The sequence below is a fragment of the Mobula birostris genome, chromosome 18, assembly GCF_030028105.1.
Source record: "Mobula birostris isolate sMobBir1 chromosome 18, sMobBir1.hap1, whole genome shotgun sequence".
NCBI classification, from domain to species: domain Eukaryota; kingdom Metazoa; phylum Chordata; class Chondrichthyes; order Myliobatiformes; family Myliobatidae; genus Mobula; species Mobula birostris.
The window spans coordinates 27,700,908-28,854,340 of NC_092387.1; the positions used below are offsets into that span (position 1 = coordinate 27,700,908).

The following is a 1,153,433-nucleotide window of genomic DNA, read 5'->3' on the forward strand; positions in this document are numbered from 1 at the left end:
TCTGGAATTAAAAGAGAAATTGTTAATCTAGTAACCGTAACCATCATAGAAACCCATTTATGATATCTCTGAGAGAAGGAAGAATCTCAGAAAGACTATATAAATGGCAAGCAAATGAGTCCCAGGATAATATTTAGGGACATATACACACTTCGTTAATCAATATATTTTGAACTTTGGAAGATTGCCCTATATCCACTGACCTACATGTGAGTCCAGAGCTCATTCATGTGGTTTACTCTCAAGTGCCATTTGAGTTTAGGGGTACTTATGGATGGAGAATAAATGCTGGTATTTCCAGTGGGATCAATATCCCTTAAGTGATAACAATGACTAAAAATAATGTTCTGTTTATCAATACTTACCTTCAAAAAGCTAAAACAAATAAAACAGATTATTTTGTTTGGCCACATAAATCTTAGCTGTGTTTACTTTTCTGTAACTCAGTAATACAACTCCTTTCGATATAGTATTACATACAGGATGTAGGTCCACACGCACAAATATGAACCAACAGTATCTCCTGTGCTTTGTCCAGGAGTGCAAAAAAACTTCACATGACACAGCACTCCTGAGAAAGGGAACCATTACACTGCCTGAGAAACAATGTCAACCAACAGAGGGCAAATCTGATATGAACAGATTTTTATATTTATAGTACTAAATAAGTGCTTAGGAACAGCGAGAACAGCATTTCTAAATTTTTACAAGTAACCTCTAGTGCTTTGATGATGAAAGTCCCAGTATTTCATCAGCTACTGTACATCGGGACATAGCTCATGAGCCAGCTCTTCAGGAATATAAAATGAATTTTCCACTTCCATATAATTGCAGAATCGATTGTCTTTCCATTGTCTGAGCTCTTCCCTAAATACTTAAGTGTTCCTAAAATGACTCTTAAATCCTCTGAAGCCTTTTCTTGTACACACATGTTTTGCCCTAAATCACCATGAAATGTTATGATCTATTTTTTTTTACTTACAACTATAAGATTTAAAAAAGTTTGGTCCTTTGGTCCCTAATCATCTAAGGAATGATGTATTTTTACAGTAGTACAACTTTTTAGTCCCTGTGCCAGCTTTATAAATGTCCCTTTAATCTGTAATGTCCTCCCAGTTTCAGAGGCAAGGATGTGTCACGTTGGTTGTAGGCACACAATCTTATCCAGCTGGCTTTGGTAAATTTGAAAAGTCTGTAATTATCGTTTAATCCTCTGAACAATTATTCAGTGCTTTCGGATAAAACCAGTCATGGTTTGTCTCAATGCCCCTATCACAGTTCCAGTGCGAATATGAATTAATTTTCTTGTCATTTTTTTTGATTTTTATGGGTTTTTTTGTTTCCATCCAACATCCTTTTAAATTCCCCCAAAATCGCTCCTGAAGTGTTTTCCCCCTTTGAAATCTAATCTGTTTTCTTCCACAGTGATTCGCAGCAAAAAAAAGTCATTTAATTTTCAGACTGCACTTGTGACAAAGGATCACTGAATGTGACGATGCTTCCAACCTGGGAGGGAGAGAGAGAAAGAGAGAGAAAGAGAACGACATAAAGAAGACAAAAAATGCATTAATACAGCAGGAAGACAATTACTTGTGCATCTAGAAAACATTCAGTGGCAGAGCTAGGCATATATTTAAATCAGATAAATGTGAGCTGTTACATTTTGGGAAGACAAATTGGGGTAGGACTTCCATAGAGAATTGTGTAGAACAGTGGGACTTAGGAGTACAAGGACATGACTCTCTGAAAATTGTACTGTATTACGGGTAGATAGAACAGTGATGAAGACTTTTAGCATGCGGGCCTTTCTCAGTCAGGGCATTGAGAATAGACTAGGGACGTTATGTTGAATTTGTACAAGACATAAGTGAAGTTACATTCAGAATATTATGTTCAATTTTCATTTCCCTGCTATAAATAAAATTGCATTAAGTTGGAAAACGTGCAGAAAAGCTTTACAGTTATATTGTAAGAAACTGAGGGACTGATTATAGAGAGAAAATGGAAGAATTTAGACCAAACATGGGCAAATGAGACTCATTTTGATGGGCATCTTGGTCAGTATGGGTGAGTTGGGCCAAAAGGCAGGTCTCTATGCCGTATTACTCCATGAAGCTTTATCAACTGCACTATATTTTTACTAATATCACTCTCTTTCCTGTATTAGCTGCTTTTTGCGATAAAGTTTTGGTGAACCTTTGACAAAAAAGAAAATTGATTTTTCCTCTGCGAGTCCTGCCAATTCAAACATTGTGAGAGAGGTCCAGCTTGCACAGGTCTAACCTATAAACCCGAGAAGAACTTGCTGGACAGCAGCAAGTTAATTCTACCTTGCATTGATTTTTGTTCTTTATCGAAATAGAGTTTGACCATCTGATTAAATGTTCTGTTAGGTGATAGTAAATTAATTTTGATAATGGAATGATTGTAAAGGCCAAGCGTTTGTGATTATTTGACAGGAATTTGGGAAGAAAAGACTGATTTTAGCATCATCATAAAAAGATGATATCAGCATATGGGAGAGAGATTGAAAATCTGGCTGAGTGGTGCCACAACAACAACCTCTCACCCAACGTCAGCAAGACCACGGAGCTGATTATTGACTTTAGGAGGAGGAAACTGGAGGTCCATAAGCCAGTCCTCATTCAGGGATCAGCTTTAAGTTCCTAGTGTTATCACTTCAGAGGCCCTGTCTTGGGCCCAGCACTTAAGTGCAATTATGAAGAAAGCATAGCAGTACCTCTACTTCTGTAGAAGTGTGCGAAGCTTCAGCACAACATCTAAAACTTCCACAAACTTCAATAGGTGTGTGGTAGAGAGAATATTGACTGGCTGCGTCACAGCCTGGTATGGAAACACCAATGACTTGATTGGAAAATCCTGCAAAAGGTAGTGGATACGGCCTAATCCATAACACGTAAAGCCCTCCCCACTATAGAGCACAACTACATGGAGCAATGTTGCAAGAAAGCAGCATCCATCATCAGGCACCTCCACCTCCTCGGTCATGCTTTCTTCTCACTGTTGCCGTCAGGAAGAAGGTACGAGATCCTCAGCTCTCATGCCACCAGATTCAGGATCAGTCATTACCCACCCACTATCAGGGTCTTGAACCAAAGGGGGTAACTTCACTCAACTTCACTTAGCTCATCACTGAATTGTTCCCACAACCTATAGACTCACTTTCAAGGACATTTCATCACATGTTCTCGATATTTATTGCTTATTGTTTTTTTATATTTGCACAATGTTTGTCGCCCTATTGGTGCGCTCTTTCATCAATTCTATTATGGTTATTGTATTTATTGAGTATGCCATTCAAGAAAATGAATCTCAGGGTTGTATATGGTGACATATACGTACTTTGATAATAAATGTACTTTGAACTTCTAACTTTGATTTCAACCTAAAATCCAGGATGTATATTGTATACATTTCTCTGACATTAAATGTATTACTGAACCTATTAAGATCCTAAAGTCTGCTATAGGAAATCGTTCATCATAGATTCGAGGATAGGCAAAAGTGTCTGTTAGAAATGCAACTAATTTGAATGAACAGAACCATGGAGTGAGTTAACATGGGCTTGTAAAGGTGTTCAGAATGATCTAAAAAGTTCCATTTTAATTTAAGGACATTCAAGAGTGTTCTGCAGTCTTTGAAGTACATTTGCAGGAGAAATCAGGCCGGCATCTTGTACAGAAAGTTCCCAAAACTGCAATGTAAAAATGACCAAGTGATTATTGTTGAAGACATTGTTCATGGATTTTTTGGCATCCAAGTCCATACCTCCTTGAAAGTGGCTGCACAAGTTGCTAGGGTAGTAAAGAATGCATATGAAGTTCTTACTTAGACTAATTAGGATTTGTCGAGGCACTGAGTTCAAGAATTGGGAAGTTATATTGCATCTTTATAAAACTGTGGTTAGTTTGCATCTTAGAATATTGCATTCAGTTTTGGTTTCCCCATTACAGGTTTTGGAGCGAGTGCAGAGGAGGTTTACCAAGGTGAGGGTTAGAGGGCGTGCATTATAAGGAGAGGCTGAACAAACTTGGTCTGTTTTCCCTGGAGCGGCAGAGGAAGAGGCAGAGGGAAGACCTGATAGAAGTTTATAAGATTATGAGGGATATAGATCAAGTAGGCAGCTGGTGCCTTTTATCCATGTCTAATACTGAAGGGCATGAATTTAAGGTGTGAGGGTGTAAGTTCAATGGAGATGCGAGGGGCAAGACTTAAACACAGAGAGTGGTGGGTATTGGAATGGATGCCGGGGTAGAAGTTGAAGCAAATATGATGAAGGTATCTAAGAGATTCTTAGGCACATAAATGGAGGGATATAGATGTGTTGGTGGGTGGCCAAGTGGTTAAGGCGTTCATCTAGTGATCTGAAGGTCACTAGTTTGAGCCTTGGCTGAGGCAGCATGTGTGTCCTTGAGCAAGGCACTTAACCACACAATGCTCTGCGATAACACTGGTGCCAAGCTGTATGGGTCCTAATGCCCTTCCCTTGGACAACACTGGTGTCGTGGAGAGGGGAGACCTGCAGCATGGGCAACTGCTGGTCTTCCATACAACCTTGCCCAGGCTTGCGCCCTAGAAACCATCCAAGGTGCAAATCCATTTTCTCATGAGACTAACAGATGCCTACATATAGATGTGTAGGCAGAAGGGACAAGTTTAAGAGGCATTTAATTACTAGTGTCATTAATTTGAGACAACAGGGAGGACTGAAGGGCTTGTTACTGTACTGTTCTATGTTCTCACTGTGTCCACACAGTAACCTATGCTAGCTGTGCCACTGAATGACGTAGAGTTGAACAACCCATTAACTCACCACGGCTGAAAGATTCACTGGATCTGAGGTTACAGGTACAACTAGGAGTTTTCACCAGAAAGATTTTCAAAAGAAAAGAAAAAATTAAGTAGTTGAAATGCTGGCACTGGTGCATGCTGGGATAGAAGGAACAATCATGCTCATTTTAGTTTCCATAGAATGCAAACACAGCAGCTTTGGCTGATACCAGAAATGGAACACAATCACAACTGACAACCTCAGAGCATCAGCAATATCCATTGCAGGACCCTTTTCATTTCCATGGAGTTTTTCACATGTGGTTAATCAATTAGGTTGTACAAAATTGCCTTGTCATTTGCGGTACTGAGTCTGTTAAATCACTAGTGTTGTGTTGGCAAACTAGACTGTACTGCTGCTGCAAAACAACAGGTTTTAATAAACACATCAATGTTAATAAATATGAACCCGATTCTGACCTTTCATTGGGAAAACTTAGTGCAAGTTTCTAGACCCACAAATTCATGGGAACAGACTACAAATCAAACCTTTTCATATCATACATAGGTAGAGGGTAATAGTTTGTTTATAAAAAATCTGTTGGATTTGTTGCCATGGCAACTGAATTTCCTGTCCTAACCGTTGGGTTGTTCATTATGCCATTTCCATTGTGAGTCGAACACCTTTCCATGTGCTTGGAGTGACTGACTTGTAGGCCAGACTGAGGAAGGATTGCAGGATTCTTTCCCAATGGAATATTAGTGAACTAGGCAGGGTTTTAGCAGCAATTTGACAACTTCATGCTAAGTTTTTTCAGTTCAATGAACTATCAATTAACTAAATTTAAACTCCCCAGTTCCCATTGTGGGGTTCAAACTTCCATGTGTGGATCACTAACTTTCTTGCTTTCTACCAATGCGTAGCCATCAATGGACCCATTGTTGTCTCTCTCTGAAGAGTGGGACGGGGTGATGATTGCAGAGGGTGGTTATATTTTTGTACAATCAAATGGCAATAGACTTGAACTTGAAGTTGAACTTGAACAGGGTCATAGACCGAGGATAAAGAAGCAGTCTTGTGAAGTAGAGATGAGCAGAGGACTACCTCATCTTTGGAATTCTCCACTTCAGAGAGTTGTAGGTACAGAGTCACATAGAGGTGGTAGGATCGTGGGGACAGGAGAGAAAAATTCAACTGACATCAGAACAACTATGATACTTAAGCACTTTGAAGGGGCCAAGTGACTTCCTCAATTCCTATTCTATAATAGGTATGGCCCTTTTGGCTAAGGGGGTCAGGGGGTATGGAGGGAAGGCTGGTACAGGGTTCTGAGTTGGATGATCAGACATGATCATACTGAATGGCGGTGCAGGCTCGAAGGGCCGAATGGCCTACTCCTGCACCTATTTTCTATGTTTCTATGTTTCTATAAGATCTTGTGATCTAGTTACATTCAGGCAACTACCACGCCCCCACTCCTTATGATCCCTGTTGCCTGAACCTTCCTCTCCCACTGCAACCCCCTCTTGAATTTCACCCACTTAACTGAGAAACTCTGAAACTAATAAGGCTGTGTCATGACTTTGAAAAAGATTAAGGCAATTTTGTATCACCTTTCCTTCCAAAATAATTTTGCATTAATGCACAATAACTGTGGAACAACAGGCGCAAATGAAAAAGGTCCCTGAATTTCTTCATTATAGTGATAGATAATCATTAAAGTACAGATATTGAAAAAGGCATTGATCGCTGACATAGATATAAATGACCAGTGGTAAAATAGCAAGGAAATTGCAGGAATAAAGCCATCTCTATATCTGTTTTTCTCAGTAAGATTTTTACACATTTAATAACGCATCACAACACATAACTCACACTACAACAGCAAAGGTCAAAGGTCACAATCTGGTCAAGGTTGACCAACTAGCACTCCAAGTTTACTTACAACAACCACTAACGGTTACCATGGGCAATACTAATAACGCACTTCACAACCGCAAAAAAATACGTGACCTCACGTCATGCAACGCAGCGACAGTTCGTCACATGACCTCATCAAATGACACCTTCACTGCAAAACGGTCAACTTACTGGTTGGGAAATGTCTCCCCCATGACGCTAGAGTCGCTAGGTAACGTCACAGAGTTTGAGATTGACTTGTGGTCATCTGGAGTTATGATTGGGCCCTGCCTGGCTTGACTGGGGTTAGTTGTAAGAGAAAAAAAAATGTTTGGAGATGTAGAACAATCCTGTAATTTTTCTTTTCTTCACTCTCTCCTGTCTGACTATTTGTTGTACAAAGTATTTTACCTCTTTTGCACACAATTGTTTTGACAAACAAAAAGAAAAAAGACATTTAACAGGGTATAACAACATAACTTACACAACAGAACAAAATACCCTATTTAGAGAGCATTATTATACCCTGGGGTTTGAACTCTTGGCTAGAAGGACTGTATCACAGCTTCACCTCGATGCTGGGCTGCCATGGCAATTCTCCCTCCACCCGTCACTGTTTCTCCATTTTCAAGGCCTTTTTAGCAAGGCCTCTCTTGGAGAATTGTGAAGAGATTTGAGCCCCACACTTCAGGGTGAATGTCACTACATTAGTGAGAGTGAGGAAGAGGTTTACTGGAACCTTGCCAGCAATGCAACAGTGGGGTTACACACAGAGATCACTTGGCCGACTTAGATCAAAGTCAAAGTCCAAATAACAAGCATTTCGGACAGACTATGTTTGAATGAACGGAAAAGTTGGGAGTGGCAGCAGAACAGAGCGTCCAAGAGACTAGTAACTGGAAGACACAATTAATGATAATCGTGAGTCAAAACATTGTGGAGGTAAGTAGAATTTGTTGTTTCAAAGGGCAGCAGAAGCTGATTATGTTCAATGTTTCACATTCCTCAGTGGATAGGAGTTTACAATGATCTGGGTATAAATATATCTCCTCATTGCATTCCTCATATCCTGAGGCTATGAAGCCAAAACCCTGTCCCAATAATATAATGAAAATCTCTCATGTCTTTCATTGAATGGACAGGATACACATTTCAAAGGGAATGTATTTACAAGGCAGATGCGAAAGAGCTAGCTGTAGGGTTGGAGGGGGAGGAATAAATTGTGAAGATTCTTTCAAAGAGCAGGCACTGTGGGCTGAATGGACCCTTTCTGAGTGGTTTGATTCGAGAATAAAAAGGTTGACCTTTGAGGAAAGCCAAAACATGCACCCTATAATATTCAGAGATTAGAAAATGAGAAGCATTCTCATTGAAGCATATAAAATTCGGAGAGAACTGAGAGGTAGTTTCCCGTAAATGGTCCAGAGATTGTGGGGAACAATTTCAGGATACTGGGTAGTTATCTTGGACTGAGAAGGGGAAAATAATGTTTTATTACAACATTTTGGATACACTTATAGAGAGATACAGCACAAAAAAACATGTCATTAGGCCAACTGAATCTGCAACAACCATTAAACACCCATCAATGCTACATTAGTCTTATTTATTTCAACAGACCCAGATTTTACCACTCGCATATACTAGGAACAATTTACAGTGGCCATTTAGCCTACAAACTCACAGATTTTTGCATTGAGGGAGGAGACTACAGGACATGGAAAAAACTAGGGAACTCGTGGGGAACCCATGCAGACTCTGCATGGAAAGACCCAAGCTCAGGATTGAACCTGAGTCTCTGTTGCTGGGCAACCACAGGTGTGTGTGTCGATGGAAGTTCCCACCACTGGGAGTTGTGGTTCGTCCTACATAGCAAAGAGTAAGAAAGATCATTTTAGACACCTGGAGAATCTTTGGGCTGTGGAGTTCAGGCAGAAGAGTGGACGAAGTAGATCATTTCTGATTGTTGGATATCAGAGTGTCCCTAGCAGTCATGAGGCCAACTCCAATCTTACTTCTGATAATGGGTCCTTTTTCCAGCACTTGATTTGCCACCCTCACTTTTAATGACTCCAATAGTACACAATTTACAAATAATAAATGACTAGCAGTTTCCACATTGCAGGGCTGGCTTGGAATAACTTAACTTTCTTGAAAGTCACTTCTAATTCTGTTCCTTGCAATGGATAGATGAATTAATTCTAGTCTCTTTCAAAGCATGTGAAAATTTGTATCTGATTTCCCAGGTGACTATGTTGGTGTGTGTGTCTATGTGTGCATAAGTGCATTCTAGTGTATTTCTGTGTGTACTTGAGTGCGTTTGAGCAAAAGTAAGATTGAACTGTGTGTGTGTGTAAAATAAAATATATGTGTACACATGTATGAAGTGAGTTAGTGTGCGCACATATGTGTGAAACGTGTCTGAACATCTGTGTCGAATATGTATGTGGCAATATTTGTACTTCACTGTATGAAATGTTTGTGTGTGTTTTCTGTGTGTTGAATATCAGAACTGAGAGCTGGTTGGGTAAATGTCATAAGATAAATATATTTTCAATTTATTCACTTGATCTTTAAACTTCTGTATACAAAAAACTTGATATATAACTCTCTTTAATAAATTGCTCCATGCATCTGGGAATAACATTTGGAAGTGCAGCCTGCTACTCTACTGCCTTATCTTAAATTGGTTGCATTGTCTCAAAATCTTCAATGCAAACTAACATGAGTGAATGGGAGAGAAATACAGACATGGGTTAAAGATTCTTTTCAGAACAATTGATTGTTAACACGAGGTTTTAACTTTTTTTAATGCAAATCCCCAGTAATGGATCATCACAAGAGAGGGAAAGTGTAGAGGGCCTCAAAACAGGGACAGCTAAAACAGGGAAATATAATCTTCAATAAATTATCTGGATAAATGAAGACATTTGCTTATACTGATTGGTAAAGAAATGAAAAGAGGGTTTCAATTTAGAAAGTGAAGAGGGAAAAAAAAGTTGTAAAATATACTAAGTGTCCTCTGAAACAAAGTCTATAACAGTTAGGAAGGAATGAGATCCAAACACTAAGAAGGCAAAAATTCATGTAGAATGGAACTGTTTTGACGTGGATTTGAACTGATACAAGGGTTTGATGGGTCAATAGGCTACTGAAGTGCTGAAATTTATCCTAAAAAGCAAAAGTAATGTTAGTGTGCACTTCTGGGTAAAGCACTGTAGAGATTAAAATGATGGGTTTCCAGACCTGGGTCTGGACCTCAATTTTAGACCAGGGTCATATCTTAGTTCACAAGCCATGGTCTGCTTGTAGAGTTTAAACAGGGCTGGATTCTACCCTTATCTTTCAACCTTAGACCAGCACTGAATCCTAGGCTTTATGGTGGGATCTGATCATATCTTAAGTTCCTGGTTATACAATTATATGCAGCCCACATCATTTAGAATGGAAGAATCTGAGGCTCAAGTATGAACAGCATGTACGAACATACATGCAAAAAGTATGACAAATTTCAGATTCTATAGGGATACATGCTTTGATAATAAATTAACCTTTGAACTGTTCTGCTGTACAGAGTTAGCGCATTACATGCCAGGGACCAGCAATAGTTGTGCAATTTTTACAATGCATTCTCTCTCAGGGCATGTCTAAGAACTAGCAGTATCTAGCCTAAAGAGCAGCAGAAACCCACGGGGGCTGGAGGGAGTCAAGCAGCAGAAGTCTTGGCCTATGATGAACGGCTGGCATTAGCGTGCTTCAATGTTTCATCCTTGGAGATCCCCACACACCCCATTTTTCTACAATGAGACATTAAGAACCAGCTCCAAAATATAAAGAAATTTTGTTCACTGTTTCTCAACAATGATGTATGTGCCAGTTTAAAGCTGGTTCACGAAGCTTCATTTTAGTTCCATCACTATGAGAACTCATTATAAATGGTGTGGCCATCGAACTCTGGATCTCCTAATCTACCTTGTTTTGCCCCTTGCACTGCATATGCACTGCAGTCTCTCTGTAACTGCAACACCATATTCTGCATTCTGTTTGCCTTTACAGTAATTATGAGCTGGCTGGATGGCACACAAAGCAAAAGCATCTCATGGTATCTCGATACATGTGAGAATAATAAACCACTACCAATAACATCCTTTGTGAATGTCAGAACTTCGGCTGCATAATTTTGTTTGTTGTTAACCAATTAACTAAACCAAATCCACCAATTTCCCCTCTGCTGTAAGTATGTCAGGCAGATGTTGGTCTTCATGGAATGATACAGATAGGGCAGTAAAATGTCAAACCAGTTACAGATATGAAAGGAGTAAGGACACAGTGAATGAAATGAACAAATGCAAAATTTGGATCAGAATGGATTAGACTCCACTTGAATGAAACCTTTAGGTAGTCCATGCATTCCCTCTGATGAAATAACCATTTACAAGTTTGTGGTTCTAGACTGGTGACTCTACAGCACCTGGAACAAGGTCATAACCTTCCTCCGGTTGACATATAACTGGTGCATTTGAAGTGCAGCAGGTTGCACTGTTGTCTCTGAGTTACATGGTCACAAGCTCAAGGCTCCTTTTCCAAATCCTGAATGTACCAAATCCAGAGCATAAAATGTTGGCCTGGTAGTTGGGGCTGGTTGTTGTTAAGAATTCTGTCTTTAATGGATGTGTCTGATCCTGTGGGTGGAACTAATGATTTCTCCAGGCAATGGATTAAAGGAAATTACGCCTGTAATTTTTTTTTCCCCCTCAGCTAACCAACAAATGTCAAAACATTGCTGTTTGTGGGAACTTTGTACATCTACAGAGGTACTGTTGACTGTATCCTGACTGGTGGCATCAAGTTCAGATAGGGCAGTTTGAATGTACAGGAATGTAAGAAGCTGCAGAGAGTAGTGATCTCAGCCCAATAGATCACAAGCGCATCCCTCACCACCATCAGAAGTACCTACAGGAGGTGCTGACTCTACAAGGTAACATTTATCATCAGAAATCCTCACTAGTTGGACGTACTATCTTCCCACAGCCATCATCCTGCAGGAGATACTGAAGCCTAAAGTTCCAATCAACAGCTACACCCCTTCAAACCTTTGGTTGTTGAACCAACATGCATAATCTCTCCCTCAGTCTAGAGGCACCGTGACTATTTTGTCCACTTTGTACTACAATGGAGTTCATTTCTTTTGTTCTAATTGCATCCTTTCTTGTAACATTATGTATATTTTTAAATTTACGTTTTACTTGTGAATGTTGTGTCTCCAATGTGATGTTCCTGTGATGCTAAAGCTTTTCATTGTTCCTATGCATACATGTACTTGATAATAAACTAGACTCTGACTTTGATTACCTGCAAAAATTTCCTACCTTGGTTTTGTTGGCAGCTCAGTTGAAGGGGAAGCTAAAAGCTTTTGCTTCAAGGCCTGGTTGTCTACATAGCTCAATACATCTCACACTGGGAGAGGGTGAAGTGTAAACAAATCCCTGTTGGTCTACTCCGGTTGATCCCAGTTTCCCCTGACTGGTCTGAGAAGCGGCGATGAACCACCTTCTAGAACTATTGTACCCTTCATGTTGAAGGGATCCTAGAGAGAGAATTCTGAGGTTTGGAACGAATTCTAGAACATCTAAGCCTCGAGAAAGAAGTAACGGCAGTTGCTCCTGATTCCCTGCCCAATTTCACCCCTTCCCACCTCTTCTTCCTCATACCAAAAGGAGAAACAAGTCAATCCTCTTGTCTTCATTTTGGATCACAATGTGCAAAATGGCTGCTTCATTCATTTTCATGCAGATGTTAAATGTAAGTCGCTTCAGAGATTTGTCTTCACTTTGTTCCAGTACACTCATGGACCTCCCCTCCCCAGAATGTAGAGCAATGCAGCGTAGGAACTGCCTTTTAGCTGATGGTGTTGTGACGACTTAACTAAACTAGTGTCCTTGCATGCTATCCGTATCCTTTCATTCTCAGGATATTCCTGTGCCTATCTAAAAGTCTCCATTATATCCCCACCATCTGGGCTGTGCCAACTTTTCACAGCTACCAGCGGGCAAGAGGTACAAAAGCCTTCAGTCCCACACCACCCAGGCTCAAGAACAGCTACTTCCCTTCATCTGTTTGATTCCTGAACCATCCTGCACAACCCTAATCACTGCATCAATATAGCAAAGCATACACACAAAATGCTGGAGGAACTCAGCTGGCCAGGCAGCATCTATGGAAAAGAGTAAACAGTCAATATTTCAGGGTGAGACCCTTCTTCAGGACCTGAAGAGGGGTCTTGGCCCAAAACTGTAATCTATGTATCTATTTCTTTTAGAGCAATGACTCCAGACCCCCACTTAGCACTACGTATTAATCTGTTGTCTGCACATATGCTATTGCCAATGCATGCACATTGTTTTCTCTCTCTCTCTCTCTCTCTGTCACTGTAATGTGAATACACCAGTTAAAGACAACTCCCGAGTGCATGCTTTTATTTAATCGATTTGCAGTTGTGCACAGACACAACAAATTGGTGACAAGGATGAACCTGAAAGTAAAAAAAATCACGAACTGCACTGACAGTTACGGGACAAAACAGCGCAAGCCAAACAGCATGACAAAGCCTCCATGGACACTAACAAAGGAATGGATGAGGAATAGTGAAAGGTACACTGAATTTAAAGTGAAAATAACGTGGCAATGTCTTCATTCGGTAAAGTTGATGAATTTGATAAAAGGCTGGGAGTTGTATATTGAGAGGGTAGAACTCTATTGTAACGTGAACAAAGTGGAGAAGCAAAAGAAAGACCCTACACTTCTTAGCTTAATGTGCCGAAGAACACACAGTCTCTTAAGCAACTTTGTAACCCCTGCAAAGCTAGCAAGCAAGATGTTCAATGAAATTGTTACAATTTTACAAAATCATTTGAGCCCTAAACTGCTGGTAATAGCTGAAAGATTCAGATTTAACAAAAGGAAGCAGTCAAAGGATGAAAGCTTTTCTGAATACACTGCAGAACTGCGCAAACTTTCCCAGTACTGTGATGTTACAGATGGACTTTCTGATGCATCAAGGGACAGGTATGCAAGTGGCATGCAGAGCAAAAGCACTTAAACGAGGCTTCTGGCAGAAAAAGACCTATCCTTAGAACAGGCATTGACCATTGCAATATCATTACAGACTGCAGCAAAGGATGCAGCAGTACTACAGAAAAGAAGGTTAGAATGTGAAATGCACAAAATTTCCCTGAATGGCATAAAATGCTATTCATGTGGCAAATCCTCCCATGATACAACTAACTGTTGATTCAAAGAAAAAGTCTGCAGAAAGTGTCACAGACAAGGTCACAGAGAGAGAATGTGCAAGGCAGACAAAAAGCACAACTGAGTGCAAAAGTCTCAAACACAAAACTAAGCAAATACATAAAATTACCAACTGTAAAACAGAATCAGACAACATAGAGTCTGACAAAGGTGAACTGTCATACCTAGAACTGCATAGTATAACTGAAGCAGATCACAAAATCATTTGGATCACAATAGGTGTGTCCGGTGTAAAACTGAAAATGGAATTGGATATAGGGTCAGCTTTGTCCATAAATCCGGAGACTGACAACAAGAGTCTGTTTCCTAAGATACCATTAGAGAAGAACTCGGTGATGTTAAAGTCTTGCACAGGTGAAAAAATGTCTCCCATAGGCAACTGAAAGTAAGTGTGACATATTGAGGCTAAAACACAACAGAGCTTTATGTATTGAAAAGTGGAGGGTCAGAATTTTTTTTGGACATGAATAATTGAGAAAAATTCAACTAGACTGGCACTCAGTCAAAACTCTCAGTGTGACATCAACAGGCAACAGCAGCCCAATTGGTAGCATTAGCCAGAGCTGCTTAATGCTAATGAGAAGGTGCTTGAGAAGGGAATAGATAAACAAGACTTGGCCAAAAGCAGTTTGGGATGCCAAAATGCTCAAAACCTACTCCCACAGGCACCATTACACCCATGGGAGTGGTCATCCTCACCGTGGCAAAGAGTACATATTGACTTTGCTGGGCCATTCATGGTTTCTGATTGATGTGGTTGCTCATTCAAAGTGGCTGGAGGTTATACCAATGAAGTCAACCACCTCAGCAAAGGCTGTCTCTGCTCTGAGGACTATCTTCATCAGAAACAGCCTACCAGAACAAATTGTGAGTGACAACGGACCACAACACATGTCAGAAGAATTCTGACTGCTTATGAAGAAAAATGGCTTCAGGCATTTCAGATCATCTCCTCACCACCCAGCAACAAATGGGTTAGCTGAAAGGTTTATGCAAGTCCGCTGAAGTGATGGACAAGGAGGATATTTCTCGACAGCTCAAGGTGGACAACTTCCTTTTTGTGAATTGGATCTCTGTTTTTGTGATGACAAATCAAACGCCTGAAATGTTTTTCATGGACAGGAATCTGACGGAGGGAAGTGCAGAATAAACTGTTCAGCCAGTTGTCAAGTGAAGCAGCAAGGAGGTTCGAGGTTGGACAGAAAGTCCTAGTGCGTGGTTTGTGATTACCAAGAAGACAAGTGGACACCCGGTAGGACAGCTACAAAAACTGGACCACTGATGTACACAGTGGGTGTTGGAGATCAAACATGGAAAGGTCATGTGGAAAAGATACTGGACGCTCAACCGAAGAACACACCTGAGTCAGTTGCATCCAACAAGATGAACACATTACAGTCACTGGACTTAACTCCCAGTGATGATGTCACTGACAGTAACATGACACCGGAAACTGAGAACATTGTCTTAAACTAGACACCTACCAAACCTGATGCTACTCCACAGGTCCAGAGGCACTATCCTGAAAGAAGCAGATCACCACCTAAAAGACTGGACCTTTAGATCTGCGAGGTGAGTTATGGACTGTTGCGTTTATTTGGAATATGGGATTGTGAAAACAAAATTGAATGTTGTACAGATACAGTTTCATGTTGTATTAATCTGAAAGGGGAGACAATGTAAAATATGGATTGATTTCTTTTAGAACAATGACTCCCCTCCTCCTTAGCACTACGTGCTGATCTGTTGTCTGTGCATGCACATTGTTCACTCTCTCTCTCTCTCTCTGCAGTGTGATTTCTCCAGTTGAAGCCATCTCCCACGTGTGTGCTTTTATTTAATCGATATGTAATTGTGCACAGACACAACGGAAATGTTGACTCTTTTCTCTTTTCCACGGATGCTGCCTGGCCTGATGAGCTCCTCCAGCATTTTGTGTGTGTTGCTTTGGATTTCCAGCATCTTCAAAATCTCAGGTTTGTGATCAGTATAGCAATGCAATGACCACTTTGCCCTGCAATGGACTTTTTGTTTGTTTCTTTTGTTCTATTTGTGTTCTACCTTGTAAAAATTTTTGTATTTTTATGTTTAATTTATATATTTTTTGCGAATGTTGTGTATCTAATGTAATGTGCCTGTGATGCTGTTGCAGGTAAGTTTTTCAATGCAAATGTGCATAACTTACTTATGCGTATGATAATAAATTGTCTCAGATTTTACTTTTGACATGCTTTTTAAGCTGATGGGCTTGTATGAGATCAAAATACATCTTAAGGATAAAAGGGTCTAGTGGATATTCTCCCTGAGGGCTGATATGGACACAGTGGGCTGAATAGCCTTATTCTATGTCACTCAATTGCGCAGGTTCAAAGTAAATTTATTATCAAAGTACATATATATCACCATATACTACCCTGAGATTCATTTTCTTGCAGGCATTTAGAGCCAAACAAAGAATGCATGAAAAACCACACAAAAATGGACAAACAACCCATGTGCAAAAGTCAACAAATCGTGGAAATACAAATAGAAAAACGAAATAATAATAATAACAGGTTAAAACATTAAGTAATAAATAATATTGAGAAGAAATAATGTTGTAGAAAGTGAGTCCATAGGCTGTGGAATCAGTTTAGTATTGGGGTAAGTGAAGTTATCTACACTGGTTCAAGAGCCTGATGGTTGAAGGGCAATAACTGTTCCTGAGCCTGGTGGTGTGGGTTCTGATGCTCCTGAGCCTCCTGGCTGATGCAGCGAGAAGGGAACATGACCTGGATGGTGGATTTCTTGATGATAGATGCTGCTTTCCTGTGAAAGTGCTCCTTGTGCTCACTGCTGGGGAGGGCTTTATCTGTGATGGTACTGTTGTAGCTTGGGCAAGTTAGAGCAGTGCATAGCCCACATTGTGCCTCCTGCATGCCACAGAGTGAATGTAACATTCAGTGTAGTTTCTTGTGGGAAAAGTACCAAGTAAGGTCTAATTCCAGGAGCAAGTTCTACAGAGATTTTCACATTCCACTCCCCTTCTGTTTCTCTGAGAGAAATGTGACCACTTTAACTGTGACCAAGTTTTGGGGTACACAGCAATCACCTCCCTTTGAAAGACTTGACCCTGAGTGGTGGGTTACTAGGGCACAGTAACATCCCACAGAGAACGAATCAGATCAGAATAAAAATCACAATCAAAAATTGTGAAATTTGCAATTTTGTGCAGCAGTACAGCGCAAAACATAATAAAAACTATCAATTATAAGAAAAAATATGTATGTATAAAATTTAAATAAATAGTGCAAAAAGGGATCAAAATAGTAAATAATAGTAAAAATAGTAAAAAAAAATACATGGATTTATTGCCCTTTCTGAAGTCTGATGGCAGAAGAGAGAAGCTGTTTGTAAAATAATGAGTGTGTGTCTTCAGACTCCTATACCATCTCCTTGACAGTAGCAAAGAGAAGAGGACATGTCCTGGGTTATGGGGTCCTTAATAATGGATGCAGCCTTTCTGAAGCATCTGCTATGGCCAAGTCCAGAGCAAACCTGACACCAGTATGCTCACTGAGTTTTTCTTAAGAAAAAACAATTGTGCATTCCCCCTGCCCAGCCATTCCTGTAAAGATATTTATACAGATTAAAAAGGTTTTTAATAAATTAGCACTGTGATATCTGATTTCACATTTCACAAATGCACTAATGAGAATATTAATTATGGAAGGCCAGAAGAAATATGAATTATTTTATCAGTCAAAGAAAATCAACTTTCTGTCTCAACCAAGTCTAAGGATTTATTTCAGAAAATTTCATTTTATTATGGATGAAATGGTCCCTTTTAAAACAAATTAATCTCTCAACATGCCAATTTCTGCATTGTTAAATGCCACTTCATTGGAACAATTGCTCCCTCCTGTGGAATTGAATAGTATCACCTCTGTTGAGGCTCCAGGACATTTTTCTCCTCTTAAAACCCCAATGTCACCCAGTAATACTTATGCTTAATGCCAGATCTCACTCTTGTATCAACAATCTATCTGACACACAGAAAAAAGAAGTCTGACTGGTAAAACAGACGTGTTTACAATAATAATAGTATATGAACAGTTAAATTCATCATTAACTTTAATTATTAATTTTAACATTTCTAGCAATATTAAATTATTATTACTATGATATAACCTGCAGTTATAAAGCACTCTTAAAGTGTTAAACAAGAATCTTATGATATTAAAATTAAAGAAATGCAGGTGTTGAAGCTCTGAAATAAAAACCAGGAAATGCTTGAAATACCTAGACAGTATCTAATGAAAGATTGCCTATCTGCAATGTTAACTCTGTAGCACTGATACTACCTGACTTGCTAAGTGTTTTTAGCATTTGTTCTTTATTTTATGATACAGAGTCACAGTAGATAACCAGGTATGTCTAATGTTTAAAAAGTGACTGAAAGAGGTGGAGAACTCTAGAGGAGAAACTCCAGAGCCATGGTAGTGAAGGTATAGTGAGGAATGATTAAGAGGCCAGAATTCATAATCCCAGAGAGTTGTAGAGAATCCCAGAAGACAGGAGAAGACAACAGAGAAAGTGAGAGAGAGAGAGAATGTGAGACAACAAGAGAGAGAGAAAGACAGTGAGAGACAGCGAGAGAGAGAGAGAGAGAGAGAGAGAGAAGCATGTATAGAAACACTGAGTAAAGTGAAGGCAAGAGAGAAGGAAAAGCGGTAGACAATTGTGGAGAGACTGAGTATCGATAGACAGACAGAAAAACAGAGGAAAAAAGAAGAGAGAGAGGGAAAGAGGTTTTTCAAAGGAGAAAGTGATAGAAGAAAAGAAAAAAATGAGCTGGCCTGAATCCTAGAGAGACAGACAAACATACAGGGATAAGGAGATAGAGAGAGAGACAGTGACAGAAAGACAGACAGAGAGAGAGAGAGACAGAGAGACAGAGAACAAGGGACAGGGAGAGAAAGAAAACTGGAGAGTGATATAAAGAGTGGGAGAGAGAGAGGGAGAAGGGAGGGGGGGAGAGAGAGAGAGAGAGAGAGATAGAGATTTGAAAATAAAAATGAAAGCCATAAAATTGTGTTGTTGCCAATATAGGAAATCAGGTGATGAGGTGAAAGTTGAACAATATATGATATGACAAAGAATATGAACAGTATTTAATGTAGTAGCTGACTTTAATAGAGCTTTTATGAAGTAGTCCTGAGCATCAGTAGTGACAACATCCCAGGATTTCCGGTACAGATCTACAGCCTACTGCCTGAAACTGTCAGTGAAGGGGCACCTAAAAGCACATAAAACACTCAGAGGGGTAGAGTGATTATTCAGTAATGCTCAAAGATAATCAAAAAAAGAGCACAAGGTTATACAAAAATCAGAAATCAAGTGTACCTTTGAAATGGTTTTAAATGAGCAAACATATTAAATATTACACAAAAAAACTTGTTGCTGAAGACAGACATTGTTCCCTGTGTCAAATGTATTGTCATATCCTGCTTAGTATTGGTTGCCACAAACTCAAAGAAATCTGTCAGGTTGTCACATGCTTACAGTTGTGGCAAGAAATGCTGGTGTTGGCACCACCTTGTGGGAAAACCTGTACACTACGTGGAGAGTACCCACAAGATGCTGTGAGTTAAAAAGTGCAGTTACCTCAGGAAGGGAGAAAGCTGGGCAGTGTCAGTTCCACTTAATTCTCCCCTTGCCTTGCGATGTGAGCTTAGAGCACACAGGGAAAGGCACCAGAGGATCATCAGGAATAGAGCTAATTTCCTGAAGGTACGGGTGTTTCTCAGTGGTAGATCATGCTCCAAAATTGAATAAGGTCAAGGATACTTATCTATCTCAATACTATTTTTACACTTTCTTCCCACGCCTTAATGCCTTTTGAGTCCAGGATTTTGTCCACCATAAAATCCCATAGGACTTTGATTGTGCCAGACTATTAGATTTTCAGGAATATTGGATGTTTTTCCAATGCTCTTAATTCAATTTTAAAAATATTTTATACAGCAGTATAATAAATTTTCCAATGAACCTTGTGAGTTTAAAAGGCGCCCGGGAAACAGGGTCATAGAGAATGCCATCACAAAGAAGACACATCAGCACCTCTCCTTTCTTAGAAGTGTGGATAGGTTCAGCATGTCACCTAAAACTTTGACAGAGTTCTATGGATGCACAGTGGAAGGTATCCTGACTGGTCGCACCACAGCCTGATATGGAAACACCAATATCCAGGAGCGGAAATGTCTTCAGGGAGTGGTGGATACAGCCCAGACAATCATAGGTAAAACTCTCCCCACTGTTGAGCCGATCTACAAGGAGCACTGTCACAAGAAAGCAGCTTTCATCATCAAGGATCCCCACCACCCAGGCCATGCTGTCTTCTCACTACCACCATCAGGTAGGAGGTACAGGGATCTTTGATCCCACAGCACCAGGTTCAGGAACAGTTATTACCCTACAACTATCAGGCTCATGAACCAGCATGGATAACTGCACTAACTAGAATTCCAAACTGATTCCACAACCAAAAGGCTCACTTTCAAGGACTCAACAACTCATGTTCTCAGTAAAATATATAATTTTGTCTTCTTTTGCACACTGGGTATTTGTCAGTCTTTATTCATGTATAGTTTTTTTCACAAATTCTATTGTATCTCTTCATTTTCCCATAAACAATTGCAAGACAATGAATCTCAGGGTTGTATATGGTGACATATATGTACTGTGATCATAAATTTACTTTGACCTTAAAGAGAGAGCAGTAAGCAAGGGGTCACAGTGAGTTCACTGCGAGCACGTGAAATGAGATTGTGATATACCAGGGAACACAGGGAACAGAGTTGTGTTGTGTGGCTGTGGTGAGTTTACTGGGAATATGAGAAATTGGGCTGCAGTGAGGTTCCTGAGGCATGAGAAATGGGACTACGGTAGTTTGATTGGGGGCATGAGAAATGGCGCCTCTGTGTGTTGACAGGAAGCCAGGGAAATATTAGCAGCAAACATTCTGCTGCTGGATCTCAGTGGGTCAACCAGCATCTGTGGCAGGAAAGTAATTATTGTTATTTTGCGTAAACACCCTGCATCAGTACTAGAAATGAAGGGGAGGATAACTAGTTGTTTCAATACTGTCCCTCTCCACTCATTCTGAAATAGGGTTACGATCTGAAGTATTGACAAGTCCTTTCTTTCCACACATCCTGCTTGGCCTGCTGAGTTATTCCAGATGATTGTTTGCTCCAGATTCCAGACTCTGCAGTCACTTGTGTTCCTAAGGGAAACAATGCCCTCAGGATTTCTAAACATCTGGATAGTGAATTATCAGTGTCTCCAGTAATAACTGTATCTTCTTCTTAAGCATATTCAGGAACCTGGCCTTCGCGTCCTTTTGTGGTAGCAAGATCCACAGGTTTAGCACCTACTGAATCAAGAACTTCCTCCTGATCTAAATCCTAAAGCATTTGCACTGTTATCTGATCCTGTGACCCTGGTTCTATCTAGACACCCCAGCTGGGGAAAACATCCTCTCCACCTACAATCTGTCTAGATCAGCCAGAATTCTGTAATTTCAATGAAATTTACTCCCATTCTTTCATGAATATACAGGCCAAGTCAACCTAATCTCTATTCGTACTGCAGAAAATACAGGCCAAGTCAACCCAATCTCTGTTTATACTACAAAATATACAGGCCAAGTCAACCCAATCTCTATTCGTACTGCAGAAAATACAGGCCAAGTCAACCCAATCTCTGTTTATACTACAAAATATACAGGCCAAGCAACCCAATCTCTATTTATACTATAAAATATACAGGCCAAGTCAACCCAATCTCACTTCATACTACAGAATATACAGGCCATGTCAACCTGATCTCTTTTCATACTGCAGTTCCACCTTCCCAATCATCAGCCTGGTGAACCTTTGTTGTATCAGAAGCAGGTAAACCTTTCTTAGGTAAGGAGACCATAAACACGCACAGTACACCATCACTAGGCTCACCTTGTATAACTGCAGCAGAACACCTTTGACACTCTCCTCAACTACTTGTCTTTACCTCTAGCTGTAAATGTATGCTCGTTTTCTGTACCTGATGCACGAGAAACCCTGGTCAATGTCCACATTAACCCATCCCAAACTCACACCATTTCAGTAATATGCTGTCATTACACTTAAACTGCTGAAAAGTGTGACTTCACACTACCCAACACTGAGCAGTCTACATGGGGCGCTGTCACAGGAAGGCAACACCTATCATCAAGGAACCCCCCGCATCCAGGCCTGCTCTCTTTATGCTGCTGCCATCAGAGAGGAGGTACAGGAGCCTCGGACCCCACACCACCAGGTTCAGGAACAGTTATTTCCCCTCAACCATCAGGATCTTGAAGCAGAGGGGATAACTTCACTCTGTTTCACTCACTTCAACACTGAAATGTTCCCACAATCTGTGGACTCACTTTCAAGGAGTCTACAACTCATGTTCTCAATATTTATTGCTTAGTTTTTATTATTATTATTATTTTGTTTTTTTCTCTTTTTTTGTATTTGCACAGTTTGTCTTTTGCATATTGGTTGTTTGTCAGTCTTTGTTGTCTACAGTTTTTCATTGATTCTTTTGGTTTCTTTTTATTTACTATGAATGCCCACAAGAAAATGAATCACAAGGTAGTAAATGTTGCCATACAATATATGTACATAGATAATAAATTTACTTTGAACTTTGAACTTAGAGCCATGTTTTACTGCATCTGTCACATTTTGGCTATCTTGCTCAGTCTGTCGAAATCACCTTCAAGATTCTCTGTATTTCTGTCACAGTTAATAATCCCAACCAGTTTAGTGTGGTCACCAGACTTGAAAAGACACTTGTAGACAAGTGTGTCCTCACAAAATTATTCAGAATCATCCCCAGACAGAAGCTCTGCATGAACCAAGAGGTCCACAATCAAATGATGGCCCGGTCAGTGGTGTTCAGGACTGGCAAACCAAGAAAGTACAAGAGGAAACAACAGGAATTCTGCAGATGCTGGAAATTCAAGCAACACACATAAAAGTTGCTGGTGAACGCAGCAGGCCAGGCAGCATCTCTAGGAAGAGGTGCAGTCCTTCCTTCCTCTTCCTAGAGATGCTGCCTGGCCTGCTGCGTTCACCAGCAACTTTTATGTGTGTTGCAAAGTACAAGGGTCCAGGTATGACCTCTGGAAAGGTATCTCATGTGCAAAGTGGCCATTCTGGACCGATGGTGAATCACAGAAGGATTGTTGGCAGCTGCATCAGGGCCTGAATGATATCAACCACTACAAAGTAAAGCCAAGCAACATATGTGACCACAAGATTTTGCTCGCAGATGAGCTCAATGCCTTTTTATGCTCGCTTTGACCAAAATAACATGGAGTCACCTTCAAGAACTCCCACTGCCCCCAATAACCCTGCAGTATCCGTCTCTGAGGCCAAAATGAGAGCATCCTTCAGGAGGGTGAATCCACAGACAGCATCTAGCCCATACCTGGTTGAGTATTGAAGACCTGTGCTAATCAACTGGCTGGAGTGTTTGTGAGGATCTTCAACCTCTTGCTTCGGCAATCTGAGCTATGCACCTGTTTCAAGGGCAGGCACTGGAAATCTTGAACAGCACTCAGAATGCTGGGGGAACTCAGCAGCTCTGGTAGCATTTATAGAGTGACGTGAACAGTAGTCATTTTGGGCTGAGACCCTTCATCAGGACTGTTTGTAAGTCCTGTTCATTATACTGCACACTCTACAAGTTGTTTTTCTTTGACTAGGAACACTGAGAGACTTGTACTGTCAGCTATTAACTCCATTGAGAGAAGGGCTTCCCAATAAAGGAGTAGTGTGTAAAATGTAAACATTTGGCATTGAGGCTGATGTATATGTGTGGACTGAATATTGATTAACCAGTAGAAAACACACTGAATTAATAGGTAGTATGTGATAACTAGTGGGTATCAGCCTTTCATCATCTATATCTGTCCTCCTCAGCTTACAAACACCCAAATGGCACATACGTATGAGTGAGTGTTTGGGAAAGTAGTCTGGGATTTGCTACCTGCTATGAGGCTGCATGCCTCTTCAAAGTTCAAAGTAAATTTACTATCAAAGTACATATATGTCACCATATACAACCCTGAGATTCATTTTCTTGAGGGCCTACACAGTGAATCCAAGAAACACAATAGAATTAATGAAAGACTGCACCCCACAATATGGACAACCGAGGAAGAGGAAGAGGAGGAGGAGGGGAGGATGAGGACAGGAGGACAGGAGGAGAGGAGAAACAGGAGGAGGAGGAGGAGGAGAAGTAGTAGAAGAAGAAGAAGAAGAAAAAATATTGAGAACATGAGATGAAGAGTCCTTGAAAGTGAGTCTATAGGTTGTGGGAACAGTTCAGTGATGGAACAAGTGAAGTTATCCCTTCAGGTTCATGAATCTGATGATTGAGGGGTAATAACTGCTCCTGAAAGTGGTGGTGTGGGTCCTGAGGCTCCTTTACCTTCCTTCTGCTGGCAGCAATGAGACAAGAGCATGGCCTGGATGGTGGAGTTCCTTGATGATGGATGCTGCTTTCCTGCAACAGTGCTATGTGCAAGTGGTCTCTCCAATATTTTATAACTGCATTGAAGCTGGGCTTTGATATTTCTAATGTTATTAATCTTCAGTCTTGAAGAATCCTTTTGTAAGAACTGTCTTGTTGTAGTGTGTCAGTTCTCCTGAGTACATGTAGAGGGTATTTGGAGTGACGCATCTTCTTGTAAACCTTCAGCATTCTTTGTCTCGGAGATAAAGTTGCCAGTGAATCAATAAGGGACCAGATCAGGCTTGACCTGACCCATCAAGATTTTAGATTGACAACTACATGACCTACAGTAACTCTGAGTCTCTGTTGCAGGTCTGCTCCATGATTAGAGTCTGCCATGCCTGGTGACGAGGCAACCAGGATGCATCCTGAAGAACTGCCTCCAGCAGTGTTCTGATGGTTATTGGCAGCTGATGCCACCAAAGTCCTTTTACTATGATGGAAATTCACTGTTCACCCAGAGGAGGAGGGCACCTTTGCCAAGGTCATCTTTCTAACACAAAAGCTGTGAGCTTCTAAAGATAAAAGAGTTGCTTTTGAGTAAGTTAAACTTCTGATCAATATTCTTTGTTCAGCTTCTTATCATAAATGAGAGCCAGTCTTCAGTTCCTAATGTAAACGGCAAACAATGATCAGTCTGAAGTAAAAAGGACAGCTTTGCAGACAAACAGCACTGCCCATAGAACATAGACTGCTGGCCCAGAGCATGGGTCGTGTTGCAGTTTAAGACAATGGTGTAATATTAATTGAGCTTGTATCAAACTAAACAATACTGGCTAAATTATTTACTTCAAGGAAGTCTGCAGACTAGATTGATACTATTGCTTAACACATCAAATAGTTGATCTATAAATAGTTGGAAAATTTGTATGACTTATCACAGCATTAATTGTGGAAGTTAGGGATATTTGTCCATGTGAAAAGGTATCTGGAAAAAATATTACATAGTGTGTGAAATTACCCAAGTAGGAAAAAAAGACAATATAAATATAAGAAAGTATTCAGTCTTGTTAGGAATGATTAAAGAGATCAAGAAGAATTACAGAAAGATGGAGTGACTAGAACTCATTCATCTGTCTTCAGTTTCTGCAATCAACAAGTTGTTCATTTGCAATTCATTGGTATGTCTTTTTAGCTTATAGAAATTGTACATGTGTTTCGTAAATCCTTTGCATTTTAGAAATTATTTGTAATTTGGAAACCTTTTATAAAATTGAAAGCCTCTGTAAGTTTTAAATGTGTTTTAAGAATTGTATCTAAATTTAAATGTGTACCATTAAAAAAAATCTGTGTTCAAACTACATTGTTCCTCCTCCTTGGTAGGCACTGAGGGACCACCACTCAGATATTAGCAGCAAAACTCGCCATGGAGAATAAACAGGGAAGTGCATGTTGCTACAGTAACCCCCCTCTAGTGAGGGTACCAATATCGACATCAACAGGGTTAAGATCTTCATTTGAGTTTAGAACTTCACAGTCAGCAAACCCAATACATCACATTGCCCTTCTAAATGTTTGATAATTAAAAGGCAGTTAAACTTGATTTAAAGACTTACAAAACATAATACGTGTATTGGAAGTGCATTAATCTACAAATAACTGATTAAAACACAAACATGAATAGAAATATAAACAAAGAAACATGGCCAATTCTACCTCTCTAATGGAAGTTCATGACCCCATTCAAACACTGTGGCATTTGGGGTCTAATGTGAAGTGCATCCTGCCCCTTAGCTCTGGAGGTTACAGAATGCCCTTGAAATCGATGGTAAGTCTAAGAGTAAAAGGGGGCGGTGCTGGTAGTTGGACCTTATTGTTCTCTGTACTTCTACACCACTGGTACAGACATGAACTTCAGAATGTAATAATGCACAGTCTTCCACCAGCAGGTAGTTGAGAATTATAAATCTTTCCAATAAAGCTGTTCTGTGTCATTTCCAATAATCATTATTCAGAGTTGTAACAGTTATTATAATTCATATCCAGTTATGACAAGGACAGAAAGTCCATATGTCCAAGAAAGTAAGTAGGGAAAGATTTAAAGTGAACTGAGCAGCAATTCTTCACACAGAGCATAGTGTATATATGAAACGAGTTGCTAGAGAAAGTAACTGAAGCAGGTACATAATAACAACATTTAAAATACACTTGGACATATATATGGATAAGAAAGGTTTACGGTGATGTGGGCCAAATACAGGCATATGGAACTATCTTACATGGGCACCTTGGTCAGCATGGATGAGTTGGGCCGAAGGGCTTGTTTCCGTGCTGTATGACTTCCCACGTGTTCTGTGATCATAGTACCATTAAAAAGCAGACATAGTAACCTCCAGAACATGATGTCTATATTAACAGCTGCAGAAATAGCCTTTGTAGTAATTATCAGCGCCTATGTTTATAATAGAATTCTCTACATAAACCTATTGAAATGTACTTCACACCTCTTCTTAGCAAGTGCTGTAGTTCCTCAGAGGTAACTCATCCATCTTCCACGAGGCCACATTTACAAAGTTTGGTATTGAAGCTTAAACGATATCAAAGCATTGTTGTATATAATGATTAGAAAAGAGAACATCATTTTAAAATTCCACCTGGGCTCCCTCAGTCTTCCTATAGCCTCATTTCTAATTCTCACTGACACAAATTCAATACCCCAGACACACCCCAGAGGCAGCGGAAAGCCACAGTAGGGTTTAAGTAACCTACATATAGACTTTAGTATACTTAATGCCACACAGTATAATTTTATTCCAGTTGGGGGCCTTTGAATGATCACTACTAGGATGGAAGCTCTGTACCTTCTGATCATTTCTACTGAATAACCACCAGTAATTCTCCCCGCCTGCTCTTCCTCCCACACACTCAGACGTGTACACAAGTACTCAGATGCTGGCACACATAGACGCAGGTGTGTGCACACAGATATCCAGGCATACAGACATTATAAATCTTTGCAAATCAGCTGCTCTATCTTGTGCACAGTGCACCAGTTATATCTCAAAACATTTCTAAGATAATGCACGCAGAAATAATATTTAAATGTTATGCATCGTGAAGAGAGAATGTTTTTAAGTGCTGTGGAAGGAGATTGCTCTGTGAAAATTTGGAAAACTGTGGACATAATTTGACACAGTTTCCTACATTATTGTGGAGTGAAGAATGGGTGTGGACTGTCTAAAGTCTTTGACTGGGGCTACAAGTAACCAGGGGGCACATAAATTACTACTTAGTTATTACTGGGACAAGGGAAGCACAGGAGCTATGACGCATTAACCACCCTCCAGCCAGCAAAACCCTTTTTAACTGCTTAGAGAGGGAAACACCGTAAGTCAGAGAGAAATGCTGGAGGGACCATATCAAAGAAACCACAAGTGATCTTCTAAAGAGAACATCATCAGCCATTAAGCTCCCTCAAACAGCATCGTCCCCATTCTCTGCACCTGATTAATTAAAATGTAATGAAATATTGATAAGAATTCACTGTGCCCTTCACATAGAAAAGAGTACAGTTTGGTTCTTTTTGGCTTAATCCCAAACTACTGTTGTAAAAATGAGGCAATTTTAATTATCTCTCTTATTTTCTTTTAAGTGCTTAGTCTGACATTCACATTACTGGAAGGCTGGAGTGAGTAATTCTTTTTTGCCTGCAGCCCTGCATTACTACATGTTAACAGCAACCTGTTCCATGCTCTCTCAATGGTGGGATGTCTACCTGGTTAGGAGCGTGTGAAGGTCAATATGGTCGGTTAGCGTCTTTTGGTCGTTTCAGTTGTACTTTTAGCCTCTTCATTCCAATCTGAAAGCCGTTCATAGCCTGAATAGCAGCCTGAGCACTGGTAGGATTGTCAAAACTCACAAAGCCTGGAAACAGCAAAAGATAAATTTCAGAATGATGAAAGCTACTGGCTGCCCCTGAAGCATGGTCACAGGCTTGGGCACAAATGTCAATCACATCCTCACTTCCATCATCCACCATTAAGGATCCTCACCACCTGGGACATATCCTCTTCTCATTACTATCATTGGGAAGGAGGTACAGGAGCTGGGAGGTCCATACTCAACATTTCAGGAACTTAACACTACCTCATTTTAGCAACTTATGTACACATCAGAGGGATCGTGGAGTCTACATCCATAGATCCCTCAAAGTTGCTGTGCAAGTTGATAGGGTGGTTAGGAAGGTACATAGTCTGTTGGCCTTCTTTATTCAGAGTATAGAGTTCAAGAGCCACGAGGTAATGCAGTAGCTCTATAAAATCCCGGTTAGACCACATTTGGTTTATCACACTATCAGTTCTGGTCACCTCATTATAGCAGGAACGTGGAAGCTTTACAGTAGGTGCAGAAGAGATTTACTAGGATGCTGCCTGGATTAGAGAGCATGACTTATGAGGATAGGTTGAGCATTTCTCTTTGAAGTGAAGAGGCTGAGAGGTGACTTGATAAAGTCAAGATAATAAGAGGCATAGATCAAGTGGACGGCCAGAGACTATTTTCCCAGGTCGGAAATGGCTTATATGAGGGGACATAATTTTAAGGTAATTATAGGGAAATATGGGGTGGGAGGTATAAGAGGTAAGTTAATTACGCCGAGAGTTCAGGGTGTGTGGGAGGCCCTGCCAGGGGTGGTGGTAGAGACAGCTACATTAGGGACATTTATGAAATTATTAGATGGGCACATTGATGATAGAAAACTGGAGAGAAGGAGTTAGATCAATCAAAGAATTGGTTAATGGGGATATTGCCAGGACTATGAATAAAGGTTGAATTGGCTGGGGTACTTTACTTTGAAACAGAGGAAGATGAGGAGAGATTTCACTATAAAATCATGAAAGCCCTTCAGAGAGTAAATAGGAAAACTTTTCGTCATTGGCAGAATGGTCATAAACCAGAGCTAATGTTAATTGATGAATGAGTTAGTGTGGTTAACCTAATGCAATTGTAGTGTCAGTGACCTGGGTTCAGTTCTGCTGCTTTCTGTAAGGAGTTTATACATTCTCTCCACAACTGCATGGGTTTCCTACCACATTCTTGTAAGGAGTTTGCACATTCTCCCAATGACCACATGGATTTCCTCCCACTTTCCAAAGATGTACAGTTCAGAAGGTTAATTGGTCACATGGGTTTAATTGGGAGGCGTGGGTTTGTTGGACTGGAAGGGCCTGATACCCTGTTATATCTCTAAATAAATCACTTGAACAGCAGGGTTATGGACCTGGGCACTGGAGTGATGGATTAGGCAGGGCAGCTCTTTATGGGCTGAATGGTCTCTTTTGGAGCTGTTTGTCTTTGTTGTTTGTATGTCTACCAGGCTGTAGTCACAAAATATTGGTAATGTTCACTGAGGGATAGATGTTGGATACAACACTAGGATCAAACCCCACGTTTTTGATCACATATTGTATATCTATTTCAAATCTTTTATGAGAGAGCAGATAGGTTCATTTGAACGGCAGACCTATAACAGTAGAGCATTCCTGCAGTAGTCCATTTGAACAATAGCTTAGGTTTTATACTTAACTCTTCAGAGCACCTTCCGCAACCCAACACAAGACTACTTGTCACTGAAACACAGCGATCCACTGTTTTACACTTGCCATACAGATCAAGCGTCATCTCCACCAGGCATGCTATTGGCACCACAAACTACAGGCAAGGTATCATCTGAGGGTATAATGAAAGGCAAAAGGGGATATTCTAAACTAATACCGTGAGTTACAATTCAACATGTAACTGTCAAATCCATGTTCAGGCTGATGTCATAGTCAAGAAAGTGCGATTTCTAGACCTTTTCAAATCAACTATTGCAGAATTGCTAAGAGTGAGGACTTGGAGATGAGGTAATCCAGGTGAAAATTTTTAATAGGATGCATGGTGCTTGTAGTACGGAGGCGATGCGTAGGAGTATGCAGCACGGAAAAGTGCTGAATAACATGAGGCACCATTCTGAGGTGCGTGCAGGGGACAAGTCCATAGAAATGTTAATGATGATGCAGCATTCTTCTGTGTTGCTGAGTCCGATAGTGTTGGTGCTAGAAGTGGATCTTGTTGAAATATGGCAGGTGACATCAGTGGTAAAGGTACAGAGAGTTACATGGGGATATTGCCTTCAATAATGGGGATTCTTTTTTTAACTCTATCCATTTATTTACACGGGCAATCAGCAATGCAAGGATCTTGCATGGGCATTGAGCTTGGGAATTACATGGGGACGTTTTGTTAGCCAACCAGCATCAAAATACCCATTGAAAATAGTGTGGTACACTTGTTGCATTGGAGCAAGCCACTGAGAAAAGTAATTGGCAGTAGGGATGGCCATCCCTGCATGGTTTACATGCAAGGGGCAAGGGGCGTAAGATCATCAAACAATACTGCGCTCCAGTCACCTCACTGCAGGAAGGATGTGGAAACTATAGAAAGGGTGCAGAGAGGACTTAAAGGATGTTGCCTGGATTGGGCAGCATACCTTATAAGAATAGGATGAGTGAACTCGGCCTTTTCTCCTTGGAGAGACAGAGGATGAGAGGTGACCTGATAGAGGTGTATAAGATGATGTGAGGTATTGATCGTGTGGATAGTCAGAGGCTTTTTCCCAGGGCTGAAATGGCTAACACGAGAGGGCACAGTTTTAAGGTGCTTGCAAGTAGGTACAGAGGAATTGTCAGGGGTAAGTTTTTTTACGCAGAGAGCAGTGAGTGCTGCCGGCAATGGTGATGGAGGTAGAAATGACAGGGTACAGTTTGAATGAGAAAGAAAATGGTGCTTCAAAGGCTTAAATGCTACCCCTAGGATCAATAAGAGAAAGAATAATCCAAGATAAGAGAGCAGTGAAAGCAAATAACATTTCTCAGGGCAAGTATAGTGGATACAGTGCAGGTAACAATAGAGACTGATTTGAATCTGGGATGGGAGAGGGGAGTGAGAGAGAGAGAGAGAGAGTGAGAGAGAAAGAGAGAGAGGGAGAGAGAAAGAGAGAATGAGAGAGAAACTGAGAGATAGAGTAAAAAAGAGAGAGAGAGAGAGACAGAGAGAGAAAGAGAGAGAGATTTCAATCTGAAAACAGTTCCTAAACTCTGAAGATCTTATGGAGGATTATATGCAAGGATTAGACTTATTAATGCCAACCAAGTACAACAGATACAGTCACATCACAATTGAAAGGCTTGGCAACAATCCACAATAGAAATGTCAAGCAGTTATTGAGATCCTTGGGGACAGAAGAGAGCAAGGTCATCAAAGGAGGAGTCAAACCAATGATTTGTCAGATATGTGCCTGCTTTGTACACTGGAAGAACTACAGAAAGTTCTCATGGGACCTGCCTGAGTTTATTTCAGCACTTTTGACATCTGCAATATAATCTTTTTGCCCATTGCACAAAATTATACTTAGATTCTGAGTCCATTGTGAGAGTGGGAGACAGTAGCAAAGAGCAAGAGGCATTCTTGGAAGTCATGGATTAACAGTGATGACTACAAGTAAGGCTGGAGGAAGTATGCCTCACCATTGCTCATGAATAAAGCAGCTAGTCTGATGCAATGGCAGTGTAATAGGAAGACGGAGGGTAATGATAACCAGCCTGTGTTGAGAAACTGGTTGCCCCGTTCAGGGTGAGGCTTTGCTACAGGGAAAGATATTCTGACTTCAGGTATGTGAAAGACAGTCCAATAAAAGTGTCAATTTAAGGTGACACTTCGACAGTGAGCTAGTATTTTCGGAATGGCAGAACCTTGAAGGTAAGCTGCTCAGAGGTAGAGACTGTAATCTGAACAGCTGGATAGAGCCAAGTCACAGAAGTTTTAGGGCAACTGTTTTGTCACTACAAGAGTTCACAAACAAGGTGGGAAGGCAATAAACACAATGTGGGGATTGCAACAAGGGGACGTTGATAAGGATGGACCAATTCAAAACAGGCAGAGAAGCTGAGACTGGGATTGATTTCAGTAAATATATGACTTGTTGCTTATGGAATCGCTGAATCAAACACAAATTGAGTTGGAAGCAATGAGGGAGAGTGGCTTTCACAGTTCCAAAGCTTTGAAGATCCCATTAAACATGGATAGACTTAATAATGCCAGACCAACATAGTGGAGACTGGGTGCCACAAGACAGTCAGGTCAGAATTGAAAGCCTTGACCACAATCCAGAAAGGCAAGGTTAGGGAAAATGACTTTGTGAATTCAAGTGTAAGAATAGGAAACAGGATAAGTCCAGAGCTTACAGTGAGTCATAGTGTGAGACAAGATGGTACAAGCACTAGTACACAAAAACAGGGAGCTTTAAGAAGCAACCAGTGCTGAGATTATTCATAGAATGAGGTAAGTTCCAAATGCATTGTATGTTTTAACTATTGTCATAATGATGATTGTTGGACTTGGTATTGTTTTATGTAGAACATGATGTGTGCACAGGAGTAAGCAAGAGGTGGCAATCCAAAATATCCATTCCCAATGTATTCCAAGTCATGAAGAAATTATGTTGAGATAACAACCATAGGGCAAGACGTGAAACCAGATGTGCATGAGGTTTACTTGGAGAGTGATCTACTTCAGAAATTTCATTTACAATTTGGAGTGGGGCTCAGTGAATGAAAATATGAATTTACAATTTATTGATTTCTTAACAATATAAAAAAGTTAATTGCTAAGTAACTGCAAATAATTTAATTAGTTGAATGGATGTGTTTCCTTTTTAAAGGGGTAGAAATGTAGTGTATCAATGTGCAATGGATGTCTTTCGTAATGACTGTGAGTCTGTACTATACCTCTTAATATTTCAGACAAGATATCGCAAATGCTGGGATCTGTAGCAAGAAGAAAATGATCTGCTAGTGGTGAGGAAGAGAGGTGGGGAAAGAGCTGACACCAATTGGTGGGTCCACTTGAGAAGAAGTTGATTGGCAGAGGAAGTCAGGTTGAAGAGTATAGCGTGAAGATAGTGATAGAACCTGAGAAGAGATAAGTGGAGACAGCATAGGGCTGTAAATTTGGAATCTGATAAAAAATGAAGGTGAAGAGCCTGTTGACTGTCCATTTCCCTCCACAGATGCTGTTGGCTTACTGAATTTTTCCAGCTGCTTGTGCTTTGCTCTTAATACATTGCTGTACACTACAAGTTCACTGCCATCTATAAAGAATGCTTTGTTCATGGCTTTTTCTCTTATTTATTTATGCAAGTAGCAATAGAAAGGAAACTGAAATAACTATGTATTGTGTTCCAAACATATGCAATTGAATTTAAATTAGGAGGCTGCCACTGTGAGATTTAAACTCCTATCTTCGGGTTTAATAGTCTAGATCATGAGATACTGATCCAGTAAACTATCCAAATTAACTGCTCAACAAAAAGTGCAATAGATACCTTTCCAACGATGTCACGAGCTAAACCTGTCCTTGCTCTCATTTGTCAGCCTTTGCTTCTGAAATTTAATTTTATTTATCAAAGGCATTGCGGAACATAGAAGAGTACTGCACAGCAACAGGACCTTCGGCCCACAATGTCGAAACAAACCAATTAAAGTAGTAATCAAATAGCGAACTAAACTAATCCTCTCTGCCTACACAATGTCATATCAGATTTCACTAGCTGAGCAAAATGGGAATATATTAAAATGTCATGAGTTTAGTGCATGCAATGGAGCTGGATTTTTCTTTACCCCACAATCTCAACTTACATGACTTATTGAATGATTTCTTATTTCCACGTTACTGATTTCCTACCTTTCTTCCATTGAAAATTAGATAATAAGAACTTAATCACAAGCAGCCAACAGAACCTTGATCTTTCAATCTACTTTGCCTTGGCCTTTACACCTTATTTGTCTACCTGCACTACACTTTCCCTGCAACTATTACACGATCTGCTGCATTAAATTATTGTTTTCCTTTTGTACTACCTCAATGCACTTATATATAGCATGATCTGTCTGGATGGCAGGCAAGCCAAAGCTTTTCACTATATCTCAGTACATGTGACAACAATCAATCAATTACCAATTACCTAGAAAGGTAGGTGTAAGACAATAATCAAAGGCTCAAGATTAGAATGATGTTGGGTTTGTGGGCAACCTGGACCTTCAATTCAACAAAGACTTAATGATATAGAAAAGTTATCAGGGGTGGTGTACCTACTGTAAGTAGATCCAGAACAACTGAGTACACCTTTGTTAAGAATTTGATGCATTGTTCGACCAGATTCTGTTACTTGTCTTCAATAAGCAATGTTCTAATGGTAGCACTGCCTCTTCTTTATTCTACGCAAGGAGCCACACAAAGAGCTTAGATGCACTACCAACATGCCAAGCTACAAGACACACAAATGGGAGCATGGCTATTTTTGTATTGTTCATGGGCAATCTCCTGTGATTCTTTTACAAAAATACTGTTGAAACAACATTACAACAGAGGCCCAAGAAGATGTCCATTAATGCCTAGAGAAGGAAGCGCAGCATACATTTTTCTTGAGGATATTAAAGAAAAATAAGGAGATAAAATGATCAGATACAAAATGCTGGAAGAACTTAGCAAGTCAGGTAGTACCTATGTGAAGGAATAAGCAATCAACATTTCGGGCCTGCTTCAGAAAAATGTCGACTTTTTATTCCTTTTCATAGATGCTGCCTGACTTGCTGAGTTCCTGTAATACTTTGTATGTGTTACTCTGAATTTCCAGCATCTGCAGAATCTCCTATGTTTATGAGCCAATGGACATTGGATCATCACTCTGTTATTCATTGTTTGAAATATTGACAGTAAAATACATTTCTTTGCTATTAGCTAGTCCTTCCATAGATTGCGGGAGATTCCTTCTTAAGCCAAGCATTCAAAAAGATATTGGGCAGGCTCTCCATGGAGAATGACCCATTGCTAAATTGGGTTTCATATACATGTGTTTTATTCTCAAACCTGCACAAATCCTTCAATGAAATGAGCAAGGGCAGGTTTTCAGTACCAGCGCAGGATTGGTGGATCTAATCATGTGCACTACTGCGGAGTGCTTATGAACCTACCAGGGGAAGCTTCAAAGGCCAAGGCCATATATCCAACAGTTCAGAACATTAGCCATAACCCTACATTTCTTATGGTGAATAACAGCTTTGTTAATAATAAAATTTACATTCATATGAAGTGTCTGAAATTGATCTAGAGCCAGCTAAATGCCCAAGTGCAATCATTGGAGATGGAGTCATAGAGTTATGAAGCACAGGAACAGGCTCTTTGGCCCATCTGGTGCCTGCAGACCAAGAAGCCCATCCAAGCTAGTCCCACTTGCCTGTGTCTGGCTCATATCCTTGCATTCCTATCCATGCATCTATCCAACTGTTTATTTAAAAATTATTACTGCCTCTATCTTGACATTTTCTCTGGAAGCTCATTCAATTGCTGTAGCACCCTCAGTGTACAAAAAACTTGCAATTCAAGTCCCTATTAAATCTCTCTGCTCTCAGCTTAGAACCATGCCCTCTAGTTTTTGATTCCCTGAAAGACTGAGAGCATTCACGCCATCTATGCCCCTTTAGATTATATATACTTCTAAAAGATACCCCTCAGCCTCAGGGGTTACAACAGGATTCCACAAAGAACAATGTGAAAATCATCCATTGGTAATTGCATGTTACAAGATGGTCAGAATGGGAAAGAGTTATTTAGAGAGATACGTGTTGATGCATATTATAGAGATAAAGGGAGAAAAAGAACCATGTGGTTAAAATTTGGAGATGAGAAAGAGAGAAGGATAAAGTAGTGAGGGAGTTTCAGCTAGTGGAAAGGTTATCAAGACAGAGAGAGAAAAAGAATAAGTTGAGATGAGTGGTAGCAACTGGGAAGAGTTGATGAAGGTGTGGGGAAAATAAAATGGTCTCTTCGGTTGTCCATCAAAATCCAATGACAATGTCCACTCCTTTAACAGTGATATCTTTGATGACTATACAGTCCTATCCTGGACCCACAAGCTCTATTGCAGGTGGGACATGTATATGTGGTAGTGGTGGCAACCATGGCTGCATTTCTCCTGGCTCTCTTCTGTTGTCTTCTGGTTGTTCTTTCCATCTCCAGAATATGAATCCCGTCCCTACACAGCTGTCGCCAAGTGGTACGGTCAGCAGCAACCTCCTCCAGGTCCTCAGGTCTGATCTTGTACTTCCTTAAAGCATTCTTCATCTGATCCTTATAGCGCTTCTTCGGCCTTCCAGCTGAGTGCCAACCATGATGTAGCTGGCCATACAACACTCTGCGGGGTAGCCGACATGGGGGCATCCATATCACATGCCCCAGCCACTGCAGCTGACGCTGGGTGATCATGGCCTCAATACTTCTGCAATTGGTCTTTACAAGTATTTCAGTGTGAGGCACAATTAGTGTAAATAGATGCATGATGGTCAGCACTGACTCAATGGGCCAAATGGCCTATTCCCCTGCTATATGGCTGTATGATTCTAAAATGCAGTATGAGCTCAAACAGAAGTAATGGCAGGAGACTCCATTAATAGGTTATCCCCATGATTTCACAGGTCTTACCCTATGAAAAATATTCACTTTGCCTGATCCATATCCACCCCACCCCATCTGCAGATTAATACTTGTTTTCTTTTTGCTTCCTATTTCTGATGAAGCAATTTTGATCGGAAACATGATCTCTGAGTTTGTGGAGATTTAGTGTGTCACCGAAGACTCTAGCAAATTTCTACAGTATCATGGACAGCATTCTGCCTGGTTACTGCATGGAAACTCCAATGCATAGGATAGAAAGAGGGTGCATTACTGACGACATTTTCAAGAGGTGGTATCTCAAGAAGGAAGCATCCAACATTAAGGATCCTCATCCCCTGAGACATACCCTCTTCTCATTACTGTCAACATTTCAGGAATAGCTTCTTCCCCTCCGCCATCAGATTTCTGAATGGTCCATCAACATATGAACACAATCTTACTCTTCCTCTTCTGGACTAATTATTTTATTTCCAGTTGCAAATCATAGTAATTTTTATGTCTTGCACTGTACTGTTACCACAAAGCAAACAATTTCAGGACAGACATCAGTGGTAATAATTTGGATTTGGATTCTCTGCTTCTCTTTCCACAGATTCTGACTGACCTGATGGGGGTGCTGCTAAAGTAGTTGCAAATAACATTGCAAGGACAAAATACCATTGCAGGGTATTCAAGGACAAAATAGAATGCACTGCTGTTCTCCGACAACTGACAGACAAACTAAGTTTATGCAGCCAGGGAATTAATTCAGGACAGTATGCATATTTCAGTCATGAAATGGCAAGTGACATTTTCCATGACCTGACCCCGTAAATAAAGTATTGCCATCATTTTGTGGTCAAATCTACTGAAAATTCAGAGCTGAATGAGACAGGGAGATCTCACAGGGTGACTGACAGCTCATTTTAACTAGTCGGCGCCTCTCCATACTTAGCTGCATGAATTATCAGTCCCCTTGGCTGGCATTTATAGATTAAATCACACAGGACCAGCTTTGGGCAGGCAGACATGGTAATGTTACCCTTTGAGCTGCATCTCAATATCAGCTCTCAAAGTACAAATTGTTTTTTTTTTTCTCTTTCCAGACTATTCAACAAAATTGTTTGGGGTAAACTTAAAGGCATATCTGCACTTTTGCTTCCAGATGGCCGCAACTGATGGTTCTGAGTTCTAATTCTGCTGCTAGAATGCTTTGTTAGATGCCCATCAAGGTCATTTTGAAGTCAATTTCAAAAGGCATTGACCTCCAAGCTGATTTTCATAAAGTGGTCCTATTCAGATAGGCAAACATTACTATTTTACTTTCAATGGTTACTTCATCATTTTGTGCACTTCCATAATATTCTGGGTTTTACATGGTTGGTCAGAAAAGTATGCACTGTTCTTGAAATGAGTGTAGGATGGGTTTATTGGAATGGTTACATTATGAGGAGTGACTGAGGAAACTACTAATGTTTTTTTCTGAAATTTAAAAGAAATGGGATAGACTTTGTAATGGTTTTAAAGAGATCATATCTTGTTGCTGCTTTAGGACCAGGGAGACTAATGCACAACAAAATGTGGCCAGGAATTTAAGCAGTGAAATCAGAAAACACTTACACTAAAAATAAGCTGGTGGAAATTTGGAAATATGCACCAGTTCAAATGGTGCTTAGATGCAACATCATCAATCTGAAACTTGTTTCTCTCCCCACAGATGCTGTCTGATCTGCTGAGTGTTTCCTGTGTTAACGTAGAACATTACCACACAGTAGCGGCCCTTTGGTCCACAATGATGTGTTGTCTTCTTTCAAGTTCAAAGTAAATTTATTATTAAAGTACATATTGTATATGATTCATTTTCTTTCAGGAATTTACAGTAAAGAAATACAATAGAAATTATGAAGAACTATACATTAACAAAGAAGATAAACTGTGCAAATACTAAGTAAATAAATAATGCTGAGAACGTGAGTTGTAGAGTCCTTGAAAATGAATCCATAGGTTGTGTTCAGTGAACAGTTCAGTGTTGTGGAAAGTGAAGTTGGGAGCGTGATTGTTTAAGGGTAATAATTGTTCCTGATCTTAATAGTATAGGACCTAAGGTTCCTGTACGTCCTTCTCAATGGAAAACAGTGAGAAGAGAGTATAGCCTGGATGCTGGAGGTTCTTGATGATGAATACTGCTTTCTTGTGGCAGTGCTCCTTATAAATGTGCTCAGTTCTGGGGAGGGCTTTTCCTGTGATTGACCAGTAGTACCTACCACCTTTTGTAGCCTTTTCCATTCTTGAGCACTGGTGTTTCCATACCATGCTATGACGCAACCAGTCAGGATACTTTCCACTGTGCATCTACAGATGCTTTTCAAAGTTTCAGATGACATGTTGAATCTGCTCAAGGTTCTAAGAAAGTAGACACAGCCATGCTTTCTTTTTACTGGCACTATTAACCTACTCTAAGATCAATCTAACCTTTCCCACCCACATAGCCCTCTATATTTTTCTCTGTTTTAATTTCAGACTTTCGGTGTCACTGCCTTGGTAAAGCACTTGGAATGCTGTTCCACAAATATGATTTGATGCTTGGTGAATAGAGTTTTAAATCTGAGATTGATAGGCAGGCATTAATCAAAGTTAACACGCAATATGGGCCAAAGGCGGATTTCAAAAGTCAAATAACAGATCAGTTGTTGAATGGCATTACAGTGCCAGTAAGTGGGTGTGGTGGTTACTAAGCAACAAGGACCTATTCCTGTATTCTGATGATTCATATCTTTATCAAAGCTGCCTTCATCATAAAAGTTATATTCTGATGTACTTCCTGGCCTAACCCAGGTTAATAATCTGAAGGAATAAGATCATTACCTAAAATTAATCTTAAGTAAGCTGCTTGCAAAATGCCACTATTGCCCTAATCCTGCTGTACAGGAATGCCGGACTGAAGCTTCTGACATTCATTTGATCTCAGTCAAAGTAAGATGTCCAGGTGTGGCTGCATTACAGAACTAAAGCAAAATGCTCCCCTGCTGACACACAGTAAAACTATTGAACATCTTCCAAATGCTGAAATTCTAGAAGTATCATTCGGAAGGCTCTGCCTTGAGATGATGCTTCCTCAGAGTAACTTTGGCTGAATTGGAGTTTGGATGCTCCCCATGAGATTCCCCTTGATCATTAGAATCAGGTCAGGGTGGGAGAAGCCTCAAAGCATACATCAATGATTCTGGTAAAGATACTGGAGTTGTAGGTGCATTGACCTTCTCCACCATATTTTGCATATGTACTCCTCAAATGCCAACAAATTCACTTAAAAAATCTTTGAACTGCACAGTCAATCATTCGGGTTCACTGTACGTTCAGTGTAAAACAATAGCTTTTTTAAAAATTGCCACACCAGATATTGAGCATGCTCATCACCATACACAGTCTTAAGGAGAGAATGCACCCATTGAGAAAGCACACATAAGTGCCCTTTAAAAGGAAATGTACCAATACAACAACTCTGAAAAAATCTGTCCTAATATTCATTATTCTTTAATGAAACCTAGTTTCAAAGCATCTCACAATTGAGCCACACACTGTTATTTCCATACTGAGGTTGTTATTTTCCAACACCTTCTTTGCAAAAGATATAACTCTGCTCAGACCAAACACACCCTCATGTTACTCAACTTGTCCTGCTGTCAATTGCTAAATGCAAGTCCTCAAGCTACACAATTGGGGCCAACGCTGAAATTCTGTACAAGCATCAAACACTTTAATAATAACTTGCCCCAAGGTTATCATTCACCAAAAACACCATTGTCATCAGTTCAAAGTTAATGTTCAATAGCTTCAACCTTATTACATGCTGGAAGTATTTATTTCTGACCGGTCAGATTACTAGTCGTTAATATTTCTTTCAAGTGTACAGACTCCTGTGCCAAGTGTCATTTTATGTACATATAATCACCTATGTATATCACTTATCATATGCATTTATATCTTTGTGTTTTTCATTAATGTGTTATTTTTCTTGTTATGATTTTTTCTGTTACATTGCATCCAGAGTAACAATTATTTCATTCTCCTTTACACTTGTGTACTGGAAATGACATAAAACAATCTTGAATCTCAAAGTTATTTTACCCAGTTAGGACTTGGATTAATAACCAATGAGTCGGTATGGTCGTAGAGAATATTGAACAATACAACCCCGAAGCTCATAAAACCACAATGTCTGCGCCAATCACAACGACAAATGAAACTAAATCCCTCTGCCTACATGTACTAAATATCCCTCTATTCCTTGCGTATTCATGTGCCTATTAAAAAGCATCTTAAATGCCACTGTCATATTTGTTTCCAATACCACCCATGATATCTCATTCCAAGCATCTACCCATCCTTGTGAAAAACAACAATCACAAGAGATTCTGCAGAATTCTGGAAATCTTGAGCAATACACAACAAAATGCTGGAGGAACTGAGTATTTGATTGTCAGGAATAAACATTCAACATTTTAGGAAACTGATAAAGGGTCTCGGCGCAAAATGTCAACTGTTTATTCCCCTTCATAGTTATTGCCTGAAATGCTGAGTTCCTCCAGATTTTGTGTTGATTGCCTTGTGTAAAAAATCCTGGCCCACATATCTACTTTAAACTTTCCCTCTTACACCTTAAATACAAGTCCTCTGATATTTGACCTTTCTAGTTGGATGCTGGTGGACAGACCCTAACACACACTCCAGTCACTGACGATACCAAGCAACTCCCACACCATCAGCCTTGAATTAACTCTCTTGCTTCTAGCATTCACTAAGGGGAAGACAGAACAATCTGCTTTTATAATGTCTCTTGAGAATATATCAAAGTGCTTTCCATAGAATGAAGTGACCTGTGTGCACACAGTAGGATTCCACAAAAAAAGCACTCAAACACACAGACAAGCACATCTGGTTTTGGCAGTGTTGTTTTCATGATGGCACCTCCCAGCAAAACCAGGGTGCAGAAAGTACTCCACAACTATTCAATTAAACATTTTCCCTCAGACAACACAATGTACCCTGCTGAACCACATTGGACTAACAAGTACAGCCCTCAAGCTCAAGATTCTAGAGTGGGAAATTTAACTAGAGGGTGGTATAAAAAGATAGCATTCAAGCTGATGATTTTTGCTTTGAGTTAAAGACAATGAAAAATAACCTGAGATAGCTTATAAAGAGCAACTAGTTCAATATCATTTCTAGGATAGGTTTGAATTCGACCAGTTTGAGTCCAAAGATATTCAACCAAGTCATCTCTACTTATTTTGCTCTGGAGACATCCAGTAAACTCAAGCCAAGTCTATTCATTGTGAACCCAAGACACAAGGTCAATCCAAGCAAGCAGAAGACTGTTATCATTGTGGGACTGATGGTCCCTTAATTTCTGACAGCCCATTTCTATGTTTTACTGTGTTCTGCAAATGTTTCTCAACATCAGACAGGTAATGTCAACTGCATCAGATATTTCACTATTGCTGGTCTTTAATATCATTGCACAAGAAAAATTCTATTTAGAAAGTATCAAGCAGAAAATAATTCAAACTGCTTCACAAAGAATGACTGACAAGCACAGCATAGTCACAGAAAAAGTAGCAGACACTTTTGATGGGATTATTGTCACAGGAAGAGTGCTTCTCAGGATGAACTCTCTGCACATGTTGTCTTAGTATCTTTAAAACTCAAAATGTCAGATGCCTTATTAATGGCAAGCTCTCTGAATCTTTACTTATTGAAGTTTGAGGTGAATTTCCAAGTTAAGTTCAAGTGAAACTTGCCAAGATGATAGATAAAGAAATGGTACTAATCTCATCCATTGATGCTGATTTCAAATCAAAGGTATCTGAGGTAAAAAGAAAATATGCTGCTTTATCTAAAACATAAAATTATCACGGAGGATTTTCGTATTTTTGAAAAATTGTATAATACAAATATTTAAGAATTTGCCAATTGGGATTTCTTTTTACAGATTGTGGTGTGTGCCTGTGCCTGTAACGTGTATCGAATTATCCCAAATCTGCTATTCTGTTGTCAGCACCCAGTGCACTTACTCTGAGTAACCAGATACTGTATCTGTTCTTCCCCTTCTCCAAATGCTTAATGCTGATTGGTGAGAAGGCATAATTGACATATCATTTCATTAGGTAATGGTTCCCAGGGTCTACTGTATCTGTTGAGGCATCTACCGATTTCATCAAGAGATTGGATTGCTAAACTGCAATATACAATGAACATTTGTTGCATCACTGATCGTACACTCAGTGACCACTTTATTAGATAAACCTGATATCTAATCAGCCAATCATGTGGCAGCAACTTAATGCATAAAAGCATGCAGACATGGTCAAGAGGTTCAGTTGTTCAGGCCAAACGTCAGAATGGGGAAGAAATGTGATCTAAATGACTTTGACTGTGGAACGATTGTTGGTGCTAGACGGGGTGGTTTGAGTATCTCAGAAATTGCTGATCATCCTGGATTTTCACGCACAACAATCTCTAGAGTTTATAGAGAATGGTGTAAAGTGAATGGGAGAGGTCAGAGGAGAATAGCCAGGCTGGTTCAAGCTGAAAGGAAGGCGATAGTAACTCAAGTAATCATGCATTACAACAGCAGTGTGCAGAAGGGCATCTCTGAAAACACAACACATTAGACCCTGAAGTGAATGGGCACAAGAAGACCACATTGGGTTCCACCCTGTATCTAAGAAGTGGCGACCAAGTGTATATTGTAAAGAGGTTTAAATTATAGTGCAGATAAGGTTAATCATATATGCTCTAACACTGTGCCTCATTGCAATATCTACAGCAAGGTTATAAAACTCAAAGTGCAGGGGCCAAAGCCTCCCAGAAATTTCACCCCGTTGTAATGAAGTGCAATTGCCTCTTCTCTGGTGATTAATTACTACCACTTAATACTGAGAAGCCCTGTGTATGCATTTATTAATAAACTAACAATTATTAGGAATAAACTCTTCTCCACTTTCCAGCTGGGTACAGGTATCAATCTTAACCAACGTTTCGATGACAAACTCATTGAAATGTCAGTTAAAATCAATACCTATACCCGGCTGGAAGCCTGAGAAGAGTTTATTCATCACATACACCAGGAAAACATGAGATCCTTTTTCTAACACATATTGTTGCTGTTAGGCTTCAAGAGGACTGAGTTCAGAATCCTAATAACATTGTAAACAAAATGAGCTTAGAAACACACAATCAGTGAAGATGGGGTCTGTTTTCTTTTTCACATTTTCAATACTCTTTTCATGTTAGAGCGCACTTTTTTTGTTACTCTTTGGTGACATTATGTAGATAACAGGAGGGCTGTTATCCTGACCAGTTGCATTATGTTCAGGCATGGCAATTGGAATACACTTGAGGAGTTACAGAGAGTAGTGGTCTCAGCCCAATGCATCACTTGCAAAGCCCTCCCCACCATCAGTTGCATTAACATAAGTCCAGAGGGCAACATCTATTATTAAAGATCCCCACCATCCAGGGCATGCCATCTTTTTATAGTTACCATGGGGCAAGTGGTACAGAAGACCGAAGTTTCATACCACCAGGTTCGAGAGCAGCTACTTCTCCTGAACCATTCGGTTCTTGAACCAACCTGCACAAAACTAATCAGTAACTTAGTACTGCAACACTATGACTTACTTTGACCCTGACCACTTTGCACTACAGTGGACCTTTTTTGTTCTAAATGTGTTCTTTCTTGTGTCAATTTTTATAATTTATGTTTTTCTTATGAATGTTGCCTCTTGGACTACAGTATGTAAGCTTTTCATTGCAGCCGCATACATGTACTTGAGCACATGACAATAAATTCAACTTGACTAAAGCTGTTACAGGTGTTAATGGTGCTGGCTGAGGGAGGGTGGGGTTGGCTCATTAACCACAGTTTTAAAATTTATTTTACTCATTCCTCTCTTCTCATTCATCTCCTTCGATCTGCATTCCCTTTATGAAATACAGTGCTGTTACAAACGTGAATATTTGAGTGACTATACTTCATTTATTCTCCCTTCAGCTGCAGCCTCAGTTTCAGAAAGTGTCCTTAATTTACTGCAGTGGTCATGATGGTAAAAACCACTGGATCGTCACAGAACAGGTAGCTATTTGGCCCATCAAGTCTGTGCTTGCTTTTTGCTGAGAAATCCCCTCAGTTCCATTTCCCCATTCCGTTATTTAGACCTGCAGTTAGATTTATCCTTTCAAATATTTATCCAATTCACTTTTGAAAATCACAGTTAAATGTTCATCCATTACATTTTAGACAGTGTACCTAAATCACAATTATTCACTACGTAATAATTCTTCATACCACCCCCGAAACTTATAGCAATTAATTTTATAATCATATTGAACTGACCAAAGTGACGCCCCTAGTTGGGAAGAGCACCAGTTTGGTCAAAACTATGCTAGACTTTGATGCCCATCCCTGGTGTACAGTCCCTCATTCACCTCAGAACCCACAAAAGCAGAGCGGAAGCAAGGAGAAGCAAGTACTGCCTTGAAAAAAACGTCATTGTCTAGGTTCCAATACAATACAGAGTAGTGGGAAGACAGATGGAAAATGAGCTTCACCCCCACATGAAAGAAAATTGGACAACCTCATGAAGGCACCTTGCCTGGCATGTACGAGTTGAGCTGAAGGGCCTCTCTCTGTACTGTGTAACCCGATGGCTCTATTACCAAATATGGCACTCACAAACTTGGGTGCACCATCCATAATTTGACATTGTTGCATTTCTGACAACTAAACTGACAAATTCAGTTCTGTACCTGTTCTCAACCATCCAAATGGTGAATAGCTTGCAGCATTACAGTTTATCATTTGTGAAATTAGCCGTACATAACTAATGCAGGTGACAGACAAGTCCCACTAGTATGCCTTGCTGCACTTAATTGCCTGCTTCATTTTAAAGGTAAAAAAAAGTAAGTGGCAATTATAAAATAATGAAATTGACTCATTTAAAATGTATTAATTTTTCTTTTATTAAGGTTCATTTGACAATGAAGAGGGGTTAAATATGTTGATGTATTCACCTTGCCATTTATCATTCAGACTCCATCCAGTAACAGCTATGCTATCAATGTGGTGAATGGTGAATCCTTTTCCTTCAGGGATCTGCATTGTTCTGAGGCAACTGCCAGGACAAGTGTCGAATCAGCAGATTCTCACGAAGGTCAAAAAGAAGGTGCTTGGCTTGGCAATTGGATGGTTTGGGATTGTCTCTGTAGCACATCTTCCATATACTGACCAGTTTCTGGGTGAAAAAGTTTCCCTCAGGTTCAGTTAAATCTCTCCCCTCTCACCTTAAACATATGCCTTCTAATTCCTGATTTCCCAGCCTTGGGAAAAAGACTGCATCCGTTCACTCTCCTTAAGCACCTCAGAATGTTTCATGTTCTCCAGTGTTCATATGGATTTTTATTACCAGACTAGCATGGCCAGATTTCAGAGGTTGATTATTTTTCAGGTCACCCTACCTGTCAGCTTCACAATGCTTCATGAGCTTTACAGTGGATTTTTATTACCAGACTAGCAAAGCCAAGGATTAGAAGTCTACAAGTCTTAGCCTGATGGCTGAAGGCCTGTCCTGAAAATGGAGGACTGTTTGTGTGCATAATGGGTGGTGGACAGGAAAGAAGATTTCTTTTTTGCTGTTTAATTGCTTGTCATGCTCCATTTTGTTGTGCACTGTGTTGTTCTGCCGAGTATTGTGGGCATGATATGTTGGCACCAGAATGCACAGCGATGCTTGCGGGCTGCCCCCAGCACATTCTTAGATGTCCCTGTTCCTCTATTCCCCACTCTGACCTTCCACTTCTTTTCATTCGCCCTGCTCCTCTTCTCCTGTTGTCCACTCTCTTCTCCTATCAGATTATTGCTTCTCCTGCCCTTGACCTTTCCCACCCACCTGGCTTCTCCCATCACCTTCCAGCTAGCCTCTTATCCCTCCCCCCCACCTTTTTATTCAGGCACTTTTGCCTTTCCTTTCCAGTCCTGAAGAAGGGTCTCGCCTCGAAATGTCGACTGTTAACCAATGGTCGGTACCTGCTGGAAAGAACACTGTGAAAAAAACACCCAACCCTGACTCTGTCTTTGATGCGAGGACCCTTGACTTCATCCTACAGTAGGTGCCGTGGACCAGCCTCACTGCTATCCCTGTCTGATAAGAAGCTAAAAAAAATGTCATGTGCTTACTGAGAATCAACAAGATCTCAAGAGCAGAACCTGTCTCTACAATGGTCGCATAGCGGATGGAATGATGCTTTTACAGCTCAGGGTATCAGAGTTCAGAGTTCAGTCCCAGCATCCTTTGCAAGAAGTCTCTGTATGCCCTCGCCTTGGAATGTGTAGGTTTTCCCCGGGTTCTCCAGTTTCCTCCCACAGTTCAAAGACGTACTGGGTAGGATAACTGGTCATTTGTAACTGTCCCACGATTGAGTTAGGATTAAATTGGGGTTGTCGGAGGTTGCTGGGAGGTGAGGCTGGAAAGGCCTATTTCACGCTATACCTCTAAATAAATAAACAGATAAGTAAAGAAATAGATAATTAAATAAATAAGATGAAATAAATTCCTCCTCATCTTTGTACTAACGCTGGCTGGTGGCATAGTGGCATCAGTGCCGGACTTTGGAGTGAAGGCTCCTGAGTTCGAATCCAGCCAGTTCCCTTGCACGCTTTCCATCCGTGCTAGGTTGAGCATCAAGCTAGCAACTCGGCCTCGTAAAAATAAGAAAGCCTGCTAAAAAAACGTCGTCATGATGGCATCCCAATGACTCCAATTGGAGTTAAGGGCTTTCTTCTTCTTCTTCTTCTTTGTACTAAAGAGAGATCCTTCTATTCTGAGGCTGTGCCCTCTAGTCCTAGACTTCCCCACTATATGAATCATCCACTCTATCTAGGCCTTTCAATATTTGATAGGTTTCAATGAGATGCCCCCTCTTTCTTCTAAATTCCAGCAAGTACAGTGTCAGAACTATCTCATGCCCTTCATTCCTGGGATCATTCTCTTGAACCTCTTCTGCGCCCTTTCCCATGCCTGCTAATCCTTTCTTAGATAAGGGCTCCAAAACTGTTCACAATACCCGAAGTATAGTCTGACCAATGCATTATAAGGTCTCATCACCATTCATCTGTGTTAAGAAACTTCTGAGTTGTATCTCTTGGTGATCATCTTTCACAAATAATCTCCATTCATTTTCTTTTCCACAAGCTGAAACTCAGTGGCTCGAACTTTGTGTTCTGATGTGTGTACTGACTGCACTGTATGTTCAGTGAGCTTAGGACAAACTAGTTCCAATGAATCAGATTTAAAATAAAAATTCACATGGTGAATGACTGTACCCTGTAGCACCCACAACAGCAGACAAACTTTGGCCTCTCTGCATCCAAACTCTTACAAAATTTTGTGTAATTTAAAGAGTTCTGAAGTCACACGTCGGGCTGCTTCTTGTCTCATACACTCAGTGTCCACTCCGTTAGGTACACCTGTACACCAGTTTGTTAATGCACATATCTATCCAGCCAGACATGTGGTAGCATCTCAATGCACGCAGACATGGTCAAGAGGTTCAATTGTTCAGGCCAACATCCAGAATAGGGAGGAAATATGATCTAAGTGACTTTGACTCTGGAATGGTTGTTGGTGACAGACCAGATGGTTTCAGTATCTCAGAAACGGCTGATCTCCTTGGGGCTTTCACGCACAACAGTCTCTAGAGTTTACAGAGAATAGTACAAAAAACAAAACAAAAAAAATCCAGTGAGTAGCAATTCTGTGGGTGAAAATGCTTTGTTAATGAGGGAGGTCTGAGGAAGAATGGTGAGTCTGGTTCAAGCTTTCAGGAAGGTGACAGTAACTCAGATAGCCACACATTAACAACAGTGGAGTGTAGAAGAGAATCTCTCAAAGCACAACATATCGTACCTTGAAGTGGATGAACAACAGCAGCAGAAAACCACGAACATACACTCAGCGACCACTTTGTTAAGTACCTCCTGTACCTAAAAATGTGGCCACTGAGAGTACCGCATAAAACTTAAGATTTTTTATGCCCTGATTTTATCACCAACATTTTAGCCACTTTTCTAGTCAGCTGTCTTCTGATGGCTATCCCTGCTGATGTTTAGGGAGTGCATCTGATACTAATTCATAGCAACACAAGGAGAATGTATGCAATAAAGTCACTGCAATTTCCTCACTTTGTCAGACTGAGCAATGTTTCCCAGCCAGTTCCTCTGGCAATAGCACCAAAATGGACATTAATTTTAAAATAAATCACAATTATACTTGGTTTAAGAGAAGCTTGCTTGGGGAGATTGCTCCTTTATGAAACTCCACCTTCTGTTATCTGACATATTGTTTTTCATTAGCATTCAATGCACGTCCTTCAATCTACTGGCATAAACGTCACTCGAAGAACAGATACTGCTTCTACAAAATTCTCGGTTCTATTAATGCCGTGTGTCACTTATTTCTGCCTAGAAGGCCAAACGCCATTAAAGCCCCAAACCACAATAAGGGAGTTCACTCACCAAAGCATTTACTTTGGTTTGTGGCACGATCAACGAAGACTTTGGCGGAGATGACATTGCCAAAAGGCATGAACATCTGCATGAGCTCAGCATCCCCAAACTCCTGCGGCAGATGGTAGATGAACAGATTGCATCCTTCCGGTCCTGAAGGAGAACAGATAACAGTGTCAGATATTTATAGCATTTGCAAGCCAAGACAATCGCAGAGTCATAGATTCAAGCCGTGTCACATCTGCATCGACAGTTACACCCATCTATACTAATCCTGTTCATCCATACCTGATCCATACCATTTTTACCTTAGCCATATAGAATTCTACAATGTCCCACACAGAATATATGAAATGAGATGATTATTAACGCGCGTGTGCTTTGGTCATATGCAATGCAAGTTCAAGATTAATGAAAGTACCCCCTTTTTTTTCGAGATACGGCATGGAACACGGCCAACCAGCCAGGCGAGCTGCATCATCCAGCAACCCATCAATTTAACCGTAGCCTAATCACAGAACGATTTACAATGACCAATTAACCTACTAATTGATGTGTCTTTGGAATCTGGGAGGAAAACTGAGCACCTGGAGGAAACCCACATGTTTCAGAGGAAGGATGTATAAACTCCTTACAGACAGTCAGAATTGAACTCTGAACTCTAATGCCCCTAGCTGTAAAAGGTTTGCGCTAACTGTGGTGCTTCCTACCTGTGTGTCTCTGGAGGAGGGGTTTTGTGTAACATATATACAGACACAAGGGGCATCCCTTCTAGGTCCCCTGAATTTAAGTTGATGTTGACTTTGAGGCTTCAAATCAATAAGGGCCAAACTCATGAGATTAAAATATCTAAGGCAAAATTATGCATACCATGGGATCCCAATATTCCTCATTGACCTTTATCAGTATTTAATGATGCACCCTAGAAAGCATCCTATTCAGATGCATTGCAGCTTGGTATGCCCACTGCTCTGCCCAAGACTGCAAGACACTGCAGAGAGTTGTATGTGCAGCTCAACACATCATGAATACCTATGGTATACAGGGTTGTAAACCTTGTAGATATTCAGATTTCCAAGTCAGTAAATTTAGATCTTTCCAGTGATACCCATACACTGAATCAGTGAGTCCACACTTTGACCACTCTATCACTGCTTCTTGCTTTACAGGTGGCATTATCCAACTTTTCAAGTTGATGCAATTTTGAGTCACTGGATAACAGATGGTGCAGGTTGAGATGCCTCTGAATCTCATCTGAATAAGGGCGATGGTACAGACTATGATCCTTAGCCAGCAAAAATCCAAGAGAGCATTAATTTTGATTTTTTTCCCAAAAAAAGTATTAATTGTCATTCTAAATCTGAATGTAATGACCAATTAATTTCTTTTTTTTAGAAAATAAATCAAAATTAATGCTCCCTTGAATACTTATTAAGTACAGAGACAAGAAGAAAATTCTTTACTTTAATGTTAGTAATTCTTTGGAATATTCATCCATGAGTGCCATGGAAGCTCATTTGCTGCATATTTTCAAGACAAGGATTAATGGAATTTTAAATATAAAGAGAATTAAAAGTTTTGGGGTCAGTGTAAATTTGTGCTGAGATAAAGATTAACAATGAATTTATTGAAGGTGAAGCAGCTACAAAGAGCTAAATGACCTTGTCCTGTTTCTGTTTCTTAAGTTCTTACTTTAATACTGATAAATTAACTTTCTAGAGAGTAAAATTAGTATTGTGATTGACAAGGAGTTTTCAAAGGTTCCATTCTGCTCCTGTTGAAGGGAAGTTAACAGAACTGGAGCTGGGAGAAAGTTCAGGAGAAGAGATATTAAACTTGGGATGAAGCATCTCTCTACATTGTCATTACATTTCTGAAAAGTTTGTCTTTTCGCACGTAAATTGCAATTAGTCTTGCAATAGAAAAGCTGAAGGGATTGATTTGGTTTTACCAAAGCATGACTTAGATATCATTTGCTGGATTTTCCACATTTCAACTTCTAACTAAACTCTACTCCTTGCCAGATCCAATATCCTTCAATTACCCTTCATCCAAAAATCTACCAACTCTGTACAAAATATGAACAGTCACAGCCCTCTGGAATACAGAGTTCTGAAGATTCAAAAAATATTCAAGCAAGACAATTTCACTCTTATTTCAAGTACTAAATGGCCGGTACCACACCAGGGCTTCTGACCTCTAGATCTGGGCTAAGGAAACAAAAGTCAAGTCAAAGTCAAAGTAAATTTATTACTAAAGTATATATATGCCATCATATATGACCTTGAGATTCATTTTCTTGCAAGCATTTACAGGAAAAATAAAAGGAACACAATAGAATTTATGAAAAACTATGCATACAGTAAAGACTGACAAACCACCAATGTGCAAAAGAAGACAAATTGTTCAAATAAATAAAGTAACACTGAGAAAAAATAAATAATATTGGAAACATGAATTGTAGGTTGTGGAAGCAATTCAGAGCTGAAATGAGTGAAGTTATTCATACTGGTTAGGAGCCTGATGCTTGAAGGGTAATAACTGTTCCTAACCCTGGTAAGTGGAGGATCTAAGATACCTGTACCTCCGTTCGGATGGTAGTAGTGAGAGGAGAGCATGGGCTGGAACGTGGGGGTGGGGGGGGTGGGGTTCTTGATGATGGATGGTGATTTCTTGAGGCAACATTGTTGTAAATGTGCTCAGTGGCAGCGAGGGCTTTGTCTGTGATGGACTCAGCTGTGTCCATCACTTTCTGTAGATATTTTCATTCCTAAGTATTGGCGTTTTCATACCAGGCTGTGATTCAGCCAGTCAGGATACCCTCCACTGTGCAGCTATAGAAGTTTGTGAAAGTTTTAGATTCTCTGAGTCTCTGAGAATCCCCCAGATCCTACTGAACTTTATTAAGCATCTACGAGGGTTGTAAAACAAGCTTCTGCTTCACAACTTTGTACAACTATAGCCAAGCCACAAAATCATGGTTTTCATGATTTCTCCAAAGCAATAGAACTGACATCTCTTCAGTGTCTATGATGATGTTTTCATACTGTATATTTGGCCCCTTGATGTATTATGCTACTGGAGTGGTAAGACTTGGATGTTTCCCCTATTCCTCTAGCTTCCCTGTCAAGACCTTGTCTACACAAAAAGGGGTACAATCAGGAATCTGTCAAGCCTTGCCATTTTTTTTCTTCTCAGCTCCCTTAAACTTCATTGGCTGAGATATTGAAACTTTTGGATTAGCCCCCAATATTGGCTTGTGATAATGATTTTTAGACTGAGTGATAGCTACAGGCAGACAGAGATAGATAGTGATAGACAGAGACAGAGAACTTACAATAGCCCTTCAGGTAACTGGTATGTGAACTGTCAATCTTGATTACCTGACTGGCAGACCACAGTACGTGTGCTTGCAACACTGTGTGTCTGTCAGAGTGATCAGCAGCACTGGGGCTCCACAGGGGACTGCCTTGTCTCCCTTTCTCTTCAACATTTACACCTCGAACTTCAACTACTGCACAGAGTCTTGTCATCTTCAGAAGTTTTCGGATGACTCTGTCATAGTTGGATGCATCAGCAAGGGAGATGAGGCTGAGTACAGGGCTACAGTAGGAAACTTTGTCACATGGTGTAAGCAGAATTATCTGCAGCTTAATGTGAAAAAGACTAAGGATCTGGTGGTAGACCTGAGGAGAGCTAAGGTACCGGTGACCATTGTTTCCATCCAGAGGGTCAGTGTGGACATGGTGGAGGATTACAAATACCTGGGGATACAAATTGACAATAAACTGGACTGGTCAAAGAACACTGAGGCTGTCTACAAGAAGGGTCAGAGCCGTCTCTATTTCCTGAGGAGACTGAGGTCATTTAACATCTGCCAGATGATGCTGAGGATGTTCTACGAGTCTGTGGTGGCCAGTGCTATCATGTTTGCTGTTGTGTGCTGGGGCAGCAGGCTGAGGGTAGCAGACACCAACAGAATCAACAAACTCATTCATAAGGCCAGTGATGTTGTGGGGATGGAACTGGACTCTCTGACGGTGGTGTCTGAAAAGAGGATGCTGTCTAAGTTGCATGCCGTCTTGGTTAATGTCTCCCATCCACTACATAATGTACTGGGTGGGCACAGGAGTACATTCAGCCAGAGACTCATCCCACCGAGATGCAACGCAGAGCGTCATAGGAAGTCATTCCTGCCTGTGGCCATCAAACTTTACAACTCCTCCCTTGGAGGGTCAGACATCCTGAGCCAATAGGCTGGTCCTGGACTTATTTCCTGGCATAATTTACATATTACCATTTAACTATTTATGGTTCTATTACTATTTAGTATTTATGGTGCAACTGTAACGAAAACCAATTTCCCCCGGGATCAGCAAAGTATGACTATGACAACTACTATGTGTTCCTTAAACCATGAAAGTAATCCACTCAATGTGCAACTGTGTTATATTCAAGCTGTCAGGTTTCCCAGGTATTCCTGTCTAAGGTTACCTGATCGATGACTACAGCATAATATCAAAGAATGGTACTTTACAATGAAAGTGACTCTGATTAGATTACTCTTGAGCAGTGACTTATGGTCACTTCATGAGTTGAGTTGCATGTCATGTCATGAGACACATTAACTTGTGGATGTTTAAAAACAAAGTACATATTCCAAGCAAATCACTTGAAGCATTTTGTTCTGTCACATTGAGACCATGTCAATAGAAATTCAATTTCCATTACAACTGGGATTTAACCACATATAAAAGTCATATAAATCAGGACCTGTTTTGGTTCAGTTTAAGCGTTCAGCCTCTTTCAAATTCCCCACAAAGATGCAGTTTTGCATCAATTGGCTAAAATAATACAATGAAGAAAACCATGTTTTCCTGGTTACTACGAACAACGTTGTTGCAAAATCAGACAGCTACTTTCAACCAAATTGAGCCAAGCATCATGTGACTTACCTTCTCTTTGTTGCTGAGGAATGATAGGGGGTTGCTGTGGAAATGCCTGCCCAATGGGAGCGTACGCTGCAGGGTAAGCTGCTGTCACGTTGCAAAAGAATGAAAGAAAATAAAATCAATCTCAAAAACTAACCAATTCATCCAGCATTTCCAAGCAGTGCAATTAGTAAACAAAGAATCAGAATATTTGCTTTTAATTATTTTTCTTTAAAGGGTAAGGAAGGGTGATGTTAGAAAATAAAATTCAATAATAGCTACTGTGCATTTTCTCGGTACTAACACTCAACTATTCTAAATGCTGTCTCAATTAAAAAGCCCAAGGCTTTCCAAGTGTGAGTTTCCATTGCCTAATAAGAAGATTGCATTGCCATAATGTTGCTACCTTTTGAAATTGTGCTTAGGCATTCAATTTAATTGATGATCTTTCAATGAGCAGTAGGCAGAATAATGTGCACAAGGATTCTGTGATAGTTAAGATGTTTCTGCATTGAGAACTTGCTCCTATTCCACAATACCACTCCAGCCCACCCTCGTTCGTGCATTTGGCATTTGCAGGAGCTATTAGTTCAACACTGTGGTGAAAGGTCACACTCCATAATTTCCTCCCATGTTCCTCTGAAGGCTAAAAGACTATCTTAGCCACAGAAACTGGGAAAGCAAAATAGATCTCTGGAGGGGAATGAGGGAAAGAAAATGGTAGGGTAGTAGGGTGATAAGCCCCTCTGCTGATATGAGTTTCTAATTCAAGAATAGCACTGGTGAGCCCTGATGGGGAGGTTACCTGGCTGTACTCTGAACTGGGGGATGGTGCATGGAACTGGAGAACCTAAACAGGGGAGAAAAGGAAAGTATTACTTGATATTGCATGCAGTCAATTCTTTATTTTATTGGCATTATTAATTTATCTGCCTATTGATTAAAACTACCAAGGAGACTCGAGATCCTCAATGCCTGTGGTTAATACCAATAAGGCTCAAAGTGAGGACGTGCCAGAGGAGGTGGTTAGCCTACCTAACTGTTCCACAAGTGGAAACAAAGGGATTACAAGCCTTAGTTTTCCCATTAAATTGTGGCATTTTTTTCTTTTTGGATTAAGAAATAACTAACAGATGATATTGTTAAGGAAGCACACTATCATATAGCAGATTCATTGAATTCCCTCCTGCAAAATTCTTGAGTCAATTAAAAATATTAATACTTTGGTTTAGGGATAAGCATGAAAAAATCAGATCAATGGAGTAAGATCCAGCTTGAAGGGCTGAATGGCTTGCTTGTGTTGCTTTGTTTCTGTCAGGCTTAGACGTGTATTTATCTAGTTAAGAACCATTTTTATAAATAATAATTCTTGCTTGTCTTTGATTCAAAATTAAATGACCCACAGTGAGTTCAGGACACATCATTTCCATTTATTCCTTGGGGAAAAAAGAGATTGTAATATGATACCCTCTTCAACCTGTTTTTTTCTGTGTAAAGAGATGACTCCTTCAGCTTTCCAGGAAAATGTGTCACCCATTGAAGGTACAGATCAGGTTGATTTGTTTTCTCACAGAGGGTCACAAAACTTTTGAACTCTTCCTCAAAGCACCAAGAGACCATGGATTTTGAATATATTTAAGGCAGACATAGATATATTCTGAATATGGTGTTGGGATTATGATGAAATTGGTTTAAATGGAGAGATAAGTTTGAGTGGCCAAGTGTTCTTCTCCTTCTAACCCCTATGTTCATACGTTAGTCCATTTTCATCAGCGTGTGGATCAGTCACAGGCTATATTCATCTCTTTATATTTCGATCCATTGAATAAATGTTCACATATGCTCTTCAGATCTGGAAATCTACTTTCTCTCTCACCTGGCCGAGAAGTGACTCCAGACCCACACCAATGTAATGAATCTCAGGAAAAGGACAACAGATTCTCTACTGGAAATACTGATTGGTATGGGATTGTTTGCTGCTCCAGATTCCAGCATCTGCAGTCTCATGTTCCTCTCTGAAATGACCTGTTGACTGGCAGTTAGGGTTGGAGAGAATCTAATGACCTAACCTATGATACCCACATCACCATTACAAATGACCCACAACACCAAAGAGTGTCTTCAGAGTCTGCTGAGTTAGCGAAACATTTGAGCTGTTCTGGATACTTTGTAAATGGGCTCAAATTCATGGTAAGAACCTCATTATTATGCCTTGGGACAATAACATGCTTAGCTTCTAAATTGCTTTGAATGTTTTATGTTGTTCCATCTGGATTAAATATCAGCAGCAGAGCCCATGCCTAGTGCCAGCAAAATTGTTCTGTCAAAATCCATTCATGTAACACAATTCACATGATAGGCAGTTTGTATTTGTAATTATTGAGGATGGCATAATTAGAATGGGTGCATGATAGGAACATTGTTTAAGTCAACAGTTTTGAGATATTCATAAAGAAACGGATCTTGTCCAATCTAAGATTAACAGCAGTTTACAAGAATCACTATAATTAGTACTTCTATTTTAAAAAATCTTACACATTTACCTCATATCGTATCTGCTTAAACTTGAGATGGACTTCACTTGGTCCAATGAGTCTGCTGACTCTCAGATCAATTCCAACCTCTAACCTCTAATTTCTCACTATCTTCTTTCAGTTAGTCCTGACGAAGCGTCTCGGCCCGAAACGTCTTCCTAGAGATGCTGCCTGGCCTGCTGCGTTCGCCTGCAACTTTTATGTGTGTTGCTTGAAATTCCAGCATCTGCAGATTTCCTCGTGTTTGCATTGCTAACTGCCCGCTTATTTCCTCTCACAGGCTGTTCAACTTTCTGAGGCTCTTTTTTGTCATTTTTTTATACTGTGGCTAACTTACTGGTAACCCAACAACCCAGATCATAGATTCTCCTACTTAATGGAAACACCCTCTCTATGTCTACTCTATCCAGCCCCATGAGTATTTGGTAGGCTTTTAGTATCTGGCTGAATGTGAAGTGTTGGTCTTTGGAAGATCAAATATAATGAGACAATACAGTGGCAAGACCCTTAACAGTACTGATTACAGAGGGATCTCGGAGTCCAAGCCCATAGTTTCCTGAAAATGACTTCACAGGATGAAGAAGGCAAGTGACATCCTTGCCTTAATTATCAAGGAATTGAGTTCAAGAGTTGAGAAGTTATGCTGCAGCTTTGGAAAGCTCTAGTTAGGCCATATCTGGTGGATTGCATTCTGTTCTGGTTGGGGAGAGTTGAAGGGACAGTGGGGAGAATAAAATGGCATTAGTGTCAAAAATGTAAGGGTTCCATGGACTCAGCTGGCCAAAGGGACTCGTTTTGAGTTTCTTGACTTGATGACAATAGTTGTTGAACCAAGTGACGTCTGCTGCAACCATATACAACCTTCTTACCTCAGAGCCATGAGGTTGTGCTTTCCAGTCTCACTCCAGGAATATCAGCACAACAGCCCTAGCTGATTCTGCAGAATCAGAATCAGATTTATTGTCACCGGCATCTGTCATGATATTTGCTGTTTTGTGGAAGCAGTACAGTGCAAGACATAAAAACTGTTATAAGTTATAAACAAAATAGAGCAAAAGAGTGTTCATGGGTTCATGGACCATTCAGAAATCTGATAGTGAAGGGAAAGAAGCTGTTGCTAAAACACTGAGAGTGGCTCCTCATGCTCCTGTATTCCCCCCCAATGGTGGTATTGAGAAGAGGGCATGTTCCAGATGATGAAGGTTCTTTGTAATGGATATCATCTTCTTGGGGCATCACCTTTTGAAGATGTCCTTGATGATGGGGAAGGTTGTGGCCATGAGGGAGTTGGCTGTATCTACAACTCTCTACAGCCTCTTTTGATCCTCTGTGTTGAAGCCTCCATACCAGATGATGATGCAACCAGTCAGGATGCTCTCCATGGTACTTCTACAGAAATTAGTTAGAAAATTTGATGACCTACTAAATCTTCTCAAATTCCTGATGAAGTATAGCTACAAATCCACCTTCTTCGTGATTACATCAATATGATGGGCTCAGGATACCTCAGTGTAGGTCTGAAGGGAAACTGCACTGTTATGCATTGGGACACTAGGCTAATGTAACACACCGTAAGGTTTCACTGCTAATGTAATGGTCTCTCTATAATGTTTCACTGCTATGGCTAAGGCAATAGTTTCTCTGTAGCAGCAATGTTTGGATTATGACTAGAGATAGCGGGGCACGTTAGCCAATGAGCGGGATGTTGTTCTTTCTTGTGTGTCTGGGAGCAGGGACTTTGCGGTCTTTTGTTGGGGAGAGAGGACGCGAATGGAGAGAGTTGGTAGACCAGTGGATAGAGTGGACTGAGGAGCGAGGGTCCAAGGGTCCAAGGGTTGGCTATGCTTGGAGGACAACAAATGGACGACACTGTGAGCTCTGATATTTGCGCATTAGACTGTTTCATGAGAATGGGCCCTTTTTTTTTTGTTTCTTTACTAACCATATAGTCATATTAAGAATTAAAGCCCAATCATTTAATTGCATATTGTGTACTGTTTGTTATTTCGTGTTACTGATTTGTAACAGGGGACACATCGCACAGAGCCCACCCAAATGAGATTTCGTAAGTGCGGCCGGGCCTGGTGGGGGGCTATCATCCCCTAGATTAAGCCACTAGCCGAACAGAGGATTACACTACTGATACACCTGCTGATGGGCCCTGCACCCGAAAGGTTAACTGCTTCCATTTCCACAAACGTTTCCAGCATTTTGTCATTGAATCTGTTCACTGGGTGCAGTAGATCCACTAGAACAAGTTCAGATGAGCTGGGGCCTGCTTTCCAGTGTCCTGCCAAATATTTATCTCACAACCAGTGTCATTAGTCAAATTAGCTGGTCATTATCATTTCTATTCCTAGGAATTTTCTGTACTGCAGTTTCTACACTTACAAAGTATTTCGCTGTTTATAAAGCTCATTGCAACGTTTCAATATATGTCGTTGAAATCAAAGTCCTACATTTTTATTTCTTACTTTCTAATGAATACGGTCAGTAATTTAAGCATCAAATTTAAAGGTGGCAGGGCAACAAAGACAAAGAGTTTAGTGTGATGCTATTACAGTGTCAACGATCGAGTTTAATTCCTACCACTGTCTGTAAGGAGTTTGTAAAATCTCCCCGTGACTGTGTGGGTTTCTCCCATGTGTTCCAGTTTACTCTCACATTACAAAGGAGTACAAGTCAGGGCAGTTAGTTGTGGGCATGCTATTTTGGTGCTAGACGCATGGTGACACTGGCGGGCTGCCCCCAATGCATCCTTAGACTGTGGTGTTCATTGACACAAATCACAAATGAAGCTAATCTTTATCTTTAAATTTTGCTTGACAGCACCAGTGGTTATTCCTGTGTGCAAATAATCCTTATTTTTGAATTACATCAAACATTTACCAGCCAACTATTTTCTTATTAGAAGATAATGGTTAGAGCAAGACTTCTTAATCAACAACAATTACCTTTTATAGGGTGGATCAATCAGACATGATCAATAATGTAGAGGAATGAATCACCCTCTCATTTTGAATTCATCCCATTTGGAAATCAATTGAATGAATTCAGAATGAGTTCTGTGGTTTGTGAGTAGACTATCCAATAACAACATTGTGTAAGTCATGAAGTACAATAATAACCATCCCATCTTACTTTCAAAGTTTGTATATAATATTTAATTTCCTGCTGCATTGGTTAGACGCAATAAGAGATAGAAGAGTAGAGCAATGGGCAGGCCATTTTGCTCATGATATTGTGCCAATCTTGATGTCAATTTGTACTAAGTTGGTACTAGTCTCAATAGTATCCAAGACATCTTCAAGGTCCATCATTAAGGACTCACGTCACCCAGGACATGCCCTCTTCGCATTGCTACCATTGGGGAGGAGGTACAGAAGCCTGAAGGGCACACTCTCAACAATTCAGGAACAGCTTCTTCCCCTCTGCCATTCGATTTCTAAGTGGACATTGAACCCATGAACACTACCGCACTACTTGCTTTTTTTTTATACTACTTTTTTTAACATAACTCTTTAACCAATATATATACATACACATTATAATTCAGTTCTTTTTTCTCTCTAATTACCACGTATTTCATTGTACTGCTGTCATAAAATGAACAAATTTCACGACATTGAGAACTGATAGAACGCTATAAAATCGTGCGAGGCACAAATGGAGTAGACAGTAAGAGTCTTTTTTCCCTAGGATAGAAACACCAAAATATTGGAGAACACAGATTTAAAGTTGGGGGGAGGGGAGTTTGAAGGAAATGTGTAGGCCACTTTTTTTTATCGGAGACTATTAGGTGCCTGAAATAAATTGCCAGGGATTGTAGTGGAAGCAGTCTGTATTTAAGAGGCTGTTAGATAGACCCTGAATATGCAGGGAATAGAATGATATTGCTCATGTGTAGGCAGAAGAGATTTGCTTTAATTTTGCATCATGTTCAGCACAGTCAAAGGGTCTGTTCTGGTGTTTTACTGTTCTATGTTCTGCAATTGATTGAATATCCACTTAACAAAGAGGAACAGTGAAACAGAGTCATCTTATATCTCTCTTCACAGATGCTGCCTGGTCTGATGTGTTTTCTGTTTTTAAAACGAGAATAGTTATGAGGATTTCTAATGAAGGTGAAGTCTTGTGGGGTTGATCCCACATCACGGAATAACAATGGCAAATAGAAATGTGAACTCTTATCCATAATAAGTGTCGAGGATCAATTAAAACGTCCATGACTGAGAGTGATCGATTTTTATTTCCTATGGTGTACTTGCTTTCTGAATTGGATAATTGGTGATTTAATTTTGTTTGACAGGACTAGTACTTGCTGCTGTGTTCAAACAGCCTTTATTATTGGGTTACATCAAGTGTTTACTGGTCATCTATTTTTATTGGACGTTATGAGATAGAGCAAGACAATATAATCAACAGCTGACGTATACAAGGCCTGGGTGCAGAAGACGAATGGAAATTAGCTGGAATCTCATCAAATGTCAGAGCTTGGCTCAAGGGGTTGTTGGTGAAATGGTCTATTCCTATTAGCTAAAATTAAATGCATATGGGACACTGAAAGATTCACAGCACTTGTGCACACTACTGGCAACACACATTGATTTAAGAAGATCACCACTTCAGTTTGACACTTCTGCTTTCACAGTAATATTCTTTCTTCACACAAAATGCATGAATAGCCTCGAAATTAATTTAAAATAATACCCTCAGTTTCTGAGAATTTATGCCCTCATGACTTTTACTACACAATTAACTGCTGTCTGATTAACCTCTTAACTTCTCAATTCTTGTACTAACATCATCAAAGCGGTGGGTGACTAACACTGCAATGCTCTGTGTAAAGACGAGTCTTCATTCAAAGCCACAACCTTGAGGAATTCTTTTCACAACTTGTGCCGCCACTGTGGTTTATGTTCCATCGCATTTCCTACTTTTAATTAACTCCTCCTCCTCAAAGTGCAAAGGGCCAGGATCCTACACACAGCTCGCTCGCAGTTTCACTGTTGATGCTCGAGTTTGGACTGAGCTGTCTAATCAGAGCAGAGGCAAGTCCGACCTTCACTTGATGCTCCCTGTGACTAAGTCTTCAGATAGAACAATAGAGAGGACTTTTGACCCATGTTTTCTCTGCCTGCTCCAAGTGTAGGCGGTACTATAGTAAATCCATTAGTGTATCTCTATAGCAGTGCCTGTGACCCAGGTTCAATTCCTGCTGCTGCTGTAAAGGAGTTTGTACATTCTCCCTGTGACAGCATAGGTTTTCTCTGGGTGCTCCAGTTCACTCCCACGTAGGTTAATTGGTCACATGGGTGTACTTGGGCAGTGTGGACTTGTCGAACCTGAAGGACCTGTTACCATTCTGGGTCTCCAGATGAAATTAAAAATGTAAGCGTGGCATCAGAACCAATTGCTTAGCTCAAACGTTGACTGATCAAGCCTGAAAACTTTCTAATCTATCTGGCTCATTGCTATAAAAGATTGTTTCTTTTGGTGTTGTTTGGTGTACAGTATTAAAGGAAGACAATAGCAAATCTTTTCTGAAGTCATTCACCTGACCCCTTTGCTCTTTACCTGTAAGTGGGTAATTAAATTTTCTATCAAGAATTTTTGGATTTTTCGTTTGAAAGCTAGGATTCAATCCATTCCCTCCACCACTAAATTTATGCAACGTAACAGAAAAAAATCTATCAACATATCCATCAAGCTGATCAAAGCCTCTCTCTCCCTTTCTCCTCAACGTCCCCATATAGTTTTGATTTTCTTTTCATTCGTTTCTTAAATGCAACTCCAGCTCTTTAAAAGAAGTCAACAGAATGGAGAGAAAGCAGGCCATAATTACGTATGCAATGTCAATGACCTGTGTAGTGCTGCATGCCTGCATAAGCTTGCTGTAATGGGTCAGCCACTGTTGGACTTTGAGCTAGGGAGACAAAAAAGAGAGAGAGAGAGAAGGAAGAAGAAGTGAATACAGAAGATTCATCATCATGAAAAACAGGACAGTACGTTTATCTACCACCCATGTCAGAATGGTTCCAAGTCACAGAGCAGGAGAACGTGAGCAAGAGAGTGGAGGAGAGATTAAGGTCTGATTAATAGCACCATACAATAACCACAAGAATTAAAAAGTGCAATCTACAGATTGTGAAAGAATGCATGTTATTTCCTGAATTGGTTACAATCAGTGGAGGGGGACAGAGAGGGACTTTTCCCCTATTTCACTTTGGGATAATCAATGTTTCTGCCTCTATCAGGGAGACTGTGGTTGCCATCATGGGAGAGGTGGGAGGAGGTGGTTTTCTGTTGTTCCTGCTTGTCCTCTCAGTTTCCTAGTTCATATCACATGACAAGGTGTGCACACTCCAATGGAAAGGACGTGGAAAGCAACCTGAGAATATAGAGCTCAGAGTGACCACCTAGTTCATCAAGCCATGTAAGTCTGCACTCATTAGTGGCCCAATTTTTAACATGTAGTTTCTCACAATTTCTGAACTCTGTATCAAATAATGCTGTTACATGTGCTTGTTCAAATATAATTGTATATAAAACAAAGACAGTTCAGCATACGGTAGATACAATTAGGTATAGTAGCCAGTTCATGTTGTTCTCCTTCCTGACGTTCTGTTGCATTGTCTTCAGTAGACTCAGATTCCATAAGTTCAGTTCAGAACACAGACCCTACTATCTTACATGCATAAAGCAATGGGCAAATCTCTATTATAATGCATATTATACAACAAATGAGTATTAGCTCAAATTTTGCCCACACTTGCTGCTTTAGTATAATTGATAGGACATACCTACCTTGTATATATCCAGACAGGTAAATCTTACACATCTAGATCTTCCTAAAGTGGAGCCACGAGGCCATGAGCAACACCACAACCTCACTTGATGGCACTGAGATATGTGGGTGAGCCAATCACAAAACCTACCCCCAAAACTCTTCTGAGAGACCTTTAACTGTTGTTGGAAACCCAAGCTCAGCTTTACTGGCTGTCAAAACTACAACAACTCTCTGAATATATCTGAAATTCTGAAGCATTTAGAAACTATGCAAAATGGAACAAAAATAATTCAAAGAGAAAAATCGCGCACTCTCTAACATTTTTAACAATTTAAAATCATTACAGTAGAAACAATTAAAAATGAGAAGTCTGATTTGCTACTGAGAAACTTCTATTCAAATGCAAAGTCACATAAATCTCACCCGGTGTACCAATAAAAGCTAATTGCCTACAGTTTCATTAAACTGCTGTTCACTACATCATGTTCAGCATTGAAACCCAGTTGGCATGTAAGGTTGACTTTTGAGGAAATAGGAATTTCCTCAAAATTTTGAAATTGAAATTGGAGTTTTCTCAAGAAAGCCTATCTCCTCCTGTCTCTCAAATGATGGCGATCACAACTCATGCAGAAGCCACATTCTCCAAGGGGGAGGTAGAATATTCTAAAAATGGCATTGCTTATGATAGCAGCTTCATGAGGAACTGGCTGAAAATTCCATCTAATTCTCAGTTGATGGACAAAATGGACAGCATAAATCAAGACACTGAACGTCTGTAAGATGAGGCTAAACCAGCAGTAGCAATCCTAGATTCAAATATGCATTTAAACAGAGTTAATAACGTTTTCTCTGTCAATATTTGGCAGCACAATAAAAAAGTCACAGAATGATAGCTGAATAAAATGCAGAAGAGTGTGATGGATAGTACTGACCTGTAGAAGTGGATTTAAGGTCTATTGAAAACAAATGGGTATAACCTCCATGTCAATCATCAGTCCAAAATAAAGTTTGAATTAAAAGCCAGCAGAGGTTCAATTTGTTGTGTACGATTGGTAAAAAATACATTCAGCAGCTCCAATTCCCTTGATCAGTTGTGATCTCTAATAATACATCTTAAATTCCTAAACAATACTTTGGAGATTAAAGCTTTGACGCAGCTAGAGCAAAAATTATTCCCTCTCATATTTCCAAATTAAATTAAAGATTAGGGCGATTGCCAGGTAGTAATGGATATCTTAGAATCATAGGTCCCAACAGACTATTGTTTGTCCCATTGTGTCTGTGCCAGGTCTTAGAAAAAGATATAGATTCATGGAGCGACACAGCAGGAAACAGACCCTTCTTCCCATCGAGTCTGTTCCCATCGAGTCTGTACCCATCGAGTCTGTACCCATCAAACACCCATTTACATTAGTCCTACAATAATCCCATTCGTTTTTCTCGACAGATTGCCATCAGCTCCTTCTAGATTCTAACAAGGCAACTCGCAATGTGTAATTAACCCGGCACCCAGGGGAACCCCACAAGGTCAAATGAAGACCATTTATACTTCACACAAAACAGGATTGGTTTGGGGTCTCTGGTACACCTAGGATATCCACAGTTCTTTCAGAACAGTAGTATGTCCTATTGAGTTATTAATTTTTCACTAGAACATGCAGACATTTTGTGTCTTTGATATGGAAAATAAGTATACTGTACATAGAATTGACTGCACATGTTATTAAGTTTCCAAAACAGTAGCAGATTCCTTTTAAAAAAACTGCTCCTATGTTGTACTTATTGACACAATGAAAAAGTTTGAATGGCCCCTGCTGGTATATTTATGAAGTAAATTTAAAGAAACTTACAATGCTTGTGTGTCAGTTCCTTTAAGCTGCAGGCATATCAGTTCAGCAAATCTGATCAATGCTATTGTCATCAAATGAATGTAATTGAAATCTATTTTGGCATTTCTCCCCAGTACTGCTTTATAACAGTAATTGTTCTTCTTTCTGTCAATAACTGGCCATGTTTTGTTTTACAACCTTTATGGAATAGCAGTTGAGTAACTCAATCATTTTTCTTTACATGTTTGAAGAGAATTTTTCTCAGAAGACAGAAATTTATTTCAAGTAAGGAGTCTATTTTAATCAAGCAATCCATCTATATGTCCATACGTCAATAAATCTATCTAGGTTCTGTCTTGTCATGCATCCAATTATCAAAGTAATCTATTTATCTATCTTGACAATCCATCCTTTTATTCAGCTCGACAACTCATCTAATCATTCGTCCATTGATCTATCTAGGTAATTCTACATAGCATCTTTCAATCAAAGCTTTGTATATACCTATTTTTCTATCAAACTAATCTATCTATCTGAACTAAACATCTGTCTAGGCTTTGCAATATAATCTAGCTTTCCACTTTTCAATCTACTCATCCATCTACTGTAGATATTCTATTTAACCAGCATTTCTTAAAGTTGTTCACACATCCATCACCTATTTATACCCCCCTGGCCATATACACTCAGTGGCCACTTTATTAGGTACACCTGTACACCTACAAATATTTAATCAGCCAATTATGTGGCAGCAACTCAATGGATAAAAGTTAGCTGATATGGTCAAGTTGTTCAGAACAAAAGTCGGTTAGATTAAACGTAATCTAACTGACTTTGACCGTGGAATGATTGTTGGTGCAGACAGGGTGGTTTAAGTATCTCATCCCTGGGGTTTTTATGCACAACAGTCTCTAGAGTTTACAGAGAATGGTGTGAAAAACAAAAATAATTCCAGTGAGCGGCAGTTCTGTGGGTAAAGAACACCTTGTTAAAGGGAGAGTTCAGAGGAGAATGGCCAGACTGGTTCAAGCTGACAGGAAGATGACAGTAACTCAAGTAACCATGCGTTACAACAGTGGTGTGCAGAAGAGCATCTCTAGATGCACAACACATTGAGCCTTGAAGTAGATGGGCTACAGCAGCAAAAGACCACAAACATATACTTAGTCGCCACTTTATTATGTACAGGAGGTACCTAATAAGGTGGCCACCTATTGTACCTATGTCCTTATGCCTCCACATCGCTCTCTCAATTTAAGTATGCAATTATTTTTCAAACTCTCTTTCATTCATTCATTTACATATTTAATGTATTTGTTCATTTATTATTTAGACAGCTAATGTACTGATGCAATTGTTCACTTCTTAAAGAATGAGTAGAAATCAAACCAGATAATCAATTGGATCAGATTGTGGCTCATTAATTGTGACTGACCATAACTTTGTTCTTGCTGAAGGACAACCATTTACGCTGAAATAAGTTGAAGTTATGCTAACATAAAACCTCAATTACTTTTACGTAAATAGATTCTACCCAATTATGCCATTTAAAAATCCATTTGACTGATGGGTTCTACTTTAATGAGATACAATTGCATTCTATTGCCACAATGTTGTGCTCAATTATTATAATTATAGAAGGGTTCAAAGTTGTATTAGTGAGATTATGAAAATGAACACATCTTATTAAACTGAGGCAAGCATAGCTCAGTAACTTCACAATAGGGAAAAACAAGTGCAAACTTGAATAATGAATGAAAATTGCTCCATGGTAATTAAAAATTGTAAAACCATTGCAAACATATTTGTATAAGGATGCTTTCTGCTTAAGAGCTTGGAAAACAGCGCCTTGCTTGAAGCAAGATGAACAGTGCATCATTGATTTAAGCAAGACCCTGGGCCGGCTGGTGGTGCAGTGACATCGGTGCAGTGACATCAGCGTTGGACTCTGGAACGGAGGTTCCCGGGTTCGAATCTAGTCGGAGCTGCTCCTGAGTACGCTTTCCATCCGTGCCGGGTTGAGTGTCGAGATCGCAACTCGACCTCGTAAAATAAAGGGAAAAATACTGCAAAATGTCTGTGTGAGGAATGGCGCGCCACACTGTCTCTCTCTCTCTCTCTTGCTCCACGCTTTGTACGGGCATGAAAAAGACATCGTCTCGCCAACATCGCACACGCACAGACACATGCAGATGCATTGCACAGACGCACACGCCAAAAAAAAAAGATTTAAGCAAGACCCAGTGGCCATCAGAGGAGAAGTAAAGGGAATATATTACAGTGGAATAAAAGGAATTACAGAGGCATGAGTGCAGAACTGACCAAAGTTGTTTGGAAAGGGACACTAGCAGGGAGGATGGCTGGAGTTTCTGGGGCTCTTCTGTAGGCACAGGATAGATCATCCCAAAGATGAAAAAGTATTCTAAAGGGAGGATGACATAACCAGGGCTGACAAGGAAAGACAAAGGCAGCAAAAAAGTAAAAGACAGGGTGTATAATATAGCAAAATTAGTGGGAAGTTAGAGGATTGAGAAGCTTTTCAAAACCAACAGAAGGCAACTATAAGATAAACCATAATGAAAGAAAGGATGAAATACGAAGGTGTGTGTGTGCGCGCCCTTAACTCCTGGTGGAGTCGTCGGGGCGCCGTCGTGACAAGCTTTTTTGGTACGCTCATCATACAGCGTGTCTTGGGCATCTGAAACCTGGTGGAGCACATCCCTCTCCAGGCTTTTTTTTCCATGAGGTCAAGTTGTTAGCTGAACACCCAACCCAGGCACGGATGGAGAGCCTGCAAGGGAGCCGGCAGGATTCAAACTCCGGACCTCCCGCCCCAAAGTCTGGCACTGATGCCACTATGCCACCAGCCGGAGTGAAGATGAATATGAAGGTAAGCTAGCCAATAATATAAAAGAGAATATCAAAAGTATTTTCAGGTAGATAAAGAGTAAAAGAGAGGTGAGAGTGCATATCAGCCCACTGGAAAATGATGTTGGAGAGGTAGTAATGGGGGACAAAGAAATGGTAGATGAACTTAATAAGTATTTTACATCAGTCTTCATGGTGGAAGACACTAGCAGTATGCCAGAAAATCAAGTGTAGTTTCTATTATTAAGGAGAAGGTGCTTGGGAAGCTGAAAGGTCTGAAGGTAGATAAGTCACCTGGTCCAGATTGATAACATTTCTGAGTAGATAAAGAGATTGTAGAGGCAGTAGTAATGATCTTTCAAGAATCAATATTTTCTAGAATGATTCCTGAGGACTGGAAGATTGCAAATGTCACTCCATTCCTTGAGAAAGGAAGGAGGCATAAAGAAAAAAATATACAGTCTAGTTAGCCTAATTTTAGTGGTTGGGAAGTTGTTGGAGTCCATTATTAAGTATGAGGCTTTGGGGTACTTGGAGGCACATGATAAAATAAGCTGAAGTCAGCATTGTTTCTTCAAGCGGAAGTCTTCCCTGACAAATCTGTTGGAGTTTTTTTTGAGAAAATAGCAGAAAGTATAGACAGAATAGAGTGCATGTTGTATACTTGGATTTTCAGAAGGCCCATGACAAGGTGCCACACATGAGGCTGCTAAACAAAATAAGATGGTATTACAGGAAGGATACCAGCATGGATAGAAATTTGGCTAACGGGCAGGAGGCAAAGAATGGGAATAAAAGGGGCCTTTCCTGCTTAGCTCCCGGTTTGCAGAGGAAATGAAGATAGCTGGAGTGGAGCTTAGTGTTGAGGAATCAGGGAAACTACAGGACTTAGACAGACTGGGAGAATGGGCAAAGAAGTGGTAGATGGAATTTAGTGTAGGAAAGTATATGGTCAATCACTTTGGTAGAAGGAATAAAGGCAGAGGCTATTTTCTCAACTGTGATCAAATTCAAAAATCAGCAATGTGGTGGACTTTGCCTCATGCAGGATTCCTTAAAGGTTAACTTGCCAGTTAAGTTGGTGGTAAGAAAGGTAAATACAATGTTAGCATCTATTTCAAGAGGACTAGAGTATGAAAGCAAGGACGTAACACTAAGGTTTTATAAGGCATTGGTCAGACCACACGGAGTATTATAAGCAGTTTTGAGCTCCTTAGCTAAGAAAGTAAGAAAGGATGTGCTGGCATTAGAGAAGGTTCACATGAAGTTCATAAGAATGATTCCATCTATGAAAGGGTTAATGTATGAGCAGCTTTTGATGGCTCTGGGCCTGTACTCAGTGAAGTTGAGAAGAATGAGTGTGTATCTCATTGAAACCTATCAAATATTGAAAGGCCTAGACAGAGTGGATGCGAAGAGGATATTTCCTATATCGGATGAGTCTAGAATCTGAGGGTACAGCCCGGGATAGAGGAACATACACTTACAACAGAGATAAGGAGGAATTTCTTTATCAAGTGGGTAGTGAATCTATGGAAGCCATTGCCACAGATTGCTGTGGAGGTATATTTAAAGCAGAAGTTGTTAGGTTCTTGATTAGTCACGGTTGTTCAAGGTTACAGGGAGAAGGCAGGAGAATGGGGTTGAGGGTATAATAAATCAGCCATGATGGAATGGCAGAGCAGACACAATGGCCCAAATGGCCTAATTCTCCACCTATGTCTAATGCTCTTATATCTGCCTCTGTGTTATCAGAATAAGGCGAATGCTTACTTTTAAAACACAGAGTATTTGATATGTCATGTAAAAATATTACATGCTGTAAAAAATCTCGAGGGCCATAAAGAAGATGAATGTACACAGTCTTTTCTCCTGCTGGTTGGGGAATTAAGATTTTTAGGGTATAGGTTTAAGATGAGGGGGATGGGATTTAATAGAATCTGACAGGTTACATTTTCACCCAGAGTGTATGGAATGAGCTGCCAGAGAAAGTGGTTGAGATAGCTAAATTAACAACATTTGAAGGACATTTGGACAGGTATGTGGATATGAAGGATTTAGAGGAACATGGGCCAAACATGGGCAAATGGAACTAGCTTCGATGGAAATATTGATTTGCATAGTCCAGTTTGGTCTGAGGATCTTTTACAGTGCTGTATGACTGTATGTCATCTAAATATTAAGCAGGATACGTTAAGAATATTGTGTGTTGTCTGGGGATGAATAATTACTTGATTTGACCAATGTAGAAAGTAGTATTGCTTGGTACAGCTCTACATCACCAAGTGTGAGATGTAAAATAAGGACCATGCGTCATTCAGAAACTCATTTCCTCTGGAAGCGTTGAGCACAACAATGTGTTGTAATCCATTTCTGAAATTCAGCTGTAGTAAAGTCCATGAAGCAGAGTTTCAGAAGTGAAATGCAATATGCTACCAGTACTGTGGCTGCCTTTAGCAGTACCAAACAGTACAAATTTCTTGGTCTAACATATGCTGAACAGTACAGCACAGGATCAAGCCCTTCAGCCAGCGAGCCCTGTGCTGACCACAATACTAATCCTTTCTGCTTGCACATGATCTATATCCCTCCATTCCCAACATCTTTTTGTATCTATCTAAAAACCTCCTGAATGCCACCATGATGTCTCCTTCCACCCTTGTCGCATTCCAGGCACTTGTCACTCTGTAGGAAAACAGGCTCATTTATCCCCTTGAAACTTTCCCCTCTCTCTCCTTAAAAGTTATGCACTCTAATGTTTTAAGATCACCCTTATTCCAACCTGTGGGACTCACTGTTGCAGCAAGAATATCAATCTTCATGGTCTTCCTTCTACTGAAATTATGTGACTCTGTAAATCCCTTCTCCCCTTCCAGTGCATTACTGCCTACAATAGTTGCATTTCTAGTTCGTTACCATTGCAAATATTAGTTTTCCTTTATTTATGCAAAAGAAGGAATGAAATCTTGTTCATTCAAGCACCAGAATAGAGTAGGAAGCAGCACATAAAACGTCCAGAGCAACCTTATGATGGATGTAAATCATGGTCATCATATAAAATGCAGGCATAGCTAATGGGAGTATTAAACAAACGCTATAACCTGCAACATATCTCTATTTAAGACTGGAATGACTTTATGGCCGGTCCACTGTGGCTTGCTCGTTGTTGGGGCTTATCAGGCACTATTCATGCCAACAAGGGAGCTTCACAATAAATTAAATAGGTATGAAAGCTGGTAGTTGGCACTTGTACATTCTCTTGGTTGATGTCCTGAATACTGATACTTCAAGGATATGGCTGCTAGACTAGGAACTTTAACCTTGTTTGATTGGTGAATAATTTATGGATATACAGAGGTAGCATCTCTCATTCATTCTCTTGCAACTTGCTCTGCACTGCAAGAATTACTTTTGAATGGCACCAAAAGATATTAAATAAGTTTTTATTCTTTTCTGGTACCAAAGAAAACTTTAACTTTGGCTGTACCCATCAAAGAGAAGGTACATTGAAGATTAAAACTGTCTAGATAACAAGGCACCAAGTTTAATACTTCCAATTTTGATTCTACCTTCCCTTCCCCCTAATACCCCAAATCACCCCACTCTCTGTTAGTTAGATATTTGTTCTCTTGTTGTATACCTGGGTATGGGTGGATGCCATTGGCGTAGATGGTATCTGATGTTGGCTGTCCATTTGTCTGTGGTGGCATTGCGCTAAACCCATTGACTCCGATGGGCGTAGCTATACTAGGTACAGCTGTTGCATTAATGCCAGGGGGTGTGCTGGTGCCTGAGGAAGAAAACAAACCGCAGTCTGTGAAGAAAGCATACCCTGATAAGCACAAGGCCACAATTCCCATTTATTAGTCAGATGATATCATCATATTACATCTCCTGGGTGCCAACCTTTCCATTTTGTGAAAAAATCACGTGTGTATCATGAACTGGAGAAGATCCAAGCACAGAAAATATTTGGAGAAATGTTCATAAATTAATAGAATATTAAAGCACCCACAAAGTTTAAATATGCATTATTCAAAATGCTAACTAAATGCTGAAAGTTTAATGGTTCACACATTGGGTCTTTATTAATACATTAATGATGGCATTCCAATATTACCTGCAAGAATTAATTCCCTAATGTTTGAAACACACTATAAGTGTGTTTCCTACATATTTCAGGTTCATGGCGTGCATTTGTTTGTGATAAATTGCTGCCATGCTCATTTAAAGTCATGAAGACATACTGTGCAGAAACAGGCCCTTCAGCCCATCGAGTTCATGCCAACCATCAAACATCCATTTACATTAATCCTACCTGAATCCATTTTTATTCACCCCATATAATCCCCTCTATCCCACCCCATCACCCCCCAAATTTTACCACTCACCTACATACTAAGGGCAACAAGGTAATTGATTATACACATATTTTTGGGATACTGTTCTTTAGTCAGATGGTGGTGATTCTGCCTCTAATGGCTCTGGAGGGCTAGCCATTGGGTATATTTAAAGTGAAGGTTGATAGCTTTGTGATTAGGAATGATGAACAATTACAAGGAAAAGGCAGGGTAATAAATCAGCCATTATAGAATGGCGGAGTAGACTTGATGGACTGAATGGCCTAATTCTGCTCCTAGGTCCTATGAATATGGGTGGCAGCTGGAGCACTCCAGCAAAACCGATGTAGTCACAGGGAGAACGTCCAAACTCGACACCACTGTGTTGCCACCTAATCGTGTCACCCATGTTTGTGACACTTAAATACAATGCATTAACAAGTGTGTCAAAGTAGCACTGACTGCAGTTGTCTTCATGCAGGTTAAATTTCTAGATTAAACTTCTCTGTTACAGGTAGAATGGATACAGTAGCAATATTGTTAAGGAAACCTGGAATATCTTCTGATTGATATGTCTATGTCTGTTGGAACTGCCAGGGATGGTGGTGGAGGCAGATACATTAGGGACATCTAAGAGACTCTTAGATGGGCAGATGGATGAAAGGAAATTGAAGGGCTGTACGGGAAGGAAGTGTTACATTAATCTCGGAGTGGTTTAAAATGTTGACAATACATTGTGGGCCACATGGCCTGTACTGTGCTATAATGTTTTAGATGCTGTTGAGGTTCTCCATTAAATTGTTCATTGCTCCTGATTTTGGCATTTGCACGCCTCATACCCCCATTGGTAAAGCTGCCTCAGAACTGCTGAGTCATGGGAGCAGACCACGACCTTGGTCACAGGTCAGTGACATACCTGAGGACGGCGTCATTGGTGTGGCCACCAGTCCGTTCACATTAAAGGCTGCCATCTGCTGCATCTGGGCCGCGGCAATTGCAGCCATCGGGTTCAGGTAGGAACCCTGCGCTGCCGCCATCAAGGCTGCCTGCTGCTGCATCAGCTGAAGAGAGAAGAAGGACCAAGAATCACACACACACTCAGAGATTTCCATCTTTACAGTCAAGGAAGTGAAAGCACGCTCCAAAATGGATGAGTGCTGGAATGAACTTTACTCTGCATTCATTGGCGTATTACTATAGCTAAATGGGTTGAGTCTGAGCGTGCCTTGTGGCATCATTAACGTGACATGCAAATACAGTGCATTGACAGCAGTTGTCTCCAACCAGGTTAAATTTCTGCTTCGCAGGAGATGAATTCTCTGCCCAGGGCAGCAGTATAGGCTACCTCATTAAATATATTTAAGACACAGTTAAATAGCAGGGGAATTAAGGGTTATGGGGAAAAGGCAGATGGGTGAAGGTGACTCTATGGCCAGATCACAGAATGCTGCCACAAGAAAGCAGCATCCATCATCAAAGACCCCCACCAGTCAGGCCCTGCTCTCTTCTCACTGTTACCACTGGACAGGAGATATAGAAGCTTTAGTTCCCACACCACCTCATTCGGGAACAGTTATTACCCTACAACCATCAGGCTCCTGAACTGGCATGGATAGCTTCAGTCAGCACAATTCTGAATTGATTCAGACTCACTTTCAAGGGCTCTACACCTCATGCTCGCAATATTTTTTTACTTGTACAACTGGTCTTCTTAAGCACACTGATTGTTTGCCGGTCTTTGCTCATGTATAGTTGTTCATTAATTATATTGTATTTCTTTATTTTCCTGTAAATGCCAACCTGAAAATGAATCAAGTAATATATATGTATTATGATAATAAATTTTACTTCGACTTTGAGATCAGTCATGATCTTGTTGAATGGCAGAGCAGGCTCGACAGGCCAGATTCCTCAGTCCTCGTGTTTTAATGCTTGTAACTTGCTTTCATTCTCACAGCGTTAAAGTTTATGGAGAGTGACTGAGGAAGACTGAAGTACGACAAATGCAGGCTGTCGAGGTACGTGTGGTCGGACAGAGTGAGGTGTGGTGGGAGGAGCTATGTACGTGTTGAACCACACTGGAGTAAATTTCATAAGCAACACACACAAAATGCTGGAGAGACTCAGCAGGCCAGGCAGTGTCTATGAAAAAGAGTGTAGTCGGCGTTACGGGCCGAGACCCTTCAGCAGCAATGGAGAGAAAATGCTGAGGAGTAGATTTAAAAGGTGGGGTGAGGGGAGAGGGAAACACAAGGTAATAGGTGAAATCTGAAATGGGAGGGATGAAGTAAAGGGCTCGGAAGTTGATTGGTGAAAGAGATACAGGGCCATTCCCATTCCGATATCTCTACCCATGGCCTCCTCCACTTTCTTGATGAGGCCACATTTAGGTCGGAGGAACAACATCTTATATTCCGTCTGGGTAGCCTCCAACCTGATGGCATAAACATCAGTTTCTCAAACTTCCAGTAATGACAACCCCTCCCTTCTTCACCATTCTCCATCCCCTTTTCCCTCTCTCACATCTCCTTGCCCACCCATCACCTCCCTCTAGTGCTCCTCTCCCCTTTTCTTTCTTCCATTGCCTCCTGTCCTCTTCTATCAGACTCCCCCTTCTCCAGCCCTGTATCTCATTCACTAATCAACTTCGCAGCTCTTTACTTCATCCCTCCCCCTCCAGGTATCACCTATCACCTAGTGTTTCTCTCTTTCCTCTCCCACCTTTTAACTCTACTTCTCAGTGCTCTTTTTCTCTCCAGTCCTGCTGAAGGGTCTCAGCCTGAGACATCAATGGCACTCTTTTCCATCGATGTTGCCTGGCCTGCTGAGTTCCTCCAGCATTTTGTGTGCGTTGCTTGGATTTCCAGCAACTGCAGATTTTCTCTTGTTTGCAATTAATATATCGAGAGGTCTAGTTTAAATAGGACAGTGAAAAGTAGAAAGAGCATGTGTCCGTGGAAGAAGTTACCATTGTCAATGTGGGATGTTTGTGGGATTGGTAAATGATGTAAGGTGATGGAGATCATCTCTTGTAATGCAATGGACTTGTCTCTCACTTATGCCTTGTTTTGCATAGTCTGTTTTTTTCTCTCTCTCTTCACTGTATTGTATAATTTATGTATATATTCTGTGTGTTGTCAGCACCGAATTACCGGTGATGTTGCTACAATCTCTTTCTCATATTAACTGTACCTTGCTGTATTTGTGTACATGGCAATAAATTTGACTCAATCTTTAACTTGCATTAAGCTGGCATGGATTTAATGGGCTGAATTTGGTTTACTTCAGTGAAACTGAATGCTCTCAGGGCCAGTACAAATGGCCTGTAATAATCACAGTTGTATCTAATGCTAACAATGAAATGGCAATTTCACTTGTTCTCCCCACTCCATGTTATCACCACCACCTCTAACTTATTAACTACAGAACAGACTGGGTAGTGATGCGTTGGGTCTGAAGAGTAAATTTCCTCATACTTTTACTTCAGATCCCATTCAGTGAGACAAGTGTGCGCCAAGTTGTTGTTAAATTATTGTTGACATTCATTGTGTATTTCTTTCATTCCTGTACCAAGTCCTGATGCATTGCGGCATTCCGACTACAACTACAGATTCCGACAGCCAACGTAAAAAAATATAAAATCATTTCACCGCCTCAGGAGCCTGGGTATTACGATGTCATTTTTCACAAGGTTTTAGATATCCAGTATTTCATTGCACCTGTGCAGAAATGTACTTGTGCATTTGACAATAAACTCCACTTTGATTGCAGCTGGCACAGTGCCGGGTTACGTACCGCCTGAGTATAAGCTCCATATGCACCAAACTGAATTGCCATTGGATTAAAGATGCCCAGCTGCCCTGCCATCTGGTGCATGCGACGCAGCGTGCGTTCCTTGTCAGTGTCGGCAAACTTCACCACCAGGCTGGATGAGGCCCCCTAGAGGAAGGCAGAGAGACATTCAGGGGGACATTCTTAGCTGGCCAATCTGCAGGCCAAACACTTCCTTGTGTTTGCACTGGGATTCAGATCAGTAACTTTCCTTTTATCGTTTGATTAGCAAAGAAATAAAATATTCTTTGGAAGACATCCGATCAATCACAGAGATGAATATGCAGGCTTTGAGACTTATTGCAACTATGGTTCAATAATTTGTAGTTGAATTATGATCCTTTCTGAAGTCACTACCCATCCAATTTTTGTAGCCAGATTTTTGTTTTTGAAAGCAAGTTACCTGTTATTTCTTCCACTTTTCCATGTAAATCATGAATCTGCCAAACTTCAGGAATCAGATTGTATTAATGGCTGGCTTGTTATGTAAAAAAAACAACAGCATGAAATCAAGGAGAGAAAACTGAGTTCAGAAGGGAATATTGAAATGAAGGAAGTACTAAGGTAATGATGTGTTCTCCCACAACCTCACCAAATGCCAAGGTTCAATAAGGCAGATAGATTATTAGACTGGGATACTAAGGTGACTTGTGGGTGTTGTTGGTTGTAATGCTGCCTCATAACCACAGCAACCTGGGATCAATTTCGACCTCAGGTACTGTCTGTATGTAGTTTGCAGGCATTCCCCGTCACCACAGGCTTTCTCAAGATGCTCTGATTTCCTTCCACTTCCTGAAGGCATGTGCGCCGGTGGGTTGACTAGTCACTCTTGACATCCCCTGGTGTGTTGGTTAGTGGGAGATGAATGAGGGTGATCATGGGGCATTTGAAAGGAAATAAGTTACAGAAAAGTAAATAGGGGATGCGGATCGATGTGATTGTGCTGATAGAATCGATGGGCCAAATGGTCTCCTTTCTACATAAGAAAAGGTGAAAATAAACTTGAAGAAATATAAAATTGAATCATAACCACCTGACATTTTATGTGGTATAATAGGATTACTTAAAGCATTAGTGACTGGGGAGAATTGGCACTGGCATTGGGTGAGGAGATTGTAGATTGAAGACCATCTGGTCAGCTTTGGTACAGAAGAATGAAAATGGCTTTCACTGACACCAACACATCTCAAGGTTCATGCTCTTTGTCTCCTGAACTATCATCACTTTCAGAAGGGGCTGGGATGCTGTTTCAATTTAATTTCTCGTCAGCATTGTTTTCATGAACAAACACAATGCGTCCTCCCTTGCGAGACTGGAAGAGATGTGGAAGAGTGTGGGATCTAACCTCATGGTCCTTTACCCTTGATCATCATTGCCTATAAACAGCCGTAAATATAAAGCAATGGATGGGGACGTTGTTGTCACTTTTTTTAAATCTATCTACAATTACCCTTAATCTAATACAGTCAGCATCAACCACATTATTGGGTTTGGTGTCACCTCTGTGGTTAAGAATAGCAGATTTACTTCCTTGAAGGAGCAGATAGACTACTTTTTTATGTACAGTATATCCAATTGTTCTTTGTCTAGCCTTAACTGAAAAAGCTCCTCCCACCAAAAATCAAGCTACAGTGTCTTGAGTTTTAATTCCCCAACTTCTATGGCAGGATCTGAACTCTTGTCTCTAAGTGATTGATCCAGAACACTAGCAACTAGGCCATTCATCTCACCACCATGCTACTAACCCCAGATTTGCTTGTGTTGTAATTGAGAGCTTACTGTACACAAATTTCCTACAGTGGGAATTTTAAGAATATTTGAGTACATCAGCAAAGCAGTTAATTGACTTCAAAGTGCCTGGGCTAAAATGAATATGTGAAAAGCATTTTATAAATGGTAACTTTTTGTATTTTGCCTACACAGGTAATTTTCTGCACTCATAGCTCTCCGGTATGAGTCATTAGAAGCCACTTGATACAACTGTCTGAAAGGACTGAAGCAAATTGATTGTGCTGAAAACCATTGGAATTCAGGGAGTTGTAGATGCTCGGTTATTGAATGCATTCAAGTCGGAAACCTATGGGACTTGGAGTGCAACTGAACCAGCGGTTGGGTGGCAAATCGGTAAGGCACCTTGTGGGAGGCAGCTGTTTGGCCTATCTAGTTTTGAACCTTTAATCTGCATTCAGAGTCATAGAGTCGGGAGAGTACTACAGCACAGAAGCAGGCCATTTGGCCCATTTAATTTGTACTAGCCTGTTCTGCCTAGTCCCATCTACCTGCACACGGACCGTAGCCCTCCATACCTTTATATTCCATGTTCCTATCCAACCTTCTCTTAAAAGTTACAACTAAATCTGCATATAGCACTTCTGCTGTCAGCTTGATCCACATTTACTTTCAGATGTTGGGGTGGGGGGGTGGCGGGGTGACCAGATGGAGGTTTATAAAATTGTGAGAGTTATAGATAAGGTAGGTGGCCAGAATCTTTTTCTCAAGATAGACATGTCAAGTCCTAGAAGACGTGCATTTAAGGTGGGGGGGGGGAGTTCAAAGCAGATGCGTGGGGCAAGTCTTTTTTTTAACACAGAGAGTGGTAGATGCCTGGAACAGGATGTCAGTTGGTACTGGTAGAAGCAGGTATGATAGTAGTGTTTACAGGGCTTTTAGATAGACACACAAATATGCAGGAAATGGAGGCATATGGATCAGTTGCAAGCAGAAGAGATTTGAATAATTTGTTATCATGTTAGGTGCAGATATTGTATGCTGAATGGACTCTTCCAGTGCTGTTCTGTTCTGCGTTCAATGTTCTAATGAGCTGCATCATCAGAAGAGACTCTAACCACCTATCTTTGATCTCCTTATAGCTCATATATCCTTTTCTTGCCTCTCTCTAAAGCCTCCACATCCTCCCTACAATGGGACACCTCAAACTGCACACAATTAAGCATGTTATCAGGCAATTTTGTCATTTACGTTACTATCCTGTACCCAACTGTTATCTAGGTCCTTTTGCATACAGGAATGGTCTGCCTAGTTTCGGAACAAAATTGAATGCTGTACAGTCAGCGAATATTTCAACTTTTGGTCTTAAGCTGGAGAAAGCTCATTGATGAAGGAGTTGAAGACAATTGGGCTTGGAAGTTGCACTGAGGAACTCCTACAGTAATACCCTCAGGTTAGGAAGACTTACCTCTAGCAACCATAACCATTGTTCTTTGTTCTTGTTATGTCAACAACCACTGAACTGTTACCCCCCTTGATGCCCACAGACTTCAGTTTTACTGGGCTACCTTGGTGTCACTTCAGAAATACCATTTGATCTCAACTGTAGGGTATTCCGTGGGGACCAGCAATGGTAATGGACCACACTGGAGAATTTGATCTTGGATCTTCTAGCCCTTTTAATCTTTGGCTTATAGACTTCTCTGAGGAGTACGGACTGAACACAGGAAAAGGGAAAAATATTTTATTTAATTAGAAAATAACAAGGCACAAGTAATTTATTTAAGAGTATTTGCATGCTTTTTTGAGATGGTAATAGTGAATATTTTTGCTCTTCATTTCATCTTTAATGAATCTAGAATAATGGACATTGGAAGCCTCGGGAAAAAGTTGAAACTTCTCTGGAGACCTTTGATAGCAATGGAGTCTCATTACTTGGGCTTGCTCTGGTACCCCTTGCAGGGTCTGAAACCCTCCTGCTACTTTGGTACTTGACCTTGGCACAGCAAGTTTGAAATTTCAGATTCTGCTGAGGTTCCTATTGTGACCCTGGGTGCTGAGTGCAAAAAAAAATCCACACTCTACAATTAACTGATAGAGAAAATAAATGAACTGTAAAAGGCAGACAAATTCTGAACACCTATTTTAAACTGTGTCCTGCATCAGAACAGTGACCACCCTTCAGAAGTACATCGCGGGGTTAGACTTTCTGAGGTTAAGAAAGGTACCACATAAATGCAACCTTTGATCCAGCCTCCCTGTTAGCAGCATCTGTTATGCAGGCAACACATCTGTTTAGTTTTTATGTCTGTTTATCTATTAGTTTGCCAAGTGAAAGGACAGCCAGAATAATAGTTTTAAAACTGCTTCCCAGAAACCTGTTTTGGCTCCTGTTATTCCACTGAAAAAAAAATTTCCAGACTAAATCTGTGTGAATTGCCAAATCCTGCATCCATCAAAGACGGCATATAAATAAAAAATCCATTCTTTAGTTCTTTTCACAACAGGCCTTCATATCTATCGACTGAAATGCATCCTCCGTCAACAGAACAGAGCGTGAGTCAAACACCCATCTTAATTAAGGGGCTGTCACAGCCTGTGGGATTAAAATGCTACAAACTTAAAAGAGAAGCTTTCAAGAGACATTGACTTGATCAGAAGAACTACAAAGGTACAAGATGCTGTCTACCGGATGCTCTCCCTGTCCTTCGACACCACTATCTCAGCCACAAGTTAGCTCAGTATCTGACAGTATCTATACTGAATCTTTCATAAAGGTTATAGTGCTTTCTGGAGTGAAATCTGGAGAATCATGCCAATGCACTGCAGGAGGTTGTAAAGGTCTTCAGTATCCTGGCTAGAAGGGTGATGGAAGCAAATTTAATGACAATTCAGCCGGATGGGCATGGACTTGTTGGGCTGAAGGGCCTGTATATGTACCGTATTGCAGTATGACTCTAAGCAGTTTGTTCTGTCTTTAAACAGAAGGTAGGTTTGTGGAGCTGTGGCTATTAATTGTGTAGCTCTTTCAATGAACCAGGACAGGCATGATGCAACAAATGGCATTGTCCTGCGCTGCATCATTTCATGGATGTAATATAATTCTAATATTTCACTCGCCACCACAGTTTATTTGACAGGTCAGGGCCAGTAATATAATAATGACCATTTAAAAACATTGACGAAACATCTTCAAGATGGCCAATAATTTTCCACAACTAGGAAAACACCAACACCCCCCACACCAAAGTGGAGTCAGCTGCAACCAACACAAAGGATCTGTGAGGAAGAACCACACAATCTAAGCTCCTTCCTCTACTCAGCATGGAGGAACTGAGTCGGATAGGGGAAGAACCTCAACGATGGAAGGGTGTATATTACCCCTGGAGGCCACATGAGTGGCATTTGTGCTGTATACAACTCACCCCTTTTGCTCTCTCACCTGTAATAGCTCCCAGTGAAGCAACATTTCCTCTTTTGGTGGGGGGAGGGGTTGGGTATTGGAAATACCAGAACAACCATATTTGTAATGAATGTCAGAATGGACTCAAAATGCTGTGTGCCTGAACACCGGTATTTGTGATTTTTATAGAGGGAAAATTAAGAACTTTTCTAAATTAAGGAAAAAAAGGAATTGAGATTGAAAGTTGGCCCTTCATTTCCCCCAGAGGCCCGGTCTTTCACTCAAGAAGGTCACAACAGATCTGAACTTGTCCTCAACCCTTCTCGTATGATCCCCATGACTCATAACTCCTTTATAGCCCAAATGAATCAAGAGGTAGTTGAAATGGCAATCATATATTGAAACATCTGATCCTCCTTATATTTTCCCTCCCAGAGTGCTGTGAAGTCATAGCGGAGGCAGTCAACAGTGAAGTCAAGGATTTTAGTGGAGAGACTGGAGAAAATGAGGAGCCAAGATCAGATCAGCTATGACTTCACCAAATGTTAGAACAGGTTCAAGGGGTTAAATGGCCTACTTCTTGTGTTCTTTGGAAGATTAGACATGTACTTCACTGTTGATAGAAAGAGGTTACCTAAATTCTCAAATCCTGCAAGAGTTCTTAACAGAAAGTAGGAGGTGTTGCATTTGTCAGAGGCCCAGACTTTGATGACGAGCAAATATATATCTCATTATTTTAATGAATCAGCTGTAGGCAGTCGTGCTGTGGAAGCATTCACAGGATCAACGCAAGATGAGTAAATATGATCTTTACAGAGAGCACAACATAATCACTATGCCACAAATTATTCATGAGCTTGCTTTCGTGTCTGACTTACCGGCATAGTCTGGCTTCCATGCAGACTGTTGATGGCTGCTTGGGCTTCTGCGTGCGAGGAATATTTTACAAATGCACAGCCTGGGTAGAAGGAAAGAATGAAATAAGGTTGCAGACTAGATTTTCTTGTTGTGTGGCAGCTACTCACTTTGATGACATACAGCAAGGTAACACAGTAGGAACATTGCAAAGGACGGAAAGCAGTCAATCTGTGTATGCCAGCTCTTGTATTCCATTACAACCCCTCCAACCCCACCAATGTAACCTTCCGTAAATTAAGCTTTATCCCCTTTGTTGTAACTACCTTTCAGGTACTAGGAGAGAGGACTCTGATGGTCTCTTGTCAAGGGCCTTTTTGAATGTCTCTTTAATGAATCGGTATTGTTTAGGGAAAGTTTTTCCTCACAGTGTCAGATACCTTAACCCACTTTAGAGAGGGGTTGGTCTGACACTTTGTTTGAAAGACGTCATTGATTTTTAGATTTTTAGATTGTTCACTGAGGTTTCTGTATTCAAATCTCAGGACAGGGGCTGGAACTTATGACTTTCTCACTGATAGGTCAACTGAGCCACAGCTGGGTGGATAAAATAGGCAGTTAGACCATTCTGATTGTTCACCAGCAACCACTAAAGAAACTAAAAAAAAAGCATCAGATTAGAAATAACTTGAAGTACTATTATTAAAGTTCAAAGTTCAAAGTGCATATACTATATGCAACCTTGAGATTTGTCTCTGTACAGGCAGCCACAAAACAAAGAAACCCAATAGTACCCATGGAAAAAGGCTGTCAAGCTTCCAAAGCATGGAAAAAGAAAACCAATTGTGGAAACAACAATGTAAAGAAATAATAGTCAGAACTGAAATTTATGGAAGTGAGTCCATAGCCATGTAGCCAGTCATCAATGCAGCTGGTCCAGCAGCCCATTAGTTGCAGGGCACAGACTGAGTTCAGCGCAGAGTTGAGTAAACCTCGTGGAGCAGCAAGCTGAACTCCAGCCGATCCTTCACCTCTGGCCCGGCGCTTAAACTGGCCAAGCAGTGGGCCATTCTTTGCTCTTGGACCCAATCCCTGCTGCTTCAATATGCTCTCAGGCCCGGGCCTCAATTCTTTGACTCTGCTTCATCCCGGCACTGCAGTTATTCGTAAAAGTAAACAACTTACCGGCACTTACCTTTTCAATCAGCTCCTTACAAATGAATGAAGTTAGGTTATAAACATTTACAATGCTTAGCATAAAATTGGGGAGCCAGCACCAAAGTGCAAAGATGTTTCCCCCAAAAATCCCGATTGCAATTAATAGTGACCTCTGGTTTTTGAATTCCTTTGCAAGCGAGAGCATTTCCAGACCATTCCCTACCCTGCTTATTGTTAAATCACCACAGCAAACAAGACCACAATAATTCCCTGCCACCCATATTAAACATCTTGGATAAAACCAATCGTATTTCCTTTTATCAGATGACGCCTACAAGGTCGTTAAAGGATCTGCAATTAATCAACTAGCTTCTGATTCAAATAGTGTTTCGAACTCAAAACTAATTTTGTTTGAGAATCAAGATTGCTATTAAATGGTATATTTCATCGGCGTTATCAGAATTTTAGCAATTTGTGAGCAAGGTGCTGTTGCAAATCGTGAAGCTTCCTCACTACTCCCACAACCCAGGTTCACTTCTTCACTCCTGAATCAGATGCTGCCTGTGTCAAGTTCACACATTCTCTCTGTGACTGTGTGCTCACATTTCTTCCCATATACAAAGAAGGTACTGTCTGTCAGAATAATTGGCCACTGTAAGCTACGGTAGGTGTAGGTGGTTGGTGGAAGAATGGGCGAGCTTAGTGGACCTGCAAGAAAATTGGTTGCTGGGAATAAGGTAGAGAAATGGGATTGATGGGAATGCTCTGGCAGCTGACAAGGAGGTAGACTGAATGGTCTCATTCTGTGTAATAAGGAAGCTTTAGCTTCCTCAAGTTTTCTCCATCATTCAATTGCCGCCACTTTGCCCATGTCCCTTTGCACCTTATTTCAGGACCTTACGCCCATCTCAGTTATGAATATATTGAAAAATTCATCCTTTGCATTCCCTGGAGAGATGAAATCCAATAGAAGAAATTTCTCTTCATCTTCATCTTTAATTTTTTATAACTTATTTTGAATTATGCACCCTAGTTCTAGATCCCCTAGGAAGAAAAAAAAAACACTCACAGAATCTGCCCCGTTAAATTCCTTCAGAGAATTACATATTTCAATATTTACAAACAAGAGAAAATCTGCAGATGCTGGAAATTGAAGCAACACACACAAAATGCTGGAGGAACTCAGAAGGCCAAGCAGCATCTATGGAAAAGAGTATAGTTGATGTTTCAGGCCGGGATCCTTCAACAGGACTGGAGAAAAAAATATTAGGGGTAGAGTACCCCTACCTCTCATCTTTTTTTTTCCAATCCTGCTGAAGGGTCTTGGCCTGAAACATTGACTACTCTTTTCCATAGATGCTGCTTGGCCTGCTGAGTTGCTCCAGCATTTTGTGTGTATTTCAATATTTATTTCCTTTAGATGTTTGCTGTGTAAAAGAATTTTGCTTTCTTTAATTCTCAGTTCTGATGAACGGTTTCAGACCTGATACTTTTTCTATAGACACTGCCTGACCAGTTGCGTATTTCCGGAGATTAGTTTTTATTTCAGATTTCCAGATATCTGATTGAGGTTTATAAGATCATGAGAGGCATAGACAGAGTAGACAGGCAGTACGTTTTTCCCAGGGTTGAAATGTCTAATGCCAGATGGCATGCATTTAAGGTGAAATGGTGCAAGTTCAAAGGAGGTGTGAGGGGAAAGTTTTTTTACACAGAGTGGTAGGTGCCTACAATGTGCTGTCTGGGGTGGAGGTAGGGCCAGATACATTAGAGATTTCTAAGAGTCGTTTAGATAGGCACATGAATCTTCGAGAAATAGAAGGATATGGACAGTGTGCAGGCAGGAAGGATTAGTTTAGTCAGCCATTTGATTACTAATTTAATTTGTTCAGCACGACATTGTGGGCCAAAGGACCTGTTCCTGTGCTGTACTGCCTTATGTTCTACATTCTATGTTCTAGGATCTGCATCTAATTCCCTTGTTCATCTGTCCCTCCTCACTAATCTCAAAGTGCTACACCAGCCCATTCACTTCCTCCCTCATCTCCACACAGGGCCTTAAACCCTCCTCCCAGGTAAGGCAATACTTCACCTGAGAACGTGTTGTATCGGGTGCTCCCATTTCAGCCTCGTCTACATTAATGAGATCCAACGTAAATTAGGGAACCGTTTGTCGAGGATCTCCGCTCCATCTGCTCAAAGCAGAATTTCCCGGTGGCCGACCATTTTAAGCCCTATTCCCATTCTTATATGTCTGTCCATGGCCTCCTCTTTTGCCATTACGAGGCCTTTCTCAGAGTAGAGGAGCAACACCTCATATTCCATCTGGTTAGCTCCCAACCTGATGGCATAAACATTGATTTCTCTTCCATTAAAAAATATTTTTTCCTCCCCATTCCCTCTTCTTCTCTTCCCCACTCTGGTCCCTTACCTTTTCTCACCTGCCTATCACCTCTCCCTGTTGCCACTCTTGCTTCCCTTTCTCTCATGGTCCACTCTCCTCTCCTGTCAGATTGCTTCCTCTTCACCCTTTACTTTTCCCATCCATCGGCCTTCACCTATCATCTTTTAGCTATCCTCCGTCCCCTCACTTCACCTTTTAACTCTGGCGTCTTCCCCCTTCCTTTCCCAGCCTGAGGAAGGGTCTTGGCCCAAAACACCCATTTCCATAGATGCTGCCTGACCTGCTGAGTTCCTCCGGCATTTTGTGTGTGTTCTTTTAGATTTCCAGCATCTGCAGAATCTCTTGTGTTTAGCATTTGCAGTTTTTTTAAATATTTCAAGGTTTTCCTTCACTAATTATAGCCCATGATCAAATAAACAAGGAAGCCATTGTAAGCTGCATCTATACAGAGCACTGATGAGAACACACCTGGAGTACTGCATGCAATTCTGGTTCCCTTTTGAAAGTATATACTGGTTTTGGAGGTAGTGCAGAGGAGGTTTGCCAGCTTGATTTCAGAGGTAAAGGAGTTAGCCTATGAGGAGAGACTGAGTTGCCTGAAAGAATACTCACTGAAATTCAGAAGAACGAGAGGGAAGCTTATAGAACAGAGGTTCACAACTTTGTTTATGCCATGGACCCTTACCATTAACAGAGGGGTTTGGGAACCCCAGCAGAAACACATAAAATTCTGGAAGGATAAGCAAGATCGATGTGGGAAGTTGTTTCCACTGGTAAGTGAAACTAGAACTAGGGGACAGACCATCAAGATTCAGGGGAATAGATTTAGGATGCAGATGAGGAGAAATTACTTTTCCCAGAGAATGATGAATCTATGGAATTCTCTGCCAAGAGAAACAAGAGAGGCTACGTCATTAACTATATTCAAGACACAGTGAGATAGATTTTTGCACAGCAGAGGAATTAGGGGTTATGGGGAAAAGTCAGGTAGGTGGAGTTGAGTCCACGCCCAGATCAGCCATGATCTTATTGAATGGTGGGGCAGGTTCCTATCCTGCTCCAATTTCCTGTGCCCTTAGAAATTTTTAAGGTAACTCACTCAACACATTTCAGTGAACTACCAAGTCAACAAAGCCTGATCCAGAGCTGATTTACAGGACCAGCCTCACTGGTTAGTAAGTGGGGACTGTTCAACTTTAACTAAGTCCTTGGACATCTAAGGTAGAAGGAGAACAAGGGTTGAAGAAGTGATGACAAACCTTTGCTGGTTCCATCAGGACCTCTGAGTATGGTGCACTCTTCAATTGACCCAAAGGACTCAAACAGCCGCCTCACATCATCTTCTGTTTGTTGCTTCCCCAGCATACCCACAAAGAGCTTTCTGTCTTCTGAAACAGAGAAAGTGCATCTTAATCCTTGAAGGAGCCTAGGGCCAGTTCAAATGACTATGGCTTTACTACCAAGAGAAAAATCATTACCACTCATGTGCAGTTCCTAATGTGTGCAGTAAGACTAATAATAAGTGTCATCTTATAATTAACATTTAAAATAAAACAAGGTGAACGATCCAGAGTATTTTGATTGAAAATAAGACATTAGTACTAATTAGGTTAAGAAAAAGTGTGGGTCTATTTGTATTAAAGTGGCAGTGTCCGGACAAGGTTAATTATATAGTCTCTTGTATCTCTTTCTTAATGATATATCTGCCATATATCTGGGTGACCACTGAAACTCCCAGCAGATGGTTGCAGAGTTCACATGTACTGCCCCTTAACAAGTCAAGCCAGTTTGTAGATGAAGTGATGGGGTCTGATTCATGGCTTTTCCTGCTCCCCCTTCCCACTTCTTCCATTATCCAATCTGGCTCACCGCTAACCTCTTCTCTTCTCCTCAGCTACCCATCACCAACACCCTGGTGCCCCTCCTCTGTCCTTTTCTCCATGGTCCACTCAACTCTCTTATCAGATTCATTCTTCTTCAGCCCTTTACCTTTTCCAGCAATCACCTCCCAGCTTCCCACTTCATTCTCCCTCCCCCACCCATCTATCTTTCCCCTCACATGGTCTCACCTATCACCGTCTAGCTTGTACCCCTTCCCCTCCCCACCTTCTTATTCTGGCTTTTTCCTCCTTCCTTTCCAGTTCTAATGAAGGGTCACAGCCTGAAGCATCGACTGTTTATTCCTGCCTAAATTCTTCCAACATTTTATTTGTATTACTCTGGATTCCAGCATCTGCAGAATTACTTGTGTTTCTGACTCATGGCTGTAGCCTTTATTTGAGTTGCTCTCTCAAATTTTAAATCTGGAGGCACCAGGAATACTTCAAGTGCTTCACAGATCAGGTGCTAAAGAAGTTATTTGAAACAATTCTTTCACTGAATTTACTTTTTTTTTAACAAGTCTACACCTTTGTGGTGTAGGATTCTTGAATTCTGCATTCACTCTTAGCTGAGAAAATCCTCACCGAGGCCTGCTACCAATCCAAGAATGTGTCTGCCATCTGCATCTATCAGCAAGATGAAGGAATTATTTGCTGAATCAGAGAATTTTGAGCACTCGCAAAGCAACAACAACTTGCATTTATGCATTGCCTTAGAGCATCCCAAAATGTTTCACGGGAGAGCTGTCAAACACTATTTGCAACCAATTCTCATGAGGCATGGTTAGGACTTGGTTATAAAGGAGTGTCTTAAAAAGAGAGAGAGAAAGTGTCTGTAATGAACATTGGGTACTCATGAGTAATACATCAAACCCAGACCATGTTGATAAACTCAAAAAGACATTGTGAACTGATGGAACATGTGTAACTCTTTTATTCAACTCTCTAACAACAATAGCCATTTGTACTATGTTTTGTATACACATCATAGATTTACACTCCACCCTTTATGAAAAGAGATCTATAAATACTCTTGTACACCTGCTCGTTAATGCAAATATCTAGTCATGTGTTCAGACCAAACATCAGAATGGGGAATAAACGTGATTTCAATGACTTTGACCATCTATGATTGTTGGTGCCAGACAGGTGGTTTGAGTATCTCAGAAACTGCTGATCCCCTAGGGTTTCATGTACAACTGTCTTTAGAGTTTACAGATAATGGAGCAAAAAAAACCCCCAAAAAATCTAGTGAGTGGCAATTATGTGAGAGAAAATACTTAGTTAATGAGAGAAGTCAAAGGCTTATGGTCAGACTGGTTCATGCTGACAGGAAGACAGCAGTAACTCAAATCACAATGCATTACAACAGGGGTGTGCAGAAGAGCTTCTCTGAACACACAACATATTGAACTTTGAAGCCGATAGGCTACAGCAGCAGAAGACCATGAACATGCACACAGTAGCACTTTATTCGACACAGGAGGTACCTAACAAAGTGACCACAGAGTGTGCATTTTAGTATCTATTTAACCTATTTCTTATCTTTCTATGTCTTTTTTGATCTTATCATACGTAAGATATCCAAACCAGTGTATCCACCTTATTGCTTGAGGAAGGTACCATTTCTCAAATTTCAAAATTCAAATCTAAATTTATTATGAAAGTAATAAACAAACCTGAGATTTGTTTTCTCACAGGCGTACACAGTAAATTCAAGGAACACAACAGAATCAGTAAAGACTGCATCCAACAGGACTGACAAACAACTAATGTGCAAATACAAAAGAGAAAAAAAGAAGCATTAAATCTTGAGAATATGAGATGAGGAGTCCTTGAAAGTCAGTCCATATTTGTGGGAAGAACTCAGTGATGGAGAAGTGAAGTTGAGTGAAGTTGTTCCCTCTGGCTCAAGAGCCTAATGATTGAGGGGTAATAACTGTTTCTGAACCTGGTGGCATGGGTCCTGAGGCTCGTGTACATTCTTCCTGGGGGCAGCAGTGAGAAGAGACCATGGCCTGAGTGGTGGGAGTCTTTGATGATGCATGTTACTTTCCTGCTATAGAGTGCTCCATGTAGATGTGCTCAATGGTGGGGTGGGCTTTCCCTGTGATGGGTGCGGCTGTCACTAAACATTCAATTTAGTAGAATTGTACTTCATTTCTTCAACTGTCTCCAATGAATAAGCCTCTGAAATTCACTAGATCACATACTGTGCCTATAAAAAGTATCCCTCCCCCCCCCCGACTACCCCAGAAGTGCTCATGTTTATTATTTTACTACATTGAATCACAGTGGATTTAATTTGGCTTTTTTGACAATGATCAACAGAAAAAGACTCTTTTGTGTCAGAGTGTAAGCAAATCTCCACAAAGTGATCTAGGTTAGTTACAAATATAAAACAAAATAATTGATTGCATAAGTATTTAACACCCTTTAATCATCACTTGGCCAATTGGTTTTAGAAGTCACATAATTAGTTAAATAGAGATCTGTTTTTGGAGAGCTGTGTGCAGTCAAGATGTTTCAATTGATTGTAGTAACAATACATTTGTCTGGAAGGTCCAACTGCTGGTGAGTCAGTGTCCTGGCAAAAATGACACCATGAGGACAAAAGAACACTTCAAGCAACTCCGCAACAAATTTATTGAAAAGCACAAGTCAGGAGATAAATACAGGAACATTTCCAAGTCAGGGAATATCTCTTAAAGTAGAGTTAAGTCAATCATCAAGAAATGGAAAGAATATTGCACAGTTGTAAATCTGCCAGGCTGTCCTCAAAAACTGAGTGACTGTGCAAGAAAGGTACTAGCGAGGGAGGCCAGCAAGAGACCTATAACAACTCTGGAGGAGTTACAAGCTTCAGTGGCTGAGATGGGAGAGACTGCACATACAACAACTGTTGCCTGGATGCTTTACCAGTCACAGCTTTATGGGGGACTGGCAAAGAGAAATTTCTTTGCATTTCTTGCTTTAAACATCACTTCAACAATCTATTTCTGAATGTCAGATTTATGATGTGTCATTAACACACAAACTCTACCCATATTATTTCATTATTTCTGTCCATGATTTCTGCTTCAACTGCCTCTTTTCCATTCTCCTCTCAAGACTGAGCTGAACAGTACCCAATTGTGTTCTGACCATACTACGCAGTAATGATCCACTAGGAAAATAAACGCTTTCTTTTCAAATCTTTTTATTATTATTATAGTATTCAAAAATAACACGAGTACATCGAAGTAAACAACACTTACAATGTTTCAAGGAAAAAAAACATTGTTTTATAGATTGAAAAATTTTGGTTATAATGAGAAAAACCTACTAAGCAGAAAAAGTGGGGGAAAGCCCATTACGTGTACAACCTCGGAGCTGTGCATCATACAATAAGCTTCTAACGATCAACATCAATCTGCCAGCAAGAAAAAGAAATATACCAAAAATTTACAATTAGATCGTGGAGGAAATCTATCAATTAACTCAAATGGTAATAACGAGCAAATGAACCCCATCTTTTCTCAAAATCAAATAAAGATTCAAAGGTTCAATTTCTAATTTTCTCCAAACTAAGACATAGCATCACTTGAGAGAACCATTGTGACAAAGTGGGAGCTGATGTATCCTTCCACTTCAACAAAATGGCCCTCCTAGCTATCAATATAACAAATGCAATAACATGTTGGTCAGACACAGAGGTACCACAGATATTTTGAGGAATTATTCCAAAAAGCATAGTTAACTTGTTAGGTTGTAAATTAATTTTAAGTGCTGTAGAAATTGTCAAAAAAGGAAAATAAACTCAGTGGCAACTTTATTAGGTACCTCCTGTACCTACTAATGTGGCCACAAAGTGTATGTCTGTAATTTTCCACTTCTGTAGAACATCCACTTCAAGGTTCAACGCGTTGTGCATTCAGAGGTGCTCTTCTGCACACCACTGTTGTAACGCATGTGCAGAAGAGTATCTCTGAATGCACAGCATGTCGGACCTTGAACTGGATGGTCTACAGCAGCAGAAGACTATGACCATGCCCAAAAGCAAAACAGCTGAGTATGGATTACAAGTGGAATGGAGAAAGGCTCAGCTCAATCAAGATCTGTGAGTCTGTAGTTGAGAGGGTGAGTAGTTTCAAGTTCCTTGGAATACACATCACCGATTTTCTCACCTGGACTGTACACACTGGCTTTGTGGCAAAAAAAAACCACAACAGCATCTCTTCCACTTCAGGCGACTGAAGAATTTCGGCATGGGCCCCCAAATTCTCAAGACCTTCTACAGGCCCACCACTGAGAGCATACCTGTATCACCGCCTGGTATGGGAACTGCACCAACCTTGATCGCTGGGCACCGCAGAGTGGAACGGATAGCCCAGAGCATCTGTGGACGTGAACTTCCCCCCACTGAGGATATTGATAGCATCAGGTAGCAGAAAGAAGGCCTGGAAGATCATTGGGGACACCAATCACCCCAACCGTAAACTGTTTCAGCATCCATCTGGCAAACAGTACTGCAGCACTAAAGCCAGAACTAACAGGTTACAGGACAGCTTCTTTCTACAAGACATTAGACTTTTAAACTTACGTCTGTACATTGCGACTGAGTCATAGCGCAAGGATTTTTAATCCCTCATTGTGGGATAGATATAAGGTTTAAATAAATTCTAACATACACTCAGTGGCCACTTTATTGGGTACAGGAGGTACCTAATTAGAAAGCCACTGTGCATATGCTGTGCCTTTGATCCTATCACAGTGTAAGTCAAAGATTCAATTTGCATTTAACATTAGAAGTGCTCCCACTGCTTTATATATCAAAGTCAAGGTCATGTTTAGTGTCATATGCACAAGAACATGTATGCATAGGTGCAATTAAAAACTTATGTTCAGCAGCCACTCAGCCATATAGCATCAGATGCAGAATTTTCATCAGAAAAAAAACTTAAGTTAAGTGTCATTTAAACAGAATTATATAGGAAGAGGCCATGAACACAATTAGAACCAAAAAGCACAGTCCATTGTAGTGCAGAAAAAAAGTGGTCATAGTACTGGTATTTTCAGATGGTGATTAAGTTGATTTAAGAGCTGATTGGTTGAAGGTAAGTAGCTGTTCTTGAACCTAATGCTCTGGGACTTCAGGCTTCTGGACTCTCTGTCTGATCGTAGCTGTGAGAAGATGGCATGGACTAGATGGTGGGGGTATTTGATGATAGACTTCGTTCCTTGAGACAACTCATGCAAATACTACCAATGGGTAGTGCCTATGATTTATTGGGCTGAGTCCACTACTCTCTGTAGCTCCTTACATTCCTGCGCATTTGAATTACTGTACCAGACCATGATTTAACCAGTCATATGCAACACTTCAGAGGCAGCCAAGTGGGAAAATTGTTGTGCATGTTTATTCAATTTTCATTCAGTGTCCACCAGATCTGAGGGAACTGTTGCATAATCTGAATTATAAAAGCAGATGGTTAATTGTTAAGATTTCCTTTGGCTCTCCATTTGCTGTCTGTGTTATGCCTTAAGAAGAACAGAGGTAGTGCTTATCGTGTGTAGATGTCCCTCTCTGGTATTGTAAAAGCTTACAATTGGACTGTGGGTAGCAATCTTGATCTTAAAGGCCCTCAAGAACCAAGTTGATGTATGGAAGAGGAACGTCCGCCAAATGTTGCGGTGATGGTGGTTAATGAAAAGGCAAAAGTAAACAAGGAACTTAGAAGAGCTTCGGAGAAGAAGAATTGTTAGGAAAAATTTAGTGGAAAGCTTAATGGGAGATAATGAGCCATTTCTAATAAGAGTATCAGAACAGAATGTAGGCCCATGTACACATCTATATAAATCATAGGCATAGTGGTAGGGCGATACAACAAGGAAAGAGGGCCTTCAAACCAATGAGTTTGTGCCAACATCAAGCACTAATCTGACATTTATTTTCCTCACATTCCGAGCAATTTCCTTTTTGCCAAATTCAACCACTTATATACTCACTAGAGACAAACCACTGCAGCCAGTTAAGCTACCAACTAAGGAAGGCAAATTATGTGGGGATAACTCATGAAGTCATGGGGAGAGCATGCAAACTCCTGACAGACTGCAGTGGAGGTGGCTGCAGCTGTGAGGCAACATCCCTGTTAGCAGCACCCTGTTCGATGGGAGAACTTGGGTCTTCTGCTTGGAGCGAAGCAGGCTGAGGAGCGATATGATGGGATCAGAGAGGGTAAATAGAGGGGTGCTTTTCCCAATATGAATGGTTCAAGGACCAGAGCATAGACTTGAAGCATCGGGGAAATGATCCAAGGAGGATAATCTTTTTTATGTGAATAGGATCTAGAATTCACTATCCATATGGATGATGGAGACTAAAAAATTTAGAGTCTTCACAAGGAAGTGGAGAGATATAGCGTATAGAAAATAGAACAGTATAGCATAGTACAGGCACTTCGGCCATGATGTGGCAATCTTCTAACCTAGTCCAAGGTCAATTTAAACCTTCCATTGTTCTTTCATCCATGTGCCTAAGAGTCTCTTAAATATCCCTAATGTACTGTAGCTGCCCCTATTCCATGCTCCTTCCATGCTCTTTGTAAAAAAAAACTACCTCTGACATACCCCATATATTTTCCTGCAATCAACTTAAAATGATACCTTCTTGTATTAGCCATTTCTGTTCTGAGAAAAAGTCTTTGGCTATCCACTTGATCTATGCTTCTTATCATCCTGTACACCTCTCACCTTCTTTTGCAGAGGGAAAGGACATTTTAGCAGAACAATTAGGGAATGAGACCACTAGGATTGCACTATGAGGAGCCAACATGGACTTTATGGGTTGATCAGCCTCCTTCCTTCAACAAAGCCAACTGACCAGATGACTTGCGAGATTATAAGCAGACCTGTCTCTGCGGTACGTAAAACATGGCTGTTTTGTCCTTCTGGGATAGTTCCACATAGGCCTCAATTCAACAAGCTCTTATGTCATGGAGTCATACAGCATAGAAGTAGGTCCTGTGGCCCACAATGTCCATACCAACCAACAGAATTTACCAGACTTTTACTAGACCATTGCAGTGGCCTGTTAATGCTTTGACAATTCAACTGTTCATCTAAATACTTAAACATTGTGAGAGCACAGCCCACACCATCTTCTCAGGCAATAAGTTCCAGATTCCAACTGCTGTCTGGGTGAAAAAACTCTTCCTTACATCCTCTCTGAACCTCATGGTCCATCTTACATTTGTGCTGTCTAGTTTTAGATAGCTGATTTGGAGAAAAACAAATTCCTACCCTGTCGGAGTCCTCTCAGGGACCCTATGCCAGGGCAAACAGCCCAGCTTATCCAGTCTCTCCTCATAAATGAAATGCTCCACCCCAGGCAACTTCCTAGTGAAACTCCATAAGACCACAACACTTAGGAATGGAATTAGGGCATTTGTGCGAGGGAAAATAACTTACACGACTACAGAGAAGCAAATGAAGTTTGATCAGTTAGGGGGTCATTCTGCAAGGAGTAGGCATGAATTAATGGACTAAACTGCATATGTTTATGAGCCATAACATCCTGAAATTCACTGTTGCCCCTTCATTCATCTTCTGCCCAACTTCCTTCTCTCTTCTCTCTCTTCCATTTGTCTTCATCTTACTCTTTCCTCTGAAGCATCAAACAAAAGAGGGTTTGAGATGTCCCCTCATCATGAGTAAACAAAGTTCAGCTACTTTACTGCACCATTGCTATAACATGAGTTAGCCACTTTCAACAAGGACTGCAATAGCCATTTGAAAGAGAATGTCTTTAAACATCACTTTGCCTATGTCAGGTGGCCTTGAGGGAGCCGTTAATATGTGTCTCTGAGTCATTAGGATGCAGAAGCACTGAAGAGTGAAGATATCCTCGGAACTAAAATCCATTTTATGCGAGGAACTGAAAACCATTAGAAAAATCATCAGATTTAATAACTGGCTGATCGATACCTTCTTTTAATGACATGGGGTGTATGGCTGGTTTCAGTTTGGTTAATACTTACTAATAGGTGGCGCAGTAAATCAATGAAGTGTAATAATACCTAAATAACAACCAGTGGCTCCACAGACACTCATTAAATGATCCCCTTTCCCCATCACATTTTCTATCCCACTTATGCAAATTCTGAGCAAGTCACAGTGTCATGCCTTATGGAAACAGGCCATTTGGTTCAGTATGCCCACACTGACCAATGGCCACTCATTGATCACACTTTCCGGCATTTGGCCCAGAGATTTTTCTATTCTGGGGCAATTTCATTGCATGAATAGGCAGAGAATGGAGGGTTATGGATGATGTGCAGGCAGAAGGGATTAATGTAATTTGCTTAATTATTTCAGCTCCATATTGTGGACTGAAGAGCCTCTTTCTGTGATGTGCTGTTGAATATTCTGTGTTCTAAATCATGGCAACCATAAATTCACCAGTATGAATTTCTCACACCCACTTTCTGCACCAGCCAATGTAATTCATTGTATCAGCTAATGGACAATGTTTATGATTCACTGTAACAGCCAATGAGAATCTCTGTGTCAGAAAATGAAATTCATTGTACACCCAATAAGATTAACTGTTCCTGCCAATGTCACCACATCAGCTAATGAGCTGTGACAGCTAATGAATTCAAGGAAGGAAGAACTTAAAGAAAAGATTAAGGATTAGCGTTATTTGTCACATATACATCAAAGTATGCAGTGAAGTGTGTCAATTGTGTCAAATCAAATCAAATCAGTGAGAGTTGTGCTGGGCAGCCTGCAAGTGTCATCATGCTTACCATGCCAACATGGCATGCCCACAACTCACTAACCCTAACCCGTATGTTTTTGGAACGTGTGAGGAAACTAGAAGACCCAAAGGTATCCCACACAGTCATGGGGAGAAGGTACAACTCCTTACAGATAGCAGTGGGAATCAAATCCTGATCTTATACTTTGTGCTGAAAGCGTTGTGCTAACCACTACGATACATTGCTGCCACACTTATGGGAACGTATGGAATGATTCACCACCAACAGTTAATTTTACAGCAATAGAAAATGAAATAAAGTCAATACCAAGGTTTCTGGTTGATCGGGACCAGTACATATTGGCTTAAGTAAGCACCTGCCCCGATTAGCCGAAGTTTCATGGAAATAGTTATAAGGGTATTAAAAAAGCCAAATTACTATTTATGTGAGCACATAATTATGTGTTTAAATGAAATACAGAACAAATTGGAACACTACCAACACTACTATAATACTATAAAACTGTGTATTAGTTCCTAATAGTTATCAACAGAGAAATTAACCCAATGTAATCTGCCATGTTCTGCTGATTGGCTAAGTATGTACACAATCAGAACACTCATCTAGTGTAGATAATGAACTGCCTTCATAAATGCTTTCAATGATTTCTTCATCCAAATCCTCATTTTCATTGTAATATTCAAGATGATTGTCAATGCCTTCAAATTTTTCTTATTTCCTAATTCATTGAAATAGTGAAATCATTCCATTTTTACTCTTGGCTGTTCCTGGCATCTTCAAGTCTGAATGCTTGAAAAACAGTTCTGAATTGTCTTACAGTTAATGTCTCGCCAAGTATGAAGGGTCTCAGCCTGAAATGTTGACTGTTTACTCTTTTTTCATAGATGCTGCCTGGCCTGCTGAGTTCCTCCAGCATTTTGTGTGTGTGACAAAATTCACTGTTTTTTGAACACAGACTCACATGACTGATACAATTGAAAAACCGTTTTCGCTAAGCATGGAGTAGTGTTCAATAGCCACAGTAAGTGCACTCGGCTGATGCTAGTTAGAATCTGTTCGGCAATAGTCTCCTGCCCCAATTAAGCCGGATAGTGTCCCAAATAAACAAAGGGAATTCCAGCAATTTTCTCAATGTGCTTTTCTTCTTGGTTGTCCCAAGTAAGTGGCTGCCCTGATTAACTGATGGCCCAATTAACCATAATCCACCATATTTGAATAGTCTGCAGAAGCTACAACCAGCAGAAGTAATGATAGCAAATAAAGATAATTTTCCAAATAAAAGCATTATTAAATGAGTCATGAATAAATCCTTAATACAAAACAATTATTTCTCCAGCAAATTGTAAGTTCTGATTGGATTATCAATCTATATCAAACTTCGACAAACTTCTATAGATGCACAGGGGAAAGTATCCTGACTGGTTGCATCACAACCAGATATGGAAACACCAATGACCAAGAACAGAAAAGCCTATAAAGTGTGATACAGCCTAGTCCATCACAGGCAAAGTCCTCCCCATGACTGAGCATACCTGTATCTACATGGATCGTTGCCACAAGAAAGCATCCGTTATCAAATACTCCCACCATCTAGGTCATACCCTCTGCTCACTGATGCCATTGGGAAGGAGGTACAAAAGCCTTAGGTCCCACACCACCAGGTTTGAGAGCAGTTACTCCCCTTCAACCATCAAGCTCCTAAACCATTGCGGATAACTTCACTCACCTCCACTCTGCACTAATTCCATAACCTATGAATTTACTTCCAAGGGCTCTAAAAATGTTCTCAGTATTATCTTTTTTTTTACCTTTTTTGTATTTGCACAGTTTGTCTTCTCTTGCATATTGGTTGTTTTCCAGTGTTTGTGTGTAGATTTCCATTGACTCTATTGTATTTTTGTTCTACTATGAATGCTGCAAGAAAATGAATCTCTAAGTACTATATACTTACTTTGATAATAAATTTACTCTCAGCATTGAAATTTTGAATGGCATTTATAACAGAGAAGCTATGTAACTAACTCTACCCTGTGTGGGAATAGCAGTTACAACATACAACAACAATTATATGATACTCAGTTAGGATGTGGGGTGGTTGTGCCAATGGTGTTAGTAGTAACATTATGCAAGTCAGAAGGAATTATCTTTTTCCTTCATCTTATTCACCAGCTGAAATGGCTCCAGAGTCAGAGGGTATTTAGTCAAGGTTTACTGAGTCTCATTTCAAATTAACCAGTTTCAAATTGCGTTCATTAATGATTATCTTCCTGTTAAACCTTGGCATGAGGGAATTAGGACTAGTAAAAAAAGACTGAGCTTGCAGGTTCCTGAAACTAGTAAACTAGAGAAAAAACAGAATAGATTTAGGATGTTATTGTCATTTGGAGATCTTAATCATTGGTATTTTAATGTCTAAATGCTTTAGTATTACAACCTTTTAAAGGAATTAGGCCACAAAGAACATCTGCTTGGGAACTCAGAACAAGCCCTGTTGACAGATATGATTAATATTTAAGACTCTATTAAAATTGAGATTTTGCACTATCAACTTCTGCACAGTTTTCTGATACAGTCCCTCGTGTGGAGTTTCACACAACTCATTCTCTGAACATGCAAAAACATACGCATGCGTGCGCGTGCGCACACACACACACACACACACACACACACACGCACACACACACACACACACACAAAGACTTTTCTTCTCACACACAAAAATGTATAAACTCTCTCTGTCACACATGCTGCCTCACAAACATAAAAATGCCTCTTTTCTGTCTCTGTCTTTCACACACGGTGTAGTCTCTCGCATGCAAATGCACTTCTCTTACACCCAGAAACATGCTGCTTTTCTCAGTCTGTCCTCTCTTTCTCACACACACACACAGATACAGAACTCTCTCTTCTCTTCCTCTCCATCTATCCAGAAGTTGATCTTCCAGTCACTGAGGAACAATCAGCAGGCAAGTGGAACCCAAGCTGAATTAGATGCCAATTCTATGTTCTATGAGGTTTCTCTGAGAAGGAGGAAGGTTAATGGAGGTGGAAAAGACCAGAAAGGGAATGGTCTTTTAGAAATGCTGAAAGGATTCTAGTGGTGAAATCCTGAAAAGTGGGAAAAATTATGGAGAATGATCCATTGATTGTTGAGATAGCTGGTGTAGAAGTTAAAGACAAAACTGAACTCCAGCCGTGTTGTGACGGTGAGGAGAGGAGCTGAGAGTGAATGTGGAGAAATAGAAAAAACCTATCAAGCACAACCCTGTCCAGATAAAGGGTCTTGACCCATAACGGGTTCTGATCAATTCCTTCTGCAGGTGCTGCCTGACTTACTGAGTTCCATCTTGTTTATTGCTCCAGATTCCAGTATCTGTGTCCTTGTGTCTCCTTACATGATTGAGACTGAGTAAAGTACAGCGGAGTGAGAGCCACGGTTAAGGCAACAGGATGTCATCCAAAAGGTGTGAAAAGTTTTGTCATCGGGGAGATTTCACTGAGGAAATGGTCCCTTTGAATGCTAGTGTTTATGTAACTTTAACTGTTCCTACTATCAGAGGTATATCTTTGCAAATGAATTAAAAAATCAGCAATACCCTTTTGCAATTTTGTCTGCCTTGTCTACAATTCAGCCACCTCATTTTACCCTTACTCCTGAAATTTATGCAGTGCCTTATTGCTAGTTCAATTGGATAATCATTTCTTCTCTCACAGCTGAGTAGCAGCAGGGGCAGAGTTATTTCTATTACATGTGGAGAAAGATGAATTAAGACCAAGTCCAGAAATATAAACAAAATTGCTTCTTTATTTTGAGTGAGAATGAATTCCTTAGACTGGGTGGGAGGGGGGCACACAAGGCTTTTTAAGGAGCACTGCAAAGTTAGAGACATATATCAGGTTATGCATAAGAAAATGGTTCCAGATAAGAGAAATTTGGTATGACAAAGACTTGATTAATTTTGGCCTAAATACAAATTCCGCAAAGAAAGAAATGATGTCAAAGGACAGCAGAAGTGTGAGTTCCAATTTAAAATCAATATAATCCTGAATGAACTCTTTGCAAAAGGAAAATGATAGATTTCAGGATCCTCGTCTGCAGACATAATGGACCTCTGAATTCCATGGAAAAGGGCTTTTTGAAAGACGGTTTCTAAGAAGACACATTTGCTGTCAATCTGTGCAATCTTGCTTCAAATCCAGACCTCACTGATGGGTTGAGAGTTTATCTCTCTACTGCCTATCCTTTGCGAAATACACTGTCAGTCTTAATCTGGTTGCAAATAGGTCTACATCCAGACAGCAGTCTTACATTTAATATGACACCAAACTGACAATCTTGTAAGATGGAAAGCGAGATGGAAATAATGGGAGAAGTCATAGAGGTGCAGGAAAGGATGCTTTTTTTGGTGACACGAGAGACTGCAGATGGTGGAATCAGGAGCAAAGTAGAAGCAGACTGCTGGAGGAACTCAGTGGGTCAAGCAGCATCTATGGAGGCAGAGGAGTCAATATTTTGGGTCAAGTCCCTCCATCAATCACAACATTAACTGAGGCCTCTTTTGGTCAGGGTTGACCATGGATTTTGTGTCCTAGATATCTGGATAGGCAAGCCTGGGCAGTACAATGTGGAGAAGAAGCTGTTGTCCACGTAGCAAGCTCCTCCTCTCCACACATCTGATGAACCTAAAGGAACAGTAGAGAACGATACAGTTTGGCACCAGCCGTGTCACTGGAGTTGCAAATCAGCATTGATCTCAATGTCTAGCTGCCTTCCGGGCTCCAGCTCCAAATGTTTCCCCCGGGCTTTAATCTCAAAGTCTTCCCCATGAGTGGGTATAGCTGCAAGGCAGTGGAGGTTTGAGATCAGAGTTTTCCTTCTCCTAGATCAGCTGCCCACCACGGCTGTCAAGCCCCAATGGCCCAAAGTGACTAGTTTTAAGACACTAGTAACCCACCTTTGCCCCTTCTCTTGTCAGTAGAAATGAACTGCCGAGCTTAGTAGTTAAGCCACACGTGAAGGCCAGGAGCTGGACTATAACATGAACAAACACTATGCTTTTCTTGGGTTTGGGGGCAGTGGGATCTAAACTTTGCAGTTAAGTTACATACTTTGTAAACCTCTGATTTAATTCAGGTGGAAAAAAATAGTAGGGCTCAGGTGATATCAGAACCAATGTCATATCAGGTGTCCCCTTCTCCCAGAACTGCATTTACGTAGAACATAGAACAGAGAGCAGTATAGCACAGGAAGGGGCCTTTCAGCCCATGATGTCTGAAATGAGCATGATGTCAAATTAACCTAATCCTTACTGCCTGCACGTGATCCATACCCCTCCTTTCCTTGTATATCCATGTGCTACCTATATGTCTTATGAACACCATAATTGTATCTGCTTCCATCACTACCTCATGCAGCCCATTCCAAGCACCTACCACTCTCAAGGAAAACTTGATCAGCATACCTATTTTCAACTTTTCCCTAAAGCTACTGTACATCCAGTATTCGACATTTCTATCCCAAGGAAAAGATACTGACTGTCTACCTTATCTCTGCCTCTCAAAATGTTATAAAACTTCTATCATTTCTCTCCTCACCCTCCAGTGCTCTAGTTTATCCAGCTTTCCCTTATAGTTAATCCGATCAGCATTCTAGTGAAACTCTTCCAAATATATAGTTCAATGTCATTCCAGAGAGTGACCTAGAATGCGCAGAACAGAAACAAGCCAATTATCACTCTAAGCTGCTTGTTATCCTCCAGCCAATCCTCTTTACCTCACTGCAAACTATCTATTGCCTTAGCCCTCATTTACTTCTGGGCGGCACCGTAACATAGCAGTCAGCGTAACACTTTACAGTGCCGGCAATCAGCAATCAAGGAGTTTGTGCGTTCTCGTCGTGACCGCATGGGTTTCTACCAGGTGCTGCGAGTTCCTCCCACCTTCGAAAGACGTATGAGTTAGGGCTAGTAAGTCTGTGAATGTTATGTCGACGTCAGTAGTATGGCGACAACCTGTGGGCTGCTCTTAGCACTTATTCAGACTGTGTTGGTTGCTGACACAAAACAATTCTCTTCATTGTATGATTTGATGTTTCAATGTACATATGACAAATAAAACTAACCTTTATCTTGGCTTGACCAAGTTGTGACATTTGGCTTATTAGACCATAAGACATAGGAGCAGAATTAGGCCATTCAGCCCATCTCATCTGTTCTGCCATTCCATCATGGCTAATTTAATTTCTCTCTCAAACCCATTCTCCTGCTTTCAACCGTAACCTTTGACATCCTTACTAATTAAGAACCTATCGACCTCTTCTTTAATGACTTGAACCCCACAGCTGTCTTTGGCAATGAATTCCACAGATTCATCACCCTCTAGCTAACGATTCTGCACACTAAGCTGAATACATCAATATACAGTACAGTTCCTGTGAATGGACAGAATGGAAAGTACATTGATGTTAAAGATATTTAAAAAGTGCAAATGCAGTACACTGAAGAATATGGGAAGTCCTTGGGTCACAACCCACAATTATGGACACCTCTACGTATTAATGAGCTCCCATAATATAACTAAGTACAATATCTTGGCCCTTGGACTTTCTTTGTAACTGCAACACTATATTATGTTTTCTTAAAATATAGTGTTGCAGTTACAGAGAAAGTATTACCATGATCAAAAGAGGCTGCAGAGACTTGTAAGCTCAGCCAGCACCATTGCCGAACAATGCTCCCCAACATCGAGGATGTCTATGTAGAGCGGTTTGATTCCCTCCCCAAAACCCATTTTGGAGAGTACATCCACCATGTACGTGTGTGATATCTTGTCGAAGGCTTTCTCCTGGTCCAAGCTGACCAGGCAGGCGTCCACTCCTCTGTCCTGCATGTAGGCAATGGTGTCCCTCAGGTGAGGCTGTCCGAGATCTTCCTGCCTAGTACAGCGCAAGTTTGGTCTGGGTGGATCACCTGTCCCAGAACAGACTTGACCCTGTTGGCGATAGCCTTGGACAGGATCTTGTAGTCCACATTCAGAAGTGATATGGGCCTCCAATTTCTAATGTCCTCTCTTTCCCCCTTCTGCTTGTAGATGAGGGTGATGATGCCCTTCCTCATGGATTCTGACATGCTGCCGGCCAGAAGCATAGCGTTGTACACTTCCAGCAGGTCAGGGCCTATCCAGTTCCACAGAGCCGAATACAACTCAACCGGTAAGCCGTCGCTCCCGGGAGTCTTACTTGGCTCGAAGGAACGGATGGAGCCTATCAGCTCGTCCAGGGTCAGTGGCCGGTCCAGACTCTCCCGCTTGCCGTCGTCTAAGACCTGCGTGATAGACAACAGGAAGTTGTGGGAGGCTGTGGTATCTGTGGCCTTCCTGTCATACAGACCTCGGCTCCTGATTTAATCTATTCCCACACACATTTGAACTATGGCCTCTGGTTCTTGACTCCCTAACCCTAGGAAAAAGAATATGCACATTCACCCTGTCAATGCTCATAATAGTTTTTGTAGGATCACCCTCATTCTCCCACACTCCAGTAAAAATAAATCCCAAACAACTGAATCTCCCTCCATAACTCAGTCCCTTGAAAGCTGGCAGCATCCTCATAAATCTCCTCTGCACTCTCTCCATCTTCATGGCATTCTTGCTACAGCAGAATGGGCAAAAAGGGATGCAATATTCTCATGGCAGCCTCACCACTTTCTCAACAATTGCAACGTAACATCCCAATCTATATTCAAAGACTCAATCGGCATTTGACGAGTGCTCCCACTATCTTTTATAGTCAGAGTCAAGTTTATTATCATATGCACAAGTACATGTATGCACAGGTGCAATGAAAAGCATTACTTGCAGCAGGGTAACAGACAAGTTGCATCATTTAAACAGCATTTGCCGACCATAAGTTAAACATAAATTATAAACAATTAGAACAAAGTCTATTTCAATGTAAAGTGTCAAAGAGCACACTGTAGTGATTAGAATGGGTAAACTGTTGTGATTAGGGTTGAGCTCATTTGCTCAATAATTGAAGAGTTGAAGCTGTTCTTGAACCTGTTGGTATGGGACCTCGGACTCCTTTATCTCCTGCCCAACGGTAGCTGTAAGAAAATGGCATAGCCTGGGCAGTGCGGATCATTGATGATGGTCCACAACTCTCTGCAGCTTTTTATGGTCCTACGCATTTGAAGTGCCATACCAGACCACGATACAACCAGTCAGGATACTTGAAACAGTATAAACTAGACCTGATTCCTGAAGAAGTGTCTCGGCCCAAAATGTCGACTGTTTATTCTTTTCCATAGATGTTGCCTGACCCCTGCTGAGTACCTCCAGCGTCTTGTGTGCCTTGCTTTGGATTTCCAGCATCTGCACACTTTCTTGTGTTTGCACCTGCAGACATTTGTTAGAGTGCCCAGTGACTAGCTGAACTCCCTGAACCTCCGAAGAAGTGAAGTCATTGACTCACCTTCCTTCTGATTGCAACTACAGTACGTTCTAGGGTCAGGACAGGCCATCTGCAATGTCAATGTGAGGAATACAGTATAGACATATTGGCACTCTCCACCAATGTAGACTGGCGCATGTTCACCTCCTTTCTTTTCCTGAAGTCAACAATCAGCTCACAGAGTCATAGAGCACATCAGCACAGAAGCTGGCCCTTTGCCCCACTTAGTCTGTGCCAAACTGCTATTCTGCTTAGTTCCATTGATCTGCCTGCAGCTGGACCATAACCCTCCATAGCCCTCACATCCACATACTTTTCCAAATTTCTCTTAAATGTTGAAATCAAATCCATATCTACCAACACGGCTAGCAGCTCGTTCCCACTTGTACTACCCTCTGATTGAAGAAGTTCTTCTTAAATACTTCACCTTTCACCTTTAACCTATGGCCTCTAGCTCCAGATACACCCGATCTCAGTGGAAAAACCCTGCCTGTACTTACCCACACTATACCCCTGATAAATTTGTATACCTCTATCAAATCTCCCCTCATTCTCCTACGCAAAGAATAATGTCCTAACCTATTCAGCCTTTCCCTACAACTCAGGTCCTGAAGTCCTAGCAACATCATTACGCCTTATCAACATTTATAGAAATTTTCTGTACGTAAATCATTCATTGCATTTCCTGCATGACAGAAGTATTGATTTAGCTGTAAAGTATTTTTGGGATGTCCTGAAATGGATTTGTAACTCACTATATAAATGCAGGTTGTGCAATAAACAGCTTTGTTAATGGGAAGGTAAGAAGAGTAACTGCTAGTTTAGAATAAAACTTCACTCAGCACAGACAAGGTGGATGTTATCAAAAGGTAATTTGGCAAAACCTCCATATATACGCCCAACTAAATTTGGCTATACTATGTATAGCAGGAAAGATCTGGCAGATAGATGCCCAGACAACCGAGAATAAAGGATTCAAATCCTCACAAAGAGACTAAAAATGATTTCATATTTCTTTGGCGTTTGCATTAGTCCTTGGTATCTCATTTCTAATATTCTTAAAGATCTACCATTAGCAGGGCACTCTTGAAAGAAAAGACGCATAACAAAAGAGAGGACAGTCACACCTCAGTCTGCACACACAATGAACGGATTATCCTGCAGTTGGTATATAGTGACATTGGCACCTCGTTCCATCTGCACAATAAAGGCACAGTATTATCCACCGCAGCGATTTCGGTGCTGTTCATATCTCATTCCATGCACATAATAACAGGATTATGCAGAGGTATGATTGCAATACTACACAATGGGCCAGATGTTTCTTGATTTGCATATAAAGAGACTTTGGTCGACTAAGACTTTTGTTGAAATAGCTTTTCTTTACATTGTGAGGAAAACAGTGCAGTATGATAGCAAGGTTAACCCTATAACTGCCAGTACAGAACATAGAACAGTGCGGCACAGGAAGCAGGCTCTTCAGTCCATGATGTGTCCACTATTATACTTAACTTCACCAGCATCCAAGACAGCCCATTCCAGGCACTTATTACACAATATATGAAAAAAAATCTTGCCCCACAGTTCTCCTTCGGACCTATGCTCTTTCACCGTAAATACATGCCCTTTATTTAGAGTAACACATATAAAATGCTGGAGGAAATCAGTGGGTCAGCCTGCATCTTTGGAAAAGAATAAACAGTCGACATTTCAGCCCAAGACCCTTCCTCAAGCCTGGATTTCCAATCTCTTGTGTTTACGATTTTTTGCCCAATTTATGATTATATATCGGACATTTAGGCCCTAGGTGAAAGATACAGGAGTCCAGGAGTCACTCTGAACTACTGGTGACTGAAACCTGTTCTGTGCTACTGTAACAAACATAATTTGCAACGAAAGAACTATTAAAAGTATTCCTCTCTTCCCCATCTTAATTACTTGAAGATAATCTAAAGTCAACATTCAAGTCAAAACCAGGTTATGCTAGAAGTACACAGCAGGTCAGGCAGCATCTACAAAGGGAGAAGTTCAAGTTCAAGTTTAATCATCATTCAATAATCATAAATATAGCCAAGTAAAGCAACATTCATCTGGCGCCAGGGTGCAAAACGTATTACCAACAGCACACAGAATGCTGCACATAACTCCTAGCACAAATAGCATATATGGTCACAATTTCAGAAAAACGTACAGTCACAAAGAAAAAAAAATATTGCCTAAATCCCTGAGTGGCATGACTGCAGATTGTTCTGGTCCAACTTGTTCTTCCACCAAGCAAACACCAAAGAACGGCACCGAGTGAACATCGGAGGGCAGTACAATAGGAGGGGCCAGCCCTCAATCCAGTGGTGCCCGACAGAGGTTCTCCCACGCTGTCTCAGTGTCTCCTCTCCTGGCGACCCAGCAGCCTTAGCTTAGTCCTTACCACAACTCATGCATCGCAGCTCCCCCATCATGTGTTTCACCAATGCACTAGTGAGCTGGACTTGCAGAATTCTACATAACCAGTGTGAAACAGGGTCTTGCAATCACAATAAAAACATCCAAGATGATCACTCCTAAGGTATATAAGTCCAGGCAACAACACAACCACGGTACACAATATGCATCACTGTTCAGTTTCACTCATTAAAGAGTTAATGTTTCAAGTGAAGCCCTGATGTTTTTACTCTATGGGCTAAATGGTCTAATTTTACTCCTATGTCTTATAGTCTTATGGTCCTTTCAGATTCCTAGACTGCTGAGTCCTTCCAATGTTTTCCATTCTTTAATTTAACATCTCAACAGAACTGCCCCAGTCAATCATTAAAACGTTTCACCCTTGCAAACACATACATTTTAAAAATATTGTATTCTCTCCTAACTTTTGGTTCCAACAAAGAACCAAATATTCCAATGAGGCCATTCGACCCACTGAGTCTGCTACATCATCCTGTCATGGCTGGATTCTCAACTCCATTCTCCCCATGGAACTTCACTTCCATTGGAGCATTTGTTTAATCTTATAACCTGTATCTTGTGTGACTCAGAATATAAATGTAGCAGGCCCGTTCTGAACTCCTTCTAGATCTCCTTCTTAAAATGGGACACCGCAAAACAGTTCGGTTTGAACAGCCTTCCAAAGCAACCCCTTGAGTGTGTAGCACCCTGGGAATGCAAGAAACGGAAGCAGATGCAGGCCCCTCAGTCCCTCCTGTTTGTCCTTCCCTTCATTGAAGTCAGGGCTGATCCTGGCCGATCCTAAAAGAATATGAAGTTCCAGCTATTAGTCATGAACACTGATGGAAGTTTTGTAGTGGCACAGACTTGTCTACATATGAACTGACAAATATTAATGCTGATATGGTGTTACATTTGTGCCAATATTCAAATTTGCTTCCATTTTCAACATTCAAGATTCAAGTTCACTTATTATTATTATTTAAAGATACAACGCAGAGCAGGCTCTTCCGGCCTAACAAGCCGCACTGCCCAAAAACTCCCCAGTTTAACTCTGGACTAATCAAAGTTTAAAGTTCAACATAAATATTTTATCAAAGTACATATATATCACCATATACGAAGTACATACAACCCTGAAATTCATTTCTTTGGAGGCCTACTCAGTAAATCCAAGAACAATAATAGAATCAATGAAAGACCGAACCCAACAGGATGGACAAACAACGTGCAAAAGACAACAGACTGTGTAAATACAAAAGGGAATAATAATTATAATAATAATAATAATGCCAAGAAAAAATCCAGAAACAATCCAATACATTAAAGGATCCTGTAGAAGTTTAACTCAATCTGATTATTTACACAGGCACAATAAAGTGGCAAACATCATTCATCAAAATCTTGCTTTAAGATATAAACTCATTAAAGAAATCACACCTTACTATAAATGCAAGCCTGATCCAGTTTTAGAGTCAGAATATCAAAAATTATATTATGACTGCTCAGTTATTACAGATAGGACAATCCAAAATAACAGTCTGGATATAATAATACAGGACAAACAAGCAGGAACAACTTATTTAATAGATATAGCCATTCCAAACATACTTAACTTAGAGAAATCAATAAGTGAAAAACACCAGAAATATACTAAATTAAAAGAGGAAATTGAAAGACTTTGGAATATGAACAAGGTACACATTGTCCTAATAGTAATACCTACAATTGTTGTCATCCCAAAGGCACCACGTAATAGCATTCAACGATTAGGGCTACACAGTAATATCTATGTAAATCTTCAGGAAGCCACAATACTAAACACCACTAGAATAGTCCCTGCAATTGACAAATGAATGTGCTTGACTATGTCCTTATCTCAGGTTTTACCAGCTTGAGCTGAGAAAAAAAAGAACAACGCTAATGACAATAAATACATTAGTAATAAATATCAAGAACATGAGATGCAGAGTCCTTGAAAGTGAGTCCATAGGTTGTGGGAACAGTTCAGTGATGGGGTAAGTTAACAAATGAACTATCATGGGACTATGTACATTAACCAATTAACCTACTACCTGATACATCTTTGGACTGTGGGAGAAAACCAGAGCACCCAGAGGAAACCCACGTGCTCATGGGAAGGACTTCTTTCAGACAGTGTTGAAATTGAACTCTGCACTCCTACACCCCAAGTTATAACAGCATTGTTCTAACTGCTACCCAACTTTGTTGCCTTACGTACATCGAAATGTACAGTGAAATGTGCTGTCTATGTTAACAACCAACACCCCAAGGGTGTGCTTGGGGCAGCCCGCAAGTGTTGCTACGCATTCTGGTATCAACAGAGCATGACCACAATACTCAGCGGAACAGTGAAGAACACAACACGGAACAAAACTACAACAAAACATTTTATATTCTTATAATAAAATATAGTACAATTTTAATATATAACAGCAAAAGCCATTTTATAAGACAGTGCCTGATTTAACTGAATTAGCTTTGTTGCTCACCCACGGAACTCTTTCAACTCCTTGCTTGCCAAGTGTAACTTAACTCTATTTTAAAACTGTCATCCAGCACTCTTTGACTTAATTGGAAAGAAAATAAAAATTCTAATTAATATAACACTTTTCATCAGTTCAATCTGATCCAAAGTGATTTAAAGACAATAACGTCCTTGTGACCTTTGCCTCCAAGAAATATAGCCGACAATTTTCACTCAGCAAGAACACTGATAAACCTTATTTCAGTTCCCCAAAGGACACATGTTGGCCAAGTTCTTAGGGAGACCTATCGTTCTTCATAAAATTGTATCATGGAGCTTTTCACGAAGGGGCAGATGTGGGGTTTTGCTTCTTCTCAATATAAGGATGACACAACAGCAAACCTCTTTTTAACAGTAAGAATATGGCAAGAGTAAGGGCGATTTTAGAATTACCTGACCCACCTGGATGCCAGCATTTGGCCATTAGAAATACAAGAGTAAGACAAGACCATGTGGACCCAAAAGTTTGCTGGGCCACTCATCAGCTAATTTAACTCAACATCTTCTTACCTTTATCCATATCCCTTAGTATCCAAGACTTATCAATTTAACTCTTGCAAAAAAGTTCAACAATTATGTTTCTAAAACCCTCTGTGACAAAGACTTCCAAAGGGACATAACCCCCGACTGAAGAAATTTCTTCTAAATAGCATACTGACTCGAAGCCTGCAATCTACATGCTGCCTGCGTTTACACTGTATCTGGGTGCATTGGTGCACTAATGCTGCTGTCATCCTGTGAATGTACCTTGATTACTGGTAGCCTTGTGTTCCACTCAGATTATAATAAGGCACTGCAACAACACATAAATGAATTTTATGCTAATGCGCAGAACAGTTAAATTAAACCCATTTAAAGTTCAGACAAAAAAAATCCTCCTGGTAAAAAATTCTATTTAATCTGCTCACAACCAATTAAGGAATCCAAATCTCTTTTAAAATGTGAAAGTAATGTGAAATGGAAAGTTGCCAACTGTCCTGAAAGGCAGTGGTATCTTCAGGAATACCTGAGAACGGATCACTTCCTCTGCATCCTGGTGAAAAATGCCGGAGAAAACCTGGAGGGATATAGCTGCAGTTGCATGGTGGTTATGTTGTTGGTCTAATGTGTCAAAGTCAAAGTAAATTTATTATCAGAGTACATGCAGTATAGGTCATTATATGCAACCCTGAGATTAATTTTCTTTCAGACATTTCCAGAAAAATAAAGAACTATAATAGAATTTATGAAAAATATTCATAGACGAAGATTGACAAATAGCCAACGTGCAAAACAAGACAGATTGTACAAATAAAAAAATACTGAGAACATGAAGAGTCCTTGAAAGTGAGTCTGTAGGTTGTGGAATCAGTTCAGGGTTATGGTGAGTTAAGATGCCCATACTGGTTCAGGAGCCTGATGGTTGAAGTGATTCTGAACCTGGTGGTGTGGAACCTAAGGCTCCCGTACCTCCTACCTGACCAGAGAAGCAAGAGAACCTGCCCTAGACGGTGGAGTCCCTGGTGATGAATGCTGCTTTCTTATGGCAGAAGATCTTATAAATATGCACTAACGGTGGCAAGGGCTTTGTCTGTGATGGACTAGGCTCTGTGCACCACTATCTGTAGACCTTTCTGTTCCTGAGCATTGGTGTTTCCGTACCAGGCCATGATGCAACCAGTCAGGATACTCTCCACAGTGTATCTAGAGAAACTTGTTAAAGTTTGGGCCATTGATCATAGAACCATTCAGCATTCAGACAGGACATTTAGCCCATCTTGTTGGTACTGATCAATAAGCACCCTTCTGTATTAATCATATCACCCTGCATTTGGTTCATTGCCTCCCACGCCTAAGAAACTCAAGTGCTCATCTCAATACTTTTTAAACTCTGTCAGTTACCCAGCTTTCTCCATGCACTTTGGTCATGCAATACAGGTACTTACCTCATTCTGGGTGAAGAAGATCCCCTTCGTATCATGGAGAAAAAGAATTTCATTTGTATGATAGTAGCCTGGAACTTCAAGGGAATTCAATTCTAATGTCAGCTCTGCTAACTAAGAAACATCTCGACTATTAATGTCAGCTCTGCTAACTTAAGGCTGATTTATACTTGTGTGTCAAATGTACGCCGTAGGTACGGCGTAGCCGTGTACCCTACACTATACTCTATGCCGAACCTTACACCGTAGCCTAACGCACACCTCTCCCAAAATGTAACTACACGTCGCAGCGACGCAGACCGAGCAACTGTGATTGGTCCGCTTGGTAGCATCACATTTCCTCCTATGCTGTAAAAGCTTCTCATCGGGCACCTGAAGGACAGGGAAGGAACTCTGGCTGCAATGCTTTCCATAAAGCTTTACAGACCTCCAAAATTATGGAGGACCCTGTGCTTGACGCCAGTCTGTAGCTAGCTGCTACAGCCTGTTGACTTCCACCTGAAGCTAAAACTCAAATAGTGATTGCCAGTCTCTGAGTATACTGTGCGTACACTGATGCGAAATAAATGGTTGGAGATGATGAACCAAATCGTCAAATCTACCTGTCGAAATCTGAAAATATTTGAAATGTATTTCCTCATCCATGTCTCTCAGTGGCCGGACAAGCACAGAAAATTCACCCTCCTTCAGTTTCAGTCGCCATTGTTTGAAGTTTGAGTTTCTTCGTGTTGAAACTCAACATGAAGAAACTCAACACAGTGGCATAGAAACCCCACCATCAACTAGCGTTTTGGCCTCACAACTTCAGCAAGCGGGGTTCAACCCTGACCCTGAAGCTGCCTTTGTGGAGTTTGCACGTTCTCCCTTCCATTGTGTGGGTTTCCTCTGTCTGCTTTAGTTTCCTCCCACATCCTAACGATGGCGCCGGTGATTTAGTAGATGACTTGGCCAAAATAAATTGCTGTTATTTTAACTGGCTGGCATCAGAATAATGTAGAGTCAGAAACGGGTTTATTTTCACTGACGTACACTCAGTGGCCACGTTGTTATGTACCCACCTGATAAAGTAGCTACTGAGTGTATGTTTGCAGACTTCTGCTGCTGTAGCCCATCGACTACGATGTTTGATGTGTTCTGCATTCAGAGATGCTCTTCTGCACAGCACTGTTGTAACGCGAGGTTACTTGCTGTTTTCCTGTCAGCTTGGACCAGCCTCCTCTGATCTCTCTCATTCAAGGCATTTTTGCCCACAAAACTGCTGCTCACTGGATTTTTTTTTGTTGTTTTTTTTTTGCACCATTCCGGTTGTCTAGAGTGTCGGAAGCTGAGTGGAGACCTGAAAAAAGTTTATAAAACTTTGAAAGGCACAGATAGAGCAGACAATCAGAGCCTTTTGCCCATGGTAGAAATGTAAAGTACCGGGGGCATAGCTTTCAGGTGAGAATGAGAAAGTTTAAAGGAAATGTGCAGGGCAAGTTATATCTTTACACTTAACGTTGGAGGTGTCTGGAATGGGCCACCAGGGGTGGTGCTGGGAGCAGACATGATGGTGGCAATTAGTCAGGATTATGGAGGGATATGGATCATGTGTAGGCAAAAGTAATATTTGAATTATACATCATTGTTTGGCGCTGACATCATGGGCAGTAGGATCTGCCACTGTGCTGTCCCGTGTTTCATGTGCATTGAAATCATTCTCCATGTGATGGAAGTGAAGGTGGTCTAAGCATAAGCACAAGAGTTTCTGAAGAGGTTGGAAATCCAAAGCAACACACACACCAAATGCGGAAGGAACTCAGCATGTCTGGTAGTATCTATGGAGAGAAATAAAGTCAGCGTTTCCAGCTGAGACCCTTTATAAGGCCTGGAAAAAAAGGCGGTAGAAACATCCATGTTTATTCCTCTCCATTGATACTGCCTGACCTGCTGAGTACCTCCAGCACGTACGTGTGTGTGTGTGTGTGTGTGTGTGTGCGTGCGTGCGCGCGCGCGCGCTCGAGCATTTAGCGTGGAGACATTTCTTGCAGTGACACCCATTGCCCTGCAGATGGTGCTAGTTGTCTAAATTTCAGCAGTTATTTTGCTGCGGCACTTTGGTGCATTTCCTGATTAACCTCTTGCTGTCTGCCCTCCTGCAGCAAAACATCACAGCCCTTTGTGTCCTACCTGATTCAAGAAACAATCAGGGAATCAAAGACATGCTCAAATTGTGTGAGTCCTGGTACTGCTAGTTTGACTGCAAGTGATGGTGATCAGCACTGAGGTGAAGATTGGCTGATGCATCCTGGGATTTCAAGGAAAGGAGATCCCATTGGGAGAGCTAAGGTTCTGTGAGGGATGGACAAGATAGATCTAAGAGACTTATTTTCTCAGGCTGGAGATCATTCTCTCTTCTCCACTCTCCCACCGGGCAGAACACACAAAAGCTTGAGAGGCTAGGCTCATGAGAGTGAGCTTTTATCCCAGATTCCAGCACTTGCTATCTCTTGTGTGTCCAACTTCTATCCCACTATTATCATACTTTTGAATATACTTCTGATGAGCTAAAAGACGAACTTTTGATCTCTGAATCTACCTTACTATGGCCTTTTATTTATCTACCTGTCTTGCGTCAATCACCGATCGGGGCACGATTCCCTTCATCACCGGTAAGGAGTTTGTATGTTCTCCCCGTGAACATGTGGTTTTACTCTAGGTGCTCTAGTTTCTTCCCACATTACAAACCCATATGGGTTAGAGTTGGTGAGTTCTGAACATGCTACGTTGGCACAGGAACTATGGCAACACTTTATGTCTGCCCTGCACAATTCTCGCCGATTTGCTTTGATGCATTTCACTGTATGTTTCGATCTTTCTGAAGGGATCACTCCCTCTGTGATTCCCTTGTCCATTAGTCCCTCCTTATTAATCTCCCTCCTGGCACATATCCTTGTAAGCAATCAAGAAATTCTACCCTTGCCCATTCACCTTGCTCTTAGCTCCATTCATGGCCCCAAACAATTCTTTCAGGTGAGGCAACACTTTACCTGTGAATCTTTTGGGGTTGTCTATTGTATCTGGTGCTTCCGATGTGGCCTCCTCTACACTGGTGAGACCCAATGTAAAATGGGGACTGCTTTGTTGAGCACCTCTGCCAAAAGTGGAGTTTCCCGGTGGCCAGCCACTTTAATCCCATCCCCATTCCAGATCCAATATGTCAGACCATGGCCTCCTCTTTTGCCATGATGAGGCCTCCCTCAGAGTGGAGAAGTAACACCTCATATTGCATCTAGATAGCCTTCAAACTGATCACATGAACATCAAATTCTCTTTCCTGTAAATTTTTTCCCTCCCTCTTCTTCTATTGTTCATTCTGGCTTCTTACCTCTTCTCCTCACCTTCCTATCACCTTCCTCTGGTACCCCACCTTCTTCCCTTTCTTCCATGGTTCATTCTTCTCTCCTATTGGACTCCTTCTTCTCTAGCACCTTACCTTTCCCACCCACCTGGCTTCATCTATCACCTTCTAACTGTTTTCCTTCCCCTCCCACCTTTTTTGTTTTCTGGCACCTTCCCTCTTCCTTTCCAGTCTTGTCCTGAAGAAGGGTCTCAGCCCAAAATAATCAACTGTTTATTCATTTCCATAGATGCTGTCTGACCTCCGGAGTTCCTCCAGCATTTTGTGTGTGCTACTCTGGATTTCCAGTATCTGCAGAATATCTTGTGTTTATAATCTCTTTAATCTCTTTCTCTGCAACACTATATTCTGAATCAGCATCAGAATCAATTCTCCTTCTCTTGCTTCTCCTTTTTTTCATTCTGTTTCTCCTTTTACTGTCTGGATAGCACATAAAACTAAATCTTTCCACTGTATCTCGCTGCATCTGACGGCAAGAAACCAATCAAGTAAAGAGTTGGCCATTCAGGACTGAGGTGAGAAATTTCATTACACAAATGCTGATGGATCATTGGTGAGCCTCCACCTTTGATGGATTGGTGCTCAGCCACTGAGCATATTCAAGGCTCGGACTGATAGACTATTGGATACTGTGGGGATTAAGTGTGCCTTGCTAGTTTTGAAGGTTTTGTCATCTGAGCCTTGTCTCAAAATTGGAAAGGAACAGCATCAGCTTTGACACTGAACAATGAGGCACTTTGGAGAGTTCAGTAACCCACTTCTGTTCTCATTTTAGGTTCATACATTCTTATAGAACTTTAGACATTTCTAAGCTATAACTGGAAGAGGTTTTTCTGCTAGATGAATATTACAGAGAAAGAAGACTGTCACCTTAGTTACCCCACTATTATCAATAGAATTAGAACAAAAGGTTTGCAGCATTTGGACCATCTGACCTATAATGGTAATTATGTTTCCTTTTCTCTTTGGAACTCCGAAACACAAGAAATTCTGCAGGTGCTGGAAATCCAATTCAACACACACACAAGATGCTGGAGGAACTCAGTAGGTCAGGCAGCATCTGTGGAGAGGAATAAATAGTCAATCTTCTGGGGTGAGTCTGAAGCATCGACAGTTTATTCTCCTCCATAGATGCTGAATGACCTGCTGAATACCTCCAAGAACTCAGCAGGTTATTATCTATGGAAAGAAATAGACATTTTTGGGTCAAGACCCATCTGGAGTTGAAACGTTGACTGTCCATTTCTATCCACTGAGTTCCTCCAGCACTTGTGTTGCTCCAGATTCCAGCATCTGCAGTTTCTTGTGCCTCTCATTTACCTTAATTTTCTTATGTATCCATTTGTAGGCAAGACCAACATCCTTAATTGCCCTTGAGAAGTGGGGTGACCTGCTGTTTCAAACCATTCTAGTGAAGAAATTGCCACAGAGCTGCTAAGGAAGGAGATCCAGATTTAGACCTATCAATGGTGATTTTTTATTTCCAAGTCAGTGGGGAACTTGCAGGTGGTGGTGTTCCCTAGTGTCCCGTGCTCTTGCCCTTATCAATGGTGAAGTTCTTGGATTTGGGAAGGTGCAGACAGAGAAACCGGGTACTTCCCTATCTTTCGCATCCAATCTCATCTCCTTTCAAATTCCTCTCTGCTCTGCAACGTCAGCTTTGTTGAAGCACAGTCCATATTTTCGCTGGAATGTTCTTCACTCAGGCATTCAATGATAAAATTCCAAAGAGCAGTCAGCGTTAACAACCAAACACAAGCTCTTCACGAGTAGCTTCATCTTCAGCTCGATGAAGCTGGTATCACGCACACAAAATGTTGGAGAAACTCGGCAAGCAAGGCAGCATTGATGGAGGGGAATAAACAAGTCAACATTTCGGCTAATATTCTCCATAAGTCAGTAAGACCATTAGGCATAGGAACAGAATTAAGTTAATTAGCCCATCGAGTCTGCTCCACCATTCCATCATAGCTGATTTATTATCTCTCTCAACCCCATTCTCTTGCCTTCTCCCCATTTCCTTTGTTGCCCTTAATAATCAAGAACCTATCAACCTCCACTTTAAATATACTCAATGACTTAACCTCCATATCCATATGTGGCAATGAATTCCACAGATTCACCACCCTCCAGCTAAAAAAATTCCTCCTCGTCTCTGTTCTCAAGGGACGTCTACCATCAGGACTCGATTCCCCTCTTTCGATGCTGCCTGGCTTGCTGAGTTTTTCTACCATATTGTGCACATGGTCTAAGATTTCCAGCATCTGCAGAACCCCTTGTATTTATAACTGGTTTGTCTTCCTCAAGCCCTGGTGATCATATTCATTGCACATGTGATTGGGTGAGGTTTTTTTTGTCCTTATCTTCTGAGTCTTGCCACAATGCCAGCTTTAGAATAAAATTATCCAACATTTTTATGTGACATTTTAGAAGTTCATTGTTAGGAAGTATAAGGAAATTAATGTTTCACAGATATGAGCAATTAGTTAGAAGTAGAGTGGAACCTGGGATTGCTTTATTCAGCAGGAGCAGTTAGACGTTTGCAACAGTCCGACAGTTTTTAATGGCTTTTTTCTGTCCCTTGATGCTGTCCTGTAAGTTATTAAATTCAGCTTCACGGTGTGCCTTGGTGAGATTTGAACTCATGACTCCTTGGTTTCATACTTGTCATGGAAGTTCCTATGTGTCTATGTAGCCTCAAGAGTTAGACATTGAATTTAATTCTGCAATACATTTCAGCAGAGAATTGTAACATGCAATAGCTTGTGCAAGAGTTGAGCATTTGATGGCTCAGGACCTGTACTTATTAGACTTCGGAAGAATGAAGGGGGATCTTATTGAAACCTATTGAATATTGAAAGGTCTAGATAGAGTGGATATGGAGAGGATGTTTCCTATAGTGGGCTGTGTAGGACCAGAGGGCACAGCCACAGAATAGAGGATCATCTCTTTAGAACAGAAATGAAGAGGAATTTCTTTAGCCAGGGTTGATGAATCTGTGGAATTCATTGTCACAGATGGCTTTGGATGCCAAGTCCTTGGTTATATGTAAAGCAGAGGTTGATAGGTTCTTGAGTAGAACGATGGCAAGAGAATGGGTTTGAGAAGAATAATAAATCAGCCACGATGGAGTAGCAAAACAGAGTTGATGGGCCGAATGGCCTAATTCTGCTCCTATGTTTAAAAGTCTTATGGTCTTAAGGAAATTACATCTCAGTTCACTGGATAAATTTCAGTTTTCTATCCTATCACAGAGACACTGAGGTCAACTCAACTCCAGTTAAAATCACTTGACCACAAAAATCAGAGATTGAACATGGATTGGAGGTCTTATTAATCATTAGAAAGTGCAACTGCATCAGCTGGAAAGACTCAGGATGTCTATCGGCATCTATAGAGAGAGAAGCTAAGTTAACGTTTCAGGTTGATCAACTACTAACTGTTAAGACAGGAGATCATTGACCCAAAAAGTTAAGCTTCTTTTTGTTCAAAAATTTCTTAAGAAATGTCATTACCTTGATGCAATAACTTGCTTCTTTCTTGCTAGATCATCACATAAAATGCATCGTAAAGTTCAGGGAAACTATGTCCTTCCTTAAAGATTTTGTCAACACCAAATGCCAGTCTCAGAATTGTTGATTCCGACTGTTCTCTAAAGTCCAGTCAGAATAAACAAGTCCTTTATACACCATCTTTGGCAGCTATTTCAGTATAACTTCAGCCTGAAACTGAGCAGAAACAAGATGGAGGAGAGTGATATTTTAACACCACCGAGACAAAAATAAGAAAATGAATTTATTTGCCTAGTTGTTGATGGCTTGTGCACTTTACACAAGATGATGAGGTGATTCACTTTCCAGCAGAAAGCCATGTGGCATGGAATTACTCAAACAAGAGCCTTGTGTCGAGCATACAACATGAAAGCTATCTTAAAAGGAATAGATTTAAAATAAATGGCAGGTAGTAATAAACCCAAACACTATTCAAAAATGTCACATTGGTATGTGTGTATGTATGTATTTGTATATTTAGAGAGAGAAACAGTGCAAAACAGGCCCATCCGCCCTACAAGTGGCACCGCCCAGCAAAGCACCTACCTAAAACTAGCCTAATCACAGGACAATTTACACAGACCAATTAACCTACTAACCAGTACATCTTTGGACTGTGGGTAGAAACCAGAGCACTGGGAGAGACCCCCATGGCTCATGGGGAGAATGCAGAAACTTCTTACAGACACTGCCAGAATTGAACTCCAAACTTCAGAATGTCCTCAGCTGGAATAGCATCACGCAAGCTGTGATCTAGATTGGAGAAAGGAGAGCAGATTCTGTTGGAAAGTGTTTTCCACTTTACTTATTTGCTCCTTCAGGAGATCTCTGCAGACCTAAACCAATTTTCATACACTTTCCATTCAATCAACTTCTACTAAACACATGTGGAATTAGATTGAAATCAGTTTGAGTGTTAAGAATAATGTCCACTGACAGCTTGCCTTGTACACTTAGTACTTCCAATGAATTAGCTGGCATTTTTCTAGACCGCACTTTACCTAGGGATTTGCCCCTGCATTGATCTTTACTTTAACGTTCACAAGACTTTGGATGTTTGAAGTATAAAAGCATCTTCGAAACTCAAGAGAGGGTTTCGGCCTACACACAACACACAATTCTGACTCTATTCTATTTGGAAACCAAGCCGAGGATCTTTATATATTTCCGCAATACAGTTTTGCTCCCTGTAAGCATTATGAGTACAGTGTGTATGTTCACACTGGTGTATAGTTATGTTAAATTTTATACTATAAAATACATTCCTGGCTTGTATGGTGGAGATATGTATTCTAAGGCACCTATGTCACTCTTTTTCATGACATTTGGAAGCACTTTATAACCAATAATGTGTTACATGGGAATCACAGCACCTCTTATACTCTAAAAGGTGAACTCTTGGTCTCCTAGTCTACTTCATGGTGTCCCTTTGCACTGTGTCTGTCTACCTGCTGTGCAATTTCTTTGTAACTGCAGCACTATATTCTGCATCCTGATATAATGTTGCAGCTCTATAAAACTCTAGTTAGACCACTCCTAGAGTACCGTGTTCGGTTCTGGTTGCCTCATTATAATAAGGATGTTGAAGCCTTAAGGAGGGTGCAGAGGCGATTTACCGGGATGCTGCCTAGATTAGAGAGCATGCTTTATGGGAATAGATTGAGTGAGCTAGGGCTTTTCTCTTTGTAAAGATGGAGGATGAGAGGTGACTTGACTGAAGTGTAAATGATGTTAAGAGGACTAGATAGCGTGGACAGCCACAGACCTTTTCCCAGGGTGGAAAGGACTAATATGAGGGGGCATAGCTTTAAGGTGTTCAGAGGAAAGTATGGGGGGGATGACAGTGATAGGATTTCTGCACAGGGTGTGGTAAGTGTGTGAAACATGCAGCCAGGGGTGGTGGTAGAGGCAGATACATTAGGGACTTTTAAGATACCCTTAAAAAGAAATTTGGTTGAAAACAAATAAAGGGTTATGTGGGGGGGAAGGATTAGACTGGCCTTGGAGTAGATTAAAGGGTTGGCAAAACATTGTGAGCTGAAGGGCCTGTATTGTACTGTACTGTTCTTTGTTCTATATTTTACATTGCTCATTGGTGTACTTATGTATGGAAAGATCTGTCTTGATAGCACACACACAAAGGCTTTTCAGTGCATAAAACCATAAGATATAGGAGCAGAATTAGGCTATTCAGTCCATTCAGTCTGCTCTGCCATTTGTTTGTGGCTGATATTTTTAACCCCATTCTCCTGCTGTCTCTCTAAAACCTTTAACCCCTTTACCAGTCAAGAGACTATCAATCTCTTCCTTAAGTACACCCAATGACTTGACCTTGACCTCCACAGCCCTCTGTGGCAACAAACTCCACAGGTTCACCACCCACTGGCTGGAAGAATTCCGCCTTATCTCAGGTCTAAAGGGACATCTCTTTGCTCTGAGGCTGTGCCCTCAGATCCTGCACTCTCCTACTGAACAGAAACATCCTCTCCACATCTGCTCTACCCAGGCTTTTCTGTCACATGTACTGAGCGCATAGTCATCATACCGCCAGATTACCTACCCTTAACCAAGTCGGCTTAGCAACCTCACGGTAATTTTCATGACTCCAGTCTTTTGCAATTGACCTCATCTGCTGACACTTTCCAGCATATTCTTGCTTCGGAATTAGTCAAAATAGATCTTCAAATTACTTGCCCCTTATTTTTAAGTCTAAAACAAAATATTGCAGATATTAAACATCTGAAAAAAAAGTGATGGAAATACTTAGCAAGCGGTAGGCAGAATGAACCGCATTGGATCATTTATGAGAATGTGGCAAGTGCATACGCAGCTGACTGATTAAGTGGTGAATCGATTTGCCCTCCTACACATGGAGGGCTCTCTCTTTTCGTGTGGGCTTTTGAGTGCGCACGTTTTCGTCTCGGTGTGCCCGGTTCACAGCTCCTACTCTGTAAGTTGCCCAACGTGTACCATTGATAATGTGACTCAGTAAAAATGTTTAATCCTCCTGCTCCATGTCATTCTTGCTCTACATGGATGTAACCCTGAGAAAGAATGTTAATGTTACATGTCAATAACCTTCCATCAAAACAGCCAAGGAGGAGAAGATGGCTGCGCGACAGCAGCACGCGTGGCCTCTCCGGGGATGAATATATTTTATCTGTCAAGTAGGGGACCATGCACAATTCTGATTTGATGGAGACGGACGTGAGAGTACGGAGGAACATCTGGAAAACTTCCGAAATGCCCGCTTCGCTGCCGCTGCCACTGTGTGGTAACCAGAATCTCCGGAGCAGAAGGCCCCGAAATCCTTGGCTTTGCTTGTTTCAGTGGCCGGGACGAGGTCGAAGGCGCTCGACAGAGGATGGCGCTCGGGAAGCTGTATCGGAGGGGCTGGTCGGAGGCTCGAAGTTTTCGGAAGGATGGACTCAGTATCAGCTGTGGTCAGCTGCTTCCAAGGCATCGGCAAGTTGACGGTGCCTGGAGGTTTATGGCAGGGAGTTACTCCCTTTTGCCGCCTGCTATCGGGTACTCGGGAGTCGGTCGATTCGGGGACTTTTGAGACTTTTTTTTACCGTGCCCATGGTTTGTTCTTCATCAAATTATGGTATTGCTTTGCAGGGCTGTAATTATGTGATTCTGTCAGTGTTAGTCTTTGATTTGTCCTGTTTTCTGTGATATCACTCCAGAGAAACATTGTATCATTTCTTAATGCATGTATGCATTTCTAAATGACAATAAAAGAGGACTGAGTGTTCTCATAATCTAATCTAATCTAATAGGTCATTAAACTGGAAGTTAATTCTACTTCTCTCTTCCCAGATGTTGCCTGAATTGCTGACACTTTTATCCAGCACTTTCTGCTTTTTATTTCACTTCTGAACTAGATTGAAGATCTTTATCTTAGGTGAAATGGAGAAAACAGGTGGAATAACCTGCTACTGCAGTGTAAGCTTTAGTAACTCTTGGAAAAAGCAAGGAGCTCACTTTGATGTTTTCATGATTGAGGACTGGTAGTGAAAAGTTTAGCTAGTTAACTATGATCCTATTAAATGGTGGAGCAGGTACGATAGGCTTTCTCTGGTTTCTACGAGTTTGAGGAGATTTGGTATGTCACCAAAGATTCACACAAATTTCTAAATATTTACTTCAGGGAGCATTCTTACTGGTTGCATCACCATCTGCTATGGAGGGGTCACTGACCAGGATCGGAAAAAGCTGCAGAGGGCTGCGGATGCGACCAGCCGCATCAAGAGCACTGGCTTCCCTAGCATCGAGGACATCTTCAAAAGGCGATTCCACAGAAAGGTGATATTCATCATTAAGGACTCCCTTCTCCCAGGACTTGCCCTCTTCTCATTACTACCATCAGAGAAGAGGTATTGAATACAAGAGCAAGGATGTGTTGCTGAGGCTTTATAAGGCACTGGTAGGGCCTCAACTTGAGTATTGTGAAGAGTTTTCGGTTTGTCATCTAAGATGTGCTGGCATTGGAGAGGGTTCAGAGGAGGTTCACAAGGATGATTCTGGGAAGGAAAGGGTTATCATACAGGGAATGTTTGATGGCTCTGAGTCTATACTTGCTGGAATTTAGAAAGATGAGGGGATCTCATAGAAACATTTTGAATGTTGAATGGCCTAGACAGAGCAGATGTGGAAAGGATGTCTCCCATGGTGGGGAAGTATAGGACAAGAAAGCACAGCCTCAGGATAGAGGGGCCGTCCATTAAAAACAGATGCGGAGAAATTTCTTTAGTCAGAAGTTGGTGAATTTGTGGAATTTATCACCACAGACAGCTGTGGAGGTCAGGTCATTGGGTGTACTTAAGACAGAGATTGATAGATTCTTGATTGGACAAGGCATCAAAAGTTACCGGGAGAAAGCTGGGGAGGGGGCTGAGAATGGAAAAAAAAGATCAGCCATGATCGAATGGCAAGGTAGACTTGACGGGCCAAATGGCCTAATTCTGCCTCTATGTCTTGTGGTTGTATGGTCTTATGGTACAGGCACCTGAAAACACACACTCAAAAATCTTAGGAACAGCTTCTTCTCCTCCACTGTCAGATTTCTGAATGGACAATGGACAATGAACAATGGCAATGACTATTTTTGCTCTCTTTGCATTACTTTTTTGTTTTTTAAATATATATATTTATTGTAATTTATGTTATATTTTATGTATTGCAATGTCCTGCTGCCACCAGACAACAATTTTACGACGTGTCAATGATAATAAACCTGATATTTTTATCCTGATTCTATTTCTTATTGTTTATGTTCTTTAATAGAAATATGATACAGGAAGAAGGAACCAGGCAGAAGCTTTGGGTACTCATATAAAGCACCATTTAAATTCAGAAACCATTCATTGAGGAAGTTGGGTTAACAGTGAGAATCCTTAGCTGACCTGGGAGCACATGTCACATTTAATTAAGAGGCAGATGTTGTCAGGACTAATTTTCCACTAGATTGACTCTGTCAAAATGCACTTGCACTGGAGGACCAGGACAAGCTGTGAGTAAGAGATTCGAGAGCACGTGGTCACAAAGGTTTGTGTTTAGTCATGAGGGAAAGGGAGCTGTGAAACAAAATTAAATATTTTCCACAGTTGCTCTTCTAAAATCAATTCAAAACTTTTAGAATCAGGGATTATGAAGTGTTGCTTAACAAAAGTGAGTTGTTGCTAGGCAACAAAGGCCAGTGTATCTATATCTGTGATCTTTTCTCTCCAACGATTCCCATTCAATGGTAACAGCAACGTTGAGATAACATGATGTATAGAACTTTTTCTACTGCACTAAATGAGTTTTATTATTGTCGTGTGGTCAAAGGTGGACACTGAAAAAGTCCCTGATGCAAGGTTCCAATCTAAACATCGAACATAAGACCTTAACACCGTAAGACATAAGACAGAATTAGGCCATTCAGACTATCGAATCTCCTTTGCCATTCTATCATAGCTGACATATTATCCCCCTCATCCCCATTCTCTTGACTTCTCCCCAAACCTTTGACACCCTTTCAATCAACCTCCGCTTTAAATATACCCAATGAATTGGCCTCTACAGCCATCTGCGGCAATAAGTTCCACAGATTCACCATCCTCTGGCTAAGAAATACCTCAACATTTCTGTTCTGTAAGGACATACTTCTATTCTGAGTATTCTGGTTCCAGGCTCCGCCACAATCTTTCTACATCCACTCTGCCTAGGCCTTTTGATATTGAATAGGTTTCAAAGAGATCCCACCTCATTCTTTTAACACGAATTTGACAATTCCTTTCTCCACACAGATACTTCTTGACCCACTAAGTTCCTCCAGCAGATTGTTTGTTGCTCTGGATTCCAGCATCTGCAGTCTTCTGTATTTCCATGACCTGAGCTGAGTCTGGCGTCAATTCCTATTTCTTGTTTGTTCACTACAGCCGTGGTTCTGCAGAAATCTAAAGATCTGGATAATATTCCATGATTCACTCTTTACAGTACTGTGCCATACAGAACTACAAAGGTTCACAGTCCTATGAGAGAAGGTATTGTGTCTCAGTCCTAAACAGCGACCCTTTATCCTGTGACAATATTTCCTGACTTGCTGAGTTCCTCCAGCATTTTATGTGTGGACCACAAGTACCCTTGTATCAAGTGGTTTGCTTGGTCATTTCAGAGGGTAATTAAAAGCCAACTATATTGATGGGTCTGGAGTCACAGATTCCAATACACCATTCTATATTTCCTCATAACATTCACTCAGTGGCCACTTTATTAGGTACACCTGTACGTACACCTGCGTGTTAATGCAAATATCTAATTAGCCAATCATGTGGCAACAATTTAATGCATAAAAATATGCAGTCATACTCAAGAGGTTCAGTTGTGGTCAGAAAGGGGAATAAGTGTGATCTAAATGATTTTGACTGTACATGATGGTTGGTGCCTGACAGGATGGTTTGAATATCTCAGAAACTGCTGACCTCATGGGATTTTCACGAACAACAGCCTCCAGAGTTTACAGAGAACAGCGTGAAAGACAAAAAAAAAATCTGGTGAGCAGCACTTCTGTGGAATAAAACACTTCGATAATAGAGAGGTCTGAGGAGAATGGCCAGACTAACAGTAAGGCGACAGTAGCTCAAATAATGACACATTACAACAGTGGTGTGCAGAGGAGCAACTCTGAATGCAGGGCAAAATGAACTTCAAGTGGTTGGGCTATAGCAACAGAAAACCTCAAACATTAAGTCAAATCAAGTTTATAGTCATTTAACTATATATATGTACCTGTATATAACATATATAACCATATAATGTATATAGAATGGAGACAATGTTTCTCCGAACCAGGGTGTAAAGCACAGTAGTACACATAACACACAATAAGTTCTGAAAGTAGGATAAAATCTGCATAAATAACAAACTAAAGTGCATAAATTAATTATTGTAAGGTACAGAACAAATTAACCAGTGACACTTTGAATACGATGCAGCAGGGAGTTCAGACGCATCATGACCTAGGGGCAGAAACTGTCTCCCATGCTGACCGTTCTTGTTTTTATACATCAGAGTCTCCTGCCCGATGGTAGAAAGTCAAAGATGATGCTAGATGTACAGGTGGGATCCTTGATAATACTATGGGCCCTGGGTGTGCAGCGCTCTTGATAGAAGTCCCCGTTGGATAGTAGGGAGACCCCTATGACCCTCTCAGCTGTTCTCACGGTCTTCTGTTGCGACTTCTGGTCCGATGCTCGACTGCTCCCATACCAAGTGGAGACGCAGCTTGACAGGATGCTCTCATATTGCCCACTTTCTTCAGTATAGGAGTTAGAGCAGTCCTGTTTCTAACTATCTCTTTCCTGTGATCTATTCTCCCCACATTCCAATCGATGATCACCCTTCCTCCCCCCTCCTGCCCCAAGATTATACCACTCAAGCGCATGCTAATGGCAACTAACACAAGCCAGTTATACCACTGAAAGGAATCCATAGCACCTGGAGGGAGCCAATCCAGCCACAGGGAAAACATTCAAACTCCCTACACACAGCAGCAGAGTTCAAGACTGAACACAGGAACTGTGAGGCGACAGATCTACCAGCCATGTTACTGTATGCTGTCATAATAATTTGTATTTACGCATATAGTTGCGGGCTATATGGCTGGTCTTAGTACATTCCCATCAGTCTGACTTTCCCATGTGCATACATGCACATTAACAACCTCAGATGCTCCCGCATACTCACCCAACTAGGAGTAATTTATAATACGACCAATACTTCTTTAGAATGTGTGAGGAAACCAGAACACACAGGCTTCTGGTTAATGAACCAACTAACTTTTATGACAACCTCCATTGACTCAGGGAAGCAGCCATCATAATCCAGAATCCCTCCCACACTGGTCATTCTCTTTTCACCCCTCCCATCGGGCAGAAGATAGAGAAGACTGAAGGCACATACCAAGCTCGAGAAAAGCTATCCTGCTATTACAAGGCTCATTCCTCCTATTCAGTAAACAATACACAGCCTTGAGAGTACAGACCAGGCTCAGGAACAGCTTGCATCCCTGCTGTTACCAATATTTTGAATGGATCTCTTATGCACTAAATGTGTGAAAATGTTTTTCCAATCTACCTCGTCAGGGCCCTTGCACTTTATTTGTCTACCTGCATTGCATTTTCTCTGTAATTGTAACACTAAATTCTGCATTCCTTTTTTCTCTTTGTAGTACTTCAATGTATGTGTGCATGGAATGACCTGCCTGGATGATTGTAATCCTACTGTAAATCTGTACATGTGACAATAATAAACCAATTACCAATTAGTATCACGGCCAGCATTATCAACATCAATTTTTAATTCAACTTTCAGTTAGTTAATTAACTTCACAGTTTCCGGATTGGCTACTGGCTACCAGTCCAGTTATCTAACCCACAATGCTACCATGTCCTTGTTACAGAATCTGACAGGAGGCACAATAGATTGAAACCTTGATTCCTTGTTGATAAAATAATCTGGAAATACTCAAAGCTGAATGTTGTGCATGGTCAAGGTGATTGAGATACCACAGGGTTGTCATCTTCTATTGAATCATTATAACAAAGAAAGAAGCTGAGAAAAAAGAGCCAGGGAATGATTGCATCGCTGTGTATTTAACTCACCTTGTCATAATATTCTTAATGCTTGAAAGCGTGTTCTATCAATTTATGCTACGTGATTCTTTTGGGTTCTGATTTTCCCCGAAATAATGTTAGTCTTCGTATCGTTCTGTTAGGTTTTGAAACATGCTGCGTTCAAGAGACAGAATGCATTGCAGCCTCTATTATCACACTTTGCCTGACTCCCTTCACTCTCTGACATCGATACAAACAACAGCTCACAAGGCTTCTGGTTAATGTGGCCTTTGAATTCACAAGGTGCAGGAGGGGCTCATTCCTGAGACGAATGTCCCCAGCTCTCACACTTAATCAACACATCCTGTCAGGCAAATATCTCGGTGTGATGGATGGGCTGAGGTTCAGTGGAATCCTATAGTAGTATCTTCTGTTGATAACATTGATGATACAGTTGTAAGTTATGGTGTCCACAGATTTGATACATGATTTTTGGTTCCAGCCGGCACCCATTATCTAGCAGTCTGCAAATAAGAAACAAACTTCAAGGTTTTTAGCTATCGAGGGGTTTGTTTGTAGTCAAATCTTCCCCTGATTGTTGGTTGCTATTACGACTGACACTCAATATACCCACGACAACAAAAGATTACAGGCTTATGCATTACAATGATGCCAAACATATGGCTTGGAGTACGAGAACTGCCAATGTAGTGCCTGATAATTGTGGTGGGATTTGATGTTCTCAGTTGCACTGCTGATGAATGAAGGAATCACACTGAAATGTCATTGGAACATAGGGACTGGAGAAGGGAGAGTGAAGTGGTTGTCTGGGGAGGAAATATAGAACTAAAATGCAATGGATGTTGCTTTAATTGTGTTTTTCAATTCTCACATTTCTCTACAGTTGTAATACACACACACACACACACACACACACACACACACATACACTGAATGGCCACTTTATTACATACCTCCTGTGCCTAATAAAGTGGCTACTGTGTGTATTTTCATGGTCTTCTGCTGCTGTAGATCACCACTTCAAGACTTAGCATATTGTGCAACAATTATTCCACAGTCAAAGTCACTTAGGTCACATTTCTTTTCCATTGTGATGTTGGTCTGAACCTCTTGACCATGTTGGCATGCTTTTATGCATAGAGTTGCTGCCACAATTGGCTGATTAGATATTTGCATTACTGAGCAGGTGTACAGGTGTACAGGTGGTGATGGTGAAGAGTTTAATTTCTGGGCTTTTAAAGCATCTAATGCATTCTCTAGTGTCTCAATTGAGAGCTTTATAGTCTGCTACAGTGCTCTACCCTTGTGGCCAATGGAATATCATAGCATCTTTCCTTTTGCTTGTTCTGGGTTAGCTTGCATTAAGCAGATCGAACATAGCGCAAAGTTTTCTTTAGAACATGTTAATTTCCAGGAACTTGGGCATATCTATTTACTCAAAGCACATCATTTAATTTTGCTGTATCTTGCTGAATATCCATATATTATTTTAATCAGTAAAATTCAGGTTCAGGCATGGAGTCTAAATCTTATAGTTTCACTAACATAAGTAGCATCTGTGGAAGGGAATAAATAGTTCATGTTTTGGCCTGAGACCCTTCACTCATAAGTCCTGATGAAGAGTCTTGGCCCAAAACATTCACCAGTATCTAGACAAGTAGTTTTATCACTAAGGTATTGACAGCTGCAATAGTTAGTGTGATCTTTCCAACTTGATACTCATGGATACAGCTGGCTGAAGACCGGTTTCCAGCTACATGATTCGCTAACTCTATATCTCTATATCATGATTCCTTAAGGAAGCTATTAATTGTACATATTGTTCAATCCTCCATTGCCATTTGAGGGAGATAATTCCAAAGGCTCAAAACCTTCTGCATAAAGAAAGCAGAGTCAGAATCAGGTTTATTATCACTGACTTATGTAGAAGGATTTATTGTCTTACGGCAGCAGTAAAGTGTAAGCCATAAAAATATACTCTAAGTTACAATTCAAAAAAATAAATAATTAGTGCAAATAAGGAATAGTGAGGCAATCTTCATAGGTTTGTGTGCCATCAGGAAATCTGATGATGGAGTGGAAGAAACTGTTCTTAAAACATTGAATGTGTGTCTGCAGGCTCCTGTACCTCCTCCTTGATGGTAGTAATGAGTAGAAAGCATGTCCTGGATGGTGAAGTTCCTTCATGATGGATGCTACCTTCTTGAGACACTGCCTTTTGAAGATGTCCTTAATAGTGGGGATGTTTGTGACCATGATGGAGCTCAATGAGTCTACAACCCCTGTAGCCTCTGTACATTGGAACCAGTGAAGCAACCAGTCTGAATGCTTTCCGTGATACATATACAGAAATTTGCCAGTCTTTGGAGACTCAAACTCCTAATAAAGTCTCCTAAGGATCTCTCCACATCTCAGTCCCTTACACTTATAAAATCCTCCCCTCCCCCCCACCTCCCGCCACCACAATCTTCTGGACTCCACCAAGGAGAATTGGCCTCTTGGCAAATATACCCCAAAAGTTCCCTAAGATGAGGCTGGCCTTTTTGAGTTTCCTGGTGCCTGCTAGGAGGACAGATATGACAGATTAGAAAAGAGTTAAAAGCTGTGGTTGGGATTTTGCAGACAATCCTAGACAGCTGCATTCTTTGCAGAAAGTAATTGGACTAAAACCTCAGGTGTCTGAAGACCCTGGTGACATCCCATTGCAAAAATCCACCATAGATCTGAATGAGCGATAGCACTGAGGCCTTGACCTTCATCATAACAAGAATAAATGCTGTTCAAAACTTCATCTGCTGGTATCAAGCATCTTGCTGACAACTGCAGATGGAATCAGCTGGCAATCAGATAACCTTTACAGTGGTGGGAGCTCATTTCCAAGAAAAGAGAGAAAAAGACAAAGAGAAGCACATAAACCCGAATGATATCATCGGAATGCAAATGAAAGTGTTGAAGGTAAGCTTTATCAATGCAAATGAAAAACCTCATCTCCATAAGAAGCATCACGAGTTTAACTGACAGCTGACAATTTCTGGCGTAACCTTTCGATTTGACTGCAAACAGTATTAAAAATTCATATTGCCTTTTACAAAAACATTGTTCCACTGCCTCCTGTTCATTTTTTTTCCTTTCAAACTGCTGAATCTTTCAATAAAAAGAGCTTATCAAAGCAGCAACAGGCAAAATAATTAAAACAAAAACAGATAATAAATCTTTGTTGCAAAAACAGGTGTGCTTTAAATTCGTTTTACAGATACGGGCATTATTAGTAAGGCCAGCATTTATTTCCCATCCATAATTATCCTTGAGAAAGTGGCAATGAGTCACCTATTCAGATTTCTGCAGTCCTTCTGGTGTTTGGCAGGGTGTTCCAGTACTTATAGCAATGATATGTCCAAGTCAGGATGTGTGACTTAGAGAGGAAATTTTAAGATGGTGATATCCCTCCTCACTTGTTCCCTTCAGCAATTACCAAGATATCTCCAACAGTACCTATGCTTGGGAGGTGCTTTCGAAGATGTCTTGGCAACTGTTGCTGTACATTTCCTTAAATGGTGCCACAGAATGACAATCAAATGCTGTACTTTCATTTTCAAGTGATTTTTCTTTGGTTTTCATCAGTGTGTTATTAATTAATTGCAACACAATTAAATGTTGGAAGATTTGCTTTTTGTCATGAAGCTGAGAGGAATCTTTGCGCCCTCCCACCCTTCATCACCTGCTATCTCAGAAGACCATCACCTGTTTGACTCCATTAGTTTCTATCTGTCCTATTGTCCACCAATGGTTTCTGTGTGGGAGACTGTGTTAAGATGGAACCCCATTACCGCCATAAACTTGTGCCCAATTGGAGATATTTTAATGTTTATTTCATGAACTTTCACAACCACTTAACATTCATTCTGTTGGAATGACTTATCCCAGCAGTACTGATAGAATGCTTTTGTTCCAGATTGATTTAATTACTTAAATCCACCAGCTGTACACTAGCTGCCAATCAGTTACTCTGTGAAGTGTTTTGCCAGGTCAGGTTCAAAGCTTATCATCTGCCTCAGTTCTTTTGGTTGCTGGACCAATGACTAAACTGCAAACTTCTATACATTACAAGAGGAAAATGACAGTGTATAAAATATTCTGAAGGTAATGACACCAGCTACAAAACTTACAGGCAGGCAGTGTCTATGACTAAAATGTCGACTTTCCACTTCCCTTCATAAATGCTGCCTAACCCGTAGAGTTCCTCAAGCTTTTTATGCGTTTCTCAATATTTCTGCACCTGTAGTCTCTTGTGTCTACAACATTTTCATTAGCTATCTAATAGTGAGAGCAGATTTTGCAGTTCCCATTTCATCTTTTGATGCTTTAATGGATGGCCCTGAAGGTGAGAGGTAATGCAATTCTCATAATGTTTATATGTGACTTTTCAGCAGGCTACAAACCATTCTGCTCAGGCTTTTTTTTTGGCTTTTGCAAGTCTATTGGCCCAATTATATGCTTGGGGAGAAGATTCTGTGTCATTACCTTGTTACACATAATACAGAGAAAATAGCCCGCAGCTTGCCAAATAGTCCTTGCTTGTGCTGTTTTCTGAGATTATCTGTGGAGTGATTACTTCTTCCATCTTGTAGAGACGGAAGAAGCAAAACTTACATTACAGTGGTGTAGTAATATATACGAACAGTGTCTTTATGTGGAAGGAAGTTGAAAAAGAGATTCGAAGCTCATGGTTTTTATTTGATTTAAGCTATCTGCATGCTACAATCTGGAAAAATACTTCACCGAGTCACTCATTGGCAGGTACTGTACAATAGAGATGGGTCTTCGGAGGACATTGACTCAACATGGAGCATGTTAAGCATCTTCCCAACTAACAGCTGAAACACAGCTGGATATATTAAAGAAAGCCCTTTGGTAGCCATAAAAAGCTTCCAGAAAATGATTAGAGGAGGTTACTCTGTTCTGTCTGTCAAATAAACATAGAAGTAATGACTAGAGCAGCTGTACTCCCATTACATTAGAAATATATGAACTAAATATCTGTCTTAATGCCTTACTACATAAAGAATGCACCTCGCAGAATTTATTGAAGACAAAATATTCAGCAGGGGTCTCAGATAAAGATCTGTGGCTGACTATAATGTTCTCTGAGCATGATTGCAAGCAGGTACATAAATGGAATCTGAGCAGACCCTCCAAACATAATGAAATCAGAGCTGGTCTTCTCAAAGAGGCCCACGTTCTTACCCCTTGTTCATTGATTGCCCAAGTTTGATAGTCTAACGGTATCTTGCTTGTAAAATAGGGTCTGTGACAGGAAGGCATGGGCAGACTATTTGTAAAGAAGAATTATATAAAAAATGAATGTAGAGGTTAAGGTACATTTAACAGATATGGAATTACATGTACATAAATACGTAAATACAATCAGATACTTACAATGTAAAGAACATTAAAAAAAAGTGGTTTAAAGTGTTTCCAATGCACTGCAGTGATTGAGGTGATAGATAGAGGGGGAAGTGGCGGGGTGGGGGGGGTCCTACCAACATGGCTGACCAGATTAACTATCTGGGGGAAGAAACTTTTAAGAAGCCATGAAGTTTTAATAGCCTCATAGCACTTTCCAGAAGCAAGATTCTGGAAGAGACAGTTTGCTGATTGGGTACTATCCACAATGACTATTCCTGCCCACATCTTTGACCTGGGCACATACAAGTCCTGCAGTGATAGTAGACTGCAGCAAAGTACCTGTTCTGAAAACCTGACAATGCTGCCGTTTTCATATATTGTGAGAAGATGCTTCACCAACCTAGACAGTAATGTCTGATGTGAGGATGCTCTCTATGAAGGCAGTGTAGACTTGCGCCTGTATGTTCTGGGGAAGATGGAATTTTACCAACTGCGGCAAGAAAACCTCTATAATGAACTTCTACTTGGACTTTACTCAGTTTATTAAGGACTTAATAAACAGAACAGGAGTAGGGTTATTCTAGCTAATATAGTTTCTTCTAGCTACTTTTTAACATCAGCATTACTTACTTGCACTGAACCCATATCGCCTTGATTCCCTCAATATTCAAAAAGAGACATCAAAGTTCAGAGTAAGTTTATTATCAAAGTATGTATATTTTACCCTGAGTTTGATTTACTTGCAGGCATTCACAGTACAATACAATAGAATCAATAGAAAACTACACACAAAGACTGACAAAGAGCATGTGCAAAAGAAGATAAAGTGTACAAATATTTTTAAAAACATATAATAAATAATAGATAAATAAATATATTGAGAACGAGTTGTTGATTCATGTTCAAATTTACATATGTCACCATATACTACCTTGAGATTCATTTTCTTGTAAGCATTTACAAGGAAAATAAAGTAATACTATAGAATTTATGAAAAATGTACATAAATGCTGACAAACAACTAATGTGCAAAAGAAGAGAAATTGTGCAAATAAAATAAAAACTGAGAACAAAAGTTATAGTGTCTTTGAAAGTGAGACTGGGCCATCACCACTAGCTTTTGTAGGTACAGAAGAAGAAAAAATGTGCAAATACAAAAAGAAACAAGTAATAAATAAATAAACAAATGCATAAATAAATAGACAGATAGGTTTCAGAGAACATGACATGTAGAGTTTTTGAGTGTGAGTACAGAGATTGTGGAATCAGTTCAGAGAGTTGAGGCAAGAGAGGTTATCCATGCTGGTTCTGAAGCCTGATGGTTGAAGGGGAATAACTATTCCAGAAGCTGGTGGTGTAGGACTAAAAGTTTACAACCTCTCCGATGGGGAAGCCTTTTTTCTTCTCAATTCTGAATGGCTGATCACTTACACAAGCTCAGCAGCACCTACTTACAAATGAAATGAGAATATATTATGTATCCTGGTTCTAGATAGCCCAGCCAGAAGATACATGAGCTTGCCATTGACTCTGCCAAGCCCTTTTTCATGATTCAATTAGATTACAATGTGAACAAGTATCTACAGCCCTCTGGGTTAGCATATTCCAAAGACATACAATTGTTTGAATAAAGAATATTTTCCTCATCTCAGCTTTAAATGGCTTGTGCCTTGTCCTGAGATCACAATCCCTAGATTAAACTCTATATTCAGAGTGTACAATCTCGCAGTTTTTGTTCTGTTAATCCTGTTTACAATTTTAGGCTTCAATGAGTTTGCTTCTCCTCTTTTTAAATTTGGTTGAGCATAGGTCCCTTTTGCTCACTTATAATGATGCAGAAGGAGGCCATTTGATCCATTGCATCTGTTCTGGCTCCCAATAGATCAATCTCATTAGTGCCTTATTTCCCATGAATCTGTAACTTATTCACTCCCACACACCCATCAACCCCTATTTGATTTTCCCCCACTTCTCTACTCTGAAGGATAATTTTCCACAGCTAATTAGCCTATCAGCACATCATTAGGAACCCAGTTCAATCCTCTTTAGACAACCCCCACATCCAGGATCATCCAGACAAATCTATACTGGACTGTGTCCAAGTGCTCTTAGCAAGGAGAAGGCTTTGATTAAGATTGAGTTTTAGGTGAATGATTACGTTAGGGCAACAGTACAGATTTTCTCTCTCTTTTATTTTCTTTTTTCTCAGTGACTTGGAAGTAAACCTTTTAGACCATCGAATGTACAGTATAACAGTTCCTATCAATCCCAGTCCTCCACTGACTTTATAGGAACCTTCACTTGTGCTCTGATACACAGTTTTGGCCCAAAGCATCAACAGGTCCTTTCCTCTCATAAATGCTACTCAACTTTCAGATTGTTTGTTGCTTCACTAGATCCTTTACTCTCTCAGGGCCTCCCCCCACCCCACCCACTTCTTCAGCTACTGATCAACACTATGGGGTTGTTCACAGCAACAGGTCAGCCTATCAACCAGAATATCTTTGAGATATTGGAGAGAGTCAGACAGAGAACGTGCAAACTCCATGAAGATGGTGTCAGAGGTGAGGATTAAAGAGGGTCCCTGGAGATGTGATGCAGCCACCTATCAAGCTTATGGAGTCATAGAGCCATACATCAAACCATTCAAGCCATCATATCCATGATGTCCAGTGGGAACCCATCTGTCTTAATCCTATCTTCCTGCACTTAGCTCAGAGCCTTCTATACCTAGGCATTTCATACCTAGTGAATCTATTTCTGCCACTCTATCTCTCTCTGTCTAGCCATACATTCCGGGCACTCACCACTCTTTGGGTGAGGAAGGTCCCCTTTAAATTCCTAAATCTCTTATGCTTTACCTTAAATCTATGCCCTTCAGTTTTACTCAACTTTGATGAGGGGAAACAATTCCTGCAGTCTGCCCTATCTATACCGCTCATCATATTTCCTCAATCACATTCCCTTTTAACTTCTTCCATTCTGGGGAAAACAGACCTGGTCTCATCAGTCTTTCCTCATAACTGAGAAGCTCCATTCCAGACAAAGCCCTGGTAAGCCTCCTCTGCACCCCCTCAAGTCTTTCCGATAGTGGGACCTTGTAGATGGCTTAATAGTCCCTGTAAACCATATCTGCTACACTGCCTTCAAAGATACACTTGGTCACCTCCCCAAGGAATTCTATTACATTGGTGTGACAAGATCTTCCCTGCTATCTCTGAGTAGTTACTCCCTTTCCAAGAGATCATCAATCTTGTAGCTCTGATCTTTTTCCTATAATTTTTCTACTGCTGATGTTACCTCACAGCAACATAGAAGGCACTAGGAAACTCAACAGATTAGGCACAATCTGTGGAAAGAAATGGACAGCTGATGGTTTGGGTTGAGACTCGTCATCTGGGCTGGCAAAAAGGAGTGTAGATAGCTAGTATAAAAAGGTGGGGGGAAGGAGTGGAACAAGACCTGGCAGATAATAGGAGGATCTAGATGAAGGGCATTGGTAGGCTGATGGAGAGAGGGAAGAGTGGGAACAATATCAAAAGTTGAGGGATGATAGGTGGAAGTGACAAAAGGCTAAAGGTAGTGGAATCTGATAGGAGGGGACAGTGGAGCATAAAAGACAGAGAAAAAGTTGGAGAGGGCAATTAGTGGGAGGAATGTGTAGGTGATGGGTGGATAGAGAGGGAAAAGGTAGGAAGGGGATAGAAAGGCTGATGGGGACCAGTTGGATCAGGAGGAGAGAGTAAAGGAAAATAGGGGAAAAGGGACAGAGGGAAAATGCTTATAGGAAGTTGGAGAACTCAAATGTTTATGCCACCGGGTTGGAGCCAACCCAAGCAGATTATGAGGTACTGTTTACATATTGCCTTGACCTCGCAGTGGAGGAGGTTGCGGACAGACTGGCTGGTGAATGGGAAGTGGAATTATAATGGCTGGCCTCCAGAATATCCCATCTGGCATCATCCCTTCATAGATGCTGCCTGACCTGCTGAGTTCCTCCAGCACTTTGCATGTTGCACCAGATTCCAGCATACTGCAGTCTCTTGTGCCTCCCTTTAGGCTCATAGGTTTTTTGAGCTTTCTTCCTCCTCCTTTCTTAAAAAAATGATCACATGGTCAACAGAAATCAAGAGTGTTGCTGTCTTTGAATCTTGATGCATAAGCATCTTCACCCTGACACAAGGAAAAACAAACTGATTAAACTCTGACTATATTATATACTCCAATCATATAGAACCAAGACTGAAATTGGGATTTCATACATTAAATTGGGTTCCGTGTGGCATTATATTGCTGGCTTCACTGCTTCATGTATGCAGAGCAAAGTTCAAAGTACATTTATTATCAAAGTATGTATACATTATATAAACTTGAAACTCGTCTCCTAACAGGCAGCCACGAAACAAAGGAACACAAAGAACCATTTAAAAAAGACCGTCAAACATCCAATGTGCAGAGAGAAAAAAAAACAAACAATAAACACAAGCCAGTAGCGTTCTGAACTGAAGCCCACAAAGACAGTCTGTCCGTAGACCCTAGTTCGGTGCAGAGTGGAGTAGCAAGCTGAACTGGCCCATCTCTCACTTCTGGTCCTACACCCTGACCTTTACAATCTTGCCTGGTGAATAAATCATCGTCCAAACATCGGCTACAGTCGCTTCAATACACTATGGCATCTGGACCCTGCTGCCTCGATTCGGTCTATACCTGATCTCTCTATTTCAGCCCAATGCTTAAATTGAATGAACCTCGGGTCTTCCTCGCTGTCAGTGATGGGCCCGCTGCCTCGCCTCGCCTGGGTTCTGTCGCATCAAATTGCCTCCAAGTTCAAAAGGAACTTACGGGCTATTGTATGCGATGATCGTTTACCAGAAAAAAGCGGGATTAATAAAGTATTTAGTGGTTTTCCTTGCTTCGCTATCCACTAGCCAGAAGTTGCTGAGATTCACCTGTGCGATCTTAAATCACAATCATTAAGGACCTTCATCATCTGGGACATGCTCTCTTCTCATTACTACAGTCCGGGAGGAGGTACACAAGCTTGAAGACCCCCACTCAACATTATAGGGACAGTTTCTTCTCCTCCATCATCACATTTCCAGATGGTCCATGAAACTAGTAACACTACTTCACTATTCCTCTTTCACACATTTACCTTATTTCTTGTTGTAAGTTACAGTAATTTTTTTATGTTTTGCACTGTTCTGCTGCCACAAAACAACAAATTTCACAATATATGTCAGTGATAATAAACCTGATTCTGATTCTCATTCAATGTTTTTATCAGATCTATTATTCTACAGGGAAAAGGGTGAAATAACTTTCTAGTCATTGCTGTCCTTGAGAAAATGATGGAGATATTCTTCCTTGAATCATGAGAGTTTAAGTGAAGAAAGTAATTTCACAATAGTGTTAAATATGGGTTCCAGGATTATTACTGTGATAATGGATAAGATGTGTCCAGGGACACTTCTTTTTGTCAATGACAACAACATTACTATTGGAGGAGCTACTGCTCCTTATTCTCATTTTCATCTGTCAGCATCATTATTGAAAAAGATCTGGGAAATGAAAATCTAGGAGAACTCAGCAGGCCAGGTAACATCTGTAGGGGCAAAAGTATGGTCAACGTTTTGGGCTGAGTCCCTGTGATAGGATTTCGGTCCAATCAGATGTCCAAATTTTATGTGGTGAAAATTATTCCTTACCTTGAATCTGCAATTAGAGAGTAGAATACTAAGACGGAGCTTGTTCACACAAAATTTTCAGCCTAAAATATCAACCATCTCTTTGCTCAACAAATGCTGATTTACCTGTTGAATTCTGCTATGCTTTACTTTGTTCCAGCAATTGTAGTCTCTTGTGTTGGCTGGTCTTCTTCTGAGGCAGGAAGCAGGGAGGGGCTGGAACTCTGAAGGGGACAATAGCTTCAAATCTCCCTCTCCAACAATAAACTGGTAGAGATACTTGCTTGTTCCATGAAGGATATCAAACAAGTAACCTGGTAATGGAGAGGTTGAGAGGTGGAGGTGGGATAGAACTGAGTGCCATCAACGTCCATGTGGAAACTAAGACTATATTTACAGACAGTGTTGCCAAGTGCAACTCAGATATGCAAAAAAATTAGGCTGAGACTAGCTAATAAAGAGAAACTGGTGTTAACAGTGTGGGCTGAGAAATGAAGCCATTGTTGACAATTCTCTGGAGCTTGGCAGCATTACTTTCCATTCAGGCCATACATGCCAATGGATAATGGGGGTACCTAAAGTGGAGCTAGTTTACTTTTTGAAAAATCATGGGATTTACAATGAATTTGGAAACAAGCAGGTGAGTCCAGGAGCAGATCAGCCATGATCATGTCATTATATTTATGAAATATAGTTTCTTATGTGCATTCCTGTGTGAACAAACTGTATTGAATAATTTGACTCTGCAATCACAGATTCAAGAGAAAGGAAAATTATTTTAACATAGGGGAGTGATGATTGCATGGGCCAAGGTACAGAGGAATGCTGGCGAGGTGCAGGCAGCATAAAAATGACCTTTAATCCAAAGGAGCTGAAAAGAATGCTCAAAAGGTCAGAGCACAAGAGTTGTCATGGCACCATCCTTTTGAAGGACAAATCCTTTGAGCGGCATGACAATGCTTTGAAAGAATGATCTAAAGCAGCCAGAACTGATTGAGATGCCTGCACTAGAATGTTAAGAGGGACCACTAAAACATATCTCTACCGGGACACGAGGTGCCAACGGTATTTGTATTACCATTGCATTGACTTCTGTAGTATTGACCTGCCTTTCCTACATTGCCTCCACAATTAATGCTTGACATAAATGTTGCTTTGGAGACACAAGAGACTGCAGATGCTGCAGCTTTGAATCTGAAGCTGCAAACGGTTTGCTGAAAGAACTGTGGGTCAGACAACATCTATAGAGGGCAATTGATAGTGTTGAGTAAACATCCTGAATCAGGACCCTGGAACGTAGCTTCCTATTTTTAAATGGTCAAGAGAAGGGAAGGAGTAGAGATCCTTGACTGCAAAAAGTGTGTGGATTGCAGAAGGTTTATGGTAGAGCAGCTTTAAAGATAAAGATGAAACTTCAGCTTTATTTGTCACATGCACATCAAAACATGCATTCCACGACCAACACAGTCTGAGAATACACTGGGAGCAGCTTGCAAGCATCGCCATGCTTCTGGCACAAACATAGCATGCCCACAACTTTAGATACCATTGCTCTGGAGCAGGGGTTCCCAATCATTGTGTTACGCCATTGACGGCCACAATTAACTGAGGGGTATACAGACCCCAGGTTAGGAACTCCTGCTCTAGAGGAATACATCACCCTTGGAGGGGTGGTACTGGGGATTCTTAGTAAATGATATAGATACTAAAGGGGAAAAATATTCAAAGATTAACTGCACAGCCCAAGCCAGTTTATCCTAGAACACAGATGATGATAAAATGATCCATTGGTGTTCAGATAACATGAAGGGCGATAAATGGTCCCTTCTAATGCATAAATTTTGAAAGTTAAGAGGCAAACCTTAAAATTAATCAATTCCATAGTGGTCAGTGCAATCCTGATGCAGGGTTTTGACCAGAAAAGTAGACAGTTCCTTTCCGCCCCATAGATGCTGCTCGACCCAGTAAGTTCCTCCAGAAGATAGTTTGCTGCTCTGATTCCAGCATCTGCAGAGCTTTATGTCTCCATAACAATCGTTTTTCATTTGCACCTCCTCTCAGCTTTTGTTACCTCATACATTTTGCTTCTTAAATAGCTTATTTTTATTTAATTCATTTTATCTTTCCTCCCTTCAATGATTGTTTTCTCTTGGTTCCTTCCCTCTCTGCCACAATCTCTGCATTTTAGAACTCACTTTCATCTCTAATTGCTGCCAGGTTAATGAGATGCTGTTGACCTGATGTGCTAACTGTTTCTCTGTCCGCAGGTGCTGCTTGATCTGGTGAGAATTCCCAATACTTTCTGCTGATTTCAAGTGTCTGCCAATATTTCTGTGGCGTTCAGAGGCAGTTCTTCAACAAGGCTTTAAGGATGTCATTAATTTCCTCACCAAAATGCTATTGAGACCACAGAATCAATTGAAAATTTCAAAACTGTGATTGATTTTTGTTATGTAAGGGCATTAAGAGATATAGAACCAGAGCATGTAAATTTAGTTAGACACAGATCAACCCTGAGGTAAATTGAATCAAGAGACAGCCTTGTGAGGTCTGAGTGTTCTGCCCTGGTTAATGATTCCAAGACTATGCTGATCAAAATGTTTTCTTTTTCTCCCTGCTGACAAGATTAAGGGATACTCATTTAAAACTTAAATGCAAAGGAACCTCCTCTTGCAGTGGGTGGTGAACTACTCGAATTCTCTACACTAGAGGGTATTGGAGGCTGGGGGGAACTGACCCAGAAGAGGAGATGAGGTCTGGGGCTGTTCAGCCAAGAGCATATTGAATGATGGGGCAGACTTGAGGGGCTGAACAGTCGACTCCTGCTCCGTCTCTCCTATGATATCATGTTTTGTTGTTGACTAGTTTCCCAAACTACATCCATTTCATTTCATGTACTCCTGATTCCACTCAATCTCCTCCAGCACTGAAACAAGAAAGTCTTCTTCCTCAGAACAAAATTGCTGGAGGAAGACAGTGGGTCAGGCACAAGGGAAATGCAGTGTCAATGTTTCAGGCTGAGAGCCTCATCTGGACTAAAAGATAGAGGGGACAGAGCCAGTATAAAGCGGTGATGGGGAGAGGTGGAGCAAGAGCTGGTAAGGTGATAGGTGGTGCCAGGTGAGGAGGAACGAAAAGAAATAATGATAGAGACTGGAAAGTGGTATGTCGAGGTGACAAAGGGCTGCAGATGAAAGACTCTGATAGGGGAGAAAGATGGAGAATGGAACCAAATAAGGGAGGTCCGATGGGCAGATAGGAACACTGGGGAAGGAATGTATGAGTGAAGGGAAGTAGTGGAAAATCAGTGGTAGAGGTGGTAACAAAAACAGAGAGTGACGGTGACTGAGGAGGGGTGGGTGGGTGTAGGAGGAACTAAAAATATCAGGAGGACAGAATAAAGGGAAAGATTGGACTCTCCATCTTTGTTCCTATCTTCCAACCCACCTGTCTCCACTAATACCATCACTTCCAACAACATTCCAACATACTGAACACATCTGGTCCCCTCAGGATACCCTCTGGTTAATTCTTCTATTGCCCAGATCATGTCTCGCTTATTCACAAGATCTCACACAACTACAGGTAATGAAACTGTATTTTTCTCCAGTCCTGTCTTGGCCCGAAACGTCGACAGTACTTTTATCCAAAGATGCTGCCTGGCCTGCTGAGTTCCTCCAGAATTTTGTGTGTGTTGCTTGGATTTCCAGCATCCGCAGATTTTCTCTTGTTTGTGTAATGAAACTACTGTTCTTTTCATTCTTGCCCACTGTTCACATCTTCAACAGGTGAAGCAGGGTGATACCAAAAGATATCAGGATGAGCTTCAGACCACATTCATCTAGAGAGAGTGGTGGATACGGTCCAGTACATCACAGACAAAGCCCTCCTCACCATTAAGTACATCTACAAGCAGCACTGCCACAAGAAAGCAACATTCATCATCAAGGACCTCACCATCCTGGCCATGTTCTCTTCTCACTACTAACTGCGGGCAAGAGGTATAGGAGCTTTAAGCCCCACGTCACTAGGCTCAGTAAGTTATTACCCTACAACCATCAGGCCCCTGAACCAGCTTGGATAACTTCACTCGCCTCAATATTGAACTGACTCCACAACCTACAGGCAACACACATCAAAGTTGCTGGTGAACGCAGCAGGCCAGGCAGCATCTCTAGGAAGAGGTACAGTCGACGTTTCGGGCTGAGACCCTTCGTCAGGACCTACAGGCTCACTTTCAAGGATTCTACACCTCATGTTCTCAGTATTAGATATATTTGTTCTATTTGCACAGCTTGTCTTCTTTTGCTCATTGGTTATTTGTCAGTCTTTATATATGTACAGTTTTTCATACATTCTATTGTATTTCTTTATTTTCCTGTAAATGCCTGTAAGAAAATAAATATCAAGGTAGCATCTACGCATTTTGATAATAAATTTACTTTGACAATCATACTGCATCACTACGTCTACTTACTTCCACCTCATCCACTTCTCCCTTCCCTGTTTCTGACTTAGCTCAGCTGTCAGCAGGAGGCTCATCCATGCCTTTATCACCTCTAAACTGCACCAACGACCAGCCTCCCTTGCCTACTCTTTGTTCTTTCTCCCCCTGCTTCTTTCTGTTTCGTGCAGTGCATTCATTGCATGCTATAGTGTCTACTTCACACTGGAGGTGTTGAAGATTTGGTGACAACTTTGCAAAACAATTGAGGTCATTCCACAGACAAATGCAGCGTGAATCTTTTTGCATTTAGCCTCTTCTTCAATCCCATTCTCATTCATAGAGCTGTAGAGCTGTATGGCAATAAAACACATCTAAATCGATCTTATCGCTTGAATGGTCATGAATGCCTATTACAGTAGATTCCAAACAGTGTAAACTGAGTTCTCACCTCACACCACCCTGCTTTAGACCATTCTTTCTGTTGTACTACCTGGATATACTTAGGTATAGAATCATCTGTATGGGTGGCATGCAAACAGAAGTTTTTCATGATACCTCCTGTATCTAATAAGTGGTCATTGAGTGTATGTTTGTCGTCTTCCTCTTCTGTAGCTCTTCCACTGCAAGCTTTGATGTGCTGTGCATTCGGAGAAGCTCTTCTACACACCATTGTTGTAATGTTTGGTTATTGCATTTACTGTTGCCTTCCTGCCAGCTTGAACCCGTGTGGTCATTCTCCTCTGAGCTCTCCCATTAACAAGGAATTTTTGCCCACAGAACTGATGTGTTTTTTTTCGTTTTCCACATCTTTCTCTGCAAACTCTATAGACTGTTGTGTGCGAAAATCCCAGGAGATCAGCAGTTTCTGAGACCCTCAAAGAACACCATCTAGCACCAATAATCATTCCGCGGTCTCAAATGTCCTCTTTCTTTAAGGATTGTGGTTTCCCTTCTGCCGTCATCGATGATGCCCTCACCCGTATCGCCTCCATTTCCCGCACTTCGGCCCTCACCCCATCCTCCTGTCACCACAACAGGGACAGAGTTCGCCTTGTCCTCACCTACCACCCCACCAGCCTCTGGATCCAGCACATTATCCTTCGCAACTTCCACCACCTTCAACAGGACCCCACCACTAAGCGCATCTTTCCCTCTCCACCCCTCTCCGCTTTCTGCAGGGATTGTTCCCTCCACGACTCCTTGGTCCACACGTCCTTCCCCACGGATCTCCCACCTGGCACTTATCCCTGTTAGCGTAAGTATTACACCTGTCCCTACACCTCCTCTCTTGCCACCATTCAGGGCCCCAAACAGTCCTTCCAGTTGAGGCAACACTTCACTTATGAGTCTGTTGGGGTCATCTATTGCATCCGGTGCTCCCAGTGTGGCCTCCTCTACATCGGTGAGACCCGACGCAGATTGGGGGACCGCTTCGTCGAGCACTTCCGCTCCGTCACCACCATAGACAGGACCTCCCGGTTGCCACCCACTTCAACTCTGCTTCACATTCCCCTTCTGATATGTCCGTACATGGCCTCCTCTACTGCCATGATGAGGCTAAACTCAGGTTGGAGGAGCAACACCTCATATACCGTCTGGGTAGTCTCCAGCCCCGTGGTATAAACACTGAATTCTCCAACTTCCGGTAATTCCCTCCCCCTCCCTTCCCCCATCCCTGTTTCACTCTGCCCCCTCCCCAGCTGCCTATCACCTCCCTCATGGTTCCGCCTCCTTCCACTACCCATTGTGTTTTCCCCTATTCCTTCTTCACCTTTCCTGCCTATCCCCTCCCTGTTTCCCCTCCCCCACCCCTTTATCTTTCCCCTTACTGGTTTTTCACCTGGAACCTACGAGCCTTCTCCTTCCCACATTCCCCCTACCTTCTTTATAGGGCCTCTGCCCCTTCCCTCTTCAGTCCTGACGAAGGGTTCCGGCCCGAAACGTTGACTGTTCTTTTCCACAGATGCTGCCCGACCTGCTGAGTTCCTCCTGCGTGTTGTGAGTGTTGCTTTGACCCCAGAATCTGCAGATTATTTTGTGTTTATCATTCCATGGCAAAAGTTACTCAGATCACATTTCTTCCCCATTCTGATGTTTGGTCTGAACCACAAATGAACCTCTTGACCACGTCTGCATGCTTTTATGTAATGAGCTGCTGCCACACATTGGATGATTAGATAGTTGCATTAATGAACAATTGTACAGTTATACAGTACTATGCAGCAGTCTTATGCACATATATTTACCTGGGGTGCCTCAGCTGGGGTGCATAGTACTGTATTTATCAAAGTGGAGCAGAGAGCGAGTTTTGTAAATCTGGCAGGATCAATATCTGTTCGGAATGACGAGAGAGGAGAGCTGTAGGAGTATGTGAGACAGGTGGCAGAGGAGGAGTGCCAGGGGTGTGGGGTGGCACGGATGCAGTCATACCCAGCCCTGAGACACCAGGCAAGGTCATCTGATTCTAAACGAATAGATTATTGATCTTTACAGAATATCTCTCTGATGCTTCCCACTCCCTCCACTTTCCCTTCCCTTTTTCCCAACCATGATTCCCTTCTCCCTGCCCCCTTCCCACACTCAGTTCACAATAGAGACCCATATCAGAATCAGGTTTATCATCACTCACTTATGTCACAAAATTTGTTTTTCTTTTGCAGCAGCAGTAGAGTGCAATACATAAAATTACCACAATACTATGCAAAAGTCTTAGGAACCCTAGCTATATATATTGTGCCTAAGACTTCTGCACAGCACTGTACCTAACAAGTGGCTACTGAGAGTATGTCAGCACATGTGACAATAATAAATCATTTACCAATTAGATTTTATACTCGATCAGGTAAATTTGAAATATAGCATGTTGTTTAAGGGGAAATGGCCGCTGCACTTACATTATTTTGCCACCTGCAGCTGATGGCTGCTCACGTGCACTAAATCGTCACCCCTTCAGAAACATTGAGCATTGAAGCCGTATCTAATGTCTGACAGACAATTCTTAGGCCATGCTTAATCAGTGTGAGCTTTGGCAAATGTGTCACTCTGTATCTGGTGGGTAATTAAAGAAAGACTATTAGCACCAGTATAGCATCAATAAGGAGAGCCTTACTTAGTGCTATCACATTAAGCCGCTGTTCAAGGAAGTTTATTTTTACACTCTGTTTCACTTGTCAAAGTCCAAAGGAACAGTGCTTACATATCCACTGCCAACTATAAATATCAAGTTGTTCTAATCATCAGCTTCCTTCAATAAATCAAAGCTCTGTGCAACGTGCATCTGATGCACAGACAGGGACAATATTATATTTGACCCCAGCTCAGAATTTGAAGTTATTCATGGGCTCTCACAACAGCCCTGATATGTGCCACTAATGTGAACTGGATAACTGATCTTCATTGAAAAGTGAAGTTGTGATAAGTTTATTTTCTTTATTGAAATGTATTGCAGACATTTAAAACCAATGGAATATGATTTTAACAGTTGATACTGTGGTGGGACCTGGATTTAACTAGAGACCTGGTCATCTTTCACCACTATACTCATGGGATAGCCCAGAGCTAAGACCTTGAGGTTATTTGATGGTGATAAGGCCACAGGTAGTTATGGAGTCAAGGTCAAGTATATGGGGTGACAGGGGAAGCATATACAGACATCAGATTGAGCACTACCGTCAAAGGGTTGTGCCCTGTGTTTATTGTCTCTGATCACCAGAAATATTTAAAAAAAATCAAACAAATTAAAAGCAAAAAAAAATGAAAAGAAAAAATGTATCACTTTGATGAAGTTTGGTTGATATCTTAAATATAACAATAAAATGATTGTTTACTCTAATATGCTGTTGATCAATAAAACTATGTTGCATTTCTGTTGCTATTTTACTAATTGGCAGTGAAGAATTCAGCATAATGAATAATATTGTAATGAGGAGAAGGAGCTTTATACAAGGACGCAACCTGTGAATAATTCTGCTGGGTTTTAAGTCGGAGTGAAATGATTAAAGGGTGTTTTCAGAGGGTGGCTTTGATTGAGTTACAATTTTAAGCACTTCTCCAAGGATCATCAACTTGTCGTGGTGGGGAGGCACGTGAAATCCTGAGATCACGAGAGCTAATCTGGCCGGAGCTTAGCTCCTGGTAGTGTCACCCATGGTGGGAAGGTCAAGGGGGAGGTTCCAGGCAAAGCACGATCCAACCGAGATCTCAGTGGTAGAGCTGGCGGAAGTTGATAACGGCAGCGGAGGTGGAAGAAGGCTGCAGCACGGAAGCGTCCCCAGTGTCAAACATGCCACTGGACCCTGTTCTGTTATGGACCAGGTGGTGGCTGTGCGTGCATCAGCCTCTCACATTAAGCAAAGTCACGAACAGACATTCTCCACTTGGGAATATCCCCCTTTGGAAAACATCATACTTGACTTGAGTGTTTGTACTACTAACGTTAAGCAACATGGCGCAGTGTAGATCTGAAATGACCGCTTTCAAAGGCAATAGTAAGCCCAGTGCTACCCCTCTCGATGCTGCTTTCCAAAGGATATAATCTCTGAGGTAGAGGTTCTAAGTGCTTTGGGCTTCAAATACAAACAGACACTAGTGAGATGTCAATACCCATGGAATTCCAACCCGGATGAGCCTGAGGTTTCAGAAACAAACAGCAGAAAATTCATGTAAAGTTGCAGTGGAAGGGAATGCAGACAGGTCAGTACACCTCATTAGAACAACTCTATTTAATAGCAAACCGTAAGTAGCTGCCCAACCTAGACTCGAGACACAATCACCACAATACAGAAAGCAAAAATAAAAAATCCCCGAGGTGAAGTCATAATTAACATTGGATAATAGTAGTATGGTGGCACAGTAGCGTATCAGTTGGTGTAATGCTATTGCCGTGCCAGCGACCCAGGTTCAAGTCTGCTGCTGTCGGTAAGAAGTTGTCATTCTCCATGCGACCACTTGGGTTTCCTCCGGGTGCTAAAGCTTCCTCCCATATTCCAAAGATGCACACGGTAATAGGATAATTGGGCATCTAAGTGTAATTGGGCGGTGCAGGCTCGCAGGACTAGAAAGGCCTCTTACCGTGCTGTATTTTTAAAGAAATGCCAAACTCATAGCCCTTATTTCAAGCAATGTTTCAGCATCAGGAAAAAGGCCGCATGGCTTTCACACTCATTCCCCTTCAAAAGATGTGAGTCACAAGATTAATAACATGATTGCACAGTTGATATCCTCTACCACCCACTCGAGGTCAAATCTCTTGTTTGGATTTTGACGGAACCGAGAGTAATTATGCTCTTGCATTGATAAAGAGCTTTGCTACTTAACTACAACTGGTATTTACACAGCAAAACATTTGGGGATGGGAAAAGAGATGGCCAATGGGGTTGGATGTAAGGAGTGCCTGAAAGAAAGAAGGGGAGGTGGAAGAGCAGAGACCCTGAGGGAAGGATATCCTTAAGCTTTTGGAAATGGAATGTATAGCTACCAACTGCTGATATCTGGGAATGTGCCAGAATTGGAAATGAAGGGGTGTAGACACCTTGAGAGGTGGTTGGACCATAATGGATTCCAGAGGTGGGACAAGGACATACAATAGAAAAGAGCTGGGATGAATGTCCTGTTTCGAGGTGGCATAACTCTATGAACAAAAAGCTTGAAAGTATGGTAGGGATCTCCATTGTTGCACTGGGAGCCAATATGGGTCAAGAGGTCAGCAGAAGAAAGTTTAGAGAACATAGAGCGTACTGTAGAAGATAGAGCAGTACAGCACAACACAGGCCTTTTGACACACAACGTTGCGCCAGCCTTTTAACCTACTCTAAGATCAATCTGACCTCTCCTTCATAAACCTCCATCATCCATGTACCTACCTATAAGTTTTTAAAATGCCCTGAATTGATCTGTCTCCAACACCACCCTGACAGAGGATTGCATGTATCCACCACTCTCTGTGTAAAGAACCTACCTCTGACAATCTCCTTATATGTCCCTCCAATCACCTTGAAATTATGTCTCTATTTTCACTCTGGGAAAAAGTCTCTGGCTCTCCACTCTATCTATGCCTCTATCATCTTGTACATCTCTATCAAGTCTGCTCTCCACCTCCTTTGATCCGATGAGAAAATTCCTGGCTTGCTCAACCTATCTTCATGAGGCATGCACTCTAATCCAGGCAGCATCCTGCTAAATCTCCTCTGCACCTCTCTAAAGCATCCACATGCTTCCTTTAATGAGGGAAGCGTTTTAGATGAGCTTCACTTCACAAGAGATGCTCATTGAAAATGTTTATCAGATGTGAGCAGCCCCTGTTGGACCATTCCAATTATGGGCTGATCATCACTAACTTTCCTCTACCTGTGCTAAGTGAATGGAGTAGACTTAAGCTATTAGGTCAGGAGCTTGTAAATTGAAGGACTGTACCCGGTAAATGAGTACAAACTTCAGGCTGAGCACAAACAAGTTGCTGTACTGGTGGAGGTATTGTTTGCCTGATGGGATTCCACCTTGCCCCTACCTTATAGATTAAAGAAATTCTAAGTCATTTCTGAAATTTGTCTGAGTCCCTACTATCTAAACCCTGCAGTAAAATTGTGAAAATCACATGAAGAAGGAAATGGTAGAGCCAACATTTAAGAGGCACTTGCAAAGGTCCTTGGAGCATTATGAGCTGAACATGGGAAACTGGGAGTAGCAGGGAAGGGATGCTGTGGTCAGCATGGACCAATTGGGCCAAAAGATCTGCTTCCTTGCTGAATTAATTTACGACTGCACAACTCCATGAAAAAGTTACATTATAAACGTTTACATAGCTAAGTACAATGGCCGACACATTGAGAAAGGTAATTAATGGTAACAATCTAAAAACTGAAATTTGTTCATAAAATTGCAAACTTACTGAATGCAATTCAATACCTTTCTAGGTGGGGCATCAACTCATTAATTATCAACTCATCAATTAATCTTATGGCATAGTTAACACTGGGATGGCATGGTAGCACAGTGGTTAGCATTTTTACAGCACCAGTGATCGTGATGAAGGTTCAATCCTTGCAGCTATCTGTAAGGAATGTATGTTCTCCCCATCACCATGTGAGTGCTCCCGTTTCCTCCCACATTCCAAGGACATATGAGTTAGTAAACTTGGGCATGATATATTGGCACTAGAAGCATGGTGTCATTTGCAAATTGCCCCAGCACATCCTTGGACTAACACACACAAGATGCTGGTGGAATGCAGCAGGCCAGGCAGCATCTACAGGAAGAAGTACAGTCAAAATTTCGGGCCGAGACCCTTTGTCGGGACTAACTGAAAGAAGGGATAGTAAGAGAGTTGAAAGTGGGAGGGGGATGGGAAGATTCAAAATGATAGGAGAAGACAGGAGGGGGAGGGATGAAGCTAAGAGCTGGAAAGTTGATTGGCAAAAGGGATACAGAGTTGGAGAAGGGGGAGGATCATGGGACGGGAGGCCTAGGGAGAAAGAAAGGGGGAGGGGAGTCAGGAGGAAGATGGAGAGGAGGGAAGGAGTGATTGTGAGAGGGACAGAGAGAGGAAAAATAAAAGGGATGGGGTGAGAACTTCCATTAATGCCCCTCCTCTCCTTCTCACCCCATCCCTTATTTATTTTTATTCCCCTCCCCTTTTTTTCTTCTCTCTGTCCCTCTCACAATCACTCCTTGCCTGCTCTCCATCCTCCTCCGGGCACCTCTCCCCCTTTCTTTCTCCCTAGGCCTCCCGTTCTATGATCCTTCCCCTTCTCCATTTGTGTATCCCTTTTGCCAATCAACTTTCCAGCTCTTAGCTGCATCCCTCCCCCTCCTGTCTTCTCCTATCACTTCAAATCTCCCCCTCCCCCTCTCAAATCTTTTACTATCTCTTCTTTCAGTTAGTCCTGACGAAGGGTCTTGGCCCGAAACGCCGACTGTACTTCTTCCTATAGATGCTGTCTGGCCTGCTGCATTCCACCAGCATTTTGTGTGTGTTGCTTGAATTTCCAGCATCTGCAGATTTTTTTTTGTGTTTAAATCCTTGACTATGCTGGTCGTTGATGCAAATGATACATTTCACTGTCTGATTTGATGTTTCCATGTGAACGTGACAAATGAAGCTAATTTCTCTTTAACAGCTCTGGAGATCTGTACAATGACCTGGAGCCAGGTAGGTGCGATTATAGTTAGCATAAGGAGCATGCTGATCACAATCACAAGAGATTCTGCAGATGTTGGGATGCAGAAGAGCAAACAAAGGTGCTGGAGAAACTCAGCAGACAGCATCCACTTACCCTGCTGAGTTCCTCCAGCATTTTATGTTTACTGATCCCAATGTCACCTGTTAATTCCAGGAAACAAAGTATCCCAATTTGCAATTGTGTTATTCCTTCCAAAACTTTCTTTGTGTTTGCGAATCCTTTAAGAAACCAATCTTACAAATATCAGATCCATAGTTTGAGAGGAAAGCAGACTTTTGACTATTTCTTCTCATCCAAAAGCACTTTGTAGATATTTAAGTACTAATGAAGTATTGTCACGGCTGTACTGTAGGATTCCAGACTGGCCTCTACAGCCACCTAAGGACCCATCAATAGACAATCCCTCATACTTGACTCGAGTGATCGCACTGCTACTGGAGGAAGCCAGCTCACACACCCTGCAGAAACAGTAATATCTGAATGACAATTGAAACATGTAAAGGATCTGAGGTACAGCAGATTTGTTGTTTCTTTGTCCTCCATTCAATCTGTGTGTAATTTTCTTGTTCTCCCTGTGACTGCATGGATTTCCTTCAGATGCTCTGGTTTCTTCCCATATCTAAAAGACATGTAGATTAGCATGTTAATTGGGCACTGTTACAGTTCCTAGTGGGTAGGTGTGTGGTAGAACCTGGGGGGGGGGGGAGGCTGGTGAGTAGCAGATGGGAATGTGGGGAGAGTGGATTGAGATAAGTGCAGATGGGTGCACATTCTCAATGGGCTGAGTGGCTTGTTTCCACTTGACTGTGATTTTTTTGAGAGAAGTAAAGAAAAAAATTTTCACACAGTAAGTGGTGCAGGTTGCACTGAGAGTCTGTGTGTATGGGGCACATTCCCCAGTCAGGGTCAATGTGTGTGTGTGTGTGTGTGTGTGCGTGCGACTGTCTCCCAGTCAGGGTCAATGTGTGTGGGATTGCTCCCCAGTGAGATTCAGTGTGTGAGGGACAGCATGTGTGAGAGCCTATCCCAGGGAGAATCAGAATGTGCGGGACTACCTCGCAGTGAAGTACAGTGTGTTTGGAACCCATCCTCTATTTAGGTTTATTGTGTCCGAGACTATCCAGTGAGAATCAATGTATGTGGGATCTAAATTCTTGTGAGAATTAAGATCTGCATCCCATTAAGAGTCAAAATACATGGGATGCATGCCTTACTGAGACAGTGTGTATAGGACCTATATCCCACTGAGATCTATACCTGTCTGCAGTAAAGTGAACTTTTGGTGAAAGTGGATAGCGAAGAAACCCTCGCCCCAGTGGTAATCGTTGTCAATGAATTCTGAGCCTTTGGGGCCTGCTCTCCATTGGGAGCACTGGAAAAAGTCAAGTGTCCAAAATGCAATGTAAGGATTTTCAGAAGGTGTTTGATTAAGTACTTCAATTTGTACATGTTAAGAGAATCAAGGGATATGGGTCAATGCGGGAAAAAGTCACTGAGGTAAAAGGTGAGTCATAATCCCATTGAATGGCAGAGCTGAATGGTCTAGTTCAGCATCTATATTTTATGTACTTAGCTGTTGGTGTTGAAGATCAGTTTTCCCCGTTGAGACAGATTCCAAGTAAGCAGAAAATCCTGGTTTATGTTTACCTGCCTATTACAAATCCTGTTATCCAACAAATTATGAAAAATCAACCCTCTGCTCTCAAATAAGCTGGCACCAATCGTCAAGTGGTTGCTATGGAGCTGTTTAAGTTTTGAACTTGGAATGAAGATGAGGTTCCTGTTGCTATGGTGGATTAGTATAATCTGAGCCACACAACAACTCAAAAAGCTAGCTGTGCCTGTCCTGTGGAGGATTTGAATGAACAAAACACCTTTCACATCTTGTGATCAGATTATACGTTATCATGATGTTGAAAGTAATTCAGCTGAACACAACTGCAGGCAAGTAATATTTGTGATTTACCATTTTTTTTAAATTAGAAAGATTTTGAAACACGCCTTAGGGAAAATTAAACTACATCACATCATCCCCATTAGATCCAGTGGAGATTTAACTGCTGTAAGTATGGATTTAAGATCGGCCTGAACCCAGCAGAGTTTAAATGACCAAGAGGTGATCTCACTAAAACCTGAAGATTCAGGAAGGGATAGAAAGGTTAGGTACTGAGCATGCCCTGTGGCTGGAGAGTCTAACTTCAAAGCTTCATGGTAAGGGAACAATCATTCAGAATTCAGCTGAGGAGAGATTCTTCACTCAGTGGGGTAGGAACTAAGTGAATGATAAACTTTAAACCCAATGGCAATCCCGGGTATGATAGTGAATGGGGTATAGGAGATAGCACATGATCTAATTGAGTGGTAGAACAGGGTTGAATGGTTGTATTGTTTGAACCTGCTTCTAATTCTTATCTTTGTCCTGCATGTTCAGTAGTCAATATTGACAAGTGTCAAAGATTGATAAAGGGTATCTGGGAACCAAAGACACACTGCCGAAATATAGGCTCAAAGGACCCAGGCGAAAAATAAAAGGAAAAATGCATAGTATTTTATTTGCACAAACACCAGAGGTTCCACTGATGGTGGAAATCTAGAATAACACACACAAAATGTCAGCACCTGAGGAAGGGAATAAACAGTTGATGTTTTGGGTCACGGCCCTTCGTCAGGACAGGAAAGGAAAGGGCAGAAGGAAGAATAAGGAGCTGGGGGCAGGGGGAGGGGTACGAGCTGACAGATGACAGGTGAGACCATTAAGGGGGAATGAAGTAAGAACCTGGAGGGTGATAGGTGGAAGAGGGAAAGGGCTGAAGAAAGAGGAGTCTGATACGAGAAGACAGTGGACCACGGAAGAAAGGGAGGGGGGATGATGGACGTGGGGAGAAGAGAATGGGTGAGAAGATAATCAGAGTAGGGAATGGATAAAGAGAGAAGGGGGTATAGGGGGTAATTACCAGAAATTAATACTCATACCATCAGGTTGGAGGCTATCCAGACAGAATATGAGGAGTTAATCTTTCAACCTGAGTTTGGCCTATTTGTGGTAGTAGAGAATAGAGTAGAGACAGGCATGTCACCATAGGAATGGGGCATTGAATTGAAATGGGTAGCCACCCAGAGATCATGCTGTTTGCAGCTGAGAGGGTGAATGTGCCTGAAGGAGTGGTCCCCCAATCTGCGTCAAGCTTCACCCATAGAGCGGAGGCTGCACCAGGAGCAATGGAGAGACCTGAAGACCCCCTGACAGACTCAAAGATGAAGGACTGTTAGGGGCCCTGAATGTTGGAGAGGGAGATGTGAGGCAGGTGTAGCACTTGTCATGCCTGCAGCCAAGAAACAGTTCAGTGGATAGGGAGAAGTAGACAAGAGAGTCACGTAAAAGCATAATCAGCTTCTCCTGCTATGTGTAATGGAAACTTTACAATGTTCTTTGCATCGACTCTGTGCCAACATGGGTAATTGCATCATGACCACCAACACAACTATTACTAGCTTTCCATTTGTGCTTTGTTTAACCAGCTCTGCTACAGTGAGATTTGAAATCAAAATTCTATTTAACAGAGGCACAGGAGACTGCATATACTGGAATCTGGAGCAACACACAAGAAGATACTTGGGTAGTTCACTCATCCTGTCCTTATGTTTGGATAGATTTCTCATCGTATTTTTCCTGAGAGTTTACCCTAACCACTTAATACTATTCAGGACAGAGCAGTCCATTTTATTGTGATCCCTTCTAACTCCTTAAACTTTCATTGCCTCCAACGGTGGTAATGTACATCTTCTATAAAATTCACAGCAATTATTCAACCAGGTCACTCTGACAGCACCTTTTCAAACCTGTGACATCTTCCACCAGTGAGGAAAGGGAATCAAGTGCAGGGAAACACTGCCACCTACAAGTTAACGTCCAAGCCGCTTACTATACTGATTTGGATGAGCTTCACTGCCACTCAATTTACATCATGCAGTTAGTATCTACACCAGAATAAGAACAGAAATTGCCGGACACACAGCAGGTTAGCTTGCATATGTGGGAAGACAAACAGTTGAAATTTCGGGTCAACACCAAAGTCCTGATGAAGGATTATCAATCTGACAAGTTAGCCCTGTTTCTCTTCCCAAAAATGCTACCTGACTTGCTGAGTATTCCCAGCATTTTATGCTTTTAAGATGATTGTGGTTCCAGGGAGAGGGGAGAGGAATAAGGAGGAAATTCTTCAGCCAGAGGCTGGTCAATGTGTGGAATTCATTGCAACAGTCAACTGTGGAGACCAAGTCATTGGATACATTTAAAACAGAGATTGATAGGTTCTTGATTAGCAAAGGTGTTGAAAGTTACAGGGAGAAAGCAGGAGAATGGGGTTGAGAGAGTTAATGAATTAACTATGCTGGAATGACAGGGCAGACTTGATGGGCTAAATGGCCTATTTCAGCTCCTATGACTTATGATCTTATAGTCTTTTATTCTGTGTTTTTTTTTGTTTTTACCTTCACTCAATGGAATGCAATGGAAGAAGTGGCTCACCCCTACCTTTTCCAGGGGCAAATCGAGATGAAGAATAAAGACTGACTTTGTCCTTCTCAACAAAAGGTCTTTCAAACCTGTTTCTGTCACTGATGCCTCCCGCAGACAGGGAAGTACTGCTGGATTTTCATGAAATGCTGAGAGCTCTCTATCCTATCATCAGACAAAGCAGCCTGTAGAAGCACAGGGCTTATTTTAATTTCCTGTAAGGGCATTGAATTAGCGAGGCCTTTTCTGAGCAGTTCTTGTTAATTAAATGTTAGCTTGCACTTAGCATCTTTGGGACATTTTATCAGTTTGTGCCAAAACTGTCCGAGAGTGGATTTAGTGTTTGTCAAGGAAAATTAAGCATTTATTGACAAACTTAATAACATTAACCCTTTGAAGTGGAAAGTGGGAATCAAAATCAGGTTTATTATCACTGACATACTGTATGTCATGAAATTTGTTGTTTTGTGTCTGTAGTATATTGCAAGACATGAAAATTACTATGCATATTCATGTAATGTTACAAAGAGTGTAAAGGACAGATCGGGTATTCAGAATGCTTGAAATTTATTGATTAAATATAAAAAAGGGTATAAGTAATATTAACAATGAAACTATAAGACTGTGGTTCAAAAAACGGAATATATTATTAAAATGTGCCACAGGGAAGGAAATCTACATCCTTTACTTCATCTGATCTATTTACTCCGCATTGACCAATGCACCACCCCAGTTCAGGAGCAATTAGGGATGGGCAGTAAATGATTGTCAGTGGAAAACAGAGAAATTACAGAAAATTCATATTAAGGTTTGTTTTATCGCATGTACAATGAAACATACAGTGAAATCTAAAGCTAAATCTAAGAAAGTGTGAATATTCAAGATTGAAGATATGAGATTCAAGTTTATTTATCATGTGTACATTGAAACATACAAGTGAAATGCATTGTTTGCATTAACAATCAACATACCCAAGGTTGTGCAGGGGGGCAGCCCGCAAGTGTTACCACACATTCCGGTGCCAACATAGAATGCCCACAATGCTCGGCAGAATGATACTGAACACAACAAGCAGCAAAAGACCAAGTCAAAACAAGCCCTGTTCCTTCTACACACACACACACACACACACACACACACACACACACACACACACACACACACACACACACACACACACACACACACACACACTCTCTCTCTCTCTCTCTCTCTCCTTTAACCCCAAGGCAGTCTGTGTTCTTTGGCCTCCAGCAAACACAGATTCAGCCTCATGTTTGAGCAAGGACACAGAAACATTGGGCCTTCAAGTACCTCAGTGGACTCACAGAGAGTATCTATCCTGCAGTACAGTTTCTACCTATCAAGCAGTTCCAGAGTCTTTGCCTCTGCTGCTCATGGAAATCTGTCCAATGAACTAATCACACTTTTGTGAACAATTACTTACTCAGATTCAGAGATGCAGATTATTGTCATATACACCAGAGTGCAATGAAATTCCTTGCTCACATGAAGCTCACACAGTACAGATGGTAAAAATAAATACAACAGTAACTACAATGTGGAGTGCAAACCAACAGAACAGTGCAAAGGTAGTCATGCATCTTGAAGTAGTGCAAAAAGAAACGTGAAGTGACAATAGCAGATTAACTGAGAGATGTAGCATTAAGAGTCTGAGAACATATATTTCTTTATTTTCCTGTACGCCTGCAAGAACATACATCTCAGGGTAGCATATGGTGACATATACTGTATGTACCAAATGTACTTTGACTTGACTTTAACTTTAGCAGTACCACTGGGAAGGGTATATGAGACAGGTGGATTGGTTCAGAAGTCTGCGAGTAGTGGAGAAGAAGCTGCTTTTAAGTCTGATCATCCAGGCTTTCAAGCTCCTCTATTTCTCCCAGAAGGTAGAAGAGGGAATGGCCAGGGGGAGCAGGCATCCTTGACCATACAGGTAGACTTTCTGGTACTATTACTAATATTATTCTTAAAGTTACCATCTATTTGCTAAGGAATAATGGTCCTTGTTATTAACAGGACCTTCTCACCTTTTACTATGAGGCTTCCTCACTCCCACCAATAAAACAGTGCATAGAAATACTAACCTCCAGAGGCTCAGTTCTGTGAGCTGTGTGATTAAATTTCAATAAAAATCATCCACATATGGAAATTAGGGAATTATTGCAAGATCCACGAAGTCTATAATTTTCTTTCTATGCACTAATGCACTGAATCAATATGCAGCTTGCACAATGGCATATATTACAATGGTGGTGTAGAAACGCACCTTCTCTGTACTGATAAGACCATAAGACCATAATACATAGGAGCAGAATTAGGCTGTTTGCCCAGCTCTTCCATTCCATCATGGCTGCTTTATTATCTTTCTCAACCCCATTCTTCTGCCCTCTCCATGTAATCTTTAACCCCCTTACTAAACAAGAACTTATCAACATCCACTTTAAGTACATCCGATGACTTGGCCCAGCCATCTGTGGCAATGATTTCCACATATTCACCAATCTCTGGCTGAAGAAATTCCTCTTCTTCTCTGTTCTAAAGGGATGTCCTTGTATTCTGTGGCTGTGCCCGCTGGTCCTAGACAATTGGAAACATCATTTCCATGCCTACCCGATCTAGGCCTTTCAATATTTGATAAGATTCACTGAGATATTCCTCCATTCCTCTAAACTCCAGTGAGTAAAGGCCCAGAACCATCAAATGCTCCTTCTGCATTAACCCTTACATTCCTGAGCTCATTTACGTGAATCTCCTCTGGACCTTCTCCAATGCCAGTACATCCCTTCTTAGATAAGGAGCCCAAAACTGCCCTCATGAAGTGTATAGATGCCATTTCACACACCTGAGGGCAAGCAGTTAATTGTCAAACGATAACCCCGACAACACTCAGATCTCCACTTGTCACATACGTTTCTTTTATTTGTTGGTTCACAGCTTTCTGCAAGCACTTGTTACAAATCATGAAGTATCTCTGGAAAGGAGAGGAAGTTGGGAGACCACAACGCTGATGGGTCTGAAGTCACCTCAATGAAAGGCAAAATTCCTTCCTTGAAGAACATACGTAAATGAGCGAGTTTAAAAAAATGACAGTCCTATAAGCATAGCCATACAGCATGGAACTAGGCCGTTAAGAAGACAAGGTTTTGTCCCAAAGTTAGTCACTTGAATTTCTGTGGTTGCTATGATAAGGTTGAAACACATATTCAAAATCAAAGGACCTGAAGTCCTGCTGTTAGCTCAGTAACCGAACTGCTGGTGCTACCACATCCTTCAGGTTTTCAGGCAGAAGTGTAACGACAGGTAGTCTTGGTCTTCATCTACTTCTTCACCAATATTTTTTAAATTTAATCTCAATGGTATCAACTGATTTTACAGTCTTTTGCCTAGGTTATGCTCTCTTCTCACTGCTGCCATCAGGAAGAAGGTACAGGAGCCTTAGGACTCACACTACCAGTTTCAGAAACAGTTATTATTACCCCTCAAACCTCAGGCTCTTGAAGCAAAAGGGATAACCTCACTCAACTTCACTTGCCCCATCACTGAAATGTTCCCGTGACCTATGGACTCACTTTGAAGGACTCTTCATCTCATGTTCTCGATATTTATTGCCTATTTATTTACTATTATTTCTTTCCTTTCGTATCTGCGCAGTTTGTTGGCTTTTGCAGATATGTTGAACCATCACTTTGGTGAGGTCTTTCATTGATTCTATTATAGTTATTATTCTATTATGAATTTATTAAGTATGCCTGCAAGAAAATGAAGCGTAGGATTATATATGGTGACATATATGTGCTTCGGTAATAAATTTATTTTGAACTTTAGAATCTTAGGTCCAATTGTAAATATTAAATTTCATCATTCTGTATGAAAGATTTAGTCAAATTGTATAGGTTTAATCTCTTATCTGAAAAATTATATACTGCCAAATGCATGCCAACTAGAATCAGTAGTTTGAATCCAGTCATAGCAGGTTGCCATATGAGAAGAAAATATGGATATGATGAGTCTGGATTTTCTGAAGGAATAAGAGAAGATTTAATCAGAATTCACAAAATTCTTAAAGGCCTCCAGGGGATAAATATGAGGTATGATGTTATCCCTGGCTGAGGAGTCTAGAATCAGAACAAAAGTCTCAAAATAGGCTAGGCTATTTAGGATAGACATGAAGAAAATGGTTTACATTCAAAAATTTTGAATCTTTGGAACTTTCTTTGGTATCGTTTTAGAATCTTTGGTAAATCTTTGGAATTCTCTCCCACATCAGGCTGTGGGAAAATTTCGGTCTTTGAATTCATGTAAATGCAAATCAACAAATTTCTGCATATGAAGGCATTCAGTGGATATGGACATAGTGCAGGAAATTGATGTTGAGTAGAACTTCAGACCTAGAGTCATACAGCACAGAAGCAGGCCTTTCGACCCAACTGCTTCATGCCAACCAAGATTTCCATTTAAGTGAGTCTCATTTGCTTGCAGTTGGTCCACATCCCTCTAAACCTTTTCTATCCATGTATTTTCTAAGTATCTATTAAATGTTAATGTACCTTCCTCAGCCACTTCCTCTGGCAGTTCACTGCAAATATGGACCACCCTCTGGGTGAAAATTAATTTATGTAATTCCAGCCTGCGCTGAAAGAGAAACTCAGCAGGAGTATATTTAAATGACAGAATGAATATTAACTTGGCAATGTGAGTCCGTATCTCATTCTACCGTACATGATATATTTTTCTGCTCCCTCGCCTGCAACTGTGTTCTGAGCAGCTACACCTCTCATGTATATCAACAAAATTTGATGCAATTTTCAAAGTTTCTCTGAGATTGAGAAGTGTGTAACTCAGTCCATCTGGCATGAGTCAATACTCATATACTTCAGAAAAGTTTAGCAATATCTCAATAAAAACAAGAGATTCTGCAGATGATGGAATTACAGAGTAACACACAAAATAGTGGAGGAACTCAGCAGGTCAGGCAGCATCTATGGAGAGGAATAAAGAGTTGATGTTTCGGGCCGAGACCTTTCTGTCCTGATGAAGGATCTTGGCCCAAAACATTGACTCTTTATTCCTCTCCATAGATACTGCCTGACCTGCTGAGTTTCTCTAGCATTTTGTGTGTGTTACTCTGACAATATCTCAGTAACGTGATAAATTAAGGACAACCTTGTAGTTGAATGAGGTATCCCCACCTGTTAGAGAAATCCAGGACACTACCTTCACCAATAAGGTCAATACACTATGTCCTTAATGGTTACATTAAAGAGCTAGGGAGTTCTCCAGTCGATCTTTAATCTTCAACCAATATCACTGGTAAAACAAATAATCTGATCAGTAAACATTTTTTAAAAAAAGTAGGTGTTGGAACTCTGAAATATAAAAAAGAAAACAGGCAGAATCTGTGGAAAGAGAACAATTGATGGTTTGGATCCAGAACCCTTCATGAGAACATGGAAAAATATTAGTTTTAGGTAGTACAGAAGGTGAGGAGGGGATTAGGTGGAAGAAAGGTAATAACTCTGGTGGGGTGTGGCCAGATCAATTAATGTGGCAGTTAAGATAAATTTATGCTTAGTCAAGTCAGACAAACTTCAACCGTCTTTGCTTTCCACAGATGCTGCCTGGTCTGGTGAGCATTTCCAGCATTTTATCTTTTTTTTTAATTTCGAATTCTCTTGGCTTCTTTTCTGACTCACCCTCTCATAAAATTATCTCAAAGCAGGATCATTGTACATTCCCAGAAATTAGTTCCAGTGTGATTTGTTCCATATAAGAACTTGTTCCTCGTCCCCTACAAACTTCAAACTCAAAACCTAGGACTCAACCAGGAGATTCCATTCAGGGTATGCATTTAGTGGGAAAATGCTTTCTTTCAGACCAGACATTAAATCAAGTTTACATTTACATTCAGGGTTGTGGATGTGAATGACCTGAAAGCACTTTTGATATTTTTTGCAGACTAATTGTTGGGAGATTAGTTACATTTCTTACTTATTTATAAGACATAGGCAGAGCTGACATTTTTCCTGTCTCACACTGCCTGTGAGAAGGTGGTGGTTAGCTGTCTTGTGGAACTGCTGCAGTCCTTCTGATGATGTGAAGCCTGTACATGTAGGCCCTCCCACTCCCCATCCAGCTGATTGGAGTCTCCTGTCACTCATTTCTAGCTCATCACCTGCAGTCTATTTAAACCCAGCTCTCATCCACAGTCCTTGTTCACTCATATGAAACTGCTTGCCTCAATCATTTTGCTCCTAGCCTTTGGTGACCTGCCAAGTTAAGTATCTGTTCTCCCAAGTTTTGTGGGCCCTTGTGGCTTGTTATTTTACAGTTTATTAATAAAGTCATCAATCATAGCTAAATTGTCTCAGCTGTTCTGCATTTGGGCCAAGCCTCCTAACATTTCTTGCTATGACAAGTGAACAGGCAATTGACCCAGCAGAGCTTGCTTGCCTGAAATAAGTCATCCATTGACATGAACACATGATCCAGAAGCTCCAGTCAACCTGCTCCCTCAGAGCCCTGGATTCTGGCGCCTGAACGTTTTGATGGATCTCCAAGTCGATGCCACAATTCCTGTCCCACTCTGTCTTACACTTTGAGTTCTGTATTCTCCAGACCAGGCTCTCTCCTAACTGTAAACACGAGGAATTCTGCAGATGCTGGAAATTCAAGCAACACACAATCAAAGTTGCTGGTAAATGCAGCAGGCCAGGCAGCATCTCTAGGAAGAGGGTCTCGGCCTGAAACGCCGACTGTACCTCTTCCTAGAGATGCTGCCTGGCCTGCTGCGTTCACCAGCAACTTTGATGTGTGTCTCTCCTAACTGTGTGAGCTCTGACCTAGGCCACCAATAAATGGGCCAGCAAAACCACCATCTGCAATAGATATGAAGATTTTACCGCTGGCGTTTTGACTACCTACCTGGGAAATGTAAGAGAGGCCGTGGATTGGATACTTTGCCTGCATCAAGGCTCACACCCGGTGCTAGATTACACTGTCGAACTCTAGACACGCTGGGTGGAGTGCAGCTGGAATGCAGAAGCATTGCTGGTTTATTACTATCACAGCCTCTCGGACTGCTTGAAAGATGAACTATCTACTCAGGAGGTGCCCACCGACCTCAGAAGCATCATCACACTGGCTCTCCAAATTGACGAGTGCTTTATGGAACAACTCTCCAGATCACCAGCCGGAACACTAGTTCCTTTCCTCGGGCCATTTCAGGTGGCAGGACACTCATCGCAAACACCTCCAGAAACCAGACAGCTAAGGAGAGCGCCATTAATTCACACCCACTCCCCCACCAAGAGCATGAGCATCAATGGAGAAACAATGTGTACACTTACTGCGTAGCCACCAATCACCCATGCATCAAATGCCCACAGTATCTGGGAAAGCGGTGCCACCAGATAGGGATGAGGTAAGATCCCCCTCGCCCCTTGTTCCAGAACCTTAGCCCAACTCACTCTCTCTCTGTCCTCCATACCCCGCTCGATGCACAATGGAGGCGCTGGTGGATTCCAGCACAGCAGGCAACTTTCTAGACCAGATTCTGTGTGTGCAGCTTGGACTCCCTACCAAACCTATCTCTCACCTCTTCTGCATCATGGCCATTAACAGATGTCCCTTCGTGTCTGGGATGGTTGGTTCAGGCACATGAGCATCAGAGAGCGCTGTGAGTCCATCCGGTTTCTCCTGATTGATTCACCCAAGTTCACTTTTAGTTAAACGGAGGCCAGCGCAGCCACTATGCCACCTCACTGTGCGACCGACCTCCTCCCAAGCACCACCCCTCCCCAAGGTCATCTGTTCCCTCTCTCCCCTCCTGAGACCCCAGCTGGTGCAGGATTTCTTTCTGTCAAAAAGATGGTGGTCTTCATCTCTGCATTGACCACTGTGGACTCAACAAAATCACCAATAAGAACCCTTACTCTCCGCTTGATGATTAGTGCATTCAAAGCACTCCACAGGACCCAGATGTTCACCAAACTGAATCTACATTATGCATACGAATGGATCTAATCCACTAACGAGGTGAATGGAAGACAACACTCTTAACACCCGCTGGCCACTACGAATACCTGGTGATGCCTATTGGACTTTCCAACAGTCAATAGGCAGTTGTTTCCCAAGCCTTCATTGTTTGAGTTACTCCAAAACATGCTACACCAACATTTGTTCATCTACCTCAATGATATCATCATCTTTCCCAAGAACGTCCATGACCACATTTGTCACATTTGTTCAGTCCTTCACTGTCTTCTCAATAACTAACTCCCTCATGGTCATATCTACCTTCCACGTGTCCTGCCTTGAGCCTGTTGTTTATGGACCACTCAACTCACCCAAGCCTGCAACTCTGGGAAATAGGGTGCTGGAAGATGGTGCAGTGTACACGATTCACTGGTTGATGGATTCACATTGTCGAGAAAATGAGGTATGCAGTACCAGGTTGATTGAGAAGACTATGGCCCAGAGTAGAGATCGTGGGTGCTGTCCAGTTACATCTTGGATCTATCGCTCATTGAGCGTTCCACTGGACCCACCCATATCATCCTAGGCCGTTGGGGGCTGGCTGTAATTGGGGGAGCATGCATTCTCACCTTGAATGCATGCCCTCTAAAATTAGTAATTTCAATCCTGAGAAAAAGATACTGATTGTCTATCCATGCCTCACATAATCTTTCCGTTGTCTCTTCAGCCTCCACTACCTGTGTTGTTGATGTAGTTGTACAACCTGTATTATTCTAGTTTTACTTTTATGTTTCTGGTGATGCAAGCACTCTAGAAAATTTCAACGGTGGCATCACTACATGTAGATATAAGACCAAGCAAAGACGGCAAATATTTTTGCTTATAAACCATCAACAAATTGGATACTTTTGGAAAAATATACTGTAAATTTGATCACTATTGCCACTATTGATTATTCTATATCAATCAAATTAATTCTCTTTCTATTTCCCAGATACTATTGGAGAACTTGATTCAAGTCTCAGTTGCTGGCAATCACTAGATTAGTAGATAAGTAACTCAGATACAGTGCTACGCTTCCTTTCGGCTCACCAAGAAACTGCAGAGAGTTGTGGACATAGTTCAGCACATTATGGAAACAGCATTCTCTACATTGAATCTATATGTTTCCCACCGCCTTGGTAAAGCAGCCAACTGAATCAAAGACTCTACACAACCTGAACGTTCTCTGTTCACCCCATTCTCATCAGGCAGAAGGTACAGAATCCTGAAAGTATGTACCAACAAGCTCAAGGACAGCTTTTATCATGCTGCCATAAGATTATTGAACGGCTTTCGAGTACAAAAGATAGACTCCTGACTTCACGATCTATCTTGTCATCGCCTTCATGTCTACCTGCACTGCACTTTCTCTGTAACTGTACCACATTGTACTGGATTTTGTTATTACATTTCCCTTGTACTACCTCTATGTAGTGATATGATGAGACGTTCTGTATGGATGGCATGGAAAACATAGCTTTTCGCTGCTTCTCGATACATGTGACAATGATAAACTAATTTATCAATACATTCCATTATCATTGTATGAAGGGGCTACTAGAAGGAAGTGCATTTGGAGAGTCTGTATAAGTGTGGTGCCACAGGTATTGTTGTAGGGATCTTTGTTGTATGCAATGTATAAATAATGATTTGGGTGATCACTTAAGCTGAGAAGGGAATGATTTAACAGGAACTTGGATAACTATTTTACACCGAAGGTGGTACATACTCTATGTGGAATGACCTGCTGGAGGAAGGGATTGAAGTATGCACAATAACACCGTATAAAAGACTTTTGGACAATCCCATGGATTAGGAAGCTTTGAAGGTTATGGGACAAAGGGTAAAAAAATAGGATTAGCTTCAATGGGACACCTTGGGCAGAAGGACCATTCTCCATGCTGTATGACACAATGAGAATGTGGGAGTTAGGGATTGATAAGATTGCAAATGACATGAAAACCAGTGAAAAAGTAAATAGCGAAGAAGGTTGCTTAAATATACAGAAGAACATAGATTAAATGGAAAATTGGACAGAGCAGTGGCAGGTGGAATTTAATCCAGACTAGTGCAGAAGTAATGCATTTTAAAAGTCATATTATGGTTGGACATTGAATGTAAATACAAGGACCTTTGTAGTGTTGATGTACAGAGAGTCCTTAGGATGCAAGTCAATATCTCATGTGGGCACAGATATGGATTGTGTAGTGAGAAAAGCATTAGTTATATTTGCCTTCACGGATCAAGGCCTTGAGTAGAAGAGTTGGGACATACGTACTGCAGTTGTACAAAATATTAGTTGGACTGCACCTGGAGAACATTTCTGGTTGCCACACTACAGGAAAGATGTGTAGCGAAGGAGACAGTGCAGAGGATGTTTGCCTGGAGTGGATGGCTGTAGGTATAAGGAGAGATGGAATAAGCTGGGTTTATTCCCACTGGAATGAGGAGTGAAGTTACAGAGGCTTACAATTTACAAATAGTAAATGTAGGATAGATAGTCAGAATATTTTTTCAAAAATATTCTAAGGAATATTTTTCCTTATACTTCCAAGGGCAGGAAAGTCTTGAACTAGAGGGCACAGGTTTAAGGTGAGAGAGGAGAAATTTAAAGATTTGAAGCATAAGTACTTCAAACAGAGTGTCGTGTTCAGCTGGGATAAGCTGTCAGAAGGTGTGGTGAAGGCAGATACAATTACAAGGTTTATAAGGCATTTGGGAAGGTACTTGGACAAGAAAGTCACAGAGGAATATGGGCCTAGCGCAGGGAAACTGGGATTAGTTTAGTTCCCAATTTGGCATCTCAATTGGCAAGGACAAGGTTAACTGAATGGGTTCTGTTCTCTGTCGCACGTTTCTGATTCCAATGTTAGTACTCACGATCCAAACTATCTCCAGTTTGCTTACTATAGTACCCTTGTTACATGCACCTCTTAATATATCATTCTGTTATCTATGATTCTACATTCAGCCAGAATAAATTCTGAATTCAAATTTGGAGTTCTTGGACTTTGACAGCCATTACAGATCACCCCTTCTATTATTGGATGATGAATATTGGCCAGATCACCATGGGAATACTCCTGTTCCCCTTCAACTATTCTGTCTGAATCAGCAGGGGTAATGCATTCTGGTTGCTTTCTCCCAAGAAGGTGACAGTAAGCAAAACTGAGAACAAGTTGGGGAGAAGGGAGAATTTCATCAATGAAAAATCAGAAGATGGTTAGAACTAATAGACTGCCCTAAGGAACTCGTGAAGGGATGAACCTCATGTTTTAAAAAAATTAAGAGACGTAGTTTTATGGGAGAGATGGGATATTTAAAAGGGATTTTAGAAGAAATTATTTTTTACTTAGTGGCTGAGCTTCCAGGTCTATATTCAGGAAACCTGTTGTTTGAGTCCTGACGAAGGGTCTTGTCCCGAAACATTGGCTGTGCTCTTTTCCATAGATGCTGCTTGGCCTGCTGAGTTCCTCCAGCATTCTGTGTGTGCTGTCGTTTGCCAGTCCTGCTTACTCTTTACTTCAGGTTTAAGAATGCGATTTGGTGCACAAATCCCAGAAGTGACCCAGATGTCACAGCTTATCACTGACCCCGCCTCTCAGTGACCACCTACACACTGACCAACAGTGAGAACATATGCTGAGAAAAGCTGACCAGGGAGGGACATAATAGGATTTTTCGGCCGAACTTCCAACACAATCATTTCAACAAAGCTTGGGATAATATGGTGAAAAAAGGAGAGCAGGCTGTAATTTAGAGTTTTCATTTAGTCCTGAGTAAAGATAAGGAATTGAAAAGAAATCATTTCACCGTTGACGGTCTATTTTCATTTTGCTTCATAGCATTCTCATGCTGACAGTCTATCCCAGCGAAGGGAACTGGAGCCATGAGAGGCCTGTGTCTCGGAGTCCACAATGGTTCACTGATGAAGCCACTGTAACCCACGGTTGATGAATGCTTCTACGGTACATTAATTGCTAACGTACATTGGAGGACAGGAATGAAATGAACAGTCATTATAAATGTCAGAGGTGCCATCTTTCAAAGGAGATGTTAAATAGTGGCATTGTCTGCACGGCGAGGTCAGAGCACAGAGTCCCAAGATGCTACCTTAGAGACCAAGGGAGTTCTCCAGGCTAATATTTAACCTTCAACTAGCATCACTGGAAAAACAAATGATCTGATCTTTAATGAAGATTAAAACAGAATACACAGATGCTGGAAACACGGAATAAAAACAGAGAATGCTAGGAACACGCAGCAAGCTAGACGGCATTTTGGAAAGAGAGACAGTTTTACAAGTCCTCGAAGGGTCTTGGACATGACATGTCATTCTCCCTACAGTAGCTGCCTGGCCTGATGAGTGCTTCCTACATTTTTCTGTGGATTTTTCATCTGGTTATTAATGGGAGCTCAGAACCACGGTCTTACAGCAGGTATAAAGATTCTTCAGCCCACTGAGTCTGGTGCAACCCACAGGTACCTATTTATACCAATCCTATTTTATTCTCCACATCTTTCACACGGGACAGCTGTTCCATTTCATGTACTAAACCACTCTCACTGGCTAAGAATTTCATTCATACTTCTGGAGGTCATGATAGCCTCTATATAAATACAAGTTTGATACTTCAAGTGGCGCATTCCAGCCACTTATTTTGACACTGGCATGTTAGGAGCCATACTCTTGTAGCACCACAGGGTGATAGACTCATCCAGTGACAATGTTGCGATGTTGGCACTGAAAGCATGTGACACTCGTGGGCTGCCCCCACCACACTCCTCGGATTGTGTTCGTTGTTGATGCAAAACAGCGCTCTTTTTTCAGGTATAGTAGCATTGGCATATGTTGTGAAATTTGTTAACTTTGCAGCAGTGGTACAATCTAGTACATAATAATAGAGAAAAAACTGAATTACATTACGAAAATATATATTGTGACGCTCTGGGGGGTGGAGGGGAGCGTGGTCGACAGCCTGCCCCTGTATTTCTAATGACCAGCACTGTTTATTGTTCTTGTGTTAAAGTGCTTTGGTGTGATTATGGTGGGAAGTTCCAGTTACACTTTAGTTACATCCAATTACATAAATTGTCACATTTTAGTTTGGGTTATCCAGTTATTCACTTGTGTATTTGTGGGTCATCCTAAGTGTAACCAGGGTGTGTGATGGTCACCTCTTCCATCTGTAAAGGACTGGTTGGGTTCACTCTCCAGGTCATATTTTGTGTTTATCGCAATATAATGGTTGTTAAGTTAATGAGCTTCCTCGTCTGTCATTATGGACCAAATGCTCACCATAATATATTAAATAATAATAATAATATATACATAAATAGGTTGGCGCGTGGCCAAGTGGTTAAGGCATTGGTCTAGTGATCTGAAGTTTGCTAGTTCAAGCCTCAGCTGAGGCAGCGTGTTGTGTCCTTGAGCAAGGCACCTAACCACACATTGCTCTGCGATGACACCGGTGCCAAGCTGTATGGGTCCTAATGCCCTTCCCTTGGACAACGTCGGTGGCATGGAGATGGGAGACTTGCAGCATGGGCAACTGCCGGTCTTCCATACAACCTTGCCCAGGCCTGTGCCCTGGAAACCTTCCAAGGCACAGATCCATGGTCTCACGAGACTAACAGACTCCTACATAAATATATTAAATAGTTGTTAAATATGTAATGGAAAACAAAAATAGAAATAAAAAGATAGTGAGGTAGTGTTCATGGGTTCAATGTCCATTCAGAAATCAGATGGCAGAGGGGAAGAAGCTTTTCCTGAATCATTGAGTGTGTACCTTTAGGCTTCTGTACCTCCTTCCTGATGGCAGCAATGAGAAGAGGACATATCCTTCATGATGGGGATCCCTAATGATGGATGCCACCTTTTCAAGGCACCACTCCTTTGAGATATCCTGGTTACCACGAAGGCTAGTGCCCAGGATGGAGCTGACTAATCTTACAACTCGTCTGCAGCCTTCTTCGATCCTACGTAGTAGCCCCGTGCTCCCCCCATACCAGATGGTTATGCAGCCAGTTAAAATGCTCTGTAGAAGTGCGTGAGTGTTTTTGGTGGCATACCAAATCTCCTCAAACTCCTAATGAAATATAGCCACTATGTGCCTTCTTTATAGCTCCATCAACATGTTGGGTTCAGGTTAGTTCCTCAGAGATACTGACACCCAGGGACTTGAAATTGCTCACTCTCTCCACTTCTGATCCTTTTATGAGGATTGGTACTGTATGTGTTCCCACATCTTACCCTTTCTGAACTCCACAATTAGTTCTTTTGTCTTACTGACATTGAGTGCAAGGCTGTTGCTGTGGCACCACTTCACTAGTTGGTATATCTGTATACCCTCTTGTCACCATCTGAGATTCTACCCACAATAGTGGTATCGTCAGCAAATTTATAGATACCATTTGAGCTGTTCCTAGCCACACAGTCACAGGTGTAGGCAGCGTAGAGCAGTGAGCTAAGCACACATCTCTGAGGTGCGCCGGTGTTGATTGTCAGCAAGGTTTCACCAAGGGTTTTAATGTGGTTATGTATGTGTACAAATAAAGCTAATTTTTTTTATGTAATCCTTGAAGGAAACAGACTTCCTACCTCAGCAATTCACCCTTAGTAAGTTTTGAATTCAAGTTCAGAATTCATGGAGTTTCTAGATCACTCCATCCATTTATTGAGAGTAAATACTGGCCAGATTACCAAGGGAATACTCCAATTCATTTTCAACAGTAACGTTTCAATTACTGATCACACTGGCCAGGCTGATGTAGAATAGCCATGTTGTTCCAAGTTGGTGCTGAGCAGAATGAACAACAAGACGGAGGAAGAGGAGGGAGGAAATTCATCAATGAAATGTTAGCATATGGTTAGAGCGAATAGACTGTCCTAAGGGACTCATGAAGGAATGAACCTCCTGGTTGAAAACAAGAGACATCCCACTCAGCAGTCTCTTTATTAGGTACTCCTGCATGTTAATGTAAATACTTATTCAGCAACTCAATGCATAAAAACATGATGACATGGTCAAGAAGTTCATTTTTTGTTCAGACCAAAAATCAGAATGAGGAAGAAATGTGATCTAAGTAACTTATACCATGGAATGATTGTTGGTGCCAGACGGGGTGGTTTGAGTAAATCAGAAAATGCTGATCTCCTAGGATTTTCATGCACAACAGTTTCTAGAGTTTAGGGAGAATGGTTTGTTAAGCAAAATAAAACAAAAAAATCTAATGAACATCAGTTCTGTGGGCAAAAATGCCTTGTTAATGAGAGAGGTCGAGGAGAATGGCCAGAATGGTTCAAGGTGACAAGATGGTGACAATAACTCAAATAACCAACATTACAACAGTGGTGTACAAGAAATCATCTCTGAATAGACAACACATTGATCCTTGAAGTCGATGGGCTACAGCAGCAGAAGAGCACGACCATACACGCAGTGGCCACTTTATTAGCTACAGGACGTACTTAATAAGGTGGTCACTGAGTATGATTTTAAGATGAGAGGTAGGAAATCTATAGAAGATTTTGGGGATAGCTTTTTTTGCTCAGAGAGTGGTTGATACATGAAATGCAGCACCAGTGGAGGTGACTTAGATACAGTTACTACCTTTAGAATGCATTTGGACTGACACTTAAATAGGCAAGGCAAATTCATAGAAACGTAGAAAACCTACAGCTCAATACAGGCCCTTCGGCCCACAAAGCTCTGCCGAACTTCCTTTAGAAATTCCTTAAGAAGATTAATGAGATTGGTATAGATGGGCGAAACATTCAGTATGGACTTGATGGGTTGAAGGGCCCACTTTTGTGCTGTGCTGTTCTGTAACTCAATGACCAACCATTCTTTTTAAATAATGCTGTGGGATATTTACCTCTACCACAAAAAAGGATGGTTCATTATGTTATTCCAGAAATGATACATCCAAAAATTGCTCAATTTCCTGCAGCCCACCAAACACAGACCTGTTTTTTAAAAATATCTGAGCAAACAAACGTGCGAATAATGCATGTTAAGCCACATTTGTTGTTTGCCATCTCAGTGTGAGAGTCAATTCCAGGTATGGCAAATCTGATGAAAACTGCTCTCTTAGTCATTGCCAAAATTGACTGCATTTAGTGTGTAACATTCATTTATTACTGGCACAGAAAGTACCGTGTATAATACAGCCTGTCTTTAACAATGGGCTCCAGCCTCTCTTAATCACAGCTATGAGTCTGGTAGACCAATGCAGTTCTTCACAATAATAAATCTCTGTTGCCATGACAAACTCCAATTACTATAAAGAAACACTGACATATTGGCAGCAAAAAAAAAAAGATTTTTATAAATTGCTATAAACAATGGACAAGCTAGTGATTTCTGCTGACATCTAACTGCCCCTCAACATCAATGGTTTCTTCTCTTCCTCATCGCCGTTATTCTGACTGATGGGGCAGATGTGCAGATACAAACAATGGATATAGGTTGGATCTAGTAGAGACTTGGGAATAGCTTGTTTGTTATGTGCTATGTCGTATGACATGGGTGATCATGGTCCTTCCGTGACCATGAATGTTCTCGGCAGATTTTTCTACTGAAGTGGTTTGCCATTGCTTTCTTCTGGGCAGTTTCTTTTCGAGACGGGTGACCCCAGCCATTATCAATACTCTTCAGAGAGTGTCTGCCTGGCTAGTGATCGCATATCCGTGATTTGTGATATGCACCAACTGGTCATACGACCATCCACCACCTGCTCACATAGCCTCTCATGACCCTGATTGGAGGGTTAAGCAGGTTCTACACTTTGCCCAATACCAGCAGACTAGCGGAGGGAAGGAGAGCCTTACCTCTATCTCCATTGGTAGGGAAGTATCCCCAACCTGCCACCCTTTGGGAATAGACTAACTTCTAAAAAAAATTCAAAGTTTTGGGCCAAGACCCTTCATTGTATTCTAATGAAGTGTCTCATTCCAAAATGTCAACTCTTTGTTCCTCTCCATAGATGCTGCCTGACCTGCTGAGTTCCTTCAGTATTTTGTGTGTGTTACTCTGGATCTCCAACATCTGCAGATCTCTCTTATTCAGGTGATGTTGTGAGACAGGAGCCCGAGGTGACTGGATGCAGAAGAATCTCAACACATTGTAGAACGTATTACTAAGAACAAGAGGGTAGCTAGGGAAAGGATATATCACTCAAGGACAAATGAGAGGACTTCTACATGGAGCCTAAGGAAGTGGGTGAGGTCCTCAATTAGTACTTTGCAATGGCAGCCAAAGAACATGAATGATGATGATGAGATTCTGGAGGATATGTTAATATTCTAGGGCATTCCAAAATTAAGAAGATGGTGCTGAAAGAGAAAAGGATACGGTAAATTGGAGCATTGATATACTGAGAAATCTTGGTGTTCAAGTCCGTAGCTCCCTGTAAGTGGCAACACAAGTGGATTGGGGTTAAAGAAAGTGTGTGGTAGGCTTGCTTTATCAGACTGATAATTGAGTACATAAAGTGGGAAGTCAGTTGCAACTGAACAAAACTCTAGTTAGGCTATATTTGGAGAATTGTGTGCAATTCTGGTTGCCGCACTATAGGAAGAATGTGGAGGCAATGGAACGAGTGCAAAAGTAGTTCAACATTATGCCACCTGGATTGGAGAGCATTGATTATAAGGAGAGGACAGGCAAACTTGGATTGTTTTCTCTGGAGCATCAAAGATTGAGAGGTGACCTGATAGAAGTATACAAAATTATGAGAATAATTATGAGAAAGGGTGATAGAGTATTTTTTCCTAGGGTGGAGATCTTAAATACTACAGAACATTGGTCTAACTTGAAGAGAGAAAGCTTAAAGGAAATTTGCAAGGTTTTGTTTTTAAACCAAAGAGAATGGTAGGTGCCTGGATCATGCTGCTGGGAAGGTGATGGAAGCAAATACTATAGCAGTGTTTAGACACCTGAACACGCAGGGAACGGAGTGATATGGACCATGTGCAGGTAGATTTGAATAGTTTGGTTTGACAACATGGCAGTATAGACAGTGAAGGGCCTATTCCTGTATTGTTCTGATTTATGTTTCTATGTTTTCAAAGTTTCAGAGTTAGGGAGAAGGATTTCCAGGATTTAGACCTAGTGGTGGACAGAATGAACAGTTACCATGATGGATGAGTGCTAGTACTGCAGGCTGCTGTGTCCTGCATGATGTGAAGCTTTGACTGTTAATGCCCCACTAAGGCAACACTATAGAGGAAGTCCTGCATTGTTGGAACTGCCTTCTTTCAGATTCAAGTGCCCATTCTTTCTGTCACCACATGGGTTTCCTTCAAGTGCTTTGCTTTCTATCCACACCCCAAAGATGTGCAGTCTGTAGGTTCATTATACTTGCCCTGAGTGTGTGGGTGAGTGGTGAGGTCTGAAAGGAATAGGGATGTGGGGAGAATAAAATGGGATTAATTTTCAGTATAAACCAGAGGCTTGTATTCATGTTTTCTTTCTAGGGACCATACTTCAAACAAAATCTATTACATTTGGTTCCATGTTGCCTGCATCAATATGTATTCAATAATCAGTAAAGCATACGATCAGTTCACTGTCACTCTGGTGTGAATTTGCTTTGAACCTTCCCATATAAAAGTGGGAACATTTTAAACTTACTTCATTGCAACCCTGGTTATTCCCTTTTCTCCCTTCTACCTTCTGGGAGAAGATACAAGAGCTGGAAAGCCAATCAGACCCCAGAACAGCTTCTTCTCCATTATGATGAGACTTCTGAAACAATCACCTCTTTCACGTTCCCTTCCTGGTGGTGCTGCCAAGTTCTCGAACGGTTAATTATACTGTATCTCTTCTTTATTGCCATTTTAGTATTTCTCTTTGCACTGCTCTGCTTTATGTTTCACCATTCTACAGTACTGTGCTCTTTAAGGGTAGCACAGCAGCTTAACGTTTAGTTGTAGGCATGCAACATTGGAGCCAATAGCATACTGACACTTGTGGCTGACCAGCACGATTCTCGCTGATTTGATTTGATGCAAATGACACATTTCACTGTATGTTTCAATGTACATGTGACAAATAAAGCCCATCTCTTTCTTTACCTTTGCTGCATTTATTATTGAATTTAATATTACAGTGAATGCTGTTTACTTTGTGAGCTTCACACGAGGAAGGAATTTCATTACATTCTGGTGTACATGACAGGAAACTAATCTGAATCTGAGATGTTTTGAAATGCTAGTTCCAGCAACATTTTGGGGTGGATTCTCAACTGACCAAATTTCACCCAGATTTATTTTAACTCATGGGACCCTTAATCTGGAAATATTACAAATGCATTCACCAAGTCAAGTCAAATGATGACTATTGTCACCGACTGTTTTTAAAGAGCTATATTGGGAAAGACTGTCAAGTTCAAAAACTGGTCCTTAGAGCCTTTTTGTTCCAGAGGCATAATTGTGATATTGTATAATAATGCAGAATGGATAATATTGGAACAGATGTCAGTTATATAACACATGTCATTTTGAAATGGGAAGAACCAAAAACATTCGTTCAATATCCATCATTCAAAATCATAACTCTCCCCTGATGTTAATAACTTTAACAAATGTACAATAAGCTTTACAATGAGGATTATTAATATTTGAGGATTGATTGCAGAATTCAGGACCTCATTGATTTTAATGGTAATTGAATGTCTGTGGATCACAGACAAAGGGAAAGCCAAATCACTTTTCTTAAAATTAGTTTGCTTTAGCTTTTAAGCATTTTAATTATTTATGTGTTTTTAATGTTATTTTTCAAAGTGTTTGATATTTTGAATTATTTATTTCAATGTTAATAGTTTTTAAATGTCAGAGATATTAAAATGGTTAAAATCAATGACAGAAATCAAAGCTTTGCCAGCTGTCAAGGGAGTTTCACCACCACTGGAGGCCAGTCAGCATTCAGGGTGTTTCACTAAATGTAAAGGGTCTGTCTCAATGATCAAAATAATTAGAGAGAAGATTGCAGGAAAGACTCCTAAGACTTGGAAGTGGTATTAAGCTATTGAAAATGGAAAAAAAAGCCATCTTCCTTCTGGGATCCTCATTCGGAAGAGTGTGTGTTCTGCAGTGTTAAGTCTGCATGTACACTTGCTCTTCAATGTCAATTTTATTCTTCAAAGAACAGTAGTCTCTTATATCCTGGCTAGTATTCATTCCTCAGTTCTGATCTTGGGCTTCTGTCTGTGTGGAGTTCGCACGTTCTATCTGTTGAAAGTATTCTGAATGGTTTCATCCTGCTCTGAAGGTAAACAAAGCTGCTAACAATCATGGACTCTGCCCAATGCTTCCCTCCACTCCTTTGTCAGAACCTACAGGATGCACTGCCTCAAGAAGCAGCATCTATCGTGAATAATCCCGACCATCCAGGCCACGCCATCTTTCCACAGCTACCATTGAGTAGGAGGTACAGAAGCCTGAGGTTTTACCAGGTTCCTGAGCAGCTACTTCACTTCAACCAACTGAATCTCAAACAAAACCCTTATAACTAAAGTTTAGCAAAGCTTTGATTACTTTGCATTAAAGCAGGACTTTTTAATTCTTCTAATTATTTAAAAATGTGCACAATTTAAGTTTAAATCATGTCTTCTTTGTGAATGCTCTTCATATGACTGTGATACAGCTGTGGGTTTTACATTGCACATGTACACGACAATAAAACTCAACTTTGACTTAGACCACATGTTGCTCCATGTTCTCCGATGTCCTAAGGGCACGCTGGTCGATAGGTTAATTTGCCCACTGTAAATTGCCCCTAGTCCTGAAAACTGGGAGGATCTGGAGGGAGTTGATGAAAATGTGAGGAGAATTAAAATAAAAGGGATTATCGTCAGATTAATCTAAATGGATGTTTGGTGTTTGCCACAGACACAATGGGCTGAATGGTCTCTTTCCATACAAGATCTCTCTGTGACTACAAGATTACTAAAACAGACTATATGGTTATTATCAAACTGCCTTTTCAGGGAAACTGGCAAGCATAGATTTGGAGCTGCGTTTTCTTTTATTGTGATGAAAGATTGTCCGTACTTCAAAAATACTTAATTAGATCTAAAATACTTTGGAAATGGGATGTTAAAGGTGCTACAGAAATTCAAGACTTCATTTACTTTTTCCAATATATTGGATTTTGTCCCCAGCTTCATTTCAGCAGGACTGGGTGATCAGTCTAGCTGCTCTCCATGGTTATACATTCTCTTTACACATGAGCGCTATTGAATGGAGTTGCAGCTCCTGCTTTATAAGCTGGTGCCTGATGCAATTTATCATAGTTTTTTTTTAATAAAGATAGCATTGAAAAATATTTTGTGTCACTAAATTAAATCAGAGGATTAAAAAGGGCCTTGTGCCTAAAAGTGTTTCCTCACGAGTTTTTTTTCTGTTCTAAATGACTCAATGATTGGTCTTATAATTTAGAGAACAGTGTTTTTAGCAGTTGAATACATTAAGGGCTGCAATAACATTTCAGCAGATTGATATGTAATTACTGCAGCTCCCTCGTTAGAGCACTCTCTGATTTAGCACGCTCTCTGATTCATTCTTTACTGCCTCTTCATTTGTAAGGCAACTATACTGTGCTTTCTCTCAGCCACTTGTCTCAGCTTCATCTTAAAGGGAGCATTACAGAAAAGGTCGACAAACCAACAGGACTGACTGAACTTGCTGTCATTTTTCACTCAGTTTTGACGGAGTACTGAGCGACTCATGTAGCTCCAGCAGCAGGCTTGTGCCTGCCCAGTGCCTTGGTTCAGACAATTTACCCAGCAGCTAACTTATGCACAGCAAGATCTCATAAACACTCCTGCAGATACAAGTTTAGAGACTGCCGGGAAATGGCACCAATACCCGTGTATGGACTGTTGGCATTTACTCTGTCCACAGGCATCGGTGGGTTCAATGACCCTACCTGAGACAGGAAGTCCCAACTTTGCTAGCCAAACTTCATCACCAGCTTCCCTCCAGGGTCTGGCATTTGAGCTCAGTGATGTGGCGACATTTGTAGTGCAGAATCCGCCTACTGAATTGTGTTGGGTGAGATTGTTTCAAAAACAGCATTATCATTCACCTGAATGGACAACAAAAGGTGCAAAGCAAATTTGGAGTAACTTGAAGTTTTAATATTCTTAATTCCTTTGCATCATTTTCATTGCTCAATCTTTAAATGTGAATTTTAATTTTCTCTAAACGCAAAGATATAATAGTAGGTTAATTAGCTGCTATAAGTTATCCTCAGAGTTGCAGTGGGAAAAGCATTGGGATGCTGAATCTGAATCCTGATTGATGGGTATGTGAGGGAGTATAGGTGAAGCTAGTCACATATACGGAGGCACAGTAAAAAGCTTAGATTAGCATTGCTATCCATTCAGGTCATTTCACATCAGTGCATCAAGATGGTACATGAGAAAAGCAATAACTGAATAGAGTTTTAAAATTACAGAGAAAGAACAGGGAGACAATGAGTTGCAAGGGTCATAATGAGGTAGACTGTGAGATCAATAGTCCACCTTATCATACAAGAGCTCTGAGCAGTAATCTTATAACAGTGAGCTAGAAGCTGTGCTTGAGGTTGATGGAAGGTGCCTTTGTATCTTCTGCCCAATGAATCATTGAGCGCATTGAAAAGGAGTGCTGGCACCTGAATACAGCATCCATTATTAGGAACTCTCATCATTTGTGTCATGCTCTCTCCTCACTACTGATATCGGAAAGGAGGTACAGGAGACTTGGGTCCCACATCACCAGGTTCAGGACCAGCTATTACCCTTCAACCGTCAGGCTCCTGAACCAGTTTGGATAACTTCACTCACCTGAACTGATCACTGAACACAACTTTTGGACTGGCTTTCAAAGACTCAACAACTCATGTGCTCAGTATTTATTAAATAGTTTATTTACTATCATTTCCTTCTTTTATATTTGCACATAGGCTGTAGTCAGCGTGGTTTTCTCAAGGGAAATTCTTGCCTGACAAATCTGTTGGAAGTCCTCGAAGAAACAATAAGTAAGATAGACAATGGAGAATCGGCTGATGTTGTGTACTTGGATTTTTAAGAAGGCCTTTGACAAGATGCCACACATGAGGCTGCCTAACAAGCTACAAGCCCATGGTATTACAGGAAAGATTCTAGCATGGATAAAATAGTGGCTGATTGCCAGGAAGCAAAAAGTGGGAATAAAAGGAATGCTTACTGGTTGACTACCAGTGACTAGTGGTGTTCCACAGGGGTATGTGTTGGGACCAATTCTTTTTACATTATATGTCAATGATTTGGATGAAGGAATTGATGGCTTTGTTGCGAAGTTTGCAGACAATATGAAGATAGATGGAGGGGCAGGTAGTTTGGAGGAAGTAGAGAGGCTACAGAAGGACGGATAGATTAGAATAATGGGCAAAGAAATGGCAGATAGAATACAGTGTCAGGAGGTGTATGGTCTTGCACTTTGAAAGGGTTGGCTATTTTCTGAATGGAGAGAAAATACAAAAAACTAAGGTCCTAAAGGGCTTGGGAGTCCTTGCGCAGGATTCCCAGAAAGGTAATTTGCAGGTTCATTCTGTGGTGAGGAAGGCAAATGCAATGTTAACATTCATTTCAAAAAGACTAGAATATAAAAGCAAGGATGTAATGCTGAGATTTTATAAAGCACTGGTGAGACCTCACTATGACCAGAGGACACAGCATCAGAATAGAGAGACGTCCTTTTAGAACGGAGATGAGGAGGAATTTCTTTAGCCAGAGAGTGGCAAATCTGTGGAATTCTTTGCCACAGGCAGCTGTGGAGGTCAAGTCCTTATATGTATTTAAGGCAGAGGTTGATAGATTTTTGGTTGGTCAGGATATGAATGAATACAGGGAGAAGGCAGGAAATTGGGGCTGAGAGGAAAATTGGTTCAGTCTTGATGAAATGGTGGAGCAAACACAATGAACCAAATTACCTTATTCTGTTCCTGTAGTTAAGGTCTTATGATTCTGTTGTATTTCTTTGTTCTATGGTGAATGCCTGCACGAAAATGCATCTCGGGGAACTATGTAGCGACATATACGTACTTTGAAAATAAATTTACTTTGGACTTTGAAGGAAGAGAGGAGAAATAAGAGTGTCCATGGTGAGAATGGTCTTTGACTGCTTTAACCAAAGTGTAAGAAGTGCAGAAAGTGTAGGAGAATTGGACTGATAGGAATGCTGTTTGAGCTGGTATGGAATCATCAGACTCAATTGAGTTTAATTGATTTTAATTGTTTCTGAATGTCAATGGTTTTCAGAGCCTTTGACAGCCAGCTAAACTGGGATTTTGACTTTGAAAGCTGTCAAAGTGTCTGCATTTATATGATGTGTGGAGCTTTGTGCAGCATTACATGGCAGTAAAGACGATCGCTGCAAAGCCAATGACCATTTTGGGATAAACAAAACTCACCAATGATGGTATACCTAGTCCCAACATGTCTTGTGTGCCTCTTGCTGTGACAGGCCTGATATTCAGAAGAAACTACTGGAAAATTATGTGTCTGTGATGCTGCAAGTAAGATTTTCATTGCACTAGTACATACATGTGCATATGACAGTGAACTTGACATTGACTGACTTAAAAATAATGTCATGAATCCTGTGTGAATAAGCAGATCACATCTCAATTTAACTGATAATTTGAAAGACATCCCTCTTGACAGTACTGAACACCCTCTGTGGTGGTCTGACGTTTTAAGCAAGATCTTTATGTTAGAATTACTGGAGTGAGGTTCAATTGTACAACAACCTGAATTAGAGGCATGTCCACCTGATTGTAGCAAGTTCCAGCTTCTTGATCTGTCAGAGTAGAGGTGCCATCCTCCAATCCCTATTAGTTGTTTTCTGTCTCATCCTTATGACATCAAGTTTGTCTCTACAATTGTACAGGAAATAAGAAAGAATGTGAAAACAGACAGCATAAGAGAGAAAATCTAATCTACAAGTATAGGAGTAGGATTAGGCCACTTGGCTCCACAAGCCTTCTTTGCCATGACTGATCTGACAGGATCCTCAACTCTGCATTTCTGTCTACCTCTATTTCTCCTTATTGCTGATCAGGAATCCGTCTATCATTTGCTTGAAGCATTTAGAAACTTTACTTCAGCCATCTTTAACATGAGTTTAAAGACCACTGTGACAGAAAGACAATTAGAGCAAAACAGTTCAGCACAGGAACATGCCCTTTATTTAGCCCACAATGTTGTGCTAAATTAATTAAGCTAATGACACCTAATTGCACTAATCCCTTCTGCCTATGCATGGTCCATATCCTTCCATTCTCTGCACATTCACGTGCTTATCTAAGAGCTGCTTACAGACTTCCATCCTATTTGCCTCCATCACCACTCCTGGAGCGTATTCCAGGCACCCGCCACTCACTGCGTAAAATAAACTTGCCTCACACATCTCCTTTGAGGCAACATACAAAGGAGCTGAGGAACTCAGCAGACCAGGCAGCATCTATGGAGGGAAATGGGCAGTGGATGTTTTGGGTGGTAATCTTTCAACTCCTTTGAACTTTCCGCTCTCACCTTAAACGCACGTCCTCTGTTATTAGATGCTTTAACACTGGAGAGAAAAAAAATCTACAATCTGCTCTACCTATGGCTCTTATAAACTTTTATCAGGTATCCCCTCAGCCACCAACACTACAAGGAAAACAGCCCTCGCTTGTCCAATCTCTCCTTTTAGAGCTCACTCTCTTATCCAGGCCACATCCTGGTAAGCCTCTCTAAAGCCTCCGCATCCTTCCTGTAATGCGGCAGCCAGAACCGAATGCAATACTCCATATGCAGCCTGACCTGCAGCTGTCATGAACCCAGAGGGCCCCAAACCTCTGCCTCTACTTCACCTGAATATTGTTAAATTACCTAATTGTAGTTTGTTTTACTTGTTAATTCCTCCCTGAAGATTTTTTGAACTGCTTATTGGTACCTACTCGTTTCTCGTGTGACTTTGTACTATTTAAATTATGTGCACTCATCGCTCAGTCTTGAACAAGCCCTTCCATAGTGATATTTGTTCCGAGTGGCCTGTGTATCTTCATTGATTCTTCTGTGAATAAACTCTTGTGGGTGTTTTATACTTGAGTCTCCATTTACTCTGTGTCTGGGTTCACTAATCTGACTTCATCGTCACAGCAACATACTGTATCTTCCTGACTCTTAAATTCATTGCCTCCACTGATAAAGGCAAGCATGCCACATGCCTTCTTTACCACCCTATCAACTTTCAGGAGAGATTGCTTGATCAATGACATCTCCAAAACTCTGACACCTCAGATGTTGAATGCTTCAACCACACCCTTCCCACTCATCTAAACTCCAGTATAAACAAACCTAATGTGTCCATTTATTCCCTCACAAGACAATCCACCCACTGCAGATAATAGTCTAGTAAACCTTCTTTCTTTAGGAAGGATGCAAATGTATTAAAAACACTTTAAAAACAGTTTCAGGTACACTAATACTTTACTTTATTGTCGCCAAACAATTGATACTAGAGCGTACAATCATCGCAGTGATATTTGATTCTGCGCTTCGCGCTCCCTGGATTACAAATCGATAGTAAATATTAAAAATTTAAATTATAAATCATAAATAGAAGATAGAAAAGGGAAAGTAAGGTAGTGCAAAAAAAAAACGAGAGGCAGGTCTGGGTATTTGGAGGGTACAGCCCAGACCCAGGTCAGGATCCATTCAGCAATCTTATCACAGTTGGAAAGAAGCTGTTCCCAAATCTGGCCGTACGAGTCTTCAAGCTCCTGAGCCTTCTCCCTGAGGGAAGAGGGATGAAAAGTGTGTTGGCTGGGTGGGTCGTGTCCTTGATTATCCTGGCAGCACTGCTCCGACAGCGTGCGGTATAAAGTGAGTCCACGGACGGAAGATTAGTATGTGTGATGTGCTGCGCCATGTTCACGATCTTCTGCAGCTTCTTCCAGTCTTGGACAGGACAACTTCCATACCAGGTTGTGATGCACCCTAGAAGAATGCTTTCTAAGGTGCATCTATGAAAATTAGTGAGGGTTTTAATACATCCTTCATTAAGTAAATCTGATAGTCTCGTCAGTATTCCAGATATTCTATCTGGTCTCATGTAAATGAAACATAACCACTCTCCTTTAGAATTCAGTTTTGTTAGCAATAGACAACTCCCTGTAAGCACACGAGCCCACCCCAAGTGCCCATTGATTGAAGAAAAGATTAATTATTAGCTTTATTTGGCATACGTACATGGAAGCATTGAAACATACAGTGAAACGTAGTGTTTACGTCATTGACCAACACAATCTGGGGATGTGCTGGAGAAGTGTTGCCATGCTTCCAGCATCAGCTTAGCATGGCCAGAACCGTATGTCATCGAAATGTTAGAGGAAAGCCACACAGTCACAGGAAGAAGTTACAAACTCTTCACAGACAGTGGCAGGAATTGAACCCAGATTGCTGGTGCTATGGAAGATGACGCTAACTTCTATGCTACTGTGCTGCACTTTGAGAGGGTCCATGACCTTGAACTTCTGCAGTTTTTCATAATTTGCTCTCACCCCATATGAGGAATGAGGCGTGTTTCCAAATTAGGATGGTGCATGACTTGGAGGGGAATCTGCACATGGCGGTGTTCCATGTGCTTGCTGCCCTTTGCCCTCTTTGGTTTGAGTTTGAAAAGTGCTCTCAGAATAGCCTGGGCAAGCAATCACAATGCATTTCAGAAATGGTATTTAAACATCAGTTAAAGCTCCCCTAGCCTCCTCTGAGTCAAAGAAAACAAACCAAACCAGAAAACGAGAGCTGACAGTCCCTTGGAAATATACTCCGATACCACGCAGAATTGCAAAGAGCTGGAGAGGGTGCAGAGGAGGTTCACTAAGATGTTGCCTGGGATGGAGTGTTTCAGTTATGTGGAGAGCTTGGATAGGCTGGCTCTGTTTCTCTTGGAGAGAAGGAGGCCTCCTTACTTTCCCATTATCTTTATGTCATGAGTAAATTTAGCAGCCTTAGCTTTGTTGTCGTGAGCCAAGTCGCCAAGTCAGAAAGCAGTTATTTATCAATTTTTTTTATATGAAGTACAGACTAAGCACCGTCCACCTGGCCCTCACCCACCTGGACAAAAAGACACCTATGTTCGAATGCTGTTTATAGACTTCAGCTCAGCATTTAACACAATCATTCCTCAGCCCCTGATTGGAAAGCTGAAGCTGCTGGGCCTGAACATCTCCCTCTGCAACTGGATTCTAGACTTCCTGACTGGGAGACCTTAGTCAGTCCGGATCGGAAGCAGCATCTCCAACACCACCAACACCACCACACTGAGCACAGGGGCCCCCGGGGCTGTGTGCTCAGTCCACTGCTGTTCACTCTGCTGACCCACGACTGTGCAGCAATACACAGCTCGAATCACATCATCAAGTTCGCCGATGACACGACCGTGGTGGGTCTCATCAGCAAGAGTGATGAGTCAGCATACAGAGAGGAGGTGCAGCGGCTAATGAACTGGTGCAGAGCCACAACCTGTCTCTGAATGTGAACAAAACAAAAGAGATGGCTGTTGACTTCAGGAGAGCACGGAGTGACCACCCTCTGCTGAACATTGATAGCTCCTCCGATGAGATCGTTAAGAGCACCAAATTTCTTGGTGTTCACCTGGCGCAGAATCTCACCTGGTCCCTCAACACCAGCTCCATAGCCAAGAAAGCACAGTAGCATCTCTACTTTCTGCAAAGGCTGAGAAAAGTCCATCTCCCACCCTCCATCCTCACCACATTCTACAGAGGACGTATCAAGAGCATCCTGAGCAGCTGCATCACTACCTGGTTCGGGAACTGCACCGTCTCGGATCGCAAGACCCTGCAGTGGATAGTGAGGTCAGCTGAGAAGATCATCGGGGTCTCTCTTCCCGCCATCACAGACATTTACACCACACGCTGCACCTGCATAGCTAACAGCATTATGAAGGACCCCACGCACCCCTCACACAAACTCTTCTCCCTCCTGCCATCTGGAGAAAGGCACCGAAGCATTTGGGCTCTCACGACCAGACTATGTAACAGTTTCTTCCCCCAAGCCATCAGACTCCTCAATACCCAGAGCCTGGCTTGACACCAACCTACTGTACCTACTGTCTTGTTTATTATTTATTATTATTTATTGTAGTGCCTGCACTGTTTTGTGCACTTTGACTCCTTAATACCCAGAGACTAGACTGATATCTACATCATTTATTATTATATTGTAATTTGTCCTCTACTGTGCCCATTGTCCTGTTTATTATTTATTGTACTGCCCTGCACTGTTTTGTGCACTTTATGTAGTCCTGTGTAGGTTTGTAGTCTAGTGTAGTTTTTGTGTTGTCTTACGTACTCTAGTGTAGCCTTATGTTGTCTCACTTAGTCTAGTGTAGTATTGTGTTGTTTAGGTAGCACCATGGTCCTGGAGGAACGTTGTTTCATTTTTACTGTGTACTGTACCAGCAGTTTATGGTCAAAATGACAATAAAAAGTGATGACATGACGTGACAAATAGCTAGCTATTACAGAGCATCCTTCACAACATCATAAAGTTGCAAAGACAGATGTATGAAAATTATGAGGACCATGAACAGGCAAGGAGTAGGAAACCTTTTACCAGAACAGATGTGTCAAAAGTATTGGGGAGATGGATGTAGAAGTTTTAGAAATTCAAAGCTGAGTTTATTATCATACGCACAAGAATATGTATGCACAGATGGAATGAAAAACTCATTCGCAGCAGCATATAATATTAGAAACACAATATTCACAAGAAAAACATAAGTTAAACATAAATTATATAATATTATACAAGAAAGGGCAAAACTAGAGCAAAAAAAAAACAAGTCCAGCGTAGTGCAAAATGGTCAAGGTGTTGTCCTATATGGATAGAGATTGGGGTCATGCAGATTGGTTCAAGAACTGAATGATTGAAGGGAAGTAGGTGGTCATGGACTTGGTGTTGTGGGACCTCAGGCTTCTCTACCTCCTGCGCAATGGTAGCTGTGAGTAGATGACATGGCCCGAAGGAAGTGGAGCTTTGATGATAAATGTTGCATTTTTGAGGCAGCGCTTCCTGTCAATAACATTTGATGGTGGGGAAGGATGTGGCCATGATATATTGGGCTGAGTCCACTATTCTTCATAGCTTACATTCCTTCACGTTCAAATTGCCATGCCAGACCATAATACAGCCTGTCAGCATATTTTCAACAGAACAACTGTAGAAGTTTGTTCTAGTGTTCAGTGACATGTGGGATCTCCTTAACCTTCCAAGGACGTAAGGAAACATGAAAGAGGAATTTTTTTTCTCTATCCAGACTGCAGCTGGAATCTGGTATACACTATGAATGGTAGACTCAGAGACTCTAAGAACATTTAGGAACCTACTTAGACAAGCACTTGCACCACCAATTCATAGAAAGTTATGGAGCCAGTGCTGGTAAATGAGATTAGCAGAGATGAATACTTAATGGTCAACATGGACACAGTGGGTTAAGAGCCTGTTTCTGTGCTGCGTGACTCTATGACTCTGTCTTCTTTCAGTCTATTATCACAAGACCAGCTATATACACACTGCCATATCACTAACACAGCTGTTTCACCTACTCTTCTCACATATAAACTCACTCCGAATAAACATTTCATTGTCTCAGTTATCTCCCTTCACACAAAGGGAAGTAGAATTGTTCAATCTTCCATGAAAAGATCTTGCGTATATCCCTCCCACAGAGAGGGGATTATTTTTAGATACATCTGCGGCATTTCTGTAAAATTATAGTGTGTTGAAAGGTTATTTCTTATTACATGCAATTAGGGGGGCAGAATATTTACCTAAATCACTGCATAATCCAACACAGTGCAAAGGGACTAGAACTGAAGTTTCACTGATCAAATTCATCCCTGTCACCCTACATCACTGAGGGATTAATTAATGAGGGGAAAGCCAACATGTCTGCAATATACATCATGGGGCTTCAATGGGACAAGGCATTTCCCATAGAGATTATATGCAGCATTTGACAACTCTGTATGATGGTGCAAGACAGAAATTCCCCTTTGACCACATGAGACATCCTAAACATATGGACAACACATTCAAAGTCTGGAGGGACTCAAAGTCAGGTAGCATCAACGGAGGGGAATAAACAGTCAACGTTTTGAACCGAGACCCTTCACCAGGACTGTTCATTCTCCTCCATGGATGCTGCCTGACTTGCTGAGTTCCTCCAGCAGTTTGTGTGCGTTGCTCTAGATCTCCAGAATCTTTTGTGTTTATCCTAAACACATGACGCAGTAGCATAAATACTCCATGAAGTATAAGGATAGTGCAGGTAGAAAGGATTAGTTTAGTGTATGTTTAATTAGTGATTTATTTCTTTTGGCACTGTAGGCTGAAGGGCCTGTTGATGAGCTGTACTCTTCAATGTCTCATGTTCTTTCTGATGTCTGGCTCTATTGAACTCATTAAATGGAATTTTAGGGTCACAGAGTCGTACAACACAGAAACATAACATCAAGCACTTATTTATAATAATCCCACATTATTACAACCTTTTTCTCCTAATTCTCCTCAGGTTCTAACATCCATATATACACGAGGGCAATTTATATTGGCCAATTAATAGAATAAAATTGACATCTTTGAGATGTGGGGGCGGGGGGGTGGGGGCAGAGGTTAACTCACATGGATACATGGATACAGGGAGAACATGCAAACTCCAGACAGACAGCACCAAAATGTCAGGATTGAAAGGAGCTGTGAGGCAGTAGCTTTCTGGAAGTAATATACACTTGTAATTGTGACAAAATGCTCGTGTGATTGACAAGGAATAATTATTTTTTTGTTAAAATGATCACCTAGATGGGTGGCATTGCTTCTGTTGTTTAAAGCTGACTGGATTCCCAAAGTCAAAGTGCATATACTTTATACAACGTTGAGATTCATCTCCTTACAGGCAGTCATGAAACAAAGAACCCTAATAGAACACATTAAGAACAAAAGAATATGTTGGATTCCTTGATCAACATCACAAAAAAAGTCATTTGTCACTCTATCTTAAATATGCCTTTTGTTTTACCTCCTTTCTGCAAACTATAGAGTCATATGGCATGGAAACAGTCTCTAGTCTGAACTCATCCATGCCAACCAAGATGACCCTCTAAGCTAGTCCCAATTGTCTGTTTGATATTTCCAATCAGTTCATTTTCTCTCTCACCCAGTTCTGATAAAGGGTCTTCTGCTTGAAATGTTAACTATACTTCTCTCTCTACAGATGCGGCCTGGCATGCTGAGTGTTTCCAGCTTTTTTTTTGCATTTGTTTCAGATTTCCGGCATTTGCAGTTCTTTCGATTTTTGGTTCATTGCTGTTTGTGGATCTTTGGAAGGTGCAAGTTTAACTCCGTCCATTCCAAGTTTACAACAGTGACTACACATCAAAAGAAGCACATCTTAAAAAGCTCCAAATAAATGTTTCTTCTGGGGTGAAAGTGTTCTCCTGTCAAGAGACACCGGGTGCCTCCTAGAGTTGGAGGGCTGTCTCTGTGTGTGGGTGGGTAGGGGGGAAGAAAGGGTCTCATTTTGCTGTTATTGCTTTGTTGCTTGTTGTGTTCTGTTTTCCTGCGTTCTGTGTTGTTCAGCCGACCATTGTGGGTATGCTATGTTGGCACCCGAATATGTGGCGACTCAAGCAGGCTGCCCCCCAGCACATAGAACATAGAATAGTACAACACATTACAGGTCCTTCGGCCCACAATGTTGTGCCAACCCTCAAACCCTGTCTCCCATATAACCCCCCACCTTAAATTCCTCCATATACCTGTCTAGTAGTCTTTTAAACTTCACTAGTGTATCTGCCTCCACCACTGACTCAGGCAGTGCATTCCACGCACCAACCACTCTCTGAGTAAAAAACCTTCCTCTAATATCCCCCTTGAACTTCCCACCCCTTACCTTAAAGCCATGTCCTCTTGTATTGAGCAGTGGTGCCCTGGGGAAGGGGCGCTGGCTATCCACTCTAACCATTCCTCTTAATATCTTGTACACCTCTATCATGTCTCCTCTCATTCTTCTTCTCTCCAAAGAGTAAAGCCCTAGCTCCCTTAATCTCTGATCATAATCCATACTCTCTAAACCAGGCAGCATCCTGGTAAATCTCCTCTGTACCCTTTCCAATGCTTCCACATCCTTCCTATAGTGTGGCGACCAGAACTGGACACAGTACTCCAAGTGTGGCCTAACCAGAGTTTTATAGAGCTGCATCATTACATCACGACTCTTAAGCTTTATCCCTCGACTTATGAAAGCTAACACCCCATAAGCTTTCCCAACTACCCTATCGACCTGTGAGGCAACGTTCAGGGATCTGTGGACATATACCCCCAGATCCCTCTGCTCCTTCACACTACCAAGTACCTTGCCATTACTTTGTACTCTGTCTTGGAGTTTGTCCTTCCAAAGTGTACCACCTCACACTTCTCCGGGTTAAACTCCATCTGGCACTTGTCAGCCCACTTCTGCATCCTATCAATGTCCCTCTGCAATCTTCGACAATTGTCTACACTATCCACAACACCACCAACCTTTGTGTCATCAGCAAACTTGCCAGCCCACCCTTCTACCCCCACATCCAGGTCGTTAATAAAAATCACCAAAAGTAGAGGTCCCAGAACAGATTCTTGTGGGACACCACTAGTCACAACCCTCCAATCTGAATGTACTCCCTTCATCACGACCCTCTGCCTTCTGCAGGCAAGCCAATTCTGAATCCACCTGGCCAAACTTCCATGGATCCCATGTCTTCTGACTTTCTGAATAAGCCTACCGTGTGGAACCTTGTCAAATGCCTTACTAAAATCCATGTAGAACACATCCACTGCAATACCCTCATCTATATGCCTGGTCAACTCCTCAACGAACTCTATCAGGCTTGTTAGACATGATCTGTCCTTCACAAAGCCATGCTGACAGTCCCTGATCAGACCATGATTCTCTAAATGCCCATAGATCCTATCTCGAAGAATCTTTTCCAACAGCTTTCCCACCACAGATGTAAGGCTCACTGGACTATAATTACCCGGACTATCTCTATTACCTTTTTTGAACAAGGGGACAACATTCGCCTCCCTCCAATCCTCCGGTACCATTCCCGTGGACAACGAGGACATAAAGATCCTAGCCAGAGGCTCAGCAAACTCTTCCCTCACCTCGTGGAGCAGCCTGGGGAATATTCCATCAGGCACCGGGGACATATCCGTCCTAATGTATTTCAACAACTCCAACACCTCCTCTCCCTTAATATCAACATTCTCCAGAACATCATCCTCACTCATATTGTCCCCACTGTCATCAAGTTCCCTCTCATTGGTAAATACCGAAAAAAAGTATTCATTGAGGACCTCGCTCACATCCACAGCCTCCAGGCACATCTTCCCACCTTTATCTCTAATCAGTCCTACCTTCACTCCTGTCATCCTTTTGTTCTTCACATCACTGAAGAATGCATTGGGGTTTTCCTTTATCCTACTGGCCAAGGCCTTCTCATGCCCCCTTTTTGCTTTTCTCAGCCCCTTCTTAAGCTCCTTTCTTGCTTCCCTATATTCCTCAATAGACCCATCTGATCCTTGCTTCCTAAACCTCATGTATGCTGCCTTCTTCCACCTGACTAGATTTTCCACCTCACTTGTCACCCATGGTTCCTTCACCCTACCATTCTTTATCTTCCTTACCGGGACAAATTTATCCCTAACATACTGCAAGAGATCTCTAAACATCGACCACATGTCCATAGTACATCTCCCTGCAAAAACATCATCCCAATTCACACCCGCAAGTTCTAGCCTTATAGTCTCATAATTGCCCTTCCCAATTAAATATTTTCCTGTCTTCTCTGATTCTATCCTTTTCCATGATAATGCTAAAGGCCAGGGAGCGGTGGTCACTGTCCCCCAGATGCTCACCCACTGAGAGATCTGTGCCTTGACCCAGCTCGGTACCTAGTACTAGATCTAGTATGGCATTCCCCCTCGTCGGCCTATCAACATATTGTAACAGGAATCTGTCCTGGACACACTTAACAAATCTGCCCCATCTAAACCCTTGGAACTAATCAGGTGCCAATCAATATTACTGAAGTTAAAGTCACCCATGATGACAACCCTGTTATTTTTGCAACTTTCCAAAATCTGCCTCCCACTCTGCTCCTCTGTATCTCTGCTGCTACCAGGGGGCCTATAGAATACCCCCAAAAGAGTAACTGTTCCCTTCCTGTTCCTGACTTCCACCCATACTGACTCAAAAGAGGATCTTGCTATATTACCCACCCTTTCTGTCGCTGTAATAGTATCCCTGACCAGTAATGCCAACCCCCCACTCTTTATCCCTTTTAAAGCACTGAAATCCAGGAATATTGAGAATCTATTCCTGCTCTGGTGCCAGCCAAGTCTCTGTAATGGCCACTACATCATAATTCCATGTATGTATCCAAGCTCTCAGTTCATCACCTTTGTTCCTGATGCTTCTTGCATTGAGGTACACACACTTCAGCCCTTCTACCTTACTACCTTTACACCCTTTATTCTGCTTCTCTCTCCTCAAAGCCTCTCTATATGTTAGATCTGGCTTTACTCCATGCACTTCTTTCACTGTTCTATTACTCCGGGTCCCATCCCCTTACAAATTAGTTTAAACCCTCCCAAACCATGCTAGCAAACCTACCTGCAAGGATATTGCTCCCCCTCGAGTTCAGGTGCAACCCATCCAACCCATCCCTGGGTTGTGTTGGTTGTTAACACAAAAGATGCATTTCACTGTGTTTCGATGTACATATGATAAATGACTGAATCTGAGTTTATATAAATGAGAGGTAGCTTTACTCAAACATACAAGATCTTCAGAGGATTTGACAGGATAGAAATTGAGATGTCTTCGCTAGTGGCAGAGCCACAAAGAAGGGTACACAGCTACAAGCTTGTGGGCAAATTTTTAAAACTGAGGGGCATAGAAATTTTTTCTCTCAACCTCTGGAATTCTTCGTGGACAGTGAAGGCCACATCATTGAAGCTACTTAATGTGGAGAGAGAAAAATATTTGAAAGACAATAAATAGTGAAGGTTTAAAGGTGTTGAGGACAACGTAGATCAGCCAAGACCCTCTGGAAAGGCCTGGTGGCCTACTGCTGCTCCTGTTTGCTTGTGTTCTTTGCATTTGGCACACTTTCAATAACTAAGATGCATAGGCATGTCCCATTTAATGTGAGGCAGCTTTTTTCAATCATATTCCTGGAGAAGAGGCAACAGCTGAAAGCCCTGTGATCAATTGGCATGGCAGCACTCCACAGTTGTGACATCAGTGGGGATATTATTGGGAAATGACATGTATTTGATTAAATCAAGTTTGAATCACAACACCATCATTACTATAATGCTAAGTTTTCATTGGCCAGCTATAAATCAACCCAGGGACTGTACATTAATGCTTAGCTGCTTCGCATTCAACAATAATATGACCATGAGATGATGGCATTATTCACAGAGATGGATTTTCATAGATGCTCAATATTGAATGATGCAGTGGCATTAATCATAAATAATACTTAGTTTACAATAATAACTTGACACCATTTCTCTGGCTTACTCACGATTCTTCACGATATGATATGACTCAATCCTTTTAAAATGAAGCTGGTTATAACCCGAAATGTCTTCCCCCGTTCTGTTTCCACAAGAACACATTCTAAATTGTTTCCCTAGTTCAGTATGGATGAGCACTATTAAGGTGAGATGTTAAACTGAAACCCCCTCTGCCTGTCCAGGATATATATGAAAGATATTGCCTTTGTGTTCTGCAAAATAAAATAACTTTTCTTGGCTATTTTCTCTCAAATAGCATAGGTCTTCCAAAAATGATAATCTGGTCATTATCAACTCAAGGCTTTTAGATAAACTGGCTGTCATGTGTTCTACACATGGAATTTCATTGACCACAGAGAAATACAACGATCACGCAATTCTTCACACTAACGCAAACTTTTAAAAATTCTATATGTTTTCCCAACAATAACATTACTAAAGCTTTAGCTGTGATTTGAACCAGCTCTTACTGATAATTTTGTATCATGTTTATCAGTTGATATCCACATTAACACACAAAGCTAGTAAATTCTACCCCAGCTTTAACATTGAGTTACAACAGTGTGATGGCCAAGTTACTGACTAACAGCCAGGGTCCTGGTCCAGCAACCCAGAGATGTCAGTATGAACTCATTCTGAGAGCTGAGAAATTTAAATGCAAGTAATTAAATAAATTTGGATTATTTATTTGTTCAATTGTTAGTCTCATTCATGGATATCTCAACCTACTGGATTGTAATAAAAGCCCAGCTGATTCACTTAAGCCCGTTGTGGGAGAAGTCGTGCCATCCTTACTCCATCTGAACTATTTTTCAAGCAAATCCATCAAGTCCACTAACATTCATAATAGTTGAGGAATTAGGGGAATATGGGGCTACCCGGATGTTGACATTTTAGAAAAAGCAGAGCAATTGATGGAATAAATTCCAAGTGTAGTGATTGAGAACAGGTGGAAAATGTAAAAGGGGAATGGAATATCACCAAACAGGAACCACCTGGAGAGTCTGAGAAGCTGCCTATTCAACTGAGGACACACAGACAGTAAAAATGAAAGCTGGTGTCTTTGGGTAATGGTAAACCCAACAAAAAAAAGAAAGTGGAACAAGAATTATAAACACAAGAGATTCTGCAGATGCTGGAAATCTTGAGCAACACACACAAAATGCTGGAAGGTCTCAGCAGGTTAGGCAGCATCTATAGAGAGGAAGAAACAGTCAATGTTTCAGGCCAAGACCCGAGTCTTGATAAACGCTCTTGATCCAAAATATTGACTGTTTATTCCTGTCCTTGGATGCTGCCTTACTGCTGGGTTCCTCCAGCATTCAGTATATTGGAACAAGAGTTGAAAAGTTTGGAAGAAAAGTATGGTATACTGCCACAAACTGTGCATCCAGAGAAATTCCCATCTCCGAACACTGAATCTGTATCTGTTTTGAATTGTTTAGAATTATTGCTGTCTTACTGAAAATCTTACACTTCTGAAAATGTATTTGCAACTCAAACCTACAAAGCATAAAAACTTCCTACTACCCAGAGAGTATATTGCAGGATGGTTAATTTATAAACTAGTATGCAGCTGGCTGGACAGTTATCTAGAGATATGAGTTCAAGTTCTACCATGGTAGAAAAGTTAATTCCAAATTGTTAAACAAATAATATACTTTAAAATAGAACAGATATCAATGATGGTGGAAATGAAACTGCTAGACTATTGTAAGAACCCATCTGATTCCTGTTTCCAATTTCAGGAAAGCAATCTATGGACCTGAATGATAAGATGAATTAGGGCTAAGTATGAAATTGGCAGTGGTGCAGTGCTAGCCAGAGCGCACCGGCGCGCATCCGGCACATCTTTAAGAAAAAAGCCAAAATATACAAGCTAATTGATTAGGTGCCGCCCAGGGTGATTTGAGTATCTCAGAAACTGCTGCTCTCCTGGGATTTTCACGCACAACAGACTCTGGAGTTTACAAAGAATGGTGCCAAAAACCAAAAAAAAATCCAGCCAGTGGCTGTTCTGTGAGCGAAAACATCTTATTTAATCCACTCGCTGGGTATTTTTTTTTTATTTTTGGCACCATTCTTTATAAACTCCAGAGTCTGTTGTGCGTAAAAATCCCAGGAGATCAGCTGTTTCTGAGATACTCAAATCACCCTGGGCGGCACCTAATCAATTAGCTTGTTTATTTCGGCTTTTTTTCTTAAAGATGTGCCAGATGCGCTCCAGTGCGCTCTGGCTAGCACTGCACCACTGGCAATTGGTCTGCCTAATGCAAGAAACCGCAGAGAGCACATCATGGCAGCACAACCTCCTTTCTATGGACTGTCTAAAACTTCTTGCTGCCTTAGTAAAGAAGCCAACATATTCAAAGACTCCACCCACCCTGGATGTTCTTTTTTCTCCCTCCTCACATCGGGCAGAAGATACAAAAGCCTGAAATTACATATTACCAGGCTCACGGACAACTTATGTCCTACTGTTATAAGACTATTGACTGGTCCCCTGGTACAATAAGATGGACTCTTAACCTCACAACCTACCTTGCGAAGGCCTGGCACTTAATTGTCTGTCCGCACTGCACTTTCTCTGCAACTGCAACACTTTATTCTGCATTCTGTCATTGTTCTATTTTCCTGTGTCTAACCTCAATGAGCTGATACGATGCAATGATCTGTAAAGGTGGCATGCAGGACAAAGTTCTTCACAGTACAGTACCTTGGGACATGTGACAGTAATAAATCAATTTCACAAGTGGCTCGAGCATCTGAACAACCAGTTAATACTCATTGGTGGCACAGTAGTGCAGCGGTTAGTGTAATGCTATTACAGCACCAGCAGCCTGGGTTCACTTCCACCAGTATCTGTGAGGCATTTGTACATTCTCCCCATGAGCACATCAGATTCCTCCCCGTGCTCTGGCTTCCATCATATTCCAACCCCATACGGGTTAGTGGTTTAATTAGTAACATGGGTGTAATTGGTCACCACTGGCTCACTGGACCAGAATGGCCTGTTATCATGTTGCATTGTGAGCAATTTTGGGCCCCTTATCTAAGAAAAAAAAAAGGGCTGGCATTGGAGACGCTGCATAGGAGATTCACAAGAATGAGCCCAGGAATGAAAGGGTTAAGTTAAGAGGATTGTTTGATGGCTCTGGGCCTGTACTTACTGGAGTTTAGAAGAATGAAGGGGGGGGGGGAACCTCACAGAAACCTGTCAAATATTGAAAGGTCTAGATGGAGTGAATGTGGAGAGGATGTTTCCTATAGTGGGGGAGTCCAGGACCAGAGGGCACAACCTCTATAGAATTGCTCTGGAACCTCTGTAGCAATAGAAGGCTGTCCTTTTAGAGTAGAGGTGGGGAGGAATTTCCCTTGACCATGACTGCATACCTTTATGCATTAAGTTGCTGTTACATGATTGGCATTAACACACAGGTGTACAGGGGTACCTAATAAAGAGATCACTGAGCAAATGTTGTATGGAAATATGGAATGGTGTATGGAATCTGTGACTCCAGACCCACCAATATGGTTGGCTTTCAATTGCCCTCTGAAATGACCAAGCAAACCACTTGATACAGGGGTACTTGTGGCCACACATAAAATGCTGGAAGAACTCAGCAAGTCAGGAAACATTGTCACAGGAAAAGGAGTCACTGTGTAGGACTGAGACAATCTCTCATAAGATTGTGAACCTTTGTAATTCTGCATGGCAGAGTACTGTAGAGAGTGAATCATGGAATATTATCAAGACTACTGCAGAATCGTGGCTGTAGGGATTGATGCCAAACTCAGCTCAGGTCATGGAAGTACAAGAGACTGCAGATGCTGGAAGCCAGAGCAACAAACAATCTGCTAGAGGAACTTAGCGAGTTAGGCAGCATCTATATGGAGAAAGGAATTGTCAAATTCTCATTAAGAGAATGAGGTGGGATCTCTTTGAAACCTATTCAATTTTAAATAGCCTCAGAATAGAACTAAGTCCTTATAGAACAGAGATGATGAGGAATTTATTAGCCAAAAGGGGTGAAACTGGGGAATTCATTGCTACTGAGGGCTGCGGAGGCCAAGTCATTGGGAATATCTAAAGTGGAGGTTGATAGGTTCATGATTAGTAAGGATGTCAAAGGTTATGGGGAGAAGGCAGGAGAATAAGATTAAGAGGGGTAATATATCAGAATCAAAATCAGATTTATGATCACCGACATGTGATGGGAAATCTGTTAACTTAGCAGCAGCAGTTCAATGCAATACATAATCTAGCAGAGAAAAAGAATAATAATAAATAAAATAAAACATGATAATAAATAAAAAATGTAAATCAATTACGTATATTGAATAGATTTTTAAAAAGTGCAAAAACAGAAATACTGTGTATTAAAACAAAAGTGAGATAGTGTTCATGGGTTCAATGTCGATTTAGGAATCGGATGGCAGAGGGGAAGAAGCTGTTCCTGAATCGCTGGGTGTGCCTCTTCAGGCTTCTGTACCTCCTACTTGATGGTAACAGTGAGAAAAGGGCATGCCCTGGGTGCTGGAGGTCCTTAATAATGGACGCTGCCTTTCAGAGACGCCGCTCCCTAAAGATGTCCTGGCCACTTTGTAGTAGTCATGATGGAATGGCGGAGCAAACTTGAATGGCTCCTATGTCTTATGGTCTTATCTCTAAGTAAAATAAACATAAATTAACAGTCCCAGTAAGTCACCATTAGAGATCCTGTTGGTAATAAATGCTGCTCTGGTCAATGATGTCTACATTCTGACAGCAGATGAAATGAAGCCACTTTTTTTCTCACTACCCACATTCTGGAGGATCAAATTAAGGCAAGAGAAATATTCCAGAGCTGAACAAGAGTATCCTTTTAACCCCTGGAGATCTGATGCTGTGGTGTTTTACTAATAGCCATTTCACCTACATAAGGAGCAATGCCAGAACAACACAAGTTGGACTACGGAAATGAATGACAAGCAATGCAAGAACATGAACCACAGAATTCACTGATTTATTTCAGTTCTGCCATTCTGAACTCGGGGGTTCATTCAGTTGTTGAAACATCAGTGGTTTTGTTTGCAATCTTTACTGCAGAAGGTTCCATAGCAATAACTATATTTAAAGCCATTAGCAAAACAGTTTATTCTACTGAAAACAGCTTTTGCTTTGGAAGAGGAAGATATTCCATAAACCACTACACTGCTCTAAGTGCTTTTCTATATACACACTGAATGCCAGTTATAGAGAGAATATGGCTTTCTTAATGTTTCATTTAAACATCTGATGATATCCTGAACTTGAATAGTATAAACACACTCACTCAATCCATTAAAAGAGTTTATTTTTTATAGTCTCATGTCTTTCAAAATAACACCAATATTTTGCAAGAAGATGGCAGTTCTAGCAAACATTCATCATAAGAAATAATGCACGTAATAGCACAGAAACAGGCCCTTTGACCCATCATGTCTGTGCCAACCAAGATGCTAATCTAAGCTAGTTCTATTTGCCTGCTCGTGGTCCATATGCCTCCACTCCCTGCTTGTCCGAAAGCCACTTAAACTTTGCTATTGCATCTGCTTCTATCACCACTCTATATTCCAGAATGTTCTAGGTACCAACCACTCTCTAAAAAAAATGTTTGCCTTACAAATCTTTAAAAACTCCCCTTCTCGTGTTAAACTTATGTATTTGACATTTCCAAACTGGAAAGAATACTTCGACTATTTACACCTCACATAATTTCAAAATTCAAAGTACATATACGTGACCATATACTAACTTGAGATTTGTTTTCTTGCAGGAATTCACAGTAGAACAAAGAAATACTGTAGAGTCAACAAGAACACTACACACAAAGACTGACAAATATCCAATGTACAGATGACAGACTGAGTAAATTAAAAAAATTATAAATAAATAACACCGAGAATATGAGTCCTTGAAAGATAGTCCATAGCTGTGGAATCAGTAGAGATTTGAGATGAATGAAATTATCCACTCTGGTTCAGGAGCCTGATGGTTGAAAGGTAATAGCTACTAAACTGGTAGTTGAAGGGTTAAATGCATCTCCCCCATTTCACGTACATCTGCTCTCACTCCATCCTCCCGCCACCCCACTAGGAATAGGGTTCCCCTGGTCCTCACCTACCACTCCAACAGCCTCCGGGTCCAACATATTATTCTCCGTAACTTCCGCCACCTCCAACGGGATCCCACCACTAAGCACATCTTTCCCTCCCCCCCTCTCTGCATTCCGCAGGGATCGCTCCCTACGCGACTCCCTTGTCCATTCATCCCCCCCATCCCTCCCCACTGATCTCCCTCCTGGCACTTATCCATGTAAGCGGAACAAGTGCTACATATGCCCTTACACTTCCTCCCTTACCACCATTCAGGGCCCCAAACAGTCCTTCCAGGTGAGGCAACACTTCACCTGTGAGTCAGCTGGGGTGATATACTGTGTCCGGTGCTCCCGATGTGGCCTTTTATATATTGGCGAGACCCGACACAGACTGGGAGACCGTTTTGCTGAACATCTACGCTCTGTCCGCCAGAGAAAGCAGGATCTCCCAATGGCCACACATTTTAATTCCACATCCAATTCCCATTCTGACATGTCTATCCACGGCCTCCTCTACTGTAAAGATGAAGCCATACTCAGGTTGGAGGAACAACACCTTATATTCCGTCTGGGTAACCTCCAACCTGATGGCATGAACATCGACTTCTCTAACTTCCGCTAGGCCCCACCTCACCCTCGTACCCCATCTGTTACTTATTTTTATACACACATTCTTTCTCTCACTCTCCTTTTTCTCCCTCTGTCCCTCTGAATATACCCCTTGCTTATCCTCTGGGTTCTCCCCCCCCCCCGTCTTTCTTCCCAGACCTCCTGTCCCATGATCCTCTCGTATCCCCTTTGCCAATCACCTGTCCAGCTCTTGGCTCCATCCCTCCCCCTCCTGTCTTCTCCTATCATTTTGGATCTCCCCCTCCCCCTCCAACTTTCAAATCCCTTACTCATTCTTCCTTCAGTTAGTCCTGACGAAGGGTCTCGGCCTGAAACGTCGACTGCACCTCTTCATAGAGATGCTGCCTGGCCTGCTGCGTTCACCAGCAACTTTTATGTGTGTTGCTTGAATTTCCAGCATCTGCAGAATTCCTGTTGTTTGAGTTGAAGGGTCTTACTATCTTCTCTCAGCCTTCCATACTCAAGTGAAAACAATCCCATACTGAGCAACCTCATACAAGACCAAACAAAAACACACAGAGGATGCAGAAGGGGATCACAAAGTCGAGGAAAGAGGACCGGGTCGAGACAACGGAGACTTATGGAGAAGAGGAGTTCAGTGGGTAATAAAATGGACGAGTTGACGGTGCTAGCCAGGCGTCAGAGAACATTTCGGGAGTGCAGTGTTATGTGTTTCACTGGAATGGGGCTGCACGAGGACATACCCGATCAAAACTTTTCCATGGACGGCTTCCAGACCATTCGGGTTGACCAGAAGTGCACTGAGAGCGGTAAGCGTAAAGGAGTTGGGTGCTTACTGTTCTGGTTAACAATGGATGGTGCAATCCGGGTCATATTATGACCGAGGAACGTGTTTGTAGACCGGATATTGAACTTTTTGCTGTTGGACTCCGGCCATATTCTACCGAGATACAACACTGGGCGTCACGGGAGGTTGTGCCTGCCGGTGGCCATTGAACTTTGCAGCTCCTCTCGTGGCGGGTCAGACACCCTGAGCCAATTGGCTGGTCCTGGACTTAGTTCCATCTGGCATAGTTTGCATATTGTTGTTTGATTGTTTGTGGTTTTTGTATTGCTATATTTATGCTCTATTCTTGGTTGGTGCGGCGTAACGAAACCCAATTTCCCTCGGGATCAATAAAGTATATCTATCTATCTAAACAAGACAGCATTCCAGTATGCAAACACGAGGAAATCTGCAGATGCTGGAATTTCAAGCAACACACATAAAAGTTGCTGGTGAATGCAGCAGGCCAGGCAGCGTCTCTAGGGTCTCAGCCCGAAACGTCGACTGTACCTCTTCCTAGAGATGCTGCCCGGCCTGCTGCGTTCACCAGCAACTTTTATGTGTGTTGCTTAGCATTCCAGTATACCTGTTCTGCACCCTGTTCAAGCCTTCACATCCTTCCTATCGGGTAGGGAGTTCCCAAACTGGGGTCCATAGACCCATCAGTAAATGGTATGGGTCTATGGCATAAAAAACGAAGGGGACCCTTGCTACAGGGTGATGATCAGAGCCACATACAATACTCCAAATGATGCACTTTCTTTGCAACTGAAGCACTACATATATCTATCATGATTTATCTGGATGGCATGCAAAACAAAAACTTTTTGCTCTATCTACATGTATCTGACAAATGCAAACCAATCCAATCCAATATGACTAAGTTTTATTTAGTTGAAATGATTTGCCATTTCCTAGGATTGCTAAGCATCTTTGGAATCTATTCTAAGAGGTTTTATGATCTGATTTATTGCCAATGATGAAAAACTTCACATGATGAAACTGCATTAATGACTGCCGGCTACATAGACACACAGTTTGGGCTAAGTTGGGAAGGGGCTCCTACTCTTGTCCATTTTGAATTGAACATTGGCTTCATCTGAAAGCTTCTTCATCTTCCCCAGTCCCATCTCATACTGCAGTCCAGGTTGGGATGTGGGTGGGGGCAACATTGTCACCGTAGAGGGACACTAAGTGCTCTGCATCAGTACAGGAATTAGAAAGGTAGGTTTGACCCTTTCAGATGTGTCAACCTAGCTGGTCCAGTGGCCATTCTTCTCCGACCTTTCTCATTAACAAGGCATTTTCACCCACACTGAATGTGTTTTTTTCTCTTTCACCCTACTTTCTGTATACTTGAGACTATTGTGAGTGAAAATCCCAGGAGATTAACAGTTTCTGAGGTACACAAACCACCCCATCTGGATCCAACAGTCATTCCATGGTCAAAGGCACTTAGATCACATTTCTTCCCAATTCCGATGTTTGTTCTGAACAACAACTGAACCCTTTGACCATGTCTGCATGCTTTTATGCATCGAGTTGCTGTGACATGATTGGCTGATTAGAAATTTGCATTAACGAGCAGGTGTGCAGGTGTACGTAATAAAGTGTTCAGTGAAAAAGGCAGGATAGGTGGATAAGGTGATTAAGAAAGTGTCCAGGATACTTTCCCTCATTAAACGGGGTACAGAGAAGGCTACACTGAGACTACAAACAGCACCAAATACTGCAGCTGTGGTCAATGGTAGTGGCTTCCTGAATATTATATTAAGGATGTGATTCCATGGAAGATTTATAAGATTTATGTCAAGATTGGAGGAGTTTTGCCATGAGGGGTGATTGCAAAGTCAGCGGAGAGATTTAACTGTGTGTAAACCTTGAAGGCCTAGCCTAGATAAATTGGAATGGAGACAGCTGTTCTCCTTAGCAAGAAGGTCAATAGCCAGAGGGTATAGATTAAAGTAATCAGTGGAAGAATTAGAGGGGAGCTGAGGAGAAAGGTTTTTGCCCAGAGGGTAGCAGAAGCCTAAGGCTCGCTTTCTGAGAAGGTGGTGAAGGAAGAAGTATTGCATTAATACATTATTGGATGCACAAAAATGTAACATAACCTACACAACTATAGACAGACTGCTGGGAAGGGGGTTAAACTGGATAGTCTGCATCAGCAAGCATGGAGACAATGGGCCAATTGGCCTCTTTCCATGCCATAACTATTGAGAAGCAGTTCCAAAGTGATTGCGAGGTATTGCCAATGCAGAACGGGCATATCTCTGATCGGGGCACTGTTTCACCTCCTTTGCATCAACTTTGATGTTTTCAGTACAGTTGCTTCCTTTCATGTAGTCTGTAAAGCAAATCAGGGAAAATTGTCTCGCAGTTGATGGAAGATGGTGGAGTTTTATTGGCAGAAATAGGCTTTTGATGTTCAGCCTGTAAGCTACAACAGCATAAGGCAACATATACAAATCTACTTCATTTAGACTGCTGTGGCCTCATAACAGGGTGCATTTGCTTCTGTTTGCCTCTGTGAGATAAAGGAAATTATTGCTGGGGACGTGCTTCTCCTTAATAGAGATAAATAGCAGCAATTTTTATTGCGACATAAAGCAGATAAATAGAAGCAATAATTATCAAAACGTAAATTATTTACCAATAACACTGGCATGTTTATGGTCTCTTGCACCTGACTGGTAAAACCAAAGGCACCTTTTTGATTTCTGCACTAAATCACGCATATGTCAATACTCTCCACGCATATGGGTTTTTTTTTCCTCCGGAGGAGGCACCAGCTGTGGTTTCATTTAAGATGTTGACAATATCCTGATCAGAATGAAATAGGTCATTTTACAAGAATGCTGGCAGTGACTAGAGAGAGAAGCAGCAGACACGCAGCTCCAATAATAAAGCTGCGCGGGGCAACCTTGAAAGCTAATACCAGCCCTTGTCTGTACAGTTGAAATAGAGAATAATGGATGCCTGTGAGCAGTTACATGGCAAAAAAAAATGTAATCATGGGGGCTCAGATAATATAAACAGGGCCAGCATAGCATGAATGCTTGCTAGTTGTTTTACCAGTTCTATTGTTAGAATGTAGCTTTGAATTTTCTCTGTGATATTGCATATTAAGAAAGAAAGAACAAACTCTGCCACAAAATTCATCAGCAGTCAATAGTGCCAAGTATGTCAGAATATTGCACTCTCCCTGCAAGATTTGGTATGGTTTAATTTGAAGGCTAGTGTTCATTACGAGTGCTCTATTTATTTGGCCTTACAGTTACCTTTCAAAATATGCAATGGCACATGAAGGGCATAGTGGTTATTTACAATATAGGGGTATGGGACAATCAGAGCAAGTTGCCAATAACAGCTCAGACAAAATGCTGGAGGAACTTAGCAGTCTTGTATCATCTATGGAAGGAGATAACATGACGTTTTGCGTTGAACACCTTCATCAAGACTTACAAAGGGTTAATGAGTGAGTCATTCCAAATGCTGATTTCAGTTGAACTGGGGTTAGAAGACTGTGTGTGCCTGGGGTGGGAGGGAGGAACAGGGCTTGTTTCTCTTATTGCTTGGTATATTCTGTTTCGTTGTCTTCTGTGTTGTTCTGCCAGGCTTCATGGGCAGGCTATGTTGGTGCAGGAGTGTGTGGCGACACCTGTAGACTACCCCCGGCACTTCCTTGGCTGTGGTGGTTGTTAATGCAGGCAACACATTTCACTGTATGTTTTGATGTACATGTGATAAATAAATCTGAAACATTGGGAAACTCTCTTGAACTTCATTGAAGAGTGTCAGAGATCTTTTATATCTAATTGTTTCAGCTTTCATTACTTCTCAGAGTGTTCCCTTCCTAATATAATATCCTAGATTAGGCACTCATGTCTCTCAGATGGGACTTAAACCCAAAGCCCCAGATGAGAGGTGCAAGGGCAAACGGAAAGGAAATGCGAAGTTGGCATTCAAAGTAACGGGTGATTTATTAAAACTGGTGCGCACCAGGAGACCAGTCACTGAGAGCAGCATCGATCGTTTCCTGAATAACATGCAAAACTGACTCACACACACTCACTGACACAGCTAATTACTGACGGCATGATTTATCAGTTTGCAAGTTAGACATGATCCCTCAAATGTCTTGCAAATAATACACTGTCATCACCCATTGACAATGAGGGAAATGTGGAAAACAATACCCCAAAAAAAAAACACCTTCCAGGTAAAGTCTTTCTGCCTCTCCCCTTCATGGAAACCTCAGCCTGGCTGTGGCACTGAAACAAATTCCAAACCTTTGCATTGCACATAAAGGTGCTCCCCTCCAGTATCCTGGATAAACATGGATCACCTACACATGTGCTAGTTCACACGGAACCGGAAACATAATTAACGAACCATGAATGCTGTCCTGGGGTGTTGCGGTGCACACATAAACTAGCTGGCAGTCATGTAAACCAGAAAAGAGGCCGTGCTCTCTTCTCACTGCTGCCATCAGGAAAGAGGTACAGAAGCCTTACGTTCCACACTACCTGGTTCAGTAACAGTTATTACCCTAGAACCATCAGGGTTGTGAACCAGCGTGGATAACTTCAATTAGCACAGCTCTGAACTGATTCCACATGCTATGGACTCACTTTCAAGGACTCTGCAACTTATATTTTCAATTATCTTCTATTCCTTTCTTGCTTTACTGTTGGTCTTCCTTTGCACACAAATACATTGATTCTATTGTATTTCTCTGTTTGGCTGAATGGCTGCAAAAAAAGTATCTCAAGATAGTATATATAGATGTAGGTGTATTTTGAACTTTGACTTTGATTAATATAGTCATAAGCTGAGGCTGTTATAGCTGCTATATAGTATAAACGCAAGTTCTTTTTCACTATTGAAGCACCGATATCTACAAATGGTTTCTATCTCAAGGGGAATGGAGCAGATTTTTGCCTTTAACAGGCAGGCAGATGGTATGAATGTCAAAGCACTGCAGATTCTGGAATTCTGGAGAGCTGGAAACACATAGCATGTCAGGCAGCATCCATAGAAAGAGAAATAGAGTCTCCAATATCATTCAATAATCAATAATGATCAGAAGACCACAGAAGTCTAAATGAAGTAGATTTTTATACATTGCCTTCTCCTCATTACTTTGATGCCCTTATTAATCGACAGCCTAACAACTTCCGCTTTAAATATACCCAATGACTTGTCCTTCATAGCCATCTGTGAATGAACTCCACCAATTTGCCACCCTCTCAGTGAAAGAAATTCCTCCTCATCTCTGTTCTAAAAAGAATATCCTTCTACTCTGATATAGTACCCTCTGGTCTTAGACTCTTGAAGTGAACTGCTGCCAGCAAACAAGAAATTTCACTACATATACATCAGTGATAATAAACTTGATTCTGATATTCTGAATTCTGTTTGTCTTTCCCCCGATGTAGCTTAGCAAGTAGCATCAGGGGAAAGTGAAACAGAATTCAGTTTTCACCATTTTTCAATTATAGAGCAGAGATACTGTCTGGTGTAGCACACACACAATGCTGGAGGAACTCAGCAGGTCAGCGGTATCTAAGGAGTGAAATTAACAACAGTCAAGGTTTCAGGCCGAGACCCCTCATCAGAACTGAGTTACGCTAAATTTCCAGCATCTGCAGAATTTCTTGTGCTTATGAGATACTGTCTCGTTTCAGCAGAGAGAGGTATGTTTGTGCAACGTTCCAGGTTTAACTTTCCACTCTGTTGTCCAGCTGCAGTTGCTTTAAAGTGAGATGTTGGTGACTAAAATCTTATCCCATTATTTTCAACTCCCACCTCCTGAAGATAATGAAAAGCACACCTGTATTGCTAAAATATACTTTCTTGTAGAAATTATTGCCTTGGTATTCTGACTTTACACATAGGCACTTCCTATACTTAATATAGGGTGGCCACTCAGTGTATATTCATAGTCTCCTGTTGCTGTAGCCCATCCACTTCGTTTCAATACATCGTGTGTTCTGTGATGCTCTTCTGCACACCACTGTTGTAGCACATGGTTATGTGAGTTACTACCATGTTTCTGTCAGCTTGAACCAATCTGGCCATTCTCCTCTGATTGTTCTTATTAGCAAGGCATTTTCCTCCACAGAACTGCTGCTTATTGGATGTTTTCTGTTCTATTTTCTTCACCATCCTCTGTAAATCCTAGAGTCCGTTGTGCAACAAAATCCCAGGAGATTAGCAGTTTGAGGTACTCCATACCACCCCATCTGACCCAACAATTATTCCATGGTCAATGCCACTTAGATCATATTTCTTCCCCATTCGGAAAATAACCAGACCTTCTGGCCATGTCTGCATGCTTTTATGCATTGAATTGCTGCCACTTGATTGGCTGATTTGATATCTGCACTAACAAGCAGGTGTACAGGTGTACCTAATAAAGTGGCCACTGAGTACATTTTTTTCGCATCACCTTACTTATCCAGCACTGCTAAATGATCCCTTTGTCATGTTAATTTACACCTATTTATTTTAATGGAAACACATTAAAAGTGACATTCTGTCAATAAGTTTAAGTCCATGAATAAGAATAAAGTTTAGTGGCTGGATAAGGCAGAGAAATGAAAATGCGACCTTTAAGTCTCAAGAAAAAAAATCATCCAGGAAAGAGTGCCTAACAACCATAAAGCTAAGGAAAAATTCAGTTATAGAATCAGAACAGTGACATGAAACAATTTGCCTCTTAAAAAGGTGACAGATCCCTACATACTGTCTCTGCAAATGCATTAACCACAACAGAAAGTTTTGTGCAGAAACAATTCTGGCTGTGCCAATGAGATTAAAAATGTTAAACAAGAAAAGCAAAATGACATTATAATTTACCGGTCTGCCTTCTCGCATAATACAAAAATGTCAAACTTGTCACTTGACCTTTTAAAGACTTAAGTTATGGAAGGAGACGTGTTTAATAATGCAATATTAAAGCAAGAGGCTGCAGAGGGCTGTAGATTCAGCCAGTTCCATCATGGGCACAATCCTCCCCTGCCCATCAAGGACATCTTTAACAGCCCCCATTCATCACTTAGCACCCTCACCATCCGAGACATGCCCCTCTTCTTCTTACTACCATCGGGGAGGAGGTTCAGGTGTCTGAAAACCCACACTCAATGATTCAGAAATAGCTTCTTCCCCTCCGACGTCAAATTTATTAATGGCCCATGAACATTACCTAGTTATTTCATTTTTTCACACTATTTATTTATTTTGTAATTTGTCACAATTTTATGTCTTTGCACTGTACCACGGCTGTAAAATAACAAACGTCATGTCATATAAGACAATGATAATAAACCTGGTTCTGATTCTGAAGCTTTGCTCAGTGGTTGCTGCATTGTGTTTGGATATCTTTGATCTAGGGTAGGCAGGGTCTTTCTCCTACTGAATATGGCGAATGATAAAAACACAAGAGGTGTGTGTGTCTGCGTGTCTGTGTGTGTATACATGTGCACACGCGTGTATCCACAGATCTGGCTATAACCTTGACATCAGAGCCAAGGTAATTACTTTTTAAATTTTTATTCTGTCATGTGACACTGGAAAGAAAGCATTTTATTGCTCCTCCCAAATTATTTTTGAACAAAGTAGTTTGATATTCCATTTCACAAGATGTTTGAGTCAAGTACAGATAGCTTAGAGAGGGAGGAATGGCTGATTTCCATTCCTGAAGGACCTTAGTATACAAGGGTAGTGATTGGGGAGGAGTTATCACTTTACTAGACTGGCTCCTTCAACACTACAGGGTCGGGTCTTGGCCCAAAACATCAACTATACTCTTTTCCATAGATGCTGCTTGGCCTACTGAGTTCCTCTCGCATTTTGCATGTGTTGCTTGAATTTCCAGCTTCTGCAGATTTTCTCTTATTTGTGGAGGGTCAAGAGTAAATTAGAAGCCATGCAGTAACTGACTTGACTCCTGTCGTCTTTAAATCTTCCACCACCTACGGGTCAGAGAGTGGTGGAATGTTCTTGACTGGCTTAGCTCCAACAACACTCAAGAAGTTCGACATGATCCATGGCAAAGCAGCTTACTTGATAGGTACCTTATCCATCCCGGCTTAATACTAAATTTTTCCACAACCTGCATCATATGTTACTGTTAAGGTGTGTGGCACAAACTCACTAGCATTTCTTCAACAAGGCATTTTTAAAATTTTAGTACTTCAAAATAGAAAAACAACAAATGCAAGGATGTGCAAACACGAGGAAATCTGCAGATGCTGGAAATCCAAGTCACACACATCAAAGTTGCTAGTGAACGCAGCAGGCCAGGCAGCATCTCTAGGAAGAGGTACAGTCGACGTTTCGGGCCGAGACCCTTCGTCAGGACTGATTCACTGCAAGGATGTGACACATTTAAAATAGATCTTCAAGTCACAAACCATCATGACTTAGATAAGTATTATCACTCCAAAGTCATTGTTGCTTCAAAATCACAGGCATGCCAGCACAGAGGAGAAACTTTGGCCACATCACCGTCCCTAAAGGTAATTCAGAATACTGCAATTGCCAGCCAGCACCATATCCCATGGAGGATTTTTTTTATAAATTAACGTGTGATTCACTATTTCTGGCCACCACCAATTGCTCAGTCAACAAGTACAACATGGCACTAGTCTCTTACTTCATTGCTGCTGGTGAGATACTGCATCTCATTCACTGCAAGAGCGACTGCCCTGTGTCTGTGCTTCAATGGTTGTAGAACTGCTCAGGATATCCTGAAGTAATGACAGGTGTGATGGATGCTGACTCACACCTTGTCTTAAAAACGGCAGTGGCTCCCTTTACAACAACACAACTTCCTCCTTTTCGACAACCATTATCTATTTGTTAACCCTCTGCCCTCCTTAGAAACGTGCCCCAGACTGTGCGTGGATGTACATCCAGATTATTTTCCAGCCCTGAACCTTGTGTGTGGACTGTACAAAATAAACGACTGCAGAGCAAATTTCTCTAGCTCTCCTTACTCAAGATCAAACACATTGATGATATTAAAGTACATTATTAATTATTGGTGGGATATTAAAGCTACAATTAAAGCCTGAAATGCAAATATTCAGTGCATGTCCAAGGTTCAAGTCCACAGTTGGTTTAAGACTCTCAATTTGCCATGACAACCATGACAATTAACGATAATATTTGCAAATGTTAGCTGTGGAGATTTAAATTGGAAGGAAATGTCAGAAGCATCAATTTTTCTAAATGTCACCATGGGCACCTTTCATTGAAGGCCAGTAGATAACAGACAGGAATTAATATACTTCAGATTCCTTCCCCATACCATTTCATTCCTCTCAAGCAGTAATGTGATCAAGGACACTGTTACTCAATACATTCAGGCCCAAACAGAATAGACTGTTAGATATTAAAGATTAGTGCAGGAAAGTGTTGTAGAGTAATACAGCACAAAGAAAGTCCATTGGCCCAACTCACTCGTGCTGACCAAGATGTCAATTTAAATTTGACCAGCTTGCCTGTTTTTGGCTCACTTCCCACAAAACCTGTCCTATCCATGTAATTGTCAAAATGCCTTTAAAACATTGTCATTGTACCTGCCTCAGCCTCTTTTCCGTCAGGTCATTCCATATACACACCACCCTCTGCATGAAGGAATTGCTCCACAGGAGCCATTTAAATCTTTCCCCCTCACCTTAAGCCCACACCCTCTGGGAGTGGATTCCATTTCCCTCAGGAAAAGACTGTGTAAATTCACCCTATGCCAGCCTCTCATGATTTTATACAAGTAGTGCTGACTGCTGTGACATCATTGAATGATGGTAAAGGCATGAAGGGCTGAATGGTCTGTTCTATTATGTTCTTATACGAGCTGAGTTGAAAGAAAAAGGAAGACCCATTCCAACATTCAGCAGCTTACTGATGCAGATATCCTATCTTTACCCTCAGTTAGCATGACAAAAATGATGATGTCATCACATTTTGGGAACTTGAGCACTCAGACATATTCGTCAACTATACACAAGTGACTGTATATCAGTATTGACTCTAAAACACCACGAGAAAGAAATGATAAATGTGCTAAATACAAAAACAGAACTTATGTGCTTCCATGCAATCCCTTTGCCCATCTAGTTGATGAAAGTGTTAACTTCAAAACATGTTTTTTTTCCAGCCCTTGGCAGAACCATTTAACACAAGCAATGTTGTTACTAATACCACATGGCAGTTTTCTCAATCAAATATCTTGCTGTCACTATTTAAAAAAAAACAGAAAGTTCCAAACTCAGTTTGATCAGACCAAGAAATAGTGTTAATATCTATCAGTACTTTCATCCATCAAGGCATTTCCATCTTTCAGTAATACCCCAATACACCTTACAGAAGTAGAATTCTAGTTGTAAGCTAAATTGGGAAAGAAAGCTATAATTTACCAATTTATATCAGCTAATGGGTGATTCAAGGTTTGACTGTGAAGGCTGAAAATGTGCTTTAGTACACAAACATGCACACAATTACACGTGTTGTGCATGCTCACACACAGAGGAATATACACAGGTAATCACTTACAAAATTACATAGACATGTATATTCGAGCTCACAAAAAGCATACACCTAGTCAGCAACAAATGTGTACATGTATATAGACACACATGTGCATGCATGTGCTCACGCACACGCCCAAAATTGCACTTGCTCACAATCTTCTACAAAAGTAAAAACAAACACTCTCATCATTTACAAGGATGAGCAGGAACATGAATATATACACACACTCAAAAGCACTTGCCAGCATCACTTACAAAGGCAATTAAGGATTGAAACACAAGTTTAATGTTAGCCTTGCAAGATCAAGTCTCTGACCCTACTTTAACTGCAATTATCTAAATAGGCACTCAATCTTTTTAATTTGTTGTTGATTTGATCATAAAGAGACCCCCACACCTGGCCACCAATCAACAGCCATCAAACTTTAGGCATTATGTCCAAAGCCCTCTAGTCTGCTGGAGAGAGTTGAAGAAAGGAGGGAGGAGAAGATGGCAGCGCGCGTGGCCATCCCGAATGATATCGTACCTGTGAAGTAGGTTGCTGTGCACAATCCTGATTTGATGGAGACAGACGTGAAGAAGCACGGAGGAACATCTGGAGAAACTTCTGAAATGCCTGCTTCACTGCCGCTGCTACTGTGCGATCGAGAATCTCCGGAGGGGAGGCCCCAAGTCATTGGCTTTGCCTATTGCCTGTTGCCGGGGCCGGGGTCGAAGCGCTCGGCAGAGATGGTGCTTGGTGCTCGGTGTCAGAGAGCTGGTCGGAGGCTCGGAGTCTTCGGACGGACTCGGAGTCGGACTGTGGTCGGATGCTTCCGGGATACTGCATCGGCAAGTTTGCGGTGCTGGAGGTTTACCGTCTGCGTGAGATGATGGGACTTTCGAGAGACTTTGAGACTTTTACCGTGCCCATGGTCGGTTCTTATCAAATTACGGTATTGCTTTGCACTGTTGTAACTATATGTTATAATTACGTGGTTTTTGTCAGTTTTTCAGTCTTGGTTTGCCATGTGTTTCTGTGATATCATTCTGGAAAAACATTGTATCATTTCTTAATGCATGCATTACTAAGTGACAATAAAAGAGGACTGCGTGTCCTCATAATCTAATCTAATCTAAGATCACCACAAGATCCATATCTAACCAGGACATTGACCCCTGCTAAATAAAATCTTCTCTCAGCTCCTCAGCCCAACTTCTTGAAAAACTGTAGATAATGAGATGAAATTGGTGATTCATGAGAAAATCCCTTTTTGTTGTTTTACATTGTCATCAAGGCTTTTGAGTTTCAGACTTCGTATTCTCATATTTCCAAAAGCAATGTCTAATGCCCTTTCCATCGAATTAAGGCAAATACTTTGGGATAAAACCTTCAATGCCCCAGCGTGATCGCAAATAGCCAAATGGTCTCTTTCACTGACAAAGTTTATTATGATTTCTCATTCTTCCAGCTGATAGAAACTTCAAAGTGTTGGTACCTCACATGCTCTTAAAATACAGAATATGTTTGCTCCTTTTAGGACATTATTCTGTGGGAGGCATCTTTGCAACTGCCCTAAAATGTTGCTTGCTATTTAATTAAATAATTCATACCAGACATCTAACATTTCTTTTTAATTTTAGCTTTCCCCTACATTTGCTTACTGACGCATGGTGACACCAATTCTGAGTCAGAATCAGGTTAAATATCACCAGCATATGTTGTGAAATTTGTTAGCTTAGTGGCAGCTGTACAATGCAATACATCATAAACATATAAGTAAAAGTAAAATAAGCAAAAGTGTGTGTGTATGTATATATATATATATATATAATTAAATTTAAAATAGTGCAAAAGCTGGAGGAACTCAGCAGGCCAGGCAGCATCTATGGAAAAGAGTACAGTAGACGTTTTTGGCCAAGATTCTTCAGCGGGACCTGATGAACGGTCTTGGCCCGAAATGTTGACTGTACTCTTTCCAAGGATTTCCAACATCTGCAGATTTTCTCTCGTTTGAGAAAATTGAGGTAGTGTTCATGGGTTTAATGTCCATTTAGAATTTGGATGGCAGAGGGAGAGAAGCTGCTCCTGAATCACTGACTGTGTGCCTTCAGACTTCCGTACCTCCGTCCTGATGGTAACAATGAGAAGAGGGCATGTCCCGGGAGATGAGGGTCCTTAATAATGGACGTCGCCTTCTGAGGCACAGCTCCTCGAAAATGTTTTGGATGCTACGTATACATGATGGAACTGACTAATTTTACAACCTTCTGTATCTTCGCACGATCCTGTGCAGTAGCACCCACCACCTACCCCCTGCCATATCAGATGGTGATGCAGCCTGTCAGAATGCTCTCCACAGTACACCTGTAGAAGTTTTCAAATGTTCTAGGTAACAAACCAAATCTCAAACTCCTGATGAAATATAGCCACTGTCTTGCCTTTTTTTTTTATAGCTGCATCAATATGTTTGGACCGCGTTAGATCATCAGAGATACTGATACACAGGAACTTGAAAATCGGTGATTATTTTCTATGTCTGAATGTACTCAGCAGATTACAAGAGGACAGCTGAAGGTCTAAAATCAGGTGGAGAGAAACTTTAGCCACAAATTCACAGTTTCACCTCCCCTGCCTTAGAAGGGGAGAATTTATCCAGGTACCTCAGGGATGTCAACAATGCGCTCATTTTTAAGAAAGCAGAGAAATGCAAGAGCAGTAACCACAGTGGGGTATCCCTGCTGTCTGCCACTGAAGAAAAATATTGCTGGTCAAAGGGTATTCAAATCACAGTGTGGATTCTATCCAGCTAGAGGTGTGGTGGACTTAGGAACACCAGTAGAATGGTAGGGACTGCACCAACTACTCTGGTACATGACCTTCAAACGGTATCCATTGAGGGGGACTGTGGGAAATCCTTCTCAGGCTTGGCAGTCACAAGAACTTCAGCTGCACCCCACGACCATGTCATGCTGCCTTTCAAACTATGGCCTTAAAGGACAGATTAATTCACAGTGTATATTGGTGTCCACCAAGCCTGTGTTGTCATTCCAAAACATTTTTCAATCAGATTCAGATTTATTGTCACTGATATATGTCGTGAAATATGTTGCTTTATGACAGCACTACAGTGCAATACATTAAAAATTACCATAAGAAATATTTTAAAAAGAAATTAAATAAGCAGTGCAAAAAAAGAGCAAAATAATGAGGTTGTGTTCATGGGTTGGTTCATTGTCCATTCAGATATCTGACAGCTGAGAGGAAGAAACTGTTCCTAAAATGTTGAGTGTCTGTGTTGAGGCTCCTCTACATCCTCTCTGATGGTAGTAATAAGAGAGCATGTCTTGGGTGATGGGGGTCATTAATGATGGATGCCACCTTTTTGAGGCATTGCCTTTTGAAGATGTTCTCGCTGCTAGATTGGCAGTGCTCTTGATGGACCTGGCTGAGTTTGGAAACCTCTGCAGCTTTTTCCAGTCCTGTGTAGTAGCCCCTCCATACGAGAGGGTGATGCAACCAGTTAGAATGCTCTCCACAGCACATATATAGAAATTTGCTCAAGTTTTTAGTGATGCACCAAATGTCCGCAGAACTCTAATGAAATATGTCCACCAACTTGCCTCCTTTGTGACTGCATCAATATGTTGGGTCCAGGTTAGATTTTCAGTGATGTTGACACCCAGGAACTTGCAACTGCTGACCCCCCCCCCCCCAAGTGAGGACTGGTATGTATTCCCCCGAATTCTCCTTCCTGAAGTTCCTTCACACATCTCATTCCCAACAAACTTTCCATTGGAGTGGAAGTAATCTCACAGGACTTTTCAACATACATCACCACCACTCCAGAATTAAGGCCACCCCTCACAACACCACCCCGCTTTAATCATTGACTTGCAACAAGCAAATAACCCTAGCACATATTTGCCCACAGTTAAGGCCAACCTCCAAGCCATTGTCAGCTTGTTCATTAAAGTATAAGAGAGAATGAGCCTTATACATAAATTAAGGACCTCTTTCAATATGCCCCTGCTGTCTAAGATCATTCTTTGACCATAAAGGTCCATTCCAGACCACTTTTCCTGTCTCCAGAGCCTCTATTCATAAAAGAAGACATTAGTAATCAAATTCACCATTGCTTCTAGAATTGCAGTACAGACATAGCTGCCTGAGGAGAAGAATGTCTGGACATCAAGACCTTAAATGCAACGCAAAGTTCATGATCTTCTGGGCAGCAATGAACCCTGCCCCTGGGTTTCTTCTAAGATATGGACAACCTACAACAGGCTCCTTGAAGCAATCGACACTATGAATCTTGTCTCAGCAGAATTCTTCAAATCCACTGGAAGTATAAGTAAGTAAACTTCACCAACCTCTCCCCAGCCAGTACCCTCAGCATTGAGACCCTCATTACACTCCATTTCATCAAGTAGGCCACTTTGTTTATGTGCCAGAACCAACTCACAGGAGTCCACCAGGTAAACAGAGGAAAAGATTTAGACCTTGTTTTGAAAAGGTAAACAACAGGAATTCTGCAGATGCTGGAAATTCAAGCAACACACATCAAAGTTGCTGGTGAACGCAGCAGGCCAGGCAGCATCTGTAGGAAGAGGTGCAGTCGACGTTTTAGGCCGAGACCCTTCGTCAGGACTAACTGAAGGAAGAGTGAGTAAGGGATTTGAAAGTTGGAGAGGGAGGGGGAGATCCAAAATGATAGGAGAAGACAGGAGAGGGAGGGATAGAGCCAAGAGCTGGACAGGTGATAGGCAAAAGGGGATACGAGAGGATCATGGGACAGGAGGTCTGGGAAGAAAGACAAGGGGTGGGGGGACCCAGAGGATGGGCAAGAGGTATATTCAGAGGGACAGAGGGAGAAAAAGGAGAGTGAGAGAAAGAATGTGTGCATAAAAATAAATAACAGATGGGGTACGAGGGGGAGGTGGGGCCTAGCGGAAGTTAGAGAAGTCGATGTTCATGCCATCAGGTTGGAGGCTACCCAGACGGAATATAAGGTGTTGTTCCTCCAACCTGAGTGTGGCTTCATCTTTACAGTAGAGGAGGCCGTGGATAGACATGTCAGAATGGGAATGGGACGTGGAATTAAAATGTGTGGCCACTGGGAGATCCTGCTTTCTCTGGCGGACAGAGCGTAGATGTTCAGCAAAGCGGTCTCCCAGTCTGCGTCGGGTCTCGCCAATATATAAAAGGCCACATCGGGAGCACCGGACGCAGTATATCACCCCAGTTGACTCACAGGTGAAGTGTTGCCTCACCTGGAAGGACTGTTTGGGGCCCTGAATGGTGGTAAGGGAGGAAGTATAAGGGCATGTGCAGCACTTGTTCCGCTTACACGGATAAGTGCCAGGGGGGAGATCAGTAGGGAGGGATGGGGGGGGAACGAATGGACAAGGGAGTTGTGTAGGGAGCGATCCCTGTGGAATGCAGAGGGGGGGGAGGGAAAGATGTGCTTAGTGGTGGGATCCCGTTGGAGGTGGCGGAAGTTACGGAGAATAATATGTTGGACCCGGAGGCTGGTGGGGTGGTAGGTGAGGACCAGGGGAACTCTATTCCTAGTGGGGTGGCGGGAGGATGGAGTGAGAGCAGATGTACGTGAAATGGGGGAAATGTGTTTAAGAGCAGAGTTGATAGTGGAGGAAGGGAAGCCCCTTTCTTTAAAAAAGGAAGACATCTCCCTCGTCCTAGAATGAAAAGCCTCATCCTGAGAGCAGATGCGGCGGAGACGGAGGAATTGCGAGAAGGGGATGGCATTTTTGCAAGAGACAGGGTGAGAAGAGGAATAGTCCAGATAGCTGTGAGAGTCAGTAGGCTTATAGTAGACATCAGTGGATAAGCTGTCTCCAGAGACAGAGACAGAAAGATCTAGAAAGGGGAGGGAGGTGTCGGAAATGGACCAGGTAAACGTGAGGGCAGGGTGAAAGTTGGAGGCAAAGTTAATAAAGTCAACGAGTTCTGCATGCGTGCAGGAAGCAGCGCCAATGCAGTCGTCGATGTAGCGAAGGAAAAGTGGGGGACAGATACCAGAATAGGCACGGAACATAAATTGTTCCACAAAGCCAACAAAAAGGCAGGCATAGCTAGGACCCATACGGGTGCCCATAGCTACACCTTTAGTTTGGAGGAAGTGGGAGGAGCCAAAGGAGAAATTATTAAGAGTAAGGACCAATTCTGCTGGACGGAGCAGAGTGGTGGTATAGGGGAACTGATTAGGTCTGGAATCCAAAAAGAAGCGTAGAGCTTTGAGACCTTCCTGATGGGGGATGGAAGTACATAAGGACTGGACATCCATGATGAAAATAAAGCGGTGGGGGCCAGGGAACTTAAAATCATCGAAAAGTTTAAGAGCATGAGAAGTGTCACGAACATAGGTCGGAAGGGATTGAACAAGGGGTGATAAAACAGTGTCGAGGTATGCAGAAATGAGTTCGGTGGGGCAGGAGCAAGCTGAGACAATAGGTCGGCCAGGACAGGCAGGTTTGTGGATCTTGGGTAGGAGGTAGAAACGGGAAGTGCGGGGTGTGGGAACTATAAGGTTGGTAGCAGTGGATGGGAGATCCCCTGAGCGGATAAAGTCAGTGATGGTGTGGGAGACAATGGCCTGGTGCTCCTTAGTGGGGTCACGATCGAGGGGTAAATAAGAGGAGGTATCCGCGAGTTGTCACTGTGCCTCGGCAAGGTAGAGGTCAGTACGCCAGACTACAACAGCACCCCCCTTATCAGCAGGTTTAATAATAAGGTTAGGATTAGTGCGGAGGGAGCGGAGAGCAGAGCGTTCCGAAGGAGTGAGGTTGGAATGGGGACAAGGTGTGGTAAAGTCGAGACGGTTGATGTCCCGTCGGCAGTTAGCAATAAAGAGATCCAGAGCAGGCAGAAGGCCAGAGCGGGGTGTCCATGAAGAAGAGGAGGGTTGAAGACGGGAGAAGGGGTCATCGGTGGGGGTGGAAGAGTCCTTGCCGAAGAAGTAGACTCGGAGATGGAGACGGCGGAAGAAAAGTTCCGCATCATGGCGAACACGGAACTCGCTGAGGTGTGGGCGAAGGGGGACAAAGGTGAGGCCCTTACTGAGAACAGAGTGTTCTGCCTCCGACAGTTGAAGGTCGGAGGGGATGGTAAAGACCCGGCACGGATGAGAGCTGGGAAAGGTGTATTGTCTTCACCAAACCTGGGATCCCTGAGCCATGAGCATTTAAAATGAAGAGAAAGGTTCCTGAAAGACATTGATAACATCAAATCTATGCGTCAAGATAAAGGCTGGAAATAACTCACCATTTCCCAAACTACCTACCCACTGATTCCACCAAAGACCACCTGCTGGACTCGTGGCAGGCACTTTGGATACCAAGTTGACCAAGTGGAATGGGAGAAAGTCATTCTTGAACCAAAGGGAGAGCCTTAGTATAAAGCAAGTGAGGGTTTCGGAATTCACCAAAACCTCTCCCTGCCAACCCCCAGAAACATGGGTGTCACTAAACGCAAGCCGGTCTATTGTCTGATGTAGTAACAACCAAAGATGAAAACTTTCCATTGTCAGAAATAAAGACAATAGTCTTTTAATTTCCAGAGAAAGAATACCTGGTCCTTGAGGGATAATATTCACACCTGCAAAATCTAGTTAAAATATTAACATCTTTCCCTTTCAACAGATACTACCTGGCTTGTCAATTATTTGCAACACATTTTGACTTTGTTTCAGGTTTCCAATGTTTACATTTTTATTTGATTTTCCTTAAGTACTTGTTAGATACTTAAAATAAATTGTCATTAATACTCAGCAGGACAGGAGGCATCTGTGGAGAGAGGACTAGTTTATGTTTTAAGTTCAGAATCCTTCAACAGAACCAATATCCATGGAAAAGAAACAACAGTGAATTCAGCAGTAAATGCAAGTCAAAGCCAAAATGCAGTATATACTGAAAATCTAAATTAAAAACAGAAAATGCTAAAAACATTCAGATCTAGATCCAAAGTATAAACTACTTCTCTTTCCACAGATGCTGCCTGACATGTCAAATGTCTCCTGTATTTTCAGGCTTTATTTCAGCTCTTCAACATCTGCAAGGCACTTTTTCATTGTCAGCTTAAATCATTACATGTATTACTGAATTGTAGATAAAAATGTTTTTGACAAATAACTGAAAGTGACTTTTCAGTTCTGAGGAAGTTGCTTGCTCTGGTAAATAGTACTTCATCAATCGTCGTTTTGAACTTGTGGCCTGAAACAAAATCCTAGATATTTCATACATATACACCCAGAGAAATAAATATCTACCACATTAGAAACATGTATGAGGTAATGAAACTCCCTGGTAAGGTCAGAGAGAAGAAACAAAACCATGATTACATTGCGTGATTTGACTTGAAATAATCTGAACTTTGAACAAGCTGTGTACGTATTATTAGAATTGAACATTCATAAGATCAGACACTTTTGCCTTTTTTGCGGAACATCCTCCAGGCTTTATTTTCAACCTTTCAAACTGCATGGGTCATGCATCAAGGTGCAGTGGAAGAAGAAATCCACTATAGGCCTCACAAATTGAAAGGAGCCTTGCACTTGGACTATGTGCACTTTGCAATCTGCCCTCGAGCAGGCAGACAAAATCCATCCAGTTTCAGCTCTGCCTCTGCTTGAGCACCAGCTTCAGCCTAAAAACTGATTGTCACACTGAGATATGGGAGCAGCATCAAGAAATCTATTAAGGGCCAGACTTTCTCTCTGAGAAGATGTCTTTTACCCTGACACCTTGATTAAATAGATTTGGCCTGTTTCCACATTATGTAAAGGGAGATATTTAATGCATTACATTTTCTTTTAGATTACTGGAGTGGCGAGACTGTGCAGATCACGACCAGATATTTGTCATAGTTTCCTATTACATAAAAAGAGTCCATTTGACCCATCGTGTCTCTGCCAGCTCTGAGAACAATATCTAAAATCCCATATCCCTGCCATCCTTGTGTGCCCCTCAAATAATTATCCCAACAGATTTTAAAGGATGTTTCCATCTCTGGCTCTACCTCGTTGCAAAGCACTTCATTTTCCATACTATGAAGCATTAGGGCCAATTTAATCTCCCACCACAAATTTGTGAAAGATTTTATCCTGGTTGGTTCCTCCAAATAGTTTTCATCACATTTTGTACATTATTTGCAGAATTTAGTTCACGGATGAATATTGGAGGCAGAATACAAGGTGATACACAATGCAGTGGACGATAAGGTACATGCTCAGAATGAGAGGCGAGGAATTTTTTTCAGCCAGAGGTTGGTCATCCTGTGGAATTCAATGCCACAGTTGGCTCTGGAGCCCAAGTCATTGGAGTATATTCAAAGCAGCAGTTGATAGGTCCTTGCTTAGTGAAGGTGTCAAAGGTTACGGGAAGCAGGAATGAGGATGGGGTTAAGAGGGAATAATAATTTAGCCATGATCAAATGGCGGAGCAGACTCAATGGGCCAAGTGACCCAATTCTACATCTATGGACTATGGACTAATCCTTTATCTAACGTGGCGTTTACTCTTTATCTTTGCAAACACATGGGGAGAATTAAAGGTAGGATTGTTTTTGGGTTGGCTTAGATGTGTGGTTGATGGTTAACATGGATCCAGTGGGCTAAAGGGCATATTTTCATGATCTTTTCCTCTCTAACACTCTATAAAACAAAACTCTGATTAAGTATGCCTTCTGTATTTCCTATCCCAATGGAATTAGTTCTACTCTCTCAATGATTTACTGCATTTGAGTTTTTATCTTACAAAATTTTCACAGTCCTATTTCTCTGGATTTTCCTTTCATTCAGTTTCATACCATAGCAACCTCATTCCCCCCCTCTACAAAAGATGGCGGTGAGATGACTGTAGTGGAGATACTTCCATTGCGTGTAACAGGTTGGTACAAAGGATGGTTCGCTGGGCTACTTCAGAGAGTGGCACTGAGTCAACCACAGTTTAGACAACAGGGCAGTCAGATATTGGACATAAAGGTTAAGGATGACAGGTTTCCTTCTCTCAATGACATAAGCAAACCATAATTTTTACAACTATGCCAGCTTTTTCACAATTCCAAACTTATCCATTAAATCAATTTCAATACAAGAGATTCTGCAGATGTTGGAAGTCCAGAGGAACACAAACAAATGCTGGAGATACTCAGCAGGTCAGGCAGCATCAATGGAGAGGAATAAGGAGTAAACGTTTCAGGCTGGGACCCTTCATTAGGACTATGTGTGACTCCAAATCAACTTGGTTTCCTCAGCTGCAATAATGGGATTTGAACCCATATCTACAGATCAGTATTTCAAGCCTGATGATTATTAGGCCGGTATAATAAGTCTATTGTAGTCTTTTCTGTATGTGTGCTACTGATACTAAATAAATCAATGTTTTGTGGATTTTTTTCTTTGCATTCCTAAAACAACATTTAAAAATTTTTAATCTTATATTAAAGCAATCCCCTTTGCTGCTTTTACCTTCCTTTGATCATATTCCCAGGGAACATTACATCCAGTTTCCCCCACTGGTCTCTGTGATCTCCCATTGTTTAGGAGCTGTGGTGAAAGCAACAGTCTGGGAGGAAAACCAAAGCTGGTAGCTTGTGTTAAAAGCAACACACACAAAAATGCTGGAGGAACTCCGCAGGTTAAGCAGCATTTATGGAGAGGAATAAAGAGTTGATGCTTTGGGCTGATACCCTTCATCAGGGCTCATGTTGTGCGTTTATTCCTCTCCATAGGTGCTGCCTGGACTGTTGTGCTCTTCCAAAATGTTGTATTTGTTGCTCAAGACTTCCAGCATCTGCTATGTCTCTTGTGTCTATGGTGTTAAATTTCAAAGTGGCATTGACCCCAGTCTAACTCAAGCCATAGAGTGATGCAGCATGGAGATATGACCTTTAACCCACTGGGACCACACCAATATTAAACACCAATTTACAATATCCCGTTTTATTCTCCAAACATTCCTATCACTTCCAGCCCCCTCAGATTCTAATACTCATTTATACATTAGGGGAAAATTACAGCATCAAATAACCTGACTTTAGGATGTGGGAGGAATTAAAAGCACCTCAAGGAAACCCAGAAGGTCACAGGTAGAAGGTGCAAACTCCACTTAGGCATCATCGGATGTCAGAATTGAACCTGGGTCTCTGGAACTGTGAGGCAGGGACACTTGGGCAACACCACAGCCCAACTGAGTTAGAGTCACACAGGCTGAGGAAACCAGATTCAGTTAGAGACTGTTGAGTGACCTGAACTTTCACCAAATGGACCATAATAGAATCTCCCATTGAAGCTGTAGAGAATTAACATTTGTCCGGCCTTAATGCAGGAGATGCACTGATATAGCGTCTTCTGAAATTCAGGATGTTTCAAAGTGCAGAACATAAATGTAGGCACTGCAACCAATTTGCAATCAGCAGACACACAAAAAGTAATATGAAGGTGAGTAGTGATATTGGTAATGGAGTCATGGAGTACTATGGTATAGAAACAGGCCTTTCAGCTGATCTAGTCCATACCAACCACATCTTCTGTCTAGTCCCATCTACCTGCACCCAGACCATATCCCTCCATACCCCTCCCATCTGTGTAACTACCCAAATTATCTTAAGTGTTACAACTGAACTCTCATCTACCACTTCCATTGGCAGCTCATCCCAAATTTGCACCAGACTCTAAGTGGAGAAGTTCCATCTTAGGATCTCCTTAAATATTTACCCTTAAGTATGACCTCTCGTTCTACTCTCACCCCACTAGAGAGGAAAAGGCTTGCATTCATTCACCACCTATATCCCTCACAATTTTTTATATCTCTACCAAATCTCCCCTCCTTTTCCTGTGTTCCGGTGAATAAAATCTTAGCCTAATCAACCATTCTCTATTACTGAAGTCCTCAAGTCCTACCAACATTTGTAAGAATGCTCTCTGTACTCTTTCAGGCTTATTGATAACTTCCTGTAGGGAGGTGACAGAAGTGTACATAATACTTTAAATTCGGCCTCACCAATGTTTTATACAACTTCAGCATAGCATCTCAACTTCTGTACTTAGTGCCCTGATTTATGAAGGCCAACATGCAAAAAGCTCTCTTTACAACCCTATTCACCTCTGATGCCACTTTAAAAGAATTATAGATTGGTGTTCCAGGCTCCCTTTGTTCTATCACATACCTTAGAGTCCTGGCATTCACTGTGTAAAGCTTTCCCTGGTTTGTCCTTCCAAAGTAAAATACCTCTTATTTGTCTGCATTAAATTCCATCTGCCATTTTTCAGCCTACTTTCCTAGCTGATTGAGATTACATTGTGGGCTTTGATAGCCTTCCTCACATCCATTAGTCCCTAAGGTTGATGGCTATATATTAACCAATATACCAGACTTCAAAATGCCTTGGGTCTACTACTGTCAGCTGAGGGAAGAGACATTGCCTAGGTTTATCTGCTTATCCAGAATTTCTGATAGAGCAGCCTTCTCCCTGTGCTTGGCAATCTTGCCTATTCACTCTGGAATGTGTACACAATCGGTTTGCCAGTGAACTGACAATGGAACAAAAACAGATTATTTGAACCTTTTTTCTTCTCCTCCCTCCCATTGGACAGAAGATACAAAAGCTTGAAAGCATATATCACCATGCTTAAGGATAGCTTCCACTGTTATAATACAAATAATGGTCCTTTAGTACAATAAAATGGACTCTTAATATCACAATCTACCTCGTATTGGTCTTTCATGTTATTGTCTACCTGCACTGCATTTCCTCTGTAATTGTAACACTTTATTCTGTGTTCTGTTTTGTTTTCCCTTGTACCACCTCGTGTTGGCACATGGCCAAGTAGTTAAGGTATTCGTCTAGTGATTTGAAGGTCGCTAGTTCGAGCCTTGGCTGAAGCAGCATGTGTGTCCTTGAGCAAGGCACTTAACCACACATTGCTCTGCGACGACACCGGTGCCAAGCTGTATGGGTCCCAATGCCCTTCCCTTGCACAACATCGGTGTCGTGGAGAGGGGGGACTTGCAGCATGGGCAACTGCTGGTCTTCCATACAACCTTGCCCAGGCTTGCGCCCTGGAAACCTTCCAAGGCGCAAATCCATGGTCTCATGAGACTAACGAATACCTATAAGATACTACCTCACTGTACTGTTAATTGAAATGATCTATGGGGATGACATGCAAATCCTAGTTTTTAACTGTGTCTCAGTATATATGACAATAATAAACGAATCTGTCTGTCTCAGAGGCTGACATCAGAGCATCTTTCAAGAGGGTGAACCCTCGCAAGGAGACAGGACCTGATGGTGTACCTGGCAGGGCTCAGAAAATCTGTGCCAACCAACTGGCAGGAGTGTTCAAGGATAGCTTCAATCTCACTGATACAGGTAGAGGATCCCATCTGCTTCAAGACAGCAACAATCATACCAGTGTGCAAGAAGAACAGGGTAAGCTGCCTCAATGACTATCAACCAGTTGCACTCACACCTACAATGGTAAAGTGCTTTTAAGAGGTTGGTAATGACCAGAATCAACTCCTGCCTAAGCAAGAACCTGCCCCCACAGCAATTTGCCTATTGTCACAATAGGTCTTCAGCAGATGCTGTCTCACTGGCTCTCCACACAGCCTTGTATCATCTGGGCAATAGCAATATCTACATCAGGCTAACAACAGGAATTTTGCAGATGATGGAAATTCAAGCAACACACATAAAAGTTGCTGGTGAACACAGCAGGCCAGGCAGCATCTCTAGAGGGAGGTGCAATCGACGTTTCAGGCCGAGACCCTTCGTCACGACTAACTGAAGGAAGAGTGAGTAAGAGATTTGAAAGTTGGAGGGGGAGGGGGAGATCCAAAATGATAGGAGAAGACAGGAGGGGGAGGGATGGAGCCAAGAGCTGGACAGGTGATAGGCAAAAGGGATACGAGAGGATCATGGGACAGGAGGTCCGGGAAGAAAGACGGGGAGGGGGGGGGACCCAGAGGATGGGCAAGGGGTATATTCAGAGGGACAGAGGGAGAAAAAGGAGAGTGAGAGAAAGAATGTGTGTATAAAAATAAGTAACAGATGGGGTACGAGGGGGAGGTGGGGCATTAGCGGAAGTTAGAGAAGTCGATGTTCATGCCGTCAGGTTGGAGGCTACCCAGACGGAATATAAGGTGTTGTTCCTCCAACCTGAGTGTGGCTTCATCTTTACAGTAGAGGAGGCCGTGGATAGACATGTCAGAATGGGAATGGGATGTGGAATTAAAATGTGTGGCCACTGGGAGATTCTGCTTTCTCTGGCGGACAGAGCGTAGATGTTCAGCAAAGCGGTCTCCCAGTCTGCGTCGCATCTTGCCAATATATAAAAGGCCACATTGGGAGCACCAGATGCAGTATATCACCCCAGCTGACTCATAGGTGAAGTGTTGCCTCACCTGGAAGGACTGTTTGGGGCCCTGAATGATGGTAAGGGAGGAAGTGTAAGGGCATGTGTAGCACTTGTTCCGTTTACACGGATAAGTGCCAGGAGGGAGATCAGTGGGGAGGGATGGGGGTGACGAATGGACAAGGGAGTTGCGTAGGGAGCGATTTCTGCGGAATGCAGAGAGAGGCTTCTTTTTGGATTCCAGACCTAATCAGTTCCCCTCTACCACCACTCTGCTCCATCTAGCGGAATTAGTCCTTACTCTTAATAATTTCTCCTTTGGCTCCCCCCACTTCCTCCAAACTAAAGGTGTAGCTATGGGCACCCGTATGGGTCCTAGCTATGCCTGCCTTTTTGTTGGCTCTGTGGAACAATCTATGTTCCGTGCCTATTCTGGTATCTGTCCCCCACTTTTCCTTCGCTACATCGACGACTGCATTGGCGCTGCTTCCTGCACGCATGCAGAACTCGTTGACTTTATTAACTTTGCCTCCAACTTTCACCCTGCCCTCAAGTTTACCTAGTCCATTTCCGACACCTCCCTCCCCTTTCTAGATCTTTCTGTCTCTGTCTCTGGAGCCAGCTTATCCACTGATGTCTACTATAAGCCTACTGACTCTCACAGCTACCTGGACTATTCCCCTTCTCACCCTGTCTCTTGCAAAAACACCATCTCCTTCTCGCAATTCCTCCGTCTCCGCCGCATCTGCTCTCAGGCTGAGGCTTTTCATTCTAGGACGAGGGAGATGTCTTCCTTTTTTAAAGAAAGGGGCTTCCCTTCCTCCACTATCAACTCTGCTCTTAAACGTATCTCCCCCATTTCACGTACATCTGCTCTCACTCCATCCTCCCACCACCCGACTAGGAATAGGGTTCCTCTGGTCCTCACCTACCACCCCACCAGCCTCCGGGTCCAACATATTATTCTCCGTAACTTCCGCCACCTCCAACGGGATCCCACCACTAAGCACATCTTTCCCTCCCCCCCTCTGCATTCCGCAGGGATCGCTCCCTACACAACTCCCTTGTCCATTCGTCCCCCCCATCCCTCCCCACTGATCTCCCTCCTGGCACTTATCCGTGTAAGCAGAACAAGTGCTACACATGCCCTTACACTTCCTCCCTTACCACCATTCAGGGCCCCAAACAGTCCTTCCAGGTGAGGCAACACTTCACCTGTGAGTCGGCTGGGGTGATATACTGCGTCCGGTGCTCCCGACGTGGCCTTTTATATATTGACGAGACCCGACGCAGACTGGGAGACTGCTTTGCTGAACATCTACGCTCTGTCCGCCAGAGAAAGCAGGATCTCCCAGTGGCCACAGTCTTTCTCCCCCAGTCTTTCTTCCCGGACCTCCTGTCCCATGATCCTCTCGTATCCCCTTTTGCCTATCACCTGTCCAGCTCTTGGCTCCATCCCTCCCCCTCCTGTCTTCTCCTATCATTTTGGATCTCCCCCTCCCCCTCCAACTTTCAAACCCCTTACTCATTCTTCCTTCAGTTAGTCCTGACGAAGGGTCTCGGCCTGAAACGTCGACTGCACCTCTACATCAGGCTGTTCTTTATTGATTACAGCTCAGCGTTCAACACCATCATGCTCTCAGTGGTAATCAACAAGCTCCAAAGCCTGGGTCTCTGTACCTCCCTCTGCAACTGGATCCTTGACTTCCTTACGAGGAGACCACAGTCAGTGCCAATCGGAAATAACATCTCCATCTCCAAGGATGCGTGCTTAGCTCACTGTTCTACTCTCTCTACATCCACAACTATATGGCTAGGTACAGCTCAAAAGGGATCTATAAGTTTGCCAATGACTCAACTATTGCTGGCAGAATTTTAGATGGTGACAAGGAGGCATACAGGAGTAAGATTGATCAACTGGTTGTGTTGTGTCACAACAACAACCTTACACTCAGTAAGACCAAAGGATTGATGTGGACTTCAGGAAGAGGAAGTTAAAGGAACACACACCAGTCCTCATTGAGGGATCAGCAGTGGAAAGTTTGAGCAGTTCAATTTCCTGAGTGTCTCATCTCTGATGATTTATCCTGTACCAGCATATTGATGCAATTACAAAGAAGGCACCAACAGCAGCTATATTTTATTAGGAGTCTGAGGAAACTTGGTGTGACACTAAAGAATCTCACGAATTTCTACCGATCTACTGTGGAGAGCATTCTAACTGGTTGCATCAGTGTCTGGAATGGAGAGGCAATTGCAGAGAAACAGAAAAAAACTGCAGAAAGTTGTAAAGTTATCCAGCTCCATCATAGACACTAGCCTCCCCAGTGTCAAGGACATCTTTGAAAGGAGATGCTTCGAAAAGGCAGCATCCATCGCCAAGGACACCCATCACCCAGGACATGTCCTCTGTTGATTGCTACCATCAAGGAGGAGGTACAGGAGCTGAAGACACACACTCAATGCTTGAGAAACAGCTTCTTCCCCTCTGCCATCAGATTTCTGAATGCACAATGAACCCATGTGCACTACCTCAATATTTTTTCTCTTTTTGCACTACTTGTTTAATTTTTTAAGTATATTTCTTATTATAACTTATATTTTTAAAATTATGATGTATTGCAATGTACTGCTGCCGCAGAACAACAAATTTCACTACATACACCAGTGATATTACACCTAATTCTGATTCTGATTTAATGGTTTGCCAATGTATCCTCTCCCAGGAGATTATAGGGGCTGGGTCATTTCTAGAATACAAACTGTTATGTTCAGGTAATCATTGCAAACAGCGGTTCTATTTTTCTTCCCTCAGGATCTAAACTTTAAATCCAGTTAAGGATGTTTTGTGAGAAGTGACATTCAAGCGAAATACAGTTAAAGGGCAATTCTCATCAAGTAAATTGTTTTACAGACCTGTTTATTAGGTTAGTAAAATAAAGCAAAGTGCAATAATGGAATCAATAATACCAATCAGGTCTGAAGGTGTTGCAGACACTCTATAGATCAAAACGGCATTCTAAAAGTCGTTGCTCTGAATGAATGCAATGTGGCAATCACAGAGCAGGTCTGGTGGACATATTGGACTGGGAGCCTCCCTTTGAAGCATCTGCTATGATCATCAAATGCCTTACCCTCCCTTTCCTAGGTGGATGGCTGAGCTTACAGACCACACCTGCCTGCCCAAAAATAAAATCCAAATGTTAACAAGTTCAAGCTAAAATAAATAAACAAAAAGAGAAAAAATGGAGTGTTTCTATCTAGAAACGTGTCCTCTTTCACTACTGAATAATTTTTGTAGTTGTGGTTGATAGTACTTTGCATCCCACCTCTAAAATTAATTTCACTGTAAACAATGGAATGTATTTCAGAGGCAGCGCTCTGGTGTTTCGTGGGGTGAATTCCTAAGTACGTGTCTTCTACAACCTCATTGTACAATTAGTGGCCACTTTATTAGATACACCTTAGTACACAAGCAGGTCAGACAGCATCTATGGAAATGAAAGAACAGTCAATGTTTTGGGCTGAGACCCTTCTTCAAGACTGGAAAAGAAGGGGGAAGGCCTCAGAATAAAAAGCTGATGAGACAGGAAGGAGGACTAGCTAAAAGGAGATAGGTGACACCAGGTGGGTGGTAAAGGTATAGGGCTAGAGAAGAAGGCATCTCATAAGAGATTGGACCATGGGAGTGGACCATGGGAGGAAGGGAAGAAGGAGAGGCACTAGGGAAGGTGATAGGCAGGCGAGAAGATTTAAGAGGCCAGAGTGGGAAATTGAAGAAGAGTGAAGGGGAAGGGAAAAATTACTGGAAGGAGAGATCAATGTTCATGTCATCAGTTTGGAGACTACCTAAAGGGGATATGAGGTGTTGCTTCTCCACCCTGAGAGAGCCCCCATTGTGGTAAAAGAAGAGGCCATGCACCAACAAGGGAATGGGGATGGGAATTAAAATGGCTGGTCACCGGTAAATTCTGCTTTTGGTGGTTCGAGCAGAGGTGCTAGCCAAATCAGTCTCACGGTTTACTTCGGGTGTCACTATTGTAGAGGAGGTCACATTGGGAGCATCGGACACAATAGACAACCCATCAGATTTGTAGGTGAGGTGTTGCCTCACCTGGAAGAATTGTTAAGGGACCTAAATGGAGGTAAGGGAGGAGATGAATGGGCAGGTGCCACATTTCCATCACTTGCAGGGGTATGTGCCAGGACGGAGATTAGTGGAGAGGAACGAATGGACACGGGAATCGGGAGGAAGTGATCTCTGTGGAAAGTGGAGAATTGGTGGGGAGTGGGGTGGGGTAAAGATGTGTTTGGTTGTAGGATCTCATTGAATATGGTAGGAATTGTGGAGAATGATGTGTTGGATGAGGAGGCTAGTGTGGTGGTAGGTGGCATCTCATTCCCATTCTGACATGTCTATCCACGGCCTCCTCTACTGTAAAGATGAAACCACACTCAGGTTGGTGGAACAACACTTTATATTCCGTCTGGGTAGCCTCCAACCTGATGGCATGAACATTGACTTCTCAAACTTCCGCTAATGCCCCACCTCCCCCTTGTACCCCATCCGTTATTTATTTATATACACACATTCTTTCTCTCTCTCTCCTTTTTCTCCCTCTGTCCTTCTGACTATACCCCTTGCCCACCCTCTGGGTTTTTCCCCCCTCCCACTTTTCCTTCTCCCTGGGCCTCCTGTCCCATGATCCTCTCATATCCCTTTTGCCAATCACCTGTCCAGCTCTTGGCTCCATCCCTCCCCCTCCTGTCTTCTCCTATCATTTTGGAACTCCCCCTCTCCCTCCCACTTTCAAATCTCTTACTAGCTCTTTCTTCAGTTAGTCATGACCAAGGGTCTCAGCCCGAAACGTCGACTGTACCGCTTCCTAGAGACGCTGCCTGGCCTGCTGCATTCACCAGCAACTTTGATGTGTGTTGATCTAATCAGCCAGTCATGTGGCAGCAACTCATTCCATAAAAGCATGCAGTCATGGTCAAGATGTTCATTTGTTGCTGAGACGAAACACTTAAGTGATCTTGACAGTGAATTGATTGTTGGTGCCAGATGGGTGGTTTGAGTAGTTCAGAAGTTGCTAATATCCTGGGATTTTCATGCACAGCAGTCTCTAGAGTTTATACATAATGGTGTGAAAAAACCGATAGCGTTCAGTGAGTGGCAATTCTATGGCGGAAAATGTCTTATTAATTAGAGAGGTCAGAGGAGAATGGCCAGATTGGCTCAAGCTGATAGGAAGGGGATAGTAACTTGAATAACCATGTGTTACAACAGTGGTGTGCAAAAGCTTATCCCTGAATGCACAACATGTCTAATCTTGAAATGGACGGGCTACAACAGTAAAAGATCAGATCAGTTCCATTCCGAAATGTAATAAAGTAGCTGCTGAATGTATTTCTCTTAATTACTGAAACAACTTTGAAGTGTAGTGCAATGTTGGAAGAGGATCATTAAATTTCACACAGAAAGTTCTCCTGCAAAGCAGCTATCTGACCTGCTGAGTTCCTCCAGCATGTTGTACATGTTGCTCAAGAGAACTAAGAGTAGGTTTTCACAGGCATGTTCAAGTTCACGGCAGGCTTGGAAACGATCTGTTCTGATTTAGCAGATTGCTCAATGGCCAAGGAACACATAATGAGTAAAGATGTAAGGAAAATGTGAGGAAAAAATTCAAATACATGGTGGTATTGGGTTAGGTGACTGCATGTAGAGGGGGTGGGAAAAGTCTAATGTTTTCAGAAGGGAATTGGATGGGCACTAGAGAGAAAAATAACAACAATAATAATTGGGCTAATGGGAAAAAGTAGGGGAATTATTCTGAATAAATTGCTCATCAAAGAGTTAGACCGTACTGAATGGACTAAATGGCCTTCGTACCCAGGATAACAATTCTATGGTCCTAAGTGTTTGACTCAGGAGTGCAACCATTATCTAACATTTCACAGGATCACAGAGCATTGTATGCCCTTGTGCACATCTCTTCTCAGCCATTTCTGTTCCAAAGAGAATCCTGGCTTCTCCAGTCTAATCCTGGAGCTGAAACTCTTCATTCTTGGTACCATTCCAGTTAAACTCATCCATTCCCTCTTTAGGACCTTCACAGCTTTTTTGACTTTCAGCAAACAGAATTGAATGCAATACTCAATTAAGGTTTAAATGGTGTTAGAAGGTGTCTCAAAGCGAAGAAATAAGCAATTTAATGACTTTGTATTCTGTTCTCAGAAAGTTTTAAGGCAGTACACGGTCATTCAACTTCTCCAAACTACTGAACTGAGGTAAAATGTGTTGCTTAAGAGGAAAATCATAGGAATTTCTGTTTAAGCTTTGCTCTTAGTGTTTTTCAATATGTATGAGTTTATTCTGCAAGGATAGATTTAATTTTATGGCAAACAACCGTTACTCTTAGTTGAAAAAGAAAAGAAATCTAAGTTGAAAGTTCAAAGTAAATTTATTATCGAAGTGTCTGTCACCATATACAACCCGGAGATTCATTTTCTTGTAGGAATTTACTGTAGATACAAAGAAATACAATGGAATTAAAGAAAAATTGCACACAAAGATGGACAAACAACCAATGTGCAATAGAAGATAAACTGTGCAAATACAAAATAAGTAAATTAATATGTAATAAATAATATTGATAAGATGAGTTGTAGAATCCTTGAAAGTGAGTCCATGGGTTGTGGAACCAGTCATCATGCCTACACTCATTATCACCAAAGTCACTACTATTCTGCCAAAGCATCTTGAAGGAAATCTTTCTGAATTTTTATGAGAGAAGAGATGAAACATGAAGGTAAACTAGCCACAGATATAAAAAAAGATACCAAAAGTTTTTCAGATATATAAAGACTAAAAGAGAATTGAAAGAGGCTATCCGACCATTGGAAAATGACACTGCAGAGGTAGTAAAGGGAAACAAGGACATGACAGAAGAACTTAATAAGCATTTTATGTCAGCCTTCACCGCGGAAGATGCCAGCAATGTGCCAGAAATTCGCGAGTGTCAGGGGGCAGAAGTGAGTGCAACTGCTATTATTAGGGAAAAGGTGCTTGGGAAGCTGAAAGGTTTGAAAATAGGTAAGTCATCTGGACCAGGTGGACTACACCCCAAGGTTCTGAAAGAGGGAGCTGAAGAAATTATGGAGGCAATAATAATGATCTTTCAAGAATTACATGATCTTAGAAAGTTTCCAAAGCACTAGACAATTGAAAAAGCCACTCAACTCTTTAGGAAGGGAGGGAGGCAGAAGAAAGGAAATTATAGGCCAGTTAGCCAGACTTCAGTGGTTGGGAAAATGTTGGAGTCCATTATTAAGGATGAGATTTCAGGGTACATTACTTAGAGGCATATGATAAAATTCATCAAAGTCAGCATGGTTTGCTTCAGTTGAAATCTTGCCTGACCCAGTCTGTTGGAATTCTTCAAGGAAAGAACAAGCAGGATCAACAAAGGAGAGTCAGTAGATATTGTTTACTTGGATTTTCAGAAGGCCTGACAAGGTGCTGCACATGAGGCTACTTAACAAAATAAGAGCCCATGGTATTACAGGAAAGATACTAACATAGATAGAAGATAAGTCAACTGGCAGGTGGCAAAAAGTAGCATTAAAGTGTTGTCTTTAATGGTTGGCTGTCAGTGACTAGTAGTGTTTCACAGAGCTCGGTGTTGGGACTGCTTCTTTTCATGACAGAATTGATGGCTTTGTGGCTAAATCTGCGGATGATATGAAGATATGTGGAGGCCATTTAGTATTGTAGAAGCAGGGAGTCTGCAGAAGGACTTAGAAAATCAGAGATGCAAAGGGGAGTCCTCATGCAGGATTCCCTGCAGGTTAACCAGCAAGTTTAGATGGTGGTAAGAAAGGGAAATGCAATTTTCGCACTCATTTCAAGCAAAGCCTTTATAAGGCATTGGTTGGACTACATTTAGAGTATTGTGAACAGTTTTAGGCTCCTTATTCAAGAGAAGATGTGCTTGCATTGGAGAAAGTCCAGAAGATGCTCACAAGAATGATTTCAGGAATGAAAGGGTTAACATATGAGGAGCGGTTGATGGCTATGGGCCTGCGCTCACGGGAGTCTAGAAGAATGAGTAGGGGATCTCATTGAAACCTATGGAATATTGAAAGGCTTAGATACAGTGGATGAGGAGAAAATGTTTCCTACAATGGGTGAGTCTAGGACTAGAGGGCGCAGCATCAGCACGGAGGGGCATCCATTTAAAATAGAGATGAGGAGGAATTTCTTTCGCCACAGAATGGTGAATCTGTGGAACTTACTGCCACCGGCAGCTGTGGAGGCCAAGTCATTGAGTACATTTAAAGCAGAGGTTGATAGGTTCTTGACTGTCAGGATGTTATTAAAGGCTATGGGAGAAGGCAGGAGAATGCGGCTGAGAGGGATAATAAATCAACCATGAAGGAATGACGGAGCAGACTTGATGGGTTGAGTGGCCTAATTCTGCTCCTATGTCTTATGGTCTTATGGAAATATCACAAGAAGGAATGCAGATGCTGGGAAGGAGTAATGCATACAAAATACTGGAAGAACTCAGCAGGTCAGGGAGCATAAGTGAAGGGGAATGAACAGTCCATGCTTTTAGGCTGAGATCCTGGAAGGAAGGTGGGGAGAAGTCAGAATAAAAGGGTGGGGCATGGGGAGGACACAAGCTCGCAGGCGAAAGGTGAGTCCAGATGACAGAGGGAAAACGAATAGGTGTTGGAGGAGTGGGAATGATGTGAGAAGCAAAGAGATAATAGATAGAAGAGGCAAAGGGCTGAAAAAAATGCAATCTCATAGGAACAATGGTGGAGCATGCAATAAAAATAAAGAGGGGTCTGATTCCCCACCTTCCCTTAATTGTATTGCCCACTGCCCTCTTCTATCAGATTCCATTAGCCCATTGCCTCTTCCGCCCATCACCTCCAACTTCACCTTTTGCTGTCCTTACCAAACCCTCCTTCCTCTCCTTGTCACCTAGATTCACCAATCACCTTCCAGCTTGTGCACCTCTTCTCCTCCAGCCTTTCATTCTGGCTTCCGCCCTCATTCCTTCCAGCCCTGATAAAGGGACCTTGGCCCGAAACGTCAACGGTTCATTTTTTTCCATAGATTCTTCCTAACCTACTGTGTTCCTCCAGCACTTTTTGTGTGCTATTTATGCACAGCTTTACAAAGAAAGGGGGTCAATAGTCAGTCGCTAATTCAATCTGATGTACTGGTAAAAATTAGTTTATGTTTCTTGTAGTTTTCTAAGCAGATTGGCTACTATCGAACAATTGTGAATTTAGTGTTTTTGTTATAACCATTACTTCAATCTGATTCATGTCACTTCTGTAATAGTAGTGTTGAGAATCTCTGGTGAATATGAATAGACCTGATACTACCCTCGGACTAGCTCATTTGCTGCTTGACTCTTTCAATTCCCCTGACCTGTCATCAATGCTCTATTCTCTATACATTGATGTCTGCAAAATCTCTGATGTCCATGTCCCGTTCACTAACCTCTCCAATGTTAACGTATTTTGGGTGGCATGGTTAGCATTTTGGTTTACAGCACTAGAGGCAGAACATCAGGGTCCAATTCCTGCCATTGTCTGTAAGCAGTTCGTACGTTCTCCTCGCCACCACCACAGTTTCCTCCAGGTACACCAGTTTCCTCCCACAAAGATATACAGGTCAGGGTCAGTAAAATGTGTGCATGCTATATTGGAGCCAGAAGCACGGCAACACTTGTGAGCTGCCCTCAGCACACCCTTGGGCTGTGTGACGCAAATGATGCATTTCATTGTATGTTTCGATGTTCTGATGTACTGTACTGCACATATGACAAAAACCCAACTCTTACTCTTTAAATCTTTACAACAGCTCCTGGCTGGATTTTAATGTTTGAATGATTTCAAAACTCTTCATGGTCTTTTTCCTTCCCATCTCTCTAATAATCTCCAATCCTGCATGCCTCCAAGGAATCTGGACTTCTGTAGTTTTGGTCACTTGGTCACCCCTGACTTTCTTCAGTCCACCATCAGTGGCCGTGCCTTCAGCTGCAGAGGCATTATGCTCCGTAATTCCTCCCAGAACCTCCTACATCTGCCTACTTAAGACACTCCTTAAACCTCATCTCTCATAAGCAAGTTTATGACCTCTTGTTAAAGTTGTATAAAGATAGGTGCTATTATTTCCAGACTGATTATTTGATCAAGGAATCATAAGATATACAGAAAGGAAACAAACCACTGAGCTTGCACTAACCATCAGATACCCATTTGTTCTAATCCTACACTAGCCCATCGTATTATCTCCACATTCCCATCAATTTATTCCAGATGCTACCAGTCACCTACTAACTGGGCAGGTGGTACAGGAGCCTTACGTCCCTCACCAGCAGGTTAAGGAACAGTTATTGCCCCTGTAACTAACAGACTCCTGAAGCAGTGTGGATAACTTCACTCAACTCAACACTGAACTGACTCCACACCTATCGGTTTACTTTCAAGGACTGTACAACTCACATTCTCACTTGGATTTATTTTGTTTTGTATTATTTGCCCAATTTGTCTTCTTTTGCATATTGGTTGCTTGCCAGTCTTTCTTTGTATGTAATTTTTCATTGCTTCTATAGTATTTCTCTGTTCTATTGTGAATGCCTGCAAGAAAATGAATATCAAGGTCATATTTGGTGACATATAGATACTTGGAGAACAAATTTACTTTGAACATTGACTTTGATTTAATCTTTGATGCATATACTGTAGTTCATCATAAATTCTATTGTATTTCTTTATTTTCCAGTAGTTGGATTTCCTTGTAGTATATAGTTACATACAGTATACTGTATGTACTTTGGTAGTGAATTTAGATTATTAGATTATTGGATTATGAGGACACTCAGCCCTCGTTTATTGTCATTTCGATATGCATGCATTAAAAACTGATACAATGTTCCTCTAGAATGATATCACAAGAAACACAGGACAAACCAAGACTAAAACTGACAAAACCACATAATTATAACATTTAGTTACAACAGTGCAAAGCAATACCATAATTTGATAAAGGGCAGACCATGGGCACAGTAAAAAAAAGTCTCAAAGTCCCGATAGCCTCACCATCTCACGCAGACGGTAGAAGGGAGAAACTCTTCCTGCCATGAACCTCCAAGCACTGCAAACTTGCCAATGCAGCATGATTGGAAGCACCCGACCACAGCGGACTCTGAGTCTGTCCGAAAACTTCAAGACTCCGACCAGCCCTCCAACATAGCCGCTCCGGGCACCATCCTCTGCCGAGCGCTTCGACCCCACCCTGGCTGCCGAGCAACAAGCAAAGCTGAGGACTCGGGGCCTTCCCCTCCGGAGATTCTGGATCACACAGTAACAGCAGCAGCGAAGCAGGCATTTCAGAAGTTTCACCAGATGATCCTCCATGCTCTCACGTCCATCTCCATCAAATCAGGATTGTGCACGGCACCCTACTTGACAAATAACAGGCATCACCACCGGAGTGGCCACTGTGAGCTGTGTCACGCCGCCATCTTCTCTTCCCTGCACTGAATTTACCCTGAACTTTGAACCTATGCACAAGGGACAACTTATAGTGTCCAATTAACCTACAAAGTGCAGATTTTTTGAGGAAAAGCACACACATGGTCAGAAAGAGAACATGCAAACTCCACATAGACAACACTGGATGTCAGGAGTGAAGCTATGAAACAGTGGCTCTACAAGTGATGTCACTATGTTGGCCAAGATACTTGAAGGAATTATTTCAAGAGATCAATCTTTGTGTAAGTACTTGCTAGCATATGAAGCCAACTGACTTCTGTTGTTCATTGTGCTTAGATCATTGTCCCATGAAAAGAGACCAAAAGTTAAGTAAGCAGTCTTGAAATTGTGACATCATAAACTTGCTACTTGTCTGAATTTTGGGCCACGTTGATCTTCATCCCCCAACCTCTGGATTCACCAAACTCCTTATCTCGACAAACCAAGAGCCACCGTGGAAGTGACTTGTGCCACCCATTCACCAGTTATCAATAGTGAATCCTGATTGAAGGGTGTTTTCCTCTCTCATGACTGCCTGGTGCCTGATTATGAGTTGGCTGATATTTGGGACCCATGATCTCAAAAAAGTAGGTGAGCTCCATCCACCAGTTACAATGATATTGTAGCAGTTTATTCTCATGTGTCCCTTGTGTTTATGTTTCATACAAGTCCATTTTCACTTTTCTAAGTTTCAACAGGTACAAGCCAAACCTATGCAACGTATCCTCATTAGACAGCTGAGCCATTACAAGTAGGTAAATCAATTTATCAGCCTGCCAGGCCTGTGGCTACACATCTCTACCACTAGATGGAGCTTTGTTGGCATTGGAAGCATGTCAACCCTGTAGTCAAACCCACAGCATCACAGATAAACTGCTAGGATTTTCCTCTGTCCCATCTCACTCTGATGAACAATGCAGGAACTCTGCAAGTGACTGGAAGCTCAACATCTTAATGAGAAAAGAGGCCTTCCTCATCCAATTTGGTGCAATTCCTTCTCCAAAGTACTCTACATAACCCCATAGTGGGGCTTTAGAAAGTTCCCTTTGTCTTTCCTGCTTCAGAAGTTGGCTCATGTTCTTTTAAAAGGGCAACACACACAAAATGCTGGAGGATAAACAGTCGACATTTCAGGCTAGGACTCTTCACTGGGTCCTAATGAAGGGTCTCAGTCTGAAGTGTTGACTGCTTATTTCCCTCCAAATATGCTGCCTGAGATGTTGGGTTCCTCCAGCATTTTGCGTATTATATTCTGAATTACCAGCATCTGCAACATCTCTTAAATCTTTTAAATAGATTAGCCTTAATCTTGACTTTGATGGGATCAGTGAGAAAGGTGTGAAAGGTATTTTTGGCCTGATGTGCTATGGTTCACTATATGATTTTAGGTGCAGCATGGAAATAGACTCTTCAGTTTAGCTCATCCATGCCAAATGTGTGGTTCAGTAAGATAGTTCCATCTACCAGCATTTGGCCAATAGCTCTCTAACCTACACTAATCCATGTACTTATCAAGATGGTTTTCAAATGTTACTAATATGCCTGCCTCAACCAGCTCATTACAAGTACTCACCACCTTTTACATGGAGAAGTTGTCCCTAATACCCTTGTAAATCTCCTGCCTCTGATTTTAAACGTACCCCCTCACATTTTTACCACCCTCTCGTTGGAAGATGTTCCATCTGTTTTCACTCTGTCATGATCTTATATACCTCAAGCAGGTTATCCTTCAACCTTCTACATTCTAGACAACAAACTCATAATCTACATAACCTCTCCTTGTAACTCAGGCTCTCATTCCAAGCAAAATCCTAGTAAATAAATTAATGTGAAAATGCACTTGGAATGGACCTTATTGTCATTAGAAAGCCATACACTTATGTAGTGCCATTTATGTCTCCGCTTACAGCTAATGTTGTGCTTTTGATCTTCCTAATGAACATATAACAAACAGGTTTACTCATCTGTAACATTAACTGAGATTTGTTAAGGTAGAAGACTCTACCAATTTTCTACAGATGGAGGGCTTTGTAACAGTAGCATCACCATATGGTATGGAGGGGCCTACTGCACAGGCTCAGAAGAATCTGCAGATGGTTGCAAACTTGCCAGCTCCATCATGAGCACTGGCCTCCCTAGCATCGAGGACATCTTCAAAAGGTGATGCCACAAAGAGTCGGCATCCATCATTGAGGACCCCAATTATAAATTGTAATTTATAGCTTCTTTATGTATTGCAGTGTACTGCTGCTACAAAACAACAAATGCCAATGATATTAAACCTGATTCTGATTCTGTTGTTCTCCCTGCACAGGCAATGCTTGATCTGCTGAGCACTTTTAGCATTTTCCAGTTTATTTCAGATTTTCAGCAACTACAGTGTTCTGCACCTCACATTTCTTGCATTAAGATTATCTTCTCAGTCTGACTGCCTTTGTGTACATTCCTGCATCTACTCCTCCTTGAGACTGATTAGCTGTGATGAAGAAGCAGATATTACGCTCTCTTAGGTGGCACCAAATGTAATTTGTCACCTTGGTCTCAGTCCCATCACAGACATTCCCTTTGTTCTTTCCGCCCTCTCTCTTTCTGATAATGGTATTGGTTTTTTATAAACATGTGTACCGAGATACAGTGAAGAGATTTGTGTGTATGACATCCAGATGGATCCTTCCATACACAAGTACGACAAAGTAGTTAAAAGAAAAAACAAATGCAGAATATAGTGCTGCAGCTGCAGAGAAAATGCAGTGCAGGTTGATAAGTAAAGTGCAAGGGCCGTGATGAGGTAGATTGGGAGATCATTTGGTATATAAGGGATTCCTTTAAGAGTCTGATATCAGTGGGATAGAAGTTGTCCTTGAGCCCGATGATACAAGCTTTTGCATCTCCTGCCCAACAGAAGGAAGAAGAGAGAATGATAAGGATGGGAGAAGACTTTGATTAAATTGGCTAATTTTTCCAGTTCTCAGATTCAGAATCAGAATCAGGTCTATTGCCATTGATATATGTCATAAAATTTATTGTTTTATGTCAGCAATACAGTACAGGACATAAAATATAGCATAAATTGTAATTTTAAAAATATATATTGTATGCATATGTGTGTATATTAGTGCAAAAAGAAAGCAAAAATAGTGAAGCAGTGTTTATGGGTTCATGGACTGCTCAGAAACCTAATGATAGTGTGGAAGAAACTATTCCCAAAGCAGTCAGTGCGCATCTTCAGGCCCCTGTGCCTTTTCCCTGATGGAAGGAATGAGAAAAGGGCATGTCCAAGGTGGTGAGGGTCCTTCATGATGGATGCCACCTTCCTGAGTCACCAATTTTTGAAGAAGTCCTCAATGCTGGGGAGGCTAGAGCCAGTGATGGAGCGGGCTGAATCTACAGCCCTCTGCAGCTTTTTTCAATCCCGGGCACTGGAGCTGCTGTACCAGGCCGCGATGCAGCAGTCAGAATAAGCCAGTTTGGTAATGGTGACAATGATACCGTTAAAAAGGGTGCAGAACAGGTTTACTAGGATTCTGCCTGTAAAACAGGATGTAAGCTATAATAGGAAGTTGGACAGACTTGGGTTGTAGAGTATCGGAAGCTGAGGGTAGACCTGATAGAAGCCGACAAAATCTTGAGAGGTCTAGATAGGTAAATAGACAGAATCTATCTGCCAGAGTAGAAGTTTCAAACACTAGAGGAGATTCTTTTAATATGACAGGAGGAAAGATTAAAGGAGATGTACAGGACAAGTGTTTTACCCAGAGAGTGATGGGTCCCTGGAATGGGATGCCAGGGGTAGTAGTGGAAGCAGATACAATAGTAGGGGTGTAGGAGACAGATACATGAACATACAGGGAATAGAGGGATATGGATCCTGTGCAGGCGGAGGAGATTGTGTTTATTCTGCCATTGTGCATAGCGTAGGCATCTTGGGCAGAAGGGCCTGTTCCTGTTCTGTGTTGTTTTAAGTAGTTCATGTGCTTCACTTACGTCTTCTGGAAATACACTTAGTGGCTACTTTATTAGCTACACTTACATGCAACTATCTAATCAGCCAATCATGTGGCAGAGACTTAGTGCACAAAAGCATGCAGATGTGGTCAAGAGGTTTAATTGTTGTTCAGACCAAATATCAGAATGGAGAAAAAATGTGATCTACTTGACTTTGACTTTGGAATAATTCTTGGTGCCAGATGGGGTTGTTTGAGTACCTCAGAAACTTCTGATATCCTGGGATTTTCAGGCACAATAGTCTGTAGAACTTACAGAGAATATTGCGAAAAGCAAAAAAAAATAAATCCAGTGAGCCAGTTCTGTGGATGACAATGCCTTATTAAGGGGAGAGTTCAGAGGAAACTGGCCAGACTGATTCAAGCTAACACGAAACTGAAAATAATTCAAACAGCCATGGATCTCAACAATGATGTACAAAAGAGCATCTCTGAATGTACAACTCATTAACCCTTGAAGTGGATAGGCTACTGCTGCGGAACACCATGAATCAACACTCACCGGCCACTTTATTAGGTACAGGAGGTAACCAATAAAAGCGGGCACTGAGTGTATTTAGCCCGTTCAGCTTCAGTCTGTTCCTTACCAATAGCAACGTTGTTGACTCTGAATTGCTGTCACTGACCCAAAAACTACACAGTTTGAGGACAATTTGGTGCTGACTGACCTGTGGAGCATCTCCAGTATTATCTGCTCTTCTTCATTTACTATTTGGTACAATTTCCTTATTTCAGCTCTCTCAGACGCTGTGAGATTCCAACGCTCGCCACATCAGTTGGGGGGAAAGTCTGGCGGATTTCATTCTACAAACTGTCTAACAAGTTGGTCACTGGGGCCTTTTTGAGTTGCAGCAGATGCTAAATCTGTTACACTGCAAGCTGTCGCAGTTAATTCTCCCCTTTTATTTCCTAAGTGCATAATAGAATTTGAAAATGTTCCGGGATACACATGAACAGTGGCATGATTTTGGAGTTTTGAAGGATACAGCATCTATAAAGCTGGGTAAAAAAAAACTGTTTGGAGTTTAGAGACACAGGTACTGTGGTCAAGGAAGGAGCAACTAAATATTATGTGTTAGCCAAATGACTTTCAAATCTTGTCAATAATTCATGCACACAGCACTTAAAGTTGGGATTGAACCTTGGTCCCCAAGGTGTGAAGCACTAGCTGTTTCACCACCATACCAAAATTGTGGTAGAAGATGCGCTTGATCTTACTGACCATTGAGAGTATCTACATGGAGAACTGCCACAAGATAGCAGCATCCATAATCAAGGACCCTTACCATCCAGACCATGCTCCCTTTTCACAGATGCCCTCAAGGAAAGGATACAGGAGCTGTAAGTCCCAAACCGCCAGATTCAGGAACAGTTATTACCCTTCAACCATCAGGCTACTGAACCAGCGTGGACAATTTCACTCACCACAGCAATTAGATGATTCCATACACTATGGACTCACTTTCAAGGACTCTATAAAAGTAATAATAAATAAATAATACTGAGAGTATGTTGTCAATAGTATTTATTATTAAGTTTATTGTTACTATTTTTTGTATTATAGTTTGTCTACTTTCACCCATTGATCATTGGTTTGTCTGTGTGTAGTTTTTCATTGTTCTACTCTGAATCCACGCAAGAAGAAGCTCAGCATAGTATATGGTAACCTATAAAGTATGTACTTTGATAATAAATTTACTTTGGACTTCGAATGGCTCAAAGGGCTAAATGGCCTCTTCCTGATTCATTTCCTATGACCGTAAGCCTTTAATAATCAATTTCACTCATGTACCCATTACGTTCAAGCAGGGAACTGTAGGAGTGGAAAGAGTTAAAGATAATCCTTTTTCCATCAGTAATTATCTGCCTCCTGCAACAACCACAGGAGATCTGAGCAGAGAGATTTTCAGCCCATTTGATGCTTTAACCTTGAATTATCTTCCTGAAGATATTGCTGTTTCAAACCTAAGAACCATTCACAGGGCAAAAATGAAGGTGACATTTTAAGTGACAACAGTCCATTAAGTGAAGGTCAAGTCCCATTCAGCAAGACTGTTTACGAGCAGGACTAAGATGCAATTGCCTCCAAGAAAGTTTCTTCAACAAGTGGATACAAGAGACCCAATAGAATTACTGCTTATTTAAAGCAGCTCCACCTGCTCAGTTTGGACATAAGCACTTGTAAATAGGATTAAACACTAGGATAACAGTTTGGCATGGACCAGAAGGGTCTTTTTCTGAGCTGTAGTGCTCCAGGATTCTGAGTAAAGTCATCCTTAATTTGCAGCAAACAATCTGCTGGAGGAGCTCAGCATCAGTGAGAGGAAAGGAACTGTCAACATTTCATTTGAAAACCCCGCATCAGGACTGAGGATGGAGAGGGGAGGTGGCCAGTATAGCAACCCAGGGTGATTGGTGGGCTGAGGAGGGGTGAACATTGATAGCAGGTAGGGGAAGAGAGTGGAATTGGAATTGGGAGACACTGACAGGTGGGTGAAAGGTGAAGGAAGGCAGACAAAGAGAGAAAAATAAACCAAGAGGCAGATGGGGTGAGATAAGGTGAGTGGAGGGTGAAGGGTGAAGAATTAGAATTGAAATTGGTTTGTAATTATCAGGTGTACTGGGATACCTGCAAAGCTGGTGTTGCACACTATTTATACAGATCAAACCATTACAACAGTGCATTGAGGAATAGAATTACAGAGTGAGGTGAAATACTGCATGGAAACAGGCCCTCGGGCCCAACTGGTCCATGCCAACCACAGAATCCCTCCTGCTTGTCCCAATTGCCTACACTTAGCCCATTAGCCTCAAAGCCCCTCCCCTCCGTCTACCTATCCAAATGCTTCTTAAATGTTGCAGTTGTACCCACCTTAAACTCTTCCTCTGGCAGCTCATTCCAGATGCTCACTATCCTCTGTGTAAAGACATCATCAGCCAAGTCCCTTTGAAACCACTCCCCTTGTATCTAGTAGCTTTACCCTTTAGGTTTGGACTCCTCAGTCCTGAAGAAGACTATGACTGTCCATCTTATCCATAGCCCTGGTGGTTTTATAAAACTGCTAAGGGCTCATCAACTAATAAACAATAGAGGATCAAGGTAGAACAATGTAACAATGCAGGATGAAGTGTAAAAGCCAATTTATACTTGAGCGTCGAATTGACGCCGTAGGTATGGTGTAGCCGTGTACCCTACACCGTACCCTACGCCGTAGCCTGACGCGCACCTCCCCAAAAATGTAACTACACGTCGCGGGGACGCAGACCGCAACAACTCTGATTGGTCGGCTTGGTAGCATCGCATTCCCTCCTACGCTGCAATAGCTTCCCATTGGGCGACTAAAGGACAGGGAAGGAACTCTGGCTGCAATACTTTCCATAAAGCTTTACAGAGCTCCGAAATTATGGAGGACCCTGTGCTTGACGCCAGTCTGTAGCTAGCTGCTACAGCCTATTGACTTCCACCTGAAGCTAAATCTCGAATGGTGATTGCCAGTCTCTGAGTATACTGTGTGTATATTGATGCGAAATAAATGGTTGGAGACGATGAACCAAATCGTTAAATCTACCTGCCGACATCTGAAAATATTTGAAATGCATTTCCTTGTCCATGTCTCTCAGTAGTTGGACAAGCACAGAAAATTCACCCCCTTCAGGTTCAGTCACCATTGTTTGAAGTTTGAGTTTCTTCGTGTTGAGTTTCAAAACGAAGAAACTCAACACAGTGGCATAGAAACCCCACAGGGAACTAGCGTTTTGGCAGTGAATTGCACAGTGACACAGACATACCAATGCACAAGTATAAATGCTCACAATGGCGTAGGCCACTTGCGTAGGCTACGGTGTAGGCTACTACGCGGAAGTATAAATCAGCCTTAACAGTTACACAGAAAGTGTAGTGCGGTTTCAAGACAATTACTGGAGGGGAGATAAGTAGGAACACAAAGGACTAGATGCTGATTAGTAAATCAGGTGATAATGGGAACAACTCAGGGAAAGGTGCATAGCAGACTGAACCAGAATCACATGGGGGAGGGGAGGATTGCGCAGATCCTGTGGGTGAACCATGTATGTAATGGGTGAGTGGAATCAGGAGCAGAAGGAGGTCAAAGGTGGGTGATAGGGGGCTGAGATGTGGTGAAAATTGTAGGAAAAGGGAAAAAGTGGGAGGACCAGGGTGGGAATGGAAAATGGGGGAAGGCCTCAAGGTGAAGGGTCTCATGCAAAACGTTGACCGTGCTTTTCCCTCCTCAGGTGCTGCCAGACGGGCTGAGTTTCATCCAGTATTCCTTTTTTCCCCCTCCAAATTCCAGTACCTGCAGTCCCTTGTGTCTCCAAATGTATGGGATCAGATTATTCACCATCTCATTTGAAGACAGAGCATGCTCGAGGCCTGACACCTGCTCTTGCCCCTTACTCCCCTCCGTTCATATACTGAGTCATTGGATCTCTCACACCAGGAAGCTCCAACGTGCAGAATCACAAGAGAACACAGAGGGCATCACAGGTACAATCCTCCTGATCATCGAAGACATATTCAAGAGACAGCCTTTTAAAATGGCGGCATCCATCACGAAGAAGCCTCCTCACATCAACACTCACAACAACTGAGGAACAGCTTTTTCCTCTCTACCATCAGATTTCTGAACACTATCTCATTATTCCTTTATTTTGTACTATTTCTTTAGTTTTTAATTTATAGTGATATTTTAATATCTTTGCAGTGTACTGCTGGTGCAAAACAACAAATTTCACACACATAAGTCAGTGTAAAAGTTATAATAAACCTGATTCTGGGAGCTCATTCACATGTGAATGTGCAACTCACTGTCAATGTAAAGAAAAATCCTGGCCATACTGAAAGTATGAGGTTTTCCTTTGATGTTCCCTGTTCTCACAAGTCAATGCATGGGGCTGTCCCGAGATGCCCAAACTCTCCTTCACAAACAGAATCAGAATCAGGTTTATTGTCACTGACACGTGTCATGAAATTTGTTGCTTTGCAGCAGTACCGTGCAATACATAAAATATACTACAAGTTACAAGAAGAAATATATAATGAAAGTAGTGTAAAAAGAGAGCAAACTAGACCACTCAGAAATCTGATGGCATAGCGGAAGAAGATGTTCTTAAATGTTAAAGTGTCGTAGCTGAAATTCCCTAACCATCCTGGTAAGAACGCTTTGCACCTTCTCATCCTTGTCCCAAGTTAGACTTTAGTTTATGGGCAAGAAGATATTGGCAAATTCTTTAGCTGCTCTGGAAATCAAGTTATACGTGGTGTCAGAGAGTCACAGAACAACACAACATGTATTCAGGTGCTTCAGTCCATTGAGTCCATGCCAACCTCCTAACACCACCTCTCATATACCCTTCAGGTATTTCCTAATGATACCAATGTACCTGCCTCAGCCACTTCCTTTGGCAGCTCATTCCATATACTCACCATACTCTGGGTAAAAGTTGTCCCTCAGGTCCTTTTTAAATCAATCTGCTCTCACCCTATACCCTTAAGATTTGGAATCCTCTACTCCGAGAAATCTGTCACCATCCACGTTAACTATGCCTCTCAGAATTATAAACATTGTTATAAGGACAACTCTCATAATCCTACATTCCAAGGAATTACTACAGAGCATCAACACTGAACTACCTCAAATAGGTAAGAACACAGCTAGTTTTATTAGCATTCAGTAAGATCGTGGCTTATCCAGTGATCATGTTCACTATCCCAGCCAATCCCATATCCATAAGACCATAAGACCTTAAGACAAAGGAGCAGAAGTCAGCCATTCAGCCCATCGAGTCTGCTCCACCATTTTATCATGAGCTGGTACATTCTCCCATTTAGTCCCACTCCCCCGCCTTCTCACCATAACCTTTGATGCCCTGGCTACTCAGATACCTATCAATCCCTGCCTTAAATACACCCAATGACTTGGCCTACACTGCCGCCCGTGGCAACAAATTCCATAGATTCACCACACTCTGGCTAAAAAAATTTCTTCACATCTCTGTTCTGAATGGGTGCCCTTCAATCCTTAAGTCATGCCCTCTCGTACTAGACTCCCCCATCCCCATCATGGGAAACAACTTTGCCACATCCAGCCTGCCCATGCCTTTCAACATTCGAAATGTTTCTATGAGGTCTCCCCTCATTCTTCTAAACTCCAAGGAATACAGCCCACGAGCGGACAAACATTGCTTATATGTTAACCCTCTCATTCCCAGAATCATTCTAGTGAATCTTCTCTGTAACCTCTCCAACGTCAGCACATCCTTTCTTAAATAAGGAGACCAAAACTGTCCACAGTACTCCAAGTGAGGTCTCACCAGCGCCTTATAGAGCCTCAACATCACATCCCTGCTCCTATACTCTATTCCTCTAGAAATGAATGCCAACATTGCATTCGCCTTCTTCACCACTGACTCAACCTGGAGGTTAACCTTAAGGGTATCCTGTACGAGGACTCCCAAATCCCGTTGCATCTCAGACCCTTGAATTCTCTCCCCATTTAAATAATAGTCTGCCCACTTATTTCTTCTGCCAAAGTGCAGAACCATACACTTTCCAACATTGTATTTCATTTGCCACTTCTTTGCCCATTCTTCCAATCTATCCAAGACTCTCTGCAGATTCTCCTTTCCCTCAGCACTACCGGCCCCTCCATCTATCTTCATATCATCAGCAAACTTAGCCACAAAGCCATCTATTCCATAATACAAATCGTTGATGTACAATGTAAAAAGAAGCAGCCCCAACATGGACCCCTGTGGAACACCACTGGTAACCGGCAGCCAACCAGAATAAGATCCCTTTATCCCCACTCTCTGTTTCCTGCCAAACAGCCAATGCTCTATCCACGTATGTAACTTTCCCGTACTTCCATGGGCTCTTATCTTGTTAAGTAGCCTCATGTGTGGCACCTTGTCAAAGGCCCTCTGAAAATCCAAATATACAACATCCACTGCATCTCCCTTGCCTAGCCTACTTGTAATTTCCTCAAAAAATTGTAATAGGTTTGTCAGGCAGGATTTTCCTTTAAGGAATCCATGCTGAGTTCTGCCTATCTTGTCATATGCCTCCAGGTACTCTGTAACCTCATCCTTGACAATCGACTCCAACAACTTCCCAACCACCGATGTCAAGCTAACAGGTCTATAATTTCCTTTTTGCTTCCTTGCCCCCTTCTTAAATAGTGGAGTGACATTTGCAATCTCCCAGTCCTCCGGAACCATGCCTGAATCTATCGACTTCTGAAAGATCATCGCTAATGCTTCCGCAGTCTCCACAGCTACTTCCTTCAGAACACGAGGGTGCATTCCATCTGGTCCGGGAGATTTATCTACCTTTAGACTATTCAGCTTCCTGAGTACTTTTGCTGTCGTAATTGTGACTGCGCACACTTCTCTTCCCTGACACCCTTGAGTGTCCGGTATACTGCTGATGTCTTCCTCAGTGAAGAATGATGCAAAATACTCGTTCAATTCCTCCGCCATCTCCTTATCTCCCAATACAATTTCTCCAGCATCATTTTCTATTGGGCCTATATCTACTCTCACCTGTCTTTTACTATTTATATACCTGAAAAAGCTTTTAGTATCCTCTTTGATATTATTTGCTAGCTTCCTTTCATAGTTAATCTTTTCCCTCTTAATGACCTTCTTAGTTTCCTTTAGTAAGCTTTTAAAAACTTCCCAATCCTCTGTCTTCCCACTAATTTTTGCTTCCTTGTATGCCCTCTCCTTTGCTTTAACTTTGGCTTTGACTTCTCTTGTCAGCCACGGTTGCATCCTTTTTCCACTCGAAAATGTCTTCTTTTTTTTTCGTTGACTCACTGTACAAAATCTAGACATGATAAAAGCCATAAGGTCAAAAGATATGGGAGCAGCATTGGGCCATTTGGCTAATTGAGTCTGCTCAAGCATTCCATCATGGCTGATTTATTGTCCCTTTCAAATCCATTCTCCTGCCTTCTCCCTGAAACCTTTGACACCCTTGTTAACCAAGAAATTATCAACCTCTGATATAAATATACCCATTAACTTGGCCTCCACAGCCATCTGTGGCAACGAATTGTCATCTCTGTTCTAGAGGGGTGTCTTAGAGGGGAACGGTGGCGGATGAGAGCTGCAGAACATTAGGCAGGGATTGTCTTTATTCACTCTCTCCTGCAATCAAACTCTGCAAGTTTTTCTTAACAGTGTTTGAGACTGCATTATTTAGTCAAGTTCAGTCTGGCCAACTGTCTAATTATGTATGCATCCGGCATATTAATCAGACACAGTTCTGCTCACATTTGCTATCATTGGACAGTAGTTAAAGGGGAAATGGTTAAGGTTCTAATTTAAAGACATGGATAGATTGCCGATAGAGCTCCTTCAATATTGCAAAGCAAGTCTGCACACTCATTTCATAATTTATGATTCTGGTAATGGTTATGAATATGAAATTTTTGATACACTTGATGTGCTTTTAATTTCTAAATCAGATCATGGGAAGAAGGTTATAAAATGAGAAACGTTATCTCAGAATCAAAGCAAAATCTTTCTCTGATGCTGAGGAAAGCTGGGCTTTGCCCTTGAAATGGTTGCAACTGTATTATACTGGAGGCTACATCCAGGATTGGCCATCTAAACTACAATGTTGAGTGCGTTCTACAAGAAACCAAACCTCAATGTAAGACTGACAACTATAATGCATCTAACTCCCAGTGTTCATTTTGCAGTGGTGAAGACTCCTTCACCTGTGTCCTCATCCAGGATCTCCATTCACTGTCAGCCGCGAGTCATGGGGTCAATACAGAAGGTCGAAGCCCAAAGTTCAATCGGAGGTCCAGAAGTCAGGAAGCGATGGCCAAAGCCCTGAGTCTACTGTGAGTCCACGAGGGAAGTCAAAGCCCCAATGCCTGTAAAACTGGAGGCTGTTGTCTGGAGACGGTCTCTCCTGGGGTTGGACGACTGAGCGTTTTACTGAAGACTGAGTGGGAGGAACTGAGCTTGCTTTGCTGTTGGAACGGGGCTTGTTTTACTGTTGATGTTTTGTTGCTTGCTGTATTGTTTTGCTGTGTTCTGTGTTGCTCTGCTAAGCATTGTGGGCATGCTATGTTGTTGCCGGAATAAAGGTGATACTTGCAGGCTGCACCAAGCACATCCCAAGGTATGTCGGTTGTTAATGCGAACAGCGCCTTTCACTGTATGCTTCAATGTATATGTGATAAATAAAATTAATTTGAATATGAATCTGTGACTTCATTACAGATAGTGGCTCCTTCAAAGGCCAGCTGCTCTGAGAGAACACTGCTTCAGATCTTGAGATTTTTTCCCAAAGCACTGAAGCTTACACATCAAAGTTCAAAGTTAATTTATTATCAAAGTACACATATATCACCATATAGAACCTTGAGGTGCCCTGGACCCAAGACAGAGGAGATTTACCAGGATGCTGCCTGGTTTAGAAAGTATGCATTATGATCAGAGATTAAGGGAGCTAGGGCTTTACTCTTTGGAGAGAAGGAGGATGAGAGGAGACATGATAGAGGTGTGCAAGATAATAAGAGGAATAGATAGAGTGGATAGCCAGCGCCTCTTCCACAGGGCACCACTGCTCAATACAAGAGGACATGGCTTTAAGGTAAGGGGTGGGAAGTTCAAGGGGGATATTAGAGGAAGGTTTTTTACTCAGAGAGTGGTTGGTGCGTGGAATGCACTGCCTGAATCAGTGGTGGAGGCAGATACACTAGTGAAGTTTAAGAGACTACTAGACAGGTGTATGGAGGAATTTAAGGTGGGGGCTTATATGGGAGGCAGGGTTTGAGGGTCGGCACAACATTGTGGGCCGAAGGGCCTGTACTGTGCTGTACTATTCTATGTTCTATGTTCTATGTAAGACATCTAATGACTTCCTAGAAAATCAATGAGAACTATAACCTTTAGTAGTGGATAAATACCACTTGTCTGTATATAACTGTATCACTACAAGAGATGCATAACTCTCCGTGTGTAAGGGCATATATCACCTTCCTTTGTATAACATAGAAACACTTCATTGTCTGTACCAGACTGTATCCTTATTCTCCATGTTAATCATATATGACAAAATGAGTGACAAGTTAGGTAGCACAGTGGTGAAGCTAGTAGAGCGGCTGCTTTGTAGACCCAGCAAATTGGGCTCACTCCAGTGCTGCCTTGGTGGAGTTTCCATGTTCTCCCTGTGAGTACGTGGGCTCCCCCCACTCCAAGAGTTCTAGTTTAAACATAGGATACAGAACAGCATGGCACAGGAGAAGGCCCTTCAGTCCACAATATCTTTGCTGGACACAAGGCAGAATTAAGCAAAATCAGCTGGTGGAGGCAACGTGATAGCATAGCTGCTGGTCCATCACTTTCAGCACTGACGGTCACCGGTCAGAGTTCAATTCCCGACGCTGCCTGTGAGGAGTCCGTACATTCCCCACATGCGGTTGCTCCAGATGCTCTGGTTTCCTCCTCCATTCCATAAACATATGGTTAGGATTATTGAGTTGTGGGCATGCTATTTTGGTGCTGGAGCTTGTGGCTGCCCAGCAGAATCCTCGCTGATTTCAATTAACGCATTTCTTGATGTGTTTCGATGTATTACAGTCAGATAACAATAAACTAGATTTTGAAGATGCCAGTCTGCCTTGGCAAACCATGGCAGTCTGTCACCTAAGTACTCCCCCATGACAGACTGACGTGGGAAATGCATGAATCATGCACGATTTCTTGCGTCAATGATTTGTTACACTGGGGTACGTAGAGGTGTTACGGTAAGTGGCCTCCTCAGGGGAAGATAAACTTTTAGGTGGTGTTGATGGAGTTAGAATGATACGCAGAAAACGAAATAACCCAATCCATACACATGAAAAGTGAAAAGGATTCAAATGAGTTAATGAAATAGGGATACCGATTTGGATATCTGTATTTGGATATCCCAAATGGGATATGTTAATTATCAGTCAATCGCAATCTTTATTGATCAAGTATTTTTGAGCTTTTCATTACTGATGCATTATGAGAGACCATTTTATATTTCCTTGCCAACATATATAAATGCACTTTCAACATGTATTTTATAATTATACTGCACATGTGACAAATAAAGTTAATCTTTATTATCTTTATCATGGCCCTTGCACTTTATCTAGTCTAATCTATTCTAATTTACCTGAACATGGTATGTATCTCTCCATTCTCTACACATTCACAAGTCTATCAGACAGCCTCCTAACCACCGCAGAATTGAAATGCTGTAAGTGTGTTGCATTCTTCCAGAAAGGTGGTGGTGGGATTGGTCACAGCGTCTTCTATGGGGTCAACCAAAGATACTATTGTCTTTTTAAAACATATTTTTATGATCACAAGGCCTTGTTGGACATGAAGAACTTAAAGTACTGTAGGTTTACCCCATCAGTGAATTGCTCGTTGGTGGAGAAACTGAAGGAGCTGGACTTCGTGTGACTCATGCTGCTGCCTGCATCAGAGGAGTCGGTTTGCAAAGGTGGTGTGCGGTCTAACAGCGAGTGATCATCTTAGTCACATTTCTTGTGATCATAAGACCCTGTTGGACATTATTAATAGCGAATGCTGCAAGTCCATTTCACTAATTTATTGTGCGACGGCGGGTGCGGATGGTGAGGGAGCTGCATGTCTGGGTCACAGAGAGAATAACGCCTCAAGCCGCAGTGAGAGCGGCAGAGGGGTTGGAGTGGCCCACCAGAGAGCCGGGGCAGTGTGGCACAGCGTTCAAGCTGAAAATGGTGCTCCCCCCCCAACCCCACCATTGCTCAGCCAATGACAAGCCGTATTGTGTTTGACTACAGACTCAGGGTCTTGGACTACTTTTTATTTTTAGTGTGACTATTATACTGATATCTTATATGTGCTTGCTATCTTATACATGCTATATGTGCATTGTGCTGTGTATGTCTGTTGGTATTGTGTTTTGCACCTTGGCCCTGGAGTAATGTTGTTTCGTTTGGCTGTATTCATGGGTATTCAAGCAAGGTTGAATGACAATTACACTTAAACTTGAACTTGACAAGGGAGCAGGAGGGTGGGATTGGTGGATGAGAGGAGATACCATTACAATGAAGGTACCCGAACTTCAAGTACAGTGGACAGTAGCTCTGACTTCCACATTATTGCTTTCCTGGAAGAGGCCAAATTGTTTCAGGAGGGATCAGCCATGGTCAGTTCCCTAAAGAAAGTCATCTAATTTCCTCCACGGTACCCAAAATGAGCATTGAATAGGGAAACGAGGCAACATGAAATATGTATGACACAGCCACCATATCATCATTCTTGCTGGAAAGTACCTTGTCAAATTTTCAAAGGAAAACAAAATAAGTTAGAAATACACACACACACACAATGCTGGAAGAGCTCAGCAGGTCAAGCAGCCTCCATTGAGGGAAATAACCCGTCAATCCTTCAGGCAGAGATTCTCCATCTTGTATCAACAATAAACTGGAAATAGTTGTTATTGTACTTCATTCTGGAATTTTCTGAACCAGAGCACAACCTTAACAGTAAATGGGCTTGGTTACTATATATATATGTATAGTAACCAAGCCCATTTACTGTTAGGGTTGTGCTTATATATATATATATATATATATATACACACACATATATATACACACACACATACATATACGAACACATATATACACACACACACATATATATATTATGATATATATACATATTATGCTCAATAATGCAAATATATTTTGGGTAGATGGAGCTTGTCAGCCTGGGAAGGCAGTCCATCTAAGAGAGGGAAAACTCTGATTTCAAAGCTCTGCTGCCTTGCGGCCATACCCACTCATGGGAAAGGCTTCGGGAGTAAACCCTGAGGACAAATCCAGAGCTGGAGTCCCTAAGGCAGTCCGACATTGCCTTCAACACTCCTGTGACGACATTGGTGCCAAGCTGTGTCGGCTCTTGCCCTTCCCTTGGACAACATTGGTATCGTGGAGAGGGGAGACTTGCAGCATGGGCAACTGCCGGTCTTCTGTACAACCTTGCCCAGGCCTACGCCCTGGAACTTTTCAGGTGCAGATCCAAGGTCTCGCGAGACTAACGGATGCCACCATAATGCAAATATCTAATCAGCCAATTATCAATGCAGCAACTCAATGCATAAAAGCATGCAGACATGGTCTAGAGGTTCAGTTGCTGTCCAGACCAAACTTCAGAATGGGGGAGAAATGTGATCTAAGTGACTTTGACCATGGAATGATTGTTGGTGTCAGATGAGATGGTTTGAGTATCTCATATACTATTGATCGCCTGGGATTTTACACATCACAGTCTGTAGAGTTTATAGAGAATGATGAAAAAAACACAGCAGTTCTGTGAATGAAAATGTCTAGTTATGAGACAGATCAGAGGAGAATGGCCAGACTGATCCAAGCTGACAGGAAGGTGACATCAACTCAAATAACCGTGCATTACAACAGTCATGTGGAAAAAAGCATCTCTGAATGCACAACACATCAAACATTGAAGTGGGTGGATTACAGCAACTGAAGACCACAAACATACACTCAGTGGCTATCTTATTAGGTACAGGAGATACCTGAAACTGGGCAATCTCTAATTTATGATGGAAAGAGGTTTGCATGAGTTTAGAGTTGAAACTGATTTTACTGGCTTGATGAACCCAGAACTGTCTGGGTTGCAAACTGAAATTTCAAAGGTCAAAGTAAATTTATTGTCAAAGTACATATATGTTACCATATATTGGCTTGAGATTCATTTTCTTTAAAGCATGGCCTGGATGTTGGGGGTCTTTGATAATAGATGCTGCTTTCAAATGTGCTCAATGGTTGGGAAGGCTTTGTCCAGGACTGTGTCCACCATTTTCTTCGGCCTTTGCCATTCCTGGGCGTTGGTGCTTCCATATCAGGCTGTGATGCAACCAGTTAGGTTACTTTCCACTTTGCACTTTGTTTGTCAAAGTTTTTGGCGGCATACTGAATCTACTCAAGTTTCAAGAAAGTAGAGGCATTGCTGTGCCTTCATTGTGATGATATATAAGTGTTGGCTCCAGGACAGATGCTCTATTATGGTAATGCTAACTCCACGCATACATCACTGGGTTTGAAGTGATAAATAGTTTATTGTTGTCACATGTACCATGAGGCAGTGAAAAGCTTTAGCTTGCATGCCATCCTGATAGATCATTCGATACATTACTACACTGTGGTCATAAAAAAGGAAAAGAATAACAGAATGCAGAATGCGATGTTCCAGTTATAGTGAAAATGCAGCACAGGTAGACAAGTAAGGTGCCAGTGCCACAGACAAAGAAAGGAACTAGCACTGCAGAAACTGATTCTATACAATGTCTTGCTAGCTATCCTTGTTGAGCAGTATTGGTTGTGCCAACTAATACAGCAAGAAAAAGGGAAGTGTTGTTGTGACTTGAAATATTCCTCATTCAACATATGGTTTGGTTTCCCACCTACAATCTGTATCATCTCAGTCACATATTGACTGAGGAGTAGCAAAGTCGCAGGAGTCCGGGATGTGATGACAGGTGCAATACTGCCACCAGTATCTTCTCTTTGGAGCCATGCAAGCAATTAGCATGTTCTGCTTGATTCTTTGCAGTTATATGTAATATATTATCTTTGGAAACCCTGGTCTCCCCAAGGTAGATCTCCTTTCTCAGACTTCTTCAGAGTTTGCAAAGATTCAGCATGACATCTAAAACTTTGACAAACTTCTATCGATGTGTAGTGTAGAGTATATGGACTGGCTGCATCACAGCCTGGAAGAAAAACACCAATGCTTTTGAATGGAAAATCCTACAAGGTAGTGGATACGGCCCAGTCCATCACAGGTAGGGCACATTTACACGGAATGCTGTCACAGGAAAGCAGGATCCATCAGGGCCCACACCACCCAGGACATTTTCTCTTCTCACTGCTGCCATCAGGAAAAAGGAACAGGAGCCTCAGGACTCACACCTGAGTCAAATGGCTCAGAAATATAGTGAGTGTCGTAATGAGGGCTAAAACAATGTCCATTTAGCACACTGTCGGTTCCACATATGATGAACCAACAAGTTACATTACGTATTTAACTAGCAAAGTACCTTCTTTCAAAATAATGATATGCCTTGTTTGGAGAAAATGTTATACATATGCAAGTACATGGCCATACCTATGTACACACAGGAAGAGAAAGGGAGAAATAGGGAGAACTACCATATCTTTGTTAATCCATTAAAAACATTAAAATAAGAATGAAAGGCTGCTATTTCATGCTGGTCTCTTCTGTTTTGGAGTCGGAGAATCTATCAGCAACCACCTCACTGACAGCAATTAACCTCTAATCGGCCTTAGGATGTTTACAGCAATGAGATATGCAAGTGTAAAGTGGCAGGTGAGATGACATTCAACCCACTGAATAACAACAGATCTGTATTAGATACTGACTCCATTCCACACCTTTCCAAAGAGGTACATGTTTGCACTGAAATGTAGGCTTGCTGATGAGTTTTGATCAGCAATATAGAAAATAGGTTGATAATTAGATTGCCTGTTGTAAACTGTAACTAGTGTGAAGGTGGGTGGTAGAATTGGAAGGGAATTAATGGGAGTGAAGGAAGAATAACATGAGATTAATGCAATAATCAGCACAGACTAGATGGACTGAAAGACCTATTTCCCTACTGAATGACACAAAGACTCCATCACTTCAGAGAAATCGTCAGTTTTAAATGCAATCTATCATGATAGATTAACTCAGGGAAAGAAGGATTAAATACATTTAATGGTTGTGATAATTTATCAAAGTATTTAAATTACGATAAGACCACAAGACATAGGAGCAGAATTAGGATATTCCATCATGGCTGATTTATCGTCCTTCTCAACCCCATTCACCTGCCTTCTCCCCGTAATCTTTGACACCCTTACTAATCAAGAACCGATCAAACATCGCGTTAGATATACTCAATGACTTGGCCTCCACAGCCAGCTGTGGCAATGAATTCCACAGATTCACCATACTCTGGCTAAAGAAATTCCTTCTCATTTCTATTCTAAAAGGATCTCCTATTTTGAAGCTGTGCCCCCTAGTCATAGGCTCCTCCACTAGAGGAAACATTCTCTCCACGTCCCCTCTATCTAGACCTTTCAATACTCAGTAGGTTTCAATGATATCCTCTCTCATTCTTGATAACTCCAGTGAGTACAGCCCCACAGCTATCAAACACTGCTCATGTGTTAACAATTTTATTCTTAGGATCATGCTTATAACCACTCTGCAATGCCAACATATCCTTTCATAGTAATGGGGACCATAGCCGTCTGTGGCAATAAACTCTACTACTGCAAGGTTTGACCTGCTACCCCCACAAGCAGACATCTGCCCGAATGCGTAGTGTGACTCTCCACGCCATTGATCTTCGACTCACTCTGAATCTGCGGCAGCTGACAACATGTTTGGTGAGACTTTGAAGCACGTTTGGTGAGCCTTTCATCAGTTCTTATTTGTCCTGTCTCCCCCAAGGTCACCCAAGGTGATAGACAGTGCCAGAGGTGTCTGAATCACATTTAGTGTTGAATGAATCATTCTCCAAGGATCAAAATCAATCAGTGCATGGAGCATCCAGTCAATTGCACCCTCCTCCTTCACCATTCTAAGTTATAGATTATCAACCGCTCTTCTTTAAATTGGAACTCGTCACCTTTTGTATATGCTGCAATGCACTTTTTAATGCTGACAGAAATACTTAATAACTCACTGATGACAAATTGTGAAAGTCTGTGAAATAGTGAGGCAGCAAAATAAGAGAAGAAATTGTATTCATTTAATCAGAATCAGATTCTGATTTATTATCCCAGACATATAATACACAGACATTACCGCACAGTACAAAGCCTTCAGCCCATGATGTTGAGCCAAAATTTTAAACTAATCTAAGCTCAATCTAACCCTTCCTTCCTGCACAACCTTCCATTTTTCTATTATCCATGTGCCTATCTAAAATTTTCATAAATCCCTTAATGTATCTGCCCCTACCATCACCCCTGGCGGGGGTTCCATGCACACACCACTCTGTGTAAAGACCTTACCTCTGACACCACCCCCACCATATTTTCCTCCAATCACTTTAAAATTATGCCTCCTTTTATTAGCGATTTCCTCCCTGGGGAAAAAAGACTACTTGCTCAATCTATGCCTCTTAACATCTTGTACACCACTATTAGGTCACCTTTCATCTTCCTTCGCTCCAAAGAGAAAAACTTTAGCTTGCTTAACATATCTTCACCTATCATACGTCATGATTTTTTTTTGTTTTGTGTCAGCAGTACAGTGCACAACTAGGTAACTATGTTACAATAAAATAATATATAGTGCAAAGGAGGAATAGCAAAGTAGTGTTCATGGATTCATGGGCTGTCAATAAATCTGATGGAAGAGGTGAAAAGGCTTCTCCTAAAATGATAAGCATGGATCTTCAGACTTCTGTAAGAAGAGAGCACGTGCCAGGTGGTGAGTGCGCTTTTTAGGATGTGTTTTACAGCCAGAGAGGGATTGCTAAAGCTCTTCTGTTCTGTACGGTAGGTGGAAGCCCGCTGAACATAGCAAGAGCCCACAAAGAGCAGTGTGGTTATGATCTATTTTACTGAAGTTGATGGAGAGTTGGCCAGAGTTTTGGGGATATTCCCCCATTTTTCTTTGGAAGAGTGCCGTGGGATCTTTTACATTGACTGGAGTGATTATTGGAACAAACCTCTGAAGAGCAATAGTGCAAACAGTGAGGTACTCTCTCAGTACTGCACTGTTATGCCAGACCTCAAGCTTTCATTGAGGGGTCAGCAGTGGAAAGGGTGAGCAGTTTCAAGTTCCTGGGTGTTAAAATCTCCGAAGATCTATCGTAGGCTCCATATATTAAAAAGAAGACATGCCCGTGGCTATATTTCATTAGGAGCTTGAGGAGATTCGGTACAACTCCAACAAATTTCCATGGATCAAGAGGGGTAATACATCAGCCATGATGGAATGGCAGAGCAGACTTGACAGACCAAATGGCTTAATTCTGTTGCTATATCTTATGATGTTATGGTCTTCTGCACCGTAGAGAGCATTCTAACTTATCATATCCCTGTCTGCTATGGAGAGGCCACTGCACAGGATTGGAAAATGCTACAGAGGTTTGAAAACTTAGCCAGCTCCATCATGGACACTGGCCACCCCAGCATCAAGGACATCCTCAAAAGATGATGCCTCAAAAAGTCGGCATTTATCATCAAGGAGCCCTATCACCCAGGACATGCTCTGTGCTAATTATCATCATCAGAGAGGTGGTACAGGAGTCTGAAGACACGCACTCAGCATTTTAGAAACAGCAGCAGATTTCTGAATGGACAATGAACTAACCCATGAATACGGCTTCACTCTTTTTGCACTACTAAAATAATTTAGTTTTATATTTATTTTTTATTGCAATTTATAGTATTTTTATGTATTGCACTGTACTGCTGCCACAAAACAACAAATTTCATGACATATGTCAGTGATATTAAAGCTGATTCTGATTCTAAAGCTTGTCGCTGGGGTGGGATTGAAGCCATAATGCTTTCTCTCAAAAGATAGAGTGCTACCCTGTGGAAAAATTGGTGACATTACATTTGAAAACTGCAACTCAGTTCTACTCCTTTATCCATCATGCTCTGTTTCTTTAGATTCATAGAGTAATGCAGCACAGAAACAAACCTTTCAGCAGAACTCTGCATGCCATCCAAGTTTCCTACCCATGCTAGTCTCATTTGCCAATGTTTTGTTAATATCCCTCTCAGTCTTTCCTATCCATCTACCTGTCTAAATGTCTTTTAAACATTGTAATTGTGCCATTTCCTCTGGCGGCTCATTCCACATACACACTGCACTGTAGATGTTGGGCTATCCCAGGTTGGTGGGTCTCAGAATCAAATGTCCATGTGAGCAGGGGGCACGAGAGCCAGTGAGTCAGCAAGCTTGGAATTTGGGGCCTTGTCATCAGCTAGTCCGGAGGCTAATATCGACAATTGAAGTCCAACGGTTGGTAGGTGAAGCCCGAAGCCTGATGCTTGGAGACTGGAGCCTCAGAGGCCTGAGTTTGGATGACTGTCTATGTATGTGGATGGGTGGGAGGGAGGAACAGGGGCTTTGCTGTTGTTACTTTGCTGTCCGTTGTGCTCCATGATGTTCTACTGAGTATTGGAAGCATACTATGTTGGCATGTTGGCACTAGAAAATACGCCAACACTTGCAGGCTGTCCCCAGCACAACTTTGGGTGCGTTGGTTGTTAATGCAAATAGCGCATTGTACTGCATGTTTTGATGTATGTACATATGATTGATAAGTAAATGAATCTGGTCATCTATGTGAGAAACTTCCTGCTCAGGTCTGCTTTAAATCTTTCCCTTTCCAGCTCAAACCTATGCCCTCTAGTTTTATCTACCCTGGGAAAACGCTTCGACCGTACACTTTTTCAATGCATTGTGATTTTATAAGCCTTTACAAGGTTATCCCTCAGCCTCCTTCAGTCTTTGGAAAATAGTCCTAGCCGATCCAGTTTCTCCTTATATCTCAAGCCCTCCAGTAGCGGCAACTTCCTTGTGAATCTTTTCTTCACCATCTGTAGCTTTATCACTTCCTATATGTTTTTAAGTATTAATGCAGGAGAGCTGTTAAGAACCAAAGGATTCCACAAGCTTCTGCTTTTGTTGATATTTCACTTGATGAAGAGAATGTGTAACGAAAACCATGTACACTCAGTGGCCACTTTATTAGGTATACCTACTCAGTTAATGCAAATATCTAATCAGCCAATCATGTGACGGCAATTCAATGCATAGAAGCATGCAGACTTGATCAAGTGGTTCAGTTGCTGTTCAGACCAAACATCAGAATGGCAAAGAAATGTGACCTTAGTGACTTTGACTGTCGAATGACCGTGGCCAGATGTGGTGGTTTGTGTATCTCCGAAACTGCTGATCTCTCACGCACAATGGTCGCTAAAGTTTACGGAGAATGGTGTGACAAACAAAAAAAATATCCAGTGAGCAGCAGTTCTGTGGGAAAGAATGCCTTGTTAATAAGAGGTCGGGGAGAATGCGCAGACTGGTTCAAGCAGAGAGGAGGACAAAAGTAACTCAAATAACCACGCATTACAACAAAGGCATGCAGAAGAGCATCTCTGAACTCTCAACACATCGAACCTTGAAGTGGATGGGCTATAGCAGCTGCTCAAAGTTTGTACATTCTTTCTGCGATTGCACAGGTTTTCCCCTCTTATCACAGAAATATGTGGGTCAATAAGTTAATTGACCCCTACAAATTCCCACTGGGGTCAGTCAAATATGAGTTTACTGCCATGTGCACAAATACATGTGTGCACAGGCACAATGAAAAACTTACAACAGCATCAAAGGCACCTTGCCACAGATAAGGAGCATTCTCAAAATACACAAGTTAATCATAAATTATATACTATATTTACAAGAAGGCATAATTCAAAAAAAATAATGTCCACTTTACTGAAAATGGTCATAGTGCTGCTAAACTGCAGTGATTAGGATTTTGCCAATTGGTTCACGAACCAAATAGTTGAACAGAGGTAGTTGTTCGTGAGTATTAACTCCTCTCCCTAGACTGAGCTATAATGTTAAAAGTATACTGTTAAAATACTTCAGGCTTCTGTGCCTCCTGCGCAATGTTAGCTGTGAAAAGATGGCATGGGCAGATGATAGATGTTGCCTTCTTCAGGCACACTTCCTGTAGATACCACAAATGGTGGGGAGGGATGTGCCTGTGATGTATTTGACTGAGTCCACTACTCTTTGCAGCTTCTTACATTCCTGTGCCATAGCAGACTATGATGCAACAGGTCAAGATAGTTTTAACTTCAGAGGTGAGTGATAGAGTCTGGGGGAATTAGTGAGAATGCAGGAGAGGTCAAAACATGGAATTAATGTAGGACTTGCATACATGAATTCTTGAAATTTGGCAAGTGAAATTCAGTGGGCTGAAAGACCTTTTTGTGCTCTGTATGACTACGACTCTAAAAATCTATTGCAAGAAATGCTAGTATGTATGAGGAACTAGTGGTAGACTACATTCTTTAGATGTTTGAGTGCTTCAGGAGAAGCCACTTGTGCAGTGGTGTTGGGAAGGGACTTAGACCCAGTAATGGTGAAGGACAGACAAACGAAATTCAAATCAAGATGACATCTCTCACAGATGGTAACAGGAAATGGCGGAGACCCCACGTACCTACTAACCTTATCTTTCTCGGTGACAAAGTTTGTGGGTCTTGGTCGTAGTATTGGTGTGCCCTTGGTTAGGAATTGGTATGCAATTTGTAAATGAGACACATAGAAGCTACAGTATGATATGTGGAGGAAGTGAATGTTAATGATTGTGGATGAAATATCAATCAAATGGATGATGTTGAACTGGGCAATTATGAGATCAAACTTGCTCAATTAAGATAGCAGTTAGCATGCTAAATTGAACTCAGTGTGACAATTGAAAGTTAAGGAGTGTGAAAGCCAGTATGACTTCTTCCCCACTCACTTGGCTTCCTCAAATGCCATGGGTTGGTGTGGGAATAAAGATTGCCCAGGTAAATGACCCTGGAGACAACAAATCAGTGCAGGGAATGAAGGAAGACCACTAGAAATTCTGTACACAGTCCACTATTTATGGAAAAAGGTGTCAGGAATTTTACTCACCACTTTGGGAAATCAGCCATCGGATATAGGGATCCCACTCACTCCGAGTCATTCTCTCTTCTCTCCCCTGTCATCAGCAGAAGATCCAAGATCCACAAAGCATGTACCACCAGGCTCAAGCACAGTTGGGTTGGGTCAGTTGTTAATGCAAACAATTCTTTTCACTGTGATAAATAAATCTCTGTCTGAATCTGCTCAATAAACTTATTGAGCAGACCTCTTGTATAAAGTGGACTCTTGATCTCCCAATCCACCTCGTCAATGGCCCTGCCTACACTTCACTAACATTCTGCATTCTGTTGCATTTCCTTAATACCTCAGTGTAATGATGTGAGGGAACTATCTGTATGGATGTCATGCAAAATGATGTTTTCTTTTCCCCCACTGTATCCTGGTCCCTGTGACAATGATAAACCAATTAAACCAGTGAAGCCTTCTGAATACCACCACAGGAGGAGTTCTGTACAAAATGTCTTCCTATATGCTGCACCATCAGCAGTTCCAACCCATAAGCCATCTGGTGATAAAGGAATAATTTTCCAGCCCTTCTAATATTGAGGAATATCAGACAGGTCACTGTACGCGTAGCCCCCATTAAGAGTCTACTTCATTATTATTTGTACAGCATACAAGGCTAGATTGTCACCAATCCTTTTAGTGGCAGGAGGTAGCAAGAGACAAAAATTATATAGGAAAGGTCCATTTATAATTTGTCCATAAGTTTGAGACATAGCAATAATTCTCACACACTCCATAAGTAAAATCATAACTTGTTATTTCCAATTGTTATCTCTTGTGGTACCCTTAACTAATTCCCATAATTCCCATTGCATAAAATGGCAGAACCATCACGAACTCCCACAGCCCCTGATGATCCTGTGATTTCAGTGTCCGAGGGCAATGTGTAAGCAGCCTTCAGGAGGGTGAATCTACAAAAAGCATCCGGCCCAGACAGGGCATCTAGTCAAGTATTAAAGACCTGTGCTGATCAACTCTCTGGAGTATTCACTGAGACCTTTAACCTCTCACTTCGTCAGCCTGGTATGGAAACATCAATGCCCTCAAATGTAAAATCATTCAAAAGGTAATGGGTGTGGCCCAGTTCAGCACAGGTAAAGCCCTCCTCACCATTGAACACATCTACATGAAGCACAGTTGCAGGAAAGCAGCATCCATCATCAGGGACCCCCACCACCCAGATCGTGCTCTCATTTTGCTACTGCCATCAGGAAGACGGATCTGGAGCCTCAGAGCTCACAGCACCAGGTCCAGGAACAGTTATTACCCCTCAACAATCCGGCTCTTCAACTGAAGGGGATAACTACACTCAGCTCCACTTGCCCCATTACTGAAATGTTCTCACAACCTATGGATTTACTTTCATTGACGCTTCATTTCGTGTTCTCAATATTTATTGTTTATTTATGATTACTATTTCTTTCTTTTTGTATTTGCACAGTTTGTTGTCTTTTGCACACTGGTTTAATACCAAACTTGGAGTATTCTTTAAACGCAAACAACAGGAATTCTGCAGATGCTGGAAATTCAAGCAACACACATCAAAGTTGCTGGTGAACGCAGCAGGCCAGGCAACATCTCTAGGAAGAGGTACAGTCAGTGTACAGGACTGACGAAGGGTCTGGGCCTGAAACGTCAACTGTACCTCTTCCTAGAGATGCTGCCTGGCCTGCTGTGTTCACCAGCAACTTTGGTGTGTGTTGCTTGGAGTGTTCTTTCATTGATTCTATTATGATTAGTATTATATTATGGACTTATTGAGTATGTCTACAAGAAAATTAATCTCATGGTTCTATATGGTGACTTACATGTACTTTGATAATAAATTTAATTTGAACTTTGAATTTTTGGTTGTCAATTGTTAACCTCTTCTCAGTGAACTGACCCAATGGATACCTTTTTAAGACTTTGCTGCAGATATTATACTTCTTTCAGTTCCTCAGTGGTCATTCCCATATTGGCCAGTCACCAACCCAACATGATGTTTTGCTCCACTTCTTCAACATAGAATCAAATCACATAAAAATGTACTGAAGGAATTGGTTTCAAATTGGGATGCATGAGACAGCAGATACTGGAATCTGGAGCACCAGACCAACCGCCGGAGCAAATCAATTTGTTGAGCAGGATCTGTGATGGAGAAAGGAATTATTGATGTTTCAGGTCAAAACCCTGAAGCAGATTTCAATTATGAATAGAGCTAGTACCCCTTCCATTGGAAAGCTGCAGAACGACTTGGCTGGATTACAGCACTCCCTGGGGTAAAACAGTAATGCCATGGCCTACTACCAGAATGAAAAGCGAGACCTAGGAGATGCAGTGGAAGGGGACTACCACCTGTGAAATTGTGATGTGGGTAAATCCACAAGAGAAACTAATTAGTGGCCCGTAATGTTCTGGGTTCAAAACCCACTCAAAACCTTAAGCTCAGAATTTTCAGTCAGCACTCTTTCGTAATATTGATTTGCTGCTGCATTCACTACATGACAGTGATCAGCATTTGCTACAGTCTCATGACCAGTAAGAATTCCACTGGTTGTCCTTTGGTTGCAAAAAGCAATTATAAATCCAATTCTTTTTTCTGTTTCACCCTGTTTTTCTCGCAGAAGGCTACGAATCTTTGGGAAGCTTTTCTTTGGCGGTGGAACCAGGGTCTGAATATTTTCAAAGCAGAGGTAGATTCTTGATAAGCAAGGGGTTGAAAAGTTATGAGGGTAGATAGGAAAGCGGAGCTGAGGTTACAGTCAGACCAGCCATCATCTCATTAAGTGTTGAAGAAGGATGCAGAGGCTGTCTATCCTGCTCCTACATTCCATCTAAGCTTGACAGAAACTTGCAAACCTTGTCATATTCTACAAGGTGTAGCTGGCATTAAGCAATACATTTCAGAGTTATTTATACGACTAACAATTGCTGACAGCTATTGTAGATGGTTGACTTTAGCCCCTTGCTATCTCCTTTTATAACTCTTCAGGATGTGGTAAGGCTTAAAGCTAGACTACTGTGCAGTTTTGATTCCCTTATTTAAGAAAATAGATTAAAAAAAGATTAGCTTTATTTGTCATATTACATCAAGACATCAAAACCTACAGTGAAATGAGTAATTTATGACTAATGAAATCGGGGCTAGGATTAGTAAATTGTGGGCAAGCTATAACCAGGTTATTAGGTTTGAAACCTCACCTAAAAGCATCTAGGTAAAGACAGCAGGTATCTGTGCATCTAGGGCACCAGTGAATTACGTGAGTGTTTATAACAATCCAGAAGTTCTTAAAGAGCTTACAAATTGGAGCCGAAGTAAGATAAAAAAAAAACTCATATTTGTTTCCCTTGACTCTGCTATGGTCCAAAGATCGATCCCTGCCTTCAACAAGCTTTGAGTTTCATTACTAATAATAGTGTTTTATACCAGATTTATTTAATGAATTGAATTTAATTTCCCTTGCTGGCCTGGTGGGATTCATACTCTTTTCTCCAGGTCAATAACCCTGATGCCTAGATACTCATCCAGTAGGTTAACCACGAATAAGTATCTTTGCGCTGAAGGTCAAAATTTGTACTGTTAACATTAATACTGCAAAGATATAGCTGTATGAATTTTGGCATTAAAAAGAAAAGATCTTGATTGAATGGATCTCCAGCTACTGTTCACTCTGATGAGGAAATTGAACTGTTACTCTTTTGTAATCTCCCAACAAGAGACCTTGGGCAGCTCTGTTCTCATTGTAACAAAATTAATCAATAGATGATTAAATATACCAACCTGGTTAAGATCTTAAATGGAATGGTTCATGGATATTTTATTCTCCTGAGTCCTCTCTCTCCACTTGCCCCTGGGGTCCAATTCCCTGCCAAGTGGCCTCTGTCGGATGCATACCTGACAGATGGTCAACTGATCAGTCAGCTGTTCCGTTAGCTGGGGAACACAAGACTGAGAAGTTCAGTGTAAAATGTATCATTAAGGGGGTAATGCGCCAACAGCACAAACTTGAAGTTCTTTTCTGCAAATGAGAATTGATGGTGGCTTGTCTATTAATTTGAGATCATATCGATATTTGTTAAAAATGGCATTGAAGGCTGTGAGAAAAGGCAGTGGAGGTAGAGTAACAATTTTACTGGAAGGAGGATGGCGAAATGATGAAAGATTACAGCATGCTGTTGTGCAGAGGGACTTAGAAGTGCTTGTGAATGAATCACAAAAGGTTGGTTTGCAGATGCAACAGGTTATCTATCAAGAAGGCAAATAGACTGTTGGCCTTCATTGCTAGAAGGAATGAATTTAAGAGCAGGAAGGTTATACTGCAACTGTACAGGGTACTGCTGAGGCCGCACCTGAAGTACTGCACGCAACTTCGACCTCCTTACTTGAGGAAAGATATACTGGCTTTGGAGACAGTGCAGAGGAGGTAGAGCAAGCTGATTTCAGAGATGTGGGAGTTAGTCTATGAGGAGAGATTGCCTGGGACAATACTAGCTGGAATTCAGAACAATGATGGGGATGTTTAATTACATTAAGAATTTGGGTCGCTTGGTATACTTGTGTTATCTGTAGTTTATATTCGCATACGCTAATTACCAATAATGTAATCCCAATCTCTTTGTACTAATATTGTTGTTATGTTTATGAATTTGAAAATTAATAAAAAGATTGAAAAAGAAAGAAAGAAAAGAGAGGGGATCTGATAGGCATATATAACATTATGAATGGATAGATAGACAGGAAACTTGTTTTCTCTGGTAAATGAGATGAAAACTAGGGGACATAGCCGCAAGATTTGGGAGAATAGATTTAGGATGGAGACTAGGAGGAGCTGCTGGTCCCAAAGAGTAGTGAATCTATAGAATTCACTGCATAGAGAAGCAGTAGATGCTACCTCATTGAGTACATTTAAGAGACAGTTAGTTTCATTTTTGCATAGCAGGTGAATTAAGAGTTATGGTAAATGGAGCTGAGTCCACAGTCAGATCAGTTAAATGGCAGAGCAAGCTCGATGGGTCAGAAGGCCTACTCCTGCTCTATTCTTATGTACTTTTGTTGTTATAAAATATGCTCTGAAACTGAGCCTTTATAACTCTATTGGGAAGTTCTTCCCCATTGCAATGACTTATATCCAAAGAAACAACTCAAAGCAGTGGGAACTCAATTGGAAATATGGCAAAGTTACTTCAGTGGTCAGTCAAGAAAGGGGTACCTTCACACCAAAACACACACTGATCTGCCATTCTAATATAACCCTCTATTATTAGTAATTTGCCAAGGAACCATAGCTTATCACTCTTGGCTGCATGCATTTGCCAGGAATTCCTTGTAATGGGCAATGATGGGGCTGCTTTGTGGGCTCAAAATATGACCTACAAACTTGGAAAAGCTTTGTGTTAACTCGGTGTTGGCTGGAATGAAGCCCAAATGGAAAAATGATCAGAATAGTCCTTGGTAAGCTACCTTATACTGTAAATGGAATTAATCCCCAAGTTAGACCATTGCATTTCAATAAAGCCACCTGATATTGTTGCTAAGAATGACAATTAACGAGATGGAAAAGGGCAATTTGTCCCATCATACTTATGCTGAACAATGAATGAGCTATCTGCTCTAATCCTACTTTCTAACATCTTGCTCTGCAACCTTGAAAGAGATGGGTCTTCACTTCCTCATCTAAGTATTCTTTAAAGGTTGTTAATGCCATAGAGTTGTATAGCATGGAAACAGGCCTTTGGGAAAACTCATCCATTTTGACAGTGTTGTTCAGTGAACTAGTGCCAGCTGACTGTGTTTGGCCCATGGCCTTCTACACTTTTCCTATCCATTTACTTATCAGAATCAAAATCAGAATCAGAATCAGGTTTATTATCACCGGCATGCATTGTGAAATTTGTTAACTTAGCAGCAACAGTGCAATGCAATACATAATATAGAAGATAAATGAATAAATAAATACATTACTGTATATGTATATGAATAGTTTAAAAATCATGTAAAAACATAAACAATATATATTTTTAAAAGTGAGTTAGTGTTCACGGGGTACAGATGGCCCTTAAATGTTGCAAATGTGTCCATCACAACCACTGCTTCTGGCAGCTCGTTCCAAATATGCATTACCATTTGCATGAAGAATCTGTTCCTGACATGCCTTTAAATCACTGAGTTCTAATCTTAAACCTACAACATTTTGTTTTTAACACTACCTGTCTAAGAAAAAGACTGTGCTTTCACCCTGTCTCTGCACTTTATGATCTCATATACTGATTTCTAAAACACAAAAGTGTTTCTGAAACACTATTCTTTTACATTAAAAAGACATGCCAACATTGCTGAAGAATGAGTCATCTGTCGCAGAAATCAAAGGCAGAGGAATGGATTCTAAGCAGCCCATCTTTCTGTCATTCTTCTTGTCATTCATTGACTATTCCTAACAAGTCTGACTGCTGCCTTACATTTATACTTTTGTAACTTGATGACTTCACATGCTTGAGATGCTTTTCAGTTACATTCATCAGGCCAGATGAATGAATTGTTTAATAAAGATAAAATGGACCCCATAATTTCCTCTTGATTAAATAATGGGCCAACGAGAACCCTATTATTTGTTTGCTTACCACAAGAGGCTGATCAAGGAAAAGTGGTTGGTAGTTTAGCTTACTCAAGAACAACACTTTGTTCCCTGGGAGAGTCAGCTGCTGTGTGTTAGAAAGCAGAGTTAGGCATAAAGGTCTCTCTGGACCTTGGACAGCGAACACCCATCAGAGCTGCAAGTGCAGCCTCACCAATGTCATATATAAACACAAAATAACTTTACAACTTCCATGCTGAAAGCCTTGACTGTTGAAAGACAGCATGCCAAATGCCTACTTCATTACTCTATTTACCTGTAATGTCTATTTGTACTTACACTTCTAGACCCCTCTGTTCCGTAACGCTCCTCAGAGCCCCACCATTCACTGTATAAGTCCGATCCTAGTTTGATCTCCCAGATGTAATACCTCACATTTTACATTTTAACACCAATTGCCAATCCTCAGTTAACAGACCTAGATGATCAAGAATCCTCCTGTAATTTTCATAACCTTCTACACTACCTACAGCACCACCTATTTCAATGTCATCCACCATCTTACTATTCACACATTGTATATTCGTATCCAAATTGTTTATACAAGTTACAAACTACAAAGCATCCAGCATTAACCACTATGGCGCATCACTAGACTCAGGACTTCAATCCAGGAAACAATACTCTAACATCACCCTCTTCTTCCTAGCACTGAAGCACTTATTTATTTAGCCATACAGCATGAATGCGAGCTAGGTTTAAATAGGCTGCAGGTGATGAGTTGGGAAAGAGCAGCAGGTGATCCCTGTTAGCTGGATGGAGACTGGAAGGTGCCTGCCTGTACAGGCTTGATAGATTCTTCATTTAGGTTCCCCTCGTTCATAGCTTCTTATGTGTTTTTCATACAATTAAAGTCAATGATGAAGTGAGAGCTCAGAATAACTATTTCAGTCGTATCAGCTCTTGGGATTATTATCTGCACAATCTTGACACAGAACCATCCATGTGAAAATTTCTCAATTCATCTACTTTAATAGCAGTGGAATTTATTGTGGGTTGGGGGGTGGAAATTGTGATCCAAGTTCTGATCAAGCCTCCAGAGTTTATTTCACCCGTTCTAGAAGTGAGGAATTTCAATGACAAGAATAAACAGGAAAAGGTAAGAGAGTAAAGAAGATTGATGGATGATTTGTAAAGGAGGACAAGAGCTGACTAGTTTGGATCAGGTAAATTGGAGGATGTTTTATGAATGGTTTCAAGGAACAGAGGTCATAAACTCAAAGTGATGGGTAAAAGATAAAGAGATGTTGAGAAAAAAATCTTTACAGTAGTGACTTCTGCAGCGCTGGTGGATCAGAGTTAATCTGGACTTTCAGAAAGGAATTGGAGTGGCATTTGAGGTAGGAAATTAGTAGTGTGATACGGTAAGAGCTGAGGCTAAAAGGATTGACCCTACAGCATCCACCATGAATTTGAAAGGCTGACTGTCTTCTTTCAGTGCTACAACAACCTATAATTCTGCCACAAACAAAATGTTGAAAGAAACTGAGTGGATCATCTGTGGAGGGGAAATTGGCAGTCAGCATTTCTGATCAAGCCCCTGAAGGATAGAGGGATTTTAGTAGAAAGAAGTAAGGGGGAGGGTTAGAGCTAGAGCTAGGCATTTTCCTCTACAGATGCTGCCTAACCTGCTGACTTCCTCCAGTTCCTTGTTTGTTGCTCCAATTTTCAGCAACTGTGGTCTCTTGTGTCCCTATGATTCTGCAGTTCTATGACTTTAGATTAAAATAGTTGTGATACATTAAGCCTAGGCAATGACTCTTTGAACTACACACATTGTTTAATAGCTGGGAATCTTAGCTTCAATAACATTAAATTGCTCTAAATACTAAAAGTATGACGTGATTTTATTTTCGAAGGTATAATGTGCTTTGGACAATCATAGGAAAGAAACGTTCATTCAAAACAGATTTGTAAAATTTGTTCTGTTGAAAAAAGATGCTTAATACAAAAGTAGTTGGAACCTTGCAATCTGTTTCTACCCTAGCCATTACCAGCTTGCCCTCTGAGGAGCAGACGCATTAGATACCTTAAAAAAAAGTGCTGTCTTGCGAGCAGTGTTCCTCGATGACTCAGGGTCCTTAGAGTTGCAAAGTTACCTGAATCATCAGTGCCCAGCGTGAGATAATTATAGCTTGGGGGGAAATTTGCAGTAAAACTCACTCTAGTTTCAAAGGTACAGCTGTCTTCGAAGGCACTGTAATGGCACGTTAACATGCTATGTCAAATTTAATGAGGGAAGAGTCCTTTATTGACATTCGGCATGTGATGTGATGCTCTGCCTCCAGGTGGCTTGCAGTTGTGATGTCATTGAAGGAGAAATATAGACAGTCACCTCCATCTTCATTCCTGTAACCCTCTTATATTAATAACCCCAACATGTTGCCATAGCTCCATTTTGATAAAGTGCAGGGGTATTATCTCTAATGTCCTGATTTATTTTTTAGTCATTCACAGAAATAGCCCCATCAAGTTCGCACTGACCATCAACCACCCATTTACATTAATTCCATTTTATTCTCCCCACATACAGACCAACTCTCCACAGATTCTATCGCGCAGTTGCACACTAGTGATAAGTGATACGCTTTGAGATTATTAGCTAATTAACCTACTGGCCAGTATGTCTTTGGGATGTGGAAGAAAACAAGGAAGATTAGCAAGAAAGCTACACTGTTACAGAAAGAACATGCAAACTTCTCAAAGAACAGCACCTAAGGTCAGGATTGAACCTGTGTCAATGGCACTGTAATGCAGATAAGGCACGGACACTGCTAATTGTGCTACTAGCAAAATCAGCGTCACTTACTGTGATAACTGATGTTTTGTGGGGGTTTGTGAGCAAGCTTGCTCTCACTTTTCAGAAGTACATAATTACCAAAATACTGGAAGAACTCAGCAAGTCAGGCAATATCTATGGAAAGGAATAAACAGATGAAATTTCAGGCTGTGACCCTTCATCAGTTCGAGATCCTTCATCTGGTCTGGGCAATAGCTGACATTTCAGGTGAAGGATCCTAGACTGCAATATAAACTGTTTCTGCTTCCACAGATGCTGTCTGAGTTCCTGCAGTGTTTTGTGAGTTGCTCTGGATTTTAGCATCTGTGGTATCTAGGGTCTCCATATTAAAAGAGTGTTGGGAAGACATGCTAGGTTATTATTACACAGGTGTAATGATTTGTTGAAAGAGATACTGTGCCTGAGACCGATGAACAACTTTTTTTCCATTAGATGCTTCCTGACCCATAGAGATTCCCCAGCACTTTGTATGTTCTTTTAATATGCACTTAGACTCAGGATTTCATTCCCTTTAAGTAAAATGTGTATTTAGCTTTAAATGTGGTTCTTCAGGTCTATTTTCCTAATATCACATCCATCATCTGATTTGCCTCCTTGATAATTTCTAAAACAAAATTTCGTTTAATTTTTCTGCAATTCCACTCTTGCTTTCTCTAATTTTATCCCCCCCTCTCTCTTTAATGGGAGCACAAGAGCAAAATAGCCGATCAAGCCTGAACCACTATTCAAAATCATCATGGCTGATCTCCCCAAGGCCTCACCTCTTCTTCTGTGGTCATCAATTCTTTGACATTTCAAAAATTTATATACTTCCCTTTACGTATTCCCAATGATCCCATTGCCCTCCAAAGTGAGAATTGCAAAGATTCACCACTCTCTGTGAGAAGTATTTTGAAAACACCTCAGTCTTAAGTGACCACTCCATAACCTTGTAAATATGTCCTGTTGTCTGGGATTCTTCCATAAATGTAAATATTGTTCCCCAATGATCTCATTTGTTCTAGTAATATCATCCCCATTCTTCAAAGCTCCAAAGAAAGTAGATCTAAGTTCTTCAGCTGTTAAAAATTGGACAACCCTTTCATCCCAGGAGTTAGCCTTGCTGGATCTCTTCAGGGCTGCCTCCAAAGCTAGTATATCCCTTCTTAAATGAAAGGACCACTCCCTTTATTGAACTTTCTTTGTTATTATTCTGCTGGTATATGTTACCATTTTGTTTTATAAGCCTTGATAACTTAATCTCAGTGTTCCTCTCTGCCTTCTTAAAATAATTTCTCTCTTAATCTATAAGTTTTGTCCCATATAAAGATAAAAGACAAATAGAATCAGAGAGGACAGGAAAATTTTTAATTGGGGAAGGGCAAATTATGAGGCTATAAGGCTAGAACTTGCGGGTGTGAATTAGGATGATGTTTTTGCAGGGAAATGTACTATGGACATGCGGTTGATGTTTAGGGATCTCTTGCAGGATGTCAGGGATAAATTTGTCCCGGTGAGGAAGATAAAAATGGTAGGGTGAGGGAACCATGGGTGACAAGTGAGGTGAAAAATCTAGTCAGATGGAAGAAAGCAGCATACATGAGGTTTAGGAAGCAAGGATCAGATGGGTCTAAAGAGGAATATAGGGTAGCAAGAAAGGAGCTTAAGAAGTGGCTGAGGAGAGCAAGAAGGGGGCATGAGAAGGCCTTGGTGAGTAGGGTAAAGGAAAACCCCAAGGCATTCTTAAATTATGAGAAAAAAAAAGGATGACAGGAGTGAAGGTAGGACCGATTAGAGATAAAGGTGGGAAGATGTTCCTAGAGGCTGTGGAAGTTAGCGAGGTCCTCAATGAATACTTGTCTTCGGTATTCACCAATGAGAGGGAACTTGATGATGGTGAGGACAATATGAGTGAGGTTGATATTCTGGAGCATGTTGATATTAAGGAGGAGGAGGTGTTGGAGTTGTTAAAATACATTAGGACGGATAAGTCCCCGGGGCCTGACGGAATATTCCCCAGGCTGCTCCACAAGGCGAGGGAGGAGATTGCTGAGCCTCTGGCTAGGATCTTTATGTCCTTGTTGCCCACGGGAATGGTACCAGAGGATTAGAGGGAGGCGAATGTTTGTCCCCTTGTTCAAAAAAGGTAGTAGGTATAGTCCGGGTAATCATAGACCAGTGAGCCTTACATCTGTGATAGGAAAGCTGTTGGAAAAGATTCTTAGAGATAGGATCTATGGGCATTTAGAGAATTATGGTCTGATCAGGGACAGTCAGCATGGCTTTGTGAAAGGCAGATCGTGTCTAACAAGCCTGATGAGTTCTTTGAGGAGGTGACCAGGCATATAGATGCGGGTAGTTCAGTGGACATGATCTACACCGATTTTAGTAAGGCATTTGACAAGGCTCCACACGGTAGGCTTATTCAGAAAGTCAGAAGGCATGGGATCCAGGGAAGTTTGGCGAGGTGGATTCAGAATTGGCTTGCCTGCAGAAGGCAGAGGGTCGTAGTGGAGGGAGTACATTCGGACTGGAGGATTGTGACTAGTGGTGTCCCACAAGGATCGGTTCTGGGACCTCTACTTCTCGTGATTTTTATTGGTGACCTAGATGTGGGGGTAGAAGGGTGGGTTGGCAAGTTTGCAGATGACACAAAGGTTGGTGGTGTTGTGGATAGTGTAGAGGATTGTCAAAGATTGCAGAGAGACATTGATAGGATGCAGAAGTGGGTTGAGAAGTGGCAGATGGAGTTCAACCTGGAGAAGTGTGAGGTGGTACACTTTGGAAGGACAAACTCCTAGGCAGAGTACAAAGTAAATGGCAGGATACTTGTTAGTGTGGAGGAGCAGAGGGATCTTGGGGTACATGTCCACAGATCCCTGAAAGTTGCCTCACAGGTGGATAGGGTAGTTAAGAAAGCTTATGGTGTGTTAGCTTTCATAAGTCGAGGGATAGAGTTTAAGAGTCGCAAGATAATGATGCAGCTCTATAAAACTCTGGTTAGGCCACACTTGGAGTACTTGACTTACCAGGATGCTGCCTGGTTTAGAGAGTATGGATTATGATCAGAGATTAAAGGAGCTAGGGCTTTACTCTTTAGAGAGAAGGAGGATGAGAGGAGACATGATAGAGGTGTACAAGATAGTAAGAGGAATAGATAGAGTGGACTCTTCCCCAGGGCACTACTGCTCAATACAAGAGGACATGGCTTTAAAGTAAGGGGTGGGAAGTTCAAGGGGGATATTAGAGGAAGGTTTTTCTCTCAGAGAGTGGTTGGTGCGTGAAATATACTGCCTATGTCAGTGATGGAGGCAGATACTGTAGTGAAATTTAAGAGACTACTAGACGGGTGTATGGAGGAATGTAAGGTGGGGGTTTATATGGGAAGCGGGGTTTAAGGGTTGGCACAACATTGTGGGCCGAAGGGCCTGTACTGCCCTGTACTATTCTATGTTCTATGTTCTATATGCTTTATTTGCATTGATACATCGAAACATGTAGTGAAATGAGTAATTTGCATCAAATCAAATCAGTGAGGATGTGCTGGGGGCAGCCCGCAAGTGTAGTTATGTTCTGGCACCAACATAGCATGTCCATTACTTAGTGAACCATATGCCTTTTGAATGTGTGAGAGAACTGGAACACACGGAGGAAACTACGTGATGATGGGAAGAATGCACAAGCTCCTTAAAGATACCAGCAGAAATCGAACTCTGATTGGTGATTGCAGGCACTGTAGAGTGACTGTGCTAACCATCATGCTACGAGCCGCTCCTAAAATATATGGAAAGCTTCATGAATTTGCCTTGTCAAGATTCCCACCCACCTGCTTTCCTCTTTGAACTTTTCCTGTATTTTCAAATCGTCAAGTCGCTTTTTGTTGTCATTTTGACCATAAACTGCTGGTACAGTACACAGTAGTACGAAACAACGTTCCTCCAGGACCATGGTGCTACATGAAACAACACAAAACTACACTAGACTAAGTGAGACAACACAAGGCTACACTAGACTATGTAAAACAACACAAAAACTACACTAGACTACAGACGTACAAAGGACTACATAAAGTGCACAGCAGTACGATAATTAATGAACAATCCCTATTACCATCCCTATTACCTTGATTCATTAATAGGATTGCTGGTAATTTACAAGTTTTTTTTAGGAAAATATGTTTTTCCTGGGGTGAGATATCAAAAAAAATGCTGATGCAGCAAAATGCAAATGCAAAACAAAACTAAAAAGCCATAGAAATATTCAGTGTGTCAGGATGCATCCATGGATAGAGAAATACTTAACATGGAGGCACAAAAGACCATGGATGCCGGAGGGAAAATAAGGGAGCTGCAACAGGAACTCAGGCACCTATAGAGTGAAATGGATGATCAACATTTCAGGTCAAGACCCTTGATCTGGACTGGGCAATAGTTAACATTTCTTATTAAGAGTCCAAAACTGAAGCAAAGTAACTATTTCTCCTTCAACAATTGCTCCCAGACCTGCTTTACATTTGTCCTGTTCTTTATTGATCATTGTTTTAAATGATTTCTTTGATGCTCCATGCTGCTGTTCAACAATATGCTATTCTATCACATTTCTTTGACCCTTAAAATTGCCTTTTCTCAAATCTATTTGTTTAGGTTCTGTGATATTCACATGCATAATATGATGGTCACTATTGCCTTCTTGTTCCTCCACCATTACTTAACTGCTCTGATCTATTCCTCATTGCTAGATCCAATTGCAAATTTCTTTACAGACTGGTTTGGATGGGCTATTCACATCATAGCTGCTCTGTTCCTTTACCCATGTATTTACCTTTTCTGGATAATAACCTTTAGGTGTTTGAGTTCTCACAGTTAGTAAATAATTCATGTTTTTTACTCAATTCCCCCTTGTTTTGTACATTTTTTCTCCCTTTTTCCTCCTGTTGACTGTAGTAACCTCTATAAATAAGATTCATGATCTTTTATTATCTTTTGTCTCTCTACACAGCTTATAATTCTTTCTTGCTGGTAGTTGTGTCACTTTTCACAACTACCATCCTATCTTCAATAAACAACTCTCCTTTCCTAGTTTTTCCAAATCTGCTATAAAGGTAAAGTTCCAGTCCCACTTTTCCTGCACTCCTAAATTTTGACTGTATCTGTAAACCTTACATAATTCTGTATCTACTTCCTCATAATAAATTTATGACTTCGGTTGCTCTGTGTTACTGAGGATACATTATTGTACCATCTATGATGGAGTCAGCAAGTTTGTCTGAAATAATTGGTGCCTCTGTTAAACAATGGGAGAAAATACAACATGAATGCTTTGTATGTTCAAGGTTCAAAGTCAATTTATTATCAAAGATGTGTATGTCATCATATGCTATCCAGAGGTTAATTTTCTTGCAGGTATTCACAATAGAAGAAAGAAATACAACAAAATCAATAAAAAAAACTATATACAAAGTTAGACAAACAACCAAAGTGCAAAAAAAGACTAACTGAAATACAAAAAAAACAACAAACAAATAAATGAATAAATACTGAGGGCATGAATTGTAGCATCCTTGAAAATGAGTGCATAGGATGTGGAATCATTTCAGAGTTCAGATGAGTGAAGTTATCCACGTTGGTTCAGGAGTCTGAAGGTTGAAGGGTAATAACAGTTCCTGAACCTGGTGGTGTAGGACCTAACTCTCCTGTATCTCCTTCCCACTGGCAGCAGCATAAAGAGAGACGCTGGAGGTTCTTGATGATGGATGCTGCTTTTTGTGGCAGTGCTCCTTGTAGATATGCTCAGTAGTGGGGAAGACTTTGCACGTGTGCATGTGTGTTATTGTCAGAAGGCAATAATAGATTAATTTCTGAGAATTATAGATTAAAGAATTATCTTATACAACTTATATATCAACATTATTCATCTTTCTCTCTCTTATGGATAGACAGTGATATTATGATAATAATCAGCTAGGGCAGTCTAGCAATCATGTTCAGCCTACAGTTTGATTAATTAATCCAAGTTGGGCATGATCTGTGCATTCTTACATGGAGCAATGTGGTAGATTAACATTTTACTTCAGGGAGTTTAAAATTACAACCTCTTCCTTTCTCCTGGGTTCTACAATTAGAAATTTAAAAAAAGATTTACATAATGGATCATCTTCTGGTTTTCACCTCCTCGTGGTTGTGTAGTTACACTTTTCAGTGTGACCTGAGAAAGGCTTTCTAAATTATGAAGGGTTTGTCAGGAAAGAAGAATCCAAACCTCAGCCCATGAAGTCAAAGATATGGACAAGTCAATTCGGGAGAATTCTACCTACTATGAGGGCACTGGGAATGTGGAACTCATTACCAATGGTCAGAAGGAGAATCCAGATGCAACCAAAGGAAACTCAGGTAACTGTCTGAAGAAGAAACAGGATGGTGTGTAGGCAATGTTGGGTGAAAAAGGACATGGGAGACCTCACCTCTGCTAAGTCAAAGGTTGTATTTCTTTAACATGGAATGACACTTTGATGTAAAAATTGCACCAAACGCCCCTGCTGAGTCTGTTGCACACAGCTACAATAGTACAAGTCAACAGACTGACTAAATTTGATAACGTAACCACAAATGCAACAATCTGTCTCTGCCTAGCATTTAGTCAGAGGTTTTATTCAAATATATACTTGTGCACACTCAGACTTAGACACGGGCATCATGCAGATGTGGGTGCACATACACATACACACACACACACACACACACACACACACACACAGAGCTGATTTATTACTTCTTTTCAAACTTCTCGAGAAAGCCAAAGTTCAGGAGCCTCTCCGTGCAGGCAACAATGAGAGCTAATGTCTCAGTGCTAGCCGCAATGCTTCGTTCCATTAGCAAGCTGTCAAATTTACAATGCTGGGACTGTGTCTGAAGCAAAGGCACTGGAATAAAGCACTGGTAAACAATTAGCCTGGATGGTTAGTCATAACATTGGAAACATGGCAGAAAGAAAGGCCTTGCTGATTTGAGAGAGAGAATAAGAAAGAACTTGAGAGAATAACAGGAGGACAGAAGAAGAAAGAAAGAAGGGGAAAGAAAAATGGCTGAAGAGAGAGTGGTTGGGAGGGACGGAGTGTGGTGGCGAGAGAGTAATGGGGAAGAGAGAAGCTACAGGTGGTGGAGAAGGGAAAGGGAAAGAGGGAAAAGGTATAGAGATGTGGCAGAGAGAGAGGGGAGGTTGAGAAGAAGAAAGGGGAGAAGAGAGAGAGAGACAGAGGGAGAGAAAATGTGTAGGAGAGTGAGGGAGAGGGGAATGAGAAAAAGGGGTAGAGAAGGGAGAGGGATAAGAGGAGAAGTGGGGAAAATGGAAAAGAGTGAAAGACAATGAGGGAGAGTGAGTGAAAGAGAGAGGGGGAGAGATTCAAATGAAGACAGAGGCATAGACTAAGAGAGACAAGAGCGAGAGTTGTGGCAGATAGAGAGAGAGAGAACTGCGTGTCATGCAGCAATCACAGTAGATTGGAGAGACTTTAAATGAGACAATCTCTCAATGCACCAGCAAGAACGGGTGGTATCAGAAACCAATCATGTTTTTCTCTATCAAATTACGATCACCAGCACAATGTCAGGCTGAATACTAACATAACCATTAACTGCAGACCGCAATTTTCTCCTGTTCTTATCCTGTGTTTATTTTCCTCCTCACAACCATGCATTAGAAATATTAGGCAAGAGCATGGACAAATTGGCATTTAATGCATCAATCATGTATAAAAGCAATTTAGTCTGGAGTAAGTTCAGCCCAATGATAATTTCCAGGTGAAATGTGTCCATTGAGCAACTAGCCCAGGGACTTCAATACACTATTCGGGTTAACATGTCAGTGATGTTCTGTAAATCAGCTGCTCAGATAACCACATCATGTCATGTAACACAAGTTTGTTCCTCTTCTAGCATCAATTAGAAACTTTAGGTGCAAGCTTTGACCAGTGTTTAACATTCACTGTAGAATTAGGAGTGCTTCACTACTTGAAGGGGTACTTTGCTGATGCTGGGAGACTTGTGCAGGCAATTTTTGATGCTCATAAAACTGACCAAAGTTTGCAGAGTTTTCTAAGTAGCACAGAGTGCTTTTGTCAGCATCTAGTTGTTGAGACACTCATGCCATTGCCACTGCCACATCTGTGATGACACGACTGCGGTAACAGGTCCAGCAGCTTTTATACCAGGGATAATCATGTCTGCACAATGAAAGGAGTTACTTCCTCGCGAAATAGAGGCGCCACAGTGGTTCAGCTGGTAGAGCCACTGCCTCATGAATCCAATGACATAGATTCAATCCTAACCTCCAATGCCATCTACGTGAGTTTTCACACTCTTCCTGTGAGAGCATAGACTTTTTCTGGGTGCTCTGGTTTATTCCCATGTCCCAAAAGCATGTAGCTTAGTAGGTTAATTACCCTCTGTAAATTGTTCCTAGTGTACAGGTGAGTGGTAGAACCTGGAGATATTTAAGACCATAAGATATAGGAGCAGAATTAGGCCATTTGGCCGATCGAGTCTGCTCTGCCACTTCATCATGGATGATCTAATTTTCCTCTCAGTCTCAAATCTCCTTCCTTCTCCCTGTATCCCTTCATTCCATGATCAATCAAGAATCTATCAACCTCTGCCTTAAATATACATAAAAACTTGGCCTCCACAGCTGCTTGTGGCAAAGAATTCCACAGATTCACCACTTCCTGGCCTAAAAAAATTCCTTCTCACCTCCGTTCTGAAAGGACACTACTCTATTCTGAGATGGTGTCCACTGATCTTATATTATTCCACCATAGGAAACACCTTCTCTCCGTCCACTCTTCTGAGACCTTTCATCATTTGATTGGTTTCTAGTGAATGTAGGACCAGAGCTATCAAACACTTCATATGACAACCATTCAATCATGGAATCGTTTTCATTTTTGTGAACCCTCTTCAGTTTCAGAACATCCTTTCTAAGTTAAGGGGCCCAAGACTGCTCATAATACTCTTAGTGATGCCACACCAGTGCTTTATAAAGTCTCAACATTACATACTTGCTTTTGTATTCTAGTCCTCTTGAAATGAATGTTAGCATCACAATTGCCTTCCTTACCACAGACTCAACCTGCAAATTAACCTTTAGGGAATCCCGCACAAGGACTCCCAAGTCCCTCTGTGCCTTTGTTTTTTTTTTGTATTTTCCCTTGATTTAGAAGATAGTCAACCTTTTCATTTTTTCTACCAAAGTGCATGACCGTACACTTCCTGACACTGTACTTCATCTGCCATTTCTTTGCCCATTTTTCTAATATATCTTAGTCCTCCTGTAGCCTTTCTACTTCTATAAAACTACCTGCCCCTCCACCTATCTTCATATCATCTGCAAACTTTGCAACAAAGCCATCAGTTCCATCATCCAAATCATTGACATATAATGTAAAAAGAATCAGTCCGAACACAGATCTCTGTAAAATACCACTAGTCACCTGCAGCCAACCAGAAAAGGCTCCCTTTATTTCTCACTCTTTGCCTCCTGCCAATCAGCCACTGCTTTGTCCATGCTAGACTCATTCCTGTAACACCATGGGCTCTTAGCTTGTTAAGCAGCCTCATGTGTGGCACCTTGTCAAAAGCTTTCTAAAAATCCAAGTATACATTAACCAATTCTCCTTTGTCTATCCTGCTTGTTGTTTCTTCAAAGAATTCCAACAGATTTGTCAAACAAGATTTTCCCTTGAGCAAACCATGCTGATTACGGCCTATTTTATAATGTGCCTACAAGTATCTTGAGACCTCATTCTTGATAATCGACTCCAACATCTTCCCAACCACTGAGGTCAGACTAAACGGCCTATAGTTTCCTTTCCTCTGCTTCTCTCCTTTCTTGAAGAGTGGAGTGACATTTGCAATTTTCCAGTCTTTTGGAACCGTTCTAGAATCTAGTGATTTTCGGAAGATCATTACTAATGCCTCCAGAATCTCTTCAGCCACATCTTTCAGGTCCCTGGGGTGTACACCATCTGGTCCAGGTAACTCATCTACCTTCAGAGCTTTCAGTTTCCCAAGAATATTCTCTCTAGTCATGGTAACTTCACACACTTCATGACCTCTGACACCTGGAACTTCCATCATACAGCTAGTGTCTTCCACCGTGAAAACTGATGCAAAATACTTATTCAGTTCATCCGCCATTTCCTTGTTTCCCATTACTACCTTCTCAACATCATTTTCCTGCAGTCCAATATCCACTCTTGCCTCTCTTTTATACTTCAAGTATCTGAAGAAACTTTTTCTATTCTCTTTAATATTATTGGCTAGCTCACTTTCATATTCCATCTGGACCTTCTTAATGACTTTTTTACTTGCCTTCTGTTGGTTTTTCAAAGCTTCCCAGTTCTCTAACTGCCCATTATTTTTTGCTCTGCTAATGCCCTCTCTTTGGCTTTTTTGTTGGCTTTGACTTCTCTTTTTAGCCATGCTTGTGTCATCTTTCCTTCAGAATCCTTCTTCTTCTTTGGGATGTATCTATCCTGTGCCTTCCGCATTGCTTCCAGAAATTCCAGCAATTGCTGCTCTTCCCTCATCCTTGCCAGTGTTCTTTTCCAATCAACTCTGGCCAACTCCCCTCTCATGTCTCTGTAATTCCCTTTGCTCCACTACAATACTGATTTCTGACTTTAGATTCTCCTTCTCAAATTTCAGGGTGAATTCAATCATATTATGATCACTTGCCCATAAGGGTTCTTTTACCTTAAGCCCTCTGAGCAATTCTGGTTTATTGTACAACACCCAATCCAGAATAGCTGATCCTCTAGTGGGATCAAGCATGAGCCGCTCTAAAAAGCTATTTCATATGCACTCTAGAAATTCCCCCTACTGAAGGCATCAACCTGATTTTCCCAATATACCTAAATATTAAAATCCCCCAAGACTATTGTAATATTGCCCTCTTGGTGAGAGTGTGGAGAGAATAAACATTGGATTAATATAGGATTAGTGTAAATGGGTGCTAGATTGTCAGCAAAAACTCAATGTGCCAAAGAGCCTGTTTTTGTGCTATATCATCTATGACTCTATATAAGGGTACACCTCGCAAGCACCAGTGTTTTCAGAATATGAATGGCAGAGAAAAAAACTAGGAGAATACCAGCATAGTTTTCTGTAAAATTATATATCATAGTTTTATTTCCTTTCATTGCTTTACAAGTAAGTTGTGTACATTTGTGTGTTTGTGTCTGGGAGGGGTGTGCCTGTGCACACAAAAATGTGTCTGCATTTTGCATCTGTGTTTATATGTGTGCAAAAGTGCCTTGTGAGTCCCTGTGTATGTGCACTCATCTGTGTATGTACCACAAAGTTCAAAGTTTAAATTCAAAGTTAATTTATTATCAAAGTACGTATATGTCACCATTTTCTACCCAGAGATTCATTTTCTTAGAGAGATTCACAGTAGAACTAGAAATAAAAAAGATCAAAGAAAAAACACTCACAGGGACTGACATAAAACACCAAGAAAAAGACAAATTATGCAAATACTAAATAAACAAATAATAAATTTTTCAACCAATAAATAATATTGAGAACATGAGTTGTAGAGACCTTGAAAGTGAATCCATAGGTTGTAGAATCATTTCAGAGGTGAGTGAAGTTATCCACGCTGGGTCAGGTGCCTGATGGTTGACTGTTCTTGAACTTGGTGTTGTGAGACCTAAGGCTCCTGCACCTCCTTCTCGATATGCATGCAAGTATGTGTAATGTGCGTGTATGTGCTGTCTAAATTAATGTCTGAATGAAAGTGTAGTATTTCTGTAGGTCTAGCATTTATGCTGACTTGAGTTGTGCGATTTTGATATTTCTTCAACATTTGCCAGTATGTGGGGTTCTCATTCCTGGAGAAGGCAGTGGAGATGTCTCTTGCCAGGGTCTCTTAACGGTGGCCTCAGGCAACCCTCCTGGCATGTATGTCATTGACCAGGACCTCTCTCTCCCTTTGAGTGAAATGTGGATCTCTCTCCCTCTTGCCTGCGGCTTGTCTCTCCGTTATGGCAGCTATAGTGAGTTGTTACTGCCTGACTTTTATAGGAAGTTTGCATTTAAACTTCTGCTCTGTTAACAAACAGCTAAATGTTGGCACTTTCAGAGTTTCCTGATTCTTCCTTCTGACTCCCAGCTTGGGGCTGTCCTGTATGGAACCAATACAAATAGCTGCTTCACCACACTTTCCCAAATTTAAAACCCAGGCCATGCTTTTCTTGGCCATTTCTATGGTCTGGCATAAGATGCATCAAGATAGATACTTGCAATGGATGCAGCATATGTGGCGTGCTCCACAGAAGATCAAAGCACACTACTTCACCAATTACTCCCACCGGAGACTCCCATCATAAATGTAGTGAACATAGAACATAGAACACTACAGCACAGTACGATCCTTTCGACCCACAATGTTGTACAGACATTTTAACCCAGTGCAAGATCAATCTAATGCTTCCCTTTTGCATGGCCTTCCAGTTTTCGGTCATCCATGTGCCCATCTAAGAGTAGTGATTGTACTGGATTCCGCAATTCTTCTGGCAGCGCATTCCATCTAATGGTGATTTAAAGCTGAAAGGGTGAAAGGTCAGGGAACAGGCAGACATGGGGATGGAGATGGAGAGGGGCAGTGAACAAAGCTTTGCGTTCTCCTTCATCTTGCCTTTAAAATTTCCTGGTTCCTTCCTTCTGATTCCCAGACTTCACTTCCTCTACATTGCATACATACAAAAGCACATGCACACAGACGGAAACAAACATATGTACAGTATATATAGAGACACAAACATATATGGAGATGAATACTTTGAGATACATACCTGTAAGCCTAGAGACACAAATACAAACACACACACACGCACACACATATACGGACACAACTCTGCAAAAACAGGAACACAGATGCAGGAATGCATAAAGGCATGTTCAACACTCACACACACAAACACATGTACATTCAAATACAATTATAATGGAAACAACTATGCATATATGCTTGCCACCATTCCACATGTATAGACATATACACACACACACACACACAAGAAAGTGCATTTACAATAAATCCAGTATAGGTGGAAGATCACAAATAAGATGGAATCAACAGCAAAGTATGGTTCAATACCCCTCTCACCAAGGGAATTCAGAGCTAGCTGTGATCCAATCTGGTAGAAAAAAATGAGCTGGTGACCTGGACAGGGTATCTATTTATTGAAAGAGTAATTGGATGTATTTGACATTAGACAGGAGACAGCTCGCCAGATCCTGGCGGGTGAGGGAAACAAACAGATGCTGTTTAGATAACAAAACCTTTCTATCAGACATTATCAAGAAGGGAGCCATCATTTAATACCGAGTGGAACAAAGAGATTGAGGTCAGATCTATTAAGACCCAGTGATCAAATGTGTATTCTTTTCCCTTGTAAAACATTTGCACAATTTTTAAGAGAAATTCCATTGCTTTCCATCTAATTATAAGATGGAATTGTTATTCTGAGTATAGGCACACTACATTCGGAGAGGACAGAAGAATAGTAATAGCCTCATTTTCAAACCTGGCAAGGCTTGTTACAAACCTGACACGCTGTCCAGTTATTTTACCATCTCCTTGGATTAGCTGGAAGATTTCAACCAATACTTTGTGATGGCCAGCTGCCCTATTACTAGAGTCAATTTCACGTTAGCAGAATAACCAGTAAACGACAGACTGCAAAGTCGATGTATGTGCTAATCACAAGTCATAGAGACATAGAACTTCACAGCACACATACAGGCCCTTCAGCCCACCATATCAATACTGTCCGTTTTACCTACTTTCACTTATTCTATTTGTCTGTATTGGATCTGCACTGCTCCATGCAACCTAAGCCTGTCTAAATGCTTCATAAATGTCGTGAACATGCAACATAGAACATGAAGCAGTAAGTACAGACCTTTCAGCCCCATGATGTGCTAACCTTTCAACATACTCTAATGCTTCCTTCCCGCATATCACTCCATTTTTCTTTCATGCCGAAGTGGGAGGAGCTGAAGGTGGCGCCAGAGTTTTGTGCGGACCTGAGCAAATTCTTCCAGCTCATCCGCGAAACAGTTTAAATCTCCTGTTCTTATATCTCTTCTTTCCCTTTTCAAGGCGGCTGGGGTCCTGTTGGAGTCCATGATCTGCAGCTGCACTCAAACTATGTTCTTCACGGGCAGTGGGTTCTCGCTTTTGGAACTCACCGAACGGCCTTGTTTCGGGATCTCCAGGAGCAGCTTGGAAGAAGTGTGTGAACTGAAGCATCACAGGAGATCAAAACATTGAGACCTCAGGGTTAGGTGCCGGAGGCCTCGGCACTCCAGTGACCTGTTTCTCTCTCTCTCTTTCTCGAGAGTGAGTCTGCTGGTCCTCAAGTAAGGGGAATAACAAATGTAAGGGGTTTCATTTTTTTTATGTCACTGTGTAGTCTAATTAAAATGGCTTCTTTGTTATGTTATAATTGAAAGAGCTTCTTTGTTATGTTAACTGCTGAGAAAGTCCTTCCCGCTAGCAGTTTGTTTGAATCACGTTACTGATAAGAAGATATTATGAACCAATTGCGATAGTTGATATGTTTTTGGTGTATCTGTAAGATATTGTATGCGCGGGGTTTTGGGGGAGAAGGCGAGAGAGAGAGAGAGAGACAGAGGATGGACCAGGTGCTGTGAGTCCACTAACGGGGTCGGACCCCAAGCGGGGCGTTCAGCAAGGAGACGGAGACAGAGACGGACTCGTTTGGAGCGTCTGGTCGACCACCGTTGTTGGTCCCAGGCGGCCGGTCGAGGTGGTCCGAGGGGTCGCAGGGTGAAGAAGAAGGGCCCTGAGCTCCAACTGTTTGTGCACGAAGAGATTGAACTTTGATAAGTGTGGCGCCTTTTATTTTCCTTTTATATTTTATTCTTTATTAATTATATAGTTCCAGTAACATCTATAAACTGTAAATCATTTAATCGTATCTGGTGTATTTTCTGTTATTTGGGCGGGGTGGGGTACATCACACAGCATCCACACAAACTATTACCCAGTTTGGCAGGGCCGAGGGCTGTTTCCCTAGACGACAGCGAGCCGAGCGACCCTGAGACTGGCCGGGAGGCTACACAAATAAGCAACGCTATAGATTGTAGCATCAAAACAAAGAGCTGTTGGCCTCCCCTCTCACAGGAGCCATATGTCTCCCTCGCTATCGTTAGTGAGATGTCAAATTGTTGGGACAGACAGTAGTTTTTGATGGACCCTAGATCATGGTCTATGGGGGTTTGCTATGGCTTGCATGATGGGTAGTGGAAGGGGGGGAGTCTGATGCTTTTTTGCTGAATGGCCTAATTCTGCTCCTATGTCTTGTGGTCTTACTGTGCGAAGGTTTTAGGCGCAGACATTTAGCTGCGCTGTCTAAGGCTTTTGAACAGTAGTGTATTTGTCATTGTGGAGTGGAGAGTGAATTTGTGAATCTAGCGTGAGCAAGGGGTGTTGGGAATGGCGAGGGTAAAGCTCTGTGGGAGGGGTGTGAGACAGGTGTCAGAGAAGGAGTGCCAGGGGCTGAGGGTGGTGCAGGTGAAATTACACCCAGCCCTGTGATGCCAGGCTGAATCAGGTTTATTAACACTCACATATATCATGAAATCTGTTGGGTTTTTTGCAGCCGTACAGTGCAATACATAAAATTACTAAAGTACTGTGCAAATGCCTTAGGCATCCTAGTTAAATATGTGAATGTACTAACGTTTGTATGCTGTACGTGTGTGCCTAGGTCTTTTGCACAGAACAGTATCCTAATATTTAGACACAAAGGCATCACAGGAAATGGGGAAAGAGCAGAAATACAGTTTAGAGAGCAAGGTCTTGACATGGTTATATTTATTATTATGGCTAAGTGTGTCTGTAAACGTTGCTGCTGTAATGAAATAATTTCCCACTTGGGATCAATATACTTATTATTATCATTATGGTTATATTGAATGGCAAAGTAGTTTTGAGGGAGCCAAAGAGACTTCGCCACTTTTGATTTCCATGCTTCCAAGAACTTGCCAAATGAGCAAATAAGGATTGGCTCCATAGCTACCAAGTGCAAGATATGCTTCCAAAGCTATAGGGATCAAAACTGCACATACTACAAGTGTGTGCCCACTAAAGCTCAATGCAATTTATTAAAAAAAGCTTAATTACAAACTTTAAACCCTCATTCTTCTGCGGTGAAAAACAATCACAGTGCCATCCCTCGGCTGAAGGGGAAGTCTGTGACTGTGTCGCTTTTATCACTATTGTTGGTGGTAGGGAGGCAGCAGATTATATTCTTGAATTAACCTCTCTTTGTCAGGAGCATTCCCTGAGTTATGTAAGGGATCTGTCCTCAAGAACTGTGAGGAAGCTGATTTCTTCATCAAGTAAAAATGTCCGCTTTCTTATAGCTACCCTTATTGTATCGCACAACACAAAATTCTTTAATTTCATTGAATATTCACCACAGCACTATCCATAAATACACTAATAGAATATACACTCCAGACTAAAGAGACTACAGATGTTGGAATCTGGAGTATCACACACACAAAACGCTGGAGGAACTCTGCAGGTCAGGCGTCATTTGTGAAGGGAAACAGATAGTTGAGACCCTTCATCTGGACCGGAATATATAATGTGTCCCATTGTTAATGAATCCCACAATATATTATTTATTATTATTATATTTTTATTTTTTCTTACCTTCAAGCTGGTAAGACCTGAGGTATGGCTATAGCCAAGCACACTTATTTGTCAATTCCTAGGAACTTCCATACTATTCTAGTGGTGTTTAGTATTGTGGCTTTTTGGAGGTTTACATAAATATTGCTGTGAAAGACTAATTGTTTAATGTTATTGTTTAGTGGCTTTGGGATAATATCAGTTGTAGCTATTACTACTGGGTCAATGTATACCTTTTTCATGTTCCATAGTCTTTCAAATTCCTCTTTTAATTCAGCATAATTCTGGTGTTTTTCACTTTATGATCTCTGTATGTTACAGTATGGGTATTTGGAATGGCTATATCTGTTAAGTAAGTTGTTCTTGCTTGATTATCCTGTAATATTATATCTGAATGGTTATTATTGATTGTCTTATCTGCAATAATGGATTGGTTGTAATATAATTTGTAGGTCTCTGACTCTAAAACTGTTCAGGCTTGTATTTATGTACGGTATGGTGTCTGTTATGAGTATATATTTCAAAGCAGGATTTTGGTGAATGATGTTTGACACTTTAATTGTGCCTGTGTAAGCAATCAGATTGAGTTAAACTGATGCAGGATCCCGTGATGTGTTGGATTGTTTCTGGTTTCCCTTGGCATTTTCTGCATTTATCATGTTGAATTTATTTGTCTTTTATTATATATTTTTGATAAATTTTTTTGTATTACCACCTGGCTCTGCATTGCCAAAAGGAATCCTTCTGTTTCTGGGAAGAGGTCCCCAACTCTGAGCCAGGCACTCAATGCTTCCTTGTCGACATCTAGTCTGCTCAGATAGTGGGGGGGGGGGTCTTCTATAGAACCTTGAAGAACTGGAGGTATGAGTATAGCCAAGCACACTTGTTTCTCAATTTGTAGGAACTTTCGGACTATTATAGCGGTGTTTATTATTGTGGCTTTCTGAAGATTTACATAGATATTACTGTGTAGCCTTAATTATTTAATGCTATTGTGTAGTGCTTTGGGATGACACCAGTTGTAGACATAACTATCGGGACAATATATACCCTATTCATGTTCCATAGTCTTTCAATTTCCTCCTTTAATTCAGCATATTTCTGGTATTTTTCACTTACTGATTTCTGTGAGTTATGTTTGTTTTAGAATGGCTATATCTATTAACTCCCTCCTTTCTAGATCTTTCTGTCTCTGTCTCTGGAGACAGCTTATCCACTGATGTCTACTATAAGCCTACTGACTCTCACAGCTATCTGGACTATTCCTCTTCTCACCCTGTCTCTTGCAAAAACACCATCCCCTTCTCGCAATTCCTCCGTCTCCGCCGCATCTGCTCTCAGGATGAGGCTTTTCATTCTAGGACGAGGGAGATGTCTTCCTTTTTTAAAGAAAGGGGCCTCCCTTCCTCCACTATCAACTCTGCTCTTAAACGCATCTCCCCCATTTCACGTACATCTGCTCTCACTCCATCCTCCCGCCACCCCACTAGGAATAGGGTTCCCCTGGTCCTCACCTACCACCCCACCAGCCTCCAGGTCCAACATATTATTCTCCATAACTTCCGCACCTCCAATGGGATCCCACCACTAAGCACATCTTTCCCTCCCCCCCTCTCTCTGCATTCCGCAGGGATCACTCCCTACGCAACTCCCTTGTCCATTCGTCCCCCCCCATCCCTCCCCATCCCTCTACGCTCTGTCCGCCAGAGAAAGCAGGATCTCCCAGTGGCCACATATTTTAATTCCACATCCCATTCCCATCCTGACATGTCTATCCACGGCCTCCTCTACTGTAAAGATGAAGCCACACTCAGGTTGGAGGAACAACACCTTATATTCCGTCTGGGTAGACTCCAACCTGATGGCATGAACATCAACTTCTCTAACTTCCACTAATGCCCCACCTCCCCCTCGTACCCCATCTGTTACTTATTTTTATACACACATTCTTTCTCTCACTCTCTTTTTTCTCCCTCTGTCCCTCTGAATATACCCCTTGCCCATCCTCTGGGTCCCGCCCCCCCCGTCTTTCTTCCAGACCTCCTGTCCCATGATCCTCTCGTATCCCTTTTGCCTATCACCTGTCCAGCTCTTGGCTCTATCCCTCCCCCTCCTGTCTTCTCCTATCATTTTGGATCTCCCCCTCCCCCTCCAACTTTGAAATCCCTTACTCACTCTTCCTTCAGTTAGTCCTGACGAAGGGTCTCGGCCTGAAACGTCAACTGCACCTCTTCCTACAGATGCTGCCTGGCCTGCTGCGTTCACCAGTAACTTTTATGTGTGTTGCGTATATCTATTAACTAAGTTGTTCCTGCTTGTTTATCCTGTATTACTTTATCCAAACTGTTATTCTGGACTGTCCTTACTGTAAAAACTGATTGGTCATAATATAAGTTGTGGTATTCTGATATATTTATCAGAACTTATATTTATAGTTAGGTGTGATTTAATTTATGAGTTTGCATTTTAAAGCAAGATTTTGATGAATGATGTTTTCCACTTGATTGTACCTGTGTATGATGATGTTGATGATGATGATGATGATGATTATTTTTGTTACCTTGAAAATGCTTTAAAACGATATGGGAGAATTTGCTTAAAGTCGGATATCTGTAGGTCGGGGGCATTTGTAGCCTGGGGAGTTCGCATATACAGACTTCAGTGTTATGTTGGGACTTGTGGTCATGCTCCAGGGGTAGAGTTGAAAGCATTGCTAGGTCAGGCTGACACCCATGTTCAACGGAACTGATCTGCTGGGAAGAGAATCAAAGCCTTTGCAGCCCACCATCACTCTAAATACAGTTCAGGGACAGACATCGTGGTCACACAATTGGAACAGAGCTGTGGTGGAAAGCTGAGACACAGTCAATGGAATTCTTCAGCTGTTGAAATGAAATGAATTTGTTTTTATACACTGTTTAAATATATATTAAATTAAGAAAAGCAATGACATCAAATTTGTTTTATTCTGAGCTCGTTTCTATTGAAAGCGGAATGTGCATTAATGTTGGTGTCTTCAGGCTTGATTAGACATGTAATCTCGTGTGAAAGGGAATGAGCAGGGAAAACAGAGAATAAATGAGCTCTTCACCGCTAAAGTGCATGGTCGTCATTAAATTAATTGTTTCCAACCATGTGTGACGTCCATCAGCTGCTATTATGGCTGGACTTCTACAAAGACAAATCAAACTTCCTTTCTGTAACTCTTCCACTGCCTGTTTCCTGCATGTTCTCTGCTCTCAATTCTGAAGTTGCCCTCAGTTAATTGAACTGCTGCCTCACAACACTAGAGACCAGGGTTTAATCTTGCCCTCAGATGCCGTCTGTGTGCACAGTTCTCCCTGTGACTGTAAGAAATTCACCCGGATGCTCTGGTTTCCTCCCACATCCCAAAGGCATGAAGGCTGGTAGGTAAATTGGCCACAGTCAATTGCCCCCAGTGTGCAGGTGAGTGGAAATCACTACAAGACGGTTGATGGAAATGTGGGGAGAATCATACTCAGCATTTTAGGAGCAGCTTCTTCCTCTCCACCATCAGATTTCAGAACAGAGAATGAATCCATGAACACCACCTCACTATTCTTGCTCTCTTTTGGCACAACTTCTTTACTTTTAAAATACTGTATTTTTTTTATTGCAAATTACATCATATTTTATGTATTACACTGCATTGCAGCCACAAAACAACAAATTTCACAACATTTTCTGATCCTGATTCTAAAAATGGGATTAGTGCAGGAAGAGAGTAAATGGGTAGATGATTGTCAGCGTAGACACAGTGGCTGAAGTGCCAGTCTCCATGCTGTACGGCTCAGTGACTCTCTCTCTGGTACAGCCAATAGAACTGCAGTCTCACAGCTCCCGAGACACAGGTCAATCGTGACCTGTGCTGCTTTCTGTGTGGATATTGTTCCCTCTATGATTATGAGGGTTCCTCCAGATTATAGAACTTAGAATATAGAACACCAGAGCACAGTATGGGCCCTCTGCTCCACAATGTTGTGCTGATATTTTAACCTACTCTAAGATCAATATAACCATTCCCTTCTACATTTTGCTATCATTCATATGCCTATCTACGAGTTTCTTAAATCCCCCCAATGTACCTGCCTCTACCATCTCCCCTAGTTCCACACACTCATCACTCTGTGTTAAAAATTTACTTCTGACATCCTCCCTATACTTTCCTCCAATCATCTCCCTAGTATTAGCCATTTCTGCCCTGGGAATATGTCTTCATCTATCCACTCGACCTATGCCTCTTATCATCTTGTACACCTCTTTCAAGTCAGCTCTGACGCCAGCAGATGATCTGGTTTCCTTCCAAATCATTGAGATGTGTGGGTTGGTAGGTTAATAGGACAATATAATTTGGCACCAGTAAGTAGAGTAGCTGAGTAGTAAAATCGGGGTGCAGGGTGCAGAGGAAAGCTGATGATAATGTGGGGAAAATAGATTAGAGAGAAAATCAGTGTCAGAGTGAGATTGCTCTCTGAGCTAGCATCAGTGGGCTAAATGGCCTCATTCTATGTACTTTTCCAATAATATAGATCAGTTACAGATTTAGGTAGAGAAATGGCAGATGGAATTTAAACTGGGCAAGTTTGATGTTTTACACTTTGGGAGTCAAATGTGAAAAAAGTGTACACGAAAAATGGCGGGACATTAAAAAATATGATATACAGAGGGGGGTCTTGTGGTCTAAATAAATAGCTTCATGAAAGTGGCCACACATGTTTGGCAGCACGGTGACGTAGTGGTTAGCACAACATTTATAGTACCAGCGGTTCGGGTTCATTTCCCGTTGCTGTCTGTAAGGAGTGTGTACGTTTTCCCCATGTCCGCATGGGTTTCCTCCTACAGTCCAAGTACATACCGATTGGTAGATTGATTGCAAATTGTCCCATGAATAGGCTAGGGTTAAATCTGAGGTTGTTGGACAAGGCAGTTTGAAGGGTCGGAAGGGCCTATTTCGTACTGTATCTCAATAGAAGTAAATATATTAATTAATTAATAATAAAGTGTAGGTAGGGTGGTGCAGAAAAATGGAAAATTTGCGTTTATTGGTCAGGAAGTCATGGCACAGTTGCGTAAGATATTGGTTCAGTCGCATTTGGAGTATGTATGCATTTCTGTGTGCCTCATTACAGGAAGGGTATGGAGGCTTTGAGGAGGTTCACCAGGATTAGAGGGTATGTGATATAATGAACATCGATTTATCAAACCTCCAGTCATGGCCGCCCCACCCCCTTCATCATCACCATCCCCTTTTCCCTCTCTCACCTTGTCTTCTTGCATGTCCATCACCACCCTCTGGTGCTCCTCTCCCCTTTTCTTTCTTCCATGGCCTTCTCTTCTCTCCTGTTAGATTCCTCCTTCTGCAGCCCTGTATCACTTTCACCAATCAATATCCCAGCTCTTTACTTCGCCCATCCTCTCCCCAGTATCACCTATCACCTTGTGATCCTCCCTCCCCTCCTCACACCTCTTTTAACTCGACTCCTCATTTGTATTCTCTGGTCCTTCTGAAGGGTCTCGGCTTGAAATGTCGGCTGCACTCTTTTCTATAGATACTGTGGCCTGCTGAGTCCCTCCAGCATTTTGTGTGTGTTACTAATATTAAATGAAAATGCTTTTGCTACAGCATTGGATGCGGATGGAAGTATATAAAATGATGAAAGGCATTGACAGGATAGATAGGATAGGTCTTTATCCCACACAGAGAAATGCATTGTTTCTGACGATTGTACTTGCGGCATCTTGCAAGTGAGATGCTCCAGTGCTAACATAACAGACTAAGAATTTACTAATCCCGTAAGTCGTTGCAATGTGGGAAAAAGTGGAGTACCCTGAAGAAACCCACATGGTAACGGGGAGAAAGTACAAACTGCTAACAGACAGCAGTAGGAATTGAACTGCGATCGCTGGCACTAGAGAATGTTATATAACCTTTGTGCTACCATACCTCTCACTATTCTGTGTTCTATGTCATAAAAAAATCAAGAGGTGAATGTTGATACTGGAATGAAATTTTCATTCTATGAAACTGATTAGCTCCAATTGTTGACAGAGCATATTTTGGATTCCCTTTGGAAAATGAATTAAGGAGAGATTTGCATTTCATGTCCCTGGCAGAATACCCAGCACTTTGTGAGTCTTTGGAATTCTCTGCTCTTGAGAGCTGTGAATGGAGCTGTTAAGTGTATTCAAGGACTGAATTGATTTTGGGACTATAGGGGAATGAAGAGTTGTGTTGTGCACTAATTGTGTTTCCTACATTGCTCCCTATGGTCATCCTTGCAATGTTGTAAACACAATCAGCACACAGAAAGCTCCCATGAGCAGCAAAGTGATAATGACCAAATAATCTGATTTTTAATGATACTGAATGAAGGATAAATATGAGCCAGTGAACGGAGGCTTTGGAAAGGGTACAGAAGACATTTTTTAGGATGCTGCCTGGATTAGAGGGCACGAGGTATAATGGGAGGTTGAGTGAACTTGGGTTGTTTTCTCTGGAGCATCAGAGGCTGTGGGAAGACTGATAGTTTATCAGATTATGAGACACATGCATATAGCCGACAGTCAGAATTAGAAATGTCAATTGATACAGAAACACACACACACAAAATGCTGAGGGATCTCAGCAGGTCAGGCAGTATCTATGGAAATAAATAAACAGTCAATGTTTCGGGCAAGACCATTCTTCAGGACTGGAAAGGAAGGGGGAAGATGTGAGAATAAAAATGTGGGGGCAGAGGAAGGAGGACTATCTAAAAGGTGATGGAGGGTGGGAAAGGTGAAGTGCTGGAGAAGAAAGAATCCGATTGGAGATGAGAGTTAACTGTGGAAGAAAGGGAAGAAGAAGGGACACCATGGAGAGGTGATAGGCAGGTGAGGAGAAGAGATAAGAGGCCAGAATGGGGAATAGAAGAAGAAGGAAGAGGATGGGAAAGCAATTACAACCCCAACAGATTCACATGTGAAGTGTTGTCTCACCTGGAAAGACAGTTGGGGTAGTTTGTACAGTATGTTTTCCCTGTGACTATGTGGGTCTCCTCCGGATGCTCCAGTTTCCTCCCAAATTTCAAAGAAGTATGGGTTAGCAAGCTAATTGGTCATAATTAGGCACAGTAGTTCTGTGTTGGAAGGGCCTATTACTATACAGTATTTCCAAATAAATTAAAACTAAAATAATAAGATGCTGTCCTGACTCCCTGATTGGGACGTTCATTTTCTTGAGATTTGCTTTTTGAGTAGCTAAGGTAAACACCTGTAGTGTACTTTGTCAATGGCAAACACCGCAGCCACTGTGCTCTCGTGGTGGTGTGAATGAATGTCTAGGGTGGCGGATGGGGCATCAATCAAATGCCTTCATTGACCTGGATGATATGTAAGTTTTTATTGTTATTGGGGGCGGAGTTGTGCAAGCAAGTGGAGAGAAAGTTATCACTTTGATGACCTGTGACTTGTAGGTGTAGGAAAGGTTTGGGAAATCAGATCAGGAGCTGAGGCACATGGTGTGGGATACCTAGCCTCTGACTTGCTCCTGTGGTCCTTGTATTTCTGCGGCTGATGTACATGTGCTCTTAGCGAATGATGAACACTATCAATCAAGGCAGGACTCAGAGTTCAAAGTTCAAAGTAAATATATTATTAAAGCGCATATATGCAATTCCGAGATTATTTTTCTTGCAGGCATACTCAATAAATCAATAATAGAATAATAACCATAATATCATCAGTGAAAGACTGTACCAACCTGAGCATTCAAGCAATGTACAAAAGACAATAAACTATGCAAATACAAAAAGAAAGAAATAATAATAAAAAATAAATAAGGTGTAAATATTGAGAAAATCAATTATACCCAATATCACTGAGTATCATGGGTGTTTTTTTTAATCTCTCCTTGGACATTCCCCTTTAGATTTTGATCTTGATTCTATTCTTCTTCTTCCCTCCTCTTTAGTAGGCAGAACGATTGCACTTTTCCCAGTCTGAATTCTCAAAGCATCCTGAATCCTATTCAGCTCTCTACTAAGCCTTCTATCAGCCACTCCGCTCAACTGTGTCAAAGATGCAAAGGGGAATAGATGCATTGGCCATGCCTTGATCATTGTATGTGTTAATGGAATTATCAGCACTGTGGGAGAACTTTCACCTCAATGATTCAAGGAAGCAGCTTGCTGTTACCTCTCCGAAGATACCTATGGATGCGCAACAATTTCTCCCGTGTTTATCCCAATCTAGGATTTAACAAAACTTTGAGATTGCTCAAAGGAGTCAGATGAAAGAAGAAAGTCATGCTCAGAGAACTGACATCTATCTTTAATGTTAATGGTGTATGACCATTAAAACTATTACCCAGAATTTCTGCCAAGGATATCATTTTATCATTGGGAATTAATCCCAGCCCTACGTGGAACAATGCAGGATGTATTTCTCATTTCTAATTATCCCAGGATATGGAGAGGGCAGATAGGGCTGGTGTTCGCCATCTCCAATTGATCTGAGCGGCAATTAGGAACCAACAATGATGCTGTGCGTCGTAAATCACATTGAGGAGATTTCATTTCTTGTTTATAGTGAATAAAGAGTGCTTAGATTCAAACTGCAACCATCACCATTGATGACTCAAGCAGCTCATCCTATACTTACTTAAATTTAAATTCTTCATTTGGACGGTTGAGATTCAAACTTGCATTACCTAATCCCCTGTGCTTTGTCTTTAATGATATTAAACTCCTTAAGTTTGTGCTTCCAGATACCAGTCTAATGGCTTTTTTTTAGTGTGTCGCACCAGACAGTCAGCCAATCTTGTCTGGTGCGTGGTCTCCTTTCGGATTAACCAGGTCACTATACGAACGATCCTGACTCAACACTTTTTTTTAATGAGGCCAAGTGGCTAGTTCGACGCTCAACCCATCGTGGACGGAAAGCAAGTTCGGAGGGTGGCCCGACTTGGATTCGAACACGGGAGCCTTCGCTCTGGAGTCCAGCACTGATGCCATTGCGCCACCAGCCGGCCTAACAGCTAATATGTTACAATACACCTACAATGTATTTTGTCCCATTCCCGATCCAGATAGCTTATTTCCACCTGTCCAGTACAGTCCTACACTGTCTCCACCTGCAAATATCTCATAAGATAGAGTGTGTGAAGGACTAATCTCATCATGGGATCAACATTGTGGAGAGAGAACAATAAGGCTCGGATACTGAGTAACTTAATTCAAGTGGCGTTCACAGTTTTTCTTATGCGCTGCTTAAAATAGGAAATTGGATCAAAAACTCGAGCCGATGTGCAAGCACCCTTTAGGAGGGTGAACTCATGAAAAGCATCTGATCCAGGTGGGCTCCCTGGTCAAGGACTAAAAACCTGTGCTGATCAACTGGCTCGATATCTTTAACCTCTTGCTTCGACAGTCTGAGATACCTACCTGCTTCAAGCAGGTTTCAATTATACCGATGCCTAAGAAGAATGTGGTAACCTGCCTCAGTGACTATCATCCAGTAGCACTTACAGTGATGAAGTGTTTTGAGAGGTTGATGATGAAACATATCAACTCCTGCCTGAGAAGTTACATGGATCTACTCCAGTTTGCCTACCAGAGCAACAGGTCCACAGCAGATACCATCTCATTGACTCTCCACTCAACCCTGGAACATCTGGACAACAATGATGCATACCTCAGGATGCTCTTTATCAACTACAGCTCAGCATACAGTCCCACCACACCCTCAAAACTGAGACCCTCAATACCTCCTTGTGCAATTGGACCCTCGATTTCCTCACTTGCAGACCCCAGTCAATTTGGATTGGCAACAAAATCTCCTCCACAATCTCCATCAGCACAGGTGCACCACAAGGCAGTGTGCTAATCCCCCTCCTCTACTTGCTTTATGCTTATGACTGTGTGGCTAAGCCCAGCTCCAATGCCATATGCAAGTTTGCTGACAACTCCACTGTCATAGGCCGACTCAAAGGTGAGCATATAGGAGGGAGATTGAAAACCCACTGAGTGGTGCCATAACAACAACCTCTTCCTCAATGTCAAGAAAACCAAGGAGATGATTATTGACTTCAGGAGAAGGAAACCAGAGGTCCATTAGCTAGTCCTTATCAGAGGATCGGAGGTGAAGAACATCAGCAACTTTAAATTCCTTGATGTTATTGTTTTGGAGGACCTGTCCAGAACCTGGCATGTAAGTGGAATTATGAAGAAAGTACGGCAGCACTTCCACATCCTTCAGAGCTTGCAAAGATTCGGCATGGCATCTAAAACTTTGACAAACTTCTATAGATGTGAGGTGGAGAGTATATTGACTGGCTGCAAAAAAATCTGGTACGGAAACACCAATGCCCTTGAATAGAAAATCCTACAAAAATAAGTGGATATGGCTCAGTCCATTATGGTAAAGCCTCCCCAGCATTAAGCACATCTACACAAAATGTTGTTACAGTATCCATCATCAAGGACACCCACCACCCAGAACGTGCTCTCTTCTCATTACTGTCATCAGAAAGAAGGTACAGGAGTCTAAGAAGTCACAACACCAGGTTCAGGACAGTTTTTAATCCCTCAGCCAACCCAGATGCTCTTGAACCAAAGAGGATAACTTCACTCAACTTCACTTACCTATCATTGAAATATTCCCCCAACCTACGGATTCACTTTTAAGGACACTTCACCTCTTATACTCAATACTTATTGCTTACTTATTTATTATTAATATTATTATTTCTTTCTTTTCGTTTTTGCACAGTTTTTTGAATTTTGCACATTGGTTGAACGCCTATATTGGTGCAATCCTTCATTGATTCTATTATGGTTATTTTTCTATTATGGATTTATTGAGTATGCTTGCAAGAAAATCAACCTCAGAGTTGTATATGGTGACATATATGTAGTTCTCCTGGGATCAATAAAATATGACTATGACTATGACAATGACAATGACTATGACTAATAAATTTACTCTGACTATTGAATCCTACACATCTACATCATTGAGCACATTTACAAGGAGCACTGCCACTAGAAAGCAGCATCCACCATCAAAGAAGTTCATCATCCAGGCCATGTTCTCTTCGCACTACTACCACTGGGCAGGAGATACAGGAGCCTTACATCCCACACCACCAGTTTTAGGAACAGTTACTCCCCTTCAACCATTAGGCTCCTGTATAAGTGTGGATAATTTCATTCAGCTCAACTCAGATCAGATTCCACAACCTATGGACTCACTTTCAAGGACTCTGCAACTCATCTTTCCAGTATAATTTATTTACTTTTTTATTATTTGGACTATTTTGTTTTCTTCTACACAATGGGAGTTTGTCAGCCTTTGTTTACATATAGTTTTTCATAAATTCTGTTGTATTTCTTTATTTTCCTGTAAATGCCTGCAAGAAAATGAATCACTTGGTAGTATGTAGTGATATATATGTAGTTTGATAATATATTTATTTGAACTTTGAATTTTAGAGTCATAGAACACTGCAACACAGAAACAGCCCATTTGGCCCACCTAGTCTGCTGCAAACTATTAACCTGCCTAGACCCATTGACCTGAACGTGGATTATGGCCCTCCATAACCCTCCCAGTCATACACCTATCCAAATTCTCTTAAATGTTGAAATCAAAACCACATCCACCACTTCTGTTGGCAGCTTGTTCCACATTCTCACCACCCTCTGAGAGAAGAAGTTACTCCTTTCTTAGAACTTTATTACCCTTTCCACTCATACCTGTCCCATCACTTCCAAGCCATGTTTACCTTTTTATCATTTATTTACATTATGCTGCATAAATGGTTCCAGCTGTCTTTTGAAATACGCGCGCTGTTCACTTTAATGGTTTCTCCCTGGTAACCTATCGCATTATTCTTTGGATTAGAAGGTTCAATTTGTCCTGACAGCTTGTGGAATAATTTTCATCTGAATAACATCAATCAGACTTGATTTCAATCAATGGAATACATCCATTTTAAATCATTTCCAAAGTGCTCTTGTATAAAAAGAAATGCTTTGAACATTACCATGCAAAAATAATGCATCTGCATTCATCCAGTCATATGACCTCCATATCAATACTTTAATAAAGTCTTTTGCAATGGATTTGAATACGTTCCAAAATCACTTAGTTCTCTTCTTCAAATTACTGGGGATGTGTTTATGTACTTAGTTGTTACCTGGGGCTTTAGATCCTGCATAGCAAAATGAAAAATAAAAGCTAATTCCAAGTGTGCAGTTCTGTCACCACAGTACAAGAAATATGTGATTGCCCCAGAGAGCAACCAAGTGGGATTCACAAAGATATGGATCGAGTTGTCGAGTTTGACTTACAAGGAAATGCTGGAGTTGTATTCTCTGAAACAGGAATGTGTGTGTGTGTGTGTGTGTGTGTGTGAGAGAGAGAGAGAGAGAGAAATATTTGTGACCTTGGACATATCTATGTGTATATGTTCATATTTCTTTGTGTATGTGTTGGGGGGGCTTTGTTCATATGTGTGCTTGTGTGTGAATGTGTAGCTTTGTGTGTGTGTGTGTGTGTGTGTGTGTGGGGAGGGGATGGCGGTGGGTGGTTTTGTGTGATTGCCTTCTTGATCTTCCTTTCTCTTGGACTATACCTCCCTCTGCCAAATCTGAGTGACAGCTGGTATGGAATAGCCAGCCTGTGTTAAGAGCATTCACACAAGGTACCTTCCAAACCTCAGAGCTGGAGCAGAAGCCAGTGATTCTCCATCCCATGTGAGTATGCAAGCAGAAGAGAAAAGTTATCAGTCAGACTATACAGGTAGGGGCTTTTCCTGAGCAGAGAGGTCAACGACTAAATATGAAGAGAACTTGGGCATTAGAAGAGTGTGAGGAAAGATGTTTTCACAAAAAGAACAGTAAACTCCTCTGTGTCATCCAAGACTCAAAATAGCATAAAGAATGAAAAGAAAGATTTGTATTTACACATTGAACCTTGAAGTGGATGGGCTACAGCAGCAGAAGATCACAAACGTACACTCAGGTATCAAGTAAAGTGGCCACTGAGTGTCTTTCATATGTTAATATAATGAACAATATCAAAAACCTCAAAACTTTTAGAATAAAAAGATTGTCATGGTAACAACTGGGCAATATTCATTAAATCTATTTTATAGCCTTGATGAAATGATTCCTTACAGAGAGGGAATGTAGCATTTTGTCATAGCAATATACTATGAAACAGAAGAAAATACTTTCTTTGAATGACTGTGGGTGGAATGTTGGCCTAGACACAGAAATTCTTAACTGCATTTCAATCAAGTTCATCCTTGGCAAGAAACATTAGAACATCTCATAACTGTGGTGCCAGCCAAAACGATAGCCAATGGCCTGTGAATCAACAGGATTAAAGTCTTAAAATTGCACCTTCTTTTGAATTTAGGGTCCAAGTTCATAGCTCCCTGAAAGCACCAACATAAGTACATATATGGTAAAGAAAGAATATAGCATTCTTCCCTTTATTGATTATCCAATAAGTCAGTAAATTCATGTTGCTGCTGTATAAAACCTTGATCAGGCTACACTTGGAATATTATGTGTACTGTAGGTCTGGGAGGATGTTGAAATATGTGGGGCAAGTTTTTTTTTATACAAAGAGAGTCGTAGGTGTCTGTAATGGATGGAAATTGATATGATAGAGATGTGAATGGAAATGGATATGATAGAGGTGTGGATGGAAATGATATGATAGAGATGTGGATGGAAATGGATATGATAGAGGTGTGGATGGAAATGATATGATAGAGATGTGGATGGAAATGGATATGATAGAGGTGTGGATGGAAATGATATGATAGAGATGTGGATGGAAATGGATATGATAGAGGTGTGGATGGAAATGATATGATAGAGGTGTGGATGGAAATGATATAATAGAGATGTAGATGGAAATGGATATGATAGAGGTGTGGATGGAAGTGATATGATAGAGGTGTGGATGGAAATGATATGATAGAGATGTAGATGGAAATGGATATGATAGAGGTGTGGATGGAAATTATATGATAGAGGTGTGGAAGAGGTTTTTAGACAGACAATGAATATGCAGGAAATGGAGAGATGTAGATCATGTGCAGAAAAATGTCAATTAGTTTAATTTGGGTTTCTGCTCAGCAGAGACAACATAGGCTGAAGGGCCTGTTTCTGAGCACAAATATTTCATTTTCCATGGTCTGTGTACTTTGTTCAAGTCATACTACAGAAACATGAGTACAAAGAGTTAGGCTGGCACTCCTGTTCTATGGAGAATGTCTACCATGCAACATTAAACCAAGGCTCTGCCTTCCCTCTCAGGATGCCTCACAGGCGTATTCTGAAAAAAATACCTTTAGTTTCCTTTCTGGCTTTAAAGGGGGGAAAAAAATCCCTTAAGCAGCATTTAGAGACCATAAGAAAAAGGAGCAGGAGGTCTTGCCATTCAGATCATCGGGTTTACTCTGCCATTCAATCATGGCTGATTTATTTTCCTTCTCAGTTTCAGCTTTAGATATACTCAATGACTTGACCTCCACAGCTGTCTGTGGCAATAAATTCCACAGAATCACTACTGTCTGGATAAAGAAATTCCTCATTATCTCTGTTCTTAAGGGCATCTTCCTTCTATTCTAAGGCTGTGCACTTTGGTCCAAGACTCTCCCAATATTGGAACCACCCTCTGCTTATCCACTCTGTCAAGGCCTTTCGACGTTCGGTAGGTTTCAATGAGATTCCCCCATCATTCTTCCAAACTCCAGAGAGTATAATCCCAGAGTTATCAAATGCTCCTCATATGTTAACCCTTTCAGTCCTGGGATCTTTTTCATAAGCCCCCCTCTCCAATGCCAATACATCCTATTTGAACATGAGGCCCAGAACTGCTCATATTACTCCAAATGTGGCCTGAACACTGCCTTATAAAGCCTCAGCGTTACGTATCCTTGCTTTTTATTCTAGTCCTCTAAATTTACTAAATTTAATTTATTAAATATAAATATCACTCTGGTCTCAATGCCACTTGTGACTCTTTTCTGTGCAGGTTGGGTGCATTTCCAAAATTTCCAAACAGAATATGTCATAGAAATTCAGATTTTTTTTAAGCATGGGATTTAGAACATATGCTGAGGAAATCATATTAACTGTACAAATGTCATTTGCTGGCTCGGGGAGAAACTTTAACAATAATAGCACAAGTTAAGTGTCATTAACTGAGTTTCAATGGAAAGTATTTAGTTCCTCAGCTAAAGGTTACAGCAGAAAAGTAGTTAAGTTGCTGGATTAGCAGTGACAGGATAGGGAGCAGGGTGGATGTGAGTTCAAGTCCTACCACGGAACTTGGGGAATTTAAATTTAAGTAATTGAATAAATTTGGAACTGTATTTAGACAACGTGCTGATGGAAAAGCTGTGGTTTGTTGCAAAATTAACCCCACATTTTCTTGATTTCCTTCTATCCTAGCATGTATGTGACTCAAGACCTTTAATTACTTCAGTTCAGGAGCATTAACGAATGGACAATGAACGCTGGGGTTGCGGTTATATCCTCATTGAATTCTGTTGAATTAATAACAAAGAAAATGACACTCTCTGATCCATAACAGTAGAAGACAGAACAGTACGGTACAGTATAGGAACAGGCCCTTCAGCCCACAACATCTGCACCAACCATGATGATAAATTCGATTAAATCTCTTCAGCCTGCATATTTCCCTCCATTGCTTGCATCCATGTGTTTATCTAACAGACCTTAAATGCTGCTATTGTATCTGTTTCCATGCTGGCAGCCTTTTCTAGGCATTTGCCATTATTTGTGTAAAAAAATCTTGCCTTTCACTTCCTTTTAAATTTTTCCCCTCTCACCTGGATAGTGTATATCTATTGCCTACTGTTCAAAAGACAGAAACTCTTGTCCCAAATATTACACCGGGTTTGAGTGGAACATTGGCCATGTTTGCTCAAGGAACATAGAATAGTACAGCATAGAACAGGCCCTTCACCCACAATATTGTGCCAACTTTTTCACCTACTCAATCTAGTCCATCCTTCCCACATAATCCTCCATCTTTCTTTCATCCATGTGCCTATCTAAGATCTCTTAAATGTCCTTAATTTATCTGCCTCTACCACCACCCCTGACAGTGCATTCCACATACACACTGCTGTGTAAAAAGCCTAGGTCTGACACTCCCCTATACTTTCCTTCAAAGATCTTAAACTTATGCCCTTTCACTCTCTGTTTTGGGAAAATATCTCCTGCTGTCCACTCTATCTATGCCTCTCATCATCTTGTACACCTCTATCGTCACCTCTCATCTTCCTTCACTCCAAAGAAAAAAGCCCCAGCTCACTCAACCTGTCTTCATAAGACATGCTCTCTAGTCCAGGCAGCATCCCAGTAAATCTCCTCTGCACCCTCTCAAAAGCTTCCATATCCCTCCTGTAATGAGGGACTGGAACTGAACACAATAATCCAAGTATTAACCAGACCTTTATGGAACTACAACGTTAACTCGTAACTCTTGAATTAAATTTCCTGACTAATGAAGGCTCCCTCAGATTCTACATGTGACTAGTCACCTCCTGAGCCTGAAGGTAAGGGTAGGACCAACCGAAATCACTGTATGGCTCATGATTCCATATTAACTGTGAGCTCCAATGATTTATCTTTCTTAAGGTGCCCAGGTAGGTAATGTCAGCCTTCACTAAGAAATACTTCAAACAAAATCAAGTTTTTCTGGGCATGATTTACAACTAAACAGGACAATAATAGAGAGAAAGTCCACACCTGATCCTTTGGTTCATTTTCTTATCTTTATTTTCATCTCATTCATTTTGACAGCTCTTTTATCCTGATAAATGTGTTCACCCATTGCATCTGAGGCACATGTCCAATACATCTCTCTAAGCATTCTGGCCACATCCCAAGTTCTGCCAGATCCATTGTCTGCTGAAGACAGCCATTAATTTATGCAGTGGTGCAGGAGAAATAGGATTTGAAGAATTCACTCAAGTGTATCTATAAGCTGTGAGAATTTATCCCTGCCACCTGAGTCTGAAACTAAATTATGAACCTGCACTACTTGACACACCCACGCCTGCCATCTCCACACTCCACTGAATAACCTCTCTTATCCAAAAGCCAATGACTCAGTCTTAGCTGGTCCTCTTAGTGAAAAATCTCAATTGTCCCAAAATGAAATCTTTTTAGCCTTGAAGTAAGACCAGGCATTTATATCAAACCTTTCACATCTTCAATCGGTCTTAAAGCACTTGACAGGCAATGAACAATGAAGGCGTTAGTGTGGGAAAGGTGCATTACTAGTCTGCCTTTGAGAGGCTTGAAATATCTGCTTACAGGGGGACTGTGCAATTTACATTCAAGCAATGAAGTGAATGTGAAATCAGTCAAAACGAGTCTTTGCAATGGTGACCACAAAACCCTGCAGTAGATTGTGCTTAAAACCCCATCTTGTTCACTGATGTCTTTCAGGGATGTGAATCTGATATCTTTACCCAGTCTGGCCTCTTTGTGACTGCAGGCGTCCCAATGAAGCAGACTCTTATTTGCTAGTTGGAGATAGACACTAAAGGTTGGCATTGTCAGCAATGTCTACATCCTGTGAATGAATAGGTAATTGAAAGATTTCAGAAGTATGGTCCCTTTGGTAAAAACAAACCCCAAGAGCCTATTTGCAAAAGATAAGTTCTATCTTGGTTCTGTCTTTTAGACTACCATGTTGCAGTGCAGTATCCCCCATAGTCAGAATGGTGATCACTAGCCCATTATCCTTACTCAGAGACCTGACACAGTTTGGGAGATTACTTTGTTAAGCACCTTTGCTCTGTCCACTGTAAAAGACAGAATCTCGCAGTGAACACTCATTTCAATTTGACTTCCCATTTCCACACCAACGTGTTTGTCCATGACCTCCTCTACTGCCACAATGAGGCCAAACTCATTTTGAAGGAGCGACACTCATATTCTTTCTTTGTAGCCTTTAGCCTGATGGCATGAAAATTCTCGAACTTCCAATAACCAATCCCTTCTGTTTCTCCCCACATTCTGGTGGCACTCTCACCCCTTCTCTTCTTTCACCTGCCTTCTTGACCTCTTCAGTACCCCAGCTCGTTCCCTTTATTCTACTACGCTCCCCTGTCATATTCCTCTTACCTCTTCCACCTGCCTAGTTGTACACTTTCCCCTCCCGCCACCTTCATATTCTGGCTTCTGCCCTCTTCCATTCTAGTCCTTTCTAGTCCTAATGGAGTGTCTCAACCCAAGATATCGATTGCTTATTTCCCTTCATAGATGCTGTCTGACCTGTTGAATACTTCCAGCGTTCTGTGTGTATTGCTCAGGTTTTCCAGAAGATGCAGAATCTCTCGTGTCTCTAACATTCAGATGCATCAGGCATTTTGGTGGGTATATGATATGTTGCAAAAAGTGTTGAATACAAGAGTAAAGATCTTACTACTGTATATAGACTATATATATAGATGTGCACATGACAATAAACTCGATTTGAAAATGTGTAGGTTAGACACCTACTTAGAGGAATAATCAGTGACCATGATGAAATATACAGAATCCTTTGAGGACCACTACTCAGATGTGGAGCTGATGGTTAAAGAGTCTAAAACCAAGTGTCATACTCACTAAATAAAGAGGAGATCTTTTCAGACTAAAATGAGGTTAAAATTCCCAAGACTGAAGAATCCCAAAGATTTCTGTGAACAGTCAATAAATGCATTCAGAACTAGGATTAATAGATTCTAGGAGATAGGACAATATGCTGTTGAGTTTAAACATCAACCAGGGTAGACGTCAGCACTGGCTTGATGTCATGCTCCTGATTCGAAATTGTTTTTAATCATTCATCTTAAAGTTCCAACACAGTAACCGGGGGTCACATATAGATCAGACTAGGTAAGTTTAGTAGGTTTTTACCCCTGAAGAACATAAAGAACTAAATGGGTTCAACATAACATATCAGGGAGTTCTAACAGACATTTTTCTTACTTCACCAAATTTGAATTCCTGAGATGGGATTCAAAATTCTGTCTCCAGGCTATCAATCCAGACCTCTGATGCTAATACATACTGATATAATTAGTAAACTACCACAGCTACATTTCTGAGTGGAAAAGGGATGAGCAATGGAAGGGATAATGTCAATGCACACCTATTTTTAAGACTTGATTTGTAGTATTGGGACAGGAAGGTGGTGCGCAGGGAGAAGTACATACACTTTTCCACTAATGCATACTTAAAGACAAGTCATGCCACACTATGATTGACGCCGTCTTCTGCATTTGAAACTGGCCATGGAATTGTTTTGGTTTGTTGGGTCTTTGAGGCCTCGCCATTACCTTGGTGTGTGTGTCGCCAGCAAGTTAATGCAGTTGCTTCTAGATTCTTGAGGAAAACACAAAGCACTCTTGACTGCTATGATCTCTTTGCTGCATTGTTTCCTCGGAACAACTGACATTTTTCTCTCTTTGTATTTTGGCTCCCAGCTACCAAGTTCAGAAAATAAATCTCAATTGTTTAGGAAGCAGTATCCAGAAGGCATGTTTAATGAAACAGACTGAGGAAACTATATATCTCCCTGCACGGATCTCCCAACAGCATGCTCAACTTCCGTGCAGTTACAACCCTCTATAAGTCCAGAAACTAAATGGAATATACAAGTGATAGTAAATATGCACCTTGTGTAATTTCCAACGTTTACCTCCCACACAGACCATAGCAACTCACAGTGCACACAACTACTGCACAAATGGAAATGAAAACATGCCCAAAATGTTACTGTATTAAATCCAAGATCTACAGCAAATACATAAATTATGTAGAATACGGCAGGAGATGCACACGATTCATTGTTTGTCACTTTATGCTGTCACACCACTTTAGATAGATGAAGATTAACTTAGCAAGCATTTTTTAACAGGGTTTGTATTTTTCAGTTTTTCTTTTTGGTTTAGTTTGAGAGTTTTTAATCTTTTTTTGATTATTCAGCAGAATTGTGTACTTTCTTTCTGAGGAGTTCACCAATTTCTGATTTCTTTAAAGCAAAACTTGCGTTGATAATACTTACAGACTAGTTCACCTTAATTACTTCCCTAATGAATTATTAACTTTCTCTCAGTTAATCACAAATTCTTAATGCAAAATGAGTGAGGAAGAACAATCTGCATAATTCATATTAAATGCCAGCACAGAGTTTCATCATTGTCTCAAATAAAAAGAGAAGCTTCCCAGATGGGCCTTTAGGGATGTTGTTTGATTTACAATCATTGAAAACTGTAAACGTATGGTAGTATGCAGTTAGCATAATGTTATTACAGCGCCAGTCTCAGTGACCTGGGTTCAATTCTGCCGCCATCTGTTAGGAACTTGTGCGTTTTCCCTGTGACTGCGAGGGTTTCCTCCGGTGCTCCAATTTCTTCTCACATTCCAAAGGCGCATGGGTGAGAAGGTTAAATGGTCACATAGGCATAGTTGGACGGCGTGGGCTCATTGGGCTGGAACTGCCTGTTACCGCAAAGTATCTCTAAATAAGTATAAAGTTATATTCAAAAAATCCGGCCCAGTTTACAATCTGTGATTTTCTCTCTGTTGCAAACCAGTGTTTACCTCAGCATGTGGTACAGTATCACAAAATAGCATTGAGCCATCCGATGAATGTAGAATTGGGAATTTACCCACTATGGACAGTACCATGTGTTGATACAGTGCTAGCATTGAATGGGCTTGAACTGGTATTAGGCATCTCTTCTCCCTTGCTTGTTTCATATCATACTGTGTTGTTTTAACTTACCAGGTATTTTGTCAGTATCATTGAGAATGATTTTAGTACAGCAACATGTATAGAAAGCTTACCTTCCATCAATTATGATAATTAACAATTATGAATATCCAAACCTGCTTTGAAATGAATTGAAAAGAGTAGGCATACTCAAGTTTAGTACTTCCTCATTGCAATAGACATAGAGAATTCTCTCACATAATGGACAGTGGTTGGTGGAATAACTACATTATAAGTCCAATATTTTTGTTAGGTAAGTGTCCCAAAGGATTTCTGTCAATGCCAAGCAAACCGAGTTGAGATACGTACTGGCTAAACACTGAATGTTTCCTTCTTGTGGCAATACATTAAAAAAAATTTAGCAGTCATTTCAGCTTTAGTTGAAATAATTGGGATTATAAATGCTGAAAGGTATTCAAGCTGTGTTTGAAGGGAAGCAATGGAACAAAGAGATTCTTCATGAGGAGGTTCCTGGAGGACATTGTTAAATGTTTTAGTCACGTTTTAGTCACACAATGCCTTTGTGATGTGTGTGTTGGTGGCACATCACGCTTAAATGAATCTTCATCTAAGAAAAAGGATGAGCTCATTCAATTCTCCCTGCTCCGTGACAAATAACAGGACAGCCTGCAAACATTTTTCAATCACCTTCTTGAAAACCATAATGTATGAACTATCTCAATATTTAAATTGTTGCCATATTAAATCATTAAACCTGCATATCAAGAGAAATAAATTGTATACTAATGACATAATCAAGAAAGATAAATTAAATGCAGAGGTGACAAGATCCTACAAAGTCAATTCAGGGAGATAGGTGCTAAGTTAAAAGACATGACCTCCGAGGTTGTGAGTTCAAGATTACTTCCTGTGCCACGTGCTAGTGAAGCCAGAAAAAGAGAGGTGATACATTTTAACATCTGGCAAAGGAGTTGGTGCAGCAGGGAGATTTCAGATTTTTGGATCATTGTGCTCTCTTCCAGGGAAGGTGGGACCTGCACGGATGGGATTGTTTGCATCTGAACTGGAGTGGGACTAATATGCTATCGGGAAGGCTTGCTGGTGCTGCTCGATGGTGGTGGTGGGGGGATTGTGTTTAAACTAGAGTTGCAGGGGTGTGGGAACCAGAGTGCCTGAACTGATAGTGGAGTAGTTGTGGAGAATGATATTGTTAAGCCTATATACAAAGTCAGGAATCGAAAGGTTGAGCATAGTGGGACGAATGTTCTGAGCTGCATATATTTCAATACAAAGAATATTGCAGGAAAGACAGATGAGCTTAGGGTATTAGTGAGACTTTGTTGTATGAGGGGCAGGACTGGCAGCTCAACATTCCAGGGTTTCGTTGTTTTAGATATGATAGAGCAGGAGGGATTAAAGGGGAGGGGTGGCACGACCAGTCACGGAAAATGTCGTGGCAGTGCTCAGTCAGGACAAACTAGCGACTTTGTCTAGTGAGGCTTTGTGGGTAGAATTGAGAAATAAGAAAGGTATGACCATATTATTGGGATTGTATTATAGACCACTGACAGTCCACAGGATTTAGAGGAGCAAATTTGCAGAGAGATTCCAGACTGTTGCAAGAAACATAAGGTTGTGATGGTAGATAGTTTTAATTTACCATATATTGACTGGGACTCTCATACTGTAAAAAGTCTGAATGGGAAGGAGTTTGTCAAATGTGTTCAGGAAAGTTTAGTCAATCAGTACACAGAAGTCCCAACTAGAGAAAGTGTGATACTAGATTTTCTACTAGGCGTAAGGCAGGGCAGATGACAGAATTTATGTAGGAGAACACTTAGCACCTAGGGATCATAATGCCATTAGTTTCAGTGTAATTATGGTAAAGAATAGGTCTGGTCCTTTGGCTGTGATTTTAAATTGGAAAAAGGCCAATTTTGATGGTACCATAAAGGATTTGGCAAGTGTGATTGGGACAGGTCGTTTTCAGGCAAAGGTTTACTTGGTAAGTGGGAGGTATTAAAAGGTGAAATTTTGAGAGTACAGAGTTTATATATTCCTGTCAGGATAAAAGAGGTTATGGGTTAAGGGTAAAAGGTGAATTGTTTAAGAGGAATATGAGGGGAAACTTTTTCAATCAGAGATTGGTAAGAGGTTGGAATGAGCTGCCAGTGCAAGTGGTGGAAGTGGGGTCGATTTCAACATTTAAGAAATATTTAGATAGGTAGATAAATGGGAGGGGTATGGTCTGGATGCTCGCCAATGAGATCAGGCAGATTAATGGTTCGGCAAGGACTAGAATGGCCAAAAGGTCTGTTTCTGTGCTATATTTTTCTATGACTCTATCACTTTAAAAGCTGATTACATAGTCAGAAAAGTAACAAGGCCTCAGATGACATCATTAGGAAGATAACCATGCTGGTGATCACATAAGCTCAGACAGGCCAATAACTTCAATAGACTCTGGGTAGTTCAATTAACTACCACAATTATAAATGTAAAAACAAATCTTGCACTTCAAGCATCACTATAAAGTCATTTGTCAAAGCATCGTTTTTCCAAAATCAGTGAATATCGATCTACTAGAATTTAGAATTACAATAATAAAACAAAGCTAAAGACAAATCTCCAACCAATTCAGCATTGTCAAGAAGTATGTGACAGTATGGAACCAGAGTGTAAGAAATTCTAATATTAATTTCATTAAATTGTGATCAGAATTGCATGTTTATTTTGGGTAGTGTTACACAGAGACAAGATATGTGGAGTTAAACAGCTCACCAAACCGAGAGGACTCATCTGTTGCATCACTAAAGAAGAATACTGTCACCACTATAGCTAATGCATTATTTTAACAAAGTAATAAATGGGTTAACTGACAGTATAAGTTATAACATCTGAGCAGTTCTTTAGTCACTTAGTAGACGTTTTGATCAACCCTGTCCTAGTCTAGGATAGCTTAATCTTGGCCAGACATGTCCAGCTCTCGGCCTAGGGTCACAAGTGATTGAGTTCCTGTCTCTCTTTGAGGAAAGAGGGAAGTCCATCTTTCCACCTCATGCAGAAATTGCTTTGTGTCACAGTGCTTACTATATCTACAAGCAGAGGAAACGAACACTTGTAGGCCATTAACCTGCCTTTCCGATGAATCAAAGAGAGAACTGGGCCCAGACTACATTAGATTAGACTCATCAACCTTGATGCTGATGGCAATTGTATCAACACTCTGACATTGCCTGCATTATTTGTGAATAGGAGTCCTGCACTGTCAGTAAAGCAACACATTTGTGTATTTCCCAATTGAGAGAAGGGACTTTAACTGGACAAATTAAATTTCGCTTGGCATGGAATGCCATTTGTCAGGCACATGAACATCGATTAAATTTCTTGGCGAGCCGGCTTCCACACAGCACAATGCAGTGGTTTATCAACCCTCTGCTGCTTAAGCTGATGGAAGGTAATTTTAGAGGCAGAGGTATAATTGTGAAGTTAAATATCTACCTCCTCGACCTTCGCTGTCGGCAGGCTTCACCTGAATGGGTCGGTTCATCTGCAAAGGAAAAGGAAAATGTGGTTAAACATATGGCAAAAATTTGCTTCTCAGCATTTGTCAAAACAAAAGATAAACCAGCATCAAAGAAATAAAAGCCAGAGCAGGGCATACGAACGCATGAGTCTCCCTCACCATTAAACAGTCCATGGTTCAAGGTAAAGATCTCAGAGACTTATAACTTCACAGCATTTAGACTGAGCAACATACCCAAAAGGCTGGAGACGTTCATGAGTCTCAATCCAAAACCCATATTTAAAGCAGAGGTAGATAGGTTCTTGATTAGTAGAGGCCTTAAAGGCTATAGGGAGAAGGCAAGAGAATGGGGTTGTAAGGGAAGATAAATCAACAATGGTCAAATGGAGGAGCAAACTCGATAGGCCAAATGGCCTAATGCTACTCCTTTGTCTTATGTTCCTATATCTAATGGAAATGTTGACTGTTTATCTCCATCCATAGATGCTGCCTGACCTTTCAAGCTCCTCCAGCATTTTGTGTGTGTTGCTTAAGGTTTCCACTATCTGCAACATAAAGAATGTTTTGCCTTAATGACTACCCCCTTAACCCAAACTCTGCTCTTTTGTTCCAAATTATCCAGTCTGAGGAAGTGTTCATTCAGTGTCTACCCATCACTCTGTATCAGACACTAGAATAGGAAAAGTTACACTGTAAGAGAAAGATATTAGGTCCATCTCGCCTGTGCTGGCCCAGAAAGTGCCACATGGCCTTCCCCCACCTACCAGAGAAACACATCCAAAATGCTGGAGGAACTCAGCAAGTCAGGCAGGGAGGGAACATTGACTCAGACGATGAGAGGCCTGCGTCGGGCATTTTCATGCCTTACAAGGCGCAGATTGGAAGTCTGTGTGGGGCACCACTCCTCGCACAGACACTAGAGCAATGTGTGGTTAAGTGCCTTGCTCAGGGACACAAATACACTGCCACAGCTGAGGCTCGAACTAGCGACCTTCAGATCACTAGACAAACGGCTTAACCACTTGGCCACGTGCCCAACACAAAGTCAGGCAGCATCTATAGAAAGGAATAAAATGCCAGTATTTCAAGCCGTAACCCTTGATTGGGACTGGAAAGGAGGGGAAGAGAAGCCAGAAGAAGAAAATGGGGAGAGGGGAAAGAATAAAAGCTGGAAGGTGGTTGGTGAAGACAGGTGAGCTGGAAGGTAGGTGAGTGGAGGAGGGTTAATGAAATGAGAAGTTGGGAGGTGAAAGGTGAAAAAGTTAAAGGGCTGAAGAGAAGGAATCTGATAAGAGAGAAGAGTGGACAATGGGAGAAAGAGAAGAAGGAAGAGCGTCAGGGTAGGTGATAGGTAGGGAGAAGAAAGGAGGTAAGAGGGGAGCCAGAGTGGAGATTAGAAAAAGAGGGAAGGGGGAAGAGGAAAAATTACCAGAAGTTAGAGAAATCAATGTTCATGCCATCAGATTGCAGGCTACACTAACAGAATATGAGCTATTGCTCCTCCAACATGCGTTTGGCCTCATCATGGCAGTAGAAAAGGCTATGGATTGACATGTCAGAGTGGGGATGGGGATTGTATATCCGATGTTTTTTTATGCTGTCTCTTTTCCATTCATTCCATTGATCCAAAAATCTATCTGTCTAAGTACTGAATTTATCTGACAATGAATATCTCCCAGCCTTCAACTTCCAGTTCTTGATGTGTCTTCAATTAAGTATCCAGATGTATTTTTAAATTTGATTTCTCTCTCAACCACCCTTTCAGGTGGCTGGTACCAAATTGCCTGACACTCTCTGGGTAAAGTATTATTTCCTTATCTTCCACCAATTGGAATTTTTTACCTCTCTACAAGAGAAATTAAAATCTTCCCTATTTTATCCTTCCAAGGTCCCTCGTATACATTACAGTTAAGCATTCTGTCATCCTCCGCTGTAGCAAAAAATAATCCTTTTTGCCGATCTTTTCTTATTGCCATAATTTTATTATCCTGGTCACATCTTTATAAATCCCCTCTGCATCAGTTCAATCACGTCATCTCAATGAACTCTCATTCATTTAAACTTTGATGACTATGACTGACTTGGCCCCATAACTTTTTGATACTTGACAGTAACTTGTGACTGATCATTATAATTAGTAAGATATGGGCTCATGCCATCAAGATGGGTATTAATTAAAGTAATACACTTGCTGATATTAAGCTTCAGTCTCCGAAGAGGAAGCTAACTCAAAAAGGAATAACGATTTATAACTAAGGAGTTGAATGGCTTCAGAGACAGCCAGTATAGAAACAAGACCTTCAGTGTAGATGGGTAGCCCATGGGTTGGTAATCTTGACCAATCATCAAACAACTTTCTACCCCAGGGGTTCCCAACCTTTTTCATGCCACGGACCTTTACTGTTAACTGAGGGGTCGATGGGCAGCAGTTTGGGACCCCTGTTCTACACTAATCCTCATCATACTCTTGACCCATTCCTGCTTCTCTTCCTCCCCACACTAGGCACAACTTATGTTAGCCAATGAGCCTACCAGCCTGTGTGCAATGGGAGGAATTCAGAGTACCCAGAAGAAACCCAGACACACATTATAAGAAAGTACACACAGATATTGCCAGAGGTTCTGTTCAAATCGGGGTCCCAGTTTCTGTAAAGCAGTAGACACGAGGGGTGATTAATAAGGTAGAAGGAGATAATTTTAGAAAACCTAGCTCATTTATTTTTCAACATAGTCCCGTCCTACATTTACACACTTAGTCCAGTGGTCTTGGAGCATACGGATCCTGGACCTCCAGAAAGTGTCCACAGCAAGGGTGATTGATAAGTTTGTGGCCGAAGGTAGAAGGACATGAGTTATATGGCTCTCGTTACATGCACATGCAGGTCAACTCTTTGAGTAATTATGCAGAAAGTTTGAAGTTAATAACATCTCCTTCTACCGTAGGCCACGAACTTATCAATCACCCCTGATGAGTTATTAACTTCAGAATTTCTGCATACTCACTCAACGAGTTGAGCTGCATATGCATGTAATGAGAGCTGTATAACTCATCTCCTTCTACCTTCGGCCACAAACTCATCAATCACCCTGATGAGTTATTAACTGATGAGTTATTAACTTCAAACTTTCTGCATAATCACCGAAAGAGTTGGACTGCACGTGCATGTAACGAGAGCTGTATAACCCATCTCCTTCTACCTCAGGACATGAACTTATCAATCACCCATGCTGTGGAAACTTTCCGGAGGTCCAAGATCTGTATGCTCCACGGCCGCTGGACTAAGTGTGTAAACGTAGAAGGGGACTATGTTGAAAAATAAATGTGCTAGGTTTTCTAAAATTGACTCCTTCTACCTTAGGCCACAAACCTATCAACAACCCCTCGTACATTGTCTACACCACTCTGTAACCACAGAAAATCTAATCTCTCATACTGATTAATCTTTAACAATATTGGCAATGGAATATTCAAACATTACAATAAGTAGTTTGAAATAGACCACATTCAATAGTTAAAAAAAACATAGCAAACATTTATCTGCAGACAAATCTTCTCTATTTGGAAGGTATAAATTCCATCGATATGCCAGACATAACACATTCCTATAGGTACAATTATTTACATTCCATTCTAAACATGTCATGCCCTCTTGATTGGTTTTGTTTTATTATTGTCACGTGTAACAACAGTCTTGCATACTGTTCATACAGGTCAAATCATTACACTGCACATTGAGGAAGGGCAAGGTAAAACAATAACTGAATAAAGTATTAAAAGCTACAGAGAAAATGTAGTGCAGATAAATAATAAAGTGTAAGACAATAACAAGGTAGATTGTGGGGCTGGCTGGTGGCACAATGATCATTGGTGCCGGACCCGGGAGCGGAGTTCCCGGGTTCGAACCCAGCCAGGTCCGCTCTCGAGTACGCTTTCCATTCGTGCCACGTTGAGTGTCGAGATCGCAACTCGACCTCGTAAAATAAAGGGAAAAATGCTGAGAAGATGTCTGTGTGAGGAGTGGCACGCCACACAGTCTCTCTCTCGCCTCCGCACCTTGTAAAAGCCATGAAAAAGACATCATCATGGACGCACACACGCACACGTGGACGCACACACGCACACGCAGACGCATACGCACAGAAGTGCACGCACGCATACGCACAGACTCGCAAGCACACGCCAAAAAAAAACAAGGTAGATTGTGATGTCAAGTGTCCATCTTATCGTGCAAGAGGTCCTTTTCGGAGTCTGATAACTGTGGGATAGAAGTATTCCTTGAGCCTGGTGGTACATGCCTTTGTATCTTCTGCCTAATGGGAAAGGGATGAAGAGAGTATTTCCAAGGTGGGAGAGGAGTCTATGATTTTGCTGCCTGCTTTATTGAGGCAGTGAGAAATATAAACAGAATCCATGGATAGGAGGTGGTTTTCATGATGGGCTGAACAATGTCTGCAACTCTGCTGTTTCTTGTGGTCATGGGCAGAGCAGTTGCCCTACCAAGCCATGATGTACCTGGATAGAGTGCATAAGGCTGCAGGGTAGTAGTAATGAGACAATCCCTTACTCTAGAAACACCCCAACCTCCTTTGCCTTCCCACCAACCTCCCCCACCTTATTCAGAAATTCCACATCAAACCTAATATTTTCATTAAATTCAGTCCACGTCTTTGAAACTGCTTTCAGCCCAACCGCCTATTTAGTGTCACCTTGGTGACAGCAAAACAGAGGAATGGTCAATGCCTTGAATAATAGATTGAAAAGATGCTTTTAAGAAGATACCATCATTTCAGAAAAGGCAAGAAAGCAATGTGATCTATGGTAAAATGGTCAAAATGATGACTATTTTTTTGTTCCTGTCAGACAGAAAAATAGGTGGTATATTACAGTCTCTATGCTATTTGTCTAAAGCAGGAAAGAAAATTAGCTGCTCCAGATATCCCCGCAAGAAACACGCAGAGATGTAGACATCGGTAAGTCAATTTTATTTTACATAGAAGGGTAGGTGCCTGGAACAGGCTTTCAGGGTTGGTGGTAGATGCAGCGATGATAGTGGCATTTAAGAATCTTTTAGATAGACACATTAATATGCAGGAAATGAAGACGTGGATTGTGTAGAGGCGGAAGAGATTTAATTTAATGGGGGCATTGTGTTTGGTGCAGAAATTGTGGGTTGTAGGACCTGTTCCTGTGTTTTATTATTCTGTGCTCTATGCAGATATCAGATTGTGCCAGGTACTGGACTTGCTGACAAACCTCTTTGGGCTGGAATAATCCAGATGAAGTGTTTTTTTGATTCACACTGTGAAAGGAAAACACTGAAAATGAGCAAAGCAACACACGCCGAATGCTGGAGGAACTCATCATGTACAGCGGCATCTGTGGAAATGAATAGATAGTTGACGTTTCGGGCCGAGACCCGTTTTCAGGACCGAGACGAAAGGGGGACGATGCCAGAGTAAAAAGATGTGAGAGGGGAAGGAGGATAGCTGGAAGGTGATAGGAGAAACCAGGTGGGTAGGAAAAGTCAAGGGCTGGAGAAGAAGGAACCTAATAGAATAAGAGAGTGGACCACAGGAGAAAGGGAAGGAGGAGGGGATTCAGAAGGAAGTAATAAGCAGTTGAGAAGAGGTAAAAGATCAGAGTGGAGACTGTAGAAAGAGGGGAGGGGAATATTTGATTACTGGAAGGAGAAACCAATCTTCATTTCATCAGGTTGTAGGCCAACTGGACAGAATATAGGGTGGCCTTAGAACAGGAAGAGGTCATGGACTAGAAATTTTCAGGTATTTTCCTTGCATCGCTGGGAAAAAAAAGAGTTAGTGCTTCAGGTCAATGATAGATGCTATCTGAGCTACTGAGTCTTCCCATGATTTCTCAGTGGCCAACCATTTTAATTCCATTCTCCATTCACTGTACAACACGTCAATCCATAGCCTCTACTGCCACAATCAGGACACTGTCAGGTTGATGGACCAACACCTCATATTCTGTTTGGTTAGCTTGATGGCATGAGCATTGATTTCTCTCATTTCTGGCAATTTCTTCCTTCTCCCTCTTTTCCTTTTCTATTCCCCATTCTGGCTACCCATTTTATCTTTTTCTTCTTCTCACCTCCCTATCATCTGCCTGTGGTTCCACTCCTCCTTCCTCTTCTCCTATGGTCCAATCTCCTTTCCTATCAGATTTCTTCTTCTTCAACCCTTTACCATTTCCATCAATCACCTCCCAGCTTCTCACTTTATCCTTTGTCCTTCACCCACATACCTTCCCCTCACCGGACTTCACCTATCTCCTTCCAGCTTGTACTCCCTCCCTTCACCCCACCACCTGCCTGCTTCCTCCATCCTTTCAAGTCTTGTTTGTTCTTGGCCAGAAATATTTGACTACTCCTCCCTACATTGCTGAGTTCTTCCAGTATTTGTGTATGTGTGTTACTCTGGATTTTTAGGATCTGCAGAATCTCTTCTGTTTCCAGGTTTCTCTGTTTAGTTTTCAGAGTTTTGGTATTTGTAGTTATTTGGTTTTTAGTATGTATTCATTGTTCAAAAGGGACTCTAAAGTGTTTCACAACCAATTCAATGGCCTTAAAAAAATGAAATAATTTATATTCTGTGTGTTACCTGAACCCATTTGGCTGTGATATTACTGCATTTTTTTTCATTTTACCTGTATCTGACTCTACTTTTGCACAATAAACTCAAGTGGACTTGAAACTTGACGACTAATTTAGCATAAATATCTCTGTGTCATATGGCACAGTTTACTGAGTGAATGTCAATCATCAATCATTCATTTACATCGAAGTTCCAAGTTCAAAGTTTATCACAGTAAATATATTTTACTACAGACTACATAGGGACTGATTTGCTTGCAGGCATTCACAGTAGAACAGAGAAATACAATAGAATCAATGAAAAACCACACACAAATAAAGAATGACAAACAACCAAAGTGTAAATGAAGTCAAACTGTACAAATAAAAAAATAAAGAAAATAACAACACTGAGAACATGAATTGCAGAGTTCTTGAAAGTGTTCAGTGTTGAAGTAAGTGAAGCTATCCACCCTGGGTCAGGAGTTTGATAGTTGAAGGGTAACAACTGTCCCTGAGCCTGGTGGTGTAGGACCTAAGGCAGCTGTCCCTCCTGCCCGATGGCATGAATCCCTTTACACTTCCCCAACATCCTTATTGGTATCCCCAGACTCTAGCAGTCATCTACCTGAAAGACAGCAGGCCAAATAACATTACAACCTTGTCCATCTTTGGGATATGGGACGACCCTGGAGTACCCGGGGAAAACTGATATGATCGTGGGGAGAAAATGCAAACCCCACACATTCAGGAGGTCAGGATCAAATCCGGGTTTCTGAAGCTGTTAAGCAGCAGATTTACTCGTCTGTGAACAGAAATGCTAGAACAATGCCTTTGGTGATTAAAGAATAGGAAGTCTTTCTTAGAAAATTGATAGACCTTCAAATAGTAATAAGGAATCGTTCACATCTATTTGAATCAGCAAATGGATCCTTGGTTTTGCTCTCTCAGACCTGCTCTGCTGAAATGCATCTAAATTTTTGGGCACAATCTTCGAGAGTGGGACATGAACTTACAATCTTCTAGCTCAGAACAGAGACATGTAGTTACTGAAGCATACGGCAGATAGTCACTGTCTAAAAGCATGTGTTACAACAGCACAGTAGGGTTTGCAGAAAAGTCATGGAAAATCTTTCTCAATACTTGTTTAATTGCATACTTGGCTTTTTTTTGTTAAAAAAATCATTGATTGTTCTCATTTTCTTGGTGTTTTCTTTTACATTGGGTCACAGGACAGCCTATCTCCAATACAACAATTGTTTATTGTCACTCTTCAGTACACAAGCATAAATGGTTGCTACTCAGGATCTGATGCAGTAGAAAAAAGCACAATAAGCATAAAGAACACAATAAATACAAATACTTAAGATCAGCTCATATACATAAACTGATTGTGTGTACATAAAGTGACACTATGTATAAGAATATTTGTACGTAAGATGGCTCTGACAAGAAATTTAAAAAACTAGTGGTGGGAAGGTGGATTAATGGGTGGAGGTGTCGATCAGCCGGACGACTTGGGGGAAGTAACTGTTTTTGTGTCTGCTGGTCCTGCTATAGATGCTGCATAGAGGGGCAGAGTCCATCAGCAGGATGGGTGGGCTCCTTCATAATATTGCTGGGCTTTTCCCAGCACCTTTCTGTGAATATGTCCTTGATGACAGGTAGGTCATTTATCCTCCACACTCTTAAGAATAAATAGTTCACTTAGAAATTAATCCTGATGAGGTTTGCCTGCAGACTAAAATATGTTACCGCAATGAACAATTGCACATAGAGAAGACTCCTGAAGTCTGCTATATGCAGTCATTCATTGTTATAAAAACAAATTATCCTGAATAATAAATTATAAATGCAATTTATTTCATTAAAGGGAATCTGCTGGCTACAAAATACTGTTCATTTGTCAATCATGTTTATGAAATGTCAGTCATGAAATGATGGTAAACTTGGGAATTTAAAACACAAGAGATTCTACAGATGCTGAAAATCCAAAGGAACACAAACAATATGCTGGAGAAATTCAGCAAGTCAGGCAGACCCTCAGCCAGAAACGACAACTGCTTATTCCCCTCCATAGATTCTGACTGACTAGCTGAATTCCTCTAGCATTTAGTGAATTAAAAACGTTAGATTCAATAGATTTGATCTGTGAAAATATGCAAGTTATCACTTTCAAACAAATAAATACTTGGATGTACGCAATGCCTCTTATGACCTGAGAATGTTCCAACGTACTTTGCAACCAATTAAGTACTTTATCATCTGTTCTCCCTTTTCAGATGTGGCGGCTTATTTGCACGCAGCAAGCTCTCAAACACAGCAGTGTGATAATGACCAGATAATCATCTTTTAATGATCTTGGTTGATAGATAAATCCTGGATTCAGGTCGCCAAATGGGAACTCATCTTCAAATAACAATTCATGGGTCCTTTGCATGGGATTCAGTTAAATGCCTCATTTGAAAGACGAGACATCTGACAGCCCATCACTAACTCAAATTAGAGAATATGAAGTAATTTTCACCATTATGTAGCTTTGTGAGATGCTTCTTTTGAAATCAGTGCAGGTATCCTGCTGTGTGTCCAGATTGGAGAAAGGAATAGAGCTGGTTAGACTGGGTCATATCCTTTGAGAGAAAGTCTCAGTGCTCTTTGTAAGTGGCAAGGCAAACACACAATTATCATAAGTGGGCTCCACGGTATAGTGTAGTGGTTAGCGTGACACTTTAACAGCTTGGGGCTTCCCGGAGGTTTGAGTTCAATTCTGGCTTTGTTCGTAAGGAGTTTGAATGTTCTTCTCATGAACTATTTGGGTTTGTTTGTGTGCTCCGGCTTCAAAAATGTAACGATTAGTAGGTTAATTGGTTAATGTAATTTGTCCTATGTTTAGGCTGGTGTTAAATAGGTGGGGTGTTGGGTGCTGCGGCTTATTGGGCTGATATTTCCTGTTTCATGATATTTCTGTATTAAGTAAATAAGAGCTGAGAGGATGGACTCCTGTCCTCCTAGCTCATTATTATTCCCCTCCATAGACGTTGCCTGACTTGCTGAGCTTTTTCTGTACTTTGTGTGTGTTGCTTATTAAGGAGCATAATGGGTGAGTCCATCCTTGGACTCACTTTACACTGCACGCTGTCGGAGCAGTGCTGCCAGGATAATCAAGGACACGACCCACCCAGCCAGCACACTTTTCGTCCCTCTTCCCTCCGGGAGAAGGCTCAGGAGCTTGAAGACTCGTACGGCCAGATTTGGGAACAGCTTCTTTCCAACTGTGATAAGACTGCTGAACAGATCCTGACCCAGATCTGGGCCGTACCCTCCAAATATCCGGACCTGCCTCTCAGTTTTTTTGCACTACCTTACTTTCCCTTTTCTATTTTCTATTTATGATTTATAATTTAAATTTTTAATATTTACTACTGATTTGTACTCCAGGGAGCACGAAGAGCAGAATCAAATACCGCTGTGATGATTGTACGCTCTAGCATCAATTGTTTGGCGACAATAAAGTATAAAGTGTAATTGTCCAGTGAGAGTGGAAATGGGACTCATGAGTAAGAAAGGGTCCAGGCAAACTCTCCTCAGCAGATGCTGAGGGAAGTTCTGATAGAGGTTTATAAGATTATGAGAGGCACAGATAGATTAGACAGCCGGTATCTTTAACCTGAGGTCAAAATATCTAATACCAGTGAGTATGTATTTGAGGAGGACGTGTGCAAGGGCAAGCTTTTTACATGGAGAGTGGCATTCACTGCCAGGGGTGATAGAGGGATGCAAATACAATAGAGGTGGTCAAGAGGCTCTTGGATAATAGGCACACACCCTATATAGGCAGGAAATGGAAGGATATGGACATTGTACAGGCAGAAGTAATTAATTCAGTTGGGTATTTGATTATTAATTTAGAAAGAAAGATTAGCTTTATTTGTCATGTACATTGGAACACACAGTAAAATGCATCGTTTTGTGTCAAATAAGATCAGTGAGGATGCTGAGCAGCCTCCAAGTGTAGCCATGTTTCCAGCGTCAAGGTAACATGCCCAAAATTCACGAACCCTGACCATATGTCTTTGGAATGCGGAAGGAAACCGGAGCACCTAGAGGAACCTATGCTGTCACAGGGCAAATGTATAAACCCCTTACAAACAGCGTACCCCAAATCTTACAGATTGTGCTGTAAAGTGCTGTGCTATGTGCTATGCATCGTGCTACACAATTAATTCAGCACAACATTGTGGACCAGTGTTGTTCTATATTCTCTGTAACTGTCAATGAAAAGAACTTGTCCTTCGACATTCAAATGCTTCCTAGAACTAAAAGGAGAACATTTAACTTTTGGGATCATTTCAAAAACTTTGCACTTCTGCTGAAGTTGATCACATCTCTGTGGAACAACTCACAACTGTTGAAGCAAAATGAGAAGTTGATAAGTGAGCTTGTACGTTGTGGGACCTTGTTCAGAAGATAAAGCATTTAATGGCCATTGGTCCAATTAATTTGACATCAGGAAAAATAGAATAGAAAGCTGATTGCAACAAATGATTGGGGTGGACAAAGGCTTTTAAAGTCCAACTGGGCAGAATGCCTTGTGTTTGTGCAATCATTTCTCTCATTCTATGTGACTCCATCACTGATGTCCATTAAGTGTAAATCCAGTTCACCCATCGATTTAATCACCTCAGCGGATTCCCATCATCAAATGCTCCAAATTTTGTTTAAAAAAATTCCTTCACAGCTTTGGTTAATCAAACTGTATGTTCAGCTCAGGTATTGTAACTGATCTTAAGAACTTGGTTAACTTTCTCTCCCTAACTCAAGGGAACTCCAGTGTATTTTTGATCATGATGGTTTAGTCAATGAGTTAAGATCCTGATGGCCCAATGAATGAGATCTTTACCAATAAACTACAGTACATCACAGCATGTTTCAATGCTGAACTATTTACTAAAGATATGTTGGAAGAACAGAGAGAGGCGATCCTTTCCTCCATCTGCATTTTTTTGCCACCATGTCGTGTTACAAATTGACTATTTGTAAAATAATGACACCAATACATTTGCAAATGGCACTGCTCTCTGGAGCACTACCATAAGAAAGCAGCATCCATCATCCAAGACCCCCCCACTATCCAGGCCTAGGGCTTTTCTCACTTCTGTCATCAGGCAGGAAGGACAGAAGCCTTAGTTCCCACACCACCAGCTCCAGGAACAGTTATTACTCTACAACCAGCCGGCTCCTGAACCAGTGAGGATACCATCACTACTCTGAACTGATTCCATGACTACAGACTCACTTTCAAGTACTCTTTACAACTCTTGTTCTCAGTACTTTTTCATTTGCACAGTCTATCTTCTTTTGCACATTGGTTATGTTTCAGTCTTTGTGTATGAATTTTTTAAATATAAATTCTATTATATTTCTTCTTTTGTCCTCTAAATGCTTGCAAGAAAATGAATTTTGAGCTGGTATACAGTAACATACACATACTTCGATAATAAATTTACCTTGAACTTTGAAACACACTTTTATAATTAGGACTGTTAATCAAAGCTTCCTCCTCTGCTGAGAATTCCACTCAGGATTCTTTCTGTCTTTGCAGGAATTCAGATTGACGATCTTTCTTAAGTAGTTCTATATAAGCCTTTGCACATGCAATATAAAGCCAGGTTAAAATCTAGCCTGTGGATTTGATGGCATAGATATAAACTGATGCTGTCAGCTCACATCTATTCATTTCCAAACATCTTGTGAAATAAAATAGAAGCTGATCAATGCTTGCATCGTTCTTCTGTTTTACACACTGGTATTAAGCTATAATTGAAAGACAACACAAAGTAACAGCATCTTGTAAACCCAGCAATTTCTCATGGTATTCAGGTTATCTCATCAATATCTGGAGTGAAACTTTACTGGTCACCTGGCTTTAGCAAGAATGTAAGGATACTGAAAGGTCAGTGGAAATCAGGGATGAGAGACTTCTGCTGTGAGGTTCAGCTGGGGACGATGGAGTTATCTGACTCAAAAACAGAGAAAATCAAGAGGAAATTTGATGGACATCTACTGAATCAAGTCAGATGAGATAAATAGAGGGAAATTGTTTTCAGCAGTAGATGACTCATGGAGCCCAGGGTACAGATTAATGATGGAGAGTGAACCATTGGAAAGAATCTCACATGAATGGTGCCCCTGGTTGTGTCCTTCGATCTTGTGTGGATCAGCTAGCAGGAGTATTTTTAAGCTCTCCTTGTTTGTGTGTGTGATTCCCACCTACAATAAACCTGGTACATAAGAAAAACAAGAAAACAAACCTTACTGACTTCTGCCTTATGGCTCTGATACCCACCACCATGAAGTACTTCAACAAGGGGGTGATGGCATACAATAACTCTTAGCCTCCAAGGCAACCTCAACCCACTGCAATCTGTTTACCTCCAAAGCTGATCTATAGCAGATGTTATCCAAGTGCCCTACAGTCTCCTCTGAAGCATCTGGACATAAAGGCACTTACGTTAAACTATTGCTTATTGACTACAGCTCTGCCTTCAGTGTTATAGTTGCAAAGCTGATCACCAAACTCTGAACCTTGGCAGGCAACACCCTCGCCAACTGCACCCTTGACTTTCTGACCAATACACCACGATCAGTAAGGACTGGCAGCAACACATCCACCACAATTATTCTAAACATATGTGTTCCATAAGATTGTCCTTCAGCCCCTCTCTACTCCCTGTACATGGTCGTGTCCTCTGCCCCCTTCTCTACTTCCTGTGTATCTGTACACTCATGACTGCATGGTCAGATTTTATGCTATAAATTTGCAGATTATACCATCTTATCTCAGATAATGATAATTCAGAGTTCAGGAAGGAGTTTACCTGCACTGCAGTTTTGCCATAGCCATTACATTTTGTTCTGCATTCTGCTGTTGTTTTAGCTTGTTTTATCTCAATGCATTGTGTAATGAATTGATCTGTATGAGCAATATGCAAAACAAGCTTTCCTCTGTAGCTCAGTACCTGTGACAATAATAAACCAATTCTAATTCCACTTCCAATTCCAAAAGGAACAATTAAGTTTTAATGATAGAAAGATGCCATTAAGCTGGAAAGAGCAGAGAAAAGACTTACAAGGGTGTTGCCAGGACTCATGGAACAGAGTTAAAAGACTGAGCTCACTAGGACTTCATTCTTTGGCGTGGAGGAGAATGAGTGATCTTAAAATCATGAGGGGCATAGATAGGGTAATTAGCTTTTTCCCAGGGTTAGGGAATCAAGAAGTAGAGGGCATAGATTTAAGGTGAGTGGGGAGAGATGTAATTGGCACCTGAGGGGCAGGTTTTACACCCAGTAGTTGGTCTGCACATGGGACGAACAGCCCAAAGAAGTGGTTAAGGGCCAGGCACATTAACAACATTGAAAAGCACTGCGACAGCTACCCAGATAGGAAAGGTTAAGAGGGACATGGACCATATGCAAACAAATAGAACTGATTAGATGGGAATTTTGTTCAGTTTAGACTGGTTGGACTGAAGGGCCTGTTTTCTTGCTGTATGACTCAAAGACTCTACACAAGAGGAGCGTGAAATGAAGCTCTTTGATACAGAGAATGGGAGGGACGTGGATCTGTTGAAAGCAGTGGTAGAAATTCAGTCACTCAGGGCTTTCAAAAGGAGAATTGAATAGGGACTTGGGAAAATATACTGAGGCCACTTTATTAGGTACAGCTGCACACCTACTCATGAATGCAAATATAATCATGTGACAGCAACTCAATGCATGAAAGCATGCAGACATGGTCAAGTGGTTCTGTTGTTGTTCAGACCAGACATCAGGATGGGGAAGAAATATGATCTAAATGACATTGAATAATTGTTGGTACCAGACTGAGTATCTGAGGTACCAGTTTGAGTGTCTTAGAAACTGCTGATCTCCTGGATGTTCACACACAGGAGTTTCTAGAGTTTATAGAGAATGGTGCAAAAAAACAAAAACATCCAGTGAGCGGCAGTTATGTAAGCAAAAATGCCTTGTTAATTAGAAAGATCAGATGAGAATGGCCATTTTGGTTCAAGGAAACAGGAAGGTGACAGTAACTCAAATAACTATGTGTTACAGAAAGACATCACATCGAACCTTGAAGTGGATTGGCTAGAAGACCATGGACATGCACTCAGTGACCAGTACAGGAGGTCCCTAATAAAACGGGTACTGACTGTATTTTTCAAGTCTATGGGGCCTGATGGCTCCACTAGGAGCTAGAACATGCTCATGGAAACAGTGCTTTGTGCTCAGCCCAAAAACAATCTACGATTCCATGCATTTGTTGAAATGGTAAGCAATGTAACCCAACCAAATTGTGAATAATGACTTAGATGATTTCACTTGGTGTTGTGGGGGGGGGGGGGCGTTAAGTGTAATTAACAAGAGGTTCTTTGGACCAATTCAACACAGGACTGTGAAGGAAAACCGTTAAAAAATGCCTGAATGTGCTCCTTCTGATATCAGAGACTAATGGCTATCTGACTTTACTTTCTTCATTTTGCAATTGAGGCCAAGATTCTTGCAGAGTTGCAGATAAGGAACTGGGTCTCATTAAAGCAGAGGCCACCAACCATTTGTCTTCATGGCCACGTCATGGACACTGTGTAAGTTTCCCATTCAGATTATTAATGAGGATGTCCTCATATGAGAAACGCTATGTTACCATGCAGGTACAACACATAATTAAAAAGGCGATTAGATTTTTTTTATTGCAAATGAGAAGTTTACGGAAGATCTGCTGGAACTGTGGTATTCCTTGTCTTTTTAGTTAAGGAGGAATGTAACCACCTTAGAAGCAGTGCAGTCAAATTGACTTACTGTTAGTGCATGGGCGAAAGGGCTGTCTCAGGACTGAGGGATCCACGGCCTAGGCCTACACTCATTGGAATGTAGACTCACAGGGTAATATCAAGACCACACTTGGAGTATAATGAGCAGTTTGTGCGTCATATCTAAGAAGGAACATGTTGACATTAGAGAGAGTCCCGAGGAAATTCATGACAATGTTTCTGAGAATAAAATAGATAATTATGAGGAATGTTTGATGACCCTGGGCCTGTACTTGCTGCTGTTTAGAAGAATGTTTGGGGGGAGGGAATTCCATTAGTACTTAACAAATTTTGAAAGGCCTGGATAGAGTGGATATGCAGATGGTGTGTCCAATAATGGGAGAGTCTAGGACAAGGGCACAGTCTCAGACTAGAAGGATGCCCCTTTAGAACAGGGATGAGGAAGAATGTCTTTTGCCAGAAGATGGTGAATCTGTGGAATTCATTACCACAGATGGCCGTGTAGGCCAAGTCATTGGGTGTATTTAAAACAGAGTTTGATATGTACTTAATTAGAAAGGATGTTAATGTTTATGGAGAGAAGACAGAAAGGGGTTGGGAGGTATAATAAATCAGACAAGACTGAATGGTGGAATAGGCTCAACAGGCCAAATGGCCTTATGGTCTTAAAATCTCATAATGTAAAAGACATCAAGTTGTTTGCCCGAAGAGTGGGGGCACAGTTTCAGGGATTTCCCAAGTAGGACAGCGTTTAAGAGGAATATTCTTCTCTCAAAAGTTTCTGTATCTTTGGAATTCTCTCCCCAGAAGAGTTATAGATGTTGACATGTTGAATGTACTCAGAGCTGAAGTAGACAAATTCTTGGTGTACAGTGGAACCAAGGAATGGTCAGAATTTGGTCCTGAGACCAAACAGAAGATCAGCTATGGCATTCTTGAATGGTAGAGGAGACTGCAATATTTCTCATTTTCCCTTTCAGGAGGCATTTGCATCAAACTGATCATACGTTCTGCAAGGATACAGTCCTAATGCAGGCAAAGAGGATTCATGTAGATGGACAAAATGGTCAGTATGGATGTGGTGGACTGCAGGGCCTGTTTCTGTGCTGTGACTCAAATTGACCCAGGGGAATTATGTGCATTATGATGAGAGTTCTACATTGATGTTCCATATTTATCTCATTCCATAAGTACCATGTGGAATCTGATAAACAATCACCACATTGTTCGAGGCAAATACAAACATTCTGAGATAAGGAGAACAAATCCACAAGCATTACAGAAGGTATGCTTTCAGGCAATGCATCTCTGTAGTGGCAAATCATAACAACAGGAGATTCTGCAGATGTTGGAAATCAAAGTACACAGACAAAGTACTGGAGGAACTCAGCAGATCTAGCAGCATCTATGGAGGGGAATAAATAGTCAATATTTGTGGCCAACATGCTCCAATAGAACTGAAAATGAAGGGAAAGAAGCCAGAATAAGGAAGTGTGGGGTACAAACTAGCAGGGGATAAGTGACACACACAAAATGCTGGTGGAACGTAGCAGGCCAGGCAGCATCTATAGGAAGAAGTACAGTCGACGTTTCGGGTCGAGACCCTTCGTCAGGACTAACAGAAAAAAGAGATAGTAAGAGATTTGAAAGTAGGAGGGGGAGGGGGAGACCTGAAATGATAGGAGAAGACAGGAGGGGGGATGGATGAAGCCAAGAGCTGGGAGGTTGATTGGTAAAAGGGATAAGGCTGGAGAAGGGGGAGTATCATAGGATGGAAGGCCTTGGAAGAAAGCAAGGGGGAGGAGAGCACCAGAGGAAGATGGATAACAGGCAAGGAGTTATTGTGAGAGGGAAAGAGAGAAAAAAAAGGGATGGGGTAAGAAGGGGAGGTGGGGCATTAACAGAAGTTAGAGAAATCAATGTTCATGCCATCAGGTTGGAGGCTACCAGACGGAATATAAGGTGTTGTTCCTCCAACCTGAGTGTGGCTTCATCTTGACAGTAGAGGAGGCCATGGATTGACATATCGCAAAGGGAATGGGATAAATGTGTGGCCACTGGGAGATCCTGCTTCCTCTGGCGGACAGAGTATAGGTGTTCAGCGATGCGGTCTCCCAATCCACTTCCTTCAAACTAAAGGTGTAGCCATGGGCACCTGTGTGGGTCCCAGCTATGCCTGCCTTTTTGTTGGCTATGTGGAACAGTCTACGTTCCAAGCCGATACTGGTATTCGTCCCCCACTTTTCCTTTGCTACATTGACGACTGCATTGGTGCTGCTTCCTGCACGCCTGCTGAGCTCGTTGACTTCATTAACTTTGCCTCCAATTTTCACCCTGCCCTCAAATTTGCCTGGTCCATTTCTGACACTTTCCTCCCCTTCCTTGGTCTCTCTGTCTCTATCTCTGGAGACAGCTTATCTTCTGATGTCTACTATAAGCCCACAGACTCTCACAGCTAGCTGGACTATTTCTCTTCCCACCCTGTTACTTGTAAAAGTGCCATCCCCTTCTCTCAATTGTTCCGTCTCTGCCATATCTGCTCTCAGAATGAGACCTTTCATTCCAGGACAAAGGAGATCTCTTCCTTTTTCAAAGAAAGGGGCATCCCTTCCTCTACCATCAACTCTGCCCTCAAACGCATCTCTCCCATTTCATGCACATTTGCTCTCACCCCATCCTCTCACCACCCCAGTAGGGATAGGATTCCTCTTGTCCTCACCTACCACCCCACCAGCCTCCGTGTCCAACATATAATTCTCCATAACTTCTGCCATCTCCAACGGGATCCCACCACCAAGCACCTTCCCCCCCCCCCCCACTTTCTGCTTTCCGCAGGGATCACTCCCTACGCGACTCCCTTGTCCATTCGTCCCCCCCATCCCCTTCCCACCGATCTCCCTCCTGGCATTTATCCTTGTTAGTGGAACAAGTTCTACACCTGCCCTTACACTTCCTTCCTCACTACCATTCAGGGCCCCAGACAGTCCTTCCAGGTGAGGTGATACTTCACCTGTGAGTCTGCTGGTGTGATATACTGCGTCCGGGGCTCCCGGTGTGGCCTTCTATATATTGGTGAGACGCGGCGGAGATTGGGAGACTGCTTTGCTGAACACCTACTCTTTGTCCACCAGAGGAAGCAGGATCTCTCAGTGGCCACACATTTTAATTCCACGTCCCATTCCCTTTCCGATATGTCAATCCATGGCCTCCTCTACTGTCAAGATGAAGCCACACTCAGGTTGGAGGAACAACACCTTATATTCCGTCTGGGTAGCCTCCAACCTGATGGCATGAACATTGATTTCTCCAACTTCTGTTAATGCCCCACCTCCCCTTCTTACCCCATCCCTTTTTTTTCTCTCTTTCCCTCTCACAATAACTCCTTGCCTGTTCTCCATCTTCCTCTGGTGCTCCCCTCCCCCTTGTTTTCTTCCAAGGCCTTCCATCCTATGATACTCCCCCTTCTCCAGCCTTATCCCTGTTGCCAATCAACTTCCCAACTCTTGGCTTCATCCCTCCCTCGCCTGTCTTCTCCTATCATTTCGGGTCTCACCCTCCCCCTCCCACTTTCAAATCTCTTACTATCTCTTTTTTCCATTAGTCCTGACGAAGGGTCTCAACCCGAAACGTCGACTGTACTTCTTCCTATAGATGCTGCCTGGCCTGCTGCGTTCCACCAGCATTTTGTGTGTGTTGCTTGAATTTCCAGCATCTGCAGATTTTCTCGTGTTTGCATGAGGGGATAAGTGAGGCCAGGTAAGTTAAAAGGGGAGTTTGCACATTGGGGAATGCTTGATCAAACATCTTTGTTCTGTTCAACACAAAAGTCTGGATCTCTTCATTGCTATCAATTTCAATTCCACTTACCATTCCCATTCTGACATGCTCGTTCATTCCTTTTCCATCTAACACCTCCCAACTCCATCGCTCCTGCCCCACCCACCAAACTTCTCTGTCACCTGGTCAGCTTGCACTCCTCCCCCTCTCTTCATCTCCATATTCTGGCTCTGCCCCTTTCCATTCCAGTCCTGATGAAGGATCTCAGCCCAAAGCACTGACTGTTTATTCCCCTCCATAGATGCTACCTGGCATGTTATGTTCTTCCAACATTTTGTGTGTGTTGCTCATAGTAGCAAAGCTATTTTGCTCATATCCAACCCATTCCTGTTCTGACATGTCGGTCCCTGGCCTCCTCTTGTACCAGGATGAGGTAGAAGAGTAACACCTTATATTCTGTCTGGGTAGTCTCTAACCTGATGAGATGAATATCAATTTCTCCTTCTGGTAAAAAAGTTGTTCTCTCCCTCTCTTCTTTTCTTCTATTCCCCACTATGGCCCCTTTTCTCTTTTCACCTGCTTATCAACTTCCCCTGGGTCTCCTCCTCTTTCCCTTTCTCCCATGGTCCGCTCTTCTCTCCTATCAAATTGATTCTTCTCCAGCCGTTGACCTTTCCCACCCACCTGGCTTCACGTATCACTTTCTAGCTATCGTCCTTCCTTCCCCACCGCCTCACCACTTTTTATTTTGGCATCTCCCCTCTGCATTTCCAGTCCAGAATAAGGGTCTCAGCCTGAAAAGTTGACTGTTTATTCAATTCCATAGATGCTGCCTAATCTGCTGAATTCTTCCAGCATTTTGTGTGTGTTGCCTTTGATTTCCAGCACCTGCAGAGTTTCTTGTATTTCGTAACTTCACATTTGCCCATTCTATAATCCATCTGCAACTTTAACACTTCAACCTACCAATAAGCCAATGCTTTTATCAAATGCTGATGCAATTCTTCCAATATTAGCAATCCCTTGTATTAAGCAGGACAACCTCCATCAACAATACTAGCTGTTCAAAGTGAAATTCATGCTATCAATAAATTGTGTTGCAATTACTAAATTAGCAAACACAGCAGAATGCTGAACCTGATGCCCAATTTTCAGTCCTTTACAGAGGAGTGACAATTTTTACAAGACTAACATCATTTTTATTTCAGGAAGCTAAATATAAAACCAAAAGATATATCCTAACAAGGAAACGCTCTCAGACAGGATTAATAATCTCACACATTCAAGAAAAAAAATATGACTTTCCAAAATTAGAAAATATTTAATTTAAATGCAGAAATTTGAAGATCTTCTGAACTTATTCCTCCAATAATCTTTTCAAACTAGTTGGTAAGATGGGTCACTTCCTAAAGAGATTAGTTCATTATTGCCATATGTATCAAGAAATAGACAGATTGTTCCATATGTAATTACATCAAAATAGCAAAAAGAAACAGAATGCAGTATATAGTGTTACATTTATAGAGCAAGTGCAGTGCGAGAGGGCAAATGAATTGCAAGGGACATGATGAGGCATCTTGGAAGTTCAAGAGTTCAGCTTTTAGTGTATAACAGATCCATTCAAGAGCTTGATAACAGTGAGACAGAGGCTGCCCTTGAGTCTGGTGTTACAAGGTCTCAAACTTTTGTATGTTCTACCTGATGGGAAAGGGCAGAAAGCCAGAATGGAAACTTGTGTTGCTTTGCACTGAGGAACATCTTCAACTTTCATAATTTTTAAGTTATTGATTTTCTCATCAATAAATTCAGAATTAATGTCTTCCTTTGGACATCAGGTGCTTTGTGTTTCTAGGTGTATGACATATCCATCATGTTGATGTGAATAACTTCATTGTATTAAAATATTAACCCCACCCCATCCACAAAGCAGAGACAAAACAAATACTCATGTTGCTATAATTTTTGCAGCCAATTTTGCCAGTCTCTTTTTGATCCTGTCTGAGCAGATTTGATAGGTGACAAGAGCATTAGGAGTTCAATTCTGGCTTTGATCCTCTTGATCGATGTTGCTTGCGACTCATTGGCAAATATCACTGAAAATTCACGACAGATGCTAAACAACTTGTGCAACATCGTCACAAGCACAAGGAGACACAAGGGACTACAGATCTTGGCATTCAAAGCAACACACAAGCAGGAGAAAACCAGTCAACTAGCATCTATGGAGGTGACACTTTGGGTTGAGATTCTTCTTCTGGGCTAAAACACAGAGGCAAGATAGCCAGCATAGCAAGATGGAGAGAAAGGGTAGGGTCAGAACTGGCAGGTGATGGGCGGATCCAGAAAAGTGGTGGCACAGGTTGATAAGCAGATGAGGGAATGGAGATTGGGAATGGTGCCAGAAGGAGGTGATAGGTGGAAATGGGCTGAAGATGTTCCAATTGAATAAGAGAGGAAGGTAGAGCACTAAATAAAGGAGGAAAGGTGGGGGGAGGAACAGACAGGAGCAGTAAAGGAGAGGAATCAGTGGGAGGATTATGGGATGATGGTTAGGTGGATGAGGGGATGAGGCAAAAGAGGCATGGAGATAGGGGCCAGGCAGATTAGGAAAGGAGAGAAAAAGCATGGTTGCAGGAAGTAATTAGAATGATACAGCACAGGAGGGCCCTTTGGCCCATGATGTTGGGCCAAGCTAACTAAATTAGTTATTAAATATCCAATGAAACTAATCACCTTCACCTACACAATGTCCACATCCTTCCATTTTCTGCCTATCTAAGAGCCTCTTGAACAACTATCACATTTGCCTCTATCACCATCCCAGACAGATCATTTCAGGCACCCATCAGACTGTGTAAAAAAACTGCCCTGCACATCTCTTTTGAACTTCATAACTCGCACCTTAAATGCTTGCCATCTGGTATCAGAAGTTTCAACCCCGGGAGAAAGATCTTGGTTGTCTACTCTGTCTAGGACAATCCTATAAACTTCTATTAGATCTCTTCTCAGCCTTTGCCACTCCAGAGAAAACAAACCAACTTTGTCCAGCCTCTCCTTACACACATGCCCTCTAATCTAGGCAGCATTCTGGTAAATTTCTTCTGCACCCTCTTCAAAGCCTCAACATCCTTCCTAGAATAAGGCGAAAGAACTGAATCAGTTCGGAGAAGTTGAGGAATTCAGCATTCATACCACTGGGTTGTTAGCTGCCCAGGCAGAATATGAGATGCTGCTCCCTCATTCGACATTTAGCATGATAAGTGTGTGAAGATTGCCTTCCATGATATCACTGCACTGAATTACCCTCACTGGTGATAACTATTGTCCACCACGTAGCAATCTCAAGATAGTAAGAGTGCTCAAAGGCAGAACACACTGATCTCAAACACAAGAGATTCCACAGATGCAGAGTAGCAAAGTTCTGGAGGAACTCAGCAGGTCAGCTAACATCTATGGAGAGGAATAAACAGTCAATGTTTTAGGTTGAGTCCCTTCATCAGGACTGGAAAAGAATGGGGAAGAATCCAGAATAAGAAGTTGGGGGGGGGGGAGGAGGGATGAAGTGAGATGATGGGAGGTGATAAGTGGAAAAGATAAAGGTGGAAGAAGGAGGAATCTGATAGGAGACAAGGGTGGACCATGAGAGGAATGGAATGAGGAGGGGCACCAGAGGGAAGTGATAAAGAGGAGAGGAGTAGAGAAGAGATAAGTGGAGGGTCAGAATGGGGATTGGAAAAAGAGAGAAGGGAGGGGAGAGAAAATACAGAAATAAGAGTAATTGATGTTCCTGCCATCAGATCAGAGGCTACCCATCTGGAATATTAGGTGTTGTCATGGGCATCAGCTCTGCCTGCATTTTAATTGGCTATGCAGAACAGTCCATGTTCCAAGCCTTCCCTTGAAATGCTCCCCAACTCTTCCTGCATTACATTAATAACTGCACTGGTGCTGCTTCATGCACCCTTGCTGAGCTCGTCAATTTCATCAACTTTGCCTCCAACTTCCACCCCGCCCTTAAGCTCACGGTCCATTTCAGACACCTCTCTCCCCTTTCTCGATCTTTCTGTCTCCATCTCTGGAGGCAAAATATTAACTGACATCTTTTATAATCCTGCTGATTCTCAAGGCTATCTTGACTAAACTTTTTTCCACGCTGACTCCTGCAAAAGATGCTGTACCCTTCTCTCAGTTCCTTCATGTCCACTGACTCTGTTCCTCGGATGAGGTTAGTCCATTGCTCCTCTTTTGCCATGATAAGGTCACCCTCAGGATGGAGGACTAACACCTCATATTCAATCTAGGTGGCTCCAACCTAGTGGAATGAGCATCGATTTTTCCTTTTGGTATTTTTTCCCTCCACCTTCCCCTTTTTTCTATTCCCTACTCTTCCCTCTTACCACTTATCTTACACCTGTTTATCACCTCCCCCTAGAGCCCTTCCTTCTTCCCTTTCGCCTATGGTCCACTCTCCTCCCCTATCAGATTGATTCTTCTCCAACCTTTTACATTTCCCACCCACCTGACTTCACCTATCATCTTCTAACTTCTTCCCATCTTCCCCCTTCCTTTCCAGTCCTTTCTCCACCCAAAATGTTAACTGTTCATTCATTTCCATAGATACTGCCTGACCTGTTGAGTTCCTCCAGCATTTGATGTGTATTGCTCTGTATTTCCAGCACTGGTATTGTTAGGGATACATTCCTGACTCTTATACATGCATCCACCTACACCCTCACTCTCTAACTACTTTTACATGACCATAGTGGCATCTGTGCCTGTCAGAGTAAATGTTTTCTCACCAAGTTTATCAGTTACAAATATTGTAGTTCTGTGCATGCCTGCCCGGACTGACTATAGGTGGGATGGATTTTAATAGACTTGAATAATGCATTGCTTGCCCTGTCAGCTGCGAGTTCAACATATGTTGATTTATGCTTTACAAGGGTGTTTGAACACAATTGGCTGGCTGTTGTTTGAAGCAATCTAACTCCATAGAAGATGATTATTATATTGGGTTTGATGTACATTGCATTAATGGGGGACTGGAATGTGGGGCAGGGATGTAATTTGCCATAGTTCATGGGTAATGAACCTTTATGAGAATGTGTGCCCAAAATACTCTTCTGATAAAATCTCCTGCATGCCATGGTAATTTTGAGAAAAGTTTTCCATTGATTAATAAATGAATAACAATAATTATAGACTTTTAGGGGAATATTAATTTCTGTTGTTTATTTATATGTATTCATTGTTTTAATATTCATGAAATTATAGCACATAATCAGCGTGTACTTAATCATTATATATATTTTTATTATGGGTAGAGTTTAAAGAATCAAGGCGCAGCCGTGCATGCCATGTATCGACAACAATGCTGCATTCCTCCAGCAGTTTGTTTGTAGACCATTCTGTAGTTCAGTCAGCGGTACTCTTGTCCATTTTGAAAAAAATTGCCTTTAGATTCCCGTTAACCAAGTGCTTCATCAAGTACTGTTTGCCTAGCTTCCTCGCACCTACTTAACCCATCGCAGTGTCTAAAGCAGAATGGGTTTGTCACCGTGTGCATTCCTACAGTACTTCAGATTTGCTTCCCTAGGACAATATACGGGACAATGCATAAGGGCAAACCCTCCTTAAATGATCATGCTGCACACACTGTGCGGATAACAATATTTCATGACTCTTAGAATTACCGATTTTTTGGTATGCAGCATGGTATTGTAGGGGTTAGCTCATCACTCTGCAGCACTAGCAGTCACTGATAGGGGTTCAATTCGCACCACTGCCTGTAAGGATTTTGAATGCTCTCCCCGTGACTGCATGGCTTTCCTCCAGATCCTCTGGCTTTTCCCACATTTCAACTAAGGTGTACGGTTAGGGTTGGATTTCACAGTATGTTTTGATGTACATGTGACAAATAAGGTGAGGAGAGAGGGAGGGATAAGATTGCTGAAGGGCAGATGATAGAGCTTTAGAGACATAGGGGCAAGCACAGGAACAAGGATTTTGGCCCACCATCTCTGTGCTACCATCAAGCCTATTTAAACTGATCCCACTTGCTTGCATTAATTCCATATCCTTCTATGCCCTGCTCATTCAAGTTGCTGTTCAGGCGCCTCTTAAACATTGTTACCGTTCCTGCTTCCACCACCTCCTCTGGCAACTCATTCCAGATTCCAGTTCATTGTATGAAAACTGTAACCCTCAGATCCCTTTAAACCTCCTCCCTTGCAACTTAAACCCTTGAGCTTTAAACGTCCCTACCCTGGGAAACAGACACTGGTTATCTATCTTATCTACGACTGTCATAATTTTATGTGCCTCTGTCATGTTACCTCTCAGCTTCCTGTAATCGACGGAAAACAGACCCAGCCTGTCCAATTTCTAGTTTATCAACCAGGCGCACCAGTCCAGACAATATCTACACCTTCTCTAGCTTAATTCGAGATTCAAGATTGCCTAATTTCATTTCCAATACACAAGTGCAAAGGAGAATGAAATACTTGTTACTCTGAATTCAAATGGAGCACAAAAAGAAACTCAATAAGAAAAAGAATAGAATAATAATAAAAACACAATAAATATAAACACTTAAGATAGCTTATATACATAGATTGATTGTATGTCCATAAAGTGACGCTCGGCATGGGAGTGTTTGTACATAAGGTGACTGACTGGAAATGATAAAGTAGCGGTAGTTGGTGTTGTGGAGGGGTGGGTTAGTGGGTGGAGGTGTTGATCAGCCTTACTGCTTGGGAAAAATAACTGCTTTTGAATTTGGTGGTCCTGACAAGGATGTTACGTAGCCTCCTCCCTGATGGGAGTGGGACAAAAAGTCCATAAGCAGGGTGGGTGATGTAACTGACCTTTTCTCCAGTGCATCTATATATATACATCCTTGATGGTGCATAGGCTGTTGTGTTTGGAGAGTTTTGTAGAGCTTTCCTGTCTGCCACAGTGCTGTTGCCATATGATATAGTAATACAGATTGTCGGGATGCTCTCTACTGCGCATACTGTAGAATGAGGTGAGTACAGATGTGCACAGTCTAGCTCTCTTCAATCTCCTCAGAAAGTAGTGGTGTTGCTGACCTTTCCTGCAGCATGATGACCAGAAGTTTACACAGTACTCCAAGTAAGAACTAACCAATGATTTATGCAACTGTGGCATGATATCTCATGTCCTGCACTTAGAGACTCAGCCAATGAAGGCAAATCTGCCATATGCCTGGATCGCCACCTTGTTTATCAAGGAATGTGGAGATAAGGGCCAAGCTGTTCATGAGCTGCATGAGTGCAGTAAACACAGAGTTATGCAGGGCAGAGATTTCCCAGTAGCTAGCTTGACTTCCCATACAGACATTTCAATTCATGGCCTCCTCTACTACCACAGTGAGACCACACTCAGACTGGAGGAGCAACACCTCATGTTCCGTCGGGTTAGCCACCGACCCAATGGCATGAGCATCAATTTCTCTAACTTTAGGTAATTTCTCCCCTCTCTCCCTTCTCTCTTTTAGCATTCCCTACTCACCCATTCTCCTTCTCTGTCTTCCATGCTCCACTGTACCCTCCTGTCAGACTCTTTCTTCATCAGTCCTTTACATCTTCCACCTATCACCTCCAGCTTCTTACTTCATCCCTTCCCGCCCACGCACCCACCTTCCACCTCAGCTAGTTTCACCAATCACCTACTAGCTTTTACTTCTCCCCCTCCCCCACCTTCTTATTCTGGCATCTTTCCCCTTCCTTTCCAGTCTTAACGAAGGGTCTCAGCAAGAAATATTGACTCTTTATTCTGTTCCATAGATGCTGTCTAACTTGCTGAAGTCCGCCAACATTTTAAGACCATAGGACCATAAAACGGAGGAGCAGAATTAGGCCATTCAGCCCTTTGTGTTTGTTCCGCCATTTGATCATGACTGATCCATTTGCCTCTCTACCCTATTCTCCTGCCTGTAATCTTTCACACCCTGACTTATCAAGAACCTATCTACCCCTGCCTTAAATGTACCCAATGACCTGGTCTCCGTAGCCGTCAGTGGCAATGAATTCCATAGATTCACCACATTCTGGCTTTAGAAATTCCTCCTCATCTCCATTTGAAATGATTGCCCCTCTATTCTGAGGTTGAGATTCACCCCTCATTCTTCTAAATTACAGCCTAGAGCCATCAAATGCTCCACATATGATAAGAATCTCATTCCCAGAATAATCTCCGTGACCTGCTGTGAACACTCTCTAATGTCAATTTTGTATGTGTTGCTCAAGATATCCAGCAACTGGTAAAATTTGGTGTTGTACACTGATGGAAATCACTGTACATGCAAAGGACCACCAGTGATATATGCATCATACATATGAAGGAATGTATTGCAACTTATGCAGGTGGACTATTCACAGACACTCTGTGGCCACCTTATTAGATACACCTGTACACCTATTCATCTATGTAAATGTCCAATTAGCCAATCACGTGGTAGCGACACAATACATAAAAGCATGCAGACATCATCAAGAGCTTTTGCTGTTCAGCCCAAACATCAGAACAGGGAAGAAATGTGGCCAAAGTAACTTTGACTGTGAAATTATTGTTGGTGACAGACTGGGTGGTTTGAATATCTCAGGAATTGCTGCTCTCTTGGGATCTTCACACATAATAGTCTCTAGAGTTTATAGCGAATGGTGCGAAAGACAAAGACATCCAGTTCTGTGGGTGAAAATGCCTTGTTAATGAGAGAGGTCAGAGGAGAATGTCCAGACTGGTTCAAGCTCACAAGAAAGTGTTAGTAACTCAAATAGCCATGCGTTACAACAATGGTGTGCAGAAGAACTTCCCTGAATGCACAAAATTTCAAAACTTAAAGTGGATGGGCTAGAGCAGCAGAAGACCACACTGGGTTCCACTCCTGCACCTAATAAGTTGTGACTGAGTGTATCTGGTGGAAAGATTTGATTCCCATTAAAATTCCATTAGTCTCAAAGAATCAACAGCACAGATGCAGCCCATCATTAAGTAATCACTTTATGGCCATGCATTCCCATCAAATTACTCCAGATTCCAACAAGAGTATACAAGTTGTGCTATAGTAACCAATTACATTATCACTTCTACATAGAGCATAAAATAGTCATGCCATATAAAAGAATTATCAGGTTGCTATGTTTAAAAGCAAGTCTCCTTAAGTGCCCAACTGTTCCCTAAACAATTAATATCAAGACTGCTTGGAGTAGAAAGCATCTACGGTGTTTAAATTGGACATGTCAATACAATAAAAACACAATTTAGGACAGTATTGATGATCTGCCACTCGGTGTGATGTGGTGATAGTGGCACATTCAGTAAATAAAAAAGTCACACTATATGTGCAAACCATGGTGAAGTGATGTAAGGACAAAATAATTTCTCAGTTAGATAAAATATCCTATAAGGGATATATGAATTGAATTGGACAAAGATATCAGCTGAGCTTTGGATATGTAGTCTATATGTAGATAATATTGTTTTAAAGGATCTCAATAGAAGAAAAGAAGAAAGAATAAAATGTGCTGTGTAGTGCCCATGAAAAAATATATCTCATGTTCTCAGTTTGTCTTATTTCCGATGGCTCACTCTATAGCACATGGTTAGTTTTATAAAGGCAGTTGCTGCAGCCAGTTTGCACATTGCAAAAGATTTACTAGGATGCTGCTGAACATGAGTAGAGATTTGTGAGACTGGGTTAGTTTACCATGGAAGAGAGGAGGTTGAGGAGTGATCTGTTAGATGTGTACAAAATGACGACATGGATAGTTAGGTTAGATAGCAAGAATATTATTCCCTCGGTAGGGGGTGTCAAAAACAAGAGGGCATAAAGATACCTTGAGAGGATGGAGTTTAGAAAGGATTGACGGAGGGAGAGGAACAATACTTTTTCACGCAGAGTATAGCTAGAATCTGGAGTATGCGACTTGAGGAGATGGTGGAGGGAGGTGCTCTCACAACATCTAAGGAGCTTTTAAGTAGGCATGAGTTTCCAAGGCACAAACTAGATGCAGGTAAATGGTATCTCTTAACTACAGGTGCCTTCTTAGCATCTTCCACTGCAAGGAAAACAGGTTTAGCCTCTACAGTTTTTCCTCATAATGGAAACACTTCACCCCAGTCAACATCTTAGTGAATTTCCTTTGCATCCTAATGTCCAAAATTCCAAGAGATGCCCAGAATTTTTCAAATCACAAAATAGGACTTCTTCAACTTGTGTATCTCTAAAGCAACATTCATAAATTGAGACTGAGGTTTATAATACACTATATAGTATTTTCAGAAAAGGAGTTCATCTTAAAGATAACTCTGGAGAATTTATAACAAGGATGGGATGAGGTGATATGGCCTGTTGTTGGGTTACAACATTTATGAGAAAAGGAGAGTTTGATTTGCCACATAATGGTTAAGTGTCTCTATCGCCTGGATCCTGTTATGCAAGACATTGGTGAGAATGCACTTGGAGTATTGTTGAAAGTTTTGGTTCCCTTATTATAGGAAAGAGTACTAAGAAGATTTATGAGGATGTTGACAGGTCTTGGGCCTGAGTTATGGGCAGAGGTTGGGCAGACTAGGACTTTATTACTTCAAGTGGAGGAAACTTTATAAAGCTGTATAAAATTATGAGAAGCATAGATAATGTGAATTTACACTGTTTCCCCCCCAGGGAAGACAAATCATAAACAAGAAGGCAAAGGTTTAAGGGCAGAGGGGAAAGATTTAAAAAGGACCTCAAGGGCAAATTCTTCACACAGAAGGTGATGCTCGAATGGAATGAGCTGCCAGTAAAAGTGGACCAGGTCAACATAGTAGGAATATTTTAAGAACTTTTGGATTAGAAAGGGGTTTAGAGGGTTACAGGATCAATTGCAAACAAATATGACTAGCTTAGGTGGTACTTTGGTCAGCGTGGACTACTTGGACTGATGAACATGTTCTTTTGTGTTGTATTACTCAATGACTCTGCTACTCCCTGTGTCTTTCAAACTCAGGGTACTGCTGTTGACTTTACATTGAGTTAGTTCCTTCCAGTAGCATTAACTATCCAATGTGGCACAGCTAGCACATTGTACTTTGCCTCTGCAATTCAATTCCAATGAACTGGTGGAATAAATTTTTAAGATGGAACATGTACTCGGCACTCAGTGAGCATTTTACTAGGTACACCTGTACACTTGCTTGTTAGTGCAAATATCTAATCTGCCAATCATAGAGAAGAAGCTCCAAGCATAAAAGCATGCAATGTGCTCAAGAGGTTCAGTTGCTGCTCAGACCAAACATCAGAATAGAGGAGAAATCTGATGTGACTGACCGTGGATTTTCAGGCACAACAGTGTCTACAGTTTGCAGAGAATGGTGCAAAAACACAAAAATAAACATCCATTTGGTGGCAGTTCTGTGGGCAAAAATGCCTTAATGAGAGAGGTCAGAGGAGAATGAGCAGATTAATTCAAGCTGACAGGAGGGCGAGGGTAAGTCAAATAACCACGCGTTACAACAGTGGGGTGAGGAAGAGCATCTCTGACTGCACAACCCATTGGACCTTGAAGTGGATGGGCTACAGCAGCAGAAGACCATGAATATGCACCCAGTGGCCAATTTATTAGGTACAGGGAGTATCCAATGAAGTAGTCACTGAGTGTACAGAATGTGGATGATGTTATGTAGGATTTTTAGCGTTAGTCAGAAGGGAGTAGCCTCAGGGCAATATCTTCAACTTCCAACAGAAGTGGAGAATAACATGACAGAGCAAAGAATTCTTTCTCTCGCTACACTCCACAAAATGTCCTTATATACCCAACAACAATTAATTTGTGTTAACTTGCTTTTAAAGGGGCGTAGGAGTTGGAAAATCAATACAGTAGGTTCACCATTGACCCTAGGTCAGGCAGTTTATTAACTTAAGCTGAGAACCATCAGATTTATGTCACCTCAAGGTCAGAGTTGAGCTATTGTGACGCAAGGCTGTTATATTACTCCTAATACTTTTGAGCAGGAAAGCTGTGTTGCAAATTTTCAGTCTTATTTTGCAAATTACAAGTGCAGGCTGTCTCTAAAATCAATATAAAAGCTATGGCACACTAGAAAGTTTGATTTTGGTATTGTTGTGAATCTTCTTCTTTTTATTGTGAAGAAATTGGTTTGCTCTCCACACTGGCTGTAACAGCTGGCCTAGTTCATTTATGAAAAGTTCATATTTACACATTATTACCTTCTTATTCAAAACAGCATGGGCTGGTTTGTGTTCCATTCAACCTGCTGACCCTAGTCTATGGTGGGCATGAGCTTCCCGATGATACTGAGGCTTGGGTTTCCCAAGTGCACCTGCTTACAAGTAACAAATAGGCATCTGGATGATGCACCCGTCAGCTACCATCACAGTCACTTATTACTTGTTCTGCTTCACCGCTTTTAAATGTCAAAATCAAATGTATTGTCATATACACAAAGTAAATGTAGACACAGGTGCAATGAAAAACTTACTTGAAGCATACATCGAAACATACAGTTTGCGCCAAATCAAATCAGCGAGGATTGTGCAGCTCAGTCTGCAAGTGTGACTACACTTCCAGCACCAACAGTTCATGCCCACAACTCACTAACCCTAACCAGTACGTCTTCAGAATGTGGCAGAACCTGGAGCAAATGAAAGCACACCCAGAGAGTTGAGCTTCTGGTGAAGTTGTCCAGTCCTAACTTTTACTTTATCAGTTATTCAAGATATGAGATTTCATTCAGTTGTTTGGTCTTAATTTCTGAATGATTCATTAAATGTATAGATTCTGAAAATCTGGCTGGAAACATCAGATAAGTATTACTGCCAAGTTCAGAGTCTTGAGAAAATCATCAGAATTCAAATCTGTTGTCAAAAATAATACTGCACGAGAAAGAAAAAAAAGATGGGGTTTGTCTCTAGATTTAAGGGCAACAGTGTTCTGCCGATAGCGTCAAGAAGATCTGTGGTAGTTCTTCTAGGTTAATCCTGATGGATAGCTTGTATCAGAGAGAGAGAGAGAGACAGCAATTGGGCAGCATTAGATAAGTCTCATTGACCAAGGAGCCTTCAGATTTGAGGTGTGGTTTCAGATTCACTCATCTTGCTCTAATAGCAGAAAATGCTGCAGAAGTATTTATTCTCACTTCATATTTTCACATTTACAGTAATTTGCAGTAGTTACAGGCCCTCCCTGGGTTTTAAAACAGTTCAATCATCAGAACTGTTCCTAACCTGAATGGCTTGCAAGCTGGAAATGTGGCAGACTGGAAATAAAATTATTGGCCAACCAAAGGCAATGTGTCATTCAATGCAATCATTTAGATATTGCCCCATCCAAATTCCCACATTCAGAAGATGTCCAAAGCCCTGCAGCAGCCAGAAAATCCATCCCAATGGTCTCCTGAACACTCACTAGTGTGCACAGGTGTGGGCTGTACATATGTTGGGCATTCATAACTCGCAGAGGACCTGTAATATTGAATTCACTGCCACTTCCTTTGAAGATACACCAACTGTGAAATTTTAAGTGTCTTTCTTTCTCCATTGATGCTGCTTGAATTGTTGTGTATTTCTGACAGTTTCTATATTTTTCTTGATGAAGGGTCTTGTCCCGAAATATTGATTGTTTATTCTTTTCCATAGATGCTGCCTGGCCTGCTGAGTTCCAGAATTTTTTTTAATGTTACTCTGGATTGGCAGCATCTGCAGAATCACTTGTGTCTATGTCATTTAAAATATATTTTATACATTTCTAAGTACTATAAGCTAAGCCCCAAAGACTTTAGTCTGGCATCTGACCTCACACTCCATAAATATACCAAGCCCTTTGGAAATAAGTTACTTCATTGATCAATGTACCATAGAAAGCATCCTATCTGTATGCAACATAGCGTGGTATGGCAACTACTCTGCCCATGACCACAAGAAACTGAAGAGTTGTGGACACAGCTCAGCACATCAAGGAAATCAGTCTCTCCCCCATGGGCTTTGTTTATACCTCTTGCAGCCTCAGTAAAGCAGCCAGTATAATCAAAGTTCTCACCTACCTCTCTTCAATTAGGCAGAAGGTAGAAAAACCTGAAAGAAAATACCATCTGGGTTCAATGATATCTTCGATCCCACTGTTATAAACTATTAAATGGTTCCCTAGTAGATGAATTCCTGACCTCCCAATCTACCTCATTATGATATTGCACCTTATTAACCATATAACCATATAACAATTACTGCACGGAAACAGGTCATCTCGGCCCTTCTAGTCTGTGCCGAACTCTTACTCTCACCTACTCCCACCGACCCGCACTCAGCCCATAACCCTCCACTCCTTTCCTGTCCATATCGCTGTCCAGTTTAACTTTAAACGACAACATCAAACCTGCCTCAACCACTTCTGCTGGAAGCTCGTTCCACACAGCTACCACTCTCTGAGTAAAGAAGTTCCCTCTCATGTTACCTCTAAACTTTTGCCCCTTAACTCTCAACTCATGTCCTCTTGTTTGAATCTCCCTCACTCTCAATGGAAAAAGCCTATCCACGTCAACGCTATCTATCCCTCTCATAATCTTAAATACCTCTATCAAGTCCCCCTCAACCTTCTACATTCCAAAGAATAAAGACCCAACTTGTTCAACCTTTCTCTGTAACTTAGGTGATGAAACCCAGGTAACATTCTAGTGAACCTCCTCTGTCCTCTCTCTATTTTGTTGACATCTTTCCTATAATTTGGTGACCAAAACTGTACACAATACTCCAAATTTGGCCTCCCCAATGCCTTGTACAATTTCAACATTACATCCTAACTCCTATACTCAATGCTCTGATTTATAAAGGCCGGCATATTAAAAGCTTTCTTCACCACCCTATCCACATGAGATTCCACCTTCAGGGAGCTATGCACCATTATTCCTAGATCCCTCTGTTCTACTGCATTCTTCAATGACTATTATTATTATTATTATTATTATTCAATTATTATTTGCCTGCACTGCATTTTCTCTGCAGCTGTTACATTTTATTCTGCATCCCGTTAATGCTTTACCTTGTACTATCTTAATGTACTTATGAACTAAATTGATCTGCATGAAAAGCATGTGGGACAAACTTTAATGTGACAACAATAAACCAATTCTAAATCTAAGTCCAATTCCGATTCTCTGAACAATCTTGCACACAGAACCCCAGAGAGATAAACACCACACTGACCACCAATCATGCATTTACAGAACTTCTAAGATAATTCTATTTTATTCTCCTCACAGTCCCATCAAAGCCTCTAAATTCTAGCTCTCACCTGCACACTGGAGACAACTTATAATGTACATTTCTGTCAGAAATTTGACCTATCAACTTGCATGCCTGTGGGCTGTGGGAGGAAACCAGAGCAACTAGAAGAAACCCATGCAAACAACACATGAGGGACATGCAAATTCTATGTAGTCAGCACCACAGGTCAAGATTGTATCTAGGTCATTGAGGTCTGAAACATCATCTCTACTTGTGCTACTATGCTGTCACCATTATATAAAGAAAGTCATTACCTTTTTCGTGATCCCATTGGCCCCCATTGTCTCATCTGTTTTTCTTCTTGTGCTCTCTTGATCTGTCCATTACCAATCAATTTCTCCTACCAATTTTCCTCCTCCCCCCCTTACCTTTATTCCATGGTCCAATGTCCTCTCCTTTCAGATTTCATCTTCATTATCATTTTGTCACTTTCACCTCTTGTCTTCTTCATTCCTCTTCTTCCACCTCCCTCACCTACCTATCACTACTCACTCCACCAGCTGCACTACCACCCCCGCCACCTGGAACAACCTATCCCTCTCCAGCGCTTGGTCCACCTCACTTTTTTTTACACTGGCTGCCTCCCCTCTACCTTTCCAGTCCCAACAGAAAGGTCCCAACTCAAAACATTGACTGCTTATTTCCCTTTATGGATGCTATCTCTGCAGTCTCTTTGTGTGTTGTTCATTATAAAAGAAATAACTGTGTAAATTAGGCACTTTTTCTCTGCTCTCCTAGAAAAAAAATCTTGGCTTTGCCTTTTCAGGTGGGTTGGAGTAAGTGAAGACATTGTGAGCTTGGTTTTGTGAATCTGATTTTAGGACATTCTGAAGATTGCCAATTGTTTGTAGTACAGGATACAAACACTTGAGGGAGACACATTGGCACAGTTCAGCACAGAAATTCAGGGGCAGTTCTGAGGAAGGTAGGAAAAGAGTGATGTTATGAGACATTTTCAGATCAACCTTCATTTCAGTGCAAAAGCTCAGACAGGTCTTGTGTTCACTATGTTATTCACAGTCAAAGAGTGGGCAAAATCTTGGTGTGGTGACATGTTATCATTGACCAAGCACCAATGGGTCAAAGGCAAGCAGCCAGTGAGTTACCATCAGAGGAAAAGGAGCTAATGTATAGCATCAATATTCAACCAGATTAACTGGAAAAGGCACTTGCATTTCCATAACGCCATTCCTATCCCTCAGGCTTTTCCAGAGAGCTTTACAACTGAATGAAGTGTAGGAATCAGAATGAAGTGTAGGAATCAGAATGAAGTGTACAAATGGTTTTGAAATGGGAAAGACGTTAGTGATTTTGCCCAAAGCAATCTCCCACAAATAGCAATGAAATTTCAACCACATAACCTGCTTCAGTGATGTTGTATTAAGGTAAATATTGGCCTGATACTGGGCAGAAATTCCCTACAATATAGTGTCTCATGATTTTTTACAGCCATCTATTGTAGCATTGGTTCGTTTCTCACTCAGAATTTTAACTGTTGTCCTAACATCTCCTTGAAAAGCACAATCATACTTTGGCCTTATTTAAATTCTGTTAAGTAACATTCTGCCATATTACAGATTCTTCCGTAGTTGCAATCACTCAACTCATATGCAACCAGTACACTTAGACAGTGCATCAAAAGCTATTGGCAGGAAAGGACCACAATGTTTAAAGGGAAAGAAGCTTAGGAAGGAAAGAGAAGATCCTTTTAGACACCAAAACAGTGGCAACATACACAAAGTGCTGGAGGAACCTTGCAAGTTGGGCAGGATTTGTGGTGGGGAATAAACAGTTGACGTTTGGGGCCGAGACACTTCATTAGGTCATAAAGGGCATATTTGATTTTGGGTGAGTGAGAGCTATATTACATGTTGTAAAAATATAAATAAAATGATGTCATTAAATGTTGCCTGTGAAAAAATGATTATTTATTTTCTGGACACCACCTTCAGGGCACTGCTGTTCATTACTCCAGTTTAGGGGGAGTTGGTTTGTTTGGTAGGGTCTTCTAAGGAAGCAAGTGAATGGGGCTCCTTTCTAAAAAAAATCTATTTTCTATTTTTACTCTGTTCTCATCAAATCTACCACTCATCTACACACTAAAGGTAATTTACAGCAGCCAGTCAATCTACCTACCACGCCTTTGGAGTGTGAGAGGAATGTGGAGCACCCATCGCAAACACTCATAGCCGCAGGGAGAATAATCAAACTCCATGCAGACAGAAGTGATGGACAGGATCAAACCTCGATCTCTGGATCTGTGCAGCAGTGACTTCACTCGCTGAACACCTCTGCCGCCTGCCCTGGATTGTTGTGATTCTGGTAAGGCACTAAACTAGAAAAGACTGTAAGCACTCAGCAGGCTATGCAGGAATAGAACCAACACTTCATTTTGGTGTCCTTACATCAGAATTGGGAAGGGTTAGAAATCAAGCAAATTTTAACGTACAGGGAAAGAAGTTTGATTTTATCTGCTATCCAGGCTGTCTATCTATGCAATCTTATTGACCTACGTTCTTTTCACTTATTTAAGTTGTTTTATCCTGAGGCCCATGTGACGGCTCTGGTGACTTTTACAAAATGTCTGTATGCTCACCTACAGTAGCAGTAGCAGTTTGTGCCAGATAGTTAGGGTGGTTAGCTGCTGCCAGTACGATCTGTCCAAAACTTCAAACCACATGCAATGGGCATGAAACCCACCCACAGTTTCATTAATGAAAGGGAAGTTGTGAGAGTGAGTGGAGGCTGGAGAGACTGAATAGCATGTCAAACACAGAATATAAAACATTACAGAACAGGAAACCATTCAAAATGTTGATAAGTACTTCCTCTCCATGGATGCTGCCTAACCCTTTGAGTTCCTCCATTGTTTTAGTGTAGCTACAGGTTCCAGCATCTGTGCTCTCTCGTGTCTCCGGCCTTTCAGGATACAGTGTCTCTGCTTATCACGATGCTGAACTAAACAAAACCTCTTCTGCCTGCACATAATCCATATCTCTCCATTCCCTGCATACTTACATATTTGTCTATCTAACCTCTTCCTAAACACCTCTATTAGACCAGCTTCCAACGTTCTCCCTGGTAGCCTGTTCCAAGCTTCCAACACCCTCTGTGTAAAAGGAAATGTCCTGTACTTCTGATGGTGGTTCAGATTGATGCAGGGTGATGAAGATTGGTGAGTGACAAATATTTGTTGGTGTAAGGTCCTTATAGAAGGTGAATGAAATCTGAGGCTATCCAAAGAGTGTAAAGATAGAAATGTAAGATATACAACACTGGGATAACGTGGGATTAATTAACATAATCAACACCTCTAATGGTGGAATACTGCATCGGTGCTTACTGAGTGCTGCACTGAAATGTCAGCACAAATCATAGACGGAACAGGATGTGAACCCACAGGCAGCACTCCTAACCTGCTGGGTATCAGCTATCAGATGGAGATTGTGATAACATGAGCTCAACTAACATTGATGACATGGTGGAATCATTGAATTAAAGAATGTCTATGACAGAGGATGAAATTGCTTGGCTCACTATGTCCATGAAAGTGCTACCTGACTGTCTCTCACTTTCCAGCACCTGGGTCTGTAGCCCAGAAGTTCATGACTATTTAAATACATGGTTTTCAATGTGATGAAGAAATTGGCCACCACCATCCATTCTAACAGCGAGTTCTATAGGCGCAAGAAAACCCACGACTTCTCTTTAATCTTTCTGTCTGACAATACAGCACAATCTTGGTGTAGGATATCTTCCAACTTATCGACATGGTATAGAAGGGAGATCCATGAGCAGCTGGAAATAAAGTCTTTTCTACTGTCTCTCTCTTTCCTCCACCTTACTTATGTTCAATCTGGCTCCAAGCTGACAAAATCTTTCTATAAATCACCCTCAATTGAAAGTTCCATTGTCAAGAAATTTCACTCTAACTTCCATTCTTTTAATACATTTCGACCTTCTTCCCTCCTGTTCAATACTTTCTAAACCTTCTCAATGGCATATACAGTATTTTAGCCTGTCATTGTCTCTTGCTTTCTCTCTCTTTCTTTCCCTCTCTCTTCCCTTCTTCCTTTCATTTCAAAGCCATAGCCGATGATCTTTCCAAGCATTGAATGCAAGAATCAGCCAAGTGAAATAGTAGTGGCAGACATTCAGGAAATTGATGCCAACCAATTCTCAGTTATCACCCCAGATGGAACGTGTGACTCATAGAACATAGAACATAGAATAGTACAGCCCAGTATAGGCCCTTCGGCCCACAATGTTGTGCCAACCTTCAAACACTGCCTCCCATATAAGCCCCCACCTTAAGTTCCTCCATATACCTGTCTAGTAGTCTCTTAAACTTCACTAGTGTATCTGCCTTCACCACCGACTCAGGCAGTGCATTCCACGCACCAACCACTCTCTGAGTAAAAAACCTTCCTCTAATATCCCCCTTGAACTTCCCACCCCTTACCTTAAAGCCATGTCCTCTTGTATTGAGCAATGGTGCCCTGGGGAAGAGGCGCTGGCTATCCACTCTACCTATTCCTCTTATTATCTTGTACACCTCTATCATGTCTCCTCTCATCCTCCTTCTCTCCAAAGAGTAAAGCCTTAGCTCCCTTAATCTCTGATCATAATGCATACTCTCCAAACCAGGCAGCATCCTGGTAATTCTCCTCTGTACGCTTTCCAATGCTTCCACATCCTTCCTATAGTGAGGCAACCAGAACTGGACACAGTACTCCAAGTGTGGCCTAACCAGAGTTTTATAAAGCTGCATCATTATTTCGCGACCCTTAAACTCTACCCTCGACTTATGAAAGCTAACACCCCATAAGCTTTCTTAACTACCCTATCCACCTGTGAGGCAACTTTCAGGGATCTGTGGATGTGTACCCCCAGATCCCTCTGCTCCTCCACACTACCAAGTATCCTGCCATTTACTTTGTACTCTGCCTTGGAGCTTGTCCTTCCAAAGTGTACCACCTCTCACTTCTCCGGATTGAACTCCATCTGCCACTTCTCAGCCCACTTCTGTATCCTATCAATGTCTCTCTGCAATCTTTGACAATCCTCTACACTATCTACAACACCACCAACTTTTGCGTCATCTGCAAACTTGCCAACCCAACCCTTCTACCCCCACATCCAGGTCGTTAATAAAAATCACGAAAAGTAGAGGTCCCAGAACAGATCCTTGTGGGACACCACTAGTCACAATCCCCCAATCTGAATGTACTCCCTCCACCAGGACCCTCTGCCTTCTGCAGGCAAGCCAATTCTGAATCCACCTGGCCAAACTTCCCAGGATCCCATGTCTTCTGACTTTCTGAATAGCCTACCGTGTGGAACCTTGTCAAATGCCTTAATAAAATCCATATAGATGACATCCACTGCACTACCCTCATCTATATGCCTGGTCACCTCCTCAAAGAACTCTATCAGGCTTGTTAGACACGATCTGCCCTTCACAAAGCCATGCTGACTGTCCCTGATCAGACCATGATTCTCTAAATGCCCAGAGATCCTATATCTAAGAATCTTTTCCAACAACTTTCCCACCACAGATGTAACGTTCACTGGTCTATAATTACCCAGACTATCCCTACTACCTTTTTTGAACAAGGGAACAACATTCACCTCCCTCCAATCCTCCAGTACCATTCCCGTGGACAACGAGGACATAAAGTTCCTAGCCAGAGGCTCAGCAATCTCTTCCCTTGCCTCGTGGAGCAGCCTGGGGAATATTCCGTCAGGACCCGGGGACTTATCCGTCCTAATGTATTTCAACAAATACAACACCTCCTCTCCCTTAATATCAACATGTTCCAGAACATCAACCTCACTCATATTGTCCTCACCATCATCAAATTCCCTCTCATTGGTGAATACCGAAGAGAAGTAATCACTGAGGACCTCAGACAACAGGAATTCTGCAGATGCTGGAAATTCAAGCAACACACATCAAGGTTGCTGGTGAACGCAGCAGGCCAGGCAGCATCTCTAGGAAGAGGTACAGTCGACGTTTCAGGCCGAGACCCTTTGTCAGGACTAACGAAGGGTCTCAGCCTGAAACGTTGACTGTACCTCTTCCTAGAGATGCTGCCTGGCCTGCTGCGTTCACCAGCAACTTTGATGTGTGTTCATTGAGGACCTCGCTCACTTCCACAGCCTCCAGGCACATCTTCCCACCTTTATCTCTAATCGTTCCTACCTTCACTCCTGTCATCCTTTTGTTCTTCACATAATTGAAGAATGCCTTGGGGTTTTCCTTTACCCTACTTGCCAAGGCCTTCTCATGCCCCCTTCTTGCTCTTCTCAGCCCCTTCTTAAGCTCCTTTCTTGCTTCCCTATATTCCTCAATAGACCCATCTGATCCTTGCTTCCTAAACCTCATGTATGCTGCCTTCTTCCACCTGACTAGATTTTCCACCTCACTGGTCACCCACGGTTCCTTCACCCTACCATTCTTTATCTTCCTCACGGGGACAAATTTATCCCTGACATCCTGCAAGAGATCTCTAAACATTGACCACATGTCCATAGTACATTTCCCTGCAAAAACATCATCCCAATTCACAGCCGCAAGTTCTAGCCTTATAGCCTCATAATTTGCCCTTCCCCAATTAAAAATTTTCCTGTTCTCTCTGATTCTATCCTTTTCCATGATAATGCTAAAGGCCAGGGAGCGGTGGTCACTGTCCCCCAGATGCTCACCCACTGAGAGATCTGTGGCCTGACCCGGTTCATTACCTAGTACTAGATCTAGTTTGGCATTCCCCCTAGTTGGCCTGTCCACATACTGTGACAGGATTCCGTCCTGGACGCACTTAACAAACTCTGCCCCATCTGAACCCTGGAACTAATCAGGTGCCAATCAACATTACGGAAGTTAAAGTCACCCATGATAACAACACTGTTATTTTTGCACCTTTCCAAAATCTGCCTCCCAATCTGCTCCTCTGTATCTCTGCTGCTACCAGGGGGCCTATAGAATACTCCCAATAGAGTAACTGCTCCATTCCTGTTCCTGACTTCCACCCATATTGACCCAAAAGAGGATCCTGCTACATTACCCACCCTTTCTGTAGCTGTAATAGTATCCCTGACCAGTAATGCCACCCCTCCTCCCCTTTTTCTGCCCTCTCTATCCCTTTTAAAGCACTGAAATCCAGGAATATTGAGAATCCATTCCTGCCCTGGTGCCAGCCAAGTCTCTGTAATGGCCACTACATCATAATTCCATGTATGTATCCACGCTCTCAGTTCATCACCTTTGTTCCTGATGCTTCTTGCATTGAGGTACACACATTTCAGCCCTTCTACCTTACTGTCTTTACACCGTTTATTCTGCTTCTCTTTCCTCAAAGCATCTCTGTATGTTAGATCTGGCTTTACTCTATGCACTTCTTTCACTGCGCTATCGCTCTGGGTCCCATCCCCCTTGCAAATTAGTTTAAACCCTCCCGAACCATGCCAGCAAACCTACCTGCACGGATATTGCTCCACCTCGAGTTCAGGTGCAACCCATCCAACCTGTACAGGTCCAACCTTCCCCAGAAGAGATCCCAATGATCTAAAAATCTAAAACCCTTCTCCCTGCACCAACTCCTCAGCCATGCATTCAACTGCCATCTCCTCCAATTCTTACCATCACTGTCATGTAGCACTGGCAGCAATCCTGAGAACGCCACCCTTGAGGTCCTGTTCTTCAGCCTTCTGCCTAATTCCCAAAACTCACACTTCAGGACCTCATCCCTCTTCCTGCCTATGTCATTGATCCCAACATGTATCACGACTTCTGGTTGCTTTCCCTCTCGTAGCAGGATGTTGTGCACTCGGTCAGAGACATCCCGGACCCTGGCACCCGGGAAGCAGCAAACCATACGGGTGTCCTTCTCACGTCCACAAAATCTCCTGCCTGCTCCCCTGACTATAGAGTCTCCAATGACAGCAGCTATCCTCTTCTCTGTCCCACCCTTCTGCACCACCGGGTCAGACTCAGTGCCGGAGGCCCTGCCACCGTGGCTCACACTTGGTTGGTCATCCCCGCCAACAGTATCCAGGCCGGTAAGCTTATTATTCAGGGGAATGGCTACAGGGGTGCTCTGCACTACCTGTCTGCTCATCTTCCCTTTCCCCCCTCTGACTGTCACCCAACGACCTGCTTCCGACAGCCTAGGTATGACTACCTTCCTGTAGCTCTCATCTATGACTGCCTCATTCTCCCTTATGAATCAAAGGTCATCCAGCTGCTGCTCCAGATTCCTTACATGGTCTTCCAGATCGCCCAGACGTATGCACTTCAGGCAGATGTGACTCTGTGGGAAAGGGGCTTTCCCTCAGGGCTGCCACATCTCACATGAGATCACCATCTCAGGAGGCATTGTAAAGACTAATTGCGAGCAAGCTTGTCCTCCGCCTCTTCTCGTCGAAGCCTCTCGAGTCAAAGCCTCAAAGCTCCACTCCTACACTGGCCCACTCACTCACTGGCCACTGACTCAATGAACATATTTTATGTTTGGGCAGAACAATGACGCCATCAGTAGACCTTCAGCCTCACAAGGATCCGGTTTGAATCTCGACCTTGAATCCTACCCTGGTAGAGTCTGCAACCATAAGCTTCTCCAGGGTATTTTGGTTTCTTGAGATCCAGGTTCATAGCTCCTTGAAAGTGGTTACACAAGTCAGTAAGTTGGTTAAGAAGGCTTATGGAATGGTTGCTTTTGTTAGTCGAGGTGGGATAAATTTGGGTAATCTGGAGTGCTGGAGGCTGAGGAGAGATCTGATAAAGATTACGAAAGGCATGGGTAGAGTGGACAGAGAGTATCTGAGCTGTATCATTCCAGAGAGTATGTATTGAAGGTGAGAGGGGGGTATGTGAGGGGTAAGCTTCTGACACAGAGTATTGTGGATACCTGAATGGTACTACCTGGTCTGGTGGTAGAGGCAAATACATTAGAGGCTGTTTAGAGACATTTGGATAGGCACGTGGGTGTAAGGAAGATGGAGGGGTATGGACATGGTGTCAGTTGAAGGGACTAGTGTTTGGGTGTTTTTGATTTGCTTTTTAGCTGGTTCAGCATAACATGGTGGGCTGCATGGCCTGTGCTGCACTGTTTTCTGTTCTATGTTCTAATATAGGGCTAGCGTAACTAGATGGTCAGAGTTGACACTGCTGGCTAAAGGACCTATTTTATGTTGTGTCTCTCAACACTTCTTGAATCTGTGAGTCATCGGGCTTAATTTTGCCCAGCCCTACTGTGTCGCACACAAAAATGAGCAAACTGTGCCCAACCTAATAGGAAAAATGTCTTCAATATTACAATTGGAACTCAAAGGAAATCCGTCTTAAGAAGCTGCCTGATTCATTCTTATTTCCATTACTATATGTAAACTTGACAGATTAATCCTTAATCCTTCCCTACCTCAAGGTTAGATTTTAGAACCTACAGCTCAATTGATTATCTTTCATTTGAGAGTGAATCGAACAGGCAGGTAACATAGATAAAAAGTTGGCATTTTAGGCCGAGACCTGTTAAATGATAATAGTCTCGCATGTACTGCATATCCTCCTTAAGGTACAGAGACCAAATTGGGTATACAGTATTTCAAATACAGTCTTGATGAAGGGCCTCTGCATGAAACATCGACGACTTATTCATTTCCATTGACGCTGCTTGACCTGTTGAGTTTCCCCAGCGTTTCATGTGTGTTGCTCTGGAGTTCCTACATATGCAGAACCTCTTGCGTTTAGGCATGTAATATTATGTCTAACTGGCCAACCATGCTTAATAGGCTATGTGTAAAGTTTTCTGAGTCAACTATAATAAAATTCTGATTCTGTAGTCATGGTATTTTAAATGCATAGGAATCAGAGGCCTGGTAATTACACACCCAATTACAAGCAAGGATTAAATGATTTGCTTTTCAAGGCCAGTGCAGGTGGATGTGTTTCCCATGGGACTGTTGGAATATGGTTTAACCTCTGAAGCTCCAGACTATCATCAACTTTTAATCATGTTGCTGCTATAGGATGGGGAAAGGACCTTTTGAAGCTTCAAAGAAATGCCTCTTGTCAAAATTTGGCATTGAGATATATCAAGGGCAGTACAGTAGCACGGAAGAGCGCTGCTGCCACACTGCTTCAGGGATCTTAGTACAGGTACTACAGAGAATGGTAAGCTCAGCCAGTTCCATCACAGGTAAAACTTTTCTCACCACCAAGGACATCTACAAAATGTGATGTCAAGGAAGCCAACATCCATCATTGGAGTCACCCACCATCCAAGCCATGCACTTTTCTTTGTGCACCATCAGGCAGGAGGTACAAGAGCCTGGCAACCCAAACCTCAAGGTTCAGCAACAGCTTCTTCCTCCCTGGCATCAGGTTTTTGAACTGATTGAAAGACCGCAGATTTTCTCTCTCTCTCTCTCTCTCTCTCTGTCTCTCCCACAATTGTGAAGCAGCTTTGTTACTGTATGTTAGCAGTTAGTGCAATGCTTTATAGCTCCAGTGATCAGCAACAGGGGCTCAATTCTTGCAGGCATCCTCAGCAATTCCTTAGGCAATGACGGTCATTGACACAAAAATGCATTTCACTGTCTGTTTCAATGCACATGTGACAAAAAAAGCTAATCTTTACTTTTCTATCTTTATAATTTTTGCACACATATAAGCTATGTATAATTTATTTTAAATTAAGTTTATATTAACTTGTGTTTGTCCTTGTCATTTTTTTTGTACAGTGCTGCTGCTGCAAGCAGCCAACTTTCATGGTGTTTATGCCTTGGCTATGTATGTCTTTGTCAACAATAAATGAATGAGAATTTGAGCAATGCTGTCTGTACAGAGTTCACACTATCTCCCTGTGGCTACATGAGTACATGGATATCTCTGGTGGTATTATGGCTTACCACCCCCACCCCACCCCCCAACTCGAGATATGCAGGTGGATTGAATGGTTCCTGCAAATGACCACTTACTGTGAATTAATTACAGAAAGAATCCAAGAGGAGTTGACCTCAGGAATCACCAATCCTCGCCCTCAGTCACTGATGATAGAGATTGTCCTTAGAACTAGTTATTAGGTCATTTATACTTAGTGAATTAATTTAATTAAACATGTTATTATGTTATTATTTAGTTTTTAAAAATTAAAACACTGTAAATAAATGATAATTATATGATCAGATCACATCAGTTTTTGAATGCCTTTTAATCTCTCCAAAAGCTATATCAATTCACTAACATTACTATATTCCACAAGTATTACTGCATTTGACAGCTAGATAAGTGAAGATTACCCAATCATCAAAATATGTTAACATTGCCATGTGTTCCTCCTGTATTACTCCTGCCACTGCACCCCTTCAACATCATGTGATCAGTTTTCAGTCTCCATAGTAAAATCAGGATATTTCTCACTGGAGTTTCAATCAAATAAAAGTGAACCTATGTGCCCAGAGAGCAGTGAATGATATTATTAGGATATTCAGTTTCTTTATGCAATACACCCGTGATCTTGATCAACCTTAAATAACATAATTCAGGGGTTTCCTTTCAATATTCTCATTTTAATATCTATCCCATTGCTCTAAAGTTACTTGACTTTCTGTGAACCACAACCTACGTAGATGGAGTTAATTCAACGCATTGTGACATGGAGCGCAAGGAGGATGCAGGAGTAGATCTTTCCTGCGCACCTACCCTTTCAACAGGACGGTTGCTTCAGTTAAAGAAAACAAGTGAGGCAAAGCAAACACAAATCATCAAAGCCAAACGAATTCCAGCGCCCCCCCGCCAATAAAATAATAAGAAAAAATGCATTATAGAATGGGGTATCTTCACTTTATCCAGTATTTAATTTCAGTATTATCTCCGCCCCGTAAATGAACCTACGCTTCGGAATTCTGTTCCGTCAGAGTGGTAGGAATGACTTACAACTGACTGTTCGCTGTACAGCGTGGAGTCCAGTAACTGAATAAGGGAGCTGTCCTTTCAGCACCGCAAAGACCAATAACGCGAAAACCACCGTTGTTCTTTCAGCACTGGCGCCGTTTTCCTTCATAAATTTTACTTGTTTGAGTAAAACAGGATTCGGGACTAAGTAGAAATGGCATAAAAACAATCAAAATTCTCTTTAATTTAAGAATATTTGTTTCTTTAATGGGATATCTCCCTCTTCTTTTTCTTAGGGTTCCTACTCCCTCACTGATAAATCACTTTGAAGGGACATTTCTCCAGTAAGAGCAGCACCTGCCATTTACATGGTGTCTTTGCTGTACTAAAAACGTCAGAATAATATCAGATAACAGTGATGCAATAATACATAAGAAAATATTAGGATAAATATTTTACAAGGAACACATTTTTGTACATGGAGCGTTTAAGGCAGTTATTAAGCTACAAGGTTTTGGTCGGACAATACATTCTACTGTATTGTTCATGAACTTGAATCAGGTGCATGGGCACAGATTTGCAGCCAAGGATAGCTATCCCCAACTGTAATGATACTGGAGAATATAACAAAGAAAAAAAATCAATGGACCAAATGTAAAAAATTAAACTCAAGCTCTGAATTTTATGAGAGCTATCACATGCACACAAGAACAAAGTGTGGATTGAAGTTGTCATGAGATAACAAAATTTTGAGTGACCTCAGGTTTACAGTGAGAACATAAAGGAAGAGCAGCTTAAAGTGCATTGGAGCAGTCAAAACTAGAAACAAAAGTATGAATGAGGGTAACTTGATTCCAATTTGTTTAGAAGGAATATTGCCAAGAAATTCATCACTGTTCAGTACAGCAGTTATATAATCATGCTAGCATTTTGCCTGCTGCTCTTCATTCTATTGAAGTGAATGGACACAGAGTACTCCTGACAGATAGTATGTTTAACAGGGATGAATCACCAGCCATATCTTCCTTTACAGTCAATCTTTTAAAAGACATCCACCTTTGTTATGGCACATCTGCATCTCATCTCGCTGATACTCTGCTAGATGTCAACTACCTCAATTCTGATTAAATCTCTCTCCTGACAGTCTGGTGGCAGAGTTTAGCTTATGAGCATCTCCTGAAAGCTTAAGAATTTTACTTTATTGACAGACGATGGAAAGCTAGGTGTTATCTATCCAGGCTATTGATTATGCATGTGGTTTAGAGAAGTCACTACATTCATTCACTCACTATTTGTAATCAGTAGCAAGCAAATTAAAATTCACCTAATCCTTCAGTCTAAAATTTCTTCTGCCTCACTCAATTAGGGAAACCAAATGTCAGTGTTAGTCTTGAACAGGAGTCAGAGAATCAGCCTTGATTGTTGGTTTACTGAAATGAAACCATTCTAATTTTAACAGATTTCAACTACCTCCACCTCCCAACAGAAGCAATAGACTATTTCAGTGTGACAATACTCATTCCCTTTTAAAACTATGCTGACAGTGTTGTTGATAGTCGAATGCTTATATATATTTTGAGAGATGTGTGTAAATGAGAATCAGGATCACAGTGCAGTCAAAGCCCTTTTTAAACTGAACGCGAGGATGTGGAAGCTTGCCGTTGATGTGCCAGTCAGACTTTCTCACTCTGTACTTCAAACAGTGGAAAAGAGACAGTATTGCCTTTTCGTGCCCACCAAAATATTTCAGAGACCATTATAAATCAACTCCATAGAACAGCCTTCACAAGTCACCCGATGAAAATACTGCAGACAACAGCACTTGTCAACGTTGATAGAAATTAGTAATTGTCAATCAGAACAAGCACAAACACAGCAAGCAGGGGGTTCTGGCTGATCCTAGATTCTCATGCCCATTTTGAAGGTGCCAGTTTAGTTGATATAACTGTGGAGACATCATATAAAGCCTGATTTATCATCTCCACCTCCCATTCAGTTCCTACATAAGGTGCCAACCCTTATGAAACTCAATAAGTTCAGTACTATACACACTGAAGAATGGGTTAATTGGTACAACATCCTCCTTAAAACACAGGCACACTGTGTAGCAAATTGTACTATCTGCAAATTTTCCAGTATTTCAGGGAGAGATGTTGACATGGAATCTCAATCTGTTGGAAAGTTCTAAAGCACAATCAAATCACTGTTGAAAGAGTAATCTAAAATCAAAATCTTGCAGAAGCTGAAAATCTGGAATAAAAACAAAAGCTTTCGGAAATGCATAACAGATCAGTCAGCACCTGTTAAGAGAGAAGGACGGTGAACAATACAGGTTTTTAAAAAGTCTAACTCTATCTGAACATGGGTCTCTAACGTACTAAGAAATAATGTGATACCAACAGCAGAGTTATTTTATTAGATCAAAAACACACTCCCAGTAAGGGGTAGCACCCTTGCTGTGACTTATTTCCATTTTGCATGACAATTTTTAAAGGGGTTCACACCTGATTTATGTTAACCACATGCTGTAAATGTTGCAGGTTCCAAGGGCCATTTGGGTTGTGCAGATGTTACCAAAGTTTTATTAGCTGCTTGGCAAAACAAAATGTCCCATGGAAGTACGTTGGTATACCGGAGAGTATTTTCAACTAACACAATAAACTGAAGCTTCCATTTGCTCTATATGCAGATCCCAGGACACAAATTCAGAGAAAGTAGTGAGGTCTCAGCAAGATATTTTTTATTTTCTCAATATTAGCACACTGCTTTATGCCTTTGATGTGAAATTTTCACTTTGATTCAGAAATAAATAATTTAGAAATGCAACAGTTACCTGTTAAATGTGTAATGGGCACCAAAATAATTTAATGCAGTGGTTTTGTTGCTTCAAAGCCAATACTTTGAATGTAGTCACTCCTGGGATTAATGTCAGTGGGTACTGGATGGTCAAAGGACCTGCTTCTGTGCTGTATGAATCTTTTACTTTGTGCCTGTCCTCAAACTACTGGCCAGTCTCCCCGTGCTTCTCAAGGCAGTGATTATTCCCTGAATATACGGAAGTTAAGAGTTCAGATGGAAGGACATGGGTTAACATTATAGCCTTGTAATGGAGGAAACATGGCAGTTCATTAATTCACAGTAAGTGCCCATAGAGAACAGTGAGAAAATATGATGCTGGTTGAGGGATAAATAACTATTAGGTCATATGACATAGAAGCAGAACCAGGCATTCAGCCCATTGAACTTGCTCCATCATTGTATCATGGCTTATTTATTCTCCTTCTCAACTCCACTCTCCAACCTTCTCTGAATCCCCTACTAATCAGGAATGTGGGAGCATGCAAGTATACAAGTTTACTGATGATGCAAGAATAGGTGTGAGGTGACACAGTGATGTAGAAGCAAAGAACGGACTGTTATCGAAATAGGCAGTTTTCAAACGAGTAGAGTACAGAGGGACCTGGGTTGGAAACAACCTATTTCAGGATAACTCCATGGAATCGTTGATGATCTTGAGTTAATGTATCATCAACAGCGTGTTTAACACTGCAGCACCCACTCTGCATTTATGTATAGGTTGGATCTTTCACTTATTTCCCTATGGAAGTCTCCAACCCTGAGCCACCTGAACTGACAGCCAGAAGCACTGGTCACTGAACCACAGTTAGGAATGAAGACAAGTTGAGCACGTTTTATCCCAAGGAGGAACCCTCTTTAAAAAAAAACACCCAGTGCAGCTTGCGTGCCTTGTTTAAAATAAAGCCTTCCCTAAATATGCGGCAACTCTCTGTCATCTGTCCTAAATCCCCAGCATCAGCATTCTTTTTGCAGGATGCACCAGTGATAAACACAAACATTGAAAGAAAAGCTACTTTATTAACTGTCTGAACTGCTCACATGTTTTATAGCCAAATAAAATTGTCTTCTTTCTGGCCTGCTAATTAACATCAGCCCCAGAGTCTGGGTGTTCCACTGGGGGGTCAGTGAGCTAAAACCTAATTAATAGCTGCTCACAGCTGTGGGTAAGGGCTGACAATTATCTCTGTCCCTGGATAGAGCTCAGAGCTCCTGATGCTGCCTCTGCACTTCATGTGGTAACAGGGGAAGCAATGCCAAAGGACTAAAACTAAACGCGGCCAGACAATGTGCTCAGAATACTCATTGTGTGTACACCATCTGCCCCTTCAGGATCAAGAGGTGTGAGACTCCTCTCAATGTTTTTCTCTTTTCCTATTCTCGCGCCCCCCCCACCCCGCCAACTCTTCCATCTGAATGCTCACCCTTTCTATATTCATGAGCTAACCAATGCCCTGAGAAGCAAGGTGAGACAGGCCAAGGCTTTGAGGGAAGAGTCACAAAGTCAAAGATTCATACAGCACAGAAACAGGCCTGTTGGCCACTGCATCAGTGTTTATTAACAGCTTCTTTCCCTTCACCGTCAAATGTCTAAATGGTTCATTAACCTTCCATCACACATTGACATAAATCCCCTTTTATTCTTCACACATCCTATAAAACCATAAGACATGGGGGCATAATTAGGCCATTTGGCCCATTGAGTCATCTCTGCCATTTAATCATATTTGATTCTCCTACCTCCTCCCTGTAACCCTTAGCCCTCTTAGCAATCAAGAACTCATCAATCTCTGCCCTGAATACACCCACATTTGGACTATTGTAAGCAAATTGTTTCCCCACATCGAAGGAAAGATGCTCTGGACCTTGAGTTGGTCCACACAATATTCAAATGAATGATCCCAGAAATGCAAACCTTGTCTTTGATGTGTCTGGATCTGCACTTGATGGAGGTCAAAAGAACATAGAGAAGGATCTCACTAAAACCTACCCTTCCTTACTAAAATACTTGGAAGAGTAGAACATAGAACATAGAACAGTACAGCACAGTACAGGCCCTTCAGCCCACAATGTTGTGCCAACCCTTAAACCCTGCTTCCCATATAACCTCCACCTTAAATTCCTCCATATACCTGTCTAGTAGTCTCTTAAATTTCACTAGTGTATCTGCCTCCACCACTGACTCAGGCAGTGCATTCGATGCACCAACCACTCTCTGAGTAAAAAAACCTTCCTCTAATATCCCCCTTGAACTTCCCACCCCTTACCTTAAAGCAATGTCCTCTTGTATTGAGCAGTGGTGCTCTGGGGAAGAGGCGCTGGTTGTCCACTCTATCATAGACATGAAAAGGACGTGTCCATTAATGGGAGAGTCAAGGACTCAATGGTTTCAGCCCCAGAATAAAGGATGTCTCTTTAGAATTGACATGAGAAGGGATTTCTTTAGCCATGAACCTGTAGAATTCATTGCCACAAAAGGCTGCAGAGGACAAGTCATTGTGCGTGTTTAAGGAAGATTTTAAGAGATTTTTGATTGAGAAGGGGGTTAATGGTTACAGAGAGAAGGTAGGAATTTGAGGAAATTTTGCGTGTCACCAAAGACTCTAGAACATTTCTGCAGATGTATGGTGAAGCGCATTCTGACTGGGTTGCATCACCACCTGGTATGGAGGCTCCAATGCTTGGGTTTGAAAGAGGCTGCAAGGGATTGCAGACTCAGCAAGCCTCCCCAGCATCAAGGACACCTTCAAGAAAGCAGCATCAATCACTAAGGACCCTCATCATCCATGACATAGCCTCTTCTCTTTAATACCATCAGGATGGAGGTACAAGAACCTGAAAATGCACACTCATTGGTTTAGGAACACATCTTCCCCTCAACCATCAGATTTATGAACAGTTCATGAGCCCTGGAAACACTACCTCATTATTCCTCTTTTGCATTATTTGTTTATTTTATTTTTTATTGTAGTACAGATATAACTCATGTCTTGCACTGTATTACTGTCACAAACCAACAAATTTCACGATATATGTCAATGATAATAAACCTGATTCTGATTTTGATTCAGCTAGGATTAAATGGGAAAGGAGACTCAATGAGCTGATTGAGCTGATTCTTATAATTATTTGATTACTGAGGTACAAATGCAACAGGCCCTTCCCGCCCTTCGAGCTATGCAGCCGAGCACCTCCCTGATTTAACCTTAGACTAATCACGGGACAAATTAACCTACCAACCACTATGTCTTTCTGTGTGAGGAAGCCAAGCAGTCACAGGGGGGAACGTAAAAACTCCTTACAGACAGTGACAGGAATTAAACCCAGGTTGCAGGTACTATAAAGCAATGTGCTAACTATTACGCTAATTCTGCACCCACATTCAAAGATCATGGCTGTTCCAAACTTAGACTTAATAACAAATAAAAGAAAATCTGAAGAAGCTGGAAACCCAGGAACACACACAAAATGCTAGAGGGACTCAGCAGGCCAGACAGCATCTATGGAGAAGAGTAAACAGTTGACGCTTTGTGCCGAGTCCTGATGATGGGTCTTGGCCCGAAGCTTCGACAGTTTACTCTTTTCCATAGGTGCTGCCTGGCCTGCTGAGTCAGACTTAATAAAACTTTTCTGTACCTTCCCCATATACATCCTTTCCCTTGCAACTTGAATGCCTTTAAATCTCCACCTTGAATAAATAAATCTCTGCTGGCTCTCTGTGCATTCCCACAAGTCTCATTCTCTTGCTTGGTCCTTACATGCCTATCAGAGGATGTACTTCTCGCTATAGTTGGTAAAATTCCATCTTCCCCAGAACATACTGGTGCAATTCTACACTGCCTTCATGGAGAGCATCTTCACATCATCCATTACTGTCTGGCTTGGTACAGCTTCCTCTCACAGTATATGAAAACTGCAGTGAACTGTTCAGTCAGCAAGAATGGTCATTAGCTGCAGTCTACCATCACTGCAGGACTTGTATTTGTCCAGGACCTGGAAGGAGACAGGAAAAAGTATTGCATACATTACCCACCCTGCAAACTGCCTTTTCCAAAACCTCCCTTCTGGAAACCACTACAAGGCTATTGAAACAAAAGCTTCACGCCATTTTATAAAGTTTCTTTCCCCAGGCAATTAATCTGATCAACCATTCTCATTAGCCACTTCCATTCCCCCTATCCATTACCCCTGTTTCTGCTCTGCACTATAAGCACTTTAGTCCTCTCTTATTTTTATATAATTCTATATAAAAATTATATGGAATTATATAAATTATATAAATTATAAATTATATACTTTTTTAAATAAAATTCTTCATTATTTATAAGTGTTGAATGCTGAACTTTCAAACTCCCTATAGGCAGTGGCGGGAATTGAACCAGGGTCATTGATACTGTAAAGCATTGTGCTAACCACTACACCACCGTGCCATCCATATATATACTGAATAAAGTTAATCCTTGATTAACATCACCGAATTCTCCTGCTGCACACTCATAAATGAGTGATAATTTACAGCCATCAACTAAAGATCATACACACAGATCTTTGGATGTAAGACGAAACCAGAGCACCCAAGGGAAATCCCACATGATCTTAGTAGGACTTAACCCGAGCTTAGTATTGAACCCAAGACACTTGGGCTGTGAGGCAGCTCCATTACTAAGCCATCTATTCAGTTGTGGGGCACTTCAAATGAAAACCTAACTTTGTATAACACTGGCTCCAGCAAGTGTCTGATTCCCCGCTCCTCTCCCCCCCTCCACCCCCGGATAAACAGGTGCCTGGAGCAAGTGTACGTGACTTACTCAATCTCTCCTTAAATCACTGGGATTTGAAGCCCTGATTAACAAAATTTAATTATATTAGTTCATCGCAGCTCAAGATCATTGAAAGTTAATTCATTTTTCTTTTCAGCAGCTGCGTGGTTGAAATGCTCCCCAGTGTGTACTCTGGAAGCCTATGTCTACAAATACAGATGCTTCCCTGAATAAAATTTCAAACCCTGGATGAGAAGCAAGAGCTATTTATTAGTGGCTAACTGGATAAGATCTTGGAATTTTTGATCCACTGATACAGCCCATAAGCTCTATGGACTTCTGTTTACAATCCATCTTTTCTCCAACTTACAATGGGTGGTATCACAGACAGTAATGAAAGTTATCAAAAAATGCAAGGGGAACTTGATCAGCTGGCTATGTAAGTAGGCCAAGGAATGGCAAATGGTTTTCAATTTAAGGAAGTGCAAGGTATTCCATTTTAGGAAGTCAAACCAGAATAGGATTTATGCAATGAATAGGAGAGCCCTGGGGAATGTTGTGGAACAAAGGAAACTTACAAACAGATGTTATATGTAAACACGGTGATAAAGAAGACATTTAATATGCTGGACTTTGTCAGTCAGGGCACTGAGAACAGGAGTTCAAAGGTTCATTTTATTGTGAAAGTGTGGTTCTACGGTAGAAGAGAAAGTCTGTAGATGCTGGGAATCACACAAAATGTTGGAGGAACTCAGTAGGCCAGGCAGCATCTATGGAAAAGAATGCAGTTGATGTTTCAGGCTGAGACCCATCATCAGGAAAAGGGGAAAAAAAAAGATGAGAAGACAGAGTAAGAAGGTTGGCTGGGGGAGTGGAGGAAGAAATACAAGGTAGGAGGTGATGGGTGAAACTGGGAGGGGAGGGGGTGAAGTAAAGATCTGGGAAGTAAACTGGTGAAAGAACTGAAGGGCTGGAGAAGGCAGACTCCGATAGGAGAGGACAGAAGGCCACGGAAGAAAGAAAAGATGAAGAAGCACCAGGTGGAGGTGATGGGCAGGTAAGGAGTTGAGGTGAAAGAGGGATATTGGAATGGGGAATGTTGAAGGGGTGGCGGGGCATTACCGGAAGTTTGTGAAACCGATGTTCATGCCATCAGGTTGGAGGCTATCCAGATACAATATAAGGTGTTGCTCCTCCAACCTGGGTGTGGCCTCATCACAGCAGTAGAAGAGGTCATGGACTGACATGTCAGAATGGGAATGGGAAGTGGAATTAAAATGGGTAGAATTAAGAGATCCTGCTTTTTCTGGTCTCCCAATCTACATCGGGTCTTACCGATATACAGGAGGCCACACCTGAAGCAGCAGATATAATAGGTGACCCCAAAAGACTGACAGGTGAAGAGTCGCCTCAACTGGTAGGGCTGTTTGGGTCCTGAATGGTAGTGTGACACTTCACCTGTGAGTCTCTTCTGGTCATCTACTGTGGCAGAAGCTGATAACACACCACAATAGCAGTTAAGGCAGAGGAAGGCAGCAGCAGTAAGGGTTCCCAGTCATCTTGCACTTCATACCATTGAACCTTGACCCCAACCTGTCAAGAACTGTGTGGTGACTGCCCATGCACTAGCCTCCCCGTGTTCAACGAAGTCACACACAGGCTTTCTCCATTAAGGGAATCCATTCTAACATACGTGGATCCTGGAATCTGAAGACCCACCACAGACAACCTTTCAGCGAATATCATACTCAAGTCGAGTGATCGCAGTCATAGGCTGATGGAACTAGGAGAGTGGGTAATGACTTATTTCTTTACTGATGGAGCCACTGAGATCAGAACAAGTGGCCACTGAGAGTGAAATTCCAGTTGAATCATAACAAAATTTACATGGAATTCCACCTAAACCCATGAGCATATTTTTTCCTGTCTTTTGCACTTCCTTGTAAATATATCTAGGGATTCGCCTTGACTATTTCTTGCAAGAAGCCTGAATTTCAATTTTGAAGTATTCTGAGGGGACATTGAACCATGAAGTTTTTTAACACAAACCTTGTTTGGGTTACATTCTGTCACAAGAGAGCCAGACAGCTAGAGTCAGTGCTGTCAAGGCATATAAAGTATTCATAAGGTCTAGCAATGCACCAGTTAATTCTTTGCCCATTAAGCGAGCAGGCTTTGGGACATCAGCTCTCCAAAGAGAGTTTTGTCATGAGCTAAAAACTCTCCTGCTACATCTTGTGCTGCCCTGGGGCTAAATGTATTGGCTCCATAGCTGCAGGAAAACAGCTAAATGACCAGTAGAGAGCCCAATGCCACATCCAGAATCCCAGACAATTTTCCACTTTTAGTTATCCAGGATAGTGTGCAATGTTACAATCACTTCAGGCTTTGCTGGTTTTAATGTTTGTCCTGACAGAATCAGAAGACTGTTGTAACACAGGAGGACATTCAACCTTCAAAAATCTGCTAGAGCCTCTTCTGAAAACAATCCCGTCAGCTTTACATCCTGGTCTGTTTCCATAGCATTGCAAACTCAGTCTTGAAAGCCACATTCAAATCTATTTCCTTTGGCTTTCTGGCAGTGAATTCCATGTGATAGTTTTCTCTTGTGGCCCTTTTGTTTCTTTTGCCATTTGTTCTAAATCAGTCCCCTCTGGCCTCGACTCTTCCACCAGCAAGAACAGTTCTTTAGAAATTCACTTCCATTTGGTAACCAGAAACACATTACTGGTGGCATGGTTAGCATAGTAGTATAATAGCACCAGCATTCAGCATTAGGGGTACAATTCCTGCCACTGTCTGTAAGAGGTTATTATATTCTTCCCATTTCCTCCCACATTCCCACATTGCAAAGATGCACAGATTAAGGTCATTAAACTGTGTTAATGCTATGTTGGTGCAATCCTTGCCGTCAGCCCCAGCACAGTCTTCGCTGATTTGATATGATGCAAACAACACATTTCACCATATGGTTTGAGGTTTCGTTGCATTGTCTTTATTTTTATGAGAGAATGACCAGGTTGGGAGAGGTCCTTGATTATGCTGGCTGCCTGAAAGCACGTACCACTAGGCTCAATACAGCTTTTATCAGCACATTAGCACAATGGTTGGCATAACACTTCAGAATACTAGCTGTAAGATTGAGGTTTAGTAAGGAGTGTGTATGTTTTCTCTGTGACCCTGTGGGTTTCCCTCCAGGTGCTCCAGTTTCCTCCTACATCCCAAAGATGTATGGAATAGGGTTAGTAAATTGCGGGCATGCTATGATGGCACTGTAAGCATTTTCGACATTTGCAGAGTGCCCCCAACACATATTCAGACTGCGATGGTCAATGAAGCAAACGACGCATTTCACTCTATGTAAGTGTGACAAATCTAATGTTTTATTGCATCACGCGCTTCCTCTGAAACTTATTCAACTGACTTCCATAGATATGATATGTTGTCACTGATAAGTAACATATTTAATATTTAACCCCGCTGATTGTTTACACATTTAATAGCATTATGGAACGTTTGCAGCACAGACAACCATTTGGCCCGTCAATCCTATGCTAGCTCCAGGTAGATTATCGGGTGAGTCATATTACCCTGCCTCTTCCTCAGAGTCCCGAATTTATATTTCTTTGTATGGCCATTCAGTTCTCTTTAGAAAGTCCTCAGTGATTTCACTGCTTTGCAGTCAGTGAATTCTTGTTCATACTCTCTTCAAAATAAACTTTCCTTGCATTACATATTTTAATTCTAAAAAATTAAATCGTAGCCTTTTTAGTCTTTGGACCATCAGCTGAAAGGAACAGCAACTATTTACATCCCTTCTCTGAACTGGTTTATTGGATACAGGTATGAATGGGTTAACCAATGCCCTTAATATATGCATGGTTAGAAGCAGAGAAATTTAAGTTCAGGTAATTAAATAAATCTGGCATAAAAACCTGGTGTCAGTCACGACAGCTATGAAATTACCAGATCATTGTAAAAACCCATCTGGTCCCTGGCATCTTTCAGGGATGGAAATCTGTCATCCCTCACAAGTCCGGTTTATATGTGACTCCAAACCCACGAAAGTGGTTGACTGTGAATCATAACCTCTGACTGAGGCAAATAGAGATAGGCAGTCAATGCTGGCAATCCCCTCATTTGTGAATGAGTAATCTGAAAAAAAACATGTACCGTGTGAAATTACTATATCTGGTGAAAGATGATGGTGTGTTATCAATGCCCAGACAATAGCCACAGTCAATGGAGTGAATTTTCCCGAAAGAGGGAACACAGGCAGCTCAGTCCTCCAGAGTGTCCCATTTAAAACTTTCTCCTTTCTCGAAGGATGGTTAGTAAAACCTTTCAGACACAGAGTTAAGCAACATGGGAATAGGCTATTCAGCCCAATTCATTCATGCTGACCAAGATGTCCATCTTTGCTTGTCCTATTTGCCTGCATTTGGTCCATATCCTTCTAAACCTTTCCTATCCATATACCTGTCTAAATATTTTGTGAACTAACAACATGTACCTGCCTGTGATAACATGTACACAGCAGATGCCATTTCATTGGCTCCATACTCAACTCTGGAACATCTGGACAGTGAAGATACAAATATCAGGATGCACTTCATCAATTACAGCTTGGTATTCAATACTATCATCGCCTCAAAACTAATCAATAAGCTTCTAAACCTCGGCCTCAATACCTCCTTGTCCAATTAGATCTTCAATTTCCTCACTTGCAGACCACAGATTGGAAAAACAACTCCTACACAATCTCAAACAAGAGCAAATCTGCAGATGTTGGAAATCCAAGCAACTCACACAAAATGGTGGAGGAACTCAACAGGGCAGGAAGCATCTATAGAAAAGAGTACAGTCAATATTTCGGGCTGAGTCATCGACTGTATTCTTTTCCATAGATGCTGCCTAGCCTGCTGAGTTCCTCCAGCATTTTGTGTGTGTTCCTCCACAATCTCCATCAGCGCAGCTGCACAAGGTTGTGAGCTTAGCCCCCTGTTCTACTCACTTTATACTTATGATTGAGGATAAGCACAGTTCCAATGCCATATTTAAGTTTACTGATGACACCACTGTCATTGGCCAAATCAAAGGTGGTGGAAATTCAGCATACAGGAGGGAAATTGGAAAACTGGCTAAATGGTGCCACCACAGCAATCTCTCACTCAATGTCAGCAAAACGAAGGAGCTGATTATTACTCCAGGACGAGAAATCTGGAGGTCTATGGTGACATATATGTACTTCAACAATAAATTTGCCTTGAACTTTGGACTGCGCCCCCACCACTTCCTCGGGCATTTCATTCCACATGCCAGCCAAACTTTTTCCCTCAGTTCTGACTTTCAAATCGTTCCCCTCACATGTTAAACCTATGCCCTCAGGTTTTAGATTTCCCCTACCCTTGAAAATAAACTGTGATGCCATATCTACACCCCTTATGATTTTATGTTCCTCTTTAAGTTCATCCCTCAGCCTCCTATACCCCAGCGAATAAGATCCCAATTTATTCAGCCTATCCTTAGAACTCCTCAACATCTACCCCAATTCAAAACCAAAATATCTGGTTGAAGCACCAGGGGCCATTAGATTATGCTCAATAAACATGTCATTTTGTTAGCCCCTTGTTTCCTCGAATATGGCTTCTTGATGTATCCACAAAATTGTTGGGCAAGAGGGGTGAGGTATGTGTGGTCAACATTCAAGGACAATGGGCCAGTGCACAGTGTGCTGTTGCATTAAACTTGGTCGTTGAACTATTGCTGTTCTTTCACTTTTGTGGCCAATGCAGATTTGATAAAGCATTTCAGGCTATCAGGGTTTAATGGGAAGCAAGTCTATAAATGCTAAGATGTAGCCACTTAACTTCAGCAATGTGTTGTGCAGCAGCTGTTCGGGTTAACTGTTAACTAAGAACCAGATGGTGCCAGCGATCAATTTAACAGTCTCGCTTAGCCAAATCCCCATCCTGAATGTGTATTTTTCTCTCTTTCTCTCATCAACTCTGCCTCATAGCAGCCAAACTTCTTGTACAAACCTATCCTCGTCTTATGTCCGGGAGGCAACTCCATCTTCCCTACTGAGGTCTACCTCACTCAGCTAAACATTAACAAATGAGAGGAGGTTTTGTGGCTTTTGCCGTGAACTAAAGCTGCTTAAACCCCTCACATGGTGTCTGATACCTGGCATCAATCAGTCACTCACTTTTCTTAGGCAGCTTGCACTGCTATGTGACTGTCATTTTGTATCAATGTAAAACTCCTAAACATGGTTGCAAGCAAAGGCATTTTCTCCATAAAAGTCACACTGCCCACATATAGGCACACAAATAAGTAACATGCCACATATGCATGCACATGTGTACATGTGAACACACACAGGCATAGACCATATAGACTTACTCACACATGCACATCACACCTTATAAAAGACAGACAGATGCAAGCATAGAAATATTACACATACCAGCATAATCCTCAAGTAATGTGCAAACACAAATGCTGGCTCTTACACAGCCTGTTTATGAATTTATGCACAGATTTTAATTTAATTTCAAGGGCAATTCTTTCTGAAACACCTGAACTTTGTACAATTCTATCCTATCTCAAATGCAAGTACAATCCAACCTCCATTCCTGTAAAATTCTGTTATACTGGAGCTGATGCATTTCAATTTACGTTTTACCTAAAGCAAAAACACTCTAACAAACTTGCAAGAAGTTCAAATAAATTGGTTAGGAAGTAAATCTTACATTTCCAAAAGATTGCATTTCTGTGCAAGGACTTACAAACAGAAGAGTGGATGAAAGTAATACCTCAAGTATACCTCAGGATGATCTACCTGCGAGTTAAATCATTCCATCTGCATTGAAACAACCAAAGTGCACGCTGCTCTTGATGTCTACCCACGTTTCTATCCACTGCACTATCAAGCTGACCCTGAGACCTCAGAAGTTGTTGTGTATATGGCTTTGACATTGGTTCTGATTCAGATCGTATTGTAGAGTTCTTGGAGACCAGTAATGCTCTAAATGGGTGTCCCTGTAAATCTGAAGAGCTGGCAGGAGCTCACTTTATAGAAACACAGAAAGTTTAAGACAGTGAAGGAAGTAATTTGGCCTATTGTGTCAGGACTGATCTACAAAGAGAAAACCAGCTTATTCCCTCCTTCCAGCAATGGCTCCTCCACGCTGCAGGTCACATCTCTTCCAGTAACTCAATGATTGTGTAAGTGGGGTTGCAGTTTTGGCCTCCTCCATATTTTGAACAAGTGAATTCCATGCTCCACAAATATGTGGATAAAAATTCTCATCATTTCACCTCTAATCCCTCTACCATTAGATGTATGTTTTTGAACTCCCTGGCAAGAGAAATTTCAAATTTCCATTTACTCTGTCCAGGACACTTGTACTTGATACACTTGTCCTTAGACTTCAATGTTTCAAGTAAAATCAAACTGTCTATCTAATCTAATCTAATCATAAACACAAGTGATTCTGCAGATGCTGGAAATTTTGAGGAAAACACACAAAGCAAAACGACATATTCCGTCTGGATAGCCTCCAATCTGATGGCATTAACCTCAATTTCTCTAAATTCAGGTCGTTTTTCCCCACTTCCTTCCTCCCCTTTTTCATTCTCCAATCTGGTTACCCTCTCAAACGTTTTCTTCTCATCATTTCCCCATCTCCTTCCTTTGGCTCCCCTCCTCTTTCAATTTATTCAATGTTCCAATGTCCTTTTCTATTAGATTCCTTCTTCTTCAGCCCTTTACATCTCTCACCTATCTCCTCCCAGCTTCTTACTCCACCCCCTCCTCCCCACTCACACACCTTCCCCCTCATCTGGTCTCACCAGCTGGTACTCCTCCCCCTCCCAGCACCTACTTATTCCGGTTTCTGCCCCCCCCCTTCCAGTCCTGACACTACATTGGTCCAAAGCATTGACTGTTTATTCCCTTCCACAGTTCTGCCTAACCAGTTGAGTTCCTCCAGTAATTTGTTTGTGTATCAGAATCAGGTTTAATATCACTGACGTATACTGTGAAATTTGTTAACTTTGAGGCAGCAGTACAATGTAATACATGACAATATTGAAAAAATGAATTATATGTATATCAAATAGTGCAAAAACAGAAATAAAAAAGTAGTGAGGTGGTGCTCATGATTTCAATGTCCATTCAGAAGTTGGATGGCAGAAGGGAAGAAGCTGTTCCTGAATCGCTGAGTGTGTGTCTTCAGGCTTCCGACACTACAATGATTGGCCTTATCTCAAACAATAATGAGGTGGCCCTTAGGGAAGAAGTCATCTCTCTGACACAGTAGTGTCAAGAAAACAATCTTTCCCTCAATGTCGCAAAAATAAAGGAGCTGGTTGTGGATTACAGGAGGAATGGAGATGGGCTAACCCCTATTGATATCAATTGATCTGGGGTTGAGAGGGTAAACAGCTTCAAGTTCCTCAGCATCCACGTCACCGAGGACCTCACGTGGTCTGTACACACCAGCTATGTGGTGAAAAAAGACAAAACAGCGCCTCTTTCACCTCAGATGCTTGAGGAAGTTTAGTATGGTCCCCCAAATCCTAAGAACTTTCTATGGCGGCTCAATTGAGAGCAGCCTGACCGGCTGCATCACTGCCTAGTATGGGAACTGTACCTCCCTTAATTGCAGGACTCTGCAGAGAATGGTGTGGACAGCCCAGCGCATCTGTAGTTGAAAACTTCCTATGATTCAGGACATTTACAAGGATCAGTGTTAAAAGGACCAGTAGGAGACAAGTCACCCCAAACACAATCTATCCAGGAAGCAGTACCATAACATAAAAGCCAGGACCAACAGGCTCCAGGACAGCTTCTTCCACCAGGCCATCAGACTGATGAACCCACACTGATTTGAGTGTACTCTATATTACTTTGACTGTTCTATTTATTATAAATTATTATAAATTACTAGGACTGTACATGGCACATTTAAATGGAGACGTAACATTGAGAGTGACATAGTTAATTCAGAAACAAAGGTTCTGAACTTAAAGAGGGGTAACTTTGAAGGTACCAGACGTGAATTAGCTAAGATAGACTGGCAAATGACACTTAAAGGATTGACGGTGGATATGCAATGGCAAGCATTTAAAGGTTGCATGGATGAAATTCTATGAGATTCGTCAGACATGATTTTCCTTTCACAAATCCATGCTGACTTTGTCCGATCATTTCACCGCGTTCCAAATGTGCTGTTATCACATCCTTGATAACTGACTCCAGCAGTTTCCCCACCACCGACGAATGTCTGACGAATCTCATAGAATTTTTTGAGGATGTAACTAGTAGAGTGGATAGGGGAGAACCAGTGGGTGTGGTATATTTGGATTTTCAAAAGGCTTTTGACAAGGTCCCACACAGGAGATTAGTGTGCAAACTTAAAGCACACGGTATTGGGGGTAAGGTATTGATGTGGATAGAGAATTGGTTAGCAGACAGGAAGCAAGGAGTGGGAATAAACGGGACCTTTTCAGAATTGCAGGCAGTGACTAGTGGGGTACCGCAAGGCTCAGTGCTGGGACCCCAGTTGTTTACAATATATATTAATGACTTGGATGGGGGAATTAAATGCAGCATCTCGAAGTTTGCAGATGACACGAAGCTGGGCGGCAGTGTTAGCTGTGAGGAGGATGCTAAGAGGATGCAGGGTGACTTGGATAGGTTGGGTGAGTGGGCAAATTCATGGCAGATGCAATTTAATGTGGATAAATGTGAAGTTATCCACTTTGGTGGCAAAAATAGGAAAATAGATTATTATCTGAATGGTGGCCGATTAGGAAAAGGGGAGGTGCAACGAGACCTGGGTGTCATTATACACCAGTCATTGAAAGTGGGCATGCAGGTACAGCAGGTGGTGAAAAAGGCAAATGGTATGCTGGCATTTATAGCAAGAGGATTCAAGTACAGGAGCAGGGAGGTACTACTGCAGTTGTACAAGGCTTTGGTGAGATCACACCTGGAGTATTGTGTGCAGTTTTGGTCCCCTAATCTGAGGAAAGACATCCTTGCCATAGAGGGAGTACAAAGAAGGTTCACCAGATTGATTCCTGGGATGGCAGGACTTTCATATGAAGAAAGACTGGATGAACTAGGCTTGTACTTGTTGGAATTTAGAAGATTGAGGGGGGATCTGATCGAAACGTATAAAATCCTAAAGGGGTTGGACAGGCTAGATGCAGGAAGATTGTTCCTGATGTTGGGGAAGTCCAGAATGAGGGGTCACGGTTTGAGGATAAAGGCGAAGCCTTTTAGGACTGAGATTAGGAAAAACTTCTTCACACAGAGAGTGGTGAATCTGTGGAATTCTCTGCCACAGGAAACAGTTGAGGCCAGTTCATTGGCTATATTTAAGAGGGAGTTAGATATGGCCCTTGTGGCTACGGGGGTCAGGGGGTATGGAGGGAAGGCTGGGGCGGGGTTCTGAGTTGGATGATCAGCCATGATCATAATAAATGGCGGTGCGGGCTCGAAGGGCCGAATGGCCTACTCCTGCACCTATTTTCTATGTTTTCTATAAAGATTTTTAATCCTCATGTATGTGAAGGATCTAAGAAATAAAGTCAATTCAATTCAATTCAAATTCCGTACCTCCTTCCTGATAGTATCAATGAGAAGTGGGCATGTTTACAGATTTGCTGTCTTGGCTCTGTACTCCTAAGTTGGTAATCTTGAAATGATATGAAGGTTTCCTTAAGTCTTCATATTTTGACCCCATTAGAATCATAGGAATGTTACACGTAGCCTTCAAGCCGCATGTTAACTTATCCTAAGAAGAATCCATTCGAGCTTGTCCCTTGGCACTTTCTTCACAGCATTGCAAAATCATATTTAAGTCTGTTTCCCCTTGTGCCTTAGTGATTTGCAGAAGAGTCAGGAAGTTGTGCGGTAGATTTGTAAAACTCTGGTTAGGCTGGATATGGAGTCTTGTGTTCAATTCTGGAAGGACATGGAGGATTTAGAGATGGCACAAAGGGGGTTTACTGGGATACTGCTTGGATTAGACAGCGTATTCTATGAGGAGAGGTTAAACAACTAGGATGTGGTCTCTGGAGCAGCAGCGGCTGAGGGGAAACCGAGTAGAAGTTTTTTCAATTTATGAAACATAGAAAGAGTGAACAGCAGGTATTGTTTACCCAGCAATAACATGTGTAATACTAGAGAGCGTAAGTGATAGGGGAAGGAGAATTGAGGGGCAATTTTTTTTACCAGAGATTGGTGGGTGGCCTGGAATATGCTGTGGAGGCAGCAGATATGATCAAAGCACTTAAGTGGCTAAATAGGCAGTGGAATATTCATCAAATGGAGGAATATGGACCATGTACAGGCTACAGCAGTTCGATGGAATGGCTTAATTAATTTGGCCAAGCATCGTGGTTAAAAGTGCCTGTTCCTGTGCTGTCCTGTACAGCTCTATATTAGAGATGCCAATGAATTCCACAGGTTACACGGCAGAACAAGAGATCCTTGACACATCAGGTCACATCACCCATGACCCTGCCATTATGTCCGTTTGGAATAATCAAAGAAGGATAAATTAGTCAAGAAACGGCATGAAAGTTTCAATGCACCTCTAGATAACTGCATATGAAAGCAACTGTTATAGTCTAGATGGATTATTATTCAAAATTAGCAATAATCTTCATCTCAAGGTTTAGAATCTCCCTGTGATGCTTCTTCCAGCTTGCTACCTCATTTCAAATAACGAGTAAGCACTATCATAAAAAAATGGGAAAGAATGTCCTGATATTTGCACATACAATATTCTGGATGTGAGTAAATTTAGCCACAGGAATTCACAATGGAGTAAGGTCAGTTACATGATTCAAATATTAAAAAGGCTTCCACAGAGTGAAAAAGGTGAAACTATTTCTTTGAGCAGGATACAAAGAACCAAGGTACTTTAAAGCCAGACTATTTCCAATGAAAATCAGGAAACCTTTTTTTTTGTTTAAATACGTTGTAAATTTGCCTCCCAAAATGCTCGGTGGCAATTGAACAGACAGATTTATTGTTTTAGGTAAAAGTGCAAACAAAATGCAGCTAAATGTGTAGAGGGACAGATCGGCCATGTTCAAACAGGCCAAAATAGGCCAGTCTTTTCCTGAGACTCAAAAGGCTGAATGGCCAGGATGGAGCAGGAATCAAGACAGCAAAAGTCATGGCCTGTCAATTACATCCATGATGGAGCATAAAAGAAATGGTGCCAAGAATTTCCATTGAAAATATCAGCACAAAGAATTTTCTTAAGAATCATTTCAACTTTTCTGGTTCAATATATGGCAGTATTTCATATCTTCTGCTCCTTAGGGCAATAAACAAAAAAACGAAATTCACATTCTTTGAAGAAACTTTTGCAAACAATGCTCCTCTGGAGCAGTTTAAAACAAACAAAGTTAGCCACAGGAAGAGAGTAGTCGCATCTCAAATATGTCAGAACACTTTATAGACAATAAGCTGATCAATTGGAGACAGAGGCACTGGAGAACACTCCTATGTATAAGAGCTTGGTAAATATATGATCTTCAAGTGTAAAGCTAAGGTAGTAGAGCAGTGTGTTTTAATTGGACAGTTATCTAATAGGTGGTTAGTTTTCATAGAATCATAGAGTCATAGAAATGTACAGTATAGAAACAGGCCCTTCAGCCCATCTGATCCAGGCCGAACCATTTAAGCAGCCTACTCCCATCAACCTGCATTGGGACCATAACCCTCCATAGCCCTACCATCCAGGTACCTATCCAAACTTCGCTTAAATGTTGAACTTGAGCTCACATGCCCCACTTGTGCTGGCAGGTCATTCCACACTCTCACAACCCTCTGAGAGATGAAGTTCTCCCTCATGTTCACTTTAAACTTTTCACCTTTCACCCTTAACCCATGACCTCAGGTTATAGTTCCATCCAAACTCAGTGGAAAAAGCTTCCTTTCATTTACACTATCTATATGTAAGGGATTCTTCTTTCATGTTACTTTCAAGGGCTAATAAAATGGCTTCTCTGTAGTGTTACAATAAAATGGCTTCTCTGTAATGTTAACTGCTGATGTAAGGGGTTCTCTGTAGCAGCATGTTTGGGTTATAAGTAGTGATAATGGGACTTGTATTCATTTGTGGGCACGTGGCCAAGTGGTTAAGGCATTGGACTAGCTACCTGAAGGTCGTGAGTTTGAGCCCCAGCCGAGGGAACGTGTTGTGTCCTTGAGCAAGGCACTTAATCACACAATGCCCTGCGACGACACTGGTGCCAAGCTGTATGGGTCCTAATGCCCTTCCCTTGGACAACATTGGTGTTGTGGAGAGGGGAGACTTGCAGCATGGGCAACTGCTGGTCTTCCATACAACCTTGCCCAGGCCTGCACTCTGGAGAGTGAAGACTTTCCAGGTGCAGATCCATGGTCTCGAAAGACTAACAGATGCCTTAATTCATTTGCTAACCAATTGAGACAGATGTTATTCTTTCTTGTGTATCTGAAAGCTGTTGTTTGCGCGGGAGTTGGGCAGAACGCACCATGGGGAAAAAGAGACTAGATGCACCCGAAGAGATGCTGTGACCCGGTGAGCAGAGCGAAACCTGAGTGGGGGCTCGGGACCCGGCAGAGATCGGAGGAGATCGAATGGTGGAAAGTGGATTTTGCGTGAGCTCCAATGGCTTAGTGTACAGTACTGATAAATTTTCTGACTTGGCACCTTTATTTTATTTTATATTTGGTTCTCTACTAACCCCATAGTTCAAGTAAGAATGATAAAATCTTAATTATTTAACCCCATCTTGTGTGTGGCTTGTCATTTTGGGGTACTGATTTGAAGCAGGGGACACATCGCACAGCATCCACCCAAACGAGAGTTCTAAGCTTTGGCCGGGCAGAGTGTTATCACTCCGCGATCACGTCACTAGGTAAAGCGAAAGTTACATTTGTGGGCTTCGTCCGTGGATTTGATTCTGTGGAAGGCTGTGTGATTGCCCTGTTTGAATCAGTACTGCTGTGTCTCTGTGGGATTGCGGTTAGTAATGTGTTCCTCTGTGGGATTGCGTTTAGTAATGGGTTCAGCAGGGTGGATATTCGTACCCCTGATGAATTGTTAATTTGATTTTGGAGTTTGGATAAAGCTGGTGGTGATGTTGGAAGCGTGGCACAAAGGTCTGATAAAACGGTGGTCTTTGGCCTAGGTCAGGGTAGCGCTGACGTCACGGTGATGGGACCACCAGTGTTGATTGGTGCCCCAGGTGAGGCGGGGCCATGGGCTGTCCATACTGTCAGGAGTGAGGGGAAAGAGTGGTCGGAATGTTCCAGCTATGGCAGGCTCCACCCTGTTTTTGGACTAATGTCCACCCCTAAAGGGGCGGCGGCATGGGCGGAGTGGATCTCTCAGTTGTTAGGTGAGTGGCAGTGCTCGGCTGAGGGAGAGCGACGGGGATTGGTTGGAAGTTTGGATAGGCCGGCTGCTGCCGTTGTTAGAACTGTCAGGTTCAATGACCCCACAGTGACAGCTGCTAGTTATCGGCAAGCGCGAGAAAAGGTATTTGGTTCGACTGGGGGCAAACTGCAGCTCGGGTTGAAGTTTCTAAACGTGAGTCGTGAGAATGGGGAAAAGCTTTCAGAGTATTTCTTTTGGCTAGAGAAACAGCTAAATTGGTTGCAGTGTTGGGGGGGGTGTCATTCAGCTGATCAGAGAGGTCACGGAAAACTTAGAGGAGGTTTAGTGGGGAAACTGCCTGGTGTCTCTTAGGGGAGCATGTTCCCAGCAATGTACCAAGGAACTCCCGAGAGGAAAAGACCCTATTCCTGATAGCTCAGTGGGACCGTGCTCCAGTGGGTCGTTAAGGAGGGATGGAAGCTATGCTAAAGCCATACTCAACACTGAGTCGCCAGTCGAGTTGCTGTACAGTTCGTTTTACAACCGGTTTATGAAGCATTTACCCTTGATAACCTTCAGGGCACTGGAGATTTGGGGCACCGGGATTTGGATAAGTGCTGGCAATTATCCAGACGACGGTTATTGGTCAGTGAAACTGGAGTTCTCAGAGGCCAAGGTGAGGGTGTCTGCGGGTTGTGAATCGTTAGCGCTGATGTGTCCGGACACTATTGAGACGGGCAACGTTTCGATTCTGGAAGGGACCGACACTCCGCTGGTGAGGAGGCGCATGGGGGCCTGCCAGGAGGAGGTGGGTGAGAGCTGTCTGGGGGCATTGTCTGTGCACCCAGTGTTTCGAGCTTCTTGTGAGGCTGTGTGTAGCAGCATTGGGCCGGTACCAAATTTAAATGAGAGCCGATGGTGGTACAGCCTGGGGAAAGTATCTGAGGGTGAGATCCTCTTACTGGACACTCCGACGTACCACGAGGAAGGGGGGAGTTGACCGCTGAAGACACCTCGGTGAGACAGAGGTTGCGGTGACTGGCCCCTGCAGACATGGAAGATGCGCAGGTCTGTCTGAGTGGTGCAAAGTGGTTTAGTGTGCTGGATCTGAGAAGTGGATGTTGCCAGATCCCGATGAGTGAGGCCAACAAGGAGAAGATGGCCGGTATAGGTCCTCTGGGATTCTTCCAGTCCGAAAAGATGCCCCAGGGCATATCCGGAGCCCTTGCAGCCTTCCTGCAGGGCATGGGGAAGACCATGGGGGATGTGGACTTGTGTGGAGTTTTAGTGTACTTGGATGATCTCCTAGCATTGGGATTCGCTTTGGAAGACTATGAAGCGAGGCGAGTGAGGGATCCCGGGCGACTAGGCATTAATGAAGTAAAATTTTCTTTGGCTGAGTGCCAGGTCCGGAGAAGGATGCAGCTTGTGAGTGTTCTGCATTCATTTGTGGAATTCTGTGGTAATTATTGGAGAAATTACCCAACGCACCGGTTGAATTTCCTGGCGTTGGAACAGATGATGGTGGTGGAGGAGTTAAGTGACTGTCTCTATGGGATAAAGTTTGAAATGGAGACAGAGAAACAGAATTCCGAGCAGAAACTAGAGAAGTTGATCCAGAACAAGTTGTAAGACTTGAACGTTGGGGAAGACAAAGGAAGCTGCCTGACTAGGGCTAACAGAAAACTGAGAGCACAGAGAGGGGAGCAGAAGTTTGAAGGAGACCTGGAGGTGATCATTGACAGCCTCAATGAAATGGTAAAACTAGAATTTGAACAGAAAGAAGTCATTAAGAAGAAAAAGCTGGAGGAGTCCAAGAAGAAGCTGATGCCTCAATTACGGGAGGCTGAAGAGGCTGCAGAGGTAGCCCAGGCCAAGTGCTTCAGTTTGGAGAAAACCAAACAGCAGCTAGCAATCAAGGAAATGGGGAAGAATACAGATTTGAAGGGTGATGAGCTGGATGTGTGGTACCTACTGCCTTTCGATAACTTCCCCTTGATTGAGGAAGAGACTTTTGGCCCTTCTCTCACTGAGTCAGGTGTAGTGGGGAGGGTTCTTTGTGGGCAGCCTGGGTTACAGCAGGACCGTGAAGGAAAGGAAGCTCTAGCTCTAGTAAAGGAAGCTCCTCGGACACTGCTCTAGAGTGGGATTTGAAAACATGACCTTGTCACTCAAAGATGAATACTATCATCTGAGTATAATGGACAATGGGAGGAAAACCTTCTCTAAGGTCACAATCAGACTACACTCAGGTTGGAGGAGCAACACCTCATATTCTGTTTGGGTAGTCTCCAACCTGATGGCATGTATATCAATTTCTCTAACTTCCAGTAATTTACTTACACCCTCCCTTTCTCTCTTCTTTCAGTCCCCATTTGGGTTTTCCTCTTACCACTTCTTTTCACCTCACCTGCCCAGCACCTCCCTCTAGTGCCCCTTCTTCTTCCCTTCCTCCCATGGTCCACTCTCATCTCCTATCAGGTTCCTTCTTCTTCAGCCCTTTACCCCTTCCACCCATTACCCCTAGGGCTTCTCACTCGATCCTCCCACCCCCACGCAAACACCTAAATCCTCACCTGGTTCCACCAACTACTTGTCAGTTTGTACTCCTTCTCCTCCCTCCACCTTCTTATTCTGGCTTCTTCCCCCTTCCTTTTCAGTCTAAATGAAGGGTCTCAACCTGAAAATGTGACTGTTTATTCCTCTCCATAGATGCTGTGTGACTTGTTGAGTTCCTCAGCATCTTGCGTGTGCTGCTCTGGATTTCCGGCATCTGCAGAATCTCTTGGGTCTGTGCTATCATCTGAGTCATAAATGATATGCATATACTACATGGTAACCTTAGTGAGCTCACTCAAATTGGATGCTGAAGCTCTGGTTAATAAAGACAAAGTAACCCAGGGTACCTAGTCCCTATTCAATAGTCCATACTAGGCATATGACCAGAATATAAAGCCTCCCGAGGAGAAATAGCCTATCAATGCTCTACACTCACACAATTAAAATGTCTACTGGGATAAAATGCTCATTAACCATGGACTCAAGTACTAGGGAGGATCAATAGACTGACAGAGTCTTACTTAGAGAGAGTAGACAGACGATGGAGTTGAGTTCAAGTTGAAATGGCTCACCTTTCACTTTTAGTTTTAATTTTAAATAAGAAAAGTAGAATAAAAGTTTGAGATATATAAATGATTAATACAGTTATGCTGGCAGAAAATAAAGAGGTCCTCTTTAATTTGGATAACAAAGTACCTCCATCATATATTTGAAATACTTTAACAGTCAGACATATGATAATGGATCAAAAGTCAAGTGAAAGAAATGGCTCTTAACTTATCTCAGACCTAAAGGACTGACAGTTCCAGCAGCTGCAGGAATCTATACATCATTACATCCAGATACTTCAGTACATTAATTTCAACCATTCCCCACCCCCACACCCCTCTCTCAACACCTTATTGGGGAGAATATAGAGAGAAATAAAACGTAAAAGAAATGAGTCAAAATGACAAGAAAATTTGCAGAGCAGACATACTTCAACTGAAAATGATATTTTATACAGTAAACCTGCACTGAAAAAGTACTTGGTTCCAATAATTAGCAGGAGAAACCAAATTCCAACACTTAATTTTACTATTGTGCTCTCAGCGTATACATCATTAGATATCTCATGTACCTAATAAAGTGGACACTGAGTGAACATTCGTGGTCTTCTGTTGCTGTAGCCCATCCACTTTAAGGTCCAACGTGATGCTCTTCTGCACACGTCTTCTGTAACACCTAGTTATTTGAGCTACTGTTGCCTTCCTGTCAGCTTGAACCAGTCTGGCCATTCTCTTCTGACCTCTCTCACTAACAAGGCATTTTCATCTACAGAACTGCCGCTCAATGGATGTTTTTGTTTCTCGCACCGTTTTCTGTAACTCTGGAGATGGTTGTGCATGAAAATCCCAGGAGATCAGCAGTTTCTGAGATATTCAAACCACCCCATCTGGCACCAGCAATCATTCCACGGTCAAAATCATTTAGATCTCATTTCTTCTCTATTCTGTTGTTTGGTCTGAGTAACAATTGAACCTCGTGGCCACGTTTTCAACCTTTTATGCATTGAGTTGCTGCCACATGATTGGTTGATCAGATATTTGCATTAATGAGCAAGTGTACAGGTGTACCTAATAAAGTAGCCATAGCTTTTGCAAAGACAGCACAAATAATTGGTGCTTTCAAATCTTTTGATTCTAGAATTCCTAATCTGTATCCTCTTTGGCTTTCTGCCTCTCTCTCCGTTTTCAATCAGATCATGTTTAAAAGGCTTTCACTTGGTTAGCACCCTCCGCATCCCAAACTACATAACAGCAGCAGAAATACTTTTGAAGTTTAGTCACTGTGTAGGGGAGGCTGCACGACTTGTATCCACAACAATGTCCTAGAAACAGCAACACAGTGAATGTCAAATGTGTTTTGGTAATGCTGTCCAGGATAGCAAAGAGAAGTCTCTGAGAGTCACCCAAATTATCATAGAGAGATACAGTAGAGAAACAGGCTCTTCAGCCCATTGACCCCATTCCGTCCATCAACAATCATTCACATTAATCTGCCATTCATCCCAACTTTTCTTCTGCCACATTTGCTATCATCTTCCCCCAAGGTTCTACAACTCACCAACACTTCAAAGGTAACTTACATGACTAATTATCCTCACAAACACAAGGAATTCTGCAGATGCCGGAAACTCAAGCAACACACATCAAAGTTGCTGGTGACCACAGCAGGCCAGGCAGCATCTCTAGGAGGAGGTACTCAAGTCGAGACCCTTCGTCAGGACTAACTGAAGGAAGAGCTAGTAAGAGATTTGAAAGTGGGAGGGGGAGGGGTGATCCAAAATGATAGGAGACGACAGGAGGAGGAGGGGGGATGGAGCCAAGAGCTGGACAGGTGATTGGTGATTCTTCACTGTAGCTTGGTACATGTGACAATAATAAACCAATGCCAAAACCAAAGAGATTCCCTATTAAAATTCATACTCCCGTCTATGTCACATCTGCATTAAGTAGAAGTTGGGCAAGAATGCAGGTCCCAAAACATATTTTCTTCTTTTTTTCTTATGAGGATAGGTTCTGCGAGCTGGAGCTTTTTTCTTTGGAGCAAAGGAGATTGAGATGTGACTTGAGAGAGGTGTGAAAAGGTGAAAAGTGGCATGGATCAAGTGGACAGGCATAGACTTTTTCTCAGGGCAGAAAGGGCAAATATTAGGGGGCATAATTTTAAGGTCATGGCAGGAAAGTGTAGTGAGAAGGGCAGAGGTAATTTTTTTACACAGTGTGGTGGGTGCAGGAAATGCACAGCCAGGAGTTGTGACAGAGACAGATATATCAGGGACATTTAAGGAAGTCTTAGATAGGCACGTGGCTGTTTGGGGAAAGAAGGGTTAACTAGGAGCAAAGGGTTAGATTGATCTTAGAGTAGATTCAAGGGTCAGCACAACACTGTGGGCTGAAGGGCCTCTATTGTGCTGTAATGTTCTATGTTCTTTATTCTATGTCCTTTTTAATCCAGAACCCAAATTGGTTCATTAAGTTAGAAGAGCTTGACTCACCAATTGCTGAAAACCAACTGCATAAATCAGATTGGCTTGAATAAACTAACTGAGATCTTGGGCTTGGTTTGTCTCCAACCACTGGATGGTACTGTGGATGCCATATTCTTGACTAGGGACCCTATCCACCGACCAGCTCAGGCGGAGCATGGAGAATTAAAGATGGGAGGTGGATCTCAGCTAGGCTGACCGGGCAGAGATAATATCTACACTGAAATTGTCAACCTGGCAATGCTCCAAACTGGAGCAGCAGCTCCACCTCCGAAGCCTGACACCTGGTCCCAGCTTCGGAGAGACAACTATAGTCAGATTGAACAAACAAGCTGCTAGAAGAACTCAATAGATCAAGCAGAATCAGCAGAGGAAATAGGTAGTGTATGTTTTGGGTCAAGACCCTTCATCTGGACTGAAAGAAAAAGGAGAGATAGTCTGCATGAAGAGGTGGAGGGAAAGGATGGAGCAAGAGCTGCCAGGCGATGGGTGGATCCAAGTGAGGAGGGTGATCAGCAAATGGAGGAGGGGAGAGTGGAGAGAGTAATAGAGGTTGAGGGGTGATAGGTGAAGGACTGCAAATGGTGGAATCTGATAGGAGAGGAAAGTGGAGCATGGAATTGTCCATATCCGGTCTGACTAAGTACTAGTGTTGGGTATTAAGAATGAATTCTTAGGGTCAGATCATATTGAGGAGGGTTATGGCCCTGATGGGATTTAACTGTATAACCTATAGACATCATCAGTGATCTGCTTTTTAAATGTAATGTTCTCCCAAAAACCATGAACAACATCCTCCCCACTGTCTCCCTGCTCTTTAAAACTCTAACATGCTACCATTCACCACCTTCCCATTAGTGGGAATGAACTATAGCCAAAATGATTGCTCGTCTATCTACTTAAGCAGTTAGTCAAACAAAAGAAGTCACTCTAACTTTCAGAGCTTTTTGAGAGGTATGATAAATTACTATGTAAATGGAACACACTCATTTTAGACTAAAAGTATATTTTATTCTATTTTACGCTTAAATTGAAGTAATAGCTTCAAATGAATGAGAGGCAATTTTGCTGAATTGTGAAGAGCACTATTGTAGAAATACTTTTAAAGAGAGTCAGATTGGACTTTGTCTTCAAATTTTGGCCAGATGTGCATTATATTTGAAATAAAATTGCTTCACCTTGACATAATATTAGTGTTTACAGTGAATGAATTATCTGCACTCGGTTCCCTTGCAAAAAGTAGTAGGTTCAAGTCCCACTCCAGAGACATGAGGTCAAAGCTCCAGGCTGATATACTCAGCAGAATAGTTGGAGGGAATGCTACACCATCAGCAATGCTCATCTATAAACTTACCCTCCGCCCCCTCAAGATCAGTAAACCCAGAGACAATATATTCATATCAGTAAACTTTAAACTGCCTTTTGAAATTCATTCTAACAAATATGTGTAGAAAATTCTTATTGTGGGAGATGATTAATCTCCTGATTTCTCTCTTCTAGGGAGCTGTGAAGGATTGATAATGAAAAATACTTAAGGTGGAGGTACATAAATTTTTGAAAGTTGAGGACTTTGGAGAACTATTAACAGGCATTAAGTCATGGTCAGCCATGAACATATTGAATTATGGATAGGTTGCATAGTCCTGGTGGTGGCCTAGTCCTGCTCTTATCTTCCTGTGTTCCCGACTTCAATGGGAATTACTTTCAAAGGTAAAAGGACATCACATTGTCATGATATGTTCAATGCTTCAGACCAGGGGCCAATTTAGTACATTTCAATGAAATGTACTAAATTATGAAGGATGAATGAATGCGAGCTATTTCCCCTCAGGGTTAGTGAGACTAGAAGTAGACATCATACGTTTAAGGAGAAGGGAGAAATATTTAAGGGAAGTTGAGGGGGAACCTCTTCACTCAGAGGGTGATGTGGGTGTTGAATGAACTGCCAGTGGAAATGCTAGATGCAGGTTCAATTGTCACATTTGGGAGATGTTTTGATAGGTACAAGGGTGGGAAGGGCTTTGGTTCAGGTGCCGGTATATGGAACTAGGCAGAAAACCAGGATGGCATAGACTAGATGGGCTGTGAGGCCGCCTTCTATGCCGCAGTTCTCTATGCTTGTCTGAGGTGTGAAACTGATACCCTAACTTCAGTCTCAGATGTAAACTAGATCAGGTGAACTCTCCCCATTCCCTGCCTAATACTTACTCCTCAATTAATGATTCAAAAGAGCAGACAATATGTTTGTTATCATATTGTTGTTGTGGGAGCGTGCTATGCATAAATTGACCAATGCATTCCAACAGTACAACAATAGCCACACTTCAGAAGAACTCCATTGGCTGATGTAATGCTGCAAATCCATATCTGATTCCATATAATGACATTAAAATAGCATCCATATAGTATAAAGGCACCATATAAATGTGTTTATTAATGTATTTTTAAAGGAGCCAGGTCAGTAGTCTGTGCTTTACATGTGTGCCTTTAATGAGGCGAGATTATTGTAAAGGAGAAGTAGATAAATTTTAAGGGCAGCATGGCAGTATAGCGGTTAGCGCAATGTCTTTTCAGCGCCAGCGACACCAATCGGGGTTCAATTCTTGCCACTGCCTATAACGGGTTTGTCCAGTCTCCCCATAACTGCATGTATTTCCACTGGGGGCTCCAATTTCCTCCCCCGTTCCAAAAAGACACACAGTTAAGGTTAGTGAATTGTGGGCATGCTATATTGGCACTGGAAATGTGGCGACTCTTGCCGGCTGCCCAGCATACTCCTTGTTGATCTGGTTTGATGCAATAAACCTAATCAACCTAAACTTTCATTCTTTAGTTTTGAAGGATTGAGAGTTGAGGGCAGCAGGGATTTGGCACAGAAATGGAATTGAGGCTTGGGGCAGATCAGCCATGATCATGTTGAATGGTGGGGCAATTTAATAGGCTAGATGGTCTGCTCCTCTTCCTTTCTACTTTGCACTATACAAAAGCAACATTAAATCTGCCATGTACTGTAGGTAAAACAGAACTACACATCTGCAGAACCACACACAAAATGCTGGAGGATCTCAGCAAGTCAGAGGGCATCTATGAAGATGAATAAATAGTCGACATTTCGAGCCTGATGAAGGGTCTCAGCCCAAAATGTCGACTGTTTACTCCCCTCCGTAGACAGTGCCTGACATGCTGCGATCCTCCAGCATTTTGCGTGGGTTGCTCAAGATTTCCAGCATCTGCATAATATCTTGTGTTTATACAGATATCTGCACCTTTGCTAATGCCATATAATTCTAAAGGTTCTATACAAATGCATGCCTAGCTTTTCAGCATTCATAGAATTTACAGCAACATTCTTTAGAGTTTGAGCTAATTTTCAATGCAGTATTAATCACTTTCCTACAAGGTTGCTTCCCTCATAATACTCCAACAGAATGTGATTTTATTATAAATATCCTAAAGTTTCTCGCTGTGAAAATAAAGGATAAAAATCAACATTTCAAGAATCTCATTACATCAGCAGTCGGCCCCGCACAGGTACCTTGTCTTAGCTGGCTACCCTAGGGGCAAGATTTTTTCTGCTTATCGGTTCATAAAGAAAAGGTTCTACAATTTTTTTTTATTCATAATGCACTGAGGTAATCTTCAGCTCTGAGAAGTTCTGCATTTTCAAATGTATTTCCGATCTGTGATTGTAAATGTAAAATAATTTCATGCTTAAAATGATGTGTAGAAACAAATTTCCAGAATGCTTTTCTCAACCTCAGGACAAACACTGAAACACGTTTTATGAGAAAAGGCAGTAAGCAAATACTACACAGCAAGCTCCCATAACCAACAAAGGAAACAGCAACCAGATAATCTACATTTAACAATGAATCAGAATCAGGTTTATTATCACTGGCATATGCCCTGAAATGTGTTGTTTTGTGGCAGCAATACAGTGTAATACATACAAATATTAAGCTGCAACAAGAAATATATACAAAAATAAATATGTAGTGCAAAAACAGAACAAGAAGAGAACAATGTTCACAATACTGACCAGCACTCTGTTAAAGCTTCCCAGCTCCTCACTGAAATATCGCCAGAGAATCATTTACTCTTTGATAAAAGGACAGTTACAGCCTTGACACAGTTTTTCCCAGGGAAAGGGAATGAAAATATAGAGGGCATAGGTTTAACGTAAACACAAGAGATTCTGCAGATGCTGGACGTCCCACGTAATGCTGGATGAATGCAGTAGGGCAGGAAGCATCTACGGAGAGAAATAAAACAGTTCATATTTCGAGAAGAGACCCTTTATCAGGACTTCATCCAGACTTCATCAGTCTGGATTTTGTGGGCACAGGTTTAAGGTGAGAAGAGAAAGATTTAAAAAAGCACCTGAGGGTCAATTTCTTCATGTAGAGGGCAGAATTTATATAGAATGAGCTGTCAGAGAAAGCAGTTGAGATACAATCATGACATTATAAAGATATTTTGATAAGGACATGGATAGGAAAAGTTTGGAGGGCTCCAAGCGTCTTAGTTGTCATGGACAAATTGGGTCAAATGACCTGTTTCTGTGATCTATTACTCTATGACTCTATGGTAATCACTAGCTGACAAGATATTACTCCAACAGCACAGTGATTCCTAGGGACTGTATTGGAACTCTGGACTGTTCATTGTTTGCTCCAGTATTTTTATAAATGGATTTGTACCAACAGCATTCAGACTTGGGTGAGAATGTCTTTCACTGACAGATTAATTCACTCAGCCCCCTTGTGTCCATTAAAGTTACGGCAGCATGCATGACTTAAATAATTATAGCTGATTGACAGAGAAGACCGGTATCTCCTCCTTTGCAAACACTGGGTGGCGGTCATCAGTCAGAGAAGGGTCAATGAATTGAGAAGCAACTGGTAGGGCCTCTGACACAATGACTGTTTCAGAAAGAAACTAAGGTGTGTGGGAGCAATGGCTTATCATCTCCTGATTGAAATATGTGAGCTTCAATCCCATTATAGCAGTTAATGAATGTAGACTCAAGTAATTGCATAAATAAAATAATAAAGGCTAAGAATAAACATAGAACTTTAATTAAAACTATCTAATGCCCTATAGAAAAGGAAATCCCTTCAATACCTTATAAACGGAAGAGATCCTGCAGGTGGTAGAAATCCTGAGCAACACAGACAAAATTCTGGGGTAATTCAGCAAGTCAGACAGTATCTATGGGAGGGAATAAATATTCAACATTTTGGTCCAAGACCCTCATCTTTAACCACATTGACCATTAACCACTAATTTACAACAATCCAACATAAATCACCACCAACCTTCCCCTTCACCTGGTCTCAATAGACAATAGACAATAGGTGCAGGAGTAGGCCATTCGGCCCTTTGAGCTAGCACCGCCATTCACTGTGATCATGGCTGATCATCCACAATCAGTATCCTGTTCCTGCCTTATCCCCATAACCTTTGACTCCGCTATCATTAAGAGCTCTATCCAACTCTTTCTTGAAAGCATCCAGAGACTTGGCCTCGACAGCCTTCTGGGGCACAGCATTCCATATATCCACCACTCTCTGGATAAAGAAGTCTCAACTCTCATCTGCCAGCTTCTACTCTTTCCCATCCCCCTTATTCCTTATTCAGGCTTCTGAACACTTCCTTTCCAGTCCTAATGAAGGGTCTCGGCCCAAAGGGCAATTTATTCCCTTCCATAGATACTGCCTGAGTTCCTCAGCATTGTGTGTGTGTGTGCGTGTTGCTCCCTTCCATACTTGATCTGGATTCCATGTGTTCCACTCACTAAAGTGCTTGCATCTTGAATGAGAAGATGAGGGAATAATCGCTAATGAGCTTCATCTCCCAACAATGAATGAAACCAATCTGTCCAGAGTGGCACTGTGATGGAGCGAGTGGTGCCACTGGGCTGTCCTGTCTGTAGAGAGATTGCACACCTTTATGTGACCACGTGTATTTCCCCAAGTTTCTCCCTATATCTCCAGGCGTGCTTCATGATAAGTTAATAGCTTGCTGTAAGTTGCCCCTCATTAGAATGGGAATCAAACTCAGAATCACAATCAGTTTTATTATCACTCACTGACATCTGTCGTGAAATGTGCTGTTTTGCAGTAGTCATAGTCATAGTCCTGGTCATACTTTATTGATGTAACAGGCTGCATGCACGACCGGCGCATGCGCACTGACGCACATGCAGCAGCAGTAGAGTGCAATACATAAAATATACCATAAATTGTATGAAGAATTGCTTATAATAGTGCAAAATAGTGAGGTAGTATTGCTGGATGCATTGTCTGATGGCAGAGGGGAAGAAGCTGTTTGTAAAACGTTGTGTGTATGTCTTCAGGCTTCTGTAACTCCTCTGATGATAACAATGAACAAAGGGATAGGTGTAGTATTAGAGTAAATGGGTGTGGGTGATTGGTACTTGTCACCATGCCACCAAATATTCCTACAAACATCTGCAGATACATTGTTAGAAGTACTCTGACTAGTTGCATCATGCCTTAGATGGGTAATTCCAAAGCTCCCTGCAAAAGGTTGCAGAGAGTAGTGGACACCACCCAATCCATCATATGCACAGCCCTCTCCATATTAAAAGCATCAACAGGAGGTGCTGCCACATTTTTTATTAAGGATATCCAACATCCAGGTCATGCCTTGCTCTCACTGCTATCATCAGGCAAGAGGTATAGAAGCCTGAGGCCCTACATCACCAGTTCAGGAGCAGCGACTTTCCTTGTTTCTTGAACTGATCTGCGCAATGCTTTTCCTACTGATCACCTGCTGCGCTGCCATGGACTTACTTCCGATTGCATTTTTTTTGGAAGTCCAATGAAGGGTCTCAATCCCGAAACATCAGCTCTGTCTTCAATTCTGCCTGACCTGCTGAGTTCCTCCAGCATTTTGTGTGTGTTGTTCTGGATTCCCAGCATCTGCAGAATCTGTTGTGTTTATTATTTTTGGCACTATCATCTCGCTTTGCATTGCCTTTTTTCCCTCACTCTCTAGGATAATTTATGCTTCGTGTGTGATCTGTGCCTACATGTCTGTGATACTGTTCCCGGCAAGATTTTTATTCTACCTGTACCTCACTGAACCACTGCAGATGACAATAAACCTGACTTGAGTTAATGGTGGGCATGAGGCCCTGTTTCTCCATAATATCACTCTCTGATAAACTGAAAGGATTAACTAAATCAGTCTCCTCAACTCTCCAACTTGAAATTTGTCCAATTTTGGAATTTCTTTAAGCTATAAAATGTTTTTTTTTCCTGAAAACAACTTCTAATTCATAAAATGCTGTGAGTGTTGAAACGCATAATATATGCAGGCACGTCAACACATTATTGTGAGGAATGTGCAATCACGAGTTAAAGAACACTCCATCTCATCTGGTTGACTCCAACTTCTTGGACAATTGTTTGAAAGAGTCCTGGTCAGCAATACCACCTTGGCCTGTTCAATCAAAAGTGTATTAGTTAATTCAAGCACCTGAGCACTGCTGTGCATCATACTACTGCCCTAAGCTGGTATGTATCACTGCCTAAATGTCACTCCCTGCTCATAGAACATTCAGCAATGCAACAAGACACTGCATAAATGACGGATTACTTGCTCAGTCACAAAAATGAGCAGATAATCAAATTGGTTGCATTTGGTATGGCTGATTACCAGCAATCAAGCATCAACCTTCTAATATGCCATAAGCGCATGAAAACATAAAACCAGGAAATCCCAAGCCCAAACCTCTTTCCACCCCCAATTCTATGCTGTTGCTTGATGCATTGCTGGGTATTGGAACTAAACATTGCAATTGGTCTCTGTTAATGGTGGAGAGCTCAAAAAACAGAGTTCCAAATCAAGCATTCTACACACATAGAAACACTATTTTATAATGCACCTTTAATGCAGCAAAGTACTCAAACATGTTTCCCAAGGGAGTTCTAAATCCCTTTGACACTAATAGTAGGAAGTTTGAGGGCAGATAACTGCAGGTTTGGTTAAAGTGATAGGTTTTAAGGAGTATCTTAAAGGAGCAAAGGAGGTCACAGAGGTTTAGGGAGCAGTTTCCGGATTTTACAACTTGGGTAATTGAAGGTATGACCACTAATGACGGATGGATTAAGTTCAAGGATCATCTAAAGCACAGAATCAGAGACTACAGATAACTTGGGTTGTAGAGTTGACATATACCATATTTCAAATTACTGTTGTACTTTATCTCAATATATTATTTTCTGAAAATAATCTGTTGAATGAATCAGCACGGTTTGCCTAGCTTTGAGGTTACCTGTACTTACCTCATTACTTAATTTGTTGATGACTATCAATCAAACAGAATAAATTAATAACTTGCAACAACTGGAAGCTTATGAAACCCATGCAGATTTAATTGCATATCATGCCTTTACATATTGACACTCATTCAACCAATAAGCATACAGTTAAAGGATGTAAAATGTCACCAAGAAATTTCTGTTGGCTTGGTAATTAGAGGAGGCAGCCAACATGGGGACAACTATGAGCGAGTAACGAGCACTCTGAAGTAGGATTTGGGAGTTCAAATCCCACTTGTGCTACTCTGTGTAGTATCAATGTACAGTCTCAGTCCATTTAAAATAAGACATTAAGCTTGGGTTTTCAGGTTAGTGTGAAAGATATGTACAAACCTGCTGACACGAATGATGTGGAATAGCAGATCATGCAAATCCTGTTGTCAGCTTAATTGCAACCTCAACTCCACCTTCCTGTCCTGTCCCAGTAACCATTCACTTCCTTTCTTATCAAGAAACCCCCCACCCACCTATCTTAAAAAATATTTAAAGATTCTACTTGGAATTGGAAGCTCTCTCTTTTCTTTTAACAGTTATGTATTTCTTTTGTAATTCAGCATCTCTGAATTCTTCCCATTGCTCTGATACTTCACTTTTCTGTCTCCATCCATTATCTCTTGACCTCAGAAAACTGGCTTTGCCTAGCTTTAGAACTTTGACTCCAGGGTGTCTTTTGTCTGCTTCCACAACTACTTCAAAACTAAATGAATTATGATCACTGCTCTTAGTATGTTCCCCATCACTACTATTTTCACTTGCCAACAATTGCTTGTAAAACTTCTCTGGAGGAGGTTTCCAAAGTCACACAACCCCATGAGTTTTATTTTATTGTTCTAATTTCTCCCTTTAGAGCAACCCTCTCTACATCCAATATGGGCAACAGGAAGAATGCTATCTGGTCTCCATAGCTATACCTGATACAACCGGACAGGTACATGGAGAGGGAAAGTTCAGAAGGCCATATGCTTGCAAACGAGACTAACTTAGAAGGAACATCTTAATCAGCAAGGACCAATTAGGCCAAAGAGCATACGTCCACGTTGTATGACTACAACTCTGACTCAACTCATTATGTGATCATTATCAGTCTTGGAGTTCTAGTGTATTGCTAAGTGCTACTTTGCAATCCACATTTCAACAGTGGCTTCATTTCAGACTTATCTGACCACTGGAAGCCACATATTCATTTCTGAAACATTTTCATTTGTATTAATGACTCAGATATATTATCCACATTTTCGAGCAGTCCCTCCATTAGAGGGGTGTTGTGTTTCCAGAAAGTGGTCCATATCCCGATTTTCCATAACACTGTTATCACCTGTGCCTGTGCCTGTGTCTAGAAAATCGAGTTGTAAAAAAATATTAATTTTATGTTCATTTATTTACTTTTTTGTCAGTAAGAGTAAGATGAGAGTAAATTTTATTCCATATCTCAAATTTCTGGGTAGTTCTCTGTGAATTCTCTAAGGATGTATTTCCACGACCTGAATGGCTGTAGTGTGGGGATTGCCTATACACAAAGGTTGGTAGTGTATAAGTTCTGAGGCGGATACAAAGAATCTCTACAGATATAATAACAGGCTAATTATCTAGACAAAAATATAGCAAGTGGATTGTAACATAAATCAATGTGAGACAACCTATTTTAGTATGAAAGAAGAGAAGGGGAAATAGAGTCATGCAGCTGGTCATCATACAGAAGATACAACAGCCCAGGTTCAATCCTGACTTGTATTGCAATCAATGTGGAATTTGCACTTTCCTCCTGTGTATGTGTAGTTTTCCTTAGGGTACTCTGGTTTCCTCATACATCTCAAGGGTATGCGGATTAAGGATTTTTTTAGCTTTAGTTAACTTGTGCCCAGTATGTAGGTGAGAGGCATGACTCATTGACACTAATAGAAAGACAGGGTACTAGGTAAGTAGTGTGACACTAATTATTGTTGGAGTTCAGAGAAACCAGTACAACCTTGTGCAAGTAATACAGGAAGGAAGTGCATTGGTAGAGCAAATAGTTAAGGAGCAAGTGCAAATGAAAGGAGGGAAGGAGCGTTTGAGTTGGAAAGTCTTACTGTGGATGTGAAGTACTTTGGTGAGACCACACCTATAGTCCTGAGCACAATGTTGGTCATTTTATTTACTAAGGGATCTACTTCCTTTGACGGGGTGGCGGGGTGGAGATATGACTCTGTAAAGGGAGGTGTAAGGTGCTCTGTCCCTCTGCTAGCCCGCAGATCGCCGTTGGGCAAGGTGTAGCCCCTGTTTAGCTAAGGGTCATGTGAAGCCATGGCAGCAGGTGGTGGATGGTGGCTGGTGCATATCACAATTCCTGGTTATGTGACCACTGATGCCAGGCAGACAGTCTCAGACAAGTATTGATAATAGTTGGAGTCACCAGTCTTGTAAAGACACTGCCCAGAAGAAGGCAATGGAAAACCACTTCTGTAAAAATATTTGGCAAGAACAATCATGGTCGTGAATGGCACAGCACACAATAATGATGATGACGACTTCCTTTGATGGACATGAAGAGAGGGTGCAGTCGAATGTTTGAAACACTCAATTGTTCAGGTAGCACCTGTGGAGAGAGAGTTAGTGTTTCAAGTTGAAGAACCCTCAACAGAAACTGGACAAATAACATGCAGATCCATTGAGTAATGGAATTGCTCTACAAGGAACTAGCAGGGAAACAATGGGCTGACTGGAACAATCCTAAGATTCTATATATGTCACCGGCTCTTCTGGTGCCTTGATGAAATAGGTGCAGGACTATGGTAGACTGGGGGAGGAAAAGGAACTGCACTGGTCCAAGTATAGTTTTCATTTCACTGTCCAGGTTGCAGTGTGCTTTTCAACAGTGAGCATGAAAATGAATCCACATTGCTCTGTATCAGCTTCTGTTTCAATTTCTTATAGTGCACCCTGTAACTACCCAGTGGGCAGGTCTTAGGTTACCATGGAAAATATACTGTGTTTGTCAGAACTGGATAAGTCACTACTAGCAATACGCCACAATCGGTGTAGATTGTAAGGCTTGACCTTATCCCTCCAATGGCTTTGTCATTCATCGACCTAACTTTCTGCATTATCTATCACAGCACACCACTGATCTTGACATTTTTTTTCCCCTTATCTCTTCATGTTTGTTTGTTAAGGGGTTTAAATTGTGACAGAATGCAAAGAGAGGGTGTGGAGTGTGTCTCCAGCCAAACATCTCCCACATTCCAATCGACAAAAGTTATTTGCACAGTTAAAAAGGAACTGACTATCATTTACCAGCATTTTTAGCACCCTCTCCTCACTCTACAAATCTGCCTGTGTGCAATTGTACCTCTGCTATAATATACTTCACTGACAGTTTTCACTCCTTAATTTATATGTGGATGAACGAACTTCAGTTTATGCCGCGCCATGCTGTAATCCCACCACCAGGCATATGGCACGGACAGCTGTAGAACAATGACTGGCAGAAGGAGAAGGCTGCACAGTTCCTGCTAATGTCAGATCCAGAACTGGGCCTTGTCATTTTGGCTGTCATCCTCATAATGCCCAGGCAAATAACTGTGACCTTCTCCACATGCAGAGTTCACCATTACAATGCAGCCTGACAACATCAGCTCTCTCTCCCTCTTCGTTCTTCTCTCTCGATTTCTCTCTGCCTATCTTTGTCACTCTGTCATTCTGCCTTTCCCTGTCACCCTCTGCCTCTCTTCTCTTTTTCACTTTCAGATTAATCCTCATGTGTCTCCCTCTCCTCCGCTCTCTTCCTATCTCTGTCTCTCTCCTCTTTCTAATTTTCAGTTTATCCCTCAGGTCTCCCTTTCCCCCTCTCCCTCCCATCTTTTAATCCGAGAAATTATAAAATCATTTCTCCTTTTGAATTCTATCTAGCACTATTATTTTCACCAACTCCTTCCTTTCTAATACGCTTATTTGTTTTGAAATGAAATTACAATGAATTAGATTCAATCTATCAAAGCTTGCATCCACAAAGAATGAACATTAATTAAAATTATTATCTCAAGCCTGTGTTGATTAGCTAAAGAGTTTAGCGACATTCACGTCTTTACGAATATTAAGGATATTAACTAATTTCTTGGGACACTTTTCTTGAGCGTGCACCATCATGATTGCAAAACATGATAAGAAAGAACTTGCATTGACAGAGCATCTTTCTCAACCACAACTAGTCCAAAGTCAATACAGTACCACTTGGAGCTTAAAGAGCAATGCTGGGAATACACAGCAAGTCAGACAGTATCTAAAGAGGGAGAAACAGAAGCAAGGTTTCAGCTAAATGATCCTTTTACCAAACAGTCCTGATGAAAGGTTATTGACTGAAATATTTTTTCTCTTCCTCTCTCTGCAGATGTTTCTTGGCCTGCTCAGTATCCCTACCACGTCTGTATTTCTGTTTTTATTTTAGATTTCCAACATATGCAATTTTTACCTTATAAGCACTTTCTAAAGTCTTGACTCTTCTTAAAAGCCTGTTCTGAGCAGATCAAACTGGCGCAAGTAAGACTAAGTAGTTAACTTGATTATGTTAATTTTTATTGATACTAATTGATAGAAAATATTGACAAAGAAATTAGGGACAATCCTTCTTATTTTGTTCTATATTATAGTTTGGTAAACTATATGTATTATCATCTTCTTGACTTTAAAAGTTTTAGTCTGGATTACGTGTTGATGTCTCTACATGGGACTTCAACTTCACCACCTTTTCACTCAGAGCCAAGAGTGCCACTAGCCGATTCAAGGAGGGCAAATTATTCCACGTGAACCCTTCAGTTATCCAAACAAAATCCATGAACCAATGAGGGGAGGAGAAGATGGCAGCGCAACGCTGCTCACGCGGCCGCTCCGAAATGATATCGGTATTTGTTAAGTAGGTACTGTGCACAATCCTGATTTGATGGAGACAGATGTGAGAAGCACGGAAGAACCTCTGGAGAAACTTCTGAAATGCCCGTTTCACTGCCGCTGCTACTGTGTTATCAAGAATCTCCGAAGGGGAAGGCCGCAAATCCTCGGCTTTGCCTATTGCCTGTTGCCGGGGCTGGGGTCGAAGTGCTCAGCACAGATGGTGCTCGATGCTCGGTGCTCGGTGTCAGAGGGCTGGTCGGAGGCTCGAAGTTTTCGGACGGACTCAAGTCGGCTGTGGTCAGGTGCTTCCAGGGTGCTGCATCGGCAAGTTTGCAACACTGGAGGTTCATGACAGGGAGAGTTTTTCTTCCTTCTACCGTCTGCGTGAGATGATGGAACTTTCGAGAGACTTTGAGACTTTTTTTTACTGTGCCCATAGTATGTTCTTTATCAAATTACAGTATTGCATTGCACTGTTGTAACTATATGTTATAATTATGTGGTTTTTGTCAGTTTTTTTAGTCTTGGTTTATCTTGTGTTTCTGTGATATCATACTGGAGGAACTTTGTATCATTTCTTAATGCATGCATTACTAAATGACAATAAAAGAGGAGTGCATGTCCTCATAATCTAATCTAATCTAATTTCTGAGGGAAAAGTTTGCTGAGTTTCAGAATGTAATTTTCTGATATTGTTTCAGACTAAAATAATTGCAATATATTTTTTAAAATTTTTTACTCAGAGATACAGGATGGCAACAGGCTCTTCCGGCCCAGTGAGACCGCACTGCTCAATTATACCCATGAGACCAATTAACCTACTAACCCATTTGTATGTAGAATGTGGGAAGAAACTGGAGTATCCGAAAGAAACCCACGCATCATGGGGAGAATGTACAAACTGTTTACAAATAGTGGCAGAATTGAATTGAAACCCAGGTCACTAGCACTATAATAGTGCTATGTTAACCGCTAAGCAATCAGGCCACCCCCATTTTGAACATTTGATTTATTTGGATACAGGAACAGAAGTTCATAAACAATGAGTGTAGAATTAAAAAGGTATCGCCTTTTCCTAACATGTTTGCTGCAATCTCGACGGAAAAAGAAATTATGTTAAAAGCAACACACACAAAATGCTGGAGGAACTCAGCAGGCCAGGCAGCATCTAGGGAAAAAGGTACAGTCGACATTTCGGGCCAAGGTCTTTTTTCCATAGATACTGCCTGGCCTGCTGAGTTCCACAAGCGGTTTGTGTGTGTTGCTTGGATTTCCAGTATCTGCAGATTTTCTCCTCTTTGATGTTAAAAGCAAGATATTCTGCAAATGCTGCAAATCCAGAGTGACACATACAAATAGCCAGAGGCAAATGAACAGTTTTGACGTTTCATCTGAGACTCTTCATCAGGGCTACAAAGGAAGAGGGAGGAAATTAGAATAAGAAGCTGGGGGGAGGGAATAACTGTCAGGTGAGACCAGTTGAGAGGGAAGATGGGAGAGGGGGAATGAAGTAAGAAGCTGGGACGGGACTAGGTGGAAGGGAAAAAGGGCTGAAGAAGGAACCTGAGAAGGGGAGAGCAGTGGACCATGGGAAAAAGGGATGGAGAAGGGGCACCAGAGGTTGCAGATGGGTAGGTATGCAAGATTATGTTAGACATTTTTAAAATTCTTATGTATTTCTTGGGAAGAGAAATGGTACTAATTAATTAATCAATTACTAATTGAGGCACACTATTAATTTCATGCACACTACTAACCTCCCCGCGCCCCCCCACCCGCCATACCTTTACAGTGACCTTACTTTAAAAAAATATTTTTCAGTGATTGGAAACAACAGAAAATCTACAGATGCTGGAAATCCAAGCAACACACACAAAATACTGGAGGAACTCAGTAGGCCAGGCAGCATCTATGGAGAAAGAGTACAGTCGAAATTTAGGGCCAAGACTCTTCAGCAGGGTCAGAGATGAGAAGTAGATTTAGAAGGTGGGGGAAGAGGAGGAAGAAACACAAGGTGATAGTTGAAACTGGGAGGGGTGGGGGAAGGGGTGAGGTAAGGTGCTGGGAAGTTGATTGGTGAAAGAGATACAGGGCTGGAGATGGGGGAATCTAATAGGAGACGACAAAGGCGATGAAAGAAAGAAAAGGGAGGGAGGAGCACCAGAGGGAGGTGATGGGCAGGCAAGGAGATAAGTTGAGAGAGGGAAAAGGGAATGGAGAATGGTGAAGAAGGGGCACACCTTTATCAGAAGTTTGAGAATCGATGCTCATGCCATCAGGCTGGAGGCTATGCAGACAGAATATAAGGTGTTGTTCCTCCAATCTGAGTGTGGCCTTATCATGACAGTAGAGGAAGACATGATAGATATATCGGAATGGGAAGTGGAATTAAAATAGGTGGCCACTGGGAGATCCCATTTTTTCTAGCGGATGGTGCATAGGTGCTCAACGAAGCAGTCTCCCAATCTACGTCGGATCTCACCGATATACAGGAGGCACACCAGGAGCACCAGGCTCAGGATATGACCCCAGCAAGTGCCAGGAGGGAGATGTGTAGGGTGTGATCTCTGTGGAAAGCAGAAAGTGGGGTGAGGGAAAGATGTGCTTAGTGGGGGGCGGTCCTCCTTCTTCAAAGAAAGGGGCTGCCCATCCTCCACCATCAATTCTGCCCTCAACCACATCTCTTCTCTTTCATGTACGTCTGTTCTCACCCCGTCCTCACCCTACCAGGGTTAGTCCCCTCTTCTCCTCACCTACCACCCTATCAGCCTCGGTGTCCAGCACATAATTCTCCGCAACTTTCGCCATCTCCAGCAGGATCCCACCACCAAGCTCGTCTTTCCCTCCCCCCCACATTCTGCTTTCCACAGGGATTGCTCCCTACACGACTCTTTTGTCCATTCATTCCTCCCCATCGAACTCCCTCCTGGCACTTATCCTTGCAAGTGGATCAAGTGCTACACCTGCCCCTACACCTCCTCCCTCACAAACATTCAGGGTGTCAAACAGTCCTTCCAGGTGAGGCGACACTTCACCTGTGAGTCTGTTAGGGTCATATACTGTGTCTGGTGCTCCCAGTGTGGCCTCCTGTATATCGGTGAGACCTAATGTAGATTGAGAGACTACTTCACTGAACACCAATGCTCTGTCCACCAGAAAAAGTGGGATCTCCCAGTGGCCACCCATTTTAATTCCTTGCCTGCCCATCTCCTCCCTCTGGTACTCCTCCCTCCCTCTTTTCTTTTCTCATGGCCTTCTGTCCTCTCCTATTAGATTCCCCCTTCTCCAGCCTGTATCTCCTTCACCAGTCAATTTACCAGCTCTTTATTCCAACCCGCCCCTCCCAGTTCCACCTATCACCCTGCGTTTCTCCCTCCCCTCCCCCCACCTTTTAACTCTACTCCTCATCTTTTTCTCTCCAGTCCTGCTGAAGTGCCTCGGCCCGAAACATCGACTGTAATTCTTTTCCATTGAATGAATGTAAAGATATATGGGTTATCTGTTTTTAGAGGGTACCGATTTACTTCCATGCCAGTAAGAAGCATTGATTTTACTCATTTCATACAGGAGATGCAATGCACTCATTTTGTCATTCCATCACTCCATCGTTCACTGGCATGTCCCATTTATGTCTAACCCTGTGTTGTCTACTCGGATTCACAGTTAATTAAACTTTACTCCTTAAAAGCAGGCTAGCTGAACCTACAGATTGGGAGCAGCAGTAGCCCTGTCAGCCTCTATAGCCTCCTCTGCTAATTAATAAGACCTTGGCTGATTTGACTGTAACCTAAACTTTGCATTGTTCACTACCTCAGTAACTTTTCACTCCTATATTAATCCACCTGTAAAATATTCAGATCGACTAAGTTTCTACTGTGCTTTGAGGAAGAAAGTACCAAAAACTTAGGATGCAATGAGAAAAGAATGTTTTAAATAGATCTTATATTTAAAAGGTGACCCTCAATCCTAGACCACCCACCACAAGAAACATCCTCTACAAATCTAACCTGTTAAGATAACTTTTCATCTTATACAGTATGTCTAATTCACTCTTCTGCACTTCTGTGATACAAGCATAGCCTTCCAACCTTTTCTCATAACACAACAACCCATTCTAGGCATTTGCTTAACAAGCCTTCCCTGAATTGTTTTAAACATTCTCTTTTCTCCCACCTCCAACAGGACAGAAGATACAGAAACCTGAAAGCATGTACCACCAAGCTGAAAGACGGCTTCCATCTCACTGTTGTAAGACCATTGAATAGTTCCCAGTACATTAAGATGGACTCTTGACCTCACAATCCAGCTTGTTATGGCCTTACACCGTATTATCTATCTGCACTTCACTTTTTCTGTTACTGTTACACTTTGTTCTGCCTTTTGTTATTGTAAAAGGATGAGAGGTAACTCTTTTAATTTAACATATGAAGAGCATTTGATGGCTCTGGACTTGTATTTGCTGGAGTTTAGAAAAATGGGGGAGGGGAATCTCAAAGAAACCTACTAAATATTAAAAAGGCCTAGATAGGGTGGACGTGAACAGGATGTTTACCTTGTACTACCTCAATGTGCTGTTGTAATGAAATAATTTCTATGGACAGTACTTAATTCAGATTTTCACTTTACCTCAGTACATGTAACAATAATACACCAATTGACCAATTCATATTTTATCCTTCCATAAAAAAGGAATTCATGCAGTTCACAATGCTCCATATATCAAAGCACTATACTATTGGATTATAATCTCATCAAATCAGGGGGAATACGTGGAGGGAAATGGACAGGTGATGTATAAGGTCAAAACTCTTGTTGAAGGGTCTTGACTTGTCTATTTCCCTCCATAGACATCACCTGGCCTGCTGAATTCCTCCAGTGCTTTGTGTGTCACTCCAGGTTCCAGTTACTGTAGACAATTGTGTCTCCTGAAGTATAGCCTCTTCCCTTTTACGGGAAAGCAAGTTGTGTAATGACCTAATAGAGACTTCTTTTAAATGGTGAACTGTTTGGTTATGTAGATGCAACATACTGAAGAGCAGAACTATAAACACAAGAGATTCTGTAGATGCTGAGCACTGCAGGAACTCAGCAAGTCTGGCAGCATTTATGGAGGGGAATAAATAGTCCGAGTTTTGGGCTGAGATCCTTCTTCCGGTCCTGATGAAGGGTCTCAGCCTGAAATATAAACTGTTTATTCCCTTCCATGGATGCTGCATTACCTGCTTGCTGAGTTCCTCTAGCATTTTGTGTAAAGAGCAGATCCAAAGGCTGTCACCAGAGTCACAAGGAGATCCAATAAAGGAAGTCAGAAGAAATGTTTTCATCCAAAGAGCAGTAACAACACTCTCACACTGGGAGTGGTTGAAGTTGAAATTATTGATGCACTGAAGGAGAGGATGGGCAACCATATAAGAATGAAGGGAATACAGGGTTATGTTGGTAGATATAGAAAACAAAAAGATGGGAGGAAACTTAGTGTTAACGTATGAAGAGTGCTTGATCGCTCTGGGCTTGTATTTGCTAGAGTTCAGAAAAATGAGGTGGGGGAGGGGAATCTCATTGAAACTTACTAAATATTAAAAGCCCTAGATAAGGTGGACATGGAGAGGATGTTTCCTATAGTGGAGGAGTCTAGGACCAGAGGACACAGCCTCAGAATGCAAGGACAACCCTTTAGAACAGAGATGAGGAGGAAATACTTTAGCCAACGGACAGATGAATCTGCGTAATTCACTGCCATAGATAGCTGTGGAGGCCAAGTCACCGGATATATTCAAAGGTTCTTTATTAATAAGGGCATCAAAAGTTACAGGGAGCAAGCAAGAGAATGGGGTTGAGGGATAAATAAATGAACTATGAATAGAATGGCGGAGCAGATACGATGGGACAAATGGTCTAATTCTACCCCTATGTCTTATAGTCTTAACACTACCATGACAGTTAAGGTGAAAATCCTGTCCTTTGCAATCCATTCATGATTTTAAAGGCATCTATCAAGCTTTCGCTTTCCTATTTGAAAAGCAAGTCTCTATAAACTGCTTTGATGTGTATCGGAAAAACAGAAAATTTTTGCTACCTTACAGAGTTGGCATTTCAACATCATCACCTTAGACCTTGTTCTGAACACCTGTGAAGACATAATGTAGCCAAAGGGAGCTTTGCCCAGAACTTGCCCCTTTGCCATTAATCCAACCGGGATCCTTGATGTTCAAATGTTTGTCAACACAAATTTCTGGATCACAAGCAAACTAATTGCTGACAGCGGGGATTTAAGTAATGAAAGCACAGCAAATGACAGGCATGTGATAAATGATCAGATCTAGTCAGGCGCCAAGTACCGAGAGATACCAATTAAATCATCATCACCCTTTTAAAGCAAAGGATACTCTGCCGTAATTACAAAGCAGGAGGAAAGAAGTGCACATTCGGAAAACAAACAAGTCTGATCGCACTATATTTAAGAGTTGCCACAAAATTGGTTTATTTATTTAGAAATAATGTGCGGAACCCGGCCTTCCGGCCCAGTGAGCCACATTGCCCGGCAACCCAGCTATTTAACAATAGCCTATTCAGAAGACAGTTTACAGTGACCAATTAACTTGCTAACCGGTACATCTTTGGACTGTGGAAAGAAACTGAAACGCCTGGTGGAAACTCAAATTTCATTGGGTGAACGCACAAACAGCTTACAGGCAGTGCCGGAATTGAACTCTGAACTCCGGTATGCCCCATCGCGCTAACCACCACACTACCATGGCACCCCATGACGACTACATGTTTCCATATTCCCAGGACTTTCAAAAAAGTTATAACACTGCATTTCAAAGCCAGGAGTAAATTGCCCTGACACTACGCTTGGCAAATGTGTTTCTGTAAAATTTCTCTCTGTCCTTGCTGAACTGCATCTCTACTGAATCTGTTGAACTGATCATTCAGTCTGATAGATATGATGATAAAACCCATGTGATTAATCAGAGCTTCATCTAAATGAGTCAGTGAGAACTGAATCCCGCCGACACCCCGCATTCCACCAGCTGGTGACCTTTCTGTCTCGGATTGTGTAAGATCTAGTTTTATTGAGAGCTTGATAGGTACTCATCTAATGATCAGCGGGAAATAAATCAAAAAGTGAAAAAAGAACTGTGGATAGGGTTATTAAGTCATACAGCAAGAAACAGGCCTGCCTAGTCCACACTGACCGGTAACTCAGTAGCTCAGGCAGCATCTAGGTCAAGACCCTTCATCGGGACTGGAAAGGAAGGGGCAAGAAGCTAGAATAAGAAGGTCTGGGAGCAGGATGAGTAGAAGCTGGCAGGTGATAGGTGAGACTTGATGGGGGAAGGTAGCAGGGTAGGGGATGAGGAATAAAGTAAGAAGCTGGTAGGGGATAGGTGAAGAGGCAAAAGGCCGATAGGAGAGGAAAGTGGACTTTGGGAGAAAGAGAAGAAGGAGGGGAACCAGAGAGAGGTAATGAGCAGCTGAGCTGAAGTAAAGGGGAGAACAAAGAGAGTAAGTTGCTGGGCTAGAAGGTTGTAGAGGAAGGAATGGTTCTGACAGGAATGAACTGGATTTGAAGAAGTGACAGACCATTCTAAACAAAGCTCTTGGTAACGTTGCAACTTCTAAGCAGCACCAAGTTTTACCATAGCACAGGTTACTCTCACTATGTTCCAGCCAGATTCTACCGAGCAACTACAAAAAATACAAATAAGTAATGCTTTATTTCATGTTGTTTTTTGACTTATTTTAAGCAGGAACAACTCATATTTCTATACGACTTCTGACCTTCCTTTCAGGGCATTCCGGTGTTGACGACCATACAATAGTCCCGTTGGACGTGGACTTGGTGATGTGGCAGATTGTCCTACACACACCAAGCTCCAGTAACATTACATCATCGTAACAGCCTCAGGGTGTGAAACTAAGCCATTGCACTGAAGCACAATATCTGGGTCCAACAGACCAAACAGGTCAGCCAAATCACTTTGAACACCAGGTAAAATTGGTGCTCAGGTCATTATTCTGCCTCATCTATACTCATTGATGCTGTTGGTAAGTAACACAGACTATGGTCTCCCACTGAAGGAGTCAGGGATCCAGTTGTAGAGAGAGGTACAGCGGCCCAAGTTTTGGAGCTTGTTGATTAGAACTGAGGGCCTGAATGTGTTGAACACTGGGCTGTTGTCAAGAAACAGCAGCCTGATGTAGGTATTACTATTGTCCAGATGATCCAAGTCTGAGTGGAGAGCCAGTGAGATTGCATCCCCTGTAGACCTATTGTGACAATAGACAAACTGCTGCAAGTCCAGGTCCTTGATTCTAGCCATGACTAACCTCTTAAAGCATTTCATCACAGTTGACATGCGTGTTGCTGGGCTATTCCTAGTTGGAATGACTTCTTTGGCACCAAATAATGTCATTTGGAAGAGGCAATTGTATTGTCTGATGTTCTTCCTGAACTCGTTTGCAATAGGTTCATCATTGCTGTACAAATTGAGGAGTTCATTAGGTAGAGGCTGCAAATTGCCTATCCTGACCTGTCCCTTCATACAGCAGAAATGTGCGGTTTCTCCTGTGAATAGGAAGGCATGACAGTGAAGGTGTACGCTGGTCATCGAACCAACGTCAGCAGAAATGTGACGGCATGTGAGTCGTGCATTTTGCCTTGCTCTTTCTCTGTCGAGGTAGTGTCGTTGAAAGTGGCCATTGTCGTCTTCAGCAACTCTCGCAATAATTACTCTGTGCTGCATATTTTCGAGTTGATCTTTCCTTTTCTCCTCTGTCTCTTCCTCTCTCCTCCCTCTCTGCCTGTTTTTGTCATTCTGGAGACGCGCAGCCCTTTCATCCTTCATCTCTTCATCTCTTCTACCATTTGTTCTTTCTCTCTGATCCTGGACTCGGTCAGCCCTGGCCTCATCCGATTCTTGTTCTTTCCTCTGTCTGAGCCTATTGTCATTTTGGAGACGTGCATGCCTGTCCTCCTCTGTCTCGTCTTCTCTCAGCCTTTTTGTCCTGACTCTTTGATCCTAGAGTCGTGCGGCCCTGGCCTCATCCGATTGCTGTTCTCTCTCTCTCTTTGCCTCCTTGCCGCTTCCCGATGACATTTGGCATCATCTCTTGATCATGGAAGATGGAAGTGGCTCTGTGAGTATCGTGAGGCGCTGCTGAGGCTGGCCGTGCGCGTGCGTCGGGCTGTGGCATCGCGGTCTCCATGGAAGGTGGAGCCGGCTCTGTGAACATCATCAGGCGCTGCTGAGGCTGACTGTGCTCATGCATCATGGTCTGGCGTCCCGATTTCCGTAATGGCCGATCGGGTCTTGGGTGAAAGGCAGCCTGTTGATTTTTAGCAAATGAGAAATTTTATACAAATATATAACCCTGAACTTTGCCTGCATTCTGTAAGATAGCGCATTTTAATTCAATTTAGCCAAAAGATGTGCCGCTGTAATGCACCGTTTGCGCTAATTGGAAGTCACAAACGGACAGACGGAGCATGAGAGTTTTAGTACGATATAGATGATAAACATATGAGATTCTGTAAATGCTGGAAATCTTAACAACACACGCAAACTGCTGGAAGAACTCAGCAATTCAGGCAAATTAGCCTGAAATTCCCTTCCATAGAAGCTTGCTGGTTTGCTGAGTTCTTTCAGCATTTTGAGTGTGTTTCTGTCGTGATAATGGCCAAGTTTGGGGGAATTGATGAGAATATTTAGGAGAATAATATAGGATGAGCTCAGGATTAGTGCAAATAGGTGGTTGATGATCAGCACAGATTCGCAAAGGGCCTGTTCCTGTGCTATATTACTCTATACCTTTATTTGCTTTTCCTCCCATCTCCCTTCAATATTCCTCTCTCTTCCATGCAAGCAAGTTTAGACTCAGCAATTGGAATCATGTTACTTTCTGGAATAAAGAGATCTATAGAAACTGAAGATAGATTGTGAGAATGTGTGAGTGTTGTAGAGTTTGTGTCATTATATTACTGGAGCAAAAGATTGCAGGGTCTGGAAATGTAAAACAAATAACAGATGGCATAAATACTCAGTAGGTCAAGCGGCAAATGAAGATGATGATAATGGTGTGTGTGAGAGAGAGAAGCAGAGAGACTGTGATTGAGAGAGAAACAGGGAGTAGAGAGACTCTTGTGTGAGAGAGAGGAGACTGTGTGTATGTCTTTGAGAGACAGGAAGAGAGAGAGAGAGAGATTCCATATTGCTATGTGTGTTTTCATGAGAAAGAATATTATGTGAGTTTGTATGTGTGCACACATATCAAAGTCATGTTTATCGTCATCTACACAAGTACATTTATGCACAATTGCTTTGTAAAACTTGTAGCAGCATCAAATAGCATGGATTGTGTATTCATGTGCAATGTGCAACTGTGTACATATGCCAATATTTCTGTGTGTGTGTGTGTGTGTGTGTGTGTGTGTGTGTGTGTGTGTGTGAGAGAGAGAGAAAGAGAGAGGGAGAGAGATGTTAGTGCTGACTAATAAAACAGCAATCATTACATCAAAGTCCAAAAGATTTGGTCCGGAGGAATTTCACTTCTTTACAAACACTTGGTGTCTTGTAAGATGGTGACATCAAAGGAGAAGGTTTAGATCATTTGTAAGAAGGATAAGTAAGGACTCTTTAGAACTGCCTTTGAAAACCCTGACTCCTTTACCTCTCTTATCTGAGACTAATTATATATATTCTAGCTATGATGGAAACAATGGTTGTTTTTCTTCATTGAAGACACAGTGAAAATCGAAGACAAATAAATTACCTAAATTATTAAGACAAAAATTACAGCCATGAATTTTTATAGGCTAGAACTGCAGGTTATCTGAACAAACAATTTTGAATCTATAAGTGTGTGAGTGTCTCGTCAATAGACTGTGTGCTGTTCCTTGAGCTGGCATTGAACTTTGTAAGGACAGGGGGCAGAGTCCAGAGTGGGAGTGCAATTGAGATTTAAAGGAGCAGGCACCTAGAAGCCCTGTAGGATGGTTGCAGATTGAAAGGAAGGGTTCTGCAAAATCTTTGCCCTATCCAAGTTCTCCCACATTAGAGAAGGTTATTTCTTCATCAGTAAATAAAATAAAATGTAATGCAATAAAGTCGTACACAAACTCCTTGTAGAGAGCAGGAGAAATGAACTCGGGAAGAAGATCTTGATGGGTTTAGATCCATAGAGTGAGGCAGGTTCCATTAGTAGATAATTCAAGGACAGGGCCCCCAGATTTAAAAAAATAGCAGAGGATAAAAGAGAGATGTGAAAAAAGAGAAAAAACACAGTGACTGATGATGGTCTGAAGTGATGCAGGTTGGAAACAGAATCAAAAGTGATTGCAAAAGAGAAATTGGGTAGGGACTTCCAAGAGATTAACACATACCAGCTGCTGGAAGAACTCGGCAGGTCAGGCAGCATTTATGGAGATGAATAAACTGTCAACGTTTCATGCCGAGACTGCTCATCAGGACTGAAAAGGAAGGGGAAATAAGCCAGAATAAGAAGTTCTGGGAGGAGAAGTACAAGCTGATAGGAGAGATCAGGTGAGGGGGGAGGTAGGTGGGTGGGGGATGGGGTGTGAAGTAAGAAACTGGGAGGTGATAGGTGGAAGAGGTAAAGGGCTGAAGAAGAAGGAATCTGATAGGAGAGGAGAGTGGACTATGGGACAAAGGGAAAGAGGAGGGGCACCAAAGGGATATGATGGGCAGGTGAGGTGAAGAAAAGTGGAGAACCAAGAGAATAAGTTGCTGGGTTAGAAGGGGAGATGGGACTGACAGGAATTAATTGGATTTGAAGTAGTGACAGACCATTTTAAACACAAGCTGCTGCAATGTTGCGACTTCTAAACAGCACTGGACTGTTAGTGGAAATCTTTGCCTCAAAGTTATATGAGGCACAGCCATCTGGTTCAGCAGTCCAACAATGCAATTTCCTATGCCAGTTATAAATGAGCATCATATTCAAGTCATTTTTCTCTCTCATCCAAGCCTATTGTTGGGTTTGTAAGTGCTTCTAGTATGCAGCATGCAGGTGAGTGCAATGGTTATAGCTATGTCGGGGGGCTGGACAGAAGGAGAAGGTTAGGAGTGTAATATAGGATTATAACAAAATCAGTGTCTCTATGAAAATCTCTACGGACAATAGTTCATACATAACTGCTGAGAGATTGCTCATAAAGTGCCTCAAAAAGCTAATGCAAAGGCTAGCTTTATTTTAATCTTCCTGCCTTCTGTAAATGATAATTCGGGACACAAAGGTACATTCTCACAAAGTCTGCCTGACCACAAAGGATTCATAATATGAGGGGTGATTGATAAGTTTGTGGCCTAAGGTAGAAGGGGTCATTTTTAGAAAACCTAGCCCCCTCCTACATTTACACATTTAGTCCAGCAGTCGTGGAGCATAATGATCTCCCTACTTTCTGTGAAGGCTAAGAAAAGTCCATCTCCCACCCCCCCATCCTCACCACATTCTACAGGGCTTGTATTGAGAGCATCCTGAGCAACTGCATCACTGCCTGGTTCGGAAATTGTACCATCTCGGATCGTAAGACCCTGCAGTGGATAGTAAGGTCAGCTGGGAAGATCATCGGGGTCTCTCTTCCCACCATTACAGACATTTACACAACACGCTGCATCCGTAAAACAAACAGCATTATGCAGGACCCCACACACCCCTCAGACAAACTCTTCTCCTTCCTGCCATCTGGCAAAAGGCTCCGAAGTATTCGGGCTCTCACAACCAGACTATGTAACAGTTTCTTCCCCCAAGTCATCAGACTCCTCAATACCCAGAGCTTGGACTGACACCAACCTACTGCCCTCTACTGTGCATATTGTCTTGTTTATTATTTATTGTAATGCCTGAACTGTTTTGTGCACTTTATGAAGTCTTGGGTAGGTCTGTAGTCTAGTGTAGTTTTGTGTTGTTTTTTTACGTAGTTCAGTGGAGTTTTTGTATAGTTCTCTCGTTACATGCACGTGCAGCTCAACTCTTTGAGTGATTATGCAGAAAGTTTGAAGTTAATAACACATCTCCTTCTACCCCAGGCCACAAACTTATCAACCACCCCTGCCGCGGACCACTTTCTGGAGGTCCAAAATGCCGACTTCTACAAAGAAGGGACCTGTATGCTGCACGACCGCTGGACTAAGTGTGTAAATGTAGGAGGGAACAAAATGTGCTAGGTTTTCTAAAATTGACTCCTTCTACCTTAAGCCATGAACTTATCAATCACTCCTATATTCAATAGCTGCATTCGTTTCTATCGTGATTTTGCCTGGTAATTATGGTGGGTCCCTGGTCCGATTTTAGCATTGTTGGCAAGAAATGGAGTACAGAAGAACGGAGCACAGAGGGCAGAGAAACGGATCAGCCTTCTGGGGGAAACAACTGGTGGAGAATCAGCGAGACAGAAAGAGCCAGAAGAAGTAAATGTCAAATTGCACAGAGAGAAGGAGGAAGAAGGAGAGGACAAAGGGAGGGAGAGAGGGAAGAGGTAGGGGAAGGGGAGGGGGAGGGGGAGGTGGAAGGAGAGGGAGAGAGAGGAGGGGGTAAGGGGAGGGGGAGGGGGAGATGGAAGGAGAGGGAGAGAGAGGAGGGGGGAGGGGGAGGGGGAGGTGGAAGGAGAGGGAGAGAGGAGGGGGTAAGGGGAGGGGGAGGGGGAGGTGGAAGGAGAGGGAGAGAGAGGAGGGAGTAAGGGGAGGGGAGGTGGAAGGAGAGGGAGAGGAGGGGGTAAGGGGAGGGGGAGGGGGAGGTGGAAGGAGAGGAAGAGAGAGGAGGGGGTAAGGAGAGGGGGAGGGGGAGGTGGAAGGAGAGGGAGAGAGAGAGGAGGGGGTAAGGGGAGGGGAGGTGGAAGGAGAGGGAGAGAGAGGAGGGGGTAAGGGGAGGGGGAGGGGGAGGTGGAAGGAGAGGGAGAGAGAGGAGGGGGTAAGGAGAGGGGGAGGGGGAGGTGGAAAGAGAGGGAGAGAGAGAGGAGGGGGTAAGGGGAGGGGAGGGGAGGTGGAAGGAGAGGGAGAGAGGAGGGGGTAAGGGGAGGGGTAAAGGGAAGGAAGGAGGTGGGGGGCACTGAGGAAAGGGACAGGGTGAGGGAGAGGTAGAAGGAGAGAGAGGGAGAGGGAGAGGGGGAGGGAGAGGGACAGAGAGAAGGAGAGGGTTTGTTTCAAGAACAGCTTCTTCCTTCCACCATCGGATTTCTGAATAGACTATAAACCCATGAGCTTGTGCACTATTTTTTTTTGTATTTCTTATTGTAACATCCAGTAACATCTTATGTTTGCAGCAAACTGCTGTCACAAAACAACAAATTTCTTGAAGTATATGAGTGATATTAAAGCTGATTGTGATTCTGACTCTGATTCAAAGATCAGGGAAGCGAGGGCTGTGGGGAACTGGCACAAAAAAGGAGCTTTGGCCTGAGGCCGATCAGCCGTGATCAGTCGCGGTGGCACAGAGGCATAGCATTAGAATAATGCTACTACAGCTCCAGCTGACCTGGGTTCAACTCCCACTGTTGTCCATTAGGAGTTTGGACATTCTCCCCTCAACCACGTGGGTTTCCTCCGGGTGCTCTAGTTTTTTCCCACATCGAGTTAGAAGGCTGATTGGTCACATGAGTAATTGGGTGACGCAGGCTTATTATGGTGGAAAGGTCTCTTACTGTGCTACGTTGGTTAACATATAAATTAAGTATGAAAGGTGGGGTAGGCTTGAGGGACCAAGTGGTCTACTCCTGCTCCTTTTTCCTCATCTGTCGTGTATTCTTCTGTTCACATCCAATGAACAGTGTCCAGAAAGGAAGGGATAGTATTTGAAGAGGCCAGAAAATTAGTTATGATTATGCTGAGTCTGATGAACCTGAAATGCTAACTATTTCCTTGCTCCACAGCCACTGCCTGACCCGTTGAGTGTTTCCAGAAGTTTTATTTTTTTATATAGTGACACAGTGTGGAGTAGGCCCTTCCGGCCCTTCGAGTCACGGTGCCTTAGCAACCCCACAACCGCGATGAACCCTAGTCTAATCACGGGACAATTTACAATGACCGATTAACCTACCTGGTATGTCTTTGGACAGTGGGAGAAAACCAGAGTAGCTGGGAAAAACCCACACATTCCACATGGACTCTTTACGGAATGGCGCCAGAATTATATTCTGCTCTCGGGAATGTCCTGAGCTGCAATAGCATCATGTTAACTGTTACACTACCTTGGTGCCCAATTTCCTGCATTTTTGATGAGATAGGAGTTGTTTTATTAATAACAAAAGAAACAAGGAGGAGATTTAATAACAGGAGCCTGAGAAAATATGTATTTCCCTTGAGCACCATAGATTTAACTGAATTGGTAGAGATATTAAAAGGGGAATAGGGATAAGATTGTTTTCAACCAGGGACTGAAGCATTCTACCTGAAGGGGTGATGGAGGTAGAAACTCTCATCGTCTTTAAGCAGTGCTTGGATAAGCAATTGATAAGATTTGTCCTCCAAGGCAACTGACCAAAGGCTAAGAAGCGGCAACAACCCACACATCTCCATTTTAGGTCTGCTTGGTCAATTGCTCACACTCAGACAGACTGAAAGATTCAATTCCACACTGAAAATCTTGATGATTCTGTGAATAAAAGCCTACACAGAAGACACAGGGGAAGGATAGAGGGTGATGAGTGAATGGAAGCCATGCGCAGAGACTGCGAGGCAGTGAGACAGACAACGGAGAACACAAAGCACAGGGGAAGAATACACAGGGGGCAGATTGCAGTTGAATATACAGTACACTAACAACCTCTCGCTTTCTTTGTGGATGTGGATACGGTTCCAAGAAACATCTGTCAGAACCTAGCATCTATTTAAAAATTCACTTTAGGATGTAAACAGAGGCAGCAAAACTGAAGTAAATTCAACAAGATGACACGGCATAAAAAGCAAACTATTCAATGGTGAGGCAGCGTCCATGGAGTAAGAGGGAGGACTGAGAGTGTAAGGTGGGGGGAATAGCTGGATTAAAGGGGTGAGAAGGAGGCGGCAAGGCAGGGGCTGGTAGCTGATGAGTGGAAGCAGATGAGGTAGAGAAGAGGGGAGAGTTTAGACACAGCGAATGGTGGGTGATGATGGAAAGAGGAAGGGTTGGCACTGTTGCCTAGCAGTTTATGCAAAACTTTACACTGGCCACAGTCACCAGTCAATTCGCACAGCTGTCTGCAAGGAGTTATGCATTCTCCCCATGACTGTGTGGATTTCCTCCAGGTGCTCTTGGTTCCTCCAACATTTCAAAGACATACGATTAGGGTTAGGGTTAGTAAATTGTGGGCATACTATGCTCGTGCTGGAAGTGTGGCAACTCTTGTGGGTGGCCTTCCCCTGCTGCGCATCCTTGAACTGTGCAGGTGGTTGATGCAAACAATGCATTTCATAGAAACATAGAAAACGTACAGCACAATACAGCCCACAGAGCTGTGCCGAACATGTTCTTACCTGAGAAGTTACCTAGGCTTACCCATAGCCCTCTATTTTTATCAGCTCCATGTACTTGTCCAGGAGTCTCTTAAAAAACCCTATTGTATCCACCTCCACCACCGTCGCCAGCAGCCTATTCCACACACTCACCACTCTCTGCGTAAAAAACATACTCCTGACATCTCCTCTGTACCTAATGTCACTGAGTGTTTTGACATACATGTGGCAAATAAGCTAACCTTAAATCTCAAATATTAAAAAATGCTTATACCACCCAGGCTCTGCCTCTACATTATCCCTCTTCTCAACACACCTGGGTCCATCTGCCTAATTCTTTGGTTCCATATCTATTTCCACCCATCACCCACCAACCTGAGTCTGAACCCCCCACCTCTCCTTCTCCTGGTTCCATCTGCCAGTCATTCCCCACCTCACCCAAATTCTCCTATCAGCTGCCAGCCCCTGTCAGATCCCCTCCTTCTTCACCTTTTTATTCTGGCTACCTTACTTCAACCCTGTCAATCCTGATGCATGCTTTGGACCCAACGCATCCACCACCAGTCTACCTTCAACAGGTTGCTGTATGCTCCAGGTTCCAGCATCTGCAGGCTTTTGTGTTGGCAGTTTATTAGTATGTGCCTTTTCTTTTGTTCAAATGCAGTGCCATAATTCCCCATAATTCCATCAGGTACACACAAATGTAGAATTGTAGAGTCGTATCATTTACAAACTGGATCTTCAGCCCCACTCTTCCATGCCGACCAAGATATCTACCTGAACTAGTTCCATTCGCCTGTGTTTTTCCCATATCCTCTAAACCGTTTTTTCCCACTGAAGAGAGCACAGCAGTTGGTGGTCATAGATTTGGTTTATCTTCAAAAAGTCCAAAACAATACATCAATCAGCCCTCGACTATAGCCAAGATAAAGATGTCTTCAAAACACTTTAATAAGTCTGCCCAGCAAGGTAGCAAAGGGGCACAGCTAGGAGAGCCAAGGATAAACCTAACTCCCAACCTTCTTCCAGAGAAATTAAAATTATCTTCCTTCAAGCTTATCAAAGGACAGACAGGCATTTGGACAGCATACCTTCTGATCAAACAGGACACAAACTTTGTTATTGGAGAATTCGAAAGTGTAGGTAAAAGTCTAGTATAGGTCTCCACAAGTAAAGAGGTGTTCAGTGCTTTTATAGGCTTAATGGAAAATCAATCCTCAGCAATATATACAAACTGCTGAAGGAACTCAGCAAGTCAAGCAGTATCCATGCAGGGGAATAAACAGTTGAAATTTTGGGCTATATCCCTCCATAGTTGCTGCCTGACCTGCTGAGTTCCTCCAGCATTTTGTTTCTGTTGCTCTGGATTTCCAGCATCTGCAGAATCTCTTGTGTTTAGCACAAATCCCCAGAACTGGATGGAATTTATCCCAGGCTGCCATGAGGGGCAAGGGAAGAGATTTCCGAGGCTCTGGCTGAGAATCTAAAAGGATTTTTGTTTTAATTAATTCATCATGACCTGAACAACATTGGCTTTTATTTCCCATCTCAATTTACCCTTGAAAAAGTTGGGGAATGAACTTTCCTTCTGAACCACTGCCATTCTTCCAATGAAGGAATGTATTTTAGGATTGTGGGCAGCAGGGTGAAAAGATATGTCTCTACCAATGAGGCGTAAGGTGTTCCTTCCCTCCCCTAGCCTGTAGGTCACCCTTGGGCAAGGTGTTGCACCTGCTTAGCTCCCTGATCAGGGAGCAAGTGGCGGATGATCGAATGGGCAGCTGGCGTATAGCACAAGTACCAGTTATGCGATCATTGACACCAGGCAGACAATCTCTGAAGTGTATTGATAAGGACCACCCATCTCGTTAAGACACTGCCCCGAAGGAGGCAATGGCAAACCAATTCTGTACAAAAATTTGTCAAAGGCAATCGTGGTCACGGATAAGTCGGTGACCACCCTTGTCATACGACACGGTACACAGTGATGATGATGATGATGATTTCAGAGTTTAGATTCAGTGATGATGAAGGAGCAGCACTACATTGACAAGTCATGATGGCACATGACTTTGAGGGTAATTGGTAATTGATAATTGGTTTATTAAAACAGTGAAAAGCTACTGTTGCTTGCATGCCAACCAAACAGATCATTCCATACATTCCTTGAGGCAACACAAAAGGAGGAAAAAATCAGATATAGAATATAATGCTGCAGTTTACAAAAAGGTACAGCACCATTAGACACACAGATATAGGAGCAGATTTAGGCCATTCAGTTCATTAAATCTTCTTCTCCATTTAATTCATGATTGATTTTGCTTTCCTGAATCTCATTCTCTTGCCTTCTTCCTATAACCCTTAAATCCCTCACCAATCAAGAACTATAGCTATCTGCCTTAAATATACCTAATGGTTTGACCTGCACAGCCCTCTGTGACATTGAATTCCACAGATTCAATACCCTCTGGCTGAAGAGGGTCCACATCAATTCATTTCTAAAGGGACATCCTTTTATTGTGTGACTGTGTCCTCAGATCCTGGATGTGCTTACTGCCCTGTGTGTGTGTGTGTGAGAGAGAGGGAGAGAGAGTGAGGGTGGGTGGGGCTTGTTTTGTTATCCTTGATGCTTGTGTTCTGCTGAACATGGTCTGCATCCTATGTTGGCACCAGAATGTGAAGTGATACTTGCAGGCTGTCCCCAGCAGATCCCTAGGTTGCATTGGTAGTTAACACAAATAACACACTTCACTGTATGCTTTCATAAATAAATGAAATGGAATCAGATCTGAATCCAATGGAAACAATCCGCTCTGTGTCGATCTTTTTCAAGCCTTGGAGTATTTGGGAAGTTTCATTGAGATCACCCTGAGAAACGGGGATCATTTCATCACACATCCTACTTATAACTTACAAAAGGATTAAAAAGGTTTTGGCAAGTCACAGAACACCGAGCCTCTAATCTGTTCCTGCAGCTTTTAACGATGCCACCTGTCATTATAATACAAAGAGTCGCTCAGACCTCTGTAATATGGGAAATACCTCAGTGAAATACACAGTACTGCTAAATGCAGGGAAGTTTTAAAATGAGTCTATCCATGCAGTCAGACGGCTGACATTAACGTTGTAACTGAGTGATTGCCAAGCGTATGATTTCAGAGAGGGGAAGCGTACTTGAGTCACCGATCCTACAGCACCACCAACCACCCGTCCCCAACCCAGCTTGGGCATCGAGTTTAGCAGACAATCATTTATATGCATTTGCAGTTTGAACACATTTAATTAGACGTAATGATCCCATAGTTGCTAGGGCAATGACACGTGCAAAATGAGATGACACAAGATTTAAATTAACTGTCAGTCAGCCTGTCTGGCAGTGGAACTAACTGAGAAAGAGTCAAGGCTTGCTATATATGTTCTGCATCCAACCAGTTAATCCAAAGCAATGCTGGATTAAAGACTGTGATCAGATCCATGCCTTCAACAGATGGGCAGGACAGAATCATCGCTCTTCTGGGCTGTTTAAAATTCATTCATCACAAAAACCAAGGTTAAAGAGATTGTGTCCGCTGGCTTAACCCATTCCACACTCAGATGCTGTGAGGTATTGAGGATGTAATGTAGCACTTCAATCATCCCAGACTTCACTGAAGTATTAAATTAATACTTCATTGAAGTATTATTACCACACCACCAAGTTCAGGGACAGTTATTACCCTTCAACCATCAGGCACCTGAACCAGCATGATAACCATATTCACCTTAACACAGAATTGATCACTGAACACAAAATATGGACTCATTTTTAAGGACTCTACAACTCATGTTCTCGATACTATTTACTTCTTTATTTATTCTGCATTTGCACAGTTTATCACCGTTTAAATATTGACTGCTTTCAGTCTTTGTGGTATTTCTTTGTTCCACTGTGAATGCCTGCAAGCAAAGAAATCTATGATAACACATGCGTACTTTGAAAATAAAATTGCTTTGAACTTTGAAAACATTGTAAATGTACTGCATTATTGTACATGGAAGTTGTATCTAAGTCATGTTGTTCTTTCACCTCCACCAGTCCAACTATTCTCCTTTCCAGTACTAGCCCAGATATAACAAGCCAAATAGACTCGTCTTGAGCCATAATAGCTCAACAATTTTAAGATACACATGCATCATCTTTATTGACCCTTAATAATTAATGGCGTGCCTTCAGCTGCTTGGGCCAGAAGTCTGAAAGCCCAGGTCCCACCCCTACATTGTCCTCCCTTCCACAATAAGGTATTCCTTTTAGTCACTTCTGTGAATGGTACATGGAACCTGTGTCTAAATCATGTTACTATCCTACATTCTAATCCTGGCTGTCATAATGTGCTAAGCGGATTCTTCCTTTGCAAGTTTTGTAAGATGATACAGCATGGTGGCATTAGCATGTTGGAGATGCTATATAAATCCTAGATAATGTCATTGGTGCGTTGGCCAAGTGGTTCAGGCGTTCATCTAGTGATTTGAAGGTCGCTAGTTCGAGCCTCAGCTGAGGCAACGTGTTGTGTCCTTGAGCAAGGCACTTAACCACACATTGCCCTGCGATGATACTGGTGCCAAGCTGTATGGGCCCTAATGCCCTTCCCTTGGACAACATCGGTGGCGTGGAGAGGGGAGATTTGCAGCATGGGCAACCGCTGGTCTTCCACACAACCTTGCCCAGGCCTGCGCCCTGGAAAACTTCCAAGGCGCAAATCCATGGTCTCATGAGACTAACGGATGCCTATAAATGTCATTGAAAAACCAGAGTGGGAGAAGGGGAGAAGTCTCTGGTTAAAGTCACTTCCATGCATCTGAACTCACTAGTCATTGATCGTGTGGAGACCAATACACTGGAGATCAAATGGATCCAGTGCTGGTGAACAGGATCACATTTTCTTTCCTTTTCTTGATTCAGTTTCAGGAATTCAGCAAGTCAAGAGGCATCTTGGGAAATTAATAAACAGTGGCTGCTTTGGGCCGAGGCACCTCATCAGGGCTGGAAAAGAAGGGAGAAGGTGGCAGAATAAGAAGAGGGGAAGGAGGACAAGCTAGAAGCTAAATAGGTGAAGCCAGGTGGGTGGGGGAGGTGGGGTGAAGTAAGAAGCTGGGAGATGATCGGTGGAAAAGGGAAAGGGCTGGAGAATAATGACTCTGATAAAGGGAAGGAGGAGGTGATAGGCAGGTGAGGCAAAGAGGTAAGAGGCCAGAGTGGGGAATTGAAGAAGAAGGAAGGGGAAGGGGGAAAGATTACCAGAATTGGAGAAATTGATGTTCATGCCAACAGCTTGGAAGCTTCCTAGATGGAATGTGAGTTATTGCTTATCCAACCTGAAAGTGGCCTCATTATTGCAGAAATGGAAGCCATGACCAACATGTCGGAACAGAAATGGGGATGGCAACTAAAATGGTTAGCCACTGTTAAATCCATTCACCCCCTCCACTCCCCCCACCTTCTTATTCTGGCATCTACTTCTTTCCCTTCCAGTCCTGATAAAGGGTCTCAGCCTGAAATGTCAACTGTTCATTCATTTCCATAGATCCTGCCTGACCTGTTGAATTCCTCTGGCATTTTGTGTGTATTGTTCTACATTTCCAGCATCTCTTGTGTTCTTGATCCAGTTTTGACTTCTGGAGTTGACAGCTTTGATAAATGACTCTCATGAAAAGTTGTCAACTTGTAAGATTACCTCTGCTTCTCTCTCCATAGATGCTGCCTGGCCCCCTAACTACTTCCAGCACTCTTTGTATTTAATTCTACTTGCTTCACTTTGGGTCCTTATTGTGGACCAGGTGTACAATAAACAATTTCAATGTTTGCTTTCCTTTGTCAGTCTACAAGCTAAGTTCCCAGTGAACTGTGTTCAGCTTAAAAAGTCTGAGTTGACTACGAGAAAGCCCTGTTTTATGGTGGTTATCTCCATATGGTATGAGACAGATTATCTGACAGTTGATGTTACATGTCTGCACATGGCACTCAATTGATTCTTACATTGCAGCAGATGATAACTTTTTAACTGAATCAGTGATGACAATGTTGTAGTATATCACCCATACTTAATTACCAATCAATCAAAATACATTTATTATCAAAGAATGTATAAATTATACACCTTGAGATTTGCTTGCTTAAAGGCAGCCACAAAGCTAGAATCCCAAAGAACCTAACTTAGAAAAAGGACCATATCCATGCGCAGAGAAAGAGAAAAAAAAACACATCTTGCAAACAATAGATACAAACAACAGCATTCTGAACCAGATTGAGTCCTTAGATCAGGGTGGTAGGCCCGAGCCTCGATCTCAATTCGTCATATTAGCGGGGCAAAAACACTGCAAAACTCGCAGAAACAACAGCCAACAGAAAGTGGAATGAAAGAGGAGGTGAGAGTCAACCACATTGGCGCGTCTGGATTCACATAATATGCGTATAGACAGAATGTTAAATATCCTTCCATGAATTGATTATGTTTACAACAGCTGCTAATAATAGTTTTCAATAAGATAGGTGGGGCAGTAGAGCATAGTAACAGGCCCTTCACTGATCACGATTCCAAACTGAACTAATACCATCTGCCTGTATGTCGCCTGAATCACTATATTCCTTTGCTATTCATGCATCTGTCTAAATACTTCTTAAATGTTGCTGTTATAGCTGTTTCTCCCAACTCCTCTTGCAGTGCAATCCGGGCACCCACCCACTGTGAAAAAAATCATGCCTTCAACATCTGATTTAAAGTTTCTCCCTTTCATCTTAAAGTTACACCCTCAAGCATTTGATATCCATCCCGGGAAAAAGACCCTATTTACCCTTATCTGTGCCTCTCATATTTTTATAAACTTCTGTCAGGATTCCACTCAGCCTCTGACACTCCAGAGGAAACACTGCATTTGTCCAAACTCTCCTTATAGCTAATACTCTTTAAAGGTTTGCATGAGTTATCATATGTACAGTGAAATGTTGTAACACACAGGGAAATGTGTTGTTTGTGTCAACAACCAAAACAGCCTGAGGATGTGCTGGTGGCAAGTATCGCAATGCTTCCAGTGCCAACAATGCTTGCCCTCAACTTACTAGCCCTAACATGTACGTCTTTGGTATGTGGAAAGAAACCAGAGCTCCCCGAGGAAATCCACACAGTCAGGGGGAGGACGTGCAAACTCCTTACAGACACCAGTGGGAATTGAACCCCGATCTACTGACTTCTGACTCTGTGAAGCATTATGCTGAACATCTTCTGCACCCTCTCCAAAGCCTCCACATCCTTCCTGTAATGGGGCGAGTAGAATTCATCATGAATTTATATAACACATAGAAGATATTCAGCCCCTAATACTTGTGCCAGCTCTTTAAAAGACCGATGCGATTAATCCCGTTCTTCTACTTCTCCAATATCTTTGCAGTTACTTATTTCACACCGTTTCCATCTAACATCCTTTATTAAAAACCTTTGAATTAGCTTCTGCCACCCTTCTAAGGTGGTGAGTCATGGTAGCGTAGCATTTAGTGTAACACTTTACTGTGCCAGCTGGAAGACTGGGGTTCAATCCCGGCCACTGATTGTAAGGAATTTTTAATATTCTCTCTATGACCACATAGGTTTTCTCCCACATTCCAAAAAGACGTACGGCTATGGTTAGTGAGCTGTGGGCAAGCTTCGAAGGCGGCAGAATCATGGTGATATTAGCATGCTGCCCAGCACAGTCCTCCCTGATTTGATTTGATGCATTTTGTTGTATGTTATGATGTACATGAGACAAATAAAGCTCATCTTTAATCTTTAAGTGAAAATTATCTTCAGTAACTTGACAAAATTTATTCTAAGAAAAAGGATGTTAGTATTGATGCAAGGTTGCTGATACAAAGTCCTTATCAGTCAGAAAAATGCAGTAGCCAGAGCAGTTTCAGATCATTTGCAATGATAAGGGGTGCTACTTTGAGTTGCCTTGTCCTCTCTAACCTTATGGAAAGACCATCTCCTGACAAGTCGAGCACTTACGAATGGTTAACATGAATTAACAGGACTGTCCCATGCAAACCCACCCACACTCTCTTCTTCTGAAAAAGAATCAGAAGTGTCAGGAGGCAAAAAATTTTCATAGTTAGAAAGTGGACTCCACTGCCGGAAGGAAGCAATGAAGACAGATCTCAATCGTGCAGAGCAATAGGAGGAGATCGGGGAGAGTGGGATTTGATGATTTGCTAAACTTGCAGAGATTTTATCGGCTGAAAGGCCTCCTTCCATGCTCTGATCTATTCCGCTGTTATTCAACATCTATCCCACTGTTATCAAACTCTTGAATGGACCCCTTGTAAAATAAGATTAGAGTGGTTTAGATTAGACAGTGAAATGTATCATTTTGTGTCAAATAAAATTAGCCAGTATTCTGCTGGGCAGCCCACAAGTATCACCACACTTCCACCACCAATGTAGCATGCCCACAATTCACTAACCCTAGCTGTATAACTTTGCAATATGGGAGGAAGTCAGAGCACCCAGAAGAATCCCACGTGGTTATTGGGAAATGGGAGCTTGGCCTCACAATCTACCTCGCCATGACCTTGCACTTTACTATTTAACTGCACTGCCCTTTCTCTGTAGCTTTAACACTCTATTCTGCATTGTTGTTATCTTACCTTATTCTTGCTCAAAGCTCTATGTGAACAGTGTACTTAACAAGCTTTTCACTGTACCATGATACATGTGACAATAATAAATCAATATCAACCTTTAGTGATTCAGGGGACCCCCTAGTGTCTCTTTCGTTCCATGCCCTGGACTCCAACTTGAGGATGGTGAATGCTGTTTTCTATCACTGTGAGGCTAAGGAATTCACAATGCCATGTTTTGGGTGCCAAACTAGACAGAAGAAATAAACAGCTCCACCAGCAATCAAAAAGCAAAATACCGCACATGTTCAAAATCTGAAATAATAGCTGAAAATTCTGGAGCAATGCACACAAAATGCTGGATGAAATCAGCAGGATCTATGAAAAGGAATAAACAGTCGAAGTTTTGGCTAAGGACCAGCCTCGGCCCAAAACAAAGCATCAACTCTCTATCCCTCTCCATGGATGCTGCCTGATGTGCTGAGTTCCTCCAGCATTTTGTGTTTGTTGCTCCGGATTCCAGCAATTGCAGAATCTCTTGTGTTTATGAGAATTCTGTAGATACTTAGCAGGCCAAGCAACTGTTGGAGAGAGAGAATTTGGGCTGCCATCTCATCCAAACTTCCCCAGATGGTAAACCTCACCTCAGCTCTTTTTACACATGTGGACGATGAACAGGTCTTTTGCTCTCCCTTTTGCGAGTGCAATGACTTGGTTTCCTACACAGAATACTAATTACAGTGCCTCTTTGTGCTGTGAATCAGAGCAAAGGGTTTGGATTTGACAAACTCCTTTGATGTGGTTGCTTTGATCTTAATGCAAATAGCGGTATTCATGGGCAACTTCAATGAGGATTTGCTCCCTTTATTCCCGCCCCCTTGAAGACTTAAACCACAAAACTGAAATAGAACGTTGACAGTGACAGAAGCAATCGCATACTATATGAACATGCTGCAAATAACACACCACTTTTACAAAAGCTCCTCACCATACCTTTTGCTATGGTCTTAAGGCAGGACACTCAATCAGCAGTGGCCTGCAATTATGTAGCACACTGAATGCAATGGAAACATCCCAAGGCATTTCGCAACAACATTATCAAGCTAAATTTGATGTTGAACTCTAACGGAGACACGAAGACAAATGGCTGGTCAATGTGATAGTCTTAATAAGCATCTTAAAAGGAGGAAAAGGTGAAATTTCGGTCTATAATCGCTGAAAGGTACTGCTGGCAATGAAGGAAAAAACTGAAGCCAGAAATGAATGAGCACGCACATACAAAACGCTGGAGGAACTCAGCAGGCCAGGCAGCATTTGTGGAGAGGAATTCTGACATGTCAGTCCATGGCCTCCTCTATTGTCACAAAGAGGCCACTCTCAGGCCACCACTTCATGTTCTGTAGTCTCCAACCTGATGGCATGGATATCAGTTTCTCTAACTTCCTGTAATCTCTGCCCCTGTCTCAGTTTTTATTCCCTAATCTGGCTCACCTCTTACCCCTTCTCTCCTCCTCACCTGCCTATCACCTCCCTCAGGTGTCCCTCTAAAGCACCTTCAATTACTGCAAAAGACTGAGGTTTGGTAAAATACTGAAAGGCTTTTATTCGCTGTACAATACGACCTCCACAGTGAGTGTCTGCCCCCGGACTGAGGGGGAGGGGCAAGGCGAACACCTTTATACAGGACTCTGTGGGAGGAGCCACAGGGACAGTCAGCAGAGGGGTGTGTCCAGACAGGTAACCGAGTTACAACATATATACAAGGTTTACCACGCCCTCCTCCTTCCCTTTTTCCTGTGATCTGCCGTCCTCTCCTATTAGATTTCTTCTTCTTCAGCCTTTATCTCTGTCACATTTCATTTCTCAGCTTCTTACATCATCCCACCTCTCCCACCAAAACCACATTCCACTTCAACTGATTTTATCTATCACCTGCCAGCTTGTACTCCTTCACTCCCCCATCTTCTTACTCTAGTTTGCACCCTCTTTCTTTCCAGTCCTGGTAAAGGGTCACAGCCTGAAAAGTTTATATTTTTTCCTTCTAGATGTGGCCCGACTTGCTGAGTATGTATTGTTCCGGATTTCTAGCATCTGCAGAAACTCTAGTATTTATGAATAAATGCACAGATTTTAGAAGGGGCAAAGGGTTGGATGAAGTTGCAGGGACAGGGAAGGATAACTAAGAAAGGAATACACAGCAAAAATTTGACTAAAGCAAAAGCCAATCCAATTCAATGATGATTAGCAAATAGGAGTTGGAATGAGTTAACAGTTGGAAATGTTTTGCATGGACTTGTTTGAGAGGACAAGACAAGTGAGGGTTTATTGCCAGGAGATTGTAATAGAGAAAGACTACAATAGTTAAACTGGTGGACGATAAGAAGTGCATTGGGACAGTGCCACTGTGTGCTCAAGGACATGCGTGAAGGTCCTCATAATCAGGAGTTCATCAACATGCACATCATCACCACCAAGACAGATTGCCTGGTCAGTTTTCATTGCTGTGCAGAACCTGTAAGTAGATTTTTTTGTTCTATGTTGCAATGACAACTACACTTCCAAATGTAAGAGCCTTCTTCTACTCTGAGGTTGTGAAATCCTGACTTGTACTCTGTGTACTCTGATCCTTGCTGGTTTTAGCGATGAAAATAGGGACACAGTGTCTGGTGTATGGGGCACAGTTAAGTCAAAACAGCCCACATACATTAGAGCTTCCAAGGTCCATGGACATATTCTAAAGTCTTCAGGACGTGACCAGCTCTGAATGACCTCCTCACCGTTCCTCAATCAGAGTGAAATAGAGCTTCTCCCCACATTATTTGCTTTGCCATATTTAATAAGAAACCATGAAAAAATGAAAAGAAGAGAACTTTTTAAAGCTGTTTTAGCTATTTTCTTTGCTTGTTTGCCAGGAGAGATTATTCTTCCAATTACAGCACAATAGAGGCTCATTTGGGTGACTTGCATCCATGATACCACGATGACATCAATTGGGACCAATGGATTCAGTACGTTTGGGGCCCCATTAAAATTTCTAACTTTTCCAGGTAGTGGAGTCTACCAGAAATGTGGAGAAAATAAAAAAGATATTTATGTAAGATTAGTGTAACTGGATGGTTAATGGTTAGTGTGTACTTGATGGGCTGAAGAGCCTGTTTCTGCACTGTATCCCTCTACAGCTCCATGAGTCTCATTAGTGACACATGTCTGGATATGTCTCCACTCTTGCCAAGCCAAGAATAGACCTCCAGAATACACTCAGTGGTCTAGTGATTACATACTTCCTTTACCTAATAAAGTGGTTTGTGAGTGTATGTTCATGGTCCTAATGTGTCCATCCACTTCAAGGTTTGACATTTTACGCATTTAGAGTTGTTCTTCTGCATTCCATTGTTGTGATGCCTGGCTATTCGAGTTACTGTCGCCTTCCTGTCAGCTTGTACCAGTCTGGCCATTCTCCTCTGACTGCTCTCATTAACAGGGTGCTTTCACCCACAGAATTCTGGTCATTGGTTGTTCTTTTGTGTTTTTCATGCCAGTCGCTGTAAATTCTAGAAACTGTTGTGCATGTAAATCCCAAAACATCAGCAGTTCCTGAGATGCTCAAACCACCCTGTGTGGCACCAGCAATCATTCCACAAACAAAGTCACTTAGATCACATTCCTTCCCCATTCTGATATTTGGTCTGAACAACAACTGACCCTCTTGACCAAGTCTGTATGCTTTTATGCATGAATTTGCTGCCGCATGATTGCCTGAGTAGATATTTGCATTAATGAGCAGATGCACAGGTATACCTAATAATGTGGCCACTGAGTGTAAACCTAAAGCCAAGAATAAACCATCCATCCCAAGCTTAATAAATGGGAACATGCACCATGTCAGCACTGTAGAAATACCTAACCAGACATACTCCACTTTTTATTTCTTGGAACAGAATAAAATTCTAGGTGCTCAAGATAAGGCTGCAGCAGCTTTGATTTGAAGTAACAGCTACTTTACATAAAATTCAAATTAAACCATCTTGTAATAACATGGCCAGCCATGACTGCACTGTGTAGTACTTATATCCTTATGATAATTCTACCATAACAGAATGGTACAGCATCATGTTGTAAAGTACAATTGTAGGCCACTGGAATTATCATCTAATCCTCTTTTGACACCATTTCACACTACTAAATCAGTTGAAAGCATGAAACCTGTAACTGTAATCTCACAAACCGGGACTGTCTCATTGGTGACTTGGAGGCAGAGCATCAGAAATAAACAATGGAACTCTCAGCAACAAGGATATCTGATGAGTGACGCAGGCATCTATCTGCTAAGAACAGGAAAACGTCGGAGCAGAACTGGATATTCGGCCCCTTGAATCTGATTTTCTGTTTTTAGAGTCATAGAGATACATAGCATGAAACCAGGTTCTCTGGCCCAACTCGTCCTTGCCTATTATGTTGCCTTACTGAGCAAGTCCCTTTACCTGCATTGGATCGATATCCTTCTAACCCAGGAGTTCCAAACCTGGGATCCATGGACTCCTTGCTTAATGGTATTGGTCCATGGCATAAAAAATGTAGGGAACCCCTGCTCTAACCCTTTCTTATCCATGCTACTTTCCATATGCCTTGTAATTATTGTAATCATACCCGCCTCTAACATCTTGCTCCATATACTCATCATCCTCTATGTGAAAAAGTTCCCCCTCAGGTCCCTTTTCATCCTTCTCCTCTCAATTTAAACCTATGCTTTCTGGTTTTGGTCTCCCTTACCCTAGGAAAAGACTAACCATTTACTTCGTCCATGCCCGCATGTTCTTATATGAGTCTATAAGGCCACCCATCAGCTTCCCATGCTCCAGTGAAAAAGGTACCAGTCTACCCAACATCTCTTTATAACAAAAGCCCTCCGGTCCCAGTAATATCCTTGTAAATCTTTTTTACACCCTCTGCAGTTTATTGATATCCTTGAAGGTGGCACCACAGGTAGATGGGTAGATAGGGTCATAAGGAAAACTTTTGGCACATTTCCCGTCATAAATCTGACCATTGGTTACAGGTGTTGGAATGTTATGTTGAAGTTGTACAAGATGTGGCGAGGCAGAAGTTAAAATATTATGTGCAGTTCTGGTCTCCTGCCTACAGCATAGATATCAATAAGATTGAAAGAGTGAAGAGATAATTTACAAGGATGTTGGTTAGGACTTTATTCACTGAAGCACAGCAGAATGAGGTGAGATCTTATGGGGTATATCAAATTATGAGGGATATAGATGGGGTGAATGGCTGCAGAATTTATTTTCCCTCAGTTTGGGTGAGACTTGAACTAGGGTCATAGACTCAGGGTGAAAGCTGAAATATTTAAGAGGAATCTGAGGGTAAACTTCTTTACTGAAGAGGATGGTGTGAGCTTGGAACAAGCTGCTAGTGGAAGCAGTAGATGAAGGTTCAATTCTAACATTTAGGAAATGTTTGAATAGGCACTTGGATGGGAGGGATTTGGAGGGCTATGGTCCAGGTGCAGGTAGATGGGAAGAGCTAAAAGATCAGATCGGTATGGACTAGGTGGGCTAAATAGCCTGCATCTGTGCTATAGTTCTCTATGACTGTAACAGTTCGCAGTACTCCAAACATGACAATACTAATGTCTCGTATAGCTATAACATGACGTCCCAACTCCTCCAATCATTCCACCTGCCTTCTTCATCACCAACCATGAGAGCATGGCTGATTTGATATTTTACCACTCTTGGTCCCCATCACCCTTGACTCCCCGGAAAGTTCAAATGTCTGTCTGCCTCAGCCTTAAACACGCTGAATCACCAGCACTGCTCTCTTGTGTTTGGGAACACTAAACATTCACAGCCATTGGTGAGAAGAATGTGGTGACACATAAATGTAGCTTTCTTCCACAGAGGCAGAGGTGCTTTGTCATGTTTCACACTAGACAAGGTTGCAAGCCAGAGAGCAGTCAGTCAAACAAAACAACCCTTAATATCGAACAACCTTAAAATATCACAGCTGACTCATTGTACTTTTACTCTAGCTCTTGAGTAATCTTAGATTAGATTACTGTTATGGACACCAAGGGTTTCAACCTGATTCTGATTCCCACAGAATATAAAAGAAATGACCAAGGTGGCTGCCGTCCTTGATGGTATCACAAGCATAACTGAGACTTCAGCCCGAAATGTTGATTGTACTTTTTTTCCATAGATGCTGCCTGGCCTGCTGAGTTCCTCCAGCATTTTGTACATGTTGCTGAGGCTGGCCTGATCGTAATTTCATGGATATAGCCATATGTTGAAGACCATCAGAGTCTACCTCATGAATGCTAACCATTTTAAGCACCTCAATGGGATCAGATGTTCACCGTTCATGTTGGAGCAAGTGAAGACTCTAGCTTGTGAGGTCTCTACTCACAATTCAGCCCCATTGTAATTCTAGGGGTGTGAAATGCTGTTTGCAGCTTCTCCTTCAGAACCTATTGTTGTGTATTCCTGTTGGAATCATAAAATTATAAAGGTGCACAGAGAGGCTATTAAATCAATTAAGCCCATGTGGGCTCTCTGCAGAGCAGTCCCAAGTTCCAACTTTCCATGCAACTTATTCTCTCTCAGTTGCCTATCTAGTTTGTTTATGAAAGCCACAGTTGTATTATAGTTACAGGCTGGTACAGTGCTGTAGCTAGCAGAGATGCTGCCTCATAGCTCCAGAGACCCAGGTCCAATCTAATGCTGTCTCTGTGGAGCTTGCAGTTTCTTCCTGTGACTCCACCAATTTCTTTCCATTGCTCCAGAGCCCCTCCTACATCCCGAAGAGATGCAGGGCAGTAGATTAATTGGCCACTATAAATTGCCACCAGCACATAAGCGAGTGCTAGAATCTGCAGGGTAGTTAGACCATAAAACCATATGACATAGGAGCAGATGATACTATTCAGCCCATTGAGTCTGCTCCACCATTGATAATGGCTGAGTTATTCCCTCCCCCGCAACCCTGCTGTCCTGCTCTCTTCCCATAACCTTAGCTACACATACTAATCCAGAACTTCTTGACCTTCACTTTACATCTAGCCAATCACTTGGCCCCCACAGCTGAATGTGACAATGAATTCTACCCACAGATTTACCACCCTCAGGCTAAAGAAATTCCCCCTCATCTCTGTTCTATTGGGACGTCCTTCAATTCTGATGCTGTGCGTTGTGAGAATAAGTTGATGGGAATGTGTGGACAATAATAAAAATGGGTTAATGTAGGATTAGTATAAATAAGTGGTTGGTGGTCAGCACAGACACAGAAGGCTGCTGTGAACCTGCTTCTCTGTTGAAACACCACCACTCTATTTCTACCATTGCAGATTCTCTGAGCTTTTCCTCACATCCCCTTGTTTCTTTTGCTCACTCTTTTAAACATGGGTTCATTGTAAATTTGACCCATCCACAAACAGCACAAGATTCCATCACGAACTAATCTCACCACAAGTGTCTTTGCTCCCACAAGAACAATCCCAGTTTTTACAGTTTGACCTTCGATCTGAAATCCCTCACTCTGAGGACTATAAATCTTAACCACACCCTGTCTCTAGGGCTTGCACATCCTTACTAAAGTACAGTGAGCAGAGCTGATCTGTGCCCACTTGTAAGCTAACCAGTGTTTTATCCAGATACACATAAACCTTCATGCTCTTACATTTCATGTCTTTGTTTAAGAACCCCAGGGCTCTGTAAGCTTTACTACCCACTCCCAGAGCAAGCCATGAGACTTTCCAAGGATTTTTTCGCACAAGTCTGCCATCAAGCTTCTTAAGCCTGCCATGCCATTCAATGTGATACGGGCTGATCTACCCAGGTTACAAATCCATAGGATCTGAGGACAAGGCTGGGGCTGCCATCAGAGGCAGACAATTTCCACAGATTTGTTCTCTAGACAACTTTATTTGTTTGTCAGAAAAGGGACTTCAGATACAGTACCCTGTAGGTTGTCTGGCAAGATGGTGTCAATTCATTGCCCTTCTGTACAAGACTCACATAGAGTGCATTGAATTTATGGGGGGGGGAGGGGGGATGTGTTAGTGTCAGTGATGACACCCAGCATCATTTTGTCTTCATTTTAGCTCAATTCGTCATGGAAACCAGCATCCCGTCTACGTACTCTGTCTACTCTTCCCACTAGCTCGGGAAAGTGAGCACTATGAAGAGAGATCCCTCCTACCCTGGGCATCCTCTCTCCTCCCCACTTCTACTGAAGATACAAGAGCTCAAAAACATGCACTACCATCAAGGCCAACTTCCATCCCACAGTCATAAGAGTTTCGAATGGACCTCTTGCACAATAAAGATGAACTCTTAACCTTACTATCTACCTCACCATTGCTCTTGCAGCCTATTGTCTCCTGGCACTGCACTTTCTCTGAAACAGAAACAGTGTGCTCTGCATTCTGTTGTTGCTTTTCCCTTGCCCTACCTTGATGTACTGATGTTTGGAATGATCCGTATGGAAGGCATGAAAAACAAATCTTTCACCACATCTCAGTACATGAGGAAATAATAGACCAAATATTAGTTACATACAACACAGCCTAGTTGCTATATTAGCTTCAGAGCTCCTAGAGAGGTACATGGATGATAGAAATAAATGGAGGACTATATAAGAGGGAAGAGTTAGACTGATATTAGATTAGGTCAACAGAATGGCACAGCATCATGGGGCAAAGGGCCTGTCTGTGATGTAGTGCCCTACACTCAGTGGCCACATTATTAGATACCTCCTGCACCTAATAAATTGGCCACAGAGCATATGTTCATGGTCTTCTGCTACTGTAGCCCATCCATTTCAAGGTTCGATGCGTTGTGCATTCAGAGAAGCTCTTCTGCACACCACTGTTGCAATGCGTAGTTATCTGAATTATTGTCTCCTTCCTGCCAGTCTGGCCATTCCCCCTGACCTCCCTAACAAGATATTTTCAACCACAGAGTTGCCACTCACTGGATGCTTTTTTTGTTTTTCACAAAATTTGCTGTAAACTCTAGACTGTTGTGTGTGAAAATCACAAGAGATCAACAGACTCTGAGATACTCAAACCATTCCGTCTGGCACTAACAATCATTCCATGGTCAAAGTCATTTAGATCACTTTTCTTCCCCATTCTGATATTTGGTCTAAACAACAATAGGAACTCTTGGTCAAATCTGAATGTTTTTATGCATTGAGTTGCTGCCACATGATTGGTTGATTAGATATTTGCATTATTTGTATTTTTGCATTAGACATTTGCACTGTGGAAGTCACTAGTAGTAGGCCAGAAATTTGAGAGCATCAGGGGGGCAGAAGTAAGTGTATTTGCTTGGGGAGCTGAATGTTCTGAAGGTAAATAAGTCAGCTGGACCAGAACAGATGGACTCCACCCCAGGGTTCCGAAAGAGATAACTGAAGAGACTGTAATGATCTTTCAAGAATCACTAGATTCTGGAATGGTTCCAAAAGACTGGAAAATTGCAAATGTCACTCCACTCTTTAAGAGAGGTGCTGGGGGCAGATGAAAGGAAATTATGGAACATTTACCCTGACTTCAGGGGTTGGGATGAAGTTGGAGCCCATTATTAAGGATGAGGTTCTCGGGTACTTGGAGGTGCATGATATAATAGGCCAATATCAGCATGGTCTCCTGAAGGGGAAATCATGCCTGACAAATCTGTTGGAATTCTCTGAGGAAATAACAAGCAGAGTAGACAAAGGATAATCAGTGGATGTCATTTACTTGAATTTTTAGAAGGCCTTTGACAAAGTGCTTAACAAGATAAGAGTTCATGTTATTAGATACTAGCATGGATAGAAGATTGGCAAACTGACAGGAAGTAAAGAATGGGAAAAGGAGGCTTTTAGGGTTGGCTGCCAGTGACTAGTGGTGTTCCTCAGGGGTCAGTGTTAAGACTGATTCTTTTCTGTTATAGGTCAATGATTTGGATGATAAAATTGATTGCTTTGCAGTCAAGTTTGCAGATGATAGGAAGATAGGTGGAGGGACATGTAGTGTTGAGGAAGTAAGGAGGCTGCAGGTCTTAGACAGATTGGCAGAATGGACAAAGAAGTGACTGATGGAATACAGTGTCAGGAAGTGGATGGTTATGCACTTTGCAGAAGTAATAAAGCAGTAGATCTCTTTCTAAACAGAGAGAAAATTCAAAACTCAGAGGTGCAAAGGGACTTGTGAGTCCCTAAAGGTTAACTTGCAGGTTATGATGGTGATAAGGAAGGCAAATGAAATGTTAGCCTTCATTTCAAGAGGTCTAGAATATAATAACAAGTTGGAATGCTAAGGCTATGGGTCAGACAAGACTTGGAGTATTGTGAGTAGTTTTGGGCCCCTTATCTAAAAATACATGTGCTGGCATTGGAGAGGGTCCAGAGGAGGTTCACAAGAATGATACCAGAAACAAAAGAGTTAATGTATCGGGAGTGTTTGATAGCTCTGGCCTGTACACACTGGAGTTTAAAAGAATGAGGGTTATCTCATTGAAATCTATTGAATAAAGAAAATTCTAGATAGAGTGGATATGGAGAGCATGTTTCCTATATTGGGGAGTTTAAGATCAGAGGGCACAGCCTCAGTATAGAGCAGGCGTTCCCAACCTTTTTTTATGTCATGGACTTCTACCATTAACTGAGTGGTCCATGGACACCAGGTTGGGAAGCCCTTGTATAGAGGGACATCTATTTAGAACAGAAATGAGGAGGAATTTCTTTAGCCAGAGTGCAGTGAATCTGTGGAATTCATTGCTGCAAATGACCATGGAGGCTAAATCTTCAGATATATTTAAAGCAGAGGTTGATAATTTCTTGATTAGTAAGGGTGACCAAGTTTACATGGAGAAGGCAGGAGAATCGGGCTGAGAGGGATAATATATCAGCCGTATTGGATGGCAGAGTAGACTTTCAGCAGGTGTCCAGGTGTACCTGATAAAGTGGCCATTGAGTGTATGTTCTACTGTAGGTTCTAACTCTGCCATTTATCTTTTCTTATCTCTCATTCTCTTAATTTCATTATGAGCAAACTTTTAAATAATCCAAGTGCATTTCACAATCCGCTGTTAGGCACACTGCCTTTATGGGAGAGTAAATTCTGACAAATATTTATACTTTCAGGAGTTTCTGGCTCTCCCAGTGTGCTACATTTGAAACAAATGTTAGATGGTTTATGAGAGGATGAAACTATCAATTGGGAGAGTAAAGGCACGAGAACAGACTTTCAAAGAAGAACTAATATTATAACGGAGGATACAGAAGCATAAATATCAATGGTCAAAATGGACCTTGACTTTTCTTTCTCTTACATATCAGTGGCAGCTTAGCATGTGTTCAAACAGGAACTTTTGGGCCCCACTCCAGAGCACAGAATCTGGTCTTGCTGTGCAGAGTAAGCACAACTAGAGTTAGATAACTCTAAGGTGAATTAGTACAGATCCAATGGCCCAGTCTCTTTCCTATTCTATCAAAATTCCAGCTGGAGACCTGTTTGAATGAATTACTGGAATAAAAGATATGTGAGCAGATAGTCCCATTAAACCTGAAGACAAGGCATCCTGTGTTAATCTCCAGTGAATTCACACTGTCAGTATTACATTGAGGGCAGTGCCATGTGGGAATTCTAACAACGGGCAATACTGTTTCAAAGAAAGGAAAGAAAGTAATTTATTCTCTTTTGTACATTGGAGAAGGTCCTTACTTTTCAAAACTCCTTCTTTGGAAAATGCTGTGTTCAGAAAAATTTGTGGTTTGACATTGAGTTATTGGACCAGGTTTTCCCCTCAAAGACTCAGATAGTGGATGGTCATCCTGTGTAATATGGGTGCAGTGAGCAAGGCTGAAGATGCCATAACCATGTCAAAATTCAGTGAAAGGCCTCATATTCCTATAACATCATCTCAAATGCAAACAACTCCAAGTTGCATCCCAAGTATTTCATTATGATGAAATACAGGAAATTTGGTAGGTCAGATCTGGAGAGAGTAAGTAGCTTTAAATTCCCGAATGCTAATATTTCAGATGACCTGTCCTAAACTCAGCACAGGGACGTAATTATGAAGAAGGCATGCTACTGGTCTGCTTTCCTCTATGCTTAGGAGATTTGGCTTGTCACCAGGTACTCTAACAAATATCTACAGGTGCACTTTTGAAAGTTTCCTGACTGGTTGCATTCATGGCTTGGTATGGCAATTCCAATGTACAGGAACCCTAGAAGCTGCAGTGATTCATGGACAATTCATGCAGTGATTCCCCATGACTGAAAGCATCTACAAGCCTCAAGAATGTGGTAACCATCATCAAGTACCCCCACCATCCAGGTCATGTCCGCTTGCCACTGTTATCATTAGTTACAGAGGCCTGATGTCACTCTTCACCAGGTTTAAGTACAGCTACTTTCCCACATTCATCAGGGTCTTGAACCAACCTGCACAACCTTATTCCTGCCTCAGGACAGACCACTACCTCTTGCATTCCAATGGGCTTGCCTTTAGTTGCATACTTTTTGCACTAGTATCTTGTTTTGCACATTTTCTCTCTCTTCACTGGTCTAATTTATGCACAACTTATTTTATGTATGTTGCTGTCAGAATCAACATGCCTCCTGCAAGTCTTTTCTGTGTATCTGTAGCTGTACATGACAATAAACTTTACTTAGACCATAAGACATAGAAACAGAAATAGGCCTGTCAAGCTTTTTCCACCAATCATTCATGGCTGATTTAATCTCACTCTCAACCCCATTTGTCTGCCTTCTCTCCATAACCTTTGACATTTTTACTAATCAAGAATCTATCAACCTCCTCTTTAAATATACCCAATGACTCGGCCTCCACAACCATCCATGGCAAACAATTCCACAGATTCACTATCCTCTGGCTAAAGAAATTCCTCCTCATCTCTGTTCTCAAGGGATGTCTTCCCATTCTGAGGCTGTGTTCTCTTGCCTTAAATGCTCCCACTATTGAAAACATGCTCTCTATATCCATTTTACCTTGGCCTTTCAATATTCAGTAGGTTTCAATGATTCTTCCGAACTTCAGTGAGTACAGGCCAAAGGTCATCAAACATGCCTCATACGTTAACGCTTTCATTTCCAGGATTATTCTCGATTTGATATAACTTAATTCGTACACATAAGTTTCCCATAAACAGCAAGCTTGTAAGCACCAGATAGTCTCTTTACTTCAGCAATCTTGGTGGAGCAATGAATCTTGGGCAAGAAGACTCAACAGGACTTTTAACTTCTACCTGACAGACAAGACCTGGGTTAAGTGGATGACCTTAAGGATTTAGAGCGATGGAAAAATCGAAACATTTTTATTTTAACCACTTCTATAACAGATGTAATGTTAAGTTAGATAGTTAAGTTTACTATTATATATATCAGCGTGCAGTGAATTTCCTTGCTCACATCAAGCTCACAGAACAAATAGAACGTATGATAATAGTAAATATTGGAAATAAAACATGCAACAATGAGAGCAGAATAGGGCATAGATTGTAGTGCAATAGTGTAATCAAAAAAATAACAATAATGAGACAATAACGGAATAAGTGAGAGAGATAGGGTTAAGAGTACAGGATTGGCAGCACCACCAAAAAGGAGATGTGAAGAAGGAGATTGGTCTGATAAAAACAAAGTTACCTGCAACTATCACTTTCATCCTGAAATACTTTTTCTTCTTCAGTGGAATATTTCTTTTACTAAGCAGATGTCATATCTTTCTCACCAAGCAAAAATGCATTTAATTTTTCCTGTGAACTCTCCTGCCAGTCCTATGGCAACTGATTCTAAGCACAGCATGGGGTATCTCTAACACAACTGAACATAATGATGTTTGTTAAATAAATGCCTTGCCAAACATAATTAGTTCTGCAACAATATTTGCATTAATATTGTGCCGGACAGGTGGAAATACTTTGGAAAACAATTCCCACCGTGATGACCTTTAGAACACACAAAGAATTGCGATCTAGGGAGCTTTCTGCACAGATTAATGATTTACATATTGCAATGCCATGCACAAGCATACTATCCCTTTTTTTGGCAGCTGAGATCTACAGGGATATTTTGTGCAGATGTGCAAGGGAAGACAAGAGAGCATTGATCTATCTACCCCCCCAAAAATTACCCCAAAATAAATGCTAACTGTAGAGTGATGGGCACACATGCACATTGTCTGCATAATAAGGATCTACACATGCTTCCTGTAAAATCTGACAGTTAAATTCCTATGCACACCACTGCCTGACTGTGCTGGTACATTACATGCACTTACAGCTGGAGAGGAGGCCATTCAGCCCAATTGGCCTATACTAGCACTAATGCTACATACTAACCCCACCATCATTCTCCTTGGTGCAATAATACCTGCACATCATTCTATTCTGCTCTATTCTGTACAGAAACAATTCTATGCTGTTCACCTTAACTATTTAAATGATAAGTAGAGAGAATCCTCTTCATTTTCATACTGGGGTTATCAGCAAGAGAAATGGAAGCAGAAATACGTTATTCAGCACTGTTGTAGACACAAAAGATTCGACAGATGCTGGAAATCTTGAGCAACACACACAAAATGCTGGAAGAATGCAGCAAGTCAGGAATCGAGAAGAATAATGTCATCCATTACTTATTCCCCTCCATAGATGCTTCCTGACTTACTGAGTTCCTCCAGCATTTTGTGCATGTTGTTCAACACTTTGGCTGTGTTCAGTAAGATGACAGACTATTTCAGACTGGAAGCTCCTAGAATCCGAATCAGAATCAGGTTTAATATCACTGTCATGTGTCGTGAAATTTGTTAACTTTGCAGCAGCAGTACAATGCAATACATCATAAATATAGAAACAAACCCTGAATTACAATTAGTATACATATGTATATTAAATAGTTGAATTTAAATAAGTAGTGCAAATACAGAAATTTTTAGAAATCTGACCTGAAATCTGAAACACATAAGATTATTAAGGGATTGGACACGCTAGAGGCAGGAAACATGTTCCCGACGTTGGGGGAGTCCAGAACCAGAGGCCACAGTTTAAGAATAAGGGGTAGGCCATATAGAACGGAGTTGAGGAAAAACTTTTTCACACAGAGGGTTGTGGTTCTGTGGAATGCTCTGCCTCAGAAGTCAGTGGAGGCCAATTCTCTGGATTCTTTCAAGAAACAGTTAGATAGAGCTCTTAAAGATAGTGGAGTCAAGAGATATGGGGAGAAGGCAGGAAAAGGGTACTGATTGTGGATGATCAGCCATGAACACAGTGAATGGCGGTGCTGGCTCAAAGGGCTGAATGGCCTACTCCTGCGCCTATTGTCTATTGTCTATTGTCTATTGACCTTTGGTTTATTTTTGTCACATGTACTTCGATATATGGAAAAGATTTTGTTTTGCATGTCATCCTGCCAGATCATGCTACACAAAAGTACACTGAGCTAATTAAAAGAGAATGCAGAAAATAGTGTTGCAGTTACAAAGAAAGCACAATGCACGTGGACAAATGAAGTGCAAGAATCACAACAAAGTAGATTGATAGGACATATGAAACGTCCATTCAAGAGTCTGATAACACTGGAAGGGAAATTGTTCTTGAGTATGGTGGTACCGTATGTGCTTTCAAGTTTTTTTTTATCTTCTGCCTAACGGAAGAGGAGAGAAGAGAGAATGGCTGGGGACTTTGTTTACGTTGGCTGCTTTACTGAGGTATCAGGAAATATGGACAGAGTCAATGGAGAGGGATCTGGTTTGTGTGATTGACTGGGCTGTGTCCACAATTCTCTGCAATTTATTGTGTTCTTGAGCAGAGCAAGGTCAGCTGAAGTGGAAGCTATGTGAACACTCTGTCCGACAAATGATGCATTGTACTGATTGGTCAGAAGCACTCAGGCTGAGACACTCAGAGAAATTCCCAGGTAGCCTGATCTTCCATCTCCTATCCAGTGTCTCACCCATCTCTCTCTATACTGGTGATCACTGCACCTGTTATGTTTGAAAAGAAGCTCTCGTGATGTCGTGTTGCCTTATTTCTTTACTGCAGGGGCACCCTGGATTACACATTAAGCCAATGGAGATCTTTTCTCCCACTCCAATCTGTGGGATCTGTGCACCACGAGCAAGGCCAGCTTTTATTGCCTGTCTGTAGTCGCCCTTAGAAAGTGGTGGTGAGTCTGGGACTGCTACAGTCTACCGAGCAGTTCAGCACAGGAAGAGGCCCTTCAGCCTACAGTGTTCTGCCAAATTAATTACATTAGTAATCAAAAGCCCAACTAAACTAATCTGTTCTACAAGCACACTGTGATATCCTTTCCTTTCCTGCACGTTCATATACCTATCCAAGAGCCCCTTGAATGCTTCTTTTATATCCGCCTCCAACATGACCCCAGGCACCCAGCACTCTGTGAAAAATACATGCTCCCAACATCTCCTTTGAACTTACCCCCACTCTGTGTATGCACTCTGGTATTAGATATTTTTATCCTGAGAAAAAGATACTGGCTGTCTAGTGGTGTCCATTTCTAGTGGGAATTTGTTCCTACAGTATCTTTAGAGAGGGAGTTCCAGGAAATGTGTGCATTTCTGGTTGCCCCATTACAGGAAGGATGTGGAGGCTTTGAAAAGGATGCAGAAGAGGTTCCCCAGGATGCTGCCTGGATTAGAGAGTATGACCTTAGAGACGATTGGAGATAAAGGAGACATTGGACAAACCCAGGTAGTTTTCTCTGGAGCTTCTGAAGCAAAGGGGATACTTGATACAAGTTTAAAAAAGTTCGAGAGCATAGATAGGGTATATAATCAGAATCATTCTCCCCTGGATGTTGACTATTGGACAAGATGCCATTGAGGTGAGAGGGAGAAATTTAAAAGAGATGTGCAGGGCAAGTATTTTACAGCAGAGGGTGGTGGGTGCCTGGAACGGGCTGCCAGGGAAAGTGATGGAAGCAGAGACAACAGCCACATTTAGGAGGCTGTTAAGTCAACACATGAATGTGCAGGGAATGGAGGAATATTCAGATTCAGATTTATTCACACGTACAACGAAACCTACAGTGAAACCCGCTGTTCGTGTTAACAACCAACACGCCTAAAGATATGCTGGGGGCAACCGTAAGTACTATGTGCAGGCAGAAGGGAATTGGTTTAATGTGGCATCATGTTCAGCACAGGCATTGAAAGCCAAAGGGCCTGTTTCTGTGCTATGCTCTCCTTAATTGAGACTGTAAGTGTAACAGAGAACTGTTCTCTGTAGATGAGGGTGATGTGCGACCTGGGGTGAAAGCTGCGGGTGACTTTGCCTCCCTGGGCATGGTTTCCCCTTGCCATTCTTGGTGGCAGGGGTCATGGGTTTAGGAGATGCTGTTCGAGTGGTTTGGAAGAATACCAGCAGTGCATTTTGCAGATGGTGCACATGACACAATGGTGTACCGCTTGTGGATGCAGAGCATTCTTAGGATGGTGGATGGAGGAACAATCAAGTGAAATTATTTTACAGGTACATGAAAGGAACACAGTGGTAATGTTGCATTGAATTCATATACATCATTGATACTATGAGACACTAACTCTCTTAACTATGCTTGCAGTTTGGTCACTCCCAGTGGCTGTATAAATACATCAGATTCTAGATAGTTGCAATCTGGGCCTCCTTTGAGAGGAGGTCATGAAGTTTGATTAATCACTTACAAAACAAGTAAAAGAAGTAATTATGTTTACCGCGGCTGGCTGCCTTCTCTTTGGCAACTGAACCGAGCTTAGCACCAATGAAAAGGTTAATGAGGAAAGCTCAGAGGCAGCAATGTCAGAGGATTTGCCACTCGTAATGGTCTATCTCCTCAGATTACTCACCTTGGAGAACAGCGAGAAGGTTAAAAGTAGCAAGGTGTCTGCCCATACTTCACATTAAGCAGTCAGTACTCCCGGCCCACTCCCTCCATTGAAACAAATCTCCACTTGCAATCACATAAATCACTGGCGCACAATGTATCAGCGAGTCATAGTGTGAAGCATCAGTTCTTCAAATGACCCCTCTCTTATCACACTGACTGATGCCCACAAGGTGATGCTGGCGTTCCCTTCTGTTCTGTTAGGCAGGGCCTGATAATGTCACTAGCGATAGATACAGATCCATACAACATACATCGAGCTACTTTAACAAACAGGCTTCCTCCAAGCTGGAATTAAATTTACTCATGTTAATCGTACAACACAATACATAGTGTGTATGCATATATACACATGAACAAAGGCACGTACATGTGCACACGCAAAACCTACACATGCTTTCATGTATACAAACACATGAATGTATGCATAGATACTACCCTTGTGCATGCACACAGACAGAGGTTCATGCATGCACAATCACACACACACACACACACACACACACACACACACACACACACACACACACACACACACACACACAAACACACACGCACTCACAGTGTTTATTTGAGCCCAGGATTTTCTTCCACTTGACCCCAAAAGTCTGACCCTCATGCTTTTCTTTTTGCTCCTCTTCAAACAAACTGATATTTTACAACTCTTTTTTATTAAGGTTACAGTAATCTGAAGAAAATGCTGCTATAATTTTTTTTCCCAGTGAGGTGTAAAGCTCAATCCTGATTTCAGACAGGGAGAGCACCGAAACACATACACTCATGTAAATACATCCATGCTTCTGCCTGCACACACACTCACACATGAACTCTCACGTATGCACACACAGGGATGCATACAGATATAGAAGAAAAATGCATATACATGCAAACACATATTGTATACATATTCTCAGGCCAACGTGAAGTGCATGAGTGCATGTGTGAGTGCATGCATGCACAATACATGCAAGTCTGTGCACATAGACCCACATGCTTGTAAGCACACTCACATAGGCTTTCTCAATACCATTTTCATCTCATTAATGAAACAGACATGATTCTTCCTGCATCATTATTTTTCTAAAGATGTTCAATATCTTTTTATCAAATGTACACATGTCAACCTTCTCATGCACATTTGCAAACACAGGTGTAGGCACACACAAACATGCATCATGCACACAGACATAAATGCATATAAGTATGCATATGTACACACACACATGCACAGTGAAGTACACCCCTGTGATTCACAGCAAAACGCAGGAACCAAAAACAGCTTAAATGGGCACTTAGATAAGTTTAATGGGACTGCGTTATGCACACATTCCCTACCATAACAATGCACATATTAGGAATGACTTCCATATCAAAAGTAAGCTGATGCTATATTCAACATTTCTAAAAATAAAATCAGATTATCTGGTCATGATCCCTCTGCTACTTTGGGGATTCTGCTGTGCATAAATTGGCTGCTGTGTTTCCCGCACTGTAACAGTGATTACACATTAATCGAATGTAAAGTGCTTTGAGGTGTTCTGACAAGAATTTTGAAAGGTGCAATGGAAATGCCAGTATTTTTCTTTCTGAAAAACGGCACAACATCCACAGGATAAATCTGACATGATGTCGATAAATGTTTCTTCATCATAATGGTATGTTCGGGGAACAAGCTTAAATGGGGTTTTTAGAGAAATAGGAAAGGGTATCAAGATCAGGGTTTTTATACATATAGTTAAATTAAATAAATAGTACAAAAACAGAGATAAAAATGTAGTGAAGTCATGCTCACAGGTTTAATGTCCATTCAGAAATCAGATGGCGGGGGACAAAGCTGTTCCTGAATCACTGAGTGTGTGCCTTCAGGCTTCTGTACCTCCTTCCTGACGGCAACAACGAGACAGGGTGATGAAGATCTTTAATGGTGGACGACAACCTTTTGAGGCACTGGTTCTTGAAAATGTCTTGAATACTATGAAGGCTAGTGCCCATAATGGAGCTGACTAATTTTGCAACTTTCTGCAGCTTATTTCGATCCTTTGCAGTAGACCCTCCCCTGCCCCCCCACCCTGCCATACCATTAGAATGTTCTCCATGGTACAGCTGTAGAAATTTGCGGGTGTGTTAGGTGACATACCAAAGATAATGTAAGAGAAGAAGAATGATATTGAGCAGGTGTTGAATGGAAAACACTAACTTCCTTGTAATTTGCTCTGTTCTTTGTCAATTAAAGTAATCTTGAAATTATTCACTGGTCAAAACTCCTCAGAAAAGTAACAATAATTTCTGTTTAAATAACATCTTTATTTTACCAAATGGTCCTACTTTATCACAAAGATTGGAGCCTACAAGAACACCAACAGGCCCTTTGTCCCACCAAATGCATGCTGACTTTTTGCCCAGCTACGTTAATCTTGTGCCTTTGTATTATGTCTGTATGCCTCAGGTGCCAAGCTAAATGCCTCTTAAATGTAATGATTGCCTCCTCTGGCAACAACTTCCAGATATCAGCTATGCTCTACATAACAAACTTCCCTCCTAAATCCACTTTAAAACTCTTTCACACAAACACAAAGAAATCTGCAGATGCTGGAAATTCAAGCAACATACACACAAAAAATCCCGATGAAGGGTCTCAGCCCGAAACGTCGACTGTACCTCTTCCTATAGATGCTGCCTGGCTTGCTGCATTCACCAGCTTTTTTTTTGTGTTGCTTAAAACTCTTTCATCTCATTTAAACACTTTGCTCTCTTGTTGTTAATGCCCATACCATGGGGGGGAAAAAATTGAGCTACCTTAACTATGCCTTTCATCATCTTACCTATCCCTGTCGGGTCACCCCACAGCCTGCTTTACTCCAGGGAAAACAGTCACACCGAATCCAGTCTCTCCTCACAACTAAAACCCTCCAATCCAGGTAATATCCTGGTGAATCTCCTCTGCCCTCTCCCCAGTGAAAAATATGCATTTATTTATTTACTTATTTAAAGATATGATGCAGAATAGGCCATTCCAGCCCTTCGAGATGCGCAGCCAGTAACCCACCAATTTAACTATGTCCTAATCATGGGACAATTTACAATGAGCAATTAACCCACTAACTGGTACATCTTTGGACTGTGGGAGGAAACTGGAGCCCTGGGAACACCTCTACGGGGAGGACATTCAAACTCTCCTTGCAGAGGACACCAGGATTGAACTCCAATCTCCGACATTCTGAGCAGTAACCACTACGCTCTGTAGCAACCTTCCAATGGTGTGAAAACCAGAACTGCATATGTTGGAGAAGGTCTCTTTCTAAGCACACATCATCCTAATCAATAATATCCACTTAGTTGCCACTTTCCTAGGTACAGCTGCTGAATAACGTAAATATCAAATCAGCCAACTATGCGACAGCAACTCCAGGCATAAAAGCATGCAGACATGGTCAAGAGGTTCAGTTGTTGTACAGGCCAGACATCCGACTAGAGAAGAAATGTGATTTAAGTGACTTTGACTGTGGGATGATTGTTGATGCCAAACAGGGAGGCTTAAGTATCTCAGAAACTGCAAAACTCCTGGGATTTTCATGTCTCTAGAGTTTACAGAGAATGGTGTGAAAAGCAAAAGACACCAGTGAGTGGCAGTTCTGTGGGTAAAAATGCCTTGTTAATGAGCGAGGTCACACGAGAAGTGCCAGACTGGTTCAAGCTGAAAGGAAAGTGACCGTAATTCAAATAACCATGCATTACAACAGTGGTGAGCAGAAAAGCATCTCTGAACGTACAAGTTGAACCTTGAAGTGGAAGGGTTACAACAGCAGAAGACCAGAAACATACACTCAATGGCCACTGTTATTGTAATTCATAGTCATTTTTAATGTCCTGCTACTGCAAAACAGAAATGTCATGACATATGTCAGTTGTATTAAACCTGATTCTGATTTTGCTGGCTTTGCTTTCATCTCAAAATCTGAAATCAAAAATATAAAAATAACATATAAATCTGTTTTAAGAGGAAAGTTTTGAGGAATAATTTAAAGCATTAAAGAACATAGAATAGTACAGCAGAGGGCAGGCCCTTCAAGGCCTATTCTAAGATCAATCTAACTCTTCCTTCCCTTCTATTTTCCTTTCAGCCATGTGTACATCAATGAGTTTTTTAAATGTCCCTAATGTACCTGTCTCTACCAAATCTGTCTCTATCACCCCCAATGGCAGTGTGGTCCATGCACATATCACTCTATGTAAAATGCTTATCTCTGACATCCCACCTTATACTTGCCTCCAAATACCTTAATATGATATCTTCTCATATTAGCCATTTCTGCCTGGGGGGGGGGGGGAGTCTCTGGCTGTCTACTTTATCTTTGCCTCTTAAGATCTTGTACACCTCTATCAAGTCACCTCTCATCCTCCTAAAGAGAAAAGCCCTAGCTCACTCACTCATTCCTCATAAGACATGCACTCCAATTCAGTGGAGAGATATCCTAGAGTTTAGTCTTGACGACCTCAGGCGAGGGCATGAATGGTGAAGCCAAAACTGGAAGCTTCAAGAGACAGCAATATAGGAAGGAGAGGAGACTTCAGATACAGGATGAGACTTGGGGGGGGGATTTGATAATATTTTTAAAAGTAAGCTACATGATTAATGATACAAAGCTTCCAAATTCAAGCTGACATCAGCTTTATGCATTTGGCTTGCTTTTTAACAGCAGCAGAGATGGGATGGACGTGACGGAGCAGATTAAGAGTGACTGTTGTCCCTTGGGTACCATCCTACAGCCTGCTAGACCATACAAAATATGAATATAGTGATATTACATTACAGCACAATATAGTGCTAACATATAATTCGGCACTACTTCCAACCTAAACACCATTTCAGTGACAGGACCACTAGAAGTTTTACTGCCATAATGTTTGATGACTTTTTTCTTCCCAGTAGACTTTATACTATATTGTCCTGTGAATTTATGAGTTAAGAGAGAAACTAATTTCTCCTGAGTTCTCGGGTTAGCTCGCTGACAGGCTGACAAAGAGCTAGGCTGCTTGTGAATTACCCCCTTGTGTCCTCAGTTTAGATAAAACCAAACTATTTTGATGGGGCTTGCAATCTTGTGGTGTCCTTAAGGGGGTAATTTCCCCAATAATATCATGTTTTAAGATGTAGATGCTTGGCATGTGCAGGAGTGGAGTGCATCAATTTTATTCCATGCTTATTTCAGTGGTAAGATATATTCCCTTTAATCCTCACTTCTCATGCCTCCCCTACCGAACTTGCGTATTTCCTTAGCAACCTCTAATTGCAGTAAAAGATACTTCACAGAACACAACATCACGAGAAAATAGAAGCAGGAGAAGACTATCATTCCCATCAAGCCTGACTCATCATTCAGTATAATCTTGGCTGATCTATGCTGGCATCAATTTTTCTTCTTGTCCCAGTTCCCCATAACCCTTAATTCCTCGATCTTTCAAATACAGCAGATTCCAGTTAATTGGGCCTTCGGTTAATCGGGTAGCCACCTATTAGGGACAACTCTTAAAGAACAAAATCTAATTAAGAAAATAGCTGAGATTCCCTTTGTTCATCTTGGACACTATGTGACTTAATTGGGGCAGGAGACAGTTGCCAAGAAGTTTCTAACTGGCATCAGGCACATGCTCTACTATGCTCAGAGTAAACATTTTTTTAAATAGCGTCAGTTGCATGAACTTCAAAAACCAATGATTTTGGTCACTGATAGTTGGTGAGAGATAAACATTAAGACAATTCAGAACTATTTTGTTCACCATGGTTTCAAATATACAGGCCTGCAGATGCCAGAATCAGCTTTGAATGGAAATTAAATGATTTCACTTCATCAACAAATTAGTAGTATGAAGAATTTGAATTGAATTGAATTGACTTTATTATTTACATCTTTCATATACATGAGGAGTAAAAATCTTTACGTTACAACTCCGTTCAAATGTGCAATGTGCAATCATAGCAATTTATAATAAATATTATGTATAACAAGATAGTCAATATAACATAGAAATACAGTTGTGTCAGCATGAATTAAGCAGTCTGATGGCCTGGTGGAAGAAGCTGTCCTGGAGCCTGTGGGTTCTGGCTTTTATGCTGTGGTACCATTTCCTGGATTGTAGCAGCTGGAACAATTTGTGGTTGGGTTACTCAGGTCCCTAATGATCCTTTGGACCCTTTTTACACAGCTATCTCTGTAAATGTCCTGAATAGTGGGACGTTCACATCTGCAGATGCGCTGGGCTGTCCGCACCATTCTCTGCTGAGTCCTGCGATTGAGGGAAGTACAGTTCCCATACCAGGCAGTGATGCAGCCAGTTAAGATGCTCTCAATCGTGCCCCTATAGAAAGTTCTTAGAATTTGGGGGACCATACCAAACTTCTTCAACCGTCTGAGGTGAAAGACAGTGTGTACAGACCACTTGAGATCCTTGTTGATGTTTATCCTGAGGAATTTAAAGCTGTTCACCCTCTCAATCCCAGATCCATTTACGTCTATAGGGGTTAGCTTGTCTCCATTCCTCCTGCAGTCCACAACCAGCTCCTTTGTTGAAACGTTGAGGGAGAGGTTGTTTTCTTGACACCACTGTGTCAGGGTGATGACTTTCTCTCTGTAGCCTGCCTCATTATTATTTGAGGTTAGGCCAATCAGTGTAGTGTCATCAGCAAATTTAATAAGCGGATTGAAGGTGTGGGTAGCGACACAGTCATGGGTATACAGAGAGTAAAGGAGGGGGCTTAGTACACAGCCCTGAGGGGCACCTGTGTTGAGGGTCAGAGGGGTAAAGGTGAGGAAGCCCACTCTTACCACCTGCTGAAGATCTGACAGGAAGTCCAGGATCCAGCTACACAAGGCAGGGTGAAGGTTGAGGTCTCTGAGCTTCTTGTCAAGCCTGGAGGGAATTATGGTGTTGAATACTGAACTGCAGTCCACGAATAGCATTCTCGCATAAGCATCCCTCTTCCCCAGATGTGTAAGGACAGTGTATAGAGCTGGGGCTATTGCGTTATCTGTCGATCGGTAGTGTTGGTAGGCGAATTGTTGGGGGTCCAGTGTGGATGGCAGCATGCTGCATATGTAGTCCTTGAACAGCCTCTCAAAGCACTTGCTTATTATTGAGGTGAGTACGACAGGACGCCAGTCGTTCAGACATGTTACCTTGGTCTTTTTAAGTACAGGGACAATGGTGGATGTTTTGAAGCAGGAAGGCACTCTACACTGGGAGAAGAAGAGATTAAAAATGTCTATAAATGCACCTGCAGTTATTGACAATCAGATTGAATGCTACAATGAAAATGAAGATTTGGGGGATGCAATCATCAATAGCGTTGTAGCAAGACAGCCCATTATCTGTACTGGTGTCTGTGCTGATTTTGTACATTTACAGTCAATCAAAAGAACATGGCAGTGTACAGGTACTATGGATTAATTTCTCCATCGATAACAATTGAGAACGAATACACAGTTTGGTGGTACTGTAGTAGTATTGATAGTGTTTTAATTTGTTCTGTATTTCAACTAACCCAGAAGAAATCCAGGCAGTAACAAGGAGAACACCACTAAAAGAGCAGGAATTAGGATTGGGGGTGAGGATCAATCAAGTGCCATAAGGTCTTGCTCTACTCTTGTGACAGTTTGGTCAGCTAAATCGGGTGGGTGGATAGTGCATCCCTTTATCTGTTTACACAGGATTTTTATATGCCACATACTTTGTTCATCCAGCAAAAGGAAAGATGCCAGTAAGCTAGAATGAGTGCAGGGAGAATTTATGGGGATGTTTCGAGGACTTGAGAGACTGAACTGTGGAGAGAAGCTGAGCAGGTCTGGACTGCAGGGAAATGAGCAGTGATCTATAGAGGTATATAAAATCATGAGGGGAATAGATAGTATGAATGCACACAGTCTTTCTTCGGGGATTAAGGAATCAAGAGATAGAGGGCATGGGTTTAAGGTGAGAGGAGAGTGATTTAATAAGAACCTGAGGGGCATTCATAAAGAGGATAGCCCAGAAATTTAATAAATTGCCTGAAGAACTTGTTGAAGCAGGTACGTTAACAACATTACAGACATCTGGACAGCTGCATAGATAAGCAAGATTGAGAGCGATATAGGCCAAACATATTTTTGCAAGAAAATAAATCTCAGGGTAGAATCTGGTGACATTGACTATATGTACTTTGATAATAAAGTTACTTTGAATGTTAAAGTTTGAAACACTGACAAATAAGACTAGCTGAGATTGGCAACTTGGTCGGCATGGATTACTTGCCTGAAGGGCCTAATTTGGTGCTGTATGACGCTATGTACATGGACCTGAGACCCTCAGCATGATCTTGAACGTTAATTTTCTACTTAAAGGAGCCTTAGGCTAGGAATTGCCAAGGGTCAGTGATTATGTTGCACTTTTCCATGGAGCTTTTGAGCAAATCCATGAATCTTCCCTCCATTTCCTTTGTAATCATCTCCCTTAACAGAGCTTGGAATAAAACGTCCGTTTTGAGATTGTGGTACTGGACATGTGAATGACAGGGGCTGCCCAACACAGCTAACTGGGGGTAATTAGAGCCTCAGTGCCAAGGATGTAAATGAGCAATATGGTGCATGCTCAAAGCCAGATACGAAGCCTTTCCAAGAGATGAGCATTTCTGTATGCAATTAGCACAGGCTTTCAGCAACTTGTGCACACGCCACACTGGAGACAGCAGAAGGATTCGGAAAGTCTCAGGCAGGCTGAATGAAGGGGGATTAATGCACTGTGTGAATTCTGAAGGTGTATCAAATACTTCACCGTCTCAGCTTGCAGAAAAACAATAAACTGTGTAACCACGGCAATCAATTTCAACACGGATAATAAATGAATGCTTCAGCATTGGTTCTTGTAAACTGGCAAGCTGTTTACAGATGAGAAAGGCCATTCTGCCCTTCTGAGGCAGTCTAGCCAGAAACATGCTCCATAATTATGGCATCGAATTATAAAAAGTCTGCTCCATTTCCAGTTATAATTTAACTTTTACTGGTTTGAACTTGTGTCTTCTTGATCGATTCATGATTTATTTTGAATGAACTTTTCTTGAAATAACCTTTCTTCACTGCGGTGCACTGTCTTAATCAATTTGGTCACCTCTCAAAGACCTTTCCTTTCAAGGCAGAAAGTTTCCTTTGGTTGTATGTGGTATATCAAGGTCTGTGCTCTCAATAAGAAAGATAAGATTCAGAATGCTGATAGCAGGACACTTCGCAACACACAGTAGATCTGACGTTAGGGAACAGGAACAGACGAGCGTCACTAATTGTCTGTAATGTTCCATGCTACCTGTTATGATACCGGCCCCCCCCCATCAGATTGAATCCCATGCATTTACACACCTCTTTCTTAAATGAATTAGTCCCCTCTACTGCTTCTGGGAACCAGTCCACCATTGTTCTCAGTTAAATATAAAGTCTTTTTCAAATTTCTGAAAAACAAAGATCAGAAATAGAAACAGGACAACATTGTAGCTGTAGCTGCTGCACCATCTTCTCCCATGTCTCTACTTTCTCCCACCTTCTGATTCCTAAACATAGGGTAATATTTATTTCTGGTATAGGGAGGATCTACCAGCTGAGGTCCATCATCAGACAGGGTACACAGTGGATCTGGAAGCTGGGAGTCACTATTTATATAGGGTAGACTCCAGCATTTGTGGAAAGGGTTTAAATAGGATGTGGGTTGTGTTCAAGCAGTTGGTGAGCATGATTTACGTGGGGTACAAGATGGATTATAGTGGTTGGGGGGGGTGTCCACATCTCTTATAAGGTGCAGGACGGGTCTAGCAGTTGGAGGGAGAGAGGGGAACATCGACTCAGACTATGAGAGGCCTGCATCGGGCATTTTCATGCCTTACGAGGCGCAGATTGGAAGTCTGTGTAGGGCACCACTCCTTGCACAGACACTAGAGCAATGTCTGGTTAAGTGCCTTGCTCAAGGACACAAACACGCTGCCACAGCTGAGGCTCGAACTAGCGACCTTCAGATCACTAGACGAACGCCTTAACCACTTGGCCACGTTGGAGGGTACTGTTTATGTCGAGTGCAGTTTACGTAGGGTGCAGGGTGGATTTTAACAGCTGAGAGACCACAACTTTTATAGGGTACAGGGTGTGTTTAGCAGTTGGGGGCATTGTTTCTTTAGGGTATAAAATGGATTGTAGCAGCTGGGGTTCCACTCTTTGTATAGGATACTGGGTGGGTCTAGCAGCTGGAGCTAGTGTTTAGGTGCCATGGTAGCATATCAGTTGGTGAGACGCTACTACAGCTTGAGTTGGTCTGAAGTTTGGAGTTGAATTCTGGTCCTGTATCCCTGTGGAATGCGCTGGTTTTGACCCAGTGCTCCGGTTTCCTCCCTCAGTCCAAAGACATACCGGGTAGGTTAATTGGTCATTGTATATTGTCCTGTGATTAGGTTAGGGTCAATCAGCTTTGTCGAGAACTGCTGAGGCAGCACGGCACAAAGAACCGGAAGAGCCTACTCCACACTCTATCACTAAATATAGGGTACAAGGTGGGCCTAGCAGCTGAAGTTAGTGTTTTATAGGGTATACGGTGGGTTTCAGCAGATGGGGGCTCTACTCAAGAACACAACAAATAGCAGACAGCTGAGTCCATCATGAAAATCAGCTTCCCCACCATGGGGTTCTCAGCTGGTGGACCACAATTCATATGGGGTATAGGGTGGGTCTAGCAGATGTGGGCCAAGGTTTAGAGTATAGGATGGGTTCCAACAGCCAGGGACGGAGGTACAACCAAAGTTAGTGTTTATGTAGAGTATTAAGTGGGTTCTTGCATTTGGAGACTCTGCCCAAGGCCACAAGAAATTGGAGAGAGTTGTAGACACAACCAAGTCCATCATAAAAACTGGTCTCCCTCTGTGGGGTTCACAGCTGGAGGTTCATGATTTATATGGTGGATCTAGCAGCTGGGGGGACACAGTTTATATGTTGTATAGGATGGATTCCAGTAGTTGGGGACCAAAGTTTATATATGGTCTTGCAGCTGAGGCTAGTGTTCATGTGTGGCATAGGGTGAGTCTAGCAGTTAGGGATCTGTTGTTCAATCCCACCCATTGTTGTGTTTAAGCTTTCAAGCGAAGGGAAAGGAAAAGCATTATTCACAATAACATGTAGGAAGAGGTGCAGTCGACGTTTCAGGCCGAGACGAAGGGTCTCGGCCTGAAACGTCGACTGCACCTCTTCCTACAGATGCTGCCTGGCCTGCTGCGTTCACCAGCAACTTTGATGTGTGTTGCTTGAATTTCCAGCATCTGCAGAATTCCTGTTGTTCACAATAACATGTTTTTTTTACCCTGAAACTCACTCCCTGCGATGGACACACTCCACTATGCCAGTGCTGAGAGACCCAAAGATAATAGGAGGCTTATTTGCACACTCATTAACCCACACAAAGAAACTGCCACTTTGCCACAGAGCTCAGCAAACTACCACCAGGCTGCAACTGACAGTACACCCTGATGAAACTGTGCAGTAAAAAAGATATATGCTAATGTGTGTTAATAGATTCAAACGGCAGAGAACAGAAGTGCCTGAGGGTGGTTTGATTGGCAGCCCTTCTCCTCTTATATTATTATATGGCTCTTCATTTCCATCCTCTATTTACATGCAAGTGACTTGTTTCAATCACTGGTTTTACAGTTCTCTTTATAACATACAACAGAATTAGACAGTGCTATGGAAAAGAATTCAGCACCCACCCGTCTCTCCTCAAACATTTGGAGTGCCACTGAACTGTTAGTCCTGCTTTGGGATGTCTTTCGGTTAGTGAAATCGGGAATTTCCTTCCTGAACTCATCTGCCTCTACCTGTCTCCATCATCATGCATGCCCAATCTCCACACATGGCTCAATGTTGAATTTTTGTTTGATGACAAGACTGTGAATAACTGAGAGATTTTTTTTCTACTTCATTAAAATGCTTTGTTAATCCAAAATGCTGTGCGCTGTTGTCTCCGGGGATTTTCATTAAAGCTTCAGGAAAGTGATCAATGTGATTTAACGCACCCATCTTAACTGGTAATTCTTCTGCTTGGCTTATTGTGTAGGACCTACAGTGAATGTTCATAGTACATTGTGGAGTACGGGCCAGGAACAGACCCTTTGGCTCACAACGTCAGGCTGAGCATGGTACCAAATTAAACTAATCTCTCAGCACGCACATGATCTATATCTCCCCATTCCCTGCCTGCTCATGAGCCTATCTAAAAACCACTTGAACACCATATCATATCTGCCTCCACTACCACTCCAGCTACCCACTTCAGGCACCTATCTCTGTTAAAAATATACCCTAAACATCTCCTTTAAATTTTCCCACTCTCACTTATTGCCCTCACACATTTGATATTTCTACCTTGGAAAAAATATTCTGTCCACCATATCTATATCTTTCATAATTTTATCATCTTCAGTCCGGTATCATCCCAGTCTCCAATGTTCCAGAGAAAACAACCGAAGTTTATCTAGCCACTCTTTTAGCTCATACCCTCTAATCCAGTCAGCATCCTCATAAACCTCTTCTGCACCCTTTTCAAAGTCTCCAACCAGAGATGCACATAATACTGCAGAAGGCTAACCAACCTTTTTTGTAGCTGCAACTTGATTTCTTTCCCCTTGTAAATGTTTGCATTGGTACAGCACTTCCATATCCTTGCGAGGATGCTAATGCATGGAACAATGCACTTAAGTCAGGTAGTCCTCGTTGCATTTTTGGAAATGCACCAGCTGATCCACAAACAACAAACTCCCACAAGCAGCAGTGTGATAATATCCAATCATCTGTTTTTTGTGAAATTTGTCACATGGTAAATATCGGCCTCAGTATTGAACGTGTAGGGACAAAGTGAGTGAAACAAGGCAGTATAATTTTAAAGTGATCAGAGGAAAGTATAGCGGGATGTCAGAAGTAAATTCTTCACACAGAGAGTAGTGGGTGCATGGAATGGCCCGTCAACGGTGGAGGTAGAGACAACTACAATAGGGGTATTTAAGAAAGTCTTAGATTGGGGCAAGGACAACAGGAAAATGCAGGGCAATGGGGGTGGGGGGAGGGTTAGACTGATATTAGAGTAGGTTAAAATATCAGCACATCATTATGCACCAAAAGACCTGTTCTATGTGCAATGAAATAAAGATATCCTAGAAATCCATCCATTGGATAAATGGGTTGGTTGATTGATGGACTGTGCCAATTACATTCTAGTCATAGGGAGCCAAATTTCCACAGGTTTGCAGTGGAACACCTGGACACCTGTGGCCCTCCAGTAAAATTTCACTCCCTGCACCGAAAGTGTGGCACTAAACTGAAAGGTGTGAACAGGAGAAGGTTTGAATTCTGCTGCTCAATGTTTCGTATAGCTCCCAAACAAATTTCTCCATCAGCTGGTTACCCATCCAAGCAAGCCTTTCTACCATCAAGTTTTTCAGTAACCAGCAAAGTTTAAAATAGAATGAAAATTGACCAGACTGTTAGGTTTATTTGACTGAGGTGCATTGAGTGTATTTGTCGTCCAATCAAATTGATTTAGTTGGGCAATGCCCTTCAGCCCAGTTAATCCTATCCCTCCAGGACAATTTAGAGTTAGAATTCTTTTTCACAAGAATATGCAAATATATGCAACACCGTAGTGTAGTGGTTAGCATGGCACCTTACAGCACCAGTGACCTGGGTTCAATTCCTGCCACTGTCTGTAAGGAGTTTTTATGTTCTTCTCATGTCTTGAGGGTTTCCTTGAGGTGTTCCAGTTTTCTCCCACATCCCAAAACCATACGGGTTAATAGGTTAACTGTTCATATGGGTAATTAGGCAGTGCAGGCTCATTGGGCTGGAAGAGCCTGTTATTATGCTGTATCTCTTAAATAAAATAGTCAACAAGGCCTTTTTAAATGTGGAGAGATCACAATCTTCCTGTATGCATGCAAAATCTTAAGATGAAAAATTTATGACTCCCTGTTAATTCAAGGCTGGAATATCAGTGTAACGGATTCACAAAGTTACAGTTTGGACCCAAACTCTTCTCCATCAGAATCTACAAAGAATTTTGACAGCTTTGATGTCAAGAAGCACAAAGGCAAATGAAAACCTGAAACTTCCCTCCCACTCACTCACTAAATAAGAGCTATTGAAATTGTGCGTTCTATCCATTCAAAACTGGATGAAAAGTTTTTTTTTAACCAATGATTATGAGGGTATATGGAAAAAGATGGGTAGATGGAATGATGGAATTACTGTATAGCTCAGTTATTTAATTTAATGTCAGACAAGGCTTGATGGCCTTCTCAGTAACTATGGTCCTAACTGAGGCAAGCTAACCTAATGGAGAGCAGTCTGCAGAGATCTGAGCTGCTGTATAGGGAGTTCAATTCTTCACTGACTGAAATTGACAAGATCTTTTCCCAAACCTATTCAGCCAAGGTAGTACCAGTGTAGTAAATCAGATCCAAGAGGTAAATTCAAAGAAAATCTCCACCTTCTGCGAATTACTGCCTCTTTTGCAACTCCTCAAACTATTGTATTGATCCAATTCCATAAGAGATGGCTAATTTTTATTTAAGGTTACACAGAAGGTCACAATACATAGGAGCTAAATCTGTTCAGTATTCCAAGGATGCTGAAATCACTGTATATTCTGGCCTTCAGTATTAAAGAAACTCACAAAGACATGGAAGTAAAGCTACATAGAGTGAACCTTGATGGATGGCAGACTTTGTGCGGTGCTAATTATATTTATTTTCCAAGGTAATTTAAATTGCAGTATAGATAACAACAAGGGGAACAAGGCTACATGCATTCACCCTCTCTGTACACCTCATAATCTACATGCCTTCATTCTACTGTGCTCCAGGGAATAAATTCCTATTCATTTAAAATTATTAAATTAATTTAATGATAGGGCACTTGGGAATACAGATTGATAATTCCTTGAACGCGACATCACAGGTAGAAAGGATCATACAGACAACTTTTGGTGCATTGACCTTCATAAATCAGGGTATTGTGTACAGAAGTTGGGATGTTTTGTTTAAGTTGTGTAAGATGCTGTGAGGCCCAATTAGGAATATTGTGTGCAGTTCTGATCACCTACCAACAGGAAAGATATCAATAAACTTTTGAAGGAGTGCAGAGAAAGTTTACAAGGATCCTGCCATGTCTTGAGAACGTGAGTTGTAAAGAAAGGTTGAGCAGGTTAGGACTTTATTCGCTGAAACACAGGAGAAAGGGGGAGATCTCATAGGGTTGTACAAAATTATGAGGGGATAGATATGTTGAATGCATGCAGGTTTTTTTCCACCTGGCTGGGTGAGACTAGAACTAAGGCTCATAGGTTTAAGGTGAAAGGGTAAATATGTAAGGGGAACTTCTTATCTCAGAGGGTGGTATGAGAGTGGAACAAGCTGCCAGCATAAGTGATAGATGCAATTTCCATATTAACATTTAAAAGAAGTTTGGATAGGTACATAGGTACACAGAAAGGTACGGAGGGGAATGGTCTTGGTGTAGGTAGATGGGACTGGGCAGAAGAATAGTTTGGCATAAACGAGGTGGGCTGAAAGGCCCATTTCTGTGCTATAGTGCTCCATGGTTTATAATTCTATAAACTGCTAAGGGGTGCCTGAAGTCCACTTCCATCCTCACAAACTTAGTAGGGGAAAATAGAAGCAAGTATCCGTGAAAAACAGGGTCAATTGCCAAAGGAATATTTCTATAGTTATTTATGGCATTGTTTTCAATTCTAAGGGCTGTGCCTTGGTGTTACTCAGGGAGGTGAAAATGCTGTTCTGCTCTGCTTTGAGTCTCAAAACACTTGAAAATTCAGTGTGTATAGCCTGACAGAATAGAGATGAGTTTTTCTTATATTTATATTTGTGTGCTAGGGCTGTAAGCATTATTCAGGTACATCACCTCACTGAACTCAGAGGCTTTCCATCGCTTACATATTCCACACTAGAGGCTTCGTCCAAAGCGCAACTACACAACAATGATTGTTGCCATAGGGACGGGCAAGAGTTTTCATCTGTTGCTATGGTTCTGTGTGGCTTCCTGCAAGGGGCATCTGCTCTCAAACTGGGGTTGCTATGGAGATGCAAAGCACACACATTTATTTTTGTGTCTGCACCAATAAAGTTGGGTAAACACTATCGGACTCCTGAAGGGAGTACAGCTTCCTGAAGCGGGGGGGAGGGGGGTGAATCGGTGCTATGGGAATGGTGACACCCTTAGACAAACGAGTCCAGGCTTAATTTCCCTGGAGCAAAGTATGGTCACCTGATTAGGATTTGTAAAATTAAGACGGGTGTAGATGGGAGGGTGACATAATTTTTCCCCATCACATGGGTGCCAAGAACTAGAGGTTATAGACTTCAGGTAAGAGTGAGAAGGTTTAAAATGCATAGAGATCTCAGAGGATTTTTTTAAGAGTCTGGATTGTGCTACCTGAAACAGTAGTGGAGGAGGATACATAGATGACTCTTAAAAAGCTTCAGGACAAATGAGATCAGGTAGGCAAGTTGGTCAGTGTGGAGTGTGGATGAGTTGGGTCAAAGGGTCTGTTTCTGTACTGCATAATTCTATGACAAGGCAAAGAAGGCACAACCCCTAATGCATGTAAATGGGATGGGTGTCTATGTAGCTACAATAGCCAGAATGGATATGGTAGACTGAAGGACCCGTTTTTGTGCTATATTTCACTTATTTATGTTAGGCGCACCTCCCCCCCCCCCCCCCCCCCCACACACACACAATTTAAATGATGGAATTTTGAGGGTGGAATCTCACAATAAGAGATCTTAAGTTGGAACACAGCTTGGGGATTGCATTCAGTCCCAGGTATCACGTGCTACGGGAAGTAAGTACCCAGAAACTCATACCAGTGAGTAGTTCTAATTGTGTATTTATGGTAGCAGCAACATAGGTCTAATTCTTTTCCAAAATTTGGTTCCACTGAGATCCCATTTAACCTTCTCCATTTGGGACTTATTTCCAGGTAATACTGACCTTGGTAGGAGGGAGTGAGGGAACATCGACTCAGACCATGAAACACCTCCGTCGGGCATTTTCATGCCTTACAAGGCACAGATTGGAAGTCTGTGTGGGGCGTCACTCCTCACACAGACACTAGAGCAATGTGTGGTTAAGTGCCTTGCTCAAGGACGCAAACACGCTGCCACAGCTGAGGCTCGAACTAGACGAACGCCTTAACCACTTGGCCACGTGCCCAACACCTTGGTAAATCACCAGATATGAATCATGAAGTCAGATATCAGGTACTATGAATGGGTCTTGCTTATGGAACAAAGACAAATAAATAGATTTAAGACACAGATCAATCATAAGCCACACACATTCCTGATTTGGAAATATATTGTCCCTCCTGCACTGTCAGTAGGTCAAGATACTAGACCTCCCTTAAGATAGTAACTTCACATCAAGGAGACAACAAGCAATCCAATAATATGATAAAGTACATGTTCACTGACCCTCTTTTTAGAACAGAGTTTCACAACCATTTTTATGCCATGAACCCTTGCCATTAACTGAGGGGTCCATGCACCCCAGGTTGGGATCCCTTGCCTTAGAGGGAATTTGATGCTGAAATTAGTGCATCATAACAGGAAAGTAATTTTGTGCAAAGGTTTATGTAGAATATCAGCACATGGTGGATGAATACATGTCTCAATTCCTGGATGGATTGGTTATAAGATCTGCTGCTATTAACTGCTTTGTCCATGAATTCATGGGAAGTGTTTAAGAGCTATATGCTGGTGGAAAGTGCACTATGTGCCAAAAGTAGTGAACTCTGCCGATGTATCAGTAGAACACCGCTCCACAACAGTAAAAGTATCTGCACAAGATGATGCCTCAAGAAGGCAACATTGGTCATCAAAGATCCCAATCATCTATGCCATGCACTTTCCTGCAACTACCGTCATGCATGATGTACAGAAGCTTGAAATCCCACACCACTAGTTTCGGAAATAATTGCTTCCATTCAGCCATTCTGTTCTTAAACCAATCTGCACAATCCTAATCACTGCCTCAGAATCGCAATACTATGACCACTTTGTACTACAATGGACTTTGAGTTCTTTTATTCTAATTGAGTTCTTTCTTATAAAAGTTTTACATAATTTGTGTTTTCTTGTGAAAGTTGCTTATGCGGTCTTATGCAATCTTCTATGCAGTGGTGTGCTGGGGTAATGGCATCAACAGGGGTGTTGACAACGGGTTCAATAAACTGATTAGAAAGGCTGGCTCTGTAATAGAAGTCAAACTGGACACACTGGAAGCTGTAGTAGAATAAAGGACCCTCCAGAAAATCCTGGCAATTCTGGACAATATTTCCCATCCTCTGCGTGCCCCCTTGGCTGAACAGAGGAGCACTTTTAGTAATAGACTAAGACAACTGCACTTCTCCAAAGAGCACTATATGAGGTTATTCTTACCCTTAGCCATTAGGCTCTATAATGAGGCAACCTGTAGCCAGGGAAGTGATGACTCCTCCTGTTAGACTGTTTGAGGTAACTTATCTTTTATTCTTTCTTACTTCCCTTCTAATATTTGTATATCTGTGCACTTGAAATGCTACTGTGACATTGTAATTTCCTTTGGGATCAATAAAGTATCTATCTATCTAGCTATATGATGCCTGTGATGCTGCTGCAAATTAAGTTTATATTGCACCAATGCATACATATGCTTATGCATATGACAATAAACTCAAAGCGACTTTGTTGAGTGTACAACATTATGAAGAGATGCCCCTGAGGAAAAGTACCAATAGACACACACATGAACAATTCAGGAGCAGGAGGACCATTAGAACTTCAAGTGGTTGAACCGTCAATGCAATCTGGGGCAGAATATCTGTGAATTGTAAACATCAAGGCGAGTGACATTGGAGGCACAAGAGATTGAAGATACTGCAATCTGGAGCAAGAGGAAAAGTCTGTATTTACACTGAGATGGTGCAGCCTATGATTTTTTCAGATGCAGAGAGATTTTATATTATGTGTTCACCTTGGTTTTATCTGCCAGTCACTCACTCTCAAATGGATCATGGCTTGGAATTCATTCTTCCCAGGTTTAGATCATTATAGAGACCAGCAGCATCACTCAGAAGTCCCATTCAACAAGGATAGTGGTCCCCAACATCCATGTTATTTCACGTCTGTCAATGACTCTTAGGAGAACAGGATCTCTGGCTTGTGTGGTGCAAAAATGGTTTCAAGGTTTAAGCCAACGGAAATTTAGCTCTACAACGGTTAGAACAGATTCTAACCATTGACCGCACTGCACTGCACTTTCTCTGCAGCTGCTATTCTGAGTTCTGTTTTCTTTTACTACTTGGATGTACTTATATGCGGATACTTTCACCACCTTTTTGGGACCACCAACCCTCAATAACACTTCCACACTCAATGATCAACTCAGAGCAGTTCTTGATGTTGCAATGCAGGATTAACCAGAAGGTGGGTACAATGCAAAATTTATTGATTTTGGGACTATGATATTGATTGATCAACTCTTACTGCTGTTGAGAACGAGGTGATGTTTTGCCCCCTTCAGCTGCTGCAGTTCTGGACCATCGCTCCTGCTAAGGTAGAGAATTACATTGTCATACTTAAAATGGAGGTTGATAGATCCTTGATTAGTAAGGGCACCACAGTTTACAGGAGGAAGGCAAGTGAATAGGGTTCTGAGTGAAATTAGCCACGATCAAATGATGGACCAGACTCGATGGACAGAATGGCCAAATTCTGTTCCTATGTCTCATGGTCTTATAGAGTTGGAATCATGAAGGAATAGTTAAATGCTTTCAAATCCAGATGGGTTCTGACCTGCATAGGAACCATTAGATGAGTTTACTGTCACATACACCAGGGTGCAATGAAATTCCTTGCTCAAGAAAACTTCACAGCGTAAACAGTTTACAAGGTAATAATAAATACAACAAACAATACAGTGATTAGGGCAAAACCAATAGAATGGTGCAAAATATAGCTGTGAAAAATAAGGAAGCACAAAAAGAAATGTTAAAGTGACATTAACAGAAGAAGTAGAATTAGAAGTTCGAAAATGTTGCAGCATAATGAGGAATGTTATGCAAAAGAGGCAAATGGCTCAGAAATCAGACGGCAGTGGGGCAGAATCCGTCCCTGAGTCTGTCGTCTGGGCTTTCAAGTTCCAGTATCTACTCCCAGCAGGTAGAAAGAGAGAAAAGGAAATAGGTGGCAGGTATCTTTGACAATACTGTCAGTCTTTCTGAAGACATACACCGTGCAGATGGACTGGAGGAAGAATATGATGAGCATTTGATGGGCTGGGTAGTGTTCGAAGTTGTGGCTCTGGCAGGTGTTGTCACTGTGGCAAAGGTGAATTGCTGCAGTACATTTTATCGACACTGCTCTCTGCAGCTGCTGTGTGGCCAGTGATGGAGAGAATGAATATTCCAATGGCCTCCCCCACTGTCCGTGGAGCGATTTTCATCCCTGCAGTCTGTGCTGCATTAAACCAGCATTCTAAAGTTGAAAGAAGATTAATTTCCACTCAGCCCCTCAACTGATGAATACTTGATGTGAAATTCTGCAAGTTACCCAAGATTGAATTTGAGATGAATTTCTCCCACTATTTGCATTTTAAAAAACAGTCTGAATGAAATCTATTTTGGCAAGGTTGAGAGGGGTTCTGTAAGAACTTCCACTTTGCTAAATGCACTTAAATTTGCAGTAGTTTCTAAAGTGATGTTTGATTCAGGTTCTCACAGAGATACATGTGTAAAAATCTTGTTGTAAGATCTTGTTGTAAGCAGGCAGCGTTTTAGCACAGAAATGGGTAGATTTTCCCCTTGCATTCACAAAACTGCTGGGCGTATTAATGAGCTGCAACTAGGTACTGATTTATTCAATCATCTGAGATTGTAAGAGTATCCCTCCCACCATCTGTTAATCTGATGTTAAATCACTGGAAGGTCTATAGAAAACTGCACTAAAAATTATAACATTACCAGGTCATTTTCTGAGTAAATTAAATCTTTTTTCTTAAGATGTAAATACCTTTCATTGTGTCTTGTGGTGATGGCATCCCAACATTAATCTTTTGACAACACACATAAAAGTTGCTGGTGAACGCAGCAGGCCAGGCAGCATCTCTAGGAAGAGGTGCAGTCGACGTTTCAAGCCAAGACCCTTCATCAGGACTGACGAAGGGTCTCGGCTTGAAACGTTGACTGCACCTCTTCCTAGAGATGCTGCCTGGCCTGCTGCATTCACCAGCAACTTTTATGTGTGTTGCTTGAATTTCCAGCATCTGCAGAATTCCTGTTGTTTGTATTAATCTTTTGACTCTTTGCAGCCACACAATTAGCATTAAGTTGCAATGCTGATTGATTTGATTTGGCCCAATTTAGTGTCCAGAGATGATAGATAGTAAAATAGATTGTTGAATGTTGACTTGCATTGGGTGAGTACTCTTCAAAATCCGTGATCACTGATAACTGATCATCAAAGTGGCACCAACTTGTGGTCTCCATCATCTGATCGAGCTTCGAGCTTCGATCCAGACTTCCAATCGATCTTCGGTCCTTGATCCAGACCGCCAATTGACCTTTGTGCTTCAGTCTGGACTTGGGGTACCAAAATGTTTGGTGACATGTGGGTTTCCTTGGGTGTGTTGGTTGTTAATGCAAATACCACATTTCACTGTATGTTTCGATACACATATGATAATAAATCAGAATAGGAATCTGAATCTAAACCACTGGTATTGTTGATTTTGGGAAAATTATCCTTGTCTGATTTCCTCAGATGCTTGCTCTCCAGTCATTGAAGAATGGTGTGATCACTTATATTAGATTAGATTAGATTATGAGGACTCAGTCCTCGTTTATTGTCATTTAGAAATGCATGCATTAAAAAATGATACAACGTTCCTCCAGAATGATATCACAAGAAAAACAGGACAAATCAAGACTAAAACTGACAAAACCACATAATTATAACATACAGTTACAACAGTGCAAAGCAATACCATAATTTGATAAAGAGCAGATCATGGGCACGGTAAAAAAAAAGTCCCGATAGACTCATCATCTCACACGGGTGGCAGAATGGAGAAACTCTCCCTGCCATGAATCTCCAAGCGCCACCAACTTGCTGATGCAGCACCATTGGAAGCACCTGACCGCAGCGGACTCTGAGTCCGTCCAAAAACTTCAAGCCTCTGACCAGCCCCTCCGACACAGCCTCTCCGAGCACCATCCTCTGCCGAGCGCTTCGACCCTGCCCTGGCCTCCGAGCAACAAGCAAAGCTGAGGCCTCGGGGCCTTCTCCTCCGGAGATTCTGGACCACACAGTAGCAGCAGCAGTGAAGCAGGCATTTCAGAAGTTTCTCCAGATGTTCCTCCATGCTCTCATGTCCATCTCCATCAAGTCAGGATTGTGCACGGCACCCTACTTGACAAATAACAGACGTCACCACCAGAGTGGTAGCTGCGAGCTGCATCGCGCTGCCATCTTCTCCTCCCGCCTCTAGCAAAGAGTCTAAAGATTAATGCTGGGATGCCATCATCACAAGACACAATCAAAGGTACTTACATCTTAAGAAAAAAGATTCAGTCATTGACCTGTAGAGAATAGAAATGGCCTTTTGACCCTACTTGTCCATGCCAACCATGATGCCTATTTATGCTAATCCCTCTTGCTTGCATTACACCCTACTCCCCTCCTATCCAAGTATCTGTCCAAATGCTTTCTGAATATAATAATTCTATCTGCCTCTACCATCTTCTCAGACAGCTTGTTCCATGTAACTACCGGCCTCTATGTGTGAAAAAACTTGCCACTCAAACCACTTTTAAAATTTCCCCTCTCATTTGGAATCTATGCCCCCTAGTCTTAGACTCTCCTAAACCAGGAAAAAAGAGTCTGAACATTTATCCTATCTAGGCCTTATAATGTTATATAAACTCTGAGGCCACTTTATTAGGTATACCTGTAAACCAACTCTTTAATAAAAAGATCTAGTCAGCTAATCATGTGGCAGCAACTCAATGTATAATAGCAAGAGGTTCAGTTGTTGTACAGAACAAAAACATCAGAATGGGGAAGAAACGTAATCTAAGTGGCTTTGATGGTGGAATGATTGTTGCTGCCAGATGTGGTGGTTTCTGTATCTCAGAAACTGCTGATCTCCTGGGATTTTCATGAACAGCAGTCTCTAGAGTTTTAAGAGAATGGTGTGAAAAGCTAAAATAAAAATCAAGTGAACAGCAGTTCTGTGGATGTACTGTAATAGCCTTACTAACGAGAGAGGTTCTGGAAAAGGTAGCCGAAGTAATTGTGGAGGCATTAGTAGGGATATTTCAAGAATGATTAGATTCTGGAATGTTTCCAGTGGGCTACAAAATTGCAAATGTCACTCCACTCTTTAAGAAGAGAGGAATACAAAAGACAGGAAATTATAGGCCAGTTTGCCTGACTTAAGCGGTTGGGATGATGTTGGAGTCCATTACTAAAGATGAGGTTTGGAGTACTTGGAAGCACATGATGGGCAAAGTCAGTATCTTTTCTCAAAGGGGAAATCTTGCCCGACAAATATGTTGGAATTTTTTGAGGAAAAGACAAACAGAATAGACAATGAAGAGTCAGGATATGTTGCTTATTTGGATTTTTAAAAGATTAAGTGCTGCACATGAAGCTGCTAAACATAGCAACATGGAAAAGACGTCGGAAGAACTTAGCAGGTTCAGCAGCAATGAATGAATGAATAAACATTTGACGTTTCAGGCCGGGACCCTTCATCATCCTTTCAATATTCAGTAGGTTTCAATGAAAACCTTTCTCATTCTTCTAAAATCCAACAATCCTACTTGATGTGAACTTTTGCAAATTTCCGGGATCATTTTCATAAACTACTTCAGGATCCTCTCCAAATCTACCGCATTCTGTCTTAGATATGGAGCCTAGAGCTGTTCGTAATGTGCCAAATATGGTCTGAACAATGCCTTATGAAGCCTCAGCACTACGTCCTTACTTTTAGACTCTAGTCTTCTCGAAATGAACGCTAACGTTGCATTAGCCTTCCTTAAATAAAGGCATCCATTAGCCTTGCGAGACCATGGATCTGTGCCTGGAAAGTCTTCACTCTCCAGGGCGCAGGCCTGGGCAAGGTTGTATGGAAGACCAGCAGTTGTCCATGCTGCAGATCTCCCCTCTCCACAACACCAATGTTGTCCAAGGGAAGGGCATTAGGACCCATACAGCTTGGCACCAGTGTCGTCGCAGAGCAGTGTGTGATTAAGTGCCTTGCTCAAGGACACAACACGTTCCCTCGGCTGGGGCTCGAACTCACGACCTTCAGGTAGCTAGTCCAATGCCTCTACCACTTGGCCACGTGCCCACACCAGCCTTCCTTATTACTGACTCAACCTGCAAGTTAACCTTGAGGGAATAATGCACCAGGACTCCCGATTCTCTACTGGGATAGGAAGGATTTATTGTTCACCTGTGCTGTGCACTTCACATGTGTTTTGAATGATATTTTATTAACTTATTTGTGGTAATATTTTGTTTTATGTACCGTGTGTGATATATGTATTGTGGGTGCATTGTGGTTTAGAGGAATGTTGTTTCATTTGGTTGTATGTATGACAATAAACTTGAACTTGTGCAGGGATCCTGATTCCCAGCTGAGAACAAAGTAACTAGGCCATCCTGTAAATGAAATTTCTTCAACGGCATTTCTGATTATCTGCTAATACATTTGTATATCTCAACATAACTCTATAGCATAATCCTACTATAAATTCTCATCATGTTACAGTGTTTGCTACAAAGACAAGATGAATTGTCAGGGGAATTTGTGTAGCACCTAGAATTTTTCTAATCCCAGACCTGTGGCAGGTATGGAAATGTGATATTCTGTCTCATATTTCATACTCAGCCCAAATTCATGTGGTGCGCGTTTGTTGCCTGCTGCAGTTTATTTTGCCCAGTGGTTTTGTCTGTTTTGAGCTGCATCTTGATGCTCTCCATGATAAATCATGAGGACAAAATACAACAGAAACAGCCTGTATACAAGTGGGATGTTCAGTCACCTCTAAAACTTTAACTGAGTTTAATTTTTTTGGCCCTTTTCTGGGGGATCATTTCAAAAACTATGGATCTGGAAATTTACTTAGCAATAGCAGGAGTAAGAGAAATTTGCATTAGGATCATAGAGGCAATACAGCGCAGAAATAGGCCCTTTGGCCCATATAGTCTGAGCCCACCCATTAATCTGCTTCGTCCCTTTGACATACACCTGGACCATAGACCTCAATACCCTTCCCATCCATATACTTATCCAAATTTATCTTAAATGTTGAAATCAGCCCCTATCCACCCCTTGCGCTGTCCCCGTATTCCACACTCTCACCAGCCTCTGAGTGACGAAGCTCCCCCTCATGTTCCCCTTAAACATTCCACATTTCATTCTTAAACCATAACCTCCAGATGTAGTCTCGCCTAATCTCAGTGGAAGAAGCCTGCTTGCATTTACCTTATCTATCCCCTTCATAATTTTGCATACCTCTAGCAAATCTTCCCTCAATCTTCTACGTTCTAAGGAATAAAGTCCTAGCCTTTTCAACCTTTCCCAATAACTGAGGTCCTCAAGACCTGGCAACGTTCTTGTAAATTTTCTTTATATCTTTCCTGTAGTTAGATGACCAAAGTTGCACACAATACTCCAAATTAGGCCTCACCAATGTCTTATGTACAATTTCAAAGTAACATCCCAACTCCTGTACTCAATACATTGATTTATGAGGGCCAATGTGCCAAAAGCTTTCTTTGCGACCACCCTAATATATTTCAAGGCAGCAAACACCTCCTCCTCTGTAATCTGTATAGGATCCATGACCTCGCCACTGCATCTCCTCACACTTACAGACTCTGTGTCCATCTCCCAAGTCAATACAGATGTAAAAAATGCATTTATGATCTCCCCCAACTCTTTTGCCTCCACGTATATATTACCGCTTTGATCTTCCAGAGCACCAATTTTGTCCCTTTCTATCCTTTTGCTCGTAACATACCAGTAGAAACCTTTGGAATTCCCCCTCACCTTGTCTGCTAGAGCAGTCTTGATTTCTTTCTCAAGTGTTCTCTTGCATTTCTTGTACTCCTCAAGTACCTCATTAGATCCTACCTGCTTATACCTGCTATGCACCTCCTTCTTTTCTTAACCAGAGTCTCAATATCTCTCAAAAATCAAGGTTCCATAAACCAGTTACCATTGCCTTTTATTCTGACAGAAATATACAACCTCTGTACTGTCAACGTTTCACTTTTGAAGGCCTCCCATTTATCAAGTATATCTTTGCTCAAAAAAAACCTGTTCTGATCCACATTTGCCAGACCCTTTCTGATACTGTACCATCAAAATTGGCCTTTCTCCAGTTTAGAAGCTCAGTCTAAAGACCAGACATCCTTTTTCATAATTACCTTGAAACTAATGGCATTATGGTCACTAGATGTAAAGTGTTCCCCTACACAAACCTCTGTCACTTGCCCTGCCTCATTCCCTGACAGGTGATCTCACATCACACTCTCTCTATTTGGGACTTCTCTGACTGATTGGATAAATTTTCCTGAACACATTTGACAAACTCTTTCCCATCCGGACCTTTTACAGTATGGGAGTCCCAGTCAATATGTGGAGAGTTAATATCAGCTACTATCACAATCTTATGTTTCTTGCAACAGCCTGAGATCGATCTACAAATTTGTTCCTCTAAATCCAACAGAGTTTTGGCTGGTTGAAAATATAATACCATTAATGTGGTCACACCTTTCTTATTCCTCAGTTCTATCCATAAAGCTTCACATGACGATCTCTCCAGTCTGTCCAGGCTGAGCACTGCCATGACATTTTCCCTGACTGGTAATAACTAGTACTTTTTAATACCAGTTAGAAAGAGAAATAGAGGCAGAACATGTATTCACTGAAGGAACATATGTATAGACGCAGCATGGAAAACGGGCCCTGAAAACAGGCACTGAGACAAAGCTGACCATCAACCATGCATCTACACTAATCCAATGCTAGTCCCATTCTGCAAGGCCAGCCGTGGAAAAGTTGAGCAGCTTCAAGTTGTCAGCTGTCAACATCTCTGAAGATCTATCCTGGGATCAGTTATAAAGAAGGCATGCCAGCAGCTATATTTCATTAGGAGTTTGAGGGGATCTGGTGTGTCACCAAAGACGCGTAAATTTTCACAGCTGTACCATGGAGAGCATTCTAAATGGTTGCATCACCATGTGCTATGAAGGGGTCACTGCCAGATCCATTCTGGGCACTGCCTCCCACTAACAGGACATCTTCAGGAGGTGATGCCTCAAAAAGGGGGCATCCATCATTAAGGACCCCCATCACCTAGGACATGCCCTCTTCTCATTACTACCATCATGGAGGAGGTACAGGAGCCTGAAAACACACACTCAATATTTTAGGAACAGCTTCTTCAACTCTACCCTCAAATTTCTGAATGGCCCGTGAACCCATGCACACTACCTCACAATTTTTGTTCTCTTTTTGCATGACTCATTATTTATATGTCAGTGATATTAAACCTGATTCTGATTCTGTTCTCCACATATTTCCATTAATGCCCACCAGATTCAACTACTCTCCTACTAACTAGGGTAATTTCACACTTGCAAATCAAGCACTCTGTTTGATCTTCTATTGAACCTGTTATAGGTACTATTCTATAGATTTGCTGAATATGCTCACAAGAAAATGAATCTCAAGGTCGTATAGGTACAGTACGTTGATAACAAAATTTACTTTAAACTTTGAACTTTGAACCTAACAACCTTCATGTTTTCAGGATGTGGGAGGAAACCATAGAAAATCCAGTAAGCTTTAGGGAGAATGTACAGACTCCAAACAGACAGTGCTGGAGGTCAGGGTTGAACCTAGGTCTCTAAAGCTGTGAGGCAGTAGCTCTGCTGTGGTGACCAATGGTCAGGCTTTCGCAAAGGGAATGCATTCAGGACTCAGGCATATCTTTTCATTGTCAAGTATTGTACAAGCACATTCACAACATCATCATTCATTTCACACTATGACAAGATCTCACACACAATCACTGATCCACTGACTCAATAGAAAAACTGAGTATTTTTTAAAAGGTGAGTAAGATTGGGTGGATCATTTGGAACTTACATCTACTGCAATGAAGTGGTTTGAGAGGCTGGTCATGACTAGAATCATTTCCATAAGACCATAAGACCATGAGACAAAGGAGCAGAAGATGGCCATCAGCCCATCGAGTCTGCTCCACCATTTTATCATGAGCTGATCCTTTCTCCCATTTAGTCCCACTCCCCCGCCTTCTCACCATAACCTTTGATGCCCTGGCTACTCAGATATCTATCAATCTCTGCCTTAAATACACCAAATGACTTGGCCTCCACTGCTGCCCGTGGCAACAAATTCCATAGATTCATCACCCTCTGGCTAAAAAAAATTTCTTCGCATATCTGTTCTGAATGGGTGCCCTGCAATCCTTAAGTCATGCCCTCTCGTACTAGACTCCCCCATCATGGGAAACAACTTTGCCACGTCCACTCTGTCCATGCCTTTCAACATTCGAAATGTTTCTATTAGGTCTCCACTCATTCTTTGAAATTTCAAGGAATACAGTCCAACAGCGGACAAACGTTCCTCATATGTTAACCCTCTCATTCCTGGAATCATTCTAGTGAATCTTCTCTGTACCCTCTCCAATGTCAGCACATCCTTTCTTAAATAAGGAGACCAAAACTGCCCACAGTACTCAAGTGAGGTCTCACCAGTGCCTTATAGAGCCTCAACATCACATCCCTGCTCTTATAGTCTATTCCTCTAGAAATGAATGCCAACATTGCATTCGCCTTCTTCACTACCAACTCAACCTGGAGGTTAACCTTAAGGATATCCTGTACAAGGACTCCAAAGTCCCGTTGCATCTCAGAACTTTGAATTCTTTCCCCATTTAAATAATAGTCTGCCCGTTTATTATTTCTGCCAAAGTGCATAACCATACACTTTTCAACATTGTACTTCATTGTACTTCAACATTGTACAGCAGGCAGTGAAAAAAGCTAATGGTATGCTGGCCTTCATAACAAGGGGAATTGAGTATAAGAGCAAAGAGATCCTTCTGCCGCTGTACATGGCCCTGGTGAGACCACACCTGGAGTACTGCGTACAGTTTTGGTCTCCAAATTTGAGGAAAAACATTCTTGCTATTGAGGGAGTGCAGCGTAGGCTCACAAGATTAATTCCCGGGATGGCGGGACTGTCATATGTTGAAAGATTGGAACAACTGGGCTTGTATACTCTGGAATTTAGAAGGCTGAGAGGGGATCTTATTGAAACATATAAGATTATTAAGGGATTGGACTTGCTGCAGGCATGTTCCCGCTGGTGGGTGAGTCCAGAACCAGAGGCCACAGTTTAAGAATTAGGGGTAGGCCATTTAGAATGGAGTTGAGGAAAAACTTTTTCACCCAGAGAGTAGTGGACATATGGAATGCTCTGCCCCAGAAGGCTGTGGAGGCCAAGTCTCGGGATGCTTTCAAAAAAGAGATGGATAGAGCTCTTAAAGATAGTGGAATCGATAGTTATGGGGATAAGGCAGGAACTGGATACTGATTGTGGATGATCAGCCATGATCACAGTGAATGGCGGTGCTGGCTCGAAGGGCTGAATGGCCTACTCCTGTACCTATTGTCTATTGTCTATTTGCCACTTCTTTGCCCATTCTTCCACTCTATCCAAGTCTCTCTGCAGACTTTCCGTTTCCTCAGCACTACCGGCCCCTCCACCTATCTTCATATCATCAGCAAACTTAGCCACAAAGCCATCTATTCCATAATCCAAATCGTTGATGTACAACATAAAAAGAAGCGGCCCCAACACTGATCCCTGTGGAACACCACTGGTAACCGGCAGCCAACCAGAATAGGATCATTTTATTCCCACTCTCTGTTTCCTGCCAATCAGCCAATGCTCAATCCACGTATGTAACTTCCCCGTAATTCCATGGGCTCTTAACTTGTTAAGTAGCCTCATGTGTGGCATCTTGTCAAAGGCCTTCTGAAAATCCAAATATACAACATCCACTGCATCTCCCTTGTCTAGCCTACTGGTAATTTCCTGTCTAATCAAGGACTGGGACCTTCTGCAAATGTCCTATGGCCACAGTTGAACTACAGCCATTGCTCTCCACTTGGACTTGGATCTCCTAGGCAATAGCAATACCTACATCAGGCTATTGTTTATTGATTACAAGTCAGTGTTCAACACCATCATACCGTCAGTACTAATCAACAAGAACCAAATTCTGGGCCTCTGTACACCCCTCTGCAACTGGATCCTTTACTTCCTCACCAGGAGAGCACAGTGTGGATCAGAACTAGCATCTCATCCTCACTGACAATCAACACTGACACACCTCAAGGATGCATGCTTAGCCCACTGCTCTACTCTCTCTAAACCCATGACTGCATGGCTAAACACAGCTCAAACACCATCTGCAAATTTGCCAATGAGACAACTCTTGGCAGAATTTCAGATGGTGATGATGAGATGTACAGGAATGGGATAGGTCAGCTAGTTGAGTGGTGTCGCAGCAACAACTTCGCACTCAACATCAGCAAGACCAAGGAATTGTTCGTGGACTTCAGCAAGGGGAACTCAAGGGAACACAGGTCCTCATCATGGAATCAGCTGAGGAAAGGGTAAGCAGCTTCAAGTTCCTGGGAGCCACCATCTCTGAAGATCTATTCTGTGCCCAAAATATTGATGAAATTACAAAGATGGCATGACAGCAGCTATATTTCATTTGGAGTTTGAGGAGACTTGGTACGTCACCAAAGACACTCGCAAATTTCTACAGATGTACTGTGGAGAGCATTCTAACTGGTTGTATCACCATCTGGTCAGGAGCAGCCACTGCACAGGACTGGGAAAAACAGCGGAAAGTTGCAAACTCGGCCAGCACTATGAGCACTAGCCTCCCCAGTACCAAGGACAGCTTCGAAAGGTGATGCCTCAAAAAGGGCAGCATCCATCATTACAGACGTCCATCACCCAGGACATGCCCGCTACTTATTGCTACCATCAAGGAGGAAGCACAGGGGCCTGGAGACACACACTCAATGTTTTAGGAACAGCTTCTTCCCCTTTGCCATCAGATTTCTGAATGGACAATGCACCCACGTACACAACCGCACTATGTTTTTCTTTTTTGCTCTCTTTTGCATTGCTTATTTAATTTAATTTATATATAAACATATATATATATATATATAATAATCCTGATTCTGATCCTGGTTAAAGGGACCTTTGTTCACAAATCACTCCAAGTCAGCAGTCAGCATTCAACAACATAAACAATTTGTTTATTAATAAAGGGATATGGTGTGCCAACCTTTATTACAAGGGAATTTAAATATAACAGGAAGGAATTCCCATATTTCTTAATGACATAAGAGGTCAGTTTGGCCTATTGAGTCCATGCTAACCCACAGAATATTCTGATTCCACCAATGGTTATCCACATAATGGGTGACTTCAATCTACATGTAGATTGGGTGAACCAAATTGGTAAAGGTGCTGAGGAAGAGGATTTCTTGGAATGTATGCGGGATGGTTTTTTGAACCAACATGTTGAGGAACCAACTAGAGAGCAGGCTATTCTAGACTGGGTTTTGAGCAATGAGGAAGGGTTAATTAGCAATCTTGTCGTGAGAGGCCCCTTGGGTAAGAGTGACCATAATATGGTGGAATTCTTCATTAAGATGGAGAGTGACATAGTTAATTCAGAAACAAAGGTTCTGAACTTAAAGAGGGGTAACTTTGAAGGTATGAGACGTGAATTAGCTAAGATAGACTGGCAAATGACACTTAAAGGATTGACGGTGGATATGCAATGGCAAGCATTTAAGGATTGCATGGATGAACTACAACAATTATTCATCCCAGTTTGGCAAAAGAATAAATCAAGGAAGGTAGTGGACCCGTGGCTGACAAGAGAAATTAGGGATAGTATCAATTCCAAAGAAGAAGCATACAAATTAGCCAGAAAAAGTGGCTCACCTGAGGACTGGGAGAAATTCAGAGTCCAGCAGAGGAGGACAAAGGGCTTAATTAGGAAGGGGAAAAAAGATTATGAGAGAAAACTGACAGAGAACATAAAATCTGACTGTAAAAGCTTTTATAGATATGTAAAAAGGAAAAGACTGGTAAAGACAAATGTAGGTCCCCTACAGACAGAAACAGGTGAATTGATTATGGGGAGCAAGGACATGGCAGATCAATTGAATAACTACTTTGGTTCTGTCCTCACTAAGGAGGACATAAATAATCTTCCAGAAATAGTAGGGGACAGAGGGTCCAGTGAGATGGAGGAACTGAGTGAAATACATGTTAGTTGGGAAGTGGTGTTAGGTAAATTGAAGGGATTAAAGGCAGATAAATCCCCAGGGCCAGATGGTCTTCATTCCAGAGTGCTTAAGGAAGTAGCCCAAGAAATAGTGGATGCATTAGTGATAATTTTTCAAAACTCGTTAGATTCTGGACTAGTTCCTGAGGATTGGAGGGTGGCTAATGTAACCCCACTTTTTAAAAAAGGAGGGAGAGAGAAACCGGGGAATTATAGACCGGTTAGCCTAACGTCGGTGGTGGGGAAACTGCTGGAGTCAGTTATCAAAGATGTGATAACAGCACATTTGGAAAGCGGTGAAATCATCGGGCAAAGTCAGCATGGATTTGTGAAAGGAAAATCATGTCTGACGAATCTTATAGAATTTTTTGAGGATGTAACTAGTAGAGTGGATAGGGGAGAACCAGTGGGTGTGGTATCTTTGGATTTTCAAAAGGTTTTTGACAAGGTCCCACACAGGAGATTAGTGTGCAAACTTAAAGCACACGGTATTGGGGGTAAGGTATTGATGTGGATAGAGAATTGGTTAGCAGACAGGAAGCAAGGAGTGGGAATAAACGGGACCTTTTCAGAATGGCAGGCAGTGACTAATGGGGTACCGCAAGGCTCAGTGCTGGGACCCCAGTTGTTTACAATTTATATTAATGACTTAGACCAGGGAATTAAATGCAGCATCTCCAAGTTTGCGGATGACACAAAGCTGGGCGGCAGTGTTAGCTGTGAGGAGGATGCAGGGTGACTTGGATAGGTTGAGTGAGTGGGCAAATTCATGGCAGATGCAATTTAATGTGGATAAATGTGAAGTTATCCACTTTGGTGGCAAAAATAGGAAAACAGATTATTATCTGAATGGTGGTCGATTAGGAAAAGGGGAGGTGCAACGAGACCTGGGTGTCATTATACACCAGTCATTGAAAGTGGGCATGCAGGTACAGCAGGCGGTGAAAAAGGCGAATGGTATGCTGGCATTTATAGCGAGAGGATTCAAGTACAGGAGCAGGGAGGTGCTACTGCAGTTGTACAAGGCCTTGGTGAGACCACACCTGGAGTATTGTGTGCAGTTTTGGTCCCCTAATCTGAGGAAAGACATCCTTGCCATAGAGGGAGTACAAAGAAGGTTCACCAGATTGATTCCTGGGATGACAGGACTTTCATATGAAGAAAGACTGGATGAACTAGGCTTGTACTCGTTGGAATTTAGAAGATTGAGGGGGGATCTGATTGAAATGTATAAAATCCTAAAGGGATTGGACAGGCTAGATGCAGGAAGATTGTTCCCAATGTTGGGGAAGTCCAGAACGAGGGGTCACAGTTTGAGGATAAAGGGGAAGCCTTTTAGGACCGAGATTAGGAAAAACTTCTTCACACATAGAGTGGTGAATCTGTGGAATTCTCTGCCACAGGAAACAGTTGAGGCCAGTTCATTGGCTATATTTAAGAGGGAGTTAGATATGGCCCTTGTGGCTACGGGGATCAGGGGGTATGGAGGGAAGGCTGGTGCAGGGTTCTGAGTTGGATGATCAGCCATGATCATAATAAATGGCGGTGCAGGCTCGAAGGACCGAATGGCCTACTCCTGCACCTATTTTCTATGTTTCTATGTTTCTATAACTTATTCTTCCATGTTTCTATAACTTATTCTTCCCACAGATATGTACATGACAGGCGGAGAATAGAGAGATATTCACATTGTGTAGATAGAAGGGATTTTAATTGCTGGTTTGAGAGTTTGGCTCAACATTATGGGCCAAAGGGCCTTATGAGTGTGCTGCACTGTTCTATATTTCAAAGTATACTATTTTCATGAGAAAGTACAAATTTTCACCTTGATCCACATTATAGTTACTATATATATGGCATGTGTTTGCACACTCCCACCCCAGAGTGGAATCACCAGCAAATTTCCAAATGCTACAATCTGTTCTCTCATCCAAATCACTGACTTGTAAATAGCCTCTAATATGTTTCCAATTGCTGATGCTAAGAAAACCTGACTGCAATTACATGTTTCTTCTTTCTCTCTTTCTAAAAAGCAAGATTACCAGTAATTTCCTAACCACTAATCTTTATACTTTACACTTTATTGTCACCAAACAATTGATACTAGAAAGTACAATCATCATAGTGATATTTGATTCTGCGCTTCCCGCTCCCTGGATTACAAATCGATAGTAAATATTAAAAATTTAAATTATGAATCATAAGTAGAAAATAGAAAAATGGAAAGTAAGGTAGTGCAAAAATAATGAGATGCAGGTCAGGATATTTGGAGGGTACGGCCCAGATCCGGGTCAGGATCCGTTCAGCAGTCTTATCACAGCTGGAAAGAATCTGTTCCCAAATCTGGCCGTATGAGTCTTCAAGCTCCTGAGCCTTCTCCCGGATGGAAGAGGGACGAAAAGTGTGTTGGCTGGGTGGGTCGTGTCCTTGATTATCCCAGCAGCACTGCTCCGACAGCGTGCGGTGTAAAGTGAGTCCAAGGACAGAAGATTGGTTGGTATGATGTGCTGCGCCGTGTTCACGATCTTCTGCAGCTTCTTCTGGTCTTGGGCAGGACAACTTCCATACTAGGTTGTGATACACCCTAGAAGAATGCTTTCTACGGTGCATCTATAAAAATTAGTGAAGGTTTTAGGGGTCAGGCCAAATTTCTTTAGTTTTCTCAGGAAGTAAAGGCGTTGGTGGGCCTTCTTGGCAGTGGACTCTGCTTGGTTGGACCAAGTCAGGTCATTTGTGAATAATCTGAAGGAACTATTATATTACCTAAGGAATTTTATTTTTATTATAAATTTTATTGAAGTTACAGGCCTTTCCAGCCAAATGAGCTCACAAGGTCCAATTACACCCATGCAACCAATTAATCTACTAATTCATATAACTTTAGAATGTGGGAGGAATCTAGAACATCCAGAGGAAATCCATGTAGTCTTGGGAAGAATGTACAAACACCTTACAGACATTAACAGAATTGAACCTGGGTCGCTGGCACAGCAATACCATAAAGCTTACTGTATTGTTATCATGCTACCCCAGTGGAAAACTTCAGCCACAAACTCCATAGTTATCTCCTTTAACACTCAAGTGTTCTGCCCCCACCCCCAACCCGCACCACTGCTGAGGCTCTGATTGCCCCACGGGCAGCTTAATGCTACGGTGGCTGGTGCCACACTTTACACGGCTTGCTGTATGATCGAGGTTGGATTCCAACCGCTGTCTATAAGGGACTTGTACATTCTCCCTATGACCACATGTGTTTCTTCTGAATGCTCCAATATCTTCCCACGCTCCAAAGACACACACTGAGGGTTAGAGAGTTGTGGGCATGCTATGATTAACAACACTTGCAGGCTGCTCAGCACAATCCTCACTGATGTGATTTAATGCAAACAACGTATTTCACTGACAAGAGAAAATCTGCAGATGCTGGAAATCTGAGCAACATACATAAAATGCTGGAGGAACTCAACAGGGCAGGCAGCATCTGTGGAAAAAAGTACAGTAGATGTTTCAGCCCAAAACGTTGACTGTACTTTTTTTCCATTGATGCTGCCTGGTCTGCTTAGTTCCTCCAATTTATTCACTGTATGTTTCGATGTACATGTAGCAAATCAAGCTAATCTTTATCTTATCATCTCACCATGCTCAATTCCCACCAACTTCCTCAAGACTCCTCCTTCACCCACGTACTAGGGACAATTTACAATAGCACATGCACATCTTTGGGATGTTGTTGGAAACCAAAGCACCTCGAGCAGGGGTTCCCAACTTGTGGTCCATGGACCCCTTGCTTAATGGCATTGATCCATGGCATAACAGAGGTTGGGAATCCCCTGATCTAGAGGAAACACACATGAATACAAAGAGACAACATGCAAACTCCACACAGACAGCACCAAGGACAAGACTGAACTTGGGCTACTGGAGCTGCGAGGCAGTAAATCCTCCTGCCACACCACACACTCATTCCAATTGAGGAATTAAGGGCCTAGATGAAAGCAACCCAGAGCATTGTTTCTTGTCTTAGTGTCCTTATTAAAAGAAATGATGTGTGTTTGATGTACAGGGAGTACAGCTCCTGGGTTGAAAGGTTTCCTGTATGAAGGAAGACTGAATAGACTGGTTGTGAATCTGCAATAGTCCACAGGAAACAGAGGACATCAGATTGAAACTGCAAAAATATTTACAGGTGTCCTGATGAAGGGTCTCGGCCCAAAACATCAACTCTTTACTCTTTACTCTTTACTCCTGACCAGCTGAGTTCCTCCAGAATCTTGTGTGCTTACAGGTTGGACAGTCTGGATACAGGTAGGATGCTTCTCCAGGCCAAGGAGTCGACAGGCAGCAATCACAGTCTAAATATATGCTATGTAACCCTAAGATGAGAAGAATTTCCTCACTCTGAAAATGGGCAGTCTGTCTTTAGAACTGAATATCCCAGAGAGCTGAGGAGATGTGTTCATTCAAAATAGTTCAATAAATTTCTGGATATTGATGGAACCAGGAGATATGGTGGGACAAGAGAGACTGAAGCTGCTGGAAACTGGAGGACATTACTGGAGGAATTCAATGGGTCAGGTGTGGTCTGTGAAGACAGAGGCATAGCCAATGTTTTGAGTAGAAGCCTTGCATCAGTAGATATGGTGATGGTGCTTCAAATGGCAGTGAACTAGAAGAACAGCCATGAATGATGGAACAGTATTGAAGGGGTTTTAGGCTACTGCTGGTATGTTTATGCACAGCTGGAAATTTGCAGTACATGCACGTACTCATATTCAACCATGGACCAATACTCTTTTACATACACACACAGAGAAATTCATTCGCACAATATGCAAAATGATGGTGCTGCACAGATTAAGCTCAAGTTAATGCAGCATTAAGGAATTTTCTGCAAGGCACTGAGTGACTTAATGCGAGGTAGCTCACTGGTTAATGCTCAAAGTCAAAAGTTAAAGTTCAAAGTAAATTTGGCATCAAAATACTATATACTGTTTCAGATTTGTTTTCTTGCAAGCATTTGCAGGAAAATTAAGAAATAAAATACTGGAGGAATTATGAAAAACTATACATAAACCAATACGACAAATAACAAATGTGCTAAAGGAGACAATTTATGTAAAAAATAATAGATAGGTAAATAGATATACAGATGGATAGATAAATAGAGATATACTGTAAATAGATAGGGGAATAAATACTGAAAACATGAGTTGTAGAGTTCTTGAAAGTGACCTTTAGGTTGTGGAATTAGTTCAAAGTTCTAGTGAGGGAAGTTATCCACACGAGTTCAGGAGCCTTATACTGTAGGGGATTAAATGCTGGTAATAATGCTAGTGGTTAATACGAATGCTCTTTTGTAAAAGAATCATTCAGTTTCCACAGTCCAACTCTGACGTCAACTATTGTACACACAAAAAAAATCACTTCTGACGAGATTTCCAGCCACAATTGTTTGAATCTCAGTGCTGCTTTTCGAACAGGGAAGACCCAGTTCATAACACTGAAAAATTTTGCTTAAAGGGACAGGTATGGACTCTCCTGCTTTCACAGGCAGACCTCTGCACAACTCAAGTCAGCCTGACCCAACCAGGGGTTGTCACCTCTTGCCTCAGAACTAAGAGGCCAGAAGATGTCCATGAGGAGAGGTAGTAGCTCAGAAGTGAGTAAAAGCTGAAGAAAGAGACCTAACCTTCAAAGCAGGAAGTTAGATAAGATAGAAGTGGAAAAGTTGTTTCCATTGGTAGGTGAGACTAGAACTAGGGGATATTGCCTCAAGATTCAGGAGAGAAGATTTAGGACAGAGATGAGGAGAAACTGTTTTTCCCAGAGAGTGGTGAATCTGTTGAATTCTCTGCCCAGGGAAGCAGTTGAGGCTTCTTCACTAAATATATTTAAGATACAGTTCGATAGGTTTCTACATAGTAAGGGAATTAAAGGTTATGGGGAAAAGGCAGGTAGATGGATCTGAGTTTACGGACAGATCAGCTAATATCTTATTGAATGGCAGGCAGGCTCGATGGGCCAGATGGCCTACTCCTGCTCTTATTTCTTATATTCTTAAGTTATGTTCTTTTTCAGGAGCAGTCTTTCAGGACCCGAGTACCCTGAATGAACAGCTGTACATTTAGAATCATAGAACTATAGATTGAAACCTTTCCACATGTGAATAAAAGTTGCATTTATCAAGAATGGGATATTCACCACATTTTTGGTGAAGTTTTCTTCAACTTTTACAGTACAGCAGGGAGCAGCAGAGTGTCAGATGTGGATGATCTCAGCACAGGCAGACTGTAAGGATCATGGCTCCAGGTTTCTGAGAGTATGAGTGACCCTGACATTGACTTGGAAAACAGTTCTGGCAACTCATATAAGTTTGGTGAACAAACTTCAAGTAACAAATGAAAATTAAAATCATTAAATAAGAAATAAGTGCTGGTAAGTGTGAATAATGTTGATGGGTGTCAGCATGGCCAAGATGGGGCAAAGAGCCATTTTCTGTGCTGTATGAATCAGGACTCTCTAGTTCATTTGTTAAAAAGTTGTGAATTTCTGATGCTGCAAATGTTTTTGCGGAAAAAGGATATAGTGCTTTCCTGGCATATATGGTGAATAAATTCTTCCCAGGCATCCAGCCAGGTGCAGGTATCGAGTTTAATCGATGTTCCATTGACAAACTCTGCCATCTTCATCAGAGCTGATGGCTGGGCATGTCCAGTCTGGTGATATTTGTACCCCCATTGTTCATCCCTCTTGATTGGTTAGTCCTCATCCAATCAGGTTTCCACTGCCTCACCTTGTTTACAATTGAATTCCACTTCTTACTTAGAGCGAGGCCTTTTTCTCTGTTAAGATTATTTTCCTCTAGTTTTATTTCAATGGATTCCTTCACCAGGCAGTCCTAAAAGCCATTGGTGCAGCACAGTAGTTTTGTGCCATCAAAGTCAATCCTATGGCCATTGTGAATGCAATGTTCTGCTGCCACTTATTTCTCTGGGTAACACAAACGGATACACCTCCTGTGCCCCTTAATCCGGGTATCCACCATAGTCGCCTCTGGCTGATATACTTTGCTCTGCATTCACAGGGAATCCTGTAAATGCCAGCCATTCTGAGCATTATCTGTGATTTCAGCTTCCTTGTGGGTTTGTGAATGGTATTAATCCTGTCTTCCCTACATTTGCACAGTTTCTGGAAGAATCGCCAAAATCCTAAAGAAATATGGGATTAGTACCATCTACAAACTCGTAAGGAAGCTCAAATCACAGTTTATGCGGGTCAAAAGTCACCCGGGACTCAGGACGGCTGGTGTTTACAGGCGTAGCTGGTGCTTTCATGCCATATAAGAAGAAAGAAGTATGTTCTTGATCCATGTTTTAGCAATTTATGCTCATTGAAATTTGAAGTTTGGTTGTGTTAAGCTGGATGCAATTGCCTTGCCAGTAATCAATTCCATTCAGAAGCAGAATCTGTCAGGTTTATTTCACCAAAGTGAGAACAACAATCTGTATCAGAGCATTTCATTACATTAAAGACCTCTATTAAATCTCTTCACAATCACTGCTGCACTGAGAACAATATTTCTTTCTTTGGCTTTCTTCCTTTGTTTTCTGACTGTCTGTTGGAAGATGAATCTCAGGGTTGTATACTACATACATACACTACATTGCTACTAAGTGTACTTTAATTTGATTTGATTTGATTGCTTTGACAACATCGAAGCTGAATTCAAAATCAGAAAATGCAGGAAATACTCATCATGTCAGGCTGCATATCTGAGAAGAGAAACAGAGTCAGTGTTCCGGGTTCAAGACTCTTCATCAGAGCTACACTCGTCTGACAGATGTGATCTGACAACTGAATGCTGAGTTTTACTGCATTATATTACTTTGTTTCTGATTACCAGCATCTTCAGTTTTTTTAAAATTTTCTTTTTGACTTTGAAGTTTGCCCGAATAGTTGGAATTACACAACATTTAGATTGGAAGCATTGTCAAGAAATTGGGAATTCTTGTTGTTTTTCATGTATAAATCATGAATAAGAAACATTTTGCTCCTGTTTTGAAGTATTTATTTTTATATCTTATTGAAGCCCACGTCACAAAATTTGATCAAGCATATCCTCTCATGATTAACTCTAGAAGAACCATCCACTGTGTTTTACACATGTGATAATGTCACCAATTTGGATAACCAAGGAAAATAACCTTACAACAGAAACAGGATCAGAAGGTTATGATACTCTACATGCTCGTTGTCTTGTGTTACTGCAGCCCATCCACTTCAAACTTTGATGTGTTGTTTGTTCAGAGATGCTCTTCTGCACACCACTGCAGTAATACATGGTTATTTGAGTTACTGTTGCTTTCCTATCAGCGTGAAACTGTCTGGACATTCTCCTCTGACCTCTTTCATTAACAAGATATTTTCACCCACAGAACCACCACTCAATTGATGTTTTTTTTTGCTTTCCAGAATATTCTTTATAAACTCTAGAGATTGCTGTGTGTGGAAAAACCCAGGAGATCTGCAGTTTCCTGCAGATACACAAACACACAGTCTGGCACCAGTAAGCGTTCTATAGTCAAAGTCACTTACTTAGATCACATTTCTTCCCAATTCTGAAGTTTGTTCCATACAACAAATGAACCTCTTGACCATGTCTGCATGTTTTTATGTATTGAGTTGCTTCTATATGATTAGCTGATTAGATATTTGCATTAACAAGTAGATACACTGGTGTACCTAATAAAGCGGGCACTGATCTTCTCTCATTCCTCTTAACAGTTCACTGCTCTTTGAGCTGTGGACTTAAAAGTACCATTGATCATAGGAATTCCATGTGCTCCTTTGAGGCTCTCAATGCCATCCTGAACTTTCCTTCTCCTCTTTGAATGAACAAGGGTCTGTGTTACCCACGATCAATGGAGATATTTTGCTTCTTGAAAAAGCATATCATTGAATCTTTTCATCTGTCCTTCATCGAGAAGAACAGAGTAGAGTTTCTGCTTTGTAAATCTTTTGACAGCATGCCAGCAATGTGAAGACACAAGAGACCATGGATGTTAGAATTTGGAGCAACACACAAAGTGCTGGAGGAACTCAGCAGATCAGGCAGCATCTACAGAAGGAAAGGCAGTCAGTGATTCAGGTTGAAATACTGCATCTGAACATTTCCCTCCATAAATGCTGCTTGACCAGTTGACTTCCTCCAGTATTTTGTGTGTGGATAAACAATGTGGCCTGCTAACCTTAGCCAAGCATATAACATTCCTTCTGCACGTCTGAATTGCCTGAAGATAAATCCTTAGGTATTTGCGGTCAATAGATAAAATCACCTGTTTTTTTTTCCAGGGCTTTGGATATGTGAGCAATTCAGCAACATGAGGGGAATTGAAAAATAATAGGGATTTGACTCCTATGTTTCCATCAGATTTACATACAACAGTTACCCTGTTGTATCACTTTACAGTCCAGTTGCTATATTCCAAGGCCTTCAGGCACTGTATACCAAATACTGTCTGAAGTAACTGCCCTTTGTAAATAAAGCAGCTTACATTATATTCAATGTCACTGATATCTCCACGTGTTTTCGATATTCAATTGCATCACAGAATGCTAAGTACCACTAACTTCACTTTCGCTCTTGGGGAGTGCCGTATGGTGCTGGCGAGCGGGCTGCAGAGACAAAGGTTTATTTTCAGAATCAGACGCCTGATACCGGAACTCATCGCTGTCGCATCCCTTGGCTCTGTCTGATTTGTCGACTTTCATCTGTGTCTCTTTTGCTCAAGGCACCTTCATGTAGGCATAAACAATGATTAAATTTGCACACATAAGACCTGTCTGGTCCTGTAATATATAGAGGCATCAAGTCACAATTCACAGGAGACCCAGAGTAATATTAATCTGTGGTAACTTGGACTGAAGGAGCCTCTGCTGCTGTTGGCCTGATCGGTGGCTCTACTATGAAGCCCAGGAGATTGACAATCCAGTATCATTTTCAACTGGTTGCGCTAAAGGCTTAAATAACACAAAGCACTTAAATTGCCAGATGAAAATGTCTATTATTAACAAACACACGAGTGCCATCACTTTACGATCACGCTTTACCCCTTACTCCTAAAGGCTCTGTTCTAGACTGCTGGGAATGCTAGGCCACAGGGTCCCTTGCCATCCCTTGGGTGTCAGCAGCTTGCTTGACCTTAAGAACTGTTGTAACCTTGGTTAAGCCCTCTCCTGATGTCTGGGTATTTAAATGGATGCCAGCCGAGGACAAGTGGGTCGTAGACATGGTAGTTACTTTCTCCTTAACCTGGTTTCACTTTCCAGCTTGTGCTCCTTCTTTTCCCTCCCATCTTTATATTCCAGCTTTTTCTCCCTTCCTTTCCAGTCATGGTGAAGAGCCTCGACCTGAAATATCAACTTTTTATTCTTGACCTGCTGAGTTCCTTCAGCAGTTTGTGAGTGTTACCCAAGATCTCCAGCATATGCAGAATTTCTTCTGTTTGTGGTTACATTACTGGTTTAGTAATTCTAATGCTTCAACTAACGTTTGAACTGCGGGAATTCAAGTCTAAGGCTGGTTGGCCTCAGATTCTGTTAATTGAATTGGTATAAAAACCAGACGTGGTGAAATTCTACTTCTGGATTCTTGTGAAACTCTATCAGGCTCATGGCACTGTCTACAATACAAGTCTACATGTGACTTCAGATTCTCAGTAACAGAGCACTGCAGCACGGTACAGGCCCTTCAGCTGACCTTTTAGCCGACTCCAAAATCAATCTAACCCTTCCCTCCTGCAAAGCCTTCCATTTCTCGGTTGTCCATGTGCCACCTGTCCTCACCAATGTATGGAACCCACTCACACTTTGGTATATAAAGATGCACAGTAAATTCTGGCAAATGTCCACTTTTGTTGAATGGATGGTAAAATGTGGTCAAGTTAGCCAATCAGAGCCTCCTGGACAAATAAATCCACTGATTCAAACAAATGTTCATTCCCTTCACCACGGTCAATATACACCACTTACAAATTCTCTGTGGTTATTAGCCAAGACTACGTAAGATTATTTGAAATAGGACCAGTAATAAACCACCTAGACCTTTGAATCTATCCCATCATTCTTCAAAATTGTGACCAATCAGCTCTTGAATCAACCAGCACAATCCTGATCACTACAATTTAGCAACACTATGACGACTTTGATCCTATTGCACTAAAATTGGCTATTTCTGTTCTAATTCTTTCCCTTGTAAAAAATGTTTAATTTATGTTTGACTTATAAGGTGCTATGTGCACATTATGCTGCCGCATGTAAATATTTCATTATGCCTGTGCATACATATGACAATAAACTTGAATTTGACTTTGATCTACTTCAAAACCATTATTTTATCCTATAATTCTGACACTGCAGCCTGTATTTGCCAGAGATGTTCCCCCTCAAAGTAACTAAAAGGTGGAACTCTCTGCCTCCAGGGATTCCTGACAGCAGAGGCACACCACTGAAAATCTGGAAATACTGACATCAGTCTCAGATTTTTTGCCTGTACAAACACACTGCCAGGACACAGTAAAACACTGACACACTCCCAGGATACAGTGTAAGTTTTGACACAATCCTCGGACATGATACAGCACTGACATGCTCTCAGGACACAGTGTAAAGGCTGATTTTTACTTGTGTGTCAAATGTATGCCGTACGTACGGCGTAGCCACAAACCCTACGCTGTATCTACGCTGAACCCTACGCCATAGCCTAATGCTCACCTCTCCCAAAAAATAACTACGCATCACGGTGACACAGACCGCAACAACTGTGATTGGTCGGCTTGGTAGCATCGCATTTCCTCCTACGCAGCAATAGCTTCCCATTGGGCAACTGAAGGGCAGGGAAGGAACTCTGGCTGCAATGCTTTCCATAAAGCTTTACAGATCTCCAAAACTATGGAGGACCCTGTGCTTGACGCTAGTTTGTAGCTATCTGCTACGGCCTGTTGACTTCCACCTGAAGCTAAAACTCAAATGGTGATTGCCAGTCTCTGAGTATACTGTGTGTACACTGATATGAAATAAACGGTTGGAGATGATGAACCAAATCGTCAAAATCTACCTGCCGACATCCAAAAGTATCAACACGAAGAAACTCAACACAGTGGCATAGAAACCCCACCACCAACTAGTTTTGGCAGCGAATTGCAGAGCAACACAGACACACCAATGCACAAGTATAAATGCTCACAACGGCGTAGCCCACTTGCATAGGCTGTGGTGTAAGCTAGTATAAATCAGCCTTAAGTGTTGACACAATCCCAGGACACAGTACAACACTGACGCATTCTCAGGACACAGTGTAAGTGTTGACACAATCCTTGGACATGATAGAACGCTAATACGCTCCCAGGACACAGTGTAAGTATTGATACAATCCCAGGACACAGTACAACACTGACACACTCCTAGGACACATTGTAAGTGTTGACACAATCCTTAGACATGGTACAACACTGACGCGTTTCTAGGACACAGTGTAAGCGTTGAAAGAATTTGAGGACACAATGTAAATGCTGACATAATCCTAGAACTCAGTAGAAATGGAGACATACTCCCAGGAGACACCGTAAATGTTGACTTAATCCCAGAACACCGTGTAAATCTTGATGCAGTCTCTGGATACAGTGAAACACTGACACACTCCCAAGATTCAGTGTAAAGGCTGACACAATCACAGGACAAAGTGCAAATTCTGAAGATGTTTTCCAGTAACTGAAAAACTCCAAACACAGACTTTGTAACATTGACGTATTCCTAGGGCACGTTGCAAAACCTGCTGTACTCTCAGTGCATGGTGATATTCTCATCATGCTCCCAAGAGACACTACAACACCAACACACTCCCAAGACACATTGCAAATATTAGTGAACTCTAAGGATGCTTAGCAAATACTTTACAGGCTCCTGGAGACATTAAAAACACTGATCCGTGCTGAGCGATCCCTGAAGACACAAGCATATTAAACAATTGCATGGTCCCAGGATACTTTACACACTCTCGATGACTCTCAAACCAAATAGATTAATTTGCAGGAAGCTGCATACATGAGCTAGATCGTCCACTCTCCAAACTTCAAAACGAGGAAATCAGCCGGACTATACAGAAACAAGCAACACGCACAAAATGCTGGAGGATCTCAGCCAGCCAGGCAGCATCTGTGGAAAAGAGTACAGTCGACATTTAAGGCTGAAACCCCTCAGCAGGACTGGAGAAAAAAAGATGAGCAGTAGATTAGTACAGAAACAACATTGTTCTTTCAAGGAGCAGTGCTTTTATTATAGTCAATGAAGTCCAGAAGTTAACAAATGCAGTAAATACAGATAATTAAATACAAAGTCTAATTTTAAAATTGGACCCTCTCCCACATATGTACAAACAAATACATCTTGTAAACTGGAAAACTTTCATTTTTCACAGCAAGCCACAGCTAGATGGAGGAACTCACTGGATCAGGTAACATCTATGGAGGGAGATGGAATTGGAATTGGTTCATTATTGTCACATGTACCAAGATACAGCTTGCCTTGCATACCCTTAATACTCATCAGATCATTACACAGAGCACTGAGGTAAAATAATAACAATGCAGAATAAAATGTAACAGCTACAGAAAGTACAATGTAAGTAAACAATAAAATGGAAGATCATAATGAGGAAGATTGTGGGGTCAAGAGTTCATTTTATCGTACTAGAGACCTACTTAATAGTCTTATAACAGCAGGGCAGAAACTGTCCTTTCAGTTTTTGTATCTTCTGCCTGATGGGAGAAGAGAGAATGGGTGGATGGGGGCTTTGATTATGCTGGCTGCTTTACTGCTGCAGTGGAAAGTATAGATAGGGTTCAATCGATGTTTTGAATTGAGACACTTCATCTGCATTTTCACTTTCCATTTTTTTAAATGAATGCCTTTAACTGTCTTCAGACCATAGGCTTTTGACAAGAATTCCCCAAAACCATCTTTAGTACTGGATGGCATCTCAGGACAAGCCATTAGATTGGACGATGCCATCTGTCACGGGCATTGGTCAGCCAACACCAGCAAATCAGACACCTAATCACACACCCACTGCTCTTTCCATTCTGTTTTGATTAAGGTACACAAAGATGTTTGTAAAACGACCTTACAAAATCAGACAAACGTATTGTTTCCCTTAGATCGTTGCAGACTAAGGGGTAACCTGGTATATAAGATTATGTTAGGTATGGATGGATTAGATAGAGACATTCTTCTATTGACGTTGATTTACGTTGAGAAGGAGAAAGTCTAAAAGAGATTTATGAGGCAAGTTACAGAGAGTGGAAAGTTCTGGAACATGCTGATGGGGGAAAAGATGGAAGAAGATACAAAAGCAGCTTTTTAGAGGCACTTAGACATCAACAAGCAGGGATTGGAGTTATATGGATCATGTGCAGGCAAGTGGGATTAGTTTAAATTGTCATCATGGTCGGCATGGATACCCAGGGGCCAAAGTGCCTGTTCCTGTATTGTACTGGTTTATGTTTGGTTAAGCACATGTCCCAAGGCAATCAACAAACATAATTATCATAGAATAATGGCACAATGTGGTCAGTTTTTCTCATTGTCTTTGATGACCAGTGAAGTCTCACCTAGACTAGCCTTTCCTGCTTTGTAACTTAGGACATTGCTAGATGACCGAAGTTTCTGCCTTTCCGATAGTGGGCACTCTAGACCATCACCATTCTTTGGCTAAAAGAAAAACTTATTATTTTAATTTAATTCCTTCTGATTATATTCAGTCTACACACGCTGTACATTCTTTGCCAAGGAATAAGAATTTGTTACTGATGCATATTACATGACCCTGGTTGTCCTAAAACTTGGTTTTAAAGAGGGAGGTTTTAAATGTACTTGCATTACATTCCTGAATCTTCATCAGATCCTAAATGAGGTGGGGATGGGGGTTTAGGGAAGGAATTTGATAACTAAGTCAGGAGATTGCCTACAGAAATGAGTTTCATTTAGATAGCAGCCTTCTTGCAGAAAAACCTGTCTCGAAATATGGGTACTTCAGAGCTGGAGGTAAGGTCCCAAGTAGAACATCCAGTCCACATGACACAGACATAAAGACATGGAATCAGTTGTTAGAAAGTAATGTAGACTGTTATTTTAATGCAGTTCCGTTTTATTTGTGGTTCTGGCGCCAGATTCAGAGGCTGTGTTAATTCAAACTGAATGGCCCCGTTAAATCTGAGCTGTCTGAGGTATGTACTATAATAATGTAAACTATTTGTCGATGTAAGTAGGTGCACCACAATGGAACTTCAGAGTCACACACAGTATTTATGCGTCTGATATCTGTCTAAGTGTTAAGGGACAACTTTGTCTTCTTTCTGAGGTTAACTAATGGGATTGCTCTACTTGGAACCAGCTATTTCTCTGTAATTGAACATATATTTTGTAGTTACAGTTGGAAGGGTGGGAGAATGACACAGAGAACTGAGCTGCTACCTCACAGCTCAGGAAACCTGGGTTCGATCCTCACCTCTGATGTTTGTGTGCAGAATTTACACGTTTTCTTTGTGGAGGGATTCCGAGTGCTCCTGGTTTCCTGCCACATCCTAGAGACATGACTGTCAGTGAGTGAATTCGCCATTGTACATTGCCTCGGGTGTAGCTGGGTAATGAGAATTGGAAGGAACGGGTGGGCATGCGAGAAAGAAGAAGGCAGAACCCATTATTAAGGGTCCTCCCCATCTGCCACATGCCTTCTTCTCATTACTACCATCGGAGGAAGGAGGTACGGGAATCTGAAGACACAAGTTCAACATTTTAGAACAGTTTCTTCTCCTATGACCTCAGATTTCTGAATGGGCCATGAGCCCATTACACTACCTCACCATTTGACCTCTGTTTGCAATATTTATATGTATATATTGTAATTTTTAATGTATTGCACTGTTCTGCAACTGAAAATAAATGAATTTCATACAATATTTCAGTGACAATGAACCGGATTCAGATTCGAAAGAATAGAGAAGTAAATGACGGAGGAATTTAGTGAGGAATAAGAGAATAGGATTGATAGGAACACTTTGAGATCCAGAACAGATATGATGGGCTGAGTAGCCACCTTCTATGTAAAGTTACAAGTATGGAGAAAGTGAGTAATGGAATAAGGGTGAATAACACAAAGAATTACAGTTCACATGGATCCAGCCAAAGGAAGTGGTAGAAGCTGGTGCAATTACAATATTTTAAAGATGTTTATACAGGTGCATAGGTAGGAAAGATTTAGAGAGATAAGGGCCATCTGCATGCAAAAAGGACCAGCTCAGTTAGGCAACTTGGTCAGTATGGATGAGTTGGATTGAAGGAACTCTTTTCATTCTGTATGGCTCTATATCGATTTCCCCTTTGAGCACAGCTAAATACCTCCCTGTCCTTCCTCTCTCTCTCTCTCTCTCTCTCCCCCCCCCCCCCCCCGCCCTCAACTACCTATATTCCTTAATACCACACAATTTTCTTGATATCTTCCTTCGTTTTGGCATCAAGGACACGATGGCTGGCAGTAGAAGGAGCCTGTTCTGACCATCAGGGCTGTCTATCATTTATTAATCACTTCCCTCTTCAGAAGGGTGGCATGGTAGCTGAGTGGTTAGCGCAACACTAATACAGTGCCAGCAACATGGATCCAATTCTGCCACTGTCCGTAAGGAGTCTGTACATTCTCCCTGCGACTGTGTGCGTTTCCTCTGGATGCTCCAGTTTCCTCACACAGTCCAAAGATCTACAGTTTACTGAGTTAATTGGTCACATAGGTGTAAGTCGGTGCTACGGGATTGTTACTGTGCTGTACATCCAAATAAAAATAGAGGTTAGGAACTACCTAATTGTGGTCTTTAAAAATAAGGAAGCCTTTGTGGAAGTGAATAAAGCAGTCACCAAGAGTGAATTCAAAAGAAGTGACTTTTCTCAAAACTTGGTGAGAATGTGGAACTTGCTTCTATTGGCAGTAGTTAGTGAATAAATGTACAGGGATACTGGACAAGCAAATGAGGAAGTTAGGAATAATAGGCCAGAGTGATAGATTTAGCTGGGAATGGTAGGAGAACTGCAAAGGTTCATGGACTGGTTGGTGAGGAAGGCATGATTCTGTGTCACGTATCCCATGTAATCCTATGCACCAATAAGAGATATCAGGAAAGCTTGATTAAGTCAGCACATTATTCCCTGGAGTACAGGAGAATGAGGGGAGATCTTATATAGTGGCATACGAAATTATGAGTACAAATAGAGTGAATGCATGCAGGGTTTTCCTCTCCCAGGGTGAGAGTAGAAGTATAGGATATAGGTTGAGGGTAAAAAGTTAAGTATTTAAGGGGAAACATCCTCACTCAGAGGGTGGTAGAAGTGTGGAATGAGCAGGGGTGATAGATAGTCATAGTCATAGTCATAATCCCGGGGGAAATTGGTTTTCGTTACAGTTGCACCATAAATAATAAATAGTAATAAAACCATAAATAGTTAAATAGTAATATGTAAATTATGCCAGGAAATAAGTCCAGGACCAGCCTATTGGCTCAGAGTGTCTGACCCTCCAAGGGAGGAGTTGTAAAGTTCGATAGGAACAGGCAGGAATGACTTCCTATGATGCTCAGTGCTGCATCTCGGTGCAATGAGTCTCTGGCTGAATGCACTCCTGCGCCCACCCAGTACATTATGTAGTGGAAGGGAGACATTGACCAAGATGGCATGCAACTTAGACAGCATCCTCTTTTCAGACACCACCGTGAGAGAATCCAATTCCATCCCCACAACATCACTGGCCTTATGAAAGAGTTTGTTGATTCTGTTGGTGCCTGCCACCCTCAGCCTGCTGCCGCAGCACACAACAGCAAACATGATAGCACTGGTCACCACAGACTAGTAGAACATCCTCAGCATCGGCCGGCAGATGTTAAAGGACCTCAGTCTTCTCAGGAAATAGAGACGGCTCTGACCTTTCTTGTAGACAGCCTCAGTGTTCTTTGACAAGTCCAGTTTATTGTCAATTCGTATCCCCAGGTATTTGTAATCCTCCACCATGTCCACACTGACCCCCTGGGTGGGAACAGGGGGTCAGGTTTGACCCAGGGGGTCAAACTTCTCTTAAAGTGTTATAATTGAACAGATGCAGGTTCAATTATAACATTTTAAGAGAAGTTTGGATAGGTACAGCACATGGATGGCAGGGGGGGTGGGGGTGGAGAGGCTTGGAACGATGTGGTCCAGGTGCAAGTAGATGGGACTAGGCAGAAGATGGGGTCAGCATGGACAGGATGGGCTGAAGGGCCTGTTTCTGTGCAGTAGTACACTGATTTTATGACTCTAAGATCATGGCTTGTCTTGTACCTCTTCAAATTTCCTACCCAATCCTCATATCCCAGATCAAAGTCAGCCTTTAATAAAGTCTATAATCAATCATAGATAGCCTTTCAGGTTAATAAATTCCAAAAATGTATGACTGTCTGAAAGAATAAGTTGCTGTTTGCCTCTGCAGAAATGGTCAATCATTTATCCGGAGACCTGTATCCCTTGGGTCTGACGTCTCCAATCAGAGGAAACAGTCTTTGAGAAGCCTCTCAGAAGTTTCTGAATGTCTGAGGTCACTTCTCATTCTTCTGGACTCCAGTGAGTAGAGGAAAGACTTAATTTCCTCTCATAGGAATCTTCTTCATCCCAAGAATTTATCTCATGAATCTAAATGTATACTGTATAAGCCTCGTCTATCCTAGTCCACTTTTATCTTTTTTTTCTAATAAAGTAGAGTGAAGCCAGTAAGTCCACTAATTCATTCTAGAGTATTCCCATTCTAAAAGGGGATTTAGATATCAGGGGTAAGTTTTTTACACAAAGAATGGTTTACACAGAGTATGCGCTTTCGTGGTTAGTAGTTGATACCGATGCAATAGGGATACTTAAGGATAAAGGAAAAATGGAGGGTTATGTGCTGTGTAGGAGGGAAGGTTTAGATTTACCATGGAATAGGTTTATACAGGTCAGTACAATATCATCAGCCAAAGAGGCTGTGCTGTTTTATCCATCCCATTCCCCCACTTCTTCCCGTGTAACCTATACTCTCTCATATGCCCATCAATTTTGCTCTGATTCCCTTTCTAGTTACCTGCACTAGGGGTAATTTAGAGTGGCCCCAATAACCTACTGGTGGCACCTGGAGCCACAAGAGACTGTAGCTGATGGAGTCAGGGGAACTCTATCTCAGTTCTATTTGAGGGGAAGTGGGATGATGTCAGAGGTACAGTAGCTGGCAACCTGCAGCACCCTGGAGACAGCAGGAGGTCTATAATCCTGGGTAGTCTACAAGCCAATGGTATGAATATCGTACACATACAAAACTTGTTGGAAGAACTCAGCTGGTCAGGCAGCTTTATGGAGGGAAATGAACAGTAAGCGGTTTGGACCAAGACACTTCATTAGGACTCCTGACGAAGAGTCTTGGCTCAAAATGTCAGCTGTTTATTCCCCTCCTTTGATGCTGGCTAATTTGCTGAGTTTATTCAGCATTTTGTGTATATTGCTCAAGGTTTCCAGCATCTTCAGTCTGTCTTGTGGATTTGAATATTAAGTGTTCCAATATTAGGCAACCCCTTTTAAAATCTTTTCTCTCCCTATTTCCCCCATTTCCACCTCATTCTTGTCCACTTGCTCTATTCACCCTTCTTTGTTCCCCTCCCCTTCCTGCCTCCAGCCACCCATTTCACACACCGGTTCCCTCTTGTTTCCTTCCCCCTGCCCCTTTCACCCATGTGAACTGCCACTCACCTCTCTCTAAATGGTTCCCATTCTTACCTCCTTTCCTTAACAGAATCCAGCTCTGGTAGGCCTTTGTGTTCCTGCTTACCTCCCTCCAGCAGCTGTCTCCAAACCTTCATCCTCCTGTCCCCCACCTTGCTCCATCTGTTTATTTCCCCCATGTTCCCTCACTTTCTTTCTATGCCTCCACCTACCCTTCACCTGTCACTCTCACTTTCAGCTCTATCTCCATTACTTGCCTGTCATCTCACCATCTTCCTCAGACTCCTTTCTCCCTACTTCTCTTTATACTGGCCATCTCGCCTCTCCACCTCAGTCCTGACACAGCACTTTTAGGCCTGCAAAGTCGATAATTCCTTTTCTAAGCAACATGCAAAGTGCAGGAGGCAGACAGGACCTGTGCAAGTGTGTGAACAGTCAATGTTTCCAGCGGAGAAACATCACCTTTCCTAGGCCCAGGTGCTGCTCAACCTGCTGAGTTCCTCCAGCAAATGGTTTGTTGCTATGAGGAGCACCTCTTTGAGATGTGGGAAGACAATGGAGCACCTGGGTGAAAAGCAGCACCAGAATTCAGGATTGAACCCTGGATCCTGAAGCCCTGAGGTAGCATCATTTCTGCTGCACCAAGGTGTATCTTAGTTTTAACCCCTTCAAGCTCTGTGGTCTATTTTAATGCAGTAACGGAGCTATGTTGGTGAAAGTTAGGTGAACACAAGAGATTTTGCAGGTGCTGGAAATCTAGAGTTACACACACAAAATACTCTTCAGGGTAGCGGCCCAAAATGTTGACTGTTTATTCCTCTCTGAAGGTGCTGCCTGACTTGTCGAGTTCTTCCAGCACTTAGTGTGTTGTCAGATGGAAGTGATCAATTCTGTTAGATGAAAGTGGTGAATGATGGGAAATGAAGAGTCTATTACCATCCTCAGATGCTGCCTGACCAGCTGACATCCCCCAGCCTTTGTTTGTTGCTCCAGATTCCAGCATCTGCAGTCTCTAGTGTCTCCAATTTTCTTATGATCTAGACTTTAGATTGATCAAACCTAATTCACATTAAGGATTAATGAGTGGTATAAAGAACTTCAGTCTTCTCTATAAAGGTTAATTCATGCTCATAATTAAAAGATATATTTACATTGACTGGAAATTTGCAGACCTTGTTTACTTAAGCATAAGAAACGTGGTTTAAAGAAAAGAAACAAGTCGAGGAGAAAGGATAAACCCTGAAAATGACTCAATTCATTGTGCTATTAGTTTGAACAAGGCTAGTGGGAGTCCATGGAAATAAGGTCCTTATCTCTGAAGAGCAGCAACTGATAACTAACACACAGGGAGTAAATATACGGTGGAAACTTTCCTTCCTTTCCCTAGTAACCAGGTTGGAAGCAATGCGTCATTAACTATCATTACATGTGCATTAAGTGCAGATGAGTTTCCATGGCAACAATCCTCAGCATTGCTTCACCAGAGAGATCAGAATGTCACAGCTATGGAAAATGCCTGGGCCTTGGGTATGAACATCTTGTGAAAATCCCTGTTCTCTCAACGTGTATGTAGCAGCTTTTCAATCTGCATTAAGCAAGGGAGCTGGGAAGTGATCCTGTTTTAAGAGAAAGAGGGTGGGACTTTTTATCCCCACCTTCACACCACACGGCAACTCCACCCACAAACTCAAAGGCACTTAGAATCTCTGCAATTGACTAGGGTAGACACATGCTCAGGGAGGCTAAGACATTCCCTTGTTGATCAGTGAGAGATTGGCAGGCTGGAAAACCCAGGACAAGTCATGCGCTCAGGAGTCAGGCCTTTGGCCTATCATGTCCATGCCAAGCACTCATTCTAAACTAATCTAATGCTAATCCCATTGTTTTCATCCCATATTCCTACCAATCTTTGCAGATGCTACCATTGACCCACACACTATAGACAACATTACAGCAGCCAATGAACCTACCAACCAGGATATTAAAGTAATCTGCAGCATCTGGATGTGAACTTGAACTGTCAAGGCATAGGATGCAAGCAGGGACAGTGCTGGCAATTGGGATTGGTATAGGTAGGCTGGCATCAACATGGCAAGTGGAAGAACTGGTTTCTCTGATTCAATGGATGAAACCCACACAGTTTCTGGGAGAACATTCAAACTCCACGTAGACAGCAATGGAGATCAGAACAGAACTGGGTCCCTGCACCTATCCAGTAGTAGATATGTTAGCAGCACCACTGAATCCCCACTTGGGAGCTGTGTTACAGAGAACTACTTTTGCATAGAGTGCCGAGAATCTTCAGAATTGTACAAACCCAGCCAAGACCCGTGAATGATGTTTGATTTGGAAAGGGGTTTGGAGTCCTCATCCAGGGTCCTCAATTGTTGTTATCAGCAATTCCTGGGGACAATACCAATGATCGAAGTCCAAAGGCCAGTCAGAAGTCCGGAAGTTGAGGCCCGATGGCCAAAGCCCTGGGTCTATGAGTCTGTGAATCCACAAGGAAGTCAAAGGTCCAATGTCTGCAAGGTTGATTCCACGGGAGGCCCAAAGCTGGCCTATCCAGGGGCTAGAGAACTGCCAGGTCTGTGTGAATGCGTGTTTGAAAGTGAGGTAAGATGCTTGTTTTTGTTGTTATTTTGTTGCTGTTGTTTGCTTGTTTTTGCTTGTGGTGTTCTGCAAACATGGCGAGCATGCTGTGTTTGTACAGGGATGTGTGGCTGACTCCAGCACATCGTTAGGTTGTGTTGGTTGTTGACACAAATGACACGTTTCATTGGATGTGTTGATGTATATGATAAATAGATGAATATGAATCTGAAATACAATAGTCAGTATGAATGTGATGGGCCAAAGGAGCTGTGTTTGAGGTGTATGCAGCACAAATCAATCGCTCAAGGTGGCTGTCTGCCACATGCATTTCTCTCTGATACCAAGAACCTGTCCCACTTTTGGATGCAATATTCAGCATTTTAAAAGAAATTTTGAATTCAATTTGAAGCTGTTTTCCCTCTGTTCTATTATTAAGTCCACATCGATTTCTCTATGTCTGCAGACCTATTGATATTTGAAAATGTCAGAAAGGATAAAGGCTAAGAATGTTCAGAAAAATTACATTCTTTTCATTTGATTTCTTGGTATATAAAACTCTGATATGTAAAGGTCTATGGCAGGAAGCTGATGTTAACCCCATTGGAAGCAGGGAAGTTGTCTGAGCTTTTGGGAAATACATCATGGATTCTATAAGATATTGGAGTAGAATTAGGCCATTTGTCCCATTGAGTCTACTTTGCCATTCGATCACGACTGATTTATCTTTCCTCTCAATCCCATTCCCCTGCCTTCTCCCCCGTAACCTTTGATGCCCTTATTAATCAAAAACCAATCAGCATCTGCTTTAAATATACCCAATGACTTGGCCTCCACAATCATCTGTGGCAATGAATTCAACAGATTCATCACCCTCTAGATAAAGAAATTCATTCTCATCTGTGTTCTCATGAGATATCCTTATATTCTAAAGCTTGAGTTTCCCCCAGACATTGTGGCTACAACACTCCTGCCAGGCATAGTCCTGTGGTCCACAACATCCAAGCTGGCATATGTTGTGTAATTGACAGTACCATGAGAAAATGGTGTCGAAGCAGCTTATGAGAGGAAAAGGCCAAGTACTCTGAACTGGCAACTGAAGCTGCCCAGAATGGCTGGAAGACCAAGATTTTCCCTGTAGAAGTGGGATGCAGGGGATTCGTTGCTACATCTACGACCAGTCTATTGAAGAAGATGGGGGTGAGGGGTCACTCCCTCCAAGAAGCAATCAAGTTCTTGTCAAACGCAGCAGAAGAAAGCAGCAATTGGATTTGGATTAAAAGGAAAGACAACAACTGGGCTGCAAGATGAAGACAGGAGGGTATAGAACTGAGGGGGGTGTATCTGGGATGCCAGGTAGCACCATTGAGCCCTCTGGAGACATCGTGGGCTTATCAACGAAACGTCAAAGAAAGAGGGTGCCCACCTGATGACCCGGATGACGTATCTACCCTCCCTCCTTGTCACCACTCCAAACCCACTGCCAACATCGAGAGTACTGACTTACCATAGGGATTGACATATCAAGTCCTAGTAGCTCTACCGCGGCTGTGCCTTCTTGTCCGAGACTCTCCCATTAATGGAAACATCCTCTCCACGTCCATTCTTTTTAGGGCTTTCGATATTCAATGGGTTTCAATGAGATCCTTCTTCATTCTTCTAAAGTCCAGTGATTACAGGCGCAGAGCCATCAAACACTGCTGATATGTTAACCCTTTTTCATTCCTGGGATCATTCTCGTGAACCTCCTCTGGACCCTCTCCAATGCCAGCATATCCTTTCTTAGATAAGGTGCTTAAAACTGCTTACAATACTCCAAATGTACCATTGCTTTATAAAGTGCATATACACCCTGGTGCATGTTGTCATGTAGATTCAAGATTGTTTATTGTCATGCTTCAGTACAGGAGTGTAACGGTGAACAAAATGATTGCTACTCTGGATCCAATGCAGCATAAAAAACGCAATAAGCATTAAAAAATCACAATAAATATAAAAGCAATCCTACCAAATGTAATGTACAAGTAACTGTTGAATGTTGCATGATACATAAGATTAGTTTAAATACATAGACTGATTGGATGTACATAAAGTGACTCAGGAGTACAGTGCTCCGTCAGTGTAGGTATAAGGTATGGAGTGTAAGCATAAAGTGCCATTGCATGGGGGTGGTGGTGCGATGAAAGGCACAAAGAGGCTGTGGAGAGGAGTGGCTGAAGTGGATGATTTCTTATATATGACAATAAATAAATTTAATCCAAGCCATATGATTTGGTCGGCTGGTGGCGCAGTGAGATCAGCGCCGGGCTCGAGAATGGAGGTTCCCAAGTTCGATCCAGTGACAAACCGCCCCCGTGCGTGCTCTCCATCTGCGCCGGGTTGATGTCGAGCTCGCAACTCGGCCTCGCAAAATAATACTGCAAAATGTCTGTGCGAGGAGTGGTGCCCCACACAGCCTTTCGAACTATGCCTTGTAAGGCATGGAACTGCTCAACGCTGGCCTCTCAGGTCTGAGTCGATGTCATCATCATCGTCAATATGAAGTGAATTTCCCAAAAGCTGACATAATTTCCCTGGATTAGCGTCCCATCTCCCTACCATACATCTTATAATCATCAGAATTGTCTATACCAAGAAATCAAATGAAAAGAACTTTTCAGAGCTTCTTAATCTTCTAAATTTTTCTGGCAAGGTCTAAACACAGGGATTTTGCTTGCTAGTTGCAGTCACATTTTGCGCTCAAAGTAACTTAGATCACATTTTCTAGAGAATGGTCTAAAGACTGTTGTGCATGAAAATCGCAGGCAATCAGCTGGTTCTGAGATACTCAAACCACCCTGTCTGGCACCAACAATTATTCCATGCTCAAAGTCACCAGATCACATTTCTTCCCATACATGTATTTTCATTTGCTTCTCTGGATCTCAGGGTGTGGGACACAAGTACAAACACACAGACACATTGTCCACATGACTACAACCACAGTTAAGTTCCTCCAGTTCATATTTCTGCCTTTTTGCATTGGACGCCAGAATCAGAATCAGAGTTATTATCACTTTAATAGGTACCTCCTCAATCCTAAAGCGGTCATCTTCGTGTTCTTCTGCTGCTGTAGCCCATCCACTTCATGGATCGACATACAGTGCATTCAGAGATGCTCCTGCGCATACTACTGTCAAAACACCCTCCTGTCAGCTTAAACCAGTCAGTCCATTTTCATCCAGTCTCTCACATTAATAAGACATATTCGTCCACAGAACTGCACTCACTAGATTTTTTTTTACATTATTCTCTGTAAAATCTAGAGCAGGGGTCCAACCTGGGACCTATAGAAGTTCATGGCATAAAAAAAGTTGGGAACCCTTACTCTAGAGACTGTTGTGCATGAAAATCCAGGAAATCATCAGCTTCTGAGATATTCAAATCACCCCGTCTGGCACCAACAATTATTCCATGCTCAAAGTCACTTAGATCACATTTCTTCGCATTCTGATGCTTGATCTGAACACTAACTGCACCTCTTGACCATGTCTGCATGATTTTATGGATTGAGTTGCTGTCACATGATTGGTTGATTAGTTACATGTATTAATGAGAAGCTGTACCTAATAAAGTGGCCACTAGTGTATATTATGAAATCTTTTTTTTCTCTGGCAGCACTACAGTACAAGACATAAAATTTATAATAAGTTACAAAAGTAAGCAAATAGTGCAAAAGATGAAAGACAAAATGTTGAAATGCTACATGTTCGAATTTCTGATGCAAAATCCTGAAGCTGAACTAGGCTGGAGGAATTGCTCCACAGTGTTTTAAGGAATACTTGACAGCTGCCTAAAAGCAGTGTTATTATGATTTAATTTGACTTTCATACCTGCAGCTTACTACACTGATTAGATCCACACAGAACTCTGTCAGAGTGTCAGTCAGGGTTGTCATTTTAACTTAAAATCTTTATCACGGTCGTTTTTATTTTCCAATCGAAAACAAATGAAAAGAAAATCAAAGAAGCAAATCTCTTTTGTGTGAATGTGATCAATGAGATTGCAAAACTTGACACAGATAGTGCCCATGGCAGCTGACAATGTGAGTCAATGTGTGGAAGACTCCAACAACAAAGCAAGTTTCGAACCTTTTTGTTGGGTACATTCTGCAAAAGATCGATGGACAATGAAGAGTTTTCTTCATTGCTGAGGAGACCATATCATGAACATCGCGTGCCCACAGCAATCACTCATCTCTGGAACCATTCTGGTAAACCTTTTTGCTCAATCCAAAGCCTGCACGTCTTTCCTTAAAACAGGGGTCCCCAACCTTTCTTGCATTGCGGACCAGTTTAATATTGACAACATTCTTGCGGACTGGCCGACCCGGGGGGGGGGAGGGGGAGGGGGGGGGTTGCCAACGGACAAGAGCAACAGTCAAATACGTTGTGTTTACCCCGAGAAAGACTACCATGACCATGAAGCCTTTCACGGGCAGCAGTGTGCAAGCGTGACTTCCGCATGGGTGTACATGCCGATTTTTTCCTACAAATCATTTTTGGTGATTCTGTTCGGGGCGTGGGGGTGGGGGGGTATTAATCACGACCGGAATATAGGTGATAAGTGGCTAATATACTCAACTTCGTTTCTAAAATGGTTTATCTGACGAATTTAATATTAAACACACACCGCATATTTTCCTCGCATGAATATAGTGATAAGTCAATTATCAGGGGAGGACAGGGGAGCTTGAATTAAGTATTGAACAAACTTCCAGTGGAAGTGGTAGAGGCAGGTTCGATATTATCATTTAAAGTAAAATTGGATAGCTATATGGACAGGAAAGGAATGGAGGGTTATGGGCTGAGTGCAGGTCGGTGGGACTAGGTGAGAGTGGCGTTCGGCATGGACTAGAAGGGATGGGATGGCCCGTTTCTGTGCTGTAATTGTTATTATGGTTATATAAGTAAGGCAATAGCATCATAACATTTTAAGTAACGTTTGGATATTAAACACACAGCTCATATTTTCCCCCTATGAACATATAAAATCATTGCAACACACTAATATCGCTGAATCAGTGGGAGCCCTGAGCTTGTTTCTCTGCAATGAGACAATCTCATCGAGGGGTGATGGGAGACAGCGATACTTGAACGGGGTTCCTTATGTCCAGTCTATTCCACAATTTGGTTTTCGTTGCATTCGTTGCAGAGATATGTTGGAAATGGAAGCAATGTTTTCAGTGCTTTCATGGCTATCTCAGGATATTCAGCCTTGACTTTGATTCAGAATGCCGGCAGAGATGTTATGTCAAACATACTTTTCAGCCCACCGTCATTTGAAAGCTCGAGGAGTTGATCTCCTTCCCACACTGACACGGATGACGCGTGGGTAATGACCTCGCGTGCGTTCAAGCTCAACAGTGTGCGTGACAGGGAATGAAGAAAGGTGCAGCTGACACATATTGCCAAATCATATCGTTATCCTCGTTATATTGGTAGCACATGCTTTGCGGCCAGGCACCGGTCCACGGCCCGGTGGTTGGGGACCGCTGCCTTAAAGCACACACCCACAACCTCGGGTGGGTGACAAATTATATAGCAGTGACCAATTACTTTTTTTTTCAATGAATTAGCTTCATAAATAATTGTGATTCCTCCATGCTGAGTAAAAATCAAACTTATGCAAGATGCAAATCAAGTATTTGTAGTGTGAGGTGAGATGGGGGAACGATATGGACATCTTCAAGGAGCAGTCCCTCAAAAGGCGGCATCCATCATTAAGGACTCCCATCACCCAGGACATGGCCTCTTCTCATTTCTACTATCAGGAAGGAGGTACAGGAGCCTGAAAACACACACTCAATGACTCAGGGACAGCTTCTTCCCCTCTGCCATCTGATTTTTGAATGGACATTGAACCCATGAACACTACCTCGCAACTTATTTATTTCTATTTTTTTGCTTTACTAATTTATATTAATTTTTATATATATATTTAATTTTTATATATATATATGTATTGCATCATCCTGTTGCTGCAAAGTTAATAAATTTCACTTTATATACCAATTATATTAAACCAGATTCTGAATATGACAAATGGGTAAACAGGCATGAGAAATGGCTTCAACAAAAAAGATGCTGGATGAACTCAGCAGCTCAGTAGAGGGAAACGAACAGAACATATTTCCATAGGACAGATGAAATTCTTCACATGGATCAGCGACTGTCCATTTCCCTCCACAGATACTGCCTGACCTGTTGAGTTACTCAAAGTACCTTGTTTGTTGCTGGAGGTTCCAGGATAGCAGTATCTTTGAGTACCTTGTGATTAGATATTTCTGACATCTTGAAGTACACGTGCCCGTTTTTTGCAAGAAATCCACTGACTGAATAGAGGGGCAGCGCAGTAATGTAGAGGTTAGTGTAACATTACAGTGCCAGTGACCCGGATATTTCGCCTCTGTCTGTAATGAGTTTGTACATTCTCCCCATGACGTGTGATTTCTTCAAGGTGCTCCAGTTTCTTCCCACGTTGCAGAGACGTACGGGTTAGTAGGTTAATGAGTCACATGGGCATAACTGAACACTGCAAGCTTATTTGGTTGGAGGGGCCTGTTACTACGCTGCATTTCTAAATAAATAAAATTAAGTTAAGCATTTTGTCAACCGCATTACTTTGGAGCTTGAAAGAGAGGTGATACTGTTGGAATATACCACAGATGTTTTTACTAGTAGGGGACATTGTTTCAAGATAAATGTCCATTATTTTCAGTCTGAGCTATACACCACATGACCTCCTTCTCACTGAGAGTAGTGAATTGCTGGCACTCTCTGCCTTGAGATTGTGGAAGACAGACTGCTCTGGGGGTTAAAGTCTGTGGGAATCGGAATTATTATCCTTGACATACCCTATGTCCTGAAATGTGTTGTTTTGTGGCCACAATACAGTCCAAAACATAAAAAAATTACTATGTTGCAATGAAAAATGCACTACAGAAATATATAGCTAGGGAGCTTAGGACTTTTGCACAGAACTGTAATTTTATTTATTGTATTGTACTGCTGCAAAAAAAAAACTAATTTCATAACATTGTTAAACCAGATTCTGATATGGGTCGCTGTTGTGGACTGAGAGTGGGAAGAAGGCAGAGAGAGGGGATTCATGGCTGGGAAAAGCAGAAGGGTGTTATAAGGGGACGTGGGGAGTGGACCCAAATGCAAGACACAGACACTGAAGCAATAGGAACAGAACTAAGTTTTTTCGAGATAGCAAGGTGAGTAAGGAAGAAACGACACTGGACATTGACACAGGCCCTGGATGACACTAGGATTCAGGGCCTGGGCTAGGACTTGGACTAGAAACACAGGACCCAGATGGGGAACTAGGAACATGGAACTCTGGAACCAGAGCCTGGACAAGGACCCGGAACCTGGGTCTCGGTTGAGACTCGAAACCTGGGTCTTGACTAGGAACTGGAACGCAGGTCTTGGCCAAGACTCGGGACTAGGATCTTGGCAAGGACAGGACATGGCTACAGGACAGGACGAGGTACCCCAGCATAGGATGAGGAATCTCCAGCACCGGGCTGGGCGAAGAACTCCTGGGCTGGGCGAGGAACTGGAACTAGATGAGGACACGAAACTCAGGTTTGGACAGGGCTGGAAAACAACGCCTGGACTTGGCCTTGGAACACAGGAACACAGAGTCTTGGACTTGGACTGGACTCCCAGAGCCTTGGATGCGGACTGGACAAGGTACTCCAGAGTAGGACGTGGCTCTTGGACTAGGTTTGGTTTGGCTCTTGGACTCGGCTTGGTTAGGCTCTTGGGTACAGAGCTGTAACTCCTCCTTGGAGCGCAGGGCCAGGACCCTTTCTAGGACACAAGGCCAGGATGACTGTCGAGAACACTTGTCGAGGTAAGCTGCCGAGGTAAACTGCTAAGGGACTCCTGGACTGGACAAGAACAGGAATCCTTGACTTCGACAGGACTGGAACACGACACCTGGAACTTGGAACACAGACCACAGAGTCTGGACCCCTCCTTGGGAATAGGACTTAGGGCCAGGGCTTTACACAGAGTTAGGACCCCTCCTTGGGAACAGGACCTAGGGCCGGAACTCTTCTTTGACACGGACATTAAATACGGGGACACAAAGAGATAGTTCCAAATTCAATGTTAGATAGTTCCTTATCTTGGCGTGGCAAGGCTCAGGTCTCACTCTGGCAGTTGAACTTGACAGGGATGCAGGCAAGGAGTCAGAAGGAAGGGGAAGGGAACAGTCCAGCAGGGAATCCTTGGTTTGAGAGGTATTTATGTGCCAGCCCAAAACGAGAATCGGGTGCCTCAATTAAGGCACCCAATGGAAGAAAGAAAAACAGGAAAACCCGGAATAAGGAATCGACAGACCAGACCGTGAACCAGAATGCGGAATTCACGGACCGGACCCTGACAAAGGGAGAGGGGAGGGAGTGGAAAGCACCAGATAGACATTCTGTAATGATCAAGAACCGATTGCTTGAAATCAAATGACCTTGCCTGGTGTCCTTTGGCTAGGTGTGTTTGTACCTGCACCATCCCCCACCACTGCCACTCCTTCTCTGCCACCTGTTCCACACTCCTCTCGCAGTGCTCCTCCCTACAGAAATGTACAAATGTTTTAGGCATCCTAGCTATACATACACTATTTCGCACAGTACTGTAAAGCTGGCTCCGGCTGGCAGTACCCGGTATGGGCCCCTATCCAGGGTTATGGATCCCTCAGCCTTGTGGTTATCTTCAGGAGATGAGAAGGCTAAGCAGTAAACCCTACACAAATCCGGAGTGGAACCCCGAAGGCGGTTGGATGACGTATCACGTCACCTCCCGGCAACTCCTGCATCCAAGCTGATGCCAAATTACTGCTTCGCATTCCTTTGGATCACATCCATGAGGCCGAGAGGGGGATCTTGATGTCTGGGCAGACCAGGATCTCCATATTCATCACCCAGGATTGCACCCCAGAATGGACGCATCCATTGTCTACTTAGACAGATGGAGCCATGACTGTAAATAAATGTACAAAAGAGGAATAGCGAGGTAGTGTTCATTGTTTCATGGACTGCTCAGAAATCTGATGGCAGAGGGGAAAATGCTGTTCGTAAAATGCTGAGTGTGCATCTTCAGACTCCTGTACCTCCTCCCTGACGGGAGTATTGAGAAGAGGGTACGTTCTAGATCGTGAAGGTCCTTAATGATGAGTGCTGCCTTCTTCAAGCGCCGCCTTTGGGAGATGTCGCCGATGGTGGGGAGGGTCATACCAGTGATAGAGCCGGCTGAGTGTAAAACCCTCCATAGCCCCTTACAATTCTGTGCTTTGGATCCTTCATACCAGACGGTGATGCAACCAGCCCGAATAATCTCCACTGCACATCTGTCGAAATTTGCAAGACGTACCAAATCTCCTCAAACTCCTCAAACCGGCATGCTTTCTTACTTCTTTGTATTCCTGTGTGATTATGCTGTCATTGCCTGTGTGATTATGCTGTCATTGCAAAGGCTGAGTATTCTGCAGTGACCAACACTTTAAAAACTTTCCACCATCTATAAGCACAAGACTGAATTGTGGCAAAATCCGCTCCCCAGATACGTATTTGGTGGGGCAAAAGCAATAACAGCACATAGTTGCAACTTGCCTCTCATTCACAAACTTTGCACAGAACTTAAAGATTAGCTTTATTTGTTAAATGTACACTGAACATTGAAGCATAGGGTGAAGTGCATCATTTGTGTCAAATCAAGGGGGTTGTGCTGGGTAGCCCACAAGTGCAGCCACGCTTTTAGCATCAGAAAAACTCACTAGCCCTAACCCGTACATTTTTGGATTGTGAGAGGAAACCAGAATACGTCAAGGAAACTTACACGGTTAATGGGAGAACATGTAACCTCTTTACAAACATCAGTGAGAATCGAACCCCCGATCTTACAGCTGTGATGCACTAACGGCTATGCTACTATGCCAAGTAATAACCTGGTTCAATCACTGTTGCTAGGTCTAAATCCTAGAATGTCCTCCCCACCGGGCTTGAGAGTCTGCCATCACCAAAAGGACTGCAGTGGTTCTACAAGTAAGCTCACAAAGGCAATGAGAATGCAAAATAAATGATGGCTCACACAGGAAAACAAATATTTTTAAAAAATCATAAAAATTCAAGAAAAAAAAATCATCTACAAGGAGATACATTCATTGCTAAATATTGCCTTAAGGTTCTGCAAACAGATATACACAGCACAACCTAAATGCTTGCCTGGATTATCAGTTTGAGTGAATTCTTGCCTCTGTGAAGAACTCGCTGGTAGATCAAGTTGTACAGCTGATAAACTACACAATCAGGAGGAAGCAGAAATTCCACGTCACGCACTGAATACAAATGCTGACTTGATTTGTATCTTGCCATCAGTCAGTTCGATTTTTATTCAGCGAGGAGAAATCACAATCGTTTCTGCATAATAAGAAGCCACCTCATTGCAACGACGAAAGTCATTGCTATGTGATTATCAACGTGAAATACTCATCACCAGAGGTTGAGGGAGTATGCTTTCAGGAAAGAGGAGCAGGCTTTGGATAGAGAACAAAGGAGGTTTACTAGAACGGTTTTAGAGATGAGAGATTGCTCTGGGCACTTGAGGTTCACAATATGGTCTCCTCTGCAATAAAATTACCATAGTCAGCATCAATTCCATTGTTATAAGTCTCTTGAACAGACCTCTTGTATGATGAGGTGGATTCTACCTCATTAGAATCTTGCTCTTTATTGTTTACCTCTACTTTTTTGTAGCATTTACACTTAATCTACAGTGTTACTGTTTTACCTTGTTCTACCTCAATGCACAGTGTAATGATCTGATCTGTATGATCAGTATGCAAAGACAAGCTTTTCACTGTACCTTGGTACATGTGACAATAATAAACCAATTCAAATTCCATTATGTCAGTGCAACACAAAATGCTAGGGAAACTCAGCGGGTCTGGCAGCAGTTACTGAGTGGAATAAACAGTTGCATTTTGGGCAGAGACCCTTCATCAGGACTCTCGTAAAATCAGCTTATTTTCTGCCAGAAACATTATCTGTTTATGTCTTGGCCCAAAACGATTGACTGTTTATTTCTTGGTCTGAAAATGCTGTCTGACCTGCTGAGTTTCTCCAGCATTTTGTTGTTTGTTGCTCTGACATTCCAGCACCTGCAGAATCTCTTGTGTTTCCAATTTGTCAGTGCACCTTTGGTGCAAAGTATTTGAGAGAACAAAAGAAAAAGCGTCATACTGAGATTTCTCAGGGCTTTGGTGAGCTGATGTAGAATACTTGGTGCAGTTTTGGCTTCAGTGTTTGGGGAGGGACAGACTGGCTTCATCTTTATGAATAGTGTGCAAGACAAGCTTTTCACTGTATCTTGATACAGGTAACAATAATAAAACCAATACCAATTGAAAATGGATGTTGAGGTGGCCTCTTTGCAGTGTATCTTTTTTTGTGGTGATCCTGAACTTCTCAATTCTGTTAGTTTAAATCTCCACCCCATTCTTATGTGCCTTGTCTTTTGCATGGATCAGATGATGCTCAAGGTAAGCTAGAGGAAAAGCACTTCATTGTCCATCTGCTGGATATTCTGGATTCAGAATCAAATCACTATTTTTAGGTAACTCACGCTCTCTATTTGCATCAGACCAGATTAGTTCTGTAGTGTAACTCACACCTTCTATCTCTAGAGGTTTTCTCTGCTCTGACCTGAATTTATTTGCTTTTCTCTCTTTCACTGCCTTCACCAACCTATCAGCTAGTTGGCTTCCTCAGCAGTTTGTCAACATGCTAACCTTCATTTTGCCCTTTCGGAGATATTTCCTTTGCCCTCTCCATCCCATGGCATCGGAGAAGAGAAGAGAATGGAGATGAGTGAGATAATAATTCAGTTATGACTGAATGGTGGAGCAGGCTTGAATGGCTGAATGGCCTAATTCTGCTCCTATGTCTTATAGTCTATTTGTCTCTTTGCAATGGAACCAATTTGTCTTTACTCTTTTCCAGTTCTGTCAAAAGGTCTTCAACCTGAAACATTTACATTGTTTCCCTTTCCACAGATGCTGACTGACCTGCTGAGTGATTATATATGTTTTTATTTTTTCATTTTGCACTGGCTTGCTTTGGGAAACTTGGGCTTGTTCACCTCAGGATGTTTATCAGAGCCACTTGAAGTTACTAATGGTATCAGTGTGTATGGCTCGGCTGACCTATTAAATACACCCAACATTTTCTGCTTTATACACCACTGGATAAATAACAAATGCTAAAGCAACTCACAGGGACATGGGGAAAGAGATGGAAAGAAATATAAATTGAATTACACTTTGCTGGGGTCCGGGAAGCCTTGTGGACTAAATGGCCACCTACTGCTCTTCAAGAATTTACACTTCTATAATTCTCCCTGAAAAGTCTCTAATGACCTTGTTAATGGCTTGCTATTACCAATGAACAAAGGACTTGAAACAATGACTCAACGGAGAAGACCATCTTGCCTGCTGTTGCAAATGAGACGACAAACTGCATAGCAGATTAGCTGACAGGTGTTTTTTAATATATATTTCAATGCATTCTTAGTGTGTGGAATGTTCCCAGAATAAGATGGACGCAGGCTACTATTACAGAGCTATTGATCCTTCGGGTGTCACACTAACACAGCTTTGCTCTCCTGTTAAATGCCTCGCAAAAATATTATTATTTGCTGGTCTCTTGGTATCTCAGATGAGTTAAATACCTTCAGCAACGACAGTGCACGGAACATAAGTGCTTATTTATCCTCACCTCCGTTGTAATTGTGTTCAATAAAATGATAATAGTGGGCATACATCACCAGAGGTTGGGCGAGGAATACCAACACAGCGGTAATATTTACAAAATCTGTACAAGCACAGAGGCTCAATCCTTGGAAATCCAAATTGTTTTCCTCCTGAATAGACCATCACATGGGTAGCATTGAGGCCATGGAAAACCAGAGGATTTACTGCTTTATAATAACACAGAACAACTGTTGCAATAAGGGCAAAAGTATGAATGGTACTTAATAGTCAAGTGTCAAAGTTCAAAGTTCAAGCTAATTTTATTATCAAATTATGCATATGTCACCATATACCATCTTGAGATTCATTTTCTTGCAAGCATTTATGGGAAAATACAGAAATAGAACAGAATTTATCAAAAACCATACATAACAAAGATTGACAAACATCCAATTTGCAAAAGAGGATAAATTGTGCAAATAATAAATAAATAAGTATTAAATAATACCGGGAACATGAGATGCAGCGGCCTTGAAAGTGAGTCTATTAGTTGTGGAATCAGATCAGTGTTGAGGTGATTGAAGTTATCCACTCAGGTTCAGAAGCCTGATGGTTGTAGCATAATAATAGTTCCTGAGCTTGGTGGTGTGGGACCTCCATGAGGTTCAGGAACAGTCAGAAGCTGATGAGACATCTGACAGAGGTTTATAAAATCATAAATGGGGAAGACACTTAGAATCTTTCTCCCAGGGTAGAAATGGCAAGTATCAGAGAATAGGCATTTAAAGTGAGGAAGAGGGAAAGTTCAAAGAAGATGTGCAGGGCTGGTCTTTTTTTAAACACAAAATGTTCTGCCAGAATTAGCGGTGGAAACATGACAGTGGTACTTAAGAGGTTCTTAGTCAAATGGAGGTGCATAGAATGGAGAGATTTGGCTCATGTAGAGGCAGAGGAGGTTTAGTTTAATTTGACATCATACTTAGCACAGACCTTGTAGGAAGAGACCGCTCTTATGTTGTACTATTCTACATTCAAATAGGAACTCAGTGGACCAAACAGCCTACTTTTATACTGCTGGACTTTGATTCTATAGCCATAATGCTTACTAATTGTCAGGTAAACACTTCAGGGCTGCACAGTAGTACAGATAGTAAAGCTGCTCCAGTATCCAGGTGCAATCCTCTCTTCCAGTGCTGTCTGTGTGGAGTTTGCATGTTCACCCTCTGACTGCATGGATTCCCCCAGAGCTCCAGTTTTCTCCCAATCCCAAAGATGTGCGGTTAAGTTAAAATAGCCAGTGTAATTTGCCCCTAGTGTGTTGGTGAATGGTCGAATCTTGAAGGGCTGTTGATGAAAATCTGGAGCGGAGTTATGATAGGATTAATGTAATATAGGTGGCTGATGGCCATCATGGACACATTGGGGTTAAAGGCCTATGAATCAATGACTGAGCAAGATTAGTTATACATTGGAAGATGTTCTCATCCATCAGGTCTTTTTGCTTTGGACTGTGAAATCTGGTACACAGTGGATGTAGATTATTTGGATAAAGACTGATGTCAGTAAAAACATTTCCCTTTCTATTCCCCCCACCTCCTACAATAGCAAGTCTATTATCCCCTCCTGTTTCTGAATGCATCTCCACGCTCCACCTTCTCAAGACAGTTGGAGGGTCCATGGCACCATTATACAGTAGGCTGGCTGAATGACATATGCACAGTCATAAGTCACATAACACTGAAACAGGCCCTTCAGCCCAATTGTCCCGTCAATCATTGCTATCAACATCAATTGTTCTAACTTCTAGTCACTACTCCCCACTGTTTTCCTTCTCTCCCCCTTGTTTTCTCTCGCCTTGTGCCCTCCTCACCTAATTTATTCCCCTCACCTGCAATCATGACCTGCTCATTGCCTCCCTTTTATTACCCACCTCCTTCGCTTTATTCCATGATCTACTGTCCCCTCCTGTCAGATTCCTTCTTCTTCAGCCCTTTACCCCTTCCACCCATTACCTCCTAGTTTCTTGATGTCATTCCCTTTCATCCCCTTTCTGCCACCCACCTACTTTCTGTCTTTCATCTGACCTCACTTATTTACCTGCTAGATTGTGCTCCTTTCCTTCTCCTTACCTTTTAGTTTTGCTTTCTGTCCTCTTTGGTTCCATTCTGGTGAAGGGTCTTGGCCCAAAACCTAACTGTTTATTACTCTCCATAGAAGCTGCCTGACCCACTGAGCTCCTCTAACATTCTGTGTGTGTTGCTCCACACCTCCAGCATCTGCAGTATTTCTTGTATTTCAATTAAGATAGTCACATTTGCCCGTGTTTAGCTCATATCTCTCCAAATATTTCTTATCCTTGTACATTCCAAGTGTCTTTTGAATTGTGTCAATGTACCTACCTCAACCAGTTCCTCTGGCAGCTCATTGCAAAAGCAGAGCACCGGGTCAAAAAGTTGTGCTACAGATTCCTATTAAATCTGTCCCCTCTCACTTTAAACCAATGTCTTGATTCCCAAACCCTGGAAAAAAGAAAACCATTTGCTCTATCTATGCTCTCATAATTTTATACACTTCTATAAGATCACTCCTCATTCTCCTGTGCTCCAATCAATGAAGTGCCAACTTGCTCAACATCTCCACATAGCTCAGTCCCTTGGGTCATGGCAACATTCCTCTACATCTCCTTCTGCACACTTTAGTGAAATGGCATTTTTCCTGTAGTACGGTGATCAGAACTGAACACAATGTTGCATTCATATTCCACTGCTGTCATAAATTCTTATGATATGGAAGAAGGTTATAGTCATAGTCATACTTTATTGATCCCGGGGGAAATTGGTTTTCATTACAGTTGCACCATAAATAATAAATAGTAATAAAACCATAAATAGTTAAATAGTAATATGTAAATTATGCCAGGAAATAAGTCCAGGGCCAGCCTATTGGCTCAGAGTGTCCGACCCTCCAAGGGAGGAGTTGTAAAGTTTGATGACCACAGGCAGGAATGACTTCCTATGACGCTCTGTGTTGCATCTCGGTGGAATGAGTTTCTGGCTGAATATACTCCTGTGCCCACCCAGTGCATTATGTAGTGGATGGGAGACATTGTCCAAGATGGCATGCAACTTGGACAGCATAATTTTATACACTTTTATACACAGAAGTGTATAAAATTATTTAGTCCATTGATTGTGTGTTAGCCTTCAGATCAACCCCACAGGTTTTTTTTTATTGAGATACAGAGCAGAATAGACCCTTCCTTCCCTTGGAGACATGCCACCCACCAATCCCCTGATTTACCCCTAGCCTAATCATGGGACAATTTACAATGACCAATTAACCTACCAGCCGGTACATCTTTGGATTGTGGGAGGAAGCAGGAGACCCGGATGAAACCCACGTGGTAATGGGGAGAATGTAAAGCTCCTTGCAGGCAGCGGTGGGATTTGAACCTGGGTCACTTGTACTGCAAAGCGTTGTGCTGACCACTGTGCTACGGTGCCATCCATCTCTGGCTTCAGAATCAGACTCACGTTTAATATCATCGACATAAGTCGTGAAATCTGTTAACTTAGCGGTAGCAGTACAATGCAATACATGATAGATAATAAATAAATGAATTACAGTGAATATGTATAGGCATATTAAATAGTTAAATTAAAAATAGTGCAAAAACAATCATAAAAAAAACGTGAGGCCATATTCAATGTCCATTTAGAAATCAGGTGGTAGAGAGGAAGAAGTTGCTCCTGAATTGGTCAGTATGTGCCTTCAGGCTTCTGTACCTCCTTGCTGACAGTAGCAATGAGAGGAGGATATGCCCTGGGTGAAGGGGATCCTGAAAAATGGACACTGTTTTCTGAGGCACCACTCCTTGAAGATGTCTTGGATACTAAAGAGGTTAATACTCATGATGGAGCTGCGTAGTTTTAGATTAGATTAGATTAGATTCAACTTCATTGTCATTGTGCCGAGTACAGATACAAAGCCAATGAAATGCAGTTAACATCTGACCAGAAATGCAAAGAATAGTGTTATATACAAAATAACTGCAAATAAAAAAGGTGCTACAGCACACAAATATAAAAGTACTGAGACAGTACAATACGGATGCAATACTACTTAGTGCTGTGATGTGAGGTTCAGCAGTGTCATAGCCTCGGGGAAGAAGCTCTTACTGTGCCTGCTGGTGCGGGAGCGGAGGCTCCTATAGTGCCTACTGGATGGGAGGAGAGTAAAAAGTCCATGGTTAGGGTGAGATGCTTACCTGATAATGCTTTCACCCTGCCCAGACAGCGTTTATGGTAGATGTTCTCAATGGTGGGCAATTGGGTGCCGATAATCTGCTGGGCAGTTTTCACCACACGCTGGAGTGCTTTGTGGTCCGTTACAGGACAATTGCCATACCACACTGAGATGCAGTTGTTGAGTATGCTCTCAATGGTACAACGGTAAAAGTCCGTCAGTATCCTGGGACAGAGGTGAGCTTCCTTCATGCTCCGCAGGAAATAAAGGTGCTGTTGTGCCTTTATGATCAGGATGGAGGAGTTCAGGGACCGGGTGAGATCCTCGGAAATGTGGACACCAAGGAATTTGAAGCTTGATACACGTTCCACTACAGTTCCTTTGATGTAGATGGGGATGTGAGTGTCACCATCTTCTGCCCGATGGAAGGGAGAAGTTCTGCAACTTTCTGTAACTTCTTTATAAATCCTGTGCAGTAGCCACCTCCCCCCCCATATCAAAGAGTGATGTAGCCTGTCAGAATGCTCTCCACGGTACATTTGTAGGTGTTTTCGAGTGTTTTATGAGACAAATCAAATCTCTTCAAATTCCTAACGAAATATAGCTGATACCTTGCCTTACTTATAGCTTCATCGATATGTTGGGACCAGGTTAAACCCTCAGAGATACTGACACCAATATCAACCGGTATCTACTCTCTCCATTACCTCTCTCCATATTCTACTACACGCCTATATTAGGGTCAAGAAAGTGCAACAGCACCTCTACTTCCTCAGAATGTTAAGGAAGTTCAGCATGTCCTCGTTGACCTCACCAATATTTACTGATGCACCATAGATATCAGTCTATCATTCTATATACATGCACCATGGTTTGGTATGGCATCTACTCTGCCTGAGACTGCAAGAAACTGCAAGAAACTGCAGAGAGTTATGGACATAGATCAGTACATCATGGAAACCAGCCCCCGCCCCCATGGACTCTGTCTACACTTCTCCTTAAAGCAGCCAATATGTACAAAGACCCTTTTGTACCCCAGGCATTCCTGCTTCTTCTTCCTTCCTTCAGGCAGAAGATACAAAAGCCTGAAAGCACATACGTCCCGATTCAAGGACAACTTCTATCCCATTGTTAAAGACTTTTTAATGGATGTTTTGCATGATAAAATGGACTCTTGACCACAGAGTCTGTCTCATCATGGCCCTTGTACCTTAACTCTTACCTGAACTGCACTTTCTCCATATTCTGCATTCTTCCTATTTTTCTCAATTTTAGAAATACAACATGGTAACAGGCCATTCCAGCCCTGCAAGCTCGTGCCGCCCAACTACACCCATGTGACCAATTCACCTAGTAACTCATAAGCCTTTGGAGGAAACTGGAGCACCTGGAGGAAACTCATGTGGTCATGGGGGGAATGTATCAACTCCTTACAAGCAGTATGTGGAAATAAATTTGGGTCACTGGTGTTCTAATAGCCTTACTCTAACTGTGACACAACCGTGCCACCCTATAATAATTCTGTTCTTGTTTTTACCCTTGTACCATCTCGATGCACTGTAGTAATGAAATGATCTGTAGGGATAACACACAGAACAGTTTTTCACCGTAGCTCGGTACAGGTGACAATAGTAAACCAATTGACTTACCAAGCAAAACATCTTTGGGGTCAAGGGGGAAAACTGGAAGAAACCCATGTGGCTGCAGGGAGAGTGTGCAAACTCCACAAAGATGGTTCCTGAGGTCAGGACTGAACCCAGGCTGCTGAAGCTGTGTGGCACATAATCCATCACTGAGCTGCCTGCACAAGTTATTAGTCCTTCTTCATATCACACTCCTGTCCTAAAGGCCACAAACGCTGAGACACTTTGACAAAGGACTTATAGCTTTGTTCCTGGCCTCAGGTCTATTGCAACAAGATAGAGAGAGATGCTCCTCACATATTTGGGGCTGAGATGGTTGTAGCAGTCACAGATTAGTTCATCAACATAACATCCATCAAATGACCTGTTGGATAATCATAGCTTCAGTCATCTGTGTTGTGCGCGAGTCTCTTTGTTTAAACAGAGATGATATCCAGGTGACTGGAATGGAGAAGGCTTTGTAATTAAGGATTTATGGTGGCTTTATATGGCAAGCACAGCATTTTGTGGGAAGATAAGGGGAGGCGTTGTACTTGTGTGCAGCATAGCCTGAGATAATGCTCTTATCTCACCACTAAATGCTGGCGCTCAACATACAAATGCATAATAAAAATCATACTACAGGGTCTTTAATCTGCAAACAATTTGGGTTAATTTATTAGCTGAGTGAATGCCGCAAAGACAAAACACTAACACACAAAATTAAAGTTGTAACTCAGTACTGGGGTTTCATATGCTGGGAGGATCCAGAACAGGGATGGTGAACCTTTCTGAGACTGTGTGTCCAAATTGCCAATAATCTTCTAAAATATCCTTTTGCTTTCCATAGTAATTTTGACCAGGGATTATCATTGATAATCAACTAGTAACAATAATTATGGACTTTTTTTAAAAGGAAAATCTGTGAGTCCTTTTGCTAATTTATGTATCTTCATTGACTTTCTATTAATGAAAGTATAACAGACAGATTTGAATCATTTTTTTTATTATGGGTGGGGTTTAAAGAATCAAGACTTGGCACTGCACGCTGCATGCCAACAAAATTGCTGTGTGTGACATTTTGGGCACATGAGCCATAGGTTTTTCACCTCTGAATTTTAGAACTATAAGTTCACTGTTCAAGATTGAGATGGGAAAAAAAGAATTTCTGAGGATCATGGTGTTTGAAACTCTCTGTCACAAAGGGACAGACTTTCAATATTTTAAAGAAAGAGGTAGATGGATTTCTGACAGTCAGACATTACTACGGGTAGCAGGGATGTGGGACTACAGTCAGATCAGATTAGGTGTGGCGAGTGACACAGTGGTAGCACTGGCTCGAGTGAAATTGATGTGTGCTGACAATATGACGCGTGCAAATAATGCAACAAAAAGATAACATTCCAGGGTCCCTGGTCCTCTTTTTTAAATCACTTGGTGTTCACTGAAACTGGTGCAAAATGACTTACACACCAGCTAAATAACACTGTGTAGTATAATTCTGAAGCATTATTTCGATTATGGTGCTGCCAAACTGGTATATATACAGTCAACTGCACTGAGTATTTGCCTAGCGTTAGGTACTGAAGTGGATGGGCCTACTTGTTGGATAAGGAGGACATCTGATCCTGTTCAATCTTTGTCAAGTGACTCTCTCTGTGACGTGAAAAGTGATTGAAATTCCAAAACCAATTTCTCCCATTAACCAGTCCATTCGCTTCCATCAATTATCATTTTAGCGCTGTGAAAACAGGCAGTTCCAGGAAAATGACTGCCTCCCTTAGGCTAGTTGTCTCTCAGGCACTGTAAATGCTGAGAAAGCCTTGTAAATATTGCATTAGTTAAAGTACAGTCTGATCGGAGAATGGTAGACTTTATGCTGCACCTAATTGCGTCTGAAGACATCCCAAAGTGGTTTACATATTAACAATTTGTTGAGCTCTCGACACAGGCAAAAGGGAAAGTTAATTAGTACACAGCAAGAACTAGCCAACAGCAATTGAGATTGATAACCATTTTATCAATATTTGGCTGAGCACTGGTTGGAGTGATTTTCTGCAGCATACAAGTGCTGAAGTGATGTTTGATGCTGCAATCCTACAATTTATGGGTCCTTCTTATTCTTTCTTTCTATTCTGGCTTCTTCCTCCTCCCTTTCCAGTCCTAATGAAGGGTCTTGCCCTGAAACATCGACTGTTTATTCATTTCCATACATGCTGCCTGACTGCTGAGTTCCTCCAGCTTTTTGTGTGTGCTGCTCTGGATTGCCAGCAAGTGCAAAACGTCGTGAGCTAATGTTTATGGGTACATGCTATCTTCTGTGATGCTGCTTTAGGTCTTTGTACTGATCCTCCTCAGCTTACCAGCTGACGTTCAGCTCATATATATGAATCAGCATTGGGGAGGCCAGTGGGACGGATTTGAGGGGCACAAGCATTTTCAGCCCTGTGAGAACACATCTGCTGCCGCATTTCAAACTTGTAAACTCCTCACGTTATGGACAGTGCCCGGGATCAGTGCTGCAGCCTGGGGAAGGTCTGTATTTGCATTAAGAACACAGTACACTTTCCTTCTATGATTACTGTAAATTGGCATGTAAGCATTTTTTTTATTATATAGAGATACTCCATGGTAACGGGCCCTTCTGGCCTAACAAACCGGTGCTGCCCAATTACACCCATGTGACCAATTAAATTACTAACACATAGGTCTTTGGATCATGGGAGGAAACCAGACCCATCTCGAGGAAACTCACATGGTCACAAGGAGGATTGATGAACTCCTTACAGACAGTAGCGGGAATTGAACCCAAGGTGCTGGTGCTATAATAGTGTAACCTTAATTGCTATGCTATCATGCTGCCTAGGGGACAATGATGAAGATGTAATCAATATTTTATGCAGCGAGTGCTTAAACGTAGGGGGTTAAGACTTTGGAATTTACGACCATTTAATCAAAAGGAAGCAACACAGAGAAGCCAGGAATGAAAACAAATAAATGATAGAAATACTCAGCAGTTCAAACAGCATCTATGGAGAATGAAACAAAACTAACCTGAAAACCCATAACACAGAAGGAGGAACCTTTCTCTCTCTCTCTTCACAGATGCTGCCTGACCTGCTGTGAATTGCAAGATTTTCTGTTTTTATCTCAGATTTACAGCATCTGTTGTTTTGAATTAACAATTGCAGTTGCATAAAGTTCAGAGTCAGCTTTAATATCACTGACATATATCATGAAATGTATTGTTCTGCAGCAGCAGCACAGTGTAGTGCATAAAAATACTATAAATTACAATAAGGAATATATATTAAAATATTAAATTAAATAAAGAGTGCAAAAAGAGGGTAAAATAGTAAGGCAGTGTTCATGGGCCGGTTCATTGAGAATTATTAAATTCTTGAATTGCTTCAGAGGCCCAGGTAAAAACCCTGCATCAAGACCTCTCCACACTGATGCAGGGTCCTGGTGCATTGTTTCAACTCAAAATGTTGACAATTCCTTTCCTCCCACAACTGCTGCTCTACCCACTGAGTTCCTCCATCAGATTGTATCAGGTTCCAGCGTCTGCAATCTCGACTGACCAAGGTGATTGGCAAGGATGGAGTCTGGGGGAAATGAAAGGGGAGCTACAGAGTCATTGCTCCTACCTCATCAGTATTGGATCTGAATGTTTTGCTTGTTTCGAGTGATGTGGCTGGGGGGCTTTGTACTCCACCAGTACCTGGGGAGTGCGCTTGAATCTTAAAGAGAGCAGGGATCAGTTTCCAAGCATCTGTTTTCTCCAGGATGGCGCAGAGTCTCTGTATTTGTGTTGGAGAAACACACATTCATTACATGAATACGAAAGGGAATATCAATCAGTATGTATGGCATTCTAATATCAGATGTATGCCTTTGAATACGCAGTTCACTTGGTAAGATCATCTTACATTGTCTGATGTGTTTTATTCCCATCTCTTTAGGTTCTCACTGAATTCGAATCTATATTCACCACTTTGTCTGTTTAATCCCATTCGATGTGTTAGGTCCAGGCTATACATTTAACCTGGTAACAACTTAGAATGACTTGCATTGCTTCATCCATTGCCTGCAAATTAAAAGTAACAACACCGTAAAACCAATTCACATTTAGAAACGTTTCCCACAGTAGTCCGAAAGCATGCCGGCATTTTTATTTCTTTAGATGTTTAAGGAGAATCAGCTTGTGATCAAAGTCTGACAGATTTCTACCGATGTACAGTGGAAAGCATTCTGACTGGTTGTGTCACAGCTTGCCATGGAATCTCTAATGCACAGGAATGCAAGAGGCTACAGAGAATGGTGGACTGAAGTCAGTTCCAGCAGGGTACAACTTCCCTACCATTGAGGCAATGTCTCAGGAAGGCAACATCTAACAGCAGTGGTCCCCACCATCCAGTCCATGCTGCCATCGGGTAGGAGGCACAGGAGCCTGAAGACCCACACCTCAAGGTAAAACAGCACAACAGTCGCTAGAGTTTACAGGGAATGGTGCAAAAAGCAAACAAAAAAAACATCCAGTGAACATCAGTTCTGTGGGTGAAAACACGTTCTTAATGAGAGAGATCAATGGCCAGACTGGTTCAAACTGACAGAAAGGTGACAGTAAGTCAAATAACCACATGATACAGCAGCCTCTCTGAATGCACAACACGTCGAACCTTGGAGTAGGCGGGTTACATCAGCAAAAGACCACAAACATACACTCAGCGGCAGGAGGCACCTAATAAAGCGGTCACTGAGTGTATGCCAGTGGAAATAAACTTGAATTTAAACCCCATACAGAGGGAAATAACACAACAGGACATTATCCAAAATGCCTGCTCTTGAACTGTGAGGAGCATCCTACTACTGAATACATGTGTGGGGGATAAATTGTATCTAAAAACCAAACAGTTTAGGTCTCTACTGATGAAATTGAGATAACATTGTGCATGAAGAGATAGGAAAGCTGGCTCTAACTAGAGTCCCTCATTTCAGTTTTCAATACTCAAAATAAATTACTCTACAATCTTTTGTTAAAGGGCATTATCATGAGCCATTTTCTTTCAAAAAGACATTTTTCTCTTCTTCTCGTTACTACTATGGGGACGAGGTACGGAAGATTGAAGACTCATACTCAACTTTACAGGAACAGCTTCTTTCCTTTCACCATAAAATTTCTGGGTGGTCCATGAACCCCCATTATTTCTTTTCTTTGCACCATTTGTAACTTGTAGTGAATTTATGCTTTTGATTGCACTGCTGCTGCTAAACGATTTCACATGATCTAAGCCAGTGACGACAAATCTTACTGAGATTCATCTTACACGTTGTGACTGCTTTCTTGGCCTTTACATTGGGAAGAGAAGACTGGACTAAAACAGGGTGGAAGTTACACTATGGAACCATGGTTGCACCAGGATTGGAGCACTGTGAAGAGCTATGGTGACAGCATCTCTGGAAAGATATATGGAGAGAGTAAATGAAAAATCCATCAGATATATACCTGCATTCATAAAAATGTCAAAAATAGAAGCAGAACTGGGCCAACTGGCTATTGATGCTGCTCCATCATTCAACAGGAACATGGCTCCACCAACCTGCTTTTTCTCCATAACCCTTAAATCCCCTGCCATGCTAAAATCTATCTAACTGTGTCTTAAATATATTTAATGAGGTAGCCTCGACTGCTTCTCTGGTCAGAGAATTCCACAGACTGACTACTCTCTGGGAAAAGCAATTTCTTCTCACCTCCATCCTAAACCTATTTCACCGAGGCAATGTCCTCCAGTTTTAGTCTCACCTCCTACCAGTGGAGGCAACTTCCATGTCTCTATCTTATCCATCTTTTTCATAATTGTGTACGTTCCTGGAAGATCTCCTCTCATTCATTAGAGATTATCCAAACTCATTTGCTCTCCCCCAACTAGTTAAACCTGCTTCAGCTTCTTCCTCCAGTTTCCTTACCCCCATTATACAACTCTCGCTCCTCCCCCCACTTAGAACCAGAAGTTGGATAATTTATTCAAATTCTTCTAAATATTATAGATAATTGACAAAACATGTGTTTGAGAAGATAGTCCCAGGACAGGGGGCCTTAAAGATTATATGAAGGACATCTTTTCACTCCTCAGATCAAAATTACTTAACCCGAATAAAAGCTCATTTGGATTGAAATCAAGCAAAAAAAACCTCTTTGGATTTTTCAATAAATTGCTTCATTCAAACAATTGGATAATTAGATATCCTTTCAAGTGAAAAATGACTTGAAATCAACAGGAATAGACGGAACATGTATTCGTATTCAAAGAGAATTTTTATCAGGCACCTGCTCCCTGTGTAAAAATTAGAGCAAGCTGGCAATTGAACCCCTTCAACCTGCTTCTCCTTCAATAGGATTATGGTGGATCCTTCATCTCATGCCCATTTTCCTACCTGATCCTTTTACCCAACAATGCTCAATGCTCTGTTGTTTGCGATCTTAATTATGCTCAATGAAATGATTTAAAATCATAGAGTGGCAGAGTTACAGAGAAACAGGCCCTTCAGTCTAACTTGTCCGTGTTGACCAAGTTGCCTAACTGAGCTCATCGCATTTGTCTGTGTTTGACCCCGATCACACTAAGCTGCAATATGGGCAAACGCAGGCGAATGGGACTATAGCTCAGTTTGAGTGGCATGGCACAATATTGTAACTGTTAGCATGACTCTTTACAGTATCAGTTGTAAGATCGGGGATTAATTCTCATTGCTGTCTGTAAGGAGTTCGTACATTCTTCCTGTGACCATTTGGGTATTCCGGTTTCCTTCATAATTCACAGACATATGGGTTTGGGTCAGTGAGCACTGGGCATGCTATGTTGCCGCTGAAAATGTGGTGACACTTGCAAGCTGCCCAGTACAATCGTCACTGATTTCATTAGATTCAAACTATGCAATTCTCTGTATGTTTCATGGTACATGCAACAAATCAAGCTCATCTTTAATAGTTTAAATCTTTAGTCTTTCTTATCCATGTGCCCCCTTTTTCAGCTTGCTCGGGCAGCTCATTCCACAACCCATCACCATCCATGTGAAAAAGTCACGCCTCAGGTCTCTGTCTCACATTAAGTCTATGCCCTCTTGTTCGAGATTCCCCTCCCCTGGGAAAAGCTTATAACCCTTCACACTATCCATGTCCCTCATGGTTTTATATACCTCAGCATCCTACACTCCTGGGTAAAAAGCCTCTCAGCCTACTCAGTCTGTCCTTATTACTCAATTACTTATTTTGGTAACATCCTCATGAATCTTTTCTGCATCCTTTCCAGCTGAATGATATTCTGGGTGACCAGAGTGCACACTACACTCCAAGTGCGCTCTCATCAACATCTTGTACGCCACATGTGAACTTGCAGTTTCTGGGTGACCTAATTATGTCATCATCCTTCATGTAGACTGGACTTTCCACAGCACTACTCAATTAGGTGAAAGGAGTGATGCCACATTATCCATTCTTGTTGATGTTCCCCCATGAGGTAGACTCTGACCTGGAGTTGCACGCTGACTTTGGTTCTTAGCGGGAACAGGACACACTCTCAGGGCCTCACAACCGGCCGTTTTTCAATATGCCAAGGGCGCGGCCTAGAAGACTAGCGCGCATTCAGGGGGTTGGTTTCTCGTGGCTCTGGAGGTGGATGGACTCGAGGCCGTGGCTGCTGCCTGGTGCATCGTGGGAGACAGGAGATCGAAAGCAGTGAGCTGGCTGCTGGCTGTGTGCCCAGAGACCCGAGTTCTTTGGGCACAGAGCTAGGAAAAAGCAACGCAACAGAGTTTTAACACCATAAATTGATGAGATGCTTTGTTATGTCTCCCCTCTTGTTGTGAAATGGGACACCTCTTTTTCTTTTATTAGAGAGAGAGAGAGAGAGAGAGCCTGTGGTATGCCAAATACCGGGTGAACGAGTAGTCTTTGGGGTACTGCAAGTCTGTATCTTTATTGATGCTTTGTTGCACACTTGAGTGCTCGGTGGGGGCTGATGATGCTTCTTTTGCTGGCGTGGGAGGGGTCATTGCTTTGCTGCTGTTTATGCGTGGGAGGAGGAGTTGGGAGGGCTTTGGGGTTCTATCATTTAACTGTCATTCGTTCTTTGAGGTACTCCTCTGTTCTCGTGGATGTTTACGAGGAAAATTATTTCAGTATGCATATTGTATACATTTCTCTGACATTAAATGTACCTATTGAAACCTGCTGAGATTTGTTTTACAGAAACTAAGAATAGCAGAGAGTAAGGGTAAACTATATCCAATGGAAAAGATGGTGAAACAAGCAAAGTGGGGTGAGTGTTGCAAAGTGTCTTGACTTACCAGCAAATCAAAAGCCACTCCCTGTGGGAGGCAGGGACTGGCCCATCTAAGAGGCATTGAAGCCCCTCCCACTAGCTTCCGGCCAGAGGCTTTTTCTCAGGCTTGAAATGGCTAACACAAGAGGGCACAGCCTTAAGGTGCTTGGAAGTAGGTACAGAGGAGAAGTCTGGGTAAGTTTTTTAAACACAGGGAGGTGAGTGTGTGGAATGGGGTGCTGGCGAGATGGTGGAGGCGGATATGATAAGTCTCTTTTAAGAGACTTCTGGATAGGTAAATGGAGCTGAGAAAAATAGAGGGCTATGGGTAACCCTAGGTAATTTCTAAAGTAAGTGCATGTTTGGCACAGCATTGTGGGCCGAAGGGCCTGTATTATGCTGTAGCTTTTCTATGTTTTCTATGTTTAACCAATGACATCATGGCACCAGTAGGGTTAAAATCGAGTGAGCGGTAATCATGTGGTCCCTTTTCCTCCCAGGCCACCATGGACCACATAGATGAGAATGCTGTGCATACGGTATACAGTGGGGCTATGCTGCAGTGCAGAGGGCCTGGGCACACACTTTGGATAAATGTTTGCCACTGTGTATTTGTGTCTGTTTTGTCCTGCCACTCTGAGCACTCAGTTTAGTTAAGTATCTGTAACCGAGTTTAGCTAGAAGGGTTTATTGAAAGCTTAGTGTCTTTTTTTGTCTCGTAAATAAATAGTTAACCCCCTTACTGATAGGGAATGTCTTTTGTCGCCACTCATCGAACCTATGAACATGATTTCCCGCAACAGTGAGAGGTTGTTGAGGGAGTGAACCAGGTCTAATTGAGTGGACAGAGGGCTGGGGGAGGATCCAGATTTATTTGGCTGAGGGACTGAACAAGGTATAATGGGGGAGGGTGGTTGCTGGGGGAATAAACTAGGTCTCTCTGAGTGTGGAGAATGATCAGTATTATAGAGATGAGGGGGGAAAGGAATGGGATTTAATTACATGAGGTCTGTACTAGGTATAATGGTAGTAGGGGTTTGGTAGGGGAGACAAACCAAAGCTAAATAGGTGGAGGGAGTGAATTTGGGCAAATGGAAGATTGAATGAGATTGAATTGGGTTATAGACTGAACTATATATAGTGGGAGTCAGGAATGGGGGTGAACTAAGCTCTGACTGGGTAGAGAGAGTGAACTGGTTACAACAGGGAAGGGAGAAAGTGAAACTGACCTCTCAGGGAGGGAACGGTTGTGATCAGATCTCATGGGAAAACGGAAAAAGTGGTCCAGTCTCACGGGAGAGAGAAAACAAGTCATATGTAAAGGGGGTGGGGAAGAGAGAGAGAGAGAGAGGAATATAGAGAGGGAGATAGAGATAGAGAGAGGGAGAGAAAGGGAGAGGGAGAGGGAGAGGGAGAAAAAGAAAGAGAGAGAGAGAGATGATTCCTTTTTCAGATTGAATTTTGTAACATTTTGAAAGCCAAGGGTGATAACCATTTCTCTAAGTGTAAGTATGAGAAAAGAGAAAGGGAGAGAAATAGCACATGCGAATATGAATTGTCACTTTTAATGCCAATTACATTGAAAAGAAATGCAATATTCTTGGGAACCTAGGTTTCGCATGAACAATTTTACTAGGTATTGGTGAAACACCTGATATTTAACTTTCAACAAAAATCATGAATTGTAATCCATGAGAAAAAATTCAGAATTCTAGTGAACAGGAATGAACCAGTTACTGTAAACTTGGATGACATCAGCTCATTCACGCACTACACATCTTGTTATAGAGAAAAATATCAGGTAGAATTGCATGTTCTCCAGATATTATAAACAACCGAAGTATTATTTAAAACAAGCATCAGAAGTTAATATATTCAATGACCATATCACGGTGATCCTGAAAGTAGACGATGCCTCGATGTTTGCAAACACCTCTCTCAATATAACAGTGTGAGATTGACTATTCTAATCAAACACTAGAGAAAAAAACATCAAGCTGTGGGCAATTCAAGATGTTGATCATCAAACAGTATTTGCATCATACAATGCCTTTCACAAACTCCATGTCTCTCTGAGTACCAAGTCCGTTCAATGTACATTTGAAGTTTTAAAATGAAGAGAGGAAATGATAGGACCTAATCTAATGTCATTGACAGCACACACAGCAAGCTACTACAAACAATACAATAATAGTGAATTCATGATTTAGTCATAAAGTAATACAGCACAGAAAAAGGCCATTCAGCCCTGCTTATTCATGCTGACTAAGGTGCCCATCTCAGTGAGTCCATTTGCCTGAAATTGTCTCATATTCCTCTATGTATACCTTTCTTATCCATGTACCTGTCCAAGTGCCTTTTAAATTCTGTTTTTATACCTGCCTAAACCACTTCCTCTGGCAGCTTATTCCATATACCCACCACTCTCTGCATGAAGAAGTTGCCCCTCAGATCCGTCATAAATCCTTACCCTGTTACATTAATAAGCAGGTGTGTAGGTGTACCTAATAAAGTGGCCACTATTCCACAGAATAAAGTTTGACGATAAACATTTTCCAGGACACCAGGAGGAACACTCCAGCTTTTCCTCCCCTAAGATTTTGGGATCTTTCACATCTAGTCTAGCAAACAGACAAGGTCTCAGTTTATCATCCCAGTGGGAATACAACATAGCCAAAATAATGACAGCTCTTCAATACTCCACACTATTATAAGACTAGATTCTGAACTTTTTGATGTTTGACGAAGTTACCAGAACAGAACGAGAGGCATCCGACCAACACTCATTTATTTCTGAAGCCTATTAGTCTGCAATATTTTTGGAAAATTATCTATTTTATCTTGAGAATTAGAAAGCTAATTTACTGAGAACCATTTTGATTCCCATTTACAATGAATCAGTGTCTATTCATATTGTATAAAAAGAATGCCAGATCATCAATCTATCCAGTGAAGTTGTAATTTCCATTTTCTTCTATTTAAATAGTTTCCTCAGGATGACTTGCTTTCACACCAGTTTTATGATGGCTGATGCGACAGACTCTCCCTCAGATGGGGAAGGGGGTTTGTAAAGTGCATTTTCCATTTTTTATACTGGGTCCTGTGTGCTGGAAAAACACGGACTCCAAAAATCTGAGGACTCTTCTCCACTTCTGAGCAGTCACAGGCCAGGTCTGCAGGTGCGATAAGCAGAGGGTAGACAAACTCGAGTTGTTTTCTCTGGAGTAGCAGAAGCTGAGGGCGACCTTGACTGAAATTTAGAAAAGTTTATATGACAGGCACAGATAGGTAGCCAGATTCTTTTTCCCAGTGTCAAGATCTCTAATGCCATAGGGGATGCATCTACAGTCGGAGGGGTTAAGTTGAAAGGAGGTGTGCAGGACATGTTGCATTTCTTTTGCAGGTGTGTGCCTGGATTGTTCAACCAGGAGTGATTGTGAAGGCAAATATGATAACATGCTTTTAACAGGCACTTAGATATAAACATTGCATAGACACAAGGAGACAGTTAAGTTAGGCATTTAACCATGAAGGTACTCTGCTCGAAATGTCGATGGCTTATTTCCCCCCCATAGATACTGCCTGACTCACTGTGCAGAGTTGTGCAAAGGTTTTAGCTACATATATGTAGCTAGACTTTTGCAGAGTGCTTCAGTAATTTTATGTATTGCACTGTACTGCTGCAAAAAATACCAACAATTTCATGACCCATGTGAATGCTGATATGGGTCGCTAGTGCGGACTGAGAGTGGGAAGGTGGCAGGGAGAGGGGAATTTTGGTTGGGAAGTGGAAAGTAGAGGAAGCACCAAAGAGACATTCTGTAATGATCAATAAATCAATAATTTGGAATTAAGTGACCTTGCCTGGTGTCCCAGGGCGAGGTGTGTCTGCACCCACACCATTCTCTGCCCCTGGCACTCCTTCTCTGCCACCTGGCCCACATGCCTCCCATGGCAATCCATCCTTGCCATATTTACGAACTCACTCTCCGCTCCCTGATGATAAATACAGTACTGTGCAAAAATCTTAGGCACTCTAAGAATGTATATGTGCTTAAGACTTTTCACAGTACTGTATATCTCCAGCATTTTGTGTGCTTTGATCTGGATTTTCAGCATCAGCAGAATCTCTTGTTTATGGATCTGCTGCTCCAAGGCAAAGTCTCTTTGAGGTATGCTTATCCGGAAGAACTTTAAATCTTCTCTTCAATGGGAGTTCAGTAAGACCCTCTTTCACTGGTCCCTCTAGGCACTGACCACCTCTCTGCACTTCTTGATTCCCTAAATCGATCGACATTCTGCTGACCAGGAAGTATCCAAAAGTAAAGTCTTTCATTTACTGGAAACCTGAAGTAAAAATAAAAGTACCGAAAATGCGTACTTGGCAAGTTAAGAGAAAGGCACATAGGTAAAGGTTTACATCAATGACCATTGGTCAGAGAAGATGGTCAATGGACATAAACCTGAAATATTGTCTCTTCACAGATGTTACCTGGACTGCTGTGTGTTTAGAGCATTTTTTCCTTGTTCATTTGTGCAGAGGATTCTTTTTGGTAGACCAGTTAACATCAAGTTAAACAATGACTGATCAGTAGATAAAGGCCACGCTTGTCCTGCTGTAATAGGACAACAGTCTAGCTAGAATTTTCTCCCAGACCAGATAAAAATTAGCCTTAAATTACATGATTATTTTGTAATGACTGTATCATTTTCTACTCTCTTGCAGGGATAAGTTATTATGGATCATTTTAACTGCTTCAGATTTACCTTACCTCACTTCCTGATACCAAGGAGGACAAGGGCACCAGATACATGGGCACATCATTACCTGCTCTATCGCTTTCACGTCCTGCACTGTCCTAATTTGGAAATATATTATTATTCCTGAATCGACACTGGGCAGCACAGAAGCGCCGTGGTTCTGGTCCCTCTGCTGTTTGTAAGGAGTTTGTACGTTCGCCCCATAGCTACCTGAGTTTTTTCTGGGTGCTCCGGTTTCCTCTCACAGTCCAAAGACTTCCAGTCATTGTAAATTGTCCCGTGATTAGTCTAGGGTTATATTGGTGGGGGGAGTTGTTGAGTGGCATGGCTTGAAGAGCCAAAGTGGCCTGTTCCGAGCTGTATTCCAATCAGTCAGTCAGTCAATCAATCAATAAATAATTAAATAAATAAATCCTTGTGGTCCCTATCCACCAGTGTTGTGGGATCTCATTGACCAAAAGGACAGCAGCTGTTCTAAAAAAAAACCCATGCACAAAATGCTGGAGGCACACTGAAAAGGATCTCAGCACAAAATGATGATTATCTATTCCCCTCCGTAGATGCTGTCTGAGCTGCTGAGTTCCTCCGACATTCCGTGTGTGTTGCTCAAGATTTCCAGCATCAGCGGCATCTCAGGTTTAGCAGTTCAAGAAAATGGTTCCCACCAATTTCTCAAGGACAATCATAGATGGACAATAATTGCTGGCTTCGCTGGTGAGGATTAGATCTTGAAAAATGAATACATTGAAAAAAAAGATTCTCTGATCATTATTGCCTTGGTCTTTGTGGGAGCTCGCAATTGGTGACGGTCTCCTACATTGCACTTAAAAATAGTATATAGAAACTGAATAAACTGAGGATATTTTTAAAAGATGTGGATATCTCTGTTATTTATTTTCCTACAAAAATATCTTACTCCTTTAAATTTTATATATCACTCTCTATTTGAGGAAGTTGGTCTTATTTGCAATATCTGATGCACATACAGACAAGCAAACTGCTGGAAGTGCAGACTGTTTATTGGGAGGGGTATTTACAGAACCATCAATCATGAAAAGAGGCACATTAAAAGGCTGGATTACCCAAACACAAGGTAGTCAGTAGATGATGGAAATCTTGAGCAATACACACAAAATACATGTACTGGAGAAACTCAGTAAGTCAGGCAACATCTATGGAGGGGAATAAACAGCTTGAAAACCCTTCATCAGGATAATGTTCACTGTTTATTCCTTTCCAAAGATGCTATTTGACCTGAATACCCAATACTGCCTGTAAAAACTCATCAAACCTAAACTGTAACCCTCAGCTAACATTTACATGGAATATACAGTCAAATGCATCAGCTAGTGCTGATTTTTAATATACATTTTTTTGTAGAAAACAAATCCCAGTTGGCATTAAAAGTAGGTAGAGTATATGTGCCACAAGACAGACTAGGAGGGATAACTAAAAGTCAGCTAATTATAGGCGCTCCCTAGGTTACAGAAGCTGTTAAATCCATTGCACCTATCTCCCAAACACTTGTTCATATATACGGTCTGAACATTAGTTGGGTGTTTGGAAACTGAGGAGAAACTGTTTTAAGGGAGAAAAGAAGATTTTTTGAAAATGGTGAACTGTAGCACAGTGGGACAAGAAATAGTCTGTAACAAGACAACTAGCTTATGCAGTGCTACACTGTTAGTAACATCTCCTAGTCCTTGTCAATGGAAAGGGATTGTGGAATGCTCCATAAATTCAGCTGCCCCTAGAAACTCATTTAGAGAACAGAGAACAGTACAGCTCAGGAACAGGCCCTTCAGCCTCACAACATCCGTACCAATTTAAACAAAATCCATCTTGCTGGAGTGGACCATATTATTCCATTCCCTGTCTAAAGTCCTCTTAAACGCCATTATTCTATATGCTTCCACCACTACCACAACAGCCCAACCATCCACCATTCTCAGGTAAAAAAAAATTGTTCCACACGTGGAACGTAGAGCACAGGAACAGGGCTTCCAGCCTATGAGGTTGTGCTGAATAATCCTTTAAACTTTCCTCCTCTCACCTTAAATATATGTCCTCTAATCCTATGACTTTTGTGAATCCTGCATTCTAATTCTGCATGCATTTAATTTACTAACTCACTCTCTTCTCAGTGTCAGCTACTACTGAAAGTGAACTCAAATATTACCAGGCATTTAGACATAAGAGTGATTAACAGACACAGTGAAGGCCTTCACCTAATAACCATCCCAGACATTCCTAATTGTTCTCAAGAGCTGTTAGATCATCCATAATTGTCATAGTATTCATTAAAGGACAAAGTGTGCTTCTTATCTTCACCCGGCACAACGGAGAGTTCTAAACAGAAAATGAAATTTGAACACGTGTGGAAACTGCACATGGAAGAAAAGCAGTGTACACCTCATCGGTCAATGAGAATCTGTTATACATGACCCATCAGCCACTGAATGAGCATCAGGCATTATTCATCACATATGTTCATTTTTACAGTATAGTCCAGGTAGCGAAAGAGGTTACAGAATCAGAATCAAGTTTATTATCACTGATATATGTTGTGATATTTGTTGTTTTGCAGCAGTAGTACAACGCAAAGCATTAAGAAAACTTTGGCAGGTTACAATAACGAATATTAAAACAACAAGTAGGTAATGCAAAAAGACAGCAAACTAGTGAGGTAACGTTCATGGATTCAAAGACCATTCAGAACCTGATGGCAGAATGCAAAAAGATGTTCTTAAAGTGTTGAGTTTTTGTCTTCATGCTTCTGGACCTCCTTCCTGATGGTAGTAATGAAATGAGGGCATGTCCAGAATAGTGAGGGTCCTTAACGATGGATTAATGCTACCTACTAAGCATGAAAATTAATTTCTATTAAAATACCTTGTAAAAATATTCATCCACAATCACAAGAGGTAAATACATGATACAGCAACATCTATTTGTGACTCCTGCCTCTGAAATTTGGTGTTGGCCTTCCTCTACAAAGATGGTGTGCAAAATCCAGAGCTACTTATTAAGTGCATTTCCAAAATTCAAAGGGAGTCTGAATGCTTCTGATCCAGTCTCCTGCCTACAAAAAGCCTGCAAAATAGCTCCCCTTGGAAGGCAAGAATCATCTGGCCATGATAAACTGACCCTGAGGTTATCCTGGGTTATCTGATGTAAGTCAGGGCTGTAGTTGGGTGCTAGAATTAGCCTCTGGGTAACAGTAGCTATCCCACATTGAGTTGCTCACCTCCTGACATCCAAAAGGCTTTCTAATCCATGGAGCATGATGGAATGCTTTCTATTTGTTGGGATGAATGCAGCTTGACACAGAGTAAAGCACCAGGATAGAGCACATACAATAGGCATCCCATCCACTCATACCTCTGGAAATCATGGTTCAGTCTGGGCCATCATTGCTGAAATTTGCACATTCTCTGGGCTTCTTTCTCCCATATCCCAAAGATGTGCAGATTGGTGGGTTAACTGGCCACTGTAAATTGTTCCTCGTGAGTGAATGTGTGGTAGAATCTGGGTCATAATTCACGGGGAAGTGGAGAGAACAAAACAGGATTAGTGTCAGGGGTTCCCAACATTTTTTTTATGTCATGGACCATGTCATTAACAAGGGGTACATGGACCACAGGTGTAAGTAGTGCCCGATGTTCAGCACAGTCTCTGTGAGCTGAAGGCCCATCTCCACATATCTCTAGCTATCTATCAAACTGTCTATCTTAACCATTCATCTCCACCATCAGGCAGTTCTGTGTAGCCATAGTGTGCACCACCTATAAGATGCACTGAATCTTTAGAGCAATGTTGCAGCCACCTGGTGATACGTTCTTTCTTCTCTCCTCTTCTGCTGGGAGTATATACAAAATCCTGAAAGTACGTATCACCAGGCTCAAGGACAGCTTCAGTCCCACTGTTATCAGAGTCTTGAATGGACCTATTGTGCAATAGGTCGGACTTACGCCTTCACAGTCTCCATCATTTTGGTCTTGCACCTTCTTGTTTACCTGCATTGCACTTTCTCTGTAGTGTTTACACTTTATTCTGCATTCTGTTATTGCTTTACCTTTTTCTACCTCAGTGCACTGTGTAATGATTTGATCTGTATGAATAGTATGCAAGACAAGTGTTTCGCCGTATTGCTGGCACACGTGACAATAATAAACCAATTCCAATTTACCTGTGGCCTCTGAGATCTAGAAGGGCAAGACCAAAAGTTGTATTGCTGCACCACCACTTGCAGATTCCCTTCATTGTAAATGATTGCAAATCTTGGAACACTTTTCCCAACAGCATTATGTGACAGTTTTCATTGCATGATCTGCATTAAGGGGAACGAATGACTGCCATTAACTGTTGGCTTAGTCAGCAATGTTCACAACCTGTTAATTAATTAAAACTAAATCGCCTAGAATAGACAAAAAAAACCCACAACTGATAAACGGAGAAACAATCTCCAATTGATCTTCACTGCCATTGCCCCTCAAAAGGTAATCAAAACCAGGCAAGTTGATTACTTTGACAGAGGGTGGTGAATCTGTGGAATTCATTGCCACAGACAAAGTCATTGGGTTAAAGGAGAGATTTATAGGTTCTTGATTTAGTAAAAGTGTCAAATATTACAGGAAGAAAGCAGGAAAATGGTGTTGACAGGGATAATAAATCAGCCATGATGGATTGGCAGAGAAAATTTGATGGGCTGAATGGTTAGATTTTGTTCTTTTAGTACGCCTTACGGATTTATTTTTCTGCAGTGTATAGATGTCATTGGGCATCCTATCAATTTTATTCATCTATAATTTCCTCTGAATTAGATGGATAGTTGAGAACCCACAGGGAAGATAATATAAGCAACTTCCTTTTCTGAAGCCAGCATAGCCTAAAACGCAGATTTATTTTATAACAGTTATGGTTATTATCACTTCCAAGGTTTAGTTCCAGATTCACTGAATTACTCCCATATTCCCATGCTGCTCTCAAGAGATTCAAACTCAAGACTCTGGATCAGTGTTCCAGAATTCTGCTTGTTTTTCATTAACAGCCACTACACTCCCACGTGTAGTGGGGCGGAGCTTAGGACGATGGCGCCTAACAGCAACTCCTTCACTTGCATCTTCGGAAACAGCTCTATTTCTATCTTTAATATCTCTTATTTTGCCTTTTCAGGGTTCTTTTGAAGACCCTGACCTGGAGTTACATGCTGGCTTTGATTCTTTGCGGATATGGGACCCACTCTCAGGGCGTCACAACTGGCCGCTTTTTGATGTCCCAAGGACGCGCTCTGGAAGGCTGGCGTGTATTCAGGGTGCCGGAGTTTCATGGCTCTGGAGGCGGACGGATTCGAGGTCAGTGCCGCTGCCTGATGTGTCGTGGCAGTACATGGAAGATCGAAAGCAGCGAGCTGGCTGCTGGCTGTGTGCCCAGAGACCCGATTTCTTTGGGCACAGAGCTCGGAAAAAGCAACGCAACAGACTTTTAACACCATAAATCAGTGAGTTGTTTTGTTACGTCTCCCCTCTTGCTGTGAAATGGGGACACCTCTTTTTCCCTTATTAGGGAGACAGAGAGCCTGTGGTATGTTGACTTACCGGGTGAATGAGTAGTCTTTGGGGTACTGCAAGTCTGTGTCTTTATTGATACTTTGCTGCACGATTGAGTGCTCGATGGAGGGTGCAGATGCTTTTTTTTGCTGGTGGGGGAGGGGGGGTCATCACTTTGCTGCTGATGATGCATGGGAGGGGGGAGCTGGGGGGGCTTTGGGTTTATAACATTTAACTGTCATTCATTCTTTGGGGCACTCCTCTGTTTTTGTGCATGTTTGCGAAAAAGAAAATTTCAGGATGTATATTGTATATATTTCTCTAATAAATGTACCTATTGAAACCTTAGGGCAACTCACAAAAGGCCTCTTCTGATGAAGGATTCTGAGTGGAAACATCAACTGACTGTTTCCCTCTGTAGCTGATGCCTGACCTATTGAGTTCCTCCAGCTCAAGATTTCCAGCATCTGGAGTTCCTTGTGTCTCCAACTACACAACCTTAGTCAGGACAGATGACTACCCAAAGTGTCCTTTAGCCAACATGTGCCGAAGGACAACACGTACCAGCCACACTTGGATGTGTTATAGTGCCTTGGAAGCATACAGCTAGCTATACTGTATGGAAGCAGCTCCTTCAGTACCAACCAGTATACACCCATTTTAGACTCTTTCTACTCTAATCCTTTCCAATCTTCCCAGCATTTCCATCAACTTCCCCCTCCCCGGATGCTACCTCTCAGCTCTACATGAGGGGCAATTTACAGCAGCCAATTAATCTATCAGCCCCGCATTTTTGGGATGTATGAGAAAATGGAAGCCCCAGGGGTACACCCACATGATCACGGGGAGTTCACTCAAAGTCCACACAAACAGTACCAGATGTCAGGACTCTGGCTCCAAGTGACAACAGCTCTATTAACAATGCCACTGTGTTGCATTGTAAAACTCAATGTCCCCAATGTCTACAATTATCCAGCTAAATGGTCAGGACTCAGAATCCAGCTGTCTGATGATTCCTTTCACTGCTGAAGTCAATGTCTTCCACTGGTGGGTTCAGCTGTGAGCGGGTCTAAGTATTTAGCCTGCATTAGAACCATCGCACAAGCCACTGAATTCTAATTAATCAGGAGATTGACAATGATGTTACTGCCATTTAGTTCTTAGCACCAGTCCCTGGCCACAGCCACATGGCATTTCGGAATTATGACGCCCCACGAGAGATGGTGATTGAAACCAGCCTCACTCTGCAGTCATTTGCAGCAGAGAGCAGGAATTTAAAATACTCTGTACGGATCGTGATAAAATAACATGGTGTTCTGGTTGATTTTCCTGGGACATTTAAGAATGGCTTTGCTTTATCTCAACCATTGACAGCACTGCATAAAGTGGACACTCAGACCATTTTGTGCTGTTGTCAATATTTGTTCCTCAATAAACATCAGTAAAACATCTGTTTGTTAGCAGCATTAATTGGGCACATCGAGTTAGCAAACTGCATCTCAGTGCATAGAAGCATAGCTGGCTTGGGCTTGAAGAGGGAACATCATCATCTGGGATGGAGGGGCCACTGCACAGGATCGGAAAAAGCTGTAGAGGGTAGCAAGCTCAGCCAGCTCCATCGTCAGCACTAGCCTCCCCAGCTTCGAAGACAACATCAAAAGTTGATGCCTCAGAAAGGTGGCATCCATCATTAAGGACCCCCACTACCCAGGACGTGTGTCTTTCTTATTACTAGCATCAGGGAGGTGGTACAGGACACACACTCAGCATTTTAGGAACAGTTTCTGCCGTGAGATTTCTGAACTGACAGTGAATCAACCCATGAACACTACCTCACTATTTTTGTTCTCCATTTGCACATTACTGTACTTATCGTCAGGTTCCAGGGTGGAGACATGTGGCAGAGCAGGATTATTGGAGGCGGGAGAGGGGTGGCACAGGTGCAGACACGCAGCCTTGAGACATCAGGTATGATAATTTGATTCCAAACAACATAGACAAAATGCTGAAGAAACTCAGAGGCCAGCTAGCATCTATAGAAAAGAGTACAATCAATGTTTCAGCCCTAGACCATTCATCAGGACTGGAGGAATACATATTCGAAACAACTGGTTTATTAATCATTACAGAATGTCTCTCTGGTGCTTCCCTCTTCCCTCTTCCTCTCTCTTCCCTCCCTCTTCCGACTTCCCTCTCCCTATGCCTCTCCCGACTATGATTCCCCTTTCCCTGCCCCCTTCCCACTCTCATACAATATTAAACCTGATTTCAATTCTGATTCTGAGGGAGTGAGGGAGTTGTTTTTCCTTATGGAGAGTGGTTCCATGCTTGCTGTGCATGACAACAATGACTTCATTTACTGGAGAAGATTCTAGGTTGCTTCTCCTTCTGAAAGGGGCTGTGAATTATGTCAAACCTTGAAGTGGATGGGTTACAACAGCAGAGGACTATGAAGGTACACTCAGTGGCCACTTTTTCAGTAGAGGGGGTACTTAATAAAGTGACTACTGTCTGTATACACATAAGGAAACAGATAAACACAAATACATACATACCCACAGACAAACACACACACACACACACACACACGCAAACACACACACACACACACGCAAACACACATACCCATATATAAACAGACACACACAGACATACACACAAACATATACACAGATCCTTGAGTAACAAAAATGTTTAGAGAATAAAAGAAGAAATGTACATCCTTATTGATGCATCTTACATCAAGAAATGTAATATTTTCCCAAAAACACAGAAAATCTTTCACATAAGTATTAACAAATAATAAAAAGCATCCCAAGGTATGGATATTGAAAGGTAGTGAGATTGCAGGATCTTACTGGATGAATGGGGAGGGGTGTAAATACAAGGATGAGAAATCTGAAATTAGGACAATCAGCAAATTATAAAATGGTCCATCATTTCAGTTCTATATACAGTACTTATGTGTGTTTACAAACTGGTTGCTTACTTGAGAGCAGAGGCCAAATAATACCTTGAAAGCTACCAGTTTTAGTAATACCTCTGGTTCCAGTCTCCCAAGCTTCTCCCAAGCTGAGGGAAAATAATTTCTGCAATCATCAAAGCCTCCCCTCCCTCTGTCAACAGAGTGGAAGAGACCGGGAGAAAATGTGCTTGTGTGTAAGTAATTCAAAAGGAAGCAAAGTGCCAAATGACTAACTAAAGCCTTGGTGTCAGGTACTTTTTCATCCTCGTGCTTGTCTTCTGAGAGAAAGCTATTTCCTGACCTCCACTTTGCATTTACTTCTGTAAGACAGCTGTGATATACTGCATTATTAACAGCTAACAAATAGGTGCATAATGCACATTTTAAACATGATGCTTGGTAAAGTGTGGAGGCGGGGGGGGGAGAGTTGCATAATTGTTAGGCAGGGTGGGCTCACGTCATGTTTAATTTGCCGGCTGCCCTATTATTTTTCAGTTTTCAGCTCATTTATTTTTTGTCCATAAGCATTCAAAACACACTATTAAAGTCTGTCACCTTGCCAAATTACTTCCCATAAATCATCGGCTGCTCCGTCTGATGTGGGTGAGAAAGCAGAAAATCTTCCAGGCGACCTTCAGTTACAGGACCCAGGTTGCAAACAGTTGCAAAAACAGCTTGTTCGCCGGGCTCTTGAAAGAAAGCAAGTCAGCAACGTAACCTTGGGCTCATTATGCAAGGCTCATTTGCATATAAATTAGAATATCATTGGAGATGCCAAGTGGTACCTACGTTGGTGATCCAAGTCTTGTTTGGCCTATCGCAGAAGCCTGCTCTTCTGGTGGCGCCCGATAATTTATAATAATTTAATGTCTTTCATTAATCATCATTTATTTTGCCTGTTTTTGCATCAGTGCAGTGCATTACCAGCTTGTGTCTGTTCTGGACGCATAATAGACATGACTCTGACAGATCATATTAGGCTGTGGCTTTCTAAGTATTAGTTTACACGATCTGCTAATGTAATAAAAATTTCAATTTTCACCTGAACATTAATCAAAATCAGCTCCACTTTGCGGTACAGTAAAAAATTTCTGGACAATGAGAAAGGCTAATATAGCAAGTCAGACACAGGCAGTCATTGCTAACAATAGAATCTGCCACAAATTTATGCCATGTTTGAAACTCCAAGATTTGTTCGGCTATGTTATTCCGAATGAGTCTGTTACTAAGTGATATGTCAGGTCTTTTTCTTTTCCACATGAATGCTGTGTCCTCTGCCGGGTTTAATGTTTAGACATGTTGCATGTAAGTGATATTTACATTGCCTTAGCATCAGAAGTAAATAATTTAAACTGTGGTACGCTGCCTGTTCACACTGGAAGGCAAGGAGTGATTGATGCTCAGACATGGGGCCTGCGATGATGCCAATCAACAACCTGTTCTGAAGAACTAAGTCCCCAGCTGAAAACTTTTTAAGATATGATTCAATTTTAGATTCATAGAGTATTATAACAAGGAACAGCTCTTTGGCCCATCTACTTCATGCCAACTAAAGTGGTCACCATTTGTCTGTATTTAGTCCATATTGCCCATATTCATGTACCTTTCCTATCCATGTACTAATCCAAATGTCTTTAAGTTTTATCACACCTGCCTTAACCACTTCTTCTGGAAGCTCGTTCCATACATGTGCCAGCCACTGTGTGAAGTGGCCTCAGGTCCCTTTTAAATCTTTCCACTCACCCTTTTTCTAGGACAGAGCATGTGTATATTGACCTTGTCTAGTCTCCTTATGTTTTATACGCCTCTTTAAGATCATTCCACAGTCTCCTATGCTCCAAGGAATAAAGTCCTACCCTTCGCAACCTCGCTCAGACACTCAAGTCCAAGCAGTATTCCCATAAATCTTCACACTCTTTCGAACTTAATATCTTTCTCATACCAGGATAATCAAAACTGTACTCAATACCACTGCTGCAGCCTTACCAACATCTTCTACAACAGCAGGAAAACTTCCCAAGTCCTGCCCAACTTCTCCCTGTAACCTGGGTCCTCTTCAACCCCTAGTAACAGTACAGCCTAGCGTACTGGATATTTGGCAATTGAGGAGTGATCTCCAAGGTGCTACAGTGAACAGGTGAGGATTCAGGAGAGTACTAAAGACTCAAAGCACAGACTTCGCAAGTCCAAGATTTGCTTAACGTTGTTCATTGAAATAATGACCCACATTTATGTCACAGTTTTCATAATATTTCCAAAATGCATTTTAAAGAACTCAAATTCTCTTTGAAATCTAGTTGCTTCTGTAATTTAGAAAATGCAGTCTTCAATTTTTGCATAGTAACCACCCATAAATAACATGATTATGAACAGTTTTTCTGCTTAAGTTATTCAGTTCTGGGATGTAGACACTGATGGCATGGTCATTGTAATGTATGGATCTATTTCTTTTAGAGGAATGGCCCAACCACCACACCCCCAGCAGTGCTTATTGATCTGTAGTCTGTACATGTCCATTGCTCTCTCACTCTCGCTGCAATGTGAATACATCAGTTAAAGCCATCTCCCATGTGTGTTTTATTTAATTGATATGTAGTTGTGCACAGACACAACAAATTGGCAATGAGTACGAACCTGAATGTCAGAAAATATCATGAACTGCTCCAACAGTTATGGCACGATTATGGAAGTTAAACAGCACGAGAAGGCGGTCACAGATGCGTTAAGTACAGTGTATAGTAACAGTGAAAGATGTGCTGATTTTAAAATGAAAATAACATTGTGATGGCTTCAGTCGCGAAAGTTGCCAAATTTGAGAGTGCGAATGAAGGCTGGGAGTCGTATATTGAGAGGGTGGAACTGTACTGTAACCTGAACAATGTGGAGGAGCCAAAGAAAGCCCCTGCGCTTCTTAGCTTAATGGGTGCAAGGATGTACAGTCTCTTACACAACCTAGTAACCCTTGCAAAGCCAGCAAGCAAGATGTTTGACGAAATTGTTACAATTTTGCAAAATCACTTGAGCCCTGAGCTGCTGGCAATAGCTGGGAGATTTAGATTTTACAAAAGGAACCAGTCAAAAAGATGAAAACCTTACTGAATACATTGCAGAACTGTGCAAACTTTCCCAGGACTGTGACTTTGGAGATGGGCTTTCTGATTCATTAAGGGACTGGCTTGTATGTGGCATGCATAGTCAAAGGACTCAAAAGATGCTACTATCCAAAAGAGACCTAACCTTAGAGAGAGCATTGGCCATTGCAGTATCTTTAGAGACCCCAGCAAAGGATGCAGCAGAACTACAGAAAAAGAAGTTAGAACAGAAAATCCACAAAACGTCCCTGAATGGTGTAAAAAGCCAAAAGTGCTATCGATGTGGGAAATACTTTCAGGATGCAAGTGACTGTTGGTTCAAAGAAAAAGTCTGCAGAAAGTATCACAGATAAGGTCACATAGAGAGAGAGTGCAAGGCAGACAAAAAGCACAACCGAGTGAAAAGTCTCAAACACAAACTGAGCAAATGCATAAAGTTACCAAATGTACCAAATCGGACAGCATAGAGTCTGACAAAGTTGAATTGTCATGCTTAGAGATGCATAGTATTACTGAAGCAGATCACAATATAATATAGATCTAGATACATGGTCAACTTTGCTTGTAGTCCCAGAGGCTGACTACAACAGACTGTTCTCTAAAGTACCATTAGAGAAGACCTCACAGGTGGAAAAGTGACTCCCAAAGGCAAACTGAAGGTGAATGTGATGTGATGGTGGCCAAACACAGCAATTAGAACTTTATGTATTGAAAAGTGGAGGGACAGCTCTTTTCGGATGTGAATGGTTGAGAAAAATCCAACTCGACTGGCACTTAATCAAAGCTCTTAGTGTCACATCAACAGGCAACAGCAACCCAAATGGTAGCACTAACCAGAGGCTGGCAGAGCTGCTTAATGCTAATAAGAAGGCGTTTGGGAAGGGATTGGTCATGAAGGTCAGAATTGAGCTGGATGAAACAGCAACACCAAGATTCCATCAAGCGCGTCCAGTGCCTTACATGCTACGTCCTAACGTGGATGCTGAACTTCAGAGCTTGGAAGCATCTGGGATTCCCTCTAAAGTTAAGTGGAGCTATTGGGCCATGCCGATTGTCCTAGTGGTCAAGAAAGAGAAGGCAGGAGACGTTTGTATATGTGGGGATTTCAAAATGAGCATCAACCCTGTGCTGCATACTCTGCAGTATTCCCCGCCATGAATATAAGATAATTTTGCATCTTTGCAGGTAGGGAAAGGCTTTCAAAGATTGATTTGCCACAAACCTATCTGAAAATGGAAATGGAGGAGTCTAGCAGGAAGTCCTTCACAATCATCACTCACAAGGGATGGTTCGGTATAATCGCCTCATCTTTGGCATCACTTCGGCTCCAGCAATTTGGCAAAGAGCAATGGACCAACTGTTCCATGATATCCCAGGAATGCAATGTTACCTTGATGACATCATTGTGACTGGACAAAAAGAGGAAGAGCACCTCCAGAACCTTGGTAAAGTGCTGAGTGAGTATGGTCTGTGCACAAAGAGAGAGAAATGTGAGTTTTTCAAGAATGAAATCTCACATTGCAGACATGTCATTGACAAGCATGGCTTACGTAAGTCACACGAGAAGACTGAAGCAGTTCTACAGGCACCCAAACTGGAAAATGTGTCACAGCTCAGGTCGTAATTGGGCCTTGTAAACTACTACCGCCAGTTTCTCCCAAACATTGCTACAGTGTTCCACCTATTGAGCACATTGTTACAGACAGGAGCAATGTGGGAATGGTCAGAAAGATGTGAAAAATCATTCAAGGAAACAATGAGACTCATAATATCTGATGAACTGCTCACCTAATATGACCCATCCCTGCCCATCAGACTGCCATGAGATGCATCCCCTTATGGTATTGGAGCAGTTTTGTCACACACTATGAAAGATGGATCTGAATGCCCGATTGCTTTTGCTTCAAGATCACTGACGAGCGCGGAACAGAACTACGCAAAGATCAACTGAGCAGCCCTTAGTCTAGTACGAAGAATAAGGAAGTCCCACCACTACCTAGTTTACACTAGTGATAGATCACCAGCCCCTTGTGTCCATTTTCAATCCCAGGAAGGGAATTCTAGTGATGACTGCTACCCAGTTACAACGCTGGGCACTATCCCTAGGAGCCCACACTTATGACATAAAGTTCAAGGGTCCAAACAACAGAGCAACGCTGATGGCTTGTCATGTCTTCTACTACTGTGAACTGAAGAAGAAAAGTCTTCAAACTGTGGCCCAGCAGACGTGTGGGCCAATTGCCAGTAACAAATTCTGAGATACAAAGCAAAACAAGGAATGACCCAATATTGTCAAAAGTCTATGAAATCACCATTGAAGGATGACCAGCTCATGGTAACCCTAAGTTTTCAGAGTTTTCAGTGGACGAGGCCAACTATCAGTATATCAAAGAATGCTAAGTGGCGATCTCATGTTGTAGTTTCATCTAAACGGCGCACCAGAGTGTTAGAGAATCTGCATGAAGGACGCATGGGTACAGTCAAGATGAAGAGTCCCGCCCGGAGCGACATGTGGTGGCTTGGAATAGATAACAAATTGGAGACTTGGCCAAAAGCTGTTTGAGATGCCAAAAAGTTCAAAATACACCCCCACAAGCACCGTTACAGCTGTGCGAGTGGCCATTTTCCCCATAGCAAAAAGTATATATTGACTTTGCTGGGCCATTCATGGACTCCGTATTTCTGATTGCTGTGGATGCTGACTTGAAGTGGCCGGAGGTTATACCGATGAAGTCATCCACCTCAGTAAAGACTGTCTCCATTCTGAGGACTATCTTTGCCAGAAATGGCTTACCAGAACAAATGTGAGTGACAATGGACCACAATATACCTCAGAAGAATACTGACTGTTCATGGAGAAAAATGGCATCAAACACTTCAAGTCAGCTCCTCACCACCCAGCAATGAAAGAAGGATCTGAATGCCCGATTGCTTTTGCTTCAAGATCGCTGAAAGGTTTATCCAAACTTTCAGGAAGTCTATTAAGGTAATGGACAAGAAGGACGTTCCTTCAAAGCACAAGGTGGACAACTTCTTTTTTGTGTATCAGAACTCTGTTCATGCAACAACAAATCAAACACCTTCTATGCTGTTCATGAACAGGAAACTGAGATCTTGCATAGTCCTCCTGAGACCAGATCTAAGGTGGGAAGTGCAGAATAAACAGTTCAGCAAGTTGCCAATTGAAGCAGCAAGAAGCTTTGGGATTGGACAGGAAATCCTAGCTCATGATTACCACGAAGACAAGAGGGCACCTGGTACAAAAACTGGATCACTGACGTACACAGTGGATGTTGGAGATCAAACATGGAGTTATCATGTAGACCAGATACTGGATGCTTAACTGAAGAACACACCTGAGTCGATTGCATCCAACAAGATAGACACACTACAGGCACTGGACTTACCTCTAAGTGACAACGTTACTGACAACAACGTGACACTGGAAACCGAGAACATTGTCTTGCACAAGACACCTACCAAATGTGACGCCACTCCACAGATCCAGAGGCACTATCCTGAAAGAAACAGAGCACCACCCAAAAGACTGAATCTTTAGAACTGTGAGGTTAATTATGGACTATTGTTGTGAAAGAATGTTTATTTGGAATATGGGTTATGAAAGGGAAATTGAATGTTTCGTACACATACGGTTTATGTTGCAGTAATCTAAAGGGGAGGGAAGTGTAATGTATGGATCTATTCCTTTTAGAGCAATGACCTCTTTTAGCAGTACGTATTGATCTGTTATCCACGTATGCGCTTTGCTCTCTCGCTCTTGCTGCAATGTGAATACACCAGTTAAAGCCATCTCCTGCACCCGTGCTTTTATTTAATTGATATGTGGTTGTGCAAAGAGACAACAGTCATCATTTAATGTCCATCATGCATTCTCCTAACATGGCCAAGGGCTGTTTATTTGAATCCTTGAGGTTGTTCTTGTCAAGGTGTTTCTACAGTGCTGCTGGGAGGAGAGTCCCAGCATTTAGACGCAGCAATGATGAAGGAATGGAAATCTATTTTCAAATCAGGATAGTTTCCAACACGGAAGTGGCGTCTCCAAACACATGCTGTCCTTGCCCCACTTGGTGATAGAGGCTCGGAAAGGTGTCACATAAATGCAGGACTTTATTTCATTGTCAAAAGCCTGGGTGGTTACCTACATTATGGAAACGCACCAAAACCACTGTGTACTAATGGTGGTGAGAATGAATGTTGAGAGTTTGAAATCAATACCTGATCCACAAACACTGGCACAATATATGAGTGGTCACTGACACTGAGTCTGGTTAGCATCTGGAGCCAGTAGAAGTTCTCCAACACTCTCCCAAGGATAGACGTCATGACCTGATACTGGTGCTGAGGCTATCACGAAGATGATGCCCCAAATTCCAGTGATCCCACACTATTCTCTGCACACTTGTCATGTGTCACACCCTGTGACTGACACTGAGTCGCACTTGAAATCGGTGCCTAAAAATCACTCTCTCATCTTGAGTAAGTTTCTAGCGTGCTCTCTAACCAAGTATTTTACTTTACTTTATACTTTATTGCCGCCAAACAATTGATACTAGAGCGTACAATCATCACAGCGATATTTGATTCTGCTCTTCGTGCTCCCTGGAATACAAATCATAGTAAATATTAAAAATTTAAATTATAAATCATAAATAGAAAATAGAAAAGGGAAAGTAAGGTAGTGCAAAAAAAACCGAGAGTCAGGTCCGGATATTTCGAGGGTACAGCCCAGATCCGGGTCAGGTTCCGTTCAGCAGTCTTATCACAGTTGGAAAGAAGCTATTCCCAAATCTGGCTGTATGAGTCTTCAAGCTCCTGAGCCTTCTCCCGGAGGGAAGAGGGACGAAAAGTGTGTTGGCTGGGTGGGTCGTGTCCTTGATTATCCTGGCAGCACTGCTCCGAAAGTGTGCAGTGTAAAGTGAGTCCAAGGATGGAATATTGGTTTGTGTGATGTGCTGGGCTGTGTTCACGATCTTCTGCAGCTTCTTCCAGTCTTGGACAGGACAACTTCCGTACCAGGTTGTGATGCACCCCTGAAGAATGCTTTCTATGGTGCATCTGTAAAAATTAGTGAGGGTTTTAGGGAACATGCCAAATTTCCTTAGGTTCCTCAGGAAGTAAAGGTTATGTTGGCCTTCTTGGCAGTGGACTCTGCTTGGTTGGACCAGGTCAGGTCATTTAAAGCTTTTGACCTGTTCCACTTGCGCACCACTGATGTAAATGGGGTCATGCAGCCCACTACTCCTTCTGAAGTCAACAATCAATTCCTTCTGTCTCACATAGCGACCAACCACTGAAACTAAGTCAAATGAGCAATATAATATTGAGCTGGGCTATCACAGCAGTAAGACAACTGTTTCAAGTCAAATCAAGTTTACTGTCATTTAACTATATGCATATATGCCATCAAAAAAGACAAACACACAATTATTTAGGAAAGTAAGAATTAAATCTACAAATGAATTACACATATATAAACAAATCAAAGTGCATAAATTAATATTGTAGGGTGCAGAACAAATTAACTGGTGACACTTTGAATTCACTGTGGCAGGGAGTTCAGAAGCTTAATGGCCTGAGGGAAGAAGCTGTTTCCCATCCTGACTGTTCTTGTCTTTATGCATTGTAGTCTCCTACTTGATGGCAGAAAGTCAAAGAGGATGCTGGATGGATGGGTGGGATCCTCAATAATATTAAGGGCCCTGCATATGCAGTGCACCTGATAAATGTCCCTGATGGATGGTAGGGAGAGTTAGATAACACGCAAAGTTACATATTGTAACTCAAACATGTGATTGGCATTCCACTTGTTGAGTAATCTGTTTTATTAATTGTTAATCAGAAATATTGCTCACAACATTCAGATTAAGTCTGTGCACTTCTTCCAAACATGGAGGCATGAACTTTTCTTGTTGGTTCTTTCAGCAGTGGAGTTAAAAATCTATGGCCCCAGTTGGTGGTTGGGTTTGACTGTCAGGGTCCGGTGATATCTCTGAACCAGGAGCAACACCCAAAGTAGATTTATTCAGAGATTTAGAACGCAAAATCTTGTAGAACTTTTTATATTTGTGGGGCTATACTTAATGCAAAATATTTCCCTAAACAACAATCATTGTCCTTCAAAGTTAGTTATTGCCTTTGAAATGTGATGCATTGCTTTATAATGATTTTTTTATAAATTAAAATTGCAGGCAAATTATCAAATTAATTACCAATACTTTGGAAAGTTCAATCATGTTGAAGGATGGAATAGAGGAGTTTAGGAGATTCATTGTAATAATTCATCAAAATAGAATGGTTTCAATAAAGAGTAGCATTCATTAGTAGTTTATACTAATGAGTTGTTTGTAATATATTTTGTTAGAATCTATTTGTCAATCAGAGATTCTACAAACCCCGATCTATAGTCTTGAGAACAAAGAATCAAGCTGATTCTCTGATATACAGTAGCACAAAAGGAATGCCATGCTCCCTTTTAAATGAGACATGAAGATGAGGCTCCTTCTGTCCCCATACTTGGATCAAAGGATCCCATAGCTCTATTCAAAGAAAAACAGGGCTAAGCCCTGACTAATGCTTATCCCTCAGTCAACATCACCTGATTTCAATCCTGATCTCTGGTGTTGTCTCTGTGAGGTCTGCCCATTCTCACCGTGACCATCAGCTGCCTGGGTTTGCTTCGAGACATGTGGGTAAGTAGATTACCTGTCCAAATGTAAAATGCCTCTAATGAGTAGGTGAGTTGTAGAATTTGTGGGCCGGGGTTGTGAAGTGGGAATTGATGTGAATGTGGGTATTATATGGGAAAGAAGAGTGAGGTGCTAATGTAGTAACAGGGGACTGCAGACAAAGCTTAGAAATAGAGTTATAGAATGCACCAGTGACTACATCCAAGTTTCAGGAATTAAGTTATAGCATGCACTCATTGTTGTAATAGAAAATTTGATTTACTATTAGACCTGTGGACAATCATTTTATTCTGTAATCAGGACCTACTGTAGTCTGTTACTTAATTAATTCTTCCTGTAGCCACCAATATGTTATCAAAATGTAGTTTTTGGGAATATCATCAACCAAGAATGTAAAAGCTGTACCAAATCATGCTTTGGTAAATCAGGTTTAACTAGTCTCCTGGTACGCACCAGTTTTTTTTTAACAAATTGCCAGTTATTTTGAATACCAACTCTGTGTGGCCTTTCAGTTCACACCTGCAAAGCAGAAAATGGGATTGGTGGAGGTTGAGTGCAAATGGGTGCTCTGATGGTCAGTACATAATCAATGAGCCAATGGGCCTATTTCTCTGTGGTCTAACTCTGAAAATCATTTTCTGTCAGTTCAGTAGGTTGTCTTCTCTTTGCCAAACATTGAGAGTTTAAAGTCGTTGCAGAGGTGCATTACATTATAGCAGCATTTGGGTTATATCATAGGAACCCTAATAAGTGGTGAGCCACTGTCTGATCGGGGTTTGGTTCCTGCCACTGTCGGTAAAGAATCTGTACGTTCTCTCTGTAACTGCGTGCGTGGTTTTCCTCTGAGTATCCTGCACCATTCCAGAAATATGGTATGGTTATGTTGTGTGCATGTTATGACGATGCTGGAAACGTTGCAACACGTGTGGCCGATTTGATTTGACACAAATAATGCATTTCAATGTATGTTCCGATGTACATGTACAATTATAACTATATCCTATCCCACACCATCATCCACACCCCAACCCTAATGGCCCCTTTGGATGCAAAGCACATTGAAAATATCCTAACTTTGGTATCGGTGGAAAAGCAATATAAATGGAGTATTTTATTTTAATAAACAGCATCCTCTCAACTTTGTCATGGAAAATCATTTGTAATAATGAGCTAGAACTTCCATATGCCAATGGACAGAGGCCTGGCATGTTTGAGTAATATTCTTAAAATTGGGCAAATTTAACACAAATGTTGATTCCTTTGTTCAAAATAGGCTAACACTTGTTAAGTAGAAGGTCATACACACATTAAACATTTGGTCATGAAGGTCACCTAAGCAGTGGTCCCCAACCGCCGGGCCACGGACCGCTACCGGGCCGTGAGGAAACGATATGAGTCAGCTGCACCTTTCCTCATTCCCTGTCACGCACTGTTGAACTTGAACATAGGGTTGCCAACTGTCCCATATTTGCCGGGGCCTCCCGTATATTGGGCTAAATTGGTTTGTCCCATACGGGACCGCCCTTGTCCTGTATTTCCCCTGCTAAGGTAACGTGTTCCTATGAAACCTTTCATGCCGAAATGGTGTGAAGTGAAGAAGCAATTACCATTAATTTATATGGGGAAAATTTTTGAGTGTTCCCAGACCCAAAAAATAACCTGTCAAATCATACCAAATAACACATGAAACCGAAAATAAATAACACTAACATATAGTAAAAGCAGGAATGATATGATAAATACATAGCCTATATAAGGTAGAAATAATATATGTACAGTATAGTCGGGAAAATGAAGGCGAAACCAATTTGTGGGGGGAAAAGATCGGCAGGTACGCGCATGCGCACATCACATGCGCACGTCACGCATGCGCACACAGGTGCCTACGCAAGGCTTCATGGTCATGGTAGTCTTTCCTGGGGTAAAGTATCCCAGGATTTGACTGCTACTTTTGTCCCTTATTTGGGAGTGAGAAAGTAGGCAACCCTAACTGTAAAAGACATGTTGAGGTGAGTTTAACCCTACTTGAACACCCCCCGCCAGTTGGCCGGTCCGCAAGAATATTGTCAATATTAAACCGGTCTGCGGTGCAAAAAAAGGGTTGGGACCCCTGACCTACAGTAATATTTGATCTACAGAGCTTATAATGGAATTTACTCTGGGAAGACTCACTTGCTTGAGGTTCTCTTCGAATTTTCTGAAACTTCCTAATTTTGTTCTGATAGTAAATTCTTCCTTCACTGTGCCATTTGTCTTGGATGATGTAATTTTCCCTCAGCCTGGAAAACTGATTTACTTTTTCAGGAGGACACCACCTGTAGTTTTGATCATGTCTATAAAAACCAGCCAAAACATACACTTATGTTAGGTTTAGGGGATTGTGGGCATGATATATTGGCGCTGGAAGTGTGGCTCTTACAGGCTGTTCCCAGTATAATCCTCAGACCGTGCTGACTGTTGATGTAAACAATACATTTCACTGTATTTTTCAATGTATCGACGTACATGTGACAAATAAAGCTAATCTTTAATCTTTAGCTAATCTTTATACTTAGTTACTCGTACTCTAACTACAAGAATTATAGCTGAAACAATCAAGAGGAAAGTGAAATTCTTGAGCATACAGGCTAGAATAATGATTTGAAGATAAATGCTATACAGTCATAGAGCAATACAACATGGATACAGGCCATTCAGCCCAATCCGTCTATGCTGACTAGGTTCCACCCAGCTAGTCCAAATTTCCTGCATTCAGCCCATATCCTTCTAAGCAAACTCCATGTGCTTCTTAAATGATACTATTGCACCTGCTTCAACCACTTCCTCTGGAAGATCGTTCTAGATACTCACTATTCTCTGTGTGAAAAAGTTGCCCCTCAGGTTCCTTTTAAATCTATCTGCTCTCACTCTAAATCTATGCATCCTAGCTTTAGACTCCTCTACCCTGAAGAAAAACCTTATCCATGACTCTCATAATTGAGCATTATTTCTATAAGTTCACACGTTACTTTCATATATACCCAGGAATCAAAACTGAGTTTGTCGAACCTCTCCCTACAACTCAGGACCTCTTGACCTTGCAACATCCTCATAAATCTTTTCTGCTTTCTTTCCATTTTAACCACATCTTTCCTATAACAGGGTGACCAGAACTATAAACAGTTCTTTAATTAAAACATCTTTAATCCCCTGCAGCAATGACAAATAGAAGCAGGAGCAGGTCACATGACCTTTCAGGTCTTTTCTGCTACTTATTAAGATCACGGCTAATCTAATGTCTCCTGTCAACTTTTCTAAAAGTTTCCTGCATATCATTTTACATGGAAGGGAAAGACCTCCTGTTATTATTTCAAAGCAGGCTAGTGAGTTGAACCCAGTATTCAAGGGAATAATTACCCTTAAACAATAAAAATACCATAATTCATTCATTTCATATCATGGGATCTTGCTGTGTGCAAATTGGCTGTCGAGTTACAACAAGAATGATCAGATGCTGTAATCATTGGCTGTGAATCACTTTGGGACATCATGAAATCATAAAATGTGCAATGTAATTGCAAATCTGCCTTTTTTTTCCTTTTACAGACCGGAGCACAGGGCTAAAAATAATTTGAATTATCATATCATCTGTAAGAAACCGGACTGAATTTATCACCAGCTGTAATTTCTAGCTGTGAATCAAATTGAAATCCTGTCTATGCTTGTTCTTGTAAATTTAAAAGAAATATTTCTGTGGACAAAAAAATAATAATTTAATGGCTTTATTAAGAAGCCTAATTTTGACTGTGTACTAATCTACCTCATTAAAGGGTCAATGAACAGCTTGAAACCCATATTCGCTTATATGGAGTGCATACACAAACACAATTATTGCATAACATTGAAGGCAAGGCAGGACTTTGTTTAATTTTTTTCATATATTTTATTGAAACAGAGGGGCTTGCAAATGATGCAACTCAGATGCTGCCTTTTCTTATCCTAGAGTCATAGAGTCATAGAGAAGTACAGCAGAGAAATTATCTCCTTGGCCCGTCTCGTCTGTGCTGAAAGCATTTAAACTGCCTACTCCAATCAACCTGCCCTCCATATCCCTACTATCCATGTACCTATCCAAACTTCGCTTAAATGTTGAAATCGAGCTTGCATGCACCGCTTGTGCTGGCAGCTCCTTCCACACTCTCACGAACCTCTGAGTGATGGAGTTTCCCCTCATGTTGTCCTTAAACTTTTCACCTTTCACTCTGAACCCATGCCCTCTGGTTGTAGTCCCACCCAACCTCAGTGGAAAAAGCCTATTTGCATTTACCCTATCTATACCCCTCATAATTTTGGGTACATCTATCAAATCTCCTCTCAATTTTCTACGAACTAAGGAATAAAATCTTAATGTGGAAGTGGAATCTGGATAAAGTCACTCAGAGACTGTATTAAGTACAAACTCTTTATTCAAAGCACCGGGGCTTACTCAGTTAGTTGCTCAAACAGGAACAGTCTGTCTGTGACTATTCTGCCCGATCCACAAAACTAACAAACAATTCCCCTAACAACACAGATATATTTGTTCAGATACCCCCCACACAAGACAGGCTGGAGTCAAAGTTATCCACTACATGACAGCCCAGAAAGACAAATTACAGAATAGGCATAATGGACAGAACAGACACAAACAGGCTAGAGTGGTCCTATCTCTACACATGAGTGCACAAGGAGATAAACATCCTGAAACCTTAGGTAGCTACCTTCAAGAAGAATTATGGCTCAGCATGGCTCAGCATGGCTCAGCACATCTGTTGATCACCAGCGGTTTCTTTCAGAAAAACAGGCTGCTATTGTTTAATGAAGTGTTAACCCTTTTACATACTTTATCACTAACTTATTCAATCTTTCCTTCTAACTCAAGTCCTTCAGACCTGGGAACATCCTTGTAAATTTTTTTGGTACTCTTTCAATTTTTTTTATATGTTTCCTGTTGGTAGGTGACCAAAATTGCACACAATACTCCAAATTAGATATTGTCAATGTGTTATACAACTTCAACATAACATCCCATCTCCTCTGCTCAATATATTGATTTATGAAGGCCAATGTGCCAAAAGCTTTCTTTACAACACTATCTACCTGTGATGCCACCTTCAACAAATTATGGACCTGGATTCCAGATCCCTTTGAGCTACCGCGCTCCTCAGTGCCCTAGCGTTCACTGTGTAAGACCTACCCTGGCTCGTCCTACACCATGCACTTGCCTGCATTAAATTCCATCTGCCATTTTTTCCCTTAGAATATCTTCCAATAATTTTCCCATAACTGATGTCAGAGTCTTTGGTCTATAATTTTCTGGTTTATGTTTACAGCCTTTCAGCAGAAAAACATTGGCTATCCTCCAATTCTTTGTAACTCTTTCTGTTGCTAAGGATGATTTAAATAACTCTGCTAGGGCCCCAGCAATATCTGCACTTGCCTCCCGTAGGGTCCAAGGTAACACCTTGTAAAGCTCTCTGTTGTGTCCCTCAACCATGGTTTGTTAACCTTAGATCTGATTTCTTCAATGACGGCATTAAAGATTCAAAGATAAAGATTAGCTGTATTTGTGTTATGTACATCCAAACATATAATAAAATGTTTGGGTTTGCATCAAATCAAATCAGTGAGGATCGTGTTGAGGGTAACCTGCATGTGTAACCATGTTTCAGGCATCAACACAGCATGCCCACAATTCACTAACCCTAGCCCATATGTCTTTGGAATGTGGGAGGAAACTCGAAAACCCAAAGGAAACCCACACGGTCATTGGTAGATGGTACAAGTTCCTTACAGACAGTGACGGGAATTGAATCCCAGTGGGGGGGGGGGTAGATGTAAAACCATTGTACTAACTGTTATCCTACTGTGACATCTTCATCTACAGTTCATTCGCCCTCCACCCCAGATTTTTCTCCCTTCCTCCTTCTCTTCCTCTCTTGGAGGGATGATGAAGATGATTTACTTCCACTGTGATTTTGTGGGCTCCAATATGGGTGACAAGGTTGATGTGTGAACTCCAGAGTGAGCTGAAACTCTTTGATAGAGTAGATGGATTGGGACATGGTGATGCCCTTCTAGCATCTTACTAGGTGTCTATGTGCTCAGTGCAATCCAGGTGCTTAATGCTTCCCAGAATGTTCCTTTGCCCACTCTGAGCAGATATGGATCCACGATTTTCACCTGTCACTGGGGATAGTTACATCTTTTCAAGGAAACTGTGAACACCAACCTTAAATATTTTCCTCTGTCCCACTGATAATTTCTTCCCACAGCACAGCTCAAGCTAACATGTCTGACTCAGGAGTCTAGTAGACTATAAGATTATAAGGCATGGAAGCAGAATTAATCCATTCAGCCCATCGAGCCTGTTCTGCCATTCCATCATGGCTGATTTATTATCTCTCTCAACCTCATTCTCATGTCTTCTCCCCATTACCTTCGATACCCTGAGTAATCAAGGCCTGCAATATTAATTATACTCAATTACTTGACCTCCACAGTCATAGTTGGCAATTAATTCCACAGATTCACCACCTTCTAGCTAAAGAAATTTCCTCCTCATCTTCATTTTAAATGGACATCCCTCTATTCTGAGGTTGTGCCTTCTGGTCCTAGACTTCCCACTATAGGAAACATGGTCTTCACATTCACTCTATCTAGGTCTTTCAATATTCAATAGGTTTCAATGAGATCCCCCCTTAATCTTCTAAACACCAGTGATACAGGCTCAGAACCAACAAACGCTCATACATTCACCCTTTCATTCCTGGAATCATGCTCGTAAACTCTTTTAGAGTCTCTCCAACGACAGCACATTTTTTCTTTGATAAGGGGCCCAAAACAGCTCACAATACTCCAAGTATGGTCTGACCAAAGTCTTAAAATACCTCAGCATTACATCCTTGTTGTATATATTCTAGTCCTCTGGAAACAAATGCCAGCATTGAATTTAGTATCCTTGCAGCTGACTCAACCTGCAAGTTAACCTTGAAGGAATCCTGCACAAGGACTCCCAAGTCCCTTTGTATCTCTTATTTTTGAGTTTCCTCCCAGTTCAGAAAAAAAGTCAACAACTTTATTCCTTTCTACCAAAGTGCATGACCACACACCTCCCTACACGACATGCCATCTGCCATTTCTTTGTCCATTCTCCCAATTTAAGTCCTTCTGAAGACTCCCTGCTTCCTCAACACTACCTGCCCCTCCACCTATCTTTGTATCGTCTGCAAACTTGACCACTGTGCTATCAATTCCATCATCTAAATCATTAACATAGAAAGTGAAAAGCAGTAGTCCCAACCTCATCCTTGGAGAAACAGCACTAGCCACCAGATGACAACAAGAAGAGGCCACCTTCATTCATAATCTTTGCCTCCTGCCACTCAGCCAATCTTCAATCCATACTAGTAAACTTCTGTGATACCATGTGCTCTTATCTTGTTAAGCAGCCTCATGACAAGCACCTTGTCAAAGGCCTTCTGAAAGTCCAAGTAAACAGCATCTATAGACTCTCTCTCTAGCCAGACTGTTATTTCTTCAAAGAAATCAACAGATTTGTTCGGCAAGATTTCTCCTTAAGAAAACCATGTTGACTTGGGCCTGTTTTATCATGTGCCTCCAAGTACCATGAAATCTCATCCTAAATAATGGATTGCAACATCTTCCCAACCACTGAAGTCAGGATAACCGGCCGATAATTTCCTTCCTTTCTTAAAGTGCGGAGTGACACTTGCAATTTTCCAGTCCACCAGAAACTTTTGAGGATCTAGTGATTCTTGAAAAATCCCTACTAATACTGCCACAATCACTCCAAATTCTAATTTCACTGCTCTGAGGTATTGCTCTAGGTAACCCATAACCTCAAAGTACAGAGGACAGGGATCACTGCCCTTTGGTTGGTCACGAGCTTTGCTCCTCCATCACTCCTCAGCTTGGCAACCTGCAGTGATCTACCAATAAGCAATTCCTCAGTTTTAGAATTCCCATCTGCATTCTAATATCCTCTTTTGGATGAGAGATAAAAAATCTCCTTCATCCTTCAGCACTATGACTTTTGAAGATTTTATGTAATCCTGATTTAACTCCAACGACTTTATGGACTGTCCTATCAAAGGCTAACAAGCCTTAGAATTGATTTTTATCAATTCTCCCACTTCCTTGTCACCAAAATATCACCAGGAAAGTGTAATGAGTGGATAATTATACACAAGCTATAATCCTCACTCAGTCTCAGTCATAGAATAGGGTGATAATCATGGTTGTTTGATATGGGAATGACCAATCATCTGCCCTCTAACTGGTGGTAGTACTGTACCTTAAAATATTGGGCACTCAGATGTCTCATTGAATGTCAATGACTAAATCTAAAGTTATCTCATTTGTAGAGGGGACTCTGATTGTTAAGTTATCATCAGGTATCCTTGGCTACCCTGATGCAAAATATCGGTGTGAATGAGAAGATAATCCAGCCTTGCTCTGCTCTATGTGTGTGTAGAAGTTACTGCAGTGTTTCTTCAAGGAAGAGCAAGTTCTCTCAGACACTTTAGAGTAATGAAGCAGGAGCCAAGGATGTGATTGTTCAAACACTCCATACTATCTTGCCAGATCAGTCTTCAAATTTTTCCTGCCTTGATTCAAGTTTCAATTGATTCACCATCCATTGTGCATTTTGAGACAGGTAGTATTCAAAGGGAGATGGCAAAAAGAGCGTCATATCCGTCATATCTAATATCTATCCATCAATATGTTACTGAAACAGAGTTACAAGTTGCTTTGTAAAGTTAATGTATGAGGAGTGTTTGATGGCTCTGGGCCTGTACTGGCTGGAGTTTAGAATAATGTGGGGGCGGGGGGGGTGTCGTTCCTCATTGAAAACTTACAAAAATTAAAAGGCATAGAGAGAATGGTGTGGACAGGATGTTTCCCATAGTGAGGAAGTCTAAGAGGGCACAGCATCAGAAAACATGGATGTCCCTTTAGAACAGAGATGAGGAGCAATTTCCTTTAGCCAATGAGTGTTGAAACTGTGGAATTCATTGCCACAGACAACTGCGAAGGACAAGTAACTGGGTGTACTTAAAGCAGAGGTTGATAGGCTTTTTTTTAGTAAGGGCTTCAACGGTTACAGGGAAAAAGCAAGAGAACGGGGTTGAGAGGGAAAATAAATCAGCCATCACGGAATGGTGGAACAGGCACAATGGGCCAAATGGCCGAAATCTGCTTCTACCTCTTGGTATTTATGGTCTTATTACAGATTTCCCACTGTGTTTGGCTTCAAGACCACTGAACCTGGCCATATTCTGCCAATTCCACTCTCCTGTTCAAAGCCTAGACTACTTCGCTCACTGTTCCTGTTAGAAACACACGTACACTATCCCAGGGTAGCAACAGCCACCAGTACCGCAGATGAGTGTTTGAGGTAAGTGGAGGAAAGTTTAGGGGAGATGTCAGATGAAGTATTTTACATATAGAATGGTGGGTGCCTGGAACACATGCTAGGGCTGGTAGTAGAGGCCAATACTATAGGTGCATTTAAAGGACTCTCAGATAGGATTGTAGGGTATGTTTATATAGATTGGCACAACATCAAAGGCTGAAGAGCCCATACTGTGTTAAATTGTTCTATGTCTAAGCATTACAGCACTTTAGCGCTTTGGTGGCAGTGACTTGGCATCCTCAGAAGGTGTGGTGGTTCAGAAAGGCGGGGCATTCTAATATACGATTCACATTGAATCATTTTGCTGTCATACAGAGTTGGAAATATTGTCCTGCCCTCTAGGACAGTAAATTATGCTCACAGTCATAATCCAGGCTGGATTATGCAGACTGGAATATTTTGTCAACATTATAATGTGTCCATTTATTCTGATGCACTTTTGGATTACCCTAACCACCAAAGAAGTGCAGTATAAAGAAACTCTTCTGTCGTTTCCAACATTCCTCCCATGACACCCTGAAACCAATCAGAAATCCTAACAGAGAAGACCATCATGTCTCTTTCCTTTATGACTATCTCCAAATACTTAACTGGTGAGGGTGCAGAGGAGATTCACCAGGACATTGTCTGGGATCAAGCTATTATGAGGAAAGACTGGAGAACCTCGGGCTATTTTCTCTGGCGTACTTCCATGCTGTACGATCTTTACCCCAAGTAAGTCATATCTGTTTACTTCAGGGGTTCCCGATCATTGTTATGCTATGGACCCCTGACATTAACCAAAGGGTCTGCAGACCCTAGGATGGGAAGTAAAACAATAAGTACTGAAGGGACAGCAAAAAGCTTATGAGTCAGAATCAGAGTCAGATTTATTATCACTGGCACATGTTGTGAAATTTGTTGCCTTGCAATAGATTAAAAAACTACAATAAGAATACAATAAGAAATATTTTAAAAACACTAAGCAGTGTAAAAAGAAAGCAAAATAGTGAAGTTGTGTTCGTGGATTCATGGACCGTTCAGAAATCTGAAGGCGGAGGAGAAAACACTTCCTTAAATGTTGAGTATGGGTTTTCAGACTCCTGTACGATCTTCCTGTTGGTAGTAATGAGAAGAGGGCATGTCCTGGGTGGTGGGAGTGTATTAACTGACCTTTTGAAGATGGTGCTGATGCATTGACCTTCCAAGCTGACTACACATTACTAATGACCATGAAATAGGGTGACCCATAATGAAGGTGGGTCACAGAATGATTATTTTTCATAACTAAATGGTCAGAAGATAATTATAGTATTCCATTCTACTTAAACAAGACATCAGACTTGGTTTGCTTGATGTTTCAGACAAGCTGAGCAGAATTTCATCATTCTTTTACCCAGTCACCATCTGTCCACAGTGTGAATTCATATAGTGAGTCTTCAGACAGGATAGAAGGTATTTTGTTAAAACGCTATTCATCTTATCTTTCTTTTGAGGGCAGAATTCTTTGGAGCAAAAAATACTCTGAGGAATCGAAATGCTCAATGTTTTGGTTAAGCTTCATCCATTCTGTGGTATTCTTAACGTCACCAATATTAGCTTGTCTAAATGATAAGTGAATCTGCTTAATTGAATGAAAAAATTTCTCCTAAGCTTATTAACCCATAGTTATAGATGAATGGTTAACTACTAACTAACCTATCAAGAACATCTGAAATTTATGATTCCCTATTCATTAAATACTAGTGAGATCTTTTACTTGTGAACGAACTAGCAAATCTTGGCTTAATTTTAACTTAATTTACTGTAAATACCTCATTTTCATTTTAATCTTTGCCATGAACATAAACTATTCTGGGATATAATTAAATTGAGTAGCATGAGTATCTCACTAAGGGCCCAACCTATTAAGCATGACCTAAGAGGTACTGAGTTTCCTAAGGAAGTTAGTGTTATCATGAGAGTCAGGATGATATCTGTACCAAAGTGATAAGATAGAGAAAGTTAGAAATGTTGTGTCAGTAAAGTGACCCATCTCATATGCACAATATAAAAGTGAATGATTAGAAATGTATTAAATGACAACTTTCTACTGAATAGAAGTTGAAATGTTCTAATACTTTGGATTATGAGGTCTGTGAATTTGTGTGCACTTTGTTCAGCAAGTCAGTAAAAACATTATGGTCAGAATCTATTACGGTTTGGTTCTCTCTCACATGTCCTCAACTCCCCTTTGGTTCATTTGTCAAAGACCCACTGAACAGCATCATTTACAGTTGCCAATTAACCCACCAATATCTCACTGTGGGAAGAAGTCAGAGGAAAGCCACAAAGTCATGGGAAGAACATGCGTACTTCACACAGACATTGCCACAGGTTATGGCAGAATCTGCGCTGACGCAGCTATGAAGTAGTAGCACCACACGCGGCATGATAGATTTGCTTTTGCGTTCCCCCACAGCATCACTGGAGTCATTCTTGCACTGGGTCAAATCGTTTCGGGTCCAATAATGCATAAATCAAGACATCTGAGTGCAAGAATGAAGGAGTGCAACATTTTAGGAGGTGGTTCAAAGTACATTTATTATCAAGTTATCTATACTATATACAATCTTGGAATTTGTCATCTTACAGCAGCCACATAACAAATAAACCCAATAGAACTCATTAAAAAAAGACCATCAAACATCCAATGTGCAAAAAAAGCAAATTGTGTGAACAATAAAAAGTAAACAAATAACATTCTGATCTAAAATTCACAGCCTCGAAGCCAGTCATCACACTGCAGCTGGTCTAGGAGTCCATTAGCTGCAGGTCAAAGCCTCATTTCAGTGCAGTGACGAGTAAACTTTGCCAGGCAGTGAGCTGAACACTAACCCATCCCTCGCCTCCAGCCCTGACACCCTGTCCTTTTCAATCTTGCCCAGCACTTACAACGGCCAATAGTCGGCTCGCTACATACTCCTGGACCTAGGTTCTTGGACCCAGGTTCCAAAGCCTCAATTTGGCCTGTACACAACGTTTTCAATCTGGTCTGGTGCTTAAGCTGGTCAAACGTCGCTCGTTCCTTGGTTTCAGGCCTGGGCTGCACTCTCTCAATTTGGCCTGCACATGCCACATTGTAACCACACCCTTGGTCCTTTTGATGAGGTATTCTGCTTTCTCTGCTAGACATGGGCTACAATATTATACTACTTAAGTTAGTGGAACAACATCCAAAGTTCTAGACCACTAATCCAAAGTCATGAGTTCAAATCCCACCATGTCTGATGAGGAATTGAAATACAAATAATTAAGTCAATAAACACTAGTTTTAAATCCATATTGTTTATTATAAATAAATAATTAAAGTAATATTATTTTAATCATAAATAATAATAATAATAATGGAATTAAAAATAATAGCTATTCAGTAGTAACAGCCATAAAGCAGCTGGATTCTCATTAAAAAATCTGGTTCTTCAAAGAAGAGGTTCTGCTATGCTTTCCTGGTCTAGCCTACCAATGACTTCGGACCCATCAATGTGATCATGGAGAATCAGTTGTCAACTCAGTTCTGGGGCAATAAATGCCAGCCGCACCCAATGAGTGAATACATAACACAAACCTATTTTAAAGGAGAGGCAGGTGCCCTGGATAGTACATATCACCCACCCAACAATACCTAAAGCAGAGCACCAGGACACTGCCGCTGGTGAGTGTAGTGTATCAGAGATCAATTGTGAGAATGTGGCGTGTACACATGCGGCCAATCAATGACACGGTGAATAAATTGGGCCTCCTACGCAGGGTGAACACTCTCTTTATGGCATACGCTTTTGAGTGGCCATTTCTTTTGCCTCGGTAGGCCCAGCTCGTAGCTCCCACACTCTAAGGCGCCCAGCTTGTACAACTCATTTAAAAAAGTTTAATCATACTACTCTGTTGACGTTCTTGCTCTGCTCAATATGTAACAGTGGGAACTTTCAATGTTAAAATCTTCTATCCAATATTAAAATACTTTAAAAGCTACCATACTTCTTGAGCAGTGAAGTACACTGGGATCTTCTGAAAAGGAAGGAATTAGTAATAGGTTTATTATTGTCACAGGTGCCATGCTGAAGTGAAAAAAGCTTTAGTCTGCGCGCATCCAGAGTTCATTCCATACCTATGTATATGAAGTAAGTACTAACGGAAAACCATATAACAATGAGATAGTGGAGCAGATTTTGGCTATTCATCCCATTGACTCTGCTCCATGATTTGATCATGGGTGATTTATTTTTCCTCTCAACCCATTCTCCTGCCTTCTCTCTGCAATCGTTGACACCCTTACTAATCAAGAGCCAATCAATCGCCACTTTAAAAATACCCTTTGACAAATTGGAATGTAGGGTATGATGTTACATTTACAGTGGCAGTTAAGTTGAAGATGGTAAATAATGCGCAAAGGCCATGGTGTGGCAAATTGATCTTTAGAAACGCAAATCCACATTTTCTCTCAATTTGCCCTTTGGCACCACATTCAACGTGGAATCTAAATGGCGATAAGTGTCAAGAGGCAACTCAGAAAAGTCTTACAATCAAATATAATCCAATTGTAGACGAGTACTCCTGACGCATTTTGCAGTTTTCAATACCAGCCATGGGAGATAGAATGGAGTATCCTTGATCAGTAAGCTGGGCCATTTCTGCCAATCATTCAGCATGTGAATGAATGGTGGGCTCAAAGGGTAGCATGAGCATAATGGTTAGTGCATCATCTCCAGCAATCATAGAATTGGGGTTCCATTCCCACTGCTGTCTGTAAGCAGCTTGTATATTCTCCCGTGCCCATGTGTATTTCCTCCCGGAGTTCCAATTTCCTCCCACTTTGCAAAAATGTCCGGTTAGAGTAAGTGAGTTCTGGCATGCTATGTTTGCATCAAAAATGTGGTAACACTTGCGGGATGCCCCGCAAAATCTTCATTTATTTAATTTGATGTAAGCAACACATTTCACTGGATGCTTTGATGTACATGTGATAAATAAAGCTAATCTTGTTTTTTAATCTAATCTTTAATGACGCACGATAACATGCCAGAACTTCAGGCCTCACACAAGATGCTGGAGGAACTGAGCAGTTAAGGCAACATCTACCGGAACGACGTAAATAATTTTGAAAGAGTACAGGGAAAGTTTACAAGGATGATGCCAGGTCTGGAGGACCTGAGTTATATGGAAAGATTGAATAGGTTAGGACTTCATTCCTTGGAATGTAGAAGATTGATAGGAGATATTTATAGAGGTATACAAAATTATGTGGTGCATAGATAGGGTAAATACAAGCAGACTTTTTCCACTGAGGTTGGGTAGGACTACAACCAGAGGTCGTGGGTTAGGGGTGAAAGGTGAAAAGTTTAAGGGGAGCATGAGGGGAAACTTCTTCACTCGGAGGGTTGTGAGAGTGTGGAAAGAGCTGCTGGTACAAGTGATGCATACAAGCTCGATTTCAATGTTTAATAAAAATTTGGATAGGTACCTGGATGGAAGAGGTATGGAGGGCTATGATCCTGGTGCAGATCGACTGAAGTAGGCAGTTTAAATGGTTCAGCACTGACTAGATGGGTCGAAGGGTTTGTTTCTGTTTTGCACCACTCTATGAATCTGTAACTCTATATTGGGAAATCGACAATTAACATTTCAGGTTGAAACCCTCATCTGGACTGCAAAGTTAGAGAGGAAATAGGTTGTGCAAAAAGGTGGCGAGATGGGGTGAAGTAGGATATAACAAGTGATAGGAGAATCCATATGACGAGGAGATATAGATAACTGAGGGAGCAAAGAGCAGAAATAGTGCCAGAAGCTGGGAGGTGATAGATGGAGGCGACAAAAGGTTAAAAATAAAGGAGGTGAAGGTGAAACATGGAACTAAATGAGAGAGGTGGGGAATGTAGACAGGTACGGTGGGAAGAGTGTATGAGCGATCTGCGAGATGGAGTGGATGGAGGATGGGAATGGACCAGCTGTTGGGGCTGAAAAGTGTACAAAGAACTGGGTAGGTCAGAAGGAGAAGGAAAAAAAGCTCATGAGGAAGAGTAGTTTACTAGACGTTTGTGAATTCAATATCCATAACTTTGAGTTGTAAAACACCCAGCCAGAACATGAGTTGCTGTTCTTTGAGTTTGCAATTAGCCTCACCCTGGCAGCAGAGGCGGTTGAGGACAAAGATGTTACTGTGGAAAGGGGGAGTGGAATTAAAATGGCTGGCAACAGGGAACTCCAGATGACTTAGCAGATGGAGTACAAGGGCTTAGGGAAGCATAGCACTCTTATCTTTGAATCAGAAGTCTGAATATGAGATCTACAACACAGGATACAGAACATTACCAGGAAAGGTGATGAAGGAAAAGCAGTGGATATTGTCTACACGGCCTTTGACAAGGGAACCTGATGGGGAACTTCTTCACTCAGAGAGTGATATGAGTGTGGAATGAGTGGCCAGAAGTGGTGGATGTGGGTTCGATTTCAACATTTAAGAGAAATTTGGATAGGTACATGGATAGGAGGGATATGGAGGGCTATGGTCCAGTTGCAGGTCAATGGGACAAGGCAGAATAATCATTTGCAATGGACTAGATGGGCTGAGGGCCTGTTTTTGTGCTGTATTGATCTATGACATCTGGATCTCATATTGGGACTTAAACCCCTCACACTTGAATTCTCACTAACCAACTGTGCCAGTGCTTATAGGTTAACCTTCAATGCTTCCCTCACGCTTAACAGGCAGGATTAATAACGCATACTTAACGATAGCAAATTTGTTTAATAAAATTGAAATCCAAGAACACATTTGGAATTATTATGAGATATATTTACATCTGAATGAAATACCACTTTGCTTATTAAGAATTATTTCTCCCAGACTATGCCTTTTTTCCAGACACAAATCTTCTGATTCCTCCAAAGGTACAAAAACATAATCAGTTCTGCTTATTAAGGGATGATGACCAACATAACAAATGCACTCCACGGCTGCTTTATTAGGTGCACCTGCTCATTAATGCAAATATCTAATCAGCTAATCATATGGCAGCAATTCAATGCATAAAAGCAAGCACACATGGTCAAGAGGTTCAGTTGTTGTTCAAACAAAACATCAGAATGGGGAAGAAATGTGATTTGACCATGCAATAATTGTTGGCACTAGAAGGGGTGGTTCGATAATCTCAAAAACTGCTGACCTCCTGGGATTTTCATGCACAGCAGTGGCAGTTCTGAGGATGAAAATGTCTCGTTAATGAGAGAGGTCAGAGGAGAATGGCCAGACTGGTTCAAGTTGACAGAGTGGTGACAGTAACTCAACAAACTACACGTTACAACAATGTTGTATAGAAGAGCATTTCTGAGCACACTACACATTGGACCTTGAAGTGGAAGGGCTACAGCCGCAGAAGATCACAAACATATATCCAGTGGTCATTTTATTAGGTACCTAATAAAGTGGCCATTGAGAGTATCTTAAAGGAGTACTTTCATTTCTCTGTCCATTGGTGGACTTTTTTTTTTAGTTTTTAGCTTTGTAATCGAGTCACGTTATGGATATTGGAAGAAATGTTGCCTGGGGCTTTTTGAGGAAGTTTCAAAATCCTTGGTAACAGTAATACAATTACAACCATCTCCTGCCTAAAACATTAAAAAGCCATTTTGCTCTAATTATTTCTTGTCCTATTGCTCTGCGAAATTGCTTTATTCCCCTGCAAAAAAATATATTAAAAAAAAGATAGTTATATTCCAGTAATTCCACCCTCCCTTTTAAAACTTAAATTAATGAACTCACCATTTTTGTTGGGCATACATATGCACAATGCATTTTAACACATTAGTGGTACTCATCTGACATTCTCACAGTAGACTAGAATGTGTGGTGTTTCAAGAGGGAGAGGCATCATACAATAGTTGGCACTATAAACTACTCTGTTGGTGTGAATAATACAGCTCAGTTTAAAAAAGCACTTATCTAAGTTTTGCATTCGACCTCTAGTCTCTAAAGTAAAAGATTATGCAAACACGAGAAAATCTGCAGATGCTGGAAAATCAAGCAACACACACAAAATGCTGTTAGAACACAGCAGGCCAGGCAGCATCTATACGAAGAGGTACAGTCAATGTTTCGGGCTGAGATCTGACAAAGGGTCTCGGCCCGAGAGGTGCAGTTGACGTTTCGGGCCGAGACCCTTTGTCAGGACTCGGCCCGAAACATCGACTGTACCTCTTCCTATAGATGCTGCCTGGCCTGCTGTGTTCTAACAGCATTTTGTGTGTGTTGCTTTAAGTAAAAGATTAGCTTTATTTGTCACAGGAACATCAAAACAGACAGTGAAATGCATTGTTTGCATCAAATGAAATCAGCGGTGATTCTGCTGGGAATCCCGTAAGTGTCACCTTGCTTCCGTCACCAATGTAACGTGCCCACAACATACTAACACTAACATAAGTCTTTGGACTTGGAGCAACACTGGAGCACATGGAGGAAACCTATGCAGTCATGGGGAGAATGTACAAACTCCTTACAGACTGTGGTGGGAATCAAACGTCCATCTTGCAGTTGGCTCAGTAAAGTTTTGTAGACTTTACAAAACCATTGTGCTACCCTACCACCCTGGCATAACAGTCTAGGCTAGCATTCAAGAACATTGCAAAAGAACGAGACTAGAATAGGCATTATGAACTTCCGTGTCCCTGTTGAGCTGGGTACAAATTATCTCATGGAAATGTTTAAAGGACTCAAACCAATGCCACTTATTTGCAGTTTGAATCAGACACAATCAGTTAAACTACAGGATATCTTTCTGTAATATTGAATTCATCTTCAAAGGGATTCATTTTCTTGCAGGCATTTACAGTAGAACAAATAAATACAATTGAATTAATAAAAAACTACACACAGACAAAAACTGACAAACAACTAATGTGCAAAAGAAGACAAATTGTACAAATACAAACCAACAAATAAATACTGAGTGCATGAGTTGTAGAGTCCTTGAAGGTGAGTCCAGAGGTCCATGAGCCAGTCCTTATCAGAGGATCAGAGGGGGACAGGGTCAGCAACTTTAACTTCCTCATGGTTATTATTTAAGTGCACCTGTCCTGGGCCCAGCACGCAAGTGCAATTACGAAGAAAACATGTCAGCAGCTTTACTTCCATAGGAGTCTGCGAAGATTCAACATGACATCTAAAACTTTGACAAACTTCCTTTGATGTGCCGTGGAGCATATAGTGACTGGCTGCGTCACAGTCTGGTATGGAAACACCAGTGCACTTGAAAGGAAAATCCTACAAAATGTAGTGGATACGGCCGAGTCCGTCATGGATAAAAACCCTCCCTATCATCGAGCACATCTACATGAGACACCGTTACAGGAAAGCAGTTTTCATCATCAGGGACCACCACCACACAGGTCATGCTCCCTTCTTGCTGCTGTCACCAGAAAGAAGGTAGAAGAGCCTCAGGACTCACACCACCAGGTTCAGGAACAGTTATTACCCCCCATCAGGCTCTCGAACCAAAGAGGATAACTTCACTCCACTTCACTTGCTTCATCATTGAAATGTTCCCACAACCAACGGACTCACTTTCAAGGGCTCTCCGTCTCACATCCTTGATATTTATCGTTTATTTATCTATTATTATTATTTTGCTTTTTTTGTTGTTTCTTTGTATTTACTGTAACTGCCTGGAAGAAAATGAATCTCTGATAATAAATTTATTCTGAACTTTTAACATTCATTTTCCTATAAGCCTCTAAAACACCTTTATTATATTTGCCTTCGCTCTTACCCTTGGCAGCACATTCCAGGCACCCAACATTTGCTTAATAAAGAGAAGTTACCCTGCACATCTCTTTTGAACTTAACCCCTGTCACCTTAAAATGCATGCCCTTTAGTATTAGACAATTCAAACCCCAGGCAAAGATACGGACTGTCTATCTATTGTATGCTTCTGATAATCTCGTAAATATCTGGTCTTCCCTCAGGTTCTGCTACTCCCAAGTTTGTCCAAACTCTCCTTATAATTTGCTGTTGGATATGTTTAAAAAAGATCAGAATTTTTCAGTGGTGTTCCAATAAGCTTGTGTGACATAATTGCATGAATGTTTTCCATAAAGGTAACTTATTTTGTTTCAGTTAATAACGGCAATGGAGAGGGAAAAATCACCTTTGGACAGCAGCTGTACTGATGCTTAAGAGTGGGGTTCACATCGATTGATACAGCACGGAGACAGCCTCTTCAGTACAACTGGTCAATGCCGACCAAGATATTTTTTGGAGCTCATCATATGTGGGTCTAATAGTCATAGAATCAGCAATCTATACAGTACAGACTGAGGCTATTAAGCCTATCAAGTTAAAACCATCTCTAATGAAGAGTAATCCAACCAACCCCACTCTTCCTGCTTCATTTTCATGTATGTGTATATTTGCTTTCATAGAATTGTTTATCCAGTACTCTATATATCCACATTATAGGCAGCATACAGTGGTACTAGAAAGTTTGTGAACTCTGTAGAACTTTCTCTATTTCTGCATAAGTATGACCTAACATGTGATCTGATCTTCATCAGATCTTCAATATGACCTAAAATGTGATCAGATCAGTCCAGTCCTAAAGCTAAGTAAAGAAAGCTCAAGTAAGTAAATGACAGAAAAAAACATAATTGTTGTTATTTGTTGAGAAAAATGATCCAATATTATGCAACACACATCAAAGTTGCTGGTGAATGCAGCAGGCCAGGCAGCATCTCTAGGAAGAGGCACAGTCGACGTTTCAGGCCGAGACCCTTCGTCAGGACACCAGCAACTTTGATGTGGATGCTGCCTGGCCTGCTGCGTTCACCAGCAACTTTGATGTGTGTTGCTTGAATTTCCAGCATCTGCAGAATTCCTGTTGTTTCCAATATTATGCATATTTGTTGGAAAAATTATGTTAATCTCTGGAGTAATGCCTTCCACAAAAGCTATTTAGAATCAGGTGTTCCAATCAATGAGATGAGATTGGAGGTGTGGGTTGTAGGAGTGCCCTGCCCTATAAAAAATGACACACAAAGTCAGGTTACAGACATACCCTGCTCTTCTCAAGAAAGATATGTGTATGTGCACCATGCCTCGATCAAATCAACTTTCAGAGGATCTTAGAAGAAGAATTGTAGAGATACATGAAGCTGGAAAAAGATACAAAATCATTACTAGACCTGATTGTTCATCAGTCCACAGTAAGAGAAATTGTTTACAAATAGAGGAAACTCAGTAACACTGTTGCTGCTCTCCCTAGGAGTGGCCATTCTGCAAAAATCTCACCAAGAACACAACGTGTAATGCTGATGGAGGTAAAAAAGAACACAGGGGTAACCGCAAAAGACCTGCAGAAACTCTAGAACTTGCTAAAGTCTCTGTTCCTATGTCCACTATAAGAAAAACACAGATCAAGAATGGTCTTCATGGAAGGACACCACAGAGGAAACCACTGCTTTCCAAAAAAACATTGCTACACGTCTCAAGTTTGCAAAAGACCACCTGGATGTTCTACAATGCTTCTGGGACAATGTTCTGTGGACAGATGAGATAAAAGTTGAACTTCTTGGCAGAAATACACATTGCTATGTTTAGAGGAAAAAGGGCACTGCAGGACAACACCAAAACCTTATTCCAACTGTGAAGCATGGTAGAAGGAGCATGAATGTTTGGGGCTGTTTTGCTGCCTCATTGCCTGGACAGCTTGCAATCGTTGAGGGAACAATTAATTCAAAATTGTTGCAAGACATCTTACAGGAGAATTTCTGGGTAGCAGTCCATCACCTAAAGCTTAATAGAAGCTGGATAATACAACAAGACAATAAGGCCAAAAAAACAATAATAAATCAATAACAGAATGGTTTAAAAAGAAGAAAATTTGTGTTTTGGAATGCCTGAGTCAAAGTTCTGACCTTAATCCTACAGAAATATTGTGGAAGGACCTGAGGCAAGCAGTTCATGCAAGGAGGCTGACCTACATCCCAGAGTTGAAGCAAATTTGTAAGGAGGAATGGTCTAAAATTCACTTAAGCCGATGTGCAGGGCTGATCAGCAGTTAGCAGAAACTTTTGGTTTAAGTTATTGCTGTACAAGAGGATCACACCAGTTACTGAAAGCAAAGGTTCATGTATGTTTTCCAACAAATAAATGTAATATTGGATCATTTTTCTCAATAAATAAATGAATAAGTATAATGTTCCTGTGTTATTTATTTAATTGGGTTTGCTTTATCTAGTTTTAGGCCTTATGAGAAGATCTGATCACATTTTAGGTATTATTTATGTGGATATAGAGAAAATTCTACGGGGTTCACAAACTTCCTAGAACCACTGTATTTCATTTTCTAAACACATGTTGCATGGAAAGTTTTCATGCAAATATTTACCAGTTCTTTTGCCAACCATATTAAATCAGAGCCTACTATCAATTAACCTTAAAGTATTGGTAACTTCTCCTTTGCTTATATATTTTTTGGTCTAGAGATACAGGATGGTAACAGCCCACTCTGGTCCAATGCGGTTCTGCATCCAATTCCATCCACCTAACCAATTAACCTATTTAACTCTATGTCTTTGGGAGGAAATTGGAGCATCCAGAGGAAACCCATGCTATCATGGGGAGAACACACAAACCCCTTACAGACAGCAGTGAAATTGAACCTGGATTGCTGGCACTGTAATAGCATTATGCTAATTGCTAATCTACCATGACGAGCATAATTTATTTTATTAAATCCATGATTTTGAACTACACTTCCCAATCTCATTTTAGCCTCCACCAGTCTAGAAAGAACAACCCAGTCCTCCATCCACAGTGCATCCACATTCCACTGGGAATACCCCACCTAATCCTGCCTGCCCATTCATTCATCCCTGCAACTATCCCTCCCTCCCTCCAAGGGTGAAGAGCAGAAAAATGAAGAGATTGCATGTGAGCACATTTTATTAAATGCAAAAGTAATCAGGTTGCTTTTGTTTACCATGTGCTTAATCACTGACAATGATCAAAAATAAGTCCATCATTGTTAAAGACTAAAGGATCTCATTTGCCTCTCATCCCTCCTCATCTCTCCTTTTGAAAACAGCCTACCTCCAGTCTCTGGAATTCTCTGGCCCAACGGGTAGTAGCAGACAAGTGAGATATTCTTAACATGGAGGATAGAGCAGCACAACATAGAAAGAGCCCGTTGGCCCACAATCTTGGGCTAAACTGATTAAACTAGTAATTAATCTTTTTTCTGCACATTCATGTGCCTATCTAAAATTATCTTTAATGGCTCTATTGTATTTGTCTCCACCACCACTCTCTGCATTAAAAAAGATGCTAATCTTCTGCACATCTCCTTTAAACTTATCCCCTCTCATCCTAAATGCACACCCTCTGGTATTAGACATATCAACCCTGGGATAAGATACCTAGTGTCTACTCTATCTTTGCCTCTCATGATATGGTAAATCTCTATTAAATTTCCCCTCAGCCACCATGGCTCCAAAGAAAACAACCTAAGGTTTTAAGGTAGAAATGAGGACTCTGGGAAACTGGCACAGAAAAGGAGTTGAGACCAGCATGGATTTGCCATGATCACGTAGAAATGATGGGCTGAGTGGCCTACCCCAGCTCCCATTTTCATGTGTTTTAATGTACTTCCAATAAAACTTCAACAATGGTATTCAAATATAGTACAAGATACTTGCACCAGAATCATTTATCCAACCACAGTACCTGTGCAAAATTTAAAGTCATCAAATATCTACAGTTATTTGCAAAGTGCTGAGGCCTCAGCATGTTTAAAGGAAGGGAAAAATGATGCAGAACATCAGGTCTATGCATAAGACCCCTATTATACATATGTATTCATACTGAGTGGTGGCACTCAGGTGTAGGTTAAAGGCTACAACCTAGTCACGGGGATTCAAGATGATATTTATAGCTTTGCTCTCTCTGTTTATGAGGTCACTTCAATTCTCAGATTAAGTTACCAGACATGTAACTGGTTCTCTGCTATTTATTCACCTCACATGTGTGGTTACTTCTTCTCTCGCAAGGCTCAGAACAGCTGTGGCAAAGCAGAGCAGTGGATTAATTCAAGTGGTGGGCTGTGGTGACATCTGCAATGGCAGGGAGGTTCACGCCAGTCCTCCTGCGGTAGACGAGCTGTTCACAATGCAGTGGTCTGTTTAGGTATAAACCTAGAACCCACAATCCCAGATGAAGGGTCGCAACTTGAAACATTAATTGTCCATTTCACGTCTATTTCCCAAACGTTCTCTCTTCTTCCCTCTCATTGGGCAGAAGATATGGAAGCCTGAAAGCATGAACCACCAGGGTCAAAGACAACTTCTACCCCGCTGTATTCAGACTTTTGAACGGACCTCTTGTATGATAAGGTTTACTCTTGATCTCACCATCTACCTCATTATGACCCTGCACTATACCATTTACCTGCACTGCAGTTTCTCTGCATCAATTACACTTCATTTTGCATTGTTATTGCTTTTAATCTGTATTTCCAGAATGCGCTGCGTAATGATCTGATTCGTATGAACAGTATGCAAGACAAGCTTTTCATTGTATCTTTGTACATCTGATAATAAACTGATGCCAATACCCATAGAAACTGCCTGACCTATTTGTGTGCAAAGCCAGTCCGAACCTCACCATGGTCAAATGAACTCCACCGGAACTGCAGACAATACAAATACAGCCACACCATTACCAATCCAAACTGCACCCGACCAAGGCCAACTATCTCACAGAGGGAGATGAATCGCTGGGAATATTTTCCACTGGATCATTGTGGAAGGTAGCCCATTCTGGATAAAGGGGAGGTTAACAGATCAATGAATTAGGCTGGGGTAAGTCAGCCATGATCACTTTGAGGGGCCAATCAGCCTATTCCTGTTCCTATTTTCTTATATTCTCATTTTCTAATCCTAACCCAACCATAAGCACGATAAAATAATCAGACTAATCTGAATTGATGAGCCAATTAAACTTAATCTAAACAACCCGACCCCACCACGGCCAATCCGAATCCAAGCATTTATAATTTTGAGTTTGGATATCCGATCAACCCATACCTGATGGATTTAATGGATTCCAGCATCTGCACTCTTTTGTATCTCCAGAAACAGGAAGGGTGGTGTTATAGATGACGTGTTCATTCTCAATCTTGCAGTGAGTTACATTGGGACGCAATTAGCTCAAAAGTCCAATTTGAGAAGTAAACTCAGATGTCCTTTACATAAGTTTTCCAATTATGTGTTGGAGTTCCTCTCTATGAAGGAGATTTGCTTGCTCTGCTTCTCAATCTTCATGGCACTTCAACAGATTCAGACGAAGGGTCTCAATCTAAAACACTGCTTGTCCATTTCCCCCCATTGATATTGCTTGATGCACCAGAATCCAGCATCTGCAGTCTCCTCAATCTCTCTCTTAAAGAATCTGCCTGTTTATGAGTGAGTGCTCACAATGCAGCTGCCTCCCATTAAAACACTCCACGTTATGAAATATTTAAGGGGAATCAGAGGGGTAACTTCTCCACTCAGAGAGTGATGAGAGTGTGGAATGAGCTGTCAGTGGAAGTGGTAGATGTGGGTTCAAATATAATGTTTAAGAGGCCCATGAATAAGTATCCATAATGTAACGTTACAATGCAATTAAAATTAATGGAAAGACACATAGATGAGAGGGGTATGGAGGGCTATGATTTGGCTGCAGGTAGATGGGACTAGACAGAAAACAGGGTCAGCACAGACTGGATAAGTCAAAGGGTCTGTTTCTGGGCTATAGCACTCTATGACTCCATAGAGTATAAACCTTCAGAATTAAACTTGTCTCTCCTTTACATTTTGAGTAAATTTCCTTTGCCCCTAAGGCACTACTTCTCACTCTTCTGTTAATGGAGTTCCTTTGATTTGCAATCGCTATTTGTAATGTAGGAAGCACAAAAGCCAATCTGATCTAGCAAGCTCCCACAAACAGTATTACGATGACGAATTTGTATCAGTGATGCATCGGAAAACTGTTCCATTTGACTTTTAGTGGAGGATCAAGATGTCTTTACATCCAGCTGAGAGGTCAGACGAGGCCTTGGTTTAACAATAGGGAACACCTCCACCTACGTGGCGCCACTTCAGTACTGGAGTCTGGCTGGGCTTTTATGCTTGGCTCTCAGCAGTGAGCTGGGTCTATAATTCTCTAACTGGAGGAATCCCAGTGTCAGAGTCTAAGTAACAACTGCAAAAGTAATGATGGACTTAAAAAGTAAATTGCATCTGATTATTTGAATTACCTTAAAAGAGGAAAAATATTGGACAACAGGCAGAAAAAAAATATTTGAACAGCTGTACCTCATTTTTATACCTAACAACTTGACAAGCAGTGCCACATTTATATGCAAATTGCACTGCACATTGATGAATGCATAATAACAATTTGCCAAGCATTTTTTTCCATTAAAGGTAGAGCCTGTTTAAACAAACAAGACTCATCAAGCAACATATATTACTTGGGGTCATGAAGTAGCCTTTTTAATCATTTTGATTTACAACCGGAGTTATATCTGGGCTGCAGGAGACGGCCGCTGTTCATTCTTGTGGAACAACCAGAGCGTGCGAAGAGAGGGTAGGGGTTTTATTTTCTGATGAGGGTGTAGCCACCAAATTTTTACTAGCTCTCAGTCATTTGGGAGTAATTGAATGATTTAACATTTCAGTTTCGGGAAGAAGTGAAATGGCTGCCATCATTTAGTTATCAATTTATCGCTCCATTTTGTATTAGAACTCAATTAAGTCCAAATGACTTGGTTACGACAAGATGCCAAGGCAAGCGTCACATGAATAAACATCCAAATAATAAGGGACAACATAATTTGACATTACACATGCAATTAACATTCCAGATATTACCAAGGAAGACATCCAACTTACAGGAATATATCAAAGAAGGAATTTGTCAATTAACACCTATGATGGATTTCTCGATCAAATACCATCAGGGAGGCATGGTAAATATACATCCGAAGAGGTGTAGGTTTATTTACAAGACAGTAAACTATTGCTGGCATCTTTAACTTGCAAGCTGTCTGTGAACCTGTTACATTGAGAATCAAGCAAACCATGACTGCAGTCCAATAGATTCACAATATAAATGCACACCAGTAAGGACTAAACAGCATATTTCATGCTTAAAGGTACATTCTAATCTAATTCAGTTTTCTTCTTAACACTGAAAAGTGGAAAACTTATTTATTGATGAGACTGTGCTCTTTTCTCAATTACATTACAGTTCCTCAGATCTGTACCTGGAGGTTCCACAATGCAGAGAGAGTGAAAGAGATTCAACATCCTTAATTTCCATGAAGAATGAGTCTGTTATAGTCTCCTTCACAATGACAGGCCATCACAAAGTGTTTTGTAGACAACAAAGTACTTTCCCTATAAACTGCAGTCACTATTTTGGTCCAAGTGCAATGGTAAATTTGTGTACAGTAAGATCCCATAGTCTGTCACATAATAATCTGTTTTAGTGATTTTCCTTGTGGGACAAATATGATAAATGAAGGGGAGCAACTAAAGTAGGGCAGCACAGTAGAGTGGCAGTTAGCACAATTGTTTTACAATGCCAGTGATCACTGGCTGAGATTTGATTCCCGCCACAGTCTGTAAGGAGGTTGTACATTTTCCCCATGACCACATGGGTTATCTTTGGGTGCTCTGCTTCCCTCTCTCATTCCAAAGATGCACGGTTAGGGTTTGTGAGTTGTGAGCGTGCTAGGTTGGCACCAGAAGCATTGAAACACCCGTGAGCTGCCCCAAGCACAATCCTCAGATTGTGTTGGTCATTGACGGAAAAGAACACATTTCATTGTATGTTTCAACGTACACGTGACAAATGAAACTAATCTTTATCAAATCTTTATTTTTAGCAACTTCATACTGACTGTATAATCAATTACATCACACTGCTTATCATCATTTTTCCTTTCTCTCTTTATTTTATTCAGTCAGGGCAGAGTTTGAAAACTTGCTCAAGAGGAAATCAACAGAGATTTGTTTGCAATGTTCTCCTGCAAATTAACTTATTACAGGCAGAACAATTCAGAGATGCCGAGGGCTTGCTCTCACAACTATTGTTATTACCAAGACAGCGAGGGAGAGAAATTGTAGTTTTGAGACAGTGAGTTACAAACTTTACACAGGAGATACTGTTGATGCCGGAAATCCAGAGTAACACATAAAAAATGCTGGTGGAACTCAGCAGATCAGGCAGCGTCTATGGAAGGGAATAATTAGCCATCAGAACTGGAAAGAAAGGAGGAAGAAACCAAACTAAGAGGTTTGGGGGGAGGAGAAGGTGTACAATCTGGAAGGTGATAGGTGACACCGGGTGACGGGGGAAGTAGGTGGGTAGTTGAGGAGGAATGAAGTGAGAAGTTGGGAGGTGACAGGTGGAAAAGGTAAAGGGCTGAAGAAAAAGGAATCTGAAGGAGATATTATATACTCGGTTTGGTCTTGCTTTCAGTAGAAGGAACAGTGTGTGTGATACGAGGGGTGATTGATAAGTTTGTGGCCTAAGGTAGAGGGAGATGAGTTATACAGCTCTCGTTACATGCACGTGCAGTTCAACTCTTTGAGTGAAAATGCAGAAAGTTTGAAGTTCCTCCTCTAGTTTAGGCCATAAACTTATCAATCACCCGTGCTGTGGACCACTTCTGGAGGTCCAAGACACTGACTTCTACAAAGAAGGGATCCGTATGCTCCACGACTGCTGGACTAAGTATGTAAATGTAGGAAAAATAAATGTGCTAGGTTTTCTAAACCTGACTCCTTCTACGCTAGGCCAATCACACCTCGTATATTTGATTCTCTATTAACTCCAAAATCTTTTTTATTTCGGCCAGAAAAGAGGCAACATGAACATCTCAATTGGTCTGTGCCCTAATAAACCTGGGTTGAAGTGTTTTCTCTGAAATTAGAACCTGACCATGACCTTTTGGAACATTCTTTTTCTAACATGTAATTATTGCATCATGCATGGACCCCTTCCTATATCCCCAACATGCAGTACGTTCCCTCTGAGCTGAGCAGATTGAAGCCAGCCATAAAATCCATGCTATCAATCCTTGTACCGTACAGAGGGAGTAATACTCTGTTTCAGGTACTGTTTTTCCTGTGAGAATTTGCTTTCGGAAATGGGCACAAAAGATTCTATAGTTGAAGAATGTTCACCTCCACCATTAGTTCAGTTTTTTTGTCTCTGCTGATGCTGTTTCTAGCAATATCTTTTATGTCAGACTTTCTGCAACTGCTGTGCTTTGTATCAGAGATCTGACATTTTTCTTTTCCTCTTTTCTCATTTCCCTCCCTCTAACACATCAATTCCAAACAGCTCAGCTGCACTCTGCAAGGCTTCACCTCCCTCTCAGAGTCAGAGTCAGTACTGATATTTGTATCTTTAAGTCCTTCCTGGGCTCTATCCTGTCATAGGTATTCCCTCTGTTTTATACACAACTACTACAACACACACACACACACACACACTTTTAAAGAAAGGGATGGCATTGTGGTTCAGATAGCAGAACAACTGCCTTGCAGTGCCAGAGACGCAGGTTCAGTTCTGACCTCCAAAGCTACCAGCATAAAACTGGATTGGTAGGTTGATCAGCCACTGTAAATTGCCCCAAGAGTGCAGGTGACGGGCAGAATCTGGCTGGGGTCGGTGAAAAAGTGAGGAGAATAAAAAATGGGATTAAATTAGGATTTGTGTGAATGATTCTATGGTGGTTGTCATGGATTGAATGGGTAGAAGGGTCTATTTCTACGTTGCATCTCTCTGTGATTAAAAAGTCATTGATGTGAAGTGTTAACTGTTCCTTTCCTCCACATTTTCTGTTTATATTTCAGATTCACAATACCTGAAGTTTTATTTTGCTTTTCAAAGCACGTAGGGGTGCTTCTTGGAATCATGGATGAAAAGTATCTTCCTGATGAAGTCATGAAAAGAAGCTATTGGTCCATTTTTACATTGCTGTTTGTTGCTGCCACTTTTACCACACCACCTTGTTAATCATGTGATAGCTGGCCTTATAAACCCCAGTCATATCACAGCCAAGTACACTTAGCCTACAGAAAACACCCCACAGAGCTTTGGAAGCTGTATTAGCCTTGCCAGGGAGTCCAGAGTGGTTATGCCATTGCCTGAGGTACATCGGAACTTCTTGAAGAGGATGGAGAATCTCTCGAACTACTGGAGGCATTTAATGAGGAAGTAGATAATTTTTGAAAGACCATCAGAATTGACGTCTATGAGGAACAGGCACAGAGAGGTGAGATCTAGTGTAATCAGCCATATTGAATGATGGGACAGGCTGAATGACTCTATTTTCTGTTTTTATGTTTAGGTATAATCATTAAAAATATTTCCTGTAACAGTAAGAGACTGGGTACAGAGGCCACTCGCAAGGATGTTATCAGGACTGCTAATGCTCAGAGAGGAGGAAGTATTGGGCTGATAACTTTAGTACAGGGGAGGCTATGAGCAGATTAAATCATGATATATAAAGTTATGACGTTAGAAAAGAAGAATTTTCATCTGTGGCTAAGTCAGTAACAGGGGCTACAGATGTAAATATCAGAATCTGTTTAATATCTGGCATATGTTGTGAAATTTGTTGTTTCGTGGCAGCAGCACAGTGCAATACATAATAATAGAAACTATAAATTACATTAAAAAGTATATATAAAAATATTAAATTAAATAAGTAGTGCAATAAGAGAGAGAAAAAATAATGAGGTAGTGTTCATGGGTTCATTATCCATTCTGATAACGGAGGGGAAAATTGTTCCTGAAATGCTGAGTGCATATCTTCAGAGTCTTGTTCCATCTCTTTGATGGTAGTATTGAGGCGAGGGCATGTCCTGTCTGATGAGGTTCCTTGATGATGGATGATGCCTTTTTGAGGCATTGCCTTTTAAAGCTGTTCTGGATGCTGAGGAGGCTAGCGCCCATGGTGGAGATGGCAGAGTTTACAACTTTCTACAAACTTTTTAATTTTTAATATTTACTATCGATTTGTAATCAAGGGAGCGGGAAGCGCAGAATCATATATCGCTGCGATGATTTTACGTTCTAGTATCAATTGTTTGGCGACAATAAAGTATAAAGTACTTTTCCAATTCTGTGTTGTGTCCCCCTTCCTCCCATAGCAGATGGTGATGTAACCTGCTAGAATCAAATCAGTTCATATGAATCAAATCAAGTTTATTCAAACCATCAATGGATACAGTGGAACAAGACAGCATTCCTCTGGGTCCAAGGTGCAAAAACATATACATGCATTCAAAATAGTGAAAAAGAAAGAAAAAGAACATAATCACGTAAGAAACATATTTTTAGTCCAAGACCCTGAGCGACAAGTCCTACAAATTGATGGTCCCTGACAGTCCAGCATGTAATTCCACCGAACCAACACTGCAGGGCAGCACTGACAGGAAAGGCCAACCCTAACTGATCCCGGATGCCACACTATCACGCAAGCCTCTGGCTTGAGGCCTAGTCCTTGCTAGAACCGAGGCAACACTGCTGCCTTGCCACCCGCCTGTCCACCAAACAAGGGAAGCAGGCCTGCGGCAATCAATATTCAACAGGGTCTTGCGATCACAAAAGAAATGTCCGAGATCATTCACGTTTTCAGTACACGCTACATTTGTGCTACTTGAAGGCACCAGCTCCGCTGGTCTGCACCGAGGTCAGCGGTTCTGAACCCAAAGTGGCTCCTCCTACAGTTTGATGGCCCAACTTGGATCCCCACGGCCCAACGGCCCAACTCAAATCCCATGGCCTAACAGCCTGACTCACCTTCTCTGAACCACCAGTCGGCTTTTACTACACCCCAGCCAGCTACTATGAACAATGAACAGTTCACTGACGTGGCAGACCTGCTGTACAAGTAGTTATTGGAGTCCAGAATAGTCTTATTCTGTGAAAAAGCACATTTAACAAAGGAAAAGTCACCTTTGGTTGGCCCCCGAGAGACCACTGCGTGTTTACATGCAGCCACTTTTCTGGTAGCTTGCTTTCCATGGTACATCTGTAGAAATTTGCAAGTGTCTTTGGTGACATACCAATTCTCTACAAACTCCTAATGAAATATAGCCAGTGTCATGCCTTCTTTGTAATTCAGATGGAGGTTCAGAGGCCCAGGTTTGGAAACTGAGGGTATGATTGTGTTAAACACTGAGCTGTAGTCAATAAACAGCAGCCTGACATAACAGGCAGGAGAATTAGAAAGACACTGTTGAAACGTTGTTTTCACTGAACTGTAGCATGAGTGGGCTTTGCTGTCTGAATATGTGTGTAGATTTCATGTTAATCTATACACTCCTTAGTTTAGGAATAGTTCCACTAAATGATGGCTTTTCATCTTTCCTATGATTAAATTTGTACTATGACACTGATGATCAAATTTCAGACCATTTGTAGTGACAACCCATAAAAAATACAAACTTACTTTGTGCTAGGACAACTGTTTCCTTTTGAGGCATTAAGTCATTAGCATAGTTTATTATTCTATAATACTATGATGACTAAGGCCATGTCTGTCCTTGCTCTCCATACATCCACTATTCAGAAGGATAAGGGGACAACCGTATTGTAGTTTTTCCTTGTCTATCCTTGATTTTTACTCAAGATATTTTCAAATGGTTAGGTGCGGGATAAGGCCATTTGACTCATTCAACCTATGCTTCTTCATAAGAGAGGAATCTGATTAGTAGCAATCTCTTGTTGTTTCCCAACCATCTACATTTATTCTCTCTCAGACACCTATCCAGTTTCCTTTGGAAAACATCTGTTACTTCTGTTTGCACTACCTCGGGTTTTTTTTATTCTGAATCTTCCTAGGCTAATATTCCAGAGATAACTGAGACAGCATGGCTGTGTTGGAGGAATTATGTTACAGAGGAGTTATGAAATCTCATCTCTATGTTGACACTGTTTCCAAAATGGGCAGGAGTCTTAGCCAGTTCCCCTATCAACATCACCATAATATGTGATAATAATCATCTACTGCTTGGTTTTCAGACTCTGGAATGGACCTCTCAGATGCCAAAAGGTAATGAACTCTTGATCTCCCAGTCTACTTCAGATTCAGATTTATTTGTCACATGTACATCGAAGAATACAGTGAAATGCGCCGTTACCATTAACAACCAAAACAACCTAGGGATGCAGTGGGGGCTGCCTGCTTGTGTCGCCACACAGTCCAGCAACAACATAGCATTCCCATAGTGCTTGGCAGAACAACACAGAACAGAACAAGCAACAAAACAACAACAACTCCCTCACTGCAGCCCTTGCATTTATCTGTCCACACACACCGCACTTACTTTGTAATTACAAAGCGAGAGTTTGTATTCTGTTTTATTTTACTACCTCGACGTAATTGTGGGTGGCATGCAGAACCAAAACTTTCTCAGTGTTTTTGTTAATAACAAACCAGTATTAGAAGTAAGACATAATATACTGTAGATTCTCTGTCCATTATCACTGCAACTTGTAGAATCTCACTCTAGAGCAGGGGTTCACAACCTTTTTTATGCCATGGACCTCTACCATTAACCAAGGGTTCCGTGCACCCCAGGTTGGAAACCCCTGCTCTGGAGAAAAGAGCCAACACATTTCCTCCTTTATAACAATAACAGCAAAGTTTCACTGGCTGTTAAGTCCAGAGACCAGACAAGTCACTTCATGCACGCCAAGCTGTTTACTACAATTTAAGTGCAATTCATAGAAACATAGAAGCATAGAAAATAGGTGCAGGAGTAGGCCATTCGGCCCTTCGAGCCTGCACCGCCATTTATTATGATCATGGCCGATCATCCAACTCAGAACCCCGCCCCAGCCTTCCTCCATACCCCCTGACCCCCGTAGCCACAAGGGCCATATCTAACTCCCTCTTAAATATAGCCAATGAACTGGCCTCAACTGTTTCCTGTGGCAGAGAATTCCACGGATTCACCACTCTCTGTGTGAAGAAGTTTTTCCTAATCTCGGTCCTAAAAGGCTTCCCCTCTATCCTCAAACTGTGACCCCTCGTTCTGGACTTCCCCAACATCGGGAACAATCTTCCTGCATCTAGCCTGTCCAATCCCTTTAGGATCTTATACGTTTCAATCAGATCCCCCCTCAATCTTCTAAATTCCAACGAGTACAAGCCCAGTTCATCCAGTCTTTCTTCATATGAAAGTCCTGCCATCCCAGGAATCAATCCGGTGAACCTTCTCTGTACTCCCTCTATGGCAAGGATGTCTTTCCTCAGATTAGGGGACCAAAACTGCACACAATACTCCAGGTGTGGTCTCACCAAGGCCTTGTACAACTGCAGTAGTACCTCCCTGCTCCTGTACTCAAATCCTCTCGCTATAAATGCCAGCATACCATTCGCCTTTTTCACCGCCTGCTGTACCTGCATGCCCACTTTCAATGACTGGTGTATAATGACACCCAGGTCTCGTTGCACCTCCCCTTTTCCTAATCGGCCACCATTCAGATAATAATCTGTTTTCCTATTTTGGCCACCAAAGTGGATAACTTCACATTTATCCACATTAAATTGCATCTGCCATGAATTTGCCCACTCACCCAACCTATCCAAGTCACCCTGCATCCTCTTAGCATCCTCCTCACAGCTAACACTGCCACCCAGCTTCGTGTCATCCGCAAACTTGGAGATGCTGCATTTAATTCCCTCATCCAAGTCATTAATATATATTGTAAACAACTGGGGTCCCAGCACTGAGCCTTGCGGTACCCCACTAGTCACCGCCTGCCATTCTGAAAAGGTCCCGTTTATTCCCACTCTTTGCTTCCTGTCTGCTAACCAACTCTCCACCCACACCAATACCTTACCCCCAATACCGTGTGCTTTAAGTTTGCACACTAATCTCCTGTGTGGGACCTTGTCAAAAGCCTTCTGAAAATCCAAATATACCACATCCACAGGTTCTCCCCTATCCACTCTACTAGTTACATCCTCAAAAAATTCTATGAGATTCGTCAGACATGATTTTCCTTTCACAAATCCATGCTGACTTTGTCCGATCATTTCACCGCTTTCCAAATGTGCTGTTATCACATCCTTGATAACTGACTCCAGCAGTTTTCCCACCACCGACGTTAGGCTAACCGGTCTATAATTCCCCGGTTTCTCTCTCCCTCCTTTATTAAAAGGTGGAGTTACATTAGCCACCCTCCAATCCTCAGGAACTAGTCCAGAATCTAACGAGTTTTGAAAAATTATCACTAATGCATCCACTATTTCTTGGGCTACTTCCTTAAGCACCCTGGGATGCAGACCATCTGGCCCTGGGGATTTATCTGCCTTCAATCCCTTCAATTTACCTAACACCACTTCCCTACTAACATATATTTCGCTCAGTTCCTCCATCTCACTGGACCCTCTGTCCCCTACTATTTCTGGAAGATTATTTATGTCCTCCTTAGTGAAGACAGAACCAAAGTAATTATTCAATTGGTCTGCCATGTCCTTGCTCCCCATAACCAATTCACCTGTTTCTGTCTGCAGGGGACCTACATTTGTTTTTACCAGTCTTTTCCTTTTTACATATCTATAAAAGCTTTTACAGTCCGTTTTTATGTTGCCTGCCAGTTTTCTCTCATAATCTTTTTTCCCCTTCCTAATTAAGCCCTTTGTCCTCCTCTGCTGAACTCTGAATTTCTCCCAGTCCTCAGGTGAGCCACTTTCTCTGGCTAATTTGTATGCTGCTTCTTTGGAATTGATACTATCCCTAATTTCTCTTGTCAGCCACGGGTGCACTACCTTCCTTGATTTATTCTTTTGCCAAACTGGGATGAACATTTGTTGCAGTTCATCCATGCAACCTTTAAATGCTTGCCATTGCATATCCACCGTCAATCCTTAAAGTGTCATTTGCCAGTCTATCTTAGCTAATTCACGTCTCATACCTTCAAAGTTACCCCTCTTTAAGTTCAGAACCTTTGTTTCTGAATTAACTATGTCACTCTCCATCTTAATGAAGAATTCCACCATATTATGGTCACTCTTACCCAAGGGGCCTCTCACGACAAGATTGCTAATTAACCCTTCCTCATTGCTCAAAACCCAGTCCAGAATAGCCTGCTCTCTAGTCGGTTCCTCGACATGTTGGTTCAAAAAACCATCCTGCATACATTCCAAGAAATCCTCTTCCTCAGCACCTTTACCAATTTGGTTCACCCAATCTACATGTAGATTGAAGTCACCCATTATAACTGCTGTTCCTTTATTGCACACATTTCTAATTTCCTGTTTAATACCATCTCCGACCTCACTACTACTGTTAGGTGGCCTGTACACAACTCCCACCAGCGTCTTCTGCCCCTTAGTGTTACGCAGCTCTACCCATATCGATTCCACATCTTCCCGGCTTATGTCCTTCCTTTCTATTGTGTTAATCTCTTCTTTGACCAGCAACGCCACCCCACCTCCCCTTCCTTCATGTCTATCCCTCCTGAATATTGAATATCCCTGAACGTTGAGCTCCCATCCCTGGTCACCCTGGAGCCATGTCTCTGTGATCCCAACTATATCATAATCATTAATAACAATCTGCACTTTCAATTCATCCACCTTATTACGAATGCTCCTTGCATTGACACACAAAGCCTTCAGGCGCTCTTTTACAACTCTCTTAGCCCTTATACAATTATGCTGAAAAGTGGCCCTTTTTAATGCTTGCCCTGGATTTGTCGGCCTGCCACTTTTACTTTTCTCCATAGTACTTTTTGTTTCTACCCTCACTTTACACCCCTCTGCCTCTCTGCACTGGTTCCCATCCCCCTGTAGTGAACTAACCTCCTCACGCCTAGCCTCTTTAATTTGATTCCCGCCCCCCAACCATTCTAGTTTAAAGTCACCTCAGTAGCCCCCGCTAATCTCCCTGCTAGGATATTGGTCCCCCTAGGATTCAAGTGCAACCCGTCCTTTTTGTACAGGTCACGCCTGCGCCAAAAGAGGTCCCAATGATCCAAAAACTTGAATCCCTGCCCCCTGCTCCAATCCCTCAGCCACGCATTTATCCTCCACCTCATCGCATTCCTACTCTCACTGTCACGTGGCACAGGCAGTAATCCCGAGATTACTACCTTTGCAGTCCTTTTTCTCAACTCCCTTCCTAGCTCCCTATATTCTCCTTTCAGGACCTCATCCCTTTTCCTACCTATGTCATTGGTACCTATATGTACCACGACCTCTGGCTCCTCACCCTCCCACTTCAGGATATCTTGGACATGATCAGAAATATCCCGGACCCTGGCACCAGGGAGGCAAACTACCATCCAGAGCATAATTCGTGATTATTTTTCTTGATTTGTGGAATTACTGATATCTGTAGCTTATAGTTTCTAACATTTCAACCTAAACATTGGCTCCGGTTTGCATGCAGGAATAAAATGACCCAAGATAGCAGAGTTTGTGTATTTCAGTGTCAGTTTCAACTAAAGAGCTAGGCCAATCAGCCCTCCTCACCTGGATCCTCCCATCACTTGCCATCTCTATCTCCACTCATTTTCCTCGCCTCTTTATGCCAGGTATGCTCCCTCTACTCTTTCCGTCCATATGAAGTGTCTTGACTTAAAACATTGACTCTCCATTCCTCTCCACAGATGCTGCCTGACCTGTGGCTTATTGATCCAAATTCCAGCATCTGCATTCACTCGCGTCTCCAATTTAAAGAATATTTTGGCTCAAAGTGAGAAATTACAAGGGTAAATTCCAGTCCCTTCATTCACTATATCTCCTTATATTCCTTCTTTCTCTTTTGTGGCACTCACTCCTACATTGTCAGCAATCTGAAACCTTTCTATTCAATTCCATTCTAGGCAGCAGGATCATTGAGTCATACGGCAGTCAAGATGATGCAGGTTAATGATAACGTTTTCAACCCTTAGGAGGTTATCAACATCTTTACACATAAAAAAAGCCTGTTTTATATGCCTCATTTAAATCCCTGTAATTATTTCATCTTGTTGTAGCGATCAACTCAATCATAGTGTTGCTTCCAGTATCAATACACAGAGATTACAAATTATTTGATTTTGTGCTGATGAAATTGACCTGAAATTAACAAGATGATCATCAGCAAATTGGATACTGCAGCTTTAATTGGGTTTTGCTGATCCATAGCACACATGGACATCTGCAGGCAAAGAGCAGGAGGAACAGCAAAGACGACCCAGCAAGGGAAGTTTTCCGTAAAGCTGATTTCAAAGCAAGGTCACCAAAATGATAAACTTAATCACGAATAGCAACTCCTACTGCCTGCCAAGTCAATTATTCCAGTTAATTACAAAATAAAGTTAAGAATAAATAAATAAATTGTGAAGGTTTATACCTGTGCCGAACACCAGGTTTTCAGTGTGTACGGGGCATTACATTTCTTTAAAACAGTGCGCATGGAGCAACATTATATTTTTTCTAAATTACCGCGTATGCAGGATGATTGCACCTCACTAAAATGGAGTTGTGGTTCAGTACAGGAATAGGAGGATTCTAAACAGCTAGGGTTATTTTAATAAAAATCTATGAATGCATTCCACTTCAGTTAAAGCTATTCTGAACAATGGTGATCATAGTTATAGAGAGTACTACAGTGTAGAAACAGGGCCTCTGGCCCATTGAGTCTATGCCAAGTTACTAATCTGCCTAGTTTCGTCGATCTGTACCTGAACCATAGCCCTCCAAACCCTTCCCATCCACAAATCTATATAAATTTCTCTTAAATTTTGAAACCGACCTCCCATTCACCACTTCCGCTGGCAGTTTGTTCTACACTCACAGTAGCCTCTGAATGAAGATGTCCCCCCTCATGTTTCCTTTAAACATTTCACCTTTCACTTTCAACCCATCACCTCTAGCTCTAGTCTCACCCAACCTCAGTGGAAAAGCCTGCCTGCATTTATCCTACCTGTACACCTTATAATTTTGTATGCCTCCATCAAGTATCCCCTCATTCTCTGACACTCTAGGGAACATCTACAGTGCTTTCATCTTTCTCTCTTCCCCCCCCCCCCATTATCCATTATATTAACTTTAAAGAAATATAATCCATTTCTGTCTAAGATTTAGTGGAAAAAAGTATGGTGGGGTAGACAGCCTGCTATTAACTGAAATCATAGTCTATCAACACACACATACCTCAGTACAGTAATCACAATATTAGCATCAAATCATCTTATGCAGTGTAAAACCTGATTTGAGTGTCTTTCAAGATGTTTTACCAGATAACAGTCTCCTTTCTACTGCAATAAAGTTACTCTAATGAGTAAAGCACATTACAGTAACCTCAGGGCTGTAAACAGTCATCAACAGGAGGTTGTTCACTCTGATCCAAACTATTTTATTTTAGGAATTCACACTAAACATTCTCGCTGATGCTTTGTCAGATGTGTTTTCTTCCTCGTTACTTCTTTATTTGGACCTTTGCCGATATCTCTTCTTTAGTGAAATCTGTTTGAGATTTTCCCACTGCCATCTGTTCATACGGACAGAAAAAAAAATGCAAGTGAACGTGAGGTAGAGTGAATTGCTTCAGAAGATAAGTTCCAACGATGAAAGATAACTGTGGTTCAATAGTATTGGGAAAAAAAATCAGGGGAGGACTTAAATCAGGTAAATCAAGCCGTCGTTCCCAGCACTTAAAATATGAATCAGATATATACTGAGCATTACACCACCACATAATAAATTAAGCACATGTGTGTCCTTGACTGGGGCTAACAGAAATGTCAAGGATGCCTGCCTTCACGGCCATTTTCTTTTCTCATTTCCACATCGTAGCAGAAGACACGGAAGCTTGAAAGATCAAATGACCAGACTCAATAACAACTTCTTCCCCACTGCAATCAGACTTCTGAGCTAATCAGTTCGTTCACTTCCCCTTCCCAGTGATGCTGCCACATTTCTGAACCTTAATTCTACTTTCATTATTATCAGCTTAACATTTGTTTTTGTACAGCTCAGTTTGCACCATTCAGGTTTTTTTTTGCACCCAGTGTTGCAATTATTATTCCCGTGTGTATCATTTACTCTCAGAGCTTCACGCAAGCAAGGAGTTTCATTATACTTGACAATAAATGAATGTGAGAACCAGTCTTCTTTAAAGCAGGTTTAGAGAAGTTTTAAATCTGGGGTTCCCAACCTAGGGTCCACAGATCCCTTGCTTAATGGTATTGGTTATGGCATTAAAAATGTTGTGAGCCCTTGGCTTAAATAGTGTTGAGAAAATTTTATCTCTGGGTGTAAGGGGGTCACAATATCTAAGAGCAGAAGTCTCTCTAAAGCAGAGTGTTTTGAATTTTAAATTGATATGGTTATAGTACACCTCTATAAGATAATGATATACATATAATACAAAACTTCTGCCCATTCAGTATAGTCACATAACATATGAATTGCTAGAAAAGTTTCCACTGATTTCACCTTTATTTCTATTCAACATAGTTCACCTATTTAAAGGCGGCATTTATACACATTTTGAATTCACGTCTCCAGCACAAGCTTGATAGGCCAAATGGCCTCCTGTTGTATAGTAAGTAATTCCATGATTCTCTGAGCCCGAACTTCAAATAGTAGTTAAAAAGCAGAAAACTGCAGGTGCTGGAAATCTGAAACAAAGCCAGAAAATGCTGTAAACACTCATCAGGTCAGGCAGCATCTGCGGAGAGAGAAAACAATGATTCACTCTGAAGGGTAACATTAACTCTGTTTCTCTCTCCACAGAGGCTGCTTGGTCAATAAGTGTTTTTAACACCTTTTGCTTTTACCTTAAGTAATAGTGAGTCAGATGGATTTGGCTATGGCTGGCATTTCCTGAGGAAACCACTTGCATTTTGCCACTGGTATGGCTCTGACATACACATCCCAGTTGTAGGTCTGGGTGTGCTGAGTGACTGGTACCAGCTTGCTTATCACTCCATTCTATCACCACAACCAATTGCACTGGGATTTCAAAACACCATTATGCTGGGGAATCTATCTCTGCAATCTAACAGCAGAAAATAAGAAAAGAATCACCTTTCCTCAAGACCCAAGCCCATTCAACCTACCCCACACAACGCTGACAAGCCAGGCATCACACTAGGTACACTCCCCACCCCAATTCCCTATTCTTCACTTGACATCTTCAAGAGGCAGCGCTTCAAAAAGGCAACATCCATGTCTAAGGATTTTCACCATTCCTGACTTACCCTCTTCTCATGACTACTCTCAGGAAGGAGGTACATGAGCCTGATGACCCACAGTCAGTCTTTCAAAAACAGCTTCTTCCACTGTGACATTAGATTTCTAAACAGTCCATCCCATGAACATTACCTCATTATTCCTTTTTTATTGCTGTATTTATTTTGTAATTTATAGCAATCGTACGTCATTGCACTGTAGTGTTGCTGCAAAACAACAAATTTCTCATCATTTAAGTCAGTGATAATAAATCTGATTCTGATTCTGAATCCCTGTGAGAGGAATTAAATGGGATTACTGCTTCAGTGTCCATACAGTATATGGGTCAATCTTTAAATAATTCCTCGCAATCGCAGCTACACTTGACCCGAACATTTCAATACACTCTCTACTTTAGTTGAGTCATGGTGAAGATACGTATTGGACCGTAACATTTTCAATTTCAAACCAATGTAATTTTCTTGAGCTAACGTAAGTTTTTTCTCAGTTTCAAAGTCAAAAGGCAAATTTGAATGTTTTGTCATATGCACGAATACATCATGCACAGGTGCAATGGAAAACTTACTTGCAGCAGCAACACAGACATACAGCATGAGAGACAACAACATACAAAAGGAAAACATAAACATAAATACTACAAGAGAGAGCACAAATAGAAGAAAAACAAGTCAATGCAAAGTTGTCTTTGTGTCGCTCTAATGAGTTTGTGATTAGAGTTGTGCGGGTTGAAAGAACACACCAAGTGAAGTAGCCATTTTGAATTATGTATTAGTGATCTGGAATGAAGGTTCACCTCAGTTGTGGAAGACGATGGATGATTAAAAAAATTCATGGGTTAATATGACAAAGATGAGCCCCATTTCCAAATTTCACTGCAGTATATATTGTACTTTAGAGGTCATAAGAGCAACTCCCAGATTTATTCACAGAGTTAGGTGCTCAAAGGCTCTTCATGGTCTTGGTACTTATTTTTATTTAAAGATACAGCATAGTAACAGGACATTCTAGCCATCAAGCTCTACACCCATATGACCAATTAACCTACTAACCTGTGTATCTTTGGAGTGTGGGACAAAACTGGAGCACCCAGAGGAAATCCACATGGTCACAGGAAGAATGTTCAGACTTCTTCCAGAGGCGGAAATTGAATCAAAGTTGCTGGAGCTGTAATAGCATTACACCAATTGCTAAGCTAACGTGCAGCCCTGTACATCAACTGCAGGAGGGAGTATACGCAGTTAGAATATCTTCCACATGTCGATGCTGCAATCTCATTACACTATACTTGCCAATGGATCAAAGAGGCCCAGTCCCTTATTGTTTGGTGTAGTCAGGCTTCAAATCAGCATGGTTTGAGTCCACCTGGGCATCACGTCTGTCCTGTCTTCTTTGCAAAGCAATGCAGTGAGGCATTTTCCTTCAACTGGCCCGCTTTCCGGAATTAACCCATTTCATTGTTATTCCATCTGCAGACCCAGCTCATGTATTAAAGGACAGCAATGGAAAAGCTCACATCAAATGAGTCCATGTTGCCTTCTCAAGCGTAGGCCAGACAATGGAAATTGTCTGCAAAATGATGACACAAATCTGTAAAGCAGCACACATAAAATGCTGGAGGAACTCAGCAGGTGAGGCAGCACCTACGGAAATGAATAAAGGGTCGATGTTTCAGGCTGAGACCCTTTGGCCAGAAATGTCCATTCTTTATTCCTTTACATAGATGCTGCCCGACTTGCAGAGCTCCTCCAGCATTTTGGATGCTTTCCTCCGGATTTCCAACCTCTACAGAATTTCTTGTGTTTATAACTCTGTAAATGCTGTCCTATTGAAACACTTGCAGATTCATATAATTGCAATGCAGTGCTGGGCATCAAGGGGTGGAGTTAATGGTTCCAAGGGGACAATCTAATTCCTGTGAGGTGAAGATGTGGAAAATTGAATGACTATCACAAAGCACTGCTCTCAGACAGGCAGATTGTTTTCATCTTTAGGAGATGGGATATAAATACAATTCACAGTGTCATACAGCACAGTCACAGGCCTATCAGCCCAATGACTCCATGCTAACCAGAAACTTCCCATTAATACCAATCTTACAATAATTCTATTTCCCTCTCCCCATATTTACTATATGTCAACTCCCCCATCCCTAAGCTTTACAGATTCCACCACTCACTTACACACAAGGGGCAATTAACCTACCAATCTGCACACCATTGCAATGTGGGAGGAAGTTGGAAACCCACACAGTCACAGAAGAAATATGTAAACTCCAGAGAGATCGTGCCGGAGTCAAATTAGAACCTGGGTCACTGGAGCCGTGAGGCTGTGGCTTTATGAAGCCACCCTCCTTAAAACAGAAGCCGAGGGTGATACAACCTCGCTTTCCTCTTCTACAGCCGAAACTGTCCACCAATACCCTCATGGTGAGACTAAATTCTACACAATGAAGTAGTAGATCCATACAGCACGGGAACAGACCCTGCAGACCAATGGTCCATGCTGAACCAGCTGCCCATCCAGAGCCGCCCAATCCTTTCAATTCCTTTCCCCCCAAGGATGCTACATGATCCATTGAGAATTTAATCTTCAAAAGCCAGTGCTTCGAAAAGGTGGCCTCCATCCTTAACTACTAACCCACCCACAGGACATGCTCTCTTCTCATCAGGGAATAGATAGAGGAGCTATTAATACTTTGGGAACAGTTTCTTCCCCTCCGCCATCACATTTCTGAACAGATAATGAACCCATGAACACTAACTCAGAATTTCTTTGCTCTCTTTTTGTACTACTTATTTAATTTTTGTTATAAACCAGCATATTAATATATAAATTATACTCTGGGTTGCAGCACCTACAGGAATTATGATAAGAAGTATACATTCAGTGACCATGTTATTAGGTACCTCCTGTACTTAATACAGTGGCCAATGAGTGTATCTTCATGGTCTCCTGCTGCTGTAGCCCATCCACTTCGATGTATTGTGTGTTCCGAGATGTTCCTCAGCATACCACTGTTGTAATATGTGGTTACTTGAGTTACTGTGTCACCTTCCTGTCAGCTTGAACCGGTCTGGCCATTGTCCTCTGACCTCTCTTATTAACAAGGCATTTTCACCCATAGAACTGCCATTCACTGAATGTTTTTTTTTGCTTCTCACACCATTCTCTGCAAACTCTAGAGACTGTTGTGCACGAAAGTCCCAGGAGATCGGCAGTTTCTAAGCTACTCAAACTACCCTGTCTGTCACCAACACTCTTTCTGCTCGCCAAACCACTTAGTTCACACTTAGATTCTTCCCTATTCTGATACTTGGTCTGAACAATAACTAAACACTCTTGACCATGCCAGTATGCTTTTAAGCATTGTGTTACTGCCACATAATTGGCTGATTAGGCATTTGTATTAACGTTCAGGTGTACAGTGGATGTACCTAATAAAGTAGCCACTGAGTATATGTACATATATAAATAGATACATACAGTATATACGGTGTGTATGTATATACAAATGCTGAACTTTTAATCTGTCTAGTCCCATTGAACTACACCTGGACCATAGCCCTCCATACCCCTACCATCCATAAACCTATCCAAATTTCTCTTAAATGTTGAAATAAAACCCACATCCACCGCTTGCGCTGGCCACTTGTTCCACACTCTCAGCATCCGCTGAATAAAGAAGTTTCCCCTCATACTCCTCTTAAACATTCCACCCTTCACCCTTAACCCATGACCTCCAGTTCTAGCCTCACTCAACCTCAGTGGAAAAAGCCTGCTTGCATTCCTACTATCTATGCCCCTCATAATTTTGTATACCTCTATCAAATCTCCCCTCATTCTCCTATGCTCCAGGAAATAAAGTCCTAAACTATTTACACTGCTGGGGCCTTGCTGAATGACCAGCTTGCCCCCTCTGTGAGAAGACCGGTATGCTAGAGCACATTCTGAGCTGCTGCCCCAGAGCTCTTGCCAATGGCCGTTATCGGTGGTGGCATGACCATGTCCTCCGGACAATTGCTGAGACAATCTGCAGCACCCTTAACATCTGCTGGAAAACAAGTCCGGTCAAGAATACCATCTGCTTTGTCAAAGGGAGGAAAGACCAACAGGACACCAGAAATCAACGGGTTGCTCTTCACTGCGCAGGGCTGGAAGCTAAAATCAGACCTGGGAAAATAACTGCAGTTTCCTCCCAACATTACAGAGACTACATTGCGGCCCGACATTGTGTTGTGGTCCGACTTATCAAAGCATGTCCTTATGCTTGAGCTTACCGTGCCATGGGAAGAACGCATGGAGGAGGCCTACGGGCGGAAAAGAGCCAAGTATGAAGATCTGAAGAACAACTGCCAAAAAAGAGGCTGGAGAGCAAAGTGTTGGCCCGTGGAGGTCGTGTGTCCTGGCTTTGCAGGCCAGTTGCTCTGCAAAGTATACATTGCACTTGGAATCACAGGAGAGAGAAGAAGGAGAGCCATTTCTACCACCACAGATGCAGCAGAGGAAGTGTCAAGATGGCTATGGATAAAGAGGGCAGATCGATGGGTTGCTGCTAGGGGCACAGGCTGGGGTCCGATCAACCCCAGTCGGATTGCCTGGGTGAGGGTGTATGATGATGAAAGACCCGAAACACCTGACGACCTTAGGTAACATCACTGATGATGTGCCCTAGCTTAGCATCATGCAGGTGTTTCTGTAAGAAGAAAAGAAGAACTTTTTCCCTATAACTCAGCTTCTTATGACCTGGCAACATCCTAGAAAATTTTCTCTGCACTGTTTAAATCTTTATGATGTATTTCCTGTAGGTAGATGACTAGAATTGGGCAAAATAGCTCAACTTAGGCCTCATCAATGTCTTAAACAAATTCAACATAACATCCCCACTCTTGTCTCAGTACTTTAGTTTATGAGTGCCAAGGTGCCACAAGCTGTCTCTATGACCCTATTGATCTATGACACCACTTGCAAGGAATTACAGATCTGTATTCTCAGATCCCTCTGTTCTACTGCTCTCCTCAGTGCCCTATCCTGGTTTGTCCACCCAAGGTGTAACACCTCACATTTATTTGCATTAAATTCCATCTGCCACTTTTCAGCCCAATTTTACAGCTGGTCCAGATCCCACTGCAAGCTTTGATAGTTTCCTCCCTGTCCACTATGCCTCAGTCTTGGTGTCATCCACAACTCAGCTGATCCAGTTTACTACATTAACATCCGGATTGCTGATGTAGTTGACAAATAACAACAGACCCAGCACTGATTGCTGAATCACATCACTAGTCACAGGCCTCCAGAGAGGCAATCACCTACTACCATTCTCTGGCTTCTCCACAAAGCCAATGTCTAATCCAATTTACTTCCAAATCTTCAATGACAAGTCACTGAACCTTCTTGACTAACTTCCCATATCAGACCTTGTCAAAGGTCTTGCTGAAGTCTATATAGATAACATTCATCGCCTTGTCTTCATCAATTTCCCTGGAACTTCCTCGAAAAATTGGTTAGACAAGATCTACATGCATAAAATGATGTTAACTATCCCTAATCAGTCCCTGTCAATCCAAATACTTATATATCCTGTCCTTTAGAAGACCTTCCAATAACTTACCAACTACCGATGTCAGGCTCACCAACCTATAATTTCCTGGCCTAATCATAGAGCAACTTTTTTAAAAAACGCATCCACATTAGCTTCTCACCAATCCTCTAGTAGCTCATATATGGCCAAGGATGTTTTAAATATCTGTGCTAGGACCCTTGCAGTATCTGTACTAGCCTCTCACAAAGTGCAAGGGAACACCTTATCAAGTCCCGGGGACTTATCTACACTAATTTACCTGCAGTCAACAAACATCTCCTCCACTACAACCTGTATATGGTCCACGATCTCATTGCTGTTATATCTCACTTCTACAGACCCTACGTTCATCTCCCAAGTATATATAGATGCAAAAAAATCCACCTCTTTTAGCTCCATGCATAAATGGCCCCACTCTGGTCTACAAGAGGACCAATTTTGCCCGTTATTATCCTTTTTCTCTTACTATATCTGTAGAAGCCTTTGCGATTCTCCTTCACCTGGTCCACTTGAGCAACCTTACGCTTTCTTTTAGCCCTCCTGATTTCTTTCTCTTGTTAAAATTGTGTAAGTTATGTCGAAAGCTGACCATTTATTGATTATTTTTGGAATGGAATACGTAAGTTTAAAAAGTGTGAGTGACTTCCCTTAAATCCAACCCCTCAAGAGTTAAAAGGGGTGTCAGTCAAAGGGAGGGAGAACCAGAAAGCTTCGCCAATAGACTTCTTGTCAGCAAGCATTATCCTGAGTGAAGATGGCTCTTGAAGTCGCTTGCTAATAGGGTGTTCCTGTATTTACTGCATGGTTGGAGATGGCTGTGCTTTGCTCACCTGGGAATACATGTAATTAGTATAGAATAATAGTATATGGAAGACTCTTTGAAGCAAAATATCTCTCTGCTGCTGAGCTGGAGACTGGAGGAAACAGAATTGTGTAAAAGCAACTGGGAATACGAAAGTGAAATAGTTTTGCTTCAAGATTAATTTAGATGGCCCAAGTTAGGGCAAGGATGATGTAATGAGCTTCAGGGCTGTGTGGGTGTGTGTCATAAACAGGAGCATAATATCACAGTAGAGGAGGCCAATTAACCCATTGTGTCTATGTCACATTCCTCGGAACACAATCCTATTCATTCCACTCCTTTTCCCATTCATCTCATTCCCTTAGATTCATCCTCCCATTCCAATTGCTCATTTTAAAAAGCATTCATCTTCAATTCCTGGTCCTTCAATTGATTAAAATCAATATAAACAGATGAGATTCTGCAGGTGCTGGAAATCTGGAGTAACTCCACACAGAAAATGCTGGAGGAACCTCCTGATGAGCAGTCTCAGCCTGAAATGTCGACCATATATTCCTCTCTACGGATACTGCCTGACCTGCTGAGTTCCCACAGCACTTTGTGCATGTTAATTGATTAACAAAGCATTCTCTGCTGTGACTATAAATTCTTTTACTAATTACTCCACATCTGTCCGCTTGAGTTAATAACCTTTGTGTTTGTTTACTTAACTTCTTCATTTCTTGAAATGCAGGCATCACTGTTAAGACCAAAGGACCATAAGAAATCGGACCAAATTAGACCATCTGGCCCATCAAGTCTGTTCCACCATTCTATCATGGCTGAGTTATTAACCCTCCCTCCCCATCATCCTGAACATGAGTGCCCCCCAGGGCTGTGTGCTGAGCTCAGACACGGCTGCATGGCCAAGCATCCGAGTTATCACATTGCCAAGTTTGTTGATTACACAACAGTGGTCGGACTCATCACCAACAACGATTAGATAGCCTACAGAGTGGAGGTGTAAGAGCGTCAGGTCTGGTGCCAGGCAAGTAACTTCTTCCTCAATGTCAACAAGACAAGGGAGATGGTTATTGACTTCAGGAAAACTCACACCACTCACACCCCTCTTTACATCGGTGGCACAGCAGTGGAAACTGCGAGCAGTTTCAAACTCATGGGCATGCATATCTTGCAGAGCCTCTCATGGTCCCAGAACACATTCTGCTCAATCAAGAAAGATCACCAAAGCTTCTGCTTTCTGAGGAGGCTGAAGGGCTGGATTTTACATATCAATACTTACGACCTTCTACAGATGCACAATAGAGGGTATCCTAACAAACTGCATCACTGCATGGTACAGAAACTGCACTGCGACAGACAGCAGGGCTTTACAATGGGTAGTCAAAACTGCCCAGTGCATCACTGGGACCAGCCTATCCCCATCAAGGACGTATATACAGAAAGGGGACGGAAAAGGGCCATGAAGGATTCTACCCAGATTGCGCACGGACTGTTTGTCCCACTCCCATCAGGGAGCAGACTACATCATAGCCACGCCAGGAAAACCGTTATTTTCCCCAAGCAGTAAGGCTGATCAACACCTCCACCCATTAACCCACCCCTCGACAACTATGTTTTATTTCCTGTCAGTCACTCCTTTATGTAAATGCATACTCAGTCTATGTATATATGCAATCATGTATTTATATTTATTGTGTTTTTGCTTTATTCTCATATTCTTTATGTTATTGTGTTGTTTTTTGTTGGTGCTGTATCAGATTTGGAGTAACAATTATTCAATTTCCCTTTACATTTGTGTACTGGAAATGACATTAAACAATCTTAAATTTTGAACTTGAGTAAAGAACCTATCAACCTGCGCTTTAAATATTCCTACTGACTTGTCCTCCACAGCTATCCGTGGCAATGAATTCTGCAGATTCATCTGCATCTGGCTAAAGAAATTCTTCCTCATCTCCGCTCCAAATGGACGTCCTCGTATTCTGAGGCTCCACATCCTCTCTTATCTAGTCCAATGAGATACCCCCGAGTTCTTCTAAACGCTAATGAGTACAGGCCTAGAGCCATCAAATGCTCCTCATATCGTAACCCTTTCATTTCGTAGATCATCCTTGTGAATCTTCTCTGGGTCCTCTCTGATGCCAGCACATCTTTTCTTAGATAAGAGGCCCAAAAAGGCTCCCCATATTGTGTGGTCTGGCCAATGCATTATAAAGTCTCAGCCATTTATTTCCTATGTACTATGGGTGATAGTGATCTGCCACCTTAGACCACTTCAGTACTTCAGGTGAAACTGTCACAGAGCTATTGTGGAGAATTTCCAGCATTCAGATTCCAGATTAGTTTATTGCCACGAACATCAGATTGTAATGAAACTCCTCATTCATGTGAAGCTCACAGTCCACCTGGTAATAATAAATACAACAATAAATATAATGATGAGTACAAAACAGCAGAATGGTGCAGTATGAGGTAGTGCAGAAATTATTGCTGAACTGACAATAATGGACCAGAGTCTCAGAATGTGGCAGATGAAGTACAAGTGATATATTTCCACGTCAGGAAAGAACCCAGCATCCACTATCCTGGCCATGCTCTCTTCTCACTACTACCATCGGGCAAGTGGCACAGGAACCTTCGGTCCCATACCAACAGGCTCAGAAATAGTTATTATCTTTCAACCATAATGCTCTTGAACCAGTGTGGATAACTTCACTCACCTCAACTCTGAACTGATTCCACAATCTACAAGTTCAAGGACTCTACAGTTCACATTCTCAGTATTAGGTTGTTTTTTTGTCTTCTTTTGCACGCTGGTTGTTTGTCAGTCTTTGTTTATGTATAATTTTTCATAAATTGTATTGTGTTTCTTTATTTTCCTGTAAATGCCTGCAAGAAAATGAATCTCAAGGTAGTATATGGTGACATATATGTCTTTTGATAATAAAGAACAGAACTTGCTTCTAAATGGTGATGGTTTCTCCCTTGGGCCTCCTTGGTGAGAGTTTTGTACATTTGGAGGGGCTATGGATGTGACTTAATTAAGGGACTGCTGTGTATTTGTAGGTGGCACACATTGCACCCTTCATCATCGCAGCGAGTACCTCTTTCTTCACATTGAATAACTAGCTAATTTTTCACAACCCAATATTGTTTGTTGTGTTGAAATTCCACATGATACATGGTTTATCTGCTCCTATGCCTGAAACTCTACGGAGAGGAACTCAATCTCACAGCCCGGGGAACTGGAAGCCAGAACCCCAACCATAAAGCTGTTGTCCCTAGTTTCGGACCTCAGGTTCAGGTTTATTTATCACATGTACGTGTAAGATGTATCATTTGTGTTAACAACCAACACACATAAAGGATGTCCTGGGGAAAGACCAAAGGGTCGCCACCCGAACAGCCAACATAGCACGCCCACCGTCCTCATCAAACAAAACAGAATACAACAAACAGAACACACTAAGTGACAAAACAATTAATGCAAATCAGGCCTTGCTCCTTCATCCCGCCCACTCATACACAGTTCCCCAACCATAAGATAAACAGTCTTCATCTCTTTGCAGACATTGGACCTTCAACTTCCCCAGCAGACTCATTGCTTAGAATAACAAGCAACAGGTTCACTGACACACTTCTGACAATACCATCCTTTCTTATAATTATTGCTGCACCATTAATCTCATGCAGGCAAACAGTTTAAAAATAAAGAGGTAAGAATACCCAAGCTTAATTTGTTTCTGATTTCATTCCTCTTTGGATATAACCACTGACTAGTCTTGTTAGAACGCCGAGAGATGATGACAGTATTGAGGGACGCAACGTTGAAAAGTGGTCAAATCCGGAGGATCAGACAAGCAGGAATTAACATGCACCATGGAAATGATGCAATCACTGCAGTACCGTGGGGTTAATGAGCGTCTCTGCTGATGTTAATTCAGGTTCCTCACACTGTCAGACTCGGTAATTTCTGAAAGCCAGAGCCTGATGATGTTGTCAGAACATTGGGTTTTGAGCACTTGCATATCAATGTGCATCTGACATTGCAGCTGTAGCTGCATTTGGAAAGTGCGTCAGATGTGGGTTACCTGGTGTTCACACATCTGCACGGACACATCTGCTCTTGGTATATCTGATGTGCATTCAGTGGCCACTTTATTAGGTACACCTGTACATCTGCTCCTTAATGTAAGTGCATAAAAGCATGCAGACATGGTCAAGAGGCTCAGTTATTGCTCAGACCAAACATCAGAATGGGGAAGAAATATAATCCAAGTGATTTTTGACTGTGGAATGATTGTTGGTATCAGTCGTGGTGATTTGAGTACTTCAGAAACTGCTGATCTCCTGCTATTTTCATGCACAACCGTCTCTAGAGTTCACAGGGAATGGCGCAAAAACTAAAAAAAAATGGAGTGTGCGGCAGTTCTGGGAACAAAAACATTTTGTTAATGACAGAGGTCAGAGGAGAATGGCCAGACTGGTTCACATGACAGGAAGGCAACAGCAAATATAATAACCATGAGTTACAACAGTGGTGTGCAGAAGAGCATCTCTAAATGCACAACATGTCAAATCTTGAAGTAGATGGGCTACAGTAGCAGAAGACCATGAAGGTACCCTCAGTGGGTATTTTATCAGGTGGCCACTGTATACAGAAGCTGCAGCTAGACTCAGAAAGTCTGCTTTTGGCTAAGGTGGAATAGATAAAACACCTTTAATCACATAAGAACAACTGAAAAGTTATGCACAAATAAGTTGATCTACTTTGTAAAATCCAACCTGCTTCAATACTGTCCTTCAGGGAAAGAAATTTGCCTATCACTCCGGTCTACATGTGGCGCCCAGATCCACCATCCTGTTCGACTTTTAACTGCCTCAGGGGCAATTAGGGATGAGGAATAAATTCCTCCAGATGAGGAGGCATTTCTTTAGCCAGAGGGTGGTGAATCTGTGGAATTAATCTCCAGGGCTGTGGAGGCCAAGTCATTGGGCATATTTAAGGTGGATGTTGGTGGGCTTTTGATTAATAATGTTACAGGGAGAAGGTAAGAGAATGGGATTGAGCAGGATAATAAATCAACCATGATGGAATGCTGGAATGGCCGAGCAGACCTGATGGGCCCAATAGCCTAATTCTGCTCCTGTGTCTTATGGTCTAAATGCTGAGATTGACAGTGACATTCACAGCCTGTGTATGAAAGTGGAGGCATCTTGCAGGTACATTGTTAGGGGTATGTTTTTATGTGCATAGCTATATTCAAACTGGGATCCCTGTAGAGAAACATCTAGGATAAGCACATCCGATAGGTCAAATCAGCAGAAATAACAGGATATTAAACTGAAATGAAGTTCAAGCAGCATCTGATATTGAATTTCTTTCTTTGTATTACTCCATCCTCAAAACATTAATACAAATACTAATACTGCTCTGAATACACTTAGTAACCTCCAGAATTTTCAATCCATTTTACTAACAATAACCAAAACCATTTCATTTCTAAATCAAAATCAATTCTATTCCATCTCATCTTAAGATATCATGCTTTTAATGACGTTGAACTGATGAAAGCTGTCCACATCAGCTTGTCACTTAGAACTGCACTTTCACTTCAGAGGAGTTTGAAACCTCGTAGGCAAACAACTTCCGCTTGACAATTTTAATGAGGTACAGTAAATGAGTTCTGGAAAATATGGAATGGGATGAGGCATTCGAGATGACATCTTCCATACACTTTTGCTGAGTAAACTCTCACAATACCAGACCAGTTCTAATCACCAGCTGTCTCTACATACTGGGTTGAAATTTTCCTTTCAATTCATCAGCTTTCTTCTACCCAATTAAGTCTCTGTGTATTTTCCTTTCATTCTTATTTACATCTGCATTTTTATCAATATATATTGATATATACATCTGTATTTATATCAATGTATCCATTTCTACAGTCACATCAACGTATTTACATCCACACATCTGTCTTCCTTGCGCACACGCACACACACGCACACTCACACACACACACCTCCGCTTTAGCCATGATCTTCCATCTTGATGTTGAGAAGTAGTGCCATCCTCTGATGTTTAGTACCATTCACAGCTCCTTAGCAAAAGAACCAGTTCATGCCTGCATGCAGATTTACAATGATAATTGCCGAGCTGCTTTTGCACCACACAAGTGTCAGGCAAAGACTACTACTGACAAGAGAGAGTGTAACTACCTATTTTTGACCATTCATGATGTTACCATCACACGTGCCCCACTATCAACATTCTGGGGCTCTCTACTGACCAAAAACTGAATTCAACCACTTATATTGGTACCATAGGTGAAAGAGCAGGTCAGAGTCTGGGTACCTTATGGTAAGTAACTTATACCCTGACACCTATCAGTCTTTTCATCATCGACGAGACGCAAGTCAGAAGTGAGATGGAATAGCCTGCTCTTATCTAGATGATAAGAGCTGGCTACTCGGTCCAGGGCATAGCAACCGCTTTGATTGATACAATGCTTAACAAGCACTCTCTTCATTGTTGTCATGTAATGGTTACAGACTTTGCCATCTGCTAAAGGCACTGCAGTGATTCACCAAGGAAATAACAACAGGACCCCCTAGAACTGTGACCTCTACCACCATGAAGGGCAAGAACAGCAAGTCGGTGGGGACACCGTCTGCTGCAGATTCCAACCCGTACACCATCTAGAGCTGGAAACACGTATATTGCTATTCTTTCTTTCATGTTGCTATTCTATGTCAAAGTCCTTGAATTTTTTTTGCCAAAAAGTACAGGCGGAGCATTTTCACCAGAAGGACTGCAGAGTTTCAAGGAGTAAGCTCAAGGAGTTGCCTTCTGAAGAATAATCAGAATGGACAATCATTGCTTGTCTTACTAGCAACACTCACAATCTGTAAATTAATAAAGTGAAAGCTTCACTCTCGCACTGTACCTTGACATAACTATACATCTGTTTTTCTATATATCTATACCATACTGTGCAAAAGTCTTAGGCACATATATATTAATGACTCTGTTATGGGTCTTTATGGTGGAATGAATGTGGGAAGGGAGCAGGGAGAGGGGAATCATGGTTGGGAAAAGGGTAAGAGAGAGTGGAGGGAGCAGGAAGCATTACAGAGTGACATTCTGTAATGATCAATAAGCCTATTGTTTGGTGTCCCAGGGCTGGGTGTGTGTGCACATACGTCACCACCACCTCCCACCGTGCTCTACCCTCGCCATTCCAAACATCCTTCACTCCCACTGGATTTACAAACTCACTTTCCACTCCGCAATGACAAATACAGTACTATGCAAAAGTCTTTTAGATACCCTAGCTATATATATGTGCCAAAGATTTTTGCTGAGTACTGTAGATCTACAGGAAAACACATACATTAGCATCACATTTTATCAGGCCTCCCCAACATCATAGACATTTTCAAAAGGTAGCGACTCAAAAAGTTGGTATCAATGATTAAGGCACCGCACCATCAGGGACATGCCCTCTTCTCATTACTTCTAACAAGAAAAAGGTACAGAAGCCTGAAATCTCAGACTCAGTATTTAAGACATTGAGCATGGGAATTCCATTCCACAATCAGCTTTCTGAATGGCCCATAAACCCATGAGCACTACTCGTTATTCCCCTTTTGCACTGTTTTGTAACTTAGAGTAATTTTTACTGCACAGTTGCCGCAAAACAGCAGATTTAATGGCCTGCTGTACGTCAGTGATAATAAACCCGATTCTGACTCTGATAACCAAACGTGACCTCCACCTCATTCCCTAATCCAGTTTCTTTGTAAAGGTGTGTTGGTGCCTGTGTGTGACCGAGCCGCAATGGGACTGAGCTGTAGGAAACTAGGGAAGTACACAGTGGAAATGAGCTGAGAAAAACACTCTGGAAATAAGCTGATTCCTGAACCACTCTGGGGACGGATAGTCTAATGGGACCCTGCCTTTGTCAGCCCTAAAACAAAGCAATTCCACAATGAAAGGAAGACACAACAAGAGGCACTGTTGCCTCACACCCATGGGATTTCCTCTGCTGGAGTAAACAAATACTTTGCAGCATTATAATTATTAAGAAAAGGAAATTAAATGTAGAAGGTCAAAGTCATATTTAGGAAAAAAGGATAATAGTCACGAGGGATGATAATAATACTCAGTACATTTAGAAACAGGTTCTTGCCTTTAGTTTATCAGTCAACTGTTTCTGAAAACAATTTCATTCAAAGCTAAAAACTAAACTGTAAATAGTCCAAAGAGACTTCTGGTTTCTATAGATAAACCCTATTGAGGTTTAAATTAATTAATAGTTTGCATGTAATTTCTTTAAAACAAAAAAGGATCTTGAATTTATCATTATACAATCTATAGTTTTATTTTATAGGGATTCTCGTCATTGTTTGGGTCTTTTAAGAAAGAAATCCTGTAGGATTAGGTTGTACAATGGGATTATGCCAATGTATTTATTTCCTAAATACTGATCTCAGTCTCATTTACAGAGAAAATAACTTGTGGCACTGTGTATTCTTAACCTGTATTATTAACTGCTTTCTTCCCAGAATTAATCTCAAATTTTGTCCTTCTCTGTAAAATTCCCTGTATTTGAAGATTTAAAGTGTTGCTTTTTCAAAGAAACTTTTATTGCATTCTGAGATAAAATAGAGACTAACCTATCACTTAGGAGACCAAAGAAAAAGAGGTTCATAGAGTATAGAATGGAAATAGAGCCTTCATCCCATTTACCACATTTGGTTCACATTTCTCTAATAGCTCATCCAAAAAATTGTACATTTCAAAATTTGCTCAATGAGGTGACAATGGTGATCCTAACTTTAATTTCCCTAATAAAAATCTCCAGAAGTATGTTCAAAATTGAAATCAGAAGATGGACTGAAGACTGTATTTTTTAATTCTCCACAAGATCATTGAATAGTTACAACTCTGAAGGAGGCCACTCGGTTCATTAAGCCCATGTTGTCTCTCGGTGGAGCAGTCCTTTCAGTCCTATTCCGTGCTGTTTCCTTACAACCTTCAAATTGTTCTTTCTCAAGTGCCTACACAATTCCCTTTCAAAAGGTCAGATTGACTCTTTATACAATCCCAAAAGGAAATGAATTTTGTTACCAGTAGAAGGTGGCACCAGCGAATAACGCTACCAAATGTAACATCCCCAAGACAGTTCATAGAACAGCTCCTTTCACTTCTTTTGCCTCTTCTTTTGATTTCAGGTGTGGTGTTGCTGCTGTTGGAGCCTGTTATCTACATTCTGACAGTTTGTTTTCAAGCTGATTGGGCGATCTGGTGCTTTACTGTCCCTGAGAGGGTTCCATGAGGCTACAAGGAAAGCATACAGCAGAGAGGCCAGGAAGCCTGGAGCTGGGCACGAGCCCACAATCGATTCCATCTCTTGCCGATTTCACCAATTAAAGCATCGAGGAAGAGTGAAATCATCACGATGGGTGTGGTGGGTGAGTGAGTGCTCAGTTCCGCCTACCAGCCTCTCACTTGCTGCTGCCAGAGGGAGTCGTCTGCATGTGATGGCCTTTCCCTCTCTCTTGCTCGTTCTTCTCGAGGGAAGGTCCTTGCGTTCAAATGATTTTTCTCTCTCTCCCGATACAGCCTGAGGGTGGGATGGGAGCAAGGTTCAATAGCCACAGTTTAGAGATTTGGACTCTAGTTCAGATTTATGATGTCTTCTAGTCTGTGGTCACTCCTATTTTGTTGCTACTTTTTGAGCGATTTTTGAATTGGGGCAGATAATGAACACTGAGCTGAACCGATACACGCCTTTTGTTCTTGTTTTTTCGCTTGCCTTTTTTTACTACAGTTTGTGCAATTTTTTTTCCTCATGGGGGAAGGGTTTGATGTTTTTCTTTGAATGGGTTGGTTCCGTGGTTCTCTGTTTCATCACTGTCTGTGGGGAAAACGAATTTCAAGGTTGTATGCTGCATACGTACTTTGGTAAATAAATGCATTTTGAATCTTGAACCTCGAATCATACGCTCTTTCACAGGAAAACAAAAGTGTTTCCTTTATTATTCTTTGTACTTTTCCCACATTATGTTAAATCTGTGGTCTTTTGGTCATTCTCTACCCACTCTATGAAAACAGCCCTATCGTTATGTACCTCAATCTGCTCTCAACCTCCTTTGTGCCAGGGAGAGCAATCCCAGTTTCTCTGGTTCATCTCCAGCGGTGAAATCCTTAATTATTGAAGCCATGTAAACATCTTTTCAGGTCTCTTTCAGTTGGATCTGTTGACTGTTAGATTTAGCTCAATTGGCTGTGCCTTCTAATGTATACGATCTTGAAGTCCTGGACTTAGAACTCTGACCTTGTTTCTCATTCCACAGATACTCCCTGACCCGCTGAGTGCTTCAAGCATTTTTATTTTTATTTCAGATTTTCAGCATCTGCATTTTCATTTTAGAACATAGAATAGTACAGAACAGAAACAGGCCATTTGTCTTGTGATATTATGCCCAATTCATTGTTGCTGATGCCTAATTAAAATAAAGCCTTCTGCCTACACATGGTCCACATAACCGATTCTCTACATATTCATAGACACGAGGTTCTGCAGATTTTGTTCTGCACAGTTCTTATTAGAATTCAGTGAATGATTCAATCCACTTCAGTTTCTCTCCCTCTGCACTTGGGCTACACACCCTGATAGTGTGTTTTCCAGTGAAAATGGGACTGCTAACACATTGCTTTCTAAAGGTAGAAATTTAAACACTGATTAAGCTACACAGTCTGTATTCTATTGCAAAATGCAATAATTTGATTTCAAGCCACTTAGATGAATTGACCGACCAGATAAACTCAACAATGATATCTTCACAGTGATATATCTAGCAGTGACTTTCATTTTGGGTACAAATTCAAACTTGTCGACAAGTTATGAGAAGACGAGTGACGGCAAACATTTCTTGTTTAGAAAACTGGTAATGGGACTTGGTAACTTTATTATTGTTTCTTCATGACATCCAAATAAAAACACTCAACAGGTTAGGCAGCATCTGTGGAAAGAGAAGCAATTTACTTCAGGTCTAAGACCTTTCATCTGGAATAGGATACGAGCATTTTACCAAGGTTTGCAGTTGTCTTGCAGTTCCAAATGAATCTCCAGCACAAACAACTTTTTCCTTCCTTTCTTACATCAAATATTGCAACTGAAATTGGAATTGGTTCATTATGGTCACATGTATCGAGATGCACTTTAGAGCCTGTCTTGAGTACCGTCCATATAGATCAAATCATGACACAGGGCATTGAATTAGTACAAAGAAAAACAAGAAAAGTATGCAAAATAAAGAGCAAAACCTACAGAGAAAGTACATTGCAGGTAGACAATAAGGTACAAGAACATAGTGAGCTAGAATGTGAGGTATAGACTCCATCTTATCATATTGTGGAACCACTCAATATTCTTATAAGGTAGGATAGAATCTGTCCTTGAGCCTGGTGGTACTTGCTTTCAAGTTTTTGTATCCTCATGGGAAAGAAGAGAAGAGAGAATGTCCGGCATGTCTGGGATGATTATGTTGGCCGCTTTACTGAATCAGTGAGAAGTGTAGGCAGCGTCCATGGAGCGAGGGCTAGTTCCCCTGATGTGCTCAGCTCTGTGGACAACTCTGCAGTTTCTTGCAGTCATGGGCAGAGAAGTTACCATGTTGTGATATATCCAGATAGGATGCCCTCTATGATGCATTAATAAAAATTGTTAAGGCTCGATGAGGACATGCCAAATTGCTTTAGCCTCCTGAGGAGGTAGGGGCATCGATGAGTTTTTGTAGACATGCTATCAGCAACTTCAGTGGCTCTTGTATTCCAATACTCCATGTGACCTACTCTTCTCTCTTTCCTCTCTCACCAGAAAACAAACTATAATAAGCAGAACATGGATATTACTGAGACTGAAGAGTTTGAGTTATCAGGAGATATTGAATAGACTATTTTCTTCCCTCTGCCTGAGGAGTGATCTTACATACAATCATGAAGGCAATATTCACACTCTCTTTCCAAGAATGGGGGGGGGGGATTAAAACTAAAGAGCATAAATTTAAGGGGAAAGGGGGGACATTTAAAGGGTAATAAAATAAGCAAGTCTCCATCTCAGAAGGTTAACATGAGAGACTCTGAAGGTTCTGGAAATTTTGAGCTACACACACAAAACACTGGAGGAATTCAGCAACCTCTGGAGGGAAATAAGTTTTTGCCTCACAGGTCTTGGTCTGTAATGACAACTGTTTATTCCCCTGCATAGATGCTGCCTGACCTGCTGAGTCCCACAAAGAAGGAAGTCACATATGAAATGAGCTGCCAAAGTGGGAGAGGCAGGATCAATTGCATTGCTTAAAAGGAATTTAGACAGGTACAAACGTTTGTACATGTATAAGAAAGGCTCAGAGGGCTATAGGCCAAACATGTGCAAATGGCACTCATTTAGTTAGGCACCTTAGTCAGCATGGATGGGCTGGGCCAAAGTGATTAACTCAATACCTTTCTAGTATGATTCCTTCTTGTTCTTATGAACTCATCAACTTTGAGAGCTTTCACCAAATGCTACTATTCAGTCAGCACTGAAAATCTACTTACTGAAAAAGCAGGATAATTTAAGAACTATCTGAGGGAAAAGCAGACTGAGTTAAACTGAATGAATCCTCTTGCTTTCACAGTCTTTTATGAAAGGAAACCGCCATCTGAACAGCTGGATCATACAGGCATAGAGCAATATAGCACAGATGCAGGCTCTTCAGCCCACCGAGTCCATGCTGACCATAGTGCCCACTCAGATACACCCAGTTTCCTGTCTTTGCCCATATCTCTAAATCCCATCCCTCCTGACGGTATTGGGGGTAAGGTTTGATGTCGATAGAGAATTGGTTGGCAGACAGAAAGCAAAGAGTGGGAATAAATGGGACCTTTTCAGAATGGCAGGCAGTGACTAGTGGGGTACCGCAAGGCTCAGTGCTGGGACCCCAGTTGTTTACAATATACATTAAAGACTTAGATGAGAGAATTAAATGCAGCATCTCCAAGTTTGCGGATGGCACGAAGCTGGGCGGCAGTGTTAGCTGTGAGGAGGATGCTAAGAGGATGCAGGGAGACTTGGATAGGTTAGGTGAGTGGGCAAATTCATGGCAGATGCGATTTAATGTGGATAAATGTGAGGTTAACCACTTTGGTGGCAAAAACAGGAAAACAGATTATTATCTGAATGGTGGCCGATTAGGAAAATGGGAGGTGAAACGAGACCTGGGTGTCATTATACACCAGTCATTGAAAGTGGGCATGCAGGTACAGCAGGCGGTGAAAAAGGCGAATGGTATGCTGACATTTATAGCGAGAGGATTCGAGTACAGGAGCAGGGAGGTACTACTGCAGTTGTACAGGGCCTTGGTGAGACCACACCTGGAGTATTGTGTGCAGTTTTGGTCCCCTAATCTGAGGAAAGACATTCTTGCCATAGAGAAAGTACAAAGAAGGTTCACCAGATTGATTCCTGGGATGGCAGGACTTTCATATGATGAAAGACTGGATCGGCTAGGCTTATACTCATTGGAATTTAGAAGATTGAGGGAGGATCTTATTGAAATGCATAAAATCCTAAAGGGATTGGACAGGCTAGATGCAGGAAGATTGTTCCCGATGTTGGGAAAGTCCAGAACAAGGGGTCACAGTTTGAGGATAAAGGGGAAGGCTTTTAGGACTGAGATTAGGAAAAACTTCTTCACACAGACAGCGGTGAATCTGTGGAATTCTCTGCCACAGGAAACAGTTGAGGCCAGTTCATTGGCTATATTTAAGAGGGAGTTAGATATGGTCCTTGTGGCTAAAGGGATCAGGGGGTATGGAGAGAAGGCAGGTACAGGGTTCTGAGTTGGATGATCAGCCATGATCATACAGAATGGCGGTGCAGGCTCGAAGGGCCGAATGGCCTACTCCTGCACCTATTTTCTACGTTTCTATGTTTCTATGTGCATATCCAAGTGTTTCTTAAAATGATATTATGGTACCTGCCCTTGTCACTTTTTCTGGCAGCTCATTTCATATACTCTCTACTCTGTGTGTGAAAAATTGCCCTTCAGGTTCCTTTTAAAGCAGGGGTTCCCAACCTTTTTTTATACCATTAAGCAAGGGGTCCATGGATCCAAGGTTGGGAACCCCTGTTTTAAAGGGATCAGGAAAAGTTTATATGGGATAAAAATTCTACAATTCATAAACAAGACCCGAAACGTCGACTGTACTGTTTTTCGTAGATGCTGCCTGGCCTGCTGAGTTCCTCCAACATTTTGTGTTTTTTGATTCCACAATTCATCTTGCCAGCTGAAATAATCTCAAGAGTAAACTGTGAGAATTTTAAGATTTCAGAGCTTTTATGTATTTATGAGGTAAAAATAAAAATAATTTATGCTGGAAACACTCAGCATACACATCATCGGTGTTGAGGGAAACTGCGTTCATGTTACAGGTTAATACCCTTTCTTCAGATTTACTGGGAATTGTTAAAGACATTTCTTAAAATGTAATGATTCCTGGTGAGAGTGGGTGGACCTCTGAAAACAAAAGAGTCAAGTTGTCTGTAATTATTTTTGGCTTGAGGGAGGTGTGCCAGAATATAGATCATTACAGCATTGGTTAGATCACATTTGGCGTACTGTGAGCAGTTTTGAGCCTCGTATCTAAGAAAGGATGCATTGGTACTGGAGATAGTCCAGAGGAGATTTATAGGAATGATACTAGGAAGGAAACTGTTAGTCTATGAAGAGAATTTGTCGGTTATGGGCCTGTACCTGCTGGAGTTTAGAAGAAGGAGGGGGAATCTTATTGAAACATACCAAATATTGAAAGGCCTGGATAGAATGGACATGGAGTAGACGTTTCCAATAGTATGAGAGTCTAGGATTAGAGGGCACAACCTCAAAATAGAAGGATGTCCCTTTAGAACAGAGATGAAGAATAACTTCTTCAGCCAGAGGGTGGTGAAGCAATGGAATTCATTGCCACAGACAGCTGTGGAGGCCGCGCCCTTAGGTATACTTAAAGTGGAGATTGATAGTTTCTTGATTAGTAAGGGTGTCAAAGTTTATGGGGAGAAGACAGAAGAAACAGAAGACCAGCTTTTGTGCTCTTTGACTGTATGACTCTTAATGCTGATTGATACTTGTGCGTACGGGCTACGCCGTAGCTTACGCCATATCCTACGCCATTGTGAACATTTACACTTGTGCATTGGTGTGTCTCTGTCACTCTGCAATTCACCGCCAAAACGCTAGTTGGCGGTGGGGTTTCTATGCCACTGTGTTGAGTTTCTTCCTGTACTTCAAACAATGGCGATTGAAGCTGAGCGCATCATGTTGGAGTTGGAGCTAATAAATGTTGAACAAGAGTTTCTTCTCTCTCAATTCTGAAATGGCGGAGAAGAAGAAGCAACCGGAAATGCGTAGGAGGAAATGCGATGCTACCAAGCGGACCAATCACAGTTGTGCAGTCTGCGTTGCCACAACGCGTAGTTACATTTTGGGAGAGGGGCGCATTAGGCTACGGTGTAGGGTTCAGCGTAGAGTACAGCGTAGGGTACATTTGACGCAGAAGTATAAATTGGGCTTAAGAGCATGCATGTAATATACACACACACACACACACACACACACATATATATTTATTCAGACTGAGCACCTCTTATCCGAAATCCCAAAATCCTAGTTTTTTTTGAATACTGATATTATGTCACAAATGGAAAATTGCACAAGGCACTGGAAATGTTCCCGGGCGATGTGCAGGTCTCTGTGCATCATAGACAGTTCTGAGAAGTGATCTCACAGATGTAATGAACTGAAGTTAATGAAAAGTAGAAAAACACTGCATCAGGCAAAAAATGAATACCTTGATTGAGTATTGAAAGAATAGATTTGTCAGTTTCGGAGTGAAAATATGGTACTGAACGATATCTGATCATGAAACAAGCAAAGATCTATCACAATGAACTGAAAATTGAAGGTAATTTTCACTATTCAGCAGACTGGTTGAAGGAATTTAAGAAAATGCACAGCATTATTTTTTTTAAAGATTTAAACATTTTTAATGATACAGTGTCTGCTGATCATGAAGCAGCAGAGAAATTCCATGATGAGTTTGCCAAGATCATTGCTGATGGAAATCTAACATCAGAACAAGTCTACAATGTTGATTGTTTTTATACCCTACATAAAACCTAAAAATTGAGTAAAATACAACTTCAGAGTACTGTAACCTTTTAATCAAAACACAACCTTGCAGGTGGAGTCTGCATGCCTGTTATTGTTTGCTGTTGTTCAACACCTGATTCAAGTTTCCTCCTGACGCTGCTCTGCTGCTTCTGTTACCCTGCACACATTACAGTTTCATTCTATTAATGATCGACAGTAATTTTTACTATTAAGTACATTCAGTATGTGTGATGAACGAGTGTAAGACAAAGACAGCTTACCAGTAGCACATTAATTCAGAGTGAGAAACGATAGCAAACCCAAGCTATCTCATTTCAGGTAAGAGGGTACTAAACCTGTGTGCGTGTGTGTGTGTGTGTGTGTGTGTGTGTGTGTGTGTGTGTGTGTATGTGTGTATATATATATATATATATACATACACACACACAGAGTCTTATATATATACAGTCTTAAGCATAGATATAGATATATATATATTGCACAGTACTGTAGTAATTTTATATATTGTATTGTACTGCTGCCGCAGAAAAAAAAAGCAAATTTCATGATATATGTGGGTGATGATAAACCTGATTCTGATATGGGTCTGTATGTGGACTGAGAGTGGGAAGGGGGGAGGGAGAGGGGAATCATGGTTGGGAAAAGAGGAAGGGAGAGCAGAGGGAGCGGGAAGCGCCAAAGAGAAATTCGGTAATGATCAATAAACCTATTGTTTGGAATCAAATGTCCTTGTCTGGGTGTCTCAGGGCTGGGTGTGTCTGCATCCATGCCAAGCCCCTCCTTCCTGGCACTCCTTCTCTGCCACTTGTCCCATACCCCTCCTGTGGTGCCCCTCGCACTCACCCCAACAATGCTCACATGACCAACACTAATGCAAATGCCATAATTTCCCCACAGGGCCTAATTCCAGAAAGGGAATCAGAGCCTTTGTGAACCAAGAGAAAAACATTAGGGAATAATGGACCTTTCATTTAGAAGCATAAGCTGAGTGTGTTTTCTCTGGAGTGGGGAAGGCTGAGAAAGGTATGCAAAATTCTGAGGGGGAGTCAAAGCGTGGAAAATAAAAAATCTTTCTTTTTCCCATGGTGGGGATGTGCAAGACAGCGTAGGTTAAGATGTGTGGCAGGTGATCTGGAGTCATACGGGGGTGGCGGGTGTAGCTACAGTCTGGGATGTATTCTCTGAGGTGGTAGTGGAGCACTAATAACATTTAAGAAGCATCAAGACAAATACTTGAATCACCAAGGCTTAAGGATCCAAAGTGAATGAATGGTATCGATGTAAAAAGGTAAAAGAGGTAGCATTGACATAGTGGGCTGAAGGGCCTGTTTCTCTGTTCTGCTACTCTATGACTCTAATATTGTCTCTTGGCTTCTGTCGAGCAGGCACTGAGAGCCATTATTTCAGACACTGCAAAACTTTTTGATGAATGATGGCCATTAGCAAACTTCAATGTGCAGCTGATTCGTCAATCAGCTAATAGATTAATCGTTGGATCACCAGTAAATGGATTATTTGGAGATTTGAGGGTGGTGGGAAGGGTAAAGTTTGGGATGGGAGACTGAGCGACTAACACGGGGAAACTACAGCTGAGAGCGAGCAGCTTGAACTGACAGGTACGCAGAAGCATGTAGTCTTGTGTCTCAGTAACAGTACTAATTGATCATGGCACCGACGTGACAGAGTGGACTATCCAAATCTGGCAGCACATTCAGTGTCTCTTGAAGGAAGAAAAATGAGATTTTAGAGGAACCAAAGGCATCATTTTCTCACCGACACTAAAAAACATGTTCAGTTCTTGAACACGTTCCTACAGTACTGCAGCACCAACTCAAAAAGAGTATGTTTCATTTAGCAAGGAATTGCAATTTAATGCATCGTTAATTATATGCATTCTGGTCTCTGTCTCACTACTGATTGTGGGAGCTGCTTGTGCACAAATTGGCTGCTAAATTCATGCTGGATTGTAATGAAAATTTGGGGCAAATATAAACTAATGGAAATACACTCTGAAAAAAATAAATAGTTGAGAGTCAATTGACTTAGAGGATCTTTCTTATAGTGGGGGTATCTAGGACCAGAGGGCACAGCCTCAGAATAGAAAAATGTCCCTTTAGACCAGGAATGAGGAAAAAATTTCTTTAGCCAGAAGGCAGTGAATCTGAAATTCATTGCCACAGACAGCTGTGGGGGCCAAGTTGTTAGGTATGTTTAAAGTGCAGGTTGATAGATTTATGATTAGTAAGATCTTCAAAGGTTATGGGGAGAAGACAGGTTTCAGGCCAAAACATCAACTATTTATTCCTTTCCATAGGTGTGTGAAACCTTTTGTGATACTGATCAGCCACGCTCTCGTTGTGCGATGTGAGTTGAGACTTTATAGTGCACACCTACTCTATCTCGTCAAAGAGCAGAGTGAGAAATGTCACTCAGTTTCTCTGTCAAACATCTGTGGAAAAATAGGAGAATGAAGAACACTTAAATGAACTATTATGATCAAATTCCAGCTTCATTGATTGTTTTTCCCAGATCAGCCCCTGCCTTGATGGTTGGAATTTTGTGTAGTTACATGGGCACATAATACTTGCCTACCCACAGAGACTCCAGCCTGTTCTCTGAGCAGATTTAAGTGTGGTTTTCAAAAGGGAATTGTATAAACGTTTGAAATGGGAACTTTGCTGGTCTTCGCATTTCAACTGTTGGGATTGGGTTTTAAAAATTGGCAACACATCTTCATACTCATATTCAAATTTAATTCTCCATTATTATTCTGAAAATCAGGCCATTTGTGATTGCAGCAGAATTCCACCATAAAATCAGAACAGCCTAGAACAATATGGCATCGAAACAGTGTTTTTGGAGCAACAGGTTCATGCTGACCAAGATGTTCATCGAACATTGTCCCACTTGCTCAAATTTAGCTTCTGAACTCATTTGCATGAACAGGTTCCAATTGTTCTGTAATGGCACTGTGATTATGTCAGGAGTTTGTTAGAAAGTCTGAACTAAAATATAGCAACCCCCATAAACATCAAGCACCACCTGCTTCAAATTTCTGTGCAAGATTCCACATCAGTTTTCTAGGGTGGTGCGAAGGAGTCATAGGACTATATTCATCCCATCACTGATACAGAAGATCTGGTCATCTTCAAATTACTGCTTGTAGGAGTTTACTCTGCATTAATTGGTTACCAAAATATCATAAGACCATAAGTGATAGGAGCAGAATTAGGCCATTCGGGCCATCGAGTCTGCTCCGCCATTTCACCATGGCTGATCCATTTTTCCTCTCAACCTTATTCTCTTAGCTTCTCCCCGTAACCTTTCAGGCCATGACTAATCAAGAACATTTCAACCTCTTGACATAAATACACCCAATGACTTGGCCTCCACAGTCACATGCTGCAATGTATTCTACAGATTCACCACCCTCTGACTTAAGAAATTCCTCCTCATCTCTGTACAAAATGAACATCGCACTATTCTGAGTCTGTGCCCTAGACTCCCCTACTCCCCTCATCCTTTCTACATCCATTCTATCTAAGCCTTTTAACATCGGATAGGTTTTAATGAAATCCCCCCTCATTCTTCTAAATTCCAGTGAAGATAGACCCAGAGCCATCAAGCACTCATATCTATGGCCTTACATACCCCAAATCATTCTTGTGAACCTCCACTGAACCCTCTCCAATGTCAGCATGTCCTTTCTTAGATAAGGGGCCCAACGCTGCTCACAATACTCTAAGTTAGTATCCAAATGTGCTCAATGCCTTCTCTGCGTGTTCTGACCATCAAAACATGGAGAAACCATCACAAACTCCCACAGCCCTGATGATCCTGTGATGACAGTCTCTGAGGCCAATGTGCGAACATCCTACAGGAGGGTGAGCCCATGGAAAACATCTGCCCCAGATGGTGCACCTGGCCAAGTACTAATGATCTGTGCTGAACAACCTGCTGGAATGTTCAATGTGATCTTTAACCTCTCGCCTCAGAGTCTGAGGTACCCACCTGTTTCAAGCAGGTTTCAATTTTACCAGTGCCTAAGAAGAACGAAGTAACCTGTTTCAGTGACTATCATCCAGTAGCACTCAATCCAGAATGATGAAGTGTTTTGAGAGGTTGGTGATAAAACCTATCAACTCCCGCCTGAGAAATGACTTTGATCCATTATATTTTGGCTACAAGGACAACAGGTCCACAGCAGTTGCCATCTCACTGGACAGCAAAAATGCATACATCAGCATGCTCCTTATCCACTACAGCTCAGCATACAATGCTATCGTCCCCTCAAAATTAATCAATAAGCTTCAAAAACTTGGCCTCAATACTTCCTCATGCAATTGGATCCTTGATTTCCTCACTTGCAGACCCCAGTTGTTTAGGATGAGCAACAATATCTCCGCCACAGTCTCCAACAGCAGAGGTGCACCAGAAGGCTGTGTGCTTAGCCCCCTGCTCTACTCGCTTTACACTTACAAATGTGTGGCCAAGTACAGCCCTAATGCCATTTTAAAGTTTGCCGACGACACCACGGTCGTAGGACAAATCAAAGGCAGTGACAGAACAGCATATAGGAGGTAGATTGAAAATCTCACCGAGTAGTGTCACAACAACTGCCTATTACTCAATGTCAGCTTCAGCAGAGGAAACCAGAGGTCTATGAGCCCATCCTCATTGTGGGATCAGAGTTAGGGAGCATCAGCAACTTTACTTTCCTCAGTGTTCTAAGGACTGCCCTGGGCCCAGCACGTAAAGCAGTTATGAAGAAAGCACAGCAGTGCTTCTACTTCCTTAGGAGTCTGTGAAGATTTGGCGTGACATCTAAAACTTTGACAAACTCCTATGGATGTGTTGCGGAGAGTATATTGACTGGCTGCATCACAGACCGGTATGAAAATACTAATGCTCTTGAACAGACAATTCTACAAAAAGTGGTGAATACTGCCCAGTCCATCATAGATAACGACCTCTCCACCATTGAGTACAGCCACACAGATGTGTTGTCAAAGGAAAGCGACATTTCTTCAGGGACTCCCACCACCCAGGTCGTGCTCTCTTCTTGCTACTGCCATCAAGAAGAAGGTACAGGAGCCTCAGCACTCACACCACCAGTTTTGGGAACAGTTATTATCCTTCAGACATTAGGCTCTTGTACCAAAGGGGATAACTTCACTCAATTTTACTTTCCCCATCACTGAAATGCTCCCACAACCTATGAACTCACTTTTAAGGTCACTTCATCTCATGTTCTCAGTATTTATTGCTTACCTATTTATTTACTATTATTATTTCTTTCTTTTTGTATTTGCACAATTTCTTGTCTTTTGCATTCTGGTTGTATGTCCAGTTGATGCAGTCTTTCAATGATTCTATTATGGTTATTGGATTTATTGAGTATGCATTAGGGTTCAAAAAATGAAAATGAATCTCAGGATTATATATGGTGATATGTACATACTTTGATAATAAATTTAGTTTGAACTTTGAAGAGAGGTCTCACCAGTGCCTTATAAAGCCACAGAGATACATCCTTGCTGTTATATTCTAGTCCTCTCAAAATGAATGCTAACATTGCATTTGCTTTCCTTACCGCTAACTCTATCTGCAAGTTAACTTGCATGAGGATTCCCAAGTCTCTTTGCACCTCAGATATTTGAATTTTCTTCCCATTTAGAAAATAGTCTACACTTTTATTCTTTCTACCAAAGTGAATGACCATGCAATTCCCAATATTGTATTTCATTACCACTTCTTTGTCCAATCTCCTAATCTGTCTAAGTTCTTCTGCAGCCTCGTTGCTTCCTCAACATTATATTCCCCTCCTCCAATCTTTACATCATCTGCAAACATGGCCACAAAGCCATCAATTCTGTCATTCAAGTTATTGACACATAACATTAAAAGAAACAGTCCCAATACCGACCTCTGAGAAAACCACTAGTCACCGGTGGTCAACCAGAAAAACCTTCCTCTGTTCCCAATCTTTGCCTCCTTCCAGTCAGTCAATCCTCTATCCATTCTTGTATCCTTGCTGTAATACCATGGAAGTAATAGCAGTTGCAGTCACTTCTGCTCCCTATACTCTCAAACTTCTGACATACTGCTAGTGTCTTCCACAGTGAAGACAAATGCAAAATACTTATTTACAGTAGTTCATCCGCCACTTCTTTGTCCCCAATAAATACCTCTTCAGCATTATTTTCCAGCGGTCTGATATCTACTCTCACCTCCCTTTTACTCTTTATGACCCTGAAAACTTTTAGTATGGCCTTTGATATTATTGGTTAACTTATCTTCATATTTCATCCTTTCCCTCTTTATGGCTTTTTTTTGTTGCCTTCTGTTAGTTTTTAAAAGCTTCCCAGTCCTCTAACTTCCCACTAATTTTTGCTCTATTATTTGCCCTTTCTTTTGCTTTTATGTTGTTTTTGAATTCTCTTGTCAGCCTTATACCTCTTCTTCTATGCCATACCTCTTCTTCTTTGGGATGTATCTATCCTGCGCCTTCCGAATTTCTTGCAGAATCTCCATCATCCCTGCTGGTGTCCCCTTCCAATCAACTTTGGCCAGTTCCTCTCTCTTACCTCTATAATTCCCTTTACTCCACTGTAATATGGATATATCTAACTTTAACTTCTCCCTCCTCAAATTGTTATGTTTCCTACTTTATGATGGTACTACATCCCTCAGAAGTATTTCAGTTCTATAAAGAACTTTGGGATACAGTGAATGATGTCTTACTAATTTGAGCCTCATTCTTCATCCATCCCTCATATTACAGAAGCCACTTCACATATTTCCTTATAGTATAGGAGTAGGTCAATCAGCCCATTTAATCCATAATAGCCCTCAGAACAATGCCGTCATTCCATTCCACCATTTATTTCTCTTGAGCTGACTTTCTCCTGCATGCTCATTAACACAATCCTAATTTTCCTACCACACACCCACACTCAGAAGATTTTACAGAGACCATTAAGCTACCTACCAACATGCCTTTGGGATGTTTGGGGAAACTGGAGCACCCACAGGAACTCCAGACAGCTGGTGAAGATTGTCCCTGGGTCACAGGAGCAGTAAGGCTGTGAAGCATCTCTGTGCTGACACTGAACTTTCAAGAAGTAGTAATCAAGTCAGGGGAAGTAAATCAACAGACAAAAGTTTACTTCTAAAGCAGAGATTTATTTTAATGAGGCATATTTTGAGCCTTCTGTGTCTGATAGAGATATTACACAGCTTGGTAGAGCGGCAAAGTGGTTAATTATAGTCCTGATAATTCAGAATCTTGGACTAATGATTTGGAGGCCTGAATTCAAATCCCATCCTGACACTTGGGGATCATAAATTTAGCTAATTAAATAATCTATAATAAAAAAAGTCATCTCATTAAACTTCCAGACTTTTATAAATTCCATTATGGGTTTCTAGCATCTTTCAAATGAGGACACTCAACATCCTTGATAAATCTACAGGCTTTGGCCACTTTTATTGTTTGCACAATTAGTTTTTTTTTCTGCACTTTGGGTGTTTGATGGCCTTTTTTAATGGGTTTTGTGGAGTTTATTTGTTTTGTGCTGCTTGTAAGGAAACAAATCTCAAGGTTGTATATAGTATACATGCTTTGATAATAAATGTACTTTGAACTTTTTGAACTTTGACCTTTATTAGGTGCCTCCTGTAGTCTGTATACAAAGTGTAAGTTCATGGTCTTCTGCTGCTGTAGAGCACTCAGCTCAAGGTTTGATATGTTGTGTGTTCAGAGATGTTCTTCTGCTCACCAGTGTTGTAAAGCATGGTTATCTGAGTCACTGTCACCTTCCTATCAGCTTGAACCAGACCAGCCATTCTGACCTCTCTCATTAACATAGCATTTTTGCTCACAAAACTTCCATTCATTAATATTTTCCCTCACTATCTTCTCTTATCTCTAGAGACTGTTGTACATGAAAATCCTAGTAGATCGGCAGTTTCTGAGATACCCAAACCATCCTGTCTGGTACCATCAATCATTCCACGATCAAAGTCACATGGATCAGTTCTGGTTCCCTCACTACAAGAAGGACATAGAAACCATAGAAAGCATGCAGAGGAGATTTACAAGGATGTTGCCTGGATTGGGGAGCATGCCTTATGAGAATAGGTTGAGTGAACTCGGCCTTCTCTCCTTGGAGCAATGGAGATGAGAGGTGACCTGATAGAGGTGTACAAGATATTGAGAGGCATTGATTGTGTGGATAGCCAGAGGCTTTTTCCCAAGGCTGAAATGGCTAGCAGGAGAGGGCATAGTTTTAAGGTGCTTGGAAGTAGGTAAGGGGTAAGATGTCAGGGGTAAGTTTTTTACGCAGAGAGTGGTGAGGGCGTGGAATGGGCTGTCAGCAGCGGCGGTGGAGGAAGAAACAATAGGGTCTTTTAAGAGACTCCTGGATAGGTACATGGAGCTTAAAAACATAGAGGGCTATGGGTAAGCCTAGGTAGTTCTAAGGTAAGGACATGTTTGGCACAGATTTGTGGGCCGAAGGGCCTGTATTGTGCTGTAGGTTTTCTGTGTTTCTATGGATCACATTTCTTCCCCTTTTGAAGTTTGATCTGAACAACAACTGAACCTCTAGACCATATCATGCTTTGGGCTGCTGCCACATGATTGGTTGATTAGATATTTGCATTAAAGAGCAGGTGCACAGGTGTACCAAACAAAGCAGCAACTGAATGCATTTCTTTGCAACGGATATAAATCAAAACTTGCTGAAATCACTTATCATTTTAGTCAGAGCTTTGGAAAGAGAAACAGAGATAATGCACAAGTCAAAGACCCTTCAGACGAACTGAATAAGGAGAGAGAAACAATTTAAAAGTAAGTTGCACTGAAAGTGTAGGTTCATCTAACTGTTACATAAAAATAACTTTCCCTCGAAGTTCTGATGAAGGGTTGTTGATCTGAAATGTTAACTTAGTTTCTTTTTCCACCGATACTCAAAGTCAAAGTATTTTTTAATCAAAGTATGTTTCTGTCACCATATGCTACCTTGAGATTCATTTCCTTGTAGATATTTATAGTAAAACAGAGAAATACAATTGAATCCATAAGAAAACTATACCTAACAACGCCTGACACACAGTAAATGTGCAAAAGAAGACAAATTGAGCAAAACATAAAAATAATTACTGAAAACCTGAGTTGTCGATTCCGTGGAAGTGAGTCTATAGGTTGCAGAGTCAGTTTAGCATTGTGGAGAGTAAATACATCTACACTGTTCAGGAGCCTGATGGCTGTAGGGTAATAACTGTTCCTGAACCTGGTGGTGTGGGTCCTAAGGCTCCTGTACCTCCTGCCTTATGGTAGTAGTGAGAAGGTTCTGCCTGACATGCTGTGTTTCCAACATTTTCTGATTTACTTTCAGATTTCCAACATACTGTCTCTCCATTTTCCTCCACAAAAGATGCCCAACCTGCTGAGCTCCTTAAGCAGTTTATATATTGTTCCAGTGTGTGTAGTTTTATTTGTTGTTCATTTATTGTTCAAATCACTGCCACATCTTGAGTTTTGATGAAAGATGTTGGACCAGAAACATTAACTCAGTTTCTCTTTCCAGCGATGGTATCTGTCCTGCTGAGTGTTTCTAGCAGCTTCTGTTTCATGCAGTCATAGAGAAATACAGCATGGAAAGCAGGCCCTTCGGCCTATTGAGTACATGCCAATCTTCAATCACACATTTATTTATTCTCTCTACATTCCCATCAACTACCCTGACACATCCACGAGGAGCAATTTACAGCAGCCAAGTAACCTACCAAGCCGCAAATCTTTGGGCGTGGGTGGAAACCAGAGCACCTGGGAAAACGTAGATTGTTATAGGGAGAATGTGCAAACTGTACACAGACTCTGGCACTGTGAGTCAGTGGATCCACCAAGTGCACTACTCCGCTGTCCTTTCCCAGGGAGAAAGGTTGGGTATTCATCCAATCAAAACCCTCATGATTTTACACACCTCTACAAGGACTCCCCTCTGTTTCCTACACCACAAGGAATAAAGTCCTAGCCTGCCCAACCTTTCCCTATAACTCAGGTCCTGAGTCATGGCAATATTCTCGTAAATCTTCTTGGCACTCTTTTCAGCTTAATGACATCTGTCCTATACAGGGTAACCAAAACTATACACAATGCCCCAGTTGCAACCGTACCAATGATTTGTACAGCTGTGACGTAATGTCCCAACCTCTCTACTCAATGATTTGTACAGCTGTGACGTAATGTCCCAACCCCTCTACTCAATGCCCTGACTGATAAAGATCTGCGGACCAAACACCATATCCGCCACCTTGTCTACCTGTGACACCACTTTCAGGGAATTATGTACAGGTACCTCTAGGTTCTTTTCTACAACACTCCTCAATTTCCTGCCATTCACTGTGAAAGCTCTACCTGGTTTGAGTTCCCATTCTACTGATCTGTACTGAAAACAAATTGTCATTCCTTGTCCCACTTACCTCAGTGATCAAGATCCCCTTGTAATTTTTGATAATCTTCACTGTCAGTGATGCCATCTATTTTAAATGTCATCTGTCCCAGAATTCCTTTGAGATACATACACTTCCCATTACCAATTTTAGCCTTCAAGCAGGAATGGAGGACTTGGAGGAGCATCTATCCTTCACGAAAGCCTTGTTCTTACTTCCCTGAATTAACTCCATCTTCGATTGATTCAATAAGAAGCTCTAGTCCTTGGATCAGAAGTTTGTGAAAGTTACCAGCCTCAAGATATCAGACTTATATTTATTCATCACATGTACATTGAAACATAGAGCGATACGTGTTGTTTGTGTTAACAACCAACACACACACAGGGATATGCTGGGGGCAGTCCACAAGTATCGCCACACATCCTGGTGCAAAGAAAGCTTGCCCAGAATGTTCAGCGGAGCCACACAGAACACAACAAAACAGAAAACAACAAGCAACACAACAACAGGAAAACAAGCCCCTTTCCTCCCACCCACCCACCCACGCACTAGCAGTAAATTGACAAGCAAATGATTCACCATGGCAGAGAAGGCTAGTGGACTAAATGGGATTAGTACGGATGAGTACTTGACGGGCAGCATGAATGTGATGGGTCAAAGGGCCTGTTTCAGGGCTGTGCCATTCTATAACTCTGGATGGCATTTGGGGCAATAATAAGAAAGTACCACACTGTTACAGGTAATCAACTGATGCATCTCATTGCCCGGATTCACCTTCTGGAAGTTAACTCTATACCAACCTATGCTCCCCCATATTTACCAGCTTCTCCTGAACCCATTACAGAGTTGAACTGGAAAGCAGGAGTTTCCAAGGAAACTCTATAAAATTTCTTGGGCTGGGTCTCTTCGGCAGAGAGATTAGGCCAGGAATACCGAAGCTTAGAACCATGGTAGCTTAAGGATCAGTTTAATTCAGGACAAGAAAGAGGATAGAATTTAGGGCAAAAGATATTATTGAAGCTGCAGAAGATTACCAGAAGGTGCTAAAAGAGGACTATTCCTAAAACTTCAGTTTCCATCAACTGCAATCCTTTGTCCCCTCCACCTATCATCTCCCAGCCAGTGTTGCTATCTTCCCTCTCTCCTACTCCATCTGCTTATTAGCCCACCTCACCTGGAGCCACCCATTGTTGCCAACTCTTCCTCCACCCCTTCCCCTCACAGCTAACTCCTCTCTATCTTTCAGTCCAAATGAAGGGTCTCAACCTGAATGTCAACTGTCTATTTCTGGCCATGGATGCTGCCTGACCCATTGAGTTCCTCCAGCAGTTCGTTGTTTTTTTTTCATTCCTGAAATATATATATTCACTTCACTGACCTTGGCATTAGTTCAGATTAAAACTGCTGCAGTCAAGAATAAAAACGGATCATTAATCAACTCCCATCTTTCTGTCCAACACAAAAAATATTAATTGCACAACACCTACTACCACAAACCGTTCGGAAGAAGAGGCGTCAATACATATGTCGGAGATACATGAGATGCCAGATGTTGGAATCTGGAGCATAGCACAAACAACTGGAGAAACTCAGCAGATCAGGAAGCATCTGACGAGGAAATGGACAGATGGTATTTCGGGTTGAGGTGCTTCATCTGGAATCGTATGTAGGGGACAGCAGCCTCCTGTGTTCAAGTTTAAGGACTACATGTGGACATTGGACACCTACTTATTGCCCTACTTTTCTGGTCTGAAGCAAAAACAGAACAGGACATTACACTTATAATTAGCTCTTCACCCTCTAGGAATGCTAGGAAGAATTAATCTTTGTGAATGATTCTTGTTTTGTCCCAACAAAAGATAAATTTCTGATTGTGTGAAGGAAAATAGAAAACTAGACATGGAAAGAATAAGACCAAAGAAATACGAGTAGATACTAGGAGTATAAGGAGGAATGTTCCCACCTACTGATGAAGGATTGCTTCCCTTATTGCTCCTTTTCAATTTTCCCTATTTTAATATATAAATAATGATTTTGCTAGAGGGTTAGGAATAAAGTACTTTAGGGTAGGATTAGGTACTAGATAATCAGTTTGATTCATTGGGTTGAAGGTCTTGTTTTTCTGTTGAGTTTGTGTTTCTATTACCCACTATAATTCTAACTTTGCATTTGACCATCTTACTCCCCAGGTGAAGCTGGGATCAGTATTCACTAAAACTGTTTGCTAAATAAACCTATCAAATCTACATCCATTTCCCAGTGAAATTCGCAGGTGCAACTTGGGCCTACTGCTTCGTAAAAGCAGCCAAAATAATCATGGACTTTTCCCACCCTAATCATTCTCTCTTCTCCCCTCTCCCATTGGGCAGAAGATACAACAACTTGTGAACACTTACCACCAGGTTCAAGGATAGTTTTTATCCCACTGTTATAAGAATCTTGTACAGACCTCTTACATAATAAAGATGAACCCTTGATCTTTCAATCTACTTTGTCATGGGTCTTGCCTGTACTACACTTTTGCGGTAATTGTAACACAATATTCTGCATTCTGCTTTCTTTTTACTGCCTCAGTGTGCTTATGAATGGAATGATCTGCCTGAGTGGCATGCAAACAAAAAGCTTTTCACTATACCTCAGTACCAATGAAAATAACGAACCAATTACCAATAAATAACTAGGCAACAATCTCAGATGATGTGAAGAAGAAATGAAATAAAGCAGGGAACAAATTATTCTACCATGGGTCAGAAATAGGCCAGGCTGATTATTTAAATTTACATAATCAAACTGACACACCGCTTCACATTTGAATTGTTGACTGGATGTTGGTTAAGAAATTAGATAAGAGTCATGAAATCATTAGTTCTAATCCCACTCCATGGATGTAAAAGTCTAATCAAGGCTAACATTCTGGTTCTATCATCCATCAGCTAAAACTTTAAACTAAGCCCTTTTGAGCCATCTCAAATGAGATAAGACATGTATTTTCAATACTTATTCTCCTTTTAAACATTATTATAAATGTCTGAACACAGCTTGTGGGATCTCACTGTACACATGTTCACTGTCAATTTCCTGGATCCTAGATATTTCATTGGCTGCAAAGCACTTGGGGGCACCCTAAGTTCTTGAAACCAGCTTTGTTCTTTACTCAACTATATACATTTACAATCGGTTTAAGGTAAGGAGTCAATGATTTAAAAGGTACATGAGGGGCAAGTTTTTAAACACAGAGTAAAGGGTGACAGGTTTATGGATTGAGCTCCCAGAAGACGTCATAGAGGTAGGTATAGTTACAACCTTTAAAAGACATTTGGACAGCTAGAGAGGAAAAAAACATAGAACGCTACAGCACAGTACACGCCCTTCGGCCCACTATGTTGGTGCTGACTTTATAAACTATTCTAAGATCAATCTAACCCTTCCCTCCCATGCAGATAGGAAAGTCTTAGAGGGATATGGGCCAAATGCAGGTGAAGCAGAAGAGATTTGCCTTAGTCAGCACGGAGGAGATAGGTGAAGTGCCTGTTTCTATGCCCTATGACTCTATGAATCCACATTCACCACCCTTGTTGCAATCTACCTGCAATATATTACTGCAGAGGGAACAGGTTGGCTCAATAGTCCCACACCGCTCATGGAATAGGAGTACTATGAGACTACTGATTGTAACTGAGGTGCAGGTCACAAAGATTGACAAACATAAACTAGTCAAAGGCTCATCTAATGGTCTGCGTGCACCAGGAACTCAAACCTGGATTACAAAGAGTAAGCTTAGAAGTATATCACACCTTGTGGCCAAATATAAATCAGAATTTTGTTTCATCCCTCAAAGATGTATTATAGCAAAGTGCTAATGACACTTCTCACCACTAATGGGGTTTCCTCTCACTGATTGCCACAGATGCATTATCTGATATGATAATACCTCTGATATCCAAATTTGTACTTTCAAGCAACAGCATCTTGTATTTGCCTGCAGTTTAAATGTGGTCACAAGAGTTTCTTGCATTTAGCTGTAGTAAGATGTCTCGAATTGCAAACATTCCTGTATTCATTCTTGCTGCATTTTCCTGGAAGAATTCCCTCGATTTACCTTAAAAGCCAAAGAGTTTGGAATTAGGCTGAACTGTCTAATGTGCTGCAAAGTCAAGTTTCTCAGAAAAAAACATGCACTTTATTTTGTTCTTGCTATTGCTTGCCTTGTTCTGTGTTGACACCAGAAAGTGCGGTGAAACTTGTGGACTGCCCCTGCATATCCATGGGTGTGTTGGTTGTTAAGCACAAATGACAAATTTCGTTATATAAACACAACAGATTCTGCAGATGCTGGAAGTCCAGAGCAAACACATGCAAAATGCTGGGGGAACACAGCAGGTCAGGCAGCATCTATGGAGGGGAATAAACAGTTGATATTTCAAACCAAGACCCTTCATCAGGACTGCGAAAGAAGGGAGAAGGCGCTCGAATAAAAAGGTAGGGAGATGGGAAGAGGACTAGCTAGAAGGTGACAGATGAAGCCAGTTGTCCCCACAAGCTTCAAGATTGCCACCATCATGCCAGTGCCGAAACATTCCACTGCCACGGGCTTGAATGACTTCCGTCCATTTGCACTCACCCCCATCATTGCAAAGTGCTTTGGGAGACTGGTTCTATCACATCTGAAATCCTGTCAGCCCACTACCCTGGACCCCCATCAATTTGCCTATCGTACCAACAGGGTCAACAGAGGACACCATCTCCACGGCACTTCACTCTGCCCTGACTCACCTGGACAGCCCCAACTCTTACGTCAGAATGTTGTACATTGACTTTAGTTTGGCATTCAGTACTGTGATCCCCTCCAAGCTGATCGCCAAACTTCGCCAGCTTGGTATCAGCTCATCCCTCTGCAATTGGACTTTGGACTTTCTGACTAACAGACCCCAATCAGTTAAGTTAGACAACCTCTCCTCCTCCACTCTCACCCTGAATACCGGCGTGCCTCAAGGCTGCGTGCTGAGCCCCCTTCTGTACTCCCTCTTCACCTATGACTGCGTTCCTGTGCATGGCTCTAACTCCATAATCAAGTTTGCAGATGACACCACGATGGTTAGCCTGATCAGAGGGGATCCTGTACATGGTTCTAACTCCATAATCAAGTTTGCAGACGACACCACGGTGGTTGGCCTGATCAGAGGGGATGACAAGACGGCCTACAGGGACAAGGTCCAGCACCTGGCCGCGTGGTGTGCTGACAGCAACCTGGCCCTTAACACCCAGAGGACCAAGGAAATCATTGTGGACTTCAGGCATGCTAGGAGCCACACTCACATCCCCATCTACATCAACGGAGCTGTAGTGGAGCGGGTATCAAGCTTCAAATTCGTTGGTGTCCACATTTCCAAGGATCTCATCTGATCCCTGATCTCCTCCATCCTGATCAAAAAGGCGCAACAGCGCCTTTATTTCCTGCAGAGCATCAAGAAAGCTCACCTCTGTCCCAGGATACTGATGGACTTTTACCGCTGTACCATTGAGAGCATACTCACCAACTGCACCTCAGCGTGGTATGGCAATTGTCCCGTATCAGACCGCAAAGCACTCCAGCGTGTGGTGAGAACTGCTCAGCAGATTATCGGCATCCAATTGCCCACCATTGAGAACATCTACCATAAACGCTGCCTGGGCAGGGCGAAAAGCATTATCAAGGATGCATCTCACCCTAACCATGGACTTTTTACTCTCCTCCCATCCGGTAGGCGCTACAGGAGCCTCCGCTCCCGCACCAGCAGGCACAGGAAGAGCTTCTTCCCTGAGGCTGTGACCCTGCTGAACCTCACATCACAGCACTAAGCAGTATTGCACCCATATTGTACTGTCTCAGTACTTTTATATCTGTGTGCTGTAGCACTTACTTTTTATACGCAGTTATTTTGTAAATAACACTATTCTTTGCATTTCTGGTCAGATGCTAACTGCATTTCATTAGCTTTGTATCTGTACTCGGTACAATGACAATAAAGTTGAATCTAATCTAATCTAAAAGTAAAGGCCAAGAGAAGAAGGAATTTGATAGATGAGGAGAGTGGACCATAGGAGAAAGGGAAAGGGAATAAGGCAATTCAGTATAAGTTTTGATGCACATATGATAAATAAATGAAGATGAATCTGAATCTGAAGAATCTTTTTTTTGGGGTTGAGGTAAAATAATCTACAGTAATTCTCCTAGACAAAGCAGAATAATTTCCCTGGGAAAATGTAATGAACAGGAGACGGTTACATATAAATGCTGTGCATAAATCAATCTCCGTGAGTTCCAGCAATATCTAAAAGCAGCAGAGTCCTCCTCAATCTAAGCCATAGTCTTCGGATGAAAAAAACATCAATGTGAAACACCAGAAATACAAAATATTCTGCAGATGTTGGAAATCCAGAGCAATACACAAAAAACTGGAGGAACACAGAAGGTCAGGCTACATCTTTATAGGGCAAAAGACAGTCAACATTTCAGCTGGACCCTTCATCAGGACAGGAAAAGAAGGGGAACATGAAACAGCAACCCTATTTTTCTCTCTCCACAGGTGCTGCCCGTACTGCTGAGTGTTTCTATTATTTTGGCTTTGCTTACAGCAATAAGGTCATCCCTTCCAAGAGGAACACAATCTTGTCATTGGGTTTGGAGGCTTGCATGCCTCAATGACCCAAAGAGCTGTGGTGTCTGGAGTCAGGGCTTTATACTTTTGCTCTTGGTAGGGTTAAAGGGTAGAGACCAGACCAAAAGTAGTCCACCAGTCCTCCAGGTTCGGGATTTCCGCTCAGGCTAATGACTCTGAATGGTAAAACAAAATTGTTACAGAAACATCAATGAAGATTCCTTCTACATCTGAGTGTGACAGTACTCCTAAGTCTCCATCCGGGAGTTGCATGACTGATAGTCGTGAAAACAGAGAGGAAGCTACTGACATGATGAAGGAAGCCCTGAACACCTTCAGAGATGGGGGACCCTCATTGCTGCCCTAAACACCAGTGGCGTAATGGGCAGTAAGAAAGTAAGTAAGTAAGATCATCTAGTTTGATTGACAAGACAATTGTCCAATCACCTTCACAGTTGCATGAATTTCTTTTAAAAAGGAGTCACTACTTGGTTATTAATATTTTAGGAGTATCATGGCCAAAGCTAAGACTCATTACAGTCTGAATTGAGCAACTTGTTATACCATTTCAAAGAACACTTAGGTGCCAACCACACTGGCAGGTCTGGAGTCATACATTGGTCAGACAGAGCAAGGAGATTTCCTGCAATGAAGGACATTATTGAACCAGATGGGTTTTTATGACAATTAATTATGTAGCAATCATTACTGAGGTAAAATATTATGATTTGAATTGAAGTTCTGCAGCTGTCAAGCAGGGATTTGAACTTGTGTCTCTGAATATACAAGGGGTGATTGCTAAGTTTGTGGCCTAAGCTAGAAGGAGTCAATTTTAGAAAACCTAGCGCATTTATTTTTCCTACATTTACACACTTAGTCCAGCAGTCATGGAGCATACGGATCCCTTCTTTGTAGAAGTCGGCATCTTGGACCTCCAGAAGTGGTTCACAGCAGGTGTGATTGATAAGTTTGTGGCTTAATGTAGAAGGAGATGAGTTATTAACTTCAAACTTTCTGCATTTTCACGCAAAGAGTTGAAATGCACGTGCAAGTAACGAGAGCTGTATAACTCATCTCCCTCTACCTTAGGCCACAAACTTATCAATCACCCCTGCTGTAGACCACCTGGAGGTCCAAGATGCTCTTGTTAAATGCATGTGTAGTTCAACTCTTTCAGTCATAATGTAGAAAGTGTGAAGTTAATTCGTTCTACCTTAGGCCATGAACTTATCAATCACCCGTGCCATGGACCACTTCTGCAAAGAAGGAATCCGTATGCTCCACGACCGCTGGACTAAGTGTGTACATGTAGGAGGGGACTATGTTGAAAAATAAATTAGTTAAGTTTTCTAACATTGACTCTTTCTACCTTAGGCCATGAACGTATCAATCACCTCTCATAAACCAAAACCCTTAGATTACAAATACAGTGACTTCCCCACTGCACAGCCACCTCATTTTATTTCAAAACTGGATAAAGTTATTGGCTATCTACTTTATCTTTGCCTCTCATTATTTTACATAATTTTATCAGGTCTCTGTTTCTCCAGAAAACACAATTCATGTTTTTCCAACCTCTCTTTATAGCACATACCCTCCAGTAAAGGCAGCATCCTATTAAACCTCTTCTGCACCTTCTCCATAGTCTCCACATTCTTCCTGTAATGGAGTAACAAGAACTTGAATGCAATACTCTAGATGCAGCCTAACCAGAGTTCCATACAGCTGCAATATAACATCTTGTCTATTGAACACAATGCCTTGTTATGCACTTTCTTTATTACCCTCATGTCTGTAGCCACTTTCAGGAAGTTATGTACTTGGACTCCGAGATCCCTTTGTCCATCAATGCAGTTAATGGGTGTTGGATATGGTCTAAATTGTCATTTTTCTTGAAGATTAGCTTTCTTTATGCTTGTTTATATGTTTGTGTAATCACCGGCTTGCATTTCAGGTCGAGATACTTCATCTGGATTGAAAGAGTAGAGGGTTGATAGCCATTCCACTGCCGAGAAGTGAGTGGGAGGGGTGAAGCCCTAGCTGGCAAGTGATAGGTTGTGCCAGCTGAAGAGGGGTTGATTGGCGGATGGAATCTGGTGCGGGAGAGCAGGGTGGAGATAGAGAGAGAGGCTGGAAGGTGATAGGTGGAGGCATCAAAGGGTTTCAAGTGGTGGAATGGATGTCTGAATTTTTCTACACATCTGTCCACGTGTGTCAAAGTCAGTATGAAGTTTATGCACAAGAACATATATGCACATGTGCAATGAAAAGCTGGTAGCAACATCATATCTACATAGCACCATATAAGCATCATTCACAAGAAAATCATTAATAACCATAAATTATACAACAATTTTTACAAAAAGAACAAAATTGGGACACAAGAACATGACAAAAATAATGGAAAACCCTCAATGATTGTAGTATTGAATCACCCCAGGGAGCTGCATGAGTAGCAATAGTCCTGTATGTTTTAAGGAATGTAATAGAACACCACTTAAAGCATTGACTATGAATGTAAGAATGAAAAGACATTGTGCAGTTTATTCTTATAAATATTTTTATTATGAATAAAGTTTGTTTTAATTTAAAAAACAATTTACACAGAATTCAATGTGCTCATGTTCTTTCCTACAGGAGCCATCCTGCGTGTGTTCACTGTGCTGCCCCATTAGAAACCAAGTTGTTCCACTGTTCAGTCAAAGCTCAGTGCTGATTTAAATTCAGTCAGAAATCAATTACCGTCCCAGAGAAAAAAAAAAGTTGCCATAAAGGAACATCTCTATCAATCAAAATCCAATTACACAAAGTTTGATTTTATCTTTAAATATTAAAGTGTATGGTCTTAAGATTTTTTTTTAAACTGGTCTTGCAAGTCTGATTAGGCAGCATTTAATTGAGTCCAATATCAAAGTGATAAAACGTTGATGGATAGCATTGAAAGCGGGTTACGTTAACTGAAGAAGCAGGAATCTACACCATCTTTCCTACCAGTACAGATTCTTTTGAAGAATTGAAAATAAAGCTTACATCTTAAATTTAAGTATCTTTTCTCAGTGGGGAAGACAGGATTATGTGGGTATATTGTAGCTTTGGGAAACTTGCTTCTCGTTACGGGCACACAATGTGTTCAACATCTAGAAAAGAGACTTCAGAATCTGGTTCAATGAACAGAACAATGGCAAAACTCTAAAGGACAGACAGCATCTGTGATGACAAGTGGTTCATAATGATGCTTCAGGTCAAGACCCTACAACAGGACTGAGATAGATCAGGAAAGATGGACAATATAAAAGCAACTGGGATACAGGCTGGTGGGTGATAGATGAGATCAGATATGCAGATGAAACAGGGCGAGGGAGAAGATGGGAAAGGTAAATAAACTGGGTGGGATTGTGTGAGTGTTTGTGGTAGGAGAATGTGTGTGGTGTACGTTACCTGAAATTGGAAAATGCAATGTTTATACCATTGGGTTGTGAGCTTGCAAGCAGAAAATGATATGTTGCTCTTCCAATTTACTTTGACTTCTCCAGAGCAGTGGAGAAGGTTGAAGATAGAAAGGTCAATGTGGGAGCAGAAAGGAGAGTTAAAATGGCAAACAAATGAGAAGCTGCAGATAGAGGGCTGGTGCTCCACAAAATGGTTGCCTTCACATCCTTCCCACCCCCTCCTTTCTACTTTCTGCAACTCCCTCCTCGTCCACTCGGCACTCCTCACTGACCACCTCCTGGTCTTATCCTTGCAAGTGGAACAGGTGCCACACCTGCACCTTCACCTCCTCATTCACTACCATTCAGGACCCTAAACAGTTCTGCTAGGTGAGGCAACACTTCACCTGCGAGTCTGTTGGGCACATCTACTGTATCTGGTGCTCCCAGTGTGGCCTCCTGCATATCGGTGCTCCCGGTGTGGCCTCCTGCATATCAGTGAGAACCAACATAGATTGGGAGACCACTTCGCCAAGTACCTACACTCCATCCACCAGAAAAAGTGGGATCTCCCTGTAGCCACCCATTTAAGTTCCACTTCCCATTCCCATTCCGACTCATCAGTCCATCGTCTTCTCTACTGCCATGATGAAGTCACACTCAGGATGGAGGAGCAACACCTTATATTCTGTGTGGGTAGCCTCCAACCTGATGGCATGAACATCAATTTCTTGAACTTCTGGTAATTGCCCTCTTTCCCACCCCCCCCCCCCCACCAAATTAACATTTCCTCCATTCCTGTTTCCCTCTCTCACCTTTTCTCCTTACCTGCCCATGACCTCCCTCCGGTGCTCCTCCCTCTTCCCTTTCTTTCATGGTCTTCTATCCTCTCCTATCAGATTCCCCCTCCTCCAGCCCTTTATGTCTTTCACAAATCAATCTCCTGGTTTTTCACTTCACCTCCTCGCTCCACCTTCTCACTTTGACTTCTCCCCTTCCTTTCCAGTCCTGAAGAAGGGTCTCGGCCTGAAGCGTTGACTGTTTATTGTGTTCTATTGATGCTGCCTGGCTTGCTGAGTTCCTCCAGCATTTTGTGTGTGTTGCAGTGCCTGGCTTCGTCAATACAGAGAAGGCTAAATTATGAGCAGTGAATGCATAGGCCATGGAGGAGGTGCAGGTGAGTCTCATCTGGAAGGGCCCTGGATGGTGATGAAGGGCGAGGTGAGGGAATGAGATTTACTCCTTCAGTTCAGGGGAAAGTGCCAGGGAATGGGGAAGAGCATGTGAGGAGTGATGAGCAGACAAGGGTGTCTTGAGGAAAACAGTACCTGCAGAGAGCAGATGGGAGGTTCAAGGAGGTGGAGAGAGAGAAAGATGTGATGAATGGTAGGATCGTGTTGGGCGTATCAGAAATGGTGTACGGTGATGTGCCAGATACAAAGGCTGGTGGGGCGAAAACTGAGAACCAGGGGACCTCAGGCCCTGTATTATCTGGAGAGGGCTAGGGGTTTTGAGAACAGATGTGCAGGAATGATTTTTAAAGCTATCTGACTACAAGAGATATTCAAAATCATTTCAAAAGACTTTGACTGCCAGTGGGCTATCAAAATTTATCGAAGAGATTTCTAAGAGGACATAGGTTTAGAGTCATACTCTAATACAGCACAATCCAACTCCTCCATTCTAATCAAGATGCCTTCTTAAGCCAGTCCCATTTTCCTGAATGTGGCCCATATCCCTCTAAATGTTTCCAATTAATGTGTCTGTCCAAGTGCCTTTTTATCATTGTAACTGTACCAGCCTCTTCCACTTCCTAGAAGCTCGTTCCTATATCCACCACTCTCAGCATGAAAATCTTGCTGCTCAGATCCCTTATCATCTATTCCCCATCAACTGAAACCTATGCCCTCTTGTTTTAAACTCGGCTTCCCTGGGAAAAAGACTGTGATAATCCATCTTCACTATTCCCTTCATGATTTAATAAGCTGCTGTAAGATCATCCCTCAGCCTCTTTAGTTCTGGGAAAAACAGTTCTAGCCTATCCCTCCCCTTAGAACTCAGCCCCTATATGACAATATCTTTCAGAATCTCTTCTGCACTCTCTCTGCTTAACCAGATCGTTAAGGTGAGGGGAAGATGGTTCGAGGGGCATCTGATGGGAATGTTTACAGAGAGTGATCATTAACGTGGGATGTGCTTCCAGAAGAGGTGCTGGAATCAGATGCAATCGCCACATTTCAGGGGAATCTGGACAGGCACTTGGATAGAAGAGAAATGCAAGAACACGGACCTTTGAGGCAAATGGAAGTAGTATAGGTAGGTAAAGATAGATACCAAAGATGGAATAGCTTTATTTGTCACATGTGCATCAAAACATACAGTGACATGCATTCTTTGTGTTAATAACCAACCCAGTCCGAGATGTACTCAGGGCAGCCTGTAAGTGTCACCATGCCTCTGATGCCAACATAGCATGCCCACAAGTTACTCACACTAAATCATACATGTTTGGAACGTAGGAGGAAACAAGAGTACCCAGAGGAAATCTACACAGTCACGGGGTGCAATATACAAATTCCTAACAGGCAGCGGTGGGAATTGAACCCATTCTGACGGCTGGTGCTGTAAAGCATTGTGTTAACTGCTACACGACCATGAAATGGTCAGAGGTAACATGGAGGGCCAAATAGACCATTTAATGCTGTATGACTCTATGACTCTTAAATTATTCCGAGAATAGGGCCATGGGATCTTCCACAAGGTTTATTTGGAGTGCATTCCTTCTCCGGTACAGAAGGTCAGCTTGGCTGGTTCTCCAGAGCTGGTGGGTGAGCTATCAGGTATGAGCACCTGACCTCTGTATGTTTCCACTGTAACCAAAGATAGAAACAAGCATAGTGCTGGGGCAGTTAGAGCTATTAAGGAATTAGCACTAATCTCCCTACTGGCTCACTTGCTAAAAACCGGTGTAATGTCAATATAACCACAGAGGCCAATTTTAACTCCAAGCTGCTTTTAATTAATTGACACTAGAAAAGCAATAAGACCTGTTATATTGGCCTCAGCGATCTTGTGTTTGTGAATGCAAACTGCTGACCACTTTGGACTCAGAAGATGGTGAACCTTTAGAATTTTCTCAGAGACATTTTAAATTGAAATAAATAGATTTCTATTCGTGATGAAGGGTCTCGACCCAAAACATTGACTCTTTTTTTCCTTTAGATCAGGGGTTCCCAAACGGCGTCCATCGATTCTTTGGTTAATGGTAGGGATCCAGGGCATAAATAAACCCTGCTTTAGATGCTGCACGACCCGCTGAATTCTCCCGCATTTTGTGTGCATTGCTTTGGATTTCCAGCATCTGCAAAATCCCTTAAGTTTATTATTTGCTACTCCTCTGCAAAGACGCTTTGTGGTATGCCTACCCTGAAGAAGTTTAAATCTGCTCTTCGACGGAAACGAATGAGACCCTATCTCACTGCTCCCCCTTTGTGAGCTCTGCTGCTCTCTGACTCTTCAACCATGTGCTCACCCTGACTCACTACCACAGTCAAGTGCCCTTCCTGGAAACTTGTCCCCACTGCCATCTTGTTTCAGTCCTGATGAAGGGTTCTGGCCCAAAACGTTGACTCCTAATTCCTTCCCATTGATACTGCCTGATGTGCTCAGTTCTTCCATCATTTTGTGTGTGCTACTCTTAAATCAATAGCTCTCTGGATATGAAAGGTATCAGCAGGGCAGGTATTATTGCTTTTCTGGTATTAACTAATTAAACATAACTATGACTGGAAACTAGCCTTTGTGGTTGTATCTGTACTACAGCGGATTTTAGCAAGTGGTGCAGAAATGTTGTTGAGGTGGAAGATTGGTGTGATTTCTATAAACGACAGAGCAGGCTGTGAGACCAAATGACCTATTGTTCTGTATGTGGAAATGGCAGGGATTCCCAGTTGCAAAGTGCTATCCGGAGACATGCGCCAAGGTGCCACAACTTTGTGCAGCTTTCAATACCAAGCAAGAACTTGTGTCTCCAACATACAGTATTCATGTGGGGGACCGGTCTCCTAGATACCTTACTGTCAGTCACTGATTGCATGCAATTTTCAAATTGTCACCCATCTGTTCTGACACGAGCAAGATAAATAGTTTGACTACAAAACACCTAAGCACTGTGCTATATTTTGGTTCAACGTGACTAGTGACTAGTGGGGTACCGCAAGGCTCAGTGCTGGGACCCCAGTTGTTTACAATATATATTAATGACTTGGATGAGGAAATTAAATGCAACATCTCCAAGTTTGCGGATGACACGAAGCTGGGCGGCAGTGTTAGCTGTGAGGAGGATGCTAAGAGGATGCAGGGTGACTTGGATAGGTTGGGTGAGTGGGCAAATTCATGGCAGATGCAATTTAATGTGGATAAATGTGAAGTTATCCACTTTGGTGGCAAAAATAGGAAAACAGATTATTATCTGAATGGTGGCCGATTAGGAAAAGGGGAGGTGCAATGAGATTTGGGTGTCATTATACACCAATCATTGAAAGTGGGCATGCAGGTACAGCAGGCAGTGAAAAAGGCGAATGGTATGCTGGCATTTATAGCGAGACAATTCGAGTACAGGAGCAGGGAGGTACTACTGCAGTTGTACAAGCCTTGGTGAGACCACACCTGGAGTATTGTGTGCAGTTTTGGTCCCCTAATCTGAAGAAAGACATCCTTGCCATAGAGGGAGTACAAAGAAGGTTCACCAGATTGATTCCTGGGATGGCAGGACTTTCATATGAAGAAAGACTGGATGAACTAGGCTTGTACTCGTTGGAATTTAGAAGATTGAGGGGGGATCTGATTGAAACGTATAAAATCCTAAAGGGATTGGACAGGCTAGGTGCAGGAAGATTGTCCCTGATGTTGGGGAAGTCCAGAACGAGGGGTCACAGTTTGAGGATAAAGGGGAAGCCTTTTAGGACTGAGGTTAGGAAAAACTTCTTCACACAGAGAGTGGTGAATCTGTGGAATTCTCTGCCACAGGAAACAGTTGAGGCCAGTTCATTGGCTATATTTAAGAGGGAGTTAGATATGGCCCTTGTGGCTACGGGGATCAGGGGGTATGGAGGGAAGGCTGGTGCAGGGTTCTGAGTTGGATGATCAGCCATGATCATAATAAATGGCGGTGCAGGCTCGAAGGGCCGAATGGCCTACTCCTGCACCTATTTTCTATGTTTCTATGTTTCTATGTAATCTATTGCTGGTTGCAGTGTGCAAGATTGACTTTTTCCCTTAAAGATGTTTGGTTCAATGGACTTCTGTAACTTGTTCAGAGAAGGGATTTTAGAGCTTTCTTTTGTACAGGCAATTACACACACACACACACACACACACAGAGGCAGATGCAAATGCATTTAAACACACACAGATACAAGCGCATACATACTCAAGTACAGTATATAAAGGCATGCACGTGCATACTTGCAAACTTCCATACAGGTAGAATTGCAATTACATAAGCAGGCAGAAAACACAGTTACATATGCACACAAACTCACATACAAAATCAAACACATACACAAATATGTATGAACATACTGTATATGTATGCACACACATTTAGACACACATATGCACAAAAGTTGCATAAAAACCAACATTATACACACACACACACACACACACACACACACACACACACACATACACACACACACACACACTCACTCCAGGGTGATTGATAAGTTCGTGGCCTAAGGTAGAGGGAGACAATTTTAGAAAACCTAGCACATTTATTTTTCAACATAGTCCCCTCCTACATTTACACACTTAGTCCAGAGGTCGTGGAGCATACGGATCCCTTCTTTGTAGAAGTCACCGTCTTGGACCTCCAGAAAGCGGTCCACAGCAGGGTGATTGATAAGTTTGTGGCCTAATGTAGAAGGAAATGAGTTATTAACTTCAAACTTTTTGCATTTTCACTGAAAGTGTTGAACTGTATGTGTATGTAGTGAGAGCTGTATAACTCATCTCCTTCTACCTTAGGCCACAAACTTATCAATCACCCTGCTGTGGACCGCTTTCTGGAGGTCCAAGTCAAAGTTGTAGGAAAGGTGGCAGTCGATTGCCACACTGTAAGCTCCTGCAAAAGGCCACATGATGACAAATAAGTTTCCTTCATGACGCAGGTGGGGCAATAAACATTGGCTGGGATGATGGGATATTCTCCCTGATCTTCCTCGGATTGTGGGATCTTTTGTGTCCACCCGTGACAGTTGAAAGGCCTCGATTTAATGTCCTATTTACTCCGTGACAGACAAGATTCACCCACCTGAGCCCGCCCCCACCAGTCTGTTTTTGACCCACTACCTGCAGGTGAGAGTTGCAGGAGTCTTGGGTCCCAAGCCGCCATGTTTGGGAGCTGTTGTTGCCCTGCAGCCTTTGGGCTCCTGTACCGATGTGAATGGGTTCACTTGCTTCAGTGCTGAGCTGACTACACAGCCTCAAGACATGTTTTCAGGGACTCTGCCTTTGTTATGTACATTCTTTCATGGATTCTGTTGTAGTTCTTTACCTTTTCCTGTGGATGCATGCAAGAAAATGAATCTCAAGGTTATAAATGGTAAACATCTTTTGATAATGAATTTACATTGAACTATGAACATCTGTAGGTCTATTTGGTTGACAATGCAGCACCTCCTTAGCAGTACATTGGGAGAATGGGCTTGATCAATGGTCCCAGGTTTCTGGGGCAGGAATCAGAGCAAGAAATGGGTATGCTGAAAGATGGAAGAAAACGTCTTGTGTATTTGAGTTCATAAGAGAAGAGGGGGATGAGGATAAGATGGGTAATGAAAAAAGGGGGAAGGGGTTGGGGATGAGGGTATGGAGAGTCAGAGAGAAAGAGACAGAGAGCAACACACACACACAATGCTGGAGGATCTCAGGCAGCATCTATGGAAGGGAATAAAACCAGCCCACATTTCGGAACAGAAGAACAGGATCCTTCATCAGGACTGAAAAGGTAGGGAATAGACGCCAGAATATAAAGGTGCCGAGAACTCAGTGCTTCCCCTGGACAAACAACCTAACCAGCTCCTCTGCACCACCTCACTACTCTTTCTGACAGAACTGACTCTTACACTCAGCAAAGACTCTCTCTCTCCTTCATAGTTGCACAGTCTTTCTTGAACACAATACACATAAATACAACTACACAAACCCACGTACAGCAGCGTTCTTTCTCTGTGTTTTACTTGCATATGGCTGTCTGGCTGTGCTCTGTCTCTCTCACGTCCATGATTTAGGAGAATAAAAGACAATCTACTGAACTGTGACTGACAACGAGTGATGAAAAGAAGGGGAAAATATCTCTTCTAAACAGACTGGAATCTTTTAGCTATCAGTTTATCTCCCAGATTATTCATATACTTTCAGTAAATTGACTTAAAATAACCACAGCCCCGTGGTTCGACTATTGTGCGGGTAAACTGATTGCATTTTTTTTGAAGAGTCTGATAGGTATCGCCAAGCGTTCCCACAGCAGCAAATAGTAGAGCAAGCCATCTGTAATTTAAGTAAAATTGAATTCTAACCACCACCGTCTTCTTGAAATTAAGTTAATCTGATTGGGTGTCTCTGGCCTGCTTCAATTGTTTTCTACTGTAGAGAGAATTCCAATAAACACATACTTGCTCCACAATTTATCAGCTTTGAATTGAATGTGCTCAGGTGTTGATAGGTCTAATGTGCTACATTCATTTGCTTCAAGTTAATGAAACTATCTGACAACCACAAACCCAAACTACCTCATCTCTCCTGTGCCACTTTCTATCTCTTGATTTCACTTTATCACATGCAACTCTCTAACCGGTACACTTTACTGCAATATCACTCTTTTAATCGCACACAGAGATCTCTGTATCTTGCTTTCTATTTCTTCTTCCACAAATACATTACTCTCCAACTCTCTTTCACACTCTCCCTTGGTTCCATCCCTTCTTCATTCACACTACCATCTCTCCTTTATGCACCCCTTCTATCCCTTTCTTGTACCATGGACAGCATCCTCTCTCTGCTTTGTAATCACATTCACATAATCATCGCTTACACAAAATCTCACCCCCGTCTCTCACACCTCCACACCTGTCGCACCCATCCACTTAAATATCACCCTCCCTCTCCCAATCTCCCTGGCTCTGTTCCATGCACATCTCCTTCCGCTCTCTGTCACTTCCCCTTATAAATTCCCCCCTCCATCGCCATCTTGGTCTTCTCCAACTGCTTATCTCTCTCTCCAACATATCCTGCTTTCTCCACAAACACACACACACTTTTTTTTGTCTGATTGGCACACACCTTTCTCACAAAAGTTCGTCTCACTGTTTCATCCGTATCACGCACATGTCTGCCATTCTCCATTACATACTCAACCCTGTTTCTTTCTCATTGACAGATATCACCACACCATCTCCCTTTATCACACACTCGCATATTCGTGCTCACTCAGTGTGGTCTCTCCCTCTCCCTCTCTCCCCCTCACTCTCTCTGTCTCTCATTTCAATACACGCCACACTCTCTATCACTCTTTCATACACACACACACACACACACACGCACACACATCTGATTCTCTTTTCCCCTGAATCACTCTACACTTTGTCTTACATACACACACATATCCTGCTTTCTGCTTTTCACCCTTTCTCATATAAATACTGTATATTTTCTCTCTGCCTTTTATTCACACCACCTTTCATTTTGATTCTCATGTAAAACTCCATTCCACACACGTGCACACACAAATATAGACAGCCAAACACAAAAATGCGCACACAAGAAACACACACACAGAATGATGGAGGAACTCGGCAGTTCAGGCAGCATCCATGGAAAAGAATAAAGACTCGACACAATGCATGTGCATATACACACACACACACACACACACACACAAATATATTGCCTAGCTACGTAAACTTAAAAACAATTAATTATGGAAAACAGTTGTTTTATTTAAAATACCCTAGTATATTTTGGAACTCAATGAAAGTATAAAACATGGAGTAACTTTTGATTTCAGGTTGAGTCACTGCAAAACTAAGAAGAATGAAAGACTGCATTATTGAATAAAAGCTGTTGTGAGCTGTGTTTTGTTTTGTTTCTGTCGGGGTTCTTATTAACTGATTCCACTAAATCATGAGACATCAAAAAGCAGAGTGGACAAATGAGGTGCTGCTCTAAAAAACAAATAAGCCTTCGGGTATTTGCTACAAAACTCTGCAATTACATGAAATGAGCTGAATTGAAACAAGCCATTCAACCCAATTGGTGCATGTCATGTTACATGCAGAACTCATCGAGTTTCTCCGTGCAATCTTACCAACATAACTTTCAATTTTTCCCCATCATTACTAACTTTCCTGCTAAATTCAGCAATGTTGTTTGCCCCAATGAGTTCAAATGGTAGGGTTCTCCATGCTGGTCATAATGAAGGAAGAAAGCTCATCAGCTCCTCAGATCTGTTTTCCAATTCCACCAATTCAGCTTTGATCCTTTGTCTTATCATCATCACCCTCTCCCCTAAAAATAAAACCAGATAGAATTCTTAGACTGATACAGTCAGGCCCTTCAACCCAACAGGTCAAAGCCTTTAAGATACCCATCCAAGCTGGTCCCATTTGCCCATGTTTGGTCCACAACCTTCTAAACCTTTCATTAGACCATAAGACATAGGAACAGAATTCGGCCAATTAGTCCATCGTCTTTTCCACCATTCTATCATGGCTGATTTATGACACCTCTCAACACCATTCTCCTGCCTTCTCCTCATAGACTTTAACAGTCTGACTGATCGAGAACCCATGAACCTCTGCCCTCACCATCAGATTCACTACCCTCCGGTTAAAGAAATTCCTCCTCGTCTCTGTTCTAAAGGAACTTCCCTCTATTCTAAGGCTGTGCCCTCTGGTCTTGGATCTACTCAGTGTAGGAATCATCTACTCCACATCCACTGAATCTAGGCCTTTCAATATTTGATAGGTTTCAAGGGGACCTCCCTCATTCTTCTAAACACTAGCAAGTATAGGCCCAGAGCCATCAAACAGTCCTCATACATTAACCCTTTCATTCCTGGAATCATCCTCATGAACCTCCTCTGGACCCTGTCCAAAGCCAGCACATTTTTCCTTAGATAAGGGTCCCAACTGCTCACACTACTCCAAATGCGGTCTGACCAATGCTTTATAATGCTTCAGTATCATATCCTTGCTCATATGTTCTAGTCCTCTTGAAATGGATTTTAACATTATATTTTCCTTCCTTACCACCAACTCAACCTGCAAGTTAACCTTCAGAGAATACTGCACTAGGACTCCCAAGTCCCTTTGCACCTTGGATGTTTGAATTTTCTCCCCATTTAGAAAATAATCTACACCTTTATTCCTTCTACCAAAGTGCATGGCCATACACACTCCCTACACTATATTCCATATGCCACTTCTTTGCCCAATTTCCCAATCTGTCTCGGTCCTTCTGCAGCCTCTCTGCTTCCTCAACACTACCTGTCCTTCCATCTATCTTTATATCCTCCGCAAACATGGCCACAAAGCCATCAACTCTGTCATCCAAATCATAGACGTATGATGTGAAAAGAAGTGGTCCTAATACCAACTGCTACAGAACATCATTAGTCAATGCCAACAAGAATAGGTCCCCTCTATTCATTTTCCTCGTGCTAGATAGCCAATCTTCCAACCATGCTAATATCTTTCCTGTAATACCAATGACTCTTATCTTGTTAACAAACTTTGTGAGCCTCATGTGTCAAAGGACCTTCTGAAAATCCAAGTAAACAATGTCCACTGACTGTCCTTTGACTATTTTGCCTGTTATTTCCTCAAAGAATTCCAACAGATTTAGCAGGCAAGATTATTTCTTAAGGAAACCATGCTGACTTTGACCTACAGTATCATATGCCTCCAAATACACTAAAGCCTCATCCTTAATACTAGTCTCCAACAATTTCCCAACCACTGAAGTAAGGCTAAATGGCTTATTTTTTTCTTTTTTCTGTCATAAAAAGCAGTGGTCCCAACACCAACCCCTGTGCAACTCCACTGGTAACTGGCAGCCATCCAGAATGGGATCGTTTTATTCCCACTCTTTGTTTTCTGCCAACCAGCCAATGCTCCACCCATGCTAGTAACTCCCCTGTAATTCGATGGGCTCTTATCTTGCCAAGCAGCCTCATGTGTGGCACCTTGTCATGGGCCTTCTGAAAATCCAAGAACACTACATCTACTACACCTCCTTTGTCTACCCTGCTTGTAATATCAGGAAACCATGCTGGATTTGGCCTATCTTGTCATGTGCCTCCAGGTATTCCATAATCTCATCCCTAACAATCAATTCCAATAACTTGCTAACCACTGATGTCAAGCTAACAGATCTATAGTTTCCTTTCTGCTGCCTCCCACCCTTCTTAAATAGTGGAGTAACATTTGCAATTTTCCAGTCATCCAGTACAATGCCAGAATCTATTGATTCTTGGAAGATCATTGTTAACGCCTCCGCAATCTCTCCAGCTACTTCCTTCAGAACCCGAAGGTGCATTCCATCAGGTCCAGGAGATTTATCCACCCTCAGACCATTAAACTTCTTGAGCACCTTCTCAGTCGTAATTTTCACTGCACATACTTCACTTCCCTGACACTCTTGAATGTCCAGTATACTGCAGATGTCTTCCACTGTGAAGACTGATGCAAAATACACATTCAGTTTCTCTGCCATCTCTGCGTCTCTCATTACAATATCTCCAGCATCATTTTCTATTGATCCTATATCTACCCTCAACTCTCTTTTACCCTTTATATACTTAAAAAAGCTTTTAGTATCTCCTATGATATTAGTCACCAGCTTCCTTTCATAATTCATCTTTTCCTTCCTAATGACCCTCTTAGTTTCCTTCTGCAAGTTTTTAAAAGCTTCCCAATCCTCTATCTTCCCACTAGCTTTGGCTTCCTTGTATGCCCTCTCTTTTGCTTTTATTTTGGCTCTGACTTCACTTGTCAGCCACAGTAGCATCCTTCTTCCATTCGAAAATTTCTTCTTATTTGGAATATATCTGTCTTGCACTTCCCTTATTTTTCACAGAAACTCCAGCCATTGCTGCTCTGCTGTCCTTCCTGCTAGTGTCCCTTTCCAGTCAACCTTGGCCAGTTCCCCTCTCAAACCATTGTAACTTCCTTTATTTCACTGAAATACCAACACTGACCAATTTAAGTCAGGATCCAGACAGACTCTTGAGCAGTACTTAGGGAATGCAGAAGTGCAACATTATTGGACATGCCTTGAATGATACATTAAAACAGAACTCCACCTGCTGATACGAAGAATGCCTCAATATGATTGAGGTAAGGAAGTGGATGTTCTCTCCTGTATTCAGGTAAATATTTATCCCTCAAAAGATAACACTGGGAACAGTTATTATCATATTTCTGTTTGTGAGGGCTTGCCGTTGTTGAATTAGATGTCACGCTTCCAACAGAGGCTACACTTCAAAGCAATCCTCCGAATTTAAAGCATGAAACATACTGAAAGGTCTGGGAAAGGTGCCATACAAATTCAAGTCTCTGTTACATGCAAAAAGTAATTGGATATATTCTCTGCTTGGAAAACTTGGAGAAGAATTAGTAAGAGTAGCAGACTCTATTGTAATCACCCCCACAAATTTCATTTGACTAATTTCAATGGATCTGAATGTTCAGAGATGAATGTAATTTGTGGTAAGTACACACCAACTAAATTCACAGCAAACAGGATAAAATTTGCAGATGCTGGAAATGCAAGAGCAACACTCACAAAATGCTGGAGGAACCCAGCAGGCCAGTCAGCATCTATGGAAAAGAGTCCTGACAATGTTTCAGGTTGAAATCCTTCGGCAGGACTGGAAAAAAAAATGCTGAGTAGTGGATTTTAAAGGTGGGGTGAGAGGAGAGAGAAACACAAGGTGATGGTTGAAACCTGAAGGGGGAAGGATGAAGTAAAGAGCTTGGAAGTCGATAGGTGAAAGAGACAGAAGTCCATGGAAGAAAGAAAAGGGAGGAAGAGCACCAGAGGAAGTCGACGGGTGGGCAAGGAGATAAGATGAGAGAGGGAAAAGGGTTTGGGGAATGGTGAAGGGGGGGGTGCATTACTGGAAGTTTGAGAAATTGATGTTCATGCTATCAGGCTGAAGGCTACCCGAATTCCAGACCTGTAGAAAAATATTTCCTAAACTCAATGTAACTCTATCATAAAGATAATTTCAAAATTCGTGTTGAATGTGCATTTATATACACTGAAAAGGAAATATAAAATGGTCTCTCATAATGCATTAATCATGAAAACCTCAAAAATCCTTGATCAATAAATATTGTGATTGACTGATAATTAACATATCCCATATGGGAATTATGCTATTGATATCCATATTTCATTAACTCATTTGAATCCTTTTTACTTTTCACGTGTATGGATTGGGTTATTTTCTTATCTGCTTATCATTCTAACTCCATCAACACCACCTAAAGGTTTACCTTCCCCTCAGGAGGCCACTTACCATAACACCTGTATGTACCCCAGTGTAACAAATCATTGACGCAAGAAATTGTTATGATTCATGCATTTCCCACGTCAATCTGTCATGGGGGAGTACTTAGGTAATAAACTACCCTGGTTTGCCAAGGCAGACTGGCATCTTCAAGTACAAGTTTAGTGTCATTTGACTGTACACACATATATATATATATATATATATATATATATATCACCAAACGAAACAATGTTCCTCTGGACCATGGGTCACCCACAAAACACATATCACATGCAGCCCATTAAACAAAATAATACCACAAATAAGTGAACAGAATATAGGTCAAAGTGCATGTAGTGTGCAGCACAGGTAAACAGTAAACAGTGGAGTAATCAGTAAACAGTTTGCTATCCTAGTGACAAGACCTCCGTGGTGGCAGGGTATTCATTCATCTCACAACCTGAAGGAATAAGCTGTTACCCAGTCTGGTGGTCCCGGTTCTGATGCCCCTGTATCTCCTTTCTGATTGTAGTGGGTCAAAGAGATTGTGGGATGGGTGGTGGGCATCCTCAAAAATGCTTCAGGGCCTTTGTATACAGCACTCCTGGTAAATGTCACAAATGGGGGGTGGGGGTTTGGTGAAAGACCCCAGTAATTCTCTCAGCAGTTTTTACTATCCTCTGTAGGGTCTTGGGGTCTAATGTCTTATCGCTTCTGTACCACACAATGATGCAGTCATGCAGGGCACTGCCGATGGTGCCCCTGTAGAAAATTGTTAGACTGGAGGAGAGGAGCCTCGCATGCCTCTGTCTCCTCAGAAAGTGCAGACTCAGTTGTGCTTTCTTGACTAATGAGCTACATAGTTGATGGCAATACAGGGAGAGTGAAATGAGTTGGGGTGTGGTGTAAAAATAAATGCTTGCTGGTTTTCCCAGACTTGATGGACCAAAGTTCCTGTTTTGTTTTGTTCACGCCTATAAAAAAAGACTACAGGTTTGTCAGCAAACGGCTGGGCTGTTGTAGGCATGGTTATTTTGACCTTGGTGAGGATTATATGGGATCTTTGATCTTCTCTGCCAGTCAAACCTTTCCCAACCAGTATCTCTCACTTCACTCTGACAGAAGGCAACACTTTGATATGGAACACAAATTTGTATTTTATAACTGCTGTGAAATTTGCCATCATTACCCTGAAGTCTCAGGATTTCTTTCCATCTTTAATTCATTTTGGAAATCTCTAAGTTGGTGTTGGTGATTCACCCTCTCCCACTGTGGCTGCATGTTTGTCGCCTTTATTGCTGGGCCCTGCAGAGACGGGTATGGCCAGCCCAGGGCATCTGTGGATGTGAACTTCCCTCCACTGAGGACATTTACAGCAGCAGGTGCATCAAAAAAGGCCTGGAAGATTACTGGGGACACCAGTCACCCCAACCATAAACTGTTTCAGCTGCTTCCGTCTGGCAAACAGTACCGCAGCATTAAAGCCAGGACGAAACAGGCTATGGGACAGCTTCTTTCTACAAGCCATTAGACTTATAAATTCACATGTCTGTACATTGAGATGGAGTTGTAACTCAAAGATTCTCACGCCCTCACGTAGTGGGACAGATGTAAGATTTAAATAAATTCAGATTCAAACTCAAATTATCCAAAAGAATCCAAGGAAGTCACTTGAGCTGAAATAAAGCATCAGACTCAAAGATAGCTTCTACTTTGCTACTATGAGACTCTTGAACAGACCTCACACACAAAGGGATGAAGCCTTGGTCTCCCGGTCTACCTTGCCGTGACCATTTCACATTGTTGGTCTACATGTACTGCACTTTCTCTGTAAATTTAACATGCTATTCTGCATTGTTTTCTTTTGACTACCCTGGTATAATTAAGTATAGCATGATCAGTTTAGATGACATGCAGAACAAAAGCTTTTCACTGTATATTCATCAATAATAAACCAAAACCAAGATCTTCAAATTGATTCCATATTAAATGCCCTGAAGATCTCACACTTGTCTCATTCTGTGTAGCTGTGTGAATTGCTCATAATAAAAATATATAAATCACATCACATATTTAAAAAATAGGATTCTAAAGTTATTTTAAAATGTCCACCTTTACTATTTTAGTGTTTATTTTAATTATGTAGCAATATTTATTTAGTTTTCAGTATAATTAAAAATTGTGTTTAAATTTCTTGCTGGCTTGTCGTCTACAGTGTGATTGGCTGCTCAGCCAACTTGCTGACATTGCATTTCTCAGGATCCCCTGAACAACAGTAAATCTCACCAAAGCAGAGCAATGCATGGCAGATTAGGAAACCACTCGGTCCAAACACGTCCGTGCCAGGCAAACGTGGTACAACTTAGATTTCTCTCACACTCACTGGCATTTACAGAAAGACAATTTGAGTGCAAAAGATACCTGGCCCTAATTATATAGGGTATTAGAGAGACTGCATTTGGAATATTGGGTACCCAGTCTGATCACTGTATCTTAAAAGTGGATATACCCGACAGTGAAGCAAAATCCTGCAGATTATGAAATGCTGGATAGGCCATTCTGCCCATGATGTTGTGCAGATCTTGAAGCCAATTTATACTGTGTTTCTCCTGCTCAACATCCGTATCACACCATTCCCTCATATTCATGAGTCTATCTAAAAGCCTCAAACTCCACTAGAATGCCAGATTCATATTCTAATCAGGCAATCACTATACCACATAAGGTTGACGTGAGGGGAAATCTTTTATGCTGAAAGTGTTAGTTGGCCGGAGTGGGATACTCCCCATGGTAACCTACTCCAGGCAACTAACACACTCTGCATTAAAAAAAACAATTCCCTTCATATCACCTTTAACCTCAAAAGCATGTCCTCTGATGTTTGACATTTCTACCCTTTGGAAATGAATCTGACTGTCTGCCTTATCTACACCTCTCATATTGTTAAAACCATCTATTAGGTTTCTCCTTGGCCTCCAACGTTCTAGGGAGACCAACCTAAGATTGTCCAAGCTTGGCTTACAGCTGATGGCCTCTAATGCAAGCAACATTCGTGATTCTGAAAGTCTGAAATGAAAACAGAAAGCATTGGAGATACTGAGCTGGCTGGGCAATATCCGTGGAGAGAGAGAAAAACCTAGCTAATGTTTCAATTCAATGTCCCTTCAAACAGTCTGAGTCCCAGCATTTTCTGTTTTCTTTGTGATTGGTGAAAAACAGCATGGACTCACCAGGATGACTCCTGGGACAGGGGAATTGTCCCAGATGTGGACAGATAAAGCAGGGTGAGACTTACACACAAGAGTTTCTGCTGATGCTGGAAATCCAGAGCAGCACACACAAAATGCTGGAGGAACTCGGCAGTTCGGGTAGCATCTCCTGATAGTTGATATTAGTCGATTATGTATATCCTCTTTAAGGTGCAGAGACCAGACTGGGTATGTAATATTCCAAATGCAGTACTGATGACGGGTCTCAACCAAAAACATCACCTGCTTATTCCCCTCATAGTAGATGTCCAAACTGCTGAGTTCTGCTAGAGTTTTATGTTCATTGCAGGCTGAGTTTGTGCTCAGGAAATTTTGAAAAATCAGGGGAGGCCTTATCTTAGTGTATAAAATTCTCACAGAGCTTAACAGATTTGATATTAACAGGGTTGATATATCAAGGTTCCCTGATGATGTTTCCCCTGGTTGATGATATTTCCCCTGGTTGAATAACAAGGAATCACAGTCTTAAAATAAGGGAGTAAGCCAATCAGGACTGAACTGAGATATTCATCATTCAGAATGGTGAAATTTTTAAACTTTGGTTCAGTAAGTTCCTCAATCTTTTGCTAAATAACCAATCTTATTTGATGAGAGAAAAAAATCTATAATTTAGTTATGCATATATGGTTTAACAGATCTCTAGAGACAAGGTGAAAGAACATTGTACAAAGTTACCTTCTCTTAAACTGTCATTTAGAGAACATTGTTGGAGACTGTAGATATTGGAGTGATTTCTTTCACATAGTCAATGTCCCTTCACAAGTTTGTGATATAACTTTTGTAGTCTTTATATTATTTCACTTTTACATGGTTTTCCAATTTAATTCTAGGTGACTCAGTTAATCCTAAAAGCTTATTTGCAATGGATTCCTCCGGGAACCTTAAAGCACAGCAGAGCGTGCATCGTTTAAGTTAAGAAGCAACAGTTCATCATATATCACATTACTTAGCTTGTGACTCTTGCCATTTTATGATAAAACTGAATTCTAACAATTGTCATTGCTGTCAGCTATGGCTCACTAGGTAGCCCTTATATATGAGACAATAGTTTATAGGATCAAATCCCACTCCAGAGAACCTAAGCTTTATACAAATGCTACAAAGTCAGAGGCACCACCATTCAATTGAGCCATTAAACTAAGAAACTATCTACTTTCTTGGCAAATGTGAAAGATTGCCTGGCACTTATATGGGGCCGAAAAGCAATGGATTGTACTGCATATGTTGGCTACTATCTGTGAAAGATTGCCTGGCACTTACATGGGGCTGAAAAGCAATGGATTGTATTTCATATGTTGGCTAATATCTATCCCTCAAACAACCAGACTGGAGTCTATCTGATCATTATTACATTATTGCTAGTGGGAGTTAGCTTTATACAAATTGGTAGCGTTATTACAATGAATACTCCTCAAATTGTATTAAATTGTTTAAAATTCTGTAGTATTTCTCAGGTTGTTGAACAATGCAGTGTAAGTGTAGGTCTCCTGCTTCTCTTCAGAATCAATTGGATAGAAGTAGACCCTACAGCCCAAGTCTGTGCTAACCATCAAACATCAATTTACATTAATTCTGCGTTAATCCCATTTTATTCTCCACACATTTCTGCCAATTTCCTCTGGATTCTACCATTTATCCATGCATAAAGAGCAATTTAGATTGGACAATTAATCTACCAACCTGCACATCTTTGGGATGCAGAGGAAATTGGAGATAACATGCTAGGCCACAGGACAATGTGCAAACTCCACACAGAAAGCACCAAAGGTCAGGATTGAACCGAGTAATGAGAGCTTGAGAGATGATGTTTCTACTTGCTGAGCTACTGTACACCTCTCTTAATTCATTTGCTGAAGCAACGTGGATGTTGATGGCACTTCCAGCCATTCTTTAATTGTTCTTGAATGGAAGCGGCAGTTATGGCTCAACAATATTGGTGGCTGTGAAGCCATCTAAAAAGGCCCGATGAGATAAGGGTGGCAGAATTCTTCTCCTGAACGACAATGGTAAACCAGGATTTGGATGACCATGTCATACTTACAATACTGATACTAGCTTCTCTTACATAACATATAAGTATTCGTGATTACATTTCAGGTGTGCTGGTAGGATTCAAACTCATACCCTTGGTCAATGGTCAAGAGTCTGGTTGATAGCGTCTGTAAAGTTGCTGTTATGCTGAAACTGCAAAAAAATGTTGGATTTACTCAATAAGTACTTTCTCAGAAGTTTGCGCAGATTTGGTATGTCATCCAAAACTTTGATAAAATTCTACAGATGCACAGTGGAAAGCATCCTGTCTAGTTGCATCATGATCTGGTATGGAAACACCAATTCACAAGAATGGAAAAGCCTACATAAAGTTGTGGATTCAGCCCGGCCCATCAGGGAAAAAACCCTTCCCATAACTGAGCACATTTCTATGAAGCACTGCCATGAGAAAGCAACACCCATCACCAATGACCCCCACTATCCTGGGATTGCTCTTTTCTTGCTGATGCCCTCAGGAAGGGGATACAGGAGCCTTAGGTCCCACACCATCAGGGTCAGGAGCCTTCAATCATTAGATTCTGGAACCAGCTTCAATAACTTCACTCATCTCAACACTGAATTGATTCCACAACCCATGGACTTAATTTCAAGGATTTACAGCTCATGTTCTCAGTATTATTTATTCACTATTTATTTATTATAAATATTGTATTTGCACAGTTTGTCTTCTTTTGCACATTGGTTGTTTGTTGGTCTTTGTAGTTTTTTTCATTCATCCTATTATATTTCTTTGTTCAACTGTGAATTACCGCAAGAAAATGAACTCCTGAGTAGTACAGGGTATACGGCGATATATACGCCCTTTGAGAATAAATTTACTTTGAACTTTTGAATAAGTCAAACAACATCAACCTGGAATGGCAACTGTTTCGCCTGTTATCACAAGAAACTGCAGAGAGCCTTGGACACAGCTCAGCACATCACAGAAGCCATCCCCCCTCGCCCCTCCTTCCATGGACTTTGTCTATGTAACTAGCTGCCACCATAAACCGGCCAGCATAATCAAAGACCCCCCCCACCCCCCCCAAGAACATCTCTCTTTACCACTCTTCTATCAGGCAGGACATACAAATATTGGAAAACACTTACCGCCAGGCTCAAGGAAAGCTTCTACCCCACCATTGTAATATTTTCAGATGGCTTGCGAGAATGACAAGAAGGACTATTGACCTCATGATCTACCTCGTTATGATCTTGCATCATATTGTTTACCTGCACTGTGCTTTCTCTGTATCTGCTACAGTTTATTCTGCATGCTTATTATCTTCATCTTGTTCGACACCAGTGCACTGTGTAATGATCTGATCTGTATGAACAGCATGCAAGTCAAGCTTTTCACTGTATCTTGGTACATATGACAATAATAAACCAATTTCAACCAAATTTCTAATGGGGATAAAAACATAATTATTGTCTCAGGCCAATAAATTGCTTTTGAGGACCACACAAAGAGGTGGAGGAAACTAACAGGTCAGGTAGCACTTTGTGGGGGAAACGGATAGTCGAGGTTTCAGGTCAAAAGCCTTTATTTGGACTGCAAAGTAAGAGGAGAGATAGCTAACATAAAGAGGGCGAGGAAATGGGCAAAGCAAGGGCTAGGAGGTGATGTGGGTCCAGGTTAAGGTAGGGGTGATAAACAGATGTAGGGTGGAGAGTGGTAATGATGTCAGAAGCTAACAGCTGATAGATGGAGATGACAAAGCGCAGAAGATAGTGGAAGCAGATAGGAGTGGACATTGAATATACAGAGAGAGGGAGAGGTATAGACGGAGTATAAGAAGAATGGAAAAGTTTAATTATGCTTCATTAACATAATTGGTTCAGCCCAACACTGTGGGTCAAAGAGTCTATTCCAACTTCCCCACCCCCATGCCAACCTTCTTGCTCATTGGACTCTTATGGTCTGCTAAGTTAAATTTCCTTCCAGCCTTCTCTCTTACTTCACCACCTGCTACTGTAGTTATTTTTAAAAAAGAAGCACACAGGAAAATTCAATTTACCCTTAACACAACACTTACAAAAAGCGAAGCCTCCCAGTTTCTGTAAAGTGGGAAAAAAAAGATCAAAAATCTCAGAGGTGTGTCACCTCCAAAAATCTGTGCTGATCTTTATGCTTTTAGGTTTAGAGCGGTTGCTTGAGATGTGTTGACCTTTCCTTTCTATTAACGTTGGGTAACCCCGCTGTGTAATTTCCAGCATTTACTGTTTTGTTTCATTTTCTTCTCTCCGTTGCCTTGGTGACCAGCCTGGATTTCACTACTCCTCTTGGAAGCAGCAACCTACTCAATTCTGTTATAAAATGCTTCAAATACATCCTGCTTGGTGGGTGGGTAACATTTCGCATTATGGTTTCGACAGAGAAGCAAATTCACATACGTAGCCCCTTATTATACCATTGAAACAGCAATGTGTTGCGCGGAGATCAAAAGCAGGCAGGCTGAAAAAATGGTGCAAGTTAGAGAAACAAGCCATTTGGCCCAACTCTTCCATGCTAGTCATCATAGAGTCATAGAGTAGCGTAGCATGCAAACAGCCACATTAAGGCATTATGATGATATAAAAGGGACCTGAGGGCTAGTTGCTTCACACAGAGACAAAAGAGATTCTGTAGGTGCTGGATATGTTGAGCAACACACAGGAGATGCTGGAGGAACTCAACAGATGAGGCATCATCTTTGGATGGAAATAAAACAGGCTAAGTCCTGGGGAAGGGTCTCAGTCCGAACCATCGCCTGTTTATTTCCTTCTGTGGGTGCTGCCTGACTGCTGATCTCCACCAGCACTTTGTTTTCTTCACACAGAGGTTTGTGTGTATATGGACGAGCTGCCAGAGGAAGTGGTCAAGGGAGGTATAATAACATTTAAAAGAAACTTGGATGGGTATGCAGACTGGAGAAGTTTGGAGGGATATGAGTCTAAGGTGGCACATGGGATTAGTTTGGAAATGGAAATAGAATGCAATAAAGTTGGACTTCACCTAAACGCTAAAAAGACAGAGTACATGGTGTTTAACTGCGATGAAGGTACTCTCAAGACCGTAGAGAATGATACCATTAAGAAAGTCTTTGACTACAAGTACCTCGAGTCAAGAATGATGAGTTCAGAGAAGGACATAAAGATACGGAAGGCGCTGGCGTGGAGGCCATGAATGACATGAAGGAAATCTGGAAGTTGAACCTGACCAGAGGGCTTAAAAAGTGGATTTTCATAGCAGTCATAGAGTCCATTCTCACGTATGGATGCGAGACGTGGACAAGATAATGTGAAAGTCTCTAGATGGTTGCTATACACGAATGCTCCGGATGGCTCTTGATGTGAGATGGCAACAGCACACGACGAATGTTGAACTCTATATCAACCTACTGATGCTCTCCACTAAAATTGAGGTGAGAAGACTACAACTAGCGGGGCATTGTCTACGTCACCCCGAGCTACCTGCCAGCCTAGTCATCATATGGGAGCCCAAGCACAGGAGGATGAACCTTGGGCGCCCTCCCAAGACTACGGTCAACACGGTCCTAGAAGACAGCAACACGGCTAATGTAAATGAACTGAACACACTGATGAGGGAAAGGGAGAAGTGGAGAATCCGTCATCGTGCCCGACGCCGGCCCCCTAGGCCTGAGTCGACGTCGTAGTAGTAGTAGTAGTAGTAGTAGTAGTAGTAGTAGTAGTAGTAGTAGTCCCTTTTATATCTTTCCCCTCTCACTTTAAACCTTTGTCCTCTAGTTCTCCCTTTCCCTGGGGGAAAAAAAATGAAGTGCATTCACTCTATCTATACCCCTCATGATTTATAAGGTCACTCCCCATTTACTTTCCGAGGAGTAAAGTCCCTGCTTGCCCAACCTCTCCCTATTACTCAGGCCCTCATGTCCAGGTAGCATCCTTATAGATCAGCTCTGCACGCTTTCCAGTTTAATGATACCTTTCCTATAACAGGGCGATCAAATTTGTACACAATACTACAAGGGCAGTCTCACCAATGTCTTGTACAAATGCCAGATAATGCCCCTACTCCTATACTCAGTAGGACTGATGTAAGGCCAGTGTACCACATGCCTTCTATATACCCCGTGCTCTTTCCTTTCAAACCTCAATATCCAAATCTTTCCTGTTTTCTCCGTCATATATTCAACTGTGCTTTCATTTTCCACTTGCATTTGCCCATACTATCAGAGAAATGTAAGATATAGAAGAGGTCATTCATTATTGTGTCCATGAGAGCCTAAATTGGAACTTAGGTGAACCACATTTCCCAGCCCTTGACCACTAACCTTCGGATTCATAGTATTTCATTATTATATACAGCAGGATGCAAGAAAATTCCTTCCTTGCAGTTCACAGATCTTTCAGCATTCATCCAGCTGCCCTCGCTGGCAGTGAATACTAGGCTCCCAAAACAAATTAAGTGAAATAATATTTTCCTCGACTTCCCCCTAATCCTTCCACCAAATACCATCCTTCTGTTTACTCTCATAATGCTACTCAATTCAATTAAATCTTCCTTCAGACAATTTGTTCCAAAGAAAATCACACTGGTCTTCATGTTCTCTCAAATTCTCCAGCCTCAGAAATTTACTGCACACTTTTTCTTATACCTCACAGTGGCTGCCCCCTCCACATTCCTTAGTTTTGAGCTCTCCCACACATGAATGCTTTATATAGATAATTTTACATTCTTCTCACCAGTTTATCCCTTGCTATTCCTTGCCCAGAAGAGGAAAGCACACCTCGTTCAAGTATCGACATGAAGTGCTATCTCAACAAGGCGATACCTATTATCAAAGATCCCCACCATTCAGGTCATGGCATCATCGCGCAGCTACCATCGGGCAGGAAGTACAAAAGCCTGAAGTCTCACACCATCAATGTCAAGAACAGATTGAAGAAATAGTCTCAATGAAGGATCTCAGCTCAAAATGTCAACTTGTAGGCATGCTGTGTTTATGGGCATGCTACGTTGGTGCCGGAAGCATAACAACATTTGTGGACTGCCCAGCACAATCTTCGCTGATTTGATTTGACGCAAAATGATGTATTTTACTGTATGTTTTTATGCTTTCATGCACATGTGCCAAATAAAATGATTTCTGACTTGCGGAGTTCCTCCGGCATTTTGTGTGTATCGTTCAAGAACAGCTACTTCCCTTTTAGCCTTCTGGTTCTTGAACCCACTGGTGCAACCTTAATCAAAAGGTCAACCTTAGTATACCTTAATCAACCTTATACCTCAAAGGTCAAAGATATTCAACCTCAGCATATCAAAATTATAAGCACTTTGCACTATAATGGACTTTGCTTCCTTTGTTTTTGTTCTAATTGTGCTCTTTCTTTAACAATTTATGCTGTTAATTTATGCTTTCCTTGCAAACTCTGTGTAGCTGCAGGTATCAGACTGTGATGCATGACCCAGGCCACGTTCTCTTCTGATTGCTGCCATCAAGAAGGTGGTACAGGAGTCTTAGGCCTCACACCACCAGGTTCAAGAACAGTTATTATTCCTCAACGTCAGGCTATTCAACCAGTGGGGATAACTTTACTCAATTTCACTTGCCCAACGCTGAACTGTTCCCACAACCTATGGACTCACTTTCAAGGTCTCTTCATCCCATGTCTTCGATATTTATCGCTTATTTATTTATTATTATTATTCTTTCTTTCTTTTTTCTTTTGTGTTTGCACAGTTTGTTGTTTAAGTTGTTGGAAGAGTTAACACCTTGTTGTTCAGATAATTCTCAGACACGCATTTAAAAAAGTTTCGACCCAGTCTGAATGCAAAGATACAGAGCATATGGAATTCTCCATTCTTGAAAAAGCATAGGCATTGGACACTAAAATACAGAAACAGGTCCTTCGGCCCATCTAGTCTGTGCCAGCCTGGTCTACTTCCTAGTCCCATCTACCTGCACCCAGACAATAGTTTTCCATTCCCTCTCACACATGTACTTATCTAACTTTTTCTTAGATCTTACAATGAACTTAAATCTACCAATTCCAATAGCATCTCATTCCACACTCGCACCACCCTTTAAATGAAGAAGTTCCCCCTTAAATTCCCATTAAATATTTCACTCTTTCACCTTAAACCTTTGAATTCAAGATCTGGTCTCACCCAACCTGAGGGGAAAAAGTTTGCCATGCACAGTAGTAAAGGTAACAGACTAATAGAGGACACACATTTAAGTTGAAAGGGTAGAAGTTTAAAGAAAATATGCGAGGTATGATTTTGTTTAACCTGACTTTGTAGGTGCCTGGAACATACTACCAGAGGTAGTGGTGGAATCAGATAGGATAGTGACATTTAAATGGCTGTGAGGCAAGACACATGAATGTTTCGGTAAGGGAGGGATATGGATCATGTGCAGGAAGAAGAGGTTTAATTTTATTTGGCACCATGTACTTTGGGCCAAAGGACCTGTTCAATGTTCTATGTTCTAATAATCCAGAGGACTAAATTGACCCTACACAGATCTAGATTCAAATGTCATCATGTCAACTATGGAATTTAAATTCCATTAATCAGTCACATTTTTAAACCAGAGTTTGGGAGCAACTAGATGGCAAAATCCACCAGATTGTCGTCCAAACCACCTAATTCACTAATGTGATATAAGAGGAGAAAGTCAACCATTCTTACCAAGTCTGGCCTTTATACACACATCAAGCTTCACCAAATGTCCTCCCTCTTTTCATATACAATATATACTCAGTGGCCACTTTATTGGTCACGCCTGTACATCTGCTTGTTAATGCAAATATCTAATCTGTCAATCATGTGGCAGTAACTCAATGCATAAAAGCATGTAGATATGGTCAAGAGGTCTACTTGTCACTCAGAACAAATATCAGACTGGGGAAGAAAGGTGACTTAAGTGACTTTGACCATAGAATTATTGTTGATGCCGGACAGGGTGGTTTAAGTATCTCAGAAACTGCTGATCTTGGGAATTTACAGAGAATGGTGTGAAAAACAAAAAAAAACATCTAATAAGCAGTAGTTCTGTAGGAAGAAACATCTTGTTAATGTAAGAGGTCAAAGAAGAATTGACAGACTGGTTCAAGCTGACAGGAATCAGACAGTAACTGAAACAAATACAAGTTACAATAGTGTCCTGCTGAAGGGTTTCAGTACTCATTTCCATAGATGCTGCCAGGCCTGCTGAGTTCCTCCAGCATTTTGTGTGTGCTTCTTGGATTTCCAGAATCTGCAGATTTTCTCTTGTTTGTGATTAAATTACAACAGTGGTGTGTAGAATAGCGACTCTGAATGAACACACATAGAACCTTGAAGTGGATGGGTGACCGCAGCTGAAGATCACAAACACACACACAATAGCCATTTTATGAGGTTCAGGATATGTCACTCACGGACTAATTTTCTCTATGAATTGGTGTCCCCACATTCTTGTCACTTCTACAACTCATCTAAACACGCCGGGCTATCTACAGTGCCCAATTCACCCACCAATCCACACATCTACGAGGTGTGGGAGGAGGAAATAAGAGCACCACCGGGAAAGCCAAGCAGTGACAGAAAGAGTTTGTAAACTTGACATAGACAATACCCGAGGTCAGGATTGAACCTGCGTCTCTGATACTGTAAGGCAGCAGCTTTCAGAACCACACCATCGTGCCACCTTGCAATGGCATGGAAAACCTTCAATTCAAGGGTATTTAGGGGCTGAGCAATTAATGCCACCAATGCCCAGATCCCCAAATTTGATTAAGTAAATTGCTATACGACCATCACATTTCTGTTCTGTGGGAGTGTCCCACCTAAAAAGCCTGCAACGCTCGTTAAAACAAGGCTCTTCTTTCCATGACAAGGTTGCATTTCCTCTCACGTACATTCAGCAGCACCAGCTGTGCAGGAGATTTTTACTGTCATTCATATTGCCTTCTGCAGACCTCAGCCATCTGAGTGCGTAGACTCATTTAGCATTCCAAGGCATTTAATTTGCAATCTCAATCAGAAGATACAAATGATCAGATAATTTAAAAAAGATTATCTGAGAAACATTTCCTCCCAAAGTACCGAACACAGAAACCCCTGAAAAATAATTAATGTTATTTTGCAATGAGAGCAAAAATGGATCAGTTCCACAACTGCAGAACTTTGCAGTTGTTATTGTTTGATAAATACATGCAGCATTTGAATACTTGTTAAAATAATAGTTGATCTCCTAGGCCAGAATTCTTAAGGATTGCCAGTCTTCCAATACCAGGTGCCTAGGAAAGCAAGATTATTTTTAAGTGCAGCACTGCAGATGCACTCAAATAGGTAGTCATGCAATTTTCTCCATTGCTACTACCCCTTGATATTGGTGGGAAATAGTTACAAAAAATTCAGGTGAGGGGCAAGCATCTTGTAATTTGATAACAAAGGGTTTCTAGCTCTCTAAATGGCTGTTGGAAGGTAGGGAATAGAGTGGATAGACATGCATTTAAGATGAGGTGGGGAGCATTACCAGGGAAGTTTGGGAACATGGACTGCTCCATGCAGCTAACAAAAAGGCAGGCATAGCCAGGGCCCATGTGGGTGCCCATGGCTACACCTTGAGAGTAGAGAAGGTGGGAGGAGCCGAAAGGGAAATTGTTGAGTGTAAGGGGAACTGATCTGGTCTGCTGTCAAGAAAGAAGTGGAGAGATTTAAGGCCTTCCTGATGGGGGATAGAAGTGTATAGGGACTGGACATCTGTGGTGGAAATGAAGTGATCAAAGCCAGGAAATTGTAAGCTGATGAGGAAATCAAGAGCATGTGAAGTCTTGCGGATGTAAATGGGAAGGGACTGAACCAAGGAGGATAAACTAGAGTCGAGGTATGCAGACATGAGTTTAGTGGGGCAGAAGCATACAGAAACAATGGGCCTATCCAGACAGATTGGTTTGTGTATCTTGGGTAGGAGGTAGAAACAAATAGTGCAGGTCAGGGGATTATGAGGTTGATGACAGTGGATGAAAGATCTCCAAATTTGATGAGGTTTATGACTGTGCTGGAGACAACGTCCTGATGGTCTTGAGTGGGATCCTTTTCAAAGGGTAAGTAAGACGAGGTGAGTGAGATTTGCCACTGGGCATCAGATAGGTAGAAACAAACCACACCCCGTTTGTTTGTGGGTTTGATAGTGAGGTTGGGATTGAACCAGTGAGAGTGGAGGGCAATACGTTCAGAGGAGGGAAGGTCCAAGAAGGAGTGAGGAGCACTGAAGTTGAGCTGATTGATGTCTCCTTGGCGATTAGAGATGAAAAAATCCAGGGGAGGCCGAAAACCAGAGTGGGGGATCCAATAAGAGGAGGAAGGTTGGAGACGGGAGAATGGGTTATCGGTGCAGGGTGGGGAATTCTTGCCAAAGAAGTGAGCTTGGAGATGGAGGCGACGTAAGAAAAGCTCAGCATCATGGCACCATAGAGCACGGACGAAGGGGGACAAAGGTAAGTCCCTTGCTGAGGACAGAATGTTCCATCTCAGAGAGCACAAAGACAGAGAGAATGGTGAATACATGGCAGAGATAAGAGCTGGAATCAGAGGAGGGAAGAGAGTTGGTGGCATTGGGGGGGGGTGGGGGGTAAGCAGGTTCAGGGAGGGTAGTGTGGGAGGAAAATAGAGGCTCTGAGGACCCAAGAGGTGACATGGGAGTCTGGGAAACCGAGGATTGAAGAGTAGTGGTGAACTGAAGGAGAGACCAGGGGCCCACTGACAGTGAGAAAGCATTCAACCCGGAGTTGGAGGTGGCCAAGGATCAGGACTGAATGGGATGTCCAGGTGTGTGTCTGTGTGCAGGTAAGGAAGGGTAACAGTGGGAGTAGCTTAACGTGGCATTGTGTTCTGCACAGAAATTGTGACCGATGGGCCTGTTATGTGCTGTATTGCTTTGTTCTATGTCAAGCTGCTGGCTCACGGTGTGAGTTTGTGAAAGGGAGATTCATTCAAATGATCAAAGGTATCCACCTCAGAATTTACCACTTGACAGTCGGTGTTGCTGGTCTTCCAAACTTTTTTATGAAGCCCATTGATCAGATTGACCCAAAATCTTTAAGAATAGGACATGCAGGTGAGTGTGTGTGTGTGTGTGTGTGTGTGTGTGTGTGTGCAAGTGAGAGAAGAATAAGAATGGGAGAGTTCCTTTGAGACTAGAATCTGCATAGGGAGCAAGCACGACACCGAGAGAGAATGACAGGATGAGAGATGGAGACGGGGGGGAGGAGAGAAAGGGAGACGGGGGGAGGGAGAGATAAAGAGAGTGACACAGAGGCAGACAGAGATGAAGACAGATAGACGGACAAAGAGACAGACAGAATGAGAGAGAGGGAGACATACACACACACACACACACACACACACACACAGGCTGAGAGACAGAGAGAGAGAGAGAGAGACAGACAGACAGAGACAGAGAGCAAGAGAAACAGAGACAGAATGAGAGAGATGTCCAGAGAGAGAAACACAGACAAAAGAGAGAGAAAAAGAGAGTGAGGAACAGAGACAGAAAGTGAGTATATATTTTCTGTATCCCAATGCATTTGAAGAACAATCACTACTTGTGATCAATGATCCAATTCAATTTTGATTAATAATGATGCCATAGTTTATTTACATTATCTCCAGCTCTTGTTCTCTAAACACCCTCTTGCAAATCCAAATAAGTAACAAGAATTACTTTGAATTCTTTCTTCATTCTTTTGAAGACTTAATTCTGCAGACAATGCCAAATCTGACAAGTGAGACCCAGCTGGTACTGGAAGCCGAAATAATATGACACACTGACAAGATCTTTGCAAGATGTGGTGTTTTAAGACCTGCTCTTAGATATAGATAACATGGCAGGTCGGCAAGAGCATCAAACAACTTCTATTTCAATGACATCTTTTATGTGGCAAGTTAACAGTGTTATTAAAATTGATGTAAAACCACTTATGCAAATATTTGGTCAGATGACAAAAGCTCGACCAAAACGGTAAGTTGTAAGGAGCATCTTGAAGGATAAGAAAGGAAAATGAGAGTGGTCTTGTAAGGGAGTTTAAAAGTTAAGGGCCTTGACAACTGAAACAGTCGTTGAGAGTAGGAGCAGTTCAATTCTAAGATGCTTAAGAGACGATAATTAAAAGAGGGAAAACTAGAGATGAGGAGGAGGTCTTAGAGACAGGGAATAGGAGATCATGGAGATGGGGGGAGGAGGTCATGGAGACCAGTGTAAGGAGGCCATGGAGATGGGTGGGGAGAAGATCACAGAGACAGATGGGGGAGGTGGGGGAAAGAGTTCACAGAATTCTCACTATTTCCTCTTTCAGTGTGGCCCTGTGGACACTCACCTATTCACTTTGCTCTTGAAGGCATTGGCTGATTCAGTTCCTAAAAGTGATTCTACGTCACACCTATCAAGGAGGCAATATTTTCTTCAGGATCTTTAAACGTGTGTCTTCTGGTCCTTGAACAATTCACCAAAGGTGCACCTTTATTCCATGTGGTCTGTGTGGTCAGACCACCTATGTGTTCTGGCTTGACGTGTACCTCTCTCTCATCCCCAGCTCATACTAATCTTCTGGACTCACCAACCTGCTAATGCCCACGTCAAGAAGCAGCTGAGATCCAATGTAAGGGAGGATCTTACTCATGAAGCGAGTCTCAAATAGCAACCAAGCCTCAGAAGTTGGAGGTGGAATTTGGGAACCCACCATCCCAGTTCCACTTAGAACATAGAACATTACAGCACAGAAACAGATCACTTAGCCCACAATGTTATACCAATCTATTTAAATTAGTAATAAGATGGACAACCTACCTTGTCCCCTCTGCCTACACAATGTCCATATCCTTCCATTTTCCTCACATTCATGTTTCTAACTAAACTTCTCTTAATATCGCTGACGTATTTGCCTCTACTATCACTCCAGGCAGCATATTTCAAGCACCCATCATTCCCTGTGTAAAAAAAAAATGTCCCTTTCATCTCCTATGAAATTACCTCCTCTCCCCTTAAATGCATGCTATCTGGTATTAGACATCCCAGTCCTGGGTCTGTCTACTCTGTCTATCTGTCTATGCATTATAACCTTATAATCTTCTATCAGATCTCCCTATAGTCTACACGTCTCCAGAGAAAACAACCCAAATTGTCCAACATTTTGTTATTGCACCTGCCCTCTTAGGTTGGCCTTGATAGATCAGAGCTCTCAGAAATGTCATGCATGATATTTAAATGGACTGTTTTTTCAGAAAGTCCATTTGAATAAGCATACAACACGAAACAGGTCCTTCAGCTCATCATATGAACCATAAAAACCATTAAAACCATAAGAACTAGGACCAAAAGTAGACCACTCGGCCTATCAAGTTGGCTCCAGCATTCAGTATTTTTTCAACCCCATTCAGCTGCCTTCTCCTGTAATCTTAACCCCTTTACCAATCAAGAATTTATCAATTTTTGCCTTAAATACACCAAATGACTTGCCCTCCACAGCCGTATGTGGAAAGGAATTCCACAGATTCAACCACTCCCTGGCTGAAGAAATTCCTCCTCGCCTCAGTTTTAAAGGAATGTCTCTATTCTGAGCCCTCTGATCATCTACTCTCCCATTAATGGAAGCATTCTCCCCAAAGCATTCTGTTTTGGTATTTGAGCTAACGTAAAGTAATTAAAATAAACATAAAATGAAGAAAGACATGTAAAAATCATAAGCTGAATTTGGGATGGTAAGACCATTCAATTAAATCTAGTTATTCTTGCGCGCCAGCAACAGCTGGCTTGGAGATAATGTGGAGTAAATGTAAGTGCACACAGCTTCTCAGCTCAGGAGCAGTACTGAATTCAGGAGTGTGGTGAGAGGACAGGCATACTGGAATATAAACACCACAGTGACTTCCATGCTGTAGTGCATGTGTGTGGAAATGCAAGACACACCGAGCTTTGTAGGGCAGACACAGCTGTTTTAGTAATAGAGTCATAGAACACCAAAATGGGCCTTTGCTGCCAATCAGGAACTCAGTTATATTAATCCCATTTACCAAGAATGTCTGTAAACTTGGTTCCACCTGGAATCACCACTCAGTTTAGAACTCGATCTGGCCCATGATCTTGCACACCTCCAATTTTCCTAGCCTCCTCCTCTATTCAGACTAATATTACAGCTACAATGTCTCACCATCAGACCATCCTAGTAAAACTTTTCTATGACCAGAAACGCACCATGGAGACACAAGAGACAAGGATGTTGAGCACCTGAGTTATAGTGAACAGCTGAGTAGATGAAGACTTTAGTCTCTCGACCGTAGGAGAATGAAGGAGATCTTTTCGAAGTATACAAAGTTATGAGGGGTTTATATAGGGTAAATACATGCAAGCTTTTCCCCTGAGGTTGGACCAGAACTGTACACAACACTCCACCCTAGCCTAACCAATATTTTATAAAGTTGTACATATCCTCCCTGCTCTTACATCCTATGTTCTGTTAATGAATGCAAATATACCTCTTCACTGTCTTATCTACTTGTGCTGCCAATTCCTGGGATCTTTGGACTTTTACATCCCTATAGGACTTTCATGTTCCTCTTAAAGTGAGGGAGGCCAATGTTGTCCAAGGGAAAGAAGATCCTTTTCACTTTTGTGCCTGAGTCTTCTCTTCAAGTTGTTGAGAATATGAGCATTAATCATCCACTTGCCTTTCTGTGCGAGCTATGGCTCAGGGACCCTCTCTCTCTCCTCTGAGCCAAGAGCTTTGGGTTCAAGCACTACAGCTTGGTGAAATCTAGGCTGGCATTTCAGTGCGGCACTGAGGGAGCGCTGCTCTGTTGGAAATGCTATACGTTAGATGGGAGAGAAAAGCAAGCTCTAGTCCTTTACCACAAGAGTAAAGAATGTATATTCTGTGCTGTCATGGCCAACAATTATCACTCAATCAATGCCACAGATTATTTGGTCATTGTCACGATGCTTGCAGTGTCCAAAATGGTCACCTTGCCAATTTCAACAACACCTTGGAAATACTTGATCAGAATCAGAAACACTTTTAATATCATCAGCATAATTCATGAAATTCATTAACTTTACAGCAGCAGTAAATGAAATACATGATAACTAGAGAAAAATCTGAATTACAGTAAGTATATATATGACCATTAGATAGTTAAGTTAAAATAAGTAGTTCAAAAATAACAGAAATTAAAAAGTAGTGAGGTAAGTGTTCATGAATTCAAAATCCATTTAGAAATCGGATGGCAGAGGGGAAGAAGCTGTTCCTGAATTGTTAAGTGTGTCCTGGGTGGTGGGGGTCCTTAATGATGGACAATGCCTTCCTAAGATTGTAAATAATGTCCCTGTTTTAAAAGCTGCCACACAAGTTCTCTTACTATAGGCTGTTCAGCTCAGTCTGTACAATACACGTGGTACGTTTCTCCACCTGGGCAACACTCCCCTCTCTCCTCGGCTCAGCTAGTAGAGACTCTTCCTCACAATGCCAGTGACCTAGTGATCTCAGGTAATGTCTGTGTGCAGTTGTCCCTGTGACTGTGTGGGTGCTCCAGTCCAAAAGACACGCCGATTGGTAAAGCTACTTGCCCACTGTCAGTTGCCCCTAGTGTGCAGGTGGGTGGTAGAATCTTGAGGGGGGAGTCACTGAGAACGTGTGGAGAGTTCAATATAAAGAGTTTGGAGAAGGATGTCTAAATAGGCTCCTTTCTCAGGATAAACTCATTCATTTTGGAGGTAAAATGTAGGCCCCAGTTGATTCACTGATTTGGTCTCTTGCATGGAGTGCCCACGTGATGTCTCAGTGACCTGCAGTGTGGTGCGAGGGCACTGCTCTGTAAACGAGTTGAGGTAAGCATTGATGACAGAAGGCAGTACTCATGAAGAGGCATCATTCTTGCAGCTGAGTTTACGGCACCCATGTCTTTACATGGCTGTCAGTAACAAATCAGTCATCCACATGTCACACCAAGCCTCCATTCAACATACAGCTTGCTTACGAGCTCCTTGATGAGTTGGTATTTTAAATTATCTTCTGTCCGGGATCCAATTTGTCAGAACCCTGGGTGATTTATTGTTAATTTAACAAGTTCTGCTTGAGTTCATGTTTCTAGGGAGGGGGAGAGAAAATGCCAAGGCCAGTACCTGTGAAGAAATTGCCAGCCCTCATTTAAAGCAAATAGTTTCTGTTGGAGGTGAAAAAAAAACTTCCCATTATAATTCACACTGAGAAAGAGAGAAAAGAATCCATGGGCAAATGTAAAATATCCGGCTCCTGAGTGAATATGAGTGTGATCGGCAAACAAGCGAAAATTCCCAGACGATGGAAATCCAAGCAACACATACAAAATGCTGAACGAACTCAACAGGCCAGGAGGCAACTATGGAAAAGAGTAAATAGTCAATGTTTCGGGCTGAGACCCTTCATCAGGACTGGAGAAAAAGGATGAGCAGTCAGAGAGTTTGATCTGGTTTGCCTTTCATTAACATAACATCAAAGCTAATAGAGCTGCTGTCTGGACACACATGAGATGCTGGAGTCTGGAGCAAAATAACAAGATATTGGAGAAACCCAATGGGTCAGGCAGCATCCGTGGAGGGAAAAAATGGACAGTCGACATTTTGTGTCAAGACTATTTCCCGGCTGCCTCACAGTTCCAGCCACCCAAGGTTGAATGCTGTCACTACGCGGATTTCAATAAGATACAGAAGCAGAATTAAGCTATTCTGCCCATCGAGTTCACTCTGCCACTCATTCAACTGTTTCCAACCCTATTCTCACAATTTCTCCCCATCACTCTTAACCCCCTGACCAATCAAGAACCTATCAATCACTGACTTATAAACACCCAATAACTTAGCCTCAATAGCCTCTGTGGCAACAAATTCCACAGATTCTCCATCTCTGGCTGAAGAAATTCCTCATTTCAGTTCTAAAGGGATATCTCTTTTTTTCTGAGGTTGTGCCTTTGGATTCCAGACAATTCAACTGGTGTAAATGTCCTTTCCAAATCCACTCTATCCAGGCCTTCCATTTCATTCAGTTTCCTCCCCCATCTCAATGGCATGTAGTCTGGCAGGTCAAATTGCTGCTCTAGATTCCTCCTAGTAAGTGAATGAAGGGGACACACAGGAGAGGAGCTGATGAGAATTAGGGGAGAATAAAATGGGATCCATGCAAAATTAGTGGCAGGAGCGATACTTCTCTCTCCCACATTAGTGAGTGAGCGAGTGAATGTGTGTGTGTGTGTGAGAGAGAGAGAGAGAGAGAAAGCATACGTGCGTGCGTGCCTTTGGCATATCGAAGTGTTGGGATGAACAGTGTTTTTTTTTGACGTTCTAGATCATGGTCTCTTTGGGGGCTTTGCAATTGCTTGCACGACAGGTGGTAGGGGGCTGATACTTTTGCTGAGGCAGATGGTAGGAGGGGGAGTGGGGAGGGTTAATGCTTTGCTGCTGCTTGTGTGTGGGAGGGGGGGCTTTGGAGTGCTAAGGTTTTTCTGTAATTCATTCTTTGAGGTTTTTCTTCTGTTTCGTGGATGTCTGTGAAGAGTAAGAATTTCAGGTCTTACACTGTGTACCTTCTCTGATATTAAGTGGAATCATTGAACCAGTGACCTGGGTGATGGGGGGTCACTGAAGATGGTTGGTGCTTTCCTGTGATAATGCTTCACGTAGATGTGCTCAGTGGTGGGGAAGGGTTTACCCATGATGGACTGGACCCTATCTACTACTTTTTGTAGGATTTTCCAATCAAGGGCATTGGTGTTTCTATACCAGGCTGTGATGCAGCCAGTCAATTTACTCTCCACCGCACACCTATTGAAGTTTGTCAAAGCTTTAGATGTCATGACAAGTCTTCACAAACTCCTAAAGAAGTAGAGGCACTCCCGTGTTTTCTTCATAATTGCATTTGTGTGCTTGGCCCAGGACAGATCCTCCAAAAATAATTAATTGTTGAAAATAAAAATATTTTAACTTTTATTTTCTCTGGAATGCTTTGGTATTCATTATATCAGGGATGGAGCAACAAAGGCCGCTTGGTGGGATGGAGTATTCAAAAGGGTATGATGTGGTGGAACCTCAGGGGAATATAACCTGCCTGGACAGCTGACTGCAATGGGATTATTGCCAATACACTCGCAATGCCATTGGAACCCTCTAACTCCTTCTAAAGAGTTCACTAATGCATCTGGCTATGGGGGATAAAGCCTAGAAAAATCCAAACAAGGTTCTAAGTCCCATTCTATTTCATTTGGCCTTCAAATTGTTTTCCAAGCACCAATTACACTGGTGTTTTAAAGCTAGTTCTAAAGCTATTCTTGAATTTTAAAAAAAGTTTTCCCCTATACCGTTTGCCATTCAATTCAGGTCCTCAAGCAATATTAATGAGAACAGTAACAACTTTTTACTCTTGTCCTTAAATCCTCTGACAATGACACCCCAAATCCTGTTGTTTTCCTATTGTTTGCCAAACCTGTACATTAACTTCCACATGCAAGGATTCCAGAATCTCTCGAGGAGAAGCAGGTTTCAAATCTCAAAATGTGAAGACTACTTCAACTTCTTGTGCTCTTTTGACCAAAGTAGATGAAATGTCTTTTTACAGAGTGATGGACTTTGAAGGCACCTCATCAGCCTGTGACCTCTACACCAAGTGGGACAAGGACAGTATGCCCTTGGTAATGCTATCCGCAGCAGGACCATTCAAAATCACACACTATTCAAGCTCAGATATCAATCATCATCTTTCCATTATCACTGGATCTAAATCCTGGAACTAATTCCCCAGACATTTTCCCCCTATCTGAACCAGCCACAATCTTGCTCACCTCTGTCAAAGCTCCCCTTAGTTGTGTTTGCACCCAGCTTCTCCAATCTCATCTTTGACTGAAATTCCTCATTCCTGCTACCACCCCTGTTGCAACAGCTTTGCAAACACAGAAATCTCAAATTTGTTGTCAATTTTTTAATGCCGTTTCATTACTGAGAGTTGTAAATCTTTAGAATTCTCTACCTCAGAGGACTGTGGATACTCAGCAGCTGAGTATGTTTGAGACTCAAGTCAATAGATTTTTGGACCATAAGGGAAAAGTGTGTGATGTGAAGTTTAGGCAAAGAGTGACCACTATTAAATGGTGGCTAAGTCTCAAGATGCTGAATGGTCTATTTGTGGTTAGAAATCTTATGTTGTAGTCAGCAGACATGATTACTATAGCTATGTATGGAGACTGCATTTTCTGTAAATTAAAGCCACTGCTGCCCCACCTCTGTCTCAATAATCACCTTGATTATTTACATTCTTACTGATAGTTAAAAGTAATTCAAACTTGCAGAGTATTAAAATATTCAAAATTTGTTTGACAGTGTTCTGATTTGCAATATTTAGCTTTGCTCTACCTAGGGGTTTACCTGTCAAGTGGTAGGCTTTTGAAAAGTCAACATCTGCCTCATTTGTTTCAATAGAAGCTCATCTTTGCTAAGTGTATAATAACACAAGTCACTTTCTGTTAAGCGCGTAGTTTTACCAGCTCACACCTCCCCCCCCAACAGCCCGCTCCATTCTTAACAGAGCAAAATGCAAATCTGCTAATAGTTCATTTAGCTCCTAAAGTCGAGTTAATTTAAATATGCTTCAAGCTCTTCATGCATTTAACTATCTATTACAACATAATAATAGATAACCACCTGTATGGGCCTAAGGAGACAAGGATGGAAAGGTTTGATCTGAAGGATCTTTCTGCAGTTGAAATGCTCTTTCAAGTAGGTGATGCTCTGTTTTTCCACCTTCCCTGGAACAGACTAGAATTCAGTCCTGTACTTTTCAAATGGCATCTTCCTGATCCATCAATTTTAGATTCAGGAGTTATTTTTTGTATTCAGAATTGAGTTGACTGTTAGAAGATAGAGAGTAGCAGTGGAAGGGTCTTATTCTGACTAGAGGTTCAGCATAAGCATTGTTCCACTGCAATCGGGCTGGGCCCTGCTGTTTGTGAGATATACAAACCATATGGATGAAAATGCAGACGGGCGGGTGAATAAGTTTGCAGAATGCTCAATGATCGGTGGATTCATAGATAGAGCGGAGGGCTTTCAAATGATAGAGCATACCATAGATTAGTTACATTTATATATAGGCATCTGTCAGTCTCATGAATTTGCACCTTGGAAGGTTTCCAGGGCGCAGGCCTGGGCAAGGTGGTATGGAAGACCAGCAGTTGTCCACGCTGCAAGTCTTCCATCTCCACGCCACCGATGTTGTCCAAGAAAAGGGCACTAGGGCCGATACAGCCTGGCACCGGTGTCGTCGCAGAGCAATGTGTGGTTAAGTGCCTTGCTCAAGGACACAACACGCTGCCTCAGCTGAGGCTCAAACTAGCGACCGTCAGATCACTAGACCGACACCTTACCCAGTTGGCCACGCACCAACACTAGTTTAACAGATATGAACAGGGAAATGGTAGATGGAATTAATCTGAGCAAGTATGAGGTGTAACACTTTGGGAGGTAAAACATAAGAAATGTTAGCAATATTGATATGCGGAGCGATCCTGAGGTCGAAGTCCATAGCTCAATGAAAGTGGATAGTGTGATAAAGAAAGGAAACCCTGACTGGTCACAGCATTATATTTAAGAATCAGAAAGTCATGATCCTATTTCATAGAACTTTGCTTCAGCTTCACTTGGAGTACTGTACTGTGATTCTGCTCGCCCCATTACAGGAAGGATACGAAGGATTTGAAAAGGGTACAGAAGATATGAGGGAATGAGCTAATTGTTTACTCTGGAACATCAAAGGCTGAGGAAAGTGCAGAAATTTTACAGCCTGAAATCATAATCTATAAGATTATGGGAAGTATAGATAGAATCATTTGCAGGGTAGAAATATCAAGCACCAAAGGACATGCATTTAAGGTGAGAAGAGGAAAGTTATAAGTGATGTGCAGATGAAGATTTTTTTCACACGGAGAGTGGTGAGTGTCTGGAATGTGCTGTAGGTGGGACTGGTGATACAGATAAGGAAGTTGCATTTAAGAGGCTTTCAGAAAAGCACATAAATACGCATGACATGGAGGAATACATGTACAGAAGCAAAGCATGCTTTAAATCACGTGCAGACAGAAAACATTTAGTTTAATTCTACATCATGTTCAGAGCAGGCATTCTGGGCCAAAAGGCCTGTTCCAATGCTGTAGTGCTCAATGGCCACCTCGTGGAGCTGAAGGTGGTTGAGGAAGCTCTTTTCTCATAGGCAAGAGACGAGGGGAATCCTGGTCACATCTGTCCAGTCAACTGTAAAAGAGCAGTTTTTCCAGCCAAATTATGAGAGGTACAGATGGAGTAGAGCATAAACAGTTTTTTCTCCATTGCAGATGTATCTAAGACCAGAGGAGATGAGATTAAGGTGAGAACTTTGAGGTTTAGAGGAGATTGAGGAAGATTCAGGTGATGGCCTGAGTAGGTGGTGGAGACAGGGACTTACACAGCATGGCAGAAGCAAAACACCTTTTACGTAATATAAGTTACTGGTAATAAATCTGATCCTGATTCTGACCGAGAGGGCCTTGGCTCCCAAACAAAACCAAAAATATGTAAACTGTTGGAATAGGCAAAACACTGCCCACTCTTGCTTATTCCCCTTAAGCCTGATATGCCATTCAACGTCACCTCTGCCTTCCCATTTACCGTCTGATCATACCAAAGTCAGAAGAGCATGGAAAAGGTTAACTAGCTGGTTAACTCCTTCAAGTGGCTGGCTAAGGCATGATGGGTCAAACAGCCTTTTTCTGTCATTGCAGGCTTCTATAAAGTCTGTCCCTCCACTACTAATAAAACCTTTCCTTTCTTGAAGACCGCAGACCATAAACCCCATCCACACACCTTAGAGTACCTCATCAATTCCTAAATGTTGCTTTAGACAGAGGCAATCACAAAGGGAACCAAAAACCTTCATTTTAAATCAGCTGAGGATGAGAAGTCTGAGAGGAGAGCAGACTCCCGAGGCAATACCTTACCTCAGCTCCTTTAAGGTGCGGTTGGAATTCAATGATAAAAAAATAAAAGCTTTGAAATCTCATAATAAAGGCTGAAGCGAATCCTCAGAGAATACGCGGGGATACTTTGCACCGTTTATATATCTTGCTTTTCTATCACGGTGACAATGTGATAGGGGTTTATTTAAATGCTTATCCTTAGGAGCCAGCTGCTACACTTGTGTTGTTTAGGAATTTTTTTTTGGCTCAGTAGCTGCACATTGACTGTCTTATTGTTTTGATATCTGATGGTGTGAGAGGCGTGAACCTGTGCCTTCTTCCATCATTTGGCTTTCTCTGTGAGTCTAAAGAAACCCTAAATTCATATCCATCTCCTGGACCAGTTAATTCCTCCCTTAATGCCAATTCCCCTGTATATTTCCACACCCCCCCCAACCACTCTTCAGTACTCACCCCCCCCCCACCCCACTTCAAACCTTCTGCAAGCTGGAGAAATGGTCTTTCAAGTGGGAACTGTGATTTTATTATTTTTGAGACATGCTTTCCACTGGGGGTGAGCCAGCATACATTACGAGCACCTCTTGAAATGAACATTCTATGTGTATGTAGAGAGAAAATCTGGAATATTTAATTACTATAAGTGTTCACTTTTTCTTGATCATTGATCTCTTCTCTCTGTGCATATTGGGCACACAGATAATGGTATGACCCTCAGTAGTGCTGATGTACCGATTGATCTTGGGGTCCAAGACCATAGGTCCCTGGAAGTGGTCACACAATTCAACAGGGTGATAATCATGATGTATGGCACAGCTGCCTTCATTGATTGTAGTATTAAGATCAAGAGTTGGTTATAGATTAGAAGGCATGTGTGATGCATTATCAATTACTCCAAAAGACTGGAAGTAGAGTAAATACTGAAAGGCTTTTATTAACAGTAAATGGGCGCACGTCCATGCTGAATATCTGTCCTGGACTGAGGGAGGAGCAGTGATACAATTGCCCTTATTCAGGGGTCTGTGGGAGGAGCCACAGGAGCAGTCAGCAGAGGGGCGTGCCCAGGCATGTCCAGACAGGTAACCCAGTTACAACCTGTATACATGGTTTATCACAATGTGCTATCAGGAGAGGTTGCACAAACTGGGGTTTTTTTCTCTGGAGTTTCAGAGTTTGAGAGGAACCTGAGAGAATTTTAAAATTATGAGAGGCATGGAGAGGACAGATAGCTGGTATCTTTCTCCAGGGTCAAACTTTCCAATGGAGAGGATAAATTTAAGGCGAGAGGGGAATGTTCAAAGGAGATGTGTAGGGCAGATTTTGTTTTTACACAGAGAGCAATGGGTGCCTGGAACTTGCTGCTGGTGTGGTAGTTAAACAACAATAAAGGAGTTTAAGTGGCTCTTAGCTACATTAAAATGCAGAGAATGAAGGAATATCGACCTTGTGCATGCAGAACAGATTAGGTGTCATTAGCTTAGATACTATAGAACAACATAGTGGACCGAAGGGCCTGCTCCAGTACTGTACGATGTCCTATGTGACAGCACTGCACTTACCAGAACATAGCACTGGGCCAGAACTTTCAGCCTACAGTGTCTGTAACAACCATGATGACAATTGAAATTAATCACAGCCTGGGCCATATTCCTCCATTCCCTGCCTGTTCATCCGTCTGCATAAATAGATACTTATTTTTGTAATATTCCCCCACATCTCTTAATTAACGACTTTGCATTCAGATGGGAGGGTTAAGATCCCATGTAAAGGAAGAGATTAGAATTCCCTCCACATGTATTAAAAAAAACTATCCTTTCTAATTGGTTTTAGCTTCTATTTAATAGGAAGCACAAAGATATCAGCCAAGGCAAAGGATTCTAATTGTTTGAAGGTGCGCACAATTTAATAATTAGCTCTTTTTTCTCCATCCAGAATGAAGGGTAGACATAATCAAATAACAGAGCAATGCTTGATAATAAGAATGTATTAATTTTGTACAGCTTCACTCTATTAAAAAGTATTTCAGGGAAAGGGTGCTGTAAATCCTTGTAAAGTTATGGTGTTGATTATCTGGACTGAAGCGAGAATTAAATTAATGTTTAGAGAAGAGGATGATGGGCTGTAATGTCTTTCTGGCTTAGTCCATGCCTTACCTTATAACCATATAGGAGGCCATTCAGCCCACCAGATTCATGCTGGCTCCTGGAGGAGCAATTCCATTTGGTCTCCCCATTTCCCTGATTACATACAACGTATTCTCTCTCAGACGCAACCACCAATTCTCCCCACTGATTCTTTTTGACAGCTAACCAGATTGGTAACTTATAATGGTTAATCAGTCTACTAGTATATTTTGACATTAGGGAGGAAACTAGAGGACCTATGAGGTTACATTGTGAACATGTAAGCCCAGCACACATAGCACTTGAGGTAAGGAACAAGTCTGGGTACCCCTTTTGCCGCCAATGTTGGTAAATGTCCAGTCTGTATTGACCTGTTACTGCAGCTGAAGTATTTGTAGCAATATCCTCCCTTCTCTGTGTAGAACCCTAAGCACAAATGATTTTCTAGCATGCATTATTCATTAATTTGAGGCCAAACATAACTAGCTGTACTTAAATGGATAATTCCCATATTTCAAGTTTTTTATGGCATTTATCTGGCCCACCGTCCGCTCATTAATACGCGATCCGGCCCACAGAGGCAAAAAGGTTGCATACCCCTGGTGTAGAACTACAAACCATCATGCTTTTCCATCTCCACTCCTTCATCCCCAGAGTCAATATTTATCCCCTCAACCAATATTGTATTATCAGCTCATCAACATGTTGCAGTTCGAGAACTGTGTATTGAATGGCAGAGCAGACTCAATGGGGCCAAAGGCATAATTCTGCTTCTATGTCTTATGGTCTTAAAGTTGGCCACCACAGTTCTTGGAGCATCACAGTGACCACACTCTGAAAGTACTTCAGTGGCTGCAGGGAATCTAGGGACTATTGAAAGCAATATGAAAGACATTGTAAATATACAGGTCTTTCTTCATTTCCCCTCCACTCCTGGCTGACTGCGCCTCTGCAAAAGTGTTACCTTTCATTTTTTCTGAGGTGCAGAGACCTGATGTCCCAAACCAGCAGGTTCAAGAACAGCTACTTCACTTCAACCATTTTGGCCCGTGAACCAACCTGTACTGTAACGTCGTGGTTAGCACCACGCTATTACATCTCGGGGTATCAGAGTTCGAAGTTCAATTGCGGCACCATCTGTAATAGGTTTGTACGTTCACCCCATGAGTGTGTGGGTTTCCTCAGGGTGCTTTGGTTTCAAAGACATACCAGTGAGTAGGTTAATCGGTCATTGTAAGTTGAACTATGTTTAGTCTAGGGTAATTAGGTGGGTTGCTGAGCAATGCGGCTCGTTGGGCTGGAAGAGTGTGCTCCACATTGCCTCTCTAAATAAATAAGTAATTTTTAAAAGGATAGATAAATAATATATCCCAACTATAGCAACACAATGACCACTTTACACCACAAAGGACTTTATTTGCTGTAGTTTTGTTCTTTCTTGTAAAAAGTTTTTATAATTTACTTTTTTTTGTGAATGCTGCTTATATGACGCAATGTGCCTGTGATGCTGCTATAAGTAAGTTTTTCATTGCAGCTGTGCATATACTTATTTAGGTATATGACAATAAACTTGACTTTGAAACTCCAGTTTCCATTCTTACTCCCAACTGAATAGCCCATCTCGAGCTATATCCGGAGTAATGCCTTCTTCTTCAATCACAAACCCAATTTTGTCCCAACCACAAACTTGTTTGTTATAGTGCTTAGATCACTGGTATACACTTTGAAAATACTCAAGTACTCAGTTTGTGCCTTAATTTACTCAATCAAATAAATAATTGCCAATTCTTTGTTCTTATCCCATATTCTGAGCACAGACCTCACTTATTAATTAAAGGTGGCAAAATGTTTAAAAGTCATTAGTACACTTATGAATCTTTATTTCTTTTCCTCCAAAATCATCTCTTTCAGATCTTGGTGCTTGTGTAGTTATATGACCACAGGAGTCAAATGCACTTCGACCCATTGCCCACAGGAGGACAAGAAGTGTGTGCAGGAAAATTGTGCCTTTACAGAAGACACCACGATCGATAGTATTCTTCTATCAGAATTGGTAGCTTTCAGATGGTGAATCGGGGGGAGGGGGTGCACGGTGGATAGCAAAATACCAATCTCACCAGCCTACCACAATCAGAGACATGAGATCGATCTCCCCACAGCCTTATACCTGTCAAAGGCTTCTGCAGATAAAAAAAAAGTGACAAAGAACATGACTATTTCTCAGATGCTGAAAAAAGAATAGAATGCATTTCTTAAGCCCCAGGAAGATTAAAATTGATTTTTATCTGTTTGTATTAGCTTCCACTTGCTACAAGCTATCCCACAAAGTATAGTATTCTGTCCCTATCCTATTGAAGGAGAAGTTTAACAGGCATGACCGAGAGTTGATTATACTATTCACAAGGCTCCCAAATGGTCTATTTATCCATGCAATGGAGGTGCTATCATTCTGCTTGTACCAACAGCTACTGTGACACAACATATCACTTGAGCAAATCAGGAGATGCACACCTCTGCAGAGTTCCAGCTCTGGAACACTCACAATCTCAGTTCAGTGGGTCGGGTTAAATTATCACCATCAAATTGTCTTGGTCTAGCCACAGAGGAGCTACGGATTACAAAGCACACCAATGCCTCTACTTCATCAGAAGGCTAAGGAAATTCAGCTTGTCCCTGTTAACTCTTAAGAACTTTGCCAAAACTGGAATAGTTGTGGTCATGGAGAAAGATTGGATAGGCTAGCGTTATTTGCACTGGAACAGAGAAGGTGAGAGTAAAGTTAACACGTGCATTTAGAATTTAAAACATAGAATAGTACAGCATGGGACCAAGCACTTCAGCCCACAAAGTCTGTGCCAAGCATGATCCCAGAATTTCCCCTTCTGCCTGTACGTGATATGAATATACCTTGAATATTCATGTGCCTATCAGCCTCTTAAACACAAACAACAGGAATCCTGCAGATGCTGGAAATTCAAGCAACACACATAAAAGTTGCTGGTGAACACAGCAGGCCAGGCAGCATCTCTAGGAAGAGGTGCAGTCGACGTTTCAGGCTGAGACCCTTCGTCTTTGCAAACAGCATTATGAGTTAGTCCTGACGAAGGGTCTCGGCCTGAAACGTCGACTGCACCTCTTCCTAGGGATGCTGCCTGGCCTGCTGCGTTCACCAGCAACTTTTAAGCCTCTTAAACACCTCTGTATCCACCACTTGTCTTAATGTGCCATTCTTAGAACCACCACTCTGTGTAAGGAAAACACTCTCTTTTCAACATTTCCCTTCTCACCTTCTGGTATTTTACATTTCTATCCTGTAAAAAAGATTGTCCATATGATCTATGCCTCTCATAAACTTCCACCAACTCTCCTTTCAGCCTCTGATGCACCAGAGAAAACAAATCAACTGTGCCCAACCCATCCTTATAGGTTATACCTTCATATCCAAGCAGCATCGCTACTGAACACTTGAGAAAGGGCACATAAAGGATAAATAAGGACCCATTTTCCCTAACGGCAGGGTCAAAATTGGTATGCTCGGATTCAAAAATAGCTGGAAAATGAGTTAGTGGGGAGACCCCCTACAGTTCGCGTACCATCCCACCCGTTCAACAGACGATGCCATTGCCATCACCCTCCACCTGGCCCTAATCCACCTGGCCAAAAAAGACACGTATGTTCGAATGCTGTTCATAGACTTCACTTCAGCATTCAACACAATCATTCCTCAGAACCTGATTGGAAAGCTGAACCTGCTGGGCCTGAACACCTCCCTCTGCAACTGGATCCCAGACTTCCTGACTGGGAGACCTCAGTCAGTCTGGATCAGAAGCAGCATCTCCAACACCATCACGCTGAGCACGGTGGCCCCCCCGGGGCTGTGTGCTTGGTCCACTGCTGTTCGCTCTGCTGACCCACAACTGTGCTGCAACACACAGATCAAACCACATCATCAAGTTCGCCGATGACACGACCGTGGTGGGTCTCATCAGCAAGAATGATGAGTCAGCATACAGGGAGGAGGTGCAGCAGCTAATGGACTGGTGCAGAGCCAATGACCTGTCTCTGAATGTGAACAAACAAAAGAGATGGTTGTTAACTTCAGGAGGATACGGAGTGACCACTCTCTGCTGAACATCAACGACTCCTCTGTAGAGATCGTTAAGAGCACCAAATTTCTTGGTGTTCACCTGGCGGAGAATCTCACCTGGTCCCTCAACACCAGCTCCATAGCTCCAGCAGCGCTTCTATTTTCTGCGAAGGCTGAGAAAATTCCTCCCACCCCCCATCTTCACCACATTCTACAGAGGTTGTATTGAGAGCATCCTGAGCAGCTGCATTACTGCCTGGTTCGGAAATTGCACCATCGTGGATCACAAGACCCTGCAGCGGACAGTGAGGTCAGCTGAGAAGATCATTGGGTCTCTCTTTCCACCATTACAGACATTTACACCACACGCTGCATCTGTAAAGCAAACAGCATTATGAAGGACCCCACACACCCCTCATACAAACTCTTCTCCCTCCTGCCATCTGGCAAAAGGCTCCAAAGCATTCAGGCTCTCACAACCAGACTATGTAACAGTTTCTTCCCCCAAGTCATCAGACTCCTCAATACCCAGAGCCTGGACTGACACCAACCTACTGCCCTCTACTGTGCCTATTGTCTTGTTTATTATTTATTGTAATGCCTGCACTGTTTTGTGCACTTCATGCAGTCCTGGGTAGGTCTGTAGTCTAGTGTAGTTTTTGTGTTGTTTTACGTAGTTCAGTGTAGTTTTTGTATTGTTTCATGTCACACCATGGTCCTGAAAAATGTTGTCTCATTTTTATTGTGTACTGTACCAGCAGTTATGGTTGAAATGACAATAAAAAGTGACTTGACTTGACTTGACTTGAGATGAGGTAAAGTATTTTCACTCAGATGGTGGTGAGGACTAGAACCTGAAAGGGGGTTAAGATGGAAACTCTCATCATGTGTAAGAGGTACCTGGACATGTACTGGCAGAACTGTGACCTGCAAAGTTACACAGACTGAGGACATAAAAGTGGGATTAGGCTAGGCTGCTCTTTCTCAACCAGAAGTGACACACTAAGTTGAATGGTCTGCCTCAGTGTACTACATTTTTATGATTCTATAACATGATCAGATGCAGAATTCCTGTGTTTAGCACACACATCCACTTAGTGGCCATTTATTAGGTACACACGTATGGTGCACATTATTGCAAATATTTTATCAGCCAATCAATCATAAGGCAGCAACTCAATGCATAAAAGCATGCAGACATGGTCAAGAGATTCAGTTGTTGTTCAGACCAAACTCCAGAATGGGGAAGAAATGTGATCTGAAAGACTTTGACCGTGGAAAGATTGTTGGTGCCAAACAGGGTGGTTTGAGTAACTGCTGATCGCCTGGAATTTTCATGCACAACAGATTCTAGAGTTTATCTCCCCGGGAGGGGGGAAGAAGATGGCAGCGCGACGGCGGCACGTCGGCAGCGCGCGTGGCCACTTCGGTGATGATGGCTGTTATCTGTCAAGTAGGGGACCGTGCACAATTCTGATTTGATGGAGACAGACGTGAGAGCACAGCGGAACATCAGGAAAACTTCTGAAATGCCCGCTTCGCTGCTGCTGCTATGGTGTGGTAACTGGAATCTCCGGAGCTGAAGGCCCCAAAATCCTCGGCTTTGCGTGTTTCAGCAGCCGGGGAGAGGTCAAAGGCACTCAGGAGGCTGTATCGGAGAGGCTGGTTGAAAGCTCGAAGTTTTCGGACGGATGGACTCAGTGTCGGCTGGGGTCGGCTGCTTCCAAGATATCGGCAAGTTGACAGTGCCTGGAGGTTTACGACAGGGAGTTTCTCCCTTTTTCCGCCTGCTATCGGGGACTCGGGAGTCGATCGACTCGGAACTTTGAGACTTTTTTTTACTGTGCCCATGGTCTGTTCTTTATCAAGTTATGGTATTTTTGCACTGCTGTAACTATATGTTATAATTGTGTGGTTCTGTCAGTGTCAGTCTTTGGTCTGTCCTGTTTTCTGTGTTATCACTCTGGAGAAACATTGTATCAATTCTTAATGCATGTATGCATTTCTAAATGACAATAAAAGAGGACTGAGTGTTCTCATAATCTAATGAAAATGGTGCAAAAGACAAAAACAAATTCCAATGAGCAGCAGTTCTGTGGGCGAAAATGCCTTATTAATGAGAGAGGTCAAAGGAGAATGGCCAGACTGGTTCAAGCTGACAGAAAGGCAACAGTGACTCAGATAGCCTTCAACAGTGATTTGCAGAGGAGCATCCCTGAACACACAACACATCAACCATTGAAGTGGAGGACGACAGCAGCCAAAGACAACAAACATACACTCAACGGCCACTTTATTAGAGACAGGAGGTACCTAATAGGGAGTCAGCCACTTGCACATCACTATTTAATGAGATTGGAGCTGACCTGATTGTGGTATTGTCATACAGCATGGAAACAAGCCCTTCAGCCCAACAAATCTGTGCCAACCATTGAGCACCCTTTAACACTAATCCCATTGTATTCTCCCTAAATTGCTATCAAAACCCCCACCAGATCTTACCAGTCACCTACATACTACAATGGCCAATTAACTACTCAACCCACATATTTTAGAAGGTGTGATGAAGCCCAGGGATCCCTATGATTCCCATGCAGTTACAGAAAGAGCATGCAACCTCCACACAGATAGTAGCCCAGGTCAGGACTGGACCTCTGAGACAGCAGGTCTATGAGCTGCACTATTTTGCCACCCAGTTAACTCCATATTCCCGGTTGCCTTCACCTTTTGCTCTTTCAGAATCTACCTCTCCCTTAATAATTTTAGCTTTACTTGTCACCCGCACATCAAAACATGCAGTGAAATGTATCGTCTACACCAAATTAAATCAATCCCAAAGGGTCGCCATGCCTCCGGCACCAGCGTAGCATGAGCACAATTTATTAACCCTACTCTACGTCTTCGGAATGGGGGAGGAAACCAGAGCACCCAGAGGAAACCACGTGGTCATGGGGAGAACATACAAACTCCTTACAAAGACAGGAATTGAATATCAATCAGTAATCACTGGTACAGCAATAGCGTTAAGATACCGTGCTATGGTAGGTTCATGAATAGGAAAGATATGGGCCAAATGATGGCAATTCTTGGAGGGCATTGACTAGATGGGCTGAAGGGTTGATCCCATGCTGAATGATTCTATGATTCTTCAACTCTCAGGCCTTGTTGGGAAATACTGCCAGGAAAGATGACTAACTGTATCTCCTCAGCCAACACAGCTACAGACATCAGCTGGTCCATGCATTCCTCTTAATGGCCAATTAACTGTTGAGTAAAGTCATCTATGAAGCCCTTAACCCTGGTACAATATATTTCTTGACACACATCAGGTCTGGGAATTATTCCCAGACACTCTGGCAATTTAAAGGCGGCAGAAACAATAGATTAAAAAAAACAGCATGGAAACTCCATATCTTTTTAATTAAGAAGATGTCTCAACTGCTTTATGGTTTCAGGAGAGAGGCTCCAAATTAGAAATAATGACACAGACTTGTTTTACTGCAGCTCAGCTTGAGATACTCAGCACTTGAAAGATCAGTGATGGAGATGATTGACAGCCATTCACCCCCCGACACTGAACCATATTCTGGAAATTGGAATGTAGCGTAGGAGAGGGGAGAGGATGAGTTAGGCTGTTGATTTAGGTCACTGTCAAAGCTGTTCATTTGTGTTTAGTGTGGAGATATGGATGGAAATACAAGGCCCAAAAATGCCACTTAAAATCCCTGACTCTTCAGGTAATAAGAAAAAATGGAATTTGACTCATTATGGACATGATAAAGCCAGCGTCGTTCATTGTTAACAAGCTGGCTTGATTTCATAGCTGAACATGCAGAAGTACATTTTAATTTCAATTCCTCACACTTCACTTTCCTTTCCAAAATGATAATTATATTCAGCGGATAGAATCCATGCAATAGAGCAATAAGTTGTATTTATATGTAGCTCAAGATGTTTGCCAGAGCTTAATCAGATCGAAACTGACCTTATTCCTTGTCAGATCATAAGTGTTGAGAAGCTTAGTCAGAGGCAGGATATAAGACGCAGGCAGCACCAAACGAAGAGCACGAGGCTCTAGTGTCACGGCTGTTCAACATAAGCATAATCGACCTCCCTCTCTGGCCATTTTGCCTTCTCCCCTCTCCCGTCAGACAGGAGATGCAAAAGCTGAAAGCACATACCACCAGGCTCAAGAGCAGGTTCTACCCTATTTTATCAGACTCTTGAATGGATTCATCATAAGCTACAGATGAATCCTTGATCTCTCAATCTACTTTGCATTTTAATGCTGCCCTCAACCATATCTCTTCCATTTCACACACGTCTGCTCTCATCCCATCCTCAGCCAACCTACCAGGGGTCCTCTTGTCCTCACCTACCACCCCACCAGCCTCCACGTCCAGCACATAATTCTCCATGATTTCCGCCACCTCCAATTGGATCCCACCACCAAACACATCTTCCCCTCCCTCGCACTTTCTGCTTTCCACAGGGATCACTCACTACGCGTCTCCCTTGTCCATCCATCCCTTCTGGAACAATTGCTATACCTGCCCTACACCTCCTCCCTCACTACCAGTCAGGGCCCCAAACAGTCCTCCAAGTGAGGTGACACTTCACCTGTGAGACTGTTGGGGTCATATACTGTGCGGTCAGTGCTCCCCCTGTGGCATCCTGTATATTGGTGAAACCCGAGGTAGGTTGGGAGACCGCTTCGCCGAGCACTTATGCGGGATCTCGCAGTGGCCACCCATTTTAATTCCATTTCCCATTCCCATTCCGATAAGTAAATCCATGGCTTCCTCTACTATCGTGATGAGGCCACACTCAGGTTGGAAGAACAAAACCTTATATTCCATTTGGGTAGCCTCCAACCTGATGGCATGTACATAGCTTTCTCGAACTTCCGGTAATGGCCCCTCCTCTCTCTCCTTTACCCTTCCCTATCCCCTTTTTCCTCTCTCACCTTATCTCCTTGCCTGCCCATCACCTCCCCCTGGTGGTCCTCCCCTCCTTTTCTTTCTTCCATGGCCTTTTGTCCTCTCCTATCAGACTCTCCTTTCTTCAGCCCTGTATCTCTTTCACCAATCCACTTTCCATCTCTTTACTCCACCCTTCCCCCTCCTGGTTTCACCTATCACCTAGTGTTTCTTCCTCTTTCCCCTCCCCCCCCAACTTTTAACTCTACTCCTAATCTTTTTTTCTCCAGTCTTGCTGAAGGGTCTCTACTTGAAACATCGACTGTACTCTTTTCCCTAGATACCGGTGGGCTTGCTGAGTTCCTCCAGCATTTTGTGCATGTTGCTTAGATTTTATCTGTCCACGTGCACGGCACATTCTCTGTAACTCTGTATATTGCATTTTATTTTTATTTTTACGACCTTGATGTACTTATGTATGGAATGATCTGTCCGGATGGCACCTGAACAAAAGTTTCTCAATGTTTTGGTACATGTGACAATAATAAATCAGTACTAACAGTATTAAAAGAATAGCCACTAACAAAGGACAAGTGTGAGAAGGATTACTGGAAGTTGTAGATCGTGGGTGTAGTCTGCAGGATATTGAAGGAAAGGACATGAAGTGGAAAAAAAGGGAACAGTAAGAGGTTTTGCCATCTGGAAACCGCTATAGATTAAGGAACACAAAATGATGGGTGCTCGAGACTTGGTGTGAGCTGAGGTGAAAGGAGTTGATTGTTGGATGCAAAAAATTGCAAGAAACACTAAATCAGTTAGGCAGCATCTGTGGAAAGACAAATACATGATGTTTCATGTCAAAGACACTTCAAAAGAATCTGAGGAAAGGCCTTCAACCTTTCCATAAATGCTGCTTGACCTCCTAAGCATTTCTGGAACTCTTCTTTATTATTTCAGACAAGCAGATTCTGCACACTTTGCTTAGATTTTTTAAATGCTGAATGGCCTGGCAGATGGTGAATGGAAAGAAAGGAAAATACCGTGGAGGTGGAAGATGTAACCTGGTAACAAAGTACTGATGTTGCACTCAGCATTAGAACCATCACTAATGTGCTGTACAGTGGCACATTGTAGTACTATTCCAACAGTCCTCATGTGCTGTCAATATTCTGTAACATTTGCTCCCACCAATTAGAGTTCCTGATCTCCACACCATCCCTCTCCAGATCACTTTCCATGGACAACGGCGAGAAAGGTCCACAGGCAAAATAATGAAGTTACAAACCCCAGCAATGCGATGGATTGAAATCAAAATGTAATGTCTGGTGTTAGTTATGGATCCATAGTTGGCTCTGGCTCAGCCTCACTTCACCACTGTTGCTGTGTCACCTTGCTCAACTTGCCAGGCCTCACCTTCAGTTTGAACCTTACGTCTGAACCATAGAAAGCACCCTATATCAATGTATCACCACTTGGTATGGCAATTGTGCTGCCCAAGACTGCAAGAAATTGCAGAGTTGTGGACTTATCCCAGTTCATCACATATGCCAATCTCCCCTTTACACTTCCCACAGCCTCAGGAAAGCAGCAAGGAACCCCACTCTGTCTGTTCTTTCTTCTCTCCTCTCCGATCCCGGAAAAAGATACAAAAGCCTGGAAGCATGTACCACTAGGCTCGAGGGCAGCTTCTATCCCCACAGTTTATCAAATCCTTGAATGGACCTCTCATACACCAAAGATGAATTGTAGATCTCCTAGTCCGTCCTCTCAGAGCCCTAACATTTTATATGTTTATCTGCACTGCAATTTCTCTATAACTGTAACACTTTATTCCACATTCTGTTTTCTTTCTATTATCTTGATGTATTTACATCTGGCATGATCTGTCTAGATAGCATGCAAGCAAAAGTTTTCACTCTTTGTCAGTACACGTGACAATAAACCAATACCATACCTTCCTCTGTAATGAGGGACAATATCACAATAAATGCACTGGTAATGTTATAATGGCAGATTGACAGGTTGGTGCTCTAGAGATGCGCATGGGATTATCAATTCCCTCAGCAGTCTAACCATTTACACATACTTACACCCTCTGGACTTTATCCATCTTGTGGGTGTCGATGGAAAGGGCAGGGAGTTAATTTTATCCTTAGTCTAATACCCATTGGCAAAAATCACCTACTGACCTACTGACTCACTTCCAAGAACTCTTTGCAACTCATGGTCTCAGTATTTTTTTTATTAGCGGTTTTGCCTTCATTTGTACATTAGCTGTTAGCCAGTCTTTGTTTATATATAGTTTTTCATAAATTCTATTATATTCCTTTTTTTCTCCTGTAAATGTCTGCAAGAAAATGAATCTCCAGGTAGTATATGATAACATGTATGCACTTTAATAATAAATTTCCTTTGAACTTTGAAAATCAGTCTAAATGACATCGGTCTAAAATAGTTAAATCCCTGGAGTTTCTCGTCTACAAGATGCGGGATGAAGGTACCTCAAAGACTGATAATGGCATCAACACAGTTAGCAGTTTCAGAGATGGTTTGACTCAGGAGAGAAGCACACAATAGTCCCATTATTCCTCTGTTGATGGCTTTAATATGACAGCATTTTGTTTCAAATAGATTAGATTTTCCTTCTCCTTGCAGAATTCTTTTTAAAGACACAGAATCGCTCTGGGGCAGCATGCCTCAGCTGTGTCTGCTGGCTGTCAAAAAATCCAATCTAGATGACTATGTGCTTATGATGGACTGGTTGAAGTTTCCTACCAGGGTGTGTGGTGCTGCCCATACATCCAATCATTTCAACTATGCAGCCCCAGCTAAAGCAACATGACCATTAGAACGTGCTCAAATCTCCATCTGCTCCATGACGTGACAAGCTTTGCACACGGATGTCCAGACACAGGAGATTCTCCTGAGGTTTCAGAGTCAGAATCAGGTCTAGTATCACTAACATGTGTTATGAAATCTGTTGTCTTGCTGCAGCAGTACAGTGGAATATATAAAATATACTATGAATTACAATAATTACAATAAGTAGTGCCAAAAGAGAACAAAAATAGTGAGGCAGAGTTCATGGCTACATTGTCTGCTCAGAAGTCTGATGGTGGAAGGGAAGAAGTTGTTCCTAAAATGTGCCTCCTGTCTGGTGTTAGTGACAAGAAGAGGGCATGGAGTGGGTGATGGCGATCGTTAATGATTGACACCACCTTTTTGAGGGTAGAGTCTATGAATCTGTGCTTTGCAGCACTTGGGATGGGTCCAGGAATGAGGAGAGGGTGACTCGTAGTTCAAGAGAGTGTGACTGCTAGCAGCCACTGGGAGGCGGTCCTTATCTTGGGGGAAAGTAGGGGAATTCAGAGTGGTTTCCTTGTGTTTTCTATTGACATTGGCTCAGTATTGTCACATGTAATAAAGTGCAGTGAAAAGCTATTGTTTGTGTGCCACTCAGACAGATCATTCCATACAGAAGTCCACTGAGGTAGTAAAAAGAAACTACAATCAACACAAAATATGATGCTACAGTTCGAGAGAACTTGCAGAGCAGGTAGACAAGTGCAAAGGGCATAATGAGGTAGTCTGAGAATTCAGGAGTACTGCATTATCTGGAAGTCTAGTTATGTTATACCAATTTATTTGTCACATAAACATTATGCACAAATGTGAGATGACAGTGGAATACAAATATAGAACTTAAGGTTTATTGGAAATGCCCGTGGTTATTTTTATCTAGGCAGAGTTCCTGTTTTTGTACTTGACTAAGGAACCACTAAACATCTTCACCCTTATAATGAGAGCAGTGTGATGGTGGGTTGTTTTAACTAACCTTTCTGGCTCCCAGATCCCTTCCACCCACCACCTACAAATCAGGAGTGTGATGGAGTACTCCTTGTTTGCCTGGATGAGAGCAGCTTCGATAACTCACAAGCAGCATTGCAGGCAAAGCAGCCTGCCTGATCCCTTATTAGCAACACTAAACATTCTCTATCACCACGACTGGCACAGCATGGCTCCAGTGCATATCATCTACAAAATTCACTGAAGTTACCCCCTGAGATATTTCAACAAGTCTGCAACTTCTGCCACAACAAGGACATGGGCAGCAGGCTCACAAGACCACCATCAATTATGGGTTCCCTAACAACAGGAACATCATCCTGACTTGGAATTGTATCACCAGAACTTCACTGTCTCTCAGTCTAAATCCTGCACCTCCTCACCTAACTTCACTCTGAGAGTGCCTTCAGCAGAAGGACAACAACCCTTCAAGAAGCCACCTCAGCATTCTCTTCTCAAAGGGAATAAGTGATTGCCAATAAACATTGGTCCTGCCAGTGATATCCACATCCCAAAAAGTTAATAGGCAAATCATTAGCCTCCGTAAATTTTGTGATTTTCACACCGGATGAGGGTCAAATACTAAAAGTGGAGAGGAGAAGACAATAGGGGAGGGAGGAAGGGAAGGAACAAGAGAGTGAGAGAGGGAGCGAGGGAAGTGGGGGTGGATAAGTATGTAAATAGGGAGAGGGACACCACGGGAAGGAGTAAGAACTAAAATAAATAAAACTAAACGATAACAATAGCTGAAGGAGGGACAGAGGGGAAAAAGAAAGAGAAGGTTGGGACACTGAAGGTAAAATAAAGATGAAAAACTGAGAAAGGGAATGAGTGGCATTTTGTAGGGCTAGTGGAAACAGTCAGTGCCTTCAATAGGGAATGGTGTCAGCACCTGGGAGATGATAATGTGTATGCAGGGCTACAAGGGAAAAGTGGATAACAAGATAGATGGGATTGCTCTAACAGCCAGCAGGAACTCAATGGGCTGAATAGTCCTTAATATCATGAGATTCCTCACTTTCTTCTCACCAAGCCCTGTAATCATGTCTGCGCAGTCTGGATACTGTGCCATTTACAGCGTTTCACTTTAGAATCCTGAAGGCTCCACTATTTTAATCTCAGTGTCTTTTGTAAACAAGTAATTGTGAAATATTCTTAAACTACAAATATCACAGACTAATAAAAGTCATCTCTACGTGCTGTCATCCTCATCCCCTGGGTCTAGCCAAATGCATTTCACGCAGCACATTATTGGAAGATCACTGCCTTTAAATATCCCACTGGAATCTGTATTCTTACTGCTTATAGAGGACATGGTTAATTTCTGGAACATGCATATAATAGGCAAGTCAATCTTTATCATATGCAACGTACCCCCAAAAGGCTCTTAAAATGCTACATTGGAAGAAAATAAACCACTACTGAGCTTCTGTATTTTAAGAAAAGGCCAACAATGTATCAATTAAATCAGGGGACCACGATAACGTTCAGTGTGACACTATCAATGTTCGGAGTTTAACATTGTCTGGCATCAATGTTTGGAGTTTAACTCTGATGTCATCTGTGAAGAGGTTGTACATTCCCCTTGTGACCGCATGGGGTTCCTCCCAGAGTCCAAAGATGTAATGGTTAGTGGGTTAATTGAAGAAGAAGAAAGCCCTTAACTCTGAGTGGAGTCATCGGGACGCCATCATGACAGCGCTTTTTTAGCAGGTTTTTTTATTTTCACGAGGCCAAGTTGCTAGGTCGACGCTCAACCCAGCACAGATGGAAAGCATGCAAGGGAGCCGGCTAGATTCGAACTCGGGAGCCTTCACTCCAAAGTCCAGCGCTGATGCCACTGCGCCACCAGCCAGCAGGGTGGGTTAATTGGTCATTGCAAATTATCCTGTGATTTGGCTAGTGTCAAAAATAGGTAGGTTGCCTGCTGGCATAGCTTGTTGGGCCAGAAGGGCCTGTTTTATGCTGTTTTTCTAATTTAAGAAATTTTTAAATTGGTACAATAGAGACATTTAAGAGACTCTTAGCAAGGCACATGGAGAGCTATGGGCTGTGTAGGAGGGAAGGGTTAAATTGATCGTGAAGTAGGTTAATATAGATCAGCATAACATCATGGACTGAAACTCCAATACAGCGCTGTGTTGTTGTTTGTTTCTTAAGACACAGCAAAGGTTTGAAACTTCCCTGTTGGAAAATAACTATTGCGTCTCAGAGTGAAAATGCACAAGAAGCAGCAAACCTAAAATGGAGCTCATATGAAGACTGCTAAAAGGTAGAGTAAAGATAGAAAAGGTGTGATACTGTCCGTTTTGTATGCTGATTATGATCACAGAAGTAAATGCAAAGAAAAAAGAATGTGAATTTGTACAAGAGAACAGGCCATAAGTTCAGTACCATTGTGGTTAACTTGCTCCTGAATGTATGAGGACCCAAATGTATATTATTGGCTTGGGGCCATGTGTAAGCGAGGCACAGAAGGAGATGACAATTTTGATTTCCTTTCGGGCATAAAACTTGTTTGGTTTTACAATAATTTGACTGTTCCAAATTTCGCTTTTGTGAACAAATCTTTAATTTACTGGATTAAATGTTATAGTGGAGTTGGAATTCATATCCTCCATCATCAATGCTCAATACTATCGCAAGGCCCCTCATTCGAGAGAAGTATCAAAATAATACAAGCCCTGCTGAGGGGTCTCAGCCTGAAACCTCAACTATTGATTTCCTTCCATAGATGCTTCGTGACCTAGGATGGATGAAGTGATGGGGAAGAAAAGAAAAAATAAAGCAAGAAGTGAAGGAAGGAATGATAGAAGGGAGGAATAAGCGGAAAATTTGAAACAACTGGAAAAAAGGGCAAGTCAAGTACATTGTCACATGCACAAGTACAGTCATGCACAGGTACAATGGAAATCTTACTGAAGAACGGGAAGTGTCAAAGTAAAGGTAAGGAAATAAAGGAAGAACTGGAGAGAGAGAAGGAATAAAGAACAAAATGAAGGAAGGGTGCAAAGGGAAGGGAGGAAAGGAAGGAGAGAAGGGAGGGAATGAAGGAGTGAAGAAGCAAGGGAGTGAGGTTGGGAGTGATGAAAGCAGTGAGGGAGAGAGCAAGTGAGGTAGTGAGGGAGGGTTGATCGAGGGAGGGATTGAGGGATGGAGAGAGAAAGAAAGGCAGAGAAGGAAGGAGATGAAAGAGGGAAGGAAAGGGAAAAAGTGGGAGTGAGGGAAGGAATGATGAATGGAAGGAGTGACAAAAAAAAGATGTAAAGAAAGGGGAGAGTGAAGGACAATGGAACTGTTGTTTCCACACTTAAAAATTCCCCCAAAAATTCAAAATTTGCTGAAATCCCCATGGATTATTAATGCATCTTCCAGTGGAATCTAATTCTGTAGCAATTGTTTTGCCTTCACAGTTCAATTCTGAGTGGCTTGGACCATTTTCCCAGAACACTTCTGGACATGATTGATGTCAGACAGTCTGCAATGTAATCGACAAATGAATAAACACACTTTCGTCAAAACGTTTCACTGTAAATATAAAAACAATGTCCCCCGGGAAACAATCCCATCCTTTCTACATCGTGACAGAATTTAGCTAGAACCAAACTCTTGTGGAACATTGATAATTGTCTAATTAATTTTCAATAAAAACATATTTGCATCAGGAAAGTTATGAACTCCATATGAAATGTGGTTAAGTTGGAAATCGTTTAATTAAGGGCTCTGTAATTTAATACCTTCCATTTCCAAAAAACTCAAACATTTTACAGCAGTGATTTCTGAACTTATTGTGTGGCACAGTGGCACAGCTGGTAAAGCTGCTGCCTCACAGATCCACCAATTCGAGTTCAATCCTGACATCTGGTGCTGACTATGTGGAGCTTGCATGTTCTCTCTGACACCATGATGGGTTCCACTGGGTCCTTTGGCTCTCCCACTTCCCAAAGATGTGCAGATTGGTTGATAAACTGGCTGTGCTAAATTTCCCTGGGATCTGAGGGTAATCCATGCAGGAAATAAAATGGGATTAGTGTAAATGGGTTCTTGATGGTCTGCACCAACTTTTTATTGTTTCATTGACTAATGCCATTAAGCAAGGGGTCCACGGTCCCCAATTTGGGAACCCCTCTTCTAGAGATTTTTACAGCAAATCACTCACAAACTCTACACACCAGTAGACCCTGGGATCTTTTACTTCAACTCGAGGCAGAACAGTGGTTTAACATCCCACATGAAAGTCTTTGCAACATTCGTTCAGTACTGCACTGGTGTCCACCTTGATTTTTGTTCTCCCGTGTCACAGCTTCCTTTGTGCTAGAGCTCATAATTACTCTAATGCCCTGTCCCAGGACAAGAAGCAGGCAGTAGAGTAAAACAAGTTTTAAATATAACTTAAAACTTAGTTTAAGCATATCCTTAAACAATTCTAAAACGAAAAGATAGACACGATACAAGATATAATCCACTAGCTACCAGAATAACCTCAGCCCCAATGCAAACATCACAAAAGACAAATCTAAGGGGGTCAGCAGAGGTTAACACACACAAAATGCCAGAGGAACTCAGCAGATCAAGCATTACCTATGGAGAGGGTTACAGAGTCAACATTTCAGGCTGAGAGTCTTCCTCAGAACTTGGCCCCAATCATTGACTCTCCATTCCTTTCAGTTACTACCTGACCTGCTGAGTTCTTTCTCCACTGCATATGTGTTACTCTGGATTTCCAGCATCTGCAGGATCTCTTGTGTTGGCAGAGGATATAGTTTTGTGGGGCAAAACAAGGTGATTTTCAGGAAGTTATTTCTGATTTATTCCTGAGATATGGGGTTCACTCCTGAGGCATCACTGGCAGGGCCTGCATTTATTGCCTATCCCTAAATGCCCTTGAAAAGGTGATAGGGAGACACCTTCTTGGACCACTGCAGTGCTATCACCATGAGCAGGGGGGCGGAGTTCCTCGGTCTTGGATTCGGTGTCAAAGGAGGGCCAGCAAGATTGGTGGTCCCAACCCAACATAGTGTGATGCTTGGTAGGAGTGTAGGTTTATGTGTTCCATTCTGCCTCCTGCCCATGTCCTGTTCTTACTTACAGCGGTGGCTACTGAAGAATCTTGGCCTGTTGATACAATATATGCTGTAGCTGGTGTGACATTGCTGAACGTACAGGGCTGTCAATCAAATGGGCTGTTCCTTGCTGAATGGTGTCTCACTGCCTCAGTAAAGCGAACAGCATAATCAAAGACCCCACCTACCCTCAGACATTCTCTTTTGTCTCTCTTCCATCCAGTAGAAGATACAAACACTTGAAAGCACATATTACCTGGCACCAGGACAGATTTATCCTTCTATTGAATGGTTCCTTAGTACAACAAGATGGATTCTTGGTCTTACAGACTACCTCGTTATGATCTTGCACCTTCCAGGCTACCTACACTGCAATTTCTCTGTAGCTGTTACACTTTATTCTACATTTTGTTATTGTTTTACCTTGTTCCACCTCAATGCACTGTGTAATGAGTTGATCAGTGCGAACAGTATGCAAGACAAACTTTTCACCGTATCTTGGTACATGTGATAATAATAAACCAGGACCAATTCCAACTACTTGGATGTCATTGGAGAACTCAGCCAGGCAAGTGGTGTATTCGAACAGTGAGGGACCAACGTAGGATAATTCCGTCCTTGCTCTTAGAAAAGTGAGATTAAAGTATTGAATGCGGCCTGAATCCTATTCACTTTTCATAATGCAGTTTCATCTCTGCAGGATGGGCTGGCTCAGATTTAAGCCCAGCCTTCATCATTCAGCTGCTCCAACAGTCACTTGAAACTTACAGAAGCACACTAAAGGATTGACGATGGCAGCAGCAGCAGAGAGAGTTTATCGAGGAATAATTTGCTGTTGATTACCAGGAGACTCTGCAGCCAGTAGATGTTATAAAATGATAATTCAGCACTGTGAGTAATCACTTAATGGTCCAATCCTTGAAAGGCATTCATAACATATTTCACAGCCACAATAAATCGGCAGACTTTGCACTCGATCACAAAGCGCCTATTAATATGCATTAGAGCAACCAATGATTAACGACTCCAAGGGAGAATTCAAATAGATCAGTCAGCACAAGGCATAGGGTAAAGTTCATGGAAAATATAGAGAGGTTCAGTCTCAGCTCTTGAATGTAGTTCCAGTCAAGATTCAAGATTCAAGATTGTTTAACGTCACTTCCAGTACACAAGTGTAGTGGAGAATGAGATAATTGTTACTCTGGATCCAATGCAGCTCAAGAAAACACAATAAGATAAAGAACACAATAATAATAAAATACAATAAATATAAATATGAAAAATTTTATACATAGATTGAATGTATGTTCATAAAGTGACGCTAAGGACGGGAATGTCTGTGCACAAGGTGACCGACAGAAAATGATAAAGTAGTGGTGATGGGGGGTGGTGGAGGGGTTGATCAGCCTGATTGCTTGGGGAAAGTAATAGCTTTTGAGTCTGGTGGTCCTGGTGTGAATGCCACATAGGCTCCTCCCTGATAGGAGTGGGACAAACAGTTTGTGAGCAAGGTGGAATCCTTCATGTTGTTCCTGGTCCCTTTCCAGCACCTTTTTATACTTACATTACATCCTTGACGGCAGGTAGGCTGGTGCTGGTGATGCACTGGGCAGTTTGCAGAGCCTTCCTGCATGCCACAGTGCAGTTTCCATACCATTTAGTGATGCAGCTTATCAGGATGCTCTCAACTGCATCACCTACATGCAGAGGAAAAAAAGTCTGTAAGTTTGGTCTACAGAAGTCTGCACTTCTATAAAGCTTTTCACTTTCCATTCAGAACAGCCCAAAGTACTCAACAGCCAATAATGCATTCATTCTCTATAGTCATTGATTTATCGGACTTGAAGACTCCTCTTACCCTGATCATTCTTTCTTCGCCCCCCGCCGCCTTCCATCAGGCAGAAGATACAAATGCTTAAAACTTGTACCACCAGGCTCAAGGACAGCTTCTATCTCACTCTTATAAGACCCTCAAATGGACCTTTTGTATAATAAAGGTGAACTCTTGATCTCACAATATTCCCTTTTCAGTAAAACTGACCAAATGGAGACACAGGAGACTGCAGATACTGGAAATTTGAACAACGCAAGGGGCTGAAGAAACACACTGGGTCAGAGAGCATCTATGCAGGGAAATAGACAGTCGAAACTTTGGCTTGCAACTTTTCAGCTGACTGTGTTGGAGGGTCTGGATGCAAAACATTAACTCCCATTTTGCTCTGTAGATGCTCCTTGACCCACTGATTTCCTCTAGCCCTGTTGCTTCTAACATAGTCAGAATGATGGTGTGGTTCTTTCACTCAGTTACTTTAATGAAGTAACAGCAAGATAACTAAGACCAACCATTGATATTATTTCCTGATACCCAAGTTGACTGAGCATCTTGTATATTTCCCCAAATGAAAGCTCACACAGAGTCACATAATAGTCAGACCAGGTAAGGATGCCAGAATTTCTTATCCAAAAACATTAATAAACCACTTGGAAGTCTGGTTGTTTTGTTACTACCACTATAGCTTTTAATGCTATTCAGATCCATCAAGTCATAAAGCACAGAAATTAAAAGATGTATTAATGTACTGTTGTGTCCAAGGGAGGGGTAACACCTCTGGTGAAGGAGCTTGCCGTGTCCAGACTGGGACAGCTCATTCACCTGTGGTCCCCACCAGACACTCAGCTCTCACCAGTGGCTCTGAGTAGCCGTTTGCATGTAACAGTGGCAGCACCCAGGTACACCACTTCGACAGGCGGGCTAAACTAAGAGAAGATGGCCAGTGGCCTCATACCCCAGCGAGAGAGGGACACACCTGTCCCAGCATGCAAAATCAGCTCAAGCTGACTGGGCGGATGAGATCTACAATGAGAACCAACGGCTAGGAAGGAGGCACTACAACGCTCCATGGAGTGCGAAGGGCATAACAAGTCACCGAAGACGTCATGGTCATCCACAGCGCGAAGGATGACCCCAGTTTGTGACACTTGTTTGTACCACTGGACACAGACTTCTGAGGTCGAGAGAGTGGAACTGCCCCAGTGCAGTGGCTTTTCTACTTCAAAAACTCTCCCACTCAGATTTCTTATCTTTGTCAGCCATGATGGACAACCACCACTTAATGTACTGTGTTTAAATTCCCTATAGTTAATTGAGAGACTTAAACTCGCCTCATCAAGTTATTAAACTAGGTCTTGGGGTAACCAATGACTTAGCTACTGGTCCATCTGAAGCCCATGGTGACAAGCTCCCTTTAAAAACCGAAGTCTGTTTAAGCTCCATTTACTCCACCCCACCATCAATCATTGCCATGCATGTCCATAACAATTCAGAACCGGTAAGATGTTAAATATATAAGCTTTCCTTCATTGCTGGCAGAATGTGAAAAATATCCACAAATTGTTCCTCCAGGTATAATAAATACTCATTACTTTACCTCTCCTGCAGTTTATGTGGATTCATAAACCTTTGCATTTTAATAACAATAATGCTGAGGAATTGGTTGTATAGAATTATTGCTGACATCTGGTTGTGACCTCAGCCAGAATTACTCTTGTAACCTATTTGAAGGTAATAGAATCATTTTAATGTCCTCCCCCCCACCCAACAGATCAGATTCCTTGAAACCTTCTCCAACTTTCATTTAGTTGTAAGTCCCCAGCTGGTTCAGACTTGCGTGTGACATTTCAAGAAATCCTCTTGGTTTTGGCTTCAGGTTTAAAAGGAAATATCCTTTGGGAAAAAAAATCCCCCTGTGGAACCCCGTTGCTGAATTGACACAAGCTCCAGTTACTTCTCATTTCCATTCACGCTTGGATTGTTGCTTCATCTCATAAAACAGGAGCACAATCTATTTTAAAGTGACATCGCTTTCATTTTTTTATTGGCTGCTTACCCTTCACTACCTGTCCAGAGGAATGAGCGATAGGAAATATTTGGGAGTACAAAATTTAAAAGCATCTAAAGCAATTTTTTTTTACCCACAGAGGCAAAATGTTGCAGATAACAAAAATCTGAAATAACAACAAATTGTGGTAATATGCAACAAAAAATGGAAATGAAAATGCAAATGTTGGAAGTCAGAAGCAAAAACACTCAGCCAGTCTCTGCCAGGAATTGGAATAGTGCAGTGGTTTATGTTGTGGATCTGTGGTTTTGTAGGATAGCTCTTTTGCACCAAGCTCAGTCAATAAGTCAGATTACGATGGTTTTCTTCAGGCAGATTGGGGATTAAACCTGGGATTTGTCTGGCTTGATACACTGAGAGGGAAACAGAATTAATGCTGCAGGTTGAAAACCTGTGAAGAGATTTTGACTTGAAACTTTAACTCAACTTTTCCTCCAGCAAAAAAATTGACAACCAGCTGCCTTGTGATCATAGATCACCTGATCACAAGGCAACAAGTCATCCATGTTCAAAGGTCATTGACCCGAAACATTAACTCAGTTTGTTACCCCACAGACTCTGCCTGACCTTCTGAGTATCGAGTGGCATGTCCTCGATTTAGCAAATCATTTTCTGCACAGAAGACTCCCTCTTTACTCCCATTTTCTCAATTCAGCTCGTCCCACTGCTGAGTTGGAACGCTTCCCTATGATGTGCCACACATGGCTCCAGGAAGCAGAATGAGTTTATGACAATAATAATCTCTGCAGATGCCCGAGAGATTTTTATTCTTCTCTATAAGCCTCACTGCTCATTATACACCTCCCTACCCATAACATGGCTCAGTAGTAATTACTCACAGTTGTGTACCGAGCCTAACAGTTCTCAGGTTTAATCCCCAATTTGCGCTCCAAAAAACCACCATAATCTGACATGTCCCCAAACTCAGAGTGAAAGAATTGTCCTACAAAACTACTGAGCTCCACACAGCCCAGCGTAGCATCCCAGTTACTTAGAAAGACATTTAGAACTAACTCAGGAAAAGCCATTATACCAAGTGACATCGCAAGGTTGTGCTCTGAACACAGACTGGAAGGAAGTGACTGAGAGGCTCCTAGTTTAGCAGTAATTGAAACAGAACCATGAGAATAAGATGGGGGTAAAAAGTCAAATTGCTTGCACATTTAGGGCTAGTGTCAAGGAATCCGTTATTCATGAAAACCAGCCTCCCTTTCCATTAACTCTTTTGATAATTCTCAGTGCCTGGAGAAGCAGCCTACATAATCATAGATCCCTCCCATCCTGGGCATTCTCTTTTCTCTCCCTTCCCATCAGCCAGAACATAAAATAACCTGAAAGCATGTACCACCAGTTTCACAGGCAGCTTCTAGTCCATGGGTATAAGATTATTCAACGGTCCCCGAGTATGATTAGAGGGTCTATTGACCTCACAATTATCTCATTCTAGTCTTGCACCATATTGTCTATCTGCACTGTACTTTATCTAATTATAACATTGTCATTCTGCATTCTGTTAATGTTTACCCTTGTACTACCTCAATGCACGAATGTGATGAAATAATGCATGAATGGTATACAAGACAAATTGCTCACTGTACCTCAGTACATGTGATAATGATAAATCAATTCCAATTCATATATGTCTTGAAACCTTTGTTGCCTGAGTCAGAACCATCATGTTAGAAAGCAACATTTTGAACTCCATTTCTGAAACTGATATCAATGCAACCAATATTTGGAATTGGGATACAACATGCTACCATGACTAAAGAGCGTGTTTAGCACTGGCTGACATGGGTTGAATGTTTAGCCTTTGGAATGCACTACCAGATGCAGCAGTGAAGGTGAATAGTCTACAATTATTTAAGTAACATTTGGATGGTGGGATGGTAGAAATGTTGGAGCGAAAATGTAAGACAGAGAGATAACTGTATTAATATTCATCTTCTGACTTAGATAGTTGTGGATACAAAGAAAAGTCACACTTTGCTGTGTCTGTTCCTCAGAGACTAGCAACTTGCGTCATCTAAGATCAACCAAATAATGACTCCTTAGGCAAGCTGTAAATGGACCTGCAGTGACTATGATAAGATATCTAGGGCAGAATACCACGGACTGAAGTCCCAATCTAGAAATACATATAGCAGACTCAAGTCAGACATTCCAGAACTATGGGAGTAGACTACTACTGGAATTGTCTACTTAAATTGAGGTCACGCTCATGGTTATCATTGACAACCTGTCATGATTCCTTTTCAAAGAAAAGCAGCATCATTTCTTCTTCTTCAGATCTTGGGCCAACATTCACCCTTCAATCAACATCACTCTTTTTGGAGGTTTTCCATGTGCAAACTGACTGCTGCTTTTCCAACATACAGAGGCAACTACAAGAGCGCTATGCAAATGCCAGCAGAGATCAGAAGCAAAACTGCAGATACTGGAGACCTGAAATAAAAGTACAGTATGTTGGAAACACTCAGCAGGTTTGGCAGCATCTGTGGAGAAAGAAATAGTTAATGGTTTGACCCTTCAAATGGGAATGGAAATGCAAACCCTTTAGTTAACTCCAAAACAAACCATTCCTCTCCATTAAAAACAGGAAGCTCTGAAAACACTCAGTTGGTCAGGCAGCACTTTCAGAGGAAGAAGCAGTGTGAACTTTCCATCAGTGAATGTTTCTGACATTTATAGTTTTTATTTCAGATTTCCAGCATCTGCAGCTTTATTGCTTCCATTCTGCTGGACTTTTGATTATCCACCTTGCCCTTTGATGAATTTTCAGCTCATTGAACTCCCTAGCAACTGCATACTAACCTGCACCAAGCTGTGTTCACTCATTGCCAAAACTCATTGATCGACAGTAGTTCCACAAGCAATGTGGAAGAATTTAAAATTCACCTCTCTGCCTCTCAGTTCACTTAAGACAATCTCTTATCGCCAGCCTATTTTACTTGTTCTGCTACTTCTTCATGTGTCTCAGTGCTTTGTTTTACCTGCCAACAGTCTTCATGGTTTTTATTACATTATAGGTACAATATAATTACAAGCTGAGAGCTGCATACTTGCAGACATGTACCAAGATAATACGTACAAGTATGTATTAATCTGCTGATAATATTGTAGTGGTTAAGAAGATGGATTGCAGGCATCATCTTAAAGGCAATCTAGAATTGTCAATAAGTGGGTCATAGTGTCGCAGAACCATCCAGTATAGAAACAGCACTTCAGCCCAAAGCGACTTCCACCAAGCATCCAACTACACCAGTCCGACACTCATCCTATTTTGTTCCTTCCCACCCCTACCTCCTCTCAACTACCACTCTTACAGATCCTACATACAGCAGGAGCAACATACATAGACCAATTAATTTACCAATTTGCAGCAACAAACAATCTGCTGGAGGAAGTCAAGTGGGTCTGGCAGCATCCATGAGGAGATATCTGCTTGGCCTGCTGAGCCCTTCCAGCAGATTGACTATTGCTCCATTTGCAGTCTCATTTGCGTCTCTGACCCACCAAGCTCTACACACTGGAGGAAACAGGAGCAGCCAGCCTAAACTCACACAGTTAGAACATAGAACAGTACAACACAGGAATAGGTCCTTCAGCCCACATTATCTATGCTAACCATGTTGGCAAATTAAATAAACTTGTCTACCTGCATATGACCCATATTCGTCCATTCCCTATATATCCATGTGCCTGTCTAACAGCCTCTTAAAAGCCACTACTTCCACTATTTTATCTGGCAGATTATTCCAGGAACCTGCCACTCTGAGTGAAAAACAATTTACCTCTCACATCTCCTTTAAACTCTCCCCATCTCACTTTAAATACATGTACTCTGAAAAAAAAAGACTCTGACCATCTACCTTGTCTATGTCTCTCATAATTTTATAAACTTTAATCAGACCTTCTCTCAGCTTCCAGAGAAAACAATCCAACCTCTTCCTATTTTTAATATACTCTAATCCAACCTCTTCCTATTTTTAATATACTCTAATCCAACCTCTTCCTATAGTTAATCTATTCTAATCCAGGCAGCGCCCTGATGAACTTGCTCAACTCCCTCTCCAAAGCCTTGACATCCTTCCTGTGGTGGGGTGACCAGGATTGTATGTAATTTGTAGCAATTCTTCCTTTTATTTCCAACTTCCTGAATCCAAAGTTATTTCTATCTCTACTGCTGGTGTAAATGTTGTTTTCCAGGTTATTTTATCTGGTTAATTTTGATCTCCTGCCAGTGAATGCATTGTACTACCTTGCATATTGGGAATGCACCTGACTCCTTTCCTTCCAACAACTACTGGAGATTTAGGTGGATATCTGCACTGATTTAGTGACACATACCCACCTTCGCATTACCTGCATCCGCTCCACAAGGAAGCAACAGGTGTCTTTCACACAACATCTTCCCTGCAGGTTCAGATGAGTTTTTTAACTCAATCTGTTAAGAATCACATGCAAATGTGTGTACCTTAACAACTCTATGGCAGACATCCCACCCTGCAAAAACTGATTTCAGGGAGATAGCACCATCAATTTGCAGGAGACTTCTGGGAGAGGTGGGATGTCTGCAATAGAGTAGCTCCTTAGCAGCCAGTCAGCTAGTTTAAATAACATTAGCTATGCTAATGAACGAATGACACCTGTTAAACTCACCACAACATGTCTTTTACAGTCTTTTAACCCACCATGGGCAATAGAAAAGTTACTGTAGAAAACAGTGCAGCGAGCAACACTGTCATTATTTTTGACCCCTATTAGGCAGGAATACACTTTAGTGTAGCCTGGGGTGACGTATGTTTTATATTTTCTTTTTTTTCTGGAACACTCTGCCACGGAGTGCTCTCTCTCTCTCTCTCGTGGGCGCTTTCGCTTGCTTTCTCTCTTGCTCTCTCGCTTGCTTGCTCTCGCGTGCTCTCTCTCTCTCTCGCTTGCACGCTCTCTCACTCTCGCTTGCTTTGTCTCGCTCGCTCTCAAAAAAAATTGATTTCCGTGATATTGTATATAATGTGCGGGCATCAGGGAGCCACTATTCATATGCGGGAGACTCCCGGAACTTCCGGGAGAGGTGGGATGTCTGCTATGGACCAATGGAGTGTCAGTACACTTACTGGTATCCTTCCAATTCCTTTTGCTGTGTTTTTTCTCTCTCTATCAAACCTCTCTTCCCTGTTCTCATCTGTGCTTGGCACAGCGCCTTTCCTGTCATTCAGTTGACTCACATGCAACAGAAGAGTTCCACTTCCATAGTGCTGTCTGCATTCTTTCCATTATGGCCCTAAGCATTTCATGGCCTACAAAGTTTCAGAAGTCTTGAAATTATGAAATTCCAGCGTTTAAATTAAGATTTCGGCATAATTTCAATACAGTACCTTTTCTTCATCCTCTCCATCCCAGTAATACAGGGAGCTATGGCAGAAGCTGGAGAACTGTGTTGAGCCTATATATAACGCACTGCTAGGTATGGAGGCTCCAATGCACAGGATCAAAAAAGGCTGCGGAGGTTAGCAGACTCAGACAGCTCCATCACAGACACAAGCCCCCCTACTACTGAGGACATCTTCAAATGGCAGTGACTCAAGAAGCAAGAAAGTGTCATCCATCATTGAGGACCCTCACTCTGGGGACATGCCCTCTTCTCATTACTGTCATCAGGGCAGAGCTGCAGGAGCCTGAGATTCACACTCAGTGATTCAAAAACAGCTTCTCCCCCTCTGCCATCAGATTTATGAATGGCACATGAACATTACCTTGCTATTCTTCTTTAAACCAAAGTTTAAACCAAAGGTTTGATCACCCAATCATTTTCCAACCTCATTATCATCGAGGAAGCCCATTTTGCATTTGTAAACATGCAACACCATACTCCCTTGAGGTGCTGAGAATCCAGGTTGTGTCACTCTGCAGATGGGTGATTGGTTACATGATTCTGCTGCGAACCAGCCTGTGCCAACCTATCTATAATATAAATGCAAGAGAGATTAAAGGAGAGTTCTCCATGTGGGTTTCTCCCCAGTTCCTTTGTGTCAACCCAAAACCAGAAACTTCATCTGGAGGCTCCAATGGTTTATACGTTTATAAAACTCACTGGCGCAACTGTGACTTACAAATGCCTTTTTATTCATTGCAATATTCTGCTCTCTTTCATTTACTCATTCATAGGACGTGCACATCATTCCCGATGCCAGGATTTATGAGGTAGTATGATAGCATAACACTATTATAGCACTGGTGACCTGGGTTCAATTCCCGCCACTGTCTGTAAGGAGTTTGTATATTCCCCATTTGACTGTGTGGGTTTTCTCTCAGTGCTCCAGTTTCCTTCCACATTCCAACGACTTATGGGACTGTAGGTTAATTGGTCACATGGGTGACATTGAATAGGCTGTTTTTTTTGGGCTGGATGGGCCTGTTACCATACTGTATCTCAAATATATAAAAACATACTGTAAGTAAATAATTGTCCATCCCTATTTACCTCAGAACAGGGGCAGAAACTGAGAACAGTGGTGGTTGGTCTGGAGTCCATTATAATTATTAGTGAGCTGGATTACGTTGCAATAACAGAGGCACCGATTACTGACACCAGCTATTGTTTTTTGTAATTCCAGATTTATTTCATAAGTACTTCAGCCATGGTGATACAGCAGGTAGGAAGCTCCAGTCTAAAGTCAATTGCTCTGCTGCTTCAGATGAGATTGCCAAGAGGAGAGGAAATGTGTAATAGTTCAGAGCATAAGTGTGGTTGTCAGGGTGATGGTGTGAGAGTGACAAGAGGTTATGGCAGTGCCGTATCGCACTGGCATCTGGGCCAACCTTCCTCTCTTACCCAGTATCTTCACTCACTCTTGAAGATCAAGATTCCTATCTAAGCTCATCCTATTTGCCTGCAATTGGCTCATCCCCTCTAACTCATTCCTATCCATCTACCCATCTAAATGTATTTTAAATGTATCTGCCTCTAACACTTACCACGGCAACTTATTCCACATATACACCACCAAATGAGTGAAGAAGTTTTAAAATCTTTTCTCTCTCACCTCAAACCTATGCTGTCTGGTTTTTCTTTCCCTATCCCTGAAAAAAAGGACATTCACGCTATCTATTATCAAGAACCACCACCATCTGGGCCGTGCTCTCTTTTCACTGTTACCATTGGGAAGGAGGTACAAGGGCCTAAGGCCCCACAGCACCAGGATCTGGAACAGCTATTGCTCTTCAATCATCAAAATCCTGAACCAGCATGAATAACTTCACTTATATCACTGAACATAACCTATGGAATTACTTTCAAGGACTCTGCCGCCTCAGTATCACCTATTCACTGATCTTTTTTTGTATTTACAGTTTGTCTTCTTCTGCACATTAGTTGCTTGTCAAGCAACACGCACAAAATGCTGGTGGAATGCAGCAGGCCAGGCAGCATCCATAGGAAGAAGCACAGTCGACGCTTCAGGCCGAGACCCTTCGTCAGGAATAACAGACGGTCTCGGCCTGAAACGTCAACTGTGCTTCTTCCTATGGATGCTGCCTGGCCTGCTGCGTTCCACCAGCATTCTGTGTGTGTTGCTTGAATTTCCAGCATCTGCAGATTTCCTCATGTTTGAGTTGCTTGTTAATCTGTGTTTGTGTGCAGTTTTTCATTGATTCTATGATATTTCTTTGTTCTACTGTGAATACCAGCAAGAAAATAAATCTCAGGGCACTATACGGTGAATTCACTTTGAAATTTGAACTTTGAACTATGTCCTTTGTAATTTTATACACCTTGATAAGGTCATCCCTCAGTCTCCTACACTCCAAGCAATAAATTCCAAGCGTTCTCAATGCTGCTATTCTATGGGTAGCTTGCACTATGCATGAGACTTTGGTTATATGGTCGCAGCTGATGACACGAGGCAGGCAAGGTCAGGTGGAATTTTCACTTTGGAGCTGAGCACATTTCTGAGTTCCAGGTCTGGCTCCCAGCAACCAGCTCCTCAAACAACATAATAACGAAGCAAACTTCCACCACAAGGGCAGTCACCGGCCCACAAGCAAACATTAGGAGTTTGTTTTATATTAAGGATGTGGGACAGAGGAACTTTCTTTGCAGAAGATGTTAAGAGTAATGCAATGCTTTGCACTTTGCTGAAGAAGAAACAACTGCAAAATTTCAGGGAAAATTGAATATATGTCTGAGGCAGAGGAAAACGGAGAGCTGTGAGCAGGGTTATAACCTGGTAGACCATGGGATTTGTTTCAGTCCTTCCGATTCACACATTGCTAATGGGGTCTGAAGCTGGCAGGCAGGATCACTTAGTGTGTATGGCGTTGAGGTGATAATGACGTTGGAAATAAATTTAGCTCTTTGAAGGAAGACTTATGAGAGCTGGTAATTCCCTGAGATGAGACCAATTAGCTTCCTTCAATTGCCAGCGTGGGAAAAAAAATAAACATTACTTGGTTGGAAATATGTGTCAACCTTTCTTTCTCCCACAATATTGCAATTTTAGATTGCACTGAAAACTTCCAGATGATGAAGTGTCAGTCAGAACAATAGTTGAAATGATGTTGGTTTGTGATTTGACACTAACAATGTTAGATATTAAATTGTTAAGGAGAAACACTTCAGGTTTGACAGGTAGCAAGTCATTCATTAAAATGTGAAGATAAAGGGAGGAAACATACAACCTATGTACCTTTGATTTCTCCACGAGGTTTAAGGGAGCAAAATTCATCTTGCCCCTTAAATTCAACTTCTGGCATCCCACACAAGGCTGTGTGAAGGGGCCTACCAATGAAATGGGCTCCCATGGGTAACAGCTTTGTGGTGCAAGACATCCTGTAGCACAAGGATGAGAATGAAGTTCTTTAGCCCGAGGGTGGTGAATCTGTGGAATTCATCGCAACAGATGGTTGGGGAGGCCAAGTCACTGGGTTTATTTAAAGTGGAGATTGAAAGGGTTTTGGTTAGCTAAGAGCATCAATGACAGGGAAATGGGGTTGAGAGGGATAATAAATCAGCCATGATTGAATGGTGGAGCAGACTTGATGAGCCTAATTCTGCTCTCATGTCTTATGGTCTTAAGGAAACAACATTGGGTAGGATGACTGGAAAATTCTTTACATTCTCTGAGCTGATGAGTGATATTAAGAATTCTTGCCTGTATCTTAAGTAGTCAGCCGAAATAACAAGGCAACAATCTGTGCTATTGGGGAATCGTTACTTATTAGGACTCAAAACGGCCACCAAACCTATGTGTGTGTTTAGGCAAGCACTGTGAGAAGATGGAGAAAGGTACCCCCTTTCAGAGGAGTCCATAGCAGAGGGCAGAGACTGAAGATACAGTGAAGAATTACTAACAATGAGGCAGAACTTTTTCACGCCAACAATGATGAAATCTGGAAATCTCTAAGTCGGTTAGGTACCCTCATAACATGTGAATATTTTGATATGCACTTAAATTGCCAAGGTATAGCAGACCACAGGGAGAGTGCTAGTGAATGGGATTAGTATAGACACATAACTGATAGCCAGCATGGACACACTGGGCCAAAAGGCCTGTTTCCATGCTGTGCATCTCTGGCGTTCCTGTTTCATTAACTAATTCACTGTGCAAAACAACAGTGAGCTAGTACTGTGCTGTAGCAAAGAGAAAATGTACTTCAACACCTAGTTTTACTCTGCAAGCCAGCAGATTTTAATTATTTGTTGCCATGTTAATATGTTTATTTCTTCTAAGTAGTGATTACATTTTAAAACAATTACCTGAATCTAATTATATTAGTAACGTATTGAATAATAATAGGTTATTATTGAAACCTATTGAATATTGAAAGGACTAGATGGAGTGGACATGGAGGTGACGTTTCCCGTAAAAGGAGAGTCTAAGACTAGAGGACACAGCCTCAGAATACAAAGGCGTCCTTTTGGAACAGAGGTGAGGAGAAATTTCTCTATCCAGAGGGTGGTTAATCTGTGGAACTGGGTATATGTAAAGCAGAGGTTGACAAGTTCTTGATTAGTAAACTCATTAAAGGTTATGGGGAAAAGGCAGGAAAATGGTATAGAGAGGGAAAATAAATCTGTCATGATTAAATGGTGGAGCAGACTTAACGAGCTGAATGGCCTAATTCTGCTCCTACTTCTTATGGTCTTATCTATAAAAATAAATTTTAAAGCCTTTAATAGCTAGTGAACGACTTGGCAGTTCCCAAGGAAGGGGTTCAGGAGTCTTACTTGCCATTGGAGCTGGCTCCACTTCTCTTTGGTGCAGGATCCCTCCCTACTCATCTAGATAGTGTAGCAGCTCTCTAGAACTCTGGTCAGACTGCACTTGGAGTACTGTGTTCCATCATGTCCACACTAATCCCCACTACAGTCAAGAGGAATTATCCCTTTTATTTCTTAAGGCCATTATGCTTCTTCAAAATGTACAGTTCTTGATGGGCGCAGCTTCAACATAAATTCTTTACCTGTGTGATTTTGCAGGGAGGTTGTTGTTAAACTAGGTATGGCCCAGACTTACCACAACACAGAATGAGCTCTCAGTCCATCTTGTGTCAGAAGATGTGGGAGAGGCAGCTATACTATGACATTTTACGTATTTTTTTATGTGGAGGTTCAGTACTGTAGCAGGATCTTCCGGCCCAATGAGCCCACACCGCCCAATTGCACCACGTGATCAGTTAGCCTGCTAACAGACATAGTTTTGGAATGTAGCGGGAAACTGGAGCACCTGGGGAAACCTCTGCAGTCACGGGAAGAACGTACAAACTCCTTACGGAGAATTGAACCCAGTTCTCAGGTGCTGCAATAATGTTTCGATAACTGTTGGAAAAACACATAGAGGAATATGAGCCTTACACAGACAAATGGGATTAGTTCATCGTCATCATGGTCAAGGTGGGTTGAAAGGTCCCATTTCTGTGTTGTGTCCATGCCAAGCCTTTACAGAAACCATTCCATTCTCCCCACCCCCACCTTATTTACCTGTAATTCTGCAACTTCTCAGAGAAAACCCACTCACTCCTGGGGAGAGTGTGCAGACACCAAACAGAGAGAATCAGAGATTAGGATCGAACCTGGGCCACCCAAAGCTTGAGGCAGAAGCTCTACTGACTGCAGCACTCTGCCAGTCCCTTCGAAGGCGACACTGGGAGCGTAGAGCTACCACTTTCAGGTAGAAAGCCTGAAAATCTACAGCCTGCATTATGGCAAATTTTATATATTAAATAGAAAAAGATCAAAATGTGAGCTTATAAAGGTTGGTGATTTAAAAAAAAGAATTAAAAGTGGTTGGTAAAGGTCAAGTCATTCATTTTACTGAAAAGGTCATGTTCTGAAGAATCTCAATAGCAAATAATTACAAGTAAAAGAAAAATTGGAAATCATCAAGGAAAGGCAGTGTGACTCATGTCAGCGCCAGATTGTATTTTAGAAAAACAATATCCAACTATAACAAATTATCCATAGATGCCAGGGAGTTTTGTTTCTTAACTGGTAACATTAATAATCTTAGATAGTACTATCGTTCAGCCTGCACTGAACCTTTATTGTTAAAATGATAAAGTGGCCATGTGCAAATAAGTTGCAGAGATACTCTCAGCATTGGGCAGGATCTGTGCGAAGAAAGAAATAGAGTTAATGTTTCAAAGTTGTCTCTGAACTGTCTATCTCTGCCTGAGCGATTATTTCCAGCACACTTAGTTATTCTGACAGGAGGATTTGGCCCAGTGGGTCCATGTTGGTTCTCAACTGAGCAATCCCATCCATCGAATTCCATCCTCATTTTCCTGCTGCACTGTAAGTTATTTTCTCACATCTGCCCATCAATTCTCCTTCAACTCTTTTTCCACTGTCCCAGTCAAGGGGCAGTATACTGTGGCCAGCTCTTTAGCATGTCAGAGGAAGCTACAGCCTGCATTATGGCAAATTTTATATACAGAGAGGGTGTACAAACTCCACACAGAGAGAATCAGAGGTTCGGATCAAACCTGGTTCTCTGGACCAGTGAAGCAGCCGCTCTACCAGCTGACCGTCTATGGACAGTCTCAAATCCCTGCAGTCCATCTGGTGAAGGTGCTCCCACAGTACTTTCGGGCAAGCTCTTGGATTCAGACCCAACAATAATGAAGACATATTTCCAAGACAGAATGGTATCCATCTTGGAAGGGAGAATGTGTCCTTTTCCATGTTGGAAATTACTGTTTTAGGAGATGCTGTTAAAGAAGCCTAGGCAAGTTCAGTTGGTGGATCACACAATGTAGGATACAGCTGTTACAAAAAGATTAGCTAGTAATTAGTCAGACTGGAGATTTTTAAGTCATAAAGCATAGAAATGAGCCTTTATGTCCATGACTACAGTTTTCTTCTCTTAATTCTTATTTACAGCATTATGCCTTTTATGGCAATATTCAAGACTGGACTCCAATCACAAATAATAGCAAATGAAAAAAAGAAATTAGTAGGTCAGACAGAATCTCTGGAAGGAAATGAATGGCTGATATTTTGGATCTACAGTTACCAAATGATATTACCTCAAGGACACAAACGTACCTACAAATAAGGAAAGGCTATCCATTTCCCCTGTTACAGATACCCAATTCCCATTGACTCTATGATAATTCTAAGAGATCTTTTCTCCACTTATTCTAGTTGCTGATTAGGAAATCTTTTCTGACCACCACACAGTGTTTTGACTGCCACTTTTTATATTGCAAATAGTTCTTGCGAAGAAGCCTTCCTATTGTACTAAACCTCTTATATACTCTGATATCATATTTGCATTGGCTTTGTAACCTTATAAATGCAACATTGAAAATGATTAAAACACACTTTATCACTTGAGATTCTCCTTCAAGATTCAAACAATCAAATCAATTTTGTTGTTCCTCGAATTGAAATATATCAGTTAAATTTGTTCTAAATTAATGTTTGTGCTTTGCCCTTAATTCCCCGTGTGCTCTTCTTTTATAATAAAGTCACAGGTGTTGTTTTGCTGCAGTAGTGTGCTTTTTCAGTACGTTAGTCAATTTCAGAAGGCTGTTAAGAGTCAACTACAGTGGAGGACAAGGAATTACACTTGGGTTGGCTAAGGAAGGCAGATTTCCTTCACTGAAGGAATTCAGGACCCAGATGAGTTGTAGGATAGTTTCTTGTTTGCTGTAACTTACAGTCAGTGACCACACTATTAGTTACCTATACCTCTTGTACCTAATAAACTGCCCAGTAAGTGAATGTTCATGGTCTTCCGCTGTTGTAGCCCATCCACTTCAAGGCTCAATGTGCTATGCATTCAGAGATGCTCTTCTGCACACCACTGTTGTGTGCAAAGTTATTTGAGTTACTGTCACCTTCCTGTCAGTTTGAACCAGTCTGCCATTCGCCTCTAAACTCGTTCAATAACAAGGCATCTTCACCAACAGAGCTGCTGCTCACTAGACTTTTTTTTTGTTTTTTGCACCATGCTCTGTAAATTTTAGAGACTGTTGTGTATGAAAATCCCAGGAGATCAGCAGTTTCTGAGATACTCAAACCACCTTATCTATCACCAACAAGCATTCCGCAGTCAAAGACACTTAGATCACATTTCTTCCCTATTCTGAAGTTTAGTCTGAACAGCAAATGAGTATCTTGGCCAGATCAGCATTCTTTTATGCACTGAGATGCTGCAACATGATTGGCTGATTAGATATTGTATTAAAGAGCAGGTGATCAGGTATACCTACCATATTGGCCATTGAGTATATTACTGAAGTTTAAAAGCTGCAAGCTGAGTTTGTATCACTGGACAAATGGCTCAGGCTTTTAGTTGTTAATACGTAACCTTATCACAATGTTCCTGTACCTTGTTCTGGAACTTTCTCCGTGAACTTTCTTGTGGATAGTGTGGAGGGCTGTCAGAGGTTACAGTGGGACATCGATAGGCTGCAAAACTGGGCTGAGAAATGGTAGATGGAGTTCAACCCAGATAAGCGTGAGGTAGTTCATTTTGGTAGGTCAAGTATGATGGCAGAATATAGTATTAATGGTAAGACTCATGGCAGTGTGGAGGATCAGAGGGATCTTGGGGTCCGTGTCTATAGGAAACTCAAAGCTGCTGCGCAGATTGACTGTGGGCATATGGTGTATTGGCCTTCATCAATCGTGGGATTGAGTTCAAGAGCTGAGACGTAAGATTACAACTATCTCGGACCCTGGTCAGACCCCACTTGGCTCTGGTTACCTCATTAGAGGAAGGATGTGGAAACTATAGTAAGGGTTCAGAGGAGACTTACAAGGATGTTGCCTGGATTGGCGAGCATGCCGTATGAGAATAGGTTTAGCGAACTTGGTCTTTTCTCCTTGGAGCGACGGAGGATGAGAGGTGACCTGATAGAGGTGTATAAGATGATGAGAGGCATTGATCGTGTGGATTCTCAGAGGCTTTTTCCCAGGGCTGAAATGGCTAGTTTTAAGGTGCTTGGAAGTAGGTACAGAGGAGATGTCAGGGGTAAGTTTTTAATGAAGAGAGTAGTGAGTGTGTGGAATGGGCTGCCGGCAACAATGGTGGAGGCGGATACAATAGGGTCTTTTAAGAGGCTCCTGGATAGGTACATGGAGCTTAGAAAAATAGAGGGCTATGGGTAACCCGAGGTAATTTCTAAAGTAAGTACATGTTCAGCACAGCATTGTGGGCCAAAGGACCTGTATTGTGTCGAAGGTTATTCTATATTTTCCTAACCTCTCTGTCTCTGTTATGACGTTCCTTGCAATTTATTTCTTTATCTCACCCTTTCGATGCTTGCCTTAATGTCTGCTAATGTAGCTTGGCAGTAGGCTTGACACTCAGTCCCATGAAGTACCTAGCAGTATCATGACAATGAAATTTAATACAAGTTAAATCGATATGGAATTGTACATTCTAACCTATGCACACAATGTGACCAACTGATCTAGGCCGGCTGGTGGCGCAATGGCATCAGCGCCGGACTCTGGAGCGAAGGGTCCCGAGTTCAAATCCAAGTTGGGCCACCCCCTGAGCACGCTTTCCATCCGTGCCAGGTAGAGCATCGAGCTAGCCATTCGGCCTCGTAAAAAAAAAAGGGTCGAGTCAGGAACGTTCATACCGTGACCCGGTTAATCCAAAAGGAGACCAATCCTGACACCATGCGCCAGACAAAAATGGCTGACTGTCTGGTGCGACATGCTATAAAAAAACATCTAGGCTAACATGTTACCATACCAAATGATTTCTCTTCATCTTGGTTCACAGAAATGCCTGCATTAATTTTTTCATCCCTAATTGCCTCTGAGCTGAGAAAGGTGTTAAGAACCAACCATATTGGGAGATTTGCAAACACCTTTAGATTAGATGAGGGGTTCCCTACGGACTCCTCGGTTAATGAGAGGGGTCCATGGCATTAAAAAAGGTTGGGAAGCCCTGGACTAGACCGAGTAAGGATACCAAGTTTCCCTCCATAAAGAATTCCTATGAACCAGATAAGGTGCTTAAAAAAAAGCAATTGTATGATGGGGACAACTGATGCCATTTTCTTTATTCCAGTATCATTTAATTCCAAGTATTTTTTCTTCATCCATTTATTCATAGTGTACTACAAGACAGAAGCAAGCCCTTTGGCCTATCTAGTCCATGCTGAACTATTACTTTGCCTAGTCCCATTGACCTGCACCTGAACCATAGCCTCCATATACATCCCATCCATGTACTTATCCAAATTTCTCTTAAGTGTTGAAATCAAACCTATATCCACCACTTCCACTGGCAGCGCATTCCACACTCTCACCACCCTCTGAGTGAAGAGGCTCCCCCTCATGGGAGAGGTTTTTTTAGGAAGTGCAGGGGCAACCTTTTCACCCAGAGAGTGGTTCATATACAGATCAAAGGGCCAGAGGAAGTGATCGTTTCTCTTCTGTGACCGGACAGACTCAGTACATGCAAGATCAAGGTTGATAGCATGTTTAGACATCAAAGGAATCAGGCGATACGGGTGTAATATGGGGAAAGCGAGTTTGAACTATGATCTTGTTGAATGTCACAAGTAGGCATAAGGGGCCAAAAGGCCTACTTTTTCATTTTATTATTATCATTATTATTGTTGGCACATGTACAGAGGTACAGTGAATAATTTTGTTTTCCTATCATCCACTGGGGTAATACAAGAGAAAACAATAAGATTGCAGAATATAGCGTTGCAGTTACAGAGAGAATGCAGTCCTTATCTACATATAATAAGAGGTTCCTCTGTCTTGTCAATTTCAACCCGTAAGGTTTGTAAAGGTACACATGCACCACAGTGGCTTCTCTCATCAGAAGATAGAAGGTATATCTAACTTTTGCATCTGGCTTTGTATTGATCCCAAGCACTTAAAGTGGAAGATTATTATACCCTTTGAAGTACCTAGGTCCTACACACTTCAAGCAAAACATCTAATAGAATAGACCCCAGACCAGTACAGCATAGCATGCACCCTTCAGCCCATGATGTGCTGTATATAAACCTGCTCCAATGATCACTTTAACCCTTCCTTTCTACATAGCCCATAACTAGTGTTGCCAACTTTCTCACTCCCAAATAAGGGACAAAAGTAGCAGTCAAATACGGGACATCTGTGTTTACCCCGAGAAAGACTACCAATTCCATGAAGCCTTGCGTGGGCACCTGTGTGCGCATACATGACGTGCGCATGCGTGTACGTGCGATTTTTTTTCTACAAATTGTTTTTGGCGATTCTGTTCAGTGAAACTATACTGTACATACATTATTTCTACTTTATATAGGTTGTGTATTTATCACATCATTCCTGCTTTTACTATATGCTAGTGTTATCTTAGGTTTTATGTGTTATTTAGTATGATTTGGTAGGTTATTTTTTGGGTCTGGGAACACTCAAAAATTTTTCCCACATAAATTAATGGTAATTGCTTCTTTGTTTTACACCATTTCGGCATGAAAGGTTTCATAGGAACGCTCTACCTTAGCGGGGGAAATATGGGACAAGGGTGGTCCCGTATGGGACAAACCAATTTAGCCCAATATACGGGATGTCCCGGCTAATACAGGACAGTTGGCAACCTTACCCATAACTCTTCATTTTTCTTTCATCTATGTGCCTATACAAGAATCTTTTATAAATGTCCCTATTTTATCAACATCTACCACCACCCCTGGCCGTGTGTTCCAAGCACCCACCACTCTTTGTGTAAAAGGAAACCTACCTCTGATGTCTCCCCTAAACTTTCTTCCACTCATCTTAAATGCATGTCCTCTGGTATTAGCTATTGTCATCCTGGGTAAAATGAACAAGCTGTCCATTCTATCTATACCTCTCTTAATAATTCACACCTCTATCAAGGCGCTTCTCACTCTCAGTCTCTCCAGTGGAAAATCTCTAACTTGCTCAACCTTTCTTTGTAAGAAATATTCTCCGATTCAGGCAGCATCCTGGTAATCTCCTCTGTACTATTTCTAAAACTTCCACATCCTTCCTGTAAAGAGGTGACCAGAACTTACCACAGTGCTCCAGGGTGGTCTAACCAGAGTTTTACTGAGCTGCAACATTACTGCATGGCTCTTGAACTCAGTCCCCCAACTGATGAAGGTCAGTACATTTTACACCTTCTTCACCACCCTAACTTGTACCATGAAAATAACATACACGTTTGTCTGGTTCCTCACATTATAATCAATTAGTACAAAAAAAGGTGTCTGCATAGACATGTTGGGCCAAATGGCCTAGATCCAGCTAACATAAGTCTAGGAAAACAGCTGAATGTGGTCAATTGGCTGCAGAGTGTTTGGACATCCAGAAGTTGTGAAAGGAAACATAAATCATTCTAGGCAACTCACTTGCAAAGTTTAGAAATGAAAAGTGGATAGCATCACAAGCAACTTAGGAGATATGTCATTAAAAAGGCTTTTAGATTTTCCATGAACAATTTTATTATTTATAAAAATATCAGAGACAGGGAAAAAATTGGTTGAACAGGCTTAATGGAGGAGCAGTCATGGAATAAATGTTCCAGAAATGTGTATAATCAAAGTAGAAAACTTAATATTGCCTCTGTTATATAAATTATCCAGACACTTCACAGAAAAAAAAATGTCATACAATGCGGCAGAAGTAGATGGCTATTGGAGTAGGTCAGGCGACCAAAAGTTTTATGAGTGCTGAGGTACAGGTGGCATAACGGTGAAGTTACCCAACTGAGAAGTGAAGTCCTGGACTATTGATCCGGAGACGTGTTTAAAATGTCACCACAGAGTAATTATGTAAATCTGAAATTAAAACCTGCTGCCAGTAATAGTGTCCATGAAACAACTTCTTGCTACAATCCAGCATCAGCAGTATTTTTTGTGTTTATGCTTGAAGAACTCAGCGGGTCAGGCAGCATTTGTGTTAGGAAAGAAAATGTTGATATTTTGGCTTGAAAGCCTACATCAGACTATCCTGCCCAAATTTGGTTTGATGCAGGGTTTCAATCTGAAATATCTACAATTCCTTATCAAGCTCCGCCAATCTACCTAACCAGATCCTGGGATACGGATTCTCTCACGAATAGTAGGAATCATTAACTCAAAGTTTGCATTCAAAGGATGCGATTGAAGCAAGGACTCCCAACCAAAGGGATCCTACAAGAAGGTTAATGGAAATAGATGTCAACTTTGAGCAAGGGCCTACTGTGAGAGGTAACCACACTCCATCACCCCTCTTATGAGGAACATTGGATGGTCTGTCCCATTTTCCTACTTGCGTAGAAGGGATTGGTGGCCTTCCACGTAGGAAATGGTGAAAGAGCAAACACAGTGGTGTTTGTTTATTTCTTCCAATAAAAAGGGTCAAATGGAATACAGAAACAGCACTGGCTGAGACATATTATAGGCTTTATGAAGTGGAGGACAAATTAAGTTTAAATTAAATTTGAACTGTAGGGGAGTTTACTCTTTCTGTTAGAGGCTGAGTTGAAAACTAATAGAAGTTTACAAAATTATGAGGCATCGATCGTGCAGAGGGGCAGAATATTATGGAATGGAAGTTGTCCTGTCCAGGACCGGAAGAAGCTGTGAACACAGCCCAGCACATCACACAAACCAATCTTCCGTCCTTGGACTCACTTTACACCGCACACAGTCGGAGCAGTGCTGTCAGGATAATCAAGGACACGACCCACCCAGTCAACACACTTTTCACCCCTCTTCCCTCCGGGAGAAGGCTCAGGAGCTTGAAGACTCGTACGGCCAGATTTGGGAACAGCTTCTTTCCAACTGTGATAAGACTGCTGAACGGATCCTGTCCCGGATCTGGGCCGTACCCTCCAAATATCCGGACCTGCCCCTCAGTTTTTTTTTGCACTACCTTTTCTATTTTCTATTTATGATTTATAATTTAAATTTTTAATATTTACTATCGATTTGTACTTCAGGGAGCGCAAAGCGCAGAATCAAATATCGCTGTGATAATTTACATTCTAGTATCAATTGTTTAGCAACAATAAAGTACAAAGTATTTTTTCCAAGATAGAAATGCGGGATAAGAGAGAACATTCATTTTAGGCGAGAGTGAGAATATTTAAAGGAGATGCATGAGGCGAAGATTAGTTTTTGCACAGAGAATGGTGGTTGCCTAATCCATGCTGTTTCGCTAAATGAATAAAAGAGGCTTTGGGATATAGACATGAATATACAGGATACAAGGAACATAGACCACATGCAGGCAGAAGGGAATTAGTTTAATTTGACTTTGTGGACAGAAAGGCCTGTTCTTGAGCTGCACTCTTCTGTGTTCCGAATGTATAAGAAAGAAGATGCCTGAGAAGGTTCTAGATAGGACGAAATTAAATAAGACATGGCGTGTGGATCATGAACAGCAGACCAGCTGGCTTGAAGGGTAAGCTTTTAGAATTTCTGAATGAATATCAACCCAGAGATCAGCCGTTTGAAAGTTACTGCACGTTAGGATTGAACTGGAGTCTCTGGAGATCTGAGGCAGCAACTTTACTACTTGAGCAACCTGCTGTAATTTGGATGTTGGTACCATTAAATACCCATTGTTTTTGTGGTTGCCATTACCAAGATCAGTTTTCTTTAAGAAAAAAAAATTGTTTAATTACTCAAATTTATATTCCCCAGCTGCAAAAGTAGGATTTGAACTGACGTCTTTGGCTCAATGGTCTTGAACTCTGGCTGCTAGCCCAACAACTTAACCCCCGCACCCCATGATATTTAACGTGTAATGGAGCCTTGTCAAGTAGAACCCCTTGCCAAGAAGACATACCCTCACCAATGCCAGATCTTGGAGTACATCCAGACAGTTTGAGCTGTAGCAATATCTTTTGAGGACAGCCTTAATCCCAGCAGTCAGCCTAAGCACAAACAAATTCTGGTTGAATTAAGCAGTAATGGCCACTTGTGAATGCAATGTTACCTGCTGCCAAGTTGAGGATGGGCCAACTGAGAGCATAACCGGGCTGACACAATTCTCTCTTCAAACCTGTCTTCTGCAACTGCTGCTTCAGTTCTGTATTGTATTTTGTTTTATCCTTGGAAGCAAATGATGTTTCTAATGTCAAGGTTGTAGGGTGGTGATGCCTCAAAAAGGTGGCTTCCAACATTAAGGACCCCCACAACTCAAGACATGCCCTTTTCTCATTACTGCCATCAGTGAGGAAGTACAGGAGCCTGAAGACACACATTCAATGTTTTAGGAACCGCTTCTTCCACTTTGGCATCATATTTCTGAACTAACAATGAACCTATGGACACTACCTCACTATTTTTGCACTACATATTGTATATATATTTCTTATTATAATTTATAGTGCATTTAAATATTGCATTGTATTGCTGCTGCAAGACAACAACATTCATGACATATAAACCTGTATCTGATTCTGAATTTTTCTGCAATTGCCATTCATCCCAAACTTACTGCAACTTGAGCATGGTCTAGGTAAATTCAGGGAAAAATCAGTGGAAATTGGGTTCAGAACGTCCAGCCTCCTCCTGTATCTCCACATACCTTATGAAAAATTGGATTTTTAAAATAATTCTTCTTTTGGAATCTGGGCATTGTTGTCAAAGCCAGAACTTATTCTTTGTGCATAATTGCTCTTCAAATAAATGGTGCCATTGGGAACTCTTTCTCCAACAACATTGTGGGAGCAGTGATACTGGAAAGGGAGTTCCTTAGGGTAGTATCCTAGACTCAACCATCTTCATCAAAATTCCCCTTCAAACATAAGTAGGGATTTCAATGCTGATTGTTCAGTGTTCAGTTTCAACTGTGACCTGGTGAAAACGATATCCCGGTCCTCCTGCGAAGGAGTTAGGGACTGAAACTCAGCAATTTTGGGAGATGTCAGTTTGCTTGATAAGTCAGTAAAGGAAGGAATCAGATGTGCTTCCCACATTTAAGTCAGGTAAATTTTAAATGCAAAATTAAAATATTATGGTTAGGATCTGGAGAAAAGGTGACTTTGACCTTTAACCTCCCCCCCCCCAAATATCCCTCTGAAAAGTCACACAGACTGAAGACCAAACATGGAACATCTCCACCATTCTATGTCGCCCCATACCAAATCACTGGAGTATGTGGAGACACAAGAGACTGCAGATCTGGAATATAGAGCAACACAATGGTGAAACAACTCAAGATAGGGAGCAAACACGAGGAAATCTGTAGATGCTGGAATTTCAAGCAATACACATAAAAGTTGCTGGTGAATGCAGCAGGCCAGGCAGCATCTCTAGGAAGAGGTACAGTCGACGTTTCGGGCCAAGACCCTTCGTCAGGACTAACTGAAAGAAGAGCTAGTAAGAGATTTGAAAGTGGGAGGGGGAGGGAGATCTGAATTGATAGGAGAAGACAGGAGGGGGAGGATTGGAGCCAAGAGCTGGACAGTTGATTGGCAAAAGGGATATGGGAGGATCATGGGACAGGAGGCCTAGGGAGAAAGAAAGGTGGAGGGGGGAAACAAGAGGATGGGCAAGGGGTATAGTGAGGGGGACAGAGGGAGAAAAAGGAGAGAGAGAAAAAGAATGTGTGTATATAGATAAATAATGGATGGGGCACAAGGGGGAGGTGGGGCATTAGCGGAAGTTTAAGAAGTCAATGTTCATGCCATCAGGTTGGAGGCTATCCATCTATGGAGGGAATTGGAGAGTCGACATCTTGGGTTGAGAACCTTCCTCTAGAATGTAAGTCCAGTTCAATTGAAGGGTCGCCACCAGAAGTGGTGTTTATCCATTTTCCTCCATAGATGCTGCCTGACCCGATGAGATCCTCCAATATTTTGTGTGTTGCATTGAAATATGTGCCTTGCATTAGAGTACGTTTCTAAAAAATGTGTGCAATCAAATGTGAAAGAGACGTAGTTAAATTTTCTCCAGTCGAAGATGGCACTTGTATGAGACTGGAGGAGAACAGATGCTACTAGCTGCTTACCAGGTTGTGCCTGAGAGCTGCCCAGTTCTCTGTGCATGAAGGCCTGGGCTGCTTCATTAAAGGAGAAGTCATGAATGGAATCAAACACTGTGCAATCAGTGTACGCTCCTCCTTTTGATGAAAGGGGAATTTTGATGAGGCAGCTAAAGATAGATGGGCTTACAATGGTGCCCCAAGTAAACCCTGCAGTGATATCTTGGGAAGAAGTGATTGGCTGCGATCAACCATTACCATTTTAATTTGTTTCAGGCATGTCTCCAGCTAATGGAGAATTTTCCCTCTGATTATCTTCAATGATAACTTCACTCAGACTCTCTCCCACTCAGCCAACTGACACTCACTCCAAATTAACTTTGGCAAATTTGGTGATTATTTCTCAGAAACTTAAGAAAATCTAAGCCCTGTTTCCATTTGGTTGTGTAGTAAAACGTTGGCATTTATTATTTGTACCACTCCTTACCTACACTCGGTGGCCACTTTATTAGGTACAGGAGTGGAACGCAGTGTAGTCTTCAGCAGCTGTAGCCTATCTACTTCAAAGTTTGATGTGTTGTGTCTTCAGAGATGTTCTTCTGCACACCACTGTTGTAATGTGTGGTTGTTTGAGTTACTGTCAGCTTGACACTGGCCAATCTCTTCTAACCTCTCTCATTAACAAAACGTAGTTGCCCACAGAACTGCCACACACTGGTTGTTTTTTTGTTTCTCACACCATTCTCTGTAAATTTTAGAGACTACTGTGCATGAAAATACTAAGAGATCAGCAGTTTTTGAGATACTCAAACCACCCCATCTGGCACCGACAATCATTCCACAGTCAAATTTACTTACATCACGTTTCTTCCCCCATTCTGATGTTTGGTCTGAACAACAACTGAACTTCTGCATGCTTTTATATCTAATCAGCGAATATCCAGCAAATATTAGCAAGTATCTCAGTTGTTGTCACATGACTGGTTGACTCGACTTTTGCATTAATAAGCTGGTATACAGTTGTACCTAATTAAGTAGCCACTGAATGCATACTGTAAAGATGTGCCCCACATAAGCATTACTGTTAAACAACATTCCCTTCACACTGATGTAATCTGGATTACGTGCTTATAGTATGTGAATCTTTACACTGAACTGGGTGTACACTAGGCAGAATGGATGTCTTTTTAATGAGCTAACATCCACAGGCAAAAGTATTAATTTTTTACATTGCACTAAACCTTTAAGTGGTAATGTCATTACATTAAAATTACACTAACATGAACAAGACTTTCAAATAAAATGTGTGAACTCATTTGGTCTAGCTTTTATTGGCTCTTTCATCAATAAATCATGGGACCCCAGTTTGATGGAAAATGTTAGAAATGCCAATTCAGCTAATTGGGAAAGCAAGCGCTAGTGTTCCTTATTTCTCTTTCTGTAGCAGTGTATAGAAGGTATACACCTAGAGGGGTCTCAATTGATTACAAGATGTTCAACATTAAACTGATACAGTGTTCAATACCACCCGAGGTTACATTTCAATACTGCTCTGCTTTCTGCACTGATCCCAATTAGCTTTGTTTGTGGAAAAATCTTTTACCTTTCTTTGCGTCTGTCAGGAGGAGCCAAATCAATCATTATTATTGTCATCCAGATAAATAAGTACAGCTGTGTGATAAATAAAAACAAATAAAAACATTCTGAATGCTACTCATTAATATTCAGGAGTGTACTGATATTGCTGAATGGCAGCATCACTTCACGTCTACCTAGTCTTCATTCATGAGCTTGAGACATCACTGGTACTTATTGTACCAACCCTAATTACCCCTAAAGTGGAAGTTAAGAGTCAAGTGCATTGTATTTTGGATTCATACAAAGCCCAGATTAAATACAGGAGTTTTATTTTAAAGAATATGTATTCAAGGTAAGTGGGGGAAAGTATAAAGATGATGTTCAGGGCAAGTTTTTTTTTTACACAGAGAGTAGTGAATGCCTAGAACAGACAGCCAGGAGTAGTGATAGAATCAAATGTGATCGTGAAGTTTAAGTTAGATACATGAACATGCAGGAAATGGAGGGTTATGGATCATACACAAGCAGATGAGATTTGTTTAATTCAGCATCAGGGCTGGCAAAGACATTATGGGTCGAAGGGCCTGCTTCTGTGGTGTACCATTTATGTTCTATGTTCCAAGAATGCTAGTGATGTTAGTGAAGTAGATGTGGGCTTAGAAAGGAAGGGTTAGATGGATCTTAGAGTAGGTTAAAACGGCAGCACTGTGTTACATTGTTCCATGTTCTTGACAGTTTTTTTTTTACAAAACTCCAATGGATGACATTACTAAAAGTAACTTTTCATTTATATTCCAGAATTTTGAAAATTCTTTATTTTTTCAGGTTGGTATATTAACCCATGTTTTGTGATTCATTGTGCCGAATTGTCTGTTAGTCCAGTAACTTAACCATCACACTACCATGCCACTCTGTGAGACAGGGAGGTTGTATAAACCATCAGTAATTCACATGCCCATCCACTAGGAACATCTTATTGATTCTCCTGCTCATCTTACTACTTCCCATATCTGCTGTCCACACCCCATCAATATCGGTGATGAAAAATTAAGTAAATCCTAGACCCGGCACAACTGGAAACAAAGGCCCGATGGAGGATTCCCTAACTTTGGAAGACTAGGGAAATGCTAAACAAGATTAATAAGAGGAGGATCTAAAGATGGCATGAGATGGGGACTTCTTCAAGTTCACCTGTGAAACTGTTTAAATTCTTTTCTTTAATGTCTCTTTTTCCCTTTTCGAGGTAGTTGGAGTCCCGTCATAGTCCATGAACTACAGCTGCACTTAAAATGCAGTTCTTCACTGCGGTGGGATCCCACTCTTGGAGATCACCGAGCAGCCTAACATTTCTATATCTCCAGGAATGGCCTGAAAGATGTGTGCCCTCGTGGTGAGCCTGTGGACGACCCAATTCCTCACTGGAGCCACCGACTGAAGCCACATGGAAGATCGGAACATCGAGACAATGGGTGCTGCTGTCAGAGGCCTCTACACTCCAGCAACCACTCTCACTCTCGATGGTGAGAGAGAGTTTACTGCCGATTGTTGAGTTGAGTTGAAACTTGAAATAAAATTATGCTACAGACTATAACATCAAAAGAGCAATCTGTTGGTCTTCTCTCTCGCTGTGGAAGGAGGGATGTCTCTCTCTCTCCCTCATTAGTGAGACAGAGGGAGTCTGTGACATATTGAAGTACCAGGACGAACAGCATTTTTTTGATGCTCTAATTCATTGCTTCTTTGGGGGCTTTGCCTGTAATGCAGGTGGTGGTGGGGGTGGGGGGTGCGGATGCTTTTACAGAGACAGATGGGATGAGGGGGAGGGGGAGGGGGCTTTGAGGTTCTAACATTTTTCTGTCATTCACTCGGGGTTTTTCTTCTGTTTCATGGATGTCTGTGAAGAGTAAGAATTTCAGGTTGTACACTGTATACATTCTCCGATATTAAATGGAACCACTGAACAGTCCATGGAACCTGGGGGAAGAAAATGGGATTTATGTAAATTGGTGCTTAAGGTCTGGCACAGATTCAAAGGGCTGAAGGGCCCACTTCTGTGGTGTAGGACTCTGTAACTTTTAGAATAGACTCCTCACCCTGTAAAGGTCACGCTATGGCTTTTGAAATTCAACTCAAATCATTTTATTACTCCAGACACAAATCAGACATGTTTGTTCTTTTTCCACCCCATAAATCTCCAATGGGTTTCCTGTGGTTGACATTGCACAAATATTGTTTCTCATTCATTATCAGTACTCCTGCAATAGACATGGTGTGGGATGAACTGAAAAAAAATAAAAGAGGCCTCACACTTCACAATCTCAAGACAACCCTGGGTGACTTATATTCAACAAAACACCTGAGAAGTAGGGAATATAATGCAGGGAATAGCTGAATGCTGTCCACAGCATGATAAGGACTGCACAACGCAGTTTTAAATGGTATAGGCATGCGGCGTATGGGGCTTCCAGAGAGGGGAAGCACCTCAGGTGAAGGGACTTGTCATGTCTATTCTGGTGCAGCTCACGCTGCTTTGGTCCCCGTCGGATACTCGGCTCTCACATTCGGCTCCAAGCAGCAGTTTGCATGTGAAAGTAACCACACCGCAGAACACTGGTTTGACTGGTGGGCTAAACCAGGTGAGAGTAGTCGGCCAGCCTGGTGAGACAGCAGTGTGCCTGTCCTAGAATGCAAAGTTAGCCCTGGCCGACGGGGCGGATGAAATCTGCAATGAGATTCAACAGCCAGGAAAGCGGTCTGCAATTCTTCATGGAGAGCAAGTTAGAGAAAAAGACATAGTCATCCACTACAATCAAGGAGAATGCCAGTTGTGATGACTACTTGTATCATGAGGCTCAGACTTCTAAGGTTGTTAGAGTGGATCTTCCCCAGTGCAGTGGTTTTTCCACTTAAAAAATACTCGCACACAGATTTTAAAGTCATAACTGGATACAAAGTACAACCAATTAATCACCGAAAAAACCATCTTGTTCTTCCAAGTAGGATGACGATATCTTTTCTGTTGGATACTTTAGTACCTCATTCTAAAGATGACACCTATTGATGTTAGCACTGCACCAAGGGGAGAAGAAGATGCAAGTGTGATCAAGCAGGAGATTAGGCCATAGAATAATAAGATATTAGCGCAGAATTAGACTGTTCAACCTATTTAGTATGCTTTCCCATTCAATCATGGCTGATTTTTTAAAACCCTTCTCCCCTGCTTTCTCCCACAGCCCTTAACTCACTTACAAATCGAGGATCCAATAATCTCTGCCTTAAATATATCCAATCATTTGGGCTCCACAGCCCTTTGTGGTGATGATTTCCACAGATTCACCACCCTTTGGTTGAAGGAATTCGTCCTCAGCTCAGTTCGAAAGAGATCTCTGTTTATTCTGAGGCTATGCTCTCAGATCCTAGACTCCCCTACTAATGGAAACATCTTCTCCACATCACTCCATCCATGTGCTAGGTTTCAATGAAATTCCCTCACCTCATCCTTCTGAGCTCCACGAGTACAGGCCAAGAGACATCAAACCCTCCTCGTGTGCTACATCTTCATTTTCATTATGTTTCCAGGTTATTTTTCCATAAATAAAAACAATTTCTTTCTGGAATAAAACAAATTTATTTTTTAATTTTCAAATACAGTGGATTCCAGTTAATTGGGATACATTGGGTCCAATAAATTTTAGCCCAATTAAGCAGCTGCCCAAATTAGCCAATTTTTTGTGGAAATATTTAAAAAGGTATAAAAAGACAAACTACAGCTTAACTGAGTCACAAATTACGTACTTAAATGAGATACAGAACAAATTAGAACTCTACCAACACTACACTAGTCCTTTAAAACTGTGTCTTAGTTCCTAACAGTTATCGATGGAGGAATTCATCTAGTGTTCATTGCTCTGCTCATTTGATTGACTGTAAATGCACAAAATCATCGCAGACATCTAGTGCAGATAATGGACTGCCTTCACACGATGATTTCAATGATTGCATGCTCCAAATCTTCAATTTCATTGTAACATTCAAGGTGATAGTCAATACCTTCAATCTCTTTGTAGTATCTAACTTGCTGAAGTATGAAAATCATTCCATTCTCACTCCTGGCCATTTCTGGCATCTCCAAGGCTGAATGCTTGAAACTGGGTTGAGCAAAAAGGTTCTGAATTGTCTTACTGCTTATTTCTCACTAACTATCAATGACAAAAATCACTGCTTTTGGAACACAAATACACAGAACCAGTGCTATTTCAAAATTATTTGCTGTAAGCACACAGACTAAATGTATGTAATAGCCATACAAGTGCACCTGACTGACGCTAATTAAAAAACTGTTCGGCAACAGTCTCCTGCCTCAGTTAAGTGGCATGATGTCCCAAATAACAAAGGGAATCCCAGCTATTTTCTTGATTAGTCTTTGTTCTTTAAGAGTTCCCCCAAATAAGCGTCTGCCCTGACTAACCGATGGCCCAATTAACTGAAATCTACTGCACAATTTTTGCTGAAACAAATCCCCATCCCAGTCAATTACGAAAACCAGCCACTCATCCACTGAATGTCTACACTTCCCACTGTCTCATGAAAACAGCCAACATAATCAAAAAGTGCTCCCCAGCATGGTCATTCTTTCTTCTCCCCCCATCCATTAGGTAGAAGGTCTGAGAATACATACCACCAGACTTGAGGTCAGCTGCTATCTCCCTGTTATAAAACTAATGAACCGATCTCTGATATAATGAAGGTGAACTCTTGATTTCTCAATCTACCTCATCATAGCTCTTGCACTTGATTTGTCCATCTGCACTCTACTTTCTCCATAACTGTAACAATATGTTCTTTTTCCTTTTGTACTGTCAATGTACTTATTTATGGATCTGTCTGGATGGCATGCAAATAATTCTTTTCACTGTGTCTTGGTATATGTGACAAGAATAAACCTATTATTAATACAGGCACCAAACAAAACTCCAAATGTGATTGAGGAGTACTGCTAGAGTTAAACCAGCTAACAGAAGCTCGCAGAAAAGGGCTCATGGAACCGACCCATATGTAATACATTTCAGAAATGTCCAAAGGGGCTTCATGTAGAATTAATTACTCTGAAATTCAGGCACTGTCAGAAACTGGGCAAGGCGCCAGCCATTTAGTGCACAATGAGGTCCAGCATATAGCAATGAGATAAATGACCAACTAACCTATTTTATTGGCTGATAAGCCAGGCAGGAGAGAAAATTCCCTGATCACCCAAAAATATGCTCTGAATTCTTTAATATCTACCTGTACAGAGAGAAGGAGAAAGACAGCGAGAGAGAGGGAGAGACGGACGCAGTGAGAGAGAGAGAGAGAGAGAGAGAGAGAAAGAGAGAGAGAGAGAGTGACAGAAATAGCAAGAGGGACAGAGAGAGACAGAAAGAAAGAGACAGAGACAGGGTCAGAGAGAGACAGAGTGTTCAACTTATCTCTCAGCTCCATGATAGCGCTCCCTCACTTCACAATGGGAGGGACCTGAACCCTTAACTTCAAGTACAGTAATATCTGCAAGAAGAGTGGCTAACACAGGTAAAGATGGTATGACTTGGTGAAGGTGGGAGAGAGGGAGGGAGGGAAAAAGAGAAAGATAAAAGAGAAGAGAAAGAGGGTGAAGGGAGAATGGGAGAGGGAAGTGTAAAGTGACAGAGTGGAGGGGAGGGTGAAGGAGATAGGAAGGTGGGGAGGAGGGCTGGAGAGGGTGATGGAAAGGGAGAGTGGAGGGAGGAGAGGGAAATTAGAGGCTACTCAAATATATTACACATCCATTGCAACAAATGGAGAAACAACGTTTTGTGATTAATGCAGCAGTATGAAGGAAAAAACAAATAGCAAGGGCAGCTCATTAGCTCAGCTAGTAGAATTGCTGCTTCATAGCTCCATTACCCTGGTTCAATCCCTACCTCTATCGCTGTCTGTGTGGTGTTTCCACGTTCTCCCTATGACTGTGTGGGTTTTCCCTTGTGTGCTCTGGTTACCACCACCAACTCAAACTTAACCAGGGCCATTAATTGGCCAAAAAAGTATTCTTGCAATCAACAGCTATGAAGGTAAGGTTTCAGTATTAATGTCAAAAATAAAAAAATAACAATCATTCATACTTACACGGTGTCTTAGAAATTGATTAAACTCTCAAGGTGCTTCACTGGAGTGTTATTAAACAAATTTTGAGAGAACACCATTTAAGGAGATATCTAGGAGAATTGTTAGAAAATATTTAATTTGCAATAAACGATGGGACTCATCAAAAAATGCAGCATTTGTTGGGGGGTGGGTATGGATAGGTCAAAATCCTGCAAGAGGACCTTGCTACATTGATGCAAGGTTACAACCTAAAACCACCGGCAATTCCTTCACCCGACAGATGCTGCTTGACCCGGTGAGTTTGTTTAGCATCTTGCTTGTTGCTCCAGATTCTGGCATCAGCAATCTCTTCCATCTCTGAGGTATTTTAAGGAGTGTGTTAAATGAGGAGAGAGGTAGAGAAAACGTGGGGAAGTACTCTCGAGAGGTTAAAGGGATATGGCCAGTGACATGGCAATTAAATTCAGGTGTGACTTAGAGCAGGGCATGGATTCAGGACGATCGAGGGACCTTGAGACAGTGAAAGGATCCAGAAATATTGTGGGGTTACAGAAGGTTATACTGAAGGTTGACAAATCATGGTGGTTTCCAACCAGGTGAAGGTGTAGATGTAACAAATGTAAGATGACTGGGATTTTGCAGGATTGTTGGTGGGAAATGACAATTGGATGGCCTCAAGCTTACAGAGCATAGATGGAGCAAGGCTAACCAAGAGTGCATTGGAGTAGTCAAACGCTGAGGTAACATGCAGTTATAGTTCGATTTTGTAACTGGATATCAACACTTGTAGACCTAGTGCTGAGCTCACATCTATTTCCCATAAGACATAGGAGCAAAATTAGCCCATCTGGCCCATTGAGTCTGCTCTGCCTTCTTTACTCCTCATGGCTTTTACAAACCCATCTCTTGCTCTCTCTCTGTCCTGTGTCTAATGAACAACTAATCACTCAGCCCCCAACCCCCAGCTGAGTTTACAACCCTCCGCACTTCTCTGCATCCTGCATATTGGAGCCTGCATACCAGACGGTGACGCAACCAGTTAGAACAGTCCCCACAGTGCATCAGCAGAAGGCTGAGGAAATTCAGTATACCTCCTTTGACCCTCAAAAACAAAACACCATCTCTCCATATATTTATATGGAAGCCTCCAGTTCACAGTTCTCCCACAGAAGAAACACCCTCTCCACATCCACGCTGTCAAAATCACTCAGCACCTTACTGTATGACCAATATCTCGGAACACTCCACATCAATGCTCTGGATGGCAGCTAGAAAAGTTGCTGCCTCACTGTTTCAGTGACACAGGTTCAATCCCTGCTTCTGCCCCACAGACATGGTGGTTGGTAAGGCTGTCTGCATTCTCTAGATCTCCCTTAGTGAAAGAGAATGGGTGGTGTTGATGGGTACACGAATTGCAAGCCGTCCTCAGTTATGAACATCCAGCTTACAGAGAGTCTATGTATACGTGCGAGTGTATGGGAGACAAGCGGGATGGATTTGGCGACTGCTGTGAATGCGTTGCTTGACCCTTCTCTCTATCCACCAACACTCTATCTTGCCCAAGTGGCAACATCGGGCGGCTGGGTGGAGCTGAGCAAAGGCACGAATGCTGAGCAGATTCACACTATGAGTCAATGAGGCCGGCTGGAAGCCGCACTTCCCAAACACTTGCTGCTGTTTCTATGACCCTCTCCTACACAGTGCTGTTGTTCATACCCGACTTGAGTTTGAGTCATGAACAGTTCTCAACCTGCCGTAACCTGAGCACTAATAAACTGGGAAATAAGGGGGGGAGAAAGGGTTCACTCCAAGAGCTGACGTAATTCAATGGGCCAAATAGCCTTTGTCATAAGGAAATATAAAAATTAAGAAGATGTCTGGCTGCTCCGTACATGAGGTTCATTAAAAGTGCCATAGAAAGAACAACACTAAACATGGTGATCTCATGGACAGTGAAGGATGGGATCTTGATCAACTAAGGTAGTGTGTGGAGGAAAGCAGTTGAAATTTATTTCCGTTATATGAGAGATGCCGCATTTGTCATGACAAACAAGGACAGGATTTTCAGAGCAAATTCTACTGCTCCACAGTGCATAGTAGAACAAGAGAGCTAGAAGTGCAGGTACATACGTAGTTCCTTGTGCAACACAAGTGCACACACACACACACACACACACACACAATGCTGGAGGAACTGAGCAAATTAAACTGTATCTATGGAGGGGACAGTCAGTGTTTTGTGCTGAGACCCTTCATCAGGACTGGAAAAAGGGGGTAGAAACCAGAATAAGAAGATTGGGAAAGAGGGGGAAGGTGGGTGGGAGGAGGGATGAAGTAAGGAGTTGGGAGAAGATAAGTGGAAGAGGTAAAAGGCTGAATAAAAAAAGGAATCTAATTGAACACGGCAGATCATGGAATAAAGGAAAGGAGGATGGAAACCAAAGGCAGGTAATGGACAGGTGAGGAGAAGAGGAGTTCCTTGAAACTGGTAACACAGGTAGGCTGGGTGTGTGGGACACTTGTATTCATTTGTCAGATTGATAAGTACAGGAATTGGGACGCCGTGTTATAGTTGTACAAGACATTGGTAAGGCCACATTTGGAGCACTGTCTGCAGTTCTGTTTGCCTTGATATAAGAAGGATGTCAGAATATTGGAAAGGACACAAAAAAGATTTACCAAGGATGAAGGGCTTTGATTATAAAAAATGTAGCTGGAGAGGCTGAGGATTTTTGACCCTGGTGCATAGAAGGCTGAGAGGTGACCTTTCTTCTGCCATGGGCCCATACCAGTAATCAACAGGTTCGCCATTTGCAACAGGTTAGGGACTCCTGTTGTAGAGGATTTTAAAATTATAAGGGACAATAAATAATAGGCACAAGGTAGGGGAAATAAGTTTGAATTGAGAGGGAAGAGTTTTCAAAGGGACACAAGGGGCAATTCTTGTTTCTACTCACTAGTATATGGTGAGTACAGTATCTGGAACAAGTTGCCAGAGGAAGTGGCAGAAGTAGAAACAATTATAATATTTAATAGGCATTTAGACAGGTATGTGGATAGGAAAGATTTAGAGGGATATGGATGAAACACAGGTTAATGGTCAATTAGACAGACACAGGAGATTCTGCAGATGCTGAAGATCTTGAGCAGCACATACAAAATACTGGAGGAACTCAGCAGAGCAGGCTGCATCTATAGAGGGAAATAAACAGTCAACATTACAGATCTATGAATGGTTTCAGCTTGAAACATTGGCTATTCATTTCCCTCCATTGATGCTGCCTGACCTGTTGAGTTCCTCCTGCACTTCGCCTGTGTAACTCAATTAGGCTGCTAGGTTGGCATAGATGTGACGGGCTGAAGGGCTTGTTTCCATGCTGCAGAACTATAACTCTTAAAGGGAAACAACCATTAGATGTGGTATAAAGACATCTATTCAGTCCCTGAACTAAAAATATCAGAAAGCATGAATAATACTGCCTTGGAATCATCTGTTGCAAACAGATTAAGCTTGCATATCTTAAATGCATGAATAGGTTTATTTTCTGTCTACAATATAGCAAATCTATTTGAAAGAATACATTTGAAGTTCCCGGTCACTGAGCAGCCTCAAACTTAATAGCAAATTAATTTTTATAATGTTCTGAATGCTACTAAATTATGTATTATGGTTATTAGCCTTGGTTATGGAGAGAGAGGGAGAGAGGATCAAACACAAACAAATGTGCCTCCTTCCACAGGTTAATGAAATGTGAGGGACTGCTTCTTAGGCTGTTGAATGTGATACAATTTCCTTCACATTCCCGTGGAAGAGACAGTGGGAGCACGGAGAAGAAGAACAAAACGGGAAAAGGACAAAAGGAAGCAGAGAGAGAGAAAAGAAAGAAGAACTCGAGAAAGGGTGGGATCTGTAAAGGGAAAAGAGTACAATTAGGAGAGAAAAGGTAAAGGAGAGGGAGACAATGACAAGATAAACGAGGTACGGAGGAAGGGAGCAAATGAGTGCAAGGAAACGATAGAACAGAAAGTGGGGAGAAAGAGAAAGAAAAAAAAAGTTGGTTTTAATAGTACATGTCACATCTTTTAAAACGTCCCAATGTGCCTTACATAGTACATAGAATATGGTACAGTATAGGCACAGGCCCTTTAGTCCATTATGACTGCCCCAAACGTAATGCCAAATTAAACTAATCCCATCCACGGTCACATGGTCCACATCCCCCCACATCCTGCTAGTTCATGTGTTGGTCTAAATGCCTTTTAAAGACTGGTATCATCACAGCTTTTAACACCATCTGTGGTAGCATATCCCAGAAAACCTACCACTGTCAGTGTAAAAAAAAATTGCCTTGTATACAACCTGTAAACTTTCTCCCTTGCATCTTAAACCCATATTCTCTAATAGTTCAGTAGATAACCTACTCCTGCTCCTATTTCTTATGTTCTTATTCCTTGGGAGAAAGACTATCTATGCCTCTTACTATTTTGTACCCTTCTATCAACTTGTTTCTCAGCCTTCGATGCTCCAAAATTGTTGTAAAAGGACGGCCTTGCAAGAATTAGTTGAGGACGAAGCATTTGCTACTTTTGAGTTTCAAGCCCTCTCTATGGGTGAGTAAGCAGAGATTAAAACAGAGAGCAGGTCCTTAACCTTGTCAGTGAATAGTCTCAGAAAGAACAATACAAACCAAAGAGCTACTTTGCTGCACTTTCACCTATTACCCTGCAAACCTTCGTCCTTCAAGCACTAATTTAACCCGGGGGCATGCTTGAATCACGCATACATGAGCACATCTTACCGAAGGCTTTCGAATGCAGTAACAGCTCACTGAAGCACATGCAATATTTTCTCACACACCTGCATTCTTCACTGGAAGAACAATCCTTAGCCTGCCTAAACTACCTGGAGCAAATTCATGTGATTTAGCTTCTGTCCAGAGAGGGCAGAGTGTAAATACGTTGACGCAAACAGCACAAGACTTTTGTTTTATTGTCCCTGTCAAACCTGCCAAACAGAATCTTAAATCTGACAACCCTTGCGCTTACATTTTTGGACTGGTAATAATTTGAAGTTACCTCTAAGGCAAATGTTTTATGTATTTTAACTTCCATTTCTGGAGGAATTTTATTTCAATTTCCATGTAAAAACTCCTTTCCCTTATTTCCGACAAATTGCGAGCAAGTTTTCTACAAAAAGATTAAGTACAGGACATAGTCTTAGTAGTCACCCACTTTGCTATGTTTACCCTGAAGTCTAAGTCCAAGAAAACATTAAAATAGTTCATAATTTTCTTTCAAAATGACAGCAAACCTTTCATTAAGATCTAAGGTTAATGATTTAAAACATATTATTTGGGGACTCTGCAGGTTTGGACTAAAGTCTGAAATTTCTGAAACGCTCGTTCGCTACTGTCGTTACTGTGTGGTCGGGAATCTTTCGGAAGGTAGGCCTCAAAATCCCCGGCTTTGCCTGCTGTTGGCGACCGAGGTTGAGGTTAAATCGTTTGGACAGAGATGGCGCTCAGTACTCGATGTCGGAGAGCTGATCAGAGCTCGAAGTTTTCAGATGACTCAGAGTTGGACTGTGTTCGGGCATGGCAGGGAGAGCTTTCTTCCTTCTTCCATCTACGTGAGATGTGGGACATTTGAGAGACTTCAAACTTTTACTGTGCTCACGGACTTCTTCATCAAGTTGTGGTATTGTTGCATTGTTGTAACTATATGTTATAATTATGTGGTTTTGTCAGTTTTTTCAGTCTTGGTCTGTCCTGTATTTTGTGATATCACACCAGAGGAAATATTGTATCATTTCTTAATGTACTCATTACTATATGATAATAAAAGAGGACTACATGTCTTCATAATCTAAGAAGTCACAGAAAATTTATAAACCCAGCCTGTACAGACCAGAGATCCTCACTATCAGGATGTGCCTGCTTCTTGTTACTACCATCACGGAGGAGGCCCAGAAGTCTGAAGGTGATTGCCAGTGATTCAGGAACAACTTCTTCCCTTCCTCCATCAGATTTCTGAATGACTATGAACCCAGAAACGCCACCTCCTTGTTCCTTTTGTTTTTACACCATTTATTTTGTAATTTATGGCAATTTTATGTTGTTGCACTGTATTGCCGACGCGTTATTCCCGCCGCTGTCTGTAAGGAGCTTGTACGTTCTCCCCGCGACTACGTGGGCTTCCTCCAGGTGCTCCAGTTTCCTCCCACAGTCCAAAGAAGTACTGGTTGGCAGGTTAATTGGTCATTGTCAATTGTTCCATGATTAGGATAGGGTTAAATTGGGGGTTGTTGGCCAGTGCACCTCGAAGGACCGGAAGGGTCTGTTCCACGCTTTACCTCAATAAATAAAAATAAATAAATAAATGTTATGTCATTATTTCACATCGCAAAGTGAAGGACTGTGTAGGAAGGAAGCGTTAGATTAATCTTGGAGTAGGCTAAAAGGTCTGTACAATATTGTGGGCTGAAGGGGTTGCAATCTGCAGCACTGACCTATGATCCATCTGACAGTAATAAATCTAATTCTGATTCTGTGGCACAAACGCTGGGTCAGGCCTCTGTGTGGGCACACGGCTCAGATCTATATGATGGCAATTAGGCATATAGGTTCAGGGATACATGGGGCAACATAACCTAGGCTTTTCAGGTTGCAAACTCCCAATTTGCTGTCATACGCCCAGTTCTGGGCAAGGGTGAACTCCATATAGACCATCCGGGGCCAGAGTCACGTGCTCCAAAGCTGACGGGATTTGAAAGTGTCCCATGTGTGGAATTAGGCAGTACATTGACACATCTGGTTGAACTGCTGCCTCAAAAGCTGGAGCCCTCAGTTCAAACTTGGCCTTGGGTGGCGGTATGGAGTTTGTATATTTGCCCTGTGACCGACCACATGGTTCACCTCTGGATTCTCCAATTTCCTCCCACACCCTAAAGATGTCTGGGTTAGTAGATTAAGTGGCCATTGTAAAGTGTCCCTAACATATACTGTCGGTGGGGGAAAAATCTGGAAGAAGTTAAGACAGATCATTGACAGTACAGCACAGGATCAGGCACTTTGGCTCACAATGTTATGCCAAATTAATTGAACTAGTAATTAAATGATTAACTGTACTAATCCCTTCTGCCTACACAAGGTCCATACCACTATTCTCTGCACATTCGTGTGCTAGTCTAAGGGTCTCTTAAAAACCTCTGTCACATTTGCTTTCACCACCACCTTGGCAACTCATTCCAGGCACCGCCACTCTCTAATTAAAAAAAAAGCTCCCCATGCCCACTGCCTTTGAATTTACCCCCCCATCCACCCACCCTTACCTTCATTGCATGCCAAAATGATGAGAATGGCAGGAGAATAAAAAGTGAGATTGAGGTAGGATTAGTGAAAATGGGTGGTCGGTGGTCACCACAGACTCACTGGGTCAAAGTGCCTGTTTCTGTGCTGTATCTCTCTCTGACTTGAATACAGACAAAGGAGGAAAATTACTGGAAATGTTGTCCCAGGCCCAGTCACGCCAGAGGCACCAGCAAAAAAACATGTTCTATTTTTACAATGTGAGTAAATACAGGAGTCCCCAGGGAGGGCCAATTTGAGTAATACCTTACATCAGGTTCCCAAAAGAGCATCCGAACGCTGGAAATACAATTTCATATCTCACCATTAGTTGCAGATCTCTGCAATCACAAAATCTGTCCATTCTTCCCATTATACTCATGGTAACTTCCTTCAGACCAAGTCAGTCAGTCCTAGGTGCCACCATTCTTTCCCAGTAAACTCTCAAATGATTTTCTATCAAGTGTCTCTCTAATTCCATGATTTGCTGTTACCATCCCCTTACCTCATGACACGAATAAAGAAAAGCTTTACCTCTTCAAGAGTTCAATCCTGATCACCAGTCCTGTGTATGTGGAGGTTTGCACGTTATCCCTTTGACTATATGGGTTTTCTCTGGGTGCTCCATGCCCCTCCCATGGGCATGTGGTCAAGTGGTTAAAGCATTGGACTAGCTACCTGAAGGTCGTGAGTTCGAGCCCCAGCCGAGGCAACGTGTTGTGTCCTTGAGCAAGACACTTAATCACACATTGCTCTGCGATGGCACTGGTGCCAAGCTGTATGGGTCCTAATGCCCTTCCCTTGGACAACATCGGTGCCGTGGAGAGGGGAGACTTGCAGCATGGGCAACTGCTGGTCTTCCATACAACCTTGCCCAGGCCTGCGCCCTGGAGAGTGAAGACTTTCCGGATGCAGATCCATGGTCTCGCAAGACTAACGGATGCCATGTCGCTCCCACATGGTAAAAACATACATGTAGGTAGATTAATTGATGCTCTAAATTACTCCTAGCATGCAGGTGAGTTGTAGAATCTGGAGAGCAGATGTGAATATCAGGAGAAAAAATTGAGTTAGTTAGTATAGGATCAGTGTGAAAGTGGATGCTCAATAGTTGGTGCAGACTCAGTGGGCCGAAGGGCCTGTTTCTGTGTTGTATCTATGACTAATGAAGACAAAAGAGACTGCAGATGCTGGAACCTGGAACAGAAAATAAACTTCTCGAGGAATTCAGTGGGACAGACAGAATCTGTGGAAGGAATTGAACAATCAGTGTTCAAAATGCAGTCCAAATATCAACTGCCTATTTCCTGCCACAGAGTCTGCCTAATCCATTGGATTCCTCCAGCAGCTTGTGTTATACTCACTCTGACGAAGGCTCTCTCTCCCCGTGGTATCTTTTGCCCTTTAGTATTTTAAATTTGTTTCTGCTTCTCCTTAAACCGTATTGAAAGTTCTCATGATTCTGTTCATCTATACCAACTCCTCTTTGCTCCAAGAAGAACAACCCTATTAGTTCTCCAGTCTAATCTTTTAGCTGAGATTTTTCATTCCCAGAAACATCCTGGTAACTCTTTTCCATAATGCAATAAATCATACAACACTTTAGGAACAACATAGCCAGCATATAATTGTGGAGAACTACAAGTTTAGTTGCCAGCAGTAAATATGTGTGAGTATATTAGTCTGTTATTATACAGTAGTTGCCGCTACATATTCCATAACAGTGAAGTCCATATTCCTAATGACATGATGTTTTAAAATAAATATGAGCCAATATAATTACAAATCTTGTGAAGATGTACTCAGGAAAAACACCAAAAATTTTTTCAACCCTTTGAGGACAGAATTATTGAATCTCTTCCCCTCATGCTTGGGGTCCTCAAAGATGGGAGATGGATGGGTTGTCAATTCCAAGAGGGGCACCACTCATGTTCCTAGGAATTTTTAACAAAAGTTGCATTGGATCTAGAACTTCAAGGAACTGTTGGCGCTTAGCAGTGAGTCCAAGTTTGTTCCAGAAATAAGGTAAAGATACGTCAGGGGTTGGTGTTAGAAGGAAATTTGCAAGATACTAAGTTAAATGGTGAATATGGATTGACGATCTGCAGCATTAAGGAATTTAAATCTGTGAGTCGTTAAATATTAGTCGGGGTACTGTCTAAGATGGTTACCAAACTTGCCCATTTTACCTTGCGTTTGTGATGAGAAACAGTTAAACAAAGAATGACTCTCTTCAGCTTCACTTGATATTTGCATGCAGTATTGATAGCACTAGATATCTGTCTACCTGCTCAGGATAAAAGCCTAAGAACACTAATGTTACACAGTGCAGGGAGAGAAGATGAATGGACTTTGATAGCACATTTAAGAACACGTGAATATTGGAGTAAGCCACTCAGCCCTCCAAGCCTACCCAAAAGGTTTGGCTGACCTAGTCCTCTGTTCCTCTTCTGTTGCAGTTCCCCCAACCCTTTAATTTCCACTGCAAAGGGAATGGTATCTCCTAATCATGGAGGAATGGAGCACAAGAAATAAGACTAGACCACAAGGCCCCTCAAGCCTATAAGCCATTCAACTCATCATCCGCCCAAAGCCTCAAATCTGCCTCTGTGCCAGTTCCCCACATCCTTCAATTGCCTAATCTTTGAAAAATGGACCATCCTCTTCAATGAGTACGTCCAATAATCCAGCTTTCAGAGAATTCTGGAGATTCACCAACTCTTCTAGGGAATTATGTCACTTATTGTACATTCATTGCCAATATGCATCATAGAAGCCTAACCCACTCCAGGAAGTAGGCTGTCAAATTTCTAGTTGAAAACTTAATAATTGAGAAGGGAGAATTATCATCTTTCATTCTCCAAAAAGTGTAATTCCAATTTTATTGTACTAAGCCAGCAATAAGAATAACATTGTACACCATGCTCCAGGTATGGTCTCTCCAAGGCCCTATGCAATTGCAATATAATCTTTACTCCCATAATTAGTTTCTGAATAAAGGTCAATACACCTATGCTTTGCGAACAACTTGCTGTCCCTACATATTAACTTACGATAACTTACTTACAAAGGGCATTAGGTTCTTTGATCTTCCATCAAAATTTTAGCTAATTAGGAATATTACAGTATAGAAACAGGCTCTTCAGCTCAACTTATCCATGCCAACCAAACTGCCCACCTAAGCGAGTCCCATTTGTCCATGTTTGGCCCATATCCCTCTAAACCTTTCCTATTCGTGCACTTAATCAAATGGCTTTTAAATATTGTAAATTTACCTGCCTCAACTACTTCCTCTGGCTGCTCATTCCATATGCAGACCACCCTCTACAAGGAGTTGCCCTTCAGGTCGCTTCCAAATTTTACTTTTCTCACCTTCAACCATGCCCTCTAGCTTTTGATGCCTCAGCCCTGCGAGAAAAATTGAGTTTATTCACCCTAGCTATATCCCTCATTATTTTATACACCTCTGCAAAGTCACCACTCAATCTCCTATGACTCAAGGAATGAGGTCCTAGCCTACCCAACTTCTCCCTATAACTTCAGTCCTGGCAGCATCCTGGTAAATCCTCTCCACACTCTTTCCAGTTAATATATTTCCTATGACAGAGTGACCAAAATTGGATGCAATACTCCAATACGTAGCCTCAGCAAAGTTTTGTACAATTGCAATGTGACCTCCCAACTCCTGTGCTTAATGCTGTGGCTAATGAAGGACCAAATGCTTTCTTCACCATCCTGTCTACTGGTAATGTCCAGTTAAATTTCTCACCTACAGGGAGATCTCATTCTCTTGGTAAGAACTAAGAATGAATTTAAGGGTCAAAGTGGAATAAAAAAGGCATGTGAGAATCTGCATTTGGATAATGAGGGAATAATCTTTCCTAGAAACTAAACTTACCTACTAAAGTGATTTAATCAACATTTTTAAACAGTCGAATGCTGAATTATTAAACCCTGCAAAATGTTCTCTAAATTACATTGTGCAATTCATTATCTATTTATATCAGTGATCATTATATTAATCTCTAGTTAAGGGCTGAGCAGAGCTAGTTTATCAACCAAATTCCTGTTTAAAAAAAAGCTATTAAAAAGATGGCCCCTAGCCATAGTTACTGTGACTAACCCTTACCTCACCCAAAGCAGGGAGAAAACTGAAGGTGGTAAAATCTAAAATTACTTTATTGAAGGAGAAAACCTTATAACCAATGAAGCATTTTCAGAAGTACAGTTCACTGATTTAATGCAGAAAATAAAATGCAAACTATGAACAGCAAAGAGCAATTTAATAATGACCAGATATTAACCTAGCAGTTAGAGTGATACTACTACAGTTCGGAGTGGAGTCTGCAGTTCAGATCTGGTGTCCTCTGTAAAAAGTTTGTACATTCTTTTCGAGTTCGTATGAGTTTTTTCTGGGTGCTCAGGTTTTCCCCCACAGCCCAAAGATGTACTGGTCAGTAAGTTAATTGGTCATTGTAAATTGACCTGTGTGTAGGCTAAGGTTAAGTGAGTGGGTTGCTGGGCAGGACAGCTTAACGGGCCAGAAGGGCCTATTCCATGCTGAATCTCTAAATAAAATAAATGAATAAAACACTGATTATGTTTCAAAGTGACATTGAAGGAATGGGAAATAAGACCATAAGAATATAAGACATAGGAGCAGGGTTAGACCATTCAGCCCATCGAGACTGCTCCACTATTCTATCACAGCTGATTGATTAACCCATTCTCCTGCCTCCTCCCCAGAACTTTGACTCCCTGACTGATCAGGAGCCTATCAATTTCCACTTTAAATATACCCAGACGCAGGTGGAGTATCGTATGGACACCTGAGAAAATCATCTGATAAGCAAAACCGTGCTGTTAGATCCCTTACATTCAAAACAGAAAGCAGACTAGACCCTGACTCCCTGTTCAATCTCAAAGATGGATTCCCTGACAGTGCAGCGCTTCCTCAGTAAATTATCAGCTAGACTTCTGTGGTTAAGAGACACGAGGAGAGGGAGATTGATTCAGCATCCGAGTGAGAAATGTGCATGCAGAAACATTTTAAAAAGTGGCCATTTTCTGGGTTTTACGATTTCTTAGTATGTGCATCCACATTTATACGTTCAAGTTCATTGTCTTCACAGGCTATAAATGTCATGAAAAGTCGCTTTGTGCTACAACAGTACAGTATATGCAAGATGAGGGAAAACCCAAGTGAAAAGAAACTTAAATTAACATAAATCATGCATATCTTGCACATGAACAGCATAAACAAAATAAACATAACAACACTAATCCAGGTTTGAGAGAGAGAAAAAAATATATAGTCCAGGATAGCGTTTAGGTTTTTCAGGTCGGTTCAAGAACCTGATGGTGGTAGGGCGAAAGCTGCAGTTGAATCCTGAGGTGTGGGTTTACGGATTTCTGCTTCTCCTGTCCGATGGCAACAAGGAGAGGACATGGACTGGTTGGTGCCTTTTTCTTATGACTTCATGTCTTGAAGATGTTCATGACTGTGGCGAGAGCTGTATCCATGATGAAACTGGCTGAGCCCACTACTCTCTCTGGTCTTTTGTGCTCTTGTGCATTAGAGTTTACATACAGGCTGGGTTAGAATAGTCAGAACACTTTCAATGCGACAAATGTAGACATTGCTCAGAGTCTTCAATGACAGAGAGTCCCCTTAAACTTCCAAGAAATTGAAGACACTGGTGTGCCTTCTTCATGGTTGTTAATAATCCCCAATTATTCCAGAACAGTGGCTTGCTGTACCAGTTCTGAATCCACTACAGTAGGATCTCTCTCTACAGACGAGATAAGGAAAGTATATTCCCACCCTTAAGGACATTAAGGACCTAAGGGAGTTCAATAATAATCTGACATCTGTGTAGTCTATCATTACCAAAGATAGCTGAGTTTCATAGAAACATAGAAAATAGGTGCAGGAGTAGGCCATTCGGCCCTTCGAGCCTGCACCACCATTCAGTATGATCATGGCTGATCATCCAACTCAGAACCCTGCACCAGCCTTCCCTCCATACCCCCTGATCCCTTTAGCCACAAGGGCCATATCTAACTCCCTCTTAAATATAGCCAATGAACTGGCCTCAACTGTTTCCTGTGGCAGAGAATTCCACAGATTCACCACTCTCTGTGTGAAGAAGTTTTTCCTAATCCTGGTCCTAAAAGGCTTCCCCTTTATCCTCAAACTGTGACCCCTCGTTCTGGACTTCCCCAACATCGGGAACAACCTTCCTGCATCTAGCCTGTCTAATCCCTTTAGGATTTTATACGTTTCAATAAGATCCCTCCTCAATCTTCTAAATTCCATCGAGTATAAGCCTAGTTGATCCAGTCTTTCCTCATATGAAAGTCCTGCCATCCCAGGAATCAATCTGGTGAACCTTCTTTGTACTCCCTCTATGGCAAGAATGTCTTTCCTCAGATTAGGGGACCAAAACTGTACACAATACTCCAGATGTGGTCTCACCAAGGCCTTGTACAACTGCAGTAGTACCTCCCTGCTCCTGTACTCGAATCCTCTCGCTATAAATGCCAGCATACCATTCGCCGTTTTCACTGCCTGCTGTACCAGCGTGCCCACTTTCAATGACTGGTGTATAATCACACCCAAGTCTCATTGCACCTCCCCTTTTCCTAATCGGCCACCATTCAGATAGTAATCTGTTTTCCTGTTTTTGCCACCAAAGTGGATAACCTCACATTTATCTACATTAAATTGCATCTGCCAAGAATTTGCCCACTCACCTAACCTATCCAAGTCACCCTGCATCCTCCTCACAGCTAACACTGCCGCCCAGCTTCATGTCATCCGCAAACTTGGAGATGCTGCATTTAATTCCCTCATCTAAGTCATTAATATATATTGTTAACAACTGGGATCCCAGCACTGAGCCTTGCGGTACCCCACTAGTCACTGCCTGCCATTCTGAAAAGGTCCCGTTTATTCCCACTCTTTGCTTCCTGTCTGCCAACCAATTCTCTATCCACATCAATACCTTACCCCCAATACCATGTGCTTTAAGTTTGCACACTAATCTCCTGTGTGGGACCTTGTCAAAAGCCTTTTGAAAATCCAAATATACCATATCCACTGGTTCTCCCCTATCCACTCTACTAGTTACATCCTCAAAAAATTCTATGAGATTCGTCAGACATGACTTTCCGTTCACAAATCCATGCAGACTTTGTCCGATGATTTCACCGCTTTCCAAATGTGCTGTTATCACATCTTTGATAACTGACTCTAGCGTTTTCCCCACCACCGATGTTAGGCTAACCGGTCTATAATTCCCCAGTTTTTCTCTCCCTCCTTTTTTAAAAAGTGGGGTTCCATTAGCCACCCTCCAATCCTCAGGAACTAGTCCAGAATCCAAAGAGTTTTGAAAAATTATCACTAATGCATCCACTATTTCTTGGGCTACTTCCTTAAGCACTCTGGGATGCAGACCATCTGGCCCTGGGGATTTATCTGCCTTTAATCCCTTCAATTTACCTAACACCACTTCCCCACTAACATGTATTTCCCTCAGTTCCTCCATCTCACTGGACCCTCTGTCCCCTACTATTTTCGGAAGATTATTTATGTCCTCCTTAGTGAAGACAGAACCAAAGTAATTATTCAATTGGTCTGCCATGCCCTTGCTCCCCATAATCAATTCACCTGTTTCTGTCTGTAGGGGACCTACATTTGTCTTAACCAATCTTTTTCTTTTCACATATCTATAAAAGCTTTTACAGTCAGTTTTTATGTTCCCTGCCAGTTTTCTCTCATAATCTTTTTTCCCTTTCCTAATTAAGCCCTTTGTCCTCCTCTGCTGGACTCTGAATTTCTCCCAGTCCTCAGGTGAGTCACTTTTCTGGCTAATTTGTATGCTTCTTCTTTGGAATTGATACTATCCCTAATTTCCCTTGTCAGCCATGGGTGCACTACCTTCCCTGATTTATTCTTTTGCCAAACTGGGATGAACAATTGTTGTAGTTCATCCATGCGATCTTTAAATGCTTACCATTGCATATCCACCGTCAGCCCTTTCAGTGTCATTTGCTAGTCTATCTTAGCTAATTCATGTCTCAAACCTTCAAAGTTACCCTTCTTTAAGTTCAGAACCTTTGTTTCTGAATTAACTATGTTACTCTCCATCTTAATGAAGAATTCCACCATATTATGGTCACTCTTACCCAAGGGGCCTCCCACAACAAGATTGCTAATTAACCCTTCCTCATTGCTCAATACCCAGTCTAAAATAGCCTGCTCTCTAGTTGGTTCCTCGACACGTTGGTTCAAAAAACCATCCCGCATACATTCCAAGAAATCCTCTTCCTCAGCACCCTTACCAATTTGGTTCATCCAATCTATATGTAGATTGAAGTCACCCATTATAACTGCTGTTCCTTTATTGTACGCATTTCTAATTTCCTGTTTAATACCATCCCCAACCTCACTACTACTGTTAGGTGGCCTGTACATAACTCCCACCAGTGTTTTCTGCCCCTTAGTGTTACGCAGCTCTACCCATATCGATTCCACATCCTCCCGGCTAATGTCCTTCCTTTCTATTGCGTTAATCTCCTCTCTAACCAGCAATGCTACCCCACCTCCTTTTCTTTCATGTCTATCCCTCCTGAATATTGAATATCCCTAAATGTTGAGCTCCTATCCTTTGTCACCCTAGAGCCATGTCTCTGTGATCCCAACTATATCATATTCATTAATAACAATCTGCACTTTTAATTCATCCACCGTGTTACGAATGCTCCTTGCATTAACACACAAAGTCTTCAAGCTCGCTTTTACAACACTCTCAGCCCTTACATAATTATGTTGAAAAGTGGCCCTTTTTGATTTTTGCCCTGGATTTGCCGGCCTGCCACTTTTACTTTTCACCTTACTACTTTTTGCTTCTACCCTAATTTTACACCCCTCTGTCTCTCTGCACTTGTTCCCATCCCCCTGTTATGAACTAACCTCCTCTCTCCTAGTCTCTTTAATTTGATTCCCACCCCCAACCATTCTAGTTTAAAGTCACCTCAGTAGCCCTCGCAAATCCCCCCACCAGGATATTAGTCCCCCTAGGATTCAAGTGTAACCCGTCCTTTTTGTACAGGTCACACCTGCGCCAAAAGAGGTCCCAATGATCCAAAAACTTGAATCCCTGCCCCCTGCTCCAATTTCTTTCATGAATTACAGAGGCCATTTTTAGAATACTGTTTTAAGTTTTAGTCACCCCACTCTAAGAAGGATGTCATTAAGCTGTAAAGAGTGCAGAGATTTACAAGGATGTTACCGAAAGTCAAGGGACTGAGTTACAGAGAGAAGTTAAGCACGATAGAACTTTATTTATTGCAGCATTTTAGAATAAGGGGTGTCCTTAGAGTGGTAAAAAATTATGAATGGCATAGATAAGATGAAGGCACCCAGACTGAGAAATCAAGAACTAGAGAACATAGGTTTAATGAAGACTTAACAGGAACCTGGGGGACATCTTTTTGACCAGAGTGTGGTCCATGAATGAAACAAGAGGTCAAAGGCAGTGGTTGAGGTGAGTACAATAATGATATCAAACACATATCTGAACAAGTACAGGGATAAAATAGGCTCATAGACCAAAAATGACTATTGTAGATGGGTATCATTATCAGTGAAGACACATTGAGATGAAAGGTCCACTTCCATATTGTAAGACTCTGCTATCCAAATTCAAATTCCTCTATGGCCAGGGTGGGATTTGAACTCAGATCTCTGGAATGTTATCCCTCAGGCTTGGACAAACAAGCACTGAACCATTCTTGTAGCTCCTTGAGACACTCAAAACTGGAACAGCCTACCTGTGACATGGTGGAAAAAAGACAAGGAGCTTAAACAGACATTGGGTCAGTACTTGAAGAAAACTGCAGAGCTAAAGGGTTAAAGTGGTGAAATAGAAAAGGAAACATTGAGTTACAGGAGCTGACAGAGATTTGAAGGCATGAATGGCCTCTTTGTCATAATGACAGTATTATCCATTGTAGCTGCTGCAGGTAGGATGCTCACTTGTGATGTCATGGAGCTGTCTGATCACAACAACATCATTTAAGGGAAAGAATGGCAAGTGAGTGTTTCCTGGTGAGGAAGGCACTCTACTTTCTTACCATGCCCAGCAGTTCTATATCCACAATCACTGACTTTTTAAATTCCTTGTACACAAGTTCTTCAGCTGCTCTGGTGGTATTTGAACTTACATCCTAGATATCAATAAGATTGAAAGAGCACAGAGAAAAGTTACATGGATGTTTCCAGACCATAGGGAAAGGTTGAATAGGTTAGGACTTTATTTGCTGGAGCATAAGAGAATGAGGGGAGATTTTATTAAGATATGTAAAGTTTTGAGTAGTGTAGATGGGGTAAATGCAAGCAAGCTTTTTCCACTGAGGTTGGGTGAGACTAGAACTGGAGATTATTGCATTAAAGGGAACAGGAAAAGTAACTTCTTCACTCAGTGGGTGATGAGAGTTTCAGAACAAGCTGCCAGTGGATGTTGTGGTTGTGGGTTCCATTTCAACATCTAAGAAAAATTTAGCTAAGTACATGGATGGAGGGGATATGGTGGCTTTTGGTTCTGGTGCAGGTCGATGTGTCCAGGCAAAATAGTCCAGCATGGACTAGATAGTGCAAAGGGTCTACTTCTGTGCTGTAGTGCTCTATGACTATTATTTGTCCATTATGGTGATGCAGCATTAAACGTTACTGATTCTCAGCTCCAAGGACTCTGGTTTGATTCTGACCTCAAATGTTGGCTGTCTGGAGTTTGAACATTTCTCTTGTGGAGATCTGCTTTCCTCTCATATCCCAAAAACATGTGGCAGGTTAATTAATTGCTGCAAATTATCCCTTTGTGTTGAAACAGTCAAAGGAATGCCCAGTGAGGGAGAATAAATTGCAGGGATATAATGAAAGTAGTTAGGACCCATGGGTTGAATGGCCTCTGACTGTGTTGTACTAAATAACTACCCATGGAATGCCTATAAATTGTTCAGAAAATGACTTGTAGAGTTAATAATATCTAACAAGTGTCTGTTAGAATGAACAGTTAAGTGGACCAATGAAATTTGGCCAAGTGTCCAACCAATGCAATGTCAAAGTCAGGTTTAACTTTCAACAACTGACTGAAGCCATTTGTTTAAAGTTGTGAGAACTTGCGGTGAATAAAAATGCAATTTGATGGTGAGCATTGACTCAATGGGCCAAAGAACCTGTTTCTATGCTACATCACTCCATGACAACAAGGTCAAATTCCTTCAAGCAAAAATATTTTATTCACAAATTATGGGCAACACTGACAATGGCAGCATTTATTGCCCATCCCTGATTGCCTCTGAGCTTAAGGAGGCTGGTAAAAGTTTGGAGTCACATATAACAATCACTGCAGATCTCCTCCTCTTCTGTTTTAAATGACACATCTGATCACTGTTACTAATATCACCTTTCCCACAAAACCCTCCCAGATTTAATTAATTTTTGGAAACTAAATATCCTTGTTATCATTGGGATTTGAACACACCACCAAATCAATAATCCAGACCTCTGGCTGGTAGGCTTGCCCTTAACCACAGTGCTACATCACCATTAGAAAATACCAAGTTAAACTGTAGCTGATCTGTTTGATCATAATTTCTTAAGGAGCACAGCATGCTGGAGCGTGCACATGGAATTCAGTAAGAACTGCACATCAATAAATGATAACAGGATAAATCCATAGAAGAGTGGATGATGAAAACCTTCCTAGCCCAAATAAAAACCTCTTTTCAACAAGAATACATAAAAAACTTCCATTCATACATCTTTAAGACACCCATAAATACATAATATCCAATGAATTACCTCTGAATTGTTGTGGAGATAAAACAGCAATTGATTAGTGTGCAGTAACATTGCATGAAATGGCAAATTAATGAATTACCAAATACTATCTCTTTCATAGGTGCTGTAGCACTGGAAGACATTATTCCATTTATTAAGCTGTGTTCCTTTTTTCCCATTTCTTATGAAGGAATTCAGCCTGAAACATTAACTCTGTCTCTTTGTGCATGGGCTGCCTGACTCACTGAGAGTTTCCAGCATTTTACGTTTTTATTTCTGCATCTACTGTTTTTGGAAATTCATTTTTTTAAATTGTGCCACAAAGTGCATTCAAGACAAACAGGTAAACCTTTGGTTTAATATTCAAGTAAGTTGACAATACCTCTAAGAATGTAAGGATGTTTGTTTAGTGTTCCTCAATATGCACTCGGATTCTGATTGATGTCACTAATAGCCAATCAACTCTGAGCATCTCAAGGTCAAGTGTAGGGTGGAGATTCATGTTCTGCTGTATGCACTGAAGTTAAACAGACTGAATTCAAGAGGCGCTTAACGCATATTTGTCCCTAACTTGTGTATTCAACACCTACTTCGGAGGATGCATTTCTCTCCTTCAGATCCAAAGTCCAAGAAAATGCATTAGACATCAGGACTAAGGCATTTCTATTGCCAATTCTACATAGAGTACTGAATGGTGAAAATATTTCCATTTTCTATTCTTGACTCAGAAAGCTGTGGTTTCAATTACAAATGGGGATGAGGTCATTGACTTGGGGGCTTGTGTGCAGCACTGATCCTCAAATACAGACTCCTTGCTGCCAACTAATGCATAATGCCTGCAACTTCACCCTTCTGCCAGCTATATTACATGCTATTGAGGCACTAAGAGCTTTGTCACAAAGAGCAATGTTACAGCAAGTACGTAAGCTGCCTCTCAAGTGCCTGGCAGAATGAAAGGTTTGGAAGTGGATCAATGAAATTTGGCCAAGTGTGGGATCAATAAGTCAGGTTTAACTTACAGCAAATGACAAGTCGAGATCTTTTTAAATAAAAATAGTTTGGTTTTTGTTCATAGCAGTCAAATTTATCACTTGCAAAGTAATAAATCAACAGTGGACTAAAGGAAGTTATATGGTGAAGTTCTTTAAGAGTCATAGACTTGTATAGTATGAAAATAGGCTCTTCAGCATAACTTATTCATGCCAAATAAGAACCCTATCTAAGCTGGTCCCATTTGCCTGTGTTTGCCCCATATCCCTCTATCCTTTCTTGTCCATTAGGACTGCTCTTTTCTTAAAATATATTATTAATGATATTATAAAATACATTATTATTAAATATATAATTATTATTGGGAGTAAAAGGCACTATTTTATGTGTCACGAAAGGTTGGCCAAACTGTTGGTGGATGTTTGGAGAGATGATAATTAAAACTTAATGCTGAGAAGCAGGACACATGAGAAGCAGCAATATAATTCAAAGGGCTCATTTCTATAAGGTGAACTAAAAGACAGAGATACAGGATAGTTAGGACATTTATTTAATGTCTGAAATAGAAGACAAAACCTCCAAGAATGCAAGGGTCCCCTATACGGTGTCTTTTAATATGTATGAGGGGTGATTGATAAGTTCATGGCCTAAGGTAGAAGGAGTCAATTTCAGAAAACCTGGCACATTTATTTTTCAACATAGTCCCTTCCTACATATACACACTTAGTTCAGCGGTCATGGAGCATATGGATCCCTTCTTCGTAGAAGTGGTCCATAGCAGGAGCAATTGATAAGTTTGTGACCTAAGGAGATGAGTTATACCGTTCTCGTTATATGCACATGCAGTTCAACTCTTTGAGTGAAAATGCAGAAAGTTTGAAGTTAATAACTCATGTCCTTTCCTTTTGCCTTAGGCTATGAACTTATCAATCACCCCTGCTGTGGACCACTTTCTAGAGGCCCAAGACGCCGAATTCTACAAAGAAGGGATCCGTATGCTCCACGACCGCTGGACTAAGTGTGTAAATGTAGGAAAAATAAATGTGCTAGGTTTTCTAAAATTGACTCCTTCTGCCTTAGGCCATCAACTTATCCATCACCCCTTGTACAGTTGCTGAGTGCTGATGAATTACAGTTCATAATTCATTGAAAATAGCAGGTGCATTGAGGAGGTAAGAAGCTGCAGAGTGCAATAGACTTAGTTCAATACATCACAGGTTATATCCCTCCCCAATAACAATGGTATCTATAAGAGGTGCTGCCTCAAGAAAGCAACCTCCATCAAAGATCCCTGCCAAAGTTCTGGGCCATATCATCTTCTATCGGTGATGAGGTTCAGAAGCCTGAAGTCCTGCTCCACCAGTTCCAAGAACAGCTACTTCCCTTCAACTATTTAGGTCTTGAACCAACCCTAATCACTGCAGTCTAGCAATACTATCACCATTTTTCACTAAAATCGGATGCTTTGCATTTATTGTGATTGTATTATTTCTGGTAAAAAAAAACATGTATAATTATTGTGTAAAATTTACTTTTAATTTATGTTCTTCTTGTGAATGCTGTTTATCTGATGCTGCATGCCTGTGATGCAGCTACGAATAAGTTTTCAATTGCAGCTCTGCATGCATATACTTGTGCATACGACAATGAATTCAGCTTTGACTTTGGGAGTGGATAACATGGATCTATGTCCTGGGCTTTATGAATAAAGGCAAAGGCAAAGAAATTAAGCCAAGTCCTGATGAAGGGTCTTCGCTCGAAACATTGACTGTTTATTTCTCTCCGTAGATGCTTTCTGAGCTGCTGAGTTCCATGTGTTGCTCTGAATTTGCAGCGTCTGCAGAATCCCTTGTGTTTATGATCTACAGAAGATACAGAATTGGTTTACCAAATGATTCAAGCGATGTGGGGCTTGAGCTATGTGGATCAAACGGAAGCAAGAACATCACAATATTTAATATCACGAAGGGTACAGACAAAGAGAAACTGCTCCCATTAGTGAAGGGAGGGGTCAAAAACAGAGAGGACAACGAATTAATGCCACTGGCAAAAGTAACAGGAGGAGGAATGCTTTTAGGTAGCAAGGGATTTGGGTCTAGAAAGCACTGCTGGGATAGCCGTGGGTATAGTTTCAATAAGAGCATTCAGAAGAGACCAGGATTAATATCTAAAACAGGGGTTCCTAATCTGGGGTCCACAGATCCATTGGTTAATGGTAGGGGTTCATGACATTAAAAAAGTTGGGAACCCCTGATCTGAAAGAAAATAATTTGCAGAATATGATGAGAGGGCTGAGGTTTGGGACTCTCTGAATTTTCCCAGAAACAGGTCCCATAAACCCATACACTAGGTGGAAAAATTACATGCACTCACCCTATCTATGTCCACATGATTTGATACATCAGCTGGATTTCTCTTCATAAGAATCAGTATCGGCTTGACAGGTTGAATGGTCTTCTTCTGTGATGTAACCATACTGTGAACTTTCCAAATGTCTAAAGTGATTTTGAACCTGACAACATAAGAAACTCTGGTCCATTGAGCTTGCTCCTTCATTCGATAAGATTATGTCTGATTTGCCCGTGGACAAGGCTCCATCTACCTGCTTTCTCCCCATAACCCTTAATTTCCCTACTATACAAAAGTCTAACTGTGTCTTAAATATATTTAATGAAGTAGCTTCAACTGCATCCCTGATCAGAGAATTCCACAGGTTCACTGTTCTCTGGGAAATAGAGAGACTTATTTTAGATTCCTTAACTAAAATGTTTCTATTCTATAATCAACTGGAATAAAAAAATGAAAACAAGCTTCACTTCCATCCTAACGCTTGGCTCTGTCTAAATTTATGGAGATTCTGACTAACATTTTATTCAACAGATCATGACTGAAAGAAGTAGTTTGTTCATCTAATTCCAATTGTGTTGTTTTGTTGTGCGCTGTTTACAGTGATGGATAATGAGCAACAATACTTGCATGCCAAGTTAAGAAGTTTGATTTCCTGTGTATTTTGATCTGAGTATATTTCCTATGATTTAAAGAATATGTTTGGAGCATGCTTCAGGTATTGATTTCATGATCAAATATTTCTTTTATGCTTGAAGGATGGCAAACTGACCATCATGGGCACGGCCAAGATTTATTGCCCTTCCCTAACTGCTGTTGAAGAGGTGGGGCTGAGCTGTCCCTCTATACAATGGAAAAGTACAAGAAGTGCTCGAGGGCATAGGTTTAAGGTAGGTCAGGAAAGGTTTAAAGGGGACCCAAAAAGTATAATTTACCATACAGTGGGTAGTGTGTATGTCAAGGAGATGCCAGAAGAAGTGGTAGATGTAAGTAAAATTATAATGCTTAAATAATGTTTAGACAGGTACATGGATAAGCAAGATTTAGAACGATACGGGCCAAATGTGGGAAAATTGGACTGGCTCAAGTAACCAAGTTTTTCAGCATGGATGAATTTGACTGATGTTCCTGTGCTGTTCCTGTGTTCCTGTGCTGTCTATCTCTAACACTACGCAACCCACTTTGTCAATAGATTGGGTATCCAAAAGGGTGAACAAACGACCAGTGTGCAAAAGACAACAAACTGTGCAAATACAAAACAGAATAATAATAATAATAATAATAAACAATAAATATTGAAAACATGAGATGAAGAGTCCTTGATAGTGAATCTGTAGGTTGTGGCAACAGTTCAGAGATGGGGTAAGTGAATCTGGATTAAGTTATCCCCACTGTTTCAAGAGCCTGATGGTTGAGGGGCAACAATTGCTCCTGAACCTTCTAGAGTGAGTCCTGAGGCTCATCTGTTTTCTTCCTGATGGCAACAGTGAGATGAGAGCTTGACTTGGGCGATGGAAATCCATGATGATGGATGTCGTTGTCCTGTGACATTACTCCGTGTAGCTGTGCTCAATGGACAGGAGGGTTCTACCCATAATGGACAGGGCCGTCTCCACTACCTTCTGTCGGATTTTCCACTGAAGGGCATTGGTGTTTCCTTGAGATGAATTTAATTCATTTGTGATTAAATTAAACATTGTGCAATCTTCAAATACCATACTCTCTCACCCCACTGCAACTGAAGGAAAATGATTGTTGATGTAGATGAAGATGATTGGGTCCAGGACTAACCTAGAAACCCTTGCAGTTATGTCCTGGAATGGGGATGATTGTCCTCTAAGAACATCTTTTGAGTAAGGTATGTCTCCAGAAGTTAATGTTTTATCCTCTTGAAGATAATTGAATTTGTTTTTACCAGAGTACTTTAATGCCACACTTACTTAAAGGCATTAACATCATCTCACCATTGGAATATAGCTTCTTGGTCTGTCTCTGAGATTTTTTAAGGCACTGGTCAGACTGTATTTGGAATATTGTGAGCAATTTTGAGCCCTATATCCTCAGGTGGCACAGCAGCATAGCAGTTAGTGTCCAGCTTTTATAATGATAGCAATCTGGGTTCAATTCCACTGCTGTCTGCAGGGAGTTTCTACATTCTCCTTGTTACTATGTGGCTTTTTTCCGGGTGCTCTGGATCCGTCCCATATTTTGAAGACATTTCAGCATATCTTTCTCAGATACTTTATCAGAAAAAAGTATCTAAGAAAGATACAGTAGTCATGGAAAGGGCCTAGAAGAGGTTTACAAGCACGACCCTGGGAATGAAAGGTTTAATGTATGAGGAATATTTAAGGTCTCTGGGCCTGTAGTCAATATAGTTCAGAAGGATAAGGGGAGGAGCTCGTTGAGCAGACTCAATGGGTTGAATGGCCTAACTCTGCTCCTAAACAGTATCTTATGGTTTGGTGCTATCAAAGCCCAGCTGGGCAGGAGAAATGTCCGTGGGTGGAGAACACCCTTGCTCATTCACAATAAATGCCATTACTCAAATTTGAAAAGAGAAAGACATTGGTGAACTTGCTTATCACACTCGGAAATTCCGAAGAAGACATTTTATATGTGCAATTGAACCACTGTCTAATCTACTTTCTTGGCTAGATGTAAAAAATCCTATGGCACTCCTGCAATCTTGATTCTTATATCCCAATCTTATCAGTTCATATATCCCCAATATCCTGGCTGGTGTTTATCCCTAAACTGTGATCATCAAATCTCATTACGTGGTAATTATTGTATTACAGCTTGGGGGATCTTGCTATGCATAGATTGGCTGTCACATTTCCCAGATCACCATGACAACAGTATTTCCGTGAAGGATATGAAAAACCCTCCACCAATATCATCTTTACTTATTGACTTGCATTCAGTTCAATACCCTGATATTGTAAATAATGACAGATTCCAATCAGCATTTCCCCGTACAGCATGCTTGATAAACAATGATGTAATGGCATTTATTTTAGGATATAGATAAACATCATTAAATAATATATAATTATATAGTGATAATGTAATTAGTTCACACATGGAGATTGTAATCATCGTTAATGAATTCCCATTGTGAACAGGGAAAGAAAGCATTGAGACTGGACAAACCATGGCTTGGATTTACCGCACAAAATCAGACCTCAGGCTTCAAAACACAAGTCGCAAATTACCTGAATGAACCGGAATAAAGTCCATATTTAAAGTTGCTCACAATATGGCATGTTCACTTCGGGTAATTAACAGAGAAGGATTGGGTGTGGGAGCTGGTGTTCATAGTTTTCTATCAAATACATTTGGTGTTTCAGCATGGAATAGAGCCCACGAGTTGGACTGGATCAACAACAGAGGCATTAACTGCTGCAAATTGTTGGCTGTAAAATATCCACAGATATTTATCCAAGCACAGATCTTTAAAAAAAAATCCTTCAATGACCTACATCCGACTGAGCACCCTTTCTCATTATTTCCAATTAGCACCTCTCACAAGTTGTCTGGAGAACTGAATAAAAACATTTTGTAATACAACAGGCATACTGATCATCATCTGCTCCTCCAGACTATTTTAAAACGCACTGCAACACGCTGCTAAAATCTTCCATTTTTTTGTTTCAATTTGTTTTTGGTGTTTCTATTCTAGGTTTCTGAGTTTTCTGACTCACTCCACCAATAGTTCAGACCCTCTTACCCCCGCCCTTCAGAGACGTTAAGCACCCGAGCTGACACTTGGTTGTAGCATGAAGGGAGTACTGCACCGCCTTAAATCTGTGTGCAAGTGACCCCATGGCTTCCATTTGAGGGATGGCAAGGCAACTGCTCCCTGGCTCCTTCGTAATATTTAATGATCTATTAAGAATCTCTAAAGCAGTCCGAAGTCTTACGGCACAAGAGAGAATGCAGTGTACATTTTCATTGCCTGGACACTCCGTCACTCTTAACTCATTCTTGCTGCTGCCATCAGGAAGGAGGGACCTGTGGACTCACTTTCAAGGACTCTACAACTAATGTTCTGGGTATTATTTATTTATTTATTTATATTAAACATTCTTGCAGGGATTGTCTTCTATTACACATTGGTTGCTTGCTAGTCTTTACGCAGTTTTTCATTAATTCTATTTTATTTCCTTTTTCTGCTGTGAGTGCTCACAAGAAATTGAATTGCAGGGTAGAATGGGTGCTACAGTAGTGTAGAGGTTAGTGTGATGCTATTACAACTTGGGTATCAGGGTATGGAGTTCAATTCTGATGTCATCTGCAAGGAGTCTGCACATCCTCCCCATGGAATTTGTGGGTTTTCTCCCACAGTCCAAATATGTACCAGTTATTAGGTTAATTGGTCATTGTAAATTGTCTCATGATTAGACTAGCGTTAAATTGAGGTTTGCCGGATGGCACACTCAAAGGGCTGGCAGGGCCTGTTTTGTGCTGTATCTCAATAAATGTAGTGCAATATATGTACTTTGATAATAAATTTGCTTTGAGCTTTGAACTTTTGAACTTTTCTTATTAACTGGAAAGAGTTAAGTGCAGAATTATGCAAAATAATTGAAGGCCAAGCAAATCATATTGATTATCCAAAAGTAAGTAATACGGTCATAATAGCAATGACTGTGCAGCAAGCTAGTGGTTTCTAAAACTGGACAAGAGGCCTCTGGACCTGAGTCCTGCCGAAGGCTTTCAGCTCTATAGATGCTGCCTAGCCTGCTGAGTTCCTCCAGCGTTTTGTGTGTGTTGCTCAGATTTCCAGCACCTGCAGATTTTTTCTTGTTTGTGACAAGAGGCCTCTGTCGCTTTAAGTGGGGTGTGATGGATTAGTAATCAATTTATGAATCATTCTGCTCTTACAGTTTTTCACACATCCAGACCATAGCAATACAAAGTCCATATGACATGATTTATTCTCCAAGAAAGTTGAATAACAGCATCACAAGTTTCTGTTCCTCTCACCAGAGATATCTGTGGTTATTCAGGTCCTAATAAATAATGTACGCCACTAGAGAATTCGGCCTGCTAACAAACATAGCCAGATCCATTATTTAAATCAGCAGCTGACTTGTATTTCACTCTGTCTGTAAAGTAAAGTTTCATTAATGAGACGACCTTTGACAGAACACTAACCTAATTGGAGACAAGGTGATTTCAAGGAAGGTCATTCCGAATACATCAAGTGTTCTAAGGCTGAAGGAGAAAAAAATATATATGCAGGTTGTGCACGGGGACACTGGACGATAGGTTAACAAAGCACTAGGTCAATGGAGTTGTTCCAGTTCTGTGAGTGAGGCATTCAGTCATTGCAATGGCATGCATGTGTATACATACATAAACTTATGTGCATAATTTTGTATACAAGCTTATGTGCATACCTCTGTATACGCACACATACTCACCCAGTGGCCACTGTATTAGATACCTCCTGCACCCAATAAAGTGATCACTGAGTGTATGTTCATTGTCTTCTGCTGCTGTAGCCCATCCACTTCTAAGTTTGATCTGCTGTGCATTCAGAGATGCTCTTCTGCATGTCATTATTATCTGAACTACTTTCACCTTCCTGTCAGTTTGAGCCAGTCTGACCATTCTCCTCTGACCTCTCTCATTAGCAAGGCATTTGGCCCACAGTACTGCCGCTCACTGGTTGTTTTATTTTTGTTTTTCACACCATTCTCTGTGAATTCTAAGGACTATAGAGTGTGGAAAAACCCAGCAGATCAGCAGTGTCTGAGATGCAAGACACCCATCTGGCACTAACAGCCGTTCCATGGTCAAAGTCCCTCAGACCATATTTCTTCCCCAATCTGATGTTGGTCTGAATAACAACTGAAGCATTCAACCATACCTACATGCTTTTATGCAATGAGATGCTGCCATATGATGGCTGAATAGATATTTGCGTTAAGAGTCGGTGTACCGAATAAAGTGGTCACTGAATGTACATATATACACATAAGCACACAAAGGCAAGTGCATACATGTGTGCATATTTGTACACACACAAATGCTCATACAAATGCACCTTAAAAATGCAGGCTTATTTACTTTACAGTTGGAGCTGTCCTATAATCCACACCTAATCCTCACAGTTACATGGCAATCTCACTCAGAGATGAAGCCATATTTGCTGTCAATATTTTATATTAGTGGTAATTTGGAGAAAAAAAAGCAGCTTTTGGCATGATAGAAGCAGCTTCTGGCTTTTAAGTAAACTTGGAAATTAATCTTTGAATATGTCACAGCGGAGTTGACTGCTTTATTTCACTAATCTCGGGAACTAAAAACGAGGGGGTGGTGGTCAAATAGATTAACATTCAATGAATACGTTAACATTGTGCATGGAGGATGGTGACTAGTGGTAATCCACAGGGATCTGTTTTGGGACCCTTCCTCTTCGTTATTTTTATAAATGACCTGGATGAGGAAGTAGAAGGGCAAGTTAGCAGTTTGCTGATGACACAAAAGATGGCAGTGTTGTGGTTAGTCTGGAGGGTTGTCAGAGGTTTCAGTGGGACGTCGATAGGATGCAGAACTGGGCTTAGAAGTGGAAGATGGACTTCAACCCAAATCAGTGTGAAGTAGTTCATTTCAGTAGGTCAAATTTGAAGACAGTACATAATATTAATGGTAAGATTCTTAGCAGTGTGGACGATCAGCAATATCTTGGGGTCCGTGTCCATAGTACACTCAAAGCCGTTGTGCAGGTTGACAATGTTGTTAAGAAGGCGTATGGTGTGTTGGCCTTCATCAACCGTGGGATTGAGTTCAGGAGCCATGAGGTAATGTTACAGTTATAGAAGGCCTTAGTTAGACAAGGTAGTGCAAAAAGTCAATACAGTGCTCAATACCCTGGGCTTTGTGGGATGGGTAGGCTTCTCTGTATCACCTGACATCCTTAAGTAGACAGGTCCAGGAGGGTAGAGAGTTATATGTAGATTAGAGGTTTGGAGGGTATCTGTACTCATTGAATGCCCCAAAACACTTCCCAAACTCTTCCTCTCCAGAACTACCCTAAGAGTCCCCAAGTTTATCTTAGCCAGGTAACTTTTACACAGCCTGTAAGCTTGTTTCTTAAATTGCTCTGCACCATGTGGGGTGTCCGTTAGGTAACATTTTTTAATTGATATTCAGCTGCTCTCCAGTGAGTGTATTTATTATAAATTGACCATTAGTTGATCGAGTTTGAATAATACGATCATTTCACATCCTCAAAGATGCTTTGGATTCTTCATATACACTTTCCATCAAATTTAAATGAAGCAATTCTCCTTCCAGGGTCACCGCCAATTTTGTTACACTTCAAACTCCACCTTCATTTTGACTGCAGACTTTTCAGTGGCCTTTCATTGTTATTTTGGAATGGCCTGTACCTTCATGCTTGCGATACTGCTGCAAGCAAGTTTTTCCATTGTACCTCTACCTCACTGTACTTGTGCACATGACAATGAACTTGACTGCATTCCACATTCATGTGATGTACACTGCATGTTACAGCAGCTTAAAGCCAGCCACATTGTTATAACACAATCAGGGTATGAAATAGATTGTTCCTATTGTCAGATTTATCCTCATTCTAAAAACATATCTGAACTCCGGGAATTACAACAAAGCTCAGCATGCTCAACAATCTACAGTTTCCAGTTCATGAAGAAAGTAAAACATTTCCAGAGTGGATAGTTCTTCATATGTCAATAGCAAGATTGTACTTATATAGCACCATTGACAAACTCAGCATTTCCTGCAGTGTTCCCCTGTAGTATTTTGCAGTTGTTGAGTACTCTTAAGATCACTGTTATATACTGTAGAGAATGAAGCAGATAATTGGTATACAGCAATTTATCACATGTGAGCATGAAATTGATCAAATAGCTTGTTTTTATTTCCTGAAAGATCAGTTGCAGATGTGACATTGTGCTCCATGTCATCTGCCATTTTTAATTTTCCATCAAACTCCTTGACTTCTCTTTTTTTGGTTTCCTGCAGTGTTACAATGAGGCCCAAAGTAAGCTTGAGGAGTAACACCTACGCATAACATCATCTTTTCACAGCCTTCCAGAACCGACATTGAATTCTCCAAACAACACACACAAAAAATGCTGGTGAATGCAGCAGGCCAGGCAGCATTTATAGGAAGAGGTACGGTCGACGTTTCGGGCCGAGACCCTTCGTCAGGACTAACTGAAGGAGATAGTAAGAGATTTGAAAGTGGGAGGGGGAGGGGGAGATCTGAAATGATAGGAGGGGGAGGGATGGAGCCAAGAGCTGGAAAGTTGATTGGCAAAAGGGATACAAGGCTGGAGAAGGGAGAGGATCATGGGACGGGAAGCCTAGGGAGAAAGAAAGGGGGAGGGGAGCCCAGAGGATAGAGAGCAGGCAAGGAGTTATAGTGAGAGGGACAGAGGGAGAAAAAAGAGAGAGAGAAAAAAAGGGGGAAAATATAAAAAAATAAATAAATAACGGATGGGGTACGAGGGGGAGGTGGGGCATTAATGGAAGTTAGAGAAGTCAATGTTCATGCCATCAGGTTGGAGGCTACCTAGTCCTTCAACTTGAGTGTGGCTTCTTCTTGACAGTAGAGGAGGCCGTGGATAGACATATCAGAATGGGAAAGGGACGTGGAATTAAAATGTGTGGCCACTGGGAGATCCTGCTTTCTCTGGCGGACAGAGCATAGGTGTTCAGCAAAACGGTCTCCCAGCCTGCGTCGGGTCTCGCCAATATATAGAAGGCCGCACCGGGAGCACTGGACGCAGTATGTCACCCCAGCCGACTCTCAGGTGAAGTATCGCCTCACCAGGAAGGACTGTTTGGTCCCTGAAAGGTGGTAATGGAGGAAGTGTAAGTGCATGTGTAGCACTTGGTCCTCTTACAAGGATAAGTGCCGGGAGGAAGATCAGTGGGAAGGGATGGGGTGGACAAATGGACAAGGGAGTCACATAGGGAGCGATCCCTGCGGAAAGCAGAAAGTGGGGGCGTGGGGAGGGAAAAATGTGCTTGGTGGTGGGATCCTGTTGGAGGTGGCGGAAGTTACAGAGAATTATATGTTGGACCCGGAGGCTGGTGGGGTGGTAGGTGGGTAGAAGGGGAACCTTATTCCTAGTGGGGTGGTGGGAGGATGGGGTGAGAGCAGATGTGCATGAAATGGGAGAGATGCGTTTGAGAGCACAGTTGATGGTGGAGGAAGAGAAGCCCCTTTCTTTAAGAAAGGAAGACATCTCCTTCGTCCTGGAATGAAAAGCCTCATCCTGAGAGCAGATGAGCGGAGACGGAGGAATTGCGAGAAGGGGATGGCATTTTTGCAAGAGACAGGGTGGGAAGAGGAATAGTCCAGGTAGCTGTGAGAGTCCGTAGGCTTATAGTAGACATCAGTGAGTTCTCCAACTTGCTCTTTATTTCCATCTGATTCAGATGGCCATTTTTTCCCAGTCATTCAGCTGTAATTTTGGCTCGGTTTCTCTCCCCGGGAGTCTGATAGTCCCAGAGCCCTGCCATTACCGATGCAACACAGACAAAGAAGCATAATCTGCCTCTAACTGCAACATTAAGTTATTTGGGTCTCATCCTATCAGAGGTATTCCCTTTGTTCTAGTCATCCCTTCTCTGCAACTGATGACTAACTTGCTGGCTCACATTCTCAATTCTGATGAAGGGCTTTTGTCCTAAAGTAATAACTTTATTTCTCTTTCCATAGATGTTGTCCAAAATTTGTTGGATTTTCAAGATTTATTTCCAGGTTTCCTGCATCTCTATTATCTTTATCTAACACAAGATGTGGATCGATCTGATCTCACCTCCAGCTTCACTTTCTTTCCTATTCGCCATAACCCCCAAAGCACCAACAATGCGACAAACTCTAATGGTTGAACAGATGTAACAACTCAATTTCCATAGCTCTCTGGGGAAAAGAATTCACAACCTTCAAGGATTTTTCTGGTGCTATTGATTACCAGATAAATACTGGCTCAATTATCAGAGATAACTCCTTTCTTATGCAAAACAATCAGAGAGAGGAATTGCACAGAAACAGGTATTTTGTCCATAAATCCATGAGATATCCATTTGGCCCATCGAGTCTGTGCCACCATTCAATCATGGTTAATTTTTTTTTAAACACTGTCTCCTGCTTTCGCCCTGTGACCATCAACTCTGGTATGAGTTAAGAATGTATCTACCTTAGTGTTGACAACCAATCTCAAAAAACAGCCTCTGACCTAAACTCTCCTGTGCCTGAATAACACTTCTTCCCCTCTATAAACACAAATTAAAGAGATCCCATATTACAAATCACACTGTAATCTAAAGATCATTGAAATATTCAAGCCTGCTGCAGATTGCATTCATATCCTATTCCAGTGACATGGGCACCATAACTGGACTATTATTACCAGTGCCCTATTGAGGGAGTGCTGCTTTTTCAGTAGATTTATCTTTCAGAAGAAGCATTGCTCCAGAATTTGCTGTTGCAGGTAAAAATGAAGGCGTTTCCACTTAGATTGAGTGGTCCAATAATCTCGGTAGAGATTACTCCCTCTATACCAACAACAATTGCCATCAGGTGTCAGTTCAATAGAAACCCTGAAGCCCATTAACTGTGACGTTATCAAACTAGTAAATACTAGGAACCAATCACAATCTCACATAGCAAACCAAGAAGAAAGATGCAAACTTTTAATTACTTTTTTAAACATTATGCAGATACTGAATAAAGACTGAAGCATTCAAAGATGGATGAAAGAAGAAGCAAAAATATAAAGAAAAAAGTAATTCCCTTATAAATTCAAATCCAGTGGATTCCAGTTAATTGGGCCACATCGGGACCAGTACACTCTAGCCCAATTTTCAGCTGCCCCAGTTAACTGAAGTTGCATGGCAATAGTTAAAAAGCCAAAATGAGTAACAAATTATGTACTTAAATGAAATACAGAACAAATTAGTACACTACCAATAGAATTACAGTACTATAAAACTGTATTATTTCCTAACGGTTATTGAGGGAGGAATTCATCCAGTGTACACAGTGAACAACATCAGCACAGCCACCTGGTGCAGATAATGGACTGCCTTCATACAATGCTATCAGCGATTACATCCTCCAATCTTCATTTTCATTGTAACATTCAAGACAATTGTCCATACCTTCAAATTCATCATAGTTCCTAACTTGTTTAAGTAGTCAAATCATTTTATTTTCACTCCCAGGCATTTCTGGCAGTTCCGAACCTGAATGCTTGAAACCGCAGTGAGCAAAAGAGTTCAAAATTGTCTTACTGCTTATTTTTCACCATCAGTGGCAAAAAGCATTTTTTTAACACACACACATGCAACTGACGTTACTTAAACACTGTCTTAAGCACAGTGTTGCGTCTAACAGCCATACAAGTCTGTGCAAATAATCCTAGTTAGGATCTGTTCAGCAACACTCTTCTGCCCTAATTAAGCAGCAAAATGTCCCAAATAATTGAAGCTAATCCCATCAATTTTCTTGACTAGTGTCTGTTCTATAAGAGTTGCCCCAAAGAAGTGGCTGCCCTGATTAACCGATGACCCAATTAAGCAGACTGCAATGTATTCATATGTAGGGAATTACAATCCACACATATGAAGTAAATCTTTAGGTCAAGGTGGGATTCTAAACATAGTTATGCTCGCATAACATTAGAACCTGATGTAATCTTTCAGTCTATTTTGTATGGACAAGTTCATGTGAAACCACTTCTTCCCCTCTATAAACCCAAATTAAAGATAACCTGTGGGAATCCCATGAATTTATGTGGTTTGAATTCATGTCAATTTAAGTGTTTTCCAATGATTGCAACAGAGAAAGCTGGAGACAAGTTTTTTTGTAAGAGGGGGATTGATAGAAAGTTACCAATATCCATGCTAATCTACATGTACATGAAAATGCTGAATTTACTGTCACTCACTAAATAATGGTGATCAGCATTGGCTGCCTTGTGGCAATTCCGGTCAAAAAAAATCCACACCTGGAAAGCAACTTTTTTAATTAGACACCAAATAGCTCGATACCATGATCTTAAAAGTGAGGAAGTGAAATCTCTCTGGTCCTGGACATTATGGACCTCCTAATCAACACTCACACTGAACGCAAACACGAGGAAATCTGCAGATGCTGGAATTTCAACCAACACACACAAGAAGTGCTGGTGAACGCAGCAGGACAGGCAGCATCTATAAGAAGAGGTGCAGTCGACGTTTCGGACCAAGACCCTTCGTCAGGACTAACTGAAAGAAGAGATAGAAAGAGATTTGAAAGTGGGAGGGGGAAGGCATACAGCGTATCTACAGTACTGTGCAAAAGTCTTAGGCACATATGTATAGCTAGGGTGCCTAAAAGATTTGCATCGTACTGCAGTAATTTTATGTACTGTACTGCTGCCACAATAAAAGCAAATTTCATAACACATATAATTGATGATAAACCTGATTCTGATCATGAGTCTTTGTTGTGGACTGAGAGTGGGTAGGGGGTCAGGGAGAGGGGAAAGAACGGGAAGCACCAGAGATATTGTGTAGTGATCAATAAACCAATTGTCTGGAGGCAAATGACTTCGCTGGTGTTTCAGGGCTGGGTGTGTCTACACGCACACCACCCTCCACCCGTGGCATTCCTTCTCCGACACCTGCCCCGCACCCATCCCGCGGTTCTCCACCCTCACCATTCCCACCATCCGTCAGATTTACAAACATGCTCCCTGCTCCACATCGACAAATGCAGTATTGTCTCAGGCATCCCAGCTATATATATGTGCCTGAAACTGCTGCACAGTACTGCACATGACTGTGTCCATGATTACACATATGCACATAAACCTGAGATAAAGCAACAACAAGTTTCACAACATATGTCAGCGATAATAGACTTGATTCTGATTCTGATTCAGGAAAGGAATGAGGGAACAGGTCTACAATCAAATGAATTGCAGATAGTTTAGGTGGCTTTGTTCTCAAATTTTAATTGTCTGGCATTCTGCCATTCTGCATTTGCTAGATGGTTTACAGTGAGCTGGAAGTAAAACTAGCAAAGCCAAACCCACTGTGCTTTCATCCAAGAATTCCCGCATTTTCTTCACTCCAACTCACACCCCTGATTTCTTCCATTCAGTACACATCCTCCTATTGCTGTGAGTCCACATCATTTATCGCCTGGTTACCTCTGCATCGTTATAAAGGTGGCTTCATACCCGATACATTTAGATTTATTCTAAAGATGCTACAGTCCTGCTGTTGCTTTCAGCTCAGTTAAAACTTAGAAACCACCTAGCATTTTCAATTGACACTCAACAACCCACAGCTCAACATGAAGGGGAGCAATACCTGATGTCATGGCCAACCTTCCTCCTCTGACTGACATCAAACTGAAATGTCATTTATCACACTGCATGTTTGTCAGTCATTAACTTCTTCCTGATTGGTTCCCGTTCACCTTCATTAGGGAGGAATCTTCATTTGCAAAGTAATGTGCAAATTAGATGATCTAAACAGCACCTTTTAAATCTAAGCTCCTAGCATGAATTAGTGAAAAGGTTTTGTGGCTTCAGAATCACAAAATCTGTGGAATTTACAAAAGAGGCCAAGCCCATTCTGTTACCTTTCTGACATGACAACAGAGGTATTAAACAAAACACAGAGGCAAAATTAGTAAACACGAGGAATTCTGCAGATGCCGGAAATTCAAGCAACACACTTCAAAGTTGCTGGTGAATGCAGCAGGCCAGGTAGCATCTCTAGGAAGAGGTACAGTCGACGAAATTAGTAATGGCATTTAAAAAGTAGATGAATTTTTCTGTGGATCCTTCTTGTCGTCTCTTGTATTTTGCTTTCACAATTTCTGTTTCCTTCCTTTTTCATTCACAATTTTATGTTCAATTGATATTCTAAATACCCAATTTTTCTGGAATAAAAGACCATGCTCCAGGAAACATGGATCTTTAGAACAAGACCTGAAATTGAGGGGCATTGAAGAAAGGAAATAGTATTAAAGAATAGAAGGGCAGAACAAATTTGGATATGAGCTTTGCGAAAAAAAAGATACAAACAATAGAAAAATGGCCGAGATACTTAGTTGATGGAGAAGGTTTAGTATAGAGGGTTTATACCATTCTGGAATAGGTCAGGGAAGCACACTTGCTGTCCTCAGTAGTCCTTCAGTCCACAGAACCAAAGGAAAGATTTGTCCTTATATCGCAGCATAAATACAACAAGATCTTTCAATGTTGGTGGTTGTAATGTGACATTAGAAAAACGTAGTTACATTTTTGAAAGGTCTGGGGATAGGGAGCTACAGGGAACTGGTTCAGAAGATGAGATGAGGGACAAATCAGTTACGTTCACATTGAATGGTGAGGCAGGTATGAAGGGCCAGTTTGTCTACACCTTTCCCATATGTTCTTGTGTTCATAGTAATTAATTTTTAACCACATGTTCACAGCAGACCCAAGACATCAGGTGAGGATAGCCTCAGCCATGGAGAGCTTGATAATCCCAAAACAAATAGTCTTTTCTTCAAAGTAATATTTCACCGACCACTTGCCATGTTCAACATTGCTCATATGGACTACATTGCAAGTTTCTCCTGAAAGAAATCTTTCTAATTTGCATCTGAATTAATCAATATGAACCACACATCATCTCTCCAGGAAGTCTTCACACAAAATTGAAAATTATGTATTTTCTACTGTTGTCTGCACACAAGATTATTGTACCAGGAAATGAGCCTGTCTTCCATTACTCTTACAGGTGCTTATCTTGCATTCAACTTTCCAAGTCCCTTCCTTTTCTGATCCCTTTAGATTGGTGCAGCAACAAGAAAAATTAACAGGGAACGTATCTTAGCGACCACCTCGCAGCTACCATCAGGCAGTAAGTACAGAATCCTGAAGTCCTACACCACTAATTTCAAGAACAGCTACATCCCTTCAACTACTTTGTTCTTGAACCAAAATGCACAAACTTACTCACTACAGTAGACCAATGCTATATCCACTTTGAACTAAAATTATTATTTTTTCTTTCTACTTACATTTTTTGCTAAAGTTGTGTATAATTTATATTTTTCCAGTAAATGGTTCTTATACGATGCTTTCAGCTTTCATTGCACATCTGTACATATACCTGTGAATATGCAGATAAAGTTTGCTTTTGACTTTGAAAAATGAGACTGAGGTTTTATAAGTGACCTCCACAATTCTTGTGGTACAAGGGAAAATTTTGCATGCCATTCTGACCACCTTGTGATCGCTGTACTGGTTTACATTTGGATAGGTTCATGCTCAGGAACTTTCCAGCAAAGCTCATACCCAGGCAATCACATGTCAGCTACTCAAGAGTCGTCAATAGACTGCGGAACAATCCCCACTGTGAACTGGCATCTGAAGCAGAGAAGGGAAGTGATGTGATGAGGTTGGAAGAGAAGGTTGAGGATTCAAGGTGAATGATCAAAACCTCTCTTTCTGATGTTGCTAAGGTGATGGAGTTCTTTCCTGTAGAGTAGCATTGACTAAAGGAAGTGCTTCTTATTCCAATGGTTTAAATCAAGGCTAGAATGTCTCCTACTGAAGTTCCAGTTCTGAATCCATGAAAGGAATCTGCAATAAAGGCACTTGTACAGATACAGACACAAGCAACTGTAGATGTTGGAAATTGGAGCAGACAAACAAGAAGCTGAGGGAATTCAGCAGGTGTCACAGCATCTGGGCGGCACAATGTATTGGTCTGGTCAGCAGCAGCGATCACCAGCTAGGGTTCGACACCTGCCTCATGACCATGTGCCTTTCCTCCAGGAGCTCTGGTTTCCTCCCTCATTTCAAAGATGTACAGTTGTGAACAGTGAGTTATGGGCAAGCTATGTTGGTGCCAGAAGTGTGGCAACACTTGCAGGCTGCCCCAGTACATCCTGTATTCACTGTATGTTTTGATGTATCGTATATGTGACAAATCTCTAATCTCTCTTGACTAGACTCTTGACATTTTGAGACCTGACTGTCCTTCTCCCTCCACATAAGTTACCCAGCATGTACACCATTCTGTCCAAATAGTCCTTTACTCCACTCAACCTCCTCCTGCTTTTCCCTCATCTAAATCTATCAGGCACTCTATTTTCCCTTATACAGTACTGCGCAGAAGTCTTAGGCCCATATATATGGTTAGAGTGCCAAAGACATTTGCACAGAACTGTATCTGTCAACATGGAGCGGTGACCTTGCCTGGTGTCTCAGGGACACACCCTACCCTGAGACACCTGGCAAGGTCATTTGACTCCAAACAATTGGTTTATTGATCATGACAGAATGTCTCTCTGGTGCTTCCCACTCCCCTCCCCTTTTCCCAATCATGAATCCCCTCTCCCTGCCCCCTTCCCACTCTCAGTCCACAAAGAAGACCCATATCAGAATCAGGTTTATCATCACTCACATACGTCATGAAATTTGTTTTTTTTTTTCAGCAGTACAGTGTAATACATAAAATTACTACAGTACTGTGCAAAAGTCTGAGGAACCCTAGCTAAATAAGTGTGCCTAAGACTTTTGCTCAGTAATGTAAATTTGACTTGTTTCCTCATAAATAAGTAAAGACTATGAAGTTCAACACTCCCTGAAGGAATAAGTTCCATATCCCCATCTTTTTCCTTGGGGAAAGAAATCTCTCAGAATTCTCTCTTATGGTAACCATTTTATATCTGGTTCTGCTCTTCACTCAGAGAAGAAAGATTCCTCTGAATGCACTCAAATAAAACTCCATAATTTTACAGATCTCTATCAGGTCACTTCTCAGCCTGTCCATTTTTGTTTCTGGTGTGTACATTCTCATGTTTCTGGTATTGTCGCTTATATGTAATGAACAACCGTCAGGAAACTTCATCACCTTTTAATTGAAGAATGTAAAAAAAAAGTTCTGGAAGTTACTTTTTTGTGCCTGTGTTAACTGGTGGTCCAACTTTCACTGATTGGTGTAGTTTTACTGAGATCCTGTTGCTCTTCTACCACACCCAGATTCTCAAGTTGTCTGTAGTAAAAAAATCTCCTCACTCATCTGACCAACATATTTACCTTGCATTTATCTGTATTGACCTTCACTTGTTAATTAATTGCTCACAAATATATTTATTAATGTCCTCTTGTAATGTGTTGTCATCCTCCTCAGTATTAATTCCAATTCCTTTCACTGAATGACTGTCATTTCTACCATGGGGCAAGTTTTTTTTTGAAGAGGATATTGTGGGATGCCATTCTTGAATCTCTGAATCTCTGTTCAACTAGAGATGTGACTGGAATTCTGGATCTGGAAATCCATTCAGCAGATCCACAGTTCCTTTGATTAACCTTCGAGAACAACAGAGATACTGGGACTTCAAAGTCAACCAAAGTCTCGCATGTTTAACCTCATGTGGATAACAAAAGATGGGGTTGGCACAAATGGGGCACATGAAACAGCTGATCAACACAACCCCGTCCCATCAGGCAGAAGATACAGAAACCTGAAAGCATACACCACCAGGCTGAAGGACAGGTACTAACCTGCTATTAACAGACTCTTGAACAGTCCCCAAGCATAATAAAATGGACACTTAACCTCGTAATGACCTTGCACCTTATCATCTGCCTACACTGCACTTCCTCTAAAACTGAAACACTATTCTGCACTGTAATCGTTTTACTTGGTACAGCCTCAATGCATTGATATGATGAAATGCTTTGCATGGACAGTATGCAAAACAAGTCTTTCCACTGTATCTGAGTACACGTGACAATGATAATAAATTAATATGCCAGCATGCATTGCTGGGCCAATTTTACTGTGAACAGAGTGGAAATGCATTTAGAACATGGCATATGCAGCAGTGGTGTCACTAAACTGCAGTGACTGGGGTTGTGCATGTTGGTCCAAGAACCAAATGGCTGAAGAGAAGGAGCTGTTCTTGAACCTAGTTTTGTGGAACATCACGCTTCTCTACCTCCTGTCTAATAGTAGAGGTCAGCATATAAATATGCTCTCAGTATATAAAAATATACAAATGTAAACTTTATTCATAATGAATGTAGTACAATTAGGACACCTCTCTCTGCATTTCTTGTAACTTCAATGAATACAATACATTTTCTTACAATGAGTCAATGCCACTAATGTTTCCTCCTCAAACAACACACCCAAAAACAATCTAATAACAATCTGTTAACACAGGAGACAGCCCTCCAATGTCCAGGGGTTGTAGGATTCGAGACTGCACTCCTTCCCAACACAAGATGCTTTTCCTCAACATTGAAAGCCTGATTGAGTTCCATTCACTTTCTCTTATCGGACATCTCTGGAGACATTTTCCGCAGGTACGTTGTTGTGTATTTAATATTTCAGTAGTATTTGAGTAACATTGTAAATATATTGTTTGAATAAGCATTCTTGTTTCTTTAAATAATTCATTGTGGTTTATATGTAAAAATAAGTGAATTGCATACGTAATGACACTACCAGGTGATAGTGCATACCTCACTTAAAGTAAAAACGAAGTTGGAGTCACATTACGGACTCCTGTCTTTTCCTTTTAATTAGTTTAATGTTTTGGAGTTACAAAATGTAACAAACATAACCACTACATCCCTTTTAAAGTTGCTTCAACCACCCTCACTCATCCTTGAAGCACCAAACATATTTTTAATTTGCTTTCCTTTTGTTGTTGAACAAAGCCTGTCTCAGGCTAAGGTTACCAGATTTGCAATTTGCAAAACAGAGACACCCAGTCAGTGAGCAGCCTATTACATGGCTGCAGACATGTGTGATTAAGTAGATCATTATGGGCCAGTGTTTTCATTAACCGTCTCCAATGTATTTCGCTCTGAATTTCAAAGCAGACATGAGCAGGTTTGCATGTAGGTAAATAATTGTGTATATCACACATACATATTTATGTACAGAGAGGATAATGCACAATTATACACATGATGGACAGGGACTTTGCTTTGTTCTTGGTTTTTCAAGATTCATGATTCAAATTAATTTATCACATGTAAATCAAATCATACAATGACATGTGTTGTTAGCATTAACAACCAACACACCTGATGGTGTGCTGGGGCAGCCCACAGGTGTCACCACCACACATTCTGGCACCAGCACAGTATACCCACAATGCTCGGCAGAACAATTGAGAATGTACCAAGCAACAGCAAAACAAGTTCTTTCCTCCCCCCCACCCACACATACACAGTCCTCTATCCCCAGGACAAGCCGTTTTTGCTTTTCAGTGGACTCTGACTTATAAAACGTTGGGCCATTGACTTCCCCAGCGAACTTGCAGAGATCCACAGACTTGGGACCCAACTTTTTGTCTTTTGTTTCAAATTTTTTCTGGTATCCTTTTGGGATACTTTCTGGAATAATATTAGGCATGTGACACAGCTGTCAGCTTCACACAGTTTTATGGAAGATTTCCCATTGTGTGTGTAATAGAGGTAAGGAGCTTCACTATTCACCCCAGCATGATCTTAAATCCTAAACATACTGACTGGCTGCATCACAGAAGAGCATGGAAACATCAATGCCCTTGAATGGAAAATCCAACAAAATGTAGTAATTATGGTCCAGTCCATCACAGGTAAAGCCCTTCCCACCATTGAGCACATCTACATGGAGTGTTGTCACAGGAAAGCAATATCCACCATCACAGACTCCCATCATCCAGGGCATGCCCTCTTCTTGCTGCTGCCATCAGAAAGAAGGTATAGGACCTTTAGGACTCACACCATCAGGATCAGGAACAGTTATTACACCTCAGCCATTAGGTGCTTGAACTAAAAGGGATAACTTCACTTAATTTCATTTGCCCCATCTTTGAAATGTTCCCACAACCTGTGGACTCACTTTCAAGGCCTTTTCATCTCAATTCCTTAAATTTATTGTTTATTTATTATTATTGTTTCTTTATTTTTGTAATTGCACAGATTTTTGCCTTTTGCACACTTGTTGGAAAAGTGGTTTTCCATTGATTCTATTATAGTTGTTATTCATATTACGGATTTATTGAGTATGCCCTCAAGAAAACGAATCTCAGGGTTGTATATGGTGACATATTTGTACTTTGATAATAAACATACTTTGAGCTTTAAATCCTACCTTTTGAAAGTCGAAAGTTCAATGTCAATTTATTACCAAAGTAGATCTATGTCACCATGCACTGTACAACACTGAGATTCATTTACTTGTGACTATACACAGTCAAACTCCAATTGTCGTGATTTCAAGCCGTTGGAATCAGTTGGTTGATTTGTGAATGAATGTGATTTGTGAAGTATCGTGTGCTTCTTGGAGTGCAACATCAAGTACACATTAAACAAATGCACGCACAGGCGTTTTCACTCTGTAGGCCACTTCTTCAGAACGAAGACCATCACCCTCAACCTTGAGGGGTAGCCACGATGACGACACAGTTAAACAAAGAATCATGATAGGATCAATGAAAGACCACACTCAACAGATGGCCAAACAACCAATGTGCAAAAGGCAGCAAAGTGAAAATGCAAAAGAAAAAAAAAATAGGCAATAAATATCGAAACCGTGAGATAAAGGGTCCTTAAAAGTGTATCCATAGGATGCGGGAACAGTTCAGCAATGGAGTGAGTGAAATTATCCTCTTTGGCTCAGGAGCCTAATGTTTGGGGGGTAATAACTGTTCCTGAACCTGGCGGTGTGTGGCCTAAGGCTCCTGTACCTTCTTCCTGATGGCAGTAGCGAAAAGAGAGGATGGTTTTATGCGTTGGGAGTCCTTGATGATGGATGCTGCTTTCATACAACGGCACACCTCCCTGATATGCTCAATAGTGGGGAGGACATTACCTGTGATGGACTAGGCTGTATCCAGTACGCTTTGTAGGATTTCATGTTCAAGGTCATTGGTGTTTCCATTCCATGATGCAATGAGTCACCACACTCTCCACCACATAACTGTAGAAGTTTGTCAAAGTTTTAGAAGTCATGCAAATCTTCTCAAACTTTTAAGAAAGTAGAGGCACTGTTGTGCTTTTTTCTTAATTGAACTCATGTACTGAGCCCAGGACAGATCATCTAAAATGGTAACACCAAGGAATTAAAAGTTACTGATCTTTTCCATCTCCGATCCGCCAATGAGGACTGGTTCATACACCTCTGGCTTCCTCCTGCTGAAGTCAATAATTAGCTCCTTGGTCTTGCTGACATTGAGTAAGAAGATGTTGCTGTGGCACCACTCAGCCAGAATTTCATTCTCCCTCCTATATCTGATTCATTACTACCTTTGGTTTAAGCCAACAATAGTGGTATCATCAGAAAAATTATAGATGAGTCATTCATTAAACCTTTTCATCCATTAAATCACACCCATAACCTCCTGCAGCATGGGATGATCAATTCCTACAAACGTCCTCTAGTTCTAACAGCTCCGGCATTAGCAAACATACTTTCAGATATATAGGTATTGTCAGAAGAAGGGAAGACCTTTTCGGATACAAACAGTAAAAACATATCTTGACTCAGAAGCAGTTGAATCTTTGTAATTCTCTGCGCTGTAGGATTATGGAGCGTCAAACATCAAGTTCATTCATATATTGACAGATTTCTGGATATAAAGGAAATTGAGGGATATGGGAATAATGTAGGACAATGGCATTGTGATAGGTCAGTCATTATCGATATGAATGGCAGAGCAGCTCAAAGGACAAAAGCTTAGATTCTAGTCCTATTTTTTATGTACTGAGACTTGAAAATCAAGTAATGCCTGGTCACCTAATATCACATGGTGCAGAGTGAAATGTTCCTTACATCATGTGCTGCTGAACGTCATTTAACATTTTATGGAATCCCAGAGCCATACACATGGAAACAGGTCCTTCAGCTCATCGAGTCCACATCAACCTGTCCCTCCTCCTTCTTCAACTATGCCTTCCTTAAATCATGCTCCTCAATGTTCTACTTTCTTCATCATCATGAGCTGTGTTGGGCTGGAACAGGCCCAAAACCTTAACTCAGTCCTTCTATATGTCTCAAGCCAAATGAGAATTTGAGAGGCAGTGTAGGCCTATGTAGTCCGAAGTCCCACCCACCCCAGAACTGTTGAAGGACATTTGACAGCTCAAATCAAAGCCATTTAAAACTATTTGAATATAATTAATTTTGTATTAGTAAACAATGAAGCACATTACCTTCCCACCCTAGATATTCTTTTCCACCTTTCCCATTCAGCAGAAGATACAAAACCCTGAAAGCATAGTCACAGAGTCACAGAACACTACAGCACAGAAACAGTCCCTTCAGCCCATCTAGCCCATGTGGAATAATTAATCTGTCTGGTCCCATCAATATGCACAGAGTCCTCATACCCTTCCCATCCATGTACCTATCTAAGTTTCTCTTAAATGTTGAAATTGAACTCACGTAGACCACTTGTGCTGGCAGCTTGTTCCATACTCTCATTACCCTCTGAGTGAAGAAGATCCCCCTCATAACTTCCGTAAACATTTCACCTTTCACCATTAACCCAAGACCTCCAGTTCTGGTCTCATCAAACCTCAGTGCTCACAATTTTTCTATAACTGTAACATTACAAGGGTGATTGATAAGTTCGAGGCCTAAGGTAGAAAGAGTCAATTTTAGAAAACCTAGCACATTTATTTTTCAAGATAGTTCCCTCCTACTTTTACACACTTAGTCCAGCGGTCGTGGAGCATACAGATCCCCTCTTTGTAGAAATTGGAGACATGGACCCCTGAAAAGTGGTCCATAGCAGGGGTGATTGATAAGTTCGTGGCCTATGGTAGAAAGAGATGAGTTACATAGCTGTTGTTACATGCACGTGCAGTTCAACTCTTTGAGTGATTATGCAGAAAGTTTGAAGTTAATAACTCATCTCCACAACCACTGGACTAAGTGTGTAAATGTAGGAGGGGACTATGTTGGAAAATAAATGTGCTAGGTTTTCTAAAATTGACTCCGTCTACCTTAGGCCACGAACTTATCGATCACCCCTCGTATATTGTGCATTGTTATTGCTTTTCCTTTGTACTACCTCAACGTACCAATGTGATGAAATGATCTGTATGAGTTTCACTGTATCTCAGCATATGTACTTATGTGCCAGTAATAAACTACTGTAACAATCACTGTGCAGAGAGAATTTTCCTTTCTCTCTGCACAGATATTGCCTGATCCATTGGCCATTTGCAATAGTTCGCTGTCTTCATTTCAGATTCTGGTGTTTGTTCTACTTAATATCATTTATTTATTTACTTACTTATTTATTGAGATGCAGCACAGATTCGGCTCTTCTGGCCTTTGAGCCATGCTCCGCAGCTCAATCACAGAACAATTTACAATGGCCAATTAACCTATCAACTGCTATGACTTTGGACTGCGGGGGGAAACCGGAGCATCTGGAGGAAACCCACACGGTCACAGGGAAAACATATAAACCCCCTACAAGCAGTGACAGGAATTGAACCCGCGTTACCTATTCTGCAAAACGTTGTGTTAAGTACTACACTACTGTGCCACTCAAGATATTCTTGTAAGATATTTGACTGAGCATTTTGAACAGTCATTGCCTGCATATTTTAACTGAGTTAATGCCTGCATTAAAAGTGTCTGGGGAGAATCATCTTTAAAGTAATCACAGAAGGACATAAATAGAATTCTATTGCTAATTTTGTATTTCATTTGTTGGAGCATGATGGTTAACTCTCTGGTAAACACAGTAAAATTACAATGGACACGCTTTTCCTGAAGTCATGCACCACAGAAATAGGCCTGGTTGTCCATGGCAACCATCATGCATCCATTTATACTATTCCTATTAATTCCTCCTAAATTGTAACACACGTCTACATGCTAGGGACAATATGTAGTGACGTTTTTCCTATAAGTACCATGTCTTTGGTAGGAGAGAAGAGAGCAGAACACTCAGAGGAAACTCACAGGGTTACTGGGAGAACAAGCAAACTCCACTCAGATAGCACTGGGAGGTTAGGGTAGACTCTAGTTTACTGGAGTTATGAGGTAGCAGCTCTATCAGCCACGTACTTGTGTTCCACTCTACTAGCTAATGGCAGCACACTAGCATAGCAATTAGAGTAATCACTTTACAGCGCCAGCAATAACTAGCAACACACATCAAAGTTGCTGATGAACGCAGCAGGCCAGGCAGCATCTGTAGGAAGAGGTGCAGTCGACGTTTCAGGCCGAGACCCTTCGTCAGGACTAACTGAAGGAAGAGTGAGTAAGGGATTTGAAAGTTGGAGGGGGAGGGGGAGATCCAAAATGATAGGAGAAGACAGGAGGGGGAGGGATAGAGCCAAGAGCTCTGGACAGGTGATAGGCAAAAGGGGATACGAGAGGATCATGGGACAGGAGGTCCGGGAAGAAAGACAAGTGGGGGTGGGGGGACCCAGAGGATGGGCAAGAGGTATATTCAGAGGGACAGAGGGAGAAAAAGGAGAGTGAGAGAAAGAATGTGTCCATAAAAATAAGTAACAGATGGGGTACGAGGGGGAGGTGGGGCCTTAGCGGAAGTTAGAGAAGTCGATGTTCATGCCATCAGGTTGGAGGCTACCCAGACGGAATATAAGGTGTTGTTCCTCTAACCTGAGTGTGGCTTCATCCCCCTCCCCCCCCCCTTGTCTTTCTTCCCGGACCTCCTGTCCCATGATCCTCTCGTATTCCCTTTTGCCTATCACCTGTCCAGCTCTTGGCTCTATCCCTCCCCCTCCTGTCTTCTCCTATCATTTTGGATCTCCCCCTCCCCCTCCAACTTTCAAATCCCTTACTCACTCTTCCTTCAGTTAGTCCTGACGAAGGGTCTCGGCCTGAAACGTCGACTGCACCTCTTCCTACAGATGCTGCCTGGCCTGCTGCGTTCACCAGCAACTTTGATGTGTGTTGCTTGAATTTCCAGCATCTGCAGTATTCCTGTTGTTTCCAGCAATAACTAATTGGGATTCAATTCCTGCCACTGACTCTTGAGTTTTTTACATTCTTCCTGTGACCGTGTGGATTTTCCTGGGTGCTCTGGTTGCCCCCACATTTGAAAGACATGCAAGTTAGAGTTAGTAACTTGTGGGCATGCACGGGAAGCATGGTGACACGTTTGAGCTGTTCCCCAGGACATCCTCGGACTGAGTTGGGTTGTTGATGCAAAGCATTTCACTCTATGTTTCGACGTACATGTGGCAATTAAAGCTAATCTTTTATCTTACGTCACCATTGCTTATAAACATTGAAAAAGATCTGCTTCCAAAAATAAAAAGCACCAGGAATTCATATTAAAAAACAATCCTATTTTTGCACTTTCCCTCAGATCCTGTCAAGATGCTGCTTACAATCAGCTCCAATATATATTTACACAGGATTCACCAAAAACCTAATCACACCACACAATGTTGACAGTAATGTGCTATTTTTCAATAAAGCAGTAATTTGATTTTTCTAATATCCTGAATCACCTGTGGAAACCCAGAGACACCAGCAGTGCAAGCTGAGATTTGTGTTACCTCATTCCCTCATAAATTTTGATTTGAAATGTCTCCCTGCTTCAAATCCTATCGCTCCTAATATTTTCCTGAATTCATCGCTGTACTGCTATTTGACAATAGGGTTTCGCTTGACGAGCTGGGAAGGGTTCTTCATCCGTTGCCTCTTTCCCAGCCTCCGTGTGCTGTGAAACCATTTACTATTGTGGCAAATGTGCAAGTCAATTTGTGCACAGAGTGAGATAGTGACCATAACAGAAGTCGTCATTTGGCCCTCTCTCTCAATATAGCAACCCCGTCAATCTATTGACCAACTTTTGTACTGTAGCCTAATTTATTATTGACTATTTCCAGTAAGTTTACATACCATAACATTGTGTTATTAGTGGCTGAGGGAGATATGAGAGGTTTATGAAATTATGAGAAGCAGTAGATAGATATCCAGAATCTTATTTCCAGAGTAGAAATTTAAAAACTCTAGGACATAACTCAAAGGCAAGAGGGGACTAGTTTAAGAATGTGAGGGGCAAGTTATTTCTTAATATACCCAAGGTGTCATAGAGTCATAGAACATTACAGCACAGAAACAAGCCCCTTGGCCCATCAGGTCCAGGCCGAACTATTATTCTATCTGCACCCAGACCATAGTCCTCCATACCCCTGCAATTCATGTACCTATCCAGCTTTCTCTTAAATGTTGAAATCAGGCCCGCATCCACCATTTCTGCTGGCAGCTCGTTCCACACTCTCACTGCCTTCTGAGTGAAGAAGATCTCCTTCATAATTTCCTTAAACGTTTCATCTTTCACCCTTAACCCATGACCTCTAGTTCTAGTCTCACCCAACCTCAGTGGAAAAAGCCTGCTTCCATTTACTCTATCTATACCCCTCAACATTTTGAATGCCTCTATCAAATCTCCCCTCATTCTCCTAGGTTCCAGTGAATAAAGTCGTAAACTATGCAACCTTTCCCTAGAACTTAAATCCGCAAGTCTCAGCAACATGCTTGTAAATTTTCTCTTCACTCTTTCAATCTTACTGATATTTTAAGAGTGGTAGGTGACTGCAATAGGCTGCTAGGGTTGATGGTGAAGGCAGATATGACAATAATGTTCAAGTAGCTTTTAGATAGACACATGAATATGCAAGTGCTACACCTGTCCCTACACCTCCTCTCTTGCCACCATTCAGGGCCCCAAACAGTACTTCCAAGTGAGGCAACACTTCACTTATGAGGCTGTTGGGGTCATCTATTGCATCCGGTGCTCCCGGTGTGGCCTCCTCTACATCGGTGAAACCCGACGCAGATTGGGGGAGCGCTTCGTCGAGCACCTCCACTCCATCCGCCAAAACAGACAGGATCTCCCTGTAGCTACCCACTTCAACTCTGCTTCCCACTCCCATTCAGATATGTCCATACATGGCCTCCTCTACTGCCATGATGAGGCTAAACTCAGGCTGGAGGAGCGACACCTCATATACCGTTTAGGTAGTCTCCAGCCCCTTGGTATGAACATAGAGTTCTCCAACTTCCGGTAATTCCCTTCCTCTATCCCTTTGTCACTCTGCCCCCTCCCCCAGCTGCCTACCACCTCCCTCTTGGTTCCGCCTCCTTCTACTACCCATTGTGTTTTCCCCTATTCTTTCTTCACCTTTCCTGCCTATCACTTCCCTGCCTCCCTTCCCCCACCTCTTTATCTTTCCCCTTACTGGTTTTTCACCTGGAACCTACCAGCCTTCTCCTTCCCCCCCTCCCCCACCTTCTTTATAGGGCCTCTGTCCCTTCCCTCTACAGTCCTGACGAAGGGTTCCGACCGAAACGTCGACCGATCTTTTCCACGGATGCTGCCCGACCTGCTGAGTTCCTCCAGCATGTTGTGAGTGTTGAATGGAGGGATATTGTTCATGTGGAGGCAGAAAGGGTTACTTATTTAAGGATTATTTATTGAAATTAAACCAAAGTAAGGTTGAAACTTTTCTTTGAACAGTGACTTAATCTACCAGCAACTGGAGATTGCGCATCCAGAATAGAGATTCAGATTCACTTATTTATCACATGTACATTGAAACATGCAGTGAAATGCATTGTTCCATTAGCTTAATTAGCTCGGCACAGACATCGTGGGCCAAATGGCCTTTTTCCAGTGCTGTACTGTTCTCTGGATAATAAATTATCCAGTTTCCTGGATAATGAGTACTGTCTGAGAAAAACATTTTCTCCTTCAAACCCCCTTCATACCTTCAACTCAAAATATTAAGTACCTTCACATAGTTTTTAAACCACCTCCTGTGCTCCCTCAGAAGTATTTTGTTAGAAGTTTTCCAGGATGAGGGATTTCTGTCTGAGATTAGACTGGGGAGGCTGAGTTTGTTTTCCGAGGACCAATGGAGGTTAAGAACAGATCTGAGAGAGGTGGAGAGATTTAAAGTGTGGGACAAAGGACAGGAGAATGATCCTAGAAAAAAAACTTTGAAGGTGTTTATGACCTAGAATTCATCCATAAGAGATGATGGTTGACAAAGAGAACTGAGGAAAATCTTGAATTTCTATAACAATTCTCATATTCCTTTTCATATTCTCCTAAGGTATCTTACAAACAATAAAGCCTGTTGTTCTTTTTTGAAGCATTGTAATATAGAAAACAGCAGCTAATTTGTGCACAGAATGGTCCCACAAAATTGTTAGCTTTGTAAATATATGTGCTCTTTTCACCTAATAGTCACATTATATTAGCAGCACTAATACACCAACAGCTATACTATAGTCTTGGAGGAGGAGCTTAGGAGAATCAATGGCACCTAACGGTGACGCCTTTGTTTGCATCTTTGGAAACAGCTCTATTTCTATCTTTAATATCTCTATTTTTCCCTTTCTGGGTTCTTTTGAAGACCCTGACCTAGAGTTACACGCTGACTACGGTTCTTTGCGGGAATGGGACCCCCTCTCGGGGTTTCACAACTGGCCAAGGACATAGCCTAAGGGCTTCACTCGCCTTCGGAGGTCCAAGATTTTTTGGCTCTGGAGATGGGGGGGGATCAGAGGTCAGATTCCCAGCAGATTCAGAGGTCGTAGGAGTTGGAAGATCTAAGGCTGTGTGCTCGCAGACCTGAGATCGTTGGACAGAGCTCCGAAAAAGCGACGCTACGGACTTTTAACATTGTAAATCAGCCAGTTGTTTGTTATGTCTCCGCTCTCGCTGTGAACCAGACACTCCTCTTTCTCCCTTATTAGGGAGAAAGACAGCCTGTGGTATGTCGAATAACGGGTGAATGAGTAGTTTTCGGAGTACTGCAAGTCTGTGTCTTTGCTGTTGCTTTGCTGCACGCTTGAGTGCTCAGTGGTGGTGGATGCCAATACTTTATTTTGCTGGTGGGAGGGGGGAATTGTTGTTTGCTGCCACTTACGCATGGGAGGGAGGGAAACTGGGGAGACTTTGGGGTTCTAACATTTAACTGTCATTTATTCTTTGGGGGCACTCCTTTGTATTCGTGGATGGTTGCAAAAAAAAAGCATTTCAGAATGTATATTGCATACATTCCTCTGACATTAAATGTACCTTTGAAACCTTTGATCCATCCAAGGTAATTGACAATAAAATACATGTGACTCAGCATAAAATCGGGATTAATGGCCCACCAGCGCCTTTACTTCCTGAGAAAACTAAAGAAATTTGGCCTGTCCCCTAAAACCCTCACTAATTTTTATAGATGCACCGTAGCAAGCGTTCTTCTGGGGTGCATCACAACCTGGTATGGAAGTTGTCCTGTCCAAGACCGAAAGAAGCTGCAGAAGATCGTGAACATGGCGCAGCACATCACACAAACCAATCTTCCGTCTGTGGACTCACTTTACACTGCACACTGTCGGTGCAGTGCTGCCAAGATAATCAAGGACACGACCCACCCAGCCAACACACTTTTTGTCCCTCTTCCCTCCGGGAGAAGGCTCAGGAGCTTGAAGACTCGTACGGCCAGATTTGGGAACAACTTCTTTCCAACTGTGATAAGACTGCTGAACGGATCCTGACCTGGATCTGGGCTGTACCCTCCAAATATCTGGACCTACCCCTCATTTTTTTTGCACTACCTTACTTCCCATTTTTCTATTTTCTATTTATGATTTATAATTTAAATTTTTAATATTTACTAATTTTAATTATTTTTAATATTTTTAATATTTAATATTTGTAATCCAGGGAGTGGGAAGCGCAGAATCAAATATCGCTGTGATGATTGTACGTTCTAGTACCAATTGTTTGGCGACTATAAAGTATAAAGTATAATGTTTCCAATTTCTACCAGAGTTCACCATCTGTTGTAATGGTTTCAACTGGGAAACGTTGGACAAGTGGTTCAATGGATTGTTAAGCAGAGGTTTGAATTATCTGCATTAGAGACTTGGCAATGCCTGGTTCATTGCCCAAAAATCTATTCTAATATTAAGGCACCAAGTTGCCCTAGTAATCTCGGCAGTGCCATTCAATTTTGGGACTGTGTTGGCTACGGGCATTAAGCCTTCTAGGGACATTGCCTTCACCGTTTACTTGGCCAGCTTTCTCCTGGTGCAGATTTGGCTGGTTACAGGGGTAGTTGTTGTCTTCACTATAAGCCAATTCCCAAACATCATCAGTTTACTGAATCTGAAGAAGAGATAGATTCAGCCTCCACTGCTCCAGGAAAGGCAACCCAAGTTGGGTCAACTTCTCCTCATAGCACATGGCCTCTAATCCAGGCAGCATCTGGTAAGCCACTTCTACACCCTTCTCCAAAGACTACACATCCTTCCTATAATAGCAAAACTAGAAATGAATGTGATACTCCAGATATGGCCTAACCAGAGTATTAAAAAATTAAAACATTGCAACCTGACTCTTAAATTCAATGTGTCGAACAATAAAAGCAATAATGCCATACACCACCTTCACCATCTGATCAACCTGTGCAGCTGCTTTCAGGGAATTGGGGCTTGGGCCCCAAGATCCCTCTGTATATCTGTATAGGTAGCAGGATATCTTTAGGATAGCAAATTATTGCTTGAAATTGGCACGTATTTACCAATCTGTAAATGTCTTATCATCAACAGCATTTAACATCTGACCATAGAGTATCCCATATTTGTGAGCCTAAAACAAACTAATTAAACCTAGCTCTGCTAGAGTCCATTTTTGACCTTTGCACAATTATATCAACGTTTCAATAGCAATTCAATAACACCATGGACTTTGCTTTTCATATTGTCCATTTTGCACTTTATACTGGCAATCTCTGCTTAGACCTTAAGAAGCAAAATAAGCCATTCATCTCAGTGAGTCTACTCCCCCATTTTTAAAAATCAGCCATGATTTTTTCTCCTGTTTTTTCCCTGTAATAATTAACTGTGGTACCAGTCAAGAATGTATCAATCTCAGTCTTAAACAGATCTATGATTTGGCCTACATAGACTCAATTCGACAGATTCATTACCCCCTGGCTTAAATTCCTCCTCACCTCAGTTCTGAAGGGACATCCCTTTATTTTAAGCCTGTGTGCTCAGATCCAAAACTCTCTTACTAATAGAAACATTTTCTCTACATCCACTACTCTGTCCATGCCTTTCAATATTCGATGGGTTTCAATGAGATCCACCCTCATTCTTCTAAGCTCTAGCAGGTGCAAGTCCAGAGCTATCAAACATTTCTCATAAGTTAATTCTTTCAGTCCCAGGATCATTCTCATGAACCTCTTCCAGAACCTCTCCAATGCCAGCACATTCTTTTTTAGATAAGTGGGCCCTTAGATAAGCTTTCCAGTATTGGGTTGGTTTCAATGAGGTCTCCCCCTTCATCCTTCTGAACTCCATGGAGTTCAGGCACAGAGACATCAAAGACTGTTCACATGTCAAGCTTTTCATTCCTGGGATCATTCTTGCAAACATCCTCATGAACTGTTCCAGGGTAAGCACAACCTTCCTCAGGTATGGGGCCCAAAATTGCTCATAATAACCTTAGAGCTTCTGTGATCAGTGACCAGATCATATTTGTTGACAGTGATTCTTAGCTCCAGGTTCTCACATAAACACAGTACACTGAAAGATAGCATAACGTAAACTAAAATATTGCAGTGACAGAGAACTCCTGCAGATGGAGGTGCCAAGTTCCAGGTGAGCGATGGAACTCTCTTGCCAGGTACGCAGTCCAATGCCACCCTTGCATTGGTTGTTCAGCCACCATGTTTTCCCCCAGCCAGAATGACAGGCTGTGTTCAATGCCAGCAACATTTCACAACAAAATGACAGGGAAAGGCTTAAGAAGCATTGTCTTTTGTGGGGCAGGTATATATTTAAGAAAGCATTTAACCATACCATACACAAAAATGTATTTAATCAATGCATCTATTGTCTTAGAGCCTTTGAAGGCATATTAAAAATGTTATTTGTTTTGAGATACAGGATGATAACCGGCGCTTCTGGCCCATGAGCCCGCAAGAGCCAATTACACCCATGTGTCCAATTAAACCACTAACCCGTACATCTTTGGAATATGGGAATAAAGCAGAGCTCCCAGAGGAAACCCATGTGGTCACGGGGAGAATGTACAAGCTCCAGCAGAGAGTGGCAGGAATTGAACCCCAATCTTCCAGCTGGCATTGTAATAATGCCAACCATGCCGCCGAAGACGCAATGAACAAAAACCCTGACCATAATCAGGAGGATGTAAAAGATCACACCACACTGATTCAAACAGCAATAAATTTAGCCCTATTATGCTGAGCTAATATTTATGCTCCATCAGCTCTATCATGTGGGAGCCCCTGGCCCAGAATGATTCACACACAAACACAATGCAGTCAGAGATTCCATGCTTCAGACTAAAATGACTCAATGCCACACAACTCCGGCTGATGAAGTACCAAGTCCTGGTTGAGCATGGAATGCTCCTCCCAGCTGCACTCTCCAATGTCTCTGTTGCATCTGTTATAAGTCGTTCTCATTCACTTGTGGATGGAAAACCCTCAGGACATTGCCAGGCACCCTCTGAAACCAAGCATGAACTGCGCACAGAGCAACAACACACAAAATACTGGAGGGAAGAGCTCAACAAGTCATCTCTGCAGGCAATTAGACATTTGGCATTTTGGGCTGAGACCATTCATCAGTCCAACATTTCAGCTGTTTAATTCCCTCCATAAATGCTCTTTGATCTGCTGAACACCTCCAGCACTTTGCGTCTGTAGGTCAAAATTTCTAGCAGCTGCAGATTCTCTTGTGCCCCTGTTGAAGGGGCATCAGGCAGCTCAAACCATTCACCTATCTTGCCAAGCATCATCTCATCCACCTATGGCAGGGTCTGGAGATCTTATGCAGGACTCATGGAACACAAGTGGAAATTGTTCTCCTCAACTTCAAGGGTTAGCCCAAGAAGAATGTTAATCCCTGGAAGAAACTACTAAATGATCCATTTACTATCACAATAAGTGTTTGTGGGAGCTTGCTGCACTCAAACTGACTCCTATTTGAATACAACTGGCCTCAAGGATCTTTACAGGTGTAATGCACTTGGAGCATCTTTCAAGGTTTTATAGAATCGGAAGACCTTACTTTTTCTAGTTTTCAAGTTCCCCTGTATCCACATCCCTATGCAACTGATATTCTCCAGAGCTCGTGTCCAGGTATGCTTCACTGTTCAGTTGAAGCAAAGAAGGGCAATGCATAAGATCTCCAGACCCTGCCATAGGTGGATGAGATGATGCTTGGCAAGATAGGTGAATGGTCTTTGGTGGGGAAACTGAAGATGTTTAAGGCTGAGAGATTCATAAATCCTTTACTTCAAAGAAAACATGAAGTAGACCTGGTAATGAAATTAAACTTCTTGGAATAAAAAGTCCATGATAACACACATCAAAATTTGCCCCAAAATGCTTCGACCACAGACAGCAGCTGATCAGAAACTTTTTCACTTCATAAGTTTAAATTTGACTTCTGTACAAGTACATCTTGGGTTTGGAAATCTTTTCCATGTCCTCCATGCATTTTATGTAGATGACCATGGAAGTCTTCAAAAGTGCTATAACATTGGCAACACAGAAAATATAGTTGCATAGGGTGGAAATCTTGGACAGATCAAGGCAAAAGGTTTACTTCTGTGCAATATAAAGGGGACAACATTATCTACTGAGCAGCAAAGTGCTGCAAGGAATCACGCTGATTACTGCCGATGCTGGAATCTGGAGGAATGCACAAGATGCTGGAGGAACTCAGTGGGTTAGGCAGCATTTGTGGACAGAAATGGACGGCTATTAGGAATTCAACCTCCAAATAAATGTCTAATTACATAGCCTGACCATGCACTGGACCTAAATTGATGTCTCTTTTACCAAATGCCACAATCTTTGATTCCTACACCATAGGCACTACCAGCCCATTTGCAAGGAATGATTCTCCTTCAACCCACAGCTTTACAATCATCTCCTCACTGACTCAGCAACTTTTGATGTATTATTTTCCTTTGCCAGAGACAGAGATGGGTGAGGTATTCTCCTTTCTATGCCTATCCATCCCTCAATGACTAGGGCTCATGCATGACGAAAGACTGCGAAGCCCTCACACGTGACACCAGTTTAGCAGCATCTCTGGGTGTATTTGTTTCTGGGCCACTGTCTCTTTAAAGCCTTTGGCAAAACTCAAACACGAGGCCGCTGTCCCTTTAATTAGCCGTGCAGAGGACAATAAGTGCAGCCCGCTGAACAACCGCAATCTCCAATTACTTTCCTGTTGTCTAGGAAACAATCAGTGGCCAGATGATTGCCAGACTTGTAACAGCACTAACTCATCAGGTCTGCATTGTGAAAAAAAACACTGGATATTTCACAATCAGTGTGCACCTGGCACCCTGCTACAACCCGAAATAAAACCTCTTAAAGTTTGGCATGTGACAGACTGTTTCATTTCAGTCATTACTCTAGTAACAAATTACTTTTTCTGCTGTATTATTGGATTTCCCTTGAATGCTAGATATCAAATCTGAAACTAAGATATCCTGGCTTAAAAGCAAGTTGTGTTTAGTTGTTACAGATAAAATACTGGAGGCTCTCAGAGGGTCAGGCAGCAGCTATGGAGAGGAATAGACAGTCTCAGGCTGAGACCCTTCATCAAGACTTTATTTCTTTCTTCACTCCTTTCATTCATTTTTTTCTTTTATTTGTATAGTCTGTCCTCCAGGGCATGCTATAGGAAAGACATTGTCAATCTGGAGAGGGTGCAGAAATAATTTACAGGAATACTGCCTGGATTATAAATCCTCAGTTATAGGGAGAGGATAGCCATGCTGCATCTTTACTCTCTGAGGCACAGGAGAAGGAGGGGTAACTTCATAAAGTTCATAAAATCATGAGTTTTCACCAGGGTTGACAAGTCTAAAACTAAAGGGCACAGATACATGAGGGAAGAGATTTAAGAGACTGAAAGAGAACTTCTTTACCCAGATGACAGTGAATATCCGGAATGAGCTGCAAAAGGAAATGGGTGAAGCAAGCACAATTGCAACATTTAAGAGGCATTTGGATGCATGCATGGAGGGGAGGGGCTTGGGCAGTTATGGCTGAAGGTGGGGGATTGGGTCCAGTGGGGTTGGGGGGTTGGATTTTGTGATTAGCATGGACCAGCTGGGGTAAAGAGGCACTGTTACTCTAGGATTCCATGACTGACACAAGAAGAAATTTCTTCGTCTAGAGAGTAGTGAATCTTTGAAATTCCCTGACCAAAAGAGGGACTGTAACAGCTCAGTTGTTGATTGACAGATCAATAGATTTTTAGATATAAAGGGGGTTAAAGTTATGCAGGAAAGTGGCAGTGAGGTAAATGATCTTATTGAATGGTGGAGCAGGAACAATCTACTCCTGGTTCTATTTCATTCTCTAGAATTTCATCCTTGGTCCTTATTAGTACATCAGTCCACAGTCTTCTGCTTGTAGGCAGCAGTGTGAAGCAATGCCATAAAACCATATACAATCCTCACCTCTGGTGTTACTTGCCTGCTGTTTTCATGTTCACCGTGACCACCTGGTTATCGCCCAAGTATTCTGGTATCCTCCCAGCTCTCAAATTCATGGTTAATTACCTATTGGAGATTGTGCTCAGTGTGCACCTGGTAGGATCTAATAAGAATGCACTAAAAATAAACTAGTGGGATTAATGAGGGATTAGTATAAACAAGTTGGTGGTCAGTGCAGACTCAGTGGGCTAAAGGGCCTGTATTCATACTGTGTACCTTGATAAATCTATAATCGTACGGTTGAAATTCATAGCCAATGACTTTCGTTCAATTCAAACCAATGTACAGTGTATTAATATGCTGAATTAAGCTTCTGGTGTCAATGATACCCTGTCACGTTCCCACAACAATGAATGCATGTGTCACTCTTAAGTCTACAGATTGGTGCTTGCTATGTGGCAACTTCAGTATCCTGTGCATATCTTCCTAAAGCTGGTAAAGCAAGATTGCTTACAAAATAAAATTCCTGACCTGTTCTTCACTTGTATTCAAAATTGAAAGTTGATTTCTTATCAAAGTAAGCATGTGTTAATATCTACCACTTTGAGATTCATTATACTTGCATGGAATTACTGGGAAAATTTATGAAAAAACAAAGACTGACAAAATACAAGTGTGCAACAGAATATAAACTGCAAATTACAAACAAATAATATTGATAACATGAGTTGAAAAGAATCCTTGAAAGTGAGTCTGTAGGTTTTAGAACCAGAATTGCGGTGACTGAAACTATCCAGGTCGGTTTATGAGTCTAATTGTTGGAGGGTTATTGGAGTAATTATTCCCGAACCTAATAGTGTAGTATGTAAGGATTCTGTACTTTCCTTCTTGTTGTGGAGAGAAGAGGACATGCCTGGATGATGGAGATTTTTGCCTTCTTTGGCAGTGTTCCATGTAGATATAATGAATGATAGAGAGGGCTCTGCCTTTGATGGACTGGGTAGCCTCTACCACTTTCTGTCCTGGGCATTGGGGTTTCCTTAAATGAGTGATTGTCATGCTGTTTTCTTTAAATGTATAATCCTTAGTTCATGTGCTTCCATTAAACTTGTAACAATTTACAGAACAAAATGTGGCATCATTAGTAGTTGATTGTCAATTCATGGTTATCATCACTAAGACAAATGCTTATATACAAAACAAAATCCAGATTTATTTAATTAACTGATTTTCCCAGATACCACGGTGGGTTTCAAATTTAGGTCTCTGATCAACAGTCGAGAACTCTGGCTCATAAGGTACTGTACCCTAAATGTATTCGACATCCCTGCAGGAACTATGTCAAGTTGTCTTATATAAAAGTGATGTTACACAACATAACGTTAATCTGGCAGAATTAAGTGGAACATTGATCCAATCCAATCCAGATTGTGCAGTATAATAGTCTGCTCTGGATTAACTTGATGACATGAAGCAGAACAAACAGCTTTAGATTAGCAAGATATTATGCAGGATCTGTACTATATCAGCATCAGTAAGTGTCTGTATAATGCAGCAAATTTTTCCAGATGAATTTACAGCACTTCAGAGGAACATTACGTGCTAAGGCACCATTGCTGTTTTGGTTAATGCAATTCATAACACAATGGATTACAAATCCCACCCTTTCTTGCATTCACTAAACCCACAAGCAGAAATGCACCATGTGTTTCCAAATTAACATTACCCTACCTACATAACGACAGCTCACATTTATAAAGCTTCTTTTATCATCTGCGGAGAACACACGCTAAAACCTGAGTATCAAACAAAATGACAGAACTCAGTAAGTCAGGCAGCATCCGTGGAGGGAAATGGACAGTCAATATTTCATGTCGGGATCCTTCATCCGGACTGGCAAGAACTCAATAGTGAGCCAAAGGGGATACTTGAAGAAGTGACTGCAGTCTGGTCAAAAAGAGTTTAAGAGAGGGAATGGTGAAAATAAAAGAAGAAAAATAACCAGTGAATTCAGAGATTGTAACCAACTGGGTCAGGATGAGACAGATGATAATTTAAAGAATACAGAGGAAGTACAATCATTGAATTAAAAAAAATGCAATGCATTTCGCTTTTTAAAATCTGTGCTATTAAGGAATCCACTCAGTTCCATTTCCCTGCTCTTCCCTTGCAACCTCCAAAGAATTGCCTCTCAAGTGTTTAACCAATTCTCTGTTGAAGACACAGGAAAGTATTGGTGGCTCAGTAAGTAGAGCTGCTGCCTCAAAAGTCCAGTGACTCAGGTTCAATCCCAACCTCCAGAGTTCTCTGCATGAAGCTGTCATGCTCTCTGTGACCACACAAGTGTCCTCCAAGTGCTCCAATTTTCTCCCACACCTTAAAGACAAGGGGATTTGTGAGTTAATTGGTGATTTTACATTGCATGTGGTGTGCTGACTGGCAGGATGATGTTGGGAGCGTGGTGAGAATAAAATGAGTTAGCAGTGTAAAAATGGGTGCTTGACGCAGACTTTCCCTGTGCTGTGTAACTCTATGACTCTAGGTAATTTGTATTTATGTAATCACAAAATCTCACAAAGCACTTCACAGCCCAAGAAATAATTTATTTTTAAACTGCGCTCAAGAATTAATATTGCTTATTTTGTTAGAAAGTTCGCGAAAGTATGCTTGGCACTTTATCTGCACTGGCTGGAGAGCTGACCGAGAGCCCTAACTATTTAAAGGAAGAGGCAACACACATCAAAGTTGCTGGTGAACGCAGCAGGCCAGGCAGATGCTGCCTGGCCTGCTGCGTTCACCAGCAACTTTGATGTGTGTTACTTGAATTTCCAGCATCTGCAGAATTCCTGTTGTAAAGGAAGAGGCACATGGCATTATGTGTTGAAGAGACAAAGGGCATTTAAATTACAAGTGTGAATGAGTGGAGCTTCTCTTGAAGAATCTTTGGTACTACTAGGATGGTCCAATGATGGGAATCTAGTTCACAATTCATGTGCAATTTAGCCAAGGTAGCAGAGACTGGAAAACAAAGCAGAAATCTACTTAGTCAGGACAATACAGATCCATGCTAGATAACAAGGAGCTGAGCACTTACTTTAAATGAAAATGTGTCAGTTAATATCCCACTGTTGACATCCCTACACTATAAAGCCAAGCTTGGGTAAATACATCTACCACAAATGTTACAAGCTTAAATTTTACAGTGCTAATTTTAGTTCAAAGTCAGTTTTCTTCCTCTTGAAAATGAATGTCAAGAAAGACCAGTGATGATGTCACATCCCTGTTTACAAAAGTAGGAAAGTCTCACAAGATGACAAAAATCTTTAAAATAACCAGTCAAATATAGTCCCAGAGGCATTTCAGAAAAGGAAAGTGTCTTTTTAATAAGTTGCACACCATTCTGACATCGGATCCAATTAGAGTCCTAAGGATGCCCACCAATTAAGAGTTGGGATTGAAACCCAGGAGAAAGTACACTAATTGGAATACTTTCCAGAGAATAAACAGTGAGACATCACTGGTGTCCGAGTTTCCTGCAATAATTAGCTGATCCACAAAGAATACAGCTAGTGAGAAACTTGATAAACAATGGAGTTTGCAGAGATCAGGGTAACCTGACCAAGACAAGCCATTGATTCCACCAGGTAAAATTTTGCATTTTTCCCCGTTTTTGCACTACTTATTTAACTTATTTTTTATATATATTATTTTAATTTATAGTTTTTATTACTATGTATTGCAATGTACCACTGCCACAAATCAACAAATTTCACAACATATGCCATTGATAATAAATCTGGTTTCGAACAGTTAATGGCAAAACAGTGAAAATAACACTGATTCAATCAAATAGGCACACTCACATAAGAAGGGACGGCAAGAGATTGAACAAAGATAAGAATTCTCATTTATGGAACAATGTTAGAGGGTCATAAAGTGCTTACGCGCATTTTTTTTAAAAACTGTAGTCCCTAATATAACTCTATGAAAAGATGAATTCATAACCTCACAATCTACCTTGTCATGAACCTTAATGTCCAACTGCACTGCACTTTCCCTGTAACTGGGGCACTACTCTGTTATTGTTTTTTTCTTGCGCTACCTTGATATACGAATATGATGAAATGATCTGTATGGAGCATTCAAAACTAAGTTTTTTTCCAGTACATGTGACAATCATTAATCAATTCACCAATGTTAAAGGCACTCCTGTAGCAGAAAGCACCAAATCTGTGATATATCTTACAAGATGCAAGGTCTTCAGGCCAAGTGACCTGGTGCCATCCAACTCATCTCACCGCATATTTTACGGTGCTGATGATTCCTGAATTTCCAGGAACCGTATAAGAAATAGAGGAGTAAATTAGTGTACTTCCTGAACAGTTGTCCTGGACACAACTTCAAGATGGTCCTGTCTTGGGAACTAGGATAGATTGTCAGCCTTGCAGCCGGAGTGGTCAGTCTTCTGGCCAGAATGCACATAGTTGCATAACCTGTTTATCTGCCCGATCCCTATCCACTGGGAAAACATAGAGTGGGGTTGCATCAAACAATATGCAAGCGAGGACGAAGGCTGGAGCCCCTGACCCCCAGGCCAGTGAGTCTCCTATGAGATCAGAGGCCCATTCAGGCAGGAATCATGAGGGCTGGTGACTCCCCTACATATGCAAGTCAGGAGTTCATGATCTTGTTATTGGCAAATTATTGGGTGGATACCAAAGATTACAACCTGAAGGGCAATCAGAAGTCTGAAAGTCAACGGCCGATGACCAATGGCCGAAGCTCTGGGTCAGTGAGTCACTGGTGAAGTCAGAGCCTGATATCTGTGAGACTACAAGTCCAGTGGAGGTTGGAGGTTGGAGGCTGGAGGCTTGGAGGCAGCATGTTTTGGGGTTGGAGGATAGTCTGCGTGTGTGAGTGGGTGGTTGGTCGGGAGGAAGGAAAGGGACTTCTTTGCCATTGCTCTTCTGTTGAACATTGTGAGCATGCTATGTCGGCACTGGAAAGTGTGGCAACACTTGCCAGCTTCCCCAAGCACACAAAGTGACAGTCAGAGAGTTATACACTATAAAAACAGGCACTTCAGCCCAACTCATCTTTGCCAACTAAGGTGCCTTACTGAGCTATTATTATTTACTTATAACTGGTCCAGGTTCCTCTAAGCCCTTCCTGTCCACGTACCTATCCAAATGACATTTAAACATTGTAATGGCACCCACTTCAACCACTTCATCTGGCAACTTATTCCATGTAACACTAGCCTAAACTCATAGAACACTACCTTATATAATTTTGGTTGTTAATGCAGATTATGTATTTCACTGTATACTTCGGAGAATTTAGGATAAATAATTGTATCTGACTCTACTGAACATAATGCAAATCATTTACTTACTATTTAAGATACCCTGGATACTCTTCATTGATACACCTCTGTAATATTATCTTTCCCTCAAAACTAATCAATAAGATCCAAGACCTTGCCCTCAGTACCTCCAATACCTGCAATTGGATCCTTGATTTCCTCACTTGCAGACCCCAGTCAGTTCCGATTAGCAACAACATCTCCTCCACAAGGCTCTGTGCTTAGTCCCCTGCTCTATTCACTTTATACTTATGACTGTGAAGCCAAGCATGACTCCAATGCCATACTTAAATTTGCTGACGATACTTCTGTCACTGGCCAAATCAAACATGGTAACAAATCAACATATGGAGGGAGATTGAAAATCTGGGAGAGTGGTGCTATAACAACAGCCTCTCACTCAAGGTCAGCAAGAACAAAGAGCTGATTACTGACTTCAGGAGGAGGAAACCAGAGTTGCATGAACCAGTCCTCATCGGGGATCACAAGTGCAGCGGGTGAGCAACTTTAAATTCCTCAGTATTATCACTTCAGAGGATCGGTCCTGTGTCCATAATGTAAGTGTCATTACAAAGAAGGCACGGCCGTTTGCAAAGATTCGGCATGTCATCTAAAACTTTGACAGGCTTCAAGAAAATGCATGGTGGAGAATATGCTGGCTAATTTCATCACAGCCTGAATAAAAAGCCTACAAAAAGTAGTGGATATGGCCCAGTCCGTCACAGGTAATGCCTTCCCCACCACTGAGCACTTCTACAAGGAGCACTGTGCAGGAAAGCAGTATCAATCATCAAGGATCCCCATGATCCAGGACATGCCGTCTTCTTGCTACTGCCATCATGGTTGGGAAGATGTTGGAGTTAATTGTTAAGGATGAGGTGATGGAGTACTTGGTGACACAAGACAAGATAGGACAAAGTCAGCATGGGTTCCTTAAGTGAAGATTTTGAATGGCGAACCTGTTGAAATTGTTTGAGGAGATTACAAGTAGGATAGATAAAGGGGATGTAGCGGATGTTGTATATTTGGACCTTCAGAAGGCCTTTGACAAGGTACCACATATGATGTGGCTTACCAAGTTTAAGAGCCCATGGTATTACAGGAAAGTTACTGGCATAGCTAGAGCATTGGCTGATTGGTGGGAGGCAGCGAGTGGGAATAAAAGGATCCTTTTCTGGTTGGCTGCCAGTGACGAGTGGTGTTCCTCAGGGGTCAGTGTTGGGACCGCTTCTTTTTATGCTGTTTATCAATTATTTGGATGATGGAATAGATAGCTTTGTTGCCAGGTTTGCAGATGATACATAGATTGGTGGAGGGGCAGGTAGTGTTGAAGAAACAGGCAGGCTGCAAAAGGACCTATACAGATTAGGCGAATGGGCAAGGGACTGGCAAATGAAATACAATGTTAGAAAATGCACGGACATGCACTTTGGTAGTAGAAATAAATGTGCAGACTATTTTCTAAATGGGAAGAAAATCAAAAAATCTGAGATGTAAAGGGACTTTGGAGTCCTTGTGCAGAACATCCTAAAGGTTACTTTTCAGGTTGAGTCAGTAGTAAGGAAGGCAAATGTAATGTTAGCATTCATTTCAAGAGGTCTAGAATACAAGAGCAGGGATGTGATGCTGAGGCCTCACCTTGAGTGAATTGTGAAGAGTTTTGTACTCCCAAGCTAAGAAAAGATGTGCTGGCATTGGAGAGGGTTTAGAGGAGGTTCACAAGGATGACTCTAGGAATGGAAGGGTTATCATAACAAAGAATGTTTAATGGCTCTGGGTCTGTACTCGCTGGAATTTAGAAGGATAAGCGGGGATCTCATTGAAACCTTTCAAATGTTGAAAGAGTAGATATGGAAAGATGTTTCCCATGGTGGGGGAGTCTAGGTCAAGCGGACACAGCCTCAGCATAGAGGGGAGCCCATTTAAAATGGAGATGTGGAGAAATTTCTTTAGCCAGTATGTGGTGAATTTGTGGAACTTATTACCACAGGCAGCTGTGGAGGCCAGGTCTTTGTGTTTATATAAGGCAGAGATTGATAGGTTTTTGATTGAACACAGCATCAAAGGTTATGGGGAGCAGGCCGGGGAGTGGGGCTGAGGAGGGGAGAAAAGGATCAGCCATGACTGAATGGCGGAAAAGACTTGATGGGCCAAATGGTCTATTTCTGCTCCAATGTCTTATGGTCATACATGCACTTTGATAATAAATTTACTTTGAACTTTGAGATATTGCCATAAGTTTTGCCTTATCCACAGTGTCACTCCCTTGTACTCCCCAGAGGAAACAAGAGTTGACTCATGAGTGAGTTGGTCATTCCTGAGCTGAAGATCCTGTGGGATGAAAGCAGAGGAGAGATGGGTGTGATGAGTTCTCTGTAAATAGCTCACATCAAGCTAGCACACAAGCAAGTTGACTCCTAGGAAAGGGTCAGTGACCTCGAATTCCTTGGCTTTATCATATCAGAGGATTTATCCTGGGAGCAGCATAAGTACCATTAGAAGGAAAACATGGCAGCCTTTACTTTCTTAGAAGCTTGCATAAATTCAGCATGTTATCTAAAACTTTGACAAACTTCTATTGATGCACAGCGGAGAGTATCCTGACCAGTTGTATCTTGGTCTGGTATGGAAACATCAATGCCCAAGCATGGAAAGGCCTGCAGTTTGTTGTGGATACAGCCCTGTCCATCACAGGAAAAGCCTTTCCCATCATCTACATGGAACGCTGCCACAAGAAAGCAGTATCCATTATCAAGGACTCCAACCATCCAGGCCTCACTCCCTACTCGCTGTTGCCAGCAGGAGGGAGGTACAGGAACTTTAGATCTCACACGGTGACCTTGGTTAACCTTCAAGCATCAGGTTCCTGAACGTGGATAGCTTTACTCATCTCAACTCTGAACCACTTCTATAACCTATAGCCTCACTTACAAGTACTTTACAAACTCATGCTCTCAGTGCTATTTATTTACTTATTTATTTATTAGGATTAATAGGTTTCTTTTGTATTTGCACAGTTCATCTTCCTTCGCACGTTGATTGTTTGTCAATGCTTGTCTGTGTGCAGTTTTTCATTGATTTCTTTGTTCTACTGTGAATGCCCACAAGAAAAGAATCTCAGAGTTGTACATTGTGACATGTGCACTTTGAGAGTAAATTTACCTTCAACTTTGATCCTCAGGGTTATAAGTATAGGAAGAAAATCCTTCACAGAGGAATACTCACTAAATGCTGGAAGAACTCATCAGGTCAGGCAGCATCTGTGGAAGTGGGTAAACTGTCAACGCTTCAGGCCAGACTCAAAAAGGAAGGGATAAGATGCTAGTATAAGGTAGGAGATGGGAGGGAAAGGAGGACAAGCTAGAAGGTGACAGGTAAATCCAGGTACGTGAGGCACAAGGGTCGAAGTAAAAAGCTGTGAGCAGATAGTTGGAAAAGGCAAAGGGCTGAAGAAGAAATTTGATAAAATCACGAAACACAGGGGGGGAGGTGAATTGAAATTGCAAATGATAGGTAGAGAGGAACACATACCTAAATAAATACCAAACTAACATATAAGATGTACATATCAGGTGAAAATCTGAAGTAGCAGGTGAGGCAGTATTTCACACATCCATGCTTTTTTCTAGTTTCCTCGTTATTCTTTGGATATGAAAGTAATACACACAACTGAAATGGAAAATGGAGCGTGAACACACATGGGTAAATTAGAAAGATTGAAAACTGAGTCAGAGTGGGCTAAGTGCATTTTGTGTAGAAATAACAACATGGTAACTCCAAATTGCAGAAATATGGGAACTGTGTCTTGGAAGAAACTATTGTTTAGCAGAAAGATAGCATGGAAGAGGGAGGACAGGAGAGAGGGAGGGAGGGAGGCAGAATGGTGCATCTAGCCTCAGCAAACCCAGTTCAATCCTACCTTCAGGTGCTATGTGGAGTTTCCATACATTCTCTATAACTTTGTGGTTTTCATCTGGACGTTCTAGTTTCACCCCATAGAAGAGTGGATTAGTAGGTTAACTGGCCTCTGCAAGTTGCCTCCGGTGTCTAGACAACTAAAGGAGAGTTGATGGGATTGTGTGTGTGGACAATTAAAAGGAATGGGATTAATGTCAGATTGAAGACACAGGAAACTGCAGATGCTGGAATCTGGAGCAACATACAATCTGCTGGAGGAACTCAGCAGGTCAAGCAGCATCCATGGTAGAAAAAGAATCGGTATTCCAGATGATGATTGTAAAGTGGCTGCCACATTTCAACATACCCCACCCCTCATTACTCTGCAGCCCAGCAGTCACTCCAGACTCTCATCTCCCCTTCTCCTCCATATACTGGTCATCTCTACTCACAGTCTGATCCAAAATCTCAAATGTTGACAATTTCTTTCCTCCCACAGGTGTTACTCGACCTATTGAACTCCTCCACCAGAATGACTGTTAGGGCAAATAGGTACTTGATTATCTGTGTGAATTTGGTGGGTTGAACAATCTGTTTCTGCTTCTATTGGCTCTGTTGCTAAGGTGTCGTATCAGTAATGTCATCAAGCAGTAAGATTACCAAAGCATGAAGTCGGAAAACCAATGAAGAGTACCTTAAGACAGACATCTGCCCAGAATCCTAGACTATCGTAGATGGGAAGGAATGTTCCCAAGGTTCTGACCGCTGTTCCTGACCCTATCATGTAGATGGCAGTCAAAAGACTCGTCAGCATTAATAAACATCAAAACTTTTAGCAGTGGTTAAAAACAGTTTTCTCAAGATTACTATGCTTTGATCTTGGAATAAAATATTAATAGCATAATTTCTAGCAACATAATGCTCATTCAGACTGAAGATTGGATTTCTATTGCATTTTCAGGTTCTTGCACAGATCAAATTGATTTGACGGACTAGTGAGAGTGATTTTTTTTCTCTCGAAGAAAATAGATATGATGGGGGGAGTGGTGATTTACAAACTCAATCACAAAAACATAAAATGATTAATCGGAACAGAAACTGGGATGAGTAGGGTGTTTAATGTGGGAAGTTTACGTATCCTAGGCTTGTCTGTGTTTGGGATTCAGAACAATAGAAGATTATCTCAGTGAAAGAAGAACATAAGGGAGCTTGATGGGGTTACGCTGCCAGAGAGTGTAGTGGAAACAGAGACTTCGACAGCATTGCAAGATTCAAGATATTTTAATGTTATTTCCAGTACACAAGCGTAAAGGAGAATGAAATAATTGTTACTCTGGCTCCGATGCATCATATGCAAAAAAAGCATAATAAAATAAAGAACACAATAGTAAAAACCGCAATAAATTTAAATACATAATATAGCTTCTATCCATAGTTTGATTGTATGCCCATAAAGTGAACTAGGCACAGGAGCATTTGTATATAAGGTGACTGATAGGAAATAATACAGTAGTGGTAGCTGAGGGTGTGAAGGTGTTGATCAGCCTTACTGCTTGGGGAAAGTAACTGTCTTTGAGTCTGGCGGTTCTGGCACGGATGCTATGTAGCCTCCTCCCTGAAGGAAGTGGGACAAGCAGTCCATTCATCAGCGGGGATAGAAAATAGACAATAGACAATAGGTGCAGGAGTAGGCCATTCGGCCCTTCGAGCCAGCACCACCATTCACTGTGATCATGGCTGATCATCCACAATCAGTATCCAGTTCCTGCCTTATCCCCATAACCTTTGATTCCGCTATCTTTAAGAGCTCTATCCATCTCTTTCTTGAAAGCAAACAGAGACTTGGCCTCCTCAGCCTTCTGGGGCAGAGCATTCCATACATCCACCACTCTCTGGGTGAAAAAGTTTTTCCTCAACGTTCTAAATGGCCTACCCCTTATTCTTAAACTTTGGCCTCTGGTTCTGGACTCCCCCATCAGCGGGAACATGCTTCCTGCCTCCAGCGTGTTGGATGGGGGTGGGAGGGTGGCTTTTTAAGTACCACGTCTGTTTGCACAAACATGGTCCAGTCTGTTTGCTCCCCTAGTGACCCTACGACATGTCGGTGGAATTTGGGTGACATGTCGGTGGAATTTGAGTAAAATGTCCTGCAGGGTAACATGATTGAAATCTCTGAATGAAGTCTCCTGCAATATGAAGAGACTGTCCAGATGTCCGCTTTGTGGAGAGTTGATGTTATAGTAATACTCTCCCAGTGCATCCTTGCCATTTGCGCTCAGGAGGATATGGACGACAGTGAAGAACACAACAGTAATCTTCCTGAGGACATGTGGCCAGCATTTAATTGTATCATGTTCAATTGCCCCAGGACAGTAAATGCTCAATACCGATGAGTTTGTGCACCCTTTGATAGTGTACACACAGATTCCATCTCCTTTAGATTTCCACCGCCAGTGAGTTTCCATCTGTGTGGAACAGACTCATCCCATCGAGTTGAAATGATGAGTCTGTCATGTTGCTGCTTAACCACGTTTCAGTGAAAATCAGAATGCAGCAGTTGCTCGTCTCGTTCTACACATTCATTTTCAGACTCAGTGAGTCTATTTTATTTTCTAATCAGCAGACTTTAGCCAGAAAAAATAATGGTACTGCTAGGCTGGTCAGGTTAGCTCTCAGCCTAGTTAGTGCCCTGGCTCCTTTCCTGCCTTTCTGCTTCCTCTCACACTGCCTGCATCTGCTACTCCCTCAGCTGAGCTGCCTAGGCCAGGCCGCTGTCACTGGGTCTGGTGTGTGTGGAATCCCTAGTCTACTGAGCACCACTATTAACTCTGCTGCCGACGGATTAGAAGTCATTTTGTCTAAGAGTCCAGAGGTGCTGTATTGGTGGAGGTTTGGGAGATTTGTGGAGATTTCATTGACTGAGATCCTGAATAGGAAGGCAATTCTAAAAATTCAGAACGAGCACTAATATTGGGAGCCAGAGAAGACGCTGCGTCTCTGTGCATCATCAGAATAGAAGGTCATGGGTCACTGCTGTTAAATGGGGCTAATACAAATGGATACCCACTGGTTATCACGGATGCAGTGCGATGAATGGCCTGTTTCCATGCAGTATGCCTAAGGGAATTTTGTAACAGTTTTCCACCAGAGATCACATAAATTGGTGGCTGTTTCTATTTTATTTTGGTGGGTGGACGGGAAAGAGCAGAACCCCAAAGGCAAAGGATCACATCTCAAACTGAAGGACTCTAGCACGGCAAGAATCCGTTGTCCTATCTCTCCAACTCTTTTCCCTGGTGTGATGTTGGCCAAGGGCTAATGTTGGATATCCTCTACCACAACACGTGCAAACAAACACACAGCATCTACTACCAGGTACTGCAACCCAGAGGAAGATATCAAGGTCCAAGGATCAACTTTATTCACAATATATATTTACATCTAATAGAAATTTGCTGTGGTGCATTGCCATAACTTGTAAAACATTCAACAATTATGAAGAAACAAATCTATATAAAAATAATGTTAGAAGTACGGATATGGAATAAAATGTGTATAAATACTTAAACACCAGTATGTATTTACAATCTAAACAGCATTATAAAACATGATTTAAAGTGTTCACAGTGCAATGCAGTGACCATTACCACCTCCTATACGGTGGGTGCAGTAATTCTACTTATTAATAGCAAGTGGAGACTTTGTGTAGATATGCTGTGCTTTAAAAGACTGTTTTGTGGGGGCGGGGGGGGGGAGAGAACTAAAATGGTTGATCAGATTAATTGCCTGGTGGAACAAAACTTCTAAGATGGCGTGAAGTTTTTAATTTAATAACCCTATAGCACTTTTCAGAAGGGAGCTTTTTGAAAAGGCAGCTTGCGGGACACTAGCCATAGCGAATCCAGATGGTGCATCACATGATGAGACTGCCTTTTAGTCATCAAGAGATATGTCTTACCAAATACAAAGTAAAGATTTCTTAAACAAATCATACTGTCACACTGGAATATTCTAGTTGCCAGAGCAAGAGGTCTCATCTTATCAGCCTAGAATTACATTGGATTTGCATGGACAGATTATTAAAGGACAAAAACATTGAACTATTGAAAATCTTACTGCATGGTAAGAACCACAATTGGAGCTGAGATTTCAAAGAGTTAAATATTGGAGTGCGAGTGTCATACATCCCTTGAAAGGATTCCAGTGAGGACTTGTTATAACTGTTTGTTCTAGACTGTCAAGGTATGGAACTGACAAAATAGCATAGCTTAAATTCTAACAGTTATTTGCTTCTGTGACATAGACTTTGGTTACATTGGCACCTATGAAAGATAGGTGCCAATCACTGCACTGTATGTTATTCCAGGATATACTCTAACCAGTGGAGAAATGCACAAAGTCAAAATTAAAATTATTGAGATTTGCACAAGTACATGCATGTACAGATGCAATGGAAAAACTTGCATTAATTGCACAGTTCAATAGAATTATAGACAACATGCACAAGAAATAAAATAAACATTAATTATATAAAATTTTGCAGGTAAGAACACAAAGTCCATTAAAGTGCCAAGTTCTGCTATACTGAGGTAGTGATTAGGGTAATTCAAGTACCAAATTCAGAAAGGAAGTAGCAGTTCTTGAAGAAGGTGATGTGGGACTTCAGGCTTCTGTACCTCCTGCCCAATCATAGCTGTAATGCACGGCCCAGATGGTGGAGAGTCTGTGATGATGCATGGTGTCTTCTTGAGGCTGTGCCTATGTGGATACCACCAATGGTGGGGAGGGATTTACTGTGATGTAAGGGTTGAGATCACTACCTTCTGCTGCTTTTTACATTTCTGTGCATTCAAATTGTCATGCCAGGCCATGATGCAACCAGTCTTTCAAAGCGGAGCATATCTTTACAAAGTCTCTACTTAATATTACTAAATAGAATTACTGCAACCATCATGTAGGAGCTGTAATGTAAATCCAGCATCCAATGGCTATTTTAACAATCAAGTCAAATATCTTCATTTTCAGCACATATTCTGAGCAATATTTTCGAGTAGCTGTCATGAGCTAATTTGGAAACACTTCCCATCTTTATGAGTACTGTTCTCTTATACTTGTAAAGGGACACTGTTCCACAAAGGTAACTGGCGACAGAAGGCTACAGAAAACAGAAGACAGGTGATGGGAGTTGGATGGTTTTAGGTGCATTCCCAGCTGGCACCTGAAGATGGAATCAAGACCACAGTCACTCGTTTGTGTATAATAACTATTGACAAATTAGACTGACAGCACCACAGGCTGGAAGCCGCTGTTGGCAACAATTGCATTTGTAGGATTTACTTCCTTAGATTGTTAAAATCAAGGACTTTTGATTCTGTACAATGTCACAGACTGAAAAGCAACAGAGATCATTGCAGCAATCTTACTTCTGGAGTGGAGGGGTTGGGTCTATCCCATTCAGTACCCCAACCACTCAGCTCAGGCTGACTATCCCCAGGAGAGTAGGTTATTAATACTAATTTGTTTGTTTGTTTATTTATTTAGAGATAAAGCCTTCAGATGTTCCATTAAACAGTGGTCCTTCATCAGTATTTTGGATAATAGATTTAATAATCTAGCTAGTTCAAAGACAAAGGATTTAGATTTATAGAGAGACTCCACACAGGCGAGCACTATGAAAGTCTGTTCCAGCAAGCTTCAACATATTTATTACAAAGCTTTATAAATCATGTTGATTATTTTAAGAAATTTTGTACTTACTTTGATATCCAGCATTCAGAATTTATTTTGCATTTTTACCTACAAGGTGATCCATCGACAGAACGCAGCACAACTTCACTGTTTGCACACCACAGTGCAAGTTTCACCATTTGCTCAGCACTGGTCTTTGAACCAGTGGCAGTTTAATACATACTGATATTCCGTCTTTCTCGTGGAGCCTTGGAGTGGAGGCAGAGTCTGAACGGTGTTTTTAATAGCTGGTCTCCACAGTTAGTAGTCAGTCAGCACACCCGTCTGATAAAAATACTCGGAAATCAGGTGCCAGTGAAGAAATACAAGATCCCCCAAGATGGCCCAATCCACTCTACACCCGGCAAAGTACTTTATATTTTGATACTGTAATGTAAACGTCACTGAGTTAAAAGCATTCTAACTTAAGAGATGCTTGCTGGAGCTCACTCTTCCCTTTCTGTACCACCAGCCAAGCTGAGATATTAAACACCTTTTACAACTTGCTTCAGATTTGAATATCTGTCAGCTAAGAGGGTACAAGGGCAATATGACCAACAGATGTTGATTAAGGTGTGGCCAATCACCAACCCGAGGGTATTACGTAATCAAAGCTGCTTTGTTAAAGGTTAAATCTTCAGATGTTCTTTTAAGTGGTGGCCCTTCACCAGTATTTGGGGTAATAGATTTAATATATCTAGGCAGTTCAAAGATTTTAGATTTATAGAGCAACACCGCACAGGTGGATAAATATTATTTCACAATTTTTTCTCTTTTTGCATTAATCTTTTTTAAATATATTTCTATACATTATATTTTATTGTAATTTATAGTATTGTACGTATTTCACTGCACTACTGCCACAAAAGAACAAATTCATTACACATGCCACCAGTGATAACAAACCTCATTCTGTTCCAAGTGCTGATTTGACTGGTTGAGCAATACAAGAGCAATTCGGCAGAATAATTAAGAGTCAGAGATACAGCATTGAAATAAGCCCATCAACACACATCAACACCACATTTTACACTATAACTCATATCTTTTAATTCTCCCTTCGTCAAATATCCCCAAGATTCTACCTTGCACTTTCACACTTGGGGTATTTATAGCCGCCAATTTACCTACCAACCCACACATCTTTGGGACGTGGGAGGAAACATGGTCACAGAGAGAATGTGCAACCTCCATTTACAGGAAAACTTAATGAAAAATATTGTACAGTGAACTGCTCAGAAATCCTGATGGTTCCGTATCAGGTTTACTGAAGCCATGGTGTCAGCCTTTTAAACACACTAGGGCCCCATTTTTTGTACTCCATGAGGTCCCTCTTTTTCTGCATTCACTTCACACTCAATGGAAACTATTATTCTACTGTATAACATTAAAAGTGAATTAAAAGTGCATTAATATATTAATAGAAGAAATGTCCAAAAGTCTTGTAAATCTGCAGTACAGTACCAAGTGTCCCAAGAGTGCTGGACAGAGTCTTACTCAAAGGTATTATTTTATTTCATTATGTGAATACATTCACTAAAATCATGGTAATTATTACTCTTTGAGCAGCACTCTATTTCAAAGTTGAATGTAAATTTTCAAAGTACGTATATGTTTTGAAGTACTATCTTGAGATTCATTTTCTTCCAGGAAGAATAGGAATACAATATAATTTTTAAAAATACTATGCATAAGCAGACAAAGACTGGTAAACACCAATGTGCAAAAGGAAGACAAACTGTACAACTAAAAATAATACTGAGAACGTGTGTTGCTAGTCCTTGAAAGTGAGCCTACAGTTCATAAAATCAGTTCGGAGTAGTGGTGATTGAAATTGTCTGTGCCACTTCCGGAGCCTGATGGTTGTAGGGTAAAAACTGTTCCTGCACCTGGTGGTGTGGGGGCCTGAGATTCTGTACCTCCTGTCCAATGGTCGCCGGGAGAAGAGGGCATGACCTAGATGGTGGAGTTCTTTTCTGATGGATGCTGCTTTCTTGTGACAGTGCTCCATGCAAATACACTCTATTTTAAATGTACTTAAATGCTATTCTGACTACAATAAGGCTATAAGGCAGTGAAGCTGCAGTCGTGGCTCAGGTTTGAATTGAGCTACGATATGGTTACAAAGGTAAACTACTGGAGTGTACAGAGGCTAAACTCATGGAATCTTACAGAGGGTCACATCTACCGGTCCATCAACTTCCCTGGGTAATCTAGTACCCCATTCCAACACTTACACAAAGCAGCAAGCTGGGCACAGTGGAGCCTACAGTTGAACGGGACTGTGACCGGATAGGACTCAAGAATCAGAATTCTCAGGACTGCCGCACCACACCTCTTTGCCAGTCAGGAGGGCAAATTTCCTTCCTTGAACGATTAGTGACAGTTTTTTTTTAAACAAGTCACTTTTATGATCAATAGTATTTGCTGTTTAGTTCATGTTTAGTCAATTAATTTCATTGCTAGCTCAGGAAAAGCAACAAGGTAAAATGAAATAGTTTCCCATTTGAATGTGTGGTTATTTGAGCTCCACAGATAATAAGCATAACTGGGGAATAATGCAAAGTGCAGCAAGTCACTATGATGTGTTCTCCTCAGAATGAAGGAAGAATTGAGAGAACGTGATTTCACACCCCTTGGAAATGTTGCAACTTGTAAATGGGAAAAATCTACAAATCCTGAGTTCTCCTTTATTAGCCAGAAGAAAATCTAAGACCATCTCCATTCTAAAAGGAAAACATTTTCTTTTTCAAATTCCAAAACCCAAAATTCAAAATCCAAGTTAGGCTTTTGTTCTTTACATAAAGGGTGGCTTGAGCTGTGCTTATTTGAATTGTTCATATCCATTAAAAGTGATCTTAAAAAGCGATCAAGAGCCTTACCATTCTAAATAAGGCAATGTTTGCTATTCACTTCACTCAACGAAACTGCTCATTGGAAGTTTCACATTATGTATGAACATTATTAATCTTTAATGCAATTACTTATAGGAGAAGCACATTACAATGTGATATAAAGATGGAATATCTCACTTGCATGTACAGTTCACCATTAATTGCTTCACAGTTAAGCATACCGTGCAGGTTTTTTACAGAGAAAAAAAAGAGACTACATTATAAAAAATTATTTGCGTTTAGATTAAGTACCAATGTCCCCTAAAATAGCTAATGGTTTGAATTTGATAGTTGGGTAATGAATAGCAGTGACTACAGGGAGAGAATGCATCAAAAGATTATTCAAATGATGCTTGGCCAAAGGACGTATTAGAAAAAGATGAATTTTTCAATAAAAAAATTAGTACAGTACCTGCAGCTCACTTGCTATTTAAATGCAGCCTGCTGTCCCCAATATCTACCCACCCCCCCCACTACCACCACTTTCTTCGCTATTTAATTTTTCTTTATTGCAATGGCTTAATGAATTTTTTCATCAGGAATTTATCCTCATGTTTGTTTAATAGGTTCCCAGTCAGGAACTGCCAGGAGGAATTCGTGTGCATCAGTTCACGGTAAACAGCTAACAGAAGAACTTCTCCGTGTAAGGAAATTAATACACTTCATTTTTTTCCTTTTCTTCTAACTTTTCATTCCTAGACACCTGATGCAGAGTGGGGTCCTTAAAACAGGGAAAATGTCAAAATATTTATGCTATTCCTTAGTGTATCAGGCCTGTTTGAATTCAAGGTAGGACAAGAACAGAACCAAATTTCATCCTCATTCTGTGAAGGGAGCAAACCCTCCATAATGATTCCATAAAATCAATCTGAGTTTATTGTTAGGTGCACAAACAAAGCCTACGAGGTAAAGGGACAGTGAAGAACCTGCCACCAGCAGCATCACAGTCAGATAGACTCAGACCAGAAGAGTTAAAGCGAAGAATAGGTTAGATTGAGAAGCTATTGCCTTGAAATTAGGAGACTGAGAGATGTCCTAAATGTGATAGATAAAATTAATTTGATTTGGTTACAGAGAAACTACTGTATGTTCTCTGCAAGTGTTCTGGGTTAGGAAAAATCAATTAGACAATTCTAGCCAGCTACGGTTTACCAGTTTGGGGGCAGAGGTCAGAATGAAATTTTTCTACCTTAGGCCAATATACTACATGTTTGGATATTCTGTTACGTGGTTGTGCCTGCAAGAAAAAGCTCAGTCTTTCTTTAAGTAACAATGGAAAGTATTGGAAATGTACACCAGGTCAGGCGGTCTCTGTGGAAGCAGAAATAAAAGCTATTATTTCATATCGAAGTCTTTTCACTGCAGATACCAGCTTTAAGGTGACTGGAGGAAAGTATAGGGGAGGACATATCACAGGTAGAGTTTTTTTGCACAGAAAATGGTGGGTAGATGCAATACACTGCCAGGGTGGTGCTAGAGGTAGATATTTGTGACATTTAAGGGAGTTTTGGATAGGCACATAGATGAAAGGAAAAATGGAGGGCTATGTGGGAAGAAAGCTTTATATTTATCTTGGAGTAGGTTAAAAGGACAGTACAACATTGTACATTAAAGTGCATGTGCTGTGCTGCACTGCTCTAAGGTCCATTATCCTGATGGTATTAAAAGTACTAAATATTTTTCTCATCTTCCAAGCCGAGAAAAATTCAAAGCAGAATACCTTGAAGACTTATTCCATTGCTTAACCCATAATTCTCTGAAGATATGCAGCAAAAATCATAAAATCTTTATTAAAGATATTGAGTTTAAAAGTTGGGTCCTTCCTATAAATTAGAACCAGATGTGCCAGAGCTGTCAATGTGTGTCAGGTAATCCCTGTAGAGAGACATCAACTTCAGAACACAAAAAAGTTGCAGCACCGGATCAGGCACTTCAGCCCACAATGCTGTGCAAAACTAATTAAACTAATGACACCTAATTCCCTCCTGAATGCATGCGGTTCATATCAAAGGTGCAAAGAGACTTGGGAATCTTAGTGCAGGCTTCCCTAAATGTGATTTCCCTTTCAGAAAGGCAAAGGAGTTTTGAAACAACTTTGTATGACTTCTTTAACAATAAATTTTAAAAAAATTTCTTTATGACAAGTATTTGATTTTTTTGTCTCCCTGTATTAATTTTTTGAATATTCGTTCTCCCAATTTTCTGAGACTTTCAAAGGATTGACAGAACTTTGGTGGATGACAAACAAAATATACTCTATCTCTAGAGTCACTTTCAGATACAGATTGACATGCTAGAGGACTTGCACCCAGGTGCTAGTCTGGTATTTTTTTCTTCTTCTTAAGATAGTAGGACTTCTTCTTTCTTATAGTTTCTTGATCACCTATTTTTGGAATGTCTTTGTGTTTTCCAAAGCATTCTGTTTTAATGTTAGAACTGGCCATTTCCCTACTTCCTGTTATTAATCCCTGTGGAAAAGACACATCTTCTCAGATGCTAAAGTAAATATGCTGATGTGTTTTCTTGATCAATTGCATAAGGATGAATGGCCAAGCAAGGTTATTAATTCCCCAATCTCATTCTCTGGGAGATTATATTTAGTTTAAATATTCCTCCTTCCTGTATATCGGTGGTAGTTCTATTTTTAATCATTGCAGAGTTACTCCATTTTAAGTCATCTATGGTGTTTCTAAATATTTCCAAATTATTTCACCCATAAAGCTTTGCAATAGTACATGTCTTTTCTTTCAATCCAACACTATCTCCACTTCCACAGTTAGTACTGGATGATGTAGAGCCCAATTTGAAATCTTCCCACATTATGTTCACTTTTTCCTCAGGGATTCTTTACTTCGCTATTATTAATTAATCATATCTTCAATTATAATGTATGACCTATAACAGCCTACTTTCCAATTGTTCTTTAATGTGTTGCTCTCAGAAACCATTCCAAAACACTTGGCTTATCTTTTCCAATTTGATTTGTCTGTCAATATCATAACTAAAATTCCCAAGAATTCCCAAGGGAGGCAAGAGTCAGACTGGTTCTGATCACTGCTCTGCAACATTTGCTCTGCTCTTCACTGCACTGAGGCTGAAGCTGTGCACCTGCTCCAGGCTTTGTGTCTGCGGGCTCAGCAACATTTTGCTCAGCTGTGTGGTGAACTGAGGCTGAGGCTCTGGGTCTGCTCTGGCTGCTCCGAGCTTCATGTCTATTGGCTCACTATCATTCTGAATGCTGTTTGCTTGCTTCTATTGCTTGTACAATTTGTTTTTTTTTTCTTTCTCTCTCTTTGCATATTGGGTGTTTATTGAATTTTTAAAAATTGGTTCTTGTTTAGTGGCTGACTGTAAAGAAATGAATCTCAATGCTGTATAACATATGCATACTTTGATAATAATGATGTAAATAAATGTAATTTGAACTTTGAACATTTATTGCTACATCTTTCTTTTGAGACCAAGTTATTTGTTGTTTTATCCTCTGACGTACAATGCTGCTCCTGTTAATATCCTATATACTACTCCCATCACTGAATATTTCCTTCATTTCTTATCACCACCCAAACCAATTTTACATCATGGTATTGGCCAAGAAGTTCATCCCTCCCGATAATGTGACTTCATCTTGTGTTAATGTCACCCTGCCAGTCACAGACATTCAGGACAGCAAAATGGACTACACAATGGGCAGCATCTGAGGAAAAAGAAACACTACAGATGAGGCATTAATAGTTTTCTCCACTCTTACCACAGATGCCACCTGACCTGCCAAGCTTTTCTTTTCCATTTTTGATCATGTCGGCTCAGTTTTTCTTATCCTACTTATACAAGTCCATTCTGCTAAGTAGGTCCCACAGCTTTACCCAAACCAAATTTATTATTGCAGACTTCAATGTATGATGTGAAATTTGTTGTTTCGTGGCAATGTCAAAATTACAAAAAATTACAAAAATGTATAAATGGTGCAAAGGAATAATGAGGTAGCCTTCAGGGAACACTGAGAAATATTTTGGAAGAGATTAAGCCATTTCTGTTTCTCATTGAGTGTGGGTCTTCAGGTTCCTGTATTCCTCCCCAATGACAGTAATGAGAAGTGAGCATATCCAGTATCATGAGGTTCCTCAGTGATAGGTGCTATCTTCTTAAGGCATCACCACTTGAAGATGTTCTCCATGGTGGGGAGGACTGTGCCTATGATGAAGCTGGCTTAGTCTGCAACCCTCTGAGGCCCTCAAGAAAATTTGTTGGCCCTGCCCAGATGAAACCATCGAGTCAGAGCGCTACAGCACAGAACCAAACCCTTTACCTAGTCCATACCAAATTGACCTATGCCTGGACATTACCTGCCATAAACTTCCCTTATTTACTTTTCCATTAACTATTGAAATCAAACCCGCATCCACCACTTCATTTTAAAATTATTTAAACTTACCCTATCAGTAATATTCTTTTTTCCCCACCCCTCAACACGTTCCTTCCTCAGCTTCTCTTCTACCAAAAATTAACTTGAATCTTTCTTTTTTTTCTCAGTTGCGATAAAGGATCTCAGACTAAAAAACATTTCTCTTTCCACAGACGCTGCCTGACCTGTCAAGAATTTTCACTTTCAAAGGACAAGTTGTTTTTTAATGGATTGAGTTCTCATCTATAATCTGCTTGATATTGGTGTGGAAGCAGATTTACCAGCAACATAGATAATTATAGATGATTATAGGGGATGTATACACAAGAAAGAAAATGTTATAAAGGCAGTGGGCACAGAACAAGTTTCAGATTTATTTATTAGATGTACATCAGAACATAGTGAAATCTGTAATTAGTGTTAACAACCAACACACCCAAGGATTTACTGAGGGAAGCCTACAAGTATCATCACATATTCCAACACCAACATAGCATGCCCACAATGCTACTAATTAAAAGCCATCACAGTGATGGGTTAAATGGCCTCTTTCTGTGCTATCTGGATCATATCCCTTACAGGTGGCATGTGGCACAGTTTGTCCAGGAGTTGAGCAAGGCTACCAGAATTTTGTCTTTCAATCCAACAATCAAAATCATCTCCTGGTGTTATGAAATTGGGAATGCAGCAGGGTAAACAATTTCAACCTGTGGAATCTAGAATCCACTCTAGGTTCAAAGTGGAAACAGAAGACTTTTGAACTGATTGTTACATGAGCATAAATTCCTTAATGTTACACGTTTCCACAAAGGACGAATACTGTACACTTTTCCAAGGTAGATTAGTGATTTGGCAGGTTTTCCAGTTTCTCTTAGGAATTCTAAGCAGTCCAGGAAATCATGAACTTGATAACACATGTAAAGCTTTTCAAATTGCAATAATTACAGAACACTAACTGTTCAACAGGTAAAATCTATTGCATACAAGAGTACCACCACTATACACAACTCTGAACTGTGTCAGCAAGGGTAGTATAACAGTTAGTGTAACACTATTACAGCATAAGTGACCCAGGTTCAATTCCTGCCACTGTCCTTAAGGAGTTTGTACATTCTCTCCATGACCATGTGGGTTTCTTCTGGATGCTCTGGTTACCTTCCATATCCCCAAGACATAGAGATTGGTTGGTTAATTGGCCACATGTGTGTCATTGGGCAGTGCAGGCTCATTAGTTCAAAAGTTTCTGTTACTGCCCTCTATCACTAAATAAAACAAAATAAAAGTGCTCATATAGTGGTGAGGTATTGATAGGTTAATGTTGGATTATTATTACTTAAGTTTAATGACAAGAATCACACAGGGTTTGTATTCTGCAGTAAGTCTATCACACTCCTTGTGTTAGAGCAATGGTGAACGTGGTCTGACAGCCTTCAGTTATCATGGCTCACAACACCTCCCATAGCCCATGTTTTAGAAACAGGGGAATATATATCAGATCACATTGATTTCCAATAGCCTCTAATGAAACTTAAATTGTTGATGAGTGTCTTTGCATGAACCTCCAAGAATCATATTTGTGCTCAGTGAGCATTGTTCGGCTACGCTTCAAACCCATCTCAACTACTTCCAGTGCCCCCCTCCACCCCCAACAACATGAGAGCAAGTTTCAGAGCCCATTCAAGTCCAGGTAACATTCCTTTCAAGTTTATGATCTATCTTTTGAATTTAAGATCTATCTTCTGGTACCAGGATTGCAGTAACACTTCTATAAAAGGATTCAAAGGAAAACTGGAATTCATGACAGGGCAGGCTAATGTATGCAGTTACTTATTTGGATATAACAATCTATTTTGCGATTACACCAATTCTAACTATCTGTTCCTTTTTGAGAAATTCCTCCTTCTGGCATTGCTGGCTTTGATTTATGTATCTATTTAATTATGAGATCTATGTTTATCTACAGGGAAGCCTTAAAAGTACAAAGTTTTTACTAGAAGGAAGGAAAGACAGAAGGAAGTGCTCTGGATGAAGGAGGTATCTTCTCTCCCTGGCCATGACCACCATCAGCACTAAGAGTTGATTAACTGGCTACTCACCTCACTTTCGCTGGTGGGATATTGCCATGTACAAACAGAAGACACAGTCATCACCTGCATGGAAGTAGTTCACCAGATGCAAAGCATCTGACTCCCCTATGATAAAGCTTCATACAAACTCAAGTGCTCTTTGCTTGCTACTGTTGTTACGTGAATGAAGTCACCAGAGAGAAGTACTATTGGACATGAAGCAGCCTCATTATTTGACAAAGTGAGATACAGGAGGCATCAGGTGGAGGCCCTTTCAGAGGAAGAAGTTCTGCATGACCCAAAACTACACAATATTTTATATACTAAAGATATAAGGGCAATTTAGTCTATGGGTCAAAGGACAATTCAAGCTAAGGTACAATGCTTCCTTTGAACGACATGTAACAGTTTCAAATGCCTGGATCTACCCACCATCACACCTCCCTGTTTGCACCTATATTACAGACATCCAAATACAGACAAGTAACAAATTTAAATCAGAATTGTCTGTTCTTCCAATTAACTTGGATCACGGTTCTTAGGGACACATTGTTCAGAGCTGCATTTTAGATTTAATCCACAGTACATATTCGAATCTGAAGACTAGTGGCTGAAGTCAGTTGAAGTCATTTGCATTGTGTGCTAACCCCAAAAATTGCTCTAACACTATCAACCAGCTCAGAATAGAGTACAGATCAGACCCAGAAAGTCCTGCTTCCTCTCAGTCTGCTGCCAAGCTGTGTTATGCCTTAACTGACCTGCTGCAGATCAGATATCAACATGAAATTTGCAAATTTGTCGAGATGTCTAAACTAATTCACCCATCAATTTTTCAGCGCAATGTGTCTGTTGACCTGAAAGCTTTCGTATCTAATCCTGCCTGTCATCATGTCAACAACTTTTCACTCAGAATATCATTCACCTGAGAAACAACTTTTCCTTGGTGATCCCTTTTGGGGGAGGGTGGGGGGTTCATCCTCTGTAGTTCAGCAGGTCATGCACAGGGATCCCTGAGCTTGAGATAATTTAAAGCAATCTGCCTTAATTATGCTACAGTAGAGTTCAGGCGCATGGAACACTATCTAGGCTTCAGAATGCAGGCCAGTGCTAGAAACATATTTGCTGATTTATACTTGCTTTCTACAGGTCATTATATTTCAGACACAGGGAGTCTTGGCCATCAATGCATGCATTAACTGATATGTATATTGAATCAGTGCTTTAGGAACTGTAAACATCATCTTTAAGAATACCAGAGGGGGGTTAATGAATTCTGTAAACTGCAAATTAATATTTCTCAGTAATAAAAACGCTTGTAGCATCGGTCCATTAGTTGGCCTATAAAATATCTCTCTTTAACATGCATCCTAGCTTGTACTACAAATTATCACTTATGATAATAACATTCAACCTTTTATGGTCTGAATTAGCATTTTCTGCCATTGTATCCTTTTTCACTCCTAATAATTGGACTGCACACAGTCCAAGCGCCACCTGAATACTGAGAGCTCAAACCTTCGATCTGTTAAGTCACAGTCTGAGTAACTGTTAGGCATACACATCAAAAGACTTCCAGAATTTGTAATGAAAAGCAGAAATTGTGTCATCTCGGTGGCAAGTTGAGTAAAGGAGAACTTGATCGATGAGCCAGGAGATCAGCATATAGTCGAACTAAGTCCAGTGGATCTGAGGGTTTCTGCTCTGGGTGAGTGACACTGGGCTGAAGTGGACCCAGGTCAAACGGATTGTGGGGGGGTGGATTTGGTTTGGTCAAGGTCCTATTTCTGGGTCAAAGTCTGGTAATTGTTTTACATTCTGAAATGCAGTGGAAAAAACATGTTTTGCATGCCACCCAGACAGATTGTTCCAAATGAGAACAATGAGGTAGTAGAAGGGAAAAAGCCTTTCCTTTGCAGAACGCAGAATAAAGTGTGCCAGTTACAGAGAAAGTACAGAGCAGACAGACTATAAGACGCAAGGCCACAAGAAGGATTATTAGAGATCAAGGGTTTATCTTCATCATATAAAAGCTACAATCAAGAGTATTGGATGAGCGGGTGTGAGGAGGAGGGTGAAGGGGAGTGTGCTGATGGAACAACAAACAGCTGGTGCAAAGAAAGGCTGCAAAGTTGCAGACAACATCTCCCGGATCAGACATTAATGTGAGGTGCTCCTGCATTTTTAAGTGTATGTAAACAATAATCCCATCTTGAGAAGCAGGCAAGTTTCCTGATGTATTCTGACCAACGTTACCTTTTAAACTTAGAAAACTAGAGCACAATACAGGACCTATGGCTCATGGAGTTTTGCCGACCTTTTATCCTATTTGTAAAATCAATCTAATCCTTCTCCCCTACATAGCCGTTCATTTTCATACCATCCATCTGCCTATAAAAAGAGATTCTTAAATGTCTCCAATGTCTCTGCCTTTGCTACTGAAGCACCTTCAATTACTCCAAAAGACTGAGGTTTGGTAAAATACTGAAAGGCTTTTATTCGCTGTACAATACAACCTCCACAGTGAGTGTCTGCCCCCGGACTGAGGGGGAGGGGCAAGGCGAACACCTTTATACAGGACTCTGTGGGAGGAGCCACAGGGACAGTCAGCAGAGGGGTGTGTCCAGACAGGTAACCGAGTTACAACATATATACATGGTTTACCACAGCTACCACCCCTGGCAGAGTGTTCCACTCACTCACCACTCTCTGTGTAAAGAATTTACCTCTGACATCCCCCTATAGTTTTCTCCAGTTATTCATACCAATTAATACTATATCCATAAATAACATTTATTTGGTCATTTCACTCAGTAATTTGGAAAACTCCACTCACCTCACCACTGAACACAACCTATGGACTCAATTTCAAGGTTCTTAGAACTCATATTTTCAGGATGATTTGCTTATTTATTATTAACTTTTTTGTATTTACGCAGTTTGTCTTCTGCACATTGGTTGCTTGTCAGTCTGTGTGTAGTTTTTCCATTGATTTTATTGTATTTCTTTGTCCTACTGTGAATGCCTACAAGAAAGTGAATCTCAGGGTAGTATATTTTGACATATATGTACTTTGTTAATAAATTTACTTTGAACTTTGAACACTGATTATCACGTTGCAATTTGTTGTCGATTTCCTACTGCATTTCCTGTGTTAGGAGTGAGCATATGCTTTGGCATTGAGCTCTGAGACTGTGAAAGGGTTGAAAAACCTGCAGTGTTTTTTTTCATTAGACAGAATACTAAAAGGATACCACCTGTCTGCCTGGATGTTCAAGATGCTACTACGTTACCTTGCCCATTTACATCTCACTCTATGGCTAACGTAACCAACAAATATCGATGAGCTGTTGTGGAAGGAACACTGTCAATACAAAATGGCAGGCACAAATAAGTAAATAACATCACATCCACTGCAGCTTGGTACAGTTACAGAACTCTCCCTTATTCCCAGTTTGCAAATCCAATATATAAAAGGGGTTCAAAAAAGTCTGATGTTCTATTAATTAAAAAATCTTGCACAACGGCATAGATGACGTGAAACTCTGAAGTCACAGAAGGTTTCTTGTAAAGTGTCAAAGAAGTTATCAAGACAACAAATTCTGCTTTGATATCTAGTCACTCAGTAAATAATAGAAACACTAAGACAATGGCAAAGCTATCACTGAGGGTTCCATTGTGGTTGCACAGTGAATCTCATAATTTACACCAGCAGAACTAAGATGTCATAGTTATTTAATAATTTGAATTGGTGTCTTGGGAGCTGGCACTACACTGAGCCCAACCACTATCCCATAATTTCTGAGGTTACATCTAGCCGTGACTGAGGTAATTAAGAGATCTGCTGCAAATCAACTGTTGACTTCTCTCATCAGTTATAAAACTGACCTAAACCTGACAAGGATACTCTAGTCATAAAACACAGCCCCTTCGTAGAATTTAGAATTATGGACAACACTGCATAAATCCTGCCAGGAGACTCACATCGTTTGTATGAGAACCACATTTTCAGTATTTTTATTTCCCACATGGAACCATTCCCCACCTGTCCCTCGAGTCATTGTCATACAGCATGGAAACAGCCCCTTCAGCCCACCTGGCCCATTCTGACCCAGATGGCCTAACCAAGCCAGTCTCACTTGTCACCATGATCTTCTAAACCTTTCCAATCCATATACCCATCCAAATGCCTTTTGAAGGCTTTGACTGTATCTGCCATAACCATTTCCTCTGGCAGCCAATTCCACATACACACAATCCGTGGTGTAAAAAGGTTGCCCTGTTCCTATTAAATCTTTCTCCTCTCACCTGAAACTGATGCCCTCTAATTCTTGCAACACACATCAAAGTTGCTGGTGAACGCAGCAGACCAGGCAGCATCTCTAGGAAGAGGTACAGTTGACGTTTCAGGCCAAGACTAACTGAAGGAAGAATTAGTAAGAGATTTGAAAGTGGGAGGGGAAGGGGGAGACCAAAATGATAGGAGAAGATAGCGAGTCTGAGTCAAAATGTGGTCGAAAAGTTGAAGAGCCGAAGAAATTACAGATGTGGAGCAGTGAGAGATGGTTTCACTGAACTCCCGTCGAAGAGAGGATCTAAACTTCTTCGGTGTAGGCATCACCAGAAGAGGCTTCGCAGTAGTGAATTTAAAAACGCAAACAACAGGAATTCTGCAGATGCTGGAAATTCAAGCAACACACATGAAAGTTGCTGGTGAACGCAGCAGGAAAAAGACTAAGTGCATTCACCCTATCTATAGCACCCATCCCCCCCAAAGATTTTATGTACATCTATATGAGCACCTCTCCTACACTCCATGGAATAAAGTCAGATTCAGTTTTATTTATCATATGTGCATGAAAATATACAATAAAATGCATTGTTTGTGTTAACAACCAACACACCTACAGATGTGCTGGGGGCGAGTGTTGCCACACATTCTGGCGCCAGCATGGCATGCCCACTAAGTTGAATACAGCGGCAATGCATAACACAGAACAGCACAAGCAGCAGCAACAACAAATCCAGCCCCTTTCTCACCATCCTCCCCCCTCACAAACACATGCCTCCACATCCCAGACAGGCTGCCTCTAGGTCTCCAGAACTGGGCCCCAGGCTCTCAAACTCACAAACATCAGGCCTCTAGCTCAGAGGTACCCTCTACCTTGGGACTTACTGACTTTGCTCTTCAATCTTTTGGACGTTCTACCTCCTATCCCGTCCAACCTCTTCCTGTAGCTTAGTCCCTCAAGTTCTGGCACAACCTGAACTGCACACCTGGGGCTTTTAATTTTCAACAACCTGAGAGGCCTTCTGAATCATTAAGAATCAGTTCTCAGTTTTCTATTTCCATTCATTATTGTCATATGTGCAAATGCAATAAAAAGCTTTGTAAGCCATCTATTTCAAAACACAAAGTACATCAAGGTAGCACACAGGGTAAAATCAACAACAGAATGTAGAATAAAGTATTACAGTTACTGTATAGAGAAAGTCCAGTGCAGACAGACAATAAGGTGCAAAGGCCATGACTGTTGATTATCTCTTCAGTTCAAGAGCAATTAGAGATGGACAATAAATGCCAGAATCTCCAGGATGGTGTTATGTAGGGCTGGAAGTGAATGATAAAGGCTTTTCGTTTGCTTCCAGCCCTACATAACATCCACTTAACAGAGAAAGGCTTTTCTCTTTGGAGTGAAGGAGGATGAGAGGTGACTTGATAGAGGTGTGCATGAAAGTAAGAGGAATAGACAGAGTGGACAGACGGCACCTTTTTCCCAATGCCTCAATGTTTAATACCAGAGGACATCCTTTTAAAGTGAGCAGACAAAAGCTTAGGCGAGGTGACAGAGGCAGAATTGATTTTTTGCAAAGAGTGTTAATTGTCTGGAATGCAGTGTCGTGGGTGGTGGTAGAGGCTGAAACATTAGGGATATTTAAGGGACTCTTAGGCTAAGTCCATACTACGCTGGATAATTTTGAAAAGCCAGTTTCAAGTAAAAACGACAGGCGTACACACTAACAACAGGAATTCTTCAGATGCTGGAAATTTAAGCAACACACATAAAAGTTGCTGGTGAACACAGCAGGCCAGGCAGCATCTCTAGGAAGAGGTGCAGTCGACGTTTCAGGCCAAGGCCCTTCGTCAGGACTAACTGAAGGAAGAGTGAGTAAGGGATTTGAAAGTTGGAGGGGGAGGGGGAGATCCAAAATGATAGGAGAAGACAGGAGGGGGAGGGATGGAGCCAAGAGCTGGACAGGTGATTGGCAAAAGGGATACGAGAGGATCATGGGACAGGAGGACCTAGAAGAAAGACAAGGGGGGGGACCCAGAGGATGGGCAAGGGGTATATTCAGAGGGACAGAGGGAGAAAAAGGAGAGTGAGAGAAAGAATGTATGTATAAAAATAAGTAACAGATGGGGTACGAGGGGGAGGTGGGGCCTTAGCGGAAGTTAGAGAAGTCGATGTTCATGCCATCAGGTTGGAGGCTACCCAGACGGAATATAAGGTGTTGTTCCTCCAACCTGAGTGTGGCTTCATCTTTACAGTAGAGGAGGCCGTAGATAGACATGTCAGAATGAGAATGGGATGTGGAACTAAAATGTGTGGCCACTGGGAAATCCTGCTTTCTCTGGCAGACAGAGCACAGGTGTTTAGCAAAGCGGTCTCCTAGTCTGCGTCAGGTCTCGCCAATATATAAAAGGCCACATCGGGAGCACCGGACGCAGTATATCACCCCAGTCGACTCACAGGTGAAGTGTTGCCTCACCTGGAAGGACTGTTTGGGGCCCTGAATGGTGGTAAGAGAGGAAGTGTAAGGGCATGTGTAGCACTTGTTCCGTTTACACGGATAAGTGCCAGGAGGGAGATCAGTGGGGAGGGATGGGGGGGACGAATGGACAAGGGAGTCGCGTAGGGAGCAATCCCTGCGGAATGCAGAGAGAGGGGAGCAGGGAATGATGTGCTTAGTGTTGGGATCCCATTGGAGGTGGCGGAAGTTACGGAGAATAATATGTTGGACCCGGAGGCTGGTGGGGTGGTAGGTGAGGACCAAGGGAACCCTATTCCTAGTGAGGTGGCGGGAGGATGGAGTGAGAGCAGATGTACGTGAAATGGGGGAGATGCGTTTAAGAGCAGAGTTGATAGTGGAGGAAGGGAAGCCCCTTTCTTTAAAAAAGGAAGACATCTCCCTCGTCCTAGAATGAAAAGCCTCATCCTGAGAGCAGATGTGGTGGAGACGGAGGAACTGCGAGAAGGGGATGGCGTTTTTGCAAGAGACAGGGTGAGAAGAGGAATAGTCCAGATAGCTGTGAGAGTCAGTAGGTTTATAGTAGACATCAGTGATAAGCTGTCTCCAGAGACAGAGACAGAAAGATCTAGAAAGGGGAGAGAGGTGTCGGAAATTGACCAGGTAAATTTGAGGGCAGGGTGAAAGTTGGAGGCAAAGTTAATAAAGTCAACGAGCTCTGCATACGTGCAGGAAGCAGCGCCAATGCAGTCATCGTCGTAGCGAAGGAAAAGTGGGGGACAGATACCAGAATAGGCACGGAACATAGATTGTTCCTCAAAGCCAACAAAAAGGCAGGCATAGCTAGGACTCATACGCGTGCCCATAGCTACACCTTTAGTTTGGAGGAAGTGGGAGGAGCCAAAGGAGAAATTATTAAGAGTAAGGACTAATTCCGCTAGATGGAGCAGAGTGGTGGTAGAGGGGAACTGATTAGGTCTGGAATCCAAAAAGAAGCGTAGAGCTTTGAGACCTTCCTGATGGGGGATGGAAGTATATAGGGATTGGACATCCATGGTGAAAATAAAGCGGTGGGGGCCAGGGAACTTAAAATCATCGAAAAGTTCAAGAGCGTGGGAAGTGTCACGAACATAGGTAGGAAGGAATTGAACAAGGGGGGATAAAACCGTGTCGAGGTATGCAGAAACGAGTTCGGTGGGGCAGGAGCAAGCTGAGCCAATCAAAATATCTCTGTCCACACTAACACGGATATTTGGGCGAATCTCCTCTACTGGGCATGTGCAGGACACACAGAAAACAAGAGAAGAAGAAACTGAGTACTTAGTGCGCGTTTGTCCAGTTACAGAGGAGAAAAACTTCAAAGGAATTGCTCTTGACTCTCGTGCAGGAGGATTTGAAACTAAAAAAACACAAATACTGGAGCGTATGGAGGCAACGGACAGGGAGTTCATGGACAGTATGACCCAGCTGACGACGAGCATTGAAAAACTGACTAACTCTGTTGCATTAATAAAGCACCTTGTTAAATGTATAAAACATGTCTGCATCAGTGTTATCTTGTATTTCCATACAATGTTACATTAGGCTGTTACACATCTATTGTCAGAGAAGTACTTGCATAAAAATAGGTAAACCACCTTCATGCAAGCAAGGACAGAAAACAGGGCAAAGTGAGTATACTTATTTATTCAGTAAGCTATGGGTCAAAGTATTTGGTGAGTACATTTCTAACTCTTCCGGCTTCAGTCTCATTGCCATCTGTTCTGAAACTGTTAGGTTCTGCGAAGCGCAGAATCAAATATCGCTGTGATGATTGTACGCTCTAGTATCAATTGTTTGGCGACAATGGAGGAGGAGGAGGAGGAGGAGGAGGAGGAAGAAGAGGAAGAAGAGGAAGAAGAGGAGGAGGAGGAGGAAGAGGAAGAGGAGGAGGAGGAAGAAGAAGAAGAAGAAGAAGAAGAAGAAGAAGAAGAAGAAGAAATAATAATAATAATAATAATAATAATAATAATAATAATAATGTCGAGCTGCCGCCATCTGTTCCGGCACGTCATGACAGCGGTTTTAAAAAGCTCCAGTTACCCCGTACACACTGCAACAGATATTAGGCGTTTTCAGATTTATTCACTCTGGAGACCGTTTCTAAAAATCTCCATTTTTGGGGGATGGAAACGCCACTTTAGTGTGGACAGAGAGTCAAAACGAAGAGAAAAAGCTTTGTTTTCAAAATTATCCGGCGTAGTGTGGACGTGGCCTTAGAGAGGCGCATGGATGAAAGAAAAGTGTAAGGTTATGGGCTGTGTGGGATGGAAGGATTAGATTAATTGTGGAGTACGTTACTAGGTTGACACAATATTGTGGGCTGAAGGGCCTGCACTACGTTGTATTGTTCTATTACTTTTTCTTAGGCTGTGGCCTGTGGGAATTAGATATAACATGACTATCCTGAGAATAAATTCTTGTAAGATGGGTAACTGAAGCCACAGTGACCTTGTTATCTGACATCTTTAACTAACATCTGCTACCCTCCTTCAACTTTTCATCATGACCTGCAGCTTAACTACATTTGTGGTTGGTAAACATTTTACCAGAACAAACTCTTCATTTTGGATGGATAGCAACCAGCTGTATCAATTTAGCACCGTTATCGCTGTACTGCATGGATTCTGATGCGTCGGTTTCTGTGCTTTAAAAAAAATGTATTATTCACACCTGAAGCCTATAGACAATGGCAGAATGTATTAGTCATCTATCTCTAATTGCCCTCAAGACATTTGGGTATGAAGATTTGAGCTTTGCTATAAATCTAGAATCAAATACTGGCCTGGCCAGGATAGAATAAGAGACTTCCTTTCCTTAGGTCAATAATACTAACTTGCAATTCCTCTAATTACTTGAATTTAAATACATTAACAAATCACAATGGGGCTTGAACTTGTTTCTCCAGGCTAGGCCTCTGGATATTATTCCCACAATTTAATCACTATATCACCATGTCCTTGAAGATGACATGAAGGCAACCGGGGTATGAACCCACAATCTTGGGAGCCAGATGATTTCCCCCTGCCAAAAGAATGAATTGCAAAGATCAAAACAAAACGTAGGCAACTAAATTAAAGCGGAGTGGAGCAGAGTGTATACAGGTCATTTCCAGATTAGTCCACAAACTCCAGCTTGTCAGCTTTGAGCAAACATTTACATTTGGGCCTGATTTCTCTTTGCTTAAATAATCTTGATGAATGAGCAGGAACACAGGTCTCACTACTAGCATATCTGTGATAGTTTATGGCACACAGCAGCTGTTTCCATTGTTTGAGGTGCCTTAACCTCCACACTCTGATAACAGATTATTGTGCTGTGTATAGAAGGCAGCTCTTTGAATCAAACCTCCCCTCACAGAGGCCTTGTGTTTGTTCCCAGATATATCACCGGAAGCACCGTTCCTCTATTCCCATTAGGCACTGCCTAACAAATAGAAATATTTATTATTCACTTCCAGCCATACTTAACACCCATCTGTTCCCTAATTGTTCTCCATGGGGAGAAATGGCAACACACAGTTAGTTGGCCACGTGTTACTAGAGATTGGCACTGATCTCGTTGGGCAACCGTACTTGTGCCTGCTGAAAAAGGATCAATTTCATATACAAGATTAAAGATTAGCTTAATTTATCATAAGTACAGCGAAATGCATTGTTTGCATCAAATCAGATCAGCAAGGGTTGTCCTTGGGGCACCTCAGAAGTGGTGCCACAGTTCAGGTGCCAACACGGCATGCCCACAACTCACTAACAGAAACCTGTACGCCTTCGGAATGTGGGAGAAAACTGGAGCACCTGAGGGAAACCCATGTGGCCACGGGGAGAACGTACAGACAGCGACGGGAATCGAACCCTGATGGGTGGTCACTGGTGCAGTATATCAACTGCATTAACTGCCATGCTATCGTGCCACCCACAGATGCTTGGGATCCTTCAAAAAGCCTCAGTTTAACACCCACATCAGCAGCACTCATAACACCAATTGCTTAAAGATCTAAAATCCCTTCCTCAAACATTTTGTTTCTGATTTGCCACTTTTTTGAACTTGGCTCATCAATGGAAATGATTGATAGCTTTAAGTTCCTTGGCACCTGTATGAACAGTAGCCTCACCTGGTCCAGGGTGCAAGAAAACACATTGGAGTATTCAATTTCTAAAGCATCTGAGATTTGGCATCCCAATGGAATTATCCTACTGACAGATGATATGAATCAAAAGGACCAAATGGTTTACTGTGTTATTCTAAAACATGCTTTACTACACAAATATTGCTGATCGGAATTTCCACAAACCAAGCTTAGGTTTTTGAATACCTAACATCTTGTTCGATCACAGAGAAAGTTTTAACCAATTCACTTGCATTCTGGATCTTTATTCCAGAATATTTTATTTGCCCCTGCCCCCTCCACAAACAATATCTTTTTTGTCCTTCTAGCCCCGAGATAAGAAACTGGAGCAAAAAGATAACTAGGACAGATGTGGAACTGTTCACAATGTTTCCCACCTTCTTGCTTATCCTCACGCACTTCACAGACAGAGGGGCAACAACTGGGGTATTGTGCACGAGGATGACATTTGTACAGCAAGATTTCATTAATGGGAGAGAGAGTATGTGAAGAGAGTGAGATATCAAAGAAAGGGAGACCAGCAAAGAAGATGCATGGGCCCATAGGCTGGAAGTACTTGGCATCAGTAACTGGAAGAGCATACTCGATGGGCTGAATGGCCTAATTCTGCCCTTATGTCTTATGGTCTGATAGTAATGATGGAATATAAGGATGAGGATGGTTGAAATGGAGCGATTGTTCAGTGATTGTTGTTCTCTGGAATTAAAAGTTGAGCCTAGATGTAAAGTTAGTTAATTCTCCTAGACTACACAAGGAAAATATTGCATTTACATCTAAAGTTCTTCATAAATAGGGGTGTCGAGGGATACAGGGGGAAGGCAGAAGAATGGAAAATGAATTAGCCAAGATTGAGCGGTGGAGAAGACTTGATGGGACAAGTGGCCTAATTCTGCTCCCATGTCTTATAGTCTTATTTATTATAAAGGCCTCCTTCATCAGATAGCAATCAACTTCAAGTGGCAGAAAAACAACTCGTACTCTGTTAACACAAGACATCGATTTCTGCAAAATCCCAACAGCTCTAACTGATCTGCTTTGAGAAATAGTGTTATTCTCTCATCTCCATCAGTGTGCTCAATGATGGACTCAAGCACCATAGCCCACTTCAATTCTATTCCAACTCCCACTCTCGAGACTTGGGCACAAGGACTGATGGTAACAATTCAGTGTGGCGTTAAAGGGAGCCCTGAAACATCCGGGGTGCCATCCATCACAGATATTTAGAACCAAAGCCACTTGGCACCTTAAAGTGCTTACTATTGCAACATGCACAAAATGCACCACTTCACAATAGGCTTTGCCTCAAAGAATAAGCTTCTGGTGCATCCGCACAATTGTACAGGAACTGAGTTAATTTTTATAGCTGACAAACCCATAGAAAAGTAACTTTGAAATATTAGGATGGGCAATAAATTGTGAATGGCTTTTCTCTGTGCCATAATCAACAAAGCATGGACTTTGGATACAGTGAAAAATCTACACCAGTCTGCCCCTTTCCAAAATTATATCAGAAAGGAGGTCTTCTACAAGAGCAAAGATGTTCTTGAGTGTCCCTTTAACCAATATTTATCCTATGGACATAATTCAATGACTAAACTACCTGCTTGTTGAAAATCAAACAAACTACAGATGCTGGAAATTCAATTTAATGAATGGAAATGCTGGAAATACTCAAGAGATCATGCTGCATCTATAAGAGAAACAAAGTTAACGGTTCAGGTTGAAGACATTTTATCAGAATTGGTTTGTCCATTGTTCCGAACTAACAAAGTGCCAACAGATAAAATGCAGATTATGGGAGCTTGTGCATCAACTGTATCCAGTTTTGTTTCCAACAATCAGAAATTTAAAACAACTTAATTGGTTGTCAAATCACTTTGGAACTTCCAGATGGTGAATATTTCCGAAAAGTTGCAACAAAGGGTGGATGGTGGAAATAAAGAAACACTTTAAAAGGGTTGAGGGTAAAGATACAAAAAAATGTAAGGGTATGGGAAAGAGACTATTTAACATAAAGAGTAGGCAGTGTGAAGAACTCACTAATGAAAAGTTAAAATTTAAAAAAATCATTAAGTTGTTGTTAAAGAGAATGGAATGGTCACTTGAAGAATAACTTGCAGATACATGGGGGAGGAAAGCCAAAGAAGGCGACTGACTAGATTCTGCAATGAGACCATCAGACATAGGAGCAGATTTAGACCATTTGACCATCAAGTCTGCTCCACCATTCAATCATGACTGATTCACTTTCACCCTCAACTTTCTCCTGCTTTCTCTCCAGAACCTTTGACAACTTTACTAATCCAAGTCCTGATAAACGGACTGGCCCAAAACATTGACTATTTAATCCCTCCATAGATACTGCCTGGTGAGTTCCTTCAGCATTGTGGATGTTGTTGCTCAAGATTTTCAACATCGGCAGAATCTCCTGTGTTTTCTACATTGGCACCAGGTTTTCAACTGTATAATTTCTACCCACTTCTGAGTGTTACTCTCACCACAATTTATGAAATTAGACTCAAATAGTCCCTTGTTCTGCAGTGTCTTTGATTCAATATTGTACAGCCAGCAGAACATTCAGATGGACTAAATGACTAAATTTTAGTCCTTAAATCCAAATTAATAAATAAGGCACAAATGAAGGATACTGGTTTCAGTTGCAACACAACTAATAACATAAAACAATCCACTCTTGAAACACCCTCTTTGGTAAACAGTGAAAATCTGTCCTCTTGTATGTAAAATATACAGCTCATGGACAGGACACCAAATGTACTGCTTCCACACATTCAATTGCCGATAAATACAAATTTGATTAATTCGCAGTTATTGTAATTTTACAGGTTTTATTCAAAGTGTCATTGCTTTTTAAATACTCCACTACATTGGTGTGATCCCCTGCAGATTGGGGATCCGCTTTGTCGAGCACATTCGTTCAGTATGCTGCACAGGCACAGGGAGGATCTCCTGGTGGCTACCATTTCAATTGAACATCCCATTCCCATTCTGACATATTAGTCCATGGCCTCCTCTACTGCCACAATGAGGTCACTTTCAGGTTGGAGGAGCAACACCTCATTCTGTCCAGCCTCCAACCTGATGGCATGAACACTGATATCTCTAATTTCTGGTCATTTCTATCCTGCCCCTGCCACCACCACCTCTCTGGTTACCCTCTCACCCCTTCTCTTCTCTTCACCTACCCACCTCCTTCTGGTTCCCCTTCTCCTTCCATGGTCCACTGTCCTATCCTATCATATTCTTTCTTCTTCAGCCCTTTACCTCTTCCACCTATGATCTCCCAGTTTCTTATTTTATCCATCTCTCCTCACCCAACCTTCCCCCTCACCTGGTCTCACCTATCACCTGCCAGCTTGAACTCTTCCCCCCTCCCTCTACCTTATTATTTTGGCTTCTGCCCCCTTCCTTTCCAGTCATGATGAAGGGTGTTGCCTCAAACCATCAAGTGTTTATTATCTCTTCATTGATGCTGCCTGATTCTCAGAGTTCTACCAGCATTTTGGGTGCTGTGCTTATTGGTTACTTTATTATTAATTCACAAGAAAAGATATCGTTGGCAAAGTTGACATTTGGTGTTTGTTCCTAGCTGACCACTGAAAGGTTTACTGCAGTAATTCACCACATTTGATAAGTCTGGAGTCACATGCAGGCACAACAACTTGAGCACAGCCTCAAACACACTTGAGAACCAGTTACCATTACTACTCCTTAAACTTAACTTTCCAAGCTGCTGTGGTGGAATTTGAACACACCTTGTTGGAAGTGTACTTGCATGTGTGTAGATAAAAACAAATCTTAAAATACCTTGCTAAAGTCAAATACACGTCCAAAGTACATGTAATTTTGAGATAACCCATCCTCTATCTCATGTTCTTTGTGAATTGTTTAGGACTGGAAGTGGATAGCTTATTCATAAGAGATGCAAAAACTTTGCTAGTGCATTTGGAATGAGTAACAAATCAATCTCTCTTGAAATTGGACAAAACTGAAGATCAAATGTAGTCTTCAGAAGAAATTTTAGAAGCCAAAGGCTAATTGAAGACAGAAGTACAGCTGTGGTTCACTTCAAATTAGGTACCTCAGAGTTAAGTGGCTTGATATATATTTTCGATGTAAAGTACAATCTTGAGCCTTGCTCTTAGCTTGGACTGAGGAATTTCAGATGCATGGGAAGGTACTCGAGTGGAAAATGAAGAGATTATGGTAGTGTAGCAATGTTTATGCTGGCAGTTTATAGATGAACAAATCCTCAAAGTTTTAATGGTTCATCCAACTCTTGTCCAAATATCACATGACTGAAGTAATAAAATACTCTTATGCATAGCTCTGAACTTAGTCACCTCAAACGGTTCAATAAAACAGGCTTTGAAAACCCTTTCTTAAACCTCTCTCCTTCCACGTTTTAAGTCTACTGTATGAACCAAACACTGGTAGATTGCTCTAACATCTCCTTATTCACAATTCAGTTATAACAGAACAAGACCAACATTCATTGCCCATCCCTGAGTACTCTTGGGAAAATGGCATTGAGCCACATTCTCAAACTTCTGAAACACTGATGAAAGGTACCACTTGGATTTCGATGGAGTAGATTCCGTTTAAATGGGCCATTGGTTAATTGGGGCAGCCACATTTGGGAAAACTCTTAAAGAACAAAAACTAATTGAGAAAATAAATAATACTCCTTTAGTTTATTTAGTACACAATGCCACTTAATTGGGGCAGGATACTGTTGTGGAACAGTTTCTAATCAGCATCAGACATGTGTATTTGTGTGGCCGTTAGACACTACGCCACCCTCAGAGTGGACAGTTTTTAAGTAGTGTCAGTTACATATGCTTGGGTTCAAAAAGTAGTGATTTTTGTCATGGATAGTTGGTGAGAAGTAAGCAGTAAGACAATTCAGAACTGTTTGCTCGCAATGGTGTCAAGCATTCAGGCTTGAGAATTCCAGAAACGGTCAGGAGTGAGAATGAAACAATTTCACTACTTCAACAGTTAGGAACTATGAATAATTTGAAGGTATCAACAATCATCCTGACTGTTACAATGGAAATAAAGATTTGGAAGATACAATCATCAATAACATTGCATGAAGGCAGTCCATTATCTACACTTTGTGTCTGCACTGATTTTGTTCATTTACAGCCTATCAAAAGAATGGAGCAGTAACTATTAAGAATTAATACAGTTTTATAGTACTGTAATAGTATGGATAGTGTTCTAATTTGTTCTGTATTTTAATTAAATACATAAATGGTTATGGTAACTTGTCTCATTTATTCCTTTTTAACTATTTCCATGAAATTCTGCTAATTTAGACCAAAATGTACTGGTCCTGATGTGTCCCAATCAACCAGAATCCACTGTATAGTCAGATTCATATATAATGAACCCAAAATAGTATGCAACTTGGGTGTAGGGTAAACTGATCAGGATCAGCTTTTGTTCCGCTTCCTTCCACATAAGTACCATTACAAAGAAGGCATAGCAGTGCCTTTACTTCTTAGAAGTTTGTGAAGATTCAGCATGACATCTAAAACTATGACAAATTTCTATTGATGTGTGGTGGAGAGTATGCTGACTGGTTGCATCATACTTGTATGAAAACACCAATGCCATTGAATGGAAAATCCTACAAAAAGTAATGGACGTGGCCCAGCCCGACACGGGTAAATCCCTCCCCACTGTTGAGAAAGTCTACAAGGGGCGCTAACACAGGAAAGCAGCATCCATCATCAACGACTCCACCATCTAGCCCATGCTACTTTCTCACTGCTTCTATCAAGGAAGTGGTACAGGAGCCTCTGATCTCACACCACCAGGTTCAGAAACAGTTATTTCTCCTCAACTATCTGGAGGATAACTTCACTCACCCCAACCCTGAACTTGTTCCACAACCTATAGACTCACTTTCAAGTACTCTGCAGATCATGTTGTTAACATTTATAATTTATTTATTATTATTGAGTTTTTTTTTCTCAGTTTGTATTTGTACAGTTTGCCTTTTTGGTTGCATGCCTATCTTTGTTGTGTATGGTTTTCACTGATTCTGTTGTATTTCTTTGTATTTACTCTCAATGCCCACAAGAAAATAAACCTCAGGGTAGTATATAGTGACATTTATGTAATTTGATAATAAAATTTACTTTGAACTTTGAACTGCAGTGCCTTGTGACACAAACACAATGCAGGACCTACAGTATATAAATGCAAACAGTTGGCACTTCTATACTCTTTCGCTATTTTACCTCAACCAGCCACACTGGGACAAATTGCCTTATTTCTGTAAATAACAAGCTGAATCAATCCTGAACTTACTCCTTACCAGTTTGAGACTGTGGCTTCATCTTCTATCATTTCATTTCAGGCAATTTTGGGGATATAACTTCTCATGGAACAATTACTTACTTATCTGCATGTGGATTGTGGTGATATATATTCTTATAGGTGGTTGAAGTAAATTTAATGAAAAAGAATTAGATAAATACTTGAAAAGGAAAAATGTTCAGGCTTCTAAGGAGAGACCAGAGAGGGGAATTAATTGGAAAGTTCTTTCAAACTGTGAACAAATGAACAGTGGGCCAAATGGCCTCCTGCTGTTTAATTCTATAATAACACAATCCTCTATACTTCTTTATTATCTTGCGGATATAATTGGGAAAGGTCAATGTAAAGGTAGCAGTAGCACTACAAAATTAATAATGTATATGTTTGGACCTTGGTTGCATTGTTAAATCATTGCTTTGCTCTTGAAGTTCATTTATATTTACATCAAAAAGAAATAAAATGTTTGAAATGTTACAACAGTGAAACTGATAATCCAGTATCTAATTTACCTGCATTTGGTTCACTGGGTTCACTTCAGCCTTAACAAGGTCCAGTTACCCTGAATTCCAGGCTAAAGAAATTTGACAGGTTCCCATTCACTCTTATACAAATGCACCAGAGAAAGCATCCTATCTGGTTGGTGACTGTTCTGCTCAAAACCACAGGAAATTGAGGAGAGTTGAGAATGCAGCTAAATCCATCACGAAAACCAGCTTCCCCTCCATTGACTTTGGTGACACTTCCTGCTGCCTTCAGAAAACAGTCAATATAATCAAAGACACTCTCACCCTTTATTCTCTTTTCCCTTGTCCCAAAGGGTGGAGGAGAGAACAAAGGGAAGGTCTACGATAGGATAGGAAGTAGAAGATTGACAGAACATGCACCAGAGCCTGGAGAGAGAAGGTAATGTAATTAATAAATAGAAAGGAAGGTTGGATGATAACAAAATAGATGAAATATACATCATCACCAACAAAAACTATCTACAAAAAGATACACAGCATCAATTTGCCATTTAACAAAAGACCTAACCTCAATACAGAAAAACATTGGAAAATAAAACAAGCCTCTCTGTTTTTTCCTTGTAATATGCTCCTCATTTCTAAATCATTCCCATCATGCATCAGTTTCTTTTCTCTCTTGCTGCATGCCATGGATGCATTCATTCTTACTGGAGAACATTTCCAAAAACATTGACTCCCTTTACCTCCAAGCCAGGAGCTAGTCACCACATTTTAGAGGGTTGTGTTGATAGTGGAGAGGCGTGGTTATCGACTTATCAGACACCCGTCACCCAATGTCCAGTCCTGCGGAGATGGGCGACTACAAAAGGGATTTGGAATCCAAACAACTGTGTCCTACCTAAAGGGTTATTGAGATTAATATTACTCAAAGTCTGAAATACAAGGCTTAGCTATTCACTATATTAAACAGCTGAACCATGTGTTGGCATAGTACCGAGGAAATAGGGAACTGATGAACTGGGCATTTCAACCCACTGGGATACATAATTTTGGTTCTAAAATTGAGGAAATCCATTAATTTTTCAATATTTTCCCACCTCATAGAGGCTTCTGTCTAACTCCAGTCTGCAGATCAGTCTGGAAACTGTTTTCTATTTCTATTCTTTTTGTTATCGACACATTAAACACAGAATTGCTCCTCACTCATTCTTAAGAACACATTTCTCATTCTAAAACTCAAAGTTTAAAGTCAGCAGTGAACATAATGCAATTTTAGATTTTTTAATCATAGCCATTTAAAATCCAGTATTGAATCTGTTTAGAAATACTTAACTTCTCAGGAGATAGGTGTCAAAAAGTAGGAACTGCTAATGTATAAAACAAGGAAGGAAGAGTGATGATTAGAAGTTTCATCATTGCCATTTTGTATCCTTCAGACCTCAAGGCTGAAGGTTAAGGCTTCAATTCTCACTTCAATCTGAGGATTTCATTCCACCTACTTTGGCATTGTATCTGTGGATAGTCTTTTACTGTTGAACTAAGGCCTCAATTATTATTTGATTGGAGGCTAGAATCCATAAAAATAGATCTTACCATCTTCAGTCTTGCATAGAACAGGCAGTCTCAGTGTTAGGATATGGAACTTCACAGCACGGTACTGGCCATTCAGCCCACAATATTGTTCTGACCTTTTAACCTACTCTAAGATCAATCAAACCCTTCCCTCCCACATCTTTCTATTGTTCATGTGCCTATCTAAGAGTCTATTAAATGTCCCTAATGTATCTGCCTCTACCTCCCATCTCCAGCAAGGTGATCCACTCACCCATCACTCTTCCTGCCTCTGGCATTCCCCTATACTTTCCTCCAATTACCCTGAAGTCATGCCACTAAAGTGAGCCATTTACACCTTGGGAAAAAGTTTCTGCTTGTCTTCTTGTTCTATGCATCTTAGTATCTTGTGCAGCTCTATCATGTCACCTCTCATGCTCCTTCGCTCCAGATAGAAAAGCCCTAGATCATTCAACCTATCCTCATAAGACATGTACTTATGTCTCCTGTTACACAAAATGCTTTTGTGCAAAGATTAACTGACATATTTCCTATTCAACACTATGACAACACAAAGATAGTTAAATGAATAAGGAGCCATGTTTGATGACTTAGTGAGATGTGATCATCTGCTCTATATGTGATAATATTGCTTAAATTTGTATTGGTGCATGTAAAAGACAGACTGAGGGAAAGTGAGCGAGTGAATGAGAGAATATATATTATTCAGAATGATACTAATGACAGTTGAATTAGCAAACAGGTGGGTCTGGAGGTACACTGTATGTGGAACAAGGCAACACATCCTGGGGATATACTGTGTAGATTTATCAGAAAGATACAGAATCTGGTGTTGTTTTCCCTGGAACTTCAATCTTAACCACTGAATGAATTGAATCTTCACCTCACTAAGTATTATGGCAAGGAATTAATTCCTTTTGCTGGGCAATCCAGGGGTAGCGGAAATAATCAAAAATCTAGAGAAGCTCGAATCTGAGCCTAAAAATAAGTTGCTGGAAGATGCCCAGCAGAACTTGGGGGGGCAAAGGGAGAGACGACATTTCAGGTCAAGATCTTGCATCAGGACTAAGAGTGCAAGGGGAAGGTAGCCAGTGTACAAAAAACAAATAATGGGAGGCAAGACTTTCAGTTTTGATACAATCCATGCATTGGTAGTGAAATCTGATACACTCTTCCTCAAAAGGCAATTGATACAAAGGTCCAGTTGTTAATGTCAGGTTTGTGATTAGTACGTAGATCAAAATAATCCGTGGATATGAATGTGGCAAATAATGCATGGATATGGGGTTCAATATTTAACCATGGTCTAATTGAAAGGTATACCTGACTGTAAAGTATGAATTATCTTCTCCTATTTTCACATTCCCTTGCACAATTTTCAGGCTTTTTCTCAGAGCCTTGACACAAAAACACAGTGAATGCTTGAAGAAGTGATAGAGAGTTGGAGAATGTGACTATAAGAGTTTTTAATTTCTTGAGCAAAGTCTCCAAAAGACCAAGATTTCTGGTGTGAAGTGAGGAAGTGATGAATTCATTTAACAACAGTATTACTGGAGCTAACACATTTATAATTAAATTAACATAAATTCAGCTCATCTAGCCCATACTAGCTTTAAATGCAAACCAGCCACTCCTAAAGCTCCAATCACCTCTGTGCACACCTGCAAATTCTTTCCCATTGGATGTTCCACATACAAGAGTTCTCAGCCTACGACACAGAGCACCACAGGAAGTAACCTCTCCAGTTAATTGTGTTTCTTTTTAAATCACTTTCAGGATCCAAAACTCCCAAGGAAAATATTCAATCTTCTAATTGACACCAATACCTTAAAAACAGAAAATGTTTGAACCACTCAGGAGCTCAGGCAACATCTGTGGAGAGATAAATAGTGTCAATATTTCAGAGAGAAAACTCCAATAAGAAATAGTCAGATGCAAGTTACAGAGAAGATGGGAGTTCATCCATCTTCAGCTTGCTTTCCACTCTCTTTCCCAGTTCTTCAAAGGGGCTCAGACCTGAAAGATTAATTCTGTTTCTATTTTCACGGAAGCTACTTGACCTGCTGAGTATTTCTATCATCATATGTTTTTATTTCAGGTTTCCAGCATCTGCAGATTTTTGATTTCAATGTCAATGATGTCTCTGTATAAATCATCAGTCTCATCTGATTTATTATTATTCACTTCTACCATCACAAAAAAACTGAAGCCAAGTTGATAAACTGAAGGATTTAGGAAATGTCCATCATTATTCACAGCAAGATCACTGCAAGCTTACAATATCTTGTGTTGGGATCAATAATTGCTTCTTATAACCTGACTGTATTTATGGGTCCATTTCTTTGCACAGGATGTAGTGACAGCAAACAGTTTCCATCAATGGAAGCATTCGTTATAGACTGGAGGGTCATCAACTATCACAGACAGATACAAGATAATTGGCAAAAGGAGCAAAGGGTAGGCAAGAAGAAATATTTCTGTTTGGCAAGTTGCCATGATCTGAAATACTCTAGGTGTATGGGTGGTGAGAACAGATTCAACAGCAGCCCTTAAAAGGAACTAGATAAATATTTGAAATGTAAAAATACTACGTATAATGAATGGAGGAGTAGAACTAATTGGACCTTCTTCAAACGGTTGACAAAGAAGCAAAGCATCAAATGGACTTCACCTCAAAGTTCAACATTAAAAAGCTTGAAGTAGATTTATTACCAACATATGTATGCCACCATATACGATCTTCAGATTCATTTTCTTGCAGGCATTCACAGTAGAATAAAGAAATGCAATAGAATCAGTGAAAATCTACACACAAGTAAAGGCTGACAAACAATCAATAGTCAAAAGAAGGCAGATTGTAAATAATAATAATAATAAATAATCCTAAGAACATGAGCTGCAGAGTCTTTGAAAGTGAGTTCATAGGTGGTGGAATCAGTTCAGTATTGAGGTGAGTGGTTATCCACACTGGTTCAAGACCCTGATTAAAGAAGGATAACAACTGTTCTTGAACCTGATGGTGTGTGTTCTGAGACTCCTGTTCTTCCTTTCTGACGGCAACAGTGAAAAGTGAGCATGGCCTGGATGATGGACACTGGTATCTTGTGGCAGTGAATCCTTGTAGATGCGCTCAATGGTGGGGACGGCTTTTCCTGTAATGGACTTTGTAGACTTTCCTGTTTTTGAACAGTCTGATAGAGTAGGCAGCTGATAGCAATGTTAGTTAATTTATAGAAATAATAGGAGCTGAAAAGCAAGAGAGGTCTGTTATGAATTTGGGATATATATCACTCCCAGGTTGTGGTGTATGCACATGTAGGATGCCATTAGGTGTACTGTTTGGTACAACTGTGATATTCTGTGGTAGCCAGATATGGGTCATTGATAATGAGCCCCTTGAATGATGGGACGCAAGAAAGTAGAAGTAGGAGGCCACCAGGCCCCTCAAGACTGTCCTGCCATTTAATATGACCATATCTAATTTATGCTGGATTCAACTGCTCTTTTCTGCCAGTTTCCCATTACACTGAGTTCATCAGTGTTTTAAATATTTATGCATGTCCACTTTGATCTGGCCTCCACGATCCTCAGGGCAAAGAATACAGAGAATGCCAAAAATTCATAGAGAAGGAATTCCTCAGTTTTAAATGGTGTCCCTTGTTTTGTAACTATGTCCACTTATTGATTACCCTAATGGGCACTTAAGATCTTTTAGGTTTGACTAAGAACACTCCTTATTCTTCTAAACTCTAAAAGATATGGACCTAAATTTATCATTTTCTCTGGATTAGACTACCTACTCATTGATGCTGTTAATTAATCTTTATCTCAGTCTCATTAATACAAAAGACGTATGAAGTTTTAAATTACATTATGCCATGGGTCCTTTAGACAACGCTTACACTTCTGCCACTGGCTAATTTGAAAGAGAACAGAATCCTTATTAAACTATTGGATCTAGGCATAGATCAAAAGAGCCTCAAATTGACACTTTAATAACAGCATTGAAAAAGGTGGAGGGCTATGTGGAAATCCTGGATGAAACTTGAATCAACAAAGAATCCTTGACAGTTGTGGAAGGGCTTGAGTGCTTGAATACTATTAACTCTTATAAAGTAAAATCAAGTGAAATAGGCAACAACAGGGCTTTGCTTCCAGATAAGCTCAATGCCTTGTATGCTCACTTTGACTATCAAAACAAGGAGGACCATCATGAACTCCCATAGCCCCCAATGATCTTGTGACTTCTGTCTCTGAGACTTTCAGCTGGATCAGAACGTCGAACCCATGAAAAGCATCTGGCCTAGACAGGGTATCTAGCCAAGTGCTAAAGACCTTTTCTGATCAACTGGCTAGAGTGTTCACTGAGACCTTTAACCTCTCACTTTGGCAGTCTGAGGTATCCACCTGCTTCAAGCAGACTTCACTTTGACGTACTGGTACACAAGAAGAATGTGGTGATCTTCCTCAATAACTATCCTCCAGAGGTCATTCATTCAGTCCTCATATGAGGATCAGAGGTGGAGAGGGTCCTCGATGTTATCATTTTGGAGGACAAGTTCTGAGCCTAACACATATTTACAATTATGAAGAAAGCATGACAGAGCCTCCACTTCCTTTAGAGTTAGCAACGATTCAGCATGACATCTAAAATTCGACAAACTTCTAAAGAAGTGAAGTGCAGAGTATATTGACTGGCTGCATCACAGGCTGGTATGGAAACAATCTATAAAATTACAGATAAAATAGATTTTGTTTCAGTACCCTTTCATGATTTCCTTTTTTTTTTGAGGCAATGAAGTTGGACAACATATACTGTGACAGAACAAGATTGATTTCTCAAGTTCTGGTCATGGAGTAGAATTATGATTCAAAGCCCCTGATATATTTTTTCAGTTGCTGTTAAAATTACAATTAAAAATGTTAACAGTCTGAATGGCAAATATGTTTATAAGTCACTACCATGCCGGGGCAGAAAAAATCAGAAATAATACCAAGATTTGTGTTCAGAAGTTTCTGTGAAGTCCACTGAGTCATAACCACATTGCATTAATGAAGACCAAAGGATTTGTTTGCAAGAATAAGCATTTCAATTTTGTCATGTTTGATCACCAATTCTTAAAGTCAGAGGTCTTGCCAACTGGACTAGTAATCCAGAGGTCCGAGTTAATCAACCCAACACAGGTCTAAATTAACCATGAACAGCTGGGAAATTTACATTCAGAATTTTAACATTTTTTGTAATGCAACAATTAACAGTAATGAATTGTAAAAGTCCATTTGGTCCTTGGGGAAGGATATCTGCCATCTGACCTATCTATGTCTCCAGGCACAGAACTATGAAGTCCCATTAGAAAAGGCTTCAATTCAAGTGCAATTAAGAATGGGAAATAAATCCTGATCTTGCGCTTATTTAGTCAACATCAAAAAATACCCTCTTTCTTTAACATCCAGTGGGACAGAAATTGATTGCATTGACCTAAAACATTGTTCACCAAATCCTGGTCCTGGTTAATGCAACACTGTGTTCCACTTAGTTCATCAAATTTTCTCCTTTCCAGCGTGTTTTTTGGAGAATCAGCTTTGATTCACTGTTAAAAATGCATTCAGTCATCCTTGCACAAGTTGTTTGCCTTGGTCTTCCCTCACAGCAATAGTGCATGAATATGAGAAAATAATAGATGACACATCCCTCTAAACTTGCTTTGATATTCAAAGGAATCATGGCTGATCTACCACAGGATGGCACTGTACAAGAGAAAGTGCAGAGGAGATTCACCAGACTGGATTAGAGAGCTTTAGTTATGGGGAGAGATCAAGCAGGTTGGGCTAGTTTACCGCTGGAGCGCGAGAGGCCACGGGAGACCTGATGGAGATTTATTAGATTATGAGAGGCAGATAAGATTGATAATGAGAATCTTACCCCCAACCCCACCTAGAGTAGGGCTGTCAAAACAATAGGGTGGAGTTTTAAGGGGATTTAATGGGATAGTCTCTTCCATGCGCGCGCGCGTGCACACACACACACACACACACACACACACAACACACACAGCACTTTGCACGTGGAACTCACTGCCAAAGCTAATGAAATCCAACACAATTACAATACTGAAGAGGCATTTTGGATATGAACTTGCATAGGCAATACACAAATGACATCAACCTAATGGGAGCACATGGGGTTAGTGCAGATAAACATTAATATTGGAGACCTGACTTTGGATTGTATGGCTATTTTTTTTCATTGATAACTGCTCCCCATAGCTCTCCAGTCTTTCAAACAGAAACACCTAGACACAAGAGATTCTGCAGATAATGGAAATCTTGAGCAAAACACTCAAAAAGCTTGAAAAACTCAGCAAACTCAGCAGCTCAGGCAGGATCTATGGAGGGGAGTAAACAGTCAGTATGCGAAATGTGGACTGTTCACTTCTTTCTGTAGATGCTGTCTGAACTGCTGAGTTCCTCCATCAGTTAGTGTGCCTTTCAAAAACCTATCTACTTCTTCAAATACCTCCCAAGGTCCAGCCTCAATAACCTTCAATAGATTCATCACCCTCTGTAATAATAAATTCCTATCTAACTCAGTGTTAAATGACCACCTCCTGAGCTGGCAACTTTGTTCAAGACTTGCAAAAACATCTTAACATATCACAACCCCTTAAGTAGGATCTCATTTACTTCAATAAGATCATTCCATATTCTGACAACTGGTTCGTTTGGGAGGCCTGAAAAGGTGCTTTCAAAATGCAAAGTCGTCCTCTGTTTATAGCCTCCTCCCAAGGGTAATCTGTCTCAAACTGTCTGCTTATTTGATACACTGCCAGATACTGATTGTTAAATTATACACTCAAATGGATATGAAACATTGATTTTAAAAAGAAATATCTATAAATGTTCACGCTGCTTCGTTACAGGCTGGACCACTATCTTGGTCCATGATGAATATATGCAGATGTTAGTTTTCAGGGAAGAAAATGAACTGAAATTCATTTCTATGTAAATTAAGCAAACTGTTCGTATTCCTCGCTGCCAAGATTAAACCTATTGGAATCAATTGAACTTTACAGCAAATCCTATTTCAATTAAAAAGCTGCAATTAGTCTAGCGCTAGTCAAAAGATATGGATGAATATTCATTCATTTATTAATGTTTTCCAGACTTTGAATTGGGATTAGAGAACCATTAAAATGTTGGATGAGATTAAAATGAGAGAGTTGGCAGGGGGTGGTAGGAGTGGGGGGGGGGGGTATAGTGGAGGGGAGCACGTTGCTGGCCTAAAGTGAAGAAAGACATTAGTAAAGGTGAACTCATTTCGAGCTCAGACAATGCATTATTAAATGAATTATTTTATGCTTAAGATTTGGTGCTCCTCTCCGGTTTGAGTATACCCATGTGCAACTCACAGACACAATGGGGAACCTCAGTACAAAGTGAGGTATTCTAAATGTCTGCTGGGTCAACTGTTTGATGTGTCAGTTAACAATACAAATTTGTGACAGGAAGACCACTTAAAAAGAACACCAACAGCTGGGGCTGGGCTGGCACAGTATCATAGTTAGGGGAAGTGCTACTTCATAGCTCCATTGACCCAAATTCAATCCTTACCTCTGGTACCATTTGTTGTGGAGTTTACCCTGTAAATGCATGGGTTTTATCTGGGGTGTGTTGTTCCCTTCACATCCTGAAGTTATGTGGGGTGGTAGGTTAATTGGCTACTGTAAATTTTCTCTAGTGCATAAGCAAGGGGTAAAACCCGTGACGGAAATGTCGGGAGGATGAAACTGGAAGAGAGTCCGATTAACTTGATGATTGTTATGGACACAGGTATGTAAAATGACCCATTTGCAGGCTTTATGTCTCTGTCAATGCTGTTGACACAATTATCCAAGCAGATGATCAATGTACCTCATCATTGTCGGTTCTATTTTGCACTTGCTGTGCCTGCAAAGCAGCATAGCATCCAATGGCAACAAGGAGAGGCCATGCTGCTCTTGAAGTTCAAGCCTGACTGAAAATTTCAGACCGCTACCGACATGCGTTTGCTGTGATGGAGTGAAGGTACAACTCAGCCAAGACCATATTGAATGGTAGAAGAGGTTACAGGAGCTGAATGGCCTCCTCCTGCCCCTCTCTGCCATTTCCTTAAACAGACGAGACAAACGCACTAATTTTGGCTAAGTAGCCGTTCACTTATGCGAGGTGACACTTCCACATTGGGAGAACCGGCGCAGCGGAAGGAAATTAATAAGCATGCAGCAGACAGATTATACAGTAGAAGACACTGAAGAAACCTCAGCAAGAAAGGTCCGAAGTCAGGAGATGTGCTGATGAGTTAGATTTAATTTGGAATATAGAACAGTACAGCAGAGGAACTGGCCTTTCAGCCCATGATGCTGTGCTGAACTAATTAAACTAACAATGCTGAATTAAACTGATCCATATTAAGCTAATATGGAGGTCCATATCCCTCTGATTCCTGCATGTACATGTGCATATCCAAAAGCCTTTGAAACACCTCTAGATTGCTGCTTCCACTATTCCCCTGGCAATGCATTCCAGGCACCCACTGCTGTGTAAAAACTTACTCTGCACGTTTTTGAACTTTCCCATTACATTAAGTACATGCTGTCTTGCATAAAACATTTCAGTCCTGGGGATAAAGAGATACTGGATGTCTGTTCCATATTGCTTCTCAATCTTATCAGCTTCTATCAAATCGCTCCTCACCCTCCATCGATTCAGGGAAAACAACCCAAGTTTACCCAATCTCTCCTGAAAATACATACCCTTTAATCCACGCAGCATGCTGGTAGCATCTTCTGCATGTTCTCCAAAGCCTCAACATCATTCCTATAAAGGAGTGATGGAAACAAAAGGCAATACTCCAGATGTATCCTAGAAGCTGCTTAACTTTGGAACTCCCTCAACCAATAAAAGCAGGCATAACATACACCTCTTATGCCCTATCAGCTTGTGTGGCCAGTTTTGGGAAGCAATGGACATGGACCCCAACTATGTTAATGCTGTTAAAGGTCCTGCCATTAACAGTGCCCTTTCCCTTTATGTTTGATTTCCCAAGGTGCATTTAAATATGCTTATTTTTATTTTCTCCCCATCTGTCTCTTCCTTCAGTCCTATAACTTCAAAATAAATCAGAATCCCTCCAACTACCACCTTTTGGACATCTGCATCTACAAATTCAACAGCTGCTTCCAAAGCTTAAAAGCTATCACTACCTTTTGTTGTCTCTCTTCTTAAGAGGCTCCTTTTGAACTTGGTTTTCATCAACATTTTAGTCACCTGTTCTAATATTATTTTATGATAGCATGCTATACAAATATAATCTTGTTATTGCTGACTATTCACAAAGAGAGTGTAGCACTGATAAAATTATTACGGTTGGCACTAGTAAAATAAAGCAAAATTGATCTGGCAAACTTTCACAGATGCAGCATGAAAAGAAATGAGTCACTACCAGAGATTCATAGAAAATGAAATGACAAAGTGCAATTATAATCATTCACAGTTAAATAGCAAATTCTAGGAAACTGAAATGAAACAGAAAATACTAAAGACAAATTCAGCTGGTTTGGCAAATCTGTGGAAAGAGAAATAGTGCTTCAGATCCAGGAAAGCAAATTAGTTTTAAAACTATTGCTTTTGTCTTATTTGCCAGTTCTAAATAATGATATATAACCTGAAAGTTCTAACTGTTTCTCTTTCTTCAGATGCTGCCTGACTGCTGAGAGTTTGGGTTAAATCATTGTTACAGGTATCAAAATAGGTGAAAAGCTTTGCTTTGCATGCTGTTCATAAAGATCTTTCCAAGACACAACTACATTGAGGTAGTAAAGAAGGAAACTGCAACAACAGAATACAAAATGTATTAATGGAGTAAATATAGAGCAGATAGACAATAAGGTGCAAAGACCACAGCAAGGTAGACTGAAATCAAGACTTCACCTTTTGTCGTACAAGATGACTGTTCAAGGATCTGACAATAGTGGAATAGTCATGTTAAAGTTAGGTGAAAAATATTCTATTTTTATTATTCAAAGTTAGGGCGATAGTGCAAATCAACTCAATTATGAAACACACTGAAAGATTTTGGAAAAACACGACATATCTCTTCGCTCAACAGGTAATCATCTCTGCTCACAGTTAAAGGCAATCTTCAATAAAAAGGCATCATGTCTATAATTGGCATGGTAGCATAGTGGTTAGCATGACACTTCACAGGTTCTATTCCCACCACTGTCTGTAAGGAGTTTTGCATGTTCTCCCTATGACCATGTGGGCTTCTTCTAAGAGCTCCAGTTTCTTCCTACAGTCCAAAGATGTACCAGTTAGTAGGTTAATTGTTGTTGTTCCTTTCTGCGCCTTGTGGCACACCGGGCCACAATCTTACCGGTTCTTTAGCATTTTTGTCTGTTTTTTACAAGGCCAAGTTGCTAGCTTGACACTCAACCCAGCATGACGGAAAGCGGGCAAGGAACCAGCCAGATTCGAACCCAGGTCCATTCGCCTTGAAGTCCGGTGCAGATTACACCACTGACCAGCATTGGCAGATTAATTGGTTCTGCTAGGATTATATCAGGGGATGGCCAGTGGTATGGCTCGAAGTGCCAGAAGGGCCTATTCTGTGTTATATCTCAATAAGTAAATATAGCTGGACAGATTTTCAAGATCAAGTCTGTCAACTGGTTCAATACTGTCTTCTTGAACATCATTGGCTGGAGAGTTTCAGTTAATAAGCAGATCAGGAGAGGATTCTGATCAGGTTGGTGTTATCAAAATCATTTAACTTCCCAATGCAATCTAGTGTCAACAAATTTCAAGCAGTGCTGGACTATGACGAGACCCATTAACCTGCAGCTTAGTAACAACACACTCAGCAAAGCAAACAGATATCATGCACTTTGCGTTTGCTCTATCATCCATCCGTTACCGCTGACCCAGGTAGACAGCAGTTTAAATGACAAATGTTTTAAACATCTTTCACATCCTTTTCAACATATCTCAAACTGCATTTCAGTCAATCAAGTACAGTCACCATTGTTGTGTCAGTGAGGTAACTTTCACAGCAAACTCCGACTGATAGGAATGAGATTATGACTTCATCATTTTCTGCCTCCACAGTTGGTTACCTACAGTGCCCTGGTGTGGTGTTTTGTGTAGCATACCACGAGGAGCTCAGTTCCCAGTGCTTTAGTGTAACCTAGTGCATGAAGTCAGCTGCTCTCATACAACTGGCAAGACCCCCTCCACAGTATCAATGGCTGCAATGGAATTAGGTCCACTGAATCCTCAAGAATATCTTTGGTACTTAAACATCCAACACTGCTCAGGACACAGGAGAAAAAGTTTTGTAAAAACTGGATTTCTTTTTATCTGGAAACTAAAATCCACACCCACACACGATAAAGCAATTAAAATTACAACTAGTTAATAAAAATATAACCATTTAATTTTTCTGTGTGGATTGATGTCTCCCATTCAATTGGAGAAGCACTGCCAACTTTAATCTAGTAGGTGTTCAGGAGCTGCGAAATCTGTAGAAGGACTTGTTGCCCTACAAGTTCCCATGAAGACTTTAGAGTAGATGACACACAGGCAGTGGTGCAGAAAATGCCACTGCCATGTTAGACCTGAGGTAGAACAGCAAACCAAATGCTGAAAATCTGAAATCAAAAAAAAAACATTCTCAGTGGGTCAGGCAGCATCTGTTGAAAGAGAAACAGTCAAAATTTCAAGTCCGAGACCTTTCACTTGTTTTGCTAGGCAATGTTCTCATTACCTCCTGAGATTCTTGCTTCATGCCATGCATTGGCACAGACATGTTCTTGATGAGAATATACCTGGGCAAGTTCCAACATTAGCACAGGTGTTGGGCACAGATACCTTGGCTCAATGCTTCAAGGATAAACACTGAACAGGAGATGCAAGAGACTGCAAGTATTTGGAGCCTGGAAATAAAGCAAAGCAAACTGTTGGAGTAATTCATTGGGTTAAGCAGCATCTGTGGAAGCAAAATGTTAATTGACATTTTGGGTTGTGATCCTGCATCAAGGAGTGAACACTGAGCAGGATCAAATAGTGGGAAATAATACTATTTTGCCACGAGGCTTAGGGATTTAGGAGTGCAGATGAAAGTACTGGCCTTGATAACAATGCTTCCCAATAGGCCTGGAATGCAAAGAATAGAGACCATTCTTGATTACTGTCCACCACCTTGAAATAACCATGAGACAAGAACTCAGTGAGAACAAGCTACATTGGTTGATATATCACTCCTGAGGAAGTTAACTCTTTGCTCAGTAAAATCATTTCCCACCATATACAGTATCTGATCCATGAGAAATAGAAAAGGATTCTTGAAAATAAATCATTCTTGTTCTCTCATGGATAGAAATAAACACAAAGAAGAAAACAACAAATGAATAAATAATTGATGTAAAACAGATTTTCCCTGTAGGAGCTCAATCCAGTTCAGACATATGAAATCTGCATTCAAATCCTTGCCAACTCAAAGCAAGACACCAGCACTCAGGTATAATCTCCATCAACAATCGCAGGCCAAATCTTCTTACAGAAATTTTAAGGAACACAAGCACCAACTAGATATACAAGATGAAAATGCAAGCCAGTACTCCAGTCTGGGGCTGAGGGAGCATTGCAAGGTTAGAGCCATTTCCTTTTGTAAAACCATAAGACATAGGAGCAGAATTAGGCCATTTGGCCCATCGATTCTGCTTCACCATTCAATCATGGCTGATCCTTTTTTTTATCTCCTCCTCAACCCCATTTCCCGGACTTCTCCCATATAACCATATAACAATTACAGTATGGGAACAGACCATCTCAGCCCTTCTAGTCCGTGCTGAACTCTTACCCTATCCTAGTCCCACTGACCTGCACTCAGCCCATAACCCTCCATTCCTTTCCTGTCCATATATATATCCAATTTAATTTTAAACAACAACATGGAACCTGCCTCAACCACTTCTGCTGGAAGCTCATTCCACACAGCTACTACTCTCTGAGTAAAGAAGTTCCCCCTCATGTTACCCCTAAACTTTTGTCCTCTAACTCTCAACTCATGTCTTCTTGTTTGAATCTTCCCCACTCTCAATGGAAAAAGTCTAACCACGTCAGCTCTATCAATCCCCTTCATAATTTTAAACACCTCTATCAAGTCCCCCCCTCAACCTTCTATACTCCAAAGAATAAAGACATAACTTGTTCAACCTTTCTCTGTAACTTAGGAGATGAAACCCAGGCAACATTTTACTAAACCTCCTCTGTATTCTCTTAATTTTATTGACATCTTTCCTATAATTCAGTGACCAGAACAGTACACAATACTCCAGATTTGGCCTTACCAATGCCTTATACAAATTCAACATTACATCCCAACTCCTATACTCAATGCTCTGATTAATAAAGGCCAGCAAACCAAAAGCTTTCTTCACCACCCTATCCACATGAGATTCCATCTTCAGAGAACTATGCACCATTATTCCTAGATCCCTCTGCTCTACAACATTCTTTAATGCCCTACCATTTACCATGTATGTCCTATTTTGATTAGTTCTACCAAAATGTAACACTTTACATTTTTCGGCATTAAACTCCATCTGCCATTATGCATCTCACTCTTCTAACTGTCCTAAATCTCTCTGCAAGTTTTGAAAACCTACCTCATTATCCACAACGCCACTTATCTTAGTATCATCTGCATACTTACTAATCCAATTTACCACCCTATCATCCAGATCATTAAAATATATGACAAACAACATTGGACCCAGTACAGATCCCTGAGGCACAGCGCTACACACCGTCCTCCAATCTGACACACAGTTATCCACCACTACTCTCTGGCGTCTCCCATCTAGCCACTGTTGAATCCATTTTACTACTTCCATATTAATGCCTAACAATTGAACCTTCCTAACTAACCTTCCGTGTGGAAACTTGTCAAAGGCCTTACTGAAGTCCATATAGACAACATCCACCGCTTTACCCTCGTCAACTTTCTCAGTAACCTCATCAAAAAATTCAATAAGATTTGTCAAACATGACTTTCCACGCACAAATCCATGTTGACTGTTCCTAATCAAACCCTGTCTATCCAGATAATTATATATACCATCTCTACGAATACTTTCCATCAATTTACCCACCACTGACGTCAAACTCACAGGCCGATAATTGCCAGGTTTACTCTTAGAACCCTTTTTAAACAATGGAACAACATGAGCAATACGCCAATCCTCCGGCACTATCCCCGTTACTAATGACATTTGAAATATTTCTGTCAGAGCCCCTGCTATTTCTACACTAACTTCCCTCAAGGTCCTAGGGAATATCTTGTCCCTGTAACCTTTGATGCAATGTCCAGTCAAGAACCTATCAATCTCTGCCTTAAATACACTCAACATCCTGGCCTCCACAGCTGCACGTGGCAACAAGGTCCACAAGTTCATCACCCTCTGGCTGAAGAAATTATTCCGCATCTCTGTTTTAAATGGATGCCACTCTATCCTGAGGCTGTGCCCTCTTGTCCTAGACTCTCCCGCCATGGGAAACATAACAGCTTTTGGATGTCAGTTTTGCCTTGTGGTGGAATTACAACAAATCCCTGAGCCAGAGTTTCATATAATTAATCGTCCTTCAACATCACATAAGTAGATGTTACTAATCGTTCCCTCAGTATCAAACTGGAACAAAGATTCTTGTATTTCCAGAGCAGAGCATTTCCAGTGTTGTAGCTGGTGGAGCAACGGCCTCCCAATACCAGAGACTTGGGTTCAATCATGATTTCAGATGCTGTCTGTGTGGAGTTTGCATGTTCTCCACCATAGCTGAGTGGCTTTAATCTCACATCACAAGGAGTAAAGCCAATCCTTGTTAATTGTTAACAATTTAATTGTTCACTGTATATTTTCTCTGGAATATAGGTGAGTGGTAGAATCTGGATGAGTCAAGGACATGTTGGTGTATTATTGCCACATGTACCAACATACAAGGACAAGCTTCTGTTTGCCTTTCATTCAGGCACATCATGCCTTATACAAATATATCAAGGTTGGAAAAGAAAGCAGAATGGACAATAGAGTGTTGCAGCTAAAGGGCAAGTAAACAAATAAAGAGCAAGTACCACAGAGGGAGAATAGGAAATAGGATTAACATAAGATTCTTGTAGCTGGGTGCTTGATGGCTGTTGCAGACTCAGTGAGCCTGTTTCTATGTTGTAATACTCAGAAGTCAGAATCACTTTTTGCACAGCAAGATCCCAAAACTGCCTTATATAATCCTTTGACCACAGAGCTGTGCAAGATATTTCTCTGTTAGCTGTTGTCTTCTATTCTACAAGTATAAGTTAAGTTGTCTCCTAAGAAGCCTAGATTCCCAGAACAGTTCGTGACATTGCATTTCTACCGTCTCCTAGTAAATTCACCAACTTAAAACCAGGATCACAATTCATCCTGAGGACAGGAACCACAAGTCCCAATGCTTTCAAAGAGACATTTCTGAGAGGCCAAGCCAGGGCTTTCCAACCTTTTTTATGCCATGGACCAAAGCCATTAAGCAAGGGATCTATGGACCCCAAGTTGTGAACCCTAGACTAAGCACATTGAGCTTAAAGTCTGTACTCATTTATTATCCATCAACCCCAGCCCCGCTCCCAACCTTGCATATGTACTTTCAGCAGGAGTACTTGTCCATGATCAAGATTCTCGATGAACTTACTCAGCCCTTCTGAGCTCTGGGCAATTACCATCATTTTTCATGACCCATGGATAGAACTGATCCGTACAACACAACAATGCACTACCCAGGCTAGCGACTGAGAGGTTTTAACACCCAACCCAACTCCCATCATTTAAGTTTCATGTCAGGATCAAAACTGGAGGTCAAAAGCACGGTGATGCTGGAGTTCTGGAATAAATGTAGAAATCAGTGAAAATACTCATGTAAAAATAGAGTCCCACATAGGGTATAATCAGGTTCTGCTGATTATTGCAGGGTGGTCAGATTTCTTGTGGTGGCAAGTGTCAAGGGAGAATGGTGAAGGGTTCTGGCTTGGGTCACTACCAGATTATTATATGCTTCACTCCCATTGTCTCTATGAACCTCTTTCCTCTACCATACTCCCAAAGTACTTTGTTATACCCATCTGGGTCACCACACACCATTCTAGAAATAGTGCGCACTGTAGCTCATTAGTCAAATATTCATCATTTTTAAACATTATTAGAAACTGTTGAGGCTCAGCCCAACCTGTGCCAAGCCTAAGGACATCCCAGACAAAACTCAACATATGCCTTTTTTACTTGAATTGGGTATTTCGATTTTCCTTGGACTTCATCTCCAGTTTGGACATCACCTTGAATGAATCATTGGCTATACTTTGCGGCTGGAACTATACCTTCTTAGATCAGCACAATTCTATCAATTAGGGTGAAACTAGTTATGGTTTACAAAAGTTCAATTCTGAATTCTTAGAATATTGTTAATACTGAGCAAGCGGCAGAAACAACTATACCACTTGCACAATATATTTTGCAAGCAATTTAGGATGAGTGCATTCAGATATTTGATGGTCAGCATAAACTCAGTGGTCCTAAGCATCCATTTCTGGGCTGTAGGATTCTATAACTACAAATAATGTGACACAATATATTACGCAACCATAGTGTACACGATATCATACTCCTAAATGGCAACGGTAACCTGAACCTAACATTGCATTTAACCTTCAACTATGGCACTCACTTATGTATATCTAACTCTAAGTCTGAATGCAACTCCAAGGTTCACTTGAAGGAGCCGGTCCTTATTTGTAAGTGTGGTCGGCCCCAAATGCAGTTCTCTTGCAAGTTGCTTTTTAACTATAAGTATCCCTCACTCGTTGGATGATTTCTGAACATTTCCCAGAGCAAGTGTATTCACATTTACAAGGATCAGTATTGACCACCAGTTCCTAGTTTCTGAAGCTTCTCTTTGATTCAAGTGACTGTCTGCATGCCCTGAATGTGCCATATCCATTCTGTTTGTCTGTTGCGTCCATGAACTGACATAGTAATGTCTGATGTAAAACAAAAATCCCATGATAAAAGGGAAAATCCCGAGGTTATCAGCAATCTGAACAGCTGACGAATGGCTTTTACTTTAGTGTTGATCCTACATTCAAAAACCTGTTCAGCTATTTTCAGACCCATTCAAGGAGTTGTACAGCACAGAAAATGGCCCTTCAGCCATTACATTCATGCAGACCATCAGCTATCCATCCATTATCAATCCACTTACCAGCATTTGGTTGATAGTTTACTATGTCTATACAGTATTTGTATACTGGCAACCCTTCCCTTCCTTTCCAGTCGTAAAGAAGGGTCTTGGCCCAAAACATCAACTGTTGTTAATTTCCATAAATGCTGCCTGACCTGCTGAGTTCCTCCAGCACTTTGTGTGTGTGTGTTGCTTTGGATTTCCAGCATCTGCAGGCTTCGTTGTGTTCAGTATTTTATATCATTCCTATTGTAAATTGTGTTTATTTCTAAGTATATTTTACTGTACTGTTGCTGCCAACCAAATTTCAGAGCATATGTCAGTGACAATAAATCTGATTCTGATTATGTCTTGGCAATTAAAACACATGTTCAGATACTTTGCAAATGCTGAGTATCGGTAGCTACCAACTTCTCAGTCAATGCATTAATATTGCAATCAAAAATATTTCACCCTCAGAACCCCTCTAAACATTTCAACCTAGTGAAATTCCAACTGCTTCCAATTTGTGTTTATGTGAACAGTGTTTCCAACATTTCTCTACATCTTGTTGTGTCTTCGCAAAGTTCATTACAGAGCTCCTTCATTCACGCTATGCATTCTCAAATAGAAACTCTAGGTGAATTGTAGTCCAAGTTGGCCTACGTTGGGCAAACTTGAAGCTTTGACTGCAGCATTAGCAGTGATTCAATCACTCAAGCCGAGTATGATATTCTCCTAAGGGGGTTGTCTATTGGTGGGTCCTCAGGTGGCTGTAAAGGCCAATTCGAAATCCACATAAGTAATAGCTGTGGTTAGTGGTTGGGTCTTTCGATCCAACCAAGACCTCACCCATGGAGCTGGTGGAAGATGGTGTCACATCATACTGGCTGTGAAGGTGGAGGAAGGCCGCAGAAATTAAGGGTCATCTTGCATTTCATGCCACCTGACCCTGACCTGTCAAGGACTGTGTGGCAGCTGCCCATGCATCAGCCTCCCCATGTACAAAATCATGTACAGACATTCTCCACTCCTGCACTGTTAACCCACCTCTCAAAACCCTCTTGTTCTTGGTTATTCAACTCACATCTTCTGGACAAGTGGAAAGCTCACCCAAATATTATCATCACTCCTAGAATTTCAATAGTTTCATAAATAGAAATAAAAAAATCTCCCAGTTTCGAGGTCCTGAATATTAATTGTCCCTGTTCTATTATAATGGTTGTGGATAATCCTCTATAATGCACCTTCCATTAAATTTTGGGCAGTCCTTTTAGTTTTTGTTGATCAAAATTGCCTTTTATCAGTTCCAGATCAATTTGTGTGAAAATTACTTCCATACAATACATGCACCATTTTCCTGTTAATATAATTGTTGACAAATATGGTCACTTTTCTTTTAACAAGTTCGAGTTAAAGAGCATGCAGAGAAATTTCAATTGAAGTGGATTGATTATAAACGTCCGGACAATTTCATCCCCTTTTTAAGTGGTAATTGAGAGACTATTGATTAAGTAGTCACAAGGGGAAGAAAATTAGGGCAGCACAGTAGTATAGTGGTTAGCACAATGCTTTACAGTACCAACAACCCAGGTTCAATTCCTAGCCTAGTGTATGTGTGAGCTAGCAGCTCTACCAGGTGCACATGGGAAGGAAGGAAGGAATAGAAAAACATAGCAATCCAAGTCTGTCTTTTCATTGATCAGTTCAGGTCTCAGAGGATGCCACAAAGTGTCCCACAGTCAATGAGGTATTTCTGGAACATTGTCATGATTCTAATGTTACTTACACTTGGCAAAATTTCACATTAAGCAGCAGTGTGTTATAGACCAGACAAATGTCTTTGTGATAATTGTTTGAGGGATGAATGTGGACAAGGCATTGCAGAGAACTCACCAGCTCCTCTGCGAAAACATGATACAAGATCTTCTTTTCCATCCGAAGGCAGACAGAGCCTTTTTGTATAGTTCACCCAAAATATTCAAACCTCAGTACAGCACTCCCTCAACAATACAAGGAAAACCGTTCTCACTAAAATTTTAAGTTATGACAGTCCGTCAGTTTCATAGTCACAGCTACCAATGCACAACTTTCTGAATTCAGTTTACAAGGTCAATATGGAATTAAATTTCCATAGCAGCCATGATGGGACTTGAAGTCGCCAATATGCGTAATTAATCCAGGTACGAAACAACAACACAGTACATGTTGAATATCTGAACAAAAATAGTAGAGATACTTGGCAAGTCAGGAAGCATCAAAAGAAACAAGAGCGGAAGTTCAGGTTCGACAACATAGTAGAACGTTGATGAGTAATGGGGCAGGGATAGTTGATGTGAATACAGGGAGAACAAAACTGGATTAGTCCAAGTGTACAGTTGATGCTGAATCTAGGTCTAATCCTATGACTATCAATATACTCTTTCAAACATTATGGTCAAGAGCCAACAAAATATCAGCTTCAATCTTCTCTCCACATACGTTGATCAACTTGCTGAGTATTTCTAATATTATTTTTAAATCACTAGATTACAAGCCCAGTAGCAATCTCCTTTACTAACATTATTCAAAATTTAATGATTGTAGGGTAAGAAACAAATCGCAAGGGACTGCATACATTGCAACTATATAAAAACTCCAGAATGAAAAGTAAGAAAAAATTATTAATCAATTGCAACAGCCTTTGCTATACATGTGGGACTGTGATTGAAAGCTACCTGGGAACAGACACTCTCAATGCACTCCTTTTTGTTCGGCGGCTGAATGGGCGCTAAATAGTTGGGTTTCCTGATAGAAAGTTAACAGCAATTGACCTCTCTATCACAAAGAAACAAGACAATTGACTAACCCTGAAGATCAGAACTAGAATGAAAACCCATTGGTGATAGCTACTCCCTGAATCTGCCTTTAAGGTACATTTACATTGAATATACCCCTCCCCATCCTTCCAGGTACTCTGGTTTCCTCCCATATCTCAAAGGCATGCAGGTTGGCAGGTTACTTGGCTACTGAAAACTGTTGCTATTGTGTGGATGACTGGTAGAATCTGGGGGACTTGATCTGAACGTGTAGAGAACAACAGTAGTATTAATATAGGAAATATAAACAAGTTGATGATCTGCATGGACTCATTGGGTCAAAGAACCTATTTTCATGCTGTCTCACTCTACAACAATGATTTGTTACAAATACAGTATTTTTAAAGAGAAAATCCAAAGAAACTGGAAACAAGAGGGCTTTCCAGGAAAAATGGCCAACTCTGCTTGGTAAAAAAAGCTAAAATCCACTGGTGATACAGATACCATAAATTATTCATAAATGAAAAAAATGAATAAACCATTTATATAATCAAGTGAAATATGAGCAAGTGGAGGGTGGGTGGGGAAATACAGGTCAAGGTTAATTATAATGCCAACGTTGCAAGAACTGTTTTTTGAAGACAGTTGTAAAGAGGGCAAATTAATATGCATTGCGCGTTGTAACTTAATGATAATTCCGTGTATTGAAATGAGGACCTGATGGAAACACTACGCCTGACAACGCAAGGCAACCGAATTAATATGCACAGTTCATTACGGCTCAGATCCCTAGCTCGCGGTGTCTATGCTTGGAAAAAAAATTGGACAGAATTGAACAATGTAATTCTTAAAGCACCAGATGTAGATCCCAGAAATCCTTGTAATGAGAAAGAAATATGACTACTTCAATCAGTGAAAAACCATGGCCCTAATTATCACTGTAACCTCAATCTGATCTTTCCATTGCTTCTTGGAAGGCAACTTGCAAATATTAATTTCCCTATCTTAATTGCAGTGACAGCTTATGGATCACAAAGGCTACCATTTGTTTAATAAAGTGGCTACTGAGTGTATGCTTGTGGTCTTCTGCTGCTGTAGCCCATCCACTTCAATTTCAGCATCTTGTGTGTTCAGAGATATCCTTTTGCATACCACTGTGGTTATCTGAGTAACTGTAAGCTTGAATCAGTCTGGCCATTCTCCTGTGACCTCTCTCATTAACAAGACATTTAAATGCTGCTCACTGGATGTTTTTTTTGCTTTTCACACCATTATCTGTAAATTCTAGAGATCGTTGTGTATGAAAATCACAGGAAATCATCAGTTTCTGAGATACTCAAAACATCCCATCTGGACCCAAAAGCCATTCCACAGTCAAAGTCACTTAGATCACATTTCTTCTTCATGCTGTTCTTTGGTCTAAACAACAACTGAACCTCTTGACCATGCCTGCATGCTTTTATGCATTAATTGACTGATTAGATTCTGCTTTAGCAAGCAGGCATACAGGTGTACCTAATAAAGTGGCCACTGAGTGTAATTGGAGCCTCAAATATGAAATAATGACCCTGATAATATTACACCTGAAATGCAGAGAAAGATTAATAGGTTTGAACAGCAGACTTAATGAGCTGAATGACTTTATCCTGCTCCTCTGACTTATGATGTATTGTCTTTCTCACTTCTCCATTTGAGGCTGAGGGTCAACAAGAAATGAAATGATGCTTTAATGTATAATTCTTCAACGTTATCTGCACTAAACACTATTTCTTGAAAGAGTATTCATGAAGAACTTATGAGGCAAAGATTGGTTTTAATTCCTTTCTGTGTTTTTGTACTGTGGAATGGTCCTATAATGCTTTGTGTCTAACCACCTTGAATGGCCATCAATTAATAATAAACCTTTTCACAACTCTCTAAACAATAATCTATCCTGATCCAGTAGAATAGGTATGAAAGAAGCCTGTAGGACCAGTGTGTTGCTTTAGAACAGGGGTTCCCAACCTGGGGTCCATGAACCCCTTGCTAAATGGTATTGGTTCATGGCATAGAAAACATTGGGAACCTCTGCTTTGGAAGGAAGTGTTCTGCAATTTTTATGTAAGTGGAATCTATTGGCAAGAAATTCCTAGGTCAACTCATGAGGAAAGGTTGGACAAGGCCAGCCTGTATTGACTGGAATTTGGAAAACCAGGAGGTGATTTAATTGAACCATAGAAGATCTTGAAGATGTCTTGAAGGGTTGAAAGGGTTAATATGTGGAAAGAACATGTTTAAAAAAAAAGGCATCCGTCATACAGATGAGGCAACAATTTCTTCTTGGAGGTTATTGACAAATCCCTTCCTCAAATGGGTGATGGAAGGAAAATTAAATCAGAGGATTTAGATTCTTGAGGCATAGGAGTATGAAGTTGTGATGGATCTGGTTGTAATCTCAATTTTAAATAGTCCAGAAAACCCAAGAGTACTAAATGGCTTACTCCCACTCATACTTTGTACCTATGTCAGACCAATAGATAAAGCTGCAAGTTATTTTAATCTTATTCATTGTATACAAGTGATTTGCAATTCCTTTATCTTGTCTCCTCATTTTGTAAGTAACCTTGGTTTGTAATTCTTCAGTATCTGCAATGAAATGGAATTGTCCACTTCCTTGTGTCAACATAACAGTTACAGGGAGAGGTGACCTTATACCATGATAAAGAATGAGCTTCTAACAGCAGAGAGAAGTGGGGAAGCGAAAACGTGTAGAAGGAATGCCACAATTTACAGTCAAGCAGCTGATGTAAAACAGATGCAAGCATTTAATCAGCAAGGTCCCAACAGGGATATAGAAACTAATCTATAATATCTACCTGGTCCAGCAGAAAATCTCCAGTCAGAATTCCTTGGGACCAAGCGGTATTTGCATTACAGATAAAGTCGGATTATAGATACCAACTTTGTCAATCTTTAACAGTGCAGGTTTTGTGTAAACAATGATTTACACACTGATGCATAAATTTCTTAAAATTCTGCAACAGTCTTGTCAAGATCACAAGACACACAACAGTATCTCATCAACAGTTACTCCTTCACTCTAAGCTGGCTTGCTCCACTCCAGCTGGTTTAGTTTCATGCATGCTCCTACATTTGGCAGTGATCGTCACTGAATCACTCTTTGCATAGTTCTAGGTGGCATTGAATTTCAGTGCAGCCATTGAGAAGGCTTTGTGGGGAAGGACTACAGTTTAGGTTTCTGTTGCCACTGGAAGCTGAGGGGCAGGTCTTGTGTAGCACAGTCTCAGCTACTTCAAAGGTGTACAGCTTCAGAGAGAAAATAGGAATGACGTAGGTGCTTCGAAAAACAATGTACACAGGTTAAGCATAAGAAATTTGGACTAGCTGAGTGAGCACAGAGTCAGCTTGGACCAGCTGAGCTGAAGGGCCTGCATCTGTGATGTATTTCCTTATATACAAGTTTAGTAGCATGAAAAATATATCAATTTAATAGCAAAATGAATGTAAATATATACATGCACAAATTGTATTTCCTGTACATATTTCATGAATAAATTTTATTTTCAAAATATTCAAAGACAGTAAACATCTGGGTCAGCTACCACGCTTGACCAGAAACCCACAATTCATTTGTAACAGGAAGTATGATTTGGATTTCATACTGGAGACTACCCACGTAGTGGACAACCTGGCATGGTATCATGGAGATGACATTAGTGGCGGTATGGAGATACAACTCTACCAAAGGAGGTGTAAGGCACTCCTTCCCACCTCTAGCATACAGGTTACCCTTGGGCCAAGTGTACACCTGCTTAGCCCCCTCCCCCGATCAGGCTCACATGACACCATGGCAGGAGGTGGTGGATGGTCACCAGCCCTGGTTATGCAACCACTGCCACCAGGCAGACAATCTCTGGAGACACTGCCCAGAAGGCAATGGCAAAACACTTCTGCAAGAAAATTTGCCATGGTCATGGACAGACAATGATTGCCAATGTCATACAACAGGGCACACGATGATAATGATGACTTTAGTGGATTGGTAATTCACCTGCCTGGACAATTAATCCTAAGAAAGCAAATTCAAATCCTTACATGGCTCTTTAAATTCATGCATCATAATAAACAATAAATATAATAAACAAATCAGCAAAAGTGACCTATGAATGCTGGTTTGTTAGAAAACCATCGGTTGGGTTACTAATGCTGTGCTGGGGAGGAAGCCTCAAGAGTCTGGTGTATACAGGACCGTTGAGTCCCAATAATGCAGTCAACTCGTTTCCTCTCTCATATCTGAGAGTTCAACCCCGGTTATCGTAGCATTCGGGCAACAGTGTGGCACGCAGCACAGCTCCTGGCCAAGCTATGGCAAGATTCTATGACTAGGAACCGTCTGAACAGACCATGCCCTCCTTTAGACTGGAGAAGCTGGGGTGATTTTCCATGGAGCAAATGAGAGGGTGGAATTGGGGCTGGGGTAGGGTAAGGAATCACATTTGGGGTATTGTGAGCTGTTCTGGGCCCCATATCTAAGGAAGGATGTGCTGACATTGGGGAGGGTCAAGAGGAGGTTTATGAGAATCCCAAGGATGAAAGGTGTTAACATACAAGAAGCATTTGATATCACTGGGCTTGTACTCTCTGGAGTTCGGAAGGGCACGGAGAAGATGTTTCCAGTAGTGGGAAGGTTTAGGACTGGGACACAGTCTCAGAATAAAGTGTCATTCCCTAGAATGGAGATGAGGAGACATTTTATTAGCCAAAGGGTGGTGAATCTATGGCATTGATTGCCCACAGACAGCTGTAGAGGCCAAGCCACTGAGGGGGAATTGAAATGGATGTGGAAACGTTCTTGTTTAGTACAGGGAGAAAGCAGGAGAATGGGGTTGAGAGACAGTAATAAATCAGCCATGATGAAGCATATTCAATAGGCCGAATGGCTTAATTCTGTTCCAATATCTTATAGAGATGTTTGGTAAAGATCATGACTTTAGATCAGGTAACTGGAAAGTGGCTCCTGTTAGTGGATGGGACCGTAGCATTCTATGCTCATACTGCTATAAAATTTCTTATATGCTTAACATTTATACCTATGCCAAAAACATTGAATTGGTTCAAACACCTTGGGCAGAGATTTAAATGTTTGGGCAAAAAATACAAAAGGGAATATGTGATGTTTCTTTCCACAGAACACAGAATCTGGAACTTATTATCTGTCAGGGATGGAAGCAGAACCAAATAGGATTTCAACAGGACAGGCACTTGGGAGGGAGCAATGTACAGGATTACTTTGGGAAAACAAAAGGGAACAGATCAAGCTGAATGCTCTTTCAGAAGCCAGTGTAGACTTAGTGGGCAGAATGGCCTCCATAAGTGCTGTAACAATTCTCTGAACTGAAGCATAGATTTTCCCACATGCAAAAATCTTTCAGGGAATTATGGATAATAACAAATAATTAGCAGCACATGCAAATGAGTAATTAGTCCTCTGGACTGCGTGGATGTAGACCCATATTGAACTCCACTGGGTAACTCCAATGTTGGCCTTCAACTGTTATAGCTCATCAGAACTGCTCTATTGAATTACTGCCTTACTGCTGTCTTTCCAACATCCACAAATTATATTAGCACCAGAGAAATATTACATTTTTCTGAAAAAATGACTGCTTGAATTGGTTCTTTGTCAGAGACTAATGAATAGTTGAAACAAAACACCTGAAATTAAACACCTTTATCCTCTCAGAGAAGTAATAAATTTAAGAAATTATGTTGGTTCCCTGCCAGTGGAGTGTAACACCTCACAGACCAACCAAGTGCCAAAATGGTCAACCTGGTAACACCAGTGATCAAATTGGAAGGCTAATAGATCCCAACACATTCAGATTTCAGTCCTGCTCTGAGGTAGTGCCACAGGGGCCATCATTTACACAAGATGTTAATCTATCGCCCTAGATATGGAAGGCATTAAAACTAGTTTTATCCCACTCTGGAGATTTAAACATAATAATCTGAGCTGTATCTTTGAGTCAGAGCAGCACTTCTGAATGAAATGCTAAATTGAGGCACTCATTTGGAAGGAAAAGATGCTAAAGTAATATTTCAAAATTAACCCTGGCACCCAGGTTGAATCTTTTAATCAAATATGGTTTAGAAACATATTTCCCTGGAAACTAGTCTTACTTGTGTCTGCCATGCCCAAATAAGTGCACAGCACCTTTACTTCTTCAGGAAGCAAAAGGCATTTTGCATGCTCCCATTGACCATCAAATTGTTATGGTTGCACCATAGAAAGCTTCTTATCTGGATGCATCATGGCTTGGTATGTCAATTGCTCTACTTGAGACCACTAGAAACTGCAGAGATTTGTGGACACTGCTCAGCGCATCATGGAAACCTATATCCCCTTCATCGACTATCTACACTTCTTGCCGCCTCAGTAAAGAGGCTAACATAATCAAAGGCCCATCTCATGCCAAACATTCTCTCTTCTCACCCTCTCATTGTACAGAAGATACAAGAGCCTGAAAACTTCTATCCCATTGTTACAAGATTACTGAATGGTTCCCTGGTATGACAAGATGGACTCCTGACTCAAATCAACCACCTTGTTATGACCTTGCAACTTATTTTCTGCCTGCACTGCACTTCCACTGTAACTGTAACAGTATATTCTGCTCTGCATTGTTATTTTTTCCCTTGAACTTCTTCAATCTACTATAATATTGAAACGATCTGTATGGATGGCATAGAAAATGAATCTTTCTCACTGCACCTCTGCACCTGTGAAAATAATAAACTGATTAACAATTCTAATGCATAAATAGCACAAAATGTTTTGGATTTGTTTGAGAACTTTGTGCACACATCGTGTTGAACATTAATCTACTAGAAAATTAGAAGTACTTTCGTCAATTCATGTTAGTGAATGTGTTATTCCTCTGCCACATTTTGCACACGTTGTTATCAGTGTGCAAGTATCATCTTAGTCACTTGACAACAGAAATTGGATCAATGGGTCACAATATTCTGTCTTCAGAAATAACTCACAGTAAAACAAGATCAGGCTTAAAGTGTTGCCAAGGAACAGAGTTACAGTGCAAAAAAAAAGCACTTAAGTAAACAAAAAAGGAAAATCACTGGGGTTCCAGATACTCTCCATGACAACCAAGAGATCCGTAAGCACCTAACTACAGTACAAATAACCCTCAATTTCTAAAACGAATGCTGCCACTGAATGCTATTACAGCATTCCAAAGTCATGGAAGTCTCCTTTGTAGATCCATAGACATCATTACCTTCTCTCCACCCTATTTTCCTCCTCCTCCTCCCCCAACACATATTTATGATACTACCATGCTTCCCCAACCCTCTTTCGAGGTTTCCCACAGAGAATCATAGAGAGATTGATTGAAATACTTTTTAAAAAAGTGTTAAGTTGCTTTCCTGAGTCAGCAGGCTGAATAACCTGTCTGATACCCATCCGGGGTGTGGTGTACATTTGTGGTGGGCACAGATCAAATATTGAAAGAGGGGAAAAAAAAACAGGATCAATTCCCTAAAGCATTGTCACAATTTAGAGACTCATTTGGTGTCTTTCAATTTTGCAGCAACCCAGCCAATGCAATAAGTACGTCAGTACTTCATACTCCCCCGTGAAATAGGCAGCCTTTCAACCCATCATGCCTATGCTTGCTCGGGTACAATCCCATTCCCTGACAATCCATTTTCTCACTCACCACGCCTACTAACCCTTTCCTGCTCCTTCCATCGACTACGTACATAAAGAAACTGTAACTCACCCGATAACCTGTTAAAATCTTTATGTGGAAGGTAACTGGAACATACAGGGGAGGCACACAGAGGACGCACAAATTCCACACTCATTAGTAGGATTAGAGGAGTGAGAGTTGAAGAAAATGAAGATACCCAATTCACCAAAATTATGGCAGTAGAGTAAAATTCACTGAAAAGTGGGGGCAGATGAACTCTGGCTTTGCAGCACTCCCTCAGTGATAAGTTGGAAGTGGAAGGTGGTCACCATTGTGGGGCCTGAACCCACAAACGTCTGGATGAGAAGTATCAATACTAACAACAGAGCCAGAGGTGACACTGAGTGAAGGATACTTGGATAATGGAGCACCCAACCACTGATTAATTTCCTACTCAGCTGGAGAAATAGGTATTCAGCAAAGCCATGTGCATATGGGATGAAGGAGAAAAGAGCACGCTAATATGGCCAAATGTCAAGCTTTTTAATTCTAGGCTTTTGATTAGTTTGAACCTAGGTCTGGTGTGAAGACAGATACACATGAAAAGGGCAACTTTCAGAGTTTCCAATTATCAGACAGTTTCATGTTAATTAGCTTAACTGAAAGCATGCATTAGAGGTTTCCATAGGCTTGCATTCTATCACAAGTCTAATGGCTTTTACACCTAGTTACACTAATCAATACTCTTGGCCAGTAAGATCTCTTTGAGGTTCCAATTAACTACCAATTAAAAACAGACTCAGTGTAGAAATTGACAGTGTTTGATGCATATTTCTGACAATTCACAAATTTGAAGTGGATTTTTTTAAGCAAAGTAGTATATTACCAGGACGAAGACCCATGCTCTGTTTTGAGCTCATTTAACATACAGATTGGCAGAAGATGCATCAACACAGATTTGATGAGTTAACATTCAGTTGTTGGAAACTGGAATTTGCTGTAATTTTTAAATCAGACAGGACATTGTACTGGGAGAATGCAGAGGAAATTAAATAGTCTTGTCTAGCTGGCTATCATTGGATAGCTTGTCATTTTATCTCATCCCATACAACAATGTTGTAATCTTGCTGCTATATTTGAGTACTCTGAAAAATCTTTCACAGCTTTTACTTCCTCTCAAAAGCAGCAAGTTCATTACCTAGAGGCAGTATTATCCTCTGGTACACACAAAAAAAAAGCCAAGAGGGAATGAAAATATGAAGAAAATGAAAAAGTGGAGCAAAGACAAGACTAAGACTAGAAGCACATATTTGGGCAAGAAGCTTAGAGGGAATTGAAACAGACATACACACGCACAAACCCTAAATGCATGGGCGTGATCCTGACTGGGTGGTGGAGAAAGGAACTCTCACAAAATTTAAGTTACCCAGATGAGCACTTGAATCACCAAGGTATAGAAGGCTACAGGACTAAGTGTTTGCAAGTGGAATTAGTGTAGGACAGGGTTACCCAACCTGAGGTCCATGGACCACTTGCCTAATAATATTGGTCCATGGCATGAAAAAGCTTGGGGAAGCACTGGTGTAGGAAATACTTGATAGTTGAAGTATCCATTTCTGTGCAGTTTGATGGAGTAAACTTGAGAGAGGAGCAAGACAGAATTTATTGCAAAAGGGGGGCATTGAGAAGACTCAACAATACTGTGAACAGTTTAACCATTTGCTTTTCCTCACAAGGGAAAACAGGAAAAGGGAATGCAGAAAACATGAGTTGGAAGCCACATGCAATGGGACTATACTGTTCTTGGTAGATGTCATTGAACACTGAAGTTATATGGCAAAGCTGTTTATTTTGTCTTTGGCCTTGGGGTATGCTTATGCCAAACTGACCACTTCTTCCTTGCAATCAATAGGCTGAATCACACTGGCTGACATCAATGGTTCAGTGAGGAACATGTGTTATGACATGTTGAACTTCCTTAAGTCTTGGGTATGCCATATCATGTATCCGAACTCCCATGACGTGGCCAATCCTGTCCAATTAAAACGCATGGTGTTCAGGACTTCATAGAAAGAAGCAGTGCACAGATGTTGAATAATTATGCTGAACTGGTTGCATTGCCACCTGCTGTGAAGGCTGTAATGAACAGGTCTAAAGAGGCTTCAGGAGGTGTTATCTCTATGACAGGCACAAGTCTCCCCACCACCAAGAACTTCTTCAAAAGGCAGTGCCTCTAGAAGGCAGCATCCAGCATTACGGATTGTCCCCTCTGCCATCAGCTTTCTGATTGGTTCATGAATGCCAAGATAATATCCCTGTTTTTAACTATTCATATTTATTGTGGCATATAATATTTTTATTTCTTGCACTGTATTGCTGCCACAATACAACAAATTTCATGATATATGTCAATGATAATAAACCTGACTCTGAATCTTTATCAAGTGATGGGTACATCACAACTTACATTTCACAGCCAATTATGGATACAATGTTCAAGGACAGGGATAAAAATCCTAGAGAAGGTGCAGAAGAGATTTACTAAAATAGTTCCTGTCACATAAATGTATGTGAGTGTGCCTTTCAGAAATGTGAATTTGGATAGCTTTTCAAAGTTCAAACTTCAAAAAGTAAATTTATTATCAAAGTATGTATTTTTCTCCATATATAACCCTGAGATTCATTTTCTTGCGGGTATACTCAATAAATCCAATAACCATAATAGAATCAATGAAAAACCTCAGCATCTGGGCACACAACCAGTGTGCAAATACAAAAAGAAATAATAATGATAATTAAATAAACAATAAATATTGAGAACATGAGTCCATGAATGTGAGGTCTTTGAAGGTTTTAAGTGACTATTGTTTATTTTATAACTGTTTATTTACAATAAAGGATGTGTTGTTAAACCTAGCATTATTGATAGTGTGATGCAGCAGCACCACCAAGCAGCCCTGATGTAGACTTGTGGATGAGGATCTCAGCTCTGAGATTAGACTGGAGAACTGGGGTTATTCTCCTTGAGAAAGAATGGAAAGTTAGTCAAGATGCTTGATAAAAAATCCACAAAAAATGATGAGAAGTAGCGGGGAGGATTTCAATAACAATAGTTTAAAAACCAGGGATTTTTTTTTTGTTTATGTAAGTCAAAGCTAGGGCAAGGGTGACTTGTAGAGTGAAGGCATTTACTTTTAAATATGGCAGTGGCCTAAAATCCTTTACCTACAAGATGCTGAAAGCAAAATGAGTCAGCAATTTCAAAAGGGAACTTTATAGGCATGAGAGAAAACAGAGCTAAAGGGGGAAGAGCCAGGGAAGGAAACTGAAGGAATTATTTAACTTGGAGCTTGCATCAGCTTGATGTTCGTCTCCTCCTAACAATTCTATAATCCTGATTGCAATATCATTCATCTACAGGAGAGTATCTTTCAATAGCCTGTCTCATGACAGAACTTAATTTGAGGCACAGACAAGCATCCAACTCCACCTACCCACTCCATCCAGAGGGCGTGATTTCAGTGCCAACATGCAACACCAAAACGAGCTGCCCAAGTTCCACTAGCAATTTTCTGACTGCATCCCAATGTTAGACTCCAGATGGAGTCCATCTACTTTACAGGAAGTTGCTGAGATTCACAATTACACTGAGAACTCACCATTTGATCCTACATCGGGGAGACCGGGGGTAGGAACACAGCCGATATCAAATGGAGAGGAGTGGCTGTGGGGGGGGGGGGTGCAGTGGGAGGAGTGCATGTGTAGGTACAATCTAACCAAGGTCTGGTGAAAATTTAACATACCTTCCATATTTGCTGATTCCCTCCCTCTTGAAATAAAAGTCCAAGACTTGGTTTGTTTCTTCTTTGTTATAGTTTTGCTAACCTGTGGTACAACTTTTAGTAACCAGAATATTAGTCCAAAAGCAATAAACAAACGATTGGAGGAATTCAGATGGTCAGGTAAAACTTGTGTAGGGAGATGGAGTCAACTTTTTTGGTTGTAACTCTACATTAGGACTTGATCTTTGATCCTCTACAATAACTTCCTCATCAAAATGCAACATTTATCAAGAGTTAAAGTTCATTTAGCAACTTCATTCACTTTCATTTGTTTCCATATGTGGGGTTTATTATTTTGTTCGGCCTACATTTCCACATAATGCTGTACAGCACCGCTGTTGAACACAAACCTCGTTAGTTAGATTTAAGTGACAATTGGTAGCAATTTATTGTCAGCTTAGCCTCAATAGTTATATGTGAAGATGATCTGCATGGCAGGGCAAGTGCAGTCGCATTACGAGAGGCAACAGGTGCAAAAGCCAGAATTCATATATACAGATGAACACTTGATTGCAAAAGTTTGCTGGACTAACCAAGGTTAGTTGTAATGAAAACATGCAAACAGCACACAGAGGTCAATGAAATTAAAGCAGTTAGTTTCAGTAGACAAGGTGGAATCAACTGTGTCTTAGTGTAAGTTTAGTAGAATAACATTTGGTCTAAGCAACTTAATGGAATTGAGTTTATTCTTCAGCAAAGCCTGGACGATACTAACAAGCATTGGAGTGACATTTTTTTAAAAAAGCCTGCTTGAATTTTGCGTGGTTACTTTTCAACTTCTTCTGTGATGTTTTATAAATTGCTGAAGTCCGGACTACTTCTGCTTTAATTATTCCAGGATCCTCATTATCATTAATTATCTCTGATCAAACCTCCAAACCTCAAGAGGAAACAATTAGAAACAAAAGGATTCATCCTCTTTCACTCGTCAGAAAAAGGGAGCAGGAAAAATTAAGCAGCAGTAAATTCAATTAAATAATTCAGCAACTGCATCCGCTTTTACTCATTTTGAATTTGAACCAACAAATTTCTTTCCCACTATCTGCCAGCACAGGGAACTTAACTGATCTGGGACATCTCAGACTGCCTGCTTCGATTGCTCCTTTAGCTCATTACACCATGTGTTGACCATCAGGCTACTCACTGTTGAGGGACCTTTAAAGGGACACTATTAAAGGTCCTGCCATTAACTGCGATGATGTATATGGGGATTCTGGGATCCAAGTCCCTAACTCTCCAAAAGCAGATGCACAGGTGATCGAGTGGTAAAGAAAACACATACAGCATGTTTACCTGCACTAGTCAAGGAACTGACTTCAAGAGTCAGGAAGTTACTTTGCAGACTTATAAAACTCTAGCTAAACCACATCTGAGTACCACATTCAATTCTGGTCCCACCTAATTTAAGTATGGAGACTTTGTGAAGAAGACGTTTACCAAGATCCTGCCTCTGTTAGTGTGCGTGAACTATAATGAGAGTTTAGACAAGCTTCCGGTGTTTCTCTGGCGGAAGTCAGGGGAAATCTGATTAAAGTTTATAATTATAAGAGGCACAGAGTAGACAGCTGGTATCCTTCACCCCCATCCCCAGTGTTACAATTTATAATACTGCATGGCTTGCATTTAACGTAAGAGGAGGTATGTTCAAAGGAAATTAGCAAGCAAGTTTTTCTTTAAAAACAGAAAAAAAAGTGGTAGGTGCTTGGAATGTGCTGCCAGGGATGGTGGTGGAAGAGGCAAATATGCTAAGGTGTTTTAGAGGCAGTTAGGTAGGCACAGGAATATGCAGAGAATGGAGGCATATGGACAATGTGTAGGCAGAAGAAATTAGTTGATTTAGGTACAACATCATGGACTAAAGCACCTGTTCTTGCGCTGTACTGTTCACCGTACTATACTCTGGGGGAGGGGTTCGTGCTCCTTAGCATAAAGCTCCCCAGAATTCCAGGAGCTTAGAGTAATGTTTAAATCAAATTCAGGAAACACTGGATCAAATTCAGTTTCCCCAATTTACCTCGCGGTTATTGCTTCCTTGACTCCCTGCAAAAGTGCCCAGGTTTCAGGTGTCGAGCTCCAAGTACAGGAGAGGGATTCAAATTCTGCCAAGTTTGCATGCACATGATCCAGAGGTATATACCAGCTAGAAAATGCCAGCAAGAATGTCATGACAGCAGGTTATTTGATGTAAAAATGGCTTCAGATGACAGTCCTAAATTGTTACTCCCTTGGGTTTAGATATGGCTGCAAGGATGTCATCGATCAGCTAGATATCAGTTTTAAAATTAATTTCTGAAGCAGCCCACACTTTTGAATAAACACCTTTAAACATAGCTATTAATTACAGGTAACAACAGGCAGAGATTTTACCTGGTGTTCCTGGTAAAGTGGGGGGTTTGGTGTTGGGAGACGGTTGTCGGAACTAAAGCCAAAAATAAAAATTATGAAAAGGAGACACAGGCAAGCCCCTTGCCACACCAAAATTGACAACTGCCGTCTCAGTATGAAGTGCATAGTAATTTAATGTGCTTGACGTCAGTTACTTTTCTTCCAAAAGGGTGGCGACAGGAGAACTGGACGGGGGAGATCAAAGCTGTGTTCGGTGCTTTGCAGAAGAGGTTTGCTTTCCCTTGTGAAGTGGTCGTTGAGCTTTGAATTCCGCCTGCTCACACCTGCTGCTGCATGCACGCTGACACCTTTATAGTAGCAACTAGCAATGCATATCCCTTTACTTGGGCTGCATCAAAGCAAGAGTGTGGGCAAGAACAGAAGAGGGACTCACATTTAATCTGACAAAGGGAGATTATATGAGAGGGAATGAATATATTCAAACAAAATCATGCACTGAATAATGGCTTGTAGCTTTGGAAATAGGATTAGTGATTATGGAAAGCAACAGTTCTGTTCAGATGCAAGTTCCGCCACAAGATTGGAGCTCTGTGTGAGCATGTGGCAGCGCATTACATACACTGTGCAAACTCCCAGTGAGGCTTTGGCAATGGTGCCATAGACTGGAAGCATAAAAACACACTTACAGTTTCAGTATGAAATTCCTCTGCACGATCTTTTATGTGTGAACTCACTCAATGGGTTGCCTGGTACTGGGGAAAGAGGCGAAAGCTGAGGAAAATGTGAAATATATTGAAAGAAAAAAAATGTCTAAAATTTTCAGACATACTACAGCAAACAAAAAAGGCTTGAAATTGCAATCAGCTTTTTAATGCATGAAGCCAAACAACCTATTTGTAAGCATTAGGATCCCACTAATAACCTATCTAACCACCTTCTGGTGGTATTAAATGGAATAACAAAGTTTGGTCTGAACTAGACATATTCTACATGGAATTTATCTAACAGTTTCCCAAAGTAATAGTTCCAAATGAAAACCCTACTTGTTCACAGTCCCTTCCTCTGGTATCCTCATCCTAATAGATGCCTATTGATGTTATGGGCAAATGCAGGTCGCTACAGACATTGGAAATCTGAAATGGAAAGTAGGAAGTTATGGGAATATTCAGCAGTTTTGTCTCAAACCCATTCAATTTTATTGGAAGTGGGAAGCATTAGAAATGAAACAAGTTCAAGGGGAGTAAAAGGGAAGCTGAGAGAAATAAAGGGAAGGCTCACGAGTAGGGAGGCAGGGGAGTTTGCTCAACGCGGGTGATGGTGATGCTGAAAGAGGATGGGGAATGAGCACAAAACTATGAGAGAGAAAATTGTCAGAATTAAGAGGCAAATTAAAAAATGTTTTAAAAATATTCTTATTCTTTCCAAATTTCACTGTACCTAGAGAAGTGACCTTCCATCTCACAAGTTCACATGAGTAAGTGTTCTCATCCAAAGTGTTCTCAGTTTTTTTTGCACTACCTTACTCTCCCTTTTCTATTTTCTATTTATGATTTATAATTTAAATTTTTAATATTTACTATCAATTTGTACTCCAGGGAGCACGAAGAGCAGAATCAAATATTGCTGTGATGATTGTACGCTCTAGTATCAATTGTTTGGCGACCATAAAGTATAAAGTATTAGCCATGGGATTAAACCTCAAAGTCAGAATATTACAGCACAGAAACAGGTCCTTTGGCCCATTAAGCTCCATGCTGACCATAATAATACCCATTCTTTTACTCCTATCCTAACCATTTCTTTCCCTCAAATTTCCAATAGCTTCCTCCTAGATCTTACACCCTTGTGCCTCCTAACCTGGGGTCCATAAACTCATTGCTTAATGGTATTGGTCCATGACATAAAATAGGTTGGGAACCCCTGCCCTATGGACAAGTTTACAAAAGAGTCGTTGACCTACCAACTAATGTTTTGGGGACTTGGAAAGAAGTAATCATGTAGAATGTGCTAATCCATGTAAGCAGCACCAGAGGCAGGGATTGTCCCTGCATCATTCCAGTTGTGAGGCAGTGATTCTAACAGCTGCGCTGGTGTCATCCACAGAATCCTGGATCTTCCTTTAACATTTTCTTACTGATACAATGCCCAGATATTAGATCATACAATCACACCCCAAACTCTCCCACCAGACAAGCAATAAGTACAGGCAAAGGAGTTCCAAAGTAGTTGAAGATACAGCAACCAAAATGTAGATGAAGGAAGAGATGGAAAGGGGAGAAATATCGATATGGTACATCAGGTTTCACTTAGAGAATTTTGTATTCAATTGACAAATTGATTTTGAGAAACGTTTCCCCATTGCAGAAATGTACAATTATGAACTATTAAAGTGTTGATCATGGTTTAAAACAAAAACACTTGCAGCAATCACCCTCAAGGATGGAGTACAGAACTAAAAGAAAATTTCTCAGTTCAAAAGGCAAAGAACAGCCTTATGGAATCAGTCTAACTCTCAATGAATCAATTTGGGTTTCAGTCTGATAGAAAGCACCAAAGGACCTTTACACCCTGCATCAGGAACTAAGCCTACACTACAGCAATTTACTAACTTTTGCTTGAACACTTGACTCCAAGCTATGTACTTGATTTGCAAATTTATTTTTCAATGCCAGAAATAGCTTGCCACCTAACACCATACTGAAGTGTGTACAATTCATTGCACTGAAACTTCCCATTGACAAAATTTATCCTGATATATTTTCCCAGAATAAATCCCCTTCATAAATTGAGGAATCCTTCCATTTTAATTTCTGGAACTGAGTGAAATCCTGTTGCACGTGCAAGGACAGACCAAGCCAACATTTGAGTGAACGTTATGGATCAAACTACAGGCAGACTTTAGTGGCGTACATGATGATGGGATTAGAAGGAAGAAATAAAGGTGACATTGTAAAAGATGAAGATTACATCAAGGAGGAAAAGGGTAAACCTGGGGATTGATGTAGAAGAGATTGTGTAACAACAGAATATAAGTGAATGAGTGGCAGTGATCTTGTAGCAAGATGTTGCTGTAAATGTGCTATCATGGAATTAAACTATACAGAGGAGAGGGATAATGCATAGCTGCATCTTCGGTCTATAGCTGCCTTTCCACTACACAAGAACAAGCAATTCGAGACACGAGGCTTTTAGAGCTACACTTGCAAGTTCATGTTCATGCTCACTGGCACACCTACCCAGGGTATAAATGCCATGAGAATTAGCTTTTTAAAGCAGCAGCATAGTATATTACTAACATGACAAACACAAGTTAACATACTTCTGGTCCTGTGCCTTATGGTCTAATTATGTATAACTTGCAAGACGAAATGAACAAAAGTAGACAACATCAGAGCAAGGTAAGGGAAGTATAGTTTGAGGTAGAACAAAGTTTTTTTTCCCACTAGTCAGTTCAATAACAATGGCAGTGGAGACAATGCTGCTTGTGAACCTTCAGGTGTGGGTCTTCATGTTTCTATATCTCCTACTTAATGGCAATATCAATTAGAGGGCATGGCCCAGGTGGTGCATTACAATAAAGCAATAACTAATTCCATTTGTGGGTTTGCTAAGTCTTCACATATTGTAGAACACATCTGAACTCACATCTGCTATGATGAAGTGCTTTAAGAGTTTGGTCATGGCCAGAATCAACTCATGCCAAAGGAAGGATCTCGATGTGCAGCAATTTGCCTATCACCACAATAGGCCTACAATGGATGCAATCTCACTGACTCTCAGCTCAGCCTTGAATCACCTGAACAATAGCAATATCTACATCAGGCTGCTGTTTATTGGTTACAGCTCAGCGTTCAACATCACCATGCCCTCAGTATTAATCAACAAGCTCCAAAATCAGGGCCTCTGTACCTCCCTCTGCAACTGAATCCTCAACTTCCTCACCAGGAGATCACAGTCAGTGCTGATCAAAATAACATGACAATCAACACCACCAGCGCACCTCAAGGATGTGTGCTTAACCCACTGCTCTACACCCACAACTGTGTGACTAGGCACGGCTCAAGCACCACCTACAATTTTGTTGGTAACAGCTATTGTTGGCAGTATTTCAGATGGTGATATTGTTCGGCACAGCTTCGTGGGCCGAGGGCCTGTATTGTGCTGTAGGTTTTCTATGTTTCTATGACGAGGAGATGAACAGGAATGATGGGAACTACTGGCAACAACCTTGCACTCAAGATCAGTAAGACCGAGGAATTGAATGTGGACTTCTGGAAGGGAAAGTCAAAGGAACACACACCAGTCCTCATATAGGGATCAGCAGTGGAAAGGGTGAACAGTTTCAAGTTTCTGGGTATCAACATCTCTGAAGATCTATCCTGGGTCCAACATACTGATGCAATATCAAAAGCATAACAGTTGCATTGGGAGTTTGAGAAAACTTGATGTGTCACTAAGGACTTGAGCAGATTTCTACTTTCTAACTGGTTGCATCACCATCTGGTCATCTTCAAGGAACAGTGTCTTACGAAGATGGCTTCCATGATTAAAGATCCCCACCACCCTGGGCATGCCCTCTTCTCATTGTTACCTTCAGGAAGGAGGTACAGAAGCTTGAAGGGACATACTCTGAAATTCAGTAACAGCTTCTTTCCCTCTTCTATCTGATTTCTAAATGGACATTAAATCCATGAATACTACCTCACTACTTTTTTATTTCTCTTTGCACTACCCATTTTAATTCAACTATATAATATAAATATGATGCCTAAAAATGGCTGCACCCGTCATTGAGGACCTCAACACCCAGGACACTCCCTCCTCTCATTGCTACCATAAAGGACTCTGTACGGGAGCCTGAAGACATACACTCAATGTTTTAGGAATAGTTTCTCCACCAACATCAGATTTCTGAATGGACAATGAATACATGTACATGACCTCTCTTTTCACACTACTTAAATTATCAGGAGCAGTATATTTTGGCCCAATTAAATGGTTGTCTAAATTAGCTGAAATTTCATGGAAAAGTTAAAAAAGCTATCAAAAAGACAAACTATGATTTAACTGAGTAACAACTTATGTACTTAAATAAAATACAGAACAAATTAGAACACTACAAATACTATTACAGTACTACAAAACTATCTTCCTAATTTTGATGGAGCAATTCATCCAGTGTATGCTGCTGTATTCTTTTGATTGACTGTAAATGAACAAAATTAGTGCAGACACCTAGTTCAGATAATGGACTGCCTTTATGCAATGCTTTCAATAATTGCATCCTCCAAATCTTCACTTTTATTGTAACATTCAAGATGATTGTCTGTATTTTTAATTTCTCCATAACTTGCTGAAATAGTGAAATTGATTCATTTTCACTCCCAGCTATTTATGGCATCTCCAAGTCTGTATGCTTGAAACTGCAGTGAGGAGAACCATTCGCAATTATCACTGCTTATTTCTCACCAATTATTAGTGACAAGAATCACCGCTTTCTGAAGACAAACACACACAACTGACACAATTTAAAAACTGTTCACTCTAAGCACTGTGTAATGTCTAACAGCCACCGAGGTACACACGACTGACCCCAGTTAGAAATTGTTCAGTAACAATCTCCTGTCCTAATTAAGCAGCAATAGTTTTACAAATAAATGAACAGACCCAGGGCTATTTTCATTTAGTTTTTGTTCTTTAAGAGTTGTCCCAAATAAGCAGCTGCCCCAATTAACCAATGGCCCAATTAACTGGAATCCACTGCATATATACTGTATATAATTTGTGTAATTTTATTTTTATTACATATTGCACTGTACAGCTGCAGCAAAACAAATTCCAATATATATGCCAATGGTATTACACCCAACTCTGAAATATAATGTTCAAAATGGTTGAAAATCATCATTACATTTCATTGTCAAAGCTACATAGCCCGGTTCTCAATGGAATAGTCCCACTGGTTAGGGAGCAACACATATAGAAAGATTCTACAGATGCTTCAAAGCCAGAGTGACACATGTAAAATGCAGAAGGAATGCAGCAGGTCAGGCAATATCTATGGAGGGGAATAAATAGTCGATATTTCAAACCAAGACCCCTTCATCAGAACTGGAAATGCAGGGGGAAGAAGGCAGAATTAGGTGGGGAGAGGGTGGGGAAGGATTATAATCTGGAAGATGATAGGTGAAACCAGGTGAGGGGGAAGGGTGAACGAAGAGAAGCTGGAAGGTGATAGGTGTAAAAGGTTTAAGGCTAAAGACAAAGGAATCTGATAGAAGACAGTAGACTCAGAGAAAGGGAAGGAGGAAAGCCAGGGTGAGGGGGGTGTGGTTGATAGGCAGGTGACAAAAAGGGGAGAATGGGGAGGGAGAGAAATTATCCAAAGTTTAGAGAAATCTATTTTCCAGCTGTCAGGTTGGAGGTTACCCAGATGGAATACAAGGTGTTGCGCCTCCAACCTGAGAGACAGTAGAGGAGTCCATGAACCAAACTTGTCACAATAGGGATGGGGGTGGGGATTTAAAATGGTTGGCCACTGGGATATCCTGCCTGTTGTGAGCAGAGAAAAGGTGCTTAGATACCAGTATAAATCAAAACAGGATAGATGCATGCACACCATGCACTGATCCACACTTTTTTGAACAACAGGCTTTTACTAACAATAACATTTAGCTTCAGAAAAAATAGCTAATTTCCAAAATGTAAAGCATGAAATTTAAAAAAATGTTTAGAGTCACTGCACGGTTATAGGCCCTTCTAGTCCAGCGAACCCACATCACCCACTCTTGACCAATTAACCTAACAACCCATGTCTTTAAAATGTTATAGAAATTGGAAGAGCCGGATAAAATCCATGTGTTCACAGGGAGAATATACAAACTCCTTACAGGCTGCAGTGAGAATTGAACCCAGGTCTGCTGGCACTATAAAGTATTATCCTAACCACTACACTACTGTGCTCCCCCAGGAGGAAATGTCAGGGAAATGGAGAATTAAGATAATTGATGAGGAAAAGGCTAAGTGCAGCACTAATACCAATTCTAAAGGTTCTAAAAACATAGACATGGCTTTGATTGGGTTAAAATATACAGAAAGGAGGAAGAAAGAAAACCAGGAATGCATTAAGGGAGGGGGTGGGTGGAAATATTACACAGTAGACACATTTATTGGAGGCATTGAAGAACAAGTTATTATTTGGCACAAAGTAGGAAGGCAAGGTTGCTGAAGGCACTTTTGGCCACAGACATCAACTCAGGATGAGAGGGGAAAGAAAATGAGGGCAACGATTTCAATAATAGAAGCCTTGTTCGTGGTGACATTACTGTGAGGGTTTAATAAATGCATTCTGCCTGAGAGAAAACCCAAAAGTCAATATTGCAGATCAAGGCAGGCCAAATCCAAATGTTTCCCTGTACATGGCTGATCATCCCAGTCACTTCCTGCTGTTAAGTCTCCTCCAGTGACTTTATTGGTTGGGTGACAGATTGAACACTTACATATTTCTAGTACAGCTTACTCAATAATTTTTATTTGGTGAGGTAAGATAAGTAATATTTCTAGAATGCATTAATATTCACTTAGCCATTGTACTACAACCAACATGGCTCAGAGCCACACAGACAGGAGGGGCTCAGGTAGATTGACTAAACTACTGAGCTAACAGAGCTCAACCTGAAGTGGAAAAGAGAAAGCTATAATTGGCCTCAATGTCATGGGATACAGATAGAGTTACCAATCCTGAAGGACTGCACTGGACTCTCTTGGAATAAAACATTAATTACCAGCTGTGAAACCCAGGAGATGAGAAAAGTATTCAGTGAAAACCACATCATTTAAGAACATTGGAGGTGGGGGGAACAGATTGGCTGATTTGACAACACGTTATCTTTTTGGTAACCAGCTGGATAGTCTGCATGGATCAGACATGTGGCCAATAGGAGGGCTGGAGACAGAGGGATACCTGAAGTGATTTGTCAGTGTGTGCGTGCTCCAATTTCCTCTTTTCTAATGGTCAGGTGGACACTCCCAGCAAAAGGCAAGTAGGAAATCCAAGTGACAATGGTATCCCAGCAAGTGCAACAGTTCCCCAGTAAACGCATTCAAAAGATCTGTTACACTTCATGGCCACCCCATTTCATGCAAGTCAATGATAAACAGATTTGGAAACTGTTATAATGGATACCAAGCTCACTATCAGCACTTTGGTCATGATCAGATGATCTGTAATTATGATAGAGCATAGAGCAGTACAGTACGGGAACAGAGTCCTTTCAGCCCGAACGTCTATGCCAAATACGATGCAGAACTGAACCAGATCTCTTCTACTTGTATATCCCTCCATATTGATGTGACTAAAGGCCTCCTAAATGGCACTACAGTATATCTGCTTCTACCGCTACCCCAGGCAGTATGTTCCAGGTATGCACCACTCTGTAAAAACAAATTTGCTCCATACAACTCCTTTAAACTTCCTTAGTTAAAGTAATTGACATTTCTATCCTGGCAAAATAAAGATTCTATCTGTCTATAACTCTCATTTTATAAACTTCTTTCAAGTCCACCTCCCTAACCACCAAAGCTACAGGAAAAGAAAACACCCAAGTTTGTTCAATTTCTCTTTATAGTTCATACCCTCTATCCTAGGCAACACAGTTCATACCCTCTAACCTAAGCTTCTCCACCTATTCAAAAGCCTCCACATCCTTCCTGTTATCAGATGACCATTTGACATTGTCTGAGGAATGTTCATTATCCAGTGGTGCAAGCAAAAGTCCTGCACATTTTTAAAAGTCCTGCTTACTTTGATAAGTAAAACCAGGGCAGGACTCGCATAGTAAATAGTAGGCCCTGGAAAGTATTGTGGAACAAGAGTAACTAGGGCCACAAGTGTATAGTTCCCTGAAAAGTGGAGCCAAGAGACAAATTGTTGAAGGCGATATTTGCCGTCAGTCATGGCATTGAGTACAGGGGTGAAGGCATTGGCAAAGTTGCACTTGGAATGCTGTGCACTGTTCTGGTCAAATGGCAAACAGGAAAGATGTCCTTAAGAGAGTAGAATAGATTCACAGGGATGTTACTGGGATTGTAGGGCTTGAGTTACAAGGAAAGACTAGGACTTTTCTCCCCTGGAGTGAAGGAGGCTAAGAGTGTCCTCATGGGAGAGATAGAAAATCATAAGACCAATAGTCAACTGTTGCAGTCCATTTCCCAACACAGGGAAGTGTAAAACAAGAGTTTATGGGTTTTATGCAAGCAGATGAAGTTTTAAAAGTGATCCAAGGGGCAATATTTTCCACACAGACAGTATGGTTGTTTGGAACAAATTGCCATAGGAAGTGGTGAAGATGGGTACAAATACAAATGTTTACAAATGTTTAAAAGACATGGTCCTAGAACATCATGGAGTGCAAATAGGCTCATGTCAGACTATCAAGCCTGCACCTGTCATTGCATTCATCTATTTTAATCGCACTTATCAGCATTAGGTCCATATCTTTCTTTGCCTTGGCAATTCACAGAAGTATTCAGATTAACATGATGGGGAAGACCCAAGCCTCAGCCAAAGGAGAGGGCAGTACAGTCTCACTGGGAACATCAGTCTGGAGTGTGTGCCTGGTTTCCAAATGTGCAGTCTTTAGATTCTAAAAGGTGAGAGTGACAATTATCAAAACCCAAGGGGTGAGAAGACTGCACTGAATCAGTTACCTTTGTTTTTCCATTCTGAAATCTGCTGCTCACAATCCAGTGGAACAATTATAACAGGCAGCTTGCGAGTTTTATTTTTAAACTTGTGACCGCCCCTCACTTGTGCCGAAGATGACGTGTTCGCAGATGAATCCACGGCCTCAGAGAAACCCAAACTGCTCTAAAAAGGAACCCTCACATGCTTGTCTCCATGGTAAAAATAGTCACGGAAACACCCTAAAGCTATTTGTTGATAAGGCAGGCTGATATCATCGTCAATTCATGTCCCTGGTGGATGATAGAAAAGAACATGTAAAGCAAATGTCTCAAGACAGGTACCAGAAAATATTCACAAAATGAGAAGTGAGAAGGAAAAAGGGATAAAATTGGATAAAAATATCATGTGACAGGAATCCTGAGGAGATAACATTTCTTTCACTAATGCATCTGACCAACTTCTCTGGTTGGGCATTTAACATGTCATTTATCCTTCCTCAATGTTAAGACTTGCTGCAATTTAACATCCAAGAACTGGTCAAATATTTATCAAAGCAAAATTAAATATTATGGCCCACAAACTAATCTATTGATTTCTTGTTCGGTTTTATGTGGATGTTGACCTCCAGAGCTTAACAAAGTGAAAATAAATATTTAATTATTCCCCTAAATAAAAATCAATATTTCGCAGAGTTAGCTAAATAAATTGGTCCCATAAATTCTCAAACTGCGACTGCAACAATTGAATTCTCCAAAGACAGGTAACTCACCCTCACTGTGGTTTGGAAAGGAAATTATAGTATAACAAAAAAATGTGGCATTTATTGTTTGTTCCTTGAGTTAATAGCTTCTAATCATTTATGCCAGCTTACTGTCTTTAGCTTCTGACTTCTCTAAGGCAGTCCCTTGGGACAGAGGACAATTTATTTTGATTGCAATTCTATATTGGCTCTGAGGCTGCCAGAGAGACCAATGCTAGAACCCCTACTACCTCAGGTGGGGCAAGTTGTATTTGTTGGAGGAGATATGGGGATGGGGTTAAGAAAGACTATTTCAGGCACTGTATCAATGATTTGCACATGCTCCCTCAGAATAAATGGCATTGTTACCTTCCTAGATGTTCTTCTTCCATTTTGGTCAAGTTGCTGAGGATGTTACATTTCTTCAAAGAATTCATGTGTATCCTTGGAGCATTTTCTGTGCCCATAATGTATAGGAGCAGAATTAGAGCATGTAGCCCAGAGTCTGGTCTGGTACTCAATCATGGCCTATTTTCTTTTCTTGATCCCATTTCCCCCACTTCCTCCCTGTAACACTTAACCTTCTTACCAATAAAGAACCTATAAATCTAGGTGTTAAATACACCCAATGAACTCTGCACCTAATGAAAATTTGCTCCATGTCCACTTTAGCCAGGCCTTAAAGGATTCAATAGGTTTCAATTAGATTCACCATCCTTCCTAGATTTATTTTACCGCTGCAGACTGGTATCAAAGCCTGGTTGGTGATCACTAGCACTGTAATAGTAGCAATGCAATCTCTTGAATCTAGTATGATGTTCTCTAAAGGGGCTTCTGGGATATTAGGGTGGATTTCCTTAAGGAGAAATCTCGTGGGGAACCTTGTTTAAAAGTGGGAAGGCTGATGCATGGGAAGCCACCACACAGTCCTAAACAGGCCGGGGTCAGGATCCAGTGACAAGATGACTGGGGACCCTGCACTGCCATTGTGATGTGTCATCTTCCGCCAGCTCTACCATTGCGGTCTTGGTTGGATCGCTGTTTGCCTGGAGCCTGCCCTTGACTTTACTACCATGGATGACCCTAGCAGGACCTAAGCACCAAACAGCTATACTCCAGACAGCACCACTCTCGGGATCTCAAGAATTCACAAGGCTCTCCACAACAAGGTGGAGATCCTCAGAGAAGGCTAGCACTGAGAAGCATTATACTAGTCACTACTTTACCGTGCCATCCAATTCATTGTACCTATGCATATGACAAACTCGACTTTGACTCAATTACATCTCCATCACTAAAGACATCTAATGAAATTATTTTGAGGTTACAGCTACGAGGAACCAGAATGGATTTGATGGGGCAAATATCCTTCATAACAAGTAATAGTCGTCACAGATCAAGATGAGATGTTCCTAACAGGGCTTATATTTTTTTCTTTTTAAAAAGAAGTGCCTGTGATAGAATTGGACTTGTCACTAAAATGAAAAAGCAATAAAGTTTTATTAAACTCCCTTTTGCTCTTTAATTCTCATGTCTATCAAATCATTTGTCAGTTATCGATTCATGTTTTTTTTTCAAATCAACAGCAGTACTAACCATTTCCAGGCTGAATGCATAATGACTAGGTAAGAATATTAAAAGTCTGAAAAAGTACAACACACAAATAGCATGCATAAGGGCAGATGGCATGAACAAGTATAGTGTCTTCATCACTAGGCATGTCAGACAACTTACTAAAGGCACAGACCCTGTTACTGATCCTCACAACAGTTAGCATTGGAAGATTGTCAAGAATTCGACAAGCCTAATGGTTAGATTTTCAGGAAGCATCAGTCCCCAGTGATGGAGACATTTATTAGCAGTACCTCATATCTCACCATCTCTGTGATCGCTACCTATTAGCAGCATAAGCTAGTCTATAAATCACTTCTACTTATTTATGCTAAAGTCATTATGATTTTGCTTCTACCATTATTGAATTTTATACACAGTTACAGCCATTTAGTGCCAGTCCCAGGATCAGTCCTTGGCATAAAACATTGTATTACAGTGGTCACCGATCAGTGCAAATCATTCTATTAGTGTAAGCTGCAGTGTAACATTGGTATTATGTAAAAGGAATGCCACTAGCAATTTCTTCCTGTGTTACTCTTTACAACTGAAAATATACTTTTAACATAACACTAATGATCACAGAGCAGAGGCAGAAGACTTTAATCTCCATCTTGTTTTTCAAGTAGTAACACCAAAGATTTTCCTTGGATTCTCCAGGAATTGAAGTTTCATTAATTGTATTACAGTCCTTGAAAATCCAATGTTTTGAGTGACTGAATACTGTAGACATAGAACTTTACAGCACAGTTCAGTCCTATTAACTCACGATGTTGTGCAGATCTTTTGATCTATTCCAAGATCAATCGAATTCTTTCCTCTTATACATCCCTCCATTTTTCAATCATCCATGAGTCCATCTAAGAGTTTCTTAAGTGTCTGCTACAGCCTACAATAGCTTTAAGTAATGACATCCCAGTGCAAAAATAATTCATAAGCAGTTCTTTGCTAATCTGAGTGCAGGCATAATTTTAAGAAAGCAAAATTTATGATTAAAATGCAAGACAGTCCTACAGCGGTTTTCTGACTTCTGCTTTGACTTTTAACTAACATTTAACTAACAGCCCTGTTAACAGTGGTCAAGTAATCCTTCCTCCTTAGGCACCTCCTTCAAGGTCAAATGTAACCTATTCTTACTCATCATCAGACTAACACTTGGCGATCTGGACCACCAGTCCAAAAGGTACAAATTCCATTCTTCCACGACACATGAAGAATGTAATGTCAAATAATTAAATTAATCTGGGATACAAATATAGTCTCAATAATAATGACTACATATGGAACATCAAGTAATACATTACAAGAATAGGCCCTTCATATCTGTGCCAACCATGATACCAATTTAAAACTAATACCACTTATTTAGGCATTTTATCTTTCCATTCCACGTGCCTATCAAATACTTCTTAAATGTTGCTATTGTAGCTGCTTTCACTATCCCAATATATATGCTCCAGGCACCTAACACTTGGTACAAGAACAAACTTGCCTCAAATCTACTTAAAGCTTTCTCCCTCTGCTCTAAACTCTATGCCCTCCAGCATTTGGCATTTTCACCCGGGGAAAAAGACACCCTATCTATGCTCCTCATAATTTAATATACCTCTGTCAGGTTACATTTCAGCCTTTGACACTCCAAAGAAAATAATCTTTCCACATAGCTAATACTCTCTAATGTTGAACTCCATTTGCACCCCCTGCAAATTCTTTGAACAACAGAACTACACAGAATATGCAAATGTAGCCAAACTAAAGCTCTATGGAGCTTTAGTGTGACTTGTCAACTTTTATATGCAATGCGCCAAATGATGAAGGCAAATATCCCACACATTCTCTTTACCACTTTTTATTTGTGATACCACCTTCTAGGAGCCATGAACTTGCACCCCAAGATCTCTCTGTACATCAGTCTCCCCAAGGGCACCTGCTATTTTCTGTATGCTGTCTACCTATAGTTGACTTCAAGTACACCATCTCTCACTTGTCAGCATTGAACTGTCTGCCATTTCTCAGCCCACGTTTCAACTGAGCTACATCATGGTATGTTATTTGACAACCTTCCTCATTATCCACAGCACCATGAAGATCGGTCATCTGCATACTTACCAATGATCCCACCAACATTTTCATCCAAATCTCTGTAGAACACCACAGGTCACAAACAACACCCCTCCATTACTATGCAAACAACAGGAATTCTGCAGATGCGGGAAATTCAAGCAACACACATCAAAGTTGCTGGTGAACACAGCAGGCCAGGCAGCATCTCTAGGAAGAGGTACAGTCGATGTTTCAGGCAGAGACCCTTCGTCAGGACTAACTGAAGGAAGGGTCCTGACGTCAGTTAGTCCTGACGAAGGGTCTCGGCCTGAAATGTCAACTGTACCTCTTCCTAGAGATGCTGCCTGGCCTGCTGTGTTCACCAGCAACTTTGATGTGTGTTCCCTCCATTACTACATTCTGTTTTATATGACCAAGCCAATCTTGAATCCAAATCTCCACAAATCCTTGTGCCTTAATCTTCTGGATCAGCATACCATGAGAGACTTTTCAAAAGCATTACTAAAGACCATGTATGCAGCACTGACTGCCAATCATCTTTGCAAACTCAAAAAAAAATCTTAAGACATGACTTCCCTAGCACAAAGCTGTGCCAACTATGCTTAAAAAGTCAGCTTCTTTCTCCCCCATATGGAAGTAAATCCTATCCACAAAATTATCTCCAATAATTTTCCTACTACTGCTGCAAGGCTCACATGTCCACAATTTCCTACTTTGCCCCTATTGCCTTTCTTAAAAAGAGCAACAGCCCTGACTGCTTTCCAGTCCTCTAGAACTTCACCTGTAACTCTAAAAATCTCTCAAGGACTCAGCAATCTCCACTCCTGTTTCTCTCAGTGATGGCTCTCTCATAATATCAAAACAAGAACATCATGATCACAATGATCCTTAAAGGAAGCATGGCAGAGATAAAGAACTTGGAGTTATAGCTCCAAGAAACTGCATCCGCTCTACCTTAAATGTGATTCCACACCCAACAATGTAATTAACTGTGAACTGGCCCAGCAAACTATGCAGTCAAGGTTCTATAGAAAGCACCTGCCTAGCAAAATCCAAGTTTAAAATAAAAGTCTATTTGATCTGTTGTTCTTAATTCTGCAACACAATTGGAAGTTTGAAACATTTACAACAAAGAAGATTGCAAGCAGCAGAGAGATAAAGTAAGTTCACATGAGCAGAAAATAGGGCAAAAAGTATGGTAAATTGGGTGAAGGAATAACTGCAAACAAATGGGAGAGAAGGACAACATGAATACAATAAGAATTGCACTTACTGCAAGACTTAACAACATAGATGCACAAAATGTGGGAGGAACTCAGCAGTTCAGGCAGCTTGTAGAAAAACACAGACCTAACAGCGTTGATGCACAGAGGTACAGGGTGTACAGGTCCATAGATCCATTGATAGGGTGGCAAAGGCGGCATATGGATGCCTTCCTTTATTATTCAAGACAGTGAGTACACGAGCTGGGAAATTATGCTGCAGCTTTATTAAACTCTAGTTAAACTGCACCTGGAGAATCACATTAATTTGTGGGCCAGATCAAGAAAGATGTGGAAGCTTTGCCGAGTGCTAAAAGGAGAGGCTGGACAAATTTAGGTTGTTTACTCTGGAGAGTGAGGGGAGATTTGATGGAAATTTATAGCATTATGACCGACATATTGGCTGTCCAGTCTGTCTATCACTTCTTCAGGATTGAACTAGTGGGCATGCATTTAAGATCTGGGGGGAGGGGGGTGGAGTTCAAAAGTAAATGTGCAGGGTAAGTTTTGTTTTTAAAGAGCAGAGTGGTAGGTCCTAGAATACACTGCCAATGGTGATGGTGGAGACAAATACAATAGAGACATTTAAAAATCTTAGATAACCAAATGAATATGCAGGGAATGGAAGGATATGGATGTTGTGTAGGCAGAGGAATTAGCTTAGTTAGGTATTAGTTACTAGTTTAATAAGTTCAGCACAACATCATGCACAGAAGGGCCTGTCCCTGTGTTATACTGTTCTATATTTGAGAAAAGGTCTTTCTTTCATATCTATAATGAGCAACACTACATTAAATGCCTTACGCCTAGCCTCTCATGCAGCTATAAACTCTGAGCTTTCCTTGTACTGAGGTTATTAGTTGAGTTTGTCATAGGTTACAGGATAGGGCACTACATGTTCTCAATAGAGATTAAATGCACAGTAACCAGCCAATCAAACCACTGGATTTGCAAGAACTATGATGCAATTAATAATACTTACACATGTCATATACTGCAAAGGTCATACCAGTAGACATCGTATAAAAGTATGAGCTAGGCAGCATGAATACTGATTGGACGAAAGTGAAACTTCAGAATGTGCAGTTATGCAAAGGGCATAAACTAAGACAAATCTGCTAACTGGATCATTTCACGAGCGCTGAGAGGGTCTTCATCCTTAGATTAAAAGAGACACTTGTGTTGCATGTGAATTTGGTCTAAAGAGTATGAAGGAAAGAGGGAGACAGAAAATGAAAATAGCAAATAAAAACAACAGAAGTCAAAAAGAAAATAAAAGAAAGAAATCTGCCAGAATTACTCTTTGCTAATTTGTTTCTAGCTACCAACGATGCTGAGAATTACTAAGAGGATTAGATTGGATGCACTAATTAGACTGGATATCCAGTTGATCCTACACGCCCCCCAAACTCTCACAACAGTTATCAAGAATACAGTGGTGGTGGCTAACAAGAATGGCAAGGTGGGGACGGGAGCAAGGGCCTTGGTTCACATGGTACAGATTTTAATCATTGTTAAAGAATGAGTCAATGTCTGGAAGTGGCAGAGGAAAATAGGGATGTAATCATTTCACTGTAAAAAAAAATGCTTTTAAAAACAAACAAATCCACAAGTTGCTGAACCAGTAGGCAGGTCTTAGATCAGAGGATATCACAACTAAATGTTATGTTTTCCCTTTGGAGCATGGCAGAGATGAATTTCCTCGATAATATAAATAAAATCACAGGAGCAAGATAACAACAGTAAGTTTTGATCAAATTAAACAACTAGTTAAAGAGCAAGTTTTACTAATGGGAAGCTTGAATGAAAATTACCTGATGACCTCTCACATGTATATGACAGTAAGATATTCAGGCCACAATAAGGTGCCTCCTACTGCATGCAATGTTAGCACTGTCCAACAGTTGTCTCACTCAACTCTAAAAACACACAAGTGGTGGTCAAACGCTCCAATATACAGTATCATTTCCAGCGTCACTGTGAAATACTTTATACTTAAGAGACAATGAAAAACAACATATGCTGCATTTTCTGGTACAGAAACTATACAGACAGGTCCACTGTGACTAACACATTTCATGCTAAGTACATTCATTACTAATTCTAATTCAGACAAAGGAAAACATTAAAAAAAATAGGAATTAAGTGAAGTATATATGGAAACGTTGCTCAAAACAAATCAGGTGTTGGAACATTATTTTTTTTATTGTTAATAAACTGTGTTTCCAGAAACAGAGGTCAAAAAACATTATATTAATTTAAGCAATATGTTTCAATGGAATTGAAAATCCTTGCATCCTTCCTTTCTAATTACATATAAAATATTGGAAATAGTTTTTCTTTCCAGTTAGTGGTTTCTGCTGCATTATTTTATACTGTTCTGAATTTGATTTGTGTTTGCAATTTAGAGGAAAATGATCACATGCATTGTTTAATTCACAAAAGACAAATGCTATTATTGCAAATGAGACATTTTTTCATACTTATTGTTCTCAGGTCAGGCATTATATTCATCACAGTTCTCCTCCAAATATTTTAACTGGTACGGAGGTCAGGGAAAAAGAGATAGCTCTAAGATTAAAAGATAGAATATCTGTATCATAAGGAATTACTGGATGCAATCCCCGCCTCCTCATTAACATTACTCACCCCCAAAATCCCCCCCCAACATTTACACAGCTGCATATTTTCCAACTTCTAGTTTTCAGTGTCAAATTAATTCAGATCTAAAGTCAGCATCAAGTATCCTCAGTATTGATTGTGCAATAACATACTCAACCTTCAGACATTACAATCTATTGAACCCCTTCTTCCTCCCAGATGAAAAAGGCTATTTGTGAAAAGCTAGAGGTCTTCAGGACATCAGTCAAGCATGCGATTTCCACAAGTTGCTAGACATTGACAGATACACCATGCTGTAAATCACTGGTCAGAATCTTCTTCAAATATGGCTAAATATACAAATCAAAATACTAAAATGTAAAAAATTATGATCTTTCTCAGAGGTGAACTGTATGTCAAATGGTAGAAATAGAATAGTGTTAAAATTGGACTTGCATTCCTGAAATCTGTGTTCTTCCACCACATGTTTGAGGATATTTTCTGTTTGTTTGGTTGATGGTGGTCATACCTTCAGCCAGGTTATCCATCAGCACAGGCTTTTCTTCCAGCCCCAGTGTCTGCCTCCCTTGAAACTAAATTTCACCCAAAGCTTTTAGCCATTTCTCCCAATATCTTCTATGGGTACATGCCAATTCCATCCTGTGAACTACCTTGTGTATAATGGTATGAAAGGGAGCCATTACATAAATGGAACTTGTTAAAAAACCTTGCTAGTCAATATCTTATATCATAGGTTGGTCTATCCACTAGAGTTGCAATGACAAGTAGCACTGACAGAATTGTCTCCAACAGCACAATAACTCTTTGATCATGTAAAAATGGAAAACCACAGCAGCCATCGACTTTAAATATTAAATGTATTTCCCTCTCTCAGACATGCTGCCAAACTTGCTGAGTACTCCAAAATAAAGTGTGAACATTTGGGATTTTTGGTGTCGCATTTTGACCCAAGACTCTTTTATGAAGAACTAACTTTTGTTTACTTGTTCATTCACCATAAGTGAATGAACTAGGAAACAAAAAGCCAAACTGAGTCTTCATCAATAAAAATTTCCAGACATGAAGGAGAATCAACACTGTACCAAGTTTTGAGGTTTTATATTTAACCAAGGAACCTTGTTTCAAAATCAGCCCATCTCACTTAAAGGAATCCCTGCAGGTCAGAACAATGCAACACTCACACAAAAAGGTGGCTGTAATAACTGAGACCCAAAAGCAATGAGTTAAATTGCTAATTTTAAACTTAGTGTAAAACAAAAAGATTAGTTCCTGAACAATAGAGGCAAAATTAATGTAATCTTAACACTTCCAGGGTAAAGTAACAACCTTTGACAATGCTAACCCCAAACTGGGCAATTTTAAAATGGAAAGATCTTACACCAAAGTACATCTTTGCCCCAATAATAAACCCATGAAGTGCCTCTCTGAGAGGAATTACTTCAGAAAGTTGGTCATTTCCCTTTTTAAGGTGTAACCATTTGACATTTTATTAATTGCTCCTCCAGGTGAAGGATGAAATTTAGCATCCTCAGGGAAAGGAAATCATCAGTATTGGCATTCAATTTTGGCAGGTAAACAAATGAGTGCAATTTTAATGCCCACAATCATTTTTAATGCAGGATTGTAGTTAAAAGGTAGAGCAGTCATGAAAGTGAAATCGCTGTTTGTAGAACATTTAATGCCATCATATAAGAAACCCAAAAAAGCACAGCATCAGTATGGGAATTGTAAGCACTGATATTGTAGAATCACAAAATGTGTCAGAAGGGAGTGAGAACTCCCTTCTTAATACTGGCTATCACACCACTGACTTACAAGCTTTTATGATATTTTTATATAATCAGAACAATAAATATTCATAACTTTTTACAGGAAGTATTAGTATTCACAGTGATAGTCAAAGCCCTGAAGAGCACTCAAACTTATGTAGTGTTTATATAATAAAAATTTCACCAGCTTGGTAGTGCAAGACTAGAGGTTCTTCTGTCAATCCTTGTATCAAGTGCGACTGCTTGCTTGCTGCAGTTTACAACGGACAGCTTATGTAATGAGTAACTGTACCCGGTGGCTTTGGTTGAGAACATTCAAAAATAGATCGTTTAATATGTTGTTAATCCAATGAACCTATAGGCCTGAACTGGGGTGGGCGTGGAAGCTCGTATATTCACACTTGCCTTAAACGCCACTCCTGATGAACCATGTGTTTAATTCTCCAAAACAGGTACCTGGCTGAAATGCTGGACAGCTCCTCTGCTAAAAGGCGCAATACGGAAAAAAAAATCCTAATGATGGACGTGGCACCTAACCAAATAGGAGTTCTGATTGGAATGTCAGGGCTGCAAAAGACACCAATGTCACATGACACAAGTCTCTTCTAACTACGTTGAAATTAAGGAATGTAGATAAATATCAATTTGACTGTCGGTCTAAGCGAGAGAGCAAATTTCACATACAAGAGAAGATGTTCTCTTACATATAAACGTTGCAATCGCTTCACATCTGCCACAACTTTAATAACATCATCTCACAGCAGATTAGGAAGTCCCCATTGTCATTGCTGTCATTAAAAAAGAATACAAATGACATTTATAATTAAGCAGAAAAAAATATTTATGCTTAAAACAGCTGTTATCATCACTCCCCCCGCCCCCCCAACACCTCGAATAGTCAAAAACACAACATGGTTTTCCATACTCCTATAATTCTCCGGACAGGCACGCAGGTATCATCCACATTTATTACTGCTACTGTTTCCCTCGACACTGTCCCTCGGTCAAACAAACGCCTCAAGTAGGGTTTGTAGTGATTTTCAGAGGGAGGCCACTGCTCTCATAGCACAGCCCGTCACATTCACCTTATCAGTTTAATCTTGTGACTAAAACGATGCAAATACTGCAGTATGATGCTTCCAACATTTAACGCAGTCCACTGTCGCTCGGAGAAAAAGAAAATCAAACCGGCTGTGTAAAACTCCAATAAAAACAATCTATGACCGTCCAAATAGTTATCATTGCTTTCAAGATGATAAACACTCATTTAATTTGTTGGCAACGTTTAAATGTAGGGGGTCCAACAAGAAATCAACAGTTACAGCGCTATTCCTTTTCTCTCAATGTTCACGCAAGCTTCCTGTTCTGTACTGTGACATACTCAGGTCGTATACACAGAAGAAAACATGCAGGATTGGAAACTGGCTTATTCTCAAACGAGTAAAGTCTTAAAGTATTTTAAATAAAACTTTATAGATGGGTTAGAAGTTGCTTGTTCCCAGAATTTTTGCGACCCCAGAACATTATTTTGCCGATGTTTAGCTTTGGTACCGTTGGTGGTGTGTGGAATTTATGTCTTGAAACTTGTTTCACAACATGACGTTGTTAAACTGGGATGGTAACTGGGCAACGGTTGGGTAAGTAAGTATTTTCATGCATCTATTATCCAGAAGGAAATACACCTCTTCTAGTTTATTGTTTACCATGATATTTTATACACCTTCATTAATTATTCAGGCATATTTTGTGACAATGAAATACAAATATCTTGAACTTTTCTTAAGTGGTAGAAAGACCGAACATTGGAAAGTACTGTATAAAACTTAAAGCTTCATGCAAGGCAGGACTGGTGGGAGGTATGGTGAATTCCTCTGTCTACTTAAAGATACACATATCTGGCCTTGGTCACATACAAATCAGAAGAAATTGTAAACCATAATTCTGTGTCAAAATTCCAAATGTCTTAGAGTCACAGGCAAAGCCACATTTCAGCAATAGATTCATTTATTTAGCAAGCATCTGTACAACGTGAAATCTTGCAGAGATCTTGTCTGCTGCAATGTCAAATCCAGCAGCTGACAAGACAGATTGACGTGTTACTTTATAGTGAAGGAGAAGAAAAATGAGGAAATAAAGCTCTCCTCCTCCTGTTCCGTTTCTGAAGCAACTGGTACAGCGGCCGATATTAATAGGAGATTTCAGGGGTTCCAACGAGGCAATGCAACTGCCAAAACATAGAAAGGGTTTCGAGGAGAAAAGGGCCAGATCTTCAACTGTCTAAAAACAAATTTGTCTACTTACCCCTGGCAATGTCTTCTGTTCGTGTAATGCACTCTGAGCTTTAAGCGCCGAGTCCCTGGCACAATACGTGAGGAAGGCACAACCTACGTTGGAAAAGGAGCAAGTTATTCTCTACTACAGACGCCAGTGCATTCATTGCGTTAAGAGCCGGAGATAAGGCTGTGAAAATTTGCCTCGCTGTTCGTGTTCATTAAGCGTCTGCTTTACCCGGACAACGAATTTTATCTATCCTCCCCAACAACAATAGCTCGTCCAGTCCAAATTAAATTCAGGCTCAGTCACCAAGGCACTTAAAGCAAAGTGCAGAAATAAATCTGCTCATGAAACAGGTTCAGTTACAGGCAGTTTTCAGTTCTGACCTATTCGACTAACTAGTTAATTGAAACTTTTAAGCCTAAGCAGTCTAGCTGCCTACTGTCAATCTCACAAAAGAACATTTGCCATGACGATGCTTCAAGTTGCAAAGGACGACGTCTTCTTAAATACAGACCTAATTTGTGGTAGGATCTTCCTACTCCCAATACATTAACTTGGCGTGAACTCCTTAATATCATTGCATTACCTACTGCGGAAGCAGCAATCCTAGTCTAAAAACCAGCATATTCGAGCGACAATTAATGCCAACGAGCTTTGAGTGAAAGGTCTCCTGCAAAGACAGATGTAACAAGCTCTCACTTGCTGATAACAGCGCAGAAAATAATATGCAGACACTTCACGCAGTTAATTCATGGAGGACTCACTGAAACTAGAAGTAAAACTATTAGCACAATCATATCTTATTATCATAGTTTTCCAACAGATGTGAATAGGTTGGTTGCTTATTATATGTGTTGAAAATCCAACAACACATCCCCTTCAAGCGCATGCTGATCAACAACAAAGCAATTATTTGTCAGTGAGATTTAACTATAAATATATGCATGTTAATGTCCGTTGCTTACTGTTCAAAATAAAGTTATTGACAGCCACGTTTAGATACACTCTAAAAGCCAGTGTATGAATGGCTTTATCAATGTAATGAGTGAAACATATTTCCCTTAATACTGGCGATATTGTGCGCTAAGGTCAACCAATGCATGTAAATTATTACACTATTTGACCATATTTTGTGGTCAGTAACTATCATGCAGTGCAACCTATCGTCAACTCTGGATAAATAGCTCGTGTTTATGAAGAATCATTAGGAAGAGGAGAAAAAAAGCCAAAATTTCAAAGTTTAAGAAATGTATAAAAGGTTGATGGGGAATGCTATTTACCTGCGGAGAGGGTGCAATCTAATTTACCTCATCAATGCTAAATCGCGATTAATCAGTTCACATCCTTAACAAGCAACACACACGGATCAAATCGGAATGTATTATCTTGCTTCAGCTAGCTTAACAAAATGTAAAGTTTAAAAAAAAATTAAAACTACTTTTGATCGGACATCAAAAGTGCACTCAGACTGACTGGAGCGCAGCGTCAATCCCGGCAGTTAATCAGAAGCATTAGTAGGAATCATTTATTTTGTAGTTGGTAAATTTCAGGAAACTTTATCACGGTTAATGACTGAAATTGACACTAATGTACTTTTAATTCGGGACATTAATGTAACCTGGTGAACTAACCCCATACTTCACTTTTAAATAGAGAATCTGATTTATTTTACTGATTTAGTTTACAGATTTAAATTTATTGCAAAAAATCAGGTGAGAAAAAATAAAGCGCCAAATCCACGTGAAAAAAAAATGATGAACTTTAAATGATTAGGTTGGTCAGTTTCTAAAATTGTGTTTTTGGAGGGACCGTGGTGTCTCAGATAGAAACACAGCAAACCCCTTCCCCATCAGCTGCACAACTGTTTGAGATGGGGAGGGAGTCCGCCGTCGAGCTGCTGGGAGTGAAGACACAACTGGAAATTCAGGAAACTTTAATGACGGGTCGGTGGAAGTAACGGGTCGAGGAGGAAAAGGGGAAGGGGACGTCCAGCAAACAGAAAAACCGACTGGTTGATTTGCCTCAGGGATGGAAAGGATAAGAGGAAATCATAAACATCCACCCTTTGCCTGCAAATATACATACACGCACACACACAATGCTCCGGCTGGTTTGCTATCACCATCCACACTCAAAGGATTAAACCTGAGAGTCACAGACCTTTGTGCATACCAGTGAAACGGTCCTTCAGCACAGTCAGTTCGTAGATCTTGCCAAATTCCTCGAACAACGGTTTTAGGTCCTTCTCTTCCAGGTTACGTGGGATCTGGCCGATGAAGAGTTTGATGGCGTCGTGATCTTTCATTGGGATGGTGTTCTGACTGTGGCTTAAGCCGTTCATTCGCCCGCTGCCGCCACTGTTGTTGGTGTCTAGCTGTACTCCGTTGCTTACAGTGGCCATGTTCAAGCGCTGTCGCTGTCTCTGTCTGTGTGTGTCTATCTCTCTCTCCCTCACTCACTCTCTCTCTCTCTCTCTCTATCGCTCTCTGGTCGCCCACGTCAGCCCTCTTTAACTAGGAGTCTGTAAGTCCTGACGTCAGGGTTGCCTGCTTGGTGCTGAGTAAATGTTGCCGGATCTACACACAGCCTCAACGCCACGTTAACCCTGCCCCGCCACACACACACACACCCCTTCAATTCAATCTGTGGTGGGGGAAAGAGGGAGATTAAACAACACACACACACACACACACACACACACACACACACACACACACACACACACACACACACAGGAGCAAGCCAGCTTTTCCTTAACCCAATATTTGCTGGATCTTTTTGCCACCCTTCAAGTATTGACTGACAAGTTTTCATCTTGTTTGAAATACTCCTATTGCTACTCTCTGCCCAGGCAAACTATCCTCCATTCTTGGCCAGATATAGAGCCTACACTAGACTGTTCAGCAATTGAGGAGGATACCTGTCAGAAGACAGAGACCCGGAAAGAGATAGATGGGGGGGGGGGAGTGTGAGAGTGAGTGAGTGAGTGTGTGTGTGTATGTATGTGTGTGTGTGTGTGTGTGTGTGTGTGTGTGAGAGAGAGAGAGAGAGAGAGAAAGGGAGACAGGAAGTCAGAGACAGAGAGAGAGAGAATAGAATGGGACAGAATTGGAGGGAATAGCTGGGAGAACATGCACAGTAGATCAGAGAGAGTGCAGGACAGACAGATGGAGAGTGATAATGACAGAGAGAAACTGATAGAGACACTGACAGGGAGGAGTGGGGAGTGACACACATTTGGTAATAAAATATAATGAGGCAAGTTATCCATAATCCACAACTGCTGAAGAAGGTTTTATCATTTTTAAATGAGGAGGGGAATGCTTTTGCTTGTTAACAACAAAGGCAGAATGTCTTCTGTCGTTTCTAACATCACAAATCAAGCTTGATGTAATAAGAAAATACAGTGGACTCCTTTTAATGCAAGAAGAGGCTTAATTCGGTTATAAAGCAAACACTGCCGAATAAATGAGTCCTTACTAGGAGTTGAACATCATAACAAGCTCTGTGTAGATGCTTCCAAACAGTGAACGTGGTTAGGGTGAAGTAACTGCATCCAAGGAAAAGTCAATTGGACGATGGGATTGTTCTTAGTTCTGAGACTGACCTTGCAGCAAAGCACATTCCCATCTGGACTCATGAACTTCTCTTTATTAAAGCAGTCAGATAAAGTTCTACCGCATTGTCAACAGAGCAAGGCATGCAGACTTCTTGTTTTAGTTTTAGGTAAAAATGCACCAAAAAGCCTTTTTGTGTAGTATAAGCTTCGATGGCACCCAGATACAGTGCATTCCATCAGTAGTAATTTACAGATTATTTGTACACTGTTCTGATGAACTTGCTTAAAGTGTCAAAGGATGGTGCAAACATTCACATCCATTCCATTGCGATCGTCTACCTAAAGGAACACAACAGTAACTGGGGAAAATAACTACCATCACTAGATTTAATTCAATTTCATTTTTCCTTCTCTATCACTTTCTTATTTCCACCATCAATCTGTCAAGGTATTTTTAAGTTTGTTAAGGCTTTAGGATAAATTAAATGTAGAAGCATAAATGTTGAGATTATACATGTGGATACCAGCAATAACTTTGCTTGTTCTTTTCAAACCTCATTGCAGGATTCTTGAATCTACACAGAGTAACCACCTCATATGGCAGCTAGTACAAATGACTTCATGCCATTTCTGTTGTTTCTCCCTTCCAATACTTCACAAAAAGCACCTATTTTTGACCTTTCCACTCCAGCACCCACTTCACATCTACACATTTTGAAGAAAATCAAAAAAAAAACTGAAATTGCCTAAAAATACTGGGAATACTCAGCAGGTCAAGCAGCACATGCGGAGAGTGAAACAGCTCCATTTCAGATATTTGTTGCCAACTCTTGTTTTTTCTTTCAATGGATAATGCCCAACCTGCTGAGACATCTTCAAAAGACAATGCCTGAAAAAGATGGTATTTCTCATTAAACAATTCCCATCACTAAGGACATGCCCTCTGCTCATTACTGCTATCAGAAAGGATGTATAGGAGCCCAAAGATAATCATTCAATGTTTTAGGAATGGCTTCTTCCCCATGAAGTACCTAATAAAGTCACCACTGAGTGTACGTTCATGGTCTTCTGCTGCTGTAGCCCATCACTTCAAGGCCCGATATGTTGTGTATTCAGGGATGCCCACCTGCATTCCACTGTTGTCACACATAGTTATTTGAGTCACTATCATCTTCATGTCAGCGTGAACCAGTCTAGCCATTTTCCTCTGACCTCTCTCATTAACAGGGTATCTTCACCCACAGAACTGCTGAACACTGTATGTTTTGTTTTGTCTATCACACCATTCTTTGTAAGCTTTAGAGACTGTTGTGTGTGATGATCCCAGCAGATCAGCAGCTTCTCAGATACCCAAACCATCCCACCTGGCACCAACAATCTTTTTGACAGTCAAAGTCACTCAGATCACACTTCTTTCCCGTTCTGATGTTTGGTCTGGTCGACAACCTCTTGACTATATCTGCATGCTTTTATGTACTGACTTACTACACACGACTGGCTGATTAGATATTTGCATCAATGAGCAGGTGTACGGGTGTACCTAAAGGTGATCACTAAGTGTATATTTCATAATGTAATTTACAGTATATTTTATGTAGTTCACTGTCCTGCTGCCACAAAACAACAATTTTTTTGACATATGTTGGTGATAATAAATGTGATTCTGATTCTAATTCTGATCCTGAGTATTTTCAGCATTTTCAGGTTTTATTTCAGTGTTATGTTTCTCTTGGAATCAACATGGGCCCGCCTTATAATGGAGAATAGTCTTAGTGCCAGCCAGGTTCATTCTGACTATTAGCCGTCCATTTACAATAATCTTACATTTATCTCACTTTTCTATTCTCATTGATTTTCCTCAGATTTCATGCATACCTACACATCAGGGATCATCTGCAGTGGCCAATTAACTTACTCATCTACACGTCTTTGGGATGTGGGAAGAAAGTGGAACACCTAGAGGAAATCCACATGGTCACAAGGAGAATGTACAAACTCACATGGACAGCACTGGAGGTTGAGATTGAACCTGAGCTTCTGTTGTTGTAAGGCAATTGCCCTACTGTGTCACCCATGCTTTAACTCCACTTTCCTATCCCCTGCCTCAGAGTATCTGCGATCCCTTTGATTTTAGTGTGAAATATATACAATTTATGAGTATCTATTGTCCTTGGAGACAGAGAATTCCAAAGGCCTCAGAGTAAGGTAACAGATCTCAGTTTGAAATAATCAAAACTTCATCATGATAGTCTGTCTGGTTCTACATTCTGCAACCCGAGGAAATAAACTTTTATTTAATGGCTCTCAGAATGTTAGTATGATTGCTGCTCTTTCTCTCATTCGCGCCATACACTATCAGTCCATTTTCCTCAGCCTTGGAGTGAAACTACGGTGTACAGATCCTTAGGAACTAAGACCGAACCTGAGAAGGTCTACTGGTGCAAGGCCCCCAAGGTCTCGAATGGAACCCTCAGCATCTTCGACAGGCAAAAATGAATCCTGAAAATAAGAGACACCATTCAGACGTAACCATCTGTGTGTAGGATCTGAAGAGCAGCTGATAGTAGAATGAAGATATCCCCAATATTTGGCCAGTTTACTGATCAATCCCATTCCCCAATAAGTTTTGCTTTAACCCATTCTCCCCACATTCCCATCATTCTCTTTCAAGGGAAACAATTTACAAATAGATTAGGGATAATTTGCAGCAGCTGATTTATCTTCCAAAATGCATCCCTGAAGCACGGGCAGAAACTGGAGTGCTTGCGGTAGACTAATGTGCTACCAACAAAGTCCATACAAACAGAATCATCGGCTGGGGTCGAATCCAGATCAGCTGAGGTGTGGAGCGGTGACTCTCTTCTAGCCGTGTCACTGAGCAGAATAGTGATGAAGCAACTGAGACGTGTAGAAATGTAGAATCTAAAAGCACTGAAGGAGGCCACCTGGCTATTTTACCCATGATTTTTCCAATGCCTAGTGAAAGAATCAGTACCAGAATCAGAATTAGGTTTATTATCACTGCTACATGTTGTGAATTTTGTGGCAGCTGTACAGTACAAGGCAGTAAAATTACTCTAAGTTATAGTAAATAAATAAGTAGTGTAAAAGTAGAATAGTGACTTAGTTTTCATAGGTTCATGGGCCATTCAGAGATCTGATGGTAGAGGGGAAGAAGCTATTTCTAAGAACATTGAGTGTGGGTCTAAAGGGTCCTGCTGGTAGTAATGAGAAGAGGGCGTGTCTTGAATGGTCAGGGTAGTTAATGATTGATGTCACCTTCTTGAGGCACAACCTCTTGAAAATATCCTTGATAGAGAATGCCATGATGGAACTGGTTGAGTCTACAATACTCTCCAAACTCTTGCAATCTTGTGAATTGGAGGCTCTTTACCAAGCCATGATGCAACCAATCAGAATGCTCTCTACCATACATCTATAGAAATGTGCTACAGTCTTTAATGACGTACCAAATCTTTTTAATCATAATCACAATCAGAATCAAAGAGGTTGTAAGAAGTAGGGAGGAGAAAAAATACAGTTGACTTCAACTTGTGGGCCCTGCAGCTCATTCACTGGCAAAGTTAAGTGTGTCATGATGCAGGTCAGAGTTAGAACATGTGTAGGATTGATCTATAATTGGGGATGGGACTAATTGTAGGGGATGGGTGTGTTTGCAAATGCAATCTACCTGGGTTCCTGCTCTGTGCTGGTAGCCAGTGACCTCTGCTGGAAAATGTGTGTAGACATAACGAGAAGCGCAACATCAAACTGGGGAGGTGTAATCCTCCCTGTTGGTCCATCCTACTCCCACTCCATGTTCTTCATTAATAATGTTGGATAATCCCTTATGCATAGCTGCACCAGTTTAATATTTATCCCAAAGTGAAGAAAAATATTGTTGTGTCAGCTGGTAAGCAAAACAAAACATTACCACAAAGAAAATGCATATGAGACGGAAAATAATTTAAATTTCAGCTTTGCACAGTTTTGCAATATTAGCAGGACACCCTAGACGCTATATTGGATAAGTACCCACATAGTAATGCTTTCATTCTAAATCTCCTGACTTCAACTGTGTGAGTGCTGAGGATGTTCTACACTGTTACAACTGTAGTTTGTTGTTACACCAAGCCCACATTGGCCCTCTTGGATGGGATTGACTGATTGCTTGGCAATGTTGGGAAGAAAAGTTAAAGAGCTCCTGGTTTAATGTTGATAACTAAATCATATGCACATCATTCCATTGCAATTGATGGGATCTTGCTGAGGAAAACATTGATAATTATATCTCTTTCACTATCTATAATGTGCTGTAAATCTTCCTAAAAGTCTATCGATGCTTTCCAGAAATGATAGTGGACAAGCATCTCCCTGGCTGGGTACAGAAGGTGGCCAGGATATCTCATAACCAAGGCTTGAAAGTGGAAAGGGGATGGAGGAGAGAGAATCAGCAACTCTCCAGAAATGATCCCAGATCAATTCCAAGTCTACAGTCAAATTGCTTGCACATGTTTGCAATATACAACCTGGATAAACCTGAGTTATAAAACCAAGCCAAAACATGAATGTTTCAAAGCCTATAAGAGCTACCAGATAAGGTGACAGTGGGACACCTGGCTATATGGCAATTTAGGAAACAAGTTGTGATGGAACAAAGGACATTCCAAGCTCTAGCAGCTGGACCTCACATTAATCTCACTCATTCCCATCCACCCACACAAGCATCCTCCTTGATGCAACGGCAGCCCTTGCCAGCTGAATTCGGATATTTATGGGCTTCAGAAGCTCAGAAAAGCACCCCCTACTGCAAGAGAGTGACATTTCCATTTCACGCACCAGCCATCCTTGAGGCCTCACGGAGAGAGATTGCCAATTAAGTGCCAATTAGTGCCAAATTATACACAGCTGTGCACCATGGACTCATGCCCATTAGGAAGCAGGTCAATGCTGTCTGAAGTTATTTCCCCTGGAGTCTGTGGAGAGTGTCAGGAAAGGAGAGAAATAAAGATAGATAGATAGAGAGAGAGGAGAGAGAAAATGCGTGAGTGTGTGTGTGGGGGGGAGAGATTGTATGTGTGTGTGTGTGTGTGAGAGAGAGAGAGAGAGAGAAATACAAAGGGGAAAGGAGGAAGGTGCAAGGGAGAAGGAATGAGGAAAAGTACCAAACGTAGAAAAAGAGAGAGAGAGAGAGACAAACACACACCACAGACAGACAGGGTGCCTGATGAAGAATTCAAATTGCATGCCAGAACACAGCAAAGGGAAATACAGGGACAGAGAGAGTCTAAGAGTGAGAGAGAGTGCATGACAAAGCAATGCAGGGGAGGGGGTAGGTAGGGGAGAGAGCATATCAGATGCAAAGAGAGAGAGAGATAACATGAGAGACAGAAAGAGAGCATGATAACTTTGGAGACAGCAGTATGGATAGAGAGAAAGTGATGAAACATGAGAGCATCATACAAAAACAAAGAGTGAGAGGAGATGACATGAGGAGAAAGCATGATACAGTGATGGAGAGAGCACGTCACAGACAAAAAGAGTATGACGGTGAAACACATTAATAAAAAAGTAAAGAAATATTGAATGAGAGAGGGGGAGATAGTATTGCAGATATAGTGAAAGGGAGAAAATGCCAGACAGAGAAGGCAAGTACAGTAAAAAAAGAGACAGTGATATTTAAACAGGAACAGTGCATGGTACAGAGAAAGACAAAGTGATAGAGAGAAAGAGCCTTTCATTCCTTCAGTCAGGATTAGATGTGGAGCAGTCCTCAGGGTGAAAGGTTAGTGATGTGCCTGCTGATTAATCTTTTCAAAAGAGAAAATTCCACCAACTGCATTTTAATTCTTAAGGCACTTTTGACAATCTGATTTTCTGAAGTAGCATTACTGATACCAGGTCCACACTTGCAACCAGCACTGAGGGCTGTGTGGTCTTAGAGACCATTGACAGCAATTTATAAATAATAAGCTCTCTCTCCTTCAAAGCAATAGCACTCCGTTGCTCATGTACTTTAGACACATGAAAAATTTAGGCTGAACATCTACTTACAGGCCAGTGTGTGGGAATTGCAAGTATAATTGGCACAGTTCTAAGGTACGACATATGATACCCCCTAAATGCCCCACTATAAATCAGCCAGGACATTAAAATAAAGAGCTCATAGCAGAAAACACAAAGGGGATACCAAGTTTATCCGGCCTTGACATGTTGACCCTGCCACTCCCTGTCATCCATGCCTACCTCTCTGGGTCAGAGTTTATGGGTTCAAGTTCCTTTCCAGATGCTTTACAAGAAAAATGTGGACATGCATACTTGACCCCTGCAACATTGGCTGTTTATTCCCCACCACAGAGGCTGAATTCCTCCTATTTTGTGTGTGATGCCCAAAATTCCCAACGTCTGTAGGATCTCTTGGGTCTTGGTGTTTGAAAGACGTGAGGCTATGGGGAGCAGTCACAGAAGAGAAATTGCCATACAACTCCAAAGGTCTGGCCCATCTCATCCATGTTTATCTGCACAAATCCCATTTGCTCCCATTAGGTCGATAACATTATGCTGTATATCTTGCCTATAGAAGGTTTTATCTACAGTGCTTGAAAAAGTATTCAACCCTCACAACTATTTTCACATTTTACTGTCTCATTTTCTAAATTTAAAATATATTGAAGTAGGATTTTTGAGATCATCTACAAAACATTGAGCATTATATCAAATCAAAAGAAAAATTCCAAAACATGACAATTTTCTAAAAATTAAAAACCAAAATTGTTAGCCTGAAGAAGTATTTATCTCCTTTGTGATTACAACACTAACTTTCCTTAGGTGCAATACTGCATATTACCGCACCAATTCACCCAATTTGTTGATGTAGAAATTTGGAGAATCACCTGGATAAATACTCCCTCTCTGTAAGGTCCAACAGTATGGTAATTTTTCAAACCAAAATGAAGACAAAAGAACATTCAAAACAAGTCAGGAAAATGATAATAGAGAAGCACACACCTGGGGAAGTGTATAAGATTGCTTCAAAGATACTGAACATACCTCGTAGTTCAGTGCAGTCAATTGTGAAAAAGTGGAAAAAATATGAGACTACAGTCACACTACTTAGGTCAGGTCACCTCTCTAAACTTTGTCACTGGAGAAGAATGCACTTGAAAGAGAGGAGACTGTGACACCAACAATCACTCTGAGTGAACTGCAGAAGTCAGTGGCTGCAACTGGAGATGAAGCTCATGGCTCCATATTCTCTAAGGCCTTGCACAAAAGGGTAGTTATAGAAGAGTGGTAAGGAGGAAGCCCTGGCTTAAAAAGAAAGCATATTCTTGCCCATAAAGACTTTGCAAAGCATTACTGAGAAGATACTGTAAAGATATTAAGAAGGTCTTGTGGTCGGATGAGGTAAAGTAGAACTTTTTGGCTTCTACACTAAGCAGTACGTGTAGCATAAAGCCAATACTGTGCATCAGTCAGGTAAGACTATGCCTACTGTGAAGTATGGTGGAGGTAACATCATTATATGGGGATGCTTTTCAGCAGCAGGGACTGGAAATCTGGTCAGGATTGATGGGACGATGAATGTTACTAAATACTTAGAGATCCTGGACCCTGGAACTTGCTAGCCTCTGCCAGAAAGCTTAAACTGTGGAGGAAGTTCATCTTTCAGTAGGACAATGACACAAGGCACGCTGCCAAAGCAAACATGGAGTGGCTTCAAATGAAAAAAAATTGATTCCTTGAGTCTTGATCTTAACCCAATCAAATGTCTCTGGCAAGACCTCAAGACTACTCCCCAACAAATCTGTCACAGCTTGAGCAACTTTGCAAGGAGCAATGCACCAATATTGCTCCATCATGTTGTATAAAGCCAATAGAGACATATCCAAAAAGACCGTAATAGCTGTGAGGTTCTTCAATTATGTACTGAGCAAAGGGAGATGTAAATGTGTCTTAAATATGATAATTGTGTCAGATTCTACCAGTTTTGGCAATGAGTTCCATATGTAAACCACTGTGTGTGTGTGTGTGTGTGTGTGTGTGTGTGTGTGTGTGTGTGTGTGTGTGTGTGTGTGGTGTGCATGTGTTGGTGTGCGTGTGTTGGTGTGCTGGACTGTAAAATGTTGGACTTCAGGATGTTATGTTGAACCTGAAGTAACATTACAAAGTGCTGGAAGTCAATGGGTTGGGCAGCATCTGGCAAAGAAAATGGACAGTCAACATCCATCTGAAGGAATTTGATCTGAAATATCAACTACACACTTTCCTCCACAGATGCTGCCTGACCTACTGAGGTTTTCACTCTATCTGCTATAAAATGCAGGAATTCCCATGGCCACCCATATCAATTCGACATGTCAATCCATGGCCTCCTCTATTGCCACGGTAAAGTCACACTGAGGATTGAGGAGCAACTCTTCATATTCTGTCTGGTGAGCCTCTAATCTGATGATATGAACATCAATTTCTTTAACTTCCAGTAATTACTCCCCCCTTCACCTTCTCTCCTTATCCATTCCCCATTCTGGTTACCCTATCACCTTTTCTCTTCTCATCACATCCCTTTGTTGCCTCACCTTCTTCCCTTTCTTCCATGGTCCTCTCCCATCAGATTCTTTCTTCTTCAGCCCTATAAGTCTTTCACCTATCACCTCCCAGCTTCACATATCCACCTTCCCCCTCATCTGATTTTCACCTATCACTTGGCAGTTTACATTCCTCTCCCCCACCCCCCTCTACCTTCTTATTCTGGCTTCTATCCCACTTCCATTCCTGTTCTGATGAAGGGTCCCAGACTGTTCATTCTCCTCCAAGATCTGTTCTAACTTGCTGAGTTCTTCGAGCACTTTGAGTGTGGAGCTTCTCCAGCAGATTGTTACATTGCTCCAGATGTCAGTATCTACAGTCTTCTGTGTCTCCATGCTGAAGTTTCCCACTCATTTGAATGCAAAAGATCCCAAGGGACTATTGGAGAAGGGCAGGGTAGTTCTCTTTGGAATTTCAGCCAATAATCAACCCTTAAGTAACAGCTGTTTGCTTAAGCTAGTTATTAGCATTCCTGGTTTCTACATGTGAATAAGGATGACTGAGAGGATGAAAGTTAGTATATAAATGTAATTTTTCTTTGATTTAATGTGTCTTGTTTTCTGGAAGTGTAGAAAATGATTCTAATTCTTTATCTCCAAATCCTGGTGCCTGTTCTGCAGAAGCCAAAAAGGTTAGGATGAAAGTTAGTATATAAATGTAATTTTTCTTTGATTTAATGTGTCCTGTTTCCTGGAAGTGTAGAAAATGATTCTAATTCTTTATCTCCAGATCCCGGTGCCTGTTCTGCAGAAGCCAAAAAGGTTATCTTGGTGTGGATGTGATTTGATGAATGGAAACTTGTGGTGTAAGGAGAGATAAGGCTTATAGGTTGAGTCACAATTTTGTCTCAATACAAAGTTTGCAATAAAATTGGTTATTGGTAATTTAATATTAACTGATCAGGGGAAAGTAAAGGTTAATTAGAGCAAGACATGGATGTGTGAGAATGTGCGGAATGAAAATTGCTTGATATAAAGGCAATTGACAGGAGGCTTGAGTGGGTCTTTTCCATGGCAGCAGGTGGCAACTAATTTTATCTGCAGGGATCAGTGCTTAGATGACAGCAATTCACAATACACTCAGTGGCCACTTCATTAGATACCTCCTTTACCTAACAAAGTGGCCTCTGAGGGTATGTTCATGATCTTCTGTTGCTGTAGCCCATCCACTTCAATGTTCAACATGCTTTGCTTTCAGAGTTGCTCTTCTGCACACCATTGTGGTAACGCATGGTTATTGAGTTATTATTGCCTGCCTATCAGCTGGAACCAGTCTGGTCATTCTCCTCTGATCTCTCTCATTTACAAGGCTCTTTCGTCCACATAACTGCTGCTCAGTGGGTGTCAGTTTTGTTTTTTTCACCATTCTCTGTTAAGTCTAGGGGTTGTTAAGTGTGAAAAAGGAGATCCGCAGTTTCTGAGATACTCAAATCACTCAGCCTGGCACCAGTAATCATTCCACGGTTAAAGTCACTTAGATCACATTTCTTCCTCATTCTGATGTTTGATCTGAACAACAACAACTGAAGCTCTTGACCATGTCTGAATGCATTGAGTTGCTGCCACATGATTGGATGATTAAATATTTGCATAAGGTGTACAGGAGTACTTAATAAAGTAGCTACTGAGTATATATACTCCTCTACTGTAAAGATGAAGCCACAATCAGGTTGGAGGAACAACACCTGAAACTCCCCCTCATACCCCATCCGTTATTTATTTATATACACACATTCTTTTTCTCTCTCTCCTTTTTCTCCCTCTGTCCCCCTCGCTATATTCCTTGCCCATCCTCTGGTTCCCCCCCTCCCCCTTTTCTTTCTCCCCAGGCCTCCTGTCCCATGATCCTCTCATATCCCTTTTGCCAATCACCTGTCCAGCTCTTGGCTCCATCCCTCCCCCTCCTGTCTTCTCCTATCATTTTGGATCTCCCCCTCCAGCTCCCACTTTCAAATCTCTTACTAGTTCTGCTTTCAGTTAGTCCTGACAAAGGGTCTCGACCCGAAACGTCAACTGTACTTCTTCCTAGAGATGCTGCCTGGCCTGCTGCGTTCACCAGCAACTTTTATGTGTGCTGCTGAGTATATATAGCAATGATCTGGATGAGGAAACAAAATATTACATTTTACACCAACATGAAATGAGTTAGATTCCAAAGGTGGATGCAAAGAGACTTTAAGGCGATTTAAACAAGTCAAATGAGTGATCCAATATATGATAGATGCAGTATAACAAGGATTAATGGGAAGTTAATCACTTGGATAGAAAGGCAGAACATTATTTAAATGGTGAGATTGGGTGATGTTGATATACAAAGGGATTTGTGTGTCCTTGAGCTTCTGTGACTGAAAGCAAATATGCAGGTGAGGCAAGCAATTAAGCAGATAAACAATGTGCTGAACTTCATTGCAGGTTGCTTTGAGAAGAACAAGGATGTCTTTCTACAAATTCACCAGGCCTTAATGAGACAACAAATGGAGTATTTGGTCTACTTACCTAAGGAGTAATATAATTACAACTGAGGGAGTGCAACAAAAATTCACAAGATGGATCCTTACTACAGAGAGATTGGACTGACTGGGCCTGTATTCAGGCAACTTTAGAAGAATGACAACTCATTGAAGCATACAAAATTCTGAAATAGTTCAATAGGCTGGATGTGGGGAGGATACTTTCTCAGCTGGAAGTGGTGGTTTGTAAGGAACATTCAAGAGCCTGGGTACAATGAATATGAAGTGAAATATTTAGGACTGAAATGAAGATAGATCTCTTCACTTAGAGTAATGAATGTGTGGAACTCATTACCATAGAAGCCAAACTGCTGAGTATATTTGAGAGATAGATTACTAGACATTAAAAGCATCACGGGGTATGGGGAGAAAGCAGGATGTTGAGTTGGAAGATTTGCTATAATTACATTGAATCATGAAGCAGTCATTAAGGGACAAATAATCTGCTCCTGCTCCTAGTCCTCTTTGTTTCTATCTTTGTTATTTGACTGCAAGAGATTAAAGAAATAGGGAGGAGTGAGACCCTGAAAGGACTAAAAACCATCTTGTGAAAGATTTTTCTGTGAATTCTTCAATCCTGATGTCCGTTGTGCAGTGTACTGGCTGACATCAACATTGAAAGGTTTCTGCATATCAAGCAACTTCCTCCTACAGAGCCTCCCAAAAATCATTGGAATCTCTTGGAAGAACATATCTCCAATAACGTAATAATGGAGCATTTTGTTTTTCTTTTAAATTTCAGACTGCCTGCATCTGCAGCATTTTGCTTTGGAAGTGAAAGATCCCATTCCTCCAGATTCAAATTTGGGAAAAGCAAAATCAATTAACAATGATATTAGAAATGAATATGCAGCAAAAAGTAGATTTGCTTTAATAGGCTGTGCAGGGGCTGTAGTTTTTTAAATCTTCAGAAGCAGCAGAATACATTGGAGATAAAAGCGATAACATCAGAATCCCAAATGACTAATACTTGATGGTAAGTCACCTGAATTAGTTGATGATTAAACAATCTTCATTAGAGCTTGAAATGCTCTTGGTGTTTATTATAATTTTCTTATAAGCTGAGTTCAGAATCTTGGGACTATCTAGGAGAATCATGAGTTAGTTCATTCCTCATGATAAATTGCATTTGAAGTCATGGTCACTTATCTGTAAGTATTTTGCATTATGGTAAGAGACAAAATGAAGAGAGCACTTGAATCACTCAGGATTAATAGGTTGTGGACCAGTTGCAGGGAAATGGGATGAGAATGGATAGTACAAATTCAGCATGATCATGGTGTGCAAAAGACTAATGGATCTCTGGAATTCTTTGCCCCAGAGGGTGAAGGAGATGAAATTATTAGAACTATATTATCTGGATTGGAGGCTCTGAGCTATTGAGAGAATCTGGACAAGAATGGGTTGTCTTCTCTGGAATTTGAGAGTCTGAGGGGAGTCCTGATGAAAGTGTAAAAAATTACAAGAGGCATGTAGAGGATAGACAGTTAGAATCTTTTTCCTAGAATAAATACTAGAGGATATCCATTTAAGGTGAGGGGGGATAGTTTAAAGGAGATAAGTGAAGCAAGTTCTTTTTTTTCCACACAGAGAGTGTAAGTGCCTGAAAATGGCTGCCAGGGGTTGTGGAGGAAGTCGTTATGCAAGTAGTGTTCAAGTGGCTGTTATATGGGCACATGAATATGCAGAGAACGGAGTGATATAGATCATATACAAGCAGAAAAGATTTAATTGAATTCTGCATCAATGCAGGCATTATGGGATGTAGAACCTGTTCTTGTGCTGTACTGCTCCATGCTCATAAGACATGGGAGCAGCATTGGGTTATTCTACATATGAATTTGTTCTGCCATTCGATGTTAGCGACTTATTTTCCCTCTCCATCCCATTAGACTCACCCACTACTAGAAGCATCCTCTCCACATCCACTCTACCCAGGTCTTTCAATATTTGGTAGGTTTCAATGAGATTCTCTCATTCTTCTAATCTCCAACAAGAACAGCCCCAGAGTGATTAAATGCTCCATATGGTGGAAATAGACAGATATTTGGAAAATCGAGGAATTAAAAGCTATGGGGAACTGGCCTGGGTTTGATCATGCATGATTACATCGAACTGTGGGAGAGGTTTAAAGGGCCTGGTATTGCACTCATACCCCTACTTCCTCATGTTTCTTTGCTGTATGACTTACAACATGTTAATCTACACAGAAGCTCCAGAGATTAGAACCTTTTACCCAATCCTTACTTTGAATTAATTCTAATCAACTAATCAATGCATAAGTGTGGATCTTTCTGCTTGGAAAGATGCAGAAGTCCCACAATTAACTTAAAGCTGATACAATGCATGTTTTATTTTAAGCCCCAGTCACCATTAAAGGGAATAATATGGAGGAACATTCAGCTCGGAGTAGGAAAATAGAAACTTAACAATGGGGAAAAAAAAGACTTAAATCAAGAGCAAAATAAATATTAATAAAACAGTATGAAGCCAAGAGAATTGGATTTTTATAAATGCAATAAATATAAAATAAAACTGAGAGCAAGTACAGTCTACCATCCCTTGTAACAGTTCATTTACATACAGTGTGAAATAATCTAATCACAGAAGGTGGGAGTTCTTTCAAGTGTATATATGAATTCCATTAAAGTTTTAATATATTATTTATTACTTAGTCTATAATGATTTATTAAAAGTTTGTAATTTGGCAATATGCACAAGGGTGCTTTCTTTTGAGATTACACTTTTCTCCTTGGCTGTGGAGAACAAGTGAATTGCAAGGAACAGCTTCAAGGGAACGCTCTCAAAAGGGAAGTGGTCACCTCCTACTAATGTCATAAATGTTTAACAGGAATTGAAGAGGATCTCATTCTCACCATTCCAGCTTGAAGCAAGAAATAGGATATTAAACAGGGAATATCGTGGAGATAAATTGATGAAGGTGTGAATGAAAGAGCAAATTCAAAATGCTTACTTTGTCTTCATATTTCTTGTCCTTCATTTATGTAGCCAACAGCCAAAGTGAATGCATCAAGGTTAGTGAGAAGAACACTTTAGTGGCTCAGTTTGTGAACTATAGCTCAATAAGTAGCTTTCTCAGCTCCTAGTCAGAGGTTCTGAGTTAACGTTCAGAGATTTAAGAACAAAAAAAGTAAAAGTGTAGAGCAGAGGACACACAGGAGTTGCATTAAATCAAGGCCCATCTGCCTCTGTAGGTGGATGTATAAATTTGATGCACTTTATTGCCTTTCCTCGGGCACATGCTGTACTGAGTGTACCTCAGCACAAACATAAATAAAAAAGAAATAGGAGTACGTGTTCTACCATTCAATTACCTCTTTTAGTTCAGGACTCTCTCTACACTTGGTAAAGAACCAACCTCATCAAAGACATGCAACCCCAGATATACCCTCTTCCTAAAATGTCATATCACTGTCCCAATGATACACTGGCTGAGGTTGTTCACAATGGGTATTACTCCACCATGCGATAGCTTTCCTTGCTCAATTGGTGCCTTACTGAGTGAACAATACCTATTCAGATGTGTCTCTCCTTGGTATAGCAACTGCTCCATCTGAGACCGCAAGAAACTGCAGTCATTTGTGACACAACTTAGCACATCACAGAAACCAGCCTCCTCTCAATGGACTCCATCTACACTTCTTACTGCCTTGGTAAAGCAGCCAACATTATCAAATACTCATCCGACACCAGACATCTCCCATCTCCCAGAAGATACAAAACCTGAAAGTATGTACCATCAGGGTCAAGGGCAGATTTTCTCCAACATTCTCTCCAACAAGGCTATTAAGCAACTGCTTATTATGATAAGATGGATTCTTGTCCTCACCATCTACCTCATTATGGTTTTGTGCCATATTGTCTGACTGCACTGGACTTTCTCTGTAACTGTAATACTATATTCTGCATTCCATTATTTCTTTTCCTTATACTACCTCATTACACTGTTGTAAGCAAGTTTACTGTATCGAGTTCAAGTTTGATTGTTATTCAACCATACATGAATACATATGAATGCAGCCAAATGAAACAGCATTACTCTGTGGTCAAAGTACAAGATGACAATCAGTTACAGCACAAGGCACATATAAAATATGGTCACACACACAAAAAAAGAATATATCCCTGAGCCCATGAATGTTGCAGCAGTCAAACTCAATAATCTTGTCTTCTGGTAAGTGAGCATGAGAGGTAGCACTGACTCCAGCATGGACGCCACACCACACCACCTCCAGCACTCTGGTAGAGTGCAACAACCTTGATGTCTCTCCTGGACGGCTGCAAACAGGTGACACTGCGGTTTGAGGCCTAGTCCTCACTATGACCAAAGTCACGCAGCTCTCCTGCCCTCCATCCCTGCCATTCACCAATTGAGCAGTCAATCAGATTTGCAGTCTTCCAAATTACCAATATCCAACAGGATCTTGTGATCAACAAGAAAAAGACTAAGACAATCACTCACTGTTAGACTGCACAATGCCTTTGTGCACCGATGCCCCTCTGATACTGGAAGCAGCACTATCCATACCAAGTCCAGCTCCTTCAGTTTCTCTGCCAGTGAGCAGCTCGCTGATTAATAGGATAGACCTGCAGAACTTTACATTCCTAACATCCAGCAGGGTCTTTTGATTGTAATAAATATGCTTAAAAAAGACAATAACATCTTTGGCTGGCCCCGTAGAAGTTGCTGGTCCAAATGCACCACCATCTTACCAGAAGTACATGCAAGTGAAAATGGCATGCAAAACAAAGTTTTTCAATGTACTTTGGAGCGTGCAATAATAATAAACCGAATTACCAATTTAAAAAATCACTGAATTCCCAGGAATATCTAAATCCTATCAATTTTTGTCCAGAAGATCATCAGCAAATGAGCTTCTGAGCTGAGCAAGCAACCTAGAGATGCACTGCCCTCTGAGTGAAGAAATTTCCTCTCTTCTGTCTGGAATAGCTGACCCTTTATTTTGAGATTCTGATCCCTGCCTGGAAACGTACTCCAAATCTACCCTCTCCAGCCCTTTAAACAATGAAGTCACTGTATTAAATGCATCTCTATAGCATCTTTCATCTTTCTTATTATAGGATGTTCCCAATATTCCTGGGTGATATTCAATACAGAAATAAACTGTTCTTTATCTATTCCATTCTTTAGGGAGACTGTGACTGAAGTTTGCCTGCTGTGTTTCCAAAATTAGAACTACATTTCAAAGAGTTGGACTTGATGACTTGAAAGGAATGATAGAAAGACAAGTATTTTTTTTAAATCAAAGGACAAAACAATCTGTATATCATTTACCTGACAAAGAATATAGAACCAACATACACCCAAGTTCTTCTTCTTTTGCAGCATGTGGATGCCACTGGCAATTCCAGGACTTATTATGCATTGAACTGTGTGAACTGTTGGTGTAGTTCAGGGTCAACCCATTATTTAGTCAGACTGAATGGGAACATCAAATTTCATTTTTTTGAATGATATTAGTGAGCTTGATTTGCCTGTTCACCAACATTTGCTCTATAAATGATCTGTCTGGTTAGAGTCATAGAGTATTATTGCAGGAAAACAGGCTCTTTGCCCAAACTTGTCCATGCTGACCAAAGTGTGCATCAAGCTGATCTCATTTGTCCATGCTTGGCCCATATCCTTCAAAACTCCTTGTAACCTTCCAAACAACAGGAATTCTGCAGATGCTGGAAATTCAAACAACACACATCAAAGTTGCTGGTGAACGCAGCAGGCCAGGCAGCATCTCTAGGAAGAGGTACCTCTTCCTAGAGATGCTGCCTGGCCTGCTGCGTTCACCAGCAACTTTGATGTGTGTTGCTTGTAACTTTCCATTTGTCTTTTGAACGTTGTAATCATACCTGCTTCAACTACTTCCTCAAGCAGCTTATTTCATATACACACCACCATTCACAAAATTTCACTGCTGTGCTCTTGTAACATTGCCCCTCATGTCCCTTTGAAGTCTTTTACCTTTCACTTTAAACCGATGCCCTCTAGTTTTTAGTTCCCTTTCCCTGAGAAAAAGACTGCGTTCATTAATCCTGTATATGCCCTGCATGATTTTATACACTTCTACAAGGTCACCCCTCCAAATTTCTGTGACATTTATGTATAAATTATATTATATTGCACCAGAAAGAAGGTGGATGGATTTTAGATTCTAATCAGCCTGAGTCTAACTGAATGGCGAAGCAAGCTTATAAGGCCAAGTAGCCTTTTCTTGTCCTTCTATTCCTTTACTTGCCATGTTGTATGTTTTTTAAATCAATGTAACTTGAAAGGGCTGACAGATAAAACAAGCTACAGTACAAACTCATATTGAGAGCAGATAACGCAGACCGTAAATAATGAAGGGGGATGTCACACCATTTTCTCGGGTGATAAAGGGAATTGGTGGGATAAATGTGAAGATATCTTGTTGTTGATGCAGTGGACAGAATGTGAAAGCATAATAGATCTGTAGAAAATTGTAAGAGGGAGATAGCTCTCTACTGGGAATGCAAGAATCGTTCGCAGAATCTCACTGCCTTACTCTTGTAACTTTGCTTCAAATAGCTTGCTTGAGTTTTTGTTAAGCGTCAAAATCAAAATAAATTCACTGTAAACACAAGAGATTCTGTAGACGCTGGAAATCCAGAGTAACACATACAAAATGCCGGAGGAGCTCACTAGGTCAGGTAGCCTCTATAGAAAGAACTAAGAGTCGATGTTTCGGGTTAACACCCTTCACCGGGATTGGAAAGGAAGGGGAAGGAAGCCAGAATAAATGGTGGAGGGAAGAGAAGGAGTACAGCCTGTCAGGTGACAGGTGTGGTCAGGTGAGGCGGGTGGTGCACTGGTGGGGGAGGAGGATGGGGAGGATGAAGTGGGAAACCGAGAGGTGATAGGTGGAAAAGGTAAAAGGCTGAAGAAGAAAGAATCTGATAGAAGAGGAAATTGGATCATGGGAGAAAGGGAAGGAGGAAGGGCAATTGTGGGAAGTGATAGCAGTTGAAGAAAAGAGAAGAGGTGAGAGGGGAGTCAGAGTTAGGAATGGAAGAAGAGATATGGGGAGGAGGAAAATTACCAGAAGTTAAAGAAATCGATGTTCATGCCTTCAGGCTGGTGGTTACCCAAATGGAATATGAGGTTTTGCTCCTGCAACAAGAGAGGGGCATCATCATGGCAGTAGAGGAGGCCATGGATCGACATGTCAGAATAGGGAATGGAAATTCATTGTACTATCAAACACAACTATAAATTGAGAAAGCTTTAGGAGTGATAAATATTATGCATCAAATCTGTCGTGTACAACTTAGAGACACAAGTATGCCTATGATGGAAATAGCTAATTAACTTAATGACCTGTCTCTTTATGGGTCTTTTTGGATCAGAAAACAGTTGAGTAAACATGATTATAGATAACTAGGTAGGGGAACAATTAGAGTGTGCTTGTAGTTAAATGTGACCATATTTAGAAGGGTAGGTTACAGTAAATAAAACACATTCTATACTATTAGTGGCCAATTTACTAGGTACCTCCTGTGTCTAAAAAAATGGCCAGTGTGTCTATGTTTGTAGTCTTCTGCTGCTGTAACCCATCTACTTAAAGATTCAATGTGCTGTCCATTCAGAGATGCTCTGCCACACACCACTGTTGCAACATGTGGTTATTTGAGTTACTGTTGCCTTTCTATCAACTTGAACCAGTCTGGCCATTCTCCTTTGATCTCTCAGTAACAAGACATTTTTGCCCAGAGAACTGCCCCTCGCTAAATGTCTTTTGTTTTTTTTTCCCACATTCTGTAACAGCTCTAGAGAGTGTTGTGCGTGATAGTCCCAGGAGATCAGCACTTTCTGAGGTACTCAAACCACACTGTCTGGCACCAGCAATCACTCCACAGTCAAAGTCACTTAGATCATATTTCTTCCCCATTCTGATATTTGGTCTAAACATCAATTGAATCTTTTGACAAGGTCTGCATGCTTTTATGCATTGAGTTGCTGTTAGATGATTGGTATTCAAATACCCACATGTTACAACAGTGATGTGCAGAAAAGCATCTCTGAATGCATAATGCATTGAAACTTGAAGTAATGCACTACAACAGCAGAAGACCCAGAATATACACTTAGTGGCCACTCTTTGTATATCATGTAAAACATGGTACTTTCAAGGAGCTAATCCAGGTCATTATACGCAATAGCCTTTCATATAATCACCTGCGTTTCTACATTACTCTTAATTTTTTTTTTTGAAAAGAGCGTTTCCATGAGTTACCTTGAAAGGAATTCACCCTACCTTCCCAAATGAAATACTCACAAACAAAATTATTTAGTTCTCTGTTGTTTCAGCTTCTAACCAAGATGTTATTTGCTTTATTTCTCTCTGACATCCAATTTTTTAATCATAGTCACTGCTATCCAATGATATATACGCAAATATGTTCTGATTAACGCTTCTCATTATGCGTTAATATACTCACCACCTAAATGCTTAGTAGATTAAATTGCAGTTTAAGAGTATTGATTAACTTGTGACCTAAATTTTAGTGGATGATATGTTGGCAATGAAATGAGGTTAAATGATAGTCTATAACTCCAACAAGCAGTGGGAAACATACCTGTCATCAGCTACATTCCTCTTGTGGAAGTTGAGTTGCATAATGTGTGCTAGATCAATTGTAATAGGTTTGTAGAGTTGTACAGCATGGAGTTAGGCCCAACTCGACCATTTACTTACATTTAGCTATAAGACCATATGATATGGGAGCAGAGATAGACCACTTACCCAGGGCTGATCTGTTTCTCAATCCCATTCTTTTGCCTTTGCACCATCCCTATCAATCTTTGTTTTAAATATATGAAATAATTTGGCCTCCACAGCTCTCTGTGGAAACAGATTTCACTGATTCGCCATCATCTTGCTGAAGAAATTCCTCTTCATGTTTCTTCTGATGGAACATTCTTTTATTGTAAGGCTGTGCCCTTGGATCCCAGTCTCTCCAACTAATGGAAACATTCTACCTGTGTCCACTCTATACAAGTCTTTTAGTATTTAGGTATATCCCTCTAACCTTTTCTATCCATGCGTCCATCTAAATAACTTTTAAATATTGTATTTGTACTCATCTCTACACCTTCCTTTGGCAGCTTGATCACTGTACCTACTACTTTCTATGTGAAAAAGGAGCTCTTCAACCCCCTTTTAAATTTCTCCCTTTCATCTTAAAACTATGCCATGTAGTTTTGGAAAAGACAATTTTAACACTGGGGGGGAAGATGTTTGGTGGAGTATAATATATTAACGGCTATGGAAAAAAAGGTGGCTATGTTCGGTTATGGGTCAACCAAAGCTTCTTTGAATAATGGACAACTTGGTGGGACTACAGAGCTCCAATGAGTAGTGGACTCAGCCCAATAAATGATGGGCACCAAGCCTTCCCACCATTGGTAGTATCTACAGGAGACAGTATCAACCATCAAGTATCCTCAACATCCAGGCCGTGCCATCTTCTCACAGCTATGATTGGGAATGAGGGATAAAAGCCTCAAGTACCACACTACCAGGTTGAGGAATAGCTACTTCCCTTAAACTACGTTTGTATTCAGTTCTAGAATCAACCTGCACAACTCTAACTACTACCTCAGTACAGCAACATTATGACCACTTTGCCTATCTTGCACTGCAATAGATCTGTTTTTGTCCCAATTGTGAGTTTAATGACAAAACTTAGTATAATCTATGTTTTTCTTCTGAATGTTTATGCCTATGCTGTTATGTGAATAAGATGTTATTGCAAGTAAGTTTATCGTTGCACGTGTGCAGACAGGTGCTTGTGGATATGACGATAAGCTTGATTTGACTGTTCCAACGTTCCCATGATTTATTGGCGTTTCCTACTTTCTGGTGCTGTTTTAGATCAAGCCAACAAGGAAGCATGTTTGGACAGGAAATCTATTTCTGTTGTTGATTTTCATCAATCCAAATATTTCATTGTTGTCATCAACATGGACATGGTACAGTGACTTCACCTGCTGATAGTCATGCTTTGAAGTTCCATTCAGACCTTGAATTAGCTACAACTCAGTGGTAGAGTCCTAGCTTAAGGACACCTTGTAACATAGAAAAGATGAAACAAACATGTTGATAGTTAAGTTCGTTAATTAAAACAAAAGTGATACCATCAATCATGTTGAGCATCAATCAATCAATCAATCCTGGTCAACTTTAACAAGTCCTCATATTTTATCTTGCATCATTTGGGAGCTTAAAGAAATAAAGTGTAATGCTTTTGGATTTTAAGCACACATTCATAGGGCTTCTTCAAGTTGCAGTTCAAATTCAGTTCCTATCATTCAACATGTTTACTGACAAATATAACAATGAGCAAATCCTTATTTTTAAACAGTGATTTCTTGCTCTTGGTTTTACTTCAAGTGGAACATCTTGTCCATATTCACCCTCACAAGGGCTCTCAAGATCTGAAATTTGAAGTTCTCACTCAATCTTCTAAGATATGAGCTCATAGGCAATACACCTATTGCAAGCACCAATCTTTACTGAATAGTCTCTAGTACACTTACATTCTGCCTTACATATGAAGACCAATAACTCTTCAATAACTGTAATATTGACACAAACTAGGTGAGATAAGTCACTTGTATTTAACCTGCTTATGATTTTATATAAAAGAGAACCAGGGTGAGAAGTGATTCACTGCAGAGAAAAATCTGCAACATTAAAAACTTACAGAATCATCACATTAAGTAGTTTAAAGGGGACAGGTAATTTGGTCCCTGAAACTGCCAGTTTGTGCCAGCAGCATTTCACATGTATCAAAACTTAAATGCAAAACTAATCCATCTTGTAGTGAAGGAATATTGGTCTGGAAGTCAAAGAAGCCCTGATGAGTAGGTTAGTACCCTCATAGCCCATTTAGGAAGCAGTTCAATTGAATGCCTTAAATGGCAAGTGACATATCTTCCATAAACCTGACAACTGTTTGGTCCGGGAGCTTGCTCTGTGAGTTTTGTACACACCCTGCCATTAGTTGCATGGCAACACAGAAACCATGCAAATCAGTTTTAGCAAGGAATTAGCATAACAATGCTCATGACACAGCAGCAATGCAAGGTACTAAACAACACGCATGCCATCAAATGTTAGATTAAAGACAAAAATATTAAAAATTGCATTTTTTGCATTCCCCTTTCTTATTATATTTTCCACTTTTGGTTATGTTTGTATTCACACACATCCCTTGTATTATTCAATCAGAAAATTAACAACATAGAACAGTACAGCACATGATCAGTCCCTTTAGCCTTCAATGTCTATGCCAGCTGTGATGCCTATTTACACTAATCCCACCAACCTGGTCATTGTCCCTCTGTTCTGTTCATGTGCCTGTCTAAATGTCTCTTGAATGTTACTATTGTATCTGCTTTCATCACCACCTCTGGCAGCACATTCCAAGCATTCGCTTTATGAAGAAAAATGTTTCGTAAATCTGTAAACTTCCTCCCCTTGCTTTAAACCTAGGCTCTCTTGTATTTAGCATTTCCACCCTGGGAGAAAGACTCTAATTACATCATCTATGTCTGTCATAATTTTATAAACTTCTATCAAGTCTCTTCATCCTCTCGTGGTCCAGAGAAGACAATCCAAGTTTGTACAATCTCTCCTGGTACTAATACTCTCTAGTCCAGGCAACACCCTGGTGAACTTCTTCTGAACCCTCACCACAGCCTTCAATTCCTCCTATAATGCTGTAACCAGAACTTCACACAGTAGTCCAAATATTGCTAAACCAAAGTTTTATACAGCTACAATATAATTTGCCAATTTCAGTTGCTCAAACCCTCAACTGACATAATGTTCACCAGCCTATAATTTGCTGGATTTTCTCTACTGTCCTTCAGCAAAGTAATAACATTTGCTATGATCCAATCCTTTGGCATCTCACCTGTGGCTACAGAAAATACAGACATCTCTCTTGACTTTGTCAATAACTTGAAATATACCCTTTCAGGACCTGGGGACGTACTTGCCTTAATGCTCTTCAAGGGACCTAAAGCCTCCTCCTTATTAATATCAACACACACTATATTATCAGTATACCACCCCAATTTCTCTATTTCCCATGTCCTTCTCCCTACTGAAGGCTGATATGAAGAAATCATTTAGGACCTTACTAATTTCCCCTGGCTCCAAGCATAAATCCCCTTCTTTATCCTTGAGAGGTCCTACCCTCTTACGAGCTACCCTCTTATTCTTGAATTCATGTATAAAAATCATTTCTGCTTCACTGTGTTATTAAATATAACTTTCCAAAGTTCTCTTAACATTTGACTGGGTGTCTCACATTGACAAGTATATCTGTGTTCTTTATCATTTCATTCTATTGGGGTAAATCTTTTCAGTAAGTACCAATAGTTTGGTGATTAAATCCTTTAACTTGTTCCTATGTGGAACTGTCTATGGTGCTGAATTCTGTCAGATTTCTGAATAGTCTGAATTACTCAATATCCTCTAAATAAGGAACAGTTTAAGGCTTGGTACCTATATATTAGATACAAGAGACTGGAATATACTGACACTTTCTGAGTGGATTTGCCTCTGGCCAGGGCTTCCTAGTATTTCTGTTGGAAATATACCTACAGATCATCAACCAGGATTCTGTACTAAAGGCTGTTAAATATCCTGATGCCAATCTTCTCCCTGCTTACTGAATTTCCAAACCCAGCCTTGAGACTAACCAGTGGCAATTTATACCAGGAATAATTGTTTGTGCCCTACCACTTTATTTTGGTCACATTCGAATCTTCTGCCCCATTATTTAGACAGCTTCATGGTCCATTGAAACTAAACATTCTCCCTGAGACTAAATGCATTTCTTTCAGGTGATTAGATATCTTCCCACATTTGAAATATGTGTGGGTTGGTTGGTTAATTAGCCATTGTAAATTACTCTTTGTGTCCAGATGTGTGGTAGAATTTGATGCGAACATAAGGACATTCGTTAGTCTTGCGAGACCATGGATATGCGCCTGGAAAGTCTTCACTCTTCAGGGCGCAGGCCTGGGCAAGGTTGTATGGAAGACCAGCAGTTGCCCATGCTGCAGGCCTCCTCTGTCCACGACACCAATGTTGTCCAAGGGAAGGGCATTAGGACCCATACAGCTTGGCACCAGTGTCGTCGCAGAGCAATGTGTGATTAAGTGCCTTGTTCAAGGACACAACACGTTCCCTCGGCTGGGGCTCGAACTCACGACCTCCAGGTCGCTAGTCCAATACCTTAACCACCTGGCCACGTGAATAAAATGATAGGATAAGGTAGAATAAGGAAGGGTTGGTGTAAAATAGATATTCAATTATCAGTAAGGATTCGGTGGACTGAAGGTTCTGTTTGCCATATCTTTCCATGAGTTTCTATCATTAATGGAACTGCTTATAATTTTGGACACTTTACAATTACTGAACAATCAGTGGCAATAATTGAATACTCAGAGGTCACCCACAGCTTATAAGTAAGTATGCATATTCAGCTACTGCAAATAGTCTCATTATTTAGTATTTCTAATGATGATAAATACGTATACTCCGCCAGTGTTATTCATCAGCTTTCCTGTTCAAGATCAACCAATCTTCACATCCATGCACCTGGTTGGAAAACATGCTCTGTTAAAACAAAATATTTAATGGAGAGCTAGCAGAGGTGACACCAACTCATGGCACAGATCTAGACTCTGCTCCAACATATGTACCAAGGCAAAGTCAAAGTATTGGAGATGCCTTTTTTATCTGGCTGAGATAGTAAACCAAATACCAGTCAAAGGGCTTATTATTCAAAATAAGAGCAGCGTTGTTCTCTCTGATGCCCATGTGAAAAATTACTCCTCAACCAACACCAGAAACAAATAAATGATTTGGTCATTATCACAGTGCTGTTGTTAGGGCAAGTTATCTTCTGTGTTTCCTGGAGTCATGACACAAATGGGCTTAACATTAATGTAGTTCTTTATTATCATGACAGCCTGCAGAAATTCAGGTCTTCCTTCCAAATCTGACAGAAAAAATAGCATTGTAAGAATCCAATAAACTTTTCTTTCCTTGTCAGATTGATTGCAGTATTCCCTAATTCCTAAGAGTAACCTCTTTCAAGTTAAATACGTGCAAGTCAGGAACAGCCACACCTGCAAGAGGTATGCCGGTGGATAATGTAAAATAGAATTATTCAGAAAGCAAAAGAATGCACGAGTGATAATGAGGTTTTATATCCTAGCTTTGTAATTAAGCAAGTCATAAATAAGAATCACATCTCAAATCATTGCGCAGAAGGCACACTGAACATAGCAAGAAATTCTATTTTACAGTGGCAGTCATGAGATATATAAGTACAATTAAAACACAGATTGAACTATCAAAACCTTAAATGTAACTATTCCTCCCAATGCTTTCAGTGTGTGATTGAACTCTGTAATGATTCTCCATGAAGAACAGTAAGCCTCAGATCGCCAAAGCATTGCACATAATAACTTCATAGTGAGAAAATGTCTGGAAATGAAGAATACCAGTCAATAATAAGGCAGTACTCCAAATGAGGGGCTCAGATAATGTAAACCATAAAGAGCAGTGTCATTTTCAGACAAGATTGGATTATCAAGGCAAAATGGCTGTAAGCTATTATTTTTAATATGTTTGCGAGTCCTTTAAAATATTCTTTCATCAGTGCAGTGCACATTACAGTCAGAAATGAAACATAAAAGCTGGACCTTAATATTAATATAAAGTGAATCCATAATATAGGAAATGTAGTATTACACTATAGTATTTACTTCAATAAATAATACAGCTTCATTTTAACAGAAAATTGATTTAAGTGGGCAATGTGGGCTATAAACAAGATATGAGAATGCATGTAATTCCCACCGTGAAAGACAACTGGAAATTTAGTTAAAATGTAGCTGCCACTTATGCTCAAGTAAATACGGTATTTTCTGCTTATTATGATGCTGCAGTTCCTTTACAAACTCTCACCATCATTCTTGCACACATCAACAATGTGTAAACGATCAAAAAGATACTTATTGACTCCTCTGTATTTTTACTTTTATTATTACACCGACAAATTTGCTGGAGCTACAATGACAGAGCAACTCTTTCCTATTTATAGTCTCCTTTATAGATGATCTCACCAAAATTGAAGTCTGCCTGGCAATGTATATGTTCCAACAGATCAATACAAGAGGTTTGAAGCTACTACATTAGAGAGAATGTAAGAACGTGATAGGAGCTGGAGTGGTCCATCTTGCACATCAAGCCTGTTCCACCATTCAATAAGATCATGGCTGATCTGTCTGTGGACTCAACTCCAAAGTACCTGCTTTACTCCATAAACCTTAATTCCCCTACTATGCAAAATTCTATCTAAATGTGTCTTAAATGTATGAGATAGCCTCTCCTACTTCCCTGAACAGAGAATTCCGCAGATTCATTACTTTATGGGACAAGCATTTTTTCCTTTCAACTCCATCCCAATTCTATTCCATTGAATTTTGAGGCTAGTTCCCTAGTTCTAGTCTCACTCGACAGTGGAAATGACTTGCCTGCCTCTGTCTACAAGATACACTCTCATACTTCTGAATTCCTGTGAGTAGAGTCCAAGGTAACTTCATCTCTCCTTATAGCCTAACCCCCTCATCTTCAGAATCAACTTTATTCCAGAGGACCTTTAGAGATCCTCTGCACCATCTCCAAAGCCAATATGTGTTACTTCATGCAAAGGGACCAGGACTGCATATAGTACTCCATGTGTGGCCACATATTACCCAATACAAATGCAGCATAACCTCGCCGTTCTTAAATTCAAGCCCTTTAACCATGAAGGCCAATATTCCATTCTGCTTTTGGATACCACTCTCCCTTACCTTTTTCTCTCCTTCAACTTTATTCCCAATGATAAAGCACATCATTGGATGATGTGATACACTCTTTCTCAAGTCAGCCCCTCACTTTGACTTAATGCCCATGACGTATCTGCCAAAGCCTTGAACTTTGAATTGGCTCATTACACTAAGTTTAGTCCTTCACTAAAACTAAAACAATAGCTAGCATTCATGTTTGACAAAGCAGTGCATGGCTGTGCTCCAGTTGAGAGCAATGCATAATCTTGTCATGTCATCTAAGTCAACAGATCCACTGGGTTTTCCGATAAGCTGGCTCTTTGGAGAAGCCTTCTGAAATATCTCCTCCATTTTCTTCATGGCCTTGAATATGTAAAACGAAATATGTTTGCCGTTTACCATGGGAAGTGCCACAGACAAATTAACATTGAGAAGAATGACAGATTTAATACAGGACCTTGTACTGTGATATATAGTTTTTATGAGAAAAAATTGCTAGCTACTGTTGGTTTGAACATTAGTATTATCTTCTGTTCTATGCTCTGCCACTTTTTATCCTTCTGCAGCATACCACATCTGTCTCTCCTCTAATTTCTTTCTTAATATCTATCATTTCTTTAAATTCATTAATAGTTGCATGCTTTGCCATTATTTATATCCCATTTATATCCCATAAAACCACAATTTATATCCTATTCCTTACAGTCTATGAGTTAAGTGACTTGCTGGGCCATTTCTGAGTGCAGTAAAGAGTCAACCCCATTGCTGAGAATCTAGAGTCATATATGGGGTATTTGAGTAAGAACAGCAGAGTTCCTTCTTCTTTGGAATGTAGTGAACCAGAAGGCATTTAGTTTCTTCTTAAAAAAGCAATGTGCTATTTGCCTTAACCTTTCCATTCATTAGTGATTTCCTCATTCTAATTATTCCTCAGTTAAACTGGTTTTATTTCATCATGTTACTGCTGTTTGTTCCTACCTGGTTGTGAATTCATCCCTGAATGAAAGTGGTTGAAAATTTTTTCCTTGAGATCCAAGATTTACAAACATTATTAAAACACAGATGAATCCATCTAGTTCTTAAGTATAAACTATTTCTTCCATTGCTTTAAACTTATGATTGAATTCTGAAGCGCATCATTGTGTAGCACAGCAGGAGGCAAGAATTTCTTTGATTGTATTGCACTTCAATATCGTAAATGTGTTTGTGAAGGTTAACTCAATTCACAATTTCTAGCTCAAAAGAGGAAATCTTTCATGAACACATTTACAATGTCATTACACATAATGGGCAACTGAAACTTTTGTGTTGTGGCTCAAGAATCTGCCTTGCTATATCCAGCAGCTTCACTTTGCTTCCACATTCTCCGTTTCCTTTACATTACACAGAATAATTCATCCTGATTTTAAGATGGTAGAGTGAAGATCAAAAAAAAAGAGGAATGGACAATATAGCTATTTCTTCTAAATTCATCTCTAGCTAGTAACATGAAATATGCTGTATAGTACAGACTGTTCATTGTATTCAACTTTAGAAGTTCAACTCTATTGACTTCAGTAGTACTGAAGAGAGAGTACTGATCTTGTTTTAAATTGGATTTAGCACAATTGACCAAGGCAATGAAGATGGCTACCAGGAATTATAGAGGGCTTTCATCAACTGGGAAAATGGAACAAAGAATGGCAAATGGAGCATTAGTATGGAGGTCGGGAGCTTGAACTGGATACTTCGTATATTTTGAAAGTGGAGAAACTTACATAAGTGAGAGGTCTTACATCTTAGGAAGACAAATGAGGTGGGGCTTGCATAGTAAAACATTATAGATGAGCTATATTTGTCACATGCAAATTGAAATGCCGAAACAGAGTGAAATGTGTCATTTGTGTCAATGACCAACATAGTGTGAGGAAGCACTGGGGGCAGCCTGCAATTGTCGCCATGCTGCCAATGCCAACATACTGTAGCATGCCCCCAGTAGGGCCTTAGAGAGTACTGTAAAATAGAGAAACCAGGTAGTACATAGCATACTAAAAGTGGTGTCTCAGAAGGGCAGAATGGAGATGAAGGCTCTTGCATATTGTCCTTCCATCAGTTAGCTCACTGAAATTATAGTAGTTGAGATGTTATGTGAGATTGTGCAATATATTGGTAAGGCCCCATTTGGAATATTTATTCAGTTTTGGTCATCCTGCTATAGGAAGCATGTCTTTAAACTGGAAAGAATGCAAAAGAGATTTACAAAGATGTTGCCTGTACTGAGTTATGGAGCTCCAACAGATTGTGACTTTACTCAGTGCAGCAAAGGAAAATGAGAAAAGTTATTACAAAGGTGTATAAAATTGCATAGTCAAAATTTACTGCCCAACTTCATCAATTATCTTCATCTCTTCCTCAAAAATCTTAATCAGTTTTGTAAGATATGAATTTAACATGCTGGAAAACCCTAATATGTCTATATTTTGCCAAATGTGAGTACTAAGAATCCTCTTCATTAATTTCCCTAGCACCCATGTAAGGCTTACCAGACTATAATTCCCCATTTTGTACCTTTTGACCTTCGTAAACAAATGTAAAACACTGGCAGTTTTTCAGTGATCTTGCATGTCACCTGTTGTTAAATAGGATAAAAAAAAAATCTGTCAAGGCCCCAAAAATCTCCTCCCTGGCATCTCTCAGTATTCTGGGACAGTTCCTGTCTGGGCCAGGGGATTTATCTATTAATGTTCTCCAACAGCCCAGCACCTCCTCCTTCTTAAAATCAAAAATGCTCAGGAATATCAACATATTGCTTTCTAATCTCACTATCAGCCATATCCTTCTCCTTGAATCCCCTTGATGAATGCCAATACAATGTTCATTAAGAGACTCTTTCTCTGTTGATCTGAAGAGGTCAAAATCTTTGCTGCCTTTGTCTTATGCATTCAGTAACACTATCCTTACTGACTTGCCTTGTCCTGTTATCTCTACTCTCTGAAATTCTGATGTTTCAATTTGGTTCATAGACATGTCTCTATCTCTAAACCCTACCAGCCATGCAACCTCATATGATCATTGAATAGGAGGCTATTTGCACATCCTGGTCAAAAACAGTAATCCAGTCTGACATAACCATAGCAACCAACAGTCCATAATTCAGCAGGGTTTGAATCGTCTGCCTCTAGCACTCCTTCAGGCACTGAGTTCCACACTTCTGACTCCTTCTGACTGGTAATGTTTTCCCTCATTTCCTCTACAATGAGGTGGCACCATGATGCAGCTCCAATATTAGTGTAGACTTATTGCCTTGTAGATCCAGTGACATATGTTCAATCCTGACCTCAGGCAATATCTGTGGAGTTGTGCATTCTCTCCATTCCTTCTGTGATTGTTGTTTTCTTCTCAGTGCTTTTGTTTCCACCTACATCCTGTGTTCCTTCTCCCAGTTCTGGCCTTTATGAATTCCCCATTCTGCAGGTGAGTAACAGGAGTGTCAGAGGCAGAGTTGCTGGGAAAGTGAGGGGACAGTTTGCAGGAAAATGAGCAGGAATGGGGATGGGAGTCTGAGAGCCAGCACGGAGAGTGGTTTGAATGGCTTCATATTCATTGTAAAGAAAGACACTACTCCTGCATTAGTAGGAACGCTAACAATGTGGTAAGTCACTGGACTAATATCCAGCAACCTGGGCTTTTGTTCCCTAAGACAAAATTCAAACTCCACCTCGGTAAATTGGTCATTCAGCAAATTAAATAAAACATGGAATTAACAAGTATTAAAGTTCTGATATAAATCATGACCGTAGAACAGCTGAATTATGTCTAAGAAAGATTGTTCAATCATACCTCCTGGTCAGGGATCTATTAACTTACCTGATGTGTTGTACATGTGACTATAGACCCACACAAGTGTAGTTGACTCCAGTCTGGTCTCTGGTCAATGGACAATCAGAAATAATAATTTGCATTCATTGTAGACAGCATAAATGAATAAATCCAAATGTAGTTTTCTCGCTTTTCTTCTACTCCAACTTTAAACCTTCCTTAATCATCTCCACTGTCTCCTTCCTAACAGCTCTGATTGATCTGATTTTGATTTGTTTCCCTGCACTTCTGTAAAGCACCTTGAAAATGCACTCCTTTGCGAAGGAAGTTACTTAAAAATGAGATCATCTGACGTCTGGGACTTACGTCAATTGAGTCAGGAACAGGAATATACAGCATTTGCCCTGTGCATCAGATAAATGGAAGCTGTTGGAGATGCATTGACATTTACATACACTGAAGTTAGAACTGTTCTGTCCTTCTGTGGTTTGGTGTCAAACTTTGTTTGATAATATTCATGTGAGCCACATTACCACATGAAAGAGGTGAAATAAGTGGACGTTGTTCCAAGGATCTGCTAGTGAGACAACACAGGATGTTACTTAGGCATGGGAGATGTTCGCCATGACACAGATCAGTAAGACAACAAGAGACAAAAGAAAATTGATCAGTAATCCCCACAACAAAAGGAACAAGCTACAAAAGGAAATAGTGACAATGAGAGGACTGTAGTCAAATCAGTAAAGGTAAATCAAACACTGCTCTGACAAAGACAAGCCTGGAAAGACAAACGGACACTTACACCATTCATGAATTCCACTGCTGCAAATGATAACATGAACTGGAATATATATACCTGTGCGTATGCATTTGTATAATGCAAATAACTCACATAAACCATGTATGGATTCGCCCTCCTGTGTGTCCCTGTCTTCCAGTATACTTCTATCAATCTCGCCTCATTCTCCAAATCTTATGGAAGGTTTTCTTGTTTCTCAATCACTACAGTTCCTCATGATCTACCTAAGCATATTGACACTAATGCTCTAAATATTCTGTCATGGTAAAATACTCCTATGGGATTCCTTCTGCCCATCCTACACCTCCCAGTTCCACAAACTCTCCATTTTTTGTAGCTTCATTCTTACAATGGAGGCAGAAGAGACTGCAGATGTTGGAATCTAGTGTAACAAGCAATCTGCTGGAGAAAATCAGCAGGCTGAATAGCATCTGTGGGAAATAAGATTTGATGTTTTGGGTGGAAACTCTGCAGATGGATTATTTGTTGCTTCATTCTTAATTTGTCTTTTGTTTTTTTGCCTCACAATCTCACCATCAAAGATTGTGTCCACATCATAAATGGGTTACAGCAGCACAATTGCCAGTGACACAGTTTCAATAACAACCTTCAGTAATCTATGTATGGAATTTGCACATTTTCTCTTTGACCACATAAGTTTCAGGATTCCTCATATATCTCAAAATATGTAGTTTGATAGGTTAATTGGCCACTATAAATTTTCCCTAGTGCGTAGGTGAATAATTGAGTCGGGGAGAGTTGAAGGGAATGTGGAGAGAATAAATTACAATGCAAATTAGCAGAGGAATAGAATTGAATGGTAAACTGGCATTGATGGGCCTAAATAAACCATAAAATATTGGAGTAGAATTCTGCCTTTCAGCCCATGGACTCTGTTCCACCATTCAATCATGACTGATTATAGTCAACTCCATTGTGCTTTCTTTCCCCACAACCTTAACCACCTTACCAATCAAGAACCTGTAGTTCTCTGCTTTAAATACACCCAATGCCCTCTGTGGCGTTACGTTCCACACTGAAGGAATCCTATTTCATTTCAATTTCAAAAGGATATCCCTTTATTCCGAGGATGTGTCCCTAGAAGTTAATCTCTTCTATGAATGGAAACATCCTCTCCACATCCACTCTATAGAGATGTTTCAGTATCTGATAAGTTTCAATTGGAGCCCCCCCACCAACCATATTTCTAAGATTGTTCTCCTTCGATGACATATAGAAAAACTGAATATATCAAACCCATTCTAGAATTCCCTTGCCAGAGCCATCTAGTTCCTCAGACTCCTCTCTGTACAATAGCAGTTTTTATTTACATACTGCTTTCAATGCAGCAAAATGCATGGAGATTTGACAAACAACAAAATTGATGACAAGCTATTTATGAAAGGTATAAAGACGACAGAAAGATTTGTGAATATGATGGAACTTATGTAATGTAATGAAAGAAAGTTAGAAGAAACTGTAGGGCCCTGGCCTTTAGGGAACCATCCTTCAGCTTGTGCTTCCCTGTGGTTAGGACTCCAGTGTATTGTTCAAAGTACAAGATTATTGCTCAAATGCAAAGTGCAATAGTTATTTCAGACATTCACGCAACCAGGCTTCCCGTATTCACAAGCTGATCTAGCATAGCTTTCATGAGAATTAAACATTTGACTATCATGTGAACTTCCACAAATCATGACCACCCGTTCTTGTGAATTCTACTTTTTCACCTCACTGAACTCCACTATGACCCCTTTGATGCTGTTACGTCTTTAGCCAGAGGGTTGTGAATATGTGAAATTCATTTCCACAGACAACTGTGGAGGCTAAGTCAATGGGTATATTTAAACCAGAGGTTGATAGCCTCTTGATTAATAAGGGTGTCAAAGATAATGGGAGGAATGCAGGCAGGAAAATGGGATTGAGAGGAATAATAAATCAGCCATGGTGGAATGGTGGAACAGACTCAATAATTGAATGGCCTAATTCTGCTCATGCCTTATACGTCTTTTGTGTTGTTCAGAATGTGTACTTGAATGAGATTCCTTTAATAGATATCTGTTTACATACTAAAGAAAAAGGTGTCTTGTGTTCTTATGTTATTGTTATGTTATGCTGTTGCATTTCCTCTTTGGCAACAGCGGTGCATTTCCTCTTTAAAAATGTGTGCAGTTCTGACTGTGCAGAGTGTGGTGTGGCAATAAAATACTACAGGTCTTGCTTGTATTGTGGTCAAAGATTTCTACATGATTAATTAATATAAGGGCGAAACAGTCAGAATCTCCAATATCCAAAGACAAAAGATCACAAGATAAGGGGGCAGAAGTGGGCCATTCGGCCCATCGAGTCTGCTCTGCACTCCACCATGAGCTAAACTATTCTCCCATCTAGTTCCAATTTCTGGCTTTTTCCCCATATCCCTTGATACCTTGACTAATTAGATACCTATCAATCTTCACTTTAAACACCCTCAATGATCGGGCCTCCACAGCTGTATGTGGCAATGAATTCCATAAATCCACGACCTTCTAGCTAAAAAATTTCTCCTTATCTCTGTTTTAAATGTGTACCCTCTAATTCTAAGACTGTGACCTCTTGTCCTGGACTCACCCACCAAGGGAAACAGCCTTTCCACATCTACTCTGTCTAACCCTTTCAACATTTGAAATGTTTCTATAAGATCCTCTCTCATTCTTCTATACTCTAATGAATACAGTCCAGGAGCAGACAAACAGTCCTCATATGTTAGCCCCTGCATTCCAGGAATCATCCTCATAAACCTTCTCTGAACTCTCTCCAACATCAGAACATCCCTTCTAAGATAGGGGGCCCAAAACTGCACACAGTATTCCAAATGAGGTCTCACCAGTGCCCCACAGAGCCTCATCAACACCTCCTTACTCTTATACACTATTCCTCTTCAAATGAGTGCCAACATAGCATTCGCTTTCCTTACTGCAGATCCAACCTGGTGGTTAACCTTTAGGGTATCCTGCACGAGGACCCTCGAGTCCCTTTGCACTTCCGATTTTTGAATTTTCTCCCCATCTAAATAATAATCTGCCCGATTATTTCTTCTTCCAAAATGTACAACCGTACATTTCTCAACATTGTAACTTATCTGCCATTTCTTTGCCTACTCTCCTAAACTGACCAAATCTCTCTGCAACCTTTCCGTTTCCTTAACACTTCCTGTCCCTCCACCTATATTGGTGTCATCCGCAAACTTAGACACAAAATCATTTAATCCATAATCTAAATCATCGATATACATTGTAAAAAGAAGCAGCCCCAACACCGACCCCAGTGGAACATCACTAGTAACCGGCAACCAATCAGAATAGGATCCCTTTACTCCCACCCTTTGCTTTCTGCCTATCAGCCAATGCTCCACCCATTCCAATATCTTTCCTGTAATTCCATGGGTTCTCATCTTATTAAGCAGCCTCTTATGTGGCACCTTATCAAAGGCCTTTTGAAAATCCAAATACACAACATCCACAGCCTCTCCCTTATCAGTCTTATTTGAGATCACCTCAAAAAGTTCCAATAGGTTGGTGAGGCAGGATCTTCCCTTCATGAAACCATGCTGGCTTGAGCCTATCTTGTCATGCACCTCGAGGTATTTCATAACCTCGTCCTTGAGGATCGACTCCAATAACTTTCCAACTACGGATATCAGACTAATAGGTCTGTAATGTTCTTTCTGGTACCTCCCTCTTTTCTTAAACAGTGGAACTACATTTGCAACCTTCCAGTCCTCCGGAACCATGCCAGAGTCTACTGATTCCTGCAAGATCATTTCCAATGCTTCCACAATCTCCAAAGCCACCTCCTTCAGAACCCGTAGGTGCACCTCATCCGGTCTGGAAGACTTATCTATTCTTAGTCCATTTAGCTTCCTAAGCACCTTCTCTCTAATAATCTTGACTGTACCTAATTCTATTCCCTGAGACCTCTGGCTATCAGGTAAGTTGCTAATGTCTTCCACTGTGAAGACTGATGCAAAATACTCATTTAGTTCCTCTGCCATCTCTTTGTTACCCATTATAATTTCTCCAGCATCATTTTCAATCGGTCCTATATCTACCCGTGTCACTCTTTTACTCTTCGTATATTTAAAAAAACTCTAAGTATCCTTTTTTATGTTGATTGCCAACTTCCTTTCGTAATTCATCTTTTCTTTCCTAATGACTTTCTTAGTTTCCTTCTGTAAGTTTTTGTAAGCTGTCCAGTCCTCAGTTTTCCCACTAATTTTTGCTTCCTCGTACGCTGTCTCTTTTGTTTTTATTTTAGCCTTAACCTCTCTTGTTAGCCACATTTGTGCCACTTTTCCATTCATGATTTTCTTTTTTCTTGGAATATATTTTTCCTGCACTTTCCTTATTTCTTGTAGGAATTCCATGCAATTCTGCCTCCATCTGGCTTACTTTTCCAATCTACTTGGGCCAGTTCCTCTCTCATACCACTGTAATTTCCTTTGTTCCACTGAAACTATCAATACACCTGATACCAGCTTCTCCTTTTTGAATTTGAAACTGAACTCAATCATATTATGATCACTACTTCCAAGGGGTTCCATTACCTCCAGCTCCCTAATCGCCTCAGGTTCGTTACACAGCACCCAATCCAAAACAGCTGATCCCCTGGTGGGCTTATGGACAAGCTGCTCCAAAACGCCATCCCGTAGGCATTCTACAAACTCCCTTTCCTGAGATCCAGTACCTTCCTGACTTTCCCAATCCACTTTCGTATTAAAATCCCCCATAATTATCTTGACATTTTCTTTCTGACATGCTTTTTCTATTTCCAGCTGCAACTTGTAGTCCACATCCCGGCTGCTGTTTGGAGGCCTGTATATAACTTCTATTAGTGTCTTTTTACCCTTGCCATTTCTTAACTCGACCCATAAGGATTCTACCTCTTCTGATCCTATGTCCCTTCTTTCTATTGATTTGATATCGTTACTTACCATCAGGGCCACGCCACCCCCTTTACCTACCTTCCTATCCTTCCTGTGCACTGTGTATCCTTGGACATTCAGCTCCAAATCACATCCATCAAGGCACTGTAAATGCTAGAATCTGGAGCAGCAAACAATCTGCTGGAATGTCTCTGTTGATCAAGTGGAAGGAATGTAATTGTTGACATTTTCGGTGGAAATCTGCATCAGGACTATCTCAGAGGTAAATCCATCTATTGACTGATTGTCTGTCCCTCCACTGCCTCAGCAATGAACTGACACGGTCTTTTTATATGATAGTACACAAGAAGTGAGCAGTTTCATCATTAGAAGACAAAAATGTGCAAACTGTCCGACTAGGAGTATAAAATGTTCTAACATGGCACACACAATAAATGGTGTGGGTATAGGAGAAAGAATACTTAAACAATTTCAGAACCATTACTTGCATATCTCCAAGCAAAGTACATTGGCCATGGTTCTATCACATCTAGATTCAAGTTTTACTCCTTTACTCGTCCCATTGCTGTCCTCTTTAATCTACCTCCATCAGGGTAGCATAGTGGTTAGCACATTGCTTTACTGCACCAGGTTCAGTTCCCACTGCTGTCTCTAAGGAGAAGGCATGTTCTTTGTGACCACTTGGGTTTCCACTAGATGCTCCAGTATCAGCTGACATTCCAAAGATGTATGAGTTGGTAGTTTAATTGGTCACTTTGGTATAATTGGATGGTGTGGGGTTATTCAGAGGAAGGCCATGTTACAATGCCGTATCTCTAAAAATAAAAAAAAATCTCTGTTACCATTCATTCATATCCCTCTGATTCTCCTCACCCTTCTTCTGCCTCTGTTCCTTATTTATATCTCTCACGCTTCCTGAATCGGACGGATGGTCAGCATCTGTAACATTAACCATTCCATGAATGCAGTTTGATTGAATGGCTTTTGTTTCCATCTTGGTCTCCTCCACAGTTGTCTCATTTAAGGTCTCTGGAGTCAGAAAGGATGGGAGAAGGGCCACTCAGCTCCACTAGTCTATTCAGAAAGTGCACATCTAAGCTAGTTCCATTTGTCCACATTTGGTCCATATCCTTCTAAATCTTTCCTATCCAGGTACATGTCTAACAATCTTTTAAATGATGTCAATGTACCAGCCTCAACCTTTCTGGCAGGTCATTCCATATGCTTACCATCCTTTATGTAAAATAAAAGTTGCCCCTCCAGTTCCCATTGAAGCATTCCCCTGTGGCACTTTAGACTTCTGCACTCCAGTCCTTGATTCCCTGAGTCTGGGAAAAAGACAGTGCGCATTCACTCTCTCCATGCTCCTCCTGATTTTATACATCTCTACAAGATTAGTCCTAGCCTGTTCGACCTCCTCCCATGACTGAGTGCTGAGAATATATTTGTAAATCCTTCCAGTTTAAGAAAATTTTTCCAATAGCTTAGTGACTAAAACTGAACACAATACAGTACTCCCAGTGTGGCCTCACCAGTTTAGTACCTCTTGTTGTCCAAGCCTCTGGGCACTTATCTATCTCTGATTCTTGGGGAAATAGTGCTATGACTTACACTTTGGAGTTTCCTTTCTAAATTAGGTGGTAATTAAGTGTTGCTCTGGCCAGTAATAGATATCTTCTTGTCAGTAGGACATCAAGGCAGCGATGTAGGGAATGTAATTGAAGTCAGATACTTATTAAATTGCAGAAGTGTGCAACATACAACAAGTCAAGGAAGAGGGTGATACACAAAAGGGTTGGACAGAAAGAACAGCTGCAGCAAGGAAACACATGATTTTGGCAGCTTAATTACAAACTAATTGCAGATTGATTTTAACATACACACAAGGACAATGAATACAAAGTAAATAAATACAAGGAAGCATTTTTCCATTGAAGCATAAATAGTAAGCTCTGACGAGTTTAGGGTTCCAGCTTTAAAATCTCTTTGAATTATTTCTGCACTGTCTTATTAAAAAGAACACATTGCTAAGGGTATTAATCATTTATGCTGAGATAAACGAGACTAGGATTTGTTGAAATTGAGAGTTGGGAGAAAAAGGCAACATAGGGAAACTAATGGATGCATCTTCACATGTTGGCATCTATATTGCCAAGCAACCACTTTCATTTAGCTCCTGGTAACAAGCAAGGGATATATTTGCAGAACCAGAGATTGTGGAAAAAGTAATGGAGGGTGCAACAAATCAGAATTATTTGGAGATCTATTTAGTTACTATGAAAGTCTGGCTGTCCTATTATTGAATCTTTTCCTCTGAATGGCTCTAGACTTAACAGATTTTGCTTTTCAAATTTTAGCAGAATTTTTTTTCCTGTTTAATCTATCGTTTCTACTTCAACTGTGTGAGTTTGTGATCAAGATGAATATTGGATGTCAAAGTTCAAACTAAATTTATTATCACAGTATATGTATGTCATCTATACTACCCTGAGATTCACTTTCTTGTGAGCGTTCACAGTAGATACAAGGAAACACAATAGAATCAATGAAAATCTACACACAACAAAGGTGTACAAACAGCCAATATGCAAAAGCAGTGTAAGTTAATAATATTGAGAACATGGATGGTAGGGTTCCTTGATAATGGATGCTGAATATGGTTGGAATACCTTGATATCCAGAAATCCCACCAGAATAATCTTCAACAAGAAGACAATTATTGAGAGAATCTATACTATCCTAGTATTAATAGAGCTTATTATTTCTAGGAATACTCTTATCTTAAATGAATGAACAATGCCAGGATTGAAATTACCATTAATTGTGCCATGGAAACTTTAGAAGGCAACACACTGTAAGGAATAGGCACTCACAGATCGAAGACAAAGATGGAATAGCGGGAAAGTCCACCTACTCCTTTCTCATCTCATCTGTTTAGGAAAAGGAGAGGGAGGAGGACAAAGAGGAAAATGAATAAGGTGAAAAATATGGTATTAAGATTATATAAGAATGAATACTTGAAGGTGAGAATGAAGTGAGAATAGAGTGTAGAGGTGATACAGAAGATCGGCCACAATATTATGAAATGGTGAGCAGTTTTGAGGTTCTGTAAGATACTCCTACCTCTCTTTCTTTCAACTGTAGGAGTGAATCTATCATGACATTTAACAAAAGGTGTATGGTTACAATTAGTTCCTGCCAGGTGTGAGTGGAAGACGATACATCTTCTCTTCAGTGCTATTTGGCCATCCTTGCAAAAAAGTGCAAGCTTCATTGATATAGATAGCTAAGAGAACTCTTAGATTTGGATTGGTTTTGCTGATAGAGACACTCAGTGGTGCAATAGGCAAAAAGCACAGTAGACCTGTTGAAGAAGAAGCAGGGGGATGCAGTTGCCAATTAATACCTATTGATTACCAAGTATCTATCTACCTACCTCTGTCTTAAAAAACATTCAGAGACTCTGGAACTCTATTCCTCAAAGAAAAGACTAACAAACAATTGAGAGAAAAATAATTGCCCCATCTTTGGCTTGTATTGGCTGCTCTTTATTTTCCAACAGTGACCCCTACTTTTAGATTCTGTCACAAGAGGAATGCCTCATCCACATTCATGTTGTCAAGAGCTTGGAATTTTATGGGAAAGCAATGACAAAACTAATGAATGTGGGGATAAAATATATTTTCTATGAATGAGTTAACTACAACTTCCTTGTAGCTGTAATTTGATTGGATAAATAGCATTTAGAATCACAGCAGAATGTACCTACAAACTCCCTTCACCTCCTTCTTCACATATTCCATAGACTATTCATTGTAGTTTTAATTGAGATGTTGGGAGTTTATTTTTATAAATCTAATCTTATGCCTTTCTTCTCATAGGATGAACAAAAGCTCCCAACTGACAGGGTCCCTGAGATTTTTCCACTAGCTTATTTTAATTAAAACACAGAATTAAAGAATCAGAGATTTGCCATAAATTCCTTTGTAGCCTAGAGCCCCATGTGATCAGTATGTAGTACTGGAAAGCAAATAGCCATCATGATCCTACTTTAAGAGAAAATTGAGACAGATTGCTAAAAAAAATAGAACATCTACCATTGGTTCAACCAGCCAAGTAATCAAGTGCCCTGTCACTATTTAATTTTGACTGAGGCCTTGGGACAATGCTGGTATTTATTATATGTTTGAATGCCTGGAATTTGGAGTTCAGTTTTCTCTTTTTTATGGAGTGTAAAGAGGTTTTTTGTCCCAATTTCTCCCTGGGTCAGATTGCACAGTGTGCTAAAAAATGTCTTCATCCAGGGTCCACATTCATTGTCATCAATGAGTCCTAGGGATCATATGGAAGACTGAAACCTGAAAGGCAATTGGAAGTCTGGAAGGCAAGGTCCAATTACCGGAGCCCTGTGTCTGCAAATCCACTGGGGAAGTTGAAGGGTCTGTGAGTCCACTGGAGGCTCTAGGTGGCCCGTTCTGGGGTTTGATGACCAACTGTATGTGTGCATAAGTGGACGGCTGAGAGGGAGAAAAGGGATTTGTTTCGGTGTTGTTGTTTTGTTACTGTTGTTCTTTGTTGTTGTTGTTGCTTGTGTTATTCCGCTGAACATTGTGAGCATTATACCGCAATGTGAAGCAATACTTGTGGGCTTCCACCAGCTCATCCTTAAGATGTGTTGGTTTTGAATTCAAATGATGCATTTCACAGTATGTTGTGATGTACATGTGATAAATAACTGAATCTGAATCTTAATCTGAGAAAAGTAAGGACATTGACAAAACATCCATGTGCACAAACAATGAAGCTGGATTTCGCAATGTGTTGTGAATATAAACTTCACCTGCATGGCCAAAGATTCAACTGTTGATTTATTGACAAAACAAAGCAAAAAAAAAAACACCTGGATGAAATGCAGAACATTTACTTATTTAGAGATACAACAGGGTAACAGGTCCTTATGGCCCAATGAGCCAGCTCCACCCAATTACACCCATGTGACCAATTAATGTACTAACCCATAAATCTTTGGAATGAGGGAGGAAGATGGAGCAGCTGGAGGAAACCCTTGCGGTCAGGGGGAGAATTTTCAAACTCCTTGCAGACAACGGCAGAATTGCTGGCATAGTTATGGCATTGCGCTAACCAGTATGCTACCAATGCACCCCATCTAAACAAAAAGTTGCTATGATGGCGAGGGTAGACGTGGGGTAGGTGGGAGCATGTGCCTTCAGTATATCTGGGTATCAATCCCATCCCCTGCCATGGTTTATGCAGCTTGTGTTTTGTGACACTACTTGCCCCATGCCACTGCAAGGCACAGACTTAACATAATGCAGGCAAATGAGGCACAACAGTAGAGGAACATCATCTCATATTCTGCCTTGGTAGCCTTCAACTCAAGGACATGCACATGGAGTTTCCATAAACGTGCACCACCAGGGTCAACGTCAGCTTCTATCCTGCTGTTATAAGACCCTTGAGTGGGTCTCTTTTATGTTAAAGATGAACATTCTTTCTTTCAGTCCCCCCATTTCTATCCACTTTCCTATGCTCTCATTCAGCTCTGCAATCACCCATTTCAGGCCCCACCCTATCCTCTACACGTAGTTCACCAACGTATTTCCCCTCTCTCCGATCCTTCCCCTATTTAGTTCTGGTTCCATCTAACATTCAACTCTCTCCTAATGGTTCCTATTTCCACCTCCTTTAATAAGAGTCTAGTACTAGAATCCCTTTATATTCCTGATATTCTCTTTTCTGCAGCTGTCTCTAATCTTCACATCCCCATTTCACTTCATCTGCCTCTCATTGCTTTTCTCTCTTTCCATCCATTATCTACCCATCTGTTTCCTAATTCCACCCCTCCTCTTCCCCATGGAGGCCTGACCTACCCGTTATCATTCACACCTTCTCGAACCATCAAACACCTCAGGTTCCCATCTCACCAATCTTCTCTCTCCTCTTCATAGTGGCCCTCTCTTCTCTCAGTCTTGATGCTGAGTTTCAACCCAAAATGTCAAAAATTCTCCCTCCCACCACCTCGAGCAAAACTGTTCTACCTGTTGAGTTCCTTCAGCAGATTGCTCAAGAATACAGCATCTGCAGTCTCTTGTATCCCTGATTTATCACTCTTACAGAGATATAAACATATACAGTATCTCTGCAGAATTCAACATATACATGTGGAAATACCAATTTGAATATTTTGAGCATGGGAAATTATCTCCAAAAGAAAATATCTCCTACCTCTCCACATATGCTGCTTGACCTGGTGAGTTTCTCCAGCATATTGTGTACATTACTCTGGATTTCCAAAATCTGAAGAATCTTATATGCTTATGAGTCTAGCAGATGCAGAGGTCAATGCATTGATGGGATCCTTTGGGCTCCTTTTATTTGCATCCCACCTCTAGTGTACCACAGGTTCTTATTGTGGGTAAAAAAACACAGATCTTAAGTTGCACTCTCACCATCCAACCAGTCAGAATTGTGTGTTGATTGCTACATCTAAAGTGGATATTACAAGTTGGAAAATGTCTTTGGATACGTGCCTGATACAAGGCAAGTATTAGAGGTGTTAACATAAAATGGTGCCGACCAATTTCCTAGTGTTCACTAATTCATCTGGAAGTAATTAGCAGTGTGATTTAGCAGTAATTTACATGGGTAAAATGTCTTTCATGTGCAATTTGTATACACTGTATATCCAGTCTTGAGGCAAAAGTGCTTTGATAATTTTAAAAAAGATGAGGAAGAACAGATTATCGTCTGTTATAGGAAGGGTATCATTAAGCTAAATGGGTGGCTTAGTAAATTAGCAGAGGTCGGTGGTGGTGTAGAAAGCGTCGAATGCTCATTTTCCTCCACAGATGCTGCCTCACCAGCTGAGTTCCTCCAGCATGCTATGTGTGCTTATCAGATTTCAAGAATCTCTTATGTCCTGTATATATGGCTACAGTATGTTTGTTTCTGGTCAATGGTAACCCCAAGGATATTGATGTTGGGGACATTGATAATGGGTATTCTGTGGTGCTGTTGAATGTCAAGGAGTGTTAGCTGGATTTTCTCTTGTGGCAGCCAAGCAGCAAATTTAATCTTTCCAGCAATGATGTACATAATGAAAGGAAATTCAGTACATAATTGGGGCCTTGCCAATGTTTGATATTTGAATACTGCTCATAAATATAAAGGTGCTACTGTACTTAAAACTCCACAGGAACGTGAGCAGGTTCCTGTTGCCCCGATAAAGCTGCCAATATAATTTATGACTTCTCTCACCCTGGACATTCTCTCTTCTCCCCCTTCCCATTGAGTGGAAGATACAAAAGCCTGAAAGCATGTACCAGTAGGCTCAAGCTTCTATCCCAATGCCAGAAGAATATTGAACGGTCGTTCTGTACCTTAAGGTGGATGCTTGAACTCACAATCTTCCTTATCTGAGGTACTTAGAATTACCAGTCTATTTCTCTGTAACTGTAACACAATATTCTGAATTCTGTTGTTGTTTTTCTCTCATACTGCCTCAACATACTTTTGTAATGAAATAATCTGTATGGATAGCATGAATAACAATGTTTTTCACCTTACTTAGTACATGTGACAATAACAGACAAGTTTGCCAATTTATTTTAACTTGTTACCTATTGGTCTAGTTTTTAAGCCAACTTCTCTTCTGCAAGGTCAAACCACTATTCTCTCACTAGTCCAATGAATTTCCCAAGCCCTTCTTCTCAATTGCCACATTTGCCTGTGGAGACCAAGTCTTGTGTATATTTAACAGGTCCTTGATTAGTATGGGCATCAAAGCTTAAGGTGAAAAAGCAGGAGAATAAAGTTGAGAGGGAAAATAAATCAACCATAACTGAAAGGCAAACCAATTCAGTGGGCTAAATGACCTAATTTTGCTCCAATGTCTTAGGCTCTTATTGAAATTGCTTTCAAACCAGTCGTCCTCTCATCCGAAAGTGCTATTTTGAAATTCATTGGATGTTAATAATATTTATCATTAGTTTTGATCTGTTCTAAAAATGATTTTCAGTAAAACAATATCAAAATATAAGCAAAAATGTAACAAATAATTAAAAGTGGTAAGTCATTCAAACTGCAGAAAGTTCAAGAAATTATTCTATATATCTGGAAAGCACAGTTTTGCATTGAAACATCTTTCTGGCTGAAAATATCCTGCCTATGATTCTCAGCCAAGTAATTCGTCAAATATTTAAAACAGAACTCACACTTCCCTGAAGTAATACAGATAGAAATCTTTCTGCAGAATTGATATATTTTTAATTACTTTAAATGATTGTTAAGTGACTTAGTTCTTCTTTCATAGTGGAATATACTTCATGTATTTCCAATCATGATAAACTAATGGATGCTGCTGTATTTTGTAGTGAGGAGATAAAAATAAATGACTTCTGAAGCAGTTGTGCAAACTGTGTCAAAATGAAAATATATCCTTCTTTATTTAAAATTAGTTCCATAAAATTTTAAGCAAGCATGTTAAGAGGGTATGTGGGGGTACGGTAACACAGTTAGTGGAACAGTTACCCCACAGTTCCAGTAATTAGCGCCCAATCTTGATTTCAGTGCTGTCTGAAGGGAATTTGCACTTTCCCTTAGTGATCATATGCTTTCCTCCAGTTTCTTCCTATATCCCAAAAATCTTTGAGTGGGCAGGTTAATTAGCCACTCTAAATTCACCATGGCATGTAGAAGGGTGACAGAATCTGGAGGAGTAGGTGGAAATGTGGGGACAGTAAAATAGGATTGGTATAAATGGGTGCTTGATTGTCAGCATGGACTCAATGGGCTAAAGGTTCTCTTTCTGTTAAAACTCTCTGTAACTCTGTGACCAAAGTCTTCTCCACTTGTCTTTCACTTCTGGTTTATATCGCCTCTACTTGCTGGATTGAGTGACAACTTCTGGTGGTCAATGAGACAGAGAAAACAACTAAATACTTCTGTTATTTACACTTTTTCTGGCAAACGATCACTACAAACAGTGACCTCCGGTTTCCCTGTTGGAGTGGAGCTGATTTGCCTGTATGATCTGGCATTTTTGCAGTGTGGCTCATCTCACTGGGGGAGCACAGTTGCAGCATGTTCAGGCTAGAGTTACTGGAGTGGACTTGGAGGAAATTCGATGTGGCAGAGCCAAGGCGAGAAGATGAAAGATCGAGGTTTGATCAATTTAAGAGCCAAGCCGAATTAGGAAAGTCCGATAATTTGATGCGATGGAGGCGAGGCGAGGCAAGGAAAGATCCGAGGTTTGATTGATTTAAGAACCAAGCTGAATTGGAAAGGTTGGATTATTCGATGTGGTGGAGTCGAGGCGAGACGAGGCAAGGCAAGGAAAGATCCGTGGTTTGATCAATTGAAGAGCCGAGCCGAATTGGAATGGTTGGGTACTGGCTTTACAGAGGACATAGAGTCCAAGCCCATGGGTGAGAAATGACCTGAGATTTGGACAATTTAAGCGCCAGGCCTAATTGAAATGGTTAGGCTGTCAGAGTCAGAGGTGAGAGATGTGCTCATCTGGCCAGAGGGGTTTGCTTGACTTTGTGCCAGACTAAGGCTGTGACCTCCAACTAGTGGACTTCTAAGTTGACTATAGTGATGCCTGGCATTGTTCTGAATGTTGTTTGCTTGCTTTATGATTCATTTTTTTCTCTCTGCACATTGGGTGTTTAACAGTCTTCTTTTGTTTTTAATGGGTTCCATTGGGATTCTTTGTTTCATGGCTGCCTGTAAGTAAACGGGTTACAAGGTTGTATAATGTATACATAATTTGACAATAAAATGTACTTTGATCTTTGAACTACCCTCTCTGGAGACTTTCTTTTATAGGACATGGACTTCACAAGCTCGTCCAGCAGTTATTGTCCATCCCTAACTGCGAAGGTTTTGGTCAGCTGCCTTCATGAAACTTTGAAATCGTTAAGGTGTGGATAAATGCATGGTGTTGTTAGGGAGGGAGTTCCAGGATTTTTACCCTGCAATAGCAAATGTACGGCAAAATATTTCTAATCAGGATGGCATGTGGCTTGGAGAGTAACGTCCAGGTTGTGGCGTTCCCCATACTACTTCTGCCTTTGTTCTTCCAGCTGGTAGAGGTCGCAGGTTTGAAAGGTGCTGTCTAAGGAGCTTTGGTGGGTTTCTCACAGAGGAACTGGAGGAACTACCAGGTCAGGTAGCATCTATGGAAGGAAGTGGACAGTTGACATTATTGGTTGACATCCTTTATCAGAACTGGAGAGAACGAGGGGAGATTGCCAGCATAAAACAGTGGAATAAGCGTTGGTGAGTGTTGGATGGATCCAGGTGAGAGGGTTATAGGCAGATGAGAGAGAGAGGAGAGGGGAAATGATCTAAAAAGCTGGGAGCTGATGGATGGAAAAGGCGAAAGATGTTAGAATATGATAGGACAGTAGACCATGGAGTAAAAGGAAGGAAATGGAGAGGGGAACCAGTGGGAGAAGTATTTGAGAGATGGGCCGATGGAAGGGGTACAAAAGGAGAAAGAGATTGGATGATAAAAGCCTTTGGTATCAAGAAAGAAGAAAGATGGGGAGAAAGGACAGAAGGGAGTGGTTACCTGAAGTTAGGGAACTAAATGGGCTGCTGTCAGGTTGGAGACCAAGGAGGAAAGGCAGGTGCTATTCCTCTAATCTGCATGTTGCTTCAATTCAGCAGTACAGGAGGATGTGAACGTAACACCACAAGACCATAAGACATAGGAGCAGAAATAGGTCACTCGGCACATCAAGTCTGCTCTGGCCTTCAGTCATGGCTGATACTTTTTTCCCCTCCTCAGGCACACTCCCCAGCCTTCCCTATAACCTTTGATGCCATGTCCAGTCAAGAATCTATCAAGCTCTTAAATACATCTAATGACCTGGCCTCCACAGCTGCCTGTGATAACACATTCCACAAATTCACCACCAACTGGCTAAAGAAATTTCGCCACATCTCTGTTTCAAATGGATGCCTCTCTATCCTGAGGTTGTGCCCTCTTCTCCTAGACTTCCCCAACATGGGAAGCATCCTTTCCACATTTGCTCTGTCTAGGTCTTTCAACATTTGAAGGGTTTCAATAAGATTCCCCCGTTTCTTTCTAAATTCCAGCGAGTACAGACCCAGAGCCATCAAACCTTTCTCGTATGATAACCTCTTTATTCATGAATCATCCTCGTGAACTTCCTCTGAATCCTTTTCAATGCCAGCATATCTTTTCTTCAATGAGGAGTTCAGAACTGTTCACAATATTCCAGGTAAGGCCCCATCAGTGCCTTATAAAGCCTCAGCATCACATTCTTGCTCTTGTATTCCAGACCTCTTGAAATGAATGCAAACATTGCATTTGCCTTCCTCACCACTGACTCAACCTGCAAGTTAACCTTTAGCGTGTTCTGCGCAAGGACTCCCAAGTCCCTTTGTATCTCAGATTTTTGGATTTTCTCTCCGTTTAGAAAATAGTCTGCATATTTATTTCTACTACCAAAGTGCATGTCCTTGCATTTTCCAACATTGTATTTCATTTGCCACTTTCTCTCTCCCAATATCCTAATCTGTTCAGGTCCTTCTAAAGTCTTCCTGGTTTCTCAACACTACCTGCCCCTTCACCAATGTTCGTATCATCTGCAAGCTTGGCAACAAAGATATCTGTTCCATCATCTAAATCATTGATATACAGCCTAAAGAGAAGCAGTTCCAACACAAGCCCCTGTAGAACACTACTAGTCACTGACAGCCAACCAGAAAAGGATCCTTTAATTCCCACTCGCTGCCTCTTACCAATCAGCCAATGTCCCAACCATGCCAGTAACTTTCCTGTAATACTTAACTTGGTAAGCAGCCTCATGTGTGGGACCTTGTCAAAGGCCATTTGAAAGAACAAATATTCAACATCTACTGCATCCCCTTTATCGATCTTACTTGTACTCTACTCAAAGATTTCCAACAGGTTCGTCAGGCAAGATTTTGCCTTAAGGAAACCATACTGTCCTCGTCCTATCTTGTCCTGTGTAACCAAGTACTCCATAACTTCTTCCTTAACAATTGACTCCAACATTTTCCCAAGCACTGAGGTCAAGCTAACCTCAGATTTGTAGTTAAGATTAACTTTATCTATCACATGTACATTGAAACACACAGTGAAATGCACCATTTTGATTCCTTCCGAATAGCAGTTGGAATTGAATCCTAATCTTACAGGTGGCTATTGTAAAGCAATGCACTAACTGCTACACTACTTCATTGTGAGAATAGGAAATGGAATTGAAATGACTGGCCAAAATGAAATCTAGCTGCAGTGCACCCTGTAGCTAATACACACTGATGCCGTACTACAGGGGTGGAGCAGTAGTTGGATAGTTGTGAATGAGAACCTATCAATTACTTTGTTGCGTCCTGTATGGTGTTTGGCTTTTTGTTGAAGGTTTACTCAACCAGGGACTCAAAATAGAAACAGTGTGAATGATGGCTAAAGATTATTTAAAAACTAACTTGTTTGTCTTCCTAAAGATTTAGCCAGTTTTAACTTACTGCGAGAAGGCACGTATTTTTTGAGCTTACAGGAGGTCTGTTACAGGGAAGCAGATTCACAGATTTGGTAAGTGCGATAGAAGACACTGATTGCAAGCAAGCATGTTAACTATTTATTTAAAAGACAAACAATGAAACACTCAACCAAACATCTAAGTCAAACAAGTAATTATCTAAGACCCCTGAGTTACAAGACTACAACATTAAATAGTCCTAAATTCCTCAAGGAAGCATCCTAGGACCAATCATCTTCAGCTGCTCCATCAATGACCTTCCTTCCGTCATATGGTCAGAAGTGGGGAAGTTCGCAGATGACTGCACATTGTTCTACACCAATCGTAACTCCTCAGATAGTGAAGTAGTTCATACCCAAATGCAGCAGGCCCTGGACAATATCTAGGCTTGGGCTGACAGGTGGCAAGTATCATTCAAGCCAAACAAATGCCGGGCAGTGACCATCTCCAACAAGAAAGGCTCTAACCATCATCCCTTGACATTCGGTGGCATCACCATCACTGGATCCCCGAGTATCAACATCGTGGGAGTTACCATTGACAGGAAACTGAAATGGTCTCGCTACATAAACACCATGGCTACCAGAGCAAATCAAAAGGTTAGGAATCCTGCGGCGTGTAACTCACCTCCTGACTCCCCAGCCTGTCCACCATCTGTAAGGCTCAGGTCAGGAGTGTAATGGAATACTTGCCACTCACTTGGATGCGTGCAGCTCCATCAACACTCAAGAAGCTTGACACCATCCAGTACAAGGCAGCCCACTTGATTGGTACCCCTTCCAAGAGCATCCAATCCCTCCAGCATCAACAAACGTTTGAAGCAGTGTCTATTATCTATAAGATGCACCACAATAACACATCAAAGTTCCTAAGGCAGCACCTTCCAGGCCCACAACCACTACCATCTAGAACGACGAGAACAGCAGATACCTAGGAACACCACCACTTGGAAATCCCCCTTCAATTCACTCACTATCCTTTCTTGGAAACATATTGCCATTCCTTCATTGTCGTGGGTTAAAGTCATGGAATTCCCTCCCTAACAGCACTGTGGATGTCCCTACACCTCCTGGACTGCAGCGGTTCAAGAAGGCAGCTCATCGCCACCTTCTCAAGGGCAACTGGGGGTTGCAATAAATCATTAATGCTCCTCCTCCCCTTCTTATCCCATCCCTTATTTATTTATTTACCCCCCCATTCTTTCTCTCTCTTTTTTCTCCCTCTGTCTCTCTCACTATATCTTCCTCTGATGCTCCCCTCCCCTTTTCTTTCACCCTAGGCCTCCCGTCCCATGATCCTCTCACTTCTCCAGCCTTGTATCTTCTTGCCAATCAACCTTCCAGCTCTTAGCTCCATCCCTCCCCCTCCTGTCTCCTCTTATCATTTCAGATCTCCCCCTCCCCCCCACTTTCAAATCTCTTACTAACTCTTCTTTCAGTTAGTCCTGACGAAGGGTCTCAGCCCGAAACATCGACTTCCTAGAGATGCTGCCTGGCCTGCTGCGTTCCACCAGCATTTTGTGTATGTCGCAATAAATGCTGGCTTAGCTGGCAAAACCCACATCCTGTAAATGAGTAAATAAAAAAAAGTTCAGTAACCCTTCAAGCTGAACTCAGTTACAGATATCTGCTTGAACTGACTATCCAGAAATGGCAGGACAAAACAGACAGTAAACATATGCACATTGGCAAACACAGCTAAAGAGTGCGCAGGGGCCTTCTGTGCTACAGCATACCCCGACCTTTGACCACTTCGGTGGCGCCCTCATCTACCTGGTCCACGCGACCTTGAGGAAAAGCGACAGCATGGTTACTCACGTCGAAGCTGCTGGTGAACGCAGCAGGCCAGGCAGCATCTCTAGGAAGAGGTACAGTCGACGTTTCAGGCCGAGACCCTTCGTCAGGACTAACTGAAGGAAGAGTGAGTAAGAGATTTGAAAGTGGGAGGGGGAGGGGGAGATCCAAAATGATAGGAGAAGGCAGGAGGGGAAGGGATGGAGCTAAGAGCTGGACAGGTGATAGGCAAAGGGGATATGAGAGGATCATGGGACAGGAGGCCCAGAGAGAAAGACAAGGAGGGGAAACCCAGAGGATGGGCAAGGGGTATAGTCAGAGGGACAGAGAGAGAAAAAGGAGAGTGAGAGAAAGAATGTGTGTATAAAAATAAATAACGGATGGGGTACGAGGGGGAGGTGGGGCCTTAGCGGAAGTTAGAGAAGTCGATGTTCATGCCATCAGGTTGGAGGCTACCCAGACGGAATATAAGGTGTTGTTCCTCCAACCTGAGTGTGGCTTCATCATTACAGTAGAGGAGGCCGTGGATAGACATGTCAGAATGGGAATGGGATGTGGAATTAAAATGTGTGGCCACTGGGAGATCCTGCTTTCTCTGGCGGACAGAGCGTAGGTGTTCTGCAAAGCGGTCTCCTGCCTGCTTGATTTAAACCTCACTGGTGCTGTGATGTCAGCGGCTAATCTGAAGTTAGTGGGTGGAGCTGTAATGTTCTTTCCACAAACCAGTCTCTGCCTCCCACGAGGGAGTGGCTATCGATGAGCAGGTAAGCCAAGACACTTACAGCAACATTCCACCCTTCAGTAGCTGCACCATGACACTTGGCCCGCAAGCTAGTATAACCCTTGTGGATACCCCACTATACTAAATACAAGCCATAACCCAGAATTGTTAGCAAATGGTTGGGTCCCCCACTTTCTTATTCTTATCTACCAACTGTCAGATGTGATCAGCCAGGTGCAGAATGTTCCCAGACTCTTTGGAGATGTAGGTATAGCATTCCTGACCAGTCACAGCACAGGTGCCACCTTTCTCTGTGAGCAAGTAATATCAGTCCCCCAGACAGGTCTCCAGGAAAGGCTATCATCCAGAATCTTTCTGCCCCTGTGATACACCTCTTACTGCACCAGCCCTCATAGGCAGGGTGCTCATTGAGGTATTGAAACGGTGTATGTATAGTACCCCGTGCACCCTGGATAACAGTAGCCGTTCCATCCCATGGGAAGCCATGGGTAGGCCTGGCAGCTGCATATCTATTAAGTACTGCTCAGCACCCAGGGAGTGCTCATCCTTACAGCGATTCGATGTCAACACAGTTGTCCCAAGATCTTGCTCTGACTCACATTCATTGTGCCTCACTGACTGGTTGGACCAGTGCTCATCATTCCTTCTCCTTCCTGTTGGCAGAGGGATTACTCTCCGAGTTGGGACCTTAGGATTAGACAAATTGTATGTAGGGAAGTACCAGTCCTTAAAGCATTTACTCCATCAGGATTACTGAGACTCAGGTTCTTTAAGACTGTTCCAACACAATGGAGCAAGTTTGGTTGGAATGGACTAACTCTCCCGGCCTTCCGTAGGAATGTGTTGTAGGATCTCACACCAATCACCGTCATAACCACAGCAACAGAATCCAGCACTTTGCTGTTCTTTAATGGAGAGAGACACAGACTCACTCCCTCCTGGTTAATCCTTGAGTACTTAGACCTTTTCCCCATGGTAATGCCATCCATTTCGAATACTCTGGTCCGCACGCCACAATCTTCCCCCACCCTGATGGCCCCTGTGGTGCTGCACCACTCTCAAACCATCCCCAATCCCTCTACCCACTCCTCCTTCACTAGTTTCAGAGGTTCTGACACTGCTAAATGCCGGGACACCAGGGATCCACCCGGAGTCGCAGACTGCGAGTTTAGGTATTCGACCGCATACTGCAGCCCACCCAGCCATCCCTGGAGGGTACAGGTATGGTCCAATAGCTTAATCTGTTCCTTTAAGAACTCATTCATGCGTAGGATCAGCCCTGCCATCTATGGGTATTATGAGATATGAAACATTCACAGAATGCCAGACTCGCCTCCCTCCAAACACAAACCTAATCCACATTTGTACTTCCTTTCTGTCAGAACCTTTGCAGGTATATGCAAAACTTAGAGCAGACAATCGATTTCCACAGTGGAAAACTAGCACATCTTCCAAGTAACACATGGAAAGAAAAGACGACTGGGTTGGGGCATTCACACGGCTGCTTAAAGGTACAACTCTCTTAAAAGATAAGAGCTCCTGCAAACTAAGTTTACCCAGTGGCGAAATATTTCAATTGGTCTCCTTTGAAGCATATTAATCAATTCAAACACCCTTCCAGTGCAGATTTAGCAAATTCATGACAGATTTTGCATTCGCTCACACATACACTCACCCAAGTGAGCTCACATGTAGCCACACCTCACACATTTTTCCAACTCTAATCGTTGATGTTTTAGTATAGGTGGGGGTGTAGTACAGATGACACTCACCCTCAGGGTTCAGTGGAAAGGCTCCGTCCACCACCTGACCATTGCTGTGGCTGAAGGTCCGCCTGCGCCTTTTGTGGAACCTGCAGCAAGGGATATAAGGAATACCGAGCGGAATGCAAGAAATCCAACAGAGGACAGAGGCACCCTTATTGGAGGAGGGCTTGCAGAATGACCCTTCTCCCTTAGTGGTCTCCTGAACACTCTCTCCCTAGTGGTGCTCCCTCTACATAGCTCAGAGAGTGGGAGTGGGAACCTCATCAACCTGCTCCTTTGGTACCCCTGCCCTGAGCAATGCTAAAATCAGCACCTTACAGGCCACAGGCTTCCTTCACTCCTCATCTCCTTATCCAACTTCCAGATCCAGCTACACGTACCCTCTCCCATGTACTCCAACCCTTCCAACAACCGAATGGCTGCAATTACTGTACCTCGACCAACAGTCCCATTAAAGTCAGCACTGTCCCGTTTTTAAGTACGGATCTTCTGTCGTAACCAAATATCCTACTATGGCAGGGGTTAGTTCAGAATCCTCTGGTGGGTGATCCCTATTGCAGTACAAACCCGTATTTAAAGCCCACTGGCTAAGGGCTTTGGTCCCTTCTTCTCTTGCGCTCCACTGTGCCTGGGGCTTTAAATCCCACTCAAGGAAGGAAGGGTACATGTCCTTGACCGCTGCTTCCTCCCAATTCCAGAAGAATTTATTACCCACGTGGGTAGCCTGCAGCATCCTCCAAGTGTTATTGATTGCATGTTGGGTTAACAGCCCCCATTTCTCTATTAGATAGGTTCACTCCTGTAGCCCTCTTATCCCATATTGTCAACAACCATGTGGCCAGAGGCTCTCCCTGTGTCTGTCTGTGCCCATCCCGCAATCCTGCTAGTTCCTTGGCGGAGAACTCACTGATCGCTTTCATTTTGGAGGGAACCATTGTACTACTCCCCCCCCCCCCCAGTCTTCATCCTCCTCCTGTCCTGTGAAGGTCAGAAGTCACGAGTCGAAGCCCCCATGCCAGGTTTAGGACCACCTGGTTCCCGGTCTGGTCTGTAATGTCTCGGGTGTGTAGGAGGGAATCTTGAGGTAGAATCATAGGACTCTGCTATACTCTCTCACCCACTGCCCATCTTCACCCTCTAGCTAGATATCCCCATCCCACATCCATGTGTCCATTGGGCAGCCTATAATTGCTGCACTTTCACTAGACAACAGGTTATCTCCATACCCTTGTCTTCTAGCTCTTTGGCCTGGGTCTGTGCTGACTGGGCAACCTCCCCCATGGTGGTACAGCGCTGATGCAGCATCTCCACTTTGTTCTTGAGACTTGCTATCTCCTGCTCTCTCTGTACGATTGTCTCAGGCTGGTGCTTTTATGATAGCTGCCAGCAGCCAAAAAAAAACCTTCTACCTCCCCTACCTCTTGGGGGACGCTGCCTTATTAAGCATAGACATGATTTGGTGTCTGATTTTCATCCCACAAGAGTACAACTTGCCTGACCCATCTACTGGGGTCCCATAGTCTACCAGTAGGTTGGTGAAACACCCAAATCCTGCACTGTTGTTGGTCCACCCCAGAACTTGGCAATGCTCACACCAGGGGGTGCTCTCTGTTATTTTTCCTTCTAAAGATACTCATTATCTGTTCAATCAATGAATCCTGCGAACTATGTCAAATGTTGCTAGAAAGCAGATTCGTGAATTTGGTATGCGGACTGAAGGCACTGATTGCAAGTAAGAATGTTAATTCTTCATTTATAAACAAGTACTTAGATAAGCCCCCTAAGTTATAAGGCTATGACACTAAACATTCAGTAACCCTTCAAGCTTAACTCAGTTACAGATACCTGTCTAAACTGAGCACTCAAAGTGGCAGGCAAAAACAGACAGTACACATATACACAGTGACAAACATCTAACTACATTGTGTGCATGGGCCTTCTGCCCTACAGCAAACCCCCACTGGCTACCATTTCTGCAGCACTCTCGTTTAACTCATTCATGGCGACTAGAGAGAAAAACAATCTGCGTGGTTATCATGCACTAGATTAGATTAGATTATGAGGACACTCAGTCCTCATTTATTGTCATTTAGGAATGGATGCATTAAAAAAATGATACAACGTTCCTCCAGAATGATATCACAAGAAAACACAGGACAAACCAAGACTAAGACTGACAAAACCACATAATTATAACATATAGTTACAACAGTGCAAAGCAATACCATAATTTGATAAAGAGCAGACCATGGGCACGGTAAAAAAAAAGTCTCAAATTTCCGATAGACTTATCATCTCACGCAGGTGGCAAAAGGGAGAAACTCTCCCCGCCATGAACCTTCAAGTGCCACCAACTTGCCGATGCTGCACCATTGGAAGCACCCAGCCGCAGTGGACTCTGAGTCCATCTGAAAACTTTTAGCCTCCGACCAGCCCCTCCGACATAGCCTCTCCGAGCACCATCCTCTGCCGAGCGCTTCGACCCTGCCCTGGCCGCTGAGCAACAAGCAAAGCCGAGGACTTGGGACCTTCTCCTCCAGAGATTCTGGACACAGTAGCAGCAGCAGCGAAGCAGGCATTTCAGAAATTTCACCAGATGTTCCTCCGCGTTCTCACGTCCATCTCCATCAAATCAGGATTGTGCACAGCACCCTACTTGACAAATAACAGACATCACCATCGGAGTGGCCGCTGCGAGCTGCGTTGCGCTGCCATCTTCTCCTCCTGCCATACATTTAAACACTACCAGCACTTTGTTGTCACCAGTTAAGTGGAAGCTAGAGGGAAGTTCTGAATGCTCCTTGTATGGGCCAGTCCCCGCCTCCCATGGGGAAGTGGCTCTCAATCAGCAGGTAAGTTAAGGCACTTACTACAACAAAGTCATTTGACAAAATCTCCAGAAACACCACTGAGAGAGTTTGTAATCCTGGCCATCATTACATCTGAAGATTCAATTTCTCGAACTCTGACCTACTAGTTCCAACCCAAACACAGTTAAACCAAGAAACCTAACTGCATAAATTCAATTCTCCTGCAAATGCTAAGCAATCAAAATTTACAACTGCTTCATGAAATATATATATGCAAATTTACTTCTATTACAAATTCAATGTAAAACGATGCTCCCCAATCACAGAAGGTAATGAAGACTTAAGAATCTTCAAATCGCGATCATTCTGATCTGGGCAACCACCCAGCAACAGCTGCCAATATTTGACCATTTTGGCCTGTATATTATATATGGGATGGAGCTAATAGTTTAGTTTTTGTGTAGACACTTGATCATAAGACCATACGACTGTAAGACATAGGAGCAGAATGAGGTCATCCAGCCATTTGAGTCTGCTTTGCCTTCCATCATGGCTAATTTATTATCTCTCTCAATCACTTTCTCCTGTCTTCTCTCTGTAACCTGTGATGTCCCAATTAATCAAGAATCTATCGACCTCTGCTTTAAATATATCCAATGATCGGCATCCACAGCCATCTGTGGCAATGAATTTCACAGATTCTCTACCCTCTAGCTAAAGAAATTCCTCCTCATCTTTGTTCTAAATGGATGTCCCTTTCTTCTGAGACTGTACCCTCTGGTCCTAAACTCACTCACTATAGGAAGAATCCTACCCACACCCATTCTACCCAGACCTTTCAGCAGCTGATAAGTTTCAATGAAATCCCCCCTCTTTCTTCTAAACTCCACCGAGCAGAGCCCCAGAGTCATCAAATGCTCATCATTATGTTAACTCTTTAATTCTCACAATCATTCTCATGTACTTCCTCTAGACCCTCTCCAATGCCAGCACATCTTTTCTTAGATAGTGGGCCCAAAACTGCTCACAATACTCGAAATGCAGTCTCGCCAAAGCATCTTAAAGCTTCTCCCTTTATCACCGACTCAACCTGCAAGTTAAACTTTAGGGAATCCTGCACAAGGACTTCCAAGTCCCCTTGCTCCTTTGATTTTTGAATTTTCTCATCATTTAGATAATAGTTTATGCCTTTATTCCTCCTCCAAAAGTACATGACCATACACTTGACTATACTATATTCCATCTGCCTGTGCTTTGCCCATTCTTCAAACCTATCTAACTCCTATAGAATTCCTACTTCCTCATCACTACTTGCTCCTCTGCTATCTTCGTATCATCTGCAAACTTCACTGTCAGCCCTCCACCTGTCTGCATATCATCCACAAACTTGGCTCAAAGCCATCAATTCTGTAATCCTAATCATTGACTTATAACCTGAAAAGAAATGGTCCCAACACCAACACCAGTAGAACATCAGTAGTCATTGGCAGCCAACCAGAAATGGCCCCCTTTATTCACATTCTATGCCTCCTGCCAGTCAGCCGATCTTTTATCTTTAGCAGAATGCTTCCTGTAATATCATCAGTTCCTGTTAAGCAACCTCATGTCAAAAGCCTTCTGAAAATCCAAGTAAACCACATCCACTGACTCTTCTTTGTCTATATTTCCTGTTACTTCCTCAAAGTATTCCAAAAGATTTGTCTGGCAAGATTTTCCCTCAAGGAAACCATGCTGACTATGGCCTATTTTATCATGTGCCTTCAAGTACCCTTGAAACCTCATCTTTGGTAATAAACTCCAACATCTCCCCAAGTACTGAAGTCAGGCTAACTGGCATATAATTTCCTTCTTTTCTGCCTTGCTCCATTCTTGAAGATTGCAGTGACATTTGCAATTTCCCAGCCCCCTCGAACCATTCCAGAATCCAGTGATTCTTGAAAGATCATTTCTAATGGTTCTACAATACCTTTAGATACCTCTAAATGTAGTGAAAGGTCTTCATAGATTGGATATAAGAGAGGATGTTTCCTATAGTGGGAGTGTCAAAGATCACAGGACACAGCCTCAGAATAGAGGGGTGTCCTTACAGAATGGAGATGAGCAGGAATTTCTTTAGCCAGAGAGCAGTGAATCCATGGAATTCATTGCAACTGGCAGCAGTGGAGTATTTATGTATATTGAAGGCAGAGTTTGATAGATTCTTGATCAATCAGGGCATGAAGGGATACAGGGAGAAGGCAGGAGACTAGGGTTGAGATGAAAAATCAATCAGTCATGATGAAATGGTGGAGCAGATTTGATGGGCCAAATAGTCAAGTTCTGCTGCTGTATCTTATGGTCTTTTGGACTTTTTCAGATCCCTGGGATGTAGTCCATCTGGTCCAGGTGACTTATTTATCTTCAGACCTTTCAGCTTCCCAAGCATCTTCTTCTTAGTAAAAGCAATTACACTTACTTCTGCCCGCTGTCACACTTGAATTTCTGGCATACTGTTAGTGTCTTCCACAGTGAAGACTGATGCAAAATTGTTAAGTTTATCCACCAGTTCTATGTCCCCCAATACTACCTCTCCAGCACCATTTTCTAGGGATTAAATGTTCACTCTCATCTCTCTTTTACACTTCATGTATTTGAAGAAACTTTTGGTATCCTCTTTCATATTTTTGGGTAGCTAACCTTCATATTTCACTATTCCTCTCCCTATGGCTTTTTATCTTGCCTTCTGTTGGTTTTTAAAAGCTTCAACAATTCTCTAACTTGCACTAATTTTTGCTATATTATATGCCCTCTCTTTGGCTTTTATGCTGTCTTTGACTTCCCTTGTCAGCTATAATTGCCTAATCCTCCCTTTAGACTACTTCTTCACCTTTTGGATGTTTCTATCCTGTGCCTTTCGAATTTCCCCTAGAACCTCTCACCATTGTTGTTCTGACAATATATCTACTAGTGTCCAGCTGCTTTCTCATGCCTTTGTAATTCCTTTTACTCCACCGTAATACTGATACATCTGACTATATCTTCTCCCTCTCAACCTACAGTGAGAATTCTATCATATTATAATTACTGTCTCTAAGGGTTTCTTTATCTTAGGCTCCCTAATCAGATCTGGTTCATTACACAGCACACAATCTAGAAATGCCTTTGCACTAGTGGGCTGAACCACAAGCTGCTCTAAAAAGCCACCTCAGAGGCATTCTATAAATTTCCTCTCTTGGGATCAGGCACCAAGCTGATTTTCCCAATCTACTTCATATTTAAGTCTCATAACATTGCCTTTTTATATGCCTTTTCTATCTTCCATGATAATTTGTATCCCACATCCTGGCTACTCATCAACTTATTGTCCTGACTTTCCTTGTCAGAATATGATTGTGAGTTTTAGATTCTTACACTTTCAACAATGCTTTGAAACCTCATCTGTTCGGTAGACCTCTATGTTCTATTTCCCCAGTTCCATAACTAGTCAAGACACCTCAGGCAATACCAGTTATCCAATGTCAAAAAATTCAATTGCTTCCTTTGCACCAATTCTGGCAAAAGTATACCTGAATAGGAGTGTTATATTTTAGTGATCGTAGTTCTTGAATTCCTTGCATTAACCTATCAGATGACCTTCCCTTGGACAAGCTCATAAGTGTAATCACAAAGAAGGCACAACAGCACCTCTATTTTCTTAGAAGTTTGCATAGATTTGGCATGTCATCTAAACCTTTGACTAACTTCTATAGATGCACAGTGGACAGCATCCTAATTAGTCGTATCAAAGCCTGGCATGGTAACACCAAAGCCCAAGAATGGAAATGCCCACAGAAAGTGATGATACAGTCCAGTCCAACACAAGCAAAGACCTCCTCATCAATAAGCACATCTACAAGAAGCGCTGCCACAAGAAAGCAGCATCCATCATTAAGGATCCCCAACAGCCAAGCCCTGTTCTCTTCTCACTACCGCCATTGGGCAGGAGGTACAGGAGTCATAGATCCCACATGACCAGGTTCAGGAACGGTTACTACTTTACAAACATCAGGCTCCTGAACCAGCATAGATAACTTCAATCACTGATTCTATGAACTACAGACCTACCTTCAAGAATTCTTTAGAAAAATATATTTATCTTTTTAATTTTCACAGATGTCTTATTTTGCACGTAGGCTGTTTGTTATGCATATTTTTCAGAAATTCGATTGTACTTCTTTTTAAATACCGACAATAAAACAAACATCGAGGTAGTATATACTAACATATATGTATTTTGATAATAAATTTACTTTGAACTTTGAAAATATCTTGTTTGAGTACACACTGATGGATCTCTTTGACTGCAGTAGTTATAACCTCATACTTCAACATCTGCTTGCCTAGCGTCATTCAGTTGGATTTAACAGCTTTAATTTTATTTCTGATTTGTTCTGTTTCTTTCCTTTTTATGATTAAGACCTTTAATGTATTGTTAGCCATTACAATACTTATCATATGGGTTTGTGAAATGATTTGTGAAAGCTTGCAATCGATTGCAATCTCTTCCATTCCAATCCACGTCTGATACAATCTAATGCCTTGAAGCCCCATTTTTATCAGCACGTCCCCTTATAATGCATCACTGTTGAAGTCCTGGTTATATTTTACAGCCTTTAGATCTGTGCTAATAGCTCTTCTGTTGTTATTTACAGCTCTGTCCAGTGAATCCTGGAGATGGGGTTGTAACGTTCAGGAACATGACAGAGCAGATCTCAAAAGAGAAGACAAGCAAACAGTTTACTCCAAACCAATTACCATGCAGGAGAGGGATGTGAATGCAATCTGCAGGGTAATAAACAATGATGGGAGATTCAAGAAGAAACAAAATGACAACACTTATATCTCACATCATCATTTCTGTCTAAAGGTCTCCATATAAACACCTTCACCGCATCAACACTGCTAATGGGTTAAGATGGTATGTCATCCTTTTCCCACACATGGGCCGTCTCTCAGTCACTCCTCCCCCTCCCCCATACCTGGTCCCATTCCCACATCCCTCCCTTCCCTCATAACCTGGTCCCATTGCCACATCCCACCCCTCCCCTCTCCCATAGCTCTGGTCCCATTCCCACATCCCACCCCTCCCCTCTCCGATAACGCTGGTCCCATTCCCACATCCCTCCCCTCCCCTCCCCCACAACTCCTGGTCCCATTCCCACATCCCTCCCCTCCCCCACAACACCTGGTCCCATTCCCACATCCCTCCCCTCCCCCACAACACCTGGTCCCATTCCCACATCCCTTCCCTCCCCCACAACTCCTGGTCCCATTCCCACATTCCACCCTCCCCTCCCCCAGAACTCCTGGTCCCATTCCCACATCCCTCCCCTTCCAGTAGCCAACTGACCTACCAGCGTATCTTTGGACTGTAAGTGGAAACCAGGGAGCCCCAGCAAACCAACACAATTCTAGGAAGTGTGAAAACTCCTCAAGGACAGAGCTGAACATGGATATCTAGAGCAACAGCACTACTTCGTTTGTGGCATGTTTATCTTTATTAGTCAAGGCATTGAGTTCAAGAGTCCGGGAGTTACATTGCAGCTTTATAAAACTCTGGAGTTTTACATTCTATTCTGGTCACCCCATTTCATGAAGAATGTAGAGCTTTTGGAGAGGATGCAGGAAAGGTTTACCACAGTGCAGCCTAGATTAAAGGTCATGTGCTATAGATTGGACTAGTATGGGTTGTTTTGTCTGGAGTGCTGGAGGTTGACGAGAGACCTGATACAAGCTTATAAAATTATGTGTGACATAGATAGACTGGACAGACAGTATCTTCCTCCAAGGGTTGAAATGTCTAATACTAAAGGTCATATATTTGAGTGGAGCCTTGGTCAGTCTTTTAAGGTGAGTGGGGCAACGTTCAAAGGAGATGCGGGGGTCAAGATTACTTTACGCAGAGGTTGGTAGTGCCTGAAATGTGTTACCAGAGTTATAGGTGGAGGCAGATGCAATGAGGGCATTTAAAGGCTCTTAGACAGGTATGAGAATGCATATTTAAAGCAGTGATTAATAGCTTCCTGATTAGGAAGGACGTCAAAAGTTATGGGGAGAAGGTAGGAGAGTGGGGTCGAGAGGGATAATGAATCAGCCATGATGAAATGGTGGTGAAGCCTCAAAGGGCTGAATGGCCTAATTCTGCTCATATGTTTATGGTATTATGATCTAAAAATGTGCAAAAAAAATAGACAGATATGAATATTGTGTAGGCAGAAGGGATTAGCTTAGTTATGCATTTAATTACTAATTTAATTAGTTTGGCACAACATCATGGGCCAAAGGGCCTATTCCTGTGCTGTACTTTTCTAAGTTCCATGTTCTTGCTGCATATCACCCCTGGTCAGAGGGAATGATGCTGGAAAGTGTTGGGGAATTTCCCATCAACCTGCACCTGGACCATAGCCCAAATGTGTGGTGCTGGCTAGTTTCCATTCCTGAAAGACATCAGTGAAGCAAGTGCATTTTTATAACAATCCATTTGTTTCATGGTAACTGTTTCTGAATTCCATTAATTACTTGAATCTCTATTCTCCAACTGATATACCAGGACTTGAACTCATGCTGCTGGAACAATGGGCCAGGACTATGGCTGCTGCTTCAACAACTTGACCACTGCGCCACTGCATCCTGTAAAAAGAAAGGTGATCTCATTCAGTCATGTTCGTGTGAACGCAATAAAAGCAGGCAATTGTGCAAATGTTAGCAGATCAGGATGAATTTACCAAAAGACAATGTTAGGACAATAGCATATCACTTGCAGACAGAGATGCAGCCAGTGGAGCTGCTGCCTTGCAGTGTTGGAGACTTGGATTCAATCCTGACTTCAGGTACTGTCTGGAATTGCAGTTTCCATTGGCTGCTCTGCTTTCGCCCCACCTCATGAAATGGCTACAGGCTTCTCCTGCACGTATCCCATGTCTGAGAATCTGGGGACAAAAACTGGAATCCCAGACATGGCCTGTCTTGAGGTTGGAGGTTTGACTGGGGGGTGAGCAAGAGGGATAGCTGTTTCTTGACCTGCTTATTTTCTTTTTGTTGTTGCTATTTGGTGTTGTTCTGTACAACATTGTGGACATGCTAGCTTGGGACTCGAATATGTGGCAATGCTTGCAGGCTGCCCCCAGTACATCTTTGGGTGTGTTGATTGTAAAACCAAACAGTACATTTCAATCACAAACAAGGGAAAATCTGCAGGTGCTGGTAATCTACCTTCCCTGAACACCCCAACTCAGACCCTACCAATTCAATTCCCCCCTCTGGTCTCTGGTCTCATCTGTGCCAGGTCATCACCAGCCCCTCCGACCATCCCCTCTCTGAGGCAAAACATTCTGTCCTTAGTAAGGGCCTCACCTTTGTCTCTCTGTGCCCACACCTCAGTGAGTTCCCCACCCGCTACGACGCTGAACTCCTCTTTTTGCCACCTCTGTCTCAGTGCCTGCTTCATTGTCAAGGATTTTCCGGCCTGCACTGATGACCTCTTCACCCATCTTCAACCTCCTCCTCTTCTTGGACACCCCGCTCTGGTCTTCTGCCTGCTTTGGATCTTTTCATTGCTAACTGCCAACGAGATAGTTGACTTTATCATTCCTCTCTGCAATTCTAACCTCACTCCTTCCAAACTCACTACTCTCTACTCTCTCTGCACTAATCCTAACCTCATTATCAAAACCGCAGATAAAGTGGCTGCTGTAGAAGTCTGGTGGACTAACCTCTACCTTGTTGAGGCCCAGCAACAACTGTCAGACACTCTCTCTTACTTACCTCTCGAACAGGACCCCATAAGGATCACCAAGCCATTGTCACCTGCACCATCACTGACTTTATTAACTCTGAGGATCTCCCATCCCCTGCCAGCAATCTCATAATACCCTTAGCCCGCACCTCCCATTTTTACCTACTAACCAAGATCCACAAACCTGAAAGCCTGTCCAGTAGGACCCATTGTTTCTGCTTGTTCCTGTCCCACCAAACCTAGATCTGCACACCTTGACTTTGTTTTATCCCCCCGGTTCAGACCCTTCCTACCTACATCTGTGACACTTCACACACTTTTGATCTTTTCAATGATTTCAAGTTCCCTGGGCCTGGTCATCTCATTTTCACTATAGGTGTTCAGTCCCTATACACCTCCATCCCCCATCAGGAAGGCCTCAAAGCTCTCTGCTTCTTTTTAGACACCAGACCCAACTAGCCCCCCTCCACCACATGGCAGAACTGATCCGCACTCTCAATAATTTCTCCTTCGACTCCACCCACTTCCTTCAAACAAAAAGTGTAGCCACGGGCACTCGCATGGGTCCCAGCAATGCCTGCCTTTTTGTCGGCCATGTGGAACCATCTATGTCCCATGCCTACACTAGTATCACTCCCCAACCTTCCCTATGCTACATCGATGACTGCTTTGGTGCTGCTTTCTGCACGTATGCTGAGCTCATAAGCTCCATCAACTTTGCCTCCAACTTCCACCTTGCCCTCAAATTTACCTGGTACATTTCTAACACCTCCCTCTACTGATATCTTTTATAAACTCACTGACTCTCACAGCCACCTGGACTTACCTTCTTCCCACCCTGTCACTTGTAAAAATGCCACCCCTTCTCTCAATCCCTCCTTCTCTGTCGCATTTGCTCTCAGGATGAGGCTTTACTTTCCAGAATTAATGTGATGGCCTCCTTCTTCAAAGAAATGGATATTCCTTCCTCAACCAAATCTCTTTCACTTTGCGCACATCGACCCTTACCCTACCCACCCACCACTCCACCAGGAATAGGGTTCCTCTTGTCCTCACCTACCACCCCACCACCTTCCACTTCCAGCCGAAAATACTCTTTAACTTCTGCCATCTCGAACAGAACCCCGCCACCAAGCACATCTTTCCTTCCCCCCACTTTCCACTTACCACAGGGATCGTTCCCTACTGACTCCCTTGTCCATTTGTCCCTCCCCACTGATATCTGTCCTGGTGCTTACCTTTGCAAGCGTAACAAGTGCCACACCTGTCCCGACACCTCCTCCCTCACTACCGTTCAGGGCCCAAACAGTCCTTCCACGTGAGGTGACACTTCACCTGTGAGTCTTTCGGGGTTAACTACTGTATCCAGTGCTCCTGGTGCGTCCTCGTGTATATTGGTGAGACCCGAATAGATCGGGCGATCACATCACCAAGCACCTACACACAGTCCATCAGAAAAAGTAGGATCTCCTGGTGGCCACCCATTTTACTCTATTTCCCATTCCCATTCCGACATGTCAGACCATGGTCTCTTCTACCACTGTGATGAGGCCACATTCAGGTTGGAGGAACACCACCTTATATTCCTTCTGGGTAGCCTGCAACCTGATGGCATGAACATCGATTTCTCCAGCTTCCAGTAACTGCCTCACCACCCCCCCCCTTCGCCATTCCCCATTCCCATATCTCTCTTTCACCCTACCTCCTTACCTGCATATCACCTCCCTTTTGTGCTGCTCCCCCTCCCTTTCTTCCAAGGCCTTCTATCTTCTCCCATCAGATCCCCCTTCTCCAGTCCTTTATCTCTTTCTTCAATCAACTTCCCAGCTCTTTACTTCACCCCTCTCCCCTCACGGTTTCACCTATCACTTATTACCTTGTACTTCTTCCTCCCCTCCCTCCACCTTCTCATTCTGATTTCTCATCTTTTTTCTTCAGTCCTGATGAAGGGTCTCAGCCTAAAACATCAATTGTTTACTCCTTTCCCTAAATACTGCCTGACCTGCTGAGTTCTAATTTATTTCCTCTCTACCCTATTTTTTGCATTTCAGTGATGTGCATGTGATAAATAAATCTGATTCTGTTCATTCCACCTTCTAACCTTGTGGATGATTCTGTAAACTCCTTGTCAGAAGAGTGACACTGAGGTAAATGTTCATCCATGAGGATAGGTACCCTTAATATTTAACATTCTTTCGATCCAAAGAAAACAATCAGCAATTAGACAAATACTGCCTGCTGGCGAAGATAATTCCAAAATTCCTCTACTCTCTTGGGGAAGACCTTTCTTTTGAATTTTGAGACTCTTTGGTTCTGTGTACTCCACACAGAGGAATCATTATCGTTATGTATTCAGTCAAAGCCCACAAGAATAGTCTATATTTTGGTGAGATACTGTGTTAGTTTCCTAAACTCAAAAAGGTACAGTCCCAGTCTTCTCAATCTCTTTTTATTCAGCCAACAAGGCATCCCTGGGACCTGTGAAATATTTAATTCACTCCCTATTTGGCAAGTACAGCCTTTCATAGGTACAGAGACCAAGATCATAGGCTATACTCAAGGATCAGTCTCACCAAGAGCTTATACAATTCCAATATGTTTTCTTGATGTCTTGTTTTCTCTTTGGGATAGTGTTTCATGAGGTATGCAGAACATAGAACATAGCAGTCCTTCACAGGGACAGGCTACTCAACCCACAATGTCCATGCCAACAATGTTGACAACCCAAAATACTCCAATTTGCTTGCATCTTGGCCTATCTCCCTTCATTTCTTGTCTGCCCATGCCTCTTATCATTTTTATCATATCTCCTTTTCCACCTCTCCTGGGAGCTCATTCCAGACACCTTCCAGGCACTAAGTGAAAACCTGACTTTTGCATCTCCTTTAAACTTTCTCCCTCTTATATGAAGCCTATGCTCTCGACTAGTTGACATTTTCACTCCGCAAAAAAAAGAGAGTGAGAGAGTGTGTGTCTGTGTGTGTGTGTGAGAGAGAGGAGAGAGAGAGAGAGGAAGAAAGAGAAAGAGAAACATCAGTTGTAGAGGCCTTGAAAGTGAATCCATAGGCTGTGGAATCAGTTCAGAGTGAGGTAAATGAAATCAGCCATGCTGGTTCATGAGTCTGATGGATGAAGGGTAATAATTTTTCCAGAACCTGAAACCGAGATTCTTAACTGGATAACTCCTTATGCTTAAACAGCAATCCCTAGTTCTAGTTCCTCCAACAACAAAAAAAAATCACCCCTGCATCCACCCTCTCAAGATTCATTACTGGAATCAAATATTCTCATTGATTATAGCAATTTCTTAATCCCAAATTAATTTAACTGAGTGAAATTTAATCCCACTCACCAAAACCTTACTGCTGTGGTTTTTAAATTCACGTATTCGGCTCATGAATCCTGTCCTGGTATTAACAGCATGAAAAGACACTACAGAGAGCTCTGTGTCAATCTTAACAAACTTTGGGGAAATCAGTTGTATCATAAGAGAGAAAGGAATTGAAGAAAGATGGAGGTGTATAAAATCATGAAGGGCATAGATAGGCTGAATGCACTCAGTCCCTTTTCCAGGGTTAGAAAATCAAGAAGTAGTGCACATCGATTTAAGATGAGAGGTGAAACATTTAATAGAGGCAACTTACTTTTTCACATAAGTGACGGTACACATGAGAAATGAGCAGCCAGAAGATGTGAGTGAAGTAAATACGATAACAACTTTTAATGGATGGTTAGATGGGTACGTGGATGGGAAAGGTTTAGAAGGTTATGAGCCGAACACTAGCAAATGGGACCAGCTTGAATTAGACACCCTGGTTGGCATAGACCAGTTGGGCCTCAAGGCCTGCATTCATGCTCTGTAGCTGTGGATTCTGTGAGTGCTGTGGCTGTAAACACTGCTACAAGAAAGCAATATCTATCGTCAAGGGCTCCCATGCTCACTTCTCACTGCTGCCATTGGAAAGGATGTATTGGAGTCTTAGGTCCCAACCACCAAGTTCAGGAATCAGAATCTGGTTTATTATCACCAGCATGTGACGTGAAATTTGTTAACTTAGTAGCAGCAGTTCAATGCAATACATAATCTAACAGAGAGAGAAAAAATAATAAATAAACAAGTAAATCAATTATGAATATCGAATACATTATTTAAAAATGTGCAAAAACAGAAATACTATACATTAAAAAAAGTGAGGTAGTGTTCAAAGCTTTAAAGTCCATTCAGGAATCAGATGGCAGAGGGGAAGAAGTTGTTCCTGAATCGCTGAGCATGTGCCTTCAGGCTTCTATATCTCCTACCTGATGGTAATAGTGAGAAAAGTGCATGCCCTGGGTGCTGGAGGTCTTTAATAATGGATGCTGCCTTTCTGAGACACCGCTCCCTAAAGATGTCCTAGGTACTTTGTAGGCTGGTGCCTAAGATGGAGCTGACCAGATTTACAACCTTTTGCAGCTTCTTTCGGTCCTGTGTATTAGCCCCTCCATACCAGACAGTGATGCAGCCTGTCAGAATGCTCTCCAGAGTACAACTATAGAAGTTTTTGAGTGTATTTGTTGACATGCCAAATCATTTCAAACTCCAAATAAAGTATAGCCGCTGTCTTGCCTTCTTTATAACTACATCAATATGTTAGGACTAGGTTAGATCCTCAGAGATCTTGACACCCAGGACTTGGCTCACTCTCTCCACTTCTAATTCCTCTATGAGGATTGGTATGTGTTCCTTTGTCTTACCCTTCCTGAAGTCCACAATCAGCTCTTTCATCTTACTGACGTTAAGTGCCAGGTTGTTGCTACGGCACCGTTCCACTAGTTGGCATATCTCACTCCTGTACGCCTTCTCGTCACCAACCTGAATTTCTACCAATGGTTGTATCGTCAGCAAATTTGTAGATGGTATTTCAGCTATGTCTAGCCACACAGTCATGTGTATACAGAGAGTAGAGCAGTGAGCTAAGCACACACCCCTGAGGTGCGCCAGTATTGATCATCAGTGAAGAGGATACATTATCACCAATCCGCAGAGACTGTGGTCTTCCATTTAGGAAGTCAAGGATGCAATTATGTAGGGAGGTACAGATGCCTAGGTTCTGCAACCTCTCCATCAGGATTGTGGGAATGAAGTTATTACCTTTCAACCATCAGGCTCCTGAACCATCATGGATAACTTCATTCACCTCAAAACTGAATTGATTCCATAACATTTGGACTTACTTTCAAGGACTCTACAACTAATGTCCTTGGTATTATTTATTTCCTTATTATTTATTATTATTGTTTATTTTTCTCAGCTCAAGCTGGTAAAATCTGAGGTACAGACATAGTCAAGCACGCTCATTTGTCAATTGCTAGGAATTTTCGGACTATTCTAGTAGTGTTTATTGTTGTGGCTTTCTAAAGATTTACATAGATGTTACCGTATAGCCGAGTTGTTTAATGTTATTGCGTAGTGCCTTCGGGATGACACCAGCTGTGGACATTACAGATAATGATTGCAACATTTCAACAGTAAACCCACCCATGCTATGCTCGAGAGGGTATAAAGAGGTGTCTCTATGGGGACTTGACATTTGACTAACTTGTGCCTGAGGAAGACAGTTGGGTTTACCATTGAAACGTTGCAGTCAATATCTGTAAATACGTGACTGTTAAGGCCAAAGGATAGTATGGATAGATTTGATAACCAGCTACAAAGCTTCTGTAGTCAGTTGCAGGTATTACCATCAGGACAATGTGCATCTTGTTCATGTTCCAAAGTCTTTCAATTTCCTCTTTTAATTCAGTAAATTTCTGTGTTTTTCACTTACTGATTTCTGTAAGTTACATACATTTGAAATGGCTATATCTATTAAGTAAGTTGTTCTTGTTTGTTTATCCTGTATTATTATATCTGAATAGTTATTATGAATTCTCGTACCTGTAATAACCGATCAGTCATAATATAATTTGTGATATTCTGACTCTAAAACTGGATCAGTTTTGTATTTATAGTAAGGTGCGATTTCATTTATGATACTTGTATTTTAATGCAAGATTTTGATGAATGATGTTTGCCACTTGATTGTGTCTGTGTAAGTAATCAGATTGTGTTAAACTGCTATAGGATCCTATAATATGTTGAATTGTTTCTGGTTTTTCTTGGCATTTTCTACATTTATCATCTTGAACTTGTTGGTCTTTTATTATGTATTTTTGACAATTTTTTGAGTTAACTACCTGGTCCAGCATTGCCACAAGGAACCCTTCTGTTTCTAGGAAGAGGTCTCCAACTTTGAGCCAGGTGTTTGACACTTCTTTGTTGACATCTAGTCCGCTCGGATTATGGGGATGTCTTCCACGAAGTGACATGCTCTTTCATTGGTTAACCTTATCTTCAATAGTGCTAATGTCTTAATTTTTCTGGGTTGTGCTTTTATTTAAGTTTGCAGTGTACTCTTCTTATCAGAATTGCATATGCTTGCATGGACTGCTGATTCCTGTTTTTGTTGATGAAAGTATAGCCTTAGAAGTTTTACCTGACTATTATTATTATATTGTTATTATTACTCGTCTCTGCTTTGTATTTGCATAGTTTGTCTTATTTGCAAATTGGTTGTTTGTTAACCTCTGTTTTTGGGGAGAATTTAATTGATTCTATTGTATTGTTTTGCTCTTCTACAAGTACTTACAAAAAAATGAAACTCAGGTTAGTATATGGTCATTTATATGTACTTTGACAATGAATTTACTTTGAACTTTGACCTTTGACTGATCAAGTGAGCGCATTAGTGTGAGAGACATTTCATCTGAGTGAGGGCACAACCTCTACTCTGAGTATAATCTGGAAATATTTTTGTACTCATGACTGTAGCTGCAAATGCAATGTAATGAAGGTGTCATCTATCATCAACGATCCCCACCATCTGGGCCCAGTCATCTTCTCGCAGCTACCATCGGCAGGCTATATCAAAGCATAAAGTCCCACACCACCAGGTACCATAATGCTACTTCCCTTCAACCACTTGATTCTTGAATCAACATGCACAACCCTAATCACTATCTCAGTATAGAAACACTATGACCATTTTTGTTTCCTTTTTGTTTTAATTATGGTCTTTATTGCATAAGTTATGTTTAATATTTTTTCTCTTGTGAATGTTGTTTCTCTAATGCCATGTGCCTGTGAAACTGCTGCAAATACTTATCCATTGCACTTGTGCATACATATAGTTATCCATGTGACAATAAGCACGACTTTGAATTTGGCTAAATGCCCATTTTAAACAATAGGGATATCTCATTGCAAAAACCTCAAATCAGATTCACACTTCTGGAATTCAATTCCCAGTGTATAGATTTTTGATAATGTATACATTATTTTCATAGAAAGAGATAATGCACATTATTTTAAGATGCTTTCTTAAAGCTAATACTTGCTTAAAAGAGATTAGCCATCCCAAGCTAGCCTCATACGGACTTTTATATCATTAGGCAGATGAATAGTAATTAGTAGAGATGGGAAGTTCCTACAGAGACCAAAAAAATATTCTGTATGTTTCTCCTGCTGTGGAGACGAGTCAGTTCTGAAAATAAGGATGCTTCCTGTTGATGCTCCTGGGTCCCACTGCCACACAATGGCTGGCAATTTAGATACAGTACTTCAATGTAGTAAAATATCTCAAGTCATTTCATATATGAGAGTCAGATAATAAAATTTGATACAAAATGCTGCAAAGATATTGGGGCACAAAATTTGGTAGCTTTTAAAAGTTCTTAAAGGGAACAGAAGCAGAAAGAGAAGGAATTTATGAAGATGCAATCTACAAGTTGTGAAACCTTCCTGCTAAATGTGACATTGAATGAGCAGGCTGAAGCTGAATGGAGGAGAGGAGAGAAATCTAAAGGCAGTTGCAATCTCACCCTTTATTTTTATTTGCCTTTGCTAATGTGTGAGGCCTTCTGTACCCCTTTGACTGTGATTGCACCACCAAAATCCCATGAAAGCTCCTTTATTGAAATCTCCTGCTCCCTGATCTGCATGAGCCCTCTTGTGCCGATTCGACTGCGCCACTGTTGCTGTGACACTATAGAAAGTGCAGTGCAGGGAAATAAACTTCATTTGTTTACCTGCACTGCACTTTCTCTGTAATTGTAACATTATATTCTGCATTCAGTACCTTTACAGTATATTATTATTATACTCTATATAATATATTCTGTTACTGAAGATCAAAGTCCAAAAGTAGATCAGAACCCCAGATCAAAGCCTGAAAGTTGATTGGAAGTTAGAAACCTGGAGCCCTGAGCCTGTGCGTCTCTGAGAGACCATTGGGGAAGCTGAGAGCCCAATATCTATAAATCCACAAGTAGCTGGAGTCAAGAGGTAAAGAAGACAGCCTGAATTGGGGTTAGAGGAATGTCTATGTGCATGGGTGGATGGGCGAGGAGGAGGAGCAGGGCTTGTTTCGCTGTTGTTGTTTTGTCACTTGCTGTGTTCTGTTTCCTTGTGCTCTATCTCGTTCTGTCGAGCATGGCTATCTGGAATGTGTGGTGATACTTGCGGGCTGCTCCCAGCACATCTTTGGGTGTGTTGGTTGTTAACACAAACATTTCACTAAATGTTTTAATGTACATGTGATAAGTAGATCTGAATCTGAATCTCCATTCTGCTTTCTTTAACCTTGATGTACCTATATGTGGAGCAATTGATAGAATGGCATGCAGACAAAAGCTTTTCACTGTGACAGTAATAAACCAGTTACCAGTTGGCACTATCAGCCTCGTCCACTGATAAATCTATATCCAGTCACCACCCCTTCACTGTCGTATTCCAACAGTTTATTGTTGTCCTTGTGTAACCACAATGAGAGAAAAAAACGAAATGGAGAATGGGCACAACACACTGGACATGCATGGATAGGCTGTTAATAGATAATTAATAGTATAGATCAGGCGTAATGGTGCAAGACAGTTGTAGATCACTGCAAGTGGAAAATCAATATTTAATGAGGGGACAATTAGGTTGCTGGAAAAAAATTGCAAGTTTTGAGGAAGGAAATGAATTGTCAAAGGAATCTACCAGCTAAATATACCAAAATGTTTGGACGGCTTGAGGTGATAAAGTCCTTGATTTGCATTGAGGGAAGCTTTAAGGGAAAGACTTTTTCTGTCATCCTTGTAACAGTGACATGAGAAAAGATGTTAGCCTAGTTCTTCTCTTGTATAACTCCATCAAAATAAGTTGTTCAATTAAAGATTGCTTCCTGGATGGCTGAGATCTTATGTGAGTTCTGACTTTTTGGAATGGGTTTGTGTTGTTCCAGTATTTTTGAGAGTCATAGAATTATACAATACAGAAACAGGCCCTTCGGCCCAACTCAGCCATGCTGACAAAGATACATTCCTGAGCTGGTTCCATTTGTTTGCATTTGGCACATATCCCTCTAAACTTTGCTATCCATGAACTTGTACACGTGTACCAGATTTAGTAGTTGTCTAAGGTTTGTGGGAGTGGTGCTGGGGAAGAAAGGGAAGTTAAAGGTCAATACTGCTCTAGACCTCTGCTCTGTTCCACATTTAAAGGCCAGTGACATGGACATGCAGCAAAGGGTCTCCGCAGGTGGATGTCGGGTTAGCATGGACTGTGAATAAAGACCAATGAGGATAACAGCTGGTGACCTCCTAGGTGAGCAAGACCCCTCAGCTCAGTGGGTATCAGGATCAGAGTTTTGTGCAGGCAGAAGGCAAGAGGCAGTATGCACTCCTAGGTATGTGAGTTGGTGGGTCTGGAATTAGAGGCCTGGACTTTGGTGTCCTGTCATTTGCAAATCTGGAGTTCAAAATCGAAGACTAAAGTCGAAGGATGATTGGAAGTCCGGAACTCGAGGTCCAATGGCCAAAGACTTGGGTCAGCATCTGCGAGTCCAGTGGGGAAGTCAGAGTACCAGTGACTGTGAATCCATGAGTCCACTGGAAGCTGAAGGTGCATAGGCGGCTTGTCTGGGTTTGAGAACTGTCCATGTGAGTGAGTGATCGAGTGAATGGGAGAGAGGAAAGGAGCGAATTTTATTGTTGTTTTTATTTTGCTGTTGTTTGTGATGTTCTGATGATCATTGTGGGTATCCTAAATTCACAGCAGAATATGGAAACATTTCTGTTGGCTGCCCCCTGCACATCCTTAGGTTGTGTTTGTTGTTAATGTAAACGACACATTTCACTGCATGTTTTGACACACTTATGATAAATAAATCTGAATCTGAATACTGCATTTGTATCTCCTCTAGTAGTTCATTTACGTGGCCAAGTGGTTAAGGTGTTCGACTAGCGATCTGAAGGTCGTGAGTTGGAGCCCCAGCCGAGGCAGCGTGTTGTGTCCTTGAGCAAGGCACTTAATCACACAGTGCTCTGCGATGACACTGGTGCCAACCTGTATCGGCCCTTGCCCTTCCCTTGGACAACATCGGTGTCGTGGAGAGGGGAGACTTGCAGCATGGGCAACTGCCAGTCTTCCGTACAACCTTGCCCAGGCCTGCGCCCTGGAGAGTGAAGACTTTCCAGGCGCAGATCCATGGTCTCGCAAGACTAAGGGATGCCTTTAATTAATTAATTTTAAGTAGTTCATTCCATATACCCACCACCTGTTGTGTGAAAAACCTGCTTCTTGGTTACCTTTCAAATCTTGCCCCTTTACCTTAAAACTGCACCCTTTACTTTTAGACTCCATGACCTTGGGAAAAAACATTGTGATAATCCCCCTTCTCTAAGTCCCTTGTGAAGTTATAAATCTTTATCAGATTACCCCCCAGACTCTTTTCTTAAAGAAAAAAAAGAGTCCCAGTCTATCCTCCTAACTCAAGCCCTTTAATCCAGGCAATATACTTGTTCATCTTTCTTGAACTCTCTCCAACTTAATCACTTCTCCTTTTTCCTCTGGTGCAGCACCAAAACTGCACATAATACTCCAAGTGTAGTTGCACCATCATCCTGTATTGTTGTAACAGGTCATCCCAACTTCTCTACTCACTGCCCCATCAGATGCATGCTGTATGCAATCATCACCACTTTGATTGCCTGTGAAGCCACTTTCACAGGGAACTATGTACTTATACACTTTGGTCTCTCTATAACACTCTCCAGAGCCCTGTCATTTAGTATGTAAATACTGCCTTGGTTAAACTCCCCAAAATGGAACACATTGCTCTTGTCTATACTTCTGTTGCATTACTATGATGATGACACATATATCTGTTTGATGTGTGAGTTTCACCCCAGTGGTTGTAAAAAAGCTTGTTATTTCTCTACAGATCAAGCAGATTTTACTAACACTGTTTCACCTGAAAAAGCAAGGTGTTTAAAGGACCAGTTTTGTTCTGTACCTTCACTGAGATATTTAACCAGAAAAGGCCTCACATGTCTCCTTTGACCATTGAGGCCAAGGTCACGGGAACTCCAAGCTTCCTAACTTCAGGACGATCCCAATCTATAGGAACCTCTCACCTTGCTTGCCCGTCTTGCTGACTCCATTCCCAATAGGAGAGACTTTTCCTTTCTCTTGAGTTGAAAGGACTGGACAGGGTGGGTAGAGGAATTGGCCTGTATTGTAGGCCTCTACAAAGTGGCACAGGTCCTGTAGAGTTTTCCCTTAGGAACATCAACCCATGTGTCTTTCTCAAAGATTATGCTTCCTGCAGGTATAGTTCATCGTCTGCCTTCCCATGTCCCAGTGAGCACTCTTTATTTGTCCATCTGAGCTGCACTTTCTAGTAAATGTAAGTCTATACTGCATTCTTTTTCTGCTTTTACCCTGTGCCACCTCAATGTATTGATGTTTTGAAAGGATCTGTACAGATGGCATGGAAAACAAAGTTTTTCACTGCACTGTGGCACATATGAAAATAGTAAATAATTCAATTGGAGTCTTTGGTATTGGTATTGGTTTATTATTATCACATGTACCAAGATACATTAAACAGCTTGTCTTTTATATAAATCAAGTCATTACACAGTTCATTGAGCTAGAATAAGGTAAAACAATAACAACACTGAATAAAGTGTAAAAGCTACAGAGACAGTGTAGTGCAGGTAAATGATAATGTGCAAGTTTATAATGAATAGATTGTGAGGCCAAAAGTCCTCCTTGGACCCTTGTGAAAACATGATTTTCTAGTGCAATTCTCTGAAGGTTTCTCATCTTTGTCCTTCCACTCCCATTCTGCTCTGCACTTTGCCTGCCTATAGATACTGAACTTTTCCTTTCTCCTCCTGCCCTTGCTGAAGTTAGAAAGTCAATGCCTCTGACTTCTCTCTCTGGACTGTTTCCAAAGCCTGCGATCTGGTTGTAGCTGTTTCCAGCCTCTGTTGGTGCACAGAGGCTGCAATGTACTGAGCCGATATCAGCAAGCCCTGGCTGAAAGCAACATCACTTAAGGTATTTTTGAAACTCTTGAGTCGTCTCCACATTGCAACACAATCCTCCCACAAGGCAACATGCTCAAACTAAGCCTGATTCAGGCAACTCAGTAACTCTGTAAACAGCAGAAGCTCTGCCGTCATCAGAACCTATGCAGTCTCTTCCACAGAGTCGTCTGAAGTGACCTCTCTACCTTGCATTCTCACCTTCCTCCTTATCCATGGTTCTCGGTAATGATATGGCCACTATCTGATAAAAGGTTGTCCCCTGCTGTCCAAATGTCTCACAGGCTTTTTCCCCATACTGTTTGCTGTCAAGGACTATGAATGTTTCCCTTGCTCTGAAAATGCCAAATCACTGACACACTGTCTGAGGCTGTTCATAATAGGCTCTCCTCCACTATGGAATAACATTCCTGGTTCACTTTTTCCCTTGCTGCCTGAACCATGCATCATGGTTTTGTATGGTAAATGCCCACGTCAGCCATTACTGTCTGGTTTGGTGCAGCATCCTCTCACAGTATATGAAAAATACAGTGAACTGTCATGAAGTTGTTATTGGCTGCTGTCTGCCATCACTGCAGGACATGTATGTGTTCAGAACAAAAAAAAGAGAGCTGAAAAAAGATCACTGCGGACATTATTCACCACGGAAACTGCCTTTTCTAAAAGATCCCTTCAGGAAAGCAATATTAACAGCTCCCCAGCAGTTAATCTGATCAATTATTCTAGTTAGCACCTTCCCCACCTATTCACCTCTATTGCATACCCCTATCACTGCATTGCACTGTAAACACTTATTATAACATTGTTTACATTGTAAATATACTGCATGCTTGTATTTATGCACATTTTATTCCATATCCTTACCTTAACCTCTAACTTTATTTTTGCATAATTCATTATTCTTCATGATTGTTGCATGTTGCTTTTTTTTTTGCATATCGCACCCTGACCAACACACCTGAGAAAATTCACAAGACATCTAAATGTATATGACAAATAAAGTTGACCTTTGTTCCTTGATCCTCTGCTGGAGACCACAAGAAACTGCAGGGAGATGTGATCGCAGCACAGCACACCACGGAAACCAACCACCCCTCCATGAACTCTGTCTATACCTCTTGCTGCCCCTGTAAAGCAGCCAGCAAAATCAAAGACCCCACCTACCCTGGACACCCTCTCCTCTCTTCCCTCCCATTCGGCAGAAGGTACAAAAACCTGAAAGCATATATTACCAGACTTGAGGATAACTTCTAACTTGCTACTATAAGTCTATTGAACGGTCCCCAAGTACAATAAGATGGACTCTTGACCTTACAGTCCACCCTCACTATGACTTGTACTTTTACAATGCTTTATCCTACATTGTATTATTGTTTTACCTGGCACTACCTCAATGCACAGCCATAATGTATTGAAATATATGAACAGTATGTAATATAAGTTTTTTACTGTACCTTGGTACATGTAACAATAATAAACCAAGGTGCCAATTTACCAATTGTATCTCAGCCTCATGTGACCTCCACAGATCTTTTAATAATGATGCCACCTCCCCAGGTATCTCACTGCCATTGTCCTGATAGGTTTCTTCTCACTTGCTGCCCTACAGTGAAATAGATCAAAGTCTAACTCAAGCTGGAGACAAGCAGTCAACAGCAGACACTTATAGAATTCTTAAAAGTCTCCTAATGTTCTTGTTATATTCCATGAGGCGCATTTATCACCAGATCACCCTTTTTGGGAAATTCCTCTTGACATGTGGGTTCACCACAACCCTTGGCACTGAATCATTTGATCTGTTATCATCTCACTGGCACACAACCACTGACGATTTTGACTCAACTTCTGGATTGCTTCATCCTTGGAGGCTCTCATGTTTGGTGGGTAGATCTGTCTTAGAATCAGAGTCATACTGAACCACTGAGCATCTACTTATATCCATCCTAAATTAATTCTACTTTCTTTTCTGCAGATCTTCATCATCCACCAAGATTTGCCCTCATAGCTTTATTTACTTGTATACAGTTTACTCTGTGAGCTTCATATGAGCAAGACATTTTATTGCACCCAAATGCATGTGACAATAAACTAAGCTAAATCTGATGCTACCACCAGCACAGATTCTACCATGGTGGACAACTGACCTACCAACCCGCAGGGCTTTGAGGTGTGAAGGGGGAACTAGAACACCTGGAGGAAACCTACGTGGGCACTAAAAGAACATACAAACTCCACAAAGGACAAGATTGAACCCTGGGTCTCTGGTCCTATGAACAACTTGTCCTTAGTGCAGGGAAGTGTGAGGTGTTGCACTTTGGAAGGACAAAGCAGCCTAGGACTTACAAAGTGAATGGTAGGGCACTGAGGGGTGTGGTAGAACAGAGGCACCTGGCAATACAGATCCATAATTTCTTGAAAGTGGCGTCACAAGTTGATAGGACCATAAAGAGTGCTTTTGGCACATTGGCCTTCATAAATCAAAGTACTGAGTCCAGGATTTGTGCATTCTAGGCTAATATTTCAGAGAAATTTGGATAGGTACTGTGCATGGAAACTTAAAGCACACGGTATTGGGGGTAAGGTATTGATGTGGATAGAGAATTGGTTGGCAGGCAGGAAGCAAAGAGTGGGAATAAGTGGGACCTTTTCAGAATGGCAGGCAGTGACTAGTGGGGTACCGCAAGGCTCAGTGCTGGGACCCCAGTTGTTTACAATATATATTAATGACTTAGATGAGGGAATTAAATGCAGCATCTCCAAGTTTGCGGATGACATGAAGCTGGGCGGCTGTGTTAGCTGTGAGGAGGATGCTAAGAGGATGCAGGGTGACTTGGATAGGTTAGGTGAGTGGGTAAATTCATAGCAGATGCAATTTAATGTGGATAAATGTGAAGTTATCCACTTTGGTGGCAAAAACAGGAAAACAGATTATTATCTGAATGGTGGCCGATTAGGAAAAGGGGAGGTGCAACGAGACCTGGGTATCATTATACACCAGTCATTGAAAGTGGGCATGCAGGTACAGCAGGTGGTGAAAAAGGCAAATGGTATGCTGGCATTTATAGCAAGAGGATTCGAGTACAGGAGCAGGGAGGTACTACTGCAGTTGTACAAGGCCTTGGTAAGACCACACCTGGAGTATTGTGTGCAGTTTTGCTCCCCTAATCTGAGGAAAGACATCCTTGCCATAGAGGGAGTACAAAGAAGGTTCACCAGATTGATTCCTGGGATGGCAGGACTTTCATATGATGAAAGACTGGATGAACTAGGCTTATACTCATTGGAATTTAGAAGATTGAGGGGGGATCTGATTGAAACGTATAAAATCCTAAAGGGATTGGACAAGCTAGATGCAGGAAGATTGTTCCCGATGTTGGGGAAGTCCAGAACGAGGGGTCACAGTTTGAGGATAAAGGAGAAGCCTCTTAGGACCGAGATTAGGAAAAATTTCACACAGAGAGTGGTGAATCTGTGGAATTCTCTGCCACAGGAAACAGTTGAGGCCAGTTCATTGGCTATATTTAAGAGGGAGTTAGATATGGCCCTTGTGGCTAAAGGGATCAGGGGTATGGAGGGAAGGCTGGTAAGGGTTCTGAGTTGGATGATCAGCCATGATCATACTGAATGGCGGTGCAGGCTCGAAGGGCCGAATGGCCTACTCCTGCACCTATTTTCTATGTTTCTATGTTTCTATGGATGTGAAGGGACCTTCAAGGTAGGTACCCAATACTATTTTCTTCCAACTCAGTGGAAGATGTCTCAGGTAGTTCCAATACAGATCTCATCCCAATGGATTGATATAGCATGGATCAATTTACCTACTGCTCAGTCCTGCTGTGAATGCACTGTTAACTCCTCTTTAAATGTGTTCTGTATGCCAACATTCACCACCTTCTCAATCAAAGCTGGTGAGTGGGTTGTTCCTGAGTGGGACTGTTCCATACCCTTTCTCATTCATTCTGAGACCAACAGGAATTGTTATGTTGTTACCAGTTACTTTCATGAGTAGATTTTATTCCCATGAAATATGACCTGTTGATGCTTTGGGCTGAGACCCATTAGCAGGACATCAGGAGTGTTTGGCCTCAAAATGTCAACTGTTTAATTCCTTCCATAGAAACTGCTTGATTTGCTGAGTTCCTTCAGTATTTTGTGTGTGTTACTCAAGGTTTCCAGCATGTACAGAATCGTGTGCCTGTGTGAATATGGCTTCTTCCCTGACAATCATAGTACTAGGCTACTTCAAACAACAATTTGGGCTGGTAGTTCCCACAACAACCCTGGCAAGGTCTCTCACCTTTTGGTCAAAGAGCTACATTTTAACAGGTGTATTATAGTGGAGAAAGAGACAGAAAGGCAGTGAATTGGGGGAATATTATAGAATTTGGGCTTGGACCGTGGAAATGTTTGAACAAGGGAGGTGAATAACACATGTGCCAGAAGAGGTCGAGGTTTTGATGATTACAAGCTATTATAATATGATTACACTAAACTATTCTAATAATAATAAAATTTTATCCTCACGTCAAAATTGGTTGCCTTGGTGCAAATACAAGGTAGGTAGCGTGGCTGCAGAATATCTGATCTTGATGCTTGAGGCATCAAGATGCTGGGATAGGCTTGAGAGAGTAGCACTGCACACATATCCATTCCAGATGAGTGATAAGTCAGGCCATTTCTAAATGCCTGAGGCAAAGGGATTGGCTCATTCTGATTGACACAGGCAACAGCAAATCATAACATGGTCACAATCAGAAAAAAGAATCAGGTTTAATATCACTGGAAACAACAGGAATTCTGCAGATGCTGGAAATTGAAGCAACACACATCAAAGTTGCTGGTGAACGCAGCAGTCCAGGCAGCATCTCTAGGAAGAGGTGCAGTTGACGTTTTGGGCCGAGACCCTTGGTCAGGACTAACTGAAAGAAGAGTGAGCAAGGGATTTGAAAGTTGGAGGGGGAGGGGGAGATCCAAAATGATAGGAGAAGACAGGAGGGGGAAGGATAGAGCCAAGAGCTGGACAGGTGATAGGCAAAAGGGGATACGAGAGGATCATGGGACAGGAGGTCCGGGAAGAAAGACAAGGAGGAGGGGGTGACCCAGAGGATGGGCAAGAGGTATATTCAGAGGGATAGAGGGAGAAAAAGGAGACCTGACGCAGACTGGGAGACCGCTTTGCTGAACATCTACGCTCTGTCCGCCAGAGAAAGCAGGATCTCCCAGTGGCCACACATTTTAATTCCACATCCCATTCCCATTCTGACATGTCTATCCACGGCCTCCTCTATTGTAAAGATGAAGCCACACTCAGGTTGGAGGAACAACACCTTATATTCCGTCTGGGTAGCCTCCAACCTGATGGCATGAACATCGACCTCTCTAACTTCCGCTAAGGCCCCACCTCCCCCTCGTACCCCATCTGTTACTTATTTTTATGCACACATTCTTTCTCTCACTCTCCTTTTTCTCCCTCTGTCCCTCTGAATATACCTCTTGCCCATCCTCTGGGTTCCCCCACCCCTTGTCTTTCTTCCCGGACCTCCTGTCCCATGATCCTCTCGTATCCCCTTTTGCCTATCACCTGTCCAGCTCTTGGCTCCATCTCTCCCCCTCCTGTCTTCTCCCATCATTTTGGATCTCCCCCTCTCCCTCCAACTTTCAAATCCCTTACTCACTCTTCCTTCAGTTAGTCCTGACGAAGGGTCTTGGCCTGAAACGTCGACTGCACCTCTTCCTACAGATGCTGCCTGGCCTGCTGCGTTCACCAGCAACTTTGATGTGTGTTGCTTTAATATCACTGGGATGTCATGAAATTAGTTGTTTCGTAGCAGCAGTATATTGCAGTACATATAAATTTTTTTTAAAAACTATAAATTACAATAAGGAATATATTGTTTGTACTACTTAATTAAATTAAGTAAGTAGTGAAAAAAAGAGCAAAAAAAAGAAATTGTGAGGTAGTGTTTATGGATTCATTGTTCATTCAGAAATCTGATGACAGAGGGAAGAAGCTGTTCCTGAAATGTTAATTGTGTATCTTCAGGCTCCTGCATCTCCTCCTTGATGGTAGCAATGAGAAGGGGGCATGTCCTGTGCGATGGCGTTCCTTAATGATGGAGGCATTACCTTTTGAAGGTGTCCTCGGTGCTGGGGAGCTAGTGCCCGTGGTAGAGCTGGCTAAGTTTACAAATTTCTACAGCTTTTACCAATCCTGTGCAGTGGCCGCTCCAGACTGCACAGTGATGCAACCAGTTATAATGCTGCAGAAATTTGCGCATGTCACTGTCTGGTATGGAGGGGCCACTGCACATATCAAGTCTCCTCAAACTCCAAATGAAATATAGCCACTGTTGAGCCCTCTTCGTAATATGTTGGACCCAGTATAGATCTTCAGAGATGTTGACACCCAGGAACTTAAAAATGCTCTTCCAATTCGCTCAATAAAGACTAGTGTGTGTTACCCTGACCTGCGCTTCCTGAAGTCCACAATCCATTCCTTGGTCTTACTGACATTGAGGGCAAAATTGTTGTTGTGACATCAGTCAACCACCTGAACTATCTTGCTCCTGTACACCTCCTCCTCACCACTTGAAATTCTGCCAACAATAGTTGTGTCATTAGTAAATGTATAGATGGTATTTGAGCTGTGTCTAGCCACACAGTTGTGGGTGTAGAGAGATTAGAGCAAAGGGCTAAGCATGCATCTTTGAGGTACACCAGCGTTGACTGTCAGCAAGGAATAGATCTTATTTCTGATCTGCACTGACTATGGTCTCCTGCTGAAGAAAGAACCAGTTTCAAGGGAGGTAGAGGCCCAGGTTTTTGATGAGAACTGAGGGTATGATGGTGTTGATTGCTGAGCTGTCGTAATAAACAAAAGCCTGACATAAATATTGCTATTGTCCAGATGATCCAAGGCCGAAAGAAGAGCCAACAAAATTGCATCTGCTGCAGACCTACTGTGGCAATAGGCACATTGTAGCATGTCCAGATCTTGGCTTAGGCAAGAGTTGATTCTGGTCATGACCAATCTCTCAAAGCACTTCATCACAGTAGGTGTGAGTGCAGCTGGGTGAAAATCTTTGAGACAGCTTACTCTGCTCTTCTTGGGTACTGGTATGATTACTTCCTTTTGAAGCAGGTGGGAACCTCTGATTGCAAGAATGAATGATTGAAAATATCCTTGAATACTCCTGCCAGGTGTAGTTTTATTCTCCCCTTCAAAGTGTGCATAAAAGATGTTGAGTTCATTTGGGAATAAAGCATCACAGCCATTCATGATGTTAAATTTCACCTTGTAGGAAGTTATAGCCTGCAAATTCTGCCAGAGCTCACCTGCATCGAATTCCATCTCTAACTTCAATCAGAATTGTTTCTTCACCCTTAAAATAGCCATCCTTAGCTCATATCTGGACTTTTTGTATAGTTCTGGATCACCATTCTTGAATGCCACAGATTTAGCCCTCAGTAGACTGTGAATATCCTGGTTCATCCATAGCTTTTGGTTTGGGTTTGTCTGGTATGTTCTCGAAGCACAGACTCATCCACACAGGTCCTGATAAGTTGGTGACAACTGTGGTGCATTCATTCTGATTTGAAGATGAGTCACTGAATATTGTCCAGTCCACGTACTCAAAGTAGTCCTGTTAGTGCTCCTCTGCTTCCCTTGTCTGTACCTTCTTGGCCCTCACCACTGGTACTGCAGTCTTTAGTCTCTGCCTATATGCCAGGAGTAGATATGCAGTCAGGTGAATGGACTTTGCAAAGAGTGCCTGTAGGATGGCACGGTAAACGTTCTTGATAGTGGTATAACAGTGCTCAAGTGCGTTGGCTCCTCTGGTTCTACAGGTGATATGTTGGTGGTAGTTGTTCAGAAACTTCTTCAAGCTGGCCTGGTTGAAATCCCCACAATGATAGGGAAGGCAACAGGATGCACTGTTTTGTGACTGCTGATTATGATGCTCAGCACCTCCAGAGTCCATAGAACTAAAATGTACACCATTATCAGGATGTTGGTGGAAAATTCCCTCGGCACATAAAATTTACAACACTTGACCACCAGGTGTTTGAGGTCAGGTGAGAGAACTGAGACGGAACTGTGCACCACAACGAGTTAATCATAAAACATACTCCATTTCCTCTACTTTTAAAAGACTGAGCTGTCCTATCTTTGTCAAGAATGGTGAGGTCATCTGGCTGCAGCACTGAATCCAAAATGGCGGGTGTGAGCCATGTTTCCATAAAGCAAAGTATATAGCAGTCCAGAGACTTTAAATTCACCAGCAGCATAGTCTGGAGTGGGGTTCAAAAGCTTCTGCACTTCACCTGTACCTGCAGATCAGCTCAGCTTCCGTGTTTCCATTTTCTTAAAGGGAAACTGCACTTGCTGTCTGCTATCTGCTGATATCACGAGATTTGAGTATCAAAAGATTTTTTTAAACATATTAGAACAATGTTACTTACTGAAATATGGAGGGTTGTGTCCACAGATTTCAGCTGTTATCCTTCTCTTTGGCTTCAACAGGATATATAACGAACGAGCGACTTTGCAGAGTTCCAAGTGATTGAGATGCTCTAGGTCAAGTCAGGTGGGTAGGGCCAAGAAATCCAACAAGCAGCCTTTGAAAATAAGAATTGTGTTTCCAGAATTAATGCAGCACTTTCTTAGAGATGGATTGATTTTTGAGCTAGAGGTGAATTGAAGGTTATATGGATCAGGCACGATAGTGGATCAGAGACCAACAAATGAGGCATGATCTTATTAAATGGAGAAAGGGGCTCGAGAGGCTGGCAGATTTATTTTTTCTCCTAATATCTGGAACAGGTAAAATAAAGGAGGGTTGGACAGGCTATTCTTATTGCCTCTGAAGTAAACCCTTGAGACATGGGGCTTGTTCTCTTTTATTAGATGAGGCGTTCAGCTCAAGAATCAGGGAGTTATTTCACAATCTTATAAAGCTTTGGTTAGGCCAGATGGGGAGCACTGCATTTAAGCCTGGTGCCCCTTTATAGGAAGGATGTTGAGGCTTTGAAAAGGATGCTGCCTGGATTAGAGGGTGTGAGCTATAAAGATAGGTTCAATCAATCAAACAAAATAAATTTATTATCAAAGTCACCATATGTGTCATCGTATACTACTCTGAGATTTATTTTCTTGTGGGCATTCACAGTAAATACAAAGAAACAATATATTAATGAAAAACTGCACACAAAGATGGACAAACAACCAATGTGATAAAGACAATAAATTGTGCTTAAAAGGAAATTGCTGTCTACAGATTGCAGTGATAATAGTTCAAAAGTACATCTAGAAGTTCTGTGAGCTGCCTGCAGAACATTGCCGTATATTGCCAGCATCATCTTGGAAAGTTTGTACAAGCTTTAGCTGGAGGGTCAGAGGCTGAGGAGAGACCTAATACAATTGTGACAGGTATGGATAGAATAGAGAGTTGCTATCTTCGTCTCAGAGTAGAAATGTCAAATACTAGAGAACATGCATTTAAGGCAAGGGTGGGGGATGCATTTTAAAGGAGATGAGCCATACAATTGTTTAATGGACAAAATAAAGACAGCTAGGATTAGATGTCATTAGCTTTCGTACCTTTTAAAGTGGAGGGGTCTTTCAACACTGACAGGATGGGCTGAATCCTTTTCTTCTGTTTGGCATTGTCCTCAGACCTCATACTACGGAAGTCTTAAAAGACAGAGATAAATGTTTGCAGGTTCAACATACAGACTAGTTGCTTACATAAAGTGCTGGGCTTTGCTCTACCCAACCACTTCACATGGCCTCGTTTTCAAGAGAAGTAAAATTTATGGCTGAAGGAAGATAGGAAATCATTTGAGGAGGTGAAGATAAAAATAAATGTGTTTACATGAAGACAGCCTCAAAGCATAAATTTTGTGAGAGGAGAGATTACGTACAGTCTGGGGGTTATTTAGGCAATTCATTAAAGCAGCCATCTGAGGGAGAAAAGTGAGTGCATTCTAATGGTAGCTGCATCTTCGTTCGGGCTTGTACTGAATTCAAAAGGAATCATTATGCAGCTAAAGTGTCGTATAAAGGCTAAGTCAATCAATATACAACGTACGCTGTCTTTAGGAGATCTTTTGCAAACTCTTTTTCCAAACTAATTCACACTTAATGCTTGATGTTACAGTGTGAGTTTGTCAACACTGTATATCAGAAATAAGAGAAAGGTTAACAGCAGGGCTTCTTGAAGGAAGAGCATTTTGGGGAGGGAATTGTAACGGACAGAGAGTACGTCAAATGGTGTGTGTGTGTGTGTGTGCGGGGTAATTGTCAGAGCATTATGGGAAGTGGGGCCTATGATGGATATTGTGAGAAGTAGGGCTTGTTGGGGTTTGTGGTTGGATATTGGTGTTGGGTTAAGGCTTCTGGTGTGAGCATAGTAGAAAGAGGCTGAAGTCATTTTTTTGGCGTCTATGACTGATGCCAGTTGGTATCGTGAGCAGCACAGCTTCAAGGGGATCTGGGTGAGCCCTTTGTGAAGGACATACAGTGGTTGGGGCAGTGTAGGGATTTGGGGATTGTTGTGGGTGAAGATTGTAGGAAATGGAGCTTGTGAGTGGCATTGTGGGAAGTGGGATTTGTTATGGAAGTGGCTTGTGATTGGACAGAGTTTATGGCATGACTACTGTAGACAGTGATGTTTGTAAGTGAGGAATTATAGGGTTTTGGGGATTATTGTGCAGGCACCTTATTTGCCTCACAGCTGCTCTTAAAAGTTCTTGCGGGAAGGACTACTCTGACTGAAATTTATTTTGAGGTCACAAGCCCTTATCCGTGGGGCCCTCCAACCTTGGGATTCACTGTTCTTTGTCCTCAGCACCTGCAGCCTCAAAGTCTGTCCAATTTCAAGTTCAAACTGAGGTAAAATTGTCATTTGACTAAACAGATGAATACAGCAAAACAAAGCAGTATTCCTCTGGGGCCAAGGTGCAAAACAAAGTAACAACAGTCACACATGTCATATATAACTATAACTATCCATGTGGATTGTTGGACCTAAGACCTGGACTCTGGATCCTTCCACGAACTATTCATTTACTACTCCTGACTACCTCCCTTCATCCCTGTCCATAAACCCTAACCTGTCCCCTAACTTACTACACTGTTCCCAAAACCACCCTGATGAACTGAACCTAGAAAGTAACTACGTCTAAGGGTTGCATATTTTGGTACTGCCCTGAGAAAAGTATTGGACATCCTTGTCTTGCATGGGTCTTTTAAAGACCTAAGGATATGGTTTTGGTGATTTTCACTACTGTGAAGCAACAATAGAGGAAAACAGTGATCAGCAAATGTTCGGTGGATCTGTTGTGTGGAAGCAAGTTAAACACACACAAAATGCTGAACTTGTTAAATGGTCACAATCATAAGTTTTTGCATTATTGGAGAATCTGAAGATGAATGATGTAAGATGTGACCCTGTTTCGCAAAGGTTGCACTGACACATGTCTGCCAATGCAAAGCCCCCAATCAGTGGCTGACTATTCCCTAATGAGTGAGCCTTTGAAGAGAGCAGTACCTTTGTGCTAAGTACATGACAGCCCTTTGCAGTCACAGCCACACAATGCAGAGCGATTAGTCACATTAAATTGATTATCACCTGACTTGTTTGCCTTCTTTTATTTTTCTCCACATTATCTGGAGCACACGCAGTGGTTTGTACCTGAATAATTAGAAGAAAAAAAGACTACTTGCTTTGAAGAAGAAGAATCAATACAGAAACTAAAAATATAAAGCATAATTTCAGCAGCATATTGAATATAAAGTTATTATTGTTGGTGTCATTTAGATGCTCTTGACGAGATGTACAGCACAGCAGAATACAATCTGGAGAAAATACATTTTTTTACCTGTTTTTAAGAATAACTGGTAAAGAGACTCAAAAAAATCAACAACAAACTGAATACTAAATGTTTATTTGTGGTGACGTTTTGATGCTTGGATTAGAAAATCTATTGCATATCATAATGTTGTTTACATGTATCAGCCTGAAGAGTTTAATCAGAAAATTGATTGTTAAACATGGTCATTAACCTGTTGCATTGGTCATGTAGCCTTTGTGATGTGCCTGTAATGCACTGGTGCATTGAGAAATCTACTGCACGATTCTTGGAGAGTTACCTTGGATCAAAAAAGACATCAGATGCTGGAAATACAAAACAAAAGCAGCAAATGTCAGAAGCATTGAGCAAGCTATGTGGAGAGAGAGGCTGAGTCAATGTTACAGGTGAATCCGCCTTCCTCGGGAGAGAGATTCACTCATTTGTGCCTTCACTGTATGCTTTAACATTGTTCTTTATCACTGGTCTCAAAATGTTGTTGTGTAAGCAGCATTCATAATGAAATTCTCAATAAGTATTGCCATTTGTGGTATGGTACTCTATGGTGTACAATACCAGAATTATTTGTAACACACACAAAATGTTGGAGAAACTCAGCAGGTCAGGCATAATCTATCAAGGGAAATGAATAGTCGATGTTTCGGCTTGAGATGCTTCATCAGGACTTGACCTAAAATGTTGACTGTTTAGTGCCCTCTATAGGATGCTGCTTGACCTGCTGAGTTCCTAAAGCATTTTATGTGTGTTGCTCACATTATGTGTGTTTCAGCATCTGCAGAATCTCTTGTGCAATGTTTTGTTGGCACTGTTAGTCCAGAGACTTGGATTTTTTTTATTGCTTATTCAAATCCAATCAATGAAGCTAGCGAGTTCCAATTCAAGTAACTAAATAAAGCATTGAGTCTCCTGGATTGTCGTAACAACTTTTTGGCCTCTAATGGACTTCAGTGAAGAAGAAACACATTTTATTCTGATCTGACCTATGTTTAATTGCCAGCAACACAGAAAAATGTGGAGAGATTCAGTGGATTAGGCAACACCTCTGGAGGGAAATGGACAGTCAACTGCATCCAGATGAATGGTCTGAACACAAAACATAGATTGTCCATTTCTCGCCACTGAAGCTACCTAAGTTCCTCCAATGCCTCTTGTGTTACTCCAGATTCCAAAATCTACATCTCTTGTCCCTCCGTGTAATTACCAATCCAGCAACGAAGCTGGCTCTGAGATAGAATGACCATACTGTTCAAAGGCCAGTTAGACATCTAAATGAGGCCACCTAAAAGAGCTGGTTCCTCAAGAAGGAAGCATCCATCACTAAAGACCTTAGAGAATCAAAGGCAGGAATGGGATATGAAGTGGGTGATCAGACAGTATGGAACAGGCCCAAACTAGCTGAGTGGCCAATTCTTGCTCCTGTTTTCCATATTACTACACTAAGTGAGCACTTTATTAGATAGCTGCTGCAGCTAATAAAGTGGCCACTGAGTGTTTTTCATGGTCTCCAGCTGCTGTAGCCCATCTACCCAAGGTTTGATGAGCTGTGCATTCCGAGGTGCTTTTCTGCACAACACCGTTGTAACGCCTGGTTATTTGAGTTACTGTCACCTTCCTGACAGCTTGAACCAGTCCAGCCAATCTCCTCTGACCTCTCTCATTAATGAGATGCTTTCACATATAGAACTGTCACTGACTGGATGTCTTTTTTGTTTTTTGCACCATTCTCTGTAAACACTAGAGAATGTTGTATGTGAAATTCCCAGAAGACCAGCAGTTTCTGAGATAATCAACCCACTCCGTCTGACACCAACAATCAAGTAACACAGGTCACATTTTTCCCCAGTATGAAGTTTGGTCTGAACAACAACTGAACCTCTTGACCATGTCTGCATACTTTTATTCAATCAGTTGCTGCCACATGATTGACTGATTAGATATTTGCAATAACAACCAGGTGTACTATGTACCTAATGAAGTGGCCATAGAGTGTTTGTCATGGATATATAGAAAGTAATAGGAGTATGTCATGGTGGTATAGTGGACAGAAACTCCCCATCACAGTACCAGAGACCCGGGTTCTATTCTGACCTTGGCTATTGTCTGTGTGGACTTTCCACATTATCTCTGTGAATAATTGGGTTCCTCTTGGAGCTCCATTTTCCACCCAAAGTCCAAAGGCATGTGACACTGAGACCCTCTGTTGGTCAGGGTTGACCTTAAATGTTGCATCCTAGTTGTCTACATTGATCCGCAAACCAGTACACAAGCCAGGGCAGTGTGATATGGAGAGTGAGCTGTTGCCCATGCAGCTGTCTCCACCTCTCCACACAGCTGATAAATTCAAAGGAACTGTTTGGTACCAGCGGTGTCACAGGAATTTCCAGTCAGCAGTGAACTCAACGTAGGACTGCTTAGAGACTCCAGCTCAGGAATATTTCTCAGTATTTAGTCCCAAAGCCTTCCTCATGAGAGGGTATAGCTGCAAGGCAGCAGAAGATTGAGATCAGAGTTTCCCTTCTCCAAGATGAGCTGCTAATATCATGGTCCGGTCCGTGAAGTCCGCATTCCAGTTCATGGTCCAGTCCATTGATCCTTATTCCAGGTTTTCTGGTTTTCCCTTGTCCTGCTGTGTGCCTTAATTGAGGCACATGATTCTCATTTTGGGCCGCCTACATAAGCAGCTCCTGGGTTCAGCTTCAGTTGCTGGACTGTTCCCTCCCCTTCCCCTTCCTTCTGAAGCTTCGCCTGCTACCTTTGCCTGAAGCCTTGCCTGCTACCTTCGCCTGTGTCCTCGCCCGTAATGGCATCAGGTTCAACCACCAGGGCAAGACCACAGCCTTGCTGTACCTGGATAAGGAACTGTCTTTCGTTGTTTGGAACTGTCTCTGTGTCCACGCCTTCGCTAGGTAGGTCTGGCTGTTTGCCGCTACATTGAGTTGAGAACTATCTCTGTGTCCATGCCTTTGCTAGGTAGGTCTGGCTGTTTGCCACTATCTTGTGTTGGGAAACCATCTCTTTGTGCCCTCACCTCCGTTGGGTAGGTCCGACCGTTTGCCGCTACCTTGAGTGGAGATCTGTTTCTCAGCATTCTGTGTATGAGTCCCAGCCCTATGTTCTGCTCCCTAGCAGGGGTCCTGACTCTGTGAAGAGCCCTGGCCCCAAGTTCTGCTCCCAAGGAGGGGTCCTGGCTCTGTGTTCCATGTTCCTGTTCTCCCTTGACCAAGACTCTACGTTCCTGTTCTCCCTCGACCAAGGCTCTGCGTTCCTGTTCTCCCTCAACCAAGTCAAGGCTTTGTGTTCTCATCCTGGCCATGTGCCTCGCCCAGCCCAGTGCTGGGGTTCCCTCATCCTGTCTAGGAGTCTCACATCCAGTCCTGTTGCCACTCCTCGTCCCATAGCCATGTCTTGTCCTCGCCAGGTTCCGGGCCCCTGTCCAGTCTCTAGCTCAGAGTCCTTGTCCAGGTTCCAAGTTCCTAGTTCCTCATCCAGGTCCCGCTTTCCTAGTCTAGTCCTAGCCCAGGCCTTGTATCCTAGCATCGTCCAGGGCCTGTGTCTTGTAGAGCATTGTTTCTTCCCCACTTCCCTTGCTTGCTTGACGTTCCTAGTCCTGTTCCCAGTACTTCAGTGTCTGTGTCTTGCATTTGGGTCCACTTCCAGTGCCCCCCTTATGACAACTAACCACAGCAGATGAGCCCCATCTGCCCAAAGTGACTAACTTTAATGTACCAGTAACCCATCTTTGCGCCTGCTCCACTCAATAGAAATATTTCTGCCAGGCTTACTGGCTAAGCCACACATGAATGACAGGAGCTGGTCTTGGTTGTCAGAGGCTCTTTAAAATGCACACCATTGGGAATATTTAATAGGTAGTGGGAGCTTATCCCCACTATGTACCCCCCAACTTAAGAAACCAGATATGTGAGTTAGCAGGTTAATTGGCCACTGTAAATTGCCCTTAGAGTGTAGGTGAGTGGTAGAATCTGAGAAGAGTTCACGAGAATATTAGAAGATTAAAAACGTGATTAACTGTATAATCAGTGTAAATGGGTGGCTCATTGTTGGAGAGGACCTAGTTGACCAACAGGCTTGTTTCCATGTCTTATTTCTCTGTGACTTTATGATTTTAAATTATCGTTGGCTGCGGAAACTCATTGTGCAACAAAATTCTTTCATCACAATGGTGACTGCACATCATTGGCTCTGATGCTTTTTGGGTTGTTGGGAGCTTGCAAAGGCACTATAGAAATGCAAAACTCTATTAAAATTTGGCCCTCAGATCAGAAATCAAAGATAGCTGGCTGTAGATTCGATCTCTCTGCATTTTCCATCTCTCTCACAGTCATCACAGAAAAAAGATACACTCTGGTTCTAACCATTTCTAAGCTTTGACAGCTAGCCATAACAGGAATGCAAAAAAAAAGCCTATATCTTCAAAGCTCCATGCCCCACAATCAGCTTGTTAATTTTTATCAGTTTTCCTGCACATCACTTCTTAAATCAAACCACTGTTACTGCGGCTCTTAATATTCCAGTTCCAAATGTTACAATGTCATTTTCTTTTCACAAGATAAATTAAAGATGGTAGCTGGGTCCTTTATTACGACTGTCATTTAAGCTGACAAAATTTATCGCAAAAAAGTTTTGAGTTTTATGACAGGGCTATGAAACATAAAGAAGAACAGTATCATTGGAGTCAACCAGATCTGAAACCCATAGAAATATTGTTTCACAAAATAAATACAAAATAGTGAAATAGAAGCTTATTCGTACATGTCCAAATATAACAAATATACTTTCATTTGAAGTGACTTTGATTTGATTGACAGAATGCTATCTGGACAACATATTTGAAGACTGATTGCATTGTTCTTTTAGACATTTGAGACTCTCCTTGATGTCTTCTTTATATGAAAATGAACTTGGAATAAATATTTCCAATTTAGTTTTGTGGTATAAAAGTCAGGTGAATGTCTCTAATGTGCAGTAAAAGAAGGGGAGGGAATCAGAATCTAGTTTATTATCATTGACATATGTCATGAAATTTGTTTTGTGGCTGCAGTGCAGTGCAAGATATAAATTTCACTGCAGGTAATTTACTATTGATAATATGAAACATTAAGATGTGCAAAATAAGAACAAAAAAGTGAGGTAGTGCTCATGGGTCCATGGACCATTCAGAAATCTAATGGTGGAAGGGAAGAGGTCGTTCCTAAAATATTGACTGTGTGACTTCAGGCTCCTTTACCTTCTCCCTAATGGTAGAAATGAGAAAAGGGCATGTCCCAGATGGTGATGGTCCTTCATAATGAATGCAACCTTCTTGATGCATTACCTTTTGAAGCAGTACTAAATAGAGGGGAGGCTAGTGACCATAATAGAGCTGGCAAGTCTACAAGCCTCTCTACGGCTTTTTTTGATCCTGTGCATTGGAGCCTCCATATGAGGAAGAGAGGGTGAGTATGAGTCAGGAAGGAAGTCCAATAAACTGCTTTTCTCATAATGCAGCTCTATAAAATTTTGGTTAGGCCAGACTTGGTGTATCATGTGCGCTTCTGGTCGACCCATCGCTGTGAGGATGAGCATGCTTTAGGAATGGTGCAGAAAGTATTCACTGGGATATTGATTTGATTAGAGAATATCAGCTAAGAGGAAAGGTAAGGCAAACTTGAGTTGTCTTTTTCTGGAGCATCAGAGGTGGCAACACATCACCCAGGACATAGAACATAGAACAATACAGCACAGAAACAGGCCCATCAGCCACCAATGTTGTGCTGAACCGGCTAAATACCAAATCAAAAACACCCAAACACTAATGCCTCCATCTTCCTTACATCCATGTGCCTATGCAAATGTCTCTTAAAAGCCTCTAATGTACTTGACTCAACCACCATACCAGACAGTGCAGTCCAGGCATCCACCACTCTCTAAGTCAAAAACATACCCCTCACATCCCCTTTGAACCTTGCCCCCTCTCACCTTCAATGTGTGTGCTCTGGTATTAGATATTTCAACCTTGGGAAACAGATGCTCCCTCTCCACTCTATCTGTGCCCTTCATAATCTTGTAAACCTCTATCAGATCTCCCCTCAGCCTCTGCCGCTCCAGAGAAAACAACCAGAGTTTGTCCAGCCTCTCATAATAGCACACGTCCTCTAAACCTGGCAGCATCCTGGTAAACCTCTTCTGTACCTCCTCCAAAGCCTCAACATCCTTCCTATAGTGGGCAACCAGAACTGTATGCAGTACTCCAAATGTGGCCTAACTAGAGTTTTATGAAGTTGCAACATAACCTCTTGGCTTTTGACCTCGATGCCTCAAATAATAAAAGTAAGCATTTCATAGCCTTCTTAACAACCTGTGTAGCCACTTTCAAGGAGCTATGAACTTGGATCCCAAGATCTCTCTGCTCAGCAACACTGTTAAGGATGTTTCCCTTAATGGTGTATTGCCTCCTTGCATTTGCCACACTAAGATGCAGCACCTCACATTTATCTACGTTAAACTTCATCGGCCATTTTTTTGCCCATATCTGTAACTGTTCTATATCATGCTGTATTATTTGCCAGTCTTCTACACTATCCACAACGTCACCAATCCTGGTATCATCCACAAATTTACTAACCCACCAATCTATATTTTCATCCCAGTCATTTATATATATCACAAACAGCAGAGGTCTCAGCACAGATCCCTGCAGAGCACCATGAATTACAGACTTCCAGCTCAAATAATCCCTTCAACCACTAGCCTCTAACTTTTATGCGCAAGCCAGTTTTGAATTCAAACAGCCAATTTGCCATGGACCTCATGCATCTTAATCTTCTGGATTAGCCTCCCATGAGGGACTTTGTCAAGCACCTTAGTAAAATCCATGTAGGTAACATCCACTGCCCTACTCACGTCAATCTCTGTCAGCACCTTGTTAAAAAACGCAATCAAGTTGGTAAGACACAAACTGCCCCGCACAAATCCATGCTGGCTTTCCCCAAATTAGGCCATGGGTTTCCAATGCTCATATATACTATCCATAAGAATTGTCTCCAGCAATTTCCCTGCAACTGATGTGAGACTCACCATTCTATGGTAACTAGTATTTTCCCTTGTTCCCTTCTTAAACAGATGTACAACATTAGCCACTCACCAATCCTCCGGGGCCTCACCTGTCCTAAGAGAGGAAACAGAGATATTGGTCAAGGTTCCAGCCATCTTGTCTCTTGCCTCCTTCAGTAACCTGGGGTAAATCCCATTGGGCCCTGAGGACTTATCCACCTTAATACTCATTAGGAGACCCAACACTTTCTCCTCCTTGACCTCTAAACGCCCTAATGTATTTATACACACATATCTTTTTCCTTGGTAAATACCGAAGCAAAATACTCATTGAATACCTCATTCACATTCCCCCCTTTATCCTTGAACGGTCCCACCCTCTCCCTAAGTTATCCTCTTGCTCTTGATGAACATGTAGAATGCCTTGGTATTCACCTTAATCCTACCTGCCAAGGACTTTTCATGGCCCTTCCTGGTTTTCCTAATTCCCTTCTTTATTTCTTTTCTGGCTTCTTCATACTCCTCGTGTGCTTCGTTTGATCCAACTTCTGAAGTTCAGAATCAGAATCAAGTTTATTATCACCGGCATGGAATGTGAAATTCCTTTTTCTTCTTGACCAAATTCATGACTTCTCTGGACACCCAAGGTTCTCTTATCTTTCTATCCCTGTCCTTCGTTCTAGCAGGAACATACCTTTCCTGTGCAATGGATATTTAAACACTCTCCACATGTCCAATGTGGGCTAGCCAGAAAAAAATGGTGTTCCTAGTTAACTCTTCTTAGTTCCTGCCTAATGCCCTTATAGTTTGCCCTACTCCAATTTAAAACTCTCCCACAAAGACCATACCTATCTTTATAGCTATCCTGAAAGTTAGAGTTGTGGTCATTGTTCCCTAACTGCTCACCCACTGTAAGTCAGTCACCTGGTCAGGCCCATTACTCAACACCAGGGCCAGTACAGCCGCTCCTCTCATTTAACCTTCCACATGTTCATATAAAGAAGCCTTCCTCAATACACTTAACAAACTCTGCACCATCTAAACCCCTGACACTAAGAAGATCCCAGTTTATATTAGGGAAGTTGAAATCCTCCATGACAACAATCCTATAATTTTTACACATTTCCTTAACCTGAACACATCAGAATCAGAACAAAAATCAGGTTTATTATCACCAGCATGTGACGTGAAATTTGTTAACTTAGCAGCAGCAGTTCAATGCAATACATAATCTAGCAGAGAGAAAAAAAATAAGTAAAATAAAACATAATAATAAATAAGTAAATCAATTACCTATATTAAATAGATTTTTAAAAATGTGCAAAATCAGAAATACTGTATATTAAAAAAAGGTGAGGTAGTGTCCAAAGCTTCAATGTCCATTTAGGAATCAGATGGCAGAGGGGAAGAAGCTGTTCCTGAATCACTGAGTATGTGTTTTCAGGCTTCTGTACCTCCTACCTGATGGTAACAGTGAGAAAAGGGCTGAAGCACCTTCAATTACTCCAAAAGACTGAGGTTTGGTAAAATACTGAAAGGCTTTTATTCGCCGTACAATATGACCTCCACAGTGAGTGTCTGTCCCCAGACTGAGGGGAGAGGGGCAAGGCGAACACCTTTATACAGGACTCTGTGGGAGGAGCCACAGGGGCAGTCAACAGAGGGGTGTGTCCAGACAGGTAACCGCGTTTCAACATATATACATGGTTTACCACATTAACCCTTGCTTCTTTTAAAAAAGAGTCTCGCGGGGTGAAGTGACTGACAATATTTACAAGAAGTATATTTACAGGTTAAGTCTATCAGGCGGTCGAATCCGTCGCTGTGACCTACGTAGCACCGGTGGTGATTGCACCGGCGATGGCGGTTGTGCTGGCTCCGGCCTGACTTCAGGTGCCAGCACGTTAGGCGTCGGTAATCCCTCGTGTGTGTGCGTCGCGCCCAATATGGGAGTGTCGTGTGGTGTCTGTATAGGGTTTGGGGTGCATGGTGTCTCGTAGGTACATACATTGGTGGGTACGGGGTCAATAGTCACCACGGAGTGTTCAGGGTAGGGGCCCGGAGCTCCTGCGGGCGCCAGGTCGCGGATGGAGACCGTGTCCTCCCGCCCATCAGGTAGGCATACTGGGGGTTCGCATGAAGTAAGTGAACCCTCTCGACTATCGGGGAGCATTTATTGCTCCTCGCATGTTTCCGGAGCAGCACTGGCCCCGGGGACGTCAGCCAAGATGGTAGGGTGGTTCCAGTGGTCGATTTTCTGGGAAAAGAAAAGAGCCGCTCATGAGGGGTGGCATTGGTGGCTGTGCATAACAGGGAGCGGGTGGAGTGGAGTGCCTCGGGAAGAACCTCCTGCCAGCGGGAGACCGGCAGTCCCTTTGACTGAGGGCTAAGAGTGTGGCTTTCCACACCGTGGCCTTCTCCTTCTCTACCTGTCCATTCCCCCGGGGATTATAGCTCGTGGTCCTACTGGTTGAATTCCCCTAGCCAGTAGATATTGGCGCAGCTCGTCACTCATAAACCAGGACCCTCTATCACTGTGGATATAGCATGGGTATCCGAACAGAGTGAAGAGCTTGCGCAGGGCTTTTATAACTGATGTGGTAGTGGTGTCGGGGCAGGGGATAGCGAAGGGGAATCGCGAGTACTCGTCAATTACGTTAAGAAAGTACACATTGCGGTCGGTGGAAGGAAGGGGGCCCTTAAAGTCAACACTCAATCGCTCAAAGGGGCGGGTGGCCTTGATGAGTGGTGCCATTTCGGGTCGGTAGAAGTGCGGTTTGCACTCTGCACAGACTTGGCAGTCCCTGGTCATCATCCTGATCTCCTCAAGGGAGTAAGGCAGGTTCTGGGCTTTCACGAAGTGGAAAAGCCGGGTGACTCCCGGGTGGCAAAGGTCTACATGTAGGGCGTATAGCCGGTCGATCTGCGCGCTGGCGCATGTTCCCCGGGATAGGGCATCAGAGGGCTCGTTGAGCTTCCCAGGCCTGTACATGATGTCATAGTTGTAGGTGGAGGGTTCGATTCTCCACCTCAGAATTTTATCATTTTTGATTTTGCTCCGCTGCTGATTATTAAACATGAATGCGACCGAGCGCTGGTCAGTTAGCAGGGTGAACCTTTTGCCGGCAAGATAGTGCCTCCAGTGCCTTATAGCTTCCACTATGGCCTGGGCCTCTTTCTCTACCGCAGAGTGCCGAATTTCAGGGTCTTGAAGGGTACGGGAGAAGAACGCCACTGGTCTTCCTGCCTGATTGAGGGTAGCAACCAGCGCAAAGTCGGAGGCGTCACTCTCTACTTGGAAGGGAATGGCCTCATCCACCGCAGGCATTGCTGCTTTGGCAATGTCCCCTTTTATGCGGTTGAAGGCCGCGTGGGCCTCGGCAGAGAGGGGGAATGTGGTGGACTTGACCGGGGGCGGGCCTTGTCTGCATAGTTAGAGGCCCATTGGGCGTAATATGAAAAGAAGCCCAGGCACCTTTTGAGGGCTCTGAGGGTATTGGGAAGAGGGAGTTCCAACAAGGGGCGCATACGGTCAGGGTCAGGGCCAATGACTCCATTCTCCACGACACACCCAAGGATAGCAAGTCGGGTGGTCCCAAATACACACTTGTCCTTGTTATAGGTGAGGTTGAAAGATTTGGCCGCTTGGAGAAATTTTTGGAGGTTGTTGTCGTGATCTTGCTGGTCGTGACCGCAGATGGTGATGTTATCCAGATATGGGAACGTGGCCTTCAGTTGGCACTGGTCCACCATCCGGTCCATTGCCCTCTGGAAGACAGATACACCATTCGTGACACCAAAAGGGACGCGCAGGAATTGATAAAGCCTGCCGTCCGCCTTGAAGGCAGTGTAAGGGCAGTCCTCCCGGCGGATGGGGAGCTGATGGTAAGCGGATTTTAGGTCTATGGTTGAGTACACCTTGTACTGTGCTATCTGATTGACCATATCCGTGATGCAGGGTAGAGGGTACGCGTCGAGCTGCGTGAACCTATTGATGATCTGGCTATAGTCCACGACCATCCTATTCTTCTCCCCGTTCCGAACAACCACCACCTGCGCCCTCCAAGGACTTGTGCTTGCCTCAATGACCCCCTCCCTGAGCAGCCGCTGCACCTCCGACTTAATGAAAGCTCTGTCCCCCGCGCTGTACCTCCTGCTTTTAGTTGCCACAGGTTTATGTTCGGGGGTCAGATTGGCAAACAGCGGTGGGGGAGGGATCCTGAGGGTGGAGAGGCTGCAAGTGGTGTCGGTAGTGTGGCAGTTGGCATGATGTTGTGTAGGATGCACGGGTCGGTGTGTGTGTGTGGTCAGTAGCAGGGTACGTGACATATCTCTACAAAACAGGGGATTTATGACAGTAATTGGCGGGAGGGGCCCATCATACTTCATTGTCACGCTTTTCAGGTGGCTCTGGAAGTCCAACCCCAACAGCACAGGGGCACACAGTTGAGGCAATACCAGTAACGTAAAGTCCCGATATTCTGTGCCCTGCACCACTAGTGTCGCTACAAAACCCCCCCGGATGTCTGTTGTATGCGACCTGGAGGCCATGGTGACCCTCCGACTTACCGGCCGTATCATGAGTCCACAATGCTGCACCATGGTCGGGTGGATAAAACTCTCTGTGCTGCTTGTGTCAAACAGGCAGCTTGTCCTGTGCCCCTCCACCAGGATGTCCATCATTGACCTTGCGAGCTGGTGGGGAGCGCTTTGGTTGAGGGTCACAGAAGCCAGGGTGGGGTCGCTGTCTTGGTCCGGCATGGTAGGGTGCCCCGTGAGCACCCGTTGGTCGTAGGCAGTGGGAGGTGGCGCCGACCAAGATGGCCACCCCCATGTCTCGCACGTGGTGGTGGCGTGCAGTAAAGATGGCAGCAGGCAAGGTGGCAACCCCCACGTCTCGCACGTGGTGGCAGTGTGCAGGGAAGATGGCGGCCCCCATGTCTCGCACGTGGTGGCAGTGTGCAGGGAAGATGGCGACCCCCACGTCTCGCACGCGGCGCTGCTCAATCCCGCTCGCGGTTTTGACTTACAGAATTTGGCGAAGTGGCCCTTCTTTCCACAGCTGGAGCAGGTAGCTTGTCGGGCCGCACAACGTTTCCGGGGGTGCTTCTCCAGTCCGCAGAAGTAGCACTTCGCGGACTCAGGACTGGCGGCAGCCGAGGTCGATTCGCCAGCAGGTTGCGGGGTCTGCGGCACCCACGAGGCCATCGGGGGATCGCGTGCCTGGAGAGCCTTGGAGTTATGCAGAGCGGCCTCCAACGTATCAGCCAGCTCGATTGCCGAACTTAGGGTAAGATCGGCTTTTTCCAGCAGCCGCTGGCGCACGTACACTGACCTGGTCCCCGTGACGAAGGCGTCTCTCACTAGGAGTTCTGCATGCTGCGCCGCCGTCAGCTCCTGGAAATTGCAGGCTCGCACGAGCGTCCGTAGGGCCTGGATGAACTCAGCACTCGATTCCCTGGGGCGTTGTTGCCGTGTCGCTAAACGGTGCCGAGCATAGACGCCGTTTATCGGCCGCAGGTATTGTCTTTTGAGTGCATTCATCGCGCCGTCGTAGTTCGGCTGGTCTCTGATCAGCGAATAAACCCATGGACTGACCCTGGAGAGTAGAACTCTGCGCTTCGCTACGGGGTCGGTCGCTTTAATCTCCTCTAGATACGCTTCGAAGCAGGCCAGCCAGAGTTCGAAAGCGTTTCCAGCGTCAGGCATTTGCGGATGGAGGTCTAATTTTTCTGGTCTCAGGGCCTGTTTCATGTTTTAAAATGTACAGCGAATAAAATTGAAGCACCTTCAATTACTCCAAAAGACTGAGGTTTGGTAAAATACTGAAAGGCTTTTATTCGCTGTACAATACGACCTCCACGGTGAGTGTCTGCCCCCGGACTGAGGGGGAGGGGCAAGGCGAACACCTTTATACAGGACTCTGTGGGAGGAGCCACGGGGCAGTCAGCAGAGGGGTGTGTCCAGACAGGTAACCGAGTTACAACATATATACATGGTTTCCCACAAGGGCATGCCTTGGGTGCTGGAGGTCCTTAATAATGGATGCTGCCTCTCTGAGACACCGCTCCCTAAAGATGTCCTGGGTACTTTGTAGGCTAGTGCCCAAGATGGAGCTGACTAGATTTACAACATTCTGCAGCTTCTTTCGGTCCTGTGCAGTAGCCCCTCCATACCAGACAGTGATGCAGCCTGTCAGGATGCTCTCCATGGTACAACTATAGAAGTTTTTGAGTGTATTTGTTGACATGCCAGATCTCTTCAAACTCCTAATAGGCTGTCTTGCCTTCTTTATGACTACATCAATATGTTGAGACCAGGTTAGATCCTCAGAGATCTTGACACTGAGGAACTTGAAGCTGCTCACTCTCTTCACTTCTGATCCCTCTACAAAGATTGGTATGTGCTCTTTCGTCTTACTGATGTTGAGTGCCAGGTTGTTGCTGCGGCACCATTCCACTAGTTGGGATATCTCACTCCTGTACACCCTCTCATCACCACCTGAGATTCTACCAACAATGGTTGTATCGTCAACACATATCCATAGAGGTAAGGTTAGGGTTAGTGAGCTGTGGCATGCTATGTTGACACCAGAAGCATGTCCCTGTACGTTTCCATGTTTTAATGTCGAGTACGTGTGACAACTAAAACTAATCAAATCAATTCTTATGGGTAGGTCTTAGTAAACCATGTGGTATTTTGATAGAATTATAGAAATATGCAGTATGGAAGCAGGTTTTCACTAATCCCACCCTAATCTATATTATTCTCCCCACATTCCCATCAGTTCACACTGGATTCCACCACTCCTCTACACACAAAAGGCACTAGTGATCAGGATTGAACTGGGCATGGCCGAGGTGAGGTGCAGGTAGCAGTTCCGCCCCATAAATAAACATCTCTCAAGCTGCAAATCGAAATGCAAAATTACAACACTTCAATCTATTCACGAATTACATTCAAGGGGGTGAACATCCTTTTTGATTTGCTTTAAATTCCACAAATACCTCTCAGCCTTTCAGACCCTGATCTGAATCTGTAAAGTCCCACTCAAAGAACGAGTGAATCATTCTTGGGGATTTAATGACCCTTCTTATTTACTAATTTCTCTCTTTTTATCAATCTAATCTTTTGTCTTCTTTCTTTATTTCTCTTTCATTACCAGTAATTTCTATTATCCTCTCTGCACTGAGCTGCTTGACAAGCGGACCATTCATTTTCTGCTAGGAGGAGGCACTAAAATCTAAGACAAATATGAAATGGGATTCATTTTCCCCTGCATTGTATTTGTTCATTTCTACCTCCTGTTGTCTCAAATATAATTTTGCTGTGTGTAACAGGCAAGAGTCCTCATTATCCCTCTGGATAATGCTGTTCTTGATGCATTTTGAATGGTTGAAAGCCGTGGAAAATCTTCGAAAAGGAACGATTTTGATTGTTGCAATCAATGCATTTAATTTTCTACCACAATAACAATATTAATAACTAACTTTCCATGCTACGTAATGTTTTAGCACAAATTAATCATCAGTAGGAAGTCTTCCTTTGCATAAATTAAAAGAAATGCAGCATTGAGGTCTGGCATGCCAGGGATTCTTGCAACAAAATGAATTAATATAGGAGATAGATTAATATATGAAGACTGGAGGGGAGCTTTGCTAGTTGTTACAATATCCTTGACTCATTTCATAAACATTTTAATTTGCCTAGAAAATTCTTTTACTTTCCTCACTGTGGCATTGTGACCTGATCTTTTCAACCACTTAACTTAAATCCATTGCTTTCCAGTGCTGGGTTCAGTAATCCTTTATTTTCCTCTTTACTCAGTATCTGCTCAATATTTTAAACTAGGAGTCCTAAAAAAATGACAATTTAACATCAGGTCCCAAATGGAAAATAGGAAAAAAAAGCTTTTAAGCTGTCAGACTTCCAGGTGGAATTGTGGTAAAAAAAAATTATTGTTCTTTGAAGTAGTTGTAAACAACTTCCTCTACATAAGAAATTGGAACAGGAGTGGGAGCAGTGGTAGGAACAGGACTGGGAAGGGGAGTGCAAGCAGGAGTATAAACAGGGTTGAAAATGAGAGTAGGAACAAAAGTAGGACCAGGATTAGGAATGGGAGTGGAAGTGAGTATGGGAATGGGAGCAGGGGCAGGAGTTGGAACGGGTTTTGGAATAGGACTGAAAAAGGAGTAAGAAACAGGATCAGGAGTGGGAATGAGAGTGAGAGTGGGAGAAGGAGTGGGAACGGGAGTCAGTACAGAAATAGAAACAAGTGTAGGTACAGATGTGAAACCAAGAACAAGAGTTGGAACAAGGGAAGTAGTTAGAGTTGGATTGGGAACAGAAGAGGGCCTACTCTGCTGGACAATAAGATCAGGCTGGATCTTCTACCTTCAACCCATTTTCCAGCACTATGCCTATAACCCTAGATCCAATAGATAGGAATCTATCGATCTCTACTGTGAATTGATTCAAAGAATCAATCTCTATTGTGAATTAATTATTTTTCTGAATAGAGAATTCCAAAGGTTCATCACCTTCTGAATAAAGAACATTGTCTTTATCCGAAGTTTTAAATAGGCTCGTCCCTTATGCTCAACCTGTGACCCATGGGGGGGGGTGTTTCAGACTCATCAGTCAGGTGAGACATTTGCCCTGCATCTAATCTGTTAAGAATTTCACGTATTGATGAGATCACTTCTCACTCTTCTAAACTCCAGGGAATACAGACACAGTTTACTCAAACCCTCCTTTTGTGGCAAACTCATTGTCCATGGTACCAGTATTGTGAATATTTGCTGCAGTCCATTGCCCTTTATCAAGGTAAGGAAACCAAGACAGTACACTGTACTAGAGGTGTGGTATCACTCAGACCAGAAGTGATTGCAATATTTTCTCGTTCTTCTGAAGGGGACTAACTTTTCTTTGGGTAGGGTTTAACTGTGTCTCCAATCCTCAGGTCCCTATCCAATGTGACTGTTTCTTAAATGTATTCAAAACAGTTTGGAGTCAGTTGATTTTCCAAAGGTGAGATTCTCAATTGCAAGTTTGTAGGTTCAAATCAGAGTCAGATTTATTATCACTGACATACATCATAAAATTTGTTGTTTTGTGGCCGCAGTACAATACAAGACATTAAAAATTAACATAAATTATAATAATAGATAAACATAGACAAATAAATTGATAAGATAGATAGAATGTGCAGAAAAGGAATAGCAAAATACTGTACTTGGGTTCATGGACCATTCAGAAATCTGATGCCAGCAGGGTGATGCTGTTCCTGAAACATTGACTGTGCATTTCCAAGCTACTGTACCTCCTCCCTGATAGTAGTGAGAAGAGGGCATGTCCTGGATGGTGAGAGTTCTTAATGACTGCCTTCTTGAGGTACAGTACTACCTTTCGAAAATGTACTTAATAGTGGGCAGGGTTCTGGCTGAGTCTATGACCTTCTGCAGCATCTTTTAATCCTGTGCTTCCATACCGGGTGGTGATGGAACCAGTCAGAGTCCTCTCCGTCATACATCCTGGATGATTTTTCAGCACCATCCTGAGGATATAATTTTATTGTTCTGGTTACAACTGCCAACTTAGCTGGACAAAGAAAGAATCTTACTTGCGCATTTTGAAAATAAGCAGAACAAATCTTCCTAACATTTATTCTTCAATTAACACTACCAAAACAGATAGCATGATCATTTCTTTTTCTCCAAAAATACCTTATTCAGAATTATTACAAAATAAAGTTATTTACATATAAGAAAAAACATTCGTTGACTCTGAGTCCTTATTCAATAAAATTATTTACAATAAAATTATGCGTTCATATACAAATGAAAGATGTTTACGATAAACCGTTCATTTACTCTCAACACCTGGTCAAGAGTTAAGACTTATTAACAATAAAATTATCAACAATAAAGGCAGGCATTGGCTCTAATGCTTTTTCCAAATTAACAATTCCACCCACTCCTGGGGTACCATGTTGATTATATGTCCACACCGCTGATGAGGGTTAGTCTCCTCCCCACCCAACCCCTGACACTCCCACAGGTGATGAACCTTAAACTGTGGTCCTTCCCCACCGGGCCTTTGCGGTGGCCGCACCAAGCTTGAGTGCATCCCTCAGCACGTACTCCTGCAGGTGAGAGTGAGCCAGTCGGCAGCATTCAGTCACGGACATCTCCATGTGCTGGCAGTCCACCAAGTTTCGGGCAGATCAAAGCGTGCCCTTCACCGAATTGATGATCTGCCAGCAGCATGGGATGTTTGTCTCTGTGTGCGTCCCCGGGAACAGCCCGTAGATCACGGAGTCCTCGGTAACGCAGCTGCTGGGCATGAATCTTAACACTGTCCCCTCCATCCTCCTCCACACCTTCTTCGCGAACCCACAGTGTGCAAAGAGGTGAGCCACCGACTCCACCCCATTACAGTCCTCCCGTGGGCAGTGGGGTGCGGAGACGACATTCCGGGCGTACAGAAGGGATCTGACTGGGAGGGCCCCTCTCACCGCCAGCCAGGCGAGGTCCTGGTACCTGTTGGTGAGATCTGGTGATGAGGCATTTTGCCAGATGAACTGGACGGTCTGCTCAGGGAACCACCCCACTGTGTCCATCACGTCCTTCTCCTGTAGTGCCTGCAGGACAGTACGTGCCGACCACTGTCTAATGGCCTTGTGGTCAAATGCGTTGGCCTTGAAGAACTTTTCTACGAAGGACAGGTAAGGAGGCAACGACCAGCTGACAGGGGTGTCGCGCGGGAAAGGGGCCAGACCCATCCTTCGTAGCCAGGGCGACAGGTAGAACCTGGGCACATAGTAGTACTTTGTGCCCACGTATCTGGGATCCATGCACAGCCTGATGCAGCCACACACGAAGCTGGCCATCAGGGTGAGGGCGACATTGGGGATGTTTTCTCCCCCATTGTCCAGGGACTTGTGCATGACGGTCCGTCTCACCCGCTCCATCTTGGATCCCCAGACGAATCTGAAGACAATTCGGGTGATTTCCAAGCTGTAGGAGCGGGGGATGGGCCACACCTGCGCCAAGTACAGCAGCCCTGAGAGCACCTCACACCTGATGACCAGGTTCTTGCCCATTATCGACAGGGAGCGTCCTCCCCACAGTCCCAGTTTCTGTTTCACCTTGGCAGTCCGCTCCTGCCAGTTCTTGTTGCACGCCTCAGCCCCTCCGAACCAGATCCCCAACACCTTCACGTGGTCAGACCTGATGGTGAAGGGGACACTGGATCAGTCGGGCCAGTTGCCGAAGATCATGGCTTTGCTCTTCGTGCGGTTGACCCTGGCCCCCGACGCTAGCTCGAACTGTTCGCAGATGCCAATCAACATGCGAACTGACCTCGGATCAAAGCAGAAGACGGTGACTTCGTCCATGTACAGGGAGGTTTTTAGTTGGGTCCCTCCACTGCCTGGCAGCGTCACCCCTCCTATGCCCTCATCCCTCCTGATGGCTTCGGCAAAGGGCTCTCAGCAATTGTGATATTCAAGTGTGCCTCACAGAAATCCCCAAATAAAGCAATGAGTAAATGATCGATAGCATGATCATTTGCTCATTGCTTTATTTGGGGATTTCTGTGAGACACACTTGAATATCACAATTGCTGCATTATAATTACCTAACATTGACCTTCAATGTTTGTGCCATCACTAAGGACTCTGCCATGGCAACCTGGTGGGGGTGGGGGTGGGGGGGGAGGCATCACCATAGATTGGAGAATCAACTGAACCAGCCCCAGTAGATAAAGAGTAGGTCCGAGGGTGGGTATCTTGCAGCAAAAGACTCAGCTCTGGAAAGGCAAAAGTCTTCGCTCCATTAAAAAAGAATCTAAGTTGGGAGTGTAGTGGCATGCTCACTATTTGCTTCAGCAGCTCTGCTGACACTCAGGAAGCATAACACTGTCAAAGACAAAGCAATCTGCCAGATTAATACCCATTCTGCCATCCTATGCATTAATTCTCTTCATCACCAATGCAGGGAGGCTGCTTATTTACAAAATGCACCCCTGTTAGTTGCCTTGACAACTTCAACAGAACAACCTAAACCCTCAATTTCTCCCACCAAGAGCGAAGGTAGCGTGCTGGACGCATGAGAGATCACAGATGCTGGAATCTGGAGCAACAGACAAACTGCTGGAAGAGCTCAGCTGGCCAGGCAGCATCTGTGATGGAAAATGGACAGCTGATACTTTGGATCCTGACTGGGCCAGATAAATAGTCTTGGCCTGAAACCTTGACTGTCCATTCCCCCTTTTTTTTTGGAGCAGTTTTGCAGCAGTTTGGTGTTCTGCACCATTAGCAGGTTCACCTCCAGGACACGTACCAACCTAACTTGTTGTTCATTGCAGTTTTTTCATTGGTGTTAAATTCTGGACCTCCCTTTCCCAACAACAATGCAAGAAGAGCACTTTTATCAGTGGCTCAAGGGCCACTAGGGATGGGCAATAAGAGGTGACCTTCCCAACAATATCCAGATCCTGAATAATGATTGAAAAGATACCACATTTTAAAAGACCGTCATACAGTTCCTTCTCCTTTGATGCAAGTCAAGGCAAAACATAAAATATTGTCGCATAGGACAAGCAATGCAGCCCATGATGTTGTGACGAACTAATTAAACCAACAACACCCAAATAACCTAACCACACTACCATACATTGAGCATATCTTTTTCTTCCATGCATATTGATATGCCTATCTAAGAGCCTTTTGAATGTCTCTATCATATCTGCCTCCATCACCATCACTGGCAGAGCATTTCAACCCCCTACTATTCTCTGTGTTCAATAGTTTACCCCACTCAGTTCCTTTGTATTTCAGCCCTCTCACCATAAATACACGTCCTCTAGTGTTAGATATTCTGACCTGAGATAAAGTTACTGAACTCCGCCATGGACAGCCCCAAGCTTGGTTGTAGAAGAAGGAGGGTCAGGCGCGGGACTAGCAACCCCAACCCATAAAAATCCAGAGCTACAGAAACACCAACAGTAGCTCCAAACACCTCATCCATAGAAGGGGACGATGCACCAAGAAGATGAGCTACACTTGAAAGATTGGCCTCGGACAGAAGACTCTGGTCAGCAGCCATGCCCCTGTAAGAGTAATGGGCCTAGGTAGGTTAGTAAAGATACTGGCTGCCTACATTCTCTATGACTCGCATAAGTTTTATAAACTTTAATCAGGTCTCCCCTCAGTCTCCTCTGCTTCCAAGAAAACAGTCACAGCTCGTCCAGCTTCTCCTCATAGCAAATATCCTCCCAACCAGGCAGCATACTGATAAACCTCCTCTGCACCGAAGTCTCCGCATCCTTCCTATAGTGAGCAGCCACAAATGAATGCAATACTCTAAATGTGCCAAAAAGGAATTTGATAAAGCTGTAACTCAGAGCCTTGACAAATGAATGCAAACATGCCTTATGCCTTCTTTACCATCCTATCAACTTATTCGGTGACATTTAGGAAATCATGTCTCTGGACCCAAAGATCCCACTGCTAAAGATCTGTCCATTAACTGTGAATTTTCCCCTTATGTTGGCAGTGAAATACAACACCATCACGCTACAAAGTCAAAATTAAGACATTTGATGTGGCTTCACATATTCCCAGATATCACTGAGGATTGAACACCTGACACAGGGCCTCAGGTGAATAGGAGGGAGTTGTGAAAGTGAAGATCCTCAGCATGGAGCTTCATGTATGCCTGTAAGCCACTTGCAATAGTTGAAATAAATGTAGTCTGAAGAAAAACAAAAAGCAAACAGTTTCAACGCCGATAGATTTTACCTCCTTCAGTCCTGAATCAATGTACGCGACAGGTAATTACAGGAACTCCTGAGAGTTCAAAGTATGAATCTCCTGATGTGATCACATTTCATCTTGAACCATTTGATGGGGCCAGATGAGGAATCTCAGCCCAAAATGTCAACTGTCCATTTTATTCATCGATGCTGCCAGACCCTTTGAGCTCCTCCTGCAACTTGTTTGATGTTGCAGATGCCAGAGCCTACAGTCTTCTGAGTCTCCTAATTGAAGAGAATGTCTGTTTTAAGCAGCATTCGCAATGTAAAAAGCTTAAGTTCAAAAGCATGGTATTATGCATATTAATAATACATTATGTTAGAACTTAAATATTATCCAAATTACATTAAAGTGCAAGGTAAGAAGAGGGAACTAGACATTAGATGGTATGGAAATGTTTCTTTCAGTATTACAGAATTGAAAATGGATTTAACTGAACATTAAGTAACAAATATTTCTGGAGAAACTCGGTAGGCAAGGCAGCAACTATGGAGGGAAATGAACTGTTGTGTTTTGGGTCAAGGGAGGATGAGGCTCGGAGAGTAAAGCAGATACAAACGAGCAATGAAGCCTGTTTGATTGTGGTTTAAAGGAGGGGTAGTGTTTATCTAATTAAATGAGCAGTGATGCATTTCACTGGGCAGGCTGGAGCAAAGATTTGCCCATTCTGCTGAGTAATGTTCTCTGATACCATGGTCTAACTTCTATCTGAGTAGCAAGCATCCTGTGGGCCCAGTGAAATGTAATCTTTGAGGCTGTGGTCCCTCTTGAAAATGTTCAATTCAAGACACGAATTGATATTTCTCTTTCCACCTTAGAAATCACACACGGCAGCCTGATGCAACTAGGACTTAGCGCAGTCCTAGACACTGTCAGCATTTGCATAAAAAACAAATCCGTCTCTTAAGCATCTGGGATAAACCAACTGAAGCCCTCCTTGTTGGGATTTAGCTCAGTTTTTGAAAACTTTTAAATTTCCAGCACAATTAGTCCAGTTTCATGTATTCACCCAGATCAAAACTGCATATTATTGTTGAATCTCTCACCATTCCTTTGCATCAGTGCAAAATTCAAGAACTCATTCCATTGATCTGGCATGAGCTCAGCTTGTTAAAATGGACTAAGCATAATAGTTGGGCTGAATGGCTTTACAATATAGATGTGCTCTGCAGACAGTAGAACTACATCTCCTTGATGGAACTAAACATCATACAGATCCAAGAAAGGGACCATTCAGGTATGAGCGTTATTTCAGTTGAATCTCTGTAGTATTTTGCCTATTTTGGGTGCTTCCATCATAAGTGCTTTCAACAACTAGATCAAAATATGCCCCCTTAAATATCTCCAGCTAAGACTGTCTCCGTGGATTATCTGCAAAATATCATCCTAGCATGTTATGTAAATAGTGAGAGACATCTTGTTAGAATTTTAAATGCAACAGAGTCCCACTGCCAGAAATTCATTAGAGTGTCTGTTGACAAAGATGATGCGATTTCCCCAGATTTCCTTGATTGGATGCAAAAAGTCAAAACCTCAATTCAATGTTCCATTATAAAATGATAGAGGTGATGAACGATATAGATTTCTCATCTCATTTTTTTGATGGCTAGTGTGCAGCTCCTCCAGATATACACTCAGCACATTTGGAAAAATTTCTTCTGGTCACTAAGCAGCTGTCATTCCATTGAAGGCATGAGTCCTTGCTGCTGTGGGATTTGTAGGTTTTCTACTGGGATTGTACAGGCAGAAGTTCAGAGAATATCATCGCACCAGATCCTTAAGTGGAGCTTTTAAATATTTTTCCATGAGGAACAAGGTAGCAAAGGCAGAAGACTCAAGATTATTTGTTGTCAGTGTTCAGAACATGAATGTAAGAGAATGAAATGAATGTTACTCTGGACATGCAGCATAAAAGAAATAAAAATCACACTATAAATATAAAAGCAATCCTATAAAATACAATTACAAGTAACGGTTATATACTGTACACAGTCACATGTACATAAGGTGAAGCTAGAAGATGTGTATGCAGTAGTGGTTGGGTGGGTTAACAGGTAGAGGTTGATTAGCTTGATGTCTTGGGAAAGTAACTGTTTGGAGTCTAGTGGTCCTGGCATGGATGCTGTGCAGCCTCTTCCCTGAGGGAGTGGGACAAACAGTCCAAAAGGAGGGTGGGTGGGGTTCTTCATGCTGGCCTTTTTCTGGCACCTTTCCGTGTGTACCGCATGTCTTTGATGGCGGGTAGACTGGTGCCAATGATGCACTGGGCAGTTTTAACGACCTGTTGTAGAGGGTGACCTCAAAATGGCAGTGCACAGAGATGAAGCAGCTTCTCTGGCTCCCAACGATGGTGCTAGTTTTAAATTCCTAAACAGTTTTTCAAGTTTCTAGTCAAGGATTTCAGTCAATCAAAGCTTTGCAATACATCTTTGCTGAATTCTTAGACAAAATTACTTTTATTTTGCCAATGACAGAGCTAATAATATTGTTCAGAGGACTGGGATTTCTACTGACTCAAGGCCTGGCAACAGCAGCTCAGCTGAGGGAATGGTGAATGAAGGTGATAGAAAAGAAAGCTGAAATGCAGCAAGAGAGCCAGAGCACTAGCTAGGCTAAGAGAACATCTCTGAAAGTTAAACGGAAAGAAGTGGTCTAAGTAAAATAAACCTTAACTTTCAAATACAAAAGTGTGTTATAACAACACTTAAAAAAAAACATTTGGTCGGGTACATGGAGAGGGAAGGGTTTGAGGCATATAGACCAAATGCAGGCAAATGTGACTGAGTTAGATGGCTAGCTTGAACAAATTGGGCTGAAGGGCCTGTCTATATGCTGTATTGTTCTATAACTCTCTTGCTCTGTGTTGTTTTGATTTCATGTTTGGATTCTGCTGTAACCAAAAGTTTGTCTGATTTTTAGAATAATAATTGCCCAGATCTGAGAGCATGACCAGTGGGGTTAGGATGAGCTCATTAAGGCTTTTCTCTTTAGAGAGAAGGGGGAATGAGAGGTGAATTGATGGAGTGATATTTACGGGTTTTTTTGTAATTGCACGGTTTGTCTTCTTTTGCACATTGGTTGTTTGCCTGTCTTTGTTTGTATGATTTTTCATTGATTTTATTGTGCTTCTTTCTATCTACTGTGAATGCCCACAAGAAAATTAATCTCAGGGTAGTGCATGGAGGCATATACATACTCTGATAATAAACTTACTTTGAACTTTGAGGTGTACAAGATGATAACATTCATAGATGGAGCGACAGCCAGTGCCTTTCTCCTCAGAATGGTAATGGCTAATACAAGGGGGCATAACCTTAAGGTGTTTGGAGGAAAGTACAGGGGGGATGTCAGAGGTGAGTTATTTAGATAGAGAGTTATGGATCCGTAGAATGCGCTGCCAGGGGTGATGGTAGAGGCAGGTACATTAGGGACATTTAAGACACTCTTAAATAGGCACATGGATGAAAGAAAAATGGAGGGCTATGTGAGAGAGAAGGTTAGATTGAAATTAGAGTAAAATGTCAGCACCACATCATGGGCTGAAGGGCCTGTACTGTTCTATGTTCTAAATTATACAACTGAGAAGTGACCTTGGTGAGGATGTGAACTAAGTAGGTTATAAATTGTAACTACAATACCCATAAACTTTGCTAAAATCGCAGCATGCTGAGACAAACAATGTACATACATGTGCACGCGATGTGTATGTGCTTTACCTACAAATCCGATATGTTTTGCAAGTATCTATCTCTTCCACCCTCCTTCACTGGATGTTAAACTGTGGTTGGTAGGTCTTGACAGAAATGCACTGTGTGCAGCTCACATGCCAAACTGTAGAAATTAAGGTGCAGTAATAAACCGAGGTCCACGGTAGGCTAATACTAGGAAACTGAGTTAGGCCGAGTTCCTTCACAAAAATGTGGATTAGCCACATGGTGAGGTATCAGCGTATACTGCGAAGTTCACTATAATAGAAGCAAGCCATGCACCCCAACTACCACCAGTCTATTTTCTCCAGTATTAACCTGCTGAGTTTACCCAAGATCCACCTTCGTCTCCTGTCAGATTTTCCACCATCTGCTGCCCTTTGTCAGCTCCACCCATCACCTCCCAGTTTCTGTCACTATTCCGACTCTTGTTTTCTCCATCTGCCGATTATCCCTGATCCACCTATCACCTGCTTGCTCTTGCTCCACACTTCTTTTTATCTCCAAACTAGATATCACCCCCATCTTTCAGTCCAGATGAAGGATCTCTAATCAAAATGTCGACTATCCATTCCCCCCCTTAGAACCTTCCTGATCCATTATGTTCTCGCAGAATCCTGGATTTTGCTCGAAGGAAGGAATGTTTGAATTTTCGTCAGAAAGGGCAATGGAAACAGGTTCAGGAGTAACTTTCAGAACTGAGTTGAATAATCATATGAAACTGAGCTACGAGAATTGGGACTAATTGGGTATGTTTCTCAAAGAATTCATTGACACAATGGGTTGACCATCTTCTCCCCACATACTACTGTGCACCTCACCCCGCCATCTGCAAATCTGAGCTCACTTACTCTGGAACCCATAACTTAAGGGGATCACATCAAATATTGCCATTACTCTGTCTTTACTGAATCACATTATCTTCCTGTTTATTAAAGACTTGATTTTAAACACCTTTGCTTTTGTGTTCCTCTGTTCCTTACCTCTGTAATCTGCTCTAGTCTGGAATCTCTTGGTGACATCTGCGCTTCACTAATTACTCTTGGTAATCTATAAATTTAATTGCACTGGCACTGACAATTTTGTCTTCATCTGCCAAGGCTCTAAACTCTGGTATTCCTTCCCAAAGGGTCTCATACAATCTGCTTCATTTTCCTCCTGAAACCTTATCTATTTGGCCATTATCTTTTGTGAAGAGACCATTTTTCACCCTATTTAGTTGCTAATCCAGAGACATGGAATAACAATCTGGATTCAAACCCTAGTTTGGAGCTGTGGAAATTGTTGCTTTTAATCTACAGGAACCATGTTTAGAAGTTTGGAAAATGAGAAACAGTGCATCCAATGTCTCCTTAGAAACTCGTGACAAAACTTCATGATACATTTTATCAACTTCTTGATATTTTATTGGTTTTCAATCCTATTAAATTATTCTTTTTCAATAATTTCCAAAGTCAATGTCATCAAAGTAGAGATTATTGTCACATGCAGTAGGACAAGCATGCATAGAGGCAAAGGAAACTTCAGGTTTCTTTACCTTCTGTCCAGTGGTAGCACTGAGAAGATGGCATGGCCTAGATGGTGGAGATCTTTGATGATAGATGTTCCATCCTTGACGGATGGTGGAATGAGTTCACTGCTCTCTGCAGCTTCTTATGTTCCTGGACATTAAAATTGCCATACCAGACCATGGTGTAACCAGTCAGGGCACTTGCAACAGTACATCTGTCAAAATCTGCTAGAGTATTTGGTGGCAAGTTGAACATCCTAAGAAAGTAAAGAAACACCATGATGAAGAGTTACCCAACATAAGAAAAAGGACCAATAATTAGACATTCAACCTTTCAATCTTGCACTCGAAATGACAGGACTTTTTGACCTCAACTTTATTTTCTTGCCTTATTTACTTATCTTTTAATTCCTCTAATATCTAGATTCTATTGACAGTCTGGTTTGAATAAACTCAATATCTTATGATCTAGATTCAAATCCCAGTCTGGAGCTGTGGAATTTTCTGCTTTTTGATCTACAGGAACCATGTATGGAAGTTCACGGTCATGTGAAGCCATGGAAGCAGGTGGTGGATGGTCATATGAGCATCCAGTGCAAATCATAAATCCTAGTTATGTGACCACTGGCGCTAGGCAGATAATCTTTGCAGAATATTGATAATCGCTGGGGTCACCCATCTTTTAAAGACAGCATGCGGAAGAAGGCAATCCAAACCACTTCTGTGAAAAATTTGCCACAAACAATCATGGTCATGCAAAGACCATGATCACCCACATCATATGAAGAAACAACTCCTATGATCCATAACCATATGAGGTAAACTAGCTCAAAGCTTCATGACCTTTTGAGTGAAGAAATACCAATTTATATCAATCTTAAATGGTCTCCCCATTCTTTTGAAACTCAGACCTTGGTTCTAGACATTTCACCCAAGGGAAGCATCCTTCTATATGTCCTGTTGAGCCCTTTGTTCTGCTAAATTAACAACAAAGAGACCTAATCTCCTCAATTTCCTATTGTAAGATAGATTTACGTTTGTACTATCATAGCAAATAGTCTGATGAATTTTCAATGCACTACCTTTGTAACTAGTATATGTTTTTCGTCGGTAGACTGGTGGTGTTTAAGGGCTACTTATATAGGAACATGAACAGGGAATGGAAGGATATGGATCATGTATAGTTAGGCAGATTTAATTTAATTTGGAGTCATGGTTAGCGCAGATATTGAGGGCCATAGGGCCTGTTTCTGTATTGTTCTATGTTCTAGAATGTATTCTCCATTGGCTGGTATCACAGCTGTGGCTTTGTTTTGCTTAGGTTCAGGGACAGAGGGTGATACCCCAGTATAATATTAAGGGACCGTTGCCCTGTAAAGATTAGCTTTATTTGTCACATGTTCATCAAAACATTGCAACATACAGTGAAATGCATCATTTGTATCAACGATCAGTACAGTCCAAGTACGTGCTGGGGCCATTTCACAAGTGTTGCCATGTTTCCACCGCCTACATCGCATACCTAAAACTCACTAACCCTGACCCATACGTCTTTAGAATGTGGGAGGAAACTTGAGCACTCAGAGGAAGCTACCACAGTCACAGGGAAAATGTAAACAGTTCTTACAATCACCACCAACTGCTACGCTAACATGCCACCCATATCTTCAATCATTATCAATGAGATTGTATTTTCAATGAGATGTTGAACTAAGTCTTGGTCTGTTTACTCAGGATATCCCTAAAGAAGCACAAGGGAGTTTCGTCAGGTGTACTGAATAATATTCATTCTGATCTCATAAACAATGGAAGCTTTAAATCAGAGGCGCAAGTGAGTCTGCGTATGCTGTAAATCTTGAGCAACATACACAAGGTGCTGGGAGAAGTAAGCAGGTGAGGCAGCATCTTTGGAGGGGAAAAAACAGTCAACACTTTGGCAGGACAGGTCTCAGACCATAATAGATGCTGCCTGACCTGTTCAGTTTCTTTAACTGTGTGTGTGTGTGTGTGTGTGTGTGTGTGTGTGTGGGTGTGTGTGGGTGTGTGTGAGTGTGTGTGTGTGTGTGTGTGTGTGTGTGTGTGTGTGTGTGTGTGTTTGTGTGTGTATTGTCTATGGAAGCTTGCTGTGCTCAGATGTCTCCCTCTTCAACACTGCAAAAATAAGTCATTCATTTTGAAGGGAATCAGTCACAAAGAAATACAGTTCAGCAACAGATCCTTCAGCCCATCAAGTCTATGCGGACCATCAGCCAGCTATTAACCTTATCCCTACACTATTCTCACTGTTTATTCTCTCCACACTCTCACCCACCTTCACAATATTCAAGCACTCACTCAGGTACTAGGAACAATTTACAGTGACCAATTAACTACCAACCACTCATCTCTGCAACATGGGAGTAAACTGGAGTACCCGGGAGAAACCACAGTGTCAGAATAACATGCAAACTCCACGTAGACAGGATTAAACCTGGGTCTCAGGCATATTGAGGTAGCAGAACTACCAGCTGCACCATTGTACCACTCTTTGTTGCTGCAAAGGTGCTATAAGAATGCAAATCTTTCTTTTCTAACAAAGAAGTAGCTTTGGATATTTTTACAGAGCAACTTAGTTTGTTAATCTAAAGCGTTTGGTTTCAAAACCATCAAAAATGTATTACAGCTCATTCTTCTTGCTTGAATAAGCTTCTCCTGTTATCGGGAACTCCTATTGAAATATTTAGCATCTGGTCTCTACTAAAAAAAATTTCTGCTGCAGTTTTTAATTGCAAAGAAAGGATTTTGAAATTGTTAAACCATTTGTTAGCGTCATCTTAATTACATCTTACTAGCAGGTGGAAGGACTGTGCTCTACAGCGGTGATATTGGATTGTGGTGTGTAATTAAGCTTGGGAATAATTAGATGAAGGGATTTGCAAGGCAGAAATTTAAAGGCATAAAACGTTCTTAACTTGTGGCATGGTGGCCTGTCAGAAAAAGGGAAGTGCTGCTCAGCTGGAAAATGTTATGAAAATTTTGGTAAATTATTATTATTGCAATTTTTATGTTTCCTCAGCCCAAGCTGGTATAACCTGAGGTACGGACATTGCCAAACACATTCACTTTTCAATGCTCCTCCTGTTCCCATCTGTATGTTCTTATCTACCATAAAAACTGCCTTGACAAAGCAGCCAACATAATCTCAGACCCCTCACCCCCTGGTCATTCTCTCTTCTCTCCCTTTCCACCAGGCAGAAGGTACGAATGCTTGAAAGCACACTCCACCAGGCTTAATGATGGCTTCTTGCACTTGAACAGGCTTCTTGTATGATACAGGTGAACATTACCTGGCCAAAGTCTTTGCACCTTACAGCCTACTGCGCCTGCACTTTCTCTCTACCTGTAACACGGCTGAATATTTTGCATTCCATTATTGCACTTCCCTTTCTACAACCTCAATATACTTATGTTATAGAATGATCTGATCAGACAGTATGCAAAACCACGTTTTTCACTGTATCTTGGTGCATATGACAATAATCCAATTATCAAGTACATAATTTAGTCTCATAAGCTGGGTTGTGTGGCAACACTTCCACAGGCATTGCAGCCACAGGTTCAGGATTTTGAACAACTGTAGTTGTTTTAATCTTTAAACAAAAGCAGTTTATCTATGATTTGCACTATTCTTCAAAGAATGAATGGGGTACTTACAACTGAAAACCCTTGCTGGTGGAGTAATGATAACATTAGGCATTAGGCTGCTTGTGCTGATGACATTAGCCAGCACACCATATTTACTCATCCTGCCTTACTTTCACCTCAGCACCCACCGAAATATTTGGGTTTACCTCACTTGGAATTTAAGCTGGACCTCTTTCTCTGTGACCCAAACTATTTATTTGTGTCATCTGACACTGCTAGATTATGTGTATATTTCTCATATTTTACAACCATATAGGACAGAACTATTTGGCCCATTAAGTCTACGCCAGCTCCTATTGGACCTTTCTCCTTATTTCCCTGAGCTCAGCCTGACGTGAGCAGGATCAGAGGGGCTGCCCCTTTGACCCCTATGCCGTATCTGGTGCTGTGCCATCAAATAAAATAACGCTAACTGATTTCAGTTATGACCTGCACAAGATATAGAGTGTGGCCACAACCTGCTACATAGATATTATCCAGCATGCTTTTGCCTCTGAAAATAACTACATGTCGTTTGATTGTAGAGTGGTTAAATTATTGGATTAGCATTTAATGAATTGGGGGTTTTGATCCAAAAACATGGATTCAAATCCTTGTAGTCAATTTTTATTCTGCAATGATCTACAGTCACCTAAAATATATTGACCAGATAATCTGTTTTAGTATTTTTAAACACTTTTAATGATTAAACGGAAGCCAGGAGGTGAGGGGGGGAGGCACGAGACAATCCTCCAGGATGTCAACAGTTCTTTTGCATGCTTCTGGAAGATCAAAGAGAACATCCCATCTGAGAGACAGCACTTCAAACTGAACATATAGTGCTTGCTCATCTTTGAGCAGGAAATCCCAGTACGTGTTGAACATGTTAAATTTAGGACTGTAGTGAATCAGACCAAGGGAGCCCAAAAATCTTCCAAAAGGGAGTTTAGATTGATAGAGAGACCTTCTAAAGTTTTCCATTGCTATAAGCTTCAAGTTAAAAATGGGGAGGATTCGCCTCAGTCAACTGCGATAACCTCAACCAGTGCTGCGTCCTCAACAGAATAGAGCAATATTGATCCGGATGGAAGCAAACTCATTATTCTCTGGCTTCACTTGATGTAGAGACAATTGGGTTCAGAGAGTTCACATTCTCCATGGCCTCCGTACACTTCCAGCCAATTTATTACCTCGCAGTTTGTGTATGATAGATGCATACTCATGTCCGTCAAAATACTTAAGTGTGGCGTCTTTCATCTCTGACTACTTGGCTTTGCAGTGTTACTTCAGTAAACTGGTGACAAATGGAAGCATTATGTTCTAGTGTTACGTTAAGTGAACTTGCAACATAACAGTTTCTCTGAGGAATTTAGATAAGGGCCAAAAGAGATTTGTGTTTCTGGAAGTATTTTGTTGTAAATTGCAACAGTTCATGTGAGCTATTGATACTAAAGTCACAGAAGAAAATGTTCCAAGCCCTAAGTGAATGGGAAGATTATGTGCCCCCATTGAGGCAATTTTTTAATAAGGTCGATCTTGGGGATAAAAAGGAAAGTAGGTGCCTGAAACATTCAGTAGATCAAGCAAAATCTGCTGAAGGTGAAACAGTTAATGTTCAGGTCAGGGACCCTTTTTCAGAACCAGGATAGGGAGAAAACCAAATTAGTTTTCAGTCACAGAGAATGTGGGAGATGAAAGGATAGAAAATGGGGATTTCTCTATGCACAGCCCTATCAGTCTGTAGCTTCCAGTCCTGTTACCATGAGGCCCAATTCAAGCTCAAGGAACAGCACCTCATCTTGGCCAGTGCACGTTGAAACCTTCTGGGATCAGTATCAGAATCATCAACTGTAGATAGTGGTTTCTAGTGGCTTTTTCCTTCTCATCATTTGATTTGTTTTCCTTCTCTATTAGTCGAGTCTGCAGGGCCCGTCTCTCAGCCTTACTGGGACACAGACTGAGAAGAATAAACTATTACTCCTACTGACTCAACTGGTCTACCTTATCAGATATATTGTTATTCTTGTCCCCATTCCCCCATTCCACCCCCCCATCTTTACTGCTAATGAAAACTCACATGTTGTCCTCACTTTCACAGGTGTGTCAGTGCTGCAGACCCAAAACATCAATTGTCACTCTCTCCACAGATGCCCTGCGTGGCTTTCAGTGGCTGAAACAGAGAGGGAGGAATGAGTACAATCAAGGAAATATCTCTGATGGGGTGAGACAAAATGAGCTGCTGGAGGATGAGGCCAGTTAGTGCAGTAGTGATGAGCACATTATGATTCTTTGTTGGTGCATTGGGTTCTTGGAGATGCTGATGAAGGGGTTGGTGTGAACTGAAATTCAGAACTAGTGATGTGGCACCTGATTTCCATTTAAAGGCTGATTTATACTTGCGCGTCAAATGTACGCCGTAGGTATCGCGTACCCTACGCAGTAGGGTGACATGCACCTCCCCAAAAATGTAACTCACGCGTCGTGGCAACGCAGACTGCAACAACTGTGATTGGTCCACTTGGTAGCATCGCATTTACTCCTACGCATTTCCGGTTGCTTTTCTCCGCCATGTCTGTACACTGACGCAAAATAAATGGTTGGAGACGATGAACCAAATCGTCAAATCTACCTGCCAACATCCAAAAATATTTGATATGCATTTCCTCATCCATGTCTCTCATGAAGAAACTCAACACAGTGGCATAGAAACCCCACCGTCAACTAGCGTTTTGGCGGTGAATTGCAGAGTGACGCAGACACAACTATGCATGCTCGCTACGGCGTAGGGCTACGCAAAAGTATAAATCAGGCCTACGGCGTAGGCTATGGCGTAGCCCATACGCACAAGTATAAATCAGCCTTAAGGCACTTCATACAGAGCCTTGGTTTAGAATCCTACCTGAGGAATTACATCTCCATTAGCCTGGGGAACTCTTAGCCCTAATCTGATAGCAGAAACTATTCCTTGCATTTTGTCTGTCTGCATTGATAAGATGCATTGGCAATCCTGATTTAGTGCATGCCGTGAATGTGATAATTAATTTCTGGGGAGAATTTGCTGCTGGCATTCATCGAGCCATTCAGGGCCTCTACAAAATATATTAATTGGGCCTGGTATTTTACCATTCACTCACTGGATGTGAGGTATCACTTGCAAGGCAAATATTTATTGCCCAACTTTAACTAGCTTTGAGCAGTTGCTCACCAGTCACTTTCCAGAATCGCCATAGTGCCAGTGAACGAGCTCTCACACTCCTGTTGTGCAAGGAAATTCAGGAATTTGTATTGGACGATGATATATTCCCAAGCAATTTGATAACAAATTTACTTTGAACTTGAACTTTTGAAGTCAGGACAAGACACGGATGGGAAGGGAAACTGCAGGTAGTATAAACTTCCTCATGCATCTGTTAGTTTAGTCCAGCTCAACATGTGTCAGTTAGATGGTGGGAAGGGTTTGAGGAATAAGAAGTGAGTCTTCATCATTTGAAGCCCAACATATGACCTTCTCTTAAGGGCACAGTATTTATCTGATTAGATATATGAGCTTAGAAACATTGAAAACATACAGCACAATACAGGCTCTTCGGCCCACAAAGTTGTGCCGAACATGTCCCTACCTTAGAAATTACTAGGGTTATCTATAGCCCTCTATTTTTCTAAGCTCCATGTACCTATCCAAAAGTCTCTTAAAAGACCCTATCGTATCCGCCTCCACCACCATTGCCAGCAGCCCATAGCTTGTAAATTTATAACACATACTGCATGGAATTGAGGAGGTTTCCTGTTTGTTTAAACTAAAGACTGCAGGATTTGGGATAAAGAAGATGGGGGATGGTGGGTTTAGAGCACAAAATAATGTGATCACCATGAAAATGTTAAGTAAATATAGACATTAAGGTGGCATGATAATTAGCATATCACTTTAAAATGCTGGCGATTACTGATTGGGGTTTAATTCCCACCACTGCTGTAAGGAATGTACACCCTCTTCCCGTGACTCTGGGTGTTCTGATTTCCTCCCATGTTCATAAGGCCTACGGTTAGGGTTAGTGAGTTGTGGGCATGCTATCCTGATGCTGGAAGCGTGTGACACACGCAGACTGCCAAGCACAATCCTTGCTGATTTGCTTTGACACAATCGACACATTTCACTGCACGTTTCGATGTTTCAATGTACGTGTGACAAAGAAAGCCAATCTCTCTCTTTATGCCAGACCTTTTCTCTGTCGGTGGAAGGACATCCAGTGGATACAAAGTTAGCCAAACTGCTTTTTGTCCCAAAATAGGCCCTCTACTCCGATCTCTGTCATGGCTCACGGTTAACAGGAGGACAGAGGAAAAACTTCAAGAATGTCATCAACACCTTCTTCAAAATGTAACATCCCTGGCCTAGTGAAATACAGTAGCAGCATCCAGGGAGGCACTGAGAGCCTTGGCCCTCCTTGGAAATCCACAGAACCTCAACAAAAACAGCTGGAAGAAAACTTTTATTGTGTCTTCCTCTCTCCTCCTTTCCAGTCATGATGCAGGGTCTTGGCCCAAAATGTTGACTGTTCATTTCCTCACACAGGTGTGTGCCTGGCCTGCTGAGTTCCTACATTACTCTGTGTACTTTGGAAAGAACACAACCCCTCCCAGTCAACCCACCTCCCATGGCAGAACCTGTCAGTCCAACCTTGACTTCATGGGCTGCCTCAGGACCCACTCACCTGAAATAGAATTCAGTCTTTCACAGCCCCAGGGGACTGCCCTAGTGAAAGAATTTGCCTGATAAAATTCATGCAACCAGTTTTAATTTTTACAATTGACTCCAAGCTTAGTAGCTGTTCAATGCAAAGTTTGTTGATATTTTAAGAAGGAGACCACTTGATGGAATATCTGACCAGCCTGTCTTTTTGTGCCTCCCCACCAAAGATGCATTGAGAGGAAGTGATGTCAATTAAATTGGTAACCAGACGTTAGGAAACAAATGTTGAGTAACACACACAAAATGCTGGAGGAACTTAGCACATGAGGCAGCATCTTTGAAGAGGAGTAAACAGTCGACATTTCGGGCTGAGACCCTTCATCAGGACTGGAAAGGGGTGGGGGGGGGGGAGCCAGAATAAGACAGTGAAAGACTAACAAGCTAGAAGATGATAGGTAAAACCAGGTGAGGGAGGATGAAGTGAGAAGCTGGGAGACAGAAAAGGTAAAGGGATGAAGAAGATGAAATCTGGTAGGAGAGGAGAGTGTACTACAGCAGAAAGGGAAGGAGTAGCACCAAAGGGAGTTAGTAGGCAGCTGAGGAAACACAAAATAATCTGCAGATGCTGTGATCAAAGCAACACTTTCAGTACGCTGGATGAACTCAGCAGGTCGGGCAGCATCAGTCAGAAATGATGGGTCGACATTTCGGGCCGGAACCCTTCGTCAGGACTGAAGAATGAAAGATAGGGAAGGATTTGAAGAATACTTGTAGCTTCAGTTGAAAGACCAGTAATTTTTTAATGTTTTCAGGGCTATGACGTTCATGCTTCCCCTCCCCCACCCCCTTGTCTTTCAAATTACTGGTCTTTCAACTGAAGCTACAAGTATTCTTCAAATCCTTCCCCATCTTTCATTCTTCAGTCCTGACGAAGGGTTCCGGCCCGAAACGTTGACTCATCATTTCTGACTGATTCTGCCTGACCTGCTGGGTTCATCCAGCGTACTGAAAGGCAGCTGAGGAGAAGAGAAGGGGTAAGAGGGGAACCAGAATGGGGAATGGGAAAAAAGACAGATGGGGGGTGGGGGTGAAATCACAGGAAGTTAGAGAAATTAATGTTTATGCTGTCAGATTGGAGGTTACCTAGACAGAATATGAGGTGTTGCTCCTCCAACCTGGGAGTGGCCTCATTGTGGCAGTATTGGAGGCTATGGACTGATATTGCAGCAGTGGGCATTGGACCAATGAATCAGAATGGGGGCATGGAACAACATGTTGGAATTCTATCTGCAGAATCCCTTGTGTTATTGAAGCAAATGTTGACCATTTTTCCTTGAACTATACCTCGTTCCTTAAGGCGTATTCATCTGCAGAGGTGGAGTCATAGACTCATAGAACACAACAGCAGAGAAACAGGTCCTTTGTCCCATTTGGTCTGCGCTGAACTAATCTTACAAACAAGCCTATGCACTTTCTGGTATTAATGTCAAGGTCTGAGTTGGTTCGAGAGTTCAAGGAGTTGGGAGAATTGATTGGTCAGATGAAGAAAAACTTCCATTTGTTGAACTTCTGGAACAGTGGGTAAAGTCTAGAAGTTCTAACCAGGTTCTTCAGGGTTAGGGTTAGCACTCCTCACACAGAGTGTAGTGAAAGTTTAGAAGTTTCATTAGTGTCAGTCTTTTTAGATAGCCACAGCCTTTTTCCCAGGATAGGGGAGTCTAAAACTAGATGGCATAGGTTGAAGGCGAGAGGGGAAAAAAAATTCAAAAGAACCCAAGAGACAACTTCCTCACACAGACAGTGGTGGGTAGATGGAAGGAGCTGCCTGAGGAAGCTGTAGAGGTAGGTACAATAATAATGTTTAAAGGACATTTAGATAGGCACATGGATAGGAAACGTTTTGAGGGATATTGGCCAAACGTGCAAAAACGGGATTAGTGTGAGAAGATAAATTGATTACATGGATGAGTTGGGCCGAAAGGCCTGTTTCCACTTTCCGCTCTGCATAACTCTGTGACTCTATCTGCAAATGGAAGTCAATAATGGTGTCAGTTGTTAATTTTAAATCTGGTTCGGATGGAATTTTGTGAGCCAGAGATGTTAATGGGTCAAGGGAGTTGAAGCAAAGATCACTCATGGTCTCATTCAGTTCCCATAAATTAGTCTCTCTCTTGCACTCTTTCCCTCTCGCTCTCTTCCCCTCCCTTTCCTTCTACCCATTCCTCTTTCTCTATCACTCTCTCTCACTCCCTCTCCCCACTCCCTCCTTCTCCCTCACTCTCTATCGCTCTCTCTCTCACTCCCTCACTCCCCTCTCTCAAGATTCAAGAATGTTTAATGTCATTTCCAGTACACAAGTGTAAAGGACAAAATAAGTGTTACTCTGTATCTGGTGTAGCACCAATAAAACACACGATAAAGATAAAAAAACACAGTACATATAAATACAAAATTTGCTCATATAGATATGATGAGTGTGTCCATAAAGTTATCCTATATATTCTCTCACTCTAACCCACTCCTTTCTCTCACTCGCTCTTTGACACCCACCCACCCAGAGAAAAGGAGGGCATTTATCCTACGGTGGCTCCCAGCAGTGCGAACACGACGACAATCCCACAATCCCATTCCCCGCACCCCTGCGCTTCATTCTTTTTTACATGCCCATCAATTCCTTTTTGATTCTTTTGCCACTCACTGCACTCACCTGCAAGTTTTTTTTATAGCAGCCGGTCAAACTGCAGGCACATCAGTGAAAAGGTGAAACCAGAACCGTCACAAACCCACAGAGTCATGGGGAATATGTACAAACTCTACACAGACAGCAGTGAAGCTTAGGATCGAAACCAGACAACAAGAGCACTATCATTTCACAATGCTAGTTCATTTTCTTTTTCACTCTTTTTTTCTTTCTTTTTCGCTTCATGTCTACTTTACTTTCTCTCTTCTCTTTCCTTCCTCTCTTCATCTTTTTAATCCTGCTCTTTATCACTTCAATTTTCCTCTCTTTCTCTTTTCATCTTATTGTCCCTCTCTTGCTCTTCATGTCTTTCTTTTGTTCCAAGCAAAATAGTTGAAAAGGCTATTTTTTTTTTAAATCCTCTTTTCGTTCCGCTCTCTCCTTCACAGTTAATGATAGTATCACAGGTTCGGCTGCAAAGTAAGGATTCTTTAACCTAGCTGTCAGGAACTAATGGAGTTAAGAGGCCAGCTTTAAAAGCTTTCTCTCCCAACAGACTTTGTAAGTTCAAGTCTGGAGAAAAATAGTTTTATACTGCTTCTTTCTCAAGCTCACAAATTGCAATTACTTCTCCCCCCCCCCCCCACCGCCAATCCTTTGATGGACATTTTATTTTTTCTTCATGGAAATTAAGAACTGATCCTTAATCTACAATGATGATCACTGGTTGTAATTTTATCCTTGGTAACTATGACGATTGCTTGTCAATCTTGTCACTTCAGTGCAATGCTGTTGGGAATAATTCTAACATTAAAATCATGTGGACGGTAGCTCTCTCCCTCAAAATATATTATTTTCGTGCTTTGTAACATTCGACAGCATCTGATCTGCAAGGGATAAGATCATGAACTCCATTTGTATAACTATTAATTCTGTTCCTATTAAAAGGCAATGCTGGATGTGTCTGTACCAAGGGAGTCATTGTCACCGGTCTGATTGAAATTTCCCCTTGGGATGCTTACAACTTTGCAAACTTCACGTAAATTTTCTGAAGCAGGAAACCACAGATGCTCAAAATCTAAAACAAAATAAGACGTGTTAGAAATACACAGCAGGTTGTTCAGTGTCTGTGGGGAGGAAAACAGCTAACATTTAAGGTTGAGCTTTCAACAATGTCCTTCAGCACAGATCCCTGCTCGGCACTTCCTGCACCACACTGAGGGAGTGCAGATCTTCCAGGACAGTTTTGAAACATAAAGCCAGCTGTAAAGAATTCCCAGTAAATACAAGAGATTCTGCAGTTGCTGGAAATCCTGAGCAAAGCACAATATGCGGGAGGAAATGCATGTCTTAATGAAGGGTCTCAGACTGAAATGTTGACTGTTTACCTCCCTCCATAGCTGCTGCCATTCGCATTAAATGATCCCACGTAATCCAGTCCTGCGCATGCTTTCTGATTTATTCCCCTCCATAGATACTGCCATTCCATTTAATTGATCCCTTGTGGTCTAGTCCAGAGTTTGTTCCTCCAACACACACTGGAAAAGCTGCAGATGCTGAAGATCGAAACAGTGTTGGAGATATTCAGCAGGTCAGGCAGCATCTGTGGAAGGAACAGGCTTCACAATTCAGGTTGACTACTTCACCTTAGAACTCGGAAAAGTCAGACAAGCTCCAAAGATTCATGCTGGTCCATTGTGTCCATGGTTTCTAGTAAAGAGCTCTCCAGCCTTATCTCACTTCCAACAATATACGTAGGTTATTGCAACAACTACACACTGGATCCTTAAGGTTGTTATTATCAGGGGTGGTAATGGGGATAAGCTCCCACTACCTATTAAATGCTCTGAATGGTGTGTGCCTCAAGTAGCCTCTGACAACCAAGTCCAACTCCTGGCCTTCATGTGTGGCTTAGAAACTAAGCCCAGCAAAACTGTTTCTACTGACAGGAGAAGGGGCAAAGACAGGTTACCAGCCGCTTCGGGCAGATGGGACTCATCAGCAGTGGCTGGCAGCTCATCTAGAAGGAAATCTTTGACCTCAAACCTCTGCTGCCCTGCTACCACTCATGGGGGAGGTTCTGGGAGTAAACCCAGAGGGAAAAATCCACAGCTGGAGTCCTTAAGGCAGTCCTACATTGAGTTCAACACCAGGTGGTAACATCTGCGACATTGCTGGTGCCAAACTGTATTGGTCTCTGCTGTTCCTTTCGGTTCATCAGATGTGTGGAAAGAGGGAGCTTCGTACATGGGCAACAGCTTGCTCTCAGTATCAAGCTGCCCAGGCAGCTAGGATGCAACATGCATGGTCAACCCTGACTGACAGAGGCTTCACTCACTCACTCGCTCTCTCACACAATCGAGAACATACCAAGAAATAAGTTTTTCACTGTATCATGACACACGTGACCAGAATAAACCCATTAGCAATTATTATTTACACTGATAGTTCTTACTTCTCACTCCTTTTCAGGCATGAAATTCCTACGCTGTGAGAATATTTTTGTCATTAGTAATGATAACTGGTTACACTAATATAGTCGATATATTACAGGAGGAGCAACACACACAAAATGCTGGAGGAATTCAACAGGTTAGGCAGCATCAATGGAGAGGAATAAACAGCTGTTATTTCAGGCTAAGTCTCTTCACCAGGACTGGAACAATCGCCATGAAGGGTCTTGGCCCAAAATGTCATCTGTTTATTTCTCTGCATAAACACTGCTTCACCTGCTGAGTTCCTCCAGCATTTTTGTGTGTGTTGCTCTAGGTTTCCAGCATCTGCAGAATCTCTTGGGTTTACAGGACTAGCAGCCAGAATTCTGACAGAGACACAAGTTTTTTGCTCTCAGCACAGCAGCTGGGGAATTTAAAACACAACAGTAAATCAGTGATTTAACAAAAAGCCAGTCATAACCATGAAACAACCAGGTTGTCATTAAAATCCATCTGGTTTTGCCATCTGCCAATCTCATCCAGTTTGGCTCATATCCAAGACTCGCCAACATAGCTGGTTTAACCAAAATGGTCTCCTCAATTCAGGGACCATTCAGGCTGGCATTTTCAAAGATCAGAAAACACAATGACATAAGACCATAAAACCTACCAGTCAGTCCAGTCTTCAGTGTAGTGCTGCTAGGAAAAATTTTGAAGTTTCTAAGGCATATCCTGACAGAGGTTATATCTAAGTGCTAACCCTATTTTGGTGGTATATACTTTATTTTAGATGCTCCCAGAACCCAGCCTAAAAAAAAAAGGGAAGAAATGAGATCCAAGTGACTTTAACCGTGAAATGATAGTTTGTGCCAGATGGGGTGGTTTGAGTATCTCAGAAACTGCTGAACTCCTGGGATTTTCACATGCAACAGTCTCCAGAGTTTACAGAAAATGCTATGACAAACAAAAAAAAAACATCCAGTGAGTGGCTGTTCTGTGGGCAAAAATGCTTTGTTAATGAAAGTATCAGAGGAGAATGGCCAGGCTGGTTCAAGCTGACAGGGCAGCAGTAATTCATATAACCAGGCATTTTAATAGTGGTGTGCAAAAGAGCATCTCTGAATGCATAACATGTCAAACCTTGAAGTGGGTGGGCTACAACAGCAGAAGGCCATTGAGTGTAATCTGAAACAATCTGCAAATTCAGTTGATAATTAATACTATTTTCTTTTTGAGGGCTATTAGAGGCCACTGATTTTGTCAACCTATGCCCCAAGCACTATGCTATAATTAAACTGCAGAATGGTGACACATTGCGTAATTAAAATAAATGCAAGCATCTTTACCCTGGGTCACTCAATTCACACAAGGACTTAAAAATAAATGTAATTTCCAGAAATACAGGTATATGTTTTGGTGAGTTTCCTAGTTTTATCACATATTGAGAAGAATGGGTTTAGCTTCTGCCTCTCCACCAGCAGATTTCTGAATAGTCCAAGAACACCTCCTCATTATTCCTGTCTTTCTTGCACTATGATTGTAATTCATAGTAATTGTGTGTCCGTGATGTACTGATGCCACTAAATAATATATTACTCATCATACAAGTCAGTGAGTTCATGGTCTATGAATTGTTTGTTTTTCTAACTTGTCTTTGTGTGGGGTTTTTCATGAATTCTACTAAGTTTCTTTGTTTTGTGGCTGCCCACAAGAAGCTGTTCTATATGATATACTGTACATACTTCGATAATAAATGTACTCTGAACTTTTGAACTTTGAAATTTAAACCTGATTCTGATTTTAATTTTGATCAGACACATTTATTTTTCTCAAATTGCAGAGACTACTAGTTTTCAAAGAATTGCAATGAATTATATCACTGCCTAAAAAAATTTATAAAGGTGTATTTATCTTTCTTTTCTTCATGCTGTTGAAAGCACTTTAAGAAACAGAAGTCCATCACTGTAGTACCTAGTCTTACCTATATACTGTATAGTGTGCAAAAACAGTACTGAGGAAGTCCTGTATTGTCAGATGTGCTACACTTCAAATGCTTTTAACTAAAGATCTCTTTTACTGTTTCTAAAGAAATGAGAAACTTGACTGGACCAATCTCTTAAGCACTGTGAACTACAGGTGAGAAGTTAAATAACCAACAGTGAGTGACTCACCTTTTCACAAGACATAAAAGTAGCAACAACATTGGGTAATTTGGTAATGCCTGCTTCACCAAAGTTATAATTAAAATCAAGTTAATTGTCATATGCACAAATACAAGTTTGCATGGAAGTAATGAAAAACTTACTTGCAGCATCACTGGCACATAACATCAGATTGGAAGAATTCACAAGAAAAATAAAACACAAGTTATTCAAAATTCTACAAGAAAAAACACAATTAGAGCAAATAAAGACAAAGGCAAGGTGAGCAAAGTGGCCATAGTGTTACTATACTGAGACAGTGATTAAAGTTGTGCGTGTTAGTTCAATAACTAACTGAGTGACTGAAGGGAAATAACTCTTGAAACTGGTTGCGTGGGATTTCTGTACCTCTTGCCTGATGGTAGTTGTGAGATGGTGGGGATGACGGGTATCTTTGATGCCTTCTTGAGGCTGCATCACATGTATATACTTCCGATCGTTAGGAGGGATGTGCCCGTGATGTATTGGGCAAAGTCCACTATTGTCTGTGGCTTCTTCTGTTCCTGCACATTCAGATTGCTGTACCAGACCATGATGCAGTTAGTCAGGATACTTTCGACAGTACACCCGTGGAAGTTTACTGAAGTGTTTCACGACATGTTGAACCTTCTTAAGGTTCCTAAGAAAGTAAAGAGACAGGCATGCTTTCCTTGTGCATCTACACAAAATTTTTGTGACATCATGGCTGATCTGTTGTCTCAGCATCATTTTCTTGATTTTTAAAAACTAGGAACAAAGATTAATTCCTTCATATTAAAACAAAACAATGGAAATACCCAGTAACCGAGTTTTTGCATCTTTTCACCGTAGAGAATTTTACGGACTTTGTCTCATTTTGTTCTGTTGTTAGAGTTGCAGGATGGAGTTTCGTCTCCACCAAAGGCATCCTTTCCTCCTGCCCTCCGCTAGTCTGTAGGGCACCCTTGGGCACCCCCCTCCCCCGATCAGGGTCAAGTGAAGCCATGGGAGCAGGTGCAGGAGGGTTGCATGAGCTGATGCAGATCACAAGTCCTCGTTATGAAGCCAATGACGCCAGGCAGGCAATCTCTGAAGAGTATTGGTAGTGGCTGGGATCACCCATCTGGTAAAGACACTCTCCAAAGAAAGCAATGGCAAAGCACTTGTGTAGAAAAAATTGCCAAGAACAATCATGGTCATGGTAAGACCACAATCACCCACATCGTACGGCATGGCGCATAATGAATGAACTTGTGTTGTTCTACTGAATATTGTGGGCATGCTATGATGGTGCTGGAATGTGTGGTGACACACTCACAGGAAACCCCCAACACATCCTTGGTTGAGAACACAAAGCGTTTCAATACATATTTCAATGTACATGTGATAAATAAATCTGAATCTACCCACTGAGTAATGACATTTTTACTCCTCTGAATCTCAATGGCTGGAATATTATCTGATACTGATAAACAGGCTCTTGACCATTGTATCCACACTGATTATCAAGCACCTATCTACACAATGCCATCTTACCTCTCTCATCCCATTTAGCACCAAATGCACTCCTGATTTTCCAGCCACCTAGGGGCAATTTACAACAGCCAAATAACCCACCAACCCATCTTTGTCATGTTGGAGTCCCACATGTTCACAGGGCAATGAGAAAAGCCCACACAGAGAACATCTGAGTTCAGAATTGCCCCTGTGCTTTGGCATCTGGTTTAAAGGTGATTGGGGGAAGGGGGAAGCAGGAAGGCAAGAAGACCATAGATGATCAAGTGCACTGTTGGGGTATACACGCCCATGGTTTAAATGCCGTGAAAATTAGCATTTAAAGCAGTAACAGTACATTACAAACATAAATTACATGAACTTTAATTAACACAAATTGTGCACAACTTATATGACTCACTAAACAATAAAAAGCATTAGTGTAAGTTTAGGAAAATACTGTATAGTTGGAGGTAGAATTGTAGTGTTTCCAGTCAGTTCAAGAACCAGATAGCTGTTAGAAAGGTGAACCCTGAGCTGTGGGTCTTCTGACTCTTGTACCTCCTGTCTAATGGCAGCATTGAGAAGAGTGCATGGACCTGACCGCAGGGATCATTAATGGCCGATTCCTGAGACATCACCTCTTGTAGTTGTCCTAGCTGGCGGGGGAGCTGTGCCTATGATGAAATTGGTTGAATCAAAGGCCTTGGTAACAAGGCCACATACTGAGAAACTGAATAAGTGTGAAAAAAAACTTTGGTTTCTTAATAGCATGGTAGAAGGTAGGAAGGAAGTATATGAGATCTTTGACAGTTCACTTGTATGAATCTCTGTGCCTTTTAACAAGTTGCACTGTCTTGTAAATGGCAGCAAATCTTGTGATTTGACAGTTTAATTTGAGCTTTAGAATTTCCATTATATTGTGAGCATCAGCTGACCTGTGTCCCTTAAGAATGTTCTAACAATTGGTTGATAACTAAGGCAGGGCTTTATATGAAGGAGAGGAGGCACATTTTCATGTCTGAATTACTAGCTTCTCACTTTTGAAATCACAGTGAGTATTGTTATAAAATAATATGTATTTATTTTCAAAATGCTCTCAGGGACGTCATAGGTGTACTAGTCACCCGAGAACTATGCTGGCAGTAGAGGCAGCAAAAAAAATCTTTAAAGTGTCAATGGTACTGATGATTAGATATGATTAAAAGAGCAGTAGGGCAGGAGAGAGAGTGTTGTAAAATGAATTGCAGCAAGGCAAGGCATTAGTATGCTGTGTAGGTGTGACACACAGAGTGGAGCTTGGGAAGGCTGACTATGTTGACTCAGTGGAGAAACTAGACATGGAGATAGTAGGGGAGCTATAGCTTTAGAAAGTATTGTTTAGGCTTTTGTGTGCGCGTGTGTGAGTGTGCACATTTCTATGATCTGTGCACGTTTATCTACACGTGCGTGTGTGTGCGTGTCTGTGCATGCATCCAAGTTTGTACCAATTTGTCTAAGCATGAAATTGTTCTTGGAAGGAAAGTGTTAATCTTTAAACTGATGAACATTATGCACACAGAGCATATGCACAATTCCATACTGTGCTTAATGGTTACAGGCCGGTTGTAAGCCTACTCTGTTCTGCTCTCCGTCACAGGTTATGGGTGCATGATTTATAAAATTATTCCTAAAATTTGCATAGTTTACTCATGTAATAAATGGAGCCGATTCCTTCCTGTGCTGTTGGAGTATGGGACAGGCTTTATGTTCCAACAATGAAACAAGATCAGCATCAAGGAATTGCTTTCCAGATTGCCAGAGTGATTTCCGACTATTGAAATACTTTTGATGTGCTGATATGGTTGTAGAAACCACCTCAGGCAATTTGTGGTTTTCTGGTCCATTCATTCGTCAGGGTTCCTGGTGCACAGCCAGAGCCAGAGTTCAAGGTGTGGCTGGAGGTGAAATTGTAGTCTGGGCCATCAGAGATCAAGCTGGATCCAAGGTTCAGAGAGCTTCTACAAATTCTCTGCCAAAAAAGAACAAAAAAGGAAAACCAGCAGGCTACTGAACCAGCAGCCATCTGCAGAGGAAATTGGATGGTTAGCGTTTCAGGTTAAGAACCTTCACCTGGATATCAAACTTCCATTTCCCATCACAGATGTGGCCTGACCCACTGAGTTCCTCCAGAAGCTCTCTATCTGCTCTCAGTCCCAGTATCTTCAGTCTCTTAGTCCAGGAGCAGACCTAGACCACTTGTGCCATCGGCTCTGCTCTACCATTCCATTATCATTTATTATCCCTCTCAACTCCATTCCCCTGCCTTCTCCTTCTAACCTTTGGCACCCTCACTAATCAAAAATGCATCAAACTCATCTTTAAATATACGCCATGACGTGGCCTCCACAGCTATCTGAGACAGTGAATTCCACAGATTCACCACCCTCTGGATAAAGAAGAAGATTTTCTGGATGACAATTGGATCTTATTTCCAAACATATTTTTACGTTTAATCCTATTGATTCACTTACATTTACTCATGTTACGCTTACATTTCGCATTTGAATCTAGATTGGGAACAGCAGCTTTCATTGATATTATCCCTCTCTAGGGTCTCCATTGTATTTATTTCCTCTATGTTTAAATTCACCAGATTCACTGGAAAATTTATTACATTACTGCTATAAAAATGTGAAATAACAACATGTTTTGAAGCAAGATCCAATTGTGATCCAGAAAATCTGCTCATTGAGAACTACCAGTGACCCAAGAGAGCCAGATTATCAAAGATGTTCTGTAAGTAAAAGTAGAATGGGGTTTTTGTTTGAAGAATGATAAAATAAATACACTTTTTGAAAACTTTCAAGATACACATAGATGGCGTAATGTAACGTATTTTGGATTTCTTCCTTCCCAGTTTCAGCGGTGGATTTGGACGTGTCTTTCTTTTCCCCCCAATGCTTTGTTATTTCTTTTCATGTAAACAGTGTTTCCCAGATCTTCGCCTTGTTAGATAAGGTGCTAATGCTTAAATCTTGTCATTTCCGACATGGAACCTTGTCATTTCCCTACATGCTGTTTCTTTAAGCAGAGCTTACAGTACATTTCAAAGAAGCTGTTCCAGCCAACAGCTTTCTGAATTAATTGTTTTTTGAACAACAGTGCACACTGTGTTTCTTCACCACCAATTTCCAATTTGAATCTTGATTATGAACAATAACATCCATTGATATTTTCCCTTTCTAGATTACTTTACATGAAGTAAACACAGAATAATGAGAATTGGATAAGGATCTGAAAGGGAATGCTTACAAGAGCATGAGAACAGAAGAACTGGATGGATAAGATATGCCTTAGAAATGTATATTCTAATATATTTTTAATCATAGCATTAAGCCATTGACAAGGGCAGCATTGTGAAATAAAAAACCTTAGAACATCAGACCATAACACCATAAGACATAGGACCAGATTTAGGCTATTCAGCCCATTGAGTCTGGTCTGCCATTTAATCACCACTCCATTCTCCTGCCTGCTCCCCATAATTATTGGGTAACTGAATGTTTCACGTTCAGAACAGAACAGAATGTTTCAAATCTTTTTTTTCATAGATGAATTAAATTATTAGACGTGTAAAATGCGCACCGACATTCAAGTATCTAATTAAATGGATCTTCTTTTATCACAGTCCAGCCACATCAACTCCCTTCACTTCCTATGAGCGCACAAGGGGAAAGTTTGCAGTGGACAATTAACCGAGTAGCCCACATGCCTTTGGGATGAGGAGGAAGCTGGAGCATCCAAAGCAAACCCACGCAGCCACAGAGAGAACATGCAAACTCAACAGAGACAGGATTGAAAATGACTCACTGGCAATGTGAGGCAGCAGCTTTATCAGATACACCAATGTGTCACCACTCTTGGAGGACCTCCTGCTTCAACACTGGCCAACATTCCTCCTTTACCTTGCGCTGGACACAATGACAAATGTTCATTTACTCAGAGGTTGGTAGTACTGTAGATGGAGCTTATTCTGCCTGGAGGTCAGTGACTAGTGTTGTTCCACAAGGATCTGTTCTGGAATTGCTGTACATTATGATTTTTATAAATATCTTGGATGAGGAAGTGAAAGGCTAGGTTATTAAATTTGCAGATAACAAAGGTTGGAGGTACAGAGGCCCGGGTTCTGTAATTTATCAATCAAGATTGTGGGAATGATGGTGTTAAATGCTGAGCTATAGTCAATGAACAGCATCCTGACATAGGTGTTTCTATTGTCCAGGTGCTCTAAGGCCATGTGAAGAGCCATTGAGATTGTGTCCGCTGTTTACCTGTTGTGGTGATAGATAGGCAAATTGCAGTGGGTCCAGTTCCTTGCTGAGGCAGGAGTTCAGTCTAGTCATGACCAACCTCTCAAAGCATTTCATCACTGTAGATGTGAGTGCTACCGGGCGATAGTCATTAAGGCAGCTCCCATTATTCTTCTTAGGCACTGGTATAATTGTCACCTTTTTGAAGCAAGTGGGAATTTCCGCCCATAGCAGTAAAGGCTGAAAGTCTCCTACTCCCACTTGTTGGTTGGTACAAGCTTTCAGAGCCTAACCAGGTACTCCATCGGGACCTTCTGCCTTGCAAGGGTTTGCCCTCTTTAAAGACAGCCTAACATCAACCTCTGAGATAGAGATCACAGGGTCACCGAGTGCAACAAGGATCTTCACAGCTACAGTTATATACTTCCTTTCAAAGTGGGCATAGAAGGCGTTGAGTTCATCTGATAGTGAAGCATTGCTGCCATTCATGCTATTGGGTTTCGCTTTGTGGGAAGTAATGTCTTACAAATCCTGCCAGAGTTGTCATGCATCCAATGTCACCTCCACCCTCATTTGAAATTATCTCTTTGCCCTTGGAATAGCCCTTCACAAATCATACCTGGTTTCCTGGTACAGATCTGAGCTTCCTAACCGGAAGACTGCAATCTGTGCGGATTGGTGATGATATTTCCTCCTCGCTGACGATCAACACTGTTGCACCTCAGGAGTATGTACTTTGCCCACTGCTCTAGTCTTTCTATATATCTATGGCTATATGGCTAGGCATTGCTCAAATACCATCTATAAATTTGCTGATGATATAACCGTTGTTGATAGAATCTCAGGTGGTGACGAGAGACCATACAGGAGCGGGATATGCCAACTAACGGAGTGGTGTCACAGCAATAATCTTGCACTCAACTTCAGTAAGACAAAAGAGCTGATTGTGGACTTCCAGAAGCGTAAGACGAAGGAACACATACCGATTCTCAGAGGGATCGGAAGTGGAGAGAGTGACCACTTTCAAGTTCCTGGGTGTCAAGATCTCTGAGGATCTAACCTGGTCCCAACATATTGATGCGGCTATAAAGAAGACAAGACAACAACTATACTTCATTTGGAATTTGAAGAGATTTGGGATGTCAACAAAAACACTGAGTAATGTCTATAGATGTACTGTGGAGAGCATTCTGACAAACTGCATCACTGTCTGGTATGTGGGACTACTGCACAGGACCAAAAGAAGCTGCAGAGAGTCATAAATTTAGTCTGCTCCATCTTAGGTACAAGCCTACAAAGTATCCAGGACTTCAAGGAGCAGTGTCTCAAAAAGGCAGCATCCATTATTAAGGACCTCCAGCACCCAGGGCACGCCCTTTTCTCACAGTTAGCATCAGGTAGGAGGTACAGAAGCCTGAAGGCATACACTCAGCGATTCAGGAACAGCTTCTTCCTCTTTGCCGTCTGATTTCTAAATGGACATTGAACCCATGAATGTTACTTCACTTTTTTAATATATATTATTTCTGTTTTTGCATGATTTTAATCTATTCAATATACATATATCGTGATTTATTTATACTATCTTTTCCTTCTGCATTATGTATTGCATTGAACTGCTGCTGCTGAGTTAATAAATTTCACAACAAATGCCGGAGATAATCAACCTGATTCTGATTGTAGATAGTGTAGAAGGTTGTCATAGGTTTCAATAGGACATTGACAGAATGCAGAGCTAGGTTGAGAAGTGGCAGATAAAGTTCAACGCAGAAGTGTGAAGTGATTCACCTTGGAATGTCGAACTTGAAGGCAGAGTTCAAGGTTAATGGCAAGATTCTTTTCAATGTGGAAGAGCAAAGGGGTCTTGAAGTCCACGTCCACAGAACTTTCAAAATTGGCTTGCAAGTCCTCAGCCCTGGTTGCAGGAGACTTATACCTCAAAAGATCTGCTCAGTTTGCCCTCATCATTTATTTTCTGAAGTGAAATATTCTGTTTAAGTTTCTGAAGTTCATTCCTACTTTGTTCATCTATTATCACTCCTTTCACCAGTCAGGTACAAGTTAGTTCCCAATACAGTGACAGCTTGATCTTAAAATTCGCACGTCAAACCAAGTTTATTGTCATAAGCACAAATGAAGTGAAGTACAGGGACAATAAAAATCTAGCTTGCAACTAAATCTATATAATGTCTATCTCTTAATGTAACAATCTTCAGAGCCCACAGCCCCCTGAAATATTTGCATTCCTCTATCTCTAATCACTTTTCTATTCCAAAAACCCATCTGTCTCTCTAACTTTATGTAGTGTTATTCTAACAAGGCATTTCCTTCTGCACTTTATACACTTCTCAGATAAATCCATATTATCACACTTTCTTGAGAGTTATTGTGAACTTTATCCGATTTCCACTTTATTTTTAATTTAATTTTTTTCATGAGTTTTGAACATTACTGGTAAAGGTAGAATATGCCACCCATCCCTGGGTTCCTTTGAGCTATGTAATTTGTTGGGTCATTCAAAAGGGCAATAAAAAATCAACTGTGGGTCTGGTGTCAGTTGCCTTGAACACAGCCTTGTTTGCACAGTAAACAGTACACCAGCCTCATAATCTGAAGGTCCTCACATGGGGCACTCATTTTGTAGAGCTGTTCAGAGCATGGCAGTTAGCACAATGCTTTATAGTGTCCGCAATGACCAACTGGGGCCCCATTCCTGCTGCCTTTTGAAGAGAGGTGCACTAGAAAGTATCCTGACAAGTCACACCTCTGCCTGCTATAGCAACTGACTTACACTGGACCAACAAGTACTACAGGGAATGGAAAAACACAGCCCAGCCCATCTCAGGCTCATCACTTCCTTCCATCCAGTCCATCTTCACAGTGCTTTGCAACAGAAAGGCCATTTGTACAATGCTAAGGATGCCTGCCACTCTGGCCATTTCCTTTTCTCTCTTCCAGCTTTTTGGAAGTCCAGATGACCAAGCTCAGGAACAATTTTTTCCCAGTCACTATTAGACCCCTGAGCTAATCACCTCTTTCACATCCCCTTCCCAGTGGTGCAGCCATATTCTCAAGTCCTTATTTTACTTCTTCTGTTATTGCTACTTCAGCATTACTATATTTTATACATTTTACTGTTTTACGCTCATTATGGTACTTTATTTATTTATTTAGCAATATAGCATGGAGTAGACCCTCCCAGCCCTTCGAGCCGCACTGCCCTGGCAACCCCTGACAACCCCAGTTTAACCCTAACCTAATTATGAGACAATTTACAATGACCAATTAACTTACTTGGTACACTATTGGACTGTGGGAGGAGATCAGAGCACCCGGGGAAAATCCATGCATTCCACTGAGAGGATGTACAGGCTCCTTAGAGATGGCATGGGAATTGAACTCCAAACTCTAAAACACCCTGAAGTCATGCTGAACACTACGGTGCCATGGTACCTTAGTGCAGCGTTTATGATTACCATGTACACAGTATAAGGTTTCCATAGTGAATTTCATTCAAGCAAGGAGTTTCATAGCACTACCTGACAATAAACTATTCCTAATTTATTCAAACAGTAACTTTGTTGTTCTGGAGCTGCTCAAGTATTTTGGATGCTGTTAATTGTTTTAATTAAAATAAAATTTTGGGAGGGCAAAATCCATTCTATATATTTGATCACATCCTTTTTAAGGAGGTAATTTTCCCCTGTCCAAATTTAGGCTTCAACCTAGACCTTCGATAATTTCAATTGACCAAATTTCTTGGAAACATCCATACACCTGATCATTCCTCTGGTAAAGCAATACTTCACACATGTCCTGGGCTCAGTCATCACAGCGTCTGGTGAATAACTTCTGGATTTGGTGCCCTGGTTTAGGCAGCTCTGATTTCTATCTTTGCAGGAATGAGATTCTTGCTTCTCTCTTCTACGTGAACGATAAGGCATTAAGGAATTATGCATGTGATGAGCGAGCAGTCAATAGCTCTGAAGTGTTGAACACTTGATGGATGCAAGCAGTCCATTGCGACGTTAGGTACTATTTATCCTAATTGAAAAAAACATTAAATTAACTAACCTTCTTGACTTGCTCAACTCTGTCCACTTAATCATCTCTTTCCACGCCATTAGCTAAATATTAAAAGGGCTCAGTTTTGAGGCAATGGTCATTCTAGGGGAAAATATAGTTTGTGCTGCCTAATGATTGGGTAAATCTGTTTGTTTGTGTAAGCTCTCATTGTCCTTGGATATATTTGGTTATCTGTTCTGATGAGCAGATTTTGAATCTTCTCTTCAAGTACCATTGTAGAAGGATTCATTATTTCTAATACAGGATTTGAAACACTGACAATGTCTCTCCTCTCACAGATGAAATTTGACCCACTGTTATTCCAGCAGTTCAATCCGTTGCACTTTTGACTTCATAATGCACCTGCTGTCTGCCTGTGCTGCACTTTCTTCTTTAATGGTAACACGTTATTCTGCATTCTGTTAATGTTTTCCTTTGTACTACCTCATGTACCATGGTAATAAAATGTTCTGTACGGACAGCATGCAGCACCAAGTTTTTCACTGTACCTATGTACTTATGACAATAATAAACCAATTTACCAATTTGTTGGTACTTATTCCCTCCACCCACACTTTCTGCTCAGTTTTATTCAGCTGGACTTTCAATGCCAAAACTTGCTTTCCCAGTACAGAGGGTTAAAGGCATTGAAACAATTCTGCATCTGACAGACAGAGTGGCTTCTAAGAGTCGGTAGCCTTCCAATAGCATGTCATGGAGCCTGGAGTTACCCAGAAGGCACGACAGGAACTCAGTGGGTCATGCTGCCTGACTCACTGAGCCCATCCAGTGCATGTTAAGTTGACCTAGATTCCAGCATCTGTCGTCTCTTCTGTCTCCACGTCATTAAGCTTTGCCCCAGAACTATCACTGCTTCATTAAAAACACTGTAGCACCAACAAGCAACATGAAACCTTTATTTTAGTAGAAATCTACAGCACATTACAGGCCCTTCAGCGCACAAAGTTGTGCCGACCATGTAACCTACTCCAGAAACTGCCTAGAATTTCCCTACCGCATAGCCCTCTATTTTTCTACGCTTGATGTACCCATCTAAGAGTCTCTTAAAAGACCCTATTGTATCTGCCTCTACCATTGTTGCAGGCAATGTATTTCACACACCCACCATTCTCCGTGTGGAAGAACTTACCTCTGACAACCTCCCATACCTACTTCTATGCACCTTAAAACTATGCCCCCTTGTGTTAGCTATTTCAGCCGTGGGAAAAAGCCTCTGACTATCCACACGATCAATGACTCTCATCATCTTATACACCTCTATCAGGTCACCTCTCATGCTCTGTCACTTCAAGGAGAAAAGGCCAAGTTCATTCAAGTTATTCTCATAAGGCATGTTCTCCAATCCAGGCAACATCCTTGTAAATCTCCTTTGCACACTCTCTATAGTATCCACATCGTTCCTGTAGTGAGATGACCAGAACTGAACACGGTACTCCAAGTGGGATCTATCTAAGGTCTTGTATAGCTTTAACATTACCTCACGGCTCTTGAACTCACTCTCAAGGTTGATGAAGGCCGTCACACCATACGCCTTCTTAACAACACTGTCAACCTGCACAGCAGCTTTGAGTGTCCTATCGACACAGACCCCAAGATCTTGCTGATCCTCCATACTACCAAGAATCTTACCATTAATATTATATTCTATCTTCAAATTTGGCCTACCAAAATGAACTATTTCAAAATAAATCTTTAATCTTTAAAATGAGGTATTGCACACAACTTCTTCTATAGATGTTGCAATCAATTTCACATGAATGGGGTTAATGTTCTGACTGTAGCTCTCCCTGGCATAATGCTAAAGAGCTAGATGTAGAGTACATTCAGGCTCTCATCAAGATGGCAGTTCTTCATTGCTGGGATTAATCTTGAGCCTGGCAGATGAGTTAACTGTCAGAGGTGTACCTGTGGAATGCCAATCCTCCCTAGGCTCCCGGTTGTTGAGCCAATGTTTCTTCTGGAATTACTGGCTTCCAACTTTGCAGGCATGAATTGCTAATCTTCATGTGTTTTTCTTGTTTTGAATTAAACATAGAAACATAGAAAATAGGTGCAGGAGTAGGCCATTCGGCCCTTCGAGCCTGCACCGCCATTCAGTATGATCATGGCTGATCATCCAACTCAGAACCCTATACCAGCCTTCCCTCCATACCCCCTGATCCCTTTAGCCACAAGGGCCATATCTAACTCCCTTTTAAATATAGCCAATGAACTGGCCTCAACTGTTTCCTGTGGCAGAGAATTCCACAGATTCACCACTCTCTGTGTGAAGAAGTTTTTCCTAATCTCGGTCCTAAGAGGCTTCCCCTTTATCCTCAGACTGTGACCCCTCGTTCTGGACTTCCCCAACATCGGGAACAATCTTCCTACATCTAGCCTGTCCAATCCCTTTAGGATTTTATACGTTTCAATCAGATCCCCCCTCAATCTTCTAAGTTCCAACGAGTATAAGCCTAGTTCATCTAGTCTTTCATCATATGAAAGTCCTGCCATCCCAGGAATCAATCTGGTGAACCTTCTTTGTACTCCCTCTATGGCAAGGATGTCTTTCCTCAGATTAGGGGACCAAAACTGCACACAATACTCCAGATGTGGTCTCACCAAGGCCTTGTACAACTGCAGTAGTACCTCCCTGCTCCTGTACTCGAATCCTCTTGCTATAAATGCCAGCATACCATTCGCCTTTTTCACCGCCTGCTGTACCTGCATGCCCACTTTCAATGACTAGTGTATAACGACACCCAGGTCTCGTTGCACCTCCCCTTTTCCTAATCGGCCACCATTCAGATAATAATCTGTTTTCCTGTTTTTGCCACCAAAGTGGATAACTTCACATTTATCCACATTAAATTGCATCTGCCATGAATTTGCCCACTCACCTAACCTATCCAAGTCACCCTGCATCCTCTTAGCATCCTCCTCACAGCTAACACTGCCACCCAGCTTCGTGTCATCCGCAAACTTGGAGATGCTGCATTTAATTCCCTCATCCAAGTCATTAATATATATTGTAAACAACTGGGGTCCCAGCACTGAGCCTTACGGTACCCCACTAGTCACTGCCTGCCATTCTGAAAAGGTCCCGTTTTTTCCCACTCTTTGCTTCCTGTCTGCCAACCAATTCTCTATCCACATCAATACCTTACCCCTAATACCGTGTGCTTTAAGTTTGCGCACTAATCTCCTGTGTGGGACCTTGTCAAAAGCCTGACAAAAGCCTTGTCAAAAGTCTGAGGGGTAATTTCATCCCAAAAAGGATGGCGGGTATATGGAATGAGCTGTCAGGGGAAGTCATTAAGGATCACACAATAACAAGATTGAAAAGATATTTGGATGAGCACATAAATAATATTTTAAAATCATAAGATATAGGAGCAGAATTGGGCCATTCAGCCCATTGAGTCTGCTCTGCCAATTCCATCCTAGCTGATTATTATCCCTCTCCACCTCCCTCTCCTGCCTTCTTCCCATACACTTTGATGCCTAAACCTATCAAGCTCTGCTTTAAATATACCTACAGACTCGGCCTCCACGGCCATCTGTGCAATGAACCCCACAGATTCACCAACCTCTGGCTAAAGAAATTCCTCCTCATCTCTGTTCTAAATGGACATCCTTGATATGAAGGGTTTAGAGGGATATGGGCCAAAAGGTGAGCAAATAGCATTAGCTTAGATGGACATTTTGGTCAGCATGGACACTTGGGCCCATATGATTCTATGATTTTCTGGTATTTTCTTTATGTTATCACTTCCTTTGAACAGAACAGAACAGATTAATATATGGCTTGGCTTTTCTGTATAGCAGTAACACAAGTTTACTCCAGAGCCTGATGTACAGACACAAGTTCAAATAAGTACAATTTGGAATGGGAAACTGAGAAGCTTGTACACCTACAAGGCTGTTTAACAAGTTTATAATGTATCTGTTCTTTGGCCTCAGTTCCATTTTCCCAGTGCTCCTGGTCTAAGATGAGAAAAGCAGCTTCAGTAATGGTAACCATAGAATGGCTGGATTGTTAAAAAAAAATCGATTTAGGAAGGAAATCAGTCATTTCTTGTTCTGGTCAATGTGGCTACAGACCCATTATACCTTACCTGCTTTCTGAAATGGTCTAACAAGACAATCGATGCAAAGCGAAGCAGGGATGGATAATAACTTTTAGCTTTTCCTCTACCCCATGATCATTTTAAAAAGGCAAAGATTTTGTACACTTGGATAAATATGAATGCAAATGATTTAGTTTCAATCACTGTTGCATACTCTTAGTAAACTTTGCAGTACACTGGTATCTTATTTCAATTTCCCAGCTCAAACTATGAGTACCACTCAAGATGTATTTATTTATTTAATTCATACAGCGCAGAATTGGCCCTTATGGCTCTTCAAGCCACGCCACCCAGCATCCTTCCCCCCCCCCCCCCCCCAATTTAATCTGAGCCTCATCTCAGGGCAATTTATAATGACCTATTAACCGATATGTCTTTGGACTGTGGGTGGAAACTGGAACACCCAGGGGAAATCCCCAGTCACAGGGAGAATATACAAACTCCTTACAGGCAATGGCAGGAATTGAACCCAGATTGCCTATACTGTAAAACATTCTGCTGCTACTGTTTCATCCCATTTAGTATTTATACAAGGCAGCTGGTCAAAAAGAGAGCTCAGAAATTCCATTCTTTGTCAGCAGAGCACAAAGGAAACAAAAACATCAGCACAGGTAAAAGAAATCATGATTCTTTTTATGGTCATTGCACCTCCATTCACTTTCACACTCCAAGTCCTATCAATTCTTTCTAAAGCTATCAGCCATTGCAAAGCACAATAATCTGACTATAAAACATACATTAGACCTGCTCTTTTTATTTGAAATAAATAACTTGCTGAGGCCATCAACTAGGTTTTGTAGAGATCAATAGTTGGCAGCAATTTGCTTAGACCACAGGGATACAAAAGGCACCATTTTCAATGCTCTCCTGTTGACCCTGGGAATGAATTATGTCACTTTACTTTGATCTTTAGATGAGGAAAAGTTGAATTTGCATTGGGCACATGTCAATCCTGTGCAAGGATGCTTAGATCCATTGTTACTGTGGAATGCTGCAAGTTTGATTCACTGATTTATTGGTGGGCAGCGGGGGAGCTACATGGCCTCAGTCATAGCGAGGACTGGGTCTCAAGCCACAGTGCCACCTATTAGTGACCATCAGGAGAAAGGCTTCGAAGCCAGTGCGCTCCACTGGGGGCAGTGTGACGTAATGTCCAGGCTGAAGTGGATGCAACCCCCGCACCCCCACAGTATTCACTCAGTAGAGGACAAGCTGTATCGACTTCAGGTTTCTGCTCAGTCATGGACTATGTTTTTGTGTGGCTGTATTTGACTGATTTCTTACATGTGCTTGCAATCTTGTACATGCTATATATGCTTTGTGTGACTGTCGGCACTGTGGTTTGCACCTTGCTGTGTTGTTTGGCTGTTTTCATGTATGGATGTATGGTTGATTGAAAATTAAAGAAGTTGAATTGAGTGTAGGTATCAAATTGGGTCATGGCATGAATGAAACATGTTATTTACTGGTGGGAGCACACACACACACGAACTTAAGCTTTCAAACCAGAGATGTTGGTATGATCAGAAGAATATTAGGAACAGGCATAACTAGAAACATATGTTTTTTTATTCAAAGTTTCGAAGTAGAGTGATGGAGAGAAGTTACAAAAAAGGGAAAATCTCACCAAATCAAGTCAAGTGAAGTTTGTCATTTAACTATATATAAATGAAACAACATTTCTTCAAACCAGAGTGTAAAGCACATAACACATGATAATTTATAAAGTAAGGATAAAAATCTACAGATGAATCACATAAATAACAAACTAAAGTGGATTAATATTAAATATTGTAAGATTCAGAACGGATTAACCAATGACACCTTGAATTTCAGCCAGGAGTTCAGAAGTCTAATGGTCTGAGGGAAGAAATTGTTTCTCATCCTGACCATTCTCATCTTTACGCATTGTAGTCTCTGCCCGATGGTAGAAAGTCAAAGAGGATGCTGGATGGATGGGTAGGATCCTTAATAATACTAAGGGCTCTGGGTATGCAGCGCTCCTGATAAATGTCCCTGATGGATGGTGGAGACCCCCATGATCCTCTCGACTGTTCTCACAGTCCTTTGTAGGGACTTCAGATCCGGTGCTCAGCCACTCCCATACCAGATGGAGATGCAACTTTGCAGGATGCTCTCAATGGTGCTCCTGTAAAATACAGTTAAGATGGGGAGGGGTGTCGGGGGGAGAACCACTTGCCTCAATCTTCCTAGAAAGTGGAGGTGCTGCTGTGCCTTCTTGTTCAAGAAGGTGATATTAAGGGATCAGGTGAGGTCATCCATGGTGTGAGCTGCCAAGAACTTGGTACACTAACTCTCTCTACAGAGGAGTCATGTATTCGCAGAAGGGGTTGCTTTATCTGCATATTCCTGAAGTCCACAATGATTTCCTTTGTCTTCTCTGTGCTGAGGCTTAGGTTGTTCTTCTCACCAATCCACCAGCCACTCCATTTCCTCTCTATACTCCGGCTCTTCATCATTCTTGATATGGCCAGCCACTGATGTGTCATCCAGCAAACTTGATGATATGGTTGGAGCTAAATCCTGTGAGAGACGTGTGTCAGCAGCAGGCTAAGAACACAGCCTTGGGGAGTGCCAGTGGTCAGCGTAATGGGACGAGAGATGTTGCTGCCCACACAGATTGACTGTAGCCTTATATTAAGAAGTCAAGCATCCAATTGCAGAGGGAGCTGTTGAGACCCAGTGAGGACAGTTTCCCCACCAGTTTCTAGGGTATGATGGTGTTGTGTGTGGAACTGAAGTCTATCAACAGCAGTCTGGCATAGGACACCCTATTTTCTAGGTGAAACAGGACAGAGTGGAGGGCAGAGGCTATTGCATCAACAGTGGATCTACCTGAGTGATAAGCGGACTGGAAAGAGTTCAGTGTAGCTGGGAGAAAGGCTTTAATGTGCTGCATGACCAGCCACTCAAAATATTTCATAATGGTTGATGTTAATGCCACTGGACGATAGTCATTTAGGCAGGTTACAAACCAAAAAGAGTCTGGCAAAATTGCACCTGATGTTCCTTGATTTACCACAGGGCTCTGCATGTGTTACCTTTTCAGGCATACTTCCTTTTCCAGATTTCCTTGATAAAACCTCTATAGTTCTATATTAGAGTCTCTTGCTTTCACCGAATTGATGAAAAGTCTCCTGATAATTAGTAATTCAAAGTTAAAAATGTGTAAGAAAGGTGGCAGGAATGGGCAATGACAAAATGGGCAAGAGGACCTTCCTTCTTAGATGATGTGTTTTCTCACTGCATCTCCCAAAACTCCACCCTCTACCACTTAGATAGCGTAGTGCTTCTCAAGTTAACCGTGCAGGAATGTTAATGAGCACTGCTTTTAATGTTCACACAAGAGACTGCTTCTGCTGAAGTTTGAAGCAAGAAAGTAGCTGCTGGAGGAACTCAGCAGGGTAAACATTCTCTTCCTCACTGCAGACAGAGTTGATGCTTTAGGTTCAGAATACTTCAGCAATCCCCAACTACCTGTCAGTGACCTTTGTAAACTGGTGCCTCACCTTAAGGGACAGAGCTATGATTTATTTTAAATATTGGAAGTCCCATCAATGCAAGACTGTTGGCAACCTTGGGGCTAACCCAGACTGCATCTGAGCAGCCAAATAGTAGAGTCAGAGTCATACAGCATACAAACATGTCACTTGGTTAACCATTGTGTGCAGTGTACACCACTTACAGGGTACAGTGTACAGAAAGGACAGGTTTGTTGAAGACGGTGCAAAAAGGGGCTCACCAGAAGGTCACTTAGATGGAAGAGTATTACCCACAAGAACAGATAGATAAACTTGCATTATTTTCTCTTGAGCATCAGAGGATGAAAGGAGACTGAATGGAAGTATATAAAATTATGCCGTGTATAGTTAAGGTATATAGTCCAAGTCCTTATTACTGGGTAGAAATGTTCAAAACAAAAAATTGCCATGACTGAATGGTAGAACAGACTTGATGGGCCATATGGCCCTAATTCTGTTCCTGTAACTCGCTATAGGACATAGATTTAGGGCGAGAGAGAGACAAGAAGGTTTAAAGGAGATGTATGATGCAAGTTATTTATACAGAGACTGGTAGGCACTTGGAACACAATGGTGGAAGCAGATACGGTAGTGGTATTTAATAGGTTTTTAAATAGGCACAGGAATATGCAAGGAATGGAGGGATATGGATCATGGGTTAGTTTAATTTGACATCATTGGCACAGACATCATGGGCTGAATGGCTTATTACTGTGCTGTAATGTTCAATATACTATGTTCAACCAGTGGAACCCATCCATATTAATCCCATCTTCCACCTGCTGACCTGTAGATTTCTATGCCAAGGTGATTCAAGCACTAAATGAACTGGATTTTCAATAAAATTGCAACACAGAAAAGTGGAAAATTTCATGGAATATCAGTGGTGCAAAAAAAAAATGCAACATGAGGTTCATTTTTACAATTTACAGGATGACAAAGCTACACTTCACCTGGCCAAATGGGTAGGAAATGTTTTACTTGGGTGCAAGCAGCAGGCTCTCACTGTTGAGGGAACCTGAGGCAAATCGGACAATAGAACTACCCACACTTTACAAAAGAAGAATGCAGCAACTCAAGGAAAAGGTGGTTATTGTTACCATGGTGACAAGACAGCCAATCACTACAGCAACAGCATAATGAGATGCTGACCTATGAATATCATAGTGGGTCGTATTGGTTAAGAGAGGAATATTGGCCAGAACATTGGGAACATTTTGTTGTCATGCCCTGAAATTTTATCATGCATTGGATTGGGCAGAGGGAATTTAGTTTAATCTTAATTATAGGGCTATCTTTACCAAGCAGTTAATTCATAATTTAACATAAGCAATACTACATGAAATAAAGTGTGCCAATAGTAAAGGGATAAAATAACCATAATGAAAGGACCAACATTATCTGTCTCTTGAAATGCAAGTTTGATGATCTCAATTGGTTAATAGCACTCCATTTCCACCACAGCAGAAGAGTGTTCACTACCAGGCCCACCTCCCCTCTCCTTCCATTGAACCATTCTCTCCAAGGACTTTGATTCTTTCATGTTGCAGATTTCACATCCAGCCATAAGAAGTGCTGTCTCTTTCCTTCCCATCATCCTTTCCCAGTGAAGCAACAATTCACTTGAACTTCTTCCAGTGTGGGATATTATCTCCACTATTCCAGAGAAACCAAGCATCTATCACCTAAGTTTACTCAGAAATGTGAAAGGATGATCACATTAATGGGATTATATTATAGATGATCAAACAGTCCAAAGGGATTTAGAAGAGCAGATATGTAGACAGGTCATGGGCAATTGCAAGAAACACAAGGTTGCAATAAGTGATTTTAACTTTCTACATGTTGGCTGGGACTCCCATATTGTAAAAGGGCTGAACTGGATAGAATTTTCAAATGAGTTCAGGAAAGTTTCTAAATCAGTACATAGAGGTCCCAAATAGACACTGATCAACAGAAAAGATTCTTTCATGTCAGACTGAAAACAAATTTCTACAAATTGGTCTAAATTTTTTAGAATTATTAAACAAAATAATTGATGGCATAATTTCTCACCCTCTTCAAGTCAGTATTTAGTTGTCACACCTTTGGCAGCAATAACAGCCTTGAGTCAGTATGGATAGGTCCCTATCAGCTTTACACATCTGGACACTGCAATTTTTCACCTTTCTTCTCTACAGAACTGCTAAGCTCTCTCAGATTTCATAGAGATCATGAGAGAACAGCTCTTTTCAAGTCCAGCCACAAATTCTCAATTGGATTGAGGCTAGACTCTGACTTGGACACTCAAGGACATTATCTTTGTTCTTTCTAAGCCATTCCTGGGTAGCTTTGCCTTTTTGCTTGTGGTCATTGTCACACTGAAAAACAAATCTTCTCCCAAGTTTCAGGTCTCTTGCAGACTGCATCAGGCTTTCCTCCAAGAATTCCCTGTATTTGGCTGCATTCATTTTACCCTCTACCTTCACAACCCTTCTAGGACCTGCTGCAATGAAGCATCCCCATTGCATGATGCAGCCACCACCTTGCTTCACAGCAGAGATGGTGTGTGGTATTTAGCTTATACCAAACATAGCATTTAGTCATGGGGCCAAAAAGCTCAATTTTGGTTTCATCAGATGATAGAACCTTCTTCCAGCTGACTTCAGAGTCTCAAACATGTCTACTGGCAAAATCAAGGTGAGATTTCAGGTGCATTTTCTTTTCCTCCAACAGTGGCTTTCTCTTTGCCACTCTCCCATAAATCTACAACTGGTGAAGCACCAAGGCAAAAGCTGTTGTACGCAGTCTCACCCATCTCAGCCACCGAAGCTTGTAACTTCTCCAGAGTTGTCATAGGTCTCTTAGTGGCCTCCCTCACTTGTCCCCTTCTTGCACAGTCACTCAGTTTTTGAGGATGGCCTGCTCTCAGCAGATTTACAGCTGTGACACATCCTTACCATTTTTTGATATTGACTTAAATCTACTCCAAGGGATAGTCAGTGACTTGGAAATTTTCCTGTATCCTTCTCTTGAATTGTGGTTTTCAAAAACCTTTTCCCTTTTTCCAGAGTTGGTTGGAGTATATATATTTTTTTCTTCTTCTGGTATAGTTTTCACCAGGACAATGACTCACCAGCAGTTAGACCTTCTTCTTCTATTTCCAGCTGTTTAGACACATCTAGGCATATTACAGCCCTCCGCAAGATGTATAATTAATTATAGAACTTCAAGGAACTCAAATTCTCAAATACAACCTAGTCTCACGTATACGCTGAATAATAGACTCTTCAATCAGATGTTGATTCTCTTGATGGCCAAACAAAGATTTATTAGAAAACCAAAATAAATTTAAGCCAGATAGTCTCTTGAACAATATGCTTCTTTCAATTTTGTATCAATTACAGCTCAGCAAAACACGTTGGACTGTCTCTGGACTACCACGGTCACATAATCCAGTAGGATGTTTTCTTATTATCTTTAAATAATAATTTAGCCCACAATGCCCCAACCTCAGTCTTGCAAATTTTACCATATCTCTACGACTTAAAAGCTAGCAGTCTGAGACCCTTTTAACTAGTGGGTGACTAGAAAAATAATGCCTGCCCCTTAATTCATTTTTCCAATCTTCCTGCCACTTCTTCTCTATACTTTTTTTAATCCTACTTTTCAATTCTGCTCTGCCTAGGGGAACTCTAATTTCTACTTGCCTGCTCTGTAAGGAAGACTTTGCAATGCCATCCACAATTTCATTTCCCTCCACCCCACAGTTGGACCTTCCAGATATGGGTGTATTTTTACTACAATCAATTGAAGCACCTTGACTGCACACAGGTGATCTCCATTTGACTAATTAAAAGGCTTCTAAAACGAACTGGTTGCACCAGTGATGATTTGGTGTGTCCTATTAAAGTGGGGTGAATACTTATGCAATCAATTATTTTGTGTTTTATATTTTTAATTCATTTAGATTACCTTGTAGAGATCTGTTTTCACTTTGAGATGAAAGTCATTTTCTATTGATCAGTATCAAAAAAAAGCCAAATTAAATCCACTGTGATTCAATATTATAAAACATGAAAACTTCCAAGGGCAGTGGATACTTTTTAATAGGCACTGCAATTATGGAAAAGGATAGGTCTGGTCCTTGGATTGAGATTCTAAATTGGAGATTTAATTTTGAGAGCACAGAGTTTATATGTTCCTGTCAGAATAAAAGGCAAGGATAACAGATTTAGGGAACCTTGGTTTTTGAGAGATATTGAGGCCCTAGTTAAGTAAAGGGGGGAGTCATAGCAGCAACTGGCAGGAAAGAGCAAAGAGATACTTGAGGAGTCTAGACAACGTATGAGTATACTCAAGAGGGAAATCAGGAGGACTAAAAGAAGAAATGAGTTATCTCCAGCAGACAAGGCAAAGGAGATTCCCAAGGGTATCTGCAGATATATTAGAGCTAAAGATAGAAAGGAACAAAATTGGTCCTCTGGAAGATCAGAGTGTTCATCAATGAATAGAGCTGAAGGAAGTGGGGGAGATCTTAAACTGATTTTTTTGCACCTGTGTTTACTTGGGAGATGGATACAGAGTCTATAAAAGTGAGGTCATGAACTGCATATGAATTACAGAGGGGGGGTTGTTTTCTGTCTTGAAGCAAATTAGGATGGATAAATCCCCAGAGGATGATAAGGTGTTCCTTCGTACCCCATGGGAAGCTAGTGCAGAAACTGCAGGGGCCTTAGCAGAGATATTTAAAATATCCTTATCCAAGGGTGAGGTGTCGGAGGACTGGGGAATAGCTAATGTTTTTTTCTGTTAAGCAAGTCTCTAAAAATAAGCCAGACAATTATAGGCCGGTGAGCCTGACATCAGTAGTGGATAAGTTATTAGAAGGTATGCTAAGGGACTGGATATATAGGTATTTGAATAGACAGGGACAGATTATGGATAGTTAGCATGGTTTTGTGTGTGGTGGAGTCCAGTGATGAGTTTCTCAAGGATATTCACATGCTCACATGTCTACTTAGCAGCCTTTTAAATGCCACTATCATCTCTGCTCCCGTTACCACCCCTAGCAACCCATTGTCGGCATTTGACACTCACTGTGGAAAAAGAAACCTTGTTCTGCACACTTTATTTTTTCATTTCCTTACTATGTTCTGTGTTCTGGTAGGGGAAGCATGAGGAAAGATCAGTAACGTACGCGGCATACAACTGACCAATTACATAGAGAGGAAAAGGGAAGTGGAAACTACGTGGCTGAGATGGTGTGGGGTTGTGTGGAGCAGGTGGAGGGTGAGAAGGGGTGATGTAATGACCCTTTTATCTTTCTGAAAACAAATTTTATTCTGATCAAGCATAGCCCGTTCTTCAGAGTCCAGGCTGATCTCCATGCACTTCAGCGGCTGCCTACAGAGGCACATTAAAAGGCTTTTGGGGTTTGATAGATTGAGCATCGACGAGAAAATTAACACCCAAATAGACCTCTGGACATTTTTAACATCAGACGGTACTTAAGAAAAAACACTTTAAAGATTAATTATTGCTATTTGCTTTCCCAATGTTGCCCATGGATTACATTCAATTACACTGAAGCAGCTGCACAGTGAGTGATTACTTACTGTGGCAGAGATTCTGCCAGTTGTACTTTGCCCCTCTGCAGTCCTGCCTTGATAAACGTTCATTACAAATAAATGACAATGGGAAGGGAGTGGCCACAAACCTGAACATGATTGGAATTGGAATTGGTTTGTTATAGTCACATGTACCCAGGTACACTGAAAAGCTTTGTTTGGCAGATCATCCATACAGATCACTTCAAATCATTGGTACAACAGGATAGTACAGGGGAAAAGCAGTAACAGAACGCAGAATAAAGTATTAAAGGTACAGAGAACGTGCAGTGCAGGCAGATGGTGAAGTGCAAGACCCATTACAAGACAGATTGTGAGGTATAAGCAGTCCATTCAATAGTCTTGTTACAGTAAGGCTGAGGGCCTCGAGCCTGAAACTGGTGTCGTGTGTTTTCAAGCTGTTGTGCATGCGGCCTGGTTACACAACAATGCTATTAATAAAAACGCTGGAGACAGGAGCTAAAGTTCATGGTTCTTTACTGGCAGAAACCAAACTCGGCACACACATACAGATCAATACGCGCCTAATAGTGCATGCAACGACGTGTTACTAAAAAATAAAGTAGTCCCTTATTATAATGTAGGCTATATGGTACACTTCTCCCCTTTTTTTTTAACAGTGTATCAACTTTTTTTACTGGGCCATTATGCTAAACAAATTAGGCATCCGTTAGTCTCATGAGACCATAGATTTGCGCCTTGGAAGGTTTCCAGGGCACAGGTCTGGCCAAGTTTGTACTTCTCCCCTTTTTTTTTAACAGTGTATCAACTTTTTTTACTGGGCCATTATGCTAAACAAATTAGGCATCCGTTAGTCTCATGAGACCATAGATTTGCGCCTTGGAAGGTTTCCAGGGCACAGGTCTGGCCAAGTTTGTACGGAAGACCGGCAGCTGCCCATGCTGCAAGTCTCCCCTCTCCATGCCACTGATCCTGAACCTGGTGTTGTGGGACCTGAGGCTCCTGTACATACCTACCCATGTCATTTGTCCAAGGGAAGGGAACTAGGGCCAATACAGCTTGGCACCGGTGTCGTCGCAGAACAATGTGTGGTTAAGCGCCTTGCTCAAGGACACAACACATTGTCTCAGCTGAGGCTCGAACTAATGACCTTCAGATCATTAGACTGACACCTTAACCACTTGGCCATGCACCAACAAATACATTTACCCTTAACATACAAATGCCTACCATCTGTTTACTTAGCAACTTAATAATATCAAATTATAACAAAGTAACGTAATAATATCGAATTATAACAAGCCTTTTTTTTAAACTTTTGGTCTAAGAGCCATTTATAACTCAAGTCTTGGCAGGGGGTCTTCTCTGCCTTTCCAGGTAATGACTATCAATAAACTTGTTTGCTTTAATACAGATTTCCATATAAAAACCATGAAAAGTTGACCTCTGAGCATAGGGAGTTAAGAAGATGTGCGCCTCCAACTTGCTAAGTGTTCTAGGCAGCAGATTGCCTCTGTATAATGAAGACTCCTCTGTGCAACTGTCCTAGATATATACACATTTTTGTGCTATCACTTGTCTTCCTTACCCATATCACATTTGTTCCAACTGAGCTAATTACACAGCCAATCTTCGTATTCTCCTTAGATTCCAAGTAGCTAGCCTGACCTTTATGATACCACCTCTTATTGTAATATAACTTTCCATCTTCTATTCGTGCTTCATATCTTTGTGCTGGTGATTCAGCAGGAGTGCTGGGAAGATGCTCAGGAGAAGATGGAGATGCTGGTCTTTTCGGAGATTTAAGCTTATTGAGAGTTCACAGATCTTCCATTATCTGTTCATCTGTTACAAGTAATTTAACTGCACAGCTGCAGGTTTTCATCTTTTGTCTGTAATTGGAACAGGGTCTTTAGACCTTCTCCTTAGTTTCCTACTCATTATTGGCTTTACCTCCATAGAATCTCCTGTGAGTTCCATTGTTAGCCTATCATTCTCAATCATCTTTTTCTTTTCTTCGAACTCAATCATTTTATCTTCAAATTCCTTCACTGCTGCTTTCTTCTCTTTAATATAATTCCTTTTTACTTGTTCTGTCTCCAGTTGCAGAGAAAGCTCTGCATTTTTGTATTCTTTCCTTATATTGTTTCTTTATCCTTTTCTGATACTCCTGCAAAGTGCCTTCCTGTAACTGCTGTAGCTGTCTTTTGAGAGATGTCAATTTCTCCCGGTACATCTGCTCTTTTACTTCAAGGTTGTCTTCATCATCCCACATATTGGCAATATCTGTCTCCCTTGCATCCTTTGTATCTTCATCAGAGTTGTGGCCACAGATACTGCATACGTCCTCATCATCGACGCTGTCTAGCTCCTCCTCGTCATTGTAATAGTGGACAATGTGTGAGAGGAGAGCTGTGGACATCTTCCCCGCCGAGCTGCCCTCCTTTGTTGACACATCTAGTGCCTTGATGGTGTACCAATCCAACTGGATTTTCCTGAGTCATTCACGTCCCAGCAATGGTGGTCTCCATTTTTCCGTACATAGAGGTTCAGCTGCTGTGTTTTGTCTCTGTAGGTCAGTCACTTTAATTTTGCCTTCAGGATGCACTTTCTGTCCTGTGTAAGTCTTTAGCAGAAGTTTAGTTTGTTTCAAAGGTATGTGCGAAAACAGTCGTTTGTAGTTGTATACAGAGATTACTGTTAAAGCTGAGCCTGCATCCAACTCCATTTTCAGTTTCACATCAGCCACTTGTGGAATGATCCATATCACTCTTTGATCATCTGTCTCTTTCATGCTGTGAAGTTGCAAACAAGACAATTCACTTTCATTGGAGTCCCTTTTCATCAGAACTGCCCTCTCTCATTTTGTGTACCTTGTATCTTCCTTTCTGGAGTTACTTGTTTCTCTGTATTTTGTCCTTTTCCTGCTGTTGACTAGCTTTGCATACTCTGCCAGTGTGGCCCTGTTTGCCACAGTTTCTGCATTCTTTGTCTTTAAACCAACAGTCATCCAGATCATGTGACCTGTTTCCACAATGGTAATATTTCTTTCCTTCATTCCTGTTCAGTGACATTTTGTTTGTGGCATATTCCAGAGATTTTTGTTGTATCTCAGAAGCACCCCATGCAGCTGTTCCCATTGATATTGCAAAGTTTAGCGCTTTCTCGAATGTAAGATCTTTTTCACACAGAAGTTTCTTCTGTGTGGTTTCACAGTGCATGCCACACACTAACCTGTCCCTCAATGGGTCCGATAGACCAGCTCCAAATTGACAATGTTCTGATGTTTTGTGCAATTCAGCACAATATTCAGAAATGCCTTCATTTTTGCTCTGATTAGGTTTGTGAAATTTAAATCTTTCAGCAATGACCAGTGGATTGGGGTTTAAGTGCTGTTGGAGAGTGTCTACTATTTGCTTGAACGTTTTGTCAGCTGGCTTTTCAGGGATTAACAAACTCCTTAGCAGGCCGTATGTTTTTGCTCCCATAATACTGAGTAAGATGCTGGTTTTCTTTTCATCCTTAACACTGTTAGCCTCACAATATAACTCCACTCTTTCAATGTAAGTTACTCAGTCTTGAATGCCACTATCAAATGCTGTAATGGTTCCAATCATCGCCATCTTTGTTATGTTAATTAAGTCCTGTTCTCCCCTTATTCTCCTTTTTGGCTCTCGTGTCCTTTTTGTTAGATGTCTAGATGTGTGGGTGTCACTCCTTTTTATCTCCCTTCCAGGGCAGGCAGTCCCTCAGCCCCTGGGGGTCAACACCAGCTGTGGTCTCGGCTGGACATGCTGCGGCTCTGACTGTGTCTCTTGGTCTCCCGATGTTCCCGACCCCGGCTGTGCTCCCACTTCCTTTCAGACTCGTGGCCTCGCTCTGCCTCCTTCTCCCGCTCCTTGGCTCATTCCTTGTGCTCTTCTTCCGAGTGTCATTATCAATTAAAACACGGCGTTCTGATACGATGTAGATTCAATAACCTCATTGCCAATTTGTTGTGTATGTGGCCTGGTTACACAACAATGCTATTAATAAAAACGCTGGAGACGGGAGCTAAGATTCATGGTACTTTATTGGCAGAAACCAAACTCGGCACACACGCAGATCAATACACGTCTAATAGCGCATGCAATGACGTGTTACTAAAACATAAAGTAGTCCCTTATTATAATGTAGGCTATATGGTACACAAACTTTGACAGCTGTTACCTGATTGAAGGGATTGGGGGTTGGCATGGAAAGCAGACAGAATGAACAGCGTGATAGGGACCTTTGATTACCTTGGCTGCTTTTCTGAGGCAGTGGGAAGTGTAGATAGAGTCCATCGATGGGAAGCTCTTTTTCTTGTGATGCACTGGGCTGCAGTCACAACTCTGCATTTTCTTGTGAACTCAGGCAGAGCAGTTGCTACATTAATCTGTGATGCATCTGGGTAGGATACTTTCAACGGTGTCTTTATAAAGAGTGGTGAATGATTATGGATGAGCCACATTTCTTTGGCCCTTTGAGAATGTAGAAACACTGGTGTACTTTCTTAGCCAGAGCATCCTCATGATTAGAGCAGGACAAGCTATTGGTGATGATTAGTCTTCGGAACCCGAAGCCCTCAACCATCCAATCTCAAGCTGGGATTGAAGCCAGTTATTCATCCTTGTGCATTTCTTCCATTCTGCTATAACTAATTCCCCCTTGAATTATTTGCTATGGTTTTAAGTGTCATTCCAGCATTAAAAATGATCAGCCATGACTGAATGGTAGGGCAGATACAATGGACTGAATGGCCTAATTCTACTCCTAAGTCTTATGGTCTTAAATGATTGCTTTACATCATCATTTTTCAAAGTCTGGTATTGTTGGCAAAGCCAACATTTAATTGAGTTTTCAACAGCCCCTGAGAAGGTAATAGAATTAGATTAGTTTAGGTTGTCACATGTACACGAAAACATGGAAACGTACAGCGAAATATGCACAGCCCAAGGATGAGCTGAGGGCAGCCCTCAAGTATTGCCATGCTTCTGGCGGCAACGTAGCAGGCCGACAACCTCTTCAAGCAAGTGAGTCACATTTTAGAAGAGCTGCAGTCCTGCTGAAGGTGCTTCCGTTATGCCACCCATAGTGTGATACAGCACAGGAAGAGGCCCTTTGTCTCAATGACACCCCATGACCATCAAACCCCATTTACATTAATCCTCCACTATCCCCCCCCGAGATTCCTATCAACCCCTGCAGAACTTACCATTCACTGACACACAAGGGACAATTGCATTGGCCAGTTAAGCTACCAAACAGCAAATCTTTGGGACACAGGAGGACACAAAGGCACCTGGATGAAATGCACAAAGTCATAGGTAGGATTTTCATACTCCACACAGGCAGCGTCCACAGTCAGGACTGAACCTGGTTTGCTGAACTGTGAGATAGCAGCTCTACGAGATATATCACTGTGCCGTTCTGTTGGGATAGACAGTTATCCGATCTAGTCACAACAAATATGATATTATCTAAATCAATGGAAGGGAGAGAACCTTATACATGGTTGTGCTCTCATACGCTTGCTGCCCCCGTCTTTCTTGGTGGTGGTAGTCGTCACTTTGGGAAGTGCTCGGAGACAACCCTTGGTGGGTAATTGCAATCATTTTATATATGAGTCACTGAGTAACTATGAATGTTCATCAACATTATGCAGGGTTTGGGACAGCATAGAGGTTGCAACTAACCAGCTATTTGGTTCTGGACGGTGTCAAGCTTCTTGAGAATTGCCTGAGCTGTCCTTAATCAGGTTAATGGAAATTATTCTGTCACATTCTTGACTTGTGCCTTGCCCATTGTGGAAGAGTGATAGGTGATGTGTTCGAAGCATACAAGATCCCGAGGGGTCTTGACATAGTAGATATGGAGAGGTTACTTCCTTTTATGAGGGAAACTAGGCTAGATGTTGTTTCAAAATAGGCAATCGCTCATTTAAGATGAGGTGAAATTCCTTCCCTCAAATGGTTGTGGATCTTTGAAACTCTTTCTCTCAAAAGTCTGTGGAGGCAGACTCATTCAGGCAGAGGTGAAATCGGTTCTTGATAAGCAAGATGGTGAAAGGTTGCTAGGAATATGTAGGAATAAGTTTACTGACAGCTCAGCCATAACTTCTCGAATGGTGGAACAGGTCAATTTATCAAATAGCCTGCTCCTGATCCTAATATATATTAGAAAAGGAGAGAGGTTGACTTTATTTTCAGTGTATATTGAAACATATTCCGAAATGAATCATTTGCCTCAATGACCAAAACAGTCCAACGATGTGCTTGGGCCAGCTCCTAAGTGCTTCCAGTGACAACATAGCATGTGCACCACTCACTAATCTTAACCTTTGGAATGAGGAGGGGAAGTTGATGCACCTGGAGAAAATCCACTTGCTGACAGGGAGAACATCTAAACTCCTTACAGATAGCAGTGGGAATTGAACCCTGACCTTACAGCTGGAGCTGTAAAGTGTTATCTTAACCATGACACTACCGTACTCTGCAATTACCAAATGCAAGAAGGGTCTCAGCCCAAAACATCAGCTGTTTATTTCCCTGCATAGATGCTGCCTGATCTGCTGAGTTCCTGCAGCATTTTGCATGTCGCATTAGAACAAAGATGCCTTCTTTGTGTGTCTCAGTTTTGTTGGGGAACTTGATCCACCAGTCAGAGACAGAAAGGATAAATCATCTAATGCTGCTGAAGTCAGATCATCAGCCTACTTTATGGTTTGTGGTTCTGAGAGCAGAATCATAGTCGAACAAGCACAGGAAGTCTCGTTTGGAAATCACACAGCCGATCATCCCCGTAACGAAACAAACAATCCTTGCCGTTGTTCAGAGTGCTGCCTTGCACAATATATCCAGCCCTCTCTAGCTTTGTGGATGGATTATGCCAGACCCCAACCCTTCCACTCAGTTTCCCTGTCGACTTGTCCCATGACACGGATGAGTGTGTGAAGATATATATGACAGCCGAGGCTCGACACGTTGGCCTGCATCCGAAGCATTAATCCCAAGTGAAATAACAGGTTTTGCTCATCAGTTCTGCTTGCACGACTGTAGCAGTTGAAGGCACAGCTTAAGCCGCTGAGCCAGAAGACCATGTTTTATTGAAGAGTTCTTGATAACGATCTGTCCTTGATGAGTTGCCTGAGCACATCGCCTCACTCTATCTCCCTTGCCTTCCCCTAACCCTGTAGAATTCTTCTGAGCTGCTTGTCACTCCATGCAGTCCAACAGCTTGGATAGGCTTCGACTTAAGAGACTGGACCCTGTCCAAATATTTGAATTACCCAAATCTGAAATGCAGAACAAAATCCAACGAGAGAACTGGGCTGCATATTTAACCAACACTTTGTCATTCTGATTTTGCTGCCTTAAATCGTCTGTTGTTCCAAAGAATTAAATTGATGGATCTTTGATTTTGTTCTCTAAGGTTTGATCACAGCAACAGGGGAGAAACTTTGCAATGAAAATATCTGCATAATGGAACCGTCAAACCTCCTTCATATCTCATGAGTAACAACACTGTATAAGATCTCAATCTCCATGGTGATAGAGATCTTTTAATATTTCTATGAACCCCCCCATCCCCCTCCCAGAAAATGAAGATCAAAAGCATTCTGTCAGTCAATGATTAAACATCTCTTCTTCATTTTTGAGGATGAACACTGGAGAGTATACTGACTGATTGCATCATGGCCTGGTATGGAAACACCAATGCCCAAGAAGGAAAAAGACTAAAAAAGCGGTCCATCACAGGAAAAGCCCTCGTGGCCATTGAGCACATATGCAAGGAACACTTCCAAAAAAAAGCAACATCCATCATCAAGGAACCCCAGTATTCAGGTTGCTGCCATCAGGAAGGAGGTACAGGTGCTTTACGTCCCATATCAATGGCTTCAAGAACAGTTATTACACTACAACCATCAAGCTCCTAATCCTGTGTGGATAATTTTACTCACCTCAACACTGAACCGATTCCGCAACCTATGGACTCACCTTTAAGGATTCTATAGCTCATTGTATTTATTCATTTTTTTTTCTATTTGCACAGTTTGTCTTCTTTTTCACATTGTTTACTGTCTGTCTTTGTGTGCAGTTGTTCATCGCTTCTATTGTATTTCTTTGTTCAATGATGAATACCTGCAAGAAAATGAATCTCAGAGTTGTCAATACTTTGATGATGAATTTACTTTAAATTTTGAATGTTCATTTTGTATTACAGACAAGTCAGTAATTTAAACACTGCAACTAATGGGCATAGATCCCAAGTTTAAATCTGCATTGGTAGTAATATGATCTAAGTTAATTAAATCAGTCTGGTTGCAGCAATGATGAACACAAAGTTGCAGGCTGCTACAAGAACCCATCTAACTTGTTCAAGTTCTTTAGAGCAGAAAATCAGATTTCCTTACTTCTGGTATTTTTAGAAGTACTCACCCCTGTACAATGGTGTTGACTCTTAACTGCCCTCCAAAATGGCCTAACAACCCATTTAGTTCACAGCTAGTTAATCAAGGAGAGTGCGTGAAGAGTTTGCCCACCTTCTTTAAGAAGTCCATGAGGGAGGCTGGTGCATGTTACAGTTCAGTTCGTTGTGGAAGATGGAAGAGGATGATTAAACACTCTTTAACAGCTGTGTGTAATTGTTTTATTTAACACAATGAGGAAGAAATGTTTAATGGCTATTTAATCCCACCACTAATCATAAATCAGGCACTTTCATCCCGTATAGACTTCACTGAATTTGCACCATTTTCATTTTGTACATACACTCAGTGGACACTTTATTAGGTGCACCTGTGCACATGTTTGTTAATGCAAATATTCAATTAGCCAGTCGTGTGGCAGTAGCTCAATGCATTAGAGCACCAGATATGGTCAAGTGGTTCAATTGTTGTTCAAACCAAACATCAGAATGGGGAAGAAAAGTGACCTAGGTGACTGACTGTGGAATGATTGTTGGTGCCAAACGAGCTGTTTTGAATATCTCAGAAACTGTTGATCGCCTGGGATTTTCATGTTCAATAGTTTCTAAAGTTTACAGAGAATCACGTGAAAGACAAAAAAAAAAATCCAGTGAGCAGCAGTTCTGTGGGCAAAAATGCCTTGTTAATGAAAGAGGTCAGTGGAGAATGGCTTGACTGGTTCAAGCTGACAGGAAGGAGATACTCATTCAAATAACCATGCATTACAAAAATGATGTGCAGAAGAGCATCTCTGAATGCACAAAATATCAAAGCTTGAAATGGATGGGCTATTGCAGCAGAAGATCACATCAGATTCCACTCCCGTCCCTAATAAAGTTGCAACTAAGTGTATGTAAACACAAGATCTAAACTTCTTAATTTATTTTTATTCCCCTATTTCAACTGTGGCATTTCAATAGTCTTCATGAAAGGTTTATAGTGTGAAGGTTCAGAAGAGAAGAAAAGCTTTTGTTTTAAATGCTCCCTGAAAGTTCCTCAAAAAGAAAGACATGATCACTGGTCCTTGTGATGGGATCTAGGAAGGAAATGCAACCAGTTTAACGTGAAAATATGTCAGATCAAAGGATTTTGGTGTTTGGAATAAAAAGTACTGTATATTTTATAATGGACCAGCTTAAAGCACACACAGAGCTGAGAATATTTTCCAAGTCTTTATCCGTGAGGGTTTCCTTGGGGAATGAAGACAAATACTTTGATTCTTGCTTCCTCCCTTGAGAAAGTCTAAAAGGTAAAGGCTTTAGAAAAGCTTTATAGTATTTCATTATAAATATATGATTTATTTATGAATATTACAGGGATTCTGATGAAAAGATTTGCCTGCATGACAGAGATAGAAGATAGTGAAGGAAAAGTGCGGAGGCAAGGAGAGATGAAAGGGCAAGTTCTCTTTGGAACTGTATTGCATTCTTCATAATGTTATCACATAGCCTCCAACAACTTTCAAATTTGCTGCAAATCCTAAAGTTTGCGGAACAATTCAGATATATCAGACTTCATCTGCATTAATCAAAACATTCACCTGCCTTCTCAGGTAGAGGGCTTCAAAATTCCAGAGACCCCATGTTCAATGCTGGATATAGTATGTGTGGAATATGTACATTTTGTCCAATGAGTTCATGCCAGTCATCATCCATGCAGTTACAGTGATCCCTGATCCCATATTTTATTCTTTGTATATTCCCATAAACTTCCCCCAGATTATACCATTCATTCACCTTGACCACTTCCCCTGTCAGCTCATTCCACATATCCACCACCCACAATGTAAAAAAATTGCCACTTTAAGCTCTTCCTCCTCTCTTAAATCTTTGTCCTCCAGCTTTAGAGTCCTCTACCCTGGGACAAAGACTGTGATCATCCACCTTATCAATACCCCTCATGATTTTATATACTTCCGATCACCTTATCAATACCCCTCATGATTTTATATACTTCCATGAAGTCACACCTTAGTCTCCTGGAAAAATTCCCTGCTATCCAGCCTCCCCTTATAACTCAAGCCTTCCCAATCCCAGTAGCTACCTCATCAATATTGCTGGGAGACCAGAACTGCACACAATACTCCAAGTGCAGTCTTACCAATGACTTACGAAGCTGCAGCACAGTAGCGTAGTGATATATTATGCCAGTGACCCGGTTCCACTTCCACCACTGTCAGTAAGGAGTTTGTACCTATTCCCCTGTGACTGTGTGAGATTCCTCCAGGGGCGCCAGATTCCCCCCACATTCCAGAAGCATTCATTTAGAGTTAGTGAGTTGTGGTTGTGCTATATTGGTGTCAGAATCATGGTGATACTTGTGGGCTATCCAACAAAATCCTTGCCGAGTTGATTTGACTCAGACAACACATTTCACTGTATCTTTTCAATATACTTGTGACAAAGAAAGCTAATTTTTATCTTACTTTTATAAACACAGTGCCCTAACGCCTATACACAGTGCCCTGATCAAGGAGGGCAAGCATGTTAAATGCCCGCTTCACCAGTCCATTTTCTTGCATCATCACTTTCAAACCTTAATATTTACCGTGCAAGTCCTATTCATGGTTTAGTTGATGAAAATTGAACACATCTCACTTGTTTAAAATACAACACCTCACACAGAAATTTTAAAAAATGGACTTTAAAGTTCAAAGTAAATTTATTATCAAATTTATGCGATTCATTGTCTTGCAGGCATTCACAGAACAAAAAAAACAATGGAACCGATGAAGAACTACACATGAACAAAGACTGACAAACTAGCAATGTGTTAAAGAGGACCAACTGTGCAAATATTAAAAAATAGTGATGATGAAAGTAAATAAAAGAAAGAAAGAAAGCAAGCTGAGAACATGAATCGTAGAGTCCTTGAAAATGAGTTCATAGGTTGTGAAATCAATTCAGAGTTGAGCTGAGTGAAATTATCCATGCTAGATTTTGCTGGTAAACCCATCTCTTAACATCCATCTTAATCGTTATTTAGCCAAAACACTTTGTGGGCCATTTTAGTAAGAAGCCAACCTGGAATCCTCTATTGAATGGGACTGAGTATCGATAGTGTATTTCCATTCCAATAAGATGCTAGTTTACCAAGGAAGTGTTTACAACTGTCTGGAGGATGAGTGGTCACTATTATCAATACTATCAGGTGTAAAATTAAAACCCAGTCACAGTGAAACTAAACATATGTCAAAGTTGACCAAACCCAAGCCCAACCAATTTGTCATGTTGCCAGGATCCATTTGTTACCTCAAGTTTATTTAATACACTTGGCTTAAACTTTTCAGTTGCCATTGCCGGATTTCAACTTATGTTTGTGGATCATTGCTCCAGACCTCCAGATTAATAGCTCAATAATATAACTGTTCAGCTACCATGGCCAAATTCACCTTCTTTTGAACCTTTATGTACCCTAGTGGAAGGGATTCTTTTAGTATTGGACCAAAAGTCTCAGCTGTGGCTGAGACACATTCACTTTCTCTGGGATCATTGATTCCTCATTAATGGTAATATTATTTGGTGCCCACTTCCCCCACCTTGTGTCTAGTATTGAATACAGAGGTTACAGCTTCACAAACACAGATTTAAACTTTCCAGCAACCTGCTGTGTTATGGCCAATTCTGGAGTAACACTGTATATTCTGTTATACGTTACATTTGCAAACCAGAATTCCAGTTTAGATATTGAAAAGTATTTTGATTTCTGATGACTATATATCTGTATCTGAGATACTCCTTTATATTCTTGCTTGAAGTACATTTGGTAAGTGTTTCATGAGTGAGACAGAACGTTGTGCTATTAACTTCTGGAGGACAAAAACTGAAGCTGTCATGAACACAAGAGATTCTGCTGATGCTGGAAATCTTGAGCAACACACAAACTGCTGGGGAAACTCAGCACATCGGGAAGCATCAAGATGTATGGAAGCACATCAAGAAGGAAGCATGATGCTGATGCTGCAGTGTAGGACTGAATGCCCCTTAATGTCTAGAAATCCAACATTATCTGTTGTGAATGAATTCAAAAATTGAGCCTCCTCAGCTGCCTAAGTGAGAGAATCCCACATGTTCACCACCATTTGATTTGGTCTCTGAGGCCCTCTGTTGGTTAGGTTGACCATAACTATTGCATCCTAGCTGTCTATGTGATATGCAAGCCAGGGCAGTATGATATGGAGAGCAAGACATTGCCCATGCAGCAGGCTCCCTCTTCCCCTGCAGCTGATGAGTCCCAAAGATTGGCAGAGACCAATACAGCTTGGCACCAGTGGTGTCGCAGGAGTTGTCAATCAGCATTGAACTCAATGTGGGACTGCCTTAGGGGCTCCAGCTCTGGATTTTTCCTTGAGGTTTACTCTCAAAGTCTTCCCCATGAATGGGTAAAGCGGAAAGCAGCAGAGGCTCGAGATCATATTTCTCCTTCTCCTAGTTGAGCTGCCAACCACAGCCTACAAACCGCATCTGACCGAAGGGATTGGTTTTAAGGCACCATTAACCCATCTCTGCCTCTTCTCCTGCCAGTAGGAATGGTTCTGTTGAACTTGGTGGTTGAGCCACATGTGAAGGCCAGGAGCTGGCCTTGGTTTTCAGAGGCTATTTGAGATGCTCACCATTTGAGAGCATTTAATAGGTAATGGAAGTTTATCCCCACCACATTCCCTGGCTATGACAACCTTAAAGAACCAATCTTAAGGAACTTAATTAACCTAAATTAATAATTTCCTCCTTTTTCGTTTCCAACCATCTTATTCCCAACATGGTTCTTAACTCCTCAGCCAAATGAAACAGTTTCCCTGTATCTGACCCATTAAGAATTTTGTGTGTCGATGAGATCACCTCTCAATTTTGAATACAGTCTTAATCTACTAAATCTCCCCTCGTATGACAAACCAACCATCTGTGCAATCAGTCTTGTGAATATCTGATGAGATCCCTTATCATTTCTCAGACAAGACCAAAACAGAATGAAACAAGTGAAGCAGACTTGATGAGCCAAATAGCCCAATTCTGCTCCTGTTTTATGGCCTCATATACACTGAATTCAAGGTATAGTACCAGAGATGTCTCAGATCATGTCCACAACATTCTGAGAGGGAGGTGGAGCAGCCAGATGTCTTGGTACATATTGGTACCAATGACATAGGAAGGAAAAGCAAAGAGGTCCAGAAAAGAGAATTTAGACAGCTAAGTAGAAAGCTGAGAAGTAGGACCTCCGGGGTAGTAATTTCTGGAATGCTGCCTGTGCCACGCGCCAGTAAGAGTAGAAACAGGATGATTCGGTAGATAAATGTGTGGCTGAGAAGCTGGTGCAGGGGGCAGGGCTTCAAATTCTTGAATCATTGGGATCTCTTCTGGGGAGGTATGACCTGTTCAAAAGTAACGTGTTGCACCTGAACATGAAGGGGAACAATATTCTCATGGGCAGGTTTGTTAGAGCTTTTGAGGAGGGTTTAAGCTAGTTTGGCAGGCAGGTGGGAACTGGAGTAATGGGACTCAGGATAGGATGGATGGTAAAAAACTAAAGATAGCATGCAATGAAACTGTCAGGAAGGGCAGGCAGGTGATGGGACACAGTGCCAGCCAACAAGATGACTATCAGTACATTATGGATGCAAAATCAAAAAGGGTAGCAAATACAGTACTCAAGCTGTTGTATCTCAATATGCAGAGTATAAGAAATAAGATGGATAATCTTGGTGCACTATTACAGATTCTCAGGTATGATGTTGTGGCCATCACTGAATGGTGGCTGAAGGATGATTGTAGTTGGGAGTTGAATGTCCAAGTTTAAACGTTGTATTGGAGGGATAGGAAGGCAGGCAGAGCGGGAAGCGTGTCTCGACTGATAAAGAATGGCATCAAATCGGTAGAAAGATGTGACATGGGATCGGAAGATGTTGAATCCTTGTGGGTTGAATGAAGAAACTGCAAGGGTAAATTGACATTGATGGCAGTTGTATACAGGTCTCCTAACAGTGGCTGGGATGTAGATCACAGATTAAAACAAGAAATAGAAAATGTGTGTCAAAAGGGCAATGTTATGACTGTCATGGGAGATTTTAACATGCGAGTCGATTGGGAAAATCAGGTTGGTAATGGATCTCAAGAGAGTGAGTTTGTTGAATGCCTTAGAGGTGGCTTTTTAGAGCAGTTTGTTGTTGAGCCTACTAGGAATCAGCTATACTGGATTGAGTGTTATGTAATGAACCGGAAGCAATTAGAGAGCTTAAGGAAAAAGAACACTTAGGAACTAATGATCACAATATGTCATAAAGGGGGCGCGCTGGGAGCAGACCCAAATGCAAGACACAGACACTGAAGTAATAGAAACAGGACAGGACTAGAGACTAGAGTTACAGACATGACTGGATGCAGACTAGGAGCTGGGACAAGAACACAGAGCCTTGGTCGAGGGAGAACAGGAACATGGGATACAAAGCCTGGACCCCTCCTTGGGAACAGGACATAGGGCCAGGACTCATACACAGGATGCTGAACATGATAAGACGGTTCCCAACACTAGGTAGAGGCAAAAGGCCGGACCTGCCTATTGAAGGCATGGACACAGACGGTTCCCAACACTAGGTAGCAGCAAACAGCCAGACCTACCTAACAAACGCATGGACACAGAGATAGTTCCGACTCAACAATAGACAGTTCCTTATCTTGACACAGCAAGGCTCCGGTCTCACTCCAGTGGTTGAACTTGACAAGGTTGCAGGCAAGGCTCCAGACGCAGGTTGCAGGCAAAGCTCCAGAAGGAAGGGGAAGGGAAGAGAAGGGAACAGTCCAGCCTCAGGGTAACAGCAAAGACAGCCTGGTTTACCCAACAGAGGCAAGGACAGATCCAACCGCAGGGTAACGACAAAGCCAACCTGGCTTACCCCACAGAGGCAAGGAACAGGATACTGACAAGACAAACCAGCCACCACACTCGAACCTAGGGTCACTTAAATTCCTAGCCTCAAGATGAGCATCAGGAGCCTATGATTAAGCCCAACTGAAACAAGGTACAGCCAGAAGACCTGGAGTCCGGAGTCCACAGACCGGACCGTGAACCGAAACGCGGACTTCACGAACCGGACGATGACACAATATGATTGAGTTCAACTTGAAATTTGCTAGGGAGAAAACAAAGCTTGATGTAGCAGTATTTCAGTGGGGTAAGGAAAATTATAGTGGTATGAGAGATGAAGGAATTACTGGCAAGGATGTCAGCAGCGCAGCAATGGTGTGCGTTTCTGGGAAAAATGAGGAAGCTGCAGGACATGTGTATTCCAAAAAATGAAGAAATACTCAAATGGCAAAATAGTACAACCATGGCTGACAAAAAAAGTCAAATCTAATGAAAAAACAAAAGAGAAGGCATACAACAAAGCAAAAATTAGTGGGAAGATAGAGGATTCGGAAGTTTTTAAAAACCTACAGAGAGTAACTAAAAGAATCATTGGAAGGGAAAAGATGAAATATGAAAGCAAGCTAGCAAATAGTATCACAGTGGATAGTAAAAGCTGTTTTTAAGTAGAGAGATGAGAGTGGATATGGGACCACTAGAAAATGGGACAGGAGAAATAATACGGGGAACAAGGAGATAGCAGATGAACTAAATAAGTATTTTGCATCAGTCTTCACTGTGGAAGACACTAGCAGTATGCCTGATGTTGTCGTGTGTGAAGGAAGAGAAGTGGGTGCAATTACTATTACACGGAAGAAGGTGATCAAAAAGCTGAAAGACCTAAAAGTACATAAGTCACCCAGACCAGCTGAACTGCACCCTAGAGTTCTGAAAGAAGTAGCCTTCGAGATTGTGACAGCATTAGCAATGGTCTTTCAAAATTCATTAGACTCTGGCATGGTGCCAGAGGACTGGAAAATTGCAAATGTCATTCCACTCTTTAAGAAAAGGGGAAGGCAGCAGCAAGGAAATTATAGACCAGTTAGCCTGACCTCAGTGGTTGGGAAGATGTTAGAGTCAATTGTTAAGGACGAGGTGATGGAGTACTTGGTGACACAGGACAAGACAGGACAAAGTCAACATGGTTTCCTTCAGGGAAAATCCTGCCTGACAAACCTGAATTCTTTGAGGAGATTACAAGTAGGATAGATAAAGGGGATGCAGTGGATGTTGTATATTTGGACTTTCAGAAGGCCTCTGACATGGTGCCACACATGAGACTGCTTACCAAGTTAGGAGCCTGTGATATTACAGGAAAGTTACTAACATGATTAGGGCATTGGCTGATTGAAAGAAGGCAGTGAGTGGAAATAAAAGGATCCGTGTCTGGTTAGCTGCCAGTGATTAGTGGAGTTCTGCAGGTGTAAGTGTTGGGACCACTTCTTTCTATCCTGTATATAAATGATTTTGATGATGAAATAGGTGGCTTTGTTGCCAAGTTTGCAGATGATATGAAGATTGGTGGAAGGGCAGGTAGTGTTGAGGAAACAGGTAGGATGCAGAAGGACTTATACAGATTAGGAGAATGGGCAAGAAAGTGGCAAATGAAATATAATGTTGGAAAATGCATTGCCATGCTCTTTGGTAGTAGAAATAAATGGAGGACTATTTTCTAAATGGGGAGAAAAACCAAAAAACTGAGATGCAAAGGGACTTGGGATTCCTTGTACAGAACACTCTAAAGGTTAACTTGCAGGTTGAGTCAGTGCTGAGGAAGGCAAATGTAATTTTAGCTTTCATTTCAAGAGGTCTAGAATTCAAGAGCGAGGATGTGATACTGAGGCTTTTTAAGGTACTGGTGAGGCTACATCTTGAGTATTGTGTACAGTTTTAGGCTCCTCATCTTAGAAAAACTGTGCTGGCATTGGAGAGGGTCCAGAAGAGGTTCACAAGGATGATTCTGGGAATGAAAGGGTTATTAATGGAGGAATATTTGATGGCTCTTGTCTGTATTCGCTGGAATTTAGAAGGATGAGGGGCAATCTCATTGAAACTTTTCGAATGTTGAAAGGCCTAGACAGAGTAGATATGGAAAGGATATTTCCCATGGTGGGGGAGTCTAGGACAAGAGGGCACAGCCTCAGGATAGAGTGGCGTTCATTCAAAACAGAGATGTGGAGAAATTTCTTTAGCCAGAGGGTAGTGAATTTGTGGAATTTGTTGCACGTGCAGATGTTCAGGTCGTTGGGTGTATTTAAGGGAGAGATTGATAGGTTCCTGATTGGACATGGCATCAAAGGTTACGGGGAGAAGGCTGGGAAATGGGGTTGAGGAGGAGGAAAAAAGGATCAGCTGTCATTGAATGGCAGAGCAGACTTGATGGGCCAAATGGCCTAATTCTGTTCCTATGTCTTATGATCTTATGGTCGCATTCCAAAGGAGGATAATGAAGGGTCAACCCAAAATGTCAATAATTTTTCCCCTCCAGAGATGCTACCTGACATGATGAGTTCCTCCAGTATTATATGCACGAGTCTTTGAAACTTTTCTTTACAAAGGGCAATGAAAGCAGATTCTTTGAATGTTTTTAACATAGAATGTGGATACTTGTAAGGTGCTGAAAGATTCATGTGCTGGATGTAGAAGTCTAGAGTTAAAGCTACAATCCATTAGCCATATTCCTATAGAATAGGAAAGCAACTTGAGAGGCTGAATGTCCTTCCCCTAATCCATCTATGTAAGTAATCAGATTGTCTGTCTTTCAGTGATGTTGACTGAGGGATAACTATTAAACAAGAGGCTGTGGATAACTAAACTCATTTTCCGTATTGTAACACAAGGACTGAAACATCCACATGAATGGACACCAGGTCTCAAGATCTTTTCCAAATGGATAAACAGCACTCCCTTAACAGTGGAGTATTAGTCTTAGGTCTTGTGTACTGGAGTGGGACTTGAACCACAAATCTTCCATCACAGACATAAGACGATTGCCCCCGGACCATGGATGGCATGCATTTAAACCTCTCCAGAACAATGTATACAGAATTTAACAGCCTCACGGACTGTACCAGGAACTGCTCAGATCTATGATCAGCGGATTCAAGCTATGGCCAATCCCTGGTCTGGTGGATTTACTGTGGCGGAAAATAGACAATAGAGTTTAACAGAGGGGATTACTCCTTGCATGAGGGAGTTAGGATATGTAGCTGCAAAGGAGTGTTTGCACACTACACACACTAAGCAGATAATTGAGCTCACCGTCATTTTTTGTGTGATTTGTTGCCAGCTCTGATTGAGTGGGTAGGACTCAGGCAGCAGTTGTTGAGCAAACGTCGCCAACATCGAGCGCAAAGTTTGGGACCCTACCCAGGAATCAGGAGTTGCCAAGTTTTGAAAGAAAACAGCTGTAATGGTTCAGTTATGAATTTCTGCTCACTGCTTCTCACGTGGGCTGCATCTCACCCTTTGATTCCACCTGTTCAGTGGAAGAAAAGTGGTGTTTGTAAAACACAGCCTTTCAAGTGTCTTTGCATCAAATTGCCTCAAAGCCTCAGCAATGCTTTTTATATTACCCTTTATGAATAGCCTAGCAACACTCAGTCATCAATAGCATAGCAACAGGATAAATCCTGACCATCTTCAGAGGAATTCACACTCAGATTTGAATTTGAATCGCTTCCAGCATGCGCGGCATTTCCGCTTGGTTTACCACGACCAGGAGCAGAAGTCGTGACAGGAAGCAGTGTGGCTGTCAGCTCTTCCACCTCATTACATACCTTTGCTGCTCTTATCTGTCAGGTCCTCTAATCCACACAAAGCAACTCTGCTCAGAAGCATAGCACACGGAGAGAGACCAACTTCCCCACCGTTATCTTTTTGAACTCCACCAATTAGTCCCACTGCCCCGTCTTTCCCTGTGCTGTGGATTCTGTTGAATCCAATATGAAATGGGCGAGAAGCAGCTAAACATTCTGGCAGAGAAGGAAGACATTTAGCCTTCCCTGCTTACAGGCGGCTGGGTCTTCACTTTGATCCACCTACTCATTTCATTCCTCTGACTCATCCTTTCCCTATACTTGCTTCTATTCAGTTTTTTCTCAAATGCTTATTCAATCCACTTTAGAAATGATCAGAATCTCTACCCGAACAGCCACTTCCCTATGGTTTCATAACCTTCTTTCAAAGAAAAGGTGTCCATTCAGTGTTTATCATGGGATTTTGACTACTGATTGTAGACTTTAGAAAGGAGAAGTCGGGAGACATACACCAGTCCTCACTGGAGGATCAGCAGTGGAGAGGGTGAGCAGCTGCAACTTCCTAAGTGCTAACATTTCCGAGGATCTATCCTTGTCACAACCATGGACTCTACCATGGGGTCTGCGCACATGCACAGACAGGAGGCAGAACAGGTTCTGCAATCACGCCTGTCAGTATGCACGTTCCTACCAATTAGTGTTTCATTGTGGTGGTATTTAACTCCCTCCTCTCATTCCTGTCTTGTTGCAACTTGAGCAAATGCAGAGAAACATCAATGGTCCCTGCTTACTGTTGTCTTCATCCCAGAAAAGAAGATTTACCATTTAGCCTGACTCTACTTCGCAGCGGTATTTAGTATTATTGATCTTTGATGGCCAAGCCACTCTGTAGGCATTAGCTTTCGTTTGACAGTTCCAGTTAATGGTCCTGTTGGCCTAGCATTTATCATTCTTTTTTCTTTCTTTCTGTACATTAAAGACAGTAAACTGTTGACTTACTTCAGTGCCTCCTTCTCTGCACTCGGGCCATAACCGCATGTGCTGTTAGCAGTGAACATTTGGTAGAATGAACATGGACCCAACAGAGGGAGATCACCTGACCTTGGCCCTGACATTCAAAGATTCAAAGTACATTTATTTTCAAAGTATTTATGCAGTATACAACCCTGAGGTTCACCTTCCCACAGTCAGCCATGAAACAAAGAACTCCCATTCAAAGAAAACATCAAACGCTCAACACGTAAAAAAAGAACAAATCGAGCAAACAGCAGCCATTGCGTCATTGAAACAGTCAGGTATGTTTAGTTTACTTCAGTTCAGTTCAGTTTAGCACTGTGTCACTCATTGACTGAAGGCCGCAGAACCTGCTCGCCCTGACCAAATTGCAAAAAATAGCAATAAAAAACCAAGTAACTGGAAACCAGAAGCACATCATAACATAAACTACAGTGTCCAATCCACAAACAGCATTGATCAAACCTTGCCCAAGACCCAAGTGAGAGACCGAACAAATGCAGGCAGACAGTGCTTAACACCCATTCACCTTACACTCACATCCTTGTTGGTTTCAATCATGCTTGACATTTTAATTCATTGGGCCAGATAGGAGATAAATCTCAGTCGGTTGAAGCTGCATTGGGCGAGGTGACTGTAGCAATGCGACAGGTACTCTTAGAACAAGCCCAAATCAAATTGAAATTCGTGAAGAAGAAACTAAAATCAGTAGAAGCTGGGTTGACCAACATTTCTTACACTGTGCAATAGCTACCTTTAGAGTGGCAAGTACAGTTACAGCTGGAAGAACAGGTGTCCGCTGTCACAACGACAGGTCAGTAATTCACTGCAGAAAGCTGGAATTAGGTGGCATCGATTACTGCTCTCACAGCTGTGGTTTGGTTGCTTACAACCGACAGCCAGAATCAGGCGAGAGCCACTACGATCCTTGCAAATGCAATTCAGCAGTCTTTAGCCATGTCAGGCCCATTGCCAGAAACTCCCAGATCCTCCCCTTCAACAGCTTCAGCCACGAATGCCCCGAATCCTGCATCTGGACCAGAAATGAGTATTTCTCCACAGGTGGTTACTCCAGTGACTCAAGCAGTTGTGAGAATTTTTATAACTGTGTGAGCTGACATTCCAGGGTCAGCCTGGTCAGTTCAGTGACAATGCATGCATACTGGCAGACATGGCAAACCTCTAAGATAGAATGACTCAGCCTGTTCAATGGTCTACATAGTCAAGTTGTCCCACAGCCCACTCACGAGCATGATTGCAGATCCGTTCCGTAAACCCCATGACTGAGTCTGTGGTTGTGACAGGATGCCCTCCACCCCCCAGGCACAGCTCCCAAGGTATCAGAGACCTGTGCCTGCTGGAAGTCCCAGATGAGGGACTTGTCATGTGCCGGAAGCCAAAAATGTTCCTGAGGGCCTTAACCCTCCCAATCCATGAGACATGGGACTCTACCACACACCTGGGGAGACACCCAAAGATGCCACACAGAATAAACCAAGGAAACCATCCACAAGGTGGGGAAGAGGGGGATTGAGGATGACAGGACCCCAGGAAGAGTAGATACTGGCTTAAGTTGGGAAGCATGGAACACTGGGTGGATCTTCATTGATGATGGTAGGCACAAACTATACGAGACCTTGTTGGTAGCTTTCTCCACTATGAATATAGTGAGGGGCCAACATGTGGCTCTCGATCTTCATGAGCAGACCTCTAGATGCCAGACAGACTTGCTCCCTGGAATGAGAGGCCTTGCTGTCTGTGGAGCTGATCGGCCTACCTGGCATGTTGTTTCTGAACGTGCAGCAGAGAAGTCCTGGCCCATCTCCTTGTGTATTTGTTCCACTGGACCAACTGTTCAGCAGCAGGAACCCCCACATCAATCTCTTGGTCAGGGGAGATGGTGGCTGGGATCCTTTCTGGCATTCAAAGGGGGACAGACCAGTGGAGGACAATTGGAGGTTTTGTGGGCAACCTCTGGCCAAAACAATTGGGAGCTCTAGGACGTGGGGTTGGAAGAGGTAAGACAGAGCAGGCTTGTCTATAGATCCTGATTCACTTTCTCAGTCAGACCATTAGATTGGAGATAGAAAACAGATGAGAGGCTGACTGTAGCTCACACAAGAGAACAAAAAGTCTTCCAAAAAAAAAAGACGTGAACTGTAGTCCTCGATCTGATACTATGTCCTGAGGGAAGCTGCTGAGCACATGTTGAACCATGAAGGTGGCAGTTCCATGAACCAATGGGAGCTTAGGGAGAGCAACGGAGTGGGCAACTTTGGTGAATTGATCCATAACTATCAGAATTCTAGTGTTTCCATCAGACAGAGGCAGACTTGTGATGAAATCCACCAAGATGTAGAACCAGAAGCAATGAGGCACAGGCAGCAGACATAGCGGGTCCACACAGGCTAACATGATGTCTTGTTCTGGGCACAATGAGAACAGGCAGAGATGAAGACATGGAGGTCCTGGGACATACAGTAGATGGCTGCCAAAATCATCTGATGAATTTCAGGTTCTGTTGAATTCCTGGATGGCCGATTAGACCAGGGAGGTAACCCAATTCAACCGCTTCCCCTGGCAGCTCATTCCTCTGGATGAAGAAGATGTCCCTCTTAAATCTCTCCCTTCTCACTCTAAATCAATACCCTCTAATTCTTGATTCTTAGGAAAAGGACTGAGTACATTCATATGTCTCTCATTATTTTATATACCTCTAGTATCACCTCTCATACTCCTATGTTCCAATAAATAAAGCCCTAACTTTCTCATCCTCTCTCCATCACTCGAGTCTCAGCAGCATCCTAATAAATCTCTTCTGCACTCTCTCCAGCTTAACAGCATCTTTCCTACCACAGGATTACCAAAACTGAACACATTATTCGAAATACAGCCTCACCAATGTCTCTTACAGCGGCAACATCCCAGTTTCTCTACTCAGTGTGCTGATTGAAAAAGGCCAGCATGTCAGAGGTATTTTTCATCACCCTGTATACTTGTGGCACCATTTTCAGGCAACCATGTACGTGTATTTGTACTCTGTTCCACAACATTCTCTAGGGCTCTACAATGCATGAGGAAACCCTCAGACTTATTCCAAATTAAACTCCATTTGTTATCCCTCAGTCTACTTTACCAGCTGATCAAAATCCCCCTGGAGTTTCTGATAACTAACTTCACTTTCCATGGCACTACTTATTTCAGTGTCATCTGCAAACTTTGATCTCACAGTATGCTGAATGGCAATGCAGGTTCAATTCAATGCAGGTGATCCAGGAACAACTTAAATGTCATCTCAATTCCAAAACACAAGAGATTCTACAAATGCTGGAAGTCCAGAGCCGTGTTAACAAAATGCTGGAGGATTCCTCTGTGGAGAGGAATAACAAGTCCATACTTCTGGCTGAGACTGTGATAAAAGGTTCTTGGCCCGAAATATTGACCGTTCATTCCTCGCCATAGATGCTGGCTGACCTATTGAGTTATCTCAGCTCCACGTTTGTTTAATATAATTCCAAACATCCAGTTTCTCCGAAGAATAAGTGGGTTTGTTGTTATAAAATGTTAAAGCTGATCTGCCATTTGTTTCAGTAAATGAGACCATTCTAATATATGAGGTCTTCTTGGGTGAATTGTCCAGACATTTAAAATGGTGCAGACACAAGTGACTGCAAGTGCTGGAATTTGGAGCTACAAACAAACTGATCCATTCTGATGCAGAGCTTCAAACCTGAAACATTGACAATTCCTTTCATCTCACAGATGTTGAGCAGATGCAGATACTGAGTTCCTCCAGCAGATTATCTGTTCCTTTAAAGCGTTGCTGCCGTGTCTACATTTAGGCAGACAAATTTTTTCCAGTCCTATGGATCCTATCCAGTTTACCATGAAGTGGGATTGAGGAAATTCTAAAAAAAAACATAGATAAAGAAAATGTTCTGCATTCCCTGCTCTAAGATTTTTGACCTACCTACTTATCTTATTCCAATGACTGACTCATCCTTTCCCTCTATCACTTTGTAATCTTCCTTTTAAGATGCTTAGCAATTTCCACTTTAATAGACATCCAACTCTCACCCTCAATATCCAGCTGTATATTCCACTTAATTAGCTAAACCTGCTCATTAATGCAAATACCTAATCAGCCAATCATGTGGCAGCAATTCGCTGCAGAAAAATATGCAGACGTGGTCAAGAGGTTCCATTGTAGTTCAGACCAAACATCAGAACGAAGAAATGTGATCTAACTGACTTTGACCGTGGAATGATTGTTGATGCCATACGGGGAGGTTTACGTATGTCAGAAACTTCTGGTCTCCTGGGGTTTCACGCACATCAGTCACTAGAGTTTACAGAGAATGGTGAGATGAACAGAAGTTCATCCAGTGAGTAGCAGTTCTGGGGGCAAAAACGCCTTGAAAATGAGAGGAAAATGGCCAGACTGGTTCAAGCTAACAGTAAGGCAACAAAAACTCAAATGCCCACATGTTACAGTAGTGACGTGTAGAGGCGCATTTTTGAATGCACAACACGTTGAACTTTGAAGTGGATTTTCTACAGCAACAGAAGCCCATGAACCTACATTCAACGGCCACATTATTAGGTGGCTACAAATGTATATTCTATTACCTCTAATTAAAAAGAAACTCCTACCTTCTCTGTATATTACCCATTCAATTGTTAATCCTTCATGGTAGGCTGTAGAAACTACCTTTTATATTTCAATATCTGTTAATCCCTGAGTAATTTTTCTTTAATTTTCCCTTCCGGTAAAATATTGGAGGTTTATATTAACAAACATTGCTACCTTTCTTTGACTTTGCATAGAATTGTATACAGTAGTGCAATATTGACAGCAGTCATGCTGCTCGGAGCAAAGTGATGTGCTAATTTTGACTGCCTAATTTCCTTTTCTACTTTCCTAGCCACTTCCTGTTGCTTTGTCATCGATGTGTACCTGCAGGAACATACTCACTCCCCTGCAGGGTGCTACACTACCCATGCGAGTACCCAATCCCACTCCAGGGACCTTCAATGCTCCTGCTCCTTTCAAACTTTAAATCTACAGCAGTATATATGAAAATGCGTGACTCTTATCTCTGGAGACTTTTGATCCTCTTCACTGCTGTTCTGAGTAAGACAATCATATCTAGACCACTGCCAATCTATTGCAAAGTAAATCTTAACTAGAAACAAAAAAAAGGTTTGCTGACTAAATAAAGACACTTGAATTATGTCTTGTTTATTTCAAAAGCACTAATATACTGCCCCCTAAAGTCAATTCCTATGCATATTTGAAAATGTATGTTTAATTCATTAGAAGTATCACTTCAATGTGCAACATTCTTCACATGCCTGCCAGTGGCCATTAACTTACTCATATTGATAATTCTCAACTGTAATTGAAAGGCTGTTGCGAAATAAATATGCTGCCTGATCTTTAGGTTTGTAAGATAAATCTGTAATTATTCCTCTTGACAATTACATTTCTGCTCATCGTTACCCATAGCCGTTTTCTTCACCTAAGTTTAATGCATTAAAAATGTTGAAATTAGAGTGCGCCGTGCTTAGAAGAATATTCTACCATGGCAACATGCAAGCAAACCAATAAGAAGAAGTGGTAGGTAGACCAACACAAGCTGCATTTATTAATGAGTCAGAAATACTTCAAAGGATTGAGGTGATGTCAACAATAAAGCGAGATTGCATCTCAGCCCTCAAGTCAGACTCGACATGAACAATTCTTAACAACTGGATCCATGTTTAATTCACTGATTTCCATTCTTTACAGAGTAGAATATTTCTGGCCTGAATTCCTTAGGGCTAAGAGGCATTCATGTTATACTTGGATGTCATCAGAAGAAAATAGGAGTAAGAATAGGCCATTCAGCCTCTCTAGCCTGCCCCACCATTCACGTATTAGCATGTCTGATCTTCCCAAGGCCTTAGCTTTTCTGTGCCAGTTCTCCATAAATCAAAGTTCAATGTAACTTGGGCAGATCATGGCCGATCAGCCATGGTGATAGGTGAATGGTGGGGCAGGCTAGAGGGGGCGAGTGGTCCATTCCTACCCATATACTTCGATGTTATTGAAACCTAACATGTATGCTTCAAAGGATTGAAATGATGCCGATAATAAAGCAAGATTGTATCACAATGCTCAGGTCAGACTTGAGTGAGCAATTCTTAACAACTAGATCCATAAATCTTTCAAAATCTTTCAAAGGAGAGGGTCCAGAGGAGGTTCACAAGAATGATCCTAGGAATGTGAGGATTGTTTGATATCTTTGGACTTGCTCTCCATGGAGTTCAGAAGGATGAGGGGGGATTTTATTGAAACCCACCTGCCACTGAAAGGCCTGGATAGGGTGGATGTGTTGGGGATGTATCCATTAGTGGAAGAGTCGAGGATCCGAGGGCAGAACCTCAGAAAAAAGGGATGTCCCTTTAGAACTGAGATAAGGAGTAATTTCTTCAGCCAGAGGGTAGTAAATCTGTGGAATTCATTGCCACAGAGGGCTCTGGAGTCCATCATTGGGCATACTTAAGGCAGAGATTGAAGGTTCTTTATCAGTAAGGTGGTGAAGGTTTATGAGAAGAATGCAGAAAAATAGAGTTGAAGAAAACTCAGCCATGATAGAATATCAGAGCAGATGCTATGGGCCAAATAACCTAATTCTGCTACTATATCTTCTGGTTTAAGATGGCGCATGTGAAGCCCTGTGACTACTTTCTGGTGGCAAACAAAACAAAATTTATAAATGTATAACCCACTGTAATTCCACTTCGCATTCCCATATTCCCATCCAGTATGTCAATCCACGGCCTCCTCTATTGCCATGATGAGGCCCCGTTCTGGTTGGAGGTGCAACTCCTTATATTCCGACTGGGCAGCCTCCAACTTGATAGCATGAACATTGATTTCTCGAACTTCCGGTAATGTCCACACCTCCCCCAACCCCAGTTCTCTATCACCATTCCCCATTCCCATTTCCCTCTCTCATCTTATCTCCTTACTTGCCCATCACCTCCCTCTTCCCTTTCTTCCATGGTCTTCTGACCTCTCCTATCAGATTCCCCCTTCTTCCGCCCTTTATCTCTTTCACCAGTCAAATTTCCAGTTCTTTATTTCACCCCTCACCCCTCCCAGTTTCACCTATATTTCTTCTTCTGCTTCCCCCCGCTTTCTTACTCTGACTTCTCATCTTTTTTTCTCCAGTTCTGATAAATGCCTTGGGCCCGAAATGTTGACTGTTTACCCTTTTCCATAGATGCTGCTTGGCCTGCTGAGTTCCTCCAGTATCTGCAGATTTTCACAAGTAAGAAATAATCAATCCTGATGAAGGGCCTCAGCCTGAAACGTTGACTGTACTCTTTTCCATAGGCACTGACTGGCCTATTGAGTTCCTCCAGCATTTTGTGTGTGTTGCTGCTTGGCCTGCTGAGTTCCTCCAGTACAAGCAGATTTTCTCTTGCTTGTACAACTAAATACTTCAATCTCACTTTTCCTTATAAAATTTATGGTAAGCGATCACCACAAACAATGGAGAGGCAAGCAAATGCAAGGCTGAGTCGAGGGTTGTAACATGTAGGTGCTAGGCGAGGTCAAGGCGATGTCAAGGCATGTTGGAGGCAAAGTCGGGTCGAGGAGAGTGGAGCAAAGTCAGAGCAGAGGATAGGCTGATTTGAGGCCCGTCCACCTAAACCGAGAACAAGGTTTGATCAATCTAAGCACCAGGCCAATTTGGAAAGGACGGATATAGACTGAAACATGGCAATGGGGTCCAGGCCCAGAGCATATTGATGTAACAGGGCCGAGGGCAAGGAATGGCCCGATGTTCGGACGATTTAAGTGTCAGGCTAGATGGATTAAAAGACACGGTGAGAGGGCAAGAAGCAAGGGTCAGGCTGATTCTGCTCACCGTTCCGCAATGTTTACTGGGCTCTGCGCTGAACTGAGGCTCAGGTTATGGCCTGCTCCAGCTGTTCGGGGCCTAGTGTCTACAGACTCGCCTTTGTTCTGAATGTTATTTGCTTACTTCGATTATTTCCACAATTTGTTTTTATTTCTCTCTCTGTAATTGGGTGTTGGACAGTCTTCTTTTTTTAATGGGTTCTATTGAGTTTCTTTGTTTTGTGGTTTCCTGTAAGGAGAAGAATCTCAAGATTGTATAATGTATACATACCTTGATGATAAATGTACCTTGCACTTTGATATCTAATAGTCTTATGGTCTAAGTAATGATTCAGCTTCTGCACTCTATTGGGTAGAGAACTCCAGAGATTCATCACCCTCTATGACGAGACCTCAGTTTTAACTCAGTGCTCAAAATTTTCTAACTATGTCCCCTCATTCACCTTCTGTTCCCAGTGGAAAAACATCTCAACACCTAGGATTAAACTTCAGGAGCACAGATGATCAAGCAGCCTTTCTGGACAGAAATGGAAAGGCAACATGTTGGGTTAATTTCATTTCCCCCTACAGATGCTGCCTGATCACAGATAGCAGGGACTGTATAATGTTTTGTGGCTCCAAAACTTAAAAACTAATGAAAAGAAATGAAGACACGGAGCTGGGAGATAACTCCTGTAGGTTTGTTTTTACTTTGAGCGAGGGGCACATGTGTGATGTGGTGGTGTAGTGGTGTGATGACATATGCCATTTGTGCATTTTTACATTTAAGCCATAATGAATTACTTAAATAAAGCACACTTAATCAAACAAAATATTGTATTTAAAATATTATTCAAATATTACTGAAATATTAATACACAACACTCCTGTCAGCTTAGCTATAAACTCAAACTCAATATAGAATGCATCTCAGTTTATGTATGCAGAATACTATATTGTGACAAGCATTCAGTCCATGATGACAGATGAGAGAAGCTTGTTTATTTCTACTGCCGGTTTTATTGCAACAAGCACAAAAACAGACCGGGCACTATGACCTGGGGAGAGAACCCACCCAGTCACATACTAGTGGGGGAGGTGATTATTACACACCCCGATTACATTCACCGTGACCCACAAGCACACATGCGAGTAACTGCTTAACCCAAGCTAAAATGTAACAATAAATGAACTTGATCATCCTACCATAATCCCACAAAAGCATTTTAAAACAAGAACAATAAATAGTGCTGGCCACTCGGAATGCTGGGGCAGGCTGTCGACCACGTCCCCACAGAGCGCTACACTGTCCCCACCTGAGGGGTCAGCTGTCCCTGCAACCCCAAACCCAGAGTGCCTCTTCCTTCTTTCAGCCTCGCTGGGCCCCTGGTGGCCAAGGCCTGATATGGTGCCAGCTGGTCCTGGTGCAGCACCACTCAGGCAACTGGACCCAGTTTACCACATTGGAGATGTGGTTGAGCCCCTTCCAATGGCTTCCGAACTTGGGGGATACTCCCTTCTTCTGAGTGGGGCATTGGACCCATACACGTACTGCTGCACTGGCGTCCTAGACTGGCGGCCTGGCCTCTTCTGGGATGTGCAAACATTGCAGCAGTGCCAGAACAGTTCCACGTCCTGCCAATAGAAGTGTTCGTACAGCTTACCCAACATCTTTCCTACCCCCAAAATGGCAGGCCCCCTCCAGCTAGTTCACTGACTGCAGAACAATGCCGTGGAGCCCCCGGGGAACCACCAACTGCAGGAGATGCCTATTGTTGTCAGAAAATTGCCCCCGCAGGAACAGCAACCTGTTGTGTATCTCCAGCGTGCCACTGAGAATGTAGGGCTTCAGTCTCTCCGGCCACCATCCCACACTCAGCCATTCCCTCACCCAGACCAGCATGGGATCACTCATCTGCTCGCTGCTGGCCAATGGTGGGGTGGTCTACCTTGCCGCCAGCTGCCATTGCATGTTACAGGATGTGTTGCACTGCCGCAGGTCACTGTGAGACCTGAGGTGGTTGTTGCCGCCCCCACCAGGTCTGCCTTCTGAAGCTGCCGTGCCAAAGAGCCATGGCTTTAGTGCCAAGGTAAAGTGTGGCCCCCGGTGCATCTACGTGGGTCCCTCAGCGGGACAGCAGGTCCAGCCCAGTGATGCAGGACTTTCGGATGTCTGCTAGCTACACCTTGTGCTCCGCTGTGTTTTTCCCCACAGCGATGCGCTGCTACGTCTTCCCCGACATCACCGCGCAGTTACCAGTGCCCATAGCCAACTGGACTGCCGTTGTTGTCCACTCAGGCAGGGATGGCTGCTCCATGTTGGGGAGGACACCGGGAGGGATGATAGTGATGGTTGACCTCCCATGTCCACCAAAACACGGCATCTGATATCCTCCACATTGCAGTCCGTATATAAGCCTTTCTCTTCACCCAAACGGTCCACCGGAGGTGACAACGGAAGGATTCTGCTGGAGGTCTCAGGTGGCAGCAGCTGCACAGTGCTTTCTGATGTCTGCACTGGGCTGTGTTGTGGGGCGGTACAGAGCCACGTGGTGCGCCTCACTACACCGGTAGCAGAGATCGTTCGTGGCACGCGATGGGGCCAGCATGGCGCTGGTCGGACCTGTCTCACGGGCTCCTCCTTGTCAGTTTCCTCCTCCGCCTCAGTGACATAAGCCCAGGCCTGCGGTGCACGAGTGACACTGGAACGCCCTGGGGGGCTAAAATTACTTCTGCCCTCTCAGCCCCTTCCAGTGATGATGGTGATATCAGTCGAACATGCTGCCAAAGACACTCTGGCGTCAGCACTTTTACAAAGGCGTGAAGGAAACGCTCTTCCTAGGCTACGGGAAGGAGCTGAGGGTAACAATGCCGAGCACAGTGGTGGAGATCTGCTGCGAATGCCCCTAGGCTTTCTCCCACATGATGCCTCCCACTGCCCAAGTTCTTCCCTCATTGTTTCTTCCAATGGCCTCTGCTCAAAAGGCAGCCCCAGCCCCACTACAAGGGCCCTGTAGTCAAACTGCTCAGCTGGCGTTAGGTCAAGGTGGGCCGGCAGAGCGTCGCCCTCCAACACCAGGGCAAGTTGTACTGCTGTCTCAGTGGGGCTCCACCCATTGTGCCATGCAGCAAGTTTGTCTTGTGCCAGGTAAGACTCTGGGTGACTGGCACCATTGTACCTGGGGAAGCTTCAGGGTGGACCTCGTGGTGAGAATTGCTGAAGCCCGTTGGTCTTCTTTCCACTCCACAGTGTCTCCTGGGTTGGGAAACCTAAGTTCCCTCGCCCTGTCGAGGATTTCTGGGAAGACATGATGCTCGGTCCCCAGGTCCACCATCCGGGATGGCATCCCGTCCTTAGGAGCTCAGCCCGGGGATGCGGGGGAGGCACACTGTTTGGTCCCTTGACTTATTCCCTGGGTCTTAAACCGCTCCGTGTGATGTCGTAGCTCTTCAATCTCACCGTCAATTTCTAATCCCAATCCTGACACCAATGTGGAGAGCATTCAGTCCATGATGACAGATGAGAGAAGCTCGTTTAGCTCAAATGACAGTTTTATTGCAACAGGCACAAAAACAGACCAGGCGTTATGACCCGGGGAGAGGATCTACTCAGTAACATACAGACGGTGGAGGTGATGATCACACATCCCAGTTACAGCCACAGTGACCCACAAACTCACATGTGAATAACTGTATTAGATTATGAAGACACGTAGTCCTCTTTTATTGTCATTTAGTAATGCATGCATTAAGAAATGATACACTATTTCCTCCAGTGTGATATCACAAAACACAGGACAGACCAAGACTGAAAAAACTGACAAAACCACATAATTATAACATATAGTTACAACAGTGTAACAATACCGTAACTTGATGAAGAAGTCCATGAGCATGGTAAAGTTCAAAGTTTCTCAAATGTCCCACATCTCACTCAGACGGGAAAAGGAAGAAAAACTCTCCCTGCCATGCCGACCACAATCCGACTCTGAGTCATCCGAAAACTTCGAGCTCTGATCAGCTCTCCGACACCGAGTACTGAGCGCCATCTCTGTCCGAATGATTCAACCTCTTTCTCGGTCACCAAAAGCAGGCAAGGCCGGGGATTTTGAGGCCTACCCTCCAAAAGATTCCTGACCACACAGTAAAGGCAGCAGCGAACGGGCGTTTCAGAAATTTCTCCGGATGTTCCTCTGTGCTTTCATGTCCATTCTCCATCAAATCAGAATTACTCAAGCTAAAATGAAACAATAAATGAACTTGAACAATGCCCCATAATCACACAAAAGCATTTAAAAAAAAGAACAATAAGTAGTGCTGGGCCACTAGGAATGCTGGGGTGGGCTGGCAACCACACAGAGCCTCCCCCAACCCCAGAACGCTACAATATAATGCAACTATTATATAAACAACCATAGCATGGTAAATTTTAAATTGTCTTATTGAATCCTAAAGATTTAATCGCTATGGAGGCTTTCTTACTCTTCTGGGGTAACATCTTTCCTGACAACAGTGATCACTCTGCTTGGCAGGCGAGGCTTGTGGCTGTGAAACAATCTAAAGTTCTGGGGCCTGCTCCGTGGAGGTTGTAGGAGTTGACTCTTGGACTGCAGGAAGTAGTTCTGACAGCTCTGAAAAACTTCCTTCTGGAAATGTTGGCATCCGGAAATATACATGGCAAGCTTCACTGGATGATGTGGATCATTATGTGTGAGTACATTGTCTGACATCAGCACCTCCTTTGTATTTTGGAAACTTTCGCACATTGCGTTGCCCATTACCTATAATATTGTGCTCAATGGATGGAACACAGGAGCCAGGTTTGGCAGGAACCTATTATAGTAATTGTCAAATACTAAAATAGACCACAACTGTGACATGTCCTTTGGCCTTGGGACATCCACCATTGCTTGAATTTTCTAAGAACACTAATGTAATCCTTTTGCGTCAAAGGGGTAAGTGATGCTTAGTTTAAAGAATTCACACTTGTTTTGTTGTGCTCTGGGACCATGGTCTACTCTTTTTAACACTGACTTGAGAGCTTGGAGATGTTCGTTGTCATCCTTACCAGTAAAAATGATGTCAACCAGGCAACACTGAAGTCCTTGACTGTCTTGCTGCACCTGGTCCGTAGTTTTCTGCCAGTGTACAGTTGCAGATGCTACTCTAAAAACAAGTTTATTATAATGATAAATCCTTTGTGAGTATTTATAGTGAGGAATACTTTGGAGCGCTCTTTCATCACTATCTGCAGGTAGGCCTCAGCTAAGTTCACTTTGCTGAAGTGTTTTCCTCCAGAAATGTTTGCGAAGATATCTTCTATCCTGGCAGAGGGTATTGATCTACATTCAGTACTGGGTCCTTAGTGAAATTAAAATCACCACAGATCCTGACAGATCCATTCTTCTGGCGTACTGGGACCACTGGCATTGCCAATGGGCTCTAGTCAACCTTGGAAAAAGCTCCTTCAGCCTCCAGGCAATCTAGCTCATTAGCTACGTTATCATGGATGGCATAAGGAACTGAATAGGCTTTGTAAAACTTGGATGAGGCATTTTTATTTAGTACATTTTTACCTTTGATAGGTTTGAGTTTTCCAGTGCCATCCTTGAACACTGCTGTGGCATCATCTAGTACTTTTCTTAATTCACTTTCAATTGAATTTTGTAGGGGATGTGGCATACAAATGGTGGACAGATCTCCAATCATCTTGTAGTTCTCTCAATCAATCATGCTCCCACAATGCTGGCCCTCCTGTTTTTACAACATACAATCCCAGTTTGTATTGTTGGTGGTTGTATTTCACTGTTAGAAAAAAATCATTCCCACAGGAATCATCTTTTCTCAAGTATAGGTTCTTAGTTGGATACCTGCAAGCTTCAGTTCAGTAACTTTGAAATGGCATTCAAACTCATTTTGTGTATTGACTGAAACAACTGAGTCGGGGTCCAATTCCATTTTAATTAATTTGCTGTTCACTTTTGGTGTAAGCCATATTGCTTGTCTCTTGTTATTTTTCACATTTTAAATCTCAACGCTTCCCATTCCTGCATCATTATCACATTTTTCATCAATAGCATGCAGCCTAGTGTTCTTTTTGAAATGACAAGTTTACTTTTTATCTTTATCTCTTCCCTGTGCAGTCCATTTACTTTTGTCAGCATGGCATGCTCTTTGTGCAGTGCCTATGAAAAGTATTCACACTCTTGGAAGTTTTCATTTTTTTTGTTTTACAACATTGAATCACAGCAGATTTACTTTGTTTTTTTTTGACAATGATCAACAGAAAAGACTCTTTTGTGTCAAAGTGAAAACAAATCTCTACAAGGTGATCTAAATTGATTACAAATATAAAACAGAAAACACATAGTATTTAGTAGATGCATCTTTGGCAGCAATTACAGCCTTAAGTCTGTGTGGATAGGTCTCTATCAGCTTTGCAAAGCTGGACACTGCAATTTTTGCCCATTCTTTACAAAACTGTTCAAGCCCTTAGATTGCATGGGGATCATGAGTGAACAGCTCTTTTCAGTCTATTTATTAATTCTCAGTTGAGGTCAGGACACTGATTTGGCCACTCCAGGACATTAACTTTGTTGTTTTTTAAGCCATTCCTGTCTAGCTTTGGTTTTTTGCTTGGGGTAATTGTCTTGCTGGAAAACAAATCTTCTCCCAAGTCATAGTTTTCTTGCAGACTGCATCAACTTTTCCTCCAAGATTTCTCTGTATTTTGGGGCATTCATTTTTCCCTCTACCTTCACAAGCCTTTCAGGGCCTACAGCAGTGAAGTATTCCCTGAGCATGATGCAGCCACTGCTATGCTTCATGGCCGGGACAGTTTGTTTTTGATGATGTGCCGTGTTTAGCTTACACCAAACATAGTGTTTAGTCTGATGGCCAAAAAGCTCAATTTTGATTTCATCAGACCATAGAACCTTCTACCAGTTGACTTCAGAGTCTCCCATATGCCTTCTGGCAAACTCTAATCAAGATTTCATGTGAGTTTTTTTCCAACAGTGGATATCTTTGTGACTCTCCAATAAAGCTGTGTCTAGTGAAGCACCCAAGCAGCAGTTGTTGCTTGCGGAGTCTCTCCCATCTCAGCCACTGAAGCTTGAAACTCCTCCAGAGTTGCCATAGGTCTCTTGGTGGCCTCCCTTCACTCGTCCCCTTCTTGCACTGTCACTCAGTTTTAGAGGTCAGCCTGCTGTAGGCAGATTTACAGCTGAGCCATATTCTTTCCATTTTTTGATAATTGTCTTAACTCTACTCCAAGGGATATTCAGTAACTTGGAAATTTTCTTGTATCCATCTCCTGATTTGTGCTTTTTAATAAGCTTTTTGCAGAGTCGCTTGGAGCATTCTTTTGTCTTCATGGTGTAGTTTTTGCCAGGTTACTGACTCACCAGCAGTAGGGTCTTCCAGATACACTGTATTTTTACAACAATCAATTGAAACACTTTGACTGCACACAGGTCTTCAAAAACAGATCCCCATTTAACTAGGACTTCCATTTAACATTATGACTTCTAAAACCAATTGACTGCACCAGTGATGAATTGTTGTATCATATTAAAGGAGTGAATACTTATGTAATCAATTATTTTGTGTTTTATATTTGTAATTAATTTAGATCAGTTTGTAGAGATCTGTTTTCACTTTGACGTGGAAGTCTTTTTCTGTTGACCAGTGTCAAAAAAGCCAAATTAAATCCACTGTGATTCAATGTTGTAAAATAATAAAACATGTAAACTTCCAAGGGGGATGGATACTCTTTATAGACTCTGTGTTGGTCCTACTTTGTTACATTTTTTGCAAGTCTTGTCTTTAAAGCTGCACTGTTCTGGTGTATGTGAGTCCCTACCACAGTTTCAACTGGTCTTTTAAATGTGAGTTGTGCATTAGTCACAAGCCATTTTTGAATGTTTCCTTATGAGATTCCAGTTACTAAATGATCTCTCAGTGTACCATTAATCCCATCACTGTACTGACAATGCTCAGACAACTTCTTCAAATCAGCCACATACACTGAAATAGACTCTCCTTCCTTTTTGTACCACGTATGAAGCCTAAAGTGTTCTGCAATCAACAAATGTTTCAGTTCTAGATGTTCCTGCATTACTTTTACAATATCAGCAAAGTTCATATTGGTTGGATTGTTTGGAGCAGTTAATCTTCTAAGCAAACTGCACGCCTTTCTACTCAATGCACTCAGAAAAACTGGTATTTGTTTCTCTTTTTCTATTCCATTTGCTTTAAAATACTTCTCAATTTGCTCAGTATAACTCCAAGAGATAACTTGTGTATGCTCGTTTTTATTTTAAGTGAGGCATACATGTATGATGTGCTGGAGTGATAGTATCTGCAATTGATGTACTTCTACATATAACCTTAATGAACTATTTAAGCAAACAAAGAATTATTAATTGAACTATATATTTATAATATTACTCAAATATTACTGAAATATTAAATTCTCAACATGAGGAGGTGTACAGGAGTGAGATAGATTGGCTGGTTCAACTCCTTGGCCAAAATCAACTCCTGCCTCAGCAAGGCCCTGGACCCACTGCAATCAGCATGTCACCACAACAGGTCTACGGCAGATGCAATCTCAATGTCTCTTCACACAGACTTAGATCACCTGGACAATACAAACACCTTTGTCGGGATGCTGCTCATTGACTTTAGCTCAGCGTTTAACACTATCATTCCTACAGACCTGATTGATGAGCTACAAAACTTGGGCCTCTGTACTTCCCTCTGCAATTGGATCCTTGACTTCCTAACCAGAAGACGACAATCTGTGTGGATTGGTAATAATATCTCCTCCTCACTGACGATCAACACTGCACACCTCAGGGATATGTGCTTCGCACACTGATCTACTATGTCTACACCCATGACAGTGTGGCAAAGCATAGCTTAAGTGCCATCTATAAATTTGCAGATGACACAACCATTGTTGGCAGAATCTCAGATGTAGACAAGAGGACGTACAGGAATGAGACATAGCTGCTAGCTGAGTGGTGACATAGCAACAACCTGGTACTCAACGTCAGTAAGACCAAAAATCTGACTGTGGACATCAGAAATGGTAGGATGAGGGAACACGAACCAATCCTCATAGACGGACCAGAAGTGGAGAGTTCAGTGTCTGTGTACAACTACATATCAATTAAATAAAAGCACACATGCGGGAGGTGGCTTTAACTGGTGTTTTGACAGTGCAGTGAGAAAGAGTGCAATATGCATGCATAGACAACAGTGCATGCACAGACAACAGATCAATACATTGTGCGAAAGAGTGGAGGGACATTGTTCTAAAAGAAATAGATCCATACATTACACTTCCTCTCCCTTTAGATTAATGCAAAATAAAAATGTATATGTACAAAATATTCAGTTTTGCCTTTCATGTGTGTTCATCCATCGTCGATGTCGATGAGGACCTGGACACCCTTATGATTTAAGTGAGGGAGAGTTGTGCAGCGTCAGCCTCACTTTCTCTTCCCAATTCCCATCTGGATCCAGTGGCAAGACAGAGTCGAGATGGCTGGAGATGGGACTAGGTGCAGTGGATAACTAGGATGTCTTCTAAGTCTTGTCCTGCTCTACACGTTCCATGACGCTTGCAGAGACCACCTTCTTGACCGTTGGACCTTCCATTGGTCTCGTCCGCTCAATCCGCCAGAGTCTGTCTTCACATGCTGGGATAGACAACTCCCTACCTCACCGAGAGATTGAGACCCGTTGGCTACCTTCACCTGGTTTAGCCGGCTTGTTGAAGCCGTTGTCCAGGGTGTGGCCGCTGTTGCATGCAAACAGCTACGGGAGCCACAGGTGAGAGCTGAGTGCCAGGTGGGGACCAAAGGTGGAATAAACACCTTGAAAAGGATGCGACATGTTCTCCCACCGGAGGTGCTACCCCTCCCTGACACCCCATACACCCCTCCCTTTCATAAACCCTTTCACAATAACAATCTATAACTAACCTCACAGTTCTAAAGATTAAGTCCTTTGGGTGGCACTCTGATTCTTTCAGGATAGCACCTCCGGGCCAGTGGAGTGACATCAGGTTTGATCAGTGTCTTGTCAGTGATAATGTTCTCCTCATGCCTCTGGACCTGAGGAATGCCACCAGGTTTGGTAGATGTCTTGTCTAACATGTTCTAGGTTTCTGGCGTCATGTTGCTATCAGTAACATCATCACTGAGAGGTAAGTCCAGTGACAGTAATACATCTGTCTTGTTCCATGCAGTCGACTCAGGTGTGCTCTTCAGCTGAGCATCCAGTATCTAGTCCACATGACATCTCCATGTTTGATCTCCAACATCCACTGTGTACAGCAGTGGTCCAATTCCTGTAACTATCCTACCAGGTGTCCACTTGTCTTGTCGGTAATCCCGCACTAGGACTTCCTGTCCAACCTTGAAGCTCCTTGCTGCTTCAATTGGCAACTTGCTGAACAGTTTATTCTGCACTTCCCTCCGTAGTTCTGGTTTCAGGAGGTCTATGCAAGATCTCAGATTCCTGCTCATGAATGGCATTACAGGTGTTTGATTTGTCGTTGCATGAACAGAATTCTGATACACAAAATGGAAGTTACCCACCTTGTGCCACAGAGAAATGTCCTCCTTGTCCATCACTTTAATGGACTTCTTGAAGGTTTGGATAAACCTTTCAGCTAACCCATTCATTGTTGGGTGGTGAGGAGCTGACTTAAAATGCCTGATGCCATTTTTCTTCATGAACAGTCGGAATTCTTCTGACGTGTATTGTGTTCCGTTATCACTCACAGTTTGTTCTGGTAAACTGTTTCTGGCGAAGATAGTCCTCAGAGTGGAGACAGTCTTTGCTGAGGTGGTTGACTTCATTGATATAACCTCCGGCCACTTTGAATGAGCACCCACAGCAAACAGAAGCACGGAGTCCATGAATAGCCCAGCAAAGTCTATATGTACTCTTTGCCATGGTGATGATGGCTACTCCCACGGGTGTAATGGTGCCTGTGGGGGTGCATTTTGAACTTTTTGGCATCCTGAACAGCTTTTGGCCAAGTCTTCAATCTGCTTATCTATTTATCTATTCCTGTCCACCACATGTAACTTGGGGTGAGACTGTTCATCTTGACTGCACCAGCTGTCCTTCATGCAGATTTTCTAACACTCTGGTGTGCATTTTAGAGTTCAACAAAACAAGATCCACACATCAGCGTTCTTTGTCATGCTGACAGTTGATCTCATCTTCCTGAGAACTCTGGAAACATAGAGTTACCATGAGTCGGCCATCCTTGAATGGTGATTTCATAGACTTTTGACAACGTCGGGCCACTCCTTGTTTCCCTTTGTATTCCTGAATTTGTTACTGGCAACTGGTCCACCAATGCAGTGTGAATCATTTCTGCTTGGTCACAGTATGAAGACTTCTGTTCTTCAGATCCCAATTATGGAAGACGTGACAAACCATCATTGTTTCTGTGTTGTTTGGTACCCTTGAACTTTATGTCATAAGTGTGGACTCCTAAGAATAGTGCCCAGCGTTGTAACTGTGTAGCAGTCATCACTGGAATTCCCTTCCTGGGATTGAAAATGGACACAGGGGGCTGGTGATCTGTCACTAGAATAAACATTTGTCCATAGTGATAGTGGTGGAACTTCTTTATTCCCCACACTAGACAAAAGGCCTCTTGGTCGACCTGTGCATAGTTGTGTTCTGTGCTCTTCAGTGATCTTGAAGCAATACCGATCAAGCATTCAGATTCATCTTGCATAACATCTGACAAAATGGCTCCAATGCCATAAAAGGATGCATCGCATGCCAGTCTGATGGTAGGAATGGTTCATAATAGGTCAGCAGTTCATCAGGTGTTATTAGTCTTTGTTTCCTTAAATGACCTTTCACATCTTTCTGACCATTCCCACTTTGCTCCTGTGTGTAACAGTGTGTTCAATAGATGCAGCACTGTAGCAATGTTTGGGAGAAACTAGTGGTAGCAGTTTATAAGGTCATGGATGCCTCTCTAAGTAAAAAACTTACCCCTGACAAGGTGGTGGTCAAGGCAAATCCATTAGAGGCTTTTAGGAGGCATTTGGATAGTCACATGGATGTAAGGAAGATGGAGGGATATGGACATGATGTAGGTAGGAGGTATTAGTGCTTGGGTGTTTTTGGATTTTCTTGTCAGCTGGTTCGGCATAACACTGTGGGCCAAACAGCCTCTTCCTATGCTGTACTGTTCAATGTTCTATATATTTTATCATATACAACTTGAGATATTCACGTTCGAGCAGACATTTACAGAAAAATAAACAATAGAATACCATGAAAGACAATACATAAACAGACAAAGACCGGCAAACAATGTGCTATTGTAAACACTGTACAAAAGAAGACAAAATTGTGCAAATAAAAGATAATACTGAGAACAAATGTTGTAAAGTGTCCTTGAAAGTGAATCTGTAGGTTTTAGAATCAGGTTGGAGTAATGGTGATTAAACTTATGCAGCACTTCAGGAGCCTAATCGTTTTAAGGTAATAATTGTTCCTGAACCTGGTGGTGTGGAACCTGAGGCTTCTGTATGCCTTTCCCAATGGTGGTTATGAGAAAAGGGCATGGCCTCAATGATGGATCCAGTGTATTCATTGTAACTACACTCAGCCACTTTATTAGCTGCACCTGTAAACCTGCTCGATAATGCAAACATCTAACCAGCCAATCATGGAGCAGCAACTCAATGCGTAAAAGCATACAGACATGTTTAAGAGGTTCCGAACAAACGTCAGAATGGGGAAGGTTCTTATGATCTAAATAGCTTTGTCCTTGAAATGATTGTTGGTGTCAGACGTGGTGGTTTCTTGATTAGCCAGGGCATCAAAGGGTATGGGGTGAAAGCAGGGGAGTGGGGATGACTGGATGAAGTGGATCAGCCCATGATTGAATGACGGAGCAGACTTGATGGGCTGAATGGCCTACTTCTGTTCCTGTATCTTATGGTCTTATGATCTTATGTTTGAGTATCTCAGAAACAGCTGACTCTTGGTATTTTCATGCACAATCATCTCTAAAGTATCACAAGGTGGGTGCTGGGAACAGGAGCCAAATGCAGGACACAGACACTGAAGTACTAGGAACAGGACTTGACTAGAGTAGGGACATGACAGGATACAGACAAGGAGCAGGGACAAGAACATAGACTTGGGCTAGGACATGGACTAGACAGGGAACCCAGACAAGGAACTATGAACTAGGAGCCTGGGCTTGGGAAAGCAGGACCAGGACTTGGAACCATGAACTAGGAGCCTGTGCTTGGACTCTGAGCCAGAGACTGGATAAAGACCCAGAACCTGGGTCTTGCCTTGGGCTCGGACCCCAGAACTAGGCAAGGACATGACATGGCTACAGGACAGGATGTGGCTGGGGTCTAGATGCTTGAGGCTGCAGGCTGGGGTCTTGAAATGTGGAGGCTGGAGCTCAGAGACAGACTGAGAAATGTACATCAACATAGAGCTGGGACTTATCCTTCGAAAAGCCGGGACTCATCTTTGACACGACAATAACATGAGACTGGACAGTACATAGACATAGAGCCGGGACTTATCCTTAGACAAGCCAGGATTCAACTTTATCTCCACACCAAGGTGGGACAGGTCCATCCGTCAGGTAACGGCAGAACGGCTGGACTTACCCAACAGAGGCAAAGACAAGACAAGACAGGCGCCTACGATTAACCCAACCAAAACAAGGGACAGCTGGAAGACCCGGAGTCTGAGTCCACGGACCGGACCGTGAACAGGAATGCGGACTTCACGGACCAGACCATGACATAAAGTTTATAGAGAATGGTGAAAAACACAAAAAAACATACAGTGAGTGTCAGTTTAGTGGGCAAAATCCCATTATTAATGAGAGAGTCCAGAGTAGAATGGCCAGACTGTTTCAAGCTGATAGGAAGCTGACAACAATTTAAATAACCACATGTTATGACAGTGGTATGCAGAAGAGCATCTCTGAATACATGAGTCGAACCTTGAACTGGATGATTACAGCAGCAGGATAAATGTAATAAAGCGGCCACTGAGTGTCTGTGTACCCACTTTAAAGGCACCCCAACCAACAGGAGGCAGTGCTTTAAACCAGATTAGGATGCATTGCCACAATTTCTAAGTGAGTAACATTGTGCAATTCTCCTTTCATTCCTTTCATTGTTGGCACACTCTCTGAATATATCCCCAGCACTTTCCATTCTCCCATCATCTTGATTCATACTCTGCCTGGCAAAAGCAGCCAAAGTAAATGATAGGAGAAAATAAGCACTTTATTAAAATTTAAATGGTCACAAAATCCATTTAATATGATTCCCACATGCACAAACTTTTTGATTGTCAGTCAGCACTAGGAGCAGAAAATATCTTAAACCTAATTTATGACAGTCAACTATTCTGTGTCTGATTTCTGCAGCCTAAATATAATCTGACTATATGCATTAACAATCACCTTGGTTGACTGTATAATACTGAGTCATGCATTGAATCGCATCTCTAGTGGACCAAGATTTTATTGCCTAGCACAAAGGGATTTTCATTGACTTATTGCTAAATAATGCAGGGATATTATTCTTTCAACAATTTTATTTAGCAAGAAGCAGATAAATTCAGGATGAGCTCTGTTTGCAAATGGGACTGAATCTACCTTTTCAGGGAATTAGTGTCAAATGCAATTTCAACCAAAAAAGTGATTTTATATTGTAACCTTATTTTCAATGCTTATTTCTAAAGATGGAATGGCTCCTACTCTTTCAAACTCCTCTATTAATCTAATCAAGTCCATCTACTGATTATCTCTTTACATTACTCATGAAACTCATCTAGAACCATAATGTAAAGAGCAGGAATCTGCTTTATTACTCAATAAAAACATAGCTGATTCTTAGCCATCCTCTCCCATATCTACTGAATCCCTTACTGTCCAAACATTTATCCATTGCCATCTTGATTACTCCCAACACCGGAACATACATAGTCTGTTCAGGCTGAGAAGTACATCTAGATATCTCATTGCCAATTCCTCTTCTCACCGTCCTGAGTACAACTCAATCCCTGGCAATTGCCACCTGTACCTATCACCCAATTATATAAAAGGAGTCTCCCAGGCAACAAACCAGGAAGGAAAAATAAACTATTTTAATCAACTCTAAAGACTAGAGAATAAAAATTGTTACACATATGGTAGGAGCTGAAATATAATAAATATAATTAGAAATGAAGTATTTAAAGCCATCAAAATAGAGTTCTCTGTCCATTGATGCTGCTTGACCTGCTGAGTATTTCTAACATTTTTCATCTTATTTTCACAATCCATTGTACTTGAACTATTTACATGATAGATCTATAACAGATATGGATAATAATGTATTTTGAAAAAGATAAAGAGGTCACCAGCCTCTTTCCTTGAAAAATTAAAGATCCATTTGGCGAAGAATTGTGCTTTTAACTTATTTTATAACAAGCGTTCATGAAGTTCTCATTTTAGCTGACTTCTCTTTACTGAGGTGAAAAAGAACACAAGTGCGGAGGACCAGTGGATCCCAGGCAGAAACCTCAGAATGTTCATATTAAACTATGTACACAAGGGAAACCCAGTTACTGATGCTTTAGTGGTCTTTTGATGGAGAACAGGTCATTTCGTCATCATCATCTCCACCACCAGAAAATACAGGCCATTATATTTGTGATTTCTTTGTTTTCCTAGATTTGCTGTTGGCCTTCATAAGAAAATATGAAACAGAATACATTTAAATTTTGAAATGTTCATGTCACCCAGTGTGTGCACAGTTCTGGTAGGCGTAGTAACTAATTCTACCAAGGATAATGTGGTAATTGTATAACTGGTCCCTCAGGGCATAAAAGTCATTACCAGACAATTCTTTGCATACTCAGGAATTACATGCATCTATTCCAAATGTCTCTGGCCTTCATGCAATTCTGAAATATCAGTTAAGAGGAATCAATTCATTTCAGAGCATCTCCTCATGGTTATTAAGATCGCCACCTTCCTGACTGGCTGATGAACGAGACAGAATGAGAACATTTCATTCTAAAAGTACATGGTCATTCACAATGTTAGTTACATATCATCCCTAGTCCAGTTTAGTATGTCACTGTATTGATTTAACTCCTAGGATGATTTCCCTGGCTAGACTGCAAGCTCCTGCTGTACCAATCCCATTCATTAGTCTGCACAATAATAAGGTACTACTTTTATTCTGCAGTTAGCACACCCAGACTTGATGCTAAATTTTTATTACCCTCAAAAAGGTGATAGTGAAGCATTATCCTTGGATTGCTCCAATCCCTTGTGGTGAAGGTGCTCCCACAGCACATTCGGCGAATGTGTTCCAGATTTAAACCTTTCAAAGGTGAAGGAATGGTAACAGGTTTCCAAGTCAGTATGAGGAGAGGGTGGGAGGGTGGTCGTGTTGGCAAACTCCTGCTGCTTTTGTGCATTCATGTGGTGAGGATAAGAGACAACTTGATAACTGCATTTAAGATTGTTAGAGGCATAGACAGAGTGGACAGCCAATGACTCTTCCCTAGGGCAGCAGTGACTAATGCCAGAGGACATCTGTTATGTTTTGTAACTCCAGAAACCAATTGAAAGAAAAACACGGGAGACGGAAGATACTGGTCTGCTTTTCCTTTCTTTAGTGCAGTGCTCACGTATGATGTGATGGAATAACGACACATGCCATTCGTGTACTTCTTACATATAACCCATAATAAATTATGTAAAGAAGCAAAGAATGCTTAATCAAATGGTATATTCTATATTGTGAGTACGGTATCTGATATCACCATTTACTCTAGCTTTTGGAAAGCCACCTCATACTGTTCTGTCCATTCCTACTTCTTTCCGACCTGCAGTAATAAGTTCAAGTGGTGAAGCACAGTAGCCAGGTTTGGTAGGAACCTGTTATAGTAATTGACAAATCCTAAAAAGGACTACTATTGTGACAATTATAGTGATAAAGCCCTTTGTGAGTGTTTATGGTGAGAAACACTTGGACTCTTCTTCCATCTCCATCTGTAGGTTGGGATTGGCCTCAGCTAAGTCCACTTTGCTGAGGTGTTTACCTCCAGAAAGACTTGCAAAAATATCCTCTATCCTGGGCAGAGGGTATTGATCTACTTTCAGTACCATATTGATGGTGACCTTAAAATCACCACAGATCCTGACAGACCCATTCTTCTTGGCACTGGGATAATTGGCATTTCACATGGGCTCCACTCAATTTTGGAAAGAATTCCTTCACCCTCCTACGATCTAGCTCACTGGCTACTCTATCATGAATGGTATAAGGAACCGGGCATACTTTGTAAAACTTGGGTTTGGCATTTTCATTTAACATTTTTACCCTTGATACGGTTGAGTTTTCCAATGCCATCCTTGAACATCAATGTGGCATCATCCAGTAACTTTCTTACTTCGCTTTCAGTTGACTCTGTTGTAAGGAGTGTGGCATGCAAATTGTGATGGATCTCCAATCCATTTCTAGTTAATTCAGCCAATCACGACCCCACAATGCTAGTTCTCTTGTTTTTACCACATACAAGTCCAATGTGGCTTGTTGGTTATTACAAATGATATTCCCACAAGAGCTATCTTTTCTCCAGGAGAAATACTTAGTTGGATATTTGCGGGCTTCAGTTCAGTATCTTTGAAGTACCATTCAGACTCATTTTGTGGAATGACTGAAACAGCCGAGTCAGTGTCTAATTCCATCTTATTTAATTTGCCGTTCACTTCTGGTGTGAGCCATATTCCTTGTCTATCAGTAGTTTTCACAGTTAAATCTTAAGGCTACTCATTCCTGTGTCACTCTCATCACTATCATAGTTTTCTTCAACAGCATGCAGATTAATGCTCTTTTTGAAACTGCAACTTGGCGTTTTATCTTTTTTCTCTTCCCTGTGCAGTCCATTTAATTTTGCCTGCCTGGCATGTTCTTTGTATGTGTTCTACTTTGTTGCATTTTCTGCAAGTTTTACCTTTAAAACCACATTGGTCTGATATATGTGAACCCCTGCCAAAACTGTAACACAATGTGTTCTGCCAGATGGGTTTCTGTTTAAACGTTACACTTTTTTAATGCTTACTTTAATTCCTGACTGCAACTTACTTGCGTTTCTAGCTGCTGCTCCCATTGATACAATAATTTCAACTGCTCTTTTAAATGTGAGTTGTGCTTCAGTAAGGAGTAGTGTTTGAATGCTTTCTTGTAAGATTGTACAAATTAAACATCGCTCAGTTCATCATCATGGCCACCACTGACCAAACAATGCTCGGACAACTCAATTCAGCCACTTAAGCCGAAAGGGACTCCCCTTGCTTTTCATTCCACTTATGAAATCTAAAGAATTCTGCAATCAACAATCATTTTGGTTCTAAATGGTCCTGCACTACATTCATGAGCATTAATGGAGGAGTAGTCAAACTTCTAAGGAAAACTGTATGTTTTGCAAATGCTGGAGGAAATCAGTAGGTCAGGCTGCATCAATGGAAAGGAATAAACAGTCGACATTTTTAGCTGAAACCTTTCATCAGGTCTTGAAAGGAAGGGGAAAGATGCCGGGGAAAAAGAGGAGGGAGAATGGCTCGAAAGTGATTGGTGAAGCCAGTTGGGTTGGAAAGATAAAGGGCTGGAGAAGAAGGAATCTGACAGGAGAGGAGGATGGAAAAGGAGAAAGGGCAGGAGGAGGGGATTCAGGGGGAGGTGATAGGCAGGTGAGAGGAGGTAGAGCCCAGAGTGGGGAATAGAAGAAGAGGGGAGAGGAAGGGAATTTCTTTTTACCCTGGAAAGAGAAATCAATATTTATGCCAACTGTCTGCTTTTCTACCTATTGCACTCAGCAACACTGGCAGTCCTTTTACATTGGCTATTTCTTTGCTTCATAATATGCATTCAGCATGCAACATCCAGTTATTTGTTGTGCAATCAAACATGTCTATCTTTCCTATGTAGCCAGGTCAGTCAGTCAGCCAGTCATTCATTCATTCATTCATTTATTTATTTAGCTGTTTATGAACCCATGGTCCTACTCTTTGCTTGTTAATTATATGGTTTCCTGCTTTTTTTTCCACCTGAACATCTTTCTCTCCTTCCAAATAGAAACATGTTGCACTTCAACAGGTAAGTAGTCATCTTGGGTTTGTTTTAAAACTTCCTCATCGTCACTGTTATGTTTTGTAACTCCAGAAACTAAATGGAAGGAAAACACAGGAGTGGAGAGATGCTGGTCTGCTTAGTTTTTCTTTTCTTTTTTGTAAGTGAGGTGCTCATATATGAGGTGACGATGTAATGAGGATGCATTAAGGACCTCTAAGAAACTCTTAGATACACTCTGTGGCAACTTATTTTGGTATCTCCTATACCTAATAAAGTGGCCACTGGGTGTATGTTTGTGGTCTTCTGCTCCTGTAGCCCATCCACTTCAAGCTTCAATGTGTTGTGCATTCAGGAATGCTCTTGTGCACACCACTGTTGTAATGCATGTTTATTTGAGTTACTGTCGCCTACCTGTCAATTTCAGCCAGTATGGCCATTCTCCACTGACCTCTCTAACTGGCAAAGCTTTTTCTCCTACAGAACTGCTGCTCTCTGAATGTTTTTATTTGTTTTTGACACCATTCTTTGTAAACTCTAGAGACAGTTCTGCCTGAAAATACTCAATCCAAGCTGTATGGCACCAACAATCATTCCAAAGTCACAGTTACTTAGATCACATTTTGTCCCCATTCTGATGTTTGACCTGAACACAAACTGAACTTCTCGACCACACCTGCATGCTTTTTCTTGTGTTGAGTTGCTGCTACATGGTTGACTGATTAGATAATTGGATTGAAGAGCAGTGTGTCAGTGTACCTAATATAGTGGCTACAGTGTGTAAGCACATGAATGAAATCAAAATAGAGGGTAATGGGCTATGCGTGAGCAAGCAGTTAGATTGTTTGTAGAGTATAAAGGTCAGCACAACATCATGGGCTGAAGGTCCTTTATTGTGCTGTGATGTCCTTTGCTCTGTAGTCTAATTCAGGGATGTCAGTGGTTCTGTCAGTGCTGCAGTGAACTTTGTGAATAGCATGTATAACTAACAAAAATACGCATTTTGCGTTGGAGTGAACATTAGGGTGATGAACTCATTATCAATCAAGTGGGCTGCTTTGTCCTGAATAGTGCCAAGCTTCTTGAATATTGCTGGAGCGGCAGTCATTCAGGAGAGTGGTGAGAATTCAATCATGTATGATACATCCAAAGAATAGTTCCAATTAATTACGTAAATAGCTATCTATGCATAAAAAGTGTGCAGATATTAACTAGAATATGGTGGTGCAGAGGTTAATTTTCTGTACCAACCATCAGAGCACTGAACTATTGACAAAAGAGATTGGAGTTAACATCTCACCTCTGCACTGTGGCATTTAAATGCAATATTAAATAAAATCCGGAGTTCAAATAAATCTAGTTCCAGTCACATTGGAAGTAAAGCTAACAAACTCTTGTTAAATAAAAACTGGTTCGTTAGTATTCTTCGCAGAATTGTATCAGGCACTGGCTATAGATAACTGAAGCTCCACATCACCAGGTTGAAGAACAGCTATAACAACCACCTGGTTATTGAACCAACCAGTAAACTCTTAATCACTACCTCACTATGGCAATACGATGATCACTTTGCACAGCAATGGCATTTCTGTTCTAAATGTGTTCCTTCTTGTATAATTTTCTATCATTTATATTTAATTTATGTTTTTTTTCTTGTGAATGTCATCTATCTGATACTATGTGGCTATAATAACTCTGCTGCAAGTAAGTTTTCCATCCCACCTGTGCATACGTGTACTTGTGCATATGATAATAAACTAGACTTTGACTCATGTGATTCCCGCCTCACCAAAGATTTGGCTCTTAACTGTCCCATCATTTCAGGGATGAGCAGTAAATTCTGGCACTGCCCTCAACATTACATCTCAGGAATGAATTAAGAGGAGCTACCATAGTCAATTCCTTCAATAGGCCTTCCTTCAATCCTAGGTGTTGAACTTTGGGAGGACAAAGTAGGGTAGGATTTACATGGCGAACAATAGGGCACTGAGGAGTGTGGTAGAACAGAGGGATCTGGGAATACAGATCCAAAATTCCTTGAAAGTGTCATCACAGGTAGATAAGGTTATAAAGAGAGTTTTGAGAACTGCCTTCATAAATTAAAGTGCTGAGTACAGGAGTTGGTTTGTTATATAAGCCATTTCTGAGCCCTACTTTGGATTGTTGTGTGCATTTCCGGTCAATAAGATATCAATAAGATTGAAAGAGTACAGGGAAATTTGACAAGGATGTTGGTGGGTCTTGAAAACATGAGTTATAAGGAAAGGTAGCACAATTTAGGACTTTATTCACTGGAGTCAAGGAGAAAGAGTGGATACAAAAGAGGTATACAAAATTATGAAGGGTATAGATAGAGTAAAGGCATGCGAGCTTTTTCCACTGAGGTTGGGTGAGACTTGAACTGGACATCCTAGAAAAGGATGTAAGCTGAGGCATTTAAGGGAATCCTGAGGGGATCTTCACTCAGAGGGTGGTACGAGTGTGCAATGACCTATCAGCAGAAGTTTATGTGGAGTTAATTGCAACACTTAACAGAATTTGGATAAGTATATGGATGTCAGAGATATAGATGGCTGTAGTCCAGGTGGGGGTTGATGGAACTAGGAAGAATAGCAGTTTGGCATGGACTAGATAGGCCATGTTTCTATGCTGTAGTGTCTAGGCCTCTAAGTAAATCCTGGTCTTTGTACACCGGCTACTGAGTTAGGAGTGATCTCCACTGCCTTGGGAAAGTAATGCTGTGAAGGCAACGAATAAATGGGTAACATGTTTGACAGGCAGGTGTAACAAAAAGAGATTAACACTAATTCTCACTGCCTCACAGCCAGATGTCAGAAGAGCCAAGAGGGAATGATATGGCTCCATGTGAAATATGTTGTCGTTGTACTTGTGATGAGTTTATGCTTTTGGATTCCTACTGGCAAACAATTATAGCCAAAAAGCCTTGGGTCCTGAAACAGTTGCTCAGTCCAGTGTGGAATTTACAGGTACATGGAGAAGAATACAACTGGAAATAAAGAAAATCAGAATTGACACCAAACTGGGCTAACAAAGGAATACATCATTCCAGGCTGTGCCGCCACTGAACTGATTATTAAGGAGCAACACCTTATATTCCATTCAGGTAGCCTCCAACTTGATGTCATGAACATTGATTTCTCTAAATTCCAGTAATTATTCCCCCTTCCTCCCTCTCTCTTTTTCTATTCTCCATTAAGATTACCCTCCCAAACAACAGAAAATCTGCAGATGCTGGAAAACCGAGCAATACACACAAAATGTTGGAGGAATGTAACAGGCTAGGCAGCATCAATGGAAAAAAAAGTACGGTTGACATTTTGGGCTGAAACCCTTCGGCAGGATTGACAGGAAGATTACCCTCCCGCTTCTTCTCTTCTCTTCACCTGCCCATTACCTTCTTCAGTTTATCTTCCTCCTTCTCTTTCTTCTGTGGTCTACTGCCTTCCCTATTTGATTCCGACTTCTTCACTGTTACTTCTTCCAACTATCACCTCCTAACTTCTTATCTCATCCCCTCCCCCACCTACCTGTCTTCCCCCTTACCTGGTCTCAGATATCACCTGTCAGCTTGTACTCCTCCCCTTTCCCCCACCTTCTTAGTCTGGTTTCTGCCCTCTTCCTTTCCAATCTTGATGAAGAGTGTCCACCGGAAATATCATCTCTTCATTCATCTGCACAGATGCTGCCTAACCTGCTGAGTTCCTCCAGCATGTTGTGTGTGTTACTCCGGTTTCCCGGCATCTGCAGAATCCCTTGTGTTCATAAACTGTGAAGGGGATTTGGAGATCAAGAGTTCATCTTTTAAGATTTGAGAGGACTGCTCACGAGTCTATAACAGTTGGATAGAAGCTGCACCTGAGTTTGGTGGTATGTGCCTTCAAGCTTCATGCTGGACAGGAGGGGGGAGAAGTGAGAATCTCCAGGGTGGGAGTGTTCATTGATTATGTTGACTGCTTTCCCGTGAGTGTAGATGGAATCAATAGAGGGATGGTTGGCTTGGCTTGGAGAGGAATAGAGGGATGACTGCAATAGCTACAGAAAAAGAATATGACCAATCAGTCTCAGCCTCTGCTTCCTGCCCATTCCCCATAACTCTTGATTCCCCTGTTGTCCAAGAACTTGTGAGCCTTGAATATAGAGTCACAGAATCACACAGTACTTAAACAGATGCTTGTGCTCCATGTCTCCATGCTGACTATCAACCACCCATTGGTACTAATCATAACCTAATGCCACTTTATTTTAACTCCTAACAGTTTCTATCACTCACCTATACACCAGGGCAAATTATATTAATTAAATAACCTACCAACCTGCATGTCTTTGGGATGGAGAAAACCAGATCACTTAGCAGAAACCCACATGGCCACAGGAAGGTCGTGCAAACTCCATGCAAATGGACTAGAGGTCAGGATCAAACACGGGTCACATGAGTAATCAGGCATCAGCCTGCTGCCCTGTCCCAGCACATACTCAATGAGTCAGCATCCATGACTCTCTGTGGTAGAGAATACCAAACTTTCACCACTTTCTGAGAGAAGAAATCCCTTCTTCTCTCTCTCTTACAAGGTTCAGCCTTTGTTCTGAATTACAGTGCCTATAAAAAGTGTTCACACGTCACCTTCTTTGGAAGTTTTCATGTTTTATTGCTTTACAACATTGAATCACAATGGATTTAATTTGGCTTTTTTGATACTGATCTACAGAAAAAGATGCTTTTGTATCAAAGTGAAAACAGTTCTCTACAAAGTGATTTAAATTAATTACAAATATAAAACACAAAATAACTGATTGCATAAGGATTCACCCCTTTCAAGTCAGTATTTAATAGATGCACCTTTGACGGCAATTACTGTACAGCCTTGAGTCTAAATGGATCAGTCTTTATCAACTTCGCACATCTGGACATAGCAATTTTCCCCCTTTCTTCTTTACAAAGCTGCTCAAGCTCTATCAGATTGCACGGGAATCGTGAGTGAACAGCCCCTTTCAAGTCCAGCCACAAATTCTCAATTGGATTGAGGTCTGGACTCTGACCTGGCCACTCCAGGACATTAACTTTGTTGTTTTTAAGATGTTCTTGTGTACCTTTGGCTTTATGCTTGGGGTCATTGTCCTGCTAGAAAACGTATCTTCTCCCATAGTCACAGTTCTCTTGCAGACTGCATCAGGTTTTCCTCCAGGATCTCCATGCATTCATTTTTCCCCCTACCTTCACAAGCCTTCCAGGGCCTGCTGCAGTGAAGCATCTCCACAGCAGGATGCAGCTACCACCATGCTTCACAGTAAGGATGGTGTATTTTTGATGATGTGGGTGTTTGGCTTTCACCAAACATATCATTTAGTCTGATGGCCAAAAAGCTCAATTCTGGTTTTATCAGACCATAGAAACATCTTCCAGCTATCTTTAGAGTCTCCCACATACCTTCTGGCAAACTCCAGCCAGAATTTCATGTGAGCTCTTTTCAACAGTGGTGTTCTCTTTGCCACTCTCCCATAAAGTTCTGACTGGTATGTACAATCTCTCCCATCTCAGCCACTGAAGCTTGTAACTCCTCCAGAGTTGTTATGGGTCTCCCTTACTAGCCCCCTTCTTGCACTGTCACTAAGTTTTTGAGGATGGCCTGCTCTAGGCAGATTTATAGCTGTGTCGTATTTTTTCATCTTCATGACTGAATTAACTCTACTCCAAGGGATATTCAGTGACCTGGAAATTTTCTTGTATCCATCTCCTGACTTGTGCTTTTCAATAACCTTTTTGCAGAGTTTCTTGGAGCCTTCCTTGGTTTTCATGGTGTAGTTTTTACCAGGATACTGACTCACCAACAGTTGAACCTTCCAGATACAGCTGTATATTTACTACAATCAGTTCAAACACCTTGGCTGAATACGGTGATCTCCATCTAACTAATTATGTAACCTGTAAAACCAATTAGCTGCACCAGTGATGATATGGTGTGTTATATTAAAGTGGGTGAATACTTACGCAATCAATTATTTTGTATTTTATATTTGTAGTTAAGTTAGATCACTTTGTAGGGATCTGTTTTCACTTTGACATGGAAGAGTCTTTTTCTGCTAATCAGTGTCAAAAAAAAAGCTAAATTAAATCCACCTTGATTCAATGTTGTAAAGCAATGAAACATGGAGACTTCCAAGAGGGGTAAATACTTATCATCTCGCAACTTCTCATTTCATCCACCCTCCCACACTCACCCATTTTTTACCCTCACCTGACTTCACCAATCAAATTCCAACATATATTGCTTCCTCTCCTCCCACCTTATTCCAGATTCTTTACCTCTTCCTTTCTAGATCAGATGAAGGGTCTCGGCCCAATACATTGTCTATTTATTCTCCTCCATGGATGCCAACTGACCTGTTGAGTTCCTCCAGCATTTTGTGTGCGTTATAAGCAATGAGTTTCTGAATTGAAACCGTGTCATGCTGATAAATCAAGATTTCCAAGTGGGTCACCTCAGATCTGCTGGGTGTCTCACTGATTGTGGCATGAGATCAGAAATAGCAAATTTCTTGTATGGAAGGAGCTTCAAGCTTAAACCCCTTATGAGCACTGCCCAGATGGTAGACTTGGCATGTGTCTAACAGGCAAAATTTATTTAACTTCTGAGTGCTGAGTTGTGGGCAGCTTGACCATACTGACCATCATGGTTTGAACACAACATAGGAGTCCCCTGAGCCTGCTCCACCATTGAATATGTTTGGAATTGATCTAATGTTGACTTCATCTCTATTTTCCAGCCCAGTCTTCACTATATTCAATGAAACGGCTCACAGAGCTGGAGAATTCCAAGGTCTATTATCCTCTGAGTAGAAATTCCCCCTCATCACCATCTTAATCTGATACTACATTTATCACAAGAGAAAAACTCTCTCAGTATCTATCCTGCCAGGTCAGAATTTTACATGCTCACTTCTCCATAGAGAAATATGGAGAATGTATGGAGCCTTCAATGTACACAAGCACAAGAATTTGCAGTGGGTTATAGATTCAGCCACTTCCATCACAATCACAACTTTCCCTGTCCTCAAGGACATCTACAAGAGACCGTGCCTCAGGAGGTCAGCATCCATCATCAAAGACCCTCACTATCCAGTACACGTCCTCTTCTCATTACGACCAATGGAAGTCCAAAGACCCCCACTCATCATTTTAACAACAGCACCTCCTTTCATCCGACCTCCAAACGGTCCATGAACCCATGAACACAAGCTCATTTTTCATCTTTTGCCATACTTATTTATTTTGTAACAGTAATTTTTATGTCTTGTGCTATACTGCAGCTGCGAGACAACCAATTTCATAACATATTTCAGTAATAATAAACCTGATTTTTATATTGATTCAAAGCACCAGTGAGGGTAGTTCCAACCTGCTCAACTCTTCCTAATAAAATATGCAAGGAATCAACCTAATGAACCATGTCTGACCGTCTCCGATTCAAGTACATCAATGACTTTGAGACTTTTCTAAGAAACATGACCAAAAGTTAGGTGCAGTGTTTATTGTCTATCTGCCTTTATGGTGTAAAGGATTGAAATTGGTGCACTGGAAGACACTGTCTTCTCTGGCTTGAATTAGTTAATTGGACTCTGTTCTACAAGGATATGGAGTTATAAAACATTGTACCTTTGGTCACTGAGAAAAGGCTGTTTGGTTGCATTTGTGAAGATGACAACATTGCATTTGTTTGACTCTAGTGGCAATTAGGAAAGCTTCAGGTTTGTCCCATCTGTCCAACTTACTATAAACTCAATCATCATCTTCTTCCTTGTTAGCCTTGTAACTATACTTATTGTTTTTCAAAAAGTACATTAACCTGCTCAAAGAGCTTATTATTATTGGTTCATAATCATAGAGTCATACAGCATGGAGTCAGGCCATTCAGTCCACCATGTGCACACTGACCGATGGGCACCCTTCCGTATTAATGCCATCTTCTAGGACTTGGCTCATAGTCTTCTGGGTCTATATTTGATGATGTGAGTAATTAATCCAAAGAGGTCCAGGGTACAGTTTAGCAGACTGCCTGTGTTTTTCTACTCATGCAAGCTTTACTTGGCCAAGTGAGAATTCTGAGATGACAACCAGTAACTGTTCCACACAATTAACAGAAGGAGTGACTTGAGTATTGGTAATTATTATTATTATGTTGACCACTTTGGTTGCATGCCATACAGGCAAATCATGCCATACTGGAGGTAATAAAAAGAAAGCAGAATGCAGAATATATTGTAATAGCTATGAAGAAGTTGCAATGCAGGTAAATAAGTGCGAGGGCCATGATGACATAGATTAGGAGATCAATAATTCATCATCTGCATATGAGAGCAACACACAAAATGCTGAAGGAGCTCATTAGTCCAGGCAGCATCATGGAAAAGAGTAAACAGGTGATGTCTCAGGCTGAGACCCTTCATCAGGACTGGATGCTGCATCTACTCCATCTTTTTTTTTCTCCAGCCCTGCTGAAGGGTCTTGGCCCAAAATGTCGATTGTACTCTTTTCCATGGATGTTGCCTGGTCTGCTGAATTCCGCCAGCATTTTGTGTATGTGTTGCTTGGATTTCCAGCATCTACAGATCTTCTCTTGTTTGTGATGTTTCTTATGAGAGGTCCAATCAGGAGTGAGCTAACAAGGTAAATAGAAGATGTCCTTGAATATTATGGTAGGTGCTTTCAGTCCCAATCCCCACCAAGAAGAGGAGAGAAGGATAAGTGTGGGAAGGGTCCTTAGGCTGAGCAGCCACATTACTCGAGTTACAAACAAGAGAAAATCTGCAGATGCTGGAAATCCAAGCAACACACACAAAATGCTGGAGGAACTCAGCAGGCCAGGCAGCATCCATGGAAGAGAGTACAATCGACATTTTGGGCCAGAACTGGAGAAAAAAAAGATGCAGTAGACTTAAAAGATGGGGAGATGGGAGGGAGAAACACAAGGTGATAAGTGAAACCAGGAAGGGGAGGGGTGAAGTAAATCGCTGGGAAGTAGATTGGTGAAAGAGATACAGGGCTGGAGAAGGGGGAATCTGATAGGAGAGGACAGAAGGCCACGGAAAAAAGAAAAGGTGGGGGGGGAACACCAGAGGAAGGCAACTCTGGTCTCCCGATCTATGTCAGGACCATTTCTGACACCTCCAACCCCTTTCTCTCTGTCTCTGTCTCTGGAGACAGCTTATCTACTGATGTCTATCATAAACTCATAGACTCTCACAGCTACCTGGAGAATACCTCTCTGTAACTTGTAAAAATGCCATCCCTTTCTCTCAATTTCTCTGCCTCCATCACATCTACTCACAGGATGAGGCTTTTCATTCCAGAATGAAGGAGATGTCCTTCTTCTTCAAAGAAAGAAGCCTCCCTTCCTCCACCAACAGAGCTGCCCTTACCTGCATCCTTTTCATTTTGTGCATGTCTGCCCTCATTCCATCTTCCCATTGCCTGCCTCTAGTGCTCCTCCCACCTTTTCTTTCTTCCATGGCCTTCTGTCCTCTTCTATCAGACTCCCCCCTTCTCCAGCCCTTTATCTCTTTCACCAATCTACTTCCCAGTTCTTTACATCACCCCTCCCCTTCCTGGTTTCACCTGTCACCTAGTGTCACTCCCTCCTCTCCCTCCACCTTTTAACTCTACTCCTCAGCTTTTTCTCTCCAGTCTCGCTGAAGGGTCTCGGCCCAAAACATTGACAGTACTCTTTTCCATAGATGCTGCCTAGCCTGCTGAGTTCCTCCAGCATTTTGTGTGTGTTGCATGCATTACTCAAGTTGATGGACAACATTTCATGTCTGATTCCATCAATATCTTAATTCCTTTTAATGATTACATACAGTATGTGAGTAGAGATGAATTGAAACGTTGCATGGTGAATTTCAAACTAAGAATGTTGATAACAATGCATTGACGCCCATTAAATTTCCAGCCTTTCATTCTACCTACAAGGTATTTTCAGTATCTGAGTCACTTAAGACCTTTCTGCTGCTGATATCTGCACCTCAATGTTCTCACCACACCTTCTCAGAATCAGAATCAGATTTTATATAACAAACAAATGTCATGAATTTTTTTGTTTGCGGCAGCAGTACATTGCTCTAGATATTAGTAAAAACTATAAATTTCAATAAGAAGTATATATAAAAAATAAATTAAGTAAGACTATAAGACCATAAGACATAGGAGCAGAATTAGGCCATCTGGCCCATCGAGTCTGCTCCATCATTCAATCATGGCTGATCATTTTTTTTCTCCTCCTCAACCCTAGTTCCCAGCCTTCTCCCCGTAAAGTTTCATGCCATGTCCAATCAAGAACCTATCAATCACTGTCTTAAATTCACCCAACAACCTGGCCTCCACAGCTGCATGTGGCAACAAATTCCACAAATTCGCTACCCTTTGGCAAAAGAAATTTCTCTGCATCTCTGTTTTGAAAGGGCGCCCCGTATCCTGAGGCTGTTCCCACTTGTCCTAGACTGTCCCACAATGGGAAGCATCCTTTCCACATCTACTCTGTCTAGACCTTTCAACATTCGAAGCACTGCAGCGAGATCCCTCTTATCCTTCTAAATCCCAGCCAGTACAGACCCAGAGCCATCAAACGTTCCTCATATAACCATTTCATTCCTGGAATCATCCCTGTGAACCTCCTCTGGACCCTCTCCAATGCCAGCACATTTTTTCTAGGATGAGGGGCCCAAAACTGTTCACAATATTCAAGGTGAGGCCTCACCAGTGTCTCATAAAGCCTCAGCATCACATCCTTGCTCTTATATTCTAGACCTCTTGAAATGAATGCTAACTTGGCATTTGCCTTCCTCACACCAATTCAAACTGCAAGGTAACCTTTAGGGCATTCTGCACAAAGACTTCCAAGCCCCTTTGCATCTCAGATATTTGGATTTTCTCCCTGTTTAGAAAATAGTCCGCATGTTTATTTCTACTACCATAGTGCATGGCCATGCATTTTCCAACACTGTATTTCATTTGCCACTTTCTTGCCCATTCTCCTAATCTGTCTAAGTCCTTCTGCATCCTACCTATTTCCTCAACACTACCTGCCCCTCCACCAATCTTCATATCATGTGCAAATTTGGCAACAGAGCCATCTATTCCATCATGTAAATCATTTATATAGAGCATAAAAAGAAGTGGTCCCAACACCGATCCTTGCAGAACACCACGAATCACTGGCAGCCAAGCAGAAAAGGATCCTTTTATTCCCACTTGCTGCCTCCTACCAATTAACCAATGCTCTAACCATGTTAGTAACTTTCCTATAATACCATGGGCTCTTAACTTGGTAAGCAGCCTCATGTGTGGCACCTTATCAAAGGCCTTCTGAAAGTCCAAATATACAACATCCACTGCATCCTCTTTATCTATCCTACTTGTAATCTCCTCAAAGAATTCCAACACGTTTATCTGGCAGAATTTTCCCTGAAGGAAACCATGCTGACTTTGTACTATCTTGTCCTGTGTCACTAAGTACTCCATTACCTCATCATTAACAATTGACTCCAACATCTTTTCAACCACTGAGGTCAGGCTAACTGGCCTATCATTTCCCTTCTGCTACCTTCCTTCTTTCTTAAAGAGTGGAGCGACATTTGCAATTTTCCAGTCCTCTGGCACCAGGCAGAATCTAATGATTTTTGAAAGATTGTTTCTAATGCCACACCAATCTCTAACGCTACCTCTTTCAGAACCCTTGGGTGCAGTTCATCTGGTCCGGGTGACTTATGTACCTTCAGGTCTTCCAGTTTTTTGAGCACCTTGCCTCTTGTAACAGTAACTGCACCCACTTCTCTTCCTTCACACACTACAACATCAGGCACACTGCTAGTGTCTTCCACAGTGAAGACTAATGGAAAATAAGTAGTGAAAAGAGAAAGGAAAAATCTGAGGAAGTGTTCGTGGGCTCATTGTGCATTCAGATATCTGCTGGCAGAGGGGAAGAATCTGTTCCTGAAGCAGTGAGTATGTCTTCAGACTCCTGTACTTCCTCCTTGATTCTACCAATGAGAGGAGGCTCTTCCCTGGGTGATAGGGGTCCTTAATGATGGATGCTGACTTTCTGAGATATTGCTTCTGGAAGGTGTTCTCAATGCTGCAGTGACTAGTGCCCATGATGGAGCTGTGTGAGTTTACACCTTTCTGTAACTTTTTCTGAACCTGTACAGTGGCCCCTGCATACCCAATGGTGATGCAACCAGTTAGAATGCTCTCTGTGGTACATCAGTAGAAATTTGCCGGTGTCTTTTGTGTCCTCAAACTCCTAATGAAACTATCATGCCTTCTTTGTAATTGCATTCATACGGTGGGCCCAGGATAGATCTTCAGAGATGTAGACAGCCAGGAATTTGAAACTGCTCACTCTTTCCACTGCTGATCCCTCGATGAGGACCTGTGTGTGTTCCCTCGACTTACCCTTTGTGAAGTCCACAATCAATTCCTTGGTCTTACTCAGTGGTCCCCAACCACTGGGCCGCAAAGCATTTGCTACCAGGCCGCGAGGAAATGATATGATTTGGCAATATGAGTCAGCTGCACCTTTCCTCATTCCCTGTCACACCCACTGCTGAGCTGGAACACACACGAGGTCATTACACTCGCGTCATCCGTGTCAGTGTGGGAAGGAGATCAACTCCTCGAGCTTGCAAATAACGGCGGGCTGAAAAGTATGTTTGACACAACATCTCTGCCGGCATTCTGGATCAAAGTCAAGATAGCTATGAAAGCACTGAAAACGTTGCTTCCATTTCTAACATTTTTCTACGAAGCAGAGTTGTTTGCAATGAATGCAACGAAAACTGAATTGCGGAATAGACTGGACATAAGGAACCCTGTTCGAGTATCACTGTCTCCCATCACCCCTCGATGGGACCATCTTGTTGCAGGGAAACAAGCCCAGGGCTCCCACTGATTCAGCGAAATTGGTGTGTTGCAATGATTTTATATGTTCAAAAGGGGGAAAATATGTGCTGTGTGTTTGATATCCAAATGTTACTTAAAATGTTATGATGTTATCGACTTACTTATATAACCATATAACAATTACAGCATGGAAAAAGGCGATCTCGGCCCTTCTAGTCCGTGCCGAACGCTACTCTCTCCTAGTTCCACTGACCTGCACTCAGCCCATAACCCTCCATTCCTTTCCTGTCCATATAGCTATCCAATTTTACTTTAAATGATAATATCAAACATGCTTCTGCCACTTCTACTGGAAGTTTGTTCAACACTTACTTCAAGCTCCCCAGATAATTGACTTATCACTATATTCATGCGAGGAAAATACGCGCTGTGTGTTTAATATTAAATTCGTTAGATAAACCCTTTTAGAAATGAAATTGAGTGTATTAGCCACTTATCGCCTATATTCCGGTCGTGATTAACACCCACCCCCCGAACAGAGTTGTCAAAAAGGATTTGCAGGGGGGAATAAATAGCAGCAGGTCATGACGCACATGCGCACTGGTGCCCGCGCAAGGTTTCATGGTCATTGTAGTCTTTTTCTGGGTAAACACAACGTATTTGACTGCCGGTCATCAAGAATATTGTCAATATTAAACCGGTCCGCAGTACAAAAAAGGTTGGGGACCCCTGGTCTTACTGATGTTGAGTGCAAGGTTGTAGCTGCAACAGCACTCAACCAGCTGATCTATCTCATGCCTGTACACCTCCTCGTCATTATCAGTTGTGTCATTGGCAAATTTATAGATGGCATTTTAGCTGTACCTAGCCACAGAGTCGTGGGTGTAGACAGAATAGAGAAGTGGGCTAAGCATGCATCCTTGAAGTGTGCCTCAGAGTTGATTGTCAGTGAGGAGTAGATATTATTTCTGAACTGCACTGAATGTCGTCTTCCAATAAGGAAGTCAAGAATCCAGTTGCAGAGGGAGATACAGATGCCCAGGTTTTGGAGCTTGTTGATTAGTACTGAAGGTATGATTTTGTTGAATGCTGAACTGTGGTCAATATACAGCAGCCTGGTGTAACTATTACTGTTTTGTACTTACTTACTTACTTGAGCCCTTAGCTCCTAAGTGGAACATAAACCATCGACGGCCTTCTATTTCCATCGTCCATTGTCAATGGTGTGGTCGGAGTTCATTAACGCTTCTGCATCCCATTGCATCTACTGAAAAGGGGATTGGCCTCTACATCTTCAGCAGAACCCTATTGACCAGCCTTACCCATTACCACCTCTCACGATGGGAATGTAGGGTTGGACTTTGAGCAGCTGTTATGTATTTAACATTTCAATAATATTTGAGTAATATTGTAAATATATTGTTTGTTTAGGCATTTTTGTTGTTTAAATAATTCATTATGAGTCATATGTAAAAGTACATGAATGGCCTAATTCGTTACATCATCACAATATAGTGAGTGTGTACGAGGTCTCTTTTTTTGTATGTTAAATTTAAAATGTCTTCTTTGTTATGTTAATCTTTTAAACTGCTGTGTATGTGGATTAAAATGGCTTCTATGTTATGTTAAATGCTGAGAAAGTCTCTAGCTAGAAATTTGCTTGAGTTAATACAGACAGCAGGGTGCTATTAGCCAATGGGTGGTCATGTTATCGTTTCTTCGGGTGATAATGCTGTTTCATATGACTGGGAATGGAGTTTTTGACGGTGAATCGGAGGAGAGGCAGGGAGGACGCCAGATGTACGGGGGTTTTGGCGGGGAGTCGGAGGAGAGATGGGGAGGATGACGGACGTGCGAAAGGCTCCGGTCAATCACTCCGGGTGGTCTCGAGCCATGAGTCGACAGGATCGGGGTGGTCGTCAGGAATTTCTGAGCTCCAACGGTTGTGCACGAAGAACTTGAACTTTGCTAAGTCTGGCGGCTTTTCTTTTCCCATTACTTCCTTTTCTGTATCGAACTGATATTAATTTCATATACTTAGTAATATCTATAAAGTGTACTTGGTGAAACGTACTGTGTCTGCTGGCTGATGATTGATGTTTGGGATTGATTTGGGTGGCAGTGGTGCAGCAACCGACCCAGCGGGAAGCATCCAGGCCAGTGCTGGGCGGGATTTCCCCTAGACATATATGAGCCAATATAGCTGAGCATTACACGTGTCTGACTAAAAGTAAAACGAAACCAAGCTCACGCATCTTCTAGCTCTGCATCTCTTTTTCAATTAGCTTTATGTTTTGGAGTTATAAAAGTTAACAGCGGTGATGAAGAAGTATTAAATTACCCCGAGACAGCTACCTACAAGGGATAATTGATAAGTTTGTGACCTAATGTAGAAGGAGTCAATTTTAGAAAACCTAGAAAATTTATTTTTCCTACATTTACACACTTAGTCCAGCGGTTGTGGAGCATTCAGATCCCTTCTTTGTAGAAGTCGGCGTCTTGAACCTCCAGAAATGGTCTACAGCAGGGGTGATTGATAAGTTTGTGGCCTAAAATAGCAGTAGATGAGGAGAAACTTCAAACTTTCTGCATTTTCACTCAAAGAGTTGAACTGCACGTGCATGTAACGAGAGCTGTATAACTCATCTCCTTCTACCTTAGGCCACAAACTTATCAATCACCCCTGCTGTGGACCACCTGGAGGTCCAAGACGCTCTCGTTACATGCACGTGCAATTCAGTTCTTTGAATGATAATGCAGAAAGTTTGAAGTTAATAACTCATCTCTCTCTTCCCTAGGCCACGAACTTATCAATCACCCCTCGTACTTGTTGACGTGCAGCGATACGTCTGGGTTAAAAAAAAAAGCAGAAATCAGATGAATTCATATGTTCATAAATGTGAGTACGAGGTGATAATAATCATAAATAAATTTTGAGTGAAAACAAAATATTCAGCTACATTGGAAAAACAGTTGCATTCGATTGCACAGAAGCTAACTGGCTGATATACCTATACTGAACAAATTGAGCAGTATTTTGAGGCAAATGAGCCAGCCAATGTGAAACGAATGCCAAGTTTTGCTGAGTGTGTTGGGTGGAACAGCATGCAGTTTGCCTAGAAATTCAACTGATCCAACCAAAATCAATTGAAAGCAGCTTTCATGATATCGTGAAATTAATGCAGGAATATTTAGAAACAAAAATATTTTTTTATTGCAGATGCTTCAGGTTTCATAAGCAAAATCAAAAGGAAGGGGAGTTCATTTCAGTGTATGTGGCTGAATTGAAGAAATTGCCTGCGCATTGTGGGTTCAGTGATAGGTTTAATGAAGCTCTGAAAGTTCATTTAGTTTGTGGAATCTTACAAGAAAGTATTCAAAAACTGTTACTAGTTGACTTACAACTCACATTAAAAAGAGCAGTTGAAATCACTATATCAATGGAAACAGCAGACAGGAACACAATTGAGTTGCAGTCAGGAATAAAAGTGAGTGTGAACAAAATTGCAACATCTAAACAGAAACCTGCCTGGCCAAACAGATTGTATTTCTGTTGTGACAGTAGATCAAAGCAGGTTTAAAGGCGAAACTTGCAAAAAATACAACAAAGTAGAACACATACAAAGAAGATATCGAGCAGCCAAAAATAAATGCACTGCACAAGGTATAAAAAAAGATAATAAGTCAAGTTGCAATTTTAAAAAAAGCACAAATTTGCATGCTGTCGATTAAATATCTGATAGTGATGAGAGTGAAATTTACAATGGGAATACTAGCAAGAGACAAGCAATCTGGCTTACTCAGAAGTGAACGGCAAGTTAATTAAAATGGAATTTGACACTAGCTGTTTCAGTCATTCCACAAACTGAGCTTGAACATTCTTTCAAAAATACTGAACTGAAGCCTGCAGATATCCAAATCAATGTTACCTGAGTGACATCATTGTTACCAGTAAGAATGACAAGGAACATCTCCAAATTCCAAGACAGTGTTAAAAAGATTAGAGTATTATTGGCTCAGAGCACAATGCAACAAGTCTGAATTCTTTAAGGAAAGCAAAACTTACTGTGGTTACAAGGATTACATGAGTGTGCAGATAAATTTCATGCAGTGGTGGATGCTCCAAAGCCAGAAGACATGTCACAGTTGTGGCTCTTTTAAGGATTTGTCAGTTATTTGTTTCTGCCAGACCTGGCTTCTGTGACCCACACCTTGAACTCATTACTAAAGATCGGGAAAAAATGGCAATGGACAAAGCAGTATGAGGTGGCTTTCCAAAGGAAAGAGGAAATAGTGACTCTGACACTGTACTCATATATTATGACCCACATCGTCCAGTGAAGCTGACCTGTGACCTGTGCATAGGTGCAGTCATGTCACATGTAATGAATGACAGAAGTTAATGTCCCATATCCGTTGCATTATGTTCCCTTACCACTGAGAGAAAAATTGCGCACACATTGACAGAGAGGCCTTGAGTCTGGTTTGGTTGTAAAACTTTCAACCAGTACTTGTATGGGAGAGAGTTTACCCTCATTACTGATCATTAATCACTAGCGTCCATTTCTAATCCACTGAAGGGTGCACCACTAACAGCAGCAGCAAGAATGCAGAGATGAGCTCTATTTCAGGGAGGACACATGTAAAAGATTGAATTCAAGAGGACAAATAATCATGGAAATGCCAATAGATTACCCTTGGAAAAAGAAATTTCTAAAGAATTTACAAAAGAGGTCAATCCTTTGATATATTTTCCCTAATGTAAATTGGAAGTCCCCTTACTTTGGCAGAGATGATCCAGAGGGAAACCAGCAAAGACCCCACTCTGTCTCAGGAAAGCAATGGCTCAATGCTTTGTCTGGTAGCCTGGCTTAGATCAGCAGATCGAGCAGCTTGCTACGCACTCTTCAGGATGCCAGCACACCCAGAGCAAAGGTATTCAGAGCTGTTGGAACAACTTCCTGCAGTCCGAGAGTCACCTCCTACAACCAACACGAGAAGGCCCCAGAACCTGGGATTGTTTCACAGGCACAAATCTCACCTACCAATCAAAGTAACTTCCCTGTTCAGGAAAGATGTTATTATCAAAGTACATGTGTGTCACCATATACAGCCCTGAGATTCATTTTCTTGTGGCATACTCAATAAATTCATAATACAATAATAACCATAATAGAATCAATGAAAGGTGAACCAACTTGGGCATTCAACCAATGTACAAAAGACAATAAAAAGTGCAAATACAAAAAGAAGAAAGTAATAATTAATAAATAAATTAATAAATAAATAAGCAAGCAAGCAAGCAAGCAAGATCAAGAAGAGGTGATGCAAGGTCCTTGACGTGAGTTCATGGGTTGTAGGAACATTTCAAAGATGGGGCAACTGAAGTTGAGTGAAGTTATCCCCTTTGCTTCAAGAGCCTGAGGTTTCTGAACCTGGTGTTGTTTATCCTGTGGCTCCTGACCTTCTTACTAACGGCAGCAGTGAGAAGAGAGCATGGCTTGGCTGGTGAAGGTCCCTGATGATTTATGCTGCTTTCCTACAACAACACTTTGTGTAGATGTGTGCAATGGTTATCCCACAATTGTAAGAAATCCTCCGCAGTAAAGAAATCTTTAGGCTTGAATGGGTCAATTTAAAATTTACTATGCTATGCTATAGTATGAAAGTTCTATAATAGATGTATTATATAGTATACTCTAAATGTCTATATATTTTCAGTTGCATTGTATGTTGAGTTGGAGTTTATAACTAAGCAGGAAGGAGTGTTGTGTATTTAATATTTCAGTGAATAATATTGTAAATATATTGTTTGAATAAACATTCCTTATTGTAAAAGTCTGTGAATGGCAAGCATAATTACACCACCACATTGTATGTGCATGCATCATTATAAGTAAATTGAAACTAAGTACATGCCTTTCCTGTATCTAGGTCTTTCTTTCAATCATGGTTTGGAACTACAAAATATAATAATTACTATTGTCCAGGTGACCTAAGGGTGAGTGGAGAGTCAGTGGGACTGCACCTGCTGTGACCTATTGTGATGATAGGCAAATTGCAGCAGATCCAGGTCCTTGCTCCTAGCCATGACCAACCTCTCAAAGCGCTTCATCACTGTAGATGTGAGTGCCACTGGGTGATAGTCATTAAAGCAGTTTACCCCGCTCGTCTTAGGCACTGATATGATTTTCACTCTTTTGAAGCAGATGGGAACCTCTGACTGCCACAATGAGAGCTTGAAGATAGCCTTGAACACTCCCACCAATTGGTTAGTACAGATTTTCAGAGCCCTAAGAGGCATGTCATCAGAGTACTGACTCCATGCAAAGGTTCACACTCTTGAAAGGTTTTCTGATGTCGGCTTCCAAGACAGAGATCATAGGTTCACCGGATGCTGAAGGGATTTGAGTAGATGTGATCTTATTCTCCCTTTCAAAGAGTGCATTAAAGGTGAGTTCATCTAGGAGTGAAGCAACCCTGCCATTCATGATGTCAGGTTTCACTTTGTAGGAAGTAATGGCCTGCAAACCTTGCCAGAGTTAACATGCATCCGATTCTGTCTCTAACTAACCACAATCAGATTTTTTTTCGCCCTTGAGGTAGCCTTTTGTATGTCGTACCTGGACTTCTTGTATAGTTCTGGATCACCTGTTTTGAATACCCCTCAGCAGACTATGAATCTCCTGGTTCATTCAGATATATGATTTGGATTTTTCTGGTATGTTCTTGAAGGCACACACTCATCACTTCAATGAGCTCAACTCTCATTCTTTCAAACTCCAGTGAGCATGGACCAATCTCCCTCAATCTCACCTCACAGAATAACTAAGGAGCCAATACTTCACAAATCGAGCCTCCCAGTTACTTCAAGCTATTGCAGAAATACAACCAAATTAGTAATTTTACTGTTGTATTAGAGTCATTCATTGCAACGCTATGATCCACATTTAATCACCAGCACTTCATAAGATCTACAAAGACAATTTGAATATTAAGATGATATGACTATAATTAGAATGAGATTCATCGCTTCTATATATCCAATTGAACAAATACCATTTGCCAAGTTAAATACACTTTCTAAGAGTATTTTCATAAAACTCATAGCCATTATCTGATCATTTTCTTCTCAGCTGTGGCTGTCGTTAATTTTCCTTGATAAATTAAGAATCAGTAAATCACTATATTAATTACAGTTTGATTTATAAATATTTTCAGTCTGTTCAACATGTTCATAAATTATGTACAAACATTATTAAGCAAAATAATGAAAAGGTATAATCAGGATTTATGAGAGCCTTGAGTCATTTTCTGGTCGTAGAATTTTACAAATTGATCACCCGAAAATGTTCTTCCCACTAATTGAAGAAATCAATTATTTTTCAAATCCAGCACATCAGAAATGCATGTGGAAGTGCATACAATCTAATCTCTCTTGGTGACAGTTTAGACTTTGTTAACAGATTGTCTAATGAAGCTTCGTGGAGAGACTGTGCTTTCAAGGCTGATTAGCAGGTGTCAACACTCAGGGATCACACAACAGCAATGTTGAAACTCAGTGGCTAATATTAAGAAATAAAGGAAGTAGGAAAGAATTTGCTCAAATATTTTGCAATTATTGTAAGATGGGAGACACCTGAAGTATTCTAATGACAACAGGAAATCAAGGCACAAAAAGGAAGAGAGGAAATAAAAATGTGAAGTGTTGTAAGTCAAACGTAGACAGCACACTGTTAAGGGCAAGATCCTTAACAGTATTGACGGGCAATCAAACTAAACAGCATTCCTCTGGGACAAAGTTACAAAACACAATACATATAGCACGTTAAAGAATATTAATGCCATAATATTAACATATAATAAAAATATATTCATGAGATATACAAGTTGACATAAAATCCATATTCAACATACAGAAGGTAAACACCCAACAGTATAATGTGCCATTTCTGCTCTTTTTTTTGTGGGGGGGGCACTTGGGGTTGACGATCGTGCTGCCTTTCTCTTTTTTCCTGGTTTCATGTCTACCTGGAGAAAAAAGAATTTCAGAGTAGTTTTCCCTGATAGCAAATCAACCTTTGAAACGTTGAACCTTTTTGTACTAGCGTTGTCATAAATAATGTGTACTGGGCGGTAGCAGGGTATTAAGAAATCTCACTGTGTGGGGGTAAGGTTTGCAGCAGATTGTAAAATTGGGAATGTAACAATGTAAAACTATAAAAGGAGGAGCCCTATATACAAATGTTGGAAAGAAAAGACTATGCAGCTAGGAGAGCTGCTGCCTCACCACAGCCTCTCCCCCCAGAGACACAGGCTTGATTCAGACCTCTGAGTTCCAATTAACGCTTCTCCCACCTACCAAGTACATTTACATCCAGGTGCTCCAATTTCCGCCCATATCCCAAAGATGGACGGATTGTCAGTCCACTCTACGTTGACCTTGGTATGTAAGTGACTAGTTGAATCTGAGGGATGTTGGAGACAATAAAGCAGGATTAGTGCAGAATTAGTGTAAATGGGTGCTGAGAGGTTGACATGGACTCAGTGGGTTGAAAGATCTGTTACCGTGCTGTATGACTTTGACTCTGCGCGAAAGCCTGAAACCAGGGCAGTTATCTGAACATACGTCACTTCAAATTTGCTGGAATCTATTCATTTGTAAACAGTAGCAAAACATTTAGAAAACTTCAATACAGTTAAGCAGATTTGTTCTTTTAGGAAGGGATTAAAGAAAGATTGCTGGAGTCTTCAGCAAGAAGAGCAGTGACTGTGGAAAGAGAAACAGAATTAACATTTTATGTCAAAGGCCTGTTGTCAGTACCGGGGAACTGATGAAACTAGTTAGTTTTAAGCTACAGAGAATGTAGGGGGAAGAGATGGAAAAGACAAAGGGAATGTCTATTATGTAAATATTCATTCTGATCCCATGTAAATCAGTGCAATCCTTCAACGCATTTTATTCTGGGACTGTGCTATAAATTTCATTCCCTTTCTCATGATCTCAGACTGACTCTAGGCTGCAAATGATGCAGTGGAGGAACTCAGAACCACTGCCGGAAACTTTGGGATTTCACCATTAATATGCACAAATTCCCAAGTTGATGTGGGTCTCACAGAGGGAGTGACAATGAAAACTAAGAGTGAACTACTGGCCATTGTCTCTATTCCATTCCATCCCCTACCTTTCCATCTGCGCTACTGAGTTGACGGAGTTGCAAATGGATTTGTACTCTGACTTTTAACCTTCACGTAGCTGGAAGTAAAGGACACCTGGGATTGCTTTTAAAAACGCAAACAACAGGACTTCTGCAGATGCGGGAAATTCAACCAACACACATCAAAGTTGCTGGTGAACGCAACAGGCCAGGCAGCATCTCTAGGAAGAAGTACAGTCGACGTTTCAGGCCGAGACCCTTCGTCAGGACTAACTGAAGGAAGAGTTAGTAAGAGATTTGAAAGTGGGAGGGGGACGGGGAGATCCAAAATGATAGGAGAAGACAGGAGGGGGAGGGATGGAGCCAAGAGCTGGACAGGTGATTGGCAAAGGGGGTATGAGAGGATACGTTTCAGGCTGAGACCCTTCGTCAGGACTAACTGAAGGAAGAGTTAGTACAACGGGATCCCACCACTAAGCACATCTTTCCCTCCCCTCCCCCCTGCTTTCCGCATGGCTCGCTCCCTATGCAACTCCCTTGTCCATTCGTCCGCCCCATTCCTCCCCACTGATCTCTCTCCCGGCACTTATCCTTGTAAGCGGAACAAGTGCTACACATGCCCTTACACTTCCTCTCTTACCACCATTCAGGGCCCCAAACAGTCCTTCCAGGTGAGGCGACACTTCACCTGTGAGTCGGCTGGGGTGATATACTGCGTCCAGTGCTCCTGATGTGGACTTTTATATATTGGCGAGACCCGACGCAGACTGGGAGACCGCTTTGCTGAACATCTACGCTCTGTCCGCCAGAGAAAGCAGGATCTCCCAGTGGCCACACATTTTAATTCCACATCCCATTCTCATTCTAACATGACTATCCACGGCCTCCTCTACTGTAAAGATGAAGCCACACTCAGGTTGGAGGAACAACACCTTATATTCCATCTGGGTAGCCTCCAACCTGATGGCATGAACATTGACTTCTCTAATTTCCACTAATGCCCCACCTCCCCCTCGTACCCCATCCATTATTTATTTTTACACACACATTCTTTCTCTCACTCTCCTTTTTCTCCCTCTGACTATACCCCTTGTCCATCCTCTGGTTCCCCCCGCCTTGTCTTTCTCCCTGGGCCTCCTGTCCCATGATCCTCTCATATTCCCTTTGTCAATCACCTGTCCAGCTCTTGGCTCCATCCCTCCCCCTCGTGTCTTCTCCTATCATTTTGGATCTCCCCCTCCCCCTCCCACTTTCAAATCTCTTACTAACTCTTCCTTCAGTTAGTCCTGATGAAGGGCCTCGGCCTGAAACGTCGACTGTACCTCTTCCTAGAGATGCTGCCTGGCCTGCTGCGTTCACCAGCAACTTTGATGTGTGTTACCTGGGATTGCTTGTGCAGTTGGAGGCGGGAAAAGGATAAAAAATGGGCAGAAATCATCTGAGTTCTACACATTATAAAATGAATCAAAGATTTTATCTGTACCTCAATATTTTTTACCCATTTCACAGAGAACTATGTCGTGTAATATTCTTCAGAACATGTGCAAATGTAACGTTGCTTATTACTTATTGAGTATTTCATTGGTTGTTCCGGCAGCAACATAGATAGCAACAGACAGATGACATCTAAGACCAAGTCACATGACTTAGAAAAGAAATTGAATCCCAGTACTTGGACAGCAGAAGAATCAGAATTTATTTCACTGGAGAATTGTGTATGTTAGCGAGCAGTGAGCTAAGCAAGGGACTCAGAGGATATTAGAAGTGGCTGAAAGCAAATCTCTGCTTGGATTCCTCTTCCCCTCACACCTGTGAACATTGATCCCACCTTCTTATGATTCGCAATCAAAAAATAGTTTCAATGGAGACTCTGATTCCTCAGATAGCATATTTCTGTAAATCTGCTTGAGAATCTTTTACATTACAGTGTAAGACTATGCTTGAGATCACTCATTGAAGCTCTTCTCTCTTGTTCTCTTCAATAATTCCTCTTGAAAGTTCTCAAAGATTTTGACTAAAAGCGTTTTGGTACTCTGATACATCTTTCCAAAGTTAACTTCATCTCCACTAAATAAAGAAATATATGAAGTCTGCTCAGGTCATATGTTTCCTTGTTCCTGCTCTTCCATCCAATAAAGTGGCTTATCTGAACTAAACCACTTTGACCTCCTTGTCCAACCCTATAGTCCCTGTATTCTCATCTGCTTTGCCTCCCATATAATCCACAAGTCTCCCTCTCTCTATCAGCTTTGAATACATTGGTGGCCTCAGTCTTCACTGTTTCCTTGAGAAGCAAACTCCAAAGTCTTGGAATTCTTTGCCCTTCATGATAAATGAGTTATCCGTTCTGAAGTTACAACCCTCTGCTTTGAGGTTTCCCATTTTCTCACAACCTCCCCAGTTAAGCTCCCTTGGCCTTATATATTTCAATGAGGTTTGCCCTTATGCCTCTAAATAATCTATTTTTTCTGGGTTTTTTTTTGATGAGGCAAAAATGGTAACCTAGGCTTGGGCTTGGCTTCAGACTTTCAACATACTCAAAGGCAAAGACAGAGTGTCTCAGACCTTTCTCTCCATTACACATGAAGCATTCTTGTTCCACTCACTTGGATTTTCAAATACTAGAACTTCCTGTATCCACACCCCCTCAGTCCACTTGTGCCAATTTTTTTTCTCTACTAGCTCCAATCACACTGTCTCTTTCCTCTCCTCCATCTACAGTCTTCATCTGCCCATCACCCCTACACTTTCCACTTCCTGCTCTTTATCCAATCTTTATCACTATCTTCTCCTTTCTGATTCCAACATCTTCAGCCCTTCATTGCTTCACTAGCCAAATCTTGATACCACTTCCACTTTCCTCCCAATCTATCTACCATCCCTCCCTTCTCCTGAATCCACCTATTAAGTGCCAGCTCTTGCTCCACCACTACCTCCACCCCTTTATACTTGCTATCTCCCCTCTGGTTTCAGTCCAAATGAAGGGTCTCAGCCTGAAACATCATCTGTCCGCTTCACTCCACAGATACTGCCCATCCTGTAGAGATCCTCCAGCTTTTGATGTGCTGTTCCAGGTTCCAGTACCAGCATTCTCTCCAACATTTGACAGACTGTTTTCAGAAGACTATCTCTTGTGTTAAGTTTGAGTATGTCTTCAGCTTATTCCATCTTCACATTTGTCTCCTCACATTTCATTTGATTTTTCAATTATATTAACTACATTATCTAAACATTGAAAGTAATGACTGTGCTGTTCTTATCTCATTAACCTGATTTAAGTCACTACTTTCATTTCATTCTTGGTATTGCTATGACATTCATTTAGATGACTAATAAGCAATTTTTAACATCTGTCTTTATTAATTTGATTACCATTTATTTCATTAGATGAGTAACTTTGTTTTTATTTATTCACTTGCATGGCTTTGCTAAGCAAGGCCAGAATTTTATTGTCCATCCTTTAAATGAGTGGCCAGTTCAAATGGCAGATACTGGATGGGGATTTACAACCATCATTTAGTCATCATCTAGTTCATGGAGAGGAGGGCCCTACAGTGGGAAGATAAAACTGCCCAACGCATCATTGGCACCAGCCTACCTTCCATTATGGACATATACACAGAAAGGTGCTGGAAAAAGGCCAGCAGTATCATAAAGTATCCCATCTAACCTGCTTGTGGATTGTTTGTCATACCCTCATCAGGGAAGAGGCTATGCCGGGAACACCAGGCTCAATAACAGTTACTTCTCCCAAGCCATCAGGCAGATCAACAACTCCATTCGTTAACACACCTTACAAATCCCCATTGCCTAACGTTGCTTTATCACTCTGTGTATGTAACAGTTACTTATACATTGTGTTTTAAGGGATTGTTTTTATATTTATGTTTATTGTGTGTTTTTGTTTTTTTATTGTATTCTTTATGCTTTTTTAATGCTGTATTGGATCTGGAGTAACAATCACTTTGTTCTCTTTACACTCATAGACCAAGGAATGACAATAAGCAATCTGAAGCCTGAATTTTTGATAATGCCTGTATTTATCCAATCAACTAAATTTAAATTCCTCAGCTTCTGTCCTTAGATTTGAACTTGTCGTCTGTCCAGGTTTAATCCAGTAGTTTAAGCACTACATTATTAAACTGTATATTTATTAGTTCACATCCTGCAGGTTATCAACTCTGTCCGTTTCCTTTATGGCAATCTCTATTTATCCATCACAATCTATGCAGGGAGAATAGGCTTGAGAGGGTTAATAAATCAGCCGTGATGGAATGGTAGGGCAGAGTAAATGGATCAAATGGCCCAATTCTGCTCCTACAGTATGTCTTACGGACTTATGGTCTTATCTTGATTACAATCTGATTCTGCTTTCAGGTTGTTTTCACAGCTCAGAAGTGCAGCTTTTGAAGATTGCTTTGTGTTTCTGCTTGCCAAGGCAAAGAAACAGAGGTAGATCTGTAAACAGAACATCTTTTTGTGAAAGCAGTAACTCAGCTAAGCTGTCGAGAGACTGCAGATGGTAGAATCTGCGGTGACAAACAAAATGCTGGAAGAACTCTCTGTGGTCAGACAGCATCTGTGGAGGGAATTGGACAGTTGATGTTTCAGGTCAGAACATCAGCTTCATCTGGACTGAAAAAGGTAGAAGGAAGATAACCGGAATAAAGAGGTGAGGGGAAGGGGTGGAGGAAGAGCTGGTAGGTGGATTCAGGTGAAAAGGCATGACAGGTAGAGGGGAAACAGTGACAGAGGCTGGGAAGTGATAGGCAGAGGCAACAATGGGCTGCAGATGGTGGAATCCAATATGGAGCATGGAACCAAATAGGGGACGTGATGAGAGCATAAGGGAACATTGGAGAAGGGTGAACGACCATGAATGTATGGGTGATGGAAATAAAGAGAGAATGGAGGAGAGGAAAGACGGTGATGAGGACTGAGGCAAGCATAGGAAATGCAGGGTAGATCAAGAGTTTGCCTGAAAATAGAGCAAACAATGTTTGTTCTGTTGGATTGTACACTACCAAGGCGGAATATGATTTGCTGATACTTGAGTTTGCAATTAGCCTCCCCCAGCAGTGGAGGAGGGTGAGGACAAACAGGTCATTGTGGGATTGCCCATCTCCCTCTGTAGACGATGCCTGACCCCACTGAGTTTCTGGATTGCTGCCTGATCTACACACGTAAGGGTAAGAACAGGATAATTTTGCAAAAGAATGCATGAATGAGGAATTAGTGCAGGGGCAGTGTTTCAAATTTCTGGATCAGTGGGATCTCTTCCGGGGAAGATATGACCTGTACAAATGGGAAAGGTTACACCTGAACATGAAGAGGACCAATATCTTTGCAGGCAGGTTTTCTCAAGCTGTTGGGGAGGTTGTAAACTAATACGACTGGGGAATGAGAACCAGAGTGATAAGCCTGAGAGTGGGGCAGTTTGTATACAAGTAGATGCGGTATGTAATGACATTCTGAGGAAGGACAGGGAGATGATAGGGCAAAATTGCAGTTAGTGGGATCAGTTGAACTGTGACAAGGGAACCAAAATCAAAAAGTCAGATGAGTACAGGACTGCAGGTGTTATGCTTAAATGCTCATAGTATATGGATTAAGGTAGATGATCTTGTAACGCAGTTAGAGATTGGAAGATATGACATTGTGGACATCACTGGGTTAATCATGGCTGAAAGCAGTTCATAATTGGGAGCTTAACATCCAAGGATATACATTGTAATGAAAGACAGGCAGGAGGGCAAAGGGAGTGGGGTGGCTCTGTTGGCAAAAATGAAATTAAATCCTTTGAAAGAGGTGACATTGGATCAGAAGATATAGAATCCTGGTGGGTAGAGTTAAGAAACTGCAAGGGTAAAAAAATACCCTGATGTGAGATATACACAAGCCTCTGACCAGCAGCCGTAATATGGGGTACAAACTACAATGGGAGATTGGAAAAGCATGTAAAAAGGGCAATGTTACGATGGTCATTGGATTTCTTTTATGATTGTAGATTGGGAAAATCAAGTTGATGTTAGATCCCAAGAGATGGAATTTGTAGAATGCCTACAAGATGCCTTTTTAGAGCAGTTTGAGGTTGAGCCCACTTTGGGAAAGGCAATTCTGGATTGGATGCTATATAATGAACCAGATTTGATTAGGGAGCTTAAGGTAAAGGAATCCTTGACAGATAGTGATTATTACATAATTGAATTCACTCTGCAAATTCAGTGGGAGAAGCTAAAGTCAGATGTATCAGTATTACAGAGGAGAAAAGGGAATTACAGAGACATGAGAGAGGAGATGGCCAAGTTGACTGGAAAGGCAGAGTTATATTGTTTGCTTAAGTAAAGTTGATTGAAAAGGGACACTAGTAGGGATAACAGTAGAATAGTAATAGTTGAAGTTTCTCACAACTAAGAAGCACAGGATAGATACATCCCACTATGGAAGAAGTATTTTAAAAGGAGGATAAGGCAACCATGGCTGACAAGGAAAGTCAAAGACAGCATAAAAAAGAAAAGGGAGGGCATATACTATAGCAAAAATTAGTGGGAAGTTAGAAAATTAGGAAGCTTTTAAAAATCAACAGAAAGCAACTAAAATAGCCACAAGGAAAGAAAAGATTAAATTTGAATGTAAGCTTGCCAATAACATAAAAGAGGATAACCAAAGCTTTTTCAGATACATAAAGAATAAAAGAGAGGCAAGAGAGGATATTGGGCAGCTGGAAAATTACATTGGACAGGGAATGATGAGGGACAAAGAAATGGCAGAAAACTTAATAAGTATTTTCCATCAATCTGCACTGTGGAAGACACTAGCTGTATACCAAAAATTTGAGTGTATCACAGGGCAGAAGTGAGTGTAGTTGGTATTAGCAAGGAGGAGGAGCATGAGAAGTTGAAAGGTCTGAAGGTAGATACTGTAACTCACCTGGACAGGAGGTGTCCAGAGGTCAGAAATAGGTATCTGAAGAGATTTTGGGAACATTAGTAATGCTCCTTCAAGAATCATTAGATTCTCGAACAGTTCCAGAAGACTGGAAAAATGCAAAAGCAGGAGAGGCAGAAGACAGGAAATTATCGGCCAGTTTGTAGTGTAATCAGTATTTTTGAAATATTTGAGTAATATTGTAAATATATTGTTAAATTAAGCATTCTTTGTTTGTTTATATAAATCATTGTAATAATAAGTATTAATCACGAGTGGGAAATCCTTTCATATAGTAACCACATTTAAAAACACACTTAGCAGTGTGCAGACTTAACTAATAATACACAGAATAATAATATACACAATAATAAATTTACCAATATGCAATAATGTGCAACAATAATGTATTAAATAATAAAACAAAGTCTATTGTACTATGATGTGTGTTCTCCTGTCTCCCAGAGATGAACTGTTGTAAATGCTTCTTGCATTTGGTAGGAAAAGTTTTCTGTAATGATCCTTGTGTCAAGTGGAATCAAAAGTAAGTGGAATCCATTTTACCATATGAGGCTGAATTGAAGAAATTGACAGTACACTGACAGGCTTAATGATGCATTGAGAGATTGTTTAGTTTGTGGGATCCTACAAATGGTTCCTAACTGAAGAACAAATCAGATTTAAAAGAGAAGTTGAAATCGCTGTATCAATGGAAACAGCAGCCAGTGACGCAATTGAATTGCAGTCAGGAATGAAAGTGAGCACGAACATAATTGTAATATCTGTACTGCCTTGCTGAGCAAATTGTGTTATTGTTATGGCAGAGGCTCACATACACCAGACCAATGCAGATTTAAAAGAAAAACTTGCAGAAAAAGCAACAAAATATGACACATACTAAGAGCATGTTGGGCAGACTATAATAAATGGACTGTACAGGAAAGAGAAAAAGCTAAAAAGTCAAATTGCAGTTTCAGAAGGAACACTAACCTGCATTCCATTGATGAAAAATTTGATAATGATGAGAGTGACGTGCTCTGAGATTTAAAATGTGAAAACTAACAAGAGACAAGCAATATGGTTTTCACCAGAAGTGAATGGCAAATTGATTAAAATGAAATTGGACACTGGCTCGGCTGTTTCAGTCATTCCACAAAATTAGTTGGAACAGTATGTGAAGGATACTGAACTGAAGCTTGCAGATATTCAACCAAGAACTTATACTGGAGAAAAGATAACTCCTGTGGGAATCACGTTCATAACAGTGAAATACAACACTATCAAGTCACATTGTATTAAAAATAGGAGGCCCAGCATTGTGGGGCATTGGCTGAGATGACAACAACTTGATTGGCGATCCATTCACTATTTGCATGCCACATCCCCTGCAACAGAGTCAAATGAAAGCAAATTAAGGAAGATACTGGAAGATGCCAGCGAACTGTTCGAGGATGGCAGTGGAAAACTCAAATATATCAGGGGTGAAATAGTGTTAAATGAAAATGCCACATCTATGTTTTACAAAGCCCGTGCAGTTTCTTATGCATGATGATAAAGTAACTGGTGAGGTGGATCACATGGAGGCTGAAGGAATTATTTCCATTGTTGAGTGGAGCCCTTGGACAGTGCCAGTGGTCCCACTAGCCAGGAAGAATGGGTCTGTCAGGATTAGTAGTGATTTTAATTTCATCATCAATCCAGTATTCAAAGTGGAGCAATAACCCCTGCACAGAGTAGAGGATATCTTTGCAAACCTTTGTGGAGAGAAACACTACAGCAAAGTTTAGATTATTAGATTATGAGGACACTCAGTCCTCGTTTATTGTCATTTAGAAGTGCATGCATTAAGAAATGATACAATGTTCCTCCAGTATGATATCACAGAAACACAGGACAGACCAAGACTAAAACTGACAAAAACCACATAATTATAACATATAGTTACAGCAGTGCAAAGCAATACTGTAATTTGATAAAGAGCAGACCATGGGTACTGTAAAAAAAAGTCTCAAGTCCCGATAGCCCCAACATCTCACGCAGACAGTAGAAGGGAGAAACTCTCCCTGCCATGAGCCTCCAGCACCACAAACTTGCCGATGCAGCATCCTGGAAGCACCCGACCACAGCCGACTCTGAGTCTGTCCGAAAACTTTGAGCCTCCAACCAGCCCTCCGACACCGAGCACTGAGCACCATCTCTGCCGAGCGCTTTGACCCCACCCCGGTCACCAACCAACAAGCAAAGCTGAGGACCCGGGGCCTTCCCCTCCAGAGATTTCGGATCACACAGTAGCAGTGGCAGTGAAACAGAGATTTCAGAACTTTCACCAATGTTCCTCCGTGCTCTCACATCTGCCTCCATCAAATCAGAATTGTGCACGGCACCCTACTTGACAAATAACAGATATTCATCACCAGAGCGGCCGCGCGCACTGTGTCGCGCCACCATCTTCTCCTCTCCTCTCCTTTTGGACAAAGATGAGGGTACAGATGAAGACTGAAGAAGATTCCAAAGTGTTTCTCACCATAAACACCCACAAAGGGCTTTATTACTATAATAGGCATGTTTTTGAGTAACAGCTACACCTGCACTCCTCTCATTCTTCTGAATTCCAGCAAGTACAGTCCCAGGCGACTCAATCTCTACTCATAATCTAACCCCACTTATCTCTCTAATCGACCTGGTGAACCTCCTCTGCATCTCCTCCAAAGCCAGCGTATCCTTCCTCAAATAACACCAGAACTGCATGCAGTACTCCAGGTGCAGCCTCACCAGTACCCTGTACAGTAGCAGCATAACCTCCCTGCTCTTAAATTTAATCCCACTAGCAATGAAGGCTAACATTTCATTTGTTTTCTTGATAACCTACTGCACCTGCAGACCAACCTTTTGTGATTCATGCACAAGTACTCCAAAGTCCTTCTACACAGCAGCATGCTGCAATCTTTTTACGATTTAAATAATTATCTGCTTTTCCATTTTTCCTTCCAAAGTGGATGACCTCACATTTACCAACATTTTACTCCATCTGCCAGACCCTTGCACACTGAGTTAACCTATCCATATCGCTCTGCAGACTTTCCATATCTTCTGCACAATTTGCTTTTCCACTCAATTTAGTATCATCAGCAAACTTAGATACACCACACTTGATCCCCTCTTCCAGATCGTAAATGTATATTGTGAACAGTTGCGGGCCCAGTACTGACATCTGCGGCACACCATTCACCACTGATTGCCAACCAGAGTAACCCCATATATCCCAACTCTCTGCTTTCTATTAGGTAACTAATCCTCTATCCATGCTAATATATCAACCCCAACTCTATGCATCCTTATCTTATGGATAAGTCTTTTATGTGGCATCTTATTGAAAGCCTTTTGGAAATCCAAGTAAATAACATCCATCTGTTCCCCTCTATCCACTGTGCTCATTATATCCTCAAAGAACTCCAGTAAGTTTGTCAAACAAGACCTGCCTTTGCTGAATCCATGCTGCTTCTGCCTGATGGATCCATTTCTTTTCAGATGCCTTGCTGTTTCTTCTTTAATGATAGCTTCAAGCATTTTCCCAACTACAGATGTTAAATTAACTGGCTTATAGTTACTTGCCTTTTGCCTACATATTTTTTAGAACAGTGGCGTGACATTTGCCATTTTCCAATCCGCCGGGACCTGCCCGGGGTCCAGAAGTCCAGAAGGTTCTGGATTGGTGCAAAGGGCATTTATTAGAATGGTGCGAAAATTTGAGAATTTTCACCTCTGAGATTAGGTTGAAGTTGTTTCATTTCCTGTGGAACTAAGTAGAAAGTTGGAGACATATACTGTAGAAGATCATGATAGAATTACATAGGAGAGTTTAATCCATTAACAGAACATTGAAAGATCATATAGAGTCATAGAGTAATTCAGCACAGAAACAGGCCCTTCAGCCCAACTAAGTTTCCCATCCAAGCTAGTCCCATTTGACCCATATCCATTTAAACTTTCCCATCCATCATCATGCCCAAGTACCTTTTACATGTTCTTAACGTACCTGCCTCAACCACTTCTTCCATCAGGTCATTCTTTAAACTGACCACACTTTGAGTGAAAAAGTTGTCCCTCAAATTCTGGCTAAATCTCTCTCCTCTCACCTTAGTTCTTCATTCACTCTAGTTCTGATTCCCCAAAGCACATTCTCTCTATCTATGTCCTCAGGATTTTATTCATATGATACAAAGTCAAAAAGATGGATGGAATATTATCAGGAGTAGATGTGAATGCAAAGGTGGAATTAACATCAGATCAATCAAGTGAATTATTGAAATCCCAAGCAAGATCAAGGAGATGAGTGAGTTATTCCTGCACATAATCAACAGGAAGTATGTGAAATGAAACTATTTCACAGAGTGTACAAGGCACTGGTGAGGTCTCACTTGGGACCATACAGTACTATTTTGGTCATCCTGTTTTGGAAAGACAGCATTAAGGTCAAAGGAGCATAAGATTTACATGAATGTTGTCACGACGTGAGCGCCTGAGTTTCAGGGAGACACAGAATCAGATTTATTATCATTGGCATCCTTCATGAAATATTTTGTTTTGCAGCATCAATACATAAAATGCTATAATGTATGTGTATATATTCATACACACAACATATATATATTTTCTCATTTAAATAAGTAGTGAAAAAATAGTGATGTCATATTCACGGTTTGGCTTACTGCCGATTCAGAAATCTGATGATGAAGGAGAAGAAGTTGTTCCTAAAATGTTGAGAGTTTTGGCAGTCTAAGGCTGTATTTCTTGGAATATAGGAAACTGAGGGCTGACCTTATAGGGGTGCATAAAATCATGAGGGCCATAAACAGGGTGAATGCATAAAACCATTTTTTCCAGGGAAAGGGAATCAGAAATTGAAGCACATAAAAATAAAGTAAAAGATTTTAAAAAGTCATGGAAGGCAACTTCTTCACACAGAGGATGGTGCATATGCAAAACAAACTGCTGGCAAAAGTCAGTGAAGCAAGTGCAATAACAATATTTAAAAGATACTTGGATAAGTTCATGTTTAGGAAAGGTTTAGTGAGACACAGGCTAAAAGTGGGCAAACATGACTAGTAGAGGTAGAAACTTGAGTTAGCATGGTCAAGTTGGGCCAAAGGGCTTGTTTCTTTGCTTTATCACTCCATAACTCTCTGACAGAGTCCAGTTGTGCTCTGGAATGAATGCTGAAAGAATTTATTGCAACTATTTCATTCAGATGATTCGAAACAAAATTGGAAAAGCACGAAGGGAAAGTAACTTGCTGAGCTATGGGAAAAGAGCGGGCTAATGGGATAGAAGGGATTGTTCTACAAAGAACTGGTGGGCTCAATAACATCCTTTGCCATAACAAAACTACAGCTCTCTATATCTTATTTCTGAAGCCTTGAGGAAAGTGAAGTAATGTTAAACCAAATTCCCAGTTGGGTGGCAAGACACCTGAATTTGCCCATGTTCCATTGAGGTTCATGGAAGTTAATGCTCCATTGAAGTTAATGGAACATTTCTAGTTTCTTGAGTTTTGTCAGCCACCCACTGGAGTAACTCCCTGGGAGATTTGCTAAGAAGACAATCTACCTCTTCCAACTTGGCTGCCTTATTAAGCTGACATATGTAACTGTTTAGAGATGTTCCCATTAGTTTTCTCGTTGGGGATGACACTATAATAAACCTGCAGTTTTCTGGGGTGGGGGGAAAATGTTGGAGCAACTCAGCAAGTCAATAAACAGTTAACATTTCAGGCAGAGACCCTTTATCACTGTTTGAGACCCTGATGAAGCGTCTTTGCCTGAAACATCGACTGTTTATTTCCCTCTATAGATCTTGCCTGACTTACATAGAACATAGAACATAGAATAGTACAGCACTGTACAGGCCCTTCAGCCCACAATGTTGTGCCGACCCTCAAACCCTGCCTCCCATATAAACCCCCCCATTTTAAATTCCTCCATATACCTGTCTAGTAGCCTCCTAAATTTCACTAGTGTATCTGCCTCCACCACTGACTAAGGCAGTGCATTCCACGCACCAATCACACTCTGAGTAAAAAACCTTCCCCTAACATGCCCCCTGAACTTCCCACTCCTTACCTTAAAACCATGTCCTCTTGTATTGAGCAGTGGTGCCCTGGGGAAGAGACGCTGGCTATCCACTCTATCTATTTCTCTTATTATCTTGTACACCTCTATCATGTCTCCTCTCATCCTCCTTCTCTCCAAAGAGTAAAGCCCGAGCTCCCTTAATCTCTGATCATAATCCATACTCTCTAAACCAGGCAGAATCCTGGTAAATCTCCTCTGTACCCTTTCCAATGCTTCTGCATCCTTCCTATAGTGAGGCGACCAGAACTGGACACAGTACTCCAAGTGTGGCCTGACCAGAGTTTTATAGAGCTGCATCATTACATTGCGACTCTTAAACTCTATCCCTCGACTTATGAAAGCTAACACTCTATAAGCTTTCTTAACTACCCTACCTACCTGTGAGGCAACTTTCAGGGACCTGTGGACATGTACCCCCAGATCCCTCTACTCCTCCACTCTACCAAGTATCCTGGCATTTACTTTGTACTCTGCCTTGAAGTTTGTCCTTCCAAAGTGTACAACCTCACACTTCTCCAGGTTGAACTCCATCTGCCACTTCTCAGCCCACTTCTGCATCCTATCAATGTCCCTCTGCAATCTTCGACAATCCTCTACACTATCCACAACACCACCAACCTTTGTGTCGTCTGCAAACTTGCCGACCCACCCTTCTACCCCTACATCCAGGTCGTTAATAAAAATCACGAAAAGTAGAGGTCCCAGAACCAATCCTTGTAGGACACCACTATTCACAACCTTCCAATCTGAATGTACTCCCTCCACCACGACCCTCTGCCTTCTGCAGGCAAGCCAATTCTGAATCCACCTGGCCAAACTTCCCTGGATCCCATGCCTTCTGGCTTTCTGAATAAGCCTACCGTGTGGAATTGCTGAGTTCCTCCAGGTTTTGTGTGTGTTGCTCAAGATTTCCAGCATCTGCAAAATCTCTTATTTATGATATTCTTCCTTCGCTCTGTTAACTCGGGTTGGATAATTGTTAAATAAAACAACCATTGTTAACAGCAAGGTTGAAAAAGAAGGATACACTTTGTAATGTGTAGAGCTCTGGCCCCACAGCTACAGTGACCATGGTTCAATCCTGAACTCCGGTGCTGTCTGCGTGGAGTTTGCATGCTCTCCCTGGGGCAGTGTGTGCTTTCCCTTCAATGCTTCAGTGTCCCCCCACATCTCAATCTCAATCCATAACTCATGATTCCTCATGTATCTAGAAATCTACCTCCTTCCTACAAATATTTGGTGATCTATCCTTCACAGTCATCTGATAATGTTCCACAGGCTCCGAATAACAAGCTTCTCCTGATTTCAGTTTGAAGTGAAAGAGATCATTTGTTGTTCAAAATTTTGAATTACCAGCCAGTAATTCGCTACACAGTTCTGAAGAAAATATGATTTTTTTTTTGTGAGAATTGTGCTAAGATATCAATTACCATCTGCCAGGCCTGAACAGATAGGACCTCCCAGTTTTCACTCAGCTAAAAGATTCAGCTGCCACTTGTTTCCAAATCATCACCTGCAGCCTATTTCGACCTAGCTCTAACCCACAGCCCTTGTTTACTCATCAAACCGGCCAGCCTCGACCTGTTGCTCCTAGCCTTCAGTTACCTTGTTGTCTTGTCATGTTAAATATCTATTCTCTTTTATTTTGTGGCTACTTATTTCGCAGTGTTTCTTAAATTAAAATTATTGCTGATTAATCTACAGTGCTTGGCATTTGGGTCATGCCTCCTCTACATTCCAGACAGGATGAGTGAATCAACGCTTAATCCAGCAGAGTACCCTCGCCTAAAGGACCTCAGCCTGAAATGTTGACAGTTCCCCACCCCCATGGATGCTGACCGACTTGTTGAGCTCCCCCAGCATTTTGTGTATGTTGCTCAAGATATGTTGGAGCACACTTTGAGTAATGTGCAGATACCCAAGTGTAGTGGTGGCAAATCTATGTAGAATGGATATGGAGAGGATGTTTCTTGTGAATCTGGAACTAAAGCTCACTCTTTAAAAATAAGGGGTCACATATCTGAGACAGATGTGATGTTTTTCTTTCTCTCTCTGAGTCTCATGAATTTCTGGAGCACTCTTTCTCATCTGGAACCAGTCTGATTACTCTTATGGCAGAGACAAATCAATATTTGATGTAACACACACACAAAATGCTGTCGGAACTCAGCAGGCCGGACAGCATCCATGGAAAAAAAGTACAGTCGACACTTCGGGCCGAAACCCTTTGGCAGGATATTTAATGGGCAAGTCTGTGCAAGGACACTGGATGGGCATGAATGTAAAGGTGAGATTGTAATTGGCTCACCTGTGATCTTATTAAATAGCAGTAGGGTTTCGACAAGCCAACTCTGCTCCAGATTTGTAAATTTGTACAGATAAGTTGCCTTTTGTAATGCAAAAATATACTAGTGAATTGCATAAATGATTTGCAAGGATAATTCAGAAGGTAAAAGTGATAACTGATAGGAAAGATTTAACATGCTGGAATAACTGCCAGCCTAAACTATGAAAGTTATATTAAAGTCCTGGTTCATGATTTTGACCCATAGCATTAAGAATTTCTTTCCTTCCACAGATGTTGCTTTACCCAGAGTTCCTCCAGTAGTTCATTAGTTTCTCAAGTGTCTACACTCTCTTGTATCTCTGTCTTAATTCATTATTCACTTGATTGTTGGTGGCACAGAATTTCTGTCACTCATGGCTAGGTATTACCATCTCTACACTTCTGAAGCTGTTCACTGTGCTGAGTGTTTTTTACTTGGAAAGTTATCAAACTTCTTAACTCCAAACATTATGTTAGAGGTGAGACGAGAGCACAATATGGCAGCCAATGAGGGACCATATTAGTTATGGTCAAAACGCAGTTACATTTGAATTATCTGTGTAAATTCTTACACTGATGAGGATCAGCTTAGTGGCTCAGTAGGTAGTGCCCCTATCTCGCAGCTACTGAGACCTGGGTTCATTCCTGACCTCCTGTCCATGTGGGGTTTGCACATTCTCCCAGCTACCTTGAGGGTTTCCAAGTGTTCTGGTTTTGTCCCACATCCCAATGATGTCTTTTTTTCAAGATTAATTGGCAGCATGGTGAAAGGTTCTGGGCCAAGATTTTGACTGTTTATTCCCCTCCATTGATGCTGCCTGACCTGCTGAGTTCCTCCAGCATTTAATGCAAATTCCAGAATCTGCAGAATCTCTTGTACCCAAGAATAGTCAGCTGCTGAAAATTATACTTGAAGTGTGGGTTAATAGCAAAACAAATAATCAAAAGGAAGAGTAGATTGATGATTATATTCCAACAGAACAGGGAAGTAAGACCATAAGATATAGGAGCAGAGTTAAGGCCATTTGACCCATCGATTCAGTTCCAACAGGAAGAATGGAGAGGGAGTGAGACTAATGCAATTGCTTTCCTGGGAGCTGGCATGAACCAGATGAGCTGAATGGCCTCTTTCTGTATTATTATGTACTGTATCTAGCAGTATATCTTCCACCAGCCTACCTTGTGAAGCACCCTTCAAGTTGGAGGCGATAATATACCTGACCTTGATGGACAACAGCACAGAATTGATGTATCTCAGATTCTGCTTTTAACTGCAAGCTTCCCAATGGAACAAATCATTTGTCAGTTTTAAAAATGGTGTGGAAGTCAGAGCCTAAACCCGTGCTGAATACAACCGATGCACGCAAAGCAACCTGGTCGTCCTTATCTGATGCATTCCTAACATTTCAGCTCCTGTTTGTGGATAACCCTCAGGGTGTTAATAATGGGGATGGTGACCGGAGGCAAAATATCCTTGGAACTCAGCTGGTCACGCAGCATCTCTGGAAAGGGGAAGCAGGGAAAGTTATGAATTTAAGTTTAGCAAATAGGAAAGCATAGTACAGCAGAAGAAGAGGCCTTTTCACTCTGCAGTATCTGAGCCAAAGACAATGTAAAATTCAATTAAATCTTGTGCCTGAACATGACCAACATTCCTCTAATCCAGGGGTTCCCAACCTACAGTCCACAGACCCCTTGCTTAATGGTATTGGCTAATGGCATAAAAAACCAGCTCTAATCCGTGCTTGTTCATGTGCCTATGTAACAGCCTCTTCAACATCAACCCTGTATCTGCCTCCATCACCACCTCTGACAATGCACTCCTTTAAATTTTCACCTTCTAGCCTGTCTTAAATATTTCTCCCTGAGAAAAAGATTCTGACCATCTACCATATCTGAACATCTCAAATGGGGTGCCACAGTAGTGTAGCAGTTAGCACAACCCTATCACAGCTGGGGGGAGGGTGGGAGTTCAGAGTTCAATTCCATCATCCACTGCATGAAGTTTGTATGTTCTTCCTGTGAGCATGTGGGTATCCTTCGGGTGCTCCGGTTCCCTCCCACAGTCCAAAGACCCACCAGCTAGTAGGTTAATTGGTCATTGCAAATTGTCCTGTGATTAGGCCAGGGTTAAGTAGATGCGTTGCCGGGCAACGCAGCTCTTTGGGCCGGAAGGGCCTGTTCTGCACCGTATCTCTAAATAAAAGATAAATAAAAATAAATTTATTAATATCTATCAGATATTTCCTCAGCCCCTGACATGCACGCCAGGGAAAACAACTCAACCTTGTCCAGTATATCCTTACAGGTCGTACCTTCTCATACAGTCAGCATCCTGGTAAACCTCTTCTGTACCCATAGCAAAGCCGCTCTATCCTTCCTGTAATGAATTGACTGAAGCTTTTCAGGGACTCAGGACAGTGTGGCTGATGATAAGCAGATGGCATCTCTCCTACAACTCATTTATACTGCAAACTGGTGGGGGGGTAGGGTGCAGGGGGGGAAGGACTGGTGCAGGCCTGACATCTGCCGAGACTTGACCGCCTGTTGACAGTGTCAGTGAGGCAAGCACCGTGTTTCACTTCAATTCTGTAACAGAGTGAAAGCACATCTGTGCTTGATGTCAGGCCAGGATCAATTTAGAGTCTGCAAACTGTAAAATAATAGCCGAACTTGCTGCTGAAAGAACTCCCTGATGCCTTTGCAGGAACAGACTGGCCAGCGTGCATTTGGTGTGGCTGGTTGCCCGCATTTAAAAATACGCAGTTGATCCCTGAGGTAGCTCAATGGTGGCAGTGGCCTTTGTCTGCAGGAAAAAATAAAGCGGAAAGAAAGGCAGGAGACAGAGCAATGAATACTTTTGGGATTCCATTTCACAGAAGCCAAGGAAATTGAAATGGAGAATGGTGAAGCACTCAGCTGATCAGGCAGCGTCTATGGAAAAAGAAAGGATCAAGGATCAACTTTATTCACCGTATAAATATAAATGTATTAGGTCAAACAGGAAGACTATCGACCAGGCTACATGAGCTTCAGCTAGCAAGCAGAAGGCATGACCCACTCTCACTAGTATCAGCTCATGAAAACGTAGAGGACACCATTTCAATTGGACAACAGCCAGAGTCTTGACTCAAGCAAGGAGAAGGAAAGAAAAAGAATTACTCAAATTGCGGTTCTCTACAGAAGTATCCATCAACAAACACACCAACGTAGATCCGGCCTATGAACTTGTCCAGAGAAAAGAGAAACAGCGACGTCAACAATCAGTGAATTGCCAGTAATCTCAGGATATGGACAGCAAGGCAACCATTTCCAATGGACCGCCCTCAAAGCTAGCCAGTCGGAATCTTCTACTGCTAAACTATTCAGTGTTTTGAACCAGCTAACCAGATCACAATGCGCACTGATGATGGCTTTTTGATTGGAGCCGAAACCTCTGCAAGCATTTTGCCAAGCTCGGCGATCAACCAAACTTCCAAATGTATCAGGAATTTGCTATGGTGTGTTGGCATGATTTGCAACAAAAAACAGCATTCAACTATTCTGAAAAATATATACAGTATCTAAAAATAAATTTGAGTTTAAAGCACGGATATGGAATAAAATGGGCACAACTACACAAATACCAGCCTGCAATCACTATGTAAACAGCATTACAAAAATGATATTTTATAAAAATTTTATAATTATATTATAATATGTTATAATATATCATCATATTAATATTTTATGATATAATATATTATAGAATATAATTTATAAAGGAAGGTAATGTCCCATTTATACTTCTGTTTCCACAGCTGCTGTCTAACCTCTAGATCATAGAGCTATACAAGCCTTTCAGCCCATCAGTCTTTGCCAATCATCAGAGGTCCATCCATACTAGCCCTATTTATAACCTGCTGCTGTTTTACTTCAATGGTGCTGAGATTGACAGTTTCATGTTCCTCGGAGTGAACATCACCAACAGCCTGTCCTGGTCCAATAAACTCAGCCAGAAAGCTCACCGGAAACAACTTCCTCAGGAGGCCAGAGAAATTTGTCATGTTCCCTTTGACCCTCAACAATTTTTACAGATGCACCATAAAAAGCACACTATCTAGATGCAGCATGGCTTAGCGGGGAAACTGCGCTCCCTGGGATCGCAAGACACTGCAGAGAGCTGTTGTCACAGCTTCAGTACATCACAAAAGCTAACCCACCTACATGGACTCTGTCTATACTTCTTGCTGCCTCAATAAAGCGGCCAGCATAATGAAAGCCCCACCCACCCTGGGCGTTCTTTCTTTCTCCCCACTCCCATCGGGCAGAAGATGTAAAAGCCTGAAAGCATGTCCCACCAGGCCCAATGACATCCTCTGTTCAACTGTTAATGGGATTATTGGAAGGTCCTTGAGTACAGTAAGATGGACTTGACCTTGCAATTCTGACCTTACACTTCATTTTGTGCCTGTACTGCACTCTTTTATAACTGTAACGCTTTATTCTGCATGTGCCTACTCTTTCCCTTTGTACTTCCTCAATGCACCGTGTAACGCACTGCACTGTTCTTGTCAAGATGGCGCCATCCTATGGTCTCCGACAAGATCATTGCTCAGACTTAGTATTTTGTTTCAAATCATAAGGATGTTTTTGGGGACAGAAAGGGGAATTAGGAATCAGGTTAGGGTTTACAGAAAGGCTTGTGGGGAGTTGGAGGGCAGGCTGGAATCTAGGCCTCTGCTCTGAGACCAGTGATGATGTGGATGAAGGAAATCTGTGGACAGATATCAGGCCAACAAGCACTGTGATCCCCCTGTACTCCCTCCACACCCAGGTCAGTGAATCCCTTGCGCAGTCAGAGGCATCACAGATCCACACAGGCAGGAGGTATGAGGGTCAGTGATTTCCTGGATACATGAGTCAGCAGGCCTGTTGTTTGAAGCCTGGAGTATGGGGTCTCATCATGGGCGAATCCATGGTTTGTGACCTGAAGTTTAGTGTCCCATCATCAGGGTTAATGCCGGAGAAAAAAACCTGCAGATCATTCAGAAGCCAAGAAGTTGAGGCCTGATGGCTGAAGACAAGGGTCTGCCAGTCTGCCAATCCACTGGGGAAGGTGAAGGCCAATGCTCATGAGTCCATAAGTCCAATGGAAGCTGGAGGCCCAGCCTGTCTTGGGGTTAGTGTACTCTGTGTATGTAGGTGGCTGGGTAGGTGGATGAACGAGAACAAAGCAATGTGTTTTTGCTGTGGTTGCTTTGTTGCTGTGGGTCTGAGGAACCATCAGATTTGGTTCTTGGGTGCTTGGAAGCAGGTACAGATGTCAGGGGTAAGATTTTTACACAGAGAGAGGTGAGAACATGGAATGGGCTGCCTGCGATGGTGGTGGAGGTAAATACGTTAGGGTCTTTTAAGAGTCTCCTGGACAGGTACATGGAGCTCAGAAAAATAGAGGGCTCTGGGTAACCCTAGGTAATTTCTAAGGTAAGGACATGTTTGGCACAGCTTTGTGGGCCATAGGGCCTGTATTGTGCGGTAGGTTTTCTATGTGCCTATGTTTCTAAGACCATAAGATACATGAGCAGAATTAGGCCATTGAATCTGCTCCAACATTTCATTACGACTGATCCATTTTTCCTCCTGGCCCCAATCACCTACCTTCTTCCCATACCCCTTCATGCCCTGACCAATTAGGAAACTATTAACCTCTGCCTTAAGTACACATTAAGACTAGGGCTCCACAGCTGCCTGTGGCAAAGAATTCCTCAGATTCACCATTCTCTTGCTAAGGAAATTCTTTCTCACCTCCGTTCTAGAAGTACACTCTATTCTGAGGCTGTGTCCTCTGGTCTTAGACTCTCCCACCACAGGAAACATCCTCTCCACATCCACTCTATCAAGGCCTTTCAATATTCAATAGGTTCCAATTATGTCACCCCTCATTCTTCTGAATTCTAGTGAATACAGGCCCAGAGCCATCAAGTGCTCTTCATATGACAAGCTATTCAATCCTGGAATCACTTTTGTGAACTTCCTTTGAACCCCCTCCAGTGTCAACACATCCTTTCAAAGATAAGGGGCCTAAAACTGTTCACAATACTCCAAGTAAGGCCTCACCTGTGCTTTGCAAAGCCTCCACATCACATCCTTGCATTTATCTCCTAGTCCTCTTGAAATGAATGCTAAGATCGCATTTGCCTTCCTCGCCATGTATTCCATCTGCAACTTCTTTGCTCATTCTCCTAATCTAAGTCCTTCTGCAGCCTCTCCACTTCCTCAAAGCTACCTACCCCTCCAACTACTTTCATATCATCGGCAAACTTGTCCGCAAAGCCATCAACTCCGTATCCAAGTCATTGGCATATAGTGTAAAAAGAAGTGGTTCTAACCCAGACCCCTGTAGAACACTACTAGTCACCGGCAGTCAACTAGAAAAGGCTCCCTTTATTCCCATTCTTTATTACCTGTCAATCAGCCACCGCTTTATCCATGCTAGTATATTTCCTGTAATACCATGGGCTCTTAACCTGTTAAGCAGCCTCATGTATAGCACCTTCATGAAAGGCCTTCTGAAAATCCAACTACACAACCTCAACTGATTCTCCTTTGTCTATCCTGCCTGATATTTCTTCAAAGAATTCCAACAGATTTGTCAGGCAAGATATTCCCTTGATGAAACCATGGTGACTAAAGCCTATTTATCACGTGCCTTCAAGTACCCCGAAACCACATCCTTAACAATCCACTCCAACATCTTCCCAACCATTGAGGTCAGGGTAACTGTCCTATAATTTTCTTTCTTCTGCCTTCATCCCTTCTTGAAGAGAGCAGTGGCATATGTAATTTTTTCAGTCTTTCAAAACCATTTCAGAATCTAGTGATTCTTGAAAGATCATTACTAATGCCACCACGATCTCTTCAGGCAACTCTTTGAGAACCCTGGGGTGTACACCATCCGGTCCAGGTGACTTATCTACCTTCGGACTTTTCACTTTCCAAAGAACCTTCTCCCTAGTAATGGATATAGGTCTCTCTTGGATTCAGATGTAAAACATCCCTTTAGTACAAGTCATACTTTCTCCAGAAGAGATCCTCATGATCCATAACTCTGAACCCCTTCCCCCTGCACCAGTTCCTAAGCCACGTGTTTACCTGCCAAATCACCCTATCCTTACCCTCACTGGCACATAGCACAGGCAGTAATCCATAGATTACTACCCTAAAGGTCCTGCTTTTCAGCTTTCTACCTAGATTCCTAAAACCTCCCTTCAGAACATCCTCACCTTGTCTACTTATGTCATTGGTGCCAATATGTACCAAGACTTCTGGCTGCTCACCCTCCCTCATTGTGGATGAACAATGTGGGTGTTGGAATGCATGGTGACACTTGCAGGCTGCCCTAGTACAAACTTAGGTTGTGTTGGCTGTTAACACAAACAATGCATTTTACTGTATGTTTCATTGGATGTGGGATAGATAAGTGACCTGAATTTTAAAGACTCGGAAAGAACCTACTATATATGAACGGACTGCAAAAGAAAGTTTTTCACAGCATTTCAGTACATCTGACAAAAGTAAACCAATTTACTGATTTCATTTACCAGCCTTTGATCTGTAGCATTCTATTCCTTGATGAATCAAGTGCCTAATTAGATGGTTCTTAAATGTTGTGTTTCCAGCACTCTTGTCTTTATTTGATTTCCTGCAATTGCGGTTTATTTTTTATCAATGAAGCTGAACATCATTTCTTTGTGTAAATTCCTTTAATGTTGCACATTTTAAAACAGCAGCCAAGGATAACCGTCTATATCTTGTTCTTGCAGAAATGTCCTCTAAGTGCAGATGAGTTAAACCCCAATAACAAACTGCGAGAGGAACTCAGCGGGTCAGGCAGTATATGTGGTGGGATATCAGTAAACTTTCTGGGTGAAAACTGTTCGTTCTTATATATGTGCTGGCACCTTCTCCTCTGACAACAGCGAGTCTGGAAGCATCTCAGCTTGAAACTTTGACCCCTTCAGATGCTGCCTGACCCATTGATTTCCTCCAGCAGTTTGTATGTTGCTCCAGATTCCAGCATTTGCAGTTTCTTGTCACGTAGTTCATGTTCGAACAACAAAGACAACATTTTATTTTGTTTTAACAACTTTACTTTCTCCATTCAGATTTAGTTCATTTTCTTACCCCTGTGCCCGACCTCCTTCGTGCTCAACAGGGAAAATGTGGATGCCCATTAGAGGAAAAGTGAACATCCCAACTGAATGCTTACATAGCCCAAATGAACAGAACTTAACAACAACAGGCCCTTTGTCCCATTACACCTATACTGACCATCATATCTATTTATACTAATCCGAATTCCCTCTATTCATTTCATATTCCTCTATGTCTTGCTTATTCAAACATTTGTCCAAAATGCAGACTCTGCAGGGCTCAAGGACAGCTTCTGTCCTGCTGTTATATCTTGAACTGACCTCTTCTGTGATAAGCAACACACATAAAAATTGCTGGTGAACACAGCAGGCCAGACAGCATCTATAGGAAGAGGTACAGTCGATGTTTTGGGCCAGGACCTTCGTCAGGACTAACTGAAAGAAGAGATAGTAAGAGATTTGAGATAGTAAGGAGAGGGAGGGGGAGGGGGGATCAGAAATGATAGGAGAAGACAGGAGGGGGAGGGATGGAGCTAAGAGCTGGACAGGTGATTGGCAAAAGGGATATGAGAGATCATGGGACAGGAGGCCCAGGGAGAAAGAAAGGGGGAGGGAGGAAGCCCAGAGGATGGGCAAGGAGTATAGTGAGAGGGACAGAGGGAGAAAAAAGAGAAGAGAGAGAGAGGAAATAATTATTAATTAAATAAATAAATAACGGATGGGTACGAAGGGGAGGCGGGGCATTAACAGAAGTTAGAGAAGTCAATGTTCACGCCATCAGGTTGGAGGCTACCCAGACAGAATATAAAGTGTTGTTCCTCCAACCTGCATGTGGCTTCATCTTGACGGTAGAGGAGGCCATGGGTAACGTATCAGAATGGGAATAGGACGTGAAATTAAAATGTGTAGCCATTGGGAGATCCTGCTTTCTCTGGCAGACAGAGCGTAGGTGTTCAGTGAAACGGTCTCCCAGCCTGCTTCGGGTCTCGCCAATTCGCCACACATTTTAATTCCACGTTCCATTCTCATTCTGATATGCCTATCCATAGCCTCCTCTATTGTCAAGATGAAGCCACACTCAGGTTGGAGGAACAACACCTTATATTCCGTCTGGGTAGCCTCCAACCTGATGGCATGAACATTGACTTCTCTAACTTCCGTTAATGCCCCACCTCCCCTTCGTACCCCATCTGTTATTTATGTTTTTAAAATTTATGTTTGTTTGTTTGTTTATTTATTTATTTCCTCTCTCTCCTTTTTCTCCCTCTGTCCCTCTCACTATACTCCTTGCCCATCCTCTGGGCTTCCCCCCTCCCCCTTTCTTTCTCCTTAGGCCTCCCGTCCTATCAACCTCTCATATCTCTTTTGCCAATTAACTTTCAAGCTCTTGGCTCCATCCCTTCCCCTCCTGTCTGCTCCTATCATTTCGGATCTCACCCTCCCCTCTCACTTTCAAATCTCCTACTAGCTCTTCTTTCAGTTAGTCCTGACGAAGGGTCTCGGCCCAAAACGTCGACTATACCTCTTCCTAGAGATGCTGCCTGGCCTGCTGCATTCACCAGCAATTTTTATGTGTGTTGCTTGAAATTCCAGCATCTGCAGATTTCCTCGTGTTTGCGTCTTCTATGATAAAATGGATTCATACACTGTGGGTGTTGTCATCAAAATGTACTGTGGTCACTTTCCAAAGCTACCCTGAAAGCCCCCAAGAACCTTGGTTTTTATCAACAAGAGTCAAGGGAACAGGTACATGGGAAGAGCACTGCCAGCAGGTTCCTCTCCAAATCATGCATCACCCTGACTTACAAACATGTTGAAGGAAATCAGCAAGTCAGCAACATAAGACCAAAAAACCATAAGACATAGGAGCAGAATTAGGCCATTTGGCTCATTCAGTCTGCTCAGCCATTTCATCATGGCTGATTTATTATCTCTTTCAACTACAATCTCCAGCCTTTTCTCCGTAACTTTTGACACCCCGGCAAACAAAAACCTATCAACTGCTGCTTTAAATGTACCCAATGACTTGGCCTCTACAGCCATCTGTGGAAATGAATTGTACAGATTCACTACTCTGAACTAAAGAAATTCCTCCACTTCTGTTCTAAAGAGACCCCCTTCTCTTTTGAGGCTGTGCCTTCTTGTCCTAGCCTCCTTCCACTATAGAAAATATCCTTTCCACATCCACTTTGTCTAGGCCTTTCAATGAGATTTCACCAGTTTCTTTCCACAGATATGCAATCTCATTGATAGGTTTCAATGAGATATCCCTTCATTCTTCTAAACTCCAGCGAGTATAGGCCCAGTGCCATTAAATGCTCCTCATATGTTAACCCTTTCATTCCTGGGCTCATACTCTTGAACCTCATCTGGACCCTCTCCAATGCCTTTCTGCAATAAGAGGCCCAAAACAATGTCAATTTTTATTTCTTTCCCTAGATGCTATCTGATATGTTGAGTTCCTCCAGCATTCAATGTGTGTGTGTGTGTGTGTGTGTGTGTGTGTGTTGCTAAAGATTTCCAGCATCTGAAGAACCTTCTGCAACTTGCAAATGTAAGGCTGTTCCCTCAGGGCCACTTGGTTTAAATCTTCGAGCTCCCTATCCAATAACACCATCTGAGAACTTCCACCAGGAGGTCTGCAGCTGCTCACCAAACTAGCTCAAGAGGAAATAAGCCTGGGCCTCTTACCAGTGACACCAACATCCCAAAATATGAATAAAGGAAGCACATATGTCCCAATGTTTTCAAATTGGATCGACATTGCTCCGAGCAGCTCTTATGACCCAAAATAACACCATCAATATTAAAATAAATATATTCATTGTAATTGCACACTTCCTATTGTCATGTTGTGTTGCTTGATGTCAATATATAATTAAAACTTAATTGAATCAAAAGATTTTACAGCACTGCTTCCATGAAGGCAAAAAAAAAGTGCACTCAGATTAATCCCACCTCCAACCCTCATACTGCACCTTACAGGCTTCAATGGCTATTCTGGAGTGTTTATAAATATGAAGTGGTTTAGAGTCACAAGGAGATACGCTACAGAAATAAGCACTTTGGTTTACTGAATCCATACCAACCATCACTTATTTCTTTCCTTATTGTACTACTTACTTAATTTTTTATATATATTTCTTATTATAATTTATAGTTTTTATTCTTCTGTATTTCAATGTACTGCTGCTGCAATACAATATTAAGTTTCATGATATATCATTCTGATACTGATTTTCAGTACAGCAGTCCTGGCCTAAATCATTAAAATTCTCCCCATGTTCCCACCAAAGTCATATTCCCCAGACCTTACCATTCAACTTACTACAGTGGCCAGTCTACAAAACCTGCACATCGGTGGGATGAAGCTGACGAAAGGACACAGGAGGACATGCAAACTCCACACAGATATCAGCATCGAACCCAGGTCACTTTACACCACCATGGGCATTCTTTCTCCAGCACCTTTTCAGGAAGTAATTTTCAGACCAACACCACCCACCCTCTAAATAAGATACTTTCTTTTCTATCTCAAATCAATGTCAACTATTTGCAGACGATCCTGCAAAATAAAATAGATCCTTCTTTTTTTTCCCTATTTACACCTCTTGTTATTATAGAGACTCTAAGTAACTATTTCTGAAGATGTATCCTGGGATCAACATATCAATGCAGCTACAGGGAAGGCACAGCAGTGGCTATATTTCATTAGCAGTTTGAGGAGATTTAGTATGTCATCAAAGACACTTGAAAATTTCTACAGATGTACCATGGAGAGCATTCTAATTGACTGCATCATCTGGTGTGGGGAAGCTACTGCACTGGATCAAAATAGGCTGCAGGGTCTAGTAAACTTAGTCAGCTTTAACGTGGGCACTAGCTTCTGTAGTATCCAGGGTACCTTCAAGGACCGATGCCTCAAAATGGTGGCATCCATTAGTAAGGACCCCTTCACCCAGGCTGTGCCCTATTCTCGTTGCTACCTTTGGGAAAGAGATATAGTATTCTAAAGGCCTATACTCAACTATTCAGGAACAGCTTCTTTCCCTCTGCCATCCAATTTCTGAATGGATTTTGAACCCATGAACACTACTTCACTATTTTTTAAATTTTAATTTTTGTTCTACATATTTAATTGAACTGTTTAATATATAAATTTCCCCAAACTACTTCTTCATTGGAGAATATACTGTAACTTATGAGGGAAGGTTGAGTGAGCTAGGGCTTTTGTCTTTGGAGCAACAGAAGATAAGATGCGAGGTGATAGAAGTTTATTGGATTATGAGGGGCTTAGGCAGAACAGACAGCCAGCACTTTATTTCCAAGGTAGCGGAGGCCAATACCAGAATATATCTGTTTATGCTGGTGGAGGAAAATTTAGGAGAAATGTCAGAGATAGGTTGGTTTTCACATTGAGAGTGGCATGTGCCTGGACTGCACTGCTGGGGATAGTATGAGAGGATAATACAATAGGGACTCTTAGAAAGGGTCATGGATGTAAGAAAAATGGAGGGTTACGGGCTGTGTTGATTGAAGGTTAGATTGATCGTGGAGTAGATTTAAAGATCGACACGATATTGTGGGCCAATGGCACCAAGCTGTGCTGTACTATTCTATGCATGTATGTTCTATTTTATTATTCTAAAATAGAATCACTCTACCACATGTTTAAGCTCCTCCTATCTGGTCACGTGCTTGTACAAAAAGTCTATAGTGCTCAATAAGCTTGTGCACAAGGATGCTTTCCTTGGACAAAGAATCTCAAATAAAGTGTCACCATCTCTGCATCAGGACAAGATCACCAAGGACAGAGACGTGGAGAAATGTCTTCACTCAGAAAGTGGTTAGCCTGTCAAATTCTCTGTCCTGCAGGCCTGTGGAAGATCAATCATTTAGCCTGTTCTATATTGTGACATGGGCATGAGGTTGGAAAGTGGAGCTGATGTAGGACATGAGCCATGTTCTTGATGAACGGTGAAGTTGACATGAAGGACCTGTCTAAGGTTCCTCTGTGACTTCACACCATCTTGTATCAGAATGATTAGAGTTTTAACAGAGTTCTATTCTGGCTGTTCTCAAACTATTTTAAATCCTACTCTTATCTTCACCTGGCCCAAAGAAGTATCACATCTGCCTCTTATGCACCGAATCTTCCAGCCCCATTCATTCAGGGATGCAGAATAAAATGTTCAGTTCTGGAGAAAGTGCAGGGCATGTAGTCAATAAAATGCACAGATTATCTTCTTTTCCACATTGGTTGTTTGTCAGACTTTGTGTATAGTTTCTATTGTACTTTCTTGTTCTACTGTGAATGCCTGAAGGAAAATGAATTTCAGGGTGGTATATTGTGACATGTATGGAGTTTGATAATAAACTTACTTTGAACTTTGAGTTTTGAAGAAGATGAAGATGTAGATGATGAGGTCAACAGTCCAGTTATTCATACCAGGAACTATCCAATCAGAATAGATCTACAGAGTGCAGCTTTCAAAAAGATGAAGAGCAAGATCTCAAAAGATAGTTTCTCTGGATCATCAAACCATAATGTATGGGAGCAGAATTAGGCCATTTGGCCCTTTGTATCTGTTTAATCACTCAATCATGGTTGATTTATTTTCAACCACATTCTCCCACTTCTTCCTACAATCTTTAACCCCCTTAACCAGTCAAGAACCTATCAAGCTATGCTTTATTTTGTCCTTTATGTCAAAGAATTCCACTGATTCATCACACTCTGAATGAAGAAATTCGTTCTCATCTCACATTTAAAAGGATATTCCCTTTATTCTGAAGCTGTGCCCTTGGATTCTAGACTCTTCTACTAACAGAAATGTCCTCTGCACATCACTCTATTCAGGCCTTCCAATGACCATATCTATGAGAACACCTTTTCCCCTCCTTCATCCTTCTGAACTGCATCGAGTTTAGGCCCAAGGATGTCAAATCCTCTTCATTCATTAAGCCTTTCATTCCTGAGAACATTAGCATGGAGATTAGAAAAAAAGGGCGAGCATCTCATTGAAATGAATGACGTTCTTACAGTGCTGGAGAGGCTGGATGGAGGTACAATGCTTTCCCTGATTGGATAAGGTGGAAGAGTCCAGAACAATCTCAGTCACAGTCTCATGATACTTACAACATGAGGAAAATTTCTTCACAGAGAGAATGGTGAACATGTAGAATGTTCTAGTGCAGAAGTGACAGAGGTCAAGAAGCCAATGAATATACTTAAGAAAGAGATAGATAAGTACCTAGACACAAAAGGCATCAATTCAGGTCAAGCTGATTTATCATCATGCACACAAGGAAGTCTGACCTCAGTAGCTGGGAAGTTGTTGGAGTCGATTATTAAGGATGGGGTCTCAGGGTAATTGGAGGCACTTGATAAAATAGGCTGTAGTCAGTATCGTTTCTTCAAGGGAAAATCTTGCCTGACAAACCTGTTGGAATTCTTTGAAGAAATAACAAGCAGGACAGACAAAGGAGAATCAGTTGATGTTGTGTACTTGGATTTTTGAAGGCCTTGACAAGGTGCTACACATGAGGCTGCTTAACAATCTACAAGATCATGGTATTACAGGAAAGGTTCTATCATGGATAAAGCAGTAGCTGACTGGCAGGAGGCAAAGTGCAGCAATAAAGGGAGCCTTTTCTAGTTGGCTGCTGGTGACCAGTGGTGTTCCACTGGGGTCTGTGTTGGAATGGATTCCTTTTACCTTATTTGTCAATAATTTCGATGATGGAATTGATGATTTTGTTGCAATGTTTGCGGTCTATCTGAAGATAGGCAGGTAGTTTTGAGGAAGTAGAGAGGCTACAGTAGGACTTTTACAGACTAGGAGAATGGACAAAGAAATGGCAGATGGAATACAGTGTCGGGAAGTGCATGGTCAAACATTTTGGTAGAAGAAATGAAAGGGTTAACCATTTTCTAAGTGGAGAGAAATAACAAAAAAATGAGGTGCAAAGGGACTTAGGAGTCCTTGTGTAGGATTCTCTAAGGGTTAATTTGCAGGTTGTGTCTGTGTTGAGAAAGGCAATTGCGAAGTTAGCATTCATTTCAAGAGGACAAGAACATAAAAGCAAGGATGTATTGTTGAGATCTTATAAAGCATTGGTGAAGCCTCACCTGGAGTATTGTAAGCAGTTTTAGGCCCCTTATCTTAGAAGTGTTGTGCTTGAATTGAAGAGGTTTCAAAGGAGGTTCACGAAAATAAATCCAAGATTGAATGCCTTGTCATATGAAGAGCATTTGATGGCTCTGCGCCTGAATTCACCACAATTCAGAAGAATGAGGGGTGGCCTCATTAAACATCAAATGGTGAAAGGCCTTGATAGAGCAGATGTGGAGAGAATGTTTCCTTTGGAGGGAGAGTCTGAGACCAGAGGTCACAACCTCAGAATAGAGAGGTGTCCTATTAGAACGAAGATGAGGAGGAATTTCTTTAGCCAGAGAATGGCGAATCTGTGGAATTCTTTGCCACAGGCAGCTGTGGGGGCCAAGTCTTCATGTATATGTAAGGCAGAGGTTGATAGATTCTTAATTGGTCAGGGCATGAAGGGATACGGGGAAAAGGCAAGAGATTGGGGCTGAGAGAGAAAATTGATCAGCCATGATGAAATGGCAGAGCAGACGATGGGCCAAATGGCCTAATTCTGCTCATGTCTATGATTAAAGAACCCAATGGCTGCATGCAAGTTGTTCCTGTCCCTGGTGGTCTGCGATCTCTGGTTTCTCTACCTCCTGGCTAACAGTAGGAATGTGAAGTTAGCATGACCTGGATTGTGGGTGTCCATAATGAAGGACAATGTCTTCTAGAGGTAGTGCCTCCTGTATATGTTGTCAGTGGTAGTGAGGGCTATGCCTATGATGTTTTCGTTCCTGTGTCCTCTTGTGTTCCCATGTGTGGAATTGCTATACTGGGTCATGATGATCAAGTAGCATGGAGAGGGAAACAATATGGTATTGAAATAGAGAAGCAGCCATGATTGTATTGAAAAGCAAAGCTAACTTGAAGGGTCAAATGCCTATACTTCAGTTTGTCTTTGTTCCAATGAATTAGAAGCAGAATCAGGTTCATTACTGCTGACAAATTTCACGAAATTTGACGTTTTGTAGCAGCTGTACAGTGCAATACATACAAACAATAAGAATGAAGATTGCTGAACAATTAATCTTGCTCAAACAATAATAGGTTACAATAAGAAATATATCAAAAACAGGATAGGTGGTGCAAAAAGAGAGCAAAATATTCAGGTAGTGCTCATGGGTTCATGGACCATTCAGAAATCTAACAGTGGTGGGGAACAAGCTGTTCCTAAAACGTTGAGTGTTTGTCTTCAGACTCCTGTACCTCCTTCATGATGGTAGTAATGAGAAGGAGGAATGTTCCAGATAGTGAAGGACCTTCAAGATGTCCTTCTTGGAGGATGTTGCCTTCTTGAGGCACCCCACCTTTTGAAGATGTTCACAATGGTGGGAAGGCTGGATCCCATGAATCCACAAACACCTCAAAAAATAATTTCAGAGCTCAGAGGACCTTGCTTCAGTGATTGTCTTGCTTTAAAAAACCTCACAAAATGTTCTGCACAGATTTTTCCTAATTCCTTTATTTGAACTGGGCTGTGCTAAAATAGATGGTAAATGCATTGTGCAGAGCTGCACCACAAGAAATTAAACCCCACAATAATTCAAATAGATTTTAATCATACTTAAAAGAAATACAAGCTCTAATCGCATTACTGCAGAGTTACTGATTCCTTATGGTTGAACCGGTTCAAAGGCATTGCTGCAGTCGATAACCTATTAGTATAATATCCACAAACCTTCAGCAGACAAAGGTCACCCATGATAATGAAAACTCTGTAAACCTGGATGTGTAGAGTTTGGCATTTTCTTAAAGTTAACACTCAGCTAACAGAATTCAGTACTTACAGCCTCCATATTAAAATAGTTTCTCAGAGTTACTAATTGAAAACAATCATTGCAATTCCAATTAAACTGCAAATAGATAATTGGGAATTCAATTACAATTACTGGGTTGCACTGAAAGTTGCCAATATTGTTACAAATTACACCCAAACAGTCATCGATCACCAGTCAAACAGCTTTTCAGCTGCCTGACAAAGTCTTGACTTCAATTTTATTTTTTACTTGTTGTCATTGTTAAAAGCAATTGCGAATAGAAGATTGGAATACGAGGGTAGCAAATGAGGAAATAAAGCCATTGTAAATCAGGAGCACATGGGAATTGCATCAGAGTCTAGACCAGGGTTTCCCAACTTTTTTATGCCATGGACCCTTATCATTAACCAAGGGGTCTGTAGACCCCAGGTTGGGAACTCCTGGTCTCGACAGTGTTGAAAGAACAATTAGGTTGGATTCATTGATGGAAATTTTAATCATTCATATCTGAATGAACAAAAACTAAGGTTTTATAGTGTCTGATGCCTTGTGAGCCTTTGCTTCTTGCAATAGCAAATGAGAGAGAAAGATTACAACAGACTACTCCATATTGTGCTCTGGTCATAGAGAAATATAGCATGAAACTAGCACTTCAACCAATCGAGTTCATGTTAACTATTAAGCACCCATTTACAGTCACCCCATTGTAACCTCCAGTCATTCCACCAGATACCTCCCAGATTCTACCACTCACCTAAGCAAGAGGAGCAATTTGCAGTGGCAAATTAACCTACCAACCTTTATATTTATGGGAAGTGGGAGTAAACACAAGTCTATGAAGGACTTTCTTTCTCTCTGCACAGATGCTATCAGCCGTATGACTATTTAGGAGAATTCTATTTTTATTTACAAAACTTTACAAGACTTAACATTTACAATGTACCTGACTGGATTTCAGGCAAACAACTTGAAAAGTGATTACAGTGGATGTCTGAAATATTAATAGAAATTATCAATAGGTCAAGCAGCATCCCTGGAGAATGAAACAGTTTGATGAACTATTGTCAAGAGTAGAAAAGCTAGGAATAAAAGTTTAAAAATGTGGGAGGGGTAGGAGAGTATAAATGAGGATGATTTACGATATCTTGGACAGAGAAAAGCCAAATGACACAAGACACAAGAGTGTAAAGTGAATGGAGATAGAGAACAAGGGGAAAAGTCAGAAAAATGTAAAATAATTACTTGAAATCACCTGTGAAGTGAATGCTAGGATTCTGATACAGGAATGATTTTCCAAAGCCATTGAATTTAGTCCATGTCCATTTAGCATTACATTAAATATCTGCTGCTCATGATGTGGTCTCCTTCACACCAGCCAACTTCTCTTTTAATTGTGAAACAAGAATCTGGGCCACAGCTGGAGACCACAATGAATATCTTTGAATCAAAGCTCTGGATCCTCCGCATTTATGTGTCAGGACATACAGACTTAACACTCCACCATCTCTGACAATGAAGGAATTGTGTAACAGCCTTGATTGGATTGCTGAGTTCTTGTTGTCAAGCTTACAAAGGGGTTGCCAATTCAAGGCTTCTTCGGGCATTGGCACAAGTTCAATATTAAAAATGCTTATGTATCCAGCAGAGAGAATGCAACTGTGTTCAAACGAATACATATTCTGTCCTGCACTGTTTGAAACTATCGCAATTCTTAGTCACTGTGATATCACAGATCCATTAAGCATGGCTGAATGTTGTTTTTTTTGCTGCATGTCATACCACAATTAGTGGCATGCCATAAACAAATGCAGATACCTTCAGTGTGACTCCAGATATCTGAGGGCAAGATTTGAACTTGTTTATTGTCATTCAGCAGTACACGAGTGTAAAGGAGAATGAAATGGTTGTTACTTCAGATCTGAAGTAGCATAAAATAATAAACATAAAGAAGACAATAAAAAAAACAAGAGAAAACACAATAAATATCAATATAAAAGCAATCCTATAAAACATAATGTACAAGTAACTGAGTGAGGACTTATATACACTACATAAGATTATCTTATACACATGGACTGATTGTTTGTACATAAAGTGAGTAGCACAGAATGGAAAAAGGCCCAAAGGCATAACACATCCATGATGCACATCAGGTCAATCTCACTCGTCCACCTTAGGCCCATAACCCTCATAGCCAATATGGTAGTTCAACACCAGTGGATATTTCCTAATTGTCCCTAAGAACTAAAGGCTAAAGACTGTTCTAATGTTGCATCAGAAAATAATCACTCCTGCTTTTGCATTTAAGTCAAGTCAAATTTATTGTTACGTGAACAAGCATGATGAGTTGCAGGTGCAATGATAAACTTACTTGCAGCACCATCACAGGCACATATCATCAGAGAAGCAACATGCACAAGGGAACCATTAATTACTCCTAAATTATACGCACGTTTTACCAGAAGAGAAACACAATTAAGACAAAAAAAAAGCTTTTTTTTAGAGCAAGGTGATTAAAGTGGTCATAGTCTTGTAGTGATTAGAATTGTGCTGGTTGGTTTAAGAACTGATTGTTGAAGAGAAGTAGCTGTTCTTCAGACTGGTGGTGTGGGACTTGCAGTTTTGCATCTTCTGCCTGATGGTAACTGTGAGAAGATCGCATGGTCCAGTACTGGGGATCTTTCATTATAGATGTTGCCTTCCTGAGGCAGCAACTCTGTAGATACTACTGATGGTGGGAAAGGATATGCCCATGATAAATTTTGTTGAGTCCACTCCACTCTGAAGCTTATTATGTTCCTGTGCATTCAAATTGCCACACTTGACCATGATGTATAAATGTATACATTTATGTGCAAATACTGTATGCAAAAGTCTTAGGCACATATACATATAGCTATGGTGCATAAGACTTTTGCACAGTACTGTATATAATGTCTTTCCAGTTACCAAATAACACTTAATACTTATGAACTAATATAAAGCTGAGTACTCTTACTTCTGTTTCCCAATCACCTTCCTATTTTACCCCATATACAATCCTGCACAAAAGTCTTAGGCACCCTAGCTATATATGTGTGCCCAAGACTTTTGTAGAGATTCAAAGATTCAAAGTACATTTAATATCAATATATGCAGCATGCAACCCTGAGGTTCATTTTCCCACAGACATCCATGAAATAAAGAAACATCATGGAGCCCGTTCTAAGAAAATATCAAACACCCAATGCGCAGAAAAAGAACAAATCACACACACAGGAAAAGAACCGAGTGAAGTACACAGAATATAACACATCAATTCTCAAAGTCATTGAAACAGTCCGAGAATGTTCAGTTTAGTTCAATTTAGCGTTGTGTCATTCGTTGACTTCAGGATGCAGAGCCAATCTGTACAGTTACACGAAAAAGCAATAAAAAAGGAGTAACCAGACACCAGAAACACATCATAACATGAACAACAGAGTCCAATCCACAAACCGTGTCGACTAAACCTTTCCCAAGACCCAAGACACCTGCACCGTCTTCTGACAGCTTCAAGTGAGGTGGAGACAGAGACTGATGAAACACAGGCACCTTCCTCTGGCAGTAGCAAGAGAGAGAGAGAGAGAGAGAGAGAGAGAGAGAGAGAGAGAGAGAGAGAAAGAGAGAGAGGGAGAGAAGGAGAGACAGAGACAGAGACAGAGACAGAGAGAGAAAGAGAGAGAGAGAGACAGGTCAAAGTAGGCAGACGGTGCTGAACACCTGCTCACCTTCCACTTCCATACTCGTTAACTTCAATCTTACTCGACGCTTTAATCAGGTGAGTTCGGTGAGAAATGGAGTCGATCGTGGGCTCACGCTCCGCCTCCCAGCTTCTCAGCCTTCAGGCCGCACACTCCGCTTGAAACCTGCGCAAGTTTCCTCAGAGACAGCAAGTGGCTAATTGCTCAATCGGCCTGAATACACACCAATAACATTTAAATCTCACGTTCCAGTAGTAGCAGAATCTTATTTGAAAGAAGAAACAGAAGTAAAAGAAGTTTAAAAAAAAGTTTTAAAAAAAGTAGTTTTGTGAGTTGTCTGAAGAATATCGCCTTTGGTCACATTGCTCACTAGTGCCATCTTCTTCCGACCAGTGCTATATGCATAAAATATATCGTACATAACTACAGCAATAAAGAGAGAGAAGTATGCAAAACAAAAAGGGAAGGACTGAACTTGTTAATTTTTTCTATCAAGCCCACTAGTGTCCACATAGATCTGAAAAATCCCACTCCAGACTCAACATCAAACCTGTGCTGCCTTCTAATTTTGCAGCCATATGCCTAATGGCATTCAAATACAACAGCATCCTGAAAGTGGACATAATGGATTCAACTCATGTGACCTGAAAAGGCCCTGATCATTCCGAGGCGACCTTTACTCCTCTTTCCCACTGCCTTTTGAAATGTATGTGATGTTTTAGAATCTTTGTGTTCCTCTTGTCAATCCATAAGTTGAAACAAAGAAACTACAGATGCTGAAGATCTTAAATTAAAACAGAAAGTGTTTGACAAACTCAGCAGAACATGCATCAGCTGTGGAAAGTCGATATTTTTATGTCATTTACCAACCTGACGGTTCATTGTTCTTGTGTTTCAAAATCATTTTAGTTAATACATGTGCAAAATACACAATTATCAGTTAATTAACATTATTGTGAAAAATTATTAAAACCACTGAGGATTCACATAACACTTAAATACCTCTCATGACATATTTAGTACTTTCAATATAAAGTCCCAAATCCAAGCTTGAAGCTAAATTCACCTGAATTTCAGCTACAATGAACACAGATCTTTGTTTTTACAGACATCCATAAGTCAATTTTGTCCATTGATTAGAAAAATCACTCAATACAGTGGCCATCTTCCAGAGTGTTGTAATAAATGGCGTCAAAAACACTAAGACAAATGAAACCTCTTTACACTGGGCAACCCTAGAGATACGGCTCGTTAGCTCCTTAGGACGTCTCACCCACCCGAACCCCAATCTGTGTGAATTCTGTGTAATTACTGCCACCACGCAATCACCCGTCGGCAAGAAGTAACAGACCATGCACTGCATACAATTATTAAGAAAGTATATTTATGAGTTTTAACTTAACCAAAGCGTTATTAAAGAAGAGAAAAAAAAGAAAAAAAAACAAAAGGGCCAATCATAATTAAAACTGTCAAATGTTGGAGCTCAAATCTTCGAAAAGCTGATGTATCTGAGGTACTCACGGTGCCAACTCTTACTCACTGATCACCGGTAGGATTTCTCCTCTTGGACATCAACTCGTGCATTCTTATTGGATCAAATCCTACAGCCGTTTTTTCTCGTGCTTCTTTTCTCTCCATCTCCCATCAAAAAAGATGTCAACCCACCCTAGTGACAATCACAAAACCTCTCTATCCAGTGTTCTCCAGAAGCTTCTCCAGATTCCACCATCCTGATTGGATGACACTCGTTCCTAACCATGAACATCAGAACCCCTTATCTTTAATAGTAACCCAACAGTAACAGCAGAACACTCTGCTTCTACAGAAAACCATTAAATGAATAAATCTACAATATTAACAGTAAAATCTTAACCAGGGCATTAAAATATAATTTCCTGGTAGTATACACCACATACTACCTATATAATGAATAATATAATTATATTGAAAATGTGATTTGTACATGCATTCAACTTATGAATGTAATAATGCATTGGCACACATTTGAACGTATTGGTGTCCTTAAGTCAAGTGTTATTAATCCAGAGATATCATATAACATCGGAAAGTTTGGGTGGTGAATTTCACAGAACTCTTTCAGTTAAACTATGATAACTTTGCTAGATAATAATGTCACACTTCAGGATAAGTTACAACGTTATGTGAAAGAACATGTAGGGAATGCTCAACAGGTCGTGCAGTATCTATGGAGGAAAATGAACACATAATGTTAAGGTCAATGATCAGAATTGGCTTTTCATTTGTTCTTGCACAGAGGGAAACGTTGGTGTTATTGACTGGTGGGTGACTGATCAAATCAGAAAACATTTGGATGTTCCCATTAAGAAGCCTTTGATAACTGGACTCATTTGTTTTCTGAAAGGTGCAATATCCACCGGCAAGTCGGTTTGCCGAGCTTTGCTACACAACAAAAGGACTCCTGGTAATTACTCTCTGCAAACCCCACAAAATTCAAAGAGAAAGGAGCAATGCGGCAAATGCTAAATTACCGAGAGTACAAGTCTCACACAGACTGGCAACGTTTCCTAATTTTCAACTATGCACAGCTGATTGATTTCATTTGAGGCGTCTTGATTGAGTCGAAGTTTTATAGAAATGATTTGCATAGACCATAAGAAAGTTAAATGAGAAAACTAGGAAAAAGAATAAGAGTCAATGTAGCAAATAATTAGAGTGAGGAGTGAGCAGTGAGCATAAAACATTCAAAATAGAAGCAGAGAGCTCAGAGAATTCATAAATATAGACGGGTATGAAATAGTCACTATTACTAAAAGATGGCTTGGGATTGGATACTAAAAGAAACTGGTGAAGTATATCTGAGTGGAAATAGCTAAGGCTCAGATCAATATATATTATTAAAATGATTAAAGTATTGTGCCAAGTGACTGAAAGGTAGTTAAGTTAACAATATTATACTGTGAAAGGGATAAATTGGTTGAAAGTGGATTAGTTAATTTAATACAAGTTCTAGGGAAACTTCATATCTTTAATTTGGGATAATATTACTAAGCATTTAGTGATGCATCCATAATATCTGTTGAAACCAAATTGGGTGTAATGTACTTAATGTCCAATGAAAATGTGGTCAGATGATAAAGTAACATTGTAGTTCAAAGTAGATCAAAGTTAATGTATTATCAAAGTCTGTGTATATCACAAATACTACCCTGAGGTTCATTTTCTTGCAGGCATTCATAACGTGGCAAAGTGGTAAAATAGAGTCAGTGAAAAACTACACGCAAACAAAGACTGACAAATAATTATGTGTAAAAGAAGACAAAGTGTAAAATATAAAATAAGATAATAAGTAAATAAATAATACTGAGAATACGAGCTCTGGAGTCCTTTGACATGAGTCCATAGTTTGTGTTCAGTGATCAGTGTTGAGGTGAGTGAAGATGTCCATGCTGGTTCAGGGGCCTGATGTTTGAACAGCAATAACTGATGAGGAGGTGCAAGATTTTCCTGAAACTTTTATATTCTATTCAGAGATTTGGGAATAATGAAATATATGAGATCCTAAGCAAATTGCATAAATATTCGCTCATCCTTTAAAAAGGTAATCAAGAAGTCTACTGTTTTCTACTGTTAAATTCCTGATGTCCAGGATACATCTCTCCTATCCTCCCCATGTGTTCCTGTCCTTTCTAACCTCCATCCCCCTTGCCCCTTCCCTTTCCTTCCACTGTGTTTCCCTTCTGTCCTCCCCCATCCCTTTTTCCTTCCTCTTGCTACCCTCCTTACCTTCCCCATCCCCCTTTCCTCTCCCCTTTTCTCCCCCTTTCTATCCTCCATCCCCCATCCCTCGTGTTTCCCTTCTTGCCTTCCCCATCTCTTACAACCCCTTACTACCCTCCTTTCCACCCTCCATCCCGCTTGCTCCTCCTTTCTTTCCCGTGTTTCGCTCCTGTTCTTCAACATCCCTCTTTCCTTTCTCTTGTCACCATCTTTTCTTTCCTCATCCCCCTTTCTTTCCCCTTGTCCCACCTCATTTCCATCCCCCATCCCCCTTTCCATCCTCCTTCCACCATCCCCCTTTCCACCCTCCTTCCACCATCCCCCTTTCCATCATCCATTCCCCATCCCCCTTTCCATCATCCATCCCCTAATCCCCCTTTCCATCCTGCTTCCCCTTGCCCCTTTCCTTTCTTTCTCCGATGTTTCCTACCTGTGCTTCCCCATTCCCTCTTTCCTTGCCCCTCCTCAATTCCATCTCCTATCCCCCTTTCTTTCCCTTCCCATTTCTCTTCCTCTGTCCACACTTTTCTCTCATCCCTTTCCTTAATTTCCCCATCTCTTCTCCTTTCCTGCCCCCATTGCCCTCTCCTTTCCTTTCCCACTGTCATTCCCACTTTTTCCTGAGTCCTGCGTCTCCCTCCTTTCTTTCCCCTCTTCTTTCCTTTCCTTACTCTCTCCATCCTTTTCCCCTCCCCCAAACTCTCCCTCTCCACCTCAGATATATTAGCAAATACTGAGCCAGGTAATAACAACTCACTCGAGCAAAATCCCAACAAATTGTTCAGCAATCTTAATTCGTCCATTCCACCTATCAGCTGTTCTCAACAACTCCCCTAGTTCTACATGAAGAACAAAAGTTTTGTATCGTAGATGGGATCCATACTGATGCATAAAGCCATTAATAGGTTAATGAAGGCAGTAAAAAGATATGAAGTTATTTGTCAAAGAGTCAAAATGCAGCAAGTACCATACAGCATTTCATTTTGTTAGCTTGCCTGCTGCAGACAATGTTGCTTTCCGATACAATAGGGTCATTATGGTAATTTTATTGTCCTCTCTAAAAGCAGCAGCTATTTTTCTACCATTCTATTAAACTGTGTTTCATTTGTTTATTCCTGAAACTTCAAGAGATCTGTGTATCTACAAAGAAGGGAACATCAGCAAAAAATCAACCAAATGTCTTTTCACTTCTGATTACCTCTTACCCTCATTTGGTAGGTTAGGACTTTATTCTTTGGAGTGTAGGAGAATGAAGGGAAGTATTATAGAGGTTTATAAAATTATGAGGCATATAGATAGGATAAATGCAAGCAGGCTTTTTCCACTGAGATTGAATGAGACTGGAACTTGAGTTCATCGGTTAAGGGTGAAAGGTGAAATATGTAAGGGGAACTTCATCTTCACGCTGAGGGTGGTGCGAGTGTGGAACGGGCTGCAAGCAGAAGTAGACGATGCATGTCCAGTTTCAGCACTTACAAGAAATTTGGAAAAGTACATGGATGGGAGGGGTGAAGAGGGCTATGGTCCAGATGTGGGTTGATGGGATTAGGCAGAACAACAGTTTAGCATGGACCAAAGGGCCTATTTCTGTGTTGTCGTGTCTATGACACTATTTGCTGATTAATTAGGACATCTACTAAGGTAGGGACATGTCCGGCACAACTTTGCGGGCCGAAGGGCCTGTACTGTGCTGTAGGTTTTCTATGTTCCTATCTCGTGTTCATAAATGCTGAATGTTTGTTTCTGAAGCTGATCCCATCATGGAAATTATTCACTCTCAACTGGAGCAGAGGTAAAAAGCGTATTAGATGAGGACTGGGATTTTTCTGTGCTTGTTCCCATCAATTCACACTCAAAGTCAAATAAAAATATTTGTTTCAGAAGACAGGAAAATAAGGAGACGAGGAACTACGACAAAACCTCAAGCCCGTCCACAATTCAATATCATCTTGACTGCCCTGTCCCAAACCTCATCTCCCCCTCTGTGACAGTTCTCCACAGCAGTCAATTCCCTTTGATAGAAATGTGTCTACCTCCTCTTTAAGAGAATACCCAGGGTGAGAGAGATAGTTTTGTGGGAAGTGTAGATGGAGATATTGAAGGGGAGTCAAGTTGGTGCGAAGAACTGGGCTGTGTTCACAACTGTCTGTCATTTCTTAAGGTCTTGGATAGAACAGTATTGTGTTCAGCACAGAAACAGGCCCTTCAGCCCATCTACTCTGTGCTGAAGTTAATCAGATAGCAATTGGTTCCACACTCACATCACTCTCTGAGTGAGGAAGTTTCCCTTCATGCTCCCCTTAAACATTTCACCTTTCACTATCAACTCATGACCTCTAGTTTAATGTCACCCAACCAGTGGGTAAAAGCCTGCTTGCATTTACCCTATCTATACATAATTTTGTATACCTCTACCAGATCTCCCTCATTCTCCTGCATCCTAGGGAATAATGTCCTAACCTATTGAATATTTCCCTATAACCTAGATCCTCAAGTCCTGGCAAAATCCTTGTTACTTTTCTCTGCCCTCTTTCAATGTTATTGATATCTTTCCGGCAGTTAAGTGACCAGAAATGCGCACAATAATTCAATTTAGGCCCCACCAGTGTCTTATTCAACCTCAACATAACATCACAACTCCTGTAGTCAATACTTTGATTTATGAAAGTCAATGTGCCAAAAGCTTGCTTTATGACTCTATCTACCTGTTATGCTATTTTCAAAGAATTATGGATTTATATTCATAAATCCCTTTGCTCTACCGCACTCTGCAGTGCCCTACCACTCACTGTGTAAGTCCTAGGCTGGTATTTACTCCCAATGTGCAACACTTGACTGCATGAAATTCTATCTGCAGTTTTACAGCCTATTTTTCCAGCTGGTCCAGATCCCAATGCAAGTTTTAATATCTTTCCTCACTGTCCGCTTCACCTCCAATCCTGTTGTCATCTGCAAATTTGCTGATCCAGTTTACTGCATTATCACCAAGATAACAGAGTGTGTGTGTGGGGGGGCGGGGGGGGGCCACTTCTGTACGGCTCTCCATTTCATTTTTATATTGGGTCAGTGATCTCAGTTGCAAAGGAGAAATAAGGTGGTTCTTGGAATAGGTGACTCTTCACTGTAAGTATGTTATCAGTGTGCTATGCGGAAAAGACCAAGAACATAATGGATTATTCAGTGCAGTTGTGACAGCAGACATGTACTCAGGAATTTAAATTAATGGTATTCTATTTGAATTTCATCTTTTATTAAACATAAATGATCTTGTGTCTGGAGCAGATGATTTCAGGACTCTCCAACTGCTGCATCTCTTGGCTCCATTCCTGGGCAGGTCTTGGCAGAAACTAACCACCCTCACTGAAGTCAAGGGTAGCCAAAGTTGTCAGGGGATCTGGTTACTGTTCCCAATTCATTCCACAATTACACTGTAGTGATCCTACTCTGTTTGAACTGCAGATGTTTAACTG

At 41.6% G+C, this 1,153,433-nt stretch overlaps 1 protein-coding gene and 1 long non-coding RNA gene across 17 annotated transcripts; one reads left to right on the plus strand and one right to left on the minus strand.

Annotated features, from left to right (window-relative positions):
• Nucleotides 1–28,325: 28,325 nt before the first annotated feature.
• On the minus strand, nt 28,326–888,939 carry LOC140211819 (CUGBP Elav-like family member 4). Of its 16 annotated transcripts, none has more exons than XM_072281973.1 (15): nt 886,340–886,520; nt 884,204–884,286; nt 313,503–313,551; nt 298,981–298,999; nt 183,320–183,330; nt 87,553–87,681; nt 82,755–82,834; nt 76,710–76,853; nt 73,831–73,975; nt 72,215–72,364; nt 62,951–63,013; nt 62,433–62,441; nt 54,578–54,655; nt 49,692–49,775; nt 28,326–28,453 (listed from the first exon to the last, which is right to left on the minus strand). In XM_072281973.1, exons 1-15 carry the CDS (start codon nt 886,518–886,520, stop codon nt 28,326–28,328), a joined length of 1,353 nt encoding a protein of 450 aa, XP_072138074.1. The 16 variants fall into 16 exon arrangements, with proteins under 16 accessions (XP_072138074.1, XP_072138075.1, XP_072138082.1 ...); XM_072281974.1 differs by lacking the exon at nt 183,320–183,330 and adding an exon at nt 229,333–229,343 and having other exon boundaries at nt 87,553–87,678; XM_072281981.1 differs by lacking the exon at nt 49,692–49,775.
• On the plus strand, nt 382,098–414,206 carry LOC140211818 (uncharacterized). Its single transcript, XR_011889596.1, has 3 exons — nt 382,098–382,155; nt 404,932–404,997; nt 413,802–414,206. It is a non-coding gene; the product is annotated as an uncharacterized lncRNA (long non-coding RNA).
• Nucleotides 888,940–1,153,433: the final 264,494 nt, after the last annotated feature.

Coding starts and splice junctions, on each gene's coding strand:
- LOC140211819 (XM_072281967.1), bottom strand. Junction 313,552..884,203: donor AACAGAAGACATTGCCAGGG/GTAAGTAGACAA, acceptor TTTCCTTTGCAG/ATGAACCGACCCATTCAGGT. Junction 72,365..73,830: donor ACCAATGACGCCGTCCTCAG/GTATGTCACTGA, acceptor TTTCTTCCTCAG/GCACCAGCACACCCCCTGGC.